This window comes from Lissotriton helveticus, chromosome 10, assembly GCF_964261635.1.
Source record: "Lissotriton helveticus chromosome 10, aLisHel1.1, whole genome shotgun sequence".
Classification (NCBI taxonomy): Eukaryota; Metazoa; Chordata; class Amphibia; order Caudata; family Salamandridae; genus Lissotriton; species Lissotriton helveticus.
In genome coordinates this window covers 125,957,943-127,111,375 of record NC_136071.1, presented here as the reverse complement: position 1 = coordinate 127,111,375, position 1,153,433 = coordinate 125,957,943, and the positions used below count along the sequence as shown (strand labels likewise).

At 45.4% G+C, this 1,153,433-nt stretch overlaps 2 protein-coding genes and 1 long non-coding RNA gene across 4 annotated transcripts; 2 read left to right on the top strand and 1 right to left on the bottom strand.

Moving 5' to 3' along the window:
* The first annotated feature begins 5,871 nt into the window (after positions 1-5,871).
* Positions 5,872-76,789, top strand: LOC144785086 (uncharacterized). Its single transcript, XR_013601756.1, has 3 exons — positions 5,872-6,025; positions 27,421-27,539; positions 76,183-76,789. It is a non-coding gene; the product is annotated as an uncharacterized LOC144785086 (long non-coding RNA).
* Positions 76,790-120,357: 43,568 nt separating this feature from the next.
* DNAAF5 (dynein axonemal assembly factor 5) lies at positions 120,358-282,157 on the bottom strand. The gene is made up of 13 exons (XM_078664908.1): positions 281,490-282,157; positions 277,686-277,870; positions 264,136-264,260; positions 246,531-246,649; positions 212,049-212,281; positions 202,276-202,488; positions 191,850-191,993; positions 191,000-191,168; positions 189,328-189,475; positions 167,734-167,884; positions 149,585-149,741; positions 148,945-149,136; positions 120,358-121,424 (listed from the first exon to the last, which is right to left on the bottom strand). The coding sequence occupies exons 1-13, from the start codon at positions 282,097-282,099 to the stop codon at positions 121,273-121,275; spliced, it is 2,598 nt and encodes an 865-aa protein (XP_078521034.1). The 5' UTR covers positions 282,100-282,157; the 3' UTR covers positions 120,358-121,272.
* An 83,628-nt stretch (positions 282,158-365,785) lies between these two features.
* On the top strand, positions 365,786-926,854 carry PRKAR1B (protein kinase cAMP-dependent type I regulatory subunit beta). Of its 2 annotated transcripts, XM_078664907.1 has the most exons (11): positions 365,786-366,000; positions 382,045-382,222; positions 540,800-540,970; positions 571,356-571,447; positions 615,323-615,384; positions 646,088-646,134; positions 653,339-653,497; positions 705,976-706,036; positions 839,631-839,752; positions 903,529-903,610; positions 924,157-926,854. In XM_078664907.1, exons 2-11 carry the CDS (start codon positions 382,049-382,051, stop codon positions 924,327-924,329), a joined length of 1,143 nt encoding a protein of 380 aa, XP_078521033.1. In that variant the 5' UTR covers positions 365,786-366,000; positions 382,045-382,048; the 3' UTR covers positions 924,330-926,854. The 2 variants fall into 2 exon arrangements, with proteins under 2 accessions (XP_078521033.1, XP_078521032.1); XM_078664906.1 differs by lacking the exons at positions 365,786-366,000; positions 382,045-382,222 and adding an exon at positions 469,771-469,912.
* Positions 926,855-1,153,433: the final 226,579 nt, after the last annotated feature.

The following is a 1,153,433-nucleotide window of genomic DNA, read 5'->3' as shown; positions in this document are numbered from 1 at the left end:
CAGACAGTGACTACACTTTGGACTGCCAAAGAATGACCACAGAACAGCGAGAATCCTAAGCATAATGTTACAGAGGAATCTAAAACCCTGCTTTACTGTACGTACTAATCTACCGGCCTCCAGTGAATACTCCCATCATAGGAAATATACCAAAGATTAGAAAGTATTGCATAAATAATGTACACTTAACATACCAGGAGTAATTAAATCAACACAATAAATGGAGGGCAGCCACTGGTAACAGCTAGAGATCTGATATTGGTGGATTGGTTGTATATGGCATGGCACTCCACTCACGACTCACCTACTCCTAGAGCATAAAATAATTGTTACAGCAGTTAGGATGGCCTTTTTTTGCCGTTTTACACAGAGCGAACTCGACCAGCAGGTATCCGACTCAGAGAGCTTTACATGAGCACCAGTTACAGTCAGACGGACAGGTTCATAATTTTTTGTTAGGTAGGGGGGGGAGATTAAGTGATTTGCCCAGAATCACAAAAATTGTTTCAGCCTGTTGACAGACTCAAAGATAGTTCCCCAGCTGCCAAGTCGGCCGCTCTAGCCCTTAAACCACATGATTGCAAGTTGATGCAACTAATGTTGTAACCTGTCTGTGACATGGCGTTTACACTTCCTGCAGATAGGCTTTCCAGCCCGATGGATCTGCATTAAAAAATAAAATATAGTTTTTAGAAAAATATTCTTGACAAGAAATGCTGTTGAATGCAGTGGAAAAAATACGCACTCAAAATACTGTTACGTTACGTATGGCCATTAGTTTCACCCCTATGAAAAAAGACAGTATGTCAACATATCTACTGCTCAAGAAAAGAAAATGCTTAAAGAGATTGCATCCAAACAATGAAGAACAAATGGTAATTCAGACACAAGACTAAAATGAGCCACCGTAATGACTTAGAACGAAAGCATTCTCCTGGCTATTGCTATAAATGTGCGAGGCTAATCAATGTAACCTACTATACTCTACTTCTGACATTTTGGGCTTGCTTTAGAACCGTATGACAGCCTTTCAAACGACCACTTGTTTTCCCAGGTTGGACAGAGCTGGAAAGCCACAAGAACAACACTTATCTGACCTGGTAGAACATGACCAAAGCCCATAACCACCTGCTCGCAGGTTAGAAGTTACAAGTTAATAAAGTTAGTTTGAGATTTGTCGAGACACTGAGAGTAGGCATTACAATTTGGCACTATTATTACACCACATGTAAGTCTAAAATCCAGGAAATGGTTGCAGAACATCAGCCAAGCCCTGAAGATATTGTTTACTGTGTGTGCTAGAACCTTCATTACATGCTCTATGGAAATGTCAACATATTTATAGTCCAAGGGTGAATCTTCACCACGTAATGGTGTTTGGAAATAAAAGCATATATTTCCATCTCACAGCTGTCTCTATGGACTGTACATGTTTATCAGGTGAAACTGTAAGTGATTTACTGAAGTTATTTATACGTCCCAAAGCATACTGACATCGCGCAAGACTCGAGCCTCGTCCTCCGCTCCACCTTCAAAGTCGGCCGCTCTAGCCGGTAAGCCACAAGCCTGCTGCAGATAAATGGCCAAACTGAATATGAGTGCAACTCGGCACAAACGCAAGCGGAGAATATCAGCTTTGTGCTCCTCTCATGTATTGACTCATGGGCATAACTAAACTAAAGTATCAATAGCAGTGGCACTGGGGAGAGGGATGTGATGGGCCTGCTGTGTTCGCTGCGGTGGGCGAGCAATTTCCTACCATGAAAACTTGCTATTCCACGGCCCAAGGCAACGTTACCCAAACACTCCACTGCCCCAGTGTCGGATAGCATGCATCCCATTCCCCATGGGCCACCATCAGTGCAACATTACCAAGCAGCAGAGTGCCTTTGAAAGAGGAGCCCAACAAACACCCGACCAGAATCCCTGCGCGGGCAGGTCAGGACCATAGCGACGTATGCAGCAGTGTTTCCTTCCTGTTGGCATCCGTCCCTACTGGCACTTAATAATGTACAATAGCTTCCAGATACAGTGTATCGGGAAGCTGTTGTACATTATTAAGTGCATACAGTGCAGTCGGGCTCGCGGCTCGGGTACACAGTATTATGCCCGAGGGAGAGGTAGGTAGGTTTTTAATTCAAATTGTACCATGAATCCGCCCGCCCTAATGAATGGCTTCCGCTTCCTCCTTTGGGTATTTTTTGCTGCCATTGACTCCGTGAAACTTCCATAAATATATAGCCCACGTACTCTCACTCATACGTCATACCTATCTCTAAGGTTAGGTTACTAAATGGGCCTGCAGTGCGACAGGTCGGACAGGAGGGTGTAAAGAATAAGAACAGAAGCATTAACAACAGTAACGTTACTAGTAGTTACATTACCATACAACATCGACGAGTCGGGAGTCAGTCACGCGCTCTCCTCTCCGGATGGATCGACTTGACTCTTAGTACTGGTCTGGTCTGGACTTTACTTCTACCGACTTTCAGTTTCACTATCAGTCACTTGTTGTTGTTGTAATGCGCCACGCGCGGTCACGTCACTGCAGCTTTCAGAAATGGCCAATCACCTCAACATGGCTTGATATAGCCATATGTAATTGGCCATACTGAACAGAGCAGCAAACACCCACGCGCGGCACCATGATCCTGACCCTGCTGTCTACTCAGCCAATCCTGGCGCAGGCTTAACAGCGCCACTGCGCCAGGATTGGTTCACAAGCAGGAGAAAATCTGCCCATATTGAGACCGGGGCCCCGGGTCCCTGCCAGTGTTCTCAGTGCAAGAGGGAGGGGGGAGGTCTAATAGGTACTACGCATGCGCAGGCCAGTCTCAATTATGAGTACTCCTGGCTGTCACATGCGCAGTCACCCCGACCCCGCTGCAGCTGCTTATGCTCTCTGGCTGACTCACTCTTCTGCAGCCCCGCCCCCCATGGCCCACTTCCATAGGCAATGCCCGATTCTGTCGGGCTCGTCCCGGCCCGGTAGCGCTGAGTCAGTGCACTCGGATTTATTTTAAACAAATGTGTGTTTGAACTTTTGTTATGCATGTTTGGCACCAGCGGCGGTCGTCCATGGCTAGTGGGGCAACGCCCCAACGCCCCCAATGGACGCACCGCCACTGCAAAACACCACTTTGCTTCATGCTTGTGCTTTCATTTATATGGGCAGTGTATGCTGGTTTTGGTAGTGTGCTTTTCTCAATTAAAGTGCTTGTCCTGACATCTGATAAGTGCTTGATAAAAAAGGAAAGTCTACGACTGTTACAGTGGTGTGCAGATGACACGGGGTCATGTGGTAACCCTATTTAGAAAAAGAATCCTCGATGTATATGGTGCCACCATTGCCCTTTTTCCTCCCCTGGTTGGTAGCAAGTCTAAGAATGCAAGTAAATTTGAGAAGCAATTTAAAAATTCTTCCTTTCACAAGTTGCAGAATTTCCTTCAGTGGAAATGTGTCTGCAGTGCTTTGAATGGAAATATAGTAGTCCATGTACTCTGTATTTTGAGTGCCTTCGGTAGCCCATTAAATGTATTGCAGCAATGCTAAGAAGTGCAGGTACTCATTACCAGACAGTACCTGCCCATTTAAAACACTGTATTTAGTTATATGTATTTATTAGAAGCTGCTAAGACACCTTTTTGAGCCAAGCTTGAAATGGAACGTTTTTTAGGCAATTGATATAGCTTTGTAGACAATTTAATGTGGCGATCAAGCATAGAGCAAAAAAAAACGATCAAATACCCAGTTCAGCATTTACAGCAATTGGCATTCTAAAACATTCTTACATTTGACAATGTCTGTTTGTGATTTGAGAACTATTGAGAAATCATTAACCGGGTGGGTAAGGGATCATCTGGTGAATGATATCACAGTAGGTCTCCAAACTCAAGCTTACATCATCAAACAAAATAACATTCTGGAATGGCTATTGTTGTTGAATGTTAGCAATGAAGTGCCGGGTAAAAGAGCAGGTAAGGCCTTTATCAAGAGAAGCATGGTGGATGAAAACTATATCCTGGACTGCGGCCCGAGTTACTGGCAGTTGTTGAGATTAATTCAGACATTCCATCCATCACCTTTTTGTTGCAGTTGACACCGTACGTGCCACTGGCATGTCCAGACGTGGGTCCCGTCTTCACTGTGTATAGGACTCAAGCTACACTCCACTGACGAGCCCCACGCAGGGTGAAACTGGTATGGGGTTGCATGTGGTCCCTTCTAGAGAATCCTCACCTGGCAGTTTGAGACGGACTGTTCCCATGAGGAGCACGAGCAGTACTGATTTACATAAGGCAGGCCCTTGTCTGCAGTGGCATGGTGGTTGAAAAATGATAGACTGGAATGTGGTCCCAAGTGATTGCCGGAGGATGAGATTAATTCAAGCATTCCACCCATCACCTTGTTGCTTTTGCTGACCTTCTTGAGCCAAGATTGAGATGGGACATTTTTTTTTATTTCTGTAATTTTTTATTGTATAAAAAATATATATTTACATGGAGCACGGAGTATACATGAGTGGAGGGAAAAAGAGAAGAGAAAAAGGCAAAAGGCAGAAAGAGAGAAGGGCGCCGGGGGTGGGGGGGGGGGGAAGGAAGGGGGGTTGGCCACCGTCGTTCCGTGGCTTTGTTCGAGTGTCAGTTTCAAAGTTCAGTTTCCAGGTCCCACTTGTCGTCATCTTCTGTTGCCCCTTCTGCGAGGCTAATTTGGTGTCCTTGGCCCACGCCCCGGACGAAAAGGGGGGATAGTGGATAGAAGTCGAGAAAGAAAGAGTGGAGGAGCCTTGCGTATTAGTTTCCTTTTGTTGGCGCGTGGATCTGCAGGGTGCGACCTTCTGCGGTGGTTGAGAATCTTGCCTATGGGGGTTTCTGCGAGGATAGGTAGAGGTCAAGGGGTTCCCACATGTTCGCCTGCCTATGAGTTTTCGGCGTGTGTTTCGCTGTGATGTTGTCTGCCCCCCTTAGGAACGTGACCCAGTTTAGCCATGCCTTGGGTGCAGCCTTTGAGGTGTCCTTCCAGTTACTTAGGACTATTTTTAATGCAGTTGATTTCGTTTTTAAGACATTTTAAAGGGGTGATCCAGCATACAGGGGGGGGAAAACAATTCTGCATTCCAAAACTTTCTTTAGTTTGATGAGGTCTGCTTCGAGTTCGAGACCCATTGTGACATCTTGAAGGAGGAGGGAGCATCTGTTGAATGCTGTCACAGTAGGTTTCAAACCCCAAGCTGACTTCATCAAATAAAAAAAAAGAACATTCGGGAATGGCTTTTGTTGATTGCTAGCATTCAAGTACTGAGTAAAGAGAACTATTGTTTTCCTTTACATTGGATGGCCAATTCAAAGACATAGGTTGAAAAACAATTTCTCTGCGAAACTAAAAGCTGGGGCCTAGCAAGGAAAATGGGCCCTTTTCCATTTAATCGGGTACCACAATTTGGGTCTGACGGGTTCTTTAAGCCCCGGTCCCAATGTACCTGCTGCGCAGCTATGCATTTTGAAAAACAATTAAAGCGTTTAGCAAAACAGAAATACTTACGCAATGAGAGGCATTTTATGATGAAAAGAGAAAGCCAGTGACAGGAATGAAGACATTTATTTCCTCAGCCTTGTGTCCCGCCTTACCCTCGGGGCAGGAGCACGGCAGTTCGATCTGCATTTTTTGAAATCTTGCTGCAGGTGTCCGTTTCACTGTGGTGAGTCGTGTGATTTGCATTCTCAGACGTGGAATGCGTATTTTGACACCTCAAAGCCCCGGGTCATAACTCTTGCTGAGCGAGGACCTTGGCAGAGGCCTACGGAATCCGGTAGTGTACATGCGCGAAGAGCACGCGGGCGGGGCAGGCATTGTCTTATGAGTCAACAGGTTAAAGGGTGGAATATGGGCACGTCACGCTAACTGCCCCACGCGCCGCCGCGAGGCAGACGCCACGTCTCAACCGGCTATTTCACAGAACATTCCAGTACCTCGGCGCTGCCATTTTCTGCTTTAACTTGTCAAAGAACTGCAAACAGTTACCAGGTATGACTGGCTGTGGGCAGGCGCGCAGTTACACAGCTAGGTTTTAATAATGGGTTTCTTTTGATCATACATGTTGCCAGGGCTTTAGGTTAGATGAAAACACTCAAAGGGGCGTGGTCTATGTAATTAAGAACGTGCCTTAAAAACCACATTAGCTAAAAACCTGTGCTTAGCATAGTGTTACCCCCCCCCCCCCACACACACACACACTGGTATTTTGCTGTTTCTGTCATTGCATCCAGATCTATAATACAGCGAGTAACATTAAAACTACAACAAGCCAGGGCTATTGGCTTTGTCAATGGATGTTAGTTGCATAAGATAAATAAGCGACAACTATGGCTTCGTTGTATAGAATATTGTAAATGCTTCAGTTCTGAAATGATGAGACTGTGAAAGAACTATAACTAGGCTCTTTGAAGTTACATCAAAGGCAATGAAGGGTGGTACTGCTGCAGAGTTAAGATTTTTTTTCCAGCCTGAGGTGAGGGCAAAAATGGAGAGCCCAATAGGGACCTGTCTCAGCACCTGCTTTTTAGAACTACCGGTGCTGAGCATCAGCAGGATCCGGCCCACTTAAAGCCCTGCATGTTGCTTTTGATAGTTTAGGGTTATCTTAGTAAAATTAAGAGGACTCTCTGAGTGGGTGTCCCGAGTGGGTGTCCCACGTGGGTGCAGATAAAAAAAACTGACCTTGTGGTCACCACGCTGAAGAATACAGCAGGTAACATGTTGATGGACATCCAAGGAATGACAAACGGCCTTGATGAAATAGAATAATCTGATAACTGTATGTTGGTGTTGCAAATTAGTTCCGTGCATTTAGTCCTCCAGGATTTTTCACTTTTAATCACCCAGTTTTAGGACCTTTACTGTGAGTGAGTCTCACTACCTGAATCTCACTCACGGTAATGTAATTGTAACTGGACTGAGTATATTAACTGCCAATGTCCGCCTTTTAAGATCAGGCTGCTGCTGCACAGCTAGGACTGGGTACCGGGGGCACTGAGCTGATTACATGTGAACACGTGTAGGCTGCGCGAGTGAGACTACAGTCGTGCGCAGCCTAGTAATTGCACACAGGTAGCCTGGTGCAAGAGGGACTCTGCAAGGATTAGTGCTGCCCTGCAGTAGGCCTTATAAATTAGTGGTCATTCATAGAAAGGTCAGTAGGGTTTACTGGAAAATAATGTAGTGTTTTCACTGAATTATACATAGGTGGAATCTGCCTCAAAGTGCAGTTTTGCTCCACTTACTCCCACACAGTCCAGCAAGCTGTCAGACTGGGGTAAAACATCACAACAAACTTCAATGTGCATTTCCAAATAAGAAACATACACATTTTATAAGACATCAAGAGTTGTCATATTTTTCTGGCTCTGATTATAACCAGATTCCATATCAACTAATAATGGTTCACTCGGGGGTTAGGGGAAATATATAAATGATTCAGAACAACTAACTATTGTTAAAATAATGAGACAATTCATTGTCCATGTATCTTAAAATTGATAAGTCCAACAAGTACACACAGTTGAACACCAGACAACCAAAAGTATGACGTATTATTAATCAAAAACAAATAACAATAGAATAGCAGCCAAATGCATTTTGTGATGGCGCAATGCAAATTGAGAGACGTTGGGAGCCAAATAATGTATGTACAGTGAGAAAAATGACAACTAAAGTATCAATAGGCTGCCTTAAGTGTGTGATACATGTAAATATCCCATAGAAGCCATACACTGCTTATTCATAAGCATAATAATGTGAAAAAATTGTCCATATTGCAAATAAAGAATTATGTTGTCGTTTCAACCTCAGTGGTTTATTTAACCAAGGTAATCATTGGGACATTTATCTAAAATACACTTTAGGAAAGCAACCTGAAGGAGCGTTAGGGAGAGATAAAACTAGCTGCCCAATTGTGAAAGAAGGGAACCTACAAAGAGTGAAGTAAAAAACGAAAAGGTGGGCTTGCCTAGGGTATTGCTCATCAAGGAGAAAAATGAAAAATTTCCTAGCTAACGTAACGGAAAGTTTCAATTCTGTTAAGGACAAGGAGGCGAGGATTATGCAGTCCTTTCTTCTCTTTATTACAAACAGCAAATTTAAAGTGGACCAATAAGAAAACTTTTCAGGAACTACAACTCCCATGAGCACATGGGCTACAGTGTCCATAACCCCAGCCATCCAATCACGAGGGTCTCCACTGTATAACTGGTCCTGACGTCCCTTCCTCTTCCTCTTCTTGTCTGCGAGGAAAGATCTCGGACGTTCATCACACCTTCTGGTCTCGTCCTAAAGCAACACAAGACAAACCGTTATCGTGTTCCCCTATCCGTGTACGGAAGCATGGAAACGCAATACGAGATAACCTTTTTTCGAGATAACATTGAATACTAGTATAATAGACATTCGAACCGTAAACATGAGCAAGCAGGAATGGCTTGAACTCCCGAAGTAGCGAGATAACATCTGAACACTAGTATAATAGACATGTTAAACATAAACATGAGCAAGCAGGAATGACCTGAACCCCATAATTAGCACGAATGCTGCCAAGCAGAGATAGCCGCTTAGATACTCAAACCCCCTTGAAACATTTACTTACCGGAATTACGGAGAAGTTGGGTTGGGAGAGACCACAGAGTCTCGGGGGGGATAATCCTCGCCTCCTTGTCCTTAATAGAATTGAAACTTTCCGTTACGTTAGCTAGGACATTTTTCATTCTATGTCAGGACGGAGGCGAGGATTATGCAGGTTTAAAGCCTTTCAACCACCAATTCTGCGGCACCAAAAATAGGCTTGAAATAGAATTTCTTAAATGTGGATTCGGAGGGCCCGTCTGCCGTGGCTATAATATCCTCTAGCCTGCCGCCGAGCTGCACGGCCTTAGAAGCCATTGCTCCCCTCGTGGAATGGGCTCCGAACCTGGTCACATTCGCCCCCGCCTCGGTCATGATCCAATGGACTCACCTGGCGATGGTTGGAGAGGAAACCTCTTTGAACGGTTTCTGTAAAGCGATGAGGAGCTGACGTTCCCCCGGAGGGCGATATTCGAGCGTCATGTCCTCGTACGCCTTAAGACACCTCACAACACAGAGTTTGGGTTGATCCGGAAAAGTAGGGTACGATACCGACCTGATGTTAGTCTTGGTTCTCCTAGGCACCGTAAAAGTGACTCCATCCGGGGTGTACACCCGAGCGGAAAAATCCAGGGCTCACACGTCCGAGACTCGTTTGCACGAGACCAGACAAAATAAGATCGCCAGCTTGGCGGACAACCTCGGGCACCGTAAAAGTGACTCCATCCGGGGTGTACACCCGAGCGGAAAAATCCAGGGCTCACACGTACGAGACTCGTTTGCACGAGACCAGACAAAATAAGATCGCCAGCTTGGCGGACAACCTCGGCCTAGTGAGGGACTGATTATCTCCCCATGAGCGGAGTAGACGGAGAACGATGTTGACATCCCAGAGACAGTCATATCTGGGTTCTGGGGGCCTAGGCAGTCTAGCCCCTTTCATCAGTTTGCAGACCCACGGGTGCTCCCCTACGGGTTTCCCATCCACGTGGGCATGCCCCGCCGAAATGGCGGATCTGAAAGAGTTGATAGCCCGGTAAGCCAAGCCTGAATAAGCCAAATCAGCCAGAAAAAATAAAATAAAATTAAGACGTGAGTAACGTCCGCCCCCACGGGATCGGTGAGTCTTCCCATACACCGAAGACGCCAACTTCCCCAAGCTGAGCGATACCTCCTGATAGTTCTTGGAGCCCAGGCTCGCCATGAGGTACCATGTCTCCTGGGGAATCAACAGAGGAGACTCCCCCAAGGGACCCTTGAGCAGCGACGGAAACAAGGGCAGTCGAATCCGACAGTCCCACAACGGTTCCAAAAAGGGTGGAACCACGTTTGGGCACGCCAAGACGGAGTCATCAGGGTCATGTACACTCATAGTCGGCAAATCTGCGCCGTCACTCGAGTCATCAGGGTCATGTACACTCATAGTCGGCAAATCTGCGCCGTCACTCGAATCCTAGGAAACTGAGGGAGCGCGTATGGTAGGTCCAGCAACCAAAACCGCAGGAACGCATCCCCTGCGGTAGCCGTCGGATCCGGCCTCTAGCTCCCAAACCTCGGGGCTGACAGTAGAATCGGGAGGGAAGATTCCCAGTGCACGGACTCCACTAGGTCATCAAAGCCTGGAAGGCTGTCCAATCCAGCCGCCAATCGGTGAAAACGCGGAAGTTCCTGGAGTGCCAGACCGCAATCGCGGTTCGCCGTCCCGGAAGTTACTCCGCCGACCCCGAAACGGCATCTCCAGGCAAAAAATGCCAGAAGTAATTTGCCAGTTCCGCCCAGGTCAGAGACCGAGGGCTGCTCAGGCAATCGATGTAGGGCACCGCCGACGCCAAGTTCGTGCGTAATAGGATGCAGCCCGATACTCCGCTCTGAGTGAGAGGTCTAACCGTAAAGAACCCGCTAGAGGTTTTAGGCAGCTAAAGTGAAGGCAAGGTTCCTCCACGGATCAACGGCCCCCCAGCCTGACCGGCTGGCATCCGACTCGATGATCAGATCCGGCTGGAGCCGGAGATTGTTCGCCCGTTCCGCGCACACACGTGCTCGATCGACCCACGTACTTCCGTCCTCGTCTCCTCCGTCCGGGAGACGCGTTTGGAGTACGTGAGCCCTTCCTGAGGTGTTGCGCCTCCATACTTTGCAGGCCAGCCGACTCCGGGAGATGTTGTCCTTCCGAAGGACCTGAGACAGCTCCCCGCGAAACTCGGTGACCTCCTGAAAAGGAATGTTGAGGGAGGCCGACTCTGAATGGAATAGGGAACCCAAAGGAGACCTGTCTCATGGCCTGAGCTCGGCTATCTGTGCATGCAGCACGAAAGCCAGAAGTGGGAGCAGAGCGGTAGTCATGTTCAAGTTGTCTTGGAGACGGACCGACGAATTGATCCAAGATCAGGATGTCATCGAGATCTCCGCTCAGCCGAGCGCCCCCTCGCGCAGAGTCCCAACCACCGGCCGAAGGAGCCTCGTAAAGCACCACGGGGCCGAGGGGAGGTAGAATGGCAGCGTTTGAAAACGAAACCTTACCATCTCAAGGGAACTGCGAGAAAAGCCAGAGAGGCGGGGAGATGGGAACCGAGAGGTGCGTGTCCTGCAAGACTAGACGGACCATCCGATCCCCCAGGAGAAGGGACCGCGTCGGAAATGGATCCCCTCCATCTTGTAGTGGTGGAACCAGTCACTCCTTGAATCCCCGCAAGTTTTTGACCGGCCGATAGCCTTTAGTTTAGGGGACCGGCCGAAACCTGTGTCCTTTTTCTTGACCAAAAGATACAGGTCAAAATCCGTAGGGTGCCGGAGGGACCTGCGTCTCGCCCCCAAGCTTAGGATCGATTGTAATGAGAAGCGACCGCTAACGTTCCGTCTCCAATGCGAAGTGTGCAGTGCCAAAGAAAACATAGGGCGCGTTGGGCCCCAACTGCCACGACCTCTGTGGATAACGCAGACCCCGACTCTTGGCCGACACAGCCAGCTGTGACCTGAGCTATGGGACCCACGGCATCCAGGAGGTGACCCGACAGTTACGCCAGGAGCGGTCTAAGTCTTACGTCGGGTCCTACGTGAACTTGGCAAAGAACGCGAAGAGTTTACCATCAATGTCCGGGGTGACGGCCACCCTGCCCTCTAGCTTCGATCGAGAGCATTCACCCCGCATGCGGGTTCTAACCTCCTTCTCTCGAGGTTTGCGAAATGTTACTCGCCACACAAGCCGCCACCTTGGGGTCAGGAAACCTCTCCGACGACCTAGGATGGTATATCCTTGTAGGGTCAAACAGATCGGAGGACTTCCCATCCCCATCCTGGGACCCCGATGAGTGAGACACCGGGCGCCATGGTCGGCCCGTGTAGTCTGCCTCAGTCGAGGAACCCCTTCATCGGACATACCCTCTCCCTCCAAGGGGAAACCATCATCATGGTCTGTCTCAAAAGCGACCTCGTCGCCATCTGTCTCCAGAGCGACCTCGTCGCCATCCTCTCCGGGTTTGACTCCCTCCCGGCAGGGTACATGTGTGAGCGTCCGCGCACTCTGCTGCAAGGAGACCCCCAAACGGTCGGACTCCCCGGGTGCCCCGCGTGACGCTCTTCTACACCCACCCTGCGCGCTTCGAGGTCCGCGGTCCACCGACACTGGGGAACCAACACCCCGGGGGTACCCTGGGCGAGAGCGCCCACCCAATCCCTCGGAGGGGCTAGTCCAGAATCCAGGGCCAGCGACCGCGCGCAACCAACTGCAAGCGGTAAGGGTTGGGAGAGAAATCTCTTCCGCCTCCTGAATTAAGGGGATTGCCTGGTCAGATGCCAGCGTCAGATGAGGGTGAGAGCACGTATACACCTTAAACAATTACAGTAGGTAGCCCCCTCGCCAGTGCTCAAGCAACCCAGCTATCAAAACTGGGCGCAGTACCTTGATGCCACCACCAGGTGGCGCTGCGCAGTAGCGCGAGTGAGGGGATCACCGAAGCCGGTGTCGGGCGAGGGTTGGTCAGGCAGAGCGGCGCTCTCCTCAGCGCGCCGCCACGCCAGCAGAAAACCGCCAACAGGCAGCTTCTCCGTAGCGCCGGGCGCCCCACAGAGCCGAGAAAGCGCGGGAAGCGCGCAAACACGGTCCGCGATAAGCGGGAGGATTGACGGCGCAAGCAGAGCCTGACGCGCGTCTGTCACAAAGCGACTCCTACAAGTGCGAGTCCAGCATGACGCGATACCATAATTAAGCAGCCACAAGGCTAAACAGAAGTAAGTGACAATATCGACATCATAATAATCATAATAAGCTTATCAAAGTAAAGTAATAACAATAAGCGCACAGAAATATCAGTCAAACCATACTTCAGTAGGAAAATCTGACGTAACTGAGACTCTATCATTAAGCAGAAACAAGCTAAACAGAAGCACGTTACGATACCGACACCGTAACAATCAAAACTAAGCATATCAAGATAATAGAAATAATAATAAGCGCACAGAATATCAAAGTCAAACAATACGTCAGTAGGAAAAGAAGTGGACTTAACTGACGAGCAGAGAAGAAAGAGGAAGAGGAAGGGACGTCAGGACCAGTTATACAGTGGAGACCCTCGTGATTGGATGGCTGGGGTTATGGACACTGTAGCCCATGTGCTCATGGGAGTTGTAGTTCCTGAAAAGTTTTCTTATTGGTCCACTTTAAATTTGCTGTTTGTAATAAAGAGAAGAAAGGACTGCATAATCCTCGCCTCCGTCCTGACATAGAATCAAGAGAAGCCTTTACATTGTACGGACAAGGATGCCGTATAAACCAATGTTGAAGTAATGTCAAGGTCCAAAGCTAACCATTCAGCGGAAACCTGTAAGCAAAACAGTCCCATGAGGAAACTGTACCTCTAGGGTCCTATGGCTTTTACACCTGAAAGATTCCTGACACATGTTTTTTCATCTTCAATGTTTTAATTATTTTATTGAAACTTTAATTAGTGAACATTGCAGTGCCTTTATTAAGAATGATTGCTTTCATATATGACTATTGTTCCTATTGATTTTAATGGTGATTTAATGACGTGATTATTTTATTAATGTGGCACTATGATAAAGCCAATAGTTCTGACTTTTAAATAATGACACCCCCTTATAGGGTTATGTTACTTCTGGTGTAGGTGCAGTGTGCATTGTTATTATGGGCTCATGACCCACTAGGGGTGTATAATTGTATGAGGTTGTCACCAAATGTATCCCACCTACCTGAATGTATATTTTTGATAATGTAATGCATTGGACGATCATTTTTTATTGTTGTTGCATGTCGGGGTATTAGGATTACTAGCTCACACCACCTACCCTGAGTAGACAGTGGACTGCTCTGCTTAGCTACCCTGAGAGAGTCAAGTACTACAATGAAGTACTTGGTTTCCAGAAAGGAGGCAATTGCAGACCTATTACGTGTGAAGGACTCACATCATAACCCAATCTCTTACAGTAAGGCTTTATGCCTTACGGGCAGCTCTGTGAGTTGTATCCACCATCTGTTGCTACATCTTATTTACTTCAAATCCATTTAAAATCATTCACTTTGTTGCATCCAAGGTATCACTACTTTGCAATCTGATCTTTGGAATAATCCCTGTTATCACAATGATAGCGCACAGAGGACCAAGTCAGGCAAGCATAGTGGCTAAATGGCTAAACGTCACGAGTGACATTTTGTGACAGGCTTGGTGTTCAGCTAATCGTGTTTTGCACATTGGAATTTTAAGTCCAAACATCTAACGGTAAAAAGAAAACTACTAGTCCCAGCATACGATTCGGGGGTACACGCGGGTGGACGCCGTCCACCCACTTTTTTCACAGGTTGGACGCCGTCCACCCTGCGAAGAAGCTAGGCCCACCTGCAAAAGATGCTGAATTCGTCCCGGTGTAATTTGCAAACACCTGGACACATTCAGCAGCGCCTGTACGTTATGTGCTTTAGATCGGCTGGGGCTCTCTTATTTCTGATATCGCCTGGTATTGCAGAGTCGCCTCCCTGGACATGGACAAACAGATCCCGGAACAGGAGGCTTCCAGGAGACCTCCGGGCGCAGGAGCTGGCGGTCGGGCATGCGCGGGGCTTCCCTGGCAGAGCGGTGGAGAAAGAGACTCTCCTTCCGCTCTGCCGAGGCTCTTAAAGGGGACGAGAACCCCCGAGCCGGCTAGAACTGGTCCTGACTAGGTCCGGGACCGTTCGTGTTACGTTTGTCCCAGAAGCACTTTAAGTGCTTCCGGGGCAAGGGCCACTTAGCCAATGGGCGATGGCGTGGAGGGCTAGATGCCTGCGCGTCATCAGAGCGGGGCCCCGCCCTCCACCCTTGTGAGGGACATTGCACTGGGGACCAGCACAACCGCCATATTGGCGGTGTAACCGAGTTCCGCGGTGTCACCTATGTACTCCTGCTGGGCCCATAACAAACACCGAATCTGAGGAGTCATCAGGCCTCCTTTTGTTCCAGTCTCCTGGCTGGGAGCAGCCATGAGCCTCACACCTGTTGCAAATGAAGCAGAGGGGAAACAAAGGCTCACACCTTGTTAGCACTTCACATATACTTAAGAGAGGCAGCTTTTCACATTGTTCAGGCTCTGTTTAGGAGATATGCATGCCTGTAAGAACGGCAGATGTGTTGATCTTTCCCAGTATTTTCACAAAATAAATAACATTTAAATAGTGCTTACTACCCCTGAGGAGGCGTTGTAATAATTTAAATATCACCATTTTTTCTTTTAAAGCACTATTGGTAGAGGAAGCTTTACGCTGCCAAAAGGCAACCTTGGTTTATGTGAAGCTTAGAAAAGTGTGAATCTTCTGCCTAAATCAGGAGGGTTTGCAAGTATACTCGAAATGTGCTCAAATGTACTCATGATAGGCCCTCTAAACATATATGTGACAAAGTGCTCGGACGGCCCCCCACCCCCGGGGGTTGGGGGTGCGGCCGAGCACTTTGCCAGGGCCGGTTTTCGGCCATTTTTGTTACAGGGTCGATTTTGCAGCTATGCTGCAAAAACCGCCCTATAACAAAAACGGCCACCAGGGGCCCAAAACAGGCCCCCACCCGTGCAGCGCACCGGGGGATTGCCCGGTGCCCGCTACGGCCAGTCCAGCCCTGCTTAAAGTCACTTTTTGTGATGTCACGCGCCACATGTGTCGCGTGTCACGTGCCGCGATGTCACGTGCCGTGATGTCACGCACCTTGATGCCACTTGCATACTGATTACTTAGGTTAGTCCCCCCCACTTCTTTTTTTAAGACTTGTGCCCTGGGGGTCGGGGTCCGGGGACTAAAGCTCATCCTATCCCAGTGGACAATGACCCTTCCAAGAAGGGGAGGGCAGGAAGTGGCTAGAGAAACTAAGACAGCTGCCATTAGTGGAGGGCTACGTAGCCCATTCGTAGTTGAACAAGAACTATAGAACGGCACGCAAGGGTGGCAGTAAAGAGGTAGCATTAGAAACATAAGTAATTCCTGTAGTCTGTTCTGCCCGGTGTTTGCTGTACCGGTCCACAACATCAGCTATGAGAATGCGGTTTTAGGGGAAACATCCTTTACAACGCAACTTTTACCACGCAGTGCCTTTACGATGCAACTTTTACAACGCAAACCATTACAACGCATTGCACTGGGGGGCGCTCTAGGATAGGGAATACGTTTAATTTACTGTCCAACACCTTCCCTAGTGTCCACGGGGACTGGAGTTGGAATAGCAAATTAAACTATTCACTATCCAGCACCCCAAAGTGCTATGCGTTGTAAAGGTTTTCGTTGTAAAAACCGCGTTGTAAAGGCATGCGATGTAAAAGTATGCGTTGTAACGTCATACATCCGGTTTTAGGATGTGTAATTAATCCTGTCCTCCCTGTTACTCATATTCCATAGACTCCCTACAGCTACGCTAATAGGACAAACACATTTGCAAACAGTAACTTGAAAAGAGAAAGTCAACAAAGGGAATAAGAAGTCTCTGACGACAGTCATTTGGTAACCCTGGCTAAACACTTGAGAGCTAAAAGTAATTGACAGCGTTGGACACGGAATAATGTAATGTAATTAGATTAACTTGCATTTTCTCTAGAGCGGTAACTGGCTGAAAATCCACAACAGGGCAATTAAGTCCAGTAGCACCCCACAGTCCCACAAATATATATAAATGGAAAGTGTTTGTGCCTCGTGTGGAAGAGGCTGCTATATGAGATCTTCGTTACAGCAGCCACGGCCAAAAGCCCCGCCCAAAGGCGTTCAGTCACCCTAGTCTAAAATCATCTGTCCGGTCCCCGTGGAAGCTTTGAAAAGGTGTCTTCTATTGACCAGCCAATCACCGACTTAAATGTCTCCAAGAAAGTGAATGGTATTTTACATATACATTCCATAGGCGCAGTGCTTAATTTATAAAAAATAAATAAGTGCCAGGGCTCTAGTCAAGAGGCTTCTGTAGCTAGCACTACCCCTTGTCACTGCCAGTGTTGCCAATGACAGTACCTAAGCAACTAATGACCACCCTGTTACAAGTGTGACAATTAAGCCTATTCCAGACCTCCAAAGCTAAGAAAATAGCTTAGGCGGCAGGTATTGGTTGTTTTTAATACATATTATATTAATAAACAATTGCTGTTCTGAATCATCTCTAAATTATACAAACTGCGCCACCATGTGGCAGCTATCATAACTGCTGGTGTCAACAATTAAGTTCCAGTGCTTATAATTAAGTGGCGTTGCCGAGCACCGGAAACCCCCAGCTCAAATTAAGCACTGCATAGGCACCAACAAATGTATGTCCTTCCTTTTGCCACAGGCACAAGTATTTGCTCCAAAAATGAGGTGCCATGTGTTCACATGTGATGAACAGGGTTTTTAGCGGCAGCAACCGCACTCGTCTCGATTTACAAGTGAGGTGAGCAGTATTTGAGAAATTCCTTCCAAGTTTTAGCGATGATTATCATCATTCGTCTCCATGAATGACTCGGCCATGGTTTGATTTGATCAAATAGGGAATTAATTCAGTGTCGGACTGGCCTTTGAGGAAATCTGGCACCGCCAGAAAGGTTGGTCTGACATCTCAGCTTTTTTTGGCAGTTTGTGGGCATGTTTTATGGTCTGGTGAACATGGAGTTAGGCCTAATGGATGCATGTAATGGATTGGTCACTTGTAAATGTAGAGTTTGAGATGATTCTTGTGGTTTTGGGAAGTTGGATCCAGTAAAACTACTACAGTGGGATGGAGAGAGATCTACCACCTATGTTCTTTAGTCCATGTGCTTAGCTTAAGCAGTGTTGTACACTCAGATGTATCCATACATAGATTTTTGTTAGGAACATAGAGCTACATTTGCTCTTAAGGTCTATAAGCCTATAGAAGTCACTGTGTGACAGGTGATTATTTAAAACCACTGATACACAGGTAGCCAAAGAAATGCCGCAATGGTGATATATGATCTGTACTGTTGTTTGGTAAAAAGGCTTCTGCGGGCCTCTATGTGCAAAATACAGAACAAAGGGTAGAAGTGGTTTAAAATTTGCACTTCGTTAGCTTGCCTATCTTTTTTGTTGGTATACTATGGTAACAAAATTGCTAGTGCAAAGGATGGTGCTATTAGTTTACACACTCTACTACCCAAGGTGTGACACTGGATCCTGGGATCCAGAATTTATACAATTTTATATAGAAAAAAAACAAAGCACTCAGACTGTATCACAAATTAGTATGAGATCCAAACGTTGAGGACTTGCTTCTCAAGCAATAGTTTGGTTTATTGTATGTGCAAGAACTTGTATAATCTTCGGCCCAATCAAATGTTCACAATTTCTTTCTTCAGAAACAGCCAATACATGTTTTGTCACACAGTGGCCTTTTCAAGGCTGTGAGTTTTTACAAATTAAAATATAAATTAGAACAAGTCAATACTTGAAAAAAGGTAGAAAAGAGAAGAACGCAAAGTGGAAAAGGGAACAAAAAAAGGGGACTATCAAGAAATTTAGAGAATACTGTATCCAAAGTCATAATTTCTGAAGTTGTGACTCTATGTACATCCTGTGCCAATATACTGCAAAAGAAACAATTGATGGACGGAATGCTGAACAATGCAAACATCCACCCCATTCACAAGGCTCTGGGTTAAATCCATCATTCTTTTGCTCACCACACCACCCCAGTTTGGACCCAGCCATATGCAAATATCAGTCTTGACCCTGTTCCTTGTGGGAACAATCCAGCCCGAACTGCCAAGCCAGGTCCTCCCTGGACCGGAAACAAGCATCCTGGGACCGGTTTCAGGGCATCACCAGTCATCAGCCAGGCTAGCTTGAATCCATACGGTGTAGTGAGCACAGGACCCACATCTGGACATACCCTTCCCACTTAGGGTGACATATGCAAAAGAAACAATTGATGGACGGAATGCTGGACAATGCAAATATTCACCCCCATTCACAAGGATCTGGGTTAAACCCATTATTCTTTTGCTCACCACACCACCCCAGTTTGGACCCAGCCAGCCAAATCAGTCTTGACCCTGTTCCTTGTGGGAACAGTTCAGCCCCAACTGCCAAGCCAGGTTCGACCTGGACCAGAAACAAGCATCCTGGGCCCGGTTTTAGGGCATCACCCTTTATCAGCCAGGCTAGCTTGAATCCAGTGGTGTACGAGGAGCAAAAAAACAATGGATTTAGGCCCAGATCTCTGTACTGGGGTGAATGAATGACATTGTTCTGCATTCTGTCCATCAATTGTTGTTTTTGCATTTGTCACCCCGAGTGGGACGGGTATGCCCAGACGTGGGTCCCGTGCTCTCCATGCCACTGGAGTCAAGCTATCCTGGCTGATGAGGGGTGAAACCCCAATACCGGTCCTAGGATGCTTGTTTCCAGTCCAGGGAGGAAATGGCCTTGCAGTTCGGACTGGACTGTTCCCATTGGGCGCAGAGTCAAGACTGAATTGTATATGGCTGAGTTCAAACTGGAATGGCATGGGGAGCAATAAAACGATGGATTTAGGCCCAGATCCCCGTACTGGGGTGAATGTATGACATTTTTCTGCATTCCGTCCATCAATTGTTGTTTTTGCATGTGACAATATACTGGGCAGAGCTGAGCAGTCTGCTCTATTGGTGGGTGTTCAAAAGATATTCTGGACTCTGACATCTTAACCAAAATCTGCCAGTCATATTCTTATTGCACACTAACCTTTCTTCATAAAGCAGCAGATTTACTAGCTTTTTGCATAGCACAGCAACCAAGTTGCTGCGCTGCGTGAAATGGAGACCACAGGACAGAGCTATATCTGCTAAGAAATTTTGTTTTTCCTCTCTCCCTCTGCTGGCACACTTTAGCCTGCCATGCACCAACGCACACACCCTTGCACCACAGGTAGTAAATTAGGGCTAAAGTTCATAGGGAAAATATTTGCCACCCAAAAATTCCATTCTTCAGGACTACCAGTCAGTATTGAGACCATGCTGCAGGACTGACACAACTACTCTTCAAGTTGTGGAAAGACTTTCCTCATGACACAAATAGGTGATACAGGCCTTCAGGTTTAGCGTCCTCTCCTGGCAACCATCAATACGTTTGACCACCACACCCTACTGCAGATTGCGTGGACTCCCATGGGTTTTCATAAACTCCTTTTCATACTGGTCTTAACCATTCCTCTGTAATCAACATTGATTTATCCACATGTGACTACCTGATCTAAGCTATTGCCCGTAACCTGCAGAATTCTCCCAAGGATTACTTAACTAGCATGTTGTGTTCAATAATTACAAGGGCCCTAGAAGGGCCGTCCATGGATAGACAGAAAAGCAGGGGCTGCTGTGAGCAACCGTGGGAATTGAGGCCTTCTAATCCTGATGTACTAGGGTAATGACCCGATTGGTGCAGCAGCTGTTTCCTAACACCTGCACAGGGAATCCACTCGACAGGGCTTTCCACTGGAGCTTGCCCCCTCCAATGCTATCCTCTTCCTCGCAGGGCACACTGGTCTTGGCAAGCAAGCAGGCGCTGGTGCTCCAGGGCAGGTGGTCGTGGATTCCCTGACTGATGTCCCCTCACAGCAGGCCTTGGACCCTAGTCTTTGGCACAGGCAGAAGTCTTGCAGAGCTTTCCTTCCTCACACAGTCAGTCTGGCTGCTTGGCAGGGAACAATTTTTGGGGTGTCAAACTCTGCTTCTTATAGTTGATTTCTAGACACCAAACATGATTTGGGGTCTGAGTCTTTGAAGTTTTATGACGGGGTTCTGCTTCTTTTGAAGAGTCCACTCCTCTGCTCCCTCTTCCTCTTGAAAAGCAGTCTGTCACAGCAGGAATGTCTCGAAAGCTGATAGTGCCACAGCACATGCCATGGGAGTAACTAGATTTCACACCTGGATGTCAGCCACCGTGATATGTGCCTCGAAGAGTAGCCCAGATCCACCAGCCATAATCTTTATGATTCTTTTATCAGTCCCATCTCTTAAAAGAGATGTGCCCAGGCCCCTTCCTTGTGACCTCTCACTGAATCAAAGAGAACCCATTGAAGTGTACAGGGAAATCCTGGTCTTCCCCGTCTCAGGGTGTGTCCCAGAAATGTCGCAATACACATCTGTCTGGGGGAGAAAGGGGGTGGGGTCTCTGTCTCCTCTCCATGTTTCACCATGCAGGCCTGGGTTTCCCAAAATGGAACCATGGGCCCTCTTCTGTATTGTACCATCCACAGGGACACATACACTCAGTGCATATACACAGCATACACTCACTGCACAGTAGTGCACCTTCCATGCACTGTACCACTCAGGCACACATGCATCCAGAACTTACTTTATTTATTTATAAAGTTTGTATAGCGCGAACATGATCCCGAAGGATATCAGAGCGCTTTACAATTGGAGGGAAATGAAGGTAACAATTGCAGTACAGGCATCAAAATAGGAATACCAACCAAAATACATATCAAATGGTCATAACAAGCAAAAAGGTTTCAATCAAAAGAGGTAAACACAGAATAAGATAATAACTGGTACACAGCAAACTAGGAGGGGATCAAATGATTAGTAAAGAAGAATAACACCCAGCGCAGGGCTTAAAGGTGTAGCGAGCATTTCAACTTTAACATGCAAAAACTACCTAGCACTGTATCCTTTATGTATTATCCCACTCATATGCACACACATATCCAGCCTATGCATTTAACTTTCACACACTGCACCCTTCACGTATTGGACCACTCCCAGGTACCACACAACCATCATATGCATTTGACATGCATGGACCTCACAGCACTACATCCTTCAGGTACTGTACCACTAATAGACACGTGTACACCCAGGACATGCATTCACCATGCAAAAACGACTCATTACTGCACTACACCCTGTATAGTTCCCTTCCCAGGCACACACACACCCATCATAGATACACCACCTCTGTGCTACGCAGCACTTCACACCAATGTGATGTAGGCCAGGTGTGAGATAAGCACACAGCAGTGGAACTTGTGCACCTGTTGGCTTCACTCTCGTGAAACAGGTTAAAAAGGACCTGTTCACTCCTACTGATCACTACACAGTATGCTGCCACCCCCATGCTTGTGCTGTTTAACTCCTGGTGAAGGCAGTAGCCTTCCACCACTGTGAGGGTAGTGGTTTGGGCACTCCACTCAGCCCAACAACACCACAATCAGTGAGACAGGCTTATGTCATGGCACACACACATGATCCATGTTTACAGATAACAAAAAACAGCATTTGGGATCCAGATATGCATCTAGTTGCGTACTCGGGGCAAGGGTGCATGTCCGGTACAATGAAGAGGACTTTTCCGTCCCAACAGCATGCATGTTGGGGTGGGAAGAGGTGCATGGGAGGGAGTCATAGGTGCCTTTGACTACACAATATATACATATTTGGTATACTATACAGTATTATCCATATGAAGGTATTATTACGGCAAGCTGTGTTTGAAGTTGAATGTAAGTAAAATTGTTGCCAGTCCAGCCTTAATTGAAGACCACCAGCTAGACTGGCGAAATTGCAAGAGGCGCATATGAGTTGTGCCTGCTGGTTAAGTGTTGGGACTGACAAAATGGTGGACTAGTCTCTAGAATTTAGGTTCTGTGCATCCTTGTTTACTCTCTCAGGCCTAGGATTAACTGCTTCTCTGCTGAGCTGGAAACAGCTGAATGAGGAACTAAAGCAACCAGCTGAATGGGCAACATTTACTTTCAAAGGGAAATCAAAGAAGATAGTGCTAATCTAGTGACAGTTGAATATTTGAACAACTATCTGACTTGGAATCAAGTGAACATTATTTTTCTTTATGTACTTGACGTTCGGGTAGCTAATTTACTGATATTTTGAACTGGCGGTAGACAATTTTAGATGTATGGAAGACCACGTGTCACTTTTACTTTTATTTAAACAATAGCACAGAGAATTAGAGTGTTATTTAGCTACCCCCTTCAGCCACTGGCTTTTGTGTGTTTCTCATGGTTTGCATTGGTAGTTACATATTCCCATTTGTGTCCCCATTAGGTTTTGGTGATGGTCATTGAGTAACACTTTGATAATCTGCAGATTCAACAAGATGTGTAGCCAGTAATTGAAAGCCAGTAATTGAAAGCCAGTGTCTGCTCTGTCAGTGTTTACTTTGACACATTTTAACTTCTGATGTATTGCAATTTTTGCTTGGGTGTGCATGCTGTTTGCAGGTCTTAGCCGATCTTAAAGACACAGCCCTATCCAAAAATCACTCTTGCGCATTTATTTGTTTTAATTTGTCTTCATGGCCACGAGTTATTGGATCGTCAGTCTTTTTTGTTCAGAAACTAAAGACGAATGGACACTCAGGCTTTATAAAAGATGCACCCTCAATAGAAGCAGAACATGTAGTTCTAGGACACCCCCGCGCCGCACGGCCACCAGCTGCTGCGTGTGCCCCCTCTCCTTGTGCCTCGCTGCCCCGGCTCCGCCGCGTGACCACGCCCCCTGCCATCGAGCGGCGTGGTCTGTGCTAGCTTCCTGCCCTGTCTCTGTTTTTGTGATTTTGCTTTGTAAGTTTTTCCTGTTGTATTGTAATTTCGCCCCATTTGTGCCGTTGTTTGCCTCCTTGTGCCGCCCTCGTCGCATCCCTCCCCGCTCCCCGCTTCCCGCCATCACCGCTAACCCTGCCCCTTTTCTTTCTGTACCCTCCCCGCTCCCGCCTCCCAGCTGCTCCGCCCACCCGCGCACTTCGCCATATATGGCGACCGTGCGAACGCGCAGCGGTCACGCGCAGCAGGCGCGCCGATTGTGCGCCAAAGGTAAGCCCGTCTGCGCCCGTCCGCGCCTGGACCGCGCCCAGTGCCAGGACCCCTGGCCCCCACCGACGGAAGCCGACCCGACGAACCTACAACGCCGCCGAACTCATCGCACTCAACACCGGCGCCATCCCGGGATGCTACCGAGCCACCCCGAAGCACACCCACGGACCCTTCAGCTGCCACGCCTGCAAGTTCTCCTGCGTCCGGACCTACCCTGCACCAGCACCCGCCAAGCCGAACACCAGCAGCAACCACCTCAAGTGCATCCTGCTCAACACCCGCTCCGTCCACAGACACGCCGTCGAGCTCTGGAACCTGCTCGACACCGCAGACCCAGACGTCGCCTTCCTCACGGAAACCTGGATGAACGCCTCCTCAGCACCCGACATCGCCATCCCAGAGGGCTACAAGATCACCCGGAGGGACCGCACCGCCAACCAGACGGGAGGAGGCATCGCCATCATCCACAGGGACACCATCCGCTACAAGATCACCCGGAGGGACCGCACCGCCAACCAGACGGGAGGAGGCATCGCCATCATCCACAGGGACACCATCCGCATCACGACCAACACCGATGACACCCTAACCACCGCCGAACACCTGCACTTCCAGATCCACACCGACCCGAAGACCACCCTCAGAGGCACCCTGATCTACCGACCCCCGGGACCACGCACACGATTCAGCGAGGACATCGCCGACTTCATCAGCCCACATGCCCTCCCCTCCGCCGACTTCATCCTCCTGGGGGACCTCAACTTCCACCTGGAGAACAACAACGACCGTAACACCATCACCCTGCTCGACAACCTCACCAACCTCGGACTCAAACAGCTGGTGTCCACCCCCACCCACCTCGCCGGACACACACTCGACGCCGTCTTCTCATCCAGCAAAGACATCACCTTCAGCCACGCAACAGGACTCCACTGGACGGACCACAGCTGTGTCCACTTCACCTTCAAAAGAACGACAATCCACCACCACCAGCAACAGGTTGCCCGAAGAAGCTGGAACAAGATCACAGCCGACCAGCTCACCGCCTCCCTGAGCCAGCACCCTCCTGCCGGCTCAACGAACCCCAGCCAGGCCGCCGACAACCTCACGAAGTGGATCAGCAACTGCGCGGACGAACTCGCCCCCCTGAGGACCCCGCCCAGCAGACCCGGCAGCAGAAAAACCCCATGGTTCACCGACGAACTCAAGAGCTCCAAGAAGAACTGCCGAGCCCTCGAGAAAGTATGGAGAAGGGAACCAACAATGAACAACATGTCCACCCTCAAGCTCGCCACCCGGAAACACCACCAACTGATCCGCGCCACCAAGAAAACTGCATACAAGGACCGTCTGGACAACAACGCACACAACTGCAAGGAACTCTTCAACATCGTGAAAGAGCTCTCCAACCCCAACGCCGGAAACAACGACATCACCCCATCGCAAGACCTCTGCAACTCCCTCGCCTCCTACTTCCACAACAAGATCGCGGACATACACAACAGCTTCAGCATCCAACCAACGCACGCCACAACCGCAGCAACGCCACCCACCACCACCCTCCGCGCCTGGACCCCGATCAGCACCGAAGACACCATCCGCACGATGAACTCCATCCACTCCGGATCTCCAACCGACCCCTGCCCTCACCACGTCTTCAACAAAGCCGACGTTGTCATCGCACCCCACCTGCGGGACATCATCAACACCTCCTTCGACACCGCCACCTTCCCTGAGAGCTGGAAGCACGCCGAACTCAGCGCTCTACTCAAGAAACCTACAGCGGACCCCACCGAACTCAAGAATTACCGTCCCATCTCGCTCCTCCCGTTCCCGGCCAAAGTCATCGAAAAGACCGTCAACAAACAGCTGGCCGCCTTCCTCGAGACAAATGGATCCCTCGACCCCACACAGTCTGGCTTCCGAGCCAACCACAGCACCGAGACCGCCCTCATCGCTGCCACCGATGACATCCGAGCCCTGATGGACAACGGAGAAACAGCGGCCCTCGTCCTCCTGGACCTCTCCGCGGCATTCGACACTGTCTGCCACCGCACCCTAGTGCAGCGCCTTGGCAACATCGGAATCCAGGAGAAGGCACTGGAATGGATCACCTCCTTCCTCGACGGAAGAACACAGAGAGTCCGCCTACCACCGTACAAGTCAGAGGCCACCGAAGTCATCTGCGGCGTCCCTCAAGGATCCTCGTTGAGCCCCACCCTCTTCAACGTCTACATGAGCCCCCTCGCGGCCATCGCACGCCAACACAACCTCAACATAATCTCCTACGCCGACGACACCCAACTGATCCTCTCCCTGACCAACGACCCCACCGCCGCCAGAGCCAACCTGCACGAAGGGATGAGAGAGGTAGCCGAGTGGATGACGACCAGCCGCCTGAAACTGAACTCAGACAAGACGGAGGTCCTCATCCTGGGCTCCTCGCCCTCCGCCTGGGACGACTCCTGGTGGCCCCCCGCCCTGGGCACCGCACCCAAACCGACGGACCACGCACGCAACCTGGGCTTCATCCTGGACTCCTCCCTCTCCATGACCAGACAAGTCAACGCCGTCTCCTCGTCATGTTTCAACATCCTGCGCATGTTACGGAAGATCTTCTGGTGGATCCCCACCGAGACCAGGAAGACTGTCACCCAGGCCCTCGTCACCAGCCGACTGGACTACGGCAACGCCCTCTACGCCGGAACCACTGCCAAACTCCAGAAGAGACTCCAGCGGATCCAGAACGCCTCAGCCAGACTCATCCTCGACATCCCACGAAACAGCCACATCTCCGGACACCTGAGAGACCTGCACTGGCTCCCCGTCAACAAAAGAATCACCTTCCGCCTCCTCACCCACGCACACAAAGCCCTACACGACCAAGGCCCGAGCTACCTCAACAACCGGATCAACTTCTACGCTCCCAAGCGCCACCTCAGATCAACCAGCCACGCCCTCGCCGCCGTCCCCCGCATCCGAAGAGCGACAACAGGAGGAAGGTCCTTCTCCTACCTGGCTGCCAAGACCTGGAACTCCCTTCCGACCGACCTGCGCCGGACCCAAGACCACCTCTCCTTCAGGAAGAAGCTCAAGACCTGGCTGTTCGAGCAGTAAAGGCACCCCCCCCCTCCTAGCGCCTTGAGACCCTACGGGTGAGTAGTGCGCTCTATAAATAGACTGATTGATTGATTGATTGATTGATCTCCGTCTTTTCTATCTGCAAGGATATCCAAAAGGTTTTGTTTTTTTTAAATCAAAGGACTCTCACCCTCTAGCTCTTTCTAGTTGCATGCATCATCACAGAGTCCACGGTTAGATACCTTTGCGCTCTGGAGCGGGCTCTACCTTCAACTTCAAGGGACCGCCATCTTGTAGAGCGGTGGCAGTAACTCTACCGAATAGGAGTCAAATTAATCTACCAGGTATTAGCGGTGTTTGCACAACTGCAGATGTCTAGATCTTTCTTGCAACTGGAGCGCGGCCAGTACTTAACAGAATATTGAGATCACTTTGCTAAACATTCTCTCCTTTAATGTCCAACAGACACCAATAAAGGGTCCTTCGTGGAGGCCATTTTGACGGAGAATAAAGACAAACTTGAAGCCTTCTTATGCTATGAACATTCAAAGGCATGTACTGGGTTGAAGAGAGAAGACTTTCGGGTAAGCACTGTATTAATAACTATTGTTTTTTGTTGTAGTTTTTTAGGAGTAAAGAAATGAGAGTTAAAATACATCGCATGTTGCACAAGTTAACACATCAGTTGGAAAGAGAAATAGGAACGGAAGGAAATAGGAAGAAGAGAAAACATAACAAACAGTAGCATATTCTTACAAATTTGTGACTTGTCTAATTTAGTCTCGTTAATTGGGTCACAAGTCCCATGCCGGGGCACTCTTTCATTTGCCAATGACACGCAGCAATTAATTGTGCCACATTTAAAGCATCATACTGTCGTTCCTTAGGGCACTTTTGCATTAGCGCCAGGATAAAAGGGGTAACATCTGGTCTTCGACTATGATTCAACATTATGGGCAAACAAAACATATCTCTGCAGAATGATATGTTCTCGATAAAGTGCGCTAAGAAATGCAACCTATCAGGGTCCACATGGGTTCACTCATGACAATACCCTGCTCTGCTTAGCCACTTAGCAATTTGACTTGGTGTAATTAAAGTCAAATGATAATATATATCTATGTATATGCATAAGTTTATGAAAATAAATATGGCCCGATACATTATTTAGAGTAACTATACTAATAAACACACATTCGTTTATTTGTACGTCAAATTTCAGTTTATTGCAACAGTAGAGCAAAATTGACATAGGAAAAAACTATTTACTGCCTCATAGATTGAATATTAAAATTACTTAACACATAAAAGAATTCTCCTCATGGTCCCAAGGCCTCATCAATGTGATCTTACTTTGCTGCACAGTTTTGACCCCTTTTATCCTAGTTTTTGTTAAATATTGTTTTTAAAGAAATAAACATGGAAACAATGCCATGGAATAAACCCTATATTCAGATGCCCAGAATGTAATATGCTATTTATTATCATGAGTCCTAGCCCGGCCCCAGACTCAACAGAGGTAATAGCACATTACACTATGTATATCTGCATATGTATTATACCTTTATTTCCTGAAAAATACAGTTAGAGTGAAGTTATAAATATTACTATCAGAAAACCCATGAATTTGTCTAGATATACTTAGCTGAGGAATCCATTATTCCATAATGCAGTGCCCAGGAGTCACACTTGATATCACAAATGACCTCACATTACATCATCGATTAAATTACGTTCTGGATATATGGCAGCCTGTTGCATGTCCAATCCTCCCTGCCTTGCACCCATCTCAAATGGCATCACTGATGACAACATCCAATGCATGTGTTAGTTTGTTTCATAGTTTACATATTATTCTGTGCTAATTTGTACTTAGTTTCAGGCCTCTAAAGCCTGATGAGTTTATTGAGTAATGTGTGCAAAAGAAGCTTGGATGATGTTATCAGTGGTGTCATCAATGATGTCATTAGTGATGCCTCTGTCGATGTCATGAGTGATTTAATATGTGAGGTCATAAGCAGTGCATTGCGGGGGCATACGTTATAGTTAGCTCAGGTAACAATAACTGCTGAATTTCTATGGTTTTGTGTGTGCAAGATCTGAGCCTAACTATAATGGCCCTGAAACCTTTTGTTTTTCTCTGTGAATTTCTAAGTTGAAAAAAAAGTTCTATTTCCGAACTATAACATCCCTGTAACCTTTGGCTTTTTCAGTGAATTTCAAACATTTTTAAATGCTATTTTCTAACTATAACGGCCCTAAAACCTTAATTTTTTTATAGTAAATTTCACAGTTTTTTTAGTATAAATTGTACTACAATTTCACCTATAAATTCATTTTAGTAATATAAATTTTTACAAGTTTATAAATACATTTTATAAACATATTTATTCTCATAATACATTTTAAAAGTAACTATTAACAAATCAAGGTACCGTGACTTATGTAGTCTTTCTATAAATGCACTACAACAAGTCTTTCTCTTTTTTGTATTCATTTAATGGATCCGTGGATCTGCCGTCATTCCATGGCGAATCTGCTGTGATTCTAGGAACACACCCAAACCCCATCTTCTCTTTGGGTACAGTAAGTGTCTACAGATGCATATTGCAAACCACACCCTTAATAATTTTGGGGGGTTTAACATCTCTCTGGAGACACACTGAAAACCACAGCTCCGTCCCGTTTTTTTAGTCTTCCTTCAAAAATACAGCGTTTTAAAGTCATGATGTCTTCTGCTGAAGATAGATGAGAAGGGGAAGAACAGGATAAAGAAGAAGAAGCATTACCACCTCCAAAGTAGTCCTCCTACATTTGGAAATATTTCTCCATCCCTTCATGAGAAAAGAACGTTTTTCCAAAATATGGATTGGTAACTGGCTGTTTTAGTGGGTGTTTGGGTGTGTAACTGTGTGTGACATTAGTGGTGTATACATAAGTACTGTGTAGGAGTGTGAGTGGATGTGTAAGTGCCTCTGTCATTGTCTGACTGGGTGTGAGAGTGGCTGTAGGGTTTTGTAAATAAGTATGTGAGTGGCTGTATGGGTGATTGACTGGGTATATGACTGGGTGTATGGGTGTGTAAGTGTGTGTGTAATAACTGTCTGAGTACTGGGTACATGAATGGCTGTATAAGTGTATGAGTGGGTGTGACTGCCTATATGGGTGTGTGAATGCCTATGTAAGTGGATTAATAGGTGTGTTAATGGGTGTGTGAATGGCTTTATGGGTGTGTGACTGAGTGTGTAAGTCACTATTTGGCAGTATGACTGGTGGGCACATAGGTTCTTTTGTGGGAGGGTAACTGGGTGTGTAAATGCCTGCCTGACTGTGTGAGTGGGTGCAAATTACATACTATTAAATTAGGTACTATAAGCAACCACCCACATCTAATTTCAAACACATTCATTCATAATGGCTTAATAAAATTAATATATTTCAGTATAGCAATTCTTCTTCCTCGCTATATTTTTAGGGCTCGCAAGCGAAAAGCCCTTTTAGTAGGGTTTCAAAAATGGACCTTGAAATTCCACACAGCTTGTGCATGTGCATTTCAAGGTCCATTTTGATTGGGCTTTGCATGCGTGCTGTTTTATAACAGAACACGCAATAGGCCATAGGCGGTCGTGTAGCTCCGCCTATGGCCTATTGGTGTCTGTTACGCGCACCACAGCCCATATGTTTTCAATTATCGCGCCCGGCGTGATAATTAAAGACATATGCCTGGCGCGCGCGCACCACTCGCTGCCGTGTAATAGGATCGCTTTCGCGATTGCTTGAAGTGCCGCTTTTTTTTCTCTCCCCCGAAGCTAGAAAACATTGTTCTTGTTTTTGGTTCTTCTTGCACTCAGCGCCGGTACACTGCTAGGAGAAGCAGTGCGTTTTTAAAACCCACGCAAGAACGAGCGGCTGCTCAAGCACATGGAGCTGCTCTCGCAGGACCTGGCCGGCCTGCAGCACTCCTTCAAGCAGCTGCCGGCGGCCGCCACGCAGGCTTCAGCAGTCCCCAGCAGCAGCAGTCCGTCAGCGGGCCCAGCGACATCGACTGCCGGTGACTGCACGCCAGCGGACCCGGACTCTTAGGACTATGAGCGGGCAGGCGGGAGGGGCCACCTCTTGAATGGGACATGTACCCGAGGGCTGTGCACAGAAATGAGCCTGGCTTTTATCGCCCAAAGACTGCTGGGACTATTCCTGCTCTAAGTATTTACGGTACAGGCAGATCCGTCCTGTTGAAAGGTCTGTTCGTGTGTGCGATGCCCTAATAATGTTTGTTTTTGCTTTTGGCAAAAGGGGAGGTTAAAAAGCCTCCATTGAATGTTTTCTGCCTTAGACACAAAGTGACATCTTGATATGTTTCTGTCTTCTGGAAAAGACATGTTGTGCAAAGAAATGCTCTAAAAATGACTAAACCTAGAGATTAATAAAAACCTGTTGCAGTTTTGCTTTGAAGACACAAAGTGCCATCTTCATGTATGCTTACCACACACAAGAGCTACTTTCCTGCGCTCTGCAAACACTTATTTCCGGCCTCGTATGCAGAATAGGTGGAAATTCCACCTTCCCTCCCTATCCCAGGTACACGCCAACAGCAGACTATCATAAATCACTTTTATCAGGCATTTCTGCCAAAGTCACAAAGTCTCCTGTCCCCTTTTTGTGTCTATGGTAAATGACTTTAAAGGAGTCTATTTTTTTAGATTTCTCTACGTGTTTATCGTCTTTGATAAAAAACAGGCTTGTTTTGTGTGTTTTCATTTCGTTTCTTGATGCTTCAACTTTATGTGGAGTGACGGTCAGAGCTGCCCACTTTGGAGCTGGGGAACCTGCTCCGAGTCTATGCGTCGGCTGATAGTGACTGGGTGAGGGTGGAAAGGGGTTGTGCCTATCCCTCTCCAATCTGCACACTTCATCCTGGCTCTCTTCTCTGCATGTTAGTTTGTGCATGATTACATGTGTGCGCGCGTTCGTGTATGCATGTGTGTGTGCGCGCGCCAGTCTGATTGTGTGTCTGGATCTGTATTTGTGTGCCCATGTGTGGGTCAATGTGTGTTTGTTTCATGGCGTGTGTCTGGATCTGTGAGTATGTACGTGTGTGATTGTATGTGCGTGCTGTGTGGATCAGTGTGTTGGATGGTGTGTCTGGATCTATGAGTCTGTGTGTATTTGTGCCTGCGTACGTTTCTATGCTTGTGTTTGCCCGTGGTTAAGTGTGTAAGTCGTGGAGTACGAGTCTGTATGTGTACGTTTGTGTTTGTATGTTTTGACATGTGCATAAGTACTTGTTTTTGCTTTCTTCCAGCACTAGGAAAACCAGTATGTCTGGATTTTTCGTCCTACAAACAACATTCGAATGAGTTTATGGATGCCTGCATGCCAGGCAGCCATACCCCAGCATAGAGCGTGCACTCTATTGACGTGCAAGAGGGAGAGGGGGTCCCCGAGGGGCGTCGGTCACTGGCCTCTTTCATGGTTGATCATTTTAAAGTCCTCATTTCAAATTCGCTTTTGCAACAGCATGCTTAAACAAACAAGGCTCTGTGAACTAAGCTGTTGGTGTCTGGACTCGGACGTTTGGATGTGTGGCCACCAGCTGACATGTTTGACCACCCAGTAAACTACCTTAGGGCCCACCTCTTTATTCCTTTAAACTCGCCCTGCCTTCAGCCACTTCACATATTCTTGGCACCGCTTCAAAAAGTGTGACTTTGGGAAAGCCCTTGCGTAGTTTGTAAACGGCAATACGCTGTTCTGTGCTTCTTTCAGGGCATTTCTGGTATCAGGATGCGCCTGCTATTAGATGGTAAATAAGGAATACATTGCTATGTGCTGTACAATTACATTCTACTATTCCTTTCTGCCAGCACCCTCTTGCCTCTGCATGATCAAGGAAATCCTTGCTGACTTGAACCATCCTGACAGTTAGCAGGACTTGGTACCTTGCGTGATATTATGGCAGAATGTTCTTAACTGGTACATAGTCCGTGTTAGCACATTAATTATTTATGAATAGACAGCGTCTTCGCAGTGAAGTTGTGTGCTGTGTTACTGTTTTCTCGCGCAGCACTCCTGGCCATGCTGAGGTTTGCACCAGACAGGTTATGTATAGCACATGTGTGAAGGGTTAAACTCATTTCTCCAGTATTGGGGTGTCTTTCATAGATTCACATGCCTGAATCATTCCCCGTCGTCGGAGTGGGAGTCCCACGGTATATAAAAAAGCAATAAAATGCCTGTAATAACCAAAAAACCTTGGTAATAACCAACCAGGAAGTAAAGTAGCCCTAAGCTACAGGAGCAAAAACTCCCACACTCTTGACTATCCTAGTCATTTTGTATAGACCAAACTGCAGCCAATCAGGTGACAGCACCCACCAGAATGTTTTCCCCAGAGGCTCAGGCTCTCAGATTTTCTACCGCACCTCGTGTGAAGGGAGTCTCCCTGAGCTCTGCTAAGTTTCTTCTTACTTTGGATGTTTTTTTTTTTTTACCTTCTAAAGATGTCTACTTTTAAATCCCTTTTTAGGGCTTGTGATTCCTGTGGAAAGCTAAGGCTGTTCAAGGAGGATCCTCACAAGAAATGTATATATTGTCTGTATCCAGATCATGAGGCAAAGGAGTGTAAAATCTGCAGGACTTTTCCTCAGAAAACCCTCAGGGACAGAGAGGGTCGTCTTCTCCTGTGGCTCCAGAGGATTAAGGACAAAGATAACCCCGTTTCTGAGGTAGGGAGCATCGCCTCGGGGTCTTCTATATCATCTAGGAAGAGGAAAGCTGAGGTTGAGTTAGCTTCTCCTGGGGCAAAGGTGTTGAGAAAAGCACAATCCTCTCAGGATTCTGATGTGCTTTCTACTTCAAAAAAGGCTTCTCCACCTGTCAAATCTGGTCCTAATACGCCCTCAAAGAAAGCTGGAAAATCAACAACTTCCAAGACAGCTTCTCATAAAATTTTGCCTCAGGCTGCTCCTTTGACCACTTCAGCGTCAAATACAGCTTCACCATCGCCATCTCTGCATGTGGCCACCTTTTCAACATCTACGGTGACTTTCTCCTCACCAAAACCAGCTATGGTGATGTCTACAGCCTCATCACCACCGACGCTGGTTCACGTCCAAGTTCGACCTATCTCGTCGTCGAAGATAGTGCCATCTAACGTCGACGAAAATCTTGATGGTACCGTCGATGGGTACTCCGTTGTCGACTCGAACGTCGACGAACATCTTGCCGTCGACGAAGTTATCCCTACCGCCGACGACATCCCCGTCGACGAAGTTACCGCCGACGACCTCGTCGACGAAGTTACCGTCGACGACATCCTCGTCGACGAAGAAAATACCCTCGACGACGAAGAAGGCGCTTCCGTCGACGACGTCATCGTCGACGAAGAAGAAGACATCCCCGTCGACGACAATGTTACCGTCGACGGACATACCGTCGACGAAGGTTCTCGATTCTCAGCCAGATACAGGTTTGACACCGTCCTCACTGTCATCCTGTACGGAGTTGCAAGTTTGGTCATCCAAGCCATCTGCAATACCTCTGCCTTCTCCGTCTACCACAGCTTCACTCTTGGAAAAGCGTGGTTCATCTTTGACAACGCTATCTCCATAGAAATTACCAGAAAAATTACTGGATTCTGAGGAAGAGGAATCCTATGAAGATGACACTTTCCGTGCAGCCAGAAGCCCATCTGAGCTGCTTATAAAACTTCAGGATGAAGAACAAGATGAGGAAGAACAATTCCTTGAACCTTCTGGTCGGGCTCCTGTGTCTGCGCCTACTACACAAATGCCGCTGGACCTGTTGCATAATCTTCAATATATGCTGAGCGATTATTATCGTCGTTTTCCACCTTCAGAATCAGGTGATTCTCACTTCTCTACGCCGGTGCCAAGAACATCTACGGCAACACTAAGGCCTCCAAGACCAGTTTCTCCGCTGCCGACTACGGAGATGCGGCCTACAATAGCTTCTTCGCCAGGGCCATCTCATCATGCGCAGGATGATAATTCTTCGGAAGAAGAACGAGAAGAAGGCGAAGTAGACAACAAGTCCGTATCGTCGGAGTGGGATGAGTATCAGGCACAAACTCCTTCTCCAGTTGGCCAACCTACGGCGGATTCTCCGCCGGTGGACATTGCAACCTTCCACCAAATCAAGGGCAGGGCAACAAAGAGGTTCCTTATCACAATGGAAGCTAAGCAAGATGAGAGTTTTTTGTATGATTTTAAAGACTTACCGCAAAGACAAAGTTGGTCCATCCCTATTATTGATTTCATCTGGAAGGAAGGTCTAAAAGTAATGGCGACACCAAATTCTTTACCTGCAGTTCTACCTCGGGTGGATAAAAAGTATAGGGTGCCAAATACGTCGCCGGCATGCCTTATTGGCCAGGCAAAAACGGATTCTGTGGTTGCCCAAGCGGCTCAGAGGAGAGCCAAAAATCCGTTTACACAAGTCACTACTCTCCCGGATAGGGAGGGAAGGTGCCTCGACGCAATAGGAAAGAAGGTCTCAACTATTGCGGCAACTACTGTTCGTGTCGCGAACTCCCTTGCAATCCTTGGGAGGAATGACAGACAGATGTGGTCGGACATCTCACCATATATTGAAAAGCTCTCAGAGCCAGATAGAGCTGAAGCCAAGAAGATTTTGCAAGAGGGAGAATGTGTTTCATCAGAAATTATTGATGCTGCAGTGGACGTAGCTGCCACAGGTTTCAGACAGCTAGCGGGTGCAGCTGTTCTGAGAAGACAGGGATGGTTAAAATCTACATCCTTTCGCCTGGAAGTGCAGTCTAAGATCATGGACATGGTTTACGATGGAGAGTTCCTTTTTGGACAACATGTGGATGAGGCTTTACAAGCCATAAAAAAGAATACTGAGACTGCGCGATCCCTGGGATCTCTTCAGTTTCGTAAATCTTCCTTTCGTGGAGCAAGAGGAAGAGGCAATTTCTCTAACAGAGGAGGTTATTCTCAGCAGCGTTCCTACAACAATTCACAGGGTAACCAAAGATACCAACCATACTGACAACAAACGTATGGTCAAAGGAGAAACAACTACTCTCAGTCAAGAGGGAAAACCTCTTATCGAGGAAGAGACAACAACAAGAGCAAGTGAGACAAACATCCTGCCACCAGCAAATTGGAGGAAGAATATCCCTACATTACTCAAATTGGTCCAAGATTACCACGGACAGACGGGTTCTGGATGTGGTATCCAAGGGTCACATTCTGGAATTCGTCAAAACCCCTCCAAATTCTCCCTCAAAAGGACCACCACCAGCTCATCTCAAGGAGCTGTTTTCCCAAATATATACTATGATTCGGAAAGGAGCAATCAAGAGGGTACCTCAAAATCAAAGAGGAAAAGGTTTTTATTCGAGATTTTTCCTAATCCACAAAAAGTCGGGGGAATGGCGTCCCATCCTCGACCTGCGTGCCCTCAACAAATACCTAAAAAAATTATCCTTCAGAATGTTAACGCTTCAAGAAATCCTCCAGTTTCTTTCAGAAGGGGATCACATGGCAACACTCGCAATACTTCCATGTGCCCATTTTTCACAGACACCGGATGTTCTTGCGGTTCAGAGTGGCTGGCAGGGACTTTCAGTTCAAAGTCTTCCCCTTTGGACTACGATCAGCCCCCAGAGTCTTTACAAAGATGCTAGCTCCGGTGGCAGCTCACTTGCGATTGGAAGGAATTCAGATTTATCCATATTTGGACGACTGCCTTATCAAGGCCAGTTCTTTCCTCACAGCAAGTACTCGCGTTCAGAGATGCCTGTTGCTACTTCAGAGTCTAGGTTTCTCGGTAAATTTAAAAAAGTCTCATCTAACACCATCACAGAGAAAATATTTCTTGGGAGCGACGCTGGACACAAAACTCGCCCAAGTCTTCATATCAAGAGAAAGGCAGTTGAAGATTCACAAGATGGCATCTGCATTGCTAACAAGAAAGTGCGTTTCTGTTTGCAAATTCAAGTCTTTCCTAGGGATGATCTCGTCCTGTATTCCTCTCATCCCCAACTGCCGCCTAAGAATGAGGCCCTTACAAGAGGAACTCAGCCTTCAGTGGATACAGGTAACAGGATCATTCGAGGACGTGATCAACATAACTCCTCGGATGAGGAGCGCATTTCAATGGTGGATGCAAGAGTGCAACCTGCAGACGGGATGTGCATTCCTAACGGAAGTGTCCAGATTCATCGTGACCACAGATGCGTCTCTGAAAGGCTGGGGCGCCCACCTTCAAGGAGTGACAATCAGTGGCAAATGGAACATACAGGAAAGAAAATGGCACATAAACCTCTTAGAGTTGCGAGCCATCTTTCTCGCCCTCAAATCTTTTCAAGCAATTTTAAAGGACTCCATGGTTCTGATTCGAACAGACAACACAACCAGCATGCATTACCTGAACAAACAGGGAGGCACAAGGTCAGCCCGATTATCCCATCAGGCACAGGAGATTTGGAATTGGGCCCTGGATCACAACATCAATCTGTCAGCGGCCCATGTTCCAGGGATAGCCAATGTTCTGGCGGATTCCCTCAGCAGGTCTGCTGCAGGCAATCACTAATGGGAGCTACATCAACCAACCCTGGATCACATATTCCAAGAGTGGGGTCATCCCGACCTGGATCTGTTTGCGACAAATCAGAACCGGAAATGCCCACGCTTTGCAAGCCCGATTCCCCACAAGAACTCATGCGGGGATGCCCTTGCGATGAACTGGTGTCGGATATTTGCGTACGCCTTTCCACCGATTCCTCTAATTCCCAAGGTCCTCAGGAAGATGAGGAGACAGCCATGTCGTCTAATCCTGGTTGCTCCAAGGTGGCCCAGACAATATTGGTTCACCGAACTCCTCCTCCTCTCCGAGTGCAGAACGATACAGCTGCCTCGAATACCGAATCTCCTGACTATCCAAGAAGGCCAAGTGTACCATCCGGACCCAGTTTCGTTGAAATTATCGGCCTGGCTCCTCAACACAATGAGTTTGCCAGCTTAGACATTCCTCAAGATTGTCAAGAAGTTCTCGCTAATGCTAGAGCGCCTTCAATGATAAAGACCTACAAGCTGAAGTGGAAACGTTTTTGTGCTTGGTGTCAAGCTGCTGATCTGCATCCCATTCATGCTAGACCAGAACAAATTTTGCCTTTCTTTCTGCATTTGGCTAGATCGGGTTTGGCACACTCCACCCAAAAGATATTCCTGGCAGCCATTTCTAGATTCCGTCAGGACGGAACAAACTCTCTGTTTTCTTCAAGAATAATCCAGCAATTTTTTAAAGGGCTGTTTCGAATGTTCCCTCCAATTCGACGACCACCTCCATCTTGGCATTTGAACGTGGTTCTAGCTCAACTCATGTGTCACCCCTTCAAGCCCATTCATAAGATTGATCTCAAGTTTCTTACTTGGAAGGTCTCTTTCCTATTGGCGTTAACATCAGCTAGAAGGGTCAGTGACATTCAAGCATTCACTTCAAAACCGCCTTTCTTACAATTTACCTCAGACTCTGTGGTGCTACGTACCAATCCTAAGTACATGCCCAAAGTTCCATCGGATTTTCACCTAAATGAGCCAGTGATCCTCAAGACATTTTTTCCAAATCCACAATCACTGGCTGAAAGGGCTTTACACTCTTTAGACATCAGGAGATGTCTCAGGTTCTATCTTCAAAGAACAGCAGCTGTTCGCAAGACAGACCAATTGTTTGTGGCATATGAAAGACTGCACCAAGGCTGCGTGGTATCCAAACAGACTATAGCCAGATGGGTCTCCTCAGCAATTGGGCTATGTCATCAACAGGCAGGTAGACCTTTACAGTCTTTACCAAGAGCGCATTCTACAAGGGCAGTGTTCTCTTCCACTGCTCTATTCGCTGGTGTGCCCCTGCTACAAATCTGCAGAGCTGCAACGTGGTCCAGCAGGCACACTTTTACAAGACACTATTGCCTGGATTCAACAAGTGATGCAGATGCTTCAGTGGGAAGAGCAGTTCTACGCAATCTTTTCAAATAAGGTGAGCCTCTGTTCTCCCTCCTCCTCTATGCTCTTGTTTAGACACTTCTAACATGTTATTGGTTGTTACCTTGCATGCATGTCTGCTATATACTGTAAGCGTCTTACGAGCATAATGTTTTTTCTTGTACTGCTATCTATTCTGAGTCAGGCATGTGAATCTATGAAAGACACCCCAATACTGGAGAAGAACAATAGTTACTTACCTGTAATCTGTGGTTCTCCAGTATTGGTGTCTTTCATAGATTCACATGCACCCGCCCACCTCCCCTCAGAGGCTCCCTCAGGCAATTATGTTGGTTTCACTCCTGTGCGAGAAAATCTGAGAGCCTGAGCCTCTGGGGAGAACATTCTGGTGGGTGCTGTCGCCTGATTGGCTGCAGTTTGGTCTTAACAAAATGACTAGGATAGTCATGAGTGTGGGAGTTTTTGCTCCTGTAGCTTAGGGCTACTTTACTTCCTGGTTGGTTATTACCAAGGTTTTTCGGTTATTACAGGCATTTTATTGCTTTTTTATATACCATGGGACTCCCACTCCAGCGACGGGGAATGATTCAGGCATGTGAATCTATAAAAGACACCAATACTGGAGAACCACAGATTACAGGTAAGTAACTATTGTTCTTTCTCACAATCTTCCTCATTTAAGAGTTGATTTGAGGGCTGTTTATGGGATTCTATATGGATATTTTATTCCCCCTAAAAAAAAAAAAATATCTTTCTGGTGGTTCCTGCCCGAGTTCTCCTGTGGTCACTGGAGATTGCTGTCCTTGTATCCCAATGTTGAAACTTGGGAAAACCGAAATATATTCAGGCCTCCCACCCAAGTCATCCCCACTGTTTTCAACTGTTGCGACTCAAATGCTGAATAAGTGTCCCACCCACCTTCTTGAATGCACACATTTTATTGGCTTTATTTCTGCACCCAACTCTTTGTGCGCAGACCTGTGGCAGAAACAAATGGGCAAACTTTTTGGTGGAAAAAACCCTTCCATAGGTTTTTGTGGCTTTCAAACAACCCCGTCACCCAACACACACACCTGAAATCCTCCTGAAGAAAAAACAATCAAACTCTTTGTTGCCGCCACTGGATGGTCCTGTTACAGTTTTCTTCCACTTGGTCTTTGATTGTATTCAGTGCATTGTTTGTGAATGCTTTAATCATTCACACTGCACCAGTGATTCCCATGGCCACCAGTGATCCAGCTTCCAGTAGGGAGCCTTCAGGGAGCACCTTCCACATTTGGACTTAGTTATTCACTGCATGTCTTACTTGGATGTATCTAAAAAATTATCTAGGTGAAGTTCAATTCCTTAGCTTAATTTTTTAACTACATCCTCCGGTATCTCGCCCAGAAATCCTACTTTTAAAACACTTATCAGGTCATACTTCCTAAATTGGGTAAGTCCAACGGTGTCCTGCATGTAGTTTGTGCCCCAAAGTGGGGTTTCTTGGGTTACTTACCTTTACATCCCATGTTGCAGCTTGCTGTTTCTTCAGCTTTTAGAACTACTTAAGAAGGATTTAGCATCAGAGCCATACTCTTCTTCCACACCTATAGTGTAAATATCTGATTTCTCCTATTCTGTATCTGTCCAGTTGCAGTGAGTTCATCCTGTGCCTTAGAGCTCGTCCTGTGCTTTAGTGCTCCCTTAACCCACCAGATGTATTTGCGGATCAATTGTAGTGCTGTAAGTTATAGAGGGAAAATCCACTTTTTTGGCCTACAATTAATAGACTTTTGTTGCAATTGGTGTTGCAATATTTAGCAATGCCATTAGCTCAAACTTAATTAATGAGAGACCTATTGCATTGCAAATGCTTGTTAGTTAATGGTCTCATCTACCTTCCTTCTATTTTGCCTTGTATTGTAGTGTCTAGAAGCTACATATTTTCTTTCAGCGTATATACACACATTGTTTTTTTCTTTAAATATACTTTTTATAGTGCAACCTAATTAACATACCTGTAAAATCTTTGTTGTTGTTTAACTTTTATTTTAATATCTGTTTTCCACTGCAAAACTCAAGTCAGAAATATGGCAATCCTCCTCCACTCTCAGTCCAAAAGTACTAATAATATCTACCCGTCCCATTGTGCTCTAACTCATACTACTACACCTCAAATCATAGACTTCTTTTCATCTTTTATTTTTTTATACCACCACTTCTAAATGGCCACTATTTTTAACCCTTTTCATGTTTCCTGTAAAGAAGCCCAATTTGGTAGGTTTTTTGCTGATCCGCGGTCCACCACTAAGCGTGGCACCTCCCCTGTGTGAGCTGCAGTGGATCAGTGGATCCAAACAAAAGCCATTAAAAACATTAAACAATCTGCTATTAATGCTTTTCATTTATATTTTATTTTGTAAAATATTGTCCATTACAAGCCATACCCTCCCTATTGTGCAATTTTTGTACACTAGTCTCCTTTTTTTTTCACTCTCCAGTCTCTTTTTATCCTTCCACACACACTCTTTTAGCTCAGTTTCCTAGTAACCATGTTTCCAATAGTCTCTGCCTATCAGTAAGTCAAAAGTTCACAAGTCTTTCACTCAACAGCATACTAGCTCCATATTAAGTGTAACAGGTGAGGTTGGCTGTTTGCATTTCCATGCATATCCCAAACAACATTTTATTTTTCCAAAGCTAATCACAGAGTTAGTACTTTTTTCTTAAAGTCAGTCCTAAATTTAGTTCCCTGCACATCTCCACCATCCAATCAAATATGTTCTGTTATATTTTATATTAACTGGGTCTGGTGGTTTAGTGGGCTGTGTTTGACCTCATGGTCACAGGTTTAAATCCCGGCGGGTCCACTCAGCCTTTCATCTTTCTGAGGTCGATAAAATGAGTACCATTGAGTTGGGTAACAATAAAAATCTGTTATTCAGCACCAAGAAACCCTTCTGGGTGAACGTGTGCTTTATGAATGCACATGTTATGCTATTTTACTTGCTGTCCTCCATTGTAACTGCCTTTCATCTTCAAAACTGCCTCATTCTGATGCAGCCTTTTTGTGTGTGCTACTCCTGCTTGTTTACAAAATGGTGAGCGTCTGGATTGGGGGCCATCGTTTTGTGCTTTGAGCCACAGAGAGTGCTAAAAAGAATGGCATTGACAGGAACATAGCTTTACTTAATGTAGACATTACTTGGGGTGGCCAGAGAATTTTAAAGTGGCATCAATTGTTGCCTTTGCTTCTTGAAAGCTTTGTGGATTGCCAACATCCAAACTTCTTTATTGTGCATTGTGGTGGCAATGTCCTAGGCACAATTACTGGGCAGGGCTGGAAATACTTATAAAGGATATCTTTGGTAAACTAATGTCACTTTCCCACATACTGCCTTGGTGTTCTCCAACATTTGTCAAAGACAGAAGTGGCAGTGGTCAACCCAAATTTGTCAGCAGATAGGGAAAACCAGGAAACATGTCAATAAAGCTGTTTCTGTATTTCTCCAAAACCACAATATGGGCTCTATATCTTCTTCACTGCGGCGCGAATTCCGCCACAGTGCTGGGACATTCGATTTGCGGGCGTGGCTCAGATGGCCGCCGGCTGTCGTGCGCACACGTCCACCGTGACTCATGACGGCTGAGGGCCGTCATGAGCATGGAAGAGATTAAACCATAACAGCTTACGCCTAGACATGGATTGAAAAGATGGAGTCCATTTAACAGATACAGGCAACGGGATGTTTCTCAACAACTTAAAAGACTGCATCATGTCCTATGTATAGTTATTATCTACACAACATAAAGGCTCTTTTCAGAGCCAACCCTTTTCCCAAACACTGGTTCTTTTTGTGTTCAAATCCTTTTTTCTAAATTTTCACTCAGATCGTCCACAGATCTTTGGCCAAATAAGGGGTCCGCCGGTTATGTTGCAGGTGGATCTGTAAATCCGGTCGAACCAAAAGCACACATTCAATACAAAACAACAACACATTTAATACAAACATATCCTATTACAATTTGTATAACTGTATCACTGCCTGGGTGTAAGGTGTGAGTAGCTGTGTACGTAAGTGTGTGAGTGGGTGTGTAACAGGGCATGAGATTGAATGTGTGAATGTTTGGGTGTGTGAGTAGCTGTCTACTGCCTGTGTGGCTGTGTGAGTGGTTTTCTGGATTTGTGAATGAGTGTGTAAGTGGCTGTATGGGTGTGTGAGTAATTGTGTGTGAGTGGTTATGTGAGTCTGTGATTGGGTGCATGACTGGCTGTATGGGTGTGTGAGTGTTTGGTGAGTAGTTGTGTGTGTAGCTGTATGGGTGTGAGTGGTTCTGTAAGTGGGCCAGTGAGTGTGTGGTGAGTGGGTGCATGAGTGGCTTTGTTGGTCTCTGAGAGGTATGTAAGGGAATGTATGTGTGAGTGGGTGGGTGGGTGAGTGAGTGTGTGAGTGCCTGTAAGGGTCTGTGAGTAGTTCTCTGGGTCTTTGAGTAGATGTATTAGTGACTGTATGGTTGTATGAGAGGAGGTGTGAGTGGTTGTGTGAGAATGTGTGACTGTGTCTGTTAGTGGGTGTATGTGCTTTTTAAATTGGGGTCTGGATCTGTGGATTCACCGTGGATTAACACGGGGGACCGTGTGTGTCTGTATGGGTGTGCAAGTATTTTTCTAGGTCTCTGAGTGGGTATGTGAGTGGCTGTATGGGTGTGTGAGTTGATGTGTGAGTGGTTGTATGGGTATGTAAGTGGGCATGTGAGATGGGTGGGTGGGTGTATGGCTGGGTCTGTGAGTGGTGTATGAGTGGCTGTGTGTGTTTGTGGGTGTGTCAGTGGTTTTGCAAAATAGGTACGTGAGTCGGTGTGTAAGTGGCCGTGTGGATCTGAGTTGGTGTGTAAGTGGTTGCATGTATGTGTATGTGACTGTCTACATGACTGTGTGATTGGGTGTGTGGGTGGCTCTCTGTGTCTCTGAGTAGATATATCAGTTACTATGGGTGTGTGAGAGGGTGTGTGAGTGACCATGGGTGTGTGAGTGACCATGGGTGTGTGAGAGACTATAGGTGTGTGAGTGGGTGTATGGATGTGTGAGTGGGTATGTGAGTGGTTGTGTGAGGGTGTGAGAGTGTGAGTGGGTCTGTTTTTTTTTTAATGGGGGGTCGCACTGAGCACCTTAGTAGATCCACAGATCTTCATGTACACAAAAGAAAACATTTTCTGATAGATACATCTGCCGTGTGGATTCCTCACCTTGTGAATATCCCCCTGCGTCAGCAACGTTCGGAAATTTTCTTCCTAGCACGCCGACGTGGACGACGTCATAGGAACGCGGCATCGCGCGCGACTCCGTCTGACGTCACCGACTCCTTATCAGGCCCACGCCGGCGTGATGACGTCAGTTCCCTTTTTTCCGCATCTTCGACGCTAACGGTTTTCGGGATCTTCTGCGATACTTAGTATCTTACTGCTATTACAGTGTTGCTGTTTTTCCTTTAATTCTTCCTTCTTCGTCGAAGATGTCGTCGAGGAAGACAGGATTCAAGCAATGTCGGTCTTGCGCTCGTATGATGTCAATCACGATCCACATGACGATTGTTTGTGGTGTCTTGGATCAGACCACGATGTTAAGAACTGTCGGTCTTGTTTCAAGATGAACCCTAAAGCGCTTCGAGAGCGTGAAGCAAAGCTTCTTCTTGCGAAGGTAAAAGGAAGAGAGACCTTCGAGGTCGACGTCGAGACGCTCGAAGTCGAGGCAAAAATCTCGGTCGAAGTCGGCGTCGAGGTCGAGATCCAGAGCGAGGTCGAGGTCCAGAGCGAAGTCGAGGTCCAGGGAGAGATCGAGATCTGGATCCAAATCGGCTTCGGGTCACCCTTCGAGCTCCTCGAAGAGGAGACACAAGAGGAAGAAGCACAGCTCTAGACACCATTCGGGAAAGGAGTCTTCGGATTCGAAGAAGAAGTCTCGTAAACATCATAAGGACTTCATTTCTCCTTCTCGGGCTCAGTCCCTCGGAGGTTCCCCGACTCCGGAACAAGAACCGGATCCGGTATCTCAACATTATTCGGAGCATGAGGAAGAAGAAGAGGTAGTTCCTCAATCTCCAACTCCGGTGGAAACTCCTGTAGACCAAGAGGGTCAGAATGAGCCTATGTCGGAGCGACCTCCTTCAGAACATCTAGTAGGTTCGTACCCTCCTTTTCCTGGTCCAGGACAGGACCCCTCGCATTTTCTTAATGCGATGTTTGGAGTTTACTCGAGAGCGATGTACCCCACTGGAGCACCTGTTGGTCCCATGGGTCCATTATCTTACAACTTGGGCATTCCTCAGAGTTACGCTCCAGCTCCATTTATGCCATTTATGCCGGCGCCTCTTACACCTTGGCTCGGTACGGCTCCGCCGAGGTCTTCGACTCCGTATGCGGCTTCGCCGACTCCGGATCGACCTCGTAGTTTGGATCAAGGTGCCACACCAGTCCGTGAGTCTCGTCTTCCATCTGCCCCGGCTCCTCGCTCGACATCGGAACCGGCTCCGTCGGAGTCGTTACCGGATCCGTCGACTTCGGTTCGTATGGAGTGGTCGAGGCGCAGGGCTCAGCGTCTCTTGGAAGAAAAGAGATGTGAAGATTCTGATGTGGAAGAGGGTGAGCTTCTTGATCATGATGATTGTTTTGAAGACCTACATAATGCTAGTGGTCTGGAGCTTTCTCCTGAGTGGGGTTTGCCTTCGGTGTCTGATACACCATCTAAGGATGTGGCACCCTACCATGTTGTTATTAGGAAGGCTGCGGATCTTCTCAACTTAACCTTGCCTACTGTTAAGTACAAGCCCAATATCCTTACAGAAGTCTTGCACTCTCCCTCTTCTATTATTGAACCTACACTGCCGTTCACTGATGCCTTAACTGATCCTATAAAAGAGGTCTGGAAGAAACCATTGACTGCTCCTGCTGTTTCAAGATCTGTTGCAAGATGCTACAGGGTGGCTCCTGATGACCCGGAGTTTCTCTCTTCACATCCTTCTCCGGAGAGTCTAGTGGTGCAGGCTGTATGTTCTAACAGGTCTGCAGATCCTTTTCCTCAGGTGCCGGCAGACAAGGACTCTAGGAAGTTGGATCAGTCTGCAAAGAAGATTTTCTCTTCGGGCAGTATGGCTCTCAAATCCCCTAATGCTACTTGCCTTTTGGGGAGATATGTCCATGCGTTGATGGATTCTGTGAAGCAGTTATCATCTAAGCTTCCAGAGGAGGATAGAAAGAACTTTAATGAAGTGATTTCCGATACTCAGGCTGCAGCACGCATGGTCATTCAGAGTGGTATGGACACAGTCGATTCTGTTGCCAGGATTATGGGCTCTACTGTGGCAACCAGGAGAGCCGCATGGCTGAAATCTTCTGATTTCTCTGAAGATGTGCAATCCACGTTGCTGGACTTACCTTTTGATGGGACTGGCCTTTTTGGGAAAAAGGCGGATGTCGCCTTGGAAAGATTTAAAGATAGCCGAGCTACTGCAAGATCTTTGGGTCTCCAGATGAGAGGGTCGACAACTAGAAAGTTTAGAGGCTTTGGTAGATCCTCTTTTCGTCCCTTCAGGCAGGGCCAACAGCAGCAACAGCAGAACCCTCTGTACAAATCCTATAGAGGTAGACAGAAGGGTCGTGGACGTGGGCGTCAAGTCTCCTCTTCCTCCACTTCCTCTAATAATGCCCAACCCCCACCCGCATCAGCAAAGCAGCCCTAGATCCACCATTCTGGATCATGTGGGTCCGGTAGGGGGTCGGCTTACTCATTTTCTACGGGATTGGGAATCGGTTACATCAGATCTTTGGGTTCTCAATCTCGTAGAAAATGGGTATGCACTTCCTTTTCAGGAGTTCCCTCCCAATTACCCTCCTTGCCAAGGTTATTGTTCGGAGGACCACCTGCTTCTCATGCAGGAGGAAGTCCTGACTCTGTTCCGAAAGGGTGCAATAGAGGTGGTTCCAGAGCAGGAGAGGGGTCAGGGATGCTACTCCCGGTATTTTCTGATACCCAAGAAGGATGGCAGACTTCGTCCAATCCTAGAGCTCAGGATTTTGAACCTCTATCTCAAACAGGAGAAGTTCAAAATGCTCACCCTTGCTCAGGTTCTTCAAGCGCTGATGGAAGAAGACTGGATGGTGTCGATCGACTTACAGGATGCGTACTTTCACATCCCAATCCTGAAGTCGCACAGGAAGTATCTCCGTTTTACGGTGGGATCGCAGCATTACCAGTTTGCGGTCCTTCCTTTTGGACTTACTACTGCACCTCGAGTTTTCACCAAGGTGATGGCGGTGGTGGCTGCACGTCTCAGAAGGTCGGGTATTCCTGTTTTCCCCTACCTGGACGACTGGCTGATCAAAGCAGAGTCGCCGGAGATTGTGCTCCATCATCTGCAAGAGACAACTCAGTTGTTACACAGGTTGGGTTTTTCAATAAATGTGCCCAAGTCTCACCTGGTGCCCTCCCAGCGCAACCTGTTCATAGGTGCGGTACTGGACACTACTGTGTGTCGTGCATTCCCTCCTCCTCAAAGGATTCGCGACATACAGAAAATGACAAAACCTTCGTCTGCTCGGTCTGATGGCTTCTTGCATTCTACTGGTCAACCATGCACGCTGGCACATGAGGGCACTCCAGTGGTGCCTCCGCAGGCAGTGGTATCAGCACAATGGAGATCTCAGGGAGTCAGTGAGGATCTCCAGAGAAGCTGCAGCGGATCTGTCTTGGTGGGGCGTGGAAGGCAATCTGTCTCAAGGGAAGTCTTTCCAACTGCCTCCATCGGTTGCCTCAGTGATCACGGATGCCTCCACTCTAGGGTGGGGTGCTCATCTGGGGGATCTGGAGATCAAGGGTCTTTGGTCTCCAGAGGAAAGGTTGCTTCACATCAACCTTCTAGAATTGCGGGCGATACGTTTGGCGCTCAAGGCCTTCCTCCCTTCCCTTCGCGGTCAGTCAGTTCAAGTCCTGACGGACAACACGACCGCGATGTGTTACATCAACAAACAGGGAGGTGTAGGGTCACAGTGTCTCTGCAGAGAGGCTCTGCGTCTCTGGTCCTGGGTTCAGGACCATCAGATTTGTCTGACTGCAAATCATCTGGCTGGAGTTCTGAACGTTCGTGCAGACGTTCTCAGTCGGCAGTTCTCTGCCGATCACGAGTGGAGGCTTCACCCGGAGGTTGTTCACGACATCTTTCAGATGTGGGGGGCTCCTCGGGTGGACCTGTTCGCCACTCGCGAGAACGCTCACTGCCTGTCATTCTGCAGTCTCCAGTATCCGATGCAAGGAGCCTTGGGGGACGCGTTCCAGTTGAGTTGGGACTCACAACTCCTTTACGCGTTTCCTCCCATACCTTTGATTCCTCGGGTTCTGAGGAAGATTCGCCAAGACCGGGCTCAAGTCATATTGATCGCCCCGGATTGGCCAAGAAGGGTGTGGTACACAGACCTTCTCCACCTCTCCTCTCACCCGCCGCTCCGTCTCCCTCACAGGGTAGACCTCCTCTCTCAGATCGAGGGGCAAGTTCTACACCCCCACCTCCAGACATTACACCTTCATGCCTGGAGATTGAGCGGGGCAACTTGAGTTCTTTCTCTCTCCCTCATGATGTGGTGGATGTCATTCTTTCTGCCCGGCGTGACTCCACTAAGTCCATTTATTCGTATAGATGGTCTAAATTTGTCTGTTGGTGCAGGGAGAGGGATGTTGACCCTTTGAAGGCTCATTTGTCTGACATTTTACAGTTTGCTCTTTCTCTGGCGCAGCAAGGTTTTGCTGTTGCCACGGTCAAGAGGTATCTTTCGGCCTTATCGGCATTCCTCTGTTTGCCGGATCAACCCTCTCTTTTTAAGTCTCCAGTGGTTTTGAGATTTTTGAAGGGACTCACTAATAGATTCCCTCCTACTCCTTTTGTTGTTCCTCATTGGGATTTGAATCTTGTGTTGATTTTTTTGATGGGTTCCCCTTTCGAACCCTTACACAAGTGTCCCTTGAGGCTTTTGTCTTTCAAGACGGTCTTCTTAGTAGCAATCACCTCGGCAAGGAGGGTGAGTGAGCTTCAGGCTCTTAGTTCCAAACCCCCGTTCCTGACCATTCATGCTGAAAGGCTGGTTCTTAGGACCAGGGCTGCTTTTCTGCCTAAGGTGGTAACTCCCTTCCATCTAGGACAATCCATTACCCTTCCTACCTTCTATCCTCCCCCTCACCCTTCCAAGGAGGAGGAGAGACTACACCGTCTGGACCCTAAGAGGGCGGTGTCTTTCTATCTGGACAGGACTAAAGACTTCCGGATGGACGACCAGCTGTTTGTTGGTTTTGCTGGATGTCGGAAGGGCAGAGCGGTGCACAAGCGCACACTTTCCGGTGGATAATCCTGTGCATCAAGATTTGCTACTCTTTGGCGGGTAAGGACCCTCCTGAGGGTATTAGAGCACATTCAACTAGAGCAAAGTCTGCGACATCTGCTTTGTCTAGGGGTGTACCTGTTGAGGACATTTGCAGAGCCGCGACTTGGGCCTCCCTCCACACTTTCGCGAAGCATTACTGCTTGGATACTGAGGTGAGGAGGGACGGCCACTTCGCGCGCTCTGTCCTCCAAGATTTTTTGGTATAGCAGAGTGGGCACCCTCCTCCGGGAGGGGGGACTGCTGTGGGATTCTATTCACAAGGTGAGGAATCCACACGGCAGATGTATCTATCAGAAGAACAAGTTACTTACCTTCGGTAACGCTTTTTCTGGTAGATACAATATCTGCCTGTGGATTCCTCACATGCCCACCCGCCTCCCCGTTGTCCACTCTGTTATACCTGGTCTTTATGTATATATGTTTGCTGCTATTGTGCTTTTCTACTGCACACTTTGTGTGCGTTTTTGATTTGTATGTACTGTGTACACTGTATATTTGCATATTTGCTGTCGTTGGTCCGTCCGTGTGCCTCGAAGGCACGGAAAAAAGGGCGGAACTGACGTCATCACGCCGGCGTGGGCCTGATAAGGAGTCGGTGACGTCAGACGGAGTCGCGCGCGATGCCGCGTTCCTATGACGTCGTCCACGTCGGCGTGCTACGAAGAAAATTTCCGAACGTTGCTGACGCAGGGGGATATTCACAAGGTGAGGAACCCACAGGCAGATATTGTATCTACCAGAAAAAGCGTTACCGAAGGTAAGTAACTTGTTCTTTACACAATTTCTTCCCCATGAGGGATCCCTCACAGACCCCTCCATCAGTCCAATTGGGCCAGATTACCTCTATCATGGCCCCTTATATCCTATTCCTCCTTTATCCCCCTCCAGGAACCCCGGCCCAATTCCCAAAATGATGGCTGCAACTTTTCTCACAGGTTGCAGCCACCCAATCATGGTGCTGTTGGCACGTGGATCCACGGATCCATCGAGGTGGATCCACATCTCTAGATATACATACATCTTTTTTCTTTAATAACTCCAAAACTACTGAACAGATTTACACCATATTACAAAAAGCACTCTTCCTAGACCAAGATCTAGTTTTCTGCCAAATTAGCTGTAATTCCGTTCTGCGGTTCGGGCTGTAGCCGTGTCTAAAATCACAATGGGAAATTGCATGGGAAAAAGCATTTTGGGCTCCCCTCTTTCTCCTGGACCCCATTTGACAAATCACCCCAAAACATTGCGGACAGCAGCTGAAGTGAGTGGTAAACTAGTTGGAAAATTTCGTGAAGATTCGGCAAACTGCACCAAAGTTTTTAGCAAAAAAAACAGTTTTTCCTATGGAAACTAAGTTCTAGCTATAGCTACCTACGGATGATATATTCACTCAAAAACCACAAAGGTTACAGGGACGTTACAGTTGGGGTCACATTTTGCACACACAAAACCATAGAAATTCAGCAGTTATAGGTATACTTATCTGGCCACTTATGAGAAACTATAACTTGTGGCCTAAAGCTACTTTATGGCACGAGTTATAGTTTCTTCAGATAAGTATAACTATAAGTGGGCAGATAAGCATAAGTATAACTATAAGTGGCCAGATAAGTATAACAATAACTGCTGAATTTCTATGGTTTTGTGTTTGTAAAATGTGATCCGAACGACAACATCCCTGTAACCTTTGTGTATTCAGTGAATTTCCATGGCAGTGATGTGGCGGGGATGGCTGCTAGGCCTGCAGCATACCCCATCCATGCAGCATACCCAAAGCTGCGCACTATGTAAGTGTTTTCTTTTCTTCTTCATTGGGCTGCAGATCCACAGATCCTCTGTGGTGTTGCACTGGGGCGGATGTGGAGAGGGCTGCAGTGGATCTGTGGTTCAGCCCAAAAGGTTTTTGGGGGCAATTGTTTGCCCATGAGGGGTCCCTCGGAGACTCCTCTATGCGTCCTATGGGGGTCAGAATACCCCTATCTTGACCCCTTATAACAGTTTGTATTCATGTTTCCTCCCAGGAACCCAGCAGAGAAACAAAATGGCAGCTGCAACTTTCCTTTCAGGTTGCAGCCAGTCAATTAAGACCTTCCGCGGATCCCCCATGGGTGGACCGCATCTCTAGATATGTATGTATTTCTGTCTATAATAACTCCTTAACTATTGAACGGATTTCCTTAAATTCACAAAAAAGGGCTCTTTCTACACCAAGATATACCCTTCTGCAAAATGTTATGTAATTCCATTCAGCATTTCAGGCCGTAGTCATGTAAAACAAAATGCAAAGCCTCATAGCCGTTGCATGGGGAAAAGTTTGGGACCTCCTTTTTCTCAGCCCCCACTTGATGAATCACCTGAACACTTTCCAGACAGCAGCTAAAGTATTAACCTACTATTTTTTTTAATTTCATAATGATTCATCAAACGGCATCAAAGTTATTAACAAAAAAAATGCTTAATCTATTGGAGAAGGTTGGTCCTAACTATAACTACCTACAACTATCGCTTGACGAATCACCCCAACACTTTCCAGACAGCAGCTAAAGTAGTTAGCCTACTAATTTTGAAAATTTCATAAAGAGTCATCAAATGGCATCAAAGTTATTAAAAACAAACAAAATAAATCTATGAGAAAAGGTTGGTCCTAACTATAACTACCTATTGGCTATTGCTTGACAAATCACCCCAAAACGTTCCAGGCAGCAGCTAAAGTAGTTAGCCTTCTAGTTTTGAAAATTTCATAAAGATTCATCAAACGGCATCAAAGTTATTAACAAAACAAAAATGTTTCATCTATGGGAAAAGGTTGGTCCTAACTATAATATAACTACCTACTGCCTATAGCCAGTAGGTAATTAATATAAACATATATTCATTGCCCATGTAGCGCCAACAGCAATGTGTTAAAAAGTATCCTTGGAGATGACATGGAGTAAGATGGTAACTCTATCCCTATGGCACACTTCACTTCCTTGCACATATGACCCTCTGGCTGCTCATCTGCATAGTGATTGTCTAGTCACAGCGACTCTTAGTACAACTTGCAGTGGCAGGCTCGCTGACATTCTTGAGATCTTATCCATCACGAACTACAAGGGAGTGCCCTGTGTTCTTTGTCCCATTACTGTCAGTGTCACCCAACACAACAACGCGTTGCCGACACCTTATCTCTGGTCAGTTCATGTTTCAAACCGGCTGGATACTGTGTTTCCTGATCTTAGTGTAACAAAGGTAGATTGGTACAAAGTGCTGCAAGCTCTCAGTGTGGCTTAGGACGCAGCGACAAATATGGTCCATGATAAGTCCCGCTTTTTAGGTTCTTTGCAAGTATCCTGAACCACATTTGCTCAATACATACTCATGTCTGTTGAAAGAAGTCATTTTGGCATGCTGCTATTTTATTTTGACTGCACTGTCAGTTTTTCCTTTTTTCTGTGTTTTTTTTAAATGTATTTTAAAATTTTTACAGAGGTAGGTTGTACAGATACACAATGCATCTCTTAAATCAAAAATATCCCTGACTGCAAATAAGATGTATAAAAGGCATCACAATATTGTACCAATCGCTACACGTTCTAATCACTTGGAACTGTAAATTTAAGCAAAATCCAGACCTTAGTTCCCTCCCACTTTCTATTCATCTTCCCCTCTATCATTTCCTCAGGAATTCTGCAACACTTTATATCTCAGTAGTTCCTATGGAGAGCCTCAGAGTATATACTTGATTAGTTTGAGCACATTTAGGTATGTTGATTAGTCTATCTGAAAAGTTGTGGTGGTCCTAAGTCTGCACGTCCTGATGATCCTGCTTCAGGGCTACTAGGAGGTGTTCTGTAGTTAGGCTTACATTGATCCACAAGATTTCCATCTTTCAACCACATATCTAGTAGAGCTTTTATGTGTTTTATCTATAACCAATGAATATGTAAGATCAGAGTCCAAAGGCGCCATCAAAACTCCCTTTGAGAGAAAAAACAGCTTCTCTCAGAACGTGCACTCACTCTTCGGGATCCAGGCCCTTCAGATCTTATCTATGCGCCATCGAAATCTTATGAAATGATCCAAGTCTGGCACCACTGTTTTAGAAGTCATTAAACATGGGGGGGAGATTGAAGTGCTCTGCACAGTCACAATACAACTGATCGCATTTTCTAATGCTGCATTGTTCTGTACTGTTCAGTGGAGATGTGGTTCCAACTTGCACTGCTGGATGGTGGATTATTTCCCTTTATACAACACTTGGGTACCAAGTAGCGGTATCTCTTGTAAACTTGATTGACTATGTTGTCCACAAATCAAAATGTTTATCTCTGTTGGTGAACAGCATATTCTTTTTAGACTGTTTACCCATTGCCTGATCTATGTGTCTGCAGCATATGTGTTCATGCTGCGTACATTGAGTCATACGGATAGAAGCATAATGGCACTGGAAATATATCAATATAGGGCATGTGTGTAGCAAGGCTGGCCTGGTTAGACATGCTACAGGGGTCCCCTTCCCCAAGCAAGATGGAAAACAGTGGCTAGTCTTATGGGTGGATGATGGCATCTCTGACCAGCAATCCCCAAAGCAGCACTGAGGAAGCCCTTCCAGACATAGATGATGTGTTGTTGCAGAGAAATGATGCACCTGGGTACTGTGACCATTGACTTCTTAAGGCATGGGTACGCTGGGCATAGGGGGGCCATGCAGACCAGAATTAAACACTAAGGGGCAGATTTACAAGCCCCTTGCAACACTTTTGAGCCGCCGTTGTGTCACTGTTGTGAAAATAAATAAAATCACTTACCTGACGGCCAGTCGGCCGCCGCCATCTTCTTCCTGGTTTCTTCTCTGAAAACAGGAAGCATCGAGCTTCCAGGCTCCTCATAGCCAATCACCACACTGCAATGCAGTGTGGTGATTGGTCTGAGTGCCGTGGTTTGGCACTCAGCCAGGGAATGGGAGCCTGGGCATATACTCCACCCAGGCTGTAATGCAGCCTGGGTGGAGAACATGCACAGTGCGCATGAATGTTTCCACACTCACCCATTAATATGGGGTTGGTATTAAAAATAAAATAATGCCCATGGATGTTTTTAGTTATCAGCTAACCATCATCTCTATCCTCTGCCTGAACCATGTTCTGTTGTCGTTAATATAGAAAACAGAACCGGGGTCATGATCAGTGAATCACGAAAGTGGTATGGGTAGCTTAAACGACATAACACAGATTTTGAGTTCCAATGACATCACAGGTTCGATTTCTTCTTCTGCACTTAGCACACAACATTCTCTCATTTGCCGATTGGAGGCTAAGGTGGGAGCAACACCTGCAAACTACAAACAGTATTGGCGAAGGCCCAGCAGCTCTGCCAACAATAAATCAACAAACAAAATGCTCACAAAAACGAAGACACACAAAACAGAAACTGACAAAGCCCAAAGGCTGGCAGGCAACAAGAAACCAAATGGCTAGCCAATGCTTGTTTTACATTCGTTTTCCACCTGATTTTTACACTGGCAAAAAAGGAATATATTTCAAAAACGGCATTAGTGCTCATTGTGTGCACAGTATTCCCATATAGCTCTTTGTGTGGTCACACTTACCACCACATTAAAGTGGTAATTGTGGAGGTAAACAGTGTGTGTGATCTGTGCTCAGCTCTACATCTAGGCCAAGATGAAAACTGGCACCAATCAGTGGCACCCAAATAGCATTATCGTTTTGGTCTAAGTTACCTCTTTCTACCACCCAGAGTTTTACAGTAACATTTGATACTTCTATGGACAACCTGCCCCGTCCCGCACCTCCAACCCCCACCCCCCATTTTGTAATCTTGCTGGTCTCTTAACCATGCTGTAGGCCACGGTGAGAAAATATCATGTGAAATAGTGCAAAAACAGCGTGTGCCAAAAATGTAGATTCAAAATCATAAACTCCCTTATTCTCAACCTTACATGAATATCTCCCAGTGCAAATTTTGACCTACAACTTGCCCCTAAATATGCTAAAACTGGATTCAGAACAAGGCAGTACTGACTGTATTGGGCATTTCCCCGGGTGTGTGGAGGGCCGGGTTTGTCACTGCTGCAATTTTGGCCCCCTGTAACAAAATCAGCAGGCTAGCATAATCCATTCAGCACTCACTTTCGGTTTCAGCCTCCCTGCGTTTTGAAATATCCTATGGTTTTAAACGCACCCGCTGTGGAGTTCCTTGTATATCTAGCGGTTTTCAGGCAGCAACAAAAGTGTGAGGATATCCCTTGTATTAATGTTCCTGATGGGGAGAGATCTGAGGTTTTTGACTCTTCTGAGGTAGTCCAGAAGGTTAATATGCCTGCTGCAAAGATCATGTATCACACAGATCACCGAACTGTAAATTATGTGCATACCTCAGTGGGTTAATGCTTTCGCCACAGAGATCCTTTAATTACTGTGCAGTTCATGAATTGCAATCGTAATCTAGCACAGTGAGCTATGAACTTGCATCAAAGAGATACATGCAAACTGCAAGTACAGGTTAAAAAGGTCTGTTTTTCCCCCAGTCTTTCATTATCCTAGTAAGAAGGGTTTGTTTGGGTAGAAATACATTCTTATTAGTAATGTCAACCCACACCACTGCGATACGTTTTGAATCCTGGGTTTGTGCTTCTCCATATCAAGCACTGTCATAAAATGCCTACCAGTATGGAGAGCATGTTGAATCCTACACTTTCTAGTCCCTTTTATCTTATATAACTTTTTTCATACACTGATTTACATGCGTATTATTCAACGTAGGTTGAGCAAGAGGTAGATATAGTGGTCTACTCGGACTACAGTTGGTGTGCATCAAGGGTCAACATGTTTCATGCCTGTTACTGTCCAAAATGATCATGGCATTTCATCAGGACCAGTAAAACTTTTATCTACTCACACAGGGATGCACATTTAGAGTGTATATGAACCATTGCGTGTATACTTTACACAGGTATGTAGTATATCTTCTGGGGACAGACCAGAACTCTGTGGAGCGATGACCCCAATCTAACCTGGTCAGGGAGGATGCTTAATAGGCGTCCAGACGGTCAGTGGTGTGTGCTCGATTCAGGCTGCCAACCTACCCCTCATGCTGCCAGTGCAGAAGTGGTGATGCTGTTTTTCTTGGAAAGTGATCATGAGTGAATCATTAAAGGTCCCCAGCATAGATTGTTGCATCCTGGTGCACTGTAAGGCCATCATTTACTATTCTTTAAAAGCTGATACAATTGAATATATAATGATGTGTGTTATAAAATGCAGAATTTCTCATCACATTTTCTTAGGGTGGAGAGCCCCCCTCTTAATATAAATGGGAAGTGGTTGTTTGGATTTTGAAACAAGTTCAAGTCGAAACTTTTGTAGAGATTTTTTTTTTTTTTTTTTTTTAAGATAAGTTTACTTTTGAGAGGCTCAACTTAAAGACTGCATTTGCCAGATATGTTTTTGCCGTCTGTATCCACTTGGAAGTATTGCAGGAATTACTTAATCTTATACTTTTTTAAGTGTACATTTATGCTCCAAGTATTTTGTCGCACATGTTTTCTTTGCTGCCTGCCAACAAATTGTTTTCTCCTCCTACTCACCTGCTTCTTCCCTCGTAAGCATGAGCCTCTCAGGTAGGCCCGAACAACAAGACGGCGTACTTACTGGTGACCAACCAGCTTCTCGTAGGAAAACAAAACACAGTTATCAGTTGCTAAGCAACCACGCTGTCTACGTATTGAGTGACAGCGAGTACAGATTGCTAACCAGTTTGTAAGAGAATTGTTTATGTACAGCTGAGCAGTAGAGTTTAAATCTACTTCCTCAATGGCTAGACAGGTTGTTCAAAAACAAAATGAAAGACCAACGATTTTTTTTTTGGGTCAAAACTCTTTTTATGGAAAGGGTACAACATATATGGAGTCAGAGTTACATACAAATGTCCCACATTTCCATCCTTTATCTAAAAGAAGACACAGCTGCTTTTTCTGTGGAGACCCCACCTTTGTAGCCCAAGTCATAACTCCATATCTTCGTTTCACTAAAATTATTCTTTACATTTTCAGTTATAAAAACAAGATCCCAACTATCCCTCCCTCCCTCAAACTTCTTTCCCCCCCCTCCCCGACAAATCCGGTGGTGTTGTTTTCAAGTCCACTATCAGCCTGTGAGTGTAGCGTTAGCCTCGAGAGTCCATACAATAGTTCTGTCTTCCGGCCTTGTGTGATGCTACCCTAGCTTTCATAGCTTTAATTATATCGTCAGAGTTGGGCCCTTCCCTCAACTAGAACGGGAAGGAAGAGATGCATATCCCTCATCTTAGGTGGGCACACTGCCAACGGAATTCCCTTTGTAAGGTAACACTAGAGGACCCCATTTGTATTCAAAATTCTTATATTTGTCTGTAAAAATGTCAGCTAGCCTTTCCATAGTGAGAATTTTCCATAGTCATCTCATGTGTACCATTGTGCCAGCACTGGTGCTTCTTTTTTCCGCCTGGCCGCAGCAATTGCCTTCTTTGCAGCCCCAAGACCAGCCCTTATATTTACCCTATCTGCCTTTCTTTGGTGATTCAATAGTGGATCGCTAAGCCCCAGGAGGACTGCATCTACAGAAACCGGGAGAGGATACCCAAGCATGTCTCATCTGTGCCAGGATCTCCTCCAGGAACGATTGAATCGTAGGGCAATCCCACCATATGTGGCGAAAGTCTCCCAGTAATCCACAGCGCCTCCAGCACAAATCTGAGGTCTCTGGGGAAATCTTTTTAAGTTTGGTTGGGTAGAGATACCAGTTGAGGAGCGTTTTGCAGTGTGCTTCTCTGAGATCTAATGAGTGGTTACTCTTCGCTATATCGAACCAAAGATATTTCCATTCCTTGTCCAGTATGTCCCTCCCTACTATGCCCGCCCAAAATGCCACGTATCAGGGTTGTGGTGCAGAAAGCGTGGATAACAAAAGCCCATACAGGAACAAAATCACCCCTTTCATTAAAACCCACCTTTCTTACGAAAGACTCCACTGGTATGTGGTCTCGTGTAGCTGCTTCCCTTATATCTGGGTGGAGAACCCAATGTTTAAGTTCGAGGTAGTGGAAGTGTTCATTGGGTGTTAATTTGAAGTCTCTCTGACAGTGTTCAAACGTTAATATGTCATAATTATGAAAGAGATCTTTCCGCATCATACACCCTCCCTCTTCCAGGCATCAAACGTCCCTTCCTGCAGCACCGGGGGAAACTCCAGATTAAAATGGATTAGTGTGTATGGGGAGGGGAACGTCGACCATTCCTGCTTCTTAGTTACCTTAACCCAAACCCGGAGTGTTGTCCTCGTGGGTGTGCCTAGATAGTCGTTCGGTTGCCTGTCCTTTTTTGGCTTCCAAATCACATCCCAAGTTGTCCTTCCCACAATAGCCCTGTCCATGTGCAACCAGTGTTTCTCTAATTCCCTTATGAACCATTCCGCTATCACCTGTAGCTGCGCCGCTTTGTAGTAGAGGTCAATGTTTGGGTGTGCCATTCCTCCCTCGGCATTCTAAGAGTATGAAATGGAAGACGCGCCCTGCCAGTTTGCCATGTATATTGTGTGATAAGTGAGCGCAATCTGAGGAGAAAGTCCCGCTCAAGGTCAATTGGCAGGGCCTGAAGTAAATATAAAAATGTTGGCAGCACAGTCATTTTTTATAGTGTGCTGCTGCCCCAGCCAGAAGATATATAAAGGTTGAGCTCTTGTTGTGTCTGGTGTAGGAGGGGAGGCTAATTACCTTTGAAGAGTCCATCTAATTGTCGATTGATATGGATTCCCAAATATGGAGCCCCAAATCCAAATCTTTTCATCGCCTGAAACATAAAGGACCAGTCCACCCTGTTGAAAGCTTTTTCTGCGTCTAGCCCCACCACTATCGCGGGTATTTTGTATTTGGATACTTTATCTATCAGATGGAGGGTTTGGCAGATGTTCTCATGGGTCTGACTTCCCTTTATGAAGCCTGATTGATCTGGGTGTATAAGGTCGGGCATCAGATTTTCTAACCTGGCTGCTAGTATCGCCGAGTACAACTTTGCGTCTAGGTTTAACAGGGCGATTGGCCTATGAGAGGCCCAGAGATAAGGGTCCTTCCCTGCTTTCGGGATCACTGTTATCCTGGATTCGGCCATAGAATCTGTCACCTTTATCCTTTCTGCAATGGAATTAAAAAGAGTAGTCAGCTGGGAATGAGCTCTGGGGCATATGTTCTGTAGAATTGTGCTGAAAGACCATCCGGTCCCGGGGATTCGTTGGGTTTGAGCGCTGTTATAGTTTTTCCTACCTCCTCTTCGGAGATGGGGCATCCAATTGCTCTCTCCCTTTCATGGAGACCCTAGGGAGTGATACTGACTCTAGGTAATTTGCTTGGGCTGGCGAATCGGAGTTCTCTGCTTGATAGAAAGCACTATAAAAGTACCCAAATATATCTGCTTTGCCCTTATCTGAACTTTCCCCGATTCCCCCCCTCGTCTTTAATTACCCCCCCCCCCAGTATTCCTTCTCTCTTTTCTCACGAAGTTGTCTCGCCAGGTGGGTTCCCACTTTATTTCCCTGGGCATAGGATAACTGACGTAATCTTAGCAGGGTATACTCCGCCCTGTTCATGTAAATCGCGATGATTTTCTCTTTGAGGGCACTAAGCTGGCGTTTTTGTGCTCTTTTTTTACTGTCTCGAGCTCGGGTTCTAGTGCTTTGCTTTCTTTAGCTCTTTGCTTATTTAGCTTGCCGTTCAATTCGATACATTTGCCCCTCAACACTTCCTTAAAGGCGTCCCAATTGTTTGTGGGGGAGGTAGCTGTTGGTTTGTTCAATTGAAACTATTCTTTGATTGCAACTCTTAGCTCATCTCTTAGCAGTCTATCCCTCGTCAATGAGACAGGAAAGAACCATCGCGGCAGGCCCGATGGGGGATGCTTCCTGGACAAACAAACAGAGACGAGGCAATGGTCTGAAACAGTAATAGGGTGGATCTTTGCCGCTTGAAGCGACCCCTGGAGACATTTGGTGTACATGCGAAAAGAAAGTATAATTTCTTGTGGTTGGATATATTGTCCTCCACGCATCGTTCAGGCCCATTGCGTGGAAGGTGTGTTTCAGTCCTTTAGGGAAGTTTCCCGTGGGTACCCTGTGGGAGTGTGTGCTGTCCTCTGTCGCTTGCCATGTCATATTAAAGTCCCCCATAAGGATTACTTGGCCTTCTGCAAACCCTCCCAGCATATTCAACATGGAGGTCCCGAACGCTAGTTGGCCCGTGTTGGGTGCATAGGCTGAAACAAATGTGCCTATCCTCCCCTTCAGTTTACATTTTACCATAATCACTCTCCCCTCCTTCGCTTTTACACCTTCTGTCTGGAATTTGGTCATGTTGTGGAAGAGAAGAGATACCCTTTTTTTGGACTTCCGAAAATGTATACACACCCTTGTGAGAAACCCCAAGCTGCATCTTCAAACCGGTTACTGGTGCCCATTAGTTTCTCTTTGAATTCATATATAATCGGTAGAATATCTTGCTTTTGCCACCTGGTGTTTATGGTTTAATGTCTGAAACAACATGCAGTAGAAACCATCTAGAATCAGTCGACTGGAATTTGCATCAGAGCAGAAAGAAGAGTCTAGGACTGCAGGTGGTAGTCATTGAAGTCGGAACAAACCTGCCTGTCCTTGTTTTCATTCCTAGGGGAAGTTCAGATGCATAGAATGTCACCTGTATTCTATTGCTCCTCTTTGTTTTTTTGGACGGTGAGTTGCACATGTCATGATTAAATGAAAACCCAAACTGAAACCAACATAGATCGTTAGCCACCAATGCAAAAACAAGCATCGGCAAAGTCTGTGCGTTTGACGTTTATATTGGGCTTTACCAAGTACTCAAACATCTCTTGTTTGAGTTTTGCGTAGCGAGTGCAGACAAAAGTAAAATGAATGCAACAGAAACAAATGGTTACTTTCTGTACTGTAGAATGAATTTTTCAGACCCTCTTGTCATCGCTGTAATTTCCTGAGCTGCTGGACAGCTCGTCAACTGACTTTTGCTGCAAAATAGTCCTTCGTGCATTTAACTAGAGGTGAAAAAAAGAGAGCCCTAAATAGTTCTAAATAGTGAGACTAAATACTCCAATATGAGTATTGACAATGTTTTGGTCAAACAGCTGAAGGACCCAGAGCAAAAGAAGCCAATGCCTTAAGAATACTGACACAAACTTTCTTAAAATAGTCATATTATGTTTGTCATGAATGCTGCAAGCATCATGTATGCCAGACCTAACAAGCAGTGAGAAAAACCCGAGGTGTATATATGTTTGATTGTATAGATGTTTGGTTGTTAATGAAAGTGCTCCTTCATTGACTGGAGATATTGTGTGTAGTTGAGTGGATCAATGAGTTGGTGAATGCGAGGAGCCAAAGTGAATCGATAGATGAGTGAGTGCATGCATGAATGAGTGAAAGAATAGATGAATGAGTAATTGGTGCATGAAGGGGCGAATGACTGGAAGAATAAGTGAGTGCAGGAATAGGGAAGTGAATACATGCTGAGATGGCTAGATGAATGACTGAGTGTCTGCATTTATGAATGAGTAGATGAATGAGTGGGTGCATAGGTGGCTGAGGGTAGGGTCAGGGGCCAGCCACGGTCCAATTTGTAGCAGGAAGCTGCTGTCTCTGCCCATCATTTCTTCTCATTCACTCATCTAACCATTTATCCATGCAGTTATTCACCCATTGATTCACCAATGCGTGGTAGAGAAAAGTGTATATTCTACCGTATTAATGTATTTGCATACCACTTATTACCCTTGTGGGATGCTGAAGCTCTTGTCAATGTGGGTAGCATGGCACATCATGTGTGGTTGGAAGTATGCATATGAGAAACAGGGGGAGAAGGAGGAAAAATTAGACTAGGTCGGCCTCCTTGAGTTCAGTACAAAAAGTGTGGATCCCACCTCTAGGATGCTTGGACCTAGCTCAGCTTTTGGTGAATGATTGCATTGAATCAGTGTACCAATCAAGAAAGAAAAATTTCTTTCTAGTGTCCCCTCACTCACCGGGGTTTCCCCACGGTGACATGCTTCATCATTGGGGCCATCCCAGTTCTCTACGAAAAGGGGCGTGCTGCGACTCACGAACTACGCAGGAGCACTTGAGTGTGAATGACTATGTGTGGTGCAGAAAAAGTGGTGGAGTGGGTGTGTGTGAGTATTAAAAATACCGTGCTTAGTGGGCCTAACTGTTTTATTGAGCTCCTATGCAGGTATATTAAAAATGGGGTTAATGTCACTGTAGGGCAACCTGTAATGTGATTGACTCAGTGAACGATATGGTCGACATGTTTCATGCTACCCCTAGCATTTCTTCGGGACCATACAGGGACCAGCCCTGTATATGCCACTCCTAAATCCCAACTGTGGGAACAGTGAATTTACAACAATAAAAATATTAGCATGCATTCATAATGGAAATACATACGTTCCTCTTAAATAGAAGGTGTTATTAAAATGAAAAATGACACTTCATGGTCTCGCTGGGGGGTCAATTTCACTTATGGGACACACTGTTCCTAGCTTGTGAAATCGTACGTATGCACCTACTCGATACCTCCCCTTGACCGCATCTTGGAAGTATGCAGTCTTTGTTTTGAACCAATGTGAAGGGTGTTTTCATGTAATCACACTGAGGGTTAGTCATTGTGTTATGGGACGCAGAGCTTATTGGTGTGATGGAAGACTGTGTGTAAGAGATAGACACGATGTGTGTTCTTACCTTATGTGGACTTTACACATAATGTGTAAATATAATGCCAGTAAAGAGGGAAAAACGTGAGATCTTACAACACTTAAGACAACAATTTGCTGAAAGAGACTGTACTACTGCCCCTCTCAAAATGTATTGCACTGATCGCACAGAGCTCTGTGGGACAGCTAATGTTTCTAACCATCCCTAAAATGCCTCAGATTAGACACTATTTTCCCAGTGCAACCCAATAATAGATACAGGGTAAGGAAATCCAACTTTTGTAAATTACAAAAGAGGAAAAGAAGGAAACCGAGAATTACAAATAATTCAGACCATCTGTTCAAAAGAAACCCTGTAGAAGTAAACAAACTAAAATGCAAACATACATTAAAAAATAAATTGCAAAATACTTTTGTTTTAAGGCTAGAAAAAGAGGAAATTCGATTGTATTGCAATATCACTCTTCGCCAGTCAGTGCCCCACCTGTGCGCACTCACCCCCTGGAGTTGACTCATTCGTACCGAGCGGCTCAACTATTGGCTCCTGCCCCATAGTGGCCGCCAGCTCAAGAGATTCCAGCCTTAAAAATGTCAGTATATCATGTAAGGCCCTCTCCTAGCTTTTCACTTCATTATAATCCAGGAGCAATACTTGCCCTTCTCACCTCATCGGCAGCTTAGTATGTCAATATTCATGAGTGACTGAAGCTTCCGAAGTACTTCAGAGCCAGAAAGCACATCAGTCGGCTTTGCGAATGTGCCTAATAAGAATGTCCTCCCACCACAACCTAATTCATCCACACCTAGGGGTCGATTATGATGGCGGACGGACCTGCGTCCGTCCACAACCCCGAGGTGGAGGGACCGTCCGCAAGGGCAGCGGCGGTCCCTCTGTTGGAATTAGGATGTGACGGCCACCCTGGCGATCACATCCCGTATATTTAACATTGCAGCGGGTGCTGCTTTAAGCAGCACCCGCTGCAAAGTTAAAAATGCATGCTGTGCATTTGCATGCACAAAGCGGCAGGCACCGCGCGGTGCCTGCCGCATTGTGCATGCAACTGCAGGGGGGTACCATGGGTACCCCACATGTGCACCCCCCACCACCCCCTTCACCCTGGGGGCCCACAACGGGCCCCCAATGCAAGGACCATATGCCTTTTCGTGGCGGCATTGCCGCCACGGAAATGCATATCCCCCACCACATCCTAATATGACTGGCGGTGTCTGATAGACACCGCCACCATATTAGAGCTTTTCCGCCGCGGTCGCAAGGCGACTGCGGTGGAAATGCGGCGGACGGTCTTCCCGTCTGCCACGGTCCCCCCACCATTGTAATATGGCGGGGGAGAAATAGGTGGCGGACGGGCAAGGATGGCGGACGGATCGCCACCGCCTGCGGTGGCGATCCGTCCGCCATCCTAATTGACCCCCTAATCTGTACCAACGTGTTCACTCATAAAAAGTTTCATAACTAGTTTTCAAAGGTCAACCAAAAATCTAGTTCCTTTCTTAATGCAAACAACATTCTTTTTTTTCATGGTATCGTGTCAACCCTATCGACTACTTCAGAGGAAACCAAAATAGCACTTTTCTCTATTTCTTGTCTGAATAGAGAAGACAGAAGAGTACTTGCATCATGCCTAAACGGCCTTAAAGCTGGACAGATCAAAGACGTGAAAATCATCCACATTATTGCGCTCACGCTTCTGGCATAGGACTGCTGATTTAAGACCAAATTTCTAAATTTTCTTTGGAGTTCAATAAAACCTATTGAGGGTAAAAAAATGGTTTCTTATAAGTGTAGTTGATTAAACTTGGAATACAAGATAATCATTGATACTTGCCATAAGGCACTGGCCCATGGAGCAGCATTGGCAAGTATTTGAACCATGGCTGCTCCATTGGGAGTTGGAGGGGGCGGTGAGGGTATTCTCATTTCTGCTGCTTTGAACGACCACTATACCATTTATTGACCTCTTTTGGCGTAAGGATTATGTTATGCAATTCTGTTTTCATTTCTCACGGACTATATCCCTCTGGAATATGCCTTGTTGAGATCGAAGAGGCCAGCTGTGAGGACTTAAACCCACACAGGGATCCCTCAGTTAGAGTACTTAGAGTCCCATGACTTGATTTTTTTCGGGTCTAAAAAGTAACCACAAAGACATATCTCAGCTGCTGCAAGTGGGGGATTAAGGGCATCATTCAGAAATTCTGATGCTACTACAGGCTCCCAAGTTTTAGCCAGCTTGAAGTAATATGAAATTCCTAACACTTTTCAAACATTGGATCGATGTTTGGCTGATGTATGTAATATATATATATATATAGTCTGACTTCATTTAAAGAGTTTAGGACGACACAACTTGTACAAAAAATGTACCCTTCAATGGTCCTTTAGCATAGCTGTAAAAAGTGGGCTTAATATATTCCCTCTAGGGTAGCCTATCAACCATCTTAGATTCCTAAGCTGAAAAGCTCAACAATAGTACTGAGCACCTGAGAGGAACAAACCAACTTTCCTAATTGATTGCCTCAGCGTTTTGCACAAGAATGTGACCTCTTTGAAGCCCCAGACAGAGTTACTCAATTTGCCCTTGAGTGATCCTTATTGCTGAAGGCCATAGGTATAGATTCAAGAATGTGTATTTTGGCAATATAGACATCATCTGCAAATACACTTATAGTTAAAGTGAGGTTTTAAGTGTTCTAAGTAGTCTATTGATTTTGTTTAACCTTTTTTCTCTGGAACAGATCATGAAACATCATAATCTCCAATTATCTATCTTCAGATCACATTTCTGCTGACTCATACTCCACATTCCAAACCATGATATCGGATTTGTGTTTGTTAACCAAATGGCCATATACAAAGCCAAATTCCTGAACTATTTTTTCCTCTCTTGGAATTGTATTGTGTGGATCTTTTGTGTAAATCACCTACTCATCTGTATAAAGAGGTATCTTATAACTAATGCCTCTATATTGAAAAGAGATAACTCCTGTATACTGCCTTACTAGCTCTTGCAGACTTTTGATAAACAAGTAAAATATCAAAGAAATGACACCTTTGCCTAGCCTAGTTTTCTATTAGATATCTGTTAAAATGTAATTCACCAAAATTGTAAGTGCTGTCAAAAGTTGAACCTTTAAAGGACCTGCCCGAGGTAAATCCAATTATCTCTATTAAAGGCTTTTGCAACATCCAAATTATAGCTTGCAAGAGACAGTTAGACAGTCAAACCCACTGTTAAGTATGTTCAGTCATTAAGATGTTGTCTCTGGATAAACCCTTTTGAGTCTTCGCTTATAGTACTTCCAACCTCCTTAGATAATCTCTTTGCCAATATAGCAGAGAAGGTTTTCTAATGGCAAATAAGCAAAGAAATAGGCCTGTAGGATTCACAACTTCTAGAATCCTTGTCGGGTTTCAGAATTAATGAAATGACAGGAGGAGGAATGCTTTCAGCATCAAACTGTATACCCTTAACGAGGTCTAAACATATGTATATATTTTTATGTATATATATGTATATATATATATATATATATATATGTGTATATATATATATATTTATAGAGTTTTATACCCAAACTAGACCCGAAGATGTCAGGTATTAGGGCGCTTTTCCCTGAGCACCAGTTTCGTTACAGATGGACACATTCATTTTTGTTAGGCACGGGGAGATTAAGTGATTTGCCCATAAACACAGGATGTTGAGCGTCATGTCTAGACTCTTACCCAGTTCCCCAGCTTCGAGGGCGTCTGCTCTAACCGTAAGGCTACATCATCTACCCAATATTGAGAGAATCATCTTGGAGATAGATTTATACATTTCGGTCACTGGACCTGAAGCTTTTTCCCTGCATAAGTTGTGAAATAGCTTCCTGGATTTTCTCTAAAAGAATGGGTCAGTTTCAGTGGCCTAACGAAACATGAGGGCCCCCCCTCTGCAGGGTACGTGGAGGGGCCCCCTCCAGACTCAGTCTGGAGCTCTCCGGCCGAAGTGCAGTCCTGAGGGGGGGCCCCTGGAGCTTGGGCTGTGGAGGCCTGTGTTTCGCCCCTGGAAACGTCCACAAACACATTCCAACAGTAAAATGTGTGTCCTCTGTGTGGTGCCCTAGAATCAGTGTGCAGCCCTCGCTTGTGACCCTTCTACGAATCGCTGTTCACAGACTGCACGCGGTTTCCGCTGGGTCCATTGCAGCACGTCGGTTTATAAACACGATATATCAGTGAAAGTAAAGCAGGACTTCCTACTGGTTTAACTTAAATATCAACTGAAACACACAATACCATTAGACACCAGTAAAAATATAATGGCATTAAAAAATAATTTGAAGCTCCAAATTGAATTTCCTTCTAGGTATAAAAATACTACTGTTTCTTATGACGTTACATACTTCATTTATTTAGCTCAAACACATAGTAATTGGTTAACTTGAGATATGTACTACACCAAGGAGCTTTAGGGGATTACAGGTCCCCCTCTCTGAATATTCGCAACAACACAGGACCTGTTCCTTATGGTGCTATAATTGTGCCTAGTCGAACCCTCCTATATTCCTTTCAGGATTGGGCAATAGCCTGCATTTCAGGCTAATTAATTTTTTCTGGACCAGGTTCACCGCTTTCAAAGTATTCATTAAAAATTCAAGAAAGAGAGTGCACTGTTTATCCTTATACCTCTATAGATCTCTATATATAATGAATACTTTGAAAGCGGTGAACCTGGTCCAGAAAAAATTAATTAGCCTGAAATGCAGGCTATTGCCCAATCCTGAAAGGAATATAGGAGGGTTCGACTAGGCACAATTATAGCACCATAAGGAACAGGTAACTTGAGATATGCCCAGGGGTGTGGCTTCAGTAGGTACTGTACATGGCTTTAAGTGGGCCGGGTCTTGCCAGTGCTCGGCACCGGCAGTTCTCAGGGCCGGACTGGGAACCAAAACCGGCCCTGGCAAAGTGCTCGGCGGGGGGGAGAAGGGTTGGGGGTGCCGCCGAGCTCTTTGTCGGGCCGGTTTTCGGCCGATTTTGTTACAGGGCCGATTTGCTGCAAAAACGGCCCTGTAACAAAACCGGCCCCCACCCTTGCGGCGCACCGGGGGATTGCCCGGTGCCTGCGATGGCCAGTCCGGGCCTGGCAGTTCTAAAAAGCAGGTGCTGGGGCGGGTCCCTATCGAACTCACCATTTTTACTCTCACCTTCAGGTTGGAAAAAAAATCTTAACTCTGCAGCAACCCCACCCTTCACTGCCTTTGATGTAACTTCAAAGCGACTAGTTAAACTTCTTTAACAGACTTGTCATATCAGAACTGAGGCATTTTCATATTGTATACAACAAAGCCATAGTTGTTGCAGAATTATCTCATGCAACTAACAACCATTGGCAAAGCCAATAGTGCTGACTTGGTGTGGGTGAAATTTTACTTGTTATATTATATATTTCTGATGTAATGACAGAAGCAGCAAAATACCAGTGGGGCGGAACACTATGCTAAACAATTTTTTTTAGCTTACGTGTTTTTAAGTCCTGCTCTTAATTTCATTAGCCACACCCCTCTGATATCCCCCCTTCCGTTTTTTCATCCCACTTACAGCGGCAATGGACCCAGAAGTGTTGTGGGCATTCTACACCCAAGTTACGGCAGTGCTTTAGTACCGGCTGCGGCTTGGGAGCCCGTTGCCTTTCCTTGTATGTAGACCCATAGCGTCGCTAGATTTGCCTCATCAATAGGTGCGGAGAGTAGGTGTTAATCTTTTTATTTTTTGCAGTTATATATAGCGCAAACTCGACTCCAATGTATTGGAGCGCTTTACCTGAGCACCAGTTACATTACACAAGGACACGGTCATTTTTGGTAGGCATGGGGAGATTAAGTGATTTGCCCACGTTTTTGAGCCGACGCCGAGACTCGAACGCGGCCCCCCAACTCCAAAGTCGGCAAATCTGGCTGTTACGCCATATTCTCTCAATTATTTCCCAACTCACTGGCTCTAGGACTCGTCGACGTCCATAGCTGTGGCTGTCTGGGTACAATATAATACACAGGTCTCAACAATGAATGTATTAGCCCACTACGCTGTCTACAAAATACCCTGGTCAATTCACACTTAAGCCCTTACACTACAATCAGGAATAGATACAGTGTTCCATTAACGCTAACGCAAAGTTAACCACAAACTGACTAGAGTTGAACTGCCAACATATCACGATTAGATGATGAAAAAACCTGCATATATTTAACCTGCTGGAACTGAACAATTGCTTTCAGAGAACAAGGAAGTGCTACATCGCATAGCTGACCACAAATCAACTGATATTTACAACAAGGGGTGGTGATGGACAGAGTCTCTGAATTAAGCAGAATACTCTCACCCAGTCAAGAGACCAGGTCTAGATCCAACACCGTTTTTTAGCTCATTGCACCATCCCAGTTTCTGCCATTTCAGGCGTCGTCGGCCCGGCTTGCTTGAATCCTGATGGAGCAGTGAGCAAGGGACTCATGTCTGAGTATACCCTTCCACGCTTATGGTGGACAAAATGATTCAGAAAAGGGGGTGGTGATGAACAGAGTGTCTGAATTAAGCAGACCACTCTTACCCAGTCCAAAGATCAGGGCTTGATCCATCACCGTTATTTAGCTCACTGCCCCATCCCAGTTTCAGAACCTGGCTGTATGCAAATTAGTCTGTCCCTGGCCCAGTGCATCATGGGAACAGGGCAGACCAGACTACAAAAGCCAATTCTTACACTGGGAAGGAAACAAGCTTCCGGGGACCGGTTTCTGGCATTTCAGCCGTCTTCGGCCCGGCTTGCTTGAATCCTGATGGTGCAATGAGCAAGGGACTCACATCTGAGAATACCCTTCCATGCTTAGGGTGGACAAAAATATTTACAACAAGGGGTGGTGATGGACAGAGTCTCTGAATTAAGCAGAATACTCTCACCCAGTCAAGAGATCAGGGCTAGATCCAACACCGTTTTTTAGCTCATTGCACCATCCCAGTTTCAGAACCTGGCTGTATGCAAATTAGTCTGTCCCTGGCCCAGTGCCTCATGGGAACAGGGCAGACCAGACTACAAAAGCTAATTCTTACACTGGGAAGGAAACAAGCTTCCTTTTCTGAATCATTTTGTCCACCATAAGCGTGGAAGGGTATACTCAGACATGAGTCCCTTGCTCACTGCTCCATCAGGATTCAAGCAAGCCGGGCCGACGACGCCTGAAATGGCAGAAACCGGTCCCCAGAAGCTTGTCTCCTTTCTGGTGAAGAATTGGCTTGGTAGTTTGGTCTGCCCTGTTCCCATGATGCACTGGGCCAGGGACATACTAATTTGCATATAGCCAGGTTCTGAGCTGGGATGGGGCAGTGAGCTAAATAACGGTGATGGATCAAGCCCTGATCTTTGGACTGGGTAAGAGTGGTCTGCTTAATTCAGACACTCTGTTCATCACCACCCCCTTTTCTGAATCATTTTGTCCACCATAAGCGTGGAAGGGTATACTCAGACATGAGTCCCTTGCTCACTGCTCCATCAGGATTCAAGCAAGCCGGGCCGACGACGCCTGAAATGGCAGAAACCGGTCCCTGGAAGCTTGTCTCCTTTCTGGTGAAGAATTGGCTTGGTAGTTTGGTCTGCCCTGTTCCCATGATGCACTGGGCCAGGGACATACTAATTTGCATATAGCCAGGTTCTGAGCTGGGATGGGGCAGTGAGCTAAATAACGGTGATGGATCAAGCCCTGATCTTTGGACTGGGTAAGCGTGGTCTGCTTAATTCAGACACTCTGTTCATCACCACCCCCTTATCTGAATCACAAATCAACTGAGGCAACAAGGTACAATGAAGCACTGAAACACATGACTGATCCCAAACGGACGACAACTGAAAAATGATTGATATAGTGCAACTACAATATGCTAAAATGTGTAGGCACCCGCTAAACACCAAGAACCGAAAAAACAATATAGAACAATAATGACATGCCAAAACATATGGCTGATCAGAAACCGACTATGCATGCAAAAATGGACAATTCCACACACAAACTATAGCCAATCACAAACTAATGTCCTCGCATAGCTAGAACAGTGTAAAAAATTGCACCTTCTATTCTTCCACAGGGAATGTTTATCGTCATGACACTGGTTTTCTTGAATTACTGACCTAGCATACAAAGGTCAAACGGCTTTGAAATGTCAGGCCAAACTGCAGAGCCTATCAGGTTCACAGCACAGAGGACTGGTTGAAAGGGAGAAGTCGAGGAGGCTCTCAGAAAAAAGTTCAGTAGCAAAAACGTAAATTCTGTAGTTCAGCAAATTCCGGGCACCTTCCATATTTCAAATCCTGCCCGACGTATAGGCAGACATATAAATACATCCGTGGCCCTTCACTGGGTTCACCAAAGTGAATTGGTGCGAGCCGTACTAGAAGTGCAGTGCTGAGGGGGCCCCTGGAGCTTCCCTCCCCTCCCCCCATCCCGCACCGTACGCCCCTGGTCAGTTTAAACCAACCTGCTGCTCTGTTGTGAGTGCCTGCAACAGTAATACAGATAGCCAGTTTTTAGATGTATTTTATCACAATTCAGGAGACTCAATTTCATGAAATTCTTACCTGTAAGAAGTGTGCACCCGAAGACAACCAGAGTGGTAGATTGTGTCATTTTGATGGGAATTCAGTTATCTTTGAGCTGCACAGTTGCTATGTGGGCTCGTCATACCTTAATTTAACAGGAATGATTGAAAACCTCGCACCAATGCAGTTCTCTTGAACAAAGCAACTACTAAAATATCATGATTGACGAAATTGAAGAGTCCGGAAAAAATCCTTTCTCTCTTTTTTAGCATTTATGCTGTTGTAACTTTGTGTTGCCTCTCTTTGCTTTTCTATTTGTATTATTATTATTTTTTTTTATTTCAACAGTTTTTATTAGCAAATTTTCATATGTACATACAGTACAGTGGTAGCGTTGCCTCGCGGGCTCCGTAGGGGTTACAACGGGCTAGGCGGGCTACATGGTGGGCGTATATCACTCGATCGATTGTATATGCATGCTGTTGAGTCTTGTTGTACCCTTGTACCAGGAAATAAAGAGATGAAGAGAAGAGGGTGAAAGGAAAAGTAAGAGGTGGAGATAGAGACAGGTTGTCGCTCGGTTATGCTGTGCCAAACACAGGTCGTCGACGGTGAAATGACCATCTGTTGACAGGTCTATAGGCAGTGGACCTTGGAGGTGGGCAACAAAGAAATCTGTGCCTTATAAAATCAGAGTGTATAATAGGTTAGTGCAGCGTTAATTATCCCTTGCTGCCTGTCTCTCTCTTTCTATGATTGAAAACCTGGTAGCCTGTGCCTTAGAATGTCTTATTAGTGCCAGGGGCGGCCTTAGGCATGTGCAAGCTGTGTACCTGCACAGGGCCACCAAACCCCAGGGGCCTCCACGCCAATATATATCCTTAATATAATAATCCTCTGAGGATGGATACATATTTGCGTGGCGGCCCCTGGCAGGGATTTGGCGGCCTCCGGCTCTGTTCCACTTCTTAACATCCTGACCCCCCCTCCTGAGCTCCGGGGGGGCTCCGCCCAGCTCGGACCCCCTCTTCCGGGGCCCCCTACCTACGCTCCCTGCCCAGGGCCACCATGAGCCTAGAGCCAGCCCTGTTAGGGCACACTGCCTGGATGGATTTTTCTGGAACCAGTGGTGCACACCCCTTGCCAAGAATCGGCACAAACCATTTTTTCATTTGCCAAAATTGATTTTTTTAAAGCACAATTTAACCAATTAACTCGAAGCAGAAAGGAGAGACAAACCGGCTTTGACACAGTTAACAATGGAAGACAGACCGAGATGACAGAGGGTTTCATATTTAGCCTCTTTGGAGACAAAATCAAATATGATGCAGAGCAAAGATTGGTATCGATGCCTAATCAATTACCTCTTTGGAAAGATGACGTCACTAACAATGAAGTGCCATCTGCATGCCAGTTCTATCTGTTGCCTCCTTGTTGTACTCATACACACGTTATGTGGCAATCGGGTTCTTTTGCTTCTTTAACAGAAACATGTTACCCTGGATGCTCCATCTACGTCAAACTTTGTGAGGCAGATTCTCAACATCAGTTGTAACCTTGACCCGCATAGTACACCATCGGATGAGGGCAGATTTGCAATGTCTGGAAAGTCACAAAGACTCAGAGGTGCACCAGGAGACCTGTGATAGTCAAAGATGTCCAGACGTACAACTGGAACACGTTAGTGAATTAAATTTCCGCTTGAGAGAAAATGTACACATTTACTTTTTCAAAGGAGACTTTCTGCCGCACCACTGCAAACACACTAGCTAAACCCTTTCCCTTATGCCACTATGATTTTGGAAAAGGATTACTCTTGCATATCATAGGAGTAAATATCCAATCTTTTCCAAGTAGGAAGGGCTTAGAAATTGGTTTGACAATCCCCATAAATATGTAGGTTTGTGGGTGTGCACAAAGTTCAAGGTCATGCCTGCTCTCCAAGGCCCTCTTTCATGCATTTAAGTAAACCTTTTACAAGAGAAAACGCGTTGGTTAATTGCAGCAAAGGAAGACTGCTCTCTGTATCCCTGTAAAGCACTCCGATACCTGCAAGGGTCATGTTCGAGCCATATCAAAATAAATAAATAAATACAACTAATAAAATGTATTAGTTTATCAAATGAAGCATGGACCAAGAACATGGAACCCAGCAACCTGGAGCAAGCTACAAATGTACTTATTTTCATATTCTGTACTTCAGATTAAACGTATCTTGACATTTTAGCAGATGAAAAAAATTCAAGAAAATACTATGTACATCTTAGTTAATCCCTCCCATGCTCATGACGAGCTCAGCTCGTCATGAGCCACGGTTGCCGTGTGCTCATGACGAGCTGAGCTCGTTGTAACGGCTCCAACGCTCGCACTCGGAGCTAATTCCCCTGCTGTGCTGAGCGCTCCAAAGAAATGGGTGTGGCCGTGACGAGCTGAGCTCGTCATGAGCACACGTCCACCGTGGCTCATGACGAGCTGAGCTCGTCACGAGCACCGGGGCGCTGTGCGCGCCTCCCCACACAGCGGGGGAATTAACCCCACGGCCAAGGGGTTAACTGAGGAAATATATTGTAGAGTTAAGGTAGCAAAGGCTGGTACATATTGGTTGGTTACATTTAGGACCTTTTGACTGAGTGGGGTATCTGGACATTTTAAAGTTGAATTTATGGGTGAGGCACCCTGTGTGGTTGAACATGAACACCTGCAAACTTGTTTCCTACTTAGAGGGGAAAACATTATATGTGCAAGTTTAGGCATCACTTACAAAGCAGGAATTCTTATCCACAGTGTGGAGTTTTTGCAAGTGTAAATATTATAACCTTATAGCCCGCCGCAGCAGGCTATACCAGATATTAAAGGTCCCCTCCATTGTTAAAGGCCAGAGCCGAAGGGAGCAGGACTTTAATAGCCAGTATATCTCAGCTAAGAAGGGCTATAAGCTATTAGAAAATTCTGCCCTCTAGTGGCAGAATGTTCTAACAAATAAAACAAAGGCCTCATGGAGCCCGAGGGGGTTTAAATCCTCTCGGGCTATGAGAGGCCTTTGTGAAAACAACATTGGAATATTGCTTTGCGGGCCTTTACAGGCCCGTAGAAGCACTAAGCACTCCATTGTCTTCAATGGAGTGCTCCACATTCCAATGTTCTAATATAGCCTTATAGCCCACCGCTATACTCGCTATTAAATGCCCACTTCAGTGTTAAGGGCCCGAGCCGAAGGCGAGGGACTCTAACAAGGGAGCGGGACTTTAATAGCCAGTATAGCCCAGCTACGAAGGGCTGTAAGGCTATTACAACATTCTGCCACTAGAGGGCAGAATGTTCCAACAAATAAAACAAAGGCCTCGGAGTACGAAGGGTTTAAATTTCCTCGGGCTCCGAGAGGCGTTTGAAAACAACATTGGAATGTTGCTTTGCGGGCCTTTACCGGCCCGTAAAAGCATGGAGCACTCCATTGTCTTCAATGGAGCTCCCAACATTCCAATGTTCTAATAGCTACGAAGGGCTACAAGGGTATTAGAACATTCTGCCACTAGAGGGCAGAATGTTCTAACAAATAAAACAAAGGTCTCTCGGAGCCTGAGGGGGTTAAAATCCCCCCGGGCTCCGAGAGGCCTTTGTGAAAACAACATTGGAATGTTGCTTTGCCATCCTCTACCGTAGAAGCACAGAGCACTCCATTGTATTCAATGGAGTGCTCCACATTCCAATGTTCTAATATGCTTTGAACTACTCGAGGAAATCTACAACAGCTGTATGATATCTGGAGTACTCCTGGGATTTTATGTGTATCCCTAAGAATCAGAAATGTGCTCCAAACATGGGAGTAATCCTATTGGAGAAGCTTTCTTACTTTTTAATATGGGTATTTATGAATAGACTCACAGTAATTTCATGCACTATATACATATCATTGGATACATTGAGTTATGGTGTCTGATGTGCGTAATAACACAAACTGTGTGTTTTTAAATGTTTGCGGTCAATGAATTGATATTGAACTATTTCTGCATGAATCCTCTTTGGTACATGTTCAGCTGACAGAATTCAGATTCTGAGATCCATATTTGTCCTTGTGTCTACACATTTGTTACTATCCCATTGAACAGTCATCCTGTCAGGCATTGGTTAAGAGCTTCCACCGATCACCTGACTTGCAGCACACCACCACTCTTCTTTCTACTTTAAGACTACCTGCGGCCAGTAGGTAGCTATTTTATCATGTTGGCCTTCTTTTTCTAAAGTCCATTTATGCAACCCTTTGCCCTTGTGAGTGCATGCATCTGGGTATTTTGTACTAATATTAGCAAAGGTCCGTTGGCAGTGAGCGGTAGACTCCCTCTCAGTGGTAGAAATCAGTATACAGCAGACATGACAAGGCAAACAATCATAGGCTTCCACATCTTAAATAAACTGCTTATCCTCCGGTTTTGTTGTTAACTGTGTATTTAGATTTGTTGTCTTTAACAGAAACACGTTTTTTTAATCTATACCGTAGGATAATACTGAAGGATTCCACGATACGATGGTTGATGAGATTCTGAAAAGAGAGGGCCAGAAGGTACGCCGTGTCCAGCCAGTCCAGCATGCTAGCGATAACAACAATGCATTCCGCAAAGAGGAGCTGTAATGTGAAGGCTGCGGCAGTCGACCAGGTCCTTGTGTAAGGAAGAAAAACAGAAAGATTATGGACCAGCCCGGCAGCTGACCGCGTACGGCTTCGTGCCCATGTCTTTAAAATAAACAATCTATACTAAATATGAAGAGTGACAACTGGAAACAAAATCACAGCAGCCATTGTAAAGTCAGGCAACCTTTATAAGGTGTGAAAAAATTATGCCACAAGTAAAGACAGCTTTGCTGCATACTGAAGTCACAATAAAACAGACAACAACAAACTTGATAGTCTCTCTTCATTCTACTCCCCTACCATGGCCACAAAACCTTTTAAGGAGCTTTCAATGCAATTTAATTATAAGTTTCACAGAGTTCTTTGAATTTCTTTTTATGATTAACTGTGTTCTGCTCTGCCATACAATCTATACTCGGATTAGGATACAATCATAAAAGTCTTTCATTGTACTCAATACAACTCTGATCTTTAATTATCTTTTGTTTGTTCCTAATTAGTTTTTTTTAAATCGCTAGTGCTTATTCTGCGATATCTTAAATTTGAATGCCTGTCCCAGTCTTCTACATCTGGTAGCATTATGTTATGCAGCACCTCACTTCTCTTATGAAGTAAGCAAGTTTAGGATTTCGCATATGGGAGGTCTCTCTCTGAATAATTATTTGTTTTGGTAGCTTGACATCAAAGATTCTGTCTTGCATTTTATCGCTGTATGGCTAATCCAAAGGAGAGTTTGCCACCAAGGGGTAATAAGCGTAAAGCAACAGGACTGCTGCTGTGGGGTCTCTGAAGCTCCCAAAGCTAACTCCGAACAAAATTAAATCAAAGGAGCTCTGGGTGGCCCACGGATCCTGAGAAAACACCTATTTATAGACAAGCTTTGTGCCTTGATTTAATTGGTTGTGAGGCCTGGTTGTTAAGGGAGGTGGGTGAGTAGAGCAGGTTTGATAGGCTGATGGGGGTGAATAAGATGACAGACTATGGCTGTGGTTTGATTGACACGTTGTCTGTGCCCATGCTGTCTTTGATGAATAGGTACAAGTGTAACCAGCTAAATTGAGTCAGACAGTGCTACTACTCAAGTGAAGCAGTAGGCTTGACCGCTTTCAGGAAAGCATCAAGCTGTTGATTCTGGTCTATCAACATATTGAAATGAACCAAACCAAAAATGTGCTTGTCTGTTGTCTGAAGGTGCAAAGTCAGTTTGAGGAATGCCTTGAAGAACAAAGAGATATTGCCATAGGGGTGGCGGATCACTGCAGTAACAAAGGTGCCGTTAAGGTTGATAGTGCTACAGGCAACTACACTCTATTTATTTTTATTTTTTTTGGTTAAAAACTTTTATTGAGCAATCAAATAAGAAGTACAGAGATGGGCCTACAACCACACGGGCTGGCCGCTAATAGCAACGCACAACATATGAAGCAAACGATCACTGCCGTGGCCAGGCACGAATCATATATCAATTATTGCTCAAAGAATAAGACAGGACATAACAATTTTCTATATTAAACATGAAAAACAACAAACTCTAAACAAGGCTAATGCACAGTAACCAAGTCAGCCCAGAGGGAGGAGGGGAAAGCCACTAATCAGGAAGACAAAAACAAAGCAATGGGTCTCGGCAAGGCCGGGGGGGGGGGGGGGGGGGGGGACAGCGGGGAGGACAGGAAAATCCTAAAACAGCATGAAAAATTTCGGGAACGTCAGCCTAGGGAGACAGGGTAACATCGGAAGTGTCAACCAAGGGAGGGGTACAAATTTCTCCACGATACGCATTCCACTGACCCCAAACCTTCGTCCACGCCCTGGGTCTGCCCCTAGCCACATAGACGGTCTTCTCTCGGAACATGGACCAGTCCATGTTATCCTCCCACATCGAGACGTCGGGGGCCTGGATGCGCCCCAGAGTTGCGCAATGTCCCGTTTCGCGATCATATACCCCAAGGTCGCCCATCTGGTCTGGGCCACAGAATAGTCGGTGGGTTCCCACACGTTCAACAGGCATCGTCGGGCCTCAGGCCGCAGGGTAACACCAGTCACAACAGTCATCACCGCAAGCACATCACTCCAGTAGGCTGCTACCACCGGGCACTCCCAAAGAATATGCAGAAATGTAGCACTCATCCCACAACCACGCTTGCACAAGCCATCTGGGGAAAAACCCATTACAACCAGACGCGGACCAGTTACATATACCCGGTGGAGGATCTTAAGTTGAACCAAACGAAGACGGGCGGGGATGGCGACCTCTTTCGGAGAAGAGAGTGCCGATTGCCAATCCTCGTCATCCAAGTCCAATCCGTCACCGACCCACACTTCTCTAAGTCGGACCAATAAGTCAGCGCGATTATTTATCAGTTTTTTGTAAATAAGGGAGATAGTGCTATCGGGCAGGTGTCCATCCAGTATGCGATCCTCAAGGGGGGAGGACTCGGGCAGGGTCACATCAGGAGTCAGAACCGAGGCCAGGGCATGCCGGACTTGCAGATACCGAAAAAACTCTCTGTCACTCAAGTCATATTCTGCCTTAAGGGCCTGGAAAGACTTCACTCTACCCTTCACACAGACATCACCCACTTTACATATCCCAATCATATCCCAGCGGTCGAAGCCCTTAGTAGACCAGAGACACCCCAAACGTTCAGAAGCATAAAGCGGAGTCGCCATTGTCAGTCGATTCTCCCATCCCAAACTCACATTCGCGGCGCGCCACACATTGACTGCGATCCTGGACGGGCCCGTAAGATGGCGCCCGGCCGACCTGGAATAAAGCGCTCTATTAAAGTCCCCTCCCGGCAGCTGGAATCTATCCATCTCAAAGGCCGGATCCCGACCAGGGGAATACATCGCATGGTTGATGGCAGACAGCTGGGCAGACCAATAATATCTCTTGATGTCGGGGAGCGCCATGCCCCCGTCATACCAAGGGATGGTAAGTTTCGCAAGGGCAATACGTGGACGCCCATCCCAGATTAGTTGCCTTTGAAGACTCTCGATCTCCCGAAAATAGGTAGCGGGAACGTCGTCATAAGAATTTTGAAGCGCGTATAGGAACCGCGGCAAAGACATCATTTTAAAAAGGGCAGCCCTGCCCAGAGGAGACAAGGGTAGCTTACGCCAACGGGCAACACCCAGTCGCAATCTAAGAAGCGGGGGGAGGAGATTACGCTCGAACCGCAGTGAGGAGTCCAGCGTAATAAAGATCCCCAAATACTTGAAGCCAGACTGGACAACCTGGATAGGATATCTGTCCGGTAATGGGGGCAAAACACCCGAAAGAACATACACACAGGACTTAGCCCAATTAATAACTAGACCAGAGTTAGCACCAAACGAAGTAAGAACGTCAAATAAGACATTTAAAGATTTACGCGGGGAGGTAAGATACAAAAGAATGTCATCTGCGTAAAGCGAGACGCGGTCTTCAAAATCCGTTGACCAACGGATCCCTTTAAGTGAAGGTTCCCATCGAAGCCACGCAGCCAACGGTTCCAGGGCAAGCGCGAAAAGCAACGGAGACAAGGGGCATCCCTGACGGGTCCCCCTCCCAAGACAGAAGGGGACAGAAACCCGACCGTTTACCACTACCTGTGCCAAGGGTTCTGCGTATAACAACTTCACCCAACCAATAAACTCAGGTCCAAAACCAAATTTCTCAAGAGCTGCCCAAAGATAGGGCCACTCTATCGTGTCAAAGGCCATCGAGGCGTCTAGCGAAGCCAAAATGGCCGGCTCCGTCAGAAGCCCCGCCCTCGCAACAGCTCCGTGGAGACGACGTAGGTTAAGAGCCGTGTTGCGATGCGGGATAAATCCGGATTGATCCGGATGAACCAAGCCACTAATGACCGTCAAGAGACGGGTAGCCAGGAGCTTAGCCAGGACCTTGGGTTCAACATTCAACAGGGAAATGGGCCTATAAGACGAACAAAGGTCCCGCGGTTTACCGTCTTTGGGAATAACCACTATCGTAGCCAGACGCTGATCATATGGAAGAATACCCCGCTCCCGGGATTCCAAAAACATGGTACGAAGATAGGGCGCCGCCCTGTCAGGACGCAGCTTGTACAATTCAATTGGTAACCCATTCGGGCCCAAAGCCTTGCCCGAACGGAGTGAGCGAATGGCAGTCGCTATCTCGTCCGTAGTAAAAGGGGACTCCAAAGAAACTCGGTCTAAATCGGAAACACTGGGCAGAGCTATATCACGCAACAAAAGACGAGAGTCATCAACATCCCGTTCAGACACAGGGGTATAAACCACACGAAAATAATCCGCAAAACATTCAACTATTCCAACCGGGTCCGTCACTCTCACACCATTCGAAGTCTGAATCACAGGCACCACACGATTCGCCCTCTCCTTCTTATCCAACCATGCCAGTAATTTACCCGCTTTGTCCCCTACATCATACAAACGACCCTGTTGCTCCCGGAACATCAATTTAGCCGCATCTGTGACCAAAGACTTATAAGCAAATTGTTTCAGACCCAGGGCGTGGAGCTTATCAGAGGTAACATCCGATTCTAGGTCAGCCTCTATCTCAGCAATCTCCCACTCAAGGTCCACCACCTCCCGATTCCTTGCCTTTTTGGATTCAGCAATAAGGGAAAGGGCCTGCCCGCGAATCACTGTCTTAAAGGCCTCCCACAGTGATACAGCAGAGGAGACGGACCCCTCGTTGTCTAAAAAATAATTGTCCAAAGACTTAATCAAGAGGCTGCGGGTCTCAGGGGAGGTGAGGTACCATGGGTTGATAGGAGCCACCCGGCCCGCCGCCTCCACCCCCATCTCAAAACAAAGCCAGAGCGGAGAGTGATCGGAGATGCCCCGGGGGAGGTGTCTAATCTCACGAACCGCCGGCGACTGCGCCGCGGGCATCAGGAAATAATCCAGTCTAGACAGACTCCCATGGGCCCCAGAGTGGAAAGTGTATTGAAGCTGAGTAGGTTGCATAAGCCTCCAGCAATCCACCAAGCCAAACGTATCCAGAAACCCACCCAGCCACTGTTGGGCCAGAGGAGTGTCCCTAGGGGGGTGACGATCGTGTAGACCGGAGAACACAGAATTAAAGTCACCTGCAATGAAGAGAGTACTATCAGGGAGGTTCAACAAGACACGGCCCAAATCGGAAAAGGTAGAGGTCTGTAGACCGGGGGGCACATAAACGGCAAACAAAGAAAGGGTCCGACCCTCATAGCGACCCACGAGGACAGCATAACGCCCTCGATCATCAAGGATCACATCATCAATAGCTAGGGGGAGGGAAGCCCGAACAAGGATGCCCACCCCCCTGGAGCCCGTGGTAAACCCCGAATGTGCGGCGAGGCGATAGCCCCACCTATTCATTGCACGACATGTATTGCCCACCAAATGAGTCTCCTGTAGAAAAACAATATCAGGAGACAAACGCCGTAGACATCGCAACACCACACCCCTTTTAATACGATCCCCCAGACCATTAACATTCCACGAAATAAACCTCAACCCGCTACCCCCCATCCCACACAGCAACGCCGAAACCCCTCTCCAATGAGCATGACATCAAAAACATCATTAGCAAGATAGAATCGCCTTGAGAACACAACACACAAACATCAAACTTCCCATCCACCCACCCCCCAACAATAAAGGAAACACCCCCCACCCTGCACCCCTGCAAGAAGCTAAAAAGCCACCCCAACATGCAGTGTGCCTGTCGCCCAGAAACCCCCATTCTATAAAAAGACCCCGGAGGAGGAAAGGCTCTGGCCCACCCGCCACCCCGAGCAAGACAAATAACGAGGAGAACACACAAACAGTAGAGGCACTTAGGCATAGAATCCCAGAAGAAGTTACTCTATACAAGGACCCGGGCATAGACAAACTGTTCAGCTCTCTACACCACCCTCAGCACCACCCGGGTGGGCGGCGGACTCAGTCGCAGGAGGTCGGTCCGGCAGAGAGTCCAGCCAGTCATTCACGGAATCAGGCTGATCAAAGAAAAAGGTTCGGTCATTGTACTCAACCCGCAGCCTGGTCGGAAAAAGCATAGCGTAGCGCAATCCCATGTCCCGGAGACGCTTCTTGACTCCACGGAAGCCCATACGCTGTTTCTGGACCTGTTGAGAAAAGTCCGGATAAAAGTTCACAGTGGCATTCTCAAAGGCCACCGGGCCCTTCACACGTGATGCCTGCAGGATAGCGTCCCGATCCCTATAGTGGAAGAGTTTCGCAACAATAGGCCTCGGCGGGGCGCCTGGCTTACCCTGGCCTCCCGGAACACGATGGGCACGCTCCACTGCGAAGAATTTACTCAGGCCAGACGGAGAGAGGTAGTTCTGGATCAAGTCCTCGACCAGGAGATCAACAGAGTGCGGTTCTGGATTCTCCGGAACGCCAACCACACGCACATTACAGCGACGTGCCCTGTTCTCAAAGTCCTCCAAGCGCCGGGTCATGAAATCGTTCACCCTACGGAGATTGCCAATCTCCGTCTGTATCTCCGAGACGTCTGCCGTGAGGCTGGATGACTTGAGATCCAATGACTTCACCTTCTCATTGGTTTTAGATAGGTCGGCCCGAATCAAGTTCACATCAATGGCCACGGTGTCGATTTTGTGGGCCAAGGCTTCATATTGTTGGCCTATCGTCTCCTTCATGCCAGAAATGGCGCCCATGATGTCCTGCAGGGACGGCTCCGTCGACGCATCCACAATGTGGTCAACCGCACTTGGGCCAGGCAGGGCAGCTCCGGGGGACCCCTTCGAATGGGTGTAACGGTCCATAACGTTAGACTGGACCAGGCCCCCACGCAGGGGCGTCTTGGTCTTCCGTGTCTCTCGGTCCCCTCTGCCCGCCATGGCGGAAACTGCGTCACCAGGAGACTCACTCGACCCGATGGAAATGGCCACAGGAAAGTAGGGCGTCGGGACCAAAAAGCAGCCATAAGGGTACCACTAGGATAGGACCAGCCAGAAAGGAGAATAAACCAGCCAAAGGCCCGACAGCCGTCTCGTGAGCCGGACCCAGCCCAGGCCAGACTCCCCTGCTAGATGTCTCAATCTGAGGCGGAATCGAAACCGAAACTTAAGAGGGGGACCCACAAGTCCAATCCCCCTGCCGCTGTTGTTCAACTCGGAGACGGCCACAGAACCTCACCCAGTCCCGGGCGCACCTCAAGGGCGGACCCCGAAAGTTCAAATCGCCGTATCTTCGGCGCCCCGGGTCCAAATCAAATTCCAAAAAGCCCAGGAAGATCAGCCCAGCGTCCTCTACACAAATCCTCGTGAAGAGTCAGGATATGTTCAGGATATCATGCCGGGAGTGGCGGGGGTCCGGAGAGCGCTGTGCTCACGCGGCCATCACGGATGGCAACTACACTCTAGAATGAGGGGAGCTGGATGGATGATCTTGATGGCCAGAGACAGAAGAACATTAAAATAGGTGACAGTTGTATTGACACACCAGCTGTCAGACCCAGGCATCATGCAGTGGGTTTCAATTAGTAGATCTGAAATATCCAGAATTTGCATTTTGGCAGATTGGGTACTAATCAGATCAATTTTAAAATGCCTGCTTGTTGCTATAAGAGGATTTACCTCATTTAGTGAAGTCTTGAAAGTCAGATGTAGATCATCCATTTCTTTAATCCACACAACAGTACAATGGCGAAAGGAACACAATTACCAGCTAAATACACCCATGTACATCTGCTTCCTGCTCCAATTGGACTGGCAAATACAAGTAGAGTCTTATTCCCCCCAACAGTTGAATTTACTGCTACACCATATATAAAGGTTTTATAAAGAAACACTGCAAAATTCCAGCTAATAAAAGAGTGGGGTAGGTGTGCCTTGAGCTGTGTCACTATAACCACCGAAAACGGAAACCCTTCACCAGCTTCCAACAGAACCAAGAAATGAACTGCCACCCAACCGTGCTCTGCCAGTGCCCTGGTCCTCTACCAAAAAGTGATATGGAAAAAAAACACAAAAAAAGAGCTCTTAAAGTAATAGGATCGGAATACTGCAAAAAACCTCACCATTTGCTCACAACCCAGACAAACTAAGATTCAGACAAGAACTGAAAACCGCCCTCTTCAGGACTGCTTTCAATCAATATTTTACCACCGGACCACCCTACACACCTACATCCCCCAAGACCCACAATGAGGTAGAGAGAAAATTAATAAGAAGACAAATATAATAGAGCCTTCCCATTTAGATAAGACATCAGCTGTTTTTACTAACCCAGTGCTTGTCCATTTGGGTTTATTCATTGTAGCATCACAGATTTTTGCCTTTTCATATCTTGAGCACCAATGTAGGACTCTAGACAGAAAGAATACAAGGGGCGGTGGACTGTTTCTCCTGCACCTCTAAAACTGTTTCATTGCATATAATAGTCCCACGCGACAAAATCCAGACACCAACCGTCCTATGGTGTCACTGTGTCCCAGATCCTCGATGAAAAGCTTGAATGGTGTGCGCAGGAATGAAATAATATCCAGGGATTTCCTCTGTAGTATTCCAAAAAGAGTTCTTTGTTGAATATCTTTCATAATGAAAAATGGACAAATCTGCCTTTGAGGAGTAATGGTTTTCATGAAAGAGATATTTTCTGCTGTCCCGAAATGGTCTGGCGAAGAAAGAAGTCACGAGCCTTGAAATCGGTACGTCTTCAATGTAAGGTGGGCACCAACCCAAGGCCAAAATCCGGCCTGTATCAATAAAGATGGCGTCCGAGATTCCGGCATTACTCCTCAAAGGCAGATTGGTCCATACTTGCCCCAGATCATAATTACGCTGGATTCCATCTTCATGTGGCTCGGATTGTGACCTCGCTACCGATATTATTTAACTCCGAAATATCATCCCCAGACATTTGAGGGAACGTCCTTGGACCCTTTGAGATTATTGGAATTGGGACCACATTAGGAGGGTCTTTTCAGACCTAATTTCTGAGAATTTTTTTGTTTCGAATTGGGATTTGTTTGGTGCACGAGGTAGCAGCTGTACTTACAGCATATGAGAACGTAACAGATTTCTCTCCTTCAACACGGGTATTACCCTGAGAATCCCTGATGAAGTTCTCAATGAGAACGAAACGCGTTGGCTGAGCTGTATGTTATTTATGAAAGATATTCAATAAAGAACTCTTTTTGGAATACTACAGAGCAAATCCCTGGAAATTATTTCATTCCTGCGCACACCATTCAAGCTTTTGCACCAATGGAGGACTCTTAGAACAGGTTATGATCTACAAACACAGACCTGCTCAAAGGTAGCATAAAGGAGACATATCTAGCACGCCACAGACAACCTACACACATTTTTTGCAGACCACAGTGGTACAGCAACTGCAGGTACAACTTTACTTCCAATAAATGTACAGCATTTGTTAGAATGGCGCACAAGAGAAATTTGGAAATATTAATGGAAACAAAGGCATGCAAATAACTAGTACTAAAAATTGGGTGGACGTTTGCACAGCACAATACATTTTAACGATGAACTTGCTGGCCTTTATAATTGTTAGTAAACGGATGCTGTATTTTGCATTACACATACGCCTTTACCCATAACTTTGGTAATTAAGAACCAGAATCTTAGATACTATGACCAGGCGAATAGTCTATAAATCAGAGCCCCTCGTTGCAAGTGTGGCGAGAGGCTTATCGAGAGAGGCCCAAGGTGCTACCAACTCTTATTTTTGGTATTTGTTCTGTTACCCTTTTCATTTTTACATTATATTAACATTATTTCTCTTTGCCCAAACGTGATCGTAGCAGATTAATGTAACTTTCCAGACAAAAATATTTAGACAACCTTTTAATAAAGTTACTAAATTGAAATAATTGTTCTTCTTAATCTGGTAGAGCAGATTGTCTTTTCTTCTTGTAGGAGTATTCTCTTTAAAGACATTTTTGCCACCTGGAATATCAAAAGTAAGGGCCTACCACTGAAGAAGGTGAATTTCTTCTGAAGTTTCTTTATTCAGATTCGTTTAACTGCACAAAATATCGTACAAGACATAAAAACAATGATATAAATGCAGCTTCTGCGCACATTCCTTCTAATGTTATTTTCCCAAATGGTGTTGCTGTTGGATATCTCCATCTTGTGAAACGTGGCGCAGGTGGGCCAGAAAAGCTAGTTATTGGTCCATATCTTATCTAACCGCAGGCAAATGGTCTTCTGAAGTGAAATGCAGATAATTTTATCTCCTAAACTTCAAATAGAATCAGAAAACAACTGCAAATAGCATACCAAGCCATTTTCGCACCACAAAAATAGGATCAATTTTCATATACTTACTAGAAACAACATAAAATGCTCTGGCCTCAAATAGGAGTTGGTGGATGTAGGGCATTTGCCAAACAAATGGTATATGATCTGTCCACCCACCTCTCAGCTCTCCTGTCCAAATTAGAGGTGAACGGAAGCCATTTTTTGTCAGCTACCGGCATCTGCCAACCTCTAAGTAAGACCCCAAACCACTTTTTATGAACTGTTGTTCTTTACATGGAGTTGAGATGAGCAATGGAGGCACTATAGGCATCCTTTAGAAAAGAGACCTTAAAATGATGGTCGGTCACAGCTGAAATGCACTTATATAAACTCCCAATTCGCCAACTCTTGGTACCAACCTGGCTTGTAAGGACAACTACGAATAAACGACTACAAGTGATAGTCCGTTTAGATGCCGAAATATAAAGGTGACACATGAGCTGAAATCCAAAACGGAAAAAAAACATCACAATACATGGTCCTACCCAAAGTAGAGCAAGAGGATGGCATTTATTTAGCTATGTTCAGATAGGATCAAATAAGGGACACATTGCCTTACATTAAACAACACAAGGGCAACCCAATCGTCCCTCAGGAAATGGGTAAATATAAACTAATAACAACAAAGAAACTCCTGACTGAATTATTTTAGAGTTATTGAATTACTGGATGATTGGTTAAATAGATCTAGTAAAGAGATACATTTTGGTGATCCATTGAGAAATAGCCAATAAATCTTTTAGTAAACAGAAACGTACTTTGTGCCAGTATTGTAAAGAAATAAAACATTAATTTAACAGACAAAGGAATAAAGTTGATGATTATTTTTCGATACTTGTTTTTTTCAATACCGAAATAACAATCATATATCAAGATATGTACAATTCTTGAAAAGGGCCACTTTGTAAATATACACCAACAAGGTCACATGAAATACAGAGCATGCACGTTTATCCAAACGACCTTGAAAGGTGTAATAACCACACTGTTTGAGGAAAGAGTCCTAGTATATCTCCAATTAAAACACGCACTTCAGAAGGAACTAGACGGAAGAGACATCCCTGAATTTGCGCAACTGGGAATCCTGGGGCTGGGTCTGCTGTCTATAAGGCACTTATAAACATGCCCAATGGACTCTGGAAATTGACATATATATATATATATATATATATATATATATATATATATATATATATATGCGAAGAAGACTTGGGGAAAATGGAAGACCTAGATTGGAAGGCTGCCTTGATGCATCAAAGGGAAGTGGTAATACGGGGCAGCTTCTATCGCATACAGCTGAAATATATGCACACGGTCTACTACAACAAAAGCAAGCTCTTCAAATTTGGGAGGGCATCCATACCTACTTAGGGGTGCAGGACTATTGGTAATGAATACTGTCTGAACAACAATGAGACATATCCTCATAACTTCAGAACATCATTCTAGGAATACCTACAGAGGTGCCCTACCCAAACCCATTTTCTGCATGCTAGCCCTCATTGCAGTCATGGGAGACATGGCTCAGAAATGGGCTGCTCTGGCGATGCTGACCATAAATCAATCTCAGGCAAGACTTGGCCTGTGTATGGAGGTGCAGAGGCTAACGTATGAGAGAAGGGGTAGGCCCAGGAAATGTATATAAATATGCCGAAAGTGGAGTAGGTTTTATGGACTGAGGAAGAGGGTGACAGAAGGTAAAGGGGAGATATTGAGTCTGCCATGGAATGAATGGGATACCCTGGTCTTATTGCTCTGCTCTGATCAGTCCATACTTTTCTGGCAGTTCACTTCTGTGGAGGGAGGTGGCATGATACACGTATGTACACTATTGAGAGAATGTGTTTCAGTGTCAACCCGTTAGGCAAGCCTGTAATACATTATGTGATGTTCGTTTCTGACAAAAATCAAATAAACACATAACAAAGGTCCCAAAATATCAAATTTCTGTGATTTTCAAAGGAAGAGTTTTCAATGTTTCCTCTCACAAAGGAAAATATTTGTGAGACCATCTTCAGGACAATATATAATGGAGGTTCCTCACATTCCACATAGGGTGGTGTCTACATACAAAGATACTTGATTTGCCAAAGGTAAAGAGCAATTGTATGCGAGAAACAAAATCTGTTGTGGGCAGGTGAATAGGTAAGTTTTGAAATAAAATAAAAAAATGATTAAGCGTCGGCAATTCAGTTGTAAACGCTATATAAACGATACAATGCATTCTACTCCAGTGCTTATCATACACATGCTGCGTTTGATCACTTCTATGCCACCATTGCCTTAAAGCAAGATGTAATCTTGTTGGAGATGCGCTACATAACTTTATCTGACCATGCCCCGATATCTATTGACATTCAGCGTTTCTAACCACAAGGAAGGTAAGGACAACAGAGCATCCACAAATTTGAGACAAACAGAGACACTTAGACATTTTTCCGGCTGAAATGACAATGGGGAAGTAAGTATAGACACAGTCCAGGACTATCTAAAGCTAGTAGCTTGAGGCCCCCTCATTGCTAGCAGTTAACAAAACTAGGAAGAGGGAGCTCCATAGAAAGCTAGGGTTCCAATTGCAATAACTTGAGGGTATTCATAAGAAGATGGGCATAACAAGTATTGGTGAAAACTCCCTGCAATCAGGGAGCAGGTCAGAAGTGTGGAGGGCACCAGGCAGGGTATGCTCATGTTGAAAAGCCATTTTATAGGGAATAGCGAGATGGATAAACTGTTAGCCTTCAAGCTTTGAACTAGACAAATAAATGATCAAGTAAACTCCATCAGAGATACATCTGGGCTCCTATAATGGGACTAGCGCTGAGCAGAGCACCTGGTCTCATCCTCCATACAGCGCTACCTGTAAGGGATGGAGGTCCAGACACTCACAAGTGGGCAGGACGACAGATTGAACCAGCCCATTAGGCCAGAGCTAATAATCTCATACACATCAAAACCACATAGCTGGAAATCTCTATGCTCTGGTGCGGTCTCGTCAATGTACAAAACATTTTGTTGTATCCTCACCCCGACAATAACAAAACTATTCAATTCATCTTTTGAACCGGGCCTTACAGCACTATCTATAGTGGAGGGAAGGGAGACAGTTATCCCGAAACACGAGAAGTACCAATCTTAGGTGGTTCAAATTGCCTCATCTTCCTATTGAATACCAATGCATAGATCTTTATGGGATTATTGGCTGCCAGGCTAGGTCCCCTATTGCTATGGTCAACAGATTAAGACCAGTATGAGTTCATAACAGGCCAGAGCTCCATGGACAATACCAAAAAGATCGTGCATACTATAGACAACATTAAGAGGAGGGCCCACTCTTACTCTACTTAGATAAGGTGAAAGCATTCGAACGGGTCAACTAGAGATTTCTGAACTACAGGCAGGGCAATTATGGCTTCAGCCATAGGTTTAAGACTTGAGTACTCTTTGTTCCCAGGACCCACCAAGACTATGTCAGAATGAGTAGTCACCTCAAAGGCTATGTGAACAGACATGGGACAAAGCAGGGTCCCCACTGTCTCCCCTTCTCTGTTCTCATAAGAGAGCTGCTTGAAGAAAAGATCTGAAACACCAAGGAGATCCAGGGAATTCAGATAGTCAATGACACCTACAAAATGACAATGTATGCATGCATCTTGTTGAAATTCCCTGACCAGGGAGAGGTGTGGCGCCGCGGCCAGGGCGACTGATGCTGGAATCTGGGGATGACGGTTCAATCACCAGATCCGGCGGCAGGTTAGCTCAGCACCATGTGACTCTGGGCAATAGCTTGCTTAATCTTCCCGACGGCCCCCAGTGCCTAGAGACCCTTACGGGTGATTGTTCGTGCTTTACAAATGTGGATTATTATCTGAGGGGGTTGGATCCTTCTGTTAATCTGGGCTTTAGGTAAATTTGGGAGATCCCCAGGTCCAACGTTAACATTTGAAGTCACTGGTGCAGAACCGCTCAACCAAGCAGGTCCAAGTGAATGATATAAAGGTTCACGTCCCTTTCACCTGGACTTAGAAGAACATTGATTAACTTGAGATAAGGGTAACACGTTCCCTGGACCACATGTTTGAGGCTAAGAATAACCCACTCTTGTGGATGATTCGTAAAGACATGCAATCGTGGCATATGGGAGGTTTGGTCCTGGCTGGGCTGTATAGCAGTGACTAAAATAAGTCCCTCTGAACCTACTAATCTTTATGCACACTTTCTGGAAAAAATGATGCTTTGTTGATCGAGGGATTGCAGGTGCTATGAAAGGTTCTATGGTTAGTTATGAAAAGGAGAGAATGAGGCTTGTACTTGGTGACCAGGCTACTTTAGCAGTATGGGACCGGCTTTGAGATGGTGGTGAGAGAGAGGTTGTGACGGTGGTTCACCTCACCCCCTTCTCTTTATACTGATTATTGTGAACCCATCATTCTTTCCGGCAGTTGTTTCCACTCCTTTTAAGGAAGGTGTATGATCTTGGTATACCAGAAGAGGTTGATGATCTTTTATGAGGAAGGTATTAAAGATTTTGTTGAAGCAATATAGGATCCAGGACGGAGTGCAATATAATTGCCAGATCCGTTGCTAGGTACTGCAACATGAGATTAAATCAAATGCATGTTGCCATATGATAACATTCAGAAGGTTGACGATCCTAAAGAAGGGTGATGGGGGCTTACAAAAAATGATCATGGAGACGGAGAAGGTGGGGTGATCACCAGGTCAGGTGCAGTGGGAAAGGGAATAGTGTTGCACCCAGAGAGATAGGGAAGGAGGAAAGATATACATCAGAACATAAAATCCAATGTAAGTCACTATGACAAGGGAAGAGTTGGTCAAAGCTGTCAGTTAGTGGTACCACTATCAAAAATGTTTTTTGAGTGGGGAAATTAACGTACAACAGATTGGTGTGTACTAATTGCCCATTAAAAGTGTCACCTGAAGGGATCCAACAAATATTAGAGAGAAGTTGCACAACTTATCGTGACATGCTTCATCTTCAGCAACCTCTCTACACTGTAGTAGGTAGGCACCGCTGCATCAGACTAAACTTTTCCAGAGTTCTTAGATCGTTTTTATCTGGTCTACAGCAGGGATCCAGGTAGGAAGTAAAAGTATCTACGGGTGTACCTTAGGAGTTCCCTTTATAAGCAGTTACGCTGGATACAATAAAAAATCGTTTAGATGGATATCTAATCAGATACAATGATTTATCTAGCCACTCTATTGCAGAAAAGTTTATACCGATAACTAAGCGCTCATGGGTCAATTGTCTTCATAACCTTAAATATCCATGTCTGGCTATTAATGAGGTATAAGCTCTCATGCCTGCCTTGTAGGATTAGATTTGGACACCTTCAGATAACATAATAAGAATGTGAAAAGGATACAAAAAAAAATTAGTTTCATTTAATTAAATAAGTTCTTTACAACCTTGTAAATTCAATCAATTATGATTGATGAATTTTTCTCCCAAAGTCACCTCCAGCAGACTCACCCCCACTTGTGAGCACTGCAAACTGGCAAGCAAAATGCATATCGTTTGTGTTTCAGATTATACTGCCAAATGTAAAATCCATGTGCTCAACTTCACTCATACACAGGCCACTGGAATTATGAGATTGTGCGGCCGCAGCCACATTATTATAGATTTGTCGCATTTGCCACATCTGTTGAATATTCTGCAGATTTGAACAAAAAACATATTTTGTTTCTAGCTCAAACGGTTCAAAAGTAAATAACGAAGCAACCGCGTTGCCTTTTGCAAAGGTTGACTGGTCACATTTCGGTTGCTTATTACTGTATTTGGGTATAAACTGGCACTAATGAGATGCAACCAAATCCCAGAGAGTCTTAACAAATGTATAAAGGACAAAATAACGAAGTAATGGTATAACAAAATCTGTTGCATTAAGCCTTAAATGTTGCCTTTTCTTGCCACATAATTTACTCAACCCTGCCACATAATTAATTTGGCCCTTCCCTGCCACATAATTCCAGAGGCCCTGCTCATAACTTACTTCCTCAAAAATACCCATGAATAGGGTAAGTATATATGGTCACAATCGAGGGGCAACGCCCATGTAGTCACACACTTTATGTTTATAAGAGATTTTTTGGGGAGAATGGTACGTTAATGTCATCTTACTTCCAAATCATATACAATTGTGGAATCCATGTTTTTGTGTAAAAAAGAACTTTAGTGTCTCCTGTTTATATTGCTGTGTATGTCTTCAGAGGTTTAAGATGGTGTAAGTATCCTTAAAACGTAACATACCATCAGACAGAGAACGAGGAAAAAACGTGCTTATTTCATAAGGTTCTTAAACAACTCGTCCATGCAACAATGGCCTAGAAATGTTGACTGTGATGGATAACAACCATTTACGTTTTACCATTTCAAAGATTTTGGACTAGAGTTGTTTATGATCTTCATTAAGATTTCTATTTTGCAAAACTATAATTCCAAGAAAGTAACAGTTCCTTCTTCACGGAATAGTCAAATATTACAAAATGGTAGAAAGCTTACAAAGTTCTAAAGAAAGGGGGTATTACAGTGTGCTGTTACTCACATGAGGTGTCCAGGCACTTGGGTAGAACCAACTGAAGATAAGGTAACAAACAAATGAGAAGTAAAAGTGATCATTTTAAGTTTTTCACAAAAAAAGAAAGTGATTGGATTTGAGGTGAAGGAACATTGAAGAGTATTCTAAAAACAAGATGGTAACACTGAAAATGAAGGACCATATGAGCAATACTTCTGTTTTTAAGGAATTTGAAGAAGGAAGAGCGAGGAAGAGCAGAAGTTACAGGAAGGCAAATAAAGAATACATTTGGTCTACAAATAGACAGAGTTCTCTAAATAAATAGCTCTATGACAAAACAAAAAGCCTTAACCAAACATTCCTTTTCAGCGGGGAACCAGTGTTCTTGGTCTAAGCCATGACAACTGTGTTGGTGTATAGGAACCCTAAAAACAAGCCTGGCCACTGAATTCTGGATGAGCTGGATTTTAAGCAGCTATTTAGAAACACCAAAGTAAAGTGTATTTGCACAATCAAGTCTATAAAGAAGAATTCTTTGAAAAACAGGAAAACAGTTTTTCCAGTTTTTTTTTTTTTACAGAATTCTTGGCAGGAGGTGGTGATCCCAGCTCAGTAGGCCACAAGTATAATGCTGGGCGCTCTGGAGACTCACCTCTGATCAAAAGTTCAGTTTTTTTGCACACTGTAAGTGCATTTGTATAGCACATTACAACCCTGACGTGGCGTCGAAGCGCTTTTGCGGCGAGTAGTGAGCTACATGGGGACCCATAGAGGATTAGTGTTGAATTAGTATAGTGAAACGTGCAGGTAAAATTTAAGTGGTAGATAGGTTAGTCAGTTATTTGGATGCAGAAGGATAGAAGAGGAAAAAAGATTTGTATTTATATAGCGCTTGTTACCCCGATGGGGTGTTGAAACACGCTACTCTGGAAACCCATAAAAGATTAGTGGTGAATTAGTATGGTGAAATATGAAAGTAATTTGAGTGGTGAATATTAGTTAGTTATTTGGAGTGAGAAGAATAGCGGAGAGATAGAATGGGGAAGAAAGGTTTGCATTCATATAGCACCTGTTACCCCTGATGGGTTTTGAAACGCTTTTCTGGCGAGTAGCACGCTACTCCGGAACCCATAAAGGATTAGGGTTGAAAATTAGTATAGTGAAATATGAAGTAATTTGAGTGGTGGATATGTTATTCAGTTATTTGGATAGAGGAAGAGAAGGTGGCAGGATAGAAGAGGTTTGTATTTATATAGTGCATGCTACCCCTGATGGGGTTTTGAAGCGCTTTTTTGAAGAGTAGCATGCCACTCTGAAACTCATAAGGATTAGTATTGAATTAGTATGGTGAAACATGAAATTAATTTGAGTGGTGGATATGTTAGTCAGGTATTTGGATTGAGAAGGGCTGGGGAGAGGTAGAAAAGGGAAACCGATTTGCATTCATATAGCGCTTGTAAACCTGATGGGGTGTTGAAACACTTTATTGGCGAGTAGCACGCTACTCTGGAACCCATAAAGGATTAGTGGTGAATTAGTATAGTGGAATATGGAATTTGAGAAGTGAACAGGTTAGTCTGTTATTTTGATTGAAAAGGATAGTGGCGGGATAGAAGAGTGAAGGATTTCTTTTTTTTAGGTCATTGCAGTAGGAGGAGGCTTTTGGATGAGTCATTGTATGACCACTATCTCTGCCATTTGAGAACAATCAGGATCATTTTTTTCCTTAAAGTGTTTCTGTACGATCAGGGTATAAAGCATTAAAGGTAACGGCAAAGCAAGAAAGACATTTTCCAGACCAACTAATCAAAAGGGCATTACCTATGGCTATATAAAGTTTGTGCATTTTCTGAATCCATTCACAGATGTTTTCTAGAATGGTAACTGTCAAGATCCATTTGTGGTTTTAGAGGAACTGTTTTCTTAGAGGGTCTGCTAGAACACAGTTTATCCTTGGCATATGTGCCATATTTATGGACTACTTTCTGGAGATGAGCAACTTAAAAGTTGATTGTGCTTCTAGAGTGTTTGGGATCTGGTACGCTCTTGTTTGTTCTATGAGCACAAAACTGTGATATTGTCTATTCGAACCAGCACTTTATTCGTCATCAGACATGGTAGGAAAGCCTAGGATGTGACATGCACTACTCTGCGCTCAAGGTTGTTACAATATAAAGCCCTCCCTTCAAGAAAGAGATTCCTTGTACAGTAAACCTACTCCGATGAACTACCCATCCTGCCAAAGATACATCCATACTAACCATCTACATGAAGAAACCCGGGTGAACTGAACTTCTGCCATTAGATTTGGAAATGGCTCCTTTGTGGCAGACTGGACACAGGACTAATCTGTCCTCCCACTTGTCTTTCAATTAACTCTGCGAATCCTACAAGCACCTCTGTAACAGTCAAACATTTACCATTGCATTGGGAATAATGAAGATGCATGATGCAATTAGTTTTCGAAGAGAGGAAATTGGTCATGCCAGTCGCTGTGGTGTTTATTATACAATATAACACTTTAAGAATTATAAGATAGGAAGTACTGACATCCTGTCCATCAAACATTTTTATTTCAAGAATATCTAACGTCGCTCAAAGGTAACTGGAAACGTGTACTGGATTTTCTGCAAGTGTGTGGAGGCCAATTTAGTCAGCAGCAACAGAGTTGTTCAGAATCCTTGTGAGGTACACTGGTGAGCTGACTTGGATCGTTCAACCGTCCCACTACAAGTGAATGTAAATGTTCCTTTTTTTGTTGCAAACAAACTGCCACCACAGTCATACACTTTGAAAAGGTATGAGGTGCTGATTCCAGTCCGAATGGAAGTACCATGTTTCGAAAGCAAGGATTTCCCACCACAAATCACAGAAATGTATTGTGCTCTTTTGAATTTGTGATGTGGAAATATGTATCTTGTAGGCAAGCCGCACAAATTCATTTTCCCAGTGCAGTTGAGAGTATATCTGATTAAACTAACCCTGCAAAAGGATGCTTGACTCTGCTCAAAGAAGCTCTAATTGGTATTTGGTGTGGTTGTCAGTGGAAATAATGATTAAGGCACTTTGAAATGCAAGGTATAACCACTTTGCACAATATTCCGCACCCATTTGTCTTTGGGTATGCTTTGCATTCTTCGGGAGGACTCATAATACTCCCCTTTACCCCCACCAGCGTGGTTCTCAGTGATAGTGCAGCTAGCTGATAGGTCATTTTCTTGACATAGCTGTGGCTTCCCTATGAAGGCTGCTATTTGATAATTTCCTCTGCCTCTAGAATAGCACCTTTGTTGGTATGAGTGGAGTGATGCTGCTGCAGCTGTTAATACCCCACCGTGAGTGGCGTGAACTCTCTAATGGTTATGGCGGTGTCTTTCTTTGGATTTAGACTAAGATTTTAGAAAGTCTTTAGTCACCAATTTCACAGTTTTTAATGTTTCTGCTTCATCCTTCATTTTGTGCAGCTCTTCGACCATGTGAAGGCCAAATTAAAACAAAATCATTTTTGGTGATCTTCAGGCTTCAAACTTAGGAGTAGTATCCAAGCGAATCTTCTTCGAGCCAGCCAGTGACAATATCTAGAAATTGTTAAATCTGTCAACTCTAAGGATGTGCTTATTTTATTGTATTGTAGTCTTTCACAACACTTTTCTGCACCTGCAGAGTACTCCAAAAAGCTCTGAGGATGGCCATGTAATTAGCCCTTCTAATTCTTGTGCATGGTCAAAGACAGCTTGTGGAGGACTGACCTACAGGTAAAGTATTTTAACATTGTGCATGTGGCCCACAGATGGTGATTCAGACGTGTTGCAGTGGTGAACAAGTTACTTACCTTCGGTAACGATATATCTGTAAGAAACAGTAGTTAGTATTAGATTCCTCACCTTAGAATATCCCCAGGCGTCAGTCTGGATCCGGAAACTTTTGCGTAGCAGTACCCCTGCGCGTCGGTAGGCGTCGTCTGCAGGCGTCCCCTGCGGCTCCGCGTCGTCGGCGTCGTGCGCCGTGAAGACGTCGCTGGAGTATATAGACGCCGCCTCCGCGCGCTGACGTCAGTTCTTTGCACACAGCTTTTCCGCGCCAGAACACGCAGAGCCATGTGAGAACTAACACTGGTGCCATTTGAAACTAGGGCCCTGAAAGGGATGTCCTTAACCCTAGGTATCAGTTCGCAGAACGGGGAGGATGGGTGGGGCGGTAAGGAATCTAATACTAACTACTGTTTCTTACAGATATATCGTTACCGAAGGTAAGTAACTTGTTCATCTGAAAGAAACAGGTTAGTATTAGATTCCTCACCTTAGAATAGATACCCCAGCAATACCAACCCCGGTGGTGGGTCTGCGAACCAATACAATCCTACACCAGAAAATCCTGGAGGACCGAACGGCCAAAGAAGCCGTCCCTCCGGACTTGACTGTCCAGGCAGTAATGCCTCGCAAAGGTGTGCAGCGAGGCCCACGTAGCCGCCTGGCAAATGTCCTGCAAAGGGACTCCCCGGCCCAGGGCAGTAGTAGCCGCCGTGGCCCGAGTGGAATGGGCCCTCAGCCCAACAGGAGGCTCCTTCCGAGCCAAAGAGTAGCATGCTTTGATGCACAGGACGACCCACCGAGAGATGGTTCGTTTCTGTACCGCCCTTCCCTTCTTCTCACCCACGTAGCCAACAAACAGTTGGTCATCCACCCGGAACTGGCGTGTGCGATCCATATAAAATTAAAGCGCACGTTTTGGGTCCAGACGATGGAGCCGCTCTTCATCTTTTGAAGGATGCGGAGGCGGGAAGAAGGAGGGTAAGGTGATGGACTGCCCGATGTGAAAAGCAGAAACTACTTTGGGCAGGAAAGAAGGCCTAGTCCTAAGAACCACCTTGTCAGGATGGACGGACAAGAAAGGAGGTTTAACAGAAAGAGCCTGGAGCTCACTCACTCTCCTGGCAGAGGTGATGGCAACCAGGAAGGCCGTCTTAAGAGTGAGAAGACGGAGAGGACAGGAATGAAGCGGCTCAAAGGGAGCACACATCAAGAATGTCAGAACCAGGTTCAAGTCCCACTGAGGCATCACGAACGGAACAGGTTAATACATGTGCGTGATGCCTTTCAAGAATCTCAGTACAATAGGGGACTTGAATAAAGATGGCTGATCAGGTAGCCTTAAGAAGGCGGAAAGGGCAGAAAGGTAGCCCTTGATAGTGCCCAGAGCAGAGCCCTGCTGGGCAAGAGAAAGAAGGAAGAGGAGAACCTCGGAAAGAGGGGCAGAAAGGGGATCCACAGCCTGTGCTGTGCACCATGCCACAAATCTGTTCCACCGGCAGGCGTATACCGACTTTGTGGAGGGACGCCTGGCTGCCAGAATCACATCACAGACTTCAGGAGGCAAGTCGAATGGCCTCAACTGTCGCCGCTCAATCTCCACGCATGGAGGTGGAGGCTGGACAGGTTCGGGTGGAGGACCGTCCCCTGCTGCTGCGACAGAAGGTCCTCCTGAAGGGGCAGGCGGATCGAGGGACCGACTGACATGCTGAGTAGCTCGGGATACCAGTATCTTCGAGCCCAGTCCGGAGCCACAAGGATAACTTGGGCCCGGTCGCGCCTGATCTTCATCAGCACTCTGGGCAGAAGTGGTATAGGCGGAAAGGCGTACAACAGACCGCAACTCCACTCGTGCCGAAAGGCGTCGCCGAGCGAGTGCCGTCTTGGAAACTCCAACGCGCAGAACTGATGACATTGCGCGTTCCCTTCTGTGGCGAATAGATCTAACCAAGGCTCTCCCCATTGCAGAAAGAGGCCTTTCGCCACGTCCGAGTTCAGACGCCATTCGTGATCCACCGAGCACCGATGGCTGAGTTCGTCCGCCCTGGCGTTCAGAGAACCTGCCAGGTGTTGAACCGTCAGAGTCACGCCCTGACGTTCCAGCCATTGCCAGAGGCGCAGGGCCTCTTGGCAAAGGGTCCACGACCCCACACCGCCCTGTTTGTTGCAGTACCACATGGCGGTGGTGTTGTCCGTGAACACCTGCACTACACTCCCGTTGACAAAGGGGAGGAATGCCTTCAGTGCTAGGCGAATCGCCCGCAGCTCCAACATGTTGATATGGAGCCGGGACTCCGCCGGAGACCAGATGCCTCTGATCTCCGCCTCTCCCAAGTGGCCTCCCCAGCCCTGGAGGGACGCGTCCGTCACAACTACGTGCTCCGGTTGGGGAAGGGAGAGGGATCTGCCTCTGACCCAATCGCAGTCCGTAAGCCACCACTGCAACTGTCTCGCAGTGCCCTCCGAGATCAGGACATGGTCGGATAGGTTGCCCTGATGCTGGGCCCACTGAAACTTCAGGTCCCACTGCAGAGCCTGCATCCGCCACCTGGCGTGATGCACCAGTAGGATGCAGGAGGCCATCAGCCCCAGAAGCCGCAGCGTCAACCTGACCGAAACCCGGGATAACGGCTGAAAGATGGGAATCAGAGCCTGAATATCCCGGACCCGCCGTTCCGGAGGATAAACCCGAAACTGCGCCGAGTCGAGAACCGCTCCGATGAAAAGGAGCTTTTGAGAGGGACACAGGTGTGATTTCGGCACATTGATGGAAAACCCCAGCTCGTGCAGGAGGTCTGCCGTCATCTGAAGGTGGTGGACGACTGTTTGGGGCGAGCCCGCCTTTAACAACCAGTCGTCGAGGTAGGGGAAGACTGAAACCCCCAACCGGCGCAGATGAGCTGCGACTACCGCCATCACTTTCGTGAATACCCGTGGGGCGCTGGTAAGGCCGAATGGGAGCACGATAAACTGAAAGTGCTCGTGGCCTACCGTGAACCGCAGGTAACGCCGGTGGGCCGGCAGGACGGGGATGTGAAAATACGCATCCTGCAAGTCCAACGCTACCATCCAGTCTTGTGGGTCTAGAGCAGCCAAGACCTGAGCCAAAGTCAACATCTTGAACTTCTCCTTCCAGAGGAAGCCGTTGACGTTCCGTAGGTCCAAGATAGGACGTAGGCCCCCTTTGTCCTTCTTGGGCACCAGAAAGTAGTGGGAGTAGCAACCACACCCTACTTCTGGCCCAGGAACGCGCTCGATGGCCCCCTTGGCCAAGAGGGCCGTAACTTCCTCCTGCAGAAGTGTCAAGTGGTCCCCCGACACACGGTGGTTCTGCGGTGGCATGGCTGGAGGAGTGGTCTCGAAGGGGAGGGAGTAGCCCCTTCGGACGAGCTGCAGCACCCACCTTTCCGAAGTGATAGTGCGCCAGCGGGAGTGGTGATGGCGAACCCTGCCACCCACTGGCGTCACATGGGCCTGAAAGCTCGGACTAGGAGGATTTGGAGGCTGCTGCGGGGGGAGGTGTGGACTGACCTCGCCGCTGTCCCCGACCGCCACCACGGCGGAATACACGGCCGCCACCGCGCTGAGGAGCGTTCTGCGGTGCGTGGCTGGCAGCACGTGTGGGACCGCCCCTTCCGTGGCCACGAAAGGAGCGAAACGAACCCGTTTGCTGGCGCTGGGTCGAGAGACCCAAGGACTTGGCCGTGACCCTGGAGTCCTTGAAGCGCTCAAGTGCGTTGTCCGCTTTGTCGCCGAACAGGCGACTGCCATCGAATGGCATGTCCATCAGGGCATTCTGGACATCCGGCGAGAAGTTGGCGGATCTCAGCCAAGCATGGCGACGAATCGCCACCGTCGTGGACATTGCTCTGCCCAGCGAGTCGGTCGTGTCAAGACCACACCGTATGGAATACCTCGGCGCGTCTCGGCCCTCAACCAAAGCCTGGCCGAGCTTGTCCCGTACCTCCTGCGGGCATTGCGGCAGGCACTCGGCGACCGTATCCCACAGAGAGTGGGTATAGCGGCCCAAGAGGCACGCGGTGTTGCAAGACCGCAGTCCCAGACTCAGCGACGAGAAGACCTTCTTGCCGTACTGGTCATACCGCTTAGATTCCCGATCGGGCGGGGCCGTCGGGAATGCGGACTGGGAAGTGGAGGCCTGGATCACCAGACTCTCAGGGGAGGGATGGGTGGATAGGAAGGCAGGGTCGTCCGCACACGGACGGTGGCGCCTGGCAACATTCCGATCCACAGGTGAACCGGAAGCGGGCCTGGACCACGTGCCCAAAAGGACATCCGTCAAGGCGTCATTAATCGGCAGCAGAGGCTCCTGTGGACATGACTGCGGTTTGAATACCTCAGTGAGGATGTTAGGCTTCACCTTAGCGACGGGGAGCTCAAGGCTCAAGGCCTTGGCAGCCCTCATCAGCACCACCGAATAGGCAGCCCCAGCCTCCGACGCCACAGTGGGAGGCGAGACAAACCCAGGGTTAGGCGAGTCGTCCAGGCCACTGGCATCACCCAATTCACCTTGCCAGTCCACATCGTACTGGCATTCTCGTGACAGAGGGTCCTCAGACCCCTCCCAACCCTCTCCATAATCGTCTTCATCGCCATAGTTGGAATCAACGATATAGACCGGCTCCTCGGAGCCAATGGAGCCCCGACGCCGGCCGGAACCGGCGTCGGAGTCACGGCGCCGCGCGGAGGCGGCACCACGGGTTGCCCCGATGGAATCGGCGCCGGAGAGGCCGGTTGACCAGCCGGCGACGACCCTGAAGGGCCCAGCGGCGCCGGGGCCGGAACCGCCGGCGGCGTCGGGGCAGGTGCACCCGAACCGCTCGGGCCCCCAGACGGGACCGACGGGCCCGCAGGCGCCGTAGGCCCCGCCGGAGGAGACAGCGCCCTCATGGCCATGAGGAACTCCTCTACCTCCTCACGCGACGCACCTTGCCCAGGGACCGGCGGGTATGGAGCAGGCAGCGTCGGCGACCCACGCGGGGCCGCGGGGGTGGGGCCACCCGAACCCCCGGCCACATCGCGCGGGCGTCGGGGGTACGATGACGACGCCCCGACTTCTTGCGCTTACCTGAGGAACCGGAGGAATGGTGACGACTTCCGGAGCGCTCGTGGCGGCTCCGCGACCGCTCCCTCGACCGCTCCCTCGACCTCCGACCGGACCGGGACCGCTCTCGACATGGGGCCGACACCCGGAGCTCGAGCAGCTTGCGGGACCGCTCCCGTCTAGCCTTGCCCGTCAAGGCCCGGCAGTCGACGCAGGACTCCACGTCGTGGTCCGCGCCCAGACACCGGAGGCAGAGTCGATGGTGGTCGGTGACCGACATCAGGCGGTCGCACCCGTCACAACTCTTAAAACCGGGCATCCTACCGGCACCTGAAAGAAGTTAGAGTTTATCAAAAAAAACTTGGTCAAAAGACCGGAGTACTGCTCTTCGGATCTGCGCTAACTGGCGCAGAAAAAAGAAGAACTGAAGTCAGCGCGCGGAGGCGGCGTCTATATACTCCAGCGACGTCATCACGGCGCACGACGACGCGGAGCCGCAGGGGACGCCTGCAGACGACGCCTACCGACGCGCAGGGGTACTGCTACGCAAAAGTTTCCGGATCCAGACTGACGCCTGGGGATATTCTAAGGTGAGGAATCTAATACTAACCTGTTTCTTTCAGATATGTAGAATTAACCTCTGTGTAGTAATCCGGTACAAATCTTTATTAAGTGTACATCAAAGGCAGATGATGAAGAGGGAAGCATGGGCCGCTATTATGGAGGCCTCAGAATCAAAGAATATGATCGCTTTTTGGAAAGCGGTGAATGCCCCTTTTTTCAAAGATGGTACAAAGGCTCGCATGGAGATAGCTATCACCGAGGATGAATGGGTTGAGCATTTTGAAACACTCTATAACCCAGCAGCAAGTAATACTGATATAGCGAGAGAATCTATAAGCAAGGGTCAAGATATGGAAGGGTTGCAACTTAACTTCTCACTGGAGGAGATAATTAAGGGTATTACCACCAGTCATGGGGGAAAGGCACCCGGCCCCGACGGAGTCCCTGTGGACATTTTTAAGAATAATATCCTGCTTTGGGCACCTTTGCTGACTAGAACTTTTAATGCTGCTTGCTCAATAGGGCTGATCAGTACTTGGTACAAGTCGATCATAATCCCCATTTTTAAAAAGGGAGACAGAGCAAGCTGTGTGTGCTATCGGCCCATATCTTTGCTTGACTCCACCATCAAAATTATTGGTAGAGTCATCTTAGATAGACTGCACAAATGGGCAGAGGAACACCATATTATCAGCGACCTTCAATATGGGTTCCGTGAAGCAGTGGGTACCACTGAACAAGCACTAAATCTATCAATACTGATTGAGAAATATACTACAGCAAAGGGAGGTAGACTATTCTTAACTTTTTTTAGATTTGACATCTGCTTTTGATTTTGTTAATCATGGGAAATTGTGGATAATTTTAACCCGACTAGGAGTAGATGTAAATATTATCACATTTTTGAAAGAATTGTATAACGGGGCTAGTGCAATGGTTAGATACGGTAAAAATGGGGAGTGCACAAGGGAGTTCAGCGTTGCAAGGGGCGTGAGGCAAGGGTGTGTCCTTGCTCCATTTTTATTTTCTATCTATATAAATAATCTGGAGGACACCTTGTTACAAAACTGCACTGATATGTCAACTGCCTCAGCCCGTCGTATTCCTGTTCTCATCTATGCAGATGATGCCGTCCTTATGGCAAGAACCCCCATAGCCATGCAGGTCATGATCACTTCCTTTAACACGTTCATGGCCAAACTAGAACTAAAAGTAAATTGCACAAAGACTTTTGCTATGAATTGTGGTGGTAATGTGAACCAAAGGAAAAAAACCATGTTCATAGGATCAACCCCACTACAACATACCCCGACATTGGGGATTTTGTATGATCACACGGGCAAATGGGGCTGTGCGATTAAAGCTAGGAACTTACTGTTTTCTAAATCGATAATGGCTCTTAGGTCTTTTAGCAAGAGGATGGGTAGTAAGCCAGTCAAAGAGCTTTTGTATATATATATATAAAGCACGCTGTGTCTCGGTGGCATTGTATGGGGCTGGAATTTGGGGCCATTCAAATGTCAGTTGCCTGCAGGTCACCGAAAATGGCTTCTTGCGATATCTCTTAGCACTCCCAAAAAGTATGTCCAGTTATAATTGCCATACAGAATTGGGCATTTCCTATTTGGAAGATCTAATTAAGGTGCAACCGATTCTGTTATGGTACCGGGTATGGACCACAGAGAAATGCCACTTAAACCGCCTTATTCTGGGAGATGCTTTGAAACTAGATGGGGGGAAAAGAATTAAATGGTTGTGTTATATAAAAGCCTTTTGTGGTAATATTAAGCATCCGGAATTTTTTACTGACCCTATGTCAATGTTTGACATTACCAGGAAAGCTCTGAAACAGTTAAGCCTAAACTTCCTTGAAAAACAAAGAGAACAAACAGAGTTGTTAAAAAGACAGCAATTGCTCACCAGATGATAATTAAACCAAGGATCACCCAGCCTTATCTAAACCTCCAAATGAAGGAACAAGAAAGGTTCTTGTTGACCAGATTTCGGTTTGGGATTCTGTTTAGACTGCTGAGTTACCCTGTCATAAATGATTGGTCTAAGGAAATCTGTAAATGTCCGTGTGATAATGTTTCTACCCAATCGGATATACACATTTTATTTTTCTGTGGATTTTATGTTATACCTAGGAAGAGATGGATTATGCCCATTTTAAAATATATGAAATTGAGACAGTGCCGCACAGCATTTTTAGTTATACAACTCCTGGAGGATATTTTCTCTGTTGCATCTGTTGTGGCCTTCCTTAAAAGCACTTTTTATCTACGTAAGACAATGATCATATGATTTCTACTACTTTAACTTTTTGGCCTATGCTTATACTGTGTATACTGTTTTCTAAATATTCTAATGTAATAATATGATGTATTTGATGTACCTTTATGGTTATTCATGAATATAACCGAATAAAGTCTTTTTGATTTGAAGTGTACATCTTCACATCTACACATCTCCATAACCTCCAGCATAATGATCCCACCAACAGCGTTTCATAGAACATAGGTGAACCTCCCATTCCATTGACATCAACAGTGCCCAGCTAACCTGCTACGCCACAGTGCATTCCCACACTTCTCTCCCTGCAGAAAACAAGATGGATAAACCAGTGCAAGAAACACATACGATTGAAAGGAATGGAATTAATAGCATAAACAATAACACCAGAATGACATCAATAGGTGGAAAAAAAAAACAAATATCAGATATGAAATTTGACCTTACATAAGTTTCCCACACTCCATTCCTTTCTATCATCCAGTTCGACCACAGAATTGGATACCTTGATCACTTTCTGTGGTTTGGAAAACTTACTATCACCTTTCATCACATGCCCTGGCTTCCTCACCACTACCCAATCCCCGCATTTCAAATCAACGATTTTTACTCTTTTCCTGTTATCAGAGATCACCTTGTTGCGACTTTGAGCCTCAGATGCTTTAGCCAACATACTCTCACGATCAACCCAAATCTGTTTTTTTTCCAAAGAACCACATTGTATTATTCTTTGAAAGACTGCCGAGGCCAATGCCAAGCCAAATGGCATCCAGCAAGAACGATAAGAACCCAGGGGTTCACAAACGATGGGCGCAATCTGGATTCAGGATGTAAATTTACTTGATGGTATGTTGACGATATGTCCAATACACTGGATACCTTCCCTCCTCCCATTCCACTCAACATTTCTGCAATATTAGGCAATGGTTGATAGTCAACCCACATATATTTGTTCAAATCGTGAAGAGCAATGCAAAGGCGAATCGTGTTCCCCTCCTTAGGAGCAACTAAAATGGGGGCAAGCCATTCAGCTGATTCTATAGGCTCGATGATCTTTTCACTCAGTAACTTATCCAATTCTAGTTCAAGTTACTCTCTCATAAGAAGGGGTACAGGTTTCACCTTTCTTACAGTAGGAATGGCATTTCTTTTTAAAATTATCCAGTGGGTAAATCTTTTCAGTAGCCCTAACTTGTCTGAAAACACGTGGAAATGACAATACTAACTTTTTGCCCCATTCTGTCTCAGTATCAAGTTTAAACAAAGCGTTCTCGTTCACCGGTTCGACACACATTACTGGCTCAACAGCATTGGGATCTAGCATTCCCACACTCTGCATGGAGAGGTTTGTGATGGGAATGTGAGGAATAGCTTTGTAGACTTCATATAAAAACCAGCATGACTTGCAGTTTAAGATCCCAGCAGAGTCCTCATTTTTTAAGGAAGGAATTAGTTACTTACCTGTACACTATAGTTCTCCAGTATTATCTTTCATAGATTCACATGCTTGTATCTTCCCCGTCGTCATGGTGGGAGTCTCACGGTAACAGAATGACCAAGCAGTATCATAGAGAAGAAAAACTGCATAGAAAATCCCCATAGGGGCTGTATTATTTGGTAACCAGACCATATCTTTGTTTGGACCAAAAGCCAGCCAATCAGCATTGCTGCCCTGCCCTCACACTCCCCAGCAGAAGCTTCCTGCCTCAGATTTCCGTCCCCGAGTGAGAGACATGGATAAATACCGAGAAACAGGATCTGCCTGAGAAACGGGGAGGCGGGCGGGCGCATGTGAATCTATGAAAGATAATACTGGAGAACTATAGTGTACAGGTAAGTAACTAATTCCTTCTCCAGTATTACATCTTTCATAGATTCACATGCTTGTATCAGAGTAGTAAGCAGTGCTCACCAAATTTGTAGCGTTTCCAGGACAGAACTAAGAAGGAAGCTCTGCCGTAAGACAAAGATATAACAATACACATCAGTATATAAGAAATACGATAAATGCATGTTGACACATAAATCAAAGTACTGCATAGACAACAAATCATGCCATTATGTCATACCTTACTGAAATAGACGTTTCAGAACAGCTTGTCCCACTGCCGTGTCCTCTTTCCACGCAGTGTCCAGACAATAGTGTCTCGTAAATGAGTGCACGCTCTTCCACGTTGCTGCTCTGCAGATGTCAGGCAGCGCCACTCCTGCAAACAAGGCCATCGAAGTTGCCATCTTCCTTGTGGAATGTGCATGCACCTTAGAATCTAGCGGCTTCCCCGCTTTTTCATGACATTTCAGGATAGCTGAGGAGATCCATCTGGCAATACTCAGTCTTGACAAAGGAAGACCCTTCCTTTGCCCTTCGAAAGCAATGAACAATTGCTTGGACCTGCGGAACGTTTTTGTCCGTTCAATGTAGAACTTTAGGCATCTGGAAATGTCTAAAGAGTGTAAGGCTCTTTCTGCTTCCGATGAAGGATTGCTGAAAAAAGTAGGCAAAATAATGGGTTCATTGAGGTGAAAAGATGTTGCCACCTTGGGAATAAAGGTAGGATTTGTTCTTAATATAACCCTGTCTTGACGAAATTGTAAGAAGGGTTCCTCCACTGAGAAGGCCTGGATTTCACTAACCCTCCTTGCTGATGTTAAGGCGAGAAGGAGGGCTGTTTTCCATGACAGGAACTGTAAGTCTGACTTGTGAATAGGCTCGAAAGGTGGCCTCATAAGCTGCGATAGGACTGTGTTGAGGTGCCACGGCACAGGAGGGCGTTGGATGGGTGGGTAAACCCGAAAAAGTCCCTTGATAAATTCCTTTATTATTCTGGAGGACCAGAGAGATGGTTCATTTGGCTTCCGCCGGAAGCGCGATATTGCTGCCAAGTGTACTTTGACCGAGGCATGCGACAGACCTGCCTTAGATAGTGACAGCAGGTAAGGAAGGATACCTTCAGGTTGTACTTCAAACGGATGCAAGTTTTGTCTGCTGCACCAATGGCAGAAACGGGTCCATTTCGCTGCATATGTTTTGTTTGTTGATACAGCTCTAGCTTGTGAGAGAATATGTCTGCATTCTTGCGAAATATCTAGATTTTGAAACTCCCGCTCATGAGGTTCCATGCTGACAATTTTAGTGATTGCAGATTCGGATGCAGAATTTGCCCTTCTTTCATGGAGATGAGGTCTTGAAATGTCGGGAGCTGGATTTTTTCGCCCCTCGACAATAGAAGTAGGTCTGAAAACCACGCCTGTCTCGGCCAGGCTGGTGCTATCAATATGATCCGGCACGGTTCCAATCTCATCTTGCGCAGTATTTGCGGTATCAACGGGAAGGGAGGGAACGCGTATGCAAACCTTCCTGTCCAATCCAAGAGGAATGCATTTCCCTTGGAGCCCTGTTGATGGTATCTGGACGCAAATTGAACGCACTTTGAGTTGTTTTGCGTTGCGAACAAATCTAATGTGGGAGTGCCCCACCTTTGAAACAAGAAGCGAATCTGAGTGTCGTGTAATTCCCACTCGTGCGTCGCCTTGGTAGTACGGCTCAGGGCGTCCGCCCGTGTGTTGAGGACTCCTTGAATATGCTGAACCTGAATTGAAATTCCGTTGGTTATGAGCCATTTCCAGATTCTCTGCGCCAATGTCGACAGCTGTTTGGATCTCGTTCCGCCCTGCTTTATTAGGTAAAACATCGTCGTGGTGCTGTCCGTTTGGATAAGTACTGACGATTGGCGTATTCTGGGAAGAAATGCTTGAAGGCCTAGGAACACCGCTTTGAGCTCCAACATGTTTATGTGAAGCTGAGCTTCTCAGTCTGACCAAAGGCCCTGAATTTCCAGCTCCTGAAGATGCGCACCCCATCCTTTCAGCGAAGCGTCCGTTGTCATGACGAAGTCGTGATCTAGAGGAATAAAGCTCAAGCCTTGATCCAAGTTCTTTTGAATCTTCCACCATGACATTGCCACCTTCATATGGCTCGTGATGGTAATGCGATCCTCGAAGGTTCCTCTGGCCTGGACCCACTGCTCGTCCAGTTGTTCCTGCAAAGGCCTCATTCGAAGCCGACAGTTTGGTACCAGTGGGATGCAGGATGACATCATCCCCAACATGGATTTGTATATCCTCACGGAAGTGGACCTTTTTGCTTGAAGTGATGCCGTTAGCCTCATGATCTTTCTCATTCGTTCTTCGGAAGGAAAGGCTTTCCCTGCTCTGGTGCATATCCATGCCCCCAGGAACTGGATGCCCTTGGCCGGAGTCAGCGAGGATTTCTCTAAGTTGGTCCTCAGGCCCAATCGCTGAAACAGCCGGATGCAGTTCTGAAGAGATGTTGCTGCGTCCCTGAAAGATGGACCTGTCACCAACCAGTCGTCCAGATATGGGTAAATGTAATGCCCTTGCAGTCTTAAATGGGCCGCCACCGGGGCCATGCATTTGGTGAATACCCTCGGGGCTGACTTGAGTCCGAATGGCAGGACTTTGAACTGGAAGTGGCGACTCTCCACGACAAATCTGAGATACTTCCTGTGCTTCCGAAGAATGGGAATATGGAAGTACGCATCCATGAGATCTAAGGACGCCATGTAGTCGTTTTCTTTTATCAGTAGCAGGATTTCTTGCAACGATAACATTCTGAAGGGTATCTTTTTTATGTATTGATTTAGATCCCTCAAGTCCAAGACCTGTCTCCATTTCCGGGTTTGTTTCTTTTTGATGAGGAAGAAATGCGAATAAAAGCCTCTCCCTCTGAGATGTTGCGGCACTTCCTCTATGGCTCCCTTTTGCAGAAGCGAGTGAACTTCCTTCTGCATTTCCTGGCGATGTTTGTTGAGCCTGAGTACTGGGGGGTGATCCGGAGGTATTTCCACAAATTCCAGAGTGTGGCCCCTGCTTATGACATCTAGAACCCATTTGTCCGATGTTATGGACATCCAGTTGGTGTAATATTGAGACAGATAGTGGTCTTTTTCCGGGATCTGTTGTGTGGGGAGCGCCGGCCTGAAATCATTGACGTCTATTAGACTGCTGAGGTTTCCCCCTGGTGTTAGATAGATTCGGCAGCAGATTTAGCTCCTTCCTTAAGTATGGCTGCCGCTTCCTCCTTTCTATCTTCTGGGAGTGCAGAAAGTATGGGTGCAATATCAGACCACATTTGTCTGTTGTAACGTCCAATCAGTGCCATAGCATTTGCCGCTTTAATGGTAGAGGCAGCCATGACCGCAAACCTCTTACCTGCCCCATCCATTCTCCTTCCTTCTTTGTCTGGTGGCACTAGGGAAGTAGCCACCGGGTTTTTTGAATTTCTTTGCGCCGCCTGCGTCACAACTGATTCTGGCCTGGGGTGCCCAATGAGGCAGGCTGCTGTGGACTCTGGAGCTCTGTATTTTTTGTCAATGCGGGGAACTGAAACCGCTATAGACGCTGGTGTTTTCAGAATCTTCAGTCCCTCCTCCCAGATGTGAGGGATAATCGGAATTGAGCGAAGCGACCTCTTGTTATCATCTTTGAAATCGTACAAGAAACAATCCGTCTCTTGTACCTCCACATCCAGACTGAATCTTTTGGCCGCCCTTTCCATGATATCGTGAAAGCCTCCGATGTCTTGAGGAGGGGAGGTAGATTTGAGTGGGTCAGGCGATGCAGCCGATGGTAAAACGTATTCGTCCCATTCCTGCCCCGAAGCATCATGAACGAGTTCTCCTTCTTCGGGCTGTTCATCCTCGTCGGATTCCGTTAGGTCGTCCCTTACAGTAACAACCTGCGGCGATCTCACCCCTTGTCCTTGGGAAGCAGGTGCTTCAGGTGTCTGCGAGGAAGGCGTCTGCATAGCTGGTTGCGAGGAATTCGCCTCTGGGAAGCGACGGTAGTAGTCGTTTAACATCAACCTAAGATCAGACACAAGGGTGATGGGTATAGAAATCGTCTCTTGACGTTCCTCCTCCCTTGAGTCCTCATGCTGCTCCTCCTCCTCTCCATCGTAATCACCAGATTCCTGAAATGACTCATATCTGGAAGATTGTGGTCTGTCCTTGAAGGAATAAACCTCCTCCTCGTCCGTGTCTTGGCTCTTTATCTGAAGCTGAGAAGGACTGTAGGCGGCACCTGAGGACTCCTCGCCATCTGAGTCTTGCTCCAGCAATGAGGATGGTGGCAAAGGAGAAATCTTTGTCCATGAGGTGAACTCTGCAGCTTCACTGATGGTAGCCGAACCTCTTGTCGACTGAAAAGACCGGATCGAGATCATGGTCTTCGACTGCGGTGATTTGAACGCCTTTGCAGATGATAGCACGATTTTCGTCGACGGAACCGTCGTCGACGGGACTTTCGTCGACGGAACCATCGTCGACGGAACCTTCGTCGACGGAATCATCGTCGACGGAATCATCGTCGACGGGACCTTCGTCGACGGGACCTCCGTCGACGGGTCCTTCGTCGACGGGACCTTCGTCGACGGGACCTTCGTCGACGAACCTGTCGTCGACGGAGTCGTCGTGGTTGTCGTCGACGGCCTTTTCGTCGACAGTGAGATTTTACTTGTCGATGTTGTCAATGTAGACGTCGCAGTCGTCGACGTAGCTTTAGATCTTATCGTCGACGAGGCCATAGTCGTCGACGAAGTCGTCGTCGACGGAGCTGAAGTCTTCACCACAGGCTTTGGAGCAGAAGCCAGCGAGCTGGTAGAAGGTGCAGACCCAGGTTCCTTAAGACTGGACTGTTTCTCCAGAGGAGTAATAGGAAGAGATGAGGTTAATTTCTCCTTAGACTTACTCCTTTTAGACTCCACTCTCTCCACAGAAACAGAAGCCTTTCTTTTCTTGGGAGTTGAATGAGAAGATTCCTCCTCAGAATCTGAGCCTGATGTGGCCTTCTTCTTCTGAAGCCATAACAGTAGTCTAGCCTCTCTGTCTCTTTTAGTTTTGTCAGAAAATTTTCTACAAAGCTTACAGTCTTTCACCAGGTGTTTAGGGTAGAGACAGTAAAGGCAGTCCTCATGTGGGTCCTCAGAGAAAAGTCTGGCCTTCCCACAGGACCTGCATGGCCTGAACAGCCTCTTTTTAGAGCTTTCAGCCATCATGAGAGAAATAAGTACACACAATACCTCAATCCAGCAGACAGGAAACAAGATTCCAAAGGGTCAAAAGTTCACTCAGGAACAGAAAGAAAACTGAGCAGAGCTCAGGGAGACTCCTTATCACACGAAGGCGGTTGGAAATCTGAGGCAGGAAGCTTCTGCTGGGGAGTGTGAGGGCAGGGCAGCAATGCTGATTGGCTGGCTTTTGGTCCAAACAAAGATATGGTCTGGTTACCAAATAATACAGCCCCTATGGGGATTTTCTATGCAGTTTTTCTTCTCTATGATACTGCTTGGTCATTCTGTTACCGTGAGACTCCCACCATGACGACGGGGAAGATACAAGCATGTGAATCTATGAAAGATGTAATACTGGAGAACTAGGTTTCTATTGTTTCTTAAATTCTTAGTAATTATGATGAACCTTAGTCTCTTTGGAAGCCTGTCGAAGAGTTTGTGCGTCTAGAAAAAGAAGTAGCTCCCCCGAATTCAGTTTTGTTGGGGGTGAATGAGACCCAACCACTAAAGGCACTGGTAAGTCACCCATAAGTCTTAGGAGGAGTAATTCCATCAGTATATACTATGTGGAGTCCACCCAGGAGTGACAGAGGCCCAACCAATGTAAGTACTGCTGTTCCTCAAAAAACAAACAGTGTGGAGGGTCAAGGGGATAGTTTACCGACCTGTCTACTCAATCCCCAAAATACGAGTATACAACAACAATAGAGTAGACCAAGTCTAGACAGTGGTGTGTATGCCTGAGCAAGTGAACATGCAACCAACAAGCATGCAGGTGGAGCCCAATGCCGTAGACTACCCGAGGTTCGAATAAAACCCATCAGACCGCCCACTTGGCGGAGATTCATCATTTAGGGCTTAGTACATATTCAAACCTCTACCTGGCCATTTTAGTGCCAGGGTAGCATGAAACCTCTATGTACAATGTTCCTCACTATAATGGTGTTGATAACGTGCAGTGCTCAAATAATAATGGTGAGTAAAATTGACTACTGGGCCTTCAAGGAATTTCAGAGTGAAGGACAGAGTGTCAAAACTTAAAAACACGCCCTGTAGTTGAAGATGGATACTACTCAGTGGCGCTATGCAAGGTGGTCGACATGTTTCTGCCTTCTGGGGAACGACCCCGGCTTTCTTCAGGACCTTTTTATGTAAACTTGCTACTGCAACAAACAATAATATGTGATAGTGAGGAAAAATGGAAAATAGTGCTTATACAAAGTCACATAGCTACCAGGAACTTTAAATTTCCAATGTTCACTGGAAGATGAAGGACAGGACTTCTTCCTATCGTGAGACAAAAGTTCACACAGTCAAACAGGATCAGGTCATCTCCATGCACCTGTACGATTCCATATACACCACTCAAAAAACATACAAACAAGAACAAATTGAATTCTGATTAACTAGAACCAATTGTGTCCCGCTTAACTAAGACAAATAGGCATATTTGCCGCATCACTCAGAGGCACTTCCCCTAGTGATACTCACCCAGCTTTGTGTGGGTGACGACCCCACCTCACCCGGCAACCGCTCGGGGGAATGAGGCCCCGCTCTATAATGTAGACAAAGGACACAGTAAGTGAAAAAACATCTTCTGTGTCCAGCCAAATAGCGCTACATGACAACCCAACAAACATGCGACAAAAACACAGAAATCAGCCCACTAAGTTTGTTAGCTCTGAGTTGAATAAATAGGTCACAAGGGACCACAGGCACCAAAGGGTTAACTGCAAAAGAGGTTTTTATAAAATAACCCCAAGTATAAGGTGTAGATGTGCACAATAGATTAAAACCATAATTCTATACACCATATCATAAATATAATAGGTAAGTACTGGAGAACTCTACTGATTACAAAACCCCAATAATATATCTCAGGTAACTCACAATGGAGTAAGGGGGCATCTTTTACTGAGATAACAAGTAGTAACTATCAAGTGTGAGCCCTATCAGTACAGCAACCTACTCCTTACCTGTCCGTCGGTACCTCTGATGTTGAACGAGCGGAAGTGGAGGTGTGTCTCCTGTCGCCCGCCTTCATTTTATAGGGGAACTGAGAGTTAATTAGTCACATGGGGACTCACTAAGCGCTCACACCGGCACGCTCGTAATGGCCAAATTGAGTAGTTCTCAAGGTTTTAGAGAGAGCGCCTCATCGCTACCTCCTCGCCGGAAGGGAAACCACTAACTCCCTCGGCGAGCACGACTGCGCATGCGCAGGGCCTAAGTCACTACTCTGCCGAGTCTGCGCACTGCACGCGAGGCAACCTGTAGTTAAAACAGGAGCTCACGCGAAGAAGACGCCAGCAATTGTCATAAATATAAACATTGGGCAGAAATTATCTGAACCGGGGTATATTGTCGGAAAAGTGACCTAGGTGACAGAGCCAAAAGATATTGGAGGGCTAAGGATGCCATGCTGGATCAATTAGGAAACCGATCGGAAGCACCATTTTATGTACACAGAACCACCCATAAGTGGTGTTCTAAGACGGACTAGTCGAAGATCACATTAGCTGTAAACATTTTTCACACAATTATGGAAAGTTTGCAGAAAGCCAGGGATAAGTGGACTGTACTGTGTGGGGTATCATCGCATGTAGGTTGGGTGAGCTATATCTGTATGCGAGGGTGCGCATACAACAAAACAATGACCCGCAGCCATAGAAGCTGCACTAGATACTCAAAAAACAAACAGTGTGGAGGGTCAAGGGGATAGTTTACCGACCTGTCTACTCAATCCCCAAAATACGAGTATACAACAACAATAGAGTAGACCAAGTCTAGACAGTGGTGTGTATGCCTGAGCAAGTGAACATGCAACCAACAAGCATGCAGGTGGAGCCCAATGCCGTAGACTACCCGAGGTTCGAATAAAACCCATCAGACCGCCCACTTGGCGGAGATTCATCATTTAGGGCTTAGTACATATTCAAACCTCTACCTGGCCATTTTAGTGCCAGGGTAGCATGAAACCTCTATGTACAATGTTCCTCACTATAATGGTGTTGATAACGTGCAGTGCTCAAATAATAATGGTGAGTAAAATTGACTACTGGGCCTTCAAGGAATTTCAGAGTGAAGGACAGAGTGTCAAAACTTAAAAACACGCCCTGTAGTTGAAGATGGATACTACTCAGTGGCGCTATGCAAGGTGGTCGACATGTTTCTGCCTTCTGGGGAACGACCCCGGCTTTCTTCAGGACCTTTTTATGTAAACTTGCTACTGCAACAAACAATAATATGTGATAGTGAGGAAAAATGGAAAATAGTGCTTATACAAAGTCACATAGCTACCAGGAACTTTAAATTTCCAATGTTCACTGGAAGATGAAGGACAGGACTTCTTCCTATCGTGAGACAAAAGTTCACACAGTCAAACAGGATCAGGTCATCTCCATGCACCTGTACGATTCCATATACACCACTCAAAAAACATACAAACAAGAACAAATTGAATTCTGATTAACTAGAACCAATTGTGTCCCGCTTAACTAAGACAAATAGGCATATTTGCCGCATCACTCAGAGGCACTTCCCCTAGTGATACTCACCCAGCTTTGTGTGGGTGACGACCCCACCTCACCCGGCAACCGCTCGGGGGAATGAGGCCCCGCTCTATAATGTAGACAAAGGACACAGTAAGTGAAAAAACATCTTCTGTGTCCAGCCAAATAGCGCTACATGACAACCCAACAAACATGCGACAAAAACACAGAAATCAGCCCACTAAGTTTGTTAGCTCTGAGTTGAATAAATAGGTCACAAGGGACCACAGGCACCAAAGGGTTAACTGCAAAAGAGGTTTTTATAAAATAACCCCAAGTATAAGGTGTAGATGTGCACAATAGATTAAAACCATAATTCTATACACCATATCATAAATATAATAGGTAAGTACTGGAGAACTCTACTGATTACAAAACCCCAATAATATATCTCAGGTAACTCACAATGGAGTAAGGGGGCATCTTTTACTGAGATAACAAGTAGTAACTATCAAGTGTGAGCCCTATCAGTACAGCAACCTACTCCTTACCTGTCCGTCGGTACCTCTGATGTTGAACGAGCGGAAGTGGAGGTGTGTCTCCTGTCGCCCGCCTTCATTTTATAGGGGAACTGAGAGTTAATTAGTCACATGGGGACTCACTAAGCGCTCACACCGGCACGCTCGTAATGGCCAAATTGAGTAGTTCTCAAGGTTTTAGAGAGAGCGCCTCATCGCTACCTCCTCGCCGGAAGGGAAACCACTAACTCCCTCGGCGAGCACGACTGCGCATGCGCAGGGCCTAAGTCACTACTCTGCCGAGTCTGCGCACTGCACGCGAGGCAACCTGTAGTTAAAACAGGAGCTCACGCGAAGAAGACGCCAGCAATTGTCATAAATATAAACATTGGGCAGAAATTATCTGAACCGGGGTATATTGTCGGAAAAGTGACCTAGGTGACAGAGCCAAAAGATATTGGAGGGCTAAGGATGCCATGCTGGATCAATTAGGAAACCGATCGGAAGCACCATTTTATGTACACAGAACCACCCATAAGTGGTGTTCTAAGACGGACTAGTCGAAGATCACATTAGCTGTAAACATTTTTCACACAATTATGGAAAGTTTGCAGAAAGCCAGGGATAAGTGGACTGTACTGTGTGGGGTATCATCGCATGTAGGTTGGGTGAGCTATATCTGTATGCGAGGGTGCGCATACAACAAAACAATGACCCGCAGCCATAGAAGCTGCACTAGATACTCAAAAAACAAACAGTGTGGAGGGTCAAGGGGATAGTTTACCGACCTGTCTACTCAATCCCCAAAATACGAGTATACAACAACAATAGAGTAGACCAAGTCTAGACAGTGGTGTGTATGCCTGAGCAAGTGAACATGCAACCAACAAGCATGCAGGTGGAGCCCAATGCCGTAGACTACCCGAGGTTCGAATAAAACCCATCAGACCGCCCACTTGGCGGAGATTCATCATTTAGGGCTTAGTACATATTCAAACCTCTACCTGGCCATTTTAGTGCCAGGGTAGCATGAAACCTCTATGTACAATGTTCCTCACTATAATGGTGTTGATAACGTGCAGTGCTCAAATAATAATGGTGAGTAAAATTGACTACTGGGCCTTCAAGGAATTTCAGAGTGAAGGACAGAGTGTCAAAACTTAAAAACACGCCCTGTAGTTGAAGATGGATACTACTCAGTGGCGCTATGCAAGGTGGTCGACATGTTTCTGCCTTCTGGGGAACGACCCCGGCTTTCTTCAGGACCTTTTTATGTAAACTTGCTACTGCAACAAACAATAATATGTGATAGTGAGGAAAAATGGAAAATAGTGCTTATACAAAGTCACATAGCTACCAGGAACTTTAAATTTCCAATGTTCACTGGAAGATGAAGGACAGGACTTCTTCCTATCGTGAGACAAAAGTTCACACAGTCAAACAGGATCAGGTCATCTCCATGCACCTGTACGATTCCATATACACCACTCAAAAAACATACAAACAAGAACAAATTGAATTCTGATTAACTAGAACCAATTGTGTCCCGCTTAACTAAGACAAATAGGCATATTTGCCGCATCACTCAGAGGCACTTCCCCTAGTGATACTCACCCAGCTTTGTGTGGGTGACGACCCCACCTCACCCGGCAACCGCTCGGGGGAATGAGGCCCCGCTCTATAATGTAGACAAAGGACACAGTAAGTGAAAAAACATCTTCTGTGTCCAGCCAAATAGCGCTACATGACAACCCAACAAACATGCGACAAAAACACAGAAATCAGCCCACTAAGTTTGTTAGCTCTGAGTTGAATAAATAGGTCACAAGGGACCACAGGCACCAAAGGGTTAACTGCAAAAGAGGTTTTTATAAAATAACCCCAAGTATAAGGTGTAGATGTGCACAATAGATTAAAACCATAATTCTATACACCATATCATAAATATAATAGGTAAGTACTGGAGAACTCTACTGATTACAAAACCCCAATAATATATCTCAGGTAACTCACAATGGAGTAAGGGGGCATCTTTTACTGAGATAACAAGTAGTAACTATCAAGTGTGAGCCCTATCAGTACAGCAACCTACTCCTTACCTGTCCGTCGGTACCTCTGATGTTGAACGAGCGGAAGTGGAGGTGTGTCTCCTGTCGCCCGCCTTCATTTTATAGGGGAACTGAGAGTTAATTAGTCACATGGGGACTCACTAAGCGCTCACACCGGCACGCTCGTAATGGCCAAATTGAGTAGTTCTCAAGGTTTTAGAGAGTACTGCTGTTCCACCTAGAATTGAAACATGGAATCTTCCCAAGAACAATACAAATTCAGCCCCCCGGTGACTTGTAAGACAAATAGTCGTTGTGTAGGAAGTAAACTCAGGAACAACCTAAAGCCAACTCCTGGAGGACTGACTAAGGCATCCAGAAGTATTATGTGGAGTCCATTCATAAGAAGTGAAAGCTGTATCACTGGAGCAAGTGTTAAGCTGCCCATAACTACTACATGGAATCTTGAGGGATTCAACTCTGTTAAGCCACCTAGAATTACCAGTCAACTCAAGAGTGACAGCACTCCAGCCAATGAGACACTTATGTAACTTTGAATTGAACTATCAAATCCATTGAGAAGGGATACAAGCCCTTCCTCGCGAGGCAGTATTAAACGAACCAGTATTATTTGCAGTCCACCAGAAACCAGAACGTTTTTAAGTACACACCATAGTGTAATCTTTAGTATTTAGCCAATGATGTTCTCACCTAATTGAAAGCATATCAACAAAAGCATCTGGACTCAATCTCTTTGTCTGAAGGAATGGATTTCAAGGGTGCCAAAGAATAGCATTTTGCCACTGCAGAAACTATACAGAAATGCAGTCAGGTTGTGGTTCTCTTTTCAGGAATGCTGGGTGCTATTCTGGGGGCTTATACATCTTTTTTAGCCTTGGAACTGCTGTTTATGTCTACATTCAGAGCAAGGAACTTCTCTTTTGCCATCTATGACACAAGTGGTAGAAGAGGTCTTGATGATACCCTCTGCTGTATGGTTTTTACAATGATATTTGTGGAATTTCCAGAAATTATTAACTTTCTTGCTCTGAAATCCAACACATCCTGGAAAGTTATGATATAAACAGGAGAAACTCTTCCTGGAGAACAGATGGCAAAGCAAGTATGTAAAATGTTGTGTTTATATTTGTATCCCTCCTGGGTTGAGTAAGAGTTGGGGAATACCTCAGTTTTTACTGTGCCTTATATTAGCTGGTGGTCTGCAGGCACCCTAGGGTCTAAGAAAGTGTGATCTTGGGAATTTGTGGAACCACAGAAGGTGGTTTCAAAAGAGGCTGGCTCCTTCATTTGAGTTATGAGTGCGTGTCGATGGAATGGGAGAAAAACTCCTTGGAGGTGAATATCTCTTTGGCTGAATAGTAACAAATTTGTTAACATGGAGTGAATAATATTGGATCCAAAAATAATTAGTAAATGCAATTGAGTTTGCAACGGTCAATCAGATGGAATATTTATACCAGACGGTTTTGTTTCTGGAGGAGATTTAGGAAACTGGAAGTCAAGCTTTATTTGATATTTTTATGTCAAAGGATGATATGCGTTTCAACAGCAAATGTCTTTTCTTTGACGTTAAGTCTTTTATTGTGAGCAGGTGATACTTTTGATGTACTTCTATACCTTTGAGATCAAAAAGAGAGGCAATATTTTTTTCTCCCTGAATCTCCTTCTGTGGGAGTTCTTAGAGAGTAAGAGCTGGTCTCTGCGGCAGGAACACTGTCTCTGGTCAATCTAGCCTGCCTCTCCAGCGTCTCATTGAGCGCCTTCTGCCTCAGAAAGGCATTCTTTTGCCTTCCTCTCAGCCGGATATCCTCTCTATCTTTCATGGTATATTTGATGGTACCTTTGAAATATACTTGCAAAAATCACACTCATCCATGGTACAAGTGTCAAAACAGATAAACAAAGATCCCACATATGGGGCAATTCACAAACAGAGACAACATCAATCAACCATCCTTGAAAGAAAAACAAGAAAAACCAGCAGATTTCTGTCATAATTTTCAGCATTTTTGAGCATTCAATGACGTTGCCTATTTAGCTGCATTTCCTTCTGATTTTTTGTATTAAGAGTTCAGCACTAATTTTACGGTGTAAGCTGCAATGTTGGTCGATTCCAAATTATACATTTTATTTGGCCATGCCATGCCTCTTAAATAAATAAAAATAAACAGCATTTGGTAAAATGAGATGGGCTGTAGTTTTCTTAATCTGCATTTAAAATTGTATGTTTTTAACTGGGGAATAGTTGAATGAGGAGGAATTCAGGGGAGGTGAGTGATTATTATTGTCATTATCCCAGTCGAGAGAGAAAACACACCAGGAGATAAGCAGATTCATGCTAGTACCTCAAACTTTTTGTGTTGCCCCAGTTTGATTTTTATTTAGAAAGTTTTATATAGCGCGAACATGGCCCTTGTGGGTATCAGAGCGCTTTACAATAGATAAAAGACAAATCGAATCAATAGTATCAAAAGTCAAAAACAACAAAGGATACTTCAACAGTAAAATTTCTGAGCAACAATCAGAAGGCTCCCTAGTACGGCGAAATAAAAAAAGAAAATCAACGCTGCATTCAGGTTTGAAAAAATTCAAATTTGCATCTATATCTGCAGGGTTTGGTTTCCTCAAAATAAAAGGATTTTACTGGTCTCTGCAGTGCAGAAAGGACTGGATAATATGCAAAACAACAAACATAAATGCATGCACGCTTTTATTGTAATGAACGGAAAGCATGTTTTTGTAAAGAAGGCTTTTCATTGCATAGTACTTAGGCAGTAAAGGTGAATAAGTTGGTACACAGTTATCAGTAAATATTCCAGCATGGTTCTTCTTCTTCACGTCAACTTTGGCAAATATACGTTTTTTCCATTTGTGCATCCACTTGAAAAACTTCACACAGTAAGTTATTTGAATTAGTTGTAAATGCCCACGGAGCACTGCATACAATTGAAGTTGTTGATTTCCGTGCCAATGATGGATATTTCTTACACATTTATTTTCGTTCAGTGCTTTTTCTTTAAAGGGCGCTGAAGTAAAAACATTTAAAGCACAATTTGAGAAATAAATAAAATTAACTCTATAGTAATATAAACACAAGGCCTAGTTCACAAACTTTTTTTCCAGGAGTAAAGTCGGTCTTACTCTTAGATATTCAGGAGTAAGACATGCTCCAGTCAGGAGTACGACAGAATCACTCACAGAAAACAATCTTTGTGGATGAGGTCCTCGGAAGATATGATCCTTGCATTCAGAGAACACTGGGGTCTGCTGTGATTCCCAGTGACTGGGTATGCTGTTGAAGCTGGTCACAGTAGGCTGGGGTTCGATGCTTGTGCTTCACTGCTTCAATTTCTTGCACTAGCAGGGCTGGGTAGATGGCACTTCCCTCTTTTAACGTTTCTGAAAGACAAACACAGATTCATGGTTCAACTTGCATGTTTTAGAAATCAAAGTATAATGTGTGGCAGTTAAAGGGCACACTTTCTGTCCCTCCACCCTTTGAATTTCAGAACAGACAGCACTGCAAGATCTCGGGGTATCTAAAGGGTTTTTGTTCCCAATGAGAATTTCAGTCTCCAATTCAGTGACCAGCGGAAGCCTCCACAGAAAGCACTGTAAGTGCAGGATTCCTTTTATTATTGGTTTAGGTATCTGAAACAGTGCAATTCAGTGACCGAAGACAACCTTCACAAAAGCATAGCATTTACTGGTCTAAAACAATGCAATTCAGTGACCGGAGGCCACCCCCACAGAAAACACAGCATTTACTGGACTCCTTTCATTATTTCAGGTCGGACACAGTGCAATTCAGTGACCAGAGGCCACCTCCACAGAAAGCACTGCATTTACAGGACTCCTTGTATTATTTCAGGTCTGAAACAATGCAATTCAGTGACCAGAGGCCACCCCCACAGAAAGCACTGCATTTACAGGACTCCTTGTATTATTTCAGGTCTGAAACAATGCAATTCAGTGACCAGAGGCCACCTCCACAGAAAGCACTGCATTTACAGGACTCCTTGTATTATTTCAGGTCTGAAACAATGCAATTCAGTGACCAGAGGCCACCTCCACAGAAAGCACTGCATTTACAGGACTCCTTGTATTATTTCAGGTCTGAAACAATGCAATTCAGTGACCAGAGGCCACCCCCACAGAAAGCACTGCATTTACAGGACTCCTTGTATTATTTCAGGTCTGAAACAATGCAATTCAGTGACCAGAGGCCACCTCCACAGAAAGCACTGCATTTACAGGACTCCTTGTATTATTTCAGGTCTGAAACAATGCAATTCAGTGACCAGAGGCCACCCCCACAGAAAGCACTGCATTTACAGGACTCCTTGTATTATTTCAGGTCTGAAACAATGCAATTCAGTGACCAGAGGCCACCTCCACAGAAAGCACTGCATTTACAGGACTCCTTGTATTATTTCAGGTCTGAAACAATGCAATTAAGTGACCACAGGCCACCCCCACAGAAAGCACTGCATTTACAGGACTCCTTTGTCATTTCAGGTCTGAAACCGCACAAACCCAGCTCCTAGAGCAACAGAACACTTGAGAAAATGTATTGCAACTAGATAGATCATCTGCTGTCTGATTGAATACAGATTAGAGAACCGAGGATATAATGCACAGTGGGTGGGAATACGCAACTAAGCCAATTAGAAGGTACACTAGCCTTTTTTTTAGCCAACAAAATCCCTAATTACATTACGCACATTTTCAAGATAATGTGATTATGGCTCCTTACGTTTTTTAGGTACTTGCTAAAGCCATGATTAAAGCTGAACCAAAGTATGATAACCCAAATCAGTATCGGCTCCTATAAATTGCTAACCTTTCTCAATTTTCTTGGTAGAACTTCTCTAAATCTGTCCACTGACTGAGCAAAAAGCCACAAGGGGCCGTCACTTCTGTCACCACCTATACAGCTTTTTTTATCAGGGCACTGGCAAATATAATCTTCACTGTGCTCTTCCAATAGTAGCAGCTTAGCAAAGAGAACTGCTAATTGACATTACTCCCGAATTCTATTTAATAATTCAAGGTAATCTTCCATAGTTCATTTCTTACCATGTGGTATATACTTGAATTTTTTATGCCTTTCGGAGTAGTAATTTACTCAGTCAGGAAAATATCTCCATGCATATGCCCAAGTATTTCAATCGAATCTATATTTGAACAAAACTATGTCAGACTCTTGATATTCACTTGATACATTAGAACACTTTTATTCAGAAGCAGGATTTTACATGACAGAAATAGTGGAATATTCAGATGCAGAACAATAAATCACACAGCACCTTCAAGAGAATTGTACACCATAATAAAGTCCATATCCTGACAATCACTGATGTACTATTGCAAGATCTTAGCTTTCTTCGTTTTTTTCATGCCACTTCCACCAGTCACTCATGGCCAAAACTGCATGTTGATGGTAGACTTAGACCTGCTAATAAAGAATCACTTTTGCTTACCTACTGTGCGTGACACACAAAAGTTATGATCTTATTTGAGCCCATTCTTTGCTTTTGAACATTTTATTACCATTCAATTGTTCTTCTATTTCATTGGTAGAATATGAGTTCTTCAAAATAAGAATGCCATTTTGTAATGTTAAGTAATTGAAACAATCCTATATTATACTTCCATTTCTTTTGCCCCGAGATGTTTTATGATTTTAACTTATGTAGCACAATTTCCAGAGGCAACTCGTTCAAATCAAACTGAATGATAAACAGCACACAATTTAAATGCTGTTATGCACTCTCCATTATTACCCACTTCCTCTCTCCCTCCTTTTCTCATCGCAGGAGCAAACAACACAATAGCCTGCACATTTATCCACTTAGTATGTACATTATAAATTCGTCACCTCAAGACAAATAAGAAATTACTTTGATTGTCCACCCACTGTGGTGCAATTAACAGTCGGTCACAATAGCTTCACAGGTCTTAAAGTATCACAGCAGGATAACAAGGAGTCTCGCTGATAAGGTTATCTATCACTGGCTTCCAGATTGTCTCAGGTGTCCTCCGTTCATCACTTAGGTCATAATAAGGTATCTCCATGGCGAGCAACAACTAAAGTCGTTTCGCACAGTCACTTGATATGGAGAGGTCATCATTCTTCAAAAGGATGCTATTGTTTCACTGACTTAAAGCAACATCTACATCATGAGATTACAATAGGTTTTCAACAATATCACCATCCTCCGGGCTCTTAGATCTAGAAGTTAAACAGTGGGATTGGGTGTTCCTTAGTAGTCTAGAATGATTTTGATGTGTCTCACAATGTCTTTCTAGTAGGTCATGGTCTCTGGCCCCTTCGGAATCCATGAAGTTCATTACACTCTATGTCGCAAAGAGTCTATCATGCCCATTGCACCTAAGATACAGGTTTGAGTTTATTCAGCGCCCTAGACCTGCTGAACATGAGTTTCTATAATGCCTATTTTTACACTGCAAGTCAATCCCTATAGATCCTTCCAAAGTGTGTGCAATTGATCTTGAATTCTTGTCTTGCTCAATTTTTCTCACACCTGGACATTCTAGGCCATTTAGGCATTTCATCTGAGAACCAGGTAAATATCTGAAACCAGTACTTCCATGGTGCTATATGTCAGAAATGTTTCCAAAAGGATTCACGTCTCTCATAGAAGCCCCACAGGGAGGACCTGGCTTGGCAATTCTGGCTGGACTGTTCCCACTACCTGATTTGCATATGGCTGGGTTCAAATTGGGGTGGGGTGGTGAGCTAAAGAATGATGGATTAAACTCAGATCCTTGTGACTGGGGCTGAATGTTTGCACTGTCCAGCATTCCATCCATCAATTGTTTCTTTTGCATATGTCGCCCTAAGTGGGAAGGGTATGCCCAGACGTGGGTCCCTTGCTCACTACAACACTGGATTCAAGCTAGCCTGGCTGATGAAGGGTGATGCTCTGAAACTGGTCCCAGGATGCTTGCTTCCGGTCCAGAGAGAACATGGCTTGACAGTTTCAAGCTGGACTGTTCCCACAAGGAACAGGGTTAAACCTGATTTGCATATGTCTGGGTTCAAACTGGGGTGGTGTGGTGAGCAAAAGAATGATGGATTAAACCCAGATCCTTGTGACTGGGGGTGAATGTTTGCATTGTCCAGCATTCCATCCATCAATTGTTTCTTCTCCACTATTTGTTCAGGGACAGAGCCCAATGATGGATTTGGATATCATACCCTCTCAGTTTCATTGACAGAAAAAGCTCTTTTTCAAGTAATGGAAGTCTTAATCTTTCTTGAATGTGCAGATCAATTGTCATGCAACATTCCTCTACACTTCATTTACAGACATATGCTCCCCCTATGGCATGTGTGAAGTCAGTGTTGTCTTAAATGGGTTTGTAAAAGGAGGACATCAAAAGCACAGGATTCTGCAATATTTTATTCCAGACCTCCATCCATGGGCACAGTATTTCTGCAACAGATGATATTGCTTCCCTGTGCCTTGAGGTAACTATATACGGTCCCATACTGACCTATCCAGCAAGGGTGCTCCATATGTGGTCAACGTTTTTTAGTCTGTTGGAGGGGTCACTCACAATTAGGCCACTGTCAATTAGTGTTCTAGGTTCAGTAGAATTAGGCCTTCCCCCACCCTTCCTTTTTGGCTGGCATTACCTGCCTAGGTCTCCTCCTCCTTCTCCTCTCCCAATACATTCATGTTAGACATTTTGCAGTAGATCTATTTCCTGTTTGGGGGGAATTCTGTGTAGAGCTTCAGATAAATAAAACCATTGGGGTAAAGCATTACTTTATGGTGCTGTGAACTCTCCCCAATCATGAAATACCAATGGGTGCCACCTATGTAGGTCTCTTTTTAAGCGCTTTGTAACGAGTTGGATAATTTGCTTTGCAAAACAACCCTTGGATGTTGGGTGTACTATAAGTAAGGCTCCCTGTTTCCCGTTTTACGGATTGTTTATAGATACATGCAGACAAACATTTATTTTCTTGTCTGTATTTATTTTTAAATGTTGAAAAAAACTGATATTTCTTGCTTTTTGAGTGACTTTAAATACTGTCTCCCATGACTGCCAGGTCAATAGCTGTGTGGATTGAAGGTTAGAAGGTTAAAAAATAAATTAATTTTAGTAAATAGGCTTAAACAGCAGTAAATATGCACAAGGTTGATACTGAAATTTGCATATTTTCAATTAAGTGTATTGATTTATGTTCTGCGGGTGTTCATAGCATTGAAACCTGGTAGGCATTCAAACAGGAGTTCATATTTATTGATTAAATAAATGTGGAAATAAACAAATTTTAGCTTCATTTTTTCACAAAACCCAAAATAAATATGGATAAATATAGATAAAATTATCAAAAAGAAATATGGATTAATACAGACCAAAATGTAATTATTATTATTTTTTAAATACCATAAAACCGGGAGTCCTAAATATAAGTCTCAGAGTACTTAATTTCATCTTTTGCTCAGCTAAAGGGAAAGATAATTTCAATACTTTCCCTAGATTCCAGCCCCATCTCTATATCCATCAGTTCTGATTTGGTGGCAATAATTTTTAAACCCGAGGCACTGTTGTGGTTGCCATATCTCTAGAATTCACCAAATAGACGGTTCAGGGTGGATTAAAGTTAATAGGATAACACTTTCAAGTAAATGTATTGTGTTCTCCCCAACAGAAACTGTCCTGACTCTCTAATTTGAATAGCTAAAGGCTCTGCCGTCAAATTAAAGAAAATCAGGGGGCAGGAAGGGTTTAGGGGACACCCTGCTAGTCCTTCTGCCTAGGTGAGTAAATAAAAGAGATCACGCCATTCGTCAACACTTTTGCTTTAGGTGTCCCATAAGCAGCCCATATGCTATTTATACATAACTGGGCCAACATATGCCTTAAGTATATACTGTAAGAATGCTTTTTCGGGGGGCGTGAGTGCAAGGATGCAAACAGGATATCCTTTTTAGGTCTCGCTGAGCCAGCACGCAGGCGCTGTCAACGAGACATTTAGTAAGGCGGCTTTGGGAAGTGCTCCCAAAGCGCCGACCAGCTCGCTAGAACGCGCAGAAGCACGCGCGCTGCTGCGCGCGCATCACTTGCCGTGTTTTAGTGCGTCATCGCAATCACTTCCACTTTCACAGCGATCGTCATCTCAATGACTTTCGTTTTTTTTTTTGCTTGTCTTCCTCCCCTCTATGTTTTCTATTATTAGTATGCTTCTCCTGTCACCCTGTGTTCCATGTTGCAATCTCCCTTGCGTGCTTCTCCCCTTGACCCTCTGTCCCTTGTGTGCTTCGCCCACCACCCTCTGTATTGTTTCCTTTCTCGTATGCTTAATTTCCACTCTCCCACAACTTGCATTTTGTACGCCCTTCTTGTGCTAAAACGTGGTTGTGGAAAGGCCTGAACAGTTTCAGGATACTGCATTTTGAGTTAGGTGGACGCTTTATTCATTTATGCAACATCGGAAGTCATTCTGACAATTTCTGTGTGCCGCGTCGTTTCCTATGAGAACTCAAAACCGCTCTTCAAAGCAGGAGTTGAATGTTTCCGAAAATTCAGTTCCGCTCAAAACATCGCACTGCGGCCCGGTGTAACCATTGTAGTGTTCTGCCAGGGGCCGCTGCCATGACTGAAATATAATGGCATGCCGGGGGAAATGGCGCGCATATTGGATTAGTTCAGTGATGCAAAGCCTGTGCTGCCAGGAGGAAGGGAAGCTTGCAGACTGTAAAAGTCGTTTTTAAAGAATGAGCAACGTCCTTCAGTGCTGGAGCACATATTTCAGCTAAGGTTTATATATAACATGTTTTACTTATACATGCACAACCATGCGAGGAACAGAAAGAATATAAAACAAAGGTAAGCCATTTATTTCACACAGACATTGCTTACACCAAGCGCACTCACCCACAAATCATTGAAGTTGATGCATTCACCTAACACTAAAACATACTCATTCAGTCAACTGATGTCACCTCTTCGCAAGCTGAACCAGACAATTGTAATGTCTGTCTGTCTGTAATGGGACCCTGAGAACGTCCTGGATTGTCACCCCAGACAATCTGTAGTGTTACAGTGACTATTACATAACATAGCATAGCATTTATTCCTGGTGTCTGTGCCAACATTAAAAACAGGACGGAACCAATCAGTTTGGCCTTTTTCCCCTAACCTTAACCATTGTTCAGCTTTGGCAGTTTGGCCTGAGATAGGATGCAACACAGAGAAATTGTATTTGGTATCATGCGTAACGAAAACAACCAGATAACAATAGAGAGAAGTAAGGAACTTCAACCTCAATTAGATGACAACTTTTTAGTTTTCAACTGCAACATGCCAGAACAAGCTTTGGAATAGCCAATAGGTCTCGCCTTTGGGACCTTATAAGTGTTTAGTGATCCAGCACAATATCCTTGGTGCAACAACATCAACTGTTGCATGGCGAAACACTTATAAGGTCCCAAAGGCGAGACCTATGGCTATGCCAATGCTTGTTATACAATTTCTCCACTAGGTGTAATATTCACTGAATACTGTCAAAAGTCTGCCTGTATTTAATAAATCCTGATTGATTAGGTTCAATCTAAAAGGGACTAATCTTTCATGCGATTGGCTAGAATGTTATTGAATATTTTAAAATCAAAATTAAGAAAACAATTGGGTGTGTAAGAGGAACAGATGTCTACAGGCTTGCCTAGCTTCTGTGGGGAGACCACTTCTGCTGCTAAGAAGGAATTATATACCTTGGTTAAAGGTGGGGCCAATTAAGTGAAGAAATGTTAAAAAGCACCCAAGTTCCGGGGAGCGAACATACAGTCTTCATAGAAGATTCAGAAAAAAAGGAATTGAAAGGAGGCTGTGAGTAGACCATTAATGTCATGCATGCTAGGTATTTTAGCCACAATAAAGCCCTCTCTGACCTCTCCATAAGAAGCAAGTTGAGTTGCCCTTTCAGCGATCTGAGGTAACGCAGTGAGCTTAATTTGCCCTCCTCCATATACCACTGTTCGACTTCCAACCTTTATTTCCATATGAAACACTTAATCTCGATCAGCTCTAGTGGCACGACCTCGGACCTGGGGATCTGGGTTCGAGTCTCGGTAACGACGCCAAAACCTTCTGTGATTCTGGGCAAATCACTTAATCTCCCAGTGCCTAAAATGAATGTGTGTCCTCATGTAACGTAACTGGTGCTATGTAAAGCGCTCTGATACCCGATTCGGTTCGGGTCTAGTTTGCGCTATATAAAAATCTGCAAACATTTTTTTTTTTTTTAATATATATATTTGCCGTTTTTTACTGCCTTGAATGTAACACAGTTGTTTTAAATGGGTACCTTATAGCTTTAAAAAAAAGCTACACATATTATTGAATGGGAATGCTTAATTTCTGTACAAACATTCTGCCCTTCACTATACCAGCATCAAACCTCCACATTCTCATTTTCCCTGCTAGGTCACCTAGCGGCATGTCGTATATAAAGGTCAGAGAGGACATAATCTCCCTCTTGTAAAAGGTAAAGTATATTAAACAAATAGTATGCTTTAGCATTCCTTTGCTGCTAAGACTGTCACCGAGTTAGACCACCATTTTTAGATCTATATAGACACAGCTCAGTAGTCCGATATATACATTGTTACCAATTCTTTCAAATATGCAGAGTGTGTGCGTAGTATTGCTCTTTCATCTCTTGCCATTTGGAGTATCATTCCGCCTTTTAGGAAATGCTTCAATTGAAATGCCCGCTGAACAATTTTACATCTGAAAAGTACACTCAATCATTAGTCTGTTAGTCGTGTTCAATTCTTTAGCACTTGTATGCAGTCTATTAAGAAAGCAATCCATTCTACTGCTTTATTTCCCAGCACTGGCAAAGCAATGAGGGCAGATTTTAACGTGCTAAATAGCATTTGTGCATGTAAGCAGTATTTTTGAATGCCTTTGTATACATTGAATGGCACAATAAAGCCAGGCATTCTAGCTTCGCCAATGCTTGTTTTCTCATTAAGCTCAACTTAGATCCTAATCCGTTTCTCATTCAGAACCTTTCCACTGACTTGGTTAATCACCTCAGTTACACAAAGCACATATATTTCTGAAATTCGAGAAGCGCCCCTTGGCACCACAGCATTCACTTCATTTATTCTTGTGCATTCATTCTGGTTCAAAAATGTATTTCAGTATTCCTGCCTTTGCAATTTTTGGTAGGTTGCACTCCCTGGAATTCCAGTTGTATACATCCTTTGTTTGTATGCTTCGAAATATTTTACTATTGGGTTTGTTAACACTTTTGAATAAATATTGGATCGGTTTTTGTTCAGTCTGGTCTTAACTGGTCTCTTGAGGGGGAGCCTCGAAAAATTTGAGAACGGTTTTATTAAGAGGCTCTTAGCCATACCCCGAAGCTCCTTTATTTGCCACACGGAGGAAGGGATTGGTTACATTAGGGACTTCATTAAAATGCAACCCCTCCTTCAGTGGCTCAAAATTTGGACCAAAAGCCTGACTTCCTTTAACAGGGCTGTTCTTGCGGATTGCTTAACCGCTACCGCGCTACCGCATTTTCCCGCTGTGCGTTGATTTTTAAAAATCGCGCTGTTTATGACAAAGCCAGCTCGTCATCCGCGTAGCGCAGGTAACGCCCATGACGAGCTGGCTTTGTCATTAGCATCGAAGGGGTTAAAACTCGACCATTGTCTGAGTATCCCTAGGATTAACTATATCCAAAACATCTGTCGCAGTTTGGGACGGGAGGATTTGTTCACCTCTCGCAGCAATGCGCTAGCTAGCTCCATTGTGACTTTGAAGAATCCGTTTCCAGAAGGCTGTCTGGAGGGCAGAATGCAGAGGGCTGTAGACAAGCCAACGGTCCAGACTTTCATGGGGATTTGTTTGAGTGTCAGTCCTGCACCATACTTAATATGGGTGGGCAATATGCATCATGCATTTTTACTGGTTAGACTCAGGTTATGCACTGTGCACTTTTTGACTGATTTCCCTTCACAGTGTTCCTATTTTTCTCAACTACCTTGTGACGATCAATCCCCCAAACTACCTTACACTTTACGTTATTCTGTAAATTCTACTCATTGCTGAGGAAACGCTATCTGCTGCCCATTCTTGGGGCGGCAAATATATGTTATTACAGAACGGCTCTAATTTACTTGCAGTCTTTGCCCACTATTAACCCCTCCACTGCGCCCGTGATTTTGCGGAAGTGCGGCACTTCCGCAAAACGGGCGGGGCCGCATCGGCCATTGGCCGACGGCAGCACCAGTGAGGTAGCGTTACCGTCGGCCAATGGCCGACGGCAGCATGGAATGGGTTAATATCTGTATTTTTGCTGCTGTATTTATTGAATGTGCCCTTATCAGAGGGCCACTGTTTTATGTAATGTTTTATGAATTTTAAAATGAATATTTAATGGATTTTTGTATACTGTGTAATGTGCTTTATAATTTGGTTGTTCTTATTCTTTTATGGTCTAATTAGACCGAATAAAGATATATGATGATGACTGGTCTCTTTGTTTGCACCTCGTAGTAAAGCTAATAGAAACAGTATGTTGATTGATTATATCCCAATCTCAATGAACACTGTGAAACTCTAAAATGCGATTACTTTACCAGTATTTGGAAACATTTTATTTCCTTTAATAATACTCGAACAGTTTGCACAGCTAAGGCAAAGGAGGGTTTACTTAATTGGTTGTCGCAAAATAGTTTGAATTGGACTACCTTCATTATTAATGATGAATTTTACTTGGTGTACTTATATTGAAATCAACATTCAGAAAAGTATATAGATAATGGTATAAAAATAGGATGCCACTAGGTGACGACAGGTGTGTTAACACCTCTCTCTTAGGACACAGGTCCATAGGATGCAAGGTGAAATAGTAGCTAAACAGCACAAAACTCCATATAAACAGAGTAAATGCGTCTTTTGAGTAATATGCAGGCCAGTCAGAGTATAGATCAGGTTTAGTTCTGCCAAATCCATAATTATGCAGCACACACTGCGGCCGCAAAATGGCATAATTCAGTGGCCCTCTATCCTATAAAAAATAGATTAGAAAGAACAAACAGGAAGAGAGGACCAGAGAGTGTAAGGAAGTCAGAAGAAATGAAACATTCGAATGGAAATGGATGAAATTAAAAGGCCATGGGAAAAGCTAAAACTGGACTGAGGAGAAATGAGACTGCTGGAAGTGAAAGGAGATAGGCTTCCAGGTTGAGACTGAAGCAGAAAATCCAATAGAGGTCATAGAATGCGAAATCAATAACATAACATTAGTGCAGCAAGAATGGGCCAGGGAAGCAACATGAAATGTGAGTAGGTGAAGGGGTGCAGCAAAAAGGAGAAGGGAAGGACAGGAAAAAAAAATACTGCTGGGAAAGAAATCTGCTCGGTGGTTACAGGACATAAGAACTGGAAACTGAAAACTGAAAACTATGTAGGTCTATGGTTATAGGCAGAATCTATGCACGTTTATGAGAGTTGTTTTTACTCTTTGCCTTGCCTGCTGTATCAGGCAGTCAACGACATCTCACTGCGGACACCTGAGAAGGTTCCACTAAGGTACATCGTAAGATGGATGGGTTGCACATGCTTATAAATGAGAACAGTTTCGTATCAGTCTCTGCAGTGGTTGCAGCTGGCACTTCTGGGATTTATAACATTGCCTGAATGTGTCCTTTTGAAAAGAACTGTTATTGGCAAGGGACGTGGCTCCCTCAAGTGAGGAAGCTGGCGGCCTTCCAGTAATGGCATTTAACAGATCTATCACGCCTGGTGGCCACACGAGTTGCACAGTACATGGTATCTTCTGAGCAGCTGTCTGGCAGACTCTTGCTAATCAGCATACATGTTTAGATGCCTCAGCTGCGTAGCACTCTAGAACCCTAAAGAGATGAGTTCAAGACCCTTCCAGACTTTAATCCTATGGAGCCTAAACGGACTATGGAACACATAGGTAAGTGGGGAATTAACAGAATATACAAGTCATTAGTAATCAACTCAACAGACCCTCTGAGTAAAAATAGGAGCAGGTAGGGATGGAGGACGACCAATGGACAGAGGCGAAGATGGCCTCCCAAATGCTGCCCATTTCTTCCCACCTCTGGTTAATTCAATGTAAATACTTTCATAGGACCTACTTCCGCCCGGTACCATTCTGCAAGATTAGGAAGGCCCACACCCCGAATTGTCTGCAGTGTGTTGAGGACCCAAGCAAATTAATACACATAATATGAGGCCGGCTGTTATTGTCCACTGTTGGACACAAATGCACCGAATGAAGGCTAAAGTCTTGGGAAAGATAATAACTTTACACCCCAAGTTGGCAGAGCTAGGCATAAAGGAAGTTCAAGAATGGACTAGATAGACCAAACAACTGCTGACAGTGGGTATCTTGATAGCCCGAGACACTGCACGCCACTATAAGGCACGGGAGCTCCGCACCCTTCGCGAATGGGATATGTATACAATGAGAAGCCCTATTTGCGATGCTTACGCCCAGACATGGGTGCCATAGCTCACTGCGCCAAAGGTCATGTCGTAAGGTTAGAAGGTACAAAAAGACCCGACTTGCTCTGAACAGTTAATTGTATTTTTAAGACATACAGGCAGTTTTTTTAAACCAACATAAAACTTCCCTCACAGGACAGGCTCACTGCCGCTAACCTGTTAGTCCCACTGTTCAATGTGAATACACCACATTACATACAAGCATCAAGAAGAAATTTGCAACCACAAAAGATTTGTGACCCCATCAGCCCTGATAAAGTTGCCGTAAATAGGTTGACAACGAAACATATTGGCCTTTCACTTCTGAAAATGGCCAAATATACGCCATTCTTTTCATTTGAGGACGCTCACAGCACCTAATAAAATTAAGTTTCGCAAGTGAGTCGTACCCCATTTTAACTTTGAGAACTGCATTTCTTTTCTCACTGGGACTAGTGGGCACTGAGTGACACATGCACTGACAGTGCATTTGCACACATTTTAACAGATTTTCTTTCTTTTGATTTCTCACCTCTGAGAAATTTGAAAACACACACTATTTCTTTATGGTCAAGAAAATTACCGATGATGACAACGAGGGCACACTGGTGAGTACCAACCAGCAGCACGTCTGGGTGATGCTAACGTGAGGAACTTTCTGACCTTTCTCACACTTTTTTTAATTTGGTCACAAATCTTTTGTGGTTGCAAATTTCTTCTTGATGCTTGTATGGAATGTGGTGTATTGACGCTTCCTTTGAAGTTGAACAGTGGGAGTAACAGGTTAGCGGTAGTGAGCCTGTCCTGTGAGGGAAGTTTTATGTTGGTTTAAAAAACTCCCCATATGTCTTAAAAATACAACTAACTGTTCAAAGCAAGTCGGGTCTTTTTGTGTTTATATATTATTGAGTGGGGGCGACCTGAGTGTTTACCCCCTGGTGCTCCTTTTGTGTTTTTGAGTAAGGTTAGAAGGCCCTGTGCACAAACACTTCCATTTTACATGCTCATGCTTAAAGTTGACATATTTAAACAGTGACTTTTAGCACACATTTGCTTGCCTGCCCATATGAGATAGTGTACTCAGAAAAGGTTTGCTTACAATTACATTTCCTCGTAGGCACATTATTATACCGTAGAACATTCTGTCCGAGGACTGGGTACACTGTGCAAATTAGCCGTGTTTGTTATCTGTTTGGCAACAGCTCTGGGTGGGTAGAATCAACATGACAACCGGACTAGAACTCAGGCACAGTCAGAATGGGTTCAGTTTCATTATATAAACTGCACCAAGCCTTTATTTATGTAGAGGAGAATTTCAATGGATTGTCGGGTCGCCCAATGCTTGAATTCTAGTCCAGCTGAATTCCATCACTATCCCGAGAGGGACGGTAGTCTGCTCTACACCAAAACTAGCTACCAGATGACCCACACACGTAGGTAAATGGGGAGTTAGACCACTCCGAGGTATTGTGACAGAACTGCACATCCTATGTTTCCTAGGATAGGTAGCGCTAGGTAGGAGTACAATTGTATTTATTTGTATAATCAATGTAAGTGCACAATGGTTGAATTGTTTATCCTATTCATCATTCTTGTAATGCTGGTTACTGTGCTTTGCTTCATTCTACTCATTATTACCGCACACATATTTTAAACAAAAATCCAATTGCTTCAATAAATATTGGAGAAACTAATTTGTGTATTTCTTGTGTCTCCCTTTGGGCATGCCTTAGTTAATAACGAAAGGGTAGATCTGTTTCCACAATTTCCTTTGGGAAATAAGGGTCGTCATGTTCTGAGGTTGCAGACACCATCCAGTACCTTGGAAGGTTTAGAGGTCCAGATGGCACACTGTGAGCTAGCTAGGAACTAGGTCAACATATTCTGATGCTATGAGTGGATTCAGTCCCCCACAGTTTTGACGCTCATGCTACCTAAACGCATACTTTTACTGAATTAGTAGGAACGATACGACAGTCCACTCGAGCTGCACCTTATGGACGAGACTTGTGGCCTAGAAGTTTGGGCTGGGCTGTTTTACTGGGGAAGGACCAAGATTGATTTCCAGATGGCTGGTCCCAGTCTGTAGAAGCACAGAGTATAAAAAATGCATTCGAATGTGGTCTAGATTAAGTACCAGTGGATGCAATCAATTTGAGCTTTCGACTCCTGTTTTTTGTCTTAATGCACTCTGCATCTTCAGTGATGGGTTTAATGTCCCATTCTTTTTGTACTGTCAAAGAGTGCCGTGCACACCACTTTTATCCTTTTTCTCCGTTTAACCAAATGTTTTAATTTTTGAGTCAATATACGTGCTCACTGGATGACGTGATCTGCCCTTTATCACGTGGGATTAAACAACATTCGAATTGGAGCAAAGCTTCACTCCAAATCCAGGGGCACAGCTGGGTCGCATGTTCAATATTTTTTTTTTCAGTTCTATTGCAATACGCAATAATCCAAATCAATCCAAGTACTCCAAATTTCTTATGATTTCAATCCATTTTATTAAGGTCTTGCCACACGTGATTCATATTAGCGTTTTTATAAAGGCTTCTCATGCCATCGATATGCAAATCCATGCCTTTTTCCCGGCACGTCAAAAAACGTCAAACATCCTCAATTGCTGGTGATTATGTTACCCAATGCATTTCGGGCTTAAAACTAGCCCTTCATCAGGGGTTCACTATAAGATAAAAGAACATGGCTGTAAATATTTAACTTCAAATCACTCTACTTCACATGCATAAAACTACATTAAAGTGAATCGACCCGTGTACAGCGCTTTCCCTCTAAACCCGGTGTTGTAATATTACCGTAATCAAACATGAAAAATCCTCAAACCACCCCACGTTGTGCCGTGTTTTGCACCTTCCTTCACACTGCATAACATCCCCACTGCTCCATCCTTAATCCACTATTTCCTACCTTTTCCATACCCACTGCTCTCACCCCAAAAACACCTACTCTCAAACTCATACCTTTGCAACTGCGTTCGGTGCTCGAACTTTCCACCACAAATCCCTCTAGCTGGCAGCATTATAAATGCGCGACTTCCTTTCCAGCTAGTTTAACTGTTCTGAAGTTGATTACGGTAATATTACAACACCGGGTTTAGAGGGAAAGCGTTGTACAAGGGTCGAAGCTTTTATAAAAACGCTAATATGAATCACGTGTGGCAAGACCTTAATAAAATGTAATGAAATCATAAGAAATTTGGAGTACTTGGATTGATTTGGATTAACGCGTATGGCAATAGAAATGAAAAAAAATATTGAACACGCGACCCAGCTGTGCCCCTGGATTTGGAGTGAAGCTTTGCTCCAATTCGAATGTTGTTTAATCCCACGTGATAAAGGGCAGATCACGTCATCCAGTGAGCACGCATTTGACTCAAAAATGAAAACATTTGGTTAAACGGAGAAAAAGGATAAAAGTGGTGTGCACGGCACTCTTTGACAGTACAAATAGACTGCCCTATTTGCTAGTTGCACCCAAGATATTACGAACAATCGACTCTAATGGACATGTGAATACACGTGAGATGTACATCCAAGATATAGAAGACAATTTTGCATGTATTGTTTGGCTTCATTAAGTATACGGACACTGATATCGTCGGCATGTTTATAATACAGTACACATTGCAATGCATATTGAATAAATGAAGGTCTGACATGAATATAAACATCAGTGTTAAAGCGCTAATGATAACATCAACAGGGTGGGCGGGGTATAGTCTTGAATCATCCGGGGAACCATCAACATGATCGAGAAACAATGGATTGGTTGAAAGTGAAGGGGATTACAAAACATCACCAGGTTGGATAACTTACAGAGAGGTGCGTTGTGGGATTTGTAGGTATGAGCGACAACATCTGTGCTAATTAAGTGCTCACAACAGGTGACGATTATAAGGCGGGGCAACTTCAGAACAGTTAAACTAGCTGGAAAGGAAGTTGCGCATTTATAATGCTGCCAGCTAGAGGGATTTGTGGTGGAAAGTTCGAGCACCGAACGCAGTTGCAAAGGTATGAGTTTGAGAGTAGGTGTTTTTGGGCTGAGAGCAGTGGGTATGGAAGAGGGAGGAAATAGTGGATTAAGGATGGAGCAGTGGGGATGTTATGCAGTGTGAAGGAAGGTGCAAAACACGGCACAACGTGGGGTGGTTTGAGGATTTTTCATGTTTGATTACGGTAATATTACAACACCGGGTTTAGAGGGAAAGCGTTGTACACGGGTCGATTCGCTTTAATGTACAGTTTCATGCATGTGAAGTAGAGTGATTTGAAGTTAAATGTTTACAGCCACGTTCTTTTATCTTATAGTGAAGTAGTGTGGCTCACTGGTTAGAGGCGGCAGACCCGAGAGCAGAGGACGGCCCGGGACCAGGGTTCGATTCCCGGCGCGGCAGGTTTCTGGACCAGGGTCAGCGGACTCGATAATTCTCTCGCCTCGGTGCCCACTCTGATCAGCGTTCACACTCGGCAACTCTGGGCATTAGCTTGCCTCATCTTCACTAACGGCCCCACCAGACCGCCGGGGATGCCTGGTCTCACCCTGGAGATACCCATTAAGGGACCATCTCTCAGGGAAGCCAGGAAGGGTTTCGCAGCGGTCGAAGCGCCTTGGGACCCTACGGGTAAGTAGTGCGCTATATAAATGCCTATACATTTACATACATTTACATTTACATAGTGAACCCCTGATGAAGGGCTAGTTTTAAGCCCGAAATGCATTGGGTAACATAATCACCAGCAATTGAGGATGTTTGACGTTTTTTGACGTGCCGGGAAAAAGGCATGGATTTGCATATCCAAGGCATGAGAAGCTTTTATAAAAACACTAATATGAATCACGTGTGGCAAGACCTTAATAAAATGGAATGAAATCATAAGAAATTTGGATTGATTTGGATTAACGCGTATGGCAATAGAAATGAAAAAAAATATTGAACATGCGACCCAGCTGTGCCCCTGGATTTGGAGTGCAGCTTTGCTCCAATTCGAATGCCATTCTTTTTGTTGGCATTCACAGTACTTTCAGCTGGGCAGAGCCATGGGAGCAACCAGTCCTAGTTTCTGTTCTACACCAAGGAGAAGGGCATGTCTGGCCCGCCCACCCCCACGCCACAATTACAGTACAAGAGCTCACATTATGATCTTGCCACACACACTGCAATCCTCAGACAGCATAAGGAGCCGAAGCCAACACTCGTGCACAACATGCCTCATCCTCTAAGAACGCCATTGGCACCTGTGGGGAGCCATAGCTCAGTTAGGCAAACCCCCTTTGTAACACCAAACACGGTTTCTGATTTAGCGCTAAGAAACCCTCACTGGGGTAATGTGCGCTTTAAAATAAAGAACTCGAGAATGCAATGCTAGCACGAGCTGGCTGTTCTGCACAGCTTTCTTCTTTGTGCATCATTATTTACGCACTGCAGATGGATATTCCGGAAAATGTTCTTAGAAACAATCAGGTGCTAAGAATAGCAGATATCACGATTGAATTGCAGCTTCGGTAAGTGTGTATTTACAGCGCAGTGCATCATCCTCGCGCTGACATCTGAGATGCGTATTATGGGATAGTTACTATCCGATAGTAGAATGTCATTCATTCACCACAACGCCAGATAATAACCCGCCCCTAAAATCTAACTAAAGTGTATATATATCACAAGTGATTTACATCAACCACAAATTACAACTGTAGCCATGAAACTGATCGTCTAGTCTACTGTGACAACTGTTGTTGGGAGTATTTTTAACAGGTACATTTAAACACTACAAATTAGCTCCGAAAATAAACGTTTTTCACAGGTTCAAAAATAGAAAGTTGACTCGTGTTTGTTTCTGTGCAAGCTATTTAAAGCGATATGAACAAACAGTACAGAATACAGGAGCTGAAGTCACCGCTGCGCTTCCGAAGGCCTCTATTGCCACCAGGCGGTTATATATGTGAACTGCAAAGCCTGTACAATTAACTCCAGATACAAACACAACCGGCGAGTTTGCTAAATTCACCATCATTGCTAAATCGCTGTGTCGGCAGGTCAGGACACCACCTATTTTAACCGTGAACAGTTCCCAGAGTGCAGTGTCATTTTAGGAATTTTTAGGCCCTGGACAAGACAAACTTTAGGAATCCGAGTCCAGTACAACGTTTTTATTTTATTACATGATGCCAAACAATACTGAATGCTAAAGGTTGAGATAGAGTAATAGATGTGAGACAACAAGAAAGATGCACTTACCAGTGCGCAGAGAGACCATATTTTGAGAACCAAAAACAGGGAAGGCCACTAACATAGACGTATGCCTAAGAGAGGGTACTGATCCAGGAGGCCGGTCGCAGTCGCGGCCGGCATTAATCGCGGGTGGGGGGGGGGGGGGTTTAATTTAATAATAAATAAAAAACTTTCCTGTCTGCCGGCCGGGTCCTGTGTTTTCTCGGTGCCTGCTCTCCTGCCTCCAGGAACAGGAACCAGGCAGCCTCCCTCCCCTCCCCTAAGCCAATCACAACGCTGCAATGGCAGCGTTGTGATTGGTGGGGCCGCCGCCCAGTCAGTAGCTTATGGGGAGGCCATGTTCTCCATGTAGGCTGCATTGCCTACAGAGGGCCGACCAAACAGTCATTCAGCCCTCAGGAGTGGGTAAACTACTCTCTTGCTGGCACAGCAGCCCCGCCCATCCACCCACCCACAACTAAACATAAAATGGTAATAATGGGAAGTAATTATTACCATTTTATGTTTCTGTTTCTCACACTGCAAGAAAGCATTGGGGCGACGCCCCTCCGCCCTAGTGGAGGAGCCGCCCCTGGCTGGACGGCTATAATACAGCACCAACCACTATAGGACTAGACTGCCACATCTCACAAACCTAAAAAACAGGACTGCAAATAAAGACAGAAACAGACCATTGGCTCAGGGGCGGTGCACTTTGCTCCACTCCAAAATAATTTGATAAGCAAAGGCCGAAAAGGATATCTCAAGTTGTGTAGCATTACCGTGGAAATGTGTAGATGTGAAGAGGTGTCATCTTTGCCGCACTCCTTAAACAGCGATGCAATGCCCTCTGGCTGTAAGGGTGGGGGCCAGTTTGAAGCAATGCTGCAATATCTTCCCCCAGTAAGAAAAGCAGCAGTGCTGGGGGCCGGTTTTGTTTAGCAGTAGTGCTTCATGCTGCCCCCCCCTCCACACCCACTTACAGGGGTGGGGGTCAGTCCAACAAAATTGCCAGGGCTGCTTTGGGTTCCCAGTCCGGCCCAGCTTCTGGCTTCCTCGTTCCATAGAGCCATTAATTCCGCGTTGGTCCAACAGAGGACTTCGGCATGCCACTGTGGTAACCGCCCCCAATATAGGTGACTTCCAACTCCTCGAGATTGAATGTCTGGCAATAAAAAGGGTCAGATCTAGGAATCTGGTCATAGTCCAACGAGTCTTGGAGCTGCAGTAGTGGGCATTCTAGCTTCTTCAGCTTCTGGCGGCAGGGGGCTGTCAAAAGGGTAGTGCAGGCAGTGTCCCAGAACATGTATTTTATATCTGTGTGCAAGGCCAAACCTCGCGGACACGATGTGGTTCCAAAAATGTTGCTGAGTCACTCTTGGGTAAAGTAAACGTGCTGAGCAAGTATGTCATGCATGTATTGGAACCTGGCGTTGCAGGAGGTTTTGTGGGGGAGAGATGGGGGCCTGTCCCATTCCCTCTGCGTGTTGGGGTGTCCCAAGTCTTCCTCCCACCAAGTCTGTAACACGGTCAGGGATGGCTCTGGTGATCCGTCGCTTCCCAGATTCTAAGGAGTAAAGTGCTCGGGCCAGAGGGTGTGGGGAGGGTGCCGTGTTAGTGACCGTTTCTTATAACTGGTCCAGATAAAATGCTTATTCCATACCCCTTAGCAGTTGCTTGCATCAGACTTTACTGCAAAACAAGGTTTATCTATTTTTAATTGGAAGGACTTATACTCTCTTGTTTAATTATTAACTTTCTCTATTTATACAATTGTTTATGTGTACCTGATTAGTGAAAGAATACTGTGTTCAATAAAAAACGTTTCCAATATAAAAAGAAATGCACTCAGGCTTTAAGTATGTGGTATGGGTATGTCACATGTTTACGGGAATTCCCAGGATGACTTCAAAGAAACTGCAACGGTTACATTATTACTACCTACCTCAAACTCTGTTAAGTGGAAAGCTGGAACGGACAACTGTGGTTCGGCTAAGTTACCAAGGGTGCCCCCCAAAAATCTGATAACATTGGGTGCACGGATGCAAAATTGGGGAAATTGGAAGCAGCAGGAATTGAATAGCGACCTTCCCAGGCAGAAATACAGTTACAAGAAGATTGGGCCCGAATAAAATCCCCAGATAATCTATGCTGTAAACCATTGTAGTATTGAGATATGTGGAAAATGTCATTGTTAATGTATACCACTGTCATTCTTATCTTTGAAAAGCCATAATAAACTTTAAATTTTTTAAAAATAAAACAAGATTATGCATCTATGTATTTACCCACATAGATGTACAGGTGCACTTTTCTGTATAAGGAAATGCGACGCTAAAGTGTCTGGACGCTTGCTACCTTTTTTTGCTTCTCACAAGAAAATTTCCCCATGTCCAACAGAGAAGGCTATTTTTCGACATCCCATTAAGTTTTCAGGGTGCTTTTTCCCAGTCCAATGCTGAAAAGAGATCTACTCCTGCCTTTGAACAGAGTAAAATAACCAGCATTTCCAGGGTGGAACTCTACCTGCAAAAATGTTTGCGAAAATCTAGGTTTTTGCACGTTAACTATTTTATACAAGAACATAGGAAACTTTTGTAAGAAGGACGAGACCATACCACTGAACCGGGAGGTAGGAAGGCAGTGAGGAATCTACATTTAGATACATGTATCATCCGAAGGAGGGTTACTGAAGGCATATAACTTGTTCTTCTGATGGATAATTCTAACCGTGGATTCCTCAACTTGTGAACAGACACCAACGTAGTAACTCTCAAGGTAGGGAGTCTGTGGAATGGCTCAGAGTAAAATGTCCAGTAGGACCGAGCGAACAAAGGGGCCATCTTGACGCACCTGCCAAGGCAGAAGAGCTTCATAAACGTGTGCACCGATGCCCCCTTTGGCTGCATGTCAAAAATGAATGACAGGCACTCAGCATGCTAGGTAGTGGTAGCTGCCATGGTCCTGGTGGGTCAGGCCTTAGTCCTTCTGGAGGCTGCTCTAATTTCAGTTAAAAGCGCTGCGAGGCCTACGGGTAGTCTGTGCGCTCTAAATGTGTAATTTTTCATTTCATTATCATCCTAGCTGACCGCCTCTGATTTCAATTAAAAGCGCTGCGAGGCCTACGGGTAGTCTGTGCGCTCTATAAGTGTAATTTTTCATTTCTTAGTAGCCAATGCATAGTAGATTTTAATGCAGATAAGGATCTAATCTATCAAGAGGTGACCCTTTTCTGCACCACTGCGCCCTTATTCGCTCCGGAGAACCCCACTAAGAGCGAATTGTCCACCCAATGTTCTTTCATGTGAATGATGTCAACACTGAGTGGCCTCTTGATGGAGTCTATCTTCCTCTTGTGATGGATGAGGCAGAGAAAATAAAGAAGAAGTGTGATGACCATGCCAACATGAAAAGGCTTCAACACCTTCGGTAGACATGCAGCTCAAGTCTAGTTTTGTTTGGAAAGAAGATGATATCAGGAGGCTGGACTCAACGGGCCTGAAGCTCATTCACCCGGCATGCGTATGTTACCACAAACAAGGAAGACCATTTTTAGAGTGAGTAGGTGCAAAGGATGACTGTTCATTGGTTCAAAAGGGGGACAAATTAGAAATGTGAGAACAGGTTTTAAGCCCCACAGAGGCATCGCAAAGGTTTACTGTTGAAAAGTCCTCTAAATACTGTAGAAAGCGTATCCCCACCAGTGATTTAAATAAGGATGGATTGTCCGGTAAACATAAAAAGCAGAAAGGGCCGACAAGGAACCTTTAAATATACCTAGAGCAAGACCACTCTGGGCCAAAACCAAAGCAAACAACAACACATCTGATAGTTTTGCATAAAACAAGTCCAACTGGTGGGCATAGCACCAACATACACAATTGTACCAGCACCCTGCATACACAGATTTAGTTCAAGGACACCTAGCTGCCAAAATGACAAAGGGGATCCACTGTTGCAGCTCAATCTCCATGCATGGAGGATTAGGTTACGCAGGCTCGGGTGCAAGACCATGCCCTGCTGCTGCAACAGGAGGTCCTCCCAAAGTGACAGCCTGATCGGGAGATGGATGCTGAAGTTCAGACGTTCCTGGTACCACACTCCGGGCCCAATCTACAGCCACTGGAATGACTTCGGCCTGGTTCCTGATATTCTTCAGAACTCTGGGCAAGAGAGGTAGCAGCGGGAAGGCATACCGTAGTATCATGCTCCACCCTAGATGTAATGCATTTCTGAGAAATTCTCCTTGAGAACTCCAGTAAGCAAAAGTACTGATATAGTAGCTAAGATATTGAGCCAGGGTTCTCTACACTGTCAGAAGCTGTCCTATACCACCTCCGGATTTAATGGTCATTCGTGACCTTGTAAGCGCTGCGGGGGGGGGGGGGGGGGGAATATTGTCTGCTCTGGCGTTTAAAGATCCCCCCATGTGGTGTACCACCAGGAAAATTCCTTGATGATTCAGCCAGCATTAGAGGCAGCACCCACTGCTATCACCTTTGTGAACACCAATGAGGTATGTGTGAATCTGAAAGGAAGCGTAGCAAACTGACAGTGCTCTTGGACCACTTTGAATTGCAGGTATTGTCTGTATACAAAACTCCTAAAAAAAATAAATAAATAAATAGGCCTGAAGGACGAGATGTGAAAATAAGCGTCTTTCAGGCCCAGTGCTACCATGCAGTCTTTGGGATACGGGGCACAGAGAACTGAGCCAAGGTGAGTATTTTGAATTTGTCCTCAGCAGGAAGGCAGTGAGAGGGGCCAGATCTAGAATAGGACAGAGGCCTCAGTCCTTCTTTGACACAAGAAAGTGCCAGAATTAACACCCACTACCTAGTTCCGAGACCAGTACCCTCCCCCTATGGCTCCAATGACAAACACAGCCTGCACTTCCTGGCATAAAACAGACATAGAAGTGGAAAATAAGTGGTCTGATATAGGTGGCAAATGCAGTGGGTAGAAAAGGAATGGTAGAATGTAGCCCCGCTGAACAATCTGCAGGACCCATTTATTGGATGTAATGTGTTATCACCTCTACAGGAAGCGTCAGATCCTCCCCCTACAGAATGGGTGTGCACCAGGAAGGGCGCACCAAAATGGCTCGGAGGTTGTGGCTAAAGGCATAGAAGACTGAGAGGAGCCCTACCCTATTGGTAAGGTCATTGTTTACTGGGCCTACATTCAGGACCTCAAAAGGGCTGGGAGGCCTGTTGAGCAGGGGTGGGGCGCAACATTGATGATATGCTAAGGTCCTGGCATATCCCAGAAAAGGCCCAAGAAGCATGCCCTGGCCTGGCTCTCCTTAAAATGCTACAAGGCCAAATCTGTCCTTTTACCAAACAGACAAGAGTAGTCAAAAGGGATGCCCATCAAGGACGCCTGGACGTGTTTTGAGAAGCCAGTGGACCTCATCCGGATGTGTCACAGAAGCCCCACACCAGTTCCCATAGCTCTATCCAGAGAGTCTGTGGTGTTCAGGCAAATGCAGCTGACCAATTTGGCCACATCCAGACCATCTTTAACGGTTCAGGCGTAAGAAGCTCGTAAGTCCCCTGGGACAAAAGGTAAGATTCACACTTCTGTGTCCTATAGTGTGTGGGTTTTGTGACCTAGCAAACCTATTGCATTGACCAACCTCAAGACGAGACTGGCTGAGGAGAACATACATTTTCTAAATGTGTTTACTCATTTTGACTGTGCTGAGTCGTGGTTGGAAAGGTGTTAGGGTTCACTCTATTGATGGTTGCCTATAACACCAGACTTTCAGCTAATGGATGCTGTGTTAGGAAGTGTGGCTCTCCTGGACCAGGTCTTTGGCTGGTCACCTGTCGGTTGACTAGAGGACCAGAACAGGATTTAGCCCCAGTGCCTAGCTTTGAGTCAGTGAAGGCTTCATTGAATGGCAAAGGAGGTTCGGTCGGAGCCTGGCCAGCATGTAGGACCTCTATTAATAAGTTTGTTTTAACCTCCCTAGTGGGGAGGTGGCAGTCATGGACCTCGGCAGCCATCCTGGTCATGGTAATAAATGAAGGTCTTTCCTCTGATGGTGGCCAGTGGGTGAGGACCAACCCAGTATCGGGTGTGGTGTCCAGGCCACTTGCGTCCTGTGGGTTCACCAGTTTTCACCATCACATACCGATGCAAACTCTTCCCCATCTGCATCACTATCATCTCCATAATGCTGGCTCATGTCCGAGTCCAAGCCAAAAAGTTGGTATAATGCGCAAATGTGCAGGGGTGGAGTCATGCCTGAGTCAGACGGATTCAATAGAAGCTGCAATACAATAAAGATCTGTACGTGGTCTCTGCCGAGGTCGAGACAGTGCTGGCTCCAAGTCGAATATCATGATGGGTTGCGGGTTGTCTTCCAGTGCCATTGGTGCCAGCATCAATGCTTGTGCAACTGGTGCAGAATTTAGCACAGGCCCGACACTGGCACTGAACTTGAAGTGGGGTCAAGGGACCCAGACAGTGCTTAGGGCAAATCTGCCAGTGGTAACCTGACTGGAAGACTCTGCTGAGCTTTAGGACCTGGAGACGTACCTGAGGGACAGGAAGCATGACAAAGATGCACAACATTGCCTCTCAAAAGGGCTCCACCTTCTACAGCATCACAGGTGGATTCCTGGATGGAATCATCTTGTCTGAAGTAGGAGCGAGACCTTGAGGCATGGTAAAACACTTACTCCTTCTCCAGAGAACAAGGAAAGAGGAAAGGAATGGAGTCCCACTTGGCCTCCCGATGTTTCTCCTTCGACTTACTCAAAGACTTCACCAGTGAGAAAGCTCTGCCTCTGGAACGATTTCAGGAGTGAGAGCGGGAATGGGTCCTCGCTTTCAATTTGATGTGGAGCTAGATCAGTGCTGAGTCTTCTGGTGTTTCATCATGTAGAGCTTTGTCTCATGCTCCCAATTGGCTTTAGGGTGCATCTGGGCTCAGTTGTCACTGGCTTAGCGTCGTTCGAAGAACATAAGCACTAGAGGTACACCTCGTGGGAATTGGTCATAGACATTTATTTGCAACATTCCCCAAAAGGACTAAATGCTCATTTTAGGAGGTGACATTCCTTGCTCACTGGAAAAAAAAAATCTAAGAAAATTTCCTCACAGACGAAAGATGGGCCAGACCTGTATAGGTGTCTTTGTGCAGGCAGATGGACCTGCCTATATTCAGCAGGGCAACACCACGGTGCAGGCTGTGGTGCTCGGGCCGCATGAGATCTGAGGATCCCAGAGCAAAGAACTTCATGACATGGTGGTGATGAACTGTCAATTCAGCATGACAAGGCACAGGCTGAATGGAACCCTCGCATCTTAAGCTGTCATCACCACTTGTGTCACGAAATAGGGAGTAAATGCACATGGTGGCCATGTTGGGTAGAGAAGACCTGTATATAAACAAGATGGCTTTGACAAATCTAATATGTCTGACTTGCACGGAGATAAGACCAATTATATGGAGAGTCTTCCAGATAAGACGTTCCATGTTTCCACGGATCACCAAAGTGTCCAACCCTCAGTAGACCTCTTTCTCTTAACAGCAGTTTTGCATTAGAACTCTCCAGATAAATAACGGTGTGATCCCATAATATCTGCATTGTAATACAGGTACCTGCACCTGCTCTTGGTAACCTTCCAAGTTGTATCCAAAAGACATGGCTGAATTTCCATTTATGCCAAACCCAATTCAAGAGGGTAAAACATCTCCATTGACAGTTTTGTGAATCAATAACATCTTTTGCAGTTGCAAACGTCTATTTTTGTATAATTAAGGTTCATAATTCATTTTTAATTATGTGCTTCACCTGCACTTTTTAGTGTTGCATCTTACTTTTATTTGAATTGAGTTTATTTGATTTGAGATTGATATCATGCCAATAAGGCAATACAAACCATTCTTATCTGAAAATATCCTTAAAAGAGAAACTGGGATTTATTCATAATGCTCAACTCAATGATTGCCCGTCATTTAAAGGTGGTTTTAATGTGCTGATGTTCCAGCAGCCTTGGCGGATGCGGGCAGTTGCCATCCGCTTACAAATATTTCAAGGTTTTAGCATTCACGGTTTTACAAGGCAGACATGAAAAATTATTTTTCATGAAGTAAATGTTGGAACTTTAGTACTTGGCAGATACAGCTTAACCACTGATGAGCACACTTTACAACACCATGCAGAGCTGTAATATTATGGCTGTACGGAGGTCTAAGAGAAAGCAAAGCTTAAAATGAGTGATGCAAAGATCTTCACCAGACTCAGTAAAACACTCTGAAAAAGACACACTGAAATAGATATAAACTGTCAGCATGAAGACATATATACTAGGTCAGCATACCCACTGTTGTAGAGATGCAAACCAGCTCTTTTGGTGGAAGAGCTAAAGTCTATGGCAGCCAGAGGCTGTATTAAAATATCAGGTATTTTAAACATAATAGTTAGGTATATGAAAACATTTAAGAGTTACAACCAGTGAAACAAGTTTAGCATGGAGGTTCCCACTGTTATGTTTTAGAAAAAGGAACCTAGATTGTATTCATTTGCATTACTTTTAACTTTTAAACAGCCAAGAAAATGCCTAATAGGAAAACACTGCTCTTGGCAAGAAGATAATAAAGGAAGATGCACAGAATACATGCAGCTATTCCGGACGTTCGAAACCCAGCATTTAAAGCCAGACTTGACACTACTCATGATGGGTCAATGTTTTTTGGTAAGCAATACCCAATACATGTTGTATGATCCAAAAGAAATACTTGCATTCCAAAACATCAAAGCCAACTTTCTGAAAGCCAGTTGCCAATTATTTTGATTTTGGGAGGCAGAATCTAAACCCACAGGTTTTTCACCTTCACCAATGTATTTACACAATAACTCATCAGTGCCCCACTACACCCTCCCTTTCTTTGCTGTCCTCCCTCTTCTCCTCAATTATTTTCCCAAGGATGCTTTGCAGTCTTCTCCTGTTTATTGTTATGGCATGTGCAGTTCCTTTGCCCATGCCTCTCTTCAAACACTTTGCTACGATAAGCACTGTTACGCTGCAATACATATATTTTCAATTCATTCGAAACAACGTTGACTATTGATTGGATGGTTTAAAGAGTTTGGATTTCAGTGTTTCTTTTCCTATCATGCGCTCAAGCAAAGGACTGTATTTTTTATAACTTACCCAACACAGCTCCCTGAATACTGCTGTCAGGGTCATCAAGATGGACCAACAGTCCTTGGTATAAAAATTCAATATGTCCCTTAAAAGTAGTCCTTTCATAATCATCTGTGATACTCTTAAACCAAGTAATCAAGGCTTTAAGAGCTGCAACTCTCACTTCATCAGAAGCATCATCGAGGCGTTTTAAGAGTTCTAAAAAAACAGAAAGGTGGGGAATAGTAGGTTTAGGTTTCAATTAGTGTGACATCCAACTAATTCACATTCATTTAAAATGCATGAACCCCTCAGCTGATGTACCACTTGATAACACCTACAAGCTAATATGCTGGCTACTACATCAACATGACTTATGCAAGCTCTCAGATCATGGATGGACCACTACTTTGACCAATCATTGGCTACCTACTAACAACCTGGATTTTTTAATTTTATACATAACTGTATAAGAGGCTGCAAGGTTGCAATGCCTTCTGTTATACGTTGCATGCCTATGTCTGCAAGTACTTAGTTATACATCATTCGGTTAAAGTGTTACACAAATGTATTAACACGGCTCAAACAATTATAACATAAGTAATGCCTCATCTACTGCAAATGAGTCATATACATCACACTTCTATAAATGATAAACCATTCTTACCAGGGTAAATTTTGTTTAGTCTATCAGGGTCAAACTGATTCCCAGAATTTTTTAGGAGTGTGTTGATGATACGGCATGACAATAACCTAGTCATCTTGGAATCTTCATCCAGTGTTGTAATCACCTGAGGCATCAACATGTCCTGCACATGCAAAATCTAGAAATAAACAAAAATACAATAAAAAAAGCGGCATAAATATACCAGGCACTTCCTGGTAAACTGCTTACTTGCAAAACCACTGGAACCTTTTAACAATTATACAACACTTACAGCTTTGGTGAAGGAACATTTTTACTTACCTTTACTAAGTATTATAGCTAGGGATTTTGGTACAGAGTCTAGTTTGGGGGGTGTTTACAGTAGAATCTACAATGGTTTTTACAGCGAGGTAGAAAGAATCGAGTTGGTTGGAGGCATTGTGTGGTGACTCTGAAATGGTTGCCATGTTATTAAGACTTTGTTTTATAGACTCAAAATAGAAGTCTTTGAAACATGAGATGGGACCAGTCTAATGGCATTGGAGGTAGGCAGATGAGAAGACTATGAAATTTACAGCATTGCCTTTTATGTGAATGGATCAATGATTTTCCGACTGATGCTGAGAGCCTCAGTGAGGTTGAGGAAACCTTTCTCCAAGCCTTAGTGGTGGGGCGTTCTTGGAGGCTGAGTTTTCAAAAAAAGATACGTATGGAATAGTTGTCTTCTGTAATAAATGGTCTGTAATTAGCTAGATAAAAAGTTTGCCTGAGTCCAAGATGTTTATGAGGTGGATGGTGGCTACCTAGAAGAGCAATAAAGTGTACAGAAAACAGAGAAACTCCAAGGAGTTAAAGGCGTAAGGAACAGTGCACTAGGCCAGGTCTTTGGATGATGGCCAGCAGTCCTCTTGTCACCTTCCTTTTGATCAATCTATTGTATGCAGTGTTTCTGGTGATGAAGAATGTGTGTGTAAAGAGGGGGGTGGCTGAGTGCGCTGCAAGATGAGTCCTTAATTTGTGAGCTCCCGAATTGGTAATGATATATCTGATAGTAGTGATAGATTCCTTACCAGAGAATTGCCCCCAAGGCATCAGACTGGATCCCGAAAGTTTTCGTCAGCAGTACCTCTTCGCGTCGGTAGGAGTCGTCGTGCAGCTCTGCATGCGTCGTTGGCATCATTGTCGCCGAGATGACGTTGCTGGAGCAACTTAGATGCGCCCACGTGCGCTGACGTCAGTTCTGTATATGACTTCGCGTGCCAGGAACGCAGAGCCATGCATTAAACTGACCACTGGTGCCATGAAATTAGGGCCCTGAAAGGGATGTCCTTAACCCTCGAAATCAGTTCGCAGAACGAGGAGGATGGGTACGGCAGTAAGGAATCTATCACTACTAATGTTTTACAGATATATCGTTACCAAAGGTAAGGAACTTGTGCATCTGAAAAAAACATGTAGTGATGGATTCCTTACCTTAGAATAGATACCCCAGGTATTCTAACAACGGTGGTGGGGCTGCGAACCAAGAACACACCGGGAAGAACAGAACGACGGAAGAAGCCGGCCTCTCCGGACTTGGCTGTCCAGGCAGTAATGCTTGGTAAAAGTGTGCAGCGAGGCCCACGTAGCTGCCTGACAGATGTCATGCAAGGGAACTCCCCGTCCCAAAGCAGTAGTGGCTGCCGTCGCCCTGGTAGAATGGGCCCGTAGCCCCACCGGAGGCGCCTTCAAGGCCAAAGAATAACAAGCCTTAATGCACAGAATGACCCATCGAGAGATGGTACGCTTGTGCATGGCCCGACCTTTCCTGGCGGCCACGTAGCCAACAAAGAGCTGGTCATCCACCCAGAACTGTTGTGTGCGGTTGAGGTAGAATGAGAGAGCATGTTTTGGGTCCAGACGGTGGAGTCTCTCTTACTCTTTTGAGGGATGCGGAGGCGGAAAGAAGGTGGGTAAAGTGATGGTCTGCACGATGTGAAAGGTAGTGACAACCTTTGGCAGAAAAGATGGACGAGTCATCAGAACAACTTTGTCCAGATGGACAGAGAGAAAAGGAGGTTTAGAAGAAAGAGCCTGGAGCTTACTCACTCTTCTGGCAGAGGAGATGGCAACCAGGAAAGAAGTCTTTAAAGTGAGAAGATGAAGAGGACAGTTGTGAAGTGGCTCAAAGGGAGCACAAATCAGATAGGTCAGAAGCAGGTTCAAGTTCCACTGAGGCATTATGAAAAGAACAGGAGGGAAAAGAGTAGTAATGCCTTTTAATAATCTATTTACAACAAGGGACTTGAAAAGGGAAGGCTGATCTGGAAGCCGTAAAAAAGCTTAAATGGCAGAGAGATAGCCCTCAACAGTGCCCAGAGCGGAGTCCTGCTGGCCCAAAGAAAGGAGAAATAGAAGGACCTCTGAAAGAGTAGCAGAAAGGGGATCCACAGCCTTTGCTGTGCACCATGCCAAAAATGTATTTCAACTGCAGGCGTATACCGTTTTAGTGGAGGGACGCCTGCCAAGATAACATCACAAACTTCGGAAGGCAGGTCAAAAGACGTCAACTGCCGCCTCTCAATCTCCACGCAAGGAGGCGGAGGCTGGACAGGTTCGGGTGGAGGACCCTCCCCTGCTGCTGCGACAGAAGACCCTCCCGAAGAGGCAGTCGGAGCGGGTGATCAATCGCTAGGCTGAGTAGCTCGGGATACCATACTCTTCGAGCCCAATCCGGAGCCACAAGAATGACTTGGGCCCGGTCACGCTTCTTCAGCAATCTGGGTAGAAGTGGTATAGGCGGAAAGGCATATAGTAGACTGCAACTCCACCATAGCGAACTGATGACATTGCGCGTTCTCTTCAGTGGCGAATAGATCTAACTAAGGCTCTCCCCACTGCTGAAAGAGACCTTGCGCCACATTCAAGTTCAGACGCCATTCGTGATCCATCATGCATCGGCGGATGAGTTTGTCCGCCCTGGCATTCAGAGAACCTGCCAGGTATTGAACTACCAGGGAAATGCCCGGATGTTCCAGCCAGGTCCAGAGGCGCAGAGCCTCCTGACATAGGGTCCACGACCACACCCCGCCCTGTTTGTTGCAGTACCACATGGCGGTGGTGTTGTCTGTGAACACCTGCACTACTCTCCCCACGACAGAGGGAAGGAATGCCTTCAGTGTAAGTCAGATCGCCCGAAGCTCCAGAAGATTGATATGGAGCCAGGACTCCGCCTGAGACCAGAGGCCTCTGATCTCCAGCTCTCCCATGTGGCCGCCCCATCCCAGAAGGGACGCGTCTGTCACAACTGTGTGTTACGGTGGGGGAAGGGAGAGGGATCTGCCATTGACCCAATCGCGATTTGTGAGCGACCGCTGCAATTGTCGTGCAGTGCCCTCCGAGATCTGGATGGGATTGGACAGGTTCCCCCGATGCTGTGCCCACTGGAACTTCAGGTCCCACTGCCAAGCCCACATATGCCATCTGGCATGAACCACTAGCAGGATGCAGGAGGCCATCAGGCCCAACAGCCAGAGGGTCATCCTGACCGAAACTCGGGATAGAGGCTGAAAGAACAGAATTATAGCCTGAATATCCCGGACTCACTGCTCGGGAGGCTAAATCCGAAACTGCGCCGAGTCCAGAACCGCTCCGACGAAGAGGAGCTTCTGAGAGGGAATCGGGTGCGACTTCGGCACGTTAATGGAAACTCAAGCAAATGCAGGAGGTCGGCCGTAATCTAGAGGTCGGAGACGAATGCTTGGGGCGAGCCCGCCTTCAACAGCCAGTCGTCAAGATAGGGAAAGACTGGAACCCCTGATCTGCTCAGATGAGCTGCGACCACCGCCATCACTTTCGTGAACTCCCGAGGGGCGCTGGTAAGGCCGAAGGGGATCACGGTACACTGAAAGAGCTCGTGGCCCACCGTGTACCGCAGGTACGGGGATGTGGAAATATGCGTCCTGCAAGTCCAACGCTACCATCCAGTCTCCAGGGTCGAGGGCAGACAAGACCTGAGCTAGAGTCAACATCTTGAACTTCTCCTTCCGGAGGAAGCGGTTGACGTTCCTGAGGTCAAAGATAGGACGCAGGCCCTTGTCCTTCTTGGGGACCAGAAAGTAGTGGGAATAACAACCACAACCGACTTCTGGCCCAGGAATGCGCTTGATGTCCCCCTTGGCCAAGAGGACCGTGACTTCCTGCTGAAGAAGCACAAGATGGTCCCCTGATATGCGGTATTACTGAGGTGGCATGGCTGAAGGGGTAGTCTCAAAGGGAAGGGAGTAGCCCCTTTGGACAATTTGCAGCACCCACTTGTCCGAGGTGGGGGAGATGATGGCAAATTTTGCAGCCCACTGGCGTTTGATGGGCCTGAAATTCCAGACTAGCAAGGCTTTGCAGTGGATGTTGCGGGAGTGGAGGTGGACTGACCTGCTCGCTGGCCCCCAGAACTACCTTGACGGTTCCCACATCCACGCTGATGTTGTTGCTGCACCGGCCTGTGGCCCTGGAGTGAAAATGTTGGGGCACCCCTTCTGTGGACACGAAAGGAGCGTAGACCAGAAGGCAGAGGAGGCAGAGTGGCCCAAGGACTTGGCCGTAGCCCGGGAGTCCTTAAAGTGCTCCAACGCACTACCGACCTTATTGCCAAAGAGGCGAATGCCATCAAAGGGCATGTTCATCAGAGTGCTCTGGACATCCCCTGAGAAGCCAGTTGTCCTCAGCCAAGCATGGCGCCGAAGTGCCACTGTCGTGGAAATCACCCTGCCCAGCAAATCGGCAGTATCAAGCCCACAATGGATGGTGAACTTAGCTGCGTCTCTCCCAGCTGCAATAGCTTGGGAGAGTACTGTCTGGGCCTCCTCCGGATAGTTAGGCAGCACCTGCAAAACCGTGTCCACACAGAGAGGGAATACCGGCCCAAGAGGCATACGGTGTTCACCGACCGCAGCCCTAAGCTGGCAGATGAAAACAGCTTCTTTCCAAGCTGCTCCAGCTTCTTGGATTCCCTATCTTGAGGGGTGGAAGGGAACGTGCTCTGGGAAGCAGAGGCTTGGACAACCAAGCTCTCAGGAGTGGGGTGTTGGGAGAGAAAGAGAGGGTCGCCGGGCGATGGCGTCGGGCCACTTTCCTATCCATAGGAGCCCCTGTGTTGGGCCTGGACCAGATGCCCCAAAGAACGTCAGAAAGTGCCTCATTGAAAGGAAGCAGTGGCTCCGCAGAGGTAGCCGCCGGATGAAGCACTTCTGTCAGGAGGTTAGTCCTGACGGCCACTGTAGGGAGTTCGAGGTGAAGGGCCTCAGCCGCCCTACGCAACACCACTGGTCAGGCGAGTTGTCAAGACCACTGGCAACCCCCAAATCCTCTGCCCAGTCAGGATCATAACCACACTGCTGTGTGAGAGGGTCCTCAGACCCCTCCCAGTCCTCCTCTTCCTCCGAAGTCTGTGAAACAGGCTGAAAAGAAGGAGGACGGACATAGGGGTAAAAAGGCCCCATTGGCATCGGAATCAGCGGCGAGCAACATCGTGCCGGCGCCGAGTCTGAGTCTGAGCTGAAACCGGGTTCGACGTCGGCGGTGGTGCCGGAGGAGGGGTCGACACCGGTGGAGGTGTTATGAGGTCAACCGGTGTCGCCTGGGATCTGAGCTCGGATCCAAGGGGTACTGCAGCGCTGGGGCCGAAGCCGGCGGCGATGGAAGAACAGGACCCCCAGTCGGGCCCAAGGGGCCTGCGGCCCAAAGAGTCCGACCACGGCAGCAAGAAAGTCTTGCACCTGAGCAGGTGTCGCCAACGGACCCGGGAAGGGCGGGTAGACCAACGGCGACGTCGCAGGCTCCCCCGGAGCCGTGGGGATGGCACCACCCACACCCTCAGCCGCAACGGAAGTTGAGGAGCGACAATGCTTCTTCCACTTATTTTTGGAATGCTTCGACTTACCTGACCCCTCATGCGAAGACTTAGATCCAGACGAACAATAGTTACCGCTCCTTGACCGGTCCCTCGACCTCCCTCGGAACCGGGACCTTGAGCGGCGCAGAGCCGACTGACGGACTTCTAGCAACTTTCGGGACCCCTCCCGCAAAGTCTTGGAGTCGTGGTCGCACCCCAGGCAGTAGAGACACACTAGGTGCGGGTCCATCACAGACATCATGCGGTGACAGTCCCAGCAGTTCTTGAAGCCGGGCATCCCTCCGACAACAGGAGTCGATCGACTCGAAAGAATGGAAACAAAAAGGCCTAAAAAAAACTCAGTCCAAAAGTGACTGGGGGTACTTGCTCTTCCTGGATCTGCACTTGCTGGCGCGGAAAAAGAAAGAACTGACATCAGCGCGTGAGGGCGCGTATATGTAGCTCCAGCGACGTCATCTCGGCGACAACGATGCCAGCGGAGCCGCACAACGCCTACCGATGCGCAGGGGTAGTGCTGACGAAAACTTTCCAGATCCAGTCCGACGCCTGGGGTTAATTCTAAGGTAAGGAATCTATCACTACGTGTATCTTTCAGAAATATCATTCTGAAATCCTTGTCTGTCACTGCTTTCAGTACAATATGGGGATTCCCTGAGGGGATCTCCCTGATATTGCCATTTGGAGAGGGCTTTTCATCCTCCTGTCCTTGACTCCCTGTCAGAGATCCGGCCTGTATCCTATGGTAAGGGATGATCTGGTCAGGTAGGCCCTTCCCTGGAGAATGAGCGCACTTGTTTCAGGGAACTACTACGGTTCCTTATCCGTACTTAAAACACTGTTTACTTCAATAACGATCATAGCCTGTCTTATCAATGATTCATCTCCTTAATTTTCAGAATTATTCAATTGCTTCAGTAAACTCCAATTCACTGAACATTATGTGGACATCATATTGTAAGTGCAATCCATAAATCCAACCACCCAATGCATTTCGGGTCACTCCAAGGACCCTTCCTCAGGGTTCTAAAAAATGCTAAACAAGAAGCTAATCAATCCAAGTTTCTAAATAAATGGTATACATATATTACATGTGATGCTGTCATGTCACTTTCACGGTTAACTTGCATATAGTCATACATAATCAATATCCAATTTATACTATGTAAAGATGTGAAATTAGAACTTTATCTATATCATCATGCTCGTAGGTATAGAAAATCATGCATATCACAATATCTGTTATTGATATTACGAAGATCTACCTTTCTCAAAAACGCTAGTATGCATGCACATCCGCTTGCTCTTAACCCCAATGAACAGTGTTAGTCTGTTTTAAGATGGTTAAAGTGGGACTGACTTGCTTTTGAAAAAAACACACTACTCTTGCCTGCCGAAAAAGTCTGTTCCGATTGTGTGTTTAAATATTAACGTCTTTTATGCTCGCGTTCAATGCGGTTTAAAGAGTGAACTCTAGTCCAAGAGTTAGTTATATTTTCTAACTCCGCTGCTACAGCAGTGTTTAAACGCGTTAACTTACTTGTTCTATCGAGTTTAATGGACTCGGGATCCATAACAGAATCGCGGACGACACCCATTTATCCTCTAACTCTCAGACGACCACTCTACCACTAGGACCAACTTCCTCAACTGCATGACGATTTTCGTCAACAGGAGGGAGACAGACTGCCTGAAGCTCAACACGGACAAGACAGAAGTGCTGATTTTTGGGAATAACACCTCCCCGTGGAACAACAACTGGTGCCCCTCCGAACTTGATCCAACATTCACAACAACAGTTTATGCCTGCAACCTGGGCATCATCCTGGACACAAACGAACCATGAAAAGCCAGATCACTGCAGTCTCCTCCGCCTCCTCCCACACTCTTCACATGCTCAGAAAGATCTTCAGATGGCTCCCCACCATACCAAGAAAACCGTCACTCAAACCCTAGTCACCAGCCGGCTGGACTACGGCAATGTACTGTACGCAGGAATCACCACCCAACTCCTGGAGAGACTCCAGACGATACAAAACTCAGCAGCCAGACTCATCCTCGACCTGCCCAAATGGACCTACATCACCCTCCCACCCCCACCTCAGGAACCTCCACTGGCTCTCCATACAGAAAACGTACCAATTTAAGATGTGGACACATGCCTACAAGGTCCTTCATAATCAAGTACCAGCATACATCAACCACCATCTGAACTTCCACCAACCCTCGAGACAACTGCGCTCCATCTCTCTTGCACACACTCCCCGCATCCGCCAAAGCAACTGTGGAGGATGATCCTTCTCCTACCTCGCGGACAAGTCCTGGATTGACCTTTACCCTTCATCTCCGATCATCATCCTCTCTCACGTAATTCAGAAAGGGACTCAAGACCGGGATTTTTCTACTGATCCCAGCAAGAACGCAGTGCCTGGATATCCTAGAAGATGATTAGCTGTGCTCTACAAATCCTAGTTGATTGATTGATGAACTTCTTTGCATACGACTCAGGGGCTCACCAATGATACTGCCGCATGCTCTTCATTGTGATACCCTAGTGTACATTGCCCTTAGAAACTGTCTAGAAGCTAATGGTTGTTCTGGAATTCAACTGATCACATCCTGCTTATCGTATAGGTTGGATATGAGACTCTGGACGGAGCCAGTACTCCTGCATTGCTTGGTCTGATACATTGCATTACTTCCACAACATCAAAGGTAGGACTACAGAGAAACAAGAAAAGCAAGTCAACAGCCTGGATAAATATGCCTTCGTCAAATCTCTTCAATGTGTCTCTAACCGAGCATGAGCAGTCAGACCTTGCCTGGAGGAATATTGATACAGAACCCTAAATCCTCCCTAAGAGAGGTGCTTTTGATGGCCAACCTTACTGGGGCAACCTTGGAAATTAAGACTTCAAGAACATCAATTTAAGTCTGTTAAAAGTTCCAGGATGATAGAAGATCGAGTAGGGGTCCCTGAGTCTAACCTGAAGGTGATCACAGGTAGGATCAAGCAAGGACTGCCGGTAGCACATCACTGGAATTAGCATGATGCTGCAACCATTGAATATCATTTGGGAAGTCTACTGAGGAGCATCAAGTGAGTAATCCACAAGAATGGCTATTTTACTGCTAACTATGGTCTATCCTTTGTGAAGTCAATGCAAGTGTGGCAGTGAGCAATCCTTAAAAATGGATATTGTGCAACCAGCCACGGTATATACTTTGAAGAATGCACCTAGGTAATGGCTGGTGCATTCTATTAAAGATGCTAAAGTGTGTGTAGGTTAATGACTAATCCTCTGGAGAGATGCAGTTAGATTAGGAACAGAAAAGGGAGTTTCGTGAGAAGGGAATGGAGAAAGGGACGAGACAAGGAGAGACCAGGGCAGGACTACTGGCCCATGGAGAAAAACAGGAAATCAACGTAGGAATTTACCCTGAACCTCTCTACAGTTCAAGTAGCTATACTAGCCATTGAGAAGGCTAGAGTGCCTGGGAGGATCTATGTGGAAATCAAAGAAAAGTGTATAGCAAAAGACTTCCTTCATACGCAGTCCATGCTAAATTGGCCAGCTGCAGGGCAAGAGCGGAGGAGAATAGGGCTTGGGGATGGGCTGGTGATGGAGCGTTGGGGATGCTGGGGCAGAGGTGTCACATAACGTTTTTTGAAAACAGATCTTAAAAGCATCATTTCATCAATTAAACCGTATAACAATATTATAAACCCATATGAAAACGATTAAAAGAAGAAATGCGTTACTTACCTGTAACTGCAGTTATCCAGTATTAGTGTCTTTCATTGATTCACATGCCTGAATCATTCCCCGTCATCGAGACGGGAGCCTCCGGTATATAAAAAAAGTAATGTCCTATAGACATACATAGAAAAGAATAGGCCTAAGGGTCTCACCTTAGTGTCCTATCCACGTCCTTATGTAAAAAGGACTAAAACAGAGTAGGCCCAAGGGTCCCACCTTGGTGGCCTATCTGTGTCCTTTTGTAAAAAGGACCAAAGTAAAGAGAACCAACCAATCAGCTACCACCTCCTTCTAGAACCTTCCTGTCAGGAGCCCAAGTCTCTCAGATTTTCGTACGCACCAAGCTAGTTAGGCGCAAACTTGTTAGAGAGATAGGTGAGTCCTTCCAGGGGAGGCGGGAGGGTGCATGTGAATCTATGAAAGACACTGATACTGGATAACTGCAGTTACAGGTAATTAACGCATTTCTTATCCAGTATTTGGGTGACTTTCATAGATTCACATGCCTGAATCAGAGTAGCAAGCAATATATTATGCACATTTCCGATGGAACATCATATACGAGTCTGTAGATAATACATATCATGCGACTGCAAACCACCAAAATGCATTGTCATGTAAATATTAGTAAAAGAATGTGCATACCAGCAAAGGATGGAGGGATGTAGGAAGGCTCACCTCACTGGAATAGATGGCGAAGCACTGCTCGACCCACTGCTGCATCCTTCATCAGCTCAGTATCCAGGCAGTAGTGCCTGGTGAAGGTATGCGGGGACTTCCAGGTCGCCGCTCTGCAGATGTCCAATATCGGCACTCCAGCAAACAGCGCCGCAGACGTGGACATGGCTCTTGTCGAATGAGCTTTGACTCGGGAGTCCAAAGGCCGTCCGGCCTTGTCGTGACAAAAAGTGATTGCTGAAGAAATCCACCTTGAAATACTTTGTTTTGTCAGGGGCATGCCTTTTCGTGGTCTACTAAAGGCAATAAAGAGTTGAGATGACTTTCGGAAGTGTTGTGTCTTGTCGATTTAGAACTTAAGACATCTCTTCAGATCTAATGAATGCAGAGTTCTCTCGGCTGCAGTGGTAGGATTTGGAAAGAAGGATCTGAGTACCACTGGTTCGTTAAGGTGGAAGTCCGAGGGGACTTTCGGGATAAACAGAGGGTTAGTTCGTAGAATGACCCTGTCCTCCCTGAACTGCATAAAAGGATCTTGGATTGAGAGAGCCTGCAACTCACCGACCCTTCTGGCAGAGGTTAAAGCTAGGAGGAGGGCCGTTTTCCATGAGATGAATTTGATCTCCGCTTTATGGATGGGTTCGAAGGGGTGCTTCATTAATTGGTGAAGGACCACATTGAGGTGCCACGACGGAGGGATTGGTCTTGGTCGTGGGAAGGACCTGAAGAGGCCTTTAAGGAATTGTTTTATAAGTATGTCCGCCCACAGGGATGGACCCTTAGAAGTCCTTGTGAATCTGGAGATCGCCGCTAGATGCACTTTGATGGATGCATGTGCGAGGCCCGATTGCGCTAGATGTAGTAAGTATGGTAGCAGTTGCTGTGGGGTGATGTGGAATGGGTGCAAGCCTTCAGTCTCACACCAAGAACAGAACCGCTTCCATTTTAGTGAGTAGGTTTTATTAGTGCTGTCCGCTCTAGCCTTTGCAAGGACGTCTCTGCACTCCTGCGGTATGTTTAGGTGGCTGAATTCGCGGTATTCAGGAGCCAAGCTGACAACTTTAGAGAGCTCAGATTCGGGTGGAGAACCTGCCCATGGGACATTGTGAGCAGGGCTGGATGATGGAGCAGGCGAAGAGGTGGCCGGGCAGAGAGGCGATGAAGGTCCGTGAACCAGTGCTGTCTGGGCCAGGATGGAGCGATGAGGATTAGAGTGCAGGGTTCCGACTTCATCTTCCTGAGAACCCTGGGTATCAGTGGAAATGGCGGAAAGGCGTACGCAAATACGTTGCGCCATGCGATGAAAAATGCATTTCCGAGGGTTCCTGGATGGTGATGCCTGCTTGCAAAGCTTGGGCATTTGGCGTTCTCTCTGGTGGCAAAGGGGTCTATTCGTGGGGTTCCCCACTCCGCGAAGATGTGCTCCAGCACCTCCGTGTCCAGCTCCCATTCGTGGGAGACCTCTCTCTGCTCAGAGCGTCCGCCAAGACATTGTCCTTGCTCGGGACGTACTCCGCCTTCAGCGTTATTCCATGTTCCAGAAGCCAGTTCCAGACTCTTTGCGATTCTCTCTCTCTCTCTCTCTCTCGAGAGAGAGAGATCGCGTCCCCCCCTGTTTGTTCAGGTAGTGCATTGTCGTGGTGTTGTCTGTCCTGACGAGCACTGGGGAGTTTTGAATGCGTGGGAGGAACGCTTGCAGAGCTAGGAATACCGCTCTTAATTCCAGTAGATTGATGTGGAGCTTGGTTTCCTGTGTCGTCCACTTGCCGTTGATCTGGAGTTCTTGGAGGACCGCTCCCCAGCCTTCTAGGGATGCGTCCGTTGTTATTACATGTGGTTCTGCTGGAAGCAGGAACGGTAATCCCTTTGACAGGTGTTTGATCGATCTCCACCACTGTAAGTGGTTGACCATGGGTCGAGTGACACGTATGCGGTCCTCGAATTATCCCGTAGCTTGTGTCCATTGTCTCGTTAGTTCCTCTTGGAGAGGGCGCATTTTGAGGCAGCAGTGGGGAATGAGCATGATGCATGAAGACATCATGCCGAGGAGGGATTTGAAGGTGCGGACAGGCAGAGTCTTCCGTGATGCCACTGACGTGGCCAGGGAGATGAGTTTGACGTTTCTCTCCTGAGAGGGGAAAGCTCTGACGCGTTCCGTGTCCAGGGTCGCTCCAAGAAATGTAATGACCTTGTTGGGTTCCAGTGCCGACTTCTCGTGGTTGAAGGTCAAACCTAGTCGGTGGAAAACATTCAGACAAGCGCTGGAGGATGTGGCTACGGCGGTCGCAGATGGTGCTTTTACCAACCAGTCGTCCAGGTATGGGAAGACCTGGTGACCTTGTTGACGAAGGAAGGCTGCCACAGGGGAGAGGCATTTGGTAAATATCAGTGGAGCAGATTTGAGGCCAAACGGGAGGACACGAAATTGGTAGTGTTGTCCTGCTACCGCAAATCTGAGATACTTTCTGTGCCCTTTGAGGATAGGAACATGGTAGTAGGCGTCCTGTAGGTCTAAGGACGTCATGTAGTCCCCTTCCTCCAGGAGACCCATGATTTCCTGTAGTGTTACCATACGGAACGATTGTTTCTTTAGGAACACGTTGAGTGCTCTGAGGTCGAGGATTGGCCTCCACTTTTTCCCTTTTTTGTGGATTAGGAAGAAGTGGGAGTAGAAACCTTTCCCTTTGTGGGCCTGTGGAACTCTCTCTATCGCTCCCTTTTGGAGCATAGAAGCGATTTCCTGAAGAAGCAACCGTAGGTGCCTGTGGGACCGTTTGACAGGTGGTGTTGTTGGGGGAATTGAGACAAATTCTAGAGAATGTCCGAATTGAATGAGTTGGAGTACCCACCGGTCTGTTGTTATCTTCCGCCAGTTGTTTAGGAAGTATGTGAGTTTCCCTCCAAGTTTTAAAAAATGCGATGGTGGATGGACTGGCCATTGAAACGAGTCATTGGCGGTTACCAGCAGGTCTTTTTTGGTTTTTTCCCCTGTAGTTTGACTTGCCGTACGAAGTCTGACGTCCTTGCTGGTTTTGTCGCGGTTGGTATTGCGTTTTGTTTTGGGTGTACGAATAGGAAGACCTATTCTGGTAGGAACCCCTATATGAAGATTGTCCTCTTCCCCGGTTTCCACGAAAGGACTGGTTCCGGAATTGCAGAGTTCCAAGAGCTTTGGCAGTGTCCGTGTCCTTTTTAATGGTGGTGAGGGCCTCATCAATCTTCTCGCCAAAGAGATGTTGGCCGTCGTAGGGCATATCGAGGATTTTCGTTTGCACTTCCTGGCGGAAAGAGGTGGCTTTGAGCCAACCTTGTCTTCTTAGTACGGCAGCACCTGCCAGTTGCCTGAAGCCAGTCATGGCGACATCCATTGCGCAGTCAATGAGCTCGGAGGCAGATGTTTGGCCTTCTAAGAGAAGCGAATGAGCCTCCTCCTTTAAATCTTCTGGCAGATTAGATAGATAGGGTGCAATGTCTGCCCAGAGTTGACGGTTGTAACGGCCCAGGAGTGCTATTGAATTCGCTACTTTCACCGTCATGGCCGACGTGGTGGAGAAACGTTTGCCGATGGTATCTAGTTTTCTGCCTTCCTTGTCAGGTGGCGTCGACAGAGGCGATGCTGGATTACGCGAGTTTTTCTGTGCCGCTTGGGTTACCACAGAGTCTGCCTTGGGGTGACCTGTGAGGCATGCTGGCGCCAATGAGGTTGCCTTGTATTTCTTATCGAGCCTGGGCACTACCACCGGGATTGAAGCTGGCGTTTGCATTAGTTGTTTGCCTTGTTTCCAGATAAAGTCAATGATGGGGATTGACCTGGTTGTCTTTCTGGTGGGCTCCTTGAAATCGTAAAGGAAGCATTCAGTCTCCTGAGTTTCCATAGACATATGGAATCGCTTGGCAGCCCGCTCTACCAGATTATGGAATCCCCCGATGTCTGCGGGTGGTGATTCCGAAGACTGTTGTTCTGGAGAGGCCGGAGAATGTGCAACGTAGTCCTGGTCTGCGTCTGGGTCTGACTCGTCGTCACGGACCTCGCCCTCTTCCTGGTCCCGGTCCTCATCGTCAGACGAGTGAATGTCCTGTGTTGGCTCCTGGTCTTTACTAAGCACCAGAGGAGGTGGCCTGTGTCGAGACAAAGGAGTAGGAGCCTGTGCGGCTGGAAGTGTAGGCATAGTGGGTTTCTCCGGAAACCGCTCTTTGTAGTCCTTAATTAGGAATTGCAGGTCTGAGACAATGGATGCAGGAGGGCACACCATTGGTGTAACCTGTGTGGGCACTTGAGTGTGGACTGATTGCTCTATGTCCTCCTCCTCCGGCTCCTCGTCTGTGCTTTGGCACTTAAGCACCAAGTCTGATGGGCTAGTGGCATGTGTAAATAGCTCTTCCTCCGACTCTTCACCTTGTAATAGGCAGGATGGAGGTAGTTGTTGCACCTTACTGGGCGACGTCAGGACTGGCGTAATTGGCCTTTTCGTAATCTTGACGATTACATGGGATGTCTGAGGTGGGAAGGCATCCATGGCATGCGATAGCAGCTCAGACTCTTTCCATGTCCCTGCGGTCGTCGACGCTTGTGTCGATGGTGCCGTCGTTGAAATCACCTTCGTCGACGGTAATTTACCCGTCGTCGACGGTGTCTCCGTCGGCGGTGTCCTCGTCGACGCTGCTTTCGCCGACGGCAATTTCTCCGCCGTCGACGGTTTTCCCGTCGTCGACGGAGTGCTCATCGTCGACGAGATAGGCTTCGTCGACGGTATGGTCTTCGTCGACGGTGTCGTCGTCGAAGGTAGAATCTTCTTCGTCGATGGAGTGGCTGGAATGGTCGACGGCACAGGGTTACTCGCCGACGATGAAGGCGTCGTCCTCGTCGAGGAGGTGGCCGACGATGCTGTCGTCGTCGACGTCGAAACGGTTTTCAGCGCTGAGGAGACTATCGACGCTGTCGTCGTCGTCAAAACCAGCGGCTGCTTCCTGGTGACAGGAAGATCCTTGCCAGACACTGGGGTTTTGCCCTCTGAGGACTTTTTAGAAGTCTTCTTAGGAGGGATGTCTGAGGGGCTAGGGGGAGTAACCCTTGGCCTCTTCAAGGAAAAATGCGACATGCCAGAAACACTCTCACCTTCTGACACCAGGTCGTCTGTTTTGTCCTTCAGCCTGTTTAGCCAGAGTAGTAGGCGTCCTTCTCGGTCCTTGAGGGTTTTGTTGGAGAAGGTCCTACATATCTTGCAGTCTTTGGCTTGATGTTGAGGGTAGAGGCAATATAAACAGGTTTCATGTTTATCCTCTACACGAAGTCTTTTCTTCCCACAGGAGGAACAGGCTCTAAAGAGACCTTTTTTTCTGGCTATCAGCCATAATGGTAGAAGTTGAAGAAATTCGATTTTTGAAGTAAGAAAAAATTCCTGAGGAGAACTCAGGTGGAGACTCCCTAGCACAACGTGCGGTAGAAAATCTGAGAGACTTGGGCTCCTGACAGGAAGGTTCTAGAAGGAGGTGGTAGCTGATTGGTTGGTTCTCTGTACTTTGGTCCTTTTTACAAAAGGACACAGATAGGCCACCAAGGTGGGACCCTTGGGCCTACTCTGTTTTAGTCCTTTTTACATAAGGACGTGGATAGGACACTAAGGTGAGACCCTTAGGCCTATTCTTTTCTATGTATGTCTATAGGACATTACTTTTTTATTTACCGGAGGCTCCCGTCTCGACGACGGGGAATGATTCAGGCATGTGAATCCATGAAAGACACCCAAATACTGGATAATTAAGATGTATATACATTTTTTGGCAATTTCATCAAATTAGCTCTATACAGGAAAAGTTATATTTAAAAGCCAAGAATGAGGGCAACAGTAGTCTTTGTACATTTTTAGTTCATAGTCCCCCGTCACTTAACTAAGGCCAAATTATTCTCGTTGATACAGGAAATTATGTCAACTGGGGCCACTTCCTCCTCTTTCTCACACAAGCCCACAAAAAACATGCTACAGAAAAGCAGACAAAGGGGTTGGAGAGTGCCTTTAAAAAACTGCTATGCCACCCTGCACTGTATGAAGTTATAGCACCTTAAAAGCGGTAGAATAAAAGCTTTCCTTTCAGTGTGGTAAAACTTGCAGAATAGTATTACATGTAGATCCGTTTGGGGCGAGTGGTTGTCACACAGACAGGGGGCAAATCTGTATGTTTAAACGTTCTCACTGGAAGAGCTAGCATCAGAGGGATGTAATTCAGGCGAAAGCGCAGTAGAATAAATCTATCATGCACAAGGGTAATGGAGGAGAGGTATGAAAATCCATTCCTTGCTCTTGGAGGAATTATATCATATGCAATTATCGCCTTTTGTTGCCGATGCTTTTCCATCCGGAGAAAATTAGCCCTCTGAAGATACCTCTCTGTAATTTTCCGCTTAGATAACTTTCTACACAATGAGGGGTCTCTAAACAAGTTGCCCTGCCCAATTGCAGCCCGTTCAGCCTCTGCATAACTGAGCCAACAAATCCTGTTGTAGTGGTCCACATTCATGCAGCTGGCAATTATGTGTTGCGTTAAATTGACTCTGGACCTCCGCAAAATCGAAAGCCACAGCAGGATTGGGGCCACTCTAATAGTGTCAAGCAAAGGGGGTAAACCCAATTCGAGGTGTAAAATTTAGTTTGAGAGTGAATGGGGTAAAGAGTCCCAATTTTTGAAGAAGTTATCTTCTATCCTCTGAAGCTGATCCGAATTTGACAACCCCGAAACTCCCGCCCCATTTGTTGCCGCTGCCTTTGTGTTAGCTTGGTAAACATTTTTAATCATATCTAGAGGGCTGGCTCCCAACCTCCTTGTACTCAAATTCCTTAATGGAATAGCAGCTAATGTGAAGATCCTGATGGAACAGCAAACATTTCCTTATGAAAGTATCCAATGGATACATTTTCTCATGGCATTTTACCAAAGACTGTAAAAGGAAATTTCTTCAAGAAGACTACCTAGTGGAGCCATTTCCTCTTTGTAATGTGGAATAGTGCTATGTCCAGACATATAATCAGGATCTAAGATTTATTACGCCTAAGTCCATATTATCATATGTTGCATGGTCTTGTACAATTTCCGTGATATTAAAAAATTTCGAAATTTTACTGTCAATTTTGCACATTATCGGCCATACAAGTTGTTTGGATCAATAAATCTGCTATCAAAAATAAGCTGTTGTTACTATATCCCTCATATGTGAAAATTACACAGGTATCCCAAAAGCACAAGTAAAATCTGCTCTCATTGACCTTCAGTGAATGGCCCCTTTCTCACATGGCACAGTCCTGCTATTTTAACTTCCTAATGCTGTTAAGATATTTTTCAAAAATCACTACTCAAATTGTAATTTTTGGCACGATGACATTTTTCTGGGTGTCACACACATTTTAAAAAGCAGTTTGCAATTAGTCCTTGCCAAACTGATTTACATTTGGTGGTAATTCATTCGCAGGTGATAACTAAAAGAAATACCCCCAACTGACAGAGCAAGTTGTTTATCTTATTTTTTTTTTAAAGGATGCAGACCATGTATGAGAAGTTTGAGATCCAGTTCAATATCGTGTAAAAAAATAATCACTATGTCTACGTGATAACTCTGGGCATGCGAGGTAGTTTGGGGTAAAGTCTGAGAAACAATCACTGATTACATTGGGATTTTAGTTACTGAGATGCTGATAAATCCAAGAAGATATCTACTGTGGTGGAATGTGCTGTGAATAAAAGTCTCAAGTAATTCACTTACTGCTGAATTCCTATTATGCCATCAGTAATCTTAAATCTCAGATTTTACTTTTTAATGCTCAAATTGACTTGATTAATAAACAATCTTTTACCTGTTGTGATGAAAGAACTTCACTCTGCAGAAGAGCCCAAAGGCAAGAGACGGCTGTGGTACGGATGGCAGCCGATGTCCTCCCAGCATGCCACTGCAGATTAGGAACTAATATATCTTGTACCATAGTCTCCAGATAAAGTTGGAACTGCCTTAAGCCAGAAACAAGAAGGAAAATGTGCATTGTGAGAGCAGTACAAAGCAGAGGTTTTCTTTCCAAGGCAATTTGTCATTAGTCCATTAATCCTTTTGTGTACTGGTAAATTCTGTTGCAATGAACTTTTCAGCGGATTGTTAACTAAGATAAATGCTGATTTTTTTCCGAAACCATGCTGTAATTTTTTGAGGAAGACATCAACACTTATCAAAGAGATACCAAAACGCACACTTGCAAATAATTGAAATAATAACATTACACCGTAGAGGAATGTCAGAATACAGGCTTTACAATAATCCGGAAAAACTGGACATGGCTAAGGACTTTTACTAACGAAAATAAAAAAACAGACAGAGTTCAGCGATTAAAGAAGATGTCTTATAGTTACATTCTTCACAAATAGCCTTTCCTTTCTAACCAAGTAAATGAGCACTACATAACCATGTTTGTGACTGTGGCAATCTACTTACTCTAACCATGTAGTATACTGGCACTATTATTTGCTCTGAAGTATATGGAGAGAAGGTGTCATTAAATACTTAACTTCTTGGAAGCCAAGGGGTTAAGTGCTATAAATATTATCATGCTCAAACAGAACAAGGGCGGGTGGAGGGCCTTTGCAAACTCTAATTGACTCTAAATTTATTGTGCGGATATGCTCCCAGGCATTTATCATCACCCTCAGTGCTTCTTCTAAATGTTCCCTCTTATCTGGCCTTTACAAATGTCAGAGCTTGGGTTTTGTTCTAATTAGTCATTAACTTCTGTTCTACAATAACCTTTAATTACTTGAAGTACTACTTTCAATGCAGTCTTGTGTGACTTGACTGGGCTTTTAACATCTGCATAATGCAATGTGGTTATATATTTTGAACCTAGTTTTGAAAGCAAAAGACAGCTGCTCACAATTTTCTTTAGCACAGGAATACAGCGAGGCAAGCAGTGGCGCAATAAAAGCAACCCTAACACCAGTAAAACATACTTTGCATTACTCTATGCAGCCTACCCTTACGGGTGCCCTCGTTATTCTGTGGATCACTGTAATCAGGAGTATCAAGCATCTTTATTTTTATTATATATTTCTTTACTTGCATTTCAACACGTATAACTGTATGTGAGTCGTTACAGGATATAGTGATAGCAGAACTTTAATCTATTCGTTTTGATAAGTATTGCACACATTACAGCATGAATGCAAACATTACAATAAATGACAGCTTCACATTGTCAAGCGATCGATTCAGAACAACTTTTTCAGGAAGGGAAACAGGAGCATCAAGCATCTTAGCACACCCCAACCTGAGAGTTTCCAACTTAAAACTCATCAGTCTACCTTATCAAATGCAGTGGAGAAGTTCATGAAGTGAACTTGCTAGGAGAAGCACCCTTCTCCAAGGCATGTTTAGGCTTTTAAACAAATACTCCTGAATTGTGTGCTGCAAACAATCATTTCCTTAAATGTGGTAATCAAAGTCATATGAACTTTGAATGAACTTAATAGCATTAAATAAATATAAACACTGGTGTTTGAGACTTCTGCCTTCAGCGGCGGCTCCTCCACTAAGGCGGAGGAGCGTCGCCCCACTGCTCTGCGAGCAGTTTAAAAAGGAAAACTAAAATGATAACCAATGTTATCATTTTAGTTTTCCATTCTTGCTTGGGTGTGGGGAAAGGGATGCAGCAGGGGCCAGGGGGGGAGGAGTGGTGAGTACACTAAGTGCACTTGACAGTTTGGTTGGCCAAACCACCATGCACACTTTGCAAGTTCTTCACCAGTTGTTATGTCCAGCCTCAGTGGAGAACATGTACAGCCTCAGAGTCCCTCTCTGGCACCAAACCACGGTGCTTAGACCAATTACAACGCTGCCGTAAGGCAGCATTGTGATTGGCTAGGGGAGTTTGGGAGCCCATGTGCTTCCTGGTTCCTGCAGTTGACCGAGGAGCCAAAGAGGACTGAGAGGCAGCGGCTGGCTGGCCTGCAGGATAGTGGTTTTGTTTGTAGTTTTCATTTACCCCCGTTAAGTAGCAGTCACCACTGATAACCTTGTGCATTTACTGAAGCTTCCATAGTGGAGAAGTAACCCTATCCAATATTCTAATACTAGTTTTGGTTGAAAATAACTTAATTGCACATGATGTGCATCGAAGAAAACATTGGCTGGCAACAGCTTAACATTAGTAGGGAGATAGGAGACTTTTTGTTGTTGTCTGCCAAACCACTTCAGCCTTGTATCCCTCGCAAAACTTTTTCCTAGCCCTGTTGTATCCCAAGAAAAGAGAAATAACCATTCAGTGTTTTGCAAGTGTGCTTCTAGAAAAACCTAGTGTAAAGTGCAGAATTCTTTATGACTGAATTTATTACTTACTCATCGACGGTCTGCTATGCTAACTGGCATTTAGGACATCAACGCACGACCTCCACTTTGGTCTGTCTTGAGAATTTTTTTGTACAGTTCCCTAATTGTGGTTCAGGGTCTTCATTTCTTTTTCCACCGTTCGCCTCTGGATTTCTATGGATTGCCTATCTTCTGTTTGCCTTTTGTGGTCTAGTGGAAAGCTGTGCTTGTGATGGATTATTGTTCTCTTCTGATTGAGTGGCCTATCCATCTCCATCTTTTTCTCATAATGATGGTGTCTGTGCTCTCCTGCTTGCATTTGGTGAGCAGTTCCTGGTTGGAGATGGTTCGCGGCCAGAAGATGCACAAGTTTCCTCTCAGGTTACTGGTGTGGAAGACTGACAGTTTGGTGATGTCAATCTTTGTCATCTGCCAACTGACGCTTTTTGCAAACCTACGATTGGCCAGGTATTACACCGAGACTTTCACAATTGAACAAAGACCAACTTTGTCCACAACATCATTATATCCTTCATACACCAATATACGCCCTGAGGAAGTCCCGGGGTGGATGGCCATGTAATGGGGCAAAACATGCGTTGGCTGCCTGTTCAACATTATATAGCTCCCGTTAGAAAGCTGCCTAAAAATTGGACCCATCACCGCTGCTGGAGAACCTTGCAGGTGGCAGGATAAGTTGTTCGAAGAACCTTCACAGGCTCCATGTAAATTAATACCCTGACATAAAAGTGTACCGCTTAGTGCGCTTTTACATGTGTACCACGAAGAAATACTTATTTTCCCCCACTCCAACATTTGTGTGTGTATGGTAATTCCCAGGTTGACTTTATGTATTCCTTACCCAACCTTTCATACACAGCTAACAGTATATGTTTCAAACAGTATTGAAAATTGTGACAGGCAGAGTGATTATCCCGTGTATTATCCATTCTGTTGCAGGTTTTTCTGAAACTGTTAATGGTAATCTTTCCAGTTTTTCAATGCTCAGCACCGTATAGTCTGCGCCTCTTTGTGCCAAAGTGATTTGTTTATCTGTAAGGTTAAATACAGAAAACAATGACGTGGTGTTGATTAGACGCCATGGCACATATCCAGAGCGAAGATTTTGCAACGTCCAGCCTAAAAGCATTATAGAGCGTAATTGCGACTGTCCATGCTGTAGCATGAGCAAGTCCTGTTCCATTAGGTCTATGGCAGAGGATACTATGCTGTCCAAAGAATACATTTTTGATGACAGGGTCGTTAACCCATTGTCAACTACAGAGAGTGCTTTCTCTAAATTAATACGATCAATTTCACGTATTCTTTCTGCAGTCTCTGCCTGTGTCGCTTTCCAAGCTTCATTATAAATGGCATATATACCTGCGTATATGAAACATTTATGACGTCGTTTTGCAGGACCCAATAAGAAGTCCCTTAAATCAACGCCATCTTTAAGTAAAGATAAGTGTTGTTTAACCTCTGTAAGTGTAGATTTTTGTAGCCACTCAAGGCACATTTTTCCTACACTGTAAGTTGTTACTATCCCTGGATGTTGTCTCTGGACATATCTTGGATCTGGCCTAGTTACTGTAAACCCTTGTGTCTTGTTCAGGAATCTATCTTGACAGTTATTCGTGTCTGTGGGCCAGAGTAACCATTTTTTCCAATTAGGATCAGTTCTGTTTTTTAGTTAAATAGTTTTTACGTCAACCCCTCCCTCTGAAGTGTTTTTGCTATCAGGTGTAGGTGTAGGTATGGGCGGTTTGTTAAAATCTTTTATCTTGGCTAGGCCAAGACAGGATGTCTGTTGCACAGTGTCATTCAAAAACATTATTTTTTCAGGGATAATGCAGGCTCGAAATAAAGCTTCTATGCCCTGTACTTGCCAGTCTTTTGAACCCCAGACAGTTTTTGTTTTTGTGTTGTCACTCCAAAAGTCAAAACCCAATGAGGACAGCTGGACATAAAAGGCTGCTGAATAAATTTGCTTCATATTTGTTAACATACTTTTCAATCCTGTCTTATTAACATTTATAAAGTAAAATGTTTCTGGATTTGAGACATTAAAACCTGGGAAGTATGGAAATTTTTCATAGAATGTTTTTGAGCTACCCTTTGGTGGCGTTGGACAATGTTCCCATTGATTGAAAGTATAAACATTTCTAGGGTTTGCAGATTTGTGCAAGTAATGATGACCATAGTGATTATAACAATACATTTGTGCGTAATCTGATGAATCATGTTTTGTACATTTTGCAGACATCTCTAAATCCGACATCATATTATTAACAGTCTCAAAGTCCCAATCATCAGAAAACGTGCTGGGTGAAACAAAGTCACTCAAGGAAACCTTGAATTGATGTGGAATCTTCAGCAGCTCCGCAGGACCATAGATGTCATAATCAGTCCTGTTCCATGCTATACCACCAGCTTTAGGAGCGGATGTGATGTTCACTGATGTCAAGTCTCTTAGTTCACGATGAGATGATTTATGTGGCTTCAGGATCAAGTTGATGTTCTTACTTGCTGTGTCCATTCCATTTATCAGCATCCCCAAAGTTAATACCATGATTAGCCAAAGTAGGAGAAAAAGTAAGCCTAGCACAATCCAAAGTTCAACCCATGGTGAAACCATATACGTTTTTTCAAGTTGTCGAAAAAGTTCTGTTACTTGATCTTTAAAAGTTTTATTTGCTGGCGTCATTTCATGCTCACTGGGATCCTCAGAAAACGTATCAAAGTTAATGAAATAGCCAGAGGCAGTTCTGTCAATTGTTGGAATTGCATTAGGAATTTTCTAAATCACTGGGGCTACCGGATACTTTGTCATATTAGTATAGTCAGATGTTACATCATTGTAGACAGGAGTGTCTTGCTGAACTGTTATTTGGGTCTCAAGAGGCGCAAGTTCCATAGCTTTATTGCTTAGTCCTTTTTTTCTCACTGCAGATTCTTCAAAGGTGATGATTCTTTCAGTTTGAACCTCTTGGATAGTAGCAAGATTTGGTCTTCTGCTACATCGTTGTAGTCCACTGGGCCTACTACTTATTATCGGCCACATGATTTAGTTTGACCAGGTCGATGGATACAAACCTGTTCTCTTTTCTTCCAGAAAAGGGCGGCAGTAACACGGTTCTTGATCCGTGGATTGCTAGCACAGGTACTTGTTTTCTGTAAGAAGGCCCAAATTCCTTCTTATCCGCGATCTTTTCTCTGAGTAGATCCCCAATCTTTGGACTCCAGACAGGCCTTGCTGGGACGGGTGGTTCTGCTTCAGTGGTCATTGGCTTCTGTATTGTATTGCTTTGACTTCTTTTCTTATTTAAGTCCTGCAAAACAGCCAAACGGCCTTTGATATCAAAGGGTTTTTGTTCTACCACTGAAGTGTGACGATCGAGGTCCTGGACAAGCATTCTAGTATTTCTTGGCAGATTATTTAAACTACGTTGGACACTTATTAGATAGTTGACCCACCCGTCACCCGAGCCCAATACTCTAGCTGTTATAGATTGCTTTATGTCCCGGTTTTTTCTTTCCACTACAGAATTTCCCTCAAGATGGATTGGACTCAAATACCACAATGCAATGCCCAGATTGGCCATGGCCTCTTTGTAAGCTCTAGAGCTAAAGCCAGGACCTTGGTCAGAATGTAGCGTGCCGATTGCATATGTGCCGATAAAGACTCGCAAATCTTTTATAACAGTTCGGGCATCAGCCGAGCACTGAGGTCACATCCAAATGAATCTGTCCTAATAGTTATGGGACTGCATTTGTCCATGGGAACGTTTGCGTGTAGATAGTCTAATGCTGTCTAACAAAGGTGTCTGTACTGGGCTGGCTACACTGTAGTCAGGTATCTGGCGGCGTTCGTTGCTGTGATTTCTGTTGCAGTCGTGGCAATTAATTGCAAACTAGTGAATGTGGGCATTCATCCCTGGCCACCAGTACGTCTCTTAATTCCAAAATGGATTTAGAGATCCCATGATGTATCAGACCCTCTCCCATATGTGCTTCTTGTATCAAAGCTCCTCTAAGTCTCCTGTTTGGGATTACTCTATCCCCCACTCCAGGGATTCGAGCAAAAGGGACGGAGTTGGCATCAATTATGTATGCATATTCGAGTGGATAGTTTAGAGGTAATGCTTCACCGCTGCCTTTGCTTGTGGCATTGACAGCGAGCATTGTTTCGCCGTCTATCTTTGTTTTTGAACGAGTGATTGTAGCTACGGAAGCCGTTTGCACACCTGCTTTCGCGGCTTCATCAGCCAATGAATTCCCTTCAACGTGAACTCCATCACGCTGAAGACTCAGTGTATGGATCACGTGAGTCTTTTGTAGTTCTTTCTGTAATTGAACTACTTGTTCCCAAAGAAACTTATGCTGGTTTGTGCCACCTTTTGCATCTTTGAAACCGTTTTGAACCCAGTTCTGCAAGTATTCATTGTAAGATTGAACGCAGTAATACGAATGGCACACTATGAGTGTGGGGAATGCGTGATCGGTATTTTCAAGCGCCATCTTGAAAGCCTGTAGTTCAGCTCGCTGAGCTGTACAGTCTCCTAGAGATTGAGTTTTTGTGACCATAGGTCGGAATTTACCATTGCGCCAGCGACCTTTAACAATTGCGCACGCAGCACTAGAAGCTTGTTTACACCAATTGCGGGTTCTGTTGATCCGTCGGTAGAAATTATACATTCGTATTGTTTCAGAGGCAGAATTTTAGTTGGCAGAGGACATTCTTGTTCGTATTGTAAAAATTCTTGAGTTTTCAAGTAGGGGTCAAAAACGTATTCAACGTCTGTTGCAACAAGAGAATTAACCCATTGTATCCATCTTGGATGTAAAGCCTTTGCATTCGGAATGCTTGCTTTTGTTACTGCCTCTAAGGCAGGTACAGGAGTAACGACCATTATGCGCTTACCATATGCAAGAGCTCTCTTTTGCTACTGCAGTTTGAACCGCTGTCAGAATTTCTGTAGAAGTGAATTTCATTTCAGCTTGTGTGTACAAGTGTGATTTGTAAGCAATTGGTACCTTTTCACCTTCATTAAAGGTTAAGTACGAGAATCCGCATCTTCCTGGGATTATTCTGATTACAAGGTTGCGTAAGTTTACGAGTGTCTGTAAATGTGATGTTGCTAACATTTCGGTTTGCACTGAACGCAAAATTTATGTATGTTTTAGAGTCCAATTAGTTTGTTTGAAATCAGGTTTGATTAATTCGTAGAGAGGTTTAACCCTTTCTGCGTAATTTAGAATTTAAGTTCTTCCAAAATTCAGGAAACCTAGAATTGACTAAGTTTTTCAGTGTTTTTGGAGGTTGGAGCAGCACACTTTTCTAAAAAGTTGGCTGCCAGGCTTTTGCCTTCACTTGATAACTCGTATCCTAGAAATAGGACGTTGAGGTGGGCAATTCTTGATTTCTTAAAGCTGAATTTATACCCATCAGAGGCGAATCCAAGTATAATGGTATTCACTCTGTTCAAGTGCCTGTCCAAGTCATCGTCTGTTAGATAGATGTCATCGACATAAGATAATGCCTCATCATCATGCGTTTCTAGTAACTCTTTTACTCTGGCTGAAAATAACCCCGGACTATTCTTGAATGCCTAGGGGAGATGACAAAAGTGACGCTGTGTCCCCATGATTGAGATAGCGGTCAAGTTCCTGCTTTCAGGTGCAATGTTTTGACAGAAAAAAACGTTAAAAATATCTAATGTGGTTATATGTTTTTTACGCTCAATATTATTTATTAGTGCTGCACTGTGTGCATTTTGTACTGCAAATGTTTTGCAACTAGAGTTTAAATGTCTGTAGTTCAGGACTAGACGATATGTACTGTCTGGTTTGGAAACAGGAAACAAAGGATTGTTCATTGACAAGGTGCATGTTTCAATCACCCCTTGGTATTCATGTTGATCTAAGATCTCCTTTACCTGTTTTTTAGCTTCTTGCTTAACTGGATACTGCCTGTGTGCAGTTGGTTGAGTTTTTAACTGGATTTTATGGTGAGGGGAATCCTCATCCCATCCTACATGATTTTTATATAATGCTGTAGCCTGGGCTACAGCCCATTTTCTGGCGTAGGTGTATTTTAAATGAATTGGAATATGATTCGAGAAGGCTGGCATAATGATGTCTTCGCCATGTGGGCACTCCCTGACAAATTTGGGTGGCCAGTCTTTTTCAGCTAGAAGAATGTCATAACCCTTAGAGAGCGTCTCCCAAAAGAGCGCTCTTATTTTCCTAGCTATGTCCCCCTCTATCCGGAGCGTTACTTCATATACCGTATGGGGTACACTAACCCTGGTATCAGCTGTTTCAACTTGAATGTACTCATTCAGGTCCACTGTCTCCAGATGATCCTTCAAGATCTTGCGAGCTATGGTGACTTCTGCTGCGTTGTCCAGCATTGTCTGGGCCCACTCCCCATTCTTGAGTTGTGTCCTCAAGATCCTCGGCATGTCTTATTTTTAGACCTGCTACCTTCTTTTTGGTGAATAGGGTTTTCTTATTTTTTGGAATGTGTTGATCGTCTTTGGACTTCACGCATTCTTCTTTGTGTTCTGACCATCCTCTTCTTTCCGATTTCTGTGAGGAAGTCTGAAAGGTACAAGAGGAATGTGTATCAGTATCTTGATATCTATCAGGTTTTTTCAAATTATCCCTGTTTCTGAGGTTATACCTCTTTTCAGAGGGCTCCTTTGGAGGAGACCTACCTCGGGACTGAGAACGCTTCTCTTTAGAAGTTTGTTTAGTATTTTCCCACTTCTTTTTAGGAATAGTGAGAGTGTTTTTAATAAAGACCTTTTCAGGACTTTCTGTTAGTTGGGGTTTAACTGGTTTCCTAGCCAAACTATCTCTTCCTAGTTCTTCGTATGATTTTTCAATTATTCTGGCCAGTTCATATGGTTGCTCAGTTATGTCAATTTCCCTTATTTTTTGGCGGATCGCCACGGATGCTGCTTCACCTTTAATATTGGCTAATATTATAGCGGAGACCTGTTTGAAATCTTTCAGTAATTTCATACCCAGATTTAGAGCAGGTTCTGCCCCGTATTCATTTTGAATCTGTTTCAGGGCGTCTGGTATCACCGCCATAGACGGAGTACCATGTGTTTTAGTGTAGATTGCAGCAAAGACTGTACCCCAAGTGTCGCAGACCTCCAAGTGTGGTGCGATCCCCATCGGTAAACAGATTGTTAAAATTCTGTGTTTCTCATGAGGTGTACGGTCAGGAAATACTGCCTCAATTTGAGTAATTTTCTTGAGCTATCCAGAATGGAATTTGTTCCCTTTTTGCGGGTAGTTTACCAATGACTGATTGTATAGTCTGTGGTGTAATTTTATTTGTGTTCCCCTGGTGGGGGGTTTGTTGTGGATTCCTTATAGGAGGTTGGACTGTCAGAGTCCGTATGACATATTGAACCAATTGTCTATGTATTTTAATTAGTTGTTTTAGTTGAAGTAATAGTTCTGCACCTGACATTTCTTCAATGTCAGGGTGTGGTGTATGGCTGGCTAGTTCCGGCCATGTTGCTCTTGGTCTACCTAGTGGACCAAGCCTGGTAAATTTGATTTTGATGTTGTAGGGCACTTTTAAACCAGAGCTGATGCTCTTGGTAAGTTAGTGGAATTTCAATGTCCTCGAAAGGAACGTATTCCGTTGGATTATCCTCTACTTTGTAGAAGTGCATGCGATACTGCATTTGCTTCAGGGAAGACTATCCATGAATAAAATGCCTCTATCTGCCGATATTCATCAGCCTCAATGACAAAAATTACCCTTCCACCTCTTGATGATAGGCCATTTGTTATAAGCTTTATAGCGATGGTTTTCCTTAGGTTTTCCGGGATGATTATAGCATCCGGGTCGGTTTCTTGGAAACCGGTAATGTTAAAACCCAGTTGGGCTTCAGTTCTTGCAGCTCCACAGTTCTCGGTGTCGTTATCCGACATTTTGTTGACTGAAAGTTTGCAGAGCAACTTTCAAGGAAACAAAGATAAGGTGCACAATATTTTGGAACACTGTATCCTTAAACGTTGAATCAAACCAAAAACTAATACATGGGATTTTTGCCCTACTCAGTAATGGCGGATATTTTATCCTTTTAGCCACTCTAGACATCTATTGGAGTATTTTACGGGAAAAATATGTCTCTGTGACAAGCACAACTGAGTTACTCCAGTATCTAGCGTTAAATTAGTGCCTTACCAAACGTTGGGCACCATGTAGTGTAGTTCCAATATTCCCAATAGGCTCTGCGCATTGGAATAACATATCCTATAGATTTGACGTAAGACTTATGTCGACTAGGTCTCTATCGAATATATTAGACTTAATTGTGAGTGCCAGCTAGCTCAGAGGTCACTAGAACCTTTCTCGAATACACAAGAAGGGATTAGTTTCTGACAACCGCATAAACATGACCACTTTGTTTGCCCAAGAATAAAACTGATCTTCAGAGTCGTGGAAACAATAGATAGATATTTTACTCAGTCAATCGTGCATGCTTCGTTTCATCAGAGGTGCAAAGAAATAGAGAGACGGGCGTTTTCAATAAAAGGGTTTTATTGAACAGTCTTCTTTCTCAAGCAAGTAAAGTGAACTGCTACAATCGTAATACTGGTTGCAAAGTATAATGCGTACAGTAAGAAGAGCTTTATAAAATAATATTGTAAAAGCATTGTATGGTTCGAGACCATAGATAAATACATACATAAGTAACAAAGGCTAAAAGTACTCAACTGGTGCTTCTAAAATACGCCTACCCTAATGTACCTAACCTAAGTCTAGTACGAGGGAAGAAGTAAGTAAGTAAGGTGTAGCATAGGTTTAGTTTTTCTTTGCCAAGAATCTAACCAAGATTTCTCTTAAGGTCTAATCAGCTGCGTACCCTGGTTTTAGAATGAAGGAGGTCTGGTATCTCTGTCTCAGGACTCGATTTCCCAACACCCCGTGAGGGGAGCTTGGAAACACTGGAGCTGGATCCTCAGGGAGAGACAGGACAGCTTCTCGGTCAGAGCGTCAGCTGGAGGGTCGGCTTCCTTCGGCACTTGCTGTAGTGAGCTGCGTCGGGCAAGTAGATAGTCAAGCTGCTCCTGAACCACTGTGTGTTTGCTAGGGCAAGTGTAGGCATATTTTTACCTTGAAGATACCTAGTTTGACCTAAAGTCGTACATAATAACGTCACCAAAGTTCTTTGAAAACTACATGATTTCTAGGACAAATCAATATTCAAGTAAGGGGATGTCCCCGACTGCTGAAGCGGAGTTTTCCAAGAAATCGTTGTGGCTTTTTGGAAATAGTGGAAGTTGCCATGCCTGTATTTGGATTGGATGGGTTATGTCTAAATATGGGTATTATTTCTATGTCCATATAAGGGCAATGTGATTTATACCTATATAAGGACATGAATCAGTAAATTATGCTTGGATTCTAAAATGCTACACAACAAGGGCTTGTGTGGGGATGATCTTGTTTTTTGGTACTTGTTTTGAAAGGTACGCTGAGGTTGCCTGTGTTGTTGCTGGTATTGGTAAGGACACTTAGAGGTTTGAACCCAATGGTAAAAACGTCTTTTGTCCTTGGGTTTGAACAGTTTGAATAATTTTTTCTGTTCTTCCAAAGCCACTGCTTTGAGCGTTTCCGCATCATTTTTCATGCGCAGCATTTCATATTCTGTGTGCTGCCCAAATAGGGACGATCCGGAGAAAGGAAGATCAGCCATTTTCAGTTGAGCGTCTGGTTTCAATGACGAGAGTCTTAGCCAGGATGTACGTCTGAATGAAATGCCAAGGCAAAAGGCAGAGGCGGACAGATCAGTAGAATCAACTGCAGCTCTGATGGACTGATTTGAAATGAGAGAGCCCTCTCTGATCATTTCTATATAATCCTGTTGCCTGCGATCTGGTAGATCAGGGATAAAAGATTGAATCCCTTTGCAATCTCTCTATGATATCTGTCCAATAATGCTGCCAAATTAGCATTACGTAAAGGTGTAAATATCATCCATTCTTTTACTTTCTCGATCAAGTTGTTCTTTGATCTCTGGAGCAGAAGCGCGCTTCCTGTGTACTGTGGTTTAGGATCCTCTTCGATGAAGTCCGGATCCTGAGGCAGAGGCTTGTAATTCTTTAAAAGCCTTGGGGAGGCAGATTTTACAGTATCTGGTGTAAGGAACGTATCCTGCACGATGTCTATGAAGCCTGGAAGGAGAGGCAGAAGAGGCTTCGGTGTAGCTCTTGGTTGTAGGGTTTCTTAAATAACAGGCACTGATGGTTGAGGAGCATCAACTTGGATATTGAGCTTAGAAGCTCCTCTAACTAGAGCATCTTTAAAAGTGACAATGTCATCAACAGGAGAAGAAGTAGATGGAGTTTGAGGTGGTGATGTTGGTGTATATGAAGAGGAGGAACCTGGAGATCCTGTTTTATGATGGAGTACACTATGTTAGTGAAGGGCTGGGAGATTTATGTCTTGCAGGAGGCTGTATGGGAGAAGGAGCTTACCACTTGCAGATAAGAGACATTGATGTCGCTCTGGAATGCTGTTGCACTGGAGAGATATTGAGAAGCTCTAAACTAACTGAATAGGATCAGAAGGAGAAATAAAACGACGTATGGGCGGCAGACTTGTGTCCTGTTTCGGTGAGAAAGGGTCTATACACTCAGATGAACCAGGCCAGTGTGAAGAAGACGAAAAGATCTCCATTTGAATGATGTTTGACATCGAGAAAGGTGTGTTCGCCGTCGTAGCAGGTTCCTCAGCGTGGAAGTCGAATGCTTTGATGTCGATACCTGATGATGACAGTCCTGAGAATGAGGTTTTTCAGATATAGATCTCCTTGTAAGTGAGTCTCTATCTGGTTTATGTCTTTTTTTCTGAAGGATACAGAGGGAGACCTCTCCAATCATCTCCTTTTCCTTCGTACTATGTCTGCCTTCAAATCCTCCATCCATCCTCGAAGCCTGATGCCTAAGTGTCTTTTTTGACATTTTACTGCAAATGTCCCAGCTTTTAGAAGTGTTGAGGAGACAGATCTAACACAAACTTTGTGGACATCAGAGGAAGTTTTCTTTCTGCAACCGGAAGGGCACTTTGTGAAGAAGGAAGGCATTTTTCTCACTAGAAAAAATGTTTAAAAAACTACCGACTTGACAGAAGAGATGCCACACTGCCGAGGAAAAGCTATGAAAAGCAGTAATAAATGTTTTAGAAGAGCAATAAAGGTGAAAAATTCACCAGAAATATTCCGAGATCCAGACAGAAGGAGCCGGAAAAAGAACTGACACTCTCAGGCAAACTGTAACTTCAGTGCATTGTGGGATGGGGTCCCTCTGGGATTCTTAAAGGTACAGGTCACATTTTTTACTTTCTAGTGTTAACCTAACATGATGTTTTTTCCTTGCATTCTACACTTTCTGGGACAGTCCCTTTTCCTATGAAAGTGTTGTAAGCTTTACAGTTCCTGCCGCCTGCAATCTCTAACAGCATGTTTCAGGAAAATACAATCCTGGCAGCCTACACTACAAATGAATGGAAAATGTATTTCAGTGACGAAAACGACACAGATCTTTTTCCTACATATACTACAATATATGAATAAGGTGTTCCGGGGTCCGTGCAGTCAGCACAGAATTTTTCAAGGTTTATGACATGCAGAAATTAAGGTTCTGTGAGAAGTAAAACTACCAAAGATGCATGAGCCAAGCTGCCTTCAAATAGAAGCTGGTAGGAACTTGCACACATCCACAGGGGATCCCACAAAGTATCTCAGAGAATTCGAGCATGTGAAAGATTCTATGAAGGCCACATTCCTCAGGATAAACCAGGTTATATGCAGTACTGTCAAAGATCATATATATATTTATTTATATACACATTTTTATATAGTGAAGCATAACCACCATGGTTCAGCGCACTTTATGGCTAACAAACAAGTGAGGTGAGGCATATCCTCTTCATGGGTACATTTAGTTAGGCACTGGAATACATAGGCATTCTATAAAACTTTTAGATGTTGGTTGCAAGGATGCATACATTTGGTTCTAAGTTTGCACTACACCAATGTTTTAATTGAATAGATTATATCCCTACATATATTAATACATGGTTGATAGATGGGAGACTGTGCTAATCAACACGGATGATTTCCACAATTATAATCCTTTTTCGCCATCAGTTAGGAAAGGTGACAATGATTTTTTTCACAATAAAGTGGAAATGACATTTCACGTTTGATTGGTCAACAAGGTCAATATCTGTAAGGCATGATTGATACACGAAGACACAGGAAAAATATTTCATTAAGGAGCATTGCCACAAGAGTGCACTATTGAATGAATGTTTAGTGATAAAAAGCTTGGTTATACTGACTTTGTAAGTTAACCTGCTTGAGGATTTCTGTGTGCCATATCAAGTGCTGTATTTACATATCTGCTCTTTGATCAAGTGTTAAATCCATGCATTTTAACACTAAATTAAATGACCTACATTCAAACTCCACAAGAAGATTTGATTCAATTATCCAGACTTCATCATGGAAATAACATGCACCTCTGATTGCAACTCAGCTGAAGCACAGAAATGGGAAGACCATCAATCTTGTATCACTGTCCATAGACTAGTGCCTGTGGAGAATGTGGAGCAAGTACACAAACACACAAACTGTGCCATGGCAACATAATTGTCATCAGCTTCCGTGCCTCACCATTTGAAATTTACAATATGCTATTTTACCCTTAATTATAATTACTCTCTATTCTGGAATAAGCAGTACTCTATTCTCCGTGCATATTTACACTTAGTGGGAATAAAGCTGCATCATTATTATCGAATATTAGTTTTTATTTCCCCAACTATAACATACTTGGTACTTTTTCATCAAGCTTTCTTACATCAAGAGTGTCTATACTTGGTAAATCAGATATATATACGTAAAGTAAGATGTCTAAGGCCATGCACGGTGGGGGGTTTAGAGCATGGCCATCCTGTGGTCATGTGCTGCACCTAACACCTGGGGTCGTCCATCCCACAGCTGCGCTTGGCTGAAGGCAGTTTGCTGCTTGGGGATGGATGCAGGGCCTGGTCTGCTGCATTACCCGGTGCCCAACTCCCAGCTGCACACAGTCAGCCTGCGCCCAACTCCCATTCCACGGATCACCGAAATGGTGAAAAAAATATTGACCCAGAGGGACGCCCACAAGGCTCAGGGGGTCAGGGTACCTCAAACCTGCCCCTTATACTTCATTTAATATTATTTTCTAGGACTCCAGGACCAGATCCCCTATTCTTAAGGCGGCGGCCGCAACTTTTCTTTCAGGTTGCAGCCACCCAATCACAAAACGCATTTGGCCTCGCGGATCTGAGGGTCCATCGGGGTTAGCCCCAGTAGCCAATCACAACACTAAAGGATTAGCAGATCCTCCATAGTGGATCTGCAGCATGAAATATTCAGAAAATGTTAACCTTCATTTCTCAAACATTACTGAACACATTTACACCAAATCACAAAAGGCACACTTCCTGGACCAAGATCAAGCTTTCTGCCCAATTAGGCGTCATTCTCTTCAGCCGTTTTGTCTGTAGCTGTGTCTAATTGGTCTATGGAAAACTGCATTTTTTTGCTTCCTAGTATTTAAACAAACATTGGCAAAGCCAATAGATCTTGCCTCTACAAAATGTACTGGCTTTGGCAATGTGTTTTTGCCAAGTTGCACACCAGTGTGGCTGCTGTTTAGCAAAGCTAAATGTTAGTGACGTTGACTGGCCTAGAGTGGAGTGCAGCTAGTAGAGTGTCATAGACTGGATTTGTTCGAGTAGAGTGTTGTTGAGTAGAGTTTAGTGGCAGAGAGTGCCAGTGAGTACAGTGTTAAAGCGTGGGGTGGCATAGTGGAGTGGGGTGGAATAGTGGTTTGGAGTGAAGTGAGGTATAGGGGAGGATTGGATTTGAGTATATTGGGGTTTATGTTTATTGGATTAGGGCAGAGTGGGTTGGATTGAGTAGATTGAGGTGGATCGGAGTGGGTGGACTGGATGAGGTAGATTGGAGTAGAGTTAGGTGGATTGCAATGGGGTGAGGTGGCTTGGATTGGGGGTATTGAACTGGGGTGTATTAGAATGGGTTGGGGAAGATTGGATTGGGGTGGGGTGGGTTGGATTGGGGTGGATTACATTAAAGTAGGGAGGTTTGGAGTGGGCTGAATTAGAGTAGTGAAGGATTGGACTGGACTGGACTTGAGGGGGTGGATTGGAGAGGAGTGGACTGAAGTGGGATGGATTGAAGTGGGATGGATTAGACTGGAGAGCGATGGATTGGAGTGTGGTAGGCGGGGTGGATTGGACTGAGTAGGGTGGACTGGGGTGGATTAGAATACAGTGGGGTGGATTGGACTGTAGTGAAGAGGGGTGCATTGGAGTGGGGTAGACTGGATTGGAGTGGGGTGGACTGAAGGGTGGGAGTGGGTTGAGTTTGTGTGGGGTGTAGTGAATTGAGTGCAGCAGCTTGGATTGCAGTGGAGTGGATTGGAATGAGGTGGATTGGATTGGAATGAGGTGAGGTGTATTGGATTAGGGTGGATTGGATTAGGGTGAGGTGAACTGGATTGGGGTGGGGTGGATTGGATTGAGGTTGGCAGGATTGGGGAGCAGTGGACTGGAATGGGTGGTGGGGAATGGGGTGGAATGGAGTGGGTAGATTGTATTTGGCTGGATTGGGGGTGGATTGGATTGGAGTGGGGTGGATTGGATTGGAGTGGGGTGGATTGGAGTGGAGTGGATTGGAGTGTAGTGAATTGAATTGGAGTGGGGAGGATTGTTTTGGCTTGGAGTTGGGAGAGATTGGAGTGGGCAGATTGCTTTGGATTGTAATGGGGAAAATTGGAGTGGGGCAGATTGTTTTTGATTAGAGTGGGGCAGATTGGAGCGAGGCGGCTTGTTTTAGATTGGGTGGCGCAGATAGTTTTGGATTGAGCTGGCAGATAGTTTTGGATCGAGCGGGGCAGATAGCTTTGGATTGAGCGGGGCAAATAGTTTTGAATTGGATGGGGCAGATAGTTTTGAATTGAACGGGGCTGATCGTTCTGGATTGAGTGGGGCAGATAGTTTTGGATTGAGTGGGGCAGATAGTTTTGGATTGAGTGGGGCCGATAGTTTTGGATTGAGTGGGGCCGATAGTTTTGGATTGAGTGGGGCCGATAGTTTTGGATTGGAGTGGGAAAGATTTTTTGGAGTGGGGTGGATTGGGGAGGGAGAGGGGTGGAGTGAGGCAGATTGGATTGGAGTGGGACATATTGTATTGAAGTGGATTGGATTGGTGTAGGGTGGATTGGAGTTTTTGAATTGGGGTGGATTGGAGTGGGGTGAATCAGGATGAGTGGGTGGATTGTGGTGAGGGGGAATGGAATGGAGTGTGGTGGATTGGCAGACTGGTGTCGGAAAGGAGATTATTATTTTGAATTGGAGTGGGGTGTATTGGAGTGGGGCAAATTGAAGTGGGATGGATTGAAGTGGGGCCGATTGTTTTGGATTGGAGTGGGCAGACTGGTGTGGGGCAGATTTTGTTGAATTGGGGTGTGGCAGATTGTTTTGGATTGGAGTGTGGCAGATTGGAGTTGGATGGATTGGAGTGGGGCAGTTTGGAGTTGGATGGACTGTAGTGGGGCAGATTGTTTGGGATTGGAGTGGGAAAGATTGGAGTGGGGCAGGTTGTTTTGGATTGAGTGGGGCAGATTGTTTTGTATTGGAGTGGTGCAAATTTGAGTGGGGCAAACTGGAGTGAGGCAGATTGTTTTGGATTGCAGTAGGGCTGATTGGAGTGCGGCAGATTGTTTTGATTTGGGGTGGGGTAGATTGTTTTCAATTGAGTGGGGCAGATTGTTTTGGATTGAGTGGGGCAGAATGTTTTCAATTGAGTGTGGCAGAATGTTTTGGATTAGAGTGAGGTGGAGTGGATTGGATTGGAGTTGAGTGGGGTGGATTGGAGCGGGGTAGATTGGATTGTAGTGGGGCAGGGAGATTGGAATTGGGCAGATTGGAGTGGGGCAGATTGTTTTGGATTGCAGTGGTGTAAATTTGAGTGGGGAAAACTGGAGTGGGGCAGATTGTTTTGGATTGCAGTGGGGCTGATTGGAGTGAGGTAGATTGTTTTGATTTGGGGTGGGGCAGATTGTTTTGGGTTGAGTGGGGCAGATTGTTTTGGATTGAGTGGGCAGATTGTTTTGGATTGCAGTGGGGCTGATTGGAGTGAGGTAGATTGTTTTTATTTGGGGTGGGGCAGATTGTTTTGGGTTGAGTGGGGCAGATTGTTTTGGATTGAGTGGGGCAGATTGTTTTGGATTGAGTGGGGCAGATTGTTTTGGATTGAGTGGGGCAGATTGTTTTGGATTGAGTGGGGCAGATTGTTTTGGATTGAGTGGGGCAGATTGTTTTGGATTGGGTGGGGTATATTGTTTTGTATTGGAGTGTGGCAGAATGTTTTGGATTAGAGTGGGGTGGATTGGTGTGAGGTGGATTGGAGTGGGATAGATTGGAGTGGGGTAGATTGGAGTGGGGTAGATTGGAGTGGGGCAGGGCAGATTGCAATGGGAAGACTAGAGTGGGGGCCGATTGTTTTGGATTGGAGTGGGGAAGATTGGAGTATGATGGATTGGGGTAGGACTGATTATTTTGGATTGTAGTGGGGCAGACTGGAGTGGAGCAGATTGTTTTTGATTGAGTGGGGCAGGTTGTTTTGGATTGAGTGGGGCAGACTGTTTTAGAGTGGGGCAGATTAGAGTGAGTTGATCTGGATCGGAGTGGGGTAGACTGGAGTGGGGCAGGCTATTTTGGATTAGCATCATCCTAGACAGCAAGCTGTCTATGAAAAAACATGTCAACGAAGTCTCATCTGCCTGCTTCCACATCCTATGACTGCTCCACAAGATCTTCAGATGGCTCTCAGTTACCACCAGAAGAACCCTCACCTAGGCCTGTGTCACCAGCAGTCTGGACTACAGCAACACAATCTATGTAGGAATCACCGCTCCCCTCCTGAAGAGACTACAGACAACACAAAACTCAGCTGCAAGACTCCTCTTCGACCTCCCTAGAAGGGCCCACATCACACCCCAACTCAGAAAGCAACACTGGCTCCCGATCCAGAAGAGACGCTACTTCACGATGCTGACCCGCGCATACAAAGCCCTACACAACGAAGGACCAGCATACATTAACAAACATCTGACTATCCACTAACCTACAAGGCACCTATAAATCAGCTTCCCTCTTCTTCGCAGACAGCCCCAGACCCACCAAACCAACAGCAGTGGAAGGTCCATTTTTGCACATGTTGGCCAAGGCATGAAACATCCTCTCCCTGCACCTCAGGACCGCACCTTTGATCTAGCAATTCAGGAAAGATATCAAGACCTGGCTATTCAGCCTCTCCAGCACCTTGAGACCCTTAAGGGTGATCAGCTGCGCTCTATTATAATTGGTCTTTTGAGAACAGCGTCAATGAGCAAAATAAAAGAAAACAAGAGTGCAAAGTGAGAAAATAAGACTTGGCAAAATAAAACAAAGTTAACTATAGAAAATCAATCTTTACGATTTTGTTTGTCCTGCTGGGCAGTTTTTGTCAGTCACATGCCTTCTGTTTGCAGGGCACTAAAAGTTAAACAGAACAAAATAGTACCTCAATCCCGTCGGGAACAGCGGACGTGCACTATTTAAGTTGAAATCAATCAGTGCTTGGTCCCTGCTCCACAGAGAGGAACGGAAATGATGTTAGGCCGGCTTTGGCGATTTAAGAGGCTGTAAAGAGGAGTGCCACGTAAGCTAGGGTGACCAGGCGTCCCTGTTTTGCCAGGACGGTCCCAGTTTTTAACCAGCTGTCCCAGCAAATTTCAAGAAATGTAACTCATGTCCCGGTTTTTAAAAAGGGTCGACTGAAAACGGTGGGAGGTGTTTTTTATGTTTTACAAAGCAGGGATAGTTAGCAGTTGTTTCAAGAAAGCAATTTAATTAACAGGCAAGCTACTGGGTTTAAAAATTGCATTTTATTGCTGCCTGTTCTGTAATTCTCTGCTGAGGAGCTTGAAGAAAAATTGGAGTCCTTCTTCTATTATTGTGAAATGTCCCGGTTTTTGGCTTTAAAATTCTTGTCACCCTAACGTAAGCCAACAAATAGGAAGGAACCGGCAGGCTCCAAGTCCTTTTTGTGAACAACGGTGTCTCGCAAGGGAGATGCATGTGCTAGCGCATGCTCTTGGAAGCTCGTCCCTAAAAAGAGGATTGTAAGATTGAAGTTAGGACATCAGACATTTATCACTTAAAATGGTGCACATCTATTTGAAAAATTACCAAAAGTTCCTGACCAAGCCACCGGGTGGCAGAAGAATGTAAGCATTTGAAACTATGCAAACCCAGGGCTGCAGAACTAGACTCCTGCGAAAAGACCAATGAGGGTGTATTAGTGTAACAGGAATGAACTTCCAAATATTTTAGGAAGCACATAAGTGGCCTTGCCAAGCCCTATCATTTGAAAATAATGTAGATTGTGTAGGGATCAAGCAGTTATTCCCACCCGAGGTTAAACGCTAAGCTTCTGTAGGGGAAAAAAAGATTTTCTATTCTTACCCTTATAAGAATGTAGGTTATATGTTTTGGTTCCTATTATTAAAAAAAAAACTTTATATAAAAACAGTTGGTGAAGAAAATATAAACAGTTTGGCTGAGGTATTAGAATATATTAATTATTTCTTAAAGTCTAGTTCCTTTGATCAAGATTAAATACAGAGGCATGAAAAAGGCTGAAAAATACAGAAGGGTCCCCCTGTAGCTTCCAAAAAGTGAACCTCATCAATGTACAAAATTGGCTCAAACCTAGATCCTAGACTGCTGCTGAGAATCAACCCTGCTGAGGATCATTTCTGCTGAGGATCATTTCTGCTGAGGGCCATCCCTGCTCAGGACCACCCCTGCTGCAAATCATCCGACCCATTCCTGCTGGAAACCACCCCTGCTGGAAACCACCCCTGCTGAGGACCACCTCAGCTCTTCATCTATAAATGGCGTTTCATGGCCTCACTACAAGCCGACACTGATAGTTTTACCTACCCTCGCGAGTTGACCGTCTTGTTTGCGTTAAGCAGCAGTTTGGATAAGACGGTGAAAATCTTTAAGCGCATCTGTGGCTCTCTGGTTGGGTGAAGGCAAACCTTTAGGATCGGCATTAGGTGATGAAGTGCTTCGCCTATCACAGGACCTGGAAAATACAGATGTACAACATACATATTCAACATATTCCATCGGATTTCATTCTTGGTCTAAGCAGAATGACTCGCCACACACATATCATAAGCATAAATATTAGCTAAGATTCAAAGAACTGCTAAAGTAATAACACATCACTGGTCAACTTCAGTCTATTACCCTGCTAGCCAGCCATTTTCCTTGCCTACCATATATGAACGTCATCCTGGCTGTTTTGGAAAAGTAGTAATGACATTAAAACATTATAAAAGCAAAGTCAAGAAAAACTATGTGGCAAGGAAAACACTACAGTTGACAGTCACCATGCTTAGCGTAGCTGAGGATAGTAAAACTAAGACTCCTCCTACCTGACTTCTATGACAGGACAGCCACTGTAGACATGGCAAAATGCTCGAATTTAAGGCCCAAACACCTCTTAATGTCACTTCGGCCATCGTACTCCTGTAACGCCACTGGAAGATACCAGGGTCTCAGTTCACAAATCTGGCTGCTATCTCCCCTTGACTTAACAAGGATCACAGTTTAAACACCATGGAATGGGGAATAACCAGCCGGACCTTCAATTATGGGGTCCTTTTGCACAGGTTTACATCGATTCTGAGGAGTGTAATGCAAATATTTACTACCTACTGAGCAGATGGTAAATATTTCTGGGTGGGCCAGTGCGAATGAGGGGGCATTGGGCAAGAGGAAGTGTGTTTAAGGTGGGGAGGCTGTAGTCTCTCTTGGGGAGCATTGAAGGTGACATTTTACTACTCTACGGCTTTTCAATTCAAAGTTATCATTATCTGATAAGTTTGTCAATTGCAGGACACTAACTCTATATCTCCCAGAATTAATCTGATTTTGAAATAAAAAGACTGGAAACATGAAGCCAGTTTTGATAACTGAACATCAATTTGGTGGTTTTTAATCAAGCTACGAATCTACATCTTCTGAACCACTCATGGAATTTTGAGACATGCATGGTGTTTTGGACCAAGATTAGGGAGATCTCATACTGCAAACTACATCCTGGCTTTGAATGCTTCAGATCTCTCAATGGCCACCGTCTGTACATTTAAAGAGAAGAGGAACTGAGAAGCAAATTCTAAGAACTGCTGTAAGTGGATTTAGTATATTGTGCTCTACAGTGCTTTTTGCTTCCGTGTGTTGGGTACTCAATTAAAATTGCACTAAATTAAACACTTCGTGACCTAGCACAGTTTGGTTCCATGGACCGGTGTTTGGAGGACACTGGGTTACTGATGTGCATGTTCTTTGGAGATTAGAAAGCATCACGTCTGAGAGGGCCTTGATTTGGTTGTATGCCATTTTGGACACCCATAATTTTCATTGCTCTATCCCAATATTTGACGTGTCCCTATCCAGCACCAAAAACTAAACTACTACAAATTCTACCTTTCTAGTGCTTCAAAAGCGTGACATCAGCAACAAGCCACTGGGGACATTTTAAGATCTTATGGGCACCTACAGACAAACCTGAGGGTATATGCTTTCCTCTAAACAAACCTACCTGATTGAGCGACAATTATTTCAAACTGTAATCGTTCCACCGAAAAATTGGTCCAATGCTCATGTGTTGATGCTACCCATTCCATCAGCTGATCCATGTGCTGCCTGTAAAGATCCTGAATGGTGGCCAAGCCCTGAACTTCAGCCAATGAACGCATTGTCGCCTCAACCTGGGCAAGGAAAAACGGGTTGCAAATTTTAGAGAAAACCGTCCACACTAAGCTGTGGTTTAAAATAACCAAAATAGTTGTTGTGGCATAACCTTCTAAAAGAGACATTTATGTGCAAATTGCAACTGAAAAATTGTAAAACCCCAAGGTACTAAAAGCCACTCCAAAAATCAGAGTGCTATGGCTAAAGAAGGGTTGGCTTTCAGGCAATGCAAATAATTAGACTGAAACAGGCAAACAAAATTAATAGAAATGTATAGAAACTGGTGAATAAAAATTCCCAACTGCGGGTGTGCGGGAATTAAAAAACAGAGTAGGATCAAGACGCCCCTAACTACACACAACAGTACTAACTGTTTCCTGGTCATTTTGCAGCAAGTAGAGCAACATCAAATAACCGAGAAACAAGTAAACAAAACAAGCTTGACAGGAGAGAAGATTGCAGATGGGGGAAATACTGCTGTGGATCAGGGAAGCATTCTCATAGAAGCATCCAATTTAACACCCCAGGAGATGGACCTAAAACATGCAAGTAAGTGTCCAAATCTATACGATGGACCACACTAGTCTCACTTTTGAAAGAAACATAATAACAAGAAAGAACCATTAACTAGGTCATGCGAAATTCCTCAATATGATTGACGTATATATATATATATACATCTTCATCTGAAGCATTACCTTGTTGAACAGATCTTCACCGGTTGGCACGGCCAATATTGTCACAAGCACCTTCATCAACTGCAAGCTTATTTCACTGCAATTTTCCCCAGATGCTTTAATCATTGACAGCATGCAGCAAAGCAACTGTTCCAGGTACACAACCTAACAAAACAAAGGGAATTCAGCTGTATCCCAATCCACAGATACCAGCAAAAGGACAGGGCAAACCATAAAGCACATAAGAGAGATGCAAGCGATCAGATGAAATATTCTGGACATTTATCAGCAGGACAAATCATCATTTTTCTCAGTTGCTCAAATGTATAAGTTGTTTATCACTCCCATTAAAACCAATCCAATATTTTGTAGATTCTAACAACTGTAGATTTCTTTCAGTCATTTAGTCTTGTACTACGATACTATTTGATCCTCTAGATATCGGATACTTATTTTTCTTTGTTGTCACACGAATACTCACAGTTATACACATATTCGAATTGGATCAAACTTATTAGGATGCTTGAACATAATATTAGATTGTAGATTTACTTCAGTTTTGAGACGAATTACTTGAGACAGTATACTTCTTTACAACTGTCCCACTACATTATAACACTGCATTTTTCATCTTAATGTTTGGCCAGTAAATTGTTTTAGAACTACAACAAAAATAATTATTTGCCTTCCCAGGATGGTTTAACAAACCTTTGAGCAATATTGTATGTAACTGCTGAAAAAGAGCAGTAGTACAGAAACGTTGCAATTTATCTTCAGTAGCCAAATGTGAACATCCTTTAACAGGCAAGTCTGTTCGTAACTGCTTTGGGTCCATACACTTGCGGAAATATTTTTCCTGGTTTTCCCTAAAAGTAGGAAAAGCATTTCTCTAGCCTGTACACTATCAATCAATCAATCAATCCATTTATGTAGTGCAGCTAATCACCCCAGGGGGTATCCAGGCGTTACGTTGCAGGTATCAGTCAAAAAACTGGTTCTTGAGTCCCTTCCTGAAGTGGTTCAACGAGGGAGAAGTACAGAGGTGGAAGGGGAGGGAGTTCCAGGCTTTGGCGGTGATGTGGGAGAAGGCTCATCCTCCAGAGCGGTTTTGTCAGATACGTGTTGTCTGAACGAGGGTGAGGTGTGCACAGCGGTTTCTGGTGGGTAGGTGGAAGGTCAGGCGGTGGTTTATGTACTCTCGACCTTGGTTGTGAAGGGCTTTGTAGGCATGGGTTAGGAGCTTGAACTGACATCTCTTCTGGACAGGGAGCCAGTGGACGTCTTTCAGGTGCTTGGTGATGTGTGTCCTCTTGGGCAAGTTGAGGATCATTCTAGCTGCTGCATTCTGGATTGTCTGGAGTCTATGCATGAGTTCGGTGGATGTGCCGGCATAGAGTGTGTTGCCGTAGTTTAGCTGGCTGGTGACAAAGGCCTGCGTCACAGTCTTTCTTGGCTGATGGGGAGCCAGTTGAGGATTTTACAGAGCGTGCGGATAGCGTGAAAGCAGACTGAGGTAACAGTGTTGACCTGACGTTTCATGGAGAGTTTGTTGTCCAGTATGATGCCGAGGTTGCGGGCTTAGTGTTTCGGCGTGGGCATAGGTCCGAGCCCCGCTGGCCACCAGGAGCCATTCCAGAGGTCAGTATGTCTGCTGAAGGTCAGAACTTCTATTGTGTCAGTGTTGAATTTGAGGCAGTTGTCTTTCATCCATCTTGCGATGTTCTTCATGCAGTTGTGGAAGTTGGTATTCATCAAGCTGGGGTTCGCTGGGTGTGAGAGGACGAGCTGAGGGTCGGCGTAGGAGATGGTGTTGATGTTGTGTGATCCGATTATGTCTTTGAGTGGTGTCATATAGATGGTTAAAAGGGTGGGGATGAGGAATGAGCCATGGGGTACTCCGCAGAGGGTGTGTTTGGGTTGCGAGGAGAAGGATGGGAGGTGGACTCTCTGGGTGCGGCCCGTGAGGAAGGATGCCATCTATTTGAGCACACCATGTATGAATCCTATCTGGCATAGTCGACCAATGAGTGTGTGGTGGCAGATGGTGTTGAAGGCTGCAGAGAGGTCCAGGAGGATGAGGGCGTCTGAATCTCCTCTGTAAAGTTGGGCTCGGATGTCATCTGTTGCTGCAATCAGGCCTATCTCAGTGCTGTGGTTGGCTCTGAAGCCCGATTGGGATAGGACCAGCAGTTTGTTTCTTTCCAGATGATCTGTTAGTTGGAGGTTGATGGCCTTGTCCAGACCCTTGTTGGGGAACGGGAGGAGGGAGATGGAATAGTTGTTCTGGAGCTCTCGGAGGTCTGCCAAAGTTTTTTTGAGGAGCTGCCTAACCTCCACTTGTTTCCATGTTTAACCCCTTGCATGCTGATGACGAGCTCAGCTCGTCATCAGCGTTACCTGCCGTGTGCTGATGACGAGCTGAGCTTGTCATGTAACGCGGTAATTTTTAAAATGCCTCATACTGCGGGAAAAGCCGCCGCACGCATGCGGTTAAGGAAAAGTGGCTGCAGTTATGAAGGCATTGAGGATGGTGGTGAGCTGGTTGCTGATCTCGTGGTTTCCGAGGTTGAAGAGTCAATGGGGCATGGATCATTGGATGCTCTTGAGTGGATGGAGTCCATCAACGGGGTAGTTGTTGGAGTGTTAAGTTGTTTCTATGTGGTTAGTAGTGGTGGTGGTGGTGGTGGTAGATGGGTGACAGTGAAGGTTTGGTGGTTGAAGATCGAAGTTTCTGTAGATGGTTGCTATCTTGTTGTGGAAGTAGTCGGTAAAGGAGTCTCAGAGTTCCTGTGCGGGGGGGATTGCGTTTTCTGTAGCTGACGGGCATGTGAACTCTCCGATGATGGCAAAGAGTTCCTTGGTTTGGTTGATACTGGTTTCGATACGGCGTGTCAGGGCCTCCTTTTTTGAGGATTTGTTCAGGCGGTGGTAGTTGCAGGGTTGGTTTGAAGGTTGCTCGGTTTTCATCAATCTTGCTGGTTCACCATCTTATTTTCAGTTGTTAACATCCGCCTTTTGTTGCACTGAGTTCTGGCATGTACCAGCTGGCTCATTTGATGGCTCTGTGCGTTTTGGCTGGCTTTGTGGGGGCAACTTAGTTGGCAGCACTGGTGACCAGGCACTAAAGTTCTCTGCTGTCTGGTTCAGGTCAGGTCAGCGGGGATGGCAGGTTGAGTGGTGCAGAGGGAGTCGGGTGTTTTGCTGCTGGGTTACCTTGGTCCAGCTGCGGTAGCGAGCGCTGCGTCGGTTGGGGATGGTGCGCAGTAGGCTCATCCCCATTTAGCACCCTGTTGGAGAGCAAAACTCACAAATAACGCATTTTTTGGTAGTGCCCTTGAACTTCGAGAACTGCACTGGCAAAGAAATTGCATTGTGCTGGTCAGGAGCCGGTGGGGTCCAGAACAGGCAAAATGCCTTGCTTTGACTCGCCAAGAGATTTAATAACCTTAAAAGTGTTGTTGTTTACTGAGTTCCATCAGTGCTTACTTCCTCTAGTCAGTTACTTATTTTTTGGAACAAAATACCATTTTGTCCGCACTGTGCTAAAATCGGCTTCATGTTTCCCTTGTAGTGATATGGCAAATTAGAAATATCCCTCAAAATGACATTCTGTGTGGAAAAAGTGTATTGACAATTTCCATATCATGCAGCCTTAACTATGCGCTGAATAGAGGCCGATGTAGAAGTCTGAGAAAGGACAACTTCTGGTAAGCATTTACGGGGGTCATGACCTGAGGCTTGAGAGAAAAGACAATTGATTTGCTTTTCTTTTGTAGGACTCCGAAGAAACAGGTGAGCATCTTAGCTGCCATGTTCTCACGTTGTTTATGTATGACGTTTCGATGGTTTCAGCATACTTACGAGTGAGGTTCTTTTGCTAAATGAGTGACACTTCAAGTGACACTTTCTCGTGAGAAAAACCAAGTTAGGGGCTTGCAAGAGGATGCCACGCCACCAGTGACCACAGCACTACTGACTAACCGCGCCAGCCAATGCCCCCCAGTTGATAACGCCCCTACAGTTATAGGATAACAAGGGACCACCTAACAGCTCCATACTTGATCTTAGAGTTCCTAATGCTGAAATTCATGTAGTTGTGCTTGAGTTCTAAGTTGCTGACATGCATCTCTCACCACTTTTCATATGTAGATATCACTTGTGCTATCAACAATTACCTCTATAAAATTATGAAAACGCTTTATTAATGTTACATATGTAAAAATGCTTATTTATTATATGCCAACATAGTCAATACATGTCTGACTTTTTTGTTTTAAATAATCGTTCTACAGCCCTCTGAAATCCGGTCGGGTGGAGTTACGTTACTTAAGACAAAAATATATATATTTTGGATGTTGGGGTTTGGAGTTCAGTCGGTGGGTCAGGAACCAGCTTTCCACCCGGCCCTTCATCAGAATATCAGCTGCCCTCACCACTGCTCACCAGAGCTCCGGGCTGCAGGGAGAGATGCCAGGCCACAGATAAGCATGCTATGGAGCAGGGGTGAGGAATTCCTACCGCTGGAGGCCCCTGATATATTGTAGGGAGTCAAGGATGATACCTTAACTTGTTTGTTTTGTCCACTGGACAAGTAGACCAAAACCCCTGCAGCACAAAATCCTTTGTCTGCCAATTTACTGTGTGACTAGAGCTGTAAGAAAGAGGATTGCCTTCGGCTTATGCACGTTATGAATCCACATGTAGAACATGCTCATAATTGAATATATGGTTCATCAATGCAAAGCTTTTACTACTGGGGTGGGCGCTCTAAGGAAATAGTGAGGTGGAAGCTATGCTTCCATTACTGACAGCCATTTGAATCCAAAAACATGTGCACGTTTGCAAAATGTAAATATCTGTAGCTCTTTATAATGATTGCAGACACCTGTTTGATAACATGCAAATACATGAAGAAGAATGAAAACAAGATTGGGGAATGTTTTCAATATAAATCATATCCAAGTACTATTTGCAATATGAAAAAATGGACAAAAGGCACAGGCAATTTTGCTAAACTACTGAACAACTTTAAATATATTTTCTCCAAGGCATGAAGTAATAGAACGGATGCATGCCATTCATGTCAGCATTGTGAGTAAAATAATAGAAAATCAGTGTAAAACGATTAAGGACAACGTTATGGGAAACGTGAAAAATGAATAAATCAGAGGGAAATTTCTTTAAGAATAGCACAAGTGCACCTGCATTGATGCAGACTTCTACTTTCATTTGTTCACACGAGTCTAGAGAAGTACACCTGGAAACCATACACACACCCGTTTGCTCATTCAAAAACGTGCGGAGCAAGTGCAAATTCACTTGTTAGAGTTTTTTGTTTCTTTTTTCTTCGGTGGGGAATTACTTTTCCTCACAGAGAAACTTCTTTCCCCACACTCCCACTTTATTTTTCTGAAAGGTTTTTTCCCCAATCCCACCCTGGAAAATGTTTTACTCCACTTCATGTCAGAAGCAAATTCTACCGTTGCAGCCCTGGAACTAACAATTCTCCCACCGGTTCATGGTGCTCAGAGCTAAGTCTGGGTGATGAGTTTTCCGCACTCCGCGTTACGCGGAGCTCGCAAAGTTCCCAAAAACTCAGCATAGCGGAGTTTATTTCCTCGCTCGCTTTCGTCAAAGTCAAGTTGGTGAGCGCAAGCGAGGAAAATCCAACTCCCTGCGAGATTTTTCCTCGCTCGCGATCGTCGACATCAAGTTGGCGAGCACGGAAAATCAACCTCCCGGCGAGATTTCCCAACTCAGGCAGTCAGATTTCTCATTGAGAGGGATATCGTATGCTCGCAACCGCTCGCATTGAGAAACAGACTGTTCGCGTTGAGAAAGCTGCTGCTCGAGTAAAAATCTACTTGAGCGTCAGAAAGGAAGTAGTGACTTCTTGTGCTGTGATTGGTGCGGTTTGCAATGATTGCAAAGTGCGTGTAAGCACCTGGCACTGTAAATCACCGTGAATGGCATTTATCTAACGCACTCCGCTGCTCGCGGTGCTCCGCGTAGCGCGGCAGAGTTTTTTTGCACCCCGCCTAGACTTACTCTGACACAGTCTATTGACGATTTTTCTTTGTGTGGTCTGGTTCTGAAGAAGAACTGAAGCATTTTAACAATTGGCTTAACAGCAGAACACAAGAAATCAAATACAGCCTAATGTACTCAAAAAATAAAATTCCTTTCCTAGATGTGGAGATATACCCTTCGGATGAAGGAGGTCTGATGACTACTCTATACAGAAAGGAAACTGACCGCAACAGATCATTACACTTTACTAGCAACCATCCCTGAAGCCTGAAGGAAAATTTGCCATATGGGCAATATTTAAGGATCCGGAGAAATTGTCAAGACAAGCAAGAATATTTAAAACATGCAGACAAATTGACCACCAACCTAATTGAACGTGGGTATCCTAAAAAACTACTTCGACGTTCCAAAAAACGAGCGTGGTGGACACCACGAGAGCACCTGCTGGAGAAAAAGGCCAAAAAGAAATTGGACCGAATAGTACTAGTTACTACATATTGCCCCAATTCCAACATGTTGAAAAAGGTGGTGAATAGCAATTGGCACTTGGTAAAAAATCTATGCGAAGAATTAAATAAACCTCCCCTATTCGCTTTTAGAAAAGAATCAAGTTTAGCCAATAGATTGGTAAGAGCTGCACTACCATTAAAAGCACAACCTAATTTGAGAAGCATGATTGGATTACCTCCGGTTGTGGGGCACCACAAATGTGGCGGATGTAACTGTTGTGATTCCACTGAAGAAGGATCAATTTTTAAACATAATGAAACAACATGGAAACACGACCTGTCACAAATTGTAAATCACGGTACGTGATATATTGAATTAGGTGTCCATGTAATCTTCTATACATTGGCAAAACCAATCAAGAGATTCGCTCAAGAATCCAACAACATAAATCACGGATAAAACGCAAGGTGCCGAATGCCCCATTGGTCAACCACTGGCAAATCAATAATCACGGAGACAATGAATTACGATGGACAGTGATTACAAAAGTTGAACAAGATCCAAGAGGAGGGGATTTGGACGCAAAACTTTCTAAAAAAGAAGCAATGATGATCGTAAGATTCAATACAGCTACAGACGGATTGAATGAACTTTCCGAGATGTACAAATTATAACCAAGAGCAAGAATGGGTGTTGAATAGGCTCTTCCATCTGACCGAAACAATACAGACAATTTAAAATTCATCCCACTATTTAGTGGACGGTGTCTCCCTACCCAAGATGGCATCCACTAAACAGGGAAACCAAATGACATTGCGTCAATTTCTAAGGAATCGTTCTAATTTTCGTATCCTTAATCCCAATCAACCACCAACCAACGAAAACGAATTTATAAGGCAAATAACACTCAACAATCACGCTATTAAAATATATCTCTATAGAGAATAGAGAGAGCATGACCATCTCAAGATGGCGCCCGCACTACACCCGAAAGTCATGTGATATTGCCAAACAGGAAACATCAGTAGAATCTAGCTGTACGCCCGTGATCGTGAGACCAGACCGGGATTAAGTTTGGAACACGCCACGGACTAAAGGTATGCACCATCCGGGGACAGAACTGAGCCAAGACTTGCCCCCGAGTGCGCTAAAAATCAGAACGGGAAATAATTGCACGCTCCCTTCCCATTTCCCCAGGCGCATCGTTAGCTCCGTGTGGAAAATAATTCCCCCGACCTCCCCACGCACATCATAGGAAGCCATTAACATCAATCCGCTAAGACATTCAGCCCCTGGGCAGGACCCTTAAACTAGTTTTGCGACTGAGATCGCTCTCTCTAAATATTGTCATCCATTGTTCTTTACAGAGAGAAACGCATAAAACACCATAATTAAGTAAGTACACCTTAGAGTCTGCTCGACTTTGAATACGTGTAGTTGGATGATAAAAACAACATATGTGTATTTGTCATGTAGGTGGTCCCGCTCCGCGGTCGTTGGTGAATCAAGGAATCACAACCTGTCTGACATTTAGAGAGGTAAGAAGTAGAGAGTTGGTTGTTGAGCCCACATCAGCTTCTGTTATACAAATAACGCATACTAACAGAGGTCCCCTTGTCTTTCATTTACAGTCTATGGTCCTGACGAGAACTCTATATTAAAATGAGTTCGAAACGCGTCGACCTTCCCATGTAACGTCGTCACATTGAAACCATAAGAAAACCCAACAATATCTTGATCACAGTGATTTATGCTTCCAAATGTGATTCTATGGTTTCTCTTCAAAAATTGTATATAAATTGTATAAAATATAGCTGCTTGTTATTAAGATTGTTAGGTGGATGAATGTGTGTCGAGTGTGTATGAAAAAGATCTTTAGTGATAGTGTATATGAATGAGATATGAAGAGAGAATTAACACTAATCAGCAAATGTGTGTTTTTGTGATGTGCTTTGAAATGTTTTGTTTAAATATTTAAATGTTCAAAAACTAAATGAAAAATGAAAAGTTGAAATAAAATGCAAATCTAAAAAAGATTGATTCTAATAATCAAACTCCTCTCCCATAGTGTTTCGTATGTGAGTAAGAAAATAATAATCCAAGAACTGAAAGTAGCAGCATTGGCATCTTTTGTGTGATAGACTTACTCTGAGCAGTGTGCTTATCAGTGTAAATAGCGTCAAGATTCGTCCATGACAGTTTGACTATGAAAAGACCTTCCAGGCCTCAGATTAGTTTTAAAATGTAACCCAGTCAATTATCTCTAGCTTGTTGTATGCTCACAATTATAGCAAACAAGGGGACTGAGGCTCATTTTATTTAGATGAAGTGATCTGCCCAATAATTACAAAAAATGGTCAAGTGGAGAAGGCCAGACTGGGAGCATTGATCATCAGATGGTAACCTTAGCATTGGACCAAAACTATAATTTGGGTTTATTTACAGTAACATTTTGTGAAATTGAGAGAATGCTTACAAGTAAATGTGGCAAGTCATTACACAAGACTGCACCAGAAACTAAAGTAATTAAGTGAGCGATGATCCAGTTAGAACACTAGCATGTCTTGAACTGGACAACAAGCAGAACCTCCAGCAAAGCAAAAGCAATGGCACATCCAGACTTGCTGTGATTAAAACGCTGCCCTTAACAAATATGAGAATTCCAACCAGCAATTTTTGCTGTCTTACTTTGAAGTATTGAATGGAATGGGTGCGCACAGATGTGGGTACTGTGCTCAATGTGCTGCAGATCCAAGCTGCAGCTCTCTGATGAATCCCAACAAGTCTGAAAAAGGCCCCGGTTCAGAGGGGACACTGAACTGTTCCTTTTAGAGTAGGACTAAAGACTGATTTGTAGATGGCTGCTTCTCATCTGGAGTGGAACAGCAGGCAAAAAAAGGTAAACAGGAATGTGTCCGGAGTGATTGCCAGTGATTGAGACTTTTTCAAGCTTTACACCCAAGACCTTTAGTTCTAATTTTAACTATGACACGAACATTAGAAGGAAAAACTGCCCAGGGAAGTACCAATTCTGCATCGTGCTGTAGTACTCTGGGCAGCTTTGCCTGCAGAAATTCTAAAATGTGTATATGAATACAGTGTGCTTGTGAATGTGTATCACGAGGCCCAGTGGTAATATTTACTACATAAGGACTTAACACGAGACAGACAGCAGTTACACTTAAGATGACTGTAGACTTTCACAAATGCTTTCAACTGAGAGCAACGTTAAGAGATAAGGCGACAGATGTGATTTGTGGCCCATTTTTCTCTGGTTAATTACAATTTAGGAAATAAACCACAAGGAAGTCAAGGGACAATAGATCTTGTTCTGAGGCTTATGGAGCGTAAAGAATGGAAAAGCCTTTTTCCGGGATGAACCACACGAAGATGCTTATTACAGCGTGGATGTATTATGCCTCTAAGGCAGGTTCCTCGAAAGCGATCCCCCAGCAAGCAGTCACTGTCAAACAACCCAATGATAGACAAATAACTCCGAGTACAGGCAAGCTGGAACGCCCACAGTGCCTTTGTAGTCTGGCATCACTCAGAAATAATGATAGGGTGTAAGATTGCAAAATATGCATATCAAATTATGAGGCAGAGAAAACGAAAATGGGAAATCTTCTAACATTTGGTTACTTTTACTATCACATAAGGACTACAATAAAAATACCACAATGGACACATTAAAAATATTCATGAAGGGGAAATGAGGATGGCTAAAAAAGAAAAATACAGGACAGACTAATCAGTTACCCTTTACACCTGTGCATGATTGACGTTTAAAAAAGGATGCTTTCCTCTGCAGGAACGTTAATTAGTGACCAAACCGTAACAACTTTACAAGAAAGTTTTTTTGTAGGACTAGAGATGGATATTTTACTTACTCGAGGCATACACTGCTGCATATTACACGATTACTAATAACAGAAATAATTGGAGCACGGTTCTTCAGTTTTTTTACCTTTTCAGATCCTTGGCAAATTTCCGGTTTTGACAGAACATTAGCAATGTTGATCAGATGCGGTTTAATCATTTGGCCAGAACTCCCTCGTATCACAGCAGCCAGCACCATGAGATGGGAAGGCATGGGTGACTTCTGGAGCGCCGACATGATTAATCGCAAAAATACCTCAGGATTAACAAACGCTCCAATCAACTCCGCTGATTTCACGCACTACAACGTAATACAACAAAGCATTAGAAATATGCAGCAAACGTGCCCCCCACCCCAAAAAATAGACAATGAACCATCCTGCCAATATCCCACATCCTTATTTGTCAGTAATGTTTAACCTTCGTAGCAAACATCTGTAGCAGTAAAGTACTCTTCATCTCACTATACTGAGCACAGAGCACTAAGAAAATTGGCCCTTAAAAGCCTGATTGGTCATTTAATACTTAATTCCTACAGAATTGTCTTAGAAGGTGATAGTTGGACAGACTATCAGTTCTCATTACACTCTTGAAGGTTAATAGGTTGCTACAGTACATCCAACTAAAACAAAACAAGCCTGTGGCAGGTAACGCTGAATATACTGTTTATTCGCATGTCCTACATATGTTAATGTTGAACTTACCTGAAGTGATAATCAATTTTTAAAAACTCATGTTATAAAACAATAAAAAAACATTTAAACAAATAAGAGAGGCAACTAACAGACGAATCTTTGAAACAGAGTAATAATGAAGACCCGTGTAAATAAGTCAAGAAAGTCCTCTGTTGGAGCATGTTCTTTATTGTTCGTGTCTTATTCCACATACATGCAAAGAAAAGGGCAGACAACGCGTTTCGCCAACATATGGCATCTTCAAGGCATCCAGGAATATTCAAGCAAGGGTCACCAATTCCAGCGCACCCTATCAATACTTAATCGTTCAGACATCCATTACCGATCTGGCAAAAGGAAACGCTGGTGGTCCATTGCGTCAGTCTGTCATCAGTGTTTTACTCATGGGGCCCTTCCAACACCCTACTGCAGCTGTATTTAATCGATATTGGAATGTATTTTCACCAGGGTGCATCAATTCTCTATGGAGTCCGTAGGGAGAGTATCTCAACCGTACCTTGCGTGCATACGTGCTGCGACCGTCAATCACAAACCGGAGTTGAAATTACAATGAAAGTCTTTACACAAGCCAGAAACATTTTAATGAATTTATGATGCACGTTTTGACACAGAAGGAAGACTGGGATGCTCGGTAATATGTAAGGAAATGCTGCATGAACATTTGCAGTAAATGTTCTGTCTCGCACTAAGTTTCAACATTTTCAATAGAATCTTAAACAAATCCTTTAAAAATAAATAAGGTCTATCTTCTTTTTATTTTTTTTATTTTTCGCATATGCCGGGTTCAGTGCAGGGCCATACATGCCATGGTTAATGGCACTAAGTTGGGACGCCCAATAATACCTCCTGATGTCCGGGAGTGCTATGCCCCTGTCGTAACACGGAAGAGTTAACTTTGCCAGGGCAATGCTTGGTCGGCCATCCCATATCAATTTCCTCTGGAGGCTCTCAATCTTACGAAAATAACTGGCGGGGACCACATCTAACGTGTTTTGGAGTGCATACAAGAATCGAGGTAGGGACATCATCTTAAAAAGGGCCGCACGCCCAAGCGGCGAGAGTGGGAGCCTACGCCAACCCAAGACATCACGCTGTAGCCTAACAAGGGGCGGAAGGAGATTGTGTTTGTACCTAGCCCCAGGGTCCGCGGTAATCCAGATACCCAAATATTGAAAGCCTGCCTGTGTCACTTGAATGGGGCAGTTCCGCGGAGGAAGGGGCAGGTCCCCTGAGAGTACGTATAGATAGGACTTCGCCCAATTGATCATCAAACCCGAATTCCTCCCAAAGGAGGCTAGGACATCACAAAAACCCATTAAGGATTTCCTGGGCGAGGTCAGGTATAATAGAATATTGTCTGCATAGAGCGAGATACGATCCTCGTGCTCAGGGGACCACCGAATTCCTCTTATAGATGGCTCCCAAAGAACCCAGGCGGCAAGGGGCTCGAGGGCCAAGGCGAACAGGAGGGGTGAAAGCGGGCATCCCTGACGGGTGCCACGCCCAAGCTCAAAAGGAACCGAGACGCGACCATTCACCACCACCTGCGCCAGGGGTTCCTCATAAAGAAGTCGCACCCATCCTATAAACCCAGCACCAAAATCGAACTTGGCCAGTGCTGCCCACAGATACGGCCACCCGATAGTATCGGAAGCCATCGTGGCGTCCAAGGACGCCAAAATGGCCGACTCACGCAATGACGCTGCCCTCGCGAGAACTCCATGAAGCCGTCTGAGGTTCAGGGCAGTATTCCGGTGCGGAATAAAGCCGGATTGATCCGGATGAACGAGGTCACTAATGACCGTAATCAACCGGTTCGCAAGAACCTTAGCTAGAATCTTTGGCTCGGCATTCAGGAGCGATATAGGCTGATAAGACCCACACCGATCTCTTGGTTTTCCCTCTTTATGAATAACAACAATCGTCGCCAGCCGCTGATCCCGAGGGAGAGTGCCACATTTACGAGATTCCAAAAACATATCTCGCAAATAGGGGGCTATCTTATCAGGTCGCAACTTATACAGTTCTATCGGCAATCCGTTCGGTCCCATCGCCTTACCAGAACGCAGGGAACGAATTGCGATGGCAACCTCCTCCGCGGTTATCGCAGAGTCCATAAAATCCCTGTCTTCTGCAGTAAGCGTGGGGAGGGCTGTATCTTTCAACAGTGAGCAGGAGTCCTCTTCCGGCCTGTCCGAGACAGAAGAATACACAGCCTTGAGGTGGTCCGCAAAACACTCAACAATCTGAAGCGGATCAGACACCCGCGTACCGCAAGCCATCTCAATCACAGGCACTATGCGATGAATTCTCTCCTTTTTGTCCAGCCAAGCAATCAATTTCCCTGCCTGATCTCCCACATCATAGAGACGGCCCTGTTGCTCGCGGAACATAGTCTTAGCCGCCTCAGTGACCAACGCCTTGTAATCTAATTGCTTTAGTCGCAGTAAATGCATGTTCGCACGAGTAGGGTCGTGTTCCAGAACAGACTCCAGGTCTGCTATCTCCGTTTCAATCTTAACTACAGCCTCATCTCTTTGTTTTTTGACCCCGGAGATCAGCGACAAAGCCTGTCCCCTCAAAACCGTCTTAAAGGCCTCCCAAAGCGATATCGCAGATGACACGGAACCCTCATTTTCCAAGAAGTATAAGTCAAGTGATTTTATCAAGGCAGACCGTGTTTCAGGATTACGAAGGTACCAGGGATTAATCGGTGCAACCCTCCCTTCCGATCACACAGAGAGGTCAAATTCAAATTCAAATAAGCTTTATTCGATTTTTTAGATTAAAAATCATAAAAGCATCAACAATACAAAAATAAAAACCGTAAACATTTCATTTCATAGACACAGTAAAAAATCATTACAGAATTATAAAAACAAAATTCAAAAAAATACAACTAATCGACTAATCAATATGTAGGGGTTTCATTAACAACAATTTTTGTACAAAATTCAATTACCATTAAAGGCTAAAGAGTTGGATCTATGTAATATGAGGGGAGCTCGGGTAGAAATCGTACAGATCCCAAATACGAATGGTGCCTTGTCTTTCTTTGGGAGGGCAACATCGTAAAAAGGGAGCAACATTCCTGTTTTTGAATTTAATTAGTACTAGGTCCCCGGCGATGCATTTGGGCCGCGTCCCCAACCATCCCACCCTCCTGACACTCAAGATACCTCCATCTAACTCCGGCGGCAAGGGTCTATTGTTTTTTAGCCAGAAAATGGCCTTGTTTAGCAGGTCCTGCTGGGATTTGCGTGTTCCCTGGGTGAGGGCAGGGACCCCAGAGAGGACGGACACATACGGGGCGGCCTCAGGGGGCAGGTTGATGCGTGGCATTTTTACCAAGGCGGATCTAGCCACTGTATGGGTTGTTGGTGGAGGTTTTAAGATTACTTTAGGGCCTATTAAAGTAGGTGTACAAGGTGGCTGTATTTGAGTGACACCGTTACCAGATTTATTCTTTTCGGGGACAATGGGAGGGTTAGGGCAGACGGATGTGGTCATTATGTTAGCTGAAAGAGAATACTTTTTGATTACTGACTCAATGTTAATCAGCCTTTCCCCATAATCATCGATTTTTGTGATCAAGGGGGAGATGACAGCTAAAAGCAGTTGCTCAATTTGAGCCAGTAAGGTCAATTTGGGAGACAAGAGAGGGTCCTCTAATTTGTTCGCGGCCGGGTCCTCCATGTAAGCTGTTGGTTTAGCAGGAGATGATAATACATTGGTGCACAAAAATTGTGTACTTGTATTGTTCCCAATGTCAGATTCGCTGTCGTGCTTCCCTCTATTTATGGAACCCAGGGGCGCAGCATTTACTTGGTTGTAGTCTTTATTTACGGAGCCATTTGACTTAAGACAAAATGTACCCACAGTAGGGGAGGTTATAGAATCAGGGGCGTACTTGGTGCCACACAGGGCGTTGAGTTCTTCCCAGATGGATATCGTGTTTGTGATAGTAGTAAATACGCCAAAAAGGTCGAATAAAATTGCAGCACAATACCTCCTTCTGTGATGAGAACAAGTGGGGTGGCCCGTCCCGTCCTCTTCAGTCCTCTGAGGGCCTCAGAGGGCCCGCCCTTTGCCCGGGCTTAGCCCCGGGCGCGATCCCGCGACGCGGGGGCTCGCAGACCTTAAGCGCACCTCCGGGGGCGGGACAGGATGCACGCCTTCCTCGGCGCAAGCGGTGCTGGGGGATTTAGTCCCCGGTCTGCTGCCTCGCCGCGGTGATTGAGAAGCGGCTGGCAGCAGTGAAGTGGAGAGCCTGATTGATGTTCCAGCAATGCAGCGCTGGGGCTGTGGTGGGGCTATGATGAAGGGAGAGCCCAAACGAAGACCTCCCAGGTCAGTGACAGCCCAAGTCCCCCCACAGAGAGGTCAATTCGAAGCCAAACAGGAGAGTGATCAGAGATTCCTCTAGCCATGTGTAATTTCCACCACAGACGCCGCTTGTGCGGCAGGCACCAAGACACAATCAATTCTCGAAAGACTACCATGTGCACCAGAGTGAAATGTATACTGTCGCTGAGAGGGGTGCAACAATCTCCAGCAATCAGCCAGACCCAAAGTACCAATGAAGTCGTGTAGCCAACTCTGGGAGCCCAAGTCCCCCGCTCCCCCGGGGCTCGCGCTGACCTTAAGCGCACCTCCGGGGGCGGGACAGGATGCACGCCTTCCTCGGCGCAAGCGGTGCTGGGGGATGTAGTCCCCGGTCTGCCACCTCGCCGCGGTGATTGAGAAGCGGCTGGCAGCAGTGAAGTGGAGAGCCTGATTGATGTTCCAGCAATGCAGCGCTGGGGCTGTGGTGGGGCTATGATGAAGGGAGAGCCCAAACGAAGACCTCCCAGGTCAGTGACAGCCCAAGTCCCCCCACAGAGAGGTCAATTCGAAGCCAAACAGGAGAGTGATCAGAGATTCCTCTAGCCATGTGTCTAATTTCCACCACAGACGCCGCTTGTGCGGCAGGCACCAAGACATAATCAATTCTCGAAAGACTACCATGTGCACCAGAGTGAAATGTATACTGTCGCTGAGAGGGGTGCAACAATCTCCAGCAATCAGCCAGACCCAAAGTACCAATGAAGTCGTGTAGCCAACTCTGGGAGCCCTTGAGGTCCCTCGGTGGGTGTCTATCAAAGGTACCTGAGACGACCGCATTAAAGTCACCACCCAGTATCAATGGCCCCACAGGAAGATCTAGGAGAGTACGCCCCAGGTCCGCAAAGGTAGTGGATTGCAACCCGGGGGGAACATATACTGATACCAGGGACAACGTTTTACCCTCCCAACGGCCAGTAGGAACAGCATAGCGGCCTCTATCGTCCAGTGTCGTCGTTTCGATCTCCAAAGGAAATAAATTTTGAAGGAGTATACCAACCCCTCGGGAGCCCGATGAGAACCCCGCATGAGCGACCAAACGGTAACCCCTCCTGTTCATTGCATGACACGTGTTTCCGACCAAATGGGTCTCCTGAAGCAGGACAACATCAGGGGAATGGCGTTTAATCAGCTGCAGCACTATACCCCGCTTAATCCTATCTCCCAGCCTGTTCACATTCCAACTCAATAGTTTCAGCCCACTACCCCCATCCCATACAAATTGGACAGCCCAGCCACACGTAACAGACAGCACTTGAATCAGACATGTAAACGATGCATTGCCTAGCAAAAACAAAACTCCAAAAACAAACACACCCCACCTCCCCTCCCAACCCCATCCCGTTGCAACACCCCCCACCCTGCACCCCTGCGTGAGACCAAAAAGCCACCCCAACTTGCAGTGTGCCTGTCGCCCCCACATCCCAACTAATCTACGGAAAGTCTAACTGGAGGAGGAAAACGACCCCCCGATTCCCCCCACCCCTCCTCAAGTGTCTCCGCGAATCTTACTGCACAGTCAACGAATCACAGTTCAAAGTCTGCAGGAACCCAGGAGCCAAACAAACGCAAAAGAGTCATTCTTGATCCGGCGTTCCGACCTCAGCCCCGCCGTTCTGCCCATCCTGCGGGCGGTGGGCCGGGAGCGTCTCAAGCCAGTCGGCCACCACTTCTGGTCGGTCGAAAAAATAAGTTCGCTCAGCATGATCAATGCGCAGTTTATCCGGAAAAAGCATGGCATACTTGAGTCCCATCTCACGAAGTCTCCTCTTTACCCCCAGAAATCCGAGTCTCTGCTTCTGGACTGCCTGGGTGAAATCAGGGTAGAAGCTGATGGTAGTGTTCTCAAACTTCATGGGTCCACTCAAGCGCGAAGCCTGCAGGATAGCGTCCCTGTCGCGAAAGTTGAAAATCTGGGCGATAATAGGCCGCGGAGGGGCCCCAGTCTTATGTCGTCCACCAGGGACTCTGTGGGCACGTTCCACAGCAAAAAAGTTACTGAGCCCTTTGGGGGCGAGGCGGTTCGTGATCAAGTTTTCAACAAAGAGATCGGTCGCAGAATCTTCGGCCTGTTCCGGAACACCTATGATGAGAACGTTGTTTCGCCTAGACCTCCCTTCGAAATCCTCCAGGCGACGCATAAGGAGATCATTAGAGGACCTCAAATTACGGATCTCCGTTTGAATCTCAACAACATCATCCGTCAGAGCAGAGGTTTTAATATCAAGTGATTTGACCTTCTCGTTAGTTTTCGCTAGGTCAGTGCGTATCAAATTCACATCTATGGCAACAGTGTCAAGTTTATGAGCCAGCGTCTCCATTTCTTTGCCAAGAGACGATTGGATCCCATCAATAGCGGCCATTACGTCCTGCAAAGTGAGGTCCGCCGTCGGGGTCGACAATTCCTTTGTTCCCTCGGGCGTCTTGCCCGTCCCACCGGGTGACACCTTCGTCTGAGCATAGCGATCCATGTTGTTGGTTTGGGTGTAGCCACCACGGCGAGTGGGCTTAGACCTTTGTTTGTCCCCCTCTGGCTTGCCAGTCATGGCGAAGGGCCGTCTAGACGGTTACCACAAAGGTCAGATGGCGACAGCACACAAGAGCCGATTGGCAGGCCACATCCAATGTACAGGCGTGGTCGAGAAATATAGTTCACCAAGCCGCCGGCGCGGAGTCCAAAAGCGACCCAAGAGCGCGGCTTCGGAGGCGCTGTAAAGTCATGTAGCTCATTGCCATTAACACCAGAGCGCAGGGCAAACCACAACGGCACGAGACTGATGACTGCTCATGCGGGATCGTCGAATCCAACATAAACGAAAGTGAAAGTAGGTCCGCCCGGTCATCTCCCTCACAGCTGGCCGATGTTGTTCAACTTCAGCTCGGGCACCACACCTACACCACCGCCGGGCCTCGCGGGGGTAGAAGGCCGCAAACTCTCAATCGGCACAACTTCGGCACCCTGGGTCCGATTCGAATTCTGATTGCAGTGTTCGCGTCTGCCGTGGTTCGTCTTCACGGAGACATAAAGAAAAGTCAGGATTATCCTCAGGATATATGTCGGAGGTGGCGAGGGTCTCGGGAGCCCTAAGCTCACGCGGCCATCTTGGTTGCGCGCGAAGCTCCTCCTCAAGGTCTATCTTCTTGATTCTCTCTACCCGTTGGCTTCAGATTCTAGCAGGTCTCAGTAGTGTGATAACAGTGAAAGTCAGTAGTGAGTGTGTACCACCATGTGAGCATGCTCAACGCAGGCCCCAGTGTCTGTCCAAAGCAAGAAAGGCCAAGATGTGAGGATCATTCTCCTATCCAAATTTAAAATGCAATATGTGGAACATTTGTTTTACGGGAGCCAAGCTTCCAAGTTGTGAATGTGTGGGATGATGAGAATAAGAGCTCTCCGAGCAGACGGTGAGACTTTTGGGATCATCAACAAACTGATGATTGAGTGGCCAATGGAGACTGACGTAACTTTAAACAATGGCGGCTTGCTGTTGTGGCTCATTGCAGTGGGATCAGTTGTCTGAAAAATGTGAAGAGGTCTGGTACAACCCAGGAGGGAATGAGAACTTTGGGCAGAATAAGAAAAAGACTGCTGTGCGATTTTATGCTACTGGAGTTGGAATTTTAAGTAGATCTTCTCTTTTCTGAGAAAAGACTATGATTCTAGGCAAAAGAAATACCAATCCAATAAGTGCCCCCGTTCGAGGAATCCAAGAACTTTCAACCACAGGTAAGAAGACTTGCAAATAGTCTAGATGCCCACAGGAAGCATCTGCAGCAGTATTAGGTTCAAGAGGAAATGGGGGAAGCGGTGGGCACCAAACACCGGCCACCCTGCAGCAACTTCAACTTCTTTTAATGTAAGCAAATGGGATTTCTAAGGGGCCTTTAAGGACAGTGTTACCATAGTCACTGTGATAATAATAGTGCTTGTACGATTGAGGCAAGTCACCTTTTATCATGGGGTTGTTGTTCATACCTCTCAGCAGCTACAACTGGTACTGAGATCTTTGTGCCACATGTTTATGGCCAGACTGACTTCATTGTGGTTATTACTGTGCCATACTTCTTTCTTATGAAAACCATTCACTTAATTAAGTTGATGCATACGTTTGGAGGGCATGCACTCCCTCTTGCTGGCACAATATGTGAGAAACAGTCATTCATCATTAGCTCATAACACTTAAAAAAAAAAAAAGGAAGGGTAAAAAGGAGCAATAGCCTAGGAAGCAAAAACAAAGCACTTGGGGAAACCGAAAAAATGAGGGGTTTGATGTGTTAACCACAGTAGTCCCGTTGGACTGTCAATGTAATCCAACCTGAAATAGGTGTGATGATATGAGCCTTTGAAATGAATGAGCAAAAAACATAAATACTGCTCCATGATACATTACTATGTAAAACAAATATGAACAAAACATACAAATAGAACTTATGAAATTGTAGATGATTCAAGAAATACGATGGACTAGCCCAAGGCAATAGCAGAAACATTAGCTGGGAATAACCGGGTTCACATAAGGAACATTTAGCAATGAATATTTAAATGAGAATGGTGTGTATTACTTTTTCATTGAAAATCTAAGGAACTATGATAACTGCTTTAGGGGTGTCCAGCAAAACTAACATAGGAGCAACATTTGGCTTTCACAACTTTAGAGGGAAGATAGCAGTCATCTGGTTTGTACGCTCATAAAGCGGGGCCCCAGGAAGTATTTTTATGTAGGCTAACTGTAACTACTGGTGTCTTGGGATGCAAAGAGGTGACAGACGCTGTTAAACTTACGTTGTTGACCACCTGACTTTCTTCATCTGAACATGCTTGGTACAAGGTGCTGAGTATCAACTCCATGTGCTGTGTGATGTGATCCTCCGCGTGCAGCAGGAGAACAGCTAGAAGCTGGGCTGCTTTTATTCGGGTTCCCACGACCCAGTCTGTGATGTCATGGCTGATAGCTGGAAGGATTTTGAAGAGGTTTCTGTGAATCAGTTCACGACATCCCAGTTGCGGCCGATTGACTAAAAGAAAGACAGGGTAGAAAAATGCTATTACGGCAAATCAATATAAAGGATGAACGTAAAGCCTCCATTACTAAATACAAGGGAAACAGCCTTTACGCCGAAGTTTTTACTTCGGAGTACATTTAATACGCATGTTTTACTTCGAATAGACTGTTCCACGCAAATACAAGTGTGTCACCAACAAAAACCTTTTGAGACACCAATCACATCAAGAGCTTACTGTGAGAAGAAAGAATGTTGTGTGAAATTATGACAACAGTCCCGCCAGTGATGTTATTTATTGTCATTTAAATTGGCTATTTCTTGAATTCTGATGACACAGAAGAGAAACGTCTGTTTCTAAGTTAGTACATTGATGATGTTGCAATAGAGGAGTTAACCATTCCAGTTTGACCTGAGGTGATTAACTGTGGAAAGAGAACCAAGTTACAAAACAGGTCTATTGAGGCCCAGTCAAGGCAATGAAGAACAAATGTACTCTTTGAACATGAGCACCACCATGAGAATCCATGGTAGAGTAGGCAGGACTGCAGGTACCTTTGGGCAAATCATACAATACATCAGCAATGTTTTCCATTGAAATCTTCATGCTTTCTAAGCTCAAATACAGGTCCAACTTTACTGGCCCAGCCTCCAATGTCCCTTATCAGCTTTAAATGCCCAAGACGTTCGCCTCAAATACACAAGAAAGTCTCATATAAACGTACATCTCCATATGCCCAGGTAAAGCCCTATGTGCCCAGAAGAGTTTCATTGTTGGGTTTTACTTGTTTCTTCTACAGCCAGTGACACATTAGCAGGAGAAACATTTCCTAGTCCATCTCCATCTAGCCTCAAGCAGCAAACTTGAGGCTGTTGAGGAGTAAAAGACAAAGGGCGGGAGGAAACATGCCCTCAAACAGTTGCTTGCAGAGTCTGTACCAACAACATAAAGCATCTCTGAATCAGATCGCACAGACCATGCCACAATCCACCTTAAAATTCTAAGTCTAATCAACAGGTATCTCAAAGCAACAAAATATTGGTCTTGACTTTATTTGAATCACAGACGATTTTTAAAAGTAAACGTATTGCAGCCTTTTTCAAGGTACCACTGCTAGGAATGCTCATTCAGGAAATCAACTGATATCTCTTCCTTGCTGCGCTGAATAAAAAAAAATGAATAATAATCTACTAGTGGATTCTTCCATGCCTCTATGAGGCGCCCAGAAATAACACTTATATATCCCTTGATACGACATAATTATAGGCAAATGGATTAAAAGGCTCATTGTTTTGGGCTTCACCACCACTACATAAACCTACGAAATGAAAGAGTGGTTTATGACTGGTAAATTATCACTTCCTCTCTTACTCGAATGACAAGATCTTCTTTTGTTGAATTGTGTCAGTTTCAGGTCGTCTCTGATTTCACTCCCTCTATCTCCTTATGCTAATCCAACTACTTTCAAATGAACTTTTAATACCTCTTTCTGCTAAATCACTTTGCAATAGACATGGCAAGAACACAGAACCAAGATCATGAGTCGCCAATGCGCTAGGGTTTAGTGAAAGTAACAGGGACGCATATATCCTCTTTGAGATGTGCCACCAAAAATATTGAAAGAAGGAAATGCGCAGGAGATTGCAAGCCAGATCAAATCTCATCTCAGACCGCAAATACAGCCGCCCTCAAACTCTAATGGCAGACAATTAAACTGCCATCCAAAATGGCTGCACCCATAGAAAAGAAACATTGTGCAGCACCTGCGGTAAGACTGGAGCACGAGAACCACGGCTACAGCCTGGACGCGGTGGGAACAGGAGTGCCGTGACAGTGGAGAGGGGTGGTTAATTCCTAGCAAAGTGAGTGTGCCAGAGAGAGGCCTTGCTGTACGGGCGCCGCCTGGGTGGAAAAGCTAGAAGGCCCCTTTAAATATAGGCCACAACAGAAATAATTTAAAGAGGGGTACGCTTGATGGGCCCTATGGCCAGTGGAGAATACCTACCATGCCCCAGAGGTCCATTAATCACTTTAGGGACACAAATCATATAGTTTATTCCATTATAATGGAATCAAGACTAGTTTTCCACGGCCCTATCAGAGGCATCACTGAGAAGCCAGATAAGCGGAACAGATAAGCGGGACATATTTGGGACCAACTCTAACAAGCAAATGGTGCCAACTGAACTCCAAGCAGCTTCAACAAGCGGTGATATTCAGCATCATTTGAAATAATAAAAAGAAGGAAAAAAATCGCGGTACTGAATCATAACTTCAGAAAGTCCTTCTGTGATATTGATATTGTCCCCCGCATCCTTCGTGCAACTTCCGGCAGCAGATCCTTCTCCTTCCTCGCCACCAGGACCTGGAACTGCCTTCCTACCCACCTAAGGCAGACCCAAGACCTGCTCACCTTCAGAAGACTCCTCAAGACCTGGCTCTTCGATCAGTAGCAGCACCCCCTCCCCCCAGCGCCTTGAGACCCTCACGGGTATGTAGCGCGCTTTACAAGTGATTGATTGATTGATTGACTTTCTTCATTAAGGAGAGATGTGTACAGAACATGTAGCAACAAGCCTGGTAGTCCATTTTCAAATTCATGATACCTATTCAAAGGGATAACCCCACTGGAAGCACAGACTGCAACTTCACAGACTAGAAGGAAAAACTGCATCCTTCAAATACCAGATTACAGAGACGTGATCTTGTACAGAACTAGTGGGTTCTTCTCAGAATACCAGACTATAAAATAATTACAAATTTAGGGGAGAGAACAGGGAGAACAGAGGAAGGCTCGTCTTCATCAAACTCAAGCTATGCACAATTTAGAGAGCCCTACTCCATCATGTAAACTATCTAGGTCACTTTCTTATGAAAAAGCAAAAATGCCTATCTTTATAGAACCCTCACCCACCAGGGTTACCCCTTGGTGGCCTGTTCATGACTGGATTCTTTCTAGTTTTGCTGCGGAACGTGACATGCTGCAACCATGGAGGTACACGAGACCTCTGAATAATATCAGACTATATGGAAGAAAATAGGAGAAGGGGTGGGCGGGGGACTTTGGGGGAGAGGTCTGTTAAACATACCTGGCTGGTAGCAACTGTTACTTTAATAAATGCTCCAGTCGGTAAGGTTAATATCTGGGGAAAAAAAGTGGGAAGTTTAGATGGGAACTGTGGCCCTAACTTCCTCCTTTGATCTGGTCTACATCTTTCTGCCACCCTTCCCTCTGGCTTTCGTCAGGACCGTAAATCTCACTCCCTCAGTCCGTCCCTGCACACTCATACAAAATTTATCAGGTGTATTCCAGTCACGCACCATGCATACCCAAAAACATTTTTCACCTTCTTGAGGTCTGATCTACCGTATCTGAAATTATAAAAAGAAAGTCAGCCTGAAAGGTCCAAGGACAATGGGAAGATCAGAGTGCCCCAATCTCCAGCGTAGTAGATTCTAACACACCATAATGTGAGCTATTACTTCTAACCATTACCTGCATTTCTATGCCGAGTCCAGCCTGTGAAAACATGAGTTTAATGGGGGTATCGTCCAGCTATGTTCTATAAATGAGTTACTTCTAAAATTCATACAGGACGTTGCCCTCGTGATCATTCACTCACGTATATAACAGTGTGCATGCAACACAGTACACACATGTAGTGACACTTAATCGTGTTCCATAAGTCACACTGCATTTGTATATAAAACAAACAGAGAGGAAAGCGTTTAGCATTAGGGTCCTTCTTGTATCATCCTAGAATCAGACCCTATGCGGGTGTGTCGTACTCAAGTCTTCCAATGTCCCTGCCTGGACCAATCACCTCTAATACCATCATCCATGCCTGCATATTGTTACATTAGCCCATTCCCTGAGCTTTCGAATGAGCTGTGGTTGAGTGTTGACACGTGCTGCGACGGATGCTAGAACGTGTACCAAGCAAGATCGCCTATCTATGTGGAACTACTTCCTGGAGTGTTTTCCTGTTTTTAATGTTACGTTTGTCAAACTTTCATTAGTTTCAATTACTAATAGGGGATTTTATGACAGAACTCTGTGACAGTCACCTTGGCCTGAGGTAAATCACCTGAAATTGAAATAATAAGTAAAAATCAGGCCGATAGAAAATTGACACGCTGTGGTCATGAAGGCTGTGAATCAACTGCAGAAAAAGGTGCTTTGATAAAATATGGGATATAGAGGATCTTGTGATGTGTTAAACATTAAATATTAAAAATCTAAAATAGTCAGTCGAACCTTAAAAACACTGTATTGGGGGATTGGTTAAGAGTTACCAGAGATGTCCAATGTAACCTAAGGAGTAAATCGCCCTCAAGGTATGTTATCGTTGAGGCCCACTATATGAGTGTTCAATTTGAAAACCCAACGTTGATCCTTTTCCAGGAATCTTCTTTCGCAGTTCATGGTCTTCGGTACATGTTCCAAGACCAGCCACTGGTAATCTATCAACTTGTGTGCCAACATCTAAGTTGTGTTTTTACCACATCCAAGATTACTTCAGTGTTCTCCGCTCCGTATCTCAACTTTACGGGTTGCTGTGCCTATGTATTGGAGTTGACATGGGCATGTTATCATGTATGCCACCCTTGGTGTGCTACAGTTGGTGAATTGTCTCAACCTCCACCGCATATTGTTCCCCGATTGATTGTTTTGTGGTTTTTGTCAAGGGGCAAACATTGCATCTACCACATGGGTAGTGTCCCACTACCCACAGGAGTGTCACTGGTATCTATCTAATCTCAGATACCTTCTTAAGTGGTCGTGTGTGAACCAATGAGATCCTTAAGCTTCTTCCTCTCCTATGTGAGAACACTGGCTTGGGCAAGTTTAGGTGGTCACTGTTCAAGATGCCCCAATTCTGGTTGAATATTTTGCTGACCGTGTCGGGTGTGATGTTAAAAATTGTGATGCAGATCAGGAGATCCTATGTCTGTTTCTGTGGAGTATGATCCAGAAGGGCATCCCTGTCATTGTTTCATGCTCTCTTTATGGCTTTTTTAACTACTTTTTCTGGATATGTCGTAGCTTTGAACTTGATGGCCAGACTTGCAGCTTGTGTATTGTAATCGCTGCTATCAGTGCAACTGCGCCTAATCCTTAAAATATGACCAAAAGGAAGATTCTCCCTTAGATGATGAGGGTGGGAATTTATTAAAGTAACAGATGCTACCAGTCAGGTATTTTTTACAGAACCTCCAAACCCCACCCGCCCCAACTCCTATTTTCTTCTATAGAGTCTGAAATTATTCATTGCTCCTGTGTAGCTCATTGGTCAAAGCACGTCCCACTCGGCAGTGGAACGAGAAAGAACCTAGTGATGAAGCAGGCCACCAATGGGAATCCCCGGTGGGTGAGAGGTGTATAAAAAATAGTTTTTGCTTTTTTCATAAGAAAGTGGCCTGGATAGTCCACATGATAAAGTAGGGATCTCTAACTTGTGCAAATGTAAAATAATTAACCCTTGACTTGAGTCCACACTTATTAGGTCAATGAAAGCATAAATGTGGAGGCTATGTGAAACCAGACAGTTATGCTTTTTAAAACGTTTAATTGAGTTATATATTCTATCGACAAAACACAGCAAACTTGGAGCGCCGGACAGGCAGATGGAAGGCACACCCGAGTATTTCCAAGAGGTGTTGTGAGTGAAAACAAAAATTGTATTGAGCGTTTCTGCCCGGGAAAAAATAAACATTACATTTTACTGGATTTCAGCACAGATGTGTTAGCTAAAGCTAGAAAATACACAACAGCAATATTTAAGTGTTTAAGGCTGTCAAGGTAACTGGGTGATGCTAGTGGATGCAATGAAACAAGTAAGTGACGAGAAATACACTTCAGTCAAAAAGTGTCGTTTATAAACTTTTACTGGTTGCTATGATTACGGCAGCATGCACACAATTAGGATACGTGAGAGACTAATGCAACGGTCATGGCGCAGGTCTGCCTTTAGTTTACAGCGCAGTTTGTGGCACGGGCAGTCTCCGGTTCTAGGCTCTGGTTGAACTTTAGCTCATAACTAGACAATCTACTTGCATAGCTTTAAAGAGCTTGTCACGTGGAAAGAACTACCATTATCCCAGTATCCTCTGGTCTTTCCGTAAAGACCATTGTTTAATTTCAAATGCACATGACAATTCATCACTAGGGTGTGGAGCTAGTGGGATGCCTGTATTGTATCGCCTAGAATCAGAACGAAAATATTATTTTGCCATTGTTATGGTTTCCTTTCTTTACCCTCAATGCACGCCACCCCCCCTTTAGAGTACACAGGTTTCTGCCGCGAGCGAGCAAGCAAGCGAACAAACAAACAAACAAACAAACACACACACACACACGCACACACACACACAGCACTCGCCCCCAAGGAGGTAACAAAATTCCATCCTTTTGATCTTAAATTTACAGTAAAAAAACAGCATAACATGGTGAGCATCCCAACAGGCCCAAAAGGTGTGAGGGCTACATGACCCTAATCAAGACACAAACTTAGAGCTATCCTCTTCTCTAAGGGAGGACACTAAGTTTGACAACCATATGCTCAAACAGATAGGACATGAAATTTGCAGATCTGACAGGAGACTTATGTAGAGGCAGACTCAGCTGATAACTGAAATGTCATGCTCGATCCTTTGGCCCCAGGGCCTCTAAATTAGATTACACCTACTGTTGTCCCACTGTCTTGTTGTTACATACATAATCTGGAAACATGTTTCAGTTCATTATGCTCGGACATCCTTTTAGAGGAGTTTCCCTGCTCTTTCCATGAGAAAATACTAGCCTGGCATGGATGGGGGCATCCTAGTGTTAGAATTAGACCTGGTAGGTGTCTGATATTTCCCAATTACTGCCCCCCTATGATGATTAACACTGGTTTATTTTGTTAATACCTGCTGTTTCCACATTTGACATAGCTTCCAATTAAGTAATTAACTCAGCAATTTCTTTTTTTTTTAAGTTTGTGGTTTTATTTGTTTATTGTTACAAATAGTACGAAACGAAAATGGAATTAAAGATCTGACACGCAAGTCCATGGTGGTCCATTCCTTTAGCCTGCCTACGCCCAGAGCCCCATGTTTGGAGCTCACTCCGGGGTGGGGGATATGTGTGGGGATATTGGTATTGTGGAATATGGCAGAGAGTGCCTGATACTACTAAAAAATGACAACAAATAAAATCAGCACTTTAAATGTTCAGGGAGGGCCTCAGTTCACCCATGAAGAGGGTAGTGATGCTGAAATGGTTAACTACTAATGAAACAGATATATCAACGGACCCACTTGAATAGGGTAGACGTAGGACACCTCAGATCATAATGGCATCCGTCCCAGTTCCACTGGATTGCCACAAGCAAGACAAGGAACGTTTCCATCCTTTTACAACATGGGTTGACTTTAACTGAGATAGTGACAGGAGAGCACTGGTGTTGCAGGGAACACGGGCAGGACGATTGTTCAATTCCTTCTCAATCTTTGGTGCTACTAACAATAAGAAAAAGTTTCACAGGGACCTTTTGCCCATAATTTCAGCCTTTACCAAGGAACACTTGATGCTAACGGGCATCTATAACCCAAATATCAATCCTTTCTCAAGGGGGTAGCCTTTGTCAGACACAATAAACAGCCAAAAGCACAGTGTTGAAGAGATGTATCTATTGGACATATAGAGGCTCAGTCTGGGATGTTGCTAAAGGGGTAATCAGGGGAGAGCTTATTTCACAGACTGCAACACGATTGTGACTTACACAACAAAAGAAATCTGTGTTGGAAACTCAAATACACAGACGCACAGTAACAAACACGCAATGGCTGACAGAAAATGTAAAGAACCCTTAAGGAGGGTGAGAGCGCAGCTTCAATAACTTCTTATAGGCGAGTCAGGCCATAAAATGTTTAACCTTAAGCAATAATACTATGAAGAGGCAAGAAGGCTATCTGAATTCTGACCCATAAACTAAAAAACCTGGAAACTCATAACAATATTAACCACTTCGACGCTAATGACAAAGCCAGCTCGTCATGGGCGTTACCTGCCCTGCGCTCATGACGAGCTGGCTTTGTCACAAACAAGCCATTTATTACTTTTTCAGCGCACAGCAGGTAAACGCGGTAGCGCTGAAGCAGTTAACAACATATCTGATTAAAGGGGGGCCTTCTTCAGACTTCAGCCATGAAGTTATGCAAAACACTGCAGGACTATTATATACCCTTATATTGAACCATATATTATTATTTAACAAATGTTGCCCTCCCTAGGATTCACAAAGCACTGAAATCCAATTACAGGCGCTCATATAGGAGCCTCTGAAGGGTTCACAGATACATCTTATAAGACTCCCCAAGATATGTTAATGGAGGCTCTTAACAAGGTGTTCCTTTCTTACTTCCACACAGACAAGACACCATAATGGGGTCTGTGCTGACACTGCTGTCAAAGTCTAAAAACGGTGTGGCCAACTGACGCTCCTACAGACCTTAAGCACTATTAAATAACTGGAATCTTACACTTTAATCATGTTAGCTTACCAGCCAGTCTAAATTAAAGAGAGGCAGAATTGGGACAATATCCATATGGCTGCTGACCTACTAGAATAAACATAGCAAAGCAAGGGAAAAATACATGGTAATAAATAAAATAAATAAACTTCTGTCCCATGATGCCTAGGAGGCCTTTGCCAAAGTTGATTGTCTTTTTTTAGAATTATCTCCCTAATAGAACAGGTCTGGGTCAAAACATGAAAAGATACATTTGGTCAAACTTTGCAAGACCAGCTACGAAAATAAATACAAATGTAGGGTTCACCATGCCTGTCCAACTACCCATGGGAACAATTTTGGGACGTCTGTGGTCCCCCTTCTCCTTGCCCTGTTGATGGAGCCTCTTGCACAAGTCATCAAGACAAACCCATGAACCAAGGGCATTAAAAAGATCAGAGGTCACCAAACATTTGTTTGTGAGTGACATTCTCCACTTTCTAAAAGATCCTGGTACCTCACTTCCCGAACTACTAACAGAGACTGAGTCTCAAGCTTAAAATTAACCCTTTAAAGTCAGTCAGAATTGGTGTTTTGATTACTAAAGAACAATAGAGGCCATTTTAACAGATTTGGAGAAGATCCTAATTCTACCTCCCTACCTCAATCTATCTCCCTAGTTCAATAACCTTGTTCTTAGGAATCAACACACTATACAATGACCTACATAGATGGGGATAGCTGGAGGTTTCGTTGCTGGACTGAGTGGCCAGAATGAAAATACCTTCCATGCCGGTCTTCTTAATGTCCTCCAGATTCTTCCTCTATTTATCCCACAGGCTACCATGTAATCAAAAGTTGTTGAATTTTGTTTGGAAAACCAAATTCAGCATGATGGGCAAAAGCTCCTTCTTTAAACTCAGAAGTGAAAGTGGTATTGACAAGCCACACGTTGACAAGGCCTGTACTCAATTGGTCCTGTTTCGCAGTAAAGCTTGAGGTTAGACTGGAACAAGACAGAATTGTGAATGGCTAGTGAGTTAATCAGGGAGAGCTGTCTGGAAACTTTCGGTTGATAACTAGAAGATAATTTTAGATTGTTTCACCATCTCTGCTGCTCCAACACAAAAAATGTAAAGTAGAGGTTGGTTGGGAAAATACCCTATAAAATCCCTTTATGCCCAACAATATACAAAAAGTAGAACACCAGACTTTAAGCAGGCCTGCAAATATAACACAGAGATATTGAGCACAAGTACTTGGCCAAATGGGAGGCTAAGCAAAGCAAAGAGTTGCCAGATGATGTATGGGCGCTTATATAAAGGGCTGTAAAGTCTTTGTTATGCATACATCATACTGAAAACTAAGACAAACCAAGACAAAATATTGCTACAATGGTACTTTTCATCAACTAGGCTGCAATCTATGTACATGTATTCTAGCCAATGTTGTACGGAGTTCAATGACTCTGGAACAATGAGCCATATGTGGTGGCTGTGAACTGACACTTAAGACATTGGAAATGAATACTGAACACCATCAAAGAAATAACTCGCATCATTCTGACACCCGAACCATAGAACGGTCTTGCTGGGTTAACCTGGAGATGACCGATTCCATGCACTTACGCCTCCTACAGGGAAACTACCCATATATTTCTGGCCGTGAGACTCTGTTGTGCAATTCTAGAGGTTGCAAACTACAACCCAATTGAGCATATGGTGGAATGTTTATACCGTTGTAAAACTGATGGAGATAATCCACAATAATCTTTGCAAATCTGAGGAGGTATGGTCCCAGAATATCAGATGTTTGAGGAATGATCCTATGCTAGACGTGGTAGTCTTGTTCATCACTGATGTGATAAGGTGGTTAAGAAGGGCGAGAATGGCCCTCTTCCAAGGCACTTGAAACAACTGCACAGACAGGACACAATCTTTATCACTCCCTCCTCTAGGCAATGAAATGTCCTGTAGTGAAATAATGTAATTGATGAAAATTTAGCCCCATCATTCGATGATATTAACATGCCTCTTTATTATTGTATGCATTGTACTATTACATGTAGCTCTGTATAGACAAAAACTCAAAGGTGTTGAAAAAAAATCTGATTTGCCTATAGTTCTCAGCTTAATAAACATTTGCATTAAATGTATTTAGAAGCTTTCATTCTCAAATTGCACAACTGTTAAATATACTATATTCCACCTGGAAACAGACGCTTGAAGTGCCACCCAGTGAAAAAACTATTTGCTTTATAAATGAAGGATTTTCTGAGAGAGGAGTTAGTGATTTCAGTAAGGATCTCCAACCAAACATATGCATGGTCTTGATCAACAAACTCCAATGGTCCAGGAAGCAAGCCAAAATACTGTCTACTTTTGAGACTGGAAGAACCTGGTTTGGCAACAAATAAACATATTTAATTATGGGGTTTTGTAAAGCACTGGGCACCACATCTGTACTTTTTGTGCAAGTAAAGATGAAACCAGAGGCACCTGAAGAGGATATGAGAATTGAACTCATCTAGGCTAATCAGGAAGTCATCGCGCAGCCCCTTGTCTTTCTGAATGGAAGGTTGCATATTGTCTGACTCCTGGAAAAAAGGATCCAGTTTAAAGAACTGGGTCAAGCCTTTCTGTGGGAAAAACTAGGCATCATGTACCATCTAAACTATTGTGGTCAATGGAGGAACTTGGATTAGTAGTCCTGAAGTTCCAGAAACCTTGAATGTGTGGTAGGCCCCTTCAGCCACTTCACGTGACAACAATAAATGATGAGTGATTCTAGACACCACAAGTTTTAGAAAAGCTCATAGACCATTTCTATTCAGATTCTCCCCCCACCCACCCCCCTGCAGACTCCCCACCCCATCCAACTGCTAGTTAAAGCTATTGTGGGAACTAACGTTTAAGATCCGGTGTAAGTGCACAGTGCCTTATGGCCAAGATGTTCCGCTTCACAAGCCCAAAATCAAACACAACAGCCACTTTGCCAAGCTAACATGAAGGACTGTTTTGTAATGGATTTCCAATTTACTAGGTTGCTGGTGTCAACATCAGGCTTGTTGGGTATAGATTTAACACAAGACTTTGAGGTAAACATTAAAGGTGCTAGTTTCAAAGGACAAATTCACGACAATTCTGGCAAGGTGCATGTATACGAAGAGAAAGAAGTGTTGTGATAAAACATGCACCTGACAAGGAAGATTCACATTTGGTAGCTGAAGAGGTAAGAAGTGGGGTGCTAAAAAGGTATTTCTGTACATAGTGGCTACTCTTCGACTGTCTCATTTGGGAAGGCAGTTGAAAGAATAGTGAAATAAGGGGAAGGAATGGTAGGGGTTAAAGTGAGGAAAAAATGAAAAGAGATGTAAGGCATCAGAAGAGCAGCCCACTAGTAAGGCAAAGGAGATAGGAAGGGCATGTGGGGATGTACAGAGGATGAAGATAACGTAGGAAGAGGCCTAGGGAGGAAAGAGGGAAGGATGTGAGAAAAGGTGAAACTAAGGAAAGAGGTCATATACTAGGGGGTGAAAAAAGTGGGATCGGTGGGAAGGATACATGTTAGAACGAGAAATGGTGGCTGGATTTGAGAGTGAAGAGAAAGTGAGGGGTAGTTGGAGAGCAGCAGAAACGAATAATCTGCAGGGCCAGGAATGGGTCAAAGGTAGAATGCCACAAGGACTGGGCAATGAAAAGGTGTGTATGTGGCAGGAGAGAATAAGGGGCGGCATGGAAAAGAGTGAGGAACAGTGATAGAACATAGTGGAAGATGACTGAAGATGGCAGTCGATAAAATGGGAGGATAAAGAGAGAACAAATGTTTTACTATTGCTGAGGTGTTCAGCTTCAGATGGCATGTATTTGGTATATTTTAGCTCCTGAAAATTGGAGCTGGTCCAGGGACCCAGATAAGAGAGCATTGCGGCATGTGGGAGATATTGGGTAAAGAGAATTTTCCAGCTCTTCCTGAAAAAGTCAACCAAGGGCATCTTACAATTACTCAGCTTGAGGAATCATTATCAGATTTGAGGTCCTCTGCCCTGCCCACCCATGGGAGAGGCGTCTATTAATTCAACCAGAAGAGGAATAAGAACATCAGAGAAAGAAACTCTGAACACACATCCTTATTTGGTTTTCAGATTCCAAGCCAGCTTTGTGAAGTCATAAAAAAGGGGCAAGCATGAATTACTCACTCTTGTCCAGTTCACCCAGATGTGTGAAGATCTGGCTGCTGAGAATTACTAAACCCATAAATCCATTTTGAAGTCAACTCAGGTGTAACAAGGAAGCATCTGAGAATTACTAATACCTCATATCTCTTGACAGATCAACTTTGATGAAAAACAGAGGCAGCATAGAATTACTTAGTCCATAGTGTGTTTATCCAGTCCCTCCAGCTAAGACTGAGGCAGTCGAGAATAAGTCAAGAACACAGATACTTTGTTGTTCCACCTAGAATACAGAAGCAACTGAAAAGTACCCAGACCACGGTTTGTGAGGAGTTGATTGAAAATGTAATAAAAGGCAGCAGAGAAATAAAGCAACTTAACCATAGTTTAAATACTGTGGTCGTGGAGCAAGAGTAAAGTAGTGAAACTTGCTTTATATTATGTCCCCATTACACGATGGGGTCATTTGGTACACCAGTTCAATCAAATAGGTGCCAGAAGCAACTAGCAATTGCTAAGAAACAATTGCAGTAAGTCTGATACATTGTAATAAGACCTATATCATAACCACAGAATAGGCTAACTTCTAGTGTAGAATTCAGTGCTCATTGGTAAAACCTCTGAGGGGTGGAAGAGTGGTACTATTTAAATCTTACTATAGAGATTATCAACAACATGGTTCAGATGCCCCTCTTTTAGAAAGCTTTAATAAGGCACGGGGAGCGTCCCAGAGGTAAAAACTCAAATCCACCTTGAGTATGCCACATCCACTTGATGAGAGAAGGTACCCCAGCTCAGAAGTCATTTGCTAGTGTCTTAAAAGCAAAGAAGTGCATGAGCAAGTTTACAAATGGAGACTGCAGTGAATTAAGTTTGAGACACGCTCATGGCCCTGGCACTTGTTCCCCGGTGGGTGTTTGACCTGCAGAATAAATTAGATGCGAAACGGATATGGATCGCATATGAATCTGATCTGGTATTCACAGGCTAGAACTCCACATAAGATTTTGAAAGAATGCTTGGTTACACTTTTCTGAAAGTTCCTATTTATATTTGTTCCCATATGCAGTGTACCTTGAACAGCAGATGTAGTGTGGTGTTAAGCATGATATAGGTGCATAAGGCTTTGCTGGCATATGGTCAGCTGGCATGGCTATACTGCATGGATCCTTCTTTCATTCTATTTTCCAATATCATTAAGGGGCTGGTACCAGGCACACCCACACCTCTACTAGGCGAGCAAGACCTTACTACCTGGAATAGTGAGACGGAATTTGGAGTAAAAGGTTTTCTTTTTCCTCATGTTAGTCATACTGAGCCAAAAATGTATGTGTGTGCTAAGTGTGTGCTAAGTGTGTGCCAAGTGTGTGCCAAGTGTGTGCCAAGTGTGTGCCACGTGTGTGCTAAGTGTGTGCCAAGTGTGTGCTATGTGTGTGCTAAGTGGGTGGTATGTGTTATGTGTGAGTGTTATATGTGTGTGTGTGTGTTATGTGTGTGTGTGTGTTGTGTGTGTTGTGTGTGTGTTTGTGTTTGTGTGTTATGTGTGTGTGTTATGTGTGTGTGTTATGTGTGTGTGTTATGTGTGTGTGTTATGTGTGTGTGTTATGTGTGTGTGTTACGTGTGTGTGTTACGTGTGTGTGTTACGTGTGTGTGTTACGTGTGTGTGTTACGTGTGTGTGTTACGTGTGTGTGTTACGTGTGTGTGTGTGTTACGTGTGTGTGTGTGTGTTACGTGTGTGTGTGTGTTACGTGTGTGTGTGTGTTACGTGTGTGTGTGTGTTACGTGTGTGTGTGTTATGTGTGTTTGGACTAAACTCAACATGATTGTAACCAAAGATTTCCGAAATTACACAAAAATGATAACATAGCGGCGATGCTACATTGAAGTTATGGATTTTTTCATAAATAGATTTTATATATTGCCAGTAAAAAAAAAAAGTAAGACAAAAACCCATTCACATTTTCTCCTAACTCTTCACGCGAGAAACCGCCTGGAGGGTGAACGAAGGGACCCTCATGACCTAAAACCAACACTTGTTTGAAAAGAATCCTCAAAGAATGCGTTTTAATGCACGTGTGAGGTATTTCAGACCATCCTCCTTTATGCTTTCACAAGAAAGCAAATACAAGTTACAAAAGTTGACAAGCAATGGCACCGGGTCAAGCAAGAGGGGGAAAAATGTCTATGCAATCAAATATCGAGTAACTATAGTGTAGCATTTGTTTGACCTGGAGAGGATCCATTTTAGACAGTGTCTGCCTCCAGGCTGATGCTCACATACCTCCCCTTCCACCATCATCTGTCGGCACCTGTGCCTGAAGCGTGCTTGCTACTGTTCAATGGAAAGTTCCCCCGGTGGAGGGGGTTGGCCCACAGACCCAGGCACCATTCACTTTTCGTCGACCTTCACCACCTGTCACCATAAGATCAAAGCACCTCAAGGTCATGGTGAGAGAAATGACAGCAGAAAAGGATGGCCAGACAATTTATTACACCCAAGTGGAGTGCAGCACAGAAAGTAACGTAAGCAACATGTCTTTAGAAGGAATTAGTCCTTTGGCCACACATCCTAATTTATTAAAACCCAAAGGTGGGCGTTCATCGTCTCAGTTATTAGGCGACAGCTGAACAGGAATGATCGGATGCAGCCTGGCAGCAAAATGAATTGCGGAGACTTCTACCAAGCCCTGAGGGTCTCTGCTGGTCTGAACTTCTAAGCACCAGCCTTATAGGGTCAGGTGCGGGATCTACTCTGTAATTATCTTCGAGCATTTCCTTTAAAACATAATTACAGTGTTTCAGCGGGCGAGATCCGTGAAAAGATAGATGAACAAGTGAACTTAGTTAACAGCACAAAAAGGACAAAACATTGCAGGTCGAGGCGCAGAACAGCAGCAACAATTTAACAATCCACTCAGCCTTGAATAACAGCAATCAGAGAGAATGTTTAAAGTGGTGTCATTTTTAGCTCCAGCCCATAGAAATTACAGTGTAATTCATCCACAGCACGTTGGCTATTAATATATAATATGTTTGATCATATAAAAATAACATTAGATTTGCATTCTCTATGAATTGTATTGAGGAGGGCAGACATCCTACAAACACACAAGACACCTCTCTGGGCGGGAACTCTATTATCACACAAACTCAAATTGTAAACGTTGAGTAAAGTATTGGACTGATAGCATCTGCCAGGACTTGAGCGAATGCAGAGCAATGTAATACAGAGCTCCCTCATGAAACTTTACTTTGCTACCATTCCACTGACTATAGTTTCCACTCCAGCCTCCGGTGTGTAGAAACACTGCCTGCACCTCACTATGGGCCAGATGTATCAAAGGGTTTTACCTATTCTGTGTCTATGGGAAAATCTGTTCATACATATGGCCCTATGTTCTTACGCTGCACATGCACACTGTCCGCTGTCAAATATTGGCTGCTTGCACTTTGTAAATGGTTACTGCACGTCCATTCAGCAGCGGTGCATCCATTGGGGCGTAGGGGCGTAGCCCCACAAGCCCCATGGACGCGCTGCTGCAATAAAATAAACCGGTGGGACTGTCACTGTTTCTTTGAAAAGTTTGACCGAGCGCCGCCGGGAATCACCCGAGTTAATCAGGAGTGAGGAGTGCAGGGGGGCTGGTCTGGACTGCTGCGCAGCTTGAGTGACAGTCCACGACCACGTGACGCACTCAGCTGCAGCAGCAGACAGCCAGCCAAGGTATATAGCGCGCAAGTGACTTGCAGGGCAGAAACTTGCCTGCGCAGGCGCATTAGTGTTTCCCCATAAGAGGGTGTTTGTTTTAGCTGGTCGCAGCCCCCGGCTTCTCAAAGGCGACACAGGGCGAGTATCCATTAGCCCCCCTAGGCGCCAGGATTGGCCGGTCACCGCAGGGCAATCCATTATTGGATGCCCGGGCGTTACGTCAGATCCTGATCCAGCCTCTCTAGTCTCTACCCGCCATTAACGAATGCGAGAATCCTGGCTGAAGGAATTGGGACTGGCCGAGGGAGGAAAACCATGGGATGTATACCGGAGCTTGGGGAGGGAAGAGGAGAGGTGAGTGACAGTGTATTCTCTATATGTTAAGAATCCACGTAATCACAACACTATATTTCTCTATATTTCTCGCCATTACCGAATGCGAGTATCATTTGCCTCTAGCAACTTTTGCCCGTCCCTCTCTGCGTGTGCCATATTTTGCTATTTCTACCTCTCTCTCTGCCAGCCTCCCCCCCACCCCCTTAAACTAAATTAGTTAACCAAGGAACGGAACTGCTTTCTTATAAAGAAATTTGAACACAGTTCATGCCTGGTAAGCAAGCAATCTCCAGACCTGCATCTGCTGGGAAATGGAAACACTTACTGACCAAGCCTAATCGATTTGCTCCAGTCTCTCTCTTTACCATTAAAAACCGAGAACTTTCACGGACAACTTGTTGACATGTTCACTTTCCATCAAGACATCACAATTCAACAGGCAAATTCAGAATGTGGCCCGGGGTGGAAACTTCCGAACCATTTAGTGCGTAATTCGGAGACTACAGGATGCACTATGATCGATGCCAAACCAATTTAACAATGCAGGCTACATAAATGTAACACACATTTGTACACAATCATTGTAAAGAAAGAATTGAAAATGAATATTTCTGAACGAACTGATTTCTCACAGGAAAACCCTGTTGTGTCCCAGGAGTAGGGGGAAAGTAGACACACTGAAATGGTACCCCACACCATCACACAACTAAATAACACGCAGGTCTGCAAAGAAAAACATTAGTCTTTGTCAGACTGTCCAAGAAACTGAATTAAAGGCAGATTGTACGGAACGATTGCAGGGCTAATGCATGTTTCGAATATTTGTGGAATTACTGCACTTGCCACGCAATCCACAGTCTGCTGCATCATTTACGAATATCAACACAAAAATGCTGTTAAAATCTTAAATGTATCACAAGTTGCTAAAAATAATAAATGTAAAGCAGCACACTCGTTAGCACGTTGTGGAGGGGTTCAACTGGTACTTATGACGTCACTTTTGCCCAGATATATTGTGCGTTAAGGAAACAATAGTGAAAAATACTGAGCCAGGACATATCCTGGGTATCCGATATTCTAAAATCAGGAGTAAAACAGATCTGCGAATCAGCCACACGGCAACGCATGAAAACAGTGCCCGGGTGCTTCAGAGCAGGGAGGGTGTTGCTTTTTTTATATGCCAATAACATACATTTGTAATTTTTGCACTGTTAAAATAGTTTTATTTTCGTCTTGGGATGTTATTTATTTATTTTAAAGTTTTATAGACCGCAAACTTGACCGGTGAGGGTATCAGAGCGCTTTACAGGTTTAAGAGTAATACAGAAAGATCAGTTGACAAAATGATAGCAATAAATCGGGGGTATACAGAAACAGGGGTCATATGGTAGACAGGGAGTCAAAGGGGCATGTGCAAGGAGGGAGGGGGTGAAAAGGTATATAGGAACATTTTCCAGAATAAATGGTCATACATTGACACAGTGATCTTTACAGAGTCAAGGATCATACAATAGCACAGGGTATCATACAATAGAACAGGGTATCACAAAGGATGTTAAAATGTGTGTTGCAGCAGTTGTTTCGAACTTTAAATGCAAATTCACAGAACGTACAAATTATTAGTGAAAGCACTTTTAAATGTTTTTCCAACTAATAAAGGTTTTGAAACTGAATAGTTATTTTTGCGACTACAGGGTTAGGAATGGCCATCTGCAATGTATTTACCTCTATAAAGTCTGTAAAGGTGACACAGCCATATTATAGTTGAGCCAAGGGTTCCAAATGATGCCTGTACATGTCACGCCATGGAAGGATCATTTATAATACACATCCGCTTCCTCTCTGGGCACCACCCAGTAATCAGCTGACTGCTCATGTTAAAGGAAGGCCTTTTGCTCTACCCAAAACATTCTGTGCCACTGGCACGTGTCCTAAACCAGGGCCAGCCTCCTTTCATAGTTGGCCAGACACATGTAGTCTGGTCTTTCATGTCATTTTTAGCAGCTCAAGAAAAAGAATGCTTAGTAGTTGCAAGCTTTGTCGTTCGAGCTGTAGAAAACGTTTGACTGGTGAACTCTGGGGGGTTCAGGAGAGAAAGTTCTCTCACTAAGGACACCCCCACCTCCCTCCCACCACAGAGAGTACACAGGGTACAGACATCTGCTGATTTGGCTTCGTGTCCTTGTGTCTGTAACTCTTGCTATCCCCAAACAACCTCCCATGGGTGACACTGCTCTTGGAAGCCGGACTTAATGCCTTCTGTGAGTGCAGGAAAACAACCCCTAAGAGCGATCCAAGCAGGCTCATGTTGTCGCGGTCCGGGCAGCAGCGGCGCGTTCATTGGGGCGTAGGGGCGTAATCCCACAAGCCCCATGGACGCGCTGCTGCAATAAAATAAACTGGTGTGACTGTCACTGTTTCTTTAAAAAGTTTGACCGAGCATTTACAGTGTTCCCCTCTATGTAGCATTGCTAACAGCCCAGAATTAGGGCAGATTTGTTTGGGGTGGTATTTTTAGATTTGTATACAGTTATGTGAGATGAAGTTTCTTCTTGTCCTTGGGGGTCTTATGTTTTAATTTTGAAATGTAGTAGTGCATGGTCTGATAGTCATCTTTGACTAATTTCACTGTTGGTAATTTTAGATTGAAGTGAGATAAAGAAATCTATTGTAGATGTTGTGTGGTGTGGGGATTGAAAGAAAGGTCTACTTCTTTCTCTGGAACGTAGCAGACTCCATATATCTATTAGCCCCTATCTGTTCAGGGGGCATACACTCAACAAAGGTTTCCTTCTTGGGGCAGTGGCTGGCATTGCCTGCTGAGGGCATCTCGCCAGAACATATTTCTTGTGTTAGGTGCGTGTCCATGCTAGCAGCGTCAGAGTGAGACGTCTGCGCAGTCAACAAGGCCATTGGAGAGTCAACGGGGTGACAGGTGGCTCAGACAGGCAGGCCCTAGGGGCCACAGGCACTTGGAAGGTACTGGCAGGTGACAGTTGTCTAAGGCAGGAAGAAGGGGGCACCTGGCGCAACAAATGGGTGGCAGGCGAGCAACAGGTAACTCAGGCAGGTGGCAGAGGCAGGTGGGAAGTGACTCCGATGGATAACAGGTAAGCCACTGTAGTTGTGTTCTGTGCATGGAGGGAACGTTTGATTAAATCTCCACGTGTCTGACGTCAACAAGTTGTAGTATAGTTTTCTCTCGTTGTGTTGCTTTATGCTGAGGACGAAACTGCAAATATAAATCTGGGACTAAATGAACTTCGCATGTGTTAAGTGAGATAACCTGAAATTTCATACACCCAGGCATTCTTTAACGACTGGCCATTGGCCACCAGTTCCCCCTCCTTCTTACTTATGGTCCTGTGTTGTGCCTGCTCATGTGAAGGACAATTTTTACTTCAATGATCAATGTCCGGATCGAGATGTATATCCAGTGTTGTCTAGTATGTTTTGCGAAGCTATCGAAAATATCTGGTGGGCTTTGCGCAGGCACTGAATCTGTGCCATGTGACGGGAATATGAGGGTTTGATTGAATTGACATCTGGGCACCTGCTTCCAGTTGTTGCTTCTATTTCTTAGGTGAAGATTACACCCCTCCGATGTAGCAACTGTTTGTTTTGGGGCAAAATTAGGACAAGCCAGAGTTGCTCCTTAGACACGCCTTTACATTTTTATCCTAAATCGGAGGCAATATTCCTAATACAGTAGCTATGTTTCCACGATCAGAAAATGCAGTTTTGCCTGATTCAGGACTTTTCTCAGGAATATGTGGAATAAGACGTTGGCGATCATGTTTATCATTAGTTGTCTGTATTGATGTGCAGAGGAGTTTATACCAGTGTTGAGGTGATGTTAATCTCTGCCTTATTTCCATGCTCCACGACATTTTAAGTAGGTGGGTTTATCATATGTACTTTTAAATAAGACTTTTTTGCTCGGTTAAAAATGAGCTCTCTGCACTGTAGGGTTTGCAGGCCCAGGTGCTCCTGTGCTAAAACATGCTTCAGCATTTGCTTTATTACCCTTGATTCAGCATAGCAAGGTGTGTGAAGGAGTTAAATACTCTGAGTGGGGATGTAGTACTTTTTACAACCCTCCTGATTTGCTGCACAGAGGCCCCTGTCCAATCCTGACCCCTTTGTAATTGTGACCTTAAAAGCTTTGCAGTTCAAGCTATTTTAGTATAACTGCGTAAGTGGCATTACATTTGGGAAGGTGATTTATCACAAGAGCTTCTTGTGTTGCACTGCTGCAATATATATGCGGAATGACACCCCGTGTGGTGCTGGCACGTGGCGGCTGGAGAGCCACACTACACCCCGACTGCTACTGTCACATGCAGCTCCTGGTCACATGTACTGCAGCAGGTGAAGGGCCACACTACACCCTGACACCCCCTCAGATGCTGGCACGTGTACTGCAGCGGCTTCTCTACCCCCCTCCCCCCTTACCGGGACAGCACTTGCCCTGCATTCTGGGTTTTTTTGTTGGTTTTTTTCAGATTAGGGGCTGGTATTTGGATGTGACTAAGGCATGCCTCCTTGCTGAGTTTAGTCATAGCTGGAAAGTGGTCCAAAGTCACACACAACATTTTATGTCACTTTTGATTTCTTGGGGTCAATACAATTTATCTGCTAGGACAATAATGTCTGGAGAAATAATACTTGCAATTAGCAGAATACAAAGTTATGTTCGGTGTGCACTAGATAGCATTGAACCAGTTGGCAGGTATGAGAATGTGGGATGAAAATCCAATCCTAAAATAGGGGTAAACTGTCTTTACCAACAATGGTGCAAGGTGTGTTCAGGGCATCTGCCCCTCGTCTCCTTAGGTGGCTGGAACAGTTATTTAAGACTTGCTGAGTGACCTCTTACCTGGAAGGAATTACATTCTGTAAATATTGGAGGCAAATGGGAAAAAAGTTGTAGAGTGTACAGGCGATTCACATATTTGTGGTGAGCAGTCTGACATGGCCGCCTATAATGTTTCACCATGCCTACCCTGTTCCCTTTATTTCTTTCTTCTACTGTCATTCATTCTTTGATACTCACTCAATCTATCAAGTGGATTTTCCTTGCTCTCGTGGATGAGATATATCAGTGTTTTGATGGCAGTAGTGTCAGGGCTCTCACGTCATTGGATCTCTTGGCAGCATTGGACAAAATTGAACATGCCGTCTTGGTCAACTTTTTGGCAACTTTGGTGGTAGGGAGAACATTTTTCCATTGGTTTAGTTGTTTTTTGACTAATTACGCAATGAGGTAGTGCTTCTCCCTTTCTTTTCACACTCAATTTACCTTTTCTTTCTGAGGTCCTCATATCGCCTCCTTAAGCACTGCTATATTCAATGCTAGGGTCAGCTGTTTTTCCTGATTTACTATTAACTGATAAATCACTTTTGTCTCTGCTTCATTATATCTGTGGTTGACACCCAGATTTTCTTTCGTATTGATGGGGTGGTTTGACAGTCCCCTGCCCCAGTAAAGTTCCCTGCCAGCCATCCATTCCTGGATGCAGGCAAACTATCTCTAGATCAATGACTGTTAAGCGGCAATCCGAATCTGTAAGGCTCAATCACAAGTTTGGACAACCACCTGGTCCAATATATTAGGTTGACGTCCTCTGGATATTCAACTGATTAATAGGTTTTTGATGTCAGCACAAGTCCAGGTCACTTCAAAAGTCTTTTGTGTATCAATTTCTCTCAAGAAAATGCTCCCATTGCTAACTTATTCGGAGCGTTGTATTTTGATGGTATTGTTACTAGCCCATTGTTTCGATTTTTGCAACAGTTTTTTGTCTTGTCCTACCTAGTACCTGATTGTTCAGTCGTGACAGCGTCAAAATGCATTTGCCCAACTTGCTCTCATTATCAATCCTCATCAGCACTTTTCTTCCGAGGTCTAGACAGCTGCGGCCTGTGCAGGTAAGAGCAATGGCTTTTATTTTTTTTTATAATTAATACGTTAATAAAAGTTATTGTAATTTATAATGGCAATAGCTTAAACTTTTGTAAATAACTTTTGTGAAGATTATGTTCAGTGTATTTTATTGTGACCAAAATCCAAGAACAGAAGTGAAATATTAACATCTTTTGGTGACATTTGTAATATAGCTTGAAACATTGAGAGAACATATTTGAACCAGTTGTTGTTGAATGGTTGCACAGATTGATGCTGTGGTGGTACTTGAGTCTTGGTTACCTGGTAGCGCCTTAGTTTGCAGCTCTGCAGCATTACCCAGACCAGGAGTAAACGCCCCAGCAACCAAGCCAGGAGTAAACGCCCCAGCTCATCTGCTGCATTTTTGGCAGACGTGTCAGACCGTATGTGATTTATGTGTAAATAATTAAGGGAGAGGTGCTTTGGTGGAGCCCCTTCACTCGTTTTTTGGTCCAGTCTACAATTACAATACATAAATACAGATTTCTAAGTATGCTTTCACCAAATTAGCTTGTTGTTTTCACAAGGTTTAAAACACCCGAGCCCTGTAAATGGTTTGAAATAAAGGAGATGAAAGAAGTCAATTTGTCTGTTGGTGTTCGCCAGCCCATCACTAAATATGTTTTCCATGCGCTCTGCTCCCTTAATTATCACACTGAATGAGTTGCTATTTTCATCATGTGGCTGAACCTGTAATCTGTGTGTAGCAAAGGGGTGCTATGCTGTTGGAAACCTTGCTGAAGCTGATAAGCTGGAGGGTACTTTTAATGCCAATATCGGAGTCTGTAATAGGACGGAATGTATGAAGCTCTGTGGTTATACTGAATAAGCAGCTACCTATGTTATACCATCTATTAATGTAATAACTGCACTTTCCCAATTTCTTTATTAACCTTCCTGCTTTCTCAAATGTGCTTGCAAATGCATATTTCTTCTTTTTTTCAAAATTTTCTTGGGGGGTGTTATCCTCCCAAACCCCCCTTTTGGGGTTCGGGCTTGCTCGCTGCGCTCGCTCGCTACGGTGCTGTATGCAAATCACTTTTCGCCCCACCACTATAAAATCTCACCCACCGCCCCTGCGTCCATTGCAGTCTTTATAGAAGACAAGAACCATTGCATGCTTTGTAACTGTGTAGATGGTCACAAAGAATTTGTGCCCACAATCATGAGCTGCAAGGGGGCGGAATGTATTTTATAGCTCCTGAAATTTGCAGAGGGTTCGGGGACCCAGACGAGAGAGAGGTGCGAAAGCTGGCAGATGCTGGGTAAACAGCTTATGTCAGTTCTTCCTAGAAAAATCATTCTGGGGCATCTTAAATTTACTCAGCCTGAGGGATGATTATAAGACTTGAGATCCCCTGTCCTGTCCCCCCCATGTGTGAGAAGACAATAGAAACAGAGAAATACTCAGACCACAGATCCCCGATTAAAAATCCCTTTTTTAATTGGTTTTGGATGTTTCTTGGGTTTTTTGGGGGGATTTATTACTGTTTGAGTACTGCATGCATACATACTTTAAACATTGCCTCCAAGTTAAGTCTGTCTGCTCTGTGGAGTAGGTAACAGGAGGTTCAGCTCAGGGTATTTAGTGACTTCGGTGGTACACCCTGAGAAGAATTGCGGATATGTTTTGAGGTGGTTCCTTACTCCACCCAACTAATACCCACATTTCTCACCATAAGCCTTTCAAATGATTGCTGCGGGGGCATAACACAAAATAATAGGGCGCCCATGCAAAATGTGGCGAGTCCCTGTCACTCCCATATCACAGAGATTTTCATAGGCCTTAGATTGAATACTGGGGCCTGCCTCTACGCTGCATGAGCCTGTGTAAAGCACCTGCAGAACAGTCTCCTGTTAGCTTGCAGGCAGGAGAAATGCTGCTGCAGACTTGTCAGCTTCTCCAAGGTAAACTTGTTGGTAAAAGAACATCAGTTATCGGGTCAGAGAGCTCTTGAGCTGAATAAGGGTGCCCATGCCTTGCCAGAGGAGATTTGCTTTCCACATTCCGCATCCACTGTTGCTAAGCAAAGAAATGAAAAAGCATCTAACAACTTAAACGCAGCTAAGCTACAAAGCTCCTGTGGATATCCATCAATCAGAGACACAGAGTCATTACATTCAAAACAAAGTTCGTCCTTGCTAAGGGGTTGGATGAAAACATGTCACAGTGTGGAACATACACTATTTTCCAAGAATGCGCACGGGAAAGTGACTCAATACCTTTTACATACACCCTGATAAGCACTTATGCTCTGTGCCCAGCCATCATTATGCTTCTGGTACCCATGCTAAAATAGGAGGATGAGGGTAATGACGCTTCAGGAGCCAGCGCGACTAAACACAGGAATTCACACTCCACAAATGCAGAAGTCAAAATCGAAGCCAATGAGTATATCACATTGTCAACACTTATTTCCAGGGTTAGACGTCAACTCAATTTCAGGACATTTAGTTGCCATTGTAAGTGAAATAAAAGAAGGACAAACGCGACTTAATGGAGAGGAAAAATGCTCATCACAGGACAGAACTACATGGAATTCTTTTTTTAACGGACCTAAATACACAGTTTTGATTTGTTTTTCAAGGGTAGTGGGGCGGTAGCTGGAAACGGAGGGGAGAGACAATAACATACTCCTTTCAAGGTTAAGCCGCGCTGTCAAATCAGTCACCAGAGTGAAATATTTCCCCTTGCGCTCCGCTATTGCCAGGTAACATACATTATAACACAAATATAATTTCAAAGGAGACCAGCGCTCCGGAACCGTCTGTCATGGCGCGACAGGGCCCCGGGGCACCCCTCCGAGCGTCCGTCATGAGGCACGGACTCCAGTCAGCCGATGCCGGGCCCTCCAGCTTCAAGAGAGCGGCCAATCACGGTGGAGACCGGCCGGGAAGACGGCGCGAGGCCTGGTCTCATCTCTGCGTCCTCCGCAGATTTCTGAAAGTTAACTTAAGCCGCCAGGTGCAGACTAAAAACACCCCTAAACTAGACGTTTCATCGATTAACAAAATATGGTTGTAGAATGTAAACATATTGCACATTCTCCCAATTCGTACTATTTGTTGGGCCTAGGATAACAGTCAGCGACCGGTGCAAAGACCATGTTTATCACTAGTAGGATTTAAAGTCACCCCGACACCCTCTTAACTAAAAGAGACAATTTCAGCACAGAGGAAAGGGGTGGGTTATGCAAGTAACTTCCTTAAGAGCCCTGTCACTATAACTCAATCTCTCTTCCTAAAACTCATACTCAATCCCTAAAGGCCGGTTGAAGAACTTGTGCCCTTATCCAGGTCAAGTTGTAGGAAAATATCCCCATTCCTCGGTTTAGCAATAAAAACTAGGTTTGGGGTGCAATGGGCCCCCTTGCACGGCGTGCCACTGAGCCCTAGTGCTACTGCACCTGCTGCTCGCCATGTCACTGAGGTTGGGGTGCTTGTGTACCAAGAGCCCAGAGGCCAAAGCCCACCCTCATCTGAATGTGTCCCTGGTACCAGTTATACAGATGATGCTTGTTAAGCTCATCACTAAACCGATGTGCACATAATAATGTCACTTACTTTTTAATGCCCTGATGGCACTGGAGTTTTTAATGGGCGCAAAAATAATCATAAAAATAAAACACTACAAAATGAATTGAATTCCACACAGTAAAGAAAGGAAAACGTTATTGATGATCCGGCTTAGGAAACGTTTACCACATGTTTAAATGCCAAGACCCATTTCTGCGATGTGCTATTTGCTTTGGCATCTAAAATCACCAGTCTTTGCAAATTAATCTCAGTTTAGGGGTACCTGTCAAAATCTACTCTAGCGACAAGCCCTCTGGTCAATGAAAAAATAAATTCAATGACTTACTCAGACAAGCACAGGCAAAGACAATAGATTTGTTTTAAATAGGCCAAACATGCAGCATTAGCACATTAGAGTGGGATACATGGGAGAGAGCCAGCTGGAGTGGACAGAGTAAGCTACAGTTATAAAGTAGCCCCCTCAGACAGTTGATTGCAAGCGCACGAGTGGAGGCAGTAGCATACATCAAAACAGCAAATATCATTAGGTGAGAAATGACTACTCCACTGGGATGAGTTAAGACGCGACTGACCACGTCTCAAGCCAATGGCTGAAAGATGCTGCTCGAAGAAAGACGATGGTTTAAATGGGCTCTCCATAAACTTACACTATGTATACTGTAAGCAATATGTTTGTTTGATTTCTGCACTGGCACAATCCAGAACTAAAAACTGCCAAAGCCTTATTAAATCACTCATTATAGCGTCACATTGTGAAAATTGACTTGAGAGTGCCAACTGTGAGTGTCCATCTTTTAAGATAAGGTCCACTGCTTTGCAGCAAGGGCAAGAGGCTTTGGCCTCTTCATGAGCACATGTGTGTCCGATTGGATACTCCTGGTTTAGCATGGCTCAAAGGGTTAGATGAAGACAGCGTTCCCAGGCGGTGGAAGTATATTGCCTGTATTCATTCATGTCTCTGGGGGGTGTAGATCCAGACACTGAAGTGAAGCAGATGAGGATTGGGCTATCTTTAGAGATTTATTAAAGATTTTGTTAGCCAAGGTCTGCTGATTAGTTCTTTCTCAACTTTGCCATTTGGAATGTGGTTGTGAGGGAATGGTGGAACTACATTTTTTGTTGTTCAAGGTGAGGCTGTTCCAAGATCAGGCCTGCCCTTTGTCTGTCTTTGATTCAACTTCAGGGAGTCTGATGACAGGTTAGTGCGAAATTCACATTTCATAAGGGATATGTTTAGGTTCTCCAGTTTGGAAACCTCTCCAATTCTACCTTCTATGTGAACAATCACTTTGCACGAAGGATGCATCTAAGACAGCAGCCTGAGACGGACACTTGGTGTAGACCCACCTCAAAATATATACAGTGCAAATATTTTTGGCAGTATGTGCACATTAGCATTGCAGTGAAGAAAATGGGCTTTGAAAATATATTAATATGAGTCAGGCACCAATAAGGCACTGAAAAGGGAAGGCCCAGGCTGAACAGATGTCCCAAACACAAAACTGACTGACCCAAAGCCGGTTGTTTGAGAATTCAAAAAAGTCTTTTGTAAACGCTCAAGCCACTGACCCCACCCATAATTACAAATTCAAAGTTATTGCGCACAGAGGAAATGGTAAATTCCATATGCAACTGGCTATGGGGTGTCTCCAGAAAGGCACAGAATTAATGCACTGATTGCCCCTCACCTCCTCCACCCTCGCAGCCCCCTCGACAGATCCTCAGAGAGCGAATATAAAATATTTATGGATGGTAAAAAACACAGACAAGCACACCTTGTGTGACCACAGCTATAATTAGGGGATCTCTGTAGTGCCCCGCAGATAAATGGTTTGTCTAAGTTCCTGGATTAAGAAAATGGACTGAACAGTGCCTACATGCAGTTTAACCTGCACTACAGAGCCATAAAAAGCTTAAATATACTATAAATACAGTTAAACAAAAGTGTGTCAAAGGGAAGCGTGCAGAGACCTATTCATTCTCTACTGGTGCGAAACAAAACAAGTAGGAAATGGGAAAAGGGGCTGCTGGAACAATGCAGGAATATACATTCTTTGTCTTGCAATAGTCAATCCGAGCAGTGACCCTCAACACTGCATACAATTACTTACTTATGGGGGCTTTCAGCCAGCCCTCTTCAATCACTGGTTGATGGTAGTCTCCCTTCACATTTTTTTCTGCCAATTACAGCATTGGCTAACTTAATGTGAGTGAAGGCATTTCTGTTCTTTTACAAGGACCACATCCACACACTAAGGGCCCGACTACGATGTCATTCGGAAGGCCTCCAAATCGGATTTGGCTTTGCTGGATCAGATACGTAGCCCTTGTTTCAGACCAAATCGTACACAGGGCCAAACGACCAAGTACAATGCGAAGATTGCGTAAGCACTGACCGAATCGTTTCCGGACCCGAACCGCTCCGTACGACTCGTAGCTGAATCGTACTGCGCAAAGGAGCCAAATTCCGATGGAGCGATAGGATGCACGATTCGGACAGCCGCTTCGCCTCGGTCTCAGCGAGACGAAACGGCTGTTGGAAGCATACTTTGGGGGCCCATAGCAGGCCCCCTTCAACCGGGCCCTTCCGAATCTGTCACTGGGTGTGCCCATGGGCCCCCGCAATCCAGGCATTCACCGTGTGGCGGGCACCATGGGGTGCCTGTCACAGGGTGTACTCTTTTCCCCACCCACCCCATTTCTGCTATGGGAGCCTGTGATCACGTCTGCACACGGGCTCCGATAGAGCTCAATGAGAGTCCAAGCGAACTGAGTCCGTAAGCATGCCGCAGCATCGTACTCGCTCGTTTGGACTCCCAAAGCACGTCTCGCTCGGAAAGCCCTACGGATCCGAGTCATACGGAGGGCTTGCCTAGCGAGATCGTAATCAGGCCCCAAGTTGTTTCCTTCAGTGCCAGTGGCTACTACGAAAACGTGTGCTTTTTTAAACCAAATATATATTTTATTTAACCTTTTTTTTATGCAGGCGAGGTTGGAGACACTCCTACAACAACGTTTTGTTAAAACCATGGCAAATCATGCATTGACTGTGTTACTTAGATGTCAGACCCTAAAGGTGTCCATAAGTGGCAGAAAATACCTACATCAGCTGTATAACCAAAAGTGTACTATTGTGTGTTGCATGGTTTCATGTAAATGCCTGTGATCTCTGTGCGTACGATAACGGAGTTTCAACATTTCATGCTTGCATTTTCTAATTGAATTGTCTTTTCCACTGACATCTCCTCATGTCTGGGAGGACTGATGCAGATAGTCTAACACTCAAAACCTAATACAAAAATGATATAAAATAAAAAAATACAAAGCATTCAAGAGGGATCGTTCCAACTACCTGTAGGAAGATTTTATCACTCAGGGAATGAGTGAGAACCAGGGACCTTCTAGCGTCTTCGATTCAGGCTATTATATTGAATCGTGACCTCCGCACTACTAGGGGCCTAATTATGAGTGGCTCGTTAAATTCCATCCTGTATGTAAACCCCTCTTTACTCACAAGACAAAGTTAGGAGTTTAGTTTTATGTAACACATCCGATAATTATTGGTTGCAATAAATAACCCAACAAGCACTGAATATCGGCAGGTCAAACCTGCTGACATTTAACAGAAGAAAGCATATGGTAATTGCCATATAATGAAGATTTTGGTGCGTTAAACACCAAAATCTGCATGTAATTCCCAATAAACGCATAATAAGTGTTATTTATCAGAACCTACAAATAACGTACGCCGTGGCATCTTTATTTATCCGCTTCCGTGCGTCCAACGGCCCCAGCCGTCTGACGTCACGGTGGGTGTGTGCGGAGGACGGCCGGGGGCGGTCCGAACCGCACACACGTGGAATTCTCCAGCACCTCAGGGGAATTCCGGGCGCAGCGAAGTGGTTATTAGAGGCGATACATAACACCCAACTTTAATCAGCCTCTAAGCCTTCCAACACTGGAGGATCCATCAACTGGATGGGCTTGAGATACTCACTCAAATATACCAGAAATGTGTACTTGATGGTTTCTTAACCACATGAGAGCATGGAATGGCAGGATCATTTTTTAAAAGGTCAGAAGTCAGCAGACCATGTTTGGGTGCGAGGAGTGTAAACATATTAACATGCTACTGAGGTCTTGGATGTACACATCAACTATTTGGAGTTTCTGCCAGGATATTTCACAGGCCAATGGCTTTGCAGAGAAAGAGGGAAGCTGTACATTATTTTACCCATATAACATATCACTGATGTGAAATACAAATACCAGTCATCCAGGAAGGACCAAGGCATTAGGTAATCTTGGTAGGTGAAGTTTGGCACCTTTTCCTTGAACAAAACATCTCCGTTCTGGATCAGTACACCTTTGTAGTAAACTCAAACTCATAATTGAGTGACTGGAGCTATCTAATGGATAAATCAACTACTGCTGGAGTTCTTCAGCTGGAGGAAAAATCAGAAAGTGAGGACGATCAATACACTCAGAAAGAAATGGAATTCAAGAAAAAGTTATGCATTTTAACCACTTGTAACAATTGCCAGAGTGGTCCTGCATGTCAGGAGTGAGGGAAGGAGGGTACTTGGTGCTGGTCACTCTGATGTGGTGGTCATAGGCAAGGTTTCCAGCTCTGTGAAATTTTGTTGAGATTTTTCAATGCTCCTTCCCCAGGATAAAAAATGTCCTGCAGAAGGCCTTATATAAACAGTATTCTTTCCTGGAGATAGCATACTTGATGGTATTGAGAATTTCAGGTTAGAATTGTTAATCCTTCGCCTTACAGTGGATTTTTCTTTAGGCGCCTTCAATCTGGCACTGGTTTTACACAAGATAAATATGGTTTCAACTTAGCAGGTCTGATCTTGAAATGTGTGGGAAGGGATAGCAACTCAATTCCAGTTATAGGTTATGGTCCTGCTAAGTCAATCTTTTGAAATAACCAGGCCGCTAGAAACCGGACTCTAGAGCCATCTTTGGGCAGACTTTTAAAAGGAATTAGGCATACTCAAGCTAAGCTTTCTCAATGTAATTACCTTCATATGTGGGATGTAAACATGGTCTTGGATATGTTAAACTGTTGGCTGCCCAACATGGACTGTTTAAAGTTGGCCCTTTTTGCTAAGCTGGAGGTGGTGCCATGTTTAGTTTCTTGTAAGCATCTTATGGGCCAACGATGGTGGAAGTTCACAATGGAAGGGGTGACACTTCATATAGGACCAAGATGGACATCAACAGCGTTTATGTAAATTTTCCAGACCACCCAAAACTGTGTGCGGTGAAATGCCTTGGAGTATGAGACTTAAAAGAGGGACGTAAAAGGAAACATGAGCGGCCAGCTCTTCTGCTCATAAGCAGCCAGTGTTTTATTCTCCTCTCCTCTCCTGTACTGAATCCCACAGAGTACATTGTTGAATCAGTAAACTGAAATCTGTACCTTCAGGTTCAGTGTGCATTCTGGCACGGACTAGCTTGTTTAAGCCAATTTCACACATGGTGATGGAGGTTAAGCTTTAAAAATGAATTGATATGTGTAACTCAAGAGCATCTACAACACCTTGGTGCAGACCACTCCGGGCCACCTACACTTAACTTGCACGTAACCACTTTCTTTTCACATTAAAAGTGTCCATTAGGCCCAGAAGTGCCACTACTTGTAGATCAGGAATCAAAACGAAGGAAAAAAACCTTACAGTGTATGTTATTCTGTTGGTAGGTACCTCTCAAAGCCTTGCAAGCACTGCCTAGGATACTTGGTGAGGCTCTCTCACTGCCAGATAAAGCTCTCTCGCCCCCAGATAAAGATTTAGAGCAATCCTTTTCACTTGTCTGGAAGATACGAGCAAAGTCTGAGCTACTTATAGCTGTCTCAACCCACTGCACTGTGCCAATGAACCACTGATCTAGACAGGCTGTTGATGCATCTTGGCTCATATTCCTCTCCAGCTAACATTGGTGGACTGACTGAGACAAGAGGCTACGTCTGAAGTAGTGCACACACCAGCAGACATTATTTATTTATCTAAGGATGTTTATGAATCACAGCTCCAACTCTGCAAGGAGCATTTTGGAGCTAGGTAAGCGCAGAAACAAACATGACCATAGCAGAATCATCTCTGGTCTAATGGCATGCACCTGAGCTTACTATTGTCACATACTATGGTTTTCCTACTCCTCCGAGGCAAGCATGCAGGAGCTGAAAGCAGAAACACAGAGGCATGGATGGCAAACAGAGTGAGTCAAGGGTAGAAGCAGCTATCTCTGGTTTACCCTTGCGACCCCGGGATCTGCCCGTGCTACCTTGATTCTCCAAGGTCATGAAAGGATGGACAGCAGGAACAGAGAGTAAACAGGCTCTATTTTTTTGCAGTTGTCACTCTTTGCCCTTCTGTCCAGCTAAGCCCTCAAAAAAGTAAAAAGTATATTTGCCGCTTTGCCAAAGGTAGGACAAAAGACCAACCCAGAAACACAAGATCCGCCTTGCGACGTCACAATGTCACACCAGTCAGTCATCTCTATACCATTCCCACAGAGCAGTACAATGAAAAGGATGGAAGTATGCAGTGGATTTCAGTTATCTTCCATTGTTCATGATACATTTTAGCACATTCATAAATGACACATTCATAAAAGACTATCTGTGTCCATGCGTCAGTTTCCAAGCTTGCTGCTGTTGCAAAATTCTTTAGTCCACAAACACATTGCAGGATAAACTAATACTACAAAGGAAGTCTGGATACCATTGAAAGACAGAAACAGTGTAGATGGAGTAAGTTTCTTTCACAGGTGGTACCAGTACCACTAGTCTGTGCCTGGAATGCAGGTTGTATGAGTTGCCAGAGAAGCTAGGCTATACTAAGATCCTATATATTATGAAGAGACTATAAGAGATAAAGAGGGTGTTCTGAACACAATACTTGGACAAGGAAGCAATGTTCTTGATTTGTGTTTCGAACAAGACTGGCACACGTTGCTCCAAAATGGAATGAAAAATAGAATCTTCCAGTGAAATACTTTCCTATAACACCACGGTTTACCAGCTGCGTCAGTGACTCATCTCTCCTCGTACTACACTACATCTGGATGCCAACCTTGTTGCAGTTTTCTAATGTGAAGATATGACAACCCGGTGTAAAAGGATTCACAAATAGTGACAAACAATAGTTTCCCTTTTACATGCCCTTAAATATCAAAACAAACAACAAATTCCACACTAGACGTTTAAAAACACAACTCAATCAAAATTCTTCAATATTTGTTAAGTGTCCAGATAAGATGTTTATAAGAAAGTTAAAAGGAAAATCAAACACTGCACAATACTACACTGGATTTGAACTAGACCAAACTTCTCCAATGTGTAGCTCGCGAGCAACTGGAAGTTCTTCAGCAACCTGTAAGTATCACTGCTATGTGCCACCCACTACTAAATGAGAAGCTTTTGCTTGGTTGAAATATTTAGTTTACCAAAATCGAGAGTGTGTATTTGAGGCGAAAATGTCTGTGTTTTCAGAACTCATGAGCTGATGTTTGGAGGAACATGGCTACATTTCCAAAATATATTTAAAATTGATATTTGAGTGATAAGTAAGGTGACATTGTGGAGACTTGTACTTAATATTATGTTGGTGCCAGGGGCACTGTAGCATTGGCTGTTATGTATTACCCATTTAGTGGCATTCCAAATAGGCAAGCCATTTTTTTACAATATTACTGGCAACGCTGCCTGGTGCAGTTATGTGATCACTACTAGGAATCTTGCATATGGGCCACTAATGTAATCTTGACTGACGTGATCACTAATATTATTAGTAGCTTGGAATAATTTTCAATGAACATGACTAACTCTTGTTATAAAAAAAGTTTGCAGACCCCTGAACCAACTGAATAAATGTATTTCACAGTAGGTATCTGGTGCAACGTCTACAAATGATGAAACGTTTCTATAATCTGACAGGAAAACTAATGGAATGTATAATTGACCATAAGTACCGTGCAGAAATAGTGAGGACCATTAGCAGCCCAAGTAATAGTTTGTTTCCTATGAATATTACATTGCAATTCCTACCTCCTTCAGGATAGCATGGGCCAGGAGAACTGTAAAAGTCAAGTTTGTCCTTCAGATCTTCCTCATTTTCTTGCTGCCACTTCAGGCCAATCTTCTCCCAGTAATTTGCTGCCAACTGTCTACAGTCAAAACAGAGAGGTAAACACAGTTTTTGTGTGTGCAGATCAGGAAATGCTGATGCATCAAATACAGCCAATTTAACGCCAAAGAAAATCTTTGTCACAAGTAGGATATACAAAAAAATAATTTCTAAAGATACACCAATCTCTAAAGGCCAAATACAGACCGTGATGTGGCTCCAACTTAATCACTGTTGTACAAAACATTTAGCTGACCCGTGCTCAAGAAAACCAAGTTAAGCAAATGGAACATCTTTGGATATCCTGGGGTAACTTACCTCATTTTTTTCTTTAGGTCTCGCTGGCGTTGCAGCGCGAAGCGCTGCCGCCAACGAGACTTATAGCCGCCTTCATCCCTGTCAAGGGAGTAACAGCTGTGAACGAGCCCGATACAGACCTGGGCACCAGCCGACCCAGGTCTGTGAACGTGCTTCAAGGTTGAGCAGCTTGTGCACGTTTGTTGGACGTCAGGCACCGCAGACCAATTATCCCAGCATAAAACTCTACTTCCCGAGGCCCACAAGACCAATTATCCCAGCAGGAGTCTCCACTTCCTCAGGCGCTGCAACAATTATCACAGCATGAGACCCACTTATCACAGCATGTCAACAGGCGCCTCAGGCTGCTGGAGCACTCAACTATAATTAATGCACAGTTGAGTGCTCCAGCAGTGTGGGGGCCTCTCTGCATGCTGTGATAATTATCACTTTGGGGCCTCATGCTGTGATAATTAGGGCAGCATGCTCTATTTGCAGCACTGAACATTTTCAAAGAAGGCGAAGCAGCGACATTCATTGGAGACACTCACCCTCATGCCCTCACCCCCTCACTCGCCCTCACCCCCTCACACCCCCTGACCCCTCACACACCTCCTCACCCTCACACCCCCTCACTCACACACCCTCACCCTCACCCTCACACACCCTCACTCACCCTCTCACCCTCACACACCCTCTTACCCTCACACCCCCTCACACCCTCTGACCCCCTCACACCCTCACACCCCCTCACCTTCACACCCCCTCACCCTCACTCACCCCCTCACCCCCCTCACCCTCACACTGCCTCACCCTCACACCCCCTCACACCCCTCACCCTCACACCCCTCACCCTCACACCCTCACACACTCTCACCCTCACACACTCTCACCCTCACACACTCTCACCCTCACACACTCTCACCCTCACACACTCTCACCCTCACACACTCACCCTCACACACTCTCACCCTCACACCCCTCACATACCCTCACACACCCTCACCCACCCTCACCCACCCTCACCCACCCTCACCCTCACACCCCCTCACCCTCACACCCTCTCACCCTCACACACCCTCACCCCCCTCACACACACTCACACACACACCCTCACATACCCTTACCAGCATAGCATAACAAAACATAGCATAGCATAACGAAACACAGCATAGCATAGCATAACAAACAAAAGCATAGGATAGCAAAAGCACAGCATAACAAAACAAAGCATAGGATAGCAAAACACAACAAAACATAGCATAGCAAAACACAACAAAGCATAGCACAACAAAACACCATAGCATAACAAAACAAAGCATAGCAAAACAAAGCATATCATAGTAAAACAACAAAACATAGCATAACATAACACAACAAAACATAGCAGAACAAAACATAGCATAACAAAACATAGCATAACAAATCGTAGCATAACAAAACATAGCATAACAAAACATAGCATAACAAAACATAGCATAACAAAACATAGCATAACACAGCAAAACATAGAATAGCATTACAAAACAAACCATAACATAAAGAATAGCAAAACAAAACATAGCATAGTAAAACAAAACAAACCATAGCATAACATAACAAAGAATAGCAAAACAAAACATAGCATAGTAAAACAAAACATAGCATAGCAAAACATAGCATATCATAGTAAAACAACAAAATATAGCATAACATAACACAACAAACCATAGCAGAACAAAACATAGCAGAACCAAACAAAGCATAACAAAACATAGCATAACAAATCATAGCATAACAAAATATAGCATAACAAAACATAGCATAACACAGCAAAACATAGAATAGCATAACAAAACAAACCATAGCATAACATAGAATAGCATAACAAAACAAAACATAACATAACAAAGAATAGCAAAACAAAACATAGCATAGTAAAACAAAACAAACCATAGCATAGCATAACATAACACAACAAAACAGCAGAACATAACAAAACATAGCAAAACAAAGCATAGGATAGCATAGCAAAACATAGCATAACATAACTTAAAACGAAACATAGCATAGCAAAACATAGAATAGTATAGCATGGCAAAACATAGAATAGCATAACAAAACACAACAAAACAGCAGAACATAACAAAACATAGCAAAACAAAGCATAGGATAGCAAAACAAAACATAGCATAGCAAAACATAGCATATCATAGTAAAACAACAAAACATAGCATAGCAAAACACAGCAAAGCATAACACAGCAAAGCATAGGATAGCAAAACACAGCAAAGCATAGGATAGCAAAACACAGCAAAGCATAGGATAGCAAAACACAGCAAAGCATAGGATAGCAAAACACAGCAAAGCATAGGATAGCAAAACACAGCAAAGCATAGGATAGCAAAACACAGCAAAGCATAGGATAGCAAAACACAGCGCAACATAGCGCATAACATAGCGCAACATAGCGCATAACATAGCGCATAACATAGCGCATAACATAGCGCATAACATAGCGCATAACATAGCGCATAACATAGCGCATAACATAGCGCATAACATAGCGCATAACATAGCGCATAACATAGCGCAGCGCATAGCGCATAACATAGCGCATAACATAGCGCATAACATAGCGCATAACATAGCGCATAACATAGCGCATAACATAGCGCATAGCGCAGAACATAGCGCATAGCGCAGAACATAGCGCATAGCGCAGAACATAGCGCAGAACATAGCGCATAGCGCAGAACATAGCGCATAGCGCAGAACATAGCGCATAGCGCATAGCGCAGAACATAGCGCAGAACATAGCGCATAGCGCAGAACATAGCGCATAGCGCAGAACATAGCGCATAACATAGCGCATAACATAGCGCATAACATAGCGCATAACATAGCGCATAACATAGCGCATAGCGCATAGCATAGCGCATAACATAGCGCATAGCGCATAGCATAGCGCATAACATAGCGCATAGCATAGCGCATAACATAGCGCATAACATAGCGCATAGCGCATAACATACATAGCGCATAACATAGCGCATAACATAGCGCATAACATAGCGCATAGCGCATAACATAGCGCATAGCATAGCGCATAGCATAGCGCATAGCATAGCGCATAGCATAGCGCATAACAGCGCATAGCATAGCGCATAACATAGCGCATAGCGCATAACATAGCGCATAGCGCATAACATAGCGCATAACATAGCGCAGCGCATAGCGCATAGCATAGCACATAACAGCGCATAACATAGCGCAGCGCATAGCACATAACATAGCGCAGCGCATAGCACATAACATAGCGCATAACATAGCGCATAGCATAGCTCATAGCATAGCGCATAACATAGCGCACAACATAGCGCATAGCGCATAACATAGTGCATAGCGCATAACATAGCGCACAACATAGCGCATAGCGCATAACATAGTGCATAGCGCACAACATAGCGCACAACATAGCGCATAGCGCATAACATAGCGCACAACATAGCGCATAGCGCATAACATAGCGCCCAACATAACGCATAGCGCATAACATAGCGCATAACATAACGCATAGCGCATAACATAGCGCATAACATAACGCATAGCGCATAACATAGCGCATAACATAGCGCATAACATAGCGCATAACATAACGCATAGCGCATAACATAGCGCATAACATAGCGCATAGCGCATAACCTAACCTAACCAAGCATGGAGCATAACCTAACCTAACCAAGCATGGAGCATAACCTAGCCAAGCATGGAGCATAACCTAGCCAAGCATGGAGCATAGCCTAACCAAGCATGGAGCATAGCCTAACCAAGCATAGAGCATAGCCTAACCAAGCATAGAGCATAGCCTAACCAAGCATAGAGCATAGCCTAACCAAGCATAGAGCATAGCCTAACCAAGCATAGAGCATAGCCTAACCAAGCATAGAGCATAGCCTAACCAAGCATAGAGCATAGCCTAACCAAGCATAGAGCATAGCCTAACCAAGCATAGAGCATAGCCTAACCAAGCATAGAGCATAGCCTAACCAAGCATAGAGCATAGCCTAACCAAGCATAGAGCATAGCCTAACCAAGCATAGAGCATAGCCTAACCAAGCATAGAGCATAGCCTAACCAAGCATAGAGCATAGCCTAACCAAGCATAGAGCATAGCCTAACCAAGCATAGAGCATAGCCTAACCAAGCATAGAGCATAGCCTAACCAAGCATAGCCTAACCAAGCATAGAGCATAGCCTAACCAAGCATAGAGCATAGCCTAACCGAGCATAGCCTAACCAAGCATAGAGCATAGCCTAACCAAGCATAGAGCATAGCCTAACCAAGCATAGAGCATAGCCTAACCAAGCATAGAGCATAGCCTAACCAAGCATAGAGCATAGCCTAACCAAGCATAGAGCATAGCCTAACCAAGCATAGAGCATAGCCTAACCAAGCATAGAGCATAGCCTAACCAAGCATAGAGCATAGCCTAACCAAGCATAGAGCATAGCCTAACCAAGCATAGCATAGCTTAACATAACAAAACATAGCATAACATAACAAAACATAGCATAACAAAACATAGCATAACAAAACATAGCATAACAAAACAAAACATATCATAGCCTAGCAAAACATAGCATAGCATACCAAACACAACAAAACATAGCATAGCATAACAAAACATAGCAAAACAAAGCATAACACACACCACACACACACACACAACCACGCACACACAACCACAACCACACACAACTATCTATCTATCTATCGCCCTCACTCTGTCTATCTATCTATCTATCGCCCTCACTCTATCTGTCTATCTATCTAATCGCCCTCACTCTATCTATCGCCCTCACTCTATCTATCGCCCTCACTCTATCTATCGCCCTCACTCTATCTATCGCCCTCACTCTATCTATCGCCCTCACTCTATCTATCGCCCTCACTCTATCTATCGCCCTCACTCTATCTATCGCCCTCATTCTATCTATCGATCGCCCTCACTCTATCGCCCTAACTCTATCTATCTATCGCCCTCACTCTATCGCCCTCACTCTATCTATCGCCCTCACTCTATCTATCGGCCCCACTCTATCTATCGCCCTCACTCTATCTAACGCCCTCACTCTATCTAACGCCCTCACTCTATCTAACGCCCTCACTCTATCTAACGCCCTCACTCTATCTAACGCCCTCACTCTATCTATCGCCCTCACTCTATCTATCGCCCTCACTCTATCTATCGCCCTCACTCTATCTTGCTATTGCCCTCACTCTATCTTGCTATTGCCCTCACTCTATCTATCTTGCTATTGCCCTCACTCTATCTATCTTGCTATTGCCCTCACTATGTATCTATCGCCCTCACTCTATCCATCTCCCTCTATCTATCTATCTATCTATCTATCTATCTATCTAACACCCTCACTCTATCTAACACCCTCACTCTATCTAACACCCTCACTCTATCTAACACCCTCACTCTATCTAACACCCTCACTCTATCTAACACCCTCACTCTATCTAACACCCTCACTCTATCTAACACCCTCACTCTATCTATTGCCCTCACTCTATCTATTGCCCTCACTCTATCTATTGCCCTCACTCTATCTATCGCCCTCACTCTATCTATCGCCCTCACTCTATCTATCTATCCCACTCACTCTATCTATCGCATCACCACAGCATCACTTAGCACCACCACAGCATCACTAAGGGGCACAACAACATCACTATGCGCTACCACAGGATCATTGAATGCCACAGCATCACTAGTCGCCACTACAACATCACTCAGCGCCACCACAGCATCAATCTGTGCAACCATTCAACAACAACTGGGTCAAGTATGATCTCTCAATGTTCCAAGCTTTATTACAAATGTCACAAAAAGAGGTTAGCCGCATGCGTGCGGGCGGAATTCCGCCCGTACGCTGGGTTTTTAAAAATCGCACTTTACGTCATGAGCGTGCGAGGAGGCTACGCCATGACGAGCCCAGCTCGTCATGAGCGTCGAAGGGGTTAGTATTTCACTTCTGTTCTTGGATTTTCGTCACAATAAAATACACTGAACATATTCTTCACAAAAGTTATTTACAAAAGTTTAAGCTATTGCTATTATAAATTACAATAACTTTTATTTAAGTATTAATTATTTAAAAAATTCAAAGCCATTGTTATTTGTAATATCAATACATCTAAGTCACGTGAATACAACACATATTGCATTACAAATGCTATAGGTGTCACAAGTTATAACTATTGGCATTGTAAATGACAAAGCTATTATTTTTGCTATTTTCAAAACCAACACATATATAAAAAATGTGTCATTTACAATACCAATAGCTCAAACTTTCCTAATGCGAGACCTTATGCATTGCAAATGCTTGTTGCACATGCCTCTTTGAAATAACTCTGGAATCACAAATTTAGTTCCAATTAATTCTCTGAAAGAAAAGTTCAGAGGACCGCACAAACACAGGATTTATGTAAAAACTGATGCTAGTTGAAGTATTCACACATCAAGATCTTTACCTCCTGATTTAACATCTATGCATGTTAAACATTTATCTGATACTTAATTATTTTATTTACATTGCATTTCTATAGTGTAATCGAGTGTATTACATATAAGTTTTATGGTATTTTGTTTTATATTTGTCTGTATTTATCCATATTTGTTTTCTGCCATTTCATTGGTATTGATCCATATTTCTTTTTTGTTTTGAGAATAAATGGAGTCGTAAAATGGTATATTTCCACATATATTTAACTGATACACATGACCTCATACTTTGATGCCTGTCATGTTTAACAAATTAAGCAGGCAAATACACAAAATACTACTCCGACAGGTCAATATTAGCATTATATACAAATGTCTGTAAACATAAACCTGTATTTAAGGGAACCTCATCCTGTTTTTAAATCCCCATGGCATCTATCTGCTTAGCAGTTGGTCTGGAAATCATAAAAACAAGGAGAGTGACTCACAACAAGCATCATTTTCTGTTTTTAAAAATAAATTGACAGGAAATAGATTGTTTTCTGTCTGTGTTGATCTGTAAAAAAAAAAAATCAGTAAAAAAGGAAATCTAGAAGCCTTTAATACATGTTATTTTTCCTGCTTATACATGATAAGCTTAAAACTTCACACACAAATGTACCAAATGGTGCCATAGATCAGAACGGAAGGCTGAGGTGGGCCTAGTGAGAGATATGGGGGATCTTGTGTAGAATCATTTCTTCTAGTACGACATATACCGTACATTCGAAACAAACCAGTTTGGGAAGTTATGGCTTTTGTGTAAGGTGTTGTAAAATCTTGGTTCCTTAAGGTGGAGTAACTTACCTTGAAGGTTTTTAATTAGGGTATTATATTTCTGAATGTGCAAACTAGGTTTCTCTAGTTGCACAACGCATTTATTACAAACTCCTTAATAAGAAAATAAGTCACTTTACGCCATGGCTAACTATTTTAAATATTCAGTATATACAATTTCCAGTGAGATCCACTACCAGATCATATTTACTGTGGAAATAATAGTTGGCAGCAACCACCTTTCTAATATTCTTAGTAAATATACTTTTGATTTGCACTACACTTTGCTCCAAAGCTACAATACAGTTCAAATCAAAATGATACTTATTAAGAACATTAGAAAGAGTATCCTTCCATTGTGGAAGTCTGCAGATATACACTTGCTATTAGTTAATGACCAAGCAATGAAGGAGACACAATACAATAATGAAATAAACTGAACGTACTGAGAGTTACTGCAATTAAAACTAATCTATTCAGCACAAAACACAAAAAAACTGCATGTGACTGAAAGAGAAATTAGTTTCTCAGTGCAGCAGTAAAAGAATGGACTGCACATTGCAAGAACAAGAAATGGACTGCTCAATGCTACAAACAGAAAAGGGCGGTTCACTACAGACCTAAATGGACTTTTGGATGCAATATGAAATAGATTATTCCACACACATTGCTAAGGATTCACACTTCTGCTTTAATATTCATAATGACTGACATGTTGTTGATAATAATAAGCGTTTGATATTGACCTGCATGCACTCTCTCAAGACTTTCAGGACTAAGCTTCTTCCTCCTAGGCTCCTTTCCCTCTCGCATGTAATTTTTTCACGTTTACCTGAGGAGAACAGCAGTTTCTAGGTACAACCAATGCTGGGGCTACTATATATGAAGCCATATAGTCTTGCTTCACTCTTAAATACAGAATCCAGGAGCAAATCCAGCTGGAGGCAACTCTGTACATCTTTAAGTAACACAATTAGAATGTCACTCTGAAACAAAGCGGTAGAATGACTAGCAAATGATCACAGAGAACCTTGGGACTAGGAGGACTGGCACAGCGGTAGAAGGAATCGGATACAGTCAAGTATACAAGCGTAGTGTGGGTTGGAGACGGCCAGGTTCAAGTTCCCCATATGATAGCATCATCTTTTCTAAGGTTCACCACTTGGTAATCAGTTTCTAACTATGGAGTCTCAGACGCCAGGTAACTAAAGGATATATCAGACCACCACCAAAACAAAATTAAATAAATATCTTCTGTGCACACATCCAATATCCAGCTTGTAGGGAAGAATCACAGGACAAGAGCAATCGGATACTGATACATTCCAACAGAAACTCCCAACCTGCAGTACAATCTCCACTTGAATGAACTTCAATATTGTATGAAATTTTCAGCTGCATGAGTGAGAACTTCAAGGAACACAAGAGTACAAAAAGGTGACCGCATTAGTTCAGGAACTAAACGAAGTTTGGTCCTTTACAAATGGAGGGTTTGGGGGCGTGGCCAGGGTGGAGATTCTCCAAGACGGGTCTCCTCTGAGCTCTGCAATCTGAGTCCCAAATTACCACTTAAATGTTAGCTTAACCAGCAGGACCAGTGAGCATAAGCTCCACATTCTGGCCTGACAGCGAGAGGAGTGAAGGCACCGACTTGCCGCCGTCGGCTTCTCCCAAATTTAGGCCAAACCGGGTGCTACGAGGCCGAGACCAAGAAGGCGGCAGCTTCTTCTCCAACACTGCCTTATAGCGTCTGAAATCATCGCCTTAAGTTTCAGACACCAGTTAATTCCGACCCAAGTGCTCCAAGAGGCTGTATGAATCCCAGGGTGTCCCAAGATCAAATAACAGATGGCAATCAGAACGATGAGGAGCATGTGGGCACTGCTCTGTGGGCCTCCCCTGATTCTAGTGTGACGGTGGATGTCGATGAGACAACACCCTGTCAACCCAATTACCAGATGGAAACAACGCGAGGCCTCCGCTGCCACAAACTCACTTCCACCGCCTGGTGGAGGAACAGCTTTGCCGCAACTACAGCAAAGGCACAAAAGGTCTATTTCCTATCATGCTGCCATTGTGCCCTTCACCCCTGCCAACATTGTGACAATTGCATAGGCGGAATCACTAGGCTCCCCCCCCAGGGTTCTCGACCCACACGGGCTTTTGACCCACACAGGCTTTGAAGCAGACACCCTAGGGGTTCAGGGACGGCTCCCTGTCACTAGCAAAGGAAGACCCCAAAGTCCAGAACCTTGAGGGGTTGGAGCAGGCCTAGGAGTGCAGGCACCCGAGGACAGATTACACTCGCAAAGGTATCTCCCCTGACCAGTTTGCGCCCCAGCCTGGATAAGAAAAAGGACTGGTGGTCTTCGTCAAGCTGCACACTGCTCTCCTGGGTACACCAGATGCAGTTGGTAGCATGAGAGGGGAACACTTTGCAGGTTGTAGTCTATGAGAGAGTGACGGGAGGCATTCCTGACAACTGCCCTGCCCTCACAAATGTGTTGTACTGAAGTACCACAGTGGCGTCCCAGGGCCCTGCAATGGCCGCCACCGACCTAGTGGCCGACATCTCCTGCCTGTCAATCATGTTGCATGCATCTTTAAAGCGCAGACCATAACGGCCAAACGAACAAAGACACCTCGATTCTCCTCCATAAGAAACTTGATTCAGAAATTCAATGCCTCACAACCGCAAAGAGGGAGCTCCCAAACTTTGCCACTCAAGTCACACAAGAGCCCAGATCCTCGTACGCCAGCTACCCAAAAGGGTATCCAGACACTGCTAATAGAATTTCGTAAGGACATAACGTCTCTCCGCCACAAAATCATTAGAGCCCTGACCGACCCGACCACACTACACCAAACCGACTCGTGTTTAGAACATGTAGAAACCACAGTGGTGGACCAGACCAATGAGCATATTGATCGCACTAGCTGTACAATATTAGGATTAAGGACAATGTATCAACAATCACCACAGACTTGGAGGCCAATATTCATAACCTATTCATCGCCCAAAGGAGTTCCGTTTTTCCAAGATCGCACTTACAGGGTTAATTCCACTTATCAATAACAAAGCAATTTCCCTCCCAATGTACTCACCAGAGTTCACTACTTCCACATAAAGGAAACATTCTTAATTGCCGCTCACCAATGGGAGCCTGTAGCTTTCCAAGGGGACACTATCCTACTTTCCCAGATATCTCAGTCCAAACACTGGCGTAACAGAAGGACTTTCGCTAAATTACCCAACATCTCCAAAAGGAAATGATCCCTTATCATTTGGAGTGGTTCCTCTTTAGGCTCCTTTCCTTCTATAAAGAGAAGGGCCATGTGTTAGAGGCACGAGAGATCTTTGCCATTCCTTCGTTTCATCATCGCAACAAGCATAAGATCCTGCCCACAACAACCTGATGGACCAGGGTGGCGGCTGGTGCTTCCATTCTGCATGTTCACAGGAAGATTCAGAAACCTCGATGCCAGGAGGAAAAGGAGCGCAGTCTGTCGTCATCAGTGGGAGATGTTCTACCCTGGGTGTTAGACCTGGCAGCGTTAGGGTGGTCTTACCCCAAACCTTTTGCCTGCATACCTCCTCTTTTGCCAATTCTTTTGTTGGCCTTAGAACTGAACATTTTACCACTGCTGACCAGTGCTAAGGTGCATGTGCTTCCCTAAACATGGTTGGCGCATACACAAATGGCATATTTAATTTACTTGTAAGTCCCTTACAAATTCATATACCATATACCCAGGGTCTGTAATTTAAATGCTACAAGTGAGCCTGCAACACCGATTGTGCCATCCACATCAGTAGCCCTGTAAAGCTGCATCAGGCTTGCCAATGCAGAGTCTGTGTGTGACGTTTTACTTCCACTTCAACTTGGCATTTAAAACCCTTTGCCAAGCCTTAAACTCACCTTTTATTATACATAGGTCACCCTTAAGGTAGACCCTGGGTAACTCGCAGGGCAGGGTGCTGTGTAAGTAAAAGGTAGGAAATGTACTTTTAGGTTTTGCATGTCCTGGTAGTGAAAAACTACTAAATTCATTTTTCACTATTGTGAGACCTACTCCTCTCATAGGTTAACACTGATCATTTCTTAATACACTCTTAAGCTGTAATTCTTGATTGAAAAGAGTAGATGTCTCATGTTTTATATCTTTTTAATGGTAATGATAAACCATCTTTACTGATAAAGTTGGAGTTAACATAACCATTTTAGAAATGCCACTTTGAGAAAGTGGGCATTTGTATTCTCTTACTGCTCTATGTGCCTGCAGCCTGTCTTCAATACACGTCTGGGGTGGGTAACAGCTTCACTTTATGCATTCCCTCTAGACAGCCACAAACACAGGAAGGTTAGGTGCGTCTGTCCACTCGTATGCATTTTGATGCCTCTTCCTGGGCAGGAAAGGAGGGAGGAGCGGACAGTTGCACCTCAATAGGTAGTGTCCTGTTCCCACACAAAGGGCTGACTACCCTCCACTGATAGTATGGAGCCAGGGATGGGAAGAAAGGACCTTTGTACACTTCAAAGGCACAATTGGGTGTAAGTAATAGGTGTCACATCCCACCAGATCAGACACTTCTGGACCTACAACTGGACTGTCAGAAGAACTGCTGTGCTGCATAATGGACTGACATTCTGCTGGACTGCCGACCTGGAAGGCTTGCTTTTCTGCTGTGCTGACCTGCTGACTGCTGCTCTCTAACCTTGCTGAGGAGAGCTGGACTCTGCCTCCCAACTGAAGTGACCTCTAAGGGCTTGATGGCTTACCCTCTGTTGCTCAAGACTCAGGCCTATCAAAGTCTCTACCCCTGCACCAGAGAAATTGACGCATCTCCAGTCTTCACTGTTGCAGGAGAAGAATCAGCGCATCATACTCGGAACCACTGCATCCCGTCTGGAACCAGACCTTCGGAACAAATGCATCACCGCCGCCGCATGGAGAAGACAGACGCATCGCCCCTACAGTGTGGATTAAGCAGGCGCATCATCTTCGTAACCACTGCATCACTCAACGGACCCGAAGCATCACCACCACTGTGCAAAGAAAAATCGATGCATCACCTCGACTCCGGACTCGACATTGATGCATCTCGTTCTTGCGACCAGGATCAAGGTACTCTTTTCACTGGGCCTGAGTGGCTCTTGTCCCCGGTCTGCGCTCCATCCTGGTTAGTTTGAACTGCTGACTTTGCCCCAGTCCAGCACAACCAGGTAAGCTTCCCAGGCGCTTATTGATTCTAAGCAGAGGCAGTGTTTTTTTTGCACAAAAACTTTAGACATTGCCTCTTTAGATAAGCCTGACAGCTTTGTGCCAAGCTACCAGAGGTTGAGCACAGGTTATCTTTTAGTGTGTATCTGGCTTACCCCACTAGAGTGGTGGTCCCTACTTGGACAAGGTACATACCTCTGCCAACTAGAGACCCCATTTCTAACACTGAGTAAAACTACCAGAACTTTGCCATTAACAATCATAAGAATACCAAAACCTAACGAACAGAATATCTGTCAAGCTGGTAACAGTTTTCCTATAGTCAAAGCACAAGGGAGAGGGGCTCACACAAAAGATATAGGAACAATACCTCAATTCCTTACTTTATTCTTTCTGGTTCATGTCCACTAAAAATGATAAGATTGAGACAAATATCTCAACTTTGTTTCAGGTCATGACCCGTTCCCAGTTTATCCCACTGTTATTCTATTTCGGTTTTAAAACGTTGCCACCATTTTTCCAACACACAAAAACAAAAATGAAGGTCACTACAGGTAACTGCAAGAAAGTTACTGACTATACTCTCTACCACCCTAACACACTGCACAACACCCCATTCACTACCATGACACCCCTAAAGATAGTCTTTCGCTATGTGCAAGGCCTTACACTCCAATCAAGCGGCAAGAACTTTTGCTATGGCTCAAACAGAAAGAGGTAGATTTTGCACTACTTCAAGAGACCCTTCTTCTTAATGCAGACACTAAACGGGCTTCATTGTTATTTGTACCCCATATAATTCCACAGTTCATACATCCGTAAAACACGAAGGGTGGCAATACTCATACAGAGAGACCTAACTTTCCAACTCAACAATACATACAAAGATCAAGAGCGTCGCCAAAATGGATATATGCTGTAAATTGGGCGTGTCCCCACTGACTATTATTTCTCTCTGTGGTCCCAAAGAGTATAAATAGAATTTTTATGCTGATCTTTTTCCTAGAATCTCTCCTGTTGCCTCAGGCATCATTATGGAGGGGGGAGATTATAATGCCTTAATGAACCTTGTGGACGTTTGGCATCACTACCATAATGGCGAGAAAGATTGTATGTATTATTCCAACATCCATACAGTTACTCACAACTTGATTATTTCCTAACTTCTAAGAGACTGCTGTCCAGACGGATAGATTTTACTTATGATTTCAAACCACTGTCCGATCATGCCCCAATATGGCTGCTGGTGAGCCCTCTAACACCTCAGAAAGTCTTGCCACGGCCATGGATAATAAACGAAATAACACCGAGAGATCCAACCCGTAGAGAATGTATCAAGGACACAATCGAACATTATTTTTCAGAAAAAGACAATGATGAAGTAACCCCCTTTATCCTTTGGGATGCAGGTAAAGCAGTACTTTGGGGTGAACTAATGTCCCTTACAGCCATGTTCGAACGCCTAGCCAAACAACACAAAGCAGACTTAGAACTGCAACTATCTCAGGCCAAGGTGGGATTTGCCAGAACCATGAGAGACTTCCAAAGATTTAGAGGGGGAACTTGAACAAATACAAATGAAGGAAGCAGCCAAGATATTACTCTATATTAATCAACCTGATCACGAAAAGGGCGATAAGGCAGATAGGCTACTAGCATATAAACGTAGACTGTCCACAGAGCCATATAAAAGCAATTGAAAATGAGAAGGCCAGATGGTCCAGGAAACACAAGAGATTCTATCTGTTTTCCAGTGATATTACACAACCCTATTCCACTACCAGGGGACTAGACAAGTAAGTACAGGATGAATATCTCCGAGATTATACGGCCCGCACTTGGAGGCAGAAATGCATGTCTTAGTGGAGGACATCTCAATTAATGAAGCGAGTGAGGCAATCAAACTTTTACCCCCCACAAATCCCCAGGCCCGACCATTATACTGCCTCTTTACAAGGCCTATGCCTCCCTATTAATCAAACCCATTATAGAAGTTCCTAAATATTTTCTACCAATCATTTTCTAACCGGGGTGGTGACGAATACTATATTGGGATCTCACCTCAGTCTTCTCCTGAAACCCAACAAAGTTCATACACTATGCACATCATACAGACGGAACGCCGTTTTAAACTGTGATGTGAAAATATTCATGTCAATTTTAGTTAACAGCCTACACTATATTTGGCCTCACCCTGTCTCTGTTTAACAGTCAGACTTTATTAAGAATAGGCAAGCAAATAATAATGTCAGACTGGTGGATCTAATGCATGCTGCCAAGAGATGGAACCAGCAGATGACACTTTTATCACTAGAGGCAGAGAAGGCCTTAAACAGGGTGGATTGACCATATATATCGAAGTTGCTCGATGAAATCCACATTGTCCCCAAGATGAAAGCCATGAATTCAGGTGAACGACCAAAAACCGACCACCAAAATTAAGATTAGGGACTACACACCAGAGATTCCTTTGTCTAGAGGAACGAGACAGGGGTGCCTCCTATCCACTCTTAATATTTGCATTATCCGGTGAACCACTTGTAGCTAGTATTCAGAGAAGCCCCATAATCCACAGACTGACGGTGGGAAATAAGGAGCATAAACACACCTTATTTGCAAATGCCTTTGCTTTGTGATCAACCTAGAATGTATGATGCATTAAGAGTGGAACTGTGCTGCTTTGCACAAGTGTCTGGCTTCAAAATTAATCATTCCAAATGGCAAAGCATGGGAGTGGCAAACTCACACAACCACTTACGAGAGCCAACCATGGGGGATTCACATAAACTGAAACAACTATTAAATAGATAGAGGTCAATCTACCATTTCACACTCAGGCATTGTCTGAGAGCAACATCCACCCACTAATCACTGCACTATTTAAAGCCCTATATCAGTGGGTCAAACTTGAAATCTCTTGGTTGAGTAGGCTGAACGGTCTAAAAATTAATTTCATGTCACGCTTAGTCTATACATTACAAACACTTCTCCCCACAATACCTAAAACAACATTTTTTTTATTTGACAAAAGTTGCTCAACTTTACATGGCAAGGCAAGTTCCCAAGAGTGGCATGCACGAACCTCTCACGCCTCCTAGACAAGGGAGGTTTAGGATTCCCCGACATAATATCCTACACTTTAGAGACCCTGATACGTCTGTCCCTGGACTGGAATTATAAGCCAGAGAGCAAACCCTGGATACAAGTAGAACAAACATTCTCGGCCTTTCCATTAAAGGTGTATTATGGCCACCCTGCAAGATGAGGCAAATAATATTCCACAAACAAGCATTTTCTTCTTACCCCTTTCCTTTGACCCCTGCGGATTAAAAGCCAAGACTTTCCTGCAGGCATGACAGATCCGAGGTTTCACACCTGGAACATCCATCCTCCTGAAGGGCTTCTTGGACTGATGATCGAGAATATAACAGACCTAATTGAAAAATGTAGTCTGGACAGACGCAACGTCTATAGGCTCCCACAGGCCTTCCATTGGGTCGGGAGGAGGCATATCCAAGAAACGGTGTCTAGAGATGTGTCACCTATAGAATACCTTTTCAGCAACAAAATCAGACGGGGTATTTCCAGGCTTTACTGCTATATTCTTGTGCTTATTCCTCATTATAATCATGTCTATATTACCCAATGGGAGAGAGACTTGAGGACCGAAATCTCTCAGGCTTGGGAGACTACTTGGAAGAGGGTTGCAAAGTCTTCAAAGGCATAGGTCACATGGCGAATACATATAATATACTAACCCGGGGGTACCTCAGCAGAGCATAATTGAATAAAATATTTGGCAGCCTCGACTTATGTTGGAACGGTTGTGGTGAACAAGCCACCTCCTCTGCACCTGGTTGTCATACCCTCACATTCAGTGCTTCTGGCAAGAGGTTATTTTACAAATACAAGATATAACAAATGTTACCTTAACCTAAGACCCACTCCTCATAATCTTAGGAGATTCTAGAGCATAGGGTGTTTCCAACAACCACCCAAATAGGAATATTGCTTTGCCACTTATTTTTAGCTGCTTGCGTAAGCAGTGCCTAGATATTGACACACTCCAACCTGTGGTGGGGAAAAATATGGACCTTTTACGGCATGGAAAAACTTTTCGCACTAATCCATGATCGAGTCCACAAACTCGAGAAAACATGTCGACCATTTATCACTCACATGAAAAGAGAACAAAGAGAGAGTATGTGGCATCCTTATGACAATGTCTAGGACTCGGGGCTGCTCTGGTATTTGTAATATAGCGTCCTCTGAATATGATAACCAGACAAACCCTAGCACCTGAGAAAGCCATGCATGACGCAAATTGACCAACATTTGTAACCTCGCAAATATCCAACACAATGTGACTCAGTCATGTCAAAATCTATACACTTTTTTCTCTTTTTCTTACTGATTATTTCGTTTTCTTGTACCTGTAAAATGTACACAGTGATGAATTGCATCTCCCATGTGTGCATTACCCATCCGCAATAAGCCATAAAATAAAGCTGTAAAACAAATGGAGAGACTGCTTTGTGTATCTGCGCTCTATGCCAGCATGATTAGTAGATGGAATAAAGGACTTTTGACAACTCTACTTTCAGGTTTTTTTCTGAGACAGCAAGTTTACTTCCTAAAACATTCAGCATGAAAAAGGATTTTGCAAATTGTATAAAACTTCACTGGTTACCTAATGTCTGGCATTTCATCACTGAAACAACTCAAGAGGAGGGGGATGAGCTTGTGAAAGTATGAATATCTGTCTCTTAGCTCCAAGAGCCAGTTTCCAACGACGTGCATGACTGCTTGCCGCACCTAGTGAAAAATGGAACAATGAAGAATATTGGTACAAATTACAGCTGAGTAACAATGCAATAGGAAAACATTAATCGGCTGAAAGGCAGATATATTGTAGAATAGACATTTGAAATTGAAACAGCTGAAACCGTTGCCAAGTAATACATGAATATTACCATTAATTGTGATTTGTGTGCCTGTTGAGAACATCTTGAAATTATCTTTACTTCCAGTTCCAACTCTAAATCAGATTTGTTGTCATAAAATTATGCTTTTTTCATTATTTTTCAGGTTTGCTCCGAAAAATGTTATTGACCCGTCCAATGGGCTAGGTGAATACTAATGTATTTCTGGCTGCAATAGTCTGCCACAAAAACTGGTAAAATACACTGCAACTCACCCACAAAATTATTCATAACCATGAGTACAAAATATTTCTATTTTGCCACACACTAAGTGTCCCTTGTTAATAATGAAATAATCAAGGGGTCTCAACCCTTTCCTGTAATAAGAGCTACTTCTGATCAGTGAAAATCGTCGTGAGCTATTGTAGGCCAAATAACTTGCACATTGTTACCAGACACCCCTCGCTCAGCTTCATGGACTTTAAACCTAACGTCCTTGGTGCCCAATCCTGTGGTTTGAACAAAATACTGTGACTAGGGGTACTATGATATGGCTGCCATGTGCGTCAGTGAGTGCATGGTCTGTGGGGATGTATGAACGTGTGAGAATGAATGGGATTTATGTGTATGTGTGACTGAGAGCCTGTGTCGTATGTACTTGCAGCCCAGGATATACCTTTCGCTACATGTTGCACCATTACATGTACAACACCAACAAACAACCATTTTAATTTTTATTTTTTTTTAAATGGGAGAAATGTAAAGTGCAGTAAAATGTTCTTAATAAGGAGCATTTTTCTGCACTAGATCGAAATATTTTCTTCATTTTCCATTTCCCCCATTTTAAAAACGGCTGTATTTTTAAGTTGTAAAAATGACAGTGTATCTACCAGCCACTACGACGAGCAAGATGCCTGCTGTGTGTAAATGCGAAACTTTAAAATCGGAGAAAATTAAACTGAAGAGTTAACTTTACGTTCATATACATTACATAAAACTCATCATTTTCTCCATTGTCACAGTGTCTTTACAAACAGTAGGTGTATTACTCCCAGTGGCCTGTAGACATGGTGCTATATTTATAACAGGGGAATACAGTCATCTGTCTAGGTGTGAAGAATTTAAAGTGAAGAAACATGCTTCATAAAACATTAGGACTTAAGGGTCTTAACTTAAAGTGGAGAAAAGACAATGTTTAATGGAAACATTTTTCCTCACTTTAAATGTTTCCCATTTAAAAGAAAATTACTATTTTTCAGTGATAAATAAGGCACGGTGTCTAGCAGCCAATGGACTAAGGTGCCAGTTGACACTTTGGATTGGGGAAACATTTAATTGATCTTTAAGTTAACTCTTCATTTTAATTTTCTCTCATTTAAAAGCATTCAGAAATATAATTTTCTTGTTATGCTCCAATATTGAGTTGAGAACGACTTATTTAAGAGTTAAATGCCTCAGTGCTTCAGTTTTGAACCTCTGTGACCCACAATGGTCTTAAATCTGAGTGGAGCACTGCTCATTCTCAGACTCTGCTGTCTACATCCTTATAATAATGTAAAATAAATATAGCCTTTCCTTAAGTTTAAAAGGAGTCACAACCCTTATTTGTTGCAGTTGTTAGTTAAAAATCAACTCAAGACAGGGAGCTACTCTGAAGGTTTCTGTGGGCTACTGGTAGCTCGCGATCGACTGGTTGGAGACACCTGGAATAATCTGTCAGTAGGGTAGATTGAAGAGCCCACCCTAGGCAGAATGTCATACTGCTACTCATCCAACCAGATTGTTCACAGCTATTAGTGCAGCTGGCCACATTTCTACGAACTTTCTAAAACTTGAAAGGGAGCTTCATTTCACTTTCTACCACTCAAACTGTTGGCATCAGTTGTGTTTCCAGCTGACTTTTACTGGCTAAATGAGCCATTACTGAGGTTTCCACTGAAACACAAAACAATAACATACAACTGGAAAAGTAGCTATCAGGAAATGATGCACACATTTTCACTGGCAAAAGAAGCAACAAAGCAGGAGGTATCTTGCAAAGGAGACGGTTTGCTCTCCCTACCACCAATTTGTTGGCATAAATTGCGTTTCCCCCTGCTTTTCAACATTAAAACTTATGTGACAGTAAAGAATAATTACAATTTCACCCAAAAAAGTTTGTCTACAACAACTACTTGTTTCATCTGCATTTTATCATCACTGAGTGTTTTAACTTTTAGCCTATGACTGTCTGCACACAGGTTTAGTTTTAATTCAAATTATTAATGTTAAAGCTACAAATAGAGTCAGAGCGACAATAGATAGACGGCAAAGCAACCTCCCCCACATCAGCGGGAAGCAAGACTACAAATCAACAGACTATTGTACACAATGAAATGTGCTTTATAGAAATTCACTTCAGCAAACATTAATGGCGTATTTATCTCAGATACTATCACAGAATCTAATTTATAGCTGATATTTTTTTCACAGAAACTTTTTTGAATAACAATTCACATGTGATCACATATATCATATTCTTGAAAGGGTATTAGTTCATCAGGTCCAACAGACAGAATAGGATTGGAGGAGTAATTGTTTGTATCCACCGTAAACCCCTTAAAAGCAAAAAGTTGAACACACAAACTTTTAAGAAGTAGTCGGTCTGCATATGATATTTCAAGGTAGTTGATTGAGCTACCAGCATTGACCCCTGACCAACAGCCACCTCTCCTTCCAACTGCCAGCTTCTCTACCCCAACAGAACCTTCCTCTATCATCCTCAATAGCCTCCACCAAGCTAAACTTCAGTTTAACCCTTTCTTGTGTTTGCGTGTGGCCCAGATACTCAACCTCCTCCACTCCAAACTTGAACTTGTCCAGTCCTATGGTAAGACAGGCTCCCTCCAATTTCCTCAGAACTTCCATCAACACGCCATCATGCTGTTCTTTGTTTCTACCCCACACCAAAACATCATCTTGGAACACCAACACATTTCACAGTCCCCGCAATATGCCCTGCATGATTCTCTGGAAGACAGCCATCGCAGATACCACACTAAATGGCATATGAATACATTGGAAAGCTCCTTCGGGAGTCAGAAAAGATATGAGATGCCTTGACTCTGGATGTAGTCGTACCTGATGATAGGCACTCAACAGATCTAAGGTTGTAAAATGCCCAGCACCCTTCATAGACATCAACATCTCATTTATCCTGTGAAGGGGATGTCGATCTATCCATATATTGTTGTTTAGATCACGCAAGTCCACACACATGTGAATCTTACCATTCATTTTTCTGGCAAGAACAACGGGACTTAGCCACTCTGAAGCCTCGATGGACTCAATCACACCATTGTCGCTCAAATGCTTCAATTCATCTTTTAACGGTCCACGCAAGGCAAACGGAAAATTCCACACCTTTTGCACACTTGGCACCGCATCTCCCTTCAGTACAATCGTATGCTAAAACTTCCTCAAGCAACCCAACTTTTCGGGAAACAAGTCTGGGAACAAAGAACTCCACTTATTCACATTCCCTTGTGCTGTGAGCAAGACTTGATCAGATTGTTTGGGATTTAGTATCACGCCCAAAGCCATTTGTTCCTGCCACGCCAGCAATGTTCTACCCTTCTCAACTGCACATAGACCGTGCCTGTTGCCTTCCTCCCATGAAATTCCAATTCTGCTGAGAAATATCCCTTCACTGGCAATTTGCTCCCACAGTAATACTCTGGTTCAACATCAGTGGGACAAAGTTCGCACTTTCCTATGTCCTCCAAACAGATTTGTCCATCAAAGTGAATGGTGAACACAAGTCCACCCATACTTGTACTCCCATGCCGCTCACCTTCACGGTACACTTCGGAGGATGGTAAGCCTCACTCACTAAATCCATACCACCCTGGGATTTCCCTCCACACACTACCATCACTTTGACGTTGTCCTCATTTTGCAATGCTTCCCCCTCGTTCATAAGATTAACACTCTGTTAGGTACTGGAATTCTCCAGCTCTTACATGGTCTAGAGAAGTGTCCCACTTTCTTGTAATTGAAACACTCCCTCACACCAACACACACACCTATAGCACACCCTTCTCTTATCCCGGTCCTTTGTTTTTACAGCACTTTTGTCAAATATAGCATTTTCAGTTTTGAATAAAGATTTGTGCACTGCACTCACGTCTGTACTCACACCTTGTTCCCCCTATACTGTGGATGCATTACAATTTGATTCCTTCACATATCGTGAAGTATTCCACGCACACCTGGCAATGTCAATTGTCTTTTCCAGTGAGGGATCTTTCAAATCTAACAACGTTTCTTCTATTTTTATATTATTAGTTCTATTTATCAACTGATATATTATTATTTCATCACACAAATCTTTAAACTTACACGGAAAGGCCAACCTTCTCAATACCGCCACATATTGCTCTATAGTTGGCTCCTGCATTTGAGCTCACAAAAAGAACTTGTGTCTTTCTATCACGATACTTGTATTTTTGCCATAATTTTCTTTTAATGCTTTCAAAGCACTCAAACACACATCATCCCCATCCGGATCAGAACCTGCGTCTGCACTGCTATTCTCACACTTACAAGTAACGTTTAAGGACTTTTCTCCATTCCACACCTAGACTGTTTTAATACGGCTAATTTTCTCTTAGCAGCAAAAATGTCTCCTCAAACGTCCTCCAGATACGTTTCAAACATATCCCTTCAATCCTACTAGGCCATACTCGAAGACCCTGGATCCTGTAAAAAAAAACATCAGAGTTGCAGGAATAGATTGCCCGGTCATGCTTCCTAGAGCTGATATTTTAGTTAGACAAAACATTTAGAGGGTTTTTTTTTTTACAGATCCAACCACGTTATGCTATGCAACAACGTTTTTGTACTACTTTTAGTATGATTAGAGAACAAATCAGTAAAAGCACACAAATGGTCCCTAGCAAACATTAAACAGTGCACTCTTCTTGGACAACAAACATGAAACAGTGCACACAATTCAGCACATTTCCCTCCACATATGAACTTTTTCACTCCAATAAAATAGCACAACTGTCATTATATACCCAAGAATTAAACTCAGTAATGCATTTAGAGTGAATGTCATTGAGTGGGCATACGCCATTGAGTGGGCATACACCAATAATGAAACCGATCTCTACCAGCTGTATTATTGCCTGGACAACTGGCCATAAGTAAGCCACCTGCACGGTCAGATGAATTGCACCGTAGTCGCCGCAGTTATTCTCCCAGCCAATACTCCTGGGCAATTATCAGGACACAAATGGACCTTTTTAACATTAGGCCAACTTAAGTAATGTTTACTCAACAGCGCCCCATAGTCATCCACAGTTTCCTGCCATCAGTCACGATGTGTTCTAGACACGCGGAAGGCGTGCCCTACTTCCAATCCCAAACCAGCAGAGGCTCAATCCCACTCCCGATCACTGGCGCACTCTCCCACCACATGAGGCCCAACGCAAAGAAGAGGTGCTATTTATGCCCCAAATAACTAACAATCAGAGGCCCAATAGGAACCCTGGCCTCTGGCGCACCCCTCATGGACCGATCTGGTAAGCTTCCCCCAGTCAGACAATGCACGCCGGCTTTGCCCGCAAACTTGCGCCACACAAAGAGCATTCCAGATAGAGTTACGAGCTGATTCTACAGCACTTCCTGCAGGCAGGCCCTCGCCCATCACAACGGATCTACGCGCAGTGGCACGTTACTCACATTAAGGCCCACACAAGTTACGATCCAGGCATGAACACATGAAAATGTACTTGCCAATTGCCGATTCCGGAGCAACTTAAAGCACTTCCAGCAGGCAGGACCTCATGCACCTCAACAGATCAGTGATTCATTAGACGGGTTAGGGCACATACAAGTTGCAAACCAGGCAAGAACACACCCCAAAAAATTGCCGCCCACAGGAAATGCTGACCCCACTTCACTCGGCATAGGGATGATGTAAACTGCTTGCCAAGCGTTCACAGTGAAATCAGGGGTCGCGGTCCCTAACAAACTGGTTCCATTGGAATAATAGGCCACAGAGGGTCCAGATCTATATGGATGAGCTCAATCACTCTGTATATGATATTTAAAGGTAGTTTTTTTAAGCTACCAGCATTGAACCCTGACCAACAGCCACCTCTCATTCCAACTGCCAGGTCCTGTCCCCTGACAGAGCCTTTCTCTAACATTCTACAATCTAAATTCCCTACCAGGAGCTGGAGCAGGGGAGTAGGTGACAGTATCAATACATAACTAACATTTACACGAGATATAACATAAACCTATTTGCTATTAGAATCCTTGAAAATAGCATTGAACATATTTCATATTGAATCTATCAGCTTGCACATAATTTACCTCCTCCCAAAGTAAAGACCTATTTGAGGGGTTAAATGACTTCAGTTTTTAACAAATTCTTACTGCACAAAATACACATTTTGGTCTTTAGCATTAACCGGGAAACTCCACTTATCTTGCAGTCCCCCTTCATCAAAACTTTAGGAACACAAGGACCTTAAGGAGCTTTCCATGCATCCGACACATGATAAACGCAGAATCCTAGACAAAGCAATTCCCAGCCTCAAGAAAACATAACGCCTCAAACCCCTTGAAGTTGCGAGGGGAGATTACACTTTTATCTCATTTTACCTGCAAAAAAAATTCATGTGACCTGATTAAAGAAATGATATATTGTAAAGGGCACTAAAGAGAGTTCCTTATGTCACACTGCCCCAAACTATCAGCTCAACCTTAGCAGATTTTAAAGAGAGTCTGGAGGTGCCTTTGAAAATCATAATGAAGCAATCTAAACTGCCATTAATAAGCTGGCACCTCTAAAATCAAAAGAGCTGCACAGGGTCTGTGATTTGAAGGCGAAGACAAAAAGTCTACATAAATTGAAAAGAAGATGAATTTTATAAAATGCGCAAGAGTTTAATCTGCAGTTAAAGTAACCTTGAACAAGAGTACAAGCCTAGTACAATCACTGTAAAAGACACGGTCCTATAAGAGAATATCTGGCATGCCAAGAGCTATCCAAAAGGATTATTTTGCGTAGTAAAAATCAACATCAAATCCCATTGCCTGAAAGCCTTATCCAATTTGTTAAGAAGAGTCCAGCACCGCCAACACTGTATTAACTCTCTTTATTGCATCCACCTCAGATAGCCCAGCCTCCTCTAGATAAGCCAACAATAAACTGAATTGGTTGCCCCGGACGCCCCACCAGTCCATGTGATGCCCCTAAGACTCAGTAGGTTACAATAGAGTTAACGGGACAGAGACAAGTTACAACACATCTTCCGCCTAAATATGCAATAACCAGCAAACAGCAATAAGTAAAAGAAAGGATAAGTAACAAAAACATAAGATGCGACCCACAAACTAGAAAGGGTTTGGAGTCAAAGGTTGCAACATTATATAGGCAAAACATTCCCATACGAAATATGATATAGGTGACTCACTAAAACTCAACTTCTAATCATGCATGGGATTACAATAATGAACACAGGATTCCCCAAGAATAAAAATGCACCAATGAATTAAAGCACTAGAGCATAATCCTTAAGGTACCTGGGAATTTCTTTGTTCTAGAAGTTCGTCGTGAACAACTCGCACCTCTATCCTCATGATCCTCTGGTTAATGCTTTTCTGTTACGAAGGTCAAGTCAGTATTGTGATTGCATTTTGACATCCTTGACATACTCCTCACCTCTCCCCCACAGGGCACAACAAAGGTTTTCCTAATTTCGATTAAGCGTTCCGGTACCACAAACTTTGTGTCTCCTTTTGAGGTCCTAACTGGTTTCTTCGCATAAACCAAATCGCCCACCTCCCACTTCTTTTGTTTTGCACCAGGTTTTTCATCAAATCGCTTCATAAATGCCTCATGGCGTGATGACCTGTACTCCACAACCTTATGACCACTGAAAAAAACCAGGTTTGGTTGGGAACCAGCAATTCGAACCTTGCATTTCTAGAAAGGAAAGATTCTTGTCCACTGCTAGGTGTAGTGTGATGTGCCACAATTTCTCATGCATGATCCCTCTCAATGGTAACCCACTTTCTAAGGCAATCTGTACACGCTCTCACTTGATGGTTCATGCTGTCCACTAAACCATTTGCCTGAGGTGCATACATGGCAGTGGGGTGATGCACAATTGCCTGAGCCTCGAGAAACTCCTTGCTCTCCAGTGAAGTGGATCTCATCGTTGATCACAATGGTTTTGGGAATGCCTTCACACGCAAAGATATCCCTCAAGAATTCCAAAACAGTTTTAGTCACAACAGTATTCATGCAAGCCGCCGCAAACCATTTCGAAGTGTACAACACTAGAAATTCTCCCCACCCTGGATTTGCTTACATTTCGGCCAAAGTTTACTTAATCGGCAAGGTTGAGGATCTTGTCCTATAGACCTTCCGGAGGAACCAACCTTTCCACCCGATAAAGTTCATTGTCAACAATACTCAGCTCCTCATGTACATTCCAAAATGCTCTTGGCCCCTTCAGATATTTTGCAGATGTTCAGCCAACCTACCACATTCTCAAATACCTGTTTGTGTGTACTATCATTGGATGTCTCTACCTAACAATAACCTCCCCCCCCCAAAAAAAAACACCTTTGCACCTTTCCCCACAAAAAATGTTTGCAGTCTAATTGTAGAGATCACTGCGATTCAGGGAAAGTGTCACTCATGCAGCTCATTTATATGTGGCCTGGCTTTGTCTGGCTGACCATTTCAAAACAGTTCAGTTTTGTTCTCTCCACTTCAAAAGTGCATAGTTCTGATGTGTCTTGCACCACCAAGGACTTCCCAATCCAGCTGTAAGCTGTCACATCACAATTTGCTTTTTATCCTCCCCACTGTGCCCATTAGCTGTAAATGCATACCACACATGAGCGTGACTCTACGTGCTGCACTTGCGCTGGGGACAGGAAAGCAATTATCTCCATCAGGATCTCCGACCACAGCGGCAACCAGGCTCACAGGCCTTTCAAAATGGTGCACTAGATTGTCGTGCTTAGAATATATGGCGGCAGCGCATGGTCTTTTCAAATGCAGCAACAGTACTCGCACTCCTAGCGGCATGTTAATGGGGTAAGAGCCACAAAATAGAGGGATACGATCCAATCTAGGAGTTTAAGTGCCCGCAATAAATCATCGCCTGTTATCCATTATAAATTCAAGTAAAAATCAGTTTCACAATTTACTCGACTGTGTGTTGAAATCCAGATTTTGTAGTAATCGCGCGCAGGGTTTATCAGTGGATGCACCAACTCATCACCAATTTAAAAATAAATAAATAAAAAAAAGAGTCCAGCACTGCATTAGTTGTATTATCTCTCTTTATTGCATCCACCTCAGAAAGCACAGCCTCCTTTAGACAAGTCACCAACCAACTGACCTGGCTGCCCAGGACACCCAACCATTCTATATGAGGCCCCTAAGACTCTGTAGGTAACAAAAGAGCTGACTTAAAAGAGACAGAGACAAATTACAACACAATTCAAATGCCAAGAATTTCAAATGTACATCTGTGATAAAAATCTTCTGTCCTACTCTATTTCCTCCATCATTGAAACGTTCATCTCAGCAATTGCACATGGATACAATATATTTTTTATTATCATCTCTTAAATACGCTTGGGCAACTTTCTACCCAATTAGGAGGGACTATTAATAAAACCAGCCAAAGAGCTAAAACTAACATTATACAACGTCATCCCAGTCACGGCTATCAAAAAGAAACTGAATCAATTCTGCAATGGTGCCAACTCATAACTTATCACTAAGGAAAGGAATCTGTCCAGAAGCCATCTCACCTCCTTAAAAGGCCCAAGCACATCTAAATAAACTCAAAACTATTGACATGTCAAAAACCTCGAAACTCCATAAAATTATCGAAAACTGACCCTCCAAGCCACTTCACAGTTTCATTGAAAATAAGGATCCCAGTACCATAACAATCACGATTTCAAAAAGGATTCAGCGCAGAAACCACCAACTTAAAACATACTTGAAGAAATACACGACATAGTGGGTAAATGTGACGTTTCCTTGTCCTTATGGAACTCTCAGCGTCCTTCCAACACAGTCCATCACAACAAAGGGCTTCTCTAAGTCCGGAAAACATGCAAGAGCTTGAAAGGACGTGCTCTATGTTGGTTCACCTCATTGTTGGCCAGCCATAAAAAGCTGGTAATAATAAGGACCTTCTCCTCAGACATGATGCAGATCACTTTAAGAGTCTCACCGAGTGACATCTGGGCCCTTGCATTGTTCAACTTGTATATGGTGCCCACTAGAACGGTGACAGTGGAGTTAAGTGCCTCTATTTGCCAATTTACAAAAATTCCATTCATGCTGTGCATACTGTGAAAACCTATCTTCAAAACCTTCCAAAATGTATATTAAACTTCCTTAATCTCAAGACAGAAACAAAATAATTCTCAGCTTTACCCATACAATCAAAATGTAACTTCAAAGAAGTTTGGCTCGTTGAACGAATAATAACAGCTTAGCACCATTGATTGGTTTTTGGATTAACACATCCCAGTAGTGCAGCTATAGTATTCTATCAAAGCGATTTTGGAAAGGGTGCCATAATGTTACTTCCTAAAACTTCATTGGTCACCATACTGCTTTAATGTATGAGCCAGTGGTTGCTGCTGGGCACCCCTGGCAAGTATTCATAGGAACCTAGACACATTACATTTGCCCCATGGACAGATATAGCAGTAATCAAAAACTGAGTTTGTCTGGGTGCGGCCGGACAGACCTACAAGCCCACATACTGACATAATGTATGCAAGTTGACAGCTGACAAAAAAAAGACAAGTCTGTTTGATGTCTGTTGTTTTTTTAGGGGCCTTGATGGCCTGACTTTAACATGGAGATTAGCAGGTGGAGGAGAGGACGCGCAAACGACATGCAGTTGGGGAATTCTGGTGACACCTGAAGTATGGTGCCAAAATCCTACATCTTACCGTGGTCGCATGCGGTCTTATGCTGGTGAGTAAAGTCTGGCATTATGTCTCACACCACCTCTCCCATCTGTTTCTGAGATTTAGGGGCGATGTGTGGCAAAGTAGACTCCACAATCATGCCTTGACCAGGTATCCCACTTCAAAATCAGTGGACGTTGATCTGATGTGCCACTCCTTTTTACCTGACAAGGTGTGTAAATAAAGAGCGAGGCCCCAGGGGTTTGGGATAGAGGGTAGTGAACAAGAAGGGAAATACATCAATATAATTTCGATACTTCTTTGCCTTCGCTACACATGGGGCTGCGAGCAATGTGAATAGCACAGATCTGAAAGATGATGAAATGAGGACCTACTGATTAGTAGAACCCACTGAAGTCCTACATAGGTTACATCTGCTCACAGTCATGTTAGGCAACTCAGCTTGAGCAGTTCAAAAAGTAAGGGACAGCAGAGCTGGCATTGGAGAGTGGGGTTACACAGTGAATAGAGAAGTACAGAGCAGATTGCTGAGGAGAGATAAAACCATACGTTTACTACTGTATGGATTTTCATTTTGAACTTGTCGTAAATGTCACCAGGGTGCTTTAACCCACCATTAATGCAATTTAGGGCACATACTGAATTGAGGTAAAGCAACTGCCCAGGATCACAAACAGTGCAGGTGGGCTAGTTGGGACTACGATCCTTGCCACCTGCTTTTGCAAATGTAGCCACCTGACAGTTACTTCACCTGCTGAATGATAATTTCTCATCAGCAATTATACAAAAAGTACTTTAATGTCAACACCGTAATTGGCTTTCTTGACTGCATTGGAAACTTGAGAATCCCAACTAATATTTTAGGGAAGCCATTGTTTAATTGCACTCTCAAATCACACCAATATATCGGCAATGATTTATTTGAAAATACTTTTGTTGGAAATAGTCAAATTGCTGCATTAATACATTTTGTAAACACATTTGTAGTTGGTGTGTACGTCAGAAAAAAAGCAGTAGGCTAATGCTTAAACACAAAATTGTTGACCGGGATGAAATTGTGGATCAATACAATGAAGCATCTGGTTTCAGTACAGGAAAGTATTAATATTGGATTATCCAAAAGTGAAAAACAATCTCAGTGATAAAAGCATCTGCAGTGTCCAGAGACAACCCTGTGATTGGTAACTGGGTATTATGAGGTATCAATGTTTTTATATTTTTGACGGGAGGTGTTGGGGGGGATTTGTCATAATCATTAGAACCCAAATATTATGGCCTGACAGGGTACACTGTCACAATCATTACTGGTTTTTCAAACTTAAACACCCACAAACTTTAAGAGTTTGTTTTGAAAAACAAAAAAATCTAGTGTGCGGCCTCTAAAAACACAGTGGTCGAACACCTAACTTTCAGTGCCTTCACAGGAGCCACTGTGGTAGCGGCTCCTGTGAACGTACAGATATCAGTGCAAAGCTGGCTGTGATCTCAAAATATGGCGATCCTCAGTCTGCCAGAGTGGCAAACATAAGGTCCTCTGCCTGACAGACAAAGGTAAAACCAACACTCAAATTGAGGCCTAAAGTCACTTCCTACTAGTAAGGTTTACACAGTAGCGACTGCTAATTGACAGGGGTGGTTAGGCGGAGGGGGCTGGGGGGGTCGGGAGAGGAATTTAATATTTTTTTTAATGACTTCCCTTTAACGGTCGGCTGCTGCCACTCCTCTGTCCTCTTCATCTTCCTGCCGCGGCCAGCAGCAGGAAGCACCAGGGCACACAGGTTCCCCTGACCCAAACACATTGCTGCAATGCGGCATTGTGATTGGTCTGAGTACCGTGGATCGGCGCTCAGGCAAGAACAGGGAGCCTGTGCATGTTCCTCACCAGGCTGTGTAATGCAGCCTGGTAGGAACATGTAAAGTGCGCATGATCTGTTTGGTCGGCCCAAGAGTGCCAGCCAAACAGTTCATGCGCACTTGGGGAGTGCACAAAACTCCTCCTCTGTTCTGGCCAGCCACGCCCCACCCCACCACTGACTGCAATAGGTGAAATAAAATGATAACATACGTTATCATTTTTTATTTTTTCGTTTAGGCAGTGGGGCGAGTTTACAGTATACAAAAAGTGACGTTTTAATAATCTTCACATTTCCTCTTAGTGCAGAGAAACATCTCAAAGCACAGACTGCTAAAAAATAATGACAGTTCCAACATTATAACACATAATAGCAACATCACCATTAGCAAAAAGCATATATTTGGTGCCAGATACAAAAGTTTAATTAATCCAAGCAAGATAATTGCTTGACAACGCTTTGCTAAGATTTTTCCTTCAGTGAGTTACCTGTGGTGAATCATCAAATAGTCTTTGCGCCAGATGAGAAAGAACATCATCCACTGACTTCCCGTTGCCATATTGGATCACTATCCCCGTAGTTTGAATCACAGCTACACGAACCTTAGAGTGCTGGTGTGAAATGGTTTGCATTAACGGTTTGATTAACGATTCGGACTGCATATGGAAATGTTCTGAAAGGGGAAAAAAAACTTCATGAATACTGTAGTATAGAATGTCTTTTTCAAAAACACTAATTGATAAGTGCCAACAGAAACAAAGGATGTAACAATTTTTATCAGCAGAATATAAGATTACATCACCATGGCGGAAAACACCTATAAGGGTGTGCGGAAATACTAACTCATCCGGATCCGAATTTTCAAGGGGAAGGGTGCAGGGTGAAGGAGTTGGGCGGGAAGGGCACTTGAAGGGTTAGTTAGAACCATGGGTTTCGTGGTGAAACATAATTGGACAAGGTGTGAAAGGACAGAAATGTGTGCCTCGGCCTCAGATTGCTGCAAATAGGCCCTGGCTGAAAATGTTGTACTGGATAACCAGGGACAATATCAGAACCCCAGAAATAGATTAAGTACCATGAGATATCTCAAAATAAGGTAGGAAGGACTCTGTCTGATGTGCAGAACCTTCATCTCTGGAAAGCGTGCTGGGCGCTCATGAGGACCTACTGGTTGAGAGATCCAAGGTTTGAATGCCTGGTTTTGCTGATTAGCTTGTGATGCTCAAGATTGCCCATCAAGGTAACGTGGAGGTGGGGTGATGTGTAAAACTTGGCTGATGCTTGTGACTGCAGTGGAAATCTTAAAGGTATTTAAATGAAGAAGAAGACAAAGATGAAGTGCAGATAAAGACCCATTAAATGTATAGTAGCCCTACTGAAAATTCCCCATATGGTCCTATGTATAAAACAACATGTATATAAGTGCTTACACTGTTGCAATTAAAATATGAAAGTCCTGCTAATAAGCGCAACTAGTGCACATCAAACGTCTAGCAGTTAGTTCTACCCAATCAGGAGTATAGCGCCGTAGGTGGGACGTTTTTGTACTCTCGGATTTAAAGCACAACAGGAATAATGAGAAGTCATTGATAGTGCATTTTAAAATACGGCAGCTTTGCTAGGCAGTGTTGCAACAGCCCCATTACAAGTAAAGCACCCCTCCTAAAAAGAGAGATTAGCTTCTCATATTTCCTGCTTATGTGCGTCCTACCAGAAGGGTAAAATTAAGTTCAAACCCCAATTTTATTCTATCCTTTGTGCAGCCTTGTCAAGTGTCCCAGGTCCAAGTGTGATGTGCTGCTCCAGTCCATGTTTTTTTCTGTGAATTGTGGGATTTGTAGTCTTGTTTCTTCCATTATAAAAATGGACTGCAAGTCCCAGATTTCGAAGGACAAGTCTGGACTGGAGCACGACATCACACATGGACCTAGGAAACTTGGCAGCTATGTCTGATCCCTGTTGGCACTAGTCAAATAACCCTCTTTAGATACATAACCTATCAAAACTCGACACATAAAGCATCTTTATTCATCCCACCAAAGCTTTATATTGTAAAAAGCCAGCTCTAGTTTTCTCAATGCATTGGCACACCAAGAATGTAAACCATGTATTGATTCAATCAAACTATAAAATGATTGATAATTAAAGCTACATTTTAAGAGAACAGCTTATATCCGTAAACTAAATATTTTCTGCCTTTGAATGCATAAAGGGATATTTGCCAAACACGGAGATAACTGGCTTGGGAGAGGAGACCATGAGGATCTTAGGATGAGTCAGGCTTTGAATCACAGGGTTAAGGTTACCATAAGACTCCATGTCACCGAGGATGCAGTGTCCCACCCCTGTGATTTTCTTTTCCAAATGTTTTCAAGTGCATTAGTTCAATTGCATCACCAAACGTTAATCAGGACTGATTACCCAATAGTGCTTGCATTTGTTACACCTGAAAGCAGGACTAAAGGGCCAGGGAATTGTTGATATGGAGTCATCTAGTAATCTCGACTTGGGGTGTCATGCAGATAGATCGCATCTACCCACTCGTTTCACAGGGTGAACTGTCTACCCTGCCAAGAGGTTGGGCCCCACAGAAATAAGTTAAACTCGTCCTGCTGTAATTTTCAGATACTGGGACACATTCAGCGGTGCCTGCACATTGTCTGTATTCCTTCTGAGCAGCAACATGGAGGCGAGGGACTTTGCTATTTTAAATTCCAGCTGGGCCCAAATCAAAACCCAAACTTAAGGGGCAATCAGGTATCATGGCTGGGAGCTATCTGGCCTTACACCTAGATTCAAATATAATGGAAGGGAAACAAAGGTTCACAGCTTGCTATTACTTTGCAAGTACTTAAGAGAGGCATGCTGTTGGCTTTTTTCTGTCATATGAGACATATGCATGGGCTGTAAGAATGTCAGATGTTTTGGTCTGTCCCACTATTTACACACATAATTTAAATACCACAATTGTGTTTTATTACTTTTATAGCGCTACAGCATTACTAATTCCAATGCATGGTGGCAGACGCTTTAATCACACGTACACATTATACATTAACAATAAAGCATTTGTGTGAAAATCAATTTACAGGATGGGTTACATAAAACAGTGGGGGTTACAATGTGTACGAGTCACATTCTTTCATAGCTTGCAGTGCTATATTAGGATTGCAATTTATGAACTGCAAATAACAAAAGGATCTCCGAGTTAAAAGCAGTAAACCACTTACCAATTTCCTTAAACTAAAACTCTGTCATCTGCGCGTTGCATGACGCACTTTGCAGGAGACATATCCCTCTATTCTACCTTGATTCAAAACGGGGACTAGACAAAGCACAAATCTCTTCAGCAAATATGTTAACCTCCTGAGATACTTTTACGCTATTATTATTCCATGAGATTTACTGGGCACAAAGCGATTTCTGCAGCAGGTGCCTAAACCCCCAATAATATATTTTAAAATCCAGACTTTGCAACTTATTAAGCAGAACAGTTTTACTGCCATGTTTCGCCTTGTTGACAATTTCTTTATAACAGGGTTTAAAAAACAAATGTATAAGTTGAGGCCTAGCTTTTGCGTCTGGGTTGTGCTACTTTTTAGGCGCAACGCAGACGCAAACTCATGTGTTAACTATTACAATGAGCACAAATGTACTCAAGATAATCTGCTAAACATATGTGTGAGATCTTAAGATCTGATGTCACTTCTTGTGAGGTAATGGGTTGTGATGCCACTTCCTGTGATGCCACGTGAGATGGCACGTGCCGTGATGTCACTTGCATACTGCCTAAGTTGATTAGTCCCAACTACTACTTTTTTAGGACTTGTACCCTGGGGTATCAACTTTTGCTTCACCGAGGGAGCAAGTTGACCAAATGTCGGACTGAGATGGAGGAAATGCCTTATGTTCTTAACATTTGTGTTGGGTATTGTGGGAAATGGAGAATGCTACGGCTTTTCCTCCTTTGACCATGTGCTCCCTGCTCAGCTCTAAGATACTGTGATGAAAGCAGGGTTTTAAAGGATATGAATAGTTAGACAGATGGCGGGATAAATTACGCTAAGACAGTGTGTGTCCAAGATTACATCGGGCACGTCTGCCCAGGATGCTAGTTGGAGAAGATGCTGATGATGCCACTGGGTGATGGTACCCTGGTTGCCACAGGTGATGGTATCCAAGACGCCATTGGAGGCAGCTTTCAAGGATGCCACTAGGGATTGTGCCCAGGTTGCTACTGGGTTGAAGAGTTGGAACACTCTTCCGACATCACCGAGGAAGGATTTAGATACCTGGGATGCTCTTGGCATAGCTCGACGCACACTTGCAGCTCTCTTTCTTCACCTCAGGGAAGGGGTCCACGATGGTTCGCTGCAGGATCCTCACCATCTCGTCCAGGTAAGGAGCCAGACGGGCCCCGCACAACTCCACCGTTAGAGAAAGCAGCTGCACTAGGCCCAGCCGCAGCTCCTCCGAGGGCTCCACAAGGGTGGGCTGCCCCAAGCGCTGCTGGAGGGCGGGCATGAGGTAGGGCAGAGTTTGCTGAGGTTTGGGAAGACACCGCAGTCCCTCTGTGAGCACTTCCAGACTAAGCTCCCGGCAGCTCTCTGCAGGGTCTGTCAGGCACCGCAGCAGCGAGGCCAAAAGAGAACTAAACACCTCTTGCAGTGTAGCGCCCGACAGCCCGGGGTCCAGCAGTGCTTGTCGCAGGCCGCACAGCCCCCGACGCCGAGTTGCTTTATTGTCATCCTGCAGGCAGTTTAGGTGTCGCGCCAGTGTCTGCAACACCTCCGTCGGCGCCCGACCTTCACCGGCCTGTGGAGCCTCTACAGTTCCCTGGTTGTCTGAAACCTGCGTAACACCCATGGCTTCACTTCTTTCTGCTACCGGATTCGCCGCCATGCTGTTTCCTCGGTAACCAAGGGACTCGCAGCGTATCCAACGCTTCTTCCGACTGACATCTTGGAACACTAGACCGCGTACCTGTATATTGTTTAATAAAGTCTAGGAGGGGGCCATTTTGGGTGTAGGTAATAGTTCAACCGTCCAATGGAAGCTTAGAGCTGTGCTATTAGTCCAATCACTAACGAGGACCCGGCTCATCGTCTACGTCTTATTCGTCCTTGTACAAAACGTGATTGTGCGGTCTAGTTCTTAAGATGTGTTCTAAATAGGCTCGTCACAGACGCTTTACGGCAAAGTGTGTTTCATTCGAGTCAAAGTCACGCTATTTATCGTTCACATGAGGGCTTTTACGACATACTCTAGAGAAGGTGACATATTTTGACAGAAACACACTATTGAAAACTAGGCGCACACATAAACGTATTGGCTGATTAGCAATGCCAAGGTTGAATTTTTAAGTGGAGATTTTCCCCACTGCGAAGAGCATAATTCTCCAACTATACTAGAGAACGAAAATACTTTGCTATATTTCGCAATCCTGGTCACTGCACTGGGAAAATAGTGGCATGTATTTATATAGTGATACGATGTCCAAGCTTGTGACAAAAGCACTGTGAATATGTAAGTCCTTTAATAAAAATGTTTTATTACACACAGTATAAATGGGCTGTCGCAATGAGTGCAAAAAGATTGTATTTAAATGTTTACAGTCCTTTCAAAAGATATTAGTAATACACTGACTGAATCTAGTGCAGGCCTTTTTTTTATAGGTTTCCATTTAAAAGACAAATTCCAGATTCTGTCAATTAAAATCTATACTGGCTGCCAAGTAGCCATTTGTGGATTAACTAATTGCACACATTTTCATTTCTTACAGATAGCAGACATTCTGGGGAGAACGTTTGCTTCTTCCTTAGGTGCCTCTCCCTTCTCTGACTACACAGCACAGGAGGCCCATCCTTCTCATCTTTCAACCTGTAACAACTCAACCCTAGGGAACATCGTTCCCTCATTTCCCTGCCCACTTTGAACTCTACACTTTACCAGTACCGAGGCGCACGTACCTTCTACACTATTGGCGCCCTTCTGGTTGCTGAATTTTGTCACATTTCAAGGAGGCTATGAATCCTAATCCTTTTTGCCTTTTACCAGTAATCGTGTGATTCTGGACAAATAACTATATCTACCCGTACTTCAATGTAAAAATGCGTGCCTGCATAATGCTAAATGAAATGTACTGACAGAATGACAGGTTGGTTTAGTCTAACATCAACCAGATTTTCGCTTGAAAGTGATGTCATCCATATGTCCCATTTCCTCGTCCCGGTCATTACTTTTTAGGTAAACTCCAACTCAATCAGGAGAAAAAAACCAGGAAGTGATGTGATAAGCCCCACCACCTGTAGTGTAAACACCCCTTTCACCTACAACACTTCCTGTTGTTTTTTATTCCTGACGACTGGAATGAGATCAGGCATGTGGACCTCCTCCAGGCTTGGGTCCTTCTTGACTCATTTTATTCTCATTGTGCCTGGCACAGGGGGATTAAGGAGTCATTTGCATGTATAGGGCAGGAGTTAGAGGAGAAATGTGCCCCTATCTACTTGGAGGTCCTCTTACCAGAGAAGTTGGAGGGACTTGGCTTCTTCTGACATGAAGGGTAAATATAATAATACAAAGTTGCTGCCTGAAATCCTAGCCAAGATTAGGCAGAATATGGCATCTTCTTCAGATGAGGTGCCTAGTACCTCTGCAGAACCTATACTAAGGCAATTTCAGCAACCCAAAGTACTGAGCCTTCCTAATCATCAGCATGTTGTGGATCTAGTGAAGAGGGACTGGAAGGACCCAGACAAAATAAATGTCCTGGTTGTATCCCTTGTCAGAGTTGTAGAAGTCTATTCCTGAGTTTGTCGGTTCTGTGGTTGCCAGTCTGGTTGGCAGAATGTCTATGACCAAGGAAAGGGCAACAGAGTTTACAGCGCAGACAGAACTACACGGTGCCATTACAATGCAGGCACTACAACAAACACATTGTTATGACGAGTTCCATTACAACACAAGTTGCTACAACGACTTGCTTTAGGGAACGCATTGTTGGATTTTAAATCCAACACCTTCCCTACTGTTGCACAACTGGAGTTTGAATAGTAAAATATACTATTCTTTTTTTTAAAAAAAATTTTTTTAGGTTAAAGACTTTTATTGAGCAATCAAATAAAAATTACAAAGATGGGCCCACAACCACACGGGCTGGCCGCTAATAGCAACGCACAACATAAGAAGCAAACGATCACTTTCGTGGCCAGGCACAAAGCATATACCAATTATTGCTCATAACATAGGACAGGACATAACAATTTTCTGTATTAATCATAAAAACAACGAACTCTAAACAAGGCGAATGCACATTAATCAAGTCAGCCCAGAAGGCGGAGGGGAGAGACACTCATCAGGAAGACAAAAGCAAATCAATGGGACTCGGCAAGGCCGGGGGGGGGGGCCAGCGGGGAGGGCAGGAAAATCCTATAATAACATGAAAAACATTTTCGGGAACGTCAGCCTAGGGAGATAAGGTAACATCGGGAGTGTCAACCAAGGGAGGGGTACAAATATCTCCACGATATGCATTCCACTGACCCCAAATCTTCGTCCACGCCCTGGGTCTGCCCCTAGCCACATAGACGGTCTTCTCTGGGAACATGGACCAGTCCATGTTATCTTCCCACACCGAGACTTCGGGCGGTCTGGATGCGCCCCAGAGTTGCGCAATGTCCCGCTTCGCGACCATGTATCCCAAGGTCGCCCATCTGGTCTGGGCCACAGAATAGTCGGTGGGTTCCCACACGTTCAACAGGCATCGTCGGGCCTCAGGCCGCAGGGTAATACCAGTCACAACAGTCATCACCGCAAGCACATCAATCCAGTAGGCTGCTACCACCGGGCATTCCCAAAGAATATGCAGAAATGTAGCACTCATCCCACAACCACGCTTGCATAAGCCATCTGGGGAAAAACCCATCACAACCAGACGCGGACCAGTTACATATACCCGGTGGAGGATCTTAAGTTGGACCAAACGGAGACGGGCGGGGATGGCGACCTCTTTCGGAGAAGAGAGTGCCGACTGCCAATCCTCGTCATCCAAGTCCAATCCGTCACCGACCCAAACCTCCCTAAGTCGGACCAATAAATCAGCGCGATTATTAATCAGTTTCTTGTAAATAAGGGAGATAGTGCTATCGGGCAGGTGTCCATCCAGTATGCGATCCTCAAGGGGGGAGGACTCGGGCAGGGTCACATCAGGAGCCAGAACAGAGGTCAGGGCATGCCGGACCTGCAAATACCGAAAAAACTCTCTATCACTCAAGTCATATTCTGCCTTAAGGGCCTGGAAAGACTTCACTCTACCTTTCACACAGACATCACCCACTTTACATATACCAATCATATCCCAGCGGTCAAAGCCCTTAGTAGACCAGAGACACCCCAAACGTTCAGAAGCATAAAGCGGAGTCGCCATTGTCAGTCGGTTCTCCCATCCCAAACTCACATTCGCGGCATGCCACACATTGACTGCGGTCCTGGACGGGCCCACAAGATGGCGCCCGGCCGATCTGGAATAAAGCGCTCTATTAAAATCCCCTCCCGGCAGCTGGAGTCTATCCATCTCAAAGGCCGGATCTCGACCCGGGGAATACATTGCGTGGTTAATGGCAGACAGCTGGGAAGCCCAATAATATCTCTTGATATCGGGGAGCGCCATGCCCCCGTCAAACCAAGGGATGGTAAGTTTCGCAAGGGCGATACGTGGACGCCCGTCCCAGATCAGTTGCCTTTGAAGACTCTCGATCTCTCGGAAATAGGTAGCGGGAATGTCGTCAAAATAATTTTGAAGCGCGTAAAGGAATCGCGGCAAATACATCATTTTAAAAAGGGCAGCCCTGCCCAGAGGAGACAGGGGTAGTTTACGCCAACGGGCCACATCCAGTCGCAGTCTAAGAAGCGGGGGGGAGGAGATTATGCTCGAACTGTAGTGAAGAGTCCAGCGTAATAAAGATCCCCAAATACTTGAAGCCAGACTGGACAACCTGGATAGGAAATCTGTCCGGTAATGGGGGCAAAACACCCGAGAGAACATACACACAGGACTTAGCCCAATTAATAACCAGACCTGAGTTAGCACCAAACGAAGTAAGAACGTCAAATAAGACATTTAAAGATTTACGCGGGGAAGTAAGATACAGAAGAATGTCATCCGCGTAAAGCGAGACGCGGTCTTCAAAATCCGGTGACCAACGTGTGGTATATAAATAAATAATACCGGATCTATTTTTGAATGAATGAATGAATAACAGATAGCTCAATAAATAAGAGTCAAAATTCGAGGTAGTAGGAGTTTTGCAGGTTTATTACAGCATAAGGACAGGAACAGGACAACCTGCACGGAATAGGATGGCAAGCCTGGCAGCGCTGCCGTGGTCAGGGTCTAGAATGGCTCACCAACAGGATCGGAACTGGGAACACTTTTTAATAACAATACATGAGCATATATACATAACGCCAACACATAGCATTACATTGCAATGGGCGTAGCAGTGGGTGGAGCAAGAGGCATGACGCGAAACAGTCGCGAAAGATAAGGGCTAAAGAGGGTGTAACTGGGTGTGCACATAGACATGTGATGCAAATGTAACAGAATATGTCATGAATGGGCGGAAACATTGGAGGGGGCTACCTAAGGAGCCGGGACCTCTAACCTGATGGTGCGCGCAAACTGGCAATGACGTGTTACTAGGAGAAGCTGGGGGCTATGAACTCTGTGCTAGGAGCAGAGACTAAAGTCTGGAGGGTCGGAGCGACATGTACCTAAACCCTATCTGGTATCTAATGTTTAGGGAACATGTTGATATAAACTAAAAGTCATGAGGGGAAAAGCTAACAGACTCTAAGGCTAGAGCATGCATTTATTCTACATGTAGTGCGTGATGAAGAATATTAAATGACCATTAAATACAGTATTTCTCTTAACATGGGGCCGAATAGGCTAGACAATGACGGAAACTATTGATGTGATTCAGTAGCTTTAGGAATGCAGGGAAGGAGGACTAAACTGATAGCTGGAATCATAACATAGTCTTGGCAGACTCAGAGGCAGAGCCAAGCTGCACCGGGCACTGCGAGGCAGGAAGTAAGTGAAAGGTCGAGGATACAGGTGGGGGCTGTATCGCTCCTCAGCGAGGCTTCAGGAGACAGGAGCTGAATCTGATGTCCGGGCCCTGTTGAGGCCTAGAAACGGGGACTTTCAATGAATTAACGTGCACACTGAGAAACGTGGCAACATAACTTTACATAGGCCTGATATTCGTAGTATTCACGAGGACTGGGAAATGACATACCAGAGGTGGACACAACTATAATTGCGTCTTGAATCGGACATGGGGAATACATATGCATATTTAATCATGCACACATAACATATGATGGATGACACGTAGGGACATAGAACATGACAAAATTTACTTTTCCACATTCCCTCCTTGTCACTACGTTTCCATCAGGAAACATCAATATTCATGATGCCATCTATCATTTCATACAGTACCATTTGTTCATCTCGAATTGTCTTGGAACGAGATTTAGAACGGGGCTTGGGACTAGGAATACAAGAGGTAGCACACATGCCGCAAATCGCAGGGCCACATTGTATACAGAGGCAGCAGCTGAATATGATCGCTACTGCGATACCTAGAAAGGACAGGACTTTCCATCCCCAGGCGGAAATTATATTCCAGAACCAACCGGACCATGTCCAGGTGCCTGGATCTTGGTGTAACAGATGGGCAATTTTATGAAGTCTGGTTATAGCTGAATAAACAGACGGCGCGTTATTTGGAATGAAAATGCAGCAACTGGATCCGATGAGTCTACAGGCCCCGCCCCTATCGGCCAGTATGACGTCAAGGACGAGACGATTCTGGAGCACAACAATTCTCATAAAGGATTGCTCTTCGGTTAAGTTACCTAGAGCGGAGGCAGTCTCATCTACTACAGCTTCAAGGGTTCTTGTTAACCTACGGATTAGCTTACTATTTACAACTGTACCTAAATAAGGGAAAACACCTTTATCAATATCAATGAATTGCTCTGCAGCAGTTTCAGTATAGTCGACAATCGGGAGATTTCTCTTGTGTCTAGTATGTACTAGGTAGGAATTCCTATGGTAGTCAGGTGGGGCTAGAAAAACAGGTGGCAGTAGGAAGGCAATGTAACAGGTTCCCTCCCAATCGAGGGGCAGACGAACATATGCAGTTTGACCACAAACAAAATAAGAATGACGTGAAGCTTTAAAAATAGATTTCCCACTGTCACTATACTTGACAATAGTAGTACAATCACTATGTCCTACATGTACAGAACCATAATTACGAACACATAATTCGCCTTTGACTGGTAACACTGAAATAGCAGGTGAATCTGGAGTAGTATCAGACTGAACATTCAGGACCATAAAATTCGACGAATAGTTACCTAAATTGTACACTTCATTTTCTAGATCTAAAACTGTTCTGTGGGGGGGACCATGCTTGTCTGGGAAACATGTGCTGTTAAGAAAAGACATATCTGTTGAGGATGACGTTAACGTGGACCATGCTCCACACGAACCATTATGGGAAAAAGGATAAGGAAAGAGTGGCAGAACTCCCTTTGACGTCTGGAAAGGGGGGAGTCGACCACACACCCAACAATTAGTGGCATTGCTGGTCTGGTGTGAATAATGCAACATGCGGATAAAAGTATTGTTACGCATAGCGAGGCGGTATGAATATTCATGAGGAGGCAGATCACTAAACGTGTGCTCTACTGTAACATTAGAATGCTTATTTACATGAGGAACTGGAAAACACAGATAAAATGCGTAACTAGTGCAGGAAGTCAAAAGGCTGAGAAATAATATGAAACTTAGAAAAACGATACATCGGATTGAGTTTTGACTAACTCTCTCACTATGGGGGTCTATTTTATACATGTCAGAAACAGTCTAACCGTTTCACCTAGGGGAGGACTTAGACAATCAAACTGGCTGACTTATTTTACTAGACCGTAGCTTTTGCTTATACTCCTGCTGCGGAGTTTTCTCTAACAGGGGAGGGGTTGTGTCAATGTCATTTGCGGGACAGTCCTTAGGAACAATGTTTTGACAAGTTTTTAAATCCTGGGAAATGTTCTTGGAGACCGGCTTTAATCCGTAGAATTTCTTGACGTGCGAAAGGTGTACCCAGCCGCGGCGTCCTTCCAATTTCACGGCTGTACGGGTGGTGAGGAGGACCTGACGGGGCTCCTTCCAACGTGGCTCCAGCGGACTTGATCTGTCGAAGTTACGTACGAGGACCATCGAACCTGGAACGATTTCATGCGGGGCCACCTCGGTATTGTCTGGAAATGCGGCGGCAACCTGTGAACGACATGAGTTGAGGGCAGACATCAAGGAAGCTAGGTAATCTGTCAGCATATTACATGAAACATCAGTAATACTTCGGGGTCTAGGAGTACCCCACATGTTAGGGGGGCGGCCGAAAACGACCTCATACGGGGACAGACCTGATCTGGAATGTGCGACCATGCGCATATAAAACAAAGCAACTGGCAGAGCTACTAGCCAGTCCACACCTTTCTCTTTACATATTTTGGCAATTCGGATTTTCAGAGTCTGATTATGTCTCTCGACCAGACCAGCTGCTTCAGGATGGCGTACACAATGAAACTTCCACTGGTACCCTAACAACAGGGAAACGTGCTTCATGAGTTCAGATGAGAATGGCTGACCGTTATCAGAATATACGACTCTAGGGAGTCCATATCGAGGGAAAAACTCACGAACCAACTGCTTGGCAGTGGTCGCGGCTGTGTAATCTGGGACTGGATATGCTTCTGTCCATCTGGACAAAGCGCATACAACTACAAGAACATACTTGAAACCTCGACATCGCTCCATCTGAATATAATCCATCTGGAGGACCTCAAAAGGGTGGTCAGGAGGCTGGAATCCCCCTTGTTCCACCGGGACACTTTTACCTGGATTAAACTGACAACATATCATACAGGTACGGACTTTCTGCTTGGCTGCAGCTCGTAAATGCTTGTTGAACCAAATGTTCTGGATACTGTCTAACATTGCTTTTTCTCCTAAATGTGCTGGACTATGTGCGGTATTAATGATAACTTGAACCATAGAGTCGGGGAGAAACCATGTGGTTCTACCCTTCGTCACCCATCCTTGATCTGTCTGGACCCCTCCTTGTTCAGACCATTTCTTGATTTCATCGGGAGTAGCATGTAACTGGATATCTATGACATCCTGGGTGGGGTCCTTAACTGTCATACATGTAGTCAGATCTGGAGTTTGTGTCTGTGTCGGATTAACTTGAATGTCTAGAGTCTGTGCTGTAAGCTTGGCTGTGCGATCTGCTAGATCATTACCTTGGGAAATAATGTCAGTAACTTTCGTATGTGCTTTGCATTTCATAATAGCAATGGATGTCGGTAAATGTATTGCATCTAACAGAGCTTGGATAAGGAAACCATGCTGAATTTTGGTTCCATGAGAAGTCATGAAACCTCTCTCCTGCCAGAGCACTCCAAAGTCGTGAACGACTCCAAATGCGTAGCGTGAATCTGTGTAAATATTAACTTTCTTTTCCTTGGCGTGTATACAAGCTTGTGTCAGAGCAACTAGCTCTGCTGCTTGAGCGGACAGAGTGTCAATGCGGTGTGTCTCAATAACTTCAGTGTCAGTAGTCACTGCATACGCGGCAACTAAATCTCCTGTACTAGTTCTCATACATGACCCATCCACATAAAGTGTCAGGTCGGGATCTAGTAACGGAATGTCTGTCAGGTCTTGTCTTGGCTTTGTCGTAATGTTGACTACTTCCACACAATTGTGTGCGGCAGAATTTGAACTAGCTGATGGCAACAGTGTAGCAGGGTTCAGGACGTTGCAGCGTCTGATTTCTATGTGTGGCTGAAACAGTGTCAATTCATAACCCGTTAAACGTGCAATTGTCAAGTGCTGTGTTTGTGTTCTATTTAAAAGAACTTCCACGGAGTGTGGAACTTGTACTGTCAGGGAGTGTCCTAAAACTATGGAATCACTTTGTCTGATAGCTAGGGCTGTGGCTGCAACTGACTTGAGGCACGCGGGCAAAGCCTGGGCGACTGGATCTAATGTGCTAGAAAAATAAGCACAGGGCTTGTATTGTCCTGCTTGATCTTGTGTGAGAACAGATAATGCTGTACCTTCGCGTTCAGTGACGAAAAGTGTAAAAGGCTTACTGTAGTTCGGTGTAGCTAGAACTGGAGCTTGACATAAAGCTTTCTTTAACTCGTTGAAACTAAGTGTATGTTCAGATGTCCAAGGGAGGACAGTCGGTGCGGCTGTCTCCTGTGTCGTTAACTGTATCAGTGGCTTGGCTAGAAACGCATACTGAGGAATCCATTGTCTGCAGTAAGAAGTAAGGCCAATAAAGGCACGTACCTCCTTCTGGGTCTTGGGCTGAGGAAGACTCGCTATCAACTGGATGCGATCGGGTGTCAACTGCCTACCCCTCTTGGACAGCAAGTGTCCTAAGTAAACCACTTGCTGGACACAGAATTGAAGCTTCGAAGGGGACACCTTGTGCCCCATCTCGGCTAGGAAATACAGAACCGTCAGTGACGCTCGCTCGCAGTCACGTTCAGAACGGGCTGTGATCAATAGATCATCGACATACTGGAGCAGGGCAGTGTCAGTTGGCATGTGAATATTCTCTAGTTGTCTCTTAAGTGCTTGACTGTAAATACTAGGACTTTCTGTGAAACCTTGAGGAGCTCGTGTAAACATATAGCTCCTTCCATTTAAACAAAATCCGAAAAGAAACTGGCTGTCTGGATGGATGGGAACACTAAAAAATGCATTCTTAAGATCGATTACTGTAAAGAACATGGCTTCGGAATCAATGGCTGTCAATAGGGAAGAGATATCTGGGACAACTGGGTACTGAGGAATAATACATTTGTTAAGTTCTCATAAATCAATCACTAATCGATATACTGGGGGTGCATTTGGATCAGTACGTTTCATGACTGGAATGATCGGAGAGTTACATACATTGGAGTCAGTTTCTACAACTACTCCTTGAGCCATGAGCTCGTCTATAATTTTGGATAAGGCTGCTACAGCCTCAGGTGGCAATCTATACTGCCTGATTCGTGGTAACACTACACCTGGTTTGAGAGTCACACGATGGGGTGTGATTTGCATGTAACCTACATCAGTTGGACCTTGCGCCCATAAATGCTGCGGGACATTAGACAATCTCGGATCAAAATCTCGTAATACATAGTGACCCTTAAAGTCACGTAGGAACAATCGTATTCCCTCGGGGGAACAACATATAACTGCACCTAACTCTTTCAATGTCTTAATGCCTAACAGATTTTCTGGACATGACTTAGTAAGTAACAGATCAGTAGTGCGGGACAATGGACCTACTTCTAGAGTGACTGGCTTTGAAATCTCATTTACGATAGGCTTTCCTGAAAATCCAAGGGAAACATTTCTAGAGCCTGAGAGCGGAGCCCCTGGAACTTCGGCGTGACTAATTGTGGTCCTACTTGCCCCTGTATCAATCAAAAACTTTCTGTCTTTCCCTAATACTTGACTGTGAACATAGGGACCCTCTTGATCTACAGGTATCTCGATGAGAGGCAAGCCTACCTCCCTCTCTAGGCTGTTTCATGAATACTGCTGGTACTCTGGATACTCAGACTGTGCATACTGGTACATCTGCGATGTAACATGCTGTGTTGCAGCAATAGGCTGCGGTGCTGTAACTGTCTGTGGTGCATTCTGTGACTGAGGAGTCTGTGAAACTTGTTCTTGTCTAGGCGGACGTGGTCTTTCTTTAGTCTTACCAGTAGCTATGTTATGTTTCAGAACTGTACACTCGTTTATGAAATGACCTGGCTGTTTACAATAATTGCAGTTCCCTTTAACGGGTGCTGCAGGATGACTGGCTTGATTCGGACCCCTCTTCTGACTGTCTTGAGGAACAGATTGTGCAACTAGCACTTTCATTTTCGTATCTTTCATACGTTTTCTCTCGTGTTCTTGTTCTTCTCTGATTCTATTCTGGTGATACTGGAGCATCTGGAGCATCTGGGACGGAGTATTAGCTTGCCAGGTACTTTCGACTTTCAGAACTCGGTTTTTAATTGGTGGACTTGAATTCTCGACTAATTTAGTAACGAAAAGGTGAGGGTACGACTCACTACTTGTCTTGAGACCACTGTTGATACTAAAGCACTTTTCAAACCTAGAATAAAAATCACTAATATCTTCATCTTGTTTCTGTTTACAGGCTGAGATTGCATCCCAGTCTTCCTTTTTCGTTGTTAATAGTCTGGGTAAAACTTGAATCAATAATTCTGGTAATTCTTTACATTTATCTCCAAGACCGGTGCCTGGTACACGTATCTTATCTTCTGCTTCTAGGACTGCCCAATCTATCTTTTTCTCTCCCACCTCCCATTCTTTCTCTTTGAGCTTTTCATACACCCCTGCGGGCAACAGAACCTTTAACATTTTAATTATATCCGGGTATGTGTATTCTCCCATACGGAGCATATCTTTTAATTCTCTATGGTACCCTGCTGGATCTTTGTCATGACAGGGAATTAATTTCTTCATCTCTAGAAGTTCCATCTTTGTGATTGGAGTGTATACAAACACTCGCTGCATTTCGCCACCCGCTCCTCTGACTGGGTGGACTTCTCGTAACGGATTCTGTCTGTCTATGTAGAATGATTTACTTTCTGGGGGTGAGACATGAACGAAATGCGGGTTCAAGAACATTCTATATTTATGGCGTTGTTCTAGAATGACACTAATTAAATCGGTACCTAGACCTCTCCATCTGTACTGGAGTAACTCGTTCAGGACATCATGTAACGGGGCTGGATCAGAATGTTGACCCTCATACAGAGTAATGAGGTGCTGAATCATATACATACCCACCAGTCGCTGCTCGGCTGGGGGCATTTTCAGAAACATTTGTGCCACTATTTCGTCTGGAAAAGTGGTAGAATCAGTAATCCATCGGACTGCTGACCGAACTATTTCTTGTTCATGCATGGTACTTAACTCACTATAACCGATTCGTGATTTCAGAATGTGATCGGTAGCTTGGAATACTTGTTCTAGGGAACCTTGTTCTGGTGCTGAATGATGGGAAATTGGCTTGTGTTCTAGACGTAAATGGCGATCTGGAAATCTAGGTTTTCCTACATACGCTATTCTGGCGGGATTCTCATCCTCTACCTCTTCAGTATCAGAGTTACTTTCTTTCTCGCTTACTTGTGCTGCTTTACGCTGTTCGTGTATCTTTATTATCTCTCTACGGATTTTCTTGTACATACTTTCCATGGCACCAATGGTATTGTGCTTTCCTTCGGCTATATTATCACTCCACTTTGTTAGAGTTTTCATTTCTTCCGGGTCTTTAGACGGATGATCCTGTTCTCTTATTAGACAGTTAATTAAGAACTTTAATATCATACGCTGGATCTCAGCTTTCCTTTGAGACATGGCATCACTAATACTTTGTGGGTCATCCCCTGTACGGATGAAACGATATATTCTGTCTAGATCTTCTTTCATATTCGGTAGGGTGACTAGATACTCGGTCACTCTCCTTACGCGTACGGAATATAAAACCATATTAAACTCGCCTGGAACTGGGTCATAGACACATTCGCCAAGGGTTTGCCTGATCTCTGCAACAGACTTATTATTTTTAGGAGTACGCTGTGATGCTTGAGCATGTAATTCGAGTGCTGATAAACGCTTGTATGGCGGCGGGGTTTGAGGAAGACCTCCTCCTGCAGCCCCTATACTAGAATCATCAACTGATGCTTCTCGTCCTGGCAGGGTGGGTAATTGTAACGTGGGCTGGACTTGTATGGCGGGCTGACCCGGGGGGGCTGTTAAGGGCACCCCGGTGTCTGGGGGAGTAGGAATTACCTGATTTACAGGGACTGGCGGAGCGCGGACAGGATTTACATATTCAGGGACTGTGTCGTCCAAATAGGACGAGATGAAAATATCAGCTGCGGTCGGTTTGTGACGTAGCTTGGTCGGAACTAACGGTGGCGGGAAATTACTAGATGCCTCCGGGGTCGCTTTTGGCAAGCCCTCGGCAAGAAGAGGATACATACCCTTAATAAGGGCATTCCTCTGTCTGTCTGATTGCTCAGTTCTAACTCGTTCACCTATCTCGATTAATTCCCTTTCTTGGGCTCGTTCTTGGGATTCTCTACTTAGTTCTGACTTTCTGATTTCTTTTTCGGTTCTTTTATGAGCTTCTTTGCGCCATAGCTCGATGGCATCTTTCTGTGATTGTCTGGCTTTCTTTTTCCATAATGCCTCCTCTACTCGCATGATGCATTCGGCATCCCATGTACCCGATACGGGCCATCTATACTTTTCTTCTAGCTCCTTTGTATACTCTACCCATAAATCTAAATATAATATGGCGCTTATGCCATGTTTCTGATACATAAAGTGACCTGGACTGTCCCTAGGCGGGACGGGAACTGCTGCTTCCAGCAGACCCTTTCTAGTTTTTAACTGACGTAACTTGGAAAATATGGGCATGACTGGACTGTAATCTAGACACAATACAATACACAATAAACACGATACTTATTCCCCATTCATACCACGACATTAAAATACATGAAGGACATTTAAAATAACAGTTCGAACAGAATACTACCTGGAAATACTGCGAACAGAACACTTGAAATTTCTCGAGAACAGAACTGACTAGAACAGAAACTAGATGCACTGCTGAAACAGTACGAAACTTACCGGTCTCTTAAAGAGACACGTCAGGACCCGTATCCACCGAAGTGAACACTTCGTTTGTGGGACTGTGTACCACCAACCCACAGACCAGAGTCAATTAAATTGACCCTGTCTAGATACCACCCCAGTAACGGTACTCACCGGGCAGCAAGAACGGAAGGCCTCGGACTGGACTGCACTGCTACGACGATGACGACGAACTTCGGACTTCAGTTACGGGTGGACCTCCGGATACCTCGGACCTTGTACTCTTGGCTTGGGCTCTGGTCGGGACTCGCCGCGTTCCTCCACCGTCTCGTCTGGATGCTGGACCGCCTCCTCCGTCTCCTCCGTGGGCCTGAGGGATACTTGAGCAGAAATATCTGCCACTGCGCAGAAGAGTTCCGTCACGACTGCAGAGGGTCAGGGGGTCGGCGTGGCTTCACCGACGCGTGGGGAAAGGGCAAGTCCCTATTCGGGCGCCATTATGTGGTATATAAATAAATAATACCGGATCTATTTTTGAATGAATGAATGAATAACAGATAGCTCAATAAATAAGAGTCAAAATTCGAGGTAGTAGGAGTTTTGCAGGTTTATTACAGCATAAGGACAGGAACAGGACAACCTGCACGGAATAGGATGGCAAGCCTGGCAGCGCTGCCGTGGTCAGGGTCTAGAATGGCTCACCAACAGGATCGGAACTGGGAACACTTTTTAATAACAATACATGAGCATATATACATAACGCCAACACATAGCATTACATTGCAATGGGCGTAGCAGTGGGTGGAGCAAGAGGCATGACGCGAAACAGTCGCGAAAGATAAGGGCTAAAGAGGGTGTAACTGGGTGTGCACATAGACATGTGATGCAAATGTAACAGAATATGTCATGAATGGGCGGAAACATTGGAGGGGGCTACCTAAGGAGCCGGGACCTCTAACCTGATGGTGCGCGCAAACTGGCAATGACGTGTTACTAGGAGAAGCTGGGGGCTATGAACTCTGTGCTAGGAGCAGAGACTAAAGTCTGGAGGGTCGGAGCGACATGTACCTAAACCCTATCTGGTATCTAATGTTTAGGGAACATGTTGATATAAACTAGAAGTCATGAGGGGAAAAGCTAACAGACTCTAAGGCTAGAGCATGCATTTATTCTACATGTAGTGCGTGATGAAGAATATTAAATGACCATTAAATACAGTATTTCTCTTAACATGGGGCCGAATAGGCTAGACAATGACGGAAACTATTGATGTGATTCAGTAGCTTTAGGAATGCAGGGAAGGAGGACTAAACTGATAGCTGGAATCATAACATAGTCTTGGCAGACTCAGAGGCAGAGCCAAGCTGCACCGGGCACTGCGAGGCAGGAAGTAAGTGAAAGGTCGAGGATACAGGTGGGGGCTGTATCGCTCCTCAGCGAGGCTTCAGGAGACAGGAGCTGAATCTGATGTCCGGGCCCTGTTGAGGCCTAGAAACGGGGACTTTCAATGAATTAACGTGCACACTGAGAAACGTGGCAACATAACTTTACATAGGCCTGATATTCGTAGTATTCACGAGGACTGGGAAATGACATACCAGAGGTGGACACAACTATAATTGCGTCTTGAATCGGACATGGGGAATACATATGCATATTTAATCATGCACACATAACATATGATGGATGACACGTAGGGACATAGAACATGACAAAATTTACTTTTCCACAAACGGATCCCTTTGAGTGAAGGTTCCCATCGAAGCCACGCAGCCAACGGTTCCAGAGCAAGCGCGAAAAGCAACGGAGACAAGGGGCACCCCTGACGGGTCCCCCTACCAAGACAGAAGGGGACCGAAACCCGACCGTTCACCACTACCTGTGCCAAGGGTTCGGCGTATAACAACTTCACCCAACCAATAAACTCAGGTCCAAAACCAAATTTCTCAAGAGCTGCCCAAAGATAGGGCCACTCTACCGTGTCAAAGGCCATCGAGGCGTCAAGCGAAGCCAAAATGGCCGGCTCCGTCAGAAGCCCCGCCCTCGCAACAGCTCCGTGGAGACGACGTAGGTTAAGAGCCGTGTTGCGATGCGGGATGCATCCGGATTGATCCGGATGAACCAAGCCACTAATGACCGTTAAGAGGCGGGTAGCCAGGAGCTTAGCCAGGACTTTGGGTTCAACATTCAACAGGGAAATGGGCCTGTAAGACGAACAAAGGTCCCGAGGTTTACCTTCTTTGGGAATAACAACTATCGTAGCCAGACGCTGATCATAAGGGAGAATACCCCGTTCGCGGGATTCCAAAAACATGGTACGAAGATAGGGCGCCACCCTGTCAGGACTTAGCTTGTACAATTCAATTGGCAATCCATTCGGGCCCAAAGCTTTGCCCGAACGGAGTGAGCGAATGGCCGTCGCTATCTCGTCCGCAGTAAAAGGGGATTCCAAAGAGACTCGGTCTAAATCGGAAACACTGGGCAGAGCTATATCATGCAACAAAAGGCGAGAGTCATCAACATCCCGTTCAGACACAGGGGTATAAACTACACGAAAATAATCCGCAAAACATTCAACTATTCCAACCGGGTCTGTCACTCTCACACCGTTCGACATCTGAATCACAGGCACCACACGACTCGCCCTCTCCTTCTTATCCAACCATGCCAATAATTTACCCGCTTTGTCCCCCACATCATACAAACGACCCTGTTGCTCCCGAAACATCAGTTTAGCCGCATCTGTGACCAAAGACTTATAAGCAAATTGTTTCAGACCCAGGGTGTGGAGTTTATCAGATGTAACATCCGATTCTAGGTCAGCCTCTATCTCAGCAATCTCCCTCTCAAGGTCCACCACCTCCCGATTCCTCGCCTTTTTGGATTCAGTAATAAGTGAAAGGGCCTGCCCGCGAAACACCGTCTTAAAGGCCTCCCACAGGGATACCGCAGAGGAGACGGAACCCTCGTTGTCTAAAAAATAATTATCCAAAGACTTAATCAAGAGATTGCGGGTCTCGGGGGAGGTGAGGTACCATGGGTTGATAGGAGCCACCCGGCCCGCCGCCTCCACCCCCACCTCAAAACAAAGCCAGAGCGGAGAATGATCAGAGATGCCCCGGGGGAGGTGTCTAATCTCACGAACCGCCGGCGACTGCGCCGCAGGCATCAGGAAATAATCCAGGCTAGACAGACTCCCATGGGCCCCAGAGTGGAAAGTGTATTGAAGCTGAGTAGGATGCATAAGCCTCCAGCAATCCACCAAGCCGAACGTATCCAGAAACCCACCCAGCCACTGTTGGGCCAAAGGGGTGTCCCTAGGGGGGTGACGATCATGTAGACCGGAGAACACAGAATTAAAGTCACCCGCTATGAAGAGAGTACTAACAGGGAGGTTCAACAACACACGGCCCAAATCGGAAAAGGTAGAGGTCTGTAGACCGGGGGGCACATAAACGGCAAACAAGGAAAGGGTCCGACCCTCATAGCGACCCACGAGGACGGCATAACGCCCCCGATCATCAAGGATCACATCATCAATAGCTAGGGGGAGGGAAGCCCGAACAAGGATACCCACCCCCCTGGAACCCGTAGTAAACCCCGAATGTGCGGCGAGGCGATAGCCCCACCTATTCAGTGCACGACACGTATTGCCCACTAAATGAGTCTCCTGTAGAAAAAGAATATCCGGAGACAAACGTCGTAGACATCGCAACACCACACCCCGCTTAATACGATCCCCCAGACCATTAACATTCCACAAAATAAACCTCAACCCGCTACCCCCCATCCCACACAGCAACGCCGCAACCCCCCTCCAATGAGCATGACATCAAAAACATCATTAGCAAGATAGAATCGCCTTGAGGACACAACACATAAACATCAAACTTCCCATCCACCCACCCCCAACAATAAAGGAAACACCCCCCACCCTGCACCCCTGCAAGAAGCTAAAAAGCCACCCCAACATGCAGTGTGCCTGTCGCCCAAGAACCCCCATTCTACAAAAAGACCCCGGAGGAGGAAAGGCTCTGGCCCACCCGCCACCCCAACAAGATTAATAACAAGGAAAACACACAGATAGTAGAGGCACTTAGGCATAGAATCCCAGAAGAGGTTACTTAACACGAGGACCCGGGCATAGACAAATAGTTCAGCTCTCTACACCACCCTCCGCACCACCCGGGTGGGCGGCGGACTCAGCCGCAGGAGGTCGGTCCGGCAGAGAGTCCAGCCAGTCATTCACAGAGTCAGGCCGATCAAAGAAAAAGGTTCGGTCATTGTACTCAACTCGCAGCCTGGTCGGAAAAAGCATAGCGTAGCGCAATCCCATGTCCCGGAGACGCTTCTTGACTCCACGGAAGCCCATACGCTGTTTCTGCACCTGTTGAGAAAAGTCCGGATAAAAGTTCACCGTGGCGTTCTCAAAGGCCACCGGGCCCTTCACACGTGATGCCTGCAGGATAGCGTCCCGATCCCTATAGTGGAAGAGTTTCGCAACAATAGGCCTCGGCGGGGCGCCTGGCTTACCCTGGCCTCCCGGAACACGATGGGCACGCTCCACTGCGAAGAATTTACTCAGCCCAGACGGAGAAAGGTAGTTCTGGATCAGGTCCTCGACCAGGAGATCAACAGAGTGCGGTTCTGGATTCTCCGGAAAGCCAACCACACGCACATTACAGCGACGTGCCCTGTTCTCAAAGTCCTCCAAGCGCCGGGTCATGAAATCGTTCACCCTACGGAGGTTGCCAATCTCCGTCTGTATCTCCGAGACGTCTGCCGTGAGGCTGGATGATTTGAGATCCAATGACTTCACCTTCTCATTGGTTTTAGATAGGTCGGCCCGAATCAAGTTCACATCAATGGCCACTGTGTCGATTTTGTGGGCCAAGGCTTCATATTGTTGGCCTATCGTTTCCTTCATGCCAGAAATGGCGCCCATGATGTCCTGCAAGGACGGTTCCATTGATGCGTCCACAATGTGGTCAACCGCACTCGGGCCAGGCAGGGCGGCTCCGGGGGACCCCTTCGCATGGGTGTAGCGGTCCATGACGTTAGACTGGACCGGGCCCCCACGCAGGGGCGTCTTGGTCTTTCGTGTCTCTCGGTCCCCTCTGCCCGCCATGTCGGAAACCACGTCACCAGGAGACTCACTCGACCCGATGGGAACGGCCACGGGAAAGCAGGTCTTCGGGACCAAAAGGCAGCTGCAAGGGTACCACTAGGAGAGGTCCAGCCTGAAAGGAGAATAAGCCAGCCAAAGGCCCGACAGCCGTCCAGTGCGCCGGACCCAGCCCAGGCCAGACTCCCCTGCCAAATGTCTCAGTCTGAGGCAGAATCGAAACCGAAACTTAAGAGGGGGACCCACAAGTCCAATCCCCCTGCCGCTGTTGTTCAACTCCGAGACGGCCAGAGAGCCTCACCCAGTCCCGGGCGCACTGCAAGGGCGGGCCCCGAAAGTTCAAATCGCCGTATCTTCGGCGCCCCGGGTCCAAATCAAATTCCAAAAATCCCAGGAAGATCAGCCCAGCGTCCTCTACATAGATCCTCGTGAAGAATCAGGATATGTTCAGGATATCATGCCGGGAGTGGCGGGGGTCCGGAGAGCGCTGTGCTCACGCGGCCATCACGGATGCCCGCCAAGCTCCTCCCCCCAAAATATACTATTCTTAAGTCCAGCGCTTCCCTAAGGCAAGTCTTTGTAACAACTTGCATTGTAATGGAACGTGTAGTAACAACGCGTTCATTGTATTGCCCGTGTTGTAAAGGCATGCGTTGTAAAAGCATGCATGAAAAGGTCATACATCCCAGAGGAACGCATCCTTAAGGACCAGATGGAAAAGAAGATTGATTCTCCCCTGAAGAATGCATATGCAGGAGCTAATCTAGCAATGAGGGCTGGTATCAATTGGGCTTACATCTTACACTTTCTGATTTCTGACATCCAGTGTTTGTTTAAAGCAGTTCAAGAAAACACAGAGTGTCCAGAACTTATGGAAGCCTTGGAACAGAAAGTTGAGTTTTTGTCAGATATCTCGTTACATTGTGAGTGCTTCAGCACTTGCAGAGGGTGTCACCATATCCACCGGATGTAATCTTTATTTCAAAGAGTGGCACACTGATGCAGATAACAAAACTATGGCCTTAAGAATGGCTTTTGAAGGAAATAAACATTGTGGTACAGACATAGAGGAGAAATTAAATAGAATTTCTAAAGAGATGAAGTATTCTCTGTCCTTTTGTCAGAGTGAGAGTTCATCTGGATTCCGTTTTTTCTTGTCTAAATCCGTTTTCCGTCAGCCTGGAAAGCTACAGCAGTAACAAGAGTTCTACTTATACAGAAAACAAAATGATAAGTCTGGATCTTCTAGTAGAAACCAGCATTCCTGACCATCCTGGGAAGAGATCACTCCTCGGTTTCGGAGGGAAGATAACAATTTCCTTGCTCATGGGATGCTGTTAAAGAGTTTAGCTATCTTTAGACCTACATCTAGACCTTCGGCCCTTCCAAGCGATTTACCCTTGAGTTTGAAATTCTATTGGAGGTACCTCTTCCTTCTGTTGATTAGAAGAAACCAACCTATCATTGTGTCAACATTGCATTTAACATTATGCAGACTTCTCTTTTTTCCCTCCTGGTTGGGGTGCAGTTCACCTCAAAATAAATAACTGTGACAAGTACATTAGGGGCTAAGGATAATGAGATTTAATGGTGAGTAACCAGTCATTTTAAGGAAGTGCAAGCTAGTTGATGGAGTAAAAGTGTTTCTCCTTCAAAAACCAAAGCAATTTGCATCAAAACAGCATTGCAAGTTGCAAACGTTCTTGTTATGTTACAATGTTTTTGTATAGCGCAAATCACCACTGGTCTCTAAGCGCTTTCACAGAAAAAGTACATAACCTGCTACAGTCCAAGATGCCATTCCGCCATCAAACCCCATTAGGGTATTGATGTTATCTTTTTAAACAAATGAGTCTTTAGATTCTTTCTGAAAGAAAGTAATACCGAGTCTCCCTGCAAGGTTGCAGGCAGCTCGTTGCAGATTTGCGGAAGGAGTACCAACAGAGCTCTGCCACCTTTAAATTTTAGCTTAAATCTAGGTTGGATCAATTTGCAGGCTTTGCCAGAGCGCAGAACTCTACACGGAATGTACTTCCTCAAGCGCTCTTTGATATAATTAGGAGCCTTTCCAAAAATGGCTTTGTGGGCTATACAAGGACATTTGAACTGCACTCTAAATTTAATAGGCAGCCAGTGCAGTTTCAAAAGAAGGGGGGTCGCATGAGAGCTCCTCGGCAGGGAATAGATCAACCTGGCCGCATCATTCTGCACAACCTGCAGTTTCCTCAGGAGTTTCTGTGGGAGGCCTAGATACAGAGCGTTACCATAGTCCAGCCGAGAGATGACAGTGGCGGATACTATGGATTGCAATATTAGAGGCAGACAGAATGGGTACCAGCTTCCGGAGTTACCTGAGCACTCCCACGCAGGAACCTACCACCGCCGAGACTTGGGGGGCCATAGATAGATCTGCGTCAATCCTCAGGCCTAGACTTTTTACCACTGTTCCGGGAGTTGGCGTTATCCCTAATTCTGAAGGCCAGAACAGCTCACACCAAGGATTTTCTTGATTGGTAATAACCAGCACCTCCGTTTTCTCAGCATTAACTTTCAGAAGGTTGTTGGTTTTCCAATTTACAGTGAATCTAAGCAAGTTCTTTACCGATTCCTGTGCCTCCTTAGAATTCTCCAACTGAACCAGCAGTTGGGTATCGTCGGCATAGTTAAAAACTTCGCAATTCCTATGCGTTAACTCCTCCACAAGGGGTTGAAGATAGATGTTGAATAACAGGGGAGATAGTGCAGACACCTGGGGGACACCCCAGGTCACAGTACTAGCCTCGGATAATTGGTCTCCCAGCTGCACTCTTTGGGTCCGGCCAGTGAGGAAGGACTTAAGCCACTTAAATGCTTGTCCTGTTATTCCCAGCTTCGCGATACGGTCAAGCAGAATGGTATGGATGACCATATCAAACGCTGCTGACAAATCCAATAAAATCAGGGCACAAGGCTGTTTATTGTCTGCCCTGATTCTCAGATCGTCAGCAACCGTGGCCATGACCAATTCCGTGCTATGCTGTGATCGGAAGCCCGCCTGCCTTGGGTGAAGTAGGCCATGTTCCTCCAGGTAGCCAGCCAGCGTATTCAGGACTTGTTTTTCCAAGATCTTTCCTAAGAATGGAAGTTGTGACCATGTTTACATTACGATTCATTGTAAATCACGAGGAAAAGGGCATTGTTTCATGGACTCCCAGAACATAATACTGAGCATGAGTGGGTATAGGCGTGATCAGTACATGTTCTTTGGAAGATGCAGATGCAGCTTTTGCCCAGAACTGTAGGGCAGCACCTGTTACCTGTGTAGGCCTTTGTAGGTGTGTGTGTGTGGAGCTTAAAGGTGATTCTTTTGTTGACTGGGAGACAGGGGAGATCTTTGAGGTGGCTGGTGATGTGACTGCGGCGGGATATGTTGAGTATGAGTCTGGCGGAGGCGTTGTGGATCTCCAGCAGTTTCTTTAGGAGTTTCAGGGTGATGCCGGCATTGAGTGTGTTGCCGTAGTTGATTCTGCTGCTGAGAAGTGCGTGTGTGACCATCTTGCTGTACTTGGTGGATATCCATTTGAAGATCTTTTGGATCAGGCATAGTGTGTGGAAATAAAGAACGCATAATCGTCTGCCCACTACCTAGGCTTACCCTGTAATGGCTCTTGGGTGTCCCCATTTGTGAGGCATGTGCCACCACCAAGATTAGGCCCTGACAACTGTAGCACAAAAGCCCATATTTCTCCACCCATCCCAGTACCCTTCATAGTGTGTGGAAGCAGGATGATGAGACAGTGTTGATCTGGTGGCTCATGGTGAGGCAGGAGTCCAGGATAATGCAGAGGTTCCATGGGTGATCTGTGGGTGTTGGAATGGTACCAAGATCTGTTGGCCACCAGAAGTCATCCCAGGGGGATGGGATGGAGCCCATGATGAGGGCTTCAGTCTTTTCTGAGTTGAGCTTAAGACGGTGGTTCTTTATCCAGGTGGTGACAGCTTTCACCCATTGGGAAAGTTTTTCTTGGTGACTGTGGGTTTGTTGGTGAGAGAATCAGCTGGGTGTCGTCGGCATAGGAGACAATGTTGAGTCCGTGGTTTCTGACGATGGTTGCGAACAGGGTCATGTAGATATTCAAAAGAGTGGGGCTCAAAGAGGTGCCTTGAGGTACTCTGCATCTGATCTCTGTGTGTTCCAAAAGGAACGGAGTTAGTCTGACTCTCTGTGTTCAGCCGGTGCGGAAGGAGCGGATCATTCCATGGCTTTTTTTGAGGATGCCGGCATTGTGGAGTCTTGTGCATAGGGTGTGGTGAGAGATGGTATCGAAGGAGGCTGAGAGGTCCTGAAGGATGAGGGCTGCTGTTTCACCTAAGTCGAGGAGGGCACGGATGCCATCTGAGGCAGTGAGGAGGGCGTTCTCAGTGCTGTGGTCGCTTTGGATGTCGGATTGTGAGAGGTCCAGGATGTAGTACACTTGAATGAACTCAGAAAGTTGGGCATTGATGGCCTTCTCGAAGACCTTGGCTAGGGAGGAGAGGAGAGTGATGTGTCTGAAGTTCTTGAGGTCTGTCGGTTCAGTAGAGGTTCCAATGGGGCGATGGTGGTGCCTGCTCTGTTGAAGATGTGATGTGGGCAGGGGTCCGAGGGTGCTCCGGAGTGGATGCTCTTCATTATCTTCAGGGTGTTATCCACAGTGAAAGTGGTCCAGCTGAGTAGGGTCTGTTGGGGTCCAGCTGAGTAGGGTATGGTGGTTGCGGTTGGGGTGCTAGGGTCTTGGATATCGAGGATGTCAAAGCTGTCATATATCTCCTTGATCTCGTGGTGGAAGTAGGTGCTGAGGTTATTTCAGAGGTCTTGGAAGGGGAGGAAGTCTGCTGTCTCTGTGCTGGGTCTGGTGAAGTTTTTAACCATGGCGAAAAGTTCCTTGCTGTTGAGTGCATTGATCCTTTCTTGTAGGACTGCTTTCGTCGTTGTTCTATTGAGGTGGTGGTGTGCGGTGACAGTGGTCTTGAAGGCTGAGTGGTCTTCCTGGGTCTTGCTGCTCCTCCATCTCTTCTCGAGCCGTCTACAGGTCCATCTGGACTCATGAAGAAAATAGAAAATGTACACTTTAAAAAGCATCTATGCACTGTGTGGCAGGCTGCATGCGGTGCCTGCCACATGGTGCAGGGTTGTTTGGGGGACAACATAGGTACCCCCCAGGCCTCATAGCGGAGGACCAGGGGGAAGGGGCCCCACTAGGGGCCTCCAAAGTCACTTTCTGCCTGTCTTTTCATGGAGGGCAAACTGCTATGAAAGGGCAGGCAGAAAGGGACATTGTAATCCTTACGGCGGTGCCTGAGCAGGTACCGCCCCTATTGTAGGCATTACTGTCCCTCTGCCTGCTGCCTTCCACTGCACCCATTGTAATGCTTTGATTGGACCGCAGCAGCAGATGGCGGTTGGACTGCATCCATCCGATGAGCTGTCGGATGGGGTCAAACCTTAATCAGAATGACCCACTTTGTGTTACCTTCGTGTAGCTGCATTCAAGCGGTTCTTCAGCATTGGTGATGCATATGGGCATAGAGGTGGGCGAGTCCACAAATTAACAGGCAGAGCTGAGCCTAGGGTCTGGCTGGGCTCTAAGAGTCCATGCATCGGGAAACATCGTTTACAACGCACGTGTTACAACATGTGTCATTACAACACATTTTTTACAATGCGAACTCCATTACAACGCATGCCATTACAACGCATGTCATTACAACGCATTCCCCAAAGTAACACACCAGAGGCGTTAGATTAGTAATTTGCGTTGTAATGGAATATGCGCTGTAATGACGTGTTATAATGGATTTCGCGTTGTAAAAATGTGTTATAATGACACGCATTGTAACACATGCACTGTAACGTGTCCTATTCCATGCACCATCCTAGCCCTGAAAATGTTTGGCACGTAAACTGTACAACAAATACTATATTAAAATATGATAAGACTGTTCAAAATGTAAGAAAAGTGCATTTCCTTAACACGCAGAAGCGTTTCAGCCTAATACATCAGATTATATTAGTGCATCGAGAGGCATTTGGTAAAAGTGACAGTTTTTAAATATGAACTTAAAAATATTAATGTTTTCTCATCCCGACCCCACCATGTCATTAGTTATGTCAGTGGTGCAGGAACTCTCTTTAGAGTAGGGGTGCTGTTCCTTATTGTCACCTCTTTAGAGGCATAGGGGATATTTGACATTATTTCTTTTAAAATATAAAAAAGACGCCAGAGGAAAAGTCTCTGAAGGGCCCCTTTATGACTCATTCTCCACCTAAATTCTTTCAAGTTGTATGGTGGTACTGCAGCAGCTCCCACACCCCTAGTTACAGTCCTGTTGAGTCGTGCAGCCTGTATGTGACCTAGACTTTTACTTGGAGCAACATTACAGTCTGCTTAAATCAGACACTAGAGAGGTGCATGTAGAGCTCACCCTAAACTCATGTATTTCAAAGTGCTTTCAAATGTTATAGGGAAAAAGGAAGTACTGTGAAATAAAATATTTGCCTGGATCACCCAGTTTGGTCAAGCTAGAAGAAGGTAACATTCCTAGATGTTCTGATTTCACATTGTGGCAGTCAGCCATTAGATGTGTATGCATATTTTTCCCTATCCTGTTTTAAATCACAGGTTCGTCACATAGTATGGCTATGTCCTGTGATTCAGGGGTACTGGGAATCCGTAACTTGGGAGCTTACGGAGGTCTTGGGCTGGGAGGTTCCCCTTGACCCAATACACGTAATCCTGGGCAACACAGAGGGGCTGGATGGCCCCAGGGCTGAGAAGCTCTTTCTTAACACAGCACTAGCAGTGGCAAAGAGGGACATTGCAGCTCACTGGCTGAACACTACCGCTCCTACATTGGTGCACTGGCGCAGAGGGGTGGACTGGTGTTCCGCGCAGGAATGGCCTCTTTATGTGGCCAGAGGTTGTCCCAGGAAATTTCGTCGAATGTGGGTCAAATGGGTCGGAGTGAAAGAAGACTAAAATAGACTGATACGCTGTCGAGAATGGGAGTGGGTATGCCGATATCGTCCCTATGTGCGTCTACCCTTTTATGCCGATGTGATAAGTTTTTGTCTTTGCCTTGCCTTTTACAATGTACTCCTGAATGGTGCTGTTTTCTTTGTTGCAACCTAAAATCAATAAAAATTGGTTATCAAAAAAATATCACAGGTTCATTTTTGTTCTTTAATTATTGGCAAATTAGGTTAAAGCACAGGTCCACATTAAAGCTTGTCTCCATTTGGGCTTGAGGGTCCAAGAGAACCGCAAGGTGAGCCAGAGTGAGGCATTTAGAATGAGCTTTCAATGGCTCACCCACCTCTATGAGGCATAATCATGCCAAGGAATTTTGGAAGAAAAATGCATCTAAACATATTAAATCGGAGTAAAATAAAGATTGAACTGCACAGAACTGTATTGAAGCTCCAATTAAGGTAGAAGTATTCATATAAACTGAGCAGGTGATCTGGTTGTCATTGTAGCACTTCAAAGAATAGTCAAGGCTGAGGAAAGGAGAGCTTGGATTGTGGCAAGAGAGGACACTCTTTACCTGTATGCAGTACACAATCCTGTAAAAGAGTCTGCTCAGTGTAGGAGGATAAGGATGACCTGGAGTTGGAAAAGCTTTTGCAAGAATTGGTGTTGATGGCCCCCTTAATAGAGAAAAAAGACAGCAGGGATCAAACGAGGTGCACAGTGCATGCAGAAGAAGTTGATATGGATATTTTGGTGGCATGGAGTCCAAAATCACCAGTTTATCAATGTAAGCAAATCATCACCCACAGAGCCGCAAAGCAACACCCAGACTTATGAAGGCCATAAAGTTTTGTTGTAAGGAGTGTTCAATGCCAGATTGTAGTTTGGGGAAGAATTATTCATGAAAAATAGTAAGGTCAAGGGAGTTACCACCTTAGGATAATCTGAACAACGCACTTTTCAAAAGATTATAGAGCCTTGTAGATGGCCATATGCATTCAGTATTGTTGCAGAGAACATTGAGATTGTTCTGCAAGTCTATACAAATGTGTTCAGAATAAGTATTAGAGCATCAGGTCACATTAAAAGTTAAAGTTATGCCAGGTAAAGCGAAAGTATGAAATATTCACTTTTCAGTGAGGTCAGAAGTCAAGAACACATTGGAGGGCTAGTGAAAGCCAACCAATGCTTTCGCATTGCTGCTTCCAATGGTAGTTGCCTGGAAGAAAGTAGAGGTGGGCGAGCCATTGAAAGCTCCAGTCAAGCTCAAGCCTAAAGCCTGGCTCTGGCTCAGCTCAAGGTCCTATTGGAACTTCAAGCTCATAACAAGTCAAGCTCTGAAGTTGCTTTCGCCTTCCTGTCTGCCACACTCCCTCTACCCAGGATATTGCGTTACTGCCAGAGATGCAGTCTTTGGAACTGGGAAACCAGGTTCTAGTCTTGGCATCAGCTCAACATCCTGTTATTCTGGGCAAATCATGTAATCTCCCCCAGCCAAAAACATCTGTCCTTCTTTTATATAACTGGTGCTCATGTAAAGCGCTCCAATACCTTCAGGTCGAGTTTGTGCTATATAAATCTGCATTAAAATGCGCAAAGAGGTAAAAACAAAGAATTAACATAACAATGAAAAGATACCCATTTAGTAGTTGATTTGTCGAAAGTGAAACCAGAATACCTCAATAAATCTCATCTTCCTTGCTTAAATTACGTGATCTTAGGCAAATATTTAATTTCAACAAAACTCCTTTTTCTTCATTATCACAAATGAAAGCACTTTCAAATATGTGAGTTCAGAATACCAGTTTTACAAACACCTATTGTGTTTGATTTAATAGACTATAATGTTGCTCTATAATAATCTGGGCCACATACAGGGTTTACATGACATCTGTTTTGCCTCATAGTTCACTAATAGGTCATGTTTAAAAACTATATCTTTTAATAATTAGTTCTCATTATTAATGTTGAAGCTTCCACATGCTAAAGAAATACACTTTTTTGAACTCAGAAGAGATTTTATCATATTTTATGTGATATTTGTTTTATAAAGCAAACATTTTCAGGGCTCGGCTCGTGGATGGGCTCTAAGAGCCGAACCAGACTCCAGACTCGGCTTTCCCTTTAAATGTGTTGGCTCACCCACCTCTAGAAGAAGGGAGTAGAACTCAGGCAGCGAAAAGATTTGTAACAACTTAATGATCAATTTGTGGTAGATTGTCAACCTTTACCCCAATGCAGGAAATGGTGTGACTTTTGACAAGTGATGTGTTCTCCCAGTGTCAGACTTTAAAGCAGCCTATTGCCAGGTGAAACTTTACAGGGAATTATGAAGCCTTACTGCCTTCATTACTCCAGAAGGATCATATTCATTATTTTGACTGCCTTCTGCGCTGTGCTGAGTTTCGGTTGTGTTTGAATTATGATTGAATGAGAGCATGAACGGGGTCCATGCTTTCCTGCAAAATGTATTTATATTAATAGGCAGTTCAGCAGTGGAAAAGCACTTAGAGGTGTTGCACCAAGTTTTGAGCAGAATTGAGGAGAGTGGTCTATCTTAAGAAAAAGACTAGTGCCTATTCAAGCAGTCACAAGGAGTATTTAAGGGATGTAACTGATGCAGAAAGTGTTCCGCCAAAGTCATCTCTTACTTCTGCTATTGTTAAGTCACCGGCTCCCAAAAACAAGCAGGAACTGATGAGCTTTCTTGGAATTTGTGAGCTCTACACAGAAATCATTGAGAGGTTCTCAGAGAAGATTCAGCATCAATGTAGAGTGCTCAAGTAGGAAGTGGGCTTTGAATGAAACACAGTGAATGAAGGTTGCATGAGAAGGATTAGGGAGCAGTTGCAAGCAGCATCTCGCCTGCAATCATTCGATAAAAATCTTGTGTGTGTGGTGACAGAGGATGCCAGGCAAGTAGGGCAGGGGCGGTACTAACTGAAATGGGTGGGCCTAAAGTGTACTGAAAATAGCCTTTGCCTCAGGAAAACACATAGTCTTATCATTAAGATACTTGGTAATTGAAGTGGAATGGAGGTCAAGTGTTTAGCCTGTAAACACGAAGAAGATTTTCCTGCTTGATAGGTTTCCATTGTTCAACCTGGCAACAAGCCATTGGGAAACATTTTGCTGACACGGGGAACATGAAAGTTGTCAGCATGAGTAGCAAAACTGGCATGAAAGATATACAAGTACGTATTTAGGGCCAGATGTAGGTAATTTTTATTTACCGACCTCTTAAATACCGAGTCATACCGACTCGGTATTTAAGAGGTCGGAAAATAAAAATACCGAGATGTAGGTAATTGCAGATGTGCAATTACCGAATCGGAAACAGTCGGTAATTTCCGATGTGGTAAATACCGACCAGTTAATGCCCATGCATTCCTATGGGCTTTGAAGCCCATAGGATTGATTGGGCATATACCGGTCGGTATTTACCACATCGGAAAATACCGACTGTCACAAGGGTGCAGGGGGTGTCACTTTGACACCCTCTGGCACCCCCAAAAGAGGCTCGGGTGCCATGTGGCAGGCATACCTGCCCTAAGGGCAGGTCTGCCTGTCATATGGCATAGGTGTGCATGCACACATGTGCATGCACACCAGAAACGGTATTTTACCATCAAGTAGTATTTGATGGTAAAATACCGATGTGGTACTGCTTGTGGGACTCAGAAGAGTCCCACCTACATACCAATTGTCCGGAATCAATAATGATACCGACTCGGTATTTTACATACTCGGTAAATTTACCGAGTCTGTAAATTACAGGGACCTACATGTCAAATTGCTTTTACCGGGTGGTAACGGCCGAATTCGGCCGTTACCACCCGGTAAAAGCCTACCTACATCTGGCCCTTAGTGTGGTATCAAAATTTAACAGATTATTACTTGTCGCATATGCCTAGGGAAAGTGAGGAGGATGAAAATGATCTTGAAACTGAAGATGTATCTGTGGCCTGGGTGACTGATGACGAAAAATAACTGCGCCATCAATAGAAAAGAATAGGCCCATACAATGGAGGAGAATAAAAAAAGGATTATGTGCCATCAATAGGAAAACATAGACACAGGGTATGGGTTAAACCCAAGAAGGATTATTGTAGAATGATGTCCTAAGGAAAAAGCCCAGAGTGTGAATTTGATACATTAACCATTTGTAAAGCGCTCTGATACCCTACTAGGGTCAAGTTTGTGCTATATAAAACTTTATAAATAAATAAATCCTGAGAAGTTGGTGAAGAACTATCTATTGAAGACAGTATGTTTGCAAATGAAGATGAGATTGTGGCTCCTAAATATATATATATAAGACACACATTAGTAGGACTAGACCATGAAGGACACCAAGTTGTAACTGGCACAAGGAAACAACGTAGGCTGATTTACTAGTGTCCTACAATGGATTAGGATGTAGAAATCCATGTAAGAAGATACCGCTTGTGTGAGTCGACTGAAATCTCCAAAGGCACACACATGTCCACTAAACAAGGCTGAGTTATCGGTGTCTAACAATGAATTGGGATATAGAAATATATGTGAGAAGATATCTTGTGCATGAGTTGGCTAATAAATCTTGAAAGGCACGCACATGTAGTCTAACAAGGCAGAATAACTGGTGTTGTACAATGGAATCGGATGTATAAATGTGTGTTAGAGGATATCGTGTGTGTGAGTCGTTTGATAAATCTCCAAAGGTGCACAAATGTCCCACAACACCCTTGTTTGCTCCTGATGACCCAGGACAAACAGTTGCCATTGATCTTTTTGGACCCAGGAATAGCTTACCTCTTGAGAAATGCTAGTAGATTATTATGGTAAATGTATTGAAGCAAAATTCATAGTTCAACCTACCACTAAAGCTGTGATAACATTTCTTAGACAGCTGTTTACACAAACAGGGTTTCCCAAGCAGATGGTAAGCGACAATGGAGTTCAGTTTTTGTTTGTGGCCATGAAGGCATTTTTCAATGAGAGAAGCATCAAATATTTTAGGAACATTGAAAGACTAAGACATTAACTAAGTGTTCCCTTCACACACCTGTTTTTGCGTGGTTTTTCAACATATGCTCAGATCCAAAGCCGGGTATAGTTAATTTAATGGTATGCTCTACCATGGACAGGCTGATGCTGAAAAATTACAAATAAGTTCAATGTGCAGCATGGTGAATCATTATGCCATAGTCTGAAGAGCCAAAGCAAAACTAAAGGTTATCTTCTATGAACACATAGGATTTTGACACACCAATAAGTCATCGTCTTCTTCTGATACAAGTGATGAGTGAGAGGAAATATCTGTCATACCTCTGGCTAGAAAGAGCTGGTAAGTCACTGGTTTCTCCACAGTGCAGACTAAGAATTGATAGACTAGACGTGACGGTGAAGTCAGCAGAACAGCGCTAAACCCAATATAGTCTTTGGTTGTGGAAGACCAGGACCTAGGTGCAATTTTAGGTGGACCATGATGGAGTGCAAGTTGGGTATACCAAGCAGGATCCTCCCGGTAAAAGATTTTACCTCCTGACTTAGGGCCTCATTAAGATCTTAGGGGACGGTTACTCTGTCACAATGGTGACGGATATCCCAGTTGCTGAAATATAAATCCCATTATATCCTATCCTATCTGTTGTGACGGAGTAAAGGGTCCGCCAAGATCTAAATCAGGCCTTTAGTCTTTAAAGTCCCTCTGATATAGAGGAAAAATTCCCAGACTTTTTTCCGATGCCCAAACACAGGAGTACCTCAGGGGAGGCACTCAGAGACTTACACAGACTCAGACAGAAACCAAAAGTAGGGTCCAGTCCAGTTCCAGTTGCCACTAGTCAGCTGGGTACTTCCAGGAAAAGGTCTCTTCAAACTTGATGTCTCCCTGAAGCATGGAGGTCATCCAACTGACCCTTGGAACTCACGTCTCTGTCCTGGGTACAGGAGGGAGCATATCCAGGGCCTGGAGGTGCCACATTTATACCTGGAACCAGTTTGTGGGTGTGGATGATTTCTGGGCAATCTCTAACCAGTGGGGTAAAAGTTATTTGGGCCAAACCTACCCACCTTTTCAGTAGTTCCAGTTTCTCTTACTGCAAACAGGCTAGAAATTCCATGTGTCAAGGCATTTTCAAGATGGTGAAAATCTTCAGCCACACTAAATGTAGGCTCTGAGGGCTGGGTGTGTGTGTGTGTGTGGGGAGTGTATTATGGTAATTGGGAGAGGAGTGTACTATGGTTATCCTAGTGTCCTCCATCATTCCAACACTAAGATCCAGTTTGAAGCAGGCACTAAAACCTCAACAAACCCACCCAGACACAGTAGCCTCGTAGGCAGTGCTTAATTTGTGAAAGTGTCCCAGGCCTGAACGTATCCTCAGGATTGAATCGATGCTCTAGTGGTCCACCTCTCAACAGCCCCAAGTCTGGATAATAACCATACACAGACTAAAGGGTGGTTAAGCGGGGGAAGGGAAGGATGGGGACAGCAGGGAGGGAGACCTGTGGTAAGACATAAAGAAGAAGAATTAGTTAGAATCTCCTCTGCCTCTTCTATCTCTATCTTACTGAACCTTGGTACCCATACTTCCACTGACCTGTAAAGGAAAATAACAATGTCCTGAAAACAGGGGTGTTGAGCGTGTACCCTCTACTCATTCACAATGCTGAAATAACATAATGATACATTTGAAACAATCCTGTTCTACTAAAGATCATCAGAATACATTATAACATTCACTATGTTTAAACCTGAGAATTCGAGGAACGCACCAATGCCCAATAAGATACTATATCTGTGACACCCCTGTGGAGGATAAAGAAAACAGCAAGCAGAATAAATGAGAAGCAGTAATGAATTCAATAGTTCAATGATGTAGACTTTGATTCAACAGAATAGTTCACTTATGTACTCCATAAGAAAATAAGCACAGCACCTGTAGAGTTACGTCACTCTTACAAGCGTTAAAACACTTCATACGACCAATGTCTGCTAGGGCAACCCCTAATATATCATAGGTTTGATAGACTTTCCCTCGCATCAACTCTGTAAGCAATCAGGAAAGAGTTCGCCAACGCAGGGAAAGGAGAATACCAAATAACTTTAAAGAACACTTCCCAGCTGTCTACGGACTGTGTGAGTAGTACGGGAATTCAGAAAAACATATGAACAGTGATGCAAATCCTTGGGCAATTGTGAGAACAGCAGGTGAAATATTATAAGTGCTCCCAATCAAGGTTTCTTAGTAATCACAAAGTACTCCCACCGAGGGATCCGTTGTCAACAAAATTGAAAGAACAAAGAACCAGCAATCCAGACAGGACAGAAGAGTAATAAGCGGTGCACTAGGCACCCTTACCAGACCAAATGCACAAGGAAACGGTCAACGGAGGTCCGAACACGGGAGAATAATCCGCAGCATTCTCTCACCATCCTCGCCATTTCAAGACTTCCGCATCACGTGGATCGCGGAGTCAGATGCAGCGTCCTACGTCATGCTGCGTGCCGGGGCTCACAGGAAATGTAGTTTCTTCCCGTTTCAGCGTCAGCCTGTGCGATCGGTGCTGCCGTGACCCTTAACAGAAAGTAAGCCTGTCGGTGCCCGAAACTCTGCTCAGAAGCCCTGGGCCATGCAAATAAACTTTAACACGCCAAATAACAAGACTGGTAGTCTTTAATCCACTACCAGACACTCCCTGCCCCTTTATCTCACTCTTGCAGATCACTGCTTTCCCCTTTCTCTTACTCTGTCTTTCTGATTTGTGTGTTTTTCCCTCTCATGCTCTAGGCAACTCTCTGATGCAGGAAAATAAGTGCCAGCCCCAAAACATAATGGCAGTGCTCCCCACTAGCAACCACCCAGGGGCGTAGCTGAGTCATAGGCCACCGGGGACGCCCCTACATTTGCCACTTGTGGCAGTCGAATCAAAGAGCGGGGGTGCGGGCGATTTGCAGGATGGTGGCTGCAGGTAGGAGCGGGGGTGGGGGGCACGAGCCGCCCCCCCAAAACTTGTGCCGCCTGGGGCTAATCGTCCCTTGATACACTACTGCAACCACCAGCTAAAATTAAGCATTGCTAGTAAAGCAAAAGCAGGATCCTTCAGCAACCCAACAAGAGATACACAAGAATTGTGTTAGCATCTAGTTATCTCCCTTTCAGGTGTGCCCTAAATGTAACGTTGCTCAACAGATGTGTTAAGCAGGATTTGACAGTGTGGTGTCACAGAATTTCCACAGCCCCCACTCTGAATATTCTGTTGCATTTAAAGTAGTCATATCTACCCATTCAGGTCAGCCTATTGTTTGCTCCTGGGAGGCATTTCACACCTCATTCACCACCTATTCAAAGCTGGGACACAGGCTAAGAGCTGGCTGTGGTGAATGCTAATTAGCCTTTTGACAGATCAAGTAGGTAACGGGGAACTTCCTAAAAGTTACTTTTCCTTAATATTTATCAAAACTCCAATTTCACAATTGGATTGTAATAACTATTTAAAATAGTTGTTTAAATATTTATTCTAGCTGACCCCATTCCAGAGATATGGTATTAGTTTTTTAATCTGTACTCACATTTTCTGCATTTGACAGCTAGGTCAACCACAGTGAAAATTGCTTTTAGGGTCTTGTCAGAAAAGGGACATTGTTACATTAATTTTCTACATGTCCCACCTTTAAAATACCATGTACCCTACTTTGTGGGCTACAAGGCTTACTTGGGGTGACTTACTAATTTTTTAAAATGGAGGTTTTTTCCTGTTACAAGTGAGTATTGTAACAGGTTGAACTACAGGTTTTAAACTGCAGCAGTCATCCTACACAGAGTAGGCCCAAATCCATATTTTCTTTTGTCTCACTGGTAGATGTGACAATAAGTGCTGCAGTCCACAGGTCACAGCTAACATTTCATGCCATGGTTTTATTTCTACACCATATGATATGGTTTAAAAAAAGTAGATATACCAATTTGCTGTTTTAGAGGTCAGAGCACATCCAGTTTGCAAAGTCTAAAAAACAACAATAAAATAGGGTCCAGCTAATTGCAAAAAAAATCAAGGGTGACCATGCAGAAAAGTCAGATTTCCTACACATCCCAATGCTCCTTCAATGTAACTTTGGAAATTAGAATGAAAGCGCTGAAATTCTTTGTACTCAAAGGCGGCACCACCAGAACACTAATGCCAATCTTAGATTTAAGTATTTCCATGTGTGGATTTGATGACTTGAGGATTTCCAACAGTGCAATCAAGCATGAATGTATGGGATGTAAAGCTGACTACTGAGGACATCATGGCAGATCTCAATGGAATGTCCTGTTGTATCAAGCTTGACCACTATAGGAAAACCAGTAGTGTAAAAAAAGTTTTGCACCAATCAAGAAGGGGATCCTCTGGCCAATTCAGACATCGAACATATAAGGATGTTGTCATTTATGGGTCTATGAGTGAAGACTCTGACACATATTTGTTACATTGAATTGGAAAACTGGCAACTACTTAACATTAAAAACAAAAAAGCAACATAATAAAAACAAATAGCCTCTTGTGCAAAATAACAAGAGGTGATTAAAATGCGCAAAGACGTTGCTTTACAGCAAATAGCTTAATTGAAATTCTTTCTATTCAATACAGCAAGAAAAAAGTGTTTCTGTGTTTGGAGGAGGAGTGTCCCATTTTCTCACCTAATCACAACGTGCCAGTATTTCTAACATATACTCCCACAGACGTATACAAGTTGTTTTGCAAAAAATTAAAGTCATGTATATGCCGGCAACTAACAATAAACAAACTAAAACGTGTGATACTTAAAATTGTAAGCATTAGTTTACTAAATGTTATTCAAACAATGTTCATCATAGAGACACTCGCATTAATTTGACGGTAGGTTCAACAATAACAACACCATTGGGACAACTACTGAACAGCTTGTCTGTGGGAGAGATGCAGTTTGATTGCCAGTGATGGAAACGTAAATGATGGAATCTCTGGGGCATGTCTGAGAGACAGTAATGTTACCTCCTAGTGTCAGTTCACCTCCTTTTTTAGGTACAGTGTTAGGCAAGAGTGTGTGTGTGTGTGTGTGTGTGAGTGTGAGTGTGAGTGTGAGTGTGAGTGTGTGTGTGTGTGTGTGTGTGTGTGCGCGCGTGCGTGCGCGCGTGTGTGTGTGTGTGTGTGTGTGTGTGTGTGTGTGTGTGTTCCCAGAGACCCGTTTCAGCACTTCCTGCCTTTTTCAATCTGGAATCACGTGCTGATTGTTTTAATTAATGCAAATGGGTCCCTCCGTTGAAATAAAGGAAATACTCCTCGAATTTCTTTTATCAAACTGGCCATCCTGATAAACCTAATATAAATAAATGTCCCAATCTGCAGGAAGAGTATTACAATATTATTGGTCCTTGTGCAAAACAATCAACTCGATAAAAGCGCGCACACCACACGCCACACAAGCAGCGCGGTGCCCAGATTTACCCAAAACCAGCCAGCCTCCAACTACTCCTTAGTCAAGTGAGCAATACAGGACGTCGCCACATGACGTAACGAGCCACAAGCCAATGGGAGCAGCACGCGCACGCCACACAGGCAACGTGGCGCCCAGATTTACCCAAAACCAGCCAGCCTCCAACTACTCCTTAGTCAAGTGAGCAATACAGGACATCGTGAGTGACGTAACGAGCGGCAAGCTACTGTCGGCACACAGGTGTCACAGGCGTCAGCACGCGCGCAGCACCCTACCGTGCGCAAGTTTCAGAATTGCATTAAAAATGCGTGACAATGCATTTCAGTGCGGTGTTGCTGAACACCACACTGAAATGCGTAAGAGTCACGCCTGATGCGTGATACTTGGCAGGACTGTAAAAAGTTCTTTAAAATTGCAGCATGTAGTATTCTTTATTTCACCTTTACACAGTCCTCCATTGAGGCTTGTTGCTCTGCTTCCTCTCCACTGCTTCAAGCAGAACCCTGCTCCGAAATCCTTACATTTTCTAGGAGTGGAGACGGGCTTCATTCAAGAGCACCTATTTTCCAGCTCCTGCCTCGTCCCACTTCCAACTCATCATGATACCAGGCTCAGGGGCTGGCCTGCTGCTACCATCGCCACTTCTCCAGTGTGGTTTTCCGATCAGCACCAAACCACAGGTGGTGCAAGGTAGGACGTTACTGCTCTGTACCGTAATTTTACAACTTTCTCCTAAAGTTAATTTGCGATTACCTAATTGGTAATCGCAAATTAGGTAATACAAGGACAATGGTGCCCAGGGGCCCAAGCCTTCCCTGAAGCACCCCAAAAAAGAAATGTGCACATGTAATGCACACACATGACCTGTGTGCACTACATAGCACTTTGAAAAAAATCATTTTTGTGCATTTTTCAAAATTTGCACATGGTTACTATCGACTTGAAGTCAATGGTAATAGCATTTTTCTTAAAAGCACAACTTGCATTTAGAAAATGCTTGGTACATATGCTAAGGCATTCGCTATTTGCAATCGCAATTTTAGGTAATCGCTATTTTGACAGTTACCTAGACTACAAAGCCTTTCATACATCTTGAAAGGTTATTTTGCATTTGCAAAAGGCTGAAATTATCGATTTGCACCGTTTGCAAATACAAAATTGTTTGATACATTTGGCCCATAGTGAGCAACAAAGGATGAAGAAGAATTGCTATACTGAAAATATAGTTATTTTATTGAGCCAGAATGAATGAATGTGATTGAAATTAGATGTGGGTGGTTGCTTTTAGGATGCAATCGAATAGTATGTAATTTGCACCCACTGACACAGTCAGGCAGGCACTTACACATCCAGTTACACACCCCCAAAAGCACTTATGTACCAACCACTCATATGGCCAGACAGTGACTTACACACCCATAAAACCATTCACACACCCATTTACTCACCTATAGTCATTCATACGCCCATACAAGCACCTCCACACCCACCTACACACCTATACAGAAACTAATGTACCCAGCACTCAGACAGTCCATTATATGCACACTTACACACCCATACACCCAGTTGTACCCCCTGTCACCTACCCATTCAGCCACTCACATACCTATTTACAAAACCATACCGCCACTCACACACCCAGTCAGACAGTGACAGAGGCACTTAAATATTCACTAACACACCCACACAGCACTTATGTATCCACCACTAACAGAGCCACTTGCACACACAGTTACACACCCACATGCCCACTAACACAGTCAGTTACCAATCGATACAGCCACTTACATCAAGTTTACCCAATGTAGACATTACTTGGGTTAGCCAGAGAGTGTAAAAAGTGGCATCATTTGCTAACTTTGTTTGAAAGCATTGTGGATTGCTAACATCCAGATTTCATGGTTGTGCACTGTGATGGCAATGACCTGGGCATAATAACTAGGGTAGGACTGGAATTAATGTAACTTTTTCACATACTGCCATGGTGTTCTCCAACATTGGCCAATGACGGAAATGGCACTGGTCAACCTAATTTTGTCAGCGGATAGAGAAAAACAGAAAAAGATGTCATAAAACCAGTTTCAGAATTTCTGTGAGCCCACAACATGGGCTTTATATACTTACTCAACTTACACTTTGACATGGACAGATTATATCGAAAAGACGGAGCCAATTCACAGACATAGCCAACAAAGTGTTCCTCAACAACTTAAAAGACTGCATACTGTTCTATGTATAATTATTATCTACACACCATGAACACAAAGGCTCTTTTTAGAGCCAACCCTTTTCCCAAAAATTGGTTCTTTGTGTTTTCAAATACTTTTTTCTAATTTCTCACCTGGATCCATGGATCCGCTGTGGAACCTCGGCCAAATTAGGGGTATGCCACAGGTAGATCCATGACGGATCCGTGATGGATCCGTTCCCAACCAAAAGCACATATCCAATACAAAACAACACATTCAACACAAACATATTCTATTACAATTCATGTAATTCTATCTCTGCCTGTGTATGGGTGTGTGAGTAGCGGAGTCAGTAACTATGTTGGTGTGTGAGGTGCTATATAGGTGTATGAGTGGGTGTGTTAGTGGCTTTGGGGGGGTGTAACTGATTGTGAGAGTGACTGTATGGGTGTAAGAGTAGCTGTCTAGTGCCTGTGTGGGTGTGTGAGTATTTTTGGGGATCTGTGAATGAATATAGGCAGATTACATCAATCTTATGGAGTGAGGCTTCGGGCAGCACTAGTGATTATTTTATTAAGGAAGGTTATTATTGCTAATATTATGATGGTGCTAGCATTACGTCAGACTTGGGTATCGTTGTTCCAAGAATGCAAACAATATGTCACCAGCAACACCTGTAATTTTACCTCATTAAAATTTTTTAAGGATTTTCAGCTGAAAGTGCTTTTTAAATTACTTGTATGCAATGTCCCCAATAGTTACGGGGAGATTAAGTGATTTGCCCAGAATCACATGGTGCCGACGCTCGAACCTGGTTTCCCCAGTTCCAAAGTTGGCAGCTCTGGTCGTTAGGCTACATCCCCTCCAGTTTTATGGCATTTCCCCTTGGAAAGTGTTAGTTTCTTCTGAAAGAAACTGGACTTTCCACACTGAGGCCGAGTGCACGTATTTAAAGGGCTGTTCTGTGAGCTACGAGACCCACGGAGCCAGCTACCCACTGGCACAGATGTGTTTACCATTACTGTGGAGGGGAGCAAGCTCATATGGGTAGTAGCATGACTGGCAAATTGTCCAAACCTATTTGTGTGACACTCCAAGGGATGGAGGACCCACACACAGCATCCCCTGTCCCTAGGATTAATAGATTTCCAAAAAAGAAGGGATTGCAGGTCTTATGTGTCTCGCATTTGCAAGGGCTCAGGGCACGCGGGGAAGTTGCTGACCCCCGGACCTCTACAAACTGCTCCTTGGGCCCTCACTCGCCCATAGGTGCTGCTGCTGAGCTACTGAGTGGTAGAGAAAGGGCCATTTACAGCAAGGATATGTTCTCTCATGAGCATGCACAGTAGTACTAACTCTGCCTAGTAATGACTGGAAAACAATGACACCCCCTTAAAAACTACCTTAAGAAGTTGACTCCATATAACAAAAGATAACAAATTGAAACAAGTATTGGCAAAGCCCAGTGGTGCTGGAACATTTTCCAGAGTGGGGGTGCTGCCATCAAAGTTACATCACTGATGTCATAAAGTAAAGTCCACATTTGTAAAGCGCACAATCACCCGTAAGGGTCTCTAGGCGCTGGGGGGCCGTCGGGAAGATTAAGCGAGCTATTGCCCAGAGTCACATGGTGCTGGGCTAACCTGCCGCCGGAGCCGGGGATCGAACCGTGGTCCCCAGATTCCAGCGTCAGTCGCCCTGGCCGCGGCGCCACACCTCTCCCACTCATAGGGATTCTGAAACACACAAAAATTACACAAAGAACAAGTATAGCAAATGATCTACACCCATTCGTGGTACGGGTGCAGTATGTAGCTCGTGGTGCATTTAAGAGGACACTGTCGGAAATATATTGCTAAAGCATGGTGTGGTGGTGCACTGTCATTTATGGCCAGCAAATTCTCCATTGAAATAGCAATTTAATTTGCAAAGACAAACAGTTTTACTCACAAAACGATATAGTGCACAGGCGATAACATATAGGACTCAGGATTCAGTAAATATTTGTCATTTGTGCATCACCGAGTAAAGTGTCTTGATTTGCTTTAATCCTAATAAAATCGTGGTTTCCATCGCACTTCGGATTTACAAATAAACACGCAATTGTCCTTTCTTAACTGTTGATATATTTTGAAATATATGTACAGTTCATTTGTATGTATTTAAATTTTGTTTTGGTATCCTGCACACTTTCCTTTCTGAGCGGCAACATTGTCACATAGTTTATTTTACAAAATCCTCTCAATTTGCGGCCAGATAAAGAAAAGTAAACACCACCTACCATGTTAAAAAGAAGAGTACAAATTTGTCAGAAGACAGACTGGCATTTGACCTCTGTCTTTGAATGCACAGCAAACAAAAACTACATTGAAAGGCAAATGTATACTCATTCATCTTCGGAACTCCAGCATCTTTATTTTGGGGATGCTGCAGCACCTCCCCACACCCCTACTTCCAGTGCCTATGGCAAGGGCAATGGACCCAAAATTGGCTGCCAGCCCTTTGGCTTTCTACATGGGTATTTTGTCATGATTGTTGTGAAGCGTTATTGTAGGAGGGTCTGCTAGACCCTGCCAATATAACAAAAGTATTGGCTAAAAGCCAGAATACGTATTTGGGTTCCAAACCACATATTGCCATTGCAGTCACTGGCAAAAAAGTGAACTTCTTTATGTTCAGATGTACTCCTTGTGAAAAAGCAGAATACCATCACTCATAGTGAAATTAGCCAATGGCTGAGGTGGGCTGGCATTGGAAATGAAAGGGGAAAAGGCCAGCTTTTAGCATCAAGCACCCACAAGGAATTTGCTGGACCAGGCATGAACAGCAGCAATGTAAACATTAAAGTACTGTGAAGTATTGTCAGAAAGTAATATAGGAAATACACAATTACGTGAAGTAAGATCAAGTAAGGTCTCAGTTGTGAATTAAAACCCTTGTTTTGTATTTGTTATGTAAAAAAATGATCTGATAAGCATTATAGTGCACTTACACACTTACCTAAATGTTAGGTAACACTGGCCAACTTCCAGCAGAGCCTAACATTGATTAATGCCATTGTCAACAATGTAGAGTGGTATGAAAATACAATCAACCAAGTGGTCCACTGTCTAAGGGTTGATTTAAAAGGAAATAAAACTGGGGATAATAGGAACCAGAGTAACCGGCATAAAGGACATTATTGGTTTAATGAGGAATGTAGGAAACGAAAGGCGCAGATAAGGAAAGGGGAAAAAAGCCTTAAGGTAAGGTATGACCTTGAAAGTTACAATAGCTTCCCGAAGAGAAGGAAAGTATACAGAATGCTTATTAGAATTCAGAAAAGAATATATAAAGAGAAGTGCTGCCGAATCTTGTTGGAATCAACAGAAACAAAAAAATTAAAAAAGTACTGGAAGTTAGTACAGGGAGGCTCAGGTAAGATGCATTGAGTGGTGGAAGATGTATGGGAGGAGTATTTGGACAAAATATTTGGTAAAAGGGCAGAGTCTGCAATGAGGAGAGCAAATCTATGGCCAAGTGTGGATAAGGACATTAGGTCCCAGTTCACGGTATGCAATATTAGACATATTATAGCGAAATTAACCCTGACTAGAGCAGCCTAACCAGATAACCCCCCAGCCATTCTAATAAAAACTGGGCTGGATTGGTGGACAGAATTATTTTTTCGGATGTTCTCTGACATATTAAACAGAGGTCAGATCCCCCATTATTGGTGAGGCGCAATCATCAGACTCATTCATAAACAGAGAGATATAAAAGCTCACAAGAATTACAGGTTGATTAACTTTTTCGATGTGGGAGAAAAGTATTCACAAAAATTTTCTTGGGAATTCTGAAGGAATGGCCTGAATGAAGCCATATTGTGCCCCAGAACAGTGGGATTTCAAGGAATGCCACTCCACAATTGATCACATCCGAAAAAATAATTCTGTCCACCAATCCAGCCCAGTTTTTATTAGAATGGCTGGGGGGTTATCTGGTTAGGCTGCTCTAGTCAGGGTTAATTTCGCTATAATATGTCTAATATTGCATACCGTGAACTGGGACCTAATGTCCTTATCCACACTTGGCCATAGATTTGCTCTCCTCATTGCAGACTCTGCCCTTTTACCAAAACTTTCGTTCAGCCTTTGATTTGGTGGACTGGAACTGTTTATGGGAAATCCTGGTAAAATGTGACATTCCAAAAGGCCTTTTTGTTTTAATTCAGGACCTACATATGCACAACTGGACTCAAGTTATCATGGACACTGAGGGGACCTTGACACAGATAATTCCGATCAGCAATGGGCTGAGACAGGGGTGGTTCCTGGCCCCCCTACTCTTTTCCTTATTTATATCTGACTTGCCATCTGCCTTGGCGGATAGCTCTCAGCTTGAAAATGCCTATAGAAATTGAAACATGTCGTATCCTTAAGTAATAAATCATTACACTCTACAGATCGAGAATGTGGAAAAGTGCAGCAAGTCTCTTTAGAGAATGCAACCATAGAAAAACCTGAAATCTCTTTCTAATATATTGTAAAGAGATTTTCGGCCCAACTCTAAATAAGGCTCTTGGTATTCCCAACACCCCTTTTTCGGTGGCCTAATTATACAGTTCCTCAACCTCTTACACCTGCTTAAAACCAAGAAGTTTGGATTGGAGCAAGTCAACTCGTTGGTGAACTCCTATACCAGCTACACTTTAGAAACTGTTGCTATTTTTGACCTTTCATCTCATTGGTCAAAACTATCATCCTCTTCAGGCTTGACAATGCCAAATCCCATTATCCTCAAGTGAGGCCTATTCTAGAGCTCCTCTATAGGTAAGTGGTTACTGTGCATTGGCCTAAGTAGATACAGTTGTTTATCATTTTTGTACCAGAGTGATCTATATTATTGCGCCCCATTCGATAGCCAAGTTTCTCCCTATGGGCTTTTGTCTCCAGGGGTAGTGAGGTCGGGAAGTGAGGTATAAATGTAGGCAGCTAAATAATGCACACAAACCACAACTAGGTGCTAGCCCTTCTCGAGGTCAAGATACATATTTATTGCAGTGAAGCATTAGAAAGAAAAATGTAGGGTTCTATGTCGAATATTATCTTACAGACAAACCATTGAACTGGCTTAGACATATAACTCAAGGCCTAGCTTAAGTTATGATCATGGAGACACGGGACAGAGGTGTGAGACAGAATAATACAGTTTACACTTGGGTGTACCTCCTCATTCAGTATCTTTTGATTTGGGAGCACAGCGGAACAACTCAGTGGGTTTGAGACCCACAGTTGGGTTTCAACCACAAAAATCCATTCTCCCAAAATGCTATCAACCAAACACAAACAATGTGGTCGCTATTAAAACCTCTTTTTAACCAGCAAGGGGTCAGTTCATGCAGACAGGCAGTTATGCTGTGCGTTAATCCAACGTTAGTGTAGTTAAACTGCCGTTTTATAACATTTCTTGACATTACAGCACAGAGATTGAAAAATATTTCTCCCTTGGTTAGGAATCACTCCCCAACAACTAACTTGAGTAGCACTTGAACTGTCCAATCTAATTAGATCTTTTAAAGACGACACTAAGACATTAAAACTGGACAAGTGTTGAAGAAGCTAACTGAAGTCTAGGAAATACGCCGTGGTCACAGTCTACTAATATACCCATGAGTAAGGCTTGCAAAGGATTACCTTGAGAGTTGATAGTTTAATTGTTAATTCCTCACTGATGTAAGTTGTAATCGATTATGTATTAACTGGCGCGCTTGGAAACATTTATGTGAAAATCTTTTTAACTTGATTTATGTGAAAAATAATGTGGACACTGCAAACATTGCTTTAATTTATTGTATTTGAGCAAGGAGCTGGTTTTAATGCGTATTTAATGTATGCAATGGTTTTAACTAATCACGCATAATAAATTATTACTTACTTACAACCAAACACAAACAGGGTCCCAACAAAGTTTAAAAGGTGGTAGTGTAAGGTACCATTAGGTCTCAGAGTCTCAGTGTACAGTTAACAGAGTGTTTGGGTATTTGGTGCTTGGCGTAGGACCTAAAGTTTCTGACACAATGTTGATTTGAAATCTTGGTGCTCTTTTTTTGACTACCCTCGCTTGGGACCCCTGGAAAAGTATGCAGTCTTAGTGTTATAGGGTAGTTTATTGCGTTCAGTGGCTGTCTGAACTGTTGTCTCCCTTTTCCTGGTCTGTTCCTTGCACTGCATGTCACCCCTCCATGCAGAAACCATTGCAAAGCCCAAAGCATGTATCTGAGTCCAAATCCCATGCACTTGATTGGAGCAGGAAGATCCGTTCATGAAGTCAGCCTAGCCAATGGCGTTAGGCGAACACCGGAACCAGTGCTATAGCCAATGGCATTGCCAAAACTGCACATCTTTTGCAAGCAAAGTGGGTTGTCTACCCAGCTCTGCATCCTTTGTCCTGTTTCACCTAGGAAATCATTCCCAGCAATAACAGTTGATGGACGTTACTCACTTGGTCCTCAATCCCCTCCCTGAGAGGGACAGCTCCCCTGGAAGCGGGGTGCCCTGGAGATATGGCACACATGAAGAGTATGCGTTTTCTGACTGATTGGCTTCATGAAAAGGTTTGACCCAAAATGGCACCGTCCTGCACTTTAACATATCTTTAACTCACCTGGTGTTCACCGTGTACTTGGGCCTGCTCTGCCAGCTGGTGTAGAGGAGGCTGTGTCCGGAGGCTGACATCTTGGCGACATATCGTGGATGGGAGGATAGAGGATGAGACTGAGGAAAACACTTTGCTTCTATAACATAAAGGAAAAAGCAGAGAATCTGCCAGAGTTCAGACTTGAACCAAGTTCAACAAGTCCAACATGGAGGAGCTCAGTGGGACGTGAATACCTAGACTGAATGCCTGAAACTATTGATCCGTGATCTACGAGTGATGCTGGTCCTGGCACGGGCTCCATGTATTTATGCCTCACTGTTGTACATGTGAGGGAAACCTCTGTTATTACACAGGCATTACAACGCAATGCCTTTACAATGCAGTCAATACAACACAAGTTCCATTACAATGCATGCCATTACAACACATATCCCTCACTGATCAGCACCTTCCCCGAGGTAAGCAACCAGCGGTGTTAAAATAGTAATTTTTGTTATAACGGAACATGCGATGTCATGGAACATGCATTGTAATGGAACATGCGTTGTAATGGAACATGCGTTGTAATGACATGCGGTGTAATGGAAGATGCATTGTAAAAACTGGGTTGTAAAGGTATGCGTTGTAATAGTTTGCGTTGTAACATCATACATCCCTCCCCTCCGCATTTCATCATTGCACCCGGGATCTCGGTATAATGACAATGACCGTCCGAGTGAGGCTCGCCTGCCTCCGGTCCTCCGCGCTGCACCCGTACCTCCAGGTCTCCTCAATGGGAGGGCTGTATGCCTCCACCCTGACATCCTGGCACAGTTGGCACGTCTAATTTGTACCTTTTCTTCGCCATCACTTGCGTCTTCATCTCCCTCATTAACCCTGATTGCATTATCAGGAATGCTTAAAGCCATATTAAGCAGCATGCAACTGAGGAGCACATTGGACTGCGCCTTATCTGGAACATAGGGCAAGGCCCCCCGGTTGTTGTGTAGGCCTCTGAGCTGGCCTTTCAACATTCTGAAGGCTTTCTCAGTTGTTTTGTGTTTGACATTGATAGTACAGGTGAAAAATGAGCTTTGTGGCATCCATATGTCCCCTCTTGATCCACAATAGCTGTCAGAGCAGTACACTCTTTTTGTTTACGGATGCTGAACGGTGGGACTCTGTATCTCTTGATTGGCACAGGCAGACCAATCATTTCGAAATACACATACAAAAGGAATCATGGTCATGTTACTAAAACTTAAACAATGTGGACGGACCCACTATGTGTATGTAATTATATCACTGTATGTAGTATGAACATGGACCCATCAGGTGTTCTTAAAAGACCCCTTACACACCAACTTAGTTGGTGTCATGCTTCATCATTGGGGTCAGGTTCTAGGTACCACACCCACCTCTCATTATCTGTGGTTGTCACTGCCAATGAGTGCAGCACTGGGTGACAGGAAATAAAGGCTCGGTAGGGGAGTTCAGCAGATGATACTTAACAAGGTAGCAGAAGAGGTAACTACGAGGATGCTCACAGAAGAAACTGTGGTCACAGGAGTCAAGCAAGAGTACAGACCAAGAGGGTTTGAGCACCGTAAGGGATGTACTTGTGAAAACAAATTCAAATCTGTCTGTATCACATTCTTATCCTCTTATGTGACACAGTTTAGGAGCCGCATATGTAGTTCAGAATGTATCAAACATTTCATCAAATATGTTTGTTGTTTCGTATTAGCTTGAGGCTTCCTGTGACACTGAATATATTTGCAAACATTCCTGGTTCTAGTAGGACAGGGTTCAGGGTTGCATCGTGCACATTTCTTAACAGCATAACCTTGTTTTCAAACCTGGCAAGGGAAGAAGGATTGTGTGAGAACAATAAGCCTAGTGTTGCGTACACGAATCTTATCTTCTCCTCAAGGCCGCTTTGTACTTCCTTGAGGGGAAGATCCTGCTGCCTGCATATTAGAAAGCTTTTCACTGAGAGTAACAAGTTTATGTAACGCATTATTATTCATTGACTTGTAGTAAGAGAAATGTATATATTGGTTTCATTTTTATACTTTACACTTTTGGCTCCAACTGATCGCTTCTAGCGAGAGCCCTGGTCAGTTGAAATGACAATTGTCTTTGATATTTTGCTGTTGTTAGAAATGGGGGTCTCTAGTTGGCAATGGTTTGCACCTTTGTCCAAATAGGGACCCTTGCTTCTAGTCAGGGTAAGGGGGAAACACTTCTAAAATAACCCCTGCTCACCCCCTTGGTAGCTTGGCACGAGCAGACAGGCTTATCTCAACGGCAGTGTGGAAGCATTTGTGAACACATACAGTAATACAGTGAAAACATTACAAATGGACACCACACCAGTCTCCTGTACTTAAGGAAACGGTCGTTCTCCGCGCTAGCGGTCGCGCTTGCGGACACGCCTCCTCAGCGCCGGAGTCACGCCAGAGTCAGCCCGTCTGCGCCCGTCAGCGTCTCGGAGGCGGACGAGGCGGGACTCTGTCATCTCGGGTAGGTTTCTAGGATGATTAGGTACAGTGCGGCCGCTCTAATTGCGCTTCGCCCCCCCAGGAGCGGTTGTATATGTCTTTTCCCTGGTGGTCGGCTCCTGGGCAAAGGGTGTCCTGGATGTGCTTGGCGTCCCGTATCTTCTCCACCTCGCGCTCTCCCCTCCCCCCCCCCCTGGAATGTCAGTGTGCCTTTTTAAATACTAGATCCTTGGCGCGTCATTCCTTGGAGATTTGGGACCTCCTTACGCTCTCGAAAATCTCCTGTCTTTTTTTGACAGAGACGTGGTTGGGGGCGGGCTCTGAACCTGACATCGCTAGTGCCCTTCCCCCCAACTTCACCATCTTAAGGAGGGACAGAACGGGAGGCCGAGGCGGTGGGGTGGCCCTAGTTGTCGACAAGTCCCTTGTATGCACCTCCTACCCTGTAGATAACATCGCTGGTTGTGAAGCTTTGGGCTTTATTCTCCAGCTGTCTGCTTCACATACCTGCACAGGGATTTTGATCTATAGACCTCCAGGGCCAATAGGCTCGTTTTTCGAGGATCTACAGGTGGCACTGTCAGTACCCTGTATGCGTTCGGCACACTGTGTACTGCTGGGCGACTTAAATCTGCATATGGACTCGACAACTGACGCTGATGCGTCTAAATTACGGGACATCACCGAGATGTTCGGGCTGGCCTCTTTCATCGACAGTCCAACGCACGTGAAAGGGCATACGCTGGATTTAATCTTCTCCTCTGTACCGATTAAGGTGTCTCCCCCTTTGCCGGTTTTATGGTCCGACCATTATTTAATTAATTTCGTGTTGTTAGCTGAGCATCAGACTAGTCAAAGAACTTATAAGGACGGGTCTCGTCAAGCTAGAGCCTTTCACCTGGTGTCAGCTGATATGCTCGCTGACGCACTCCATGCACATCCTTGCACTACGACTGGGAACTTAGAAGTCGACCTGCCGCTAGTCCAGGACTGGCTTCGGACAAGATTCGAGGAGCTTGCCCCCCGGAAACCGGTCAGGACAGCCCCCTGCCAGGACTCTGCTCCTTGGTTCACCGCTACTCTACGGAAAGCGCGCCAGGACTGCAAAAGATCTGAAAGACTCTGGCGGCGCAGATATGCGCCTGAGGAGAAACTGAAGTACAAGGGCGCGATAAAATCTTATCACAGACAGATTGCCGAAGCTAAAAAGATCTACTTCGAGCATAGAATAGACCAGGCGGATAATACGAGCCGGGAACTATTCCGAATTGTGAAGGAATTCGTGGAGCCCGTGGCGGCCGCTAGAGTACACTCCCATACAGAGGAGTGGATCAAGCAGCTTGCTGACTTCTTTGTGGATAAGATCCGTAGGATTCAGGACTCATTCGATCGGGTGGGGTCCCCGGAAGTGGCTGCAGCTGTGGAAAGTGATCTGAAGGTCCTTCCACCTGCTGCAGCCGAGTTGACGCCCACGCTTTCGACGTTCCCCCCGCTATCCTGCGATTCCTCTCTGGAGCTGCTTTCCCGGTTGAAATCTGGATCCCCCTTGGATGCGTGTCCGGCGAAATGCCTGAGCTCGGTGGCGCCAGCTATTAACAACTTGCTGAACCCCCTGCTCAACATGTCTCTGAGTTCTGGAGTGGTCCCTAAAGAATGGAAGCATGCTCTTATTCTCCCGCTCATTAAGAAACCTCTGCTTGACCCTTTACAGTTGGCCAACTATAGACCAATCTCCCTCCTCCCTGCTCTGGCGAAGGTGGCGGAGAAACATGTTCAGCATACTCTTACCACCTTTATTGAGAAGAACAAACTGCTGCATGACTCCCAATCTGGTTTCCGTGCCAATTACAGTACGGAGACAGCTCTTGTGGAGGTGACCGACGCCATCAGGGAAATGCTTGATCTTGGGGGAAAGGCTATGTTGGTCCTACTGGACCTGTCGGCGGCATTCGACACCGTCCCACACGCCGGCCTCCTCCTAAGACTTAGGGAGGTAGGACTGCGGGGGACGGTGTTGGACTGGTTTCAATCCTTCTTAGCCGACCGTCGACAGGTGATCTGGGCTCCACCGTTCTCCGCGGAAATGCCTTCGCTAGAGGTGGGGGTGCCTCAAGGATCTATCTTGAGCCCCACCATATTTAACATTTATATGGCCCCTTTGGCGAAGGTCGCGGAGGCATTTGGAGCCCGGGTCATCTCGTACGCTGATGATACCCAGCTCCTGTTTACTTGCAGGAAGGGAGAGGTTTTTAATGGCGACAGAATCAGAGACTGCCTGAGTGCTGTTTTTGCATGGTTTCAGCACCAGAACCTGAAATGTAACTCGGATAAGTCCGAGTTGCTCTTTTTTGGCTGCGCGGAGGACCCTGGCTGGAAATCGTGGTGGCCTTCCGACATGTTCCCCCCTGAGAAACCCTCTGCCCAAGTCAAAAATCTGGGTGTGGTGTTCGACGACAGTCTTTCTTTTCGTCCCCACATCACGGGCTTGGCGGGGAAATGTTTCGGCATTTTGAAGATGGTGAGGAAATTTCTCCCACTGCTTTCCCTTCAATATCGCAAGAACATTGTGCAAGCACTCGTGGGTTCGCGTTTAGACTATGCTAACGCACTTTTCTCAGGTCTGCCTAAATATCTGGTATCCAGACTACAAATTGTCCAAAACTCGGCGGCCAGAGCCATCTTTGGCCTTCCACAGAGAGCTAGTGCCTCTCTATTGCGCGGCAGGCTGCATTGGCTGTCTATCGCTTGCAGAATTAGGTTCAAGGTCCTCACGTTGGCATTTAAAGCCCTCCACTGTATTGGCCCAGCTTACCTTAGGAAGCGGATTGCTTTTTACGTTCCCCGGAGGAGTCTGAGATCTGCTGACCTGGCTAAAGTGGAGGTACCAGTGATCAAACGCGTGCGGATGGGTGGCCGGTCTTTCCAGTTCATGGCGGCTAGTTTGTGGAATGAGCTCCCTCTGTCACTCCGGAAGGCTAACAATCTCCTGGCCTTTAGAAAGGAGCTTAAGACGTTCCTCTTTTCCGCCTAACCAGTGGGTCTACAGTATTTCTGCCTCTGGGTTTTTCTTGGTTGTGTTTAGGACTCTGCCAAAGCGCCGGGACACCCGTTCTGGGTAGCCCTGCGCTCAAGAAATATAGTTTTAACATAACATAACATAACACCAGTTTAGAAAAATAAGTAATCTTTATCTAAACCAAACAAGACCAAACAACAAAAGTCCACAATACAGTAATTAAAATATGACTTTCGAAAATAGGTTATTCACTCAATCAAAGCTTGTAGCAACAAATAACTCCACTTGGAGTTATAACAACGTCGTGAACAATGAAAATCTCAAAGTACGGCGTCGGCACCACAAAGAACAGTACCTTGGAAACTATGAAAACACACAGCATCGGGGAGGTGATGCTTTATTGGCGCTGCGCGGTGTCGGTTCCTTACAACCTCTGGAGAGGTGTAGCCTTTGTTCCTTACTGCAGCGCAGGGGAGGCGAGACGACTGTTCCTTACTGCATCGGAGAGGTGACGTCATGATGGTGCCGAAGCCTCTGTTCCTTACGAGGGCGCAACGTCGAAGGATTCGGAGATCACCCATGTCGAGGATCGGCTCCGCGATTATGAAGTCGGCTTCGGAGTCGATGCGGCACGGCAGCAGGCGTCGGGCCTACGTCGCAAGTCGGAGGAGCGCTCAAGGCTTCAGTGCAGGTTACGGCATCTCTCACCAGCGTCGGTGTTGCAATTTTCCTTCTATAGCAGCTGAAAAAGCAGTTCCTGATGCAGAGAGACAGAAGGGGTGAAGTCTTTGGGTTCCTGAGACTTCAGAACAGGAGGCATCTTATCTTATCTTATCTATCTTAACAAGGTTTTATAAAGCGCTCGTACACCCGAGGGTGTCATGGCGCTGACCGACAGAACTAAGAGACTGCAATTTAAAGGCTAGAAAGAGGGTTATGCCAGAGTATGGACAAACAGCCAGGTTTTAAGGTACCTCCTGTACGGGAGAAGGGTGGTACAGGAGTGGATTTCCAGAGGAAGGTAGTTCCATAATTTGGAGGTGAGGGTAGCGAACCTACGCCCTCCCTTACGTTGGGATTTATAGCGAGGAACAATCAGGAGAGTATGCGAAGCAGAGCGTAGTCAGCGTGGGGGGATGTACCTGGGCAGGAGTTTTTGAATAAACTGCGGACTGCGGGCATGTAAAGACTTGAAGGTCATGCAGGCAGTTTTAAAGATGGAGGCAAGTTTAATTTCAAGCCATTGGAGATTTTTTCTTCAAGCAGGTGAGCAAAACAGCAAAGTCCTTTTTCTCCTTCCCTTGGCAGCAAGCAGCCACTAACGGCCAACCCCAGACAGCAAACAGCACAGCTGCAGTATTCCTCCTCAGCTTCTCCAGCTCTTCTCCTTGGCAAAGGTTTCCTCTTGATTTCCCAGAAGTGATCTAAAAGTCTGGGGTCTGGGCCCCACTTTTTATACACTCAAATCCTTTGTTCTCTGAAGGCAGAGAGTGTCTGTACCCAGCCAAAACCAGTTCTGTCCTCACTGGTGCAGCTTTCTGGCAGGAGGTGGAGACAACATTGTCGAAGGCAGACCAGGCCCCAGCAGGTGAAAGGAAATCTCTTCCGCCTACTCCAAATGCAACCCTGGTCCATTCAGCCCAGCCCTGACTCATCTGACTTCTGGAGCCACAGCCCTTCTCCAGCCCCTGTCATCCAAAAGCCAGACATGCAATACACAAACCTAGCAGAGGCACACTGGAGGGTTAGGCAAGAAAATACCTACTTTCTAAAAGTGGTATTTTCAAACACAGATGTAAAAATCACCCTCACTAAAAAATGCACTATGACATTCTGAGTTCAGACATGCTAAACTTTATTTTCCCATCTTGTTCCCAGGGTCAGTTATGTTTATAAGATGTTATAAACAAACTCCCCTTTCTGGCCTATGGGAACAAACAGCCTTCCAATAGTCAAAAACGAAATTGACAGTATTTCACTATCAGGACATGCCACACACATCAGGGCACGTCCTACCTTTCACATACAGTTCACCCCCCTGCCAACAGGGATACCTTGGGACTACCTTACGGGTGACTAACATGCAGAAAAGGGAAGGTTTGGGGACTGACAAGTGTGTGCACTTGCCAAGTCGACATGGCAGTCCCAGACTGCACACAGGCTCTGCAATGGCAGGCTCGAGCCACATTTTACAAGCTGCTTCTGTGGGTGGCACAATCAGTGCTGCAAGCCCACCAGCAGCCTTTGATTTACAGGCCCTGGGCACACAGGGTACACTGTACTAGGGTCTGACATGTAAATCAAACAGCCAATCATGGAATCACTAATCCATAACCACAATTTACAAAGGGAGCACTTGCACTTTGGCACTGAACAGCATTGGCAAAGTGCCCAAAGCATCTAGACCAGCAAAAACACAGGAGGCAACAGGAGGCAACTGCAAAACAAAATTGAAGGGAGACCCACGCCAATGGTACCAGGTCTAACAGCTGTGTATGACAATATGTGTCCTGGTAGCTTGGAGACAGCCCTTTGGATTGATGCCGGCAGACTGCTCTTAACCAGGGTTGGATTGGGACTAGAAATCAGCCCGGAGAACGCAAAAAAAAATGGTGGCCCACATTTGCATATTGCCTTTCCGCAAAACAATGTTTCGGCGAAGTTTTATAAACACCTGAAAACATGTGAAAACACCTGAAAACATGTGAGTCCACTTCTGCTCAGGCCCCCTGCCCCTGCTCAGTATGCACACATTAATTGCCCTGCCCAGCGAGAGAAATGGAGTGACACCCCTGACCGTTGAGAAAAGGGAGGTAATGGACACCCATCTGCTTCCAGAAAGGCCACTTAGGCACCCACTAGGCGGCTGGCAGCATCCAAACACACCAGGCACAGACCAAATCGACCCCCCAGGCTGCCAAAAAAGCAGCCCACACCTGGAACTTCGCTACTGGCACCTTGGCCATTGCCCGAGTGCCCACCTTACCAATCCAACCCTACTCTTAACAATTTTCCTACAGCAAATCATAATTTGGACATCCTGATATAGAGATTTTTGTTCTCAGTGTAAAGATGGACTGAGACTGACAATAACGCTGAGACCGGTAAGACTTCAAAGCACCTGGGTGCAATATCTAAAGTCTTGCTCTTACCTGACTGGTACATAAACTGACCCAAGTCTGACTCTTGTGCCAGACTGTTCTGGAAAACATTTCAGCACAACCCCCCCCCCCCCCGCCCCTAGTGGGGAAACAATCACCAGGGCCCCCTTCAATTTTACACAATCATTCTATTGAACTGTCAATGTTTAAATATGTCTAGACTTTTTTAAACATTGCAGTTAAGTTCTTTTACCGTTTTACAAATGCAATCAAATGCATGATAGCCAAACACCCTTTTCTGCTCAGACAGGCCTTTCTAACGTGTGTAAAAGTATCCACAGTGTGATTATTAGAAATGGGGGGTTCGAAGAATATTTGGAGTCCCTTTCCTTTTGACACCTTCTCTCAGCCAGACTACAAATGACAGCAGTTGTTAGTGATGGCCTATTACCAAGCCTGCTCATTTGTTCCTGCTGAAAACAAAGGACCGTTATCAGCATAATGCTTCTTTTGGCCGGAGCCTGGCGCCCCCCCTGGGATCACTTGAGGCCCCCCTAGGGGGGCCCTCCCACCAGTTTGAAGATCCCTGCTGTGGGGAACATCCTTTACAACGCTACTTTTACAACGAAGTGCCTTTACGACGCAACCATTACAACGCAACTTTTACAACGACTTGCGCCGGGGGGCGCTCTAGGATAGGGAATAGTTTCCAACACCTTCCCTACTATCCACGGGGACTGGAGTTGGAATAGTAAATTATACTATTCACTATCCAGCGCCCCCCAACGCAAGTCGTTGTAACGACTTGAGTTGTAAAACTTGCGTCGTAAAGGCATGCGTTGTAATAGCATGCGTTGTAACATCATACATCCCACACCATCATCGATTTTTCCGTGCCAGTGAAGCAGCAGGATGAGAATAACATCGCATTAGATATATAGTGCAAAACCAGAACATTTACAGACCAGTCCAGCACCTGAAGGAGTATTCTGGATCAGTCTGGCTCCTGCAGGAGTTTTCAAGACGTGAAGATTCTGCAGGTTGAAGAGCTCATCAAAAACAACCATAGTTGTATTGCTGTCATTCCGAACCTAGAAGAAAGAGTCAGCAGGTCTCATCAGGACATTAGTCCAGCTGTATAAATGCATAATGTACTATGTACAGCCTGATAGTGATTGCGGGTCCTAAGCATAAACATGCTCTCATTTAAATATATTTTAGGTCTAACAAGTAATTAATACAGGCACTTATTGTAGACTAAATTTGTAAGGCTGAGATCCGAATTACATGGGCATCCAGCAGGTCAAACGGCCCCAAATGGATTCTCAAAGAGTTGAGGGATAATTTCACCTGCCACAGGCCTAGCCATGGTCATTGTGCTCACATCCAGCCTAAATGTAGTTAGTGCATGTGCTGGGGAGTTGTTAACGGGGGTTATGCTTGTTTTGGTCAGCCTAGCCCTCCATGTGGGTGGTGGCAATGCCTGTTAGTGCTCGTGCTCAATTTGTGGAAAAAAAGTGCTGGGGCCCTTGTCAGGAGGTCAATAGAGCTTGCACCACCAACTGCTCCTACCAGAGCTGCCAAAACAGTACTATTAACCAATATACTCCTAAAAGTGTGACAATTCAAACTATACCAGGCCCCCAAAGCTGTGAGAATGGCTTGGGCGCCAGGTATTAACCATTTTTAGTGTATATTTATTGATAGACATCTGTTGTTGTGCTCATCTGTAAATTTAGACAGACAGCGCCACCATGTGGCAAACTGTCATATTTGCCGGCGTTGATAATTAAATGCTGGTGCGGAGCACTGGAAACCACTGGCTCAAATTAAGCACTGTCTGGGCGATAGCCACACGTTTAAGCAGCAACAGGAGTTGATGGATCTGAAGTTGTACCTCATGTAGCCAAGGTCTTGCTCAGAGAGTGGTTGTGTCAGTACCTCCAAGTCTGTGTCACATGATCACATTACATTTCATTGTTGACCTACCGTTAATCAATAGTTACAAAACTGTCTTAATGGCTACTAATTGCTTCGCATGAATTGGATACTTAATACCTTTCAGGAATTAATCATCAGCAACCTAGTCTTAGAGAACACTCTTTTGTCCCCAAGGCAGAACTCCTGAAGTAATCTCTAATCATAGTACACAATTTACCTCTCTCTTTTGGTGCATTTTTACATATCTACTGTTTTGATACTTATTTTCCAATGCCCATTACCCCGAAACAGCTGGGCAGATGGAACAACTGAAGCAAAAATTGGAACAGTAGGTTTCTTGTTTTCTCTTGCACCAGAGGTAAAAATGGGATGACTTATTGAGGACCACAGTCATCTCATATAATCACAATCATAATTCATAATTAAAAGTATCACAATTTTTGCTATTAATTGTTGCTTGTCTCCAGCACTTTTCAGACCTGCAATCTATTCACTTAGCTCTTAAAACTAATTGGGATGGTTCCAAACAAGTCCAAAAGAGAAAATTTGACCAGGATTATGGTGATGCTTAAAGAATTCAAGTAGGATACGAAGTATAGCTTGATGCAAAGTACCTTAACATTTTGGGCTCCAATGAATTCTTGACTCCATATGCTGAGCCGTATTCAATTTCTAGGTTACCACATATGAACATATGCAAGATCCATTCTGTCTTTCATGTTAGATTGTTAAAAAAAAGTTCATCTATGCACACATGGCATGTACAAGCATCGTCCAAGGCACCTCATGCTGACATTGATTCTCATATCATTCACAGTGTCCTCCAGTTCTTGCAGACTGGAAAGTGTATGTTACTGAGGATCACTCTTCAGAGCATGTCTTCTGTTTTCTAGGAAAACCCAGACTGCTCTCTTCAGTGTAAATACTAACAGGTTCAGTCATGGTACTCGCCTCCGAAGGCGTGTGGCTGTGAGGTTCCTCTCCTCTGTCCAAATATCTTATTTGAGCTAGATTGGTGAATGGCAAGCTTTTGGTAAAGCTGCACAGTAAAGTGGTTGGGTATCCTTTCCCAGTGCTTTCAGACATCAGCTAGCGACAAGGAAATGGTATTTGCTGCATTTGCTTCAGAGAAGCAGCACAAGTCACTGGGCTCCACAAACACTGCAAATCACCCACCATACGGGTTAATTTACATATTGCAGTATGCTATTTTTGTGTACACCAAACATTTCACTCTCCATCTTTCTGAAATGCTTGTTGAGTTATGCTTTCTGGGACAAAATATGCCACACTTTTAAAGCAGTTGTCATCACAGAGGGTGGCAGCCTGTACCCCATTCGTCAGGAGTGCCCCCACCCTTGCCAGCCCAGAAGGTGGAATAAAAATGGGAGAGCTGCCCAGCAACTCAGATCACTTCTTGAAGACCTCATAGAAGAAGGACTGCCTTGCGAACCCCTAGTTTGCACCAAGAGAGGACTGCATTCACAAGGACTACACCTGTTGCACACTCTGGACTTCACAAAAGATGACTTTGCCTTGCTTCAGAAGATTAAGGAGTGGACTCCCTGAAAGCAACAGATGGAAAGAGCTACAAAAAACTACCTGCAACAACTCCACCAAGACAAGCCCAGCTGACAAGTTTCACCTGGACTTTGAAGGATTTGACCAGGTGCATTGTGGGAGCTGTAGTCTCAAACCTGCGAGAGGCACCTCAGAGCATCTGGACCCTAGGTGATGGTGTGAACCCTCAGAGACCCAAAGGAGACCTCATGGAAGAAGATCCAAAAGTTTGAATACATTTAGAAAAGCTCTATACGTTCGCTGACCCCCGACAATGAGAGTCAAGCCGGTCGAAGTCGAACCACAACTTGGCCTGAAATCTAGATTTTACCCACTGAAAGCTCCAGAGATCTGCACTGTCGACGATGAAGACAAAGACATCCAGGAGTCAGCAAGGCATTGCGCTGAAGCAGGCCGCCATCATCGAACTGTGAACGTGCTTGCAAGGAGGATCGCTGGACGTTGAGGGAAAAAGAACCCAAAAAGTGTCTAAGTCAGAGGAAACTTGACCAGGCCCTACTGCTCATTGTATCTGACCCATGCTCCATCGCGGTGAGCCTAAAGGTTTGACTTTGTCCCGGACAAGCTTGGCCAGATAGCCCTGGCTGGCGCTTTTCACTTTTTGGTGATAGAAAGCAAAATTCATATCTCTGGTTTCCTACATTGGCTCTTTGTCATTTTGGTTTCATTTTAAAGATAGAAATATTCTATAGTTTTATAAATTGGTGTTGGAATTTTATTGTGTGTTGCATCTTACTTATGTACTGGTTTTTAGTGACATTAAACACCTGTCTCCTAAGTCAAACCTGACTCCTTATGAGCCAAGCTAGCAGGGGTGGAAGAAGGATTAATTTATTGAGACTTGACTGGACCTTATTTGTGATTGTGGTGTTATTACTAGCTGCAGGTACCTTCCAGCATCTACTAATAAATCCCCTTCCAACAAAGAAGAATTAGAGAGAACATAAAGAAGCTAAAGAAGCAGAATGAAAGAGGAGACAAAAGAAAAAGTAAGAAAGAAACAAATAGGGGGAAAAAGTTAAGGACAAAAGTAGAGATAGAAATGAGAAAAAAGTTGAAAAATAGCAATAGTAAAATAAAGACAAGAAGAAGAAAGAGAAAAAGAAACTGAAAAGAATGCACAACAAAGAAGGAGGGAAAGAAAGAAGTAGTATTGTGTAAAACAATAGGAATAAGAAAAGAAAGAAAGAGGGTACAATATATCAAGAAAAGAGAGAAAGAAATTAAAGCAAGACAAAAAGAAAGGGAAAGAATGAGAGGTAAGAATGAAAGGAGGAAAAGAAGTATAGAAATAATTTTTCAGAAGAGGGCAGGCTGCCTCATCCTGTACTCTCAGCTTTTAAGCCCACACAGAAACGAGCACAGTGTTTAAAATAGCTGTTGTTGCCTCATCAGGTTTGCAGCTGCATATTCTCAAGCCTGCTGACAGGCAATTCTGTGCAAGCTACTCAGTGGCAGCTTGCTAGCTACTGGTAGCCCATGGTCGACCTGTTGGAGACCCCTGTAATATAAATGATGATTGCACTTTACCTGCTTAAACACAGTCTGTTCCTTAATAAGAACCAATGCCAGAGTTGAAGGCAGCAGGAATATCATCCTTGTTCTTTAAGCCCAGGGCTAACCTGGCTAAAAACCTTTGCACCAATTGGCGCTTGGGCACAAAGCATTGAAGGGAGAGTGAGTTACCATAAATCAGATGTGCTATAATGAAGTCATTTAAATTGTGAACCCTGGGAATGAAAACAGGTAGAGGAAACAGTTTAGTTATTGCAAAGTCGAAAGAAACACGAACGGACCACAGCACTGATCTGATTAACCATAGAGAGAACATAGTCAAATTTGTCAATTTATTCACACAGGAGACGGGGCTAGCTTTTGGTCAACAAAAGAGGGACGAAGATACAGTTCACGAATAGGGGAGGCCCACTATGGCCTTAAAAACGTCAGCTGATGGAAGCATATCCAGCTTTCAACCTTGATCAAGCAGTTGGAGAGGTACAGCTGTTAACATAGCTTGAGATTTTTAATAGCATTTATGTGTAGTGTGCAAACATAAGAAGGCCAAGGCCAAAAGAATGGATCGGGTCTGTCAGATGGATCATGTAGAGATTGACGACCCAACCCGCAAGGGTTGTTGGATGATCTTGAGTCTTGGGACCCCGCTGCAAATCCACCATTTTCCACCAGGTCTGCAGACTGAGAGATGAATTACCCAAAACCAGCATGATCTTGTGAGGGTAAATGAGAATTTGGGGGTAAAATGTGAATATTCAATGTTACATCGCATGCGGTATAATGAATACTATTACATCGCAAGTCGTATCTACAACTTGCTGTAGGAGGTGCGCTGGACTTAGGAATAGTATAATTTACTATTCCAACTCCAGGGTGTGCAACAGTAAAGAAGGTGTTGGTATAGTAAATTATACTATTCCTTAGTTTAGAGCTCCCCCTACAGCAAGTCGTAGAAGCGACTTGCGTTGTAATGGTTTACGTTGTAACAACTCGGTCGTTGTAACGACTACCATGTAATTGCATGCGTTGTACCGCATGCGATGTAAACGCTGCTTCCCGTAAAATTTCATCTTGGTTTTGTCTCGAGGATATTGCAGCCTCATGCTCACCACTCAAAAGGAAGAGGCAGCAGCTGTGGTATTGCTCTTGAAGGCAGTACTGTGGACAGGTGTAGTAAAGCAAGCACACACACAGTAAACAAATATATGAAAGTGCTCTTTGAATGTTATTATAGTGCAGGCCTATTAACCCATGCAGCACACCAGATGTTCTGAGAGGAAATGCTGGTAAGAAACATAGGAAGTACGAGGAGTCCATCCCCGAGTATGGAAGCTGAGGGCACTGTTGTAGTCTGGAGAGTGATTTTGGTGGAGATATACTCTGATGCTGACACAGGAGCCGTCATTAAGGTAAGCACTGACGAAAGGAAGAAAACATGAGAGAGGCGTAAAAAACTAAACAAAGATGCAGGAATTGCAAAAGTGGTGAACGAATTAGCTAACTGGAACCATACAGTCAAGCAGCTGTGTGTCAACCTATTTCTGCCTCTCTGCCACTTAAATTGTCCTGGATGAACTCTTCCCTTTACTGTGACTGGTTACTTGTTTCTGCCTGACCCGGAAGACCCTACCCTTGTACCTCAGCCCCAGCCGCCACTGGCTGGTCATCCATAGCCCTCAGATATCAGATCTCAGCACTTTCTGTCATACTTTGTTTGTCTTCCTATAATGACCAATCAAACACTTCCTGCCTAAGTCTGGTCTGTGTTGGGTCCTGACAATGGAAAAGGATGAGAAGAGCATTGATCTTTGAGGTACTCCATAGATTAGAGATCTGACAGAAGTACAGAAGGGAAAATGAGTAGTTATGGGGAAACAACCATTACAACACAGTCATTACAGCGCACTACCTTTACAATGCAGTCATTGTAACGCAACATCCTTTACATCGCATGCCATTACAATGCAGCCATACAACGCATGTCACTACAACGCATGCCATTACAACGCATGCCATTACAACGCATTATAAGGTATGTAATGGGAAACAGTAATTTTTACCCCTACACTATCCAACACTTACCCTAGTTGCACTCACTGGAGTGGGAATAGTACATTTTACCCCTACTCTATCCAACACTTACCCTATTGTTGCACTCACTGGAGTGGGAATAGTATTAGTTACCCCTACACTATCCAACACTTACACTACTGTTGCCCTAAAAGTGTTATGCGTTGTAATGGTATGCGTAGTAATGGTATGCATTGAGTGGAATGCTTTGTAAGTGTAGTTTCTAAAAATGCATTGTGATGGTATGCATTGTAAAATCATGCATTGTAATGGATGTTACATAGTAAAAACCACGTTGTAAAGGCATGCGTTGTAAAAGTTTGCGTTGTAACATGCCCTATTCATAGTTCAGTGATGTCAGGAAGGAAATCTCTGAACCAGGCCAAGGCTATCTTCCTGACACCAAGGTGGTTAAGTCTAAGCAACATGATGGGGTGGTCCATTATATTTAGGGCTCCCGGTTTTCCGTTTAAACAGATTTTTCCATATAAGTACAGACGGAAAACAATGTTTCCTTTGTCTGTATTTATATATAAAAACTGCAAAATACTAGACAATGTTGCCACGCTGCCCTGCTCCAATCCAGAGTTATCTCGCCATGCCTCCTTGCTGCTGCTGGAAATTCCTTTCCGGGCGCACACAGCTACACCTGAGTTCTTCACAGGTCTTTTGAAGACCATTTACTTGTTAACAAGGCTTTATTGTTCTTTCTGCTGTCACCTGTGGCGCAAGCGGGGTGGCTGTGTAGGCAGATGAGTGGAACTGTGGCAAATGGCAGTGCTGCTTGCACTGCCACAGTAAAATTGTTTTAATGCACATCATTATTTCGTGCGAATGGGAGCCAACCCACGGACCACGGCGGCTGCTGGAAAATATTCTATAAAGAACTGCACTGTCTGAATGTTTAACTTAAGTTTTTAGTTTGGCATGAGATTATACCATGCCATGCACTCCCATATTTATGGTCCCTTGCTCTTTATTTAAATTTAGAAAGGCCCACAATAAATATCCCCCATAAAGACTGACTAAGAAAAAACGAGGAGAAAAACAGATGACACAACGCCTCGGAGACTTACACAATGTAAAGGTGGTCACGGGGAAAGTAAGGAACAGCGCAAGAGAAAGTAATGAAGCGGCTATTGTGCTTCTTCTACTTTGCAGCTTAACAGTACAGGACTATTAACAAGCATTGGCAAAGTCAATATCTCTCAACGTTGGCTGAGCTACAAGACTGACTGACGTGAACACATGCTTCAAGAAGCATGTGCAGGCTCGTCCGGCAATCTTGGAAGGAGTTTCCCATTAAAAATCAGGAAGTTCTGTGCTACACGGGATGACATTTGTCTTTATAAACAAATTCCAGCCACGGGTAGGTGAGGAGTGATAGTTATACCATGCCTCTCTCAGGCAGTTGTTGCAAAAGCAGGAAGAATGGGAGCAGGAAAAGAAGGCAGGAAGAGAGGAAGGAAAGCAGGAATTCCGTAAAGAAGAGAGGGAGGGAGGGAAGAAGAGAGAGAGGGAGAAATTGGAGGGGGGAAGAAAATAATTTGGGAAGGAAGTAAGACAGATAGAAATAAACAAAAAGAGAAAGATAGAAACAAAGAAAGCAAAGTGTAGGTGAAGGAAAAATAAATGTGGAAAAATACTAGCTGTAGCATCGTCTTTTGCTTGTGGCAACATTAAATGTGGATGAATACAGACAAAATGCCCAAAAAATAAATATGGATAAATACAGATGGAAATGGCAAAAAAAAAAATACCATAAAACCGGGAGCCCTAATTATATTGTACACTGCCGATAGAAGTTTAAAGTTAGAGCGTGAGTACAATGTAGGCTTCTCTGATTTTCTTGTAAGTAGAGGAACATAGTACAACCAATGCCGCCACCACAACCATCTGTGTACCGCAGGCAGGGCAAAAGCCACCTTGCATCAGGTGTACAAACTAGTTATACTGTACTTGATGTGTAAACTGCCAATAAGGGCAATACTGTATGGTGTTGAATACTGTTCTCAAAATACAGCTTTCCAAATAAATTAGGAGACAAAATCGTGAAGTGAAATATTAATTATCAAAAATGTCTATCAATTCACACAATTCGTTTGTAATTGGGGGTTTAATGCCTTTGAATATAAAGTTTGTGGTGCCGTTTTGCGATGGGTCAGCAAAATGAGTAAGGCAGCGCCGATCAAACTTCATACAGCTATTTGGGATTACCTATGATCAGATGCCTTTAAAGAGTATACATTACTTAACACCTTACTTATGAATTTGCTATATTTAGTTTGAAACCCGGGCAAAATTATGCCAGCACACCTTATATATTTGTATTCGTCTCTCATAAAAAGGTTGATAATAAATACCAGTTTTTCATCAGATATCGATTCTACTAAACAAAATGTACTTCAAGAGTACATCTGCGATAAACTTCAATCCAAAGAACACAGGCATAATTGTCTATTCTTTTTAATCGTGAATTGCATAGATTTTTTCTTAATCTCAGTACTAATAGTTTACCATTGCAGGGCAATTTGGCAAAATGGTACAGAATCAAGAACTTCTGTGTGTTCTGTCCTTTATGTAAACTAGTGATCTAAGAGTTGTACCATGTTTTGAAGATCTTAGATGTGGATTTTTACAAAAAAATGTTTGCTATTCATAGAATGTAATTGGTAAGAGATTAAGAGCCTGTTTTAGTGTTTGGCAAACAGCTACTCCATCACAAATATGTCAGACTCATTACAAGTACATTAGGATGTAATGCACTTGAAATAAGGTGAACTGGAAATCCATCACAATTAGACTGGAGTACCTGTCTGCCAAACTCTAACTCACGCCCCAAGATTTTATTGCTAAGTTTACTTTGACAACCACATTATTGTGGTGTTACCACACTAATTAAATTTTCGGAGTGTTTTTTATGAACTCGGAAAATGCCTCACTTCCAAGGAGCTTGGCTAAATAAGAAATAGGGTGAAAGCTAGATTACCAGGCTCCAGCTAAGATTTTGTTCAGAAAAGGAGTTACTTGCATAAATTTGAGACTGTTGAGAACTCGTCCTGATGACAGGGAGGCATTAAGAATAGCAGAGTAGACTGGGTCTGCTCAAAAGGAAGATGTCTGCCACAGAACCAGTGGGTATGCTATTGAAATGCATCTCTATGGAGAGGAGAAAAACATCTCAAGTGCTTAGCTGAATTTAAAGAAGGGATAGGCGATGATGGGGGGAGAGGCAGTAGAACCGGTTTGTTCTGCATTATGCATAGGAAGAGACAGTAGCAATGTTATGTTCAAGAAATCATCAATATGATTATATTTCGTTTTTGAGATAAAGAGCTCCGAATACCTGAGAGGATCCCTAAGTTCCCTAACAATGGAAAAATAGGTGTAACCATGTTAGATGTATTCAAGATTATATTGGATAAGAAGTTGAGCTTGGTGGTTTTAATTGCATGTTTACAAAGATGGTTGAACCTTTGTTATTTGGTTTTTTTGTGTTATAATTTTTTATTAGCATTTCATAAATACGGTACAAGAAATATATGATAACATTGCATATCTTAAAATACGTAATAGTAGAGAAAGAATAATGAATACAATTATAAATATCAAAGCAAATGTATTAAAATCCATAGAATAGCGGAAAAAAGAAGGAAATTAGGGTTAAAACATATTATATCAAATAGAATAAAAACAGATATCATTAAGTATTAAATAGAGAATATAAAATATTAAAGCATTAAACCATTAATTGGACAACAAACCATTAAAAACGGAAAAAGATAGAATGTTAAGCTAGTAAAACATAAGTTGCATATTTCATTAAAAGAATTGATTTGAAATATTAAAAGGGAATACATTATAAAGAATACAGAATCACACCAGCAGTAGGTATAAACATAATATTAAAAAGTTGACTAATTGAATAGAATGCAGCATAGTCATAAGCCATTAAACTATCAGTACCCAAAGATCAATTCAGTGTAATGAACGGGGTAATCTAAGAAGTAAGGTGAGCAACAGATATATCTTTTACCTGTAGGAAAGGGTCCCATACTTGTAAAAACAATTCAGTTTGATCTTGAATGTTATAAATGACTCTCTCATGTGAGGCAGATTGGATCATTGATGCCAGCCAAGTCTCCTGTGATGGCAGAGATGAGGATTTCCATTGTCTTAATATACAAGTTTTAGCAGTAGCTAATGCAGTGTGGACTAGACGACATTGCGTTTGGAAAGGGTAGGGGAATCTTGTAATCATGCAGTAAAATTGTTGCTGGTGAGAGTGGTAAATGTAAGGTGACGGTGTTACACAGAAATCGACCTATATATAACCAGTAAAGTTTCACCATGGGACATTTACATAGGATATGTACAATGTCACAACCAGAGGCATTACATCTCCAAAAATTAGTATGCGATAGTAGGCCTGCATTATGTAATTTCACCGGAGACCAGTGCCAGTCATGAAGTATCTTAAATATACAACATTTTAAACAAGCCTCTCGGGCACCTTTAACAACGTTTTCCAGTAAAGTTGTCCATTGTTCATTTTCATAGGAACGTCCTAGACATGATTGCCACCTGGAACGAAGGTCTTGAGATAAAGGATGAGAAAATAATTGTGTTGTGAGTGTTTTGTACAGACCAGAGATAACCCCTTTGTGTCTTCCCCAAGTGTGAAGATAAAATGTTATTGATGAAATTTGCAGTGTCCAGGGTTTCGAGCCTAAAGCCTTAAGAAGAGAGTTATATAGCTGTAGATAATTATCCTTTGGTAATAGGGGAAGATTAAACTCCTCCACCAATTGTGAAAAGGATTTGAGGTCTCCATTATGAAGAATCTGATCTAAGGTAAGGATACCCGCCGATTTCCATGCAGGCCAGAAGAGAGTTTTCCCTTTAATACGTATTCCAGAGTTATTCCATATTGGGGCTTTTACATGTAGACGTGGATTAAAGCCTAAAATACTGTGTGACCTTTGCCAAGTTTTACGCATTGCAATTAATATAGGATTACGGGGTTCAAGACGGCTGGTACCTGACCCATATAAGGCAGAAGGACCCGATTCAGAGGATAAGATAAATCTTTCAATATGTACCCATTGTGGCGTGTTAGAGTTATCGTGAAGCATGTATTTAAGTTGGGATAATTGTAATGTAATTGAATAGTGTTCAATCGAGGGGAGACTCAGACCACCATTGGAATGATGGGCAATACATTTATTGATAGCTAAATGGGGTTTGATGGGGCCCCATATAAAGGATTTAATCTTAGAATCTATGAGACGTAATGTGGATAACGGAATATGGAGAGGAAGCATTCCTAGTGTGTCAAGAAAACGTGTTGGTATTTGGTTTTAAGAGGTGGATCATCATAAGTGCGGAGTCTAAGATGCTCAAGATTGTTTCATTTTAAGTAGCTTGCTAAAAACCAGCCACACAAAGCAGGGGATGCTTCTTCAAAGGAGTGATCCAATCAAGGGGGGCCCTAATCTGAGACTTTTATTATCCAGAAGAGGTTGGAATCAAGTTCTGGACACAAACTGTTCAACCTCATGAGGGGAACTAAAACATCAGCTGAGAAATTGTCTCATTTGCAATCTTTTTCAAACAAATGCATGACTCCCTAGCCTCTTTCTTACCCTTTGATGGGACATGACATGAAAAAGGAAAGCATTAATAATCCGACCAGGGAACTGCAAAAGGACAGCTGGTCTGACATGGGAGATGTTAGAACAAACAACATCTAGTCCATGCCCCTTCACATGGGTGTGGAGCAGAGTATGCATAGTGAGATCAAAAAGTGAGAGGAGTTCCTTGAATTTTGCAGGAACTGTTAGCGACAGGTTATCAAAATTGAGATTGAGATCAGGCAGAACCAATGTATGAGCTACATCATAATTGGCCTGGGACAATGCTGCGGCTAATAAGTCATAGACCTAAGGTCACCCTGCTGAGGTCATTAGACAAACAAAAGGTTCCAGTAGGTGTCTGACAGGTCATTCAATTTAAGTCCAATTTTGACCAGAATAGCAAGCTACCCACCCCATTTCTGGGAGTGATGGGCAGACAACAGGGTATATTTGATTAAGGAAGATTATTTATTATAGCGCTTCAGTCATTGTTAAACCAGGTTTCTCTTAAACAGGAGATATCCACATAATCTTCCAAGATCAATGGGCGGATTTAGAGTTTGTCGTATTGGGTACTCTGTCCCAAACGCAATGGAGTACCCTGCCCGCTTTGGAGTTTGTTTTTGAAGAACAAAAACATGTTGGAATGTTTGACAGACAACCATCATGGCTGACGTTACTGCCCATCAAACTTTTCTTGCATTGACAGGAACTATCATGACGGCGATCCCTGTGGATGTTGAGAGATATCGGTGGGGCCAGAGGACATCTCTAAATTTGGTGGGCAGAGACCCCATGGGATTGCAGAGGTAATGTCTGCTGCCATCCCGATACAAAAGGGACCTAGGGTAATTAATTATTTTAGAGGGAAAGGGTCCCTATCAATATATACACAACAATCAATTTTACAGTAAATGTATTGAATAAACAAAAATGTTGGAATGTTTTATTCCATAGTCATGATTCTCAATTTCAAAATCATACCAAAATCATACCAGCAACAATTTCGGTGAATACAAGTGAAAAGTGCTTGGTGCTCACATGTGGTACACATTGTGATAAGGTAAATCCAGGGTCTAACACATAGGGCCTAATTACGATTCAGGTCGGACCGCAACCAAAGGCTCGGTGGTTGTAGTCTGACCGGCATTTACTGCTGCGGTCCGACTGACACATTGTGATGCGTGCGGTTGGAGCCCGTCGGTTGGTCGATAACTCACCATAATCCCTTAAGGGCAGCGTTTCCGCCGTTGGGTTTATGATGTTGGTTTCCTACAGCCATTCCATGTTGGCCTTTCCGACATGGACAGGCTGTCGGAAAGCAGCATCGGGGCCCCTAGCAGAGCCCCCTTCCCTCCGCGGCCTCTGCAATTGGGCTTGGGACACCTATGGTGCCCCCCTGAACAGGTGCCTGCCACACGGTGCAGTGATGTTCACAAACTTCCAGTTCTCAATGGGAGCTTGTGCTGTGGGCGGTTTCAGCCCACAGCACAAGGACCCATAGAGAAATAGAAGTTTCGGACCACAATATGTGATGTTGCATCATAATTCGGTGTTTGGAACCGCCTACCTATGGTCGGGCAGTTCCCTCACTGAAAAGGTGTCGGTCAGAGGCAACTGAGGTTAGGAGGTTCTCCAATTAATGGGTAAAATGGGCTGGCCAGCAGGAACCATGCCTCAGATGCCAAGGGGTCCCCGCCTCCGGCAGCGTCTCAGTGTCGTGCTGCAGCCTCAGTTAAGCACCCGCCAGTGGCATGTACATATTAACCACCAACAACTGGTGCAGTAACAAAAATTAGCACTATTAATATTTATATTCAATGATCTGGAGTAGTGTGGCTCACTGGTTAGAGGCGGCAGACCCGGGAGCAGAAGTCGGCCCGGGACCAGGGTTCAATTCCCGACGCGGCAGGGTCGTGGACTTGGGTCAGCGGACTTGATAATTCTCGCTTCGGTGCTTACTGTAATCAGGGGTTCCACTCGGCAACTCTGGGCATTAGCTTGCCTAATCTTCACAACGGCCTCATCAATTCCCGGAGATGCCTGGCTCCACCTTGGGGACTCCCAGCAGGGACCATCCCACAGGGAAAGCCAGGACGGGTTCCCCAGAGTTACACAGCGCCAGGAAACCTACGGACGGGTAGCAGTGCGCTTTACAAGCTCAAATACATTTACATTTACATTTACATTTATCTCTTGATGGTATGTCTTTAATTGTGCTTTATTGGCAATTAGATATGTTGCCAAGTGTTTTCTAATTCCCTTCCCTTAAAGTTGACAATTACGTTTTTCAGTTCGTGGTAGAGCCAACAATCTGAATGCTGTGATGTTAGTAACAGTCATCAGGGTTCTATAACGAATAGTAGAAATAATCTACATGAAACAATGAGTCTGATTCATGAAGGGCCTCCGCACTCGTGGTGGAGGCCCCACAATCATGGAGGAGTGTCCACACTCGGGGCAGAATCTACAAAATGAGAATTCTTATTGCTGAGATTCCGCCCTCATTGTAGAGACATCCCAACGACTGCTGGGGTCTCCGTCATGAATGCAGAGGCCCTTTCTGAATCAGGCCCTCAATTTTCCTCACTCATTTTCAGTAGCGGCGACTACCGATCGGGAATGGCGGGGCAGGGGCGGAGTGGGGGGGTGTTGCGGGACGGAGCAAAAACTTACCAGGGCCGGTTGGCTGCCGCCTCTTCTCTGTAATCTTCTTACTGTCTCAGCTGGCTGCAGGAAGGAGCCGGAAGCACCCGGGCTCCCAGGCTCTCCATAGGCAATCATAACTTTGCAATGCAGCATTGTAATTGGTCTGAGCGCCGAACCGTGGCGCTCAGGCGGGGATTGGAAGGCTTTGCATGCTCCTCCCTAGGCTGTGTAATACAGTCTGGTGAGGAAGATGCAAAGTGCGTAGGACTGTTTGGTTGGCTTAAGGAGTGCAAGCCACTCTGGCCAGCCCTGCCCCACCTCAAGAGCCACTCACTTCAATCGGAAAAATAAAATGATAGTAACGATAAGTTATTACCAAATATTTTCCCTACTGAAGTCAGTGCGGTGGAGCCGCCACTGCTCGTTTGAGAACCCAACTAACAAATAATTCGGACATGGGTCTCCAGCCAGTATCTCGTGAGCTACTGTAACTCTCCAACTACCTCTGAGTAGCTCACCTGTGTGCAGCCCAGACCATTAAATTAGCAAGCTTTTGCTTAGTTCAATTATTATACATATAAAAACATTTAAATTATACAAGACTAATAATATTAGTAGCTCTCACTGCGTTTCATTGAACATAAGTAGCTCTCAGTACAGAAAAGGTTGGAGACCCATGTTCGGCTGTAATTTTGCAGTGTAATTGTTTGACTACTTGTTTTTTACAGATGTTCTGGGATTCATTTTCTTTTGGCACTGGAGTGAGCAATGTGGTCTGAATAAATAACCTGATGGTCAGCCCGCGCTAGCCGGCAATAATCAATGTTATTGATTATCCAGCAGGGAGAGATGTTTTTTCACCTTTCCTCCTGTTTCCACAGCAAAATTATACATATGAGTCTTAAAATTTGCAAACATAGCCACTGACTGAGTCCTGAAACACGTGCTCGTCAGCTGATCAAATGGAGGGTTGCAAAGTTGGGAGAGTAAATCAGAGTGCATATTTCTCTAGCACTTTTAGTGAAAAATTCCAGGTCATCATCAATGATTTATGCTTTACACCTGTGGGAATGCTGTAATTGACCTTTACAGTGAGGTGTTGTTTATAAATTATAATAATTCTTCTCCCCTTCAGAGAGACATACCCATTCTTTGAATTGGGAATCCCAGAGATAGTAAGGTCTTCAGATGGTAATGATTTGCTTCAGAAAGTCATGTTTAAGTAAGAAATACGGAGTAAAGATTGAAAAATTCCACAATATTATGTGCGTGCTGTACTACTTGCATCACATTCAAGCGGTCAGACTTGTCACGTATCTCGGATTTGGTAATCAGTTTAAGAATTGCTAGACCTAGAGGAAAGACCTTACATGGACCTATGAACTCCTATTGTCTCAAAATAATGCTGTGTGCATAAAGGTGTCAGGCGTTACCCCTCCTTTTTTCCCATTAGTCTGAAGATCAGCCTGATAGGGGACAACCTTTTAGGGTAGTTGTGTGTCCTATCACCCTTGACCAGTCACTGAGGGCCCAAGAAAGGGATGTTTATTAGCCGGAAAGTCTCTAGGGAAAATAATACCCAAGGTAGGTCAGCAGGTGTCAGGATTCTTTGCCCGTTGGTAGCAATCTCTTTCCTCCCCTTTCCTTGTCTCTCCCAGGTTTGCACAATACCTTATTTGTCATCTCTATGAGGTATTTGGTCCTGCAGGCCTTGCCTGCAAATGTCAATGGGGCTGTGCAGCTTGAAGGGATCTGTTCGGCAGGTCCAACAGAGAGTGATGAGCAATGACTGCCCCGCCCTGACGTATGATGCACGGTGAATGACTATAACCCGGAGTCACTCCACTCTACCCTATTGCACTCAACGCCACTTTACTCTAAACCACTGTACTCTACGTCAATGCACTCAACACCACTTTACTCAAACCTAATACACTATACATCACTGAACTCTATGTCAACTACTCTGCAACATTGCACTCTACACTACTATACTCTATTCTGCAACTCTACGCCACTGCATTTGATGCCACTGCGTGCTACACCACTGCATGCTACGCCACTCTATTCCACTCCTCTCTGCACCACTCTACTCTGCGCCACTCTGCTCTGCGCCACTCTTCTCTACACTACTATACTCTGCACCACTGCAGTTTATGCCACTGTACTCTACAAAACTCTTCTCTGCAAGACTGTGCTCTCAGCTACTGAACTCAACGCCACTCTACTCTGCAGCACTGCACTCTATGCCACTGCACGCTACACCACTCTGCACCATTGCGTTCTATGTCCCTCTACTCTATGTCACTCTATTCTACTCTGAACCACTGTACTCTACACCACTCTACTGTGCACCACTCTACTCTAGCCAGTGCTCTCAATGACACTACACTCTATGCCACTGCACTCTACTCTGCACCACTCAACTCTACGCCAATGTACTCTACGGCACTATGCTCTGCATCACTCCACACCATTTGAATCATTCTGCATCACTGCACCCCATGCCACTGCACTCTACACTACTCTACTTTATGCCATTGCCCTCTATGCCACTCTACAAGTCTGCACTCTACCCTGCACCTCTCCACTCAGCCCTGAACCACTCCTCTCTATTCCACTTTTCTCTAATCTGAAACAATCTACTCTACGCCACTGCAATCTACTCTGCACCACTCTACACTATGCCACTGCACGCTACGACAACGCACTCTACACCAATTTACTTAAAATCAGTGCACTCCAGGCCACTGCACTCTGCGCCAATCTACTCTGCACGACTGTACTTTATGCCACTTCATTCTAGGCCTCTCTACTCCACTCAATGATACTCCACTTTATGATACACTACTCCTTTAAACTCTATTCCACTCTATGACACTCTACTCCATTCAATGCCACTCCACTCCACTCTATGTCACTATACAACACTACTCCACTCTAAAGCGCTCTACACAACTCCATGCTACTTTACTCCATTCTATTCTATGACCCACTACTCCACTCCACTCTACACAACTGCATTCAACTCTATGCCACTCACTCTATGACACTCTTCTCCACTCTATGCCACTCCACGCTCCTCTCCTCTACACCACTCAGCTCTACAACACTCTTCTCCACTCTATGCTACTCCACTCTACAACAATCTATTCCGTTCTACACCACTCTAATCTAGAAAACTCTACTCCATCTCCTCTAAAGCACTCCATGACACTCTATGCTACGCCACTCTATGGCATTCTATTCCACTCTGACATTCTACACCCTTCCACCTTATCCCACTCTACTCCCTCCATGACACTCCATGACGCTCCTTGACACTCCACTTCACTCCATGCCACTCAACTCAACTCTACACCACGCTGCGCTGCTCCACACTACTCGATAACACTCCACTGTATTCAACATTATGACACTCCACTCCACGCCACTCTCCTTTACCCCACTAACTGTTAGCCATGCTGAATAGCAGTTGTCACCAGACAATTTTGTGAGCATCAGTGGAGAGGGACTTTGGCTTCGCCCACATGTTGGGAGACAGGAGTACATAATTTAATTGGGCAGATGTGTGCTTCTACAAAAAAAGTGCTTGCCCTCCACACAGCTGTGATCATTTTGTTTATTTATCCTACTGCCTAAGCTTGAATTTTCAGGAGCACACACATGACATTGGAATGCCATTAAAAGTGTCTTAGATAACTAGGTAATTTATATTGCTTATTCTCTGGCAGCAGCACAGATGGGTGGAGGGCAGTCATTAACCTAAATTAATGTTAAAGTCCAGCGTGACAATGCAAATGTCACCTGACCTTTTAACCTACACTAATATTATTCTACAGTTCTTTCCTTCCACACAAATACATATCCATTCCATTGCTATTTACTGCTAATGCTTCACATTATCATACAAGATTCCTATAAAGCCAAATCAATTGACACTGCCAATGATTCCTATATATTTTATAAACACTTAATAAGAGGAAAGAGCACTCACATCAATCAGACACAAGTTAAATGTCACGTAAAGTGCACTGCATCAATACAGAGGAGAGTTTTGCTAAATTGTTGCTTCTCTTAGGGTTATTTTTAGATAGCATTAGGTCTTGAAGTGGTATGTCACCGAAATTGGAATTGATAAGAAAACATCAAGTTGTGATCAATTTGTTGAGTCGGAAATTGTTATGCAAATGTAACTTTTCTACTGCAAGTGACATGTAGTGCTATTGAAAAATGTACAAAGAACTGATGATGGACAGAAGGCTAAACAAATCAAACATTCACCCGCGGTCACAGATCTGGGCAAAATCCATTGCTTTTTTGCACACCATGCCATTCCAGTTTAGACCCAGCCATATGCAATTTCGTCTTGACCCTGCTCTCTCTTGGGAACACTTCAGCCCTAACTGCCAGGCCAGATCCTCCCTGGACTAGAAACAAGCATCCTGGGTCCTGTTTTGGGGTACCACCCCTCCTCAGCCAGGCTAGTTTGAATCTGGTGGCGTAGCAAACACAGGACCCATTTCTGGGCATATCCTTCCCACTCAGTGCGACAAATGCAAAAAGAACAGGTGATGGACGGGATGATGAACAAATCAAACATTCACCTCCCCATCCACAGATCTGGGTTAAATCCAACATTTTTTGCACACCACACCATTCTAGTTTAGTCCCAGCCATATGCAAATCAGGGTGATACCCTGAAACCGGTGCCAGGATGCGTGTATCTGGTCCAGGGAGGACCTGGCTTGGCAGTTCGGACTGGACTGTTCCCATGAGGAGCAGGGTCAAGACTAGGTTGCTTATGGCTGGGTCTTAACTTGGGTGGCATGGTGAGCAAATGAATGATGGATTTAGCGTAGATCTCTTGACTGAGGGTGAATGTTTGATTTGCTCTGCCTTCGATTCATCATTTCGTTTTTTTTTGCTTTCTCGACCTAAGTGCTCTAGATATGCCCAGACATGGGTCCCGGGCTCACTGTGACACTGGATTCAGGCTAGCCAGGCATATGAGGGGTGATACCCCGAAACCGGTCCCAGGATGCTTTTTTCTGGTCCAGGGAGGACCTAGTTTGGAAGTTTGGGTTGGACAATTCCCATGAGGAGCACGGTCAAGACTGACTTGCCTATGGCTGGGTCTAAACTGGGGTGTCATGGTGAATAAAAAGTGCAATGGTTTTAACCCAGATTTCTTGACTGGGTGTGAATGTTTGATTTGTTTCGCATTCCATCCATCATTTGTGTGTCTTCTGATTTCTCGCCCTAAGTGCACTGGGTGTGCCCAGACCTGGGCATCAGGCTCACTGTGCCACTGGATTCCAGCCTGCCTGGCTAATGAGGGGTGATACCCCGAAACTGGTCCCTGGATGCTTGTTTCTGGTCCAAGTAGGACCTGGCTTGGAAGTTCGAGCTGGACTGTTCCCATGAGGAGCAAGGTCCAGACTGATTTGCATATGGATGGGTCTGAACCGGGGTGGCATGGTGAGCAAAAGAACAATGGATTTAATCTAGATCTCTTCACTGAGGGTGAATGTTTGACTTGTTCCGCATTCCGTCCATCATTTGTGTGTCTTTTGCTTTCTCGCCCTAAGTGCGCCAGGTATGCCCAGACATGGTTTCCAGGCTCACTGTGCCACTGGATTCAATCTAACCTGGCTGATGAGAGTTGATACCACAAAACTGGTCCCAGGATGCTTGTTTCTGCTCAAGAGAGGACCTGGCTTGGCAGTTCAGGCTGGACTGGTCTCATGAGGAGCAGGGTCAAGACTGATTTGTATATGGCTGGGTCTAAACTGGGGTGGCACGGTGAGCAAAAGAACAATGGATTTTTTTTTTTACTTTCTTTTTCCAGCAGAATAAACAATACTTCCCCCCCCCCAAAATTGGCATCAGTGTACAGAAAATACATGTGTACGCAGTTCACACCCCCCAGCACGGCTTCAACAGTGGCAGAGAGAACAGGAGATGCAAGAATCAGATCCACGGGATACAGTGCAAGTATAGAAACTGACATAAGGTAACATGTGCGCAGTCATCGGGGTAGTACCCCAACCCCTACTCTCCCTCCCCATCACCCGCCACCCCTTCCTCAGGTCCCGATTCCTCGGACGAGAACAATGCAGCACTAGTAGCATCGGAGTCGCTGTCAGTCGACCCCACAGCACACATCATACGCCATGCAAGCAAGTCCTCCTGTAGCCGCTCATCTCTACGCGTATGTTGCATGTGCGTTTCTTCAGCTAATGTCCATTCCCCCACATCCCGAAGCCATAATGTCATATCTGGCGCCCATTGTCCCATCCAGGTGATAGCCACCCGCCGTCTAGCCAGCACTAAGAGCAGCTGCAGCATCTTATATGACAGATTCCTCTTCTTAGGTTTGGGGACCAGGGCTAACAAACAATGGATCGGGGTCAGGTCAAGACGCAGTCCCGTGACCCTCCGGATGCGGTCCACTACTGCCCTCCAGAAGTCCCCGACCAGCGGGCACTCCCAAGCTAAATGGAGAAATCCGGCTCCTACTGAACCACACCGAGGACAGGCATCCGATTTGTCCGCCGCAATACGGCGCAGAGCAACCGGGGTTACGTAAGTGCGGTGCATGAAATTAAAATGGATTAATTTGAAACGTGCGTTACACGACACCTTCTTGGTGAGCGTCCCTATCCGCCCCCGCTGTCCCGGGTCCAAGGCAACCCCTAAATCTGCCTCCCACGCCACCAGGACGGAGACACCGGAGGCGCCGAGTCGCATCTCATCGCTGTATATAAAAGCGTTACCAATCGCCGTCCCGCGCCGCACGATAGCAGAATATTCAAAGTATGGTACACCTGGGGCGCCTCAGGGAACTGTGGCCACGTTGCTCTCGCCATATCCCACAGGCCTCTATAGTGAAGATATTGGCCCTCAGTAAGACTGAAGGCCTCGATAGCTCTCTCCAGGGTCACAAAGGACTCGTCCGGATATAAGTCTGCCAATGTGTCGCAGCCGCCCTCATGCCATTCCCGAAACGACATGTGCTCTTCCATTAGTGTGACCGGTGCCAATATCCATATTGGCAGCTCCCTATGAAAAGGGGCCCGTCTCAGCACTCTTTCCACCACTCGCTGCCAGATCCCCGCAGTATGCCGAACAATATACGGCAGGTTGCCATCCGCTCCTCTGCCACGCATCAGAGCCAGTTGCAACGCCTTCTCATCTGCGCTACCAGCCAGGAGTCGCAGTTCCCAATTGTCCGCGCCTGCGAACCAGCGCGCAGCCGGTATAAGTTGGGCCGCGTAATAGTAGAGATCAAAGCGTGGGGCCTCCAAGCCCCCCTCCTCCAAGCGTCTGACCATCGTACGTAGCGCAACTCTGCTGCGTCTGCCTGCCCAAAGCAGGGAGGTAAGCAACGTATTAAGCTTGTTGAAAATTCGAGGAGGAAGAGGACAGAGGGTATTCTGTAGGATATATGATATTCTAGGCAGCATCACCATTTTTGAGACGGCCAATCGTCCCATGAGAGAGAGTGGAAGCGTATTCCAAAAGGACACAGATTGTTGTAGGGAACTAAGCACACGGTCGGCGTTTCGGGCCAGCAATTGTTCATCAGAAACAGCCACCTGAATACCCAAATAACGGAAGGCCTCCATCTCCCACCGCAGCCCCAGGGTGGGAAACCCACACGAGGGTCGTCACTGCATCCCGCAAGGGGAAAGATCAGGGATTTCTCGGGGTTAAGACGCAGCCCAGAAGCCGCACCAAAGCGTTCCAAGTGGCGTAACAGGATCGGTAGCGACTCCCGCGGGGAGGTCAGGTAGAACAACGCATCATCCGCATAAAGCGAAACCAGGTGTACCACATCCCCCACTCGTATTCCCCAGGGTGCCATCTCCGCGCGTAGTATCACCGCAAGGGGCTCAATCGCTAGAGCGAACAGGAGCGGTGACAGGGGGCACCCCTGGCGGGTGCCCCTGCCCAACCGCCACTCCTCCGAGCGGGCCGCTCCGAGCCTGACCCTGGCCATAGGCGCACTGTAAAGGATACGAATCCAAGTGCAGAAAAGGGGCCCCACCCCCGCCAACCGAAGCACCTCCAATAGGTACCCTCAGCTAACTGTATCGAAGGCTTTAGCCAGGTCTATCGAGACCAGGACCTGAGGATCCTCCCTATCGCGCACCTCATGTAGAACGTGGTTCAGGCGCCGGAGATTCATGGCGGTGTTGCGGCCCGGAATGAACCCGCACTGATCATGATGAACCAAGTGCGTCATGTGTGGAGCCAGCCGGGTGGCCAAGATCTTAGTAAGAATTTTGGCGTCGGTATTGATTAAAGTGATCGGCCGGTAGGCCGCAGGATCACAATCATCCCCACCCGGTTTCAGGAGCATGCAAATCTCACCCTGCTGCATGGAGGGCGGGAGCGCGGCTCGCTCCATCGCTTCATGGTAAACCTGCAAGAGACGGGGCGCAAGGGTATCAGCAAACGCCTGATAAAACTCTGGGGGAAAACCGTCTCCACCCGGCGACTTAGCCTTCGGCAGGGCGGCCACCGCCACCTTGACCTCATGAAGCGTCACAGGAGAATCCATGTCCTCAGCATCCTCTGTAGAGAGGGTCGGAAGGGGCAAATCCCGGAGGCATGGCTGATAGGACGCCTCTGTCACCAGGGGGTCAGCAGTATAGACCTTCTGCAGATGTGTGCGGAGCACCGCAAGAAGGTCCCGTTCCGAGTGTACTAGGTCCCCAGCGGGATTTCTCAACGCAACAATCCGCGCAGGGGCCGATTCCCTTCGGAGAATCCAGGCCAGCAATCGGCCCGACTTGTCCCCCTCACGGTGAAGGCGTTGGCGATAGCGACCAAGAGTGAATCTATCTAGCCGGTCTAGGATATCATGGACGCCTTCTCTGGCTGACCGTTCAGAGTCCATATTCGACCCATCCGGGTCCGGGAAGGACTGGTAGTGGCTGAGGCGCTCCTCAGCACTCGCGAGGTCACGGAGCAGCTGTTTACAGACTCCATATGTCAGGCCCATACAAGCGCCCCGCACGACCGCCTTAAGGGCATCCCATTTGGTCGCAAAAGGGATATCACCCACTTCCCAGTTAAGGTCCAGATAAGTACGCAGGGACGTCTCCACATGGTCCCGTCCCACCGGATCCTGCAGAAGATCCCCTGGCATCCGCCAGGTCCTTGGGCGGGAGGATCGGTCTACCCACTGTACCGTGCACGTCACGGGCGAATGGTCGGACAAGAACCGGGCCTGATGTGTGACCGATAAAACAAGGGATGCGCCAATGTTGGCCACAAGGACCCTGTCGAGCCTGCTATGTGTGATATGTGTGGGGGTATAGCAAGTGTAAAGCTTCAGTCCCGGGTTGCCGAGGCGCCAGACATCTACAGCACCCAGATTATCCATCACCTCCCGGAGTCGTGTCGTCATCCGAGGTTTCGTACCCGCCCGGGGGGGATGCCTGTCCAGCAGTGGATCCAGTACACAATTAAAATCTCCAAACCAGAGGAGGGGGGCATCTAGGTCCGTCGCTATAAGCTCCTGCAGGTCGGTAAAGAAACTCGGGTCATCTATGTTAGCTGCATAAGAGTTCACCAGCAGGAAATCCCTCCCATCCAGTTTCACACGTATAAGAACATATCTGCCCTCAACATCAGCCTCAACATACTGGACTGCTAGGGGAACCCCCGGAGCCACCCAGATCAGGACCCCCCTAGCATAGGTAGAGAAGGAGGAATGGAACACCTGACCCCTCCACTTCCTCGCCAATTTAAGAGCACCCTCTTCATTCATATGCGTTTCCTGTAGGCACGCCACTGATACTCCATGCCGACGAAGGAAGGATAGCACCCTATGCCGCTTGGAGCAAGTACCCAGGCCACGCACGTTCCAAGTTAAAAATTTGAATCCCATAAGCGTTGGTCTTGCCCATCCGGGCACCCAAGTTTAACCTCTGCAAACAGCCTCCTAGGGGCGCGAACAGTAGTACACACCATGCCAAAAAAAAATACCCCCCACAACTCCCCCAACCCCACATTACCCGCAACCACCCACCCCCTGAAACAGTCCCCCCCTCCCCCACACACGAGCAGGAATGACTCAACAGGAAAACACACCATCCCGGTCATCCCACGCCAGCGCCACCCAAAAACAATAGGACTCAACACCCCATCAGAACCAGTCCCCCCCCACCAGCGAGCAAGAGGACAGCAACAACCAAGAACGCCACTGTGCCCTTCCCCTGCCAGTGCCAGGACGTGCACAGCCACCCCATACACCACACGCACCCCACACGCACACTCAACCAACCAAAACCACCCACCCTCCCCCCCAACTCCCCGAGGACCCAATGTTCCAGGACAGTCTCTGGGAATGTCCATGAAAGTCAGTTCCAATGCTGGGCGACGGTACGCCATAAACTCTTGGACCTCGTACCACATCGCCTCGGCCAACATGGTATCCATCCTCTGTTCAGCCCACCAACCAGGGTTCCCAGCGCCAGGTAGAGACAGCATTGGGTAGGCAAAAACCAGGAGGGGCGACTCACCCAACCTCCCAGGGCAACAACATTTTAACAAGACAGTACCTCATATCAGAGTTCACTCAGGCCGTGTTTCGGAGAGGGCAGTTTCCGGTATCACCGGGGGAGCAGAGTGTACTTCCAGCAAAGTTTCCTGCAAGGTATCTGGGACCAGGATCTCACCAGGTGCAAGGACCTCAGGTGACTCCGGAGCGGCCCCCGCCGTCGATGGCCTCACGTGGAGTGCCCCATCCTCACCTACGGTAATCCGGGGCACGGGAGAACCCCGGGATCCAGACCTGCGTCTCCCTCTGCCTTGTCGGCGCCTCGGGGGCCGGGTCCCCCAGGTCTCGCGGGGGCCACCTCGCTCACCAGGTGGTAGGTCGTCTCCCCGTATCTCGAGCCACTCCCACACCTCCGCCGGGGACTCGAAGAAGTGAGCGCGTCCTTGGGAGAGCAACTTGAGTTTGGCCGGGTAAAGGAGCATGTATTGTAGCTTCATGTCCCGAAGTTTCTGCTTGACTCCCAGGTAGGACTTCCGTTGCTCCTGCACCTGTTGAGTATAGTCAGGGTAGATGGAAACACGACTATTTTCAATGGTGATGGACTCCATTTCTCTCGCGGCCCGTAGAATACAATCACGATCCTTATAATTTAGGATCTTTGCAATGATGGCTCTAGGTGACTCGCCTGGGCGCGGAGGGGGAACCAGGGCCCTGTGTGCCCTCTCAATGACAAAGACACTGGACAGTCCGGTCGGGCATAGCTGGGTACGGATCCACGTCTCCAAGAAGCGTTCTGCGTTTCCCGCCTCAAGGCGCTCCGGCACGCCTAGGACCCTGATGTTGCTCCGACGGGCCCTGCCTTCCGCATCTTCCGCTCTTCTCTCCAGTGCATGGGTAGTGGACGTCAGGTGCGCGACCGATTTCTGCAGGGAGGCCACTTCAGTTTGCAATTGTGCGATGTTGCCCTCCGCGTCTGAGACCTTGTCCGCCACCTTACGGAGGTCCGTCCGGAGGAGGTTTACATCAATCGACACAGTCTCGATCTGCCTCTCCAAGGCAGAATGGGATCCCTGGATTGCCTTCAGGATCTCTGCTCGGGAAGGTTCATGCGGTTCATCGCCCCCATCGTCCGGTCCCGTCTGCCGCGTGATCCTCTGTGATGGCAGTCTTGGGGTGGTATACTGCACGATGGTGTTGGGTTGGGAGGATTTCGCAGTCCTATCCTTGCGGGTCGTCATCCTGGGGGGCAGACCGGGAGCCCCCTCGAGGCGCCTCAGCTAGGACTCGCCCGGTCCCACCGGGTAGGCACAGATCCCAACAGCAGAGCGAAGGCGGGAGGACCGGGGGGGGGGGGAACAATTCAGCAGGGCGCACCAGGCAAATCCGGCCCAAGCGACGACCCCCACCTCTAGCAAAGGGAGAGCGTGGCAACCAGTGGGCAAGATACACTCACCGAGCTGGGCGGGAGGACCTCCAATAATCAGATCAAAAGCAGCTTACCGCAACCAGCACACCTCGGGCGAGCCCCCTCCAGTTCCAGGTGCAACAGTGTGATTTTCAAGCCTCCTGGGGCAGCACAGTCCGAGTTCCGCTGCCACACAGGGGGGGGGGGGGGCGCTCCGGCAGTCGAGGAAAATAGCACGCAGTTTATGGGGGGGCCCCAAGTCGCCCGTGTCCCCCAGGAGTCGACACTGCAGGACGCCACCAGGTACAGCGCCAGTGCAAGTTCCACGTGGAATGGTCTCCGTAGCACTCCACTGTAGGGACGGAGGCCGCAATCCCCACAGCCGCAGGGAAACCACAGGGGACAGTCCGCTCAGGCCGCACCGGCTCCTAGCGTAGAGGCGGGCCTCAATGCCAATAGGCCCTGTGGGCCCGGGTCCAGCTCTCGGCGATTTCACCGCCTCAGTCCCCCAGGAGTCGCGTAGAGCCCCAGGCCCCAGGGGAAACACTCACCCTGAGCTGCTCTCCGCAGCCGGGAGCTCCGGTGTAGGATAGGGTCGGTGGGGGGAGGGGCCAGCACCTCAACCCCCTGCACAGGTCAGCGGGAGTCACCGGACCCCAGCTCAGCCTTCCACTGGCCTCTCAGGACGTCCACAACAGGTCTCCGACCATCGGAAGGTCCGCCGTATACGCGAGCACCTCCCCAGCCGGGATACTTCTTCAGCAAGCGGGCCGCATGCACCGCTACTCTCTCGCGCAGGCCCAGTCCGCGGTCTCGCGTAGAGACAGGCGGAGCCCTCCGAGCGCCGCGGTGTTCTCCGGCGGCGTTAACGGGGCACCGGAGGCTCTCCTGGCGACGTGGTGGCCCCAGACGGGACGAGAAAGGATCCGGACCGTCAGCACCCCTGTGGAGGGTCCAGCAAGGATCTTTGTGGCAGGATATAAAGGGTCCTCGGACGGAGCTGGTGAAGCTCACGTCCTGTCGGCCATGCTGCTTGGCCACGCCCCCCAATGAACAATGGATTTAACCTAGTTCTCTTGACTGGGGTGAATATTTGATTTGATCTCCATTCCATCCATCATTTGTGTGTCTTTTTTTGTTTTGTTTGTTTTTTGTTGAAAAATGTACAGCACAATAAAAATTAAAACATGATTTGCCGTGAAAATATTGGTTGTGAATGCTGAATGGTAAAAAGTACAGTAGTCGTAAACAGTTAATTTATGTATAAAGTTGAAAAATGATCGTCTCATCTCTCTGTATTCAGGAGTGCAATCGCACCATAGAATGTTTTCACTGGACAGGGCACTTAGGTGGATAACGAACCAGGTCTTCCCTAAACGGAGGTACATATTAAGTATCTACTTAAAAGTCTAAAGGAATAATTATTTAGAGAAAAAAATTGTGCTATGTATCAGATTACAGAGAATTGGGATAGGCCTAGGGTAGGTTATCATTTAGCCCAGTCATGTGTCTGTAACTTGCAGCCCCATCGTTAGTCCTTCTGCAGTTATTGCTTTGTTTGCTGTGGCACATTTTTAGGTATTTGTTAGTCATACTAGTACTACTGCATTGACATCTGATGTTCAGTGATTCTGATGAGTATCTTGCCTGTTGCATGCCAATATACTGGAGGCCGCAGTGGAATACGAGCATGTTAATAACGTTCTCTGAATTTAAGTTTATTTCCTTGCCTCTCTGGCCTTGGAGGGGCTAGCTTACAGGTTCATTAATACCTTTGGATTGACCATGTCTGCCGGTCACTCACCAGTAGAGGGGCGACCTGTAGGAGAACATCCATTGGTTTGCAAACTCCTAAGAGGCATCAGGCTATCCTTTCCTCCTGAACCCAGGTATTCGACATTATGGGATGTTAACAAGGACTTGCGTCTTTTTAAGACATGACCCATAAATAAATATATGTCAAGAAAACAGATGTCAGCCAAGCTGGCTTTTTTTTCGCATTGGGTATCCATAGCAATATGATAGACTCCTCTGGTATAATTCTGACGTTACATAAGTGTGTTAATTCATGTCCGTGGTATGACCACCCCTGGTGTACTTGGTGTCCCAGTTAGCATCCAAACACCAAATTACATCATTCTAATGAAACCATTGAACCTGTTAACCAAGATTTATTTCTGAATGACACAGGCACAATTTGGCCTCACTGTAATACCTTCTCTGTACTAAGTCATCCAGTTATGCAATAAGTATTTTCTGATATTCTACCTAAAATGACGGGAGTATCGAACACTTTAAAATGTTTAAAATCAGGCTCCTCCAAAAGGGCTGTAAACTAACTCCTGCGGGTTAATTGAGCATCAGCGCTCGGTTCTGAGCCCGGCTCGCGCTCGGTTCTGAACCCGGCTCGCGCTCGGTCCTGAGCCCGGCTCGCGCTCGGTCCTGAGCCCGGCTCGCCCTCGAGCCCCGTCCGCGTCAGCAGCGGCCGCCGCCGCGGGGAGCGTGCCGCAGAGCCCCGGCTACAGTACAGAGGCGGGCCCGCTGTTGCGTCACAGCGGCGGCAGCAAACACGTCGGCCGCGGCATCACCGAGCATCCTGGGAAAGGCCGAGCCGCTGGAACATCTTCGCCCCTCCGCCCTGAGCTAGACCGGCACCCCGCAGCCTCCCTCCGCCTGCTGCCCACCCGCTCGCGGGGACCAGCTGACCGGCGGCCACGGTAAGGGGGCGCTCCCCCGGCACCTGCCTTGCTGTCACCGCCCCGCTCCCCTCAGCCGTTATCGAGCCCCCGGCCCCCTGTCTTGGGGATGAAACCGCTGTTATTTCAAAGTTCTTAGTGGCCCGGTGCGTTTTTCAAAAAGAAACCAAGCACAGTGGCGCGACCTGTCTGCCACCTTGGTACATGGCTAGGGACATTTTGTCAACAGAGAAGGTAGACATTGCGAGGGACGTGTAATAATAGAATTATACCTCAGGAAGAAACAAATGTTTTTTTCACATATTTCACCTTTTCTGGTTTTGGGGAACTGTCTGTGTTTTGTCATTATTTGCCATTGAGTTCAGTGTAGTGTAGTATAAATGTGAAAAAATACACTCATTTTAAGACAGTACTGGTTGTATGTATTATGCCTCCTCCCAAATACGTTCTTTTAAACCCCAGGCTGAAGAGCTACAAGGAGCATCCATTGTGTCTTCCGTGTATGCAAGAGCTGCCTAGTTTCTGTTATTTCCACCTTGCCACCGGGGAATTTAGCTCCCAGTCTTTGTGTGTTAAATCCCAGCAGCATCACCCATTCCCATCGCTGTGCTTGAACTCCTGAGGGCTTCTATGCATGCTGTTCACCTTCCATGAATGTACAGACACCTACCCATTGCAGGAGAAGGTAACAGTAGCCTGTACTGTATGTACAGTATGGTAGTAAACAACACATAGTTTACTGGGAACAAGCAGTTCCTGCTGCCCAGCTCTGCCATGAGGGCGGAAGTGCCGTGAGAGAACAGCTGTTATTTATTTTTCGTCTCCTGTGACATAACTGGTTGGCTTCTCGTCACTGACAATGTATCCTTACCTCCCAATATTGTGTAATTATCCGTTTATGAAAGCAATTGATAACATGCGAGGGAACAGTGAAATACGCGTTTGCCACAGGCTGGGATACGTTTTGAATAGAGATCATTCATTGCCTCGTAGTCATTGGTTAATAGTTGCAGTCTCATCCTTTACCATGGCATGGTTTTGTACACGGTCCTGAAATCGCAGCGACCTTGTTTTTAAATTCTGTCAGATGAGTCTGGTTTATCGGGCAGCATGGATATCGCCCCTTTAGATCCGTGGCAGTCACACATCAGTGTCTGCCAGGCACGTGACTGATTTTGCCATTCCTACTTTGTGATCGCGAACCAGTGGTGTGCTGGAGGACCTCATAATTTCCTTGCATGCCAGTGTACTTTTGAGTACCACACAGTGGTAATGGTGTAATGTATTTACACTACTAAGAGTAGCTACATCAAGCGTATAACACAGTTGGAAGCTTTTTCTGTATAGGTATGTTGTTTTAGTCTGATGTGACAGCTAAAGTTGCCCCTGACAGTTCAACTTAACGGCCATATGATAAGTGCCAAACTGCCACTTTAATCAAATGTTATGATTTCTTCACTGGCCAGAAATCAACCATAATCTATAGCTACATTCCGTTTAGATGGTTTGGTTAGGCAACAGCACAGCAATGCTAACCAAGTGGTCTGTATACGTAGCATTATTTTAGTCTAAAGGACCTTCTTTGAGCTCTTGTTTTATATTTATCAGAATTTAGGGCAAATTAATTACATCATATGTGCATAACCGTACGTTAGATCTATTAGTTCAAGCATCTGAACTCAGTGCATGAAATAAAAGATCTGCTCTCAGCATCTTGCTAAAACGAACGCTTGCATGTGTTCAGTGCCTTGCAAAAGCAATTGTGTTCATACGATTTGAGTGGGAAGTGAGCTGTTAAAAATATCTCTGGGTTACACGTTGTCTGTTTAATGCCAAAAGCACGGAAACCCGAGCAATCCTACTGTTTTCTTTTTTAAAGAATTGAATGTAATTTATATACATTTAACTTCATAGAGGTTAATATTTATTTTCAAGAATGCAATTGAAGAGGTATTTACATGGCAATTACATTTTTTACAGCAAAAGTACGCAAAATCAAAGTAAATTTCGAATTTAACATTCTGAAAGCAGATCTATGGCAGCGCGTTAAATTGAATGCCTACCAGTGCAAGGTTCAACTACATTTTACAACTACGAAGACATAGATGGGTATATATTGCATAATTTGCATAGTGGTTGTGAAGACAGATCTGGTGTTTTGTGGACAGTGTACTAACCTATTACTGCATCAATAAATATATACATAAACCTCCGTTTGCCAAATGTGAGTCCTACAAGATCAGGTATTGGTGATCTAAGCAGCTATCTAGAAATTTCTACAAGCTTTGACCAAAGTGATAAGATTGTTTTTTCATGGAGTTACTCTTTAGTGTATTCTGCATGTATCTGCCACCACAAAAAAATATTTGTAACCCATTAATTTATTTGCTGTGGGAATTTCGATGCAAATATTGTTGCAGACTTGGTGCTGAAACTTTAGTGCTACAGTTGTAAATGTAGTGTTTTAGTTGTATATGGTATATTAATCATAATGGTATAGTAGTGAATGTTGAGGTATGTAGAGTAGTACTGTTGTAGTTTAGTCATCGCAAAGTGTTGTTATGGTAGAAGACAGTAGTAAAATATATGTTTGGCAAGTGCATTGTGCGGTGAATGCAATATATTATAGCCCATCGAACACTTAAAGAATGTAAGGAACACTGTGAATGAATGAATGGATTGATGAAGTAGATTTATGAAGCATGACTGTTACCCCGAGGGATGGCCTGGTGCTACGGTTCTGGCAAGGACGCAGAGTAATTAGTGATTGTTAATTAGCCAGGTTTTGAGATTTTAGCAGAAGATGAGCTAGTCCTGGATTATGCAAATGTGAGAAGGGAGTGCAGGGAATGAGAGAGAATGACTGCCAATGAAGGCATGTTTCTAGTGGGAGTAAGCAGTAATGCAGGAGAAGAGTGAAACACAAGGCTGGGACGGTACATTTCTTTTGCAGGTAATGAGGACCAACATTGTTACGTTCACAATGACAGAAAGAGAGATTTGAAGATTGAGCATTTGGTAATAGGAAGCCACTGGAGTTTCTTGAAATGAGAGCAGATCGAAGAATGTGGTGGAAGACCTAAGGTGAGATGAGAAGCTGTGTTTTGGATGGTATGGAGATATGTGAGAGATAGGCAGGAATTCTCAAGCAGAGATAATTCCCGTAATAGAGACTGAAAAGGACTGGGGTAGGTGCAGTGGCGTAGAGTAGAGTGGTGCTGAGTAGAGTGCAGTGGTGTGGAGTAAAGGCAGTGGCTTAAAGTGGTGCAGAGTACCATGTCGTAGGGTGCAGTGGTGTGGAGCGGTGCAGAGTAAAGTGTCGTAGAGTGCAGTGGCCTAGAGTAGAGTGGCTCGGAGTAGAGTGCAATGGTGTACAGTAGAGTGGAGCACAGTAGAGTGTTATAGAGTGCAGTGGCATAGAGTGGTGCAGAGTAGATTAGAGTGGCGTAAAATGCTGTGGCCTAGAGTGTCTCAGAGTGCAGTGGCATAGAAAGTGGTGCTGAGAAGAGCAGAGTGTCATAGAGTAGAGTGGATCAGTGGTGTTCAGTAAAGTGCAGTGGTGTAGAGTACAAGGTGGGGGAGGGAGGCAAAAGAAGCAACCTGGAAAACAGACTGGTGGGAGGGAATACAGCTACATGGACGGAGATACGGGAGATGGACCGAAAACACAAGCACACATATGGAGTGCTCAAACACAAAGGAAAACGTAGCTCCAAAAACGGGAGCAGTGGATGGGCACAAGTACTGGGCCCATGCTCCGAGGAGGGCTAAATACACGAAGAGGACATAATCCCCGCATTTCAGTGACAAACTGGGACAAAAGAAATGAGAGCAACACTAAAGCTAATAAATGTTAAACTATGGGCGGGCTATAAGCACACAGTATGTAAACATGGCTTGCAGAGACAATCCAGGCAATAACCTAATAATTAATGGAATAGGCCATTAGCTTCAAGACCACAAAACCTTCTTTTGACCTGAGTAAGGAACCTCTGTGTTTTAAAATGAAATCTTCTGTGTTATGTTTCCATTGATATTGGCAAGTTAAATACAAAGAATCACAATGTGCAAAATTTTCTTGGACTAACACAGTGATAAAATTCCTGTTTTCACACACTGTGCAGCTCAACTTATATCATCATAGCTTAGTGGGCGCTGTTCCTGCTTCAGAAAATAAGAAGTATGCAAATAACAGGTGACTTGTTCAGTCCTAGCGTGTCGACTCAGCTTTTCCTATTTCTGAGGCCTTTCACATGGTTAATATGTTATTGAGTAATAGTTGAACTTGGTCTTTGTAGATAGTCACCGCACATCTTGTATCACAATAGTTCATTATTGAACACAAGTCATTCACGCCTTCACAACCATCATAACTATATGAAAGACCTCAAGCTAGGGCAGTTTAGTGTGCCATTTGTGCACTCATACTTTGTGTGAGCAATGCATTTTTCTACAAGCAGATCTTCTTTTGGAATCAAAAAGAGAAAAAGTAGGGCCTCTCACTTAATTGCTTTCGTGAACTGATTTAACTTGCAGAAGAGTCGATAAAACATTCTAGAATATATATCATCTACTGGCTGTGTCGCAGACTTTGGAACCAGTATGTTATATTAGGTGGATTTGTAAAGCGCACCTATGACTCGAGGGGTATTTAGGCAATGGAGTAGTTGAGTAGGACCATCAGGCTCCTTGTTTAACAGCCCAGTATTTAGTTCTTCTGGAACTCCAGTAGGGAAGGGGAGGTCCTGATGTGATGTAGAAGGTCGTTCCAAAATTTAGCGGCGATGTAGGAGATAGAACAACCTCCTGATTTGCTTCTGCGGGGTATCTGTGCAAGGGTAAAGTGTTGCTGAGTGTAGTTGCCTAGAAAGTTGGTGGAATTTGAGGAGATTTTTGAAGTAGGAAAGTTTGGAGTTGTGGAGGACTTTGTATGCGTGGGTGAGCAGTTTGAATTGGCAGTGCTTCTTAATTGGTAGCTAGTGTAGCTCTCTAAGGTGGAGCTTGATGTGTGGGGGTGTTAATGATGAGTCTGGCGGTGGCATTCTGGGTGATTAGAAGTCTTTGAGTTGATTAGTGAAGCTGGCGTAGAGTGCGTTGCAGTAGTCTAGCCTGCTTGTGGTGAGAGCCCTGGGTGACTGTGAGTCTGATGTCAGTGGTGAGCCATTTCAACAGGTGATGAGGTGCTGTGGGAGACTGTATCGAACACTGCAGACAGATAGAGTAGTATGAGCGCTGCGGTTTCCCAACTGTCATGATGGTTTGGATATCATCATTTGCTGCAGTGAGGGCGATTTCTCTGCTGTGGTTGCTGCGGAATCCAGACTGCGAGATGTCTAGGAAGTGAGGTTTTCAAGATGATTGAATAGTTGTTTGTTGATAGCTTTCCGCGACTTTGGATGGGAGGGGCAGGAGCGAGATGGGTCTGTAGTTGCTGAGCCCTTTTAAGTTGCGGAAAGCTATCAACAAACAACTATTCAATCATCTTGAAAACATCACTTCCTAGACATCTCACAGTCTGGATTCCGCAGCAACCACAGCAGAGAAATCGCCCTCACTGCAGCAAATGATGATATCCAAACCATCATGACAGTTGGGAAACCGCAGCGCTCATACTACTCTATCTGTCTTGCTGAGCCCTTTTAGGTCTCCCGAAGGTTTTTTCATGCATGATTTTTGCTTGTGTCCAGTTTTGTAGGAAGGTCCTGCTTTGGTTGCAGGCATTTATGATGGTGGTGAGGTGGGAGCTGTTGAGAGTTACTCCTTGGTTGTGGATATGGTGGAGGCAGTGGTTGGTGGGGCCCTGGAGTGGATTGTTCTCATGACTTCTGCAGTGTCTTCTGGGAAGAGGGGTTTCCAGTTTGTGATTAGGTGGTCAGATTTGGAATAGGTGGGCTGTTTGTTGATGAGGTCTTGTGTTTTTTGTTTGGGGTCGAAGTTGCTGTACATCTTGATATTTTTTTTGTGAACGAATTAGGAGAGGCTGTCGCAGAGGTCTTGCGATGGGGTGATGGAGTTGGTGATGCCTGGAGGGTTGGAGAATTTCTTTACGATGTTGAAGAGCTCTTTACAGTTGTTGGAGCTGGTTTCCAGACTGAGAGCAAGGTCTGTTTGAATGGCCTTGTTGATTTAGGTGTGATATATTTGGAGCGCAGATTTGAATGTGTTTCTTGCGAAGGTGTCCTGACTGGTTCTCCATCTTCTCCTCAGCTGTTTGCAATGGTGTTTGGCATTTCTAAGGTCTTCGGTGTAACAGCTGGCTCGTGCGTTGGTTCTTGACTGTCAAACACCTTCAGAGGGTTAGGGTGTCTGTGCAGTTTGTGATCCAGTTGTATAAGGCTTTGTTGTTGGAATGCACACCGCCAATGAGGTTTGGTTGGTGGGTACTGAGGGTGTTGGTCCAGTCTGTTTCTGTTATCTTTGGGTTCAAATCATAGTTTCCTTACATGACCACACTTTGTGATCCTGAGCAAATCACTTTATCTCGCCATGCCTTAATTCCCTTATCCATTTAAAAGCTTGCCCAGAACAGGTCAGTTTGCAGTGTGCAACAAAATGTATTTAGAACAGTATGAGTGTGCCTGTATTGTCTTATTATTTGAATTTGTGGTTATTTAGAAAATCTACACATACATTTATTCAATTACTTCAAATTTGCATGCCCAATATTGCATCTAGTAGAGATGAGCTAATCCACTGGGAGCTTGGTGGGATGATCCCTTTCCGTAATTATTGCTACTTTTTTGAGTTTCTTTTCTTGTATAGAGTGTTTTTCTTGTAACAATGACTGCCATTAGAATTGGCAGCGAAAAATGTTCCAGATCTATGAAGACAGCAACGTAAGAACCTCTGGTACTCTGGTACTCTATAGACTTACAGTCCTTTTCCTGACCCTGACTTAAGATCTGGTTTTGTCCACATCCTGTCTGTCCCATGCTGAAGAGAAAGTATAGTCCCAAGAGTATGTCTATCCCATGCTGAAGAGAAAGTATAGTCCCAAGAATATGCAGGTCATTGTGTGGAACACAATGACGCATTACATAGGTGCATGGCAATCCCATGCCCAAGCGTCATGTAAAAAAAGCTTGTTACACTCAAATGGGGCTGTGCTGAGGCCACTAGTGCCAGCTTCTTGGTGGGAAAAAAGGAACCCAAAGATTACAATCATGTGAGATTGGACTATGTTTTTGTAGATGTTGAGTGATAGTTTATCATGGTAGACTATTCCATTATTTAACCCTGGCTACCTCCAGAACACCTGTTCAAATGATTGTGCCAATAGCCACAAACTAGACAAATTTACAGTGGTTGGGCTAAAGAGCGAAAATATTATTAGCAGTCTGTAATAAATTGAGGACAAAGGGCCAGATGCATCAAGCATTTTTTGCCTTCGCAAATGGCAGATTAGCAAAAAAATGGTTGTCTCATTCAGCAAATCCTATTTTGCGATTCGGTAACCTGTTACCGAATCGCAAAATGGGTTTGCGATTTGCTATTAGGAAGGGGCATGTTTAGGGCATTTGCCTGAATGTTTTGCGACTGAAATGTGGTCGCAAAACATTCGCATTTTACCACCTACTTCAAGTAGGTGGTAACAAGGGGTTCCCAAGGAACTCCTTCCCCTTTATAAATGTCTGTAAATGCATTTTCTAAGAGCAGACAGTGGTCCCACGGGCCACTGCCTTCTCTTAGAAAATGAAAGGAAAAGTTTACATTTTCTCTATTGTAAAGCATCCCGTTTTCCTTTAAGGAAAACAGGCTGCTTAACAAAACAAGCATTGAAAATGCAATAGGTCTCGCCTTTGATTAAGTTGAAGCCATTTGCTTTGCTATGGTATTGTATAGGAAAGCAAATGGCTTTAACTTAATGAAAGGCGAGACCTATTGCATTTTTATTGCTTGTTGACTACTGCTTTTGTTTCTGTTTCTTTACTGAATCCAGTTCGTAAATTGATACGGCTCAAGCTCCATATTTAATAACTTACCTAACTTAGTTGCTTGCAGGCTGCTTCTGTAGCGTCCATGGAGGAAGACGCAGATGGATGATGCCATCGCACATGCAGTTTACAGTGCGTGCATGCAGGGGCGGCTGGTGACATTTGAAAGTGGTGAGGCGTAAACTAATTTGCATATCGCACCGCAGCTAGTAGCCAATGAATATCTCCCATGTCCACTTTCGCTTTAAAGGATGAGACCGAGCTACTGGTAACCCCATGCTGACAGAATGTATTGTTATTGAGTCTCTAAAATGTTGCATTGCTCCCTTTCATTCTTCTTTGAGAAGACCCAAGGATAGAATTGATGTCTTGGAATAAAACCAGTTATCTTTGGGATTTTTTGTGACACATTCTGATAATCTGACAACCCCGTGTATGGTTTCGGGAGAGATATGGAGAGGTGTTCACAAGGGTTAGCTGTACTTCCCTAAATTAAATCTTAGGAGTTTTTTTTGCTGTCCAATGTATGGGCATAGGCAAGGTGAACTTTTGCATTCTTTTAAAAATCAGACAATATGTCAGTGTTGCAATAAGTAAATAATTTAGAGCTAAATCCTGCATTTTGGCAAACTGTGCAAAATATTTATGATGGCATCACCACATTTCCTTTAAGATACTATGCATTCTAGGACTATAGAAAATAATAGGGGAAAGTATTGCAGTTGTATCTATTTAAGGGATTACAATTATTCAATGCTCCTTTTGTCACATTTTTAGGTCTCGGCATCGAGACCTATTGCAGTTGAGTTCGGTCTCAAGGGAGACAGATCTGGGCACGCGGGTAGATTTAACATCGTGGACGCGCATGCCCAGCCTCCCGGCGTGCACATCTCCTGTCTGTCCCGCATTCACACAGGCCTCTTTCAATCACGCACGCAGCCCCCCCCCCTGAACACACATACAGACACGCACATATACATACATACACATACATACACACACACACACACCCGCCACCCCTACAACTAAACCCCACTCACCGCATCGACGTCCTCAGCCACCCCTCCTGACTTCTGCAGCCACCGCAAGACAGCCGTGACGCTCCCGAATTTCCGGTTGGGACGTGCACGCTCACGGCTTGTTTAAGATTGGGCTTTGGCTGCACGCTGGCCTGTTGAATGTTTCCTGCAGAGGGCAGTGTGGTACCTTCGTTAAGAGACGGAATTTCGCCGCAAGTTCAACTATTAGTCGTCATTATACTCAAGGTCGGAGTTGTAGACCGGGGTCCTATCATAGCACGATAACTGGGTAGGTACTGTCAGGTGACGATTACCTGTCCTCCTTTAATTTGACTGGCAAGGCGCACACACTTCTGCGTAGGCTTCTTACTTCTTATGGTAGAGTATTGGCACTTTTATGAAGCAACAGGTTACCTGTTACAGTGCCAGTACTTACTTTGTGCCAGTGGTTGATAGCGGGTCCACAGCACTTACTTTAGGGAGATGATTCTCTGATAGCAAAGCCGTCAGGGTGGTGTTTCAGCACCCCCAAAATAAGCATGCTGGATTTCCGAAAGTGAATGAACGCTAAACATGCCTTTACATTTAGCTTTTATCTTGTTGCATTTGCAAAGCGTTCAAAGATAGGGGTCAAATGTCAGGTTATGTCTTCTGACAAAATGCTTCTCATTTTTGTAAAAGGGGATATTGATTTTTACTTTTCATCTTATGACTGCAAAGTGAAAAGATTTTATAAAGTGACCTATGTCACAATATTGCTGTGGTATAGGGAGTATGAAAGGAAAGGCGGTAGGGTGCCCATTTTTTTCCTACCTTGCAACAAGATTTAAGTATCTGTAAATGGACTGTACCATTATTTCACGATACACTAGCAGCAAGGAAAGCTCAAATGAGGCACATTTTTATAGTTGTGAAGTGTGACGGAACAAAGATTTTAATATGATCAAAACGAACCGAGACACTTGGTGATACGCAAATGATGAATATACACTGAAACCCGTTTTCCACTATTATCATTTGTGCTTTATATATGGTTTTATCAATACAACTGCAAATGTATTGGTCATTTCAATTGAAAATGTGATGTCTGTAAATGACACTGAGCAGATACACCATTCTTTAGTAATACATTTACGAAAGTGTCCTCCAAATGACTCCATCCCTCTCACACAAACTACACCTTACCTCTACCCTGCTGAATGGGTGTGACTGATTTGTTACACTTGTTTTATTAGGTCTCGGGAGCGAGACCTATTGTTGTTAAAATGCCTCCCAAGGGAGACAGACAGGTGCACGAGCCGCTTAGGGTATGTGGACGTGCTTTGCGCGCATGCGCACACACACAGCGTTACTGAAGGCCAAAGGCACTCACAAACACGCATACACACAGCATACACACACAGGCGCACACACACACACACACACACACACACACACACACACACCGCCGCCGCCCCCCCCCCACACACACACACGCCGCCGCCTCCCCCCCACAATTAAGCCCCACTTACCGCATCAGCGGCCTCAGCCGCCACTCCTGACGTCTGCTGCCACCGCGGGGATAAGAATGCAGAACTGGATGACATCCCTCGACTCTGGGAGCACCCTGCAGATCCGAAGCGTCCGCCATCCATGAGGTCGCTGTAACTGCGGCCTGCATCGGGCCTCGGGCCGGTCCACACCGTGGGGGCTCCTCGTCCTCTCAGGCAGGGGCTGCGCACTGCTGTGCACGCCCCTGGCGACGTGCGCACCCCTGGCGACCTTCACGCCTACTGCGCTCACTACATCCCTATGTGAGGCAGAAGGTGAGTGTGAGTGCAGAGTGCGCAGAGTGCAGAGTGTGAAGTAGTGAGTGCAGAGTGAGTGTGCAGAGTGTGAGTGCAGAGTGAGTGTGCGGAGTGCAGAGTAGTGAGTGCAGAGTGTGAGTGCAGAGTGAGTGTGAAGAGTGAGTGTGCAGAGTGCAGAGTAGTGAGTGCAGAGTAGTGAGTGCAGAGTAGTGAGTGTGCAGAGTAGTGAGTGTGCAGAGTAGTGAGTGTGCAGAGTAGTGAGTGTGCAGAGTAGTGAGTGTGCAGAGTAGTGATTGTGCAGAGTAGTGAGTGCAGAGTACTGAGTGCAGAGTAGTGAGTGCAGAGTAGTGAGTGCAGAGTGGTGAGTGCAGAGTGGTGAGTGCAGAGTGGTGAGTGCAGAGTGGTGAGTGCAGAGTGGTGAGTGCAGAGTGCAGAGTAGTGAGTGCAGAGTGGTGAGTGCAGAGTGCAGAGTAGTGAGTGCAGAGTGCAGAGTAGTGAGTGCAGAGTAGTGAGTGCAGAGTAGTGAGTGCAGAGTAGTGAGTGCAGAGTAGTGAGTGCAGAGTGCAGAGTAGTGAGTGCAGAGTGCAGAGTGGTGAGTGCAGAGTGGTGAGTGCAGAGTGGTGAGTGCAGAGTGGTGAGTGCAGAGTGGTGAGTGCAGAGTGGTGAGTGCAGAGTGGTGAGTGCAGAGTGGTGAGTGCAGAGTGGTGAGTGCAGAGTGCAGAGTAGTGAGTGCAGAGTGGTGAGTGCAGTGAGTGCAGAGTGGTGAGTGCAGAGTGCAGAGTAGTGAGTGCAGAGTAGTGAGTGCAGAGTAGTGAGTGCAGAGTAGTGAGTGCAGAGTAATGAGTGCAGAGTGCAGAGTAGTGAGTGCAGAGTAGTGAGTGCAGAGTAGTGAGTGCAGAGTGCAGAGTAGTGAGTGCAGAGTAGTGAGTGCAGAGTGCAGAGTAGTGAGTGCAGAGTAGTGAGTGCAGAGTAGTGAGTGCAGAGTGCAGAGTAGTGAGTGCAGAGTAGTGAGTGCAGAGTGCAGAGTAGTGAGTGCAGAGTGCAGAGTAGCGAGTGCAGAGTAGCGAGTGCAGAGTAGTGAGTGCAGAGTGCAGAGTAGTGAGTGCAGAGTAGTGAGTGCAGAGTGCAGAGTAGTGAGTGCAGAGTAGTGAGTGCAGAGTAGTGAGTGCAGAGTAGTGAGTGCAGAGTAGTGAGTGCAGAGTAGTGAGTGCAGAGTAGTGAGTGCAGAGTGGTGAGTGCAGAGTGGTGAGTGCAGAGTGGTGAGTGCAGAGTGGTGAGTGCAGAGTGGTGAGTGCAGAGTGGTGAGTGCAGAGTGGTGAGTGCAGAGTGGTGAGTGCAGAGTAGTGAGTGCAGAGTGCAGAGTTGTGAGTGCAGAGTATTGAGAGCAGAGTTGTGAGTGCAGAGTATTGAGAGCAGAGTGCAGAGTTGTGAGTGCAGAGTATTGAGAGCAGAGTGCAGAGTTGTGAGTGCAAAGTATTGAGAGCAGAGTGCAGAGTTGTGAGTGCAGAGTTGTGAGTGCAGAGTAGTGAGTGCAGAGTGCAGAGTAGTGAGTGTGCAGAGTAGTGAGTGTGCAGAGTAGTGAGTGTGCAGAGTAGTGAGTGCAGAGTAGTGAGTGCAGAGTATTGAGTGCAGAGTAGTGAGTGCAGAGTAGTGAGTGCAGAGTAGTGAGTGCAGAGTAGTGAGTGCAGAATGCAGAGTGAGTGTGCAGAGCAGTGAGTGCAGGTGCAGAGTGGTGTGTGCTGTTGAGTGCAGAGTGGTGTGTGCTGTTGAGTGCAGAGTGGTGTGTGCTGTTGAGTGCAGAGTGGTGTGTGCTGTTGAGTGCAGAGTGCTGTGTGCTGTTGAGTGCAGAGTGCTGTGTGCTGTTGAGTGCAGAGTGGTGTGTGCTGTTGAGTGCAGAGTGCTGTGTATTGGCAATGTAAATGACAATGCCATTTATTTATGATTTAAAGAAAAAAAAGAAATGTCATGAGCAATGCCAATAGCTCTACCTTTAATGATGCCGAGACCATTGCATTGTAAATGCTTGTTGTTAATCTTTCTGAATCCCTTTCTTAGTAGATCACAGTTACCATTCATTGTGCAGATTCTGCTGTTGAGAGCTTGATTCTCTGGAAAAAGTCGCTTTTCTTCGGTATTCTGTTTGCTGCAAGGGGTAGGGGGTTCTCCATTTCTGATGTTCTGCTGGATTATTGTCCAGATTAGAGAAAGGTGAAGCAGCTGACATTGAAAGCTCCGTTTTGGCACGATGAGCTTTGGTTTACAGGCCTGATGTGTTCTAATTCAGGTTTTACAATTGTCAATCTCCTTCTGTTATATATGGATAATCTGCACATGATAATATTTGTACATATGTTCACCCTAGTGCCAAGGAGGATATATTTTTGAGGCATTGTGTAGTCTCAAATCTTTTACTGGAAACCTCTCACTTTATTAGGAAAACCTGGGCTTCTGGGTCTACCATGAATTTAGTGCAGCTTGGTTTAGACATGTTCCAAACTCCCTTGATCTTCTGTTGATGATGTTGCAACGGTTCTTTGTGAAATGGTGGCATCAGATAAGTGTAATAGAAGAGGTTCGCTTATTTCTGCAGGTAAATATAGGTGTAGAATGGTTCCAAAAGTTTATTTCAAACCCCATGAGTATCCGAGTTGTTTATTTTGTTCCCAAGTATTCATGTTAATAAAATGTGAATGTAGTTGTTCAGCTATTTTCTTCCAAGCAGAGAATCATCATTGGTCTTTAAAAGCGAAGTTCACAGGGATAGAGCCTGGCGGCATGCAATATGGCCACACTGATATAGAACTCCTGTGAACAGCTTTCATTCATTTTGAGAGCGGATGACGTACCTGGGATACGAAGGAGCTGACATATCCATATGCAAGTAACTCAAGGGCCAGAAAGCAGTGTTAGGGGCACTGGATACCATTGTAAAAAAAAATTAGACAATACTTAGAGATGCATGACTACAATAAAGCCTTGACCCAGGAAGCCTGAGGCGACTGTGGGCTGGATGGAGAGCAATATGGCTGCTGTGGAGAACAGCTTGAGAAGGGACTAGAGCGAATTGAAGACAGCAAAGGTGAATCTGAAGCCCACATTGGAAAGTGTTTGTGTCTTAACATTTTGTGGGTACATTTATATTTTTTACTTTCCTTTCCCTTCGTCCATTTCCATTTACTTCCATTTTCTTTGCCTTTCTGCCTATCCTTTATCTTCTTACTCCTTTAGGGGAGTGTATTAAAAAGTATATATGTAGTGCAGCTAAATTGAATTTCATGGATACTTTGATTTAATATAGGGCAGATTCACATTAGATGTTTTTATTGTCTTTCACAAAGTGCCAGGCAATGCTTTGTTCCTTCCTTTACCGTTTGCAATATGTTAATCTCATTAAAAATATTTTCACACAAAGGAAAGTCAAGTTTCAGGTACACAAAAGGATACGCTGATAGACCCTGATGGAAATCTCAGATGTCCCCAAGAAAACCACTGGAAGGCTCAGAACAACTGTACAAGTAGTGTCACTAGTGGAAGAATGGGAGGAAAAGGTATGAAGCGAAGTGTTTAAAGATGGTGGCGACAGTAGAAACTGACGGTCCTACAGGGAATAATGTGGCAGGTCTAAGAAACTGAGACATATACTTGTTCAGATTGCTCCTAAAAGGAAGCAAAACCAGAGATTATTATTATAGGTAAATTGGTTCAATTATGAACATTATAGCTCTGAGTAGAAGTTTCTCCAAGAATAGCACAGCCTCGACCCACAAGGCCACCCGGGCAGAGCCAGTTGAATAGTTGAATAGTTGAGCCAGTTGAGTAGTTGAAGAACTGCAGACCAATGCAAAAATGATTTAGGGGCAAGAAATGCAGGTCAATAAACTAAGGACCTAACACAGACCTCCGGTGGAAAACAAAAAAGGTGCAGAACACAGGACTGATGCAAACTAGAACCAACACCAAGCCCAACAACTATTGTAGCTAAGTGTCTTTGTACTTTTGCTCCACCCACCAGTTAGCACCTCCTACACGCCGATGCCTCCAGGTGATTTGTGAAGTGTATGTGTGTCCCTTTGGTCTCAGCTACCTTGTTTATTTCCTGGCGGGAAAAGTTAATACATTATCTGACTGTTCAGATAAATTCATTATGATGTGTGGTTAACTGTATAAAGAGGTATGGGGACGATTTTTTCCCACCAAGCCTCACCCTCTTATTCCAAAGAGAACGCCACATTTGCAGATTTTGCTATCTAGTCATTTTACGTCATACTATGTGTTAATTAACCCACAATAAAGAAGAAGAATACGATTCTCTGTGCTCTAGTTGCTTTATATTTTCTTTATGCCAGCATGAGGGATCCTGCAAAAAAAGAAAACTTAATGAGCAGCAGCTGTAGTGTAATTGGACTGCAATTCTACCTTTAATGGGTTTCTATTATTTGGTGATTGCCTTTCTATTTCTAGGGAGTACGAGGGTTGAAGTTAGAATAGAGGGTAAGTTCCTACAAGGTACAAGTGTTGGATAGTGGGTGATAATGTTTATTCTTGAGATATTTTGAAAGTTTACTTAGTTGAATTCCAACCTACCCCAACTTGAAAATGCTGTACTGGGGTGCTATTGGCACAATAAAGTTGAAACACAAATGAAATTTAAGAAATCTTGAACTGAGGGAAAGCTGTTTCTGGTTTAGACTTGGAGCACTGGAGTATATCATAGTAGATGTTGTAATTCTTCTGCTCTCAACGTTCCAATTTTGTGTGTGAATTAGCTAACAATCCTTTATATTCTGTGTTATCCCAATTTTGAAAGCTAAACGTTAGACAATAGAATTGTATTGTGTAATGGTAAACCTTTCTTTTTAACTTTTTATTTATATTGGCGAAAAAATGAACAGATCCTCCATCTAGAGGTACAGATAATATAACAGTCAAGTTTAAATCAAAATTACAAAAGGCATCTATGTTGTAGTATTACATCGCATAGTTATGCTACAGTGTGCAACAATGAAGACATCTATGGGTTATAACATAATCAGTATAATGCATGTTTTTATATATTAAATCCATACAGAAACATGGGTATAAGATAATTGCAGGAAGAACACTATGAAAATTGGAAAAAGAAGATGAAAAACCTAAAAATACAGATGGCTTTCATAGGCTGTCTCAATATTTTGCACATGCAATGGGAGCATTACCCCTCATGTAAAAGACAGAATTAAATATTCATAATTACCTAATAATAGACTTAATTTCCACTTTTTAATTCAATTAGTTAGTTTTGTTGAAGCATAGTTTGTTCATGGTGATATATATATTCCATTTCAGCAATATGGCTACTTCCTCCTCCTCTGCTGAAGAAGATGATAGTTTAAAAGGATGCGAAATTTATGTTCAGAAGTATAGTATCCAACATATCCTGAAAGAATGCATTGTGAATCTTTGCATAGCAAAACCGGAGCGCCCAATGAAATTCTTGCGAGAACACTTTGAGAAGTTAGAAAAGGTAAGTTTTTTCAAAGCTTTTATTTTATTCATGCTGTCAATGTAATTACTAAAAGAACTTTTCAAGTATTATGATAATGATTTTCAGACTAATAGTATTTGCTGTTGTCTTATTATCCTACAGTTAATACCAAAAGCGCTGAGATGAAGGAAATGTTACTTTTAGCAAAGAATCCTCATGTTATCCCTGTCTTACAATGTTTTCATGTTTGTTTCATTAACCCCTTCGCTGCTAGGCCCCCCATGCTAAGCCTTTTTTTGGTTAGTTGGGGTAGTTCGCGCTTAGGCCCCTGTAACTTTTTGACCATATAAGGTATCGATGCCAAATTTGCATCCTTTTCTTCCAACATCATGGGGATTTTAAAGGTACCCAGGGTTTGTTGATTCCACTGGAGGGGACCCAGAAATTAGTCAAATACAGCTAAATTTCTTTTTTGGGGGGGAGGAAAAATGGGAGAAAAGTGCTGCAGAAGAAAGCGTCTGTTTTTCTCCCTGCAGATGGTATCAACAAAGGATTTGTGTTGCTAAAATCACCTGCTTCCAGAGACTGACAGACTTTTGTCAGAAAACCAACCTTTGTTTTATACAGTTTTGGCATTTTACTGGGACATAGACCATTTTTGCTATTTTTTGTGCTTTCAACCTCTTTCCAGTTAGTGGTAGAAATGGGTATGAAAGCAAGAATGGATCCTGGAAAGCTATACATTTCGGACAAGTAGACAAAATTCCAAATTCAGCAAGGGGTCATTTGTGTAGATCCTTCAAGGTTTTGTTTATAGAAACTAACAGTTAAAACTAAGACAAATGTAAAATGAGTTGAATAAAACAGGCATTTGGGCCAACGTTTTCACCTGTAACTTCTTCTAAGTATGACAGATGTTTTAAAGCAATATACGGTTACATCCCCTGGACCCTTCTGGTTTTGGGGATATATAGGACTTGCTGGTTCACCAAGAACCCGAGGAACCCAGATCCAATAACTGAGCAGCGTCTTGCAATGTTTTTTCATTGTGTACCGGGTATATAGCAATTTATTTGGTAAAATATAAAGAGTGAAAAATCAAAGACACATATGTATTTCCGAAATGGGAACAAAATATAGAGTTTAGAAACAGTAGCAATTTGCACATCTCTGAAATTGTGTGTACCCATACTAGCATGTGAATTATAGCACATTTTTCAAAATTACTTCTTTTTTACACATTGTCTTACATTTGGAAGGCAGAAATTCATCAAAAGTCAATAGGTAATAACAGTTGCTCTACAATTGTGTGCTCCCCTAAGTATCTCATTAAAAATGGTACCTCACTTGTGTGGGTAGGTCTAGTGCCCGCAACAGGAAACGGCCCCAGATACAACGTGGACACTCCACATTTTCACAGTGAAAACTGACCTTTTTTTGCAAAGTGCCTAGCTGTGGATTTTGTACCCAAGTTCTGCCGGCACCTAAGGGAACCTGGCAAACCTATACATTTTTTAAAACTAGACACCGAGAAGAATCCAGGATGGGGTGACTTGAGTGGCTCTCACCAGGTTCTGTTACCCAGAATTCCTTGCAAGCCTTAAACTTTCTCCCAAAAACACATTTTCCTCACATTTCTGTGATGGAAAGTTCTGGTATCTGCATCGATCCACAAAATTCCACCCACCCCGCATTTCCCGAAGTCTTATGATAAAAATGGTACCTCACTTGTGTGGGTAGGCCTAATGCCCGCGACAAGAAACTGGCCAAAACGCAACGTGGTCACACCACATTTTTGCAGTCAAAACGTACCCTTTTTAGGTCTCGCCTAGCCGAAAGCAAAGCGAAGCTTTGCTGTCTAGGGCGAGACAACTTATGTTGTTACTTCTGGGGGAATGTGGACAGCAAAGTGCCACGCGCTTTTTCTTGACGAGATTGTACCTCGTGAGCGCGCACGTCGCCGTGCCTCATATTCCCATGCACAAAGAAAGCCTCACTCACGCATGCGCACATACACAGCCATACACACACTGCATAAACACACGCACCCCCCCTTAAACAGACACACGCGCACACAGACAGACAGACGCACGCACAGACACACTCAAACAGACACACGCGCGTACACCCCACCCCCACTCACCCCTCCTGTCCCTCAACACACTCACCGGTTCTGGCGGTGCTCGGCGGCGGTTCTGCCTCTCGGGCGGCGGTAGCGCTTTGCGGGGCTCTCTCACCACATGAGAGCCCCGCCTTCCCCATGCGCCCGGCCGCTCTTCACCCGGTCCCCCATCTCGGGACCGGGACTCAATCAGGAGCCTTCGTGGCTCGTCGGGCAGTAGTTTCTCTCTCTCTCTCTCTCGCCGCGATGGGGCGGGACTTCCGGTTGGGGCCGCGATGGGATTGGCCGGCTGCCCAACCGCTTCCGGGCCGTCACAGGCAGCGCGGCGGCCCGGCGGGGACTTGAACAAACTCCTGGGCTGCAGTGGTGAATTAAATGCACACGAGGGGTGGGCTCTCTCCCTAATTTAAATATGCCGCGAGGAATGGACTCGCTCGTTTTTTTTCTTGCTTTTGCGATTGCTTGTCTTGTTTTTGTTACTGAGATCAAAATGAAACACTATGCTGTGACTTTACTGGGAGCTGAACACAGCGTACTCTTCAGGGGCATTTCTGTCCTAACGACAGCCGTGTAAGTTACTAACAGAATAGCAAGATAACACAAGTTGCTTGAAACAGATATACTCGAAAGAGGTATACTTTTGGATGAAGGCTTCAAGCCTACAATGCTGATTACAGGAGACCCTCGCCATTCAAGTGGCCACAGTAACAAGGCAGTACTCCAACTTCAGTAAAATCAGTAAAAATGCTTGGTGTTTGGTCCAACACAGACCTTTTGTCAGAAATGTCAGCAGTTGTAAAATGTACCTATTGCCAGGTTATGATAGATGCTGAGAAGCATTGTGCCTCTTCTTAAGGTAAGACAGTATTGAATTGGGGTCACCAGGGATACTACCCACCAAAATGCAATCCATATCTCACTGAAGCCCCACTTTGAGGAGACAATGCTCTCACTTGGAAGGTCCCCTTATTTTTACTGCCTCACAGAGAAGGCATTTTAAATATGGCCTGCATATCTGTCAACACCCGAGTACTACGTAACAATAGTATACAAAAAAGTAAAGTAATAGTGAACTTCTGCTTCCAGTAGCACTTTACTACTCACAAACATGGCTTGGAGATTTCATGCACAACTTTGTAAATTCTTCAATGGTAATTTTTCATGACCAAAATATCGACTTTTAATAATAGTAATAATAGTAATATTATTAATATGTGCATTTAATTTATTTTCTTGTAGTATTTTTTAATTGCGAGCCTGGCTCCAGAGAGCAGGGGGCGTTGTACATAGTAACAGGATTTGTAGTCAACATGTGAGGAGGCTGGAGAGACATGCAAGAATGCTTGTAATGAGAATGGCGGACAATAAATACGTAATACAAAGTTAAAGAATATACATTAGATATATTAATTATATTGCATAGGTACCGCCAATTACAACTGCAAAGCGCTTAAATGAACACTCTTTTGTTATCTGGATAATTGGCAAGTGATTTTATCGGTTTAAGAATTTAAATAAAGGGAATTAAACATGATGTAGTTCTTGGTTCAAGGACCACTCTTTGCTTCTTCTTTACGTGGATAGCGGCGGGAGATATGAGCTTACTCATAGAAGAAACTTTTTCCCCTTCGTTCTTTTTTTGGTGGCTTTGTAAACTCAAGTGGAAAGGCTGAGTGTGGTAGCTACTTCCTAACACGTTCTGGTTTCAACGAATGGAAACAAGCTGTAAAACAAACAAACACAGCATTCCCCACAAGCTTCTGAACACACGAGGAAAACCAAAAGGACAAGGGTTATAGCAGTCCCAAGGGAAACCCGTCTTTTCTCAGTTATGCGTGACCAACAGCTTTCGCTCGCAACCCAGGGAGCCCTATTAAACTGGGACCTACAGGGGCAGTAAGAAATCTCTCCTGATGGCTCATAAACCAGAGCGTTCTCTTCACCAACTGCTGGCGTAACACCCAAGCCAAACGTGTGACTCACAGACCGCGCGGGTACAGGGGTCTCTCGTGCACCTCACACAGAGACTTGGTCACGCGCTTCCTTCGTTTAAGTTTTCCAACCGTTTGTTTGTAGAGGCCTCGCGCACAGATGAGTCCTATTATCCTGTCTTTCCTGGGAATAATAGCCAACTAACCTCTTGCCAGAATCCGAGTTAATACATAAAGTTTATTTTGACCAGTAGGAAATGGTTTTAGGTGTAGCATTTGGATGTTGGGCTTTATTTGTGCCAGTTTTATAACACCCGGGAAATGTACATGACGTAAAATCTGGCAGGATAGGAGTACGTTATCTATCATATGCACCTTCCATGCAGGGCTTTCATATAAAAAAAACAACAACATAAAGCAAGTGCACGCATTACTCATACTTAAAAGGTTGTGAGAACAAAGTGACTAATGTGGTAACAGATGCGAGGAGGTGGTTGCCCAGATGTGGTTATTGCATCAGTGTATGCTATGTATCCTTTGGGCCTCATTTTAATTCTTGACCACAGCCAGGTGGCAATTACGCACCCAGTAAATAGCAGTACCATAGGTCATGGTATTTATCGGGTATGCAACACATTCCAAGGTTTGAGCCTTGATATGGTGGACAACACACAACCGCAAGTGTACAAACTTGGAGTGCGCACTATTTACCACGTGATTTGCTTAAGGCAAATGCTATGAGGTTAAAACCCCACAGGATATGATAGTAGTTTCCCACGAGTTTACTTACTTATAATGTGCAAAACAAATACCACAAAGTGCAGCTTTTAGGTTCAGGACATAGAGATAACACAACAGGAGCAAACAACAAGATAAAATAAAATCAAGTCAGTAAGAATAATTCCGATTTTGGGGTTTTTCTGATGGATTGTAGTTTGATCTAAGGGGAAAAAAAGGAAAATCTACAGATAACAAAAATACCAACTAAATTTAGAGGATTGTCAGTGCGACTGAAATCAAGTGGAATTTCCTTAATATTGGTTCAGTAGATCTTCAAAAACCCATTTACTTCAGGAGTGTCCACCAGAGTTCTGTTTAGGTCGAGCCTGGGCAGCGCATGCGCAGCTATGCGAGGCATGATGTATTATAGTATGGATTTAAAGCCCTGCCCACTCTCCACTCATATTTTTCTTTGGCTTGTGTCATTCTCCTTTGTAAATGCTGGCTTCTGATTGGTTAATAGGCTTGCTAGTCCCTCCTTAGTGCTGCCTTGTCTTCATTTTTAACCTCCCATGAGGACTGGCCCTTTTGCTTCTGTTGTTACTGGGTATGTCTTATTTACTATCTGTGAGCACGATTTTCTGGAATGATTTACTCCTACTGCAGGCACGACATGCTTTCCTGCAACGGTGCGGCTTTGCTTGTACATTTTCATCTACGTTATTTTTATTTTTTATTTTGGCAGCATGGCATGCTGTAACTATAGCGGCTGCGCCTTTATTTTCCTTGCACCTTGCTCCTTATGATGTGTTATTTATTTATTTTTTACAAGCACGGCATGCTTTAACTTTAGCGCCTGCGTCCCTTCTGTATTTTTTTTCTTAGGCAGTGCGGCAGCTTGGTCCTCATTGCCTTCACACGCCTTTATTTTCCTTGCAACTTTCTCCTTTTACTGTATGTACTTAGTTATTTTTCACAAGCACAGCACACTATAACTTTAGCGGCTCCAAACCTTCTGTTCTTTTTTTTTTAGCCAGCGTTGCACCTTGCTCCTCATTGCTGTCCCGCCCCCAGGCATGCGCTACACTTTTCATCATTGCAAGTGATTGTTTGTATTTGGAGAAGTGTGGATCAATGGTTAGAGCGGCAGACCCTAATGCAGAGGTCTGGCCAGGACCAGGGTTCAATTCCCACCTCAGCGGGCCTTGGGCTCAATTTCCCCGGACCTGATAATTCTCACCTCGGTGCCTATTCTAATCATGGGTCCAACTCTGGGGAACTAGCTTGCTTAATCTCCACAACGGCCCCAACAGCGCTAGGATGCCTGGCTTCACCTTGGGGGTGCACAGGAGTGGGCACTTCACAGGGAAAGGCCAGGAAGGGTTCAACAGCGGTATGTGCACAGTGCCTGAGAGACCCCTTCGGGGGTGATTCGGGCGCTATATAAAAGCACTACATTTAAATTTATTTGGCTAAAAGGTTGTATTTTGTACCATTGGCTGTCAGCTTGGTCTCCTCATGGCACTGTAGAAGCAGCTCCGCCCCACGCCTCACCAGCTTTCCAGGGGTTGCAAAGATGGCAGATGCAGGGGCAGAGGACAAGGAGCTGGAAGACTTGCTTGACAGTAAGATCTCAAAATGGTTTGGGATGAAAGTGGGGTCAGCAGCAGAGCTGCAGCACTCACCGCGCAGGTACAGTTGGGCCCCTGTTAGAAATCATTTAGAATTAGCCTTTCTATACTGCAAATAAATTCATCCCTGATGGGTGCAGATATAGACTGCCATTCAGGAATGTAAAAAAATAAAACGACACCAGGGCTTTACTGGGCGGGTCCCACAAAGTCTCAGACCCATCTGTAATACATGCATTTGGAATGCAATAGGTCTCATATTTGTGAGAGTTTAAGCTAATAGCATTGTAAATGAGAATGCCCTTTATTTATGTTTTAAAAACCAAAACACAACCAAAACATTAATAAATGGCATTGTCATTTACAATGCCAATAGCTCAAACTTGTGTAAATGCGAGACCTATTGCATTGCAAATGCTTGTTTTCAAAGTGCCTAGCTGTGGATTTTGAACCCTCGCTCTGCCGGCACTTAAGGAAACTTAGCAAACCAATACATTTTTGGAAACTAGACACCCAGGGGAATCCAGGATGGAGTGACCTGTGTGGCTCTCACCAGGTATTGTTTCGCAGAATCCCTTGCAAACCTCAAACGTTGTCAAAAAAGCTAATTTTCCTCACATTTCCTTGATGGAAAGTTTTGGAATCTGTGTCGATACACAAAATTCCACCCGCATTCCTCGAAGACTTTACGATAAAGATGGTGCCTCACTTGTGTGGGTAGGCCTAGTGCCCGCAACAGGAAATGGCCCAAAACGCAACGTGGAGACACCACATTTTCACAGTGAAAGCAGACCCTTTTTTTGCAAAGTGCCTAGCTGTAGATTGTTAACCCTAGCTCAACTGGCACCTAGGGAAGCCTAGCAAACCTATACATTTTTGAAAACTAGACTCCCAGGGCAAACCAGGATGGGGTGACGTCTGTGGCTCTCACCAGGTTCTGTTACCCAGAATCCCTTGCAAACCTCAAACCCTGTCAAAAAACACATTTTCCTCACATTTCTGTGATGGTAAGTTCTGGAATCTGTGTGGATCCACAAAATCCCACCCACCCCGCTTTCCCCAAAGTCTTCTGATAAAAATCGTACCTCACTTGTGTGGGTAGGCCTAGTGCCTGCAACAGGAAATAGCGCAAAACACAATGTGGACACACCACATTTTTACAGTGAAAACTGACCCTTTTTTTGCAAAGTGCCTAGCTGTAGATTTTGAAGCCTAGCTCTGCCGGCACCTAGGGAAACCTAGCAAACCTATACATTTTTTAAAACAAGACACACAGGGCAATTCAGGATGGAGTGACTTGTGTGGCTCTCACTAGGTTCTGCTACCCAGATTCCCTTGCAAACCTCAAACGTTGTAAAAAAAACAACACATTTTCCTCACATTTATGTGATGGAAAGTTCTGGAATCTGCGTGGGTCCACAAACTTCCACCCACCCCGCATTCTGTAAAGTTTCCCGATAAAAATGGTACCTCATTCGTGTGGGTGGGTCAAGTACCCGCGACAGGCCAGGGCCCAAAACATATTGTGGAGACTTTAAAATGACCTATCATAAAACTACCTGGTTTTGCTCGAAGCACATGGTTTTTTGGCCCCGGGCTAGCGGCCAACTGGGGAAACTTAACAAACCCACACATTTTTGAAAAGTAAATACCCGGGGGAGCCCAGAGAGGTATGGCTTGTGGGACCCCCCAACTTTTTTCTACCCAGAATCCCCTACAAATCTAAATTTAGCTGAAAAAACACGTTTTCCTCACTTTTCTGTGTGGGAAAGTTGTAGGATCACCGGGCTGACACAAATTGTCTAACACCCAGCGTTCCCCCAGGTCTTCCGATGGAAATGGTTCCTCACTTGTGTGATGGGTCAAGTACCCGCAACAGGCAAGGGCCCAAAACATATTGTGGAAACATCAAAATTACCCATAGCAAAACTACCTGGTTTTGTAAGGGCGGCCATCTAGGGAAACCTATCAAACCAACACATTTCTGAAAACTAGAGGCTCGAGAGGATCCAGGGAGGTATGGCTTGCATAGATCCTCCAACGTTTTCCTACCCAGAATCCCCTGCAAACCTCAAATTCTTCACTTTTCTGTTTGGGAAAGTTGTGGGATCACTGGGCTGACACAAATTTCCTACCACACAGCATTCCCCTAGGTCCCCTGATAAAAATCGAACCACACTTGTGTGCGTAGGCATAGTGTCCGCAACAGGAAATGGCCCAAATCCTACTGTAGAGACTTCAAAACCACCTATCATTAAACAACCTGGTTTTGCAGGGGGCACCTGGGTTTTTAGCCCTGGGCTTGCGGCCATCTACGGAAACCTACCAAACCCACACATTTCTGAAAACTAGACACCCTGGGGAGTCCAGTGAGGTATGGCTTGTGTGGAAACACCAACGTTTTCGTACCCAGAATCCCCTGCAAACCTCAAATTTAGCTGAAAAAAATCACTTTTTCCACACATTTGTGTGTGGGATCGCCGTGCTGGCACCAATGTCTTACCAACTAGCATTCCCCGTGGTTTCCCGCGTAAAATGATACTTTACTTATGTGGCTGTCCAATGCAGAATCGGCTAAAACAGATTTTTTTTAAAAATGTAGCTCTTAGAATTTGCTGTGCTCTACCCTTAATCCCTATGTTTTTGGCCCTTAACAGTCACAAGCCCTTGGCCCACCCACACTGGGCAGAATGTGAAACCCAGTCCTCCAGATCGCTTATCCTTTGCACAGGGAACACGCTTGTCTTTTCCTAGTTTACTTGGAGTCCCGTATACACGCAAGACTTGTTCCAAAATTGTGCCACACATAGATCTGATTGGTTTGGCTGGCTTAGATAAATAAGCAGACCATACGCATTGCGTGAAACTTAGTCTTCCAAACATAGAACCCATCTAAAACCTCTCATACCCTCGTCTGTGCGGATTCTCTCTTCCAGGTGTTCGATCATCAATGCAAAGAGCAGTGATAAGAATTGGCATCCCAGTCCAGTGTCCCTCCCAGTGATAAAGGTGTTCCAAGACCACTCTATTCACACACCTTTTCTGGGCCTAAGTTTACATGGGTAATCATGACAAATGAATTCTCCCATGCAATGTTGTAAAACGCTTAAACGGATTTGGCAAGAGTTGATTAAGCCGTCTGGCCATTTCCATGGTGTTACATAAATACCATATATTGTGGTGTATAGACTACTGCTGTGGTATAAAGCCACACAGATTGCACTGCATTAGTGACTGGGCATCTTTAATTAAGCTAACTAGCAAAGATCTTAGCCAAGATCTTACTCAACATCTTTGATTCTACATTAAGAAGGGACATAGTCCCTATGACTCACATTTGTCTGCTGGGCGCCCAGGCTTAAATACCATATTTTTAAATGGTCTGGACTAATGGAAATGTTTGTTTAAATGTTCTTTACATTGATGTAGATGAAAAAATGTTTACCACTTTGACATTGGGAATCATAAATATACTAGTTTCCTGAATGATGAAATTTTTTAATGTACTTTACACTGCACGTTGTGTAATATATCTTTAGATCTTACAGCCTCTCTGCATCAGATCTGGTACTTATTTTATTATTAGGTCAACAAGCATCCAACAGCTTACTTTGTTACTTAATCTCCTTAGAAATTGTGTTCCTCTTCTCCCAACTGCTTGTCAAACAGTACTCAAATCCGTTAGCTTCTCTCGCCTGGACTACTGTAACTCACTGTATCTTGGCCTATTCGACCACTCGCCCCCATCTTATTGAAATTACAGCTGACCATCTGTCTATCGGATCGCATTTCTCCATCTCCAGGGGCATAGCTATTAATAGTGCAGCAGGTGTTGTGGTACCAGGGCCAGATGTGTGTGGCACCCCTTTTGAGCCCTATTAGTGGTTGTTTTTTACTACCAAATTAGGGATTGGGGGTCTAGTGTGCTTGCTTGCACAGAGGCCCACGGCGTTCTTGCTACACCACTGTACAAAATCCAATTTTTAAAACACTTCACTGGCTCCTTCTGTATAGAGCCCTCTATATCTGCCACTCGGGTTTCCATCATTAAGGACTCACTTAGCTGCAACAACGTCCTTATGCTCATTAGTCCTGTCGCACCTTTATCTCACGATTTGACAATCTGATGCACACAAAGAGTCTATCATGTTCTACTGGATGGTCGCTCTTTTTTTCATTTAACAGTCAAACACTGGAATGCCCTTCCAAAGGTAATTTGTTTGCTCACCAATCACTTTGCTTTCCATAAAACTCCTGAAATGGCTCTTCTCACTTTAAGCTTTTTTTCCTCTGTTATCTCTGAATTCTTTCAACGCTGGGACGCCATCTCGAGGGAATTTCTGCGCTTTGCTATCTTAATGAATTTCCTTTCTGTCTTTCGAGGTTGCTTTTCTACCCACTGTTTCATCCTTTCCTTTGTGCCGTTTTATAATATTTTGGAGACTGGAGAGACCCACATGATTCAATCCTTGCTTTCAATGTCTCAGCAATGGCAGTCCTCTGGTGATGTTCCTTCCTTCATTAGGTCTCTACTCAAGGCTGGTGTTCATACGTTGTTTTATACCCATTTTTAAGCAGAAAAAGGTTGGAGAGGGTGAAGGCCTGTGGCCTGCATGCTCTTCAGCCTCAGTTAGCTGACCACGGTCTTTACAAAGTCATGACAGTATTTTCAGCACTTCGTCAGTGCTCTAGGCTCCCCATCTATCCATACTTATATGACCAGGTAGAACTTTAAGATACTGGTTTCCTCCTGACCAGGTTACAATCCTTTTTTTCAGGTTAGGCATGCTTACTAAGAACTCTACATATTTGTTTATTTTGGAAAACACTAGGGGCCCATTAGAATGGCGGGCGGACTTATTCCAGCAGGGCTGGGAAATGGCCGCCAGTGGTGCGGCAGTCCCGCACTGGCAATTAGGATGCCACCGCCACGGTGGCGGTGGCAACCCGCATATATTACATTATGGCGGGCGGTGCGGTAAGCAGCACCCGCCACAATGCAATATATGCATGTTGAGCATTGGCGTGCACAATGTGACAGGCACCGCGCGGTGCCTGCCACCTTAAATCCACATTTGTAAAGCGCACAATCACCCGCAAGGGTCTCTAGGCGCTGGGGGCCGTCGGGAAGATTAAGCAAGCTATTGCCCAGAGTCACATGGTGCTGAGCTAATCTGCCACCGGCGCCGGGGATCGAACCGTGATCCCCAGATTCCAGCGTCAGTCGCCCTGGCCGCTGCGCCACACTTCTTCCTTGTGCATGCCAATGTTGGGGGAAACCATGGGTACCCCCAAGTACAGCCCCCACCCCCCCACCCCCTAGGGCCCCGCAACGGGCCCCCAAAGAAGACCCTGCATGCCTTTCCATGGCAGAGTCTCCGCCATGGAAAGGCATTGAAAATGCCACATCATAATATGGACCACGGTGCCAGCAAAGCACCGCCACCATATTATGGGCCTTTTCCGCCCAATAGGCAGTCGGGACGATTGCCTACCGGCAGAAAAGCAGCAGACAATCTTTCCGTCCACCGCGGTACCCCGCCATGCTAATGTGGTGGTGGGTAACAGGCAATCCGGAGGGGTGTTCTAGCGGGTGGATCGCCCGGGGGCACACCCACAGAACCTCTTTTCCCCTTTAATGAAGCCCTGACTGATGTCCTGCTTGGGGCCTTGCCCAAGCCCCGCACAGGCACTTCTGTGCACAGGACGATCGCCTGCCGCCAGCTCTACGCCCCTGGAGATCCAGCTTTCCTCACACAGCACCCCGCCCATGAGAGCCTGGTCATGCAGGGCTTCACGTCCAAGGTTAACTGTTGTGCGTTCCCTACAATACCACTGCAAAAGAAATCCAAGATGCTGGACACCTTTTAGAAAGAGGATTTTCACTTCCACCAGTCTTGCTCTGTGGTCAGGTAGCACCACATGCTTCTTGGGTTGGTATTCCACAGTGTGGAACTTGTTTGTGCAAGTGCTGCTCATAGAAATCTGAAGACTGGCTGGTAGCTTTGAACTTGAACTCACAGACGTTACCTGCAGGTCGCAGTGGGCCGCAAGCAATTTCAGTTTGCTGTGTTCCCTTTTGGCCTTAACAGCACCCCTCAGGTGTTCACAAAAGTGAGGGCAGTGGTTCCAGCCAATCTGCAGAGATTAGAGGTTCCAGTCTTCCCCTACCTCAGTGACTGCCTATGAAAGGTGGGCTTGCCTGCTGTCCCTACCTCCAGACTGTGGCGGCCCTCCTGCATTCACTGGGGTTTGCTATCAATGTGCCAAAGTCACACCGACTCTCAGATGCTGTCTTTTATTGGAGCAGTTCTGTATATAGTGCAGTTCCACTTCTATCCTCCTGAGTGGCCAGTTAAGGATATTCACGCTAAGAGTCCGATATCCTGCATTTTGGTGAGACTGACTTTGAGGTTGCTGGGTCTTCTGGCCTCCTGCATTGTGTCAGTACTACATGCCACCTGGAATTTGTGGGCTCTGCAGTGAGACCTGAAGTCACAATGGGTGCAGCATCGGGGTAATCTCTCCTACCTGTTCACGATATCGGAATGAACTGCGAAAGACCTGCAGTGTTGGCTAACAAACTGCAATTGGGTCAGTGGCAGACCCCTTTCCTTTACCCAGCCTGGTCGCACAGTGGTGACAGATTCCTCACTGCTAGTTTGAGGCAGCCATTGGCCATCTGGGAGAGGTGGAGGGCAGATGATTGGTCTCCTGTTTAGTCTCAGATCCACATCAACTTGTTGCATTTGAGAACAATTCGCTTGGCTTTGAATGCCTTCCTCCCTTCCATCAAAGCAAGGCTAGTTCAGGTGTTCTGGTGGGGTGGGGTCGTGGACCCTGTGCCAGGAGGTTCTGCGCCTCTGGACATGACTGAAATGTCAGGACATTTTTCTTGTTGTGCAACATGTGGCGGGGTCTCTGAATGCCAGGGTGGACAAACTCAGCTGTTGATACCTCGTGATCATGAATGGCATGTACATCCAGAGGTGGTGCAACTGGGGAGAACATTGGTTAGATCTATTTGCCACTGCTGAGAACGCTCAGTGTCAGCACTGCACGTTGGAGTTTCCAAGGAGGCTCTCACTCGAAGACGCATTTTGTCTCAAGTGGGCCTCGGAACTCCTGCATGCCTTTCTGCCAATACCACTCTTGCCCGAAGTACTGAAAGGAATAAGGACAGACCGTGCCCAAGTAATCCTTGTAGTTCCTGATTGGGCCACGGAGAGTATGGTATCCCAAACTCCTGAGCATGAGCACTTGTCCTCCGATCAGGCTGCCCCTTCGCAAGATTCTCATGTCATAGCAACAGGGCAGGGTTCTGCAACTGAACCTGCACACTCTCCGCTTTCACGTGTAGAGATTGAGTGGTGGCAGCTGCGAGTCTTTGATCTCACTCCCGAGGTCTGTGAGTTCATCTTGGCAGCCAGGCGTCCATCCACAAAGACTATATGCGCCTGCCATTGGGACAAGTTTGTAGCTTGGTGCACAGAAAAACATGTTGACCCTCTTTCTGTACACTTGTCCGAAAATTTGCTGTTTTTTTGTCATCAGCCCGGCAAGGCCTTACGCTGGGAATAGTTAAGGGGTATCTTTTGACCATCTCGGCTTTTTTGCGGTTACTGGATCAACCCCCCCATTCAAGTCACCTGTTGTGACACATTTTCTGACAGGTCTTCAACATCTGCTTCCCTCGAAAACGTTTGCTATGTCCCGATGGGACTTTAATTTGGTTTACATTTTTTTTATGTGTTCCCCCTTTCAACCCTTGCATAGTAGCCCCTAAGACTTCTCACAATTAAGATTAAGACAGTCTTCTTGGTGGCCATCACATTGGCCAGGAGGATCAGCGAGATTAACGCTCTGCATACCGACTCCTTCCCAGATAAAGTCATTCTTCAGACCCATGTCTCCCTTTTCCCCCGAAGATGGTGACACCTTTCCACGCTGGCCAAAGCATTATGTTGCCTACCTTCTTTGCTTTGTCTCACCCCTCCAAGGAGGAGGAGAAACTTCACCACTTGGATCCGAAAAGAAAGTTGTTGTCTTACATTGTTCACACCAAAGAACACTAGGTGGACAATCAGCTCTTTGTTGGGTTCGCTTGAGCGAAGAAGGGGAAAGCAGTGCAGAAATGAACCATCTCGAGATGGGTTGTACTCCGCATTAAGTTCTGCAACGCTTTGGCCTATAGGTAACCCCCTGAGGGCTTGCAGGCTTATTTTGCCAGAGCCAAAACAGAGACCACTGTGTTAGCTTGCTGAGTTCTCATCATGGACAGCTGTCTTGATGTTGTTCATGTTCAAGGTTGAGAACAAGGTCCCCCTCTGATCTTCGCTTTTCTCCGAGACCTCTAGGGTAAAATTAAGAAGAAAAGACCTGAAGGTGAGCTGTATCAAGCAAATTGTATAAGGAAATGGTGGGTAAAGGTTTTAGGTTTGGAATTGCCTAATAAACTGTGACCTATATTCTTTAACCCCTTGCATGCGTCGGACAGCCGGCGGCCGTCCGACGTCACGGTGGGCGTGTGCGGAGGACGGCCGGGGGCCGTCCGAACCACGGCCATGCCATAAATCACCCGCACCGCGGCAAAAATTTTGCCGCGGTCAAGGGGTTAATGAAGGTTAAATTGCTATGTTATGAGTTTGTGGGATCTGGGAGGGCAATCAGGTTGAGGGTATGCCACTGCTATGTGAGTCATTTTGTATGGAACTTGAGAGACCTGTCATGTGTTAGAAGGGGATGTCACTTACCTTCAATAGCATTCTTTCTGGTGGATGGTCCTCTCCCACAGATTCCTTACTGCTTTCCTGCCTCCCCTTTTTCAAAGATTGTTGCATTATTTATCTCTTTTTTGCACGTATTACATGTTAATTCCATCTGCTGTGTCTCAACTTCTTTTGTGGCATGGAAATAAGATCGGAACAGGTGTAGCCGATACAAGGGTGGCTTGTATAATGTGCAACATTGTCATATTTAAAGTCAGTGGGATTCCTCAGCCATGTTGAGCGGCAGTGCTTGGGTCTGGTTGAGGACATTGACAGCTAAAATGTCCTGGTTCCATTAAGGTGCCTGGAGCAGGTTCTCATAAGGATATTGGTTGTAGAAGAAAAGTAACTTGTTCTTCTATACCTTTCTAGGGCTAAGTTACTCTAAAAACCAATATAGCAATACAGTCTCATGCTGATTCCACTTCAAGACTACTTCATTCAATAAAATGTCACTACTACAATGATCAAGCTTTATCCTTTTCTCTTATTCCCACCTCAAATTTCATCCCCATTGCACTATATTTTCTACCCAACTTTAGGGATTTGTCATGCTCTGTGTTACCCATATCACACCTCTCTGTTGGATACCTGTCCTTTCACTGTACTAGAAAACTACGACTGCCCTCTTATCCATAGATGAACCTGGATTGATAAGTATTCTAAGAAAGCAGTAGTGTTCCTTTGGGGAGTAATGCAATTCTTTCCACAATACATCTCAATAGTAAGTGGGTATGCATATCATATGAGGTGCATACATGTTCCGCAAGTTCGTAGTCCCCCCAAGATCTATCTAAATGAATTGATCAAGGAAGAAAAACAGTCAAAGGATGGCTGAACCTAAAATATTTAATCAGGATCTTGACAATACTTATGGAAGAATGAAATCAAGAATTAACAAGCACTAGCAAAGCCAATAGGTCTTGCTGTGTTTAAAAAGGCAGTGGCATTCACATTCCTTCAAAATATGTATTCATTAGTTTCCCTATGCAGGCAGCAGTACCTTAAGCCAGTATTAGAAGTTTCTCGAATCAGACATAAGTCCTTTCTGCAACAGTCTGCAGTACCTTAGCTAAGTATCGTAGGTTAGGTATGAGGTATGCTAGGTAGGCAGGTATAGTAGTTACGCAGCTAATGTATTGTCAATTAGCGATTGTGCATAGTTAAGGCAATGTCGGTTAGGTAGTTATGGTAGGTTGGAAGGTATGAACGGCATGTATGGTAGTTAAGAAAGTATTTTAGTTATGTCTGATTGGTTACGTTTGGTATGTATGTATCGTAGGTTAGGAAGGTTGGGTTAGTTTAGGTGATATGGGTATCGTAGGTATGTAGTCAATTTTGGAAGTTAGGTATGACAGTTTAAGCATGCTATGTTTCCATTTCTTTTTTTAGTATTTGTATATATTACTCAAAGACTAACAGAGAATACGAAAGATTTACATTTTAATCCGTATAACAATGCTTATGGAACAACAGAACTATTCCAACCATTGTTAGAAGCAGTAGAAAACTGATGAAAACTGAGAGCAGATAGCCAGTACACCTAGCTAAAATAAAGTCTGCAAAGGTGAATGTTGTTGAAAGGATAACATGAGGGATTGGGTCTTTGGAACACCAGTAGGGAGTTCTAGAATGATGGTACAGAGAAGGATTGATGTGGCGCAAGGGTCATTTTGACGCACCTGCTTTCCAAAAGAAAGGTGTTCCTGATATTAAAGAACTTTTGTTCACCATATAAATTGAGGAGACTGGAGACATAAGGAGATAAGTTAAGGTGCAGCGTTTTATAAGTGAGACAACCCAGTTTGAAATTTAATCTAGATTCAGTTGGCCCAGCAAGTTGGAGACATTAGATGTGAAGTGGTCACATTTCCTCGTGGGCGGCAGGAGTCTGGCAGGCAAATGTACGATTTCTTGAAGAGTGTTGAAAAAGGTAGGAAGTAGGTTAGTTATAATAAGTACAACAGGTATGAATCGTAGGTTGGTATCATAGGCATGGTAGTTTAGGCAACAGATGAACAGCACAACTCCTCCATTGTATGACAGGCTTTGGCTTACAAACAGCAAGCAGAAAAGCTATAAATCATCAATTGAAATGTTGTGCAGATAAGGTAAGCTCATCAAAGAACACACACTGAGTTTGAGTTACAAGCTATAGTACAAGCTCTAACTGCAGCTTAACAAAAGGACTCCTTGATGCCCCATCACCAAAATGTAATGGGAACACAAATGGCACAACCTAACCTTCCTCAAAATCCATTGCCATGTCGGACATCCCTACCAAACAATTGCAAAGTGTGACAAACAAACTAAAGCCAATCAATGAAGTGGGCTGACTTAAAGTACATTTTCTCTTGAAGAACCGGATTAACCCAGTTACTGGGTCTCGGCGGCGGGGGAACCGCCCAAACCTTCCATACCCTTCATACGTAGTAAAAGGAGACACAGGAGCCTTCGTCTGCAGGAGGAACCCAGATTTATTCAAATAGCCCGGGCTATGGAACAGAGTCCCAAGCTCGTCAGAAACAAGACAGATGAGGCTGCTGCTTTACTCCGCAGATTACAAGCCTTTTATACTTTTTCATTCTGGTCTTTTGGCTGTTAGTTCATTGTTCAATCAGGGCAGTGTTTGCAGTTGATAACCATATCCAGACAACGTTTATAGATGGTGACCTGGTCAAGGCTTGGTACACAAATCATTGTTCACTCGGCTTGATCAAGGCTCAGTCTTTCAGGTCATTGTTCACTAAGCTTGATCAAAGCCCAGCAGTCAGACCATTGTCCAGATAACCTGATCACGGTGTCATGGATGTTTACCAGGCTGGGAGCAGGAGATGGAAAACAAATCATTTACACAGGGTGTGAGTGTTTCGTGGCTTTCTGTTGAACTGCAAGAGCAGGGGGGGTTGGGTGTGCGACAGTTCCTGGGCAGAAATGCAGGCTGCAAGATGGCTGTTGTCGTGTTAGTTAGATGTTCCTCAGGCATCAGCAGAAACGACCAGGTGGGTCGTGTGGAAGTGTTTGACAGGAGATGGCAATGAAAAAGCAATGGAGTCTCGGTACAAATGATACCGATCAGAAGAACACTTTTCCTCACTCTTTAGACTACTTATTTGAGGTACTGATTGCAAGAGCTCTCTCGCAACAGATAGCTAAAGCTGTTTATACAGAGCCTGAAATTGTAGGCTTACCTTTGCGTGTGTCGTTTTGTCCACAATTTGGCTCTACCTTGTGGGAAACTACCAAGCCTTCAGAAACAAAGTGACCCCACCCCACTCTCACTACTATATCACCTTGGCTGAACAAGCCACTTGGTGATATGGGTAATAGTTTTACCATATACAGGTGTTTCATTACACTGTGGCAATAAAGGAGGCCAAAAACAGCATTGCTTCTTTTTTTAGGCATTTGTCAGCAGAGTAAATGAAGGTGACTGCTGCAGAGGGATGTAAGTAACTTTCTGATGGATACATCTGCCTGTGAATTCCTCACCTTTTGAATTACCCCTGCACCAGCATTGCACGGAAAATTTTTCTTAGCTCTCCCATGTCGACGAGGATGTCACAATGGCACGGTTCCGCTTGTTACTTCATATGACGTCACCGGAGCCATAAGAAGACCTCGTCGGCGTGCTGATGTCAGTTCCCTTGTTTCTACACCGTCGACGCGTAACGGTTTTCTGGGACTCTCCAATTGGTTTCGTTTTACTTTGTCTCTACTTCACTCTTGGTGCAGCAGTGCGATGGCTACTTTGAAAAAGTCTGGATTCAAGCCATACTGTGGGGGACATATGTCCATCAAGGATCCCCACGACGTCTGTCTCTGGTGCCTTTCGTCGGATCATGATGTTAAAGGTTGTTCCAGTTGTCGGAAGATGAATTTGAAGGCACCGAAAGAGCGTGAGGCCAAGCTTTTCATGACACGGGCGAAAAAGGAGAAGAGGGGTCGTAAGAGATCAAAATCGAAGTCGTCGACTACGCATACCTCGAAGTCGAGGAAACGCAAGAAGAAGCGAAGGCATGGATCTCTACGTCGATCTTCGAAGGGTAGGGCTTTGAGGTCAGCTTCTCCGGCTCTGCAACGTCATACTAAGGATGTTATGTCGCCTTCTACTTCTCCTCAAGCGACTCCGACCCACTCTCCGACGCTGAGGGTTTCTCCGGTGCCCAGGGTTTCTCCGGCGCCCAGGGTTTCTCCGGAGCCCAGGGAGTCTCCAGGGCCCAGGGAGTCTTCTCCTGTTCCTGAGGCTTTGTACCGGATCTGATGTCTCTGGCGCCGCAGCCTCAGCTTTCCACGCGGCCTCGATTGGATCTAGACCCAGTTCCTTAACCACTCTTTCCAGGTCCAGGGTCAGATCTGTCGCATTTTCTCAATGCGATATTTGGCGTGTTTGCCAAGGCATCCTACCCTACTGGTGTGCCGTCTGGCCCCGTGGGTCCGCTTGCCTTTAATTTGGGCATCTCAAACAATATGCCCAGGCACCCTTCGTGCCCTTTATGCCGACGGCGCCGTCATGGCAGTTTCCGGCTCTAAGGTTCTCGATGCCGAGATCACAGTCTCCGGCGCCATCTGGTGTTGGGCCGTAATGTTCTCGACTTCGAGCGCCGTTGACCTCTTTCTTTGATGGCGGCGCCGATGTCTCTGGCGCTGCCGATCCCAAAAATGCATTCAAGGAGAGAAGTCCAAAGGCTGCTGGAGGAAGAGGAATCCCAGCAGGATGAGGCGGAAGAAGGAGACTCCGTTGATGATTTTGAGGGCCTTCGGGAGGACAGTCATTCAGACACTTACCCGGAGTGGGAGCTTTCATCGCCAAAGGCCTTATCTTCGCAGGATGTTGCACCATACCATGCTGTTATCAGGAAGGCTGCTGAACTTCTGGACCTTCAACTGCCCACAGCTAAGATCAGGCCAAATATTCTTACTGAGTTGTTGCAACCACCATCTTCTGATGTAGAACCTCTATTGCCTTTTAATGAGGCTTTGACAGAGCTGATTCTGGAGGGGTGGCAGAAACCCTTATCTGCCCCTGCTGTTTCAAGGACTGTAGCCAGAAGGTATAAGTCTGCTCCTGCTGATCCTGCCTTTGTAACTGCCCATCCTTCGCCGGAAAGCTTGGTAGTACAGGCATCTTGTTCTAAGCAATCCGCTGTGTCGTTTCCCACAACTCCGGGGGACAGAGACTCTAAGAAATTGGCGCAGTCTGCCAAGAAGGTTTTCTCCTCTGCAAGTATGGCGTTAAAGTCAACTAATGCCACATGCTTGTTGGGGGACTATATCCATGCCTTAATGGACCCTGCTAAACAGTTGTCTCCTAAGTTACCAGAGAATGACTGTGGTTCTTTATTGGAAGTCTTGGCAGATACGCAGGCTGCAGCCCGCCAGGTAATCCAGTTGGTCTGGATACTACAGATTCAGTAGCCAGGGTAATGGGTTCCTCAATGGCTACCATGAGGCCTGCCTGACTCAGGTCTTCCTGGTTCTCTCCGGATGTGCAGGTTACTCTTCTTGATCTGCCATTTATGGGTCCAGGCTTTTTGGTGCAAAGGCGGATTCGGCTCTACAGCTTTTCAAAGACAGTAGAGCTACTGCAAAATCCTTAAGAATGCAGTCCCAGCCTAGGGGTTATGGATATAGGAGGTACAGAGGTTTTGGGAAGACGGCTTCCTTTCGAGGCCGTCAGTAGCCTCAGCAACAGCAGCGGCAAAACCCTCTGTACAAATCGTACAGAGGAAAGGTCCTCTGCAGGGGGCCTCTCTGCAACTCTTCTCCTCCTCCGCCTCCCCTGTCCCCACCGCTGGTACCACTGGAAAGCAGCTCTAGATCCCCCATCTTAGAGCTTGTTGGTTCTGTAGGGGATCAGGTGTCCCATTTTCTACAAGATTCGAAATCTATTACATCAGACCTTTGGGTTTTAAATCTTGTGCAAAATGGGTACGCCCTACCCTTCTGAGAGTTTCCCCCTCTTTACCCTCCTCCCCAGGGCTGGTGTTCAGAGGACCATTTGCTGCTCCTGCAGCAGGAGGTTCTTGCTTTACTACAGAAAGGTATGTTAGAGGTGGGTCCTGAGCAGGAAAGGGGTCAGGGTTGCTACTCCCGTTATTTCCTGATCCCCAAGAAGGGCTGTAGGTTAAGACCGATCCTAGGTGGTCCATCACATCTTCAAGATGTGGGGGTTTCCTCGGTTGGACCTTTTTGCCACTCAAGAGAACTCGCACTGCCTGTCCTTCTGCAGTCTCCAGTTTCCGATGCAGGGAGCGTTGGGGGGCGCGTTTCAATTGTATTGAGGCTCACAACTCCAATACGCGTTCCCCCCCATACCCTTGATTCCTCGAGTTCTGAGGAGGATTCGCCGAGACCGGGCTCAAGTTTTATTGATCGCCCCGGCCAAGAAAGTTGTGGTACACAGACCTTCTTCACCTCTCATCGCACCCTCCGCTCCGTCTCCCTCTCAGGGCAGATCTCCTCTCGCAGTTGCAGGGGCAGGTTCTACACCCCCACCTCCAGAGCATGCACCTTCGTACCTGGAGATTGAGCAGGGTAATCTGAGTTCTTTCTCTCTCCCACCGGATGTGGTGTATGTTATTTTATTGTCCAGGAGACACCCCACAAATCTGTTTATTCTTCTAGATGGGCTAGGTTTGTGAAGTGGTGTGGAGAGAGGTCCATTGATTTTTTGATGGCCCATTTACTGGATGTACTTAGTTTTTCACTTTCTTTGGCCCAGCAAGGTTGTGCTGTGGCAATGGTGAAGGGCTGCTTGTCGGCCTTCCTTTGTTTGCCGGACCAGCCTTCTTTATTTAAGTCCCCCATTGTTATGAGGTTCATTAAAGGCCTCACCAATAGGTTTCCTCTCCTCCCTTCCTAATGCCTCAGTGGGATTTGAATTTAGTTCTTACATTTCTGATGGGGTCTCCTTTGGAGCCTCTTCATAGTTGTCCTTTGAGGCTGCTTTCTTTTAAGATCATTTGTCTGGTGACTATTACCTCGGCCAGAGCTGCAGGATCTTAGTTCTAAGCGCCCTTTCACTACTATCCATGCAGACGAGATGGTTCTTAAGACCAGGGCTGCTTTCCTGCCTAAGGTGGTTTCTCCTTTCTGTTACATTGCCTACCTTCTATCCTCCCCCTCACCCTTACAAGGAAGAGGAGAGACTTCACTGCCTGGACCCTCGAAGGGCAGTCAGTTTCTATCTGGACAGAACCAAAGACTCGAGGTTGGACAACCAGCTCTTCGTTGGCTTTGTGGGGAAGATGAAGGTCAAAGCTGTCCACAAGAGAACGCTGTTTAGGTGGATCATCTTGTGCATCAAGATATGCTACACCCTGGCCAAGAAGGAGCCTCCTGAAGGTATCAGAGCTCATTCTACTAGAGCTAAGTCTTCCCCATCTGCTTTGGCTAGAGGTGTTCCTGTAGTGGACATGTGTAAGGCTGCTACATGGGCCTCCCCCTTTTCACTTTTGTAAAGCATTATTGCTTGGATTCTGTGGTGAGGAGGGATGGCCATTTTTCTCTTTCTGTGTTGCAGGAGTTTTTGGTATGAGTAGGTGGGCACCCTTCCCTGGGAGCGGGACTGCTGTGGGATTCAATACAAAAGGTGAGGACTCCACAGGCAGATGTATCCATCAGAAGAACAAGTTACTTACCTTTGGTAACCCTTTTTCTGGTGGATACAGTATCTGCCTGTGGATGTCCACCTTCGAATAATGAAAAGGTTTTCATTGTTTGACATGGTTATTTTCCTATGTCTTTTGTTTGCCATACTGTTGGTTGTTAGGAAATACTTTGTTTCTTTAGCTTTTCCTCTTTAACTATATACTGAGTGCATTTGTGTATATATTGTATACTGTATGGCGACTGGTGAGGAATAAACATCTTTTGCACCATTCCTGAGTCCGTGTCCGTTATTGGAGGCATCCTGCAACTTACGGAAGTAAACTGTGATATTGTATACTGTGTATACTCCAATTATGTTGTTGGTCCACCCGTTCGCCAAGAAGGCATGGAAAAAATGGGTGAAACTGACATCAGCACGTGGTCTTCTTATGGCTCCAGTGACCTCATACGGAGTGCCATTGTGACGTCCTCATGGACGTGGGAGAGCTAAGAAAAGGTTTCAGTGGATTGCTGGCGCAGGGGTAATTCAAAAGGTGAAGAATCCACAGGCAGATACTGTACCCCACCAGAAAAAGCAAGTGATGAACCGCCAGGGGCGCCACAGTGTTAGTTGTGAGAAGTTTATGTGAAAGTTGGTAGATATACTATGCTTTGTCTGTCTCTGAGGTCAGAAGCAATCTATTTCAGAGCATTTTCACATATTCGAAGATAATGAAATCTTTATATTAGAGTAGCATGTGGTGTTGGACAGTGTTAAATAATACTGACACGTCCATAAGCAATAGGGCAGTCACTATGTCCTTATCCACTGTGAGTTTTAGGTCATAACAAATGGATATGATGTCTGTGTCATCAAATCATTTTCTTCTGTAAATATTGAAGGTTGAATAACCATGACTCTTTCATATATTCTCCCTAGGATTGGACCATTGATATTTGCCAGTATTTTGTCGAGTCAGATGGGTCGAGATTTTTCTTTTTTAAAGAGTGGTTTAATGTAGGAGTTTAAAAAAAAAAAGATTTCTTTTTTGACATTTTTGGACGAAAACATGACATATGTATAAAGGCATCATAGGAGTACACAACACTCCTATGATGCTAAATCGTCCAGGGTGTTACCCATGAAACTAACAGTTGTCCCGAATAATTTTAACTTCATATCTCAACTCATTGCCCTTATCTCACAGTATGCCTCAGGGGAGATGTAGTTTCTGCCACGTCAGACATCTCAATAAAATACAAGAGACCATTATGCAATTTTTAAAGTAACAAACATCTCAACAAACATAGCATCCTGGGGTCAACATTTATGGTAAGTATTCAAGTTCCACAGCTATGTGGTGACTACAACTCTCTGTTATATAAGGGTTTCTGGGACTAATATGAGGTTGAGAGGGAGATGCGCCAATCCTGACTAGATTTTTCCATCTCACTCGTCAGGACCTGAGGATGGAGTTCCTTGTCTGTTCCCCATTCTGGCTGTCTCTAGAGGGGCTCTCCATACTCGCTACCTTTCTGCCACCCCATGCTTGCAACATCTCTGACCACATCCCCACTATTGGACCTCGCCGCACCCCTTGGCGTCCTCCTTCATCAAAGCTATTTCCTCCGCCCTGGCTCAAGTGAACACGTCTTGCTCTCAGTCCACCATCTTAGGCACCACCCTCGTCCACCATCGGAGGGCAATACGTCTTTGCGCCAGGACCAGAGCCAAGTCTACAAATTTAGTGCCCACCCTCTTAGCTTTAGGTCTGGGTAATAATCCCAGAAGGCAGACCTCTGCCGTAAAGGGTAATGAACATGACAGCACCTCATTGAGCACCACTACAATCATAAGACCATAATCACGTAGATTTGGACAATCCCGTACCATTTGCGCAAACCCCACGTCTGGTGTTCCACATCTCGGGCACTGCTGCCCTACGTTCCCATACATAACAATGAGTCTGTGGGGGTGAGATAGGTCATGTGGAGGAAATTGAATTGTGTATATTTAAAGTTAGAGTTCCTAGAAACTTTCTTTGGGCTTCCCATGACTGCCTCCCACTCTGCTTAGGTCAGTTCCCTGCCCAGTAAAGCTCCCCACTTCTCCTGTGTGTGTCGTAGGGGCTGTGTGGCCATCTCCATTAGTGCCCTGTAGAGCCATTTGACCATGTAACATGCTGACCCTAACGTCACCATCGCCTACAGGACTGCATGTGTGTCCGGTCTTGTCTGCCCCCCTGCCACAAAGCACTGAAGGTCCCCACCAATGCGTCATAATGTAGGAACTGACCAGGGAGCAGGTCGTGGTGTGCAAGGAAGTCATCTAATAAGATTAACTCCCCCCATTTTGAAAGCAGCCTTAACCCGTTAGTATGCCTGCCGCCATCCAGTCTTGTAGTTGACATGATGTCAATGGGGTGAGGGTATCGCCACGTGGGAGCCCCAACAGGAGGAGGTCCGGTGCATAAAGGGGAAACCCTGTCATGCGTCGGAGGTACTTGTACCAACATTTCAAAGCTACCTGCAAGAGAGACCCAGGTGCAGGGATTTTAACCTTAGGATTCAACATTGTTGCCAGTAAGAGCCCTTGTGTACCTACCAGCGCCCTGGTGCCTATCATCTCCAGACCTCTCCTGTCCAACCATTGGGCCAGCCATTGAAGTTGGGCCGCTCGGTAATATAATTCAAAATCTGGGGCACCTAAACCACCCATCTCCAGAGGCCTCTGCAGAACCGCCAGGGAGACTCTATGCTGCCCCGTCCCATATAAAGTCCTTCAGCATCACGTCTAGATCTCTTAACCACCTCTGTGGGATCACCATTGGAAGATTGACAAAATAATACAATAGCTGTAGGAGCATAACCATTTTGGACAACACCACTCTGCCCATAACTGGCAGTTTAAGGGAACGCCAAAGCAATGTACGTTTTGAGAGAGCGTGTCACTGGACCGAGATTGCCTTCCAAGAGATCATTTGGGTCACAAAACACTTGTATTACCAGATATTTGAACCAGCAAGGGACCCAGTTAAGGCCCACCGGTAGGGTTGAGGGCTGATGTAATGAAGGTGCTATTGAGAAAACATGTGTCTTGGACATATTAACTCGGAGTACCGTCATCACAGCAAACTCCTCCAGTTTGTTCAGGGCATGATTTAACCCTGTGCACCATCTCTCAAACATAGAAGTAAGTCATCCACGTACAGGGAAATTATATGTTACCTTCCCTCCCGGAACAAGCCCCTCTGTGTACCCTCCTGTCTGAAACACTCTGCTAGTGGCTTAATGGCTAAGGCAAATAAGAGTCGGGACAGTGGGCAGCCCTGTGTTGTCCCCCTGTGGACATCATAGGAGGCTGAGATGACGCCACACGTCCTGACGCTTGCTGAAGGGCTTGTGTAGAGTAACCATAGCCATCAAAGCTACCCATCTGCTTCATAATGGATAATAAACAATCCCATCTCAGGGAGTCAAATGCTTTCTCCAGGTCAACCACCATTACTATAGCATCAGGATAGTTGACTATACCATGGTGGAATAGGATGTGATAGAGTTGTAAGGGGTTCCTTGAAGTCGATCTAGTGGATATGAATCCATTTTGGTCAGTAAGGATCAGCCCTGGCATAAATGGAAGCAGTCCCGTGGCTAGGATTTTACTGATTACCTTAACATCCATGTTTAACATGGAGAGTGAACGAAACTCAGACGGACTGGCTGTCTCAGATTTGTTTTTTGGCAGGGGGATCGCCAGCGCCTCCCTGGTGGAGTCAAGCAACATACCAGTTCATAGCGAGTCTGCATATACCTTCTCCAAACAAGGATCAAGGAGAGGCGTAAATGCAGAGTAAAACTCCGCTGTGTGGCCATATGGGCCTGGGGTTTTACCCTTAGCTATGTATTTGATAGACGCACAAATTTCCTGTATAGATATCACTTCCCCCAACGCTTTCTGAATGGCGGGGTCCACAGTATGTAGTTGTAGTGCCCCTAGATATGTTGCTATAGTCTCAGGCAATTGTTCATCTGGTCACCTATATAGGGCGGTGTAGTACTCACAGAAGGTGGAATTTATGACCCTAGGCGAGTATAATATGACCCCCTCACCATTTAGTATCTGGGTAATGGGCGTGCCCCTGCTCTCAGGCCTAACAAGCCTGGGCAAGGGCTTCCTGATTGCCCCCCTCATACTGTTGTTCTTGGTAAGCACGGAGGTCCAGGAGGTACAACCTTTCCAGGGTTGCATTACATTTACTCCTGGTATCCGAGAGCTACACCTTAGCCATGCCTCCCGCTCCAAGTCTATTGTCCAGTGAACTTTGCAGGGCTTCAAGTGTATTAAGGTCCCCACAGAGTTCCTGCCTCACGCCTACCGTCTTTCCCATGCATTGGCCTCTTACCTCCACCGTAAACGCGTCCCATTCCACTAGAGAGGTACTCACTATATCTTACTTCACCCAGACGTAATCCGAGATAGAGGCCTGCAATGTGTCTCAGGTGTCTTCCAAAAGGGCGGGGTCAAGGCACCACATAGGGATGGCCATCCATTCAAGGACAGGGGAAAACCCAAAGAGCAAAGAGCTATGATCTGATAGGGTGCACCCCAAATACTCTGTGCAAGTTCCAGCTGAACTAACTTGGGCCGAGCAGATAAACATGTCCAGTAGAAGTAGGAGTAATCTCTCTGTTGCCCCTGCTGTAATCTCCCGATGTCTGTAAGCTCCCAGAGCCCCAGCCGTTCTCGGAAACCCCATGATATCGTAGTCGCTAGCGTACCCCGTATCTGGGTAATTTGGGAGGTTTTCAGCTCGGTGAGAATGAGCCTAATTCCAGGGACATGGTGACTAAGCATCTAGCTACCTCCTCTACACAGTGGGAGCAAAGGAAAGTTTTGAAGGTGCTGGTTTGAAGGTCTTCGTGATTGTCTGCTTTCAAGGATAGTGTTGAAGAAATATTTTTCTGAAAGTATTGAATGTACTTAGTGATACATGATTGCTTTTGTCTCTTTCTATGGTGACTGGTACATTTTCTGGGTTGGTGCCATGTTGTTTGTGTTCTTCTTGAGGTAATTTTATATATTTTTTAATTTTTGAGAGCACTTCCATGGAGATTTTGTCACAGAAGGCTTGCAACTGTGCAGTTTATCCAGTATTATGGGTATCTTTCATAGATTCACATGCCTGAATCATTCCCTGTTGTCGGGATGGGAGTCCCCGGTACATAAATAAAGTAATGTCATATAGACATATATGCATTGTAATGGGGCAGAGGCCTCTCATTAGTAGCATATCTATGTCCTTTTGTGAAAAGGACCAAACTTTGGCTAAGAGCCAATCAGCTATCACCACCCTCTAGAACCTTCCTGGAAGGAGCTCTGGTCCCTCAGATTTTCTACTGCACGTCGTGCTAATGCAGACTCCACTGAGCTCTGCTCAGTTTTCCTTACTTCTCTGGATTTTCCAGTATTTCTCTCACAACTTCTTTATTGGTGTGGGAATTTCAGTTTACTATTGCTGATACTCCTAAAAAAGGACTTTTTAGACCTTGTGCCTCATGTGGCAAGAAGAGGCTTCATGTAGACGACAAGCATCAGGATTGTCTCTATTGTCTCTACCCAGACCACTCTTCTAAAGATTGCAAGGTCTGACAGACTTTTTCAACAAAGACCCCCAAGGACAGAGAGGGCCGCCTTTTGATATGGCTACAGAGACTGAAAGATAAAGACCAGGCAGTCTCTTCTGGTGAGAGTGAGTGTTCCTTCAGGTGTCCACAGTCCTCTCCTAAAAGACCTAGAGTGACATCCCCAGGACCATCTTCGGAGCCACCTCAAAAGAAGACGCAGAAGTCTTCAGAGGTTCAGTCTAAGGTCTTGCCTGTGAAGGTTTCTCCTCAGGGCTCTGCTTCCACCTTCAAGAAACCCTTCACAACTTCGTCAGCTCTGCCTGTGACGGCGTCGACAGCTACCATCTCCACGTCGGTGGCGTCTTCTTCAATATCCACGTCGACGCCTACAACATCCTCGTCGTCGACGGGTAGGTCCATTTCATCTATCATAAAAATAAAGAAATCGTCATCGACGCCACCGTCGACGAGCACTTCCACGTCGACAAAGTCCTCTTCATCCTTGTCATCCATCGTCGTCGACGAAAGCTCCATCGACGTCGACGCCGCAACCGTCGATGACATCGTCGACGACCACCCCGTCGACGGGTTCGTCGACGACAGCGGAACCTACCTTAAAAAAGTGCGTATGTTCATCTAAAAATTACCAAATGCACACTGACACCGGATTTAACCTCTCCGAGCAGAGTCCAGGCTTTACCACCTGTGCATCTCCTGGACGACGATGACTCAGATGATGGCTCTATGCTCCAGACAGCTACTAGCCCATCTGAACTGCACGTAAAATACCACGAGAGCTCGGATTTTGAGGAACAAGAACAGGAAGAGCAAGTAGCTTACCAGGAGGAATTCCAGCCTCCTCCTCCTCAACCTATGGTGTGTCTGCCCGCATCTATAGTCACGGATCTGCAGTTTTTGTTTGCGGACTATAAACAAAAGTTCCCATCTACGCCTACGCCTCCACCACCTCCAGTGGTTTCTCCTCCGCCTCGACCTTGACCTCCACTCTGGTACTTCAGCCGGACCCTGCTCCCTCACAACCTCCACCATCCTCAGAGGATGAAGAGGAGGAGCAACAACATGAAGAAGTGGAACTTCAGGACTCACATGACGAATGGGATGATTACGTCATTCCATGTCCGGCATCTCCGGTGCCTACACAAGCCGATTCACCCCCGGAGGACATTGGGGGGTTCCATAATATCCTGGAAAGGGCGGCTTTGTGTTTCAAAATTCCTATTACCACTCATAAACAAGACTGTTTCCTTTATGAATTTAAGGAACCCTTCAAAAAGGCTGTTAGGTCCATACCTATCATTGACTACATTTGGGACCAGGGGGTTAAGATCATGCAAAACTCTTCATCCTTGCCCCCAGTTCAGCCTAGGCTGGACAAGAAATATAGGGCTCGAGACAGGGCTCCAGCTTGCCTTACTGGCCATCCCAAACCGGACTCTGTCATTATTCAAGCAGCGCAGCGTATATCAAAAAATCCTTCTGCTGCTCTAACTGCGCCACTGGATAAGGAGGGACGAAAACTGGACAATATTGGCAAGCGTTTTTCTTCTACGTCCGCATTAACAGTGCGCGCTTCAAACTCTCTGGCACTGTTAGGACATTACAACCATCAAATGTGGGCTGATATTGCCCCATATTTAGGATCCTTATCGGAGGAAGAAAAAGAGGAGGCTAAAAAGATTCTCTTGGAAGGTGAACGCTCAGCCTCAGAGATAATCGATTGTGCGATGATATCCCATCGACGGGGCTTCGCCAACTGGCTGGGGCTGCGGTGCTGAGGCGCCAAGGTTGGCTCAAAGCTACTACTTTCCGCCCGGAAGTACAAACTAAGGTGCTTGACATGCCTTACGATGGCCAACTTCTGTTTGGAGCACTCATTGATGAGGCGCTTCAAGGTATTAAAAAAGATACCGATACAGCGAAGGCACTGGGTCCCCTCCAGTTTAAGAATCCTCCCTTTCGGAGCTCAAGAGGGAGAGGTCAATCTTCTGCAAGAGGAGATTTTCAAGTTTACCGGTCCTCTTACAACTCCAATCAACAGTATAAACCTCAATATGTAAATGTAAATGTAAATGTAAATGTCATGGTACTTATAGAGCGCACTGTCACCAGACGGTCACCTTGCAGTGTCGCCTATTCGGCTTCCTGGCGCTGATACTCATACCGCCGTGGAACCCCTCCTGGCTTTCCCTGTGAAGTGTCCACTCCTGGGCACCCCCAGGGTGAAGCCAGGCATCCTTAGCGCTGTTGGGGCCGGTGTGGAGGCTAAGCAAGCTATTGCCCAGAGTTGCAGCGTGGGGCCCGTGATTAGAATAGGCACCGAGGCGAGAATTAACAGGTCCGAGGAAATTGAACCCAAGACCACGCCGAGGCGGGAATCGAACCCTGGTCCCTGGCCAGAACTCTGCATCGGTGCACAGACATAATATCGACTCCAAAATATCGTTTGGACAGAATATCGAGTTGTAAATATCGTTTGGACAAAATATCGACAGGACAGAATATAGACAGCCAAAATATCGTTTTTAAGGTAAGTGAAGTAATATCGACTGTAAATAATATAGAAAGTGAAAATATCCAAGTATATAATCTAGATAGTAAAAAATATCGTTTTTTAAATAATATTTAATTATTTATAGTGTTTTTATGTTATAATATGTGTGAAAAGTGTCATTTTATGTTATAATTATTTTTAATTAATGATTTTTTAAAAATTATTGTGTAATTTTATTCTGTAGCGGGTTGTGGGTTTATAGGGGAATAGGGTGGGAAGTAATTTAATTATAATTAATTAAATATGTAAATTTATTAATTGGTAGTAATAATTAATTAATTGGTAATTAAATAATATTTGTTAATTATTTAAAATTTAATTGGTAATTAATTTAATTTAATTGATTAATTGCTAATTATGTAAATTAAAATAATTTATTTCCTGTAGCGGGTTGTGGGTTTATAGGGGAATAGGGTGGGAAGTAATTTAATTATAATTAATTAAATATGTAAATTTAATAATTGGTAGTAATATTTAATTAATTGTTAATTACAAATTATTTGTTAATTAATTAAAATGTAATTGGTAATTAATTTAATTTAATTAATTAATTGCTAATTATGTAAATTAAAATAATGTATTTCCTGTAGCGGGTTGTGGGTTTATAGGGGAATAGGGTGGGAAGTAATTTAATTATAATTAATTAAATATGTAAATGTATTAATTGGTAGTAATATTTAATTAATTGTTAATTAAAAAATATTTGTTAATTAATTAAAATGTAATTGGTAATTAATTTAATTTAATTGATTAATTGCTAAATATGTTAAATTAAAGGGGTATTTTTAGGGTTCAGGGTCAGTTTTTGGTTTTTGGGTAAAGGGGTATTTTTAGGGTTCAGGGTCAGTTTTTAGTTTTTGGGTAAAGGGGTATTTTTTGGGTTCAGGGTCAGTTTTTAGTTTTTGGATAAAGGGGTATTTTTAGAGTTCAGGGTCAGTTTTTAGTTTTTGGGTAAAGGGGGATTTTTAGGGTTCAGGGTCAGTTTTTAGTTTTTGGGTAAAGGGGTATTTTTAGGGTTCAGGGTCAGTTTTTAGTTTTTGGGTAAAGGGGTATTTTTAGGGTTCAGGGTCAGTTTTGGGTTTTTGGGTAAAGGTTTTTTTTTAGGATTCAGGGTCAGTTTTGAGTTTTTGGGGTACAGGGGTACAGTGTAAAAATAAAGTAAAATTAAATTTACATTAATTTAATTTAATGAAATTAAATTAAATTAAATTATATTAAAATAATTTTAAATAATTTAAATTAAAAAAATTATTATATACTTACCAATACTTACGTTGTAATGGTAGTGCGTTGTAAAAGTTGCGTTGTAACGTCATATATCCACTGTTGCACTCTTTGGAGTGGGAATAGTAATTTTAACCCCTACGCTATCCAACGCTTTCCCTACTGTTGCACCCACTGGAGTGGGAATAGTAATTTTTACTCTTTTGTATTTGTACGTTAATAATATTGGCTATTATTTAATTAAATTTTGTTACTATATATATATGTTTTAAGAAATATGATTAAAAAATATTATTTTTTAACTTTCATTAATTATTTAATTATTAAAAGTTATTTTAAGTATTGTTAAGTAGATTTTAGTAATTAATTTTTTATATTAATGTAATTAAACATTGTTTTTATTAAAGTCGATATTTTTTACAACTATATTTTTGTAAACGATATTTTTAACTCGATATTTTTGTATTTACCTGTTTGTAGATAGAAACTCGATATTTTGTCTCTCGATATTTTGTCAACGATATTTTTGTTGGTCGATATTCTGTCCCTCGATATTATTTCAGTGATCCCTCTGCATCAGGGTCTGCTGCTCTAACCATTGAGCCACACTCCTCCACAGCCACAATATCAACAAAGACAACAACAACAGTTGTCTTACACAAAGTCTTCCTTTCGTGGTAAAGGAGGAAAGAAGGACACAGCCAGAAGACAATGACTTCTCTCTGCCACAGGTCTCCACTTCTTCTCTGCCATGCAAAATTGGAGGAAAAATTTCATCTTTCCTGCAAAATTTGAAAAAGATTACTATGGATGGATGGGTCCTCCATCTAGTTCAATTCGGACACTCTCTGGAGTTCATAGAAACTCTACCTCAAACTCCTCCTTGTCCAATGCTCCACAAAAATGTACATCTACTGCAATTGGAACTCTCACTAATGCTCCAGAAGGGCGCTATAGAAAGAGTCCCTCGTGGTCAGCGAGGCAAAGGGTTCTACTCACGATTTTTCTTGATCCGGAGGAAGGAGAAAAAATGGAGACCTATATTGGACTTAAGAAACCTAAACAAGTATCTCAAAAAACAGTCATTCCGTATGGTGTCCATTCAGGAGGTGCTACACTTCTCAATGCGAACAACTTTATGGTGTCTTTAGACCTACAAGACGCTTATTTGCACGTGCCTATCCACAGGAATCACAAGCAATACCTCAGGTTCGCTCTGGCGGGCAGACACTACCAGTTTCGGGTGTTGCCCTTCGACCTGAAATCGGCACCACGCATTTTCACAAAATGCCTGTCTCCAGTAGCAGCGTACCTCCGGCAGCAACATGACCAAGTCTTCCCATACTTGGACGACTGGCTCGTCAAGGCGCCCTCTTTTGCAGGCGTGACCAAGTCCTCCAACGCCTGTCTTCAACTTTTCAATGACTTGGGCCTCACTCTCAATCAAGACAAATCCATCCTTCAACCTTCCCAGCGTTTCACTTTCCTAGGAGCTGTCCTCGATACGGCACAGACAAAAGAATTTCCTTCGCAGGAGCGTCAGTCCAAGCTGACATCATTGGCGGCCCGCATACAAACCAAAAGATCCCTCACTGTGCCCCTTTACAAGTGCCTGCTGGGTATGATGTCTTCTTGCATCCTGTTATTTCCACACTACTGCCTTCATATGCGCCCTCTTCAGGAAGCACTATCCACTCAATGGATCCAGTGTACAGGATCGTTCGACGAGGTCATCCGGGTGACTACTCCCATGGTGAAAGCTCTAGAGTGGTGGATTCACCCGCAGAACCTTATGCGGGGTTTGCCTTTCCTGCTTCCAGTTTCTCCGCATATCATAACAACAGATGCGTCCTTGGAAGGTTGGGGTGCGTTCCTCCAAGCACTCAGAATCAACGGACAGTGGTCCCCTTCAGAGCGACAGCTGCACATAAGCCTTCTCGAGTTACGAGCAGTTTACCTTGCCCTTCGAGCATTCCTTCCTCGAATCAAAAATTCCTCAGTGCTTGTGAGGACAGACAATACCACAACAATGCACTATATAAACAAACAAAGGGGGACCCGTTCTCTGACATTATCTCACGAATCTCAGAAAATCTGGAATTGGCTGCTGCTTCACAATATTTCCCTTCGTGCAGAATACGTCCCTGGAATGGACAATGTACTTGCAGACTCACTGAGCAGACAGCGCTCTGTGTGCCACGAGTGGGAGTTGGATCAGCAGCTTCTCAGTCACATCTTCTCCCGATGGGGCAGGCCTCACCTGGAACTTTTCGCAACCAGACACAACGCCAAATGCCAACATTACGCAAGCTGGCGTCCCCAGAAGGGGTCTCTAGGGAATGAATTTTTTATCGCATGTTTCAACGTCTTTGCGTACGCATTTCCTCCGTTTCTCCTGATTCCCAGGGTCCTCCGGAAGCTGAAGGCGGAACATTGTACCCTGATCTTGATAGCTCCAGCTTGGCCGTGGCAGCACTGGTTTACGGAGCTTCATCTCCTATCGCTGGGACCGCCGATCCCATTGAAGCCGTTTCCCAATCTCCTCACAATGAACCAAGGACAAGTCCAGCATCCGGATCCAGCATCTCTCAAATTATCGGCTTGGCTCCTGAGTGCAGAGAATTCCAGAACTTAGACATCCAGCCAGATTGCAGAGCTGTTCTAGCCCGAGCTCGGGCTGCCAGTAACAACAAGACGTATTCCCTGAAATGGAAAAGATTCTGCATGTGGTGCAAGTCACAGAAAGTACACCCTTTTTCTTTGTCACCTGCACAGATTGTGCCTTACCTTCTACATTTGGCAAACTCAGGTCTGGCTCATGCTTCAATAAAAGTTCACCTGGCTGCCATATCTCGTTTCAGGCGTTCCTCGACTGGTGCTTCCCTCTGGTCCAGTAGACTCATATAACTATTTCTTAAAGGCTTGTCAGAACATTCCCTCCGGTGAAGACATACTTTACCGCCTACCTGGCAGCTAAACATTGTGCTGGCTCAATCAATGAAACATCCCTTTGAGCCGATATACAAAGCTGATATCAAATATCTTTCCTGGAAAACGGCTCTTCTACTGGCACTTACCTCAGCGAGACGAGTAAGCTAACTCCAAGCCTTCTCAATTCAAGACCCTTTCCTCCAATTCAGCCAAGACAGAATGATTCTAAGGACTAATCCTAAGTTCATCCCAAAAGTCCCATCTGACTTTCACCTTAATGAGCCTACAGTCCTGCGCTCTTTCTTCCCGAACCCACATTCCGCAGCAGAGAGGTCTCTTCACTCTCTTGATCTCAAACGCTGTCTTAAATTCTACAGAACACAGACATTTCGAAAATCTAACCAACTCTTCGTTGCTTTTAGCAGACCTAGAAAAGGTCTTCCATTGACTAAGCAGAGCATTTCACGTTGGATCTCTGCGACTATTGCTTTTTGTCATCAGCAAGCAGGACATGCTCTGCATTCCAAGGTTCGTGCTCATTCCACTAGAGCAGTCTCAACCTCCATGGCGCTCTTTGCTGGAGTGCCCATTATTGACATCTGCAGAGCGGCGTCATGGAAGACGCCGCATACATTCACCAGGCACTACTGCTTGGATACTGAACTTATGAAAGATGCAGCAGTGGGACAAGCTGTGCTCCGTCATCTATTTCACTAGAGGTGAGCCTTCTCTTTCATCCCACCTTCCTACTGTCTACTTGCACATTTCTCTCTAATATTGCATTTTGGTACCTTTTGCTTTCACAATTGATATGCTATTATCTAGTGAGATTTGATGTTTTACCATTCGAAATGTGCTTGTTATTGCTCGCTACTCTGATTCAGGCATGTGAATCTATGAAAGATACTCATAATACTGGATAAGGAATGCGTTACTTACCTGTAACTGCAGTTATCCAGTATTGGTATCTTTCATAGATTCACATGCAACCCACCCGCCTCCCCTGGAAGGGCTCACCTTTGTTCCCTCAGTAATATACTACTTAGCACTGTGCTTACGAAAATCTGAGGGACCAGAGCTCCTTCCAGGAAAGTTCTAGAGGGTGGTGATAGCTGATTGGCTCTTAGCCAAAGTTTGGTCCTTTTCACAAAAGGACATGGATATGTTACTAATGAGAGGCCTCTGGCCCATTACTATGTATATATGTCTATATGACATTACTTTATTTATGTACCGGGGACTCCCATCCCGACGACTGGGAATGATTCAGGCATGTGAATCTATGAAAGATACCAATACTGGATAACTGCAGTTACAGGTAAGTAACGCATTCCTTCTTCGTTGGCACTCTGGATTGCTGAATTGTGCCAAAATCTTGTGGAGTTCCATATCAGGGCAGTCTGCTTCAATTGAGGTATGGACTAGTGTTGTCTTTTTTGTGGTTATGGCGGCTCTTCCATAACTCTTGTACTGCCATAATATGATTTTATCTTTTTCATCTCTTGTATTTATCCACCTAGCTTTTAGTATGTTGAGTTGTGTTTTCATTCTTTTGATGTCATTCAGCCAAGTGGTTTGCTTTTTGTTGTTATCCCTGGATGTGGTCGATAGTTATACCTGTTAGTCCAGTGTAGTGGAGATCCAGTTCTAGAAGGTGTGTATGTCTTAAGGTAGTATATGTATTGCTGTTCTTTTAAGGTTGGAGTTAAGTGTTTTTGAGGTCTAGTTTTGTTATTGACTGTATAAGCATTGGTGGTTGGTTGTTCGTGTCTTTGACATGTTGTTATTGATAGGTGTATTTAAACAAACTGTGTGCCCTTCTGTGGAAATAACAGCCGTTTATGCCTCAGTGAAAATATGTAACATAAAGCAGTGGTACAGGATGCCAACAAGTACTGCCATCAATGACATGTTCATTTCCTCACTCCCTTCACACCCTGATTACTAAATTCCAATCTCAACTGGACAACACACCCCATTCCTGCATTAACCCTTCTTCTTTCAGACATGCTGCTATTCAAAAGGTTTCTATATTACCTTGGTTTGTAGCTTGGGGCTAAGTTTGTAGAAACATCAGATTATGAAACATAATGTGCTACTGCAAGCTAAGATTTTTAGAAACACAACAAAAGCATCCCAGCCAGTAATGATCAGAACACATCCAGCATAGGAGAAACATAAGACAACTAAAGTGCTGTATGAGACGAGCCAGAAACTGGGTCAGGTTACTGGGGACAACGCCTAGCGCACACATCTGCATGGGCACCATCAGACATCGGCACATACCACACGACTGAGAATGCAACCTATACATTGTGTGCTTCTCACTTTTGCTGGGCACTGTGAGGGGTGTGTGTTTTGCCCTTGTGGTGCCACACTGACTCAGGGCAGTGCCACTGCCAGGGTACACAGTTGCTGCAGAGAAATGCCAGGCAATCTTAGGTGGTCACTGTAGTCCTTTCTGGTCTTTGTGCACCCATGAACAGTAGGCTGCAATAACACAGAGCTTGGGATCTGCCTGCCTAGGTACATCTGCTTCCCACCTCCACAGACTCCCATTTGAATAGATTTATGCCTGGAATTGATGATGAGGGGTGGTCTTAGAGCAGGGGACATTACGTGACTCTGGGTCTTTAGCAGCATTTTGAGGGGTTAAGTAAGCCCCTGCCGAAGAAACTTTGGGGGTACCAGGAACACTGACTTATGGCAGGAAACTAGAAAGAAGAAGCACAAAATCCTGTGCAAATGAGCTTCGCAGATCACAACCCTGGGGTTCTTGTGATGGCTTAGCTTTGTCTGCGAGTATAGCGAGTGATGTGAGTGGAGGGATTGATGTGTCTAATGCGAGTGATATGCTCCTTTGTTTTTTTTCCTTGAACTGCACACTCAGGGCAGCAGTGGGGGTAGCAGACCCTTGGAGGTCAAATTTACTATTCTAACTTAAGTCCTAGAATATTTGTGAAAGGGCAGCTTCCCCCAAATATTCTAGGAGGCTTATTTACTATTCAATCTTCAGTCCTGTAGTATTTTTGGGAAATGTATATGTTCACTAAGTATTTTTATAAAGAGTTGAATAGTAGTAATTTTGAAATGCAGAATGTGCTGCACTGAGGGCCCAGCTCAGGGCAAAAAACTAGGAATACTGAGTAATATGTATGGTATGAATGATAAGAGTGATATACATGATATGAACGATCCGAGTGATGTGAATGGTATGAGTGATGCGAGTGCTGTGAGTGATACGAGTGCTGTACACCATTTAAATGGTTTAACGATGTGCGTGCTGTGACTAGCATAAGTGACGAATGATGTGAACCGAGTATGATGACAACGTCATCTCGTAAGATTTAGTATGGACCTTACCAGCCCAAGCATATCCCAAAGCAAGGCGAAGGGACATACAAGTAGCCAGATTTTAGGCTTAAGAATATTGAATGGTCGCTTCAAGGGTGACAATCCTTCAACCTTTCCACACATGATTGACTTCTGTATATTTTCTCACACACAGTTCAACTTCATTGGCAATTTTAGAATAGAACATTGTAAGAGAGTGATTGTTACCCACAAACCATTGAACTGAAACTTAAGGTACATTCATACACAACATCAAACATCTTCATTTCAGATGTGTCCATGGATAATTTAAAGAGCCTAAGATGGCAAGAACAGATACCGGACGAAATACTAACAAAAACCATGAACTTGCTGGAATAAAAATCACTTAAGTCATACAATGCTATAACCACTCAGGAATAGTTTTGTGATACCCTGTAAGCCTTGGATATAAGAAAGAGTTTCCACATTGAACGAGCAATCGATACAGGGGAAAAAACCCTATTGATAACCAAACAACTTGACATCTCAAAGAGGTGCCTAAATAGAGAGTATCAGCAATTAAAACAAACTAACAAGGATCAACAGACCAAGGTGGGTAAAATGCGGAGAGATTATAAACAAGCATTTGCAATGCAATAGGCCTCGCATTAGTAAAAGTTTGAGCTATTAGCTTTGCTAATCATAATACAATGCCAATAACTCAAACATTTAGTATTGCGAGACCTATTGTATTGTAAATGCTATTATACCAACAGTAAAGAAATAGATGTTTTTTCTATTCCTTTACTTTTGGTATAATCGCGGCACCCGCCCGTTACTTATAACATTAAAAGTAAAGCGCGGGTGCCGCGATTTTACCACAAGTAAAGACATAGAAAAATAAATCTATTTCTTTACCTTTGGTTTAATCGCGGCACCCGCGCTTTACTTTTAATGTTAAAAGTAAAGCACCGGTGCCGCAATTATACCAAAAGTGAAGAAATAGATGTTTTTTTTCTATTCCTTTACTTTTGGTATAATCGTGGCACCCGCGCTTTACTTATAACATTAAAAGTAAAGCGCGGGTGCCGCGATTATACCAAAAGTAAAGAAATAGAAAAAAAATCTATTTCTTTACCTTTGGTATAATCGCGGCACCCGCGCTTTACTTTTAATGTTAAAAGTAAAGCACTGGTGCCGCGATTATATTATGATGAAGTAAAATGATCATATGAACAAATGTACCGCATGCTAAGGAACATTATGCAGTCTGATAATTGGTTGTTAGGTAATATGCTATAAACTAAAAAATACATCATCTGCAACAGTAAAGAGAATCACTTCAGGGTTCTAGGTTTTTTTCGTACAATAGTCACTTAGCATTTCTTCATAAGGAGAAGATTGCCGTTTTAAAAAACAAGTGGCGCGCGCGTCACGCCTGTGTCTGGGCAGGATCATAGCTCCTCCCTCGGCCTATTGGTGTCTATTACGCGCTTGGTGCGCGTAATAGACACCAATATGCCGTGGGAGGAGCTATGCGCGCGCCTCTGGCCAATTGCGTGCAGTCTTTTACAATAAGATGCACGCAAAGGCCATACGCACACGCACGAGCGTATGCGATTCCTAAATGAACTCACGTTCCCTGTTTTCACCTCCAAAATGCCTCACGCAGTGCAACGCTAGGCGCGAGGCCTAAAAAGAAGACTAGATAGCCAAGAAAGGCAATAACAACAAATACTGGGCAAAAATTCTCCATTTCTGTGAACAAAATATTCGCAAGCTCTCTGGTGGATGATCAGTGAGCTAGACAAAGATTCCTCTAAACTGTTCAATACAAATATAAATGCTGAAACGTGGGCAGCTTACCTGAGAACGCACTACTCCATCAGATAAGTGCCGGAGGAGTTTTGCAAAGCAGACGGCATCGGAACGTGGGTCTCACCGCCTCACAAGCCCTTCACACCACCTGCCAAGCCCCCCACCTGAAGGGCAAAAGGACCCTGCAGCAACTGTCAACAAGGCAGGAATAGCTGCACAGTTGCAAGGAACACACTAGAATCCATGCAGCAGAATTCCAAGATCCAGGTTAAGTCAAACAATGGGACCCTTAATGGCCCGACAACCAAAGAGAAAATAAATAAGAAACAATCATGAGGAATAGCGGAAGGGACTCCAACAAGCATTATTTAAATGCAGTCCGTCATTCTGGGTGGTAAACTTAGCCAAGCTGTACCACTCAGTATGGTCACAACAAGTCAACCCGGATTCATGGTGGAGATCAGTAATACATCCCATCTTCAAAGGTGGAGACTGAAGTAAACCAGCAAATTATCAACTGATCGCCCTCCTGGATTTAGAGGGCAAGTATTATGTGAGCCTCATTCTGCAGGACTTCCAGGCTTTTGACAAACAACCTGGAACCAATCCTGGGGAATCAAAAAGGGTTTCGCCCAGGGCTAGGTATCCTCTCAAATCTTGCAGCCCTAACCATATGCGTAGAAAACGCTTTCAGTGCAAAAGCTACATAGTTCACGTGTTTCCTCGACTTTAAGGCAGTGTTTGACTCTGTCCCCCGGGAATTGCTGTGGTAGAAATTAAACCCCTATGGGATACCGAACAAATTACTTAGTCATTCTGTCTCTAAATACCGGTGCCATACATATGAATGAAAATAGGTGACGAAAGCAAGGTCTTGTAAAAAATGTACACATCTTCTAGTCTGAAGTAGTGAATATGGAGTTCTTGCCTACTTGCGCTTCAACTTGTCAAGAGGGCTATTGTTAACTGACATTCACCCAAATTTGGTGGTCTCTTGATATCAAAATACTATAAACCGCCGACCTGTTACTCAAGACTTGTATTGCCCTCCAGTGACTATTGGATGTTCTTTACACCTTCACAGCGTGGAACAAACTGGAGATTAACCTAGCAAAAACTGAAGCAATGAAAATTAACTAGAAATAAAAAATCCCTGGGTCATGGAACATCAATGGGTGTCGTTTCGCAACAGAAACACAGTATAAATACCTTGGGATGATCATTGACTCTAGGGGCACTTTAGCATCTCACATAGAAGTGATTAAATCAAAGGCCGCCTCCTTCACCATGGGATTCAGCACACTGTCCTGATCCTTAGGAGGTCCAACTCTGGGCCCTCTTCTGAAGGTAATGAAGACAAAGCTGTTTCCATCCCTTACGTATGCAAGTGAAATTACTCGAGGAAAGCATGCCATGCTTTTGGACACACAAACAGCTAAGTCCTATAAAATTGTATTTAAGCTACTAAGACACACCTCGCAGGCCCAAATGTGACTCAAGTTTGGCCTAAGGAAACAAATCTGGGCTACAAAGTGTGTATTTTTAAAGATGTGTCACAGACTTTGGTCAACAGACCACAACTCACTGCCCCATCATATGTGGTTGGAAATTAGAAGGATGGGCTTTGAGACAACATTTAGACTTTTTTTTCTCCTTAGACTCCGCAGGTTCTATTAAAAAAACCTATGTCAGCAAAATACCTCAAAATGCTCATCAACAACGTGGCCAGAAGCCTATCCATGCAGGAAGGTAAAGTGAACTTTCTCCATAGCACCCACTCCTGAGTCCTGGCAAGTTATGAACAACTATCGGAGCTTAAGCTTAAAACCTCAGTCTTACTTTGACAACAGTGTTCGTATCTCATTAAGCTGAAATTCCTGTGCCTCTGCCTGGGTTCCAACCAACGTTGGACCAAACACAGTGCTGGTTAAATATCATAGGTACCACTGCATGCAGACTCTGTGGAACAGCAATGAGACCATGATACACATACCCAGGCATGTCAGCTGTACATAGAAGGATGCTGCTAAATAAATTAACCAAGTGATCGTCCTGTCATGTTGGCAAGCCCTTATTGCAGATTTAAACCTAGACAATTTATGCGTGTACAGCCAGTCTGGGAGGCCACCCTGCAACTACAAAGCGGTGATGTCTATATGTTATTTGTTGTATGTTGTATAACAAAAATAAAAACTATTTTGAAATAAAAAAACATACGGACTGTGAAGTTTCTGGCTATTTGTGAATCCAGAACAAAGGGTTCAAACTGTGTCACCTAAGTAAGAATCGGTCCATTATAAAATCTATGATCAACCGTAAGGCCTCTCTTACCTTTCGTCTTATAAGGATTTGTCTCGAGAAATGCCCATTTCATCTGCCCTTATGCACTTTGGAAAATGCCAGCACTTTATTCTAACGACTCAAACGTACTAACGAACGTCATCATTCCTGGTATTTTATGTTTTCGGTCCAGAAGCCAGCACTTTATTTTATCGACCAGTGTATGAACAAACTTATCTAATTCTAACTTATAGGATTCTGTTATTGGGCCACAAGCCCAAACTGGCGTTTCTGGCCATAAATAATCCTTTCTGAAGAACATTAAGCCCACCACTCCGCATGCACTTTAGCAACTTCAAATCACGCTCTATCTTTAACTATTGCACTTTATCCTTTTATTTAGTTGAACTGAGTAATTTTGAATATGCCTTGTGTCTTTTCATTTTATTCTTTACATGTGTAAAGTATTTGTGTGTGTGTGTGTAAAGGTTTTAATTAACTATATAGGTCTTAAATAAATTGAAATTGAATTGAAACGTGAATGAGGTAATTGGTGTGAACATTGTCAGTAGTTAGTATGCGTGATATGCCTGGCGTGAGTGATGTAAATAGAGTAAATTGTGTACCAGTGGGAGATGTTGAGTTTTAAGCATGATGTGAGACTTAATCTTGTATAATTTCCATATAAACTTTGATTTTATCACAATTGGCATACATTTAAAAAAACATTGTTAAACCATCTGCATTATCATGCTTAATGAGTGGACATAAGAGGTCGAGAACCGTTGCCATGGGATCACCATCTCTTTGGAGTAGGTGCAGATTAAAGTGAATTGGTTTGATTGTTTGAAAATGATGTCTTCTGTCACCGTGGAGATGTAGAATATAAGTTTACAGGATGCAGCAACGCATTCTATCTATAAACTGATCTTTCTTTTAAAATTGTTACTTGCCATCCAATATTAATGGCACCCTCTGAATCCAGTCAATCCATCAGCATTTGTATAGCACAGCACTGTCACCCCTATGGGTATCTGGTCGCTGTGGGTGAGAAGTCTCAGTCAAAAAGCCAAGCCTAGAGTTTCTTTCTGAAATCCGCCAGGAAGCATGATGTTTCAAGATGGAAGGGTAGGCCATTCCAGGCCTTGACAGCAATGTAGGAGAAGGTGCGGCCTTTGCTGCAATGGATGTGCGGGTGCACGCAAGAGCTAGTGGGGAGGAGCACAGGTGTTTTGTGGGTAGATGGAAGTTGAGTCGGTGATTGATGTAGGCCGATCCTTGGCCGTGTATAGCTTTGTAGGCGTGTGTGAGGATCTTGAACTGGCATCTTTTCTGGATGGGAACCTGTGGAGGTTCCTGAGTTGGTGGGTGATGTTGGTTTGGGGAGGTTCAGGATAAGTCTGGCTGCAGCATTCTGTGTGGCCTGGAGTCTTCTGAGGAGCTGGGTGGAGATGCCGGCCTAGAGAGCGTTGCTATAGTCGAGGCGGCTGGTGATGAGGGCCTGGGTTAGGGTCTTTCTGGGGTTGACTGGGATCCATGTTAAGGTTCTACGGAGCGTGCAAAGGGCGTGGAAGCATGAGGAGGCGACTGTGTTGACTTGTCGTTTCATGGTGAGTTCGCTGTTGAGGATGATGCCTTGGTTGCGCACGTGGTTTGTAGGTGTGGGTGTTGGTCTGAGTTCCGCTGGCCAGCAGCTGTGATCCCATATGAAGGTGTTCCTACCGAAAAGCAGTACTTCTGTCTTGTCGTAGTTGAGTTTAAGGCAGTTGTCTCTCATCTAGAAGGCTATGTTGTTCATGGAATGGCAGAAGTTGGTTCTGGTGGTGGATGGGTCTTCGGTGAGCGAGAGAATAAGTTGAGCGTCGTCTGCATATGATATTATGTTACGGCTGTGAGATCTGATGATGTCTGCGTGGGGAGTCATGTAGGTGTTGAACAAGGTGGGGCTGAGGGATGATCTTTGGGGTAAGCCTCATATGATGTCCTTAGGTTTGGAGTTGAAGGGAGGCAGCTGTATGCTCCGTGTGTGTTCTGTAAGGAAGGAGGTGATCCATTTGATGGTGTTTTGCTGTATGCCGCTGTTATAGAGTCTGCGGATGAAGGTGTGGTGTGATATGGTGTCAAATGCAGCAAGGTCAGGGCCACAGTGTCGCTGAAGTCAAGAAGGGTTCTGATGTAATCTATAGCAGCGATCAGCGCTGTCTCAGTACTCTGGTTGGCACAGAATCCTGATTGGGAGGCGTCTAATAGGTGGTTTAGTTCCAGATATTCGGTAGCTGTTGATCAGTGGCCTTCTCAAGTACCTTGGCAGGGTAGCGAGCAGGGAGAACGTTGATCATTTTGAGTTGGCTGGGATCGGCAGAGGGTTTCTCCAGGAGGGGTCTGACCTATGTGTGTTTCCATCTATCTGGAAGGCTGCTGTGGTAATGGAGCTGTTAATGATGCTGGTGAATCCCGTGCTGGTTAGGTTAGTTCTGAGGTTGAAAAGACAGTGGGGGCAGGGGTCCGTGGGTGCTCCGAAAAGATTTGATGCCATGATGGCCGTTGTGGTCTGGGTAATGCGCGGAGACTGCTGGTGTGTGCTTGTTGGTTGAGGCTGTTGAGGGCAGTGGGTTGGGGGGTTGAAGTTGTTGTAGATGGTTGCAATCTTGTTGTGGAAATAGTCTGAGAGGACGTTGGAGGCCACACACCCTTTCTCCACCACTCTGCAAATGCTCCTCCTGTTGCACTGCTGATATGGGATGACGTTTCCATGGATGCTGAGGGTCCTTGGGGGCCAATAAGCCCTCCTGTTACCTTCAGTAAGTCCAACTCAGCCTGATTGCTGAGCGGACTTCAGAGATCGCGCCCCCTTTCTCCACCACTCTTCAAACATGCCTCCTGTCACATAACTGGTTGGGGGATGAAATCCCCTTGGCTCCAGAGGGTCCTTGGGGACGAACCACCTCCTGTTACCTCCAGTAAGTTCCACAGAGTGTGATTAGGGTGAGGACTTCGGAGGCCATGCCCCTTTTTCTCCACCAATCTGCAAACATGCCTCCTGGCTCAGTACTGGTTGGTGGATGAAGTCCTTTTGGATGCTGAGGGACTTTGGGGCCAAGAAGCCTTCCTGTTACCTCCAGTAAGTCCCTTACTGCACTATAACTGAGAGCTGGTCGGAAGCCCCATCCAGTTTCCCCACCCCTTTGCAAACGTGACTAGCAGTTAAAAATCAAAGAAATTCACCTTAAAAACTAAAGGTTATGTGAAGATTATAGTTAGAAAATAGATTTTAAAAAACCTTGGAAATTGTGATGACAGTGCCCGTCTCATGAGTGATGTAATGTGTGAGATCATAAGTAGTGCATTGCGAGGGTGTAAGTTATAGTTCTCTGCAGTTACTATAACTGCTGAATTTCACTGGTTTTGTATGAGCGAAATCTAAGCCTAACTATAATGTCCCTGTAACTTTTTTTTTTTTTTCGATGAACGATATATATATATATAGGGTGCGGTGACAATAGGTTGCGCAAGACAACTAATGCTGTGTGTAGGCAAGACACAATAATGTGAATGAGCCACTGTGGTCAGAAGCTCACTTGAAAATAACCTAATTTTTAAGATGAAATATGCCATGGAACAAACTCATATTTCTTAAGGTTACCTAGGGAAAAGGTATGTTTAAAAATATTTTCACTTTAGGGAAAAATAGGTTTAAAAAATGCAAAAGCCACAGTAAACCGAAATGAGCCTTAAGTAAAATGCAATCCCCGCTCGACCTAACTCACAAAAATACTTAATACAATAGCATCATTTTTAAAACCACAAATTAAAACTCTGTAAATACAAAGTGTCAGTGCTAAAGTGCGACAACATAGGCCAACATCACTAAAGAGCTAAAGGACAACAGTTCCAATAAGCATATATACTAAAGGGCAAAGTACCCAAACTCCATTAAAACCAATTAAATTATTAATCCATGGAACTAAAACGCCGCAGTTCAGCAGCAGCCATTGAAAAAGAAGATAACATGTAATTAGGTCACGGTGCAGGTGGAAAACTAATGAATCCCCAGCCCCTATCTAGTTGTTTACTTTCTGTATCACTATCCTACATTTAATGGGCCAAGATTTTGATGGATGATAAGACAGATTAGAGACACATCACAAATACAAAATCTGTATCTACAATACATTATAAAATATAATCGTAGCAGCGCAGATTGCTAAACGTCCCAGCCAGTCATGTTTCAAGGACTACTGAAGGAAACCAGTGAAATCACCTGAGCAGATTATCAGCTATTGGACAGTCTTGCTGGTGTGGGGTTTGCATTGCATTGATAGGAATTGTAGGGGTAGGTTTAGGATTCCTCCTGCACTGCATTTTCTAAGTTCAGGCCAGAACTGTGACGCGTATCTTCGAAGCTGTAGTCGGGTGTCCTACGAGATGATTTATGTTTGTGCATGTTTCACTGGTGATGTTTATCGAGCAATAACTTCACGTCACCAGTAAAGAGTTTACTGTGCATATGCAGATTTCTTCTGCTCAGCGCTTCCGACACCCCGAGCACAATTTTCCTATTGTGAGCGGCTCGGTTCTGATGATTACATGCAATTTAAGATGGTGTAATTTGGCTGGAAATGTGAAACTGCTTTCCGTAGACCAGATAATTGTTAAGTTAATTCCTCTGAAAAACAACATATGCGCAACAAGTAGAACACCGCGATGCTTTCCGCCCACATTAGCACGAAATTAACTGGGATAAAAGCATAACAGCTAACTAGTTTGGTGACTCCAAGCCATCCTTTCATCAGGCTTCAGATTGACGATTGCTGGGTGATTTCAACTCAAAGTCACTTTTTTTTTTCTCATTTACCGTTGTCCTAAAACTGAGCAAAGTGTGTCGTAGCCACCGCTCGCAATCCACTTTATATGAAAAGGCCTTGGTTCTAAAACAGATCACATTATTCCATTACCTACTCACCCATCATTTTATAGGATCCCCTTTTACGCCATCAAATGGTCTCTGGAACACAGGAAAGAAAGGAGATCACAGATCTTTAGCACAGAGAAACCGTACAGCTCTATAACATTATAAACAACATCTCAGCAAATTGTATTATGGGAGGAAAAATCAAAACAAAACATGGAAATGAACTTTTTTCTATAATATAAAGGAAATATAGGTATTTGAGTCAAGTCAAATTCAGCATTGTTTTTTCTCATGCAGGAATCCTTACTTTCAAATATTTTCACAGAGTTCTATATCAGGATAGCCCTTCAAGGAGAGACCTTTAGAAGAACTAAAGCAAGCCCTCCCTGGTTACACGTAAATGGCTCAGGCCCTATAAAACTTTCTGAAACTAGAAAAGTAATGATTGGAAAACATATTAATCTATGACAATACCTTATTTGGAATACGTTTTTGTATTTATCAGAGTTCTCAATGTAAAATCCCTTAATACATTTGTCAGAGAACTCACAATATAATACCTCTCCCTACTTTATCAGAGAATTCAAGTCCGGTTTAGGTCTATGGTAAAAAAGGATGGTTCTGAATGTTAAACCACTAACCCTCCTCACCAGGGGCTTTGGAAGATGCAGTCTGAAAAAACACCTACCACAGAGCCCCTCACTGGGAAAAATAAGGTAGGGGTAAGAGAACTTGGGGAGACTACTGCTGTCGTCTGGGTCTGCAGGTGGAACATTGTCTCTATTTTTCTTGGTCCTCATTAAGGAGAGCTCAGGACTCAAGTGGCCTTAGATAATATGGTCATCAATTAAAGTATCCCTGGTGCTCCTCAGGAGAACACTTTCAATGTACATAAAAAGATCAGCAAAAGTGCAGAGCCAAAGCCGCTCCCTGATTTGTGCTTCATTTGTTGGTAATTACATGAACTATGTCAGACAGCTGCACTCTCAAGATGCACTCTACGCAGTGAGACAGGTTGAGAGGAGTTAGATTAGGAATTAGTCGGACACTACATCAGACTCTTCCACCGACAAATGTTTTAAAACACTGTAGGATTTGGTTTCTTTTAATTATGATCATATTATTCACTACCTAATATTTAAAAAATCTCTGTTAGCTTCTCCTGCATGCTTTAGAAATGCCAACGTGAGAACTCTTAGTAGAAACTTTAGTATTATGCAAGAGTTGTATCTGATTGAGTGGTAACATATTTGAAGTGATGTCAAGAATTCAAAGAAAGGAACACTTATCAACTTTTTTGATAATATTTGGAAGCAATAAAGAAGGGCAAAGATCTACATTATCTTAGATATACTTGATGAATTTCCTAATATATTATTGCAAGCTGTTGGCAACATCATTCACCAGCATTGCCCAAATGGCTTTTTAAAGCATGCAGCCAGTCCAATTTAAATATGCATTTATGTAAAACAAAATATGAAAAGAAACTATGTACTAGCAAATAAAAAGCAAATCTGAACATTTTATAAATACTGAATTATTATTTACCACAACTACATTTATAGAATTACTTAACAGACTTTTGGAAGCATACTTTTAATGACATATTGGGCATCTAGCAGTCACTAGCTTGGCCTGTGTGGATGAATGATTGATCTGGGAACAAACAAAAATCAGGTAACAGCATCAACGAATTTTCTTAGAGCGATGTTACTGTGATACCTTCCTGGAAATAAGAATTAAAATATTATCAGTGGCAAAATGCTTGCCATATGGTGAAGTCTCAAATGTGTATTTCTGGAGCAGTACAGCATTTGTGAACTCCTGTTTAGCCACAGTTGCTCAAACATAACCACTATACTGGAATACTCACTTTAAGAAAATGACCAGCAGGATAACAAATATTATGTTTGGTTCTCATCGAAAACCATTCGCTTGAATACCACATTCTGAATCCGGTTATTCCCTGCTGTGATGTCACACACACATGGTATTTGTTATTTCTCACTGGTACTGCATCATAGTAGGAAGTTGTTGCATCATATGTACCCCCACGCTCGCCTGGTTCACTACAGACCTAAGCAAGTGAGGGAATGGCAGCTGCCAGTCACACACACCACCTTCTGCCTTTCTTGAGTCTTTACAGACACAGGGTTGGTGAGAAAACATTGGCGGCACCCATGCTCTATCATCTAGCCTGCTTCCTATCTGTTGCGATTCTCTACAGACCACACTGACAGGAAATGTAAAGGTGCACTGAACTGGCTCTCAAAGTGGCTGTCATTGAAGCACGGGTTTGTGGAGAGCAGAGAGTGCAGCTTGGCTGGGGAGAGTAAAGGCAGGCACATAGGATGGTGGGTCATGTGGTGTGTTTCTATATTTTTCCTATTTGTTTATGTTTGGGATGCAGAAGTAATAGAAAACAGGGTGGTGTGGCTGGGTGTCGGGACATCAGTTTCTTTTTTACTTGGATGGGGAAGCGGAGGTTAGATAAAGCAGGTAATGAGGTAAATGTCAGGACACCAGGTGTATTTCGTTTTTAATATTTGGGAGAGATTAGTAATGTGGGTGGTGTGGCACAATGAGAGAATCTCATGTATTTTGTTTTTAATTTGAGTGGTAGAGTAGTGGACAGGGATGGTGAGAGGGTGGTGGGATGGATTGAAGCAGACACAATTTAGAACAGGGCAGGGGGTGAACGCAGGTGAGGACGTGTGCAGTTTGCTCCCTAATAACTCCTCAACCACTGCATAGCTAATTAGAGCAGGGAAAGATTAAATAGAGGGAGGAATACATGGAATAAGTTAAAGATTGGTGTGAGAAATTGTTTGTTGTTTGAGGTGGGGAAACCCTACTCAAGTAATAGCTACAATCTACGCCAGGGTGAACCACACAAAGTCACTAAAGTAACCGGTCCTTAACCCTCTAGTAGCTTGGGACAAAAGCAGTCAGGCTTAAATTAAAATGTGTGAAGTATTTATGCAGCACTTAAACCACAATAAACTGAAAACGCAACACAAAAAAAATCCCACACCAACTTTGAAAAATAGAGTGCATTTTAATAAAATATTGGACACCTAAAGAACAAAAATCCAGTCAGTAGAACCGGAGTTATACATTTTTAAAGTTTAAAGTGAAAAATAGCACCTAAAAGATCAGAGCGCCAACTGCAGAAATCTAGTCGCTCGAGACAATGGCAAAGTCAAAAGTATGGCCGTCTGCGATGGAGCGCGGTTTGGATGCACAGGGTTGTTTTAGCCCGGTCTCCGTTTACCTACGGACACAGAATAATTTTTTAAGAAAAATGTCTGAGAAGGTAAAGTTCAGTGGGGCAAGCCAGCCAGCAGTGTCTGAGGAGGAAGTGTTGTCTTCAGAGAGCCGCTGGATGAAGTCATGGTGGAGATTTCTTTGTTCAGACTTAGTCTCTTTTTTGGAAGTCAATTATTTGCAGTGGGATGAAGCTGCAGGCTTTAGCTGATGAGGATTCTACAAGGCCGGATACACCTTCTGCGAGGAACCACTAAACAGGATTTGCTGCTACGGAGAAGAACATGGCAGTAGGAGCTATTGCAACATTAGGCAGACCGGCGATGCAGCTTGGGCAGATTGGCTAGCAAGTGGGTCCGGTCTCCTTTCTGTTCTTAGAGCACTTTTTGGCTGAAAATATTCCCAGTTCCAGGTTTTCAATTGAGGCTCTGATCAGGAGGGCAGCCAGCCATTCCTTGGAGTCACACTGGAAGTCCTGGTTTCAAGCAGAAAAGCAGGTCTTAAGTAGCAGAGCAGTCCTTTGAGGGAACAAGGCAAGCTTCAGCCATCAGGGGCGACTTCCTGGTGCACCAGAGTAATCTCTGAAATACACAGCAGGCGAGGCAGCAGGGAAGTCCTCTGAGAGACCTCCATAGGTATAGAAGTGAAATGAAGAGTGGGTTTGAGGATCCTAACTTTATACCTGGTGGTAGCTTTGAAGTGGAAAAAACCACTGGAGTTTTCCCTCCATAGAAGTGTCTGGAAGTTCCTGGCTCCCTGTATTTCAAATATAGCAGATTCCTAGGCAATTGGAAAACCTGCAAGGTGGCAGGTAAAGCAACACAGAAGATAACATAAGCTACAGTGTACTGAACCAATAATAACAAATTATATAGAAAAATAGTATTCATTTATTATAAAAAACATACATACAGAAAAGGAATTAAAAACTAATGTGATTAATAAACATGGAAATGGTAACAATATATACCAAATGATGTAGGGCATGGGATGATACAAACAGCAATATATACAAATTAAATACACATACAATTATAACATTCAATGCAAAACAAAACGTTGGTACAACAAAGTGGGGTAGATATTATTCTCTACGCGCGTTTCGGCGTATGACCCGCCTTCTTCTGGAGAGCCACTTGAAGATCCTAGTAAAAACATAATAATAAAAATAGCTAAACGAATCATATCACATGTTACAGTACATGGAAACTATTTCCATAACTGATGATCATACATGCAGCAGAAAGCGAAAAAGGCTGGTTGGTGCTGGACAAAAAGAATTAGAGCAAAGAAGAGGAACTGTTAACCGCACCCAGGTGAAGATGGTTTGAGATAGTATAGAGTGACCTGATAGGGTTATGAATGAAAAGATAGTTCCAAGAAAACACCCAAATATTGACCTTGCTTTAGGGGGACATGCTGAATGGTGCCTCAAAACTGACATGATATTCTTACCTAAAATATGTTAAAAACCGGCAAAGCAGGATTGCGCACGGGAAGTATGTCACGTGAATTGACAGGAAACTAAACTAGAAAATAGGAATAATAAAAAATATGTGTATATCAGTGTACACCTTAGAAAAGATTACTAAAATTAAGGGCTGATTTGTTTAAGCGAACAGATTATGTAGTTACCTAATATCATGCGACCAGTTGTGAAACCAATGATGTATGGCAACTTCAACTGGAGGGAATGTGGGTCCCATTGTCCAATCTAGGTTGGAAAAATGGAAAATGTTGGTGAATCCACTAAATGTGGTATAAACCCAAAATTAGAGAAGATGAGATCAGCCTGAAAGGAACCAAGTTACACAAAACTGGACTCCCTGGTAAAGTTTGATAAGGGGATCTCCCGTAGGTCAAACTTGGTTGTGGCAAAAATATACGAAGCTTTGAATTGGGGGACTGATTCCTGAAAACCACGGGGAGCCAATAGGAAACGACCTGAAAGGCAACAACAAATTGATGCAAAAAAACGGCTAAAGAATAAAGTGCTCAGATGACTATAGCTTTTATCACCAGGAGGCTGGAGTCGTTACCTTTGATAAATTCTGGGAACCGGATATGGATGATGCGTCTGTTTCAATGTGACAGATAACTGCTGGCGCAAATTTTAGGTTAGCTGTAATGAAAAGCCCAACATGTAATCCATGAATGCGGTGGCCATATGTGAAGAAACTATTGTTAAACTGGCCAGGGTCTACAAAATAGTGTGAACATTCTGCTTAATTTACTGAAACGAGCCCTCGGTTTCGTTAAACTGCCAAGGGTAATCACGGAAATCGTGATACCCACATGTGTGACCCGCGCAAACAAAGCACAAAAAAATGAAGGGAAACAAAGGAGGGGGGGCCCCGAAATATTTTTTGTTTAAGGTAATACAAGATATAAATGATAAAAGAGGCAACCCTATAAAACGCGCTTCTAATAGCCGGGAAACCAAATGACTTTTACTTACAGGCCGCCTAGCGTGGAGTTGATAAATGCGTGTGGTCCCAATCTGGATATCAGCGATAGAATGACAAGCCGCTAAAAATAGCGTGCAATGGCGGGAACCCGTTCGGGTCCTAGAAGGGGTCGCGTACTGATGACATCACGACTGTAAGCCAGATGGGACAAGAACAACTAGAATGTAGTAGCCTGAAGGAAAAATAGAAAATGGCCGCGATGATCGTATGGAGGAGGACGCATGCGTGCATGACGCGCAGATATTTTCGATGGGATTGGCTAAATGAGGTTAAAAACGTCACCATGGTATTCGTCTTGAATCCAGGTACAATAGAACGCGATACGTATGGAAAATAAACTTGAGATATGGCATGCGTGAGTCCAACCACTCGGCCATGTTATTGTAAGCGCGCTACTGGTGACATAATCATTGGCATTCTGAAATGAAGGGCATGCCTATAAATAGCGTGTATAAATGAATGAAATGTCAAGAAAGTGCAGGGGGCAAAACACTGATCAATATCAACAAACAAAAATCCCCTAATAATGTTAAACCAGATGTACCAATAGGGAAAAAAGGATAACAATAAGACAGAACCATATGGGTATAGAATAATCGTGAACATAAATAGGGAACAGCTTACTAGGAGAACAATGTGATGCACAGACATTCGCATTTATTTGATATTGTATTTGATGGCATTTTCCCAAGGTATTTCATTGTTCAATCCCTTGGCTCCCTGTCCTGGTCCCAGGTTATCTGGGGCACACAATGCTGGTGTGAAATTCTTTTATTGGGGCTTGGGCAGCTGCTTTGAAGTGCAAGTAGCATGTGCACAGCTCTACCCCCACCCATCCCGCCAACACCCAGCCCCTCTATTGTGTGGCTCTCTGGGAGGAATACTCAAAGGCCAACTGCCAACTACACCTAGACTTGTGACCCAGGAAACAGGCTGCAGACACCAAATGGTTAGGACAAAAAAATGCCAAGTGCCATTTTCCAAATTGTGACTTAAAATCTGACTTAACCATTAAATACAATTTTAAATCACAATTTCTTAAACACCAAACATGACATTACTATCCGCTCTCAAACAAAATGTATTAATGACCTAATATAATAAGGTAACCCAATGTTATCCTGTGGGAAAGTTGGGACTCACGGTAGTGAAAAATTAATTTGTTAGATTTTGACTACCAGGACATGTAAAACCTAAAAGTACATGTCCAGCCTTTTAAATACAATGGACCCTGCCCTCTGGGCTGTTTAAGGCCTACCCTAGGGGGGACATATCTATTAAAAAAGGGAGTTTTAGACTTGGCAAAAGGTTCATTTTGTTAAGTCGAATTGGCAACTTACAACTCCACACAGGCTGCAATGGCAGGTCTGAAACATGTTTTAAAGGGCTACTTAAAAGGGTGGCACAATAAATGCTGCCGGCCCACTAGTAGCATTTAATTTACTGGCCCTGGATAAGATTCAGGTCAGTTTTTGTTTCATCCTTGGCCGCCCTACATAGCTTGGTAACTAATTTGTAGCGCTTGGGGGTAACTAAGAGCGCCTGCAATGTGTGTAGTGTCGGCGGTTCCTCTGGGAATGTGGGATAGAGCTCCTTCACAGCCGCCCTAAGTCTAATGGTATGTGAATGCAAACAGAGGCGTCATTTTTTAATGTATTGTAAGTCATCGGTTGTGAGGAATTTGCCATTCGAGTACATATCCTGCATTTTTTTCTATGCCTGCCTGTTTTAGAGTGTTTATAGCTCCTGCTTCCGCCGTAACCGACAGGGCTGGGGGATGCGCCAGTGGGAGTAATGGGGCATATAGGGGGAGCCTAGCGGCCCTACTACCTAGGTCCTGCCATGCAGTGACAGTACAATTTATTGTGTTGATTTCAGTTCTGGGCGGGCCGCGTTTGGAATGTGGTGGTATACCCCGTAGTGGGTTCGGCTGTGCATCTCCGTCCTCCACAGCTAGGTGTGGCGTATATGCATTAGGGTTGTACCAGTAATGTGCGAATTGCGCTTGGGCACATAGATAATGTAGATATAAATCTGGTACATTAAAACCCAGATTCTTGTAGTCCAAAGTGAGCTTCTCCCCCCTTACCTGAGGCTGCTTCCCCGCCCACACAAGCCTTACCAGTTGAGAACGTATATTTTTAAAGAGCTGGCTGGGCAATATAATGGGTATATTACTGAATAGATACAAAAACCTTGGTAGTATTACCATTTTTATAATTGCAATCCTGTCTGCAAGCGACAGCAGTAACCTAATCCAGCTGGTTACTTGTTGTTCCAGCTTAATATATGCTTTGCCATAGTTTTCCCTTACTACCAGTTCCGAGCCCCTCTGTACCCATACCCCTAACTACTTGACAGGTTGCACGGTCCACTAAAGGGGGTACTCAAGTTCGTGCGGAGTAGTGCACCCAGTTAGAGGGACTATAGTGAATTTGTTCCAATTTATATTGAGCCCCAAGAATCGCCCAAACCTGGTGTACAAATGAAGAATTGGCGCAAGGTGCTGCTGTGGCTCTCTAATGAACAGCACCATGTCATTCGCATACATCGATATACTGATTGGACGCAGCGTGAATCGCAATGCTGAAGCTCCATGGCGCTGCCTAATGATACATGCCAGTGGCTCCAGCCTCAGGGGAACAGAAATGGGGAGAGAGGACACCCCTGCCTCTTACCCTCTAGATCTGTATTGTATCAGATGTCGTACCATCTATCCGAACTCTTGCCTCTGTGCCAGTGTACAACAGACACACCCATTTGTAGTAGACCTCAGGCAGCCCCATTCTTTGCAATATCCTGAACATATAACTCCACTCTATGGAATTGAATGCTTTAGCTGCTGCAGCTTGGAGGTCAGGGTTAAGTTAGTGGTACCAGGCAAAAATTGTATGCAAGTTATGCAATGTGGACCTGTTGGTATAAATTCAGATTGGTCTGGGAGGGCCATATTTTGCGGCAACAGTTGGAGTCTTGTAGCCAGTATCTTTGCCAGTATTTTGGCATCTATATTTATGAGTGACAATGGCCTGTATGATTCGCATCTCGACCGAAGCTTTTCCTGCTTAAGGAGGGTAATTATCAGGGCTTCCTGGAGCCTGGGTGGTAGCCTTTCCTTCCGTACGCTTCCTCATACATAGCTATCATATGTGGTATTAACATATCCGCAAACTCTTTGTAGAATTTGCTGGTAAGCCCATACAAGCATTGTACCTTCTTGTTCGGCAGGGCCTGTATGGCTGCACGGATCTCAACCTCCTCAATTGGTGGATAGCCAATTGAGCGCAATGTCTGCAGGTAATCGTCTAGCTCATCAAGGTCAGTCCGTCCCCCCGAAGTGTAAAGATCACTGTAAACACTCTGGAATTGTGTTAGAATTCCCTGCAGATCATAGTGATCTTTCCCTGTATCATCTGTGAGTTTTGTTATGTTGTGTTGAGCTCCTCTCGTTTTTATTTTGGCTGCTAAATTATGGCCTGGTCACCCACCCTCTCCATACTTTCTTGCAACATGCCTTTTTGACAGGTATCACATCTCTCCCACTGCCAGTTCGTTATATTCTGTTACTAGGTCTTTTGTTTTAGCCAGTGTGTCTGCGCGCGGGTTGGCCTCATATTCCTGCATGAACTGTTTCAGCGCTGCCCCCACCCCCTGGAGTTGTCCCCAGATATCCCTTAGGATGCCTGCATTTGTGCTTATACACCTGCCTCTGATGGTGACCTTAAGCGTGGCAGACTCTTTCACCGAGCCCTTGTTTATTGTGAAGGACTGTGTAATAGACTCTCTAATCGTGGCTTTGTAAATCGGGTCTAGCAGCGCATCAGCCCTAAATCTCCACGTAAATTGACGGGTGTGCAGACCAGTACCTGCAGACTGAGCTTGACCGGATTATGGTCTGATAACATTATGGCTAGCTGCCCTATTTCCGTCACCCAAGCATTCACTCCTCTGCTCATCAACCAGCAACCTAAACTAGACCAGCTTCCGTGTGCAGTGGATGTGTGTGGGCCCTCCAGTCTATCAGGGCTGCAAACCCTGCAGGCATCTATTAAGCCCAACTTTTCGAACCCATCCCGTATAATGCGGGCCGCCTTGGGGGAATGTCCCCATTTGCTAGACTTATCTTTTCAGGGATCCAGGTGCGTGTTCAGGTCTGCTCCCCACATTATTTCTGAATTCGGCAACTGGCGCAGCACACTCAGTATATCTTCGTAAAAATCTGGCTTATCTATATTCGACCCATATATGTTCATGATTGTCAAGAGTTTCCTGTGCATTCTGCTGTGTAATATGGCTTACCCCCCTTTGTTGTCTGTTATAGTCGGAATCACCGTAAACTGTGTGCCTTTTTTTCATGAGTGTATGTATGAGTTGCATATGTCGAGTAGGGTGATGCAAGCCTGACCACAGCCCAATGCTTACCCACCCTCGTCAGATGTATCTCTTGGAACAGAGCCACCTGGATATTGTGTCTAGTGAGGTAGGCCATTACTTGTCTAATTTTCTTGGCGGAATTCAGCCCTTGTAAGTTCCATGTCATACAAGAGAGCGTCGCTTTAGTGACTATGTCCGTTCCGGTCATCTAAGCCTTAGCATGTATTTCCTTTGAGTGTGAACTAGCTACAGTGGAAGCAAATGACTTGACTGTCAACAAGCTATAGTGAACATTCCAGTGCCCCCACCCCTTCCCCTCTCCCCTACCCGCCCACTTCAGCATCCCAATCATGCTAAAGACAAGGTCCTCCAGGGCCCGAAAATACTAACTGCCCAACATCCAACAATAAACAGTACTTATCAGTTCTGATGGAGTTCTCTGGCTAGGGGGTCGTCAGGAGCCTGAACAGCCTCCATACCAGAGGTGGCCAGGCGAGTCAAACAGCAGTCGTCATCTTTTTCTTCATGCATAGTCTGGTAGTGTTTCCTTCCCAATTCCACGTTCTCTTACATGCCGTCTCCTCCATGTGGCTGCAGCCTGCAACCAGCTGATTAGTCTGAGTCATCTACATCCTGCAATCTTTTGGCACGTTTGGTCTTTGCGATTTTCTTCAGAAAGTCCAGCACCGCCCTTGGGGAGTTGTATATTTTATGCTGCTCATCGTACTCGTTCCACAGTTTGGCTGGGTACAACATGGCGTAGATTATGTTTGATTTCAGCAGCTGCTTCTTTACCGCTTGGTACTCTCTCCTCGCAACCTGGACATTAGCAGGTAAATCTGGATAGAAAGCCCCATGGGAGCCTTGGTAGCTTAATTTCTTCCTCTCTCGCGCCAGGCGAAGTACTGTGTCCCGGTCACGATAATTTAACAGTTTAGCTAGGGCTGGGCGCGGAGCCGCCCCTGGAAGTGGTTTTGCCATCAGGGACCTGTGCTCTAGCTTTACTACCATTATGTGCGACAGGCTCTTCTAGCCAAACGGATCGATGTGCATCTGCGCCACATAAAGCTCCATTTGCCTGTATTCAATGTTTCCAGGATGCCAATTATGTGCACATTACTGCTCCATGAGCGCGCCTCTAAATCTTCATTATTGGCTTGAATGATACTCAGAAGCTTTTCCATTTCTGTGCATTTACTGGTCGTGGCCTGTATTTCGTCCTCTGCTGTTGACAACCTGTGCTCTGCTTCCCTGAGTCTGGATGTTTGCTTGTCTAATTTGGCTGAGATAGAGTCTATTCATTGGTTTAGAGCGTCCATTCTGCCATCAATGGAGAGAAGGCTTTGCTGGATGGCCTGTAGCATTGTCTCCAACAGTGGAGTCCCTCGGGGCTCCGACTTGTGCTTCGAATCCCTCTGGTCTTCCTGTGCCGACCTCACGGTTTTCTTTGTCTCAAAGGTGAGATGGGACTGGCCTTTCTCTGTTTTGCCCATGTTTATCACTTCTCTTTGCCAGCCGATCGCTTCCCCCGCCAGTCAGTGTTGCAGATATACTCTTTTGTATGATGCGCCAGTTAGTGGTCTTGCATGTGCTCCGTGTCTTCGCCCAAGGTTGCCCCTTTTGCTACATTTACAGGATAATGTTCAAGCCCCCTGCCTTGGAAATACGGGGGGAACTTGGGTTCTTAGAAGCGGCTACGGGCCTCTCAGTGCCTCCCTTGGTCTTCACTTCCCCAAGGGACCATCTCAGGTCCAACAGACACACGTCGCCGATATCTTGTGTGCACTATTTACAGGGCTTGGTCCTTAAGGGCCTCACTTGTGTGTCTTTTAATTGTTTAGCAGAGCACACAGGGGCCAGCATGAGCGAGCATCAGCCACCCACCTTCATATCTCCGGGGGCCTCCGTCGCAGTGCATGCCCTGTGCGCAAGCTGTATGGACCCTTCTCAGCGCAACTTGCTACTTTGGCCTCACGCCTGCCAGGATCTCCCCACACGACTCACTCGTTCCACAATAACAGCCAGGGAGAGGTCAGTATATACACAATGCCGCGCTGCCTCAGCTGGTGCGGCCTTACCTCCCTCGTAGTGGCTCAGAAGGCAGCTTCCCGAGACTCGTGGCTGGCAGGTGCTATCTGCACTGACAGCAGAGATCGCTCGGGTGTGAAGCCATGGTCCCACAACCAGGTCCTGGGTGGTGACGCACTCAGGGCACCTCTGCCGATTCCTCTCCTCCGTTGCGTGCTCCTGCAGCCACCGGGACCAGCGACCCACACAAGGGCCCGGCCTAGCACGTCACGCATCAGGCTCCGTGCGGTCCCGTTCCCGCAGTTGCTTCTAGGATTGCCACAGGAACTTGTGGCTTTGTTCTGCGCTAAGCCGCCTCAACACTCTGGGAGCCACCGTCAGGATGTGGGAGAACTGGATGGGCGGATTTTGGACGGATTGATGTCGCCCGGCCAGCGGAGCTGCACTAATGTGCGCCCATCTTGCTTCAGGTTCTCTAGCGGCTCGTCCCTCCAATCAGCAAACCTTTGTATTGAGGAAAGAAATTCCTAAAGAGTGAGTTTTATTTCATTGTCTCCGAAGAGCATATGGTTTTTTCCCTATGCTTTGGGACCATTCTGTATTTTCCCTGTTTGTGTCCACCATGTGCATTATGTACAGCCATCATAGTGACCTGGCAGCTCAGTGGTGGACCGGCACGCAGGTCAGAGTTTTACACTCAAGGAGCCAGAGGAGGCTTTCCCAGTGTAAACACAGTGCCTTCCAATCATTAAGTGGGCCTATAGTTTCTTCCTCACCACGTTCAATGCCACTAATCCTTCCAATATTTCTCATATTTTTTAAATGATTAAACTTTTAGGGACACCCATGCACAGTCCAGAGGCAAAAATATAACCCAACTTCACATGATCCTCTTGTATACTAACCCTATATTTTCAGTGCTCAAATTCACTGAGATCTTCTGCCACCCTAAATACTCGTTGCACTTGGTCATTACTTCCAGGTAGATCTTAGTGTTCTGTAATGTCTTCCTTCCAGCTCTGAATTTTTATTGCCAGTAATAGATGTATAATGGCATTTTTTACACCCCAAAATAGCTAAATGCAAATACCCCAGTTATTTACCTCCAAACCTATTTTCCAAATTGAGGACCAAACCTTTGCTCTTTTACAATAATGTTTCTAGTACTTTCTCAAATTGCTCCTAAAGGCCTTGTCATCAAATGTTTATGGCCATATTCATTAGTTGGCCGTTGCAGCTCATAGATGTCTACGAATGACTAAGCATTTCATGGTAACTGATCACATTAAGTCATGAACGCTCTTTCTTAATAATCGAGGATCCTACCTGGAATACAAAATCTGACCTACATACTAATATTTTCGACTTTCCTCCTATATTATCATCTTAATGAAGTGAAAAGGAATTTATCCTACCACACCAATCGGGGTGGTAGGGTCGTTTTTTCCCTCTGGATTATATACTGTAACAAAATGCCCAGACCTTCTGTTCTACAGTTTACTGTGTTTTTCATTAGGCAAATGTGGCTCAGGTAACAACACAAACTGTGCGTGGTTCCATTTTCAAAAAACTTCCACTCTGTGGTTCTTTAGTTTATTCATGCCTTTAATTTTCTGTCTCTAGATTTTGTATATCTCCATTCGACCTCTTGTGTAGATATATTGCTTGGATTACCCAGAATCAACATTGTCTATAGGTAACCCATCTAATGGCCCCCTATGTTCAGCAAGACTATAAACTCTTTGGTTATTGAACTGTCAATGTGTGTTTTTCCTGGTTAGGTTTGCCAATTATGGGAGTGTATACTATTTCCAATTTATCTTCAGGTTTTTTAAAGGAAAATGCCAAACACATTGTTTTAAATGATCAAACAGCTTACAATTAAAACAACTTGAAAAGCAATAGCAACCAAGTAAGAATTTGATTAAAAAATAAGATAAAAAATATATATGCATCTACTCTCGTGTAAGATCATGGAGCTATAAGAGTAGAATATTGTCTTTGCATTCAATTAAAATCTTTAGTATGAAGGGGCGGCAATAATTTGAGAGGAACGTCTACTAGTGACAATAGAAAAATTATCTAAAATCATTTAATCAATTGACGATGACAGGAAAAATTAAAACAGAAGTGAAAGATCAAATACATTTAAATTAACTGTTAAGGTCCTGGAAGGCATGAAAGGAAATTCAACTAAAGAGTACAAAAACAAGTTGCAAGACAAAAGATTTGAAATTTCAAACAAGGTACTTGGGATTACAAATGCCAAATTGTGCCTATTTGGCAAGAATATTATGGGGTGAGGGACAAAAAAAGTGAAAGTGATTTTTATCTTCACCCTCGAGTAGTGCTGACAACATGATGTAACCTAACGATGAAACACAAGCAAAAAGATGAACAGTCAGATTAGAAATGAATGAGTAGAGACAAACTGATAAACCAAACAGAAGCAAGGGACTTCGGGGAGAAAACTGGGTACTTTTTTTTATGGGAAATGCAACCTTCAATCAAAGTACCTGAGGAGAATAGGAAAAAACAACTCTCTGGAGTAAATCCAAGATCTTGCAGTAAATATTTCAAAGTTATCATCAAATTCGTTTGAGAGCCGCACTTTACAGAAAGATGCTTCTTTTGTATCAAATACTATGGTAGCTATTTGGAGACCAAAGTGGATCTTAGTTATTTTATGCATACAATGAGATAAAAATATTTATTGTCAACAATAGAAGTGACTATTGAGAGTTACTTTAAGGAGTATTAGATTCAGTTTCAACAAGCATAAATATTTGAATTTCTTCTGAGCCACAAAATAAAATATTTATTTGAAAATAAACCGGCAACAGAAAAAAAGAATCAAATATATGAAAAAACTGAACACAAAAGCAGGTTTCACTTTGAATGAAGAACTGTTTTACCAAACCTTGATAAATATGAGCCTCTGACAATAACAATGATACACAATGTCAATGCCCTTGTAATTATGGACACAGAAATGTTCAATAAAAGATTGGGTAAACAGACGTTGGATAGTAGTACTTACATGTTATTGCCTATGGATCTAATGTTGAAGTTTAAAAAAGAAGCTAGCCAGATTTTGGAAGTGGCTTTAAGTAAATGTTGAGCCTCATAGAAAATCAAAATGCACTTCACCTAATCATACTTCACAATTCCTATCCTGTACTTCTTGCCAAACATTTGCAATGCTGTGTTTGAGCAGCCCTGTAGATCTGTTGTTTTGGCGATAAGATCTACATGGGTGAATATATTTTATTTCACAACAGATTGTCCAGAAAACAGCAAGCTATTCAAGGGGTAGCGTAGATCACAATTGCTCTAATGCGATATGCTTATGTACCTATTCTCTTCTGCAGGAAGAAATGGAGGCAGGCTAGGCTTATCTGCTACTGGATATTAGAACAGGACCACATTATGCATTTGTATCAGGCTTTTTATATTTAACCATACCTCCTTCTGGGGTAATCGCGAGGCCTGTTTACTGTCCAGTTAATCACATTGAGTATTGCATCAGGATTTAAATCTAATTTTGCTTTTTTCACTTTATTGATCGCACAACTACAATTTTACAGATTTAAAATATGAGCATGTATAATGCTAATAATAGACGAGCGATAGCTCCAGTGGACTGTAGCTCTTCTCCACATCAGAACGTTGTTTCTTTTTTGTTACATTGAATATTTCTATGTTAAAGTACATGCTGTATCTACCTTAATAGGAAAATATAAAACGTAGTGGGAAGTAGTACTTAAAACCTCCGAAATGTCTTTGAGGTTCCCACTGGTGCATCATATTCAAATATAATTATATCTGTATTAGGAGAAAGTATATCTTTTAAGATGAGACTTGCAATAACCAATTAGTGGAATTTTTTCTCATATATAAATTATATTTTCTTATTTTTGAGCATTTGCAATAAACCCTAATTGAATTAAAGACTAAGCATAACCACACTTAATTTGCCAGTGCCATCAGATTGTATTTTAGATATGAAACACCCCGCAGTTGAGAGTTAAAAGAAATAGTTTATGACCCTGAGGAATTAAGGATAGCATAAAAAATCATGGAGGATTGAAAGCAAGGGGATACATAGAGGATATCTGAGCAGGAGCAATAGGGAAATCTGAAACAATAAGTAGAGAACAATTGTTACTAGCTACAGATAAAAAAAAACACAATGACGTTTTGTTTCAGGACAGAATACTTGAAATAGAGAGGACATAAATAAGATCATGCTAAGTAAGTGGAAATTGCGACAAATGGGCCATTTACAGAATAAAAACAATTTGTACATATGGAAGCGGCAAATATGTTAATGATTTGGGTATTATCACCGAAGTTAATAACAGAAGAAGGGATCTCGGGTGGCTAACAGTGAGTAAAAAAATCCAACCTTTCCATATCTTAATCAAATATTATCATAAAATATATGTTGAAACGAAAAGAATCCCTTTGGGTAGTTTACTATAAAAATTTAAGATACCACACACCACTTTACACACCCAACAGTTACACTCCTTCAACTTTCTTTCTTTCCACACCTAAAGATTGAACCATATATAACGGGAAAGCACTATAAAGATTAAAATATGCACATCATTTTATTAATTGCATAAACACAAGTTCATTAAATTGAGTAACCTAACGATAAGCTAGATATCTCAAAGTTTTAAAAAAACACAATACATGCCAATTTAAATCCAACATAATTAAAAAACATACTGGAGAGTAAAAAAGCCAGACAGGTATACTATATCTTGACAGGCTATACATCCATTACTGCACGATATCAATAGCATGGAAATATACAGTTCACAGTTATTAACTTCGGTGATAATACCCAAATCATTAACATATTTGCCGCTTCCATATGGCTGTTGGCCCCTCAGCTTTGGAACTCCCTACCTTTGTCCTTGCGTTCCATCTCCAACTTATCTGCTTTCAGGAAGAGCTTAAAGACCTGGCTCTTTACTGGCTAGAGTCTCACAATTCCTTGCTGTTCTGTCCTTTTACTGTTATGTTTGTATGTTTCTCCTTCCTTTCTGGACTGGAGCATAAAGCGCCGGGACACTCCATTGGAGTAGCCGTGCGCTATAGAAGACCTATAATAATAACATAACATAACAGTTCACTTTTTTTAACCACTGCTAGATGGGTGGATTGTGTATTAATTTGGCGTCGACGCGTTTCGATGGCTCAATAAATCATTCCATCTTTTTCAAGACCAGTTTATAGACTCTCTGTGCTTGTTATATTGTTTCATGCATTCACCTTTCATGAGATGGTAGACTGTCTTGTCTTTATTGTACTCGTCTATCCCTTGGGAGTATAGACAGTGGCCCACGATCGATAAAAATATCTCAATGTTAAAACTCAAAGTTGACTATGTCAGGTATCTTAGATTCGAAACTCTATATGTGGATCCAAGTTGTGGTATACTTGTAAAAATCACCTCTTAAGAGGGGGGGATCGTATAGCCACTAGGAAACTGGTTCTCTTATTAATCCCAAATCTTTCGACGTTACTTGTTGTTGTTGTTGTTATTGTATTCCAATACACAATAAGAAGTCTCCGGTTACAGTACATTTTAACAAAGAAGGACATATTTGAGTCAAATTTAGTTTTCAAGTTGGAGAGGAAGTAATAAAATTACTGAGAGGTAGACACAGAGAGAAATCCATACTAATATAATAAAGAGAGAGCCCAAACCTTTGAGGCGAGTAATCTCAGGAACCACAGCACCAATCACAACATCCAATACAGCATTGGAAAGGGCAGTTGCAGCAGAAGGACATAGGCTATGCAGACGCCCACCATATACATTTAAAAGGTAAAAGAACCATGCCAGCAAAGTAGTCCCTTGTGGGCGTGTCTGCGTTGTGCTGTGGGCGTGTGCTGGGGGCGTGACAAACGCTGGGGGCGTGTGGTACGTTCCGCCCTTCATGCCATGTCTCATATCGTGTGCTGTGGTCGTGTGCTGGGGGCTTGGGCGGGAAAAAAAAGCGAGCGTTGTGCCCAATATTTCATTGTTTTTTCTTCCCAGGTTCTGTACATTCCAGCTCTGGGTGTCCACCCTGCTCCCTTTAAATACCCCTGCACCCCATAATCATAACCCACCCTTACTCCTTAAAATACCCCAACACCCTTAAACACTAACCCATCTTAACCCTATAAATATACCCTGTACCCCAAAACCCAAACCTAACCCTAAAAATACCCCTGTACCCCAAAACCCAAACCTAGCCCTGAACCCTATAAATACCCCTGTACCTCAAAACCCAAACCTACCCCTGAACCCTAAAAATACCCCTGTACCCCAAATCCAAACCTAGCACTGAACCCTAAAAATACCCCTGTACCCCAAAACCAAAACCTACCCCTGAACCCTAAAATACCCCTGTACCCCAAAACCCAAACCTAGCCCTGAACCCTTAAAATACCCCTGTACCCCAAAACCCAAACTTACCCCTGAACCCTAAAAATACCCTTGTACCCCAAAACCTAGCCCTGAACCATAAAAATAACCCTGTACCCCAAAACCCAAACCTACCCCTGAACCCTAAAATACCCCTGTACCCCAAAACCCAAACCTAGCCCTGAAGCCTAAAAATACCCCTGTACCCCAAAACCCAAACCTAGCCCTGCACCCTTAAAATACCCCTGTACCCCAAAACCCAAACCTATCCCTGAACCCTAAAAATACCCCTATACCCCAAAACCCAAACCTAACCCTGAACCCTAAAAATACCCCTATACCCCAAAACCCAAACCTAGCCCTGAACCCTAAAAATACCCCTGTACCCCAAAACCCATACCTATCCCTAAACCCTAAAACTACCCCTGTACCCCATAACCCAAAACTATATCTGAACCCTTAAAATACCCAAGCACCCCAAAACATATACCTCAGTACCCCAAAACATATACCCCTATACCCATACTTACCTTATCCAAACATTAAAAAAACATGCTTTTACCATTCATGCATTTACAACGAATTTCGTTGAAAATGTATGCGTGGTAAAAGCATATAAAATGTAATGCCATGCGTTATAATGGCATTGCGGAGTCATGGTACTTTCGTAATGAAAGTATGCGGAGTGATGGTATGCGGAAAGAAAGTTGCGGAATAATGGGTGTTTACCCTCCCCCGGTAAGTACATTGGTGGCACGGCAGCCCACATGTCCAGCAACATGCTCATATTTTTTCACCACCGATGTGAAAAATGCACAGGTCTCTCTCATTGATGGCCAGCACCGACATACACTTTTAGACACACCTCCCGCCACAAGTTCTAGAATTGCGAACTTTAGAGCTGGGGAGCTACGTTCGAATCTCGGCATCAGCTCAACATCCTGTGATTCCAGGCAAATCACTTTTTCTCCCCGTGCCTACGACAAATGAATGTGTTCTTCTGTAATGTAAATTGTGCTCATGCCATGTTGTCGAGTTTGCGCTATATAATATTGCAAGGAAAAATAAAGTAGGGAAACTCGAGTTCACACACTACTGAACGCGCACTCTTAAGTGAATCAGCAGTGCACTGTGAATCGGAGCGTTTCACAGGCCTCTCACAGATAAGAAATGCTATCAAAACGAGATCCTACAAAACAATATACTACTGGCCGGCAGCAATTCAAACCCGGAAAACGTCGGGACGGGCTGCTAGTTATTGATAAAGAGAGGTGTATTTGAATACATTATTTGCAAAAATGTAATCTGTTAGGATCAAGTAAAAAAATGGAGAAAAAACATTTTATGGGAAAACAACTAAAAATAGATTTGTAATGAGAACTTTACATGAATTTAATGATACATATGTACATTTTAAACACTTAGAGCTGACACAGAAGATCGACTAGTCTCCCAGTTCCTTGTAGTTCACAGAAATGGAACCATACAATAGACAGGGTGGGAAGAGTTATGTTAAATGGGAGTCATGAATCAGTAATGGCAAAGAACACTGCTGGTCTGGATTCGCTTACAGAGGAGAGGGCACTGTTTAACTACAGGTTCACAGTTTTGCAGGCCTTACCATCAGTGATTAAATAAAAGACATTCAGACATTTTGTTGTATTGGATTTGAATTAAGTGTTTCAAAATAATTTGCAGTTGATATATTTTAGAGTTCGAACATTAGAAGGCACTGATTAATAACAAAATAATAGATTTTGTTCTCAGGGAAAGCTAAATAGAGCCACACATGCATTTGAAGATAATGAACATTCATAGCATAATTCAAGATTCTTGAAAAGGCAGATTTAATGATTTTTTGATAAACTGCTGAGCACTCTGGAAAAGTTTGGGCTCTGAGAGTAATTTTGAATTTACAGTGACTTAATGTGTAGTGAGCAGAGGGTATAAAAAGAGTGTTCATTCATGTAATTGACAGAAGCAAAGGGCTTAGACAGATACACCTTGACAGTTTAATGAATAGTCATTAAGGCCATTAGACATGTGGAAGGGCAGCCTTTTAGTGTCAAATGAAAATGATAAAACAGAGTAACAGAAATTAATTTATTGGGATAAAAGTGCTCAGTTTATGTCTGCTTTTTACCTTTGATCTATGTAGAAAACTCTCTGGTGTCATAGGAAAACTAATTTACTACCAAAATGTCATCATCTTACCAAATAATCATGTCATCTTATGACTTTGTTCGTGTCTCCTGCAGCCCATAACTTGAACAGCATTCACCGGATGATTCTAAAATCTCAGTCACTAGGGAGGTGTTTTATGAAAGAGACTTGGATTCCACTTGAGCAATTTTACATTGACTGGTCAGATTTGACAGTAGCTTTTAAAATGTCTGTTGAGAATGACTGTTTACCTCCCTGTTTCCTCAAAACTGCCTTGTTCGCCATCCTCATGGCCTCTTGCCCCTTCTAGGGCAAAGTGTACTTACGGATCTTAACTTGATGCTTGTTTTACTTCTTTGGGGCCGATTTTGATGCGGTCGTCTGACTGCATTGAAATGTCCCGTTCGGATTCCTTTCTGACTGACCCATTTTGATGGGGTCGGTCCGAAAGGAATCCGAACCTGATTTCTGAATGGCCTCCGACGTGCTCAGAGAGCCTGGCTGCCATTTGGAAATCCTCCATCAATCCCATCAAGCTCTTTCCGGCCGAGCTATTACAATGGAAGATTCCCACAGCCTTTCTGTGCCGGCCTTTCCGACACAGAAAGGCTGTAGGAATCCAACTTTAGGGGCCCCAGCAGGGTCCGGATGACGGCCTATGGTGACCCCCTCTTGATCACCTTGAGGTGCCTGCCATGGGGTGCAGGGATGAACTGCACCTCTGCTCTTTACAATGATTGCATGTATTCTGTTCGGAATGCATGCTCCCATTGTAAAGAATAGGATTGCGACCGAACAGTGTTCCTACTTGCTGGGCTGGAACGGATGACAGGAGGTAATTCGGTTCTAGTTCTCAAACGATGTCGGACGGACTTCGGTACGATCAACATTGTTATCGGGCCCTAAGTTGTGCAACAGCATTCATTTACATTTTATTGCATTAAAGGTCACACTTGTCGATATAAATTAATTGATTATAAAGCTGATAACAAAATATTCATAGTTAGACAGTTCTGGTGTACCTATTATGGTTATGGGTCTGCTTCAGCAAAGCATTTGCCTAAGACATCACAGACTGTAATTTTGCCCTAACCTCTGGTTTAAAAGATAATGTTATTAGACTGATATTCTAGCATATGCTTCCGGTACATTGGCGCAGCTCATATTCCTTCCACTTTTAATACCCAACCTAATATGGAGAGAGCGTAAGGAATAATCATCTTTAATGAGATATTTCTCTGTCTGGATATTTGTTGTCCAGATAGTAGAATATTTGGACACATGGCAAATATATGACAAAGGGAACTACGGCAGAAATGATGATGATGGAGATAGCAGCGTTCATCCTTTGATGTAAGTTTGACTATATTTCCGTATTTCCTGAGTTAAGATCAACTGTAGGAGAAAAATTCTCCTAATAATTACAATACGACTTGAACTAAGTTGTAATGCCGGTATTGTGAAATGTAAGTTGTTGGAGGCATTTGAGCTGTAGATGCTATGCGTTAGCATAGATCGCCATCTGGTGTTGGGCCCGATGTTTGCACTTTGTTTATCTTCAGAGAAGTCTTTGTAGTCACGAGGTAGGTGACTCCTTCCTTTGGTGATAGTGCATATGGGCATCGACTCCATCCCCAGATTGTTTTTTTGTGTATTGCTGTGCTCCGGTTCGGTATTGTTTTCGTACCCCTTCGAAGTGCAATCCTCTACCCTCAAAGGTATTGTCTTTCGATCACGGTTTCCCATTCGACACGCATTGTAGAGTTTGTAAAACCATCGATCGGGAACTTCGAGGCGGGTCGTCGCGCCTACCCGTGCCGACCACGCCAGCAGTCAATGGAACGGACTCCATTTGAACTATATTACAGGTGTCGTGCTAAGTTCCCACTCACCGACCTGCACCAGGTGTGCAACCTGTGCTTAATCCCGGAATATGACGAAAAGGACCGTCTGGCTCAACGCCACGAAATGCAACGAGACAGCGGCTCCCTACCTGACATCTTTGGCAACAATTCCGAGATTCCCCGTACAGACGTAGAGGCCGAGGAAGAAGAACCGGTCTCCATCTCCGAAGCCAACTCCGACATAGACGAAGACCTGAACATCACACCGGGTCAACGTACCATGAGTACAAATCCCCATTTGACCACGCACCCCAAAAGACCTAAGGCTCCGGCATCACTTCCGCTATCAAGCTCGGGTCGACACCGACAAAAAGTTTCTAATGCCCCGCCTTCCAGCCTGGCTATGAAACATAAGGACAATCCTTCCGCTCGGGCCCCCCCCCCCTTCTGGTACCGAAGCACCACCTTCGGCACCAAAACATAAGCTGCCTCATGTGCCACTCCCTACATCATCGGCACAGAAGACACCTTCTGCACCGAAGGCCTCGGAGTCGAAAAAAACTTTGGAGCCAAAATTTCCCACATTAAAATCCTCCGCACCTAAAAGCTCGAAACCGGCAACCTCCGCACCAAAACACTCGGAGCCAAAACATCCCACTCGTAAAGATTCAGGTTCTAAAGACAAAAGTAAGCTTTCGGACTTGGAACATTTGGCACACAAAGACCCTCAAAAATCTTCCACGCTGAAACCCATTCCTAATGAAAAAGTCTCTCCTTCCAAGGAACTTCCATCCGAAGACACAGTTTTGGACCCAAAACAGAAAAGACTCTGTATCGATCCCAAGACTGGACACCTTACAGCCACTCTTAAAAAAAAAAAACGGAAGCTGCCTCTGTCAGAGGACTGTCCAATTCCTCTGAAAAAGAAGGATATGGGTACCAACCCTTCTCCACCTTACATACCTCCTTCTCCTCCACCTAACCCACATGAACTAATCAAACCATCAAATTCACCCCACCCCCATTTTCACCTGAACCACAGGATGATGATTATGGGGACGGGGATGGGGATGGGGATGGGGATGGGGACGAGGATCAGGACTTTCCACAAGACATTCCACATAACAATGATCCTTAGGAAGATTACAATAAAGACCCGGATCACAATAATGACCCTGACCTGTATCCCTCTAGACCCTCCCCACCCGATGACAATATAGGTTTTGTACAGATTGTTAACGGTGCTGCTCAATACCACGGGGTGGAGCTACACTCAGACCCTCTAGAGGAAAATTTTCTTGTGGAGACATTCGCACATTTCCAAAGTCCACTAATACTTTACCCATGCTCAAGGGCATGATAAAACATGTAGACGAGATCTTTAAGGACCCAGTCAGAGACAGAATACTGACCCCTACAGAAGATAAAAAGTACAAGCCCGCTCCTACAGACCCAGCATATATTAGGGGACAGTTCCCCTAAGACTCTCTTGTCGTATCTAATGCCCGCAAGAGAGTTAATTCCGAAACTACAGGTGACGCCCTTCCTCCTGATAAGGAGTCTAAATTAATAGATGCATCATGCAAATAAGTGGCCTCACAGGCTGCTTACCCTTGGTGAATCACCAATGCTCTCAGGCCCTGTTAGCACGCTACGACAAAGCTCACTATGATGAGATAGAAAAACTCATCCAACACTTGCCTGATGAGTACTAGACAAAGGCTAACGACCTCATTCAAGAAGAGAAGCTTATCACCAATACTTCCATAAAATGTGCACCAGGTGCAGCAGACACAACATCTCATGCCATCAACACCAGCATATTACTACGCAGGTACGCTTGGCTTCAAATCTCTGGATTCAAGCAGGAGGTACAATCCTCCATACTCAATCAGCCCTTTGACAAAGAGCATCTTTTTGGGCAGTCGACACTTCACTTGAAAAGATGAAAAAGGACACTGAAAATTCAAAGTCCATGGGGGCTTTGCAATTACCTACCAGCTGGGGTTCCTTTTGCCACTCCTTTTATAGAGGTGGCTCAAAAACAGTGTCGTCAGAGACTCCCTCCTCCTCTCATAAAAACAACCAATCCACCTCCTCTAAAGGTTAGTTTCGAGAAGGCTACAGGGGGAATAATAACAAAGGGCGAGGCAGAGGTAATTCCACCTGCACTTCCCATGCCAATAAACAATGACTTCCCTCCACTACCCCTGATCATTTAACACCTGTCAGGGGACGTCTCTCACAGTTCCTTCCTGTCTGTAATTCAATCACCACAGACAAGTGGGTAATACAAATTATCCAACATGGTTATTGCCTGGAACTTACCAGCACTCCACCAACATCCTTCCAAAACAGTCTGCAATGTCATCAGAACATCTCACCCTGTTAAAGCAAGAGGTTCTCTCTCTGTTACACAAACATGCAATAGAAACGGTCCCAATACATCATCAAGGAACGGGAGTGTACTCCTGTTGGAATTAGGTAGCCTGGCCTAGGGCAAGACTAACATCTAGAGGCACAGTGTAAAGGTTACAGACCACCCAAAAGTAACTTCACGCAATAGCACTCAAAAAGAAAACACTACACCAAAATTATATGAAAATACGTGTTGCTTTATATAAAAATAATATGCTCTCTGTTGTCAAATTTAAGTATCTCACATGTAATTAGCTCAGAAACAGTTTAAATCACTTTCAGGGTCAACAATTATGCTTTTCAAATTATTGGCAGATTATCCCTTAATACATTCAGGTTGGTTGGATTATAGCAGGAATACTTATTCAAGTCTAAAACAGAAGAGCGACCAACATTTGTAAAACAGATAAATCATCTGGACATTTGGCAAATAAATCTTACTCTTTTATAATTCAATCAAGTAATGTCTGTACCCAGCTTACTTTATATTATTTCCAAACACAGCTTTACTTTAAGTTTTGGCACAAACAACTTCTAAATCCAAGCAGAGCAACACTCCCATCTACATTAGAGACATTTAGATAATCTTATTACTCAAATGAAGGCCATTGGGTTAGCCCACTTAAACCAGCATTTAATTATGCCCTTGTAGGGGGAAAGGAATTCTATGGAGTACACTAGACTTGCTTTACACAGTACCAGTAATTGTCTCCTTTTAGCTCACAGTCAAAGAGGGTTTTCTCAGGTTACCCACCACGTTATGAATTGCAGTAACTGCGAGGAGCAACAACCATTACTGGGTTACCAGGTGATCACAGGCTCTAGCGCCACCTTCCCCCTCCAGATAACCTCCTTACTGTCAGTTACGGGCTCCTTCGAGGTCCCTCCTGCCGAGCCAGCTGCCTTTTTAGTGCTGGGGCGGGGGAATAGTGAAGCGCCCTCGCTTCCTGGATACTAGGGCAGAGAGTTGGTGAAGCGCCCTCAGGAAGGCCCCCTTTCCGCTCGCGCTGGCTCCTTTCTGAAGCGCCTGAGCGAAGGGGGGGGAAAAAAAATGAAGCCTCACTCTTTCTGGCCGGGAACGCGCTGATCGCGGGGACATGCGCAATGCGCTCCTCGCTCCTCACACCCGGATCTGTCCCTCGGCGCGCAGCTCACACACGAGCACTCGCCGAAGCCGCCTCCTCACAGCGCTCCTCACCCGAAAGTGACGTCGTCGATTTCCACTGCCCCGGCCTCCACTGCGCATGCGCGGGGGAAAAGCGTCTCCGCTCCGGGCCTGTTCAATCCTCGGCCCCTTCTCTCACCACAGTTCGACAATTTCACGGGGGAATTAGCGCGCTGGCGCCGGGATGGAGCACTGCGCTCCCACTTATCTCCGGATCCACACAAAGCGCGACAGGTGCCCCCGGGGTCCCGTTTTCGGTGCTGGCCTCACAAGGTTGCCCAGGCTCGAGGGAATCTTCCACCAGGCTTCAACCACTGATTCATCAACACAGGGTCGGCTCCTTGCCAGTTCTGACCCAGGTAAGAGGTGCCCAGTGCCACCCAGGACAACAGTTATCTTCTTGTTTCTAACAGGAAAAGGGGGGAATCAAAGGGGTTCCACAGAATGAAGCTTCAGGGTGCTTTCTCCTCACTAGGACCCCAGCCCTCTTCCCTAGACAGTTACTAGGAACCCTTCCAGTTCAGTTTCCAATGCTGGGCAGAGGACTGCGCTCCACTGCGCTGCAGTCTCCTTACCCTACCTACACCCTACTATTTGGAAGTTAGGGGTCAGTCAGGCGCCCAGGGTCTCCCTCAACTTTCCCAGCGGGGACAGGACGAGGAACCCACAGGAGGAATAGAGAAGTGGAATTAATAGGCTGCTTCCCAGTCTAGAAGTTCAACCCTTACACTAGTCTCCTCCCACCTGCCAGGATAGCCTGTCCTCCAGCTGACTCTCACAGGTAGACAAAATGGCTGCCCCGCATTCCGCCTTATATAGGCTGCCCTTCAGTGGTCCAGAATGGACCAGAAGGTTCTGGAATGCCCTATGTTGGTCTATAGCCAGGTTCTGTTGGTGACAGTTGGGGCAGTTGGTGGCCACCATTTTAGGTGGTGCCAACTTTCCTGTCAGAACAGGCCTCTGGACCTGAGGTAAAAAACTATGAGGGGGAGAGGGAACACCTATCCCCCTGGCCAACACCTATAAAAATCCAGTAGACACAAAAATTAATAAGGGTATGAGGGGCAAAAAGGGGACAAAATAAATAAAAATTAGGAGGGACTTCGCCAAAAAGTCAGACAGGTCTAACACGCGTCCCCCCCAGCTGAAAGTGGGGAGAACTACCCAACCCCTTGGGAGTCCTCATCACTAAGGCGGAAATACCTGGAGAGACCGTCTGCATTGGCGTGGTCCACTCCAGGCCGATGTTCCACCCGGAAGTCCATTCCCTGTAGGGAGATGGACCACCTCAACAACTTGGGATTTTCCCCCTTCATTTGCATCAGCCAACGAAGGGGTCGGTGGTCGGTCTGAACCAGGAAGTGCGAGCCAAAGAGGTATGGCCGCAGCTTCTTCAGAGCCCACACCACCGCAAAAGCTTCCCTCTCAATGGCACTCCACTTCTGTTCCCGGGGAAGCAGTCTCCTGGATAAGAAGACTATAGGTTGATCCAGGCCCTCTTCATTGAGTTGCGATAACACTGCCCCAATGCCATGTTCGGATGCATCTGTTTGCACAATAAACTCCTTGGAGAAATTGGGAGCCTTCAGGACCGGTGCTTCGCACATTGCCTGCTTCAACTTTTCAAAGGCTTGCTGACAAGCCTTTGTCCATACTACCCGTCGAGGTTGTTTCCTAGAGGTGAGCTCTGTGAGGGGCGCTACAATAGTGCCATACCCCTTCACAAAGCGACGGTAGTAACCTGTGAGGCCCAGAAAAGCCCGGACCTCAGTTTGTGTCTTGGGGGGTTCCCAGGCCATGATTGCCTCAATTTTTGCCTGCAGGGGCTGCACTGACCCCCTACCCACCAAGTGTCCAAGGTACACAACCGACCCCTGCCCAATCTGGCATTTGCTGGCTTTGATGGTCAATCCAGCTTGTTTCAGCGCCTGGAGAACTGCTTGCAAATGTTGCAAGTGGTCCTCCCAACTGCTACTGAAGACAGCAATGTCATCCAGGTAAGCAGCCGAGAATCCCTCCATTCCAGAGAGGACCTGGTTCACCAGTCGCTGAAATGTGGCAGGAGCGTTCTTGAGACCAAAGGGCATCACGCAGAACTGGAAGTGTCCCTCGGGCGTGGAAAAGGCTGACCTTTCCCTTGCTCCATCTGTCAAGGAGATCTGCCAGTACCCTGAAGTGAGGTCAAAGGTACTGAGGTATTGGGCAGCTCCTAGCCGGTCAATTAACTCATCCGCCCTGGGGATTGGATGAGCATCAGTTTTGGTAACTGAGTTCAGTCCTCGGTAATCCACACAGAACCTCAGTTCTAGTGTGGTGCCCGGTGGGGCGGCTTTTGGGACTAGCACCACCGGACTGGACCAAGGGCTGCTGGACGGTTCTATCACTCCTAGCTCCAACATCTTGGCAACTTCGCCATGGATGCTAGCCTTCACCTTGTCCGACAGCCTATAGGTCTTGGATTTCACTGGGGGGCTGTCTCCTGTGTCCACATCATGGGTACACAGGTGGGTTCTTCCTGGGACAAGGGAAAACAGTGAAGAGTACTGCCCCAATACCTGTCGGCAGTCCTCTCGTTGCTCAGGAGTGAGAGACGGGGAGAGAATCACTCCCTCCACCGACCCATCCTTCTCTTGACATGAAAAGAGGTCTGGGAGAGGCTCGCTTTCTGCTTCCTCAGCACCATCAGTCACCAACATCAGGATGACCTCTGGCCTCTCATGGTGGGGTTTGAGGCGATTGGCATGCAGCACCCGTAGGGGCTGCCTCGGGGTCTTAAGATCCACCAAGTAAGTGGCCTTACCCTTTTTCTCCAACACCTCAAAGGGGCCTGTCCAACGATCCTGAAGGGCACTTAGCTCTCCAGGTTCCATCACCCAGACTTTCTGGCCAGGCTCCAACTCCACCGGGTGAGCATTCTGATCGTACCATTCCTTCATGACTGCCTGACTGGCCTCCAAGTTGTCAGCAGCCTGCTTCCACAACTTAGCCATCTGGCTTCTGAAGGCCAACATGTAGCTCACCACATCCTGGGGAGGTTTTCTGGGAGACTTCTCCCATCCTTCCTTCACCAGGCTGAGAGGCCCACGCACTGGGTGCCCATACAACAATTCAAATGGGCTGAAGCCCACTCCTTTCTGTGGCACCTCTCTGTAGGAGAACAGTAAGCAAGGTAGGAGGATGTCCCACTTCCTCCGTAAACTCTCTGGCAGACTTCTTATCATGCCCTTCAGGGTCTTATTGAACCTCTCAACCAGTCCATTGGACTGGGGGTGATAAGGAGTGGTGAACCGGTAGGTCACCCCACACTCCTTCCACATAGTCCGCATGTAAGCAGACAGGAAGTTAGTCCCCCTGTCAGACACAACCTCCTTTGGGAATCCTACCCTAGTAAAGATTCCCATCAGGGCCCTAGCCACCACAGGTGCAGTAACAGTCCTCAGAGGGATGGCCTCTGGGTACCGTGTGGCATGATCCACCAGAACCAGGATGAACCTGTGACCAGCTGTTGTTGGTGGATCCAATGGCCCTACAATGTCGATGCCCACCCTTTCAAAGGGGGTGCTAACGACAGGAAGTGGTTCCAGGGGAGCCTTTAGCTTCACCCCTGTCTTCCCACTGGCCTGGCAGGATACACATGTCCTACAGTATGTGTTGGACGCCGCTTTCATCTGAGGCCAGTAAAAGTGGAGAACAAGCCGTGCAAAGGTCTTGTCCTGGCCTAAGTGTCCTGCCAGTGGTATCGCATGAGCCAATTCCAGCAGAAAGGCTCGGTATTGCTGCGGGACCACCAAGGCCCTTGATGAGCCAGGTAGAGGAACCTTAGGTTCACTGTAGAGGAGGCCATCCTCCCAGTAAATATGGTGGTGTCCCGTAGCATCACCTGCTGCCTGGGCTTCAGCCTGACGCCTCAGTCCCTCAAGGGTAGGGCACTCCCTTTGCCCCCTACAGAATTCCTCTCTGGTAGGGCCTCCCTCCACATGCCATTCAGCAGGGATGGGCAAATCCTCCAGAGAGTCTACTTCCCCCTCCACGGACTCCTGGCCTACCACTGCAGGTGGCCGATCTGTCACATGGGGCGTGGAAGCAGGAGCAGGCTGTCCCTGTCTCCGTTTCTGACCCTTTTTAGCAGCGGGTTGGGCCATTGTTCCAGGCTCCAACCCAGGCGAACTCCCTCTCCGGGCAGTCGCAGACCTTGTGCTGACACAGGCCCAGTTAGGTGTACCCAGCATCGCAGAATGCGTCCGGTATTCCACCTCTCTCCAAGTGTTGTGTTCCATGTCATTCCCCAACAGACAATCGACTGGCACGGCAGGGCTTACGGCAACTCGAAGTGAACCTGCAACCCCCTCCCACTCAAAGGGAACCTCAGCCACTGGATAGTGGCCCATTCTGCCGTCAGCCATCGCGGCGGGGTGGAGTACATTAGGAACAACCTGCTCTGGGGACACCAGCTGACTTCTCACCATAGTCATGCTGGCTCCTGTATCCCTCAGAGCCTCCCCTCTCTGGCCATTGATGGTAACCCATTGCCCATACTTTGTAGTATTTGGGGGCACCTGGATCTTTGGCACCATCTCCCGCTCTCCCAGGGACACTAAGGTGACACCCGCCCACTCACCCCCCTTATCTAAGGGCAACTCCTCCCCGAGCGCTACACTAGCTACTCCCGGTGACTTTCCTCCGGTGGGAGGGGGTGGTCTCTTTGGGCATCTGACATCTCCCTTATAATGTCCAACGCCACCGCATTCAAAACAGTGGGGAACCCTGGGCTGCTGGCTTTGGCCAGGATAAGGGTTCCGGGGCGGGTTTGCCCTAGGGGTGAAACCTGCTCCCTTCCCTTGGAAGTTATTTTGGGGACCTTTAGAGAACTCTTTCTTTTTCTCCCCCCCTTCCTTCTTCTGGGGGGCGCCCTGTCCGGCTTTTTGAGATTCCCCTCCAGTCCCCTTGGAGGACACCCGAGTACTTGTCCAGATGTCCGCCTCCTCTGCAAGCTTCCGGGGATTGGTCAGCTTGCTGTCTACCAGGTGTTGGCGCAGCTCGGGAAAACATTTCTCGAGGAGGTGTTCTTTCAAAAATAGATTGTACAGCCCCTCATAATCCTTTACCTCACTGCCCTTGACCCAACCCTCTAAGGCCTTTCTGGCATAATCAAGGAAGTCCACCCAGTTCTGAGTGCCCATCTTGTGACTCCCCCTAAACTTCTGTCGGTACCTCTCTGGGGTGAGCCCGAACTTCCTCAATAACGCCAACTTCATGGTGGGGTAGTTTGTCTGTTCCTCTGGATCCAGGGCCAGCAAGGTGTCCCGACCAGCAAGAGGCATGTACTTGTACAAACTACCCCCCCAGTGCTTCTCCTGCACTCCATGAACCTTCAAAGAAACCTCATAAGCGGCCAGCCACTTAGCTACATCATCCCCCTGACTGAAACTCGCTATCAGGTCCTTTGGGATATAGGGTTTGGTCTCCCTGGCTGACTCTTTTGGTTCGCTGCCACCATTCCTAACAGGAGAGGACCCCCGTCGCAGACTTTGGAGCTCCAGTTCCTTCAGTCTAAACTCGTGGACCATCCTCCTCTCCTCTTTCTCCTGCTCCAACTTAGCCATCTCCCACTTTAGCTGTCTTTTCTCTCTCCTATCGGTGAGCTCGGCTTCTGTTAGGCTTCTCCCAGAGATGCTACTGCCCTTACTGGAATAGGACATTGGTTTGGTGAGTAAGTTTTCCCCCTTATCGCGGAATAACTCTTCTACCTCCCCCAGCATGTCCTGGTCAACCTCTTCATCCTCCTCCTTTGTCTCTTGGTGTGCCTCCACCCAGGCCCTAAGGCTAGTCTGGAGCTCCCCCTTCCTGGCACCCTGTTTGAAAAAGACCCCCATTTGTTGGCAGAACATTCTCAATTGGGGCACGGAATAGACTTCCAGGTTTTCCACTGCAAACTCCATTGTGAGTCTGGCAAACCTGGATACACACCAGAAATTTCAGAGGGGTAAGGGTAACCTAAAACCAACTCCACCCACCACCAGGAATAAATTTAGAAAAAACAAAAGGACTAATTGGGAGGGCCGCAAGGAGAAAACTCCTGGTGTAGGTTAGGTGTATTACGTCAAATTACTAGTAAGTAGCTGCAACCAAGTCCGCAATCCCACCGCTAGGCACCAATATGTTGGAATTAGGTAGCCTGGCCTAGGGCAAGACTAACATCTAGAGGCACAGTGTAAAGGTTACAGACCACCCAAAAGTAACTTCACGCAATAGCACTCAAAAAGAAAACACTACACCAAAATTATATGAAAATACGTGTTGCTTTATATAAAAATAATATGCTCTCTGTTGTCAAATTTAAGTATCTCACATGTAATTAGCTCAGAAACAGTTTAAATCACTTTCAGGGTCAACAATTATGCTTTTCAAATTATTGGCAGATTATCCCTTAATACATTCAGGTTGGTTGGATTATAGCAGGAATACTTATTCAAGTCTAAAACAGAAGAGCGACCAACATTTGTAAAACAGATAAATCATCTGGACATTTGGCAAATAAATCTTACTCTTTTATAATTCAATCAAGTAATGTCTGTACCCAGCTTACTTTATATTATTTCCAAACACAGCTTTACTTTAAGTTTTGGCACAAACAACTTCTAAATCCAAGCAGAGCAACACTCCCATCTACATTAGAGACATTTAGATAATCTTATTACTCAAATGAAGGCCATTGGGTTAGCCCACTTAAACCAGCATTTAATTATGCCCTTGTAGGGGGAAAGGAATTCTATGGAGTACACTAGACTTGCTTTACACAGTACCAGTAATTGTCTCCTTTTAGCTCACAGTCAAAGAGGGTTTTCTCAGGTTACCCACCACGTTATGAATTGCAGTAACTGCGAGGAGCAACAACCATTACTGGGTTACCAGGTGATCACAGGCTCTAGCGCCACCTTCCCCCTCCAGATAACCTCCTTACTGTCAGTTACGGGCTCCTTCGAGGTCCCTCCTGCCGAGCCAGCTGCCTTTTTAGTGCTGGGGCGGGGGAATAGTGAAGCGCCCTCGCTTCCTGGATACTAGGGCAGAGAGTTGGTGAAGCGCCCTCAGGAAGGCCCCCTTTCCGCTCGCGCTGGCTCCTTTCTGAAGCGCCTGAGCGAAGGGGGGGGAAAAAAAATGAAGCCTCACTCTTTCTGGCCGGGAACGCGCTGATCGCGGGGACATGCGCAATGCGCTCCTCGCTCCTCACACCCGGATCTGTCCCTCGGCGCGCAGCTCACACACGAGCACTCGCCGAAGCCGCCTCCTCACAGCGCTCCTCACCCGAAAGTGACGTCGTCGATTTCCACTGCCCCGGCCTCCACTGCGCATGCGCGGGGGAAAAGCGTCTCCGCTCCGGGCCTGTTCAATCCTCGGCCCCTTCTCTCACCACAGTTCGACAATTTCACGGGGGAATTAGCGCGCTGGCGCCGGGATGGAGCACTGCGCTCCCACTTATCTCCGGATCCACACAAAGCGCGACAGGTGCCCCCGGGGTCCCGTTTTCGGTGCTGGCCTCACAAGGTTGCCCAGGCTCGAGGGAATCTTCCACCAGGCTTCAACCACTGATTCATCAACACAGGGTCGGCTCCTTGCCAGTTCTGACCCAGGTAAGAGGTGCCCAGTGCCACCCAGGACAACAGTTATCTTCTTGTTTCTAACAGGAAAAGGGGGGAATCAAAGGGGTTCCACAGAATGAAGCTTCAGGGTGCTTTCTCCTCACTAGGACCCCAGCCCTCTTCCCTAGACAGTTACTAGGAACCCTTCCAGTTCAGTTTCCAATGCTGGGCAGAGGACTGCGCTCCACTGCGCTGCAGTCTCCTTACCCTACCTACACCCTACTATTTGGAAGTTAGGGGTCAGTCAGGCGCCCAGGGTCTCCCTCAACTTTCCCAGCGGGGACAGGACGAGGAACCCACAGGAGGAATAGAGAAGTGGAATTAATAGGCTGCTTCCCAGTCTAGAAGTTCAACCCTTACACTAGTCTCCTCCCACCTGCCAGGATAGCCTGTCCTCCAGCTGACTCTCACAGGTAGACAAAATGGCTGCCCCGCATTCCGCCTTATATAGGCTGCCCTTCAGTGGTCCAGAATGGACCAGAAGGTTCTGGAATGCCCTATGTTGGTCTATAGCCAGGTTCTGTTGGTGACAGTTGGGGCAGTTGGTGGCCACCATTTTAGGTGGTGCCAACTTTCCTGTCAGAACAGGCCTCTGGACCTGAGGTAAAAAACTATGAGGGGGAGAGGGAACACCTATCCCCCTGGCCAACACCTATAAAAATCCAGTAGACACAAAAATTAATAAGGGTATGAGGGGCAAAAAGGGGACAAAATAAATAAAAATTAGGAGGGACTTCGCCAAAAAGTCAGACAGGTCTAACAACTCCCTATACCTTTTAATTCCAAAAAAGGATGGCTCCCTCAGGCCCATATTGGACCGAAGACAACTGAGCCTGTATATTCAATCGGACCTCTTCCACATGATCACCCTTCAGTAGGTGCTCCTATTACTTCAGCAAGGCAACTTTCTTTAAACCCTAGATTTAAAGGACGCCTACTTCCACATTCCCATTCACCCAGTTCACAGGAAATATCTCAGGTTCGCGGTACACTGACAACATTACCAATTCAAAGTCCTTCCATTCAGGGCATCTACAGCACCAAGAGTCTTCACCAAGTGCCTAGCAGTAGTCGCAGCTCATTTAAGAAGACAACACATTCACGCCTTTCCTTACTTAGACGCCTGGCTAATAAAAGCCAAGTCGCAACAAAGCTGCATACATCACACTTACAAAACATTTCAGCTGCTTCACGACTTGGGATTCACTGTCAACCTCACCAAGTCTCATCTTCAACCCTCCAATACGCAAGCGTACCTAGGAACCACAATAGACACTTGCAAAGCTCTAGCGTACCCCACCCTAGTCAGACCATGCAACATGCAGACACTAATATCACAGTTTCAACCGCAACACTCACTACCAGCACAAGTGTTTATGCAGTTGATCTTAATGATGGCGTCTTGCATTGTAATTGTTCCTTACGCAAGACTCCACATGCGTTCCCTACAAGAATGCTTAGCTCATCAGTGGAACCAGGCTCAAGGTCAGTTAACCGATCTGGTGTTGGTGGACGGCTGCACTCATCGTTCTCTGCAGTGGTGGAACACACAATACCTTTCCAAAGGGCGACCATTCCTCAACCCGGTTCCACAGATAGTACTCACAGTAGACCCATCCCTCACTGGTTGAGGAGCTCATCTTCAACAACATACCATTCCGGGCATATGGACACTACAGCAAAAACAACTCCACATAAACCATCTGGAGCTGCTAGCAATCTTTCTGGCATTGAAAGCTGTTCAACTACACATAGTAGGCAAGGATAGTAGGCAAGGCTGTCCTAGTCCGTACAGACAATATGACGGCAATGTGCTACATACAAAAACAAGGGGACACACACACTTTACAGCGTTCACGCCTAGCTCAAAGCATATGGAAATGGGCCATACCTCAAAAGATATATCTCCTTGCAGAACATCTCCCAGGAGTAAACAATCAGATTGGAGATCTGCTCAGTCGGCAAAGACAACAGATCCACAAATAGGAACTACCTCCTCCCATTCTTCCAGATGTGGGGCTACCCAGAAATAGATTTGCTCGCCACACACCCCAACGCAAAATGCCCAAACTTCGCGTCCAGGTATCCACACCCATTGTCCAAAGACAATGCACTATGGATGAATTGGTCAGGGGAATTTGCTTACGCTTTTCCACCTCTTACGCTAATTCCATTAGTGGTTCTGAAGCTCCAGCAACATTCCTTCACAAGGATCCTAGTTGCTCCCACATGGGCTCGACAATGATGGTACACAACCCTGTTGGAACTAGTAGTAGTTCCTCATCAAAAGTTACACCTCTCCCCCGAGCTTCTCACTCAGAACCATGAAGAGATAAGACATCCAGATCCCAGCCAACTCAACCTTTGAATCTGGTACCTGAATTCATAGAGTTTGGCTACCTTCATCTCCCGCCAGACTGCATGGACGTCATTAAAGAGGCTAGACGCCCTACCACAAGAGCATGCTATGCAGCTAAATGGAAACGATTTGTAATTTATTGTACTAACAATAAAATCAATCCGTTAGATGCTTCTACTCAAAACATAATTTGCTATCTGTTACACTTACAATGTGTTAACTTAGCATATACGTCTATACTTTTACATCTTGCCACAATAGCGGCTTACCTACAAAACAGACAACACTTGTCTTTGTTTCAGGTACCCGCTATCAAAGCCTTTGTGGAAGGACTCAAAAGAATCATTCCTCCTAGACTTCCACCTTCTCCTGTATGGAATCTTAACAAAGTCCTTACAAGACTCATGGGCCCGCCACTTGAGCCTTTGCACAAATGTGAACTACAGTTTCTGACTTGGAAAGTAGCCTTCCTTATAGCCATCACATCTCTTTGAAGAGTTGGTGCGCTCCTGGCACTAACCATACAAGAACCATTTTTACAAATTCACCACAATAAAGTGGTTCTTAGGATTAACCCAAAATGTTTACCCAAAGTTGTTTCTGCCTTTCACCTCAACCAGTCTGTTGAGTTACCCGTGGTTTTTCCTCAACCAGACTCAGTAGCAGAATGTGCTCTTCACACGTTAGATGTGAAAAGAGCAATACTTTATTACATTGAAAGAACCAAATCTTTTAGGAAAACTAAACAACTCTTTGTTGCTTTTTCCCCACCACATAAAGGCAATCCCATTTCAAAAGCAGGTATTGTATGGTGGATAGTTAAGTGCATCCAAATATGCTACCTCAAAGCTAAACGCACCTTAACAATTGCCCCTGGAGTGCAATCTACACGCAAACTAGGGGCTTCTATGGCATTTTTAGGTAACATACCCTTAGATGACATCTGCAAGGCTGCGACATTGTCTAGATGTGTTAGCAAAACAACAAGCTAGAATGGGCCAGGCAGTTTTAAGAACACTATTTCAAACCATTGCAACAGATACAGGTTAGCCACCGCTGGGAAGACAACTGCTGTATAGTCTATGCTAACGCATATTATCTATAGCTCATATGTCTCGAACGAAAAAAGTTGATGCCCATGCGCAGTATCAGAAAAGGGAGGAGTCACCTACCTCGTGACTACAAAGACTTGTCCAAAGAAAAACAAAGTACAAACATCCGGGCCCAACACCAGATGGCGATCTATGCTAACGCATATGAATCTACAGCTTTATATGCCAAGAAAAGATGCATACTGGGTAAGTAGCATTTTCCTTATTCACTGTGGACACTGCATGCAGGAATACAGAGCATAGTAGTGTGATACAAAGGGTAATGTAACAATAAAGACATTAGCCGGAGAGTTTTTCATCCTGAAGATGGGTGTCGACCGATAGGGCATAAATTGGTAGGCAAAACGAAATGGTTGACAAGGGAATAAGAACCATCGTTCATACTATTAAATTAATTCGTACATTTAAATCCAACCAAAACATCCAATAATAAAGCAGTTTTGTGGAGAGTTCTAGGATGTTTTAATAGTCCCCTTTTTTTGTAAAATGTTAATACTCTGGCTGCAAAAAAGACCCTTGCTTCCACATTCAGTGGTAGAGGCCACCTGGAACTCACACAGGGTCCTACGTGTGGGAAGCCCGATTATAAAGTATGCCCCACAATTGTACGTGGGGGCATTACATTTTCCAGCAGTTGCTCTGCACGAGAAGGAAAAATTGTAGGGACATGTGAAGTATATGACCACGACTGGCATCAGATTTGTTACATTTTTGACATAGAGGATTGATTCTGGCTTTCCCTCTTGCCAAATTATGTAGTGTATTGTACAAACATTGAGGGTGATTTAGAGTTTGGTGGAGTAGGAGCTCTGGCAGGCGCGCAACACCCATTGGGCTCACGGGGCTTCAGCCCCGCCGTCGCGTGTGTCAGCCCGGCCTGCACAGCTTTGCGGGCTGGCGACGATCTAATTGCAGCCGCACCCGAGTACTTAACAGGTCTTTAAAAGACCATTTACTTGTAAATTAGGCTTTTGTTGTGTTTTAACCCCTTCTTTCAGTCACTCTGTCTATGGTTCGAAGAATTAGCCCCCCCCGAAATATTTTTCAGCCCCCCCCGAAATTTTGCTCTAGTTGCCCGCCTGAGCTCTGGCATTACGTGGCAGAGCTGCCACACCTCAACCCGGTGGCTCGACAGCCATAGGACTACATGGTAGACACCACTACCAACCCCACCTTGCGGGGTTCTGCTGTCCAGAAGAAATTCACCTCTTCAAGCAGGGCCATTGTGTTTTTTTGTTTTTTCCAACAACTCCCACTTTGCCAGTTGGTTTGAGCAAAACAATAAAAAACATGATGAGCGATCCAGAAAACACTTGGCGTCCCTTCGGCAATCAGTTGTACCTACGGTGCATCCTCCAAATTGTCATGATGCACTTTAGATATAGAGATCATGGCCTTGCAGGCGAGGTCTTTAGTTATAGTCGGTGTTCCTCCACCTAGCGAGGTGGAGGCAAAGACCGTCACTGACCTGACAAGTCCAGATCACTCCCATTGTACTAGTGTTGCAATCTGAGGTTTGTTGGCGATAGATATTTGGACATTTGTTGATGAAACTCACTAACGTGATCTCATCTATTTAAGACGAGGTTGCTTCACTCACTTCTGCATAGCTGATTGGTTGATCATGAACACCATTCACAGTGTGAGTTCTATAGTTGATGCCCAGATGCAATTTGTCATCGCTTTACCTGAGGCACTCAAATCAAGGAAGCCTACATTTGGCAGCTCACTTAAGATTAACATCATGCACCGACAGTTTCCAGGTTAGGTCAACATATATGGTGACAGGTCTTGAAAAGATGCTGAGGAGAAAGTTGCACGTAATTGAATATATATTATAGTCAGGCTGGAAGAACATGAAGGAACTCGTATTGCAACGTATCTTACACTTTCACCAAGAAACACTTTTGCTGTTTTTTGCCCAATGAGGCTTTTGTTTCAGACACTGTGGAATTCAATTATACTTTCAAATTTAGACAATCCATGTCAGCAGGTTGTTAATAGTCTGCCAATCACATAGTATGACTTAGCATAAATAATGTTAAATAGTACAACTAACTTCTAGCTAATTAACTTACATATTCAGAGGTTGTTATTTTTTAAGCTAACAAAACACTATTGTTTTGAATGTTATTTATCCTTTATGGGTTGTAAATGGTTGAACTACAGCCTGATGCAATATAGATTGACTATATTGTACGGTAAATAAAATGTGCTTGCTATTGTGTTTTAAACACAACGCCTCCAGCCCTCCATAATCCGCCACGTCATCCTTCACTGCTTGATTTAATGGTCATCCACTTCAGACTGGGCTTATTTCATAGCTCAGGTGCTGGTTGCCCCCACAGAACATGTACAAAGGGACAGCAATGAAACACCACGTTCCTTGTCAAATAGCTCTATCGTTTTTTTTCGATTCGTTTGTGCAGTGAATCAGATGTATAAAATATCCTTTCAGACTACCAATTTGTCAGCCAAATGAACAGATTTCATTGGCTGGGCGCGCTCAACTGTGCCTTGTGCCAAGGTAACACCTGCCGTATCCCTATTCTGGCTGGTGTATAGGCACCCTGGCAGTCTGCATCCAACACACGGCCCTTTTACATGTTTAAAAGCATGATTTTGTGCCTTTGTGAATTTGTCTGTTGCTTTCGCGTGCAGAGTGAGATGGCTTGTTGTCATGACAACAGAAGAATGGTGAGGTGTTTACTTGGATGCGAGTTCTGAACCAGAATTCATAGCAGGCTCTATCTAATTATAAATGTTTGAAAAACTAATCTGGTAAGAGACGTTCGTTCCGTGTACACATTTTTCGGGAGCACTTCTGGGTGGAAGGACATAACAGCGGCTTTTTTAAAAACATAACCCCGGATCTTCCGTTTGTTTAAGGAATTATTTTGAGTCCAGTAATGGAAGTCTCACCTAGGCTACAAACGGCAGTTTGTGAAAAGCTACTTCAGCATTCATCTGTTCACTTAGAGGATTTATACTGAAGAGACCTGATTGTTAAATGAATCATATGGTAACTTTTACCTTTTTTTGTCTTTTTATTGTAAACATATTTTGAAACTTTGGTTTAGGTTTTATATTGGTGTTTAAACTCGGAGTTATGCTCTCTTGATTACTGTGCACTGTAAAGGAACGGGCATGGGAGATCCATTCTGCAGAAAAGTTTTGTATGCGATGTGTTTTTTGGTATTTGTTGAAATTTGTGTAGCGTGAAAGTGAGTGATAACTATTAACTAACACTGTTTCTGTGCATTCCATCAGAACTGCAGGTTGTATTTCCAATGTCACTTTTAAATAACTGCACGGGGCACTTTGTGGCTTGGAACCAGAGCTAATATGTTGATTTGCTTGTATGCTGAGATTAAGAGAATGGATTTCTAAATTGCCAGCTAGCATATTTCCAAATGTTATGAACTGACAGATATTTGGTATTTCTGCTATCCATTGCAGAAAGATTTACCCATTGTGATCTTGGCTGATTCATATTTCACAAGATCGATGCGATCACAGCTATTGTTTTGCTGAATGTTGTGAATTTTCCCTAAGCCTACCTCTATGCTGGTTGTCCTTTTTGGGGCTTCAAGTTCAACACTTGCAGCTTTGAAAATAAAACTGAGGGGGAAAAAGCATGCATTCGTTAAAAGCTCTGTTTGTGTACCAAGGAAATACAGACTTGTGTTTCTTGAGTCATTGTGCAAAGCTGGGGCATAACCACATGGATGGATTATCACAACTACCTTGGAGGCACAATACATCAGTGATACACACAGCAGCCAGCGGATTGTCATTTACAAGTTAATTATGTTATGTGGGCAATGTGTTAAAGCTGATGTTTGAAACATTGCTCCTGTGACAGAAACCAGAGGATTCTTTTCAATACATCCGTGTGTATTGAATGCATCAGTCGTGCCACTGATGATTAATCAAAGTCAGATGGGATGGTCACAGCTGCCAACACATTTTTCTGCAAATCAATGACAAACGTTTCATGTTTTTCATGGGTTGCACTCTAAAAAGAATTCACTAGGCATGACTTCCTTCTTTCGGGCACACACCGGGTTAGCTCTGTAGGCTACTACATTTGTTGTGTCGCTAGGACACATTTTTTAAAGTTTCAAAATATGGAAAATCAAACTCCTTGTGTGTTCAAAAGTGAATGATAGACTTGGTCTTTGGACCTTTTAAGTGGGGGGCATTAATATTGTCTTCAGTGCCCGGATTTGATGATGTGACCACATACCCATGCCTTTTTGCACAGAGTTACTGAGAATCATAGTGAATTTGAATGGAAGTCGGATAATTTCACGTGGGGTTCAAGAAGTATTGCAACGAGGTTCAAATTGTCATATCTAAACATCTAGACTAAAAGAAGACAATCTTGGGGACATTTAGTATCAATTTGAGCAAATACATGAAATTTGAATGTACCTGAGGCCAATTGGTCTGAGACACTTCTAAAAGATGTTGCGGTTCTAAACGGGTGCAATATGATGAATACTTTGAAACCCAGAACATAGTGCAGTATATTGTAGATACTAACAATAATGCCACCTTAACTTTTTTGGGGGATTTTTCTGTACTTTAAAAAAAATTACATTGATTAGTAAGTAGTCTATGTAGTCACTCATAACTTGAAATAAATGTTTTTTTCTATTAAATATTTTCGTTTTTTTAAATGCTATATTTAAGAAGTTGCCAAACACTCTACTTCCATTAACCCCTGGACTCATACCTCTGCCATACCAGTATCGTGTATGGTGTCTGACTGTGCCCAGGAGGCTCTGAGCACAGCCCATTTTCCCTCCCCCAGAGTCCAGGGAGCACAGCCTTATACTGTGAAAATATCTACTTCTGCCATTTGAGTTTCTGGGAGCGGCACAGCGTTATGAGAATTTACTGGATTTTAATAGACAAGTTGTATGGAAGATTTTCTTAGTCTAATAATAGCCATTATTCCTGATAAATCAGGATACCTGAAAACTAAACCATTGCTACTAAAAAGCTGAAATCGATTTCTTCTCTAGTGCATATTGTCCAGTTTTCTCAAGGCAGAGTCACTACATAATCTTTAAAGATATGTTCTTCATTAGTCTCAATTTGGATCCCAGAGAGGTGACGATGTCTAGAACCCCCAAACAATTCAGTTTAGTGTGGCTTTCTGTTTTGGGCATTAGAATTTCGGCTTTGGGATAAGATGCCCTGTTTTATAAGTTTTGACTGCACAGTTCTTGCGCTGTGCTTGTGAAATCTCTTGTATTTAATATATCTTAAAAGGGGCTCTTATCAGTTCCCAACGTTGAATTACTGTGTTCATTCGCTTTTGCATTCATGATTCTTCTACTAAAGCTGTTCACACTGTTTAAGCCCCATTCACTGTCAAGATAAGATCTCTTCTCATGGAAAAGGCAGACAGCTTCTAACAGTATGCTGGAATGCGTGCTTTTTAGGTCTAGCGACCTATCAATGCGGATGCGCATTGAGCGGAGCGAGATATAAAGGGGCTTAAACAGAGCTTACCGAGATCGGGCGATTCCATGCAGTGCCCGTGAAAGCTCGCTCAATGCACATGTGCCTTGCCATACAAAGCGCGTGCACAGACACCAGCCCCCCTCCCACAGTCATCCCCCAGCGTGCGCTGTGCCAACAAGCCTTTGAAGTGAAGCTTAGCTTCACTTCAAAGGTATCCGCTACCCCCGCCCCCTGCTTCACACGTTTCTCGCATTTCTCAATCTCCTCTCTCCCTCGCCTCCCTAGCCCTTCAGCGTGCCTTCAGCCTCCATCCTCTCCCTTTTGTGCGTTTCCCCCTATGCTGCGCTCTCTGCCTCTGGTCTTCATCCATGTTCTTGTGTGCTAATCCCTCTTTTGTGTTCCTTTTTCACCCGTTTGTTTCTCCCCCATTTACGTGTTGCAATCTCTCCCGTTTGTTAGTTCCTACCACGTTCCTCTCTCTCTCTATGTTTGCTCCCTTCTGTATTCCCTACACCAATACCATGGGAAAACAACCATACCCAGGAATTCACAATTAATTCAAAGGGAGACACTGAAATTCAACCCAAATCTGATGCTGAAATCTTGAACGTTAGCAGCTTCTCACATTCCTCTCATTGCTTCCCCATCACAGAAGCTACAGGACGATAAAGAAAGTATATGGCATGTGCATGGTAGAGTGTGTTAGCGTTTTTTCTTTGTGCAAGATCCAAGACCATAAAGCCCTATCAGGTGGATTCAATTTCACAACTGACTCTGGTCAACCACTTAATACAGTCATTAAATGTGAAGCACATTAGGTTCCACAAGAAAGGCAGAGAATATTTAAGTTTCAAACTATGAAGATTTATTAAAGGTTAATCGCTTAAAGTAAACAAAAATCAAGGTGGTATTGATTAATCAAAATATGAATGCATCAAATAATTAATAAATGTGCACACTTCTAGAGCGCATGGCTACTCAGAGAGTGTCCTGGTGCTGCAGGCAGAAGCAAATCAAGGGACAAGATCGTAACAAACTAAACAAGTGGGTTTTTACGAAAACACTCCTCATTCAGCATGTTTCTAAGATAACAAGCATTGGCATAGCCAATAGGTCTCGCCTTTGCGACCTTATGAGTGTTTATCCATGCAACAGTTGATGTTGTTGCACCAAAGATATTGTGCTGCACAACTAAATACTTATAAGGTCCTAAAGGCGAGACCTATTGGCTATGCCAATGCTTGTTATTACTTAGTTGTGTAAAGCAGATGCTTTAGCCTTAGAACATTGTGGCATTTCATTTTCATGCCTCAGTACCTTTCTTTGCACTTTGTAGGTATTATCGGATTGATTTTTTTCAGCGAAATCGATGTGGTCATTATGATCAAATTCTAAATGTTGTAATAAATATGCACGATAAAAATAAAGTTAATATCCAAGAGTTATGCTTTATTTTACTACTAAACTGGCAGCCACACAGCAGTTACCTTGCAGACAACAGGGTCATGATTTGAATGGTGCAGCAGGTTCAGTAGCACTGGGCCCAAAAGTTGTCAGAACTTCTCTAAACACATAATATTTATATGTTTGATTACTAAACAGGCAGTCACAATTGCAGTTACCTTGCATTTAAAATGGACTTGATTTGAATGTGCAGCAGGTGCAGTAGCACAGTGGCCAAAACCTCTAAGGACCCTACTAAACCCAGATTATTGCCAACATTTAAAACTAAACAGGCAGTCACAAGTGCAGTTACCTTGCAGACAACAGGGTTATGATTTCAGTGGTGCAGGAGATGCAGTGACACCAGGACAAAAAGCTCTAGGCACCTCACTAAATACCTACAATTGATATATTGTACTACTAAACAGGCAGTCACAAGTGCAGTTAGCTTGCAGACAACAGGGTCACGATTTGAATGGTGCAGCAGGCGCAGTGGCACCTGGGCCAAAAGGTGTCATAGCTCCACTAAACACCAAATATAGCTATATTTTACTACTAAACAAGCAATCACAAATGCAGTTTATCTTTCAGGCACTAGGGTCATGATTTGAGTGGTGCAGTGGCACCGGGGCAAAAAAGTTGTCATAACTCACTAAACACCAAATATTTCTATATTTTGACTACCGGCAGTCACAAGTGCAGTTATCGAGCAGGCGCTAGGGTCATGATTTCAATAGTGCAGTAGATGCAGTGGCACCAGGACCAAAAGCTCCAGACATCTCATTAAACACCGATTATTGCTATATTTGACTAATTAACAGGCAGTTACCTTACAGTTAAAAGGGACTTGATTAGAATGGTGCAGCAGGTGCAGTGACTCTGGGGCTGAAGATCTAGGGACCCCACTAAACACAGAATATTGCTAAATTTGACTACTAAACAGGACAGTCACAGGTGCATTTATCTAGCAGACAATAGGGCCATGGTTTGAATGGTGCAGCAGGTGCAGTAGCACTAGGCCCAAAAGCTCTAGGCAACCCACTAAACACCTAATATTGCTATATTTTACTACTAAACGGGCAGTAAGAAGTGCAGTTACCTTGCAGACAACAGGGCCATGATTTGAATGGTGCAGGAGGTGCAGTGACACTGGGCCCAGCAGTTGTCATTACTCATCTAAACACATAATATTTCTATATTTTACTACTATACAGGCAGACACACTTGCAGTTATCTTGCACTTAAAAGGGTCTTGATTTGAATGGTGCAACAGGTGCAGTGGCAACAGGGCCAAAAGCTCTAGGGGTCCCACTAAACACAGAATATTGCTAAATGTTACTACTACACAGGCAGTCACAAGTGTAGTTATCTAGCAGGCACTACGGACATGATTTCAATGGTGCTGCAGGTACAGTGGCACATGAGCCAAACGTTGTCAGAATTCCTCTAAACACCAAATATTACTATATTTAACTACTAAACTAAGCAGTCACAAGTGGAGTTAGCTTACAGGCACCAGGGTCATGATTTCAATGGAGCAGCAGGTGCAGTGGCACCAGGGCCCAATGTTGTCATAACTCCTCTAAACACCAAATATTGCTATATTTTACTACTAAAAGGCAGTCACAAGTACAGTTACCTTGCATGCACTAGGGTCATGATTTCAATGGTGCAGATGGTGCAGTGAGACCGGAGCCCAAAGCTCTAGGAAGCTCTCTAAACACCAATGATTGTTACCTTACAGGTAATAGGGTCATGATTTGAAAGGTGCAGTGGCACTGGGGCCAAACGTTGTCATAACTCCTCTAAACACCACATATTGCCATATTTTACTACTAAAAAGGCAGTCACAAGTGCAGTTACCTTGCAAGCACTAGGGTCATGATTTCTATGGTACAGCTGGTGCAGTGACACCGTGGCCCAAAGCGCTAGGAACCTCTCTAATCACCAATTATTGCACTATTTTCCTAATAAACAGGCAGTCATTACTGCAGTTACCTTACAGGCACAAGTGGCATGATTTGAATGGTGCAGCAGGTGCAGTGGCACTCGGCCCAAAATTGTCAGAACTCTTCTAAACACCTAACATTGCTATAACATCAATTAATTCTATTATTTCCATTTTTCATTTCTTTTTTCTAATATTTTGCTATTACTTACCCACATTATACCACTAGTAACTACACAATATATTGCCTTTTTGTACATAAACAAGTCATAACACTTTAAGAGACTTTCTGTAACCTATATTGTACAAACACTCAGCAAGCTAGAACTTACAACAACAACAGCTTATTAGTAATCATATAGGCTAAACCGAATGCATTTACCAATGCTTGTTTTATATACTGCCCTCATTACAAACGTCTAGACAGGCTTAATTATTTATAATTTCCTTTACACTGACCACACACCTCATTCCTGTCCCCAACCACTGTCACTGACAACACTAGTCTCTTAAACCTACAGCAACTCCACTCAACTTAGCCCCTAAAATCATTCCACTGTATCCTTGTAAATACCAAACCCAGTTACTCACTCCTCCGCCTCTTATAACCCCAGATATCAATGCATCTGATAACACCACTAAGACCTGAAAGTGGGTTGAGCACTCAGCACCACTCACTTCAGTCAATACCATCACCTAAGTTTGCAAAAGATCATTGAACACTGTTACTCACATCAACCCTTGTTCTATTCACTCATAGTGCCTCTATTCCCAGAAACACATTATTCTGTTCTTCGCCCCAGTCACTCAGAGCACAGGTAAATTTTGCCACTCACAAAACCACACATCCGAGCTCACAGCATTGCTTGACTCAGCCACTTACACCACTAATCCTAGTAATCTCACCTCAGCCCTTCATTACATTGCTTCTTCATCCAACTACAACACCACTCGCTCCTTCCCCTAAAACTACTTGTTTCAGCATTTCAAAATCCCTGTCGCCCCCAAACCCCTACTACACTTTCAGTCAACTACGTCAATGTCTATCTGAGCCTTGAAATAACTTTTTTCAGTTTCTTAAAATGCCTACTCACTGCACCCCCTTAAAACACCACTTTCTCAAACAACCTCTAACTACACTGTTTATCTCAGTCTCTGAAATAATTTGTTACAGTCACTAAATACACTTATTGTGCCATTCACACCACTGCTCAACTAAATTACTCACATCACTACTGAGTCACTTGCTACATCACTGACCAAGAACCAATTCCTAGACCGAATACCCATGTCAATAGCAACATCTCCAACCCCTAGAACAGGTGAATACATATGATTTTTCACAAAGAACCCGTTTCAGTCGTGCAAGGCTCTACATTGAGGCCGACCCTCCCAAAACCTAATAAACCCTGGCACACCTTGAGCATCAGTTTCCTTCTACTTTGAGTCTTTAAGCTGGAATCCAGGAAAAGACAAATCTGCTATTTCCTGAATCTCAAATCCTGTTTAATTGCAGCCACTCTTCTCAGCGCACAGTCTTGCCATTTTGAATCACCCAGTAACTTCATTATCTGATACACATTTGGCTGCCGATACCTTACCTTTGAATTTCCCAGGCATCAGACTGGATCTGGAAGATTTTTGCGCGAGCAGTACTCCTGCGCACCAGTAGGTGGCATCGATTGGCTCCGTGTGATGTCATCTGCGTCTTCCGTGCCGGAAGTGACGTTCGTGACACCTATATAGGTGCCACCACGGCATGCTGACGTCCACTCTTTTCTTTCGGCTCCAAGTAGTGCTGAACCTGAGAAAGAGCTACCCCTTTGTCGGGTTCTTGGCAGACTTTTTCCAATGTTTTATCGAGTCTTTTTTGAGAAAATACTTCATCCTGGTGTGCCGAGGGATGTCTTTGAGGAAGACAGGTTTGAAACAGCATGGCATCTGTCATCGTGCCATGTCCGTTACAGACCCACACTTCGTGTGTCTGTGGTGTTTTAAGCTCGAACACAACTCCAAGTCTTGCTCGGACTGCTGGGCCATGGAGCCGAAGGCTTTGAGGGAGCTGTCCCCAAAGCTGCTATGTGACACCACATGACTACTCAGAGATCCCGGCCTGATCAAGAGGGCAGTTGCAGACCGCTCCAGGAGCCCCAAGTCTTCCCATTCCTCTGGCCTTTCAAAGAAGAAGCACAAGAAACACAAGAAGTCAAAGCACACTTCAATGCCCCCTCGTCCTTTGGCCGATGTGACAAACGAGCATCGATGTTCGAAGCAAGGTTCTTTGGCATCATTGCCTGGGCCAACGCCAAGCCTCCCTCCTTTACCAGAAGCTAGAGCGAGCCCCGCCCAAGTCAAAGAATTTTACGAGGCCATGCGCTGAGCATTTGAGTGTCCCAACATCTCCGGCACGCTTTTCGGCCCCGTGGGGTCAGAGGCGGGGACAATGGATTGGGTCATGGATCCGGCAAGGCACCAGTCATGCCACCATGTCCTTCCCCTAAGCCGATTCTCCCAACGCCGGCAGTGTCAGCCCCATTCTCATACCGACAACATGGAGCAGCGTCAACCTTTGCCGGCGCTGACAGGACCCCTATGTGCTAGGGCTGAGCCTGAGACATTTTCTGAAGGCCTAGGGATGGGAAGAGAGTGGGCGATCACTGGACCCTTTATAGTATACCAGTGATATGGACTGCTGTGAAGAACACAGGGATGCCAGTGGTCTAAACTCATCCCCAGACACTGGTATGCTTTCCCCACATACCGTGGCTATGGAGGACAGAGCGTCTTATTCCATGGTGGTGAAGAGGGCAGCTGAGGTCCTGGATCTTGTGTTACCCTCGGTGTCAGTCAAGGATACCATGTTGACCGAAGTGCTCTAGCCTGGAGCTTCCTCTTCAGAACCCTTTCTCCCTTTTAATGAAGCACTGACGTATGTCCAATAGGGAACCTGGTCCAAGCCCAGTACAGGGGCTCCTGTAAACAGGAAAATTGCCCGCCACCACCGTCCCACACCTGGGGACCTGAGTTTCCTTACTCAGCACCCCACCCCTGAGAGACTGGTAGTCCTCTACATCCCATGGATAATCCCTGCCGCACCCCGGGGCAGGGAATCCAAGAGGCTGACCAGCTTGGGAAAGATGATGTTTTCTTCCACCAGCCTTGTGTTGGAGTCGGTAAACACTGCATGCTTATTGGGCCGCCCCAGGCCCTGTCGGTTACGTTGCGCAAGTGCTGCCACAGGTCCTGAAGGAGGACCAGGCCGTGCTCTGCCAAGTAGTTAAAGATGGGATAGATGCAGCAAAGTTTAACATTAGGTGTCGTTTGGAACGACGGACACGCTGGGCAGGGCGGTTTTGAAGACGGTGGCGCTTCGATGTCATGCCTGGCTGAGAACATCTGGCTTGTCAGGGGATGTCCGGGCTTCCCTCATGGACATGCCCTTTGATGGCAACTGTCTCTTTTGAGTCAAGGCAGACTCAGCGCCGGAACACTTTAAGGACTCACAGGCTATGGCCAAGTTCTTGGGCCTCTCATTTGCCCTCCGTCAACCCCAGTCTGCCTATCACCCCTTTCGTGGTTATGGAAGGGGTTTTCAACCGTGTCAACCCAACTGCAGCCGCTGCCCCATGCAAGCTGCCCAGTCTGTGCAGGGGCGACGACGGGGTTCTTACCGACCCAGTGGGTTGTGAAGCAATAGGTCTGCCACAACTTCCAATCCCCCGCAGCCACAGCCTCTAGTCCTCCTAATCTTGCCTTACAAGATCATGGGCGGCCAGCTGGTGGCAGAATCAGCCATCATTTCCGCTACTTGCAGTCCATAGTAGCGGAAAGGTTGGTGTTATAAATTATTCGAAGGGGATACTCCCTTCCCTTCCCTTCAAATCCTTACCTCCTATTCACGATCGTTGACGGAGGATCATTTGTCCTTGCCCCACGAGGAAGTCATGGCTCTCTTGGCCAAGGGAGCCATAAAGAGGGTTTCGGTGTCAGAAGTAGGCAGTGGTTGCGATTCCTGCTACTTTCTGGTCCCTAAAAAGAACAAAGGGGTACGCCCTATCTTAGATCTGAGAACCCTCAACCTCTTCATCAAAAAGGAGAAGTTCAAGATGCTCACTTTGGCTCAGGTATTGTCTTCCCTGGACCCAGGAGACTGGATGGTAGCGTTGGACCTGCAGCATGCTTACTTTCATATTCCCATCCTGCCTTCCCATTGGCTTTACCTGCAGTTTACGGTAGGCCACAAGCATTCACAATTCATCATGCCCCACTTTGGCCTTACCAGTTCCCCTCAGGTGTTCACTAAGGTGATGGCGGTGGTCACAGCTCATCTGCGCAGATCAAGGGTGCCAGTCTTCCCCTATTTTGATGACTGGCTGCTGAAGGCGGCATCATCCAAGGCTGTCCTCTTCCATCTCCAGATTACCTTCTGCATTTGCTGGCGTTCACTATCAACATGCTGAAGTCACACCACACTCTCAGACGCTCCCTTTTATGGGAGCTGTCCTGGCCGTTTCTGGCTTATCCTCCCAAGTAGCGAGTCTGAGATATTTAGGCTATGATACCGATGTTTCAGCCTCCATCTTGAATTGCGGTGAGAATGACTGAGGCTGCTGGGCCTCATGGCCTCCTGAATCCTACTAGTGACACATACCAGATGGCATATGCGGGCTCTGCAGTGGGACCTGAAGTTCCAGTTCCAATGGGCACAGCACCAGAGGAATCTCTCCGACATGGTTCAGATCTCGAAGGGAACTGCAAAAGATATATAGGGGTGGCCAATGAACCGCGATTAGGTCAGAGGCAGAACTCTCACCCCTCCCCAACCAGATCTCACAGTAGAAACCAGTGTGTCACTCCTGGGATAGGGCAGCCATCTGGGAGAGGTGGATATCATAGGACTCGGGTCTCCAGCGGAATCCGGTCTCCACATAAACTTATCGGAGCTCCGAGCGATCTGGCTGGCATTGAAAGCCTTCCCGCACCTTCAATGGAAGGCAGGTACAAGTGTTCACAGACAACACCACTGCCATGTGGTAACGCAACAAACAGGGCAGGGTGGGGTCGTGAAACCTTTGCCAAGATGCCCTTCCTCTCTGAAAATGGCTGGAACAGCTTGGCATATCACTGGTGGGTCAACACTTGGGAGGTTCCCTGAACACCAGAGCAGACAAACTCATCCGGAGGTTTCTCAAGGTCTCTTTCAGCAGTGGGGAGAGCCTTGGTTGGATCTGTTCGCCTTCGCTGAGAATGAGCAATGTCAGCAGTTTTGCGTGCTGGAGTTTCCAAGGCGGCTCTCGCTATGAGACACTATAGAGATAAAAAAAATCTGTTTCAAGTGCTGCACATCCCGTGATCAAGCCTTGTGTAAAGGCTAAACGTGTTGGGCAAGACAAGCTTTTGAAATAAAGCCGCTTTAAGTGGCTAAAGAAACACGAGTGAGTGCGTTTTTATAACAATCTGTGGATTGAACTGTGATAATGTATATATATATAATATATATAATATATATAATGTATATATATATATATCACTCGAGGGGAAGAATTATCCAATGTATTGGATGATTCGTGCTCTCTCCAACAAACGCGTTTCGGCTATGCGCCATTTTCGATGTTAGCGGTCGCCATTGTATGCACTTCTTTTATGTCATTACATTTCCTCATGATAACAACACTAAAGACGGACACAATAGTCTCAGTCATGCATCAGCGCCATCTGGTAACATTGCCATTCATCTATGTTATAATACATTTTTTTGCATGCGACCAAAAACATTTCCAATTCACATTTGCTATTCATGACATATTTGATTTGATGCTTTTTAGTTCATTTCATTATGCTTCCACTAGCTATGTCTCTTTATTATTATTATTATTATTATTATTATTTAATTTTATAGAGCGCGTAGTCACCCGTAGGTATCCCAGCGCTAGAATCAATACGACTGGCGGGTCAGCAGGGGCAGGGAAGGATAGTTTAAGGAAAGAGGTGGGTTTTCAGTTGCTTCCTGAACTTTAAGTAATTGAGTTCGGTTCTCAGGTAATGAGGTAGAACGTTCCAGAGGCGTGCGGTATGGACCGAGAAACGCCTACCTCCTGATCGGGCCTTCTTGACTCTGGGAGTGACGATGAAATGTTCCTGGCCGGAGCGGAGGGATCTGGGGGCTTTGTATGGTTTGATGAATTTTTTTAGGCCTGGGGGGCCAGTGTTTTGGATCAGCTTGTGTGCCAGGCAGAGAGCTTTGAACATCACCCGTTCTCTCACCGGGAGCCAATGGAGGAGCTTCAGAGCAGGTTTGGCCGAGGCTCTGGCGGGGGTGTTAGTAAGGATCCGGGCCGCATTGTTTTGGACCCTTTGTAGTTTGTTCAGGGTTGCCTCTGGGGCCCCTAAATAGATGGAGTTACTAAAGTCAAGCCTAGAGAGAATCAGGCCTTGAATCAGCAGTTTTTGGGAGTTATGGGGGAGTAGGGGCAGGATCTTCCGAATTGACCTGATCAACCCAAAGCACATCCCGGCTACCTTATGTGCCTGTGTTGTGAATGATAGTTCCTTATCGAGCCAAACGCCCAGGCTTTTTACCTCCGGTTTCGGGTCTGGGAGCGAGCCTAAACAGGGAGGCCAGATGTTTTGAAGTGAAGTGGGCCCCTTCTGACCAAGGAGGAGAATGTCAGTCTTTGACCCGTTGAGCTTCAGAGACGATCTGTTCATCCACCCTTGTATCTGTGTCAGACAGTTGTAGAGGTCCGCAGGTTGTTGTTTAGGATGAGAGAGGGACACCACTAACTGTGTGTCGTCAGCATAGCTGACGATGCTCACTCCGAACGGGATAACAACCTCCTCCAAAGGGGACATGTAGATGTTAAATAATGTGGGGCTCAGGGAGGAGCCCTGAGGCACACCACATTGGAGGGGGGTATCGGAGGAGCAGGTGTTATTCTCCCAGATTTGAAAGGAGCGTTGACTCAGAAAGGACGATATCCAGGACAGAGCCGTTCCTCCAACACCGACGCTCCTAAGTCGTTGGATGAGGAGCTGATGGTTGACGGTGTCGAAGGCTGCACTGAGATCGAGGAGGATCACTGCCACTGATCCTCCTTCGTCTAAGAGTGCTCTGGCCTCCTCCACCGCCATGAGAAGAGCGATGTCGGTGCCTTGCCCGGGGCGGAATCCCGTCTGCGAGTTTTTTAGACAGTTGTTGCTCTCCAGAAATTGTGACAGTTTCCTGTTCACAAGTTTTTCCGCAATTTTGCTAGTTCCCGGGAGGAGGGAGATAGGTCTATAGTTTGCCAGGTCGGTAGGGTCAAGGGAGGGTTTTTTTAGTAGTGCCCTGACGACTGCCGCCTTCCATCTGGGGGGGACAACTCCTTGTTGGAGAGAGGTATTGATAAGGTGAGTGAGGAGGGGGGCAATCGTGGGTGCAACCATTTTGAGGATACGTAAAGGGGCAGGATCCCTAGGTGATCCGCTTTTGATGGCTTGCAGTGTGTCTTCGACCTCTTTTGTCGTCACCTGTTCCCAGAAAGTGAGACATGGGGGGGGGGTAAGAGAGATGCTAGTTTCTTTTTCCACGCTCAGATTCGTAGGTGGAATGGAGTCGAGGATTTTTTGGATTTTCTCCTTAAAGAAATTGGCTAGCTTGTAGCATTTTTCCTCATCCGTTTTGGGATCAGGGGGGTCTCTTGATCCCGGGACAGGGATTTTAAGGAGTTCTTTTAGAATGGTGAAAGATTCCTTACTGGAGCTCGTGGAGTGTTCTATTCTTTCTTGTAAAAATAAACTTTTGGTTTTGCGGAGGGCATTTTTATAGTTTTGTGAGGCGATTTGATAGACTTCCTTGTTTTCATTAGATTTGTCCTTCCTCCAAGCGCGTTCCGTTCTCTTGCATTCCTGACGCAAAGATTTAAGCGCCGGAGTGTACCAGGGAGCCGGGGCCACTCTTTTTGTGTGTTTTAGAGTGGTGGTATTAGGGAGGAGTTTATCCAGAGAGGATGTGACCCAGGAGTTGATCTGTTCGTCGGCCGTGGCCGGGTCCGTGGAGAGGACAGGTATGGAGTCTGAGAGCGAGCTGGCCCATTCAACCGGATCAAGCTTGTGCCAACGTGGGCCTGTCACTCGATTTTTGGGCGGTTGGTGGAGTGGTATGGCCCGGGGGTAGGAAAAGGGGATCAGACAGTGATCTGACCACAGGAGGGGAATGGGGGGATCTGAGGTAATATCTCGGATGTTGGTCAGGACAGGGTCCAGGAGGTGACCCTTATCATGGGTAGGTTCGTTGTTGACCAGTCGGATATTGAATGACTTAAGGTCCTGAAGGAAGTCAGAAGCTAAGGAGTCTGTGGGGTCATTAAGGTGAAGGTTGAGATCACCCACGAGGAGAAGGTTCGAAGCAGAGGAGGCTAATTGTGACACCAAGTCAGTGAGGGCGTTGAGGAACTTCCCTGATGTTCCCGGAGGGCGGTAAATCAGCAGTCCTGAGATAGAGTGTGCCGGGGAGATTTGGAGTGCGAAATGGCAGCGTTCGCAATCTATGATGTTGGCCTTGCTGGTCCGGCAGACAAGATGTTCTTTGTGGATGATTGCCAACCCCCCTCCCCTCCCTTTAGGTCTATGTAGGGTTTGGATAAGATAGCCTGGGGGAAGGGCATTGACAATATCCGAGTCAGTGCTAGCAGAAAGCCAAGTTTCTGTGAGGAACAGGACGTCCAGGCCCTGGTCCTGTATCAGCAAGTTGATTTCCTGCGCATGTTTGGGGAGGGAGCGGCAGTTAAGGAGGCCACTCTGTAGTCCCGGCTTTCCTGAGCAGAGTACCGCTGGGTTACAACAAGCGCAGTTGACAAAGGGTTTACCTACCGGGTGGACGTAGTGACAGTCCTGGTTCTTTTTATGGTAAAGGGCACGAAGTATTTCACTTGTATACACCACACGATCCTGCGACGAAACCGGCAGCGTTCCTGGGCCTGGGGCCGGCTGGGCCCGGACGGGCCCAGACGGGCTTGCCTTAGGCGCGCCCGCTACGCCCGTCCGCTGCGCGTACGTGTGAGACACATGTTTAAATCGAGAAGGGGGGGGGCGTGGCCTCGTGCAGTGGGCGTGGCCTAAAGTCAGGCTCGCCGATGGCGGCACGAAGGGGAAACGAAGCCTGTCTCTGGCAGCGTTTAACTCGGCTGCACAGGGTCAGGGATAGCGATAGGACCTCGTAAATCGAGGTAAAGGTGAGCAGTTTAAAAACAAATTTTCTTTGTGGGCTCATATAACTGTTTGAATAGCACCCTGTTCTGATAGATACATCTGCCAGTGGATTCCTCACCTTGTGAATATCCCCCTGCGTCAGCAACGTTCGGAAAACTCTTTTGTAGCACGCCGGTGTGGACAACGTCACAGGAGCACGGCATCGCGCGCGACTCCGGCTGACGTCACCGACTCCTTATTAGGCCTACGTCGGCGTGATGACATCAGTTCCCTTTTTTCTGTGTCGTCGACGCTAACGGTTTCTTGGGATCTCTTGTGTTTCGGATAGTAACTTTGTTGCTATTTGTGTGTTTCTGTATTTTTTTCGAGTTGCTGTCTTCCGCCTAAGGTGTCGTCAAAGAAGACAGAGTTTAAGCAGTGCAGATCGTGTGCCAGGATGATGTCAATAACCGATCCTCATTGTGATTGCTTGTGGTGTCTGGGCTCGGACCACGATGTCGGAGGCTGTCGATCCTGTTCTAAAATGAATCCGAAGGCTCTGCGTGAACGAGAAGCTAAACTCCTTCTGGCCAAGGTAAAAGGAAAGGATGCCAAGAGGTCTTCAAGGTCAAGATCAAGACGCTCGAGGTCGAAGCCGAAGTCGAAGACGAGGTCGAGATCGAGGTCGAGGTTGAGGTCCCGATCAGAGTCTGCATCGAAGTCTGCTTCGGGACATGCTTCGGGTTCCTCGAAGAAAAAACATAAGAGGAAGAAGCATAGCTCGAGGTACCATTCTGGCAGGGAGTCGGATTCGAAGAAGAGGTCTTCTTCTCGAAAGCATCGTAAGGACTTTTTGTCTCCCACACCATCTTGTGAGCCTGTAGGTGAAGCCTCGTCTTTTCAGTCCCGAGGGCCATCTCCGGATCCCGGGCCGGATCTATCTCTGGTTTCGTGTCAGTCTTCTGCACATGAGGATGAAGACGTTGAAGAACCTCAGGCTTTGGCGACTCCAGTGCATCATCCAGAGGTACAGGAGGGTCAAGAAGAAATGATTCCAGTGCAGCCTCTTTTGGAGCAGCCAGTGGGTTCGTACCCTTCGTTTCCTGGTCCTGGTCAGGACCCCTCGCATTTCCTTAATGCTATGTATGGCGTGTATGCGAGAGCAATGTACCCCACTGGTGCACCGGCTGGTCCCATGGGTCCATTGTCGTACAACTTGGGTGTTCCTCAAGCTTACGCTCTGGCGCCTTTTCTGCCGTTCTTGCCGACGCCATATCCACCTTGGCTTGGTTCGGGGCCGCCGAGGTCATCGACTCCGCACACGGTTTCGCCAGCTCCGGAGCGACCTCGGGATCGGAATCGAGATTCGACGCCGGTTCCAGCTTCCCGTCCTCCGGCTGTTCCAGCTCCTCACTCGACGCCGGCCCCGACTCCATCGGAGTCGCTACCGGATCCGACGACTTCGGTTCGGTTGGAGTGGTCGAGGCGTAGAGCTCAGCGTCTCTTGGAAGAGAAGGAGTATGAAGATCCTGAAGTGGAGGAAGGTGAACTTCAGGATGAGGAAGATTATTTTGAGGAGCTGCATAGTGCAAGTGGTTTGGAATTTTCACCTGAATGGGGGTTCACGGTCGGTCGGTTCAAGTCCTGACGGACAACACCACCGCGATGTGGTATGTCAACAAGCAGGGAGGAGTAGGGTTGCGGTGTCTCTGCAGAGAGGCTCTGCGTCTCTGGTCCTGGGTTCAGGACCATCAGATTTGTCTAATGGCAAATCATCTGGCCGGGGTCCCGAACGTACGTGCAGACAATCTCAGTCTGCAGTTCTCGGCCGACCACGAGTGGAGGCTTCACCCAGAGGTGGTTCGTCTTGTCTTCCGGACGTGGGGAACTCCTCAGGTGGATCTATTTGCCACTCACGAGAATGCTCACTGCCCGTCATTCTGCAGTCTTCAGTTTCCGATGCAAGGAACGCTGGGGGACGCGTTTCAGTTGAGTTGGGACTCGCAACTCCTTTACGCGTTTCCCCCCATACCCTTGATTCCTCGAGTTCTGAGGAAGATTCGCCAAGACCGGGCCCAAGTTATATTGATCGCCCCAGATTGGCCCAGAAGGGTGTGGTATACAGATGTTCTCCACCTCTCCTCGTGCCCGCCGCTCCGTCTCCTTCACGGGGCAGATCTCCTCTCCCAGATGGAGGGGCAGGTTCTACACCCCCACCTCCAGACCTTACACCTTCATGCCTGGAGATTGAATGGGGCAACCTGAGTTCCTTTTCTCTCCCGCACGATGTAGTGGATGTCATCTTGTCAGCCAGGCGTGATTCCACCAAGTCCATTTATTCTTATAGATGGTAGAAATTTGTTGCTTGGTGCGGGGAGAAGTCCGTTGACCCTTTAAGGGCTCGTTTGTCCAATATACTACAGTTTGCACTTTCCTTGGCCCAGCAGGGTGTTGCAGTGGCAACTATCAAAGGTTATTTGTCGGCCTTATCGGCTTTCCTTTGTTTGCCAGACCAGCCCTCTTTATTTAAATCTCCTATTGTTTTATGTTTCAGTAAGGGCCTTACCAATAAATTTCCTCCTACACCTTTTATTGTACCTCAATGGGACTTGAACCTTGCTCTTACGTTCTTGATGGGTTCGCCTTTTGAACCCTTACACTCATGTCCCTTGAGACTTTTGTCTTTTAAGACTATTTTTCTGGTGGCAATTATCTCGGCAAGGAGGGTAAGTGAGCTTCAAGCTCTTAGCTCAAAGCCCCCATTCTTGACCATTCATGCTGAAAGAATGGTTCTCAGGACCAGGGCTGCTTTTCTGCCTAAGGTGGTTACTCCATTCCATTTAGGACAGTCCGTTACCCTCCCCACCTTTTATCCTCCCTGTTGGACCTGCGATGGGCAAGCCCAGCACAAAGGGGGTAGCTTGGCTCAAGTGACGAGGCAAGTGAAGGCTGTAGTGTTAAGCCGGCTCTGACCCAATAATAACTCCCTGCACACCACACAAAAAGAAGGACACCACACCACTGTTATAGAAAAATACGTTTCGTTTATGTAAAAGTTCTCTGGGTTTGAAGGAAGTTCACTTGGGTAATCACATTCACATTTCTTACATGGGTTTGATTAGCTGTGTACTGGTTTCTCAGGAATAAATAGCTGGACTCTAATAAATAAATATACTGGATAAATATCAGGATTCAATACATTAGAATAAATATCAGCAATGACTGGAATAAATATCAGCAATGACTGGAATAAATATCAGCAATGACTGGAATAAATATCAGCAATAAATATCAGCAATGACTGGAATAAATATCAGCAATGACTGGACAGTTTCCTAGCAGGTTAGATACTGATCGTTTCACATAAATATCACAGGGTCATTCTGGTATCGCTGCCACCAATTAATCACTTTCAGGGTAAACACATTACGTTTGTCATTCAATGCGGAATGCGTGCTCTTACAGTTTTTGAAGTGTTCACGGGTTCGGGCTCTCTGGGCACAAGATACGCGTGATAATCCCTTAGTTGCACTCACAACTCATTGCGCGTATATCTGGAAGATCAAGGCATAAAATGACTACGGCAATTACACTCCGCGGTCAGTCGGTTCAATGCTACTGCTGCCGGAGGAGTCTGTGCGCTTCTGTCAGCGCAGGCGGGGTTTCCGGAGGCGGCTCCAGTTCACGAGTCTTGGGACCGTCGAACGGGCTGCCGGAGGGGCCAAAACACCTACGCGCACAGTTCAAAATGAGACCGCATCACAGTTCCACAACAACGCGGCAACTTCAGGGGTAGAGACGGCCCACCACACTTCGGCGGCGCCGGTAAGCGCTCCAGTCAGTATGGCACTTCTCCCAAGGGCGAAGGGGGGTTCTAGGGGCTCCACGATCCTCCCTCCGAGCTCACTCACGGGGGGGGTTCCCGCCCACACACCAGCTCCCAAGTCACTCGGGCAGGGCAGAGACAGTAATCTCGCCCAAATGAAGGCCAGCCTTTCCCCGCCCCAGCGCAGCACCTCACCTTCTATCCACAAACAGCGCGTCGACGGCGGTGGGTTCGGAGACGTCCGAACGCCCGCCAGGAGGCACTTAAGTTGAAGGTGGCACTTTAAGAGTTGCGGTTGCGATCTCACCACTGGGGGGGCGGGGAGGCTCTAACTATGGCCAAAGTCTCTGAGGGGCAATTGGGCACTCGCTGACCAGGCGCTGAAGGCTAGAGGACACTGCTCACGCTTCTGACTGGAACGCCAGTCAGGGTCCACGCCAGCAACCTCTGCTGCTCTTCTGCCTGAACTATCAGCTGCCTCAGGGGGTTAACAGGGCAGGTGTCAATCTGGGGTCAAGTCCTCTTCTTCTGGTGTTCTTTGATCATTCTTCTCCAACATGGCCGCCAGGGACTGGGCCTTTTATAGCCAGTGCCCTAGGATGCCAGCACGAGCCAGAAGGTTCTAGAACCTTCCCTGGCTATGTCAATGACATGGCCCTTTCAAGGTATCTTTTTGGTCATTAGGATCACCGTACTGGGCTTCCTAAGGCAGCCATTTTGTGTACTTGTAACTCCTGAGGGGATTCCTGTCAGGTTTGCAGGTTACACAAAGTGCGCCAAAACCTTCAAAGGGTCAGAGGTCAGAGGGGCTCCAATGGGAGTCACTCTCATAGGGGACAATGGTGTCCACCATTTTAGGGTTGACAACCCCAGTTGGTTATGCCACCGGTTCCGTCAGGCGCCTTGTACATAGGTGCCAGGAACTTGGTGAGCAACTGGGCATCAAAGAGCATCTAGCCCCATGGGACAACACACAAAAAGGTCCTGGTAGACAAAGAAAAAGCGACAAATTTTAGGAGACACGGGGGAACAAAATAAATCATAGTGTGAGGGGACTCTCAGAAGCAGACAGGTCTAACACTCCCCCTCACCCTTCCAAGGAGGAGGAGAGGCTTCATCGCTTGGTCCCTAAGAGGGCGGTGAGCTTCTACCTGGACAGGACAAGGGAGTTCAGGTTGGATGACCAGCTGTTCGTTGGATTTGCTGGCTGCAGGAAAGGAAGATCTGTGTACAAGCGCACTCTTTCAAGATGGATCATTTTATGCATCAAGATCTGCTACTCCCTGGCGGGTAAGGACTCTCCTGAGGGTATAAGAGCTCACTCTACTAGAGCAAAGTCTGCTACTTCTGCTTTATCTAGAGGTGTACCTGTTGAGGATATTTGCAAAGCCGCGACTTGGTCCTCGCTCCACACTTTCGCAAAGCATTACTGCTTGGATACCGAGGTGAGGAGGGATGGCCACTTTGCGCGTTCTGTCCTCCAGGATTTTCTGGTATAGGAGAGTGGACACCCTCCTCCGGGAGTGGGGACTGCTGTGGGACTCTATTCACAAGGTGAGGAATCCACTGGCAGATGTATCTATCAGAAGAACAAGGTACTTACCTTCGGTAACGCTTTTTCTGTTAGATACAGTATCTGCCTGTGGATTCCTCACTGACCCACTCGCCTCCCCGTTGTCCACTTTGCTATACCTGAGTTTATGTATTTTTATGTATATTTATATTTGTATATATATTGGGTTTTTCATACCTTTGCTACGCACTATGTGTGCAGTTTTGAATTGTATGTATGATGTACACTGTATATATGTATATCTACTGTCATTGGTCCGACCGGGTGCCTCGAAGGCACGGAAAAAAGGGCGGAATTGATGTCATCACGCCGACGTAGGCCTAATAAGGAGTCGGTGACGTCAGCCAGAGTCGCGCGCGATGTCGTGCTCCTGTGACGTCGTCCACGCCGGCGTGCTACAAAAGAGTTTTCCGAACGTTGCTGACGCAGGGGGATATTCACAAGGTGAGGAATCCACAGGCAGAGACTGTATCTACCAGAAAAAGCGTTACCGAAGGTAAGTAACTTGTTCGTTAGGCATTACATGATTCTGTATATATGAACACTCGCCTTTTTCATAATCTTGCCCTATATGGGCTTAAATTCTAAAAAATATATATGTTTTAAATTTACATGAATTATTTAGTTCATTTCAGTATATTAATTTGTTCTAAACTTATTAATCGCATAAAGAAATCTCACCCTGTACGAGCTATGCATGCCATTCTATTCAATGTGAATAAACCTTCTTTAATTTTATCCTGATCTAAAGTTGAACCCCCAATTCCTCATTCATATTTAGACCAAAAGGTATTTTTGTTTGTAAGTCTTTAATATATCTAGATTCCAGTCTTCTTAATTTTAGTTCTCTATTCCCCCCTCGTTCTTCTAGGAGTACGTGGTCTAGACAAAATAATTTTAGCAGATTTCTGTTGCTCTGGTGATGAGACTCAAAATGGCTAGCCACTGGGTACGTGGCATCTTTCTTACTGATTGCCCTCATGTGTTCTAAGATCCTTTGTTTTACCGGGTGAATAGTGCTTCCTACATATTTTAGTTGGCACGGACATGTGAGGCAATTTACTGTGAACTTTGTTTGGCAATTCATAAGTTTCTTTATCTATTTAGGTTTCATTAGGCCTGGTACTATGTAGTTAGAAACGTTACTGCTATATGTACAGGCCTTACATTTTGCATAAGGAAAAAAGTCTTTCAAATATCGGGCAGCCCCTTTCTGTTGTTGCCTCTCTAAGTGACTTTTCACTATATCATCACAGATTGAGAGAGATTTTCTGAATGTGATAAGAGGATGTGGTGTCAAATCTTTCCCTATGATGACATCGGTTTTCAGGATCTTCCAATTACTCTGCATAACATTCTTGATGCTCTTGGCGGCATTCGAGAATTTGGTAATCATCCTGAAATTATTATGTGTTTCATCTATTCTTTCCTTGGTCTTATATTTTAGTAGTAAGTCTTCTCTTTTTTCTCCTTCACTCTATGCATGGCATCTGTGAGTGTTTTTCTACGATATCCTCTCATCCTAAATCTTCCTATTCTTTCCTCTGCGGCTGCCTGAATATCAGTTTCTCTTGAGCAGCTGCGTTTTAGTCACAAAAGCTCACCATAAAGTATGCTGTTAATCAGTTTTGTAGGATGGCTGCTATTTGCGTGCAGTACTGAATTGCCTAAAGTCGGTTTTCTAAGGGAAGTACAGGTTTTAGTCCCACAGATGAATACCTGTAGATCAAGGAAATTTATCCTCTCTGAGCTGATTTCACTCGTGAATTTTAAATTTATGATTTTGTTTAGGAAGGAAATATAATGCTTTGCTGACTCTTCTGTTCTTCTCCATGTAATGAATAAATAATTTATGTATCTTTGCCAACTGATTATTCGTTCAACCCAGTTGTCTTAGGCCTCTGACCATGCAACCCACTTCTCCCACCAGCCCACAAACAAGTTTGCGTAGCTGGGGGGGAAGCAGGTGACCATGGCAGTCCCGAGTATCTGTTTGTAAAGTTGTCCTTGAAAGGTAAAAATATTATTATCTAAACAGAACTTGACGAACTCCAGCAGCATCTCATTGTGTTGTAAGTATTTTAGGGTACGACTTTTGAGAAAATGTCTTACAGCCTCTAGTCCATCCTCATGTGACATACACATGTACAAGTTAGCAACGTGTAATCATCAAAAAATCCAAATCCCAAGTTGTTCCTTCAATTTTCCGCACGTCATCTTTGGTATCTCTTGTATAAGATGTCAACTCTGATACAAATGGGAATAAAAAATTATTCACATGTGTTGACATGTTCTATGTGAGACTTCCTATTTGTGAAACAATAGGACGTCCTGGTGGATGGGTCTTATTCTTGTGGACCTTAAGTAGGTGATAAAATGTCGGTAGCCTGGGGTATGATATTCGTAAAAATGGGTGTTCATCTTTGGATAGCATCCCTCTCTGATACCATTTGTGACTCAGATTGTAAAAATCCTTTATGCTGTTGGCATATTGAATTCTCTTTATTGCCGTATAACTTGTCTTATCCTTAAGTTGTCGAAGTGCTTCCTTGCAATAGTTGTCTTTGGTTTGTAAGATGATGTTTCCTCCTTTATCTGAGGGTTTATAAACAATTGTATCATCTGTGCGTAAGTCACTTAGAGCTTGTCTTTGTTGTGGCGTTGTGTTGTCTTTCATCTTTTGTTTCTTCTTTTTTCCTAGGCGAAAAGCCAGGAAGTCTTTATTGGCACTGTTTGCAAATACATCAATGACGTCCACAGGTACTTGAGGCATACATTTGGATGTCTGCTTGAACTTGGTGGAACCTCCTAATTGAATTATTCCTAGGCTCTCCCCTCTATCCATATTATCCCTTATGTCCGTTGTTTGTGAGTAGCCTTCGGATTGTAGTTCCTCTAACATTCCAGTGTTTGTAGATCTTCTCCTGTTAGAGTTTCCATTGAGTTTTCAAGCATAGTTCGTTCCTGTATTTGTATGCAGCTCAGCATTCCTTGTCCTTTCAATTTGAAGAATTTATAGAGTTTTAATTTTCTTGAGAACTTGAACAATTCCTTTGTTGGGCAGAATGTCAACCCAAGTTGTAATACAGATTTCTCTGTTTCGGTGAGTTCTTTAGATGTCAGATTGATGATTGTTTGATTTTCTACTTTTTCGTTCCTCGTTTGCCCCATGTGGTTAGGTTCAGAGTGTTGCCTGTACCTCCTCCAGCCTCCTCTCTGCGTTGTCCGTTTCCTCGGTGTAGCGGAAGTTTGCTCTTTCCTCCACACAGCCAGTTTTTTGGATTAGGCAGAATCCCTTGTGTAAAGGTGTCTGGGTGCGTGGACCAGATCCCCCTACTGCCCCTTCCTCCTCCGACTGCTCTGCATCAGGTACCTCCGATTCTGAGGTTTATCTTGGCTTGACCGCTGCGCGGTTCACATTACTCCTTAGTTCTCGTCTTGGAGCATCATACTTTCTTGCAAAGGTCAGAACTCTCCACTGCTCGTAGTCCCTGGCGTCTCTTTCAAATTTCTCTTGTTTTTGTTGTTTGATCTTCTTCTTGTAGTTGGTTAGGCGGTTTTTCATTTGTTCTCGTAATTCCTCTGATTTTGCCTTGTCTAGATGTATCCGATTTCTTTTTCCAATTCTTCAATCTCCTTGAGGAGCTTCTCACAGTCATTTCTTGCAAATTTAACGAGAATTGCTAGCATGCCTCTTGAAGAATTGGCTGTATGTTCTGCCCATCCTTCTAGCAGTTTGAGACCTGGGTTCTCAAAGGCTGGAACCGTGTATATCTTCAAGCTTCTCGGCACCCTGGTAATCTCTATGTAATGCGGTAACAAAGTGGCTTCCCACCACTTTCTTGTTTCTCTTTCTTACAGTCTTTCTAATTTGTTATATTTACTCCTTAGGTCTTCATTTGTTCCAATGGGGGTTCTGTTGTTATCGTTTACATTGACAGGCTGTTCCCTTTTTAAGATATCTTTGGCTGCTTCTTGGCGAGCCGCCTCGCTAAACTTATCAATTTCATGTAGATTTGGTCTTTTCTGTGTACTTGATTCCCCTTGCTCTGCCACAGTTATATTTAAGGTACAATAGAATCGCACTCATCGGTGAGAGGTCTGTCGTCGGAATTGCGTTCGACCAACCCTGCTTTCTGGCAATTTCTCCACAACGGCTCAGTGCTGTTCTCTCTTTGTAGCGGTGCCAAAGCTCCTTTTAACATATACGCTCCAAAGAACCCCTTGCTTCTGCACTCACGATCTGGTGCTGTGTCGTGCACAAGCTAACTCACTTAATATCACACTCCAAAGAAAGTTATGACCAGCACTCACGGGGAAGAATTATCAAGTTTATTGGATGATTCGTGCTCTCTCCAACAAGCGCGTTTCGACTATGCGCCTTTTTCGATGTTAGGGGCCGCCATTCTATGCACTTCTGTTATGTCATTACATTTCCTCATGATAACAACGCTAAAGACGGACTCAATAGTCTGTCATGCATCAGCGACATCTTATAACATTGCCATTCATCTGTGTTACAATACATTTTATTTGCATGCAACAAAAAACATTTCCAATTCACATTTGCTATTCATTACATTTTTGATTTGATGCTTCTTAGTTAATTTCATTATGCTTCCACTAGTTATATCTCTTTGGGGGCTCCTATAACTGTTTGAATAGTGCTCTGGATGGGCATTACATGATTCTGTGTATATGAACACTCGTTTTTTTCATAACCTTGCCCTATATGGGCTTTAATAAAAAAAAAGTAAAACAAGTTACAATAATTATTTAGTAATTTCAGTATGGCAATTTGTTCTAAACTCATAAATCGCATAGAGAAATCTCGCCCTGTATGGGCTATGCATGCCATTCTATTCGATGTGAATAAACCTTCTTTAATTTTATCCTGATCTAAAGGTCCCAATTCGCCTCTCATATTTAGACCAAAAGTTTTTTTTTTTTTTGTAAGTCTATAATAGATCTAGATTTCAGTCTTCTTAATTTTAGTTCTCTATTCCCTCCACGTTCTTCTAGGGGTGCGTGGTCTATATATATGGTAAAGGATTTTTTATGTTTAAAGTATTTTATTAGAAAGGTACAGTGGCAGAGGCGAACAATTATACAAAGGGTCAGTGCTTGCGCCAAAGGCGTCTCAGGAATAAAGTTCGAATGTCCCGGCCTCGGAAGGCCGCCCCAGTATCCGACCCTGTACGTTGTATTGTGCAGAAAAGTGTCATGAGTCATTCCCCAACCAGTTGAACCCTCCGTAAATAAACAATTTCCCCCCAACAATCCCTTCCCCCCCCCTCCCCACTCTGTCCAGCGCTATGTAAAACAAATACCTTGGTGTTATCTCGGGCATCCACTCTCTCCACAACACCGCTCGAGGGTCACACTCATTCTCTCCAATCAGGCAGACCATCCCATCGGCGGCATAAGCCTCATGAGTCTCAGGTATCTAGGGCACGTAAGTTCCTTGAATTCCGTGGCTAGCAGTGCGTGAAAAGGCTGCCACAGCTCTTCAAAGCTGTCTACCTCCCCAGCTAATGTGAGAGAGAGCTTCTCCATCCCCAGAACATGCCACAGCCTGTGCAGCCACCCTGTTAAGGAGGGAGTGGTCGGTGTGCGCCAGTGTATTAAGATATTCTGAACAGCCGAGCCCAACATAATTGCTATCTGTCTCCCCCGTCTAGATTTCAATGGATACATTAATCTATTAGGGAGGCCCAGCAAGGTGTATGCAGGAAATCTGGGCAGCTCAATCTCAAAGCACACATCAATCTCATCAAGTATCTCCGACCAGTACGCTTGTACAACAGGACAGTCCCACAGGATGTGCGTTAGTGTACCTTTCTGCCCACAGTTGCGCCAGCACCTGTCATCGATCAGCCGGTTCATCTCGTGCAGCCGCTCTGGAGTGCGGTACCAGTAAGTGGAGACCTTGGTGAATGTTTCCGTGAGGCCTACATGGTAAGCTGAATGTCGTGCCCGATATGATATTTGTTCCCATTCCTTATGGCTAAGAGTCCTCCCCAACTCCCTATTCCACCGTTCCCTACCGGGGATATGGAAATGTGTGGATGGAAGCTGTAGCATCTTGTACAGGTCGGTTATAAGTTTTGCGTCTGAGGCGCGTGTCACCAACCATTTTTCATACGGCAACAGCTTCCTGTCCGCCGATTCTCTGACCTGTGGTTGTAGGGCCCAGTGTCTAACCTGCCAGTATCTCATACGGTCCGTTTCGTCCATCTGGAAATTGTCTTTAAGGCTTTGAAAGGGGACAATCCCTTCTGTCGTGTACATGTGGTAAAGTGCCTTACAGCCCCTCTCCCTCCAACGTGAAAAGCCCCCAGGTTCTGTCCCCGGTGTGAAGTCGGGATTGTCCACGATAGGAGTGAACGGGGAAGGGAATGTAGTGAGATCACATGTACGATTGGTAGCGTCCCACACCCTCAGCGGAACCCGTGTGACGTAAGAGGCATAGAGATTTGGGGGGCGGTGCGATCGGCGGAGAAATGGTATATCCTGCAAAGGGCGCCCGGCTACCGCTTGATCTTGGAAGAGCCAGTGTCTGTCTGATTCCAACCTACTCCATTCCACCAAATACCGCAATTGAGATGCTTGGAAGTATTTGCGCAAGTCAGGGACCCCCAGTCCCCCCGATTCCGGCGCCAGAGTAGTAAGGGCCCGTCGCATACGGGGTTTGCGGCCCTGCCACACAAAGCGGGACACCCTAGTTTGCATCCGCTGAATCCACCCCTTAGGGGGCTGTAAGGGCAGAGCACGAAATAAGTATAGAATTTGGGGTAAGACCGTCATTTTGATAGCCGCTACCCGGCCCAGCCAAGATATCGTCCCTTTGTTCCACCTCCCCATTTCTTCCTTAACTTTCTTACTCATCGTCTCATAGTTGATGGAAACCGTTGCCTGCAACGTGGGAGCCAGCGCGATCCCCAGATACTGCACCTGGTCCCGCGACCAACGTAGGGGGAAAAGCCCCTGCAGTTCACGTCTAGTTGCGGGCTTGAGGGAGACATCTAGAGCCGTGGACTTCGCCATGTTCATCTTAAAGTCTGCCACTCTCTCAAATGCCTTGAGTTCAGCTATGCTTGCGGGCAACGCTCGCTTCGGGTTCTCCAGTGCGAAAATTACATCGTCCGCATAGAGACTGACCGCGTGGGTATAACCGCCCATTCTAATGCATGTCACTTCCGGATTCTGTCGCACTCGTTGAGCAAAGGGCTCCATATACAGCGCGAAGAGGAGAGGGGAGAGGGGGCATCCCTGTCTCGTTCCGCGTTCAATGTTGAATCGTCCCGAACCGCAGCCGTTCACCCGCACCACTGCAGATGGGAACTTATAGCAGTTAAACACCATGCTTCGAAATTTCTCCCCCATCCCCATCCGTGCCATCACGCTATCGAGGTAGGGCCAGTGCACTCGGTCAAATGCTTTCTCGGCGTCGACCGAAAGCAACATCCTCTCCCCCGGAATACGCGAGGCTTTTTCCAAAACGTGCACTAGTCTTTTAGTGTTATCCACTGTCTGTCTGCCCGGCACAAAGCCAGACTGGTCCTGTTCAATCAAGCCGGGGAGGTATTGCGCAAGTCGCGCCGCTAAGATCCCTGTGTAAAGTTTTAGATCTACATTCAGGAGGGAGATCGGCCTATACGAGCCGCATTGGGTCCTATACTTCCCTGGTTTGGGTATTACCGACACCGTTGCTTGCAAGAGATCTGGAGGAATAGCCCCTGGGTCAGAGAAGGAGTTATACAGCTTAGTCAAAATAGGTGCTAGTGTTGAGCTAAACGTTTTATAGAAGAGGGTAGTGTACCCATCCGGGCCCGGGGCCTTACCATTTTTAAGTCTGGAAATCGCTACAACCACTTCCTCAATCGTTATCTCCCTCTCCAGGTAGGTAGCCTGGTCTGGGGTCAAGGACGGGAGGGACACTGAGTCCAAATAAGCCTCCGGCTCCCCCATCTGTGCGTCCTCCGCCGTATATAGGTCAGCGTAAAACCGGCGGAAGGTGTCCGCTACGTCAGCGTCATCAGTGATCAGCTCCCCTGCCTCTCCCCGCAGCTCCTTCACCCGACGACACTGGGGCACTGCTCTAAGTTTAGCTGCTAGTAGTCGGCCACACCGGTCCCCCCCAGTATAATAGGCGTGTTTCAGTCGCAGCGCGGCGTATTCCGCCCTATCTAAATCCAATGATGACAAGAGTTTCCTGGCCGCTTTGAGCTGTCTCCAAATTCTTGGAGCCCCTGTCCGTAGATGCACCTGTTCAAGTTCCCTAACCTTCTGTGTGAGCTCATCCCGTTTTAGTTTCCTATCCTTATTGTCTGCTGCAGAAATCGCAATGAATTCTCCCCGCAGTACCGCCTTGAGAGCGCCCCATTGAGTCGACAGTGAGGTATCGGAGTTAGAGTTATGTAACTGAAAGTCCTTCACTGAGTCAGTGATCCGCTGCACTACCGTTTTTTTATGAAGGAGCGTGTCCCGTAACCGCCAAACCCCTCGCCTAGCAGAACTCGATGGGAGATGGAAAGTTCCCAAGACCGGCGCGTGGTCTGAAAGACTGATCACCCCTATTTCAGAAGCCGTGGCCATGTCGCGGACCGGGCCCGAGACCAGCAAGTGGTCCAACCTGGCGTATGTTCTATGTGCATGGGAATAGTAAGAGAAGTCTCTGTCCGACGGGTGTAGACTCCGCCAGAGGTCGTGCATGTCCAAGTCCGCTAATTGGGTTTTAACTGCTTGTGACAGTTCCCCAGCCTGCGGGCGTCGCTGCGCTGATCTGTCCGCGGAGGAATCAAAGACCATGTTAATGTCCCCTCCCAGTATTATGTGCCTGTCTGGAGAGGCGGTAATGTCATCCAAGGCGGTGCGTATGAACCTATCTTGCTGCTCGTTCGGGCCGTAAATCGTTCCCACCGTGAACAGTTGGGTTCCCAGTCTGAAACGGTAGGCCAGCAGTCGACCTTTCTGCTCTGTGAGTTTGTGCAACACCTCCCCCCGAAAGGATTTGGAGAATAGGATAGCTACCCCGGCTGTTTTAGTCGTGTTGGAGGAAAAGAATTGCGTGGGGAAATGTCGGGACCGCAGCCTGTGACAGTCAGCAGCCAGTAGGTGGGTTTCCTGAAGCAGACAGATGTCCGCCTGAGAGCCGTCAAGTAACGATAGAATCGCCCTCCTTTTCGTAGGATTATTCAACCCCTTAACATTCAGGGTCAATACCGTTAGTGTTGCCATAAAGTGTCGGAATCACTTCCCTTGCTCAGTGAATCAAAAGTGTGCGGCCCGGAAAGGACATGCAGTGGAGCTCGTGTGTCAAAACAGGCATGTGTGTACGCCCCAAAAGCACTGGACAGAGTAGCCCCGAACCTCCCCCCCCCCCAACTCTCCCTCACCCAACTCCCGAACACCCTCATCTCCCCAACACCCCTTCCTCCCCATTCTCCAAACTCACTACCCAGCCCCTGCACCCGTCCCTCCCCCCCCAACTTCCCACAACTGTGAAAGTAGTCCCAGACCAGTCTGTGAAGACCAGTCCGTGGTGTGTTACCTTAGTGGACGTCCAGCCACACGTGTCAGAACCGTCACTCCCTCCTTCCCACCCCAAGCCAGCAATTGCAGCAATGCCAAGATAGACTCCCCCCGGAGCATTTTCAAGCAGTCAGGGCAACCCCCACCATACTTCCCCGGTCCTCGGCAGCCGTCCGGACCGCGTCCTCCATTCCTGCTCGGATAGTTGGAGACCCGGGCCTTCGGGGCGGTCCTCGTGGCCCCCTCCGTGCGACTCTTTGCCACCCGCTATCAGCTGTGCATCTCCTTCGCGGCGAGGGAGACTCTCCTTCCTCCGTGGTGATGCCCAGTACTTCGCAGGCGTCTTGCAGGGATCTCAGTTGGTAGGTCTCTCCATGCCACTTAAAGATAATGTGGAAAGGGTGACCCCAGGAGTAAGGCGTTTCGTGCTGTCTGAGGAAGTCCGTTACTATCTTAAATGCCTTACGCCTCTGAAGCGTGATTGCAGAGAGGTCCTGGTACAGTGCTACCGGGTGACTACGGAATGTGAGTGAGCGTTCCTTCCGCGCCTCCGCCATTATTCTTTCCTTCAATGGGAAGTCCGGGAGGAACGCCAGAATGTCCGGTGGGGGACCATTCGCTCGTCTAGTGGGTCCCACTCTGTGCGCCCTGTCAATCCTGATGGGCAAATCATCCCCTTCTCCCAGTACAGCTCGAAAGAGGTCCTGCAGGTACTTGACAATGTTCGGGTTCTCTTCCGAGGATGGCCCGCCCCGGACCCGAATGTTGTTGCGGCGCGACCTGTTCTCCAAATCCTCAGTATGTAGTTGGAGGTCCAGTTGTTGTTCCCTGAGAGTCAGCACCTCCTGCTGCAGCATAGTGATTTCCTCGTCCTGTCGTTGCGTGGAGCTCTCAACTCTGGCCACCCTCTCGCCCAGGCCATCAACATCCCTGCGCATTTCTCTCACCTCCCCGGCCACTTCCTGTTTCAGGGCCTGGAAGTCTTCCCTAAGCGTACTAAAGAGAGATTCCAGAAACGATCTTGTGACCGGGGGTTCCGCCGAAGCACCAGAGTGCGATCCCCCAGCCGCCCCAGGCGAGGAGGGGGCCCTCTCTCCCTTGGTCTGGGTTCTGCTGAGCAGCTCCGGCAGCGTGCCGCCGGGGCGTTTGCCACCCCTCTGACCGGCCATGGTGCGGGCACTTCTACAGTTCCGCGTGCCTGTTGCTGCCCCGGACCCCTTTGTTCAGCTTCTACTTCCAGGTGCTGCCCCCGGACCGGCCGGCTGCTGGACAACGCCACCCCCAAGGGCCAGGATGGGACCGCTCGCCTGCTGCACTCCGGGCCAAGGCGAGAGGACAGTGTCCGAAATTCAATTAGTGTTCCGAGTTTCGCGCGGGAAAGAGGCTGGAGATGTGGCGAGTATAAACTAGGTCTACACACAGTGCCTCCGGGGTGGTCTATGACGCAGAGCCCAGGGCGCCGCTCCTGCCTCCAGGTCCAGACCCCGGCCTGGTCTCAGGGCCCTGGCCGGGACCCCTCCAGCAGTCCTCCCCGTGGCCCCAGAGGATCCCTAGTAGTTCTCCCGCCTGTCTGGCTTCTGGCGCAGTCCGCAGTGCAGATTAGACAGGGTTAGTAGAACGGGGCAGTGTACCTTCTTTCTAACTGTCCGGGTGAGCCCGTGGTGATGTGAGCTATGCCGGAGGACTTCCTTTCACTCCATCGCCGGCCCCGACACGTCCCGTGAAGTGCTGCGGTCTGCTAGGGGCTTTTGACGAGGCCAATCAAACGAGCCAGGTGCCGGAGGCAGTGAGTGTTACTGGTCGGCCAGGCACCAGTCTGTGAGCGTGTGGCCGCGTTGTTCCGGGCTGCCGTCCCAGACGCCCGCCAGGCACCGGGAAGGCCTCTCAGCCGGGCACTTGCGTACCTCTGGCGCCGACCGAGCCGGCGTCCCAGAGCGAGACAGTCCCAGGGCGTCGGCAATTGGAGCTGCCGCTTCCAGATCCTCGCCCGTCCCACCGTCTGTGCCTCTGACCTGAAAGCGGTAGACAGACGCTCCGATTCGCCTCTCCTTCGTCCAAGCTGTGCCCTCTCCTAGCTGCCGGGAGCGGGGTCCTGCTTCAGTCTGCCGCCATCTTGTGCCTCGGGGGAGGGGAAGGAGCCACCCGAACATCGCGCGGCTCCGGGGCCTTGCCGCCTGCTTCTCGATGCGACGTTATCAATCGGTGCCTCTTGGCCCCGGCGGCCGGTCCGCCGCCCTCTTGCCGCTCCGCCGACAGCCGCCCCCTCTGATACAAGGAGCTGCGACGGCTCCGTTCGGCCCCGACCAGGTACTCGATTTCCGATCTCGGCTAGAGCTTGCTCCGCGGGGCTCAGTCGATACTTACCGACAGGACACCGGTACCCCCGCCGTCTCAGCTCTACTCAGCGGCTCCGGGGGGGTGGGGGGGGAGTCAGCGTAGAATAGGGCTTGGGGCCTAGGAAGGGAACGGGAGCTCCGGAATACACGTCCTCCTACTCCGCCATCTTGGCCACGCCCCCGTAAAGGATTTTTTAAAGCGTTTAAGGTGGGCATTTTTAGGCTTTAGGGTGGGTATGGGTTGCGTTTTAAATGTACATTTTTGGTTGGTATATATGTATCCTTCTTTTTATCCTTACTCTTGCCCATCAGGGCTCTGCTCTCGGTAATCTCAAGGGTTACCTTTCTGCTCTGTCTGCATTTTTGCGGCTGCGTGACCAACCTTCTTCATTTAAGTCCCCTATTGTACAGGTTTTTCAAAGGTCTTGTGCATATGTTCCCATCTTCCCATTTCAGCATGCTTCAGTGGGACCTTAATTTGGTTCTCACATTTCTGATGTGTGCTCCTTTTGAGCCTCTTCATAATTGTCCCCTCCGGCTGCTCACCATCAAGATGTCATTGAGATTTAGGCCTAATGTGTATAAAGGTTTTATATTCAAATGCTGAATAAAAATATGAAACAAAATATATATATCCGATCAACACCACCTTCCGGCACACAGGGCTACTGCTCGCACAAAAATCTTCCGTATCCAGTCTAACTCCTGGGAAATTCAAAGGTAAGGAATCTGCAGGTAGATCTTGTCTCTACCAGATAATACGTTACTGAAGGTAAGTAAATTGTTCATCATCCACGTTTCTTAGGAAGGACCTAATAGCCTTTAGTGAGACAATATGGCTTTTTAACAAGAGGTTGGCTAGTGTGATCTTGAATGATCATAATATCTGCAAAAACAGAGTGCATCAAAGTGGTGAGATCCCTTCCTCCTCCAGCCACCGAAGGTAAGCCCAGGGCTCTAACATTGGCATTCCTTCCTGCATTTCCTAAATTCTCCATTTTGGATTCACAATGTAGCATTGCCTACATGGCCTCCATGCCAACCTCTAACAGCTGACTCGTCTTGCCACTTGTTGCATTAAGCTGTTCCACATTTTTGATCTTTGGTCTCCAAATATCTTGTTGCCTAAGCCCCTGCTACTTCTTTTTCCATGTTGCCCAGACATTCCTCCACAGCTACTGTGACCTTTTCCACTCAAACCAGTTTCTTTCTAGTGGCATCTAGAGCAGACAACACTTCTTTTTTTCCCCCTCCTCAATTCCTCCAGCGTATTTCACCATATTTTGCCTCGTTTAGGTGGCTTCATTCTTGTGGTTTGAGGACAAAATCCTTCGTTTACATTCTTGAGTGCCTTTCTGACATTGTACTACCAACAGAGCGAAGACTCCTTCATCATACAAAGGCTCAGGTGATACAAAGACCAGGGAAGTTACACAGCACTAGGTTGTCACCTGTTCTGCCGCCTCTCACCCTGCCAGATCGTCAAGTGCTGTCAGTGTAGTGCACTGGTTTACCACGCAAAATTCTCTTCATCTGAGGAGATTCCATTTGTCATTGTAAATGAGTCTTGGGATGGGTTTTCAAGCTGCCCTAGACTTCCCTCTCCAGGACCTGCAGGTGGCTGCTATCTTGCATCTTTCTCCTCTGTCCATGGGACTCTCTTCTTCCACTTTAATATGTGTAGTCTCTCCACTCTGACACCTGTAGTGCTACTTGTGTGGGGCCTCTTCCCCTAAATGGCTTGCACAGATGGGTGACCAGAGTTGGCTAAAGGAGATCCGAGAAGAGGTGTCATACCACTAGATGTCAAACTATGCCCAGAAAATAATATTTTTGTGGTTTAGTGCCTGTTCAAAAAAGAGTCTATAAGGGAATAACTTTCCATACCAATTCGTAGGAAGTGAACACATTCATCTAAGAACCTCTTGTGGCTACACTCCAGCAAATTAGTATGGCTTTTCTTCCCATTGCTTGGGAATATAGCAGAGGTGAAAGCAAATACTCATTCTTTGTGCCCTTTTGGTGTTGGTTCTGGTTGAATAGAAATCCAATAATTCTTGCTCCAACTCTGGGAATCACATTGACCACTAGTTTCATTCTTACAAATCTATGCCCCAGCAGAGATCTCTTTGCATTTATCAAAGCCAATGTGCATTGCCAGCCAGCACAGCACACTTCTATAATACGTGCCTAAGTATTCCATATCACAGTAGGATGTATGACAGTACAACGCGATCATTTTGATCGCGGTACTTTACATCACGGATTTTACAACGCAAGTCGTTACAGCGACTTGCGTTGGAGGGCGCGGATTGAGGATTATTAAAAATTTCTATTCCAACACCAGCCCACGTAACAGTAGGGAAGGTGTTGGAATATAAAATTACAATATTCCTTAACCAACAGCGCCATCCAGCGCAAGTCGTAGTAACGACTTGCGATGTAATGGCAGCGTGGTAAAGGTCGTGCGGTGTAAACACCGCGTTGTAAATGACGTTTATCCAGTATTAGGGTATCTTTCATAGATTCACATGCCTGAATCATTCCCCGTCGTCGAGGCGGGAGTCCCACGGTAAATTATATACAATAGCAGTGCCTAAAAATTTCTTGTAGTAGGGTGGAAAAGCCCAAAGGCCTAACTAGGCCTCAAAACTTAGCAGCCTATCTACATCATTATGTAAAAAGACCTGAAATAGTAGCCTTAGCCAATCAGCTGTCCTCACCCTCTAGAACCTTCCCAGCTCAGGCAGTTCTCCTCAGATTTTCACCGCACTTCGTGTGTAAGGGAGTCTCCCTGAGTGCCTACTCAGTTTTTTTATCTTTATTCCTTAAAATGTCTGAAAAGAAGGCTCTTTTCAAAGCTTGTGGGACCTGCTACAAGAAGAGAGTCCATGTGGATGACCAGCACTCTGACTGTATTTATTGCCTGCACCCTTCACATATTGTGAAGGACTGTAGAATTTGCCGTACTTTCCCTCAGAAAACTATCAGGGATAGGGAGGCAAGGGTTCTTTTGTGGTTGAAGTCTTCTTCCACTGATGATGAGGACAAAGCCTCTACCTCCAGCAAGAGAGCTAGATCCAAAGAAGGTGCTTCTCCTGAGAGAAAGAAAAAACTTAAAACCTCTCAGAAAGCTTCAGAACCCTCTAAGAGTGCATCAGCTTCTTCAACTGTGAGTACAACACAGGCTAAGACTGTTTCTCTGGTGTCTGTACCTACTACTACTTTGACTTCTGCCTCCTCATCTACTTCTACGGTTACCACTTCAGCTATTACCTCACCGTTGATGTCTGTTAAACCATTGCTGACTAAAACCAAGTTGCCATCGTCGACGTCTCTGTCGACGACGGCTCCGTCGACTAAATCTTCTGCTCCGTCGACGACAACGAAGCCGACTTCATCGTCGACGAAGACATCATCGACGGTCTCGTCGACTAAAGACTCGTCGACGAAGACATCATCGACGGTCTCGTCGACGAAGAACTCGTCGACGAAGACACCAACGACGGACCCGTCGACGAAGGGCTCGTCGACGAAGACACCATCGACGGTCCCGACGACGAGGGACTCGTCGACGAAGACACCATCGACGGTCCCGACGACGAGAGACTCGTCGACGAAGACACCATCGACGGTCCCGACGACGAGGGACTCGTCGACGAAGATGCTATCGACAGTCCCGACGACGAAAGGTTCGTCGACGAAGATACCATTGACGACCTCGTCGACGGCAAGATCTTTCTCATTGACAGGACCGTCGACGGAGATCCCGGTAACAGTGGCTTCCGCACTGACATCTGCTCATCTGTTGCACGGTTCACCTCCAGCAAAGATACAATACACTCATTTTCAGATGAAAACGTAGCAAAGGCAGGATTATTCACATATTTCTCCACTCTTGCCATCGCACATTTTGGAGACATACATGGAAGAGGAGTCAGATGAAGGGGAAGAGGATGATGGTCCTTTTGGGATTGCCCGTCACCCTTCTCAATTAAATATTAAATATCAGGAGGATGATGAGGAGGAAGTCCATGATCATTATACACATGACGTTTATTCCACGCCATATCAGTCACCTCATACTAGACCTTCTCGGTCTGAGGACACTACACATTTACCAACTTCCTTAATACAGGATTTGCAGGCTATGTTGGCGGATTATCGCCGGAGATTTCCATCAAATCAGGTTGCACCCGCTGGGTCACCTGTTCCAGTTGACGTGCCAAGACCTCCGTCACCAAGGGCTTCATTGTCGCCACAGCAAAATACTGCTCCAGTTCCTCAAAAGGATACGGACACTTCTTCCAATGATGATGAAGAAAGCAGGGAAGAGGGAGAGTTGCCGGATAAAACACCTGTGGATCCTTGGGAGGATTATGTCATTCCTATGCCTTCTCCACCTGCACCCCGTCCTTCAGATTCTCCACCTGAAGATATAGGCAGTTTCCACAATATTATGCAGAGAGCTGCTAATAGATTTGAGTTGGCTGTCACAGTTGAGCAGTCGGACTGCTTTTTACATGACTTTAAAGAGGGATATCGCAGAGTGATCAGAGCTATTCCTATTATTGATTATATATGGAAGGTAGGCCTCAACATAATGAAAACTCCCGTTTCCATTCCTGCAGTCCTTACAAGGATAGAGAAAAAGTATCGAGCACCATCTGATACTCCAGCTTGTTTAATAGGTCACCCTCGACCCGATTCTGTCATATCACAGGCTGCGCAGCAAAAATCCCAAAATCCTTCTGCTCCCATTTCAACGCCACCTGACAAGGAGGGCAGAAGGCTTGATGCAATTGGAAAGAAGTTTTCAGCAAATGCAGCAGCCTCCATTAAAGCTGCTAATTCATTAGCTATCCTGGCTCGTTATGATAGACAAATGTGGTCCGAGCTCACGGAATATCTTGAGTTGATCCCTGAGGATCATCAGATGGAGGTGCGCAGAATTGTACAAGAGGGTGAAAGGGCGGCCTCAGAAATTATTGATTGCGCCCTGGACATTTCAAACACCAATTTTAGACAATTGGCTGGAGCAGCTGTGCTTCGGCGTCAAGGTTGGCTCAGGGCTACCACCTTCAGGCCTGAGGTCCAAACCAAAATCTTGGACATGGCATTCGATGGCGAATCATTGTTTGGGAAGCACATTGATGACGCTTTACTGGCTATTAAAACTGATACTGATACAGCTAAATCTCTTGGTACCCTGCAATACAAGAGGGGATCCTTTAGGGGAGCAAGAGGCCGTGGTTACTCCTCCAGAGGCAATTATTCCAACCAACAAAATCGTCAGTATCAATCTACCTACAACAAGCCTTACTACCAATCTTCTTACAGGCAGCCTGCCTCTGGTTCTTTCTCTCGGCAAGGAGGGAAACGACGCTCAGGCAATCAAGGGCGAGATTCCAACAAGCGCCAATGAGCTTTGCCGGATGTCAGCCACTCACCTTTTCCTTCCCGTGGGCGCCAAAATCTCCGCCTTTTACCACCAATGGCGGAAGATAACTTCAGATCAGTGGGTCCTGGATTTGGTCAGCAAGGGACACACTCTGGAGTTTTTGCAGAAGCCTCCAACAACGCCGTCCAGGGGTCCCCCTCCCCCTCGTCTTCACTTACACTTCAAAGAAGCCTTAAAGATGCAACACAAGAATGCGATAGAACGAGTCCCTCCTTCTCAAAAAGGGAGGGGGTTTTATTCTCGCTTCTTCCTCGTGGAGAAAAATTCGGAAGAGTGGCGTCCAATATTGGATTTGCGCAAACTCAACAAATATCTAAAGAAACAGAGTTTCCGCATGGTAACATTGAAGGACATTCTGAATTGTCTCAACGAAGGGGACTTTATGGCTTCTCTGGATCTACAAGACGCCTACTTCCACATCCCTATTCACCCGAACCACCGCAAATTCCTAAGGTTTCAAGTGGCCGGCGTCCATTTCCAGTTCAAAGTGCTTCCATTCGGCCTAAAATCGGCCCCCAGAATCTTTACCAAATGCCTGGCTCCAGTGGCAGCAATGTTGAGGTCCCAGGGAATGCAAGTTTTCCCATACCTCGACGACTGGCTGTTAAAAGGTCCAACCAGAAACTCAACAATGGAAGCGGTCAGGAGTACGCTTTCTCTCTTCTCGAATCTAGGACTGACCCTCAATTCGAGGAAGTCTCAGCTCCAACCTCTTCAACAATTGACATTTCTGGGTGCAATCTTGAACACATGCCAGTGCAAAGCATACCTGACACAAGAGCGACAAAACAAACTCGTAAACCTAGCAAGACAGATATTCGCAAAAAGGTCACTTTCAGTTCGGATATACGCTTCCCTACTAGGGATGTGTTCATCTGCGATCAGCCTCATTCCTATGGCGAGACTCAGAATGAGACCGTTGCAAGAAGAGTTACTTCGTCAGTGGAAGTAAGTCGAGGGATCATTCGACGACCGCATCAAAGTCACTGCCAAAATGAAACACGCTCTTCTTTGGTGGTCAAAGGCACACAACTTGTCGCCGGGCCTCACCTTTCTCCAAGAAATTCCGGAGTTCACCCTGACTACGGACGCATCCATGGAAGGTTGGGGAGGTCACCTTCAGGACCTTCAGATCCAGGGAAGATGGTCTCGTCAGTACCAACAGAAGCACATCAACAGCTTGGAACTAAGGGCCATTTTTCTCTCCCTACAAGCCTTCCTGCCAAGGGTTGTGAATTCGTCCGTGCTGGTGCGTACGGACAATACCACCAGCATGTTCTACATAAACAAACAGGGAGGAACGAAATCTCTCACCCTGTCACTGGAAGCTCAGGAGATGTGGGAATGGGCCCTGCGTCACGGCATATCCCTCAGAGCAGAGCATGTACAAGGAGTTCGGAACTCTCTAGCAGACAGTCTCAGCAGAACGTTCACAGGCTGTCACGAATGGGAACTCAAACAACATCAAGTAGAGATGATCTTTCGGCTCTGGGGGAAGCCGACGCTGGATTTGTTTGCCACGCAACAAAACAGCAAATGCCTGTTTTATGCCAGCAGGTTCCCAGAACGGGGGTCAAGAGGAAATGCCCTCCTGATGAGATGGACCGGAATGTTTGCGTACACCTATCCTCCGATTCCGCTCATTCCGAAGGTGCTGCAAAAGATGAAGAGGGAACACTGCACTCTCATCCTCATAGCTCCACGTTGGCCAAGGCAATTTTGATTTCAGGAGCTCCTTCTGCTCTCTCAACAACCTCCGTTTCGTCTCAAACCGACAGTGTCGATGTTGACAAGGGAGGGAGGTCAAATCCATCACCCGGATCCTCAATCGCTGCACTTGCACGCTTGGCTCCTGACTTCCTAGAGTTCAAGGACCTAAACATCTCCTCGGACTGCAGGGCGATATTGTCGCAAGCACGTGCGCAGAGTACCATCAAAACATATCATTTCAAGTGGAAGAGATTCTGCTCATGGTGTGGAGACAATGAGGTTCATCCACTTCAGGCTCCTCCTGAAGCCATTCTTCCATACCTACTGTCGTTGGCTAAGGCAGGTCTAGCTTTTTCTTCTATTAAAGTGCATCTGGCAGCAATATCCAGATTCAGGAAGAGTTCCAACAAACCATCCTTATGTTCATCCTCTTTGATCAAACAATTCCTTAAGGGGCTATTCCGAGCTTTTCCGCCAGTTCGCCCTCCTCCTCCTGAGTGGGATCTTAATATTGTTCCTTCTCAGCTTCTAAAAAGGCCCTTTGAACCGATTCATAAAACAGAACTAAAGTTTCTGACTTGGAAAGTGGCAATCTTGTTGGCTCTTACTTCCGCTCGCAGAGTTAGTGAAATACAGGCCTTCACTATTACACACCCTTTTCTGCAATTCTCTAAAGACTTTGTTACGCTTAGAACCAATCCAAAATTCATTCCTAAAGTACCAACTCAGTTCCACATTAATCAACCGGTCAAACTCAGAACCTTTTTCCCGGATCCGAAAACTCCTGCGGAGAAGGTCTTACATTCTCTGGATGTGAAAAGGTGTCTGAAGTTTTATCTTCAGAAGACAAAGGACATCCGCAAATCTAAACAACTTTTTGTTGCTTATGGCAAAGCCACCTTGGGTCAAGCTGTCACAAAAGCAACTATTGCCAGGTGGTTGTCTTCTACAATTACTTTCTGTCATGACAAGGCCAACAGCCCTTTATCAAGGAAGGTCAAAGCGCATTCCACAAGAACAATGTCGGCGTCTACGGCCCTTTTCGCTGGAGTGACGCTGGAGAACATTTGCCGAGCTGCTACTTGGAAAAGTGTACACACTTTTACCGAACATTACTGTCTGCAGTCGGCGGTTCATGATGACACAGCTGTTGGTGATGCGGTGCTGCAGCATCTTCTTCACTAAGGTTGGATAGCTTATGGTCTTTTTCATTCTTCTTTTAAAGTTTAAGTATTTATAATGCTGTCCTATCAGTGATGTTTTATGAACGTTTTGATGCATGTGTTGTGTTAACAAGTTTGTACTCTATTACCTTCCTGGTTGAGTGGGGATAGATATATGTTTTTCTTTGTCTCCCACCTTCCTCTGCCGACAGACATGATGTTACTGCTTGCTATTCTGAATCAGGCATGTGAATCTATGAAAGATACCCTAATACTGGATAAGAAAACGAGTTACTTACCTGTAACTACGGTTATCCAGTATTGGTATCTTTCATAGATTCACATGCACCCACCCTCCTCCCCGGTAGGGCAGTTCTTTCTATGGATACTCATTCTCACTTGTGCTGGGAAAATCTGAGGAGAACTGCCTGAGCTTGGAAGGTTCTAGAGGGTGAGGACAGCTGATTGGCTAAGGCTACTATTTCAGGTCTTTTTACATAATGATGTAGATAGGCTGCTAAGTTTTGAGGCCTAGTTAGGCCTTTGGGCTTTTCCAGCCTACTACAAGAAATTTTTAGGCACTGCTATTGTATATAATTTACCGTAGGACTCCCGCCTCGACGACGGGGAATGATTCAGGCATGTGAATCTATGAAAGATACCAATACTGGATAACCGTAGTTACAGGTAAGTAACTCGTTTTCTTACCATCACAGTACAGTGGTGCAGCGTAATGATTGCCCACCCTTTAAACGTTACAAACGTCACAGACACTTAAGAAAAACACTGTGTGAAAGTGCACTTAGCACATCATTATGTATGATTTAACAAATTAATAAGTGTTGCACTTGACATTATTAAAGGGTGCTTTCATTGTAGGATTAGAAAACGTACTCACATAAATGTCTTACCTTAACTAAGTGTGATTAATAAAGAATCATCCTCATTTAGTAGAAAATTTACTCACCTTAGAGATGAAATGTGACTTTCTAAATGTGTGTGCAACTTCACATGAATGAGATTTAATGAATTGACACTGTGATCAAACACTTTCTGATATACGTAGAATATAATCCTACTAGAAACGATATTGAATTCATATAATGTGTGCATTCATATTCGAACTATTTAATTTAAATGTAGCTCTCAGTCATACTTACCATTGAATATTATGATGACTTATTGAATATTACATGTAGTATGAAACCTAATTCATTCGAAACATATATTAATTTGTGTTTAAATGTGTACATGTATATTAAATGTGCACTACTAAAGTTAATGTTTAAACTTGTCCAAAGTAGGCCTCTATTTCACAATGCTGCATAAAGCTGATTTAATTGTATTGCTAACTCAACATTGTCCAGAAGTTGCAATTTACGTGTGTTTGAGGGAAGGATATTGTTCCCATGTCCAGTGTGGGATAAACCAGCAATGTTGCAGTTTGCAACGTGATGATTTGACGAATTCAATGGAACCCTGATGGTGTGATTAAGAAGGTGCCTCCCAATGAACTTTGCACGTTATAATATACCGTTTCCTTTGGACTTTGGCTCAGATTCCTCGCAGATTCCTTTCAAGATGCTTTGTGGATCCCTTTCTGTCTTTTTGCCCAAGTAGACACCTTCCTGGAGTCATTGCTTGCTTAATGGACACTAAGAAATCTTATGCCTCAATGCATCTCTGATTTTTGCTTAAGTGTGGCTTAGACTGACACTTATTCTTGACTCATAGAAGACTCTTGATGTGAGCTTCTAAGATTCTAACGCTTCCTTACTTGATTTCTTTTTGTCCTAACCTGACTTCTTTCATGGTGTTTCCCTGATATGCTGGAGCCCCTTTTTCTAAATCATCCTCTGGACTTTGCAAATCTAGATTACTAATGTATAAGAGAGAGAACCTTAGATTATTCTCCTCTGACTACCAGATTCTGATGCTATTATTTTCGCTGTCACAGAATTGCTGGTCTGTTTGATACTAATTTGTTGTTTTTTTAAATTTGATTATTAACTTGTTATAAAACTTGGTTGAACTTAGCTACCGATTCCTGGTCTTCATTGTGAAGCCAAAATGGTTGCTCTGTTGATCAAATTCTGATTAATGTTAATGCTAACTCCCATCACCTCTCAGATGGATAGAAAGGTACATTGGAGGACCATTGGTAAGTAAGTAGGCCCAGAAAATGCTGGATCAACAGTTATATTGCAAAAAGTAAACTTGCGTCAACCTCATGCTTATGCACATCTGCAGGGGAAATTTGTCTAGGCATATGTCTAGGAGTTTGGTGCTTACTATTTACTGGATTTGCAGCGTCGTCTGAACTGTGTAGGCCTTTTTACATAGTCATATCATTCTTGGAGTCTGATGTTTAGTTGGCCAGATATGCTTTTATGTGCCCTCAGATGTCTTTAGGACAGGGCGACCTACGTAATAGGTCGCTGTGTGTTTCAGCATGATTGTGGCATGTGACTAGATCTGTGACTACTCGGCTATTGTGGCTGTCTTGCCTGTGCACTAGTGCAAGCCTACACTACGCTTGCCCATCAGCACTGCCAATCCTACAAATTTCCTCACTCCTCAGGACTTTCTTAACATAGCATAACATAACATCCAGCATGCTGCTTCCCCCACCACCATCCAGCCTTGTACCCCTAAGGACATCTTCAACTCGGGGATCCTTCCAGACCCAAGATCACCACCCTTGAGTGCAACACCACCTGAACACCTGGCTGAACGATGGCAAGAAATTCCTGCTCTGTAAATATGCAATATATAATTATCCAAGCCTAAACGCTGTTAAAATGTAATCCTGAGTGAATTTGCAATGTGTGTGTGTGTATATATATATATATATATATATATATATATATATATATAATATACTCTAACCACTAGTATATGTAGTAGACCTTTGTACTTACTACCATTCCTATGTGATTTTAGAGTTTATCTGTTTGTATCTATTCCTTGAGTGACTTTACAACCTGTACATTTGCAACTGGTTCTTTTGTAAAACGCTCTGACACCTTTGGGTAATGTTTGCGCTATATAAAATCGCAATAAATAAAATAAAATAGCCTAGTGGTGCTATCAGCGGATCTTCCACCAGTGTCAGGTCTGTAATGTTGTTAAGAACCTGGAAGAGCTGCCTCCAGTCCCAGCCTAGGTGTGTGTAGCCAGTCTACCTCAGAGACATGGTATCTTAGGCATTGTGTGTCACCGTGACCACTAAATTTCACCTGTGACTCAGATGTGTAGTACATTCTGTGTAGTAAGTTCTAGTGAGTCAGTCTGTCTCCCATTCATTGGAACTTCCTTAGTGTGCTCTGAGCAAAAAGTCTATTGCTTGTTAGTTATTTCAGTTCCCAGATGGCGGGCCCACCGTTCTCTTGTTTGACTGGATGCAAGTGGTATGTCTCCCACAGCTGTGTTATGTATGTGAATTATCAACTTCATGGGTGCAGATCCTGGAACCACCAGTGTAAGAAGTCACTGTTTCCGGCTCTCTAGGGTACCCAGGGAATATCTTTCTAACCTTACCTCTCAATCTGTGGTAGATGAATTCATCTAAGGGGGATCTCTTGCCCATATTTAAGTAGTCTGCCACCATAATAAAAATAGTATTGATATTTAGATATCCCAGAACACGAAAGCTCTGGTCAGATAGTCATTTAACTGAGAATGGTTCAAATACAATTTCGAATTTGGAGTTCTAGCTAAAGGTATGTGTGGGGCGTATATAGCATCAATATCACATATCTTGGATAGCCTATGCCAAACCCATACTCTGCAGTTTACCACGTAGATTTAATTATTGGATTGTGTTGGATTTTTTAGTATCACAATGCTGAGCTCATAGAGGCTCGAGAGTCCTCTCTCCAGTCCTATATGAATGACTGGACGGAAATTGTGTGCTATCAGGGAATTTACTTCAAAATTAAGTGCCGCAAACCCCCTCTGTCTCTACAGTCTCTGTATCATATGCCAGCTCAGGTGAGGTTGTTTCCCGGCCAATGCAAGCTCTATCATTAGTGATTTAAGCTGCTCCAAAATAAATTTGTTGAGAGGTAAGGGGTATTCTAAATGGATATAATAGCCGAGGTAGGATAACGATTTCCATTATTGCAATTCTGCCTGCCATGGTTGGTTGAAGTACGATCAATTTTTCTATATAGGTCATAATTGTGTCCACTTTTCTACCCTAGTTCTCTCTACCACCGCCTCCAAGTTCAGATGGAATTGCACACCCAGATATCGAATCGGGGCCTCCTGCCAGCACAGCGGTTGTGTCCTTATCGGTCTGTTGGTGTTGTTCGACAGTGGCATCATGGTGGACTAATCATCATATGCAGAATTGTATGCCCCTTTGTCCATGCAGTTCTCATAGTATGCCCGCTAGGGGCTCTGCCAGTGTGAAATCAAGGGCAAAAATGGGCATTCCTGCCACGTGCCATGTTGTATTTCAATAGGGTTAGATGGTAGCCCATTAACCTGGATTCACGCCGTTGGGGGTGTGTGTGTGTGTAGGAGGCTTATCTTTCACATCATCGCCCTTCCCAGTCCCATTCTAATGAGCTTTGCAGTAATAAATAGCCACTCTGCTGACTCAAATGCCTTGTTCGCGTCTAAGAAGACTGCCACCACATTGCTTTCAGGGTCTCTGGCGAGCAGTGAACCATATCCCCATCCCGTAGAGACAGTGTGGTGTATCGCTCACTTGAGTTTACGAAGGCTTTCTCCTTATAGTCTTGCAGCTGAGCATTTCCCCAAATAGTAGACTTCCTTCTTGGTTTCCTAACTATATTGCATAAGCATTCGCTGTATGTTCACTTGTGTGGTGGTGTCTGGGTCTGTACTATAGTTAGTTTCTAGTTCTTGGAGCTCACTTCCTAATGTGACCAATCTACCCTGGATAGACTTCAGAATCCCGTTGCCTTTGGCAATACTCTGCCCTCTGATCACCGCTTTAAATGCCTCCCATACCACCCACTGGTCTTGTGTAGATCCTTATTAAGCTGGAAGTAGTCAACTATCCTGTGTCCAAGCTCCTCTCTAAAGGCACTGTCAAGTAGCATGTATGGTTGAAATCGCCCACTTGCATTAATCCGTGTGTAGTCAGAAGGGGCAATTGTTAGGACCTTCGATGAGTGGTGCGAGTATGTGCGAAGGAGATGTTTGATCTTCTTGGTCCATACCTCCACATCCCTGGAGCCCATCCAAAGATCTTATCTAGAGGACTAGCAATGTGCGCTGAATGGTAAGTATGTTCAAGTTTATCATGATACACAGCTCTCCACAAGTCCAGGATGTCATTCTGTTGCATAGCTCTTACTAATGGCATTCTCATTCCCACCTGCTGTCTATTTCGGATGTTGGTGCTGTTTAACTTGCTGTCAAGTGTGAAATTGTGGTTGCCTCCCCAAATTATCGTTTGGGGGTTCAGTTTGTTGCATTGTGCGGCCACCTCATTGGAAAAAGTGGGGGGGCATCATTGTTTAGGCCATATATACTCACTATGGTCATCAACAAACTGCAACAGGTCCAGAACTCGTCAGCTAGGCTGCTAACAGGCACAAAAAAAACGATGCTCTGCTAAGCCTGCCCTAAGCTCCCTACACTGGCTCCCAATCCATGAAAGAATCAATTTCAAATCCCTCTGCATCACACATAAAATCCTCCAAGTCAAGGGACCCCCAATCTTGAGATCCCTGGTCAAACCACACAAAGCCAACAGGAAGCTAAGATCCGATCTCCTCTCCCTGGCAAGCGTCCCCAGAATCAAGAAAGCACGATCAGGAGGACGCCTGTTCTCATACAATGCCTCCAAGCTGTGGAACTCCCTACCTCTCAACATCCGGTGGGAGACCAATCTACTAAAATTCCGCAGGCTCTTGAAGACCTGGCTGTTCCCCATGGTCATTCTGTTCCAGATGTAACTTCACGAGTCCAGCGCTGAGACGCCCACGGGTAGCTACGCGCTCTACAAATCCACTTCCAATTCCAATTCCTATGGCAACGTGAACGTGATTCAGCATATTCTGGATAATCAAGTAGCAACCCACTGGTATGCCCCTGTGGAAAAGCACCACTACTCCTCTAGAATAGGTAGAGTACCCTGTAAAGTAGCCACATGTGCTCCAACCTCTCGCCATCCTGTTTGGTTTCTCTTTAACAAGATAGGTCTCTTGCAGTAATAAGATATCTGTGTGGGGTTCTCTTGGCATATGCTCAGACAGGACTGGTCTTTCTCCTGTCATTGAGGCCTCTCCTGTTCCATGTCCTCATTCAAAGGCATACATTGTCACCCCTACTCATAGTGGGTAATCATATTCTTCAAGTGTGCATGTACTAAGTTTTGTGTGCAGTAAAGTAACACGCTGCATAGAAAACATATACATTTTCCATTTTCTAACCTCCCCACCCACCCATGATGAGTACAAATTCTAAGCAGTACCTCCATCTCTCTCTCCCAGCCCACTAAACACAGCAACTCCTCCCTCACCCCTCTAGAATCTGAAACCAAGCGATTCTGCCATGGAGATGGCCTGAGACGAATTATGCGGTGCCAATTGCTATAAAGAAGCTCGTCCTGCCGCTTCATTCATTGGGGCTTGTATTCACTGCTCTGTGGTGTAGTCCTCTAACTTTAACCAATATACAGTTCCTACAGAGATAGCTGAATTAGTGACGGCTATCCTGACCTAGAGGTACTTAGCAGGAAGTTCTCTGTCTCCGCCTTTGTGGGTCTAATAGTCCGGTGAGTGCTACCACGCTTATCAGGTGCTTTGTATCTTTGAACGTAACCTTGTGTAGTCTGTAAATAGCAAATGTCACCCCACATCACTGAGGTTATGCCTGGGGCTGCTATCTGCATCCTGGTGATGTTTGGCACACTGTTTAAGATGTTTATTCAGAGACATCAACTCCACTTTGTGATCAGTGAAAAACTTGATTTTGCTGTCCAGAGTAAAACAATGCTGTGCAGGTATAGCATGACGTAACCTAGTAAGTATATCTCATGCAGTCTTATTTTACGTCCAAGTTTACGTCGGGCCTCTTGCACCCTCTACCTGTGGTCAGGACAGAACGACAGATGTGAACCTTCATATGTAGTCCTTTCTTTATTTCTCTTGCCATCACCAGTATGGCATGACTATCCCTGTAATTGATGATTTTGGCCAGGATGGGTCGCAGTGGGATGCCCACGACAGGCCATGTGCTTTCCTGACCACAGACACAGAGCACAATTGTGCACGGCCAAACAGCTCAGTAATCAGGTTCTCCACATGTGATTCATATTAGAAATGGGGACCTCTAGTTGGTAGGGGTAGGTACCTTTGTCCTTTGCTTCTAGTCAGGATAAGGGGGGTACACTCTTTAGATAACCCCTGTTCACCCCCTCGGTAGCTTGACATGAGCATACAGGCTTATCCCTAAAGCAATGTGTAAAGTATTTGTACCCACACTCACAGTAACACAGTGAAAACAACACAAATGGACAACACACCAGTTTAGAAAAATAAAGTATCTTTATCTAAGACCAAAATGACAAAAATCCAACATACACGGTTAAAAATATGACTTTCAAAAGGTTTCAAGAATTTGTACTATAGAAAACTATGGGTCCGTGACTTTTCACCAAAGTACCTGTAGATGCATCAAAGTTCCAAACGCCAAACAGCTGCAGAGTTGGAAAACAAAGAGATGCAACTCTCCTGAGACCTTGGGGAGGGGATGCTACAATTCGGCGACACGCAGAGGACGAGTTGTGGCAAATCTGGTCTGTATGAGGAGTGATGTGTCGATTCTTTGTGACGGTTCCGGTTCGCAGGTGATGCGTTGGGAAAGCGTGCCGCACAGGTATGATACGTGGAAATCTGGGATGCGTCGGCGATTGATGCGTCGGTGGCGAACGGCGCTGCGTCAGTCCTCTTCGGCCACGATCTCTCGATGTGTCGATTCTTGCAGCGGCAACAGGCGCTGCGACGGTTTTCGCAGTGGCACGGCGATTCATGGAAATTCTTCTCGTATTGTGGAAATGTGTCGAGAAAACAGCCGCATGAGGAGCGATGCGTCGATCTTAGCAGTTCTTCACATTTCTCCTTTCTTCCAGCTCCCAAACAGCTGCATCAACTTCCAAAGGCCCAAAACTGGTACAGGCACCTCTTGGCAGGCTAGAACTCACAGCAACAAACAGAGTTCAGGGTGGGGGGGTTGAAGTCTTTGTGTCCCTGAGACTTCTGAACAGGAGGCCATCTCACTTCAGGCCCTTGGAGATCTCCTTCAAGCAGGGGTCACAGCAGAGTATGTTGTACCCTGCATAGAGACACTGGTAGCCTTGTAGAGTAGTTTCAAGTCTTCTTTATTAGTTCCACCTCTAGACAGGTACTGGCCATGTACCAGCCATACACCAACCAAACCAGAGCAGCTTGCCTAGCTGCTCTGCCCATCTCCAACTGTCATCCACACATCCACTCAGGCACCCAGGCATTCCACGCATCAAAGTCACACCAACATTCCATTACCATCTCTCACTCTGGCTGAGCAGCTAGGAGTACCTAGGCTGATTACACATAAATGTGATACTTAGGATATAACTAAGTCCTTCTCCTTTCCTTGGCAGAAACAGCAACTGCGGGCCAACCCCAGACACACAGCAAGGGCAGTACTTCTCCTCAGTCTCTCAAGCTCTTCTCCTTGGCAAAGGTTCCTCTTGAATTCCAGGATTGATCTAAAGTCTGGGGTTGGGTCTGATACTTATACCCCAAAATGTCTTTGTTCTCTTTGTGCAAGGGGCTCTGAGCCCAGTTCAAACCAGTTCTGGGGGGCACTCTGCAAGTGCACAACAACATCCATTGTCAGTGTGAGTCTTGGCTCCAGACACACCACAGGGGAGGGGGGGGGGCTGAGCCAGCATTGTGGAAGGCAGGCACAGCCCTATTCAGGTACAGGTGCTACTCTTCCCACCACTCCAAATGCAGATCAGGCCTATTCATCCTAGTGCTGACTCATCCAGACTCCTGGAGCCACTGCACCTACCCAGCCCTTGTCACAACAAAGCCAGACAGTCAATCCACAAACAGGCAGAGGCACACAGAATGGTTGAACAAGAAAATAGCCACTTTCTAAAAAGTTGGACACCTTATTCATATAGCGCAGATTGTGGCCTATAATTATTTAAAGCCTCTACAGTAATTTGTCAAGGACCGCTGTTGACAGATAATACTAATACCCCTGGTCCTTGATTACCTAGTGGGTTCCCTTGTTTTTCTAATATTGTAAAATGTTACAAAGCATTCCCCATTCTGTCTCATGGAGCAAGATAGCCTTTCAATAGTGAAAAACGAATTGGCAGTATTTCACTATCAGGACATGTTACATACACCAGTACATGTCCTACCTTTCACATACACTGCACCCTGCCCAGTGGGGTACCTTGGGCCTACCATAGTGTTGTCCTCTGTGTGAGAAAAGGGAAGGGTAGGGCATGGCAAGTGGGTGCACTTGCCAAGTTGTCATGGCAGTTAACAAACTGCGCATAGGCACCGCAGTGGCAGGCCTGAGACCTCTTTTCAGGGCTACTCATGTGGGTGGCACAATCAGCGCTGCAAGCCCACTAGTATCATTTGATTTACCAGCCCTGGCAAATTCACTGCACTTTACTAGGGCGCTACTGGTAAAACAAATATGCCAATCAGGGAGAACCACATATGATAACAATGTATACGCAGAGCATATGCACTTTAGCGCTGATCAGCAGTGGTAAAGTGTCCAGAGTCCTAAAACCAACTACAACAGGTCAGGACAAAATAGGAGGTAGAAGGAAAACGTTTGGGGATAACCCTGCAAAAGGGCAATTTCCAACAATTCAGTTTTCCCCTTTGCTGTAGTCTCTGGCACTCCTATCTTACGAGATCACACCTCAAGGACTTTTTTTCTCTCTGCGACTTCAAGTTCTGACAACATTTCCTTTTGTGTTTTGATCACATCATTCAGTGCGTGGTCTGCATCAGAGATGCGCTATTAGGCCCGGTTGAGGCACTGCCCATACCTTTCCACTTTCTTCTGCATAGTGTCTAACCTCAAAGTTAACGCATCTATTTTCCAGCCATTTAAAAAAAAAAGAAGTTTTTATTTGCATTTTACACAAAACAAAAAACAAAAGAAAGCTGAGTTCCTTCGTTTACAGTCATACAAAGGCATACATATATATATACTGCATCACAAATAATCCCACATTGTCATCCCTTCGGGTATCTGGAGCTTGCATAACCCAACCATTCACCATTCCCCACTGCAGTGTGCCATGATTCTTCCCTGTCTGGAATGCTCGGGGTAAGCGGGTCGACGGTCACATCTAGAGGGAAAGTAAGGACCTCTGGAAGGCCCGCTAATCATCACCCAGTCCTCCTTCCAGCCCATAGTATGCCCTCCATTTCCCCCATACCCTACGAAACTTTCTCGGGCAGCCCCTCACCTTAAATGTGACCCTCTCTGCCACCATATACATATCCATTCCCATCTTCCGTTTACTGAGCTGAGGTGGGGCTGTCGCTCCCCATGTTCAATCTACGTCCTGTTTTGCCACCACCAGGTCCAACATGGCGAAAACGAGCTGCGGGCAGACTAAGTCTACATCTCTGGGAATGCCCAGCAGTGTGAATTTAGGGTCCAATGGTAGTGTTACGCCTAGAACCTTGCTCAGCTCACCCAACACTGTTTCCCAGTAAATCTGTATAACGGGGCAGCCCCAGATGGTATGGTAGAAGTCCCCCCTGTGTTTGTCCACATCTCAGGCAATTCGGGTCACTGGCACGGCCCATGCGGTGGAGCTGGGCCCTATCGTAATAATAAACCCTATGAAGGACCTTGTATTGAATGAGATGAAGACGGGATTTAATGGCCACCTTGCTGTGGTGCATTAAAGCTGCCTCCCAGTCTATATTTTCAAGTGCTCCTCAGTTAAGTTCTCAGGACTCCCTCAGTCTCCCCAACCTGTCTGGCACATTATTATTCAAGGTCAGATATGTTAGCGAGACCGCCTTAGTAAGTAGGTGCTCTTGTAGTAGGCGTCCCTCCAATGGTGCATACTCCGGCAGCGAGGAGGATAAGGAGCCCTCCGCCTGCCAGGCATGTCGAAGTTGCATATATTTGAGAAATTGGGAGGCGTGCAACCCATAGGCCGTCTGCAATGCACAGAAACTTTTGAGTTTGCCCTTGGCTAGAACGTCACCTATGGTAGAAATGCAAATGGCATACCACCCCTCAAAGCAACTCAGATGGTGTATTTCCTTTAACCAGGGACAATGCCAAAGAGGTGTTTGTTTTGTAGGTTTGCGATCCCATCCCAATGCTTTTGACGCCCTGTCCCAGGCTTCCAGTGTAACTTGTGTGGCCGGGAGAAGTCTTCCTTTGCCCCTTCCCCCGTAGAGATAATGCATGTATGTGCGGTTCGCCATAGTGTCTCTTTTAAGCCTGTAGGTGGGGTGGTCTGCCGTAGCATGGAGCCATTAGTTCACTGGGGTTAAATGTTCCGCCCAGTAGTAGGCCTCTGTATCGGGCAGTGAAATCCCCCATTATATCGGTTGCGGTGCAGTGTGGTCAATGCAATCCTCTGCTGCTTTCCGAGCCATAGTAGGGAACGTCGGTAGCATCTACTGCCAGAAAGGTTTGCTGGGAGAGGGGGAAGTACTCGTTCTGGAGGGCGTAAAGAAAACGGGGCAGGATAATCATTTTAAACATAGCTGCTCAACCTAGGGTTGTGAGGGGGACGGACTTCCATCTCTGTGCATCTGTTGCAAAATTTGTTATGACCCACTGGATATTCTTCTGGTATGAAAGCGTCCTGTCTGTGGTAAGGTAGATCCCTAAAGATGCAAACCCAGTATGTGCTATCTCAGGGTCCCAGGGAGAGCAGGCCAGGCGGCCACGGCTCTTGGGCTGTAGATGACAGAATTGTGCCAGTTTATGGCATAACCGGAGCATGCCCCGTAGAGGTCCATGACTTCAAACAGAGCGGGGGTCGTGATAGTCGGGTGAGTAATATAAAGCAGGATGTCATCCGCTTAAAGCAAAATCTTTTCTTCTGTAGGATCCGTTGGGGTGATGCTGAAACCCCGAATGTCCGAGCTCTGCCTAACCACACAGGACACAATCTCTATCGTAAGAGCGAAGAGTAGTGGGGAGAGTGGACATCCCTGTCGGTGCCCCGTCTGATGGGGAAATCACCGGAGATCTGGCCATTCACCTTTATCCTTGCTCTGGGATCCCTGTATAAAAGTCCTATCCATTGCCGGAACTTAGTGCCTTTACCAAATTTGACCTTGAGGAAGGGCCAGTGCTGTCAGGTCCGTGGGTCCTCAGAATCGTACGATGCTCTATGTGTTCCACCTCTCGACAGCCCCTAGGTCTGAATGAACACAGATCCGAAGGGGTGGTCGAGCGAGGGAGAAAAGGAAGGGTAGGGTAGGGACGGCGGGGAGAGGAAGCTGTAACGAGAACAAGGCACTATGAGTCAAACACATATAAGGTAAACACAGTCTCTAAATGCATTAACCTGTAACACATAAACGTTTAAGACTCAAACATTCAATACCTGTAGGAAGGAAAAAGGTTGGCTTTGCCTGGCAATCGGAATGTAGAACATGTGTCAAATATCTAGAAAGCAAAGAACTACACATTACCATACAGGTTATCAATACTTGACGAAATAATGCTCCTGTTTGTTATACACATACCAGCTGTTACACAAATAAGGCTTCAACAGAGGGCAAATGGAAACAGCCTGCCAGGCGAAGCTCATAAACCCCTGTTGTAGAAAAAATCCAGAGATAACGATATATTAACATTCACAGATTCCACCTTGGATTTGTACTCCAGTTTAGCATCACCGGGAAGTGGTATTTCTTATATTATACCCTTTGAACAAACCAAGATAGAATTACTTGCAGACTGCTCCTAGGGATAAATGCACATAATCGCTGAATACTTCTTCAGCAAAACTGGAAGAGACACTTCAGTTCGTAATGCAGTTCTAGCCTGTTATCTCTGAGTCCAAGGAAGTCTCAAACCAGATAAACAAGTTACACTCTCTTACTTCAGAGAGTTAACACCCACGAAGATGAAAAAGTAACCTAAGGGGCTTGGGATCAAAGCACCCATATAAGCCCCTATCCAGACGCTTGCCCCAAAAGTCAATGTCCCTCTCGAGTGCAGAGAGACCAGCAAGGTTGCTGCCAACAAGAAACAGTAATATGCTCCTCCTCGATGACTCGGGAAGAGGAGCCTCCAGAGTCCAAAACACTGCAACCACAAAGAACACTTCCTACTCGAGCAAACGCTCGAACAGGAATTCAGAATCCGGGATACACTGTGACTGTAACCGCAAGGTAAAGGATACGCTGGAACTTGGTGTAAAACACCCCTACCGTCTTTTCAGGAAACCAGGTAGAATAAACGGCAAGATGCAATCGTCCCGGCTCCGACTTGAATCTTCCGCGTATGACGTCATCAGATGGTGCGTCGCGTCACTCTCCAAGGATCATGGGAAGTGTAGTCTGCAACAGAAACGTCTCAAGGCAGTGTTCGAGGCTGCCCACCTCCATTATTCGTAACAGTACATCCCTCCCCCGAAGAACACTGACAGAGACAAGGCTTCAATGGAAACCGCTTGTAAAACAGCCTGACAAATTTAGGGGCATGGACAGCCGTTGCTGGTTCCCAGGAGTTTTCCTCATTGCCATACCCCTTCCAGGCAACCAAATACCACAATCTAGTGCGAAATATCTTGGAATCCACAATCCCTCTCACCTCATGTTCTTCTTCACCGTCCACTACAACAGTTGTTGGACTGGTTCTTTTGACCGATCTTGAGGGTTTAACTAGTGACACATGAAAGGCAGGATGAATCCGTAAGGAAGAAGGAAGAGCCAACTTGACCACAACAGGATTGATAAGTTTAACAACCTTGTAAGGACCTATGTATTTGGGATTGAAAATACTGAAACGTTTGAATCGTATGTTCTTGGTTGACAACCAAACATAATCCCCCTTCCTATACACAGGACCAGATTGTCTGTGCTTGTCAACATAGGCCTTGTACATCGTTTTGGCATGCCTCAAATACCCCTTGACTTTCTGCCAGGTTTCTTGAATAGTCCTTACTCTATCCTGAACCTCAGGAACAGATGTAGCTGATGCAGGATGTAGGAAGGGTGTAAAATTGGGATGGAATCCATATGTGCTGTAGAATGGGGCATGTTTAGTGGAACCATGTACTGCGCTGTTGTAAGCAATTTCTGCTAGCCATAATCTATCTACCCACTCTTCCTTGGTGACATCCACATAGCATCTTAAATACTGCTTTAACGTTTGATTTACCCTTTCGGTCTGCCCGTCAGTCTGTGGATGGAAACTAGTGGAAGTGTTAGATGTGATACCCAGGGCCTTACACCATGTCTTCCAAAAATGTGCTGTGAATTGACTGCCACGGTCAGAAACTATCACTCTGGGGAGCCCATGTAGCCTTACTATGTGTGATAGAATCAAGTGAGCTAATGAACTAGCAGTAGGAACCTGCTTGCATGCTATAAAGTGCGCCATTTTCGTTAGATAATCCACCACCACCAGGATGGCTGAACAACCTTGGTCGACAGGCATGCCAACCACAAAATCCATAGAAATGTTCTCCCAGGGCACTTCAGGTGTAGGAAGAGGCTGTAGGAATCCGGCTGGTTTTGTATGTCTTGCCTTCATTTGACTACAGACATCGCATTCCGCTATCCAAGCAGCAACATCCTTTCTTATATTTGGCCACCAGAACTGTCTTAATAATCTGTCGAGAGTTTTATCTGTTCCATTATGTCCTGCACATGGTGCACTATGGCACCACTGGAAAGCCTGTTTCCTTAACGCCAGAATGGGTAACAAGAGTTGTTTCTGCCGCATAGGGAGTCCCTGAACCAACTTCCAATCGTTGTTTTCCGCTAACCATTTCTTCCAGCCGTCCTGCAACACATGTCTAGCAACACTACATAGAAACGCTTGAGTACATGTCGCGCCAATAACCTTCTCTGGGCTGATAATGGATTCTTCATGTACTTCCATGGGATTGGCTTTGGTGGACTGTCTAGATAAGGCATCTGCCTTTCGGTTGTCCTTGCCTGGCCGGTAGGTTACGATGAAATCGAATTCAGCAAAAAACATCATCCAACGCATCTGCCTTGGTGTTAAATGACGGGCCGCGGCCATGTATTGTAAGTTCCGGTGGTCTGTATATACAGTTACGGTATGCCTGGCCCCCATGAGGTGATGTCTCCATTCCAGGAAAGTGGTTCTTATAGCCAACAGTTCTTTTTCCGATATCACATAGTTTTGTTCAGCCTGATTCAGTTTACGTGAAAAATATGCCACTGGATGTAATTGACCTGTATTAGCGTGGCGTTGTGATAACACTGCTCCCACCGCGAAATCCGATGCATCTGCTTCCACAATGTAGGGTTTTTCGGGATCCGCATGAACTAGGATGGGTGCGGAAACAAAGGCATTCTTCAGATTGTCAAAACTGCTTTGAGCTTCTTCCGTCCATACGAAAGGTACCTTCTTTCTCAAGAGCTTTGTCATTGGGGTGGCCATAGCGGAAAAGTTCCCAATAAACCTGCGATAAAAGTTCGCAAATCCAATAAAACACTGGATGTCCCTCACTGTCTTGGGCGTGGGCCAATTCTTTACTGCCAATATCTTTCTTTCCGACATTTCCTGTCCCTTCGGCATGAGCATCACCCCTAGGAATTCCACGGAGGTAGTATTAAACTCACATTTGCTGAGTTTACAATAAAGGCTATGTTCCTACAATGTACGCAAGACGATCTTTACGTGCTCCGCATGTTCTTCTTTGGTGGATGAATAAACCAAAATGTCGTCAATATATACCACGACAAAGCGCTCTAAATAGTCCTTAAGCACATCATCCAAAAAGAATTGGAAGGCGGCAGGCGCGTTGCATAACCCGAAGGGCATCACAAGGTACTCATAGAGACCGAAACGGGTCTTGATGGCAGTCTTCCACTCGTCCCCTGATCTCATTCTGACTAAGTGGTATGCTCCCTTTAGATCCAGCCTTGTGAATATCACAGCCTTCTTCACCTGCTCCAGCAGCACGTTAATGAGGGGAAGGGGATAACTATTCTTTATCGTAATGGCATTCAAAGCCCTATAATCCGCACAAGCCCTGAGTTCTCCATTAGCCTTAGGAATAAAGAACAACGGGGAGGCAGCAGGGGACTTTGATTCACGGATGAATCCAAGCTTCAACAGCTTATCCAGATAGGATCGTAGATGTAACGTCTCTGGCTCCGAAAGTGCATAAACCCTTCCTGCTGGTATTCTTGCCCCTGGAATTAGATCGATCTGACAATCATATGATCGGTGTGGTGGTAACACCTCAGCCATAGCCTCACTGAAGACTTCCGCCATGCCCTGATACTCCGTCGGGAGTTCCACGTCTTGTTCCGCTGCTGTGGCTACATGATGTATACAAGCCAGACCCGAAGCAGGACTAAGGCTGGAATGGAAGCAGTTCTGTTGACAATACTCCGATGTAAACAGTACAGTCTGTCCTTCCCAATCCACTGTGGGGTTATGTTTTCGTAGCCAGGGCAGGCCTAGGATTAATCCATACTGTGGTGCTCTAATGATGTTAAAGCTCACCCTTTCGTGATGTTCCATGCCCATGGACATTCTCAGATCCCCGGTTTGTAACTTGATAGGTCCCGAATCCAGCTTTCTACCATCTACTGCAAAAACAGCTTCGGGTGTCTCCTTTTCCAACAGTACTATGCCTAAGTCATTCGCCTTGGTCTCATCCATGAAGCAACCTGTAGCTCCTGAATCCAACATCGCGCGTAGCATCAACCACCCATTGTGTATTTCCAACCCAATCTCCAAATAAAAATGCAGACTTTCCTTAATCACCTCACCGTCCAATGAAGGGATGAACAACTTACTTGAAGGGATCCCTTCGTCCACCTTCAAGCTTTCTCGTTTCCCGACGACTGGTCTGAAGCAACCACCGAAACCTTCTTGTATTCATATTTGGGTCTAGTTCTCGAAGGGCATTCTCTAATGAAATGCCCCTTCCTACCGCAATATATACAGAGTCCTTTCTTTCTTCTGTATTCTCTTTCCTCCGTAGTTAAGGGTGACCTCACTGCCCCTATCTCCATGGGTTCTGCTTTAGCTGCAACAGTACCCTCCGTGACTCTAGATTGTTCGTAACGTGGTGGTAGCCTTTCCTTCCGCCGTGTATCTCCCTTTCTGTCACTGAGGCGGTGATCCAATCTCAGAACCAGACTAATCATATCCTCACATGTGCGAGGTTGAGGATCTATTTGTGCCAATATGTCCTTCACCTCCTCCTTCAGGCCTTTGTAAAAGATGGCAAGTCGTTTCTCTTCCGGCCACTCTGTTTCTGCTATGAGCCGCCGAAAATCATTGAGATAAGCTATCAAGTCCCTGTTCCCCTGTTTCAATTCTAGCAATTCCCTGTCTGCAGAGAGAGTGGCCGATCTGCGATTGAATGTTTTCTCAAACTCCAGAAGAAAAGCCTCCCAATCCCTCAATATGGCATCATCACTTTTCACTAAAGGCACTGCCCATTGAGCTGCGTCCCCGGCTAAATATGAAATAAGAAAAGCCACCCTGGCATGGTTTGTGTTGAAGATCTTAGGTTTGCAAGAAAAGTGTAAAGACACCTGTGTGAGAAATACCTGCACCTTGCTGCTCTCCCCATAGAACCTATCTGGTGGGGCAAGGGGTATTGGAGCTGGCACTTCAACCACCAGGGAAGAAGTAGGGGATGTGCCTGCGTCAAAAGGGTTACGACTCAACCTGTCCACTTGAGCCTGTAACGAAGCTGTTTCTGCCCTAGAAGCCTGCAACTCAGACTGCACTAGTGCGAGAGCAGCCATAACATCATCAATGGTGGACATCGTATCGTACGATCGGGAGGACTATGATTCTTAGGCCGTTTATTCTGTCAGGTCCGTGGGTCCTCAGAATCGTACGATGCTCTATGTGTTCCACCTCTCGACAGCCCCTAGGTCTGAATGAACACAGATCCGAAGGGGTGGTCGAGCGAGGGAGAAAAGGAAGGGTAGGGTAGGGACGGCGGGGAGAGGAAGCTGTAACGAGAACAAGGCACTATGAGTCAAACACATACAAGGTAAACACAGTCTCTAAATTCATTAACCTGTAACACATAAACGTTTAAGACTCAAACATTCAATACCTGTAGGAAGGAAAAAGGTTGGCTTTGCCTGGCAATCGGAATGTAGAACATGTGTCAAATATCTAGAAAGCAAAGAACTACACATTACCATACAGGTTATCAATACTTGACGAAATAATGCTCCTGTTTGTTATACACATACCAACTGTTACACAAATAAGGCTTCAACAGAGGGCAAATGGAAACAGCCTGCCAGGCGAAGCTCATAAACCCCTGTTGTAGAAAAAATCCAGAGATAACGATATATTAACATTCACAGATTCCACCTTGGATTTGTACTCCGGTTTAGCATCACCGGGAAGTGGTATTTCTTATATTATACCCTTTGAACAAACCAAGATAGAATTACTTGCAGACTGCTCCTAGGGATAAATGCACATAATCGCTGAATACTTCTTCAGCAAAACTGGAAGAGACACTTCAGTTCGTAATGCAGTTCTAGCCTGTTATCTCTGAGTCCAAGGAAGTCTCAAACCAGATAAACAAAAGTTACACTCTCTTACTTCAGAGAGTTAACACCCACGAAGATGAAAAAGTAACCTAAGGGGCTTGGGATCAAAGCACCCATATAAGCCCCTATCCAGACGCTTGCCCCAAAAGTCAATGTCCCTCTCGAGTGCAGAGAGACCAGCAAGGTTGCTGCCAACAAGAAACAGTAATATGCTCCTCCTCGATGACTCGGGAAGAGGAGCCTCCAGAGTCCAAAACACTGCAACCACAAAGAACACTTCCTACTCGAGCAAACGCTCGAACAGGAATTCAGAATCCGGGATACACTGTGACTGTAACCGCAAGGTAAAGGATACGCTGGAACTTGGTGTAAAACACCCCTACCGTCTTTTCAGGAAACCAGGTAGAATAAACGGCAAGATGCAATCGTCCCGGCTCCGACTTGAATCTTCCGCGTATGACGTCATCAGATGGTGCGTCGCGTCGCTCTCCAAGGATCATGGGAAGTGTAGTCTGCAACAGAAACGTCTCAAGGCAGTGTTCGAGGCTGCCCACCTCCATGATTCGTAACAAGTGCACAGCATCAAATGTCTTTTCCGCATCTAGGGACAATAGCAAGAGCGGGTCGTCTCGATACTGAACCGCCATGAGCTAGTTGTGGGTCCTTCGTAGGTTCAGCCGGGTCGCCCGTGTACTAGGTTAGTGATGACCTGATGAAGTTGCAGGGCCAGGATATTCGCTAATGTTTTCACCTCCATATTAACAAGGGAGATGGGGCAATAGGAAGCACAATCCATGGGGGGCTTCCCCTGCTTGTGGATAGGTATAATCATGGCCATTCGCAGATCCAGGGGTAGGATTCCCTCTTAAGAGGCATCCTAGAAAAGATGCAGGACATGTGTGCCTATGAGATCGGCGCTTTTCTTGTAAAATTCTGCAGGGAGGCCGTTTGGGCCCGGGTCTTCCCAGGATGTAGTCTAGTTATAGCCATTTTGATTTCATCTACAGTTATGTCCGAATCGAGGCCCTCCCTCTCATCATCGTCCTAGGATGGGGTTTGAATGCCCATCAGATAGTCGGATATGGCCGCAGGCTCCCTCAGGTCTCGGGCTTCGTAGAAGCTTTGATAGTAGGTCGCGAATGTCTGTACTATCTGTGTTACTTGTGTCTGTGTAATTCCTTGGAAGTCTATCACGCTCTCCACCAACGAGCTTCCATATCCTTATGGCTAAGCCAGGCCAGGAGCTTTCCCGATTTTCCGCCCAAAATTCTGCAGGGAGGCTGTTTGGGCCCAGGTCTTCCCAGGACGTAGTCTAGTTATAGCCATTTTGATTTCATCTACAGTTATGTCCGAATCGAGGCCCTCCCTCTCATCATCGTCCTAGGATGGGGTTTGAATGCCCATCAGATAGTCGGATATGCTCCCTCAGGTCTCGGGCTTCTTAGAAGCCTTGATAGTAGGACGCGAATGTCTGTACTATCTGTGTTACTTGTGTCTGTGTAATTCCTTAGGAGTCTATCCTGCTCTCCACCCAACGAGCTTCCATCTCTTTATGGCTAAGCCAGGCCAGGAGCTTTCCCGATTTGCCGCCCATGTCGTACAGCCTATGCAAGGTCGCTTGGGCCTGTGCCTTAGCCTCCTGCGTGGCAAGAGCCCTATATTGGTGTTGCGCATTCGTTAACTACCTCAACACCTGTGGGTCTCTATGTGTGAGGTGCCACCGTTCTAGGGTAAGAATTTGGGCTTCCAATGTGGCGAGATCTTCCTGAGCCTTCCTCTTTTCACAGGCTATCCGGTTCTGGGCCCTATCCCGTACCACTGTTTTATAGGCTTCCCATATCGTGACCCTGACTGTACCGAGCCCAAGTTTTCGTCAAAGAAGACTTTAGGGTCCGCACAGAGACCCTGGAGCACCTCCTCATTCTTTAAGTCAAGTCACAAGCCGATAATCTCCAGCCCCCCGACCGGTGCGGGCCTCTCTCCCAATCGAACATTAAGGGCAAGTGCTCAGACAAACCCCGGGCCATGTATTCCGCCTCATAAATGTCCGGATGGCTCCCTGGGGGGGCAACACATAATCCAATCGCAATGGACTCTGTGCACCCCGAGTAATAAGAGTACTGTCGATCCCCTGGGTGCAAGTGTCTCCATACATCCACCAGGCCCAGAGTGTTGGCCAGGTGGGCTAATTGTGTAACGGGGTAGGGAATGGGCTTGAGTGCCTGGGCAGTCTAGGGGGACATGCATCACGTTAATAAAGTCACCCCCAATGATGTGCGTCGATCCCGGTGTCTCCAGCAGTATATATGTCACCCAGTGTAGGGTCCTGGTCTGCAGCTTCGGCAGGGCATAAACAGAGGGGATAGTGCCATTTCTCCTTCCCCATGTCCCTGTCACTCCCACGTAGGTTTCCTGGGGATCTATCCATGTCTGTGTGATCCGGAAAGGTGGTGACTTTTTAATCAGGATAGCAACTCCTCTAGAACCTGGGGTTTACCCTGCATGTGTTAGGGCCATATAGGCCCCCCGTGCAAGGAACCCACGCTTTGTGCCCTTGAGGTAGGCTTCCTGCAAGAGCACCACATCCGGGTGGGAGCGTTTTATAAATGCAGACACCAGTCCTCTCTTAATTTTGTCACCCAAGCTGTTAACATTCCAGGTAAGCACTGGAAAGGGGCTAACCTCCAGACCTGTCACTATCGATTATTGTATATTGGTGGGCCACGTGTATGTGGGTGATAGAATAATACCCTGTCCAGGAAATGTGGGTGATTATGCACATTCTCCAACCTCTGTGACTGTACCTCAGCAAAAACATTATGAACCATAAGAACAAAGAAACTGAATGTAACCCCTTACTCCTAACCCCCCACCCCACCTCCCACCTCCCTAGTGTCACACCCCTTGCCAGGCACCCGAAGTTGTGTATAAGGGCGGTAGAGGTCTGTCGCCCGCCCGAGCCCAATTTGCGCTACAAGTTCAAACTCCTGCAGCAACCCCAATTAATATAATAAAAGACAGGCAGGAGCCAAGGACCGGAAGTGCAGAAAAGGGGAGTGAAGAGTCGAGTGAGGAGAAGAAAAGCAGGAAGAAGAAAAAGAAAAAGAAAGGGCGTTCCAAAGACCAAATCTGTGGCCAGTCCCTGCCTCTCACCTGCGATGGAAGAGAGCACTGCAAGCACTCTGCAGGACTCGCTGTCCATATATCTCGGGGGGAGGGGGTGGGGGGTGTCCAATCAACAAACTCCATCGTGCTATTCTGATGCCACGGCCAGTCCCAAAGGCTCATACTCAGGAGTGTGAGTTGGGGATCCCCATGTGATACCAAAGTTTCTGTCCCTGCGTCTTGCTCCATTGCCACCATTGCGGTGGCCAAGGGATGCAGAGAGGGCTTGTCTTCGCCTCCGGACGTGCTGCCTCTAGTGTCTGTCTCTGTGCCAGGTTCAGGGTGGTCAGGGAGGCGGAGGGTGTGTGAGCCCGCCGACAGGCGAGAGTCCAGTGAACGACCACTACGCCGCCGGATCCTGCTGCTACCCCATGATGCATAAGGCGTCACCTCCTTCAGATGACTTCTCCGGTTACCCCGGGGACGGAGCGTTTCTTGACGGTCCGAGGGTCGCGGGGTGCTCCCCGCCGATGGTTGGCTACGACGTGGTGGGATTTCCGGTTGCTTCAAGATGGGCCTTTCCTCGATCCATTGCCATGCTTCCTCTGGTGTTTGGAAGCAGTGGGTCTTCCCCAGGACTAACACTTTCAGTTTTGCGGGGAATAGGAGCATATATTGAACTTTGTGCTCTCTAAGCTTTGCCTTCATTGAATCAAAGGTCCGCCATTGCTTCTGAAACTCCCTGCTATAGTCCAGGAAAATCATTATACGTGTGTTCTCGTGTCTGATATGTCCGATTTTCATTGCTTCTCGAAGGATCATGTCTCTGTCTAGGAAGTTCAAAAAATGCGCTATAACTGGACGCGGCTACTCCCACGGGGGCTGCCGCACCATCAGTGCCCTCTGCGCCCTTTCTATGATGAAACAAGCGGAGAGCAGATCTGTCGGGAAGGTGCGGCGGAGCCAAGAGTGAAGGAATTCCATCATATTTGTCCCTTCGATGCCTTCTCTAAAGCCCACAAAGCGGAGGTTGTTGTGTCTGGCCCTGTTTTCCGCATTGTCGACTCGCCACTGAAGATCTTTGTTCGAGGACCGGAGGTCTGCCATGCCTTTGCGGAGGTCCTGAAGGGCATCTTCAGCCTCACCCAACCTGGTCTCCGATTCAGTGACCCTGCCTGCCAGGTTTTGTAGGTTTTGCCTCAAGAGCGTCACCCTTGTGCCCACCTCTCCAATCTTCCCCTCCAATGCCGTCCTAGAAGACTGGATTGCCTGGAGGAGAGTGTTCGTATTGGTGCGAGCAGCCGGATGTTCCTTGCCCATATTCGTAGCTCTTAGGAGTGGGGCTCACGATGCTGGACGCCAAGGCCGTGGTCCAGTGCTGTGACGGTGAAGGGGGGGGTCCAGCTCTCCATCACCCCCCTGCAGGACAATCTCTCAAGGCAACCCCAGGCCGCACAGCCCCGCGCTGTCCCAGCTGAGGGCTGTTCGTTCCCACCAGGGTATTTTCGCTCCTTCAATAAATCAGCCAATTTCCGGGCCCTCCAGCTGATCCCGGAGAATAGAGGCGCTCTACAGGGCCGCTCCCGCACGCATCCAGGGGTCCAGGCCGATCAGAGCCGCCAAGGTCCAGCATGAACACCTCCTTAGCGGCAGGGCAGTTGAAGACGGACCGTCTCCACTTCAGTTTCTCCGAACCCCTCGCCGGCACAGCAAGGTGCAGAATGTGTGCCACCATCCTCCCTGTAGCGCCGGGGGCCCAAGTCTCAGCAGGCTCGCACATGGTGTGGTTGAGAGCCGCCCTCCTACATACACGGTCGGCTCCTATTCCAGCTCAGTCCCGGCCCCAGCTCACAGAAGAAGGGGAAGGGGGGAAAGGCGAAGACACGCTCTCAGGGAGCAGAAGGGTTCACCCCGGCAGGCTTCAATCATGCAGGGGTCCATCGCCGCTTACCACTCTGCGCTGGCCTGTCGTGCCCCCTCTGCCAGAGTTCCCACCCCCAGGCCTCACTACCAGGTGGTGCAGATTCCCACGCCGTGTGCGAACAAGCGGAGAGAGAGTATCCCAACGAACAACTAGAAATTAAGTTGATCAAATTGAAAACGTGTTCAAATGAGTCCCGGACCGAAGAGCGGCCGGCGCCCTTCCATCCAAACACGCCACTCCGCCAAGGTCTAAGAATCTGTTTACTTGAGCGGCTATTTTCAGCGGAAGGGGTCGAGAGTGCAGCAAACAGTCTTGGCAATCTCCAGTCCGTGTCCTGAGGAGAACCCATAACTACTTTGTGGTTCGAAACGCGTTGACCCCGAGCCTGGGAAAAAGAAGAAGGGTGCAACTAGGGTTATCAAATAGTACCACACTTTCTATCCCTAGGAGTGCAACCCCACAAGCATTTATCTATTCGCTGGCTTAGTAAGTCAGGCAGGCAGTATCTATGAACTGTTTTGTCCTCCTGGCTTCCTGTACATAATATGAAGGACTGGTGCCCAGTGAAGAAATCATTTGAGGCATTATATTAGTGTGTGTTTGGTGTTTCTTAACTCACAGTATTGATTTTGTGTACATTGAACACTTGTATATATTGTATATTTTCATGTCTGTATGTATTCTTTATTGTCTGATGACTGTTCTTTTGATGACATATGAAAATTTAATGAAACAAACTTTTCTCTAAAAAAGAAAAAAAGACTAAAATAAAATAGTCGATCACCCAGAACTGTTTGGCTGGCTGTGATAAAACTTAAAAAGTAAACCTGTCTGGCTATTTTTTGTGTTTGGTACAGTGAAAGCCTAGGCAGCCAGGGCCCTCCAGAAGGAGTCCTGAGAGGAAAACCCCAGAGGAAAAAAACCTCTGATGTTGATGATGAGATTCCAGGAATGAAGGAGAAGACCAGGAGCCCAAAAAGGAACCAGGAGAAGACTGAAAGACAAGCTGGAGCAGAAGGCGCCATAGGAAAAATAAGCGCCAAAGGAAGGAAGGAATCACCAAAAGAGGAACCACTGAACCAACAGGAGCCAGGACACACCAGCAGGAACCAACAGGAGCGAGGACACACAAGCAGGAACAACGAATGTTGCAATGCAAGGAAGGAAGGGTTCTGATCCCTTAAATACAGAAAGAACAGGAAGTGACATACAGGAAGTGACATACAGGAACAGGAAGTGACAAAACAGGAAGGAGCGGTCTCGCCATCTTGGATAGGGAAAAGAGTGATGTGCATTACAGAAAGATCACCATGTCAGGGAGGTATGTAACCCTCCCCTATTGCCTTATAGGGGCAAGGTGAAGAGGAGAGCAACAATATGGCCCCCAAGGAAGGGGGATCACCAGACGCCAATACCTGTTGAGTGTTGGCGTGCAACTGTGTGGCGTACCTGAAAACCAACAGGCGTCACCGTGCTTTCCGTGACGCCGTTGAAATGGCCAAAGTGGCCCGCGATGCTGTACCGAGGTGCTCCCGAAGAAGAGGGAGGGGCGCTACGGGCTGCACCACGGCTGGCGAAGAGGAAACGGGTAGCGCAGCGTAACATAATATAGCTCAGTAAACTAGGGCAAATACAATCCTCTCTGCACTTGATTCTCAGGGTAGCTTGGTCGAGTAGTCTAAGGCGCCTCCGGGGAAGTAGTGTGGTGGACAAGAACTCAGCAATCAACCAACCAACACGATAACTTAATGTCCTGCCACTTGCTTATCTTTTTGTACAACACACTATATAGTGCAGTTAGGTCAGCAAATACAGGGATGTATCCCTGGTTTCATTTTCAGTAAGTGCTACACCCCCTGCCTCAGAATGTCCTCCCCACCTGGATGACCATATTAGTGCAGGCCTCTGTATTCTTGCAGAGGCCTGAATTAGGCACATATGCAGACTAGGTCACCATTACCTTCCCCATGTTAAATATGCATCTCATAGTTCTTACTTAAGGTTAATTGTGGACTGAAAGGCCTGACATCCTCTCCCTCAACCCGAGTGCATATCAGTCTTTTCTTCCTGTTCAGTCCTCACGGAACCTGTGCGGGGATCTCGAAGGTCAGGTTTCAGTTACTGGCACAGTCCACACCTTCAATTCTCATGTAGCTTCTTTTCACTCCTGTGTGATGGATGGTTGCAGCACAACAGGTCAGTAGGTCACAGTGAAACATCTCCATCAGTTTCGACCTCCTAGGCATCCTGGATTCCTTCAATCAGTAATGTGTAGTTGCACACTTTCAGGCCAACAGGGCTCCGTTGAGTAGCCACACATCTTCCTTTATATCAGCATTGGCAGCACCATCTTGTGACCGACAGTTGCTGTTTTGGACACAACGGCACTTCAAGCTGGTAAGCCTTTTGGGGCAGTTCTCAGCTAGAACAAAAAAGAGGGATCAGGAGACCCACTCATGTAAAGTTAAGCTCTCTGTGAAACTGTCTGTATTCTCTGGGAGTTCCCCTCACCAGGAGCACAATAGCTTCTCCTACTGAACAGTCTATCTCTTTCTACAGGGCCTGGTACCCTCTTTCCCTCTCTCAGCTAGCAAGAAGGCTTCTAGGAGCTAGACAGACCCTCAGCTCCTCCAGCAGAGAGTGCAAACTTCATGTGATGTCCTGTCACCTCTGGGAGACTGGCTGTCTGATACCAGCCTTGGTTACTCATCCGATCTTACGGCACTTTGCACTCCCTTGCTTGGTCAAGAAGAGCTTGTAGTGGAACAAAGTGGGGTGGGTTACATCCCACTTTTATACACACTTTCTAACCAGGGATGTGGATCCACTGTCTCAAACTTCATAACAGGTTTGGGGTGGTTCCCTTTCAAATGTCATTCTCATGCTGCTCTCCAGACAAATCCTATCTGTACAGTGATGCTCCTCACAGCAGGTAGTACTGGTGCTGTATCCAAACACAAGCATCCAAAACATGGGCTCAATGAAGTGTGAGGTTCTGCAGCAGGAATCATGTGCAGACTAAGTGGTAGACCTCGAGTAGAAACATCCTCACCTAGAACAACAGAAACTGTAGTTCCATCCTTCACCCATAGCAGCCACCACATAGCAGTGCTCAGGAAGAACTAATCAGCAGCCCCTTGAGAACAAGGTCTTCCTGAAATGACTAAAAATAGCCCTTTCTCGATTCTCCTCACTTCAGTGCCTGGACCTCTACCCTTCATCCACAAGAATGCATTCAATACAACTTCGCTGGATTGGAGATGCTGTCCTCATCCTCCATCCTGTGCCGTTCTAAACCAGGAGCATCCAAAATAGATCCCATTGGCTTCAGAACTTTCCTCTTATTAGTTTCTCATCAGTCTTTACATAGTCTTGACTGTGTACACTCCCACAAAGACTCACAGGAATGGTACCTAGTGCATTTTGAGACAGCCAGAATGACCTCATAAGCTTATTATTCGTAATAGAAAAAAACTAAGTATGGATGAGACCAACACTTCACACCGTCCACCAGAGAGCCAAGGAATTTTGCTGGATGAGTAACAGTTTACATTTAGTTCAACTTATGGGCTGGAACTCCCACACAATTCAGTCGACAGAACCAGCACTGAAAAAACCCAATTCTGATGTTCTGGTAGTTAGTGCAGATGATATAAGCATAGAGATGCAGTAAGGTGGCTGAATTGCCAGTGGCCCTGGTAATAAGTGGCGAATACAAAGATTGTGCCTTTTCCTGCGATCTCTTTGGTTGAAGAATTTGCCTGCTCAGTACACTGGAAGCAGTGAGGTTGTGTGCCTCTTGCACATGACTGAGTCCTGCAGAACTACAACTAATTAGACTGAGCAGAGGGCAGTGTGTACACTGTAGAAGTCAAGGGTTGCTGCACATGGTCTGGTAGCAAGTTTCAGCAGCTTTTTCTAGGTGCTTATGGGCCAAGAAGGTGGATGTATGTTAGACATTCCATTGCCCGTTGGGCAGCACTTTTGTACCGCCTACTCTTGATCTGTAGAAGCTTTTGAACCGCCTACTCTTGATCTGTAAAAATGCAAAAGGGGCTGCCGAGTTGGCACAGTCTTGATCTTCACTTACAATGACCAATTCCACTGGATCACATATTTGCTACCTCCCAGTGTTCTTCCTGGTCACGTGGGACTGCATTTGATGCTTCTCACTCTTTTTGAAGATGTAAAGCAAATGGCCCACACCTATAGACATGTCCTCGGTGCATCAAAGGCAGTGTCAAAGAAAAAGTGAAAATTCAGACCTCCACAAAGATGTTTTTATCACTAGAAATTATAGCCAGCCCATTGCAGGGGCATACCTGGGGCTGATGTTAATCAAACAGTAAATTGATACTTGTATAGCGCACTACTCACCCGCAAGGGTCTCAAGGCGCTTGTACGAATACCGCTGTGGAACTCATCCTGGCTTTCCCTGTGAGGTGTCCACTCCTGGGCACCCCAAACAGTGGGGGAAAGAGAGAAGTTATGGCATCCCATTCTGCCCCCTTTTAAAGGGTCAGGTTTTTACCAATATTGTTACTAGTTATTGAGGTGATTTTACAAATTGTGTTCAGAGTAAAAGCAAAGCAGGATATGTCACTCGACATTAGTGCAAATGACCAGGACAAGGCAGTTGTAGCTGTTGGGGATAGGCCTAGGCAGTGAACTCCCCTCGGTGTGCGGAGTTTTCCGCACTTCGCGATGTTCGCGGAGTTCTGAAAAATTTGCTGAGCAGAGTTTTTATCTCTCTCATGCACCCCATCGGTACGTTGGTGAGCACGAGGGAGGAAAATCCAACACTAGACCACTTCCCAGCGAGATTTCTAAATGCGGGCGGTCGCGGATGGTCACTGCTGCTCACGTTGAGAAACCTTCTGTCGCGTTGAGGAAGGTGCCGCTCGAGTAGGACTTCTACTCAAGCAGCAGAACGCAGCAGCGCCTTCTTCTGATTTTACAGCTCAGTACAAACACCCGTCGCTAAAAATCAGTGCGAACAGCACAAGGTAAATCACTCCGCCGCTAGTGGTACTCCTTGTAGCTTGGCAGAGTTTTTTTTGTCACTTCGCGGGGTTTTGCATAGTGGAACTTCGTGAACTCGGCCCAGGCCTTGTTGGGGCACACAAGGCCAAGGTAAAGGCAGCAGTACTGCATGACCCTACTGTGGTATCCAGAGGTTTGTTAATCCTTTTTTCCAGAAAGAACACATTTGAAATGCAACGCTCAATAGCCCAGTCTCACTCCTACTCTTGCTCTGTGGGAAAAATCTGGATTCGGTTACGTTGAAGAGTTGACCGTAATCATATCAGCATCTTTTTGGAGACCTATTGTGGAGGTGTGCTGTAAAATTCCATGAAATACCATGCAATAGTCTATTTTCCCAAGAGGGCAAAACAATTCCATGGATTTGTGATTTTGAAAGCATGCTCTGTTTGATTTATATGGGGCATCTCTGGAGCAATCCAGAATTATTTGCACAACGAAAAAAGTATGCATTTAGTGTACCGTCAGTGGTCGATTCCCACTATCTCTACTAAAAAATCACTACCTATACTCAAATAATATATATTAGCATCAGATATAAGCTAGGTGAGGAGACGTAAGCAAGTAGCAGATTTGGAGGAAAAAGGGAAAAAATCCATGCACCATATGTTTCTAGATTATTTTCAGGGATCGATAAATCCTAATGAGAATGTAATGTAATTTGAAGCAAATCAAAGATATTTGGTTTATTCCTGCACAACTTGGAATACGCCAGTGGATTGTCCGCATTGAGGACAATGAGCTGCAATACCCATGGTGAACATGTGCAAAAACACAATTTCCTTTTTGTCCATGTGGAAGATATATATCTACAAATAAACCCTTCCCCCTACATTCCACGAAATATAAGTGTATACCTATTTATGCCCTATCCTGAGAATGGCCTTACTCTTTAATTGCACCAAAGTATATTTTTCGGTAGTAAAGGACTGTCAATACATTTATGAGTACTCTCAAACCAACAAGGTATTGTGTTTCGGGGATTCACCAGCGTTTAGTGTTCAGCTGTCGAATTAATGACCCATTTCCCTTTTTGGTCAGTGATTTACTGCATTGAACGCTAGTCCAAAATAGTGGATTATCCAGAGGATAGTGCCTGTGTTTTCCTTTTAGACGTGAATCTGGTTTACCTCCACGCTTTCCATGATTTTTTAATCTTCATTTGAAATATGATTATGCTCAGATTAGATACTTTGATTATAATGTAGTTCCTGTTCTTTGTCCAAACTCTTTTCTCTTTCATGATCTGGATGCATTTAAGGTGTAGGTGAATTATAGCATTATATATTTATTCCTTAAGGTCTGTGGTGGGGCTGGGTTAGGATTTCAGTAGGGAAGTAGACTAGGATGTCCTCATTCTGCTGAATGTTTTAAAGGTTTTGTAGGAAAAAGTAATCTTAGGTTTTAATAGTGCTTTGTAGTCCTTTATATGGATTTTAATCAAATATTTTAATCTACAGGAAGAAAGCAAACAGATTTTGGCTGCACAAAAGTCAAGTTCCCTGACCGATTCTCACGATGATGAAATCTCCCCTCCACCTCACAACCCAGCAGTCAAAGTACGTACGAGAAGAGGAGGAGTCAGTGCGGAAGTGTATACGGAAGAGGATGCGGTATCTTATGTCAGAAAGGTAAACAACCTGAAAACGTAAAAAGTTATCTCATTTTTCAAAAATATTCAGTCTTGTTTGTTGCAAAAACCTTGGGGAATCTTTTTCGTGTAGTTCTTTCTGTTTTCATCTTTTGAAAGACTCACCAGAAATCAAGGAATACAATGCACCCTTTAATCAGATCAAAATAGTGCAGAAAACTGATTGGTGTGACTACTTATTGTATTACCCAGCAGAAAGCATCTGCAGTTACGTGCTTGATATGCCCTGTTTGTTCAGACAGTCACTGACAATTATGGACTGGGAAGCAACCAACAAAGACTTTTGCTTTCACCAAGCTACTAGGGGGGCAACCATTGTTGATAAACGTATGAAATGTATATGTGTGCAATTGGTTAATCAACAGATCTATAGGCTGCTTGATTACCAGTATATGGATTTTATTGATGGAGGCATTTGAGGATTCATTGTGACTAAAATGTATTCTTTTTGAGAGGTAATATATAGGTGTTATCTGCTGAGTTCTGGAGTGTGTTCTTCATATAGAACTGATGAAAAAGACATTTGTACCATGTACAATATGATTCCATTTTACTAAAAATATTTATAAATATTTTTAACACACTATGCAGCCATATAATGGGCGTTATTTCGTTTCAAAACAATGACTTGCAAATTCATAGTTATTTTATTCACAGGGTGGGACCTACCCGGATTCAGTTCTGTGACTGTCAAGGTTACACACACACACTAAACAGCTGAGCATAAGATAATTGATTTCCCACCATTTCAGTTAACTTGCATTATTTTTTTTTATTTAAGGTGCCTGCATTCTATTGTATATATGTATTTGCATAAAGGTGAAAGACTAACAAAATAGGTGCAGAATATTTTGTTAGTTTTTAGCCACGTGCCTAGGCCCTGTCCCCTTTGCACTCACGAACATAGTTTCCGTACTTTTTTAAGCAGCTCAGCCTATGAATGACCTGCAAAATATTGTGTTTGGGGCTGTCACTAAGGCCCCATCTGCAGCGCAGTCTTGCACACATCAGCTACAGAATTGTGTGTGTCCTGGAACCTGCAGCATCATGGGCTAAAACACACGAATGCTGGGCAATGTGTTGGCATGGAGGAGCTGAAGCCCAATGGGGGTTGCAAGTCTGGTAACTAACTTAAATTAAAGCAAGAAGCTGATTGTGCTTAAGATGCTCTGAAATATGCTCTTAAGGCACCGAGTACATGGTTCCTTAACAATGTCATAAAATAGAGGGACGCAGAGCATGAACCCTGCACAACCAGCCTCACTTCATAACACAGTTTGGGCCAAAGGTTCCAAATAGCTAGACAAATGATTCATGTAATAGAACAATGTTTTCTAGTATCCAACTCGTGCAACATCAATTGCCATTCCATAGATGTGGTTTGAAGCCAGAAATGATACAGGTGCATATTTAAATACACAACCATAGTCAGTAGTTGATGCTGTGGTGCCTGTAGAGGCTAGTAAAAGATGCTTGGTTAGTAGGACGAGACGTATTTTCTTTAGAAATGGTCTATTTTATGTCATGCTTGAGGTCTACTTTCCTGAAAGTGAGGCATATCTCAGCTAATCTGCGTCTGAGGCTTCGAATTTGCCAGGTGAAACAGAACCTCCTGATCTGAAGTCTTCCATCTGAACTGTGGTCTTTGGCAGCTTTGTAACAGACCTGGCACTGAGAGTTGAAGGCACTGGTGTGTCCTACGCTAGTCATAGAGGCGAATTAGCTGGGTTTAGTGTGACTTCCTAATCAGAGTGAAAGATGGTAACCTGTGAACAAGTCACCCTTGGTGAGGAGGAAAGTGACGAGTGTCATGACACGCAGCAGTCTTGTAGGTGTTTTTGTCGCCTGTCCTGAACAGTAAACTAGATGCTACTCGGATACAAGGAAGGAGAGTGAGTTAACCATAGAGCGTTGCCTGGTGAGTGGGGGCTCACAGATGGGAGCAGATATGCTGAATCTCTAGCAGCTCTTTTGGGATCTTCGAGAGTCGGTGGAACAGCGGAAGAAGAGGTGACTGCAAAATACAAGATATCCCCACTTCTGTTCAAATGTTGAGGGGCTTGTCATATATGCACGAGTCTGTATATCTCTGGTGGCCTTTAGGTCTGACCTGCCCTCAAGTTAGCTAAGCTGCTCAGGCTCAGAGGGGTCTAACTTGAACCTGGCTGAAGTGAAAGCTGTGGTCCAATGAGGCATTGGGCACCTGCCTTGAAGAGGTGGGCTTGTGTCAATTAGGATAATATATTTTCCTAAATGAGCTGCAGGCCAGGATGATATTCTGTCCTGCAAGGAGGTCAAGCTCCTGCATGACAGAGAAGAGTCAAGTGATTTCCAATGCAAGACAAACACCTATAAGTTCTTCGGTTGCTGGAACTAATGTTTGGTGATTTAAGGGCAGATCAAAGCTAATTAAAGTTATCTTTTACAAGAGAAACTAAGTCTAGCAGAGGTTTACAATTTTGTATCATGTCATTTCATCATTTAGTGAAGGGAATGTCCCTTTCTTCTATTGTCCTGCAGCTGAAACAGGACTTAGAAAGTCCCATCTCTGGTGATAAAGTATTTAAAACAAATATCACTAGAAGCAGAATAAGGCTGCAAGCTCCGCCAGAATTCTTCCATCGATCTGTTAATTTATTTGTCAGTCTACTGTGGCTTCTCTGACTTTTCCTCTTTCGTGGATTTTCAAGTTCTGAAGATATGAAGGAAGCAATGATTTTGCTGATTTAAAGGCAGAGAAGATACACTATGGTGTCCTTTTTGGCCAGTGTATGAAATTAATCTGAACCTATACGTAATAATAACAACAACATAATAATATAATAATAATAATATACTTGAAGGCTAATAGGTTGTAATGGTTATTGCTGTATCGAACTCAACCTGGTATGCCTGGCTTTTTCGGGTACCTGAGAAGGTTCTGCACATAATTGACAGTGCTAGTGTTCATTAGCTTCATGACTATGCTATATCCTTCAGTGATGAGGAACCTTTTGACCTAGTTGAAGGGGCCACTCAGGAGAGATCTTAGGTAGGTTTCAAGGCATATTTCCCCATGCAACATGGATTGAATGTCTAGTGCATTGTTAATGTGACCCTCACTTGAACTATCATGAAGCACCGCCCGAAGTCGCTTGATTGGGTAGTAGTATTTAATGTTCCAACTTCACTTCTTTGAATACTTTATCCAATGATTAAGACTGATCATAATCTGGGATTCAGAAAATGGGATTTCATAGGCAAATTTATAATAGTTTGTTAACGATATTTGGAGCTCTTTGTCCAGCCAGCTGTAGCCCCTCTCCTTTTCTGGCCTATGTTGAGGTTTATTAGAAGTAATCTCAATAAATATGAATTCTACAGTAAGGCTTTGTCTTCAAATGAAGTACCAGTACAATATTAGCTTGTTGCTGTATCAATAACAAACCTAAATATTTATTTATAAAACAAATAAAATCTTTTCCCTGAATAACCTATGAGAAAGAGCCATGTGTCGTTCTAAATTATTACATTCTTCCTCTGTACTTGGAAGAGAGTAACGCTGGCTCTTGGCTTTATGCATTGTTTCGCTAACAAGTGTCCTGGTCCCACACAATTTGTATTTTTTGTGCTTCAACTGTTGGTTGCTAACCTTTGCCCGGTATTTTTGTGACCCTTTACTCACTTTTGAGAAGTTCTCTGTGAGGGTGCGGTGTGTGAGGGTGCAGTGTGTGTGAGGGTGCAGTGTGTGTGAGGTTGCAGTGTGTGTGAGGGTGCAGTGTGTGTGAGGGTGCAGTGTGTGTGAGGTTGCAGTGTGTGTGAGGTTGCAGTGTGTGTGAGGGTGCGGTGTGTGAGGGTGCAGTGTGTGTGAGGGTGCAGTGTGTGTGAGGTTGCAGTGTGTGTGAGGTTGCAGTGTGTGTGAGGGTGCGGTGTGTGAGGGTGCAGTGTGTGTGAGGGTGCAGTGTGTGTGAGGGTGCAGAGTGTGAGGGTGCAGAGTGGGGGGTGCATCCTGTGGACAGTGAGGGGGTGTATCCTGTGGACAGACAGTGAGGGGGGTGTATCCTGTGGACAGTGAGGGGGTGTATCCTGTGGACAGTGAGGGGGTGTATCCTGTGGACAGACAGTGAGGGGGTGTATCCTGTGGACAGACAGTGTGAGGGCTTGAGGCTAATGAACAGGTAAGACCAGGCGCTCGCGGCCTGCGGGTGGTCTGCGAGTTTGTGGACATTGGCAGCCTGCACAAGGCGCCTACACACATGGATAGCGCTTCTACGCTAGGTGTGGCGCCGCGGCCAGGGCGACTGACGCTGGAATCTGGGGACCACGGTTCGATCCCCTGCTCCGGCGGCAGGTTAGCCCAGCACCATGTGACTCTGGGCAATAGCTTGCTTAATCTTCCCGACGGCCCCCAGCGCCTAGAGACCCTTACGGGTGATTGTGCGCTTTACAAAATGTGGACTTTACACCGTGAGGAGCTAGACGCCCAAGGCCAGAGTGGATGAGGGGTGTGTATCCTGTGGACAGACAGCATGTGGGGTGTATCCTGTGGCCAGTGAGGGGGGTGTGTCCTGTGGACAGTGAGGGGCTGTATTCTGTGCACAGTGAGGGGGTGTATCCTGTGAACAGACAGTGTGGGGGTGTATCCTGTGGCCAGTATGGGGGGTGTATCTTGTGGACAGTGGGGGGTGAATCTTGTGGACAGTGAGGGGGTGTATTCTGTGGCCAGTATGGGGGGTGTATCCTGTGGACATTGAGGGGAGGTGTATCCTTTGGACAGTGTGGGGGCTGTATCCCGTGGACAGTGAGGGGGGTGTGTCCTGTGGACAGACAGTGTGTGGGGGAAACCTGTGGACAGTGAAGGGGCTGTATCCTGTGCACAGTGAGGGGGTGTATCCTGTGGACAGTGAGGGGGTGTATCCTGTGGCCAGGGAGGGGAGATGTATTCTGTGAAGAGTTTGGGGGTGTATTCTGTGGACAGTGAGGGGAGATGTATAATGTATTCTGTGGGTGGACAGTGAGGGGGCTGTATCCTGTGGACAGTGAAGGGGTGTATCCTTTGGACAGTGAGGGGTATATCCTGTGGACAGACAGTGTGAGGGTCTTGAGGCTATTGAACAGGTAAGACGAGGCGCTTGCGGCCTGTGGGTGGTCTGCAGGTTTGTGGGCATTGTCAGACCGCACAAGGTGCCTACACACATGGATAGCGCTTCTACGCCATGAGGAGCTAGAAGCAGAAGGCCAGAGTGGATGAGGGGGGTGTATCCTGTGGACAGACAATGTGTGGGGTGTGTCCTGTGGCCAGTGAGGGGGCGTATCCTGTGTACAGTGAGGGGGCTGTATCCTGTGCACAGTGAGGGGGTGTATCCTGTGGACAGTGCGGGGTGAATCTTGTTCACAGTGAGGGGGCTGTATTCTGTGGACAGTGAGGGGTCGTATTCTGTGGACAGTGAGGGGGTGTATCCTGTGGCCAGTGAGGGGGGTGTATCCTGTGGACAATGAGGGGATGTATCCTGTGCACAGTGTGGGGGGTATCCTGTGGACAGTGAGGGGATGTATCCTGTGCACAGTGTGGGGGGTGTATCCTGTGGACAGTGTGGGGATGTATCCTGTGCACAGTGAGAGGGTGTATCCTGTGCACAGTGTGGGGGGTGTATCCTGTGGACAGTGTGGGGATGTATCCTGTGCACAGTGAGGTGGTGTATCCTGTGGCCAGAATGGGGGTGTATCCTGTGGACAGTGAGGGGAGGTGTATCCTTTGGACAGTGTTTGGGCTGTATCCTGTGGAGAGTGATGGGTGTATCCTGTGGATAGTGAGGGGGTGTATCCCGTGGACAGACAGTGAGGGGGGCTTGAGGCTAATGAACAGGTAAGACTAGGCGCTCGCAGCCTGCGGAGACGCACAAGGCCAGAGTGGATGAGGGGGGTGTATCCTGTGGACAGACAATGTGTGGGGTGTATCCTGTTGCCAGTGAGGGGGGCGTATCCTGTGGACAGTGAGGGGGCTGTATCCTGTGCACAGTGAGGGGGTGTATCCTGTGGACAGTGCGGGGGTGAATCTTGTTCACAGTGAGGGGGCTGTATTCTGTGGACAGTGAGGGAGGTGTATCCTATGGACAGTGAGGGGGTGTCCTGTGAACAGAGAGGGGCTGTATCATGTGCACAGTGAAGGGGTGTATCCTGTGAACAGACAGTGTGGGGGGTGTATCCTGTGGCCAATATGGGGGGTGTATCTTGTGGACAGTGAGGGGTGTATTCTGTGGCCAGGTGGGGTGCTGCAGGAGAGTTCAACTGGGCCTCCACTTGAGGCAATCCGTAAACTGGTGAAGAGTAAGGCCCAACTCAAAAATACAAAGTCACAAGAATGAAGCCACCAGGAAAATGGAAACACAGGAAGTTTCAGATACACGGGAGGGAGCATCGTCTCCACTCTACAGCACAACCGACACTAATGAAACATAATCATAGCCCCTAGATTAAACGCTAAGGTCACACTTTTAATACGAGGGCAGGTGTTTGTGAATTTCTGGCTCATGCAAACATTGGCAGACCACCACCTTAACACCCCATCACTTCATCTTTAACAAATCAAAGACCACAAAAAATATTCTAGTCATGAAAAATATATGCACTGTGTAGGCAGACATTCCATGCACTAACAATAGAATATATAAAGCCATATAGGGAATGTGGTCATATTTAACCAAACTTCTTTATTGAGCATAAGGAATTTTACTGTTACAGAAGAATCAAGGTAAAACTTATAGGTAACCTGTGGAAGAAGTAAAGCACACGGCTGATAATTTTTAGGAAAATTCCACATGGAGCACTGATGCAGGGCGTTGTTATAAGTTTTCAATCCCCAGCGGCAGTCTTCCTGCAGGCTGTCTGCACAGCTTACTGATACTGTATTTTTAAACGAGTCCTCGCTGCTAGCCACAAAGCTCTGTAAATAAGTGCTCTATTACCAGACGCAATACTGCTCAATATTCAACGCTGAAATGATGAACGGGTGAGCCAGCATCCTGGGCTTCCAGCCTGTGGGATGCGCGTGCTGGACAAAGATCTCGGCAGCAGGTGCATTAACCCGATCAGCTCTCACTGGCTTTGAGGCTCCGATTACATGCACTAAGGCCCATATGCTATCATTCTCGTGCTTGGCGTAATCCAAACCCACCGGGGGGGACCTGGAAACCCCGCGCCAAAGACCCCCGGACCCGTGCCAAGGAGGTGGTGGCGCAGAATGACGTCCGGGTGCCAACTTCCGCACATGCAGCACCTGGAAAGACGCGGACCTCCTCGGCAAGCCCAGGGGGACCCCGAACAAGCAGCAGGCGCAGCAGGAACAGATGCCTTCAAAATGGGGCGGAGTGGAAAAAATATCAAAGCGCCGCGTTCGTAGTGCCAAGGGCCAGAGCGCTAGCCATGCGGCCAAGGGAAGCCGTCCAAATTATATATACAGCGGTGAAAAAATTAAACATACTAACCTTTGATGTGGTGCAGACTACAAAGTGAATTGTTTGCTAAATCTAATAAGAGATTGTACATACAACTCGGATATGTGTATCGCTTTCGAAATAATTAAAGGGTCTTGGTACAAGAGAGGGGGTAACCATGTGACGCTCTCTCCCTCCAGCTACATCAGGGCTTTAAGTGGGATGAAAAAACTGGGGGGGTCTCTCAAAGGGGGTGTGGCCAATGTAATTAAGGGCGTGGCTTAAAAACACCCAAGCTAAAAATCTGTGCTTTTTTTTTTTTGCAGAGTTTTATATAGCGCGAACTAGACCCGAACCGAATCAGGTATCAGAGCGCTTTACATAGCACCAGTTACGTTACATGAGGACACACTTTATTTTTTAGGCACGGGGAGATTAAGTGATTTGCCCAGAATCACAGGAGGTTTTTGGCGTCGTTACCGAGACTCGAAACCAGAATCCCGAGGTCGAGCGCCTTAGCCGTTAGGCCAACCCCTCTACTGTGCCACCAACTGGTATTTTGCTGTTTCTGTCATAGAATCCAGATATACGATACAAGTAACAACATACCTACAACAAGTCAGAACTATTGGCTTTGTCAATAGTTGTTAGTTGCATAAGATAAATAAGCAACAACTATGGCTTGTATGTAATATTGAAAAGGCTTCCACTTAAAGCCCTGGTGACACCATGACAATGTTGCTGCTCCAGAGTTTCAAAAAGAGAAGGGAAATCCAGAGGGAAAATGACTCTCTTTAAAGGGTTTCCCTTCCTCTATAATGCTCGAAATAAACGGACCGCCTGTGCCAGGGCACATAACAGAGCCCTATAGAGACCCGTTTAAAGGCCCCCTTTAAAAAACTGCCGGTGCTCAGACCCGGAGAGACCCAGCCCACTTAAAGCCCTGAGCTACATCCTTACTAGGGGCAGCTGGCCTCTGGGCGCACTACCTCAGATCTCGGAGGAGGGGGCACGGTTTGTGGGGGAGAGTCTCACAAAAATATAAGTTTAGTGAACATTGTTCTGGGATATGCGCTCCTGGGCATCGAGCGATGACGTGAGCTCACTGGGGTGTCACAGGTCGACCAATGGCAAGACACGGGGAAGTGTGTTCCTGTGACGTTTTAAAGCACTTACAGCGTCCAGTGGTGCTTCAAAGCACAGACACATTTTAACACTTTTCGGTATAAAAAATGAAGAATATCGGAATATGCCACGTCCCAGCATTATTGCTGTAAAGAGGAGCATCTCTTAGGGCCATCAGTTCCTCCCACTGGCTGCATGCACATCTTGTGACAACGTTTATAGTCCGTAGTGGAAAGTCTGTTTGCGGCCAGTCTGCATTAGCCAGCTTTCAATTAAGATGGCTTAAAAATCAAACAAAAACACGCGCACACACACACTGCCCAGCGATCATCGGACATCACTTCCTGTGAAGTCACAGGACTGAAGAGCATGTGATGTGGCTTCTACCATCATACATCCAGGAGTTACCCAAGCTTCCCCTCCATGAGTGTTGGACAGGCCACATGAAGGGCTCGCTCCCTCCCCGCAGGACAGGGCCCGGGCCACCGTCAGCACCATTGCCCGGCCCAGCCGCCATCTTGGACACGGCACCACGCGGCCGCGCGGCCTCAGCCCGACCCCAACCCTGGGCCTGGCCAGGCCCCGACATCCCGGCACCACCCTCCACCCAGGAGGTGAACGGCCCACTTGGCAGGTCAATGGGAGTACGAAGTGTCGACGGCTCTCCCCCGCCAGGTGCCGAGCACCCCCAGCCTCCTCGGGCGCTGGCTCCACCCCCCTGCTGGGTGTCTGGACTCCCTCATCCCAGACCTCCCGACCTCCAAGAGCGAGGGTCCGGACATCAAAGGGCGCCAGACCTATAACTGAGGCAGCCCCAGGACAGGAAGGCAGTTGTATCCTGGAGTCGAGAGACACCGCGACGAACTCATCCTTGACGGACTGTTGGCGCTGCCACAGCCCTGCCTTGTGAACTATTGTCCTGCCTGCTGGCGCTGCCGCGGCCCTCTGCAACCTTCATCCTCGTGGGACCTGCTGGCGCTGCCGCGGCCCTCTGCAACCTGCATTCTCGTGGGACCTGCTGGCGCTGCCGCGGCCCGTTGTAACCTTCATCCTCGTGGGACCTGCTGGCGCTGCCGCGGCCCGTTGCAACCTGCATTCTCGTGGGACCTGCTGGCGCTGCCGCGGCCCGTTGTAACCTTCATCCTCGTTGGGACCTGCTGGCGCTGCCGCGGCCCGTGCCACCTACGACCTCTTCGGGACCTGCTGGCGCTGCCGCGGTCTGACCCATCCGAACACCGAGCTCGAGGATTGTGAGCTATCACCGTTACACACCCGTACCCGTGAGTACCAAGACTGTCCCGCTACCCCCTTCCCTTACTAGAGACTAGAATTGAGAGGATCATCGTGTCCTGATCGCCCTGTATCGTACCACTCTACTACCCGAAGTGCCTATAAAAGGTGTTACCATAAGCTTTGTGTGGTGTCCATCTGTGGGGGGGAAGTTACCTGTCTGTGCGATCACTCTGCTCGGCCGACCCTCCAGGTCCCCGTCTAACAATGAGGATCAGACATGACACCTATACATTCAGAGTTACCCAAGCTTCTCTTCCATGACACCCATAACTACTCCTTCTCAAGCTCCCTTCTGGGATGCTATCACATGGCTGCTGTATATTCAAAAGTTACAAAGGTTCCCTTTATGAAGATAGGTCAAGAGTCCCACACGTTCAGAGTGAGTTCAAGCTTCCTTTTGATGAGGGGAGACCAAGAAAAATGGGGAAAGCTTTCGTTTGACGCCACAGGTGGGGATTTCAAACGTTCACTGAGCCGGAGCATCCCCTCCATGCCATAGGCCCTCAATCGCAAACCTCCAGAGTACCGAGACAAGCTTCCCTTCCAGGAGGACAGGTCACACCTTGCAGGCTTTCAATAAGTAACCCAAGCTTTCCTTCCATGAAGATGTGTCAAATGTATAGCTTACCACGCACGTTCGCCCCATGCTTCCCTTACATGACAACGCCTTGAAGGCTTTCTGTGCCAGAATCGCATAGATATGTACACATCAGAGTTGCAAGAATTTACAAACATTGGTAAAAAGCTGCAACAGTGAGCTTGCTTAGTTTAACGTGGTTAAATTGAGGAATAAAAACCTCTCTATATATCCTTTGAAAGCCAGCAGAAGGGAGCGGATTAAAAGGGTGTGGGAGAAAGGGCACACTTAATAAGCATGGGGTCAAAGCAAGTGCTCGTTTCAACTGAAAACAAGCTGATGCCATCGAAAATAGAAACCCGTCTCCCCTCAAAGATATGCAACAAAAAAAAAACAAACGAGTGGTGCGCACGCCTTTCCTGCCATATGCTTTGAATTATCGCGCACAAGTCTGGCCCGATAACTGAAAGCAATATGTCAGGAAATGCGCGTAAGAGACACCAACAGGCCAGGGGCGGAGCTATGCGCCTGCCTCTGACCTATGGTATGCTCGCTTTAAAACAAAACCACACGTGAAGGCCAATAGCAGACCGGAAAGGAAAAAACACACGCACGAGCGTGTGGAATTTGTGGAATTTACAGGTCCATTTTTAAAACGCCAGTAAAAGGGCTTTTCGCTTCGCTCTGCAAGCCCTAAAAGCTCATTTTTTTAATGGCATATCAAACAATAATTTAATCAAATCCCAATAATATTTCGGCATTCTTCGGGCTTGAAAAGTTGGACTTATTTTGTATGTATGTTTATTTATAGGGTACAAACCTGACAGCAAAGCAGTGATTCTTCCTCTTCTGAGTTCTCCACTGTGTATATTCTCAGAAGCACATCTGGAATCTGTTTAGCTCAGCTTTCCATGTATACTTCTGGAAATGTTAGGGAACCGCAAAACCAATTTTAAAGTATGTTAATGTCGAGATCTAAATCTTTACTCCTACTTTCATATTTTACTTTATTTACTATAGCTCTTTTTGCAAACACAGATTTTCCTGAATAAATTTGTGTAAAAAAACATGATTTAGAGGAATGGAGGTCGGCCCCAGACCACTCCCAGTCACAATTAAATTAACAACTTATTACACATAGGGCTCTCTGCTGATCCTACTAAGGGATCTCCCACTAAACATCATAAACTTTGAAAATCATATAAATCAGTTATACAAGACATACTCCTGTATTACTCAGAAATTGAATATGGGAATGCCTTTCTCAAAGGAGCTATGAAGACAGAATTAGCATCTCTAAAATCCATCCTTCATGTGGCCGCCCATCTAACAATTAACACCGGTAAACTTGATCACTTCACTTCCATCTTGTAAGACCATTACTGGCTCCCTCTTGAAGCAAGGATTACATTTAATCTTCTGTGTCTGACCTTTAAAGCCTTAAAACCAAGGCAGCTATCCTTCTGTCACTCCCTGCAACTCATCTCCAGCGGTGAAGGAGTGCTGTGAAGCAAAACATCCCTCCTTCATTAAAATAAGAAATTCAAATCCTACCAAGCCTCACATAAATCATTCAATGTTGTGGCTCTCAGACAATGAAACCATCTACCGAATGGAATCAGACAGGAGAACATGAGGACTGTTTCTGGAAAGAAAATAAACACTTTCCTCGTGAACAATATTTGAAAGTCTGAACTCAGCTGTGGAAATATCCTCGATGTTTTAATCCCACTGTTCCTTTCGTCAAACCACACTAATCCCCCTCTTCTCTCTCCCCCTCCTCCTACAATTTTTTAAATTTTCAGTTGTTATTTATACACGAGGTTACTTATGTAAGGTTGTTACGTTACGGGCAGAGTAGCAATAAATAAGCATCTCAAATAAATACGTAAATATCGACTGGGCAAAAAAGTTTTTTTAAATGACATCAGCTGGGTATGCACTACATATCCCAACTCAACCAGAGCAATCACAAGAAGAGCTTCAAAAATATGTCTTCACAAAAATTATCTAAAAAACGGAATGCTATTACAGCTGGCTTAATCATTCCCTATGCTACCACAGATCTTAAAGTCTGTTATAATGTCACCCTAAACGCCATCAGCAAATTGGCACCTCTCACTCAAAAGTCAATAAAAGAGAAAAGATCACCCCAAAGGACTTCAAAGACTAGAAAAAACCGCAGGCCAGTCTCAAAACCACCCTTCCCAAATAAAGTTATAGAACGGCCAGTCTTCTTACAACTTCTATTTTAAATTGTACAAATGTGTTCACATAGACCCAGTCTGTCTTAAGCAGTTGCTGGGAAAAATTTGATTCCATTAACCCACAATTGATGACCCGAAAATATACTTGGCTGACAAACGCGGATCTGGAAATATTTCTGGTGGTGGATGGTCATATTTGCTAAGTCATAAAGATACATATTGAACAAGACTAGGAAATCTTTAATTCATATGAACATTATCTTATGATTCATTTTGCCCTGAAGAAGTCCCAAGAGGACGAAACGCGTCGGCTGTAACTCCTGTGTGCGCTTTTCATTTTCAACTGAATTGAATAAAAGAACTCTTAAAGATTTCTGTTAACCTTATCAAAGTTAACAGTTTCTGTAAACATTGAAGTGGTGCACCTTGACCTTGTTTAAAAAATCTGCCTATGGATTCCTCACCTTATGAATATCCCCCTGCGCCACCATTCCGGAAATTTTTCCTAGCTCCCTGCGCCGACGAGGTCGTCACAGCATCATGGCTCCGCACGCGACTCCGCATGATGTCACCGGAGCCATAAGACGACCACGTCGGCGTGATGACGTCAGTTCCTTTTTTTCCGAGCTACAAGCTAACGGATTTTCTGGGACTATCCTATCTTTCGTATCTCGAGAGAGGGTACCCCACTATCTCCAGGGAACAGGGTACAAAAGACAGTAAGTCAAAGGGAAATCCCTGGGGAGCACTCGTTATACTTACATACCACTACGGGCACATACAACCTTAATATAAATGACCCGCTGGCCGTACTCGAGAACAATATATCAATTTCCACAACCAAATTGAATCGTTTACAATCTATTTTTAATAAAACCATATACATGAAAAAAATATATTTTTCATGTATATGGTTTTATTAAAAATAGATTGTAAACGATCCTATCTTTCTACTGCTACTTTGTTTCGAGGCTTTGGTTGTGTCTGTTTTCGAATATGTCTGTTCCTAGGAGATCGGGTTTCAAACCTTGTAAGGAATGCGGAGGTCACATGTCGATCACTGACCCGCATGATAACTGTCTTTGGTGCCTTTCGATTGATCACGACTTCGAAAGTTGTTCATCTTGTAGGAAGATGAACCTGAAGGCCCTGAAGGAAAGGGAGGCTAAACTCTTCATGTATAAGGTGAGAAAGGAGAAAAGAGGTTGTAAGAGATCGAAGTCAAGGTCGTCGACTTTGCATGGATCCAAGAGAAGGCACAAGAAGAAGAAGAGGCATGGATCTCTACGTCGATCTTCGAAGTTTCGAGCTTTGAAGTCGCCTTCTCCTGCTCCTTGACGTCGTGTCAAGGACTTTGTTTCTCCTTCGCCTTCTGAGGTTCCATGATTTCGAACCAGACTCCATTTTGTTTGAGTTGTTCGTGACGCCATTTTTGTGTTGCCCTCACGTAGGCCGTAGAGGTAACCGAACGAACAAAGTTGCATGGGCCTCATTGTTCATGTATGCATTAACAGGCCCTTTTCTGACTTGTGAGTGAATCGCAAAGACGCTGACCCTGTCACCTGAAACTGACCCTTTCACGAAGCCAATTGCCAATCAATGTTCAGGATATCGATAACTTTTAGTTTCTTGCACATATCTTATTTTACTCAACATCTGAATTGTTTCTTTCCTTACGACTTTTCATTACATGGGTAGTGCTTTCAATTATGGGTTTGTCCGGCTTGTGGAAATTTAATTTGGGACAGTCCTAATAATTAACTTTTGGGTTGGGTTACTGTAAATTGGGTTTTTGTTAATGTGATACTCAGTTAGAAAATGTGTCCTATTGGTCAGAATTTTGCGCAGTGGGTGTACATTTGTAATGAGAATATGGTTTATAAAAAGAGATGTCTTGCTCTATGAATTTGAGCAGTTTCCTGAGTTGTACACCGTGTTGTATTGCTTGGTTTACTGTTACTAGCTGCAGCTAATAAATTTGATCTTTGACGCCATCCAGAAGTATTCCGTGTCTCTGTATTCCAAGACAGGAGAATCCGAAGACTTCGGGTGTGTCCCTGGCACCGCTGGGTTCTAAGAAAACCCGGTTCGTCAGTTGGCGCCCACGTGGGGCGACTTCAGCGGTAACGGTCCAAGCCTGAGGATCGTGAGGAGCCACGTGAAGAAATTCTGGAGAAAGGCCGCCACTTCATTGACCCCTGCATGTCGACGTGGACCGAAGGTCTTTTCTGCGAGGCTTCCCGCTTTCCAACGGCTACGAAGGACTGCTGCCCTGACTTTCGCCCTGTCTTGGACCCTTGATTGATCCTTTGTAAAGCGAGACGATAGACGGTCTTCTGGTGGCGTGACAGATATTTTGGTTAAGTGTAAGTGGGTCGCTCCCACGACTTTGTTTTGGTTCTTGGTTTTGATTCGGATGTTGCAATAGCCGAAGCCGAGGGGCTCGTATATTTACGAGTGTATCGATAGTTGATAACCCCTTGAAGTTTGAAGCTAGATTAGTGAGCTATAAGATGCCTGGTCTTAGCAAAATTAGGAAATGGTTTAGTTGTGGTTGCAACAGGGATTCCCGATTGGAGGATTCGTGTCCGATACCTCTGGTTGGAACTCCGACTTATGAGCTCTATTCAAAACACGGAGTGGGTCCTATCACTTATAATGAAGTGTGGGTCCGCTATACAAGAAAAGATGGTGTTTTACGATGGCCCCAACATGGTAGTTTCGAATTCAATATTTTAGATAATCTGGAAGTTGCGCTATTTAAGAAGAAAGCCCGGCCGGCAATGTTTGACTCTTTCCACCTCTGGCGTAAGGAAGTCAAACAGTGAGAAATTAAGCAAGCAAAAAGAGATAGGAAAGATAAGAATATGTCAGTACTGCAAGCTGCTAGGCAGTTTAGGGAAGATGGAGAAGAGCGTGCGAGTGAAGTCTCAGATAGACAACGTTGCATGGCCATCGATAAATGTTATCCGGCCTTGCCACCTTCTCCTCCAAAAGTGATTGAAGATCTTGAAAAAGATCCTTTGATCTCTCATTTACTGAGATTGCCACCCCCTTATGTGCAGGGTGCTACTGCGCCTCCATTACCCCCAGTTGTTCCACCCTTTGTTGTTCAACCTCCTGCTGTTGTTCAGCCACCCGGTGCTCCTCAGATGGTTTTGCCTCCTACTGCGCAACCCACTCTAGGGTCGCCAGCTTTGCTACCAACTTTGCCTCAAACTCCTTTGCTTTCTACTTCTGCATCTTCGACTCCTACTGTTCTTGTCCCTACACCACTTTTACCTCAAAATACTTATTCTCCTCTTCTTATGTCTGCTTCTTCTCCTTCTGCTCGAAAACGAATGACTGAGACTGTTGTTAATCTATTGTCTCCATTGTTTGGGTCACTGAATATGACCCCTGTTTCGGAACGTAAGCAGAGTCGTAGTCAGCTTCCTAGTTCCGAGGAACGGACAGTGTTGGATTTGTTGGCTCGTAGATGGATTTTAAATGCTTCCAGGTATAATATGCCAGCGGTTATGGATGTTTTCTTTCAATGGGAGCCGCCTAACAAAGGTATGTTTTTGATGTAATGTGTACTTTTCTTCGTCAGGAATGGGAAGATAATGAGTTGGGTCCGATTCCGCAGGAAGTGCTTGATGTTCAGTCAGAATTTGCTAAAGGGACGATAGTGGAATCTGATGTTACAGATGCCGTGGAGACGATACTTGTTTTTAGGTCTAGATTACCGCCTCAGACCTTGTACGAACCTGATTCCTCTGTTAGGAGGAAAGTGAAGCAGTATCCTATGAGAGAGGTTCCCCCTGTGTGGAGAGAGGAAGTTGTTGCTAATTTTAATCAGGGTATTCAGGGTGTACCGGCACATTTTCAGCGAGTATGGGTACATGTCCCTTGGAAGAGAGCAGAGGTCTTGGCTCTTAAGCAGACCTTGCCTGACCCCCGTAAAAATCCTGCTGGTTATTACAAAGAGCTGTCCAGGCAGTTGATGCATGTATTATGAATTTAGCTGACATAGATATGTTGATGGGTAATGTAGTTCCTCAACCTTTGTGGGCGAAGATTCGTCATGAGAATCATGCGCAAAAATTAGGAAATACGTGGGCTAATATTGTTGCTGCAGATGGTCGGCAAGTAGGAGGTGCCAAACCTGAGCCCTTAGTTGCAGAATTACCTGGTAGGATTATTAATTTAATGAAAACTATGATGCCTCCTTTACGAGTGAATTGGGATAAGTTAGCAGCATGCAAACAAAAGAAAGATGAGAGTGTGTCTTATTTCTTCACTAGGTTTGAAGAGACGTTTATCGATCATAGTGGTCAGGACATGAGCACTGAAGGTGGTCAAAGGTTGTTCGTGGACAAATTTGTCTTTAATTTGCTTCCCGAACTTTCCAATAAGTTAAAGGACTCTGAGAGTTCATGGGCTGTTTCTTCGTCGGCCCAGATATTGGCTACTGCACAATATTATGAGAATAGGGATAAAGATGAGAAGGATAAAGCAGAGAAGAAAACGAAAGATTTAAAGACGAAAGTTCTTTTGCAGCAAGCTTATTCGCCTCGTCAGAATCAGCCTCAGTTTCAGCAACCTCCACAGTTTCAGAGATTGTTACAGAAGCCTGAGCCTTATGCTCCGCGATTCTTTCCTGGTCCTAATCAGTGTGCTTATTGCAGAGGGGAAGGTCATTTCAAGAATAGTTGCCCGGCTTTGTTACAGCGTGCGAATGGCGTATCTGGTCAGAGAGGTCGTGGTGGTTTCCAGCAAGCTCCTAGGGGTAGGGGACGTGGTGTGTTACCCCAGAATGAGCGTTCCTCTTCCCTTCAGAATTCTGCGAATTATTTTGACAGACAGAATGTTCCGAGTGGTCAGTCTGCACAGTACTATGTTGATGAATATTATGTCGAGAGTGAGAGTGCTGGTTATAATGATAGTTAGGACAGCCATGGGCAAATTAAGGGAGTAGTGTCAGTTCCAGTAGACCAGAGTGGACCTTATGTTGAAGTGATTACATTAGGTGTGGCAGAACCTTTTTTTTTGGATACTGGTGCGACAAAGAGTTCTATTATGCACTCTAAACTTCCTGGCGCACCTTTGTCCGGCTTGACCAATGTTTCAGTAGGATTTTCAGGCGCCCCAGTTTGTAACCCGGTTTCTAGTCCTTTACCTCTTTTTATTGGTCCTTGTGAATTGGAAGCTCCTCTTATTCTGACGACTGGTTGTAATGAGAATCTGTTGGGTATGGACTTGCTGAAAAGATTGTATGCGACATTACATTGTTCTCCTTCGGGAGTACATCTTACCTTGGGTAAGAAAGTGATTTCCCCGATGTATTTGTCTAAAGATTGTCTTCCACTGGAATTGCGTTCTCTTCCTGATACACTTTGGGCTACAGGTCCCAATGATGTTGGTCTCTTGCAGATTCCACCCTATGTTGTTACTCTCAAGTCGAATGTTAGGCTACCTCGTATTCCGCAATATAAAATATCTAGTGATGGCGAGAGAGCTCTTTTGGTGATTATTTATGATTTTGTTGAGAAGGGTGTAATTGAAGAAACGAGAGGTAACGTGTGTAACAGTCCTGTTCTGCCGGTCCTTAAGCGTACTCATGCTTCTAAGCCACCTGTGTATTGGTTTGTGATCGATCTTCGAGAAGTGAATAAGATTGTGGTGCCACAGTTTCCTGTTGTCCCAGATATTACTGCTTTGTTGACTCTGATTCCTGTTTCAGCAGCCTGGTTTTCTGTTATCGACTTGAAGAATGCTTTCTTCAGTATTCCAATTGCCGAGGAAAGTAGAGATATTTTCGGCTTCTCTTTAGGAGGCCGAAGCTTCCGGTTTAAGAGAGCTCCCCAAGGTTATTGTGAAAGTCCCTCCATCTATAGTCAGGCGTTGAAAACTCAGCTTGATGGTTTTGTGTTGCCTACTGGTGCTACTCTTATTCAGTACGTTGATGATTTGCTGATTACTGCTGATGACGAAGAGATTTGTAAAGAAGCTACTCTTTCTTTGTTACGACATTTGTCTGACCTTCATCATAAAGTGTCACCTTCCAAGTTACAGTATTGCCGACAAGAAGTAACCTACTTAGGTCATCTCTTGTCGAAGGAGGGAAGAAGGTTGACCCCAGAAAGAATTCAAGCGATTGCGCAAATGAGTGTGCCATCCACACAGAGAGAAGTGTGTGCTTTTTTAGGTATCACCTCGTATTGTAGGCAATGGATCCCTAACTTTTCCTTGCTAGCGAAACCTCTGTTGGCGCTGACTTTTAAAGATACTCCGTATCCTCTCCCTTGGTCTTATGATTGTCAGAAAAGTTTTTCTGAATTACGTAATGCATTGTGTTTGGCTCCGGTGTTGGGTACTCCGGACTACAGTAAACCTTTCACATTGTATGTTCACGAGAGAGAAGGTTGTGCATTGTCAGTATTGACTCAACAATTTGGAGACAAGCAGCGTCCATGTGCGTATTTTTCAGCGACGTTAGATCCGGTAGCGAAAGCGTTGCCGAGCTGTTTGAGAGCTACAGCGGCAGCGGCTGTTTCTATCCGACAGTCTGCTGGTTTGGTATTGGATAATACGTTGATTGTTATGGTCCCACATGCAGTGGATACCTTATTGAATAGGACTAAGACTCAGCACCTTACTAGTGCACGTCTGTCAGGATATGAGTTGACTCTTTTGGCTAGCCATGTTCATATCAAGAGATGTAATGTGTTGAATCCAGCTACGTTGTTGCCGATTTCTGTAGAGACAGATGCTCAAGAACAGCATGATTGCTTTCTTCGGACAGAGGAAGAAACGAAGGCTAGAGTTGATTTGAAAGATACTCCACTTACGAATGTTGATGGTACCCTATGGGTAGATGGTTCGTGTTTCAAGCTTCCGAATGGTGAAACGACTGCGGCATATGCCGTCACAACTTTACATACAGTTGTTGAAACAGCACGTATAGCACAGAATTCAGCACAAGCAGCAGAGTTGATTGCATTGACTAGAGCGTGTGTGTTGTCAGAAGGAAAGCGAGTGAATGTTTATACTGATAGCTAGTATGCGTTTGGTGTTGCCCACAGTTTTGGGCGTTTGTGGAGAGAAAGAGGATTTCTTACTTCCCATGGCACGAAAATACAGCATGGGCAGTTAGTGAATGAACTTCTGGAATCACTTACTCTCCCAAAGCAGATTGCAATTGTGAAGTGTAGTGCGCATAAGAAGGTTGTGGATGATGTAGGTCGAGGAAATGCGTTTGCAGATGAAGTTGCGAAGGAAACGGCGAAAGACATGATGTGTCGTATGTATGTTGCAGGCCCTGCTAATTGGGTTATGGCTGGTGGAATGTGTGAAGACACAATAGAAAGTGTGAAGTTAATTCAGGCTGAAGCTACGGAAAAGGAAGTGAGTGCGTGGAGAGAAACTACGGGTATATTGGATTTGACGGGTTGTTGGGTTGAGTTGTCGGAACACGAGCGATGGTTGTTGCCTGACGCGTATGTGCTCCCGGTGGTTTCTATGGCTCATGGAATGGCTCACATTAGCTCGAAAGGAATATGCAAGTTGTTGGCCCAGTATGGCAGAATGCTGGAATTCCTAAATGTGCTGAGAATTTGGTGAAGCATTGTATGATTTGCTTGATGCATAATCCTGGCAAGGGAACCCCAACTCCAGCTGGTCATTTTGCTCCCCCAACTTATCCGTTTGAAGTGATACAGCTAGATTACATTCACATGGAGAGATGCAATAACTTAAAGTATGTCCTTGTGGTTGTTTGTGCCTTTTCCAGATGGATAGAGGCCTACCCCCTAAAGGATAATACTGCCTTGTCTACAGCCAAGGTTTTGCTTAAAGAGTACTTCCCTAGGTATGGTTTGCCGAGAATTGTATGGAGCGACAATGGAAGTGAATTTGTGGGCCAAATCATGAAGAAAGTGTGTGCTTTTTTGGGTATTAATCAGAAATTTCATGCTGCGATCACCCCCAGTCTGCTGGACTTGTCGAGTGCTATAATGGTACCTTGAAGCTGAAAATAGCTAAGGTACAAGCGAGCACTGGTCTTACATGGCCAGATGCCTTGCCGTTGGCTCTTTTGTCAACAAGGACGACAGTGCATTCTCGTGTGGGACTTAGCCCATACAAAATCGTCTTTGGTCGTCCAGCGAATGTTTGGGGTGTGCCTCGTCCTAAGAAATACAGCGACATTGAGTACCCTATGTTGGTGGATTACTTACATGACTTGACTGCTAAATTACGTGTTCTCCACCAACAGGTCTATGACAGTTTGCCGACAGCTACTGCAGATCCAGGCCATACGATTCAACCTGGACAATACGTGCTAACGAAAAACTTCCAGCGAACTAAGAATCTGGAGCCACGATGGACTGGTCCCTATTTGGTTCTGTTAGTAACTAGAACTGCTGTTAGAGTAGCTGGTAAAAAAACTGGGTACATGCTACCCATTGCAAGAAGGTCCCTTTGCCCTTACCGTATGATAAGTGGGTGAGGGATGGTATAGCCGACGTTGAATGTGAAAGAGTTCCTAGATTTGTGCCTTTTAGTGATGCTCATTTGACATGGACTCGGTCAGAACGCGAGGATGATGATGTTCTGCAAGCTGCTGTGCCTCCACATCTGAAGCTCGACACGACGAATCCGGAGCTCCTTTTTAAAGACCCAACTGTGCTTGGTAAAGAACGCTACAATTTGAGACCAAGAATGACTGTTCTCATGGACAAATAAAATCTGAATTTTTTTATATAGTGAATTACACCTTGTCAGATCAAGAGACGTTTTAAAACTTTTTTTTCTTTTTCGAGTCACCATCCGGACTCAGCTGCAGGGTCGCTGTACAGCCTTAAGGGGTGAGCCGTGTTTTGACATAAGGTCTGTGGTTCATGGTCGTTAGTCCGATCTTGACGCACACCTAAGTGAAGAAGGTAATAGCCGTGAGCAGCACGTTAGAGGGTGGAGTCTCTTGAGTCTGATAAGGGTGTTGAGAGAACTGATTTCAAAGTGAAGATATGTATATTGGTCCGTAGCAAATGTTTTTTAATACTGTGTTTTCTAATGCTTTTGAATATTATATTGGGATGTGTGGGTTGGATTGTCTATGTTATACAACAGACGCTTGCATCTACATCCCAACCTACTCTTTCTTTTTCTACTGTTTCCCCACATGAGTTTCATAAGTTGCCTGAGCATGAACAGACACGAAGATGAGAATTTGTGAACAATTCGTTTATACCGATGTTGCATCAGCATCAGCTAGTCGTAAATACCACGAATTGTTGGGTTTGTGGTCTTATGCCACATACGATAGATAAGGGAATGCCATATTTGGTTTTGCCTTTTTCGCCTAATGGGTCAGTGTGGGCACTCCAAGCAATGTTTATCTATGCCGAATGAAGCATCTCCTGTACGTTCCGTCAAAGATAATGCGAGTAATAATGCCTTGATACAGGGAATAGTAGATATGATCGGAGATATTGATGCGTATAATGCTATCCCTAAAGATGAGGTACGAGCATATGTTGGTTGGAACAAGACTGGATATAGCATTAGTCTGACAGAAAAGGAGAGACAGAAAAGGTCTCCTCCTATTTGGGTTGTACCCCACCGAGGTCATTTTTGTCTGCAAGATAATGGTCAGAATCCGAGAGCTCAGCTTGGTAAGAGTGTGTGTGTGCACACCTATGTCTATACATCCCAGAAATCTCCACCAGCTAAAGGCACGTATTTTGTTTGTTACGACAGAGCATATACATGGTTGCCTTCTGATTTTTCAGGCACATGTTATGTGGCATTTTTGCTTCCCCCCTACGTATACAGCTGCTTTCAATTACCATAAGACAAGATATGGTAGAGGTGTTATCGATGCGAAAGATACTGTCGCACAAGAAGTTGGAGACTTCTTTAAGGGTTTTCTGTCCTTTTGGGGTCCTATGGCTAATAGTAGAAATATTCGTCAGCTTACGAGAGTGGTCGAGGCCACTATAAATGAGACTGCAGGTGCCCTTAGCAATATTACAGCTGAGCTTCAAGCGGATCGCCTTATGACATTACATAACCGCTTTGTTTTAGATATTATACTTGCAGATAGAGGTGGGGTATGTAAATTGATCGGGTCTAGTTGCTGTGTTTTCATACCAGATAACGCCCCGACAGTGTACCAAGCCATCTTGAGGTTACATAAGTCCGCTGAGTCTATACATGTAGACGAAGGGAACTGGTCATTGATAGAATGGTTTTGGGAACTGCTGTCCAAATGGGGATGGAAGATTCTGATGTTTCTTGGTATGGCTTTAGCAATCCTTTTCTCGTGTTGCTTATGCATCCAGTGTGGTCCCGCCATTTGTAGTCTTTGTGCTATGATCTGTGTGAGAAGACCAGTCCCGAGAGAAGCGAAGGATAATAAGATGATGTTTCAGCAACACCTTGATGACCTGATGAGAATAGATATAGACCTAGATTCAGATTGACGTGAGTTTAGGTCATTGCCTACGTAATGGCAAAAGGAGGTCTGAGGTTCCGTGATTTCGAACCAGACTCCATTTTGTTTGAGTTGTTCGTGATGCCATTTTTGTGTTGCCCTCACGTAGGCCGTGGAGGTAACCGAACGAACAAAGTTGCATGGGCCTCATTGTTCATGTATGCATTAACAGGCCCTTTTCTGACTTGTGAGTGAATTGCAAAGACGCTGACCCTGTCACCTGAAACTGACCCTTTCACGAAGCCAATTTCTCTGGCTGATCGTTGTCTAAAATTGCCAATCAATGTTCAGGATATCGTTAACTTTTAGTTTCTTGCACATATTTTATCCTACTCAACATCTGAATTGTTTCTTTCCTTACGACTTTTCATTACATGGGTAGTGCTTTCAATTATGGGTTTGTCCGGCTTGTGGAAATTGAATTTGGGACAGTCCTAATAATTAACTTTTGGGTTGGGTTACTGTAAATTGGGTTTTTGTTAATGTGATACTCAGAAAATGTGTCCTATTGGTCAGAATTTTGCGCAGTGGGTGTACATTTGTAATAAGAATATGGTGTATAAAAAGAGATGTCTTGCTCTATGAATTTGAGCAGTTTCCTGAGTTGTACACCGTGTTGTATTGCTTGGTTTACTGTTACTAGCTGCAGCTAATAAATTTGATCTTTGACGCCATCCAGAACCATTCCGTGTCTCTATATTCCAAGACAGGAGAATCCGAAGACTTCGGGTGTGTCCCTGGCACCGCTGGGTTCTAAGAAAACCCGATTCTTCACTTCTGAGTCTCCAGTCCATTCTCCTTATGTGAGTTCTCCAGCACAGTCTCCGGCGCCGGTTGATTCACCGACTTCGGATGAGGCTTCGAATCCTGTAGAAGTAGAGTCTCCAGCTGTTCCTGCTACTTCTGAGGCTCCTCCTGTGACTCCAGTGGATCTGACTTCGGAGACTCCTCTTAAGGAAGTCGAACCGGCGCAGTATCCTTCGTTCCCGACGCCGGGTTCAGATCCGTCGCATTTCATGAATGCGATGTATGGTATTTTTACCAGAGCCATATGCCCCTCTGGAGCACCTTCGGGTCCCATGGGCCCTTTAATTTGGGTATGCCTCAGCATTATCCTCCGGCCCCCTTTATGCCATATATGGCTATGGCACCGCCATGTCAGTATCCAGCGCCGAGGGTGTCGACGCCGAATGAGCAGTCCCCGGCTCCATCTGGTGTCCATTCTTCCCGGGTTTGTCCGACCTAGGTTGCTGTCAAGGAGCCTCCTTCGACGCCGTTACCAGAGCCGTCGACACCGCGGATGGCGCCACCGCCTAAGATGCGGTCAAGAAGAGAAGCACAAAGGCGGATTGAAAAGGAGCAATATCAGGCTGGTGACATGGAGGAAGGAGAAATTTATGAGTCTGAGGACTTGTATGAAGATGTGTGAGGCAAGTGGTTTGGATGTCTCTCCAGAAGGGCATTTTATGTCGCAGAAGGCTTCTCCTTCTAAGGATGTAGCTCCTTATCATGTTGTCATTAAGAAGGCAGCTGAACTATTGGACCTACAGCTTCCTATGGCTGAATACAAACCCAATCTTCTAACAGAGGTGCTTCACTCTCCTTCACCTGTGGTGGAATCTCTTTTACCCTTCAATGATGCACTGACGGAGCCGATATTAGAAGTTTGGAGTAATCCTCTTTCTGCTCCTGCAGTTTCTAGATCTGTTTCTAGAAGATATAGACCAGCTCCAGGGGACCCTGATTTTCTTACTTCTCATCCATCACCCCTAAGTTTGGTAGTTCAGGCTTCATGTTTAAAACAGTCGGTAGGGTCTTTTCCTCAGGCATCGGCTGATAGGGACTCAAAAAAGCTTGAGCAATCTGCAAAGAAAGTTTTTTCTTCAGCCAGTTTGGCCTTGAAATACACCAATGCAACTTGTCTTTTTGGGAGATATATTCATGCCCTCATGGACTCTGCCAAGCAGATTCTTCCAAAGTTATCGGAAGAGGATCGGAACAATTTAAGTGAAGTCTTGGTGGACTCTCATGCTGCTGCTCGACAAGTAATCCAGTCGGGTCTGGACACTGCGGATTCAGTGGCAAGGGTGAAGGGTTCGTCTGTTGCTACTAGGAGGCATGCATGGTTAATAGGATCTGACTTTTCACCGGATGTGCAAGCTGCCCTTTTGGATCTTCCATTTGACGGTTCTAAGCTCTTTGGGGAAAAAGCTGACTATGTGTTGCAGAAATTTAAAGACAGCAAAGCCACGGCAAAATCCCTGGGTTTGCAATCTCAGTCAAGAGGATATGGTTACAGAAGATACCGTGGTTTTGGGAAATCTTCCTTTCGCTCCTGTCAGCCTCAGCAACAACACCAACAGCAGCAGAAAAAACCTTCGTATAAATCCTACAGAGGTAAAGGCAGAGGTCGCCTTCGTGGAGCTGGACGACATCTCTCTTCCTCCTCCTCTTCTACCTCCTCTAGCCCTCCCGGTAATGCAGCAAAGCAGCCCTAGATCCGCCATCCTGGATCATGTGGGTCCTGTGGGAGGACGGCTTACCCATTTTCTACAAGATTGGAGATTAATCACTTCGGACCTTTGGGTTCTAGATCTTGTAGAAAATGGGTACGTCCTTCCCTTCAGGGAATTCCCTCCTCCTTACCCTCCTTGTCAGGGGTTTTGCACGGAGGATCATTTGCTTCTCCTTCAGAAGGAGGTTCTTACCCTGTTGCAAAAAGGTGCAATAGAGGTGGTTCCGGGGCAGGAAAGGGGTCAGGGGTGCTACTCCCGGTATTTCCTGATCCCCAAGAAGGATGGCAGGTTCTTCAGGCGCTGCAACAAGAGGACTGGATGGTGTCCATCGACTTGCAGGAAGTCGCACAGGAAGTATCTCCGTTTTACAGTTGGATCGCAACACTACCAGTTTGCGGTCCTTCCGTTTGGTCTTACTACCGCACCTCAAGTCTTTACCAAGGTGATGGCAGTGGTGACTGCCCATCTCAGGAGGTCGGGCATTCCAGTTTTCCCCTACCTGGGCGACTGGCTGTTGAAGGCAGAGTCTCCAGAGATGGTGAGTCATCATTTGCAGGTTACAGCCCAGCTGTTGTACTAATTGGGTTTTTAAATAAATGTACCCAAGTCTCACCTGGTGCCCTCACAGCGCAACCTGTTCATAGGGGCAGTACTGGATACCACGGTGTGTCAAGCATTCTCTCCTCCGCAAAGGATTTTCAACATACAGAAAATTATTCCTTTGTTCTACAACAGAGCGGTTGTTCCAGTTCTGAAGGTCCTTCACCTGCTCGGTCTGTTCGCTTCCTGTATCCTGCTGGTCAACCATGCACGCTGGCACATGAGGGCGCTCCAGTGGTGTCTCCGCAGGCAGTGATATCAGCACAACGGAGATCTCAGGGAGTCTGTGAGGATCTCCAGAGAAGCTGCAGCGGATCTGTCTTGGTGAAGCGTGGAGGGCAATTTGTCTCAAGGAAAGCCCTTTCATCTCCCTCCATCGGTGGCCACAGTGATAACGGATGCCTCTACCCTAGGGTGGGGTGCACATCTGGGGGATCTGGAGATCAAGGGCCTTTGGTCTCCAGAGGAAAGGTTGTTTCACATCAACCTTTTAGAATTGCGGGCAATACGTTTGGCACTCAAGGCCTTTCTCCCTTCCCTTCACGGTCAATCGGTTCAGGCCCTGACAAACAACGCAGCTGCGATGTGGTATGTCAACAAGCAGTGAGGAGTAAGGTTGTATCGTCTCTGTCGAGAGGCGTTGCAACTCTGGTCCTGGGCTCAGGTTTATTGGATTTACTTGATGGCAAATCATCTGGCCGGGGTGCTGAATGTGCGTGCGGACAGTCTCAGTCGGCAGTTCTCCGCCGACCACAAGTGAAGGCTTCATCCAGAGGTGGTTCAATACAACTTTCAGACGTGGGGAACGCCTCGGGTGGACCTGTTTGCCACTCTCGAGAACGCGCCCTTCCTGGCATTCTGCAGTACCCAGTTTCCAATGCAGGGAGCGTTGGGGGACACGTTTCAGTTGAGTTGGAGTTCACACCTCCTTTACGCGTTTCCTCCTATACCCTTAATTCCTCGGGTTCTGAGGAAGCTTGGCCAAGACCAGGCCCAAGTTATATTGACCGCCCCGGATTGGCCGAGAAGGGTGTGGTACACGGACCTTCTTCACCTCTCGTCGCACCCTCCGCTCCTTCTCCCTCTCAGGGTAGACCTCCTCTCTCAGATGGAAGGGCAAGTTCTACACCCCCACCTCCAGAGCCTGCACCTTCATGCCTGGAGATTGAACGGGGCAACTTGAATTCTTTTTCTCTCCCGCCTGAAGTGGAGGATGTTATATTATCGGCCAGGGGACACTCCACCAAGCCGGCATTGTTGTGTTTGCCTGATCAGCCGTCTTTATTTAAGTCTCCTATAGTTTTAAGATTAATTAAAGGGCTGACAAACATGTTTCCTCCCACTCCTTTTGTTATGCCCCAGTGGGATTTGAATCTGGTGTTAACTTTCTTAATTGGTTCCACATTCGAACCAATCCATAGTTGTCCTTTAAGGCTTTTAACTTTTAAAACGGTCTTTCTGGTAGCTACACTTCGGCCAGGAGGGTGAGTGAGCTCCTGACTTTGAGTTCAAAGCCGCCTTTTCTGACCATACATGCTGAAATGATGGTACTCAGGACCAGGGCTGCTTTTCTGCCTAAGGTGGTGACTCCCTTCCACCTAGGTCAATCCATTACCCTTCATTCTTTCTATCTTCCCCCTCACCTATCCAAAGAGGAGGAGAGACTCCATCGTTTAGATCCAAAGAGGGCGATTAGCTTCTATTTGGACAGGACAAAGGACTTCTGCCAGGATGATCAGCTCTTTGCTGGATATGCTGGTCGTATGAAAAGCAAGGCAGTGCACAAGCGCACTTTGTCAAGATGGATCATCTTGTGCATTAAGGTATGCTACTCCCTGGCTGGTAAGGAGCCTCCTGTAGGCATTAGGGCTAATTCTACCAGGGCTAAATCGTCTACTTCTGCCTTGTCCAGAGGTGTGCCTGTGTTGGACATCTGTAAAGCCGCAACTTGGGCCTCCCTCCACACTTTTGCGAAGCATTACTGCTTGGATTCCGAGGTGAGGAGGGACGGCCATTTTGCTCGCTCTGTTCTACAAGACTTTTTGGTGTAGAGGGGTGGACACCCTCCTCTGGGAGAGGTACTGCAGTGGGATTCTATTCATAAGGTGAGGAATCCACTGGCAGATGTATCCATCAGAAGAACAAGTTACTTTGGTAGCGCTTTTTCTGGTGGATACAGTATCTGCTTGTGGATTCCTCACAGAACCACCCACCTCCCTGTTGTCCACCCTTTTATACCGTAAAAGATGAGATATTCGTTTTTGATGTATTATGTGTTCTCAAGACTTTGTTACCTCTATTTGTTTATTATTATTGTCTTGTTTGAAGTGCAAGCTTTATATTTTCTTTATACACTGAGTGTATTTGTATGAATTCTGTATACTATGTATACGTTGTCTCTATGGTCAGTCCGCCCGTTTTGCCTTTGTGCCACGGAAAAAATGGGTAGAACTGACATCATCATGCCAACGTGGTCTTCTTATGTCTCCGGTGACGTCATGCGGAGTCGCGTGCGGAGCCATGACGCTGTGACGACCTCGTCGGCGCAGAGAGCTCCGAAAAATTTCCGAAATGCTGGCGTAGAGGGATATTTATAACGTGAGGAATCCACAGGCAGATACTCTATCCACCAGAAAAAGCGTTACCGAAGGTAAGTAACTTGTTAGTTTTTACCCTTGCTAACATGTGAGGAACTGAATAAGAGTAAAATGGGCTTCTTTACGCATGTATAACCTTTAGGTGTCATCCTCCGCAGGCGAATATTACTCCATGTTTACAAAAGGTTGGTGTGGATCTGCCCCAGTTCCAGAAAACGTTAAAAAGGACTTTGACAGAGATGATCAGAAATTAATATAAAGTTATCTCTAATGTTTATAGTTTAAGCAGTTATATCATTAACAAATGTGAATGTTCACAGAAACCTAGTGAAGGTTCATAAATACTCAGTATCTGTTTCCTTCATGGAATAATTTATATTTATTTTGAATAACTTACATAGATTGAGTTTGCATAGTATCTTTTGCATATTTTCTTTGGCTTTGTGGTGTGAACTGTGCACTTAAACTCCCAAACAAAATGTCTGCAGCATCTGGGATATAAATGAAGAAGGATTATTGATTCATATTGACTTGTTGTTAACTCATACACAGTGGATTTACAGAGACTCAGCAGCCTACTGAACTCTTTGAATTCATGAAAGCACTGGACATATAACTCAGTTGGAGGACCCTTTTCCCTTGTTCCTATTTAGATTTCTAAATTTTTTATTACCAGGTGAATTACTATAGTATTGGTCACACAAGCTTCCCCCGACTGGTTTCAGCATTTAGCAGGGTGCAGGTTGAGTCCTCGGGCACAGCGTCGAACCCACATCAGGTTTGGCAGGCCCACCGCAGTTTTGGCTTCCCACTTAGAAAAAGTAATGGATTAAATGCTCCAATTAATTTCAGCACTGATAATTATTCTGATCTGCGGCAGTGACTAAGATGTATTAAAACATTCTACCCATCACTTTTTTTGCTTTTCTAATTCTGTGAAATTCGTTTGTTTTCTGCCAGACTCGCCTCTCTTATTGGCTGTAGTTACACATTACAGTTGAATCAATAACTAAATTAATTGCATTTGTATTAGTGTGCACATTAATAGCTTCATGGTAATATGTGCATTCATTATATTTTGAAACTTATTATAATCCAGCCCTATCGTTACCTTTTAAAATTCTGTTAACAAAAATCAGTTCTTTAGCACTGGATCTTCGATAGAACCGAATAATTCCCAGGCTTCTGGTGCTCTAATATTTCCTAGTACTTAATGTTGCTTTTCATCTGGAACTATTGTCCTGTTGTAGCTCTTACTTGTTTCTAAAATTTGCAAACATAATAAGTATTGTAAGGGATTTTTTGGAGGTGAAATAGAAGTGATATATAAAGATCTTAATTTTAAGATTATTTCCATCTTCTTGTTCTCAAACTGCCTCGATCCAGTGTAGCTAGGTAGCGTTAAATGGCTTACTTTATTTTTGATGCCATTGCTAGATTCATTGGTCCACACACTTAAGGGAAATATGGTAAAGGATAAACAGTCAGTTGTAAGGATCTTAAGCTAGATTGGCATTTACCATAAATTAACATAACATGGATGCTTCTGTAACTTTTGCAGGTTATACCAAAAGACTATAAAGCAATGTCGGCTCTGGACAAGGCCATCAAAAAGAATGTACTCTTTGCCCATTTAGATGACGCTGAAAGAAGGTAAGGTTAAGACTTTTTTTTAAAGTTTTACTTTGTACATACTACAGAGTAGTCCAAGTAGAAAATGTTCTTGTAGATGTGGTTTACGCGTGTTACAAATGCATTAATTCACCTGCATGGGATCTTCATTAATAATGAGAAATACTAATCATTTTAACACTGACTTTCTTATTCAAGAAAGATTTATTTCAATGAGTAATTTCACTCTCGAAAGTAAATATTTTAACATTGCCTATTTAAAAGCAGTATTTTTTTCTTCTTTAAACCTATATTGCATTAAAACGAATATTAAACTTTCAATGGTGTTTAAGAAACAGTTTTTTTAAATAAGTATTGCTGCTAGTTAGTAGCCTCATCAAAGAGTAGTCTCTCACAGTCTCCTTAAGACAGCTTGCTGTTATAAAATCTCACAATGTAATGAAATAACTGTGACCTATGTCTTGGTTTCTGCTACGTGAACTAAAAATCTCCAACTCTGGTTGTGTGCCTCTTAATTTATTGGCTATTTTTTTGCTAAACTGTTTGGCGTAGTTTTTGCTTCACAATCTGTATTCTCTCTGATGGTAGGTTTATTTCTAATGCCTTTCCTCTCATGACCAAAAAATGTCTGCTTTTCTCTGTTTCTAAGAAACTTTTTTTCAGAGGCTCTTTGCTGTTAATTCTGATATGTATATAGCAATGGATGTTCCATTACTTATCCTTGGACTATTCTCAAATGGAATGGATTTAGTGCTTTACTGAGCCCGACGCTGCTGCGGGGTAAGGATGCGGCAGTTCACTGCCAGTCTCTTAGCCCTAGTTCTTTCTTCCTTCCATGCCATTTATAGCCATGTAGGAACTGCTCAAAATTTTACTTTTGACTCTTCAGTTTCTTCTGGACAGAACTTAGGGCCTGATTTATATCTTGGTGGACGGGCTACTCCATCAGATCGGTGACGGAAATCCCATCCACTGAAATATAAATCCCATAGGATATAATGGGATTTATATTTCGGCGGATGGGATATCCGTCACCGTTGTGATGGTGTAACCTGTCCACCAAGATCTAAATCAGGCCCTTGGATTTAACCTTGAGTTTGATGTTGAGATTGCTCTCTTGTTGAGAATGTTTATACATTGAGTGCCTTGACTTTGAGAATTCAAGGACTTACAGAGGACTGCTGTGTTGGGAAGTTCCATCAAGTATCTACACCAAGAGATCTGCATTTTGAGAAGGTTTCCGTGGTGAGAGATCCTTGACTTCAGAATAACCCTTATCCAGTATTAGGGGTGTCTTTCATAGATTCACATGCCTGAATCATTCCCCGTCGTCGAGACGGGAGCCTCCGGTACATAAAAAAGTAATGTCCTATAGACATACATAGAGAAAATAGGCCTAAGGGTCTCACCTTAGTAGCCTTTCTTTGTCCTTATGCAAAAAGGACCAAACTCTCACAGTCAGCCAATCAGCTCCGACCTCCCTCTAGAACCTTCCTGGGAGGAGCCTCAGTCCCTCAGATTTTCTACCGCACGTTGTGCTAGGGAGTCTCCAGCCTGAGCTCTTCTCAGGATTCCTTATAAACTCATCTACTTCCTTTGAAAAGTGAATCTTCATTCTACAATCTTCAAGGACTACTTCAGTAACACTTTGAAGCAGTAAGTGTTTGCTTCCACTGCTTTCTTCGATGTCTGAATCCCAGAAGAAAGCCCTTTTCAGGGCCTGCTCTTCATGTGGGAAGAAAAGGCTCCATGTGGATGATAAGCATACCTTATGCTTATATTGCCTTTATCCGGACCACGTCCCTGCAGACTGCAAAATATGTAGGTCTTTCCCCAGGAAGACCGTGAGAGACAGGGAAGGCCGCCTTCTCATCTGGCTCGACAGACTCAAGGACAGAGACACTCTGGAATCTTCCGAAGGTAGTGTCTCTAAAACCTCAGCAGTCTCTCAAAAGAGGCCAAGGGTAACTTCCCCTGGCCCCTCAGACACCCCTCCTAGGAAGACAGCCAAGAAGTCTTCAGAGGCAAGATCTACGACATCTTCTGTGTCTGTTCAGGATACTCAGACTTTTAAAAAGCCTGCTCAGGCCTCTAGCAGACCTCAGAGGACTACCTCAGTGACTACCACGGTCTTGACGACGTCAGCGTTGTCTCTTTCACCGTCGACAATAACATCTCCATCATCGTCGTCGACAGGTAGGCCTATTTCCTCCATTTTACTGCTGAAATCGTCGACGACAAAGACCCTGTCGACATCGAAAACTACTCCGTCGACGAAAACTACGCCGTCGACGAAGATAACGACGACGCCGTCGACGACGAACCCACCACCGACAGCCCCGACGACGACAGCGTCGACGAGGGCATCGACGACGAAGACGTCGACGACGAAGACGTCGACGAGACCGACATCGACGACGGGCTCGCCGTCGACGAGTGCACCGACGACGCCCCGGTCGTCGACGACCAAATTGCCGTCTACGGAGATTCCGTCGACGAGGACCCTACCGTCGACGAAGGACTCCTCGTCGTCGACGATGTTAAAGACGTCGACGGAGGACTCGTCGTCGTCGTCGTCGACGAAGTTAAAGCTGCCGTCGACGGAGGACTCGTCGTCGACGAAGACACTTCCGGACACATGGAAGAAAACCAAGCTCGTGGAGGTGGCATCCCTCACGCTACCACCGTCGACGACGCCTTCGACGGCTTCCAACTCCAGTCCTGCGTTGGGCAAGTCTACTAAGCCGCATATTACGCCGGAGACCACGTCTCCAAGCAAAGTGGAGCAGCACCCACCTAACGAAATCTTCCAGAGTGAAGAATCAGAGGAGGATGACCACCTGGGCCCCGCTACTTCCATCTCGGACCTACATGTCAAGTGCCAAAGCACTGACGAGGAGGTAGAGGAATACTCCTACCAGGAACACTCCGTCCACACTAAAGTCACCACGGAGGTTACCCCCATGGTCTGCCTCCCGGCTTCTCTGGTGAACGACCTGAAATTCCTTGTACAGGATTACAAACAACGTTTCCCGGACGCTGACAGTAGGGATCAGCCACCTATCGTTCCTAACCCAGCGGCAGCCCCAAAACCGTCTCGACCTCCCCCTCAGGCCCACCATGAAAAGATTCAACCTCAGGAGGTAGTGTCGTCTGACGAGGATGAGGAGGAGGATGAATTGGAGGAAGGAGAGGTCCAGGAGGCCCACTCTTCCCAGGATGAGGAGGATGAATATGTGGCGTCCTCACCAGCATCGCCCCAACCGCGCCATGCGGACTCGCCGCCGGTAGACATAGGCGGCTTCCATAAAATTGTGGAAAGAGCGGCGAAGAGATTCCATATGACTGTCGAATCAACAGAGACTGAATGCTTCCTACACGATTTTAAGGAGCAGACTCAAAAGACGACGAAATCTATTCCAATTATAGAATTTCTATGGGAACAAGGCAAGAAGATAATGCTGACGCCCGCTTCTGTGTCTGCGGTTGTTCCGCGCTTAGACAAAAAATACAAAGCCCCACTGTCTGCAGCGGTTTGCCTAAATGGGCACCCTAAACCGGATTCAGTGGTCACACAAGCGGCCCAGAAACACTCACGCAACCCTTCCTCCCCGCTGTCCGCTCCTCCGGACAAAGAAGGAAGAAAACTGGACACGATCGGCAAAAGGTTCACCACGACTTCGGCCATGACCGTCAAGGTAGCCAACTCCATTGCCTTATTGGGGCGTTATAATCGCCAACTCTGGGAAGACATAGCCCCATATTTGTCAGACCTGCCGGACTCGGTCCATGGGGAAGTCCAGGCCCTACTAGTGGAGGGTCAATCTTCGGCTGCCGAAATAATTGACTGTGCTATCGATGCAGCCATGACTGGCTTTCGTCAACTTGCTGGAGCTGCGGTCCTACGCCGTCAAGGATGGCTTAAAGCGACGTCCTTCCGCCAGGAGGTGCAGTCCAAGGTCTTGGACATGCCCTTCGATGGCCAGCACCTCTTTGGGTCCAAAATCGATGAGGCATTGCAAACCATGAAGAAGGACACGGATACGGCAAGGGCTCTGGGTACCTTACAGTCCCGAAACCAGTCCTTTCGAGGCAACAGATCTAGAGGACAGTCCTCGTATCGAGGTTCCTATCAGAATAGGTCCTCGTACTCCTATTCTAACAAAGGTCAATACCAACACAAGCAACCTCAAGGCCGTCAATCATCCTATGGACGATCTAACTTCAGAGGCAAGGCTACAAAGAGGGGCACTGGCGGCCGCCAGTGACAAGCTACTCCAGCCAGTCCAGCCACCCTATCCATCCTTACAAATTGGAGGAAAATTGACCCATTTCCTCAACAATTGGCAACTCATAACCACGGACAAGTGGGTTCTCCAAATTATACGTTTTGGCCATTCCCTCGAATTCACCACCATCCCTCCCAGGACTCCTCCTCGCAGGCGGGCGCACAAAAACTTACGCCTGCTTCTCCAGGAAATTTCTGTAATGCTGAAGAAAGGAGCTATCGAGCGCGTTCCGGCGCCCCTGAAGGGGAAGGGCTTTTACTCCCACTTCTTTCTCGTACACCAGAAAGAGGACAAGTGGCGGCCCATTCTGGACCTCCGAGCGCTCAACGTCTTCCTACGAAGCCAATCGTTCAGGATGGTGACGATTCAAGAAATACTAGGCATTCTAGAAAAAGGGGATTTCATGACCTCCTTGGATCTCCAGGATGCCTACTACCACATTCCCATCCTCAAGTGTCACAGAAAATTCCTGAGGTTCGAGGTAGCAGGGCAACATTATCAATTCAAGGTACTACCATTCGGCCTCAAATCCGCGCCGCGGATTTTCACGAAGTGCCTTGCACCAGTGGCAGCTTTCCTGCGTCAAATGGGTCACCAGGTCTTCCCCTACCTAGACGACTGGCTGGTGAAAGCACCCTCGGAGGAAGACGCAGCCACATCCTCCAATGCCTGCACAAATCTTTTTCAGAGGCTGGGATTAACCCTCAATCTCAAGAAATCCTGTGTCGTCCCTACGACAAAAATTACGTTCCTCGGAGCAACCTTGGACACAGAGTCTGCGAGAGCCTTTCCCTCGAAAGAAAGGACAGACAAGATATTGTCCCTGGCCACGGCTGTGGCGAACAGGACAAACCTGAAGGTCAGGACCTATACATCCCTCCTGGGCATGATGTCCTCCTGTATACTCCTCGTCCCTCACTGCAGACTCAGAATGCGCCCGTTGCAGGAGGCGCTCGCGAGCCAATGGACTCAAAGTACTGGCTCTTTCGAGGACACTGTCTGGATAACACCCAAAATGACCAAGAGTCTAACCTGGTGGAGGAGTCGCAACAATCTGACCGTAGGACTGTCATTTCTCCTTCCGGCAACACCTCTGGTGATCACCACGGACGCTTCCCTGGAGGGATGGGGAGCTTTCCTTCAGGACCTTCGGAACAGCGGCAAATGGGAAACTCAGGAAAAACAGCTTCATATAAATCTTTTGGAGCTAAGAGCCGTGTACCTAGCGCTACAGGCCTTTCTACCACGCATCCGGCACTCCCCAGTGCTCGTCAAAATGGACAACACCACGACGATGCACTATCTCAACAAACAGGGAGGAACGCGTTCGCTCTCTCTATCACGCGAATCGCAGAAGATCTGGAACTGGCTAGTGCTGCAGGGAGTCGCACTCAAGGCCGCCTATGTGCCGGGCAAGGAAAATACCATCGCCGACGCCCTAAGCAGGCAACGATCACTCTCCCACGAGTGGGAACTGAGCGACAGCGCGCTGACTCACATCTTCTCTCAATGGGGAGTCCCAAGAATCGACCTGTTTGCCACCAAGGGGAACGCCAAATGCCCAAGCTACGCAAGCTGGCATCCCCAACAAGGATCGCTGGGGAATGCCTTTTCCATCGGTTGGTTCAGCGTGTTTGCTTACGCTTTTCCTCCGTTTCCCATGATCCCGAGGCTCCTCAGGAAGATGAAGGCGGAGCCCTGTACCCTGATCCTGATTGCCCCGTACTGGCCGAGACAACACTGGTTCTCGGATCTACTTCGGCTCTCTATCAAGACACCGATTCGTCTGCGACAGCACCCGAACCTCCTGACGATGTCCAAGGGGCAGGTGCAACACCCGAACCTGCCATCGCTCAGCTTATCAGCCTGGCTCCTGAGCACAGAGAGTTCGGTGGCCTAAATATCCCGCAGGACTGCAAAGATATACTGGCAAAAGCGAGAGCAGACGATACCAACAAAACCTACTCTCTCAAATGGAAAAGATTCTGCATTTGGTGTTCGGCCCAAGGCCTGCAACCGCTGTTAGTCACTCCTGAACAGCTATTGCCATACCTGCTGCACTTGGCACGATCAGGACTGGCACATGCGTCCATAAAAGTCCACCTAGCAGCGATATCAAGGTTCACCAGAACTTTCACGGGACCTTCCCTGTGGTCCAATCGACTTGTCAAACAATTCCTAAAGGGACTTTATAGATCCTTTCCGAGGCCTCGGAAAGTCCCCCTAATGTGGCATCTGAACCTAGTTCTCAACCAACTTATGAGGCATCCCTTTGAACCCATTCATCGGGCATCCATCAAACACGTCTCATGGAAAACTGCGCTCTTGCTCGCTCTGACATCGGCCAGGAGAGTGAGCGAACTTCAAGCCCTGTCCATTCAGGATCCATACCTGCAATTCAGACAGGACAGAGTGCTGTTAAGACCAAACCCAAAGTTCATACCGAAAGTGCCTTCGGACTTTCATCTCAATGAGCCAATAGTCCTTAGGTCTTTCTTTGCAAACCCTTCCACCGCAGCCGAAAGGGCACTCCATTCTTTAGACCTCAAGAGATGTCTAAAGTTCTATCTGGATAAAACCAAAGACTTCAGAAAATCTTCACAACTATTCGTGGCATACAGCAATCCAAGAATGGGCCTGCCTCTCACGAAGCAAAGCATCTCGAGATGGATTTCCTCGGCGATTGCGTTCTGTCATACCAAGGCCGGACGGCCTTTGACTGATCGTGTCACTGCACATTCCACCAGGGTGATGTCCACATCAGCAGCACTTTTCGCTGGAGTGCCGATCCTGGACATATGCAGAGCGGCGACCTGGAAGTCACCGCACACCTTCTCCAGACACTACTGCCTGGATCTCGAACTTCAGAAGGATGCAGCAGTGGGCCAGGCGGTGCTACGCCATCTCTTTCAGTGAGGTGAGCCTTCCCTCATCCCGCCATCCAGGTATGCACATTCTCTGCTATTGTGATGCTCTGCTTATGCTGTCTTTTTACATGCTATAGTACAATGTATACATTGTCTAACAGGCCTGCAGGGCACCTTTCCATCACGAATATGCATGTCTAATTGCTAGCTACTCTGATTCAGGCATGTGAATCTATGAAAGACACCCCTAATACTGGATAAGAACTGCGTTACTTACCTGTAACAGCAGTTATCCAGTATTGGTGTCTTTCATAGATTCACATGCAACCCTCCCGCCTCCCCTGGGAAGTCTCACATCCCTTTCTCACAATGTTACGCCTAACTAACTGAGTGCGTACGAAAATCTGAGGGACTGAGGCTCCTCCCAGGAAGGTTCTAGAGGGAGGTCGGAGCTGATTGGCTGACTGTGAGAGTTTGGTCCTTTTTGCATAAGGACAAAGAAAGGCTACTAAGGTGAGACCCTTAGGCCTATTTTCTCTATGTATGTCTATAGGACATTACTTTTTTATGTACCGGAGGCTCCCGTCTCGACGACGGGGAATGATTCAGGCATGTGAATCTATGAAAGACACCAATACTGGATAACTGCTGTTACAGGTAAGTAACGCAGTTCTTACCTTAAAAGACTGGTCTGTAGTGACACTGATTTAATATGCTTAGGTCTCAGCTTACATAATGAAATACATTACAAACGCAAGATAGTGCGCTCGGCCACCAATAAAACAAAGGCATAGGATCAGCAGTTGGCTTTCTCAAATCAGAATGGATTATTGACTCAGATTTTTTGTAAAAGCCCTATTTAGGTCCTGAACTATCAGATTGTCATTTCCATAAACTACACTAAAACCTTTTGTTGTACTAAATAAACTTCTTTGTCCCCAGATATCAGGTAATAAAGCAGATACTTAAAATATCGACTACATTAGTACCCTTTAATGCTTCACTTCCCTCAAACCTAAAAGCTTCTAACCATATTTTATGCTACCAATCCCTTAATCCCACCAACCCCTTACCACGCCTTATCGCTACCCTTCCCTGAACCCTCAAAACCCCTTACTACACCTTTGCACACCATTATCTGAACCCTAAAACCCCATACTATCCCTTAATGCTGCTGTTCCATGAACTCTTAAAAACATTTAACCACCCCTTAATGCTTCTGTTCCCTGAACCCTAAAAACCCTTCCTATCTCTTAAAGCTACCATTCCCTGAACCCTAAAACACCTTACTATTCCTAAACGCTCTCCTTCCCTGGCCCTAAAACCACTTACTCTGAAACTCAAAAGCCCTTGCTTCCTCTTATTGTTACCCTTCCATGAAAACCCATTCTACTTTTTCAGTAGATGCTTTTTATGACTCAGCTTTTTTTCGGTCTACTTTTTCCACAGTCGTTTAATTGCAAACCCCCCTAAAATGCCTACACCACACCTGTGAATTGGAGCACTATTCTCGGCATACATGGCTCAGTGTATCTGGGCTACTATTATTACTCAGGCTGGAGCCTCACTCCAAGCACTCTCAGGGGCAGCCTGTGATATCTGTTGGAGCTCTGACTTTTCAGTGGAGAGCCTCGCCCACACAATCTTAGAGAAGTTGCCACTGATGCATACATCTAGAAGGCCTCAAATTCTACACTACCTGACATTCACAACATGGTAACAGAGGTCTCACCTTAAAATACCAACTTTTCTCAAAGTGGAGTTTTTTTCCTCCATTTACCAGAAGGATTCAGATGTTATTCTTAAGTTTGAACCCTCGTCTTTAGAATAACGTAGATAATGATGTTTTTGGAGTGAAATTTATTGTTGCTATTTTAATATCCATGGGAAAATGTGTTTAAAATTGCTTTCTTTTTATGTTTAGATTATTTCCCTTGCTGAATGGAAGTTAATTTTAACCAAAATGAATCGAGGATTGTTGTCAATTTACTTTTAAGAGTATTTTTGATTTGTGATAATTATTTGATTAACATATGAACAAATATAAGATGTTGTATTCCAAATTTAAAAGTATACAATATCCTGTTTAAAGCGGAATTGAGTTCCTTTTTCTGCTTGTGTGCTTCTGAAATAGGAGGTAATATCAACACTGATAGCAGAACGATGGGCTTGCGCTTCCGGATATCAAAGGATACTACTGGGTGGTCCACTTGATAAACATTAATACCTAGATCTTTGCTCTCCAGGACCACTCAACCTTTAGGCTTGAAGTCACACCTACACTACCTCTACGGAGGGAAGGGATCCCAAAGAATGCCGCCGACAACACTGGTTTCCCTGCCGGCCTGGTGCAGGGTCACACAGGCACTCGTATAAGCACAGAAAGTCACCAGGGAACCGCCCCTCTAGAAGGGGACATGGCTGAAAGAGGTGGCAAATGTTCGGGGATTTGAGGCCTGGGACACTATAGGCATCTTCACTGTGGGACATATCCTCGAGAATGGAGATATAATGCCCTTCTCCTTGGCTCAACAGGAATACCACATAGACCTGACCTAATTTCTAAAGTATATGCAATTGCGTCATGCTTGGCAGGCTCTGGGGCAGAAGGGGACAGAGATTCTGGAATACGCCGCTCTTGAGGGGCGGATACTAATGGAATAGTTGGGAAAAGCTGCAGTCTCACATAAAGGACAATCAATAATAAAGTGCCAGATACCATGGGCCAGCTTAGAGAGAGATGGAGGCAAGATGTGGGCGATTTAAAAGACCTAGACTGGAAGGCGTCATCAGTGCACCCACAAGCAGTGGCCATTAAGTCATGCCTATGTTTGAAACAATTCAAAATATTTCATAGGGTCTATTATGACCACCAAAGGTTGTACAACATGGGGAGGGTGTCCACACTGAACTGTTTGCCTGCGCTGAGGCCATAGGGTCTTTTATATATACACGGGAGTGCCCCCATATACAGGCTTACTGGAGTATGATCGTCCAGGAACTCTCAGACATGCTGGAAGTTTCGCTCCCGCTTGACCCGAGGTACGTTCTGTTGGAGATCTCAAATGATGTTGGTGTCCTGCCTTTCAAGCTCTTCTGTAGTGCCTTGGGCCTTGTGGTGGCGAAATGAGATGTGGCTCTGTCTTGGGGAGCGTTGGAGGTACCTTCAATAAACAAATGGAGACAGGGATGCACCTCTATATGGCAGGGGAGAAAGTGACCTAGTGCAGCAGAGGTTGTCCCCGTATGTTTTACAAGATCTAGGGGTGGTAGAGAACGTACTATGGGCTGGGGTCTGAAGAAGGTAGTCCTGGCCCGATTGCCTGTTAGACATGTACAACTTAAGGCATGTAAAGCCATGCCTTCTTTGTACTATTCTATACATATTACATGTCTTGGTGTCTCAAGATTTGCAATGTACAGACTAATGTGATTCTATGCACTTTCAGTATGTATTCGTGGACAATTATGCACATTGCACGTGACTGTATTACTTTCTTTGGTTTAAGCACATACAGAAAAACATATTTAAAAAGAAAAACACTGATAACCAGATATCTTGGTGCATTTCTGCGGTCATAATCTTTACAGTCAATAAGGTATCCTAGCCTCTTGTGTCTAATTCCAGAATTCCATGTAGATCAAACCTTATATGCAGGGACCCCTGTTGGACTGTCAGTGGCGGATGAGTGGGTGTGTGGGCTTAAATAATTAATTTAAGGAAGGAAACATAAAGTGATGTGTTCCAGATCATGAGTACATAAAAGGAGAAGGCCTCCCTTCTGTTCTTTCGTTTTGACAATTATCTGTGTCCAGTCTGATAATGTCCTGACTTCTGGTGTGGCTCTACACTCCAGTTGGGTTTTCTATGGGGCAGGTGTAGAGAGGGGTTGTTTCTGGTAGCTTTTCCAGTAATGCAGCTGATCTTGAGCATGATGCGAGCATTGAGGAGGAGGCAATGCAGTTCCCTACGGGTTAGGGTGATGTGGTCGATTTTCTTTAAGACCTTGATTATGCACGCTGTATTGTGTAGGTTGCTCTTCAAGGGTGTCAGTGTAAAAGAGTTCATTGAGCAAAACATTGCAATCAGCCAAATGGAACTAGACCAAAGTTTATGCAGTCTGAAGTTGAATTGGGATGGCAGGGTGTTTCACATTTTTAAAGAGAAAACATGGATGCCGTCTTAGTTTACTTTATGTTGTTCTCTTTAGAGGAGAGGTCTGTGTACTGTGTTGAGGTAAATCCAAGGTGTTTTGCACTGTTTGTCAGCTGGAGAGTGAACCTATCTAGATTTATTTCAGATAGCCAGGCTTAAATACATGGTTGCTGTAGGTTGTTTGCAAAAGAATTATGTCTTTGCCTAGTTGAGGTTTGGTAGGTTCTTAATATGCAGTTCTGGATTAATTGAACAGTGTGTTTAAGTCACCGAATGTCTTGAGCTGTGGAGATTTTAGGATATAGTCGTGTGTTGTCATAACATTAATTTAGATGTTTTTGACTGTAAGTAAGGTACACGGGGATTTCATGTACAAGTTTAAGATTATGGGGGCTACGTTGTATCCCTGGGGTTCTAAGCAGGCAAGTTTAGAGGTGAGTCAGTGCAGAACATGTCAGAGAAACCTGTCTTCCAAGGTGTAAATCAGTGCTTGATCGAACTGTGTCGAAGGCATAGAGTTCAAGCAGGATCTTGAGGCGGGGTCATTTTTATCATTAATAAAGGAGGGTCACATTGACTACCTGGGGGATAGCTGTCTCTGTGCTACAGAATGGTCTCAAGACAGGTTTGTAGTCCTTTAATAGGTTATTGTTGTTGATCTGATTCTGTAGTTGGTTGGAAACCGCTTTCTCAGTAGTTTTACAGGTAAAGGGTAGGTGGGTGATAGGGTTGTAGTTGGCGAAATTGTCTGGGCCCAGAGTACTTTTCTTCAGTATGGGGAGCATATGTTCTGTTTTTAAATAATTGGGAAGGTTCCTTGGATGGGGGGTGAAGTTGACAGTGTTTAAGAGGGGTAACGGAGTCACCATGAAGAGATTGCACCACGAGTGATGTAAGGATGTCTTCGTTGTTGAAGGTGGGTTCAGGATGCTTTTGAGTTCAGAAAACAAAAGAAGATTCAGGATAGTCCATTTGGGGATGGAGTGATAGTGTTTGGAGGCAGAGTGGATGGATTTCTGGATTGTGCTGCTTTTTTTTTCTTCCCGTAGTTTTATATAGCGCAAACTTGACCCTAAAGGGACCAGGGCGCTTTACATGAGCATCAGTTATGTTACACAAGGACACATTCAGTTTTGTTAGGCACGGCTTCTCAGTGAAGAAGTGAGATTGATGGTGCTGCACTTGACTAATTGTATGAACGGGGAGTCTGATGGAGCTTTGAGGCAGAGTGCTGTGCTTTTGTCTCTTTGTTGATGGTTGACTTGTAGAATGTGACTCTGGTTATGGAAACAAGAGATCTCCATGCCGCTCACAGTGATTCCAGTTACGTGTTGCGATCAAGGACATGGACCATCTTTATTTATTTTCTTGTCTGCATATGGTGCTCTTGTTCTCGGATAGGTCTGATATGTCAGGATAGGAAGGCTTTTGATTTCATGGCTAATGCTGTCAATGTTATGTTGCATTCTAAATGATTGTCAAAGATAATGTTGTTTGCTTCCAGTGGTGTATTAACATATAATGTGAGCTGTTGGGACTTTGAGGGTGACAGGTTCTTCTTGGAGTTGTGGGAAACTCTTTGAAGGGCCACGTGTTTGAGTCACAAGGTTTGTTGAATCTCTGAGGAATGTGGTGTGGCTGCTGAACAGCGGCAGATGTGATGAGGTCGTAGATTTCTTTGGTGAAGTGCTTGTTGGGTCCATAGGACTACTCTGTTAGAGTGAAGTAATCTGTCTAACATGCTGAGAGTGGGAAATTGAAGTAGAGGATTTTGAATTACTTCTGCTTTGTTGAATTGGTTATTGTAGAAGGTTGCGTAAACTCAACAGATGTCAGTGAGTCCTTCTGTTTTGCTTGGACAGTCTCTGATTTGAATACTGTAGCCATTGGGGATGAAGATGTTGAGAATGTGCAAGAGGTAGGATAGAGCTATATTTCTGTGGTGAAAAGTGAATGTAGGCTGTGCTGTCTAATAAGTACAGGGATTTCAGGAGCGCATTTCTGAGCATGTGTTAGAGGCTTAGTACAGCTGCTGTTATGTGCATGCTTGGGAGCCGGATGTAGATGTAGTTCCTGGTGTTTGTTGTGCGGGTGTAAGGAATTTGTGTGCTTGTTCTGGGTTTGATTGTGATTTTTGGGGTGTGTGTGTTTGGGACACATGGCATGGATGGCTTTCCTGGTGGTTATAGGTTCTGGACTTAGCCCCTAACAGGGCAGAAGAGGTAAAAACAGGATATGTAATTGTTGTTCGCCCATTCTGTTGATACCACTGCTACGTGTGTCTCTGGGTACCACCATGATATATTGCACAGTGTTTCTATTCTAAATGTGTTGTTCAGTATGAATACATATGCACTTCTGCCAAACTATCCTTAGTCTTGGGGTTATTAACATACAAAGCCTCTTCATCCTGGGTTTACTAAGCCACCAAAGTGCACTGTATCCTAGGGAAACTAACCTACCACATTGATCTTTCTCTTGTCGATTCTAAGCCACTATGGCATGCTGTTTTACAGGAGCACTTTGACAAACTAACTAAATGCACTGCGGCCTAGACTACACATAGATGCACTGTGATGCACCTCACTGCACTTGAGGGGCACTTACCTACATGGCTGCATTACTCCCTTAGGACAGTAATCGAGGTTGTATGGCATTACAACGCGGGCTTTTACCCCGCCTGCCATTACAAGGCGGGGATTACAAGCTGGAGGACGCTGGATAGTGGAATAGTTTAATTTTCTATTCCAACTTGCATCTTGGGGCAGTGCATTGTGGTGATACCTAGATATGACTTTGCAAAATATAATTTAAGGCCTCAACGCAGTGCACGTGTCCTGTTCTTCTTTTGGAGACACTAATCCGATGTGAGGCACCCTAGGTGCACTCAACCATGACATGCTTTTCATTGTTAGGCCATCTTCCCTCCACATAGCATCTGCTAGACACAGCAGCGCACTATGGGCCATTGCACTTTATTTTACGGTCACTACCTCAATGCTGATCTACGGACACATTAGATCACCACACATCAATGCATCTTAGGGTTACTAACTCTCCATACTCCATTGCATTCTGTTGACAATATCCAACCAGACAGGATTCTAAACTATGGACACATGCTCACTTTACTGCACTCCATCCTAGCGACACTAGCCCACCACACAGCAGTGCATTTTAGTGTTATTCACTGATCTCATTGCAACACATCCTAGGAGTACTTATGCTAAACTCAAGGAACACTCACTCAACAGAAGATTAAAAAAAACATGCTACATCCGAGGAACACTAGCAAACTGTACAGCTGTGATCTTAGATACAGTAAGGTACCACACTGATGCGCACTCTAGGGACTCTAAAGAGCCACAGCCTTGTGCATCTGTGGGAAACCTCACCACACTGCACTGCATCGTAGGCGCATTTGTTTGCTGCCATGTTGTTTCTTCCTAGCTTGTCACTTTCACAGAGGGATAAACCAGAAACTTGTGAAAGGGGAGCAGCCAGGAACCTTTCCACCTGAAAGAACCTTCACAACGTTTGCTTCCTTTTCTTGAAGTGCTGATAAGGGTTTTCTTTACATTTAAAGTTTATGAATGAACTGTTGTCATCTGTGTCCAGAAGGTACCCAACCTCCGCACTGCCTCCTCAGCCAGCTTATACACCAGTCAAGAAGAAGCATATCACTGAAATAAGGCCCTTATGTACCAAGCAATTTTAATGTAGTATAGCTAAAATCGGAGCCAATGCCACCGCAAAATGGCATTTGTAAACGTTAACAAATCGCAGTTTGGGTTTGTGAGTAATACCTGGAAGGGGATCTCTTCAGTTATGTATTAATGTTTTGCGTCTGAAATCCAGTTGTAAAATAATATTTTACTACCACGTCAAAGGAGGTGGTAACCCTCGCAAAGGGAAGGGATCCCAAAGCACCCCTTCCCCTTTGTGAACGTTACCATATAAACATGTTTAATGAGCAGGCAGTGGTCCCAGGTACTCAAAAAGAGCTGTAAAACGTTTCATTTTTTCTTAAACGCATCCCATTTTCTTTTAGAAAAGCAGGCCGCATTAAAAAATAGTTGGTTTATTTATAGGGAATCAACAACATAGTGGTCCGCTGGCCCCAGCAAACCACCATAACTGTGACTAACCAACCGTAGTGGGTCGCAATTTGTGACCTACCTCATGCATAGTAATGAGGTAGGTGTAATCGACACCCACTAAGATTCAACATTTTGTTAATCAATTAGTACATAGCTTGATTCGCAAAGTACCACTGCTTTCGGTAGACTGTGTGCAAATTGCAACCACTTCTACCAAATCCATCATAATACATTCCAAATAAGAAATTGGTAATTGTTGCAATTTACCTTTTCTTGTTTGAAATATTAGACCATTGCGGTTATGAAAAATCCCAGATTTCTTTTTTTTTTTTCATTTTTCAAACTACTAGGTAGGCCTTTTAAATGTAAATTTATACCACATATCTTAAATAATCCCTGTGCAGTTTAAAAGTAACAAGGTTAAGTAATAAAACAAAAATTGGTTTAGGTTAGTTCTGTTACGGCACAATTTTTTTATATATGCATTTATTTATTTATTTTCCTCCCGGCACAGAGGACATCAGCACACAGAGACTAGTACTAGGTGTTATCGTAATCATATTAGAGGTCTCCAAGATGATGTGAACACAAGAGAAAGCATGTCCATGTAGGACATGTAAGAAAACTGATATATTGCAAAATCATAACCTTGATAACCTAGCGCTTAGTAAGCTCTCTGTCCTGTTATGTTAATGCTGACTTTGCATTGCAAATGAAGTCTGTTTTCTTGCCCAGGGCTAACAATGATCCATGCTACAGCAATGCGTCTGTGTTCATAGTGAAAGCTGATGATCATTTTCTGTTTCTGTGGCCATGTGATATCTGGCAGACTTGTCTGAAAAAGGACCAGTCGAGACTGGAACGTGTTACATTTTGCCATCTTTAATGAACTAAAGCTTTACCTGAGATGACTCTGTGTTGATGTCATACATTCCTCTGTGCTGGTATGAACTGTGGATGATAAAATGGTACTGGATTCCTGTGTCAGCACCAAGCACTGGCTCACAAAGCAGGCACAAACTGAATGAATAGAATAGCGTTAACTAGGTGTAACTGTGTACTCATAGTCGAGGTTTGTTATTGAAAATACATTTGTTGTTCTGTCTATAGCTTTGGATGCATCTTCACAAGATTCTGCACGTGCTTGACATTTTAGCATTAAAGAAAAAAACGGCGGTGGGGGCGGGGGTGAAGTCAAAATGCAGTGTCTTCCATTATAGTTCCCATATAAAATGTTGCTCTCCAATGAATATATGATGATACAACGAATTCCGTTGCAACGCATGCCTTTACCACGCATGCGTTACAACGGAATTCGTTTACCACGGATAAACTTTTCCTCGAATAATTGCGTGGTGACGTCATACGTCGTTAAGAGAAAACGGCATTTTTTCCGATTTCTCTTTAACGACGCTGACGCCGACGTGACTTATGGTGAGTTGTTTTATTTGGGGGGGAGACCCCCCCCAAGCCCCCCTTTTTTTCTTTTTACCTTTACCACATATGCCTTTACTACAAACATCGTAGTAAAGGTATGCGTGGTAAAGGCATTAGTGGTAACCACGCATGCGTTGTACTGCATGCGTGGTTAAAGATTTCGGGGAAACGGCTTCGTTGTAAAGGCCGTTTCCCCTCTCGAATACAGCAAAACTGCTGAATGGATTTACACCAGACTTGGCATAAAAGTAGAACTTTACCCACAAAGGGAACTCTTTCTGGTTTGATGAAAATCCATTCATTCGTTTTGAGATGTAAGCATTTGAAATAGGGGTTTACTTTTGAGATATCACGGCTATTAAAATTGTAGAAATCAATCAATTACATTTGAATTTTTCAAGAAATGTGATTGTCTGATGAAGGGCTTGAATTTAATTTTTCCTCAATCTTGTCATTTGTGGATTCAGGCAACTTTGGGAATTCCACATGCTCTAAACATTTTTCAGAAGATGGGGTGGCCTGATGATTATTTGTAAGCTACCGGTGCAGTAGATATGAACATAGGGACATTCTGAAATTGCTAGAAAGTAGTTAAAAATTTGTTTTCATAATAATAAATGATTGAATTGCCAGAAATTTGCGAGCATGTGGGTGCTGTTTTGTATTCAGAAAATTGGCATCGTTTTTTCGTAATTTTGGGTTTAAAAAAAATGTGATTTTAAGAAGATTCACAGATTTTATTTAGGAAGGGGTATCTAGCCATCTAGACAGTGGTTGGGCGCAGGCCCTAGTAAAATATACGAGTTGATTTGTCCATGAGCTTGCTTCAGAATAGGTACATGGCAGCTGAATGCAATGCATAATTCTAAAAAAAAAAATGATTTAAAGGTTAGTTCTAGTTCAGTGAATAAAAACCTAAACACAAATGGAAATTCATGCCTTATGGTATGCGACACACACAACATCTCATGCCTCACCCCTCGGCCATGCTTATTATATGTACATATAGACAGGAGCCTGCCTGTCTGAGAGTTGGCCAGTTTTTCTGAATTTTAAATTTGGCCAACTCCCCATTTTTGGGTGGATGATTAATTTTGGACAGATTATGTAGTTTGTGCTAGGATAGACTGTGGGGCAGTGCATACATATTTTTTGTGCGCTCGGCTTTAAATGCTCCTTCTACATTTTCATTTCAATATCTCTTTTTGAAATACCAGCAAAAACTTTTTTCATGAAAATGTAACTTGCTTTAAACTTCACGATTTTATAATTTGAATGCAAATAGTTAAAAAAAAATAAGGTAGATCTTTGTTTCGTATCTGTATTTCTTTCTAAACCTTAAAAAAATGAATAAACTGCACTGTACACAATTGGAAATCAGAATTAGACATCACTTTAATGTTTAAAAGTTTGAAAAGTTTGAAAAGAATCCTTGCAAGCAATAACAGTAATTAGGGCCTTGTATTACAAGTTGCTTGCTAAATACTTTGACCTGCACCACATTACAAATAGTGAAGTAACAGCTGTATGCGTTGTCCTTGGAGGAAAAAGTAGCAGTTGCTGAAAATTTGCCTAACAAAGATAGTCATTGAATGAAATAAAGCAGCTGGAAGAGACTGACGCACTATGTGCTCCCAGCTGTTCAACACAGTTATTCAAACTCACAGAAACAATCCTTTACCTCAATGGCGTCTTTAATAACATGCAAGTTTATGTCGATGCTTTCTTACATGCTTTCATTAGAAATCATTGTAAAGTACCATATGTTGGTACTTTTTTTTTAATTAACCTTAGTGCTCTTTGATACATTTTAGGAGGTGTTTTTTGCCTACAGATCATCGCCTCCAGGTCTCTATGCCAAGTAGGGACCTAGAGTTTTGTAGAAAATGCTGAATGAAGTGCTGATAGGATGACTGTTGACTAGCCTTCTCACGCTCAGTGCTGCCACTGCACCAATGGCACTGACTAAAATGAAATTCTTTGACCACTTACTGGTAAGCCTATTAAACCGATTTCATGTATCTTGTCCCAGTCCTTACTGAGGTATTTGTACCTCCTAAGCAGGCACTCTCTTTCCAGGTATGACTAAAAATGTTTTTTGTTTTTGGGTCTTCTACTTGAGGCAGCCACCTCCCACCCCAGACTGAGCACTATCCCCAGAGACCACCCCCACCCCCGCTCCTGTATAGAGTACAAAAGACCCCAAGGAGATGCTTTCCATTGACATTGGCAGGGGAGAAACGATGTATAGATTGCTTGGAGGTAGATGGAATCAGAGTTATGGGATTATGCGTAAATATTGAAAGTATTACTAGCCCTTCTGCTACCTCCTCACCGTCCTTAGTGAACAGAACCTCTTAATCGGGTAACACAGTAGGGAGCACATTAACACCAAACATTGACCGCTGCTAGAACCCACCTGCAGCTGATAGTGGGAGACGAAGGTGGAAGGGACTGTCCAAGTGGTAGCAGCAACAGTTTCCTGAATAGAAGCTCCCATTGCCTCAGCCACAAAATAAACATTCCCCCTAGAAGAAGGTCCACCACGAATGCCAACATGCAAAGCCAAGTCAGCATTATCCTAGTACATGGAAATGACTGGGAAAATCCAATGGCGCAAGTTGGACATGGATTGTTTAAAAACACGCTGACATGGACCAAAATTGACCGACTGTGACACAGGTGCATCTCAGCTGTGCACTCCAGATAGACAGAGAATGTTCTACAAACAATGAGGAAATGAAGACAGACCTCCTGAGAAGTGGAAGGGTGTGGGGGAAAAAACAGGCAAGACAATGTCTTGCGTGTAGTGGAATGTTGGGTATAAACCAGGGCCTTGCCAAATTACAAGACAATCTGAAAAAATACGGAGGTAGAGTACTGTAATGACAGAGGACTCCCATTTGCTCAAAGTGTGAGCTAAAGTCATGGGAAACCCCTTTCTGTTTCAATAAACAGCTGATGAAGAATGGAAAACCACCCCGTATTCCAACAGAACGGGACTACCTGTATTACTATAACGGTATGAATCCAAGCCAGGAATAGGAGAGTGAGGCAGAAGGGTGGCCTTGGTTACAGAAGTGTCATCGTCGTGGAGACAGAAATGCATCAACTCCTCTCACACCATACTTCAGAAGGTGACTGCAGAATCCGCACAGCAAGACAGTCTCCCTCATGACAGAGAGGTCCAGATAAGATGCTCGAACCACTGATTCAAGAGTGCAGAGATCTCATGGCATAGACAAACCTTAGGCAGAGGGAAACACCCAGCAGAGGGGGTTTGACACCCTATTGTCTACCCCCAGATTTAGACATCTGTCAGGGAAAGAAGATGCCTCTTTTCCCAAGATCAGGTTTGCATGTTCAGTGAAGCAATAGACTTGGGCTTTGTTCCCTGATGCCAGTCATAAAGGCTTTGAATAACATTTTGTCTGTGCAGAGTGACCCTGCAGAGACGGGGAAACGTGTGGATGGCCCGTAAAATGGCTGAAGACTCCTTCCAGTTGGATTATTTGTCTAGATCAGTGACATTGCTCAGAGAGGATACAAGGTTCGACCTCAAAGGCAAGAGAACTGGTACCCCCGTCGGGCAAGATGTTACCCTAAAACAAGAGCATTGTAATGTGTTTTCAGGGGACAAAGTAATGGGAGGATTGCTTGGAAGGCTGGGTGGATCCCAATACTACGGAATGTGACAGGAGACCATCCGCAGATGCAGCGTCGCCCAAGGAGTTACGACGATTGAAACAGACTGAAAGAAAGCAGAAGCCAGCACCTAAAGGTAGGCCGAAAGCAAACAACGAAGGTTAGACCAAGAGCAGGCAGACACTCACCATGTTGCCCTGGACTGGCAGATAGGCATGAGCTGGGCCTAGCTCTAGTGCAGCAGGCTTCATAGATGAGACTAGAGTATAAGAGCCACAGCATCGGGTATACATACAGCACCCAGATCTGCCCCGGAGGAGGGGCCACTAAATGGGTGAGCCGCTTTGGAATGAGAGGTGATTTGGACAAGTTTACAAAGAATCCATGATGACTGAGCACTTTGCATACCCGAGAAGTGACATTCTGCATGAGGTATACCAAACCTCTGTGGATCATCCAGTCTTCCATGCATCAATGGACAGAGATCACCTGCCTGTGGAGAAGGCCCATAAATGAACTCTGACTTGGTGAAGACACAGGGCAGATTTAAGGCTGAAGAATAGGACCCAAAGTGACGGTGTAGCTCCACCACACCTACTGGAACACCTTAACCCAGCTTGCGCGTTGTTTGCTACCACATTACATATGCAGAAAGCACCACAAAACGTACAGGTAGTGTAAAACAAAATAAAGGAAGGACATTGTATTCAATTAGAAATCTTCCCATTTACTTCAATTGTTGGTGGCGATTATAGTTATTCTCCAGCCAAGACGAGTTTCCTGGTTGTATGGCTTAGATTTTGAAGACTCAACTATTGCATTTATCTCAATTTAGTTGAGTATCTAATGCCTTAAAGCGGTCCACAGATCACATCCCCGATTATGAAGACTGTACCACTGCATCCTGCTCCAAATACTTTGCTTACTAAGTAGAGGTTCTGTGGGGTTCCCGAACTGAATCAGCCTGACCTCCATGATAAGCTGTTCAGCAGTTCCCTACTCAGATCCCCGCGTAGCCATCAGCATAGTGCCATGTGACTGGGGCAGCCCTCAGGCCTCCAGGGGTCTCACAAAATGTGGTCAGAAGAGACAAAGCCTTGGGCTTCATCCTGGACACTAGAGGGTTGTCTGAAGAACCTGTAAGCTGAGGAAGAGCTCTCCGGGACGAGTCTGTGGATATTGTTTCACCCCAGAGATAGCTTTGGAGTGGAGAAGCGTGGCTCAGTGGTTAGAGGCGGCAGACCCGGAAGCTGAGATTGACCGTGGACCAGGGTTCGATTCCCCGCCTCAGCGGGTCTCGGGCTCAAAATTCCACGGACTCGACAATTCTCGCTCCGGTGCCTACTCGACTCACGGGGTCACACTCTGCGACTCTGGGCAATAGCTTGCTCAATCTCCACTACGGCCCCTCGCGGCGGGATGCCTGGCTTTCACCTTGTGGACACCCTGCCAGGGGTTTCTCACAGGGGAATACCAGGACGGGTTCCCTAAGCAAGCGCTTAGATACCGTGTCGGTGATTTGCGCTATATAAATACATGTACATTTACATTTACATTTACTTTGCTGTCAGATGCCTGGAACTAGTCCTCTGTAACCGGAAGAATCTCTCTCCTGGCTTGGAACTACATAATTCTGAGTCCCCTGAATAATCCCATGGTGGACAAAAATTAATTAAATAAATCGTCAAACTATTTCCCTTTCTAATCTTGTGTGTGGGTTGACATTCTGGTTTGGCTTCTGTGTCTTTATCTGAATCTTTTCTGAATCATTTTGTCCACCATAAGCGTGGAAGGGTATACTCAGACATGAGTCCCTTGCTCACTGCTCCATCAGGATTCAAGCAAGCCGGGCCGACGCCGCCTGAAATGGCAGAAACCGGTCCCCGGAAGCTTGTCTCCTTTCTGGTGAAGAATTGGCTTGGTAGTTTGGTCTGCCCTGTTCCCATGCTGCACTGGGCCAGGGACAGACTAATTAGCATATAGCCAGGTTCTGAGCTGGGATGGGGCAGTGAGCTAAATAACGGTGATGGATCAAGCCCTGATCTTTGGACTGGGTAAGAGTGGTCTGCTTAATTCAGACACTCTGTTCATCACCACCCCCTTTTCTGAATCATTTTGTCCACCATAAGCGTGGAAGGGTATACTCAGACATGAGTCCCTTGCTCACTGCTCCATCAGGATTCAAGCAAGCCGGGCCGACGACGCCTGAAATGGCAGAAACCGTTCCCCGGAAGCTTGTTTCCTTTCTGGTGAAGAATTGGCTTGGTAGTTTGGTCTGCCCTGTTCCCATGATGCACTGGGCCAGGGACAGACTAATTCGCATATAGCCAGGTTCTGAGCTGGGATGGGGCAGTGAGCTAAATAACGGTGATGGATCAAGCCCTGTTCTTTGGACTGGGTAAGAGTGGTCTGCTTAATTCAGACACTCTGTTCATCACCACCCCCTTTTCTGAATCATTTTGTCCACCATAAGCGTGGAAGGGTATACTCAGACATGAGTCCCTTGCTCACTGCTCCATCAGGATTCAAGCAAGCCGGGCCGACGACGCCTGAAATGGCAGAAACCGGTCCCCGGAAGCTTGTCTCCTTTCTGGTGAAGAATTGGCTTGGTAGTTTGGTCTGCCCTGTTCCCATGATGCACTGGGCCAGGGACAGACTAATTTGCATATAGCCAGGTTCTGAGCTGGGATGGGGCAGTGAGCTAAATAACGGTGATGGATCAAGCCCTGATCTTTGGACTGGGTAAGAGTGGTCTGCTTAATTCAGACACTCTGTTCATCACCACCCCCTTTTCTGAATCATTTTGTCCACCATAAGCGTGGAAGGGTATACTCAGACATGAGTCCCTTGCTCACTGCTCCATCAGGATTCAAGCAAGCCGGGCCGACGACGCCTGAAATGGCAGAAACCGGTCCCCGGAAGCTTGTCTCCTTTCTGGTGAAGAATTGGCTTGGTAGTTTGGTCTGCCCTGTTCCCATGATGCACTGGGCCAGGGACAGACTAATTTGCATATAGCCAGGTTCTGGGCTGGGATGGGGCAGTGAGCTAAATAACGGTGATGGATCAAGCCCTGATCTTTGGACTGGGTAAGAGTGGTCTGCTTAATTCAGACACTCTGTTCATCACCACCCCCTTTTCTGAATCATTTTGTCCACCATAAGCGTGGAAGGGTATACTCAGACATGAGTTCCTTGCTCACTGCTCCATCAGGATTCAAGCAAGCCGGGCCGACGACGCCTGAAATGGCAGAAACCAGTTCCCGGAAGCTTGTCTCCTTTCTGGTGAAGAATTGGCTTGGTAGTTTGGTCTGCCCTGTTCCCATGATGCACTGGGCCAGGGACAGACTAATTTGCATATAGCCAGGTTCTGAGCTGGGATGGGGCAGTGAGCTAAATAACGGTGATGGAACAAGCCCTGATCTTTGGACTGGGTAAGAGTGGTCTGCTTAATTCAGACACTCTGTTCATCACCACCCCCTTTTCTGAATCAAATAATGTCTATGGCCGAGGCCTAGGATTGTTCAACATTATCATGGCGACAGGTATATTATATGTTCTTCAGCAGGGCTTTAAGTGTGATGAAAAACAGGGGGACTCTTAAAGCGACGTGACCTCTGTAATTAAGGGCGTGGCTGAGACACCGAAGCTAAAAGCCTGTGCTTAGCAGAGTGTGCCCCCCCATTGGTATTTTGCTGCTTCTGTCACTGCATCCAGATATATAATACAGCTAGTAACGGTATACCTACAACAAACCAGCACTATTGGCTTTGCCAATGGATGTTAGTTGCATAATATAAATAAGCAACAAACATGGCTTCCTCAGAGCAAATTGAAAATGCTTCCGTTCTGAAATGATGAGACTGTGAAAGCACTATAACCAGTCTTTTTGAAGTTACATCAAAGACAGTGACAAGTGTGGACTGCTGCAGAGTTAAAATTTTATTTCACCATGAAGTTGAGGGCAAAAATGGAGAGCCCTATAGGGAACCCATCTCAGCACCTGCTTTTTAGAACTACACCGGCAGGACCCGGCCTACTTAAAGCCTTTCTTCAGCAGAACGAGACTGTGTGGGGAAAGCAAACAACTTCCATTGCTGCCCTTGTGCTACCCCCTCCGTGTAGCGTTGATGCTGACTAACATTATTCGCTATACAAAAGCCTAATGAATTGGCATTGGATGTTCCTGTTTTTAATTGAGTTTGTTCCACAGCCCGGCGATGCCTATTAGTCTGGCAAGGAAGTCTATGAGAATCCCAGAGATGTTGGAACTTGCCTACCCGGGAGAAGACATCTATTATTGCACAACCTGCTATTTCACACGCATCTCTTTGCTAAGAAGCTCATGAAGGTGGATGTCGCTGCATCTCCCACTAGAGGGCACTGTGTTCAAGGCTAAGCACGGAGTTTCGATGTACTTCATATAAACCGCTTACACTTGTGTGAAAACCTGCGTGTTCATGTCTGCACGAGACAAGTATACATCATTTACAAGTAGCGACTGAATACACAACGCGCTTCCGGTTAATTTGGAGAAACAGAAGAACACAAACATAAAAAGAAGAGGATAAAGTCTGTGTATTCTGATGTATGTACTGTTAGGTAATATTCTGATGCATGCACGTCCTTTGCATCACGGGGCTGATCCTCACGGGGCTCCTGCCAGTTCGAGCAAGAAGTGTCCCCACCTGCTGAGCTATTCTCGCCTCTTTTTCGAGATAAGGAAATATACATGCTGGAATGGGCAGTTTCTCCGCGCCCTGTGTTGGCATCACAGTAGCATGGGGGTCGGTGGTTATAATCTCGAAAGGATGTGCATGATCAACTAATATGTTACATTCAGTGCTGAGAGCCGCTAATGGACGGGACCTCTTGCAGTCTGGGCATTGCCTCATGTCTCGGTCTCCGAGAGCCTCTTACAGGACTCACTGTAACTCCCACACACTCGCCACACGCAGGTTCAAGTCTCCTGGAAGCGTGCCCCGCGCAGAAAAGGGCAGCGAGACAGCCTTTCTCCTGAAGAAGTGAAGGTGTCTCAGCCCTGAGCTGCGCCCGTCTGAGGCTTCCCTGGCGCTCGAGCGTGCACGCGCAGCGCTGTCTCGGTTAGCCCTCCTCTTCAGATCTATCGCCGTGACCCGGGAGACGTACTGAGACACCCATTGAACCAGCATCTGTTCTAGTACACTCTCTACCCAGCTCTGCTCTGCCAGTGCGCATCGTGCCTGGCCTCGAGCACCGCCTGCCTCAGCCTTGCGCTGCAGAAGCCCTCAGGGTGCAGCCCTGGGACCCACTGACTGACAGCGCTGCCAGTTCACCTCCCCACTGACCTGCGCCTCCTCCGCTTCTGGGAGCCATGCGCAGGTCAGCATTGGATCTCGGCAGCCCCTGCATCGACTCAGTGGAGGTGTAGTATGACAACCACAGCTCTGTCACTGCTCCTCAGTCCTGCCTTGCAGTAGGACCGGCAGTTCTGTGACTTTGACTCACAGATGAAGGTTCATTTATCACCCCCCCCCCCCGCTTCCCCGGTACCTCTTCCTACGCGACCTCTTCCAGGACTGCCTGCTGTGTCCAGTACTGAATACTGTTCTTGTAATGTCCCTCTCACCTGACCTCAAGCACCCCGGCCTCTGCTCGTTCAGTGATGGGAGCAGCATCCCGGCGGCGGCGGGGACATCTATCCTGCCCCGTCGCTGCTCTGCCAATACACCTCAGTCCTTTTGTGCAGGACCCTCTTTTATCCAGTTCGTGGGCCCACCCCTAGATTTGCCACTGCACCTCAATGCCATGCAGCGGTGCTTACTTTTCCATCACTTTGACTCACGGCAATGTACCCCCATCTTGTCGTGTGTACTCCCTGCCATGTCAGTTCTGGGCTCCACGGAGGACGCTTCCTCCTCTGTACCTCAGTCTAGCCTGGAGTCTGACATTCATCACCAGTACTGAGTCGTCGGTAGAGCTTCTCTAATGTACCTCAGTCTTGTCATGTGTACTCCCTGCCATGTCAGTTCTGGGCTCCACGGAGGACGCTTCCTCCTCTGTACCTCAGTCTAGCCTGGAGTCTGACATACGGCACCAGTACTGAGTCGTCGGTAGAGCTTCTCTAATGTACCTCAGTCTTGTCATGTCAGTTCTGGGCTCATTGGAGGACGCTTCCCCCCATTCCTTCATAAATACTGGAACCTAGGCACTGTCCCTCTAATGTTCCTCATTCGGGATCATTATTGTTTTAACACTTTATCATTTATAATTGTATCGTGATCTTGGAATGTAAGATAACAGTTCAGTTATGAAACAAAAGGAACTCTTTTTTTTAGTGTTGAGCAAACATTCTTTTACGTTTCTCATTTACAGTGACCTTTGAATTCCAACGCCTCTCCCCTCACACTCCATCATACATTGGCCCTTGTGTGAGCCTTGCTCAGCGATTTGCCTTGCATCAGTCCCTTCTCTCACTCACTTTTAATATTAATAATATTTTTTAGAATCTCTTGCTTCCACCGTTTTTTAGTTTGTGGCACTTCTGCTGGGCGATTACTCTCTTCACCTTGTTGCTGTTTTCAAGAGTTGCCCAGCTTAAGTAGTTTCTGGCAGTTATTCTCCTGTTGGTGAAACCCCCATGGGTGTGCTGTGTGCTCAGACATCAGCAATCAGCCTCACTGATCATGTATCGAAGTTGTTGAAGATATTGTGCTTATTGTACCACTAACCTTGAACGTTTGTTCCCTAAGAAGGGATTGTCTGACAGGGTCAGAATTTTAACTATGCGCGGATGGTCACTCAGTCACAAATGGGATGGATATCTCATCTGCTTTATTACAAAGGCATTATATCCTATGGCCTCTGAAATAAGGGGGACAGGGTATCTGTCACGTTTGTGAAGTGTACGCAACGTGTCCCACACAATCTAGATCAGACTCAAACTGTTTATAAGTTCTTTCCATAGCTTACCTTGAATGTCTAAACCAGAACTTTCATATCTTTGTGGGGAATGCACACACCCATGCAGGAGAAACCATCCATTTGACCATTATTCTCTACTGATTCTGTAGTGCTAGGAGATATCTGAAGCTATGCAAGTGTTCAGTGCAGAAAAGAGATATTGGTTTCAATGCAGCCATGTGGTGAAGGAATCTCACAGCTATTGTGAACGTCATCCCTCTTATCCAATTTGTTTGTGAACCTGCTACCGTTCTGCCCCTTGGAAGTGGGCTAAGAGGATTCCACACGCACGGGGATGGCATCATGGTAGGGATACCAGAGCCTCATTTGGTGGCATTTGCCTCAGTAATAGTGTCACTGACTACTATCTAAACTTGAAACTGTTTCCCATCGCCCTAGGAATCTTACTAGCTGGTATCAATTCTTTCAAACCTTTATTCGGTGTGGAAGCAGCAACAGTAACTGAAGCACATTTAATTACTGCAGTGTTCTTTTCCTTGTTGGGTCAGCACAAACCTCTAAATAAAACACATTCTCCTTCCCAAACAAAACATTTTGCTCAACTGCTCTGTTCAGATTAATTTTTAACATGGCTAAAACTATGTAATGAATCTTCTTTTAATCTTTTTATGGCACCTGGCACTTTAATGGACTTAATTGTCTGGATAAAGTATTTTTGATGGTGTGCAGATTCTGATTCACTTCCCTAACTTCCACCTATCTGTATCCTTTTATTTATATTTCTTATATCAAGATACGCCGATGTGGAATTAAGAATAAAACATGTATACCTGTATAAATGTCCTTACCATGGCTTTTTGGTGGTAGTCAATATTCTGTAATAGATATTTCTGTGGGTCTTTATTTCTGAACTCTTTATTCTGATTTTGTACCCTCTCCCACATATATATTCGCTCCAAGGCTAGCCATTTGTGTTTTAGAAGACAAGTAGAGACTCATTTATTTACCATTTTCTTTAGTTAGCTCATAGATCAATAATGTAGGACTTGTCAGCAGTTAGATACCCCTGGTGCAATCACTGGTTTCACTTCCAATACAAATTAAAACTTAGACTTTACATTGTCTGTGCAAATACTACTTTAAGATTCTATCACAGATTCAGATATTTTTACAACTGTAAACTATTGGATCCACGTTACATCAGAATAGCGAAATTGATTAAAGCCTTTTTAATTAGTTAACCCAATGGCATTAACATTGTTTTTTAAATATGTTTATAATGGGTGTTCAGGGTCTAATCCTCTGTCTCAATATTAATATGCTTTCCGATTTTATTTCAGGTCTCGATACTAAATTTGCGCTCTTGGCTCCAAGTGCATTGTTGGTGGTGACTTCAGTACCAAACTTGGTCCACATGGGAGGACAATGTCGCTACTATTTTTGATTTAATAAGCACATCCATAGACCAGAAAGCCAAAGCCTTTTTTTTTACCTCATTAACGTTTTTGATCTTGTTAATGTCTGTGAACTCTAGGATCCTTTTTACCCCTCAGATGCCACTTATGTCAGGGGGCCCATGGCTCTGTGATCGATATTTTTGTATCCAGTGATTTGTTGTGCTGGATTCCCAAGGGTGTAATGGTGGAGAGTATCTTTAGTGACCATGATCCATTATGGCTTAGCTATGTATCAACAAAGGGGCAAGACGCGTCAAAGGTGCCACCATGGGTTCCCTGGTAGTCCAGACTCAAGGGCTGTGCCTGGCCTGGACAAATGCTGACCTAATAGCCCTTATGTCAGAGCTATGTGCCAATTACCTTAATATGCTGCTCAGCTCTCTTACTCCCCCTGGAGACCTGTGGGATGTAGCCAGCCAATGTGTCCAACTGGGCACCATTGTTTGTAAACTACTAATGAAGCTATTGAGCCCTGCCAACCGCGATGTAAAATAGTTTGATCCAGCCTGTAGAAAGGCCTTTGCAGATTTACGTAAGGCCCTGAAGGAGACGCACAGGGGCAGCCTTAAGGTCCAACAATTCAGAGCAGTTTGTAAGGCTTCTCTAAGTCACAGGCATTGGGGCGCTAGAGGGCGCACAAGCGGAATGGCCGAGCTTCGGTGAGGCTCCCGCTTCCTGGACCAAAGATCCTGCATTAATCCTGGTCAACCGGTGCATGTTATGGAAATAAAGTGAGCCGAAGTGTGGAGGAACCTGTGCTCTTGCCTCGGTAAAAATCCTGAGGTGATCCGAAGCCGTACGCCCCAGAATTGGCACCTGTATGCACTGCCCGAGACTAACGCTGGAAGAGTGAGGAGCGGCAGGTGTGGCAGCGGGACGCAGGAAAGGCCGTGGCTTGCCACGAGGGAGGTAGGCCGCGTCTGGTGTGTGGAGATAGACGCGGCGGCAGCTAGCTGCCAGTGTTGGCAGTAAGGTACTGGCCTGCCTGGGACCGCGGGGTGGTGCGGCGCGGACAGAGCGCTAGTGCAGACAGCAGGGAGTGAGGAAACACCGCGGTGCCTACAGGCGGTGCAAGGGAGAGCTGCGGTCCCCGGATGGCCGGTGCACACTGAATGCACGGAGGGCCAAGCTCGTGATTGCTACGCGGCAGCCAGGATCTAGCAAGGAGAAGACCACTTGCAAACAGGAAAGGATTATTCGACCCCCCGAAGGGGCGCACTGTGGCGGGCACTTGTGGCGCGATCTGCCTTGCAGGACTGCCGGGCTGGGCATATATTGTGTGGAGGCCTGGTGCAAATAGGGCCAGTGGGCGATTAACATTAAAGGTGCAATACGGATAAGGGACATATATAGACGTCCCGCCGTGGAATGCATAGGACGTGCACGGGAAGTGAGCTGCTGATCGGCTGCGTGCTAAGGAGAGGCTCTGGGCAGCGAGGGTCCTGGCAAGGGCTGTGGAGAACGACGTGAGGACCTGACGAGTGATTCATCCCTCGTTGAGCTGGTGCTGGCCGACTCCGCGAATGCAGATGAGAGAGACTCACTGGGCACTGAGTGTACATGCTTGATGGGCCTCCCGATACTAGCTAGCAGAGAAAAGGGCCCTGTGTGCTATGAGCTGGATGATCTTGTACCATTGAGAGAGGGAGGCATTATTTGAACTGGCACGGAGCGGTGAGTGGAGGATACGGCGCGGACCCAGAGTGCAGTAGTCCTAGCGAAACAGCGATAGATCCGGGACTCCCTGCCTTGCCGTCACCATGGGAAAACCAGACACTCGTCAACCAAAACTCAATTTCGACGCTGCGAAGAAGGCGAACAGGCCTGCCACGGAGGACGGCGAACAGAGCAAATCTGATGCGACGGGCGGGGATACGCCCTCCAGGGAAATGGACATGCATCAACTGTTGCAGGAGGCAGGGGTTCGCCACAGTAGTGGACAAGGTGGACTGGATGTCGTCCAGAATGGACGCAATTGTGCATAAAATGGACGTACATGAAGAGCGCATTACCGAAACCGAGAGACGAATTTCGGAAAATGGCGATACCACTGCTAGTCACACGACGCAACTTGCGAGGATGGACAAACTCCTCAGAGTTATAGCAGCTAAGAATGAGGACTCGGAAGCCCGTAGTAGACGGACTAACATCCGCGTGACGGGGGGTTCCGGAGTCTACAAATACTGGACGCATGGTTTTGTATTTGATTTTGTTGGTTATTTATGTTTATTTGTTTGTAGAGGAGTGGCTGTGTTTTTTGTAGTGGAATTATGCGGTTTGAATTGGAATTGTTAGCTGTGGAATTATGTGGGGTATGTTCGTGTTCAGAATCTAGCAATCCTAGATGCCCGCACTATGCTGTAATTACTATCAAACCTTGATCTAATCATTTTAAAGACCTGCAAAGTATTTTATGGCAGCACAGCCCTTCTTTGTGGTTGAAGTTTAAAACCTTGGGCCAGCTTTGTGTGAACTGCAACAAAACCACCTATACAGCGAGCTAATTACATTTTATAAGTAGTCAGCATCTGAGTCACACTAGTGCTTTATAGTCAGCTGATTGACAGATCATTGTACTGCGTAAACTCATTCCAGACTTTGCTATTTCGAATTAGACACCACAGTGATTACCTGTCCTTTGAAAAGTGCTGACCCAAGATACACATTAAATATGTAGAGATGGTTGAAACGCAGCAGTATTGCATCTATAACCTTAAGGAAGCGTGCAGTATGAGTTAAAAATATGTTGTGGTGCATCTGCCATGAAAAAGGGTTATTTCATTCAAATGAGTAGTACCAGCCAGCATGCCATAATTATGGGGGGCCGTTAGAATGGAGTTTCAAAAACTGCTTGCATGTTTGGGGTGGTGAAGAAAGATAGTTCTTTCAAAAGTCCGTGCTGCACCTGTGCTTCAGTGTCTTTTCCCCTAAGAACCCCAAAAGGTCACTGAGCCCAGGAATCCCTGCCCTGGAAGATATTATGGGAGTGCAAAATCCCCCTCCTCTGCATACGTTTTTTGGGGCTTTTGTTGTGAAGACAACATTAGAGGCCAACAAAGCCAGGTGGGCCCAGCAACTCAAGAATCTGGGTCCATTAAGAGAGCTAAAGCATTGTGCAAAAGCAAAGATGCCGAAGCAGCAAGTCATCAGCGAAGAGGAATGGGCAAACATGTTTTCACATAAACTCACTGCATTTCTTGCAGTAGTGCTAATATTGTGAAGAATGCAAAGCTCTACACAACTCTCCTTTGTGCAAAAATCTTAACTTCTGCTGGGATTTTATGCAACGAACTGTAAGTGCCACTTGTATTTCTGACTGTGGCTAAAACTGTATAACCGTTTCCAAAATTGAACACACGCATGCTAGTCATAATGTTACCAGAATGCTCCTATATTATATGAAAATGCATGCATAAGCACGATAACCTACATTGGTTAGTGTCTGGTTTAAAAATAATATGTACACACAAATACTGCAACTTGAAAAATATATGTTCGAGGCAAATGAGCTGTAGATCATATACTATGCATAGATCACCATCTGGTGTTGGGCTCGGATGTTTGCAGTTTGTTTTTGTTTGAAGAAGTCTTTGTAGTCACGAGATAGATGACTCTTCCTTACGGTGATAGTGCTCTTGGGCATCAACTCCATCCCCAGATAGTTTTTTTCCGCCATCGGGTTCGGATGTGATTTGCTGCGTTCTGGGTCGGTATCGTCTGCGAACCCCCTTCGATGTGCAGTCCTTCACCGCTCAACAGTATTGTTCTTAATCACGTTCCCCTTTCGATGCGCATCCTCCAACTTCAAATAATCTTCGACCAAGAGCTTCGACGCGGGCCGTTGGTTTACCCGTGCCGACCACGACGGCCGTCGATGGAACGGACTCCGTTTAAAAAATGCCCCTGGTGTGGGCTAAATTCCCACACACAGACTTACACCAAGTGTGTAACCTCTGCCTCTGCCTCTCCCCCAAGCCCGGTGAAAGGCACTGTGAGGCCTGTACATCGTTCCGGTAGAAGAAAACCAACTGTGATTGTCGGGCTCGACTACACAAAATATCCTGCGGCAGCAGCTCGATTCCAGACATCTTCGGAGTTGGTTTGAACGTCCATCCAGAACTCCAACCTGCAGAAGAGGATATCTCTGTCTCCGAAGCCGACGACTCAGAGGAAGACGAGCAGACCATCACCCCGGCTCAGCGGACCGTGAGTACCACCACCCAGCCCGCCACCAAACCCAAACCTAAGGCTCCGGTCACATCTTCACCCTCCGGCTCAGGTCAGCACCGTGAACATACTTCAGACGCCCCGCCCTCGGACCCGCCATGAAACTGAAACAAAAGCCTTCCGACTTGGGCTCGAGTCTGCCCCATTCTTGCACCGAACATACACCTTTGGCACCGAAGCCTAAAACCGAGCCGGTACCCCACACTTCAATGCCGGCACCGAAGACACCTTCAATGCCGAAAACCCCGGCACCGAAGCAACCAAAAGACAAATTTCGGGGCCAAAACAGAACAGACCGAAAGCTTCGGAACCGAAACAGGACAAACCGAAAGCTTCGGAGCTGAAGAAAATCTCGGATCCGAAAACTCCCTCACCAAAGATTTCGGAGTCGAAAACACCTACAAAACCTTCACAGCTTAAGCCCGTTAAGGAACACTCTACGGCCGAGCTTCTGACGCCGAAACAAGACACAGCACTCAAAGACCTTTCTTTTCTAGAATCTTTGGATCCAAAGCAGAAAACACTGCATATTGACTCTTGCAAACTCTTGCAAATGTCTGGTCAAACCTCCTAAGCAACGGAAACTAGACCTTCCAGAGGATCCTACAATACCTCTCAAACGCAAGCACATGGGTACTAACCCTTCTCCCCCTTATATACCTCCCTCTCTTCCTCCTCCTGATCCTAACTTATTTATCTCACCAGCAAACTCACCATCACCTACACACAAACCTGTGCCACAGGATGCTGATGCTGTTGGGGATGGGGATACACTAGGGGATGATGACGACCATAACATACCACAGGACCCAGACCCATGGGATGTCTGTGATCAAGATCCAGATCTACACAATGACCCTAATCTATATCCTTCCAGGCCATCAACACCTGATGATAACATTGGTTTTGCACAAATTATTAATAGGGCTGCTCACTACCATGGGGTAGAACTACACACTGATCCCCTAGAAGAGGACTTCTTTGTGGAAACATTTGCACCCTCACAAAAATCCACCCACACCCTGCCTATGCTAAAAGGCTTGTTAAAACACATGACAGAACTATTCAAAGACCCTGGTAGAGCCTGAATACTTACACCAAGGGTGGATCAAAAATATAAAACAGCTCCCACAGACCCAGTGTATATCAAAGGCCAGGTACTTTTAGTCTCTTGTTGTGTCTAACGCACGTAAGAGGGCTAATTCCCAAGCTACAGGTGATGCCCCTCCTCCGGAGTCAAAGCTTATAGACGCTCCAGGGAAAAGAATTGCGTCACAGGCTGCTAACCATTGGCGCATTGCGAATGCTCAAGCTCTCCTAGCACGCTATGACAGAGCTCACTATGACAAGCTGGAAAAACTAATGCAGTACTTACCAGAGGAACACAAAAACAAGGCCAATGAGCTCATTCAAGAGGGCAAACTGATAACTAACACTGCCATAAAATGCGCCCTAGATGCGGCTGATACAGCATCGCATGCCATTAACACCAGCATATTACTGCTTAGGCACGCTTGGCTTCGAATCTCTGGATTCAAGCAAGAATTTCAAACCACCATACTCAATCAGCCCTTCGATCAAGATAATCTTTTCGGACCTGCAGTCGATACTTCATTGGAGACAAGGGGTTCCTTTCGCCGCTCCTTTTACAGGGGTGGCTCCAAAACAATGTCATCAGAAAATCCCATCTCATCTTACAAAAGCCCCAATCAATCTACTGCCCCCAAAGGATATTTTCGGGGAGGATACAGAGGGAACAATAATAGGGGAAGAGCCAGAGATAACAACACCTGCAATTCCCCTAACACCAAGCAGTGACTTCCCTTCACTACCCCAGACCATTCCACTCATGTGTCTCTCACAGTTCCTACTTATCTGGAACTTCATCACAACAGAAAAGCGGGTAAGACAAATTATCCAGTATGGTTATTGTCTAGAGCTCACCTCCACTTCCCCAAATATCCCTCCCAGACAACATCCAATATCATCACAACATCTGACTCTTCTAAACCAAGAGGTTCTCTCCCTGTTACAAAAACATGCATTAGAACCAGTCCCCTTGCCTTATCAGAGCACAGGTATTTACTCTCTATATACCCTAATTCCAAAAAAGGACAGCTCTCTCAGACCAATACTGGACCTCAGACCACTAAACCTCTATATTCAGTTAGATCACTTCCACATGGTCACCCTCCAACAGGTGCTCCCATTGCTTCAACAAGGCGACTTTCTTTCCACTCTGGATTTAAAGGACGCCTACTTCCATATTCCCATTTATCCAGCTCACAGAAAATATCTCAGGGTCCTGGTGGACGGTCACATTTACAAAACACCATTATGTAGATCTGCAAGCAAAACAACAAGCTAGTGTGGGCCAGGCTGTCTTAAGAACACTCTTTCAAACCACTGCAACAGATACTGGTTAGCCACCGCCACAAACAAAACTGCTGTATAGTCTATGCACAGTATATGACCTACTGCTCATATGCCTCAACCGGAAAATGCTACTTACCAGTATGCATCTGTTCTTGGCACGTAGAGCTGTAGATTCATATACACCCACTCGCTTCCCCGGGTACCTTTATCTGCTGCAGTGTTATATTAATTAGATACATCACACATGGACATCTCTTTCTATTTCTTACTAACTCCATCATCACTCCTTATGGCGAAAACAATCTGGGTATGGAGTCGATGCCCATGCGCACTTTCATCGTAAGGAGGAGTCACTTATCTCGTGACTACAAAGACTTCTTCGAATAAAAACAAACTGCAAACATCCGAGCTCAACGCCAGATGGCAATCTATGCACAGTATATGAATCTACAGCTCTACAGACCAAGAACAGGTGCACATTGGTAAGTAGCATTTTCCTTACTAAGCAACTTTAAATGGCATTTCTTTGAAGCAACCTTTAGAAAAATGAGCTTGATGCATGCAATACTTTTAAAAACTTGAGGAGCCTGTGGCACTCCGAAAGAGCATGTCTTATTACACCCCGGCATGTTTAACGTCAGAGTACAACAATAGACGCAGAGACCTGCATTGTGTGTATTGCACGCCTGGAAGGGAGAGGTGTGTAGAAAGAAGGAAGCCCGTGTGTTCATTTTAATGGAATTAAGAGGTGTGTATTTACCATACGTTTTTTGGAACTGAGTAGTCGACTTCCATGATTTTTCCATGTAATACAGCTTTGCTGGAGAGGGTCTTGATGTCCTGGATGGAAGGTAGTTAAAGAAGCAGAAAAGAGAGGAGGGGCAGGTGGAACATTCAAGCAATGATGGGAGGGGTGGGGGTGAGGGTGAGTAAGCAACAACGACAGAAGAAGCACTAGGTGAGATTTGAAATGAAGTGTGGCGCCTATGTACCTAAAAGTTTAACACCGTGCATTAAAGCGCCCAGCCTCCCTGTAGCAATACAGGCAACCTAGGCAATACATTAACAAGTTGTAAAGATGGACAACCTGAAGGAACTCTGAGGCTGCGATGCCCAGACAGGAGGAGGGGCCATTGCGCGCTGTGACCGAGAACACGTTGAGATAGCCAACATTGAATTGAAAGCGGGAAGCAGGGAGTGCACGCTGTGATGTCGCCTCATGTTCAACTTGCCTGAGGCTCGGACGCGCTTCACAGTGACAACAGGAGGGGAGCGGGCGTGTGGAATTTTCAACTTGGACAGCATGAGGAGATGAGGAAGGGGCTAAGGGCAATGCAGACAACAGGTGAATTGAAAGTGGGAAGGATGGGGCAGAGCTTGGAGCTATAAGTAGGGATCATGAGCAGGAAATTTAGAAAAAAAGCAAAAGAAAAAGTAGTGCGCAACATTAAAGTAAATGGGCGACTGTTAGAAATGGGATCTCTGGTTGGCTGAGGCTTGTGCCAAAGCCAGGCAGAGACCACCACTCTAGTTAGGGCAAGGGAGTTACACTCCAAAGATAACCCCTGCTCACCCCCTTGGAAGCATGGCACGAGCAGTAAGGCTTATCCCAGAGGCAACGTGTAAAGCATTTGCGCACGCACCCACCAGCAACAACATCCCAAACCCCCCACAAAAGGAAACACATTAGAATAGTAATCGCATTATGTACACTGTGCCATCTGTCACGGGGCAATTTTTAAAAGGGCCACATGGACCACTGTCAGAACCATCACAAGGTGAACTTGGTAAAAGTAAAATAGATCATAAAACGTACAACCAGTCAACACTGGTAATCACTGTACTTTGCATCAGTCTTTGACATAAACTACATTATGCACAGTATCCCACAAGTCTAAATACATTAGACCCTAACCACCTAAGTATAACTCACACTAGGGGCGTAAATCACACAGGGAAGTATAATCTCCCTAACACAAACCAAAATAGGTAAAACAACCTTATAATCATAAACCATATTTAGAAGTATCAAATAGGGTGCGTAAAACATACTATACACAATATATTTCCTAGCACCCATAGCATTAGCACATAAATCACATTAGGGCCTGGCACCCGATGAATGTAGTAATCCCCCTGGCCATCTAAAAAGGGGGCTCAAACACCCTATGTCCCAAAGTCAGGGCTACTGCCTAGACAGTGAAGGTCAAGGTTGTGCCACTGCACAAAACCTAAACGTTGCAGCTGCCCACTACTTGCTGGGCAGCTGAGAACAACAACAGGGCGGCCTAAACGGTGCAGCCGGCACTAAGTGCTGCGCAGCTGTGGAAGGCCTGGCACCTCGGTGCCACTTCTGTCCCTCTCAGGGACTTTCACTCTAATTGCGCCTAAACGGTGCAGCTGCCCACTACTTGCTGGGCAGCTGTAAAAGTTACAAATGCAGCATGGGCTCTCACTGGCCCTTGGGATAAACTGCGCCAAAGGTTGGAGCCATCTAGGCTCTGGCAATACTATGCACAGCGTTGGAGCACACAACTGGCCCCTAAAACAACTCTGCGCCACTGTAGAAAATAACTTGCCCCCAAACACTGAGGCCTGCCATGGGGGAAGACATGGGCCTCTCTGTACCCTTTTAAATATCCATGGCCCCACCGGGGCTTCTCAAATAAACATGCCACGTTGGAGCGGCCCGCTGCAGGACGAGGCCACTCTGAAATTTCTTTTAATTTCACTATGCCCATCACGTTGGAGCGGCGGGCCCGCTCAAAAGCCGGGGGGGTCCCGTGCTCTGCCTCACAAGGCACCACACTGGCCACAGGGAGCCCCCACCCACGGGGACTCCCGACTTCCCGCAAGGCTGCCACGCCCTCCTTGGCACTACTCAACGGGCAACATGCGGGGCTCTGTCTTCATTATCGGAGCCCCGCTGGGAATCCTGCTCCGGACTCTTCTTTCCGGAGGCGGTGCCCTTCTTCACCCGGTCCCCCATCTCGGGACCAAGACTCAAGGCAGGGAGCACTTGCGGCTCCGGGTTACTCCTTTTCCGGGGCCCCCTCCAGCTCATGGGAGCCCCGCAACACTCGCACTGCTTCCTGCTTCCGTCGGCCCAGCCGCAGGCCCTGCCCACGTCGCAGGCAGCCTCCCTGAATTCCGGGCGGCTGGGCGGCAGCAGCGGCAATCTCGGGCGGTAATGAGGGGTAGGCTCCCTCGGCGATCGAATAAAAAATAAAGGTAGTATGCGGTGTGGGCACCCGCTAGGGCTCTCATAAGCGGGGTGGACACCCTTGAAAAACGAAGACGCAGAGTGGGCACTTGTGCACAAAAATAATTAAATAAGCGGGGTGGGCACCCGCAAGGAAGGCAGCACAGGGCAGGGGAGTCCCCATGTCGGGAATCTCTCGCAGAGGATTGCAGCCCAGAGCTGCAGGGCCACAACAAAGCACTCCCTCAGGGAAATGCAGCGCAGGAGGAGCTAGGTGCCCCAAAAACAAAGCCAGCACTCAAAAGGTGCTGGGGGAGCCCCAAAAGTCTATCTGGGGTCCTGGAAATAATGAAGAAAAGTAGGAGGGTCCCAAGAAGCCCTCCAGGCATCCAGGGGCAGGGCAGGGCCCAGGGAGGCAAGCCTTTCCCTGGGCCCCAGCAGCAGCACGCCCCTGGTAGATTCGAGCACAGAACAAAAACATTTTAATGGGGTCACAGACCCTTCTTTTATACACAACACTCCCTTTGTGACACAGCACAGGGCTAGGAGGGACCCAGTTACAACTGATTCAGAAGCACTTGAGCGCTTTGTTTTGCTCAGCTCCTCTCCTCTATTCACAGGACAGGCCAGGGACATCAGACGCACCACAGGGGGTGGAGCCAGCATTGTGGAGGGAAGGCCCAGCCCTATTCAGGTCCCAGGTGCAACTCCTCCCTCCCATCTACATGCAGATCTCCCTATTCACCACTGGGCAGACCCATCCTGGCTCCTGGAGCCAAGCACACCAGCCAGCTCCTGTCACTCACAAGCCAGACAGTCAATTCACATTCACTGCACACAGCAATGCCAACTTGGCACTTCTCCTCTAGTCACATAAAATCTGCGCACACCGTCGCGCAGAATTTAACCTCACGAGTTCGGACATACCAAACTCGCCCCTGCACTCCTCTCACTTCAGGAATCACCATGGACACACATATCCCCCATTCATTCCTATGGGAGGGCAGACCAATCTCACCACACGCACTCAGAGAGCGCACACATTTTACAATGGGCCACAGTGCTAAAGTGCGCAGAGACCACAAATCAACTAACATCATGTCATATTAAAAGGCAAAAAGTTCAGGGGTGAACCTGCCAAAAGGCACAAGTCCAACAGCGATCATGGAAGAGTCCAGTTTTATTTCTCTTCGATATAAATGTCCTAGGCTTAACCCCTACTGCTGGAACCCTAAGTAGCCTAAACACACTATTTCAGGACTTGGGGCTGGCTTATGTGGATACTCGAATTCTACCACCTTCCAGGTAGAACAGAACAGGATGTTGATGCGTTTGCTGGGTGTGCCTCCCACTTGTTTCAATCTTTATCGTACACCAAAAGCTTGGGGTTGACTATGTGGAGGATTGTGTCCACCACCCCCCGGTCTGTGGTGTGTCATCTGGGCGAACCCGCATGCTGGTTTTACTAGGGAGGTTATCCTCGACTGTTTATCAAGTGAACAAGACCTGAAAGTCTTGTAGTTTCATTATATTAGAGCAGAATTGTCCAACCTGGGGTAGCCAGACCTCTTTTCTCGCCCCTGTGCTATGTCTAATGCTGACCTAACTTGGGTCAAGAAGACCTTTAAGTCTTTCAGACATTGACTTAGGGAGGAGACTAAGATGGTAAAAGTCACTGTCAGGGACTATGCGAAGAGCCAACCACTACCAACATTGGAGCCATACCAAGAATGGATGGATAGTTCCTGGGACAGACTGCTTTTAACCAGATTCAGACCTGGTTTTGTGAGGTTGCACCTCGGTTTCCCCCTTGGCCAATTTGATCCCTGTAAAGTCTTAATTTGCCCATGTGATGTGTTATTCCCTCAGAACTTGCTCCTTTTTTATCCTTTTTTGTCACTTCTATATTGCTGTTACTAAAAGTTTTTTAATCCCTATACTAAGAACGAGCAGAATTAGATGTGGTGATGCTTTGGGAGGATTGTGTCCACCACCCCCCGGTCTGTGGTGTGTCATCTGGGCGAACCCGCATGCTGGTTTTACTAGGGAGGTTATCCTCGACTGTTTATCAAGTGAACAAGACCTGAAAGTCTTGTAGTTTCATTATATTAGAGCAGAATTGTCCAACCTGGGGTAGCCAGACCTCTTTTCTCGCCCCTGTGCTATGTCTAATGCTGACCTAACTTGGGTCAAGAAGACCTTTAAGTCTTTCAGACATTGACTTAGGGAGGAGACTAAGATGGTAAAAGTCACTGTCAGGGACTATGCGAAGAGCCAACCACTACCAACATTGGAGCCATACCAAGAATGGATGGATAGTTCCTGGGACAGACTGCTTTTAACCAGATTCAGACCTGGTTTTGTGAGGTTGCACCTCGGTTTCCCCCTTGGCCAATTTGATCCCTGTAAAGTCTTAATTTGCCCATGTGATGTGTTATTCCCTCAGAACTTGCTCCTTTTTTATCCTTTTTTGTCACTTCTATATTGCTGTTACTAAAAGTTTTTTAATCCCTATACTAAGAACGAGCAGAATTAGATGTGGTGATGCTTTGGTGTATTTAGAACTGCTAAATTCACCCTCTCTTTCTGCCAGCATCTGTTTCTTTTTAAAATGTGCCTTTGCAAAAAGGAACTCAATGTTATTTTAATTATGAGCATCTTAATGGTGTTTGTTCATTCTGATAGATGTACATTTTGGGTCTGGTCTTGGTTTTTTTAGTCTGAGAGACGAGAGTGAGGTTCATCTTATTGTAATATATTTTTTGCAAGTTATTTGGTCATTTTATACATTTGATATTCTTATTAGTTTATATTTTCTGATGTACTATGAAAAGGGAATGTTTTAAGTTCTTATTTGTTATGTATGCGTTGTACTTTTATGGTTACTTTTGTAGCCGAAATAAAGGTTTTGATACAATACGATTGAAGTAATGAATTCTACACATGGATCCCAGTTTATCGAAAATCAGTAGAACATTGAAAATCCTTTTCCATTGTCGAGGTTTGCATAAAAACATTGCTGGAGCTTCATTAATTATACAATTTTAAGAAGGTCCTGTATTTACTCATAACTATTATAATTTGCTCACTGTTATTTACAAAAGTTAATTTGGAACAGTTCTTTCATAAAATTTTTTTAAGCGTGATTGTTTTCATAACTTAAATGACAACAACAGTACAACATAGATAAGAAACGTTCTTACCCCTCCACATAGCACCTATTACAGCTCCTATTACACTAGGCCTTGATTTAAACAGTTCTTGATTACCGTAACGATGTAAATTACTAAATTCTGCCAACCTCACCACACAATTGTCCCACACCAAAAAGTCTTTATGCCAAGCTTATCTAAAGTCACTTTCTAGTTCTAAAACTCAAACTTTGAAACTACCTTACATAATAAAAAGAAACAGTTGTGTTTCATTAACCAAAAAGTAAAATTTTTGGACCCACTTTCTGTCTCTCTCTATGTATATTCCCGTACCTGGAAGCGCTATTGGTGCTCTAACTGCAGGCGTTTGATTTATCTCACTGTGTTTTCGAGCAAAAAGCGAATTTGTTATGTCTTGCAATTAAGTGACGATAAACATACCAAGAAGACATCTACTTTAAAACCTAGTACTTTGACAGGAGAGGTATTATGGGCATACTAAATAATATGGATTACTACCTTGTTGGTTCAGCAAACACCCACCCTAAAACTATCTACAACAAGACATTAAATATGTCGGGGTCTTTGCAACATATGCTGACCTTCAAATACATGAGACTTGCCTCATCTATTTATTTTGGTTTTGTTTGTGTGACTCCAATCCATGTAAATCAGTTGATGAATTGTTGTCGGGGGATTTGAATCTGTCTGTTACCTTTAATATGGTTTCCCACCCTCCTTCGATTTCCCTTTTAGTGGAAGCAGGGTTGGGCAGCCGTTTATTAGATTTGTTCTCTTTTTTTCTCACAGAGTGTACCCAACTTGTTTCTCTTCCCCTTACCACTTGCAGTGTATCCCAGGCTCCTCCATCAGCCCCACTGTATTCATTCTCTATGTATCCTCTCTTGTTACATGGATGCACTCCTTTGAATGATTTTTTTTCTCATAACCATAAGCTGATGACACACAGCTGATCCTGATACAAAATGGAGACATTTTGTCACTTCACTCAATTTAGCGCCTGCCTCTTGACCACTGTGGCATTGATAATTACCATCTCTTTAAGCCTTAATTCCCCTAAAAACAGATGTCCTCAGCATCGGGCCACCCTTAATCTGGGCTCAACAGGCCTGCCAACCTGGGCCATCTCCTTCTTAGGTTCTTGCTTCTCAGAATCTTGGATTGATCTTTGACTCGGATGTCTCCCTTCACAAAGGCATCCATCGCCAGATTATTTTCTTTTGAAGGCTCCAAACATTACTTCTGTGTTTGCCCTTTTCTTTTCATAAGACAGTAGTCCAAGTGGTTGCTGTATCAGCCCTGACCCCTGAAGTTTGCCTTCAGGCTATCCAGAACACAGCAGCCCACCCCATCATGGCCTTAAGGAAACACAGGTATATTTCCCCAACCTCCATTCATCTTATCTCCGTACAGATTCCAAGATCTAAATAGGTGAAGGGTGGTGGTAGTTCCTTTGTGGTCCATTCTGCCAAAGTTTGGAATTCTCTTCCCTCCTCTTTTTTGGACTTCCAGAAGAAGCGTAAAACTCTGTATTCAGTCTATAGACAATGTCTATGCAGGTTCTCATAGCACCACGACACCTCATTGCTGGTAATCACACACTTTACAAATTATCAGTCAGTCAGTTAATCAAGGCATCCCATTGTATGCACCAAAGAACCATCTGTTCTAACACTTTATCGCCACCCGCTGGTTTTCAGGTCTATTTATTTATTCTGTCGACTTGTTTGCTGACCTTGATACCATGCACTCTCACTGAGGATGGGATATATCACACAATTGTGATATTTCATTTAAATAAGATCATGTATCATTTTTAGTTATCTTTTGAGAGTACAGTAATGTGATGAAGGTTTTTTGCATAATAGTCTTCACAATTTAAGGTCTGTATAATTAAGGCATTGTTTCGGATTTTTTGCTACCCATTACATATTTACATAAGGCTATATTAATGACTGCCATAGTGTCTAAAACCCTCAAGAACAGTTTAACTTAAATTTATGTGGAGAGTGTCACAGCATGCAATTGTGGGTAATAATTTGTCATCCTATGTTTATTTTGTTTACAGTGACATATTTGATGCTATGTTTCCTGTTACACACATTGCTGGAGAAACTGTCATACAACAAGGTAACTTTTTAAAACGTTATTTAAATAATAGAAATAGTATGCCATTTGTTATATTAAATATTTTTTTAAGGGCCCAGATGCAGGTGTGTTTATATTTTTTGAAGTGTTTGGAGTATGGAACCTAAGGCATGTAACCTATTTACATAGTTAGTACATAGTTAGTAGTTCTGCTATTATCTGTTTGTTATAAACCAAAACTTTCACCAACTAAATGTTTAGTAGGAGCTGTAGATTTCATTTTACCATTTGGCCAGCTTGCCGCCAGAATAACAATATCAAGTGTATTGGTAATTGCTAAGGGTGTGTGAGGAAGGGTGTAGTCATGGCAGAGACCGTGAAAGTCCTGTAAGAAGTGAGGAATTACTAGGGGAATCTGCAATTCTGCTCCTGATCCCTCTGATTATTCCTGGTTTGTTCCTCGTATTTCGTCACCTGCTCCACTTGCTTTTAGGTCAAGTGGAATACTATGCATATTGACCCAAGGAGCATTTGGGATAAAATCTTGGGCAAAATCGAATTGTAATGTTAGATCAACTTATCAATTGTTTATGATTCAAGTAATGGCGGTGGCATCAAAGTGCTCTAAGGAAGGTGCTGAAGCCAGATAGTTCTCAACTACTTTGCGGGAGGAGAGGAATTTTCTGATGGAAACATCTGCCTGTGGATTCTCACCTTTTGATTCCTCACATTTTGAATTACCCCTGTGCCAGCATTACACTGAAACTTTTTTCATAGCTCTCCCACATCGACGAAGACGTCACAATAGCACAAAACCTCTCGCGACTCCGTATGACGTCACTGGAGCCGTAAGAAGACCTCGTTGGCATGCTGACATCAGTTCTCTTTTTTCCATGCCATAGACGCGTACGTTTTTCTGGGCCTCTCCATTTCCTTAGGAATATTACTTTGTTTCAGTTTCTATCTGTGGAGTAGCAGTGCATTGGCTACAGAAAAGAAGTCAAGGTTCAAGCCTTGTAGGGAATGTGGGGGTCAAATGTCCCTCACGGACCCCCACGAAGATTGTCTTTGGGGCTTGTCATCGGATCACGACGTCAAAGGATGTTCGTCTTGCCGGAGGTTGAATCCGAAGGCACTCAAGGAGCAAGAGGTGAAGCATTCATGGCCTGGGCGAGAAAGGAGGCCACAAAAGATCCAAGTCGACGACCCTGCACACCTCAAGGTCGTCAAAGAAGCACAAAAAGAAACGTCAACAATGGGTCGGGGCGTCGGTCCTCAAAAGGTAAGTCTACGAGGTTGGGTTCTTTGGTTCATTGTAAAGATGACATCTCGCCTTAGCACTCTCCTTCTCTGGTCCATTCTCCGGCTCCAAGAGATTCGCCGGTGCCCAGCGAGTCATCTCTATCTCCTCCGGCTTCGCCTGCCCTGGCCTCGTCTCAGCGGCACCGCAGCCTCAACCGACCTATCGGCCTCGGTTGGATCCAGACCAGACGGCTCCAGATCCTCACCCACCTTTTCTGGGTGTGGATCCATCGCATATTCTCAATGTGATGTTTGGCATGTTTGCCAAGGCAGTTCACCCATCCGGCGCGCCAGCAGGCCCAGTGGGACCGCTTGCATACAACTTGGGGAACCCCCAGCAATATGCCCATGCACGATTTGTGCCCTTCATGCCGATGACACCATCATGGCATCTCCCAGGGCCGAGATTCTCGACACCGATTCTGCAGTCTCCAGCGCCATCTGGTTTTGGGCCAATGCCTTGCCGGCTTAGAGCAGCACCGCTGACCACTACTGAGGGTCCTCCTTCGGCGCTGATGTCACTGGTGCCGCTCCTGGCGCTGTCTACTCTGATCCCAAAGATGCGCTCCAGGAGGGAGGCTCAGAGGCTGCTGGAAGAAGAGGAGTACCAGGGACAACAGGAAGAAGCTGAAGAGGGGGAAATCCTCGAGCCTGTGGATGACTTCGAAGGTCTTTAGGAGGCCAGTAGCTTGGACACTTCCCCGGAGTGGGAGCTCTCTTCCCAAAGGCAATGCCTCCTCAGGACGTGGCTCCTTATCATACTGTCATCAGGAAGGCTGCTGACCTGTTAGATCTGCAGTTGCCCACAGCTGAGGTCAGGTCTAATATTCTAACTGAAGTTTTGCATTCTCTGTCTTCATTGGTTGAGCCTTTACTTCCATTTAATGAGGCTTTAACAAAGCTGATTCTAGAGGTGTGGCAGAAGCCTTTTTCTGCCCCGGCAGTTTCAAGAACGGTTGCAAGACGCAATAAGCCTGCTCTGGAGGATCTGGCTTTTCTAACCTCCCAACCTTCTCCAGAGAGCTTGGTGGTTCAAGCTTCATGTTCATCCAAACAGTCGGCGAGATCCTTCCTCACCACCCTGGGGTTTGGGGATTCTAAAAAAGCTTGAGCAATCAGCCATAAAGGTGTTCTCCTTGGCAAGTATGGCCTTAAAATCTATAAACGCCACATGCTTGTTGGAAAATATATCCATGCTTTGATGGCCTAAGAGGTGGCTCCTAAACTGCCTGATGATGTACGAGTGCACTTTCTGGAGGTATTGACTGATACACAGGTGGCAGCTTGTCAGGTGATTCAGTCAGGTCTAGATACAGCGGACTCAGTCGCTAGGGTGATGGGCTTTTCGGTGGCTACCAGGAGGCACGCTTGCTTGAGAGGTTCGGGGTTTTCTCTGGGTATGCAGGCCGCTCTGCTTGATCTTCCTTTCGATGGATCCAGGCTCTTTGGGACAAAGGAGGATTCTGCTCTGCAACTCTTCAAGGATAGCAGGGCTACTACGAGATCCTTAGGCCTGCAGCCTCAGCCTAGGGTCTACGGTCACAGGAGGTTTCGTGATTTTGGAAAGGTGGTTTCCTTTCGAGGCCTTCAGCAACAACAGCAGCAGCAGCAGCAGCAGCAGCAGCAGTAGCAGTAGCAGTAGAACCCCCTGCACAAGTTGTACGGAGGGAAGGGAAGAGGCGGGGAACTGCTCGGCAACAATCTTCTTCTCCTCTACTGTCACCAGTTCCACAGGAAAGCAGCTCAAGATCCCCCATCCTGGATCATGTTGGTCCTGTAGGAGGGCGTTGTCCCATTTTCTACAAAAAATCTGTTACATCAGATCTTTGGGTTTTGAATCTTGTAGAAAATGGGTATGCCCTTCCTTTCCAGGAGTTTCCCCCACCTTACCCTCCTCACAAGGGCTGGTGTTCGGAGGACCATCTGCTGCTTCTTCAGCAAGAGGTCCTGGCCTTGCTTCAGAAAGGTGCGATGGAGGTGGTTCCGGAGCAGGAAATGGGTCAGGGGTATTACTGCTGATATTTCCTGATCCCCAAAAAGGACGGGTGATTAAGACCGATCCTAGACCTTAGGGTCTTGAATTTTTACCTCAAACAGGAGAAGTTCAAGATGTTGACCCTAGCTCAGGTTCTTCTGGCGCTGCAGCAGGAAGATTGGATGATGTCAATCGATTTGCAGGATGCGTATTTCCACATCCCCATCCTGACGTCGCATCAGAAGTATCTCCGTTTTATGGTGGGATCCCAACACTACGAATTTGGTGTCTATCCGTTCGGATTTACTGCTGCACCGCGAGTATTCACAAAGGTGATGGCGATTCCTTGCTTTTGACGGATCCGGAGTGGTGGGTTCTCACGCTACACTGATTTCTGATCGCAACTTATCAAGGTTGTGGTACCAGATAGCCCTTTCGATACAAATCAATACATCCAATTTACTACCAATTTGCAGCTTTTCTGGGTTCAATTTACATTAATTATATCATTTGAAATTTAGATATGTCATTTTTTAATATGAAACCTGGTAATGCGTAATCTGCTCTTATTTTTGAAATTACGCCGTGACTTTTGCCGGTTTGGAAAAAAAATTCAAGTCTGACTTTGGGCTAGCTCACCCACATAGTTGGGGCGGGCTCCTCCCCTGCTTGACCATAGTGTGACGGTCTGTGTGATTTTAAGCAGACCACCGTGGGAATTGTACTTACACCCTCTACCATACACATTCAGATTTCTTATGGGGAACCGGTGAGGACTTCTCCAGTGGGGTCCAGACAAGTAGACCGAAAAAGCGTCTATTCTTCTTTTGACACTCTCCACCAGTACCTATGCCTTGAAAAAGTCTTAGTGCAAGACGAAACGCGTGTTGGCGAATCACGTGCTGGGAGATTTTATATATGATTATTTTTTCCAATAAAGAATTGATGAAATCATAAGAAGATTGACAAAGAACTTATTTCTGAATCATCTGAATCTTTGAATCTGAGGACTATGTCTGCTACACTTTGTCCTATTGTCCAGTAGACGGTTTATTGACCCTGGATGAATGATCACTTTGTTGGAATTTAAAAGAGACTAATAAGGTGTGCTTGGGTAGCCTCAATTTTGTTTTTGTTGCTATATGGTTTTCACAGTTTGTGGGTTCCAACAGCACTTCTGGGTAGTAGGTGCTTGATGCAGATTTAGCACCCGATATTTATATATACGTTGTGCTTTACAATAATTGTGTCACGCTTTACTAGTTGTATAAAATATAATTGTAGTTGTTGAATTGTGCAGACATTTCCTTAGGGAACACTACTATCCAATTTCTGTAGTAAAGGTGATGGCGGTGGTTACAGTTTATCGCAGTAGGTTGGGTATTCCGGTATTCCCCTATCTGGACGACTGGCTGCTCAAGGCTAAGTTTCTGATGCTGCATCATCTACAGGTAACAGCTTGGCTGTTGTTCGACTTGGGTTACTTGATAAATGTACCCAAATCTAACGTGGTGTCCTCCCAGCGCAAGCTGTTCATAGGGGCATTACTGGACACTACTGTGAATCGTGCTTTCCCACCTCCTCAGAGGATCTTCAATATCCAGGTTATGATTCCGTTGTTTAAGGAAGGGGTGGAAGTTCCAGTCCTAAAGGTCTTACGCCTGCTCGGTCTGTTCGCTTCCTGCATACTGTTGGTCGACCATGCATGCTGCCATATGAGGGCACTTCAGTGGTGCCTCCGCAGGCAGTGGTTTCAGCACAACAGAGATCCCAGGGAGGTGGTAAGAATCTCCAGAGACACTACGGCGGATCGGTTAGGGTGGACTGTTTCTGGCAATCTGTCTCAAGGGAAGCCGTTTCAGCCTCTTCCACCGGTGGCCACAGTGATAATGGATGCCTCCACTCTGGGGTAGGTAGCTCTTCTGAGGGATCTGAACATCAAAAGCCTTTGGTCTCCAGAGGAAAGATTGTATCACATCAAACTTCTAGAATTGCGGGCAATACATTTAGCTCTCAACGCCTTTCTTCCCTCCCTTTGTGGTCGGTCAGTTCTTGTCCTAACGGACAACACCACTGCGATGTGGTACATCAACAAGCAGGGAGGAGTAGGGTCGTATTGCCTCTGCGGCTCTGGTCCTGGACTCAGGACCATTGGATTTGCGTGATTGCGAATCATCTGGCAGGAGTGCTAAATGTGCGTGTGGACAGTCTCAGTCGGCAGTACTCGGCCGATCATGAGTGGCATCTCCCTCCGGAGGTGGTCCGCTCCATTTTCAGGATGTGGAGGTTTCCTCGGTTGGACCTGTTTGCCACTCAGGAGAATGCACACTGTCCGTCGTTTTGCAGTTTCCAATATCCGTTGCAGGGAGCATTGATGGACGCGTTTCAGCTACACTGGGGCTCGCAGTTTCTTTACGAGTTTCCTCCCATATCTCCTTGATTCCACGGGTTCGGAGGAAGATTTGCCAAGGCCGGGCCCAAGAAGGGGGTGGCAAGAAGGGTGTGGTACACAGACCTCTTCAGTTCTCATTGCACCCTCCGCTCTGTCTCCCTCTCAGGGCAGACCTCCTCTCGCAGTCGCAGGGGCATATTCTACACCCCCACCTCCAGAGCCTGCACCTTCATGCCTGGAGATTGAACGGGGCCACCTGAGTTCTTTCTCTCTCCTACCGGATGTGGTGGACGTTATTTTATCGTCCAGAAGACACTCTGTTTATTTCTGGAGATGGGCCAGATTTGTGAAGTGGTGTGGGAACATGTTGATTGATCCCTTGAAGGCCCGTTTATCTGATGTGCTTAGCTTTTCACTTTCCTTTGCCCAGCAAGGTTGTGCTGTGGTTACCGTTAAGGGTTACTTTTCGGCTTTATCTGCCTTCCTTTGTTTGCCAGACCAGCCTTCGTTGTTCAAGTCTCCCATAGTTATGAAGTTCATTAGGAGCCTCACTAATTCATTTCATCCCACTCCCTTCATTATGCCTCAGTGGGACTTTAATTAGGTTCTGACTTTCCTGATGGGTTCTCCTTTTGAGCCTCTTCATAGTTGCCATTTGAGACTTCTCACATTCAAGACTGTTTTTCTAATTGCTATTACCTCTGCCAGGAGGGTAAGTGAGCTTCAGGCTCTTAGTTTTAAGCCTCCTTTTACACAATGGTTCTTAGGACCAGAGCTGCTTTCCTGCCTAACGTAGTTACACCTTTTCATCTAGGGCAGTCCATCACTTTACCCACTTTCTATCCTCCCCCTCCCCCTCCCAAAGAGGAGGGGAGACTTTACCACCTGGATCCTAAAAGGGCGGTCAGCTTCTACTTGGACAGAAGCAAGGACTTGAGGCTGGATGACCAGCTCTTCGTTGGTTACTTGGGACGAATGAAAGGCAAAGCTTTCCATAAGAGAACGCTTTTCAGATAAATCATCTTGTGCATCAAAATATGCTATGCCTTGGCCAAGACGGAGCCGCCTGAAGGTATGAGAGCTCATTCTACTAGGGCAAAGCCTTCTTCTTCAGCTTTGGCTAGTGGTGTCCCTGTGGTACTGTAAGGCTGCAACATGGGCCTCCCTCCACACTTTCGCAAAGCATTGCTTGGATTCAGAGGTGAGGAGGCACCGCCATTTTGCACGTTCTGTGCTGCAGACCTTTTTTTGGTATGAGTGGGTAGACACCCTCCATTGGGAGAGGGACTGCTTGGGGAATCAATTCAAAAGGTGAGGAATCCACAGGAAGATGTATCCATCAGAATAACAAGTTACTTACCTTCGGTATCACTTTTTCTGGTGGATACAGTATCTGCCTGTGGATTCTTCAATGACCCACCCTCCTCCCCGTTGTCTACCTACGTATACCGAAAGGGTTTTTGTGCATGACATGCTTGTACTTCCATGTCATTTGCTTTGCTATGAGGCTTGCCGCTAGGAAATATCTTAGCTTTAGCTTTTCCTGTTTTCCTTCTTATTTAATTTATATACCGTGTATAATATATAGTGTGTATATTTGCGAAATGTTGTTGGTTCACCCGTTCGCCTCGAAGGCACAGAAAAAATGGGTGGAACTGACATCAGCACGCGGCCAAGGTCTTCTTATGACTCCGGTGACATCATACGGAGTCGTGTGCGGAGCCGTGCTATTGTGACACCCTCGTCGACATGGGAGAGCTATGAAAAAAGTTTCCTTGGAATGCTGGTGCAGGGGTAATTCAAAAGGGTAGGAATCCACAGGCAGATACTGTATCCACCAGAAAAAGCGTTATTGAAGGTAAGTAACTTGTTCGTTAGGCAGCTATGTTGACATATTGCAGCCTCGGGTTTTTTCGCCATCATATTTTGGTAAAGGAATCTCTTGTGCCCAGGGTTTGCAAAATATGCAGCATTGCTTTCATTGTCTGTGAGCTTTCAAAGTGTAAGTTGTGTTGTGCGTATGTTATAGAAATATTACAACCATTTTAGGTAGATTTTTTCTGTGTTGGTGGCAAGCAGTGTAGATGGGGAATTAGGATTGTGTGAACCTGTGCGATCTTAACTTGGCCATCTATAGACAGGCATCTTCTGCTTGAGGCATTGACCATGTTGGGTTTTGAATGGTTGTTGACACTTGACCTCATATGCTAACCGTAAAATAGTGTTACACCCTAAGATTTGTAGATCTTACTTCTTTCACCGCACCTATTGAATAATACATATTTTGTTGATGCACGTCTTGATCATGTTTTAGAAGGGGATGCAGAACGTCTTTGGTGAGACATTTTGTCAGGATGACCTCCTGATTAGTATCAAAACTGAGCCAGATCTTGAACAAATGTTGAGAAAACTATTGGTCGAGGAGAAGTTCAAGTATTCTTAAGGACATGTGGCAGATAATGGTGTATCAGATTACTTGCCTGGCTTCTTTTCTCTCTCCAGAAGAGAAAGTGACAAAGGTTAGTTTAGGGAAAGCAGTGTTGAAGTTGGAGGCACTAATAAAGATAGCTAGAGAGCCTTAAAGGAGCTTATAGAGTTTTTGCCTTTTTAGTCTATGTTTTTAATTAAATTAGATAATGTTGTTAGAAACTTACTCCCAAGGGATTTAAATATGTAACTAAGGTATCCGCAGAATATTGTGGAATTGATGTCGCAGGCACTTGCTTTGGTGTCACAGTGTAAAAGCTAAAATATATTTGATTGTTGTTCTATCCAAAAAAGAACGCAGACTGTATACTGTTTTACTTGCAAGATTGTGAAATAAACAGCATATGCTTTATGAGTTTTGCTTGAGAACAAATGCAGATTTGCAGTAATTGGAAGAGAGGTAATGGCCTTTTAGAGTGGGTGCATTTATTTTCAATATTTCTTTGGCACGTACCCTATGTGAATACCTTAGATCATATTACATCGGTGCAATTGGTTATGAACAGTGAAGCAGAGTTTGTTGTTCATTGTATTGCTGGGCAATTAGTTGACTTCTTTTATTGCGTTTTTATTGTTTTGGTTACGCCAGGGAAGTAAATAAATGGTGTTGCTAACTGTTTAGCACCTGTGGATGTGAGAGGGTCTCAGCTGGAAGTAGAGACAAGATGAACTGTGAGTTGCATTCAGCAATGAATGTAGTAGATGCATGGGTCAAAAGTGTGAATGGGTGGGGGGTTAAGTCTGAATGGGATTCTAGAAAAGCTCTAAGATGAAATATCTTATCACTTGACTGGGAGTGGTGAGATTGCGGAGAGTTTGATTTAGTTCAGCAAGAACTATCTTGACTAATGGTAATGTCCATCTCCCAAGGACTCCCCGATTCTTTATTCTTATTCAGAAGAGCTCTTAATTATTTTTAGTGAAATTTCAGTCCTATTATAATTCACCGACAATTTCACGTACATCTTGTCTTTCTGCACACACAAACGCCACCCTCTTTGTTTTTCTGGCAACGATTTTAAGCACAGTGCCATCCACACCGAGCTAGATAGGGACAGTCAGCTGGCACGCTATTTGCCGATTATCAGTCAACTGGCACACTATCTACCTGTTGCCTAAAAGGGCCTCATGAAATTATTTAAATGATTGTCCAGTATTGGTGAGATCAGTATATAGGATTTTGTGAAAGTCACTACAGGGCTGTATGTTCTTTTAATGAAGGATTATATCAAAATAACTATGTTTTCAACATAAACAAAGTGGGAATGGTGGCATACCTATTGTAACAGTCAAAGGTTGCAGCACTGATTGGGCGAGAGAAAGCCTCTCGTTGTTGGAAACTATTGGTTACATTCTCATAAATCTCTTGAGTTAACTGATTTCTGAGCGCTCCATGTATAGAGTGACGCATAGAGTGTTGAATATCACCCTTTTAGAAGTAGGTGTGGTGCTCCAATTTACCTTGAGCAGAACCTACTTTCACTTAATACATTATGCATTATCCACTAAATTTGCCACAAATGTCGTATTTCCAGGTTAAATTACCAAGAGGAGCTCTGGGTTGTCCATGATCTCCTGTTAGTTTTGGACTTTTTAGATCTGGCCTAAATTATAAGAGGCACCCTAGAACTATCAATATCAGCTGTTTTCCAATAAGCGATTTTAGTGAATTTCAGAACTCTGGACACCATTCTCATACAATTTAACTCTTATTTGATGTGCATATAATTAACTGATGTAAATGGTATTCATGTCCATTTAGAATCCCCTTTGGTACCACAACCCTTTCCCTTGTGAACATATCCAATGTTTATTTTTTTGTTTTGTATTTTAAATGAAAGGAGTCTTAGATTGAGTTTGTTCTTTATTACCAGGAAGACAGTAAAGAAAAAAACCATATTCTGATGAATACTTCTAACTGCAGATTACTTGAGGAAGAGGTGTGGCGCCGCGGCCAGGGCGACTGACTCCGGAATCTGGGGATCACGGTTCGATCCCCGGCACCGGCGGCAGATTAGCCCAGCACCATGTGACTCTGGGCAATAGCTTGCTTATTCTTCCCGACGGCCCCCAGCGCCTAGAGACCCTAACGGGTGATTGTGCGCTTTACAAATGTGGATATTATTATTATTATTATTACCTTGAGAATATCCCCAGGCACCAGACTTTGTTCGACCCTGGGAAGTGACAGTAGAGCTGCATATTACAGCCACCCTTGCACAATAACATTAGTTATCCAGTATTTGGGTGTCTTTCATAGATTCACATGCCTGAATCATTCCCCGTCGTCGAGACGGGAGCCTCCGGTATATATAAAAGTAATGTCCTAAGACATACATAGAAAAGAATAGGCCTAAGGGTCTCACCTTAGTGTCCTATCCTCGTCCTTATGTAAAAAGGACCAAACAGGGTAGGCCCAAGGGTCCCACCTTGGTGGCCTATCTGTGTCCTTTTATACAAAGGACCAAAGTAAAGAGAACCAACCAATCAGCTACCACCTCCTTCTAGAACCTTCCTGTCAGGAGCCCAAGTCTCTCAGATTTTCTACCGCACGTTGTGCTAGGGAGTCTCCACCTGAGTTCTCCTCAGGAAACTTCTTTTTCTTCAAAACAGTGACTTTATTCAACTTGGATAATCATGTCTGACAGCCAGAAGAAAGGTCTTTTTAGGGCCTGTTCCTCCTGCAGCAAGAAAAGACTTCATGTTGAGGATAAACATGAAACTTGTCTATACTGTCTCTACCCTCACCATCAGGCCAAGGACTGCAAGATATGTAGGACCTTCTTGAATAAGACCCTCAAGGACCGAGAAGGACGCCTACTACTCTGGCTCAACAGACTCAAGGACAAAACAGAGGACTTGGTGTCGGAAGGTGAGAGTGTCTCTGGTATTTCCCATTTTTCCTTGAAGAGGCCAAGGGTTTCTTCCCCTAGCCCCTCAGACACCCCTCCTATGAAGACTTCCAAAAAGTCCTCTGAGGGCAAGACCTCAGTGTCTGGCAAGGAACTTCCTGCCACCAGGAAGCAGCAGCTGATACCGACGACGACGACATCGTCGATGGTTTATTCAGCGCAAAAAACCGTCTCGACGTCGACGACGACAGTGTCGACGACGACGGCATCGTCGGCTACCTATTCGACGCCGAGGACGACACCTTCATCGTCGGCGAGTAGACCTACGCCGTCGACCATCCCAGTCACTCCGTCGACGACGAAGATATTACCGTCGACGACGAGACCGTCGTCAAAGCCAGCGACGACGACGGCGTCAACGAAAACCACACCGTCAACGAAGCCTACCTCGTCGACGAGGAGCATTCCGTCGACGACAGGAAAACCGTCGACGACGGGTAAACCGTCGATGGTGGAGAAATTGCCGTCGATGAAAACGGCGTCGACGAAGACACTGTCGACAGTGACACCGCCGACGACGGGTAAATTACCGTCGACGAAGGCGCATGACACGGAGCCGTCGACTCCAGCGTCGACGACCACAGGGCCATGGAAAGAGTCTGCACTCTTATCACATGCCATGGATGCTTTTCCACCTCAAGTAAGCCATGTCACGGTCAAAATCACAAAAAGGCCGATTACGCCAGTCCTCACGTCGCCCAGTAAGGTGCAACAGCTACCTCCAGCCTGTATTCTGCAAGGCCAGGAGTCGGATGAGGACTCCTATGTACAAGCAACTAGCCCATCAGACTTGGTACTTAAGTGCCAAACCACAGATGAGGAGCCGGAAGAGGATGACCGCGTAGACCAATTGGCCGACACCCAGCCACAAGTTACTCCAATGGTGTGTCTCCCTGCATCCATCGTCTCGGATCTCCAGTTCCTGATAAAGGATTATAAAGAGAGGTTTCCAGAGAAACCCACTGCACCTTCACTTCCAGTTGCACAGGTGCCCGCTCCTTTGCCTCGCCATAAACCATCTCCACTGGTGCTTGAGAAGGTACAGGTGCCGATACAAGACGTTCTCTCTTCTGAAGAGGAAGAAGAAAGAGAACAGGAAGAGGGTGAAGTCCAGGACGACGAGTCGGACCCGGATGCAGACCAGGACTATGTGGCACATTCTCCGGCCTCTCCAGAACCACAGTCTTCGGAATCACCACCCGCAGACATCGGTGGATTCCACAATCTCATAGAGAGGGCTGCCAAGAGGTTCCATATGTCTATGGAAACACAAGAGACTGAATGCTTCCTTTACGATTTCAAGGAGCCCACTAAGAAGTGAACCAGATCTATCCCAATCATTGACTTTATCTGGAAGCAAGGCAAACAACTTATGCAAACACCAGCTTCTATACAAGTGGTGGTGCCCAGACTGGATAAAAAGTACAAGGCAACATCTTCGGCGCCAGCATGCCTCACAGGTCACCCCAAGGCAGATTCTGTAGTGACTCAAGCGGCACAGAAGAACTCGCGAAATCCAGCATCGCCTCTGTCGATGCCACCTGACAAGGAAGGCAGGAAACTGGATGCAGTTGGCAAACGCTTCACTACCACGTCGGCCATGACAGTGAAAGTGGCGAATTCAATTGCGCTTCTGGGCCGTTACAATCGCCAACTCTGGGCAGACATTGCACCCTACCTTTCTAGTCTGCCAGAAGATCTCAAAGGGGAGGCCAAACGTCTGCCTCCGAACTCATAGACTGCGCGATTGACGCGGCCATGACTGGTTTTAGGCAACTGGCAGGTGCTGCAGTACTGAGACGACAGGGTTGGCTCAAGGCCACCTCCTTCCGCCAGGAAGTACAAACTAGAATCCTGGATATGCCTTATGATGGCCAGCACCTCTTTGGTGAACAAATTGACGCGGCCCTCACCACTATTAAAAAGGACACGGACACTGCCAAGGCTCTTGGTACCCTGCAATTTCGGAACCAGTCCTTTCGTGGCAACAGAGGAAGAGGACAACCTTCATATAGAGGTTCCTACCAAAATAGATCGTCCTATTCGTACTCACAAAACAAACCACAATTCCAACAGCGGCAAAACCAACAGGGGCGCCAGACTGCCTACGGCAAGTCGAACTACAGAGGTAAAAACCAAAAACGCCCTGCAGGCAACCGCCAATGACTCGTCTCAATGGGTAGCCCACCCACCATTGCATTCTTTTCAAATTGGAGGAAAACTTTCATACTTTCTGAAAAATTGGCAAACCATAACAAAGGATCGGTGGGCACTACAACTCATTCAATATGGACATTCCCTAGTATTTGTCTCAATTCCCTCACCGACACCACCCTGCAAACGCTCCCACAGGCACCTACGGTTGCTTCTTCAGGAAATAGCTTCCATGTTACAAAAGGGAGCGATAGAGAGAGTTCCACAGGCCCACAAGGGGAAAGGTTTCTACTCTCACTTCTTCCTAATCCACAAAAAAGGAAAAAATTTGCGGCCAATCCTGGACCTCAGGGCACTCAACGTGTTCCTAAAGAAACAATCGTTCCGCATGGTAACTTTACAGGAAATCCTGGGTCTCCTGGAGGAAGGAGACTACATGACGTCCTTAGACCTTCAGGACGCCTACTACCACATTCCTATCCTCAAAGGGCACAGGAAGTTCCTCAGGTTTGCGGTGGCAGGACAACACTACCAATTTCGTGTCCTTCCATTCGGCCTCAAATCTGCCCCACGGATATTTACCAAATGCCTATCCCCGGTGGCAGCCTTCCTTCGTCAACAGGGCCACCAGGTGTTCCCATACCAGGACGACTGGTTGGTAAAAGCGCCATCCGCGACCGCCGCAGCCTCATCCTCCAGCGCCTGTCTGGATATTTTCTGCCGACTAGGCTTGACCCTCAACCGCGAAAAGTCGACACTGGAACCCACCAAAGTCATCACGTTCCTTGGAGCGACTCTGGACACGGTACGCGTCAGAGCTTTCCCCTCTCAGGAGAGAAAGGTCAAACTCATCTCCCTGGCCAAATCAGTGGCTTCGCGGAAGACTCTGCCGGTCCGCACCTTCAAGTCCCTCCTCGGCATGATGTCGTCATGCATACTGCTCATTCCCCACTGCCGCCTCAAAATGCGCCCTCTCCAAGAGCAACTCACAAGGCAATGGACGCAGGCTACGGGATCTTTCGAGGACCGCATACGCGTCACTCGGCCCATGATCAACCACTTACAATGGTGGAGTTCAATCAAACACCTGTCAAGGGGACTGCCGTTCCTCCTCCCTGCAGAACCACACGTCATAACAACGGACGCATCCCTGGAAGGGTGGGGAGCGGTGCTCCAAGAACTTCAAATCAACGGCAAGTGGACGACACAGGAGACCAAGCTCCATATCAATCTACTGGAGTTGAGAGCGGTCTTCCTGGCTCTCCAGGCGTTCCTACCGCGTATTCGCAACTCTCCAGTGCTCGTCAGGACGGACACCACGACGATGCACTACCTGAACAAACAGGGGGGGACGCGTTCGATCTCACTATCGCGAGAATCGCAAAGGGTCTGGAACTGGCTTCTGGAACATGGAATAACATTACAAGCGGAGTACCTCCCGGGCAAGGACAATGTCTTGGCGGACGCCCTGAGCAGAGAGAGGTCTCCTTCCCACGAATGGGAGCTGGACACGGAGGTGCTGGAGCAGATCTTCGAGGAGTGGGGCACCCCGCGAATCGATCTCTTTGCCACCAGAGAGAACGCCAAATACCCAAGCTTCGCAAGCAGGCATCACCACTCAGGAACCCTCTGGAATACATTTTCCATCGCATGGCGCAACGTATTTGCGTACGCCTTTCCGCCATTCCCACTGATACCCAGGGTTCTCAGGAAGATGAAGTCAGAGCCCTGCACTCTGATCCTAATTGCTCCATCCTGGCCGAGGCAGCACTGGTTCACGGACCTTCATCGCCTCTCCGCCCGGCCCCCTCTTCGCCTACAGCAATTTCCAGCCCTGCTCACGATGTCCCAGGAGCAGGTCCTCCACCCGAATCTGAGCTCTCTGAAGGTGTCAGCCTGGCTCCTGAATACCGCGAATTCAGCCACCTGAACATCCCGCAAGAGTGCAGAGACGTCCTTGCGAAAGCTAGAGCGGACAGCACTACTAAAACCTACTCACTAAAATGGAAGCGATTCTGTTCCTGGTGTGTGGATAATGGCTTGCACCCCTTCCACACCACTCCACAGCAGCTGCTGCCATACCTATTGCACCTTGCGCAATCAGGCCTCGCACATGCATCCATCAAAGTGCACCTAGCGGCGATTTCCAGGTTCACAAGGACTGCTACGGGCCCGTCCCTGTGGGCAGACAGGCTTATAAAACAATTCCTAAAAGGCCTATACAGGTCCTTTCCACGACCAAGACCAATTCCTCCATCGTGGCCCCTCAATGTGGTACTTCATCAGTTAATGAAGCATCCCTTCGAACCCATCCATAAAGCGGAGATCAAATTCCTCTCCTGGAAAACGGCCCTCCTCCTGGCGCTCACCTCTGCCAGAAGGGTCAGTGAGTTGCAGGCTCTCTCCATCCAAGATCCCTTTATGCAATTAAGAGAAGACAGGGTCATTCTGCGGACTAACCCTCGGTTCATTCCAAAAGTCCCCTCGGACTTCCACCTTAACGAACCAGTGGTGCTTAGATCATTCTTCCCAAATCCTACCACTCCAGCCGAGAGGACACTGCATTCACTAGACCTGAAGAGATGTCTTAAATTTTACATCGACAAGACAAGACACTTCCGGAAGTCTTCTCAACTCTTTATTGCCGTCAGTAGACCACGAGAAGGCTTGCCCCTGACGAAACAGAGTATTTCGAGGTGGATTTCTTCTGCGATCACCTTTTGTCACGACAAGGTCGGACGGCCTTTGGACTCACCAGTCAAAGCTGATTCGACTAGAGCCATGTCCACGTCTGCGGCACTGTTTGCTGGAGTGCCGGTATTGGACATCTGCAGGGCGGCGACCTGGAAGTCCCCGCACACCTTCACCAGGCACTACTGCCTGGATACTGAGCTGATGAAGGATGCAGCAGTGGGCCGAGCAGTGCTTCGCCATCTATTCCAGTGAGGTGAGCCTTCCTACATCCCTCCATCCTTTACTGGTATGCACATTTGGTGGGTTGCAGTCGCATGATATGTATTATCTCAGACTCATATATGATGTTCCATCAGAAATGTGCATAATATATTGCTTGCTACTCTGATTCAGGCATGTGAATCTATGAAAGACACCCAAATACTGGATAAGAAATGCGTTACTTACCTGTAACTGCAGTTATCCAGTATTAGTGTCTTTCATAGATTCAGATGTACCCTCCCGCCTCCCCTGGAAGGACTCACCTATCTCTCTAACAAGTTTACGCCTAACTAGCTTGGTGCGTACGAAAATCTGAGAGACTTGGGCTCCTGACAGGAAGGTTCTAGAAGGAGGTGGTAGCTGATTGGTTGGTTCTCTTTACTTTGGTCCTTTGTACAAAAGGACACAGATAGGCCACCAAGGTGGGACCCTTGGCCTACCCTGTTTGGTCCTTTTTACATAAGGACGTGGATAGGACACTAAGGTGAGACCCTTAGGCCTATTCTTTTCTATGTATGTCTTAGGACATTACTTTTATATATACCGGAGGCTCCCGTCTCGACAACGGGGAATGATTCAGGCATGTGAATCTATGAAAGACACTAATACTGGATAACTGCAGTTACAGGTAAGTAACGCATTTCTTACTTTCTTTCTGTGTCTTCGTACATGGATCCAGAGCACTTGACAAGTTTTTCTATGAAAATTACTTATTTTTCTAGTGTGCAAGGGAGCTATGCCCCCTCCAAAACTACAGGCTCTAAGTCCTGTAGGGACTTTTGCAAACAAATGCTTGTGGCAGATCCCCATAAGGCGTGCCTCTGATGTTTGTGTTCAGGGCACAATTGCAAGTTTTCTGGAATGTGTCCTTATGAATCAGATGGCAGTCCAGGAACGCGAAGCACAGCTGAACATCACAGACCGTCAAAGAAGTCATGTAAGTCCTGCTCCTGCTTGTAACCAAGGGCGCGGACCCCTTCCCCTGACAGGTTCTCATCATGGTCTTAAGCCTTCTGGAAAGTAAAAATGGAAGCACAGGAAGGCCAAGCAGGATTCATCTTTCTACTGTGTCTGAGAAGTTGTGGAGATGGCTGTGCCCCTTTCAATCTCGCTCCCAGTCCCCTGCCAAGGAGCCAATTCGCTAGCTAATCCCAATGTACCCTAAGTTTCCCGGGCCATTCACTACGTCGTAACACATTGAAACCTTTGGAGAAGCCATGTAGTGAATCTTTGGTACTTTTCCGCGTCACAGGATCCAAGGACCCGCCTGTCTCGAATTCTGCTCTAATGCCGGAGCTGACTTTCCACCTGGTACTGCCGAAATCCACTCTGGTTGACATTGGCCCTCTCGTCGTCAGCAATGGATTAAGACCCTATCCCCATAGTCCTTTCTGACTCTGCTCTGAATTTGTGTCAGCCCTGACCAAAGTCATGTTCTGATGCCATTCTGACACACCACGTCCCAGTCCAATGTGATTTTTACTGATAGATCTATGGCTATTTCTAGAATCTGAGACAACCATCCTTTGGAGAAGACATTGGAGATGTGGAAGATTATTTCCATTCACACTAAGATGATGACAGTTTATATGTGGACTTAACATGAGGCCAATGGGTTGGACACTTCCCTCAACCCTAGATTTTGTTCTCCCCCTGGACCATCAATGGAAGAGAGTGACTCCTTTGCTATGGTAATGAGACAAGCAATGGAAATATTGGGTTTACAACTGCTGTCTATGGAAGGCAAAACTAACTTATTGATAGAAGTTTTGATAAAAGTTTTGCAACCTGGACAAACATCTTCCGAAACCTTACTTCCATTTAATGAAGACCTGACAGACACACTTATGGGCACCTGGTCAAAGCCAGGGTCTTACCCACCAGTGAAACAGCAGGTTTCCAGGTGTCACAGACCAGCACCAGGCTGACTTCTTGACACAGCACCATACACAAGATGGTTTGGTGGTTGAAGCTTCCACTAGGCAGGTGAATCCCAATTTACTCCGTCCGACTACCCTAGGCAGAGTAAAAAAATATCAAGTCGTTCGGAAGCTGAGGCTTTCCATGGCCAGTCTAGCCCTCTGGTCAATTAGTGCCAGCTGCTTAATGAAAAGATATTACAATGCTTTATGGACCAACCTGTCTCAAACCATCCAGAATGGTCAGGATACCACAAAATATAGTATGTGTTCTTGTCTGGACACTACCGGCTGCTTGGGCAAAGAAGTTGGCACTAGTTTGTTGCTTCAGCAGCATGCTTAAATAAGATCCACGAGATAGAAAAGTTAGTCACCTGTGAGAATAGTTGCCTAACTTAACAGAGAGGATTTCCCTTGCACAAATTCCTCTTGCACTACTCTACTTGATTCTTGTATCTGGTTGTCGGCTGTGACAAAAAAATGTGTGATACGCATCTGGAGGTATTTTCTCTGATGTTTGGAATTTGGAGTCCCCTGTGCTGACTTCTGATGACTAGAGCAGTACCCCATTTATAAGTAAAACATGCACATACATTAAATTGCAGGTTGCTCTACTTCATATGTCCTGAAGAGGCCCAAATACAAGGACCGAAAAAAGGCAACCTCTTTTAACTGAAGGAGTCCAATTAAAAAACAAGCCTGAGGTATGTACAAGGAACATCCCAGAACATTTACAACAAAAGGACATTCCCTCATGGATATCACCACAAAGGACTACCTCTAATTTGGATTGCCTATGATATTTAGAAGTTGCAGCCATATATTTGCATAAAAAACCTGGAAGAGAGACGATTTCTATTGTTATAGGGACACTGAATATATGTCAATCATTCAGGGAATTGCTAAGCGCACTACTCACCCGTGAGGGTCTCAAGGTGCTGGGGAGGGGGGGAAGGCTGAGGGTAAGCAGCTCCGGCCAGTCGAAGAGCCACGCCTTGAGGGTCTTCCTAAAGAAGTGCAGAGAGGGTGCTCGTCTGATGTTGACCGGGAGCTCGTTCCAGGTCTTCACCACGATGTAGGAGAAGGCTCTGCCACATGCTCTGGCTCTGTGGATGCGCGGGGTATCGACAACAGCGGGACTGAGGTTTCTCTTGGGTACGTGGAAGGATATTCTTTCATTGAGGTATTGGGGTCCGGTTTTGTGGAGGCATTTGTAGGCATGGGTGAGTATCTTGAAGGTTACTCTATTCTCGATGGGGAGCCAGTGGAGGTCTTGCAGGTGTTGGGGGTTGTGTTCTTGTCGAGGGATGCTGAGGACGAGTCTGGCTGCGGTGTTTTGTATGGTCTGTAGTTTGCGGAGCAGAGACTTGTTAATTCCGACATTGAGGGCGTTTCCGTAGTCCAATCTGCTGGTTATGAGAGCGTGGGTGATGATCTTTCTTGATTTGATTTGGGGGGGATTCATTTGAAGGTTTTGCGAAGGATGCGGAGGGTGTTGAAGCAGGTGAAGGCGAAGGCGTTGACCTGTCGGATCATGGAGAGGGAGGAGTCGAGTACAATACCAAGGTTTTGGGCGTGGTCTGGGGGGGTGGCGGGACTGCTGAATGCGATGGGCCAACAGGTGTTGTCCTATGCGGTGTTAGAGGGTCCGAGGACGAGAACCTCTGTCTTCTCTGAGTTGAGCTTCAGGCAGCTGCTGCTCATTGAGGCTGCGATGTCCTTCATTCCTTCCTGGAAGCTGAGTCAGTGGTGATGGGATCCTTGGTGAGGGAGAGGATGAGCTTTGTGTCATCGGCGTAGGAGACTATGTTGAGTCGGTGCTGTCTGACCCTGGCAGCAAGGAGGACCATGTAGACTTTGGAGAGCGTTGGGCTGAGATAAGATCCTTGGGGTACTTCGCAGTTGATCTCTGTGTGTTCGGAGAGGAAAGGTGACAGTCTGATTCTTTGGGTACTGCCGGTGAGGAAGGATCGGAGCCATTCGATGATGGTTCCTTGTACGCCGGCGTCGTGGAGTCTGGCGGCGAGAGTGTGGTGGGAGATGGTGTCAAATGCTGTGGCGAGGGCAAGTAGGATCAGGACAGCCGCGGTATGGCCTTGGTCGAGGAGGTTGTGGAAGTCGTCTGTGGCCTTGAGTAGGGCGGTCTCGGTGCTATGGTTGCTGCGGAATCCTAATTGGGAGGGGTCGAAGATGGAGTTCTCTTCGAGGAGTTTAGTTAGTTGGGGGTTGACGGTCTTTTCGGTGACTTTGGCTGCAGATGGCAGGAGGGAGATAGGTCGGTAGTTCTTGAGGTCCGAAGAATCTGGCGAGGGTTTCTTGAAAAGGGGCCTGACTTCTGCGCGTTTCCAGTCATCGGGAAAAACACCGGTTTTGAAGGAGGTGTTGATGGTTGCATCGTAGTTCCGGTGCACTGGCGGCGGTGACTCTGTGGAAGATGTACGTGGGCAAGGGTCCGTGGGTGCTCCTGAGTGGATGCCTTTCATGGTTGATTCAGTGTCTTCTGTGGTGGCTGGGGTCCAGGAGGAGATGATGGATTGTCTGGCGTTGCTGGGGGAGTGTGTGGTTTCGCTGTCCAATGTCAGTTCATTGTCATAGAGGGACTTGATTTTCAGATGGAAGTAGGTGCTGAGCTTGTTGCAGAGGTCCTGGGAGGGGGTGGTGTCCATGGCTTCGCTGGGGGGTTAAGAGAATTCTTGTATGATGCTGAAGAGTTCCTTCAAGGTGCTTAAGTTGGCGGTGATCTTGTTCTGGATGAAGGTCCTTTTGGTTGATCAGGTGAGTTGGTGGTGCTCTGTCATGGCGTTCTTGTATGTGGTGTGTTCTTCCGAAGATTTGCTGTTCCTCCAGTTCTTTTCGAGATGTCTACAGGTGTGTCTGGATTATTGGAGGTCGGTGGTGAACCAGGTGGCCTTCCTTGGGCGCTGTCGGTCGGGGATGCGAAGGGGTTCAAGTTTGTCTGCGCATTTGGTGATCCATCTGTGTATTTCTTTGACGGCGTGGTTGACATCGGTCAGGGTGGAGGGGGCATCATGGTTGAGGGTGGAGTAGAGGTGCTCCTCAGTGACCTTGCTCCAGTTCCTTTGTAGTGGGTGGGGTGTAGGTTTGGGGGCCGTGGGTTTGTTGACGTGGAAGTGAACACAGTGGTGGTCCGTCCAAAGGGGCTGTGAGGTGTGGCTAAAGCGGATGTTTTGCCTAATGTGAAGATGGGGTCGAGGGTGTGTCCTGCCTTGTAGGTGGGCGTGGTGGCGAGCTGTTGCATTCCGAGTTTGGTGAGGTTGTCCAGGAGGGTGGAGGAGTTGGGGTCGTTGAGATTGTCGAGGTGGAAGTTAAGGTCTCTGATGAGTATGTAGTCAGTGGAGGCGATGGCGTGGAATGCGAGGAGGTCGGTGATGGTAGTTGCGAACGCTGTTTGATGTCCGGGGGCCTATATGCGAGGGTGCCGCTTAGGGTGGTTCTAGGGCTGGTCATGATCTGTAAGTGAAGGTGTTCGGTGGTGGTGGAGTCGTTCGTGGTGGAGAATCAGAGGGAGTTCTAGTGTGCAATGGCAAGTCCTCCTCCTGGGCATGGAGGAGGCGTTGGTCCTGGTTACCATGAAGAAGGCGATGCTTGGCGAGAGGGTGTCGCAGAGGTCCCAGATCTCTTCATCGTGCCTGTGCTGGGAGCGCACGTTGAGGAGGATGCACTTCGGGCTTCGGTGATATTGGTGTCCGGCGTGGGGGTGGTGTTAGTAGTGGTGTGGGGGTGGTGAAGGTTCGGCAGCAGAGGAACTGTCTGTGGGTGGTGTTCAGCGTGGACAGTTGGCAGTTGTTGTTTCTTCCCGGATTAAGTGCTCTGAGGGCACAGTTGTAGCGGTGTGTGTTCGGTGAGGGGGTCCCTGGCGCTGGTCGTGGTCGGGTTGCGGATGGGTGCAGACGGGCTTTTCTTTTGCGCACCCTCTGCGTGCGTCCGCCATTAAATAGGGAAGGGGGAGGGGACGCAAAGCTGGGAAGCGGGAACCAGCAGGGGGGAGGGACTGCGGGGGCAGCAGGAGTGGGCGACGAAACGGGCACAGAGGACACAAGGGCACAGGAACGCAAAACAGGTAAAAATATACAAGGCACAAAAAAACTAAGGCACTAAACAATTATCAGGCACAAAAAAGAATTTGTAAGGCACAAAAAAGACAAGTAACCAGAAACGAAGGGCAGAAAACGGGCTGCCAACACCTACCAGGAGAGGTGTAGGCGGCAATGGCACAACAGCGGAGTTGGTGGGGCAGGGAGCAGGGACTCTGGCCAGGAGGTCCGAGGCTCTGTTCTCACACCCGCAGCGGCCGCCATTAAATAGGGAAGGGGGAGAGACGTGCAGATGTCACACTGTATTTGTATTTATTTTTGTTTGTGATTTACGAGGAGTTATGTAGATAAAAATATGTCTAATTTTGTGTTGTGAATAGATATTTGTTTTGTCACTGTTATATGTATATACACTGTTTTATGTACCCCTGCCTAGGAGTTTGGGGACTCGCTGTGTAAAAAGGATAATAAATAATATTTTTTAAGTCTAGACCAGACCAGTGGCTTACTGGCTTAATTAGGCAACTATCTATTCCCACAGATGACCAACTTTTCTGTCTCATAGATCATTTGCCCAGGTCCAGGTGGGATTACAGGGCAAACCCCTATTGCTATATACATAACTAATATCCACGGGCTTCTCTTAGGGAATGCTATTTTCTCTGATGGACATGCCATTCGGTGGAGTTCACCTGTTTGGATAGAAGACCTATTCAGTGTCGAACACTATATAGAAAGCCATGCCGCAACACGTTCCCTCTTATTTAACACAGGGGGTAACCCAAGTAACCCTTAGGCATCTGGGTAAAAGTATACAATCTCAACAAAAAATAATGACGCCTCAGGATCGATAGGAAAACTACATAGTAAGATGAAGAGAAAATAAATTTAAACTCTTCCTATCAGAATAAATCTTCCTCAATGAATCTAATATCTTGGCGACTAGAGTAAAGCGTAGACGTTTCGACCCTGTGGTGCCCCAATGGGTGGTCACGGCGGGTCTTTCTCAAGTCAGGTCGGGGAGTGGTAGTATAGGAAAGACAGTCCTACTGGAGGCCTGGTATTCAGCCTGATGAATTAGACAATAAGGCGCAATGGCCCAGTATATTGAATAACGTGATGAATACGGATGATCGGGAGGAGGGCTAGCGTCCCATCCAAGTCCTGCTTGTAGTCGATATTTTACTCTAGCCGCCAGGGTGTGACTCTGGAGAGTGTATAAAGATAGATGGAATTGAAAATTGCGCACTCGACTGCCCTAGTCCTGATGAGGCCAACAAGTAGAGTCGCTGAAATGCGTCGACAGACATGTTAAGACACCATATTAAATTGAAATCAAATATTATATAAGTAGGGAAAGCCTAACATATAAAAAAGGTTTTGAACGAGCAAAAAACCTAGGAATTCCCAAGGATGGTGATCTAAAAGGAATGCACAGTATATACAATGTGTGAGGTGCATCCTAATATATAATAAGGGCTAAGAGAGCAAGAAAAGTTTTTTGCACTTTCGTTTTTGTGATATGTACAAATGTAAATAAATGTATATATATATATATATATATATATATATATATGTTGTATTAATGTATTTGTGTGTATACTGATTTGTTGAAAATAAGAGGATTAGTACGCTATGAAATACAATACAGATTAATCTGAATCAAAGAAGGGTGTATGATGTTTGTTTGTCCTTTTGACTACAGATATTGGAAAGATGTTAGATTCATTGAGGAAGATTTATTCTGATAGGAAGAGTTTACATTTATTTTCTCTTCATCTTACTATTTAGTTTTCCTATCGATCCCGAGGCGTCATTATTTTTTGTTGAGATTTCAACACCTTCCCTCAGCCCTTCTACCCCTGCAAGACAGTGTCCTTGACAGTTCACATTGACATTCAAGACTACTCCAGGGGGTTGCCGTATCGCCCATGCCATGGCCCAACCTCCCCGCCCCTAAAAATCCTGATTACCCCCACCCTATGGGCACCCCTCTCCTATGCCACCAGGCCACCAGGGGCAGCGCACTGACCAGTCCTCTCTCCTGCAGCATCAGCTGTCCAAGCCACTCTAGTCTGTCCTTAGTGACACTCGACCACCCTGTGAGAGTCAGGTTGGACTCTTTTCTCCAAGTGCATCAAAAGAAAGCATTCAACAACCTTATATCTCCTCGCCACACTTTTTGAGACAGCAGGAGCAGAAAGAGGCTTTTTCCACACCTCCATAATAGGTTCAGTTAACGCCTCATTAAAAGGGAGTAACGGTTTCACAGCTGAGCTTGGTGAATGGAGTACTTCTGTAAGCACATTTGACTTAAACTCAACAGTTGACAATGTCAAGCCTAAAAGTCCTGCTGCCGTCCCCATTACCACGTGATATGGCTGGACATCCTTTGAAGGCGTATTCGGACCTGAAGGCAACACCCACTCTGGGGAAAAATCAAGGCCACTAGCATCAGCCAGCTCTTCGAAATAATTCTCATCCAGTTCACCTTCCTCCAAGTCTGAATGAGACTCGTAATACCTCCGTTCCTCCAGGAGGCGTTGAGCTTCCCTCCTGGACCTCTCCTTAGCACGGATCGCAACCGGATCCACCACCGACTCCGACGGCGCCGGAGCCGACGTCGGTACATAATCCGAAGGCTTAGAAGGATGCTCCAAAGATTTGCTTGGAGCGGGCGACGCCGGTACCGGAGTCGTCGGCTTCGGCGGAGCCGGGTACTGCCACAGCGGAGTCGGGGCTGGCATATATGGCATGAAAGGTGCCGGGGCATAAGAGTGTGGAACACCCAAATTAAAAGCCATTGGACCCATGGGACCCGAAGGTGCACCAGAGGGGTACCACGATCTTGAGAATACCCCATACATATCGTTCAGGAACGCTGATGGATCCTGACCTGGTGCAGGAAAAGGTGGATGATCACCTTCAGGCTGATCTCGAGGCAGATTTGAATCCGGCTCTTCAACAGGTGCCGATTTTCCTTCCTCATTAGGAACTTCAACCACTTCTTCTTGAGCCGGAGATGGCGTCGGATCGGAAACCGGAGTCGGAGATTGAACTTGCGACTCCGAAGGCGAGGCCTCGCCTTCTCGATCCGAAGCCTCTCGTGGTGGGATCACCTTCGATCTAACCTTCTTGGGCGACCTCGACTTCGAGCCCGACTTTTCACCCGAATGACGTCGAGACTCATGCCTCCTTTTCTTGTGTTTCTTATGCGACCTCGAAGCATGATCCGACGATGACTTCGAAGCCGATGCCTCTCCAGATCTTGATCTTGATTTTGACCTCGATCTCGACTTCCTCGAACGGGATCCTGAAGTCTTCCTTCCTTTATCGGCTTTCAGCTTCGCCACAAGAAGTTTGGTCTCCTTCTCTCGTAGGGCCTTTGGGTTCATCTTCTGGCATGACGAACATCCATCCACGTCGTGGTCGGAGCTTAAACACCAAATACAGTCCTGGTGTGGGTCCGTAACGGACATAATTTTTCCACACTCCCTGCAGGGCTTAAATCCAGTCTTCTTTGTCGACATTATAGGGAGACAAAGAGGCAAGAGAGCACAGAAAACTAAGAAAAAAGTAACAGAGTTACCAAAAGCTACTGAGTATCCCAAAACTGTTAGCGTCGACGAAGCGGAAAAAAGGGAACTGATGTCATCACGCCGGCGTGGGCCTATTGTAGGCGTCGGTGACGTCAGCGGAGTCGCGTGCGATGCCGTGTCTCTATGACGTCCAAGTCCACGTCGGCGCGAAGCTACAAAAAGAATTTCCGAATTATGCTGACGCAAGGGGATATTCACAAGGTGAGGAATCCACAGGCAGATATTGTATCTACCAGAAAAAGTGTTACCGAAGGTAAGTAACTTGTTCTACAGATCGTTCAATGAGGCTATGTCCTGCTATTCCTTTTAGACCTGCCAAACCTAACCAACCGCATCAGAGCGTCTTTCAAAGGGGCACCTGCCCATCTTGCACCAAGAGGTGCTGGCATTTTTGGCCAAAGGAGCCATAGAGTGGGCTCAGGTCTCGGATATAGGAACAGGCTGTTATTTCTGCGTGCTGAATCAGAACAGAGGCCTTTGTTCCATTTTTGACCTATGCCCTCTGAACGCTTTCTTTCAGAAAGACAAATTCAAGATGTTCATGTTGGCCCCAGGTTCTGTCAGCCTTGGATCCTGGCAACTGATTTGCACCTTTGGGTCTGCCGGACACCTACTTTCATGTGCCTGTACTGTGGTCCCACAGACGCTACTTGCAGTTTAAGATTGACCCGGAGTACTTTAATTTTGCAAGGCCCCTCTTCAGCTTCATCGGTGTTTACGAAAGAGATAGTGGTTGTAGCACACCTTCGACTGTTGGAGATTCCAGTTTTCCCCTACCTCCTGACATCATTCAATTTCACGATAAATGTGCCTAAGTCCCACCTGACTCCTTTCATTGCTGCCACCCTGAATACAGTGCAGTTTTGGGCCTTCCCTCCTTCACAAGTCCAGGACATTCTGGCTATGATCCCAATGTTTCAGCCTAGTCCTAAAGGGTTGCTCTGAGGCGTCTAGGCCTCTTGGCTTCCTACATCCTGCTAGTCGACTATGCCAGGTGGCATATGCAGGCTCTGCAACGGAACCTGAAGTCACTCTAGACCCAGCACCATTGGAACCTGTTGAATTCTATCAAGGTTTCGGGGGAGATCACTAAAGCTCAGCAGTGGTAGCTGCTCGACTGCAATTGGACCACTGGCAGACCCCTATCCATGCCCCTCCCATAGTTGATGGTGGTGATGGGTGTGTCTGTGCTGGGATGAAGAGGTCATCTGGGAGATAGGGAGATCAAAGGACCCTAGTCAGTGACGGAGACCTGTCTCCACATCAACCTGTTGGTGTTGCAGGCCTTTGCCTGTTGCCGAAAGCCTTCCTCTTATCCATCAAAAGGAGGCTAGTTCTGGTTCTCCTGGACAACACCTCCACCATGTGGTATTGCAAAATTGAGGATAGTTAGGGGTCTTGTGCCAGGAGCTGATTAGAGCATCAGGGCATTTCCCTGGTCATGAACCAAATGGTGCGATCGTTGAATGCCAGGGTGGACAAACTCAGTTGGCATCAACTGGCGAATCATGAATGGTTATTACACCCCAAGGTGGCAAAGGGCATCTTGTAGAAATGGGTAGAACTCTAGCTTGATGTTTTTACCACTGCTGAGAACGCATTGTGTCAAAACCTTTGCGTGCTGAAGTTTTGCCAAGAAGACTGTCTCTCTGACATGCATTCCAGGTAAGAGTGGAGCACAGAACTTCTGTACACTTTTCCACCACTGTTTCTCCTACTGGAGTTCCGAAGGCGATCAGGAAAGACCAGGCTAAAGTCATCCTGGTGGCTTTAGATTTGCCAAGGTGAATATGGTATACCTGGAACTTTGAGAGTGTGCATCTGTACTCTGATCAGGCAATCGCTTCTGGAGGCCCTCCTGTCACAGCAGGGCAGGGTCCAGCACCTGAATATGCATAATCTGCACCTACAGTGGAGAAGTGTGGCTCACTGGTTAGAGGAGGCAGACTCGGAAGCTGAGATCAGACCCGGGACCAGGGTTCAATTCCCGACTCGGCAGGGTCTTGAGCCCAAAAATGTCCACGGACTCGGTAATTCTCGCTTCGGTGCCTACTCGAATCACAGGTTCACACTCTGCAACTCTGGGCAATAGCTTGCTTAATCTCCACTACGGCCCCCGCGGCGGGATGCCTGGCTTTCACCTTGGGGATACCCAGTAGGTGCTATCTCACAGGGAAAAACCAGGACGGGTTCCCAATGCAAAGCGCTTTGAGACCTGGCGGTGATATTGCGCTATATAAAAACCCATCCATCCATCCATCCATCCATCCACATGTATGGAGATTGAATGGCGGCAGTTGACTGGGTTTGATCTTCTTTCCGAAATATTGGCAGTCGTCCTGGCTACCAGGTACCCCTGTACTAAGTCTGTTCAACGCCGGGACAAGTTTGTAGTATGGTGTTGCAAGTGCTGTCTGAACCTTCTACTGGCCAAACTGTCAGATGTCTTGTTATTTGTTTTATCTCTGGCCCAGTAAAGACTTGCAGTGGGCACCATTGCGGGCTATATGTTGGCTCTTTCAGCCTTTTTATGTTTGCTGACCAGGCGCCCTTGTTCAAATCACCTGTTGTGATGAGGTTTCTAAAAGATTTGACATGTTTGTTTCCCCTTAAGCCCACTGTGATGCTACAGTGGGATCTTTATTTGGTCCTCACTTTACTCATGTGCACGTCATTTTAACCAACGCACTGCTGTTCATTGCGTCTTTTGACTCCGAAGACTGTGTTTCTGGTCGCGTTGACTTTGGCTCATCATGTAAGTGAACTCCAGGCTCTCTCTCGGTACAACTGACTTTAACCATTTTTTCCAGAGAAAGTAGTGTTCAGGACAAGGTCGGCCTTTTTTCCAAAAGTCATATGTTTCCAACATTTCATTACTCTCCAACTTTCTTTGCTCTCCCTCACCCCTCGAAAGAGAAGAGACTCCATTGGTTGAACTCCAAATGAGTGTTATGCCTTTACATTGATTGCATCAAAGAACTTCAGGTGGACCGTTACCTCTTTATGGGGTTTTCTGGGGCAAAGAGTGGCGAGGCAGTGCAGACCATGAGTTTGTCAAGGTGTGTAGGCCTCTGGAATAAGATCTGATGTATACTTTCCAAGAAGCAACATCCGGAGGGCTTGAGGCCTATCCCACCAAGGCCAGGGTTGCTTCCATTCCACTGGCATGCAAAGTGCCTGTCCTTGACATCTGTCAAGTTGAGATGTCGGCATCCTTACACAAACCACAAATAACTACTGCATTAACTGCCAGGCCTGACATGAAGGGCATTTTGCCCATTCGGTCCTGTAGGATATTTTGGTATGTGCCATTCCATATCCCACCGCTTCCAGGAGGTACGACTTTGGAATCTGTTATAAAGGTGAGTAATATGCGGTCAGAAGCATCCATTAGAGGAACAGTTTTTAACCATTGGTAATGCTCATTCTTGTGGATACTCTAACTGCAGATTCCTCACTGCCCTCCCTCCTTCCTGTTCTATGGAATGGTCTCTTTTTCCATCTACTAAGGTTCCAAATTAGAGATATGCACACTAGTACCTCTGATTATTGTTGGGCTCTGCACATTAGGGAGCAGGTGTAGTTAATAAAGAAACTGGTGTCAGCACGCAGGGAGGTGCATATATGCGTCTCAATCATCTCTACTCTGGAGAAACTAAGTCAATGGGAGTTGAACTGCGCCACCTACCAGCGCTCTGGATCAGTTCTGTTAAATTCTTCTGGATTCAGTTTGGCACTTTGGGATAGTCCAAAGGTGAGGAATCTGCGGTTGGATAGAGTAGCCATTAGAAAGAATGTTACCGAAGGTAAGTAACTAGTTCTTTATGTAAATGCACAAATTACATACTGTGTAACTATAGCGATTACCCAGAGAAAGGGAACGAAATACTCACCTACAATGAAAGTTCTCCCCATGAATAGTCAACTCTTTTAACCCATATGTCTTCACTATTTTCGGGGAGCAAGACCTCAGCGTTCTGATTCTAATAGACGGAAAAGATTGAAACTGAGATTTATGCTGTGAAGAACACACTTTTGTTCTCTAGTTTTTCAAAGGCTTCTGCAACCTGTCATGAAACGCAATTTGTGCAAGAGTTTGATTTATGTAATGTACTGCTGATGGGCTAACTCTCATTCCTAGGAGAATTCCTTCTCACATAAATAGAGGTAGCATAGTTACACGAAGATGAATTAAGACCACTTATATTCAGAAGGGGTAATCAAGGTACAACCCTTTAATAGGCATGTCCTCCTTGTGATAATACATTCTAGCTGTGGCGTATCACTTGACTTCTTCCTTTCTGTCGTTTCCTGATTATCCTTTGTAGGAAAGATGGCTTCTTGTTGCCTCCACATTAAACATGATGTGCCTCCAATTTTACCCCATTACACCATTTTTCATTATCACCTTTTTTGGCAAAAACCGGACCAGTATAGGTACCAATATATGCACCGTCTCCCTTAAGACTGATGCATAACTCTATGAAGTGAAGATGCATCACTTGGATTCTGGAAAGTATCCCATTGCTTTGAATGCATTATTGATATCCTTCATGATCTACCTTTTGCTACTGGTAAGGTTCTGAATGATGGCCTGATGATCACTTTCTGTGCTGCCGTTCGTCCTCATAAAGGACCACGTTCCTTCACAACACATGTTCAGCTCTACTTTGGGAATTATGGTCTTGCTTTTGTTTACAATAGATCTTTATTTGGGGGGTTCTCCAAAGCTCAGTGTATCAAATTAACCTTCTGTCTGCCTCTGTCTTACAAATGTAATGGTGCAGTTCCTTTATTACAATACATTATAAAATCATGACATTAAAAGTGAAAGCCGTTCATCATGTGATCATCAAAGTTACTTCGAAGGTTAACATTGTGAAAAATAAAGAAATATATATAAGACTTTTATGCATTTTTACATTGTAAATGCGGATTTGTGTTATTTCAATATCAATTTACATTCAGTAATATTATTTGTATTTCCGCTTTAAGGTGACGAGGGGGATAATTTCTACGTAATTGATCAAGGAGAAGTTGATGTAAGTTTGTTTTTAATTTACATTTGCTTCTCTTTTCATCATATTCCACCTATATTGATATGCTTTTTCTATTACTTTTGCAATGTGTGACATAACAGCGTCTGATTGTGTTTTACTAGGTTTTATGACTATATGTTATAAGCTTAAGCATATAAAACGTGGAATCCATTGCAAACATTTGTATGTAAAGGTGCCCCTCATCAGTTTAGACTGTAGTTCATTTACCATGGAATGTGCACACTCTTTGTAATTTCCCTCTGAAGGGACTTGCTCTGGGAAATAGTAGAGTGCCTTTTGATTTTGGCCTTCCGGTTCCTCTGCTACAGGGTTCAAGTGGAGACCAGGCTGTGGTCCAGTCCATAGCAGCTACCCCTGCCCATGGAGCTATTTCACCAGATGTAGATTTGGACTAGTGAAATAGGGTTCAGTGTGTCCAGACCTGGAATTATTAGGTCCAGGGACTATGGATTACCTTTAATGACCCGGAGCAGTATCCCTCCTAGAGTTAAACCTCCAGGTAGGAAATTGCAACTCGCAAAGAAGGTCCAAATTATCTCTGAGGTCATTTGAAGCAAAAACATAGACTGCAAAAACATGGACTCCAAAATATAGATTCTCAAAATCTCCACCTTACTACAATATCTTCCCATGTAACTTTGTACCCGTTTCTACTGTTTAAATGTAGGCACATCCTCTCCCCCAAATTTAGGATTGGGTTAGTTTGCTACTCTAACTCCAGTTCCAGCATATTTGGGGTAAAGTGATTGACAACACCCCTAGATGTAGGTCCAAATATATATCTGGGGTAGGGATACCTTTCTCACATGATCTCCTGGGATCATTGCTAATCATCCAGTCATGATTGTGCAAATAGTCTTAATGTTCACCATATTACTGCAAATAAATGTTCTTTAACATGTTAAAAAACAAAAAAGTTAAATGCATGCACAGCAAGGTTTACTCCTAGATTTGGAGCCAATTTCGAACCTTTTGGAATTCACAGAGGGTTCCAGTAGTACTGACAGATTAAGTTTCACAGGAGTTGTTCTGGAATTATTTTGAACATTCCAAGTTCCTCCCATGCAACATATGTATAATTGTAGACGTATTACAGTTAAATACGCAAAAAAACTTTGCAATTGACCTTTTTAATTCTTTCCTCTTAATTTGCTCACCCTTAATATTTCACTGAACTGTTGTAGTAGTACATGGGAATAAATCATTTGGCCCTGAATAAAGTATTAGAATTTACACTACTAAAATAAGCTTTATGTGAGCCCAAGTACAACTTGGTTTGCAAATAACTTTGTGTATCAGTTGCATTGTGTAACGGTCTAGGTCTAGCTGATGAATTTTCGGTCTTGACTACCACAGAGCTTTGTTAGCTAACTGTTATGTGAAAGCTTATTGTATACTATACCAAATAATTAATGTGAGCCCGTTCATTAGTTTTTATTGGTTGGTGATATTGCCACTCTCACATGCTTGCTTGTGTATTCAATGACTCTTCTTCTGTTTGACCCTCCCCTGGAGCATACCCTATTTATCTCCCTTTTGATTGGTTGACTTTTAATCTTCAACTGCTCACATTCAGGGAGCTCTTTTTTTCTTTTTCTTTCAGAACGCCATAAGAGTGCACATTTTTTACCTTTCTCCCCCATGTGCTCCTTCTCCCCCCCCACCCTCCTCTACTGTGCGCTCAATGTTGCTCTCTCATCCCTCCCACAAACTTTTGCCTGTTTTTTTCACCCTCACTGCCTTTTTACTCTTTTTGTTGGCCTCCTGTTGGCCCATTCTCAAGTACTTTATCATTGCTCCCTCGCTCACTGTCGACTTTGTTTCTTCCTCAAAAATACTCCTTCACCCACTCACTCCTCTGTTGGTCCCTGAACTCCTCGCAGTCTGTTAACGTTTTGTATTATTATTATTTTTTTTTTAAGTGCCCAGTATTTGAGATTTCATGACAGGCTGCTCTGAAGGGTGTGGCGATGCATGTGCACACCTTGGAAATGATACGACTACATCACTGTATCTGTTTTTTAGGTCTCGGACCATCGCACTGCGTATTAGGTCTCGGACCGTCGCACTGCGTAGCAGTGGGCGGAGCCCGAAGATTTTATGTTATTTAGTTAGGGGGGCTTGAACCCGCCCCTCTTCTACATTGGCTGGCTTCCTAAACGGAGGCAAGCCATTGGAGGAGAGGGGCGTCACTCGGTTCAAGCCCCGTCTTTTTCGGATTCGGGGGCTTGTTTTTTTGCGTTCTGTCTATCTGTGACATCATCCGTCACTCTGAACGGAAAAAATACGCCCCCGAATCCGACAATGGCGGCGCTTTTCTTATGCCATTTCGCCCCGACCTACCGCCGCCGCCGCAAGAAGTTTGCCGAGCCCTCGCCTTAGCTGGTGAGTGCTTGCTTTTATGTCATCCCTGTTCCTCGTTCTGCTCGCTGCTCGTCCCCCCCACCCCACCCCCCTGTTTCTCGTCCCGAACGCTCTTCGCGCCCCCCCCCCGTTCCACGTTCCCCATGCTCTACGAGTTGCCAATGCCCTCACTGCCACCGTGGCACCCTGCAGCCCCCATGTAGGTGGCACTCACGCTCAGCGCAGTCAATGTCCGTACGTTTCCTCCTCGCTGCCTCGGGCTCTGTCTCTCCCTACTGCGTGGCTCTGCATTCACCATAGTTCAGTAGTTTAGTCCGGGCTGTGCCACACCAGGCTCAGCCACCCCCCAGCAAGCAGCTGAAAGCTGCGAGGACCGCGTGCAGTGTTCGTCCGCGGACAGCGCAAGAAGTGCCCCAGGCAGCACCACCGCTTTGATGCCCGATACAGGCTGTACAGTGGTACTGGTGGGCGAACTTGCCAGGGTCCGCGTTCAAGGCTCGCGACCTCTCAGTTTTAGGGCTAGCTGCAGTTAAACAACAGCTGTTGAGTAACCCGGTAGCCTCGCCTGCCCGGTGTCATAGGTCACTCGCCCCACGCATTTTATCCCTTGTAAATATGCGAGTAGGTTGAGTTTTAGCGAAACCAAGCCTTAATCAGCGCGCTCCGCGGTCCGGCTCCCCGGTTGTCGCTTCCACCACCTCGCCTCATCAGAAAGTCTCTCAGGCTTACTGCCCGAGTGTTTACTCTGCGCAGGATGCCCGGGAGTGCACCAACTCTCTTGCCATTGAACCATGAAATAATTCAAATAAACCCAGGAGCTTCACACATAGCTGGCCTCCTCTGCCACTTGAGCCTGCCCCAATATATACTGTGCCCCCTCTGAGGAGTTTAAAAGCTGATGAATTCCGCAGTTGTTTCAAGGAAGCGGAGCAGTGGCCGGTTTCACGTTACACCCCTCCCATCCCAAGGCAGGCGCATTTGAAGCTCTGCCAGTCTTACACACAATGTCTTTCTCTGAGCTTGCTGATTTTCATTTAGATTTTCAATCTGGTGCTCTGTTCTAATGTCTGTTTTTATTTAGCATTATGGAGGCGCACTAAAAGTGATCAGTGCAGTGCTTAAAGTTCACTAAGTCGGTTAATTACACTGGGGAGCGACAGGCGTGCTGGACCCTAGGTATTTCCCCACATGTGCAGTGCTTCCCCTGTCGCCGTGCTTCACTTGTCTCCGTGTTTCACTTGTAACTCTTCCACACGTGTAGACCTCCTCCACATGTGCTGTGCTTCCTGTTTCTTCGCTTGTAATTCTGCCCTAGTGTACCCCTTCTACCCACAAGTACCCCGTTTCCCGTGACGGATGCTTTTTCGTGGAGTTACTGCCTCAGGTGTAACCCTCCTCCACATGTGCCCTGCTTCCCGTGTGTCTGTGCTTCACTTATAATTCTGCCCCGCGTTTACCTCTTCCCCACAAGTACCCCGTTTCCTGTGCATGATGCTTTACTTTGAGTCCTGCTTCAAGTGTAACCTTCCTTAACATGTGCCGTGCTTCCTGTGTGTCCGCGCTTCACTTGTCATTCTGCTCCGCATGTACTCCGCTTCCCCACAAGTACCCATTCTCCGAGACGGAGTTCTGTCTCCGCTATAACACTCCTCCACATGTGCCCTGCTTCCCATGGTTCTATGCGTCACTTGTAATTCTACCATGCGTGTACCCCTTCTTCACAGTTACCCTTCATCCCGTACCACGTGCTTCACGTGTAATGTTGCCCCAGCCCTGTGCTTCCCGTCTCTCAGTGTTGCTGACATGCAGTTGTGCTTTCGCCCTAGCACTGCCCTGCGTGCACCCTTGCTTCATTTGCTCCCATGTTTCATGTATAACACGACCCCAGGCGATCTCTCACTTCTGTGTACCCAGGCTGTGTGCTTGGCTCCTTCAAGGTAACCTCGTATATTCCATGCGTATCATTGCCTCCTATGTCCCTATCCTCTGCTCGGTCCTCAGATTCCCGTGTGCTCCTGTTTTATATGCAGCTTTTACATTTAAGCCATCTAGGCTGTTACCCCTGATTTTGTGTTCCCTGCTTCATGCGCATCCCATGCTTCTTATGGAAACATGGGTCACCAACACCCAGCTTTAGGTGCATCTCGTTCTATGCATCACGGTGTCCCCGGGATGTTCCAGAAATCAGGATGTGTGGGTACCCCAGCTTTCCTGTATCCCTATTTCACATGTAATCCTATTCATTAGCACCTCCACTTCATGTGTATTCCTGCTTCCTCGTAATACTGTTGGCATGTTCACCCTGGTTCCATGTGAAACCTCGTTTCCCCTGGACCTCCCTTTCCCTATGTAACCTGATTCTTTATGTCCACCTGTGTCACATCTATGTTCACAAGTGCGACAATTCAGACTATTCCAGGCCCTCCAAGCCATAAAAGCGCCAGGGCACCGGGAACCACCAGCTTAAATTAAGCACTGCAGGGTGTTGGCCACTGCTTACCTGCTAACCCCGGGGCACCGCCTCCACCTCGTGGCCCGTGTGCAGCCCATTCCACTTCACAGCCTAGGTGTGGGTGATCAGCCCTTAAGACACTAGATCACGAGCCCCTGGCACAGTGCGCCCACCGCGTGCTAGTGACCCACAGGGGCCCATGAAGAGACCGATGCTGGCAGGTGAAGGCTTGGCAGAGTGCGCTCAAGTTGCGGCCCCTGTCCGGCCCTTTTGGCCATGCCCACACTTGTCAGACAGTGTCTCGCTCTTGTTGAAATGGGAGACTTCTCCTGCCGGAAGTGAGATCACTCCCCCACATAAGTAAGCCGAGTCTTTGGATTCGGCAGCCTGTGCTTTGATGCTGGTAAACGTTCGGCTTCATCATAGCCCGTTCTCTGCTCGGTGGGGGGGGGGTGTAGGGGGTGGGATGGGGGTGGGAGCGATACATTGCTGTTAATTCTTTTCTGTAATCATAGTTCAATTTCCTTGCTTCCGCCCTCTGTGCCACCCTGGCACCAGAGTGCCCAATAACCCATGCTCTTGACATTCCTGAGGAAGGTTGGGGTCCCTCACGGTGCCCCCTAAAATCCTCTATGCCTCACATGTGATATTACTAATGGGAAGGGGCACATGCGTGTTGTCCAGTTTCTTCATTTGTTCTTGCCATGGGGTGTCTGAGAGTAAACTGGCCCCATACTTTACATATCAGTCTCAACACTTTGTGTGTGGTTTTGCTCGTTGCCGTCCTCAGTGCTGACAGGCTCGTCTGGAGTAATACCAGTCTTGTTTGAGCTGTCACATCACTACAGTCTCAGCCCCTTGAGTTCAGTCTAACTCCTAGCTGCCTCCTGGTCCCTTGTATTTATTTAACTCGCACGTTATCAGTCTAACTCGCAGCCTACTTGTCTCTTAACCAACCTTTATGCTGATGCCTGCTGGTTGGTTATTAGTGGTTGCTTGGCTAGTTCAAGTCCTGCTGATTAATCATTAGTCAGCTGTTCCAAGCTCAGCATGGAATCCATGTCCTGTGGCAAATACCGCTGCCTGGGACAACGATGGGAGGGAGGCTCAAGGAAGATGCTTGGTTATGTTAACACTGTGGCCACTGAAGGTGCTCTGCTTAGAAGCTCTGTCCTTGTTCCGAGTAGGAAAAACTTCCCTCTTGCCTCTTTTTCTTTGGATGGAGACCAGAATCTTTGGGATGAGCAGGAAAGTAGGGAGCACAACGAACCATGTGCCATCGCTGTGAGAGGATGTTCAGTCTCTGCCCTAGCTCTGGATCCCCAGATCAGAGCTCTGAGAAAAGTGTGGTTGTCTTGGCTGCAAAGTGTCAAATCCAAGTCCACATGCACACATCTTAAACAACTTCTGACCAAAGCAAAACTCTTAGTGGTGTGCTCACAATGCTTTCTTGCCACCAGGCGCTCACTCGATCTTTTATGGCACACCACTTTCAAATGTCACCAGCCACCACTGTGTAGTTCTGTGTGTGTGTGGCTCTGTGTGGATAGCTTTTTTGTAGGTGGCTCTATGTGTGGGTGGCTCTGTCTATGTGAGGGTGGCTCTGTGTAGGTGGCTCTGTGTGTGTGGGTGGCTCTATGTGAATGACTCTGTGTGGGTGGCTCTGTATGTGTGTGCGGGTGGCTTTGTGTGTGTGGCTCTGTGTGGGTGTAAATGCAATAGGTCATGCATTTGCGAGCGATTAAGCTATTGGCATTGTAAATGACAATGCCATTTATTTAACGATTACGCTATTGGCAGTGTAAATGACAATGCCATTTATTTATGATTTTTAAAAAAAAGACACCAAAAACAAATGTCATGAGCAATGCCAATAGCTCTACCTTTAATAATGCCGAGACCATTGCATTGTAAATGCTTGTTTCCTTATTGTGAGCGAAAAAGGCCAGACCTATTGGCTTTGCCAATGCTTGTTGACATATGCAGGTGGTCCGTTTTGTTTCAAAAACACAACGCCGGTCAGCAGCAAATCGTTCGCATTTGATAGTCCTCATAACATTGTGACAGTTCAGTCAATCCAGCGAGCATTTACCTGACACCCTAAGTCAAAGCTGCCGCAAAATGGAGGCTAAATCTATCCTTTGTGCAGAAGTAACACGGCTTGAAATCCTACCCCAGAGAGGGAAGTCTTCTTTTGTCAGCGAGTACGGAAGCTGCTGGAGGCTGTAGTGTTGCTTTAATTCTTTTCAGCAAATGATTATGGTCAAAGAAGAGCTATTCAGGGCCTTAAGGTCACGAATGCGGGATGTAAAAGTAAACATTAAAGATACTGCAGCAAGCACCCATTTCTTTTAATTTCTTGTTGTGTAGGTGTATGTGAACGACACCTGGGTCACCAGCATCGGAGAAGGAGGCAGCTTCGGGGAGCTCGCATTAATCTATGGCACTCCAAGAGCAGCAACCGTGAAAGCCAAGACAGACCTCAAACTGTGGGGTATAGACCGAGACAGCTACAGACGCATTCTAATGGTGAGTCTCAAGTTTCAGGGCTTGTTTTGTTTAGTACCTTTTACAGCAACATGAGAGGTCATGGAACAACCACGTCAAAATGGAGATGTGTAGTTTAACGTTTCAAAGGGTTCGAGTTACTCAAATAAAGTGGTGTGGCTTTTATGCCTTTATTGTAGGCATTGGGAATGTTTACAGTTTGCCAAAGAATATCATTGCCTTTTCCCACAGGGAATAAACATACATAACGTCATCTGCTTCTTTTTTCTTTCTTTTTTTTTATTCGGTGTTTTGTATGGTGCCATTTTGGCTTTGGGCTTCTAAAGCTTTTGATTTCTCCCAATTGTGAACGCTTATACCTAATTATACGATTTAAAATGCATTAAGGACGACCTTTGAGTAAATTTCAAAGTAGTTTATTTATACAAGGACCATTATGTGGAGTCATTAATAGCATTTTGACTGTTTTATAGAAAGAGAGAAAGCCAGGGTTGGGCATCAGGATCATGAACCAAATAGGAAAAGCGTGTTGTGGAGGTACTGGAAACAAACCAAAATCCTGGATGCCAACCAATGGTTTGCTTGAATGTAAACAAAGGCATAACCGGGTAGAGTACACATTCGAAAGGGATACTTCTCCCCACATCGACTTCAACGTCCACAATTATGTCCAGTGCCTTTCATGCCTTAGCAGGTGTTTGACCCGCTGGCTGGAGGCGGCCATCTTGTAAGATTTAGGTGTAAATTTAATGGAGGCATTCTGATCTCAAAGGGAGCATTGTTGAGCGTCACTATTCATATGGATTCAGCATCATTAGAAGCTTCACTTCAGCAAAGTTTCTCAAAAGAGATGTGTTATGGGGTGCGATTAACATTTTCTGCTTGTAACTGAAAGGCCACTGGCAATATTCCACAAATATTAACATTGACTATAGGTGCACTGTAACATTTCTCTACAGAATACATTAGAGGGGCTTTGTAGCATATTGAAGGACCCCTGAAACTCTCCTAACTGATTTGTTAGATAAGGGCTGGTATAATTTGAAGGCTACGGACATAAAAATTTAAGATTATTGGGTGGCAGTGCCACAAGACTGAAACACATTTTGTAGGGGCGACTTTTCACCCCAAACCGCTGGCACTGCCAAAGTTGCATTTGCGATATGTTTTCTTCCATGTTCAAACCAATTTACTCCTGTTTACTCAATTCGTACTCAGTTTTTTCACTCTTCACAGATTCCAAACTTTCATGCAAGAAAAGCAATTTCCTTAAGCTTCTCATGTTCAAAATGGGCCATCCGAACCTCTAATTCAGGACACATGCAAATGCTGTATTCTTCAGAAGCAGTTTATTATATCCCAATGCATTTCGGGCCCAGGTTGGCCCTTCGTCAGGGGCAACTGAAATTGTCAATAAAACATACATTTAAAAAATCATTTTATAATGTGTGGTAATAATCTCATTAAAATAATAGTGACTTCTTACAAATTATACTTAGTTTCACCTTGATTGACACATGCACTACTGTGAGGCCATTATGTTAAGTGAGCCATGGAAAATAATCCCCCTATTTTATATACGGGAGGAACTAAGGCACATTAAACAGCAGAATGTCAGAAGGTTGCTATATAAAATAGGGGGATTATTTTCCATGGCCAACCTGGGCCCGAAATGCATTGGGATATAATAAACTTCTTCTGAAGAATACAGCAGTTGTATGTGTTCTGAATTAGAGGTTTGGATGGCCCATGTTGAACATGAGAAGCTTAAGGAAATTGCTTTTCTTGCATGAAAGTTTGGAATCTCTAACCTTAAATACAAACATAAGTCAAGAATTGACTACGCCCTTTTTAGTTACTCTTTAAAGGAGTCGCTAAAGGGGTTGGTTTACCTTCCCTCACACATGTAGGATCACTCGGCAATTGCATTTGACCTTCTAATGGATAATCACAAAAAAGACTCCTCTTGGTCTTTTGACCGCACAATTCTTCTAGAGGAGGAGGAAACCAGCCTTCTGTAATCAGAGGCGAACTTTTTCTTGGAGTCACATTTGGACTCTGCATATATTAATATAGTTTGGGATGCCATGAAGGCCTATATGAGGGGCTGCATAACTAACAGAGCCTCGTACAGAAGGAAAGTGTACCGGGAGACAATTAAACATATTGAGCAGGAGCTGGTCGAAATAGATCAAAAGTTGGGCTCCACGATGGCATCCGCGGGTGAGGCAGAAAAACAGGCCAATATGAGGAATCAGCTCGAAACCATATTAATGGAAAGGTTAACTAAAAGGTGGGAGGAGAGCAAAATCTCGCACTTTGAATTTGGGGAAGCCGCGGGAAAGGTCCTCACATGGAAAGTCAAAGCAGATCAGGCAAAAAATCATATTAGAGCAGAGGTCTTCAAACTGTGGGGCGCGCCCCCCTGGGGGGGCGTGAATGTGTTCCCAGGGGGGCGCCAATGAGTCTGCAATTACATGTAAAAAAAAGATAGCCTGGAAGTGCGAAAGGCGCATTTCCAGGCTGTCTTTTTTCACATGCAGCAGTTAAAGCCCATTGAAAAAGTGTGAGGAAGGTAGGCTTTTGATATGGACGGTCAAATATACCGTTTTAAATGGTGAGGAGTTATTGTAAACATTGAAAAGCATAGACACAGCCATTAAACGGCATTAAGGAAGTGTTGATTTCTCTTTTAAGGGATTGCTTTCCTCTGTATTCCAGTGGGAAATCGTGTGGGGTTTTTTCTTCGTGTTTTACTTGCGTTATACTTTATACTGTTGAAAGATATTCTGTTGTCATTTTAATTAATCATATAATAAATGTATTCTGATTTGATTCAGATTCCTTATGTGGGTAGGTGTTTCTGTGTAGGAAACAACTGGGTTATTTAAAATGTTTGTGCTTATGGGTGTCTCAGAGAAAGCTACATATTTGTAAGTGTTATTTCTTATGTGTATGTAAGAGAGTAAAACATATGAAGGCTGTGCATGTGTGTGTGCTTTTGTGCATGTAAGAGTTATATATGCACATAACATCACCCAAGCAACAAGGGAGGGAGGCAGGGGGCTAAATAGACTTTTTGATAATGTTGGTTTTTCACACAAGCAGAAAGCCTTCTTTGGCCATCTAGCCTAGAAGTAATACCCTGTTTAGTGGGCAGAGTGGACAGCCTGCTTTGCAGAGCTGTAGGCTTCATTGGTGCTGCAACTGCAGGCCATAATTGCTGGGCCAGTGTTCTTTGATCTTCTAAACAATCGTCCAAGGGAGCGAAAAAACTTAGGCAGAGGAGACCCTCACCTTGATTTGGGCATCAAAGAGGGAGAGTGACACAGAGATGGGAGGGAGAGGGATGATGAGGAGACATGGGAGGGAGAGGAATGGGAGCTCATTTTAACAAACGTCAGAGACGACACCAAGGCAGTACCTATCCTTAGTGAAACTGGTGCAGTGACACTTTTGATTATGAATGCTTTGCAATACAAAGTGGACATGCGGGCTCATTTTCTTTGCTGGTGTTAGAGCAGATGGGGTCCTTGGCACAAAAATGGGGGGAGCTCATTTTCTTTCCAAAAGAGACAAGACTTGTTTCAGGCAAAAGGCGGGGAAGGAGTGAAAGAAGAAGTGATAGCCTGCTTCTCAGGGCTACAGCCATCATTAGTGCAGCAGGTGGGGTGCAGTGGGGCCCAAAGAACCCCAATTATGTGCAGTAGTGTTTTTGGTGAATCATTTTCTTGTTTGATGCTGTTGCTTTTCTATAAGTATAAAAAATGAAAAATGAGCGAGGTGAGGCACTCTGGTGTCAATCAACCTATTCAAAAAATCTTCAGTGTGTTGATTTATTCATGTGCATATGGGGTACAGCCCTCCGACTACTGGGCGTCCAAATAACGCCAGGCGCCAGGTACGCCACACCTAGCGTAATTTGCTTTTTTATAAATCCCACATTTAGTGTGGCTACTGAGCTACGGAATCGCAGCCCTGAAATTATCTCATGATCCTCGCCCTCTGTGATCATCCCTACTCCTCCCACTCCCCAAATCCTTGCCATATAGTTTTGGAGGGGGGGCCCCACTTAAAAACATTTTGCTTAGGGGGGCTTAGAGCAAAAAAGTTTGAAGACCTCTGTATTAGAGAGATCAAACGAGAAGGAGAGACCGTTATTAGGACTTCGGACCGGGAGATAGGGATTGCCTTTCAAGAATTTTTCCAATAAATTCACAAGGAGAAGGTCAGGAATGATCCGGAGGCTAGGGATAGATGGCTAGATAACATCGCCCTACCTACCGTGCTAACATCACAGAGGATCCACCTAGAGAGGGAGATTTCAGAGGAGGAGGTGGGAAAAGCGATAGGTCATCTGAAGAAGGGAAAAGCAGCTGGCCCGGACGGGTTACCCGTAGAACTATATCGGGGGTTAAGTTCCGCCATAGTTCCAGCATTGACGGCCCTCTTTAATGGTATTCTTCGGAGGGGGGAGAGCCCCCCGGATTCCTGGAATGAAGCTACAATCGTACTCATTCCTAAGCCAGGTAAAAATCCGGTGGAGTGTGGCTCTTATAGACCAATTTCACTCCTAAATAACGATTACAAAATCTTCACATCTATTTTGGCAGCTAGATTGGGGGAGGTAATCGTCTCAATAATCCATCCGGACCAAAGGGGGTTTATAAGGGGGCGCCAGTTGGCTGATCACACTCGAGACCTGGTAGGTGCGATTGATATCGCTACCACCTTCTCTCTCCCACTGGCCACTCTGACTTTGGACGCCACCAAAGCCTTCGATAGGGTCAACTGGCCCTCTCTGGTGGATGTGATGAGAAGGTTTGGGTTGGAGGCGGTGTTTTGTCAGGTTATTGAGACCCTGTATAGGGCTCCAAGGGCCAGATTATTAGTTAATGGGGCCTTAACAGACCCGTTAAAAATTACCAGAGGCACTAGATAAGGCTGCCCGCTCTCCCCTCTTTTATTTAATCTATACATTGAGGCGTTCGCCCAAGTGTTGAGAGAGGATACTGATATTCCCCCATTTGTATTTGGGGAGTGGGAGAAGCGGATAGCGCTCTATGCAGACGATATTTTAATCTATACGTCTGACCCGGATAGAGCTTTCCCGATTGTAATCAAAAAGGCAGAGGAGTTCGGGCGGATCTCTGGCTATGACATCAGTGCCAGTAAAACGGAGATTATGAGCTGGAATGTTCCTAATTCACAACTAAAAGTGGCAACATCTATGAGATATTTGGGAATACGAATTACCCAAGAAATAGGTAATATGGCACAGACCAATCTAGATCGGGTTGCCACTGAGTGTAGGAAACCTCTGAAATCCTGGGCGTTCCTTCCACTTTCTATTCTCGGGAGAACAAATCTAGTTAAAATGTCCATCCTCCCAAAGTTTACTTTATCTTCAATACCATCCCCTTGATGTTTGAATGTAAAAAATTGGAAAAAAGCCAGCGCAAGCTTAATTCATTTATATGGAATTATAAAACAGCCAGGCTGGCCTGGAAGAAGTTGAGAAGGAGGAGGGAGAAGGGAGGGCTGGCATTACCAGATTTGTTATACTATGCTTGGGCATTCCAGTTGACTTATTCTAGGATGCTTCTTAAAACTCCAGTAAGATCATCTTTGGGAGTTATGTTCAGGTCCATGTTAGCGGGAGTCGATATTCCAACGGACGGATTTCTTTTTAAGTTTGGAGATATGAAATACTTCAAGAAAGTGAGATTAAAGACCTTACAGTCTGCCATAATAAATTGGGTGCAGATCAAAAAGAAAGTTGGGTTACACTATTACTCTAATTTTGCCCCGGTATGGGACTCTCCAGGGCAGCCACTATGTATGCTGGATAGTCTGGCAATCCCGATAAAGGAGGCTGGGATACACAGATGGGGAGAGTTACTGGTTGATGGGAGGGCACAAGACTTGGAGGGGTTAAGGGGTAGGGTGGGTCCGGCTCTCTCTAGGTTTAAAGTTATACAACTGGATAGTTGGGCCCGAGCAGTAAGCAGGAGAGGTCCCCAACTGGGAAAGTACAGCCACCTTGAACAACAACTGTTTGAAAAGCGAGAGGGAGGTAAAGGGTGGCAACCTGGTATTGGAAAATATTGGAGGAGGCGGATGGGGATTTAACCTTGCCAGATGAGCTATGGGGAAATGAGTTGGCCCTTCAGTGCTAGGATTTATGGACGAGATCCTTCACTTTCCTTAGAATAGTGAAGCCAGCATGGTTAAGCACAATCATCTGTTCACTCGGCATCGTGCTTATTTTTCACCCCTAAGGCTCTCAAAATTTCTCCCGGGAAAGAAGTGTAATAAGTGTAACCTTGTGGCAGCTTCAGACATACAAATGTTTAAGGAGTGCCCTGTTATTACGCTCTTTTGGGAAGAATTAAAGGCTAGCCTGGAAGCAATCTTAAGTATATCCGTGAACATCACTCTCCCATTAATAATTTTTGGATTGGAGGAAAGTGTACCCGGTCAAGCAAAGTCTTTTCTTTTCTGTTCTATCATTCTGGCGAGACGACAAATATGTAAACATTGGGTGGATTCTAATGCTCCATCGCACGCAGGGTATCTGTCAATTAATTGGAGATAGGATTTCCGGTTTTTTTTTTCCCCGAGTCCTATGATTATGCCGACTAAGCTCTAGGGACCTTGGGTTGTGGCCCCCCTCGAAACAAAATCCCGGGTCCATCAGGTTGAATACCGTTGGCTGGAGCAAAAGGGCTAAGCCCATTTTGTCTGTCTCCACCTTTGAGACTTGGTCTCCCAATAACTAACTAATCGTGCCTGGGAAAGGACATGGAGGATGAAAGATCTCTATGTTTCTCAAGGCAGACACGCATGGTGGTTGGTTTGTCTTTGTGGATGGAGGTTATGGCAAATGAGGACCAAAAAAAAAAAAAAAAAAGAAAGTTTGGAATCTGTAAAGAGTGAAAAAACTGAGTACGAATTGAGTAAAAAGGAGTAAATTGGTTTGAACATGGAAGAAAACATTGCAAATGCAACTTTGGCAGTGCCAGCGTTTTGGGGTGAAAAGTCGCCCCTACAAAATGTGTTTCAGTTTTCAACGTGCAGTTTTGGCTAAGCACGTCACCAATGAGCACGCAACAATTAAATCTACAGATAAAAATGGAGGAATACTACGTTAACTTGGGGTGTGCAATCCAACCCCAATATGATGAGTGCCACAAGACTGCCATGTCCTGAGCTCACTTGAAATAGTCTAACCCTGTGCAAACCACTCTCAAAAGCATAATTTCCTGTGGTTAATTTTTTTCTTATGCCTGGAAATCCAGAATTCAGAAGTTACACCCAAGTCAGAAGTAAGACATTACAACTAGCAGAAAAGTTTTGTGTATGGAGCCTTCCGTCGTTAAAAAAACAAAAAAAGCAGTGCCAAAAAATTGTAAAATCCGTGTCTCATTTCGAAAGCTAGGGGTGTTTCTTGATGACCGAACTGCTTCAATGGGGAAAAGCAATTCGGTGTATGTGACACTGGCGAAAATGACTTTGGACTAACTTCCTGATTTAGAGCGGCTAGTCCAAAATTTTAAGCTCCACCATTCTTGTACAATACCGGCCTGCAAACCATGTTGACCTTCCCTAGACACCCCTCCCACCATCAAGGACATTTTGCATAATGATACTAAAAACATACTCCTATTACGGTAGTATGCTTTTGTGGTACACCCATGTTGTGATGACATTACTTGTTGCTTACGAGCCGTTTCGGGGGCTTCCAATGTGCTAGACCCTGAGGTAGTATCGATATGATCAGGGTCGCTATATGCAAGATCGGAATCCGAAGTCCCTGAATGAGAATCTTCTGTCAGGGAATAAAATGTATCCGGCCCATCCAAAATAGCCTCAGAAATGGCATCAGTAGATGTTAGCTTGTCTACATACCTATCTCCGCCTTGACCTGGAACTGGACCTGGACCCTCGGGTGGAAAGTCAATTAGTTCTTTAGCTTGGACCTGGGCAGCCAGTGTCGCCGCCTGTAGTGGTAAGTGCGCTGAAACGCAGGTTTTATGCCCTACAGCGCTGGCCTCGCAGGATGTACCCATATTGACTTCCTTAGCCACCTGCTTTCCTTGTATGACCTGTATAGCGTGGGCCTCTCTCTTAGCTTGAGAAGTGCACACTAAACCAGCATTAGCATTAGCTACAATATCCTCATCCCTGTTCCTTTCCTTAGGTTGTAGATTAGCCACCTTAACATCCAAGTTCGCAGGTCTATCTCTGGTTTTAAAAAATGCAGTTATAGCCAGCTGAGGTGGTGTAGATGTAGTAGTTAAATTATTTTCTTCATAAGCTGCCCCTGTTTCTTCCAAAACTTTTGAGATGCTACACTTTTTGCCTACTGCTTGGTTTCTTTTCCTATAGGAACCTCCGCTTCACTGTCCGTGTACCCTGCAGTTTTTTCAGGGTGCGGCTCTCTTGGGGTTTACCTAAACCAGCCTCCATATTTGCAGGTGATAGTTCTTGTCTACATTGAGCACCATTAGACCCTGCCAGCCCACATCCGTGGGGAGCAGCGCAGAGATTCAATCCATTCTCTGGGCGGTGAAGCCCTCACGGCCGTTTTGTGTTGTGTAGCCCCCGCCTCCTGAGAGCCGCAGCGTCTCCCTCCCGCTGCTGCGCGGATCCGCGGTTCCCGAGTCAGGAAGCAGCGTGTATCGGCTGCAGCAATCTCCGGAGCGCTAGTCGTCAGGAAGGGCACCAGCAGAGCGCCCAAGTCAGCTCCAACCGAAGTTATCAGGTTTCGTCCGTGTTCAGGCAGGTAAGTCGACCAGCTGAGATTGTCCAAGCCTCCTCAGCAACGCTCTGTGTGGGAATCAGGGAAAGAGGCTCCGCCGTTAAGCGCTACGCAGTCGCCATCTTGCTTTCCCTCACATCCCACGGAGGTTGTGATGACATTACTACCACTGAAAGTTCCAAGACAGTGATTTTCAGTTAAGGCTGGACCGAGATGCAGCTGTCAGCTGTTTCAGGGCACAGCCTAAGTGAAAGTAATGTTAAATAGGTCTGCCACTATTTCCTGGCCTGCTAATCCTGTGCAAGACTACCATATAAATGGCAATACTTTTGTACATAAAATCCTTGAAATGTCCCTGAAGTGCTGGGACAGAACGTGCTGCATCTAGGGGACATTTCTAATGTCACTACTGCACATGTTTTACAGGGACATGGCCACACAAGCTGTAGAGAGGAAGGGCTCCTCTCTGGGCTCTTTGTAGTAACTGTCTTTGGCTCAGTGTTTCTCTATTTTGAGCTCACACTCACTCCATAAAATGAAAGTATACATTAACAATGGGCAAACTACAAAAGATTGCTTTTCTGGATTAACCGCAACATCCTAGAAGAATCACGGATTGTAATACTTTACTAAATCGATATTTTCACCAATGTCAAATGCATCTTGAGGGAGCTGCTGCCAGCAATACTGCGGAGGAAGATACATATCTGGGCTTGACCAGGGAGGGGAAAGGTGCCGATAGCTGTCTGGATAAGCTGCACATAAAATGTGTCAATGTAGAGTCCAGGTTTGTGGCGGTGGAAGGTAAGCATGACAATATATTGACAAACGTCACTAATGTTGAGATTGTCATTCAGAAAGGTGGCCAGTCTTTCCGACAATTTCAAAACCTTTCAGTAACAGATGAGTGTGAAGATAGTCCATTTCATTCTTCTATCAGTGCATCCCTGCAGGACTACTACCTTTGGGATAGAGCAGAGAGACTGTACAATCACAAAAAACATTAATCCTCCTGTTGATGTGTTGGTTGGTCCGATGCAGGGAGTTATTGAGTCATTTGTGATCAAGGAGAAGTCACCTCGGGAGTAGCACACCCAATCTACTTTCAGATGGCCTTAAGCCTGCCCTTGAGAGGCACTCAAATAACCATCCATGATTGTAGCACAGTTCTGGTGCCACTGCATAATGAGAAACAATGCAAGGTCTTAACTGAGATGGGTGACCAGAAGAAAACATTTGGACAAGTAGATACATTACTCCCTGGATGTAAGCTCGGCAACTGCCTTGAATATAAGAGCAATCCAGGCATCAAGAGAAGACGTGGTATTGTAGTGATCCCAGGCTTCTGCTCATGATATTGTCTCACACTTTACACAAACATATCAACATTAGCCTATCTGGAGAGTCTCAAATCTGGAGCAAGGTCAGATGGCGCTCTCTGAAGTGACATTGTGGTGTTTTCTTCTCTGCTTCATTTGTTTATTGACATATGGCCTGTTTCAGGTCTTGGTAGGTCTTATCTGGTTGGGAGCTCCTCAACTTGAGAAACCCTCATTAGCCATGCATTTCCATGAGGAGATTGTTTTTATTCATGTATGTTCCTACGGAGTCTTATGTAAATCCATATCCCCATTGTCCATTTAAGGTGTCTGTGTAGGACTGTTTTTTGAGTCTTAAATGTCACTGTTAAGTTCCCACTAATCGGCTACAGCGGCCCGTCCATACAGGCTGAGGAGCCATGCCCTCCCACCTTTTTCCAGGCAAAAAAAGTGTCTGCCAGGCTGAACAGAGGTCAGCCTGACAGACACTCTTCTGGTTCAGGTCAGGCAGGCAGGAGATAGACATGCACAAAATGCTCATGCTCCTAGCTGCCTGAGCTGAACTTTGCCAGGCAGAGAATTTCACAGCCCTGTGGGTGTGTCCTTGTCAGCCTGGCAAAAGTTCCTCAAGGCCCTCCCCTTGTGACAAGGGTGGAGCATCACCGATTGCCTCTGACCTTTTAAGCCATGAAGCATCACAGAGTGGGGTGGGTCAGCAGTCTCACTGACCCCATCCCACACTGGGATGGATTGAGACTTCCTTCCATCGTTGGCTAACCTTAGGTCAGCCAGTAAGGGAAGGCAGCAGTCCCAACTCTCCTGGGACATCCGAGGCTTGGGACTGCTGCCTTCTCTCATTGGCTGACCTCAAGGCAGCAGCCCCAATCCTATTGGGACCTCCTAGGCTTCCTTGTCAGAGAGCTGCTGTTGAGGTAAGTTGTACGTGTTTTTTTGTTTGGTGCGTGCGTGTATATATGAATGTATTTTTTGTTAGTTAGTTTTTGTGAGTGTGTGTGTGGATGTGTGAGAATTAATGGATGTGAGTGAGGTTTATGTGTGCGTGTGTGGCCCACCACCCCTTCCTGGTAAAATTAATGACATCCACTTCCCAATATCTCTGCAGAGAGTTACCAGGCCTGGATTTAACAGTACTGGCCAGCATCTCCCCGTGAGATAAAGGGAATTGCAAGTGTTTCCCTTGAATGGGAACTATAATACATAATACAGGGTCCAGTTACGCATGTTTCTCCTTCCCGGGAAAACAGCAGGCCCAACTCTGTAAACATTTACCACCTTCTTTAGAGCTGTTGGTAAATGTTGTGGTGGCTTTTTTTCTCAACCGTATGCTTTCGTCTGGGACCAGGTGCAGCAGATGGGTTGAGATCCTTTCATCAGAATCCAGAGAGCTGCAAAGAACTTTTTCCTCACAGGGACACCGGAAAACTTGTAGTTGCCCGGAGTGGTATCCCCCCTGGCAATACCGTTCGGGGAAATTATTCGCAAAGGCCTCTGCGATTCCCTCCAAGCATTTATCCTTACAGACTCAAAATGTTCTGTGTGTCTTGTGATGCATGATGTTCAGCAATAAAATTCTGTAAATAAGTTTTGGTTCAATAGCACACTATCGTGGTAAAGAATATCGTTGACAAAAATATAGTGTTAAAAATATTGTTTACCACAATATTGTGTTCATATACGGCAAATGACAAAAATACCGGAGCAAATGTCATGAATAGTATTATCGTCGAAAACCATACAAAAATATTGATTTTCTAATTTATGAACATTAACATAAAGTAAATAGAATATACAAAATACATATACAAATTAAAATAACATTAAAATATAAAGAATTCAAATATATTAATTTAGCTATTATAAAAAAGAATTAAAAAACACGTTTACTAAAAATACTATAAACAATTAAAAAAAATAATCAGGTATAGTAAAAAAAAAAAAAAAAAGAACGTTAATACAATTTCTATTACGCCAATATTAAGAAAAGAGTTAGACTCTGAAAATATAAGAAATACTATTCCCCCTCCAGCATATGAAACAATATGGAAATTGTTGTACGTTGGGAGAGGGTTACATTTATTATTTTCATTCAACAGTAGGGAAAGTGTGGGACTATGAACCGGTTAAATTAATATCCCACCCTCCAGTCTAAGCTACAGTAGGGAATGTGTTTGAATTGAAAGGGGTTTGATTTACTATTCCTACTCCATTCTACACAACAGTAGGCAAAGTGTTGGACTTTGAAGGGGTGAAAATTACTATTCCCACTCCAGTCTAAGCAACAGTAGGGAAAGCATCAGACTTCGGAGGATTTAGATTTACTATTCCCACTCCAGCCTAAAGAACAGTTGTATATGGCTTTGGGGGGTGGGGAGTGGAAGGGGGAGATTTACTATTCCTGCTTCAGTCTATGCAATAGTAGGGAAAATGTTGGAATTCAGAGGGGTTAACCTTTCTATTCCCACTCGTCTAAGCAACAGTTAGTAAAATGTTGGACTTCAGAGGGTTTAGATTTACTATTCCCACCCCGGTCTAGGCAACAGTAGGAGAAATGTTTGACTTAAAAAGGATAACATACATGAATACAAATTCAACTTAATACAAAACATTCTTAAATTACATCATTCAGAAATAAATGTTCGAGGCATGTGGGCTGCTAAATTCATATCTAGTGCATAGATCGCCGCCTAGTGTTGGGTCCGGATGATTGCACATTGTTGTCCTGGAAGAGTCTTCGAAGTATCACGAGATAGGTGGCTCCTCCCCTGGACTACAGTGCGCATGGGCATCGACTCCATCCCCAGATTGTTTTTTTCCGCCATTGGGTTCGGATGTGGTTCTCGACGTCTCCGTGTCGGAACCGATAAACTTTGTTCTTAAGGCCAAAAGGCCTTCGTTACCAGCGTCGGTATTGTTTGCGCACGGTCTCGAGCGTCGTCCGACTCTCGGAGCCGGAAATCAACGGAGTCAAGTTACTCTTCAGACATCGAGGCCCTCTCGTCGCAGCAAAACCCGACAACCTTACCATCGAGCGGAGCCCATTTAAGTACTGCCCCATCTGTGGATCCAAATATCCACACATCGATGTGCATCCGGTCTGTAATAAATGCCTGTCACCGGACCACAACGAAGACAACTGCATGGCCTGCTCTCAATTCAGGTCAAAGAAGACGCTCAAGCATCGGCGCGCGGCGCGTCTCGAGGCCCAGCAAGCGGCACCGGCACCCGACAACATATTCGACGACCCCGTGGTGGAAGGCAGTAGCCATCATCTCCAAATTTCGCCTCCGACGACGGAGGTCCAGTCCGATGCCGAAGAACACGTCGAAGGGCACGGCCAGGACACTGAATACGTCGAAGAGGTAGGGGACGACAAAGAAGTTTATGGGGCCGCGGAAGATAGCTCGGAGGAAGAGCTATGCCCCGAAGTCTATATAATTCAGGCTCAGGTCACGGGATCGCCACTCGGCCTTACCCACGACCCCGCACCGCTATCCCCGGCCCCGCCTTCTCGCCCGTCCACGGACACTCAAGCGGAGCCGCCATTAACCGTATCAAAACCGAAAACGAAACCTTCGGTCTCTACGGCACCTAAGATGGCCGACGTCCAGCCGAAATCGAAACCGAAACACACGCATTCGACAAAAGACAAAATGGCCGACGTCCAGCCAAAATCGAAAACGAAACTACCGGACGCGACAACACCAAAAATGGCCGACGTCCAGCAAACAATATCGAAACCTGCTCCTTCATCGGCTCCGTCCACCTCCGGCCCACAGAGGTCGAAGAAGGCTGTCGAGCCACCAGCGCCGCACAAGGTGCACAAGGACTCGTCCTCCAAGAAGGCCGTCCGTCAAGAGTCGGCCTCTGTTGCTCCGGCACGGTCGTCGAAGTCGGTTCACACGCCTTCAGACGCTCCTGCGGCGCAGCCAACTAAACGCCCAGTCGAACAAAAGTCGACTACAAGCCACGACCCGAAGGCCGCAGGCACTACGCATCGGCACAAAGATGTCGAATCTGCAGCATCGGCGTCGGCGCCAAAGTCTACAAAGGACCCGCGCCACAATGCGGCTGAAGATTCGTCGACGCAAATACCGTCGACACCGAGGGACTCCGACGCCACCGGACACCGGCCGTCGGCTACCACACCCTCTGCCTCCTTCACCACACAGGTCACCGACTCCCTGAAACGGATTCGGGAAAAAACTTTGTCGACGACGGCTCCCACGCCGTCGGCTCCAAAAGAGGTGGACACTCCTCAGAAGTCATCAGCCAAGCTTCTTTACACTCTTCCACCAAAGGTGCCACCAAAGGCATTTGCACCTAGATCGGTGCCAAAGACTTCGGCTCCTTCGGCGCTTCAAGCCTCAGATGGACAATCAGAGCATTACATCGATGCCCACACAGGGAAAATGACCCTTTACAAAAGAAAGATCACTTCCCAACCACTGGAATCATATGTTATTCCACTGAAGAAAAAGAGGACAGCACAGGACAGTCCTGCCCTTATTGAGCCCGTTCTACCACCACCAAGAAGGAGTCCATCACCTTCCCCAAACCAATCAGGGGGAGAGGATGATGAGGAAGACGACCAATACAATTTCCCAGTGGACAATGACCCTGATGTTCAGCAGGACACATATGACGACACTGGGGACCAAGGTGGACAGCAGGTGGTACAAGATCCACAAGGTTTTGGGGCACGTACATCTCCAACAGAGGATTCTGCAGCATTTAATGCTTTAATCGAACGGGCAGCAGCAAATCATGATGTAGACATGCATGCTGACCCGGTGGAGGAAGACTTTTTGTTTAACACTTTCTCTGTCTCAGAAAGAACTGTTAAAATACTTCCTATGCTCAAAGGTGTCCTTAGACATGCCCCAGAGATCTTTAAGGAACCTTCCAGGGCAAGAGTGGTGAACCCACGTATCGAGAAAAAATACAGGCCAGCACCTGGAGATCCTGCATATATTCGAGGACAGTTGCCTCTGGACTCGTTGGTGGTCGCCAATGCCCGCAAGAGGGCAAACTCCCAAACTACGGGTGAAGCTCCTCCCCCTGACAAGGAGTCGAAAGTGCTTTAGGCATCCGGCAAGAGGGTGGCTGCGCAGGCTGCCAATGTATGGCGTATAGCAAACACACAGGCACTATTGGCGCGTTACGATAGGGCGCATTACGACACCCTAGAACAGCTCCTTCAACATCTACCTGATGAGTATAAAGAAGCAGCCGAAATGCTCATACAAGAGGGGAAGCTTATATCAAATGCTGCAATAAAGTGTGCACTTGATGTGGCAGACACAGCGGCTAGGGGGATTAACACTAGCGTCATGCTAAGACGACAAGCTTGGCTTCGTATATCTGGATTTAAGCCTGACATCCAAACTACAATCCTCAACCAGCCCGTCAATCCTGACAGACTGTTTGGCCCAGATGTAGACACCACACTTGAAAAGATTAAAAAGGACAACGAGACTGCTAAGTCCATGGGGGCACTTCAGTCACAACAATTCAGGGGAAACACTTTTCGTCGCTCAGGAGCGCGTGGTGTTACCAGAGGACACTTGGGTCAACAATCACAATTTACAAAGGGTGGTGCACAATCCTCCTACCCCAAGCAAGGTAGAGGGGGTTACAGAGGTAACAGTGCCAAGGGCAGGGGCAGAGGGAACAACAACTCCCGTTCCTCTGCCGCCAACAAACAGTGACTCTCTGTCACTGCCCCCCGACCATCCAACACCTGTCGGGGGGAGACTCCAGCAGTTCCTGCCAGTCTGGACATCCATCACCACGGACAGGTGGGTGAGAAAACTAATCCAATACGGTTATTGTTTGGAGTTAACATCCACTCCTCCCAACATTCCCCCAAGACACCGTCCTATGTCGGCAGAGCACTTGCACTTATTGCAGCAGGAGGTCTTGGTAATGCTGCAAAAAGGCGCAATAGAGCTCGTACCAATAGAGGAGGAAGGCACAGGGGTCTATTCCCTGTACTTCCTCATCCCAAAAAAGGACGGATCCCTCAGACCTATTCTGGATCAACGCCCCCTCAACATGTATATACTGTCAGAACACTTTCACATGCTGACACTCCAACAAATTCTTCCCCTGCTAAACCTTAGACCTCAAGGATGCTTACTTCCACATCCCACTCCACCCATCCCACAGAAAGTATCTCAGGTTCACCATTCAGAACAAACACTATCAGTTCAAAGTCCTACCCTTCGGGGTGACTACTGCCCCCAGAGTGTTTACAAAGTGTCTGGCGACAGTAGCGGCGCACCTCAGACGGCAGAACATACATGTCTACCCGTACCTAGACGACTGGCTTGTTCAAGCGAAGTCGGAACAACAATGCGCCGAGGACATGTCCCACACTATTCAACTCCTTCACAGTCTGGGATTCTCGCTAAACTACCCAAAGTCGCACCTTCAACCAGCCCATGTGCGGCAGTATCTAGGCGCGACAATAAACACCCTGACTGCTATGGCTCAGCCAAACCCAGCCAGGATCAACAGCATCCAGTCACTAATCCAACGGTTCAGACCACAACACTCCCTACCAGCGAGAGTGTTCATGCAGTTGATAGGCATGATGGCCTCCTGCATATTCATAGTCCCGCACGCGAGGTTGCACATGCGTCCTCTCCAAGAATGCTTGGCAAATCAGTGGACACAGGCTCGGGGACAACTGACGGACCTAGTGTTGGTGACCGGTCGGGCATACAACTCTCTGCATTGGTGGAATCCACACAACCTTTGCAAGGGACGACCGTTCCAAGAGCCGGTGCCACAGATTATCATGACGACGGACGCATCTCTCCAAGGATGGGGAGCTCATGTGCTCCACTACACTGTGCAGGGACTGTGGTCCACTCAACAACAGAAGTTGCACATCAACTACCTGGAATTAATGGCAATCTTCATGGCACTAAAGTCCTTCAAGGTACATTTGTGCAACAAAGTCGTGTTGATCCGGACGGACAACATGACAGCCATGTACTACATCCAAAAGCAAGGAGGTACTCACTCACCACAGCTGTCTCATCTGGCTCAGAGCATGTGGAAGTGGGCCATTCAAAGGAACATTTTCCTCATGGCAGAACACCTCCCCGGCAAGGACAATCAGATGGCGGATCTGCTCAGCAGGTACAGCCATCAAATGCACGAGTGGGAGATACATCCATCAGTGCTCCACCCGTACTTCCAGCAGTGGGGTCATCCACAGATAGACCTGTTTGCCACAAGGGAAAACGCAAAATGCCAAAGCTTTGCCGCCAGGTTCCCTCATCCGCAATCGCAGGGGAATGCGAAATGGATGAACTGGTCAGGCAAATTTGCGTACGCTTTTCCCCCAGCGCCTCTCATTCCGCTGGTGGCAAGAAAGCTAAAGCAACACTCGATGACTCTCATCCTAGTTGCTCCAACATGGGCACGCCAACCATGGTACACCACGTTTCTAGAACTTTCCGTGGTACCGCATCAAAGGCTGCATCTCACACCCAGCCTCTTGACGCAGAGCCATGGCGACATTCAGCATCCAGATCCGCAACAGCTCAATCTAGCGATCTGGCTCCTGAGGTCTTAGAATTTGGCTACCTCAACCTGCCTCCTGAATGCATGGACATCATCCGTGAGGCAAGAAAGCCCACGACCAGAGCTTGCTATGCTGCAAAATGGAAGCGGTTTGTCATTTACTGTACAGACAACAATATCAACCCGCTAGATGCATCCATTCCTAACATCATCTGCTATTTGTTACATCTTTACAAATGCAATCTGGCGTACGCTTCCATTCGGATACATTTATCCGCCATAGCGGCTTACCTCCAGAATCGGCAGCACCTCTCTGTTTTCCGAGTGCCTGCCATTAAAGCCTTCCTAGAGGGACTGAAACGAGTCATTCCTCCTAGAACTCCGCCAGCTCCTGTGTGGAACCTCAATGTGGTCCTCACTAGGCTGATGGGCCCACCTTTCGAGCCACTGCACTCATGCAAACTTCAATTTCTAACATGGAAAGTGGCTTTTCTCATTGCTATCACGTCGCTCAGGCGTGTTAGTGAGCTGCAAGCGCTCACAATCCAAGAGCCATTCATCCAAATACACTCTAACAGGGTAGTGCTCCGCACTAACCCCAAATTCCTTCCAAAGGTGGTGTCACAGTTTCATATCAACCAAACTATTGACCTGCCTGCATTTTTCCAAAACCCGCAAACGGTAGCAGAAAGAATGCTTCATACATTAGACGTTAGGAGGGCGCTAATGTACTACATTGACCGGACACAACCCTTTAGGAAGACACAACAACTTTTTGTTGCCTTCTCAGCACAACACAAAGGCAACCCCATTTCCAAAGCAGGAATAGCCAGATGGATTGTTAAATGCATTCAAATCTGTTATCAAAAGGCTAAACGCACTTTAACAATACCCCCAAGGGTGCACTCTACACGCAAATTGGGGGCCTCCATGGCTTTCCTGGGGAACATTCCTTTAGAAGACATTTGTAGAGCAGCCACATGGTCTACACCACACACATTTACCAAGCATTATTGCGTAGATGTGCATTCCAAACAGCAAGCAGCTGTAGGACAGGCTGTTCTCAAGACACTTTTTCAAGCTTCTGCAGCTGGCACGGGCAACCGCCCTTAATGGAGGGACTGCTGTGTATTCTATGCACTAGATATGAATTTAGCAGCCCACATGCCTCGAACTGAATATGCTACTTACCAGTATGCATCTGTTCTTGGCATGTAGGGCTGCTAACATTCATATCGCCCGCCCTCCTCCCCGGTGCCCGTAGCGGCTGCAGACACTCTCTTGCATTCATCATTAGCATGGACATCCTGTACACTGTTTCACTCCATCTCTGCCACAATGGCTAAAAACAATCTGGGGATGGAGTCGATGCCCATGCGCACTGTAGTCCAGGGGAGGAGCCACCTATCTCGTGATACTTCGAAGACTCTTCCAGGACAACAATGTGCAATCATCCGGACCCAACACTAGGCGGCGATCTATGCACTAGATATGAATGTTAGCAGCCCTACATGCCAAGAACAGATGCATACTGGTAAGTAGCATATTCAATATTTCACAAAAGTAAAAACATTTTTTTATTTAATTTCAATTAATACACACAAAATAAGACATTTACAGCTAGATTCATCAAGCCGAAAACGGCTCGCAAAGGGCCAGATTCTCAGAATCTGGCCCTTTGCGAGTGCAATTTTTGCATTTGGGATTCATCATCCCAAATGCAAAAATCGCTAATTGCGAAATCGCATATTTGCGAGGAATTGCATTTAAGGAATCTCTATTTGAGATTCCTTAAATGCAATTCATTAACCATTTTCTATTAGCGAATTCGCTATTCCTGGCCGCTATTTACCACGAAGTCAGACTTTATGGTAAATAGCGAAAACTCCGAAAAATGCACTTTAGTGCATTTTTCTGAGTGGTATGTTACACACATACATGTCCTTTGGACATGTGTGTGCGCAACATCTGGCTACATTTGCTTTTCAGGGGTGCTACCCTTGAAATCGCATCCTTATTTACGATTAGCAATTTGCTAATCGCAAATAAGGAAGATGTAGGAATCGCAATATTTTTTGCAATTCCTACATGAATCCCGTTTTGCAAGTCCTTAATAGCGATTCCTTATGAATCGCTATTACAGACTCGCAAAACGGGACTTTGATGAATCTAGCTGTAAAAGTACAAATATCATTGCAGTAAAGAAAATCGAAAATAATATGGAATACATTCTTTTTATTTCAACAAACTAATTATTATAAAAACATTATACATAATTAATTCCCAATTCATAAATTACTTAACATATTAAATAAACAAATTATTGTATAGTTATATTCGTCTAAAACTGTAACCTAAACAAAATCACAAAGCATTGGAAAAATACCTATTTCATAAACATATATAAACAAAAATACATATTGTACATAAGTAATTTACATAATTAAATAATATTTAATTAAAAGAAAATAACATTACGTTGAAAACATTTAATTCAACTTCCCACCCTGTTCCCCTACAAACCCAGCAACCTGCTAGTTAAATGCAAATTAAATAAATCAGTATTAAATATTTACGTTGACAATTAAACAATTGACAATGATCAATTATGTTAACAAAAATGGTATATTTTGTATATAACTTAATCATTTTCCTACCCTATATCGCTCCCAAACTAACCACCTACAGCAAAACTAGCACCTATTATTTATAATAAAACTAAATAAAAAATGAAAATATCCATTTGTAATACTAAATATAACATTTTCAAAATTACATAATTAAATTAACAATAGAACAATACATCAAACCTATTTCTAATTTAAATATCTTCCCAACCTATCCCCCTGCAAATCTAACAACCTGCTACAACACTATAAAGTACTAAAAACATTACAAATATATATACTGACTCTCTTACAACTTCTAACTACATATTTTAGAAAATTGATGACAATTATGCAAACAATACTAACACCTAAAATTTGTATGTTAACTAAAACACATTAAATTATGTTATAAGTTTACAACAACATTACTGAAAACGATATCATTAACAATAATATTCTTAAAAACGATATTACTTACCAAAAAGGCCAATATTCTTGAGAACGATATTCTAGACTAGGATATTTTTGCATCACAGTATTTTTTCCAATATTAATGTATTCAGACATTTTTAACTTGATTATTTGTCCAAACACCCACGTTTTTAAGAAAAAAGAAAGAGTTCTAAGATTTCTGTTCTGAGGATGCAATTTATATCGCAGTTCTCAACATTATAGGATCTTAACTTTCCAGTATCTGAAAGAGTGCTGCACATTTAATTGATGATTTCTCAGTTTTCTTCAAACATTCTACAGCTGGCAAACGAAGTATTGATGCTACTGGTTCTCACGAGGACCTTTGTTTCTTGTGTTTTATACTCAAGTGATAAAAAGGCCTCCTCAGTGAAATCTTCATATGCAGTGAAGCCATTTTTTTCACCTTGTCCAACAAGGTACAAATACCCTTCAACTTAAATCTCATGCTTCAGTGATGGTGCCAACCACCTATCCTTTTGAAAAGAAAAGAAAGCCATTTAGAACCCCAAACTGACAGTATTCCTGGATGCATCTGCCAAAGGATGGAGAGTGCTGTCTCTAGGAGAGTAAACTATGTATACACCTATTGCAGCAAAGAACAGTACATTTAGCCCTCAAGTCATTCCTCCTACTCCTGGCACAGAAGTTGGTTCATATTCTCACATAAGCTACGACCATCAAGTTTTATATCAACCAGAAAGGGGCAGTAAACTCATGTCTCAGCAAATCATCTGTAAGCAAGAGCAGACGCCCTCATAAAAAGTTTACAACCCATCAGGAATGGGAGATTGTCTTAGGTTAGCCTTTTCTAAAACTTAATCTTTTTGTGTTTAGAAATACCTACTTTTCTACTTGCTGAAATGTTCACAGCATGGTTCAATGGAGGCCACTTTGAGGAGGGATTGGCTATTCATATTAGTTTATATGTTTCTATCAGTACCTTTGATTCTGAAGGTGATTTCGAAGAGACTGATCATGCTGGTTTGGCCAACATTATTGGACATAATACAGAGCCCTCAGCCTAGGCTTGCTGTACACTCAGGAGCAAGATAGCTATCTCTGACAATGGGGGACCAGTTATGTTAGGAGAATGGGAACGTTTTTTTATCCATGCCTTTAAATGTTGAGCCTGCATGCTTGCACTTGTTAAAAGAACTATTAGCATTGTTCCTCTCTTCCTTTGTGGTCCTGGATGTTGTGCTGGTTGTCCAGAAAAACTGTCTACTTCAGCTTATAAGTGTGTGTTTCTGAGATGATGGTCAGATAGCTTCTCTCTCAGCAGACATGTTAGTCGTTAGGTGATTTGTGATTTGACCGACTCAGAACGCTTTGGACACCAAAGCAGTAAAGAATACCTTGTCTAGGCAGTGAGCTTTCTACAAAAAAGATATGTATGGCTGTGAGCGAAACAATTTTAGGGGAAATTGAAAGGTCAGGTCAAATCTCCATCAAGCCACTGGTGGGTAAGATACTGTTGGAATTTTACCTTATAGAGATCTACAATGCTATTGACATAAACTGAGCTCAAATCTCCTTGAGGGTGAGGCCTCCATCAGAACTATTAATGTAAGAATTTAGTGTGCACACTAAAGGGAGAGCCAGTGCCAAGTCTTGATTTTGCCTCTATTGAGCTCCATCATTATCTAGACAGAGAGATCTTCCTGTAAGGTATTCATAGGTTACCTTGGGTAACATGGCATGGGCAGCTTGGGAACTAGTGTGTTTGGTATAGGTGTCACAATGCATAACAACAATACAGCCAAACGAAATAAGAGCATAAAGGTACAACAATAATTATACAGTATAATAAATGAAGGAACAAAAATACATTGGATAATTGAATCCAGATATATTAATCATCAGAAAACGTGTCCCATTAGAAATCAAAACAAAGCCAGTCAGATGTAAAATTGACTTGTGCAAAAGGTAATGGGATAAACCACAGTGAGTCTTGATTAGTTATCGTTCATGGGTTTGAACTGGTAATTTACCTGGGCAGTGAAGGCATGGGAAGTTGATACCAGGCATCAGATCAATTTCGTAGTGGAAACCAATAAGCAATATCAAAGTACTACAGAGTTGTGAAATGCTGCAGATGTTAAATAAGGGATGGTCAGTCTGCACCAATAGCCATCAGGTCATAGTTACAGGCAGATCAAAATTCTGTTGAGTCTGCCTGGAAACATAAGACGTGATTCACAAAGAGCCTCCACACTTGTGCATGGCGGAGGCCCCGCAGTCATGGGAGAGTCTCTGAGTTTGGACCCTCCCCCCCCAGGACTGCGGGGCCTCCGCCACGAGTGTGATGGCCCTTTGTGAATCAGGCCCACAGTCTGGACGTTAACCTACCCAACACTGAGAGACTGTTTTTTGGAAGAACTCTTTCCTTCCTATTCCAGAGAGGGTTTAAGAAACAGTATTTGAACGTTTCAGACCTATAAGTATGAATTCACTATTCAATCACCCGAAAAAGGACACACCAAAACCAAGCCTTCCTTTACTACTAAATTATGCATTCCTGCCATTTCAGAGGACATTTTGTCCGAAATCTCTTGGAGGCCTTTGCACAGGAATGTCCAATGTGGCATGAGACATGCTCTCTAGTTCATAACTCTAACTACAATCAAGCCTGTTTGCCAGACCCCTTAAGATCAAAGATAATCTTTATACCTCCCTGGCAATCACTGCCAGATATCACGGTATACAGGTGGAGTCCTCAAGTCTCTACTGAATCTTCACTATATATAGAAATGGCAAGTAAGGCAGTTCCTCATTATGAGTATGAGGCACTACATAAAAGTAAGTATCATACTATAAACAGATTGCTTACCCCCTTCCGCCCCGACTAATGGTTTCCCTGGAAGCAACCAATTAGTAAATATAAACCATTTACATTATTTTATTAAGTTTCCTCTCCTAAATCAGTCATGAGATAGAATTTATTGTTCACTTCTTGAAAAAGGCATCACAAATGTTTTTCTTCATTGAGGTTCCATGTACTGAGGTACATGCCTGCACACAAACCATGTTATCACATGCTGTCACCATAACAGAAAATATAATTCTATGACACATCTGCTATATTTGCTGGTAAGGGGCAGTTTTTCATGTAGATGATGAATGTTCAAAGTACTTTTCATGACTAGCCCTCAATACTGACATTTATTTCATTTCTAAACCCCAACAATGTTGGTGGTTAGGGGAAATCTGGTGTCAAGGAGTAAAACTATTTTCTTGGGATTACACCGCACAGTGCAGTCAAGTGAGGGACATGGTTTAGAACCCCAATCAGGTCACAGTTACCCATGTATTTGCTAGACCATATATCCTTTCTAGAAGAGGTTTTCTGGCATATGGGGAAAACTGTTGATTTCGCAACAACTTGTACTTTCTTGAAAGACAACTTACCTTTGGCCGAAATAGTTGATAATAGTAAAGGGTAAAAGCCTTACTATCTTTCTTTGACGTGGTGCTCCTTGAAGAGTTGGATATTCAGCTCTTTTCTGAATGTGAGTTGTGCAGTTATATTATTGGGTTATTGTTCCAGATCCACTAATAGAGAAGGCATGTTTTCTGTTTTTCTTTCTTTCTTACAGTTCTTCATCTCTATACTAGAGGTGTCTTGGCTGTTGGTGTATCATGGTTCATGGGAGACCACTAGTTTGTCAGCCAAATAACCTGGAGTTAGTTTTTACTTTCGTTTTGTGGTTGATACAGCTAGTCTCGAAGTTGACATGGGCATGCAAGGGGAGCCAGTGAAGTTCCATGAGCATAGCGATTCTGTATACTGCATTGTATAAAATATTTTTCCAAGTCGCCATTACGATATCTGGGAGGCTGTGCAATAGAACATTGCCTCCACGCAGGGGCGAGTGTACAAAAGCTTTGACAGGCATTCTGAAATCACTTTAAGGACGGACTAGCAGCACTTTTCTCTGTAAGGATAGCGGGTAGGATACAGTTTTGGTCTGGTTTTTGGTTTGTTTTTTGAGGGACAGATTGAGGTTCACTGCAAATCCAAATGATTGGTGTTGATTGACAGCTGTGGATGGAAGCCATCCAGGTTCATTTTGCTGAGCCGTGTTTGTTTGCTGTTGTTGGCGAATAGGAAGAATTTGTTTTTGGAAGGGTAAAGTTTCAGGTAGGTCCTGCACAAGGAGGTCTAAATGACATGTAGGCTAGTGCTTGAGTCACTGCATGTAAAGCGCTGAGTATGATTTTATATTGAGTTCTGTGTCATTGAAGTATTGATTAAATAAAGCAGGCATTGTCTTCCATTCCACGCTGGAAGTTGACCGGTCCAGATGGACTCCCTGCAGAGATTTTGACATGTTTTGCAGCAATGTGATCCTTGAATGCTATTCGATCTTGAAGGACTTTGTAATTCCTCCTTTGTTTACACACGAGAACCTGGTGGTATTCCCAAAACCAAGAAAGGACTCCTCTAGCTGTGCCTCATCCAGGCCTATCAGCTTGATTGACAGATAATATAAGCTTTGAGGAAGATCTTATCTAACAGGCTAGTAGTGGTTATCCTCCATCTGGTCTAGGAGAATCAAGATGGCTTAATTACTTGTCTCCTGCTCGCCACAAATACTTTATATCTTGTTGAAACTATTAAGTATTCTGAAACAATGCAGCACCCCCTAGCACTCTTTTTCTAGAATTCTCAGAAGGCGTTTGACCTGGTGAACTGGGGATTGCTGCTTTGTCCTTTGGACTGAATTGGGCTTTTTTCTCAGTTACCAGGTGGTTGCACTCTTTGTATACTTGATTCACTCCCAACAAGTCTTGTGATAGCAAGTTGGCCAGGAGTATCTGAGTTGGGCATGGACCTGGCAGGAGTGCCCGCTCTATCCATACTATTCATCTTGTGAATTCTGACCACCCGTCTTAAAAAAGTAATCCCCACCCTCGTTCACAATGCACAAGAAGGGATTGTGCCTGATAAAACCTCCTACAATCACTTGCCCACTTCAACCCATGTATTAAGGTTGTCCAAGAACACGCAATAGGACCAGGAGGCAATATTCCTGGAAACCGAGAAGGAGTGCAGCAGGATAGGATGGGACCACATGTTCCACACCGTCCAAGGATAAGGGCTAGGAGAAGACTTTATCACTAAGGTCTTATAGCATTAGCTCTGACAAGATAGGTCAATTGTGGCGCATTCTTATCAGAGCCCTTTTGAGTCCTAAGGGGGGAGCGCCAGGGGTGGCCACCCGCTTGTTCCTATTAGCTTTGGAATCTTTGGTCCGTCCAGAATCCTGTTATATGAGGGCAACGCCCTCCTTTTAAAAAAAGAAATGTATTTACCAACATGAAAAAATAACAAAAAAAATAAACAGTCACAATAAGTAGCAACAGCAATAACAAAGCATAGCACATTTCAGAAAACTTAATTGATTAACAATGAAAAGGATAATTATATAAAAAAGAAAAGATTTTTTTGACTTTTTAGAACAGGAGAGCATCTTAATTATGCAATGATATTTCTTAAATTTCAGAACAATGACCCCCAGACTTTCTTGAGTTTACATAGTGAGTGGGTCCCCCTCATTGTAGCCAGTGCTAATTCCATGTCGTACATCTCTTTGACCAGTTCCCACCATTCCATAGCTGACGGAAGACCCCATGATTTCCAAACCCGGGCAATTGTCAGCCTAGCACACACTAGTAAAATGGTAATTAGGTCATTCTGGCTAGATCTCATATTCTGCCCCCTCATCATTACATCTACTGTTGAAAGCATTATTAATCTCCAAAGTTTCTGGGAGAGTATTTGAGCCACCTTCTGCCAAAATTCTGCTAGTTCAGGGCATAGAAAAACATATGTTTTAAGTCGGCTGCCGGTAAATCACATTTTAGACACTTTGTCCGATCACTAGTAGAATTATTAGATGACCATTTCGATATTCTTTCAGGTGTGGAATATAATAAGCATATTGTTTTATACTGCTGCAGCCTCAGATTGGATGAGTGTACAGACCTGTTGATACTGCCAAGAGCAAGTGAAATAGTGTTAGCCGAGATCGCTATCCCCATACTTTGGCTCCAGCGATCGGCTAGTCTAACACAGTCATCCTCCTTATAAGTGTTAAAACTTTTATACCCTATGCTGATCAACAACTTATCGTTAGTCGCATACAAGCAGTTCCATATATCAGAATCTAGAACATTGTCAGCTTCAGACTGTGTGCAAAATAATCTCGAATCTGATAGTATTTAAATTGCATATTTTCTGAAAGTTTGAATAAGATCTTCAATTTTTCAAATACAATAAACCCATTGTAGTCCTATAAATCCCCTACATGTTTGATTCCAGAGCTAGCCCATTGCTTTCCTACCACATCGTGGAAAATCTCTGGAAGACCTGGATTGTCCCACAAGGGAAGTTTAGCATGATAAAACAATTTGTTACATTTGAAAAGAATAGCACGCCAGATAGTTACACTATCGTGTGCGGGCTTAAATTTAACACGCTTGTTGTAATTCGGGTTATTGGTCCTGAAAAGGAACATATTGTAGTCTTCTCCTAACATAACTTTATGAAAGAAAATGTTGCTCATGGGATTTATTAAGCTACGAAGACAACCCAGGAAAGCTGCCCAAAAGTATAATTTAAAATCAGGTAAATCAAGCCCCCCTGATTAAATGGGAGCTTTAATAGATCAGTTGCTCTACGCACCTTCTTGTAGCCCCAGATAAAGCTGCTACAAATCCCATCTAGACGTTTGGAAAAAGAGTTATTAGTTCGTAAAGAGATGGACCTAAACAGATAAAGGAATATGGGCAAAGTCTTCATTTTTATTATATTTATTCGCCCACTAATACCCATAGGCACTTTGTGCCACTTTTTGAGTGATTTAGCTGTTTCTTTTAATAGTGCCTCGTAGTTTAATGCGACTATCTTGTCTATTTTGGCAGATATTCGAACTCCTAAGTAAGTAGCGACACTGCAATCTCCCGGGACTGGAGCTGGGGGTTTATAGTTCAGCAAGACTTAAGTTTTTACTAGTATTTAGTCTGTAGCCCAAGATTGCCCCGAACCTCCTTGCCTCCTCAACTATCCCCTTCAATGCTTCTTCAGCATCAGTTGAGTATACTGCTATGTTGTCTGCATATGCCGTGACTTTGACTGTTTGTCCCAGATGTTAAAGGCCTTATTCGAGGCTGATTTTGCAGGGCCAGGTTAAATGGCTCTATCGACAACGCAAACAGTAAGGGTGATAGGGAGCACCCCAGACGAGAGCCACGAGAGATTGAAACAATGGGAGATTGTAATCCAGCATATATTATTTCAGCGCTAGGATGGTCATATAGAGCTTGAACCCAATGTAGAAACTTGCCTTTAATACCAAATGCTAATAATGTGGCCCAGCGAAAGTCCCACCCCACTCGGTCAAAAGCCTTTCCAGCATCTAATAGAATCATACCGAGTGGGGTTGGCTTTGTCTTTGCAACATCAAATGCTGTTACAGCCATATTTACATGAGCTGTAGTGTCCCTCCTTAAAATAAACCCATGTTGTTGGGGAGACACCAGACCAGACATTATAGGAGCAAGGCGGGTCGGCAACATTTTGGCAAACATTTTTGCATCAGTATTTATGAGCGATATTGGTCTATATGACCCGCATTCTTCCGCTGTTTTCTTTTTTTAAAAGAAGACCATCTGTGTAATGTTCCATGAATCAGGGACCTTTCCTCTTGCTCCAATAAATCTAATCACTTGAGGAAAGAGCGGAAGTAATTCGTCCATGCAGATCTTGTATAATTCAAGGGGAAAATAATCTTCTCCTGATCCTTTACCTGAAGGCAGGGCGGCAATTGCCAGTTTAATTTCTGCCATCGTAATATCAGCTATCATTGAATCAGATATTTCATCCCCCATACTTTTCATTGAGTTACCTATTTATATCATCCAGTTCCGGTCGTGTCTCTGGAGTGTACAATTCTTAATAATAATTAGCGAATTGCTCTAATATCTGATTTTGGTGCTCGGAAACCGCTTCATTAGGCCCTTTAATCAACTTTATGAGAGTCTTGGCTTTTTCATCTGCCATCTTAAACGCCAAGCTCTTCCCTATTTTTTCACCACTCTTTTAGTGGGATAGCTGATATTTATTTAGTTTGACTATACTTTTTCCCCTAAATATCTTTTTCAATGCAGACTTTAGACCAATTAAAGTGTACCCCAGGTCCTCTGCGCTTGGGAGACCCCTTAGCAGTGCTTCAGCCTGTTAATTCTTTACTGTAAGATTATTTGTAATGATCTTTTCTACTTCCTTCTTACGCTCACCGTTCTGTCTCACGGTTGGATGACTTTGAATACCTACTGTGAGCCTGCAGCTCAAAAGTACTTTAACATGGGTTATGCCAAGTATACAAAAATTAGTTTTATGAAGTTTAGACTTGGCCTGCTACCCTGTACTCAGCATTTGCCCCCCTGGCTAAAGGAGAAGGTGGTACCTCTTAAGCGGCTCAGCGCCAGAAGATCTGCTGCACCTACTATGCTCCTGCAAACAACTCTCACAAGAACGGAAACAACTGATGAAAGTTAAATTCAACCAGCGAGGAATTCGAACCAGGAGGCAGTCTGTCCTGGCTTGTTTCGCACCAAGTAATCCTCAACTAAAACTGTTCCTTGGTAAAAATGTAGACGACATGCGAAAAGAAAATGCCAGAAATCAAATTATTGGCAGATAATCAACTCAGTGACCCCTCACTTTTGCATGTATAAACAATTAACACACTAAGGAATTATCGTGGACAAACAAACGAGATGTGCACTGCTGGTCATAATTCGCCTAAAAACTGGACTTGCAACATTTGAACAATTATAGTACAGTCTTTTAACAGAATTTTAACGCTTTTAGGAGTATGGAAATTTTATATGTAAAAAATGTTTTGAAATGAAATATTCTTGTAGTGCAATGGTTTTAACAAACTATGCAAATAAAATAAACTTGAACTTGAACTGTCTATAAAATAAATTGCTGGGAAAATCCTCTGATACTAGCCTTGCATGCATCCCAAACTACAGTGGGCGAGGCGGAATCAGTGTTTATTTCGAGGAATTCCTTCAGATGTCTCCTAATCTCAACTACAAAACCTTTGTCTGAAAGTAAATATCTGGGGAACGAGAAAGACCTAGGTCTCCTTCTCTCCCCTGACATTTTAAATGACAGAAGAATGGGATTATTGTCAGAGGTGACCCTTGGGCAGATCTCCATTGTGCTTGATTCTAAGATTTTATCAGAAGCCCAGGCCATATCTATTCGAGAGCATAACTTATGTGCAGCCGAATAATAAGTGTAGCCTGCTATATTTGGGTATAATACCCGCCACGCATCCCTTATAGCATGTAGGCAGCCAAGTTCCTTGATTGCGGCAGGAATCTTCTGCATTCTCTGAAAAGCCCATCGTCTAGTGGTATCGATCTCGTAATTCATGATGCAATTAAAATCCCCAATAACCACCCGTTTCCCACCCCCAGTTTAGCAGCTCTATATTTACCCGGTCTATAACTCAAGGATCGTCAATATTCGGGCCATATACTACACAGAAAACATATTTACGACCTTCTATCCCTATCTGTGCTATAGCCCATCTGCCCCCTTCATTTGTGAGTGTTTTACCAATATCAGCTCTAAAACGTTTATGCTTTAAAATAGCAACTCCTCGACTTGAAGCACTTTGGTCAGAACTAACAACTTCATCATATCCTAGTTGCTTAATAACCCTTGATCTTTATAGGAAATGTGTGTTTCTGTTAGCAATGCTACCTGTGGATTATACATCTTAAGTTCTTCAGAGACAAGCCGTCTCTTATTCCTACTATTCAAGTTTGCCACATTCCAGGCTAAACATTTCATCAATTCCATCTCGTTAGTAGTACTCTTGCTTCTTTCCTATCAGTTGAATCTATAGTCATTCTAACCTCGGTCCCCTTATTTTGTGATGTTGTCATGTTGTTTTTTTTGGTTTTTTGCCCGTGATCCCACCCAACACCAATCCCCCACCCCAGAGCCTCCCCCCCCTACCCTGTTTCTAGAAGGAGGAATCATCCTCTTCTTGCAGCTACCGTTGGAGTAGCAGCCATCTAGGACCCAGTTCCCGCGTTGACTCCCGAGCTAGCAAACCTCCCCGCTTTATATCAACCATGAAAACATTAAATGAAATATAAATGTAAATGCGAGAGAGAAACAGAGAGAACAGCAAAATAATCTAGATCTAAACGGCCCCCTCCTTTTGCCATTTCTGCATCATTTCATTCACATCTGACTTGGAAAAAAGAAAATATGTTTGCCCCCCTCTCATAATCTTCAAGCGAGTAGGCTCCTGTAAGAAGACTTGAGCCCCCATGTCCTTTAATGGATCGATTAGCTGTCTCAGTTGCCATCTTTTGTCCATAGTGGCTTTACAGAAATCTGAGCAAAAGTATATAGAAAGAGAGTCAACAGCTATCGGGGATCTAGGACCAGCTTTTAGAGAGACTGCTTGTCGCAACAAAAAGTTGCCAAAGTAGAGAAGGAACGGCCTTGGTTGTTGAGAATCTTGTCTGCGTTGTACAATTGGGAGTCTGTGGGCCCTCTGGATCTGGCAGTCCCAGTCCCAATCTCCAAGATCAGGGAAGGCTTTCTGTAAGATCTGGACTATATAGCTCTAGGATCAACTCCCTCTTGGCCTTCAGGTATTCAAAATAGCTTTAGGTTCCGTCTCCTCTGTCTATTTTCAAGGTCCTCCAGTTTAAGTTGCATACCCCTGAATTGGTCTTCATGCTGTAAGACCGAGCTAGCAGTTCTAGATGTAGTCTCTCCTGTACAGACAACCCTCTGCTGGAGCTCAGTTAGCTCTTCCGTCATACCCCCGACTTTCTCCGCTACCTCCTTCAAGGTTTGCTGGATATTGCAGTTATCCTTCCTAACTTGAGCAAAGAGCTCCCTTGTTTCTTCCCTCTGATCCTTCAAGCCTGCAAGATCATTGAGTGTATTGCGGCTTCATTGCCCTGGGCCCTGTTGTTTGGAAGATCCTCAGCTGGATGAGGCATGTGGGAGAATAACAATGCTGCATATACTGGAGATAGTAAAGGCGGAGGGAGAGGAGGGCCAGGGGCTGAGGATATCTCCTCATGGCCTACTTTGCGAGATCCAGCAGGTCCACAAGATCCACCAGATACCCTTGTTGCATTTAAGTCTGTTTCAGATATCAAGCAATCCAGACCTTTAGCTGTCACAGTGCAGCGGGACCCGCCTTCTGTCTCTCCAACAATAAGTCCCACATCTGACAGTCTGGCAATCACTGCTTTAATACCGCCTTTAGCCTGTGCCCATTTCCTCATAGTTCTTTAGCCTGTATTATTTTCTTTTTCCCCGACCCTATATTAGCAGCAGTTGTCGTCTTCTTCGACTCTTTCATTGTTTTAGCCTTAAAATCCTTCTTTTAAGGGGTCGCTGCTGCCATTGCTTTCTTCTTTGCATCCCTTCTAGGCCATTGATCCCTCAGTAGGCCTCTAGAATGCTGTTCCTCTTCCTGTCCCCCCTCAGAAGTGTTTAAACTGCTGGCATCCCTGCCAAAAAGAGCAGAGCCCTCAAATTCATCCGTGGAGATATCAGCACGCTGCACTTCTTGGTCATTGTCGGGTGCTTCAGTATTCCCAACACTAATGCATTTTTCACCATTCGCTTCAGTTCCGTAATTTCCCACAGTCCCGGGTTCAATCTCAGCCCCTGAAGCATCCTTCTCCTCCATCTCCATTATTTCAATAAGCGTACTGCCTGTATTCTCTGAAATCAGTGCCTCGACATGAGGAAGCTGCTGTAGCTGATCTGACTTCGCGAGGCTCTGAAATGCAGGAGTAGCGCAACACTGTTGCCTATTAGAGATGGCATTTATTATTGTATCTACCAAGTGGTTACCGTTGGGAGATACTGTAGCAATGTCCGTAAGTTCTGCTGACCTCCTTGACTGCAGATACTGGACTACCGGTTTACCTAGTCTCGCATTCAGTTTATGAGCATTCGTAATAGTTTCCGCAGCATCCACGCTCTCCACTGGATCAGCCGCCCTCTCCACCTGACTGCTTTCAGAGACCCTCGCTGCTGCGAAGTCTAATCTTGCCCTGGCGGCCGTGCCTGCGGCTGAACTCACAGGCTGACGCTTGTCCCGCGGCCCCCTCGAGCCGAGCTTTTCGACGGCGCCAAATCTGCAGCTGAAGCGGTATCTGAATAGCGGATGGGGCAGATATGACAGCGGAAGGGAGAACGCCAAGCCGGGAGACCCACAGCCACCAGCGCAGGTGACGAAAGCCTGATGCAGATCCGGAATATCGCCTGCATCAGACCCAGGCAAGCTTTAGAGCCTTAAAGCCAATTATTCTCCTTTTTCTTTCTCTCTCATAGAAATGCATAAACGCATCCAGACATCTTCAATATAAAAGTCTTTTACATGTTAGCCAGATACTCCATATGCTTGCAGGGAGATTCGATTCTTCTGGAGCCTCTGCAGTCTGTTCCCAGAGACGGCGTCAGTCCGCCATCTTGTCTCCTCCCACAACGCCCTCCTTACTCTTACTGAATTACAAACCTCTTTACCAGCTCTTATGTCCATTATCTCAGATTTCTCTGAAAATTCTGAATATAGGGTCAACTGCGACAAGAGTTAGGCATTACGGTTGGCCAGTGGAACAGAGTGCTTTTGTCACAAACTACAAGTATCAATGTAAAAAATGCCTCAAATGTAGAGTTGTGTGGGCATGAAACAGATGGTATTAAACAACATACATACGCTTATGGAAAAAAAACCAAGACATATTATACAAAATAGACACAGATACAGCTGTCCTGTAGGAAGGAGCACAGGCCATAACAATGGTGGTAATTCCCAGATTTACGTTTGTGTTAGGCTTGCTCCTGATCACGGTCAAGAGCGCCATGTTGCAAGAAATCAATAAAGGATTAAAGAGCTTTGTATGGGAATCATGAACCCAGCTTGCAAGTCTCCAAAACGATCACTCATAGACACTGTGGTGGTATGAGCCTCTCATGCATATAACACTACTACACACTGCTCTCTCTGAGGCGAAATGATGATCCCGTTTGGGTCTCCATTGAACAAGAGACCATTCATAGCGGGCCAGGTCTCCAAATATGATATAATCATAGTTCACCAACTTCACAAAACCCATCATACAATCAATGATCCAGACTTAGCTCCAATCTCATAAGCTTTTCAAGAGTGATGATGATTTATGTCCATGAGAAACAAGAAATTATAAGGGATTCTCTATAGGGAATAATTCAGTGTATCTCTAGAAGGATTCAACAATATGGCGCTGCTCAATATTGGAATGTGCATTATTTGATTGAGCAACTCCATTTGCTTTTATTTTGCTGGTCCTAGTATCACACCATTCTAATTCATTTGTAACAAGTCATTAAATACACTTATATAAACGATATAGAAAAGGACCTAGACAGCGTTTTTTGTACAGACAATCACAGTCCCCTGTATTGATAGTCCTTGTTAACTATTTTGGTTTGTAGTTGTCTCCTAGCAAATTTGAGAGGGGGAGTCCACCTTATGCTAGTTTCTTGAATTCATCAATTGTGACCAATAAGCAAGATGTGAACTTAGTTCCAAATGTTTGTGGTTGTTGGTATCCTTCAGTCTGTTCTTAGGGTTAAATTGAGGAACTCTACAAGATGTAATAGTCAACGCATTTCGGCCTCTACCTGTATAGGCTCCTCAAGACAAGAAACAAGGATGTAGGATACATATAATTTTCCTTAAAAGAAGAATTTCATATATATGCTATTGCTCTAGCATAATACTGTAGTCCTCTATATCCAATCGTCCACCACTAAGTGTAATATTGTGAGATTTCAAACATGCCTCAAGATAAAGAGCAAAGAGAACGGGGCCCATGTGTTTCTAACAACCAATGGTAACATGCAGATGTTTCAAATGGTGTGTTGTGACTGCTACATTCAAAAGTCTACTCGTGGTCATGTGTATGTGAGCCAAAACCAAGCAACACCTACATTGTGGCCCCCATAGATTTGTCGGCATTCTAAAAACTACATGTTCATTGTGGGATATTAGTCGAGAGCGTGTTCATTATAGGTTGGGTCTTCGCTACCAGATGGCGAAATGAGGATTCTCTTGGTCTATTTAAAGTTCCAAACAAGATCTGTGGTACAGGGAACATAGTATAGAAGTACTTATCTTGAACACAGTTGGGGCACATCAAAGGTATTATTTTTACAGCAATGGTTGCTCATTAGTAAAGGGATCAACTACAGTGTGAAGTAAGTCCCACGAGACCCAGAACAAACAGTGGGTTGCCGGGATTAGAACCACATTTCAGCTGTGGGCAGCAACTAAAGAAAGACTGCCCATGTGGACAGTCTTACTGCATGTAAGTTACAGCTCTATCCTATTGTGTCACTGGATGCCAAGGTTTGCGTGCTGTGGTTGCCTAGTAGGTTGGCGCCAACAAGTACTAAAAACGGATTGGACTCCCCACTGCCCTGTATTGCCTGCTGGTTAACCATGAAGGTGAAAGTAGGACTTCGTAATCTATTTCACATCGGTCTCCACCTTGGACTGGTAAGATTATATTGTTGTGCAAAGAGGGTAAAAGTCTAATACTAAAAAATGTGGGGGATCAAAGTTCTGTGTTTTAGTAAGTTTATTGCCAAAGCTATCCTGCATGAGTGCGGCAACCCCGTATCTCAGGAGTGACCACAAATTAGTAATTATCACTAGGATCTATTCCCCTTTTATTAACAGAAGAATCTTCCACTTTTTACACAGAAACTTATATAGTGTAAACGGGCACCAGATTGAAAAAATTCCAGTATTAGTGGGGGGGAGGCGACCCTTATCATGGGAGACCTGGAATAGAGTGTGGATTCTTACACTGGACCACCTTTTTTCAGATGGGGAACCAAAACTCTTTGTCTCACCTCAGGACACATTTCATGTACCTCAGAATGAGCAAAGGAAATACCTATAATTGCTGTACTCCCTCAGAAGTCACCTATGCACATCACCATGGATCTACAACCTGATAGTGCATTCTTTTCATTCACAAATCCTACTACAAATATGTGCAAAATGGCAAAGGCTGCTGCAGACACACGTAGTCGGGGTGATAAGAGTTCTGGACACAGGAGGTCAGGGAAGCCAGAATGAAATTCAACCTTGTTAAAACACTTCAGAACTAGTACTGCAACCCCAAAAAGCATAGGACTTGCAGGGCTACTGCACCATATACTGATTGTTGGAGATGTGCCCAAACAGGATGAATATGCAGGCCCTGTGGTTCCTGTGGGAAGAAAAGGCTACATATAGATGACCAACATCAAAACTGTCTATATTGATTGTATCCAGACCATTCTTCCAAGAATTGTAAGTTATGTCGTACCTTCTCCGCTAAAACCCTCAAAGATCATGAGGGACGCCTCTTAATTTGGCTTCAGAGGCTGAAAGACAGGGACCAGCCGGATTCTTCTGAGGAAAATGAAGGCTCTTCAGTCTCTTCAAGTCTTCGCAGAAAAGACCAAGGGTGGCGTCTCCTGGCCCTTCGGTACAGCCTCCTCAAAAGAAGACACAAAAAAAAGTCTTCAGAGGTCCACTCCAAGGCGGCCTCTCAGGAAGTCCCCACCTTCAAAAAACCTACTTTAACTCCGTCGATGACGACTCGGTAATTACACAGGCGGCTCAGAAAAAGTCAAAAAATCCTTCTGCTCTGCCGGATAAAGAAGGCCGAAAATTAGACAACATCGGAAAGCGTTTTTCATCAATGTCTGAATTGACAGTAAAAGCGGCCAATGCCTTAGCGCTTTTGGGGCGTTACAATAGACAGTTAGGGGCGGACATAGCCCCATATCTAGCAGCCTTACCTAAAGAATCTAAGGAAGAGGCAAAGAAAATATTACTAGAAGGTGAACGCGCAGCGTCAGAGACTGTGCGATGGATATCGCATCAACAGGTTTTCGACAGCTTGCCGGAGCAGTAGTATTGAGACGACCAGGTTAGTTAAAAGCAACTCCGTTTTGTCCCGAGATACAGACAAAAATCTTGGATATGCCTTATGATGGCCGATTTCTCTTCGGCCTGCAGATTGATGAGGCGCTACAGAGTATAAAAAAGGACACGGACACGGCCAGAGCATTGGGTACTCTCCAGTACAAAAGTCCGTCCTTTCGTGGATCAAGAGGGAGAGGACAGTCCTCTTTTAAAGGAGAATACCAATACCGGTCATCATACTCTTCTGGTCAGCATCGGCCTCAGTATCAACAGCGCCAGCAGGAGAACCAACAATCCTCTTATGGCAAATCGTCCTTTCGTGGTAAAGGCCAGCGAAAAGGCAACGCTCGTAGACAATGACCTTTCACTTCAGCCAGTCTTCAATTCATCTCCATCCTCAAAAATTTGAGGAAAGATTTCCCATTTCCTAAAAAACTGGAAGCAAATTACCACGGACCATTGGGTTCTACAATTGGTTCAACTCGGCCATTCACTGGAATTTGTGCACATACCTCCCCAAACACCTCCCCGACGCATGCTTCACAAAAATCTATGCCTGCTTCTCCGGTAAGTTTCTCTTATGCTCCAGAAGGGGGCGATAGAGAAAGTCCCTCTGTCTCAACGGGGGAGGGGATTTTATTCCCACTTCTTTCTAATTCAGAAAAAAGAGAAGAAGTGGAGGCCAATTTTATACCTCAGAGCCCTCAGCAAATTCCTAAAGAAGCCGTCATTTCGTATGGTAACAATCCAGAAGGTCTTGCAACTCCTAGATGGAGAGGATTACATGGTGTCTCTGGACCTTCAGGACGCCTACTTTCACATTCCGATTCACAAAAATCACAAAAAATTCTTAAGATTTGCAGTAGCTGGCAGACACTTTCAATTTCGCGTCCTGCCCTTCGGGCTCAAGTCTTCACCTCACATCTTTACAAAGTGCCTCTCTCCAGTGGCTGCATATCTCAGAGAACAGCACCATCAAGTCTTTCCATATCTGGACGATTGGCTGATCAAGGAACCATCCTTAGAAGACGCGTCCAGGTCTTCCAACGTTTGTCTGCAACTTTTCAATTGCTTAGAACTCACACTCAATCGGGAAAAATCAGTCCTTCTACCTTCTCAGCGTATAAACTTCCTAGGTGCTACTCTCGACACAAAACTGAAGAAGGCTTTACCTTCTCAGGAGAGAAAGAACAAGCTTTTGTCACTGGCTGTTCTCGTGGCTTTAAAGAGGACCTTGACGGTTCGCCTCTTCAAGTCCCTACTTGGAATGATGTCATCAAGTATCCTACTAGTTCCTCACTGCCGTCTGTAGATGCACCCTCTCCAGGAGGCGCTCTCAGCACAATGGGTCCAGTGCACAGGGTCATTCGACGATCTCATAAAAATGACTCCTCAGATGGTCAAAGCTCTACAATGGTGGATGTCCCTTTGGAACCTTTCTCAAGGCTTGCCCTTCTTGCTTCCAGCTTCACCGCATATCATCACAACAGACGCCTCATTAGAAGGCTGGGGAGCTTTCCTCCAAGAACTACAGATAAGCGGAAAGTGGTCCCCCTTCGAAAAAGGGCTTCATATAAATCTCCTCAAGCTGCGGGCAGTCTTCCTCGCCCTTCAAGCTTTTATCCCAAGAATCAAGAATTCCCTAGTGCTCGTTCGTACAGACAATACCACGACGATGCACTATCTCAACAAACAGGGAGGGATTCGTTCTCTTACATTCTCTCATGAGTCGCAGAAAATCTGTAACTGCTTGATCCGACACAATATATCCCTTTGGGCAGAGTACGTTCCGGGCATGGACAATGTACTAGCCGACTCACTAAGCAGACAGAAGACAACACCTCACGAATGTGGAAACTGGATCAGGGGATCCTCAAACAAATCTTCTCACAATGGGGCACTCCTCTTATCGATCTATTCGCCACAAGATTAAACGCCAAATGCTGCTACTTCGCAAGTTGGCATCCCCAGATAGGGGCTCTAGGGAATGCATTTTCGATCGCATGGTGCAACGTCTTTCCGTACGCCTTTCCACCATTTCCAATGATTCCCAGAGTCCTCAGGAAATTGAAAGCGGAGCCTTTTATACTCATTCTCATAGCCCCAACTTGGCCTCGCCATCATTGGTTCACAGAACTCCACCTTCCTTCTCTGGAACCGCCAATACGGCTGAAGCAGTTTCCATCCCTTCTCACGATGAACAACCAGCAAATCCAGCATCCGAATCTGGCATCACTCAAATTAGCCGCTTGGCTCCTGAGTTCAAAGAACTTCAGAATTTAAATATTCCACCAGATTGTAGGGCCATCCTGGCTCGAGCATGAGCAGAAAGTACCAACAAGACATACTCTATAAAATGGAAGAGGTTTTGCATTTGGTGTAAGACTCAGAAGATACATCCTTCTTCTTCTCCATAGCAAATATTGCCTTACTTCTCCATTTGGCAAACTCAGGCTTTGCTCATGCTTCCGTCAGAGTCCACTTGGGGGCGATCTCCCGTTACAGAAGATCTCCTACTGGTCCTTCTCTCTGGTCTCACAGATTGATCAAACAGTTTCTAAAACTCCTTTTTAGGACTTTTCACCCTGTGAAAACTCTACCGCCTTCCTGGCAACTTAACACAGTCCTTAATCAGCTCATGCAGCATCCCTTTGAGCCGGTACACAGGTCTGATCTCAAATACCTCTCTTGGAAGACAGCGCTCCTTCTCGCACTTACTTCTGCAAGGCGTGTGAGTGAGCTCCAAGCCTTCTCCATTCAGGAGCCCTTTCTGCAATTCAATCAGGACAGGGTAATATTACGAACTAATCCAAAATTTGTACCAAAAGGTCCCGTCGGACTTCCATCTCAGCGAGCATGTGGTCTTGCCCTCTTTCTTTCCAAATCCCCATACTGCAGCGGAAAGAACATTACATTCTCTGGATCTCAAACGCTGCCTAAAATTTTACATTGAGAAAACAAAATCCTTCCGTAAATCAAACCAGCTCTTTGTGGCTTACAGTAGACCCAGGAAGGGCCTTCCACTCACCAAGCAAAGTATTTCTCGCTGGATTTCTGCAGCTATTTCATTCTGTCATGAACAGGCAGGACAACCCCTGCAATCTAAAGTACGAGCCAACTCTACTAGAGCGATGTCTACATCCATGGCGCTTTTCGCAGGTGTGCCTATCATAGACATTTGCAGAGCGGCAACATGGAAGTTGCCAGATACCTTCACCATGATTCAGAAAAGGGGGTGGTGATGAACAAAGTGCCTGAATTAAGCAGACCACTCTTACCCAGTCCAAAGATCAGGGCTTGATCCATCACCGTTTTTTAGCTCACTGCACCATCCCAGCTCAGAACTTGGCTATATGCAAATTAGTCTGTTCCTGTCCCAGTGCATGATGGGAACAGGGCAAACCAAACTACCAAGCCAATTCTTATACTGGGAAGGACACAAGCTTCCGGGGACCGGTTTCTGCCATTTCAGGCGTCGTCGGCCCGGCTTGCTTGAATCCTGATGGTGCAATGAGCAAGGGACTCACATCTGAGTATACCCTTCCACGCTTATGGTGGAAAAAATGATTCAGAAAAGGGGGTGGTGATGAACAGAGTGCCTGAATTAAGCAGACCACTCTTACCCAGTCCAAAGATCAGGGCTTGATCCATCACCGTTTTTTAGCTCACTGCACCATCCCAGCTCAGAACTTGGCTATATGCAAATTAGTCTGTTCCTGTCCCAGTGCATGATGGGAACAGGGCAAACCAAACTGCCAAGCCAATTCTTATACTGGGAAGGAAACAAGCTTCCGGGGACCGGGTTCTGCCATTTCAGGCGTCGTCGGCCCGGCTTGCTTGAATCCTGATGGTGCAATGAGCAAGGGACTCACATCTGAGTATACCCTTCCACGCTTATGGTGGACTCAGACATGAGTCCCTTGCTCACTGCTCCATCAGGATTCAAGCAAGCCGGGCCGACGACGCCTGGAATGGCAGAAACCGGTCCCCGGAAGCTTGTCTCCTTTCTGGTGAAGAATTGGCTTGGTAGTTTGGTCTGCCCTGTTCCCATGATGCACTGGGCCAGGAACAGACTCATTTGCATATAGCCAGGTTCTGAGCTGGGATGGGGCAGTGAGCTAAACAACGGTGATGGATCAAGCCCTGATCTTTGGACTGGGTAAGAGTGGTCTGCTTAATTCAGACACTCTGTTCATCACCACCCCCTTTTTTGAATCATTTTGTCCACCATAAGCGTGGAAGGGTATACTCAGACATGAGTCCCTTGCTCACTGCTCCATCAGGATTCAAGCAAGCCGGGCCGACGACGCCTGGAATGGCAGAAACCGGTCCCCGGAAGCTTGTCTCCTTTCTGGTGAAGAATTGGCTTGGTAGTTTGGTCTGCCCTGTTCCCATGATGCACTGGGCCAGGGACAGACTAATTTGCATATAGCCAGGTTCTGAGCTGGGATGGGTCAGTGAGCTAAATAACGGTGGTGGATCAAGCCCTGATCTTTGGACTGGGTAAGAGTGGTCTGCTTAATTCAGACACTCTGTTCATCACCACCCCCTTTTTTGAATCATTTTGTCCACCATAAGCGTGGAAGGGTATACTCAGACATGAGTCCCTTGCTCACTGCTCCATCAGGATTCAAGCAAGCCGGGCCGACGACGCCTGGAATGGCAGAAACCGGTCCCCGGAAGCTTGTCTCCTTTCTGGTGAAGAATTGGCTTGGTAGTTTGGTCTGCCCTGTTCCCATGATGCACTGGGCCAGGGACAGACTAATTTGCATATAGCCAGGTTCTGAGCTGGGATGGGGCAGTGAGCTAAATAACGGTGATGGATCAAGCCCTGATCTTTGGACTGGGTAAGAGTGGTCTGCTTAATTCAGACACTCTGTTCATCACCACCCCCCTTTTTTGAATCCCCCCTTTTTTGAATCAGATACCTTCACCAGGCATTACTGCCTGGATACAGAACTCATGACAGATGTTGCGGTGGGACAAGCAGTACTTCGTCATCTGTTTCGGTAGAGGTGAGCCTTCTTTTCATCCCACCATCCTTCTCATGTACGCACATTTCTCTATTGTATTGTTTGATGGTATTGTTGCTAAACGTTTTTTATTTGTCACTTGATATGTTATTATCTAATGACGTGTATATTCTATACCATACGAAATGTGCTTATCATTGCTTGCTATTCTGATTCAGGCATGTCAATCTATGAAAGACACCCCTAATACTGGATAAGAAATGCGTTACTTACCTGTAACTGCAGTTATCCAGTATTGTTGTCTTTCATAGATTCACATGCAATCCTCCCACCTCCCATGGAAGGACTCATCTAATTCTCTCAGTAGTTCACTCACTTAGCACGGTGCTTCCGAAAATCTGAGGGACATGAGCTCCTTTTAGGAGGGTTCTAGAGGGATGTGATAGCTGATTGGCTCTTCTGTAGAGTTTGGTCCTTTCTACAAAAGGACATGGATATGTTACTAATGTGAGGCCCTTGGGCCTATTTCTTCATATGTCTAATAGGGCATTACTTTATTTATGTACTGGGGACTCCCATCCCGACAACGGGGAATGATTCAGGCATGTGAATCTATGAAAGACACCAATACTGGATAACTGCAGTTACAGGTAAGTAACGCATTTCTTCTATAAAGGCAATTGCCTTTATAGAACATATGCTTATTCTGGTGGGTATGACAAATGATCGGTCACACAAGAGTCTACATGGATTTATTTATTTACTCAATAACCATACAGAAGTATTAAAAGCAATACCAAAAATCAAGTGACATTGTTAAACAATTCCCATTGTTGTGCTAGAACCAAAGCTCATCCAATCAGAGTGCAGCTCCAGAAGCACTTCCCTTGCGAGGCCACCATACCTCAGATTTCAAGCATGAGTGTTGTTTAAATTAAGAGAGAAAGATCTAGAGGTGGTGAAGTCTCCATGGGAGAAGGGAGGGTCGCATGTGAATCTATGAAATATATCAATACTTGAGAACCACAGTATTCAGGTACGCAACTTGTTTCTTCACTAGTATTGAATTTTTCATAGATTCACATGCTTGAATCCAAGTAGTTAGCAGTAATACGAAGAAATGATGAGGTGTGCAGAGACAACCAGTCAAATATACTATAAGCATCAACATAGACAATAAATCATTAAATGTAAACGTATAACAATTTCATAATCCATAAAAAAGATTACATCCCACCTCATTGAAAACGATTATGTAGAACAGCTTGGCTCACTGCTGTGTCAGCTTTTGAAGTTGAATTCAAGCAGTAATGCTTGGTAAATGTATGTACATTAGACCAAGTTACTGCAATGCAACTATCTGATAAAGATAATCCAGAGAACAATGCTGTAGAAGCAGCCACACTTCTTGCAGAGGGTGCCTTGCTGTGACAATAGGAACTGGCCGCTGAAACCCAGTAAGCTTTATTGCCCCTTGAAATAGCGTAATCTTACCTACCAGGGGCAAAGGCTATGAACAGCTGGTCTGACCTCCTGAAAGTCTTTGTTCTTTCTATGTACAATTTTAGACACCTTCTCTCTTCCAAAATATGTAAAGCTTTATTAGTCACGGTAGATGGGTCTTTGAAAAGGATTTATAACAACAAAGAATGTCTATGGGTCTAATGATTCAACTGTAATTCCTGTTCATGACACAACTATCAAACCAAAACTTATTAGTGATAAGAAAAATATATGTGTACTAGTGTGGACTACAAGCACAACATAACAATACTAGGGTATAAAAAGTACCCATCAGTTCCCAATCGGTACCGCCCTAGTCATCATATGGGTTCTCCTCATACCTAGGAAAGTGTGCTGACAACCTCAAGATGTTACAGAGGCTGCCGCCAATCCACTGATGATCGTACTGGTAGGAAGTATCGGGATATGTGTTTAAGGGTAACTGTTTTGCAGTGCATAAGTGTGTGACAGTGAATAAAGTGAGATATTTAAAATTGGAGAGAAGAGAGTAGAAAAAAGTTTTATTAGTATCTCTCAGTTGTTCCAAAATTTAAAAACAGTGCAAACATTAAGCAGAATAACCATAAGTCTGCTTATTAAAGGTCGACATGTTTCAGCGTTTGTGGAAATGTCTCTTCCACTGCTTTCTTCAGGACCATATATTCGCTACTGGGGAGCTGTCTGGGGAGGTCACCTCCCCAGACAGCTCGGAGGGACGCCAAGGAGAACCGACGGACAGAGCGGTGCTCTACTTACCTGAGCTGCAGCCAGGTGGGGTGATGCATTATCCTTCTACCAAATAGTTCTTTGGAGGATCTCATACATGATCAGGTGACATGATTTAAATTTACTAGTTTTTATGAATTTGCAGTCGCGAATATATGGTCCTAAAGAAAGCAGTAGAGGACGACAGACATGACAACCCAACTCCAACTAGTCTCCCCTCCAAGTCTTCCGCACTCTGAAAAATTAGTTACTAGTTCCAACCCCTTAAAAGTAACCTGTAATAACGTTTTAACCGTACCTAAAGACACCCAGACATCCAGCCAAGGTTCACGAGATCTACCCCAACACTATCTGGGACCAGACTCAGGCTCCTTAATTAACAAATCCACTCTGTCTACTTTAAGCCCCAGCACTCAGAGTGCCAAATGTAACTTACAACATTCTAAAATACTCCTTGTTCCGGAATATACATCAAAAGGACGGCACGACATCCTCAATAGTACAAACATAATTAAATTAGCTAACGGTGCCCCGGGTTTTGAGGCACTGACATCCGATGAAATAGAGTCCATTGAATTCCTGCCACCAAGAGGACTTCAACCCTCTGAGGCCACCCTGGTGTCATTTAGATCTGATGCATGGGCACGAGCATTCTTAGCCCAAAAGGTCACTTTTCAGCAATGGGGAATTAAAATCCACCCCTACTCTATCCCAGGCTATCCCACAGTGCTATTACAGCCCCCAGTCACCCCGACAAGAGCAACTGGTGTTAAAAACAGGCCATATTCAATTCTAACAAATGCCTTAGGCACATCTCAAGTGACTGAAAACTCATGGGCCAAAGCCTTTAGCGCTGAAAAAACACCAGATTGGGGATGGCTTCCGGCCGCCTTGTTCCGAAAAAAATCAGATTGACCACTGGGATACCAACCTCCACTCTCAAACCGTAATGACTTGGTTCAACCAAGACCCCAAGTATCACCTTTTAAAAACCTTTTAAACCCCAAGTCGCTGCCGACCTTTACACTGTGCTCATGGAACATCAGTGGTCTCCACCAGAAAACGGCCAACCCGGAGACACACAACTTTACATTTGGGCACGACCAAATAGCCCTTCAAGAAACATGGGCTACTCAAAATTGCCTAGTGACGGGCTTTATGGAATACTGGAAACCTGCAACTAGAGACCGTATTTACGGCCACCCTAAAGGTGGTCTGTCGATCTATGTTTCAAATAATTTAAAAGGACCAATCGAGCTACTGAATTTTGAGGAGGACTGGCTACTTGGAGTTAAAATTAGCTCATGGAGCAAACACCAATCACTTCTTCTATTAAATGTTTACATCAATCCAAGTACGCGTTCGAAAAAGGAGCATTTAACACGCTTAATTAAAATCGTGTGTGCCCTGGCTGCGGATTATCCTTACTCAGATTGTATGATCACCGGAGACTAGAACACTAACCTTTTTCAGGGAAATCCCGCTGATTTTGAAGGGCTTTTTCCATTCACATCAACAGAAATGGAGGCACAGTCTAAACCACCAAATCAAGCATATTGTGGCCTAGGAGAGCTCTGTGTGTTGCAACTTTATAGTGCCGGCTTTTTGGTAATGAATGGCAGATCTATGAAAGACACTCCACCAAAGTGGACCTGGACAAATGGTCGCAAACAATCCTATCTTGATTATACCATCTGCAATTTAGCCCTGTTCCAACACTTGGGCAACTACAGCATCCATCCCCGATCGGAAAGCGACCACCGCCCACAAGTCGTCACCCTTAATGTAAAGCCAACCTATCATAATACTGCCTCATCAATATGCACAGGAACCTATACTGAAAATCTAAAATGACTCAGATGGAGCGACAACATTTCCATAAATATAATGAAGGAATGTATGACCTTTATGACAGGTGGCACTGACTCGGCGGCCTCTCCTATTGTCTCATTGTACATCTTCTGCTCTCAATTGATAAGCCTTTTTCCATCTAAACAGCACTCCCATAAGGCTTCCATCAACTCTCAGTCTTCGATTTCAAGCCAAACCATGGCATTGAAGAAAACAAGAAATAATGCTTTGCACACCATCAAGAAATTTCCAGAGAACAGTGAGCTCCTGAATACGTACAAAACTGCCCAAAAGACATTCAGGCTGGCTCAACAAAAAGACAAACGACTTCACTCAGACCAACTCTGGTGTAAACTATTATGGGAGAGCAAAAACCGCAACTCAAGGAAATTTTGGGCCCTAATCCAATCGTCAAAACTCCAGTTCGTCCACCTTCGGGAGCGCAAACATTCTAGAAGCCGACTGGGCCGCCTTTTTGACGAACCACTTTAGGGTCACAGAGGGAACAGCCTCCACAGACATATGTGTTTTCAACTCGACAAAAGTAAGTCCGGGTAAGAGCTGGAGCAGCCCCACTGAATCTTCGGAATCTCCAAGGGAAGATTTGAAGATCTCCGAAGAAAGGGTCACTAGAGTGCTACAAAAAGCAAGATCTGACGGAGCACCTGGTCCAAATGGCTTACCACAGATTCTATTCAAAACAAACATAACTCTTTGGTCGGGATACCTAACCAATCTTTTTAACTGTGTATTAAGTAACTCAATCATACCGGACTCTTGGCGGGGCGCGATAATCCATCCGATGTATAAGTCAGGTTCTCATGCCTCTCCATACAATAACAAGGGGAGCTTAGAGGGAAAGACGGGTACCATAGGGAAAGCCCTCCACTCAATGAAATTCAAACACAAGAAATCCCTGTACCCAGGAGTTTAGTTAGCAATCATCTAACAGGCATGAGAACATCCTATACTAGAATCTTCTATCGTAAAATTCTAGAACTACCCCCTCTTAATTCTATGATTGGGTATCTATTGTCTCTAATGCCCTACTGTCCATGCCAAACCACTGTTTGTGACTACTAATAGGGGGTTCCAGTGTGTATTCAACTCGACACAACCTATGATGTCAGCCCTACTGGGGCAATACATACAACACACAGACAATCAAAACAGGAGAAAAAATGTGTGGCGGAGAGGAAGGCACCTCACGGGCGAACACCCTCGGGGAAATTGGTCAGATGTTTACCAATACTTTACCCCTTTCTCATCATTGGTTGCCATTCCTTTTCCAATAAACAAACGTGTCACAACACAAAAAAATTTGTGAGACAGATAGTAAAAGTGCAGAACAAGGAGCTCAGAGCATAGCTCCCTGACGTGACAGACAATACAGAGTGAAAGTAAAATCAGCAGTCACACCAACTGTACCTACTTTATTGCCGAATAAGGTATGCACTGCTGAATTAAAAAGGGTGGTAGCTTACTGTCGCATACCACTACCTGTAACCAACATGTTTCACTGCCCAATAAATTTTATGGCAGATTCATCAGGGTTAACACTCTGTTGCTGCACCAGCGTGGGACATCTTAGAGGTAAACCTAAAGAAAACCCAAGTGGTTATCTTCGGCAGAAAACGCAACCCTGGGGGCGGATGGCTATATAATAATATGAACCTTACAATTGGAAAAACATATAAATATTTAGGGGTCAACTTTGACTCCAGGGGTTCTTTTGCTAAACAACGTAGCGAAATATCAATAAAAGCCATGAACCTTCAGGTGACTTTTTCTAAGCTCTCAAAAAAACTGTCTGGGCAGAGTTTATCACCACTATTGGAAGTCATGAGAGCAAAAATTGGGCCAACTCTGTCGTACGGCATTGAAATTTTATGGGGAAAACTAAATTCCAACCTAAACAAAAATGTGTCCAAAATCTACAAAAAAAACCTCCGCATGCCTAAATCCGCTTCTGCAGCACAGATCAGACTAGAACTGGGCCTATTAAATTACGAATTTTCAAATACTGGCTCTTATCTGAATCTGTGCCATAAACTAAGACAAGCAGATCTAGGTACATTGGAGTCACTACTCTGGTTAGACATTTCTCAGAAAAACCCAGGTGACTCTTATGGCCGTGTTTTTAAGGACGCAGTCCAGCAAATGGCCGTGGGCGAACTATGGGATCTCAACCCCAGTAAGGCAGTTTTTAAAATCAGCATTAAGAAACGTACTCGAAGGAGGTCCCTAATTGCTGATAAAGCTCATTTCGCTAAACGCAAACATGCATGGGCAATAATGAATTCTTACGGGCTGGCCACTCCCCTCCCTTACCTGTCCTACACTTATCCTTTGCACTTAATACTTAGCTTTATAGCTCTTAGACTGGGTGACTGGCAATTTTTAAAGGATCTACCCTCTTGGCGTCGAACGTCAGAGGATGTATGGTGCAGGGGGTGTGGTAAGACTGCTGAAACTTTAGGGCATGTAGTCTGTCTTTGCCCCGCTCTTACGCCACAGCGCAGACGAAAACTGAAAATTGAGTGGAACAGGCTGGGAACCCGGACCTGCAGACAGGCAGTAATTGCAGCCCTGAATCCAGAAAACACAGTTTTAAACATAGGTTTTATAACTCTTATACGCAATGCATACCGCAATTTCACTCAATAATCGGAAGGGCCTGTCAACGTTTTTACTTTTAAGGAATTCAGTCTACACTAAACCTCACTTTATTTATGCTGCTAAAATTGTTTACATCCGACTGCACTTTACCATAAACTGCTGCTAGTTGTTGAACACTTGACTGCATCTATTAGCATAAACATTGCTATCGCTATGCCCACAAACTTTTTTCGTCTAAATGCCATCGTTGACATTGTTGTTGTGCATATCTTGCCTCTTTTTAAAATATGTATGCTATTGAAGTCCTCTAATGCAACTTGGAGGTTTTATCTATCCACACCGCTTTCAATTCCAAAACGTTAATGTGCATGCAGTCCTCCTATGGAGACCATTTGTCATGAATTTCTATGTCTTGCAAATGTGCTCCCCTCTTCCAACAAAGCATTGGCCACCATTGTAAAGTGAGGGCAAGAGGTAATGAAAGATTAGCCTGGGCAAATGTTGGCTTCTGCCTTCAACTACTCCATTGCTATCTTCATGGGGGATGTAATTTGAATGATGTCCCCTAAAGACCCCTGCGACTTAACCCACTGAGAATACAGTTGTTCCTGTAGTTGTCTCATTTGTAGCCCACAGTATGGAATTAGTGGAATACACAAAGACATCATTCCCAGTATGGACTTGAACATCTGGACAGAATTGAAAAAATTTCGGAAAGGGATGAAACCAGATGTATTATACGATGTATCTTTTCGTTTCGTGGGGTGTCTCTGTATTTAGGTTCACCCCCAGGAATGTAATCTATTTAGATGGGATCCAAGCAGACATTTCCTTGTTTGAATGTAGCCCTAGTTCTTTGAAGAGGCTCATGCAAGCCACTGTAGACCTTTCTGCAGATCAGAAAGACGGGCCCTTGATGAGATAATCATCTAAGTATGGGACTACCTGATGACCGCTTCTTCTACGGGACTTTGGTACTGGAACCATACACTAAGATTCTGGGAGCAGATGGAAATCCGAATGAGAGAACTTTGAACTGATAAAGGCATCCACCACCTCAAATATTTGCATTGTTTCACATGGATGGGGACATGAAAATAAGGATCTAGAAGATGTAGGGAAGTCTTAAAATCTCCCATGTTTCGAAGTTGTAAGATCTTCCGGAGCAAAAGCATTTTGAACAGTTGTTTCTTTATGAATTTGTTCAAAGGTCTTCGACCCATGACCTGTCTCCATTTCCCCGACTTGTTCTTTCAGAGGAAGAAATTTGAATAGAATCCCTTGTTTCCAATCCATGGCTATATGAAACGTCTTCTATAGCTCCTTTGTGAATAGGAAGAGATACCTCCTGACGTAGAAGAGCTATATGTTGATGTGACCTCTTACGCAGAGGATTCCTGGGAGGCTTTTGAACAAATTTCAGGGTGTGACCATGATGGATCATATCTGGAACCCATTTGTCTCATGAGATATTCTTCCATTGATCGTAGTAAACGGTCAAGTCTGTGAAATAATGTGTCAGTAGGTGTGAAGAGGTGACTGGTGCCTGAAAATTGTCACTGACATCTTGATGCTTTGTGATTAATTCCTCCCGCTGAAGCTCTCCTGCAAGCTGTTTGTCTCTTACAGAATGCACCTAGTGGTGCTCTATATTGCTGCTGCACGGCATACTGCTGTTGAAATCCTGTTGGATTGTAGGGTAAGGTTTGTTTGTACCTGTATGACTGAAATGAGCCTCCGGATGATAACTGACCTCTTCCTCGATTTCCCTCTAAAGCTCTGTAAATGGTATTGCTGTAATGATCCCAGCGAACGTTCCATGTCAGCCTTAATGCATTGTAGGGCATCATCCGCAAGCTTTCCAAACAGATTTTCCCCATAAAAAGGCTTGTCCAGAAATTTAGCCTAAACCTCCAGACAGAAAGAGGTAACTTCAGCCAACCTTGTCGGCGTAACGCTGCAGCTCCAGCCATTTGCCGAAAGGCTGCAGAAGCAACATCCCTAGCAAGGACGATATTCTCTGAGGATGCCCTTTCTCACTGGTTTAACATTTCCGTTGCCTCTCTCCTTTTGTCTTCAGGTATGAACTTGAGGATGGGCGCCATATCCGACCACATCTGCTTGTCTTATTTCCCCAATATGGCCAGCGCATTGGATGCTTTTATAGTCGTGGTTCTCATGGTTGAGAATCTCTTCCCCATATTGTCCAAACATCTCCCGTCTTTATCTGGTGGAGGCGAACAGGGAGTTGATGGATTTCTAGATCTCCTCTGGGCAGGCTGCAGCACCATGGAGTCCGGACAAGGATGACCAGTTTGCCACAAAGGTGAATTTTCTGGCGCTTTGTATTTTTTATCAAGCCAAGATATAACAGCCGCCACTAACGGTGGAGTTTTTATCAACTTCAGACCTTCTTCCCAAATATGATTGACTATGGAAATAGACTTTACTGATTTTCTGGCTGAGTCTTTAAAATCGTACAAAAAACAATCTGTTTGTTTAACTGGTATTGGCAGATCAAAACGTTTTGAGGCTCTTTCTGAAAGCTCATGAAATCCTCAGATATCCTCTGGAGGGGACCTAGTGGTGGTGTGGAAGATGCATAAAGGACGGCTATATAATCATCCAATTTTGCCTGAGGCTGATTGTTCCTGAGTGATATCACCCTCTTCGGGTTGTTCTTGCCCATCACTTTCTATATAATCATCATAAATCGTGATTGGTGGCAAAACTCTAGTATCTGAGCGAGTCTGATCACTTTTCTGGTTTTGTTTCTGCCACTGCTGCACTTTTCCAATTCTACTCATCGCTCTTCTATCTATGAATTGTTGTTGCTATTATTTACATATTTCATTTAATCTTTCTTGCCTTTATTGACTTACAGTTAGTTTTCTATCATTTCTAACTTAATTTAATGCATCACTCTTTAATGCTGGCATTGTCTGATCATCATTTGGCATCATATGTTAGGGTAGAGGATTGCTTAACAATCTCTGAAATCTACACTCAGTTTCTCCTAATCATCTTCCCTAGTTTTACATGTGCTTCTTCTGGTTGCGCTCTTTTGGGCTACTGGCTTTCTGTCTGTGGAATGCCAAGCCCACTGGAGTTTATGTCTCCTACATTAATAATCTCTTAAAAGAGGCAATGGAATATGTGTATTCAATTACTTTTCTTTATTCGCTTCCCTATAAATATGTACGCTTCACTATAAATTTGTACTGAGTTTACATCTCTGCATGAATTCTTCTTTTTTCCCCATCATAGTTTAACGCCCTGTGTAATTGTCATGTATATTTTGTCCATTGCTTTCGAACTTCGAAATAAGTTGTATATACATTCAATAGATTAAAGTCTATCCAGCCAAATTATTATAACTATTGTTATAGTTGGTATTGCTATTCTATTATTGGTATTATTATTGTAAGCAGTGAGTGATTGTCAGTATACACTTAAAGCTATTCCCAAGATTTGACAAACGGTAGATTGGTTTCAGGACGATAATAGGAGAGTTCATAACTGTGTAGATTGGTTTCTTTTATCAGCAGAGTGTTTTCTTTTATCAGCAGTGGAGATGTGTGGCCAGGTTTTCGTGAGTCGGTAGCGTGTTTTTAAGGGGAAAACACTGAAGGTTTTAAGGATGCTTGTAAGAGAGCAGTATCATGAAAGAATAGGTATTAGCTATGGTGCTGAATGTGCTAGTCATTGGTGAATTGATATCCTCCCATATCTGTGATTCCAAATGTGTCAAGTGCTAAAAGTTCATGTGGAAGTGTGTCTTCAAAAACAAATCTGAATAACCGAAAGAGCAAATTTTCATAATTTTTTAATAAATAACTTATATTTTTCCTGCATCATGTTAATATCTTTAATTTACATTTGATAGAGATGACTCTGTAACTTACGACATCTGTTTTAATGACTACCTGTTTTGTGTGCTTTGCTTATGGGGTTGTTCTAAAGCACCTATAACAAAAAGGCAGTCAATGCTTGCATTGCTTGTGTGTTCCTTTGACGGACTAAACACAAACTGACCTTGTGTAAACGTTTTATGTTTCTTTTAACAGGGTAGCACGCTAAGGAAACGGAAGATGTATGAAGAATTCCTAAGCAAAGTCTCCATTTTAGGTTAGTTTGCCTCTTCTTTCTTCAATGCTGGGGTTTGTTCATACTGCACCAAAAAGCTGTTAAGATCTCTCTCTCTAAACACTTGTAGCTAAAACAGGTTATTCCTTGAAGAGCATTCCAAATAAGAGTAACTGTCAAAGAACATCAGAATGTGTAGTGTTAAGTCTAGAAAATCACAAGATGTGTGTATCTGTGTGTGTTACAGAAAAGCAAAAGCTTTTCCGAAGTTAAGGCTCGTATTGGGAGTGAATGCAGTTATTGCGGCGGAAATCTTTAAACCCATCTTACAAATCTAGAACAAATTTGGGGGAAGCTATGCTTTGTTTTGGAGGTTTGATCCTAGACTCGTGTAGACAGGTTAAATGGTTCCAAAGGGATTTTACATAAAAAGGTTTCATAACCAACAAAAATAAGCTAGTCTTCACATGAAAACAACTCAGCCTGAATACATCTTTTTTTGTGGATTGGTATAATTGCTCAGTGCATGTTTTAGTTATTTGGAAATATATTGAACAGGCTTGAAAGCATTAATCATCTGAATAAATATTTTAATAGGTTTGTGAACATGTTCATAAGCTTCTATTTGAGAGTAAAAGCGGTAAATTAATTGGATTTGGAGAATCCGCCAACTTACAGAGCTGACTTGAAAAACAAACCTCTTGTTAGACAAGAAGGAAAGAGATTTTCCCTCTTTAACAGTTAGAACTCATCGGTGTGGTTCCTTAGTTCCTCACGTGCCGTTGCATGTCATCTTGTACGGCATCAGCAGAAGAGAAGATGGCACTTAGGCACAAAGGATCCCCTGTATGGTTTGCCTAGGTCTGTGGGAAGGCGTTGGCGTGCTAGTTGCTTATGTTGCCTAGATGTGTTTCCATTGGTAGTAGACTTTTATTTGCGTGGTCCAAAATGTTGGGCTAAAGGTTCAGAAGAAGGAGTAAGGTGTTATGGAGGATCTAAGATGCCAGGTAGATTAAGGGCAGGATATCAGTCCTTTAGTCTTCCCTCTTGCTCCTGCTATACAGGGACAACACCATTTTCTTGGGATGCTGAGTGTGGTTAGGGCTATCTTTGTTTCTAGACGTTTGTATTCCTTGTTTGTGTTGCCAGAGCTTTCATTTCCAAGATGGTGTTTAACCTTTTTCCTGTGATTTCATTTTCCGTTCTTTTCATGTTCAATAGAGCTTGGAGCTGAATAGGATGCATTGCAGCACTTTAAATTCCTCTGTTTTTCATAACACTTACCCCCCACCATTTTTACCTTCAGATTTTTTCTCCTTTTTATTGCAGCTATTTTTCCCTATTGGATGCTTCAGCCTGGAAGATTATGCTAGATACTTTCTCTACTCTTTCTCAAGATAGTTTTGGTGCTTTACTTCCCAGTTCTTTTAAAGCTATTTTAAAGGATCCAATTAAGGAGAAAACTCCCAACTTTCATAAGTTGATAATAGCAGGGTTGCGCTGTGTCTACTGGATGGAGTTACCATTTATCCAGTATTGGGGTATCTTTCATAGATTCACATACCTGAATCATTCCCCGTCATCGAGATGGGAGTCCCACGATAAAATACAAAAGCAGTGCCATAAGTAATTAATAGGCTAAAAAGGCCAAAGGCTATATCTTAGTAGCCTATGTCCTTTTCAAAAAAGGACCAAAAGTTGGTTCCAGCCAATAAGCAGCCAGCACCCTCTAGAACACTCCCAGCAGAGGCAAGCTCTCTTTGAGTTTTCACCACACGTCGTGTGGAAGGGAGTCTCCCTGAGTGCTACTCAGTTTTTTCCTTCTATTCAGCTATTTTGAAGAAAATGTCAGACAAGAAAGGCCTCTCTCGCCCTTGCAAGACCTGTGGGAAGAAGAGGGTCCATGTAGATGATCTACATAAAGACTGTATTTATTGCCTTTATCCAAGGCATGAGGTGAAAGACTGTAAAATCTGTCGCACCTTTTCTATAAGACCCTCTAAGAGGGAAGATTACTTTTGTGGCTTCAGTCCACAAAAGAACAGGCTCACACGTCAGATGAGCAAGAAGGATTGGCTTCAACTTCTCACAAAAGGGCTAGATCACAGGAAAGATCTGCAGGTGAGGGAAGAAAGCATCTCAAGTCTTCCCAAGAAAAGCCTGTAATTAAAGAGAGGAGCTCCAAAAATTCCTCTGAGTCAACATTGTCTGTTCCCTCTACGCCTGTCACGAGAGAAAAAGAGCGTCCAAGATCCTCTTCTACAGATTTTGTGAGTAGAAAGCACATAAAGAAATCAGTGTCGATGGCGACTTCTCTGTCTTCATCGACGATATGTGTGACTTCATCGACGTCATTGTCGACGGCAACCATCACGACTACGGCGATTCAGTCCCCTATTTCATCAGCAAAGATTTCTATTGTGACGAGACCTCCATCGTTTTACCCATCGACGACCCATCATCAACGAAGGAACCATCAGCGAAAATATCGTCGACTAAGGAACCGTTGACGAAGAAAACACCGTCAACGATGATACCGTGGACGAAGATACCGACGACGACACCGTCGACTAAGACACCATCCACAAAGTCTCCGTCAGCAACAATATCTCCATAGGCTATGACAACACCATCGACGACAACACAGTCGACGATGGAAATTTGTTCAATAATGATTGCTGCAACATTGACGAGGATATCTCAGACCATGATTGTTTTAAAGACTTTTCTACACCCGCCTTTGCAATATTATAGTAAAGTATCCCCTTTACTACCATTCCACCAATTGCAAGGTTATATTGAGGAGGAAGATGATGAGAATGAGGATGAGGACAGACTATATGGAGTAGCTCACAGTCCATCTGGGCTACATGTAGGATGATGACGAGGAAGATTACTATGAGGCACATTATTATCAGGAACAATATATGGCTCTTCATCATACCTATCAATTTAATCCTCAACAGGAAATGCACCACAGTGAGATGGCTCATCTACCCCCATCACTGATTCAGATTCTGCAAGCCATGTTAGCAGATTACCGAAAGATACCATCCTCAGCAAATTCCACCAGAAACCCCGGTTCCTGAAGTGGAGGTACCAACAACAGTACCAGAGCCTCTAATACCTAGTACACTGGCAAATGCAGCAAGTCCAGTTGCAGCTGACCCTGAAGTTCAGAACACTTCCTCTTCGGATGAGGAAGTGGAAGAAGGTGAATTACCGGATCCAACAGCTGTTCCGGATCCTTGGGACGACTATTTAATCCCGACACAAACCCCTCCTCCACACTTACCTTCAGATTCTCCCCCAGAAGACATCGGGGGGGTTTCACAATTTAATGCAGAGGGCAGCCAATAGATTCCACTTACCTATTACGGTGAAACAGACAGAATGTTTTCTGTATGATTTTAAAGAGGACACAAGAAAGGTGGTACATTCAATTCCGATTATCGACTATATATGGCAGGAGGGTGCAAAAATTATGAAGACGCCAGCATCCATACCAGCGGTACTGCCTCATGTAGAGAAAAATATAGAGCTCCGGAGGATAGTCCATCTTGCCTTGTTGGATAACCAAGGCCAGATTCTGTCATCTCTCAGGCTGTTCAGAGACATTCGAAGAATCCGGCAACGCCAATTACTCCTCGTCCGGACAGAGAAGGACGTCGGATGGACCTTATGGGAAAGACATTTTCGGCAATGGCAGCCGCATCAATTCGAGCAGCAAATGCTTTAGCCATAATCAGCCGCTATGACTGTCAATTGTGGTCCGGCGGGGCTGATAGACCTCATCCCGGAAGAAAACAAACAGGACGTCCGAAAGATCTTATTGGAGGGTGAAAGGGCTGCCTCTGAAACAATTGATTGTGCCCTAGACATAGCAAACACAAGTTTTAGGCAGTTGGCGGGAGCTGCAGTACTGCGACGCCATGAGTGGCTGAAAGCTACTACCTTCAGACCTGAGGTTCAGGTTAAGATTCTAGACATGGCGTATGACGGAGAGTCGCTTTTTGGAAAACATTGACAACGCTCTTCTGGCGATAAAGAATTATATGGATACCGCAAAGTCATTGGGAGCTCTGCAATATAGAAGAGTACCATCTAGAGGCGCCAGTTGGCAAAGACTCACCACCTACAAAGGCGGATATAAAAAAACTCAACAATATCAGCAATATCAACCTCAATATCGCCAATCTTACAACCCGCCATCATATCTCGAATCTTCAAAAGCTGTTTTCTCTCGCCAGTGAGGCGGCAAGCGAACACCACAACAGGGCCGGGACTCTGGCAGAATGCAATGAGTACATCAGGGTACCAGTCAAATTTCCCTCCGTACCCGTGGGTGCAAACATTTCTGCTTATGCACAGCGGTGGCACGAGATAACATCAGACCGCTGGGTGTTGGACCTAGTCACTAAGGGCCACACCCTAGAATTTATTAAAAAAACACCTATTTCTCCGCCCAGGGGTCCGCCTCCCCCTCGTCTTCACTTAGTACGAAAGGAAGTCTTCATCATACTCCTCAAGGAACCTATAGAGGAAGTGCCATCCATTCAGAGAGAAAGAGGTTTCTATTCTTGTTTCTTCCCAATAAGAAAGAAGTCAGGAGAATGGCGACCGATTCTGGACCTAAGAAAACTCAACAAGTTTCTAAAAAAAACTGACATTCAGGATGGTGACACTCTCTGATATTTTGGGATGCTTAAACAAAGGAGATTTTATGACTTCCCTCGATATGGAAGACACATACTTTCATATCCCAATCCACCCAAAGCACTGGAAATATCTACGATTCACAGTGGCTAGTACCTACTGTCCATTCAAGGTGCTCCCATTCGGTCTAAAGTCAGCACCACAGATTTTCACTAAGTGCCTAGCACCAGTAGCAGCGGCCTTGCGATCTCATGGGTTTCAGGTTTTTCCATACCTCGACGGTTGGCTGCTCAAAGCTGCATCAAAGCAGAAAGTCGAACAGACAACGGCAGCTTGTCTCCATCTATTCAATACATTGGGACTCACTCTACACTGCTAGAAGAGTGAGTGAACTGCGGGCTTTTACAATAAAAGAACCTTTCTTACAATTTACAGAGAATTACGTAGCCCTTTGGACAAATCCTAAGTTTATTCCAAAAGTGCCAGCACATTTTCACTTAAATGAACCTGTAATATTGCAATCTTTCTTTCCAAACCCATCTAGCCCAGCTGAACGGGCTCTACATACATTGGATATGTTATGTTATCGGAGCTTATATAGCGCACAGCTGCCCCAGCCAAGGGGCGTCCCGACAGACCTTCCAAACCACGTATTTGGACCGGCAGGGAGTTCCATAGTTTGGCCGCCAAGTAAAGGAAGGAACGTCCTCCCGCTCGACAGTGCTTTACCCGGGGGCAGTGACCAAATGCTGCCCTAAGGAACGCAACGCGCGAGGTGGAGTATACGGGGTCAGCAAGTTGCAAAGCAGGCTAGGCGTAGCGAGCTTCAATATCTTAAAAGAAAGACATAACGTTTTAAATTGGATCCGCTCCGCCATAGGAAGCCAGTGGAGTTTCCGGATGGTGTCAGCAATAGGACAGAACCGAGGAAGCCCTAGCAAGGCTCTGGCCACGGCGTTTTGGACACGCTGCATCCGGATAATCTCATACTGATTAGCTCTCAATAGCAAGGACCTAGCATAGTCCAGTCGAGATAGAATAGTCGACTGGACAATCATCTGGCGTGTTGAGGGTTCAAAAAACTTCAAGAGGGGTTTAAGACCTCTCAGGAGGCTGAAACACGTACCAACCTCCTCCTTAGGTTCAGGAGTCTTGCCTAGAGCGTTCGGCCAACAATGCTCACCCCACAGGTTTGCATTCTTTCCGACTAGCAGAACCTCAGTTATATCTGCATTTAACTGCAAATAGTTGGTGGTCATTCATTCAGCAACGGCCGTCAGGCCATCTCTGAACCTGGAGGCGTTCAAGGTGGAACCTTCAGCCAAAGCAACCACCAGCTGCATGTCGTCCGCATATGAGACCATCGAGAGGTCCCACTGCCTGGCGACCGCTGCCAGTGGCTGGTCATACAGGTTAAATAATGTGGGACTCATAGCAGAGCCCTGAGGCACCCCCTGATCAATAGAATGGACCTGAGATAGAAATGGGGGAGCAGAGACTCGGAAAGATCTTCCGGTCGGGAAAGATCTGAGCCATTCCAGAGCCAAACCCATTACGCCTGCCTCCTCCAGACGCTCTAACAGAACACTGTGCGAGACCGTGTCAAAGGCGGCACTAAGTGCCGCCGACTGAACAGAGTCAAGAATGGTCCGCAGGTGCTCAGTCATGGCCAGGAGAGCAGTCTCTGTACTATGGCCGGAATGGAAGCTATTTTGTGACACATCCAGAATATTATTGGAGTGTAAAAAATTGGTTAGTATGATGTTAACATGTGCCTCCGTCACCTTCGACACCCAGGGAAGAAGAGATATAGGCCTAAAGTTCTCAGGTTTAGCGGAGTACAGCACTGGTTTCTTAAGAATTGGGGACACCCATGCCTGTTTCCACCGCACCGGCACCATAGCTGAAAAGAAGGAAGAATTTATTATCTGACAAAGAGGAGCCAGAAAGAGCGGAAAAGACTCCTTAAACTGAGCTGGCTTTAAAGGGTCAGCTGGGGAGCCAGATTTAATTTTCACACTCAGCCGAATAAGCTCATCTTGACAAATCTCGGGAATGACCATAAGACTTGAGCTCGGCCCAGGTCTTAAAGAGAGAAACCTAGGGGGAGAGGTCGTAGAGGGAAAGGACCTATAGATAGCGCACACTTTCTCCACAAAGAAGGAGGCCAGCTCTTCACATTGGAGTTCAGATGAGATTACAGGCGCCGAGTTTTTCCTGGCTCTGAGATCTTTTAAAATCTTAAAAATGCATTTAGCAGGGTTGGAACTAAGCTTGATCTCATTTGCATAATAGGCCGCCCGCACCTTCCAAACAGCTCTATGATAAGATTTAAGCTCGGCCAGATACCGTGCTTTTTTCCCAGAGTCATAGTCTTTTCTCCATTCGCGCTCTGTTCTTTTGCAGATCTGTCTCATTGTAATCAAAGTGTTGTTGTACCAAGGACTGGAATCGTGGATGCGACCCTTAAAGCAGCCCGCCAGGATGAGGGACTCCAAACCCCGTGTGATCCAGGCACAAAACATATCATAACCTAACTCAACATCATTAAAATGACCCAAGGGATCAGCACTAAGAAGTGCATGAAAGTCCTCCAATCTCAGTTTCCGCCAAGGACGTTTAAAAACAGGTCACTGGGTGGCCTTACAGAGTGGCTCTGAGACAGGGAGGGACATTTCTACCAACAGGTGGTCGGAACAACCCACGGGAATAGTCACCGCCACAATTGCAGACTCAATATTAGAAAAGATAGGGTCTAATAAATGGCCACAGACATGCATGGGACTAGAAACCAATTGGTTTAGCTGAAATGCAGCAAAGTCTGCAGGCAGGCTACAGATGGTATTGTCTTGCGTAAGCTCAAAATACAGGTTCAAATCACCAAAAATACTAAAATTAGCAGTCCCCACAGCAAGCGTGCCCACTACCTCCAAAAGTGCATTTTTAAAACTAGTGGCCGGCTCTGGTGGCCGGTACACCAGGATCCCCGAGAGAGTCAAATGGCTGTCCACAGTAATACTAAAACGTGCACATTGACACCCCTCTACTACTTCCTTAATAAAAAGACAGGCATAGCTGGATTTAAAAATCACCACAAATAATAATAATATGAGGGCAGAGCTAGATTTGGTTCAGCCACCGTGTCCCCATTAAGCCAAGTCTCCGTCAGAAAAAATATATCCGGGGTTTCCTCAGTAATAATATCAAAAGATGGTCAAGGAAAACTTGGAACTGCAGTAAAGAAAGCCACAATCACCAGATGGGTAGCATCTGCAATACAGTTCTGCCACAAAAAAACAAATAAACCTCTGACAGTGAGGGCTAAAGCACTCTCCACAAGAACTGTTGCTGCATCTACAGCTTTGTTTGCTGCAGTGACATTAGACAAGATATGCCGTGCTGCGATATGGAAGAATGTCCACACGTTCACAAGACACTACTGCCTCCAGTCTGCGCAAAAGGAGGATGCAGCGGTTGGACAGGCTGTGTTGTGTCAACTTTTTAACTAAGGTCAGATTCTTTAAATTTCATAAAAGAATATTTTCTTGTTGTTTTCTTTCTCTAATTTTAAGTGGATTCAGTAATCATACAAATGTATTTGGCAATTTGTACCTTAATATGATTTATGATATATATATACATATATATATATTTTTATTTTTTATTTTTTTTATTTTTTATTAATGGTTATATCAACTCTCTCTGCTATCGTCCTATCTCCCTTCTGGACTCAGTCGGAAAGATGGCAGGGAGGATATTACTTGATCGACTCCAGGAATGGTCAAAGGAACACGGAGTATTATCAGACCTACAATACGGGTTCAGGGAAGGCCTGAGCACCGTAGATCAAGTCTTAAATTTAACATTACTGGCTGGTAAATATGTTACAGTAAAAAAAACTGCCCTACACATGGTTTACGTCGACCTCTCTGCAGCATTCGACTGTGTGGACCACTCGAAACTCTGGGCAATAATGCTGCAAATGGGGATCGAAACCCCAATAATCGACTTTCTGCGAGAATTATACACCGGAGCCAAGGGGAAAGTGCGATTCGGGACAGCCGGACAATTAACAAACAGCTTCCCAATACAGAAGGGGGTCAGACAAGGGTGCGTGCTGGCCCCTTTTTTATTTACGCTTTACACTAATGGCCTTGAAGCCGCAATGTTACAGGGCTTAAAAGATCTCCCAGAAGTTGGCCGCCGTCAGATCCCAGCATTATTATACACTGACGATGCGGTAATTCTCGCACGAACCCCGGTCCAGCTTCAGCGGGCGTTAAATAATTACTGTACCTTTATGACAAATTTAAACCTAAAAGTGAACATAAAAAAAACCTTTGTGATGCATGCTGGCTGTAAGGGAAGTAAAGTGAAGAAAAATTATGTGGACAACCTACCCCTCGAAAGATCTAAAACGTATCCCTATCTAGGGATTACCATCGACGAGGCTTTTAAATGGAATGATGCACTCACATCCCGAAAGTTATCTCTGTTAAGAACAGTTGGTGCTCTAAAAGCCTTCTCGCTCCGGCTTGGCAAAAAAAACCCCATGGAGATGATTAAAATCTATAATGCAAAATGCATTAGCACAGCTACCTTCGGAGCGGGAGTATGGGGAACAACAAACGTCGATCAATTGCAGATAGTTGAAAACGCTTTTCTAAAATTCCTGCTGGCAGTTCCAAAGAGTACAACAACATTCGGATGCCATCTAGAACTTGGGCTGGACCACATTGCTGATATCATCAAGATCCAGCCCATCATGCTATGACGCAGAATATGGGTTACGGACGAATGCCAGCTCACAAGAGCAATAATCCAGGACTGCATGAAACTAGAGAATATGTTAAAGATACGATGGCTGGGATACGTAAAATCTTTCCTTTCAGATATTGGTCTCCAAAGATTCTTTGATGAACCACTGTCAGTGACAGATATAACTAAAAAAGAACTAAAAACTCTCTGTCTGTCACATCTTTCCCAACTGCGGATGCTGAATGAAATCGGAAAGCCAACAGTCCAACACTGTCTATTAATACAGCAGGTTCCAACTATTCAACCGTATCTGCAATACGACTTGTCACAATTTGAAAAACTACTCCTTACTCGCCTCAGGTTTAACATCTATCACTATATGGTTTTATTTCCCACCCAGAATGTCTGGTCACACACTGTACCAGTATGTCCCTGCGACTCAACTTCGTCACAGTCCACACTGCATGTTCTTTTTTTCTGCAAATTTTATGACTCACTACGCAGGAGGTGGATACTACCTGTATTGAAAGTCCTGAAAGTTCGTAGATGCCGCCCTGCCTATTTGGCATTACAACTCCTGGAAAATAATCTAATGACAAAATCAGTGGCACAGTATTTAAAACAATGTCTTAGACATCGCTCGAACTTACAAAATAATAACGATTTTGCAGTGTAAAATGCATTCTTTCTGCAAAACGTTTTACTTTTAACTAAGATTTTAGTAATGGACCGAACTTAATGTTTTTCTTTAAATGTTTATTGTATTTTGCTCTTTTATGGTTTTTCTAAAAACTTGAAACCGAATAAAGATGATTTGAATTTGAATTTGAACTCTCTCTGTTTTAACATTGCTATAGAGTATAATGCTTAGTGCATGCATTGTGTAAAAGGTAGTGGATAACTATTGGGAGTTTAAAATTACACATCTCCCACCTTCCACTAACGACAGTACAATTAGGGCACTGCTTGCTATTCTGATTCAGGCATGTGAATCTATGAAAGAAACCCCAATACTGGATAAGAAAACAAGTTACTTACCTGTAACTACAGTTATCAGTATTGGTATCTTTCATAGTTTCACATGCAACCCACCCTCCTCCCTATGGAGTCAGTGCTCATTGATTTTGGGTATACTTACTTCCCACTTGGCTTGGAAAACCTGAAGAGGACTTGCCTCTGCTGGGAGTGTTCTAGAGGGTGCTGGCAGCTTATTGGCTGGGACCAACTTTTGGTCCTTTTTTGAAAAGGACATAGATAGGCTACTAAGATATGACCTTTGGCCTTTTTAGCCTATTACTTATGGCACTGCTTTTGTATTTTAACGTGGGACTCCCATCTCGACGACGGGGAATGATTTAGGCATGTGAATCTATGAAAGATACCAATACTGGATAACTGTAGTTACAGGTAAGTAACTTGTTTTCTTTTGGAGTAAGTTTGGACTTTAACTGTGCCCTTAGCTCTAATGGCAGGATCCATATTTCTTAGATGGCTGTCGTTTCTTCCAGGTATCTAACATAAGGCAATCTAATATTATCGCCTTTGTGAACTCTGTCCCGACTTTACTCCATATGCTATGCCAAAAAAGGATTGGATTAACCCCTTCCGTGCTCATGCCGGCCCCCGGCCGTCATGAGTCACGGTGGGCATGTGCGCACGACGGCCGGGGGGTGTCCGAGCCACGCCCGCGATTGGATTGTTGAGCACCGCGGCAGAATTCGCACCGCAGCCAAGGTGTCAATGTATAGGTCGTCCTCTAAAAAAGGAACTGCCACTTCCTTATGTATTATGTATGTTGAGCTTGTTTTTGGGACGGCCCATAATCGAGCCAGAAACAAATTATCTAGGGTTTGCTCTTTGGCACAGTTTATGCCCTCCCAGAGGGCAGCGCTGTAACCAGAGCTTGGGAGACATTTGCCTTTCTACAATATCAGTAGCTCCCTGGTTGGTTTTTGGCCGATTTTACTAGCAACCAGAAGATGGATTCTATAGCTCTCTAAATTTCATTTTAGAGATATTTAATTGGCTTTCCTAGGAGCCTGATGGAGTATTCTTAATCCCCAGGTATGAGAACATGTGAGTCTCAGCTAATCTTTCCCCCTTTATATGGTGTACCCTCTTTTTTGCTCTTCCTTTTCCGATTACCATAGTAACGGTTTTCTTTAAATATACTTTCATGCATTTGTTTTCCATAGAGCTTACAAAGTTATCTATCAAGAGCTGCAACCCATTGGCTGTTGTAGATAAAAGGACGGCATCGTCCGCATATAATGAAATGGGGACGGGGCGAGATCCAACCATGATGGCGTCAGCCTTAATTTTTTGTAAAAATTCTTCTGTAGTAGGGGATCTCTGTGTATAGTCATAATTTAGTGAATAGTCCTGCCCATGTGCGAGGACCCCGGCAATCAAAAATAATCTCTTAAGTTGTCAGAAAATTGCAGAACTGCAAAGACACTTAAGAGAGAATTTAAAGACAAATAATGCAGCCTATATCCACAGGCTACACTGTCCAGTACTTCAACTAGAAATTCCACCAAAAATGCACAAACAGCAAAGCCTGTCCAGATTTCCCTTGCTTTAACAGCAAACCCCTCTGGAATGATAGAGAGGAAGGCATGGACAGACAAGCCCCATAGGCTGCCATTATGTGGCTTAAATAGGGTACTGTGCCTTTAAGAGAACTTTCCAGAACTTCTCCCAGTATCCCAGAATGCATAGCAGGTCCCTCTCACTTTCAGTTCTTTTTTCCGGCTCCTGCTTACAGGACCCTGGTGCATTGAGCTCTCCCTTTTCAATGGTTTATTGGAGTTTTGTACACTTTTTGGCTTTAAAAGTGTTTTCAGTTGCTTCTTGGTGTTTCCTTTCACTTCTGTGTGTTTGTTCAGGCTTTTTAGGGATCTAAAATGCCTGCTTTATTCGACAAGTGCCCAGCATGTGGAAGGAAGAAGGCCAAGACTGATCCACACGACGTCTGCATTCTTTGCCTCCCTGAAGAGCATGTCCCTGAAGATTGTGACATCTGCCAGACCTTTTCTACAAGGACTCTGAGGGAAAGGCTGAGGATTAGGCTCCAAGGCCTGGAAGAAAGGCGTCTGCAGGCTGCAGGTGGGTCTGGGCAGGCTGGGAAGGCTCCCTCTGCCCCTGCTGAGGCCTCTGGGGGGCTCCCCAGAGGCAGGAAGACCAGCAAACGGTCCCGGTCTCCGTCGACGTCGATTGCATCGACGACGACGTCGAGAGGGATGACGACGGTGTGTTCCCCTTCTCCCCGGGGCTCTGGGTCGAGACAGCGTGGAAGGTCGACGTCGAGAGGCCTGGGTAGGCCACCGTCGAAGTCACCGCCGACGGCGTCTTCGTCGTCGTCGACGTCGGAGTCGAGGCATCGCAGGACTGTGAGGAAACGGTCGACGAGGAGGAAGAGTCGACGCTCGCCGTCGAGGTCCGACCATTCGTCGTCGAGGGGGCGACGGTCGTCGTCGAGGAAGAAGCACTCGGCGTCGAGGAGACGGCGTTCGCCGCCGGAGTCGAGGGGTCGCCGTTCCACACCTGAAAAACGACGCTCGACGTCGAGCAGGAAGAGGTCAGCGTCCCCGAGGATCTCCGCCTCCCCTAAGCGGCGCAGAAGGGATTCTGGCGCGGACAGTCACGCTGGATCTGGGGAAGGACGTCGGAGACGTCGCTCGCGCTCTGGAGGGTCTGGGTCACAGGCTCCTCCCCCAAAGAAGTCACCGGGCTCGGTGTACTCGGTGGTATATACACCGCCAAGGCCTGCGACTCCTCCACCTCTACCGAAGGAGGCTCCTCCGGCTAATCCTCCGCTACCTTCGATTCCTCCACTACCCCCTGCGGGGCAACCTCCGCCGCCGGTCCCACCTCATAGGCCACCGAGGTCGGCGTCGCTGCCTCTGCTTCTGACACCTCCTAAGGGTACGCCTACTCCGAAGCCTCAGGATAGGCCGCGGAAGACGCCTCCACGGAAACCGGTGGAGCGCCCACATGCTGGGAGGTCCCGCTCCAGGAGAAGGGAACGTTCGCGTCACAGGTCTTCCGCACGATCTAGACGGCGCCACAGGAGACACAGGTCTCGTTCCCGGACCCGGTCGTCTGGGACCAGGGACTACTCCCCGACCTTGTCGGACTCGCCAGACACGAGAGTTTCGCCAATCAATGATCTGGTGTCCTTCCAGGACGTACTGTTACGTGGTGCGGCGAAATTGGGCATTACTTTGACGGTGCCCACTCCCAAGACATCAGTCATTTTCGAGACGCTCCTCCAGAAGCATTTGTCTCGGCCGTTACTGCCACTGGTGCCGGGTCTGGAAGAACCGGCCATGGATCTTTTCCTCACCCCAGCGGTGACTAAGGCGGCACCCTCCAGACTACAGAAGAAGTACCGGGCTCCGGACTCGGACCCAGCCTTTCTAAGGATGGAGCCCCCTCCAGATTCGGTGATTGTGACGGCGGCGCGCAAACAGCATGCCACCACACCTTCCTCCACAGTTCCGCCAGATAAGGAATCTAGGTGGTTGGATTCGTCTGGGAGAAGAGTTTGTGGGACCTCGGCGACCTCAATGAAGGCAGCTAGTGCCACTGCCTTGTTGGGTCGGTATGACAGAGCCCTCTGGGAATCCCTTCAACAGTTTGTGGAGCTACTACCGCGGGACAAGCGGGAAGACTTCCAAGAGGTGCTGAACGAAGGGATGTTGGTGGCGAATCAAGTCATCAGCGCTGCAGCCGACTCTTCTCTGTTGGCGGCGCATGGTTTCTGCCACGGAATTAACCAGCGACGACATGCATGGCTCCGCCTTACGTCTCTGAAACCGGACGCTCAGCAAAGGGTTGCCAATCTGCCATTCTCTGGCGAAACCCTGTTCGGAGAGCACGCTGATGATGAAATGGCCCGCATGAAGGCGGAGGCCGAAACGCTCACAGCGGTGGGTTTGGAGAAGCCCAAGGAGACCAAGAAGTCGTACCGTCCGTTCCAACGTCGGTTCGGTGGTCAAGGCAGAGGGCGTGGCCAGTCTTCTGGACAGCAGCAGCAACAACAACAGCAGCAGTTCAGAAGACCGTTCCAGAAGCGCCAGAGAGGCAGAGGCGGCCATCAGTCGGCCCCAGCGACTAAGGGCCAGGCCGGGTCTAGGCCCTGAGCACTTACTTCCCCTGCAACTGTTACCCGCTCCGGTGGGGGGAAGCATTCAATCTTTTCTGGCAGAGTGGAGAAAAGTACTCAGGACAAGTGGGTGCTGAATATTGTTTGCAATGGATACAGTCTTCGGTTCACCAGCCCGCCTCCATCAATTCCTCCGGTCAGCTCGCAGTATCAACTGCGCGAGCTCCAGGCGGAGGCCGATATCCTGTTAAGGAAAAGTGCGATAGAAGACGTTCCTCTGTCTCAAAGAGGAAGAGGTCTGTACTCCCGGTTCTTTCTGGTTCGCAAAAAGGACAAGAACGAGTTCAGGCCCATTCTGGATTTGCGACAAGCAAACAAGTGGATTCGCAGAGAAAAGTTTTGCATGCTGTCGTTGCATCAGATTTATCCTCAGCTGCAACTGGGAGACTGGCTGTGTGCCATAGACCTCCAGGATGCTTACTTCCATGTGCCCATTGCACGCAAACACAGGAAGTTCCTGCGGTTCCAAGTCGGCGCCAATCACTATCAATACACAGTACTGCCATTCGGACTGAAGTCTGCGCCGAGAACATTCTCAAAGTGCATGGCGGTGGTAGCCGCACACCTACGGAGGAACAAGGTGTTTGTCTACCCGTACCTGGACGACTGGTTGATCAAGGCCTCCTCATTCACGGAAGCGCAAGCGCACTTCCAGAAGACATGCGTTCTTTTGAACAAGCTGGGGTTGCACATCAACATGTCCAAGTCGGTTCCGACTCCAGTCCAGTGCATTCAGTACTTGGGAGCCTCCATCGATACGCTGTCAGCAAGCGTGTCTCCTTCGGAGGAGCGACGATTATCGCTGCTTCGGAAGGCTCGGGCTCTTATGACCACTCCATCCACGACAGTGAGGACGGTGTCTTCTCTACTAGGATCGATGGCCTCATGTATCTTCATAACGCCCCATGCACGGCTGCACATGAGACCGTTGCAAGAGTGCTTGGAGGATCAGTGGGATCAGAGGAGAGGATCTTGGGACGACAAGATACGTCTATCTCTGCATGCTCTTCAGTCTCTGAAGTGGTGGTGTTCAGCGGAGAATCTCCTCAGAGGGGTTCCCTTCCACAAGGACATTCCCACTCAGACTATCGTGACGGATGCTTCTCTCCAGGGCTGGGGAGCGCATTCCGGAGACCTGCAGATTCAAGGGACGTGGTCCCCGACGGAGTCCACGTACCACATCAATTTCCTGGAACTCAGAGCTGTTCACTTGGCACTGAAGGCCTTTCACCCGTCCTTCCAGACCAACTCTCTACTTGTACAAACGGACAATACGACCACAATGTATTACCTCAACAAGCAGGGAGGCTCGAGGTCACGCACCCTGTCGCAGGAGGCGCAGGCAATCTGGCGCTGGCTTCTGGCTCGAGGACTGACGATAACGGCTACCCATCTGCCAGGTGTGCAGAATGTTCAGGCAGACGCACTGAGCAGACTGATTCAGGAAAACCACGAATGGGTCATAAACGACGAAGTACTAGGAGAAGTCTTCGCAAGGTGGGGGACTCCAGACGTAGATCTGTTCGCCACCGCCGAAAACAGCAAATGCCGAGACTTCGCCTCCAGGTACTACCAGCCGGGGACGCTGGGGAATGCGTTATGGATCAACTGGTCGAACAGCTTTCTGTACGCTTTTCCACCCATTCCCCTGATTCCGACGGTTCTCATCAAGCTGTCCCAGTCCAGGGCGCGGATGATACTGATTGCCCCGGAATGGCCCAGACAGTGGTGGTTCACGGACCTGCTTCACCGGTCTCTCCTTCCTCACATTCGGCTGCCGTGCAGGCCGGACCTTCTCACGAAGTTCGGGGGGCTGATGTTGCACCCCGACCTCTCGTCTTTGAGTTTGGCAGCATGGCTCCTGAGATAGTGCAATATGGTCATTTGAATCTCCCTGCAGATTGTATGGACATACTGAAGGAGTCTAAGAGACCTTCCACTAGGACTTCCTATGCGTACAAGTGGAAGAGATTTTGTATCTGGTGCAAGTCTAAGAACTATGATCCGACGACTTGTAAGGAAGATGTCATCCTTCCTTATCTTCTACAGTTGGCGCAGTCTGGCCTGAATGTCCATTCTATTAAGGTTCATCTTGCTGCTTTGACTGCCTACATGAAATGCCCTTCGCAGACTTCCTTCTTCCAGATCCCTGTGATCAAAGATTTTTTGGAAGGCTTGAAGAAAGTGTTCCCTCCTGTCAGGCTTCCTTCGCCTTCATGGGAATTGAATGTGGTGCTGTCCAGGTTGATGAAGGAGCCTTTTGAACCTATTCATAAGGCTTCGTTGCAGCACCTGTCCTGGAAGGCGGCGTTCCTTGTGGCCATTACATCGCCCCGCAGGGTGAGTGAAATTCAGGCGCTGTGTTGCCAAGAGCCTTATACTGTATTTCATGCTGCTAAGGTTGTTATGCGTACTCACCCTAAATTTCTTCCCAAGGTTATTTCTGATTTTCATGTCAACCAGACTATAACTTTGCCTACGTTTTTTCAGAATCCTTTATCTCCAGCGGAAAGGTCGTTACATTCCCTGGATGTTAGGAGGGTGTTGAAATTTTATCTGGATAAAACCAAAGATATTCGTAGGTCTGACCAATTGTTTATCAATTATGGATCAGTCAGGACGGGTCTTGCGACTTCTAAGCAGTCTATCTCTAGGTGGATTGTGTCCTGCATACAGTTATGTTACCACAAAGCGAATTAGGAGGTAAGCCTAAGGCTCATTCCACCAGGGGCAAAGCTGCCACGACAGCATTGCTCCGTAATGTTCCGATTGCAGAAATCTGCAAGGCGGCCACTTGGAAGTCTGTCCATACCTTTGCTAAGCATTACTGCCTGGACACTGATGCCATGGCGGACGCTCAGGTTGGGCAGGCTTCGCTGCGAAATCTGTTCGCACAATAGTGGTGTTAATTCTCTTTCCTCCACCGCCGCTTTGGTGTGGGGATGGGCTTGCCATTCTATTCACTAGATTATGACTATACACAGAGATCCCCTACTACAGAAGGAGTAGTTTCTGTCCTGTAACTCCAGTTCTGTAGTAGGGGTATTTCTGTTATAGTCATAAGCGCCCTCCCGCCTCCCCGGTGGAGAGAGATGTTCATTTAAGGAATGCAACAGGTCTGGCGTGTTACGCCTTCAAAAAGAACTGAAAGTGAGAGGGACCTGCTATGCATTCTGGGATACTGGGAGAAGTTCTGGAAAGTTCTCTTAAAGGCACAGTACCCTATTTAAGCCACATAATGGCAGCCTATGGGGCTTGTCTGTCCATGCCTTCCTCTCTATCATTCCAGAGGGGTTTGCTGTTAAAGCAAGGGAAATCTGGACAGGCTTTGCTGTTTGTGGATTTTTGGTGGAATTTCTAGTTGAAGTACTGGACAGTGTAGCCTGTGGATATAGGCTGCATTATTTGTCTTTAAATTCTCTCTTAAGTGTCTTTGCAGTTCTGCAATTTTCTGACAACTTAAGAGATGATTTTTGATTGCCGGGGTCCTCGCACATGGGCGGGACTGTTCACTAGATTATGACTATAACAGAGATACCCCTACTACAGAACTGGAGTTACAGGACAGAAACTACTCCATCCACCCCATTTATGTGGAGTGAGAAGAGCAAGGAGGCAAGTACACAACTCTGTCTAATACCTGGGGCGACCTTAAAACTTTCTGTGCATTCCCCCTTTGGACCATAACACACTTACGCAGTGAGGTATTATATCCATTGGGACAGGTAGTTGATGATACCCCGAAGGGCTCCCATATCCGCAAGTGTTTTCCATAGTTTATTATGGTTTACCAGATTGAATGCACTGCTCAGTACTGCAAAACATAGGTGCACATGTCCCGCCCTTGCTACCGTATATTTATTGATTAACAGGTGTAGATTAACTCATTGTTCTATCGTTCCAATATCACTCTTGAACCCATATTGTGTGTCAGTAAGTATATGGTTTTCCTACACCCATTGTTCTAGCCTACCTAGGAGGATTCTACCCATTAGTTAGCACTCCAGGAGGAATATTAGGCGATAGCATTTCGGATCCCCTATGTTACTTTTTTAAATATTGGGACTATTGTACTTTCTGTCTAGGAAAAAGGGAGGAAGCTCTTAACTGTAGAGTTGCATACTTAGGTTAGCATTGAGGCCATAAAGTGATATGTGCTTTAAAGGTATCTATCGGAACACCATCCGGGCCTGTGGCCTTTCCACTTGCTGCTTTACTTAGGGCGTTAGTGACCTCTTCTAGGGTTATGTCAGGGATATCCACAGCATCAATTTGGTATATAGGTGTACGTTGGCAATTTTAAAAGACAATTTTCCGGATTAAAAATAGTATTAAAATGTTCTATCCAGTACCCCTGGTGAATGCCTTGATCCCTGATTCCACTCTCTCTTTTAAGAACGACTCATTGATTATTTTCCAGAAAAGAGAGTTATCCTTTAATTCGGCAGCCTGCAACAGGTCTTCCCAGATCTTTTCCTTCAGCTCTCTTTTCCTCTTATCTAATGCTCTTTGTTTCTAACGCATGGACTCATTGATACTCAGTACTGCTCAGGCCATATCTAACTGCTGTCTTGGGTAAACCATTTTAATACACTTTATGCTGGACAGACGGCTACAGCACTGGGGGTAGGTGAGCTACTATATGCAGTCACAAATAGGGAATCTTGGGAAGCTGATTCTATTGATTTTAATTTGGAGGAAACCAGGCTAGCCCTTTTCACTCTACAGAGGGGAAAGGTGCCTGGACTAGACAAAATTCCAAGTGACCTTTTCCTTTCTGAATCAGAAGTACGGAGTTTTAGCCTCAACTTTCGTTTTAATGCCGTTTTAAAAGATGCACAGATTCCTGATTCCTGGTTAGGGGTGGAGGTCCCAGTATATAAGTAGCATCTGCAATGCAAGAGGTCTCACATTTACCAAGTTTGAGCAGTTGGCATTGTAAATGGCACTGCCTTTTATTTATGTTTTGGGTTTTAAAACATAAATAAAAGGCATTGTCCTTTACAATGCCAATAGCACAAACTCTCGCAAATGCGAGACTTATTGCATTCCAAATGCTTGAAGCCATCGGTGAGTTACCCCCTTCTGTCTCCCCTAAGCCCTGAAGAGCTCCCTGTTTGCTACGAGTTAAATAAACCAGCCGGTGGTCACAACTGCACACAAGAAACCCTCTTGCCCTCCTGCAGTAAGAGAAACTCATTAAAGAAAATAGTGCTTACAGACTAGAGAAGATGTACCGTTTAACAACTGAAGTAAAAGGGCCAGGCGTCAAAGGAGGTTACAAATGAAGACCAGGCAGTACTAAGGAGGGGTTAACAAGCCTAATAACAAATCAGAAGCCAGTATTTAAGGAGGATAATGACACAAGCCAATGACAAATATGGGCGGAAAGTGGCAGGGCTTCAATTAGTATGTACTCCAAAACAGCATGGCTCACAGAGCAGCGCATGCATTGCTCAGGCTCGACCTAAAAAGGCTAGCCCTCAAACAGCTGTGATTTTTTTGTTTATTTAGCCAGCTGGCTTAGCATGTACTTTCAGGGGCACACACATGGCACTGCAATTTTGTAAAATTATCTTGGGTAGCTGTATACTTTATGGGGTTTGCCTCTCTCTGGTAGCAGCAGAGATGGGAGCGACGCAGTCAATAAAATACTTAGATTTCTAGCTCTGACTTGACAGTGCAACTGTCCGCTGGCCTTTTAACCTAATTCAATATTATTCTACAGTATTCATGCCCATGCTATTTACTGGTAATGCTTCACAGAACCGTCCAAAAATCTTTTAAAGCCAGAACTGTTGGCATTGCCAATGCTTGTTCAATATTGTTTGGCATCATTGGGTTTGAATTAGCAGAAAATCGGCAATAAAATCAGGGCTTTAAGTGGGAATAAACTGGGGGGTGCTCTAAAAGGGGCGGGGCAAACCTCAAAGGGGTGTGGCCTCTACGAAGGGGCGTGGTCTAAATAAAGATAACTAGTGTAGCAGTACCCCCTGCTCTGATAAGCCGTCAGCTCTAGGACTCCTCAGAGCCCCCCCGCCCCCTTTGTGTCGCAGCCCAGGCTGAGACAGCTTCCCGAGCGCACACACAGCCGCACCGGAGTACTTCACAGGTCTTTAAAAGACCATTTGCATGTTAATGATTCTTTGTCATTTTTTCACCCCTTCTTAGAGCCCCTGCATCTCCACACTTCCTGCCAGGACACTGACTAGGCCCCTCTGTGGCTTTAACACTGGCGGTAAACATGCCGAGAGGCTTGTGGTGTTCCAAACAACTGGGCGATGCTGCAGGCCAGCGTCGCAGCGCACAAAATCAGCCTGCTGTTCTCACACTTGCAAAATAAGGCTGTCACATCCTCATTATGATGCGGTCACATAAAATGTCCATCTGTGCAAACACGTTTGTATTATTTCACGTCTAACTTTTGTTTGACTGGACTTTTACAAGCAAGTTCCCCATGATCAGAAGTACAGAAGAGATATCAAAATGTAGGCAGTTTGGTGCTATGAAAGCACACTACCAAGGAGTTTCTGGGCACTCTAGTTGCGCCTCTGATCGAACTGGTGTGGGGATGCCAGGGGTACTGGGAGCGCATTAGCTTGATTTGCTTAAGCAGTGCGCTCGCATGCTCACTTGAGACACCAACAAAAACCGGGACGTCTGGTCACCCTACCTTTGGGACCCGAAAATAGAGTCCCATAGAGACCCCTTTCAAGGCCCCCCCCCCCAAAACACTGGGGGTGCTCAGACCCCCACAGACCCCCCCCGGCCCCCCTTAAAGCCCTGAATAAAATGCAAAGTTGGTCCAAAGAAGGGCTCCTGAGGTACATCTTGCCAGGGCACCCAAAAAGGTAAGCTGATAGTGCATTTAAAACACCACCAAAAATTACTCATTTCATCAAACTCAGTAGGATGTGAGACATTTGCATAATCGAGCATGGGTTCTACAACACACACACACACAAGCACACTCCCCCCACCCCCACCTGTCTGCACAGGATGCATCAGTTTTACCGCGGTACCGCCATCGCCGTGCAGCAGACTTACTTTCCCAGCTGGAAAGCAGCAGTAGTCAAGGGTCTCCTGAAAAAACCCTCACTAAACCTGCAGGACTTAGCCAACTACAGGCCAATATCCCTCCTCCCAGCAAACAGTAAAATCGCCGAAAAAATCGTTAATAAAAAGCTGTCCCGATTTCTAGAAAATAATAACCTGCTCAGAAACTCACAGACAGGCTTCCGCCCTGGCCAGGGCACCGACACCCCCCTCCTAGCCGCAGTAGAGAAGGCCAGGAGCATTCTGGATACAGGAGGATCAGTGGCAGTGATCCTCCTGGACCTCAGTGTGGCCTTCGACACTGTCAACCACCAGGTCCTGATCCATCGCCTGAAAGGTATTGGAGTAAAGGGCATGGCACTGAAATGGCTTACGTCATTTCTCAACAACCGCTCCTTCCAGGTCTGGGAAAATGATGGTCGCTCCGCGGCGGTCCCCCTCCGCTGCGGAGTACCGCAGGGCTCGTCACTAAGCCCAACGTTGTTTAACGTTTACATGTCCCCACTGGAGGAGGTGGTCACTCCATTTGGGGTGACGATTATCAACTACGCCGATGACACCCAGTTGGTGGTGACCCTCTCACACCCGCACCAAGAACCCTCCAATCTACACGGGTGTCTCACGGAAATCCACGACTGGATGAACTCCTCGGCACTAAAACTTAATGGGTCTAAGACCGAAATCCTGCTGCTCGGACAAAAAGGGCCCTCCCTGCCGCCCAACCTATGGCCCACCTGTCTCGGCGCCCCCCCTACCCCCAAAGATGAAGTCAAAAGTCTGGGGGTTTGGATTGAAAAAGATCTCTCCTTTAGAGTCCAGGCAAAAAAAGTGGCCGGTACATGCTTTGGACTCCTCAGGGCATGCAGGAAGGTGCTTCCCTTACTTCCCTTCACCTCACAAAAACTGCTGATTCAGGGCCTTATTTTATCCCGGCTCGACTACAGCAACGCAATCTATCTGGGAGCACCGGAAGCCACACTCAACACCCTTCAGAGAATCCAGAACGTGGCCGCCCGACTTCTGACCAACACCCCGGCCAGATCCTCCGCCAAGCCAGCCCTGAAACAGCTCCACTGGCTACCAATCAGAGAAAGGGTAGTGTTCAAGGCCCTCTGCCTGGCACATAAAACTCTCCACAATAAAGGACCCCCATTCTCAAAGACTGTATCATCCCCTATAAAGCCACCAGAGCACTCCGGTCAAACCATGAAAACCTCATCACCGTCCATAAAGTCAAGAAAGCCCGAACTGGAGGCCGCCGCTTCTCAGTGAACACGGCAAAACTCTGGAACAGTCTCCCCCAGAAACTGAGAACCGAACCAATTCTCCTCCAATTCAGGAAAGCATTAAAAACCCATCTGTTCCCCTGATCCCCCCCTTCCCTCCCGTTACTTCTCCCTCATGACTACCAGGTTCTAGCGCCGGGATGCCCCAGGGTTACTGCGCGCTCTACAAAAACCTTAACAATAACAATAACAATAACAATAACTTACTGGAAGACATTTCTAAATAAATAGGTATTTTGCTAAACACTGTGGCTGTGGAAAAATAGCCCATGGAGTGCGCAGTGCAGATAAAGGAGTGGCGATTTTAATTAACATGCTGAAGCTATGATAAACATAAACCAGCACAAAGGCAAATTACTTTCTGGCTGTCATTGTTTTTTTTGATTTTTTAAATAAGTTTGTCTTGTGGAATCTCTTGCATAACAGCAGGTGTGTGTCTGGTGCTGCAACCCACCACCGAGTTTTACACAACTTTAGTTTCAAGCTCGACTTAAGGATCCGAGTCTACTCCAGATCAGAGTCTACTCCATGCAGCCTTGTCTGCCTAAAAACAATGTGATCCTCAAAGTTTGTTTAACAACCTCACCCATATCTCGCTGTTTTGTAACCTGTAAGCATGACATTGTGGTCTAGCTTTCAGGCCTGGAAGGCGGAGAGAAGGTATCCATCACAAAACATTGGCTGTGTGGTTAGTAAACTAGCGGGGCAGAGGTAAGCTTCATTGTATGAACATCCCTAGTGTTAATTCACTAATAGCTAAAGAACAAAAAACAGACAGCCTGTCTTGGAGCTTGGTCACAAAAGAGCACAACCTAATTATCAAAACATTAAGACATCTATTTAGATAAGGTAGCAATTCGCCATGAGCTATCTTACATCCAGAAAATAAAAAACATGTTGGTTGATGCTACGTATGCCCCTCTACACACTCCACATTTACCTGGTCCGTTTCCTGCCGGGGCGCTGGCTCCAGTTGCTCTTTGGGCCACGGGCCCTGCAGCACAGCCTTGGACTACCAGAGGAGCCGCACCACTCAGACGATCTCCGGCAGCTCCAGGACCAGGCGGGCAGGTTGCCCACTGGGCAAAGCGGTAGCTCCTCGTCGGCAGCCCCCCAACTCCATCCCAACCCAGTCGGCGAGAGGAAGCGGACCAGCACTGCCAATCCATGCACCGGCCGCCCCTGCTGCAGCCAGGCACAGGCTCTGCTGAAAGGTAGAGAACAGCAGCCACCCACAGTGAAGCAAACGGCTGCCATTATCACGGCTGTCTAAATGTACATGAAGCACGTCCTCCCGTCTAATGAAGAAACTCAATAAAGAAAATAGTACACTCCCTGTGTAATAACCAAAGGGGCTAGTAGCTATGGGAGGACACAAATTATGACATGGCTATACTAAGGAGGGACTAACAAGCTTCATAATGAATCAGAAGACAGCATTTACAAAGGACAAACACAAAAGCCAATGAAAAATAAGGGCTGGGGGAGTGGGCGAAGCTACTCTCCGCACTGAACTACCACAGCTCTTGGCAGAGCAGCGCTTGCACGCTGGCTCAGACTGGACCTAAAAAAGGGGACAAAAATGATCCTGCGAACTATAGGCCTTTTAGAGTTATAGACAGATAACCAATACTGTTCTGCAAGCATCTGCTGGGAAGATTAGAGGACTGGATTAAGGAGATCCTCTCGCCCATCCAGGCTGGTTTTAGAGAAAACACAGGTACAATTGATCAGTTATTTAGGTTTCTAATAATTTTATGGAAGTATGTAGTGATAAAAGAAAAAGACTTATATGTTGTATTCGTAGACTTACGTGCCGCCTTTGAACTCATCCCCTGGGGAATAATGTGGGCCTGTTTTAAAACAGTTGGGTGTTCCAAACTATCTTTTACAAATGATCATTAGACTTCAGCGAGGTAATTATGCCCAAATAAGATGAGGGCGAAATAGTAAGCATCACAAAACGCATTTAGGTGGACAGAGGGGTGAGGCAAGGGTGCGTCTTGGCCCCAACTCTGTTCACATTATACATTAATGAGTTAATAGAATCCCTACATAATTGCAGTGGGGACCCTCCCAAGATTACTGGTAGTCCATTTGCTTCTTTAATGTTTGTACTACTTGTATCTAGAACACCGATTGGGCTAAAACATCTATTAAACAGATTTTCAGCTTCAAGTGATGAACTTAGTTTAGAAGGTAATGTTAACAAGACAAAATGTATGGCATTCAATCGAAACAAATCGTTTAGAGGTAAGGTTTAAGTGATACCTTCCTAGAAAAAGTAAAAGAATGTGTTTATTTAGGGCAGAGGTTCACTAACACATTAGCTGGGACTCCACGCATCTCTAATTGCCAGCTCACCCTTCAGCATGTTATCTCTGCTTTACTCAAAAAGGCTGAAAGTATGTAAATATAAGCCAGTTGCCCCTGTCATTGATATCTACTAGACAAAGGGGGTAAGTGCTGCAATATACGGTGCAGAAATCTGGGGTATTCAGCATTTAGGGGGGATTGAAAAAACGGAGAATTTTTTTAGGAGATCGATTTGGGTGTACCCTGAAATGCGCCTTTAACCCCAAATCGTTTGGATCTTGGTCTCCAAAATATTGTATATGTGGCAGCATTTAGACCCCCAGCTTATTGGATACAAGTCTGGTGCAACAGTTCTCTACTCCCTAAGAGAGAATCATTTCTCCAAGTAATGGCACTGAACAGCAAACGGAGTAACCCTTGATTAAAGTATGTTAAAATTCAATCTTGGTATGTGTGAATTGTGGATCAGTCCCCAAGATGACATTGCAGAAGAGACACATCCTAGGGATGCTTGGGATACTTATGACATTGAACCACAAGGGGATACAGACACTGACTTTTATCTTGCATGTCCATCGCCACCTGATGATGAATCTGCCTATCAAGATCTAATAGCCAGGGTAGTGGCTTTTCATCAAGTACCATTACACAAGGACACAATAGAGGATGCCTTCCTTTATGAAACACTCTCTAATGCTCAAAGGGGGGGGCAATATTTACCACTCCTTGAGGAAATGTTACATCATGCAGAAGATATTGATAAGGACTCTGTCAAAGCTAGTATAATAACACCACACATTGACAAAAATATAAGGCTGCACCCTCTGATCCTATATACATTAGAGGTCAGTTAACCCCAGACTCTCTAGTAGGCTCTAATGCCCTAAAAAGGTCAAACTCCCAAACCACAGGGGACGTGCCTCCCCCTGAAAAAGAGTCCAAATTAATTGATTCCTCCGGAAAATGCATAGCAGCACAATCTGCAACTCCATAAAATGTGCACTAGATTCCACAGACAAAGCAGCTAGAGGCATAAATACCAACCTGCTATTCCGTAGAAATGCTTGACGCTGTGTTTCTGGCTTTAAACCTGAGGTGCAGCAGGCAATCCTTAATCTCTCATTTGATATGGAACACCTCGTTGGCCCTCAAGTGGACACAGCTGTTGGGAAAATGAAGAAAAACAATGAGGTCACAAAATCAATGGGGGCTCTACAAACTAGTACTTACCATGGCGCCTTTCATAGGCGCAATCTCAAACAAGGCGCTTGATCTGCCTCCACAGACACAGGGTCATCCTATAAAAATCAAGGACAATCCTCCACTGCTAAGACCTTTTACAGAGGCACATACAGAGGGAATGATTTTAAGGGAAGGGGTCACTGGAATAATACCGTAACCTAAATAAAAATACCAAACAATGACTTCCCCACCATTCCCCCACAGCCAATTAACACCTGTCGGGGGTCGTCTTCAAAACTTTTTGTCACATGGAAATCAATCACAACAGACCAATCGCTGTTAGGCATCATCCAACATGGTTACTGTCTGGAGCTCATTACGACTCCAAATATTCCACCTCACAAACACCAGGCTCGCCTCAAACAGGAAATATCAGCTCTCTTACTCAAAGGGGCAAAGTCTCAGTCCAAAAACAATATCAAGGAACAGGGGTATATTCATTATACTTCCTTATTCCCAAAAAGGATGGAATACCACGACCCATTCTCGACCTCAGACCACTTAATCATTATATCCTATCAGAACACTTCCACATGGTGACCCTTCAGGAAGTCATAGTGCTATTACAAAAGACGCTATTACAAAAGGGCGACTTCATGGCTGCTTTAGACTTAAAGGATGCTTACTTCCACATACCCATCCATCCCGCACACCAAAAATATCTACGGTTTGTCTTCCAGTGACAGCATTATCAATTCATAGTTCTTCCTTTTGGAATTACTGTCACACTACGGGTATTCACAGAATGTCTAGCAGTTGTGGCAGAACATCTGCACAGACAAAACATCCGATAAAAGCAAACAGTCTCAGCCTTTGCAAAAAGCATACACAATAAACACTGACCTTACTGCATCAACTGGGGTTTACCATCAACCTACAAAAGTATCATCTGCAACTTGTTACAATACAACCATATCTAGGGGCCATGGTCAACGCTCTGTTGGGATTTGCATACCCAAATGCATGCAGGATACAAAACATTGCGACGCTAATCCAACACTTTCAGACTGGGACTCAAGTTTCAGTCGAAATACTCATGCAACTTTAAGGCAAGATGGCATCCTGTATCTCAATAGTCCCACATGCCAGGTTACACATGAGACCCCTGGAAGAATGTCTCTCATTTCAATGGACACTGTCACAGGGTCAACTACAAGAACTAGCGTGGTAGACAGTAACACGGATCACTCTCTGCAGTGGTGGAATCCACAAAACGTATCCAAAGGAAGGCCATTTCAAGAACCAGTTCCCCAAATCATTCTGACAGCAGATGCTTCCCTCACAGGTTGGGGAGCTCATCTCCAAAACCTTACAATTCATTGAGTATGGGACTCCAAACACAGGGGTCTCCATGTCAATTACCTAGTGCTTCAAGCTGTTCACGTAGCATTGAAAGCATTCCCACCTCACCTACAACAAAACGTTGTCCTAATTCGAATGGACTATATGACAACTATGTTTCATCTCTAAAAACAGGGGAGAACTCTCTCTCTCCCCAATTATCACACTTAGCCCAGAAAATATGGGTCTCGGCATTACATCACAACATTAATCTCCTGGTAAAACACGTACCAGGGTCAAGCAATCAAGCTGCAGACCTTCTCAGCAGGACGCAGCAACACGTCCATGAATGGGAACTTCACCCCGGAGTCCTTCTACAATACTTTAAAAAAATGGGGATTTCCACAAATCAACCTGTTTGCAACCCCAGAAAATGCAAAATTCCCAAACTTCTTATCCAGGTACCCACACTCTTAATCCAAGGTCTATGCTCTATGGATGAATTGATCAGGGATATATGCCTACGCTTTTCCACCTCATTCACTACTTCCATTAGTGTTCAGAAAGCTGAGACAGACATCTCTCACACTAATGCTCAAAGTGCCAACATGGGCTCGTCAGCTGTGGTTCACATCGCTACTGGCCCCTCTCCCTAGTTCCACACAAGAAGCTTCCCCTCAACCCGGACCTTCCCACACAGAACAAGGGCACAATAAGACACCCAAATCCCGAAGAAATTACTCTTGCAATATGACTCCCAAGGTCTTAGAATTTGGCTATTTAAACTTACCAAAAAATGTATGTATAATCTCAAGCAAGCTCGTAGACTGATTACAAGACAATGTTATGCTGCCAAATGGAAATGATTTGTCTATACTGCTAGCAGCAAAAGGTTGGCCATTTAAATGCACAAGTACAAACAATTCTTTCTTATTTGTTGCATTTACAAACCACAGATTTAGCTTATACATCAGTATGCTTACACCTGGCTGCCATTGCAGCTAACTTGCTAAATAGACAACACTTATCTTTATTTAGAATACCTGTTAATAAAGTCCTTATGGAAGGACTTAAAAGAATAATTCCACCTGTACCAGCATGAAACTTAAACATTGTACTAACAAGACTTATGGCACCTCCATTTAAGCCACTACATTCTTGCCAATTACAATATTTGTCTTTGAAAGTTGTTTTTTTAATCGCTATCACTTCACTTAGACAGGTTAGTGAGATCCAGGCACTAACCTTGGAAGAAACATTCTTCCAGCTTCATAGAGACAAGGTAGTGCTCCGAACATGTCTTCTTTCAACAATCTGACACAGTTGCAGAAAGGGCTCTCCATACTTAAATTGTCAAAGAACTTTGATGTATTATATCGACAGAACTAACAATTTGAAAGACTGAGCAATTGTTCATTGCTTTTTCTCCTCCTCACATTGGAAATGCGATTTCTAAATCTGGAATTTCAATATGGATAGTAAAGTGCATCCCAACTTGTTATGCTAAAGCTAAAAGACTTCTACCTGTTCCCCTGAAGCTCCCTCTACGTGTAAAATAGGATCTTCAATGGCATTTTTGGGGAACATTCCTATTGCTGACATTTGTAAAGCAGCAGCATAGTCCACTCCTGACACCTTCACAAAACATTACTGTGTGAATGTATTTGCATGTCAGCAAGCCAGTGTTGGCCAAGCGGTACTAAGAACTCTGTTCCAAACCACTGCAACTCCCACAGGTTAACATCCGCTTAGGGAGAGGGACTGCTTTAATGTCAGTGCACAGCATTTGTATCTAAGGCACACATGCCTCGAACTGATTATGTTACCTACCCTGTAAGCATCTATTATTGGCATGTAGTGCTGTAGATTCACACACATCCTCCCTCGAACACTGAGTAGGTTGCAGTTTACATACTTTAAGTTACAGTACTTGAATGGACATCTGATTACTGATACGTACTACAACTCCATTCTCACCCACCTGCGGTAAAACAATATGGCAGTGGAGTCAATGCCCATGCGCAGTATCACCAAAAGGAGTTACACAGTCTCATCACTCGAAGAAACTTCTTCGTACAAAAAAAGACTTGTAATCATCTGAGCCCAACACTAGATGGCAGACTTATGCACATCATATGAATCTACAGCACTACATGCCAAGAACAGATGCTTACAGGCTAAGCATCATAATCCTTCTTTTGTAGTGAGTAATGACTAAATAATCAGTATTTTTGTTTTGATTAACATTTTGTCATTTACTCTTTAGTGCCTTCTGTGCTGAGCTTTAAAAAGGCAAATGTGTGTTATTAAGGACACTTCCAGGCTCAACTGAGTAATGCTGGGTTGCATAACAAATTACCTGAATGATTCATGAAAATCGGTAAATACCTGACAGACCTCAACTCGGGGATACTCTTGGATCATATTTAGATTGGAAGTGTCAGTATCTGCCTGTGCCATGTGCTCGGTCAAAAAAACAGTTAAAGCAGGTCATTCGTAGTGGACCATCTATAATCCATGCTTTATCCATGAACATAAAAGCAAGGAAGATAACAAGCTGACTACAGGAGACTAGTCTGGAACAGAGTCCATGGCCTTGATCCATTCTTTTAGAAATTCTTTGGAGACTGTCATGATTTGTTATGTCAGATACTTTAGCAGCCACCAGCTTGATATAAGCTATAGATCTAACGGAGAAAATTGCCAATTTAAGCGTTTTGTCATTTACCTGTTCCCAATTCTACATAGAAAACAAGGAATTGGGAGATGATACTCCACTCAAAAAGACCTGCTTAATGGTGTACCATGCGCCATAAGTATTTATTGGGTGCTGTATTAATTCCCAAAATAAAGGAAAGCTGGTTATGAGGCTCTAATGTTTTATAGTTGTGTGTTATTAAGGGATAAATAACTATACCTTTAGGTTTGGGTTGACAGTTCGTTATCTCCCAGAGCTTTTGTCACTGCATTTCTGAACAAATATTTATAAAGTGAGCTTCAGAGACCTATAACTATCTCACCAAATGGTTGTGGTTCTTTATGGTATTCCACCTCCTGTTGAGTACTTCCATTGCAATGTATAAGGAACTATTTTACATTTTAAAAGTACAAACCAATATCACATCTTTTTTCACATTCAGTAGGTGTGTGTGTATATATATATATATATATCGCCAACAAAATATGCCCTGAGGCGAGAACGAGCCAGTGCAGGGTGGTTTTTTACCACAAATTGTTTCACACAGCATGCACAGTCCAAATTAAAAGTTTGCATTCATTACGCATTTTAAAGCTTGGCAGCTTCTTCATCAGAGGAAAGTCACAAAAAGTCAAGAAAATGCTGCCTGAAGCACTTATATGCATGCACTGATTATTGCTACCAGGTGGGCTCCGTGAAAGGCATGCTGGTGCTTGTAGTATGATAAAAGGCATATATTACCTCCGTGGGATCCATTTATTCCTTGACACCAATAAAGTTCATTAAAAAGCCCCTGTGCGCCTCTGGGCTGTGGCTGCTGCTGATAACATCTGTCTGCCCTGCTGTGCCTTAACTTCAACGTGAAATACCATTTCCGTCGACAGGCCCCACACCACCAGTGGTGGCAAGTTCTCCAGTATTACATCTTTCATAGATTCACATGCTTGTATCTTCCCCGTCGTCATGGTGGGAGTCTCACGGTAACAGAATGACCAAGCAGTATCATAGAGAAGAAAAACTGCATAGAAAATCCCCATAGGGGCTGTATTATTTGGTAACCAGACCATATCTTTGTTTGGACCAAAAGCCAGCCAATCAGCATTGCTGCCCTGCCCTCACACTCCCCAGCAGAAGCTTCCTGCCTCAGATTTCCAACCGCCTTCGTGTGATAAGGAGTCTCCCTGAGCTCTGCTCAGTTTTCTTCTGTTCCTGAGTGAACTTTTGACCTTTTGGAATCTTGTTTCCTGTCTTCTACATTAAGGTACTGTGTGTACTTATTTCTCTTATAATGGCTGACGGCTCTAAAAAGAGGCTGTTCAGGCCATGCAGGTCCTGTGGGAAGGCCCGAGCAGTGGGCCCAGGCCAAAGGTACCTTCGAGGATCGCATTACCATCACGAGCCATATGAAGGTGGCAATGTCATGGTGGAAGATTCGAAAGAACTTGGATCAAGGCTTGAGCTTCATTCCTCTAGATCACGACTTCGTGATGACAACGGACGCTTCGCTGAAAGGATGGGGTGCGCATCTTCAGGAGCTGGAAATTCAGGGCCTTTGGTCAGACTGGGAAGCTCAGCTTCACATAAACATGTTGGAGCTCAAAGCGGTGTTCCTAGGTCTTCAAGCATTTCTCCCCAGAATACGCCAATCGTCAGTACTGATCCAAACGGACAGCACCACTACCATGTTTTACCTACTAAAGCAGGGCGGTACGAGATCCAAACAACTGTCGACATTGGCGCAAAGAATCTGGAAATGGCTCATAACCAATGGAATTTCAATTCAGGTTCAGCATATTCAGGGAGTCCTCAACACACGGGCGGACGCCCTGAGCCGTACTACCAAGGCGATGCACGAGTGGGAACTACACCACACTCAGGTTCGCCTCTTGTTTCAAAGGTGGGGCACTCCCACATTAGATTTGTTCGCAACGCAAAACAACTCAAAGTGCGTTCAATTCGCGTCCAGATACCATCAACAGGGCTCCAAGGGAAATGCATTCCTCATGGATTGGACAGGAAGGTTTGCATACGCGTTCCCTCCCTTCCCGTTGATACCGCGAGTACTGCGCAAAATGAGATTGGAACCGTGCCGGATCATACTGATAGCACCAGCCTGGCCGAGACAGGCGTGGTTTCCAGACCTACTTCTTTTGTCGAGGGGCGAGAAAATCCAGCTCCCGACATTTCAAGACCTCATCTCCATGCAAGAAGGGCAAATTCTGCATCCGAATCTACAATCTCTAAAATTGTCAGCATGGAACCTCACGAGCGGGAGTTTCAAAATCTAGACATTTCACAAGAATGCAGACATGTTCTCTCACAGGCTAGAGCTGTATCAACAAACAAAACATATGCAGCGAAATGGACACGTTTCTGCCATTGGTGCAGCAGACAAAACTTGCATCCGTTTGAAGTACCACCTGAAGGTATCCTCCCTTACCTGCTGTCACTATCTAAGGCAGGTCTGTCGCATGCCTCGGTCAAGGTACACTTGGCAGCAATATCGCGCTTCAGGCGGAAGCTAAATGAACCATCTCTCTGGTCCTCCAGGATAATAAAGGAGTTTATCAATGGACTTTTTAGGGTTTATCCACCCATCCAACGCCCTCCTGTGCCGTGGCACCTCAACACAGTACTATCACAGCTTATGAGGCCTCCTTTCGAGCCTATTCACAAGTCAGATTTGCAGTTCCTGTCATGGAAAACGGCCCTCCTTCTCGCCTTAACATCAGCAAGGAGGGTTAGTGAAATCCAGGCCTTTTCAGTGGAGGAACCCTTCTTACAATTTCGTCAAGACAGGGTTATCCTAAGGACAAATCCTACCTTTATTCCCAAGGTGGCAACATCTTTTCACCTCAATGAACCCATTATTTTGCCTATTTTTTTCAGCAATCCTTCATCGGAGGCAGAAAGAGCCTTACATTCTTTAGACATTTCCAGATGCCTAAAGTTCTACATTGAAAGGACAAAAACGTTCCGCAAGTCCAAGCAATTATTCATTGCTTTTGAAGGGCAAAGGAAGGGTCTTCCTTTGTCAAGACTGAGTATTGCCAGATGGATCTCCGCAGCTATCCTGAAATGTCATGAAAAAGCGGGGAAGCCGCTAGATTCTAAGGTACATGCACATTCCACAAGGAAGATGGCAACTTCGATGGCCTTGTTTGCAGGAGTGGCGCTGCCTGACATCTGCAGAGCAGCAACGTGGAAGAGCGTGCACTCTTTTACGAGACACTACTGTCTGGACACTGCGTGGAAAGAGGACACGGCAGTGGGACAAGCTGTTCTGAAACGTCTTTTTCAGTAAGGTATGACATAATGGCATGTTTTGTTGTCTATGCAATACTTTGATTTATGTGTCAACATGCATTTATCGTATTTCTTATATTATGATGTGTATTGTTATACCTTTGTCTTACGGCAGAGCTTCCTTTTTTAGTTCTGTCCTGGAAACGCTACTAATTTGGTGAGCACTGCTTACTACTCTGATACAAGCATGTGAATCTATGAAAGATGTAATACTGGAGAAGGAATTAGTTACTTACCTGTACACTATAGTTCTCCAGTATTATCTTTCATAGATTCACATGCGCCCGCCCGCCTCCCCGTTTCTCAGGCAGATCCTGTTTCTCGGTATTTATCCATGTCTCTCACTCGGGGACGGAAATCTGAGGCAGGAAGCTTCTGCTGGGGAGTGTGAGGGCAGGGCAGCAATGCTGATTGGCTGGCTTTTGGTCCAAACAAAGATATGGTCTGGTTACCAAATAATACAGCCCCTATGGGGATTTTCTATGCAGTTTTTCTTCTCTATGATACTGCTTGGTCATTCTGTTACCGTGAGACTCCCACCATGACGACGGGGAAGATACAAGCATGTGAATCTATGAAAGATAATACTGGAGAACTATAGTGTACAGGTAAGTAACTAATTCCTTCTCTGTGGCCAGGCTGCCGCATTCTGATGGATACATATGCCTGTGCATTTCTCACCTTATGAATATCCCCCTGCACCAGCATTCCGGAAATTTTTCGTAGCTCTCTGCACCAACTAGGTCCGCACGCGGCTCCGCATGACGTCACCGGAGCCATAAGAAGACCACGTCGGCGTGATGACGTCCGTTCCTTTTTTCCGCACTACAAGCGAATGGATTTTCTGGGACTCTCCTATCTTTCTACTGCTACTTTCTTTCGAGACTTTGATTGTTTCTGTTTTTGAATATGCCTGTTCCTAGGAAAAGGGGGTGGGGTCGCACACTACTCACACACCGGCGGTATCGCCCCTAAGGACTCTGGTTAATGTAGTTATGTGTTCCGCGATGCATCATCTTTCGATCTTCTGCTGTCTTCGCTGTCTTCGCCATCCCTGGACACGTTTTTCGGGGTATCACCCCTCGTCAGCAGGGATAGGCCGTGTACTGGGGTTGCCGATGGCTGCCAAATATCTGCCAGGTATAGTACCACTCAGGCGCGTAGGTGCGGGATCTCAGGCTCGTCAGCCGGCGGCTCAAGGGAGCTTAAAGTTACAAAAAGGGGGTGGGGTCGCACACTACTCACACACCGGCGGTATCGCCCCTCAGGACTCTGGTTAATGTAGTTATGTGTTCCGCGATGCATCATCTTTCGATCTTCTGCTGTCTTCGCTGTCTTCGCCATCCCTGGACACGTGTTTCGGGGTATCACCCCTCGTCAGCAGGGATAGGCCGTGTACTGGGGTTGCCGATGGCTGCCAAATATCTGCCAGGTATAGTACCACTCAGGCGCGTAGGTGCGGGATCCCAGGCTCGTCGATCCACCCATCACTCCAAAGTTTGGTGGTTCAGGCTTCATGCTCAAAGCAGTCAGTAGGCTCTTTTCCTCAAGCACTGGCTGATAGAGACTCTAAAAAGCTTGAACAATCTGCAAAGAAAATTTTTTCTTCAGCCAGTATGGCCTTGAAATCCACCAACGCAACTTGTCTTTTGGGGAGATATATTCACGCCCTTATGGACTCTGCCAAGCAGATTCTCACAAAGTTATCGGAAGAGGATCGGAACAATTTAAGTGAGGTCTTGGCGGACTCTCAGGCGGCTGCACGCCAAGTTATCCAGTCGGGTCTGGACACTGCGGATTCAGTGGCAAGGGTGATGTGTTCATCTGTTGCTACTAGGAAGCATGCATGGTTAAGAAGTTCTGTTTTTTCACCGTATGTGCAAGCTGCTCTTTTGGATCTTCCCTTGAACGGTTCTAAGCTCTTTGGGGAAAAAGCTGGCTCTGCGTTGCAGAAATTTAAGGACAGTAAAGCCACAGCAAATTCCCTGGGTTTGCAGTCTCAGTCAAGAGGGTATGGTTACAGAAGATACTGTGGTTTTGGGAAATCTTCCTTTTGTTCCCGTCAGCCTCAGCAACAACAACAGCAGCAAAACCCTTTGTATAAATCCTAAAGAGGTAAAGACAGAGGTCGCTTTCGTGGAGCTGGACGACATGACATCCCTCTTCCTCCTCCTCTTCTACCTCCCCTACCCCTCCCGGAAATGCAGCAAAGCAGCCCTAGATCCGCCATCTTGGATCATATGGATCCTGTGGGAGGCTGGCTTACCCATTTTCTACAAGATTGGAAGTTAATCACTACGGACCTTTGGGTTCTAGATCTTGTGGAAAATGGGTATGCCCTTCCCTTCAGGGAATTCCCTCCTCCTTACCCTCCTTGTCAGGGGTTTTGCACGGATGATCATTTGCTTCTCCTTCAAAAGGAGGTTCGTACCCTGTTGCAAAAACATGTGCGATAGAGGTTGTTTTGGAGCAGGAAAGGGGTCAGGGGTGCTACTCCTGGTATTTCCTGATCCCCAAGAAGGATGGCAGGTTACGTCCCATCCTGGATCTCAGAATCTTGAATCTGTTTCTCAAACAGGAGAGGTTCAAGATGCTCACTCTAGCGCAGTTTTTCTTCAGGTGCTGCAACAAGAGGACTGGATGGTGTCCATCGACTTGCAGGATGCGTATTTTCACATCCCAATCCTGAAGTCGCACAGGAAGTATCTCCGTTTCACGGTTGGATCGCAACACTAAGAGTTTGCAGTCCTCCCGTTTGGTCTTACTACCGCACCTCGAGTCTTCACCAAGGTGATAGCAGTGGTGGCTGCCCATCTCAGGAGGTCGGGGATTCCAGTTTTCCCTACCTGGACGACTGGCTGTTAAGGCAGAGTCTCCAGAGAAGGTGAGTCATCATTTGCAGCTTGGAAGGTGAGTCATCATTTGCAGCTTACAGCCCAGCTGTTGTACAAATTGGGTTTTTCAATAAATGTACCCAAGTCTCACCTGGTGCCCTCACAGGCAACCTGTTCATAGGGGCAGTACTGGATACCACTGTGTGTCGAGCATTCCCTCCTCCGCAAAGGATTCTTGACATACAGGAAATGAGTCCCTTGTTTTACAATGGAGCAGTTGTTGCAGTTCTAAAAGTCCTTCGCCTGCTCTGTCTGTTCGCTTCCTGCATCCTGCTGGTCATCTATGCACGCTGGCACATGAGGGCGCTCCAGTGGTGTCTCCGCAGGCAGTGGTATCAGCACAACGGAGATCTCAGGGAGTCTGTGAGGATCTCCAGAGAACGTGCAGCGGATCTGTCTTGGTGGAGCGTGGGGCAATCTGTCTCAAGGAAAGCCCTTTCATCTTCCTCCATCAGTGGCCACAGTGATAACGGATGCCTCTACCCTAGGGTGGGATGCGCATCTGGGGGATTTGGGGATCAAGGGTTCTTGGTCTCCATAGGAAAGGTTGTTTCACATCAACCTTCTGGAATTGCGGGCGATACGTTTGGCACTAAAGGCCTTTCTCCCTTCCCTTCGCGGTCAGTCGGTTCAGGTCCTGATGGACAACACTGTTGCGATGTGGTATGTCAACAAGCAGGGAGGAGTAGGGTCGTACCGTCTTTGTCGAGAGGCTTTTCAGCTCTGGTCCTGGGCTCAGGACCATCGGATTTGCTTGATGGCAAACCATCTGGCCGGGGTAATGAACGTGCATACGGACAGTCTCAGTCTACAGTTCTCCGCCAACCACGAGCGGAGGCTTCATCCAGAGGTAGTTCAACACATCTTTCAGACGTGGGGAACTCCTCGGGTGGACTTGTTTGCCACTCTCAAGAACGCGCAATGCCTGGCATTCTGCAGTCTCCAATTTCTGATGCGGGGAGCGTTGGGGGACCCGTTTCAGTTGAGTTGGAGCTTACAACTCTTTCACGCATTCCGTCCCACACCCTTGATTCCTCGGGTTCTGAGGAAGATCCGGCAAGACCGGGCCCAAGTTATATTGATCGCCCGGATTGGCAGAGAAGGGTGTGGTACACAGATCTTCTTCACCTCTCGTCGCACCCTCCGCTCCATCTCCTTCTCAGGGCAGACCGCCTCTCTCAGATGGAGGGGCAAGTTCTACACCCCCACCTCCAGAGCCTGCACCTTCATGCCTGGAGATTGAACGGGGCAACTTTTTTCTCTCTCGCCTGATGTGGTAGATGTTATATTATCGGCCAGGCGACACTCCACCAAGTCTGTCTATTCATACCGGTGGTCTAAATTTGTTAAGTGGTGCGGAGAGAAATCTATTGATCCCTTAAAAGCGCATCTTTATGATGTTTTTTGTTTTTCTCTTCATTTGGCCCAGCAGGGTTGTGCTGTGGCCACTGTAAAGGGGTATTTGTCAGCATTATCAGCTATTTTGTGTTTGCCTGATCAGTCTTCTTTATTTAAGTCTCCTATAGTCTTAAGATTCATTAAAGGGCTGACAAATGTGTTTCCTCCCACTCCTTTTATTATGCCCCAGTGGGATTTGAATCTGGTGTTAACTTTTTTAATGGGTTCCACATTCGAACCTATGCATAGTTGTCCTTTAAGGCTTTTAACTCTCAAAACGGTCTTCCTGGTAGCTACCACTTCGACCAGGAGGGTGAGTGAGCTCCAGGCTCCGAGTTCAAAGCCGCCTTTTTTGACCAAACATGCTGAAAGGATGGTACTCAGGACCAGGGCTGCTTTTTTGCCTAAGGTGGTGACTCCCTTCCACCTTGGTCAGTCCATTACCCTTCCTACTTTCTATCCTCCCCCTCACCCATCCAAAGAGGAGGAGAGACTCCATCGTTTAGATCGAAAGAGGGTGATTAGCTTCTATTTGGACAGGACAAAGGACTTCCGCCAGGATGACCAGCTCTTTGTTGGATATGCTGGTCGAATGGAGGGCAAGGCAGTGCAGAAGCGCACTTTGTCAAGATGGATCATCTTGTGCATTAAGGTATGCTACTCCCTGGCTGGTAATGAGCCTCCTGTAGGCATTAGAGCTCATTTGACCAGGGCTAAATCGTCTACTTCTGCCTTGTCCAGGGGTGTTCCTGTGTTGGACATCTGTAAAGCCGCAACTTGGGCCTCCCTACACACTTTCGTGAAGCATTACTGCTTGGATTCCGAGGTGAGGAAGGACGGCCATTTTGCCGGCTCTGTTTTACAGGACTTTTTGGTATAGAAGGGTGGACACCCTCCTCCGGGATAGGTACTGCTGTGGGATTCTATTCATAAGGTGAGGAATCCACAGGCAGATGTATCCATCAGAAGAGCAAGTTACTTACCTTCTGTAACGCTTTTTCTGGTAGATACAGTATCTGCCTGTGGATTCCTCACAGACTAACCCACCTTCCCATTGTTCACCCTTTTATACCATAAAAGATTAGGTATTAGTTTTTTGATGTATTGGTGTTATCAAGACTTTGTTACCTCTATTTATTTATTATTGTCTAGTTTGAAGTGCACGCTTTCTTCTTTCTTTATACACTGAGTGTATTTGTGTGAATTCTGTATACTATGTATACGTTGTCTCTATGGTCGGTCCGCCCATTTTGCCTCTGGAACGGAAAAAATGGGTGGAACTGACGTCATCACACCGACGTGGTCTTATGGCTCCGGTGACGTCATGCGGAGCCGCGTGCGGAGCCATGGCGCTGTGACGACCTCGTCAGCGCAGAGAGCTCCGAAAAATTTCCGGAATGCTGGCGCATGGGGATATTCATAAGGTGAAGAATCCACAGGCAGATACTGTATCCACCAGAAAAAGCGTTACCGAAGGTAAGTAACTTGTTCTTCACATCCAACAAAAATTGCCCTGAGGCGAGAACGAGCCAGTGCAGGGTGGTTTTCACCACAAATTTATTCACACAGCATGCACAGTCCAAAGTAACAGTTTGCATTACTGACGCGTTTCAAAGCTTGATCAAAGACTGGAATAGACTCCAGTGCCGGACGCACAGCTCAGCGCAAAAATCATGCAGGATTTTTAACACATTTGTCTTCTTTCAAAAATTTTATTCATAGTGTTCCACAATATTTAATTCCACTTCTTCAATTTTTATCCTGTCACATGGGAGATGCTATGTTTTGTTATATCTAATACTGCAGATATGCCACTCCAGGCCTTTTTCTGCAGCAAGACTGTATACAGGTGGTCATCAATGACAAGTGTAATTCCCAATGCATTTCGGGCTATGATACCTCCCTTCCTCAGGAGTACACTACAAATTGAAAAAACATCGACTTTAGATAGTATGCTCAGGTCATAATGCATGCAAAACATTATCAAAGCTTCACTTCGTGCGTACCTCATGTTTGGAAAAAAATCTGGTCCTTAACATTTTCCCTCTAAAGCTTAACTCTACACACTCACAACAGGATGCCCAAACAAGCTTCTCACCATCATGCTGGTTTTACCTACCCCTTAAATTTATCTTTCAACTAACCCCAAACAAAAACATTCTGCATCGATTAGTTATACAAAACGTTATCAGTGAACTTCTTCCATAAACCTTTCGACAGCGTACTCTCCCTTCGCACAAACCAGTAACCCTTTTACCAACACCCTCAACCCCTCCATGACCTATCACCCACCTTCCTTCGTTCCAAGTAACCAACTTAACCCCTCTGGATTAAATCACATCGGGACATACCCGTACCTAACTCTGTTTCCTTCATACTCTCGTGTTGATTTTCTTCCGTGCATGCGTGAAAACCTAAAAACCACTCTCGACTACCCATTTTAAACCTTCAAAATGACCTACCCCGATCGAATCAACCAATTATGTCTCCATCAGCATGCCTACATCACCCATAATCCTCCATTTCAAACCCTGCGATCACTCAAACTCCCCAACCCTTACTGTTGGATCTGAACACCTGTTTCCATGTGCAGCCTCCTTGAGCACTCCCACAATTACCCCGCCCACACTTAGATGTCATCTACCACGTCAAGCCAAAGATTTAACACGTCATTAACAAATAAAGTACACTTAAAGCATATTGGAAAACTGCCATTTGTCTTAACTGACATAAGTTGCATAGTTCTAAACTTAAATGTCTCTCCATGTACAAAACCGAACATTCCGTGATGTTTCTTCTTAGGAATAGTTCATAAAGTTCCATTTCAAAGATGCTATCGTCTCTCATGTGACACAATCCAATTTAATTCAAGATATTATAGTAATCCATGGGTGCAACTTGTGCGAGAGGGCAGCAAGTAATACATTACACAAAAAGGGGGTGTCCAAGTGCACACCAGTCTTCAAGTTTTCTTTTTCAGCAAAAGTTTTATCCAATTTCATCTTTATGCGGGAAGCTTCTTCATCAGAGGAAAGTCACAAAAAGTCAAGGAAACGCTGCCTGAAGCACTTATACGCATGCGCATCAGGGCAGAAAGATGTTAACAGCAGCAACTTTATTGGTGTCCCAGAATAAATGGAACCCACGGAGGTAATACATGCCTTTTATCATACTACAAGCACTAGCATGCCTTTCACTGAGCCCACCTGGGAGCAATAATCAGTGCATGCGTATAAGTGCTTCAGGCAGCGAGCGTTTCCTTGACTTTTTGTGACTTTCCTCTGATGAAGAAGCTGCCAAGCTTTGAAACGTGTAAGGAATGCAAACTGTTACTTTGGACTGTGCATGCTGTGTGAATAAATTTGCAGTGAAAACCACCCTGCACTGGCTCGTTCTCTACTGGTGGTCGCCAGTAGGTAGTTACAGTTAGGACCTATTTTCCATAGGAAATCCGCAACATTCTATTTGGTATAACGTTGGCGCCGGTTGACAAACCCTCGCAAAATTTTCAAAACTAGTGGGGCTCTCCCGTCTGCTCCTATCCTGGAAGTCTGGGGGTGATTCGTGAAGCGAGGGCTGAGAAAAAAGGGGAGTCCCAAAACGTGTTTTCCCCATGCAATTTTCCATAGGAACCGTTCATCGCGGCTACAGCCCGAACTGCTGAACGGAATTACACCAAATTTGGCAAAGGGGTAGTCCTTGGTTCAGACTCGTGCCTTTTGCTTCAATTGTGTAAATCTGCTCAGTAGTTCCTGAGAAAATCACAATTAATAGTACATATATATCTATGGCGGTGGATCCGCGCATCCTGAGCGCACCCTAAGCGCACCGTCCGGATCACGCACTGAATGCTAATTGGCTGTCAAGTAGTTGTCAACATTCGAAACCAGGAAGTGTTGGCAGCCATTTTGTGTCTCGGTAGAAGCGAGGGTCTAGAAATCAGTGGAATAAGTGTTCAAAACGTATAAAGAGGGCAGGTTAGAAATATTTTGACCCTCTAGATCTGCTTAGGGGGTCACACAAGGACACTAGGGCCCAAAAAAATGTTGTTTAAAAACCTGAGAAATGTGCGCAGGGTGCATGGATCCGCCGTAAAAAAAATAAGAACGAAGCGCTGGCTCCTGTGCTTGTTTAAAAATTAGCTACGTGGGGGGCCAAATCCCGGGGTGTTAAATGGGGGTCCAGAAGGGCCCTGTAACCCGGGGACCGCCGTTCCTCGGTGCTACAAAATAAACGGGTTGGGGGGCTCAAAGGTACTCCCCCAGTAAAATACTTGGGTAGGGGGGCTTAAAGGCCCCCTCCAGCCCCGGGGACCGCTACTCATTGGGGCTATCAAATAAATTGGTGGGGGGCTCAAAGGTCCCTCTAAACTCCGGGGATCCCCACCCTCCAGGGCTTTTTAAATTGTGAGAGGGGGGTCGCGTGGCCCACATTCTGGAGCAGTCGAGGGCCCTGGGGAACACCATCCCCCAGGACCGGCTCCTGCTGTATCTCGGGGTGCGTACGGGGTGCGTACCCTAAGGACACTGCTGTTTGGTATGGCAGGACGGAAGTTGAGGTTCCCGCTCTGTCACGGCAAACTGAAGGGCACATTAACAAGGGCTATTTCGATGTATTTTTTTTTTTAAAAAGGCAAAAATGTGGTGACAATTATATCGCCTTGTTTATTGTTTAGGTGTATATACAACACTGGGGACCGTGGGTGGAGCCCCAATGTCTCTATGGTCCTAGCCTGCTCCCCGCGTCCCTCTGAAGCCGTCATCACTTTTCTACACAGGGACCTGCTAATATGCAACTCCCTGTGGGGCAAAGCAATCTGCTTGGCATTTTGAAAGAGTGAGCAGGTTTACCTGTTTTGTCTTTCAAAATCCAAACCAAGTTTGCTATGGCAGGGCGGGAGCTTCGGCAGGTGATTCAGAGTGGATTGGACACGGCGGACTCTGTGGCAAGGGTCATGGGCTCTTCTGTAGCAACGAGGAGAGCTGCGTGGCTGAAGTCGAGTGAATTTTCGACAGATGTCCAGTCTGCATTGATGGATCTCCCGTTCGACGGGTCTGGTTTATTTGGCAAGAAGGCAGACGCTGCTTTAGAACGCTTTAAAGACAGCAGGGCGACGGCTAAGTCATTGGGCCTTCAGACCAGGGGCACTTTTGGGAGACGTTCTAGAGGATTTAGCAGATCTTCTTTTCGATCCTACAAGACAACGCAGCACCAGCCACAGCAGCAGCAAAACACGCTCTACAGGTCTTATAGGGGCAAGCAAAGAGCCCGTTCTCGAGGCCGTCAAGCTTCCTCCTCTTCCTCCTCTATCCCGTCCCAGCCCCCTGCCAACGCAGCAAAGCAGCCCTAGATCCGCCATTCCGGATCATGTGGGTCCAGTGGGGGGTCGGCTTACCCATTTCCTACGAGATTGGGAATTGATTACATCGGATCTTTGGGTTCTCAATCTCGTGGGGAATGGGTATGCTCTTCCTTTTCGGGAGTTTCCCCCAAAATTACCCTCCTTGCCAGGGTTTTTGTTCAGAGGACCACCTGCTTCTCCTGCAGGAAGAAGTCCTGGCACTGTTCAGAAAGGGTGCAATAGAGGTGGTTCCAGAGCAGGAGAGGGGTCAGGGATGCTACTCCCGGTATTTTCTGATCCCCAAGAAGGATGGCAGGCTTCGGCCAATTCTGGATCGCAGGATCTTGAACCTTTACCTGAAACATGAAAAGTTCAAGATGCTCACTCTTGCACAGGTTCTTCAAGCGCTGCTGGAAGAGGACTGGATGGTGTCGATCGACTTGCAGGATGCGTATTTTCATATCCCCATCTTGAAGTCGCACAGAAAGTATCTCCGTTTTACGGTTGGGTCGAAACACTACCAGTTTGGGGTCCTTCCGTTTGGTCTTACTACTGCGCCTCGAGTCTTCACCAAGGTGATGGCAGTGGTGGCAGCACATCTCAGGAGGTCGGGGATACCTGTATTCCCGTATCTGGACAACTGGCTGATCAAAGCGGAGTCGCCGGAGAAGGTGCTCCATCATCTGCAAGAGACAACTCAGTTGTTGCACAGGTTGGCGCAACCGGTTCATAGGTGTGGTACTGGACACAACTGTATGCCATGCATTCCCTCCTCCTCAAAGGATTTGCGACATACAGGAAATGATTCCTTTGTTCTACAATGGAGCGGTTGTGCCAGTCCTGAAGGTCTTACGTCTGCTCGGTCTGATGGCTTCTTGCATTCTGTTGGTCAACCATGCACGCTGGCACATGAGGGCACTCCAGTGGTGCCTTCGCAGGCAGTGGTATCAGCACAACGGAGATCTCAGGGAGTCAGTGAGGATCTCCGGAGAAACTGCAGCGGATCTGTCTTGGTGGAGCGTGGAAGGCAATCTGTCGCAAGGAAAGCCTTTTCAACTTCCTCCATCGGTGGCCACGGTAATAACGGATGCATCCACTCTAGGGTGGGGTGCTCATCTGGGGGACCTGGAGGTCAAGGGTCTTTGGTCTCCAGAGGAAAGGTTACTTCACATCAAACTGCTGGAATTACGGGCGATACGTCTGGCGCTCAAGGCCTTCCTCCCTTCCCTTCGCGGTCGGTCAGTTCAGGTCCTGACGGACAACACGACCGCGATGTGGTATGTCAACAAGCAGGGAGGAGTGGGGTCGCAGTGTCTCTGCAGAGAGGCTCTACGACTCTGGTCCTGGGTTCAGGACCACCAGATTTGTCTGATGGCAAATCATCTGGCTGGGGTTCTGAACGTTCGTGCGGACAGTCTCAGTCGGCAGTTCTCTGCCGACCACAAGTGGAGGCTTCATCCAGAGGTAGTTCGTCACGTCTTTCGGACGTGGGGAACTCCTCAGGTGGACCTGTTCGCCACGCGCGAGAATGCTCACTGCCCGTCATTCTGCAGTCTCCAGTTTCCGATGCAGGGAGCCTTGGGGGACTCGTTTCAGTTGAGTTGGGACTCGCAACTCCTTTCCGCGTTTCCTCGGGTTCTGAGGAAGATTCGCCAAGACCGGGCCCAAGTCATATTGATCGCCCCGGATTGGCCAAGAAGGGTGTCGTACTCAGACCTTCTCCACCTCTCCTCTCACCCGCCGCTCTGTCTCCCTCACAGGGCAGATCTCCTCTCCCAGATGGAGGGGCAGGTTCCACACCCCCAACTCCAGACCTTACACCTTCATGCCTGGAGATTGAACGGGGCAACCTGAGTTCTTTTTCTCTCCCACACGATGTGGTGGATGTCATTTTGTCAGCCAGGCGTGACTCCACTAAGTTCATTTATTCCTATAGATGGTCAAAGTTTGTTGCTTGGTGTGGGGAGAAGTCCATTGACACTTTAAGGGCTCGTTTGTCCAATATTCTTCAATTTGCTCTTTCCTTGGCCCAGCAGGGTTTTGCGGTGGCAACCATTAAGGGTTATTTGTCGGCCTTATCGGCTTTCCTTTGTTTGCCTGACCAGCCCTCTTTGTTTAAGTCACCTATTGTTTTACGGTTCATCAAGGGCCTTACCAATAAATTTCCGCCCACTCCTTTTATTGTACCCCAATGGGACTTGAACCTTGTTCTTACATTTTTGATGGGTTCACCTTTTGAGCCTTTGCACTCATGTCCCTTGAGGCGTTTGTCTTTCAAGACGGTCTTCCTTGTAGCAATTACCTCGGCAAGGAGGGTAAGTGAGCTTCAAGCTTAGTTCAAAGCCCCCATTTTTATCCATTCATGCTGATCGAATGGTTCTTAGGACCAGGGCTGCTTTTCTGCCGAAGGTGGTTACTCCTTTCCACCTGGGGCAATCCATTACCATCCCTACCTTTTATCCTCCCCCTCACCCTTCCAAGAAGGAGGAGCGGCTTCATTGCTTGGACCCAAAGAGAGCAGTCAGTTTCTATCTCGATAGGACTAGAGACTATCGTGTTGATGATCAGCTCTTCGTGGGTTTTGCTGGCTGCAAAAAGGGCAAAGCGGTGCACAAGCGCACACTTTCTAGATAGATAATCCTGTGCATCAAGATTTGCTACTCTCTGGCCGGTAAGGACCCTCCTGAGGGTATAAGGGCTCATTCCACTAGAGCTAAGTCTGCAAGGTCTGCTCTTTCTAGAGGTGTGCCCGTAGTGGACATTTGCAGAGCCGCGACTTGGGCCTCCCTCCACACTTTCGCGAAGCATTACTGCTTGGATACCGAAGTGAGGAGGGACGGCCACTTTGCACGCTCTGTCCTCCAGGATTTCTTGGTATAGAAGAGTGGACACCCTCCTCCGGGAGTGGGGACTGCTCTGGGACTCTATTCACAAGGTGAGGAGTCCACAAGGCAGATGTATCTATCAGAAGAACAAGTTACTTACCTTCGGTAACGCTTTTTCTGGTAGATAGAGTATCTGCCTGTGGATTCCTCACTGACCCGCCGGCCTCCCCGTTGTCCACTCTTGTATACCATGTTTGTTGTATATATTTATATATATTTATTGTCAAAGGAAATGTTTATTGCATTTTGCTTTCCTTTATTGTTTTTGCACTGTGTGTGTAATCTGGACATTGTGTACTGTGTATACTTTGTATTGTTCTACTGCCATTGGTCCGTCCGTGTGCCTCGAAGGCACGGAAAAAAGGGGCGGAACTGCTGTCATCATTCCGGCGTTAGCCTGATATGAGGTCGGTGACGTCAGCGGAGTCGCACGCGATGCCGTGCCTCTGTGTCGTCGGTCCACGTCAGCGCGAAGCTACAAAAATAATTTCTGATAGATACATCTGCCTTGTGGATTCCTCACCTTGTGAATATCCCCCTTGCGTCAGCAACGTTCGGAATTTTTCTTTGCAGCACGCCGGCGTGGGCGACGTCACAGGAACGCGGCACCGCGCCGACTCCGTCTGACGTCACCGACCCCTTATTAGGCATACGTCGGCGTGATGACATCAGTTCCCTTTTTTCCGCGCCGTCGACGCTAACGGTTTCAGGGATCTTCTGTAGTTACAGATAGAGACTTTGTTTCTTTTTGTTGTTACTGTTTCTGTTCTTCGTCGAAGATGTCGTCGAAGAAAACGGGATTCAAACAGTGTGGCTCGTGTGCCAGGATGATGTCAATTACTGATCCACACGAGGATTGTTTATGGTGTTTGGGATCGGATCACGACGTCAAGGGCTGTCGATCCTGTTCGAAAATAAATCCGAAGGCTCTGCGTGAAAGAGAAGCTAAACTTTTATTAGCCAAGATAAAAGGTAAAGAAGCCGATAGATCTTCGAGATCAAGATCGAGACACTCCAGATCGAGATCGAAGTCACGATCGAGGTCGCGATCAAAGTCATCGAGATCGAGGTCGAGGGCCAGATCGGAGTCGGTATCGAAATCGGCTTCTGGACATGCTTCGGGTTCCTCGAAGAAAAGACATAAGAGGAAGAAGCATAGTTCTCACCATCATTCGGGATCTTCGGACTCTAAGAAGAAATCTTCTCGAAAGCATCACAAGGACTTTGTGTCTCCATCTCCTGCTGATGCTACCACTCCGGTAAGATCTCGAGAGCGTACACCGGAGCTGGAGCTGGATCTGAATCCGGCTTCGGGTCAGTCTTTGGAGCATGAGGACGTCGTGGAGGTCCCTCAATCTCCAATTCCGGAGGATGAACCGGAAAACCTAAAGGACCAAGAGGAGCCGAATCCACTTCAGCCTCCTACGAATCCTATGGGTTCTTACCCTTCTTTTCCTGATCCTGGTCAAGATCCATCGCATTTCCTAAATGCTATGTATGGAGTGTATGCAAGAGCAATGTACCCCACTGGAGCACCTACGGGTCCTATGGGTCCTTTGTCTTTCAACTTGGGTGTCCCCCAAGCTTATGCACCGGCGCCTTTTCTACCCTTCATGCCGACTCCATGTCCTCCTTGGATCGGTTCAGCGCCGCCGAGGTCTTCGACTCCGCGCACGGCTTCGCCGACTCCGGAGCGACCTCGGAATTCAGATCGAGGCTCGACGCCGGTACCTGTTTCTCTGACTCCGGTTGCTCCGGCTCCTCGGTCGACGCCGGCTCCGACTCCATCGGAGTCGTTACCGAATCCGTCGACGTCGATCCGTATGGAGTGGTCGAGACGTAGAGCCCAGCGTCTACTTGAGGAAAAAGAGTTTGTGGAATCTGAAATGGAGGAAGGTGAACTTCAGGAGCATGATGATTATTTTGAGGATCTTCATTCTGCTAGCAGTCTTGAACTTTCTCCGGAATGGGGATTACCTGTGGTTTCAGATGCACCCTCCAAGGATGTCGTTCCATACCATATGGTTATTAGAAAAGCTGCTGATTTATTAAATTTAACTTTACCAACTGTTGAGTTTAAACCTAATATCCTCACAGAAGTCTTACATTCACCTTCTTCTATCATTGAGCCTACTCTACCTTTTACTGAAGCTCTGACAGAACCAATTCTGGAGGTTTGGAAAAAGCCTTTGTCTGCACCTGCAGTATCTAGATCGGTGGCAAGACGTTATAGGATGGCTCCTGGGGATCATGAGTTCTTATCATCTCACCCTTCGCCAGAGAGTCTGGTAGTTCAGGCTGCTTGTGCGAATAGATCAGCTGGCTCCTTTCCTCAAGTTCCTGGAGATAAAGACTCCAAGAAGTTGGATCAGGCCGCTAAGAAAGTCTTCTCCTCTGGTAGCATGGCCTTAAAATCTACAAATGCTACTTGTTTGCTGGGCAGATATGTGCATGCCTTAATGGACTCAGTCAAACAATTATCTGCTAAACTTCCAGAAGAGGACAGAAAAAACTTTAGTGAAGTTGTTTTGGATACTCAAGCTGCGGCCCGCCAAGTTATTCAAAGTGGCATGGACACTGCTGACTCCGTGGCTAGGATAATGGGTTCTTCGGTGGTTACCAGAAGAGCTGCTTGGTTAAAATCCTCAGAGTTTTCCACTGATGTACAGGCTACTCTTTTGGATTTACCTTTTGACGGGGTTGGTCTCTTTGGAAAGAAAGCAGATACAGCTCTGGAGAGATTCAAAGATAGCCGGGCGACGGCTAGATCTTTGGGTTTACAGTCGAGAGGTACAGCTTCCAGAAAGTTCAGAGGTTTTGGCAGATCTTCCTTTCGTCCTTTCAGGCAAGGCCAGCAGCAACAGCAGCAACAGAACCCTCTGTACAAGTCTTATAGAGGTAGACAGAAAGGTCGTGGACGTGGACGTCAAGCCTCTTCCTCCTCTACTTCCTCCTCTAATACCCACCCCCCACCTGCAGCAGCAAAGCAGCCCTAGATCCGCCATTCCGGATCATGCAGGTCCGGTAGGGGGTCGGCTTACTAATTTTCTACGGGATTGGGAATCGGTTACATCAGATCTTTGGGTTCTCAATCTCGTAGAAAAGGGGTATGCCCTTCCCTTTCGGGAATTTCCTCCCAATTACCCTCCTTGCCAAGGTTATTGTTCGGAGGACCACCTGCTTCTCTTGCAGGAAGAAGTCCTGGCACTTTTCAGAAAGGGTGCGATAGAGGTGGTTCCGGAGCAGGAGAGGGGTCAGGGATGCTACTCCCGGTATTTTCTGATCCCCAAGAAGGATGGCAGGCTTTGGCCAATCCTGGATCTCAGGATCTTGAACTTGTATCTGAAACAAGAAAAGTTCAAGATGCTCACTCTTGCGCAGGTTCTTCAAGCGCTGTTGGAAGAATACTGGTTGGTGTCGATCGACTTGCAGGATGCTTATTTTCACATCCCTATCCTGAAGTCGCACAGGAAGTATCTCCATTTTACGGTGGGTTCGCAACACTACCAGTTTGCGGTCCTTCTGTTTGGACTTACTACTGCGCCTCGAGTTTTCACCAAGGTGATGGCAGTGGTGGCAGCACATCTCAGAAGATCGGGGATTCCTGTATTTCCGTATCTGGACGACTGGCTCATCAAAGCAGAGTCGCCAGAGAAGGTGCTCCTTCATTTGCAAGAGACAACTCAGTTGTTACACAGGTTGGGTTTTTCGATAAATGTACCCAAGTCTCACCTGGTGCCCTCCCAGCGCAACCTGTTCATAGATGCGGTACTGGACACTACTGTATGCCGTGCATTCCCTCCACCTCAAAGGATTCGCGACATACAGGAAATGATTCCTTTATTTTTCAATGGAGCGATTGTTCCAGTCCTGAAGGTCCTTCGTCTGCTAGGTCTGATGGCTTCTTGCATTCTGTTGGTCAACCATGCACGCTGGCACATGAGGGCACTCCAGTGGTGTTTCCGCAGGCAGTGGTATCAGCACAACGGAGATCTCAGGGAGTCAGTGAGGATCTCCAGAGAGACTGCGGCGGATTTGTCCTGGTGGAGTGTGGAAAGAAATCTTTCTCAGGGAAAGCCTTTCCAGTTGCCTCCATCAGTGGCCACAGTGATAACGGATGCATCCACTCTAGGGTGGGGTGCTCATCTGGGGGATCTGGAGGTCAAAGGTCTTTGGTCTCCAGAGGAAAGGTTGCTTCATATCAACCTTCTAGAGTTACGGGCGATACGTTTGGCGCTCAAGGCCTTTCTCCCTTCCCTTCGCGGTCGTTCGGTCCAGGTCCTGACGGACAACACGACCGCAATGTGGTACATCAACAAGCAGGGAGGAGTGGGGTCGCAGTGTCTCTGCAGAGAGGCTCTGCGTCTCTGGTCCTGGGTTCAGGACCATCAGATTTGTCTGACGGCAAATCATCTGGCCGGAGTTCTGAACGTTCGTGCAGACGTTCTCAGTCGGCAGTTCTCTGCCGATCACGAGTGGAGGCTTCACCCGGAGGTTGTTCACGACATCTTTCAGATGTGGGGGACTCCTCGGGTGGACCTGTTCGCCACTCGCGAGAATGCTCACTGCCTGTCATTCTGCAGTCTCCAGTATCCGATGCAAGGAGCTTTGGGGGACGCGTTTCAGTTGAGTTGGGGAAATCAACTCCTTTACGCGTTTCCTCCCATACCCTTGATTCCTCGGGTTCTGAGGAAGATTCGCCAGGACCGGGCCCAAGTCATATTGGTCGCCCCGGATTGGCCAAGAAGGGTGTGGTACACGGACCTTCTCCACCTCTCCTCTCACCCGCCGCTCCGTCTCTCAGGGCAGACCTCCTCTCTCAGATGGAGGGGCAGGTTCTACACCCCCAACTCCAGACATTACACCTTCATGCCTGGAGATTGAACGGGGCAACCTGAACTCTTTTTCTCTCCCTCATGATGTGGTGGATGTCATTCTTTCGGCCAGGCGTGACTCCACCAAGTCCATCTTATCGTATAGATGGTCTAAATTTGTTGTTTGGTGTAGGGAGAAGGCTGTTGACCCCTTGAGGGCTCATCTGTCTGATATTTTGCAGTTTGCTCTCTCTTTGGCACAGCAAGGATTTGCTGTTGCCACAGTCAAAGGTTACCTTTCGGCGTTATCAGCATTTCTCTGCTTGCCGGATCAGCCGTCTCTTTTTAAATCTCCAGTGGTTTTGAGGTTTCTGAAGGGCCTCACGAATAAGTTCCCTCCTTCTCCATTTATCGTGCCTCAATGGGACTTGAATCTTGTCTTAACATTCTTGATGGGTTCTCCCTTCGAACCCTTACACAAGTGTCCCATGGGGCTTTTGTCTTTTAAGACGGTCTTCTTAGTAGCGATCACCTCGGCAAGGAGGGTGAGTGAGCTTCAAGCTCTTAGTTCTAAACCCCCATTCCTGACCATTCATGCTGAACGAATGGTTCTTAGGACCAGGGCTGCTTTTCTGCCTAAGGTGGTAACTCCCTTCCATCTAGGACAATCCATTACCCTTCCTACCTTCTATCCTCCCCCTCACCCTTCTAAGGAGGAAGAGAGACTGCACCGTTTGGACCCTAAGAGGGCGGTGTCCTTTTATCTGGATAGAACTAAAGACTTCCGGATTGACGACCAGCTGTTTGTTGGTTTTGCTGGCTGTCGGAAGGGCAGATCGGTGCACAAGCGCACACTTTCCAGGTGGATAATCCTGTGCATCAAGATTTGCTACTCTCTGGCGGGTAAGGATCCTCCTGAGGGTATAAGAGCTCATTCTACCAGAGCAAGGTCTGCTACTTCTGCATTGTCTAGAGGTGTACCTGTTGAGGACATTTGCAGAGCCGCGACTTGGGCCTCCCTCCACACTTTTGCGAAGCACTACTGCTTGGATACCGAGGTGGGGAGGGACAGCCACTTCGCGCGTTCTGTCCTCCAAGATTTCCTGGTGTAGCAGAGTGGACACCCTCCTCCGGGAGTGGGGACTGCTGTGGGACTCTATTCACAAGGTGAGGAATCCACAAGGCAGATGTATCTATCAGAAGAACAACTTACTTACCTTCGGTAACGCTTTTTCTGGTAGATACAGTATCTGCCTGTGGATTCGTCACTGACCCGCCCACCTCCCTGTTGTCCACTCTGCTATACCTGGTCTTATTTGTATATTTATTTGTATATTTATTGGGTTTTTGATACCTTTGCTTCGCACTATGTGTGCTATTATGGTTTGTATGTACTGTGTACATTGTATATATGTATATTTCCTGTCATTGGTCCGTCCGGGTGCCTCGAAGGCACGGAAAAAAGGGCGGAACTGATGTCATCACGCCGACGTAGGACTAATAAGGGGTCGGTGACGTCAGACGGAGTCGCGCGCGGTGCCGTGTTCCTGTGACGTCGCCCACGCCGGCGTGCTACAAAGAAAAATTCCGAACGTTGCTGACGCAAGGGGGATATTCACAAGGTGAGGAATCCACAGGCAGATACTGTATCTAGCAGAAAAAGCGTTACCGAAGGTAAGTAACTTGTTCTTCCGGAAGCTGTTGACGCAGGGAGATATTCACAAGGTGAGGAATCCACAGGCAGATACTGTATCTACCAGAAAAAGCGTTACCGAAGGTAAGTAACTTGTTCATTACGCCTTTGCACACCCAGGGTACTATATTAAATCAATTCCAATTGCAAGGAGGTGTCTGTGAGCTCTTTTCTCCTCAGGGTGCTATACCCCATGCACTCCCACCTCATAGCAGTGATTTCTCATTACTGCGCACCTAGACTGCTGCACCCCATTGACTCCCAGTGTTCGAAGGTGAGTGCCCTTTCCTGCGGACCCAGACTGTTGCAACCTATCCACTCCCACTGCCCCTAGGTGATTGTACATTCCTAGCGCACTCAAGTTGCTGCACACTATCCACTCTCTCCGCTCACAGGTGACTTCTCGTTGCTTCGAAAACAAGCTTCTCTGCTCATCTTGTGCCATTGGCGGGTTTCAAAGAGGGTCCACCACGTGTCGAAGCAACCTTCCTACGCTTTGTTACGATGGCCACACATCATCGCAGAATCCTCAAACTTTGAGCTTTGGAGGTGTTGGGGGGGGGGGGACGCCAATTTGTGAAACACAACCTGTTAGATAAAAAGGAAGATAAGATTGTGCGTCATTTGTTCATCAAATGAGAGAGGAAGTGAGAGAGTGACTGAAAAGAATATTCGCAGCTCACCTTTCTGTCACCGGTGTGTCTTCCACCACGTGCCCGGGACATAGTGCACTCTGAAGCTCCACATCTAAAAGATAGTAGAAGAAAGATGTTATGATTGATAATTGCCACTATCTTAATGTGGAGTAGAATAACATCGCTCTTTCACACACCTTCCCTCCCCCATTAAAAATACAACCATTTGTACGGTTCCAACTTGTTTAATGGGGTTCGATTTATGAACAATTAGTAGAGTAGTAATGTTTTCCATCTGGTTATAGAAAACAAGTGGTGCGCAGTCATACACGTGGTTTCAATCATCACGCCCGTGTCTGGGCACGATAATTGAAACCTCATGTGCTATTGGAGTCTATTACGCGCAGCAAGCGCGTAATAGATACCAATAGGCCTTGGACGGAGAAATGCGCCCGTCTCTGGCCAATTGCGTGCAGTCTTTTAGAGCAAGTCGCACGCAAAGGCCAATGGTTTAGCACTGAAGGAAACAGACATGCACGAGCGTGTCCGATTCGTAGGTTAGGTTCATATCCCCGTTTTTTCATATAGAAAATGTCTCGCCCTGCTTGAGCAGTGCTGTGCACTCCAAGGAAAACGCGTGCTGTACTGTGCATGGCAACGAAGGCACGAGGGCTAAATGAATTGAGAAAGGAAAGGTTGTCAAAATAAGATGATAAATTTCAGTGTACATAGTATAAAAAAATAAATACTCATCTACTTCGCAACGCATGTGGGAGCGACGGACATTTGACCAACTATGAAAACTTTCCTGCTATAGGAAAAAAAATACAAATGCAATAAGATAGGGTATGTAGGACTGCGTACGCCTAAATCGCTGCTTCGTTTTTTTGGATCCAGTCTGCTGTATCGCATCTACTCCCTCCGGTGCGCACCCAGGAATAACTGCTCACCTTTTTGCGGACAAAGCACCTTCTACATCATGCAGTCCCGCTCTGCTACCAAGAAGTCTCACATTTGTTGCTGAGTCTTGATATCGCTTTGGCAAAGGACATACTCGTGCACCCATCCTCATCGCAGGTTCCTTACCCGCTCAGTGCTTGCGGTACCACTAACTCAGTGACCAAAGAGGCCACGCACGTAGTAGTGGGCCCCCCTGTTCGGTTGTTTGGGCCTACATGAGGTGTCCGAGCCACCAGGTCGAGACATCACAGCGCTTGCGATGGGAGCAACTCTAAAATGGCGTAGAGCACGTGAGCCCGGTCTTTTTTATTGGTAGGGTCACGTGTTTTGTGACGCCTGTGCTGGATGGGTGTGGTGTGGGTCTATACCAGCCATGAGGGAGTGTATGTGTGTGCCGTTCTGACAACTAGACCTGGAACTAAGAAATCACTACAATGTAAATCTGGGCCATGTAGCGTTGTTGTGTTTCCCCGGAAGTATAAGCGGAGTGGGCTGGCCTGACGTATGCCAGTGCTGCGCGAGGCTGTGAACAATGACTCCGGAGCTATGGGCATGGTTCCGTCGTGAGTTATATGAGAAATCAACTGATTTGGGTGTCTGTGTTGTAGTGCTGCCGTCACCCGGGTCTTAAATGCAAATGTGTCATGTCTGGGAAGTCTCACAACATAGCCAACATAGAAGGTACGGGGAATCACTGATCCTACATTCATCCATAGTTCCACACATAAAAGATGGTGGACATGACGCATTTTTGCGAATATGAATGTTTGTTGTACATTCAGTGGAGTGTTGTAGCTGTAGTAATACAGGGCTATGAAAGCTTTAGGCTGCAGTTTTTGGCACATGAAGGGCAGCTAATATATATACGTATGTGGTCATTTGGGTATACTGTCGAACTTGGTGCTGGAAATCAGTGTTCAAGCTTAGGAGTCGCGTCCACATCCTGTAATAGTAGACAAATGACGTAATCTATGCATGCCTGAAAATGAATTGTAAATACGGTGCTCATGTAAATCGCTGACATAGTTTTGGGTCGACTTTGCGCTATATAAATATGCTAAAAAAATAATAATAACTCGAGTAATGGCACACACTTATGAATTTACTATACACTTTGCTTGCAGTATTGTAATGATCCAGTTTCTACATTCATATTTGTAGAATGAGCGAGAGAAAATTATATAACCGGAGTTTTTGTTACTACCAGAGGTAAGATGGTTGCAGAGGCTGTTTACAGCACAATATAATGTGGTAGGGCCCAGGAGCAGCATTTTACAAACATAATGAATACACAGACACAGATAGATAGATGAAGTAGGTACGGGCACATGCGCTCGACTCCATTTTATTTCGTTGGTGTTGGTAACAAGTACAATAGTAATCATCATATCATACACAGATACTCCATCACAAACAGTTTATGACTTCTGCTGTACAAAGGTAGGAGCACTAAATGTGAAATAATACACAGAAGATTCTATCGTAAAGGGTTCATAAGTTGTAGTGCACTGAGGTAGGTGTTGGTTTGTATGGAGCCTGCGATGATGCGTGCTCCGGCCAAGCCGCACTGGTAGAAATGTCTTTTGCCTACTGAATTCTGCCTTAATAAGGCTACGTGGTGATGATTTATGGTGCACTGAGATTTCTGATAGATACATCTGCCGTGTGGATTCCTCACCTTGTGAATATCCCCCTTGCGTCAGCAACGTTCGGAAATTTTCTTCGTAGCATGCCGACGTGGGCGACGTCACAAGAGCACGGCATCGCGCGCGACTCCGTCTGACGTCACCGACCCCATATCAGGTCCACGCCGGCGTGATGACGTCAGTTCCCTTTTTTCCGCGTCTTCGACGCTAACGGTTTTCGGGATCTTCTGCGATACTTAGTATCTATCTGTTATTTAATTGTCACTGTTTCTCTTTTGCGACTTGTTTCTTCACCGAAGATGTCGTCGAGAAAAAAGATTTTTATGCAATGTAGGTCTTGTGCCCGCGTGATGTCCATCACTGACCCACATAAGGATTGTTTGTGGTGTCTTGGTTCGGATCATGACGTTAAAAACTGCAGTTCCTGCTTTAAAATGAACCCAAAGGCGCTTCGAGAGCGTGAAGCTAAACTACTTTTAGCGAAGGTAAAGCAGGATTCTGGAAGATATTCGAGGTCGAGACGCTCGAAGTCGAAGCAAGGGTCTCGATCGAAGTCGAGGTCGGCGTCGAGATCCAGAGCGGGTTCGAGATCCAGCGCGGAGTCGAGATCCAGAGCGAAGTCGAGGTCCTGGGAGAGATCTAGGTCTAGATCCAAGTCGGCTTCAGGTCACGCTTCGAGTTCCTCAAGGAGAAAACATAAGAGGAGGAAGCACAGTTCAAAACATCATTCAGGGAAGGAATCCTCTGACTCAAAGAAAAAGTCTCACAAACACCGTAAAGACTTTGTCTCTCCTTCTCCTGCTTTGTCAATCGAAGGGTCTCCGACTCCGGAGCCAGAACCGGATCCAGTTTCATTACATCCTTCGGAACATGAAGAGGAAGATGAAGTGATTCCTCAGACTCCGACTCCGATGGAAACTCCGGTGGATCCTGAAGGTCAGAGTGAACATGTGTCTGAACGACCTCCGTTGGAGCATCCGGTAGGTTCGTACCCTCCCTTTCTTGGTCCTGGTCAGGATCCCTCGCATTTTCTCAATGCGATGTTTGGAGTATATTCCAGGGCGATGTACCCCACTGGAGCACCTGTTGGTCCAATGGGTCCATTATCGTATAATTTGGGTATTCCTCAATCATACGCCCCAGCTCCATTTATGCCTTTTATGCCGGCGCCTCTTGCACCTTGGCTCGGTACGGCTCCACCGAGGTCCTCGACTCCGCATGCGGCTTTGCCGACTCCGGATCGATCTCGTAGTCGAGATCGAGGTACCACACCTGTCCATGAGTCTCATCCTGCTGCTCCAGCTCCTCGTTCGACGTCGGAACCGGCTCCGTCGGAGTCGTTACCGAATCCGTCGACTTCGATTCGATTGGGGTGGTCGAGACGAAGGGCTCAACGTCTTCTCGAACAAAGGGAAGAGGAAGATTCGGATGTGGAAGAAGGCGAACTTCCTGATCATGATGATGATTTTGAAGACCTTCGTGATGCTAGTGGTCTGGAGCTCTCTCCTGAGTGGGGTCTACCTTCGACTTCTGATGTTCCTTCTAGGGATGTGGCACCCTACCACGTGGTGATTAAGAAGGCGGCTGATCCTCTCAACTTGAAGCTGCCCACGGTTGAGTACAAGCCCAACATCCTCACTGAAGTCTTACACTCTCCTTCTTCCATTGTCGAACCTACGCTGCCTTTCACGGATGCCTTGTCGGATCCAATTAAAGAGATTTGGAAGAGGCCATTGTCTGCTCCTGCAGTTTCGAGAGCTATTGCGAGGCGCTATAGGGCAGCTCCTGATGACCCTGCATTCCTTTCTACGCATCCCTCTCCAGAAAGTCTTGTGGTGCAGGCGGCTTGCTCTAACAGGGCTGCGGGTTCTTTCCCTCAAGTGCCAGCTGATAAAGAATCAAAGAAATTAGATCAGTCTGCGAAGAAGACTTTCTCTTCTGGGAGCATGGCTCTCAAATCAACAAATGCTACTTGCCTTTTAGGTAGGTACGTGCATGCTCTAATGGACTCAGTTAAGCAATTATCACCTAAACTTCCTGAGGAAGATAGGAAGAACTTTAATGAGGTGATCTCTGACACTCAAGCTGCTGCACGTATGATCATTCAGAGTGGCATGGACACAGTAGATTCTGTTGCCAGAATTATGGGTTCTTCTATTGCGACCAGGAGGGCCGCGTGGTTGAATTCCTCTGATTTCTCGGCGGATGTGCAGTCTACGTTGCTGGACTTACCTTTTGAAGGGACTGGCCTTTTTGGTAAAAAAGCTGATGTAGCCTTGGAAAGGTTTAAAGATAGTCGTGCCACTGCAAGATCTCTGGGTCTCCAGATGAGAGGGTCAACGACTAGAAAGTTCAGAGGATTTGGTAGATCTTCTTTTCGTCCCTTCAAACAAGGTCAGCAACAACAGCAGCAGCAGCAGAACCCTCTGTACAAGTCCTACAGAGGTAGACAGAAGGGTCGTGGACGTGGACGTCAAGTCTCCTCTTCCTCCACTTCCTCCAATAATACCCAACCCCCACCCGCATCAGCAAAGCAGCCCTAGATCCACCATTCGGGATCATGTGGGGCCAGTAGGGGGCTGGCTTACTCATTTTCTACGAGATTGGGAATCGGTTACATCAGATCTTTGGGTTCTCAATCTCGTAGAGAATGGGTATGCACTTCCTTTTCAGGAATTCCCTCCCAATTACCCTCCTTGCCAAGGTTATTGTTCAGAGGACCACCTGCTTCTCTTGCAGGAAGAAGTCCTGACTCTGTTCCGAAAGGGTGCAATAGAGGTGGTTCCAGAGCAGGAGAGGGGTCAAGGGTGCTACTCCCGGTATTTCTTGATTCCCAAGAAGGATGGCAGGCTTCGGCCGATCCTGGATCTCAGGATTTTGAACCTCTATCTCAAACAGGAGAAGTTCAAAATGCTCACCCTTGCTCAGGTTCTTCTGGCGCTGATGGAAGAAGACTGGATGGTGTCGATCGACTTGCAGGATGCGTATTTTCACATCCCCATTCTGAAGTCGCACAGAAAGTATCTCCGTTTTACGGTGGGATCGCAGCACTACCAATTTGCGGTCCTTCCGTTTGGACTTAACTACTGCGCCTCGAGTTTTCACCAAGGTGATGGCAGTGGTGGCTGCGCATCTCAGAAGATCGGGGATACCTGTGTTCCCTTATCTGGACGATTGGCTGATCAAGGCGGAATCGCCGGAGAAGGTGCTCCATCATCTGCAAGAGACAACTCAGTTGTTGCACAGGTTGGGTTTTTCAATAAATGTACCCAAGTCTCACCTGGTGCCCTCCCAGCGCAACCTGTTCATAGGTGCGGTACTGGACACTACTGTATGTCGTGCATTCCCTCCACCTCAAAGGATTCTCGACATACAGGAGATGATTCCCTTATTCCACAATGGAGCGGTTGTTCCAGTCCTGAAGGTCCTTCGTCTGCTCGGTCTGATGGCTTCTTGCATTCTGTTGGTCAGTCATGCACGCTGGCACATGAGGGCACTCCAGTGGTGCCTCCGCAGGCAGTGGTATCAACACAACGGAGATCTCAGGGAGTCAGTGAGGATCTCCAGAGAAGCTGCAGCGGATCTGTCTTGGTGGGGCGTGGAAGGCAACCTGTCTCAAGGAAAGCCTTTTCATCTTCCCCCATCGGTGACCACGGTGATAACGGATGCATCCACTCTCGGGTGGGGTGCTCATCTGGGAGACCTGGAGGTCAAGGGCTTTTGGTCTCCAGAAGAAAGGTTGTTTCATATCAACCTTCTGGAATTGCGGGCGATACGTTTGGCGCTCAAGGCCTTCCTCCCTTCCCTTCGCGGTCGGTCAGTTCAAGTCCTGACGGATAACACGACCGCGATGTGGTACATCAACAAACAGGGAGGAGTAGGGTCGCAGTGTCTCTGCAGAGAGGCTCTGCGGCTCTGGTCCTGGGTTCAGGACCATCAGATTTGTCTGGTGACAAATCATCTGGCCGGGGTTCTGAACGTTCGTGCAGACAGTCTCAGTCGGCAGTTCTCTGCCGACCACGAGTGGAGGCTTCACCCGGAGGTTGTTCACGACATCTTTCAGATGTGGGGGGACTCCTCGGGTGGATCTATTCGCCACTCGCGAGAATGCGCACTGCCCGTCTTTCTGCAGTCTCCAGTATCCGATGCAAGGAGCCTTGGGGGACGCGTTTCAGTTGAGTTGGGGAAATCAACTCCTTTACGCGTTTCCTCCCATACCCTTGATTCCTCGGGTTCTGAGGAAGATTCGTCAAGACCGGGCCCAAGTCATATTGGTCGCCCCGGATTGGCCAAGAAGGGTGTGGTATTTGGACCTACTCCACCTCTCCTCTCACCCGCCGCTCCGTCTCCCTCACAGGGCAGACCTCCTCTCTCAGATGGAGGGGCAGCTTCTACACCCCCACCTCCAGACATTACACCTTCATGCCTGGAGATTGAACGGGGCAACTTGAGTTCTTTTTCTCTCCCTCACGATGTGGTGGATGTCATTCTCTCTGCCAGGCGCGACACCACTAAGTCCATCTACTCCTATAGGTGGTCGAAATTTGTTTCTTGGTGCAGGGAGAGAGATATTGACCCTTTGAAGGCTCATTTATCTAATATTTTACAATTTGCTCTTTATCTGGCGCAGCAAGGTTTGGCTGTGGCCACGGTCAAGGGGTATCTTTCGGCCTTATCGGCGTTTCTCTGTTTGGATCAGCCCTCTCGCTTTAAATCTCCGGTGGTTTTAAGATTCTTGAGGGGTCTCATAAATATGTTCCCTCCTACCCCTTTTATTGTTCCTCACTGGGATTTGAATCTTGTGCTGACCTTCTTAATGGGTTCTCCCTTCGAGCCCTTGCACAAGTGTCCATTGAGGCTTCTCTCTTTTAAAACGATCTTCCTCGTTGCAATCACCTCGGCAAGGAGGGTAAGTGAGCTTCAAGCTCTAAGTTCTAAACCCCCATTCCTGACCATTCATGCTGAAAGGATGGTTCTTAGGACCAGGGCTGCTTTTCTGCCTAAGGTGGTGACTCCTTTCCATCTTGGGCAGTCCATTACCCTTCCTACCTTCTATCCTCCCCCACACCCTTCCAAGGAGGAGGAGAGACTACATCGCCTGGACCCTAAGAGGGCGGTGTCTTTCTATCTGGACAGGACTAAAGACTTCCGGATGGATGACCAGCTGTTTGTTGGTTTTGCTGGCTGCAAGAAGGGCAGAGCGGTGCACAAGCGCACTCTTTCCAGGTGGATAATCCTGTGCATTAAGATCTGCTACTCCCTTGCGGGTAAGGACCCTCCTGAGGGTATTAGAGCACATTCAACTAGAGCAAAGTCTGCAACTTCTGCTTTGTCTAGGGGTGTACCTGTTGAGGATATTTGCAGGGCCGCGACTTGGGCCTCCCTCCACACTTTCGCGAAGCATTACTGCTTGGATACCGAGGTGAGGAGGGATGGCCACTTCGCGCGCTCTGTCCTCCAAGACTTCCTGGTGTAGCAGAGTGGACGCCCTCCTCCGGGAGTGGGGACTGCTGTGGGAATCTATTCACAAGGTGAGGAATCCACACGGCAGATGTATCTATCAGAAGAACAAGTTACTTACCTTCGGTAACGCTTTTTCTGGTAGATAATATATCTGCCTGTGGATTCCTCACATGCCCACCCGCCTCCCCGTTGTCCACTCTGCTATACCTGGTCTTTCTGTGTATATGGTTTATACTATTGTATTGATTTTGTTTTATATGTACTGTGTACATTGTATATTTCCATATTTGCTATCGTTGGTCCGTCCGTGTGCCTCGAAGGCATGGAAAAAAGGGCGGAACTGACGTCATCACGCCGGCGTGGACCTGATATGGGGTCGGTGACGTCAGACGGAGTCGCGCGCGATGCTGTGCTCCTGTGACGTCGCCCACGTCGGCGTGCTACGAAGAAAATTTCCGAACGCTGCTGACGCAAGGGGGATATTCACAAGGTGAGGAATCCACAGGCAGATATAGTATCTACCAGAAAAAGCGTTACCGAAGGTAAGTAACTTGTTCAGTAGTAACTTTGGCGCTTGGCGTGTATTTACCCTGCGATGATGCGTGGTCGGGGGGGGAGGACAGTAATTGGACTAATGTTTTTAGTCTATTGAATTCTGCATCAATTCAATTTAAAAGTGATAGTATGCCTCATTGCTGACATAAAACTGTTCACTCTTCTTTGCAATGATTTATGGTGCACTGAGTTAGTAGTATCTTTGGCGCTGAGCTTGTACGTACCCTGCGATAATGTGTGGTCCAGGGTGGCCGCATTCGGGCCAATTTCTTTTGTCTGTTGAATTCTGCCTGAATACGGGCACGTGGCGATGACTTATGGTCCACTGAGTTAGTTGTACATTTGGCACGGAGCGTGTACGTAACCTGCGATGATGCGTGGTCCGGGGGGCCGCACTGGTAGCAATGTTTTTTGTTTTGAGAGTTCTGCCTTAATAAGGCCACATGAAGATGACTTGTGGTGCAGTGAGTTAGTTGTACCTGAAGAACGCAGCGTGTGAGTACCCTGCGATGATTCATGGTTCGGGCGGGTCGCACTGGTACAATGTCTCTTGATTACTGGAATGGGTCATGTGCAATCGGCATTCCACCTGAATCGTGAGCCCTCACAATGTAGATCGAAGGCAGTAGTCAGTACAGACATTGAGGAATGTTTTTTGTCGCATCCTTTAACAAAATCTGAGGACATAGAGTACAATTGTCTCTGCCTTAAAGAAAGCAAGGCTGAATTTCATGCTGTCCGTAGTGTAGATCCAAAGCTGAATTCAAGTTGTGAACCCTGCTGTCCGCAATGTAGATCGAAGGCAATAGTCGATACAGACATAAGTGTGCAGTGCTGTGGCGTTGAGTTCGGAATGGGCCTGTATCGAGGAGGCACGTGGTCATGGCGGCAGCCACGTGGCAGGGTGAGGACCTTCGCTGTGCCTGAGTCTTTTGTCTTTGCACAAGTGAAAAACGCCCAAGGCGTGGCCTAATTATTTATACTTTTACGCTGGAGTTGCGTTCGTTGGACCTGCCCACTCGGCTTCTGCTTCAAGGGGGTGGGGACAACACAGCTACATGACCGAGATATTCCCCAGTGTCTGAGATAATATGGTTGCGTGCACTGTGCAGTACATTATATGTATCAATACTATATCGCCATATGGAAAAGTTTTTTGTTTCTATAGTGAGTTGTGTATAGCAGATTCTGTAAATTATTGTTGATGTGTGACTTTACTCCCTTATACATAGTTGGTTGCCTCATCTCTGAACATTCAGCTGTTGTGCGGTTGAAAGGATATGGTATTTTGGGAAGGTTTGTTGTCCTGTTTTGCGCTGCCTCTAAGGTAGTAGGGGGGAGGAGTCCGGGGGGGTGGTTGTGGTGGTGGTGGCGCTGGGTGTTGTTTTGATTTTGTTGGGTATCGGAGGTGCATGATTAGTAACTCTATCACATATTCGGCTTTAAATATGGGTGTGAGTTGGGTGTAATTTACACTAGTTAAATGTTGATGGTAATTTGTTACTGATAAGTGGAGCTATCGCCTGCTTTTTTAGTGGTTTGTTGCGATTTTGTTGGCGGAAGGAATCAATTGAAGAGTGGTGATATTTGCAGTTTTTACTAGGTTGAGATTGGGATGGTAATTAAAAAGATAGAAAAAAACAGATATGCTTAATGAACATTATAATTAGAAATTAGCATTTAAAAACCTTTGAAATTCACTGAAAAACCATGGGTTTCAAGTATGTTAAAGTTAGGAATTAGCATTTAAAAAACCTTAGAAATTAATTGAAAAAACCATAGGTTTCAGGGGTGTTATAGTTAGCTGGACATTTCACTCGTACAAAACCATTGAAATTCCTCCGTTATAGTTAGTTGTACTAACTGTAACTCGCACGCCCGCAATCCACTGCTGATGATGTCACATATTACATCATTCATGACATGGTCAGTGACATCACTGATGACATCTATATGCATGTGATCAAGGTTGCTTGATGCGAGCGAAACGCGTCATGGAGGGCACTATGCCTGTTAATTTGGTGGCGATTTTCACACAATAAATCTTCACTGCTTCACTATAATGGTGTGTTCCTGATCGTCCTTTTTTTTTTTTTTTTTTTTTAAACTTTATTGTACAGAAATCGCTCACAGATACGGGCCTACAACCCATCGGGCCGGCCACCACAATAAAAGATATATATCAGGCAATACAGGAGCTCCCACAGGACATCACAGCGATCCATACGAGAAGGAAAGGCAAAAAGCCACCGAGCAACCATCACGTACAGGATGAGAGAAGGTTGATTTTATAAAAGAAGAAAGGGTGTCCCAGAATAAGGGCAATCCGTAGAGTCCAGAGGGCCGTGGTGGGCCGCGAACAAGCAGAAGCATCGAACACAGGAAAATTCAAAAAGAACAGGCACATTTTGGCAAAGGCAGAACGTGAGTCCCACAGTAATAAGCAATTGCAACCGCTGCCCAGCGCCCTCCCACCACTACGAAAACACACAATAATACACAAAACTAGAAGTAGGCTTGCAAAACACAGAGCCCTCTGCCACAACAACCCGGGGGAGGAAAGAAAAAGGGGGAGAGGGGAAAAAGGGGGGGGGGGAAAGACATAGGAAAAAAAGGGGGGGAGAAGTAAGAACACAGCATCCATGCACGCGCCCCACGGCTAACGAAGCACTCAAGAATAGATCAGCACATGGAACCAGTGGTAACAGGAGGAATGAATGCGTAGTAAACCGTGACGGCAGGAATACCAGAAGGCCCATGCTAGCAAAAACACCCCAGGGGGCCACATGCCGACACCGCGTCTCGAAAAAAGGGGATACATAAGAGCCATAGAACCAAAAAAAAGAAAAAGGGGAAAACACAAAATGACAGACCCCCCCCCCCACCCCGCACATCCCACCCTGCACCCCTGCAGAAGGCTATGGCCTACCCCCCGGCAGCGTGCCTGTCGCCCTAATCAGAACCCGAAATATAGAGGAGATAAAAGTAAGAAAGAACCACAAAGACAAAAAGAAGAAGGGAAACCAGGGAAGTAGCAACGGGAGAGGAGCCATATAATCAAAACCCCATCAGCTCCCACCCTCCCGTCCGAAAATACTCAGAACCCACGGGAAGATAATAAGCACAAGGATAAGCTCCAGGAACATGAAGGAGAATCGAACACAGTCATACAGTTACAAACGGATCATCCGACCATACCGCAAGATAACAGTCCACCGAGGCAAGTTCATCTCAACCCTGTCCTTGTTTATCCCAAGCTGTAGTCGTCCAACGCACAAGGAACCAGATCATGTGGAACAGGAGGTGAATAACAGGGAGTCCGATCGGCAATCCACACAAGTCATATCGATTGCGACCCGGATGAACAGGAAAGGACGGCAACCACCTCAGGCAATGCAGGCACAGTTCCGACGACAAAATGAAGGAAGCCGATCCGGCGGAGCAATCACAGGATCTTCGGTCGGCCATTCGAGGCAAAAAAGGAAAGGGAGATCCAACAAGGCCGGTCCGGACGGGACCCGGCCGGCGGACCCCCTGCACAGGGGGAAGCACCGGATGAAGGAGGGCAGCGGACATCCGTACATCCACACCAACGGCAGCTGCCGGGCCCACGACCTCCAGGAAAGTTCCAGCGGCACACAACAGAGATGAAGCCGCACACACCGGGGGGGGCTCAGCAGGCCCGGCAAAATGATCCTCCTCCAGGTCAATGATAGGTGCGGCCATGGGAGCACTCCAGGAGCGCAAGGCGGCGAGGATGTCGCCAAGCGTAGGCTCACCTTTACGGTATTCAGCAAACGTGCCATGCGGCGGACCAGCGTCGCCAGTCTCGGCCAGACCGAGAGACATGGGGTCGGCCGCCATCTTAGAAGCCCAGCGGGGCCGCGGCAAACTCCGACCCCCGTCCGGACACCAGTGGGGCAAACAGGATACAGCCGACCACCAGCAGAGTCACCACCAGAGCAGGAAGGGGGGCCACCAGAAGAAGGCAGGTCGCCGGCTCCCCACACGCTACCGGCTCCGTTCTCCGAGTCCGGGCGGAGGGACTCAAAATGGCCGGACCGGCGAACAAAGGGGAGACGAGCCACATACACGGTCAACCCCGTCCATGGAAGGCAGCGCCCCAACACCAGGCCGCAGGACCGCCGGATCAGGCCCGGATAGCCGTAATCGGTCTAATTGCACATCGGCCTCTCCGACCGAACCCACACCTCCACCAAGGGCCGGCCTCAGCGCTCCGCCCCGCCCGGGCACCGCCAAGGAGTGTCAGGCCCGCTCGCTCCGGAGGCCCCGAAGCAGACAAGGGTGCAGCCCAGGATCCGCGGCACCCAGGAACAAACGGATCAAACGGTAAGTGCCTGCGAAATGTCGTAGTTCCATAGTCTATCAAAGAATACTTCCCGGGGCAGGATAAAACACAGGATAGACGTTCCAGACAGGAAAGCGAACGGAGCCGAGCTAAAACGCGGCCATCTCGGACGCGAGCTTGGCTCCTCCCCCCTGATCGTCCTTTTTGAAGAGGAAACTGAGTGCGCTAAGGTCCATGCCTGGGGGTGTTTTGGCGCGACTGCCAAACCAGGATTTGAAGTTCCCATATATATGTATGTATATGTGTGTGTGTGTATATATATATATATATATATATATATATATATATATATATATATATATATATATATATATATATATATATATATATATATATATATACATATATATATATATATATATATATTCCACAAATCTCCGTTGCTGAAAGCGCCGCTCCTGCTGGATCAAACGGATACGAACCACAAAGTAAGTGCTCAGATTTTCTGTTTATTGCATTTTTTCACCATGACGCGTTTCAGCCTGCCTCGGCCTTGTTCACATGACATGACGTGCTATATGAGTCGCCCAAGTTTATTTAAAGTGACCAGTACCTCTCACGTGATAATCATGGACATAGTAATAATACTGTTGTTTCAATTGCATTAAATAGCATATTCAAAGAAACATTTTGTATTTTGTGTGCAAATCGCAATGTACAATTAAATATAATTTATATATAAATAAATATAATCTATATATAAATAAATAAATATGTACCTGTGTATACGATGTTAAAAATTCAAGCACATCAGAATTGGTGTGCAACTCAGCAGTCATAAATATATATCCAGCCGCAGCCAGGGATGATTTGCTCCTGGTTTCTCTTGTACACATTACTCCGGTTTATGATGAAAAATATTTTACAAGAGGGGGGGCCCGGCCCGGTCTCTACCGACCTCGAACGGCCTCAAACGGCCCGCTCTTTGCCCGGTCTTCGCCCGAGCTCCGTCCCGTGCGCGTCCCGCAGCAGCCGAGGAGCGGGTGCCGCGACCGGGGAACAGGGGAGCAAAATCCAACGAAGTTCCAGGAGCAGAAGCGCCCAGCCAGGTCAGGAACAGCCCCAAACACTGAGTAGCACCCGCGTAGCGGGTGCTGCGAAAGTTTATTCAGGAGCCAGGCGGGGGGCGTTGCCGCTGCGGGAAGAGGCTGCAGGTGTGGAAGATCGCCTCGCAGTCCCGCAGCGGTGTAGGCGGTGTGGGTGGGTCCGGGGTCCAGCAGCAGCCGAGGAGCGGGTGCCGCGACCGGGGAACAGGGGAGCAAAATCCAACGAAGTTCCAGGAGCAGAAGCGCCCAGCCAGGTCAGGAACAGCCCCAAACACTGAGTAGCACCCGCGCAGCGGGTGCCGCGAAAGTTTATTCGGGAGCCAGGCGGGGGGCGTTGCCGCTGCGGGAAGAGGCTGCAGGTGTGGAAGATCGCCTCGCAGTCCCGCAGCGGTGTAGGCGGTGTGGGCGGGTCCGGGGTCCAGCAGCAGCCGAGGAGCGGGTGCCGCGACCGGGGAACAGGGGAGCAAAATCCAACGAAGTTCCAGGAGCAGAAGCGCCCAGCCAGGTCAGGAACAGCCCCAAACACTGAGTAGCACCCGCGTAGCGGGTGCTGCGAAAGTTTATTCAGGAGCCAGGCGGGGGGCGTTGCCGCTGCGGGAAGAGGCTGCAGGTGTGGAAGATCGCCTCGCAGTCCCGCAGCGGTGTAGGCGGTGTGGGCGGGTCCGGGGTCCAGCAGCAGCCGAGGAGCGGGTGCCGCGACCGGGGAACAGGGGAGCAAAATCCAACGAAGTTCCAGGAGCAGAAGCGCCCAGCCAGGTCAGGAACAGCCCCAAACACTGAGTAGCACCCGCGCAGTGGGTGCCGCGAAAGTTTATTCGGGAGCCAGGCGGGGGGCGTTGCCGCTGCGGGAAGAGGCTGCAGGTGTGGAAGATCGCCTCGCAGTCCCGCAGCGGTGTAGGCGGTGTGGGCGGGTCCGGGGTCCAGCAGCAGCCGAGGAGCGGGTGCCGCGACCGGGGAACAGGGGAGCAAAATCCAACGAAGTTCCAGGAGCAGAAGCGCCCAGCCAGGTCAGGAACAGCCCCAAACACTGAGTAGCACCCGCGCAGCGGGTGCCGCGAAAGTTTATTCGGGAGCCAGGCGGGGGCGTTGCCGCTGCGGGTAGAGGCTGCAGGTGTGGAAGATCGCCTCGCAGTCCCGCAGCGGTGTAGGCGGTGTGGGCGGGTCCGGGGTCCAGCAGCAGCCGAGGAGCGGGTGCCGCGACCGGGGAACAGGGGAGCAAAATCCAACGAAGTTCCAGGAGCAGAAGCGCCCAGCCAGGTCAGGAAAAGCCCCAAACACTGAGATATATATGTCTGTGAGCAAGGGCGGATGCCCGAAACGCGTCAGATTTTGGAAACTCTTACCTAAATAAACTTCGTGCCTAATAGAAACGTTGGACTTGTGTGGTGTTCTCTGTCGTGGCAATCGGCGTGTTGAGAGACTACAGCTGCTGGATATATATATATATTCCACAAAACGCCGTCTCAATCGGTTTGTAAAGACAACAAGTCGAGGCCCAATTTGCTTTTTTGAAGTGAAATTTATTCGACGATCGTGATCGTCGAATAAATTTCACTTCAAAAAAGCAAATTGGGCCTCGACTTGTTGTCTTTACAAACCGATTGAGACGGCGTTTTGTGGAATTACTTGGGGTAAGACGAAACCCCGTCGAGGCCCGCCATCAAAAGAGGCGCGGGCTGATTTTCATCAATTCAAATTATATACATATATACAAATATAAATATCTAAATATAACATTTATACATAGATGTCATCACACAATAAGAATATATGGTTAAAATCCATAAATATTCAATATAACTTATTACATTTCATGCTAATGCATACATTAAAAGCGGAGATTGACAATTTCTTATTTATGTGTGAAAGTGGTTTAGCATATTATAGGAAATTCTGGGGATAATTATGTTCACATGAATGTGTTTATCCTATTTGTAATAAATCCTATATGAGATGCTGCTTGATATCAAGTAGAGAGCATACGGTGTACATCTGATAGATTTGATCTTCATGATGTTTATTATATCCTTTCCTTATAAAAAAAGTGCTTAAGTGCAATAGTATAAGAAGCAGTGTTCCCACGGATCAACCCATGATTATGTTAATTTTTTTTTTTAAAACAACGGAAGGGGAGGGTGAACTGGAATTTATCAGAGATAAATATTTGTGTGAAAAAGTTTTCATTTTTCTATATATTTGGGCTTATTATTAGTATAAATACTGATGTAATGCCCAATGCAGTCAGCTTCACTAATGTTTGAGAAAAATAAAAATAAAAATAAATAAATAGAATAAATATCATAAAAATATCTGATATTCAAACTAAAAAATGGGAGATTCTGTTGATTATTCATATGTAGTGGTATGATGCTATATAGATCCATCACATTCAGTATAACCATGTGTGGTTTCTCAAAATGTCTTGCAACTGGATATGTTTGGTCTTTGTTGGTGATTGCCCTCATGTGTTGCAGTATGCGTTTGTGGGCTTGCAACTTTGTGCTATCCACATACTGCAATCCACATGGGCATCCCAAAACATATACCACATACTCCGTGCGACATGTTAAAAGTTTGGACATTTTCTTAGGTGTTTCTGAAAAAGGAGTTTTGTATGTAGTTCCGCTCTTACCATATTGGCAGCTCTGCAAGTATTGCATTTTACAAATCCCTTACGTGATAATAGCCAGTTAAGCGGCATCCTGGTTTCTGGACTACTAGTTACCAATGAGTCCTTCATAGACTTTGCTTTCATAAAGGTAATGCTAGGATGTTTGGGCATTAGCTTGCCAATTACTGGATCATTTTTAACCACAGACCAGTTTTTATCAACTATCCTACGAATAGCTTTTTGCTCCTTGCTGTAGGTAAGGATAAGCCTAGTTGTGGTATTTGTTGATGTCGTGCATGGGGCTTTCTTTCATAAAAGGTCCTCTCTCTTTTTGTCGTTTGCTTTTTTGATGGCTATATCTAGTGTCTTAGCAGTGTAACCTCGCTCCAAAAATCTTACTTTACTCTGTTTTTGGGCCTCCGATAGATCAGTTTCATTGCTGCATAGGCCTCGAATCCTCAGCATCTGCCCATAGGGGATACTTTGAATGAGATGTTGAGGGTGATGGCTCATTGCATGCAATAAGCTGTTGCCTGCCGTTGGTTTGCGATAGAGTTTTGTTTCCAACTTTTGATTCTTAATGTGTACTTCTACATCTAGGAAGCTTACGCTGATATTGCTAATGGTGGATGTAAAGTGTAGATTGATGTTATTGTTATTGGGTTTGTTGATAAAGTCAAGTGCTTCCATTTCTGTGCCATTCCATATCAGGAATCAATGTAGTGTTGCCATATTTTAACATGGCTATCTACTTGTTGTTCAAACTCCTTGTTCAATATCACCTCATTCCACCATCCCATATGTAGGCAGGAGTAGCTAGGGGAAAAACATGCCCCCATAGCTACTCCTCTTATTTGTTGGTACACATTTTTTGCAAACAAAAAGTAGTTATTGTCCAAGCAAAACTGAATCATAGTCATCAACATTTTACTATGGTGAACCAAATTCTGTGGTCTCTTATCCAAATAGTGCTGTATTGCCCTCATTCCATCTATGTGGTGAATGCTTGTATATAACGATGTTACATCAAGACAGGCAAGCAGGTAATTTGGATCCCATTCAAATGTCTGCAAAGGTCTCAAAAAATCACCAGAGTCTTGAATGAAAGAGGGCAGGTTTTTAACCAGGTCTTGTAAGAAAAAGTCTATGTATTTGGATGTTGTTCCTCCAATGGCCAAAATTATTGGCCTTCATGGTGGTATTGTAGTGTTTTTGTGAAGTTTAGGGATGAAATAGATTGTTGGCATTTCAGGAAACTCATTTTTCAAAAATGTTAATTCATCCATACTAATCAATCCAGCATTGCACCATATATTCAACTTTGAGTAATATAAGTTCCAAGTAGCCCGCACTGTTGGCATGTTGCTTTTTTTGTAACAATTTGTGTCTTCCAATTGTCCCAATGCTTCTTTCATGTATTGATCCCAAGGCCAGATAACATTGTTACCTCCTTTGTCAGAATTTTTTATTATCACCTGGTCATTTTTTTGGAGTTTTAGCATCAGTTTATTATATTCTTGCTGCTGGTAAGTGTATCTTTTTTTCGATCTTTCCGTACATGATTTCAAGTTCTTGATCCCTGTAGTGACTAGTTCATTGAATGTTTCCAGCGAGTCTCTAACCAAAATAGGTTGAAATGTAGATCTTTGTTTGAAGTTGGTTTGCACTGTACTGAAGCCACTTATATTGGGACCTGCATTATTCCCAGTGTTAGTAGTGTTTCCCAATGCTAGTTCCTCTAGATCGGCCAGCAACTCGTCATCCTCTGTGCTGGCTGTAGCTTGACTTTCAAATTGAAATGTAGTTACAGTGTCTTTATTTGAATGCTTGCGATTGATTATGTGGAACTTTTTCAGTTTCAACTTGCGGACGAATTTGAAAATGTCCACTCTTGTGCGTGCATAGTTAAAATGGTACAGTAAGACAAGCCAAGTTCTAAAAGTTTTATTTCTGCTTGATTTAAATTTATAGAGGACCGATTTACTACTGTTTTAGATTCACTGTTTACTTTCGCTGCCATCGTTTTTTAAAATGAGTCTTCTTGTTGCCGGTTACGCCTCCGGTTGCACTGCCGTCTTTCTCCCTGTTTTCTGTTGAGCCTTTGGTTCCTTGTGAAGGCTGTTTCCGCGGTCTTAATGTCTGTCTTCGATCCTGTCTTAAACAGTCTACCTCGTTGACATTCCAGCTCGCTCGCTTTCATTTTCACTTTCAACGGCAGAGCGTATTTATTTATTTATAAAGTTTTATATGAAGTCAGTTGCTGATGACGACGAGGCAACTGCATCTCTTGAGCCCTCCTTGGTATTTGTACGTTGGTTTGTTCGTTTAGAGGTTTTGATGACATCATATCTTTTGGCGAAAGTAAAAACTTGTCCCTGCTCGTAGTCGAGCTTATCCCGCTGGAATTTAAACACTTTGTGTTTATTTATCACTTCTTCCTCTTTTTCTAATCTCGCCAACATATGTTCTCTGTACTTTTTAATTAGTGGCGTTTCATCAAGTTTATCAATTTCGATATTTACTTCATGAATTTGTTTTTGTAGTTTGGATCTGTCACTGTCTGCATATTTAAATAATATCTCTACCAATCGCCGTGAGGATTCAAGATTGCTTTCTGCCCAATCTCGTAGCATTTGGGGATCAGGGTTTTCATAACTCGGAACGATCATAATTCGCAATCCTCTAGGGTTGCATCCTACTTGTAAATATCGTCCCAATGATCGATGTTCCCACCATTTTGATTGTTCGTGTCTCATCAATTTCTCAAATTTCCCCCTTGTGTCGGGGCACTCAGAGCCTGTTCTGATTTCGATGTACTCGGGGTATTATCAAACATTAGGTCAGCTGCTGCTTCCTGGCTCCTGAAGGCGTCTGCGGCCATGGCAGAATAGCTTGTAAACACAGTATCTTTGTAAAGGCAATCCCGGTACAATCCCGATGCCTCAATATGCACACCTCCTTTACCGGATATTCCCACAAGTTCCTACATGGACTTGCAGTGATCGATCTCCGCGTCCTCCGACACCTTTTCCGCTGCCGCACTGCAAGTGGAGTTTTTCTTCAGGGGATACAGGGGCTGTTGTGACTTTTCTCGAACAGAGAATTCCCAAAGTTTCCGGTATTCGAACCAGAAGCAGCTTCCTGTCACATTGCCCAAACACAAGGAGGGGGTTCGCCAATGCTGAGGAACCTTTTCTCAGCACAATATTCCATAAATCTCCATTGCTGAAAGCGCCGCTATTACTGTTTTCACTCCAGCTGCTGTTTTTTATACACTTACAAGGACCAGAGTGGCTTGAGAAGGAATCCCTAATGGATTGTCGCTTTCTTGTAAGACTAGGTTGGCGTTATGCCATTCTGATCTTATCATGTTTCTCTGTCTTTTCGCCCTCCCCCCATGTGTTTCTTTTTTCTGTCATGACTCTTTCCTACTCCTCACTTTCTACATCATTTGATAGAAACAGAGAACGACAAGTCATTTCCAAATGTTTAGACTTGAAGTTTGCATTCTCTATCTGTTTCATTCACATGGGTGGTTCCTCAAAAAATGTCAGTTCCAATTAGAGAATAAGTATTGATGTTGTTCCATTTCTCTTGCTAGACCTTTGATTTCTCTAGCCTTTCACTGTTACCTTAATACCAACAGCCAACAATGGAAAGTAGACATGGCTGTCATACTACTTATTCACGTCAAAATGGCGAGCATCTTGGAACTGCCTTGACTGTAATAATATTTATTGGAGTCATACAAGCCTACCACATGGTGTTAAAAATATTTAATACTTCGAATAATATTAAAAATAATAGTAATGTTTTACAAAAAAAGTATACAAAAATAGACAAGTTGGATACTTTTCTGCACTACTAAATAATTATATTTACAGTTTAAAAAATACCTTACCAATTTGATTTCACACTTTTGCTGATATTTCCCACTATACTTTCATAAAGATTTTTTGGTGTTCTCATATGGCTTCTTCATTTACATAATCATAACAAATACCAATCAAGTGACTCTAATTGATGCCATTTTTCTTTGTTTATTTGTCAACCAAAGAACTGTTTGGTAGCACCTCTAGCAGTGGAAGACTTGTGTTCTGCTACCTTCGGTTATACATCGATGTATTGTGACGCAGTGCCTGAAAAGCGAGAGAGAAAAGGCAAGCATTGGGAAAGCCAAGAGGTCTGGCATTACTCGGCCAATAAACATTTGTGCGTGCCTACGTTTGCCTGCGTTAGCCCATTAAAGTAGTGTTTGTATTACAAGCGCTGCCGTGTAGTAGTGCAATCTGTTTGCTTAAATACTTGTCAGTGGCAGTGTTTTAATTGGGATTTGTGTCCTAGAAGCTGCAATCGAATACTTGAGATAAAACTTTAATGGCTCACACGGGGTCAGTACTCGTATTGAGCTGTTTTAGACGAAAGGTGAGGAACTGTGTCTTGCAAGAGATTGATGACGTCTTGGCCTTTCCTGGGCACTTATGTGGGCTAAACAAACCAACAGCAGAAAGCTAGATCTCTGGCTTTCATGGGCCCGTTTGGCATTCTTTAGAATATCTGTTTAGCTTCTTGTTCTTTGGGCTTTGTTTTCCTTTGATTAATGTGATAGCCACCAAATGTGGGCATGTTCTTGATGGCCTTCAGTAGGAAAAACAACAAAACCACAGTCCTCTGTCCCCTGATCAATCACCATTAGGAGAACAAAAAGGTTTGATAAGTGGACACCATTAGCCATTTCAATGAAATGTTGATTCTGCGGAAGGAGGATTATATTACAGCTGCAGCGTATACCTGCAGTCTTTCTTTTCAGGGCGCACTTAAACAGATGCCCCGACCCTCAAAGCCATAGAAGAACCCAACTTGAACTTAGGGTGCAAAAGGCATGGTTTCGAACGGTAAATTCACGTTTTGTATTTACATAATGCGAATTTACACTGTTAGATAGAATTTAATCCCACATCATATTACATAGGATTCTGAAAGTGGTGGGGAAAGGGCGTTTCAGGGTGACGATGCCTAAGCAGGTTACCATTCACAAATTTTGAAGGTTTTGGAAATTCCCAATCATTTGCCGGGCACTTCCCGCTCATAGTAATGTTGGAGATTTATTTCTGTCAATGGCAGGATTAAATATGTATTAAGGATGAGAGTAGGGCGACAAATGCGTCCAACATTAGTAAGAGTGAAAGACAAAAAAGAAAAAGGTTTTAAAGTGCACATGCACTTTTGCAGAGTAAGTGTTGATAGTTGCATCTGTGCGAATTGTTGAGAAGCTACAAGTGTTAAAACTTTCCAGAAGTACTCCTTGAATTATTTGTGAATTCCAGAAATAGTTGGAAGTGTAAAACAGACCTAAGCATATACCTAGAAGAATACGTTTCTGACTCTTTTTGAGAATTGAACAATGACGAACACTCCTCAATATCATTCGAGACATTGTAAGAAGGAAGAGTTATAGCCACAGTTCTAGTGAACAGAGACCGTGGTAGAACAACGGCAAAAGCAGGCAAGCACAATAATGTATTTGCACGTGTATTTATCTGCACAACCCTGATAATTATATTTTAAGGGATATTGTAGTACTTTGTTGTGTCAATACCTAAGTAATTTGCATCATTTAAAGTTAAAGGACGTAAAGTATATTAAAACCATGCACCATCAATGATACGTACATTTGTACAGTTAAGGTTTAAAAGGCAATTTCTTAGTTCATTAGAGTTGATTATTATCTGCTGTTGGCAGCAATTCAAAGGATATTCAGAATTAGGCAGTACTGCAGTGTCAATCTCAGCTAGTTTTGCATTGCTCAATCTTTTGTTTTTGGTGCTGCTGCTGTTATGTTGTGGTGGTTGTTTGAGGTGTTTGTTTGACCTGCAGGTGCACACTTGCAGAAGACTCAGCTGTTCTTCTGCCTTCCCTCCGCTACCGTTATAATGGTAGAAATTAACAGGCACATGCAGCAACTATTTTTGCGAGCGCAAACGGTGCGATTCGCAAAAATCGTCCTTTTGCGTCCACAAAAAGGGCATTTGCGATGCATCAAGGTTCAAGGCACTCACAATTTGAGAATTCTCAATTAATTGTGATTTCTCAAATTGCAATTGCATTTAAGGAATCGCAAATTGGATTCCTTATATGCAATGCAAGAACCACTTTAAAATAGCGATTTCCCTTCTAGGGGGCGCAAATTACCATCAAGTTGAAATGCACTAACGTGAATTTTTCAAAGTTGTAGGTTAAACACACACATGTCCTTGAGGCATGGGCATGTGTGTGCGCAACATGTGTGCACAGAGCAATTTCAGGGGTGCAACAGGGTGTCCTTTTGACACCCTTGAAATTGCATTATTGGTACTCGCAAGTTGCACATGTAATCTCCCATTCATTCCTATGGGCCTGTAGGAATGAATGAGGCTTTTTCCACAAACGTATTTTCATCTTCAGAGTTCGTTTCAGATTTTCTAGTGTATACCTTTGTAGGAAGGTTGACGACTGATCTGTTGCTGTCCTTTACAAGTCCCTAACTTGGTTACTTTGACAAGTAGGTAGTTTAACTTCATTAACTACTATTCACCTTGTGCCGGAATTGTTGGTAAGATTTAGCAGTTTGAGTAAAATGCTTTTTTCACATTCACCAAAATCACTTCAGATAAGAGGTACCTTGTAGCATATGCAGGACTGTAGTTCAAACAGGCTATAATAGAGTAACAAAAAGAGTGTGTCTTTTCCATTTGGTTGTGGGTAGGGGAGGGGTAAACTGTTGCAGGCCAGTTCAATTATGTTTTCCAATACTTCTATACACAATAAAACATTCCAACATAGGTATAATTCTTGTCTTTTTGACAATAGTCCGTTTTCTACACCACAGTAAATTTGGGAAATACATCACCGAAACAGTGCACTAAACAAAAAACAGAAAGCAGGAATGGAAACCCTACATAAAACAATAACAAAGAAAATGAGCCTCCTCCTAAAGGAGTCTCTGCAAATTGAGATGCCTTGGATCTGAGGGTTTTCCTAATGTGCTGGGTGGGCTCCAAAAAGAAGTCAAACAGAAGAGGGGATAGAGGACATCCCTGGCCAGTACGCCTGTGGATTTGGACAGGTGATGATGAGTAGCCATTGACTTGGAGTTTAGCAGTAGGGTGACAGTAAAGTGCAGCATTCAAGCCCTCATCTTGTTGTCCAGACCAATGTGTGTGAGCACCTTGAAGAACATTACCCAGGCGCAACTCTGTCAAATGCCTTATCGGCATCTAGAGATAGGAGGCTCGCCGCCCTCCCCTTCTTCTTGGAAAAGTCTGAGATGCAGGGCCAGTTTTATTGCGTGTTGTTCAGTTAATTATGAAGCATCCCTGATCGTAGTGTATTAGGCCGGACATTAGCTTGTCTAGACAATTGGCCAGGACCTTTGCTAAGAGTTTTTAATTGAGATTCAGTAAGGATATCAGACGGTAAGGTGGACAGAGCGTTGGGACCTTGCCAGGTTTGGGTATTAATTTAATAGATGCTTTCATCATGCATGTGGATGTTCCGTATTCTGCTGTCCAGTATTACAGAGTGTGGTAAGGACATGGAGAAGTTGCTGGGCAAAGCGTTTGTAAAAGAGTGGGATAAACCAGTCCGGCCCGGGGCTTTAGATGGCTTACGCTGGTTAATTGCAGTTACGATTTTGGCTGCTGAAATAGGGGAGTCTTGGTCTGTAGCCTCAGCTACCAAGAGCGGTGGCAGCTAGATTCAATTAACTTCTTTTTGACGCTTCACGGGGCGGATCTGCTACATAGAGGGATTAGTAGAAGGTCTGAAAAGCTTCAAGTTTACCCTCTGTTGTTGTGTGGGTGGTGTTGTCTTCCTTAAAGTTGCCAATGTGTCAAGGTCTGAAATTTGTGAGCTAGCAATGTGCCACGTTTGATCCCCACCTCCTGGAGCTACGCCTCCACCCGGGCTAAGATGTAGTTAGCTCTATATAGTTCTAGGGTACGTAGTTGGCCAGTAGATCCAGGACCTTTTGCCTAGTTTATTGAAGGGGTATTGTTTATGCTGCAATTAAAGGGTTGTCAGTTCAGTAGATTGTTATGATTTAGTAGAATCACATGTGCATTTGAGTCTGGCTACCTCCCGGATGAAGTGTCCTTGAACCACCGCTTTAAGGGCATCCCAAACAGTGTGCTTGTCAGCGTCCTCTGTGTCATTATTATAGTCCAGGTAGTCAGTGAGTGTTTTGTGGATCACTTTCACCATCACCAGGTGGTGGAGAACGGAGCCATTGAGACGCCATGTAGCCCATCTTCGTCTCCGCCCCCCTACCCCCATGGAAGGTCAGCGAGACCAGGCCATGATCTGAGAGGGCCAGGGGATGCTGGTCTGCCTCTAGTGTTGTGTGTTCTAAGCGCCTGTCTATGAGGAGTAAGTCGATGCAGGTATCGGTATGGTGCGCTGCTGAGTAATGGAAGTAGTCCACTGTAAGGGGGTGCAGAGTACGCCATGCATCTAGGAGACTGAGGACGTTGAGCCAAGCTGGCCCCTCAGCGGATAGCTCTGGAGTCCCCCATGATGTGGGGTCAGATTGTCCTGCTAAGGATGATATTTAAATTGCCTCCTATTATAATGGGGCCTTCAGCAAAAGCTACAATTGTATGGAGTGTGTTACGCAGGAAGCGTTCTTGGCCAGTATTGGGCACGTAGATTGATGCCAAGCAGACAGGGATGCTGTCCGAGAGGCCACTGACTGCTATCCATTGTCTCGGCCCCCCCCCCCCAGATTTCTTGCTACTTGCAGTGAAGGGGGAAGAGAGAGCAAGGATAATTGCAGTACCAGCTGTTTTGGTGAGTGAGGATGCATGGTATTGCATGGGGAATTTCGGCGAATGCAATCTATGTGTATCTGTGCTTAAGAGATGTGTTGCTTGGAGCAAGCAGATCTGGGCCTGAAGAGCTTGGAGTTCTCCCAGGATGCTCAAACATTTGGAGGGGCTGTTAAGTACTCTAACGTTGTAAATCGTGACTTTCAGGAATGTGGGCGTGGCGATCATAGCATGGGAGATATGAAAGGGAGAGGGAAATAATCCACCTAGTTCCAATTGACGTTGTGTTTGTTTGTGTGTTTAGGTGGTGGTGTGCGTTTCGGGTTCCATCCCTTCCCTCCCTCAAAAGTAAGAAAAAAGAACATCCAAGGAACAAAACAATAGTAACCGACCAACTGTAGGTAAGGGTGCACACATTGGAGACACCCCCAGCCAAACTCATCTTAAAGTCGAACAGTATTTTTAGCTGTGAAGAGGCGGTTCAGTCCCCACCCAGGCTAAGCCAAGAGGGAAGTGTTGATCACTGTTTGCAGTACTGAGGTACAGAGCTGCTGCCCCAGGAGGGGAGCATCATCATCCCCAGAGTGTGGTTAGTTCGAGGGTTGTAGGTCATCCTCGATTGCTTTACAGAGATGATTCAGGAGTCGAGCCTTGCTATGTATGATCTCTGTGCGCTCAAGAAGTGCCACCTTCCGCGATCTGGTTTTGCCTGTCTGACGGAATGGTTACTGTGCAACACCATCAGGGTCTCAGAAAGGGTCATCCCCTTGGCCCACCCAGGTGAATATAATACAGAAGTCCTAGATGAAGGAAAGTCAAGTGCCATTGAAAGAGATGAGGGTCCCCCTGGTGTGCTTTGGCAATAATCTCGTCTTTCTCTGTAAAGCAAAGAACACGGGCGAGAAGTTCATGATGGTGCTTGCCAGCAGAGTGGAGTGGTATTACCCTTTGCACTTTGTCAAGAAGGATAGGGTCACCAGTGCTGTGTTCCAGGATGGCATTGAAGAGATCCGAGAGATAGTGGGGGAGGTCCGCCCCCGTGGAGCCTTGGATCCAAATGTTGTTGCATGTTTACCTATTTTAGAAGTTATCACACTTCTCCTGGAGGCTAATTTATTGATCCTCCAATCTGAGGATTTGTTGCTGCAGTGTTTCTTATTCTTCAGATTGCTTTTCTACTGTTTGCTCCGTCTTGGCCACACGTTCGTCAAGATCCTCCTCATCTCATCGAAGGGCCCATAGGTAGCGCTGGAGATCGTTTTCCCCCTTGATATCATCCTTAATCTCCTGGACCAGCTCGTGGAGCATGCCCTTGGTAATAGGTTGAGCGCCGTCACCTTGGGTGGGGGGTAGATTATCTGTTAGTGGCAAAGCGTCATTGCAGGGTTCATGCTGAGGTGGGTTTTGGAGGAAAGATTTGATTGAATAATCTTTTTTTGCTACGTCCTTCTGCCGTGTTTCCAGTTTCCGAGGGGCCAGCTTTGTGTAAGTGTGCTATCCAATTCCCAGCTGGGCAAGTAGTGAGGAGTGTTTATATCACCAACACTCAATCAAGAAATATATTTGTGTGATATAGATGTCAAGTGCACTTGCTATATCTTTCCGTGGAGTGGTCTTTTCTTACTGTCTAAAAAGTGCCCAAATTAGCTGATACCTCCAATTGCTTTGTGCTCCGCGTCCTAAGGGACAAAAAGAGTAAAGCAAGAAATTGACATCGGCAAGCAGGTGTGGTTCTTATATGCGGCACTGCTTCCTCTCTTTTGGGGGCAGAATGAAGTCAAGTCGGTGCAGAGCCATGTGGCACTACCTAGCAGCACGCAGGAGCACTACTCTGAAGACTTCTGGATCCAGTCTGGCACCTTGGGAATAATATTAAAGTAAGGTATCTGCGGTTAGACACAGTATCCACCAGAAAGAACATTACTGAATGTATTTTTGTCTATGCTAATTGCTCAAGTTGGTATGGCCATTAATATGATGAGCAAACATGTTTCCATTCACCAAGTTTTTCCATCCCATTTGCACAATATTGGGAGTTACAGTGACCTCTTAACACATCTCTTACGTAATTTATCATCATCCCCTTTGCCTTTTTCAGTGGGTAAGTGTGCTCATCTCTACTAGTTATGCTTTAGGGTGTAGTAAGGTTTAAGGTTTATGACTTCTGAAAGTGTATTTTGAACCCCAAGATTTCAGCTGTTCTTTGACCATTACAGGAAATAAAGTGTCCAGTTCAACAAGCATCATAAGCACATATCCGCAGAATAGGTAGATGTTATGGTCCATTCCCAAATCTCACTGTCTTTGTTTGTGTTTCTTATTCTTCCAGGTTGAACTTTCTCATAAGTACTAATAGAAGTTCACAACCTTGCCTTTTGGCTTAGGACAAGGTACATTTTTCTTTGAGGTTTCCATTCTTCCGAAATTTCGATGGATGGATTTTCCACAATGTGGCCCCCGAAGCTAAATCATATTAGCACCTTTTCCATGAAAGAGGGCATTTGTGAATAAAACTGTTAACCCTCTTACTTCTAGCAAAAGCTAGCCTATTTTGTACAAATCCAGCATGTTCTGGTTGATTTGAAAAGGGATGTGTGTGTCTTTATCTAAGTTGCTGTCCGTTTTTTAAATAAATTTGTATTGGTCAAAAGCAGACCAATAATGAATGAACAGTTTTTCTAATTCATGACAATCTATCTTTAACTCTGCAAAATCACCAAGTTAAATTCTACTAAATGCACCCACTATGTGTACCTGCAACACCATAATTCTAAACTTGCTATCTCCGTGCAAAATTAGATGCAAGTAAAAATGGAGTAAGATCAATATATCAGAGGCTCTTCTCTCGGAAACTCTCCTGCCTTCCTTCCAGTTGAAACTGAATCACATGCAGAACAGAAAAGCTTTAAATACTCGTATTTTGTATTGTGTCTGTAGTTCCCATTGATTTCCAGTGGCTCAACTTTTGTCCCTTAGTGGTCAGCTCTTGCCAGGAATTGCCCAAGGCTGCTCCTTGCCTACACCTTACCTTCCTGGAATCGCTATCTCATGTTTGCCATAGCACTACTTTGAATGAATGAAGGAGCAAGGGGAAATTGGAGAAGGGCTGAGTAAAACAGACACAGTGACTTCTTGTCAGTGCTTTTGGTTTGTAGCCATTCATCAACCTCACTGGACTCTTATGTCATACTAAAGACGAACAGCAGTGTGACTTAATCAACAAATACATATAATGCCAATAAACAGGCAAGTGCAGTTTTATTTCTCTTACGTGTCTGCGTAGTTGCAAGTGTCTTATGAACATTCGGGAAGACTAGGAATCCAGCCTAACATCTGTACGTCTTGCGAGGCAAGATGACCGGGAGCTACAGTAGCTAAGGTAAGTACCTTAATCTAGGGGGAAGACAATGGCAATGATACCCTTTATTTGTTACTACTTGTAATGTCTCTACCTGCGCTAACCCGGAAGTGACCGACCACCACCATGAAATGTAATGCTAAGACCTAGCTCCCTGTCAGTCAGGCTATAGATGCTTCTCCTGGTGCCACCTAGCAGATGTTCCAACGTTTCCATAGCCTATGACATCTTGTAAAACGTGAATGTAGGGTAAACCTCTGTTCTGTAGGGCAATGCTCTCTTACATATGATTGTGACCTAAATGCCTGACAATTATGTTGATTCTATTCCTATCGTCCCCCAGCTAATACTCTAAATGTATTCAAGTTGTAATTATTTTAGTGTATCATTTAGCGCCACTATTATTATTGAAGATGTAGAGCTGCATTCCAATGACTCTTTGCATGGTTTCAACAGTATTACCACTATAGACCCTGTCATGGTCTGCATGATCTGGCCAGTATCCCTAAAAATATGCAACACAATGTGAAACTTTCTCCAAGGCTGCAGCCATTTCTTTATAGAATATCCTTAGGAACCTGGTTGGTGCTGGGCCTTATTGGGCTTCAGAAATCGTGCTGCTTTTGAAACAGTCTTGCTTTGTTTTCATTTCAAGGACGTGGTGTCCAATAAGTTACCTCATTAGTACTGCTCCTGCTCGCTGCAGGCTTAGTTACTGGATGTGTTTACATTATGATACAATTGCCTTAGCTCATCTAATTTCTCATTATTCAGTCAGTGCCTCACCTTCTTTGTTTCAAACCGCTATTGTTGGTATCAGCACCACTGTGTTCCCAGGCATCTTACCAATATCTTTTCCAATTTGTTTAACTTCTGGGTTTTTTTCCAGTTAGGAATATTTTCGTTTATTTGTTAGACGCATGTTTAGTTGTCTCCCAGCTAATGCCAGTTATTTCTAGTCTTGTCTTGTTTATATTTATGCTTATGTTTTTACTCTAGTTTTATTTGTGCTAATTTCCTTAACCTTATTAGGTTTGATGTATAATTGTGCTTACTCTATTCATGGTGAACACATGCATTTTAAAGAAGTTTGGGCCAGATGTATGACCTTTTTTAGCAGTCGCAAGTGGGAAATCGGCCTGTTTGCGACCGCTAAATAGGCCTGTTCAATAGACAACCCTATTTTGCGAATCGGTAACCTAATACCCATTCTCAAAATAGGGTTTGCGACTCGCTATTAGGAAGGGGCTTGCCAAAGGTGTCCCTTCCTAATACCAAGTCGCATTTCTATGATCGCAAAACACTTGCAGTTTACCACCTACTTCAAGTAGGAGGTAAGATACTCGCAAATGGGATGAGGTCCCCAGGGGACCCCTTCCCCTTTGTGACTGTCAGCGAAAATATTTTTACGAGCAGGCAGTGATCCCACGGACTACTTGCTACTCTTAAAAAACGAAACAAACGTTTCATTTTCCTTTTAAAAAGGCATCCTGTTTCCCTTTAAGGAAAACGGGCTGCAATAAAAGATAAGCATTGGCATAGCCAATAGGTCTCGCCTTTGGGACCTTATAAGTGTTTAGCCATGCAACAGTTGATGTTGTTGCACCAAGGATATTGTGCTGGATAACTAAACACTTATAAAGTCCCAAAGGCAAGACCTTTTGGCTATGCTAATGCTTGTTTAAGATTGAGCATTTTGGACATAAACACAATTAGCCGTTCATAAGAACTACCAGTGGTACAAGGGGATAAAGCAATTTCCTAAAGACCAGCTAGCGATGGAATAGTAAGGAAATAAGTGTGAGAGCCCTGGTGTGCCTTCGTCAAAGCAGTGTGTTAAATACGGACTGCACCACTTCCTTCCTGGATGGAGGGATGGCTTCAGCATGGTTATTCTCTTCATAATTCACTTGTTTATAGTAAGGGCACCTGGAATTATGTGGCAAAAGAGGAGCACAGTGTAGAATACATGCCACGGCACAAAAAAGCAAATATTGCATTAGTATGCTGCTCATGCTATGGCGGTATTGAAATGAAATGAAATGAAAAATTGCATTTGTATAGCGCATAACTGCCCTAGGGCCTCGCAGCGCTTGAAGATAAAATGGTTTAGCGCAGGCTCGGGGCAGATCAGCAGGATTTAGCAAACAAATGCGTTTTCAAGGCCTTTCTGAATGAGAGGAGGTTGCTATTTCCTCGGATGGCAAAGGGGAGGGCATTCCAAAGTCTGGTCGCCGAATGGGAAAAAGAGCGGCCACCCCAACGGGCTTTGTTAATTTTAGAGGAGGTGGCCAGCTGCAAGGTACCAGACCGAAGGGGGCGTGCTGGGACATAAGGCGTGACCAAAGGGTGCAGAATCGCTGGGCCTACACGGTGAAAGGATTTGTGCATAATGCACAAAGCTTTAAACTGCACTCTGGCAGCCATTGGGAGCCAGTGGAGGTCTTTCAGAGCCTTCCTCGCCGACTGCCGACGGGAGAGATTGAACAGTAGGCGGGCCGCACTGTTTTGTGTGACCTGAAGCCTCTGCAGTACCGAAGCCGGTGCTCCTAGGTAGAGAGCATTCCCATAATCCAGGCGAGAGAGAATCAGGGCCTGGACCATGGTCCTCCTCGCCTGGAAAGGGAGCAAAGGGAGCACCCGCCGGAGCATCCTCATTAGTCCAAAGCAAGTGGCGGCAGTCTTAGTAGCCTGGACCGAGAAATCAAGGGCGGTGTCAAGCCAGATCCCGAGGCTCTTTATCTGGGACTTGGGGGCAGGAGGAGCGCCAAGACATGGTGGCCAGACGGGTGCAAGAGCAGACGGGGAGGGATTTCCGAGTAGAATGATGTCTGTCTTCTCCCCGTTAAGCTTCAAACAGGAGGCTTGCATCCATCTGGCAACAGCCTCTAGACAGGGGCCTAAGGTGTCGGATGATCCATCTGCGTGGTCTAACGAGACCACAAGCTGCGTGTCATCCGCGTAGGTGACTATACGCACACCAAAGGGATGGACTATCCTGTCCAGAGGTTCCATGTAGGCGTTAAAGAGGGTCGGGCTCAGGGAGGAGCCCTGAGGGACCCCACACCTGAGAGGGTGTTTGGGAGAGACTATCTCACCCTCGAAGACCTGGAAAAAGCGCTCACTCAGAAAGGAGGTAAGCCAGTCTAGAGCCGCGCCCGACACGCCCATGCCCGCCAGTCGGTGTAATAGCGTGGCATGGTTCACCGTGTCGAACGCGGCGCTAAGGTCTAACAGGATAATGGCCACCTTTCCTCCCCGATCCAAAGTCGTTCTTGCTTCCTCTGTAACCGCTAACATAGCGGTTTCTGTGCCATGTTGAGGGCGAAAACCTGTCTGGGAGGCACGCAACAGACAGTTGGACTCCAAATAGTCTGTTAAGATATTGTTGGCGTGCCTCTCCAGCAGTTTACTCAGCCAGGGGAGCAACGAAATGGGGCGATAGTTGGACAAGTTGCTCTGGTCCAGGGAGGGCTTCTTGAGAAGCGCCCTCACCATGGCGCACTTCCAGGGGAGTGGGACCGACCTGGCCACGATGGAGGTGTTTAAGGCTTCCAGGATGACAGGACGAATAACGTCCAGTGCCTTGACAAGGATCCGGGGGGGTGCCGGGTCATTGGGAGACCCGGAAGAAACTTTAGAAATTAATCTATCCAGGCTGCCGGCATCAAGAAGCGGAATTATATCCAGTTTGCAGAGAGCCGGAGAATCAGCTGGCTTAGATGGGACGGAGGGGGCGTTGACCGTAGGATTACTAAAAGAAGAGTATATGGTCGAAATTTTCTTGGAGAAGAAGGCAGCTAGCTCATTACAGCGGTCTTGTGCCCCTTCAGCAGTAGGACGCTCAGCCGGGGGTGAAATAAGGGACTTGGCTATCCTAAAGATTTCCCTAGGCGCGTTGGCTGCAGCACTAATTTTCCCTTCGTAGAAGGAGGTTTGCGCCAATTTAATCTCTGATTTATAGAGCCTTATTGCGGACCTATAATCATCTTTCCTAGACAGAGAATGGTCCTTCCTCCACGCTCTCTCTAGTTTGCGGCAGTCAAGCTTTAATAACCTCAGAGCAGGAGTGTACCAGGGTGCAACTTTAGGTCTTCTGATGAGTTTACAGGGGCGTTTGGGAAGAACTCGGTCTAGGGTGCTGGAGATCCAGTGATCAAAGTTGCTAGAAGCAGAGGCAGGGGTCAAGGCCCTTCTCGGGGGGTCTTGAGTGAGAGCCAATGTCCAGTCGGTGAGGGGAAGTGAGGACCATTTCCTGCCCATGTACTTGGTAGAGGCCTCACGGGGGGAACAGGAGTTAGAAAGCCAGGTGAACGGTATCAAAAAATGATCAGTCCAAGGCAGTGGAACAGGGGACCCTACATTAAGGTTGGTATTACTGTATATGTGATCAAGGAGATGTCCCTTCTTGTGGGTCGCCTGATGGCCTCTCTGGCAGAGGTCTAACGCTTGCATGTTGGCACGCAAGTTATTAGCTGCCATATCCTGGGGGTCATCTGAATGGATGTTAAAATCCCCAAGCAGGGTGAGGTTAGATGAGGTCAAGACTGCGTTGGCAGTGAGATCAGTAATTTGAGTGATAAAATTATTCAGGGAACCCGGTGGGCGGTAGAGTAAAATACCAGAAAAAGTGGTGGTAGGGGAGAGATCAAGTGCAAAGTGTAAGCTCTCGCAAGTCAGCAGGGAATTAGGAGTGACCCGACACTTAAAGCTGTCCCTGTATATAATTGCTAGGCCTCCGCCTCTCCCCGATTGGCGGTCGAGGCGCTTAAGTGTGTAGCCTGGAGGTGTGGCCCATATTAAGGACGGGTCGTTGTCAATCTGAAGCCAAGTTTCCGTTAAAAATAGGGCGTCAGGATTAAGCTCATCGATCAACAGATGCAGCTCTGTGAAATGTTTGGGTAGCGACCGGCAATTAAGGAGATACATTCTCCAAGTCTCTCCCAAAGGGAGGGAGTCGCTATATGGGCGGGAGGTGCTCCATGTACAATGTTTACAGTGATGGTCGATATTAGCTGGGGAGACAGAATGGCAACAGGAAAGACTGACGGGGGGACGTAAGGAGTGTAACCTCGTGGAGCTATAGGCAATTCGAGTACCCACCATGGTGCCGGTCACCACCCCAGACCCGGGCCAGCGAGAAGCGTCTGGACGCGGACTGGCGCAGACTGGCTTCTCTTTGGCGCCTCTTCGGCGCGTATACGGCGCTACCGCTGCGCGTCACTGCTGCGCGGGGTGGGAAGAGGTCATATAGATTAGGCGAGGGTGGAGACTAGCCCGTCAACCTCCCCAAGATGGCTGCCCAGGATGGGACAACCAGGAAGTGGTGTCGCTTAAGCCTCCCTCCACACCCTCCACATCATGCTGTTTTGTAATATTCGCACCCATTGATACAAAAGAGATGCTTTGCAGCATCCCTAAAAACCATTGACAAAGCCAGTAGGTCCCAAAGGCGAGTCCTCTTGACAATGATTGTTTTTGCTTTAGTCTGACTCCGGAAACACCGCTTTAAGATTGCACAAGGCAGTGTTTCACCGGAAGGCACAGTAAAATTCAAGACCCACGGCATTAAAAAAGAAGCAACATGTTTGGGATTTTATTGTACTGTGAGGGCTCTCCGGAAAAAAATATCCACGTTTCAAAAGAGGTTCTGTAAAGTAACATCAGTTTGCACTAATACTAAATCAGACAATCGTTTATGAATAAGAAGGGATCAATATTCCCAACCTGTTGAATTACATTGAAATATGTAAGGATGTTTTCAGTGCTACAGAACAAAGCTTCAACCCCACTCCAAAAGTTTAAACTAATTTGCACCAGTTTAGCATCTGAGCACAGCAATTAGCATCTGAAATGTGACCAGTTAACCCTCCTAGATTGATTGTGTACTACATCAACTGAACTACATCAAGTAAAAACACTTTTTTGTTGAAATGTGCAAATTACGCAGCAGATCATGGGTCATGCAGTAAATGGGATACATTTGTAATTATACGGGAAAAGCTGTGGCTGCAGTATCACGTGGCTCGATTGGCGCAAACAAAGAGCATCGCCTTTGGTGAATATTTATATCATGAGGGAAAGTCTTTCCAGTACGAAACGAGTAACCATTAACAAGTGCATGCTGCCTCCGTCGGTAATGTTTTTTTCGGATACAGCAAAACATTCCAATTGAAATAAATGAATTAAAAAAAACTCAATCGACTACGGAAATCTCTTTGTCGTTTGCCTACATTTCTGTCCTGGCCAGGTTAGCATTAAAAGAAATTGGTAAAGGAGCACCACAAGATCCAGGGGCCAGGGCCACTGTTTGCATAGCTTGAGTGGTGCACCCGTGGCTGTTAGTGCATGTTTAGATGGGGTAGAGTCAGATTGTGAAGGCGTTGACTCTGGCAGAGTGACTGTTTGCATGTGACCATTAGATCGAGTGTTTGTGCACATCTTCGTCCTCAGCCACTCATTAAAAAAAAAGAAGGCAGTACCGGGTAGTAAAATATGCTCTTAAGAAAGTCAACACAGGAATCTAGGCAAAAACAAATAAATCAGCGAAATGTAATGCCCACTGGAAAAACATCAGAGGAGAGGGAACCAGTGCAGCTATGAGGAAAGCGACAGTGCCACCCGTGCGCCTCGAGTGCCCTCGCCGTGCCATGCGGTGTCACTGCAGGGACAGGTCGATTGACAGGCAGGGTTCATGCCGACCCTTACGTGTAGAGAGAGGGGAGATTTAATTTTAGCAGAGGAAGGGGAGGAGCTAAAACTCTAAAAGAAACGAGTAAACAAGTATTCTGTGGTTAAATTCAAGAATAATTGGAGCTTTCAGCCCATGGGAACTTTGGAAAGATTATTTGGCATGCGCTCCTGAGAATAGGAACCCGGCCCCCGGTAACGTACGCGCAGGCGCAAACGGGAGTTGTGTGTGTGCGCGCGCGAGAAAGTGAAAGAGCTCAGCAGCAGCGCGCACTTATGCGCGTAATAGCAAGCTGGTGGCTGGCAAAAGCCTTTTAGACGCACTTAAAAAACCTGCTTACTAAATGTCTCGCTATATCAGCACATGCGCTGGCTCTAGCGAGACCTAAAAACTGCTTTATTTAAAAAGCAGTCACAGACATGGTGGTCTGCTGACCCAAGCAGGCCACTATTCCTGGGAGTGCTGGCCATTCCCAATGGGTCGCAAATTGGGACCGCCTCATGAATATTGATGAGGCAGGTTGTTTATGTCCCCATTGGGAATCGCAAACAGTGTCTGAGACACTGTTGTTTATTTCATTTTGCAAGTTTCAAATTGCGAGTCCCACAACGTTGCAATTTGCGACTCGCAAAATGGAATGGTCGTACATCTGGCCCTTTGTTTCATCTTTCTAGAGTCATTGGCTTCTTCAGCTCAGGAACGTCCAGCCCTTGACTTGAGACATTGTCAGCCACGTCTTGGATCAACTCACAGGCGTATTTTTGTCTCATCTTCTTTCTCTTGGATCTTTGGTATGTGGGACTGTTTTACATCTGGGTAGTATGCTGTGTCATTAAATATTTAGGACCAGAAGTACAATATCTATTGCAGTCGCAAACCATGCAATACATAACATTTGTTGATGTATTAAACCAATTTTGAGAGTTGAAAACGTCTTTGTGACGAGCAAAATAAGTTTGCAATCCATTCCAAATTGTGATTAGGGTGGAGCGTTAAAGAGGCATCCATTCCTAATTGCGAGTTGCAGTGCTATGTATGAATGATTTGCGACTACAGCTGCGCCCCCCCTCTCCCCTTCCATCAGTTACCGATACCTTATAGGAGGTGTTAACTCATTTACAAAGGAAAAGGTGTGCCCTTGAGACACCTTTCCCTTTTTGAATTGCAGCATGTAGCGGGATCCTCGAGAGGAATAGGCAGTGGTCCAGGGCACCACTGCCTACTCCCTCTGATATTTTTCCAAATGGGAAACTTTTTATTAGGTAGCATAGATATCTTTAAACAACACAGGATGCTTTAAGAAATCTTGATCTACCTTTCCTTGCAATCCACCCTCCCTATGTTTGTAGCTGTGATTGGCCTAATTAACATTCATTAGGCAGGTCGTTCTGCAACCCCCTCTGACTGGACGTTATGCCATGCAACCTATTCGTACATAGATTATGTCGGAAAAAGCTAATGTGCAATTTGCAACCACTTTTTGCTACTTGTCTGTTTGTACATCTGGCTATTAATTCTCAGTTTCATACATGCAGTATATACTTAAAGCAGAGCCAGAGCATGCACTGTTGCTTGCAAGACATTTTGTTAGTTTACAGGTGGCTGGGAGCCGCCCATTGCTTATGGTTGGTTGGCTTCATCGTCACTCTCATTTCCTTGCTTGTATTTAGTCAGGGCATGTGGCTTCACTTCCTCTTCATGTGTTTGTCCCTCCCAAAGATCCTAACTCAAATACATCTTCTTTTTCAATTGAGTGTTTTTATGCTGCTTGTGCTTTCATGGCAGGGCTACCACTTTCGTTTTGTGTAAAAACTCCATAAGAGCGCATATGCTTGTAGGCCATTTCCTCCGGTCTTACTCCCTCTCCTTAAGTCCCTCCCCAACAGCTATATGATTCCCCTCTTTGCTCCCTCTGGGATTTGCCTTCTACATCACAATCACTTCTGCATTTCTGACTACAGATTTGGTATTCCAGTGTAGTTTCAGGCACATGCATCAAAGGATTTTGCGATCGCAAACGGTGCGAATCGCAAAAATCGGCCAATTGCGATCGCAAAATCCTCTTTTGGAATGCATGAAGGTTCAAGGCCCTCACAATTTAAGAATTCGCAAATATTTGCGAATTCTCAAATTGCGATTGCATTTAAGGAATCGCATTTTGCGAGTCGCAATTAAGGAATAATAAGAAATCGCAAATTTTTTAGCAATTTCTTGATGCATTGCATTTTGCAAATTTCTTAATTGCGATTCCTTATTTTTCGCAATTAAGGAATCGCAAAATGCAATAATGATGCATGTGCCTGTTTGTTCCTGCTATTTCAGCTTTGGGACAGTTTGCAAGTAGTCCCGGCTCAAGTCACAGCCTTCCAGTCACCAATCACTGGTAAACTGGTATCACCTAGTTAAGACTATATTGAAAATGTAGTCAATGTACCATTATTGAATGTTTGTGCCCTCTTTTGTTCAGTATTGTGATTTTCCTGCTTTAAGTGTGATCTTGAAGAATTTCCAGTCTGTTATGTCTCTTTCTATTTATTTATATTTATTTGGGCATTTGTAAAGCGCCTGGTTACGCCACTGGCGTGTCCCCGCGCTGTGATAAGTGAAGTGGCTGCCCCCCCCCTCCCACAGAAGGCTACCTGCTGAAAAGGTGTGTTTTAAGTTTTTTTTTTAACAGAACTTCAGATCGTTCTAGCCCCCTCTTTTCTACCATTACTACTCCAAGGATAATTCCAAACTTCTACTGTTCCCCTGAGGGAAGCATATAGGGGAACTGTTATTTGACTCTTAAATCGAGAGACACCAGTTATGCAGATTGTCTAATAGAACTTACATAAACAACAAAGGAGCGTCACAAGGGTGACTTATAGGACAAAACCAGGTACGTTTGTCAGCAAGTGTGCTAGTATAGAAAGAACCTTGTAGGATTCTATAAAAGGCCCTCACTCACCACTAGTTGGTGACATGCTTCATCATTGGGCCCCCCCCGGGAGTGGCCGAATGCCACCCCAGTGTGCTACAACGCCAGAAAGACTGCGGAGCTGGTTCGTGAAAGTGAAGTGAGAAATTTTAAAATGTCACAATTAGGTCAAAAAAAGTATTTTATTAGTTTGCCAATTGGACAGTATAAAAACAGTGGAGGGTAAAGGACCAAAATTACAAGTCCAGATTTACCCCTAAGTGTAGTGCTTTAGGTCAACATGTTTCAGCCTATGTGATGTAGTTTAATCAGGCATTCGTCAGGACCAGATGTGAGTGATAAGAATAGTGTCTGAACCCTGGCGGTATGAGCACGCTAAGGCCCACCCTGACCAAGGGTTACTAGTGTTAAAAAATCCAAAAAGGTATATGGTTTCAAAGATTCCAAAGTTTTGGAGTGGAACCGAGTTTATTCTGATTGATAAACATAAAACAAAAACAGATGACAGACATAACATAAATAGAAATAGAAAAAGAAAAAATCACAATTAGAAATCGTGTTCACTGTCATCTGTAAACACACACACTTGCTTGGGGTGTTACCATCGTGACTGCTTATCCATCTATAGAGTACGAGTGAGATTATAGTGAGCTCGTGCTCATAAATGGTAACAACGAACTTGTGGAGACACAGGGACGTTGTTACAGAAAGATTTGAAAAAATTCTCCTTTGCCAAAACGTACCCCTATTAAGAAGCCACCTTACAGCACCAAACAAACCCACCACTAATTCAGATAATAGTGATGATAATTCATCTAACAGTGGTGGGTCCAGTACAGGTAGCTACAAACAAAACAAAAGGGGCGGCAACAGGGGCAGAGCCCGTCAATATTACCAACAACCAATGTGGCACCCTTTTCCCAACCAAGGTGGTGGTCCTTTGCAACCAATGCCTTTTCAGAACCATCCGATGATGCCGATGGGCTGGAACCCAGGCTTCATCCCAAATCAACAATTTCAACCGAATAATTATGGCCAGCCTTTTTTAGGGAATGGCCGACGAGGCAGAGGCAGAGGCAGAAGAAGAGGACAGCCACAAGTCCACTGGGAAGAGGACGACCCAGTGGGGAACCACACTCGGAGCAGACAGGGGCAAGCAGGAACGAGTGCTCACGGAGTTTGATTGTGAACCTCTCAAACACCGTTCTTTCTGAAGAAGAGACAGCTGTTTTAGAGAAGGGCTTGGGTTTTGTGCCAACTGCACGGCTCGACAAGTTTCGCTTACATTGCGAACTTTCAAATTTCTTCAGAAAATTGAAATTAAAAGCTTTTTTTGAAGGAGCTGATGAAACTAGACACAAAACTTTGACAGGGGACACGTCACTACGAGTGAAGTCTACATTCACTCCTCCACCTCATACAACACCGGTGGAGCTAATAACATTCGAACAGGCAGTTTTCAATGAAATTGAAAACCTCGAGACACCCACTACATATAAGAATATGACAGCAACTGAATTCCAAGCCATCGACAAACTGCGGAACAACCCTTAGATCACAATTAAACCAGCGGACAAGGGAGGGGCCGTGGTAATACAAAATACTAAAGATTATGAACTGGAATGCTCACGCCTGTTGGGTGACACCAAGAACTACCAACCCCTGTTAATGGATCCATCACATGACCTGAAAAGTACCATTGCAGAGCTCGTAGGGCAGGCTGCAGCCAGTGGACACATTTCAAAAAATGAGGCTGCTTTCCTGACAGAGGGCAAGGGCGTAATACCGTATTTCTATACTCTGCCCAAAATCCACAAAAACAACCCCCCCCCCCCCGGCAGACCAATCGTTTCAGGTTTTGGATCTTTGCTTGAGCCACTGTCACGTTTTTGTGACCATTTTTTAAAACCATTGGTCCAAAAAACTCCGACATATCTGAAGGATACAAAAGACCTCCTGAATCTCCTGAATACCTTACACTGTGACATGAATAACATCTTACTTGTGACACTCGATATTGAGAGCTTATACACCAGCATTCCACAAGATGATACCATCAGAATCTTGGAGGAAACTCTCAACAACACAGACTGGGAATATAACACTCCAAGAAGATTTATCATTGAATGTGCTACGTTGGCTCTCAAGAAAAACTTCTTTGATTTCAAGGGTAAACTGTACCTACAGTGCATGGGCACATCAATGGGCAGCACCTTTGCCCCTAGTGTGGCCGGGCTCTACGTCCATACTTTTGAACAGAAATACATCCAAACTGATAACAACCAGTTTATCTCTTCCATTAGTTTATGGAAGAGATACATTGACGATGTACTAATGATATGGCAAGGTACAGCAGAATCTCTACAATCATTCCTAATTTGGATCAATACCTTAGATCCTAATCTTAAATTTACCTACACAGTTGATAACGATGAGGTGGTTTTTCTGGACGTTATAATCTCCAAAGACAATGGCTCCTTTTCCACAAAGACGCACTATAAGCCCACTGCCAGTAACAACTTGCTGGAATTCACAAGCTTTCATCCAAGACCTCTCCGGGAGAATCTCCCTTATGGCCAGTACCTCCGGTTGAGGAGGAACTGCACCCATTTGGAAGATTTTCATGATCAATCCAAGGATCTAACCATCAAACTGCAAAACAGGGGATATCCTGAGCCTGTCTTAAAAAAAGGCTACAAGCGAGCAAGAAATCAACCAAGGGAAGCGCTCCTTGAGACTGTTCAGAAAACACAGAACGACATTCCACTTACCTGTGTCACCACCTACAGCTCTGCTCCTAATGCTGTAAAATGAATCATACAGAAGCATTGGCTGATCCTAAACAGCAACAACAGGCTGTGGGAAAAACCTCTTTTCTCATTCAAAAGGTGTCGCAGTCTAAAGGACAGCTTGGTTAATACACGTCCCATCCCACGGAATATTAATACATCAACATCCGTAATTAATGCTTGGGGCATGCCCAAAGTGACCGGTCACTACCCCTGTTCCAATTGTAGCATTTGTCACCTCACCATTCACACAAAAACTCTCAACTTGGAACCAGCACAAACGTGGACACAGAGGGTGCATACTAATTGCAACTCTGAAAATGTTATTTACCTTATCACATGCCCCTGTGGACTACGTTACGGTGGTATGACATCTCGAAAGGTCAAATTGAGAATTTGTGAGCGTCGGAGCAACATCCGATGTGGCCGAGCCACAACGAAACTGAGTGATCACTGTATACAGAGTAACCATACAACGAATGATATACGCTGGACAGTGATCGAACAGGTGAATGCCGGGGCTAATACTCAGAGAATCCTATCTGAGAAAGAGCAAAGATGGGTGTACCGCCTGGGAACCCATAAGAAGGGCCTTAATGACAACATTCCATGGTCCGCAGTCCTTGGTAATTGAATTTCTCTGACTCTTTCTAACTTTGTCTATAACATATCATGTCTAATGATGAAAATCGAAGTGATGGTAATCGCAATCTACCCTCTCCTCCCATTCATCCTTTCTGTAGTTCAAAAGGATTTTGCTTTCTCAGTTTCATTTTTTAAATTGTGACTGTATTTTAATATCCTAATTGTAACAAACGGATCTAAACCACATTTTATGCAGTTTATAGCTTTCTAAGGACCTCTATTCTCCATATTTTCTAATATGAAGAACAAATGCCATTTCTGTTCGTACCAAGGCTTTTTTCCCCTCTGGGTACACGAGGGATAAAAATACTGTCACTCTGTGTCTCACCCGGTTCCTTTTTCCAAATAACTTTTTTAGTACTGACAGAGTTCCTTAACACTACGGCTCTATGCGAGTCCGTGAAATAGTTGCCATAACAACTTCCATAACAACTTTTTTCTTAGTTTTCCACCTGGTTGCTACCTATTGGTCCAGCAGCCACCACATGATTGACACTGGTTCCCGGAGAGTTTCCAGTCTCTTTGGCTCAACGTGAGCCCGTGTAACAGTTGCTATGATAACTTCTTCCTTAGTTTCTTGACTGGCTTCTGTCTATTGGTCCGACGGCAACCACGTGAACGCCGTTGGAACCAATCAGAACATGTTACCATAGAAACCAGGAAGTGTCCGTCGCCACGTACGGCGGCACATTTTCATTTCCTTCTACTATTTCTATACCTCATCCACGGGCCTCCTCAGTCTTCGGGGTCCAGTGCAGGGGTATGCAGGTGCAATAACGGGTGCCTAGCCAAGGAGGCGTGAGTAATTTGGAAGCAAGATAAGTACACCGCTTTTAACCTTAACGCTTTCATGACCAGCTTTCCTTCTCCTCTTTGTTTTTATAGGGTGTGCCATTTCGCTATCCACCCTCCCCCCGTGACCCATGGCGCTCAGAATTGTAGCGCCCAATGTAAGAGCGTGTTTCGAGGGTTTGGGAATGCTTTACATATCGATTCAGTCGGAGTATGAGTATTTCTTAACAGCCCTAGTATGCACTAACAGCCCTAGTATGCACTACGAATTAGACAGTCTGTACTATACCACTCGTATGACTTATATTTACGGGCTGCTTTTCACCCTTTTTTTTGTCCGTGTTTTATTGCTAGCACGTTATGAGACATGAGGTACATTTGTCCCTGTGTCTCCACAAGTTCGTTGTTACCATTTATGAGCACGAGCTCACTATAATCTCACTCGTACTCTATAGATGGATAAGCAGTCACGATGGTAACACCCCAAGCAAGTGTGTGTGTTTACAGATGACAGTGAACACGATTTCTAATTGTGATTTTTTTCTTTTTCTATTTCTATTTATGTTATGTCTGTCATCTGTTTTTGTTTTATGTTTATCAATCAGAATAAACTCGGTTCCACTCCGAAACTTTGGAATCTTTGAAACCATATACCTTTTTGTATTTGTTAACACTATTAACCCTTGGTCAGGGTGGGCCTTAGCGCGCTCATACCGCCAGGGTTCAGACACTATTCTTATCACTCACATCTGGTCCTGACGAATGCCTGGTTAAACTACATCACATAGGCTGAAACATGTTGACCTAAAGCACTACACTTAGGGGTAAATCTGGACTTGTAATTTTAGTCCTTTACCCTCCACTGTTTTTATACTGTCCAATTGGCAAACTAATAAAATACTTTTTTTGACCTAATTGTGACATTTTAAAATTTCTCACTTCACTTTCACGAACCAGCTCTGCAGTCTTTCTGGCGTTGTAGCACACTGGGGTGGCATTCGGCCATTCCCGGGGGGGCCCAATGATGAAGCATGTCACCAACTAGTGGTGAGTGAGGGCCTTTTATAGAATCCTACAAGGTTCTTTCTATACTAGCACACTTGCTGACAAACTTACCTGGTTTTGTCCTATAAGTCACCCTTGTGACGCTCCTTTGTTGTTTATGTATGATTAAGATAGGGGTATAGGAGCGTCTCTCTTCCTTCCCTGACTCTCTTGTTGATACAAGTGATTGTCTAATAGAGACATCTAGCCGCAGAATACTTACCTTTGAAGTTCCCAGGCGTCAGACTGGATCCAGAAGATTTTTTTTCAAGCAATACCCATGCACGCTGGTAAACGTCAGCTCCATGTGATGTTGTCGGCGTTGTCTGCACTGTTGTGACGTCTTCATCACCTATATAGGTACCACCTCAGTGCGTCAATATCAGTTCATTTTTTTTTGCACCAGCCAGCGCAGATCTGTGAAGAGAGCTACCCTCTGTCACCTTTTGACTGGCTTTTTTCGACATTTTGTCTACTCCTTTTTTAGTGTGAAGGTTTTTCCTCATGTCCAAAAAAACGCACCAGTGTCGGTGACAAACCCACCCCTTGTTTGTCTCTGGTTCTTGGAGCGCCACCACAACTCGAATTCGTGCTCCTTCTGCAGGGCCATGGATCTGAAATCTTTGAGGATCGGTCCATAAAGCTGCTTAAGGCCCGTTGCTTGGCAAAACATATTCTCCTCTGAGGTCTCGATCACGGTCCTGGTCGAGAGAAGGGTCTGGGCACCGCTCCGGGAGTCCTAAATCTTCGTCCTCCCACTCAAATTCGTCAAGTTGGTCAGGTAAGAAGCACAAAAAAAATAAGATGTCAAAGCGTGCTTCGACTTCTCCCTGTCCGTCTGCTGACACAATGGAAAAGTCTCGGCAATCTAGGACTTGTTCTGCTGAACCTGTGCGTGGGTTGGCCCCATGCTTCCCTACCTTTCTGGAAGCCGGAGCTACACCTGCCCAGCTAAAAGAATTTTATGACGCTATGTGCCTCATATTTGGGCAGCCTAACCCTACTGACCCGCCTTGGGCCTCGGAGCCTCACAGGGGACTCCATCGATTTCCGTGCAAGTGGCTTCAACCCCAAAGACCTCCCTCCTTCCCCCCCAATGGATCGGTGATGGATCCGGACTGACACCGGTCGTGCCGTTGCGACCATCCCCAGTACAGCCAAGACACCAAGACCGATTCTCATCCCCCACAACATTGAGCTGGATCGGCTTATACCCACGCCGATACCGGCGCTGACAGAGCCTTTGGGTCCCAGGTCAATTCCTCACCCTTATTCTGAAGGACTAGGAATGGAGGAAGATTGAGAGAGGTCGCTGGACCCTTTACAAGACCAGTCTTATCAAGAAATGGACTGGTATGAGGACTAGGGTGAGGCCAGCTGATTGGATACCTCTCCAGATTCTGTTCTGCTTTCTCTCCCCTTTTTTGGCTTCGTAGGAGAGAGCATCATATGCAATGGTGGGCGCAGCATCAGGGGAATCTCTCCGACATGGTCCAGATCTTCGCAGGAACTGCACAGGACCTGCACTGGTTGCTGACCAACCCCGATTGGGTCAGAGGCAGAGCCCTCTCTCTTCCCCAACCAGACCACACAGTATTGACAGTTCTGATAGATACATCTGCCAATGGATTCCTCACCTTGTGAATATCCCCCTTGCGTCAGCAACATTCGGAAATTCTTTCGTAGCTTCGCGCCGACGTGGGCGACGTCATAGTGGCACGGCATCGCGTGCGACTCCGCTGACGTCACCGACACCATGATAGGCCCACGCCGGCGTGATGACATCCGTTCCCTTTTTTCCACGTCGTCGACGCTAACGGTTTTCTAGGGATCGTCCGTAGCTGTTGCTGTAACCTTGTTACATTGTTTAAATTGTGCTTCTTTGTCTTCTCTCTCGACATGTCTTCGAAGAAGACCGGGTTTAAAGCTTGTCGGGAGTGTGGCAAAACCATGTCCATTACGGATCCTCATGAATGCTGTGTATGGTGTCTAAGCTCCGACCATGACGTCGAGGACTGCCAGTCTTGTAAGAAGATGACACCTAAGGCCCTCCGGGAGAGAGAAACCAAGCTTCTCGTGGCGAAGCTTAAAGGAAGGAAACAGAAGAAAAGTTCGAGGTCGCGAACTCGGCGATCGAGGTCAATGTCTCGTTTGAGGTCGCGCTCGGACTCGTCCTCGGCCCATGCTTCGAGATCTTCAAAAAGAAGCATAAGAAGAGGACCCATGAATCCCGACATCGCTCGAGGAAGGACTCTGGTTCGAAACCGAAGTCGCAGGTGAAGCTGGTTGAGAAGGTTGTGGTGTCTTCGGCTTCGGAAGAGCAGGACGCCGAAGGTTAAGTGTCGCATGCGAATTCACCAGGTTCACCGAGGCAGATAACAAATCCATCTCCGGTTCCGTCCCATCCTTCAGGTCGGGAGGATGAAGGTGAGGAGGAGGTGGTTGGTGAGGGAGAGGCTTCGTTGCCCGAAGGTCTGTCGACTCCGGTGCACCAGCCCGAAGAAGAGGTCGGCGTCGTATCAACTCCACGCCCTCATGAGCAGCCCGGGGGGTTCGTACCCAGCCTTCCTGGCTCCAGGTCAGGATCCGACGCAGTTCCTGAATGCGATGTTTGGAATATACTCCAGGACTATGTACCCCACTGGGGCTCCTGCTGGTCCCACGGGTCCGATGGCGTTCAGTCTGGGTGTTCCCCAGGCCTATGCTCCTGCGCCCTTTATGCCCTTTATGCCGGCTCCAGCGCCGCATTGGCATTTTCCGACGCCGGTGAGGCCTTCGACTCCGAAGCAATCGACGCTGAAGCCGTCGACGCCGAATCCTTCGACGCCGAATCCTTCAACTCCGATGCCGAACCCTGAACGACCTCGTGTTAAACATCCTTGTCCGACGTCGGGATCGGCGCCGGCACCGACTCCGACGGAGTCGACAGTGGATCCGTCGGCTTCGTATGTGAAGCACAGGTCGAGGCGTGAAGCCCAGAGGCTTATGGAGGAAGAGAGGTTTCGTGAGGCTAATTTGGAGGAGGGTGAGCTGCAGGAGTCAGAGGACCCATTTGATGATCTGACGGTGGCTAGTGGCCTTGAACTGTCCCCTGAGTGGGATCTGGCCTCAGTGTCGGATGCACCCTCAAAAGATGTGGCTCCTTACCATGTCGTGATAAGGAAGGCGGCGAACTTATTGAACATTACTTTGCCAACTGCAGAGTTTAAGTCGAACCTTCTCACAGAGGTCCTTCACTCACCATCTTTGTCAAGATTACGCTCCGCAGGATCCGGTTGTTGCTATTAGGGGTCCACCTCCAAATGTTACCAACACCCTGATCTTTAGAATACAGGGAGTTCGAACCATTAAGTGAGAGAAAAAAGGGAAGGGGAAGGATCTGAATGGATAAAGGCGCTGAAATGACACAAGAACAGAATACAATGTTATACAAGGCATGTAAGCGAAACAGCTACTCTCTTTAATTCTCGCTATGAGGAAATAGTCTGATGACCCATAAACACACCTTAACAAAGGAGCCAACCAGCATTCAGCAGATCAAAAAAAGAAACAAAATAAACAAATCAGCTCAGTTCTCTTCTCTTGAACAAGAAACTTCTGTATTCAATAATAGGTGAGACTTTCTGGCTTTCTATACCCATAAGGAGTTCAGCAAGAATAAGGACCTCCAGTAATATCTTGATAGTAACAAGGTTCCTAGTTCCTGGAATATTGTATAGCCATATTCCGACTAGGATAAGGATAAGTAGTTTTAATCCAATGAAGTACGTCGTACACAAGGCAGAACGTAGTGGCCACCACAATTCTCCGCTGTACCAATGTAATATAAAAGGACTTGCACTGATTCACGGCAGTAAGTGGTCCCCAAACACACCTTACTCCGCTACAAACGTAGATATGATTAATCATATACGGTACCGCGTGGCCGACACTCACTGCGTTCCGCAATCAGGAAAGAAGCCTCCGACGTCACGGCAACATGTAGAACACCACTATGTTCCGCAACGTATCAACCAGATGACAGAGTATCAAACGGTAACGCGTGGCCAGCCGACACACCGCGTTCCGTTAATCCCCAAGGCGCAGCCGCGCTGAAGAACTCTGCAAGAACGGCAGCAGCAAGAGATAAGAGGAGTAACCGGTAATGCGTGGTCAGCCGACACACCGCGTTCCGGTAAATAGAAGGAGGGCGCAGCTGCTCAGTGCAACTCACCAACCATGGTGAACGAAGACGAGAAAGGATTCTCATTCAGGAAGCCAACGAGAGACAGGAGATCTGGAAGCGCTGACCGCTTCCCAGGAAGCAGGAAACAAACAGAATTACGCGCATTCGCTTCAGCGCGTGAGGTCATGAAGTACCTCCCTCAGTGAAGGCTCATGGGAGATGTAGTTTTTTGGCATTAAGTAGGTGCGAGGGGATCCGAATCCTGAAAGTAGGTCCTCCTCCTCAGCGCCTCCTAGGACCAGGTTTAGCCGGGAACCTCGCATGAAAGTGATGCACAGCAGCAGGAGCATGGACATTGTGACAGGGCTCCCAAGTGTCATCATCGGCCAAATACCCTTTCCAAGCGATCAAGTACCACAGAACACCACGCCTCCACCTGGAGTCTCGTATACATCTCACTTCGTACTCCTCCCCTCCATTGACCAGAACAGGAGGAGCGGCCCTCCGAACACAGGATAAAGCAGGTTTCAGAAAGCTACTGTGGAAAACAGGGTGTATTCGAAGACTCGCAGGTAGCTTCAACTTGAAAGCCACAGGGTTCACTTTCTTTATGATGACATATGGACCAATGAAAGGAGGATGAAACACACTGCGTAGCTTAAACCGGATGTTTCTAGTAGAGAGCCAGACCTTGTCCCCAACCTGATAATCTGGACCATCCCTACGATGCACATCAGCCCATCGTTTGTACTCCACCTTAGCATTGATCAGATGTTTAGTGAGCTGCTTTTGTACATAGTATAGTTTCCTCATTCTGCCATACACAGAGGGCTGATCAGGCACACTCACAGGGATGTTTACAGGAAGGATGTTAGCGTCAACTCCATAGGTTGCATAAAAAGGAGATACCCCTACAGAACAATGCCATGCGTTGTTGTAAGCTAATTCAGCCACCCACAACAACGATACCCAAGAGTCCTGCACGGAAGTTGCATAACAACGAAGATATTTCTTCAGAGTCTGGTTCAGCCTCTCCGTTTGCCCATCTGTTTGAGGATGAAAGCTCGTGGACAACGAAGACTTAATATGCAATGCTGAGCACCAGTGTTTCCAGAATCTGGCAATGAACTGGGGGCCTCTGTCAGACACAATAACCTCAGGCAAATGAATCACTTCCGTGAGGAGCAGTTGCGCCGTTTGACCAGCCGTAGGAAGGTTGATGCAGGGTATGAAGTGCCCAAGTTTGGTTAGGCTGTCGATCACCACCAGGATGGCTGACTTGCCCTGATCGGGTGGCAAACCCGTAACAAAGTCTAAACTGAGTGTTTGCCAGGGTTTCCTAGGTGTTGGCATGGTTATCAGTTTACCTCTCATTCTTCCGCTATCGTTTTCGGACCTAGCACAAACATCACAATGGGCTACCCATAACGTAACATCCTTTCGCAGTGTTGACCACCAAAAGTGTCTCTGAAACAAGTGTATTGTCTTAAGTGCTCCCTGATGACCGTCCAGCAGAGCCACATGACACCACTGGAACGCCTCCTTTTGTAAGGCGACGGAGGGCAAAAACAACTGAGCGTTAACGAAAGGCAGTTTCTGTTTTATGGATCTTATAATGTCCTTGGCAGCCCAGGAATCCCAAAGAGGTAGGGTTTTAGCGTTCCTTATCTTATCCAGGAAAGTCTCCGCACTCAAGACACAAACCACCTTCGTGGGTTCTATTATGGATTCCATGACAGGAGTAGACGAGGGATTCCCCTTCTCTTGTCTGGACAGCGCATCGGCCTTCCTGTTCTCACAACCAGGTCTGAAGGTAATGACGAAATTGTATTCCACAAAAAATAACATCCATCTCATCTGGCGTTGAGACAGATGTCTGGCTGTTTGCATATACTTCAGATTACGGTTGTCTGAATACACCGTCACGGGGTATTCAGCCCCCAAAGGTATTGTCTCCATTCCTGGAAAGCTCTTTTCACCGCCAAGAGTTCTTTTTCAGAGCTCGTATAGTTCTTCTCAGCCGGGTTCAATTTCCTGGACAGGTAGGCCACCGGATGTAGTTGTCCGGTCTCCGGATCTCTTTGTGATAGAATGGCCCGAGTGCTTCATCTGAAGCGTCCGCTTCAACGATGAAAGGCAACTCGGGCTTAGGATGGGTCAAAACTGGAGCAGATGTAAATGCTTCCTTCAAACACACAAAGGCGTGATCAGCCTCTCGTGACCAACAAAAACCCGCTCCCTTACGGAGCAAACGTGTCAAGGGTACTGCCATCTGAGAAAAATGCACTATAAAGCGTCTATAGTAATTCGCAAATCCTAAGAAGCTCTACACTTCTTTTACAGTCTTGGGAGTAGGCCAATCTTGGACCGCTAGGACTTTACGATCAGACATACGCAAACCCTCCGGGTGTAACATAACCCCCAGAAATTCAACGGAATCCACTCCAAACTCGCACTTGCTCAACTTGCAGTACAATTTATGTTCCCTCAACTTCTGGAGCACCATGACGACCTGAGCTGTGTGTGTATCAACCTCTTCAGAGTAGACCAAGATGTCGTCAATATACACTACTACGCAGATGTCTATGTACTCTCTCAACACATCATTTAGAAGAAACTGAAATGCGGCAGCCCAAAAGGCATGACAAGATATTCATACAAGCCGTAATGGGTCTTAAATGCGGTCTTCCACTCGTCCCCTGCCCTGATGCGAACCAAATGGTATGCCCCTCGGTGGTCTAGTCTCGTGTATATTTTTGCATTACGAACCTGATCCAGCAACACCGTAATGAGGGGTAAAGGATATCGATTCCGAATAGTGATCTTGTTGAGCTTGCGGTAATCCACGCAAGCCCTCAGTTCACCATTTGCCTTCGAAATAAAAAACAAAGAAGAAGCTGAGGGCGAGCGGGAAGGTCTGATAGAGCCTATTCTCACATAGTGTTCTAAATAATCCTTTAGGTGTCTTGTTTCTGGGACAGATAAAGCATAGACTCTACAAGTAGGAATTATGGCTCCATCCACCAAATCAATACGACAATCGTATTCCCTGTGTGGAGGTAACTGCTCCGCCATAACTTCACTAAATACATCCTGGTACTCTCGATAGCTCTGAGGCAGGACCACCACCTTTTCTGCTGCAGTTGCTATACAGTGTGAGTTCAATAACGCTGCCACTTGGATGTTTTGTTCGATTTGGATATGTTCCCTACAACTAGGATCTTCAAACTGCAAGGTCTTGTTTCTCCAATCGACAGAGGGATTGTGATGGCTCAGCCACGGCATACCCAGGATCACTTCATATTGAGGTGCTTCTATAATGTTCAGGCTTAACTCTTCTCGATGAGCCCCCCCTGTTACTGTCACAGACAATACTATATCTTCCGTACGTTCCGTAATGAGACCTGATTTCAAGGGCTGGCCATCCACCGCCCATACTTCCTCCGAACTATCTCTACGTACCCTCTGCAGAGCCAATGAGGAGACCAACCCACTATCCACGAAGTTCCCTGTGGCTCCGGAATCAACCATCACCATTACTTGATGACTATGAGCCTGACTTTCTAGGGTCATGGGAAGCACTATGTGGGATTCATGTTCCTGTATAACAGAGGCTGCGAGAGAAGGGAGTTTCCAATTTGGTTCCTCCACTATCGCCGGTGCTGTTTCATCATTAGTAATAGAGGACACTGCAGTTTTCTTATTTCTGGTCCAAGTCCCTGAAGTCTAAGGGAGACAGTCTTTGACATAATGTCCTTTCCTCCCACAATACATGCACAAGCCTAAGACTCTACAACTTTCTCTTTCAGCTCTCGACAAAGGGGCCCTAACCGCTCCTATTTCCATAGGCTCACTGCCTGCCTCAACGAGGTTGCTGGTCTTCCGAGGAGAATAATCCGATCTGTAGTACCATCTCTCTGCCTTGCGTCTTTCACCCCCTCTTTCTGTAAGCCTCCCATCCAGTCTCAGAGAAAGGTTAATCATGTCAGAACAGGTGAGGGGTTGAGGGTCAATCTGGGCTATAACATCCTTCAAGCCCTCACGTAATCCCTGGTAATACAACGACATCCTCTTCTCCTCAGGCCATGCCGTTTCTGTGACCAACCTATTAAAGGTTGTAAGATAAGAAACTAAATCCTGTCTCCCCTGCCTTAATTCCAACAGCTCTCTGTCAGCACTAAAGGTGGTGGCCCTTCTATTGAATACTTTTTCAAATTCAGCACGGAATTCGGTCCAGTTAGATAAAATGCCATCGTCATTCCGTACCAAAGGTACTGCCCAATTGGCTGCATCCCCACTCAAGTAGGATATTGGGAAAGCTACCCGTGAATGGTTAGAAGGGAAAGAAGAAGGCTTACAAGAGAAATGCATCATTACTTGTGTTAAGAAAACCTGTGTCTTTGTCGAGTCACCGGAATACCTCTCAGGATTTGCCAAGGGTATGGGAGGGGGTACTGTAACCTGAATTTGAGGAGCATCAGCCGTGGCGCCAAAAGGGTTTCTAGTTAGTCTATCTACTTTGTCACGCAAAGCCGCTGTTTCTGTTTTTGAGGAAATCAGTTCCTGTTGCACTAATATCAAGGCCTCAAGCACATCATCCATGGTGGCCATGGTCCCCAAAACCACCGGATCGGGTGGAGCACAATTCGTGGGCGCGTAATTCTGTCAAGATTACGCTCCACAGGATCCGGTTGTTGCTATTAGGGGTCCACCTCCAAATGTTACCAACACCCTGATTTTTAGAATACAGGGAGTTCGAACCATTAGGCGAGGGAAAAAAAGGGAAGGGAAAGGATCTGCTGGGATAAAGGCTCTGAAATGACACAAGAACAGAATACAATGTTATACAAGGCATGTAAGCGAAACAGCTACTCTCATTAATTCTCGCTATGAGGAAATAGTCTGATGACCCATAAACACACCTTAACCAAGGAGCCAACCAGCATTCAGCAGATCAAAAAAAGAAACAAAATAAACAAATCAGCTCAGTTCTCTCCTATTGAACAAGAAACTTCTGTATTCAATAATAGGTGAGACTTTCTGGCTTTCTATACCCATAAGGAGTTCAGCAAGAATAAGGTCCTCCAGTAATATCTTGATAGTAACAAGGTTCCTAGTTCCTGGAATATTGTATAGCCATATTTCGACTAGGATAAGGATAAGTAGTTTTAATCCAATGAAGTACGTTGTACACACGGCATAACGTAGTGGCCACCACAATTCTCCGCTGTACCAATGTAATATAAAAGGACTTGCACTGATTCACGGCAGTAAGTGGTCCCCAAACACACCTTACTCCGCTACAAACGTAGATATGATTAATCATATACGGTAATGCGTGGCCGACACTCACTGCGTTCCTCAATCAGGAAAGAAGCCTCCGACGTCACGGCAACATGTAGAACACCACTATGTTCCGCAACGTATCAACCAGATGACAGAGTATCAAACGGTAACACTTGGCCAGCCGACACACCGCGTTCCGTTAATCCCCAAGGCGCAGCCGCGCTGAAGAACTCTGCAAGAACGGCAGCAGCAAGAGATACGAGGAGTAACCGGTAACGCGTGGTCAGCCGACACACCGCGTTCCGGTAAATAGAAGGAGGGCACAGCCGCTCAGTGCAACTCACCAACCACGGTGAACGAAGACGAGAAAGGATTCTCATTCAGGAAGCCAATGAGAGACAGGAGATCTGGAAGCGCTGACCGCTTCCCAGGAAGCAGGAAACAAACAGAATTACGCGCATTCGCTTCAGCGCGTGAGGTCATTAAGCACCTCCTTCAGTGAAGGCTCATGGGAGATGTAGTTTTTTGGCATTAGGTAGGCGCGAGGGGATCCGAATTCTGACAATCTTCAGTGATTGAGCCTATACTGCCATTTAATGATGCCCTAGCAGAGCCAATTTTAGAGGTTTTGAAGAAGCCTTTGTCAGCTCCTGCGGTATCTAGGGCTGTTGCCAGGAGATACAGAGTGGCTCCTGATGACCCGGAATTTTTGTCCACTCACCCTCTGCCTGAGTTTGGTGGTGCAGGCGGCCTGTTCCAAAAGATCAACAGGAGCTTCTCCACAGGTTCCAGCAGAAAAGGAGTCAAGGAAACTGGATCAGGCTGCTAAAAAGGTTTTCTCCTCCGCCAGCATGGCATTGAAGTCCACAAATGCGACCTGCCTGATGGGGCGTTACATTCACGCCCTAATGGATACTGTAAAACAGTTGGTGTCAAAGATACCGGAAGATGATAGAAAGGACTTCCAGGAGGTTATCTCGGACACTCAGGCTGCAGCGAGGCAGGTGATACAGAGTGGTTTGGACACGGCAGATTCTGTGGCAAGGGTCATGGGCTCTTCGGTGGCTACAAGGAGAGCTGCATGGCTAAAATCTTCTGAGTTTTCGACAGATGTCAAGTCTGCATTAATGGATCTACCATTCGACGGATCTGGTTTGTTTGGCAAAAAGGCAGATGCTGCTTTGGAACGTTTTAAAGACAGCAGGGCCACTGCTAAGTCGTTGGGCCTTCAGACCAGGGGCACCTTTGGGAGACGCTTTAGAGGGTTTGGCAGATCTTCTTTTCATTCCTACAAGTCAACTTAGCAACAGCCCCAGCAGCAGCAAAATACACTGTACAAGGCGTACAGGGGCAGACCGAGGGCTCGTCCCAGAGGTCGTCAAATCGCCTCCTCCTCTTCTTCCTCTTCCCCTTCCCAGCTACCTGCCAACGCAGCAAAGCAGCCCTAGATCCGCCATTCCGGATCATGCGGGCCCAGTGGGGGGCCGGCTTACCCATTTCCTACGAGACTGGGAATTGATTACATCGGATCTTTGGGTTCTCAATCTCGTGGGGAATGGGTATGCTCTTCCCTTTTGGGAGTTTCCCCCAAATTACCCTCCTTGCCAGGGTTATTGTTCAGAGGACCACCTGCTTCTCCTGCAGGAAGAAGTCCTGGCACTGTTCAGAAAAGGTGCGATAGAGGTGGTTCCGGAGCAGGAAAGGGGTCAGGGATGCTACTCCCGGTATTTTCTGATTCCCAAGAAGGATGGCAGGCTTCGGCCAATCCTGGATCTCAGGATCTTGAACTTGTATCTGAAGCAGGAGAAGTTCAAGATGCTCACCCTTGCTCAGGTTCTTCAGGCGCTGATGGAAGAAGACTGGATGGTGTCAATCGATTTGCAGGATGCGTATTTTCATATCCCAATCTGAACAGTGAACACCCATCGCCTACAAGAAATGCATCTTCTATTAATATAAATGGAAACGTTTTGAACAGCAGCATTTGTTCTAGAACAGTCCAAGAAAGCTGGGATAGCAAAACTGTCAAGAAAGGAAATACTCTTTAATTAACAGATGCGCAAATACCAGATACTGGAATGAAAGCTATCTTACAATCAAAGGAACAACTGTATGTCAGAAAGAGAGCAATGGTGTTCATCCATGCACCCAACCCGGTTCAGGAATCCTTCCTGAAAGAATTCCTACTCTCAGTCACAAATTACAAGAAAAAAAATCCCATTGGGGGCCATATTGTGTAGGGAGGGGTGTGGCATGGGAGGGGCGAGGAGGAGTGCTTGTGCACTCCCTACTTGCGCATATGTGTTTGGCTGGCTGTCTCAAGCCGATCAAAACATACATGCGCACTTAGGATTCTCCAGCCCAGCTGCTTTCACGTGAGTGGAGCATCTTTCCAGCCCACTTAGGCCATTCTCCACGCTACTCTGCAGCGCAGGGACTGGATGAGGGTCTGTCCCAGGAGCTTCTGGGACCAGGGAGAGGACAGCAGGAGTGACGCAACGCGGGTGGCGACTTTAGGTAAGTTTTTTTTTGTATTATTACTAACACGCCCCGCTCTCCTCACCGCCTGTTGTTATTGGCGACCGCCACTGTGCAGCGTCTGTCTACTAGTAGCCCTGTTGGACATCTTGCAGTTTGCAGCTTAAGAGATTCATTTGTCCCAGACCGGGAATGTTGGGGAAAGAAAATGCAAAATGGATGGAAGATAAGAATGTGTCAGAGACTTGAAATAAGATTTCAGGTTGTCTTCGCATGGCTATAAACCCCACACACCTACTATCCCATAATGGGGGTTGTCAGCATGTTTCAGCACTTTACAATAATCCTTCGCAGGGTTTTTGTAGCATAAGGGTACTAATTGGAGCAACCTTAAGCAATATATATTTTTGGAAGCATACCTGTTTTACTCAAAGTGAAATATCACTGCATCAGTATTAATTCACTTTGTGTATTGGTGAATGGATTCAAGAATGTCAGTCACATTAGACAAAAAACAGCACACAGCATGAGATGCACGGTATCAAGTCCTTGTCTCAACCTTTGGTATAACTGGGTGTATCTATAGGGTAGTGTTTACGAAGACTGTCAACACTGTGGGCAATAGGGCTCCAAAACACTTCTTGCAAATATCCTTAAATAGCTTCTCCTTCTGCTCATACTTTTGCATTCCTTCACCTTGTTATCCCATTAACATCCTTTTTGGGTCTCGCTGGTAATGCATCCGCAAGGATGCATGTGTCCAGCTGGAGACGTATAGTGATCAGTCTGGGGGGAAGGACGGACAAGAAAGTGGTACGCGCTTTCTTCCTGGATTTGTGTGCGCGAACGCGCACGTTCCGTCCTGCGCCGCGCCGTGCACTTCCCTCCCATACTCAGCCTAACGCGCATGCATGCACACAGACACACACACGCGCGCACACGCACTTACACAGACACGCAGGCACCCACGCAGGCACCCAGACAGGCACCCCCCTCCCCTCCCCACAGTCACACACACACACACACACGCATACACACAGACTCCAAGACACATACACACACACACGCACGCACTCTCAAACACATACACAGCCCGCCGCCGCACGCGCGCGCGCACACACACATGCCCCCGCCCTCGCAGCCCAGCAAGAAGGTGAAGCCCCACTCACCGGAAGGCTCTCACCGGCAGCAGGACTCTTCCTCCCTTCTACGGCACCGGGGCGCAGGGTAGGCTCCTGCCTGCTCCGGTGCTCCAAGCAATTGCGGGTCTTCTGTGGGAGGCGGGGTAGGCTCCCGCCCTCCTACTTCCTGTTTCCTGTTGTCCCGCCCGGCCTGCCTGACTTCCTGGTCGCAGGCCGGCGGCGCGAGCTCTGGACTGTGAATGTGTAGAAACATCCTATATTCAGTGTCGTACTAACCAATCCAGCGAGGAGCACTTATATTGCAGATTAATCTTTTTCTCGACTGTATGCGGTGCTTGTTAAATGAATGCATGCGTAATTAAAAATGGTATGTTCAGAAAGGCTACAGAATACGCATGTATTTAGGCTGAACATATAAGTATATGATGCTTGTTTTTGTAGTATTTACAATTTCTGTAATGCGCTGAATAATCCCGCTCCGGTTTATGCTAAAAGGCAACCATTTAATACAATATAGAATATTTACCAAAAAGAGCCAGCACTATTAAGAACATGGGGCCAACACATCACTTTTCGGAAATCTTGATAAGAGCTTCACATATTCAAATACATACCCAGAATTGGGGAAGGTTACATATGGGAAATTATCAAAAAATATTTTCCAACTATTAAACCCTGTCAGTTTCTTCATACCGTGAACAAATAGTGCTGCAGAGGCACAGGCAGATTAATAGAATAACCCCTGAAAGAGCCTCATTTTAACCTTGGTGCAGTGGCAAATTGGATGCAAGCAGTGTTAATGCGGCTTTTATACCTTGCATTCTACAAAGGGAGTATACATAGTACCTTGCATGTTTGTGTCTTGCTACTAATAGCTGTGAGTTGTGGTAACAGACACAAGCGAGGTTAAAATGGCCAATAACCACTAATCTTTCAAATATTGCTAAACTAATAAACAGGTCTCCCACAATGTTAAAAATAACATATAGCTAAAGAGATTTTGCATCAAATTCTGAACTCAACTTGCCGTAGCTCCCAATCATTTTTCCTTACCTGCATTGGTTTGGTAAGGCAACAGTACCTTTTATTGAACTCAAACAATGAGTGCAAAGCTGCCATGGGATGCTAACTTTCAATAACACACAGGTACATTCTTACGATCGGAAGAGTTGCAACTTAGCAATTGTGTCGAAATAACGCTGCACCACACAGAAAGCATGCGGTTGCCACTACTGAATTAGAAGACTTAGAATCTGGTCATTCTCCCTTGTACCATTCTGAGATTGGTGGGTGTCTTTTCTACAGGTTCCAGTGGTGCCCGAGCACGCAAGACGTTAACCCTCAATACATTGCTTCAAATAAAATTGCAAAATTACTCGTCACAGTTATGATGAAAATACATTCAGCAAGCAGAATCTCAGCAGGCCGCAGGGACCACGAGTGAGCTATGCTGAGGATGGATGAAAAGAGGCGCCATATGTGTTGCCATGACAACGCACTGTTGTCAAAGTACGCAGCACATTTGTGACATTTTAAAACAATTGGAGAGCAAAGAACAGTGCAATGATTACGAGTATTTGTTTGAATACTGGTTTTTTCCCTTCTTGCTGCGGTGAGGTTTGTTCCGGTCTTCTGAATTTGCATAGCGGCTCCCTTAATTTTTTTGGGGGGATGTTATAGGAGAGAATGCAGCTGGGGAATATTATTGGCGTAGCTGCAACTCACATGCACACTCGTATAAACTGTAGCAAAAGAGTATACTAGTTTAGACTGAAGAACAGTGGGCCCAATTCATAAACTTTTTGTGCATCAAATATGTATGTGTGTGAGCAAAAAAGCCATTTTTGGGTCTCGCTGGTAATGCATCCGAAGGATGCATGTGTCCAGCTGGAGACGTATAGTGATCAGTCTGGGGGGAAGGACGGACTAGAAAGTGGTACGCGGGACTTAACTTGAATCATCTAGTGTTATGCTGCTGACGCGGCTGACTTTGCGAAAGTTATAACTATTGGCATTGTAAATGACAAAGCTATTAATTTAGCTATTTAAAAAAAATACATAAATAAAAACTTTGCCATTTACAATACCAATAGCTCAAACTTTCCTAATGCGAGACCTATTGCATTGCAAATGCTTGTTGTAATTACTGACACCACTCTTCCGTTGAATTAGTGTGATATTTTGGCGCTATGTGGTCATCTCTGCAGATAAGATTTACTCTTTGCTTCATCTCGGAATGAAACTCACGAGAAGAAGCAGCGTGGTTGCTGTGCCTCATGCCTATAGAAGTGAAAGTGATGCATCTTTGACTCTTATACTTGGCACTCGATGGGGTCTTTGCTTCTGATTACCCAGCGAGTGCCAGCACTTCCAAGCTTGCGCCAGCTAAGGGAGTTCCCTGCCTGCAGTGAGGTCTAACGCAAGCAGTGCATAGTGCCGGGCTTGGGAATCGGCTACTGGAGGAGCTGGTAAGCAGGCCTTTCTTTTTACTTCTTCTGCTTTTAGGTAATGGCATTTTCCTGAAGAAGAAGGTGTGGCTAGTCTTAATTCGATTCCTAATAAAGATGACCACATTTGCAGTGTTAGGGTTCAGTTTCCCAATTAAAGATGGTTTCAACAATTTTTCCTGCAATTTTATTTCCTGCTTTGATCATACATAAGAAAGCCTTGGTCAGAGAAGGTTGTTTTCAATGCTTTCATATCTCTATTTTGTGTCACATTCATCACCCACTTAGATTGCTTTTTGTGCCAGTTTTGTTCCCTTCTTCTGTTGCAGTTTGTAGCCGACGATCCTCGTCTGTTAGATCTGTATTCTGCACTCTTTCTTTACCCTACCTCATGATAGTTTTGGTGCCTTCCTTTACAAATTCTGTATCATTTATCATTAGACAAATACTACTAACATTTCCCAAAAGATTTTCTGCCCTTTCTGAATTTTTCCTCCTAACTGGGGCCTATCTAAGGAGACACTAGCTACCTTTCACCTATATGTTAGATGCTCTGTGGCATGCTTCTTCTACAGGAGTCACCCTTTCCTCTGGCAAACAACACAGAAACTAGAAATACCTTCACAGTGTCCAGTGCTTAAAGGTATTGAATTTCTTTTTTAAGTTAACCAGAAACTAGAAAAACCTTCACAGTGCTTTAATGTATTAAATTTCGTTTTCTTGTTATGTTGCCATGTTATTTTTTTACCATTAAATTAATATCCACCCCCTCCTCTGTGAGAACTTGTATTCCTTCTACAAAGGCCAGAAAGTCAACGTTGGCTCATGGAGACCCAGGGTCAGATGTAGGAGCCTAAATACCGGTCGGTAACGGCCGATTCTGATAGATACATCTGCCGTGTGGATTCCTCACCTTGTGAATATCCCCCTTGCGTCAGCAACATTCGGAAATTCTTTTCATAGCCTCGCGCCGATGTGGACTTGGACGTCATAGAGACATGGCATCGCACGCGACTCCGCTGACGTCACCGACGCCTATAACAGGGCCACGCCGGCGTGATGACATCAGTTCCCTTTTTTCCGCGTCGTCGACCCTAACGGTTATCGGGAATCTCTGTAGCTAACTGGTACTTTGTTGCCTTTTTGTTGCATTTGTCTGCTTCTCTGTATCCATTTTCTTCGACGATGTCTTCGAAGAAGACCGGCTTCAAGCCCTGCAGGTAGTGCGGTAAAATGATGTCTATTACCGACCCGCACAATGACTGCATCTGGTGTTTAAGTTCTGACCATGATGTAGATGATTGTTTTTCATGTCGGAAGATGAATCCGAAGGCCCTGAGAGAGAGAGAAGCAAAGCTCCTGATGGCAAGACTGAAGGCTGGAAAGGAGAAATCGTCGAGATCTCGTTCTCGAAGGGCGAGGTCGAGATCGACGACGAGATCTGGATCTCATGAAGGTTCATCCTCGAAGTCGATTTCAGATCATGCTTCGAAATCGAGGAAGAAGCATAAGAAGAGGAGACATGAGTCCCGACATCGTTCCGGTAAGGAGTCGGGGTCGAGGTCGAAGTCACCGAAGAAGGTACGTTCTAAGGTGGTTACTCTTGATGTCTCTGAACCTGAAGGTGAGGCCTCACCTTTGGAGTCGCGAGTGCGGTCTCCGACTCCAGCTCCGAATCCGTCTCCGGCGCCGGCCCGAGAAGAGGAAGAGGTACAGGAGAATGTGGATTCCGCGCCTGTTGAAGAGCCGAATCCGGACACTCCCCGAGGTCAGTCTGAAGGTTTTCAACCGCCCTTTCCTACACCAGGCCAGGACCCATCAGCGTTTCTTAACGCTATGTATGGCGTCTTTTCAAGGGCGTGGTACCCCTCTGGTGCACCTTCGGGTCCCATGGGTCCTCTGGTTTTCAATTTAGAAGTTCTTCACTCCTATCCTCCGGCTCCGTTTATGCCTTATATGCCGGCTCCGACGCCGCCTTGGCAGTTTCCGGCTCCGCCGAGGCCATCGACGCCGATTCCGAAGTCGCCTGCTCCAAGTCGTCCTCGAGTACATCCCTCTGAGCCATCGAGTTCGATACCGACGTCGATACCGAATCCGTCGGAGCCGATGGTGGATCCGGTTGCAAAACGTGTGAAGGAGAGATCCAGAAGGGAGGCTCAACGCCTTTTGGAAGAACGGAGGTACTTGGATTCACATTCTGATATGGAGGAAGGTGAATTGGATGAGGATTGTTTTGAGGAGTTGGCTGACACAGGAAGCCTAGATTTCTCTCCAGAGTGGGAGTTGCCCTCAGGCTCTAGTACGCCTTTTAAGGATGTTCAACCTTATCATTTAGTTATGAGGAAGGCTGCCGATCTCCTTCAATTTATCAACAGGAGGACAAAGTTCCTAGATCAGGGTGCAAAAGTCACCCATGGATCAAGGTGCAGACAGTCACCAACAAGGGTGCAAAAGTCACCCATGTGTCAAGGTGCAAAAAGTCACCACCAAGGGTGCAAAGGTCACCCATGTATCGGGGTGCTAACAGTCACCCATATTTTAAAACAAAGAAAAATTAAGAAAGAAGGTAGACTAAAGTAATCCTAGGTGTAAAAATGTCCTAATGTGAGAGGGAAAATAATTCTACATCCTCTGTTGCCCTCACACACCCCGGGGGGTGTCATGCTTCATCATCGGGCGTTTGCTCCTCGTAGGGCCGGCGCTGCAATTCCCTACGGGTCTCCCGAAGGGTCACTTTATCGGAGATCTTTTTTTAGGATTGCCGGATGTTGCATGCGGGTGTGTGGGGATTGGGTAAAAGGAGGCTAAATCAATTTATGTGCACGTGATAGTGTAAAAAATGACTGACCCTAAAAGGGCCCATTCGGCCTAGGTATCAAAAGTCAAGGCCAACATGTTTCGCGCCTCTGTTGCCCGTAAGTCATTGGCGCTTCTTCAGGACCACAATAATAAACAGTGTAGTGCACGTGCTATAATAAGTAAAGATTAAAATGAGAACCCTCTTAACTCAGCCAGGGCGGGTCTGTATACCCTCAAAGTGGTTACAGCTGCTACATGGAAGCCGCTCCTGGGTAACACCCTCTTAACTCAGCCAGGGCGGGTCTGTATACCCTCAAAGTGGTTACAGCTGCTACATGGAAGCCGCTCCTGGGTAACACTCAGCCAGGGCGGGTCTGTATACCCTCAAAGTGGTTACAGCTGCTACATGGAAGCCGCTCCAGGGTAACACTCAGCCAGGGCGGGTCTGTATACCCTCAAAGTGGTTACAGCTGCTACATGGAAGCCGCTCCTGGGTAACACTCAGCCAGGGCGGGTCTGTATACCCTCAAAGTGGTTACAGCTGCTAGATGGAAGCCGCTCCTGGGTAACACCAAGACTGATTATAATCAGGAAGTAGATGCAGGATCTGAAGAAGCAGGACCGGAGCTTGTGGGAGTTCATCAGGTACCGTCAACATGATAGCCGGATACAGCCCGGTTCTCCAGGCATGTTTGGGTACCCTCTTCACATGGGGCCTAACAGCTGCAGGTTCTGCGCTGGTGTTTGTCTTCTCCAGTGGACAGAGACGGATCCTGGATGGGAGCCTGGGCTTTGCTGCAGGGGTGATGCTGGCGGCTTCCTATTGGTCCCTTCTTGCACCCGCCATCGAGATGGCAGAGTCCTCTGGAAACTACGGTTCTTTCGCCTTCCTCCCCGTAGCGGTGGGATTCAGCGTGGGGGCCGCATTTGTCTACTTCGCTGACCTCCTGCTGCCCGTCTTGGTGTTACCCAGGAGCGGCTTCCATGTAGCAGCTGTAACCACTTTGAGGGTATACAGACCCGCCCTGGCTGAGTGTTACCCAGGAGCGGCTTCCATGTAGCAGCTGTAACCACTTTGAGGGTATACAGACCCGCCCTGGCTGAGTGTTACCCAGGAGCGGCTTCCATGTAGCAGCTGTAACCACTTTGAGGGTATACAGACCCACCCTGGCTGAGTGTTACCCAGGAGCGGCTTCCATGTAGCAGCTGTAACCACTTTGAGGGTATACAGACCCGCCCTGGCTGAGTTAAGAGGGTGTTACCCAGGAGCGGCTTCCATGTAGCAGCTGTAACCACTTTGAGGGTATACAGACCCGCCCTGGCTGAGTTAAGAGGGTTCTCCTTTTAATCTTTACTTATTATAGCACGTGCACTACACTGTTTATTATTGTGGCCCTGAAGAAGCGCCAATGACTTACGGGCAACAGAGGCGCGAAACATGTTGGCCTTGACTTTTGATACCTAGGCCGAATGGGCCCTTTTAGGGTCAGTCATTTTTTACACTATCACGTGCACATAAATTGATTTACCCTCCTTTTACCCAATCCCCACACACCCGCATGCAACATCCGGCAATCCTAAAAAAAGATCTCCGATAAAGTGACCCTTCGGGGGACCCGTAGGGAATTGCAGCGCCGGCCCTACGAGGAGCAAACGCCCGATGATGAAGCATGACACCCCCCGGGGTGTGTGAGGGCAACAGAGGATGTAGAATTATTTTCCCTCTCACATTAGGACATTTTTACACCTAGGATTACTTTAGTCTACCTTCTTTCTTAATTTTTCTTTGTTTTAAAATATGGGTGACTGTTAGCACCCCGATACATGGGTGACCTTTGCACCCTTGTTGGTGACTTTTTGCACCTTGACACATGGGTGACTTTTGCACCCTTGTTGGTGACTGTCTGCACCTTGATCCATGGGTGACTTTTGCACACTGATCTAGGAACTTTGTCCTCCTGTTGATAAATAGATTTATATTAGGAGCATGGACACTGGACCTTTATAGCTCCTTGGTCCCCCCTCTTTGTTTAATAGATCTCCTTCAATTAACTTTGCCGACTGTGGAATTTAAATCCAATATTCTAACTGAGGTCTTGTATTCTCCGAATTCAGTAGTGAAACCTCTACTTCCATTTAATGATGCCTTGACAGAGCCCTTTTTGGAGGTATGGAAGAAACCATTGACTGCTCCTGCTGTTTCTAAGAGTGTTGCCAGGAGGTACAGGGTTGCTCCTGAGGACCCTGCCTTTTTGACCTCTCATCCTTCACCGGAGAGCTTAGTCATTCAGGCTGCATGTTCTAAGAAGAATGTTAGTGCTTTTCCCCAGGTTCCATGTGAAAAGGAGGCAAAGAAACAAGATCAGGTTGCAAAGAAGACCTTCTCCTCTGCTAGTATGGCATTAAAGTCAACAAATGCCACTTGTCTGATGGGGAGGTATATGCATGCCCTTATGGATTCTTTGCGTGTTCTTACTCCTAAGGTTCCTGATGCCAACAGGAAGGACTTTGAGGAGGTGATTTCAGACACACAGGCAGCAGCTCGCCAAGTTATACAAAGTGGTTTGGACACTGCAGACTCTGTGGCGCGCATCATGGGCACTGCTGTCGCTACTAGAAGGTCTGCCTGGTTAAAATCCTCGGACTTTTCGGCAGATGTTCAGGCAGCTTTATTGGATCTTCCCTTTGATGGGTCTGGCCTCTTTGGGAAGAAGGCTGATGCGGCCCTTGAGAGATTTAAGGACAGTAGGGCTACTGCTAAGTCTTTAGGTCTTCAGATAAGAGGCTCTTCAACCGGCAGAAGATTCAGGGGTTTTGGTCGCTCTTCCTTTCGGAATTACCGACAAGGTCAGCAGCAGCAGCAAACAGCAGCAGCAGCAAAATTCCATGTACAGATCGTACAGGGGAAAGCAGAGAGCACGTCCTCGTGGGCGTCAAGCCTCTCCTCCTCCACTTCCTCCAACCCTCCTGCCCCAGAAAAGCAGTCCTAGATCCGCCATTCAGGATCATGTGGGTCCAGTGGGGGTCGGCTTACCCATTTTCTACAGGATTGGGAATCGGTTACATCAGATCTTTGGGTTCTCAATCTTGTAGAAAATGGGTATGCCCTTCCCTTTCGGGAATTCCCTCCGAATTACCTGCCTTGTCAAGGTTTTTGCACCGAGGAACACCTGTTGCTTCTACAGGAGGAAGTGCAGACTCTGTTGAAAAAGGGTGCGATAGAGGTGGTCCCAGAGCAGGAAAGGGGTTAGGGGTGCTTCTCCCGGTATTTCCTGATTCCCAAGAAGGATGGCAGACTTCGTCCAATCCTGGATCTCAGGATCTTGAATCTCTTTCTGAAACAGGAGAAATTCAAGATGCTCACCCATGATCAGGTTCTTCAAGCGCTGCTGGAAGAAGACTGGATGGTGTCACTCGACTTACAGGATGCGTACTTTCACATCCCAATCCTGAAGTCGCACAGGAGGTATCTCCGTTTTACGGTGGGATCGCAACACTATCAGTTTGCGGTCCTTCCATTTGGACTTACTACTGCGCCTCGAGTCTTCACCAAGGTGATGGCAGTGGTGGCGGCGCATCTCAGAAGATCAGGGATTCCGGTATTCCCTTATTTGGACGACTGGCTGATCAAAGCAGAGTCATCAGAGAGTGTGCTCCATCATCTACGAGAGACAACCCAGTTGTTGTACAGGTTGGGTTTTTCGATAAATGTACCCAAGTCTCACCTGGTGCCCTCCCAGCGCAACCTGTTCATAGGTGCTGTACTGGACACAACTGTATGTCGTGCATTCCCTCCTCCTCAAAGGATGCGCGACACACAGGAAATGATTCCTTTATTTTACAATGGAGCGGTCGTTCCAGTCCTGAAGGTTCTTCGCCTGCTCGGTCTGATGGCTTCATGCATTCTGTTGGTCAACCATGCACGCTGGCACATGAGGGCGCTCCAGTGGTGCCTCCGCAGGCAGTGGTATCAACACAACGGAGATCTCAGGGAGTCTGTGAGGATCACCAGAGAAGCTGTGGCGGATCTATCTTGGTGGAGCGTGGAAGGCAATCTGTCTCAAGGGAAGCCTTTCCATCTACCTCCATCGGTGGCCACAGTGATAGCGGATGCGTCCACTCTAGGGTGGGGTGCTCATCTGGGGGATCTGGAGATCAAGGGTCTTTGGTCTCCAGAGGAAATGTTGTTTCACATCAACCTTCTGGAAATGCGGGCGATTCGTTTGGCGCTCAAGGCCTTCCTCCCTTCCCTTCGCGGTCGGTCGGTCCAGGTCCTGACGGACAACACGACCGCAATGTGGTACATCAACAAACAGGGAGGAGTAGGGTTGCAGTGTCTCTGCAGAGAGGCTCTGCGCCTCTGGTCCTGGGTTCAGGACCATCAGATTTGTCTGATGGCAAATCATCTGGCCGGGGTTCTGAACATTCGTGCAGACAGTCTCAGTCGGCAGTTCTCTGCCGACCACAAGTGGAGGCTTCACCCGGAGGTGGTTCACAACATCTTTCAGATGTGGGGGACTCCTCGGGTGGACCTGTTTGCCACTCACGAGAATGCTCACTGTCCGTTATTCTGCAGTCTCCAGTATCCGATGCAAGGAGCCTTGGGGGACGCGTTTCAGTTGAGTTGGGGAAGTCAACTCCTTTACGCGTTTCCCCCCATACCTTTGATTCCTCGTGTTCTGAGGAAGATTCGCCAAGACCGGGCCCAAGTCATATTGGTCGCCCCGGACTGGCCAAGAAGGGTGTGGTATACAGATCTTCTCCACCTCTCCTCTCACCCGCCGCTCCGTCTCCCTCTCAGGGCAGACCTCCTCTCTCAGATGGAGGGGCAGGTTCTACACCCCCACCTCCAGACATTACACCTTCATGCCTGGAGATTGAACGGGGCAACCTGAATTCCTTTTCCCTCCCACCTGACGTTGTGGATGTCATCTTGTCAGCCAGGCGTGACTCCACTAAGTCTATCTATTCTTATAGATGGTCGAAATTTGTCACGTGGTGTGGGGAAAAGTCTATAGACCCTTTGAGAGCCCATTTGTCTGATGTTCTCCAGTTTGCCCTTTCTCTGGCTCAGCAAGGGCTTGCTGTTGCCACGGTAAGGGTTATCTTTCTGCGTTGTTGGCATTTCTCTGTTTGCCTGACTGTCATGCACGCACCTGTTATGTCTCGGAAGTGCCCTGGATCCACGATGCTATTCACCCTGTTTTCCCCCCGTCACCTCCCGGGCGTCAGGATATAACACTAACACCCGAAACGTAACTAAGAGGAACACAGGGGAACAAAACAAGGGTAGGAGGGGGAGGAAAAGACAGACACTCCACAGTCTTCTTCCACGCTGGGGTATATGGTATCTTCCGTTATGACACTGCAGAAATATATAAGAAACAATAGTGAAAACAAACCCCTCCCTGTGTCTTCCCTTTTATGATATGTACTGCGTTTATAATGTACCTTAGGGGAAGTGTAATGCACCACGAATCAAAAGGAATACAAGGGAAATGACAGGAACTCAATATGAAGCTGGAACGGACTGTGTACGAAATGTCTGTACCTTTGAATCACAACAACACTGATTATATGTCTGTATTCCCCACATTAGCCAATTCTCGTTTCCTAGCGGAAAGGTTACAATCACTCACCCTGGACACCTACAAGGTGCGCCTTAACGATACCTGAATTAATCTCCACGAAGTGGTGTGACAACACACGATAATATGAGCATGAAACATAAAGGTAAACCTCCTACTTCATGAGGCAAAAACCGGAACCAACTAAGAATACCACCGCACACCGCGGTAAACAAAAAGCAATAAGAGAAAAGGCAAAACAAAGAAACTCTTCCAGAAGCAAGCCGCTTCACGGAAGAACAAATGCACCTACGAGTACTTGCACGCCAACCTTCTCCTAGCTCCTCGGACGCCGAAGTGAACCCGGAACGGGAATAACACTGTCTAACTGAACGCGAAGCGCTTCCTGTAGGTCGGGCGGGCTTATCACTCGAACACTAGTCAGTAGCGCATGCGTGGTGCTAACGCATGCGCAAATGTGTCTCAGATGCTTTTTGCCAACCATGCCAATCAATAATGAACTGCCTGAACAGCGGAACGACCTCTAACCCGACTTGCTACTCGCACTGCAGGCATGACAGAACACCCCTCCCACAACGCCCCCCACCGGTTTGGGCTTGTGGGGGTACCGCCTATGAAAAGCTCGCAGCAAGCGGGCGCATGTACGTGAGAAGCGGGTTCCCAAGATCTTTCCTCCACACCGAACCCTTTCCAGTGTACCAAATACTGAAGACGACTCCTCACTCTCCTAGAGTCCAGAACAGCACCCACTTCATATTCCACGTCAGAATCTACCGGTACTGAGAGAGGTGTAGGAGGAAGACGGGTACCAGGCAACACCTGTTTCAATAATGAGATGTGAAAAACAGGATGAATTTTCATTGAAGGGGGCAGACTCAATTTGATGGCTACCGGATTAACAATTTTAAGTACAGAAAAGGGGCCAATATACTTGGGCTTCAATTTGCATGTTCCCTTCAATGCCAAGTGTTTGGTGGACAACCAAACCTTGTCGTTTTGATGGTACACGGGTCCTGCATGTCTATGTGCATCAGCAGTCTTCTTATACTCTGTCTTGGCCTTGTCAAGGTTGGTATGTATGGTAGCATGAACCACCTGTAAGTGTGCTACTAATTCTTGAGCAGCCGGAATGGCACAAGGCCTCAATGGGGGGAAAGGCAGTACCTTAGGGTGAAACCCATATGAAGCATAAAAGGGTGTATATAAGGTGGAAAAGTGATGGCTGTTGTTATATGACAGTTCTGCCAACCAGATCAGTTCATCCCACTCCTTTTGTTCTTGTAACAGTTGACACCTCAAGAATTGCTCAAGACTTTGATTTACACGTTCAGTTTGTCCATCAGTCTGTGGATGGTGACTAGACGATAGACGCACTTCGATTTGCAAAGTCTTACATAGCTGTTTCCAGAATTTGGAAATAAACTGGGAACCTCTGTCAGTAACCAAGACAGATGGAAGACCATGGAGTCGTGCAATTTGCTGCAGAAACACCCCCGCCAACCCTGCAGAGGTAGGTAGACCTGGAAGCGGGATGAAATGAGCCGCCTTGGTGAACATGTCCACTACTACTAGTAGAGCAGTATTGCCCCTGTGTGTTCTAGGCAATTCCACGATGAAGTCCATTGAGACTGATTGCCAGGGTGCTGTGGGTGTAGGAAGGGGCAATAATAAACCCACCGCCCCTTCATGGGAGGACTTGCTCTGTGCACAGACATGACAGGTTTGTACGAAATGTTGCACGTCTTTAGCCATATGTGACCACCAACAATATCTCCTGATCAGCTCTAAGGTTCTTTTATATCCAGGATGTCCCGCCACCCCATGAGAATGACACCATTCCATGACCTGCTGTTGTAGCGGTGCTGTGGGGATAAACAACCCTCCCTGTATGTACTGAAGATCGTCTGTGACGATGGCCTGGTGTTGCTGTGCTACAGCTCTAGCAGCGGATTCACTCTGTGCGTGCTTTATCTGAACTAGGAATTCTTCTTCATTGTGCAACACTCCAATCAATCTGTGGGGAGCAATAATACAAGGAGGCGTCTCAACTGACGAGACCGGATCGAACCCCAGACGAGATAGGGCATCCGCCTTCCCATTCTGTCTCCCCGCTCTGAAATGGATCTTGAAATCGTACTCATTAAAAAACTGAGTCCATCTCAGCTGACGCATGGACAGAGCTCTGGCGGATTTTAGGTACTGGAGATTACGATGGTCAGTCAGGACAGTGACTGTGTGATTCGTTCCAAGGAGATATTGTCTCCATTCTTCCAATACCTTTTTAATGGCCAGTAGCTCTCTCTCACCAACAGCATAGTTCACCTCCGCTGGGGTCAATTTGTGGGAATAATAGGCCACCGGATGCAATTCACCAGTGGAAGCATCAACTTGAGAAAGTATCCCTCCCACAGCAACTTGTGACGCATCAACCTCCACTATGTAGGGACTGGAAGGATCGGGGTGTTTCAGAATAGGAGCCTGTGTAAAGGACGTCTTAAGCAGGTGAAAGGCTTTATCCGCAGTCTCTGACCATTGAAACGGCACCCCTTTACTCAACAATCTTGTGATAGGAGCCACCAAATCTGAAAACTGGTGTATAAAACGTCGGTAAAAATTAGCAAACCAAATGAATTGCTGGATTTCCTTCACGGTTTTGGGAGGGGGCCAATCTAGAACAGCTCTGACTTTACTCGGGTCCATACGCAAACCTGTAGAGGAGACTATGAATCCTAAAAAGGCTACTTGATGGCGATGAAAGAAACACTTATCCAATTTACAAAAAAGATCGTTTTCTTGTAATAGCTGGAGAACCGACTTCACATGCTCCACTTGTTCCTCTAGAGTCTTTGAATAGATCAGTAAATCGTCAATATAGGCTATAACGTGCTTGTCAAGATACTCCTTCAGCACCTCATTGATGAAGTATTGAAATGCTGAAGGAGCATTGCACAGGCCAAAGGGCATCACTAAATATTCATACAGCCCGTATTTAGTACAGAAGGCTGTCTTCCACTCATCGCCCTCTCTTACTCGAACCAGGTGATAGGCTCCACGTAGGTCTAATTTCGTAAACCATTGAGCATCTTTCACCTGGTCGAGCAGAGAGGAGATGAGCGGTAAGGGATATTTGTTTTTTATGGTGATGTCATTCAATGAGCGATAGTCTATACAACATCGCAAACCCCCTTCCCGTTTAGGGATAAAAAACAAAGCAGAAGAGGCAGGGGATCTGGATGGCCTAATAAACCCAAGTTCTAACATGTTGTCAAGATACTCTCTTAAATACAGGTTCTCTTTCTCCGTAAGGGAGTACACCCTACTGGTAGGAATGCGTGCGCCAGGTTGTAGGTCAATTCGGCAATCATATGCTCTGTGAGGTGGTAAGCAGGTAGCTTGTTTCTGATCAAAAACGGTTTGATACCTTTGGTACACAGGAGGCAGTGTGACATCGGGTTGTTCTTCCTGTGTTGCAGCCATAAGGGACTCTGGCACCACGGGTATAGTTTTTTGTACGGGAGAGGCAAATAAGTTTTCTGAAGACGTATGTTTATGAACAATATCGAAAGGTGGTGATTGCTCGTCTTGTTTCGGGAACGTGATGCTAGTGGTCTTCCAATTTATGTGAGGGTTGTGAAGACGCAACCACGGAAGACCCAAGACCACAGGGAACTGGGGGGATTCTATCAAGTCAAACGTTAACTGTTCTTTATGTGTGGAATTAATACACATATCCAAGGGGATGCTGGAATGTGTGATGGGCCCAGATTTTAAAGGACTCCCATCTATGGTATACACTTCCTCTGGGAATTTCTTTTGTTCAGTAGGTATGTTATTGGCAATGGCCCAGCGATAGTCCATGAAATTGCCTGAGGCCCCAGAATCTATCATTATTGCCTGTGTTACCGACTGTGTCAACCATGCTAGGATGGCCGTGACAAAAAAATGTCCTTTATTGTTCACCAATGAGGAGACCATTTGAACCAATGGACCCTGCGGTACGGTCTCTGTTACCTTAGGGTCTGCTAGTTTTCCGATTTGCGGTAGGATTTGGGTTTGACAGGACATTCACGTAGGAAGTGTCCTGCTTTACCACAATATAAACACAGTCGGTTTACTCTACGTCTTTGTCTTTCTGCCTCACTTAAGGGACCTTTTATGCTCCCTATCTGCATGGGTTCAGGTTCTTCTGCCTTGGTATCAGCCTCTGTTTTCTTTTCTTTATGACTGTATCTAGTGTAGTCGTATCTTCCTCTATCTTTTCTTCTTTCACCTAATCTGTGATCTAATTTAACCACTAGATCGATTAACTCAGGACAAGTTGATGGAGGATCTACTACATGAGCCAACTCATCTTTGAGCTCATCTCGTAAACCTTTATAGAAAAGAGCACTTCTCTTATTCTCAGGCCAATCAGCCTCTACCACTAATCTGTTGAAGGTAGTAATGTAGGTGACTAAATCTTTGGACCCTTGTTTCAGATGTAGTAGCTCCGTATCTGCAGCATGTGTAAAGGTGTGTTTGTCGAACATTTTTCGCAGTTCTCTTCGGAACGCTTCATAATCCAATAACATGGGATCATCCTTTTCTATTAATGAGATGGTCCAATTAGCTGCTGACCCTCCGAGATACGACAGTACGAAAGCCACCTTCGCTTGGTCATTAGGAAAACAGGCAGCTTTGCATAAAAAATGTAACTGCCATTGTGTCAGAAAAGCAGCGCATTTGGAAGGGTCACCGTAAAACCTTTCAGGTGGAGCCAAAGGAATAGACTGGGGGGTGACAACCTGCACTACTGGGGTTGCATTGCTGGTCCCTGCTCTATCCCCGTCGTGTGCGCTCAAGGCAGCCAACCTGTCGGCAATGTTTTGGGTTTCTCTCTGGAGATTACCCACCATGCTCGCTACGTCCTGCAGCGTAAGATCCATGACACCTAGGAGACACTGTACATAAAGGCTTCGCGTTCTGTCATGCACGCACCTGTTATGTCTCGGAAGTGCCCTGGATCCACGATGCTATTCACCCTGTTTTCCCCCCGTCACCTCCCGGGCGTCAGGATATAACACTAACACCCGAAACGTAACTAAGAGGAACACAGGGGAACAAAACAAGGGTAGGAGGGGGAGGAAAAGACAGACACTCCACAGTCTTCTTCCACGCTGGGGTATATGGTATCTTCCGTTATGACACTGCAGAAATATATAAGAAACAATAGTGAAAACAAACCCCTCCCTGTGTCTTCCCTTTTATGATATGTACTGCGTTTATAATGTACCTTAGGGGAAGTGTAATGCACCACGAATCAAAAGGAATACAAGGGAAATGACAGGAACTCAATATGAAGCTGGAACGGACTGTGTACGAAATGTCTGTACCTTTGAATCACAACAACACTGATTATATGTCTGTATTCCCCACATTAGCCAATTCTCGTTTCCTAGCGGAAAGGTTACAATCACTCACCCTGGACACCTACAAGGTGCGCCTTAACGATACCTGAATTAATCTCCACGAAGTGGTGTGACAACACACGATAATACGAGCATGAAACATAAAGGTAAACCTCCTACTTCATGAGGCAAAAACCGGAACCAACTAAGAATACCACCGCACACCGCGGTAAACAAAAAGCAATAAGAGAAAAGGCAAAACAAAGAAACTCTTCCAGAAGCAAGCCGCTTCACGGAAGAACAAATGCACCTACGAGTACTTGCACGCCAACCTTCTCCTAGCTCCTCGGATGCCGAAGTGAACCCGGAACGGGAATAACACTGTCTAACTGAACGCGAAGCGCTTCCTGTAGGTCGGGGCGGGCTTATCACTCGAACACTAGTCAGTAGCGCATGTGTGGTGCTAACGCATGCGCAAATGTGTCTCAGATGCTTTTTGCCAACCATGCCAATCAATAATGAACTGCCTGAACAGCGGAACGACCTCTAACCCGACTTGCTACTCGCACTGCAGGCATGACACTGACCAACCTTCTCTTTTCAGGTCTCCCTGTAGTTTTAAGGTTTTTGAAGGGCCTCACAAATAAGTTCCCTCCTACTCCTTTTATTGTGCCTCAGTGGGACTTGTCTTGACCTTTCTGATGGGTGCTCCCTTTGAGCCTCTTCACAAATGTCCTTTGAGGCTTTTGACTCTTAAGACAGTCTTCCTTGTTGCAATAACCTCGGCAAGGAGGGTAAGTGAGCTTCAGGCTCTTAGTTCCAAGCCCCCTTTCTTGACCATTCATGCTGATCGAATGGTTCTTAGGACCAGGGCTGCTTTTCTTCCTAAGCTTGGAAGACCAGCTCTTCGTTGGATTTGCTGGCTGCAAGAAAGGAAGAGCGGTCCATAAGAGAACTTTATCGAGATGGATCGTCCTCTGCATAAAGATCTGCTACTCTTTGGCCGGTAAGGAACCACCAGAGGGTATAAGGGCTCATTCTACAAGAGCTAAATCTTCTACCTCAGCATTGGCTAGAGGTGTTCCTGTGGAGGATATTTGCAGGGCCGCGACTTGGTCTTCCCTCCACACTTTCGCAAAGCATTACTGCTTGGATTCCGAGGTGAGGAGGGACGGCCACTGCGCGCGTTCTGTCCTCCAGGATTTTCTGGTTTACACCCTCCTCCGGGAGTGGGGACTGCTGTGGGACTCTATTCACAAGGTGAGGAATCCACACGGCAGATGTATCTATCAGAAGAACAAGTTACTTACCTTCGGTAACGCTTTTTCTGGTAGATACAATATCTGCCTGTGGATTCCTCACTGACCCACCCGCCTCCCCGTTGTCCACTCTTCTATACCAGAGTTACTGTATTGTAATGTTTATTTATTTTGTTGTCAAGGTAATGTTCAATTGCTTTCCTGCATTTGCTTTACATTGTGTTTTACCTCGACTATTGTGTACTGTGTGTACTTTGTACATTTCTACTGTCATTGGTCCGTCCGTGTGCCTCGATGGCACGGAAAAAAGGGCGGAACTGATGTCATCACGCCGGCGTGGGCCTGTTATAGGCGTCGGTGACGTCAGCGGAGTTGCGTGCGATGCCGTGTCTCTATGACGTCCAAGTCCACGTCGGCGCGAGGCTACGAAAAGAATTTCCAAATGCTGCTGACGCAAGGGGGATATTCACAAGGTGAGGAATCCACAGGCAGATATTGTATCTACCAGAAAAAGCGTTACCGAAGGTAAGTAACTTGTTCTTTCAGCCGTTACCGACCGGTATTTAAGAATTGGCATGTAGGGGCCCTATTTTACCGATTCGGTAAAATTACCGAATCGGTAACTTCCCGATGTAGGTGGGACTCTTCTGAGTCCCAAGGGCCTTACAGAATCGGTATTTTACCACCCAATCCAATTGGGTGGTAAAATACCGAATCCAGGTGTGCATGCACATTTGTGCATGCACATCTATGCCATGTGACAGACAGACATGCCCTTAGGGCATGTCTGTGTGCCACATGGCACACATGACTGTATTTGGGGTGCTAGAGGGTGTCAAAGTGACACCCCCTGCACCCTTGCAGGAATCGGAATTCACAGCCCATAGGAATCAATAGGAAATACCGATTCGGTAATTACCGAATCGGTAAATACCGAATTTTAAAGAATCGGTAATTCAATTACCGATCCTTCCTAAATCTCCCTCCTTCATATTTACCGATTCATAAATACCGAATCGGTAAAATTCGGTATTTATGAATCGGTAAATACGATTCTCCTACATCTGGCCCCTTGTTCCTAATGCATAAGCCATACTCTTGATTTATTCGGGTCCTCCTTGATCCATTGTGCATATTATTTCAACTGGGCCTATCTTCATTGACATTTCATTTTATTTCCCTTCTCATTTGATGGCGGGCCTCCTGTTTGGTATGTTTTACTTTTCTTTCCTTTATCACAGGTTTGATGTCCAGTAACCAAAGATGTTTGCCTTTTGAATGTGCAGGTGGTCTTCTCCATCACCGAGTACCATTTTCATCATAAGACTTTAAAGAACCACCTTTCCAAGAGGCTGCAGGGTCTCACACCCAATACGTTAGCATATTGGTCAAGGCAGATTGCTCAGAGAATTCTTAAAGGGATCCTGTTTGTTTTAGCGAATGTTTTCTCCCAGGAAGTATTTAATGAAGCTTCTTCTGCATGCAGAAACCCCAAAACAATCTTATATGGTAGGTGCCCTGTCTTACAGTAAATAACACCTGAAAAACGTCTGGAAGTTTAGTTGTAAGTTTATGCAGATGGTGTTCTTCTGTTGTTTGACCCTTTGATGTGGTTGCTGTTGCATGAGAGTTGTGATCCATAGACACCTTTCTTTCCTTCCTGTTTGTGAGCTGGGTTATCTTTAAGGGTTGTCCTTCTTCACTGGTCCCCCATCAGCCCACCACTCATGGCCACCTCCTTATGGCACTTGTCCAGACCATCTGTTGTACTCTGGTAAATATCCGACTGGTGGAAAGATTGTAATAAAAGAATCTTGACCCACAGCTGCCCCAACTATAGTTCCCTCTCATGTTCTTAATTGCGGCTTAAAGTTGGGCTCCCTGGGCTAGGTATGCAAGACCTGATTAGAGGGGAAGAGGGACTCTCATCCACCTCAATCCTAGCACTCCAGGCCAACCTGTTCCTTCACCAGTTGGGCCCCAGGGGATGTCAAATCTTTTGTTGATTCTACTCTCTTCAGCTCTCAATATTTAGACCCTCTTCTCATTGCCCTCAGGTTCACCACTAGGCTCAAAAGTTGAAGCTTCTTGTTGTTTGAATATATTTTTACTGGAAATTGTTTTCTCTACCAAGAGCGTATTGTTTTAGAATGTTTATTTCTAAAAATCTATCTAAATTTTAGTCTGTCAAAGCTTGAATATAATAATGCAGTTGAACAATTTAGTTATACATGCAAAAGAATATATAGGTCGCAGGGCAAAATTAGTTTCTTCAGAATGCCTGCCACTTAACAGACTTGGCGAATGAAATGAGGTCAGTAGAGGTGCTACTGGTTGCTACAGTTCATAAATAGCCTGGTACCAAGGCACCTGGGAGAAGCTTGAACTGAATACGCAGATAACAAGATAACACATGATGGAAAAAAGCTGCAGATCTTTTTTCTCATAAGTAATACGTAAATTGTATCTTGCAGTTCAATTTACGTAAGTCAGACTACACAACCACACTGAACTTCCCTTTGTTATATGTTTGCGATTGTTGAATTGTTTTTCTTCCATCTAGTTTAATACAAGTTGAAGCATGTGAAGAATATGTTCTCTGGTTCATGTACAGCACACTGATGCCTCGTTACAGAGTCAGCTATATAGTAACGTATGTATCAATATGTAAGGTGGACTAGAAAAAATCATTTTTTACTCAAAATGCATGGGCTCAACATATAGGTGCTTTTTAGCAGTGCAGTAAGGTCTGCTAACCCAATTTCTGCACATTTTTCCAATTTGTGTGTGCTTTAACCCCTTCTACGCTGATGACGAGCTGGGCTCGTCATGGCGTAGCCTCCTCGCACGCTGATGACGAGCCCAGCTAGTCACGTAACATGCGCTTTAGAAAATCTCAGCGTACGGGCGGAATTCCGCCCGCACGCATGCGGTTAAGCTCTGCGGTATAGTTTGCAAAGTTTCATGGTGTGATATTGTTTCACAGCACAATAAAACCATATTTTCTACCACATTTAAGGGTTGGTAACTACTTCCTGCAAATAAATATGCTGCTAAAAGAATAAAAAGTTATCTGGACAGGATCAGCTTTAACATCATCTAGAGCATTCCTGGATGTTATAGCTGCCTGTTATTGTCTTCTCTAGGTTAGGACCAAGCCTGCTATTTATGCCTGTCTTACTCCTAATGCTGCCTTTCTTTGCAAACTCTCCATTGCAGCGAGGAAGTGCAGCACCCCAGAACTCATTTCAGCTCTCTTTAAGGATTTTCGAGAGACAAGGAAAGCTGAGCTGGGATTAGGGGACAGTCACGTAAATAGGCTCTCCCCACATTTGTTCAGCTGGTGCCAGCTCTCTCTACTGGAGAAAGAGAAACAGATTTCTTCCAGAAAGCGACTTCAAACCTTCCGTTGAAGCTATCGTACTCATTTGAATGATGGAAACACCCTGCTTCATGGCAGCCTGCACTCCACACTAGTCCTCCATAAGGACATCCAACATGGTGCCGTACATCTAACCTAAAGTCTGAAAAAATGATGATCACATCAACCCTCTCCTGATGGAACTCCATTGGCTCCACTTATCGGCCTGCACCATCTTCAAAACCAGCTGCATCATTTGCAAAGCCATCATGGCTTGCAGTCCTACCTCTCTGGCCCAAAAACACATCATCTATCCCTGGTAGCTTTTGGTGCACGCACTGCCAGGACACCATCAGATCCGACGCAAAGTAGTGTAAAAAGAAACAAGGTATTAGGTCATTTCTGTTGATGCACTCATGATCTGGAACTACATCCCCGTACCTCTCCTCCTCCAAACCAGGAAAGAGTTGAAGGTGCACCTCTTTAAAGACCACTACATCATGATGCAGTAACTGTCCACACAACTGTTACTTCTCAAATTACTTGTTTACTATACCTTTGCATTTGACCCTGAGCCGCTCTCTGTTGACTTTGGCTAGGTACACGTTATACAAATACCAAATACATCAATACTTTCAGGGACCCCTGCAGCACCATCCATGGTTCCCTCTAGTTTCCATCTGGTATGGTGAGAGCACATGCCCATCACCAGCCGTTTTCACTTGAGTGTTGAAAAAAAGAGTCCCCCACTAACACACATGAGTTTCCACTCAACCTGTGTGGCTGCGGAGTGACCCATCAGTCAGGTGGCCTCAGTGTTAAAAAAGGATTAAAATCATTCACAGCTTGTGAATTTTAGTGTCTTTTGTGTGTCCCTATCTATAGTGGGCCCTCCAACCGTCTTCATCTCTGAGTTATGTCTCATCCTGAAAAACAGACCAGTCCTCACTTAGTATTCTAGAATTTATTGAGTGCACTGGATTTATTTTACCTCAAGTGGTTCCTGAGATATTGCCCTGAAAGTTGTTAGGTCCCAGTTCAGTTCGTTAGATAGAGCTAGAAAGGGTAGAGACACTCTTGGGGCACCATGGTTGAACTGTAGTAACCACGGCTGTTAGATCTTGGGTTAGTGGTCCTTGAATGTACATGTCCCGAGGGCCTGAGATACGGAGACTTTATTATTAAGTTGAATTGAGCATCTAATTTATTCTGATCCTGATTCAATTGTTTGTAGTCTTGGTTTCTGCACAAAAAAAACCTTTAATGAGTTACAGTTTTGGTGGAAGGATTATGAGTAGTCTTCCCATGGGGCATTTTTCAAGCTGATAGCTGTGTTCCCTTTAAACTACCCCAGAGGAACTACGGTACTCTCTCGACAATTTCAGAGCAATCTATGCTTCTCAAACTACCTAGGAGAACATATGGCAAATTTTCCAAAGAGAGATAGGTTAAAGAAGTGGAACTAACACCAGACTGCTGGGCTTCTAGCAACTTTCGGGACCGCTTCCGCAAAGTCTTCAGCGCCATGGCCCGACAGTTAGAGCACGACCTGGGGTCACTGTCACGCTCCAGGCAGTAGAGACACACGTCGTGGGGGTCAGTCACCGACATCATGTGGCGACAGGCTCCGCAGGACTTAAAACCAGGCATTCCTGCTTGGCACCAGGAGTCGATAGAGACAAAAAATCTCAAAAACTCAGTCAAAAAGTGACTGGGGGTACTTGCTCTTCCCGGATCTGCACTTGCTGGCACGGAAAAAGAAAGAACTGACGTCAGCGTGCGAGGGTGGTGTCTAAGTAGCTGCCGTAACGTCATCCCGGCGACCACGACGCCAACGACGGACACAGAGCCGCACGACGCCACCTTCCGACGCGCAGTGGTACTGCTGACAAAAACTTTCTGGATCCAGTCTGACGCATGGGGGTAATTCTGAGGTAAGGAATCTATCACTAACTAATGTTTCTTACAGATATATCGTTACCGAAGGTAAGTAACTTGTGCATTAGGCCTTCACTTCTCACCTAAGCTACTATTGAGAGTTCTGAAAGATTTTGAGGTCTAGCTTTCCTTGCGAACTCAGTAGCCAGTATCTTGGTCAGTAGGGAACCCACTCAGTCTCACTCTTTACTCGACTAGTCATCCCCACAAGTTCTATGATCTGCGAATAGATCTTAAATGTGTAAAGTGATATTTATCATTATTTATGACAAACATTCCATTTTAATGACTTTGCCTAACCGACTAAACTGATAATCACATATTTACTTCCCTAAATTTCTTATGAAAAACATTGTACATTTTCATATTACTCCATTGGGGGCATAGTGTTTGAGATGTGGAAAATGTGGCAAACTGTATGACATTGGTTTGAATGTCTAATCCGGGAGTCATCATCAAAGTCCATCTCAGTTCCCTTAGAATTTTTCCAACTGTCTCCTCCTGCGAGACCTGTTCTCATACAGTTTGCAAAAATGTCAGAGTTCAACGGCAGCTCGCACCACTCGTTCCTTAGGGAAAAAATACATTTGCTATTTTGTCTGCCACTAAAAACTTTATAGACTGACGATTATGATAGTAATATTTTCTTGTTTTTGATGTTTAGAAGCATTGGATAAATGGGAACGGTTGACAGTAGCTGATGCACTAGAACCTGTTCAGTTTGAAGATGGAGAGAAAATTGTTGTTCAGGGAAATCCAGGCGATGACTTCTTTATTATAACAGAGGTAAGGATTTATTTTTGGTACATCAACATTTTTTTAAATTTAATATCTTTAAAGTGTTCTTTTAATAGCAGTTGTATTGATTATTTGGTGACTCGCTTCGCTCTCGAGCAGAGTGGTCGCTCCCCTGCCTCCCTGGCGTCCTGTGGTATCGTTGCTCCGCATATTTGTTGAATATCTGCCTCATATTTGTTGCGTGCAGCCTGCCCTGCTCGCCGCTTTGCTGTTGTACCATTTTTAAAGCGCTATCACATTTGTTTGTATTATTGCGCGTTTCTCCCCAAGCGCTACGCTCTGTTAACCCCTCCGCTGCCATTTTGTTTGTTGTGGTCGCCCTCTGGAGACCGCCCCGCCTCCCAGCTGAGCCGCCCTCGCCCCTCCCCCCCACTCTCCATATATGACAGTAGTTCCCGCGCGCAGCGTTTACGCGCAGCGACCGCGCCCAATCCGCGCCGAAGGTGCGCCAAAGGTAAGCCCGTCTACGCCCGTCCGCGCCTGGACCGCGCCCAGCGCCAGACCCCCTGCCCCTCGCACTGCCCAGCCCCCCCGCATTACCTACGACGCCGCCACCCTCCTAGCCCTTAACCCCGGTCGCGCCCCCACCTGCGTCCTAGCCGCTCCTGGGCACACCCATGGACCTTTCTCCTGCCACTCCTGCAAATTCATCGGCACCGACAACATCTCCGATACGACCACAACACAAACCCCTGACCCCAACCACCTACAATGCATCCTTCTCAACACCCGCTCGGTCCACAGGCACGCCATTGACCTATGGAACCTACTAGACACCATCTCTCCAGACGTCGCCTTCCTAACGGAAACATGGATGAACGCTTCCTCCGCCCCAGACATCACCATTGCCATCCCGGAAGATTATAAGATCATTCGCAAGGACCGCACCGGCCACACAGGAGGAGGAATCGCTATCGTCCATAAGAAGTCAATCCGCATCTCAACCAGCTCTGACGCCAATCTCACCAACTCTGAACACCTTCACTTCCAGATCCACATCGACCCCAAGACCACACTCAGAGGCACCCTCCTCTACAGACCACCAGGACCCCGCGCAAAATTCAGTGAAGACATCACGGACTTCATCACTCCTCACGCGCTCCCCTCCAAAGACTACATCCTTCTGGGAGACCTCAACTTTCACCTTGAAAAGATCAACGACCGCAACACCACCACCCTCTTGGACAATCTCGCCAACCTCGGACTTAAACAACTGGTCACATCCCCCACCCACATCGCAGGTCACACACTCGACCCCATCTTCACCTCCAGCAATCATGTCTCCTTCAGCCACACTACGGAGCTCCTCTGGACTGACCACAGCTGTGTTCACTTCACCTACAACAAACCAAAACCCACCAACCACCTCCAACCAACTCTGCAAAGAAACTGGAACAAAATCACCACGGACCAGATCTCCGCATCGCTCCTTCTAAACACCCCAGCCCACTCTTCTAACGCAAACGAAGCCGCCGCCAACCTCACCCTATGGCTATCCAACACCGCCGACACCTTAGCACCACTGAAGAAACGTCAAAACAAACTTGCCAGCAAAAAGGCCTCATGGTTCAACGATGATCTTAAAAAGTCCAAGAAACTCTGCCGCTCCCTCGAAAAGGCCTGGAAAAAAGACCCAACTACTAGCACCAAGGACGCCTTCAAAAACGCCACCCGCACTCACCACCAACTAATCCGTAAGGCCAAGAAAACAGCATTCAAGGATCGACTTGACAACAACGCCCACAACAGCAAGGAACTTTTCAACATCGTCAAGGAATTTTCAAATCCCTCGGCCAACTCCAACGACATCACCCCCTCTCAAGCCCTCTGCGACTCCCTAGCTTCATTCTTCCACAACAAGATTGCAGACATCCACAACAGCTTCAACAACCAACCCGGAAACCAACCCACCCTACCTTTTGCTGAACACTCTCCCCCCGTGAACACCCTTAACAACTGGAACCCAATCTCCACTGAGGACACAATCCGCCTGATGAATTCCATCCACTCAGGATCCCCCACAGACCCATGTCCTCACCACATCTTCAACAAAGCAGACTCCGTCATAGCACCGCACCTCCGAGACGTCATCAACAGCTCCCTCAACTCCGCCACCTTCCCGGAAGACTGGAAACACGCTGAACTCACCGCCCTTCTGAAGAAACCCACAGCGGACCCCACCGAACTCAAAAATTACCGCCCCATCTCGCTCCTTCCATTCCCGGCCAAAGTCATCGAGAAAGCTGTCAACAACCAACTCGCCGCCTTCCTCGAAGCCAACAAATCCCTCGACCCCTCACAATCTGGCTTCCGAGCAAAACACAGCACTGAGACCGCCCTCATCGCAGCAACAGACGACATTCGAACTCTGCTGGACAACGGAGACACAGTCGCCCTCATCCTCCTCGACCTCTCTGCAGCATTTGACACAGTCTGCCACAGCACCCTTTTACAACGCCTCAATAACATCGGAATCCAAGGAAAAGCACTTGAATGGATCACCTCTTTCCTCACCGGAAGAACTCAGAAAGTCCGCCTCCCTCCATTCAAGTCCGAGGCCACCGAAGTCATCTGTGGCGTACCACAAGGATCCTCACTCAGCCCCACCCTCTTCAACGTATACATGAGCCCCCTCGCGACCATCGCCCGCCAACACAACCTCAACATCATCTCTTACGCGGATGACACTCAACTAATCCTTTCTCTCACCAATGACCCCAGCACCGCCAAAACTAACCTACACGAAGGAATGAAAGAAGTTGCCGAATGGATGAAACAAAGCCGTCTGAAACTGAATTCAGACAAAACAGAAGTCCTCATCTTAGGTACATCCCCCTCTGCATGGGACGACTCCTGGTGGCCGGAAGCCCTCGGAAAGGCACCCATCCCGACAGACCACGCACGGAACTTAGGCATCATACTGGACTCTTCACTCTCAATGAATAGACAAGTCAGCGCCGTATCCTCTTCCTGCTTCAACATTCTTCGCATGCTTAGAAAAACATTTCGCTGGATCCCCACCGAAACAAGGAAAACAGTCACCCATGCTCTGGTCACGAGCCGACTGGACTACGGAAACACCCTCTACGCAGGTACTACCGCTAAACTCCAGAAGAAACTCCAACGAATCCAAAACGCCTCAGCCAGGATCATATTAGACATCCCACGCAACGAACACATCTCAGGTCACCTTAAGGACCTCCACTGGCTACCCGTCAATAAGAGGATCACTTTCCGACTGCTAACTCACGCACACAAATCACTCTACGACATCGGACCAGAATGCCTCAACTCACGACTGTCCTTCTACACCCCCTCCCGCCAACTACGCTCTTCCAACCAAGCCCTCGCCACTGTACCTCGCATCAACAAGACCACCATGGGCGGCAGATCCTTCTCATACCTGGCTGCTAAAACATGGAACTCACTCCCCGCTTACCTTCGCCTTACCCAGAACCACCTAGCATTCAGAAAGCAACTTAAAACGTGGATATTTGACAAGTAATCTTCCTCCCCTCTCTAAGCGCCTTGGGACCCTCTGGGTATGTAGTGCGCTATATAAATTCTCTGACTTGACTTGACTTGTGGACAAATCAACCTGCTAGTAGAATACTAATGACGCTAAAACATGACACATTGCTATTAAAAATAAATAATGCAGCAGATAAATCGCTATTTGCATGCACCTGAAAACCATATTTTGGTCTTGAGTAATCTTGCTCTGTTCATTGCATGTGGTAACTCACAACATAAAGGCTTAGGAGCTGATTCCGGACCGCCAAATCCAGGGTGGCGTAGTTATAGCGGTGCGCACCGGTGGTTCAAATGCTGTATTACAACTTTGGTGGTCGGACAACCATGAGACCGCCGCAACCGCCAGGGATCTACGATCCCTGGCGGCTGCATGGCGGTCTCAAGGCCGCAATATGCTGGCATTAGCGCGTTGGCACCCCCAAGCATATTACGAGTTTCCTCATCGCAAGCGCTCTTGTGGCGGTGATCACGACATGAAAATGCTGGTGGTGAGGAAACTTAGGAGGCCCTACAAGGCCCTCTGTTCCCAAAGGGTCGGTGGATGCATGCAGGGGAACACATAGTGTGCCCCCTGTCTGCATTCACCCCCTGTTCCAGCACAGCATGCACTTTGCAGTCCATGCCGTTCTGTAGCTGTCCAACTTATCTGCCCTTCTAAGGCTCTCCTATGAGCCTTTGAAAGGCAGCGCCGTGAGCCAGCCGCTTCAGGACCTCCCGACCTGTATTCCATTTTGAATATGGCAAGCTGTCTCAGTACGGGTTGGTCTGTGTGGCAGCCCGCTGCCACACTGCCAAATCGTATTTAGGCGCTTAGTAATGTTTTGATACTTTGCTAGTTTATATTAAAAGCTAGGTATGTATAGTGGCATTTCAGTAATTTTAACTGAAAGTTTTCCTAATTTTCATGCCTCGGGTGCAATTTTTGTTTACATTTTATCTATAACTAAAATGTTTCCCTTTGATATTTGAGATTGCTTTTGCATTTAACATCAGTCTAAAATGTAAACATGAAATAGTGTGTGCTCACGTTTTGAAAAAAATATTAAGTATGGCATGCATGTATTTAAATGTGTTTGGGTTTCGTGTAGTGTGAGCAATAAATTGTAATCGCTAACAGGAGTGGGTTGCAAAGTTTAGATGAACATAGTTTGGTAGACGTAGAGTGAGCCAAAGATGCATGAGTTTTAGAAAGATAAAGTGAGATGTGACCCATTGAAGAAAAGAGTTCTAGAGCAGGAGGATGTTTATGGAATGTTTATACAATTGAATCAGGCTACCAGATGATTTAAATACATTAATTCAAAGCTCGGGGTCTTGTATTTTTAACTCAGGCGGGAGAAGTTCAAGACGTTGACCCTAGCTCGGGTTCTTCTGTCACTGCAGCAGGAAGACTGGATAGTGTTGGTGTGTATTTCCATATTCTAATCCTGAAGTTGCATCGGAAGTATCTCAATTTTACGGTGGGATCCCAACACTGCCAATTTGTGCTTCTTCCGTTCAGACTTACTTCCGCACTGCGAGTCTTCACAAAGGTGATGGCGGTGGTTGCAGCTCATCTCAGAAGGTCCGGGATCCCGGTATTCCCCTATCTGGACGATTGGCTGCTCAAGCTGGTCTCCAGAGTTGGTGCTGCATCATCTGCAGTTAACGGCTCGACTATTGCTCGACTTGGGTTTTTCGATAAATATACCCAAATCTCACCTATTGCCTTCTCAGCGCAACCTGTTCATAGGGGGATTACTGGACACTACTGTGAATCATGCCTTTCTGCTTCCACAGATGATTCCGTTGTTTCAGGAAGGAGCGGAAGTTTCAGTCCTGAAGGTCTTGCGCCTGCTCGGTCTGTTCGCCTCCTGCATATTTTTGGGCAACCATGCACGCTGGCATATGAGGGCCCTTCAGTGGTGCCTCCGCAGGCAGTGGTTTCAACACAACAGAGATCTCAGGGAGACGGTCAGAATCTCCAGGGACACTGCAGCGGATCTGTTATTGTGGACTATTTCAGTCAACCTGTCTCAAGGGAAGCCATTTCAACCTTCTTCTCCAGTGGCCACAATAATAACGGATGCCTCCACTCTAGGGTGGGAGCTCATCTGGAGGATCTGGATATCAAGGGTCTATGGTCTCGGGAGGAGAGATTGCTTCACATAAATCTTCTGGAATTGCGGGCGATACGTTTTGCACTGAAGCCTTTCTTCCCTCCATTCGCGGTCAGTCAGTTCTGGTCCTCACGGACAACACTACTGCAATGTGGTACATCAACAAACAGGGAGGAGTAGGGTTGTTTCATCTCTGCAGAGAGGCTCTGCGGCTCGGCTCAGGACCATCAGATTTGTGTGACCGCAATTGAAGGCCCATTTATCTGATGTGCTTAGCTTTTCGCTTTTTCTAGCCCAGCAATATTGTGCTGTGGCTACTGTTAAAGGTTACTTGTCTGCTTTGTCAGCCTTCCTTTGTTTGCCAGGCCAGCCTTTGTTGTTCATGTCCCCAATAGTTATGAGGTTCATTAAGGGCCTCGTGAATACATTTCCTCCCACTCCCTTCATTATGCCTCAGCTGGACTTGAATTTGGTTCTGGCTTTCCCGATGGGTTCTCCTTTTGAACCTCTTCATAGTTGCCCGCTGAGGCTTCTCACATTCAAAACTATTTTTCTGGTTGCTATTACCTCTACCAAGAGAGTAAGTGAGCTTCAGGCTCTTAGTTCTAAGCCTCCTTTTACAACCATCCATGCATACAAGGTGGTTCTTAGGACTACAGCTTCTTTCCTGCATAAGGTGGTTACACCTTTTCATCTAGGGCAGTTTATCACCTTAACTAGCTTGCATCCTCCCCTCATCCTTCCAAGGAGGAGAGACTTCACCGACTTGATCCTTGAAGGGTAGTCAGCTTATCCAGTATTGGGGTATCTTTCATAGATTCACATGCTTAGAATCATCCCCGCCGACGAGGTGGGAGTCTCGCGGTACCATAAAAACATATACACTATAGTCATAATACCATTATACCATAGGCTACAGTGTATAGCAAAGTCACTACAATAGCCTATCTCAGTCTTTTTGTGAAAAGACCCAAACTTGGAAATTAGCCAATCAGGCAGTAGCATCCCCATGAACCTTCCCCACAGAGAGGCAAACCCTCAGATTTTCTACCGCACCTCGTGTGTTAGGGAGTCTCCCTGAGCTCTGTTCAGTTTTTTCCTTTTACCTTTCTTTCTGAGGAAAGAATATGTCTGATTCTAAGAAGAGCTTATTTTTGGCCTGTTCTTCCTGTGGGAAGAAAAACTTTGCTTTGAGGACCCACATAAATAATGTATTTATTGCCTCTACCCAGCACACAAAGTCAAAGACTGCAGGATCTGCAGAACCTTTCCTGCAAAGACTTTGAAAGATTGTTAAGGATGCCTGCTGTTTGGTTGGAGAAGTTGAAATCATCTGAAGGGGTTTCTGAAGGTGAAGGAAGTGCTACGTCTCAAGTGCCCACCCGCATCTCCAAGAAAAGACATAGATCTGGAGATCCTCCTGAGAAAATGTGTAAGATCTTGAAAACTTCATCTTCTGAAGCAGGTCACTCCTCCTCAAAAAAAGAGAAATTCTCTTCTGAGGAATAATCTAGAGATAAGGTGAAGGTTTCTCAGAAAACTACCTCAAAATCTCTTCAGGACCCTCCGTCGACAGCTAGAACATCTTCGTTGACGAGGAAATCACCACAAAGGGTTAGTGGATCTTCAGCGTTGAAGAAAATTACACGCCGTCGACGAGAGTCCCTACGCCGTCGATAATTCACATCTCGTTGACACCTGCTTCGTCGTCGAGGATCCCGGCGACGAAGCTTTCACCGTCTCGCGACGTCGAGCCCACAGTCGACGACGATACAGTCGACGAGCCAATCGTCGACGAGCCAACCGTCGACGACGATACCATCGACGAGCCAACCGTCGACGACGATACCATCGACGAGCCAACCGTCGACGATCATTATTTTCTCATCGGCGAGTCCACCGTCGACGACGACTTCAACCATGACGTCGACAACCACATCGTCGACGATGTCTTTTCTGTCGACGACAACCATGATAACAACGTCGACGATGGCAACTGTTGCAGCGATTTCAGCGGAATATGAATCACCTTCAACATATATTTCTGCTACTCTAAGGCGTAAAAAACCCTCACCTTTGCAATTTACGCCTATTCTGAGTTCTAAATTGTCGTCTAACAGACAATTATATCATGATGTGTCCCACATTTCACCTTTGCCTCCCAGCCATTATTTGCAGAAATCTGAAGATGATGATGATCCCTATGGGCAGGCACGTGACCCTTCACAGCTAAGGATAAAGTATCAAGAGGAGGATGAAGAGGAAGAGTACTATGAACCTTGTGAGTCATTGAGAGAACCTCAAGAAGTTTTCCATCAAGAACCAATGGTTCAAATGCCAGCAGCTTTGCTACAAGGCCTTACAGCAATGCTTAAGGACTATAATAGTTGTTTTCCTCCGCCTCCACCTCCTCCTCCACAACAAGTTTCTACTCCTGTAGAGATGCAAACTGTGACACCTGCAACACCAGTTTCTGAGCCCCAGGTGACGATACCTTCACAGCCGATGCAAGACAATAACACGGGAGCAGAGGATGGAGAAATTCCTAATTCGCCCACTACCGTAGATGAATGGGACGAATATCTGATCCCAGATCCAGCTTCACCGATTCCACTGGCTGCAGATTCTCCTCCTGAGGACATAGGAGGGTTCCATGCCATTATGGCGAGAGCATCTACAAGATGTCACCTTACTATGCCAGTGCAAAAGACTGAGTGTTTTTCTTGTATGATTTTAAAGACTTAAACAAAAAGACCACACGTTCTATTCCCATAATTGATCACATATGGGAAGAGGGAGTAAAGATCATGAAAACTCCATTCTCTATTCCTGCAATTCTGCCTCGGATTGACAAAAAGTACAAGGCGCCGGATGATGCTCCTGCCTGTCTTACAGGTCACCCTAAAGCAGACTCTGTAATTTCTCAGGCAGCGCAAAGAAAATCTCGGATCCTTCCATTCCTATAACAGCTCCCCCTGACAAGAATGGGAGGCGCCTGGATAACATAGGAAAACGTTTAACAACCATGGCAGGCGCTACGGTCCGAGCTACAAATTGTTTGGCCATTTTGAGTAGATATGACCGACAATTGTGGTCAGATATGTCGCCATATATGGAATATTTCCCTGAGGACAAAAGGATGGAGGCAAGGAAGATCCTTATGAAAGGAGAAAGATCGGCTTCTGAAATCATAGATATTTCAATGGATATAGCGTCTCTTGGCTTTCGTCAACTCGCCGGAGCAGCTACGTTAAGGCGTCAGGGCTGGCTTAAATCCACAAATTTTCGCCCTGAGATCCAAACTAAGATCCTTGATATGCCTTTTGATGGCGACCTCTTGTTTGGAAAACATATAGATGACGCTCTACAAGATATAAAAAAGGACACATATACTGCAAGATCGTTGGGTTCTTTGCAGTATCGTAAAACGCCCTTTCGTGGAGCAAGGGGCAGGGGATCCTACTCCTTTCGTGGGGTTACCAAAAGTATCAGCAACAAGGTAACCAGGGTCGTTATGGATACAATTATTAACAGCAACAACAAAACTACAGGAATCCTCCGGCAGCCGTCTATAGGCAACAAGGCAAGAGACGTCAATCTCAGGGCAGAGATTCTGCCAGAAGGTAGTGACAATCCCGTTGCGCCTGCACCAGACTCGCCACTACAATTCAAAATTCCAAAAATTTCACAGCATTTCGACAATTGGAAGAAAATAACCAAGGACAAATGGGTATTAGATATCATAAAATGTGGAAACACCCTGGAGTTCACCAAATGTCCCCCTCCTCATCCACCTCTACAGAAAAATCCACCACATCTTTCTCTTCTCAGGAAAGAGGTGAAAGCTATGCTTTCAAAAGGGGCGATAGAGAGAGTTCCTCATTCTCAAATAGGAAAAGGATTCTATTCTCGCTTTTTCCTGATAAAGAAAAAGTCAGGAGATTGGAGGCCAATCTTAGATTTGCGGATGCTGAACAAGTACCTTCAGAAGAAATCCTTTCACATGGGAACACTCCAGGAGATTCTTCAGCTTCTAGATCATGTGGATTTCATGACAACCCTGGATCTCCAAGATGCGTATTTTCATATCCCAATTCATCCCAAGCTTAGAAGATTTCTAAGATTCACGGTGGCAGGTGCGCACTTCCAATTCAGAGTACTTCCCTTTGGCCTACGTTCGGCTCCACGAGTCTTTACCAAATTCGTAGCTCCGGTAGCAGCGCATCTAAGGCTGCAATGGGTCCAACTATTCCCATACCTGAACGACTGGCTAATAAAGGCTCCATCCTTTCATCAGGCTTCTCATGCAACAACAAAATGCCTACAGGTGTTTCACTCGCTGGGTCTCTCACTAAATACCCAGAAGTCAAGCCTTTATCCGTCTCAAGTAATAACATTTCTGGGAGCAAAATTGGACACCATTCAAGATAAGGCATTCTTGTCCGCAGACAGGATGTCCCGCCTTTTCTCTCTGGCATCAGAACTTCTAAAAAGAAAGTTTGCTTCAGTGAGAATGATCAAATCTTTTCTGGGGATCTTATCGTCAGCAATCCTGCTAGTGCCTCAGGCGAGGCTTAAAATGAGACCACTCCAAGAGCAGCTGGACAACCAGTGGCTCCAGATCACGGGCTCTTTCGACGACATAGTGCAAGTGACCCCAGTTATGAAAGAAACGCTTTCTTGGTGGGGGAGTTCCAAGAATGTCTCCGTAGGGCTCACTTTTCAACCACCAATTCCGGATTTTATCATCACCACAGATGCTTCCCTGGAAGGTTGGGGGGCCCACCTTCAAGACCTCAGTATAAGAGGAAAGTGGTCTTCAGCAATGGCGAAAATGCACATCAATTTTCTGGAACTTCGGGCAATTTCAGTGCCCTGCAATCTTTTCTTCCTCGACTGCAAGGATCAACAGTTCTCATCAGAACTGACAACACCGCTTGTTTGCATTATCTAAACAAGCAGGGTGGTACAAGGTCTCAAATTCTGTCCCGAGAGGCTCAGAAGATATGGAAGTGGCTTCTTTTGAACAAAATAACAATCAAGGTGGAACATCTCCCAGGGGCGCAGAACACCTGGGCAGACTTTCTCAGCAAAACAACAAAATCCTGCCACGAAAGGGAACTGGAACAATCAGTACTGGACAACATCTTCCAGAGGTGGGGCAAACCAAATTTGGATCTCTTTGCCACCAGGACCAACCGGAAGTGCCTTTTCTTCGCAAGTTGGGAACCGGAGAAGGGTTCCTGGGGGAACACCTTCATGATGAGGTGGACAGGAATCTTTGCTTACGCATTCCCTCCTATTCCTCTAGTCCCAAGACTTTTACACAAAATGAAGAAGGAACCATGTTGCATGATTCTAATTGCACTGAAATGGCCATGTCAGCACTGGTTCACAGAACTTCTTCTCTCCAAGTGCAAGCCATTTCGCCTTCCGATACAACAGAATCTGCTATCGATGAGCGAGGGACAGATTCTTCACCCTTACCCAGCTCAACTGCAACTCCATGCTTGGTTCCTGGACTCGCAGATTTCAAATATGTAAACTTGCCACAGGAATGTAGAGACATTCTGGATAAAGCAAGAGCCCCTTCTACATTGCGAACTTATGCCTTAAAATGGAAAAGATTCTGTAACTGGTGCTCTAATAATAATCTACATCCACTGGAATGTTCTAATGATAAAGTTCTGCCTTATTTGTTGCCACTCTCTAAGTCTGGTCTAAGGTTCGCTTCAGTTAAATTGCATTTGGCTGCTATTTCTACATAAAGAAGGACTTCAGGTTTGGAGTCACTTTGTTCCAATCGTCTCATTAAACAGTTCCTGAAAGAACTTTTTAGGACTTTTCCTCCTATTAAAGCTCCTCTTCCAGAATGGAGGCTCAATGTAGTGCTACATCAGCTTATGAAACATACATTTGAACCCATTCATAAAGCAGATATTAAATATCTCTCATGGAAGACAGTTTTGCTGTTGGCACTCACCTCTTCCCGACGGGTCAGTGAGTTACAGGCGTTCACTATACGACAACCTTATTTGAAATTCACTAATGATTACGCCCTTTTGCGAACTAATCCCTCATTCTTTTTTTTTTCTTTATCAAAAACCTTTATTTATACCACAGTGAAGACACAGCCAGAGCGCCTACAACCCTGAGGCCGGCGGCGGGCATTCTCGAATTAGCTAATCCCTTCAGTAGTTACACAGCCCATCAGCTGACATCCCTGAGATCCGGTGGCGTTGTGGATATAGATGCACTTAATTCAATCTGTGTCAACAATGTATAAACTGTGAGCACTGTTTTTGGAATATAGAGTCAAGTTGTACATAATCTTCATTACACTGTGATTTGCCCTATTGAAATAGCTCAACTAAGCAGCAAATCCTTTCCAAATTATGCCAGTACTAACTTTAATATTAACCAATACCCCCCCCCCAGATCACACACACAGCGTCATGTTCTGACTACTCACTAGTCTAACATTCTTCGAAGAGCCTGATACACATGAGCATCGGATCACCCTCTGCACAGCGTTGTCCAATATATCACTAGCATCCCCCCATTGTGTCTGGACTCTACCATCGGTCACCACTAGACACCGCAGTAGGTAAGGTTGGGAAGTCGTATCCACTGTGCTGTTGACTCATTAGACACACTCGCCTATCCCTTCAAGCGCATGGTGGCATCCATTTTCTCGTACATGGGGGGACTCCCGTCAGTGTCTACTCTGCCGCGCTCCCCGCGGCGGTCTCTTGGGTCACCCAGTGTCACCCTCCGAGTCAGCATCCCCCTCCTGTGTGACCCTACTTAAGTATGTTTGATACAATCCTCAGAAATTTTTAGGGCGATTTGTGGGGAGAATGAGCTCACTATAGTGTTCAGTTTGGGTGCAACAATAATGTCAGGGTCTGACTAAGGTGCCTACCTAGAAATAAACTACATCTCCCAGAATGCCTAGCAGGAAAGGGGATGGCTTCAGAAGGCATATAATCCCAATGATGCCTGCTATTGGTGCTTGTGATTTGTCCATTGGAAGCTGATGTTTTGCGGACGCCCTGTCCCCGCGGAGTTGCTGGGGAGGTGTGGTTCGTTTTGCTCTGTGGCTGTGGAGCAAGCTGTGTTGTATAGAGTGAAGACAGTTACCGGCTGGTACTGTCTAGTGTTTCATCTCGCAAGGCGCGTGAGACGCTTGGATTGCCCCCTCCGCGTCCTTGCGGTACAGTTGATCATGAATGGTGAGTGAGCGGGAGACGCTTGGATTTCCCCCTCATTGTTCACTCACGGGACGCGGCATTCATCCGCGCTGCAGACACCGGCTGGTGCTGTGATACACAGATGGCGTGGGAGACGCTGGATTTCACCCTCCGCGCTTTTGGTTTTCTTTAGTCCTTTTCTTTTTGGGGTGTTGTTGGAGACGCTTGGATTTCCCCCTCCACGTACACCAAGACTTAGACGGTGTTCTCGGCTGAGAACATAGCACAGGAGACGCAGGATTGCACCCTCCTGTTGTTAACCATTGACCTTGTTCCGATCCCTCCTTTTGATCAGGAAAAGCCGTCTGGCTACATTTGGATTTTGTTTCTTATTCTTTATACAGTACAGTGGTTACTGTCTTCTCTAACGATAAGGTCCTGGGAGAGACATCGATCTACCAGACGATTGTTTAAGGATTCCTTTTCAGCCCCCTTTCTTTTGGCAACTGCCTGAGAAAGAACACAACAGAGGGAAGGGTCGTTTTGTTTCCTGAGTCTTATCAGGTGAGGGTCCATGATAGCCCTTATGATATGATCAAGGGAATTAGAGTGTTGTGGACTAACGTGTCCCTTCTTGTCATTCCAGGTCCCTTTCCCTGCTGTTCCTTCCCCTACCCTGTTTTTCCCTCGCCTGATTGCCTTTACACTCTGGAGGTTACATAGTCAGAGTGCGGGGACGTCAGGAGGTGGACCCCATTTGAGCATCGTTCTGACCCTGAGGAATAACAGCCGTGACAAATAAAGCATGTCCTGAACCCAGCGGGCAACAGTCCTCTCATCCGGCAGAGTGCAACCATTCTTTGCGCCATTAGCATGCCCATGTCTACCAGCCGCCGGATTGCAACCGGGAGGTTCCGAGAATATCCAATGAGCGCCAACGCCGGGTCCGGAGTCAGCTCAACCTCAAGAATTCTGCTAATTTCTGCAAAATTCTTGTCCCAATATGTCTGCACTCCCGGACAACACCAGGCTAAATGTAAAAAGTCAGCGAGTGGCGCGCGACACCTCTCGCAGGCCGCCGAAGGCCGCAGGCTGTATCTGTGTAGTCTCTCAGGGGTATAATATACCCTTTGGAGGAATTTGAAGTGTAATAATCTGTGCTTTCCATTTAAGGAAATCTTGCTGGTGTTAACGCAGCAGTATTGCCACATGGCATCATCTATTGTAATCGCTAAATCTCTCTGCCAATCCACTCTGGCTTTAACAAGCTGGTGTTCCTGCTGTGTCAGTGCACATTTATACAAATTGGTCAATAATTTACGGGGAGATTTCATTTTTATGACATATGTGAGCTCCGGGACTTCTGGTGGTTCCGCCAGATCAGGTCCCAACAAGTCTAGGAAGGCACTACGCACTCTATGGTACTGGAATCGGAGCAGCAGTGTGAAATCACTTCTATCGCTTGCCAACTGCTCCCATGTTTTAACCGTGCCATCACTGAAAAAGTCACCAGCAAAGTGTATGCCGAGTTGCTTCAAGGCTTGGACCACCCCCCTTTCACCAATAGGGGGCAGGCACACTGCCCAATCCACTGGCGTGAGAGGCGAGTATAGCAATACACTTCCCCGCCGAAGCAGTAAAGAGTGCCACTCGTGGTTGGTGGAAGTGATTGAATCAAGTATGCCAGTTCTGCGGTCCATTGGCTGGAGCACCGTGACCGGAAGGGCAAGTGGCTCCGCAAACAGTCTTTCCATAATTACATGTGGGATGCGTTGATCGCCATGCACCCAAGTGTGCAGATGAGACGCCTGTGCCACTCGGTAATAGAGTTCTAAGTTAGGGGCACTTATGCCCCCCATGCTGTATGACAGTGTGAGGGTCGCCCATTTAACTCTGGGTTGTTTACCCACCCAGGCAAGAGTAACCATCAGCTGGGTCAGTCGTTGGAAGAAAGCCTTGGACAGCACCATCGGGATGGCCTAGGCAAGATGACCATTTTCATTATGGCAATGCGCCCCATCAGCGAGAGAGGAAGCCTGCTCCAGATTGCCACGTCATCCTCCAGCTTGCTCATCGCTACACCATAGTTTTCCCTAAGCAAAAGCTCTGGGTCAGTGTGTAAGCGTACCCCTAAGTATCTAATAGGGTCCTCAGTCCATTGTAGCGGGTACTCCATGTCAAACTTCTGAGTGACCGGCGTCAGAGGGAAAGCCATTGACTTAGTCCAGTTTACCTTTAGGCCCGAGAGGGCGCCAAAGTGGACTACTTCCCTGAACATCGGCGAAAGATTGTTCTCGGGGTCATGTACATACAGCAGAGTATCTTCTGCATACATGGAGAGAACTATATTATATGTTGGGAAGCGGATACCCTCGTTGCCGTGGTACTCTCTCAGAGCGCAAGCCAGTGGCTCCGCCGCCAAAGCGTATAGCAGTGGGGAGAGGGGGCAGCCCTGCCGAGTACCTCTACCAATAGCAAAGGGATCCGTTACCAGGTTGCCAATTCGCACCCTGGCTGAGAGCCTGTTGTAAAGAGCACTTATCATTTGGAGGAACGGCTCTCCCAGTCCCATCCTCTGCAGAACCTGCCTCAGGAAGGGCCATTCTACCGAATCAAATGTCTTCTCCATGTCGAGAAACACGGCAATGGCCTTCGTATCCTGTTTGACATGCTGCATTGTGCCCAATACCGTCCGGATATTGTATGTTAAGTTGCTGCTAGGGATAAATCCCGCCTGTTCCGGCGCCACCAAGCTGGGGGCCAATAGCGCCAGACGCGTCACCAGCACCTTGACGTATGGTTTAGTGTCAACATTTAGGAAGGATAACGGCCTATATGAACTACACTCGTCGTGGGCCTTTCCAGGTTTTAATATCGTGACTAGCAATGCTTCCCTCATGGACTGCGGCATGCTACCCTCCACACATATGTCATCAAATAGTGCAGACAGATGGGGGACAAGTTGCTCCTGAAAAGCTTTGTAAAATTCCACCGTGAGGCCATCTACTCCCGGAGCACTGCCAGTTTGCATTGACCCCAGTGCCTCTGTTACTTCCTCCTTACCTATGGGGTGCATTAGGAATTCTCTGTGAGTATTAGAAAGCATAGGCAGGTCTATGTGCTCCAAATACTCCAGGATCTCGTTTGTGAGGTCACCACTCTTCGAGGAGTAGAGTTCAGAGTAGTAGCTCCTGAAAGTGTTTGCTATTTCCATTTCGTCCGCGGTGGTCTGGTCGCTAGTGGTTTTTAACTCAGTTACTTGCGGCTTCCCTCTTTTGCCCTTCAGTAGTCTGGCTAGAACTGAACCAGGCCTCTCACCCTCACCATAGGAGCGCGCAGTAGCATATTTACCCATATGCTTAACCTCTCTATCTGCTTCCTCGTGATATTCTGTAAGAAGGGATTTTATATCTTCCGCTACTATGGTGCTCGGGCACCTCAATTGACGCTCCTCCAATGCCAGCAGTCTCCTCTCTAACTCGGAGAGCCTCTGCCTGATGGACTTGAGCACGCCCGAGTGTTTGGACATGGCCACGCTTGAATATAGACCTTAAAGGCTTCCCAAACCGTTTGGAAACTGTCCACCGATCCCACATTGGTCTCGAAGAAGACCTCCATTGCCTCCGCTAGTTCACCCCTGAACACAGGGTCAAGGAGCGAGAACGGTGGGAAACACCACGTAAAAGGGGAGATCGCCGTCTTTGGGGCGTCGAGTACCATTAAAAGTGGTGAGTGATCCGATAATGTACGCAGCAGTATTTTGCAGTCCCTAACTCGCCCCATCATGGTGGAGGAGGCGAGCCAGTAATCAATCCTGGTGTGAATATCATAGTAGGCTGAGTAGTCGGCTGCGTCGGGTTTCTGTACCTCCATATGTCTTCCATACCTAAGCTTATAAGCAGGGTGCTCAGCAGCTGTGCCGCTGCCGAAGGCCTACGTGGCGGGCCAGTGGACCTGTCCAGCTCTGGATTGATTACTAAATTGAGATCTCCACCCCACAGAATTTGTTCAGTACTGTGCGTGCTGATAATATCTGCTACAGACTGATAAAACTCTGTGGAATCATAGTTTGGCCCGTATACATTGACTACAACAAAGTTCATGCCTAGTCCTTTGCAATGTGCCACCGCAAAGCGGCCCTCCGTATCCACTCTCAGGGAGGTTAAAGTGAGTTTAGATTTGATTCACCCAGATTAGGACCCCTCTGGCGTGGGTTGTGAAACCCGCAGCTACAGTGTTACCCTTCAGACAACTGCTGTGCAGGATCCTACTGGTAAGTGGCAGATGCGTCTCCTGAAGGAGAGCAATATCCACTTGAAGACGTTTTAAGTAGTTCATCACTTTTCATAGCTTACGAAAATCGTTCAGTCCTCTCACATTCCACGTCAGTGCCCTAAGCGTGACAGGAGAGGTACGCACCCCAGGTTTAGGTGTGCTCAGTGTTGGTGTAGGTATTGGAGTGTGTAATTGTGCGATGATCAAGGAAGTCTAGCATGACCAGTGTGTGGTACCTGTGTGTAAAACCCTCCCCCCTACCCTCCTTACAGCATAAAGCAACAAACATGTCCCCCCCCACCCATAGCAGACCCTCCCCAACTGGGCCATGCAGAAGTCCCCACCCCCCATCCTCCCCCCTACCCTCAACCCAAACATTGTAGTCTCCGTGGAGACCAATCAGGTGGTGTACACGCGGGGGCCGAGGTTGCCTGGTCGCCAACAAGGTGTGCGGACGCGCACTACACTGGGAACCCCTCCGCCCCCACCCGCAGCAGTCTATAGTGAGCATCGATGAGGTGACTTCGGTACTAATTGAGCTGTGAAGATCCCAAGGTCGTAGAAGCAATCCTCACATAGGCTATACCCCATTACTTCTGAGCAATATTTAATCTCCTTCCCTCTAAGCTTCGGCTATACCTCTAGAATGTTATACTAATCCAGCCACCCGGAAGCCCCGAGTCCTCGTCTAGTCCGGCCTCAGCTCAGTAAATTTAAGGTAGGCAACTTTGTACTGCGCCCAACCCGAATCGATGACTCCACCTCCTTCCCAGAAGACCCGCAAAGTTATTCCACAGTCCCCCCTGCCATCCACAGCCTCGCTACCTTACCAACTCAAGTCGTCTTAAGGCAGTGGACGGTTACTCTCATTCCTCCAGGTGCTCGTCGCCTTCCTCCTCCCCCGCCGGTATATTCACCTCCCTGCGGTGTTCTTTTGACCATTTCTTTAGGGCTTGTTGCAGCGTTCTAGGGTCAGTGAACAGATGCGAGTGACCTTGTCGGTTAACACGTAGCTTTGCGGGATACAACATGGCATAGTCCAGTCCAAGCTCTCGCAGCTGCCGTTTGAGCGGTGCAAAGTGCTTGCGGGCCTCCTGCACTCTGGCGGTGAAGTCCGGGTAGAGCGAAATCTCTGATCCCTCATATTGCAATGTTTTTCTTTCCCTAGCTTGTCTCAGGGCTGCATCTCAGTCTCTATAATTTAGCAGCTTAGCTATGATAGGGCGCGGTCGCGGGCCCAATGAGCGATGGGCACGCTCCACCACGAACATCGGAGAGAAGGTTTCGGCCCCAAGTAGGGTGGATAGCAGTTTCTCAATAAAAAGCTCCATATTGCCAGTCTGTGTCGTCTCCGGAAGACCCGTTATTCGGAGGTTACATCGACGGGAACGGGCTTCCAAATCTTCCGTTTTGTCTTGCAACGTCTGCATCATCTTGTCTAGTCTCTTATGGTCTGTGCCCAAGTCCGTCTGCGCCTCTTTTGCTTCCGTTAGTCTCCTCTCTGACATGTCAAGGCGTTCTGCGTGTTTGTCTATGCGCTCCGCAATTCTGTCCATTCTATAGGTGAGGGCATCCAGCTTCGATCCAAGCGACGTCATACTATTTTGAAGGCCTTTTTCCATTGCCAAGAGCATGTTCTTGATCTCTGCACCCCCTGCTATGTATTCATCTTCCTGGTCAGTGTTTTTTTCGCCCGTTGCACCCTGAGACCTTGAGCTCCTTTGCTCGAAATTGAGCCTGCTCTGCGTCTTGTCGCCCTTGCCCATCTTGCGGCGCAGCTAGTCTCCCTCCGGTTGTTTCGGTACGGTTATTGTTCCTCCAAATCCAGGGCAGGCTCGAGACTATGTGCTAGCCAAGGCCGTCAGCCTCACGGCAGTATATTTCTCGCCTAGGGTCAGCGCTTCGCCACAGTGCTTTTCCCCCACAGGACCCTGTGGCAAGGCCCGCGATGAGGGACGATTATTAAGTGGCAGTATACCTCCCATCCATCAGGCGAAGTGGGTCTCGCTCTGTCTGGTCGCAGGCGACCGCTCTCTCAGCCGGGGGGCCCCCACTGAGCTGGAGGGAAGGGGGGTCACCCCAAGCGTGAGGGAGGAGTTCTCAGGAGTATCACACGCCACCCAGGCTCTTCCGTGGGTTCGCCACCGGCTTCTCGCCCAATCCCGCGCCGGGTCCACCAGGAGGGGTAGCGCCGCTCCTCAAGCAGCTTCGCTAATGCCGGGGGGGAGTGCGCTGTCCAGACAGTGTGGACTTGTGGGGTTTCATGAGGCCTGCTAGTGTATCCCCCGCCGAGATCCAGCAGAAAGATCAAGGGCCGGCCGGCTCCTGCAGGCAGTTCTAGTGGTGCTGCCCCGTAATGTGCAAGGGCGCTTGGTCTGTTAGCCCGTTAGTTCGGGGGGCCCTCACCTCTCCTGCGCCACCTGGAACAGTCTGTGCTATTAGGTGCTCTTCTTCCGACTCGCGGCCGGGCAGCCACCGCTTCACTAGTCCCGGGGGGGGGGGGAGGAAAAGCCAAGATGTCCACAGCCCCTCCACCGATGGGATGGCCGGTCACCTGGGTGTCTGCACAATCCGGTCCTCTGCTGCACTCGGCTGGCCGCGTCCTCGGCCGTCCACCAAGCTCACGCCGCACGCACAGCGACGTCGCGCAGATAGCGCGATCACTCAAGGCCGCGGCTTCAAGGCCTAGCGCTCCGCTGCAACGCCGTCTCGGGAATCTCCTAATCTGCTGCCTCAAATGGCTGCTGCTCTAGATCGCTGGGTAGCCCGATCCTTCGCCAGTACTGGGGTCCGTGTGGGGGCCTCGTTTTGCCTCAACGATGCAGGATTTTGAAAGGATGTTTTAGCTGCGGGCTGGAGCTACGGAATTATGTGGCCATCTTCGCCGCCGGCAAGCTCCGCCCCAACTAATCCCTCATTCATACCTAAAGTTCCAACATCATTTCATCTCAATGAACCTGTAGTATTGCGAACATTCTTCCCCAATCCGTCTTCCGCGGCGGAGAAGTCTCTGCATACTTTGGATGTCGAAAGATGCCTGCAATTTTACATATCTCGGACTGTGTCCTTCAGAAAATCTGACCAGTTATTTCTCTTATATGGGGGCCCTAAAAAAGGATCAGCAATCTCAAAAGCTACTCTCTCAAAGTAGATTGCATCTGCGATTCAGTTCTGCCATTGCAACTCAGGCCGTCCTTTGTCAAACAAGCCGAAAACTCATTCTACCAGGGCAATGTCCTCATCCACTGCATTGTTTGCTGATGTGTCTTTGGACAAGATTTGCAGAGCTGCAACTTGGAAAAGTGTACATACTTTCACTCAGCATTACTGCCTGGATCTGGCAACAGAAGCTGAGTCAGCAGTTGGACAGGCAGTGCTACGAAACCTTTTTAGATAAGGTAAGCCTGATGGCAAAAAATATTTTGTTTTCTCGTATTGTAAAGATTTTCTATTTCATATGGCCATTGTTATGTATATGTATGGTTTATTTTTACAGACAATATAAATATGTTTGTATATATTGCATTGGTTTGACATGGTATCTCTTGAACTTCTTATGATACCGACCATCCACTATGTATATAAGTGTTACTTACTGCTAGCTACTCTGATTCTAAGCATGTGAATCTATGAAAGATACCCCAATACTGGATAAGAAAACGAGTTACTTACCTGTAACTTCAGGTATCCAGTATTGGTATCTTTCATAGATTCACATGCGACCCACCCTCCTCCCCGGAGAGGCTTACCTCATCATGATGTTATACTACTGTCACTAGTGCTACGAAAATCTGAGGGTTTGCCTCTCTGTGGGGAAGGTTCTAGGGGATGCTACTGCCTGATTGGCTGATTTCCAAGTTTGGTTCTTTTTATAAAAAGACTGAGGTAGGCTATTGTAGTGACTTTGCTATACACTGTAGCCTATGGTATAATGGTAATATGACTATAGTGTATATGTTTTTATGGTACCGCGAGACTCCCACCTCGTCGGCGGGGATGATTCTAAGCATGTGAATCTATGAAAGATACCAATGCTGGATAACTGAAGTTACAGGTAAGTAACTCGTTTTCTTCTACTTTGACAGAACCAAGTACTTGAGGCTGGGCGACGAGCTCTTCGTTGGTTACGTGGGATGAATTAAGGACAAAGCTGTCCATAAAAGAATGCTTTCCAGGTGGATCATCTTGTGCATCAAGATCTGCTTTGCCTTGGCCAAAAAGGAGCTGCATGAAGCTGTTAGAGCTCTTTCAACTAGAGCAAAGTTTTCAACTTCAGCTTTGGCTAGAGGTGTCCCTGATGCGGACATCTGTAAGGCAGCAACATGCGCCTCCCGCCACACTTTCATGAAGCATTATTGCTTGGATTCAGAAGTGAGGAGAGACGGACATTTTTCACGTTCTGTGCTGCAGGACTTTTCAGTATAAGTAGTTGGACACCCTCTGCCGGGAGAGGGACTGCTTGGGGATTCAATACAATAGGTGAGGAATCCACAGGCATATGTATCCAACAGAAGAACAAGTTACTCACCTTCGGTAAAGCTTTTTCTGGTGGATACAGTATCTGCCTGTGGATTCCTCACTGACCCACCCTCCTCCCCGTTGTCTACATACATATACCAAAAAGGTTTTTGTGCTTGACATTTTACTATTTCTATGTCATTTGCCTTGCTGAGATTCTTGTTTTTATGGAATGTCTTAGTTTTAGCTTTTCCGGTATTTTCCTACCGGTTTCACTTATATACAGGTTATATTTGTGTATATATTGTATACTGTGTATACTTGCAATATGTTGTCGGTCCACTATTTCCCCTCGAAGGCATGGAAAAAATGGGTGGAACTGACATCAGCACGCCAACGAGGTCTTCTTAAGGCTCCTGTGACGTCATACGGAGTTGTGAGCGGAGCTGTGCTATTGTGACGTCCTTGTCGATGTCTGTGAAATGTTGGCGCAGGAGTTATTCAAAAGGTGAGGAATCGACAGGCAGATACTGTATCCACCAGAAAAAGCGTTACCGAAGGTAAGTAACTTGTTCATCACTGTCATTTTCGTTCCCAGAAGTTGAATACCTTTGTCCTGATTTTTTTTTCTTTTTTACATCATTTGCACTTTGTCTCCAGTCTAATGGTGTCCTGGCTGTGGGTGTATCAAGAGCCGCTGTAGGTGATGAGATTGTCAGCTGAACTTGTATTTTATTAACTTCCAGTGTCAGCCTTTAGCCGTAACTGAAAGATCAGTCCCACTTTGGCATGGGCTACACAAAGAATAACGGCATATCCTTTTTGCAGAGCATATATGGCTATTCCTATTCCTAGATAAATGTATGTTTAACCTATTTTTCTACTTCTGATGGATACTCCTGACCACAGATTTCTTACCTTGAGAATATTCCCCAGGTGCTAGACTGGATAAGGACGTTTTTACAGCACTGCTCTTGTGTGCCGCTAGGTCGTGAGGCTCTGCGGCAACCTTGTTCTGCCCTGGAAGTGACGGTGCCATCCCTGTGCACTGACGTCGGTTTCTTTCTTTATGTGCCTTTAAAACACAAATCCAGAGCTCCTCTCTCTTTCCATTAGTTGACAAATTTCTTCCAAAAATCTTTTCAGTGTCCAAGGGAATGATGTCCCCACCTTAGACTACAGGATTAAAACCATGCAGTAACTGTCGGAAACAGATGTCGGCGATGAACGCGCATTTGGTATGCCCCTGATGCTTGTGCTTGAGGCACAACTTCAAGTTGTGCAAAGAATGCACTTTTGTGCACCCAAAGACGATCTGGGGCGTGAAGCTAGGCTGTATGTCGCCAAACACTAAAACAAGTCTTAGACCTCACGAAGGCCTGTTCCTGGTCAAGAACACAGACTCTTTCCCATTCTCAAGCCTCTTCTGAACATTATGCCGTTCCAGGCCCTTCTTCCCTCCCAACGAGTACAGGACATGTGAGGGCAGCTCTGAGGGTCCTTGCCTTCTGGCCTCATGCATCCTGCTTGTTCAGTTCGCCAGGTGGCATATGCAGACTCTGCAGTGGGATCTGTAGTCTCAGTGGGCCCAGCACCAAGGAGAAACCTGTTGTTGTGTCATCTAACTTGTTGGACGTCATCCAGGTTTCAGAGGAGTCAGAGCAAATGACCAGTAGTGGCTGCTATACCAGCGGCAGACCCCTCCTCCTTTCCCACCCAGAGCTGACGGTGGTGAATAAGACTTTCTTCCTGGGCTGGGATGGTCATCTGTGAGAGGTGGAAATCAGATGACTCTTGTCTTCAGTGGAAGTCCAACTCCCTATAAATCTGTTGGAGTTGCAGGTCCTTCTCTTGGCATTGAAGGCCTTTCTGCAATCCATCAAGGGACGGTCATTGCAGGTTTTCATGGACAACACTACTGCCATGTGATACTCCAACAAGAAGGGTGAGGTGGCTCTTGCATTCTGTGCCTATAGGTGCTGCAAGTCAAATAAAGTGTCCCCTTTGGGTGAAATTACATACCAAATACTACAAATTACAAACTCAACATTGCATACATAACTAACTCAATCCATGCAGCCCAGCAAGAGCAAAGATGATGCAGGTAATTAAAATTAAAAATGTGTACAGTTTATTACAACATAAACATAAAAGAAAAATTACAATACATTTGTTGTGTATATCTACCAACACAATACAATAATCACATTAAAAATTCTAACACTGTGGGAATGAAAACATAGAAAATTATTCTAATTAAAAGAGAAAGGGACACAATAGTCAAACATAATTAGAACAGACTCCAAATTGTATAAATATCTTAGATGGAGAGGTTATTTGGTCCAATAACTTTGTGTCACAATTCTAAAGTAGCATCGACGCGTTTCGGTTTTGGCAACTTCATTACAAGCCAACACCTTCCTCAGTATTAAAATATAATTTCCCACAAATAACGATAAATCTGCAAATACAAATATATAATATAAGAAAAGATACACATAGTCACAGCTAAAACAACTACATCATAATACAGTACAATGCTCCTGCAGGCTGTGTGGCATTATAACCTTTACATTCAAACATTTTACATATATACCTCTCATACAAATTCTTTATTCATTTTCTGATATAGGCATCTAGCCTTGAACCGGTAAATCACCAGAACATAGTGCATCTAATTAGATGATATAAATACTCTTCACGCCTCTCAGAAATATGACCTTGTTTTGTGTATATTCTTTTATATATTTGTTGCGGGCGTTTCCAATGTATACATTTTACATCAGTTAGGGAAGTATAAAAACATTTTCTGGGATTACCTTCTTTGGGACGACAAGGGCCCTCCTGAAGGTTCAATCGCTCAATCAAATGCTCCTTGTTGGGTAGGTCGCATTGAGAGGATTAATCTAAAAAGATTTATTGGTTGAATATGTCAATACTGATATCGTAGTGATAAGATAATAGATTGATAACAAACTCCACATCAAGCTCACCTTTTAGGTATTCATAAGTCACGGATTACGTTTCCTTTGGTTCCATCACAGGACGAACCAACGATAATAAGGCGTTATTAATTCTAGGAATAGAAGAAGGTCATATGCCTTGTTACTTTCATTTTTATCTATGATTTTTTTTTGTATATCCAACCATATATGCGGTTAGTTCAGTAAACAAACGAGAATTTCATGTTTATATCGCTAACTGTAGCTATTTGTATAAAAGTAGGTGTTGTTAACTATTATTAATCAAACGCCGGCCTTAATATACAGGCAAAAATTAGTGCTTGCTGTTCATCAATATCATCTAAACGCAACCTCGTGAAAAGGTTGCCAGTGAACATATATGCAAGGGGATGGCCCTCAAATTACCATTATATTGCGCATAACGACAAACTAGTGACTCGATTCAAGTAATTGCGTTTGCAGGTGCATGACAGAAATTATAATAATTGGAAATACAGTAGGTGACAGAACGCGTTTTATAGTAACGTAACAATAGCATATGAAATCTACCTAAAAACACGGCCGGTATGCGAGGCGTTTATACCAACATGGCAATCCTGGCTCTTGTTTCCAAATGTTGTCGGGGTAAGGAAAACCACTCCTGAAGATAGTAAGACCGCCCGCAGTCTGTGAAAATTAAGTATATTTACACAAGAGTACAAGTACGAACATGAGTCCCTACAGTTATCTAAGATGTTACCGGGCTCAAACACGTACCTCTTTTCAAGTAAAGCGAAGCGGCGTACTATGGTCTCCGTGCCTTATTTTCAAAGTGCATCATGGGATACACGGAGTAGCCGTATTTTAAACCCCCGAAAACACGCGAAAAAAATGACGTCTATGACCTCTAGATTGATTACTTCCGGTATCATTATGTAATTAGAAATCGAGGGTGCTGCGCCTGAGGAGTTTGCTGGAGCTTCAAGGCATTGCCCTGATCGTAAACTACCTGGTGGGATCTCTAAACACCAGGGCGGATGATCTCACTAAGCGAACACTGGTGAATCACAAATGGCGGTTGCAAACCGAGGTGGGGCAGGAGGTCTTCCGACAGTGTGGAAAACCCTGGCTAGATCTTGTTGCCAGTGTGGAAAACCCTGGCTAGATCTTGTTGCCACTGTCAACAGTTTGCAGTCTCAGAGCCATAGTTCTCATAGCAATCACTTCAGCTCATCGTGTGAGTGAGCTCCAAGCTTTGTTGCAGCCGCACTACACTACCTTTTTTCACCATCGAAACTAGTGTTGAGGACCAGGGTGACCTTTTTGACTTAAGTTGTGACGCCTTTTTATATTGCGCAGTCCATCATCCTGCCAACATTCTTTACCTCACCTCACACCTTGGAAGAGGATAGACTCACCGTTTTGTGGGGTTCTCTGCGACAAAGAAAGGTACAGCAGTGCAGAAAGGGACTTGGATAGTGGATACTCCTCTGCTTCAAGAAATGCTATGCATGGTCCAAGAAGGAGTCTCAAGAAGGGACTTAAGGCTCATTCCACCGGGGCAAGTACTGCTACCACTGTGTTGGTACTTTGAGTGCCTATTCTTTACATCTGTCAGGCCGCAACTTGGGCATCACATTCAAGAAACACTACTACCTTGACAGTCAGATCCAATGGAAAGGGAATTTTTTCCAATTGGATCATGAAGGACATATCAGTCAGGACCCACTCCACAGACCCTCCACCTTGGGATGTACAGCTTTAAACTGTTAGGAATTCCTACAAATTAACTTGATTTTATGACAAATGTGATTGTCTTATATGTTGTCTCTCCCTTTTTATATTCTTGATTTTTATTATTGTCTTTTTATAGGTCTCATGTACATGTTTTTTATATTGATATTAATGATTAATTTTAACAGATACATTGAAAAAAGACAAATATTTTTTATTAAATTTGGAGATATAAATATTTCAATATTCTGTGGAGTTCTCGGCTCTTTCAAGACGGGATGAATAGATGTAAAGTGACCAGATGTCTGTGAGCTGATTTGAATGACAAGTGACCTCCAAGGGAACTATATTTTTGTCTGCTTTGATATCTGTCTAAAGATGAGGAATGCATGGTAAGAAATGTCCATCAACATAACAAGTTACTTACCTTTAGTAACGCTCTTTCAGGTGGATACTCTGTCTATCCACAGACTCTACACTGCCCTCCTGCCTCCAAGTTCTACGGAGTGGTCTTTTTATTACCATTTTAAAAAGGTCACAAATTCGAGATCTAGACACTCATCCTGAAAATAGTTTGTACTTGGCGTCGAAGGGTGCATAAAGAATCAATCAATAAACTGACTTAATCTCACAAGCGTGGCTCCTGTATGTGGCTTTGCTTCCTCACTTCCGGGGCAGAATGGATTGTTATGGAGCTGCAGTACGCCACCTAGTGGCGCATAGGAGCACTGGTTTAAAATCTTCCTGAGTCTGACAGGTACCCAAGGACTATTCTAAAGGTGATGAAGCTGCACTTAGAATATTAACCAGAAAGAGCATTACCGAGGATAAGTAACTTCATAGAGCTCATTAGACAGTGACATAAAAAAACATGCTTCTTAATGTTGATCAGATGCCCATGTACCTATGAGTCGCCCTGCAAATTACAGATACAGAGTGGTATTAGTACCACATTATTACATGACCATGAGTTTTTAGCCTGAAGGAGAAAAAATATGGGGCACCTGCAATTACCAGACACTTGTATGTTTTTCCTGATTTCCACGCCCTGTGTCTGATATGTTACCTGTATTTAGCTTGTGGAATATATGACTAAAAAAGCAAGTGGTTTTACCGGGTGTGGAAAATCATGAGGTAGTACTGGGTTGGATTCTTCACCTGGTTAAAATATTATAGTGGTATTTCCATACAAAATTGTATGGAAATACTACTCTGTATGACTCTACAAGTCATCAGGTTCGACTGCAAACATAACAAGCATTTGCAATGCAATAAGTCTCGCAGCATTAAAGTTTGAGTTTCTGGCATTGTAAATGACAATGCTTTGCATTATTTATTTTTTTATTTGCAATTGGTATATAAACATTGTTTGTGAGTGGTTAGCTGTTGCTTATGCTAAGCTAAGTTGGCAGTAATATAGAGTGCTAGTCTTGCTTGTTATAAGCATGCTGATTTAAAGCGCTCTGATACCTGTGGGTAAAGTTTGCGCTATATAAAAGTGAAAACTAATAAATAAATAAAAAACAGCCTACCTGTACCACGTCCGTTCTTATGACAGAAGCATGCACAAAGAGAGAAGGGATAGAGGTGTGCACACACAAGGAAGCAGGGACGTGCACACATGAAACAATGGAAGCGCAGAGGTACGCATAAACGCGGGGCACGGGGAGGCAGAGGGATGCCCACAAGAGAAGCTGAGAGGTGCAAGCGGGGATGGGGAGGCTCATGGATGCGCACAGCACGAAAGAGACACGGAGTGTACAGGTGCACAGAGGAATGCATAGGAAGGCGCAGAGGTGCACAGAGCGGTAGGCAGAGAGGAGTGCACACAAGTGAGGCTAAGAGGTGCAGCAGGAGGGGCAGATTTTTGCACATAGAGGTGAGGACACAGGGGTGTAAGGGTGGACACTGAAGGGCATAGGGAGGCACAGAGATGCATACAGCACCAGGAGTCAAAGCGTGCCTGTAGTAGAAGCTCGCTGGTCGGAGGGTAATCCCAGGGGCTGTTGCCAAAGACATTTGCATGATTACATTTGACATTGAAAATGCTCTCCCCTGCTGCATCGTGGAGCTCTTTTAAGGATGGACCTTCTCAGTTATCCAAGGGGGAAGAAGGCTCTTTGGATCACTGTGCCAATCACAGGGGAGATGCTTAGGTCACTGCTAGGGTGAAAAGACGGATGGTGGGATACGTAGATGTATGCATGAAAGGAGTGATAGATGTACAAGAGAAAGGGTGGATGGATAACGAAAGAGGACATGGATGGATGGGGCAAAGTATGGAAGGGTGGAGAGTGCGGAGAGCTGTCCGTTGGTGGTTTAGACAAGAGGGCTTTACTCTCTCAGCGCCTTTAAAGGTCGAGCTCATAGTGAAGGCAGTTCAATGTTCGTCCTACCCCTTCGGTACTACTGCCATACAGGTGAGAGAGGCCCCTGCAATCTCTGGTATGCATAGGTGTGAGATACCTCAGTCTCTGCTATTAATATGCAGGTGGGGCCTCCCCATGGCCGTGTGATTGCTTTGAGGGTCTTGAGTCATGCGGCAGGAACGTGGGTACCGAGAACCCCTACCAGCAATGAGGTGAAAAACAAATAAAGGTATTCGAAGGACGGTCTCGGGTACCCCGGCTCTCTCTCTCTTCTCTATTTCTCAGACTTTCCGACTACTGGGATACAGCGAAGTACACAAGTCGGGGACCCCCCACATACACTGAGCGCGTGACTCCCCCCCTCCCTCCCTAGCCCCTAGTGAAAGCAGACTCTTACCTAGGCTCTGGTTCTGTTGGAGCAGCGATGGACTGACGGGCCGGGGAGGGTCTGGCCATGCTTTGTACCCGTGACCGCCCCCTCCGATGAGGGTGTAGCCAAACCCAGAGACACCGGGCCCCGCACTCACACCTCCTGCTCCGTCCTCCATTGGCCGAGGTGATGCCCGGTTGTTGGACTTGGCCCTTTTCCCGGAAATCTTTTGCTTTTCGCTTCCCCTAATTCAGATTGTCCCCCCATTGTAATAAAGTTGTATAGGCCCAGTGAGGTTGAGATGCCCTGTGTAATATTAAAATCAATGCTAGGTGCAGGTGCCCTCCACCTTCAACATGGCTGCCACTGACCCCTGCTACTGCGGCGTGGTCTTTTCAGGCGCACTCTAGTTGCCAGGAGCTGGCTGGAACCCCTAAACATTGTAACCATTCCAGCCTGCCTTGCCTGCCCACAGTTAGAGTAGGGAAGCTCCTGGCACCTTCTAGAATAGGGGCGGAGCCTATTTTTGCCGCCTTAGAGGGTGGTCACCTGACCTGGGCCTATATAAAGAAAGGGAGGGAAACGTTCCAGTCAGTTGGGGCATCACTGACCTGGGGGACCCTACGCAGGAGACTTAGGCGGTAGGGCCTAATCAGGGTCCTATGCCACTGGGAGGGACAGGGCTTAGATGCTGCCTTCCAAGTAGAGTGAGGATTCCTGACCTAGCCCACTGATCTGGCCCGGCGGGATGGGAACCCAGGGACCACCTGCAGTGACCTGCTGACAAGCCTTCAACTCAACTCCCCCCCCCCCTTCAAGAAACAAGGAACTATCCACAAGGGCGCCAGAACCATCAAGCGCCAATAAGAACACCTATTGCTGAGGAGGACTACTGGGGATCAACCAGGTACTGGGCTGTGCCAAGGCTGCGCCCCTCTGCCTCCACCTGGGCCCCTGCGCTGCCCTGCCTGTGCCCCTGCTCTGTCCTGATTGAACTGCCTCATGTGACTGTGCTGCCTGTGGCTCAAGCGCTGTAGCCCCCTGCCGAAGCGCTGGAACCCAGAGTGCCCAGAACTGCTGTTGCGCCTTCTAGTGCTGTGCCCCTGCCGCCTGCTGAAGCGTTGTGCCCTTCTAGGCGCCGGGACCACGTGGCGCTGCTCCCCCCACTCACCGCTGCAGCCCGGGTCCTCGGAGAGCCTATTTGCGGGGACCGATCCACTCCCTGGGCAGGGAGACGACCAGCGCTGCCTCGCACCGCCACGGGCCCAGCTGAGGCCCTCATCACCACCGCGGGCCACGCTGAATTGTGGCCACCTCCGCAGCCATTGACTCGATCCCGGCGGCCCTCGGAGCCAGGAGAGGGCCGCCGCCTTGCTGAGGTAGGCCGCGTTAGGCCTTGAAGTCGGGACACTCCTCCCACGTGACGGGGGCGCCCGGCCGCGTCATTGGCCGCGCCCCCGCCTAAAGCCGCACAGCCATTGACTGCCGTTCACCCGCCCCCGGCAGCCGCTCCCCGATTGGCCGCTGTGGTCGGGCCCCCTCCACCAGCCTTCTCTCGATTGGTCCCCGGGCCTGGAAGCCATGGAACCCCGGGAACAGCCTGGTGAAACGCCGGAGGGCTCCGTGAGAGAGCGGGAGCCCCCACCGGCCAGCGTGGGCCCCCGGTAGGCCTGGGAACACCGCCGGAGGGCTATGTTCAGAACGAGAGCCCCCATCTACTAGCGTGGGGCCCCGTGTAGCCCCACTGTGCCCCCATTTGCCGACGCAGGCCCCGGAGGGGCCGAAAGAGATCTCCAGACCGCGTGAGGCCCACCGGAGGGCAGGAGCCCTCCCATCCTGTTGTGACACCGAAAGGGGCCTGAAAAAGCCCGAAGCCTGCAGGTAAACCCCCTGGGGAAGGCGGAGACCCCGAAACCGCCCCTCCCCCCGGGGGAACTGTGATTGGGACCCGTTGGCCCTACTTGGCCATTAAGAGGACCTGAACTGGGCCCGAACACTGAGAGAGGGTTGTGGAGGCCTGACCTTATCAGAGAGTTAACCCCGCATTGGGGATTTAGTTGTACTTAGCGGCCCCTAGGCAGGATCTGAAAGGTAACCCTGGTATGGGGCTGTTCTAGTGGTCCCTAGGCCCACAGTCCTATATGCCTAAGGACAGTTTCATATGCTTAAGGAACTATTTATTCTCACCTGATGGAATGCCTAGGCTTGCCTGTGGAGATGTTTTACTCTTAGCCTTATGCATGGCTTACCTTTAATGAAATGTTCAGTCCTGCATCAGGAAATGGGTGGTTTTGCCTACTGAAATGTTCCCCTTACTGTCCTAATGAACTGGGTTATTGAGACATTGCTAACTTGATGATTCATTGCCCTGAGACGGGGCCAGAATCCTGTAAGCTATTTGGGGCCTGAATTCTTCTGAAGTTACCCCACGTTGGGGGACGGGTGGTGCTAACCTGCCCCTAGGCAGGTCCTTGGAAAGTACCGCTGTTGTGCTGGTTTAATGGTCCCCTGGCCCAAAGTGCTAAATGTTTAATGTGCCTAATGGAAGGTTTTATTCTGACATAATGAGATGTTGTCTACTCCCTACAAAGTGTTATTGCAGAGGTCATTGTGGTAAATGCGGATGAAGCCTTCGTGCACCAATATTTCTTCCGCCTAATGACCTGTTTACTCCTACCTACTGGAATGTTGAGCAACTTCTAAAAGAAGGGTGTTACAAGGTTTTATAGGCATGAGCCAAGTTTATATGTTTAATGAAATGCACATTTTCACCTGAGGCATGGTTCCCTTTGCCTACTGTAAGGTTTTACCTCTGCTGATTAACTGTTTATTACTGCCTTAATGAAATGCCCATGTTGCCGTAGGCACTGTTTATTTCTGCCTTGAGGGAATGGCTTTGAATTCCTGTTAAAATTGTGGCCTGATGCCCTGTCTATTTCAGCCCTACGGAAACAAGCGTTTACAGGTTATAGGCCTCAATTCATAAAGAGTTAATCCCTGATTAGGGGCTGTTATGAAAGGCCTACAGTCCTATAAAGAAGAGGTTGCTTACATGATGGAATGGTCAACCCTATTCAATGAAATATTGGCCTGGTTTAAGTACTAAAACGCCATTCCTAGTTAAATGCACTGGTTACTCCTATTTGAGGAGACGTTTATTCCTGATTAAGTAAATGTGGTACCTACGCCTAGGAGGTGGTTCTTCCTAACTGTTAAATGTTTTTATTCCTGCCAAATGAGATGCTAAAGGAAGCCTACCACTAACCCCTGACTAGGGGAAGGGTGAACACTGATGCGAAACTGCTGTAGGGAATCTTCTAGGCCCTGTTCTAACGTTTACACTGAGGTCCCCAGCCATGTGTGAGACCTGTTAAATGAGATGGTGATTACTTCCTCAAAGGTATTCTGGGAGATGGTTAGTCCGAGCCAGGATTTATTCCTATCTAATGAAATGTTCTTCCCATGCCTAAGGAAAGGTTTATGCTTGGGTAATACAGGTAAGGCACTGCTTATCCCTGCATAAGGAAATGTTGATTAGGTGCCTATAGTTATCCAGTGAAGAATGGTCTAAAGAGTTATAACTGCATGGTTTATTAATTGGCCTGACATTGGTTAATGATAGGCCTAATAAGAAATGTTCTGCCTACAATGAAATGTTTTACCCTGGTTTTATGTGAAGTAATGAGATGCTAATCCTTTAATTAAATGTTTATTGCGACGTGTTAAATTGGATATTGAACTGCTCCCTTTACTCCCCTCTGATGAAATGCTTTGATGAGTAATTGCTACTGTAATTTTTGATTACCCTGAACCTTGATCTTATATAAAAGCATATTGTTTTAAATCAAACTCACTGGTGTGGTCTCAGTCATTGCGTGCGTTTTATTGTCTCAGTGGATGCGTGTGCTGTGTAGTCTCTTAACACCTAAGCTTTCGGGTGCCTACCTGCTCGTGCCAGGCTCCCCCCGGGGAACTGGTGGTCCCAGTTCCTACACCGGTCCAGCTTATAGTGGACTTTGAGATCCTGAGGCCAGGAGGTGCGAGGGAGTTTATTCTGGCTGTTAGGAGGGTACATATTGATGCACGAAAAGAAGGGCGGGCGCAGGGGTAGAAAGATGGGACGGATGGGGCGGTGAGGGGCCGAGAAACTGTCCGGAGGATTAGATGAATGGGCAGAGGAAACAGAAGAGGTAAAGAAATTGATAGCGAAACCGAAACTTACGAGCCGCGCGTCATGAGCTGTCTATGTTACAAGCTCACGCGCGCGACCCAATCCGAAGGCGCGCGTCTGAATCTGCCTCTGCCATTCAGAATGATGCGCGCGTGGCCAGCTCTTGTCTCCACTCATTGTCGGCTGAGCCGACAGCTATAGTTCTCTGGCGAGAACGCGCTTTGCGCGCTTCTAGCCGAGACCTAAAAAGGTACTCCAAGAAAGTTGACAAGTCACAATTCAGTGAGGCATAAGTATTCTTCATTTGCAACCGCCTTTGGGCCTGAACATATTTTATCTATCACTAAAAACGATCTACAAAAAAGATATGGTAAAATCATATGAGGAATTATACAGAGGATCCGAAGAAGGCAACATGGCCGACTTGTGGCTGAAACTTACATAGACAATTTCTTGCAAGGGCATCTGAACCTCTCATTATCATGGAAAGTGAAAAATGTTGTTTTGATATTACGTTGTGGCTTGTTTGACCTGGAAGAAATACACCAAACTTGGAAACCTTATCGAGCCAACCAGACATAACGGTTCTGTACACATCACAGTATGTGTAGCCCATGTTGTCTGTGTCTGCCCTGCTTGGAAGCAAAAAGAAGATTGCTGCTGCTATGAAATTTTGCAACGTCGATATCAGAACGTGCTCTAGCGCAGTTTTACTCTGATTTAAAGGCAAAGATAACATGCTCATTAGCAAGTTTGTGAAATGCATTCATTCTGTCACAAAATCCTGCGGAATTGCAAGAAAATAGACCATTGAATGGGATTTCCATCAACGCTTAAGTCGGCAAAGTTTAATAGTTTACTAGAAAACGCAGGAATTGAGCCAATGACTAGCAGGCTAGATCTGGCAACTATAAAGTGTGATATTCTACTGTACCTTTTAATTATGAATGCAGGGGTGTTATTTATTGAATGACCCTTCCTCACTTTTAGGAACTGAGCCAAAGCCCAGGCGCTCTCTGCCTCGCTTAAGTCTATTGTAAAAGTGGCTACTCTGGCAATGTCCAGCAGCTCTATTTTTGGCATTTATCAGCTGAGATTCAAGTGTATTACCTCTGCCAGACATGTTGTGGGTAACTACAAATGTATTGCCTTGTAAATAGTCCTGATCAAAGTGATTCATCTTTTTTATAACATGTTATAATGTGCGTTTTAATAAGCATTTAGGGGTGGTATTTATCTAATGATTCTTCCTCGTTTTCAAATGTTCTGCAATAGTAGGAACTAAGCCAAAGCCCAGCAGCTCTTTTCATAGTTCAGTGTACTGTAATAGTAGGAATTGGTGCAATGTCCAGCGGCTCTGTTATTGGCAAATGTTTGCTGATATTGGAATGATTTTGACCTCAAGTGGACAATTTTATGCTGCAACTATGAACGTGTAGGCATTGTTATTTATATCGGCCTGCATATAGATACATTCTTTTTAATATTCTTTCATTTTAATTGTATTTATTTTTGGGGGGCGTTTTATATAGCGCGACCTCGACCCGAGTGTACATGAAGCTTTACATGAGAACCAGTTGCGTTCCATACTGTCAATAAATATATTGTTGTTGTTAATAGCACTGTGTGAATACCATTGTGTGACGTAACCCCCTTGCGCTGTTCAGTTCCATGTGGTTTGTGCTCTGAATGTGTCCTCGCGGTTTAGTGTCATCAGTCATCCATGTTACGGATCAGCTGATGTCTGTGAGAGTGAGAGGCGTCTACAGTGTCGCGAAACAGAAGGCAGGGCAGTGTAAACGATTGGACGGCTCTTGAATGATACTAGGCTAAACTCGCCTATGAACTATCTTTCTTTTTTTCGTGCAAAGTTCACAACCCTTTTAATTTTCTGAGTGAACTGAGTTAGGTCAAAGTGGAAGTAGTGTAGGAGGACACTGTACTGGCAGTAGGCGCATTGGTCTCACCTGGACTCAATCTCTGAAGATCAAAGGCTAATTCGTTTTCCTAGGCTACTGGCAATCAGTCACACTTTGATCGAGCTGAAGTACTCATAACTGGTGCACAGATTATAGCGCCTTTATCACTTATGGGAAACGGCGCTTTTGAAAGAAACAGTGTGTACGGTGAATTGTTTTTCAAACGTCACTTGCGAGTACTGTTTTCGGAAAAGATCCATTTGAAATGTTCATGCAACCTATCATTAGGCACGCTGCCTGCAGAAGCTCATTAAACCCTGCTTCAAAGCTGCTCGTGGCAGCACATGGGGCTCTCCTCAGCTCCAGCACGCGGCCCTCCGTGGCCTGTCACGACGGAAGGGTCCGCGGTGACGTGGCCGAGCAGAGGGAGCAAGTGCTGCGTGGGTCAGAGCGGCGCTTCTAATGCATACTTGCATGGCCTTCTCACTGAATACAAACTTGTGAAAACGTGATTGCTTGTAACCTGCTAGGATCATTAAAGGGTGTTTTATAGTCTTTCTTTGGGAGAAGGAAACCTGGAAAAAGAGTCGGCCGCTCCACGTTCCTCTTCTGCCGACCTGGGTTGGCTTCCGACGCAATTTGCATGTTTGAAATAAAACATGACCATACATGTAGATCAGCTCGGCTTCAGGTAGGAGAAGAACTGGTTTCTACTCCTTCATGATCTGTGCCTTAGGAATTCGTCTCTCCGGGGCACATTACTTTGCACCGAGGAGCCGGGAGGTGCTGCAGTGCATTCTGGGATATCTCGGACGGGGATGGCTGACAGGAGTAAGTTGCACGCGCTTTCAGAAGCTGGCCGTGGTTCAACAGATGCAGGAGCGGTTCACAGGATAATGAACTTACTTTTTTTCATGCATTTTCTTCAACTCGGAAACATTTTTCCCTCCCGACCCTTTCCTTGGGATTGATTCTACTTAGAGTCCCACAGTGTTTTGCGAGTACACGCACCTGCATTTACAGTGTATGTGATTTGTTTGCCTTGCTCACTGGCATATAATGCAATTGAGAAGACCTATCCCCAAAACGTCTATGGTGTTTTTAGGAGGAAACCTTAGTAAAAGCATGTATGGAATGTGTTGACAATTAGGTTCCGAGTGTATGCTCGCTCTGAACATTCCCACCCCAACATCACAGGTGTCGCTAGCATTTATCACTTTAAGTAGCTTTTACTTTCGAGAGATTGTGGAAACCTTTTTGCAAAAAGTGTGAAGCGTTTCTCCTACATGACCTGCACTTATCTCCATTTAAAGCAAATAGCAGGGTGGTGATGACCCCATGTCTTAGAGTGATCACCGAGGCTTACAGAAGCATGAGATTTAAGAATCTGCTTTCCTATAATACAAACGTTGAGGAGAGTGAACATACTGTGTAAATCAAAAAGGATGTTGGTTTCTTCTCTTCTTTCCTTGCAGAATTCCACAGGCATTTGGTCCAGAAGGCCTCTGGTTATAATTGTCGAGGTCAGGCTCCTCGGAGATGGTGGCAAATGCCTCGGTCTTCAAATAAGGATTTTCTCAGGCTCCTCATACTGCACTTTTGCTCTTGAGTCATAAGAATCATGGAGACAAACTGTGAAGTGTCTTGATGATTGCAGATAGAGCTAGGGGACTTGACCACAGCATGAAACTCTTGCAGAGCAGAAGAGGTATGATTTCTACGGGAAAGATCGAGGAAGAGTCTGGCTGTTTGATTTAGTATTTTTGTTGATCCGTTTAGTATGTTGTTTTATCTGCTCCTAATACAAGGGTTGGGTAGCGTAGGTTGTGCAAGACTTGTGTACGATAGGTGTAACATCTATGAAATCGTCCTTCTTCCTCAAGCAAGTCTTCACTGGAGAAACAGCTATTTAGCACAATTCGTACATCCCTTACCCCAGTACTGCTGTGAGCCATGGGGACCGTAGTGTTGATTAAAGATGTCCCTCACCATACACAGTCTTTGTTGATATCACCCACCCGATCATCCACGAGACATCGCTTACGTAGCTCTGATGCAAGGCACTCGTGTTTCAGCAAATTTACATGCTCAGCTAATTTTAAAAGCCCTTCTAATGCATATACATGACTACTTCTTTATGCTTAATTTTGAAGGTGTTAAACGAGGTTGTTAGGGAACATGCAAGATGTGCTTCTTCGTAACCACATTCATGATCATTCTGTCTGGGAAAACCGGTTCTGAGTGAGCTCGAATTTCTTTAATTATTGCAAGTGACCACCATTGCTGAACACAAAACAGTGATGCGGTGGATGGTGAGGCAGAGAATCCTCTGAAGACGGTTATGTGGAAAGTCACAGTTCTTGTTTCTCCAGTTCTATAAGGTCTTATTTTGGGATACTTGCCAATCAAAGTAATAACATTGTTTGGTTGGGTTTCCTACTTTTTGTTGGATAAGGAATTGACTAATCCATGTGCAAAATAACAAAAGCCAAAGTAATTAAAATAAAAGCTCTTTTATACCATATGAAAAATCCTATCCATAGAGATAAGTCTGACCCGTACTTAATGTTCGTGGTAATAAAATGTTAGAATTAGTAGTATGCAGTTCTCCATGTTGCCCTTTGATAATCTTGTTTTGAAACTAACTAGTGCACAACTGCTTATCCTTCGTTTTATTGATTCTGGAAAAATGAAAGCATGAGTTAGTCATGCAAAGAGTTAAATCACCGACCAGTAAGTTGCACATATATTCTAACTTTTTAAGCCTTCAATCACTGGTTTACCTTAACCACACAACCTATAATTGTTAATTAATATGGGTTTTGGCCAGCAAGTCATTGAAGGCCCACTTTCATCTAGGCCAGTGGAGCAATAGTTATTTTGAACCAACTCGTGTGGAGTTATTTTGTAAGGTGACTTGTTTGGATGTACCAGTGAGCCAATTCTATTTTACCAAGCCCCACGCTGAGCTTACATCATGGAGGTACTCTGCGACAAAGCCAGGTGTATGTTACAAATAAAGGAGTTCTCTGAATAGATTAAAGGTGTGCACGGATCTGCATGGTAAAGGTGACTAAGAATGAGGGGAGTCATTTGTGACAGGATGACCCGTCAGACAACAAGAATAACTTTGGAGCTGTCTTTTAGTTTGAAGTGTACGTGTTCATAAATATTCCAATACATTGTCTCAATCCTCACTTTCAGTAAACTTTGTAAAAAAATGATTTAATGTATATTGCCAATACCGAGGCTATTCAACTTAATTTTGTATCACCTGGAACCTCAACTATCATTATTAGGCCAATTTAAATGGACCCTGGGAAATCACTTAACCCACAAGTGAATGATGCAAAACAACTTCTATCATCCTTCCAGCCAGGGAGCGTGTAAAAACATCCATATTTCTCATTCTTGCCATGATGGGCACACATTCATGTGTATTATCAGTGCTACAGGCATATAAATACTGAGTGAATGCACTTGTCACATGTATGAGTGAGAAGGCCTACCAAATAGCTTGTCATTCTATATCATGTACGGTCTCCTTTGACACACACTATTACATACGCTTCACTTCATTGCAGGGAGTGGTGGTAGTTTTGTTTGCAGTATAACTTGCAAGTGTGCATTTGATAATATTGAAATATAACTGTCTTGGTACTGTCTTACAAATCATGTTCATATAATTCAATATTTACATGTTTCATGTCAATTGGTGTAATGCTTCTAAACACATGGACGTTTTTGAGAGAGTTAGTAATTTTCAGACATTTCCAAATCTTATTTTTCCTTCAGGTTTTTCTCATTTCAATCTCAGTTTTCCCAGACAGCACAGATGTGGATTCCAAGGAAATGGAATTATCCCACACGAGATGCCTGGCAGACGGGTGCAAAATTTTAAGGACCATGCAATGGTTGTTGCTCTGCAGCACAATATTTTGGCAAGCAGAAACCAAACAGATGTACGACATCTGATAAATAAATTAGTAATTGTGGTCTTAACTGGGCCAGCAAGTACTTAAAATTGCATGCTTAACTTATTTAGCTTAGAGTGGTCAAGGTTTGTATCTGTGAGTAGGAATCTTATTAGGGTGTAGATGAGGATTTACAATTTTAGAAAGGCACAAACAGGAATTTCAATTTGATCTGGGTTTACTTGAAAGTGCAGAATTTTAATTTCTGCCATTTTACTTTACGTACAACAGACATACGTGTGTCTAAAAACCACAAAAATATTATTTGGGGACACAACAAGCTAGGGGATAAAAATCAAGGATATAAAAATTAGTGTACACTTTTTATATTGTTGGCCTCGAGTCCGTATTCCGGTTCCTGAAATAACGTAATATAAGTTGTTTCACTAATAGACCTTTTAAGTTTGATCCATTTAGTGCCTAGACTGGGTGCATACTTTAGGCCAAAGGTGTGATTTTAGCGATGCCCTGTTTGCAAAAGACGCCCTCCCTCCCAGCTGCATGCAATATTCCTCTTCTGGAAAACCTCTAAGTGGAACAGTGTGCAGCAATTCCACACTCACAAAGGTGAGTACTCATGGGTACTATTCATACTGTCTTGTTCACTTCCCTTTTCCATACATAGGCAGTTTATGCATAAACCAGCTGTGGGAAGGTGGTTGATGAGGCACTTCAGCCACCGCAAACATGTACCCCACCTTTATTTTGTAGCAGGTCTGGTGCGGTGCACGTCAAGCCAAGAGTGTAACACCTAGAGATGGCCTTTCTTCTGAGCTCCCAGGAGACTGATGGATTCAGTGCTTCATAGATGACATGGCCAATGCTGACCACTCGCCATAAGGGCAGAATCCTATTCACCTGGTGGTTTGAATAACCATGATAGATAGAACAATTGCATACTTCCAACTAAGGCGCAACCAAAACTTACACCAGTGAGTTGTTAATGTTGAATGTTATAGTGGGGCAGTATGTTGTTTCTTGTTTGATTCTTCTTAATGTGTAACTTGGGCGACATTAATGCTTGGTAGCATGACCAGCTGGGTATAATATTTATTAGTAAAATAGCATTAGGGGACGAGGAATGTTGGCCCATGGGTAATGTCTAGTCTGTCTTGGGATGAGGACATTTTTTACTTCAGCCTAATGAGTATTGTACTGGAAGCAGAATTTTGAAATACTCATCCTCTGTGTCTAACCTTAGCACTACACAGTCACTGTGCTTGATGCCTGCAAGCCTTCGCAGGAGCGAAGTGTGCATGATAATGACGAACAGAAGCCTAAGGTTAAATGCCCCATCATTAGTGCTGTAAGTAAGTTAAGGAAGACACCGTAGGCCCTTCAATATGGCCGGGTTCTGCACGTCCCAGGCTGACAGTCGCCAAGACCCACCTCTCTGTTCCTTCCTCCTCCCTACCTTCACCAGGAGCGGGGAGTGATCTGAGATCCCCCTGGCTTTGTACTCGGCTGAATCGTCTCTCGCTATGACATGTCGGGCAAGGAAAATATAATCTAGTCTAGAGTAGACCCTATGGGCGCTCAAAAAAAATGAATAGGCCCGGTCATCTGCGCGTAACCATCTCCATACATCCGTTAGTCCCAGGGTATTAATCATCTTAGAGAGGAAGGTCGGGGTCTGGTCCTTGGTCCTATCTCCTGTTCTGTCTAGTGTCAGGATAAGCACGTCATTGAAATCCCCCCCCCTAGCAACTGGAGTGTATCGGACAAGTTAAGGAGGATATCCGTGACCCCTTTCAGTGTGGCTGCCTGGAGTCTAGGAGGGGCATAGGCTTAGACAATCGTATATTCCTGCCTTCTCCATGTGCCCCTTACACCCACATATGTCCCATGAGGGTCCGTCCACACCCGAGCCACCCGGAATGGTTGGGCCTTCCTGATCAGTATGGCCACCCCTCTCGAGCCTTTAGTAAAGCCCGCATGTGCGAGAACTTTGTACTGCCCTCTAGCCAGGAAGCCGCAGGTGTTGCCCTGTAGGTGTGTTTCTTGTAACAGGATGATGTCGGGGCCCACCCTTTTGACATATGCGTTCACTAGGCCTCGCTTAATCTTACTTCCTAGCCCATTCCCATTCCATGTTAGTATTGTGAGCCCCTCTAGATTTTGCCTTGTCTCTATACGGTTAACCAACATCTTGCCCTGAATCCTGATATGTGGTGCATAGACTCAGCACTAATGGAGCGTCCTGGACGCCAGTGTGTGTGACCTTCCTGACATGTCCCGTCCCCTCCCCTTCTCTGCCCCCCACCTTCCACCCCCCAACCCCTCCCAGTCCCAACCCCTCAACTTCCCTAAACTTAGAACAAAGGCATCTCCCCTCCGCACCCCCCTCCCCACCTCCCTCCCCCTTCAGTCCCATCATCCACATAAACAGAATATAGGACTGTCAGCGGAGAAGGTCTGTCGCCCACCCACAGTTCACCCCCCACCAACCAGCATTTACAGTCTATGTAGTGAGCATGTAAAGCAGTCCCACCAGATCTGCATATAGAGTCAAAATGATAATACCGAAAACAATAGGTAAAGGGGTGAAATCAACTTGCGTGCCACCCGGTGATGGGCTGGAATCTCCTCTGCCCAGCCAGTCCCCGTTCAAGAATGTGAGTCCTGGGTATTAGTCCGTAAGCCCTCCGTCTGTCTGGCCGTGTCCTGCTCCATCTCCCGGATTGCTGCTACTAGGGGGTGCAGCGACTGCGCCTCTTCCCCCTCCCCTCCGGAGGAGCGGTCCCCGTGTCTTACTCCCCTTCAGAGCGGGCATTTCTCTCCAAGCAGCGAAACCTAGATCCTGCCGTGTTTCCCGCTTCAGGTGATGTCGAGTTCCGCCTATCTCGTCCAGCCGTGCTGTGGTTAGGATACGGCGTTGTCTGCAATCGTCCTTCACCTCTCGATCTCCTCCGTCTCCGGGTCTTCGGCAGCCCCCATTGGAGTCCACTGGCTGCCATCTCATTCACCGCCCCTCTCCTCATGGCTGTGCATTGTTGTGCATGGGGTAGGCCATACATTAACTAGGCCGTGGCCATAAGGTTAGACCACCAATTAATGTGTATTAATTTTTAGCAGACGCCCTGCATTTGTAATCGTGGAAATCAGGTCCACTTGCTTGATAAGACACAGTCTATGAACTGGTCGGAAGAAGTGGAATTTGAAAGGTAGTAATTTTGTAATTGAGGTATTTAATAATTGAGATTGATGGAGAATGGTGGATGGGGTTTCATCAGAAAATCTTTTTCAGGGGAATGCTGTGTGGGATCAAGTCTGATTTGTTGTCCGTTTATTTTACTGTTTGTTTTTTTGTGTGAGAGCTTTGAAGTAGTTTATTCTCCAATTCTTCTCTTGCATCATCTCTTCTTGATCTCTACTGTCTTCTAGTTCTTAATTGACCCATTTGCTGTCGTTGAAGTGTAGATTGTTCTTGCCAATATAGAGTAAAAGTAAACTATCTAGCTCTCTTGAGCTCCATTTCAAAGTGGATCAAAACAGATGTGACGCAAAATGTGGGGCTCCTGGGTAACAGTGTTTTTCAGATGAGTTCAAAGTCCAGGTCCTTCCGGTTTAAATTGTTTGCTGAAATAGATGTCAGGAGGAAGAACCATATTGATTGTTTCCCAAAAATGGGAAATGTGATAGTTTTATAGTGTCTTCCTTTTGACTGGAATCTAAGATTTAATGTATACCCTGGCTTATGTTTAGGCTGTGTATGACGATGCTTACAAAGCTGAACATCCATCCCTGACATGAAGACTTTTGATGCTTTAACCCCTCCCATGCTGGTGACGGAACCGCTCCGTCACCAGCCTCGGTTGCGCTGTGCTGGTGACGGAGCGGTTTCGTCACGGCCCGCTCGGCACGCCTGCGCGGCGCGGCGCGTTCCATTAAACGGGCGGGGCCGTGACGGAACCGCTCCGTCACAAGCACAGCGCGCCCGAGGCTCGTGACGGAGCGGTTCCGTCACGAGCATGGGAGCGCCGCGCGGCCCCCCTAGCGCTGCGGCGGAATTGCCGCCGCAGCCAAGGGGTTAAGTAAGAACTTAGATTGAGGACTCTGAGTACAGGGGGCAGTTATAATCATGGCTCAGTGATTCCCATTGAGAAAATGTTCATAGAAACTTGAATTTAGTTGTCTATCAGAAAATATTTGGTGCATATAGGTGAGACTGTCTGAAAGATTTAGGCTTTGCAAGAGGTCTGGAAAGCAGTATGTAAATATCAATATAATACAGTGCAATACATTGACTAAGTACGAGCTGGGATCGACTGGTAAAAGTACATTTGATTTAAAAAAGATTTGCATTTTTACAAGAAAGTATTGGGTATCCCCCAGTGGCGGCAATTGCCGATTTTTATCAATGTATTTTTACCAGTGCAGCTCTTTAGGGTTTGGGGTTGAGTCTCCTTCTAGTCTCATTCATGTTACTGCCAATATATATCACTCTGAATGCCAAGTATAGGATCATACAGCTTGATGGAATGTTTTAACACTGATTCTACTTTTATTAAAGAGCATCTTAGACACTGGGAGGAGCTATGAATTTTGGTGATAGACCATCCTTAACTTGTGAAAGAAAGAGTGCTGGAGCCCGAAGCTCTGCTCAGAAGTCGGCGCCCAGTGCAATTAAAGTTTGACCTACCAAATACTAAGGCGTCTTTAGTCCACTACCAGATACTCCCTGCCAATTGTTTTCACTCTTTCAGGTACCTGCTTTCTCCCTTTGTGACATTTTTGTCGTCTTTCTCTTCCCCTGTCCTCCCTATCTGATTTTTTTTTTCCTCACTTGGCACTCGCTAAATACCTGATATGGACAAATAAGTGCTGGTGGCTCCCACCAGCAACCACATGCTCAAATTAAGCTCTGGATAGGTGGACTGGATTGGTAAAAGCATATTTTTTAATTGTTTTTGGAAAAAATGTAGGTGATCATATGGGAGAAATACCATTGATAAATGGGATGTCTCCCACTTGAGTTGATAATGAAGTGTATGAATGCCATAATTTACAGAGTTCAGCTAAGCCATGATAAATATGGTATGCAGCATGGGAAACATGCCAGGCCCAGACACAGTGAAACAAGCCAGCCTTTGATGCACCATTGACATGCCAGGTGTGCTTGTCGACTGTACAGACGCACAGCATGAGCATTTATTTGCCTCCCAGTTGTGATGTTATTTGTCATGTACACTTGGGAGAGCCTATTGAAAGAAACAATCAGGAAGTACTTCCAAGAATTTAGATTTTGATTGGCTGATAGCGCAAATGTGTCCCTTGGGTAAATTTGTCTCTTCGGTATATGGTTGCATATGCCCCTGTGTTGACCACCTCTTCTGAGTGAAGACAACGTGTATAGTTTGACCTGTCACTACACAGGTCACCGCACTTCGAAAAAATGCTCAGTTGGATTACTTCTTGCACATATCACCTTTTCTGGGCACAGAAACGTTTATGCTTTATTATGTCCTTCTAATGAGCAACTTTTCTGGATAAAGAGGTTCTGTACAGTTGGTGTCTCCATGAGCTGGGAACCTCTGTATAAAGAGAGGGCATGTGGTTTGGTCTGTTGGGTGAAGAATAGCCACAGGGCTGCACCTGTTTAGGATACAGAAGTGGTGCATTGTTAGATTGTTCACCGCACTAAGCATCTCTGCTACATAAAGAGTTGGGTGGACCTGTTTCGACACCAAGCAGCACTCCCTGATAAAGATGTGCTTTATGATTGAATACAACTCTTTATTGACCACCACGTCTGAATGACATGATATGTTATTCTGATAGACTCTACTTCTGTTAGGTATGTAGGGTACTGCTGGATTGGTCCCTGAACTGGACCCATATCTGAGATAAGGACGTGTTTCCGTGAAAGGCTCCAGTTCTGCACAGAGGGTCTCTTCTTGGTAAAATATTCTTATGCAATGTACCCCTTGTTGTTGGGTCTCTCGCTACACCAAACATCTCACCTGGGTAAAGTGTCCCTGTATGGCTGTGCTGAGCACAAGTCCTCGAAGAAGACATTGGCCATCATCACATATGGACGCTCTGACACTGGTATGCAGCTACAACGTTTTAATGGTTCATTTTTGTGTAATCCTGCAATTCGTTAGTTAGAGCGGCTAACAAGTGGCATTGTTTTTAAAGAAAAAGAATCCTTCACTTACTCTTTTCTATTTTCGTGCTTTGAGCTCCCCGGTCCACCACGAGCATTGTTCGATTGTTGTGGAGAAAGTCTCTCTTTCTTTTCTACTTCTCTCCAGCTGCACTCTATACACTTCCGGTAGGAAGAGGTGAGCGTTCTAGCGCTCTAACCTCTTCCCTTTAAAAACGGATGCTGGGGACGACGCACACTGGACGCGCTGACACTGGTAGACTGGTATGCAGTTAACATTTTAATGGTTTGTTTTTGTGTATTCCTGCAATTCGTTAGTTAGAGCGGCTAACAAGTGGCATTGTTTTTAAAGAAAAAGAATCCTTCACTTACTCTGTTCTATTTTTTTGCTTTGAGCTCCCCAGTCCACCACGAGCATTGCTCAATTGTTGTGGAGGGAGTCTCTCTTTCTTTTCTACTTCTCTCCAGCTGCACTCTATACACTTCCGGTAGGAAGAGGTGAGCGTTCTAGCGCTCTAACCTCTTCCCTTTAAAAACGGATGCTGGGGGCGACGCGCAGCGGACGCGCCAAAGGCAAGCCCGTCTGCGCCTGACCACGCCAGTTCGTCACCAGGACCCCTGTCGGATCCCTTACAGACCAAGCAGCACATCCTAGCACTAACACCACCTACTCTAGACAGGAGCTGGTATCCATTAAAAATTATATTTCCTCTCCCACTGCAGGTAATGAGATCTACACTTGTATTCACCGATTTCCCCCCTTGTTTGAAGGCCCGTTATCTTGCCTTCTCTGTGGCTTTCATAGCTTGCCACTCTCTTTGGCCAATGTCTCCTCTCATATCGTTGACACCAATAGCTCATCTGTAGCCAACTGGGATTGTTTTTTGGCGAATGTTCGTTCCCTTCCCAAACATTCCACCAACATATGGGACCTACTTTCTTCATCTTCCTCAGACATTGGGTTCCTAACGGAAACCTGGATAAAACCCTCCTCCGCCCCGGATATTGCAATTGCGGTACCGGGCGGATATCGCATTTTAAAACTAGACAGGCCACATAAAACTGGTGGTGGGGTTGCAATCATTTATAAAGATCCGATAACAGCAATATTATTAGATCAATATTGCAGTGACAATATAGAAATTCTCATATTCAGACTCGCTCTTCGCTCACAATTAAGCTGGAAGGAGCCCTTGTGTATCGCCCCCCCCCCCGGACCTCTTGCTAATTCTATCTCAGTTCTTCAGGATCTGATTGCTCCTCATGTGATATCAACAAATAAGTTCTTGCGATTAGGCGACTTTAATGTTCATAGCGAAAACCCAGATGATCCGGAGGCCACCACTTTCCGGAGGGAAATGTCTGCCCTCGGACTCACAAAAAGGAACGATACCCTGACACACATTGCTGGTCATGTTCTAGACCAAATCCTTTCTAATTCATCTGATATATTTTATAAAGCCACTATTCCCTTAACATGGTCAGATCACTCGTGTATATCCTTTGACTTGGCTGGTACCCGTGAACATGTAACTAAAAAGGCCCCAATAACTCGCACTTATAGACAGTGGCACAAACCCTCTCTCAATCAATTTCATGCTGCATACACCCCTGAACACTCATCCGCTTTGGATACAGTCGACAATCATTTGTCAGCTTTCCATAACACAATTAAGCTTACTCTAGATGTCCTAATTCCTGAGAAAAAATCTTGTGTGGCGCCCACTCGCACACAGACCCCTTGGTACACAGCGAATCTGCGCTTAGAGAAAAGTAAATGTAAAAGGCTAGAACGACAATGGCGCCAATATAAAGATCCCACAGCTAAGGAACAGAACAAAGCGGCCCTAGACATTTACCACAAATATTTTAAATCCGCACCGAAAAATCACATAGCCAGCCAACTTGAGCAAGCAGGGAATACCTCTAAAGCACTTTTCCACATCCTTAACTATCTCATTAATCCTAAAGTTTGCAACTCAGAAGAGGTACCAACTCAATTACTTTGTGATAATATAGCTATTCATTTCTCACAAAAAATAGAGAACATCTATAATAAGATATTAGCTTCTTCCACAAACAATAACTACAATCTCCCAACTGCACATGACCCGGTTTTTAAAAATCAGCCTATTTTAAAATAATTTCTTCTGCTCACTATTCAGGACACTGAATCATTACTTAATTCCGCCAAATCGGGCTCTCCCAAAGCCCAAAGAAGCAAAAAAACTTGCAGCCGAATTAGCAGAGCCTCTCTGCTCCATCCTCAACTGCTCCATCAAACAGGGCCGTCTCCCTAAAGAATGGAAGGATGCGCAGATCATGCCCATTAGGAAAAACCTCAAACTATCTCCAAATGATGTGTCCAACTATCACCCCATTTCTTTACTTCCCCTGTATAGCAAATTACTGGAAAAGCATATTAACACTCACCTTTCTGCTTTTATAGAAGCCTCCAACTGCCTTGACCAATCTCAGTTAGGTTTTCGTCCCATGCATAGTACTGAACTAGCATTGGTGAATGTAACTGACGATATTCGTATGCTGGCGGACGATGGTCAAGCAGTGATTCTTATACTGGTTGACCTGTCCCCCGCTTTTGACACCAATCAATCAATCAATCAATCATAGCATTTGTAAAGCGCACTACTCACCCGGAGGGTCTCAAGGCGCTTGGGGGAGGGGGGTCCACTACTGCTCGAACAGCCAGGTCTTTAGTTGCTTCCTGAAGGAGAGGTGGTCTTGGGTCAGGCGGAGGTGGACGGGGAGGTAGTTCCACGTCTTGGCAGCCAGGTAGGAGAAGGATCTTCCTCCCATGGTGGATCTTCGGATGCGGGGAACGGCGGCGAGGGCGTGGCTGGTAGAGCGTAGCTGGCGGGTGGGAGTGTAGAAGGTCATGCGGTCGTTGAGGTATCTGGGGCCTTGGTTGTGGAGAGCTTTGTGTGCGTGAGTGAGGAGTCGGAACGTGATTCTCTTGTTGACGGGGAGCCAGTGCAGGTCTCTCAGGTGTCCGGAGATGTGGCTGTGTCGGGGGATGTCCAAGATGAGTCCTGCTGAGGTGTTCTGAATGCGCTGGAGCCTTTTCTGAAGTTTGGTTGTGGTTCCGGCGTAAAGGGTGTTTCCGTAGTCCAGAGGGCTGGTGACTAGTGCCTGGGTGACCATCTTCCTGGTTTCTGTGGGGAGCCACCGGAAGATCTTGCGTAGCATGCGTAGGCTGTTGAAGCATGACGAGGAGACGGCGTTGACTTGTCTGGTCATCGAGAGGGAGGAGTCTAGGATGAAGCCCAGGTTGCGTGCGTGGTCCGTTGGTTTGGGTGCCCTGCCCAGGGCAGGGGGCCACCAGGAGTCGTCCCAGGCGGAGGATGATGATCCCAGGATGAGGACTTCCGTCTTATCTGAGTTCAGTTTCAGGCGGCTGTTCGTCATCCACTCGGCTACGTCTTTCATCCCTTCATGTAGGTTGGTTCTGGCGGTGGCGGGGTCATTGGTGAGGGAGAGGATCAGCTGAGTGTCGTCGGCGTAGGAGATGAGGGTGTGTGTGGCGTGAGATGGCCGCGAGGGGGCTCATGTAGACGTTGAAGAGGGTGGGGCTAAGCGATGATCCTTGTGGTACGCCGCAGATGACTTCGGTGGCCTCGGATCTGAACGGGGGGAGGCGGACTCTCTGTGTTCTTCCGGCGAGGAAGGAGATGATCCACTCCAGTGCCTTCTCCTGGATTCCGATGTCGGTGAGGCGCTGCACTAGGGTGCGGTGGCAGACGGTGTCGAACGCTGCGGAGTGGTCCAGGAGGATGAGTGCCGCTGTTTCCCCGTTGTCGAGCAGGGCTCGGATGTCGTCAGTGGCTGCGATGAGGGCGGTCCCGGTGCTGTGGTTGGCTCTGAAACTGGACTGTGAGTGGTCGAGGGATCCATTCGTCTCGAGGAAGGTGACCAGCTGTCTGTTGACTGTCTTCTCGATGACTTTGGCAGGGAAAGGAAGGAGCGAGATGGGACAGTAGTTTTTGAGGTCGGTGGGGTCTGCTGATGGTTTCTTCAGTATGGCACTTAGTTCGGTGTGCTTACAGCTCTCTGGGAAGGTGGCGGTGTCGAAGGAGGTGTTGATGATGTCTCGGAGGTGGGGTGCGATGATGGAGTCGGCCTTGTTGAAGACGTGGTGAGGGCAGGGGTCGGTTGGTGATCCGGAGTGGATGGTGTTCATCGTGCGGATGGTGTCTTCGGTGCTGACCGGGGTCCAGGTGCGGATGGTGGTGGTGGGGGGCGTTGGTGTGGTCGTAGGGTGCGTCGGCTGTGTGCTGAAGCTGTTGTGTATGTCTGCGATCTTGCTGTGGAAGAACGAGGCGAGCGAGTTGCAGAGTTCTTGCGATGGGGGGATGTCGTTGTTTCCGGCGCTAGGGTTCGAGAGCTCTTTGACGATGTAGAAGAGTTCCTTGCTGTTGTGGGCGTTGTTGTCTAGTCGTCACCATCTCACATCAAACCCTACTAGATAGATTGCGCTCTATAGGCATCCAGAATTCTGCTCTGGCCTAGTTCCAGGACTTCCTCAGTAACAGGACCCAAACAGTGAACCTTGGACCTTTGTTTTCCAAGACTACCCCAGTCACCAAAGGGGTACCGCAAGGGTCCTGCCTGAGCCCATCCTTGTTTAACGTATATATCGCCCCTGTCTCAGCACTGCTCAGGAAGATCGGGTTCATCCCGATCTCCTACGCGGACGATACTCAACTTATTCTATCTTACAAGAAAGACACTCCTGATATCCAAAACATGTTCAAGGAGGTTATGAGAGCCATAACATCTTGGATGAGCAACAACTTCTTGCAGCTGAATGCAGGAAATACTGAAGTAATACTCTTTAAGCATGCGATTACCAGCTGGTCCTGACCCCTAGTTGGTGGCCAGATGATTTGGGGCCAACGCCTCTGCCAAAGACATTTGTTAAAAACTTAGGGGTGCTAATGGACAAAGATCTAAACATGGATGAACACATAGCTGCAACAAAAATAGCTTGCTTTCACGCACTTAGCCTCCTCTGTAAAGTTTTTCACTTTTTACCCGCATCTACATGCAAAACCCTGGTTCATGCTCTGGTACTCAGCCGTTTGGATTTTAGCAATACTCTGCTGATCGCCGCTAAGGAATCAGCCTTGCAAGGTCTTCTGGTGGTCCAGAATACAGCTGCATGCCTGGTAACAAGTGCTCCTTACCGTGCCCCCTCACTCCCCCAGTTGCGCAAGCTTCACTGGCTGCCTGTTCGCAAAAGAATACATTTAAAATCTGGTGTATTGTTTTTAAAGGCATAAACCAGATGGGCCCTGTTTATCTTGCAGATAAGCTTGTGAAATACATACCACCTTGCTCCCTTTGATCCGCAGGGAAGGGCCTGCTTATTATTCCACGCATAAGGCAAGCCAGGCTGGGAGGAAAATATTTCTCCTACCTGCCCCCAAACTGTGGAATCAATCACCTCTTGAGATTCGTCTCACTACTAACTACTTAGGCTTCAGAAAGAAGCTCAAAACGCTACTTTTCTAACTTTGTTACCCATACCAACAGATGTCCTTAGTGCGGAGATACCCCATTCGGGGTGATTCAGGCGCTCTATAAATGAAATAAATAAAATAAATAGGCGCTCTATAAATGACATAATAAAATAAATAAATAATAAACACCATACCTAAAACACAAGGCCCTGTCATGTTTACATGAGTGTGGAGCAGGCTCACAAGATCTTGCAAACTTCCCTCTCGATAGCCCCCGGTATGGAGAGAGCCAGCAGCCTGCATATCGAGGCTTCCAGAAGCCTTATAAGTGGTGAATGCAGCGCTGTTCTGAAAGCTTGTAACATGACAATACATTGTCCTACATCATCCTTGTTCCTTCCGCCAGCATATAAAAGCACAATGCAATGAAACTCCAATGAATAGATTTTATTCTTTAATTACTATTTCCTCCAAATAAACCAACCCAGTATTCTAATATGTTTGCTGCCGCCAGGAAAAGCCTTCTAGGTCAACACTAAGGTTCCTGTAATGTGTACTGTGTCACCCTTATGTACATGTGATGTAGTGCTCCTCATTGGAGCCATGACATTTCATAATGCCAACAGTGAGAGGTGATCGACCTCTGCCAAAAACACAGGAAAATATAAACACTGAAGGAAACCTTTCCCTTGTGATAGTCTTCGTCTTGTATCTCTCGCTCTGCTCTCATTGTTGGTGCTGCCACCTGCCACTCTGTGACGTGGCTGCGGAAGAAGGAAGCAGGAAGTGCAGCGTGAGCCTCGCAGCTGACTCTGTGACACAGGGGGGCGTATTTTAAAGCTGGCTGCGCCTGTTTCAACACAGAAGGGGACCGCACCCACGCCTCTGCTAGCGGTAGGGATTGGGGTTCTGATCAACCCGTTACCCCAGAACTCGGCCTGCGTGAGTTCATGCCACTCTGGTGTGAAAAACAGGACGCATCTCCGTGCCTGACTTTGAACTCTTGCACCAAACCGTTCTGACATAGGTAGCTGAGCGAAATGAGAAGCGTGAAACGAAAAAGAGGCAGTTTTAGCTAGTTTTTCGTCTTAGATTTTCAAGCATTTTCCGTATTGTCCTGTATAAATACGAAGGTGTTAAGTGAAGGTCCAAGCAGGGCACATTACGTGCCTTTTTCCTAGACATTCCGCTTGTAAATTAATAATTAATCACGCTGTGTTTTTAGAGAGATTATCAGGGTGATAGCAGAGTGTGCCTAGGGCCGTGGCTTCATCCATCTGCAGAGAGCGGCCTGCTTTGTAGCAGCGCTGAGTGCTGCTGGCCTCGCCAGGGGGGTCCTTCCCAGGTGAGAAAGTCAAAGTGGAACAGTTTTAAGATAGACACAAACCCATCGTTCGGTTTATCTTTCAAGAGCAGCTCAAAAGATGAACCCTTTCAAGAGCAGGCATTACCACTCGATCTGAAAGCATTTGAGCATTCAGGATCAGTGGGATAGGTAGGTTTGTTTCAGCAAATTATAACTTAAGGGAAACAGTAAGGAGCAGACTGGTGGAAATAAGTAACAGCAGCAACAGACAAGCCCTTACCTCTTCGGTTATTGTGGGTTCTAGTAGCAAAACTTGGTTACTCAAGGAAAAACGCTTTGTGATTCTCAGTACGTTTGTAAGTCAATACACTTGTCATACTCCTGGACATCCAGGAGGAAGTGACACCTAAGACAGAAATCGAGCCCAGAAAGACATTCCCCATAGATATGCGTCAGGCCCTAAATGTTTTGTAATCTCCTGTTCACATTCTTAACTCGAGCATTCATTTCCACACCTTTGCAGTTCAACCAAAAACAATTTTCTCTAAAAGAAAAAGTAAATTATCAAGTAATCTAGCAAAACCCAAAAGGTTGGGGATGTACGATTAATATCCTATATCTATGTTTCTGTTCAAAAACTTCTTTAAATTAAAACATGATCTCTCCTGGATCTGCTAAGTACCCCTTTACGAATGAGTGATATTTTGTCAGATTGAGTGGTTACTTTGGAAAATTGTTAGTGACGTAAAAGGATTTCAGCTGTTTGCAGCAGCCATTCAACTCACTGTACCATTGATTTCTTGAAATGTTTTCCATGAAGAGGTGTGATGTAACTGCAAAAAAAGTTAACTCTACACTAAAAATACTGATGCTGATTTACAAAGTTAGGATTTCAAGGTATTTCCATGTGGTTAGACCGGGAGTGCTTTCCACAGTTGTGACCGAGGGGATGGGAAGTGGGTGTTCTCAGCCGGAGAAGTTATTCATACAAATAGGTTACACATCAAAAAAGTCACACCTTTGTGAATATTCACCAACATGTGCTATGACTTTTCAACACTACCAGGAATTTCTGATAGATACATCTGCCGTGTGGATTCCTCACCTTGTGAATATCCCCTTGCGTCAGCAACATTCGGAAATTCTTTTTTCGTAGCCTCGCGCCGACGTGGACTACTGACGTCATAAAGACACGACCTCGCTCGCGACTCCTCTGACGTCACCGACGCCTATAATAGGCCCACGCCGGCGTGATGACATCAGTTCCCTTTTTTCCGCGTCGTCGACGCTAACGGTTATCGGGAATCTCTGTAGCCAACGGATACTTTGTTGTCTATATTGTTACCATTTTCTGCTTCTCTGTATCCTGTATCTTTGACAATGTCTTCAAAAAAGACCGGCTTCAAGCCATGCAGAGAATGTGGCAAAATGATGTCCATTACCGACCCACACAGCGACTGCATCTGGTGCTTGAGCTCGGACCATGATGTGGATGACTGCTCTTCGTGTAAGAAGATGAACCCGAAGGCCCTGAGGGAGAGAGAGGCGAAGCTCCTGGTAGCTAAGATGAAAGCTGGAAAGGAGAAATCGTCGAGGTCCCGTTCTCGAAGGGCGAGGTCGAAGTCAAGATCGAGGTCGAGGTCTGGATCTCGGGGGAGGTCATCCTCGAAGTCGGCTTCGGATCATGTTTCAAAGAAGAGAAAACATAAGAAGAGGAGACATGAATCCCGACGTCGTACTGGTAAGGAGTCGAGATCGAGGTCGGGGTCACCGAAGAAGGTTCGTTCGAAGGTGGTGACCCTTGATGTTTCGGATCCAGAACCTGAAGGTGAGGCCTCTCCATCTGAGTCTCGGGCGCCGTCTCCGGCTCCGACTACGACTCCGGCTCCGAATCCGTCTCCGAATCCATCTCCGGCGCCGTCCCCGGCCCGAGATGAGGAAGGGGATGGGGATTCCGCGCCTATAGATGAGCCGAATCCGAGCACTCCTCGAGACAGGCCTGAGGGTTTTCAACCGCCCTTTCCTGCCCCAGGCCAGGACCCATCTGCGTTTCTCAATGCAATGTATGGAGTCTTTTCAAGGGCGTGGTACCCCTCTGGTGCACCTTCGGGTCCCATGGGTCCTCTAGATTTTACCTTAGGAGTTCCTCACTCCTATCCTTCGGCTCCATTTATGCCTTACATGCCGGCCCCGACGCCGCCGTGGCATTTTCCACCTCCACCGAAGCCATCGACGCCGATCCCGGCTTCGCCTGCTCCGAATCGGCCTCGAACACATCCCTCCGAGCCATCGAGTTCGATTCCGACGTCGATTCAGAATCTGTCGGAGCCGGTGGTGGATCCGGTGGCAAAGCGTGTCAAGATGAGATCCAGAAGAGAGGCTCAACGCCTTTTGGAAGAAAGGAGGTTTTTAGATTCACAATCTGACATTGAAGAAGGTGAATTGGATGAAGATGGTTTTGAGGAGTTGGCAGACGCAGGAAGCCTGGATTTCTCTCCAGAGTGGGAGTTACCCTCAGGCTCTAGTACACCTTCTAAGGATGTTCAACCCTACCATTTAATTATGAGGAAGGCTGCCGATCTCCTTAAATTAACTTTGCCTACTGCAGAATTCAAATCTAATATTTTGACTGAAGTATTGCATTCTCCAAGTTCAGTGGTGGAACCTCTTCTTCCTTTTAATGATGCTCTGACAGAGCCCATTTTAGAGGTATGGAAAAAACCTTTGTCGGCTCCTGCTGTCTCTAAAGGTGTAGCCAGAAGATACAGGGTTGCCCCTGAGGACCCTGCCTTTTTAACATCTCACCCTTCACCGGAAAGTTTGGTCATTCAGGCTGCATGTTCCAAAAAGAACGTTAGTGCTTTCCCTCAGGTTCCTTATGAGAAGGAGGCAAAGAAGCAGGATCAGGTGGCAAAGAAGATCTTCTCCTCTTCCAGTATGGCATTAAAGTCATCAAATGCCACTTGTTTGATGGGGAGGTATTTACACGCACTTATGGATTCTTTGCGTGTTCTTGTTCCAAAAGTTCCTGATGACAGCAAGAAGGACTTTGAGGAAGTCATCTCTGACGCTCAGGCGGCGGCTCGTCAGGTCATTCAGAGCGGCCTGGATACTGTAGACTCTGTGGCGCGCATTATGGGCACTGCTGTCGTTACTAGGAGGTCCGCCTGGTTGAAATCCTCTGACTTTTCGGCGGATGTTCAGGCAACATTGTTAGATCTTCCTTTCGATGGTTCTGGCCTCTTTGGGAAGAAGGCTGATGTGGCCCTTGAGAGGTTTAAGGATAGTAGAGTGACTGCCAAGTCTTTAGGTCTTCAAATGAGAGGTTCTTCGACTGGCAGAAGATTCAGGGGTTTTGGTCGCTCTTCCTTTCGGAATTTCCGGCAAGGCCAGCAGCAACAGCAACAACAACAGCAGCAGCAAAACTCCTTATATAGGACATATAGGGGAAAGCAGAGAGCACGTCCTCGTGGACGTCAGGCCTCTTCCTCCTCCACTTCCTCCAACCCTCCTGCCCCTGAGAAGCAGCCCTAGATCCGACATTCAGGATCATGTGGGTCCGGTTGGGGGCCGGCTTACCCATTTTCTACAGGATTGGGAATCGGTTACATCAGATCTTTGGGTTCTCAATCTTGTAGAAAATGGATATGCCCTTCCCTTTCGGGAATTCCCTCCCAATTTCCCTCCTTGCCAAGGGTATTGCTCCGAGGAACATCTGTCACTTCTGCAGGAGGAAGTGTTGACTCTGATAAGAAAGGGTGCGATAGAGGTGGTCCCAGAGCAGGAAAGGGGTCAGGGATGCTACTCCCGGTATTTCCTGATTCCGAAGAAGGATGGCAGACTTTGTCCAATCCTGGATCTCAGGATCTTGAATCTCTATCTGAGGCAGGAGAAATTCAAGATGCTCACCCTTGCTCAGGTTCTTCAGGCGCTGCAAGAAGAAGACTGGATGGTGTCGCTGGACTTGCAGGATGCTTACTTTCATGTCCCAATCCTGAAGTCGCACAGGAGGTATCTCCGTTTTACGGTGGGATCGCAGCACTACCAGTTTGCGGTCCTTCCGTTTGGTCTTACTACTGCGCCTCGAGTCTTCACCAAGGTGATGGCAGTGGTGGCGGTGCATCTCAGGAGATCAGGGATTCCAGTATTCCCTTATTTGGACGACTGGCTGATCAAGGCAGAGTCGTCAGAGAGAGTGCTCCATCATCTGCGAGAGACAACCCAGTTGTTGTACAGGTTGGGTTTTTCGATAAATGTGCCCAAGTCTCACCTGGTGCCCTCCCAGCGCAACCTGTTCATAGGTGCCGTACTGGACACAACCGTATGTCGTGCATTCCCTCCCCCTCAAAGGATTCGCGACATACGGGATATGATTCCTTTATTTTACAATGGAGCGGTCGTTCCAGTCCTGAAGGTCCTTCGCCTGCTCGGTCTGATGGCTTCATGCATTCTGTTGGTCAACCATGCATGCTGGCACATGAGGGCGCTCCATTGGTGCCTCCGCAGGCAGTGGTATCAGCACAACGGAGATCTCAGGGAGTCAGTGAGGATCTCCAGAGAAGCTGCAGCGGATCTGTCTTGGTGGGGCGTGGAAGGCAATCTGTCCCAAGGAAAGCCTTTTCAACTTCCCCCATCGGGAAGGGTTGCTTCATATCAACCTTCTAGAATTGCGGGCGATACGTTTGGCGCTCAAGGCCTTCCTCCCTTCCCTTCGCGGTCAGTCAGTTCAAGTCCTGACGGACAACACGACCGCGATGTGGTATGTCAACAAGCAGGGAGGTGTGGGGTCACAGTGTCTCTGCAGAGAGGCTCTGCGTCTCTGGTCCTGGGTTCAGGACCATCAGATTTGTCTGATGGCGAATCATCTGGCCGGAGTGTTAAACGTTCATGCAGACAGTCTCAGTCGACAGTTCTCTGCCGACCACGAGTGGAGACTTCACCCGGAGGTGGTTCACGACATCTTTCTTGTCACGTGGTGTGGGGAAAGGTCTGTTGATCCTTTGAAGGCCCATTTGTCTAATGTTCTCCAGTTTGCCCTTTCTCTGGCGCAGCAGGGTCTTGCGGTTGCCACGGTGAAGGGTTACCTGTCGGCGCTGTCGGCATTTCTCTGCTTGCCTGACCAGCCTTCTCTTTTTAAGTCTCCTGTGGTCTTAAGGTTTTTGAAGGGTCTCACTAATAGGTTCCCTCCTTCACTTTTTATTGTGCCTCAGTGGGATTTGAATCTTGTATTGACCTTTTTGATGGGTGCTCCCTTTGAGCCTCTCCATAAATGTCGCATGAGGCTTCTTACCCTTAAGACTGTCTTCCTGGTTGCAATAACCTCGGCAAGGAGGGTTAGTGAGCTTCAAGCGCTTAGTTCCAAGCCCCCATTCCTGTCCATTCATGCTGATCGAATGGTTCTTAGGACCAGGGCTGCTTTTCTGCCTAAGGTGGTAACTCCCTTTCACCTAGGACAGTCCATTACCCTTCCTACCTTCTATCCTCCCCCTCACCCTTCCAAGGAGGAAGAGAGACTGCACCGTCTGGACCCTAAGAGGGCGGTGTCCTTTTACTTGGACAGATCCAAGGACTTTCGCTTGGAAGACCAGCTCTTCGTTGGATTTGCTGGCTGCAAGAAAGGAAGAGCGGTCTATAAGAGAACTTTATCGAGATGGATCGTCCTCTGCATAAAGATCTGCTACTCTTTGGCCGGTAAGGAACCACCAGAGGGTATAAGGGCTCATTCTACAAGAGCTATGTCTTCATCCTCTGCATTGGCTAGAGGTGTACCTGTGGAGGACATTTGTAGGGCGGCAACTTGGTCTTCCCTCCACACTTTCACGAAGCATTACTGCTTGGATACCGAAGTGAGGAGGGACGGTCATTTTGCACGCTCTGTCCTTCAGGATATCCTGGTCTAGAAGAGTGGACACCCTCCCCCGGGAGTGAGGACTGCTGTGGGACTCTATTCACAAGGTGAGGAATCCACACGGCAGATGTATCTATCAGAAGAACAAGTTACTTACCTTCGGTAACGCTTTTTCTGGTAGATACTATATCTGCCTGTGGATTCCTCACTGACCCACCCGCCTCCCCATTGTCCACTCTTCTATGCCAGAGTTATTGTAATGTAATGTATATATATTTTGTTGTCAAGGAAATGTTCCAATTGCTTTCCTGCTTTTGCTTAACACTGTGTGTTTTGCCTTGATTATTGTGTACTATGTATACTTGTATATTTCTACTGTCATTGGTCCGTCCGTGTGCCTCGATGGCACGGAAAAAAGGGCGGAACTGATGTCATCACGCCGGCGTGGGCCTATTATAGGCGTCGGTGACGTCAGCGGAGTCGCGAGCGAGGTCGTGTCTCTATGACGTCAGTAGTCCACGTCGGCGCGAGGCTACGAAAAAAGAATTTCCAAATGTTGCTGACGCAAGGGGATATTCACAAAGTGAGGAATCCACAGGCAGATATAGTATCTACCAGAAAAAGCGTTACCGAAGGTAAGTAACTTGTTCTTCTAAATGTATCCTGGACCAGTCTGTATAGGGTGAGTTTTGGGTTTGCATCACACAAACGGAGAAATATGTTTTGTATCTGAATCCCAAGCTCAGTCAGAGTAGAGAACCCACAGTGGTGAATATCTCGAAAACTCCGTGAAAGCCACAAGGATGCATATTCTGGGAGCTCAGGCATGTGCCACCAGTGAAGAATTAAAATCATAAGTACACAATTTTTTATCTCAAAAGTCATAGATGAGGACTTTACTTTGCATAAGGATGACATTAAGCGTTTGAAGCTCCCTGTGATAGGTTTCACAACAGAAAGTTTTGTGATTGTTTTACTGGATGATCCAAAGTCACAAAAAGGATGTGGGAGGTGAGGGCGAAAGAGCACCCACTCAAACTTAGAAACAACATAAACTCCTCTGAGTCCACAAAATGCTGATAACGATAATATAATCAGAATCACATTAGTAATCATGACTTTCACTTACCCAATTCATCATCAATTTTAAATAAAGTATTACCAAAAGACCTAATGTCTAATAACGCAAAACATAATTTTCATCAATAGACGTCATTAGGCAAGGTCCCTGTTGTACACTACAAGTCCAAGAAGAACGCACAAATTCAATACATTTTTCAATTCTGCTGTTGGGCCAAATAACAGTGGTTGGTTAAAAACATCATCGCACATTTCTGTGGATCATTGCTGATACTTTTTTAACCTTTTCCATGCGGCACAGATTTACAACCCTGTGCTGGGCCCCAATGTTAATGGGTGTGGTCATGACGGAACGGTTCCGTCATGAGCACAGCTCAACCGATGCTCATGACGGAACCGTTCCGTCATGAGCATCGAAGGGGTTAAGGTGGGTGGGTAGAGATAAAGGGAGGTATGTTTGATTCTAGGAGTGGGAGCAGTAGAGGTAAAAGAGATAAGGGTGATTTAAGGATTCGGTGGGTAAAGCTAAGGGTGAATTTAGGGATCAGGGGCAGGTTAAGGTAAATGGAAGAAAGGTTGAATTTAGGGTTCAGGGGTGGGTAGAGGTAAAGTGAGATAAGGATGATTTTAGAGGTAACTCAACAAATACGTAAATGTGACACAGCAGGAAACGTTAATTCAAAAAACACATACGGTATGACAATAGTCTTAAATGAAGGGAGTTTGTTTACATCTTCATAATCAAGGAAAGTGTCAGGCAACCAAAATGTATGGTTCAGACATAAGTCACATGTACCAAAGTTTTGTTATTGCTTGTAGTTCCCATACAGCTCTTGGAAATACCAGGAAGAGAGAGCTTGAACTTGGATGGTTTCAAGTTGTTTTGCAAGCAAAAGCAGAAAAAGAAAAAAAGTACAACTAGAACACTAGTCAAGAAATCAATTGGTTCTTGATCCATGCTCCAGGGAAGAAAACAAACACATGAAAAAACAAAGCGAAGCAGACATTCGCTGACTAATGAACAGGAAATAAATAAGAGTTACAAAGAAGCCAACCAATGGTAACGGCTCAAATCCTCTTTTTAGATATATTTTTTTAAAGAAACAATAGATTGTTGCAAAGAACAGCACATCCGCTCTTTCAGGTAAGACCTAACTAGCGAGGATGACACAACTGCCCTGCTGGTGTTGTATGTATGATGGACAGTGCGGTTTCGTATATGTTGTCTGTCATCCATAATTCAGTTTTATTCACTCAGATTTATACTTACATTTAGTGAATTGTCTGCTAATATAATTAGCTCATGCCCCCATAACCCTTTCCTGTTAAGGTGACTGTGCATTGTCATGTGACATCACAAAACAAAAGAACATGTTATTATTGACTATGTATTTTCATGAAAGGTTCTAAGGGCATGTTGTGAAAGTCTATCGGTCCGAAAAACACTGCTTTTCTAATAATCTCGGTTTAATGCACTTGCTTTTACCGCCTTTTAATAATAGAGATAGACTATAAAGAAGTCTCAATTCATGGGATGTTACGCTATTCATTTGATCTGTACGCTATGTTTAGAATAAATTTGCGGCTCATGCCAAAATCTTTGCAAAACGTTGATGTTTTGTATTCTTTACGGACATGGATGTAACAAAATCCGTGTACTTTACTTTCTTACATATCTTCTTTCTGAAGATTGTACGGGGTGGTAACAGGCTGTGTGTGTATATAAAGCGCACAACACATTCAAACGGAGCTTCAGCTGAGGTCTGTAAGTGCAGCTGCAGTCACATTCCCATCACAGAGCCTGTGATCTGCTAGGCGGGGTGTTGGCGCCTCGGCGTTGTTCGTGGGATACCCTGAAAGGCCTCAAGATGCCGCCCCCGCGATTAATGCTGCCTTAAACATCTGATTAGATGTTATCTCTGGCCACCGTAATTCACCACCACACCAGCCCATCCATTACTAAGCAGTCTGTTCTAGTCGCTTACACTAGGCACCAGGTTCGGGCTACGGCGGTACCAGGAGAAGCCGTCACGTGCGATCATTCACCCCGTGTACTTTGATAAACATGACAAGTGGTACATAAACATCTGCCAATGATGCGAATTTTCCTTTGGACGTGGGAAGGTTTGCCAGAGCCCTCTTCACTACTGACCTGCAAGGCCTCCGTTTATAGAAGCAGACTCACCTTTGTCATAACATAGATTCATCAGTGAAAAACGTGCAGTTTTTAGAGAATACCATGGCAGGTGTGTACCTCTGTTATGAAAGAACACACTAAGTCAAGGCTGTCTTTGTCTTTAAGTGCCTTCAAAGTCACACAGTAAAGTTTGGAGCGTGTCTCCCCAGTGCAGGGGCTAGTCCAGTGTCTTCCTGCTGGTCTCCTTGTATGCAGTTGCAGAACTCAGTGATGGAGTCTAATGGTGTTTCCACTAGAGTATGCACAAGCATACACTACCAATTCATATTTCACATATTTATTACCTGAATGTACTTCATACACTTCTAGAAACGGGTATCTCCACTGCAGGAGAGCAATATCTTTTACAAAACTGGCTTCATTGTTTGGTACATTACTGTGAACACCTACAAATATTGGGTGTGGACAGTGACTTTGTGGTTCTGGTACACACCCTTATTCCTTTGATTCACTGGTAGCTCTGACTTATAACGGCAGTTTATGCATATGGTCTAGTCTGCGTTTGGTTCAGTGTTGTGTAAGTAGTTGCTAAACAATCAGCCTTTTAGTAGTGTTGCAAATTACAGCAGCACCCACCATAACACGAAAGACCAAAACGAAAAGAGAGGCTGCTTTAATTTAACTCTGATAGATCCACTTTCATATTTCGATGCTGTGAAATAAACATGGAAGGCACTTCTTGCCAAGTATGACTTCTTGTGTTGCTGGAGTTCTAACCATCCAAGCTCCCATCTCTCTCTACTTCCCAGAAGTGCCTGTATTTCAACGCGTTCCCAAAACTCGCAGGAGAGGCATAGGCATGCCCCCAAATATTCGCAGAAAGGAGATTTACGTTTCTAATTTCAATCTTTGAATATCTGGAGGAAGTGTTTTTACCTTGCCGTATTTTCAGCAAATGAGGAGAGTAGGAAGACCGCCCAGTAAGTTGAATGCATGTAGTGAGCACCAGGCCGCATGGACAGAAGGGGAGCCTAGGTAGATGGAACACCAGCCCGGTTGTTATTTCATACTTTTTCAAGCGACTAAATAGTATACAAGTTCAGGAAACTGCTTGCTTCAGTGGCGGCTTTCAGCGGGGAAGAGTGGTGAGCCAGCACAGGGACAATAATAAATTAAAAAAAAATTACCTGCCGCCTCGCCGCGTTGGTGCTCTTCTGCTCCTGATTACAGGCTCCCAGACTCCCCTGTGCCAATCCAGACTCTGCTCTCATGTTGCTAATACTATCACCCAGCATGAGAGCAGCACTGGTATTGGGCGGAGGAGCGGGTTGGTTTAGTGCTCCTAGAGGGTCTTGAGCCTGTGCCTGCTGTTCTCCATGCATTAGACTGGAGAAATCTAAGTGCGCATGACTGTTTGGCTGTCCTAAGACAGCCGGCCAAACCGCCATGCACACTTGCACTGCCCACCACCACTCCTCCTCCGTGCTGCTGTCAGAGAATGGCCCCACCCTCAAAACTAGGCTCCAGCATGAAAAATAAAATAATAAAACTGCTTTATTATCATTTTATTTTGCATGTTTTTATCGGCTGCCTGATGCAGTAGCACGACGCTCCTCTGCCATAACAGAGGAGCCGCCGCTGGCTGTCTTTAGCTGCACCTGATGTTCACAAATCGTTTGACTTTGGTGAATGACCGCTACTGTTCCAAGTTTAGTGAAATAGGGGTTTTGATATTTTCTTGTATTGCACGATAAGCTGCTCCACAAAGACCCATTGTAAACGTGGGTCAAATTAGTGTAAATCATGACTGCCTGAATTTTGAAGGTCTGTATCAACGAAACTTAACTTAAACAATTGATGTTAACTGCAGCAGGATTTGATGCTGGAAGGCGCCCCTCTCCTATCTATTTCATTGACTAAAATTAGTATTGTTCTGAAATTGTATTTATGTACAGATTGACTTATTGGTGCAGGGTTTTTAAATGACTAAACCTAAGTCCCTGATTTGAACCTTACATTATACAAGTGACAAGACCAAGGCCAACACGTGTTGTCTGTGTCTGGCTTGCAGACTTGTGGGTGATTTAGAGTTTGGTGATATCCACCAGGCCTCTGATTCCCGAGGGAAGTGCTAAATCCAGAGGGGAAGCCACTAGTAGAATTTACTGCACCACATTACACATATGCTGTTGGAAAGATTACTATTGGATTCTCCAAATTCAATACTTCATTTAGAAATCTTTCATCAGCGGTTTCTACATGAAGGTGGGGGAGAGTCGCCCCCCTCTGCTCGCTGCAGGTGTGGTGAACGTGAAAAATAAAATGTCAATTATTTCATTGCTATTTAAATTTTCACGCAGCCTGCGGCAAAGGAGAAATGGGGGCCTGCTCTCCTCTGTCGATTGGCAGCATAGAGGACTGGAGAAGCTAGCTGGACACTCCAAAGTACGCATGTCAGTTTGGCCGGCTCTCTTGCGCCTTCCAAAGTGACGTGCACTTTGCAGCTCTCCACCCAGCTGTCCAGTATGCAATGTTTCTACAACCTAAAAATTTTCTTTTAGCGAAACATTCTTGAAATCATTATGTTTGTCTGCCAAATAATATTATTAATACTATAGGAAATCATTGTGCAAGAAGGTGTTGCCCAAAGATCAGATTAGTGACCTCTGTTATGGTTAATGTGAATATCCATTGTAATATATTGATGATTAAACCGGTGCCCAATGAAGAACTAACCCTTCTGTCGTTTTATGTGTTGCCTTCCAGGGCTCCGCGTCTGTCCTTCAGCGCAGATCCGATGACGAAGAGTATGTTGAGGTTGGACGGCTCGGCCCATCAGATTATTTTGGTAAATTCATGATTTGCACCTTATTTCTGCAATGTAAGACATGTCTAGAAACAACGAGATCTTTTTCGCCCAGTGCAATCCACTTTCTTCTGACTCCTTTCATAGACTATATATATTCATCCCCGAGCTTAAAATACATCTGCACCGTCATTTCGAAGATAGGAAACCAGGACAGTATGCATTAAACTGTAGCATGACTCGTAAGCATCAAGTCAGTTTATGAGGCAAGTGTCATTTTAAGGATTTTGGGGCCCTGAGCAAGACATAACTTGGGATCCACTTTTAAGAAAAAACTCTGCATTTTATCACACTTTTTCTGCTAATTTAAGCCTGCATGATCTCTAACAAATTTGAATTATACTTTAACTTACAAAAATGGGGTCGCAAAGCTGAAATATGTCTTTCCAAGGGGCCCAAAACCATTAGGATTAGACTGGGTAGAGACAAAGAGGTAAGATAGGCAGAAAGAGTGTAGTGGTTGTGGTAAAGAAATAGAGGTGCGATCAGAGAAATATTACTTTCCCAGGGGGGCCTTTGAAGATGGGGGCACTGGGCAATGCCCACTTTGACATTGTCTTAAAACGTTTCTGCATGAGGCACTCTGGTGTGTCACAAACACTGCAGCACTTTCTGGGGCTTAGCTCAGGAGATGTGGACAGATTTTACATCCTCTTTTCTGTTTGTGAATATATCAATCTATGACAATTGCATTGTTACAATGTGTTTCTAAAATTGACCAATAACTACTGATAGGTAGCACATGAAAATACTAAATTAACAATAGTTTAATGTATTGTAGGTAGTTCATGTAGAACATGTACGCAGGAATTTATTGCATACTAAAAGACGCATATCATTGTGTGTTGGAAGTAATTGGAGTAGAAGACAACTTAAAGCCCTACTACTCTGCCATCATCTTAGTGTGCCATTATAAACTAGTTTTGATTTGACTTTTGTAAAATCCTCTAAAATGATAAAACTCTCTGCTGTGGTTTAGTCTAAGCTGTTGGCATTCTTGTCACGGCAACTCGCAATAGAGGAGCATTGGCAAAGCCAAAGGCTGTGACTGTTTTTAGGGAAACGTGAGTCTTCACTGATTGGCGAGTTTCTGTGCGGTAGTGTGGATGGGTGGAGGGATAAATGTTATAATGAGTCAATGGATGGATAAATGAGTAAGCGACTGGGTGCAAGGCTGTGTACAAGTTGAGTGAGTTCGTAGATAGCTGAGTGATTGAATAAACAAGCCCATGTATGGATGGATTGATGAACTGGTGAGTGTATGAATGGATTAATCAGTGTGCACATGGATAGAAGGAGACGGGTTACAATTATTCTAAATGCGGAGGCTTCAATCCGCAGTAGTGACGGTGTTATAAAAATGGCAAGTAGTACCAAATAAAGCTGGGCACTGTCATGCTAAGAATAGCTACAACATATATAAAGATTTGCCAACATTATGCCAGGTCAAGCACCGCACCAAGTGTGTGCAACATTGTTTAGAGTGCCTACAGGACGTCAGGAATTGCTACAGTAATGAATTATTACCAATATGCATGTTCATATTTACACCACCCCTCAGTAACCTTTAATGCTAGTTCACCCTCATTTATTCTAAGTGCAAGTTTAAATGTACCCTGTCGGTCAGTAATCATAAGTGTATATTTAGAGTTACATTATTCATTTTAGCCCTCAGAAATGTTCTGCTTCAGGGCAGGTTTGCATCATCTTTTAGTGCATGTGGCTTAGTGAGCACATCTTCACCATCACTTATTCATCCAGGCATGATCAGATTTGCGCCATCAATTAGTAATCATTAGACCATGTTGAGATTGTCATTCTAACCCACGTATTCTCAGTTTAAACTTGCATGATCACTCAGTAGCACTGCCTTATTACATTTGCAAACATATGAACAAAAATATACAACTTGCTATTATTTGTAAATGGCACAGTGTTTACGCTGACGGCGCTACACCCCTCATACTGCCCCAACAATGATTTAGTTATCTGCTCCTTCCTCCTTATGCTTCAGGCTTCACAAGGGTGTAGTTCCCCAGGTCATTTGCTGGTTCGCCCCATGAAGTAAGCAAAAAAGGGTGCAGTGCGCAGGGGCCCTATTATGCATAAGGTGTACACCCTGGTCTGCTCCATAGTGAACCTGTAAATCGGAACGTTGGGCAGAGATTTGGTTAGTGCGCCCTATTACAGATAAAGTACTACCCCTAGGGCAGGTGCAAACTCTTAGCTGTGGGCAGCCCATTAGCGAAAACTGGACCAACTGTTGAAGCAACCAGTATGTCTTTTCTTTGCAGGTGGCATTGTGGCCTACCTTTCAAAGGGGAATGAGACCCCCTGTGGGTGAGTGTAGTGAGTTATTGCACCAGCCTTCAGGAGTGTTTTTAATGGGGCCCTTGGACCTCCTTTGCAGGGCGCACTCAAAGTGGGACACAGCGACTGTGCACCACCTCTTTGTGGCACACCGGCCACACAGTCCGCGCGCGGCCTAAAAGGTCCTTTGCCTCTGTGGCGTACAGGCCTGTTGCGTCCCTGGGGCACTCACTGTAATGTCGCCCACAGGTCGGTAGTAGAAGTCCTTCCGAAGTCAGCAGAAAGAGTGCATTACCACAGATTAATAATACAGGTCCCTCTGCCGTCAGCAAAAAGGGTGCAGTACACGGTTATTAGATGTCCCTCAAAAGTCAGCAGAAGAGTGCACTACCGTATTTGGTTGCCAGATGCCCTCTGATCTCAGATGTCTCCCCTGCCTCATAGCAGGGAAAATAACAATGTTATTTCTTTGTGTCTGCCATATAGTAAAAATATGCTGCAAGAACCCACTCCGTGTGGTCAGTGCCTTCACAAACAAAGATTGAATAAACAACTAAGCAGTGCTTGTATGTGAAGAAACAGGCTGTGAAGCTAACACAGCCTAGAATGACTGGTAGAAGGAGCAGGGGGCTCCAGAGGAAGGAATACTGAGTAGGTTGGACCGGTAGTTTAGGCAGATGTTGCCTTCTGGGTTGTGCTTCACATCGCTTGCATAAGCATGCTTCTCCAGTATTAGGGGTGTCTTTTATAGATTCACATGCCTGAATCATTCCCCGTCGTCGGAGTGGGAGTCCCACGGTACATAAAAAAGCAATATTATGCCATAATAACATAGGAAAAACCAGTCATTCCCAACCAGGAAGTAAAGTAGCCTAAGCTACAGGAGAAAAAACTTCCACACTCATGACTATCCTAGTCATTTTGTATAGTCCAAACTACAGCCAATCAGGCAACAGCACCCACCAGAAGGTTCTCCCCAGAGGCTCAGGCTCTCAGATTTTCTACCGCACGTCGTGTGAAGGGAGTCTCCCTGAGCTCTGCTCAGTACTTCTCTATTTTCCTTCTGGAATCTAGTGTTTTGAAGATGTCTTCCAAGAAATCTTTATTCAGACCTTGTGACTCTTGTGGTAAGCTCCGGCTTTTTAAAGAAGATCCCCACAAGAAGTGCATTTATTGCCTTCATCCTGAACATCAAGTAAAGGACTGCAAGATCTGTAGAACCTTCCCTCAGAAGACCCTCAGGGACAGAGAGGGCCGCCTGCTTTTGTGGCTACAAAAGCTTAAGGATTCGGATTATCCTGCCTCTGAGGTAGGCAGTATTGCCTCTGGGTCTACTTTAGCCTCTAGGAAGAGAGCTGCTGCTGAGGTGTTAACTTCTCCTGGGGCTAAAGTTGCTAAGAAACAACTACCAACTAAGGGGTCTGAGAGGCCTTCCACATTTAAGGCTACTCCCCCTGTTAAGGAGAAAGGTGGTCCATCTACGCTCCCGAGAAGATCCACCAAAAAGTTACCTCAGACATCTGAGAAGATTTTACCTCAGATTCAGCCTCTGTCGTCGACGACGCTGTCGTCGATTCCTTCGTCGACGAAGATCTCCGGCGACGCTACATCCACGTCGACGGTAACTTTTTCATCTCCTAAATCACAGATGATTATGTCGACGGCGTCTTCATCGCCGACGATGGTCTATGTCACTGTTAGACCTATCTCGTCGACGGCAGGGTCTTCATCTTCTGTAATCGTCGGCGCACCGTCGACGGCTACTCTAAAAAAGATCCCGTCAACGACACCGTCAACGACATCATCGTCGACGCTTGCTCTTCTGCCGACGAAGAAACTACCGTCGACGGGCTCATCGACGAGTACCACACCGTCGGCGAAGACACCATCGTCGACGAAGGCACGTCGACAACGAAGGCACCATCGTCGACAAAGACGTCGACGAAGATAACACTGTCGACGAAGCCAATACCATTGCCGAAGCCAACATCGTCGTCGAAAACACCACCGTCAACGGAACCATCATTGTCGACGACGATTTATGCACCGTCAACGACGACCTTGTCGTCGCCTAAACCCAAATCCAAGTCAACGAGTCCTTTAGTGGACCCACCGTCGACGCCGCAGCTATCCTCTTGTACCACTCTGCAAGTGTGGTCGCCATCTACGGCTCTTCTGTCGACGCCAAAACCGTCTTTGCTCCAGAGACGTGGTTCCACCTTGGAGCAGTTATCACCTCTGCATTTTTCACCGCAAAGGGTGCCTCTGCAGGTTCCAAACAAGCTTCTTGACTCTGAAGTCAGTGAGGAGGATTCTGTCATTGAAGAAACCTTTGGAACGGCGATAAGTCCTTCCGAGCTGAACATAAAGTATCAGGAGGACGACCAAGATGATCAACATTCACCTGAACTAATGACATCACAGGTAACAAATGTCCCTGCAGCTCAGGTGCCAATTGCATTGCTTACCAATCTTCAATGCATGCTGGACGACTATTACAGGCGTTTTCCGCCATCAGAATCTACAGGCTCTGTGCCTCCTACACCTGCGGTGGAAACGCTTTTACCAGACTTCAGACCTCCAAGGTCTCCTCCTCCTACACCGTCCAACCAGCCGGACGAACAACATTCTTCTGACAAAGAAGAAAGAGAGGAAGGAGAGGTTGATGACAGGTCCATGATGTCGGAGTGGGATGATTACCAAGTGCAAACTCCGTCTCCATCTCCTCCGGCTACCTCGGATTCACCACCAGTGGACGTGGGTGATTCCACCTTCTTATGGAGCGGGCTACGAAGCGCTTCCATATAGACATGGAACATACGGAGCATGAATGCTTTCTGTATGATTTTAAAGACCAGCCAAGAAAGCAAGCGAAATCTATACCTATTACATATTTCATCTGGCAGGAGGGTGTTAAGGTCATGTCTACCCCAGCTTCCATACCTCCAGTCCTGCCACGGATCGATAAGAAATATAAGGCACGTGCAAAATCTCCTGCTTGCCTTATAGGACAACCAAAACTGGATTCAGTCATTGTTCAAGCGGCCCAAAAGAGATCTAGAAATCCTTCTTCTCCAATTACAGCCCCACCGGATAGAGATGGCAGGCGCTTGGATGGCATTGGTAAATGTGTGTCAACGATGGCAGCTACCACGGTCCGGGCTGCTAATTCATTGGCCATCCTGGGCAGATATGACCGACAGATGTGGTCGGATATTTCCCCATACATAAATATACTTCCTGAGCCTTCGAAATCTGAGGCGCTGAAAATCCTGCAGGAAGGGGAAAGAATCTCGGCTGAGATGATCGACTCGGAGGTTAATGTTGCCTCAACTGGATTCAGGCAATTGGCGGGTGCTGCTGTCTTGCGTAGACAGAGGTGGCTAGGATCCACTTCATTCCGTCAAGAAGTACAAACGAAGGTTTTAGATATGCTGTATGACGGAGATTTTCTGTTTGGCCCGCAAGTGGAGGAAGCCTTGCAAACTATAAAAAAGGATACAGAAACAGCGAAATCCTTGGGTACCCTGGAATTTCGTAAACCGCCCTTTCGAAGAGCGAGAGCACGTGGATCGTCCTCCAACAGAGGTGGATATACACAACAATCTTCCTACAGGCAGGGTAATCAGCGCTACCAAACTCAGCGCTATCAGTCCTAGGGCCAACGAAGAAATAATTATTCCCAGAACAGGAGAAAAACGGCCTACCGCGGAAAGGACAAACGTCAATGAGACTTATCACCTGCCACCGCTACTGCCCCACTCTCAAGTAAAAATTGGAGGACAAATATAAAACTTTTACTCAAAATGGTCATCGATAACATCGGACAGGTGGGTCCTGGACATTGTGGCCAAGGGCCATGCCCTAGAATTCGAACAGTTTCCTCCAAACGTTCCCCCGAAAGGTCCACCTCCAGCTCATCTAAGAGAGCTCTTTGTCCAGATCAATTTGATGTTGAAAAAAGGAGCAATCGAGAGAGTTCCTCAAATTCTGAGGGGAACAGGATTCTACTCCAGATTTTTTCTGGTAAAGAAGAAATCCGGAGAATGGCGACCGATTCTGGATCTCCGTGCCCTTAACAAATATCTAAAGTAGCTGACGTTCAGAATGTTGTGGCTACAAGAAATACTGCATCTTCTAGCAGCTGGAGACTACATGGCCACCTTGGATCTCCAAGACGCGTATTTCCACATCCCCATCTTACCTCGCCACAGAAAGTTCCTGCGATTCAGAGTGGCTGGCAGGGATTATCAATTCAGAGTTCTTCCCTTTGGGCTGCGCTCAGCACCCAGAGTGTTTACAAAGGTTTTGGCCCCGGTGGCGGCGCACCTTTGGCTGGAGGGGATACATATATTCCCATATTTAGACAACTGCCTTATCAAGGCCAGTTCTTACAAGGACGCAGACAATCATGTACAGCAATGTCTAACCCTCTTTCAGTCTCTGGGTCTCTCCATCAACATCAGCAAATCCCAGTTGGTACCGTCACAAAGACGGGCTTTCCTGGGAGCTACCTTAGACACCCAGCTGCTCCAAGCCTTCGTCTCGGACGAGAGACAAAACAAGATACAGAACATGGCTCAGGATCTACTTTCAAAAAAGTCAGTTTCAGTCCGACTGTTCAAATCCTTTCTGGGGATGGTATCGTCTTGCATTTCATTGATACCGAATTGCAGACTCAGAATGAGGCCTCTTCAGGAGGAACTCAGCTTACAATGGCTGCAGATCTCCGGCTCCTTCAAGGATCTCATCAAGATTACCCCTCGCATTCGGGGTTCCCTTCTCTGGTGGATACAAAGACGGAATTTTTGACAGGGCTGCACGTTCCTTCAAGATGCGCCAAGCTTTACGATCACCACGGACGCATCTCTCGAAGGCTGGGGAGCTCATCTTCAAGGGCTGACAATCAGCGGCAAATGGAGCCCTCTGCAAAGATGTTGGCACATCAATCTGTTAGAGCTGAGAGCCTTCTTCCTTGCACTCAAAGCATTTTGCGCAATCATCCAACGAGCCACTGTGTTGGTGCGCACAGACAACACCACAAGCATGCACTATGTCAACAAACAGGGAGGAACAAGATCAGCTCTGTTGTCTCAAGAAGCCCAGGAGCTGTGGGCATGGGCAATACGACACAGAATAAATCTTCAGGCGGTTCATGTTCCTGGAACAGAGAACATCCTTGCAGACACTCTCAGCAGGACAACAGTGTCTACTCACGAGTGGGAGCTTCATCAGCAGACGGTAGATCGGATCCTCCGACAGTGGGGTCATCCAGATCTAGACCTCTTTGCTACCAAGAACAACAGCAAATGTCGGTTCTTTGCAAGTTGGCATCCCCACAAAGACTCTCAGGGGAATGCGTTTTCGATAGACTGGTCTCTGATATATGCTTACACTTTTCCACCAATACCACTGGTTCCCAGAGTCCTGAGGAAGATGAAGAAAGAGCAGTGTCGGCTGATTCTTATTGCTCCCAGATGGCCTCGCCAATACTGGTTCACCGAGCTCCTTCTCCTATCGGAGTGCGAACCGATTCAGCTGAGTCCAATTCCGGACCTACTTTTCATTCAGGACGGTCAGATTTACCATCCGGACCCGACATCGCTGAGATTAGCGGCCTGACGCCTGAGTACCTTGAGTTCGCCCATCTAAACATTCCTGCGGATTGCAAGGAAGTTCTGGCCAAAGCAAGAGCGCCTGCTACCATAAAGACGTACAGTCTCAAATGGAAACGGTTTTGTATCTGGTGTAGTTCGGCTGGAATTCATCCTTTTTCAGCTAGTCCAGAGGAAATCTTGCCTTTTTTCTTACATCTAGCAAGATCGGGATTGTCTCATGCAACCCTGAAGGTTTTCCTGGCAGCGATTTCAAGATACCGACAAGATGGACCACTTCTCTTTACTCGTCAAGAATTATACAACAATTCTTTAAGGGCCTTTTCAGAATGTTCCCTCCAGTACGTCGTCCATCTCCATCGTGGCATCTCAATGTAGTGCTAGCGCAATTTATGCGCCATCCCTTTGAACCTATTCACAGAGCCGATTTGAAATTCCTTGCGTGGAAAGTGTCACTTCTTTTGGCTTTGACTTCCTCTAGAAGAGTCAGTGACATCCAGGCTTTTACGGTTCATCATCCTTTCTTACAATTCACAAATGACTCTGTGGTGCTCCGCACTAATCCGAAATTCATACCCAAAGTGCCTTCGGATTTTCATCTAAACAAACCTGTAATTTTAAAGACATTCTTTCCTAATACACAATCACCTGCTGAAAGGGCATTGCATACTCTGGACATTAAGAGATGTCTAAAGTTCTATTTGAAAAGAACATCTACTTTACGCAAATCTGATCAACTGTTTATCACTTATGGTGCAATTCGTAAGGGCCAAGCAGTTTCTAAGCAAACAATTGCAAGATGGATTTCTGCAACCATTGCTTTTTGCCATGCACAAGCAGGAAGACCTCTGCAAGCAGCTCCTAGAGCACATTCTACGAGGGCAGTGTCTTCTTCAACGGCCCTGTTCGCTGGAGTCCCTCTTCAGCACATCTGCAGAGCGACAACCTGAGCCAGTCGGCATACTTTCACCAAACACTACTGTTTGGATGCGGCCAGTGAGACCGATGCTTCAGTGGGTCGAGCAGCTCTACTTAATCTTTTCAACTAAGATGAGCCTCTTTTCCCACCTCCTATTACTGCTGTCAGACGCTTGTTATGTTTTTTATTGTGCACATGCTCAAGTAACTGCATTTTATCATGCTTTTAATACTGTATTATTTACATATTGCATGGTTATGTGTTACTCGTATTGACCAGCTTAAGCTACTATTAGCGTTTGCCAGGCACGGATATGTACTGCTATCTACTCTGATTCAGGCATGTGAATCTATGAAAGACACCCCTAATACTGGAGAAGAACAATAGTTACTTACCTGTAATCTGTGGTTCTCCAGTATTGGTGTCTTTCATAGATTCACATGCAACCCGCCCACCTCCCCTCAGAGGTTCTTAGGCTACATTGGTTTACCATCACTCCTTGCGAGAAAATCTGAGAGCCTGAGCCTCAGTGGAGAACCTTCTGGTGGGTGCTGTCGCCTGATTGGTTGTAGTTTGGACTATACAAAATGACTAGGATAGTGTGGAAGTTTTTTCTCCTGTAGCTTAGGCTACTTTACTTCCTGGTTGGGAATTACTGGTTTTTCCTATGTTATTATGGCATATTATTGCTTTTTTATGTACCGTGGAACTCCCACTCCGACTACGGGGAATGATTCAGGCATGCGAATCTATGAAAGACACCAATACTGGAGAACCACAGATTACAGATAAGTAACTATTGTTCTTTCTTGCTCCCTTTCACAATATAGACTTGTGAATAAAATAATATGTGCTTGCTCACATATACACTAGGAGAATCTGTGTCTATAAAGACATAGTCCCAGTCATAGCATGCAGGGTTAGATATACTAATAGTATTTTCCAAAGGATCACATTTCCAATTGAATATAGCATGGAAAATCCTGATAGTGGGCAAATAGGGAATGGTAGATGTGAGCGGTGATAAGTGTAGGCAGACAAAATATGTAAACCTATAGTCCTTTGTATGAAGTCTCCAAACCCACAATCCTTTTTCACAATCATGAATTCTACACGTTAATCTTTATTAGAATACAGAAAAACCTTTTGTATTTGTAATGCTATAGAGTGTGAGTAAAGCCTTATTTGCTTTACGAAAAATGATTGTTTTTTGCATGATTGGTGAACTCTTCCACTGAAGGTGTCTTCCTTAGGTGGGAACGTACCAGGTCCGACTTTGTTCTGAGGAAGGGATGGTTGAGGGGGCAGATTTAGCCAGTGATAGTAGAAAATCTGCCCTTTAATACCAACTATTTACTGGTAGCTCTCACCTCCTTTTTTGCACTACGTCTACTATGCCTTAGTGTACCATTAACCAAAGGCCACTGATTTAATATGGTTGAACCCTTCAGACACCATACAGGCTTGTCTACAACTTCTTGGGTGCTCCTATATTTAGAAGAGCTCCCCTCCCACTTGACAGGGTCTAAGCTGGCTCTCTCTCCCACTGTGACAGGAACCAGATTGTGGCGTAGGATCCTAGAAATGAATAGAGGAATCTCTTCCTGGCATCTCCAAGTCAAAAGAGGTAGTGTTAAAACTGCCCTTTGTTCTGGCACTCTGACATAGCTAATCTCTGCAAAGTGTCCAGCAGTTAACACCCATCCACTCTTTCTGGGCCTGCAGGCATTTTATTGTCCACTGAGATGGAGGCATTAACTCATCCAGCCAGTGATGTGTAGCACAGCTTGGAGGGTATGATGAGTGGCAGAACTTGTTTTGAAACCAGTTCCGCCTGAGGCATCCTAAAGTGCATTTTTAAAACTAATTTTCCATCCCAGTTATTTAAAATCTGATTTCATCGATAATCAGATTATTTCAAATTAAGCTGAAAATTTACTTTGAAGCATTTTTCTTGCATTTTCCCAGGCAAGGATGGGAAAGAACCATTTTAATCCAGTTGTGACATTTCACAGAAGAATCCAGAAAAGCCTACACAGTGAAGTATTTTTGGGGTTTTAGTTTACTATGAGAGCACAAAAACCTATTATGCAGTGCGCCCTTTTCTATTTAATATTAGTACTATGCCTTGTGGGATTACAAAGCACACATTAGTGATGACTTTTGAACATTCCTACTTGGCAAAGTCTCTTTTTCCTTCTCTCTGGGCCTGCAATGCATTTAAACTGCTGCCCAGCCAGAATGCAATAGTGCTCTTGGCAGACATATATTTTTTCATATATGCGAGTCACATAAATACAGAATGCAGCCCACATATGACATTTAACTTCTACATCATACTTGTATTTTCTGCGTCATCCACTATGGTCTTACAGGACAGTTAAATAGATCAATGGGGTGAAACCGGTTTTATCAATACAATTTGAGGGTCAGAGCACACACACCATGGCACAAAATAGCAATGCCACTGTACATAAAGTCCTGATAGCAGCAAAAATAGAGTCCTGAAAAAGTGGAAATATCTGCTGTGATCATGCAGACATATCGAATTTGCTTCAACCTTTACTATATTCAACCAACATGTTTTTGGGCCGCAGTCATATTGAAAGAAACACCTGTTGAAGTGTTCATTGTGCTGCATTGTCAATTTACAATATGAAATGATTGTGAAGATCGTGAGCAACAGCTATATCTGAAAAACACCATTAGTTATAGATTCCTTACCGTAGAATTACCCCCAGGAGACAGACTGGATCCGGAGACATTTTTTCTCAGCAGTACCCCTGCACATCGGTAGGTGGCGTAGGTTGACTCCATGTCCGGCGTCGTGGTCACCAGGATGACGTTGCGGTGTCTACTCAGTCACCACCCCTGTGCGCTGATGTGAGTTCTTTCTTTTTCCGTGCCAGTCGACGCAGATCCGGAGAGAGCTTGCCCCTTTAGTAGCTTTTTTTTTACTTTTTGTCAATGTCTTTTGAGTTTTTTGACTCCTGGTGCACGAGGGATGTCCAGCTGTCCGCCCGGTTTCAAGCCTTGTGACTCCTGTCACAAGTTGATGTCCGTCACACATGTGCCTTTGGTGCCTGGAGCGCGACCACGACCCAAAGTCGTGCTCCGACTGTCCAGCCCTGAACCCAAAGTCTTTGCGGGAGCGGTCCCGAAAGCTTTTGGTGGCCAGTAAGTCCGCTTACCGCTGCTCGAGGTCCCGTTTCAGAGGAAGGTCATGGGACCGGTCGCAGAGCCATCACCATTCGTCATTAAAGTCTTCGCACTCCTCGGATAAGTGGAAGCACAAGAGGAAGGCGAAAAAGCACCGTCGCTCTTCGTCTTCTCCCCGTCCATCAGCCGATGCAACACGAGACCAGGAGCTTCGCTCTCTGGCTCCTCCTTCGGAGCCCGTTGCGGCGGCTCCGCGCTTCCCTCCCTTTCCCTCAGCGTCTTCTGCCCAGCTTTGTCAGTTTTATGAAGCATCTTTGGGCAGCCTGACTCCCAAGGTGCACCTTCGGGCCCCTCTGACTCCGCCGGGGGCCCTGGGTCTCTGATGCCGGCGGCTCAGGTTGCCGCAGGGTCCCCATGGATCCAGGCCTGGATCCGGATCGGTGCAGGTCAACCTCACGGTAGCTTTCCCGGCACCGATTCCAGTGACGACACCACGACGTCGATTGTGCCCCCAATCGGCTTGGACCCTGATGTGGACACGGCGCCGGACCGACGTCGACCGACCTCGGTACCCGTTCCGGAGGGTACTTTTGTCCCACTGTTCATCCCTGCCGTTCCCTACCGCCCTGAGTGACAGCCAGAGAAGGGTAAGGAGGACTGGGAGGGGTCTATTGACCCTTTTGCAGACCAGCTCGAGGAACCGGACTGGAGAGAGGAGTTTGGTGATGCCAGTGGTCTGGACACCTCCCCAGACCTTTGTATGCTTTCTCCCCCTACCATGGCTACGGAGGAGAGAGCTTCCTACATTGTGGTGTTGCGTAGGGCGGAGGAGGCCCTGGAACTCGAGCTTCCTGCGTTGGCGTTCAGGAGTAACCTCTTGACTGAGGTGCTTCAGCCGGCAGTAGCCTCTTTGGAGCCCCTTCTGCCTTTTAATTAGGCCCTCACTGACATCCTTCTGGGCACTTGGTCCAAGCCCAGCATAGGGGCCACTGTGCACAGGATGATTGCCCAAAACCAACACCCGGCCCTGGTCGACCCACTTTTCCTCTCCAAACACCCTACCCCTGAGAGCTTTATGGTCCAAGCTTCAACCTCAAAAGGCGCATTCTCTACAGCTCCCCCAGATAGTGAACCCAAAACGCTGGACCATCTTGGGAAGATGTTTCTTCCACCAGTTTAGGACTGCGGTCGGTGAACACCGCATGTCTCTTGAACCGTTACACACTCACGGTGTGGGATACGATTGCGCAAGTGCTGCCACAGTGCTCGGAGGAGTCCCAGGCCATGCTCACACGCGCAGTGGCTGAGGGTCGAGATGCAGCAAAGTTCATCATTCGGTGTGGGTTGGATACCGCCAACTCGCTCGGTAGAACGGTTTCCAAGTCTGTAGCCCTGAGGCGTTATAACTGGCTGAGAATGTCTGGCTTCTCTGGGGATGTTCAATCTACCCTTTTGGACATGTCCTTTGATGCTGACAAGGCGGACAATGCGCTCAAGCTTTTCAAGGACTCTAGGGCTACGGCCAGATCCTTGGACCTCGCAGCAACTTCTCTCCCCATGCAGTCTGCCTTTTGTCCCTTTCGTGGCTATGGAAGGGATGCCCCTCCCCGTTCCACCCAGAGTCGTAGGGAAGCGCAAGCTACCCAGCCTATACATGGCAGGGGACGTGGTACCCAACGTCATGGGTCTGGGGGCCAACGGGCAGGCCAGTCCACCAATGCCCCCTCTGCAGCAGCCACCAAAAACTTCCTAGTCTGGCCTTTCTGGGCCAACAGTTGCCAGTGGGCGGCAGGATCCTCCATCACCTCCCCCACTGGCACAACATCACATCGGACAGGTGGGTTTTGAGATAGTCCAAAGGGGTAACTCCCTCCCCTTCAAGACTACCCCTCCCTCCATGCCACCAACACATCCATCGCATGTTGGAGGATCATTTGGCCCTTCTCGGCCTGGAAGTTGACCAAGGGAGCTATCGAGTGAGTCCCTGTGCCAGAAGTAGGTCGTGGTTGCTACTCCCACTACGTCTTGGTACCCAAGAAGGACAAAGGCCAGCATCCTATCTTAAACCTCAGGGACGTCAATTGCTTCCTCTGGAAGGAGAAGTTCAAAATGTTAACCTTGGCTCAGGTCTAGTCTGCCCTCGACCCTGGAACCTTAGACTTGCAAGATACTTATTATCACATCCCCGTCTTGCCTGCCCACTGGCGTTACCTACGGTTTACGGTGGGCCACAAGCATTTTCAGTTTACCGTGCTCCCCTTTGGCCTTACCAGCACCCCTCAGGTGTTCACGAAAGTGATGGCGATGGTCACAGCTTATCTGCACAGATCAGGGGTTCTAGTCTTCCCCTATCTCAACAACTAGCTGTTGAAGGCGGGCTTGCCCCAGGCTGTCGTCTCCCACCTCCAGAATATGGCAGGCCTCCTGCACTCGCTGGGGTTCACGATCAATATGACAAAGTCGTACCTGATTCCCTCTCAGAAGCTCCTTTTCATCAGAGCAGTTCTGGATACAGCGCAGTTTCTGGCTTATCCTCCCGAGCAGCGAGTCCAGGATATTTGGGCTATGATTCAGATGTTTCAGCCTCTATCCCAGATTTCGGTGAGAATGACCCTGAGGCTGCTGGGCCTCTTGACCTCCTGCATCCTGCTGTTAGATCATGCCAGATGGCATATAGGGCTCTGCAGTGGGACCTGAAGTTCCAGTGGGCGCAGAATCAGGGGAATCTTTCCGATGTTGTCCAGATCTCGCAGGGGACTGCAAGTCAGTTGCAGTGGTGGCTCACAAACCAGGAATGGGTCAACGGCAGATCCCTCTCCCTTCCCCAACCATAGTTCACAGTAGTGACAGATGTGTCACTCCAGGGATGGGGTGGCCACATGGGAGAAGCGGAGATCAGAGGCCTCTGGTCTCTGGTGAAGTCTGGGCTCCACATCAACCTTCTGTAGCTCCGGGCGATTAGTCTTGCACTGAAGGCATTCCTTCCTTCTGTCAAAGGAAGAGTAGTGCAGGTGTCCAGTCAACATCACCGCCATGTGGTACTGCAACAAACAGGGCGGGTTGGGGTCGTGGACTCTATGTCAAGAGGCTCTTTACCTTTGGACATGGCTGGAACATCAAGGCACATCCCTGGTGGTTCAACATCTGGCGGATTCCCTGAACGCCAGGGCTGATGAACTCAGCCGCCTGTGCATGATGGAATACGAATGGCGTCTTCACTCAGAGGTGGTGCAGGGTGTCTTTCAGCAGTGGGGAGAGCCTTGGTTAGATCTATTTGCCACCAAAGAGAACGCTCAATGTCAGCAGTTCTGCACGTTGGAGTTTCCAAGGTGGCACTCGCTCGGCGATGCCTTTCGGTGAGAGTGGAATTGCAACCTCCTGTACGCCTTTCCACCTGTACCATTTCTACCCAGAGTGCTAAAGAAGATCAAGTGCGACCAGGCCCAAGTAATTCTTGTGGCTCCGGACTGGGCATGAAAAGTCTGGTACCCCGAGCTCTTGAGCCTGGCCCTCGATCCTCCAATCAGACTGCTTCTTCGGGAGGATCTTCTGTCGCAGCAGCAGGGGACGGTCCTCCACCCAAACCTGTCCAGCCTCAACCTCCTTGAGCTTGAGTGGAGATTGAATCTCCAGTAGGACTGCGCGCCCACTCTACCAGGGCGACGGCAGCCACTACTGTTTTGGGACGTGGAGTTCCACTGGTTGACATCTTTCAGGCAGCCACGGGGGCCTCACTCCACACGTTTACAAAGCATTATTGTCTGGAAAGCCAAGTCCAGAGAGACAGCTTTTTTGGCCGTTCTGTTCTCCGGGACTTCCTGGTGTGAACTCAGTTTGCAGACCCACCTCAAGGGTTGGTATTGCTGGGGTATCTGTTCTAAGGTAAGGAATATATAACTAAGGGTCTCTTTCAGATGACCAAGTTACTTACCTTCGGTAACGATATATCTGTACAAGACATACATTTGTAATTTATTCCTTACCGCCCCACCCATCCTCCCCGTTCTGCGAACTGACTTCTAGGGATAGGGATTCCCTTACAGGGCCCTAGTTTTGGGCACCAGTGGTCAGTGTCTTGTATGGCTGCACTTCTGGCGTGGAAAGTCGTGTCAGAACTGACGTCAGTGTGTAGGGGGTGCGTCTAAGTAGACACCCCAACGTCATCCCGGCGACCATTACGCCGACAACAGACGCGCAGGGGTACTCCTGAGAAACAATTTCTCTAGATCCAGTCTGACGCCTGGGGGTAATTCTAAGATAAGGAATCTATAACTAATGTATGTCTCTTACAGCTACATCGTTACGGAAGGTAAATTACTTGTTCGTCTGCATAAGGACCAAAAAATTCCCAATATATTTTTTTTCTTTTAAAAATAAAGGACACTGGACATATATTCAAGATGAAACTGCCTGTTTGTGAGACTTTTTGCTTTGGTTCCTTATGTTTAAGCTTTCCACCGGCAGGAGCACTGGCATTTTCATTTCAAAGAGTAACCTGAAAATGCAGCCATATCAGGGTTCATTTGCATCCCAAGTTGCCCTGGGATTGACCACACACTGATGTTGTTTCCTTCTTTTCAATTACCATATTTCCTCACAATTCAAGTATTTCAAAGATACAACGCAATGGGTAATATGGCACCACCATTTGAAATTAGAGCTCTAAATATCACCTTTTGAGAATAAGCATTAAATATCCCTCTGACCAAGTGCAATCTAGTTTCTTTTTCCATTATATAAGTGATGCTGTAGACAAACTTCCTTCACTACCGATGGGCGATAAAGAATGTGAAAGACCACCAACAAGTAATGGCTGAAGGGTTCTGTCCTAAAGAAGTCAATGACTAAATGGAGTACATCCTAAGCTACTTTCTGAGTGTTTGTCTTGATGATGAATGCGCTCTGGCAAATAGTTAAAGGCACCTGTGTGCAGAGTGGGCCTAAAAATCCAGAGCACAGAAGTTAGAAGCCTGCATGTTCACACAGCCTAACCTGGACAGAATGGAGGTGATATGACCTTCTGCAGCTTGCTGTACAAAACATTATCCTAGCATGAACTGCCTCACTAGGTACATTAATTTCCCAACTTGGGTACCTAAAACGTTGTATAGACTGATGCAGTGTTGTTTTTATTAATGATTCATGTAAAACGCACACTTTAGCTAATCGCTATCTTGCAGCTTCAGACATGCTATGCATAATTCCTGACTGCTACAGAGAATGCAGCCACTTTACCAATCTATGCTGCACTCCTTATCTCTAATGGAAATATATTTGCTCTGGCTAGATGCCAGCAACATATTCCATGATCTATTTAGCATTAGAAAATTATACTGCAGAGAGCCCACACATTAATATTTGCTTCTCTTTAAAGATCCCCTAATAAACTGTTAATCCTGGACTGATAAGAAAGCCTAATCAACTTCTACTTTGCTTTGCGGATTTAAACCGCTCAAAGTTGTTCAGACGTTGAAATCCCAAAGCATTTCATGTATGCCCTGATGTTTAGAGTATTTGCTAACACATGCTTGCTTTAATTCAAAGAATAACCTTGTGGGTGAGCAGCATCTCTGCGATTAGGGACACACTCACATTTCACAAACTGGTTGGAATCAGTCAGTTGTTCCATTTCCTTCCAGTGCCAACTCCCGGAGATCTGGCTCGGTCTGAGACAGGACTTGAAACCGAATCTGTGCGTTCTCAGGATTGTCCATGCACATCTCTACACACAAGCAGCCATAACCCCTAGGGTGTGCAAGCTGTGCACATACCGGAGTTTCCTATTTTCTTCCAGATTATATGAATTGGAATTTGATTCCTGCTAATGTACTGGTGTTTTTCTACTGCCATGGAGATTTTCCATTTTTTTGTGCTCACAAAGCCCTGTTCTGTTACTCAACTTCTTTTCCCCCCCCTCAGATTTAACAGGGCATTTGCCTATTTTTCAGAGCCTTCCTCCAGTTCCTTGCCGCCATGCTCGTCAGTGCATGTAACGAATATTGCCCATTAGCTTTGAACCTCATGGGGAGGGTTACTGGTAAAGAGCCCATTAAATAACAGGCCTCATTTTAAGGGCTCTGATTTGCCTGAAGCTTTTGATAACCTCATTATTTTTAGTAATAAACAATTCCAATCTGTCCCATATTTCGAAAAGTAACGGAACTGAGCTGGCAGCATAGGATATTTTCAAGCTCAGGAAGACAGCGTTTGCTGTACTCAAATGTAATTTACAGTTTCTTAGTTGAAGCTAGAATGCTATTCATACTTCCGAAGAATAATTTACGGCCTGATGCACAAAATTTACATTTGCAAAAAGTGGTGACACATCACGTGCCGACTTTTGGTAAATGGAAGTTAATTTTGCGAACAGGCCTGTTTACCATTAGAGCAATTCACAAAATTCCGAATCGTAGTGGGTTACAGTCCAACCTACCTACCTCATCAATATTCACGAGGTAGATAGGGCTTAAATTGTGACTTACTAAGATTGGATGCCATCATGTCTGTGATAGCATTTTATAAAGTCAAATTTTTTTAATGAAGCCCGTTTTCTTTAAAGGAAATGAGTATGCATTTAAAAATAAAACTTTTTGTTTGTTTGAGAATTGTGTGGTACAATGGACCACTACCTACTCACCCACAAACTTGTTTTTCAAACATTCACAGATGGGATGGGATGGGGTCCCTTTGGCCCATTTGGGAATGGGTTAACACCTTCTTTGTGATACTGGTGAAAATTCCTGAATTTTGCTACTATATTTCGTTCGAAAAACATGAATACATCCCTTAACGGATTGTTATTTGGATATATGGGATCTCCGAGGCAGAGCTGCACACGAAAGTCTGATTTCATTTTTAATTTTTGGTGCGTGCATGAATATTTGGGAGTGAGTGTTGTGAATGGATGTGTGTATGTGAATGTGTGAGTGAGTATGTATTTGTGCCCCCCACCCCGGTAAAAGTACAGGCTGCCACTGCCGCCGAATGGGGTCTGTGTTCAGATGGAGATCTCCTTGCCGCTCCTCACTCTCATCAATGTCCACCGCAGAGAAGAGGAGGAAACATAACAAGAAGGAGTGCTTCAACTCTCCCAGGAGGCGGTAGAGGTAAAATGGTAAGTCCTCTCCTCATCCCCTCTGGCTCCATCTTCTAAGGAGCTATACTAGTGGATGTTTCTCCTCAGGAGGCCCCACCACCAGCTCCAGTGCTACTTCAGACACCAGTGCCTTTCACGTTACCGGCACCGTGCTGCCCGGAGATCCCGGCGTCAGGAGCTGACCAAATCTTATTCGTCCATGTTATAATGGAGATATTCAGATGGGCATCTGTCCCATCAGGAGTGTGCCAGGTCCCATGTGACCGTATGGGGCTATGCTCAGAGGTTCACCAGTGGGTCTTCCCTGAGCCCCAAATCATTTACGACACTGTGCAATATCAGCATAGTGATATCCAAAGCTAGCAATGCAACATTCGAATTTCTTTGCGATCTGTAGACACCATCAGTAGTCCATCAAATAGTATAGATGGATAGTATAGACCTGTTTTGTGAGGTGTCTTCATATATTTGACATACTCACCTCACAACCTTTCAGGTCTCCTGATTTTGAAATATTTTGCATGAAACGTAGTTTGATATTTCATGACTCCACTTCATGCTCTAGATAATTCTGACAAGGAGTCTATGCAAGCAGTGGGTGTCATAGCGTGCTTAGGGCCCTGTTCCAAGTCAGCTGGTAATTGGAGGTGAAGAGAGATTGATTCTGAATGGTATCTCTGCTCCAGTTACCAGTATTATGAGTTTCTGCGCCCTAAATTGGGGAAGTGTACCTAATGCACGTGCAGGTTTGGAGGAATCAGGGAAAATATAGCGGATCTAAATTTACTGAGTGCAATTTCACATGATTTCCCTGATATTTGGCCCATTTCAGTGCATATTTTCCTTTTGAAAAATGGAAACTCAGGTGAAACTTGTAATCGGGCAGGACAGTACACCACTGCCCAAGTGCTACCACTCTGTGGACTCGTAAGGGGGCTTGTAAGGCCACACTGTATCAGCTGTCCTAAAAAAAATAACTTCCATTTGATGTTCAGATTGCAGTAGACGAGATAGAATTTTGAAAAATCCATTGAATCTTTCACCCTCCTACAGTGCTTGATTTGCAAAAGTGTAAGTGTATGGGCGCCAAAATGTTCTTCAGTAGGCCCTCACCAGCACTGCTAAATGTCAGGGTTGACGAGTGCCTAGCCATTACTCCACATCATGCCTCTTTTTTCCACCACACGGTTATTCTTGCCTCTTTACCTTCCTCTTGCTGGTTCTTTTTCATTCCCGCTCTCTCCCTTTCTCACTATTTTCCTATATTTCCTCCTTTTCTCTCTTCTCTGCATTTATTTTTCTTGATCGGAGTCAAAGCCTGAGGATAAGCACAGCGGACCCGCACTGTTTTATTTCTAGATATCGATAGCCTATGAGGAGTGTGGGCTGGATGAGTTTCAATAACTGAATGTACATTCCTACCTTTTAGGTGAAATAGCATTGTTGCTGAATCGACCCAGGGCTGCGACGGTGGTGGCGCGAGGGCCACTGAAATGTGTGAGGTTGGATCGCCCACGCTTCGAACGAGTACTCGGGCCGGTGTCCGAAATCCTTAAGAGGAACATTCAAAGATACAACAGCTTCATTTCCCTAACAGTCTAAGATGATCCACCAGGATTGCTGCCTATGTGTTCCTTTGTGCTCTTAAATTTGACATGTGCAGCTTTATGAGAAATATGTAGTGCTGTGTATTTTTATGTTTTGTCAGTGCCGCAGATATACATTTCAGGGGACCACACTTGGAGGGTGTAAACATTTTAGGGTCTAATCTGAAGTGAAATCTTGCATGTAAGCCAACACACCTTCATCTGCCTACTATTTAGATACCTTGACTGGAGCTTAAAGTTAATAGTTATTTTAACCATCCACTCTCGCTTCTCTGATGCCTTTCACTCAAGTATATCACGGGTAAATCCTGCTGCAATGTATAGCAATTTTGGTGTCACAATTTCTGAAAGTTCACATATCACTACCAAATCATTTCTATAAAGCGACAAATCAGAACATTGTCTAGCACTGCTGTTTACAGAGATAACCATTGCAGATTGTGTTTCTTGAGACCTGTGTGCGAGTTCGCTTATGGTCTCCAACACATCTTAAAGCCATTCAATCTGTCTGCTGCTGCAAACATCTAGAGCAGGATTGCATGCATTGTACTAGTGACAGAATGATAATATTGTGATAGTGATCTGACAGTTTTTCACCAGCATTTTCACCAGCTACTACAATTTCTTTCTTGATCGGTTACAGTGAATGGAATTTTTTACTGGTTGATTAATGGCAGTGCAAAATTGCCTTTTTCCAGTAGAAAATGTCTCCGTCACCGATACAATGCATGTTATTTGCCCACCACCCCCATTGCCCCACCCCATTCCCCATAGCAAAGCAAAGCTGTTGAATCCAGGAAGTCAATTTCCAAGGGACTTCCATCCTCTAAATTGTTAGGGCGTGCAGAAAAGATTTAATTTGTTTATATAATTTCTAACTTTTGAATAGATAGTATTAACACAACCAAGCTATCTGTTTTAGTAAAAATGTATACTTAGAAAACCCACTGATAAATTGTCCAAATTACAGCGTCAATAATGCCCTCCGCATATTACAGCATTAATAATGCCCTCCTGAAGAAAGCTACTAGTGTAATAAATACAAGGACACAAAGAATTGTCCGCAGTAGGAGAGATTAAACCAAAGCAAGCTACTGTTCAAGCATTACACTGAACAACTAGCAAAGCCATTACTAAGATCGCAATGTTATACGCTTATTAAAAGGAAGAAATGCAATATCAGTGATAATCCAGTTTCAATGTCAAAGGCACATTATTGTGATAGTAGGTCTCATAGATCCAGCCAGTGAAATAATTAACGACGAACGTCTCTTTATATAAGTACACAGTGATACTTAAGTATTCTCATTGTGGTGCCTACCCTTGACCTTCTGAAATAGCACGCCCGAGTCCACTATACTGTTACACAGATTTATTCCTGGTCAATCTGCGGGCCATGGTAATACGAAGAAAGATTGACAGTTGTGCATTCAGTTGGGGCTAGCTCTGTGAACAAACTGACGTCTATGTATGGCAGAAAACTCACATTCATTCAAAGTATAATCATTTTAAAGGGGGCAGGGCTATACGTGCTTTCCGGAGGACGCAGATTAACCTGGCCCCGTGACGGGCCAGGTTAATCATGCTCAGAATGTTCAGAATCCATGCGATATTTGATAAATCATTGAACATGCTCTTAGCAGAGAAAGGACTCTTCACCGTTTTCTTTAACAAAGCCCATTGCAGTGCCAAAACATGTACGGGTGGCACGGGTACTCTTAAAGACTTTATCTTTGCATTCATATTGAGAGAAAAAGATTAACATAAGTAGGCTAAAGCTCTGTAAAGGATAGTCGACTCTGGGTAAAGCTGAGGGAATAAAGATAGGTCTGGTCCAGGGAAGGCTTAGTGCAATAAGATTTCTGTGTGGTAGAAGCGGAAATTGGGAAAGCAGATCCACAATATCTCCCCCGCCCCCATTACTAAAAGTGATGTGTTCAGTAGCAGTGGTTCTATGCATCAAATGCAAATCTGCTGGTCATTCATGAATAGGGATTAATCTATTGGATTATGGGGTTGGAGCTCCATATCTACTTAGGTGATAAAGATTAGCTTGGTTGCCATGAAAGTGTCAATGTCAGACAAATGATTAAAGTCAGTTGAGAGATTGAGAAATGCTCAGGAACTGTGTGAAAAATGTATCCTTGAAGCAAGCATTCCAGTGAGTTCTACCAATCATAATCTTTACCGTTCTCCTTGATGAGGCTGTTAGTCACCTCTAAGGTCTAATGTTGCAGACGTTTATCACAAGTGGAAAATAGTTGGTTGGAGAATGATGACTGGTGTGCATCCGTTTGGGCATCATCACTTTCATTGTCATTGTATACGCCTTTTGGAGTGTATAATGCTTAATATAGCATTTACAAGTTCATATTTCCTGGGCCCTGCTTCATACATCCACAATGAGTATTCATTGGAATCACTCTTCTCTGACCTTACAGGTAAATCGTCTTTTTACATCGGCTGTACAAGATATGGGTATTCACATTCAATAAAATAATGTTGACTTTTAGTAAAGCAGAACTACTCTTCTCTTCAATATATGTTCTGCAGAATGAAAAGTTCCACAGAATGGGTGAAGGCTTTTGTGCATTCTATCAACTCGTTTACCAAGTAGGCGGTGTTTTCGCCTCTCAAGGTAGCCTTCATTTCATCCCTCATAACAGAGGAAAAGGTGTCAGATAGAGAACTAAGGGGAGAGAATGAATCAATAAACCATGTCATTTTAACCATAAAATTATTTTCCTCCAATACAAATGTTTTAAACACTACCTTTCAGGTCGTGAATGAGAAATGGGAACATGATTCATATGAAATGCCACTCAGCCAGAAGCACACCTATTATCAGATGCCTTAAGAATACTTATGGTAAAACATGAATTATTCAATAATCTCACAAATGGAAGAATATTAAATTCTGACTCAATGTATGCTCCATCTTTTACACACTCTTACATGATAGATCTTTCGTTGTTCTTAAGGCTATGTGGGAGTTATAGATACAAGAGGACATTAAGCTTATACTCAGGAACTGATTCATAAGGTAAGATGCCACTGCCAGAAACAGTTGCCACGCACTCTAAAAAAAGGGTTTTGGAGACTAAAAGTAGCAAGAGGCCCTGAGGTTCTGCAGCCAACAGAGTTTTGTAAATATTTTTAATAGGTGGGTATGTTTTTAATATTCCCGGTAATCATATTTTATTTATTTAATGGTTTTATATTACGCTCCTGCACCTAGAAAGCATTTTGGCTCTTTACAGTTGAACAACATAGATATAGCCGAAACATAGGGAAGTTGGGTTCGAGGTCTAGAGTGGAGAATGCATCAGTTTTGGATAAATAAATTCTGGTAAAGCTAAAGAGATGGCCTTTCAGGTGTTGTCAAAATGACAGAAGAGAAGGGTTAGTCCTTAGATCTTGTAGAGAGAAGATAAACTATACATCAAAATTGAAAACCAGATGAGGAATGAGTCGAAGCTGAATAAATATGAGTTTGCTGCATGGTTGCATGACAAAGAATATGGAACTTTTGAAAGCACACTGATAACTTCACAATCAGATGTATTGATAGAGACTGAAAAGAAAGGAAAATGTAGTATAGGACATACAAGGACTTTATAATCATTCTGAAGTGGCAAATTGGCTGTATATTTGGCGCTATTCGAAATATCGGGCTACGCCCTCAGTAATGGGCAGCAGTCCATAGAGAGCTCATATACAGTGATGGGGACAGGTGCCTTGAATGCCTGCAGCTTGTATGAACACTCCCACTGGTATAGGATAGGAGGTGTGAAGGCATATTGGTGTATTTATGCTTGGATGGAATCCTGGTTAATAGCAGACAAAGAAAATGAATGATAGGAGAGAGCAGAAGTGGTCGGATCTGACACATAGAGCTGAACTTAAGTTGTCCTGTAGCTTGTCTGGATCCTTGTTTTCCGTGGTCAAAAGTCATTTTAAAGGTAGGCGAAAGGATGAAACAATAACCAGTCCCTGGTTCTTTCAGCTTCAATCTCACTGTATCCAGTAGGAGCTTGCAGCAGTCTCATATTACTGAACTTGCAAGATCATCGGAGGTGTTAACGCATTCCTCTTATCTGTAATTTGTGCAATTCCTAGTTTAAAAAAACCTGATACCCATTCAGTATGTGGAGCTGGGCTTTTTGATGTTTAGATAATGAAAAGTTCTCTTTCACCCACGTAATTTTTTTGAGGGAGCACTAAGTGAGTTCAGAAGACGTTCTGTTAATATTTCTCATTTGTGGCATGGTAAGTTGCTCGACTTAAGAAATTACTGTTTGTGATTTAGATATAGGGCCAGATGTAGGTAAATATATTTTACCGACTCATAAATACCGAATTTTACCGATTCGGTATTTATGAATCGGTAAAATATAAGGAGGGAGATGTAGGTAAATCCAGATGTAGATTTACCGAATCTGTAAAAGTCGGTATTTACGGTAAATACCGAATTTCACAAGGGTGCAGGGGGTGTCACTTTGACACCCTCTAGCACCCCCAAAACAGGTTCGGGTGCCATGTGGCAGGCATACCTGCCCTAAGGGCAGATCTGCCTGTCATATGGCACAGGTGTGCATGCACACATGTGCATGCACACCGGAATCGGTATTTTACCATCAAATTGAATTTGATGGTAAAATACCGATTCGGTAAGGCTTGTGGGACTCAGAAGAGTCCCACCTACATATCAAATTTACCGAATCGGTAAAAATACCGATTCGGTATTTTACAGAATCGGTAAATTTACCGATCGGTAAATTTACCGATTCTGTAAAAATATGCCCCCTACATCTCAAATTCCATTTACCGGTCGGACACGGCCGAATTCGGCCGTTACCGACCGGTAAATGCCTACCTACATCTGGCCCATAGATCCTGGCATTCATTCTCATGCTTGCTAGAGGGTAGTGGAGGCAATCCATGTTACAAGAAATCCAAGCTGTTGCCCTCAAGATGCAGATTCCCATAGTACAAAGGATAAGCACTTTCAGAATACAGAGTTGTAGCCTACCCAACCTTCTCTTCTGAGGCTTGTTGTTTATCTGAAGTTTCATCTAATGATGCTTTCTTCACCATATTTCAGGGCTAATGTCCTTTAATGGAAACTTGTTTGAAATGACCAATACACCGCACAACCAGCCGGTTAACATAAGAGTTCACTACATATACTGATAAGCATAGTGCACTCTACTAAACACACACTACCTCTGCATTCGTTCTACAAGCAATGTTATCCGCATTCATTGGTCTGCTAAGTAGTGCATCGCCACCATCTTATATATCAGCCCCACACTTGTGTTGGGTACATACACAACTATATCAACAATGGGTGCTGTGGAGCAAAGCAGGGGTGTTCATATTGAAAATGTTCTTCGATACTCTATATATTTCCTGGAGAAAAGTGTGAAGGAATTTGAGATGGAAAGTCTAGCTAATCTACAATAGGCTTTAAAAATGTGGCCCCAACACCACCCTTACAATCATAAAGGATTCAGAGGCCTTTTCAGCAAGAAACGATGCTGCTTGAAGTAGAGAATAGTCAAGTCTCTGGTGTATCCGATGCTCCATCCAAGATATGGATGTGCCATCTACAGAAGCAAAATAGCGGAAAGGACGAAAATTAAGATTGGATTGTATATTGTTAAAAGTGAAAAGAAAAGGCAGCCTTCTACTTTTCACGCTTTCATTGATATACAGAATTACAGTGCTTTTCTTTTGTAACTCGCTCTTTCAAAGACAGGAAACAGTTCACAGAATTTGAGGACGTCCACAACGAAGAAAATGCTTACAAAAAGTTCCAAAAATAATATAGTTGAAAGAGGACTTACTTCACCGTTGACAATTAAAGAATCACAAAACAAAATCACTAATATATGCTCAGAAAGGTTCAGTAGGCATATAGAGTTAAAAAAAAGTCAACCACATATTCAAAAATAAGTGCATGAAACACATAAGATGATTCCACCTTTCAATAGTGACCGGCCATTTGTAAAAGCTTGGAAACTCTAACAATTGCTTCGTCCCAAAGATTTAGTTTTCGGTAAAATATATACTATCATTGTTTTTCAGTAATGGTTATTTTGTAATATCTTCAAAAAGAGATAGGCCTAATGCAAACTTAAATACACTTTTATTTGAAGACTTGCGAATACATTTGCAGTCAAAAACATGCCATTTGGGGGTTGAAAAATGTCCTCTTGAGACCATCTTGTGTTAGTGTTACAGGCGAAGGCAGCTAACAAGTTGTTTTAGGAAAGGCTGTTGCCTTACTGTTAACTTTAATTTTAGCCCTTTAAATCTAAATTCATGATGTACCCAATATATTTATGGCATGGAGTAATCGATAGTTACCAAAGTGGCCCTGGATTTTAATATTTGAGCAATTTTAATGTATAGCTAGGGCTGAAAATAAAAAATTAAGATTGCTTGGAATTACCTTAATCTGGTGCATGCATTACTGCAGATTAGTAAAACGTACTTGTGCAAGGAAAGCTACTTGAAATATTCCATTTGTTATCTAAGTCCCCTTTGCAAACAGTGTTTTTGCCAATGCATGTATGATGAGCCAACTGGATCCAACTGTCTAGCACTTGGAAGCTGAAGTTTATGAATTGTATAGCAAAAGGCATTAAAGATTTGCTGTAGAAATTGATTTTAAAGTAATAGTGAAAATTATAAATTATCACCTTCTCGAAGTGGTGGATCTCTGGCCCATTCTATTTGAAAACGTCTAGAGATTTTTCTTAAGATTGATATGATGTAAAAAGTCTAAAAAAGAAAACCTTACAGTATAACCCAATGTAGCCCCTGATACATTAAAGCTGTTTTCTTTCCATTGCTAAGTATTTTAAAAGCTGAACTAGGCTTTACTAAATTATTCAAGCACTAATGGAGTGGGCCGGTTTGAAATTGAGTGATGAGAGGAACTTTTATCCATAGTTCTAAGCATTAAAGTAGAAAAAGATCGAATGTTTTGTCAGTTTCATCTAGTATATTATTGATTGGAAGTTTAGCCATCTAACATATTTGAGATAATATGTAGAAATGTGGTTTCTCAGTTTTTAAACTGTAGACATTGTTTTGTTTTTCGAGGCAACACCTGTACCTGTACTTATCCCTTCTACTTTGGTCATGACTGAAAACACGAATTACCTGATAACGCTACAAGTTATATTTATACTAGTGGTGGTCTAAACTTATTTTCATATGGGTAGTGGTCATGCAGTGAAGAATCATCATATTTCACACTGATTTGCAACCTTGATTAAAATTTCAAATGCAAACTGGCTGCAAAGTGAGATACCCTTTCCCTTTTGTGTCAGTACCTCTGAAGTAGGGTTGACACTGGTTTGCATGGTTAGCATGTACAATGTTATGAAGCACACAAATGTGTTGTACCTGATACACTTTGAATTACAGCTTGTAATGGATTAAAAAAAAACAGTAGGGCATGGAAATGTATATCAAGACAACTAGACATATGTCCTTTTTTCTCTGTAACTTTTCATGTTCCTCACATGTGCAATTTATTTTCTTAGGAGATGCTATTCTAATTTACAATATTTTGCATACATGTTTTCCTTCTGCTATTGTTTTGTTTCAAAGTTTGGTGCATACCAAGGACAGATGTAAGTCATTACCCTGTAAAGTTAATAATTTTGCCAGTTGATGCCTCATTACTGACAAATATCATTAATGTAGGCGGTACAAAGATTTTTGGCACAATAATATGAATTATTGATTAATGGTTAAAAATGTGAAATCTGCTGTAACCTTTGAATGCCTTACTGTACTTATTTGATGTATGTGCAATGAAACTTCTTCTGTATTTTTAAACCTGTTATATTTGGGTTAAGTGATGGAGCAGAACTGCGCTTTGAATAAATACTCTTGAATATTGAAGATGCATTAATGAAAATAATACTTTAACTTTAAGTTACTCAAAGAGTCTCAGATTTAAATGAATGTTTATGAGAAGTTTTTTTTTTAAATACATTTTATTTGGTTGTTCCAGTGAGATTTGGGCCTTAGCCCTACAAGTAACTGCAAGAAGCAAAATAAATCAGGAATACCGACATTTTCAAACAATTGCAATACCTACGAAACATGCAGGTGACATAACGTAAACAAAATGCTGACTGTGCTAGATCCCAGTAAAAGTGCAGGTGGTACCTTCACCGAATGGTGGGCTATGGCATGGTATGTAACAAATTAGTCAGTGGATATGTGCATAGGTGGTAGTTCCTGTCAGGGGTCAGAGGATGGTAAGAGAGGAAGATCAATCCCACGATATGTCGCCCATCAGGTCCAAACTGTTCTCTGTTTTTGGGGGTAGCCATGGGCCAGAAACACCGCAGTCGCCGCACCCAACATCTGTTAAGTTCAGTCTTCCATTTGCCTACAGTCGGGGGAGAGGTCCCCTTCCACATTTGGGCAATATCGCGCTTGGCGATGGTGAGGGCTAGGAAGAGTCAATGTTGCTTGTACTTATTTCTCCCAATGTCATTGGTACTGTGCAATAGGAAGAGCAGTGGGTCAAGCGGGAGTTCCCATGAAAACACCTCCCTTAAACATGATGCTACCCTACGCCAAAAGGGCTGCAACGCAGTGCAGCTCCAAACTGTATGTAGAAATGTCCCATCCTCCCTTTCACATCATAAACATGTAGGGGACTGGATAACGCCCATCCTCCAGAGCCTGACCCGTGTGTAGTATGCGCGGTGCAAATACTTGAACTGTATAATGCGGTATCGTGTGGACATAGCAGCTCCCGGTGGCTAGCAATGCCCTCAGCCCAGTCATCACCTTTCATGTCAGGGATGTCTTCTTGCTACACTCTTCTAGTCTTGTTGCGCGTCGTCTGTGTATGGGTCGTTAAGGTTTGATAGATTTGCCTGATTTTATGTAGGCCCAAGTCCCCGATCAATAGGTATTTGTAGAATTGTGTCCTATGTAGCTGGAATTCTACTTGTAGTTGCTGAAAAGATTTCAATGTGGTACCTCGATGACATCGCGCTGGGTCGATATTCCTACTTGGTCCCGACTGCGGAATCCCCCCAGTGCCGCCACCGGGCTGAGGTATGTACCGTGCCACAATGGGGTTGTTTGGGTGAGGGTCCCGTCCCATCCCATCTGTCGAACCGTAGTCCACCAGAGCTGTATCACCACTCTACTTGCTGGGGCAGTGTCTAGGTTTCTAGTATTGTAGAGGAGCTGGAGAAGGGAGGCCCCCTCTATTGCTGCATGCTCTACTGCAAAAGCCGGGTCGGTTATACCACCATTCGTTTATTATTTAGTAAATGAGAGGCTGCGTAATATGCATAGATATCGGCTGCTGCTATACCCCCACAATACGTAGATTGTGTACAGGTGTGAAGTGCGACCCTAATCGCTCCTCCGTTCCAAAGAAATGTATTCTGTATGGCATTGACTTGTGCAAACCAGGATTTTGGAATTTTATAGGGGAAGTTTTGTAATCTGTACAACATTCTGGGTAAAGAAACCATCTTAAAAATGGCGGAACGTCCGTATAGTGAGACTCGTAATCAATGGATTGATGTTATTTGCCCGTGAGATCTTAGGCATGGGGACACGAATCTGCCCAAATATTTAAAACCTCCCATTGCATGTGACAGCTGTGTCGCCCAGGTACCGCCCACCATGGTTGCCACAAACAGGGAAGAGCACGGATTTGGCAGGGTTGGTGTGTAGACCAGTAGTTTCTCCAAATACTCTAAGGATTTGTAAGATGCAGGGCCCGAAACCCATGAGAACTGTTTTTTGACAATTGTGTTATTGAAAGGTATGACTTGGTTTTCACACTTTGAATCTCCTCTAGATTTCTTGGTATGCTTTATTATGCAGATTAGTGGTTGGGTCCCAAAATTCCTTCTGTAGCATTGTGCTGATTCACCATGATGTCTGGTTTAAGCCTACAATAGACCAGCAATTAAAATGTCATTGTGTTAGTAAAGCGAGTATATCAAAAACACACACCAATTCTGAATTACAATTTACATGGCATGTTGCTCCGGCAGTGTAACAAAATGACAAAAGGACTGTTTCTGATAGATACATCTGCCGTGTGGATTCCTCACCTTGTGAATATCCCCCTGCGTCAGCAACGTTCGGAAATTTTCTTCGTAGCACGCCGACGTGGACGACGTCACAGGAGTACGACCTCGCGCGTGACTCCGTCTGACGTCACCGACTCCTTATTAGGCCCACGCCGGCGTGATGACGTCAGTTCCCTTTTTTCCGCGTCTTCGACGCTAACGGTTTTTGGGATCTTCTGCGATACTTTGTATTCTTCTACTGTTACAGTGTTGCTGTTTTTCCTTTAATTCTTCTTCTTTCATCGAAGATGTCGTCGAGGAAGACAGGCTTCAAGCAATGTGGGTCTTGCGCTCGAATGATGTCAATCACCGATCCACATGGCGACTGCTTGTGGTGTCTTGGATCAGACCACGACGTTAAGAACTGTCGGTCTTGTTTTAAAATGAACCCTAAGGCACCACGAGAGCGTGAGGCAAAACTTCTTCTTGCAAAGATAAAAGGAAGAGAGACTGGGAGATCTTCGAGGTCAACGTCGAGACGCTCGAAGTCGAGGCAAAATTCTCGTTCGAAGTCGAGGTCGAGATCCAGAGTGAGGTCGAGGTCCGGAGCGAGGTTGAGGTCCAGGGAGAGATCGAGGTCTGGATCCAAATCGGCTTCAGGTCACGCTTCGAGCTCCTCGAAGAGGAAACACAAGAGGAGGAAGCACAGCTCTAGACATCATTCGGGGAAGGAGTCCTCGGATTCGAAGAAGAAGTCTCGTAAACATCATAAGGACTTTGTTTCTCCTTCTCCTGCTCAGTCTCTCGGATGTTCTCCGGCTCCGGAACAAGAACCGGATCCGATGTCTCAACATTCTTCGGAGCATGAGGAAGAGGAGGAGGTAGTTCCTAAAACTCCAACTCCGATGGAAACTCCTGTGGATCAGGAAGGTCAGAATGAGCCTATGTCGGAACATCCTCCTTCAGATCATCCGGTAGGTTCGTACCCTCCTTTTCCTGGTCCTGGACAGGACCCCTCGCATTTCCTTAATGCACTGTTTAGAGTTTACTCCAGAGCAATGTACCCCGCTGGAGCACCTGTTGGTCCCATGGGTCCATTAGCTTTCAACTTGGGCATTCCTCAATCTTACGCCCCAGCTCCATTTGTGCCATTTATGCCGGCGCCTCTTACACCTTGGCTCGGTGCGGCTCCACCGAGGTCTTCGACTCCGCATGCAGCTTCGCCGACTCCGGATCGACCTCGTAGTTTGGATCGAGGTACCACGCCAGTCCGTGAGTCTCGTCTTCCAGTTACCCCAGCTCCTCGCTCGACGTCGGAACCGGCTCCGTCGGAGTCGTTACCGGATCCGTCGACTTCGGTTCTTGTGGAGTGGTCGAGACGCAGGGCTCAGCATCTCTTGGAAGAGAAAAGAGGTGAAGATTCTGATGTGGAAGAGGGTGAGCTTCTTGATCATGATGATTATTTTGAAGACCTACAGAATGCTAGTGGTCTGGAGCTCTCTCCTGAGTGGGGTTTGCCTTCAGTTTCTGATGCACCATCCAAGGAAGTGGCACCCTACCATGTTGTTATTAGGAAGGCTGCAGATCTTCTCAACTTAACTTTGCCTACTGTTGAGTACACGCCCAACATCCTTACAGAGGTTTTGCACTCTCCTTCTTCTATTGTTGAACCTACACTGCCGTTCACTGGTGCCTTAACTGATCCGATAAAGGAGGTCTGGAAGAGACCATTGACTGCTCCTGCTGTTTCTAGGTCTGTTGCCAGACGCTACAGAGTGGTTCCTGGTGACCCTGAATTTCTCTCTTCGCATCCTTCTCCGGAGAGTCTGGTGGTGCAGGCTGCATGTTCTAACAGGTCTGCAGGTTCGTTTCCTCAGGTACCAGCAGACAAAGACTCAAAAAAATTGGATCAGTCTGCAAAGAAGATTTTCTCTTCGGGCAGCATGGCCCTAAAATCCACTAATGCTACTTGTCTTTTGGGTAGATATGTCCATGCACTGATGGATTCTGTGAAGCAATTGTCATCTAAGCTTCCAGAGGAGGATAGAAAGAACTTTAATGAAGTGGTCTCCGATACTCAGGCTGCGGCACGCATGGTTATTCAGAGTGGCATGGACACAGTTGATTCTGTTGCCAGGATTATGGGCTCTACTGTTGCAACCAGGAGAGCCGCATGGCTAAAATCCTCGGATTTTTCTGCAGATGTGCAATCCACGTTGCTAGACCTACCTTTTGATGGGACTGGTCTTTTTGGGAAAAAGGCGGATGTCGCACTGGAGAGATTTAAAGATAGCCGGGCTACTGCAAGGTCTTTGGGTCTCCAGATGAGAGGATCGACAACTAGGAAGTTTAGAGGCTTCGGTAGATCTTCTTTTCGTCCCTTCAGGCAGGGCCAACAGCAACAGCAGCAGAACCCTCTGTACAAGTCCTATAGAGGTAGACAGAAAGGTCGTGGACGTGGGCGTCAAGTCTCTTCCTCCTCCACTTCCTCCAATAATGCCCAACCCCCACCCGCATCAGCAAAGCAGCCCTAGATCCACCATTCTGGATCATATGGGTCCGGTAGGGGGTCGGCTTACTCATTTTCTACGAGATTGGGAATCGGTTACATCAGATCTTTGGGTTCTCAATCTCGTAGAAAATGGATATGCACTTCCTTTTCAGGAGTTCCCTCCCAATTACCCTCCTTGCCAAGGCTATTGTTCGGAGGACCACCTGCTTCTCCTGCAGGAAGAAGTCCTGGCTCTGTTCCGAAAGGGTGCAATAGAGGTGGTTCCAGAGCAGGAGAGGGGTCAGGGATGCTACTCCCGGTATTTCCTGATACCCAAGAAGGATGGCAGGCTTCGACCAATCCTGGATCTCAGGATTTTGAACCTCTATCTCAAACAGGAGAAGTTCAAAATGCTCACCCTTGCTCAGGTTCTTCAAGCGCTGATGGAAGAAGACTTGATGGTGTCGATCGACTTGCAGGATGCGTATTTTCACATCCCAATCCTGAAGTCGCACAGGAAGTATCTCCGTTTTACGGTGGGATCGCAGCATTACCAGTTTGCGGTCCTTCCTTTTGGACTTATTCAATTCAATTCAATCTTTATTTCGTTGCGTTGCAACATAAAAGATACAATAAAATATACAATACATTATAGGACATACAACTATAAAATCTTCATCATAAGGGCACCCTAGTGTTACATTATTTCTACAATTCAACAATCTAACACATTGGCAAATATTTCATCAATAGAGCACATAATATATAACTCAGTTTGGCACAGTATCAATAAATATTAAAATAATTTAAAAAGAGTAGAAAAGTTAAAAAAACATTAAATTGAGTTTACACCAAAATTAAAATGCTATACATTGGCATTATTCATGATTCCGGGGAGTCTAAATTAAAATGGAAGAGATAATTTCCTTCTAACAAAGTAGGTGGACAATAGGAATTTACTAATACCGAACACAATTACTTGGCTGGTGTCCATAGTTAGGATTCTGCCCGCTTCCCTATGGGAAGATGTACCAAGATTGCGGCACAGGGGGACTATCCATTTTTTCCTAGCTTTGTCATAACTAGGGCAAAAAAACAATATGTGGAAGATGTCCTCCCTTTGGTTATCGGTGCACAAAGTACAATACTCTTTAACAGACTTCCCCCATCTTTTCTCAGTTACTTTTAACCTCAATGTTCCATACCTGAGTTTTAGATAAAGGGTTTTTGCCAATGGGGGCTGGATTTCATCTAGGAATTGTTCGAATAGAACCTCATTTTTTGCCAGTAAAAATTTATCAGTAAGGGGGCCATGGGTTCTCGAATACACAGAATTATAGTTCACATATGACCAGAAGCTTAGTTTAACAATTTTCTTGGAGTTTGGATTTAGCATTTCCGGCTCGTTCCAAAAATGTGCTAATCCGAGCTTGGTAAGCCAGTTTTTCACGTGCTTAAACCAAAAGATCTTATTGTCTCTATCCAGCTCTAAAACTTCCTTCAGGCCATTTCTGTAGTCAGATAGTTCTACAGTTGTCCATAATCTGATCCACATCAGCAATGGTCTCAATATAGCATGCTGATCTGTGTGTTTGATGTCAAGATCTAGATATAGGGGTATCAGGGGGGTGTTAGTTGGAATTTTTAATAGTCCCCTGACGAATTTGTTTTCCAATACTTCAAAGGATTTTTTACATATTGGACCCCAGATTTCTGCCCCATACAGGGAGGCAGATTGTGCCTTATATCTAAAAAGCTCTATTGCAGGAGTAACTGCTTTATTTACACTTTTGTTATATCTCTGTGTGATTGGGAAGCAATTTTGTCTAAATACCAATTTAGATTTTTCCAGTTGTGGGCCCCAGCCCATTGCGGAGTCCATCAGTACCCCCAGGTAGGTAAAACTGTGCTCGTAGTCCAGTCTTTGCCCATTCAACATTAGATTCTTTTTAAAGGTTTTGTGCGGGTTCAAAGCCATATATTTTGTTTTTTTTATGTTAATTTCAAGTCCTTTATTGATACAGTACTGTTGGAACCTGTCTAAAAGGGTCTGTAGGCCATGAGGCGTTTGCGATATTAGGATTGTGTCGTCCGTGAAGAGGAGGGACGCGACGCGTTCCCCTCCCAGTCGAGGAGAATCATTATCGCAATCTTGCATATAGGTTGCAATGTCATTTACATAGAGGGAGAATAGGGTAGGCGCCAGGACGCAGCCCTGCCGCACTCCCCTTTTTATTGGAATTGGGTGTGTGAGCTCCCCATTTGGGCCCCATCTAACCTTAGCGTAATTCTCCCGGTGCAATCCTATTACTAGTTTTAATAGGTCGCCAGGCAGCCCTTGCCTATTCAGGGTTTCCCAAAGTAGGTCTCGTGGGATGAGATCAAATGCTGCTCGTAAGTCAACAAAGGTCACATACAAGTGACCTTTGCGCATGATAACATACTTCCAATACAAGCAGCATAGCCTGAATACTTGGTCTATAGTACTAGTTTTGCTTCGGAATCCCGCCTGATATTTAGACAAAATTGACTCCTCTTCCAACCATGAATTTAATCTATTAAGAATATGCCTAGCATATATTTTTTGCGTAATATCTAAAAGACTAATGGGGCGGTAATTTGCTGGATCACCACAATCCCCTTTTTTAAAAATGGTGATGATTTCTGCGCCATTCCAAGTGTCTGGAATGTGCTCACTGGCTGTAATCATGTTAAATAAATGATTTAGATAGGGTGCCCAGACTTCAATGCTATAGAGGTACAGGTCACCAGGGATTCTATCGAGCCCTGGCGCCTTCCCCTTCTTGATTGAAATGATTGCTGCCTCTGTTTCTTGTAAGGTGAACACTACCTGCTGAGTGTTAGCTGATGTTTTAGGGGACGGTACATCATTAGCTGCCTCAATCGAGGTTTTGGCTGCATATAATGACGAGAAGTGCTTAACCCAAGTGTCTTCATCTAAGTAGACCTCCCTGGAACCTTTCTCTCGTTTATTTTCTTTAGCTGCCAATTCCCAAAATTGTTTCTGATCCTTTGTTTTAGCGGCTATTAACATATTGTGCCACACTTCCTCATCCCATGTAGATTTAGCTTTCAATATTATTTTGTTATAAACCTTTCTTTGCTCTCTAACTATAGATGGGCTTTCCCCTTTAACAGCATTAATCAGTGCAGTTTTGGCAAGGCGGCATTCCTTGTTGTACCAAGGTTTGCCTAAGGGTTTTACGCTGGTCCTACCTGCACCTCTTTTTGGTTTCTTAGTAAGCATTTCTAATAATTTGCTGAAAAGGGATTTGTGCAGATCAATAAATTCTTTAGGGGAGCAGCTAAGGGGGCAATATTGGTCCAGGGTATCTGCAAAAGCACTGTAAATGTTAGTCAGTAGGTCCTCTTTTTCTAACACAAATGCCCATTTAACCGCCCTGCGATTGTTGCTAAGGACAATATTATCGGTAGTGATTAAAGTTGCTATACTCTGATCTCCCTCCCTGTTATCAGGCTCCATAACCAAGCTTAGTAGAAAACTCATTTCTAAGGGGTAGTGATCACTTTCGTATCTTTCTTTGACTTTTAAATCCACTGTAAAAGGCCAGAGGTCAAAGGAGACAATAATATAGTCTATTTTACTCCCATAATTACCTCTCTTAAATGTAGGGGCTTTTGGGCTATCTGAAGGCATACGTCCATTACACGCTCTCAGACCGTGGGAGGTCAGGAAGCGTGTAATCTGTAGGGCCAATGCTGTACCAGCAACCATACAACTCTCGCTCAGGGCAGGTATTGCATAGGCAATGTCCTCCTCCTTAAACAGTGTGGCTATCCCTGTGATAGGTTCAAAGTTGCAGTTCAAGTCTCCGCATAAAATAACACCAGACTCTGATTTTAGTAAATCCACAAGCGATTCCAGCTTCCCTATGCATATGGATTCCTTGTGGGAAGATTGGGGACTGTTGTAAACATTAAACCATTAAACATTGACCACCACTGCCCCGTAGATCAAAGCGCTGTGACCTCCCTTACACTGTAAGAGGCGGCCGCTCACTCGCGCTCTGCCGAGTTCCCTCAGCGCCATCCTGACGAAATCCTGCTGGCTGGTATCGTAGCGCTTTGAGCACTCACAGCACTGCAATTGATTCATTACCTGCAACGCAGCGCTTTTGCTCCGTGTATCCGCCCGCATAGAAGCAGCATTATTTGCATATCTCTGCTCGCACTGCGCTCGCTTTGCTGAACTTGTGCCATTTTGACTGCTGCTGATTAATCTGTGCCTTCTCCCCTTTATTTCATACTTTTGTGGCCCCAAGCTCGCCCAAATCGTATTGTCTGCCCCTGCCATTTTGTTTGTTTGTGACTCGGAGCAAGCCCCTCCTCTCCGCCCCGCACCCGCCTCCCCAGCTGCTCCTCCCTTCCTCCGCCCCCCTCCACTCTCCATTTATGTCTGATGTACCCACGCGCAGCGTCCACGCGCTTCAGCCACGCCGAAGGTGCGCCAAAGGTAAGCCCGTCTACGCCCGTCCGCGCCTGGACCGCACCCAGCGCCATACCCCCTGCCCCTCGCGCTGCCCAGCCCCACCGCATTACCTACGATGCTGCCACCCTCCTAGCCCTTAACCCCGGTCGCGCCCCCAACTGCGTCCAGGCCGCTCCTGGACGCACCCATGGACCGTTCTCCTGCCTCTCCTGCAAATTCATCGGCACCGCCAACATCTCCGCTACGACCACACCACAGATTCCCGACCCCAACCACCTAGAATGCATCCTTCTCAACACCCGCTCGGTCCACAGGCACGCCATCGACCTTTGGAACCTACTAGACACCATCTCTCCTGACGTCGCCTTCCTAACGGAAACATGGATGAACGCTTCCTCCGCCCCTGACATCGCCATTGCCATACCTGATGACTATAAGATCACACGCAAGGACCGCACCGACCATACAGGAGGTGGAATCGCTATCGTCCATAAGAAATCAATCCGCATCTCAACCAACTCTGACGCCAACCTCGCTAACTCCGAACACCTTCACTTCCAGATCCACATCGACCCCAAGACCACACTCAGAGGCACCCTCCTCTACAGACCACCAGGACCCCGCGCAAAATTCAGTGAAGACATCACGGACTTCATCACCCCACACGCGCTCCCCTCCAAAGACTACATCCTTCTGGGAGACCTCAACTTTCACCTGGAAAAGATCAACGACCGCAACACCGCCACCCTCTTAGACAACCTCGCCAACCTCGGACTTAAACAACTGGTCACTTCCCCCACCCACATCGCAGGTCACACACTCGACCCCATCTTCACCTCCAGCAACCATGTCTCCTTCAACCACACTACGGATCTCCTCTGGACTGACCACAGCTGCGTTCACTTCACCTACAACAAACCGAAACCCATCGTCCACCTCCAACCAACTCTTCAAAGAAACTGGAACAAAATCACCACGGAGCAGATCTCCACATCGCTCCTTCAAACCTCCCCAGCCCTCTCTTCTAACGCCAACGAAGCCGCATCTAACCTCACCCTTTGGTTATCCAACACCGCCGACACCTTAGCACCACTGAAAAAACGCCAACACAAACTCGGCATCAAGAAGGCCTCATGGTTCAACGATGACCTCAAGAAGTCCAAGAAACTGTGCCGCTCCCGTGAAAAGGCCTGGAAAAAAGACCCATCCACCAGTAACAAGGACGCCTTCAAAAGCGCCATCCGTACTCACCACCAACTGATCCGAATAGCCAAGAAAACAGCATTCAAAGATCGACTGGACAACAACGCCCACAACAGCAAGGAACTTTTCAACATCGTCAAGGAATTTTCCAACCCCTCGGCCAACTCCAACGACATCACCCCCTCTCAAGCCCTCTGCGACTCCCTAGCCTCTTTTTTCCACAACAAGATTGCTGACATCCACAACAGCTTCGACAACCAACCCGGAAGCCAACCCACCCTACCATCAGCTGACCATCTGCCCCCCGTTCACACCCTTAACGCCTGGAACCCCATCTCCACTGAGGACACCATCCGCCTGATGAATTCCATCCACTCTGGATCCCCCACAGACCCATGCCCTCACCACATCTTCAACAAAGCAGACTCCGTCATAGCCCCTCACCTCAGAGACGTCATCAACTGTTCCTTCAACTCCGCTACCTTCCCAGAAGATTGGAAACACGCTGAACTCACCGCCCTTCTGAAAAAACCAACAGCAGACCCCACCGAACTCAAAAACTACCGCCCCATCTCGCTTCTTCCATTCCCGGCCAAAGTCATCGAGAAAGCTGTCAACAACCAGCTCGCCACCTTCCTCGAAGCCAACAATTCACTCGACCCTTCACAATCTGGCTTCCGTGCCAAACACAGTACTGAGACCGCCCTCATCGCAGCAACAGACGACATTCGAACTCTATTGGACAATGGAGACACAGTCGCCCTCATCCTCCTCGACCTCTCTGCAGCCTTCGACACAGTCTGCCACAGCACCCTTTTACAACGCCTCAGAAACATCGGAATCCAAGGAAAGGCACTGGAATGGATAACCTCGTTCCTCACCGGAAGAACCCAGAGAGTCCGCCTCCCACCATTCAAGTCCGAGGCCTCTGAAATCATCTGCGGCGTACCGCAAGGATCCTCACTCAGTCCCACCCTCTTCAACGTATACATGAGCCCCCTCGCGGCCATCGCCCGCCAACACAACCTCAACATCATCTCTTACGCGGATGACACTCAACTGATCCTATCTCTCACCAAGGACCCCAGCACCGCCAAAACTAACCTTCACGAAGGAATGAAAGAAGTCGCCGAATGGATGAAACAAAGCCGACTGAAACTGAATTCAGACAAAACAGAAGTCCTCATCTTAGGTAAATCCCCCTCTGCTTGGGACAACTCCTGGTGGCCGGAAGCCCTCGGAAATGCACCCATCCCGACAGACCACGCACGGAACCTTGGTGTCATCCTGGATTCCTCACTATCAATGAACAGACAAGTCAACGCCGTATCCTCTTCCTGCTTTAACATTCTTCGCATGCTCAGAAAAACATTTCGCTGGATCCCCACCGAAACAAGGAAAACAGTCACCCACGCTCTGGTCACGAGCCGACTGGACTACGGAAACACCCTCTACGCAGGTACCACCGCTAAACTCCAGAAGAAACTACAACGAATCCAAAACGCCTCAGCCAGGCTCATATTAGACATCCCACGCAACGAACACATCTCTGGTCACCTTAAAGATCTCCACTGGCTACCCGTCAATAAGAGGATTACTTTCCGACTGCTCACCCACGCACACAAATCACTCTACGACATCGGACCAGATTGACTCAACTCTCGACTGTCCTTCTACTCCCCCTCCCGCCAACTTCGCTCTTCCAGCCAGGCCTTCGCCACTGTACCTCGCATCAACAAGACCACCATGGGAGGCAGATCCTTCTCTTACCTGGCTGCCAAAACATGGAACTCACTCCCCGCTTACCTTCGCCCACCCAGAATCACCTAGCGTTCAGAAAGCAGCTTAAAACGTGGATATTTGACAAATAATCCTCCTCCCCTTCCTAAGCGCCTTGAAACCCTCTGGGTATGTAGTGCGCTATATAAATCCTATGACTTGACTTGACTTGACTAAATAAATGAAATGTCCTATTATCCGCTGTTCTTAATTCCAGACAGAGAATGTCTGGAGAGTCGGTGTTAATCATATTGATAGTTAGCTTTATGGAAACATTAACCCACACTAGGAGGCCTCCAGAAGCACGACCTCTCGGGGAAGGGACAGCCTCTATTTGGTAGGTTTTATAGCCAACCCTGTGCAGTTGTGTTGTAGCCCACGTTTCCTGCAACACACAGATGTCAAAAGTATTTATGTATGCGTTCCAGTCGGGATCGTTCAGTTTTGCACGCACCCCCGCAATGTTCCATGAGACCAGTGAGAACAGGGGAATTCCCTTATTCGTATCATGGAGCATTGCAGGAGCAACTGGCAATGAACTCCTATTCACTTTATCTGGGGCAGTAACAACAACAAAACATGTGTCCTCCATAGGACTACTATCACCTTCTATTCGATGGTCAGGACCCAAGGTACACAGTGCATTTACAACCCCTCCAGCGTCTCTTCTTTCTAAGCTCAAAGCAGACTTATTACTGTGCCTCGAGTTTTCACCAAGGTGATGGCGGTGGTGGCTGCACATCTCAGAAGGTCGGGGATTCCTGTTTTCCCCTACCTGGACGACTGGCTAATCAAAGCAGAGTCGCCGGAGAAGGTGCTCCATCATCTGCAAGAAACAACTCTGTTGTTACACAGGCTGGGTTTTTCAATAAATGTGCCCAAGTCTCACCTGGTGCCCTCCCAGCGCAACCTGTTCATAGGTGCAGTACTGGACACTACTGTGTGTCGTGCATTCCCTCCTCCTCAAAGGATTCGCGACATACAGGAAATGATTCCTTTATTCTACAATGGAGCGGTTGTTCCAGTCCTGAAGGTCCTTCGTCTGCTCGGTCTGATGGCTTCTTGCATTCTGTTGGTCAACCATGCACGCTGGCACATGAGGGCACTCCAGTGGTGCCTCCGCAGGCAGTGGTATCAGCACAACGGAGATCTCAGGGAGTCAGTGAGGATCTCCACAGAAGCTGCAGCGGATCTATCTTGGTGGGGCGTGGAAGACAATCTGTCTCAAGGAAAGCCTTTCCAACTGCCTCCATCGGTTGCCACAGTGATCACGGATGCCTCCACTCTAGGGTGGGGTGCTCATCTGGGGGATCTGGAGGTCAAGGGTCTTTGGTCTCCAGAGGAAAGGTTGCTTCATATCAACCTTCTAGAGTTAGGGGCGATACGTTTGGCGCTCAAGGCCTTCCTCCCTTCCCTTCGCGGTCAGTCAGTTCAAGTCCTGACGGACAACACGACCGCGATGTGGTACATCAACAAACAGGGAGGAGTAGGGTCGCAGTGTCTCTGCAGAGAGGCTCTGCGTCTCTGGTCCTGGGTTCAGGACCACCAGATTTGTCTGATGGCAAATCATCTGGCCGGAGTTCTGAACGTTCGTGCAGACGTTCTCAGTCGGCAGTTCTCTGCCGATCACGAGTGGAGGCTTCACCCGGAGGTTGTTCACGACATCTTTCAGATGCCGGGGACTCCTCGGGTGGACCTATTCACCACTCACGAGAACGCTCATTGCCTGTCATTCTGCAGTCTCCAGTATCCGATGCAAGGAGCTTTGGGGGACGCGTTTCAGTTGAGTTGGGGCTCTCAACTCCTTTACGCGTCTCCTCCCATACCTTTGATTCCTCGGTTCTAAGGAAGATTCGCCAAGACCGGGCCCAAGTCATATTGATCGCCCCTGATTGGCCAAGAAGGGTGTGGTACACAGATCTTCTCCACCTCTCCTCTCACCCGCCGCTCCGTCTCCCTCACAGGGCAGACCTCCTTTCTCAGATGGAGGGGCAAGTTCTACACCCCCACTTCCAGACATTACACCTTCATGCCTGGAGATTGAGCGGGGCAACTTGAGTTCTTTTTCTCTCCTTCACGATGTGGTGGATGTCATTCTTTCTGCCAGGCGTGACTCCACTAAGTCCATTTATTCGTATAGGTGGTCAAAATTTGTCTCTTGGTGTAGGGAGAGAGATGTTGACCCTTTGAAGGCTCATTTGTCTGACATTTTGCAGTTTGCTCTTTCTCTGGCGCAGCAAGGATTTGCTGTTGCCACAGTCAAGGGGTATCTTTCAGCCTTATCGGCATTTCTCTGTTTGCCGGATCAGCCCTCTCTTTTTAAGTCTCCAGTGGTTTTGAGATTTTTGAAGGGACTCATTAATAAGTTCCCTCCTACTCCTTTTGTGGTTCCTCATTGGGATTTGAATCTTGTGCTGACCTTTTTGATGGGTTCTCCCTTCGAACCTTTGCACAAGTGTCCCATGAGACTTCTTTCTTTTAAAACGGTTTTCCTCGTTGCAATCACCTCGGCAAGGAGGGTAAGTGAGCTTCAGGCTCTTAGTTCCAAGCCCCCATTCCTGTCCATTCATGCTGAAAGGATGGTTCTTAGGACCAGGGCTGCTTTTCTGCCTAAGGTGGTAACTCCCTTCCATCTTGGACAATCCATTACCCTTCCTACCTTCTATGCTCCCCCTCACCCTTCTAAGGAGGAAGAGAGACTGCATCGCCTGGACCCTAAGAGGGCGGTGTCTTTCTATCTGGACAGAACTAAAGACTTCCGGATGGATGACCAGCTGTTTGTTGGTTTTGCTGGCTGCAAGAAGGGCAGAGCGGTGCACAAGCGCACACTTTCCAGGTGGATAATCCTGTGCATCAAGATTTGCTACTCCTTGGCGGGTAAGGACCCTCCTGAGGGTATTAGGGCACATTCAACTAGAGCAAAGTCTGCAACATCTGCTTTGTCTAGAGGTGTTCCTGTTGAGGACATTTGCAGGGCTGCGACTTGGGCCTCCCTCCACACTTTCGCGAAGCATTACTGCTTGGATTCCGAGGTGAGGAGGGACGGCCACTTCGCGCGTTCTGTCCTCCGAGATTTCCTGGTATAGCAGAGTGGACACCCTCCTCCGGGAGTGGGGACTGCTGTGGGACTCTATTCACAAGGTGAGGAATCCACACGGCAGATGTATCTATCAGAAGAACAAGTTACTTACCTTCGGTAACACTTTTTCTGGTAGATACAATATCTGCCTGTTGATTCCTCACATGCCCACCGCCTCCCCGTTGTCCACTCTGTTATACCTGGTCCTTATGTATATATGTTTGCTGCTATTGTGTTATTTCTACTGCACACTTTGTGTGCGTATTTGATTTGTATGTACTGTGTACACTGTATATTTGCATATTTGCTGTCGTTGGTCCGTCCGTGTGCCTCGAAGGCACGGAAAAAAGGGCGGAACTGACGTCATCACGCCGGCGTGGGCCTAATAAGGAGTCGGTGACGTCAGACGGAGTCACGCGCGAGGTCGTACTCCTGTGACGTCGTCCACGTCGGCGTGCTACGAAGAAAATTTCCGAACGTTGCTGACGCAGGGGGATATTCACAAGGTGAGGAATCCACAGGTAGATATTGTATCTACCAGAAAAAGCGTTACCGAAGGTAAGTAACTTGTTCTTTAGCACTATCTATCACCATTAGGAGTACAATGGGAAATGTTCCTATTCACAAAATGCCATGGTCTTCATGAACAACCCATTCATGCAATGGTACACTATGAAAAGTAGCATGAGGTCTCCCAGACATCTAAAGCTGTCTGTAATGAGACCTATTAAAGAGCCATTTTGGTCAAAGTATAGACAACAGTATTGCCAAGCCTTCAAGATCTGACTCGGGTAGACTATGATCAAAAGCTGGTAAAGGAGAAAATTGCTCAAACTTCCCTTAAAACGTAGTGTGCTGATACCAAAAGTTGAAGGAAAAGAAAAGTCCATTGAGGTTGAAAAAAGAAAACTGCCTTGGGGCTGAATTGACAACAGTAAAAAAGAAGAAATAGGATGGCACACTGAGAAAATACCACTTGAAACAGGCCACAAGAGCTCTAGAAAGGACATACAACAAGAGGAAAAAATTACATCCAGAGCAGAAAAAACAGGATGAAGAACTCACATAAAATGAAAGCCACAGAGCAGGCCCTACAAGAGGACACATACACTAAAGATGACATATTGCAGGATATAGGGGCAGTTTCCACTCAAGAGAAGATAGATACTTATCCAACAAAAGCATCCAATCCAAGTTAGCTTTATTCAATGTATAATCATAAAAGCACAATACAAAAAACATTTAGATACAAAATACTTTAAAAAATATCTTGGCTGGATTGTACAGAGTCCAAATAATTAATAATAATATATAGAAAGTAAAATCAGAGCAAAATGGAAGAAAAACAAATAAAAAATAATTTGTTGTGAATAAAGATAAAAACAATTCACTATTGAATCAGTCAGATTATGTGTTCATCTAGGTAAACTAAGAAAAAAGAAAATATTGCACATCAACGAATTACCCGGATGTTAAATTCCGCCTTATTACCCAGACCCACCCTAAGTATTTGGCAACCGCTATTGAAATAAATGGCAAAGTACTAGAACATATGAGCCTTTCTGCCGCAGTACTCCTTTCTGATAGATACATCTGCCAGTGGATTCTTCACCTTGTGAATATCCCCCTGCGTCAGCAACGTTCGGAAAATTCTTCTGTAGCACTCCGGCGTGGACGATGTCACAGGAGCACGGCATTGCACGCGACTCCGCTGACGTCAACGACTCCATAATAGGCCTACGTCGGCGTGATGACATCAGTTCCCCTTTTTCCGCGTCGTCGACGCTAACGGTTTCGAGGGATCTTCTGTTGCGTTGATAGTAACTTTGTTACTAATGTAGGATTTCTGTATCTTTCCAGTGTCACTGTCTTCTGTCGTGATGTCGTCTAAGAAGACTGGTTTTAAGCTGTGTGGTGAATGCGGAAAATGATGTCCATCATAGATCCGCATGAGGAATGTATATGGTGCCTGAGTTCAGATCACGACGTCCAGGGTTGTCGATCCTGTTTGAAAATGAATCCGAAGGCTCTTCGTGAACGTGAGGCTAAACTCCTGGTTGCCAAGTTAAAAGGTAAAGAGGCCAAGAAGAGTTTGAGATCGAGGCGCTCGAAGTCGAGGTCCAGGTCGAGGTCGGCTTCGAAGTCGACTTCGGGACATGCTTCCAGGTCATCGAAGAAAAAACATAAGAGGAAGCATGGATCAAGGCACCATTCGGGAAAGGAGTCGGATTTGAGAGTGAAGTCGTCTGGTAGACGGCATCGTAAGGACATGGTTTCTCCCTCTCCGGTACAGAATCCTGAAGGTGAGGCCTTACCATTGGAGTTGCCGGAGCATTCACCGGCTCCGGTGTCGAATCCATCTCCGACTCCATCTCAGTCTCCGGGACATGAAGAGGAAGAGATTCCTGTTCCTCAGTACTCGGCGACTCCGGTTCACCAGCCCGAGAAACAAGAGGAATCAATTCCGGTGCAGCCTCCCCAGGAGCAGCCGGTGGGTTCGTATCCTGCTTTTCCGGGTCCAGGACAGAACCCTTCGCATTTTTTAAACGCCATGTATGGTGTTTATGCGAGAGCCATGTACCCATCTGGAACACCGGCTTGTCCCATGGGTCCGTTGGCATATAATTTGGGGGTTCCCCTCCCCAAGCTTATGCTCCAGCGCCGTTCTTGCCGTTTATGCCGGCGCCGACTCCACCTTGGCATCTCTCGGCGCTGCCGAGGTCATCGACGCCGTTTACGGCTTCACCGGCTCCGGACCGGCCTCGAGATCTTCCAACTCGAAGTTCAACGCCGGCTCCAGCTCCACGTTCGACGCCGGCTCCGGCGCCTTCGGAGTCGATTCCTGATCCGACAACGTCGCTTCGGAAGGAGAGGACGAGGCATGAAGCCCAGCGCCTTTTGGAGGAGCAGAGTCATAGGGAAGCTGTGTTTGAAGAGGGTGAGCTTCAGGAACCGGAGGATTATTTTGATGAATTAAGAGAGGCAAGTGGTCTAGAACTGTCTCCTGATTGGGAATTAGCCTCTGTGTCGGATGCTCCTTCTAAAGATGTGGCTCCCTACCATGTAGTTATTAAAAAGGCTGCGGATCTACTGAATTTGACTTTGCCCACTGTGTGGAAAATGACAATGTATATGTACATAAGCGGCGTTCATTTGTGTTCACCATACCCCTCGCTGTAAGCAGAACGAATACCACGAAGCATTGACCGCACCATCCCGCCAGCATAGGCCCATGCACGCACGTACACGACAGCCATTTTAGGCACCAAGGCCTCTCTGCCCGTTTGTTAAATCCCCAGCACGCCCCTCCCCCGTTGAACACCCCCACTCTCTCATGCATAGGCCATAAAACCCTCTCCCTCTGCGCGACCCTGCTCTAAAAGTGACACCCCAGCCTGACCGACACCCCCTGCATTCCTCCCAGGAATACCCTTCCCCTCTTCTGATGACCCCCCCCCGGCTGCACCTGGCCTCTCGACCTGGTCCCAAGTCATAAAACAAAGCCTCATGGATGTACCCCCCCTGGCCCCGCATAGCAAAACGTGATACACCAACTGAAGTGCCCGATCTTATCGCCTGCCCAACCTTAGATCTGACCACCCCCCCTCTTGCCCTCGTGTCCTGTTGGAATGTCCGGCTGCAAGATTACAATCACATGTTACATTTGGGAGGGGAAACGACATCCGAGCGACAGGCATGGGAATAGGCCTGAAGCTGGGATTCCAAACGTGCCTTTCCGTACTTCAAAGTTTCTTTATTGCAATAAGGAATGTTTGTGCATCATAAACCTGTGTATAAAAGACGGAGCCTCAGAGAAACTTGTTAGAGCACCTCTTGAAGACATTGTGCGCGTGTCCGAAATGACAGGCTCTCCTAATGAGAAATAAAAATCTGTTCTTGCACTCCCGCTTCCAGCGCCCGTCTCTTCATTTGGTAACTGATCAAAATGGGGACTAAGAGGCGTCTTGTGCCAGCAGCCTGGGCATCGGTTGTAAATTGGGCTGTTTTTCTTCAATTGGCGTCCCAACGCGGGGCCCATCAGCGACATAAGGTCCGGTAAGAGAGGTCCAGACGATGGGGTGAACATCTGAACGATTGGAGTATACCTGCCTTGAGAGGGCCCTCGTCCGGCTGCCGATTGAATGAACTTCACCGATTCCGAACGGACCTCTCTCAAGCGACCTACTGTCCTGACTGGGATCCCACAGGAATGCTGCGGTAAAAACATGGAGTAAGAGAACGATCGGGCGCTGGAAAGGGAAGGCGAAGAACTGTCCACACGGTCCGGGTAAGGTTGAGTAGGACGTCTTTACGTCTGATTGATTGTTTATATTGGAATCGGTATTTACATACTGGTATTGTTCATTGATTGGTTCATTTAGCCTTGGTTGCTACTTGAAGTATTGGTTCTCTTTGAGACATTCTCTGTTTGCAAACAGCGACGAATAGGAACGTTCCTCTCTCTTTGCAAATAGTGAAGGATAGGTAATGCGGACTTTTGTCCCCCGTTGTAATCCGTCATGCCTATTTTTCTCCCCACTGATTGATTGGTTGCTCTGTTGCTCTTTGAGACATTCGCTCTCTACAAACGGGGAAGAATAGGAATATTCTGTCTCCCTTTGCAGATAGTGAAGGGTAGGTAATGCAGACTTTTGTCCCCCATTGTAATCCGTCATGCCTATCTTTCTCCCCACTGATTGTTTGTTATTGATTTTTATCGATTATCGCTCTTTTGAGATATTCCCTGTCTACAAACAGAGAAGAATAGGAATATTCTGTCTCCCTTTGCAGATAGCGAAGGATAGGTAATGCGGACTTTTGTCCCCCGTTGTAATCCGTCATGCCTGTTTTTCTCCCCACTGATTGATTGATTGTCTGGACATTTATTGTTCAAGGAATAGTTCTTCCAAATAGTTCTTGCAAATAACGTGGAATAGAAATATTCTGTCTAGTCTTTGCAAGTAGTGAAGGGTAGGTAATGCGGACCTTTGTCCCCCGTTGTAATCTGTCATGCCTATCTACTCCCCACTGATTGGTAAACTAGTTCCACCCGGACCATTTATTAGAGGTAGATCATCTGGCTCAACCGGAGGGCGCCCCTAATAAAAAGGACATATGTAAAATATGAAGTAATCACTGTATCCCGTTAACAGAAACTTTAGCGCAAAAACACACTAGAAAAGGAAGGAAAAAGAAATCGAGCAAAATCAGTAGGCCACTGATGAGTTTTTGACTTCGCTAGAAATAAGAAACGTTAGAAATAGCCCGCAATAAGAAACATGAAAGTGGTGAGAGAAGCCAAGCTTGACATCACGGCAGCCACGAGGTAGCTAGGCTCCGCCGCCCCTCACTGCTCCAAACATGTCTGTCCCACCGCCCGCCACGCCCAATAACGGTAACATAAGATAGATACAAGTCAGCAGATACCTACCCCCATTCCGGAAGCTCCCGAAGTGCAACAGGTCCACGGTCACGCCCATCCGGAAGACGAGGCCTCGACACGTGCTGGGCGGGGCCCGGCTGGCCGTCAGCGGCCGGAGAGGTCGTGGGGTGGATGGCCCGGAATGTACTGGTCTTCCCATCCTCTTCTTCTAGCGCCTTGCAGGCCACGGGGAGGGGATGTCTTGCTTATGCCTCCGACCCCCCCCTCTCTCATCGCCTGGTCCGGCCATCACGAACGTCAACGGCCGGAGAGGTCGTGGGGTGGATGGGCCGGAATGTACTGGTATTCCCATCCTCCTCTTCTGGCGCCTTGCAGGCCACGGGGGGGGGATGTCTTGCTTATGCCTCCGACCCCCCCCCCCCTCTCTCATCGCCTGGTCCGGCCATCACGAATGTCAGCGCCAGAAGACGGCGTGGGGTGCACTGGGAGGGAGAGGCGGCGCGGACGAGCCTCTCCCACCTCCCCAGGTGGAGGCCCCTCAGCTGCACCCCCAACGCTCCACTCACCCAACAAGGGTTCGTCCACTCTTGCGGTGCCACTGGTTGTCTGGAGTCCGTCTGCCCTTGCGATCCAACGACTGCCGGTTGCCGCAGAACTCGTAAAATGGTGGTCGACTCTGCAAGATTGGGCCTGGCGTGCAAAGATGGCCAGGTCGCTTGCCAGCTAGAAAATGAGTCCCCCGTCCAGAAGCGTTCTCCTCAGCTTTGAAGATTCTATGAGAGCCGCAGGGGCCCCCGACCCCCGCGGGCCCCCCCGATGGGGAATGACTGCCATGATTGCCCGCGGAACAACCAAGAAGTAGCCACGAGACGTAGGCGCTCCCATGCTGGCGCCAGCCTCAGTTTGAATGACCAAAATCCTGCAGACTACCAATTTGATCAGTTCCGGTGGAACACCAGTATGACCCGGTAGGAAGGATTGTTGCCTCCCTCCCCCCTTTGACTGATGGTTCATGTCGACGGCCCCTTCTGTTGCCCTTTAACGAAACTTTTGGACTGCCGAAAGAGGCTCTGGTCCCACCACGAGTTGGTGGAGACATTTTGACTATACTTGGACCTGCCTGACCTCACCCAAAATGGCGCCGGTACAAATGAAACTCGCAACTCCCTGTTGTGTTCCGGTTGCTCCGCCTTGATCGCATGGCGGGAGGGGATGGGTACTGATTGAACACTTGGACAATGAATTGATGTTAAGTTCTGACGCGTCATTGATTACCGTATTATTGAAAGTTCGAATTTTCGACACTTATGGTACTTACCCACAATGAATTTTCGATATGATTTTATTGCACTTGTCGCACCTTTATGAAATCAACGGTCACCGACTCCGTTCAAATAAATATCCCCTCATGTACAGTTCCAGTCTGCTCCGTGGCCGGCCCACGTGGTTGTAGACCCGTATTTGTGCGCCAACATTTTTAAATAAAGGTTTTTTTGAAAAGCAAACATAGTTGTAGCGCTTAGATTGGTAAGTTTCGAATAAATGACCACTGTTTCCGATATAAGTAAAATACAGGTGAAATGAAGCAACTCGATTACTTAAAGGTTAAAAAGCAAAGTACACAGAAATATTGCAAATGTGAATGTCCAGGTTTGTTGTGTGTGTGTGTGTTTTTTTATATATTTTTATTTTTGTGCAACGTAAAGCAATCGATAAAGGTCCCGGTATTTAGCCTTTACTTTATGTGCCACATGTATCAGGGAAGTAGTTTCAGATGCCCCTAAGCCACTCCGAAGGAATGCCACCTAGCCCCTCTAGTTTCCGTGCCTGATGAACAAAAACGACCCTGTACCACTGTAGACCATCCCTCCTCCTCGAAGGAGAGCACGAGTTCACCCCCCACCTTACACTGACTACCCTTTGTTTTGACCCTTCCCTACACACGATCCGTAATACCACACTTGGGCGATCTATGCAATACACAGTCCATCAATGATTATCTCTCCCGCACTACCGGTCCCTCTGGGCTTAAACGCCGAGATGAAAGGGACTGCATCCTGCGGAGATAGGTCGAGTATGTGGTAAGTAAAAGCATTTTCGGGTTTATGCGCGCTGATGTGTTTTAAAACGCTGCCCCCACCCCTTCTTTTTTCCCTTCTTTTCTGCAGGTCACATCGAAACGTCGACTAGAGTATGGAGAAGACCTAAGCAACACGCCATGGTTCCACACGGAAAAATTGTATATTGTCTATGGGGACTGCCCTGAGAACGTGACGAATTTGTGTGATATGAATGCACGCGTGTATGCCCTGATGTGTATAGCTCGACTGAATACACGTTGCACACGTTTGGATTGATAAGAGAAATGTTTTATGTATGACTTAAGTGATGATCGAACGGCCGATGGAATGGGGAAAAGGGGTCTGAACATGGTGCCTATACACGACGAACAAACAAAGATATAGCACTCCCTTACTTAGAAACAACTGTCTCTCTGAACCCAGCGACTGGGAGGGTGGCCTGAAGCAGAAACTTGACGGGTTATTGCAGTATGACAAAATATGACTCCAACCGGCACCCCAAATAATGCAACCAAGAATGACGTGCACCCTTGAGTAAATTCATACGGTAACTAAATAGGGAAAGGTTTAGGAATATTCCGGGGTGAGGTTTACCCAAGTACCCTCCTCCTGGAAGACTAGGAATATTGTCAAATGTTTAAGATTTACCACCTCCTTCTTGCACCCTCATAGACATGAAACTCAAAGCTGCCCCATTATTCTCCCGACTGACACCCTCCGTTGCCTCAGCCTGGATACCCATTCGCTAAAAATGATTCGAAGATCCCACCGTGAGTATTAGCCCGACCAGGTTAGTTCCCGAACAATTGGCAAAGGTGTAAGTATTTGCAACCGAGGCCACCAGCAAAGGCAGCCAGATGAATTAAGTAGGATACTAAGGATGCGCAGCATGCAGGAAGAAATCTTTTTTGGCCAAGTACTATTCTATGTTTTGTCTTGGATTCTTGTATATAATACATGTACTATTTCCCCCCCGCCTGAATTCATGTGTACGTAATGTATCGATCTACGTCGTCCCTCAGCCTGTGTTTCTATATAACTTGACCCCTGCTGTTCTGTGTTGTGTGCGCACTAAATGGCCTATTATTGTACACGTTTCTCTCTCTCTCTTTCTCTCTCCATGTCGTACGTGTACCGAATAGTTCGTTTAAAATGCGGACGACTCTCTCTCTGAGGGTCCCCCTGTTCCCTCTTCCTTTGTGTGGTAACGTTGTGCCCCGCCGGCACAAGCCTAATTGGGTTTTTGAACACAAAGGTGTTCGGCAAAATTGTCAGAAACTAAAACAATTGTAATTTGCCATATTACTACCTCTCCTTTCTGTAAAATGATGGAACTTGAATTGGCTAAGAAGGAAAGGACAGGTAAGACGACTGATGTCCCCTAATCTGGCCTTTTTTATAGGGGGACTATATGTCAGTGGCCTTCTGTTCTCAGTTCGTTAGAAACACAATCCCCAATGCCCAGATTGCCCCACCTCTCTGCACCCAAGTACGGATGTCCAAAGCGTCCTCGTTTCTCCCGATTGACCCCAGCTCCATATCCCGAAGTATAACTGATGACCCTGATTAACCGTTGCTCCCCGAGAAAAGAATGTTTAGCCTCTGTCCCTCTCTCATGATGATAGAAGATTGCCAGGGCTTGGGTTAGAAAGACGAGTCTCTACCGTAGGATCCGATTTCGAGTTTGATAGAATACGCAGTTGATAGGAGTCTGACTTCTCTCCATATACGTCATGAATGAACACCAAATAGACTTAGTATAAACTCAGTAGAAATGCCCGCATACATACTCCATAGTGATAACTTCTGACCGTGACCGATGAACGTATCCCCAACTACTTAAGATTGGGGGCGGAATTGAAATGTATAAATGTCTTCTCCTGCCAGTTCTCTAAAGCTTGTTTTGTACCCATTCAAAGATACACAATCACCGGAGGAGAGGGGCCGGATGTGACGCACAGCCTAGCCGCAGATCATGAAGCACATGTGACCTCGACCAAAGGTGGAGCCGCAGAGCAACGAGACGCGGGACGAGGCACCACTCTCAAACACGGAAAATGAAAGGATGGAGGGCTGCCTTGAAGCCCTCTGCTTGCTGACCCATGCGTGCCAGAAGTCCCCGCCCCTTTGAGCCCGATTGATGGGCCTGCCTGCTCGGTATCCTTTGCTCCCTTGGTTTGTCTCAAAGATCTGATCCCACTCCGCCCTCTCTTCCCTCGATTATCCGACAACACCCCCTTTTTTTCACATGGATTTTGACTCAGAGAAGAAGAACAGCATTTAGGTAGAATAGGGTTTGCCACGGAAGGAGAAAGAAATGCAGGTGCCCAGCATGAGGCACCCTTCAAAAGATTAGTTAGGAAACAGGACTGTGGTCTAACAGCAGAGGACAGATCGCACCCTGCGACGTGTAAGGATGGATCCGAGCTGGACCTATAGCTCCACCGCCGGTGCTCAACAGCGCCGACGGAAGAAAACAAACTACTAGAGCCTACCAGTGATGGCTCACTGCTAAAAAGACACTGTGGCGAAGACCTCCCCCCTCCCCTTTCTGAACTTTCTACCCCCCCCTCCTGACTACTTGCTTGTATTGAACTGAATTCCTCCCTCAACCACTTTGTATTGCTTTCAAAATGTTTCATCGGTCACTTTTAACTGTACATTGATACCGCCGGAGAGAGAGTCAGAACATGGTTCCATAATGTGTCGGAACATTTCCTTGATTGACTCCGACTGAGTTGTATACCGATCTCTAGACTCGTATATATAACACGACAAATGTAAATTCATATGTATTGCACATCGTCTATCGCATCGACTGCACATGGTTATATGCAATTCGCCAGTATTGACAAACGCTATTTCATTGACCACACATGGCTATATGTACACCCCGTCAGTGATGATAAACACGGAAATGAACTAACTTATGTTAAAAAGCGGCGACTGTGGAAAATGACAATGTATATGTACATAAGCGGCGTTCATTTGTGTTCACCATACCCCTCGCTGTAAGCAGAACGAATACCACGAAGCATTGACCGCACCATCCCGCCAGCATAGGCCCATGCACGCACGTACACGACAGCCATTTTAGGCACCAAGGCCTCTCTGCCCGTTTGTTAAATCCCCAGCACGCCCCCTCCCCCGTTGAACACCCCCGCTCTCTCATGCATAGGCCATAAAACCCTCTCCCTCTGCGCGACCCTGCTCTAAAAGTGACACCCCAGCCTGACCGACACCCCCTGCATTCCTCCCAGGAATACCCTTCCCCTCTTCTGATGACCCCCCCCAGCTGCACCTGGCCTCTCGACCCGGTCCCAAGTCATAAAACAAAGCCTCATGGATGTACCCCCCCTGGCCCCGCATAGCAAAATGTGATACACCAACTGAAGTGCCCGATCTTATCGCCTGCCCAACCTTAGATCTGACCACCCCCCCTCTTGCCCTCGTGTCCTGTTGGAATGTCCGGCTGCAAGATTACAATCACATGTTACATTTGGGAGGGGAAACGACATCCGAGCGACAGGCATGGGAATAGGCCTGAAGCTGGGAATCCAAACGTGCCTTTCCGTACTTCAAAGTTTCTTTATTGCAATAAGGAATGTTTGTGCATCATAAACCTGTGTATAAAAGACGGAGCCTCAGAGAAACTTGTTAGAGCACCTCTTGAAGACATTGTGCGCGTGTCTGAAATGACAGGCTCTCCTCATGAGAAATAAAAATCTGTTCTTGCACTCCCGCTTCCAGCGCCCGTCTCTTCATTTGGTAACTGATCAAAATGGGAACTAAGAGGCGTCTTGTGCCAGCAGCCTGGGCATCGGTTGTAAAATTGGGCTGTTTTTCTTCAACTGCTGAGTTTAAATCGAATATTCTAACTGAAGTCCTCCATCATCTGTTGTTGAGCCTACACTTCCTTTTACTGATGCTCTAACGGATCCTATCTTAGAGGTGTGGAGTAGGCCTCTTACGGCTTCTGCGGTATCTAAGGCCGTTGCAAGGCTTTATAAAGTGCTCCTGGTGACCTTAAATTTTTGTCCACTCATCCCCTGCCAGAGAATTTAATGGTACAAGCTGCCTGCTCTAAAAGATCTGCAGGTGCTTTTCCCCAGGTACCTGGTGATAAGGATTCCAAAAAGAAGGACCAATCTGCAAAAAAAGTATTTTCATCAGGCAGCATGGCCCTTAAATCTTCAAATGCCACTTGCCTACTGGGCCATTATATCCATGCCTTGATGGATACTGTAAAACAATTGTCTCCTAAACTTCCTGAAGAGGACAGAATCTTTTTTTTAATGAGGTGTTTGTTGACACGCAGGCTGCTGCTCGGCAGGTCATACAGAGCGGAATGGACACAGCTGACTCAGTTGCTAGAGTCATGGGCTCTTCGATTGCCACCAGAAGAGCTGCCTGGTTAAAGACTTCCGAGTTCTCTGCAGATGTTCAGGCTGCTTTAATGGATTTGCCCTTTGATGGCTCAGGCCTTTTTGGTAAAAATGCTGATGCTGCATTAGAGAGGTTCAAGGACAGCAGGGCAACAGCCAGGTCTTTGGGTTTGCAAACTAGAGGATCTGTGGGCAAAAGGTATAGGGGCTTTGGAAGATCATCTTTTCGTCCCTACAAGCAATCACAGCAACAGCAGCAGCAACAAAATCCGTTGTATAAATCATATAGAGGCAGAAAAAGAGCTCGTCCTCGAGGACGTCAGGTCTCCTCCTCCTCTTCCTCTTCCTCTACCCACCCCCTCCTGCTACAACAAAGCAGCCCTAGATCTGCCATTCCGGATCATGCGGGGCCTGTAGGGGGTCGGCTTACCTATTTTCTATGGGATTGGGAATCAGTCACGTCAGATCTTTGGGTTCTCAATCTCGTGGAGAATGGGTACACACTTCCCTTTCGGGAATTCCCTCCGAATTACCCTCCTTGCTAAGGGTTTTGCTCAGAGGACCACCTGCTTCTTCTGGAGGAGGAAGTCCTGGCATTGTTGAGAAAGGGTGAGATAGAGGTGGTTCCGGTGCAGGAAAGGGGTCAGGGATTCTACTCCCGGTATTTCCTGATCCCCAAGAAGGATGGCGGACTTCGTCCAATCCTGGATCTCAGGATCTTGAACCTTTACCTGAAGCAGGAGAAGTTCAAGATGCTCACCCTTGCGCAGGTTCTTCAAGCGCTGCTGGAAGAAGACTGGATGGTGTCGATCGACTTGCAGGATGCATATTTCCACATCCCAATCCTGAAGTTGCACAGGAAGTATCTCCGTTTTACGGTGGGATCGCAGAATTACCAGTTTGCGGCCCTTCCGTTTGGTCTTACTACTGCGCCTCGAGTCTTCACCAAGGTGACGGCTGTGGTGGCGGCACATCTCAGAAGGTCAGGGATTTCAGTATTCCCTTATCTGGATGACAGGCTAATCAAGGCGGAATCTCCAGAGAAAGTGCTCCATCATCTGCAAGTCACAACTCAGTTGTTGTACAGGTTGGGTTTTTCGATAAATGTACCCAAATCTCACCTGATGCCCACCCAGCGCATCCTGTTCATTGGTGCGGTACTGGATACAACTGTATGTCAGGCATTTCCTCCTCCACAACGAATTTGCGACATACAGGAAATGATTCCTTTATTTCACAATGGAGCGGTCGTTCCAGTCCTGAAGGTCCTTTGTCTGCTCGGTCTGATGGCTTCCTGCATTCTGCTGGTCAACCATGCACTTTGGCACATAAGGGCACTCCAGTGGTGCCTCCGCAGGCAGTGGTTTCAACACAACGGAGATCTCAGGGAGTCGATCAGGATCTCCAGAGAAACTGCAGCGGATCTGTCTTGGTGGAGCGTAGAGGGCAATCTGTCTCAAGGAAAGCCCTTCCATCTTCCTCCGTCGGTTGCCACAGTAATAACGGATGCATCCACTCTAGGGTGGGGTGCTCATCTGGGGGATCTGGAGATCAAGGGCCTTTTGTCTCCAGAGGAAAGGTTGCTTCGAATCAACCTTCTAGAGTTGCGGGTCGGTTCAAGTCCTGACGGACAACACCACCGCGATGTGGTATGTCAACAAGCAGGGAGGAGTAGGGTCGCAGTGTCTCTGCAGAGAGGCTCTGCGTCTCTGGTCCTCCTGGGTTCAGGACCATCAGATTTGTCTGATGGCAAATCACCTGGCCGGAGTTCTGAACATGCGTGCAGACAGTCTCAGTCTGCAGTTCTCGGCCGACCACGAGTGGAGGCTTCATCCAGAGGTAGTTCGTCACATCTTTCGGACGTGGGGAACTCCTCAGGTGGACCTGTTCGCCACTCGCAAGAATGCTCACTGCCCGTCATAGTGCAGTCTCCAGTTTCCGATGCAGTGTGCCTTGGGGGACGCGTTTCAGTTGAGTTGGGGCTCACAACTCATTTACGTTTTTCCCCCATACCCTTGATTCCTCGGGTTCTGGGGAAGATTCGCCAAGACCGGGCCCAAGTTATATTGATCGCCCCAGATTGGCCAAGAAGGGTGTGGTACACAGATCTTCTTCACCTCTCCTCGTGCCCGCCGCTCAGTCTCCCTCCCAGGGCAGATCTTCTCTCTCAGACGGAGGGGCTGGTTCTACATCCCCACCTCCAGACCTTACACCTTCATGCCTGGAGATTGAACGGGGCAACCTGAATTCCTTTTCTCTCCCGCATGACTTGGTGGATGTCATTCTATCGGCCAGGCGTGATTCCACCAAATCTATCTATTCTTACAGATGGTTACTTGGTGTGGGGAGAAGTCCATTGACCCTTTGAGGGTTGTCTGATATTCTTCAGTTTACACTTACTTTGGCTCAGCAAGGGTTTGCTGTGGCTACGGTCAAAGGTTATCTTTTGGCCTTGTCGGCTTTTCTCTGCCTGCCGGATTTATTTAAATCTCCTGTGGTTCTAAGGTTTCTAAAGGGTCTTACAAATAAATTTCCTCCTACTCCCTTTATTATGCCTCAATGGGACTTGAATCTTGTGCTTACTTTTCTGATGGGTTCTCCTATCGAACCTTTGCACAAGTGTCCCATGAGACTTTTATCTTTTAAGACGGTCTTCCTGGTTGCAATTACCTCACCAAGGAGGGTAAGTGAGCTTCAAGCTCTTAGTTCAAAGCCCCCATTCTTGACCATTCATGCTGAACGAATGGTTCTTAGGACCAAGGCTGCTTTTCTGCCTAAGATGGTAACTCCATTCCATCTAGGACAGTCCATTACCCTCCCTCCCTTCTATCCTCCCCCTCACCCTTCCAAGGAGGAGGAGAGACTTCACTGCCTGGACCCTAAGAGGGCGGTGAGCTTTTATCTTGATAGGACAAAAGACTATCGAGTGGATGACCGGCTCTTTGTTGGGTTTGCTGGCTGCAGAAAAGGAAGAGCTGTGCACAAGCGCACACTGTCAAGATGGATTATACTATGCATCAAGATCTGCTACTCCCTGGCAGGTAAGGGGCCTCCAGAGGGTATAAGAGCTCACTCTACTAGAGCAAAGTCATCAACATCTGCTTTGTCTAGGGGTGTACCTGTAGAGGACATTTGTAGAGCGACAACTTGGGCCTCCCTTCCCACTTTCGCGAAGCATTACTGCTTGGATGCCGAAGTGAGGAGGGATGGCCACTTTGTGCGCTCTGTCCTTCAGGATTTTCTGGTATAGAGGAGTGGACACCCTCCTCCGGGAGAGGGGACTGCTGTGGGACTCTATTCACAAGGTGAGGAATCCACTGTTAGATGTATCCATCAGAAGAACAAATTACTTACCTTTAGTAACGCTTTTTCTGGTGGATACAAAATCTGCCTGTGGATTCCTCACATGCCCACCCGCCTCCCCGTTGTCCACTCTTCTATACCTGGGTTATGGCATTGCTTCAAGGTATACATGTTATCTTCAAAAGAAGAGTGTTTTTGTACTTTCACACTATGTGTGTTATCTTGATTATTTTGTACTGTGAACACTGTATATGTATATCTATTGTTGTCGGTCCGTCCGTGTGCCTCAAAAGCACGGAAAAAGGGCGGAACTGATGTCATCAATCCGACGTAGGCCTATAATGTAGTCGGTGACGTCAGCGGAGTCGCGCGCGATGCCGTGCTCCTGTGACGTCGTCCACACCGGCGTGCTACAGAAGAATTTTCTGAACGTTGCTGACACAGGGGGATATTCACAAGGTGAGGAATCCACAGGCAGATATTGTCTCCACCAGAAAAAGCGTTACCGAAGGTAAGTAACTTGTTTTTTTGTACCAAGAGCAAAAGCATTTCCATCAGATGACTTAGCAGCATACCATATGATTATAAGAAGAGCAGCTAACACCTATGGGGGACAGCTGTAGGAAGAACAAGAGGAGACCTGCTTCCTACTATAGACACTTCATCAATGTAAAAACAATATATATCTTCATATGCTACCTTAATTCACCAGGGAAGAGGGGCCTTTACTTTGCCAGTCTGCTCAAAGGCAGTGCCTCCTACGGCATAAACAATGTATTACTATTTACATTAGAGGTAATGTGCCTCTGGCATGCTCATTGCAACAACAGATAGGAACCACATCTATGGGACCTCCTCCCTCCAAAGACAATGAAACACTTGATGCTGCTGTTAGAAAGAAGATGGAAATATCCATGCAATGGAAAATTGCACATTAAAATGCAGTGCTAGTGTGATTTGGCACCATTATTGAGATATCATAGAGGAGTTGATGTTGGACCTACTAAAGCAGTGTAGGAAGCGGGCAAATGAGGTGATGCAGGAGAGCAAAACAATCACTAATAAATGTCTGTAATAATCACTCGATGTGGAAGACACTGTAAGTTGTTACATGTGCACAGGAACAACACTTAGAAAACATGCATGGCTTAGAATATCAGGTTTCAATCCCGAAGACAAACATAATTCCTACCTCATTCACAGGAGAGAATCTGTGTAGGGGATAGTTGATGACCTCCTCAAACAGATAATGAAGTTAAATCACACTGCCAGAGGACCATTCAAGAGAGCAATGTCTATTCACAGCAGACATCTGAGTTGTATTCTGTGTCAAATATATGCATTTCAGGGGACACAAGACTTAAAGGATCAAGCAATTAAATCCTGATTGCAGCACAACAAACAATACTTTTGTGACAGAAGACAGGGAAAAGCTCAATTCTCTAGATCCATGGACCAAAATAAAAAATGTATTGCTGCCCCTGATCAAAACACTCCCGTTGCTGGTTGAATAGGCGCTTTTCTGCAAGAGAAGCAAAAAATCACATTAAACAATTGAGTAGTGAACACGATACAATACAGGTATTGTATGTAATTGAAAAAAGACATTCCAACATACTAACAAAGAAACAATCTTACAAGAAAGAATACAATGAGGTTCCCCTACAAAAAATAGAACAACTACTAACAAGGGATACCATAGAGGAAGAGGAAGAGTAGAAGTAGGAATGCACCACAAGAATTTATTCAGTATCAGACTAATTCCTCATCCCAAATCAGGGCCTTACATTAAGGCTGAGTTTAGATCTAAGGTTTGTAAATACATTTGACAGGATTATAAAAATCAAATCAAATATAGCTTTATTCGGTTGGGACAGGCAACCATAAAAGCACACATATTAATACAGAACAATAAAAACAGTTTGTTATATGACCGTTTCCCTGGTAATAATATAATACGTATCATTGAGAAAATACAATAACATTTTTTGTAACTACAAGATTACATCATAATAAACAAGATGTATAAAGTGCGATATGCTTAGTGTAAGCAAATATATATTAGCAGCTAAACAGCTATATGACATCTTAGTCAACATTACATATAAAGTGCGATGTGCTAAATGTAAACAGTTGGCACTTAGCAGCTATATATATATATATATATATATATATATATATATATATAATAAAGCTTTATTCAGTTGTAGCAAACAACCATAAAAGCACAGTATATTTGCAAATACATTTAAATATTGTTCAAAGAATATGAGCTTTATAATAAAATGTCATAATAATGAAAAGTTCATTATGGCACCATACAATCCTCCCGATCTTCTTTTTTCATTTTATTTTTTTATTTTTTATTGAAACACGACAAAAACAGATCAAATATTTCATATTGACATATATCACAAGATACACTTAGTAATATATAAGGGCATTTGACAGAAATCAGAAAACTGAATAATATGCCATTAAGCAAAGGAACACATGACTATACACTTAAAATAGCATTTTCTCTTTTATCTTTTCCACCCTTCAAGCCTCGTAGAACTCTGAGAAGGTCCCCCAAATTTTTAGTCCTAATTTCTTTCTCCGCCTTGATGCGGAGATCGAAAAAAGACTCGACTCTAACTTATAAAGTTTGTACAATCGTGCTTGCCACTGTTGGAATATAGGCGGCTTTTCTTGAAGCCACTCTGTGGCAATACAAAGACGAGCCACAGTCATTGTGAAAAAAATAAAATATCGAAAACGATGAAATTCATTAGTTCTACAATCCTTAGGGATCTTCCCTAACATCATCATAGAGGGAGTAATCTTTAGATTAACCTTAAAAATTAAAGACAAAAAATGTTCAATATCCTGAATAAATCTTCCTAATGTGGGGCAAGAAAAAAAAATATGTACACTGTCTGCATTATCAGCTAGGCAACGAAAGCATTTGCCATCAAAACCTCTTCTCCATTTTAACATTCGAGCAGGTGTATAATACAAATCAAATAAACTTTTAAAAAATTGAGCTTTCAGGTTTGCAGACATCAAGACCTCTTTAGAGAGCAAAATCAAATTCTCAACAACAATCTCATTATCTCCCAATAATTCCGCCCACTTTGCCTGTATTTTCTCCAGATCATCAGGCTTCACTAGAATGAACATATGATAAAGAATGCCGATTTTAACTTGTCGTGCAACTCCCTCAACAATATTAATCTTTTTTAAACATAATTTATGTCTTATAAAGTAATCCCGTATTTGTAAAAATTTAAAAAAATAACTTCTAGACAAGTCAAACTCTTCGGACATTTCAGTAAATGATTTGCATTTGCCTTCATTTGAAAAAAAATCCCCCAAACATGTCACCCCTTTTTTTTGCCAGTTCCTGGCAGATCCATCCGAAAATATAAAAGGTAATGATCTAACAAAAAAATACGGGGTATAGTATGATAGTTTCCCTATATCACAAGTACGGGCCACCCATTTCCAAATTTTATGAGCACTAATGAGCACCTTGAATCGGGTCCTCTTGTAGTAATTACCATAGATTTCAGTAAAACAGATTTGTCTTGCATGTGTTCCTATCAAGATCTCGAATATAGAAGGATGATTATGTACATACTCTGTAGAATCTCTTATTAACAAAATGTTCATTTTTAACAAAGAGCATACTATATAATATAAGAAAAAATCGGGTACCCCTAATCCGCCCCTTTCCACGGGCAAAGTAAGATGCTTCATCGCCCGCCTAGGTTTACCAGGACTCCAAATAAATTTCCCACAGAGTGACTGTAGAGCCTGCAATTTAGATTTTGGAAACTCTAAGGGAATGGACCGGAACAGATAAAGAATTTTGGGGAGGACATTCATTTTTATAATATTAGTCCTACCTATGATGGTAAGGTATAACCGATCCCATTTCTCCAGAGAACTCTTGATTTTCTGAAAAACATTGCTCCAATTTACATTGACCAATTCATCCATGTCTGATTTAATCCGTATCCCTAAATAGGTAACCTCTCCGACCACCCTCTCATCTTCCCAAGTTATGGCATCTGAACAAAGAATCTGAGTTTTGGCTGCATTAAGTTTATACCCAGTTGTCATCCCGAAGTCTTTAGCCAGCCTCTCAATCTCTGGGCTGGCGGTTTCAGGTGTGTCTGTTACTACTGCTATGTCATCCGCATATGCGAATACTGAAAAAGAAAAGTCAGAAATAAGAAAGGGAGGAATTAAAGGATTTCGACTTAATAGTTCAATAAAAGGGTTAATATATAATGAAAACAATAACGGGGAACAAGGGCAGCCTTGACGTGTCCCTCTAGTGATACACAGTGAGTCAGAGAGTCCTCCCAAAACAGATATTTTTGCTGTGGGATTAAAATAAAGTGTTTTTATGGCTTCAACGTATTTTTGACCAAAACCCATTTTATCCATTAAAGTCCAGAGATACTCCCATGACACTCGATCAAACGCTTTTTCCGCGTCTAATAGAAAAAGCGCTAATTTCCGTTTGTTCACCGCAGCCAGATCGAACAACGTGATAACTTTGTTAATGTGGTCAACAGTACTTCTTTTAGGAATGAACCCATGTTGATGTCTGGATACTAATAATGCCACAACCCCGGATAACCTATTGGCTAATATCTTCGAATATATCTTGTTATCCACATTTAACAGTGAAATAGGTCTGTATGATCCTACGGAGTCAGTGGGCTTTTCTTTTTTGCAGAACACAACTATTGTTGCTTCAGACCATGTAGCAGGGGGATTACCATCCTGAGCAGCTAGTATTACCTGATATAAATCATCCTTTAAGATGTGAAAAAAGCGTTTATAGATTTCGGCGGGCATTCTATCTGGCCCCGCAGCTTTACCTACTGCAAGTCCGTTCACTGCGTTCTCTACTTCCCGATCTTCTAGTAGTAAAAAAACAGTCAATCAATATTCTTTACGATGAGACTCCAAGAAACAGAACTTCCACATGACATATACAAAGTGCAAAGTGCATGCATAGAAAGGTAATGATGATATTAAAAACAGAAATTTAAAACAATTAAAAATACAGCAAACTTTCGCTGCAGTAAAATAAGTACTAATACACTCAGTCGGACCTTAACAGTTAAGAAAAAATCATGATGAAAAATATGCATCCCATATTACTCCAAGTTCCGCCTATGCCTAACAACTAGGGACAGGATTTTTGCTATCAATTTGGCAAAAGGTTCAGCTTCCAAGAGTTGGAGGGCAAGAAATGCGGGGCGGCACGTACGTAGGCCCAAGATTTTTAAAATTGGTATGAGCCACCGTTTCCTCGGCTCCTGATAGAATTTACAAAACAATGTTGTATGGATCGTTGATTGGGGGGGAAGTCTCGTCACAAGGACAAGGTTGTAAGGACTTTACCCAAATATTAGTTGTAGGAAAGGTGACCAGGTGGTGAAAAATGTTTAGTCTGAACCTAGTTAACAAAAATCTTTCATAACCAGAAAGGTTAAAAGTTAGATACGACTGAACCGTCATGGTAGTTTGAATTAATAGCGAGTGTTGCACTGTAACTTTGGCGACCTCGCTGGACAGCCTCAGAAATTCTAAATGAGCCAGACAGACCTTTTTGAACTGTTTTCTCGGTAACACAGCAATTAAGGTGGGGGAATGATAGTATTGTGACATGCCCAAGTCGCTGAAGAATTTCTTAATATAAGCAATCCATCCGATCTTATGTGCATTGTCTAAGGAAATACAGTTCTCTATGAACCCTTAGCAGAGAGTGGTTTCACTAGAAGACCAAATGCGATGCCATAAGAGAAGGGGTTGGATTTTGATTAGGTCTGTTATATAAGACAAGCCCACTTCCAAATGACATGCGAAGGTCGACGTACCCCGTGGGAGTGGCAATAGAAATCTTAAAAAACTGTTTTCCACCCTTTGCACCTCCTCGACCTTCGCATATCCCCACACACCAGCCCCGTATATTGCACTGGCTAGACATTTTGCCCTATAGATTTCTATAATTCCGACCGTAGGTCGTCTGCCCAGTTTATTGGCAAAGTTAGCCAGGGCAACTGTTGCCCTCGTAAAAAGACGTTTTCTGGATTCGATAGCAATGCCCAGATACGGGTACGTAATTGTGCTCTCCAGTTTTTGGTTTTCAATGTGCATGGCCTTAATGTTCTTTATCCTCGAAGTGGTGGACCTAACAAACGTTTTTTTTATGTTAATCTTCAGGTCGGCCATGAAGGTGTAATATTTCACGAGAGCTCGCTGTAATTCCATGGGGGTACGGGCTAGAATCACAGCATCGTCCGCATAGAGTAACACCGGTATTGAGCGTTTGTTTATGGTGGGGAGGTCCTGGCACCCTGTTACCATAGCTCGTTCCAGGCCATTGGTATATAGATTGAATAAAAACGGGGCCAGGACACAGCCCTGCCTTACTCCTCTCTCTACTCGAACAACTTTGTTAACTTGCCCCCCCAAGCCATATCTAACTCTAGCTGTGGTGTCTGAATATAACTCGCGTAAAAAAGTTACAAGGGGCTCCTCTATTCCCATGTCCGCTAAGATAGTCCACAACTTGATATGGTTAACGCAGTCAAAAGCTGCCGAAAGATCGACGTACGCCGTATATAGAGCCCCCCGTTTTGCGTTTACATATTTGCCTATTAATAAAGATAGATTAAGGGCTTGCTCTGTTGTTCCCAGGCCCTCGCGAAACCCAAATTGCAGGTCAGATAGGGCTTTGTTGTCGGATGCCCACTGCTGGAGGCGCTCTCAGATAACGCGTCCAGCCACGTTCCCCAATGAATCCAACAGGGAAATAGGCCGGTAGCACGATGGTGATTGACGGTCCCCTTTTTTAAAAATGGGGACAAGAATTGATTGGAAGCACGAATCAACAAGCCCCAAGGCACAAGATGCTTGAAGGACCCTAGTTAAAATTGGGGACCATAGGTCCGTATTAAATTTAAAAAGATCAATTGGAACCCCATCGGGGCCTGGCGCCTTTCCGTTTTTACTGGCCAACAGGGCGAGCTCCACCTCCTCATGTGATATGTGGATAGGTATCGGGAGGGGGTTTAACTTTGATCTAAGAGTAGTCAAAACTGAAGTTGATTGTGTTGCGGTTGAAGAGAGGCTGAATATCCGCTCAAAATAGTCAACACATAGTTGTTCATCAATCGCAACGTCAATACTGGGGTTACCTGTGGTATCTGATAAAAATGGAGACTTAACAACCTTCCAGAAGGAGGCACTGTCCCTCAGGGCACACGATTTGTGCATTTGATCCCAAAGATCTTTTTTCAATTTTTCCTTCCTGCATTTTAAAGCCTGATTATAGATCTTTCTGAGAGCTGCAATTTCCTTTATGTTTCTATCCTTATTGTGTAAAGCTACTTTCAAGTTCTGGTAAGCTTTTGTACAAGTCCTGTAGAACCATCCCTTAGATTTCGTTTTACCGGTTTTCAGGTTAACAAATAAAATTTCCTTCATTGATTTTAACAATGTTGCAAAGTTTGCCATAATTCCCTCATTGGTAGTAGCGGGGTCAAGACATTTATCAATCACTGGTCTTAGATTTCTGACCAGTCTTGCTGTAATGTCCAGCAGATCCACTTTTTCCCACCTTAGTGAGTAGCCATTTAGCCTATCTATTGTTAGGTTATTTTGACTTAGGATCGTCTTGATGTCATACCTCTCACGTTTCAGGGGGATTTTTAGCGTAATACTATTTGGGTAGTGGTCGCTGATAATAATGTCATGGGTCTTACAATTTAGTAGTTGTCATCCTGCTTTCACAGAGACAAAAATAAAGTCAATTATACTTTGCCTACCTCTACCATTAAAAGTGGGTATAAGAGGTGTGGGGGGATTCACCAAATCATTTACAATGGCAAGGTCTAAGCCACACATGATTTCGTTCAGGCAATGCCTGACTAAAGTATGGGGAAAGTGGGTTACCGGGTCACCGTTTTCGTCCACAATGCCACAGACTATATTTGCGCTGTGATTGCATAGAATTTGGTTAAAATCCCCACCCCAGATTATGGCCAATTCCTTATGGACTTTGTTAGATAGTTCATGGAGGGAGGAGAATATTTCCTTTATGGCTTTTATTAGATCGTCTACGCGGAGATTGTTATAGAAGTTCACCATTACAAGGGCATTAGTATTGTTCTGATGTAAACTGAGTATTTGGAAATTTGGTTCCAGTTTAATAGGGACTATACTTGTGAATTGCAGGATGTTGGACACAAAGATAGTCAAACCACCCTTTGCTCTACCAAAGGGTAAAGGTAGAGCTGGGGAGAAATACGTTTTGTAGCCCTCAAGGTGTAATTCGGATGTCGCCCATGTTTCCTGCAAGCACAGAATGCTAAAGTTGTGAACAAAATCAAGCCAGATGCCATTCACCACCTTAGCACGTAGGCCAGCGACATTCCAATATAGTATTTTCAGGGATGGGTTATCCTTGTAGGTTACAGATTTGGAATCTGATCCCGTATTTTCCCCATGGTGACTAATCTGGGTCGTAATAGGGAACATTTCTTCGTTGACAATACCGCTTTGTTCCGGGTTATCTAGGTATGCACAAGGGGTAGGTGTATTGGGTATTGTGTTAGAAATTGGACCCTCAGACGCAAGTCAGTCCACCCTTTCCAGTTCAGAGAGCTTATCAAAATAATTGAAAGTCTGGATATTATACCTGGTTCTGGTCCCCTCCATCGTTTCCAAGTTTGGTACTCACCTGTGACACGTAGTTGTTGGTGAGGAGGGAAATTGGGGATAAAAAAAACTCAGGTCCCTAGTATGGATTTCACTATCACTGAACTGAGGAGGCCAGTTACATATATGTTGGACCACCCGCCTGTCCCTAAAATTGATGATAATGCAGTCCCCCGGAAAATTCTTTCTTCTATGGCCCAGCCAACTTAACCTTCTCGCAAATAGTATTTCCCCAGACGTGTTAAACGGGAGTGGCCTGTTCTTATTTAGCCAATGTGCAGCTTTATTTCTTAACTCAGGGTAGGTTTCTGATTTTTCTTGGGCTATCTCCGGGACGCCGACTAACACTACGGTATATGGTGATGATTGTGGGGGTAAATCAATATGTGGGAATGTCCTCTTTGATTTGGCAGTCAAGGATAAATCCTTGGCTGCGCAGATGTTTTTGTTCTCCTGTCCCACAGGTTCTGCAAACTTGTGCAGGCCACCCTCCCCTTTTTGCACATCCTTACCTTCAGCCACCCTTGGGACCCTCTGAGAGAGCCTGCCAGTGTTCACAAAGTTCTTCATTGTTGGAACAGCTAAGGGCCTGGGGGCACATGGTGACTGGATTATGTTATTGGGACCACTTTTTTGGGCTCTGGGGCGTGGTTGTAGATCCCTGGCCTAACTGTGTGCACTATCCGCTAATTGCCCTAGGGTAGTGGAGCTATTTTTCATTACTTGCTCCAGATTATCTATTTTTTCACCAATACACTTTATCCTTTCCAGGAGTGGTGCCATTAAAGATTTCATAAGGTGTTCAATTTTATCCATGAGTCTCTCGTTGTGTAATGAAAGTGGTAAAGGAGTGACTGCTTTTTCTACAATGGAAACATTAAGTGAGGGAATATTAGTAGGAAAAAGGGTTAAGGGAGGAGGATCTTGTGATTGTTTAGCGGCATTTTTAGATGGTTTGGGGGTTTTAACTATTTTTGCAGTTTTTGGGCATCTTCCCTTCTGTCTGGTCCCACCGCGTTTCCTCTTATTTGCCGGGCCTTGCCCTTGGACTGTTACCACTAAGTTTTCGTTTGCTTTGGGTTTTGTTGGAAGAAGCATTAGCGACTCGTTAAGCATAACGTCTAGAACTGAATCTAGGGTCGAGTCTATATTGCTATCTTCCCTAATTATGCTTAGATTGGGTGACACCTCAATTGAACGATCGGTAGTAGTTCCCCCTATAGACCCAGCATTAGGTGTTTCACTTGTGTAGTTAATTGGGGAGGTAGTTGCAGCAATTTGGCCTATAGAGGAACATTTGTTGTACAAGAGTTCCAATGACAGTCGCAGCTCGGTAATGGCGATTTCTTTTTCCAAGGCTGTTCTGGCCCTGGTTAAAAACTGATCCAGGGTACCAGTAACGCTCCCCCCAATAGTTAAATTTCTCCCTTTACGAGACATTTTTACCCTCCCTGCTAGTGGCAAATGCTTTCAGCGCTACCTAGTGTTTACTGCGTATCTAAGATGAATATGAGAAATAGATAAACATAGGCAATAAGTGGGCCAATGACCGGAATAAGATCTTAGAGTACAAACCAGATCGCGAATATACATAGGGTGGCCCAGCCCAGCCTGCTTCGGGCTGTGACGGGCTAGGACGGGCCCGCCCTTGGCCCGGGCTTCGCCCGGCGCGACCCGCACGCGATCCCGCGACGCGGGGGCTGCCCTCCAATTAAATGCGCCTCGGGCGCGGAAATGTCGTAGGCGACTTCCGTCGCAAGGGAGCCTGGGTAAGGTAGTCCCCCACCTCCACTCGGCGGCCGCTATGATAGTAACTGCGGCAGCGGGATGGGGACCAGAGGATCAAGCGTTCGCCCAGGTGAGTAAGAGCAATCCACCTTCAATATGCACCTTCGTTCTATGCAGGGAACAAAATGTCAGATCTACAGGAGGTGATTACCTTGCAGCAGTAGACTGCAAGAAAACGTATTTCTACGTCCAAATGAATAAATCTCAGGTTTGTGATGGGGGACAGGCATTATTAATTTATCATTACCTTTTGGATAAAATTGGCACCAGTGGTATTCACGAAATGCTTAGCAGTTGCTTAAAAGTTATCTCACTTATGAAGTCAAATTATAAATATATACATACCTTCGCCAAGACTGCTAAGCTACAAAGGGGAACTCGGTTCAGCAACACGAGAACAGCATCAACAAAATCTTTAATTCCTTGGTGTTCCTAGGCGTCCCAATCACTATTTAAAAAATATTCCCCTTCCCTTCTAACAACAAGGTATGCATAGAAGCAGAGTTGGAAACACTCAGTAGTAGTGCATGTAAAAAGAGCTCTGGAATTACAGAACTAGGTTTGCCTCTACTGCGAGGCACAGTCTCTGATAATAAAGATAGTCAGTTCAGTTCAAAGACTTTATTCGGTAATAAAACAAAGATAACCATAAAAGTACATAAAACACATTTTAGACACAATTTAAACAAACAAATGAAGTATATGATAATTATTTAAGCTCATGGGCTTGGTACCTTTTAGGGCATATATTTCTGAGTAATACAGTGGGAGATACTACCATACTTCATAAAAATACATACGGCATAAATTAGACACTATTTACACAAAATAAATACTGATAAAACATAGGCTCATTATCTGTAAAACATTATCGATTTTCTTGAATTAAAAATATTTCTAAGAAATACAGAGACAGATGCTACCGTAAATATATCTTCAAGTTTTCGAATTGCTAGAAAGGCGGGACGGCATTGTCTAAAATTCATATACTTTAAAATTGGCTTAATCCACCTTTCCCTTGGCACGGTATAAAATTTACAAAATAATAAAATATGGATATCCGACTGAGTGGAAATATCATCACAAGGGCATTTACTTATGCCGGCTGACCAGTCATTGTTAAGAGGAAAACTCAAAGTTCTAAATAAAATCCCAAATCTAAAGCGTACCAACAAAAACCTTTCATGTTCCGTCAGTCGCAGGGTTAAGTATGGTTGAATAGCCTGCGAGGTTAAGATCAGTTGATGGGACATCACTGTTTTTTTAGTCAGCTCAGTTTGATCCCTTAAAGCCACAAGGGACTCAATACATAACCTTTTCAGTTCCTTTCTCTGGATCTTCGCCAAAGACTCAGGGTCATCGAAGAATTCAGGATGCTTGATAAGGCCACAAAAACTATTAATATATTTCAGCCATTTCATTCGATGGGCACCTTCCGATTTTAGGGCGCCCCCCAGTATAAGGCGATTCAAGTGGCACTCATTAGTGGTCCAAACCTGTGCCACAAAAGAACTGGCTGGATCCTAATAATGTCCTCAATATATAGCATACCAAGTTCAGCGTGACAGTTGTGGGTCGAGGTACTCTCAGGTGTGATTAGGAGATATCTTAAAAAACTGTTCTCTGTCAACTGTAAACTAGTGACATTTGATATACCCCAAATTCCCGCACCATAAGTTGCTACTGCCACACAGCTAGATTTGTAGATGCGCAAGAGCTCATTAACTGGTTTCTTGCCCATCTTTTTGCTGAAAAGTTTGAGGGCCATTATAGACTTGCAGAACAACATATTTCTCCCCTTAACTGCAGTGTTCCACTGGCCTGTACAGTCGAACAAAATGCCTAAATAGGGAAAAGTAGAGATATGATCTAATGGGTTAGAATCTATAAACATAGTCTTCCTCCTCTGTTTTAGTTTAGGGCCACAATTCGTAGCGTAGGTTTTTGTACAATTCACCTTCAGGTCCAAACTGGTCATGAAGGTGGAAAAGGAAGTGATCATAGATTGCATAGCTACAGGGGTCCTTGCCATCAACACGGCATCGTCGGCATAAATTAGTGCTGGTATACGACGTTTCTATGATGTAGGCATGTCTACACAATCCCTCAACAAGGTGTCCTCTAGCTCGTTAACGTAGATTAAGAATAAAAACGGGGCAAGGATACAACCTTGCCTTACACCCCTTGCGATGTTAAACATTCTGGTGCACTCCCCATTTAAGCCATATCTAATTGTAGCCCTAGCCCCATTATACAACTCCCGTAAAAACAGATGATATTATCCTCTACTCCCAGTCGTGTTAAAATTGTCCATAACTTACTGTGATTAGCACAGTCAAAGGCGGAAGTCAAGTCCACAAAGGTTAAAAACAGCCTCCCGCCCTCGGTTCAGCAACACGAGAACAGCATCAACAAAATCTTTAATTCCTTGGTGTTCCAAGGCGTCCCAATCACTATTTAAAAAATATTCTTCTTCCCTTCTAAGAACAAGGTATGCATGGAAGCAGAGTTGGAAACACTCAGTAGTAGTGCATGTAAAAAGAGCTCTGGAATTACAGAACTAGGTTTGCCTCTACTGCGAGGCACAGTCTCTGATAATAAAGATAGTCATAAAAATGCTGGGAATGATGGCATCATGCATTCCCCTAATACTATTAACGAGGCTGCACGTCTGACCCATACAGGAATGGCTCTTAAGTCTGGTCACAATTAACAGGGGTTTGTGGCGATCTAGTGGTTGTCATGAGAAAGCTAAAATGTTGATCACAGGAAATAAACTATGAAAGGCATGAATGTTGCAGACCCAATCCTCTCTGTGACAATCGCAACGGATACATCACACACGGGTGGAGTGCACATCTCGGCAAACTCGGAATCAGAAGACAATGAAACAAGAGGCTATGAAACAAATCAACCACCTCAAACTAGAGACAGTGTTTGCTGCTCAAAAACCCATTATTCACAATTATAGGGGCAAACTATCACAATTCAAACAGACAGCACCACTGTGATGTTCTACCACAACCAACTAGGGGGTACACAATCCCAACCTCATTTTAAACTTGTTCAGGAAATCTAGGAATCGGCCTACAGAAGGCGAAAATGGTGGTGGTGGCAGTACACCTATCAGAAGAACAAAACACAGAAGCAGGCAAGTAGAATCTAATAATGGGTGTTATTTCAGAAGGTAGTAGACATGATTTTGGAAACAAGGGAACATGCCCACTACTAACTCACAAGAGGGGGGAAGATAGAAAACAATGGTGGCTAGAACACCTTACCTCGCTAACATTAGTACAAAGGGTATGGCTAAACCTACAAGGAACAACATTCATTATCTCGTTTACAGGAAAAAGATTCCTTTATGATAAATAAAATGACACACACTCACTGCATGTGGCCTCCTCCTCATTCTGCTACAACCTTTGTCAGGATGGGTTCGACCTATTCAAGGTAGCTCTTAATATGGTAAGTAGGGATACAATGTGTAATATGCTGAAGAGAATGAGTTAGGATTGTTTAGAGGGAAACTCAAGGGCAACTCCTAATTGTGTGATGTCCTAGGAACCTTATCATCCCCCATCCTTGATCTGTCAACATTAATCAACAAGTCTATTAACTAGTAAAAATAGTGGCTGTCATAATTATGTAAACGTAAATGATATTGCCAATAAAGCATATTACTCATAATGCAAATAAGGCAAAACCTGATTTATGGTAAGATTTTTCTTCCGGTATCCCATAATTATTTCTATTTTAATCAAAGGAATGTTCATGACTGTATTGGTGAAGTATGGTCTCACATATCCATGGAGGTAGAAACTCAAATGATTATTTATTTCCATTAGAACCTGTGTTTATCATTCACATGATTATTAGTATCTCCGTAGGGTCCGAGTTGATGTCCACTCACGAAAATTCAGAGCAGCCGCTCTTGACTGTACAGAAGGCGGGAGGTATAGCTAAGAGTTAATCATTGTAAGAAATTGGATTATTATTCAGGGTATGCAACTACCCACAATTCAAGGAATAATCACTGCCTTTATCAGGTGGAACCATCCACGGTATTAACCCCCAGATTCATCATAGTCATGTTTTGCGAGTCCTTAATAGGGAATTTTAAGGATTCGCTATTAAAGACTCGTAAAACGGGATGCATGTAGAAATCGCAATATTTTTTGCGATTTCTACTGCTTCCTTATTTGCGATTCGCTAATTGATAATCGCAAATAAGGAATGGCTTTCCCATTCATTCCTATGGGCCTAAAGGCCCATAGGAATGAATGGGGAGTCATTCCTTATTTGCGATTAGCAATTAGCGAATCGCAAATAAGGAAGCAATTTCAAGGGTGCTGTCGTGCCGTGGGAATGGCACTAGGACCCTGGGGTACAGGGTAGGGGACCAGAGATACCGGACACCACATCCGGCCAGGGGGGGGGACCAGGGGTCAGTAAGCAGCAGGACCTGGGAGCGAGAGGTCGGGGACCACAAGCATGTAACGAAGAACCGAATAAAGAAAACATAGAAAGTCCTACCGTCTCCTGTGTTTCCTAAGGTCAGGGGAACACGACATCTGGCGACGAAGGCGACGCACCCATCCGTGTGCTCAGCGGAAGAAAAAGCGATTTAAATCAGGAGCCCACCCTGTATTTGCATCGTGCCCAGAAGAAGAAGGCTGCAAGGAGCGCCAACAAAGGAGCGCAGCGACGTGGGAGCCCACCCCAACCGCCGCTAGAGAAGACTGTTTGTGCCGGTAAGCGCCGTGCAGAGCAGTGCGAAGTTTAAAGAATTGGCCCGAGCTCACGCGAGAGTCTCGGCGGCCATTTTGAGGTCAAGCGCGAGGGCCAATCAGCGAGCAGCATCGAGCATGTGGCCATTTTGAGGTCAGGCAACACCGCAATTGGCTGCGAAGTCTCGCGAGACTCTCTGCGGCCATTTTGAAGTCAGGCACAGGAGCCAATCAGCACGCAGGAAACTTGGGCGGCCATCTTAAGGTCAGGAAAGAAACAAAAATAGCAGAAAAACGACAATTTCAAGGAAAAAGAGGAAATAAGCACAGGCAAAGACAATAAGAAGTCAAGAAAAAAGGAAATAAAGCAATAATAAGAAAAAAAGAGAACACAAAAAGAAATTACTGGGCAAAGTAAAGAAAGAGAAGATAAGAAAGAAAGACAAGCCATAAAAGAAGGAAGAGAGGAGAAATGGCAGACCCAAAACCAAGTGCGCAATACAGAAGACCACTGCCATTCAGCCTTTCTGAACCACAAACAGGAATTAGATGGGAAAAGTGGATAAGACGATTTGAAAATTATGCGGAAGCTACTGATGTAACAAAGGCAAAGATGAGAGGCCTATTTGTAAACTTAGTAGGAGATGAAGTGGAGGACCTAATGGTAACGCTGCCGAAAGAAGAGATTGCCACCTACGACCAACTAAAGAAGTGCCTAACGGATAAATTTGATCCGCAGAGAAACGTTGATTTTGAACGATACACCTTCATGATTGCATTCCAGCAAGCAGAAGAGTCTCTGGATGACTTCGCAACCAGGTTGCGGAAGCTGGTGACTCATTGCGCTTTTGACAAATTTGACAATGAACAGGCAATAAGGTTACGCATCATTGAAGGCTGTCGTGACATCGCATTTCGCACAAGGATCCTGAAAGAACCAATCTCACTAGAAAACATTCTGGCACTAGGGAGGGCTGAAGCCAGGGCGACAGCACATGCAAACGAAATGGAACGAGGCAAAGGACGAGGCACAGAACAGATCCAGCGAATGACAAACAACCGCTCGGGAGGCTGGAGAAAAAAAAAGAATGACCAGACTGCGAAAAAATAGACAGAAGGAACTTACTACAGGTGCGGATTAGAGTTCCTGCACAGAGGCCCATGCCCGGCCAGACCTGCAGGAAGTGCAATGGAAGAGATCACTATGCCAGTGTGTGCCAAGGCAGACAATTCAGAAATAACCGAGGAAGGCCAGGAAGAGCAAGAATGCCAACAAACAGACACATCAGACATGTCGAGACAGGGGCAAGAAGCTCATCAGTAGAATCAGAAGAAGAGGAAGCAGAAGAAAAAATGGAACGACTGTACCTCATGACCGCAGAGTCAGAAACAGACGAGGAAGATGATGATGAAAGAATATGCCTGTTAGACAAGAAGAAGATAAAGAAAACAGAGTCAGTGAACATCAAGGTCGAGCCACATGAAGCAGAATTTGTCCTGGACAGTGGTGCAACATGCAACATTATGTGCGTCTCTGAATATGACAAGATGGAAGTAAAGCCGATTTTAAAACCATCTCGAGTCAGAGTGTTCACGTGGGGGGCCAAAAGACCAGTAACCAACATGGGAAAATTCAAAGAAGAGCTGACATACAAAGTTCAAAAAACAACTGAAGAGATACACGTACTGAAAGGAGTCATCCCGGCACCATGCCTACTGAGCAACGTCACGGCTCAAGTGATGGGTCTCATGGCAATGACATACAACATGTCAGAAAAGAAAAACATTCTGAAGGAATACCCCAAGTTACTAAGAGGGCTAGGAAAGCTGAAAGACCGACATATAACACTACACATTGACGAGACAGTGAGGCCAGTCGCACAGCACCACAGAAGAGTGCCAATACATCTGCAGCCACAGGTAGCGGAAGAGATAGAAACATTACTAAAACAAGACATAATAGAACCAGCGGAAGGACCGATGCCCTGGGTATCGCCAATTGTGGCTGTTCCAAAGAAAGACACCTCGAAGATAAGAATATGTGTAGACATGAGGATACCGAACAAGGCCATTGAACATGAACGACATCCTGGACCACATTTGGACGACATGATCAGCTGTCTCACAGGCACAAGGCGTTTTTCCAAACTGGACCTATGTAAAGGATACCACCAACTAGAACTGGATCCTCAGTCTCGATATATCACAACGTTCTCCACTCACCTAGGTCTGTTTAGGTACAAACGTTTGAGCTTTGGAATCTCATCAGCAGCAGAGATATTTCAAGAAACGATAAGACAGATAATAAGGCCAATAAAGAACAGTTTAATCTACAGCGATGACATTTTAGTGTTCGGCAAGTCAGATGAAGAGCATGACAAAGCCCTAAGAGAAGTGTGCTCACACCTGGAGCAATCTGGTTTGACGCTGAATGAAGACAAGTGCGAGCTAGGGCGAAATGAACTGGTTTTTTTCGGCCACATCTTCTCCAGGAAAGGAATGCGGCCGGACCACAGCAAGGTTGAAACACTGGAAAAAGCAAAACAACCAACGGATGTAGCGGAAGTAAGGTCATTTCTTGGCCTCGCATGCTACTGCACAAGATACATCAAGGATTTTGCCACTGTAAGCGCACCACTAAGAGAGCTGACAAAACAAGGACAAAGTTTCCTGTGGACTGCCGAATGCAGCAAAGCATTTGAAGAAATACGACAAGCAGTCATAGCAGTGGATCATCTGGCCTATTTTGACCCGAGACTATGCACAGAGTTAACAGTAGACGCCAGCCCAGTGGGACTAGGAGCAATTCTGGCGCAGCATCAACAAGGTAGGGACTCCCCGAGGCAAATAGTGGCATTCGGAAGCAAGAGCTTGTCAGAAGTTGAAAAAGGATACTCGCAACCGGAAAAAGAAAGCCTGGCAGTGGTATGGGCCTGCGAACACTACCACATGTTCATCTACGGGAAGCCATTTACAATAATAACTGACCACCAGGCACTCACAACAATTTATGGAAACCCAAATGCAAAAATACCGCCGAGGATAGAACGATGGGGGATCCGGCTCATGGACTACAACTTTAAGATCATTCACACGCCAGGAAAAGAGCACAACCCAGCTGACTATGTGTCGCGGCACCCTCTGCCACAGGCATCACAAGCAACAACGATGGCTGAAGAATATCTCATCTTTGCACTGAAACTCAGCACCCCAACAACAATCACATTGGAAGAACTGCAAGAGGAGACAAAACGAGATCACACCATGCAGGAATCAATGAAGATCACCAAACAGCAAAGATGGAGACATCTGAACAGCAACAGCCATGTGGAAAAAGGGGTAGACAAAGAAGAACTCATAGCTTTCAAAAGGGTAAATGAAGAACTATCGGAATGTGGAAACGGAATAATGATGAGAGGCAAAGTCAAAGTCAAAAAGATTTTTATTTGTATTGATACTCAACAGAGGACCACAAATATAACATTGAACAATCGATAAAAAAAGTTTACATCACTAATCAATATAAAAATAACAACAATTTAAAAAATTTATAAAAATTATAGCATACAAGTTCATTTGGTGGCTGTTTACACACTATTAATAGTTCTTTTACCGTTGTAATTCTACAAGTGCGATATATGAGTTCAAGATACCTTGCACGTGCTGTTGTTACGGTAGAACTAGGACATACAAATAATAAGTGCTCGATGGTCTGGTCGCCCCCTTGGCAAAGAGAACATAGTGGGGATCCTCCAGTTGACCATCTTGATTTAAAAGATTGCACAGGTAAGATGCCTAGTCGTAACATTGTAATCGCCCTCCTTGCGTTATGTGTAAGGGAAAACCCAATGTATGGCTGAATATGTTTATACTCCAGTGATTCTATGAAAGGTTTGTAGGTGGATAGATTATTACAATGTGCAAAATCTAGTTCATAGCTCAGTTTTGGGGTAAAACATTTTAGAAAAAGTTTCAATTGTGGTACAGACCAAGAGAGCAAAATGTCCGGACTAATTTTGGCCATTCGAAATACAACAGTCGTATTCCCTAGAAAAATTTGCTTTGCGGCTTCTGAATCGAAAGTTTCGTTCTTCAGCAGGAATCTTAAAGTTCCCTCTTTTGCATGGAGGAGGTTGTAAGCCCACCTAATAACGTTAGCCACGGCCGTAGCGTAAGAACTTGTGATGGAAAATTCTAATCTTAAAGCTTGGACTGGTATAGAGTCTGAGAGCTTCATAATTCTTTTTATGATTTTTCCTTCTTTACGGTCCATGTAGTCCCACTGCTTTATAGGGATATATTCCGTCGCATAGGATAAGACAGGGGGGATCTTTGCTCTGTATATTTTTAACAGTGAGGAGAAGTGCCTGTTACCAGTAGCACTATAGAGTCTAGAAAGTGCACCAGCATGTAGATCAGATTTCTTTATTAAGTTATTTATCTGTTTTGTATTTTTTAAGTTCTTTGAGAGAATCCTGCCAAGGTATATATATTCATCAACTTCATCTATTTTTTCATCGCCAAGCCTCCAGTTGTACTTAGCGCTTTGTTTCCTCCCAGAAAAGGCTACAACTTTTGTTTTCTTTATATTTGGAATTAAAAAAAATTCTTTTGAATATTTATGCAGGATGTCTAGTAGTTTTTGCAGACCAAAAGGAGTGAGATCTAACATCACTATGTCATCAGCATAAAGCAACGCGTGAATGCTTTGTTTGTAGATTTTAGGAGGCAAACTTGAGCCCTGTTGTAGCTGATGTGGTAAGTCGCTAAGATAAAGGGAAAATAATATCGGGGCTAAAAGACATCCTTGTTTAAGACCATTAGCTGTTTTTATTATTTTCGTTAAACCCTTTTCACCCCCCATTTGTACTTGACACCAGGTATTAGTATGGAGGCTTACTATGACCTGTAGCAATTGTTCTGGTATTCCAAGCCTCCTTAATTTATTCCAGAGTGTTGGACGATCGACGCGGTCAAACGCGGTTGAATAGTCTATAAATGCTGCATAAACAGCCTGATTTTTCCGTGTCACGTATTTATCTAGGATAACCTGGATAGTTGCAATATTATCAGTAACGGAATGTTTGGGTCTAAAACCAGCTTGAAACATGGGTATTAGATCTAACGAGAAAGCCCAGTCTTTCAATCGTTCTAGTACCTCTGCGGCAAAAAAAATTCCGGTGGCATCCATCAATGCTATTTGACGGTAGTTTCCTGCTATAATTTTACTCCCCTTTTTATGTATGGGGATGATGATACTCCCCTGCCATGATTTTGGAACTTGTCCAGTGTTGAAGATATAATTAAAGAGTGGTGAAAGCATCTGGCTCCACTCCTTGGGATCAGCTTGCAAGACCTTGATGGATATTTGGTCTGGGCCAAAGGCACCAGTGTTTCTTGCTTTTCGAATGTATGTTTCTACAGTAATTGGCGTTGTTTTTGAAATTGATGAATTATGTTTTTCGATGCTATTATCAACACTTTTTTCATCTAATATAGTTAGATTTGCTTTATAGAGGTCAGTCAAATAAATTTCGCAATCATTTGGAGGAACCGGTATAGCTTGTAATTTCTTTTTTGTTCCAGTTATTTTAGCGATTAGGGACCAATATTTGCGCTGGTTATATTTTTTTGCGGCTATTTGGATATCAACCCAATTGCGATCTTGTAATATTTTTTTATAACTGAGTTTCTCTCTCCTCAATTTATTTTTTAGTTTGTTAATTTCATTCTTTCTTGAAGGAGAAAAATTCACATATTGAGCACGTATCAGTTTATTGAGCTTTTTCTTAGTTATTAAATTCCGGGTATTGTCTTTATTTTTATTATTCTTCTTTTTATTTCTTTTTATATCCTGTTGTAACTTAGTTAATAGTACGTCTTTGAGTTCCTTGATTATGTGCTCGAAGTTTGCTATTGGATCATCTGAATATGTTTTCTTTAAAAATTGAGTGTATTTGATCAGAGCGGATATGTTGTCCATAGTTGATGAGTTCCAGAAAATGCGTCTCTGTTCACTTTTTACCAAGATTGTATTTCTATAAGATATGATCTGGCCTGGAGCTGTGAGGTTAGCCAACCAGCAGGTAGTTAGATGCATCTGTGCATGATCACTCTCTACAGTAAAATTAGAGTGCAAATTCATAACTGTTTCCAATAAATCTGTACCACAGATGATGTAGTCTATAATAGAACAGGTCCCATTTCCCTGTCTAGTGTATGATGCCGGAGTATCTCCTTCGACATTACCATTCAAGATTACCCCATTTATATTAGGCAGTGCTGATAGTAAATATTTACCTCTTTTATCTGCATGAATACCTTTAGGGAACTGTGGAGTTGAAATTTCCAGTGTTTCTTCTTTATATATACTTTCCCACTTTCTTATTTCGGAGTTGGAAATGTTTCCGTTAAGGTCACCCATGATTATGTAAGACGGATAAAGTTGATCTTCTATTATCTGCGTGATGGTTTCCATGATATCTATGATTAGGATATCTCGTTTTTTGCCAGGAGGGGCATATATATTGAAGAGGAGGATTGCATTTTGTAAGGCAGTATTATGTATTTTTAAGGAAATCTTAATGCACTGTAAGTTGTCGAGGTTAGTGTCAACAATTTCCTGGGCCCACAAGTATTCTTCCTTCAATAGAATAGCCAGACCACCTTTAGCATGGCCCCGGCTAGTTGCTTTTGCTGGTAAATCATAAACATAATAATCTTTCTGAAAGAAGGATTCAGTTGCCCAAGTTTCTTGCAGAGTCAGGATGTCGGGCTGGTTATTCATGGCTTCTATCATTTTATTTTTAGTTTTCCCAGCCATATTCCACGATGTTATCTTTAATCCATTGTTGTTATCTTTAATCCATTGTTAAACAGGGTGTTGCAAGCCAGAGAAGGTTTTATTACTATTCAGTGTCTCCGAGATCCAAGACCAGGACTTTACTCTGTCAGTGACATCCTTCTCTTTTAAACCTTGATGCCAAACTGCCCTTTCTCCGTTGTTCACTTGAATTTTTAGTGTGTCCTCCCCTGGATTTATAAATCCAGAGTAACTTGATCCTGGGTGTTCCGGTGCAGAATGGATTTTAAGAGAATTTTTGGATTGCGTGCTAGAAGTTGATCGCGTGTGGTCGTTAAACATTTTATAGATTTTGTTTTCCTTGGGTTCAAATTTTTCAATTACATCGTATCCACATTTATGGAGTATCTCATTTTCATAAAGAATGATCCCAGGAATAACTGATGACCAGAATTTTACCATCGCTATTTTGGTATTATCTTTTTTGGGGAAAGTCACTAAATCTATTTCGTTTCCGGTCAATGTTTGTAGAGGCCGTATATGTTGCAAAAGATTTATTATCCAACCTCTATTGAGTGGAACATTATCGGTTGGAAAAAGTTCTTCAATTTGTAATATTTTAGACTGTAACTTTTCACCACTTTGAGGATACTTGTCATCGCCTTCTCCGACCCCTATTTTTCTGTGACCTGTCTTTATAAGTATCCTGGATGGAAGGTATTCATCTGCTCTTGGGTTCAATGATTGTGTTTTCTCTACACTGCTTCTATCGATGGTTTCCTCTTTCGTTGTAATGTGAGGCTTTATAATTTCGTTTTTTTGTTCCTCTCGATGTCTTTGAGGAGTGATGGATTTTTGAAATTTAAGCTTGCGAGTTTTCTTTTTATGAATCCTTCTTAATGGTTTCCTCCTTTTTTTTCTTCCTTTTTGCTTAATTTCCATATTTTTATTAGTTGTTTCTCCTTTTGCTGTTTCAGGTGTGTTTTTAGTGATAATGTCCTGATCGTCTTGGACAAAGTCGTTTTTAGGCGTATCATTTTTAGTCGGTTTTGAAAAAATTGGATATTGTTTTACATTTTTTAGTGGTTTTTCTCTAAATAGTCTTTTTAAAGAGTATAGTGTAGAATCATTTTGAGTTTTCAATTTTTCCCTTTTTTGTGTTTCTGTTTGTGCTGTTTCTGGTGTCTGGGTACTTGAATCACATTTTATTTGCTTTTGTACGTTATTGATAGATTGAGTCTTTTGCACTTGCTTAGTGATAACGGTTAGTTGTTTTTCCGCTGCCTCGAAGGATTCTTTTTTCCTTTTTTCTTCTACTAAAAACTTTAGTATACCAATTTGGACATCTAAAGTTTGATCAGAATTTTCTAAAATATTTCCTAAAAAGGAGAGAACTGATTCCAATATTTCTTGTAGAGAAAATAGAGCCTTTGACATTGGTGTTGTGGTGTTGGCAAAATTATTGTTTTTAAATATAAAAGGATCTAAAGAAGAATCTAAATCAAGAACTTTTTCTGAAGAACTTTTAGATAACTTTAGGTCAGAATTATTTTCTCTTTGCTTCGATTTATTTACACTTGACTCCTCCATTTTATGTAAGCTCCCGGAACTTCTTATGGGAGTTGAGGATTTTAGAAGAGTCGCCTCGTGGTCCAAGGATTGTAGGTCGTTGAGCTTGTTATCAGGAACCAAATCGCTTACATTTTGAATTAGTTGAAGTTTCAATGATGAGCATATTTGTTCCCCTGTATTTGTGTCTGGGGTAAGGTTATTTTCTTTTTACGGGGTATTTGTATCGAGTTCCCTTTTAGTTGTTAAGGCAGAAAAGTAGTTGGTAATTGCCGGAGTCCAATTTATCCGGCCGTCTTTTATAGCTTTATCTGTAGATTTCCTGACTGCTTCCTCGGTGCCCATTCGCTTCATGAAGATTGTGCGTGAACGTAATTTTTTAAATCCCATTTCACTTTATTGATGAAGACTTAGCGATGCTGATTTCCCCTAGAGATCGCTTTATTGTTGGTGTTGGAGAATCTGCACGAATCTATAGCACCCGTCACCTTTCTTGCGATTGCTTTATTGTACACTTACCGCAATTATATTTGGTTAAGGGTCTTTTTCACAGGCTTCCACAGTAAGAGAGAATTATAGACGCAGATATTAATAGGGTGGCCCGTCCCGTCCTTGTACGTCCCCGGACGGCCACAGACGGCCCGCCCTTTGCCCGGGCTTCGCCCGGCGTCCCGCGAGACGGATCTGTAGGTATTTTTATAGGCGGAAGTGCGGCCGTGGGCGGGGCAGGCAGGGGGCGCTGACCAGATGACGGCAGGTCATGCAGGGACTCCTGGAACAGTGAGTCCCTGCCGCGCAACACCCCTGCAGCCTCTCCACACCAGGGCAGCTAATCCGCAAGTTTCTTTCCGTGGCAGGTGAGAGTCTCTGCAGGCACAGCGGCTCCCGCTGCGCGGGAGCGGCAAGATGTGATGCTTTTGCAAACGAAGTTGCTGACAGAGCAGGCAAGCAAAGCTCCAATTCTCCAAAGACTTCTGGCTCTCAGCAGGATTGTCTCCGACTTGGAAAGGCAGGCGCCTTATCAGTAATCAGCCGGCCGTGGGCGGGGCAGGCAGGGGGCGCTGACCAGATGACGGCAGGTCACGCAGGGACTCCTGGAACAGTGAGTCCCTGCCGCGCAACACCCCTGCAGCCTCTCCACACCAGGGCAGCTAATCCGCAAGTTTCTTTCCGTGGCAGGTGAGAGTCTCTGCAGGCGCAGCGGCTCCCGCGCAGCGGGAGCGGCAAGATGTGATGCTTTTGCAAACGAAGTTGCTGACAGAGCAGGCAAGCAAAGCTCCAATTCTCCAAAGACTTCTGGCTCTCAGCAGGATTGAGCAGGATGAGAGGCAAACGGATAGTGATGCCCAGGACACTGAGAAAAAGGACCGTGGAGCTGGCACACGAATCACACAGAAGAATTGTAGCAACAAAAAAGATGCTGCGGGAAAAAGTATGGTTTCCGGGACTAGACAACATGATGGAAGAAATGGTGATGCGCTGCCACATCTGTCAAATAATAGGACCGTCATCAAAGCCCGAACCACAGCAAATGTCTCCACTACCGAAAGCGGTGTGGACAGAACTGGCAGCAGACTTCTACGGGCCTTTAGAAACAGGAAGTTACCTGCTGGTGATCATAGATGAATATTCGAGATTCCCAATAGTGAGACCAGTAGCATCAACATCAGCAAATGCGACCCTGCCTGTGCTAGATGATGTATTCGCCGCGTGGGGCTCACCCCAGACACTAAAGACAGACAATGGCCCACCATTTTCTGGCGAGGAGTTTAAGAAGTTCATGGTGTACCTGGGAATAAATCACCGAAGAATAACGCTGCTGTGGCCGCAGGCAAACGGCATGGCAGAACGGTTCATGGGAACGATCAAGAAGGCGATACAGAGAGCAAAGCTGATGCAAATATCAAATGGGCAGGCACTATGTCAGGTGCTGAGGGACTATCGCAACACACCTCACAGCTCCACGGGAAAATGCCCTGCAGAACTGGTACTAGGGTGCTCGAGCAGGACAAGATTGCCACAGCTAAAGGAGGCGGAGCAAACAGAACAAAAGGACATCGCGATAAGAGACAAGGAACAGAAAGCGAAAATGAAGGCGTATGCTGACCAGAGAAGACACGCGACGAGCACAACAATCAAGGAAGGGGACACTGTGCTAGTGAGACAGAGACAAGTAAAAAAGTCGGACAGCGCATTCGCAAAGGAACCTCTGAAGGTGACTGAAGTCAAAGGGCCTATGATCACGGCATCAGCGGGCAGATATCACATCACGCGGAACAGCTCCCACTTCAGAGAACTAAAAATAAAGGAAGAAGAGACACCAAAGCAAGAACAGAGTGAAGACACTGCACCAACAGAATCACCAACTGACGTCAGAGAACAACGACCAAGAAGAGAGTGCAAGAAGACAAAGAGACTGATTACGGAGATGTAAAGAGAGACAATAGGTGGACAAGCACATGAAGGAAGGATAGAGCTCTTTTCGCACATATCCATCTCTACCTCTCTCTCTCTCTCTCTCTCTCTCTCTCTCTCTCTCTCTCTCTCTCTCTCTCTCCTCTCTCTCTCTCTCTCTCTCTCTCTCTCTCTTTCTTTTTTTGTTTTGTTCACAACAAAAGGGGAGATGTCGTGCCGTGGGAATGGCACTAGGACCCTGGGGTACAGGGTAGGGGACCAGAGATACTGGATACCACATCCGGTCAGAGGAGGGGACCAGGGGTCAGTAAGCAGCAGGACCTCGGAGCGAGAGGTCGGGGACCACGAGCATGTAACGAAGAACCGAATAAAGAAAACATAGAAAGTCCTACCGTCTCCTGTGTTTCCTAAGGTCAGGGGAACATGACAGGTGCCAGGGTGTCCAAAGGACACCCTGTTGCACCCCTGAAATGGTAATGTCCACTGTTGTTGCGCACAGACATGTCCCAAGGACATGTGTGTGTGTAACATACAACTTAGAAAAATGCACTAAAGTGCATTTTTCTATGTTTTTGCTATTTACCACATAGTTAGACTTCGCGGTAAATAGCGGCCCCAGATTGCAAATTGGCAATTTTAAAATGGTTCATGAATTGCATTTAAGGAATCTCAAATTGAGATTCCTTGAATGCAATTAATCGCAATTCAGCGATTTCTAGAGTTGCGATTTTTGCATTTGGGATGATACATTCTCAGAATCTGGCCCTTTGCAAGCCGATTTTGGTTTGATGAATCTGGCTGTAAGAACTGGTGAACTAATATTCAAATAAGAAATTGTAAATTGAGACAAATACTGATTTGCCATTTCTTATTTGAAATGTATTCTTATGGATTCGGTAAAAGTGGGGGCAACTTGTGCACTGACTTCTACCATTGGCCTTCTGCTCCTACAATATGTTTTTTAACACAATCACAAAATGGAAGGCGTCCTACGGGGAGCCCTTCCCATTGGCTGCTTGCTCTCACCTCCTTCAATTTGCTGATATCATATTAATGTTTTGCAACCAGATTTTGGTTGCAGAACATTAATACATAACTTAAAGAATCAGTATTTGAAAGAGAATCATGCACGCCCCATCCACATACTGATTTTGCATTTACTTACCAATCTAAATTGTGATTCGGTAATGTGCTAGTGATACACAATTTGGAGTATCTACTTTTAAAAATTCCATTTTGCAGTCGCAGAGACTCCAATTTGACCTTTGCCACAGTAAATTGCTTTGTACATAAGGCCCTAAATTAGCCTGAGCTCAATCTCCTTGTAGCTATACCACAGAGCTTAATTTAGGGCAATGTGAAAAGTATTTATGCAGTACAAAAGTGTAATTTACCTCAAAATGAAAACAATAAGACTCCCAAATTGACTTTGAAAAGTGGAGTAAAAAAAAAAAATGTAAATCTAAAAAGCGAACTACTCACCCCAATGGGTCTCAAGGCGCTGGGGGCCGTCATGGAAATTGACAGGCACATGCATCAACCATTTTTGCGAGCGGTGCGATTCACAAAAATCGTCCGTTTGCGCCCACAAAAAGGGCAATTGCAATGCGTCAAAGTTCAAGGCACTCGCAATTTTAGAATTTGCAAATAAATGCGATTTCTCAAATTGCAATTGCGTTTAAGGAATCGCAATTTGCGATTCCTTAAACGCAATGCAAGAACCACTTTAAAATAGCGATTTTACAATTAGGGGGTGCAAATTACCATGACGTTGAACTTGATGGTAATTTGCAAGAACTTTGAAAAATGCACTAAAGTGCATTTTTCAAAGTTGTAGGTTACACACACACACATGCCCTTGGATCATGTGTTAGCAACATGTGTGCACAGAGCAATTTCAGGTGTTTAATAGGGTGTGCTTTGGAGAGCCTTGCACCCTTAAAATTGCAAGTGCAATTTGCGAGTACCTATTGGTATTCGCAAGTTGCGCATGCAATCTCCCATTCATTCCTATGGGCCTGTAGGCCCAAAGGAATGAATGGGAAGGCATTCCTTAATTGCGACTCGCAATTTGGAATGTTTAGGAATCGCTATTTTAATTGAGATTCCTACATGCATAGGCTTTTGAGAGTCCTTAATTGCGATTCCTTCATAATCAGAACTAAGGACTCACAAAAGCTTTTCTTGCTGCATGTGCCTGTAAGTGAGCTATTGCCAAGAGTCACATGGTGCTGAGCTGAGCTGCCGCCGGAGCCGGGGATCGAACCGTGAACCCTGTGCTCCGAAAGTCAGCTGCCCTGGCCGCTGCACCACACCACAGGAGTAAAATGTAATACCCCAAATGGCACCAAAATGACAAATATCCAATCGGGGGAACTGAAGAAATGTTTTAATTTTTTTAAAAATAAAATAATGCCAAAATACACAGAGCACCAATGGTTGAGGTAGACCTGCGACCTGTGCAATTTGAGGCTGAAGACAACGGGAGTGTGGTTCAGATACACCAACTAGGTTTGTCCTGGTCAAAGATTTTACCTTTAGATTTAGTCTTCTAAGTTCTAATCATCCACATGAATGCACTTCTATTGGCCCCTTAGGGCACTTTAGAGACTCACAGGGTATCAGGCAGAGGCCAACAGCAGGGTCCAGTCCAGGTATAGTTGCCACTGGTCAGATGGGTACTTCCAGGAAGGAAATGGCCTCTTCCATCTTGGCGTCTGCCAGTAGCATAGTGGAAGTCTTTGTCCTGGGTGCAATAGGGATATGTTCCTGTCCTTCAGTGCTCCTCTCAGGTTTCAGACAGCAGGTCCAGACCTTCTTCTTATCTTCCACAGTTCCAGAAAGTGTTCTGAAGAGGGTGCTTGGGGTGCCAAATATATGCCTGGCACCAGCTACTTGATGGGAGTGTCCAGGAGTCACTACCTATCCAATGGGGTATTAGTTCCCAAACACACCCATTTTTTAGTAGTTCCAATTTTCTTACTGCAAACTAGCCCAAAATGCCATATGTCAGGTCATTTTCAAGATGGCAAAAGCAATCGGCCACACTAAAGTTGGGCTCTGATAGCTGAGGGTGTGTGTGTGGAGAGTGTATAATGGTAATCCCAATGTCCACTCAGATCTAACAGTAAAATCCAGTTTGAAGCAGGTACTGTACCCAAAACAAACTCAGAGCCAGACGTCTGGTAGAACAAAATCAGGGTCCTTCAGCAACCAGTCAGTGGATCCACAAGAATAGTCTTGCCATCTTCTTCTGTCCCTTTTAAGTGTTACATGTGACTCAACAGACCATTCAATTAGGATTTGACACTGTGCTGTGAAAAGGAGGCCTACCACCCGACCCTGCATATTCTGTGGAGTGCAAAGTAGCCATCTCTGCCCATTCAAGTCAGCCTATTGCTTATTCATGGGAGGCATATCATACTTATTTCACACCTAATAAGGCTGAGGTCTGGCAGAGGATTATGCTAATTAGCCTTCTGGCAGGTAAAGGGTAACTTTATCATTGATTGAATTTTAAATAACTATTGCGAAAAGTTAATCTGATCGAGACATCTAGCCACAGATTCCTTAACTTAGAATATCCCCAGGCGTCAGACTGGATCCACAAAATACTTTTCCCCAGCAGTACCACTGGACGCCGGGTGGTGGTGTCGCCCAGCTCCGTCCTGACGTCGTCCACGGAAGTGACATCAATGAAGCCACATAAGTCCCCCCCACCACCTGGCATGCTGACGTCAATTTTCTTCTTTTCCGCATCCCAACGCGGATCCGGAGAAGCGGTTACCTCTGGCCTGTTTTGTTTTTCAGGCCTTCTCGATGCCTTCAGCATCCGGGAACAGTGTATGATGCCTTCGGGCTTCAAGAAGTGTGAATCCTGTACGCGGCAGATGTCTGTGACCGACCCACACGCGATCTATATGTGGTGATAGGGAGAGCACCATTACTCCGAGGAGTGTGACGCCTGCCGAAAGCTGAAGCCGAGGCGGGCCCGCTTTTCTGGGTCTCCACCAGACACGGGTCCTCAGGAGTTGACCCCCATCTACCCACCATTTCCTGGAGCTGGGGCGACTAGGACCCAGATGGAGGCCTATTCTCAGGCCTTACTAGCCATCTTTGGGTCACCCCCTCTCCCTGGCGCGCCTTTGGGCCCCATAGAGGGTGGAGGGCTCAGACCGGGATTTCGATGGCGGGTTCGCCCTTGGCACCAGTGGAGCACACTGATCCGGTTCCGGAGTCACTGTGACTTCGGGAAACTGCCCGGATGGGCATCCCTCTCGCCTTCTATGTTGTCTCCGCACAGCACTGTGAGGCTCCCTGCACCAACGCCGGCTGAGGCTGTGACGAAGTTCTTGACTCCAAGTCAACTCCGTTCCTCTCCGCAGGTTCCCACCTCGGTGGAGGTTGCGTTGACGCCGGACGGACGAGGCTCCTTTTGGGATCATTGACATTGAGACGACGCTGTCTCGATGCCGGTGCCATCCGCGGCCGTTCATCGGTTGGTGGAGGATGTGGTGGCCGAAACTGAGGAGGCCCGCTCCGGTGGGCGCGCCACCCCCAGGGTTATTTTGCTGTCCCTCTGGGCAGAACCCCACACACTGGCAGGGCCTTGGCTGTCCTCGGGCTGTAGAGCCCCCATGTTTTGGAGGAAGGATTAGCTTCATGCCATCCCCAATGGATGACCTGTTGTCACCACCTCGCATGGCCACGGTGGCTAGTGCGGCTTTTGCGAGGGCAGTTTGCAGGGCTACGGAAATTTTACAAGTCCAACCAACCTCAGTCTCTCTGCCTTCTAATCCCTTGCAGTATTTACTCCACCAGGGCACCGTGGAAGTAGAGCTCTTGTTGCCTTTTGGCGAGTCGGTATACAACACTCTTCTGGGGACATGGGCGAGGCCTTCTTCGGGGGACCCGATGGATCGTGCTATTGCACATCGACATCGCCCTGCTCCAGATGACCCTACCCTCCATCCTAGGGCTCAAGGGCTGGTAATTCAGGCAGCTTCAGTCTTGTTGCCTTCTGCCCCTCCTCCGTTACTCCCCCCTACTAGAGAGTCTCGATGGTTGGAGTCGTGTGGCTGCCATGTATTTGCGTCTGCCAGTATAGGCCTTCGATCCCTTAACATGTCTTGCGTATTTGCAAGGGCTATTTCTGCCCTTTGAGACTCGGTCGAGCGCCTACTTCCCTCTCTTCTGGAGGGTCCTTGGACTAACCTGGATCGGTTGATTTGTAATGGCCGGGAAATGGCACAATTTTCCATTCGGTTTGCCATGAACAGCACTGATTCGGTGTGTCGAGCTATGGCCCAGTCAGTTGCTCTGCGTTGCCATGCCTGGCGGCGCAATGGCTGTTTCCCTGCCAATGTCCAGGAACGTCTTAGGGATTTGCCCTTTGATGGGCCTTTTCCATGAGTTCCATGGTTTATAGTCATTGTTGTGGGCTTTGGCTTTTAGTTGCAGCATTGTCACTGCTTTTTCTGGTGCTCTGTCTCTGGGTTCACGGCGTATTACCCAGACGGACTGTGCGGCTTTTCACTGTCTTGCCCTTCCTTTGCTACAGCTGGCCAGCTGTTTCTGCATTTCTCTTTGAGCCCTCTGTCTAAGACTTTGTATCAAGAGGTGTCCCTTGCTTTCATAGGGATGTGCCATACCCTATGTGGGGTACTTGTTGGCTATTGTATAGCTGCTCTTCCTGGCACAGGAAGTTTCGAAGGCTCCTGCGGAGTCTTCTTCAGAATGGTTATTTTATGTCTATACTGCTGTTCTCCTGATTCGTTCCGCTCTTCCTACTGTAGTAGGACACCCCTCTGGTGAGACCCACGGGTTTGGTGTGGCTCTTTCCTAGGGCTTCTGGGTTGTCGTTTACGGCTGGTCCATAGCTCTCTCCTGCTTCTGTGGAGGCACACTTCTCCAAAGTGTTGTTTGGGTCTCTGCTATGCTTGGCTCTCTTTGGCATGTTCTTTTGGCTTCGCTGTGCTCTTTCTGCCTTTCGGCACATGCCCCTTGGGGGGCATGTTGTTCTGTTCCGTTCCTTGACAGTTTCTTCCGTGTTCTGTGTGGATTCGACATGTGTATACATACAGGATATGTTCGCTGTCACAGGGTGCCGGCAGTGTTCCTTGCGCCCCTGTCTTGGCTGCGTTCTATTCTGGTCCATTCGGGATGTGAGGAAGTGCTTGCGCCTTCTCTCATGGCGCGGGCCCAGTGGGATTTTTGTCTATGGGCATGGAATGTCCGCCAGCTACGTCACAGCTGTGTGGTGGCTTGTTTTCTATTTCCATCTGCACTTCCCTGGTAGGGACTACAGTCCCTTTGATAAAAGCCTCCCAGATGTTTAGGTGCTTCTGCTCCTGGTCTCTGCTGCTGTTTTCTGACCCACTGCGGCCTAGTGGTTGAGGTCTCGGGCTCTTACTTCAATGGTTATGTGCTCCACTCCAGGTGTTTCACTGGTTGAGGGTTGTCAGCCAACACTGAAGGTGATATTGCTTTGTTTTTCTGTCAGACTTATGTCTGTGTATTTTTCACACTTTCCTCGTGAGTGTTGTGGTCAGTGCCCCTGCCTGTCTCACGGGAGGCCAAGGTACCTTCCCCATTGATGGGATGCTGTCGTTTTTTAGCTGTCTAGACATTGTTGTGTCCTGCGCTGCTTCACACTGGTGCTGTTGGTACCTCTTGTGGAGTCTCCTTTTACCTGGAGCATGCTCTTCGAGTTCTTCCTCTTGCCTTTCATTTTTTCACATTTTGTTCATATATACATCTCTATCTGTGTGTGATTATGTGTATATATATATATATATATATATATATATATATATATATATATACATGTCTTGAGCTTATCCACAGTGAGAGAGCACGCTACTTGGTTCCCTTGCCCTAGCGTTGGGGTTCTTTACCCAAATCTTTCTCTCTCTCCTCTCTTATGGGAGCGAGCCCTCCGTGTCTCCCTGGTTTTCCTTCACCCGTTGATACCTCTGGGTACGGTTGGAGGCTTGACTCCCTGATGCAGCGCCCGTCTATGGTTTCTGTATATCTTGGCATGGTGATGTTCCCTCACCTTTCTTTCTTGACATCTACTGTGCTGTATGCTTAGTTTGTATGCTCTGATACTGTCATGCTGTCTTCTCCCTTGTCTGGGCCTGTGTCTCTTGCGGATCCATGCGATCTGGTGCTGAGTTGAACTTCTTTTTGCAGACGTTTGTACACTTTCCTCCATTATGCACAAACCTTGTTAGTTCAGTGTCTTTCTTTTGTTCCTGCCTGGATGAGGGAGGTCTTGTCCGTCCTCTGAAGGGTTGTGGTGCCTTTACCTCTCCTTTTTAGAGCTCCCCTGCAGAGCTTCATAGGTCTGGTGTTAGCCGCGCTGGCACTAGCTGTCCCCACCGTGTTTTAGTCAGTGTTATAGACAGCTTAGTTCTCTTTGGAACTTGGTGGGTTTTCAGTCGCAGACCCTCCTCCAATTGGGTATGGCTTTGGTATGTATTCTGAGTTAGGGAATCTGCGGCTAGATGTCTATCAGATGAACAAATTACTTACCTTCGGTAACGATTTATCCGGTAGAGACACAGTCTAGCAGATTCCTTAACCTATTCTTTGGCCGTTCTGTTCTCTGTGACTTTCTGGTGTGATCTTTGCTCGCAGACCCACCACGGGGTTGGTATTGCTGGGGTATCTATTATAAGGTAAGGAATCTAACACTAATGTGTTTCTTTCAGATGAACAAGTTACTTACCTTTCGTAACGATATATCTGTAAGAAACATTAGTTAGTGTTAGATTCCTTACCACCCCACTCATCCTCCCCGTTCTGCGAACTGATTTCTAGGATTAAGTTCATCCCTTTTTAGGGCCCTAGTTTTATGCACCAGTGGTCAGTATCTTGCATGGCTCTGCGTTCCTGGCGCGGAACGCCCTGTACAGAACTGACGTCCACGCGCATAGGTGGCGGCTAAGTAGTCTCCGTGATGTCATCTTGGTGCATACCTCGCCAGCAACAGACGCGGAGTCGTACAACGCCACCTACTGACGCGCAGAGGTACTGCTAGCGAAAACTTTCCGGATCCAGTCTGACGACCTGGGGATATTCTAAGGTAAGGAATCTTACACTAACTAATGTTTCTTACAGATATCTCGTTACCGAAGGTAAGTAACTTGTTCATCACTGTGGTGCATGGCGGTGTTGGCACCACAAATGAACATTGGCATCACCGGTGCATGACGGTGGTGGCACCATGAATGAACATTGACATCACTGTGGTGCATGGCGGTGGTGGCACCACGAATGAACATTGAAATCACCGGTGCATGGCGGTGGTGGCATCATGAATGAACATTGACATCACCGGTGCATGGCGGTGGTGGCACCACGAATGAGCATTGATATCACTGTGGTGCATGGCAGTGGTGGCACCACAAATGAATATTGACATCACCAGTGCATGGCGGAGGTGGCACCATAGATGAACAATGACATCACCGGTGCATGGTGGTGGTGGCACCATGAATGAACATTGACATCACTGTGGTGCATGGCGGTAATGGCACCATTAATGAATATTGGCATCACCAGTGCATGGCGGTGGTGGCACCACGAGTGAACATTATCCCCGGTGCATGGCGGTTGTGGCACCACGAATGAACATTTACATCACCTGTGCATGGTGGTGGTGGCACCACGAGTGAACATTGACATCACCGTCGTGCATGGCGGTGGTGGCACCACGAATGAACATTGACAACACGGTGGTGCATTGCAGTGGTGGCACCACGAATGAACATTGACATCACTATTGTGGTGGTGGCCCCACGAATGAATATTGACATCACCGTGGTGCATGGCGGTGGTGGCACCACAAATAAATATTGACATCACTGTGGTGCATGGTGGTAGTGGCACCAGAAATTAATATTGACATCACCGTGGTGCATGGGATTCCCCGATGATAATGTCAGCAGCCCTTGGTGGAAGTTTGAAGGTTGGCTAGGTCATTTTGGAGACCACAGGGGTAGGAAGCAGGAAATACTGACCTTATTTTTTTTATTTCATTGGAAAATTGGACAATGTTCAGTCAACTTTAGTGTAACCGCAACCATGTGCCTTGTAGTGGGATGTCCTTACCATCCACCTAGGCCCTTACACCGGTATAATCTCGTATAATTTTGGCATTACGCTTTTTGTGCAAAATTATCAAAATTACACCATGAAGCCATATTGCATAATTAAATGTTGTTTGCCACAAATATTTACCGCGCGTGCCTGGGAGCAATGCAAATGAACAGAAGGCAAGTGGCTGCCGTTTGCGACGCCTTTTGTTTTAGAGCTGTTTTTTTAAGCACAAATTGCAAACTTACATCTAAAATATACTCAAGTACTAAAATATAGGTCCAAAGTATTTGGGCACTTCTCTTAATTACTCTTGATTAAGTTTAACTTTCCAAAATGTTGCTGAATTCCCTGAATTTCGCATACTTTTACATTCACCTCCTGCACTCCCTGAGAGCCACATAAAATCAATCAGTAGCTTAAAATAAAGATAATGGCATTGAAAAACATCAAATATGAAAGTAATGATTTGTTTGAAGAACATCTTTAACTACCTGTCACACTTGCAAACACCGTGCTTTGCTTATACAGTGCTGGTGGCAGAACAAAGACTTTACCTCTGTCTTTCCTTTTGGTGTGGGTCACACTCTTGAATACCAAGCCTCAGGGCACTGAAGATCCTTTCTGAAGAACAAAAACTACATCAGGACACGAGGAGGGGAGGTGCTGGTGACAGGTTGGAGGTTTCAAAACAAAAACACGAGATTTTGAAAGCAACTGAGGTCTTTGTTCGAGTTTCTAAAGGCACATTCAACCTGAGACCGCAAAAATCAGCAGGCAGCTCAGGGGGTATTTGCTGTATGACTGCACGCGTGGCTGACCTTCTTTTGTTGGAAAATGGTCTGAATGCAGATACTGTAAAATACTTTGATGTGTTTAACTAACAACTGATTATTTTTGGAGTTTTTATTTGTAAATAAAACAGTGAAAACAAACATTTGAAACGTGCACATTTGTTGTCATATAAAAAGCAACTGCAGCACTGATTACCCATCTTTAATTTTAAATTTGTACGGCCTCCAAAGTCATCTGCCCCCGCTTATACCTGCTTGGCCAAGGCTAAGGAGTAATGAGGGACCATACATAATATGGCCTCTCCTACCTGTCCCAAATGTGAAAGAAATACCTTCGAGGCCATCCTTAACCAATACCCATCCCCTTCCCTGACGTCCTTCCTCCTCCTGCAGCTGTTCTTTCTGCTTTCAGCTGAAAGAGGCGAGCAGGGCTGCACTGACAGGCTCTCAGAGAGCCCTGTTATCCTGGCCTGTATGTTATTTATGACATAGCAACAATGGGTAATGAGTTTTATCATCAACTGTTCTCATGTCAGAGCAGTGACCTACCACATTTAGAATCTGTCGCAAACGATTGTGGGTGATAAGGAAAGCCATATATAACATATAGAATTATAAATGGGTAACTGAGTTACAGGGATGTTTTCCACTGAGGGGTTCTGAGTGACATGAAATATACAATGAGTTTGAAGCTCGGTTGTCAAATCAAATCAAAATAAACTTTATTCGGCTATACAAAGATAACCATAACAGATACATAGCAACAATACAGGAGAAAGATCAGACATATATAAAAATACAAAAAAATACAATAAAAAGGCCAAAGGCCATAATCAATATAATTTAAAAGAGACAAGGCCAGCTTGCACGGTGCACTAAGAGTTCACAGCTCATCCCATCATAAATATTCCAAGATTTCATCAGGCCCCACATCAGTTGTCCATACATTGTCTTGATTTCAATATTGACTTTAGGTACCCCACCACAAATGGATTACAATCCATGTCACTCAGAACCCCGAGGTGAAAAACATCATTGTAACTCCGTGTTACCAACTTATTATTTTATGCTATGTATGGCCCCCAAAATCATTTGCATGAATTTAAAAATTTGAATTTGAATTTTTTGAATTTAAAAACATTTCTATAGCGCACTTTTACCACGCGGTTTCTTGGCGCTTTTTGGATTGCAGGGAGGCCAACAGGAGCAGAAGGGGTCTAGGCATTATAAGCTCGGGAGAATAGCAGAGTTTTTAGACCTTTCCGGAACTCAGTGTAGGAGGGTGTCCCACGGAGTTCCGTCGGGAGAGAGTTCCAGAACGCAGGAGCGAGAACTGCGAATTTTGTTCCGCCTGCCTTTTTCTTTCTGAAACGGGGGGTAGTTAACAAGGCCTGATGAGAGGAGCGGAGCTCTCTGCCCGGCATATAGGGCTTGATGGCGGAGCAGATGTACTCCGGAGCGGTGCCCATTTTGGCCTGAAAGGTGGTGCAGCCAAGCTTGAACAAGGCTCGTTCTTTCACCGGCAGCCAGTGCAGGGCCTGCAACAAAGGAGTAACGCGGTGGAATTTAGGCAGGCCATGAATCAGGCGGGCGGCCTGGTTCTGCACTAGCTGCAGACGGTGAATGGCATAGGCTCGGGCGCCGTTATAGATGATGTTGCCGTAATCAAGGCGCGAGAGCACAATAGCCATCACTATAATTTTGGGAGCGGGTAGGGAAAAGAAGCGAGAGATCTTCCTAATGGTTCTGAGGGAAAAAAAACTGGAGGAAACAACTGAATTAACCTGTGAATGAACGGAAAGTGAGGAATTCAGAAAAATGCCTAGGGTTTTGACCTTAGGGACGGGGATTGGAGGAACACCAAGTGAGGGAGGCCAGTGGGAGGGAGACCAGGGACTGCAACCACCTCCGGTCAGGACTAGTTCCGTCTTGTCCGGATTGAGTTTGAGGTGGTTGCAGTTCATCCAATCTTGGATGACCAGCATGACGGATTGGACGTTCAGCGATGAGGAGGGAGAATGGGAGAGGTTAAAAATTAGCTGGAGGTCATCGGCGTAATTAAACACCGTGACCTCAAGCTGCTGTGACCTCCATTTGCCCTGTTTATAACTATCAGGCTGACAAAAAAGTAATGAGGGAGCCATACTTATTATGACCTCTCCTCCCTGTTCCAAATGTGAAAAAAGGAAACACCTAACCTACCATCCTTAACCAACCCCCACTACCTGCTCCGCCTTACATGCCCCTCCTGCAGCTGTGCTTTCTGTGCTTACAGGCTCTCAAAGAGTCATGGCAGCCTGGGCAGGGAGGCCTTTATGATCTAATAACAGTGTGAAACGAGTTCTGTTAACAACTGTTGATGAGTCATAGAAGTGAATTAGCAAATTTAGAATCTGGTGTAAAGGATAGAGGCTTTCTGTCTGGCCCATACATAACACATTTATAATAACCATGTAGTTCCAAAGCAATGTATCCCGAAATCCTATCGCCAGAATACAGACATAGTTCGCCTCTTCTGCCATTTTACCCGTTTACCGCAGCGGCAATTCAGCCGCGGTGCGGGGCATTCCATTGAGTGGGCGGGGCCGCATCAGCCAAATGGACATGCACAGCACTACCGGGGTAGTGCTCGCGACGGCTGTTGGCCAACGGGAGCACTTAAAGGGTTAAAGCTGTTCAGCAAAATTTCAGATGTGTATTTTTTTTGCAATTGGCCTTTTAAGAATATTTTTCTTCAAAGGCTAGGGAAACGTGTACATGAGTAACTACACCTCTTGTTTGACTATAGGGCACTTATTTAAGCTGTGAGATAGGGCTGCAGATTGTGATAATTTTACATCTGGACCCCGGCAGGCCAGAATATTAATGAAACAACATGAACCAGTCACACAATGGAAAACGATTCTCCCAAAATAGAAACTGCATCTATTGGTTTACATACAAATATATCCAGAACACCATGATCACAAAGAGATGTGCAACAAATGTGTACCAAAACTTGATTATAGTGGAATCCATTTGGTTTATGTCCTGTTTCAAAGTGGATTTTCTCCCTGGGGTGATAGAAACTTGCCCTACCGGAAAATTGCAGTGCATGGAGATCTTGTACCTCTGTGGACTGCTGAACAGTTCAAAAAATTGTTGCCTGCACCTGCCTTTTAGATTGGCTTTATCTAATCAATCAGAGCAGTCTGAATGTAGGGACCTGTTCTGATTAGTTGAAGGGCGGTCAATCAGATTAGCTGAAATAGTAAGTTTGAGCTCTTCTTATCGACTGCCTTTCTATAAATCAAACCTGGTACTCCAGATCAGAGCTGGAGTAAGGCCAGCACCACACATGGCCAACCAGTGGTACTGAAACACCCCCATTGAAAATAATGGCGATAGGGACTTAAAATTAAATGCCATAGGAAATAACGTTACATTAAATTAAATATAGAAAGTTCTAACACACTGATTTACGATGGCAGGGTATGCGGTGCCGCACTACTACCTGTGTTATACACAATATAATGGAAACTTAGTCAATGTTCGCTAACCAGTCTCATAAGACATGCCCTCCTCTAAAGACCAGCCACCCCTAGTGATCCTTAATACAACATATACACACACAGTAAGAGAGGCACATATACAGAGATGTCTGAACACAATCCTTGGGTTAATCCACAGACCAGAGAGAAATCACGATGTCAGAGGCAAATTAGTCTTAGTGTTGTTGTACATTTTTATACATCGTTTGGATTTATACAAACTTATTGTGCAACACAACCAATGCGTTTCGCCCATGCAGGCTTCTTCAGGGCTATAAACATAACAATACAACACTGTCACGACATTGTACAAGATACAACTATATACAGATAAACATAATCACATATTATTAGATACATAAATACCCATCACTTGGAGCGCATGTATCAAACATGTAAAACTGATGTCTATTTTATAGATAGGTATCAAATCAGTAAAAACTTAACATAATAGACAAAGTTTTGAATACAAGTATCAACAGTAGACAAACAGTACAGATACATATTTGAAATACATTTCGTAATCAAAAAGTGGCAGACATTTGGACTATACTGACAGCAGCCAATACTGGTGAAAAGGAACAGGAAAGGAGGGAAAAGAACTATACTAGCGATTCAAACTTGATGACAAAATCCTGCATCTCTGGAAGCAAGCAAGTGTTTTGAATATAACTAATACCCTGTAGGACTCTCTTGGATCAGAATTCGGTGGGTACCACTAATAGGACCTATATTTTCTTACTTCTCTTTCACATTATAAGTTGCAATATATGTGCATAAAATCAACGAGATTTTTCACTGGCGGGCCTTCCTATATTGCCAGAGTGCTTTTTAATTTATAGCGGGTCCCGTTTTCCTGTTTCTTGATTTTGCTTGCGAGCGGTGAAATACTGGTCCGACATACAAACAGGCTTTGGGATTTTAGTCCTTTTTTCTTATGGCTGACCCTATTTTCATCCCTATTTGACACTGGTTGGTCAATGGGTACGGGGTCCTTGGTACAATCTGTTTGAGGTATTATGAAGATTACATTCAATACACTTGCAATACACTATAAACCACTCAGCCTAGCTGTCGAGCTGGCCACTACTGTCCTCGGGGGGCGGCTAGAGATGCTGCTACCTCAAATCCTGGCACTGCTCTCATGCAGCTCCAGGATTGGTTAAGCCCAGCAGGACATGGCGTCGGTGGTGTCCGGCGAAGAAGACAACCGAAAAAAGAGGACGTTTCTCTTGAAAATGGCAAATACCTTTTAATTTCTTTTACATATTTAATTGTATTTATGTACTTATTTTTTTAATATATTAAATCTTTTTCGCTAGACTTTCCATCTGCCACAGTGATTAAGACTGAATCACAACCCTAAGGGTGAGGTAGGCTTGGGAGATCTGGAGCTTTACTACTTTGCAGCACAGGTCCAGTTCACTGACTGATTGATGGCCTGTGTCCTTGATAATCAATTAACTTTAGGATTGCACAGCATCCAAACAAATTTACTGCTGCTGAAACCAAGACTCAGAGGCCACAAATCTACCAGAAATAGTCCGCGTGGTAAAAAATTGCTAAACTCATGTCGAAATTAGACTTAAACTGTGCGCTTGTATTGTGTGCACGCACACCCACAGGACAATACCATAGACCAATACTTCTACATGGTGCAACCTGGGATTCGGTAAGCTAAGTGGCCTGCACAGGGCCCAAAAACTGGGGAACTTTACTATTCTATAGTGATGGTGGAAAGCAGATTCTTCAGAATGGGCTAGTGGCATGGGCAGATATGTACAGAGAAGACACAGTGCTCCTCACACAGCCAGGCAGCATGCACCTAGATACCACATTTAACCTGTGATTAAGAGTGCTCACCACCTACTCTTTACTGGCATGTTGCCCTTGTGGTCACCCCAGTATATGAGCACTGGGCAAGAGTTTCAGAGGCAGGACTGCAGAGTTCAGTGCTGGGCAAAGGTTGTCAAACTTGAGATTTTTCTTAATGGCCAAGCTGAGGAATGAGGAATGTGCAAGCCTCGTAAGCTGTCATTTTCAAGATATTGTTCTGTCTAGAGATTAAATAGAATATTTGTCTGCTATATCAGTTTCTGACTCAATCATATATATAAGGAGACAGTTACAAATGATGGATGTGTCACCAACAGAATTGTCGCCTTATTTTTTGTTGCCTTCTTGGTACTATGTTTGTCCCCGGTTTGTGCTTCTGGAAGTTGGGAGTTCTACTGGATCTTCTGGCTATGCTTTTTGGCTCTTTCTGATGTCAGTGAGATTTTGGTGACTTCCTATTCACTTATGTATCAACTTACATATTAATCTTCATCTTCAATCAAGAGCAAAAGTTTCCCAAGTAGGTTTTTTACACTTTGTGTATTTTCCCTCCAAAGTGGGACCTTCTTAATGAGATACTTGATACCGTTCACGTGTACTACTAAGTGCAGGCTGGCAAAGTGGCTACTGGGAGGAGTCACCCTTTCTTTGGCCAATCAAGAAGGAGCTGCAACAGAACTTCTCAAAATGTAGTGCTTGATTCTGATGTATCTTGACTAACAGAGACATGGACAACAGACGAGGATGAAATCTGATGGACAAGGAATGAGGATGAAACAAGCCCTCAGGAGTGCTAGGTTTTTAGTATATTCAGTAAAATTACATAGACTGGGCATATCTGACCCCACTTTAGCACACAATGTGTTGGACACAAAATCTTAGTCTTGCCCAAAGGGCCAGCATGATAGAGTAGACATTTTCCACACAATCTGTTGCTTCAGGAAAGTGACTCACGTTTGTTCTAAGATCACACTCAAATGTAAGAACTTACCGGCAGAACCTTATTATGCTTGACCAATACATGCCTATTGTGGTTCCTTCTTCTTGTGAATCCCTGTTTATTCAGAAATCTGCGTTTGTGAAAACCTAGGGAAAATATACAACTTTTTCTTTTTGCCCTTGTCTTTATAAAGTGCAGATGTGTTAACATTTTCTAGCAATTATGAATACTTTTACATATGCATGCAGAACTTCTGCGCATAAAAATTTGCATCTGAACCCGCACATGACAAATCCAAATTCACATAATCAACTTGTGCGCATAAGAATTTGCATCTGAACCCCCACATGAAAAATCCAAATTCACATCATCAGGATCTGTGTATTTTTGCTTGTGCAGACGCCACTTACTTTTGTTAAAATTGGGTCCATTTGCACTTTCCACCCACATTATTCAGGCTCTATAGAGGAATGCTTTTAGTATATCAAGAATGTATCCTGTGTAAGATAAAACGTATAAATAGTCATTTAAAATAACCCTACAGAGCAGACTCTCTGCTTTGTGGATATTCTGCACTCGTGAGGGCTAGGGTGGACAGTTCTGAGAATTAAAAAAGGAGTACATCTATGCGTATGCCTGAGCCAGTGTGGATTTAATCATGTTTTGAGACTCAGCAACATAGCTTCTTTGTAATATTTAAGTCACCATTAACTTGACATAATATAACATAATGCAGCACAGAAATTCATTGGCACAATTGTGATGCCTCCTGCATTAGTGGGTGCTGCAAAGGTAATGTGTTGGTAGTCGCCAACTCTTACTCCTTCGGTAGATGGCTAACATGCTACTGTGGACTGCGTATGAGGATGCGTCCCCCTGGGCACTAAATAAGCCATGCGGTGGGTTTATTTGCTCTGTATAACTGTTTAGTATGCAAAATTGCAAGAACGAGTGTTCATTCCGATTGGTTTGAATTTATTTTGTGATTATAATTAGGGCTCCCTGTTTTCCGTTTTTACAGATTTTTACACATAAATACAGACAGAAAACATTTATTTTCTTGCCTGTATTTATTTTTTAATGTGGATAAAAACAGAAATTGGGTTTCTTTTTGATAAATTCTAAATACTGTCTGCCATGACGGCCAGGCCAATAGCTGTGTGAATTGATAGGTAAAGGGATAAAAAAAAAGAATGGAATTTTAGTAAAGAGGCTTGAACACCAGTAGAAATGCACAAGGTTGTTACTGAAATGTGCATATTTTCATATAAGTGCATTGATTTATCTTCTGCGGGTGTTCACCTGGTAGGGATTCAAGCATGAGTGCATATTTAGCAGTTAAATAAATGTGGAGCTATACTAATTTCAGCTTAATTTATCCACAAAACCCTAAATAAATATGGATAAATACAGATAAAATGAACAAAAAATAAATATGGATAAAAACAGATGGAAATGTCAAAAAAATAAATACCATAAAACCGGGAGCCCTAATTATAATCCATAATACACATGGTTTTTAAACAAATAACAGAGCAAATAAACCCACCACAGGGCTTATTTAGTGCCCAGGGGACACATCCTCTTTTAGGATAGGCAATCCACATATATGTACTGGGCCAGAGTACGTTCCCTCTGGAGCACATCCGAAACATTGAAACTTTACTAATTTTCACATCACAGCTTGGTTGTGCGCGCACAGAATACCATTAGTTCAACATGCTACTGTCACATTCCTCCTTCCTCCTTCCTCTTTGCTCAATGTATCACTCACAGTGCTTTGTCATTGTAGCTGTTTTGCACCTTAAGGGAACTTTGTTGACCACTTACAGATTTTTTTTAGTTTTTTTTTTAGTTTTATATAGCGCGAACTAGACCCGAGACATCGGGTATCGGAGCGCTTTACATGAGCACCAGTTTCGTTACAGATTAACACATTCATTTTTGTTAGGCGCGGGGAGATTAAGTGATTTGCCCAGAATCACAGGATGTTGAGCGTCGTTGCCGAGACTTTAACCCAGTTCCCCAGGTCCGAGGTTGACCGCTCTAGCCGCAAGGCTTCCATCCCGCCCTGGTTTTGGAGGTAGCTCTGCCACCTATGGGTGTAGATGAGTTGCCTAGTCTAGGTTAGCTGATTCACCATCGTGTATACTGATATTATCTCTGTGAAAGGCTACTATGGAATGGTGGTGGGGGTTCACAGAGGGGTAACAATGGCATGCGTCCATAGGATGCTTGGGAAGCCTCCCCAGCAAGCACAAAAGAGCAGATATGGAAGAACTGATCCACGGTTGGAGGCTCAGTGTCGATGCCCACATCTGGTGATGGGAATTCCACCAGCTGCGGCACACATTGTTGGATTTTCTACCAGAGGTTCTCTCTCCCCGTACCTATTTATTTATTAGTTGTTTGTAAATAGCACAGATGCATCTTGGGGGTTACTTGACAGCGATTTAAATGGTAGTGTTACAGAAAGCGGGAAGAATGTTACAGTTCGAACAAAGCCAAAGTTGTACATCAAAGATTGAATCTGAGTGTCAGAATACGAATGAGGCCAAAAGACAAAAGGGCATATTTGCTGCACTCACGTCGCTGGGAAAGTGGAGTAATGTGACTTTTCCCCCTGTGCTGGCACCATTTTGGCAGCCTACCGCCAACTCAGGCTCCTTAGCACCATGGTGCAAGGGTGCCTGCGTTGCATGCAGGATTGTTCAAAAACAATCCGGCGAGGCATTTTCCTGTTTCTATGTGTGCTGCAGAATACAGCACACATCGAAAGAGTAAGTAACAAGGACAAACTAAGATATTTCTCTTTGTTACACTGCTCCTGGGGCGGCATATCTTTTTGGCACAGTCCCAGGTTTACAAGGTCTTGCAAATCTGGGAATACATAAAAAACCATAGGAGTTGCATGGGAACTCCCACACAACGCCCATGGAATGCCTAACCAAGGCAGAGTAATGCAAACGCAGTGACCCGCGCTGCGTTACTCTTGATTTTTGGAGCCACTCAAAGTCACGCAAAGTGGCCGTGAGTGGCTTCAGAAATCTGACTTAAGGTTTGCGCCGCTCTAGCACCATGTTGCTTGGTGCTAGAGCGACGCAAACTGGGTCATAAATATGGTTCAAAGGGACCTCTCCGATGGCGGCTGAGGCCGCTTTGGTGGCAATAGCACCACTACCATAGCCTAACACTCAATATATGGCAGGTTTCTGAATCACCGCTTGGTGGAGGACAAACATTCCGCCACAGTGGTATGTGGATAGTCCATTGGCCAAACAGGGAATCTACCGCAAAACCTACATTTATCAGAAAGGAAGTCCATACGCCTTTGCTGGCTACACAATCACACTGTATATGAGCTTTGTGCTAAAGTCGTGAACTGTTCAATGGATAAAGAATTTCTGAAATGTGTTTTTCATGCATCACATTTGGGTGATTAAGACCATAACTGCCTTTTCTAATTTCCGATTTCACGTGGCTTTTCTAGTCCAACATGTCCACGAAACTTGTTTCAGGAAGAAAACTTAATAAACGAAATTGACCTTGCCATGGGAAAGCCTTTAAAAACACATTCAATAAAAAACTACATGGTACGCCAGTGCAAATCTTTTACATTTTACAAGTTTCCAGGCAGGGATTTTTACAGTTTTTCCCCACCAGTGAATGTAATAAATCAGAGATTGCAGCATGGTATTCTGTTACCTGTAACCAGCTAGTATCTGCTTGTTTAAAAAAAGAGTGTGGAATGTATGCATATTTGGTTCATAAGTCAATTTTACGAGGCAATGTTTATGAATTGTAAAGTCCCAGGCTTTGTGTAAGGTCTAGGCCAGACTTGGGTGGTCCCAGACGAATAATACAACAGGTTTCCTTGCCCTACTTCTGTTTATCTAAGAACATCTATCACAAGTGACAGTTTCTCTTTCTTAGCTTCGAATTTTGGTGGAAATTTATCACTTGATAGCACGGGCTAATGTAAACAGTGACAGGGGTTGTCATGATTCTCGTGAACCCCATTGTTCACGGATTGCACATTATAAAAGAGACAGTCGCCGTTACTTGAATAATATGTTGTATTAAAACTTTGTATTCTTTTTTCTGCACTAATTCGACCCCCTTTTTGCTTTCAAGTGACAAAACAATGTAAATATGAAACCAGTTCTCTTTATTCAGTTATGCAGTCCTAACAATCACCAATAATTGGCATTGTAAAATGTCGCTTTGTTTGTTGATGTCACAAGGGATTTTGAGAGGTATTATGACATCTTCACTGGATGGCCCAATTAAAATTCAGTCAGTAATAATCTTGCCAGCTTTAAAATATTTTGAAATGAATTTCTTTAAGTTTTTGTAGCTGTTTTAATTTTAGATTTAAAGAGTTGAAATATAACGGGCTGGGTGAACTGTGCACATTTTACTTTGTGTAAATTAAGTGATATTCTGGAAAGAATTATTTGAAAACTGGCAATTTGTTTTATTCTTTGTCAGCATGAAATTCGTCCATTTTGCAAGTATTTATTTCGTGCTACAAAACGCAAAATTGTATGTGCAGCAAATATCTGTTCGTTTGCGCTGCTCCCATGTTCCTATGATAGATTTTTACCCAAATGCAATTTCAGTTATGCAGGGTGGCATATTAGCATAATGTTAGGCATTTTGAATAACAAGCTTGATGCAAAATTCCAGAAATTAACCAGTTGGGTGCTGGTGACGGAACCACTCCGTCACCAGCCTCAGACGGGCTGTGCTAATGACGGAGTGGTTCCGTCACGGCCCGGCCGCCACGCCTGCGTGGCAGCGATTTCGCGCCTGCGCTGAGCATTCCATTGAGCGGGCGGGCCCGTGACAGAACCACTCCGTCAGAAGCACAGCGCGCCCGAGGCTCGTGACGGAGGGGTTCAGTCACGAGCATGGTGGCGCCGCTCGGCCCCCCTCCCCCCTAGCGCTGTGGCGGAATTACCGCCGCAGCCAAGGGGTTAAATAAGATTACACCGACATAATCACAATTTTGACCAGCTGGGTCCATGCAGGTGAGAGAGCGCAAACTGACCTAAATGTATGAGTGCATCACACTTACCTGTAGTAAGCACAAATCATGAGGAGAAATGCCATGAGTGCTAGTAGTATCTGCAATTATATTCTGAATGTATAGATAATGTAGAGATTTAAGTAGAAGTGGAACTAATACAGAAATGTGTGACACTATATGATTTTATTAGATGTGATTATTCCTGAATCCATGTCGTGTAGCTGCTAAAATGTAAGATGGCATGTGGTTAAACGCAGAATGTGGTAGGCCTCAGGGCCAAAGCTAGAAGGTGTTTCTTTTCACGACATAGATTGAAATAATGTTTTGGTCATTGCATTAATGAGCCATGATTTATAGATGTGTTTACTGAATAATAGAATAAGAGTATTAACATGCTTTAATTAATGAAGAAGTTGAATGCTATAATCATTATGAGAAATATTGTAGGCCTGAAATGTTTTAACATTGATTTACACGTACATGTCTGGGCCGAGAAATGTTGCAAACCTTTTTGGAAGTCTATGAGAGTTGGGATCTTGGCTGCAGATGTCTGTCTGCAAGAGAAAGGGAGGATCCGATTATAAATAATATGAATAGAGGTCTGTTCAGTAGACGGCCCAGACATGGAGGAGGGTTCTGGAATGTTTAAGGGGTATCAGCGGGCCGGAGAAGAGTCTGAGAAGCAAGGTCAACTCCAACGTATGAGGCCCAATACAAAGCAGCATGGAAAAAGCCAGAAGCTACACCACGTGAGGGGCGTCTCATGAGGGGCGTCTCAAATGTTGTTGACTGTTTTGTATTAGGGACAGCACCCCTGGGTGGAGTTGGAGCAGATACCTGAGGACCCTTTAGAGAGCGGATGGGTAGGCAGAGAGGGGTCATGACTGGAGAACTATAGGTTTTCACCAAGAGACTTAGAGTGAGTGACTTCCCTTGGGGGTCATTCACTGCTGACACCTTTTGTTAGGTTGGGATTTGGTTAAGTAGGGATACCATCTAGAGCAGGGTAGGGACAGCCTAACCTGTGTGTTTTCCTCCAACTTAAATGAAGGAGAGATATGCGTCAATGCTGATAGCTTTATTATTCTTAGAACTTGTGTTAGTAATTTCCGTTGCTCGTCTGAGGGCTTTCAGAGAGCACATGTATGTAGTTGGACCTGTGTATCTCGTGAATCTCATTCTGAGATGCCTGTATTTGCAGCTTATCATATCTTTACAATAAACTTTTGAAAGCTAGAAGTTGTTTGTGATCTTTTGGAGCGGGGTCCTTTATTGGGTGAACTAGCTTGGTAACTGAGGCACTTTCTTCCTTCAATGACAGGCAACAAAGGTTCAGTCGACCAGATCGGGGTTTAGATCAATAGTGATAAGGTATCGATCAAAATCTCGCCCTTCCAGTTGGTAGCTATAGAGGATGGTTGCCTTCTTGAGGACGGTGACCTAGGCCAGGTTAGCTTACCCCAAGGCCCCTAGAAATCGATGATCGGAAGAACCGCCCGCTGAAGAAGATCCGGATGACGTGAGACAGAAAAAGCAGCAGTATCGGTCGAGAGTGAGTATAAAGGGTCATGCGTGTTAGATTGCGGTGTTTTTGTATTGTATCTATGTTGTAATGTCTGGCGGAGTTGAATGTCTGTAGAGTGACTGTGGAACAGGTTGTGAGCGCGCGCAACCAGTGGAAATCTTAAGTTCAAGGAGAGCTTAAGTGGTTCGGGTGTATCGGACACCCAGAGTAATTGTCAAATAGTGTGAAGGGGGTCATGAGGTACCATTGATCACCCGAAAGACCGAGATAGGGGGAACGTAAGAGTGAGTGCGTGAGTAACGGACGCTGGTCGGAGGTTACTGTGTGTGTAAGCAACCTATCAGAGACACGATAGACATTTCGTCAGTTGTGTTGACAATTACATATAGACTGTGGACGTACAGTCGAGGGAAGTGACCGCTTGGTCGGAAGTAGTCATTTTTCGGTGTATGAATGGGACGCATGCATGACCGGGAGACGAGTTGAGAAAGGAGGGGTGCTGCTGCGAAGCGGAGAAAAGTGACGTCAGGAAGTGTCGCGACGTGATTGGCCGACAGGAGAAAGACCGCGCTGTGATAGGCCAGCTAGCAAAGACGTCAGAAAGTGTCGCGACGTGATTGGCCGACCGGAGAAAGACCGCGCTGCGATAGGCCAAGTTAGCAAAGCCGCGACAGGATTGGTGGATTGTCATCAGGAAGTAAACAGAGTAGCGAGGCTGGATATTGTGCGCATAATTATGAAGTGTTTTAAATGGTTGAGAGCGGCGTTTAAAAAAGAGAAGCGGGGATCGTATGAGGGGGAAGAAGCCCCGCCGGAGGGTACGCCAGCTCGTTACATGGCAGTGAATGTTGGGTTGCATACGATCCTTTGGATATCAGAGTGGAGTAAGATCACGGAAGGAAATGAGGAACTGACGTTCCCGAAGTACGGGACGTTCAGATTAGAGGTGTTACATCGATTAAAATCAGTCATGACCTCAATGAGACCCTTGCCTAGACCGACCCAGTTTGAAGCCCTTGATGCATGGATTAGGGCAGCGCATGAAAAGAATATGAACAGACGACAAGAAAGGGTGAAACGATCGGTAAGGGCAGTGCAGGATGCCAGGTGGGATGCGGATGCTAAAAGATGGAGAGTGCATAACATGGAAGTAAATAAACTGTACCCAGTGTTAGAGGTGCCCGGAAATAAAAGCCCCCTAGAAGAAGATGATGAGAGCGAAACAGAGGACAGCCTGATAAACAGATTATTGACAGACAGGCCACCCCCGTATAATAGAGCAGGGGGGGAGGTCGAGCATAGTGAAGGAGAAAAGGGGGGCAATGCAGGAGAGCATGGACCGCTTCCCAGTTCAGAGTGGGATCCTGAGGCAAAGAAAGAGCTGTCCCAGCCTAGTCAGGTGCAACAGGTAGTCGGGAGGTTTGTGGTACAAAGAGCGCCGGAAACGGAGTGCGCCACATCCTACGGATTACCAGCTGCACTACAGGTACCTGTTACCATAGGTCCTATAGTATCGATATATGACCCAGAGAGAGCAAGAGGGGAAGAACGGGTACGGAAGGACGGAGAAAGAGCAGGGACGGCAAGGAGGAACGATACGATTAATTCCCCAAGTCAGATGCCGATACCAAGAGAGTGGAGCACCCCGATGCACACAGCAGGGGATCCAGGAGGGGACCCTGGGGGCCCTAGATGGCCAGTGGATCTGAGGGGATCTGGACGAAAATCCTTTCAAGAGCTAAATGAGTACATGAAGAAGTGGGATGAGGCAGTGGAGGCTCACAAGAGCATCATAGCTGCAGAAGCTGAAAGGGAAAGTCAGGACAGCAGAGCTCGGACTCACTGCGGGGCTGGGGAGAGCAGCCCGGAGTGGGACTGTAGAGAGAGAGATAGTAGGGGAGTCACCCATTGGGCCCGGAGTGGGAATAGAACAGACCTGGAAAACGGGGGCCCCGGGAGTGGAGGGGTGGCGTGCCCAATACTCAGTGAAGGGGAGAGGAGAGCGCAAGAGTACAGAAACAGCTTTAAGTGTCCACACTGTGTGCCCGGCACCAGAGAACAGAATGGGAGTTGTGAGAGGTCGCACCATAGTCCCTGTGATGACGGAAATGAGCGCAGCCCAGGGAATATGGGGAACCAGGAAGGATCGTATCGGATACTGAGCGATACTAGGCAAAGGGAGAGTAGCGACCAGAGGGAAAATAACAGAGAGGCGTACGGTGAAAGGAGAGAAGAAGAAGAGAGTGGGCAGAGCAAGAGTGGGGGTAACAGGCCCGTGTTCCATCACCTTCCAAGATCGGATGGCCGAGCATGGGACCTGGAGAGATGGGAGCAAGGGAGAGCACTCATTAACTCTCCCGAGCCCAAACGTAGAGCTCGGAGTTGGGATGGTAGGGAGACCAGTGAGCCCCCTTCGAAAGACATATTGCGAGCTGAGATAAAAGCTAAGAGACTCGATGTCGCCAGCTTAAGGTCAGACCTGGATGACATGATAGATGGTACCCTGCCTTTAGAAAGAATGGAAATGTATGAGCAGGATGAAATACTGTATATGGCAAAGGACATCACTCGAAAGGCGAGAGCAATCCATGAGAAGTTAGTCGAACTAGCAGGCAAATATATGGTGGACCTGTCAAGAACCAAAGCATTACAGGGTAACCACAGGCTACATTACACAGATCGAGACCTAGATGAGAGGAGAACGATTGGGCTGAAAACGCACATAAGGGAACTGATCACTGGAATAAGGACATGGAGGGCACTAGATAAGTGGGAAGAGAGGTGGTCCAAGAAAGGGACCGTCAGGAGAAGCACGCTTGGTACGACACCAGGAAGGCTGCAGGGAATAGAAGCATACCCTTTGCGTGAAGTCGCCAATGGGAACTATGTGCATGTCCCTTGGAGTAGGGGAGATTTAGCTGCTTTTACCACCTCCTTCCCCAAATTGCGGGAAAACCCAGTGGAGTGGTACAAGCAAGTCGAGAGATTTGTAAAAATCTCAAAGGTCCTATGGATAGATCTGAACACGCTGTTCGACATTGTAGTACCAGGAGATCTGTGGACAGCATGCAAGGTTAGCGCTGAGTGGCCCACAACGGAGCCGGAGAGAGATGCTAAGACTAATGGGCCGTCCGAGATTGTGATGGCAAAATTCGAGAGAGTGATGACTTGGCTGAAAGAGAAAGTGCCAATGCAAGACATAGATTGGGTCAGAATAGATCGAACCAGACAGGAACCCAAAGAGACCGTCCACGAATATTACGAGAGATTGCTGAAGGCGTGTAAACAGTATAGCGGCCTGGATGTAATGGATCCAAAAGACATAGGGCAATTCGTGTCCAAGTTCGTCCTGGGACTGAGACCGGATATTAGTTTAATGATTCAGCAACACTCGATTTGTTGGCAAAGTAAACCCCTAGACGAAATACTGAGGTATGCCAGGTACTGCTGTGATGAGATAGACTCCAAGGCTAAGAAACTAAAAGAAAAGTTGATGGTGGTACAGATGCAGGCAGCAGGAAAGGGGGGACAGCAGCAACAGCAGCAAGGAATAGGTACAGGAGGAAAGAAGCAGTACAGTCAGAACAAGGGCAATGAGGAGAGTTCCACCTTTAGACCCAGATTAGACATAGCTGCCTTGAAGAAAACGACTAGGTGCCACCAGTGTAACGAGGTGGGGCATTGGAAACGCGAGTGTCCCTACAATGTAGAGATAGGAGAACAAGAGATAGAGGAGGAAGAGGTCCAGAGCGCGCCTACAAGAGGGGTGACGCCATACCAGGGAAAGGTGCTCAAAGGGGGGGGGGCTCCTCCCCGAGCCCAGTTCCCGCAACCTCCTCGAGTAGGGACTATGGGTAAGACCTATAGGCAGATGCCCCTGTTTGTAGAAGGAGAAGAGTGCTATTATGTGGACCCATTAACCGGACAGAGAGTGGAAAGAGAAGACTGCACCCTCGGGGCAGCCTTGGAGGTGGACCAGAGGGGACCCTATGTCGAAGCAGAAGTAGCAGGGTGCCCCACGACATTTCTGGTGGACACAGGAGCCACTAGGTCCACGATCAGATCAGCTGCAGTTCCAGACCTGCCCATGTCTGGAGAGACCATACAAGTGGTGGGGGTCGCAAACAGGAGAATAACCAGCCAATTGACAGAACCAGTACAGGTGAAAATAGGGAAGTACAGCGATGAGCACCAGTTTGTGGTTTGCGATTCAAGTCCTGTGTGTCTGCTAGGTAGAGACCTGTTGTGTAAATTGAATTGTACAATATACTGTACACCTCAGGGAGTGGAGGTATTGACCAATGATGATGACGCAGACTTCAAAGTTGCAAACTCAAGAATATGCGTGGAGCTGTACCCTACTTTGACAGTAGATGAGCTCCCCTGGGACTTGAGAGAGACAGTGGCACCAGAAGTATGGGACTTCACTGGGGAAGAGATTGGATTGGTCAAAGGGGTGGACCCAGTGAAAATTGTAGTGAAACCGCATGCTGAGTTCCCAAGAACACCCCAATATAAATTGACTCCAGAAACGATTGCAGGCATAAAACCCGTGATCGAGTCCATGATTAAACAGGGAATACTGAAAGAAATCGTGGGTAGTCCATGCAACTCCCCGATTATGGGTCTGCAGAAACCAAATGGGAAATTTCGGATAGTACAGGACCTTCGAAAGATTAATAACATAGTCGTTTCGTGTTGTCCAGTGGTACCGAATCCATCAGTGATACTGTTTCAGATTCCATTCCAAGCTGAGTGGTTCACTGTGATTGATCTTTGTCAGGCTTTCTTTTCGATCCCTCTGGACGAAGAAAGCCATTTTCTTTTCGCATTTAAGCTGGAAGGTCGCGTCCTAACATGGTGTCGTATTCCTCAGGGGTATACAGAGAGCCCATCGATCTTTAACCAGCTTTTGAAGAAAAATCTTGAAAGTCTAGTGCTGCCCCAGAAGTCAGTTCTGGTCCAGTACATAGACGACCTCCTCGTGGCGTCAGAAACAGAAGAAGCTTGCAGGGAGGACTCCATTGCTTTGTTAAATCACCTAGCTGCCAATGGGCACAAGGTGTCCCCGGGAAAGTTGCAGTACTGCCTGACAGAAGTGCAGTACTTGGGACACAGAATAGAGAAAGGCAAACGAAAGGTGTCACCAGACAGGATAGAGGCGATCATGAAAATGAATGCGCCTAAGACACAGAGAGAGGTCAGGATGTTCCTAGGGATGGTGGGTTATTGCCGACAGTGGATCGCGAACTTTTCACTGAAAGCAAAGCCCTTGCAAAAACTGACGCATAAGGAGGTGAGCGATCCGGTACCATGGGACAAAGACTGTTTGATGGCATTCCTACAGCTGCGAGAGGACCTGTGTCGTGCTCCGGCATTGGGAATGCCTGATTACAATAAACCATTTTTGCTTTACTGTTGTGAGAGAGAAGGTTGCGCGTTGTCTGTGTTAGTCCAAATCCATGGGAATGCCCGTAGACCAGTTGCTTATTTCTCGGCTACTTTAGACCCAGTAGCCGCAGCGTTGCCCGGATGTCTCAAATCCGTTGCTGCAACGGGTGTCAGCATTGAGAGATGTGAAAATATCGTCATGGGGCACCCGTTAGAGGTGTGCGTGCCCCATTCTGTTGAACTGTTGATGACCAGGACCAAAACACAGCATCTGACCAACAGCAGGCTCACGCGCTATGAGCAAGTTATTCTTGCTGCAGAGAATGTGACCCTCAAGAGATGCTCTGTTTTGAACCCTGCCACCTTGATGCCACTCCCAAATGATATCGAGGATGATGATGAATGTACAGACCATGACTGCCTCGATGTGACTGAACTATGCACCAAACCCAGACCCGACATCGTAGATGAGCCACTGACCGACCCAGACGAAATTTTCTTTGTCGATGGCTCATGTGTAAGAGACGAAGTTGGGCAGTTGAGAGCAGCTTATGCTGTTTGTACAATTACTGGAGTTGTGGAAGCTGGGTGCCTGGAAGGAGTCCACTCCGCTCAGGTAGCCGAGATTATTGCCTTGACACGTGCTTGCTTGGCAAGCAATCAAATTCGAGTCACCATATACACCGACAGCCAATATGGTTATGGGGTGGTTCATGATTACGGGCAGTTATGGTCTCAAAGAGGGTTCATGACCTCTTCAGGCTCTCCCATTCGCAATGGAGAGTTTGTGCGCCTGTTGTTAGAGGCGTTGCAATGCCCAGCAGGTATCGCAGTTGTAAAGTGCACCGCACATACCAGAAATGAGGACTTCGTTTCGAAAGGCAATAGATATGCTGATGAAGTCGCGCGGTATTGCGCGGAGCAAGGGTACTCTTTCACAGAGGTGGAAGTGGGTGGAATAAATGTAAGGACTGAATTAGCCATGATATTGGAAACTGTTGATACTTGGGATGAACTGTCAAACATGCAAGAAAATGCTCCTGATTTTGAAAAAGAAACATGGGAAAAGGCAGGATGTGTAATGGGGGAGTCCCATTTTTGGGTCTCAGCAGATGGCAGAGCAGTGTTGCCCAATGAGATGGTGAGCCCAATGGCCAGACACATACATGGTCCCGTACACCTAGGGAGAGACGCTATGCTGAGAGTGTTTAGACAGACTTGGTACAATCCTAAGTTTAGAATAGCAGCAGAAGCAGTGTGCCAGCGTTGTGTGACCTGTCAGCAGCTGAACGTAGGGAAAAGAACACCAGTTGCACTGAGTCACATAGGAAGGTCTGGAGGTCCATTCAATCGAATGCAGATAGATTTCATTGAAATGCCGAGGTGCAACCGCCTCCGCTATGTCCTGGTGGTTGTTTGTGTATTCTCCAGATGGGTTGAGGCATACCCTACACGTAGGTGCGACACCCTCACAGTGGCCAAGTTACTGCTTAGGGAACTCATTCCGCGCTTCGGGGTGCCGGCCTCTTTGGAATCAGATAGGGGAACGCATTTTAACAGCGAGCTTGTGAAAATGATTTGTGCAGCTCTGAATATCGATCAGAAGTTGCATTGCAGTTACCGACCAGAAGCCTCAGGAATTGTGGAGCAGATCAATGGCACGATCAAAGCCCGAATTGCAAAAGTGTGCTCCTCAACGACCCTGAGTTGGCCTGACGCCCTGCCATTGGTCCTCATGAGCCTTCGTAGTACCCCAGACAGAAGAACGGGGTTGTCACCACATGAGGTGTTAATGGGGAGAGCAATGAGGCTGCCATCTGTCCCAACTACTGCACTGTTAAATATCACAGATGATATGATCCTGGACTATTGTAAGGGGCTGTCTGACGCCATTCATTCTGTGTCCCTTCAGGTGCAGGCTGCCGAGGTTCCATCGTGCCAGGGCCCGTGCCATGACCTGTACCCTGGGGACTGGGTCCTGGTGAAAAAACATGTGAGAAGAAGCTGCCTGGATGTTCGTTGGCGTGGGCCCTTCCAGATCATCTTGATTGCGAATACGGCTGTGAAGGTGGGAGGCCTGCCCAATTGGATCCACGCGTCACATACGCGAAGGGTTCCAGCACCTCGGGAAGAAACAGCTCCTCTCTCGGATAGACGTCCAGCAGAGGACCGAGAAGCCATAGAGGGGGCTAGCCAAGCTGAAGAGGTGCCAGCGGAAGCAGGGAACGAGTCTGACCAAGCTGAGGACGGTCAGTACAACAGCGAAACAGACGACGCTACAGAAGGAGAAAGTAGCTGGGAGTACGAGTCAGACACTGACAGGTCTGACAGAGAGCGAGAACAGACAAGAAGGAGAAGGAGTAGAAGGGCACGTGGAGAAGCTAATTGGCCGCAAAGAAGGAGCTCTAGCCTGAGGTCAACTCCAGAGATAACCCTCCCTCCGATATCAGAAGACTCAGACCCGGAAGAAGGTGCTCAGGGCGCTGAAGCACCAGACCGAAGAAGGTCAAGAAGAGTGCGTGTGCCTAGCAGAAGATACTCCACCCCTGAGTGGACATATCTGGCGACAAATGTCTGTGAAACAGGAGACAGGGAGGATCCGAGCGGTGGTGGTGTCCAGTTCTGAGCCCATCGTCACCGTGGAAATACGACTGTTGGTACCCGGAGTCGAACAAGAAGGGTCACTAAAATTCATGCTCCCCAGACCTCCCCGCCTCAGCAAGTTAAAACATATGTTTCTTTCAGAATTGCAATTCCCCGACTTTGGTACAACGATAACAGCCCATGAAGAGCACAATCTTCGTTTGGAAATACTGAACTTTGCTATCGAAGCTGCAGGCACAAACCTGATAGTAGATGCTTAAAGGACTTTGTAAATAAAGCGAGCAGAAAAAAGAAGATTACCTAGCGCCCAGGAAGCAGAGAATATTAGGGAACTTCCCTTGAGTTGATGGAGAAGGGCTAGGGTTGTCTTTATTGAACTGTTAAAGGACTTTTGCGAAGAAGGTTGTCAGCTTCCAGTTGTGTGGATTCTAAAGACAAAAGGAGTAAAAAGAGACTGTAAAGGAACGAGAAGAAAAGAACTTTGTGCCAAGATAAGAGAGAGCCATATTGTCTGACGAAATGGAAGCCGGCACCCAGAACCGCAGAGCTAAATGTATAATAGGTACACTAATAGTAGGAGTGATAATATTAATAGCTTTAGTGGTAACAATTTCTTATGTAAAGGGACATGAGGAAGAGGCGAAGGTAACTGATGTGAAATTTGTAGAAACGCTTACACCCACTGTTGCTGGTGAGAAAAGGGAAAACACTCAAGAGAAAGCGTTATTAGCTGCAGAAGCCCGCAGGTTACACGTAGGTGAGTCCCAAGGAGACTTTAGGTCAAATGCTTATGCTAAACTCTTATATGAATACGTGGATGCCATGGAGGTTAAGGACTGTTACGTCTGCATGCAGTTGCCGGCGTCTGTAGATGAAGGCATTAGATATCATCACCTCCCGCTGACATATGGCATTACATGTAGCTTATTGCTTAGTATATTTTATGAGAGAGATAGTTTTGAATACTATTTCTCCAACTATGATTCAGTGTTGCCAGAAGTCCCAAATTATAAGCAGATGAACAAATGGGACTACTGGAAGAGTGAAGACAGATTGGCCAAGTTCTTCATTCCTTGGATTACCTTAGATACTTCACATGCCCGTAGAAATAACCTGACATGCAAAGTGTCAGAAGTCGAGAAGAAGTTCATAGGGCAGGTGGATGATCGTTACAGGAGACAAAAGATTTTGAAAAAATCAGGACAATGGAAAACAGATTGGACCGAGGAAGAGAAGGCACACAAGAGAAAGGGTAGTAGTGGTCCAATAGCTTTAGATAAGACGCAGAGAGGAAAGCTATGTCTTCACCGAGCCAAAACGTATTATGAAAATGTATACGTGGGAGAAGTCAGCTGTGAACATGCTTTCAATATAGAGTACTATACTAAAGATTTCCTGAAGGGAATGCAAGTGATTCCAAATGTGTATTTTGTATGTGGAAGAAATGCCTACGTGAGACTACCTGACAACTGGTATGGATCATGTTACCTAGCAATTGTCTTCCCCAAAATATATCATGCACAAGACTTAGAGATCATTGAGGGCAAGACATCATCGAGGGGAAGGAGAGATGTAGGAGATGCAGAAATGGTTGGAGATGTCTTTGGAGCTATGTTCCCTCTTTTGGGACTAATCCTTAATGATGTTAAAATTAGACGACTGGCAACAGTCGTCGACAGGTTGTCTGCCAGCACTGCTCAGTCCTTAATGCTGGTAGAAGGAGAGATGCAATCGATAAGGGCTATGGTTCTTCAGAACCGTCTTGCGTTAGACGTCCTACTAGCAAAAGAGGGCGGAGTCTGTAAGGCTTTGAAGGTCCAGGAATGTTGTACTTACATTCCAGACAATTCAAAGCCCCTTGAGAAAGTTATTAGGAACATAACTGATATTCACAAGGAGATCGAAGACTTGAGTAGAGAAAATGTCTGGGAAAAGGTGGGCCACGGAATGAGTGAAGTTGGAGGGTGGATTTCCACCTTAGGCAAAAGCTTTGTGTGGTATATACTAAAACCTATCATCATAATATTGATCTGTGGGATCATATTGTGGGGATTGGTGAGGGTATTCAAATGGTACAGAGCAAGAAGGTCAGAAAGGGCCCAAAGAGAGCAGCTGCAGAGATTGGCTGCCATACAAGATAATCAGTATAGGAGTCTGAGGGCTCTGGAAGCGCAGAGACAAGTTATGCTAGCAATAACTGCAGTTTAAATGTTAGTGATGACCCCGAGAGGTCATCAAAGGGGGGGAACTGAGAGAGCGCAAACTGACCTAAATGTATGAGTGCATCACACTTACCTGTAGTAAGCACAAATCATGAGGAGAAATGCCATGAGTGCTAGTAGTATCTGCAATTATATTCTGAATGTATAGATAATGTAGAGATTTAAGTAGAAGTGGAACTAATACAGAAATGTGTGACACTATATGATTTTATTAGATGTGATTATTCCTGAATCCATGTCGTGTAGCTGCTAAAATGTAAGATGGCATGTGGTTAAACGCAGAATGTGGTAGGCCTCAGGGCCAAAGCTAGAAGGTGTTTCTTTTCACGACATAGATTGAAATAATGTTTTGGTCATTGCATTAATGAGCCATGATTTATAGATGTGTTTACTGAATAATAGAATAAGAGTATTAACATGCTTTAATTAATGAAGAAGTTGAATGCTATAATCATTATGAGAAATATTGTAGGCCTGAAATGTTTTAACATTGATTTACACGTACATGTCTGGGCCGAGAAATGTTGCAAACCTTTTTGGAAGTCTATGAGAGTTGGGATCTTGGCTGCAGATGTCTGTCTGCAAGAGAAAGGGAGGATCCGATTATAAATAATATGAATAGAGGTCTGTTCAGTAGACGGCCCAGACATGGAGGAGGGTTCTGGAATGTTTAAGGGGTATCAGCGGGCCGGAGAAGAGTCTGAGAAGCAAGGTCAACTCCAACGTATGAGGCCCAATACAAAGCAGCATGGAAAAAGCCAGAAGCTACACCACGTGAGGGGCGTCTCATGAGGGGCGTCTCAAATGTTGTTGACTGTTTTGTATTAGGGACAGCACCCCTGGGTGGAGTTGGAGCAGATACCTGAGGACCCTTTAGAGAGCGGATGGGTAGGCAGAGAGGGGTCATGACTGGAGAACTATAGGTTTTCACCAAGAGACTTAGAGTGAGTGACTTCCCTTGGGGGTCATTCACTGCTGACACCTTTTGTTAGGTTGGGATTTGGTTAAGTAGGGATACCATCTAGAGCAGGGTAGGGACAGCCTAACCTGTGTGTTTTCCTCCAACTTAAATGAAGGAGAGATATGCGTCAATGCTGATAGCTTTATTATTCTTAGAACTTGTGTTAGTAATTTCCGTTGCTCGTCTGAGGGCTTTCAGAGAGCACATGTATGTAGTTGGACCTGTGTATCTCGTGAATCTCATTCTGAGATGCCTGTATTTGCAGCTTATCATATCTTTACAATAAACTTTTGAAAGCTAGAAGTTGTTTGTGATCTTTTGGAGCGGGGTCCTTTATTGGGTGAACTAGCTTGGTAACTGAGGCACTTTCTTCCTTCAATGACAGGCAACAAAGGTTCAGTCGACCAGATCGGGGTTTAGATCAATAGTGATAAGGTATCGATCAAAATCTCGCCCTTCCACAGGTAACAGCGATGGGGCTGCATTGGGGGGATTTCGAGGGACGATGCCTAGGGAAAATGTATTATTTGTTTAATTTCCCCCCTGCATCGTCCCACGAAATCCCCCACGCAGCCCTACCGCCCCATCGCTGTTACATGCATAGACGGCGGCTGGCTTTGACATAAAAATACCTTCAATATGGGTCATGTACAGTCATGTGTCCTTTCTACACACAGCACAGTTTTGCCACCCCTCAGCTGCTCAGTTGTGTTCAAATCCCCTTCCTGTAATTTTCCACCTATTCCTTGAAGCCCTTCTGCTGTTCCGATCCCCTCTGCATCTCATCTTCACTTCTACTGTCCCTTTCTCTCCCTCCCTCTCTGGGGTCTTCTGTTGTGGTGCTGTATAAAAAAACAAAAATAAAATACATTCAGTGCTTAATTTGTAAAAGAATGAGTGCTGGTGCCCAAAGCTCTGCTCAGAAGCCAGCGGACGGTGCTATTAAATGTTGATGCGCCCTATACCAAGGCTGTAGACTTGAAGCCACATCATGCCTCTCTTGTCCATTAACAGACACTCCCTGTCTCTTTATCTCACTCTTGCATGTTCCTGTTTTCTCCCTTTATGATGGTTTTTCCAGCTTTCTCGTCCTCCATCTTTGTGCTTCGTTTGTTTTTCCCCTCTCTTGCTATCGGTAAATGTCTGGATCGTCTGGATCGGAAAAATAAGTGCTGGTCCCCACAAAAAACTGTCAGTGGCGCCCACAGGCTCAAATTAAACCCTGTGCCCATTAATGGATATGGCATGTACAGGGGGCGGCTCCTCTGAATTTCAGTTGCCTCAGACTAGGCCTCCTTATAAAAAACGTCAACATGCACCCAGGGCTTTAAGTGGGATGAAAAAACTGTGTGGGGGGAGGTCTCTCAAAGGGGCGTGACGGATGTAATTTAGGGCGTGGCTTAAAAGCACTTAAGCTGAAAATCTTTGTTTAGCATAGTGTGGCTCCTGACTGGTATTTTGCTGTTTGTCATTACATCCAGATATATAATACAGCAAGTAACATTACATTTACAACAAGCCAGTACTTTTTTGGGGGGAGGGGGTTTATATAGCGTGAACTAGACCTTTCTTTCTGCCTATTGTAAAGCGCTCTGATATCCTTCGGGATCTTGTTCCCACTATATAAAACTTTATAAATAGATAAAAAAATAAAATAAAAAAAAGGTATCAGGGCGCTTTACATGATCAACAGTTGAAGATGGACACATTCATTTGTGTTAGGCACATGGAGATAAAGGGCCCGATGTAGGTAATCCCAGATTACCGATTCTTAACCCGTTCGCTGCTGCCGTCGGCCGTCGGACGTCGCACGAGCTACCTCCCTGGTGCTGCGCACGTCCAACGGCTGACGCGGCCGCACCCGTTTCTTCGAACGTTCAGCACTGGCGCTGAACGTTCGAAGCAGCAAACGGGTTAAATACCGAATCATACCGATTCGGTATTTAAGAACAGGTAAATGGGATGTAGGTACAAGGGGGAAACATTGAAGGGTGGCAGGATGTCACTTTGACACCCTGTTGCACCTCTCAATTGTGTATGGGTGCACATGTGAACTTCAACATGGCACTGTTGGAAAAGAAAAAAAAATGCTTTTTTCAAGGTTTTCATTATTTACCACCAACTTGTAGTTGGTGGTAAATAACGAATCCTAAAAGGGGAAAAGCACTCATTTGAGTGCTCCCTACATAGCAAAATCGGTAATTTACCGATTCGGTATTTTAAGGAATCGGTAATTTACCGATTCCTTAAAATACGATTTGGTAAATTACCGAATCAGTAAAATGCCCACCTACATCTCATTTTCCAAATAACGGTCGGTAACGACAGAAATTCGGTAATTTCGGCCGTTACCGACCGGTATTTGTCTACCTACATCTGGCCCTAAGTGATTTGCTGAGACTCAAACCCGGTTTCCCAGCTCTGAGGTCGACGGCATTTGCTGTTAGGCCACATCCTCTTCCCAATACTATAGTACTATTGGCTTTGTCAATGGGTGCTAGTGGTATCTAATGAATAAGTAACAACCATGGCTTCGTAGTATAGAATATTGAAAATGCATTCGTTCTGAAATGGCGGGAGTGTGAAAGAACTATAATGAGTCTCTTTGAAGATACATCAAAGACAGTGAAGGGTAGCACTAGGGTGAGGCCAAAAATGTTGAGCCTGATAGGGACCCATCTCAGCACCTGCTTTTAAGAACTGCCGGTGCTGAGCACCAGCAGGACCAAGCACACTTAAAGCCCTGCATGAACCGAAACCACTATTGAGCACTTGGCCTAAAATATGCGAGGACGGCAGGTACAATACTGGCTGCCTATTCGCAAGCGCATTATCTTTAAGACGCTGACTCTGACCTATAAGGCCCTACACTCTGGAGGTGCAAAGTACCTCCAAAGGAGAGTGTCCTTTTATCATCCGGCCCGGGCGCTTAGATCAGAGTCACAGTTTTTGGCTGTTGTGCCGCGCGTTCAAAAAGCCCGCATTGGGGGTCGCTCCTTTGGTTTGCGTGCCCCCCAGTTGTGGAATGCTCTGCCGCTGACACTTCGTGGCGCCACTAGCTTGCTAGCTTTCAGGAAAGGTCTTAAGACCTGGCTGTTTACTTTATAGGTTTTTTTTCTCTTTTTGTTCATTACATTCCCTTGCTGTTTTATTGTCGTGTTGTGTTACTTTCTGTAGGTCTCGCTGTGAAAGCGCCAGGATACTCTTTTTGAGTCGCTGTGCGCTATACAAATAAAATGTAACATAACATAACATAACATAACATAAATCAGTCCTTTAGTTAGTGGAACATGATTAAAGGTTGGCATCTGCAGCCACTGAATGCTTACATGTCATCACTTCATTTCAGATCTGTTTAGTAGGGCAGGAGAAATTGTACACTCAAGCTAAATTGCGCACTGTAAAGATACACTAATTTTCAACATAAATCCCAGCTGAGGATGAAGTTTATTAGTATATTTTTGATATAAAGAAAGTGATCCTCACATGAACAATTAACAGATATTTTTCTGGAATTTGCAAAAATTGATAATAATAAATGGGCACTATAATTAGCAATGTAGAAGTGGCTTCCTGAATATTTGTTTTTTGTAGATAATGCATTAATCTGCTGCTAAGAGAAGTAAAGTGGGGAGAGAGCGCTTAGTTCCATCTGTGGACACACTGATAGGACAGGGTTTCCACACGAGGCCAAATCGGCCATTTTAAGGTATCTTGAAACATGTAGCTCAGTGACGTAAGCACTTGCTGCTCAGTTCTACATGTGATTTGCAGTCAAGGGATCAAATCCAGGCATCGCTGACTCGATCTTTCAAAGGAAACACAAGGAGATGATGGACGGAGCACTGAAACTTTTCAGACACTCACCCTCAGTCACATATCTAGGTTGAATCCATCATCGTTCTTTAGCTCACTTCGCCACCCCAGTTCAGACACAGCTATATGCAAATCAGTCTTGGCCCTGTGCCTCGTGGGAACAGTCCAGCCCGAACTGCCAAGCCATGTTTTCCCTGGACCGGAAACCAGCATCCTGGGACCGGTTTTGGGGTAAAACCCCTTTTCAGCCAGGCTAGCTTGAATCCAGTGGCAAAGTGAGTAAGGGACCCACATCTGGGCATACCCTGCCAATTTGGGGCATACAAAGCAAACAGAAGGAGATGATGGAAGGAGCGCTGAAACGTTTCAGACACTCACCCCAGTCACAGATCTCGGTTAAATCCATCATCGCTCTTTATCTCACTTCGCCACTCCAGTTCAGACACAGCTATATGCAAATCAGTCTTGACCCTGTACCTCATGGGAACAGTCCAGCCCGAACTGCCAAGCCATGTCTTCCTGGGACCGGTTTCGGGATGACACCCCTCTTCAGCCAGGCTAGCTTGATTCCAGTGGCAAAGTGAGTAAGGGACCCACATCTGGGCACCCCCTGCCAACTTGGGGCAAACAAAGCAAACACAAGGAGATGATGGACAGAGTCCTGAAACTTTTCAGACACTCACCCCCAGTCACAGATCTGGGTTGAATCCATCATCGTTCTTTAGCTCACTTCGCCACCCCAGTTCAGACACAGCTACATGTAAATCAGCCTTGACCCTCTGCCTCATGGGAACAGTCCAACCCGAACTGCCAAGCCATATCTTCCCTGAACCGGAAACAAGCATCCTGGGTCCGGTTTCGGGGTAACACCCCTCTTCAGCCAGGCTACCTTGAATCCAGTGGCAAAGTGAGCAAGGGGCCCAAGTCTGGGCATACCCTGCCAACTTGGGGCAAACAAAGCAAACACAAGGAGATAATGGATAGAGCACTGAAACTTTTCAGACACTCACCCCCAGTCACAGATGACTTGGTCTTTCTACCTTCTTAGGTAAATTAACTGATTGTCATTGATTAGGGGTTGTTAGTAACCTATTCCCTCTAAATCTGATGAAGGATCCCAGGTGTCTTGGGCCCCCCGGAGGAGGGTTGGCCACATTTCCTACTCCTTTCCCGTGACCTCTGTTTGGAGATCAAATATCTCTCTTCGATTGAGGGTGAAGGTTGTACCAGATCTCTATCTTGGGTTTTTTAGAAGACTTTCCTGAATAATCTCAAACTCTGAATGCCAGCAGCGTGAAGCAAAGCTCTGAAAACAGAGATGGTTACTTGCCTATACAATCATCATTGAGGCTAGGCTAACACCAGCGTTTGTATTTGTCTTTTTCTTAAGAGAGTTTGATTGATGGTGGCCAGTTACCACTTAGCTTATTAGCTTATGTTAAAACCCCACATAAATCCACTGAAAAAAGATAGATTAAAGTGACGTACTAGTCAGGTGTTAAGAACTAAAGTTTAAACATGAAAAAACCCTAAAATTTGCCAGTTAAAGTTTAGTGAACTACTATAACTTGCATTCCTGTCATGCACTGGTTATAACCTAACATATTACATTACTCATAACATGATAAATGACGTCATTGATTACAAAACTAACAGCTCGTATGACATCATCCTTGTTATAGTTATTCACATCACTACATTTGCCATTACATCATTTTAAAATGGAAAGTTGCTAGTGAAGGGGCTATAGTCATATACAACACAGACTTACTGTGTACCCGTGTGAATAGAATTGAAATGGCATAAGCTTTAGAGGCAAGTATTGTTGAAAGATAGATGGTGTGCAGTTTAGAAACCAGTAAAGTTCTGGGTACAAGTAGTACCGGGTGTTAAAGAAGGCAGCAGTGGTTGGCACTGATCGGGGTGTGGGGGTGGGGAGCGGGTAAAAAAAAGAAATCTTATCTCCTCACTGCATCTTGTCTCTCCTCCATCTTCTCTCTGCGGCGTCCCTCCGCTGGGCAGGAACAGGAAGCACCCAGGCTCCCCTGACCAATCACAATGCTACAATGTAGGTTGCGACTGGTTTGAGCGCTGTGGTTCGGCGCTCAGCCCGGGAATGGGAGCCTGACCATGTTTTCCACCCAGGCTGTAATGTGGTCTGGGTGGAGAACATGCAAAGTGCGCATGGCCGGCTTGAAAGGGCCTGCCAAATAGTCACGGTGCACTTACAGAGTGCACACCACTCCTCCCCCTTGCTCTGAGAGCAGAGCAGACCCACCCTGCCCACCCCGCAAGGATGACGCAGCCCCGCCCTGCAAAAACGCTGCAGCAGTAACAAATAAAATTATAACAACAAGTTATTATCATTTTATTTTTCCTTAACTTACACTGCTGATAGCGGTGGGGAGATGCTCCTCCGCCTTAGCAGAGGAGCCGGTACTGAAAGAAGGTAAAGGTCTCTGCACCTGACATTTGCTGCAGAGGCATCTTTCAAAGTAAGTTGTTGTTTAAAGCCAAAGCTGTTGCAAAAAATCTGGGAGAAAAGCCAAAGCTACTGTTGAAAACGGATTATCAACCAGTGGACATCTGTGCCTGTTACCATGTTAAATAGTTGTAATACAGTATCTTAGACAAATTTTATGCAACAAGGACATTTATATGGTGTGTATGTGTATTTTCAGACCTTCACTGAAGAGTTTGAGCTTTGCAGATTATTAAAAAATGCTGAAAATATGATGACGCACAGAGTTGTTTTAACTCACTCTAGGGCTTCAACAGACAGTATTTATGCCAATAAATATCAACACCTAAAAGCACAACATAATTAAATAACAACACATGCTTAAACTAATATGATATACTACATTGATAGTAGTATCTTTCATAGTGTTAAGCATAGTGTAATATGTAATCTTGCTTATATATGGGAACCAATTAAATTTGTTAGATATAGTTACCAGCACACACAAACACACGTCATAAATTGCACTGCCCGCCATGCTCAAAGGAATGTAAAAAAAGTGATTGTTGAAATGCCTGAATTGATCATAAACACTTGTAATTATTCAGAGCTGCATCCCAGTCCATTGCTTTTTTGTGCCCATCATGCTACCTCAGACAGGACCCATCTGTATGCACATGCCTTTGTCCTTCTCCCCTAGGTACAGTGTGTAGTGTTGTCTGCCTGACCCTATCTGCATACAGGGCAGGCGGAAGCGGATAGGGACGGACCGGGGAAACAGGATGGCAGTTGGGGATCGGAATGAGTAGAATAAAGAAGCATACAAACCCAGCTCCGGGTCCGAGTTTAATTGGGGGTCAATACTTAACACTGGCGACGAGGGTGGGAATTTCCTGATCCACCGCTAGCCCCCCCCTCACTGCGATTGCAGCGTGTGCCTGCTCCCGCCAGGAACCGCCCGAAAGCGCAAAAGGCGCGAAAATAGACGTGATCGCGCTAAAATGGCGAGCCACAGAAGAGTCAGCAGCCACGAGCACTAGGGCACAAAGGGTGAGTCTGAATAGTGACTACCTTTGCCAAAACGATTGCCAGAAGTGAGAGCAGCCTGTAAGCAGAAAGGAAACCTGTGTCTCCACCGGCAGCCATCTTGAAGTCAGGCGCTGGTCATAGGATTGCATTGGCCCCTGCTGCGGCGGCCATCTTGAGGTCAGGCAAATACAGAGAACCTCATAAAAAACCCTGAAATTTACAGAAATAAGGCGGTACGAGGCCAAGTGAACCTAAATAGGCACTCAAGATGCCTGGTGAACCAGACACTTCACGCCCAGAAGCTACAGGGTCCACCCAGCAAGTCCCGCAACCGCACCCGATGATGATGGGAGTGTCATACCTACGTCCCGTCAGAGCCCCTAGAACTAACGTCTGGAAACAGCATGGGGCCGAAGTGGAAGAGCTGGGCAGAGGACTTTGAGGACTTTATGACAGGGTCCTAGGTGCAAGACTCTAAACAGAAGCTCATAGCGCTGCAAATCCTGATAGGAAAGGACATTGCGCAGATTATCAAAGAATTACCCGCCGCCACGACCATTTCATATGAGGAGGTGAAAGGAGCCCAAGATTGGAAGATCCTACACAAACGAAACCTGGACTATGAACAGTACACGTTCAACCTGGCCTCCCAAGAAAAAGACGAACCAATGTGCAACTCCATTGTTCGCATTCGGCGCCTAGCACGATATTGCGAGTTCGACGCATTCAACACAGAAGATGCCCTACGACTGCATATCATCGAGGGATGCCAATCGGAATCCCTGCTGAAGAAACACTACACACTGGAAGAGATCGAAGAACTCACGCGTATCAATGATCAGGCCGAAGACCATGCTAAGAGAATGGAAGCTAGCAAGTCAGAGAAAAAGGAGCAAGCCTTTCGGATGCAGTCACACGTGGACTCGAAACGCTATCCAGACCGCCGCAAGTCGGACAGACCGACGCAGAAGACCCGAGCGACCTCATCACGCCATGGAGCCCGAAGCTATCATACGAAGAGGCCCGACTCAAAATGTTACAGATGCGGTCAAGACTACCCGCACTCAGAACAATGTCCTGCCATAGGACAGGTGACGCCTCCATTGCGCATGCGCTGCTGCTAGCGCTGGTCTTATTTTAACTTGCTCTACCTTTTGATATAATTTGCTCATTTTTTTATCGTTTTTGCTGATTTTAGCGGGATTAGGCTGGGCTTTCCATTCTCCCATCCCTCTCACCGCACATAACGGAATAAACATCGCCGTTTTGGCGAGTCCGGGTCCCGGGGGTTGCTTTGCCCAGGAGCCATCTTTGATTGGGCAACTTTCAACTTTGACGGGCGCCATCTTGGACCGCCCTCACGATCGCGCTGGGCCTGGAGGGCCTATTTAAGGCGATCCTACCTTCATCTCTGCCTTGACAGGTGACGCCTCCATTGCGCATGCGCTGCTGCTAGCGCTGGTCTTATTTTAACTTGCTCTACCTTTTGATATAATTTGCTCATTTTTTAATCGTTTTTGCTGATTTTAGCGGGATTAGGCTGGGCTTTCCATTCTCCCATCCCTCTCACCGCACATAACGGAATAAACATCGCCGTTTTGGCGAGTCCGGGTCCCGGGGGTTGCTTTGCCCAGGAGCCATCTTTGATTGGGCAACTTTCAACTTTGAAGGGCGCCATCTTGGACCGCCCTCACGATCGCGCTGGGCCTGGAGGGCCTATTTAAGGCGATCCTACCTTCATATCTGCCTTGACAGGTGACGCCTCCATTGCGCATGCGCTGCTGCTAGCGCTGGTCTTATTTTAACTTGCTCTACCTTTTGATATAATTTGCTCATTTTTTAATCGTTTTTGCTGATTTTAGCGGGATTAGGCTGGGCTTTCCATTCTCCCATCCCTCTCACCGCACATAACGGAATAAACATCGCCGTTTTGGCGAGTCCGGGTCCCGGGGGTTGCTTTGCCCAGGAGCCATCTTTGATTGGGCAACTTTCAACTTTGACGGACGCCATCTTGGACCGCCCTCACGATCGCGCTGGGCCTGGAGGGCCTATTTAAAGCTCTCCTCTACCGCGCAGCGGGACGCGCAGATGGGTCGCCCTCGCTTAGCCGGAGTCGTGCCTGAGTCCTGCCCGTCTGCGCCCGTCCGCGCTGAGGACGGGCTGCAGGACGGGCTAATGTTTGCCAACGCGACTTCAGGTACGTTAAACCGGAATAGCTATGTTTTTTATCCATCTGCAATTCTCCACTCACTGAGACCCCGTATTTCCATTGACTGTGCTACATGTATTCTGCCTTGCCACAACTTTTTATGTTCCGGCTGTGGTTTTTCCACTGGCAAAATGCGGCTCTCCAAAACTCAACAGTACATTAAACACTGTAGGGGGAAAAGGAAGCCCAAGAAGGGTGGTATTTCTCCTCCCTCTTTGCTCCACTTCTGGAGCTTAAACTGTAGATCGCTCCCTAAGAATAAACTTGACATTTATGATTTCATAATTGAGGAATCGCCGGACGCCTTATTTTTGACCGAGACCTGGATTCATGGTAGTTCAGGTCCAGACATCGCCGCAGCGATTCCACCTAACTATGTTATGGTACATCAGGATAGACCCTCAGGTAAAGGAGGTGGAATTGCTATTATTTTCAAATCCACCTACCAATGTAAACTGGAGGCGTTACATCTCCCAGGTAGTGAAGCTGCATTATTTAAACTCACGATCAATCCCCGACTGACGCTCTCTGGCCTGTTAATTTATCGGCCACCGGGGAATGCTGCTTCTTGGATTCCTTTGCTTGTGGATTGTCTATCAACTATACTCTTGAAATCAAATAACTTCACCATACTTGGTGATTTAAATATCCATCTAGATGATGTCAATAATTCCCTCACTAAATTGTTTTTGTCTGATCTTGAGGTCTTTAACCTCAAACTTCATAATATTGGAGCTACTCATCTTGCCGGCCATTTGCTGGACCCAGTCATTTCCACTATTCCATTTGATTGTTCTCATTTGGCACGCCCGCTGGTTTGGTCTGACCATTACGCTGTACCTTTTGTGTTACCACTCGGTCTTTTCACAGCTAATGATCACGTAGAGGAAACAAAACCTTCACATCGATGGGACAGGATTGACATAGCTGCTTTTAATCTGCATCTAACTGAGACTATTCCTTCTCTCAGTAACACTGAGCAAAATTTGAATGCCCCTATTTCCAAGTGGCTAACTGATGCAGTATCTATTTATGCTCCTTGTTCTGGCAGCAAATTTCGATCCTTGCGTCCCCCAGCACCTTGGTACTCGGATGAGTTAAAAATCCAACGTGTTAAATGTAAAGCTTTGGAGAGGAAGTGGAGAAAGTCCTATTCCACTCCCTCTAAACTGATTTACAAGGATGGGCTAAAGGCTTATCATGCCAACTGTAAACGGGCCAAAGCTGCTTACATTACCTCTACCATCACTTCAGTGCAGAATTGTCCTCGGACTCTTTTTTCCACTGTTAAGAAACTTACAGGTGCTGACACTGTTCCCGCGTCGCCGGCTCTAGATGGCATACACTGCAATAGCATTGCGGACTTTTTTGTATCGAAGGTTCAGGGCATTCACCAATCCCTAGCTTCTATTTCACCTTCTATGGATTCTTCCTTGCTTGGCTTCTGTTGTAATGCCCCTGCTCCTCCCACTGAGTTTCTGTACAACTGGAAATTATTTGATGATGTTTCCTTTTTATCATGCCTAAAAAGCATCAGGTCAGGCTCTCCTCGGGACCCTGTCCCCATGAAGATTCTAAAGCAACTTGACCTTGAACCACGTAGATTTTTAATGAGGCTACTCAACATCTCCCTCAGTGAATCGCGTGTTGAACAGGTTTGGAAACATGCCATGGTCGTTCCCTTACAAAAAAAATCTGGTGTGGACATTACTAACCTGGCCAACTTTAGGCCTATATCCCTGCTGCCAGCTTGTTCTAAAATACTAGAACGCCATATTAACATCCAGCTAAATGAGTTTGTTCAAAAAACAGGATATCTTCATCCATCCCAATCAGGCTTTCGCGCTAACTATTCCACCGAATCCGCACTTCTGGGGGTGACTGAGCGACTCCGACACGGTATTGATAGCGGTGAGACCTTTGCGCTTATCCTTTTGGATTTAAGCGCGGCTTTTGATACCGTGTCGCACTCTATTCTACTGGAGTCCCTTCGCTCCCTCGGTGTTGCTGGATCTGCGCTTGCCTGGTTGGCCTCATTTCTTAATGAGCGTACATTCCAGGTTTTTTCAAACAAAGCTGAATCGGCAATCTGTTCATCTGCGTACGGCGTCCCTCAGGGGTCTATATTGAGCCCTCTGTTGTTCAATATTTACATCAGACCCCTTGCTTCTATCGTCGAGGACGCCGGTCTGTCCATATACTCATATGCAGACGATACGCAGATTGTGTTTTCCCTGTCTGGCAGCAGGGTCCAGGATACCTCTGCCCTTAAAATCGGCCTTTCTCGGGTAGCCGCCTGGATGCAGGCCAATCTGTTAAAACTTAACGGTGAAAAGACAGAGGTTATTATACTTGGCAAGCATAAAGATCTGTGGGGCTCCAGACACTGGCCCAGTGACATGGGTCCATTGCCTACCCCCGTGCCAGTTGCTCGTAACCTCGGCTTTCTAATCGACGAGAAACTTTTGATGCGACAGCAGGCAACTAAGGTCGCTGCAATCTGCTTTAATACCTTACGCTGGTTGCAGAAGATCCTATGGATGTTGCCTGAGTCCACTCGTCGAATGGTTGTTCAGGCTCTGGTAATGTCCCGTATCGACTACGGTAATGTGCTTTATTTGGGAGCCGATAAAGCCACTATGAATGTTCTCCAGGTTGTACAGAACTCAGCTGCCCGCCTGTTGTGCAATGTCCCACGTAGAATGTCTGCTACGCAAGCCCTGTGTGACCTTCATTGGTTAAAAATTCCCGACCGCGTGGCTTTCAAAACTTTGTGTTTTCTGTTCAAGATTCGCCATGGCTCTGCCCCTACTTATCTGCACAATCTTGTTCAGGATTACCAGCCCTGTCGTTCCCTCAGGTCATCTAACCAAGCCAATCTTGTAGTTCCCAGAATTCGTTTGGCAAAAATGGGTGGCCGCTCATTCGCCCATTTGGGGCCGAAGATGTGGAATGCTCTTCCGCTGGCGCTAAAAATGGAGACTAATCTTCTTGTTTTTCGCAAAAAACTGAAAACTTTGTTGTTTAACTGATCACGGCTCTGTGTATTCTTTATTCAGCAATCACCTGTCTTTTCTTCTTTAGTCTGTCCCTGGCGCCGGGAAACCCATTACGGGTAGCTGTGCGCAATATAAATGTAATAATAAATAAAATAAATAAAAATAAATAGGACAACAATGCCATCGTTGTGGGAGAGAAAATCACTTCGAAGCAACCTGCCAAACACGCCGGTCTGAAACAAGGACAGCCAAGTCCCAGCTCCGGGTCCGAGTCTAATTGGGGGTCAATACTTAACACAGTGAAGCCTGAACCAGGCCAGGTCCCTTCTGAACTGGAACACAAGCAAATTCAGACCAGTTTCGGCCTATTTGGGCTTCTTCAATAGGGTACTGCTTTGTTCTAGTGGTACAGTAAGCATGGGACCCTTAGCTACGCATACCCGTCGCACGGAGGTATGTAAAAGTGGTGGGTAAAAAGCTTGAAATAATCTCAGTCACTGGAATTACCTGGGGCTGCAGCTCAGTCCATCATTTTGTTTTCCCCACCATGCCACCTCAGACAGGACCCAAATTTACGTGGCTGTCTGAAGGGACATGGTGGCAGACAAATCGACAGACTTCGTACAGAAGTCTTTATGGAGAGCCCACATCTTTGAGACTTCCAAGCTGCATTAAGTAGAGTAGACCCTGCTAGGCATAGCATTGACCTCCAGACATCCAAGTCCTATTAGGTGGCAAAGTGCCTACTAAACCACTCTTTGCCCTGTGGAGAAGTCTTCGTGGAGAGCCTACTACCTTGAGACATCCAATCCCCAGTAAGTGGACTACTGCCTGCTACAGACAGAATTCGCCTTCAAACAGTCAAGCTGTATTAGCTGAGGGAAGCTTACTGAAGCTCACTGTGGTATGAAATGGCCACTATGTATTGCCCTAATCATTTCTCAATAAGTGACCAGGCCCGCACTACGATTAACCCTTTGCCCTGTGTACAGCTCACATAAAGGCCACACTCTCCAGATAAGCGAGCCCCATTTATTTATTTATTTAGCGTTTTCTATAGCGCGGACATGACCCCATCCTGGGTGTCAGAGTGCTTTCCAATTCAACAGCAATCAGTTTCCTTCAATGTTTACAAATTTACAAATAATATACATATTAAATCTTACTAGGCATCAACTCGGGTTACATTAGTACATGTCATGACACACTTGCATTTAAAATGTAATACCACTACATTACTAAGCCTATGTTACGCTCAGCTGATGGCCTGAGCACAGTTTTCTTTCATGGACAGCTCACTTTCGCCAAACACCCAAAGAGTAATGGTGTTGTAGTTTTTGTACAGGAAAGCGTTACTTTCTACAATAAAAGTATGCTTTAAAGTTATTTCCACTACAATTATGTACTGTATGTATAATGAAGCACAGCTGCAAAGGGGGAGAAATAAAGAAAAATAAATGTATTTCTCCTTTATATGGCACCTTAATGATGGTGCATGATTTTGGGACCAGTTTGACTACAAGTGATTGTAGATTTAGATCTGCATCGAAATCTATTAGTGGATGTGTGGCAATCACCATACAACCACCACGGAACACCTTCCTAATGCAAAGTAATGCAAGGCAGTGCATTGCACTTCCCTGAGTTACTATTGGTTATAAACCAGCAGAATAATACATTTCTGTTAGTTTATAAATAGAAAATTTTATAAATGTAAGATAAATCTATTGGGTTTTAATTCAGCACATAACTATAGCCTTATCTTTTATTATTAAGACTAGGCTGCTGTAGCAGCCTACTATACTATAGAAACATAAAGACACATACATGACAAACAACATAACATTTTTCTATTTTTAAACCTGTAAAGGTGGTTCTGAAGGTACCCTTTTTTCTGGGGGGGGGGGCGAGATTCGAGAAGTTTCTGTCTCCCTTTTTTTAATTTTGTTTTATTTTTGTGGGTTTGACTTAAAGAAAACACAAGCAACTTAATTTGGAATTAGAACAGAAAAAAACTACTTAAACTGCTGCCACTTTTGTTCCACCACCAGTTTCTTCCACGTAGAGACACCTTTCTCTCCTCCCACTACAATTTCTGAGCATCTGTTACAACATGTAAACAATGTGCTGGTATTCTAGCACTATAGCTGTCTGCTGCTGGAGGACTTGAATTAGTGCACTGTTCTCATGTCCAACTTATAGTCCTACAGCAGAAGTTGATGCCTCTTCCTCATCTTCTTGTTCCTGGCATCGGTGCTCAGCTTGAGCATAGTGCCTAGGATACATAGACCTCACATGTGTGTGCATGCCTCTTGTCCCAAATGATTGCTGTCCTCATTTTCTTGTTCCTGGTATCGGTGCTCAGCTTGAGCATAGTGCCTAGGATACATAGACCTCACATGTTTGTACATGCCTCTTGTCCAAAATGATTGCTGTTTAGCAGTTCCCCTGCTAAACTGCCAGTTGCACAGAGTGCAGGTGATAAGCTTAACGGACACCTTTTTTTCAAGGTGGTATGGTGTTCCCAAACCACACACTCCCTAGGTGTTCTAGGAGTCTCTTCCTCTTTCTCTATGTCCTGTGACCTGTCATGCCCAGATGTCATGTTCTCTTTGTTTGAAAACCCCAAAACATTTAGAGGGAATCCAAATAAACAGAAAGGGCATAGCACATCAAGTAAACATACCTAAGAGCTAATCCAACATGAGTTTCAAATGGTCCAATGTTCCCTTGAAAAAAGAAGGCTGTGATTTCAACCAATCAGAATTATTTTGTGTGTGTGTAGGAGTATCGCGTGATTGCAAAGCAAAACAAGCGTTTGCAATGCAATAGGTCTCGCATTTACAAGAGTTTGAGCTATTGGCATTGTAAATGATAATTTATGTGTTTTTTTAAAAACAGATAAATAAAAGACATTGTCATTTACAATAACAATAGCTTAAACTCTCGCAAATGCGAGGCCTATTGCATTGCAAATGCGTGCTATAAAAATTAAATAAATGCATTAGGAGAGAGTGTATCATGCCTGCAACATCAGGCTGGACAAAGATATTTGAGAAAATAGTGCTCGGAGGCTGTAATTAAAGCCTACTGAGTTACAACACACGTAACAGGGGGTGTCGCAATGGGTGGTTACAAATTGAGACAAGGCAGTACTAAGGAGGGACTAATAAGATTTTTGACCAATGAACACCCACAATTTACAGCGAACAATGACACAACCCAAAGAAAAATATGGGCAGAGATTTTGACAGAGCTTCAAGTCCCTACCTCAATTCAGCATGCCTCACAAAGCAGCACATGGGCTGCCCAGACTCGACCTAAATATGAAGCGATGTTAAACCAGAAACACTCAAGGGATCCTCATATCTGACCCAGTTATTGAATGTCTGGGCAAAATTTATGTCACAATGAGTCTTTCATACTAATCCCCACTTTTTTAGTTTTATGGTGGTCTTGCTGTACTAAAGCAGAACACTGAACAGGAAGTAAAACCCTCCCGGAGTTCCGACAGGGGCTTACCATTGGGTCTGGGAGTTCCATGAGAGTACAGCTGGACCACAGAAAGAAGAAAAAAATAAAATATACTTCAAAACATACATTTGAACATTAAACAATATTATTGGGAATTAATTATAAAACATAAAATCTAAATTTACATTATTTTTAACTTAGAATATAATATTTTACATTCTGCTAAAAAAACCTTGAAACAATCTGAAAAACAAAGGTTACAGTTATGTTATAGTTAGGTACACAATAAAGACAGTGACTTGCATAAAAAAGAAAACATAGAAATTTACTGGAAATACCTAAAAGTTATAGGAATATTATAGTTAGGTCATTTTGTGCAGTTTTAAATAAAAAAAAACTCTGAAATTCGTCACTTGTAGTTTAGTAGACTAACTATAATTTGTGCCACCTCCATGCACTGCTCATGACAACACATATTACATCATTCATGACATGTTCAATTACATCATTGATGAATTCAACGATTGTACTATAACCCAATCACTCAAAGCATGCAAGCCCCATTAGGTGGCCAAGGCCCAACTGTGCACATTCTTTGCAATATGCACACATTTTCATAGAGAGTTCACTACCTTCAGACACATAGGCCCCATTAGGAATCCATACTCCCGCTACACACAGCCTTCACCCTGAGCAAAAGACATAACAGACAGCCCACTACCTCCATATACCTAAGCCGCATCAGGTAGTCTAACTCCTATTATATGCTGCATCTGCCATGTGCATAGCTCTTCCAGCAGAGCCTACACCATACACACATCAAACCCGCAATAGGTGGCCAAGAGCATGTTACCACAGCCTTCACCCTTGGAAAACTCTTCACGGAGATCCCACACCATCTACACTTGCAACCCTATTAAGAGGCAAACCATGTTGCAAATGCTTACACTCATTAGCAGTACAGAAACTACAGAAAATTTCTTCTAGATGTAGGTCACTATATACCTTTTAGTGTCAGAAGCATAGAGAAAAACTGTCATACAAATTGGAGGATGTCATCTGTGATGCCATCAGAGATGTCATCAATGATGTCATTTGAGATGTCATGTTTAATCTATTTTATGCCATCATTAACAGTGCATGGTGGGGCGCAAGTTATAGTTAGCTAGCTAAACTATAGCTGTCAGGTCTGGTCAAAGAAAGTCATCAGTGAGCCTCAAGTTTGTCACTTCTCAAGGAATACGTTGACCAGTATTTAGCTAATGGTTTCATCCTTCCTTCTCAGTCGCCTGTTTCTTATCCACTTTTTTTTATCCCAAAGAAGGACGGAAGTTTGAGAAGTTGTATTGACTACCGTTGCCATTAGTTTCTGAAATGCTGGATCAGGTCAGGTCAAGGGAGCACAATACTATACCAAACTGGATTTAGGAGGGACTTACCATTTAGTTCGCATAGCCGAAGGTGATTTGGTTTATTCGAGTATCTGGTAAAGCCCTTTGGACTGTGTAACGCTCCTGCAGCATTTCAGCATTTGGTAACTGATGTCTTAACCCCTTCCATGCTCATGACAAGGTCAGCTCGTCATGAGGCACACTGGAGCTTTGCTAATGACGAGCTGACCTTGTCATGAACAATGGGAATTGAAAAATATCAGCACCCAGAGGGAATTGCCTTAGCACCAATGTGGTTAAGAGAGTTTTTGGACCGTTTTACATCGATGACATCCTCATTTTCTCTGAAAGTATGAAGGAGCATATCCAACATGTCCGAACCATTTTGAAAAAACTATTGGAGCATCAACTTTTTGTAAAATTGGAAAAATGTGTGTTTAATTCCAGTCAAGTGGAATTTTTGGGCTTTGTGCTTTCACTAGATGTAGTGTCAATGGATGACGCTAAAGTGAAGACCATCAAAGAATGGCCTTTTCCTCGGAGTGTGAAACAAGTGCAGAGTTTCATTGGATTTGCAAACTTTTACAGACGCTTTATTGAAAACTTTTCAGAAAAAGTTTCTCCGCTAACTCGTCTGTTGAAAAAAGGAGCTAGATTTGAATGGATAGCCGAAACGGAAAGGGCATTTTGTGAGTTAAAAATAACTTTTGTTTCGGCCCCAGTTCTCTTGCATCCAAACCCAGAAGAGCCTTTCTTTGTAGAAGCTGATGCTTCCAATTTGGCAATTAGAGTAATATTATCTCAGAAAGACTGAAATACCGGTCAGCTTCACCCAGTGGCTTATCGGTCCCGTAAACTGTCTCCTGCTGAGTTGAATTACTCCATTGCAGAAAAGGAACTATTAGCAGTCAAGGATGCTTTTCGGGAATGGAGGCACTATTTGTTGGGTGCTCGACATGAAATTACTGTTTACACAGATCATCGAAATCTACAGTTTTTAAAATCTGCTCGAACCTTGACTCCCAGGCAACTGCTGTGCTTTATTCTTTGCTGATTATGATTTTGTGTTATAAGCCTGGTTCCACCAATGGTAAAGCGGATGCATTATCACGATTAGAGGTCGGAGAAGATTCCCCGAGCATGGAGAAGGAGTTGATAATTCCAAAGGACAAGATAATTGGAGTAATCCTGTTTCCAGAATTTGAGAACCAATTGAGGCAAGCTCTTACTCACCTTGATCTTGAAAATTGGGTCAGACAAGATTTGAATCGGAAATTAAGAATGGCAAACCCTTTGTCAAAGGAAAGCTTTTTGTGCCAAGTGATGAACTCCAAACTTTGCTCATTCGACATTTCCATGATGACCTCCTGGCTGGCCACAAAGGAGTAAAGAAAACTTTGGAATTGGTACATCGAGAATTCTGGTGGCCGACTATGGAAACTCAGGTGAGACAACATGTAGCCTCTTGTGAACACTGTATTAAGGAAAAATCTGTGAGAATGGCTCCTCAGGGATTATTGCTACCATTGCCCCGGCTCCTTATCCGTGGCATACTGTTTCCATGGATTTCATTGTGGAACTCGCGTCCAGCCAAGGGTTTTCAGTCATTTGGGTGGTTGTGGACCATTTCACCAAGATGAGTCATTTCATTCCCTTAAAGTCGATTCCGAAAGCCACTCAGTTAGCCTCTCTATTCACACAACATGTAGTTAGAGCACATGGAATTCCCAAGGTGGTGATTTCTGATCGGGATCCTCAATTTATATCTCACTTTTGGCGGTCATTCTTAAGAAGATTGGATATTGACTCTCGTTTATCTTCCAGTTTCTATCCTGAAACTGATGGCCAGACGGAAAGAGTTAAACAGGAACTGGAGCAATACTTGCATTTGTTTCTGATGGACCATGAAGGTGACTGGCCAGATATAATTTGGGCTGCAGAGTTTGCCTATAATAATGCAGAGCATTCTTCCATAGGTTATACTCCTTTCTATTTAAACTCTAGTAGACATCCAAACACCTTTGTAGGAAAACAGAAGAGTCTGGTACCCGCAGTGGAAGAGGTAGTTCAGAATCTACAAAAAGCCTATCAGCAAGCTACAGAAAACCTTATTAAGGCCAAAGTTTCTTACAATAAACAAGCAGATAAGAAGAGACGTTCTAGCCCAATGTATGAATATGGGTAGGAGGTTTGGATTTCCACCCGAAATCTGCGTTTAAAAGGGAATCGTAAATTCCAACCTAAATTCATTGGTCCTTTTGAAGTTGAGAAGATGGTAAACCCAGTTAGTGTCAAGATCCGACTTCCTCAGAGGTTAAAGATCCATTCAGTATTCCATGTTTCTTTGCTAAAGAAAAGTCCATCTAATCTGAGAAGACAGGGTCTTCCCAAACCCATTCAAATTCAGTCAGAAGAAGAATTTGAAGTTTAGAGGATTGTGGATTCAAAGATTAAGAAAGGGAAATTGTTTTACCTGGTAGATTGGAAGGGTTATGGTCCAGAAGAAAGGACTTGGGAACCAGTGACCAATTTGCATGCTCCAAGATTGATCCAAGAATTCCACGAAAGACATCCTAATCAACCCAAAGAGATAGGGAGGGGAGCCTTGGTGGGGGGTACTGTCAGGTCTGGTCAAAGAAAGTCATTAGTGAGCCTCAAGTTTGTCCCAGTCATTTGCAAAATTCGTCAGGGCAACCATTTCAGGCTTCACAGGTTCCTTCCTAACCGCTGGTCATCCTTTTTATTTAGCCGACAATTGATCTCCTTGCGGCGGAATTCCAAGATTGCCGCCGGAGTCAATGACTGATCTGCCCAGTCTATATAAAGATACTTACCACCTTAGTGGAATATCAAGCTGAATTCTCAAGAGTCTTGCAGAGAGTTGTTCTTCAACTATCAAAATAGGAATTAGACAGCGTTGCACCAGTCCTTTACAGGTAATAGGTAGAGTCAAAAATAAAACTAAGAAAAGAGTGAATGCACCTTAAGAATATTATTGACCTAATCCCCTCTTAAACTCTTTCAGTATCTCTACAGAAAAAGAGGGACACAGTGTGACTATAAATCAATCAATCAACTACAGGAGAACAGATAGCCACTCTGTTAGGACAGGTAATTTAAGTATTGAGACAAATGTGTTATAGGTATTGAAGGGAATATTATATGTGGTAACTTAGTTCTTTTCACAGGAAGATCACGCAAGATAGCAACAGTCCTGTCCAGCAGAAGAAGGTTGGCGTTTTTCTCTTTTCTTCCCAATCCCCTTTCCCCCTCTTCACTTCCTGGTGCTATATTTACTGAGTAGTGCAGTTTGGGAATTGTGGAATTCATCATCGGCTCCTGCGGAAGCACAGAGTTTTTGTATCGGTACCTGACAATAGCTGGGGAATTGCAGTGGTTTTTTGAGTTAAAAATGTTGCAAAATTACTGCTATTTTTTTTTGTATTTCTTTTTATTGAAACTTTTAACAACATAAACAAGATTAAATAATCAAGGCAGTACAATCAATCGAATGGCGAAGCGTCCTGCGGGGAGGAGAGCATAAGATCATAATACAATTATTGACATTGCAGGATGGGAGGATTGAGGGATGCAGCAAGTCCGGAGACAGTCCGAGCAACATAATAGCAGAAATGTCGGGTCAAGGGGAGGGAGGATCCGCCACCAAGTGTGTGAAGGGAGGTGTACATATTTCTCCCCGGTAGGAGTTCCATTGACCCCAAATCTTACCCCACTTGCGAGGCCTGCCACGTGCCATATACACCGTCTTCTCCCTGAACATGCACCAGTCCATATTCTCCATCCATGCCAGAACTGTGGGTGGCCTCTGAGAGCCCCACAACTGGGCGATATCCCTCTTAGCGATCATATTGCCAAGGGTCACCCACTGAGTCAAATCATAATCATTCGGTTCCCAAACATTCAATGAGCATCGTCTAGCTTCAGGCAACAACGCAACACCCGTGACCTCTTCCATTACTGCATGCACTCGATTCCAGAAACGAACAACCACTGGGCACTCCCAGAGTATGTGAAGAAAGGTGCCCGGGAGGCCACAACCACGCCTGCACAGCCCATCCGAAGCATAACCCATGCTGACCAAGCGTGGACCGGTAACATAGATCCTGTGGAGAATCTTAAGCTGTACAAATCGGAGGCGGGCCGGAATTGTAACCTCTTTCGAAGATATGGCCGACTGCCAGTCTTCGTCATCTAACTCCAAACCATCGCCAGTCCAAGCTTCCCTGAGTCGCTGTAGAAGGTCGGTCCTATCGTTTATCAACTTCTTATAAATAAGCGAAATCGTACTGTCGGGAACGTGCCCATCCAGCACCCGATCTTCAAGCGGTGACGCCTCCGGAACAGTAGTACCCGGAGGGAAAACCGCCATCAGCGCGTGTCGGATCTGAGCATATCTAAAAACTCCTTGTCACTCAGGTCATACTCCAATCTCAACTCCTCGAAGGTTTTGACCCTATCCTTAGTCCATACATCATTCACCCTGCATATACCAATCACGTCCCACCTATCAAAGCCTTTCGTCTTCCATAGGGAGCCCAGCCTCTCGGAAGCATAAAGAGGAGTAGCGCGTGTAAGTCTATTCTTCCATCCCATGGCATCATTCGCACGATGCCATACTTGCACCGCTATCTTGGTAGGGCCAGTGAGCATCCTCCCTGCGGATTTCGTATAAAGCGCCCTGTTGTAGTCACCACCAGGCAGAAACTTTCTGTCCATTTCGAACGCGGGGTTCGACGCGGGATCGTACGTGCCGTGGTTAATCGCCCCCAGTTGGGAGGCCCAGTAGTAGCGCTTAATATCCAGGAGAGCAATTCCACCGTCATACCAAGGAAGTGTTAACTTGGCAAGGGCTATACGGGACCGCCCACCCCATATCAGTTGTCTCTGCAAGCTTTCAATCTCCCGAAAGTAGCTGGCCGGGATGGTATCGCAAGTATTCTGTAGGGCATATAAAAATCGGGGCAGTGACATCATCTTGAATAGAGCCGCTCGTCCGAGCGGGGACAACGGAAGTCTACGCCATGCCTCAACATCGGACCGCAAGCGCTGAAGCGGGGGCAGCAGGTTACGTTCATAGCGAACCACAGGATCTAAGGTGATAAACATCCCCAAGTATTTGAAACCCGCGTGTACCACCTGTATTGGGCACCCACGCGGCAAGAGAGGAGAGTCTCCCGAGAGAACGTACACGCAGGACTTGGACCAATTGATCACAAGGCCAGAATTTTTACCGAAGGAAGTCGATACATCGAATAGCACTACTAGCGACTTCCGAGGTGACGTGAGGTATAGCAGGATGTCGTCATCGTAAAGCGATACTTGGTCCTCAAAATCAGGGGTCCAGCGTATACCCTTCAGTGACGGCTCCCACCTCAGCCAAGCCGCCAAGGGTTCCAAAGCAAGGGCAAAAAGAAGCGGAGACAACGGGCACCCCTGGCGAGTACCCCTTCCGAGAGAAAACGAGCCAGAAACATGACCATTAACAACCACCTGAGCCAAGGGGTCGTGATATAGCAGTTTCACACAACTGATGAAAACAAGGCCAAAACCAAACATGGCGAAGGCTGCCCAGAGATATGGCCATTCCAGCGTATCAAACACCATTGTGGCGTCCAAAGAAGCCAAAATGGCCGATTCACGCAACGAGGACGCTCTCGCAAGGGTGCCATGTAGACCCCGAAGGTTCAGTCCCGTGTTTCGGTGCGGAATAAATCCGGACTGATCCGGATGGATCAGGTCGCAGACAACAGTGATTAAACAATTCGCGAGCACTTTTGCGAGGATCTTAGGCTCGGCGTTTAAGAGCGAGATGGGCCTGTACGACGCGCAGCAATCCCGCGGCTTCCCTTCCTTGTGAATCACAACGATAGACGCAAGTCTTTGATCAAATGGGAGGGTACCCGCATCTAATGATTCTAAAAACATTGAGCGAAGATGTGGTGCTATTTTATCTGGGCGTAGCTTATAAAGTTCGATGGGAAGTCCATTCCGACCCGTGGCCTTTCCCGATCTCACAGAGCGGACCGCGGTCGCGACCTCCTCAACAGAGAGTGTCGCGTCCATCAGTTCCTTATCCAGATCCGACAAGCAGGGCAAAGCAATGTCTCTCAGAAGCAGATGCGAATCCTCTTCCGGTCTGTCCGATACTGGGGAGTACACGGTTTGGAAATACTCAGAAAAACACTCCACAATCTCAACCGGGTCAGTCACTCTTACTCCATCCGCTCTCTCAATCGAAGGAACCACACGACTAGCCCTCTCCTTCTTGTCCAACTAAGCTATCAACTTTCCGGCCTTATCACCCACGCCATACAAACGGCCTTGCTGCTCTCTACTCATCACCTTGGCGGCATCAGTGACCAATGCTCTATAGTCAGTTTGTTTGAGGCTGAGAAGGTGCAACCTGTCCTGGGTCATATCAGATTCCAGCTCTCTTTCTATGTCCGATATCTCAGTTTCAAGTCGGACCACTGCCTCGCACTTACGTTTCTTAGCGTTATTAATTAACGATAAGGCGTGGCCGCGGATGACCGTCTTATAGGCTTCCCATAGCGAGACAGACGATGACACAAACCCCACATTCTCCACAAAATAATGGTTGAGTGATTTGATCAATTCCGTGCGGATCTTAGGGTCACGGAGATACCAAGGGTTGATCGGGGCTACCCGGCCCTCAGTTCCCGGTCCCGTTTCCATTACGAGCCATAAGGGGGAGTGATCTGAAATACCCCTAGCCAAATGTCTGATCTCCTTAACAAGTGGGGCCTGTGTTGCGGGCATCAGGATATAGTCAAGTCTCGAGAGACTACCATGTGCACCAGAATGAAAGGTGTATTGTAAATAGCAGCCTCCAGCAATCTATCAGTCCCAGAGTGTCAAGAAAGCCACCCAGCCAGGACTGGGACCTCCCAAGATCCCTAGGTGGGTAGCGATCGATATTTCCGGAGACCACAGAGGTAAAATCGCCGCCCACCACAAGGATGTCTTCTTGGAGCCCCAGTATCACCCTCCCCAAGTCAGCAAAGGTCGTAGTCTGAAGGCCAGGCGGAACATAAACGGAGAGCAAAGTGATGACCTTCCCCTCCCATTGTCCAGTAATGGCGGCATATCGCCCCCTGTCATCAAGAATGACAGCATCGATCTCAAGGGGGAGGGAGACTCTGACCAAGATACCCACTACCCTAGAGCCAGTGGTGAAGCCGGAGTGTGCCAGGAGACGGTAGCCCCTTCGATTCATGGCCTGGCATGTATTGCCTATCAGATGTGTTTCTTGCAACAGCACAACATCAGGGGAGCGACGTCTCAAGAGTTGTAACACCACGCCACGTTTTATCCTGTCCCCCAACCCGTTAACATTCCAACACAGCAATTTTAGCCCCCTACCCCCCATCCCGAACGTAGTCGCAGCATCCACCCCACATTAGTCGCAACAGCCAAGTCCAAAGGTCCGTCAATATAGTGCCTTGAAGTGAACCAAACAATAACAACTTCCCCCCTCCTCCCCCAACCTACCCTTGAAACAAGACCCCCCCACCCTGCACCCCTGCGTTAGACTCAAAGGCCCCCCAACTTGCAGTGTGCCTGTCACCCTTGCAAATAACTAATCTACGAAAAGAAACCCCAGAGGAGGAAGAGACTCACTCCCTCCGCCACCCCTGGAGAACCACCTCAATTAAAGCAAGTTAAGGAATCAGCAAACCATGCCGAAAGATCTACATGTAGTCCGCCGAACCAAGACACATTACTATTCCTGTTCCATCAGTCCACCCCCGGCTCCACCGGAATGTTCAGGGTGTTCCTGCTGCCTGGGCAGTGTGTCGAGCCAGTCAATTGCAGCCTCAGGGTGATCAAAGAAGAACGTCCGATCTCCATGTTCCACACGTAGCCGAGCTGGAAATAGCATTGCGTATTTCATGCCCCTGTCTCTCAATCGTCTCTTCACTCCCTGAAACCCCATCCTTTGCTTCTGCACCAACTGAGTGAAGTCAGGGTAGAAACTCACCGTCGTATTCTCAAATTCCGTGGGGCCACCCAAGCGCGATGCCTGCAGGATAGCGTCCCGATCACGGAAATGAAATATCCTGGTGATTATGGGCCGCGGGGTAGCACCCAGCTTAGGTTTACCACCCGGCACTCTGTGAGCCCGCTCCACCGCAAAGAATTTACTCAGGCCTTTGGGTGTGAGATGATTGATGATGAGGTCCTCCACGATGAGGTCAACATTTAAGTTGTCTGAATTCGCAGGGACACCCACAATACGGACGTTGTTCCGCCTAGAACGACTTTCAAAATCCTCCAAACGACGGGAGAAGGAGTCATTAGAGAACCGTAGATCGCGGACCTCCGTTTGTAGATCGGAGACATCCGTCGTGAGGCTAGAAGTCTTCAAGTCCAGGGATTTAACTTTTTCGTTCGTTTTAGCTAAATCCGCCCTGATCAAGTTGACATCGATCGCCACTGTACACAGTTTTTGCGCCAGGGTTTCATACTGCACACCGATTGAGGTCTGCATACTCGCAATGGCGCCCATAATATCGTGCAGAGTCGGGTCTTCGTCCGCCATAGGGTCATCTCCCTTGTCTGCCGGAGGCTTGCCTGTTCCACCGGGGGATCCCTTAGGATGGGTGTATCGGTCCATGACATTAGATTGTATGGAGCCCCCATGGTGAACAGTCTTGGTCTTTCGCTTTTCAACCTCGGGCTTGCCGGCCATTTTGGAAGCTGCGCCCCCGAGGGGACCCCGAGATCTGGTGAAAATGGCTACGTCAAATCACCCACAGATGCTCAATCAAAGGACAGTGTGTTCCACGTCACACACCGAGCGGTGATATACAGTCCCGGCCCTGAAGCGGGACCGCGAAGTGAAGCAGTCCATGGGCGGCGGGGTCAAATCCGCTGCGTGGAAGGGTCCGAGCCAAAAGCGAAACCGAAAGCCAAGTCCAGGGTCGAAAGTAGGATCAGGGAAGCCGCTGTTGTTCAATTACCGTCCAGGCAGATCATCAACTCGAGCCTGGGGCAGATCCGTGGAGCAGGCCAGGAAAGTTAAGATTGTCATAAAATCGTTTCCTCGGACCAAATCAATTTTGAAAGCAACTATCACATCAGTTGGGTTGCCTCTTCAATGATCCGTCGTCATAACCAGGATTATAGTCAGGATAAATGCCGGTTGCGCGCGAAGCTCCTCCTCCAATTACTGCTATTTTTAACGAACTATAATGTCCCTTTAACCTTTGTGTTTTTTTCAGTGACTTTCTATGATTTTTGTTTTTAGTTATAGTTTAAATTGTTTAGGTAACTATACTGTCACTTTAATCTTAATTTTTTTCAGTGAATATATATATATAAATTTATATTATCTACTGGTGGTCTCCACCATCTTATAGTTAGGACCTTTTTTCCATAGGATGAATGTTTTTCTTTTGCTAATAACTTTTGCGCCATTTGACGAATCCTGGTGAAATTTTGAGAACTAATATGACACTCTTTTCAGCTGCTGTCTCGAAAGTTTAGGGTGATCCATCAAGTGGGGGCCGAGAAAAAGGAGGGAGATACCAAAACATGTTTTTCCCATGCAAATTCCCAGTGGGATTTTAGACATGACTACAGCCCAAACTCCTGAACAGACCTACACCAAATTTGACAGAAAGGTAGCTGTTGGTTCAGAAAGCGGCCTTTTTGTGAATTGGTGTAAATCCGTTCAGTAGTTTTTGAGATATTATAAGAAATCCAAATTTGGATATATAGGGGACATGGATCCTCCGACGATCTGACAGTCAGTGTGCTCAAATCTGAGTGGCTGCCAACTTTTCAACCAGGAAGTGTTGGCAGCCATCTTAGAACTCGAAAAATGTAAACAAAAAGAAAAGGAGGCAGGGTATGAATACCCTGACCCCTTAGATCTGGACACCTACGGGGCCATAAAGCATTTTTTTACATTTTTAGCTGAAAATCGCGGCGGATCTATGGATCTGGCAAAAATGTAAAAAAACACAAATGTGGGCTCCCAAGCTTGTTTTGAAATGAGCCCCCGGGTGGGCCAGTTTCCGGGGGTATTTGTTAAAAAAAAACTGGGGCGCACGGGCCCCCCTCCTAAGGCTCTTCGAGCCCCGGGAACCATCACCTCTCCGGGGTTTAATTTACATATTGGAGGGGGCCCAAGCAAATAAATCCCCCTTCATGGGCTCTTTTGATCCCCGAGTACCACCACCTCCCTGTGGCTTTTGTTAAAATAGTGGAAGGGCTGCATGGACCCCCCTTTATGGGCTCTTTAGAGCCCTGGAGGCCACCACATCCCGAGGCATTACAGCAAAAAATAGCGGGGGCCACACGGACTCCAGGGACCCCAGGGACCAGCAGCAAGAGGCAAAATAAAGGTGAGAAACAAGCAGAAAGAGACAAAATAAAGGTCAGCAGAAAGAGGCAGAATAAAGGTCAGAAACAAGCAGAAAGATGCAGACTTAAGGTCAGAAGGGAGCAGAAAGAGGCAGAATAAAGGTTAGAAGGGAGCAGAAAGATGCAGACTAAAGGTCAGAAGGGAGCAGAAAAAGTCAGAATAAAGGTTAGAGGGGAGCAGAAAGAGGCAGAATAAAGTTCTGAAACGAACAGAAAGAGGCAGCATAACTGTCAGAACCGAGCTGAAAGAGACAAAATAGAGGTCAGAAATGAGCAGAGGGTCGCATAATAATAGACAGAAGGGTGCATAAAGAGGCAGAATAAAGGTCAGAAATGAGCAGAAAGAGGCAAAATAGAGGTCAGAAATGAGTAGAAAGAGTCAAAATAAATGTGAGAAATTAGCAGAAATCGGCAGAATAAAGGTGAGAAACATACAGAATGAGGCAAAATAAAGGTCAGCAACAAATAGAAACAGGCAAAATAGAGGTCAGCAACTAGCAGAGAGCCCAAATAAAGGTGAGAAACGAGCACAAAGTGGCAGAATAAAGGTCAGAAGGGAACAGTAAGAGTCAGACTAATGGTTAGAAGGGAGCAGAAAGAGGCAGAATAAAGGTCTGAAACAAGCAGAAAGAGGCAAAATAAAGGTCAGAAATGAGCAGCAAGATGCAGAATTAAAGGTCAGAATGGTGTATAAAGAGGCAGAATAAAGGTCAGAAATTAGCAGAAAGTGGCAAAATAGAGGTCAGAAATGAGCAGACAGAGTCAAAATAGAGGTTAGAAACCAGCAGCAAGAGGCAGAATAAAGGTCAGACACAAGCAGAATGAGGCATAATTACGGTCAGAAACAAGCACCAAAAGGCAGAATAAAGGTCAGAAGTGAGAAGAAAGGCAAAATAATTAGCAGAATGAGCACAAAGAGACAAAATAGAGGGCAGGAGCAAACAGAGAAGAGGCAGAAAAATGAGTTGAAAAAGAGAAGAGTAGGCACAAAACCAAAGGCAGCAGAGGGTAGCGGACTGTGTACAAGCTGAACAGGAGGACCATCACAGGGGAAGCTGGCACGAGGACTGGTTCCTGTGTGCCCCCTACTTTTTTTTACCACGCATCCACTAACAGACCCAGTCACGCACTCACACACCCACCCAGAGACCCATCCATCCACTCACAGACTTTCAAAGACACTCATGCACCCACGCAAAGACCCAGTCAGAGACTCACACACCAACTTACAAACCCACTCAGACACTCATGCACCCACTCACAGACCCACTTAGACACTCAAGCATCCAGCCTCAGACCCACTCAGACACTCATGCACTCACTAACAGAACCACTCAGACACTCACACACCCACTCATAGATCCACACAGGCATTCTTACACCCACTTATACAGCCATATTCGCACCCATACAATCACTCACACACCCACTCACACATCCATACAGCCACTCATACACCCACAAACCCATTCACACACCCAGTCACCGACACAAAAGCGACTCACACACCCACTCACCTACCTATACACCCACTCACACATTCACTGGCAAATGTTACATGTTACAGCTAGGAAATAACATTTTTTTTAAATGTTGAAATTAACCGAAAAAAACCAAAGGTTACAAGGACGTTATAGTTAGGAAAGAGAATAAAAAAAACAATAGAAATTGACTGAAAAACCAGAGGTTAAATAGACGCTATACTTAGGCTCAGATGTCTCGTATAAAACCAGTGACATTCAGCGGTTATAGTTACTTGAGCTAACTATAACTTATGCTCCCACAATGCACTGCTGATGAACACTTGCCCACAATAGAACTTCTCCACATTCACATAAACTATTGGGGGCAGATTTACAAGCCCCTTGCGCCACTTTTGCGTCATTTTTAACATGGGAAAAGTGACGCAAAAGTGGTGTAAGGAGCTTGTACATCTGCCCCTTGGTGTCTGACTTTGGAATAAGCCGAAAAAAGAAACAGCAGAACTCTCCTTGAAGGTCAGGCAGCTCATATTGAAAGGCGGCTGATTTAAACACAAGACTGGGTGAACTGCGCTGTGGAAACAGCACTCTACACTGCATTTTTCTTTGTTTCCCAGTTTTATCTTCATTTGAAAGCCTAGGGCTATTGGATACTTTTAACCTTTTCTGGGACTAATTCACTGCTGCCAGCAGATGGAAATCAAGTGCTAGTTTCGGTTTGCCCAGTGTGAGCCTAACTTTGGAGACAATTCTGTCTTCAGTAATTCAGGGTAAGATACAATAAACCAACCAAACTAGTCTTCTCTCTGCTCCATTTCTTTCATGGTTTTACATTTTATTTCGGACAGCTAAGTCAGATCATGAATGCCTTACTTTCACTATATGTGTAAGATCTACATATCTATAGAATCCCTGGGGCTGGAGGGGGAGCAAAATACTGTTTAAAAATCCATACCTTTGGTTGCAGCCCATCTTGTCAGCTAGTCTTACTGACATGCCATATCTTTAGCTTCACACTTATATAAAATACTACATTTGATTCTGCTTACACGCGGAGCACGGGAAATCATCTCTGACCTTTCATCTGTTTTAAAGGCTGATCTCCATTTCCACCTGTTTTCACCCATAGTAAATGACTGTTTGAATATGGAACGAATAAAAGTAACTTTGCATCCTTTTCAAGTCATCTTTTGGAAGGGAGGGGCGTCTGAATTCTGCTAAGAAGACCAAACTGGGGCCAGTATGTATACCAAACCAAATTAAGTCTCTACGCACATGATTGGGTGCAAGGAATTAGTGTGACAGCCAACAGTGACTTGTTTAGGGCAGTCCAATACCATACGGAGCTTTTATGCCGGATTTTTCACACATCAACGTTCATTCTTTATATTTTTGCCGGATTCCGGTATATTTTAGGACAAAGTATGTGCTGTGTTCCGAGACTTAAAGCCATATAGAGGACCGGGGGCGTGGCTTGCACGCCGCTGTGACATGGCGGTCTGCGCTTGAGCTCTGAGGCGACGAAGGCCGTCGGAGGTTTCTTTGGCGCCCCTTCGCAACGGAGACTATTTGAAGGTGCTGCATTTGCCGTCGGAATATGCCGTGAGTGATTTGTGCGATCCTTGACTTACACGATACTCGAACGGCGCTGATATTTGCCGCAGTGTCCTTCTCGTCAGGATTTTCGAGCGGGCGCCATTTTCTGCCCTGGTGGCGACGCTCGAGATCTCCTCAGCACATGTCTCCATTACTGCACCGGAGCCTGGCTATTTATCAAAGATGACGTATTTAACGCTGAACTTCCTATGCTGACCCCTTTCAGTACACCTTGCCTCATAATATGATGTTTTTCGGCGACTCTTCAAATGGTAGTTGTTCCTTGCCATTTTCAGGACTGTATATTATACGAATTTAACTCTTTCTCTGTCAGGCCAACTGGTGAGCGATTTGGTCTCTTTTATTACTCTCACAACTCGGCTTGAGGTCTCTGGCCTCCCATTTTGTGTCCTGTGAGATGCTCATTTTTGGAATGTTTGATTGTGTCTTTTCAATACCCTGCTCTTAATGGTGGATAGTGACATCTGAACTACTCTGCATTGTCATTTATGCTCCTTGGGGTCTCTGGAGCTGGCGCTGCTCTTTTTTTTTTTTGCGGTGCCCCTGCTTTAGCCCTAGATTTATATGTGGCTCTGCTATACACTGTTGTGCCCATATTCCATTTAAGTCCGCCGCTGTCATTATTTTGACGTTTTCTGCGCTCTGCGTGCTTCATTCCTTTATTTTTTGGTGTGGGATACGCAGTTTCTGCCCTCTCCTTTTCCTCAAGTGGCTGTCTCTTTTCCTTGGTGACTGTTACTCCATGGCTGCAAATATGGGCCGTTCTTCCACTAATAAAGACTCAAAAGAAGCTGGCACCACTCTTAAAAGACTTAAACCATTGTCTCCTACGCCTGAGTCCGCTCAGTCTGACACCAACTCTACTCTTGACGCAATATTGACGCGCCTTAATGAAGTGCATGATATTGCGCAGTCAACAAAGACTAACACGGATTTAATACAAGTGGAGATGACCGCTCTTAGAAATGAATTCAAGGCCCTCTCTATTCGTGTTTCGACCACAGAGACACGTATCAGTGGTGCAGAAGATCATATGCAGAAACAATCCAGGTCCCTCACCCACTTAGAGCGCTCAATGGCGGCATTGCGAAAAGATCTGACTGAGCAGGAGGACCGTAATCGTAGATCTAATCTACGCATTTTTGGTCTGCCGGAGGATGCAGAGAAATCATCTTCATCTATGATTGACTTTTTATATCAATGGATTCCTGATACTCTCCAAATCTCGTTCCAAAGAGACTTTGAAATAGAAAGAGCACATCGTGTCCCCACTTTTCGTTCTAAATCTGCAACCCAGCCAAGAGCAATAATTTTTAAGCCACTGCGTCATCAACATACAGAGCAAATTCTTGCTTACATGCGGAAGGTTAAATCTGTCTTCTGGGAAGGACATCGAATTTCAATCTCTCAAGACTTTGCCAGGGATACAGTTATAAGAAGGAAGGGTTTCCTTAATCTTCGGAAACGTCTCTCTGAGATGAACATTCCCTTTTCTTTTTCTGGTCCATCGAAATTCCGCATTACTTTCAAGGGCCGTTCCAGAATTTTCGATGAGCCGGCGGATTTAGCTTCCTTCCTGGACAATCAGATGGAGATACAGATGGAGATTCAGAGGGCGACTTCACAGGATCCTGGTGCTTCGGGCACTTGAAATGTTTACTTCTGTCTCCTTTGTGATGGCTTTCTGTATACCTATATTTCTCCTTCTCTCTCTTTTTTGTTTCCGTTTTTTTTTACTTAATTGTCTCTTATGGTCTGTGTCCTTTGCTGCTTGTTTCCTGGTAATGTCTCTTTCGTAACTCCGTTACTGGAGTTTTTTCCGATCTATTTCTTATCTGCACTGTACTCTCTTTGCTCCACTTCTATGTAGCTTATTTCTTTAGATTTCCATTGTGCTTCTATTTCTTATTATTGTTGTTGTTTCTGGGTCTATCTTCTATCTCTGTGTTCTATTTTCATCTTTCTCTGTTAGGTCTTCTCTCTGTACTTTTTAATTTTTTCATGGTCATGTTGTTTAATCTATTGTGTCTATACCTTTTTTGCTCTTTGTATTCTTTGCTATTTTTGTGCATATTTATTAACTCATACATGTTTAGTATTTACATCTCATTATCTTGTGTTCAGTTCTAATGTTTTTGTATTTTATTTCTATATATATCCCTGGACAGTTTCATTGTTTGCTTTTTACTTATTCATATCAATTGCCTTTATCTAATTCGTATCAACTGCTCTCTCTCTCTTCCGTTTTCTACTCCCATCTCCTCTCCCTTCCTAATGATTTTTTCTTTTTTGATATGTTCATGCATTTTCAATTTTCAATTACTTGTAGTACGTTCTACACGGTTAAGATTGTTCATTATTTGGGTGTTTTTAGGCTTTCCATATTCATCGTCATGAGATAGTGGTTTCTTTTTTATTCTATCCTACTGCCTCTTTCGTTATCAGCTTACATAGTTTTCATACCTATCATTTGCATGACATTTGGTAGTAGCTTAATGACTGAATGTGACTTTATAGATTTGCATGTGAGTTTTTCTTTTTTCTATTACTCTACTGATATCGGTTCATATTTTGATTCTTCCTATCTTATACCTAAATGTTATTAGCTAGGTAATATATTGGGGTTGTCGCTATCAAAACCTTGTATATATTGATTGTTTCATATTTGCTTAGTATTTACATCTCATTATCTTGCCCTTAGTTATATGATTATGTCATTCATTTATATATTTCTCTCAGGTCAATTTTCTTTTTCTTTTACGTTTTCTACTCTCATCTTCTCTTCCTTTCTATTATGATATTTTTGATATGTTCATGCATTTTCCCTTTCACTTACATGTAGTACGTTCCATACAGTTAAGGATTGTTAATTATTGAGTGTTTTTAGGCTTTACATATTCATCTTCATGAGATAGTGGTTTCTTCTTTACTTTCATATACTGCTTTTTTGTTTAACAGATTGATTAGTTTTATTACCTATCATTTGTATGACATTTGCTATTAATTTAATGACTAAGTGGGATTTTACAGTTTTGCATGTTAGATTGTTCTTTTTGTTTCTACTACTCTGCTGATATTAGTTCATATTTTGATTGTTCCTAGTTCCTACCTAAATGTAATCAGCTGGGTAATATATTGGGGCTGTTGTTATCAATTATTTCTCCTCCTTGTACGGTTCCTTTATCGCCTTTCCACGCTCTCCCTAGTATGAATTTGGTCCTTTTCAGACCTCACCTGCTGCTTCTTCTCTTTCTTCTCTTTTCTTCTTTTCTGTCTTTTTTCTTCTTTCGGATTTCCCTCTTGGATTCTCCCTCCTCGTTGTTTATGTTTGATGTTTGGTTGCTTGGATTTGTGCTGTTGGCTGTCTATCCTTCATCTATGGTGTCTTTTCTCTTTTCTTGTATATTTCCATGCCGGGTTTGAATGTACTATCCCTCAATGTTAAGGGTTTAAATCATCCGGTGAAGAGGTCAAAAATTTTAGATTATTGTAAATCTCTATCTTCAGACCTGATCCTTCTTCAAGAGACAAATGTCTCTACCAGAGAGGCGTTGTTTCTGAAGAAGGAATGGGTTTCTGATGTTTGTTGCTCTGATGCTTCTGGTAAACGTAATGGGGTCATTACATTAATTTTAAAAAATGCAGGTTTATCTATACTTTCCTCTGATCACGATTCTGAGGGTCGGTCGTTACTAACTAAATTGTCTGATGGAAATAACGATCTGTATGTGATGAATATCTATGCCCCTAACAATGATGATCCGGCCTTCTGGAAATCGATTACCAAAAAATTAAATGATACCCCGCATGTTGGGAATCTTATTGTTGGTGGTGATTTTAATTTACCAATGGATCCCATTTTAGATAGGAATTCAGCTTTTCAATTTCGTCCTCCAAAAGCCCATAAACAAATGATTAACATGTGTTCCCTCACTCATCTTCAGGATATATGGCGTCTTCACAACCCCACTGGTAGTGACTTTTCCTTCTTTTCTTCACCTCATTCTTCCTTTTCTCGTATTGATTACTTACTTGTTCACTCTTCTCTTGTTTCATCCTCCTCCGCTCCGCTTATTCATCCTATTTTGATTTCTGATCATGCTGCAGTTACTTTTACATTGCTGTCCTTTGCTCCTAAATCCCCTGCTCGTTCCTGGAGATTAAATACAGAAGTTTTGCATGATATTGCTCAGGTTGATGAATTCTCTAGTGCAATCGAAACCTTTTTCCTTGAGAATGAAGGCTCAGTTTCTTCCCCAATTGTCCTCTGGGATTCGTTTAAATGTACTTTCCGTGGCCAAGTTATTAAATGTATGTCCAAAAGGAATTCTGCTATTAAAAAAGAGCTTACAGATCTAGCAACTGAAATTAAACATCTGGAATCTACCTTTAGACATTCTAAGGATAAATCTTGTCTACAGTTAATTAAACAATTAAAATACAAATATAATACTATAGTTACCAAAAGAGCCCATATTGGTGTTCAAGCGCAGAAATCCAAGAGGCTATTGTTAAAGAATCGTGCTGGGAAGATTCTCGCAGCTACATTAAAATTTCAAGATTTCTCATTTAAGTCCTCTCAAATTTCTTCTATTACTGATAGCTCTGGCTCTAAAAAATTTCAGACTGGAGAAATTCTCGAAGTTTTTCGTGAGTTCTACAATAACTTATATACCCCTTCTAATCAAACTTCCTTTGAGCAATGCCAGGACTTCTTAAAATCTATTCCGGTTCAGACAGTTTCGGTAGATGATCGCACTCTTTTAAATGGCCCGATTTCCCCTGAGGAAATTATTACCGCAATTAAATCTACTCGATCTGGAAAAGCCCCGGGCCCTGACGGCTTCCCTATTTTGTTCTATAAAACTTTTCTTTCTGCACTTGTTCCCAAACTGCAATCTGTCTTTGATACTTTTATTAAAGATAGGTCTGTTTCTGGTACTGCGGCTGATGCTACTATTGTAGTAATTCCAAAAGAAGGAAAGGATCATTCAGACCCCAAAAACTTCCGTCCTATTTCTCTTCTCAACATGGAGGTAAAGATTTTTGCCAAAATCCTCGCCAAGAGATTAGAATCCTTTGTTCCTACACTTGTCCATCCGTCTCAAAACCGGTTTTGTAAAGGGTCGTCTTGCGCGTGATAATATACGCACTTTTTGCCATATTCTTGGAGCAGCTAAACGGTCTCATCTCCCTGCCGCGGCCTTGGCCCTTGACGCTGAAAAGGCCTTCGACAAGGTCTCTTGGCCTTTTCTTCGTGCTGTCTTGTTTGCACATAATCTTGGTGACTCCTTCATTAATATGGTGATGTCCTTATATTCTCAACCTAGAGCTAATATAAGAGTTAACGGTGCTACATCGTCCTTTTTTAATCTTCGCCAGGGCACTAGACAAGGTTGTCCTTTATCTCCGCTTTTGTTTTTACTATCCATTGATCCTCTCCTCCGTTTGATTGAGCTGCACCCAGACATCAAAGGTTTTTCTTTTGGGCCTCATTGTATTAAAACTGCTGCATACGCGGATGATGTTCTTATTTTCTCAGATGACATTTCTTTGGCTATTGCTGCTATTTCAGATACCATCTCCCTTTTTTCAAAGGTTTCAGGTTACACCTTAAATAAGGATAAGACTGAAATGTTCCCTTTGAATGCCTATTGTTTCCCTGCACATATGGGCTCTGCTGGCTTTAAATGGCAGCCTACACATTTAAAATACTTGGGTATCTATTTCTGTTCTACCTTATATGCCACTACTGCCTATAATGAATCCCAGACTATTCTTAAAGTGCGGCGTCTTTTAGACACGTGGTCTCCGAAACATATTTCCTGGTGGGGTCGCCTTCAGACCCTTAAAATGATGATAACACCCATTATTAATTTTGTATCCTCCATGCTTCCGGTTAAATTATCAGATTCCTTTTTTCATGAACTTGATGTCCTGACCTCTAAATTTTTATGGAATGACAAGCGGGCTAGAATTGCTTATAAATTCTTGCGGAAACCTTATGACATGGGAGGTTGTAATCATCCTGATTGGGAAAAGTACCAAACCGCCTTTTTGGCATCTCAAGGAGCTCTGTGGTTCTCTTCTCCCCCTACTCATGTTCCATCTTGGTTGTTAATAGAACAGGAATTAGTGTCTCCTCTGCCGACTGCCTCCTTTTGCACTGCATCTACCTTGCACATCCTGTTTTCTCGTTCTATAATTCTTGATACTCTTGCTGCGGTCCGGAAAGTCGACAAGAAAGTAGCGATTCCACTCCATAAATCTAGGTGGTCGTCTATTTGGCGAAATTCTAAAATTAAACTTAACATTACTCCCACACTCATGTCCTATTGGGCAGCTAAAGGGATTTCGCTTGTTAAACATCTTTATGGTTCTAATAATGAGCCATTACCCTTCTCTTCCTTGGCCCAACAACATTCTCTAACTAACTTGGATTTCTATACTTTTCTTAAAATTAAAGTGGCACTTGCTAAGTTGCGTTTTCATCCTACCTCTCCTACCATTTCTCTCTTTCATATCTGGACTAAATCTGGTCACGTAGCCTCCAAAATTTATAAATTTTTATCATCTGCTTCATTACCAGTACATACGGTTGCTCAACAAAAATGGTTACATCATTTTGATCAAGGAGTTACTGATCATATTTCTTCAGACACCTGGCAGCTGATTGGTAAATTTTCTCTTCGCAATAAAATCGCCCCATCATTGATGCAATCTAAATTTTTCTCCGTCAACCTTCTTCATTGGACACCTGTACGATTACATTCGCTCAATCTCAAAGATGACAATTTATGCTGGAGCTGTGGATTATTGACGGGCGATTTCCCGCATATGTTTTTTGAATGCTCCCTTCTCCAGCCTTTTTGGGACCTCATTCATAAACATCTCACTCTAATCTTTGGTATTGATTTTCAACTCTCTTTTCCATTAATTCTATTAGGTCCATTGGCTGCCCCTGTTCCTCTTCCCTTAGATCCCATGGATTTACAGTTGTTGGATCTCCTTTTGACTATTGCTGTAAAAGTCATCCTTATGGATTGGAAATCCTTTTCCTCTGTTTCTTATCATACTTGGTGGGCGTGGGTTTCCTTCTTGCGTAGTGCTCACACTTCGGTTGACCATGCTCACCTCTCTCCATCTATTTTTAGTGGGGTTTGGAAAGCATTGGATAACTATATGGACTTGTCCTCAAAAGGGTTGGTTGCACGCTATCCTTCTGTTCTGTCTGGCTGACTGGTGTCTTATATGTTGGGTTAGTCCGTTGGAAATCCTTCTTTCTCTTCTTCTTCCTTTCCTTTCCTGTTTTCTTTCCTTTTCTATCTTTTCTCTTACTCTCTCTTTCTTTCTTCTTTCTATTTTTTCTTTCCCTCCCTTACCCTGCTTATACCAGCTGATTGTGATACTTTTGATTATTGATTTTGTATTAAACACTCATTTTCCCTTATCTACTTCATTGTCCTGTTTATGGCAGGCTACGTTTATTTCGAACTCCGTTTATTGTGCTTATTCTTAAGGTCTTGCCTCTATTTGCTTTGCCTTTATTTGCTATCATTTGTATCATATTTATTGTATTATGTACCTCTTCTTCTTCTTCTTTATAAAATAAAATTCTTTGAAATCAAAAAAAGCCATATAGAGGACCACCGTTGTGATCAAAGTTTGCTAACAATCCTTAAAACAAATTCATCATTCTGGGCCAGCGTTTTTGTCTAATATTACCAGGCTTTTTCATATGTAGGATGGATTGCATTCGTACAATGTTGAAGCAAAGAAGTTATTCACAAGCGCATTGGTTAACATGTACATCTTTTGAAAACAGATCTTCAGCTCGAGAAAAAACAAAAAACATGCTTTCAAAAGAATGGAACAGGTTGACAGGTCCCTAAAACTATTTTGATAATTTTTAACATTTACCCATGTGACCATTTGCTTGATCGTTTACAGTGGTCACCATGTTTTGCTGTATTATTTAAAACACTTGGCAATGTATGTTCCATAAGGATGTATGACATTACAACGCATGCATTTACATCGCATGCCTTTACAACGTAAGTATTACAACGCAGTCCATTACAAAGCATAGTGCTTTGGGGTGCTGGATAGTGAATAGTTTAATTTACTATTCCAACTCCAGTCCCCGTGGACACTAGGGAAGGTTATTGGATAGTAAATTAACCTATTCCCTATCCTAGAGCGCCCCCAGAGCAATGCGTTGTAATAGGTTGCGTTGTAATTGTTGCGTTGTAAAGGCTCTGCGATGTAAAAGTTGCGTTGTAAGTGTTGTTCACCGTTCCATAAGTCGAACATCCTGCTATAGTAATTGTTTAAAAACTATTATTAGTTACTAATACACCTTCCAAGTACAATTCTAGCTCTCTTTTGTAGGCTTAGCCTGTTTGGAATTGTGTTTCAATCAATAAATGCTTTGTACTAAGCCGTGAGTCCCGTTGTTCAGATGGCTGTGAATGGTGGGGCATATCATTTTTTACTGAAAGCAGTTTTTTTCACAAAGATACAACACAATTGAAAAGAGCATCTTGCAACTAACTAGGTGAGTTGAGGATTTTAAGCAAAACACATGTCAGTATACGCAGGATCTAGAATGCCTCCAATGTCTCTCAAATCAGCCTAGTTCGGACAAGGAAGTTTAGGCATAGGATTGAAGGTGACGTCTAGCAACAGTACACCAATGCCACCTGGAATGCTGCGAAGACACACTGCTCCCTGTTCTTCTGGAATCCTGATTGTCTGATCTATGTCTAACATAAGAACAAACACACAATAAAAGAAAATTATAATTATGTCTATGCATAGTCTTCATCTAGAAAAATATAATTGATATGGAGAATATTTATATTAGTCTTTTTCCATTCTAGATAATCTACTGTATCTAAGTTTTCATTTAATTCAGAATCTGTGAATTGTAGTTCTAAGCATCTATATCAATGCTCCTTAGGAAACGTTGTCTGTTTTTGTGGTTTAGCATCAAGCAAGACTCTGACACCATCTTGATATTATCTGTCATGTCTCTTACCTGTAAATGTAGTTGCCTATTCCCTTTGCTGGATAGAGGTTGCCACTGTGCTGTCTCGTATTTCTTTCCAGTATGGTTTGATACTGCCTGAAAGAAAATGAAGTCACTAATTATGGAAAGCCAAGAGAAAGGGGTTGTGGAATTTATCTGGATTCTCGCCAAGGCAGTGAAAAATTCAGAATAGTGGCATTGTGTTTTTTTGCTGAGCAGTGGTAGCAGTCCACTACTGGGCCTGTGCTGGCCCCCCAGGCATGTTGATGGTCCAACTGACACAAGAATATAGGGTCATGGCTGTGCTCCCAAGTCCAGCTAAAGATGGATATATCTGCTTCTATCTTCAACAATTAACACATAGATATATTAGGAATCGGAAACCTCCTTTATTATGAAGCCGGAATCACGCTGTAACTTTACGATGCCGGCAATTGGCTGAATGCGTTGTTACCACACATTCGTTTAGCACGCGAGTCGTTACAGCGACTTGCTCTAGGGGGGGCGCATTGGTGAAGTGGTGTTGGATTTTAAATCCACAACCTTCTCTACTGTTGCGCAGACTGGAGTTGGAATAGTAACTGGACCCCCCAGGGGTTCAGAAACATGTCTCGTGGTGTCAGGCGGGCGTGTACCAGTCAGGCAACCCACCAGAGGCTGGTAGTTTTTTTGTGCATTTTTCATTAAATCCCACACTGAAATTAGTGTGGGTTTAATGTGCTGAGAAGTTTGATACCAAACAGCCCAGTTTTCAGTAAAGCCATTATGGTGCTGTGGGGTTCGTAATGACAAATTCCCAGAACCGTATACTCTTAATCGCATTACTGCACTTACAATGTCTAAGAATTGGTATAGACACTGTAGGGGTACAGGGCTCGTGCCCCTGTACCCTCAACACTGGTACAGTGTGCCCAGCTAGAGGGGTGGCTGATCTATGCCAGGGCAGTGGGATGTAGGCATGGCATGATGGCACACAGAAATGTGTACCATGTTGACTCTTCACTTTGTTCTGCACCAACACACACAGCCTGCAATGGCAGTGTGTGTGTGTGTGTAAAGGTACAGGGCCTCTAATGGTGGCACAATAAGTGCTGCAGCCCTTAGAGACATTCCCTGGCCACAGTACCCTTGGTGCCCATGGTACCTTTTACAAGGGACTGACATGTGCCAAGAGAGGTGCCAATTGGAGGTACATGGTACAGTTTTGGGAAAGACACAGGCCCTGGAAACCTGATTGGCAGGTACCCATGGCACATCAAGTCAAAGTGCATCAGTCTGGCAAAAAGTGTGTTGGGGGTTACTGCAACAGAAACCCAGCTTCCTACAGCTCTGCCTTCTTTGGCCAGGAATAAGTGAGGAACGTTTTTTGCATATTGTTAGAAATAAGATTTCTGGTTGGCTAGAGCATGCGCCTAAGCCAGGCAGAAACCACCACTGTAGTCAGGACAAGGGAGTTACACACTGAAGATTATCCCTGCTCACCCCCTTGGTAGCTTGGCAGAGCAGTCAGGTTTATCCCAGAGGCAATGTGTAAAGCGTTTGTGCAACACAAACAGACAGGAGCGACACGCTAGGTACACCACAAAAGAAACTCCACACAAGGTTATATCAAAAATAGCCTTTGTATTACTCATAAAACATATTAGAACGTAATCACTTATATACACTGTGTCAACTGGCACTAGGTATCAAATGTTTCAGGGATTATATACACTTACAGGGCCAATGGGGCCACTGTCATAACGTCACAATGCACAGTTAGCAAAGCAACCAGTAACTACTGGTAAACAGTACCTTGCATCACACATTAGGCATAATCAGCTGTGCACTGCTGCCAACTACCTATAGAGTGCACACATTAGAATATCACCATTACGGTACATGGAGTGCCCACCTTGGCAATGTACCCCAACATACACGTGAGCATTAGGTATTAGGCATAGCCCACATCACGGAGCCTGATTCATAATCGGCTAAAAGAACAATGCAGTAGGGCACCTGTCATACACCTCTCATGCCCCCCTTAGGCAACTGCCTCCCGCGTAGGCAGAATTTAGCAGTGCACTACAATAGGGAAATCTTGTTCCCCCAGGCGTCCTGGAGCACCCCAAGGCGTAGTGCAGATAATCCGTAGGAGGCCCAAATCACCTCCCTCTCAGTGTCACTGTCTCCAAGTCAATGCTTCTTCAAGCGGGGGCCCTGTCCTGGGCTCGCCCTGCAATGCCCTCTTAGAGTCACATTGCCCCAGATACCACTCAAATGTGCAGCTGCCCGCAGCTCTACGGCACAGCTGTGCAACGTAGGAAATGCGGGGAAAGAGTTGGTGCTACTCAAGCACCCAAGTGAAAAACTTGCCAAGGGACCCTTGGGCCGGAAAACCACAGCACGGCCCGGGACCCTCCGTCCCACAAGGCACTCACCTGCTGTTACTGGGGCACTGTCACGGGGCCCACGATGTTCAGGTAGAGGCTCCACGCCTCCAATGACGATCCTTATGCCACTGCTTCCTGTAAGACCGGAGCAGAGTCTCCGGCGTCGTCATCTGTGGAAGGCAGCTCTGCCCACAACCAGGCAGCTGCTGCCTGACCTCCCTTTCACGGTGATAGGTGCCTCCCACCACCAGGCTGAGGCAGCATGTGGGGCTCTCCCCTTCCTTACAGGAGCCCCACCCACATCCAGGCGTCCTCCGCCTGTCTTCCGCTTTGTAGTACAGCCGTTCTCGCCACCAGAGCCCTCTCCTTAGGCTCAACCAGCAGCGGGTGCAGCGCCTAATACGCACTTCGGGTAAAGGCACCGCGATGTGGGGCAACTTGGCAGCCCCCTCCTCACCCTTGGTTCCTGGGTCAGGGAAGAAGAAAACACAGGCCACTACACCGCGGTCAGGGAGGGGAGGCAGCAGCCCAGCGCTCACCTCGTGCTCTCACTACCCCTTCAGAGGCAGGGAACTTTCAGCAGGACAGCGAATCAAGCGCTCACCATGCGCTGGATGTCAGGCCACACAGGGCAGAGCTGGGCCCAGGCAGGCCAGCTCACAGGGCTCTCCAGCAGAGGGGGAGTCTTTTGTGGTGGTTCCTCCTGGCATCCAGCGGTCTTCTAGTTCCAAGTAAGCACCAACAGTACACCTTTCATGGGGTCATAGCCCCAATACTTATACTCTTGCAAGTCTTTGTTCTCCCCCTGGCACAGGGCTCTGTGCCTGGTCTAAACCAGTTCTGGGGGGGCACCTAATATTTTATTTACGGTGCACAATAACATCCTTTGTGAGTGTAGGCTCTGGCCCCAGACACACCACAGGGGGACGAAGCCAGCATTTTGGAAGGCAGGCACAGTCCTATTCAGGGTCAGGTGCTACTCCTCCCACTACTCCAAATGCAGATTGGCCTATTCAGCCTAGCGCTGACACACCCAGCCCCTCTGGAGCCACTGCACCTCCCCAGCCCCTTGCACTCCAGAGCTAGACATGCCATACACATCAGGTAGGCACAAAGACACATTGCACACAGAAATGTGCACTTCTAAAAGTGGCATTTCTAAAATAGTGATAATAAATCTGTGAACACCATTATGCAGCATTTATTACCACTATTTCAAACAAAACAAACTTGATCACGCTATTCCTCTAATGTCAGAAATTACCACTGAAACACATATCAGTGAATCCCCAATGCATTCCTATGAGAGTACAAAGTAGCGAGAAACCAAAATGGCTGTTTGTCACTACCAGGACATACCACATAGTTAAGGCATATGTCCTACCTTTTACCTACACCGCACCCTGCCCATAGGGCTAGCCAGGGCTTACCTTAGGCGTGACTAATATGTAGTAAAAGGGGAGTCACAGACGTGGCACCCACATTACGTGCCACGTCACAGTGGCAGTAAACTGCGTGCGCAGGCCCTGCAATGGCAGAAGCCTGAGACAGGTTTGAAAGGCTACTTTGTTGGGTGGCGCAAGCAGCGCTGCAAGCCTACCAGTAGCATTTAATTTACTGGCCCTGGGTATCTGAGATACCACTTTACAAGGGACTGATAGGTAAAGTAAATACGCCAAACAGGTGTAGCCCAATCTTAATAAGGTGCCTGGAGTCCGAAAACCACCAACACCAGGTCAGAAAAAATACCAGGAGGAAGGCAAAAAGTTCAGGGATGACCTTGCAAACAGGGCCAAGTCCAACACATACCACTTCCAATAACAAGACATCTTGGGGCATATTTATAAGTCCCTAGAGCCACCGGAGCGTCACTTTTTTTAACTCTCTGGTGGCGCTGTATGCAGGCCCATATTTACAAGGCCATGCAAAGCCACCCTGCGTGGCTTTCTGTGGCCTTGTAAATACGGCCCCTTTTCAAGCATCACTTTGCGTGTAAGGGGCGTGCAAAGGGTGTTGCTGTGTGCGTTCCACTGCAATACCAATTGCTTTTTGACACTGCCCGAGATTCACAAGGATCTGTAAATCTGAGGCAACACCAAAAACTAACGCCATTGAACAGTCAGCGTTAGAGTGGCACAATGAGTAGAAATACTTTTATTTCTCCTCGTTGTTTGTTCTTTCTATGTGTACTGAATCCTGCAGCACACATAGAAGGAGCAAAGCGCCATTAATGATTGTTTATGTGTAGGAAGGTTTCCCTTCCTGCACATAAATAATCATCCCAGCAAAGCAGGCACCCTTGCACCATGGCGCAAGGGTGTCTGCATTGGCGCTAAGCAGCTTTTTCAGTGCCGGCGCAATGGAAAACACAGGGTTACGCTGTATTCTTGTGAATACGGCGCATCCCAGCATTTTTTAAATGACGCAGCACGATGCTTCTAAATTGCTTGCAGTGCCGCCCTGCGTCATTTCTTTGTTAGTATGTGCCCTTGTGTTCAAAAACCCTTCCCTTTGCAACTCATTGGGTGCATAGCAGAGCTGCAACCTATGCGATCGTAGGATTAAACTGGTGAGGAGTGCTTCTTGACAGACGGCAGCCATGGCCCTGAGGAAAAAAATTATGGTTAGCATAAAGATGAATGTACGAGATATCTACCCGTCAAACCTTCGCTCTTTCTTTGGTCAAAGTTTGCTGCAATTAGACCAAAGAACGTAGAGAGGGCATACCTGCCCTTTGAGGCATGGCCGCATCCGTACCACCTTGTCCTGTTTGATTCACGTTGCAACTCGGGCATATTTAGCATGAGCTGTCCTGGACACAAATACATCTCCTCAAACCTTAATCTCATGCAACTTTCCTCCACTATAACCTTCCCAGAATTCAACTTTTGGCACTTTTTCCTTTTAACGAACCACCATGACCTAGGAAAACTCAACAGCTACCTTTGGTAAACCCAACAATTGCTTGAAATTTGGATTCCTCAAAGTTCTTTCCAGTCTTAGCAGCCAAAAACCACACTCACAGCCAGGGAAGTAAAGGTAAATATAACATAACGTGTATTTGCAAAGCGCCCTTTCATCCAAGTGTGTCTTGACGCTGAATAACAGACTTTTATGGTTACCCAACTCAGTGGTACTCATTTTACTGACATCAGGAGGATGAAAGGCTGAGTGGACTCTCCAGTATTTTAACCTGTGGCCATGGGGACGAACACAGGTCCCTACAGTGGATGCATTAGTCCACTAAGCCACCAGACCCGGCTTATCTTTTGAAAAATACTCTTTTTCCTAATGTTTTATATGTCTTTGTTACATTAAGAGGATTAGCATCGACCATATGTGTGAGAAAGCGGAGTATTAATTGAAGTGGATGGTAGTTCACTTCAATTAATTATGGTACTCTTCCTTACTAGGTCCAGTTAGGTCTAGATAATTTAAACATGAGCTCAACCCATGGTAGCTGTAGCACAAAGCAGGCAGGTTTAACTTAGGAGAAATATGAAAAGCATTTATCTGTACCAAAATAGTTAAAAAGTAGAAAACGCAACAAAATCAAAATCCCACTCCAATTGATAAAAATAGAGTATATTATAATAAACAATTTGATACTGAAACATCAAAAATTGGATGTATGGAACCAGAAATGCGATTTGTTTAAAAAATGTTGATGTTTCTATCTCCAGAAAGCACAAAGCACCAACCAAGGGTATCTAGTTACTGTAAAGCGGGTTGTAGAAGGGTCTATGTGGAGAGTATAACTTCGGACTTTGCTTTTTTTTCTGGAGAAAAGTACTCATCGATGAGGTCATTTGCAGGTTGGGGTACCATCTGGATCCAAAGAGGGGCTTGCCGATGGTGGCCGGGTGAAGCGCAGGACCTTGTGGGAGTTAAAAGGCTCCCAACATCTATGGCAGTAAAAACTCCAAGAGGCTGAAATCTGAAGGCTGGACCCATAAGACGTCATCATCAGCGGGGTGTTGCTCGGCGTTGGACCTGGTGAAATCCTCTATTTTCTAATTTAGAAACTTTTCTGCAAGTCAGGACCGCTTGAGCATGACAAACCAGCAGGTTGAGTCCGACTGACAATTTCGAATAGGCATCTGCAGTTCATTTTGCAGAAAGTTCAGAAAACGTTTCTAAGTGTCCAGTCATGCAATTGTGGAGGGAGAAGGGTAAACTCTAGCACCAGCCAAGGATCCAGACCTTTGGGCACCCCTTGGAGGTTAGGACTCAATCTTTCAGAAGCCACTTGCAGGGTGAAAGGAATACTGGAGGATTTAGGTAGGAAGATGCCAACTTTCTAAAAGTGGCATTTTTAAAATAGTGATTTAAAATCTTACTTGACCATCAGAAATGATTTTGAGTTAAATTACTATTAATTTGAGTCCTTGCCACAGACATTACTTCATTTTACTTTATTCTGTAAATTTTATGATGACTGTAGGCAGCATTATTTATTACCTATCTAGAAGACAAATGGAGAGCTGGCCTTGCCCCAGTGAAAAACGGCTTTGTAGATTATTCACTGCCAGGATATTTTAAGTGTAAGTACATATGTTCTACCCTTTAATTACCATACACCCTGCCCTATAGGCATTTAGGGCGTACCTTAGGTGTAACTGAAAAGTACTAAAAGGGAAGGTTCAGGCCTGGCAAATGGGTTATTTTTACAGGTCGAATTTGCAGTTTCAAAACTTCACTTTCAGGCGGCAGGGGCAGGACTGTAGACATACCTTGCAATGCACTATTATTGGTTGCACAATAGATGCTGAAACCCATTAGTGAAATGTAACTTAGAAGCCAAGGAATGGTAACCAGGTACCATATATTGGAAAGTTATAGGTAAGTTAAATGTGCCAATTAGGATTTTTAACCAATTCAACAAGTTTTAAGAGGTCAAGGCACATGCATTGGGGCCTGTTAGTAGGATTAAAAAATGAACAGCATCAGTTAAAAGACTGGGCGGGGGGTGGATCATGCTAAATGAGCCATTATTATTACTGTATGCATACGATAAAAGTTTCATAAACCTTTACATCAAAGGGAAACTGTTAGTAAATGTAAGCTCAATAAGTCTTTGATATTAGGAGTAACTCAATAGAAATATTTCCAGAGATTTTCAGTGTTCTAGCTGGTGAGGGCTAGGTCACTTTGAGGTTCTCTAAGGGGAGATTCAAGCTTGAGCGATTAGTGGGAGTTCAGTCTCTCCATCTGTGATCTCCATGGACAAACCTATTCATTATTCATCACCTTATAAGAATCCAGAGAACTGCATTGTAATTAGGTTACCAACCTTGGTATGTCTGATTAGGCTAAGAATGGCAAACGTTTCAACAAGAAGTGGAGCTACCTTATGTGTGTTGGTTAGCAAGGTATGGATATTTTATAGGCACTAGTCCTATTTTGCATGCATATAGATAACTTTGCGTATGTTTAAATATTATTTCATGATGCCTTGGTCATCTCACCAATCTTTGTAGACCAATTTTAGGTATTTTGTGTTTATCCCTAGTTTTCTTCATATATTGTTGATCAATAAAATCTTTCAGTTGGACATACGGAAACCCATCTTTCTCCATCAGTTGGACGGTTTGCTCTGTTAAAATAAAGCACAACATGCCGAAAACTCTAACATCAGCCAAGAATCCAGACCTTTGGGCACCTCTTAGGGGTTAGCACTCAATCTTTCAGAACCCACTAGCAGGATGAAAGGGATACTAAAGTATTTAGGCAGGAAGATGGCATCTTTCTAAAGTGGCATTTTTAAAATAGTGATGTAAAATCTGACTTGCCCATCAGATTGGATTTTTAATTAAATTACTAATAACTTGAGTCTGCGCCTGTTAGACCCGGCTTCCTGGGCACCAGGGCACTCAGGGGTAACTGCGCTCCAATCGCATCAACTGGAGTGTTCCCTCACTGATGTCCTGGGGCCTCAGTACTAAGGGACCCAAAACTGGATAACCAAGTACTCCTCTCCAGCACTTGACTCTCTCATGGTAGCGAGACAGAGCAGTCAAAGGCTTACTCAAGGAGGTGAGGTGGGGTTAGACATTCAGAATACAGTGTAAACCATACCACCAGCTGATAAACTCAATGTCCAGTCAGTGCTTTACTTTTTATAAAAGAAAAGTACTTTAATGCACATAAGATAATTATTCTACACATAAAACTAGGATAAACAGTGAAAACCAGACGTCTCTACAACCCTCTGGGGCAGAGGTCTGACCCCAAACAGTATTATAGCGCCTAGACGCCAATCACTATAAAAACACAGTTAACATGAAAACACAGAGTAAGCATTGCATATTACAGATCATGTTACACAGGGCTGTTCTCATTCACTAGAGCCTTGATACCAAACTTTGTATTGAAAGGATATAGTTTCAGCATATGATGTGAAGTCAAATGTTCATGATCAGCCCCATAACCCCCCACCCAAAGCAACAGAAGTGCCCTCCCATGGTGAGTGAGGACACCGCTCTAGTGGTGTCAGGGATCTGATCAAAGGTGCCGGATGTCTTGGCACAGTTTACTGGAGTCCCACTAGTCCTGTAGCCACTGGCTAGCTGTAGAAGGGTAGTGGCTGGGCAGAGTGCCAGTTCACCCTGATACCCTCAGAGTTCACAAAAAGAAAGGTGGGGGCCTGCTTCACTGGCCTCTCTTCCCAGTTACTGCTTGTACAGGCTCCCACAGCGCAAGGGAGGAGCCTAGAGGGGATTTGGTCTCACCTTCAAAGACTAGAATTAAGCATCCTCCTCTCTGGCTCTCGTCATGTGCTGCAAGCTTCTTTCCACCAGCCTCTGTGATGTGCTGTAAGCTTCCTTTCCACACTGGGTGATGTGCCGCAAGCTTCCTTTTCACCCGTTGGGCAGCTGTCTGTAATTTCCTTGGTCCATAGCGAACGCTCCTCCAGGCCTCACAAAAACAGCTGGTCCTTAAAGACCGCAGTGAACAGAGTCTTATCTTCTGCCTTCACACAGCGGGGTCGCGGCTGGTTACCGCCCAAGGGCTCTGGTGTGGCCGCTCATCAGTCATAGACCAGTCTTTGAACAACAGCTGACCACTCAGGCCAGACTTTTATCACCTCTGATTGATAGGCTCATCCAATCAGAGGGTCTGCCGCTTTTTGCATTCTGAATACACCTCCAATCACAGACCATTCACCGCGTGTTAAATGCAAGGATAAAGCATGTAGCAGGTCCTGTTCTGGTATCAGGCTGTGCAACCCCCTAGAGAGGAATTTTAATTAACTCCAGCCCAGGAGGCCCTGACCAGTGGGGGAGGGTCCTCTCCACACAGTTAGTGCAGCTAAACCCTGATAGGAGCTGAGTGTCTCCCCCAGCCCACCAGGCCTTTCCAAGGAAATAGGGAGGGGGACGGGGGGAGCTGGGATGTCCAGCAGGACAGCTTGCATTCCTCACACTGGCTCAAATCCCCATTCTTACCCTGGACACCCACGGGCTCTCAAACACACATCAGTCAGACAAAGGCAACAGGCCCACAGGCATGGCAAACTGCACAGACTTGGTCAGAAGGGTGCCTAGGGACTCACCCCTCCTGACTATAGATTTATTGCTGCCACCACTGTCAGTCTACCACAGCCATAATAGAGAGGGCAGTAGCCACTCTCTGAAAAATAGGGGTGCACTAGGCATGCCCCCTCGACCTCAGAGCCAAGCTCTAGGGTCTCAATCCATGTAAACAGGGAGACCCTCAGTGGACATGTATGATTGTCATGTTCACTGAGGTAGGGATCTAGAAACTATACAGTAGCTTTTGAGTGACTTGCCTGGAGATTAGCATAAGGCAGGGGAAGCTCTCTCTCCAGAGACATGCAGGAGACTTCCCGTCCCAACAGCGCCACAGACATTACTTTATTTTACTTTATTCTGTAAATTCTATGATGACTGTAGACAGCATTATTTATTGTCTATCTTGAAGTCAAATAGAGTGCCAGCCTTGCCAATGTGAAAAACGACTTTGGAGATAATTCACTGCCAGGATGAGTAAAATGTAAGTACATATGTCCTACCTTTCAAATACCATGCACCCTGCCCTATAGACATTTAGGTACCTTAGGTGTAACTGTAAAGTACTAAAAAGGATCAGAGCTCTCCCCCTAAAATGTAAGTGAAACTTATCTAATGAACAGGTGGCAGGATCTTCTCCAGAAGATAAAGTGAGATGGCCTGTCAAGGCGTTCCCCCCCCCCCAGCCTCTGAAGCACCACGCATATGGTGACGCCGCCGGGACCAGCCTATTACATGCAAGGGCATTGGTCCATCAGGCGCGGTGACTCGGAAGTGCATTAAGCACTTCTGGGTCGCAGAGAACCAGTCTGTGCTGGACCCTGGGGTGGTGAAATGGTCTCTTTCACCGCTCGCCGCTCTGACATCACGCTGCCAGCAGCTCCAACAGCGGCTGGAATTTTAAACTTCTTTTCTTGATCCCACCTGCCATCCCCTGAGGCAGCAGATTGTTATGGGTGAATGTTTGGTTCCGGTTGCAGTGTCACTTGTTGTTTTCCTTTCCTTTTCAGATATTAATTCCTGGAGACATGTTCGACTATTTGTTGCACTCTGATTTCGTGACTAATCTCTTCTCTTGCAGTGGTCAACTTCTGTTGTATGTTATAATAATATCTTTGGTCTGCAGTGAGGTCATGATTGGTGGGGCATTTACGGTCCTTAGAAGGCATCCCCATTGTTAATGGGGATAGCGGTCTCTCAGAGCCCTCCAGGGGGTGCTTATGCACGTCGGCTCGAGGGTGCGGGGTGGGAAGTGCACGCTTTCAACAGGCCTTTACAGCCAACTCCAGCACAGGCGCTTGGTCGCCATGCTAACAGCACAGCCCCTTTGGGTGGTGTTTGAGGGCATAGGGTGTGCCCGACGTAGGCAACCTTCTGGGTAGACGGGCTTCCTGCGCAAGATCACTTCGGGGGGAACTCACAGGTAGCTGAACGAGTCATGATCTTATGCGTAGGCTCAACGCAGGATACGCAGGGACAATAATGAAATGAAATACCTGTATTTGTAAAGCGCACAACTACCTCTGGAGAGGTGTCCCGGCTCTGGGGGCTGTCGGAAAGATTAAGTGAGCTATTGCCCAGAGTCACATGGTGCTGGGCTAACCTGCTGCCGGAGCTGGGGATTGAACCGTGAAATCAATGGTCCGGAGTCAGGCACCCTGGCCGCTGCGCCACATCTCTTCCACAATGTATAGTTTATGGTTAGGAATGGCTATATATTAGAGTCTCTGTTAAGGTTAGCCATCCAAGAATATGTAAATAATACTGTATGAAATGTTAAGGGGGTTTCTGCGTATTAATTTTAAATGGTAATTGTTTTTGATGTGTAAATAAATACAGCTGGGGTTGTTACGACCCCTCAATCCCATGGGTGGATGGTCTGTGGTCTGGTTACAAATCAGGGTGTAGGGGCGGGGGCTCAGCATTACCTGCCCATATTAAAACTAAGATACAAAGACATGAATACACAGCTGAATTCATACATTTCCTGAATAATGCTTCTAGTTGCCAACATTGAAAGTTAAGCTTTGGTTTACGATGAAATGCAGGAAATGTACAAATGTACAACCCCAAAAATAAATTGCCTCTAGGCCTACTAGAGTCATGGATCTTACCAGGCACATTGAGGCTGATGGATCCTTCAGATTAGTAAGAAAAAGACATCCGCATTTGATTATAAATTATATCAGTGCCCGTTGTATATATGTCCAGAGGGGCATTAAAGTTAAAGCAACAAGAATACATGATTATTTTTACAGTTTGCACAATACAAAGTCTCTTGATGCACAGTCTATGTATATTTTTTGTAGCTGTAATGTAGAGGTCTTTAAACTTTTTGATGCTGAGACCCCCTTGTAAAACCTTTGTAGGCGTAAGGACCCCCTTCCGACAAAAGTTTCTAGAAACTGATACTCCTCATCTTCATCAACTATCGACAACCATAAATGCGCCTGTTAGACCTCATCACATCCATCCATCCATCATTCATCCACCCCCACTTTCATCCATCCACCCATCATTCATCCCCCCACCTTTTCACACATCTATCCATGCATTATTCATCCATGCAACCTTTTATCCATCCATCCATCCATCCATCCATCCATCTGTCCACCCATCATTCATCCCCCACCTTTTAACACATCCATCCATGCATCATTCATCCATGCAACTTTTTATCCATCCATACATCCATCCTTCTTCCATCCACCCTTTCATCCATCCTTCATCCACCCACCCTTTCATCCATCCATCCACCCATCATTCATCCCCCCACATTTTCACACATCCATCCATGCCTCATTCATCCATGCAACCTTTTATCCATCCATACATCCATCCATCCTTCATCCATCCACCCTTTCATCCTTCCATCCATACATACATCCTTCATCCATCCACCCTTTCATCCATACATCCATCCTTCATCCATCCACCCTTTCATCCTTCCATCCATCCATCCATCCTTCATCCATCCACCCTTTCATCCATCCTTCATCCATCCTTCATCCATCCACCCTGTCATCCATCCATCCACTCATCATTCATCCACCCACCTTTTCACACATCCATCCATCCTTCATCCATATACCCTTTCATCCTTCCATCCATACATCCATCCACCCTTTCATCCATCCATCCTTCATCCATCCATCCTTCATCCATCCATCCTTCATCCATCCACCCTTCATCCATCCACTCATCATTCACCCCCCCACCTTTTCACACATCCATCCATCCATCCTTCATCCATCCACCCGTTCATCCTTACATCCATCCATCCACCCTTTCATCCATCCATCCATCCACCCATTCATCCTTCCATCCATACATTCATCCTTCATTCATCCACCCTTTCATCCATCCATCCATCCACCCATCATTCATCCACCCACTTTTTCTGTGCCTCTCTCATGGGGGGTGGGGGTCAGTATCTCTCTGTGTCTTCTTCCTTCTTCCTCTCTCATGGAGGGGCATCTCTGTGCCTCCCTGCTGGGGGCGAAGGGGCAGACAGGCTGTAACAACATGGCAGGGGAAAGTGGGGGGAGGAGAGGACCTTTCACGTGCTTTACTGGCAGGACCCACAGCTCCAGGCGCACAATGCCCATTGAACTCAAAGGGCTACAGCCTCCTCCCCCAGCCACCCTCCCCTGGGCCCCAGCCCCCCCTCGTGTATGTGAGCCCGGCTGAAACAGCTTCAGGGACACACACAAAGCCACACCCGGGTACTTCACAGGTCTTTAAAAGACCTTTTACTTGTTAATGAGGCTTTGATGTTTTTCACCCCTTGGTGTGAATTAGGCCTCTGCCCGTGTGCACCCTCAGTCAGCCCGACGCCACTAAGGCAAATGCTCTGACAGAGTCTGTGACCCCCTTCCCGGGACTCCGCGACCCCCCTGGGGGTCGCGCCCCACAGATTGAAGACCTCTGGTGTAATGTCTTGTTCCAGTCACAGTTTACAGCAATCCAGGATCCAAATGTTGGGTGAAATAAACTTTTCAGTTGAGTAAATTATACAATTGCAGGGAAACGTTGGTCCAATGTTCTTTTTAGACTTTTTCTCCGATTCTACATATACAACTATGCACTTTCAAAGGTGAGATTACATCTGTTCTCCAACAACCAGGACCCTGGGTACTCAGTCAGTAAAGGCAAGGAAAGCTGACCTCCTAAGCACCCTTACATTTCCAATTACCAGTGGGCTGTCAAGGATTGGCTTTTAGATTTAAGGCTGAGTTAGGGTTCTCCACAGAACAGTTGATCACAGTTGCACTAAAGATGTGAATGACAAGACAGAGGTGTGAGTTTTCATAAATAAACATCACTTTAATAATATCTCAAAAGAAACACACATGTGCCTTAAAAAGACAATAGTTACAGTTGAATTATGTTAGATGAGGGCTAAAAATGTCTATTGCACAAAACCTAAAATAAAAGGCCGAAATTCAGAAGTTAGGACAATACCTTAACTGTATTCATTTAATAGTTTTATATGATGCTCATTTCCTGTGAAGCGTGTGGGTGCTTTACAACAAACAGTAGCACAAACAATTACATTCAGAAATGCATCACTATATGATGATATAAGTTAGATCAATTCAATTCAATATAAACTTTATTCGGTTTTTCACAATTAGAAACCATAAAAGTATACTAAAACACACCCCTGCAGTACAGATTTCGTCATTAATACATCATATAAATAACAGAGAACATATATGTTAGATATTTAAACAGCAGCAATGATGTTACATAATCAACACCACAACTGAGGATGGAGAGTAAGGACTAGAACTGGCAATGTAGGTGTGGCTGATAGGACAGGTGAAGCATTACAGGGCATAGTGGGCAAAGTTTCCCATGTCTTGCCTGAAGCAGACAATATTGCGTTACAGTAAAAAGTAGCATCACCTTACATTTTGAAAAAACGGGTCTTTATAAAACGTGTTCAGGTAGTGAAACAATGCTAAATAGGTGTAAAATAGTCATCAGATGAGTCTAAGGTGCGACAGTTCAAGTAGTAGAATATCAGATAATAGTCAAGGAAGGGGAAGTAGAGGACTTTGCTAGCTGCCCGGTTCCTGAAAGAGGTGTTCGAATGGTAAGATCGACCAATAGTGTAAATAGAAAACATAGGGTAGGAATACAGGAAACAACATGACAGGAGAGAAGTGGTACGTACAAGGAAACTCAGGAGATAATAGTAGTGAATGCAGTAGGACTGAATAATAGATGCAGCAATTGGTTGGTCTGTAGTGAAGGAGGTATCAGGTGAGAGAGAACAGTAAGGTAGAGAATTAGGAAATTTTTATTGGAAGCAGTCTGAATACGCAAGTCTTTGGGAGTTATCAGAAGAATAGAAAAGTGGGATTGGTTCTGATGTCTACTGGGGGAGTTGCAGCTCCTGAGAAAGACTGATGCTGGGCATGCATTGTTGGGAAGCTTAGGGGTTCAAGCTGCAAGCTGTTTCCACTGCTGTGTCCTCTAAAGCCTCAAGACAATTTAGGTAGGTTCGAAATGTAAGAAGGTGAGTTAAGGTGGACTGATTTATAGGTTATGCACCCCTAATTTAAATTCTTTTCCTGGCTCAGTAGGTAACCAGTGATGGTCAAAGAGAATCGGGGTAATATGATCACCTTTCGTATAAGAAGAAGGATGTCTAGCAGTAGGAAACCTGTCCAGCCTATATAGGGTAGAGCGTGGACTCAAGGGAAAGCATTGCTAATGTTCAGTTGTTATAATACTAAGGCATAGGCTGCACATTTTAGATTAGATTTTTTTTTAGAGCTCTTAGGTTTGCTGCTTTTTTCATTTTGTTTATATGAGGGATCTTAGATAAAGAGGGATTAAGAAAACCCCCATGTGAAGTTACCATGGGTGACAGCAGTGGTGAGGAATCTTCAATAATAATTGCTTTAGCAGTTTGGGGTTGAAGCTCTTCTTATGCTTAGGAGATAAATGTATGAATTTGGGTTTTTTGAGGATTTAGTGCTACAAATGACTCAGTCATTCATGACTGTGTATTTAATACACAGATCTGAGGGCGTGGGTGTCAAGAAGTTATGTTTTTAAGTAAATGTATGTGTTGTTGTGGTCATGCTGGATTGCAAGCCCGGTTCCCTCAAATACTTCTCATGTAACACTTCGTACAATGCCTTTTAACTTTAATATATAAATCGAAAAGAGTGGGGGAAGGATGGAGTCTTTGAGTACCCCATAAGTGATGCTGATAAGATCAAAGAGATTATTGTTGAGCTCTACAGTTTCTGACCGGTTGGATGAAAAAGAAGAAAACCATTTTACAACTGATTCCTGCATTTAGAACCATTGTTCAAGCAGTGAGACAACTATATTCGACTGTATCTAATGCAACTGTGAGATCTAGAAGTTGTAGGAGGCAGAAGTTGCCACAATCCAGCATTCCATGAACATCATCTAGGATTTCAGATTTCTTTTTTATATTATTATTAGTATGCTTGGGATTACTTGTTTACCTGATTGTATATTGATATGTTTTATGTATGTTACTATTATCCCACCATGTTATTGACTACCATACTACTCCCATTATCTCTGTTCACTCCTACTGCCCCTACCCTGTCTATGTGAAGCGCTCTGATATCTGTAAGGATCTTGTTCGCGCTATATAAAACTTTGAATAAATAAATAAATAAATAAATAAATAAAATACAGTGTAAACATCTTTCATTATAAACATTTCATAGAATTTTTAGATTCTAAATATTGTTATAGTAATACAGAGAGAATTAAAAGTGCAAATGTTTATGAATATACAGATTTACTTATGTCTTAAATATCCAAAGCTGAAAATTAATTTCATAAAACAAATAGCATATCTTCAATACTTCCCTATAACATTAATCATGCAGTGCCTAAAGTCTCCAACATTTCGTATACAATATATTAATCTATAAACTGTTTTAATTCAAAAGTAACATATGTATATTAACCCAACAGCAGACTCAATAAAGTGGCAGTGCAGATACTGTACCTGCATAACAAACATATTAAACAACTAAATAAAGTGACAGAGCGGTAACATGCTTACTTCCTTCTGCATCAAAAAAAGATCACAAAGTGATTGTACTGAATGCTAATAAAGTGCAATATAGCTAATCTCGCCTATGGATTTTCTTCCACTGCAATGTTTCCCAAAATCTCTGTATAGCATTGTATTTTGTTCACCCGGGCATAGTACCAGTATTCCCTTGTGCAGACTTTCCTCATTTTGCAAAGCCATTATGCTGGTGTGGAATTCACCAGTGATTTTCAATATCGCATTATAATGGACCGAGCCACCAATGTAGAAATATAAATGAATTGTGCACGCCTTTTACCAAACTGTAGCGAGTGGCGAGGCCTAACAGGCTATGCAGGGTGAGGGCTTAACCGATTTCCTACCTTTAATGAAATATACTCAAAGATCTGTATATAATATTCGAAGACTGCCTTACATGACCAAAGTACATGTTCCCAGTCTCCTACTCCTTTCCATCTGTTGGCAGTCCTAAACATTTTATTGAACCTCTCCAAGTATAATAAAGCATCTTACCATTAAAGAAAATTCATTCTATGAAAATGTGCCCCTCCCAACAATGGAAACCCATAATCAAAATATCTCGACCAGGTGTCCTTGTCAATTTCTATCTCTGTAGGCTCCCGCCACTTCGTGCATTTATTTACAATGGCCTGGGAGTTATCTTGTTGAAGCACTTTATACTATACCTTAGGGAATTGTTCACTTTTTCAAACCTGAACATTTTTCTAACCAGCACAGATGTTTGGTGTACTTCATGTAAGGAGAAACTATTAGTATTAAAATCTAAAAAAGACACTATACGAAGTGTTACTTGGGCAAATCTCTGCTTCGAACTTAATTCTGTTTTGATCTAAAATAATCTCTGATTTTATTCATGTTGATTTTTTTTCCATCTCTTGATGGCCCACAATGAATGACAGTGAGAAAGGTGCGTACAGCATACCAAAGGCGACTCAGTATGGATCACTGGTATTTTATATTTTTGAAAAGTTATCGTCTGTCAGTCTAAACATTTTGCAAGATCTTATACCTCACTTTGTTTGGTACTTTGGATACAGTAATGGCATTCACCAAACTGATTATGCTGTAAATACGCAGCATATACAAGATAATAAAAGTCAACCTGAGAGACCTGCATGGAAAACGGGCGAATCTGCAACGCAAGAAATTCTGAATAGTACATTTTAAAACAGGAAATGCTAATCCTCCCTCTGTTTTTAGGCAGTTTTTAGACTGAATCTAGGAGATGCATTCCTCCATACAAATGAACAAATCACTCTCGAAGTTGTTAAAAAAACACGGCCTCCAATTTGCAAGGGACATTAATAAAAAGTACCAGAGGAATAATAGACATTTTAATGAATGATGTCCAGCCAATCACTGAAATAGGGAGAGATCTGCAGACTGCCAGAGAATGAAATGTTGATACTAGAGGGACAACATTTAAACAATAACTATCTACAACTGAATCAGAGTAAAATATTACTAAATGCCATTTAGCATATGAATTATAATTTGGAATTGGTCCTTATTTCCGGGGGTAACACTTCTGGTGTGGTATTAAACAAAAGTGATTCAGTCTTAGTTTCATTAATTTTAGGTCCCCAAAGCTTAATGTGCCTCTGAATCACCTGGAATGCTGCCTTAATATTATCCCTGTCGGGAAGTAGGTACAAAGCAACATCATCTGCATATTATTATGGCAGCGCCTATCACTGATGGGCAAATTACCTTATGCAAATGCATATATTGGGCCAAGGATTCTATAAATAATACATATAAAATGGCTGATAATGGATAGCCCCTGCGGGTTCCTCTGCTGGGGAATACAGTTTCCATGCACTGGTTATTTATTATAACTTGAGCTGTGGTGTTTACATACAATCTGGCCATGGACCTTGTGAGCTGAATCAGAAAACTCAATTTTCCCAAAATTTTAAATAGAAAATCCCAGCTCACAATGTCAAGCGATTTTTTTAGTATCCAAAAGCTGTACAGTCGCTGGAATGTTATCAGCTGTAAGAAGATCAATTAACTCAGCCATGTATTAGTATTGACCCTTAAACTAGGTCCCTTAATAAAACCATTCTGGTCAGGTTGAATCAGATGATACATTACAGCCCTACTACAGTTAGTTAACGTTTTTGTAAATATCTTATAGCCCGTATTAAGTGTTATCGGTCTATCTGAATTTGGATCAAAATAATCTTTTTCTTATTTTCCAAAATATATTAAAACTCCTTTTTTAAAAGAGGGTGGAATATATTCCTGCGCAAAATTGAACTAATTAACTTAGTTAGAGGCACCACTAATAAAGAATTAAAACATTTCTAAAATCCTGTCCCAATGCCATCTTCCCACGGGGGTTTGGACCCTGGCATTTCCTTTATAGCTTTTTTAACATCTTCATCACTATATCGACTACATAAATATCGACTACTACATTATCGACAATATTTAAAATAACATTACCTTCTACACTAATATCGACAACACTAATATCGACTACCTTTCTACTCATATTAATATAAATAAAATATCGTCATTTTCTTTATAACCTTATATACACATTACCTTTCTGTTATTCACTTTTTCATAGTTATTTAAATTCAAAAAAAGCTTTTCTAACATATATGTATATACAATATGTATTATTTATTTATATATAATAAGAAAAAATAAATTAGTAATATAAACTATGTATGACGTTACAACACATACTTTTACAACGCATACCTTTACAACTAAATTTTTACAACGCAAAAACCATTACAACGCATGTATTTACAACGCATATTTTTACAACACAGGTACCTTTACAACGCATACCATTACAACGTAAGTATTAGTAAATATAGCGGTCCAGCGGAGGGAGGGGCTGTGGTTATAAATAGAAGCGGAGTAGGTGGGTCTGAGCGTTTGTTGGAGGTGGTGGCAGCACCTCGATATTTCGCTTAGCGAAGGCGAGCAGATTGCGAGGGTTCTCCTCTGCTCTCTCCCACTGAATTACCGAGTCATCTGAAAAATGTCCTTCAATTGATTTTATAAATGTTTGCAATTAGTATTGTGCCTTTTAAAAACTTTTAAATACTGTTACCTTCATAGCGCTTGTGATTTGGGCCCCCTGTGCCCCGTTCCACCGCGGCTCCCTGGTGCCGATTGTTGTGGAGGGCTTGACGGGCGCCATCTTTAGTCAGGCTCGGACCCGGCTGGACCCGAGTTAGCGGTCCAGCGGAGGGAGGGGCTGTGGTTATAAATAAACATGCACTCTAAGACGCGCAGCGGCCACGCGCAGCGGGCGCGCCGTCTGCGCGCCGAAGGAGCGCCAAAGGAGGGCCCGTCTGTGCCCGTCCGTGCCTCGGACGGGCCCAGGGCCAACACCTCTACTAACGCCCCCAGGCGCCCCTCTAACAATTCCATGCGGTACTCACGCGGGTACCTCATGATGTTGAAACGTAGCCCCTGCCCATGTAACACCCCTTGGGAAGTGGGAAACAGTGCATCTCGAGTCTGCCAGGTCTGTAACTTTTGCTTTCAGCCTATGCTCAACTATGTACACCTCCGACCCTCTGATTCTTCATTGGTTCAAGCGGGATTGATCAATGCCAGGTCATTGGTTAAACATGCCGCAGATATCTATGAGCTGCTGAGTGAAAGTCAACTAGATCTACTCTTTATAACGGAAACCTGGCTTAATGAAACCTGTGCCCCCTCTGTTGAATTGGCCATTCCACGCGGTTTCAAGATTTCTAGATCAGACCGACCCCTAGGTAGAGGTGGTGGGATTGCGGTTGTCTTTAGGGAACAGTGGACTTTCTCTTATGACTCCCAACAACATCTGCCTGAAGCCGAGATGCTCCACTTCTCCCTAAAATTCAATGCTCATTCCTCCATCGGCGGTACGTTGGTCTATCGCCCTCCTGGCCACGTGGGTAATTTTGTACAAGCCCTAGAAGAGTTAATAGTCCCTCGGATCTTACGCCATTCCCGGTATCTCCTCCTGGGGGACTTTAATATTCATGTTGACTGTCCGGACCTGCCAGAGGCAGTTCGCCTTACAGAAGCTCTCTCTATGGCCCAGTTAAGACAATGGGTGGATGCTCCAACCCATTTAGGAGGACATATCTTGGATCTGGTATGCTCAAATTTCGACATTACCATGGCTCAACCTGAGCCAGTAATCTGGTCTGACCATAAGCTTGTCAGATTTTCCTGGCCTCTTTTGACTTCTGCTGCGGCTCAACCCCAAACTGCCCACACACAGAAGATCAACTTGAATACCCTCTCTGAGGGACTTGATGCGTCTCGTCCTCTGCTCCCCCCTGATATTGAGGCTGCTACCAGCGCATTTAATTCATGGATGGAATGCGCGACTGCTACATCAACTAATAGCAGCCGGGTTTGCAGGCTCCGCTCTACCCCCTCCAAACCTTGGTTTTCCCATGCCCTCCGCGACCTCAAATCAGGCTGCAAAAAACTTGAGAGGGCGTGGAGACAAGTTTATCTCCCCGAGGCGAAAAAAGACCTGCGGGCTGCACAAAAAAAGTATTATGCAGCCATTAGATCTGCCAAGCGTAGCTATTTTACAGGACGTATTAATAAAGCGAACAACAACAGTAAGGAAATCTTCACTATTGTAAAAAGCTTTACATCTCCCTGTGCTTCTCAACCTATGTTACCTGCATCAAAGGAATGGTGTGAAGAACTATCTGAGTTCTTCATTGAAAAAATTGTTAAAATCCAGGAGGACCTGCAAAAGGTTTGTAATGGCTCCACATTACCTTTAACTACTCTGCTTCCCTCAATGCCCCCACGCACTGAGCAGTTGGCTGAATTCACCCTCCAATTAAATTCTGATATCAGCTCTACTATTGCTGCCTTAAAATCAGGATCTCCTTCTGACCCTTGCCCGGCTAGAGTATTTGCGGGCTTAGCAGAAACAGTGGGAAATGAGGTTACCCAGCTTATTAACCTCTCACTCCTTACGGCTACTGTCCCCGCTTGTTGGAAGCAAGCAAAATTGCTCCCATTGCTTAAAAAAAATGGTCTAGACCCGACCACGCCGTCCAATTTTCGGCCTATATCTTTGCTCCCAGCTCTTGCAAAAATCTGTGAAAAGACCGTCTTCAAGCAGCTGGACAAATTTGTCGAATCAACAAAGGCTCTACATCCAGCTCAGTCTGGCTTTAGGGCTACTTATAGTACCGAGACGGCCTTAGTTGAAATCTCGGAGGCCATTCGGGAGTGTCTTGACGAGGGTGGCAGAGCGGCTCTGATTTTATTGGACCTCTCTGCTGCCTTCGATACGGTGCCTCACTCCCTCCTACTCGCCAGACTAGCTGATATAGGTGTTACCCGCCCTGCACTTGATTGGCTAACTTCATTCTTAGATAACCGCACACAACAAATTTGGCTGCCTCCTTTTGCCTCCACCCCTAAATTACTTTCTACTGGTGTTCCCCAGGGGTCCATCCTAAGCCCTCTACTTTTTAATGTTTATCTTACCCCTTTGATTTACCTTGCTGAACAGTTGGGTGCAAAAATTATGGCATACGCCGACGACACGCAGCTTTTGTTTACCTGGCCCAGAGGTAATTTAGATACGTCGGTGGCCCAACATTGTTTGTCCTCGGTCTTCCAATGGTTAGCACGTGCCCAGCTGAAATGCAACGAAAGTAAATCAGAGATCTTGTTGTATGGCTCTTTTCCTGAGGACTTTAATGAGCGTCTCTGGCCTGCTGACCTACCCCCTCCAAAAGCCACATCTGGCCCAGTAAAAAACCTAGGAGTCTGGTTCAGTAAGAACCTTAAGTTTGAGGATCACATTAAGAAACTCACGGGGGTCTGTTTTGCTACCCTAAAAACTCTACGTAGGTTCTTCCCTCTCCTGCCGAAAGAAGCTAAAGAGACCGTTATTCGCGCCTTGATACTCTCTAGGTTGGATTACGCGAATGGTCTGTTTGGCGGACTACCAGCATACCTGATTCACCGCCTCCAGGTCATTCAGAACGCTGCTGCCAGGCTCCTATTCAATGTTCCTAGGCGTTCTAGTGCACACCCTTTGCTGTGTGCTCTCCATTGGCTTCCTGTTGCCCTCAGGATTCAGTTCAAAATTTTTGTGATGGCCTACCGAGCTATTCATCAAATTGGCCCTATCTACTTGTGGAAAAGGTTCCGCTTGTATGTCCCTAATCGCCTCCTGCGATCGGCCAACCTGTGCCAAATGTCCGTTCCCAAATTCAAATACTGCAGACTTGGCGGCCAATCTATTTCGGTAAGAGCAGCAAAATCCTGGAACACCCTTCCCCTTCACCTAAAAACTGCTTCGACTCTCAATGTTTTTAAGAAAGGACTAAAAACTCACCTTTTTAATACAATAGCTTAAACTGTTTTTTCTTATGTTCAGTTATTAGTTATTAGTCCTCTCCCAACTGTTCTGCCTTCAACGCGCCAGGATACTATTTTTTTTGTAATAGAGCGCGATATAAAAGCCTTTAATAATAATAAATAATAATATAATAATTTTTTTAATATAAATTAATTAAAATGAATAGATTTTAATTAAATTTAATTTAATTTCATTTAATGTATTTAATTAATATATTAAATATTTTTTTTTTACCCTGTACCCCTGTACCCCAAAAACACAAAACTGAGCCTGAACAATAAAAATACCCCTTTACCCAAAAACTAAAAACTGACCCTGACCCCTTAAAATACACCTTTACCCAAAAATTAAAACTGACCCTGAACCCTAAAAATACCCCTTTACCCAAAAACTGACCCTCAACCCTAAAAATTCCCCTTTACCCAAAAACTGAAAACGGACCCTGAACCCTAACAATACCCCTTTTCCCAAAAACACAAAACTGACCCTGAACCCTAAAAATACCCCTCTACCCAAAAACTGAAAACTGACCCTGAACCCTAAAAATACCCCTTTACCCAAAAACTGAAAACTGACCCTGAACCCTAAAAATACCCCTTTACCTAAAAACTGAAAACTGACCCTGAACCCTAAAAATACCCCTTTACCCAAAAACTGAAAACTGACCCTGAACCCTAAAAATACCCCTTTACCCAAAAACTGAAAACTGACCCTGAACTCTAAAAATTCCCCTTTACCCAAAAGCTGAAAACTGACCCTGAACTCTAAAAATACCCCTTTACCCAAAAACTGAAAACTGATCCTGAACCCTAAAAATACCCCTTTACCCAAAAACGTAAAACTCACCCTGAACCCTAAAAATACCCCTTTACCCAAAAACTGAAAACTGACCCTGAACCCTAAAAATACCCCATAACCCAAAAACTGAAAACTGACCCTGAACCCTAAAAATACCCCTTTACCCAAAAACTGAAAACTGACCCTGAACTCTAAAAATTCCCCTTTAACCAAAAACTAAAAACTGACCCTGAACTCTAAAAATACCCCTTTACCCAAAAACTGAAAACTGATCCTGAACCCTAAAAATACCCCTTTACACAAAAACGTAAAACTCACACTGAACCCTAAAAATACCCCTTTACCCAAAAACTGAAAACTGACCCTGAACCCTAAAAATACCCCTTTACCCAAAAACTGAAAACTGACCCTGAACCCTAAAAATACCCCTTTACCCAAAAACTGAAAACGGACCCTGAACCCTAAAAATACCCCTTTTCCCAAAAACACAAAACTGACCCTGAACCCTAAAAATACCCCTTTACCCTAAAAGCCAAAACTGACCCTGAACCCTAAAAATATCCCTTAAAAAACCCCAAACATATTACATTTTAAATATAATTATATACTTACCAATACTTACGTTGTAATGATATGCGTTGTAAAGGTACCTACGTTGTAAAAACAAGCCTTGTAAATACATGCATTGTAATGGTTTTTGCATTGTAAAAGTTTGGTTGTAATGGTAGTAAGTTGTAAAAGTTGCGTTGTAAAGGTTGTATACCAATATAAACATTACCAAACACTATCATACACTCTTATCGGATTACTTTAAATCACATTTCACTAATTTTAACATTGTAATAAATATTTACCATTAAAATAAAACACATATAATACATTTGGTAATAAATATCGAAAACTATTATTGATGCTACTAACTCTTTACAAAATAACGGCTTTCAAATTCAAACTAATGTTGTCAGCCAATGAATTTAAATTATATTTAATTGAACCAATCAAATATAACCATTAATTAACTCACTACTATAAATACAATTACAAACTTAACTTAAATTACCATTTTTTTTCCAAACTTGGAGGGAAACGGTTACCTTGCTGAAAAGAAGAGAATACACACCTACTACAACGACTACAACACAGCATACTACAACTCAAGTAAGTCAAGTCCCATTTCATTTATCATACAAACCTGTCGAAATGTAGCTAAACTCCCTAAACTAAAAACATGGTCTTTACATTTGTTTAAATATAACTACAACATCCTATCAACAACCACCACAAGATAATAATTAAATGAAATTATGAACTGCCTTATCCATGTCTACTTAGAAAACTTTTAAATAATTTTAAAAAGTTGCAAAGTAAAGTTGCAAAAGACTTGATATGTTATTACCTACTAATATATCCTAATACAATAAATAACACAAATTAACTTTCTTTTACAGAATATACAAACTTCATCTACCAATCTACAACTAAACTAACAACATCTTCTACTACATTAAGTAAGTATACCCACTGTGTCTATTAATAATGAGAAAGACAAAATAAACAACTATAAAACTAAATCATTTTTTTGTACTATTCTTTACCACAACTACAGAACATTAAAGAGTGAAAATCTACATATAAGAACAGAAAACATAAAATTAGCAGGAAAACAACATTGTAAGTATGTTTTTGCACTTTTTCCTTTTAACGTACACATCTCAAGAAATGTTTTTCACTTTTACTAAAAAAACATATATATGTCTTCACAGATCTACCTTAGACATGGCAACAGGAGCTACTTTTATTACTTCTCAAAAAGGGAAAATAATGCTGAGCTACATGGGTTACACCTACACCCAAGAAAGAATAAAAGGGAATACAACTTACTGGAAATGTAGTAAATATTACTCAACTGCATGCTATGGTAGAGCACAGACTGTTGATAACAATGTTGTAAATGTACATGAGCATAACCACCCACCCAATGTAACAGAAGTCGAAGTAAGAGAAGCACTAGAGACATTGAGAGAAGCTAGTACAGGCTCACAAGAAACAAGCACCACTATTTTGAAAAATGTTTTAAGCAAGGTGCCAGAACATGTCACAGGACAGTTACCTTCAATACCCAACTTGAAAAGATTAATTGCTAAAACAAAACGAGATTCTGATCCAACTCCACCAGCACCTGAAACTTTTCAAGACATTAAAATATATCCTGAATATACTATTACACACAATGAAGATAAATTCTTAATGTATGATAACCACAGTCATGATAAAAGAATTTTACTTTTTGCAACAAATAGCAATTTGCAAAAACTAAAATCGTGTGAAACCTGGATGATGGCCGGAACTTTTAAAGTATGTCCCAAACCTTTCTATCAACTTTACACCATCCATGGTGAATACCAAGAAACAAATATCCCTTTAATTTATACACTGCTGCCAAATAAAACAAATGCTACCTACGTAGAAATTTTAACAACTATCAAAGATTTTACTGATAATTACTATCCACAAAGAATAATAATAGACTTTGAAATAGCCATGATTCAAGCTATACTTAAAATATATCCTCACACATCTATACAAGGGTGTTATTATCACTACAACCAAAGTATATGGAGGCACTTACAAAAATCTACTTTAAGCATTGAATATTCAACAAACAGTAACTTTGCTTATCAGATTAAAAAGTTAATAGCATTGGCATTTGTACCAACAACAGAAGTTGCTAACTATTACAATTTACTACTTGACAGCCCTTTCTACCGCACCAATGAAAAAAAATTAACTCCCTTCTTAGACTATTTTGAAGATACCTGGGTGGGAAGATTACATCGTTCTGGCCACCGCAGACAACCTAAATTCCAAATTCCATGGTGGAATGTGTATGCTAGTACTATGGCACAGAAAGCCAAAACTAACAACGCGGTCGAAGGATGGCATAATGCCTTCCAAGCCACAATAGGAAGAACACAACCCACGCTTCATAAACTAATCCAAATCATCAAAAAAGAGCAAAGCTACCAAGAACTAAGAATAGAGCAATCTCTATCTAAAATCGGCCCTAAACTAAGTAAACAAACATTAAATATGTACGAATACCTACAGCAAAAAATAAGAATGTACCCAAGTATCGAAGGTCTTGAATATTTAGAACTAATAGCCAAATCTATCCTTTAACAAGCAACACATAAAAACATTTCAAACAATAAATAAAACAATTTTTTTTATGTAGTTAAATTATGTCATGTAAAAATAAATGTAATCTATTATTACAAGACATAATAAAACGACATTTAAAAAAATTGCACAATATAGCACAATCCACCCCAAACAAAAATATAATAATAACTTTACTGTTCTGCAGCTGTAGAATGTGTTCCAAGAACATGGTTTCAAAACGATTAGAACCAAAATCAATCCACAAGTTTTTAAAAAATCCCCACAAAATGCCAAATATACAACTGTTTTATAAGGGTCCCAGTAGCAAGACTCTGGAGAACGGAACCATAAAAAACCCGAAAAATAATCACGAGAAAAACTCTCCAAAATCCCGAAAAATCAAGAAATGTAGTGAAACATTTACTTGTATTTTACAAAAAATACGAGATAAAATCCATCTGCTCACCAAAACGAACACCTGTAAATAAATACAAACAAAACCCACCCACAATAAATACGAAAGCCAGAAAGCCTAAGCATAACATATAAAACATAGGAAAACACCTGAACTAATTCATTTACACAATACATAAACCTTAATTTCATAAGAAATATCTAAGAAAGTACGTTATCAATAACGACCTTAAATAACACGTATTTTTCACCTAAACTGTAAAGTACAACACATAGCAACACGTACACACTACAACTAGCTCTATAATGTATTAAAATGTAGTTAAAATTAATGTAAAATAAACGTACATTCACCAACAGGAAGCAGCTCCCAACCGCGAGGTTCCGTTTTCTGAAATGACCCAAACAACGATGTAGATATACTAAAAAGTGAAGTTCAAAAACCAAAATGGCAGCACAATAAAAATAAAAATAGGACTAAATCCCCATTATTAAAAATAAACAATAGAGATGAATAGCAATTTTTTTCCATGTTTTGTAATAATTTACTTATTGTTTGTAAATAAACATATGATTAATGTAAAATATACAATAATAAATATAATATATTTATATATTAATTAATTATTGTATATTAAAAATATGTATTTGATTGTTAAAAAATATTTTTTATATGTATAAAACTGAGCACTATTTTATGTACATACTTTAGAAAAATACAATTACATGTCAATTAGTTAACATATTAAATGTTAAAAAAGAAAAATTAAAATTTAATATACTAATTAATGTAATATAACAATGTATATATGACTAAAATTGCAATGTAAAATGTAAACAAATAATTGAAAAAGGTGTATGAAAATTATGTAAATGTTTGCATCAACAAATGAAAGTATGAATATAAAAAATGTGTACAAAACTATATTACTATTGTACTTAATAAATGTTGACACTTGTGATATGTATGTAAAAATGTAGAAAATATTCATATTTTTTTATTTATAAAAATAATAATACAACATTATATATAATAATAATTCAAAAAATTAAAAAATATATATATATTTTTTTATAAATAAAAAAATATAAAACATAACTCATAGAAAATACTTAACAGTAAGCAACAATAAATAACTATTTTAACTCCAATCATACATAAGTCAGATAAAGTGCTGGACAGGAAACCATAATAAATAACTATTCTAACTCCAATCCTACATAAGTCAGGGAAACTGCTGGACAGTAAACCATAATATTTGTGATATTATAACACATAAACATCACTTTATATATATTAATAACAACTCTTATCTATTATACTACAAAATAGACTATTAAATTACAATCACAAAATATGTTTTTTTGAACATAACAATAACACATTTTTTTCACCAAAATTTAAATTTCAAATTTCAAATGTTTTATAAATTTTTACATAATTTTCACAATTTTATAATTTTTAACCCAAACTTTGTTTTTAATTTTTTCGAATCATTCTTAGCATATATTATAAGAAATACACAAACATAAAATATTACACACTTCACTTAATTTAATATAATTTAAAAATTAATTTTCTAATTTCAAATTTAAAATTTCAAAATTAAATATTGAAATTTCAAATTTCGATTTTTTTTAAATTTTTACATAATTTTCACAATTTTATAATTTTTTACCAAAAGGTTGTTTTTGTGTTTTTCTAATCATTCTTAGCATATATTATAACAAATACACAAACATAAAATATTACACACTTGACCTATTTTAATATAATTTAAAAATCAAATTTCTAAATTCAAATTTCAAATTTCAAATTTAAATATTGAAATTTCAAATTTCGTATTTTTTATAGCAATTGTTTTTATTAAACACTATATAAATAAAACCCACACTTAATTACAAAATTATTATATAATACATTCAATTTCAATTAAATATAATATTTTTTTGTATTTCAATTTATAATTTTTTTTAATTAAATTTAAATTTTATGAAACATATTTTAATATACTACCCACCCTTATCCCCTATATCACCAACAACCCGCTACTAAATCTTTTTAAAAACCCATTAAATAAATAATTTTGTTATTTAAATTAAATTTCAAATTTCGCAATTCAAAATAAAAAATAAATAAAAATTTGCGAATTTTTTACCATTCTATACATATTATTTACACTACTTTTTTAAATTACTACCCACCCTTATCCCCTATAATACCAATAACCCGCTCCTAAAATATTTACAAACGTTTAATTTTTTTTTACATTTTGATCCCTATAATAATAAAAATAGACATTTAATTAATAATATTTAAACATAAAACACATTTTTCTACACTTATATAACACATTCAATTATTTTGTCGATATTATATTCAACGATATTTCTCTAAACGATATTCTATACAACGATATTTTATTTTGACGATATTTTTGTCATTATACAAAATCGATATTTACAACAACGATATTTACTTCTACGATATTTTTTAAATTCGATATTCTTACCTCAATATTTATGCTAGTCGATATTATCCCGTCGATATTCCTGCTTTATACCATAGTGTTGCCTGATCGCGCCTTTTAGTCTGCGCATCGTGAATTTGAAAAGTAAAGTAGGGTTTTGTACAAATTCTAAATCTTGTTCAGACAGGAATACACCGTCCTTGTATAAATCTCCCATATTTACTATTCCTACCCGTTTTAGTAAATTCATGCCAACTGGTTCAGCCGTGACTGTGAGATTGGGATGGTGATGTAACGGTAATGCTGGCGCGTATAGAGGAAGTTTGTCCGCTAAGCTGCCCAACTGTCTCCAGGCCGCATTTGTAGCATCAATAGTGTTAATGTCTGCGCTATGCAATGGAGGCCTGATGTGTGTGATGATGGCATCGAGTGGGACCGGGCTGGCATCTCCCTCCTCCACCGCTACATGGGTTAGGTAAGGCGTTGGATGATACCAGTAATTTGCGTAATGGGCCTGTGCACAGAGGTAGTATAACTGTAAATCCGGGACTCCCCACCCTCCACTTGCATGCGGTAGTGTCAGCACCGACAGTTTCACGTGCGCTTTTTTACCCGCCCAGATCAGTTGTAGCACTAGTGTAGTCACCCGATTAAATACTTCTTTTGGTGGCGGTATCAGTATATTGTTGAATAAGTTCAGGAGTTTAGGGAGAACTACCATCTTAACAATTGCAGTGCGATCGGCCAATGACAGTGGAAGCTGGATCCACCTCTTGACCCTGTCTTCCAGCTTGTCTATGGCCCTGTCGTAATTCGTCCTAATCACTAGTTCCGGATCACGATGGAACCAAATTCCTAGATAGCGCACCGGGTCTGTGTGCCATTCGAGCGGGTATTCGCTTGCGTGCGGCGTTGTCGTGTCTGTTAGCGGGAATATCAGGGACTTGTCCCAGTTTATTTGTAATCCAGAGAACCCTCCGAATTTGATATACAACCTAAGCAGTGGGTCCAGATTCTCGGCCGGGTCACGTACATATAGGAGCATATCATCGGCGTATAGCGAGATATGCAGCGGTCTGCTGGGGAACTGGAGCGCCAGGTGGTGACTCTTCTGCCGAACCAAGCATGCTAGGGGTTCTAGCGCGATGGCAAAGAGGAGGGGGGAAAGCGGACACCCCTGTCTCGTCCCGCGTTCGATATTAAAGGCAGTTGAGACGTATCCATTAATTTTGACTCTAGCAACAGGCCGAGAGTACAGTAATTGAATCCACTGTGTGAACATGGGGGGAAATCCCATCCTCTGAAGGATTGTTAACAAATACGACCACTCAATGGAGTCAAAGGCCTTTGCAGCGTCCAGCATCACTGCCACCGCCTTGGTTGATGGTGTGAGATAGTGAGAAACTGCGAACAACGATCTAGTATTATGCGCCGTATTCCTCGAGGGGATGAAACCAGATTGGTCCGGGAGGACTAGATTAGGCATAAGCGGTTGCAATCTTGTGGCAAGAATTTTGGCAAGGATTTTTGAATCCACATTCAGTAACGATAAAGGCCTATAGGAGGCGCATTCCGTTTCGTCTTTTCCCGGTTTGAGTAATGCGATTAGCATAGCTTCCCGCAATGTTGCCGGCAGTAGCTGAGCTTCATATGCATCCCCAAACAAGGCGACCAGGCGGGGGGCCAGGAGGTCTGCGTATTTCTTGTAGAATTCACAAGTGAATCCATCCGGCCCCGGCGCCTTACCGCTCGGCAGGGATTGGATCGCCTCAGTAACATCCTCCACCGTGACAGGTAGTGCCAGGTACTGTCTTTGTGCGTCTGATAGCCATGCGATAGCGATATCATCCAGGTAGTCTAGAGTTTCCTGTTTCGTGGCCACCGGGCATGACTTGTACAGCTCACCGTAGTTTTGAACAAAGCATTGCAGAATGCCCTGTGGATCCGCATAGGATACACCATCTTTCCCCTTAACCTGCGTGATGATGGTTGACTTATGCCCTGTGCAAATTTTAGCCGCCAACACCTTCCCCGGGCGCCCTCCCTCCCCGTATGATCTTGCAATGTGCTTTTTACTAAGGTATTTAATTTCATCCGCTGCAAATTGGCCGTGCTCTGTTAGGGTGTCTCTTATTTCACTAAGAATTGATTGTTGGTGTGAGGCCTCGTACTGTTTCTCCAGTGCTTGTAGTTTGGTTTCACATCTGGCTATTTGCGTTCTGATATCACGCAGTATCCCTGCAGTCGCACCAATGCACACACCACGGATAGTGGCCTTAAACGCTTCCCACAAGAGGCCTGCGTCGTCTGTTGATCCCTCATTGTGAAGAAAATATTCCCGGATTGCTTTCTCGATTATATCTGCATAGATTAAATCTGTGAGCGCTGCGGCATTAAATTTCCAGCTGTATGGGGGGGGGGGTGTAATTGGGGATGCTCAGGGACAGTTTAACCGGGTTGTGATCGGATAGCGTTTTAGGCAAGTGCGTTATCGCGCTGGTCCACAATAGAGTATCTACAGACCCCAACCAGTAATCTATTCCGACCAACTGCCATGCGCTATTGATGTGTGTGTGGCCTCTTTCGCTAATGGATGTCGCGCTCTCCATAAGTCTTTGATGTTTAGCTCAGTTATTATGTCGTGTAGTTTATCGCGGGCCCTTGTATGATGTTCGATCGTGGTACCCGACCTGTCCATGTTGTCCTGAAGTGCAATGTTAAAATCCCCTCCCCACAACAGGGTATGTGTGTCTTCGGGACAGAGTTGTTGAAAGACCTCATTAAAGAACTCTGGGTCATCCGTGTTGGGACCATATGTGTTGACTAACGTCATCTGTCTGCCCCTCACCCTGCCTTTTAGTATGACGTAGCGACCATTCGTGTCCACCTTGACCGTGTCTACAGTGAAATGTAAGCCTTTTCGCACCAGGATGGAAACTCCTCTAGCATAGGAAGAATATTTGGAGGAGTGTATCGATTCCGCCCATCTCCTCCCGACCTGGGCGTGTGTGTGTGGGGCATCGTGTGTCTCCTGAAACATAACTATGTCTATATGCCATCTGTCAAGTGAAGCAAAGATTTGGCAAATTTTCTTGGGATTAGTGTATCCTCTAATGTTCCATGTTAGAAGATTAAGGGGTTTGGCACCTGTGTCTATCACCGCCATGTGGGGTTGTAGTGCATTCCAAGGTTGTAGTCGTGTGTGACCCAGCTATACGCCCGCATGGTGCCATGTAACAACTGAGCGTTAGCATCACAATAAAAGCAATGTATACAACATAACCGGAAGTAGGCAGTGCATCTCAAGCAGTTTGATCCATAGCTAATAACTTCCGATCCCCCCATCCACCCCCCACCCACAACAGCAGCCCAATCCTGCTGAAGCCACACCCCGCATAAACAAACCCATTGCATAGAACTGTGTTGGGGAACTCCCATGTGGGGGTCCGCCTGAGCAACACGTCTCCATCCGAATCAACGGACGTGGACGGACTATAGTAACAGCTCTCTACTTGCATCTGTGACTGAACAGTAGGTGATTACCTAGCATGTAGTTGCAGTACAAACAACATCGTGTCAACACCCCTAGCTGTAAGCGTCCTGTACGGGCTACGTACCAGACAAGCACGCTGGAAGGGGGTAACCCAGCATGCACAACTGCGCTGTAAAGAAGGGCAAAGTAATACCAAGTGACCAAGGACCAACATCTCGCATATAGAATCAGCCCGTGAGGTGGGGAGCAGACCCGCATCAGCAATGCAACATGAACACAAATAAGTGCGCCTTAACCCGCCACCCTCTCTGCGCTGGAGGAACAGGTAACGTACAATAGGTGGCGCATTCGATATTTATCACAGGTGTGTGCACATTGTCTAGGTTCGTTAGGTTAGGTTGTCCCATCACTGCACCTACATTGTAGTCCAGTTCCAGCCAGAACTGGCCATTGCCACCACGTGTCTTGGGGTTCGACGATGTCTAGTTCTGAGGGCGGGTGGAAGCCAAGTCTGAGTGTAAGGTATAAACCCCCCCGCAGTAACCTGTGTGTGCATATTCCATAGCTGACAGTGGGCAACGCCATGTGCGTGCAATTGCCTGCAATGTGCTGTGGCCAGCGGTTCGCCGTACCTGTCCGTAGGGTGTAGTCTCGTGTCGATCACTCCCTGAGTGTTAGTCACCCCACTGCAAAGATCAGAAGAGCAGCATAGCCAAATGTTCGCAGTGCCGGGCTCGTCGCTGGCAGGGAGCTGCAGTTGCCCCGTGAGTTCACGTGGGGTGAAGTCGGCGTAGCTCACTGGGCACAGTTGGTTCTCTGTTTCATTATGAGGACTCTTTTGGCAATCGCTTGGTGTGGTATTTCACTCAATGTCTTCCTCCTGGCCGTCGCTCCTTTCATTTTTACGCGAGGAAATGATCTTCTTGATAAAATCGTTAGCTACTTTGGGTGAATTGAGCAAAGTCGACTTTCCTTTCCAAGACACTTTCAGCCGTGCAGGATACAGCATAGCGTATTCTACCTTCAGGTCGCGCAGCTTAGCTTTCGCCGTGTTGAATTCTTTACGGGCCTGCTGGACCGCTATGGTAAAGTCCGGGTAGAATTCCAACTTGTTGTTCTGAAACGTGAGGTCCTTATGGTCACGAGCCAGCCGTAGAATCGTGTCTCTGTCTCGGTAGTTCAATACTCGTGCGACAATCGGCCTGGGTGGTGTACCTGGCGGCGGACGCGGTGCCAGCGTGCGGTGGGCCCGTTCCACGATGAACAACTGGGACAGTGCGTCTTTTCCGAAAAGCGTAGTACATAACTCCTCCACATACAGTTCCATCTTCCCAGTGTTTGTGGATTCCGGTACCCCCGCTATGCGAATATTGTTGCGTCTCGATCTCGCTTCCAAATCTTCTGACTTAGATTTGATGACGTCCAATATCTTCTCAAATCCCGTGCATTTGGACGTGCTTGCTCGTGCTTCATCCTCCACAGCAGAGATTCGTGTTTCCGCTTCGTCCAGTCGCTCGCCGTGCTTGTCCATTTTTGCTGCCATGTTGTCCACCCTGGACGTGAGGTGATCCAATTTGCCATTCATGTCATGTAGTGTGGATTGGATAGACTTCAGGATAGCTTCCATGTTGCTCGCTGTCGCACCCGGTGTTTCCGCCTCGGTGTCTGAGTGTGACGAGGGTGTCCTGGTGGTCCTGCGGGTATCGAAGCAAATTTTTGGCTGCTGTTTGTCTGGCTTGCCCATCTTGTTTCTAGATCTGCAGAGTCGCAGTAGAGCGCGGTGCAGGGCAGTGGGCCGACGAAAGTCGTTCGAGATCGTCAAACACAGCGAACTGGTGGTATCACGGCAGGTGATTGCAGTGTCCTGTGGGTCAACACACGTGCCCGGAACCGACGCTCCTAGTGTCGTAAGTAGCCGGCGGGTATTCCGGGGCTGGCACCCGACCACTTCTCCTGGTCCAGTAGTGGCTCCCAAGCAGGCGCCGGTGTGGTAGGGGTCTCCCTCCTGTGCACGCAATTTACAGTTCTTATCCGGTGTACCACAGTCACCCAGACCTCACCGCAAGCCCCACACGCCTCAAGCCGACGGTTGTGTATCTCTGTGGACCTCTAATTCGAAGTCCGCATTTCAAAGCGTGCCTTGCGCTGTTTCGCACTCCCAGGGCTGAGCGCCGCTACAGTCTGCCAGCAGTCCGTCCCCTTGCGTTGACAGTTCAGGCGTTGTGGATCTGCCACGTGTTCCGGTTGTGCTACATAAGCCCCACTTCGTTAATAGGTCTCACACCATGGAGATAGTGTTGGCCGTTGAATACCAGCACTATACCCTCGTTTCATGCATTAGAATAGTAATGCCGCAGTATCTGTGTTCATGTGATGCTCTATGCTGTGACCACAGCCGCCGCCAGCCTCCAAGCTTCACTGATTGCAGGTCAAGGAGATCTTGTGGCCCATGACCACCGACATGTAGATGTGACGTCTCGCACCTCCCCGTCTGCAGTTCCCTCGTCCAATGACACAGACCCCGCTCCGCACTGAATGCATCCACGCTGTTGGCCACCTTGCTCCAGGCAGTTGTTTGTAATAGGGAGCATTTAGGAGCGCAGAGTAAGCAGGACGCATGCAAGTTGGCAGGTCACGTGATTGCGCTGAGGCTGAGGCGTACCCCGTGGCGTTGTGATGTGGCCCCCGTGTGCGGTTAACATAGCAGCAGCAGTGTGGTGCATTGTTCGATCGTGACGCTGCTTCTGGCAAAGGGCGCCGCCATCTTGCGGACCGTCTTCGCGCCAAAGCCCGATTTGCCTCTTTGCCGGTATTGAAAACCGTTAGCGCCGTTGAGGGGTTATGTGGTTCTAGCGCCGCCTGCGCGGGTGCACGAAAGCTGACTGTGTAGAGTATGAAGCCCAGCCACCGGCATGCGCTAGGCAGCGGTTGCCCCAGTCTCGCAGTTCCCGGGCAGCTCACCCACGCTTATTGTAGATTTAGAGCCCTCCTGTTGTGTGAGCATTTATAGAGTCCATGCGCCGTACCGCTAGCGTGTGGTAGCTGGCATTCACTACGTTCCGGTGTCACATGAAGCCTCCACGTACGCTCCCGCGACCGCTGCAGAGTCCGTCAGGTCCGGGGCACAGTAATCGCCATCTTGCACCGCTCCCGCCGATCACCGGAGCAGCAGTCTTTCACAGATTTCGGCGAGATGACCCGCAACTTGGGACTTCAAAATCGCCACGAGCATTCTTCATCACGTTAGCTACCTCTACATGTGCAGCAATCCCAATTTCTGGAGCATTTCGTGGCTGGAATAGCACGTTGTTCTGTCCGTCCGGCGGAGCTGTCTGTTCAGACAGCCATTCCGCAGTGCGCCCTCTAGCGCCCCCCCCCGCCAATGTTATCATTAATTTTAAAAAAGTGTTCAAGCTGTCGACAGGGACTGAACATGTAATCCTTCGCTCAACATTTATTTATCCATAATCCACTTTTTAGTTAACTCTCAAATGAGATAAAGGGAATTTTAGAACAATCACCGAGTGATCCAAAAACAGCTGCATGATATTGGGAGGAGGTTTTTGGGATTGTTAAATGGGCCGAAAATAAACCTATCTGTGAAGCACAGCAATACTTCTTGGAGTAACAGAAATACACCTTGGTCGTCGGATTTAATTTGTGTCATACATCTTGTACCCCTAACCAAGCACAAAGATCATTAAAGATTAATTCCATACTTCTCTTATGGTGCACTTGGTTTGGGTTTGAAAAATCAAACCTTGATAAAGGAAGACAATTAAAATCTCCTACCCATATTGGTTTCCCTGGGAGATTAAATAGATCCAGTAATAATGACTGAAGTGGTCTGGCATTGTCATGAATGAGACCATAACAAGAAACAATATTATATCACATTAAGAGCTACAATAGGGGTTATAACCCACAACCCCCTTTCATCGATTACTGGTGGCAAGCAGCTAGCCTGTTCTTTTTAATAGCTCACCGCTGTAGTCCCCAGGGTTGGACTGGGAACACAAACCAGACTTTGCAGCTCCTTGTCAAACAAATCAAAATTAATCTCTATTTTTTGTCCCATCTCTTTAAGTGACATTTTAATTTCTTGGAATTCCACCAACAGCTGTATAAGCAGAACACGTAATAAAGCATAAGAATCCCTCAATACACACTCTCAAGATCTTCACTCTAGCTCTGATGTGATGACCTTGCTCTGAAGCTGCATTATGCTTATCTCGGTTTGAAAAGTCGTTGCTCCTTGCTGGGCTATAATATAGAAAGATAGCCCGCCCTAGTGGGCTATACTGGCATCTAACAAAGAAGCGGGCCTTTCATGGCTGGTATAGCCCAGTTATGGCTGGCTATTACAACATTCCGCAACTAGAGGGCAGAATGTTCTAACAAATAAAGCAAATCCCCTCGGGCTGCCTGAGGCCTTTGTTCACAGCAAGAGCTGTGAACAACAAACATTGGAATGTTGGAGCGCTTAGAGTTTACCAGCCATTAGAAGCTCGGAGCATTCCATTGTCTTCAATGGAGCTCCCAACATTCTAATGTTCTAATAGAAGCTATCACACTTTCTGGACCATATTCTGTTCCCTGAGCACTTGCATCCCTTACGGGATCGACAGGTAAAATCGAGGCGGATTCAGGAGAGTGAATAGTATTTTTTCACATGCTCTCACATTGTGAGTCTCTGAGGGAATATCTGCCAAAAAATGTATACTATGGCAAATTCATTAGGCTGCAATTTGGGAGAACACTGGGCACAGCAGGGCTCACTTGAACATTAGAGCAGGTTAGGGCCTTTGACACTTCATCACAAGTAACAACTTTGTGCATACTTTACGAAGCTTGCTTGGATTATTGGGGGGCAACCCCATCTGTGCCCATATCTTCAGAGTGCTTGTTCACTCCATTTGCTCAAGGTGTGTGGTATGCATGATATCAGTGGCCGGCGACTGTTCTTTCCGAGTAATCAGCATGTTGGGGGGGTTAGATTCAAAGTCAGACAGCTCCTCCCCACATGGTTTATTGACCTTACCATGGCCGCCTGGCCCCATTTTCCTTTACTAAGTGAGATTTTGTCTCCTTCTCAAACTGACCTAGTTTGTAAGTCCAGAACAGGAAAACAAGGCGAGTGGGAGGCTGGTGCTGAGGTATACTGGCAATTGTGTAGGGGGGGTTCAGTGGCTACCACTACAGCAGATATCGAAAGACTGTTAGAGGAACATGTACACAAATGAATGTGGTCATAGAGCGCTGGTTGTGTCAAATTGAACTCTAAGTTCTGATTGCATTCCATTTATTTTGCACACCTTTGGGCTCTTACTGATAAAAAAGTAGGACTTTGCATCATCTGTGTTTTTTGTGAGGCAGTTTTAATGTCACATGTTCCATTGGGAAATCATTCTCTAACAATGAGGTGATTCGTCCACATTTTAGAGTGTCTGGGAAAATTCCATGTTTGAGGGATTTATTTATTATCATATTATCTGGGGCAAAAAGGTGGAAGTTGAGTTTGATAATGTTGGATTGAAGAGGACCGCAGAAATATAATGTAAATCTGAGGTTTTTGAAGATCATTGTAACTGGTAGGTTTCCAAAGCTCCCAGGTGTTCAGAATTTTTAAGGTTTGGTACTTGAGGTCATGGTGTTGAAGTTATTTCTGATGATGAAGACATTGCCATTAAAATATTGTAGGAAATCTTTGATTTAGTTGAGTTATTGGGGGTGGATTTGATTAGCCGGAAGGTCCTGCAGTGAATGAAATGGAGCAGTGTTCTGGCTCCAATCCCTACTCTTCTGACTCAGCCCTACCTGTAAAGCCAGGCCAGTGGTGGTGAGGACCTTTTTGAATTCAGATATTCTACTGGATTGCATGAGGTAAAACTCTCCATATGTGTGCGGGCCTAAGGTCCACTGAATAATGCACATTGGACTATCAGCTTTTTGGCTACATTTACAGAGCAACATCTTTGATACTACTGGGAGGGGATACCAATAGAGTGTTACCCCAATTTCGGGAAACATTGTATTGTATTGTATTGTAACTAAACTTATAATGCGCACAGCTACCCGCATGGGGTCTCCCGGCGCCAGCAAGAGGTAGTGGTGGTAGGGCCAGGCAATTATCACTGAGGGAAAAGCAAAGTTTTAAGCTTTTTTCGAAATTTCGGTAGGGAAGGCTCAAGTTTTAGTGGAGCTGGAAGAGAATTCCACAGTTTCGGGGCAAGACAAGAGAAAGAGCGTCCGCCCATTCTTGCCAGTTTGAAACGTGGAATCAAAAAATTCCCCTGAGACGAGGATCTAAGGAGGCGGGAGGGAGAGTAAGGTTGGACGAGAGACTGGAGGTAGGCTGGGGCTAGCCCCTGCTTGATCTTATGCATGAAGCAGAGGGCCTTACATTTGATTCTGCCTTCGATGCGGAGCCAATGCAGATCTTTAAGATAAGGGGAGATGGGGGATCTCCAAGGAACTTTACAAAGTAGACGAGCAGCCGAGTTCTGAACAAGCTGGAGTTTCCTTTGAGACTCCACCGTGGCTCCAAGGTAAAGTACATTACCGTAGTCCAGGCGTGAGATGACTAAAGCCTGGACTACAGTACGCCTTGTTGAGTCTGGGAGCATCCAGAGGATTTTGCGAAGCCACCCTAAGATGGAGAAGCAGGTGGCTGCCACTCTGACTACTTGGTGCCGCATAGATAGTGACTCATCCAGAACAAAGCCAAGGTACCGTACCTGCGTAACAGGCAGGGGTAGTGGGCCCATTTCTGGTGGCCAATGTTGAGGGCCCCAGAGATGTTTGTGTTTGCCTAGGATAACCACCTCAGGGGTGTGAATAAGGAGTACAAGTCCTTCAGCCTGCATCTGCAATCTATGCTAAAAAGGAAAATATGGAAAAAAGTGAGAGTGGGACAGCGACACAAATTATAACAAATGTCCATGCTAACAATTTTGCCACTAAGTCCCTATTAGATATTTCCTGGTGCTCTATCCAAGGGTCAGTGGGGGGGGGGGGATAACTCTCTAGGTAACTACAAGTGATCCAATGTTTATGGACCCAAAGTCACTTGCAGGCCCGGACTGGTCGTTGTGTGCACCGGGCAATCCCCCGGTCGGCCGCAAGGGTGGGGGCCGGTTTTGGGCCCTGGGGGCCGTTTTTGTTACAGAGCCGTTTTTGCAGCATAGCTGCAAAATCGGCCCTGTAACAAAATCGGCCGAAAAGCGGCCCTGGCAAAGCGCTCGGCCCCCCGAGGGGGGGCCGGCTGAGCACTTTGCCAGGGCCGGTTTTGGTTCCCAGTCCGGCCCTGGTCACTTGGTCAAGAAACACCTGATATGGATATACCAGCTGTGGATCTGCCCCTTGTAAAACCCTTGTGAACAGGAGCAGGGTGAGTACAGACATAGCCTGATCCATGCCCATGCCCTCCAGCACTACATGGGAGCACAAAGTGCTTCTCGCTATAGAGGTCACATCTGCACTTCACCCTTTACACCTAGACCACACCAACCCCCTCCCCAGATATTTACCATCAGCTCAGAGCCAGTGCTAAATATCAAAGTTAAAGTTTCTGGAATTGGTGAGATCTGGTTGAGGGGACCCAGTAATTCTGGGTCCAATAGGTTATTCCCCATGCCTTAGTGTTTAATTCATGACCCCATTACCACAAAGGAGGATGCAAGCCGTAGTTATTAATTTTGGCCCCAGTACCTCCCCATGGAGTTAATCGGGAACTCAAAAAGGTAGCCTTAGTATGGCACATTTTCTGAATGGAAGCTCAGATTTCTTGTGCAATGTTTATAGTGGGACAGCATTATGGTTTTCTCATTTCCTTTCCAATTCTAGGCCAATGCTCAACATAATACACCACTTTTTTTCTTATATGTAAAATTCATCATTTTAAGGGAATATGATCTTCAAATGTATGAAAACTGATGTTCATTGCAGAGAAACATGGCGATAGTACAGAGTAACTCTTAAAAAACAAAGAAATTCCACCAACCTAATTCATTTAAAAGCAAGACATGACTACCTCTGAGTTTAACTTGGCTCATAAACAGCAATGTAATACTTGATGTTACAAGTTATATACTCAAAGAAGAACTGGAGAAGTTCTTGATTTCTCAACTACTTTTACACATTTACACGTATCAGATTCCTGGGAAGGTGCATCTATGAAGCTTGTACATCTATATAATCCACCAGTGGAGGCCCTGGGAGGGCATAATGCTTGCTGGGGTCTACTATTTTCCACTCACGAAGACCAGTTAACTCCGGGTCATTGAAGACACTTTCTTCAGTTTTCAGCTTTTCACCTAGAGATCACTGGTTTAAGGTATGTTAGCCTAACTAGTTCAATGGAAGCAAAATAAGACTACAATGCCCAGAATACATTAGGCTATGACGTAAAAGTCCAGTGCTGGAAAGATTGTCCTTAATGACCTGGAGAGAGGTGGTCACTCTCCTTGCCACCCATACCTAAGTTGAAAGTCTCCTATGTGACCCTCAAAAATCTGATCAAAAGGATGTATGACGTTATAACGCATACTATTACTCCGCAGACCATTACAACGCGACTTTTACTCCGCATACCGTTACAACGCATAGCGCCTTGGGGCGCTGGATAGTGGTAAGTATAATTTACTATTCTAACTCCAGTCCCCGTGGACCCTAGGGAAGGTGTTGGATAGTAAATTATACTTATTCCCTATCCTAGAGCGCCCCCCAGCGCAATGCGTTGTAATGGTATGCGGAGTAAAAGTCGCGTTGTAATGGTAGTGCGGAGTAAAAGATCCGTTGTAACGGGTGTATACCGATCAAAAGCTACCAAACGAAGGCGTGGTGGAAGGGTTGTTTAGTTTAATTTCTATTGAAGGATGTTTACTTCTTCTAGTTGGTAAGGAGGCTCAGAAAGTTAAGTGCTGGCTGCTGGGATATTTAATTATTTATTTGTTTTGCAAAATACAATCAGGTTGCTTTGCAGACTCTTTGAAGAAGCCATACTGCACTTTCTGGTTAACCAGCCGCGAATAATAATAATAATGATAAAAATTGCTATTTGTAAAGCGCGAACATATCACCCCCTTAAGGGTTTCAAGCCACTGAGGGCCGTCAGGGAGATTAAGTGAGCTATTGCCCTGAGTCACATGATGTTGAGCTGAGCTGCTGCCCATGATCGGACAGTAAGCCCAGCACTCTGTGGTCCGCCGCTCTGGCGGCTGCGCCAGATTACTTCTAGATACTTCAGATACTTGTGAATGAACTCAATACATTCACATGGTCAGGTGTCATGGTAGTTAGAACAACCTGATGTTCTCGACTACATTCCAGATCTGCTCGTAAAAATCCTGTAACTATAGTTTGCCTTTCAGACATGTGGGATTTGAATTTGAATGTAATTAATAAAGCGCAAACTCCTGCCCGTGGGCGTCTTGGCACTATAGATATATATGGTTCTAGTTCAGACGATTGTAATTAAGTTCTAAAGGTGAGATTGAAAAGTTTGGTCTCGGGCAACTCTTGAAAGCTCAGCTGAGATCTCAGCCCTGAGCCTAGAGCATTCCAGAGATGGGAGGCGTGTACGGTGATGACTTCGCCTCCACGGTTGACTGGTATGAATTTGGCATGTGTGATGGGATGGGATAGGGTGGTGAAAGATTGCACATTCCAAATACATAGGAGTTAAAAAGATGACGTCGAAGGAATTTGAAAATGAACAATGGGGCAGATTTACGAGCCCCTTGCTCCACTTTTGCGTCACTTTACCCATGTTAAATATGAAACAAAAGTGGCGCAAGGGGCTTGTAAATCTGCCCCACTATGTTTAAGTGAGAACCAGTGTAGAGCTTTCCGTACACATGTAATTGGTTGAATTTCGACTCTTGAGTGACTCAGACCACGTGGTACTAAATTATTTGAATTTGTTGAACTGTTTCCTGGGAGGCCTTCCTCCACATTACTGTAGTTCTCCATTTTACAAGGGATCCGTTCATTTCATCCAGGTGGTGGGGGTACATTTTGAGCATATAAAGTAGGAAGAAATCTCTTTTGCCAGAGATATTGAAGCACAGAGTAAATGAGAGCTCAAATTCAAATAATTTCTGATATTTCTCACATTTTGTAAGGGCTTCGTTTGTCAACCCTGGCATTGGGTCAAGTGATCTAGAAAGTGTTTGGCCCAGAGGAAATTAATGTCTCAGTTTTTTTGTTTTATTCAAGCACAGGAAACTCTTGTTCAGTTTAGCATGTGGCAGAGAAGCCTGTAATGTTTGCAGGGTTTCATCTGGACCAAGGTCCATGCCCCAGCATCAACTGGAGCTCGCTTCTGCCAACATCAGTTGGATCTTCAGGGAATGCTGCTCCATCTCATTTGAGAGGTAGATTGTGGTCAGCATGGGGATAGTGCAGCCTGTGCAATGTGTTAGAGGTGTATTTTTTGCACCCCTTTTCAGTATTTCTGACTATTTCATGGGAGCTCTATATATATTTTAAATTGATAATGTGCAATTGGCAAATGCTTTTTGGTGATGGGGTTTCTTATTGGGGAATTTTTCTTCGTAATTAATGTGATGTAATGTGGTTTGGTCTATCAACTATTTGTTAGTATTGTCTAGACTCGGTGTACACTTTTTATTTTTAGGTAAATTATCAATGTGGCTTTCTTGATGAAGGTGCTTAGGCCGCCGAAACGTGCATAGATTTCATGAAGATCCATCATTGAATCAAAGCCACCACATTGCATTCTTTCAACTCTAATAGATTTCTGTTTCTTCTATTTTTCATCTTTTAATATTTAATGAGTTTTGTTTTGATACTTTAGTCTTTAGTCAATCCATTGATATATCAAATAGGATTCTATTGATGGACCATATTCATAGGGTATGCATTTTTGCATGTTGCTAGATGTATTGATAAAACAATCAACTTGTCAATTTTGACTTTTTTAATGCTATGCTACTGTATCAATAATGTCTATTCAAAAAGAAAAACAGAATACATCCTGGTTTTTAAGTCAGTTTGAATGAAAAAAAAGTTTTTATAATGTTGAATTTTTTTTTAATAATGTTTCATGTTGCACACTGAGTCTTCTCCTAGTATGTGGTAATTATGGTTTCTCATACAAGATAGATTATTTGTTACCCAGGGAATTTTCTTAAACAATTGTCTACGGGAAACAGCCAATATCATGCAGTCTTTAACACACAATGCTTTTGCTGCACATCCGTTACCATGCATATGCCTTCGCCATGCTAGGTAAGTATGGTTAAGGTAAGTGTGTGTGTGTATATGTATGTATGTATGTATGTATCCAAGCGGGTCCGTGAAGGCAAAGAATCTTGCTTGCACTTTGGAAGGAAGACGATAGTAGCGCCATGGCAACTCGATTTTCACCTCTACAAAGCGGGGCAAATGGCAGGAGGGACAGTTGCTCTACTCCACTTAGAAAATACTTTTTTAGCAGAATATAAAGTGGAACTGAAAGCCTCCCCCACTAGGGGAATAAGACTCTGCACTACAATGACCATGAGGCTTTGCACAGAAACCCCACCCACTGAGGTCGATAATTGGAACATTGAAAAGGTGCAAGATGTAAGAGTGCTCTCATCCCTTTGCTCGAAGCCACTGAAGAAAGGATTGTGTGTATCCTGAAACGCGTTTGGCTATTTCTAGAATTATTGAGACCTGTACCCACCTTACCGTCTGCTGGCAAGCGGTGAAATGTAATAAAACGAGTGAACTTCAAACTTCTTCTGGCTTGTCTCCGTGGGGCTCTCCTGCAATGAATTGATATATATATATATATATATATATATATATTTACCAAAGTTGTCCTGTGCTTGAAGGACGCCACTCCACCAGGATTTGTTCACAGAACTTTTATTTGCAGCAGACAGCTTGTAAACCGAGTTCATGCAATGACTCCCTGACGCGTTTCGAGACAAACATGTCTCTTAATCATAGGGCAAAGCAGTCAGTGCGCGGCTGCGCCTTACAACCATTTAATCCCACTTTGCAAACTGCTCCCACCTGGGTATTGTAACAGCATGCTGGGAGTTGTAGTGCATTTCAAACCCTCCAATGGGTAATTACAAGTCCTTAATGTCTGCCGGGCACCAACCTTGATTATCGCTTGTTCAGTCTTTTCTTAGCCCTCCAGTGGGCCTCCGTTTAAAAAGCTGTCCGTAAATTGAAAAGCAATCCTGGTGCCGCACATTATGCCGGCATGATTCTGGCATGCAGCCCCGCCATCCCTTCACGCGGGCGGTGCATCCTTCCACGGCCGGACTGCCGTGTCGAAAACATTTACCAAAGTTGTCCTGTGCTTGAAGGACGCCACTCCACCAGGATTTGTTCACAGAACTTTTATTTGCAGCAGACAGCTTGTAATCCGAGTTCATGCAATGACTCCCTGATGCGTTTCGAGACAAACATGTCTCTTAATCATAGGGCAAAGCAGTCAGTGCGCGGCTGCGCCTTACAACCATTTAATCCCACTTTGCAAACTGCTCCCACCTGGGTATTGTAACAGCATGCTGGGAGTTGTAGTGCATTTCAAACCCTCCAATGGGTAATTACAAGTCCTTAATGTCTGCCGGGCACCAACCTTGATTATCGCTTGTTCAGTCTTTTCTTAGCCCTCCAGTGGGCCTCCGTTTAAAAAGCTGTCCGTAAATTGAAAAGCAATCCTGGTGCCGCACATTATGCCGGCATGATTCTGGCATGCAGCCCCGCCATCCCTTCACGCGGGCGGTGCATCCTTCCACGGCTGGACTGCCGTGTCGAAAACATTTACCAAAGTTGTCCTGTGCTTGAAGGACGCCACTCCACCAGGATTTGTTCACAGAACTTTTATTTGCAGCAGACAGCTTGTAAACCGAGTTCATGCAATGACTCCCTGACGCGTTTCGAGACAAACATGTCTCTTAATCATAGGGCAAAGCAGTCAGTGCGCGGCTGCGCCTTACAACCATTTAATCCCACTTTGCAAACTGCTCCCACCTGGGTATTGTAACAGCATGCTGGGAGTTGTAGTGCATTTCAAACCCTCCAATGGGTAATTACAAGTCCTTAATGTCTGCCGGGCACCAACCTTGATTATCGCTTGTTCAGTCTTTTCTTAGCCCTCCAGTGAGCCTCCGTTTAAAAAGCTGTCCGTAAATTGAAAAGCAATCTTGGTGCCGCACATTATGCCGGCATGATTCTGGCATGCAGCCCCGCCATCCCTTCACGCGGGCGGTGCATCCTTCCACGGCCGGACTGCCGTGTCGAAAACATTTACCAAAGTTGTCCTGTGCTTGAAGGACGCCACTCCACCAGGATTTGTTCACAGAACTTTTATTTGCAGCAGACAGCTTGTAAACCGAGTTCATGCAATGACTCCCTGACGCGTTTCGAGACAAACATGTCTCTTAATCATAGGGCAAAGCAGTCAGTGCGCGGCTGCGCCTTACAACCATTTAATCCCACTTTGCAAACTGCTCCCACCTGGGTATTGTAACAGCATGCTGGGAGTTGTAGTGCATTTCAAACCCTCCAATGGGTAATTACAAGTCCTTAATGTCTGCCGGGCACCAACCTTGATTATCGCTTGTTCAGTCTTTTCTTAGCCCTCCAGTGGTCCTCCGTTTAAAAAGCTGTCCGTAAATTGAAAAGCAATCCTGGTGCCGCACATTATGCCGGCATGATTCTGGCATGCAGCCCCGCCATCCCTTCACGCGGGCGGTGCATCCTTTCATTCATTTTATGGTTTCAGGGTGGATAGTGGTGTAGGGTGGTAAGGGTATGTTTAGGGTTTAATGGTATATGGTGCTAAGGGTAGTTTTAGGGTTTGGGGTGGGTAGAAATATAGGGGTTAAGGGTAATTATGGAGTTTAGAGTTGGGCAAGGGTTTAGGGTGGCAAGGGCATTTTTAGGGTTTAGGGTGGAGTAAAGGTATAGAGAGGTAAATGTATTTTTAGGGTTTAGGGATATGTGGACGTATGGGGTGGTAAGGGCATTTTCAGTGCTTAGGGTTCGGTAGAGGTATAGGGTGGTAAGTGCAATTTTAGGCTTTAGGAGTGACTAAGAATATTAGGTGGCAAGGGTATTTTTAGGGGTTAGGGGTCAGCAGGGGTGTAGGATGCTAAGACAGTTATGGGGTAGGTCAGGCTATAGTGTGGTAAGGGTAATTTTAGGCCTTATGAATGGGTAAGGGTATAGGGTGCTAAATTTATTTTTAGTGTTTGGGGTGGTGAAGGGTATAGGGTGGTAAGGGTAGTTTTAGGAGAGTGGGGATGGCTAGAGATAAAGTGTGTTAAGGGTAATAAAAAAGGGAGGTGTCCCAATAATGAAAAAAATAAATGTATGAATAATTTAAAAGGGGGGGATTGAAGGGATATGTGTTGTAAAGGCATGCGTGGTAAAGGCATGCTTTGTAATGTCATACAGCCGGTGCCTACTGAGTGGGGATTGCGTATGTGCACTGTGCGTGATGCAAGAGCAGCGTCAGGAATATATGCTAAAGAAGCCAGTGACGCTGGAGCAAACGTGGCGCTGGTGAAGCTGTGTGAACGCGGATTGCTCAGTCTGTGTTCGGCAACAGAAATTCACTGTCGTTTTTTTTTCTGCATGCATTCAATTGGATTTGGCATACTCAACTTGATTTAATGTTTCATGTGATCCCTACATCGACCACTCAAACTGGTGAACCCCCAAGCACTGCCTTTATGGTAAGAGTGTGCTGCTAACCATGACACTGAAGGAGGATTACCAGTGGTGGACGAGCTTCCAAATTTTCTCTTTTTATTCACTAGAATTCATGGCAGATACCCTACAGCTGACTGCATATACAGGAGGCAAGTCAGGGCTTGTTATTGTCTGTGCAGGCTCAACAGAAAATGTATTGATATTGCAAAAAAGCAGTCAAGGAAGTGAAATGGTAATTTGGATTCTGATTCTATGGAAATTAATGTAATGCCTAAAAAGATTGTGAGGAAAGGTGTAAGACTGTTTTAAACGTTGACACTCCACAAAGACATAAGAAGGGTCTGATCATCACAGAAGTGATCAGTGGAAAGAGGATATAGTTACTTGGCAAGTAGGGGGTTCAGTGTACAATGCACGGAAGAGTGTGTGTTTGGGTTGATCATCCTGACTGAGGCGTATGTCCGCGTGTACTAAGAGTATGTTTTCCTAAAATTAAACACAAATTATTCAGTATATATCTCTCCCACCAGGGACCATATTATTCAAGTGCCCCAGGGGCGCAATGGGTGTGGGCGCCCACTTTGTGCTCCCCCGGGACACTTTGGTATTACAGAAGGGGCCGTAGACGCCAGCGCTATATTCGGAGGGCGTTCCCTCATTTGCATGGAGGTGTACCCCATGCAAAAGAGGGAATCCCTTTGCCTCTACAACGTGGGCACAGAGGCAAAGAAGCTCTCAGGAGGCACATTGTCGGTGCGCCCCCTGATGGCAGCCCTCTTGAGGGGGAAGGGGGTCCCATGGATCCCCAGACATCCCCTTGCAGGCGGGTGCAGTCACTCACTGCACCGGCTTGCAAGGGGATCTCTATTCCCCCATTCAAAGTGCAGGCGGGTTGCAGCCCATGAATGTGGGGCAGTGCACGTTCACGCCTGTCCTGGGGGCAGCGCATTCATCATAATAACGCACATTATCCTTCATTGTGCTGCGCATAGCTTTTAAAAGGTGCGCCCAGCACAATGAAGGTAAGTGTGCCGCATGTATAATACGACCCCAGATGGATTTCCACATTAGATAACATCGAGGTAACTTAGCACACATTCATGATGCAAAGTGTCTTGTGTAAGATAGTGGGTTAAGTGTACGACCCTCAAAGACAGGTGAAATCAGGCTAAGAGTGCATTCCAAACATGCACAAAGTATATCTTTAGCTAGATTTCTTCTGGGGTGGCTGCAATATGTGATGATAGTGGACACAAGTGGAGACCTTTTTAATAAATTGACAAATTAGATATTTGCAGCTCAAAGCTGAGTCTGTTGATCAGTTGACTCAGGCGAACTCCAAAACAGAGGTGGGGATGTCACACAGCCATCTCTATTGGTAACCACATCCTACAATTATGAGGTCATGGTAAAAGGAATTGCATCAAAGTGCTTTATAGGGAGATGCTGTGTGGTTATTCAGTGTTTAGACAGCAGAGTCTAGTACTGGGAACCCCCAAATGCTATACTGCTGAGGATGAGAACATTGAAACCACCTATATGTTCTTCTTCCAACTGAGTTCTCACCTGCTTGTCCAGTCACTTAAGTGCCTCATTGTAATATGCCTTGAGGTCCGGGAGGACCATTGTGACTCACAGCCCATCATCTAGAAAGGAAGGATGATCTTCTCTGAGAAGTGCATCCTTAAACTGGGAACGTTTCCCTTATTCCGGATAGCACTGGTACCATGAGGTACAAATACCTCCAACTCATCGGAATCAATTTAAAATTAGTATTTTATTCAATGTGTCCATCTATTCAACATTTGCATGATTGGTTATTATGGATGTTTTGAATCGCGTAGCTCGTACTTATAGTAGCTATGTTTGCACATCAAGCTACTTTGGTCAGTACTAGCCGCCTACGCTGGATGGTACCCATAAGGTGCTCAATTAAGATAACTTCATGACTGATTCCAAACTTTGTTCTACATGTAAGTGTAGCTTCTGCACACAACCCTGCTCTGCAAGCAGACATCCCACACAACAGATTCACAGACTAAGAATCAGTTGTGTAATATCGCGACATCGCTTGACTACTATATTGCCTCCGCTACATCATTTCAGGTAAATTAGTGAACGGTAAGGTTATTTATTTTAAAACCCAAGACAAAATAAATTACATTAAAATAAAAAAAACATTTAAAAGAGGATCATGGGATCCCTGAAAACAATGGAACTCCGTACAATACAGTAGAGGAGATATAATGATCAGACAATGTAGTAGAAGGTCCGCAGGATCTTCAAATGGATCCCCCCGACACAAGGAAAACCGTCACCCAGGCCCTGGTCATCAGCAGACTGGACTACAGGAACGCCCTCTACGTAGGAACAACAACTAAGCTCCTGAGACGGCTGCAACGCATCCAGAACGCCTGATCCTCGATGTTCCCCGACAAAGCCACATCACACCCCACCTGAGAGGCCTGCATTGGCTCACCGTCAACAACAGGATCACCTTCAAACTCCTCATCCACGCACACAAAGCCCTACACAACGCCAGACCATCATACCTCAACAACCGTCTCAGCTTCCACACACCCACCCGCAGCCTCCGCTCTGCCAACCTCGCCCTCGCCACTGTTCCACGCGTCCGGAAAACCACCACCGGGGGCAGGTCCTTCTCCTACCTCGCCGCCAAGACCTGGAACACTCTCCCTACCAACCTACGTCAGACCCAGGACCTGCTGGCCTTCAGAAGACTTTTCAAGACCTGGCTTTTCGATCAGTAGCTACCCCCACCTCCCCCCCCCAGCGCCTTGAAACCCTCACGGGTATGTAGCGCGCTTTACAAATGTTAATGATTGAAGGTGGCATTCCAAAGTTTAACATGCAACCTGATAAGTGGACAGTGTCACCCACAGCTAGCATGCATTCCTGTGGAAAATTTACCAGCTTTGTTAGAGTAAATCTCTGATAACTAAAGTGGGGGGTTGTGTGTTCCCTTCCGTAATACAGATAGAGCTGGCACACATGTGGCACCAGTGCTGTTATGGCAGGGTGCTCCCTCATTTGCATGGGTGTGGCCTCATGCAAATGGGGTAATAAGTTTGTCTTACCAACGTGGGCACAGAGGCAAATATGCCTTTAAGAGGTGCACTTTTGGTATGCCTCCTAAAGGCAGCCCTCTAGGGGAGAGAATGGGGGTTCCATTGACCCCTCATATATCCCCTGCAGCCTGGTGCAGCCGTCACTCACTGCACCGGCCTGCAAGGGGCTCTCTAATCTCCCTTAAGAGTGCAGGTGGGTTTCTGCCTGCACAGTGAAACACGGAGCTGCATTTAAGAAGCTGTTCCGTATTTCACATACATGCACGAGTCCACAGCTGCCCTGTGGGCAGAGCATTCATTCTAATGCGGTGGACTTTTCTTGTTTGCACCCGGCGCAACCTTGAAATGTGCGCTATGGCGCAAACAAGGAAAGTACACTGTATCTTCAATTCGGCCCAGGTGAGCACAGTATGACTTTAGAAAGCTTCCCTTCATTTCAGATGAACTCAGTGATTGACAACTTACCCCCAGATTCATCATGCTCCTCTTTTGCGAGTCCTTAATAGCGATTATTAAGGAATCGCAATTAAAGACTCGCAAAACGGGATGCATGTAGAAATCACAAAATTAATAGCGATTTCTACATCTTCCTTATTTGCGATTCGCTAATTGCTAATCGCAAATAAGGAATGACTCCCCATTCATTCCTATGGGCCAAAGGCCCTTAGGAATGAATGGGGAGTCAATCCTTATTTGCGATTAGCAATTAGCGAATTGCAAATAAGGAAGCGATTTCAAGGGTGCCAGGGTGTCCAAAGGACACCCTGTAGCACCCCTGAAATGGTGATTTACACTGGTGTTGCGCACACACATGTCCAAAGGACATGTGTGTGTGTAACATCCAACTTAGAAAAATGCACTAGAGTGCATTTTTCCAAGTTTTCGCTATTTACCACGAAGTCAGACTTCGCGGTAAATAGCGGCCAAAAATAGCGATTTCGCAATTCTAAAATGGTTCATGAATTGCATTTAATGAATCTCAAATAGAGATTCCTTAAATGCAAATCTTCGCAATTTAGCGATTTTAGATTTTGCGATTTTTGCATTTAGGATGATGAATCCCAAATGCAAAAAAAGCGCTCGCAAAGGGCCAGATTCGCAGAATCTGGCCCTTTGCGAGCCGATTTTCCCTTCGTGAATCTGGCTGTTAGTTGTCTTTTAAATATTACACAGCTACTCATAGGCCCCAGCCTCCCTTTTAAGAGTTTGTTATCTTTTTTTCTAAGAGTTTGTTTTTTCTAAGAGTTTGTTATCTTTTTACTTTTCAATGAGCAACAAGACTTGGTTGAGCTGAACCACATTTCTATAATGAGTTTTTGCCTCGCAATATACCTGAACTAACACTGTACTACTGCCCTACAATCTGAATTTCAGCATGATTGTACACAAGTATGCTGTATCCCACTGTTTCACACGCTTTCAGCGATCACACAATTTTTCTAAATAATAATTATTCATCTGACATATGAAAAATATTGATTTTCTGGGGGGTTTACTGTCTCTCTTTGTAATGTTTCCCATAAATGTTTTTTTTTTAATTTAAACTAATGTGCCATTTGTGCTGTATATTGAATTTACTGATGCAAATGTATCCACTTATTTTTAGTGTTACTGTTTTCCTATGATGCTTATCCATGTCGATCCTAATCTAATTTACATATGGGTTTACTTGCTTATGTGTGCTATTTCTACACAGCCTTGCACACCACATGGAGTGCAACACGTCTTGGCTGGTCTTAATTTATAAATCTTTATGTCAAGTCAACTATATTTGAAGAGCACTAACAAAATAAAAAAAGAAGAAAGCTACTTTGTTTTGCATCTAATATACAAAGAAGAAGTTAAATCCAAGGGCCTCATTGTGATGTTAATGGGACTGCCACCAACAGGCCTTCAGTGTCAGTCCCACTGTAGACAGCCCTTTGGTCTGACCGCCGCATTACAATGTTGGCGGTCAGACCCTTGTCTGTCAGGGGACAGACCGCCGCCTACGTCAGGATCGGACATCCCGACGAGGGCAGCGGTTGGAATCATGATCCAGAATGGAGGCAGTGCCGAGGCAGGCACCGCTGTCAGGATTACGATGTTCCTTTTCGACAGGCTTTTCATGGCATTCTGACTGCCATCAAAAGGCTGTCGAAAAGGGACTACTGGGCCCCAAACAGGGCCCCTGTCCCTCGTGGGCCACTGCAATGGATGTTCACAAAGTGCTCTTTTACATTGTGGTTTGTGCTGCTGCCCTTTTCCTGGGCCGCAGCCCAAGCCGCCATGTAAAAGAGCACTTTCCGTCCGTCAACCCAGCGGTTGCACCGCCGACTGCTTGTCAGGCCGTCTCCAGCACAAGCTGCATATGGAGCATGGCACACGGTGCATGGATGTCAGTGGGGATACTACATGTGCCCCCAGGGCCATTTTGCAGTGACCCACCAGGGACAGGGACCCTGTTTAGGGCCCCAAAGTTCCTTTCCGACAGCCTTTTCATAGCGGTCGGACCACCACCATTCGGGATCACGATTCTGACCGCCGCCCATTGGGATCTCTGATCCTGGTGGAGGCAGCGGTCCATCCCCCGACAGACAAGGGTCAAACAGCCAGCACTGTAATGCCCCAGTTGGACCGAAGGGCTATCTGTCCATGGGACTGTCACCAACGGCCTGTTCGTGGCGATCCCACTGACATCATAATGAGGCCCTAAATTCACAACTTTAAGTCACAACTAACTTATGCCCTCTGTTCCTGTTCTTTAATGGAATGCACCTAATTTAAAAGGTAAAAGCACAATGATAAGAAATAATGGGATCTACCTAAAGTAAAGAAAATGTCAATTCTCGTAGTGATAACCCATCTTGCAAACTCTTTCATCTAATATAATATCCGATTACATGGTCTCAAATGCAAAACTTATAGAAAGAAATGTTCTACTAAAATAAGATATTCTGAAAATAATAGTATAATGTCTCTACTGCACAGTTCTTTAAAACTGATTTTCTCCAATAATGCATGACATTTTATACTTGTGGCAGGGGCATGTTCTAAGACTCTCCCAGTGTTCCATATAGAGTCATGTAGGTTGGAGGTGGTGGACACATTTCCCTATCTGAGCGTTCTTTTCGATTATAAGCATTCCTGGCTAAAGATGGTGGCTCATAGAGCTCTCGTAATGGAAAGAAGTGTGAAGTCTATTTTTAATTTTATGTAGAAGCTAGGATCTAAGCCTATTGAGACTATAAAAAAGGTATTCAATGCAAAGACCATCACTTCTGTAACATATGGGGCAGGGGTTTGGGGGATGGTGGCAATAGATTCTCTTCAACGGCTAGAGGATGGATTCTTCAAAAGGTTATTGGCCCTTCCATGCAGTTGTTCCAACTATAACTGTCACACTGAACTTGATTTCCCATACCTCTCTGATGTTATCAGGCTTACCTCTATTTAATTATGGTATTCGATCTGGAGGAGGGACTCATTTAATTTAACTCAGAGCATTATCAGGGACTGTTTGTCTCTGGATAATGCACATAAGATTACCTGGTTGCAGTATGTGAAATGCACACTGAGATCACCGGGGCTGGTTGAACTATACTAAAACCCTACTAGTTGTGCGACCATTTCCAAAATGAAAATTAAGGAAATCTGTTTAAGGAAGGCTGCATATGAGAGAGAGGAGGAGAATAGATCAAAATCCTATGTCAAGCTATATTTTATGTACCCCCCCAATCTTGCAGGGTGATTACTCGTATTTAGAGTTTGTGACGAACCCCCAGCATCGTTTTATTCTGGTGATGTTTCGATTGAACTGTATTCCCTTGATGACGGGCTTTCCAAGAAAAAGGTACTTGTTAGAAGATCTATCAGCCTGCCCATGTGATGGAAGGTCAGAGCAGTCTGATCTTCATATACAGCTTTTTTGTCGTTTTTACAAAATGCAAAGGATGAGGTATATTCTCCCTCTTCTAAGAAAATACAATTTTAGACAATGCCGACCAGCCTTTTATTTTATCTAAAAACTTAGTGATCCATTAATATGTTTTGTAAGAGCTTTATTTCTTTGGTCCTCATGATAATGCAGAAGAGCTTGTTTAGACTGGGAGCCCTGAAGGCTGATAAAATGTGATTTTTATTAACACTTTACGGCACTTTGCAGTTTATAAAGTTTATATTTATGAGGAGTTCCTCCTTGGGAGTCTTATGGTTTGATGAAACATGACCTGTTCAAAATGTTGATGGTACTAGGCACCGTATAATTTTTCTGATTATGATAATGGCCTGAGTGGTATTTTAATGATTTCTTTTTTTATGTATTAGATTTTTATATAAATTGTATTTATCTTTTTTATTCTGTGTACTTTATATGCTTTGGAAACATTACAAAATAAAGAAATGTTGAATGACTGGCATAACAGAAAAGTGAGTCTAATATTTAGAGGCAATTGGCTAAGCCAATAAGGGAGTGAGGAGTGGGAAAAGAAATAATACAAATCAGAAATTAGTTCTGCAGTTCTCACACACACTCCAGGGGAGATTTTGCACATTATGTGCTTCTTGATCTCTAGAGGTAGGTTTAAAGGGAAATTATGGCTAATGTATTTGGATATTAAAAGATTTTTTTTTTTTAATGAAAGGATGTAACTGTCTCAATTGTACACGTGGAAGTGAAGAAGAAAACAAAAGAACTAATACATATAATTCCAGAATCAGCTGCTACAGTCTTCTTTAAATCAATGTCTATGTCATTATGTTGAGGCTCACCTTCACAGTTAATAATCAATGTAAAGATGGTCTTCATTCAATTACTTTGCATTATTTGTTTACAAGAATATCATTTTTCCAAGTGACACACCTTCCTCATCATCGCTCTGCTAGACTTTGCTTAACATGCAGGACCACCGATGCAAATCACAGCACCGGGTGAGCAGTCAAAATGGGCTGGCTGATTATATGAGCAGGTGGGAGAACAATTAGGTCCTGAAACAGCAATGTCCATGTATTTAAACAGGAAAGATTCCTTGGATAATTTCTTAGAAGATGAACTTTTTAGGACTTTTGAAAGCTTCCTACATTGCAAAACTGATGCCAAACTATCAATCATCCATAAATGAAGAATATGTTCGTTTTTAATCAAAAACAGTGAACTTGAAGAGAAGGTAAATTGTGTAAGAAGTACACTTAAAGACCCCAATTCTGAATACATTACAAAGGGTGAGATATTTACTGCACCTGGTAAATACGATTACCGTACATGCTGAAATGTCATGAATCACCTGTAATGAGAGTATAACCTAGAGCACTTTAAATTTACCTTCATGGTTTTTATCTGTTCTGTGATATTCTACATCTTCCAATTTTTGTTAGCAATACATATATCTTTCAGTATAAAGCAAGATAAGGAAAATGTCTATTTATTTCATGTAATTTATATTGTCTAGGTGACTGGGGCATGGAGCGCATGTGCCATCAGTACAAAGCACAATTAGCAAGGAAGCCTTGGGATATGTTGCATAAAGTTCAATAGACAATTGTAAGGATAGTAAGATAAAAATGTCCACATTTTTTGTTTAACATACAGAAATGTATTCCAATATTTAGCATTTTCTCTAGAAATTATGTTGACATGTGATCCTGTTATTTGGCAGTTTAGGAGATTAGTATTTTCTTATAATATGCAAAATATGAAGTAAAATAGAATGATTTGCAATAATAATGCAGTTCATTGCCAAGGTTTTCTGATAATGTGAACGAGTTCCATCTTGTGACCTCTAAATGTAATCCTATCAGAGTAAGGTGCACGGGCCTACCCTCTAGGTACATCTTCTTCCAAAAGGACACAGTTATTTCTGAAACATGAGCTTTTTATTAAGTGTGCCAGATGTCAGATGTTCTACTGCACGTCAATAAACGTGGTCAAGTTCCAAAGAAGTGTATAAAACTCCCAGAATACATTCGCATCCGCATCTCATTTGCGCTTTGCTGAAATCTAAGGCAACTAAGCCCTTACTGTGAGTGACCCTGAAAAAGTGGCTGCTAATGCTGCACCTGGTATTCCTGATAGTAGTGGAAGCTGTAAATCCAGGCCCCTGTATTACCAGCAGAGTAACAATTGACCGCTATAGCAGAGTTCTCCAAAGTCGGTCCTGGAGTGCCGGATCCATGCCAGATTTTTAAGATAACTACATTTATCTCAATTGGGATATGCCAAAAATCTGGCATGGATTCAGCCCTCCAGGGATGACTTTGGAGAACCCTGCGCTATAGACTCATATTTTGTGGGAAATAGCATGGGATATTGGTGCTACTGCACTCATTTCTTTTGTATGTAAACTCATAACCCTGTGGCATGTACCTGGGAAAAAGTCACCAGGAGGATTTATGCCTGGCAAAACATGCAGTACTCCTACTGTGGGAGTATTTTTTAACTTGCACCCTGTTCCTCCTTCCCACTTCCACAATATTGTTTGCCCTGCTCTCATACTCCCCTGATTTGTTGCTTACCGGATCCATCCTCATGCACCTCCTCCTTCGTTGCTTGCCCCCTCCCATCCCACCAGAAACAAAGTGCCCAGAAGTCGAGGCAATGCCTTTCAAGATGCTACAAAGATGCAGACAGTGCTGCGATCCCTGCTCTGCATTGCTCCTTTGATGCTTTCTTCAAGAGGGGCCAATGTAGCAATCTTGAGCTCGGACAGAAGATCAGTAAAGGTTTTTTTCTTTGTGAAGGCAGATATTATTATGATAGAGCGGCATGTTGTTTGAAAAATTGTAGGGGTGCATCATAACCATCTGTAGTCAGCACCCACATATTTAGAGGGTCTACTAATGTTTGGTTTTAGAAATATATGACTAATCGAGAGTATTGCAATCTATAGAGTTATGCTCATATCATTTACTGATTAATATATTGCTTAGTTGAGAGAATAATGCCTTAAGTAATTTAGGTTTAATTGCTCTGTGTAAACAATGTGTATTGAGATTAAACGTGCCATATTAAAGTTGCACATGTAGGCTGCTTAGTGAGAAATGTAATATTGTAACATGAGAATAATGTTCGTTAACCTAGAGTGTAATGTCAGGATTTATTATTGAAATGCTTATGTTGCTGTATTAGAAATGCATTTAAAAGAGTAAAGGCCTGAGAGAAGAAACGCTAGCAGAGCCCTAACTATGGTTTTCTTAGCATGACTAGAAATGCTGAGTTGGAAATGTACCTTGAAAAAAGCTTATGTTTGCAGTTGAATTTTGAATTGAAACTTAGAGCGTGCAGAGGGATTCGTTCTCATGCATTTCTTTTGCAGGTGCAAGGCCATGTTGCTCGTTAGTTAGAATGAGCCATTGTTTAGAAGTTAGACTGGTAGTAGTGAAGACAAAGGGAGTGCGCTGGCAGGTTCACTTGCAACATTTGGTGGAGAAGGTGCCTTGGATCCAAGGACACAGCAACGGTTTTGGAAGAAGAAGGTTCGACACTGGAAAAGTATGAGGGGCTGTACCTGCTGAAGGAGGAGCGTCATGGGCGTACCCATTGTTTTGGGGATTAATTATTAGGGAAAGTGCCCCGAGGGTGGTTAGTTAGTTCGGTCTTAGTGAAGCTAGGGTTAGGGTCAGTTGGGTTTAGACTGAGTCCGGTCTAAGGCAGTCCAATTGGATTTGCAGTTAGACATGGGTCTTAGTTTGGACTGGGCAGGAGAAACTAAGGAGCATCTTAGAACGAGATCAGTAGTTTAGGCTACTTACCTGGAAAAAGTGAATGTGCTTCTTAGGGAACCTTCACAGCTGACACCTTTTTCTCTTGCCTGGGAGGTATGTTAAGTAGGGATGTCACTTTAGAGTTAATGTAGGGACAGACTAATTTTTTCTTTCCATTGGAACAGATGCAGTCGAGAGTTCCAGTGGGCACAGTGATTGCATGCCTGATGCTTCTTGAATTAACTTTGCTTTTTATTCTGAGTCGTCTGAGACTCCTGCGTAGGATTATGTTTGTATTAGTGCCAGTTTATTTCTTGAACCTCTTGCTGAGGTGCTTGTATGTTCAGTTATTTTTGGCTTTGTAATAAATTTTGAACTTTCCTTTGGAGTCAGTGGTCCTTTAGATTAAAATGTATTGATTTTGGGAATCTGTCAAAAGGGTATTGAATTTAAAGAACTTCCTTCACACTTCCATGCAGACATAACAGATCCGTAGACCTGGGGATTCCTCTGAGTGGTAAGGTAAAAATCTAAGTGGGAATCCCAGCGTCATCATTACCATACTAATAAAACAGATCACTGCATCATAGCGGTATTGTTTTCTAACTTTCAGCCATGCTGCACAGCAGCCACGCTGCAGAACGTGGCTATTAGAAATTGAGAAATCCAATAACTCCCCCATAGGAGAGACTGATTGGCTTTGCGAATGCTGTTTTCTTTTTTACACTTCTTAGTCTGAGTTATGATTGTGCCCTGGTTGTGGGTGTGAAAGGAAGCACCCAAGATGGTGACCTTATCTTCATGATAAGCAGGGGTGCTGGTTGTGATCGCTTTGAATTAGATAAACGTAAACATTATTTGTTAAACTACGCTTCCACATACAAGACACATCCACATGATCTGTAGCCCTGAAAAGGTCTCCAAATTGCAGATATGTCATAATCATTATTGTAGCCAAAATCTGCGTCATATGGAACCAGGACAGGGTGTCATTCTCACCCGACATATCGAGAATGATACTATTAATAGTGACACAGATTGCAAAAAGATACAGATTGCAAGCACAGAACATAAAAACATTATAGCTCTGATTTCCAGTGCCTGCTTTGGGCTTCTAATATATTCACACCATATAAAATGTAATATATGCATCCATATATTACGCCTGGTTTCTAAAAATAAATAGATGTGTAATATATGCAAATCAGTTTTACGTGTAGTACAGTTTATCTAGATTTGGGAATGTGTTCTGACCTTACCCAGGGGTATGTCAGGGGAGTGGCAATGGAAATGCAACAGAGCACCAGCGCTTAATTTGTAAAAAAACACAAGTGCCAGGGCTCTCATCAGGAGGCCTCTGCAGCTTGCACTACACATTGCCCTTGTCATGTCACCAATGATAATAACAACACAACTGCTAACCATCACACACCTACAAGTGTGACAATTCAAACAATTCCAGGCCCTCAAAGCTATAAGCATGGATTGGGTGGCAGGTGATTTTTAATGTACATTGCATTAATAAACAACTGTTGTTGTGATCATCTCTAAATTAGCCAGACATTGCCACCTTGTGGAAGACTGTCACAAGTGCCAAGTACCGGAAACCACCGGCTCAAATTAAGCACTGGTTAGCACCCAGAAATTGGTGAATTTTGGAGCATCCAAAAATATCTAGGCATGGATTTATGGTGATAAATGTCGCTTTCCAGTCTATCCAGAGTGCAAGGATATAATTAGTCTTTTTCAATGGGGTTTTTCTTGCATCCTGATACGACTGATTGAAAGTATTATCGGATCTACATTAAACTATAAATAATATATATTTTAGTGCAAGAGTGTGATTACATTATTATTGGCCATTGTTAGTTTCTTGTTACAGGCGTGCATAGACATCGGAACGCCTTTAATATGAACATCACACAACCTCGCTCTTGTAATAGCCTGTTACAAGTGAGAAGTCACAACATATCCGGCCCTGCTTCACCACCAGTTGGATTCAAGAACTAGGGACTATATAGAATAGCCACTGTTGAAAAAATGTAACGCATAACTTAAAGTGAGTGATTAATATTTGCAAGGCTTAATCAGGGTGCATCACCACCATCAGTTGCCTATAAATGTCAAGTATCTGCATGTAAACAGTGTACTCTTGCAAATAGTTCGCCCACGACCATGAATATACAAGACCTCTTTTGTGGAGTAAATAGCAATTTTATATATCCTATTATAACACTGGAATGTTGTGAGCTCCATTGAAGACAATTAAGTGGTGCCTGCAGCTCAGGCCTATAGCTCAGGTTCAGGGCCTTTAACAACCGGTAGAGCCCTTAGCAGTGGGCTATAGGACTATATTGGTTAGTCCAAACTGTGTTAAGAATTCTACTGTATTACACCATGTTTAAATATCAGCCCTTACTTATGTTGTATGCATAATATTATTTAAAGTTGCATGTCTTATGTCATTGAAGCAGTCCAGCTTTTTGAATTCATGAACACATGGTAAGTGTATCATAAAATGTGTTATTTCTGATCGAAGACTTTTCATCCTCGGATTTCTTCAGGGCTCTAAATGTAGTCACAATTCTACTTTGGACTAGTTATGTAGGAGGCAAGTCTCTGTCTTTAAGGCACCTTACTAGGTATGGTCAATCACCTTACGAGTGAGTTGCTGATAGCTCATCTGCCTATGTATGTATGGTATGAGTTTTACGTAAGTAGCGACTGCCAGTATTATAGGTTGACGCTAACGAGGATCCTTTGGTCTCTATGAATATCAGTGTACAGTTCAGGAGCAGTATTCTAATGCAACTAGCACACAAAGTGCTGGGCTATAATTAGCCTTTATCAGTTGGGTTATTCTTAGTTCCTTATACGACTGGTTGAAAGGATTATCAGGTTTATATTAGAATCATACAATTTGCAAGAGAGTACTCACACAATTAAACACCCATTGTTTATGTTCTTGTTACAGGTGCGCACAGACATCTGACCATGCCTATGAAATGAGCTTCTCACTACTTCCTTTTCATACCCTATCACAATTAAGGAGTGACAACACACTTTTTCCTGCCTGGCTTCACAGCCCGCTAAATGTCAGGGTCTAACCTCCATTCCACTTCGCCAATTTGTCCATCAAATGCGGCTGCCCCGTTGGCATCGACTGTTTACCAGAAAAGGTCTCCCCACTTGATGTCTCATCTTCTGGTGGAGGGAATCCCAATACACACCAGTAGTTAGAGCCCTGCTCTGATGTTCTTTCCCTAGGTACTAGGTTGCACCCTGCTTCCGGCTGGCAGTGACACTAACAGACCGCTCCCGCCAAAGGTGCTGTTGGGGTCAGCATGTGCTCATCACCACAGTCCTAATCTAGGCTCACCACAGCCAGAACATAATGGACCATAGACTAGAGGGACTGTAGAGAATTGGTTTTCTTTTCCTTTTTATTGGATGTACGTTGTTACAACGCATGCTGTTACTACGCATGCCTTTACAACGCAGGTTTTTCAACGCAACGACTTGCGTTGGGGGGTGCTGGATAGTGAATAGTTTAATTTACTATTCCAACTCCAGTCCCCGTGGAGAGGTGTTGGATAGTAAATGAAACCATTACCTACTCTAGAGCGCCCCCCAGCGCAATTCGTTGTAATGACTTGCGTTGAAAAACCTGCGTTGTAAAGGCACTGCGTGGTAAAAGTTGCGTCATAAAGGATGTTTCCCCTTTTTATTTAGTTACTCTTTTCTTAAATTGCTCTGAAGAATTTCTTCATCCTTGAGCCAAGCTACCAATGGTGAGCCAGAGATGCTTTTCAACAGTGGTTCCCAAATGTTTGACTTCTGGGGACCCCTACTTAATCATTACTTATACCCGGGGACCACAACTGAATCATTTTTCGAATCCAGGAATCCTCCACGAGTCCTTACTGGAAGTCGGGGATCCGAAGCAATGTTGATGACTTGAACCACACACAATACACAAAAATACAGAAAAAAGCATTCATCAAACAAACACACAAATTACATTTTATTTAATTAGAAAACACATATAAATCAAAAACAAATCAAAATGTAATTTTAATAGAATGGTTGGAGCTTTTCTAAATTCAATTGAGGCCACTCATCATCCATACTATATTCAGTTTGATGCACTTGCAATGCTCTCACAAATCAATCTGAGGATACTAATTTAATTCTTAGCCTCCGGTTCCAAATTCCTTCACATATACAGTATGTTTTAAACTGTTCAGTTGTACATTTAGCATCTTTATATATTTACACTCTATTAACCTGTTAATATTATTTGATTTTCAAAGTAGTGGCAGACCCCCTGAGGAGGCATCATGGACCCCCAGGAGTCCCCGGAGCATTTTGTGGGAGTTCACTCACTGCTCACATGAGTCTTAGCTTAAAAGTCTAATCTTGCATACAAGCCAAAATATGTGTTTGGTCTTTTCTCGCTCCCGTTTACTAGGCATGTCTGCCACTCAGGGTGCACATCAGTTAGCCTGCAGTCAATTTAGGGCTTGAGTTTCTAAATGAGTCATGTGAGAGGAAACAATGTCAGGTCTACAGACTGAGGGTGTGTGATGGATCTGTCTCCGGTTCTCAAAAGTAATCGACCACTAACACTGGCCACCAAGTAGGAGAAAAGTTTACTTTGGACGATTTCTTAGTGCAGAAGCTATCCTTTTCATGTATGGGCGGAAGCCTTCTTTGGAACTTTGCTTCTCTCCATAGCTGCCTGCTCGTCTGCCCTGCCTCTCCCAGCTATAGTACAGCTGTTATGGCTGCCACTGCCATTCTCAGTTCGCAGGGTGGGGGTGGGCATCCTGGGGAATGGGTGATCAGATCCCTTGTGGGCACTGATCCTCTCCCCTTAATCTCTGATGCCTCGCTGTGTATGGTGGCTACCGGGGTTCCTCGCGCTTGCAGTCATCACTGGAGCTTCAGTCCGATGCCACCATGCCCGTTGGCCTCCAGCCACGCCCACATGTTTGCCCATACCCTTTCCAAAATAAATGGGAACAGAAGCAATGTTCATTCAACATTATTTCCCAATCTGCATATGTCTTCAACTAGGAAGATTTATTGAAAAAACCTGCACAAATACAATTATCATCCGACACAGAAGAAAAGAATCTTCTCTCCAACATCCAAACTGGATTCTGCTAAGGTAGGCTCACAGAATCTCCACCTTGTTGCAATATCGACCTACACAAAAGATCATGGACATGAAATCTTCACAAAATTTTCAATTGAATCATGCTACAAAGGGATTCTTTTACACAATGAGACACCTATGTCAAATCTCCCACTTAAGATTCCTTTAAAAGGTACAATCCACCCTCAGCCCAGTACGTTCTTGTCTAAAATGCACCAGGGTTTTTTTACCTTTCAGAATACTTCGATGTGACTCGGAAGGTACAGAGAAACCAGAATGTAGCTGCCAGAATACATTTTAACTTTAACAACACATTGCAAATGTCTTCAAGTCTGTCTCTCCACTGGATTGTGGTGGCTAGACATATCAAGTTCAGAGCAATGTGCATAGCTCATCGGGCCATTGATGGCTCAGCTCCCCGCTTGTGTCAAACTGTACCTACTACCAATCTGGAGCTTTCCAAGTAGACATCTCAAGTCCTGCCTGTCACTTCCTGCAACAAATCTCGCACTGAAGGAAACTTCTTCTTGGTCCAAACAGCTGAAATTACTCCTTGAAGGACTAATGGTAATCTGCAACCACCTTGAATTCATGAGAGCATAAAAAACAGCTCAACCCTTGTTCATAGCCACTATAGGTAATTAACCCTAAAATCTGAGGGTATCTGCTTGCACGAATATGCCATTTCTCACGCTATTCCTCAACAGTACACTCAGTGATGCCCAGGGGTGTAGCTTAGTCAGTAAGATTGAGGGGGTGAGCTTCAGATTTTCCAACAATGGCGCGGATATATAAAGTTAAAATACATAATAGGACAAGCAGGGCGCATGAGAGGGGCGAAATGGCAATGAAAAGGGACACAAATGCGGATTGGTAGGGGTACTAAGTGAGAAAAAACACATTATTTTGTAAAATAACCAACGTTGTTGAAGACTTTCAAAAGAGAGACGGAAAAGTGTCTTTGTGTTTTTGTCTGTGTGTAGGTAAAAATTCCTGTTGAAATCCAACAGACACCTCACTTAACCCGACTGAAAGCACCTGCACCCAACTATTTAGGAGAAAATATATTAATTAGGGGGTTGAAACACCCTAAAGACTGCCTCTGAAGCTATGTCCCTGATGCCCTCACACCCTATTTAGAGCAATAACCACGCAGCTCACTCAACCCCTTCCATTTAGGTGAACCTAGACCAAACCACTGCGAAAAGGAGTTTTTAGAAATCTGATGTAAATCGCAGTGCTTCTCGACCTCATCAGGGTATGAAGTGCTATATAAATGCTATAGCACGATGCAGTCAATCTTATTATATATGGGGCGGTGGACTCCAGGAAGATTCAGCCTCGACAACATTGAGTGATATCTGGGACTTTCTGACCACAAACTCAACTTCCACTCCTGGTCTCTCCAAGCCAGCAGCAAACTCTTTCCCTCTCAGACAGGGGATCATAACATCAGGTAACAAACACTGCCACGCCAGGTGTCTTCTAGTGTGAACCCTATCCCTATCCGAAGTGGCTTCTCGTTTTTTTTGTAACACTTCACAAATAACAAACAGAATATCCTTGAAATGTAACACTTGGGGGCAGATTTACTACTTCTGGCGCATCTCTGCTAATCAGCAGGGATGCGCCAGAAGAGTTGCGATGTATCTGCCCACCCGTGCGCCACCACCGATGTGCCGCATTTACAATGCGCGCACTGTGGAGCACGGATGGACAGATGCGTGTCGCATCCCTCGTCGGAAAGGCAGCGCATTCCTAAAGTTGCGTTGCGACGCAGCTCCAGCAAGGCTCGGGGGTGCCCTATCTCTGACATGCTGCGTCAATCCTTACGCCTGCTTCAAGCAGGCGCAGGGTTTTGACGCAGCATGGCCTTAAAAGTGACTGAGTGAAAACTTGTAGATTTCACTCAGCCACTTTTAGGAGGCGTTCCTGCGCTGGAACCCCTCGCCACCACGCCGGAACGCCTACATGTGGCGCAGGGATTTACAACGTGACGCATTTTCCAGATGCGGCAAGTTGTAAATACCCTGCAGCATGGCGCTGGCTTTGCGCCGCCGCTGCGTCACAAAAGTGATGCAACAGCGGCGTAAAAGAGGCGTAAAGGGCTTGTAAATCTGCCCCTTGGTTCTGAATGCCCGTGTGTCTAACCTCACCGTACTCACCCTAAAAGCACAGCATTATTTAAATTGAGCCAGAGTGTTAATTAACTTCACAGGCCCACATTTTAAATCACACTCTTCAAAAAAAAATATGGGGCAAAGGCCTTTTGACTTTGCTAATGCTTGTTTCTATGGCAGCCACCTACAGGCCACCTGTCAGCTGCAAACCCCTCCCTTCGACTCAACGCAGAACCAGCTCAATTTTCCGGTTCATCACCACCAAATGAACGAGCAGTGCGATCTAAGACGAGGCTTATCCATTCGCAAAAAAAATAAGAACTTTATTGCAGCTCTTCTCAATCAGTGCTCGGCCTCGGCGGAGTAATTAGGCAGACCGACTGAAGCCCGGAGCTGAGCCGAATGGATGCTGGAAGCAGGAGCCGCGCGCTGCAGAACAGCTTCACCGCTGGCGCACGTGATGAAATACGATGCACGTGGGAGGGCTGGGAGTTCAAACAGCATGTGCCCTGACAGCCTGCAGAAGCTGAAAATGAACAGCCCGGCGGCCCCGCATAGCTGAGCGCGCCACCTCCGCGGGGGCGCGAGGAGCGGGGATCCAGATGTTCGGATGCAGCAGGTGCCTGGGCCATTATGATGGCGCAGAACAAACGAGCGCGTGATGACGGTAGTTCTATTCGAGCGAGCGCGTGCCTGCCTCGGGGGTTATCAGAAATGGCATCATCAGGCAGCAATGAAGTGAAGAAAAAAAAGGCTACGTTTGTTCCCACAGGGACGGTCACGCCAAAGAGAGCGTAAAAGACAAACTCGCAATCACAATTGCATAAACAAGCAATGGCAAAGCCAATAGGTCTCGCCTATGTAAGTGATGTTGGCTTTGCCAATGTTTTAACCATCTTGTACACCAGACTGGTTGCTGTTCAGCATGGCTAAAAGTTAGTGGGGAACAGGAGAGTGGTGTGGAGTGTAGAGTGGTGTAGAGTTGAGTGGCGTGGAGTGTAGAGTGGTGTCGAGTTGAGTGGCGTGGCGTGGTGTGAAGTGGAGTGTTGTGGAGTGGAGTTGAGTAGTGTAGAGTGTCGTTGAGGGAGTAGAATGTCATAAAGTGGACGGGCCAGTGCTTAATTTGTAAAAGAATAAGTGCAGAGGCTCTCGTTGTGCGGCCACTGTAGCTTGCACCACACATTGCCCCTGCTAGCTGCCAATGACAGTGCAAACATAGCTAATAACGCTCACACTCCTGCTAGTGTGACCATTCATTCCCCCTAGGCTATGAGAACGGCTTGGGAGACAGGTATTAGACATTGGAAATTTAAATTGAACTAATGAAAAGATGACATAACAATGAATAACGACAGGACTGGACTGGCGATGTTATTTCAAGGAATGACGGCCCTCTCTTCATACACCCGTAGACTTAGAGCTGAGTGTGCTTAGGAGTTTTCTTTCCCTCCTCAATGGTAAGGTAAAAGGTTATTATTATGCCTCACACTAAAGGCACAGGTCTGCGCGAGAGCTAGGTTATATATTCTGTGGTTCCTTGCAGGGGGTCTAAATAGGTTACACCCTATATACAGTATATTGGGTTTGTGGTGTGTAAAGAGCTCCGTTCCCCTGAGGGTTGTTAGGGGCTTATTCCCCATCTGCCACCTTTTCCACCCCGATCATCATTACCACAGTAGCTGAGTAAGGAGTTCGAGGCCGTTCTATCCCATTGTCCCAGGACGCGGCGTCCCTTACGGTGATCTTTCTTGTTCCCGGACTGCAGCTTTGCCGGGCCTCCAGATCTTGAAGTTTTCTTCCCTCCTCCTTGTCAGACTCCCTTCGGCTGCCCTTCATTCCTACTCCACACTCTAAATATCAATGTGCTACAGAAACATGGTGGTGAACAGTAGGGTTCAGGGCCGGAAGGTAGTCCTTCAAGGAGGCTCAGTCTTAACCCAGCCGGCCCGATCGTAATATAATGTGTACATTGGCCGCTATTAGGTCGAGCACAGTAACTCATTGAATCTTGTGGAGCCGGAGCTACCACACGCCAACACGCAACAAAAGTACGACTAAGTACTTACAGTTACTCGTGGTGGGACGGGCAGGCGGGGCACTGCCTTTATTAATTGATGTAGGCCTGCCTGGTGCTGCTGCCAGCTACATGCCCTCAATGTCGTCAGGCTGATGACTCCTGGGGTGCGGGTGTGCGGGACGTGGTAATCTGAATGAAATCGGCGCTCGCTGCCTGCCGCACAGTCCCTACTCCAGCAGAACCAAATCGAGCACAATCAGTATCCCGCCTGTGGTAAATGAATGATGCACAGTCCACTGTGTAAGTTAAGATCCTTTATTGCAAGTTCCTTCCAAGTCAGGTAGACAGGTCAAGATCATAAGTAAAACCCCACCAGGAGCCAGCTGTTAGCAGCTCAGCCTGAGATGACCAGCTGCCACAGTAATTTAGAGAGAGGCACTGTGGGCCAGAGGGACACCCAGGCATTCTATGATGTCACAGATATCATAGTACAGACTATCCAGAGAAGAACAGTGGAGAGGACATTTACTACACCGCCCACCGGCCACACTGAACTAAGGGCAGCCAACATATCATATTAATTAATCTTGGCTCAGGGTCTCACAGTCACACCACTCATCTGGACTCAGGAGACGAGAACAACACTCTGTGCTGAGTCAGTGAGGTAATTTATCATCATTCCATATGTGACGTGCAGATGCGGATAAGTAAGTGCTGGTGCTAAGCACCGGAAAGCTCTGGCACAAATTAAGCACTGAGAAGGGCATGGAGTAGAGTTTAGTGGAGTAGATTGCCAGAGTGGAGTGGCACAGAGTGTCCAGGAGTGGGGTAGAGCAGAGTGGAGTGGTGTATAAGGTATTGCGTAAAGTGGAGTAGAGCATTGTAGAACAGAGTGCAGTAGATTGTCGTACAGTGGAGTGGCGTGGAGTAGTGTAGGAGAGTGCAATGGCATAACATGGAGCAGAGTGTTGTAGAGTTGAGTGTTGTTGATTTGAGTGGCATAGAGTCTCAACGTGGAGTTGCATAGAGTGGAGGAGTGCAATGGAGTAGAGGAATAGTGTGTCTTAGAGTAGAGTAACGTGGCATGGAGTGGCATAGTGCTGTAGAGTGGCATTGAGTGGAGTGCAGTGTCATAGAGTGGAGTAGAGTTTAATTGGAGTAGAGTGTCAGAATGGAGTATCGTAGAGTGGAGTGTCGTAGAATGGCCTAGAGTGAAGCAGTGAAAAGTTGAGTGGTGCAGAGTACATTGGCGTAGAGTACAGTAGCGTAGAGTGCATTGGTTTTGAGTAAAGTGGTGTGGTGTGCAGTTACGTAGAGTGCAGTAGAGTGGCACAGAGTAGACTGCAGTGGCCTAGAGTACAGTGTCATAAAGTGGAGTAGCTTAGAATAGATTGTTTAAGAGTAGAGCGAAGGGGTGCATGGCAAAGTGCAGAGGCGTACAGGAGAGTGGTGTGGAGTGCCGTGGTGCTGAATAGATTAGAGTGACGTGGAGTGAAGCAGAGAGTAGGGTCGCAGAGTATAGTGGTGTAAAGTGCATTGCCGTAGAGTGGAGTTGAGTGGTGCTGAGTAGAGTTCAGTAGTGTAGTGTAGAGTGGCATAGAGTGCAGTGGAATAGAATAGAGTGTTGCAGAGGCGTAGAGTACAGAGGTATAGATTAGAATAGAGTGCAGAGGTGTAGAGCACAATGCGGTAGAACGGCAAAGCGTGCAGTGGCATAGAATGTAGTGGTGCAGAATACAGTGGTATGGAGTTCAGTGACGGAGAGTGCAGTCTTGCAGAATACAGTGTCACAAAGTGCAGTGGAGTAGAGTGCATTGATCTTGAGTAAAGTGGTGTTGAGTGCATTAGAGTAGAGTGCTTTGGTTTAGAGTAGAGTGGTGTAGACCACAGTGGTATAGAGTCAAGTGGTGTAGAATGGCATAGAGTGTCACAGCATAGAGTGCAGTGGCATAGAGTGCAGTGGCATTTAGTGCAGTGGTATAGACTAGATTGTTTCAGAGTAGAGTGAAGTGGCATGGAGTGGTGCAGGATAATAGTTGATTGGTGCAGAGTAGAGTGCAGTGGCAAAGAGTAGTGGCCAGAAGTGCAGTGGTACAGAGTGCAAGGTTGCAGATTAAAGTGGCATAGGGTGGAGTGGCATAGAGTGGAGTGGTGCAGAGTGGAGTGGTGTGGTGCAGAGTGGAGTGGCCCACACTGCAGTGGTGTAGAGTTCAGTGGTGCATAGTAGAGTTGGGTAGAGTGCATTGGCATAGTGTAAGGTGGTGCAGTGTAGAGTGGCCAAAGTCACCAAGAGACTTGTGAACGCCCAGCTGACCGCCTTCATCGAAGAGAACTCCATCCTACACACCTCCTAGTCTGGTTTCCGCAGCAACCACAGCACCGAGACCGCCTCCTCGCCGCCACTGACGACATCCGCATGCTACTAGACCAGGGACACACCACGGCCCTCATCCTTCTAGACCTCTCCGCAGCCTTCAACACCATCTCACATTGCACGCTCGCAGCTAGACTCCACAACGCTGGGATACAAGGAGCCGCCCTCGACTGGATCCAATCCTTCCTCTCTGGCAGAACCCAGAGGATCAGACTCCCTCCCTTCCTCTCCGAACCCCCTGACATCAACTGCAGAGGACCCCAAGGATCATCGCTCAGCCCGAAGCTCTTCAACATCTACATGGCCCACCTCGCCGTCATCGTCAGACAGCATGGGCTCAGCATCGTATCCTACGTCGACAACACCCAGCTCATCCTCTAACTCACAAAGAATCCCGAAGACACCAGACTCTGTTTCCAGGAAGGAATGAAGAACGTGGCAGCCTGGATGAAAGACAGCTGCCTGAAGCTCAACTCAGAGAAGACCGAGGTCCTCATCCTTGGACCCTGCACCTCCCTCTGGGACAACATCTGGTGGCCCTCCGCCCTCAGGAACCCACCCACCCCGACAGACCACGATCTGAACCTCAGCATTATCCTTGACTCCTCCTTCTCCATGAACCGCCAGATCAACGCTGTCGCTTCCACCAGTTTCAACTGCCTCCGCATCCTCCCTAAGCCCTCAAATATATCCCCTCCGACTGCAGAAAGGCTGTCACCCACGCACTCATAACCATCAGACTTGACTAGGGCGACGCCCTCTAAGCCGGAATCAACAGAACTCTTCTACACAATCTCCAAACCATCCAGAACGCTGCAGCCAGACCTGTCCTCGGGACACCGCGTCACGAGCACATGACCCAACACCTACGAGGCCTCCACTGGCTACCCGTCGAGAAGAGGATCACCTTCAAATCCTCACCCACACCTACAAATCCCTCAACAACATCGGACCCAAATACCTCAACGACAGAGTAACCTTCCACGTACCCAAGAGGAACCTCCACTCCGCCGACCTTGCCCTGGCAGAAGTCCCCCGCATCCGCAGAAACAGAACTGGTGGGAGAGCCTTCTCCTACATGGCAGCCAAGACCTGGAACGAGCTCCATGTGAACATCAGACGATCCCCGACCCTGTACACGTTCAGGAAGGACCTCAAGACCTGGCTCTTCGACTGATCTGGAGCCACTCTCCCCACCCCCCTAGCACCTTGAGACCCTCCCGGGTGAGTAGCGCGCTCTACAAATGGCTGATTGATTGATTAATTGATTGATTGAACTGGCATAGAGTGCAATCTCAGAGTACAGTGGTGCACAGTGAATTACAGTGGCATAGAGTATAGTGCTATAGAGTTCACTGGCGTAGACTGCATTGGCGAATAGTGCAGAAGAATGGTGTAGAGTAGAGTGGTGCAAAGTTGAGTGTGTGGTATTGGGTTTCGTCAGGTCTACATACTCTGCAAAAAACTCTCGGACACCATAGAATAGAAGTTGGCACGGAAACTGGAAAATGCAAAAGACAAGTTTATTAGGACCCCATGGGGTGGTGGTACATTCCTACAGCGCCCTTCGGTAATGCAAGAAGTATCACACCGAACATCGGTGCGCGACTTCTTTTATACAAGTTTAACAGCAATAAAAAGAGTAGGCGGTATACTTTTGCACAGTTTAGGTACATATAAGGGTATTTTTGGAACACAGCCAACATGTGGGAGGAGTTTAGTATCACTGGTCAGTTTTGGAGAACATTCCTAAGGGGTGACCGCTCATTAATCTAAATATTCGAGTACGCATGCGTGAGCTTGACCAGTGCTAAAAATAGCCTGTTGCCGGGCAAGGTAAATGGTCATTGGTACAGAGAAAGGACAAAAGGGCATGCTGACCACGAGGCCGCACGTTCATAGAAAATGGAAGCCAGGAAATACAAAATGGCCTCCGCAAACATGGTCAAGTTAACAATGAAAGTTCGTGTAGCTGAGCTAAATGCTAACCTAGTCACTGCCAAATTACGACAGACGGCCCTTTTAGCATTTAGCTGTAGCTACCTCATAACGGAAGTAATCAGGATACTCATCATCAGTATTGATCAACATTATATTCGTTATTTCTTTGCTAATCATTTGCTCATTTTTGGCAATAGCTCGTTTGGACGGAATGCAGGCTGTAATACATACAGAACATAAGGTAGGGCCACATTGAACACATAAACAAAGGAAGAACAGTATCCCAATGATCATACACAGGATAGTCAATAATTTCCAACCCCAGGTACTAAGCAAAGTCCAGAACCAATTAGAGAATGTCCATGTACCATTTTCAGGATGAATTTCAGCAGCAATTTTGTGCAATTTAGAAATGGCATCATACACAGAAGGTGAATTATCTGGGACGTACACACAACAACTACTACCGATAATGCGGCATGCACCCCCACGATCAGCTAATACTACGTCCAGAACCATTCGGTTCTGAAGCGTTACAATCCTAGTAATTTGGAGTTCCTCAGTCAAGTTCCCTAATGCAGAAGCAGTTTCATTAGCAACAGCTTCCACAACACGTGTTAGCCGTCTTATTTTCCTGCTATTTAAGGCAGCACCAACAAAGGAAAACAGGCCTAAATTAAAATCTGCATATTGCTGCAAAGAGGTGTCAGTCTGATCAATATTATCAATCTCTAATGTTCTCTTTACTCGATTTAATACAAAATCATGGTATTATACAAAATCATTATGATACATAGGCGGGGCAATAAATACAGGGGGTAACACAAAAGATATATAACATGTTCCTAACCACCCAATGGGAAGACGGTGATATCCTTTATTTCCACAAATAAAATAAGTATTTCGTGAAGCTACAAAGGCAATACCATTTGGTGTGTCAAATGTGAGAGTAGTAGTACATTCACTTTTCCCTACCGGAATAGTACCTTTATTTCGTACACATAAGTCAGCTTTGGTATCAATAACTGTAATCACATATAAACTAGACATATTTGCAATTCTATGATTAGTGAAAATACGAGGTGTAGATACATTGTCCGGTCGATATTCTTCCCATTCAAATTTAGTTCCTTCTGCCTGCGGGTAACCATCTCTGTCATTATAACAAATTTTATTAAGTCGGAAAAGTAGTCCACCTTTTGTTGGCCATCTCAAGGTAAAGAGAAGAGTGTACCAAGCATTACAAGAACCATTATGAAAGAACGGAAGAGGAATAAGTGGAGTTCCTCCTTTCTTCTGATGTCCAGGCAACATTCCACATACCCAACAGTTCGAAGTGTTCGTCATATTATGGGTGTGATGTAGAATTTGAATGAAGCTGTTATTTAAGTAAGTCTGTCTATGTCTCTCTTCATGATAAGGCAGAGTGAAATGAAAACGTTCAGATGGGATTGGAGTGGTAGGCAGTAAATATTCTCTTGCCGGAATCAATCACTCTACAATCCACGCTATTACTGCTATTACCACTATAGTCGTAACAAAAAGCACTGCACCAACAATTCTTCTATTTCTTGACGTAGTAGGTACCATAGTTCAAAGAACAAAAGTTTTAAAACAAAACAAAAAATAAAATGAGTGCTGAGCTCCGAGGTAGCCGCTGGTTTCTTCTCCGAGATTCAAGACGGGTGTCGCTACACTGGACAGAACTGATCCCCCCTTGATATTCTCGGCTTCCGTTTTCACAAACCTCAGAACGGTAACTCAACCAGTCTCGCACAAAACAACTGCTTTTCTTGGTCGTAGGTTGTATTTCGCTCCACCAGAAACTGTATGGTCCGGGAAGGCTCCCTCCGATTCGTTAGGCGTAGTAGCTGGGCTCTTCTCTGCATCCAAGATGTCTCGATAATCAGACAGCACCGCAGGATTCACCAGGTCCAGAGAGACACGACGACAGTGAGTGGAATGTACCCACCGCTTCCTATTCGTGACTCGCACAGCCGTCCGAGTTGCCAGCAATACTTGTTCAGGGCCACGCCACCTCGGCTCTAAGCTGCTGGTTCTCTCGAATGCTCGGACCATAACATGATCCCCAGGACGGAGATCGTGAGCCTCTCCAATGGATTTGTCGGGGAGCGCTTCTCGAACCTGCTGATGAATAGAGAGTAAATCATTTGTTAATCGTGCCAAATAATCGTTCATCATTATACAAGGCACATCATGTATTAAGCGAGGCTTAGGGACTCCCCAGATATTCATAGGCCTTCCAAACACCACTTCATAAGGTGTGAGGCCAGATCGGGAATGTGGCACTGATCTAATAGACAGTAATGCCAAGGGCAAAGCGTCCGGCCATTTCAAAGACGTGGATGCCACGATCTTTGCTAGCTTCAGCTTCAGAGTTGCATTGTACCTCTCTACCAAACCTGCTGACTGCGGGTGGAATACAGTGTGGAACTTTTGTTTAATTCCTAATCCTTTCAGGACATACTCCACTATTTTCCCAACAAAATGAGGACCATTGTCATTCCACAAAAATTTACAAACACCAAAGCGCGGGAAGTACTCTTTGAGTAACACCTTAGCTGTTGTCAATGCTGTATTATCCTTCGTGGGGTAGTCCTCGATCCATTTACTGAAGGCACACACCACCACTAAGACATACTTTAGATTATTACAACGCTCAAGGTGGATGTAATCCATTTGCAGTACTTCGAATGGTGCAGTAGGTGGAACGAACCCTCCTTTAGGAGTATAAGTCCCTTTAGCAGGATTGTACTGTAGGCATATCAGACAGGTCTGCACTACTCTCTTAGCCGTGCTGGCAATCTCAGGATGCTCCCAAACTTGTGTAAGCATTTTAGTAATTGCAAGAGCTCCAACATGTGCCAGCCCATGTGTCATTTGAACCATTGCTTGTAAATAGGCGGCAGGCAATTTCCATCTCTCCATATCTTTGCTATGCCAACAACTCTCATCATCCAACACTCCCTCTGTTGCCCAGATTGCAAGTTCTGCTTCAGACGCTGATTTTTAAATATCTAATATTTCCTCTCTGGCATCATGCCATCGTTCAGCCTGTGATTTCACCACATACATGGGAGAGATATTTTGTAACATGGCAGTCTCTCTCGCTATTCGATCTGCAAAAGCATTTCCTTGTCCTACTTTGTCCGTTACCTTCTTATGTGCACTACATTTGACTATCGCCACTTTCTTTGGACATAATAATGCATTCAGGAGATCGCGTACCAATTCTCCATGCATGATGTGTACTCCATGTGAGGTCAGGAACCCTCGTTCCTTCCAGAGTAGGCCGAAATCGTGCACTACTCCAAAAGCGTAACGACTATCAGTGTAGATATTCACACATAATCCAGCACTTAACTCGCATGCTTTCGTTAAGGCTATCAATTCAGCTGCTTGGGCCGATTTTTGCGGTATTCGTGCTGTTTCTACCACTGTCTTAAGTGTCGTGATTGCATAGGCTGCGGAAGTCATACCATCTGGCAACTTTAAACACGATCCATCAACCCACAGTTCCCCATCTACATCTCAAAGTGGCGTATCCTGTAAGTCGATACGACCCTTTGTTTGTTCTTCAGTTAGAGAAACACAATCATGATGGTCTTCCTTCTGGTTCTCAGCAACAGGATATGGCAATAAAGTAGCAGGGTTCAAAGTGGCGCACCTCTTCAGTGTAATATGTGGCGCCAACAGCGTTAGCTCGTATTCTGTTAAACGAGCGCTAGTTAGATACTGCGTTTTCGTTTGGTTCAATAAAGCATCTACCGCATGGGGAACTAACACCAACAATTTGTGTGACAAAACTATTCCCTCACTCTGTCGTATAGCCACAGCTGTTGCTGCAACTGCTCTAAAACACCCAGGCAGTCCTCGAGCCACAGGGTCGAGTACTGCTGAGAAGTACGCTCAAGGTCTCTGTTTATCTCCGTGTGTCTGCACTAAGACTGACAATGCGCACCCATCCTTCTCGTGTACATATAATGTAAAGATCTTTGTATAATCCGGTGTACCTAACACTGGTGCAGAACAAAGTTCTTGTCTCAATTGTTCAAAAGCATTCTGACATTCATCTGTCCATTCAAGAGGAATTGGTGTAGTTTTGGACAACAATGCTAACAAAGGTTTTATAATGTGTGAAAATCCTAGTATCCACTGTCTACAAAAGGACGTCAAACGTATAAAAGCACGAACATCTTTCTGAGTGCAAGGGACTGGTATATCTAAAATTGCTTGAATTCGATCTGCTGTCAATGCACGTCCCTCCTTAGACAAAAGATGACCGAGGTAGGTCACCTTTGGTCTATAATATTGCAACTTCTTCCTCGAGACCTTGTGATTATTCTTGGCAAGAAAAGAAAGCAGGGAAAGAGTACTCTCCTCACATTGTTCCTGCGTGTCTGCTGCAAGTAAAATGTCATCAACATATTGAATAAGAGTCACCCCGGACTGTAAGTCGAAAGAATCAAGCTGTCTTTTTAAAGCCTGGCTATAAATGCTAGGGCTTTCTGTGTAGCCTTGAGGAACTCGACAAAATCTATATGATTTGTTATTTAATATGAAGCCGAACAAATATCGGCTATCGGGATGAATGGGAATCGAAAAGAAAGCATTCTTCAAATCGATAACAGTAAATGTAGTGGATGTAGGTGGAATCAAAGTAAGTAAGGTGGTAATGTCAGACACCACCGGATACTGGGGTACTACTATCTTATTAATTTCCCTCAAATCAATAATAAAACGATAGATCTTAGTGTCTGTGTCTTTCTTTAGGATCGGAAGAATTGGGCTGTTACAAACATTATAGGGGACTTCCTCCACCACCCCTGCCATAATCAAGTCATTTACGATATGTGTCAAGGCCACTTCACCTTCTCTGGAAATTTTGTACTGTGGTATGCGAGGCAAAAACACTCCCTCCTTTACAGTAATACGTATGGGAGGGATAATCATTTGTCCCACATCAGTATCAGAAGTAGCCCATAAAGTGCTTGGAAGAGAAGCTAACGCATCGGCCTCCTGCATGAGGCACAATCTCTCAACCTCTGGGTAGTTCTCATTCCAAATAACCCGTACCCCTTCAGGGGCACAGCGTATAGTTGCTTGAAAATGTTTAAGCATATCAAGTCCCACAATATTATCTGGCGTGTTCGGAGATAACAAAAACGGGCATGGGGCAGTAAATTTATCAATGTAAAATGTAAGGGGTTGAGACAATGGGCTAAGAGAAGGTGTTCCATCGAACCCTATTGATGTAATCGTTTCGCCAGACAGGGGAGCCCTTGGAACCAAGTGTTTGGACAGAGCGCTACGAGTAGCTCCCGTATCAACCAGAAACTGATCAGTAGAACCCAAAACATGCGCTGATATGTATGGACCCCTTTGATCTACTGGTACTTCAACCGATTCCACACCCCATCCTACGCACTCCTATGCATATGTATTATCCTGAGACTCAAAAGACTCACGCTCAGCTATCTGATACTGATTCCGTCTATCAAAAGTATTATGATCAGCGTGACCACGACCCCTCGCTTCAAACCTACCACGATCATTCGCTCCACCCCTCAACCCTGAATAACTATTCCGTGACCTTCCACTTCCTCGACCACGCTGATTACGCTGTTCTCGAAGCACCGGACAATCTGAAGCCCAATGTCCAAACTGTTTACAATATGCACACTGATCCTCGGAAATATCGGAACGAGCAGAAGACGTACCATACGATCCCCGTCTACCCCTATCATTCCCTCTCGGCTGTGTAGCGTAAACTTGAGCCAACATCACCTTCGTCTTCAAATCCTTCGCTTTCTTATCCCTACTTTCCTTAGCCTCCAACTCCTGTCGTTCATAATACTGAGCCATAGTTAATAAAGAAGCGGGGGTTGCCGTGGTCCATGAACTTTCACTAGTCTTTAAACGTTTTGCAATCTCCGGTAGGAGATTAGCCACGTACTTATCAACGAACAAATGCCTGCCCGTGTCCTCTGTTAATAATTGCCCACTGTAATCATGAAACGCTTCCTCGAAACGTGAAAAAAAGTCAGAGACCGATTCATCCGGCTTCTGTTTACAAGAAGCCAACATCGTCCAATCAATTTTCTTAGGGGGAACAAGCGTTTTTAATTTATTCAAAATAGCCGCCGGGAGATCTAAGATCAATTGGCATTGCTTGCATGCAGGTTCCCTATCCAAATGAGCTTGAGCTAAATCCTTCCAATCTGCACCTAAAATCGTTCGATCATCAAATTTACCAATCGCTCTCCACATATCAGGAGGCAATATTAACCCAAAGAAAAGATCAATATCGACTAATGTCATGACACACGAAGAAATAGCACCTTCCACACCTTCATAGAAAGCTGCTGGGTTTTTGCGAGGGTCAGGCAGAGCATTCTTAAGTGCCATAACATCTGTTCTATTCCAGGGCGTATAAACCCAATTATATATAAAATAACCCTTCGCATTTACAGACGTCTTATCATCATCTGTGCCTTGCCCTTTAGGAGGGACATACAAAGGTGCAGCTTCTCGCATAGGCATAACATGAACTGCAGCGCTCTTATCTGTTCCAAAGATAGGACACTCTTTGAATACTTCCGTCGATCCAGACGCAGGCGAACCCAATGCCTTTTTCAATGCCCGTAGTCATAACGTCTCATCCCGTAGCTGAACCAAACGCTGGAAAAACCCATCCGCATCTGTAAGCACAAAAACACCTTTACGTAAATTATCACGACCAACTGATATATCCTTAGGTTCCAACTCAGGTGAATAACGTCTAAACCGTTCAACAACTTCATCTCCAAAATAATCCAGAAAATACAATCGTTCCTTTTCAGACCACTTACACATAAGGCCATCAATCTCTGAAACAATTATAGAATTAATATTAAGTTTACGAGCCAACCCGCGTAATTCCGCAGCTCGATCAACACTTAGCCTGGTGCGATTATCCCTCTGATCATCCTCGCCCGAGTCCTCATGTAGGCGGAACATACGGAGGCGGGCAACGATCTAACAATGAAAAATCATCTGATTCATTAGAAAGGACAGGATAAAGAGGATGTCGAATAGGAAACTGACCATTAACTTGCAAATTATGTTCTCGAGTCTCCCTCTCTTTCTGTTCCTGCAATTCTTTTTCCTGCAACTGTAAAGCTTTGTCACGAGCAGCCTTTCGCTGCTCCTTGTCCGCCAAGGCTTGTTCAGGCTTCATTCGTTCACGCACGCTTTCTCCCACATACGCACACAATCAAACATATCCTGTCTAGACCTGCGCTGAAACAAACACTGCTCCACATATTGAACCTTTCGCAAATCAAACGACCCATGTAGTGACCATTGCAATTCATGATCAGTTTTCGTGTATTTGTGCCACAATGTACTATACATAATGGGGGGAAGACCAAATTTTATGTACATTTCACGATTAGGTGTCCCCTCCGGGGGAGCCGGCTGACATTCATTTAATCGATAACTGGTACCATTTCCAAGACAGCACATTCCTCGGAGTGTGCTTAAAACAGGCATGTCAAAATATCACGAAAACGCGATATTACATAAAATGGCACTTAATGTTTTACACACGGTGTGCCGTTCAAATAAATACAAAGTCAGAGAAATATCTCTACATACCTGTCTATGTGAGGTGCACTCCACATATAACTCAAATCATAGGTCCAAATGTTAGCTAACTCAAACAAATCCAAAAAGCCACAGTAAGTGTCAGTAGACTACCTTACCAATCACAAGCTTACCAAGTATTCTCAAATGCCCAGGTTCCAACTGCCAAGTTCCATAATTGAATCAGCCAAAGGGGCACTGCACGACAACCCAACCGATCAGGATCTCAGTCGAGGACCGGCGCCACCTGGAAGGTCAGGTCAGAAGGAAAGGAAGAAACACCGTGGATGCCAAGACTCGGGTCACTCAGTGGCAGCGTACGCGTCCATGGCGAGTTTCCAATCCTTCGTCGCGACCATTCCTTCGGGCATCCGAGTCGCCGATGAGTCCCTTCGTGGTCGCCAATTTGTGGTATTGGGTTTTGTCAGGTCTACATACTCTGCAAAAAACTCTCGAACACCATAGAATAGAAGTTGGCACGGAAACTGGAAAATGCAAAAGACAAGTTTATTAGGACCCCATGGGGTGGTGGTACATTCCTACAGCACCCTTCGGTAATGCAAGAAGTATCACACCAAACATTGGTGCGCGACTTCTTTTATACAAGTTTAACAGCGATAAAAAGAGTAGGCAGTATACTTTTGCACAGTTTAGGTACATATAAGGGCATTTTTGGAACACAGCCAACATGTGGGAGGAGTTTAGTATCACTGATCAATTTTGGAGAACATTCCTAAGGGGTGACCGCTCATTAATCTAAATGTTCGAGTACGCATGCGTGAGCTTGACCAGTGCTAAAAATAGCCTGTTGCCGGGCAAGGTAAATGGTCATTGATACAGAGAAAGGACAAAAGGGCATGCTGACCACGAGGCCGCACGTTCATAGAAAATGGAAGCCAGGAAATACAAAATGGCCTCCGCAAACATGGTCAAGTTAACAATGAAAGTTCGTGTAGCTGAGCTAAATGCTAACCTAGTCACTGCCAAATTACGACAAGTGCAGTGGCATAGAGTGCCATAGTGCAGAGTAGAGTGGCATATAATTCAGTGGCTGAGAGTAGAGTGTAGTAGATTGGTTTGGTGTAGAGTGCAGTGGCATAGAGTGGTGCAGAGTAAGTGGCTTAGGGTGCAATGGTGTAGAGAAGAGTGGCGCAAAGTGCAGTGGAGTAGAGTAGATTGTTTCAGAGTAGAGTGCAGTGGCATAGAGTGCAGTGGCATAGAGTGTAGTGGTGTACAGTGCATACACTGCTCTACTCTATGCCACTCTGCTGTACAGTGCAGTAGACTGGCATAGAGTCGAGTAGTGCAGAGTAGAGTGCAGTGGCATAGGGTGCACAGAAGAGTGGTGTAGATTTCAGTGTAAGAGAGTGCAATGTTGCAGGGCAGAGTAGCAAAGAGTGAAGTGGCATAGAGTGGAGTGGTGCAGGGTAGAGTCGTCCAGTAGCATAGAGCAGCAGCATAGAGCACAATGGCGTAGAGTAGAGGGGCATAGAGTAGAGTGGTGCAGAGTGGAGTAGAGTGGCATAGAGAGCAGTGGCATAGAGTAGTGGCGTAGAGTGCATTGGCACAGAGTGCCATGTTGCAGAGTAGAGGCATAGAGTGGAGTGGTATAGAGCAGAGTGGTGCAGAGTAGAGTGGAGTTTCCTAGACCGGAGTGGTGTAGAGGGCAGTGGTGACGATTGCAGTGGTACCTAGAAGGGTGGGGTAGAGTGCACTGGCATAGAATAGAGTGGTGCAGAGTAAAGTAGAGAGGCTTAGAGTGAGTGGCACAGAGTGCAGTCTCATAAAATGCAATGCTGCACAGTACCTTCGAGTGACATAGATTGTAGTGGTGTATAGTGTATTGGCACATGGTGCATTGGCATAGAGTGGAATAGAGTGGTGCAAAGTAGAGTGCAGTGGTATAGAGCACAGTGCTGCAGAGCAGAGTGCAGGTCTGGACTGGGAACCGAAAGCAGCCCTGATAAATTTTCTCAGACCAGCCCCCTTACAGTGCATAGCGAGGGCAGTGAGCAATCTTGACCACAACAAGCCCCCCGCAAGAAAATTTGGGGAAAACATGCACAAATGGTGCATTCTACAACACATTTTCAGTTTATATATTTAACTGTACTAGCTATTAAAGCTCAGTAAATGATGAACTTACAGTGCATCAAGATTCAACAATCTTTTTGGGGGATTTTCAATGATTCCCTCACTATCACCCTCCAACAGAGTCTCTTATCTCTCCACTAACCCCCTGTCCCACATGTATTTCATTTGTTTTATAGCACCTCCCATACCAGTAGGGTTTCAGAGCACTTTACATCACACACACACACACACACACACACACACACACTCGCAAGCGCACGCACACACACACAGACAATGAATCATATGAGTGTATATCAGTGTATAGAAAATGTTACATAACACAAAGGGGACTACAAGGGGTAGCATTTTCATGCCATCCATATTAGTAGGCATTATTTAAAAGTGCTTGGCCATCGAGAGGCACAAACTCAGGTTTTAGACCGTAATATAGGGGTTAGGGTTGACTTTGCCAATAATAATTAATTTCTACCAAAACACACCCTTTTTAGCAACATTAGGTAAATGAAAGACTGGAAATAATCATAACTTTCTAACCTGTGCCTTGCGGTTTGCATGCAGCTCTTTGATGGCAGTTCATAGATCACTGAGCTAGATAACAATTGTAACATATGAACTGCACAGTAACAAAGAGATCTTTGTGACAAAAGCAGTAGCCCATTAAGTTGTGCAAATACAATACTGGTCTGTAATATGCATGGTATATGTTCTTTGCAGCAGGAATATTAACCCTCTGCGCTAACTTACACTTGTCAAAACTGCCACTAGACAAAACTCTGATCTCTCTCCAGCAGGTACAATAATCACCAGAGTTAGCCTGACACTTTTATTGTTGCTTGAAAACTGCAAGATATCCAAGGAACTCTGCAGTGTGTGCTTTTAAAACTGCTGCGCTGCTACAAAATCGGTCCCCACTAACAAAGTAGGCCCCCTACACTTCCAGTCTCCTGAGGAAACGCCTGATGCCCGCTACGGCCAGTCTGGCGTTGGTAGAGTGGCACAGAGTGCAGTGTTGCAGAGTAGAGTGCTGTAGAGTGCATTGATGTAGAGTGCACTGCCATAGGGTTGTGCAGAGCAATGTGGCGTAGAGTGCAGTGGCTTAGAGTAGCATGTTGCAGAGTATTGTAGCGTACAGTGCAGTGGTGCAGCGTAGATTGGCATAGAATGCAGTGGCATAGAGTGTATTGGTTTTAAGTACAGTGGTGTAGAGTGCACTGTCGCTGAGTGCAGTGGCAAAGAGCGTAGCGGCATAGAATAGAGTGGAGTGACGCAGGGTAGATTGCAGTGGGAGCAGCAGCATAGAATGGAATGGCCCAGAGTGGAATAGAGAGGCATAGAGTGCAATAACGTAGAGTAAAATGTTTCAAAGTACAGTGCAGTGACAGTGTGCAGTGTCATAGAGTGCAGTGATGCAGAGTAGGTTGGAGTGGCTTAGAGGGGATTGGCCTAGAGTGTAGTGGTTTATAGTGCATTTGCGCATAGCGGTGTAGAGACGTGCAGAGTAGAGTGCAGTGGCATAGAGTGCAGTAATGCAGAAAAGATTGGCATAGGGTTCAGTGGCAGAGAGTGCAGTGTTGCAGGGTAGAGTGGCGTAGAGTGACTTGGCATAGAGTGGAATGGTGCAGGGTAGAGTGCAATGGCGTAGAGTATAGTGATACCGAGTACAGTGTTGTAGAGTGCAATGGTGTAGAGTAATAGAGTAGAGTTGTGCAGAGTAGAGTGCAGTGGCATACGGTGCAGTGGCGTAGAGTAGAGTAGCTGAGAGTATAGTGTTGCAGAGTAGACTGCCGTAGAGTGCAGTGGTGTATAGTAGAGTGCATTTGGTGTGGAGTACAGTGGCATAGCACAGTGCAGAGTACAGTGGAGTAAAGAGTAGTAGCGTAGAGTACAGTGGTGCAGAGTAGCATAGAGTGGTATAGAGTGCAGAGACATAGAGTACAATGGCATAGGGTGCATTGGCATATAGTACATTGGTGCAGAGTATAGTGAGGTAAAGTGCAGTGGTGCAGACTAGATTGGCGTAAAGTGCAGTGGCATACAGTAGATTGTTTAAGAGTAGAGTGGAGTGGTGCATGGTAGTGTATAGTGGCGTAGAAGTGTGGCTCACTGGTTAGAGGAGGCAGACCCTGAAGCAGAGGTCAGACCTGGGACCAGGGTTCAATTCCCGACGCGGCAGGGTCTTGAGCCCAAATATCCACGGACTCGATAATTCTCGTTTCGGTGCCTACTCGAATCACGAGTTCACACTCTGCAGCTCTGGGCAACAGCCTGCTTAATCTCCACAATGGCCCCCCCGCGGCGGGATGCCTGGCTTTCACCTTGGGGATGCCCAGTACGGGTATCTCACAGGGAAAAAGCCAGGACGGGTTCCTAAGGCAAGCGCCGAGATGCCTACGGGTAATCGAGCGCTATATAAGAACGCATAATAATAATAATAATAATAATAATAATAATAATAATAATAGAGTAGGGGAGGGAGTTCCAAGTCTTGGCTGCCAGGTAGGAGAAGGATCTTCCTCCCGCGGTGGCTCTTCGAATGCGTGGAACGGCGGCGAGGGCGTGGTTGGTCGATCGTAGCTGGCGGGTGGGAGTGTAGAAGGTCAGGCGGTTGTTGAGTTACCTGGGGCCCAGGTCGTGGAGGGCCTTGTGTGCATGGGTGAGGAGTCGGAACGTGATTCTCTTGCTGACGGGGAGCCAGTGCAGGTCTCTCAGGTGTCCGGAGATGTGGCTGTGTCGGGGGATGTCCAGGATGAGTCGTGCGGAGGCGTTCTGGATGCGTTGGAGTTTTTTTGTAGTTTGGCTGTGGTTCCGGTGTAGAGGGTGTTTCCATAGTCCAGTCGGCTGGTGACGAGTGCCTGGGTGACCGTCTTCCTGGTTTCAGTGGGAATCCATCGGAAGATCTTTCGGAGCATGCGTAGGATGTTGAAACATGATGATGAGACGGCGTTGACTTGTCTGGTCATCGGGAGGGAGGAGTCCAGGATGAAGCCCAGGTTGCGTGCGTGGTCCGTTGGTTTGGGTGCGCTGCCCAGGGCATGGGGCCACCAGGAGTCGTCCCAGGCAGAGGGTGATGATCCAAGGATGAGGACTTCCGTCTTGTCTGAGTTCAGTTTCAGGCGGCTGTTCATCATCCACTCGGATACGTCTTTCATCCCTTTGTGTAGGTTGGTTCTGGCGGTGGCTGGGTCGTTGGTGAGGGAGAGGATCAGCTGGGTGTCGTCGGCGTAGGAGATGATGTTGAGGTCGTGTTGGCGTGCGATGGCTGCAAGGGGGCTTATGTAGACGTTGAAGAGGGTGGGGCTGAGTGATGATCCTTGTGGTATGCCGCAGATGACTTCGGTGGCCTTGGATCTGAACGGGGGGAGGCGGACTCTCTGGGTTCTTCCGGCGAGGAACGAGATGATCCACTCTAGTGCCTTCTCTTGGATTCCGATGTTGCTGAGGCGCTGCACTAGGGTGCGGTGGCAGACAGTATCGAACGCTGCGCGGAGGTCCAGGAGGATGAGGGCCGCTGTTTCCCCGTTGTCGAGCAGGGCTCGGATGTCGTCAGTGGCTGTGATGAGTGCGGTCTCGGTTCAGTGGTTGGCTCGGAAGCCGGACTGCGAGTGGTCGAAGGATTCGTTTGTCTCGAGGAAGGCGGCAAGCTGTCTGTTGACGGTCTTCTCGATGACTTTGGCAGGAAAAGGGAGGAGTGAGAAGGGGCGGTAGTTCTTGAGGTCGGTGGGGTCTGCTGATGGTTTCTTCAGGAGGGCGCTGAGTTCGGCATGCTTCCAGCTCTCCGGGAAGGTGGCGGTGTTGAAGGAGCAGTTGATGATGTCCCGGAGTTGGGGTGCGATGGCGGAGGCGGCCTTGTTGAAGACGTGGTGGGGGCATGGGTCGGTTGGTGATCCGGAGTGGATGGTGTTCATCTTGTGGATGGTGTCTTCGGTGCTGACCGGGGTCCAGGCGCGGAGGGTGGTGGTGGGGGGCATTGGTTCGGTGGTTGGTTGCGTGGTCTGTGCTCCAAAGCTGTTGTGTATGTCGGCGATCTTGCTGTGGAAGAACGAGGCGAGTGAGTCGCAGAGGTCTTGTGAGGGAGTGATGTCGTTGTTTCCGGAGCTGGGGTTGGAGAGCTCTTTGACGATGCTGAAGAGTTCCTTGCTGTTGTGTGCGTTGTTGTCTAATCGTTCCTTGAATGCTGTCTACTTGGTGGTGTGGATCAGCTGGTGGTGTTTGCAGGAGGCGTGCTTGAGGGCGGTCATGTTGTCTGTAGTCGGTTTTTTTTGCCAGGCTTTCTCGAGGGTACGGCAGTTCTTCTTGGAGTTCTTGAGTCGTCGTTGAACCAGGAGGATTTCTTGTTGCCGGGCCTGCTGGGATGGTTTTTCAGAGGTGAGAGGTCGTCAGCGCAGTTGGTGATCCACTGTGTGAGGTTGTTGGCTGCTTGGTTGGGGTCCGTTGAGCTGGTGGGAGGGTTCTGGCTCAGTGATGTGGTGAGCTGGTCGGTGGTGATCTTGTTCCAGCTCCTGCGGGGAACCTGTTGCGGGTGGTGGTGAGTTGTGGTCCTTCTGAAGCTGAAGTGGACGCAGCTGTGGTCTGTCCAGTGGAGTCCGGTGGAGTGGCTGAAGGAGATGTACTTGCTGGAGGAGAAGACTGGGTCAAGCATGTGTCCGGCGTAGTGGGTGGGGGTGTTCACCAGTTGCTTGAGTCCGAGGTTGGCGAGGTTGTCCAGCAGGGTGGTGGTGTTGTTGTCGTTGTTGTTCTCCAGGTGGAAGTTGAGGTCCCCTAGGAGGATGTAGTCAGCGGAGGGGAGGGCGTACGGGCTAATAAAGTCCGCGATGTCTTCGCTGAATTGGAGTCGTGCAGAGTGGAGTGGCAAAGAGTGCAGTGGTGCATAGTAAAGAAGTGTGGAGTAGAGAGCATTGACATAGAGTTGAGTGGTGTAGAGTAGAGTGTTACAGAGTAGACAGGAGTGGTGTGGAGTGCTGCAGAGTAGACTAAAGTAAGGTAAAGTGAAGTATGCATGGCGTGGTAGCATACAGCTATTACAGACAACACATCTTCAATTGAGATGAGAATTACATTTGCACAGACATACAATTTTATTGATAAAAGTATACAACTACAAGTGATAATGTAAGGAATGTCATCACCTAATGTATTGATTTGTGTTGATTGTGTTAAAATATTTGTTTCCACCACACTTCAGAATTACCAAAATGGTGCTTCATTTGTGCTTTTCTAATTCTGATTTATTCTGAAACATAAGCACAGTTCATTTATAGACATTTATATGTTGTTGTATGCTAAAAAAATAACATTGTACTACTCACCTTGAGCACACCACCAGTAACCAGCATGATTGTCACATAAATCCTCTCACTTTGAAGTCAGAGAAAGAAAAGTAAACACCAAGCTGGAAGACAGAGCCTGATATTTGACCGTTGCCTTTGAATGTGAAGCAAATGTTACAAGATAACAAGAAGCTTTAAAGGCCTGGCTGCAGAAATCGAGCACTGGTGGAAGACTACAGTAAATAGGGTTTGGGTAACAGATGGGTCAAACTCAAGCTGGACAGTCTAAAACAAATAGAGCCAGCAAATAGAAAGCAAGTAAATGCGAGCTACAGACCACAAAGCCAATGGAAAGCAATGGATGGAAAGCATTCACTACGAAAGTTTTCGAATGTCTCCAAGATGCTGTGATCTCCCTGTTCATTGACAATACATCATATCCATAAACAATTGTTGTCGAGCAGAGGAGATATAAATTTGGCCTAGAGACCAAAAACAAAATATAAAACAGCTCCTTATTCATAAAACATAAAAAAACACCAAGTTTAAAATAACATACTATGAAAAAGAGAAAAGAAAGTTATAATGGCAATCCAAACCATACACCTAAAATCAAACAGAAAAGTTAGTGCAAAAATAAATAAAACTCATAAAAGGTATTAGTGTAAAATAGTCTGAAGTGTATATATAACCCACTTTCTATTTCTCCATTGTGAGATTTAACCATAAACCTTTAAAAGAGACCATTCAAGGTATTACCAATATTATCAATCCACATGTTCTCCCAGAGCTTGCAAGATGTAATTAACAAAGGTCCACAGTAACACAAAATATACTAATCAATCTTCCAAGAAATACTAGACATAACGGGCAACACCCTGGCCACAGCCCATTCAGCCCTACTGCCATAGGCCTCCAAAATCCCCAACTTACAGAAGTCTAGACTTGCATCCTCGCAACAATTTAATATCGAAGTTCATTCAGTGTGTTCCTCATTTGTAGCTTGAGGTCAAACGATGCACTAAACCGGTGTCCCGTGGTCAATTTGCACTGCTTATTGTGTACAAAGACAAAAATATAATATATTGTACAATTAGGAAACAGGCCTCATTTACACCCCGCGTAAGCACAGACAGCCATATAACCTCTAGTGTGGCAGTATATCGCAGCACTTCTTTCACATTACACACAGGCCAAAGAGAACTTTCTAGTAGGCAGATGTAAACACTTGCACACACCTACATCATACTCAGAAGTGTTGCAGCAGAGTATCATTGTAAAGCTCAAAAACCAGGAGCTTCAGAGCGTTCTTACCGTAGCAACACAGGGCTCCACAGGTCCTATACAATTAAGGCACGACACGTGAACCTTAAAAATCTTATATATCTGCCCCCTGGCACCCTATCCGACCACAACTTTGGCTGTTATTCGCGTGTGAAGAAAGAGGTGGCTAAACATTTGTTGAATTATCCACACGCGCTTCGACTCAAGTCTTGAATGCTACTAACGTCTCACGCAAAATGGAGACTGCTAAGCTTCCAAACGTGACCGGAGGAGTACTTACATAACATAACATAACATGTGTATTTGTAAAGCGCACGTTCACCCATAGGTATCTTGGAGCTGAATAGCAGTTGTTTACTTGCCCCCAACATGTGAATAAATATACACTCAAACTCCTCACAAGCGCTCCGACTCTAAATCTTGAGTGCTAATAACGTCTCACACAAGATGGAGACCGCTAAGTTACCAAATGTGACCAGAGGAGTATTCGCCCCCAAACGAGGCATAGACCCACACTAGTGTCACTTAATTGTCCTTTGCCACTATTCATTCTCCAAACACCAAGTAACCATGGAAGTACATACTACATTACTGTCGTGCTTATTACAGAAGGCACATCATCTTGCATCCTACTATTTAGGGCTGAGTCACATTTTTTTGAGGAGCAAACTCACTCATGTATGGCACAAATAATCTTGATGTCTTCAAACGTCGTTTTTTCACCTCCAGCTGAGCCGAAGTTAAGGGGCCATCCGGCCTCCTTTTGTTTGTATATGCTGACTCGGGCCGCCTGGAACCTTACATTTAAATGTAAATGCCACAGAGGGAAACAAAGGCACACAGTTTGCCTCTCTTCACAGGTACTCAAGAGAGGCATGCTTTTTCCTTTGTTCTGTTCCTGTATATAAATGCGGACACTGTAAGACTGTCAGATGGGTTAGTCTGTCCAGTATTTGCACAAATAATTCAAACATCCCTATTTTATTTCTTTTATAGCGCTACGTCGTGAGGCCATGAGGTCATTTGCATATTATCTTACTTGGTCAGTCCCCCCACTTCCTTTTATAGGACTTGTGCCCTGCTTATAACCCCTGTAAGGTGAACCGTGTTGGCTGCACTTTTGTATATGGATGAAGAATCCTTAATAAAGAATAAGCTAGGACCTATGTGTTATCATTTGGGGCTGATTACTAATGCAAACAATTGTGTTTGTTGCCTCTCTTTTTTGTGTACAATATAAACAATGCCTCAGGTGACCTCTCCACACATAACATAAACCTCACCAGGACAAAATACCATAATTCCTGTCCAACCGCCACCCAGTGGCATATTGAAACTTGAAGGGGTCCTCTTGCAAAGTACATGAAGGGAGCCCCTGATAGCCTAAATCCAGTGTGGAGCTCTCATGCAAGGGAACTTCCAGTGCCAGAGGATGCCTGGAGCTCTGGGGGCCTGCCCGCACCACTGGGGCTGTGGGGGCTTTTGTTACACCACTCCTGCCACCTCATTTCTCTGCCCTACCAATCAAAACAAAAATAACAGAACTATAATTTTATATGAGAAAGGGATCACACCACATACCCCAAAACACTCCAGGCCAGACTCTAAGCACAAAAACAGGCACTCCATGCACTATCCCAATCTTATGGATAGACAAAGCAGTCCCATGCAGGAGGGAAGAAAATTGGGGTTCACTTTGGTTCAAAAAGGAACCCCATACCTCATTGTATATATGGATTTGATCTTGAACCTTGTAGATACGGTTTTCATATGTAGCCAAAAGGTAAAGCTCAGCAAACCATTCTTGGTGTGTGGGCACCTGTGACTTACTCCAATGCCGTAATATGCAAATCATAGCCACCATAAGGGATGTCGACCTCCAACGATGCCAATGGGAAGATGCATCATCC

Bases quoted from the DNA above. Each gene is read 5' to 3' on its own strand.
- DNAAF5 (XM_078664908.1), bottom strand. From the start codon at position 282,099: ATGGCGGCGAATCCGGTAGCAGAAAGAAGTGAAGCCATGGGTGTTACG. The intron at 277,871-281,489 runs GTATCTAAATCC...TTCCCCTTTCAG, and splicing joins CTATGCCAAGAGCATCCCAG to AACATTTCCATATGCAGTCC. The intron at 212,282-246,530 runs GTAGGAATTGCA...TCTTTCTTTTAG, and splicing joins CCCATGCTATCCTGAAGGAG to TCAATCGGCCGCAACTGGGA.
- PRKAR1B (XM_078664907.1), top strand. From the start codon at position 382,049: ATGGCTACTTCCTCCTCCTCTGCTGAAGAAGATGATAGTTTAAAAGGA. The intron at 571,448-615,322 runs GTAAGGTTAAGA...TTTTGTTTACAG, and splicing joins TTAGATGACGCTGAAAGAAG to TGACATATTTGATGCTATGT. The intron at 706,037-839,630 runs GTTAGTTTGCCT...TTTGATGTTTAG, and splicing joins AAGCAAAGTCTCCATTTTAG to AAGCATTGGATAAATGGGAA.